At 37.2% G+C, this 1,048,162-nt stretch overlaps 3 protein-coding genes and 1 long non-coding RNA gene across 8 annotated transcripts; 3 read left to right on the plus strand and 1 right to left on the minus strand.

Annotated features, from left to right (window-relative positions):
* Positions 1-18,777: 18,777 nt before the first annotated feature.
* LOC5565708 (protein spaetzle 3) lies at positions 18,778-112,977 on the plus strand. 3 transcript variants are annotated; one of them, XM_021846516.1, is made up of 7 exons: positions 18,778-18,914; positions 53,261-54,265; positions 92,087-92,217; positions 109,689-109,813; positions 110,950-111,333; positions 112,111-112,236; positions 112,304-112,977. In XM_021846516.1, the coding sequence occupies exons 2-7, from the start codon at positions 53,503-53,505 to the stop codon at positions 112,458-112,460; spliced, it is 1,686 nt and encodes a 561-aa protein (XP_021702208.1). In that variant the 5' UTR covers positions 18,778-18,914; positions 53,261-53,502; the 3' UTR covers positions 112,461-112,977. The 3 variants fall into 3 exon arrangements, with proteins under 3 accessions (XP_021702208.1, XP_021702207.1, XP_021702209.1); XM_021846515.1 differs by having other exon boundaries at positions 18,778-18,872; XM_021846517.1 differs by lacking the exon at positions 18,778-18,914 and adding an exon at positions 19,181-19,342.
* A 296,517-nt stretch (positions 112,978-409,494) lies between these two features.
* Positions 409,495-972,303, plus strand: LOC5578647 (kinesin-like protein CG14535). 2 transcript variants are annotated; one of them, XM_021846520.1, is made up of 16 exons: positions 409,495-410,124; positions 418,827-419,441; positions 428,975-429,460; positions 532,490-532,803; positions 533,852-533,933; positions 544,455-545,614; positions 710,681-710,924; positions 866,762-867,028; positions 881,234-881,327; positions 905,639-905,845; positions 968,651-968,851; positions 968,970-969,190; positions 969,246-969,615; positions 969,685-970,888; positions 970,948-971,052; positions 971,114-972,303. In XM_021846520.1, the coding sequence occupies exons 4-16, from the start codon at positions 532,595-532,597 to the stop codon at positions 971,856-971,858; spliced, it is 5,109 nt and encodes a 1,702-aa protein (XP_021702212.1). In that variant the 5' UTR covers positions 409,495-410,124; positions 418,827-419,441; positions 428,975-429,460; positions 532,490-532,594; the 3' UTR covers positions 971,859-972,303. The 2 variants fall into 2 exon arrangements, with proteins under 2 accessions (XP_021702212.1, XP_021702211.1); XM_021846519.1 differs by having other exon boundaries at positions 969,246-970,888.
* Positions 568,722-570,570, plus strand: LOC110676895. The gene is made up of 2 exons (XR_002500809.1): positions 568,722-568,824; positions 568,891-570,570. It is a non-coding gene; the product is annotated as an uncharacterized LOC110676895 (long non-coding RNA).
* On the minus strand, positions 574,662-582,651 carry LOC110676894. Of its 2 annotated transcripts, XM_021846522.1 has the most exons (7): positions 582,469-582,651; positions 582,274-582,408; positions 581,975-582,211; positions 577,785-578,069; positions 577,436-577,726; positions 576,560-577,369; positions 574,662-575,163 (listed from the first exon to the last, which is right to left on the minus strand). In XM_021846522.1, exons 1-7 carry the CDS (start codon positions 582,509-582,511, stop codon positions 574,751-574,753), a joined length of 2,214 nt encoding a protein of 737 aa, XP_021702214.1. In that variant the 5' UTR covers positions 582,512-582,651; the 3' UTR covers positions 574,662-574,750. The 2 variants fall into 2 exon arrangements, with proteins under 2 accessions (XP_021702214.1, XP_021702213.1); XM_021846521.1 differs by having other exon boundaries at positions 576,560-577,726.
* Positions 972,304-1,048,162: the final 75,859 nt, after the last annotated feature.

Consider the following 1,048,162-nt stretch of genomic DNA (forward strand, 5'->3'; position numbering starts at 1 on the left):
CTGCAGAACTCCTGAAGAAACACCTAAAACAATTACTTGAAGATTTTTTGAGATAAATTTATGGATAATTTCTTTCGAAATTATTGAAAGCTCTGATGATATATTTGAAAGTATTCTTGACAAATTCGTTGGAAAAAAAATCATGAGGAACCTCTGAACAAAACTCTACGAGAAATTTCGGAGAAATTTCAGGAGAAACGCATGGAAGGTTCGTAAGAACAATACAGGAAGCCAGTTCTGAAGAAATTTTAGACAAAATGTCTATAAGTATTACTGAAGAAAATAAATCTTCAAGCTGTTTTGTTTAATACCTATACATAAATGGAAACCGAATTTAGTTCTATATCATTCAATTCCGCTAGAGTTTGTATCCTTTGAAAGATACGTGTATTTCGATATCAGCTGTAAGCCGTCTTCAGATCGAGTCTAGTACACGACACTGAAGAAGGTCAAAATACGCATATCTGTCAAAGGATACAAACTCTACTGGAATTGAATGGTATAGTACCAAATTCGGTTTCCATTTACTGAAGAAATTTTGGAATGAATCATTGGAGGCATTCTTGAAATATCTGCAGTTGATTACAAATATTTTTTAGATGAATCCCTAAACATATACATGGAGAAAATCCAAGAGAAAATAGTTTGAAGCTAGCTAGAAATCATAAGAGAAGTTACTTGAAGAATCACTGAAAGAAACTATAAAAGAAATCCTGAAGGAATGCCTAGTAGGATTCCTGGAAGAATCCCTTGAGGAATTTTTGGAGGTATAACTGGAGCAATCTCTAGATACATGAGTGGAGGATTTTGTGGAGAAATTGCTGAAGGAATTTTTGAAGGATTTATTACGCGAAACCCTTAAGGAATCCCTATTATATTTTTTGGAAAAGTCCCGTGCAGAATTCCTACAAGCATCCCTTGGCTATTTTAGGGACGTCTCCAAAGCAAATAATGCTGAAAATGAGTGAGTTCAATTCCATGATGTTTCGGGATCTTTTCGTAATGGAAAGATCTTCACTGGGCATTGATTTGTGTTTTCTACACGATATAAGAATGCAAAAATGGTAACTTTAGCAAAGAAGGCTCTCAATTAATAACTGTAAAAGTGAACACTGTGCTGAAAAGCGGGCTCTGTAGCAATGCGAATGACATAATTGAACGGAATCATTAAGGACTTCCTGGATGAATCTCTAGAGAAATTTCTACAGGAATCTATAGGGGATTTGCTGTATATTTTTTGGTGGAATATCTGAAGATATCCCTGATATAATCGCACTAGAAAATTTCAGTGAAATTCTTGGCAGAATGCCTAGTGACATTTCTAGAGACATGGAGTTCATGGAGGAAACCCTGATGAAATTCCAAGAAGAATCTCTGGTTGGATACGTTAAAAAATCCCGAAGATATTTTTGGTGTAATTTCAAAAAGATTCTCTCGAGGGATTCTTGGAGGTGGACTGAAAGAATCTTTGGTGGAATTCCTGGAAGAATCTCTGGAGAGATTCCTGTAAAAGGGTTTGGTGTACTGTCTATTGAAATATTTGGTTGGTTGGTTTGACTTTATTAACGAGATTTTTAGCCCTGGGCTAGTTCATCTCGGGACCAACGGCTTTACTTCCCTTCCGAAGGAAGTCGTCACTATAACTTTTTACGTCATAAGTGACTATGTCGGGGATGGGATTCGATCCCAGGTCCTCGGCGTGAGAGGCGAGTGTTCTAACCACTACACCAGGTCCGTCCCACAGAAATATTTGGTGCCGTTTCTTTTAGAAACGCTTTTTAAAGTGTATGGAGTAGGGTAGATGTACCAATAATGGAGGTCTAAGCACGATTGAACTTCATTTAACCGCCTTAATTCAAGAAGCGCAATCATGTAAGCGCAATCGACGAAAGAGGAAACGGAACTGGCAAAAAATGAAAAAGTGATTCGATTCTGTTGATTTGTTTTCGAATTGTGACATAAAGTTATCAATTAGTTTTCTTTATAGTTATGTCCAATGTCACTTAAACTGACAGTATCGTACAGTGTCATCAACACTGAGGGAGCATAATTTCTATGTTTGAAAATTGTGTGACATTGAATGTATACCTACTTAGTATAATAAAAAATACGTTTTTCGGTATACCGCAATAATAGGGAAGCACTACTGCAATTTTAGGACGAATATGAACGAAAGAATATGACCAAGGAAGAGATTCAGATTTATGTTGAAGAAATAAATGATTTTTTTTTCCTTACTTCACTATACTTGAGATAAAGGATAGTTTCAACACTTCGCACTACAAAATACGTCAATGCAGGTTGGACTCGATTACTCAGAGTATCAATTTTTTTCACTCCGGAAAATCGAATTACTAAAAATATATTAAAATCTGCGATCAAAGAACTTGAATGATATAATTTTCATTTGTTTTGCAGTGATGCAGTGGCGTAGCCAGAAATTAGGCTATTAGGGGCCTTAAGAAGAAAAGAAAAATGTCCGGCATACACAACACACCCATTTTTCAAACCTCTCTTTTCTAATCTACGTCCAAAACTACAAAACCATTCATATTGTATTTTGCAATACCAAATTATCTCAAATTTATGCATAAAAACTGAACAATAACAATATCAAACAAACATATTTCGGATAATCAAATTCCGTATAATCGAGTCACCGGATAATAGAGTTCAACCTGTATTTAGAATTTGGACACTGAAATACGATTCAAATGTCAACACCGCGCGTAAGTCTTCCATAAAAGGACGGATGCTCTAGTAACACTTAATTCGTTTTTTTTGCTAACCTAGAAGAAATCCACATAACAGTTTTATTTATTACTAATATTATTTATTACTATTAACTTCTGGTAGATTTACTGTTAGAATTCCTTAAGACATTTACACTTATCTTGAAGCTCTTGTAAATCGAAATTAAAATCTTTTAATTTGAAACGTCATACCATTGAAGTGATCAAAGTTCTGATTATGGTGTGTACCAGTTTCTTCTGAAGAAGGAGAATCATCCGGGGCTGAATTTGAGCCCAGGAGGATTCTCGGTTCCACTCCAGAGTCTCATATCATAATAGAAACTGTTTCAAAATGGATGTTTGAAAGTGTTTTTCTCAATGCATAAAAAAGTATGAATGAAAATATGTCACAGTTTTACTGATTTGATATCATTTATATATTATTAGCAATATCTCACATTTCTCCAATTGATACAGGATTACTCAATTACTGAATCACATCCTGCTTACAAGTTGAGAATTCCCACAAAAGTACCCACGTCGAAAGTACTCTTTCGCGAAAACACGTCATAAAGTACACTGATCCCCGATTCACCTCACGATGATGATGTCTTAACGACGACGACACGGGAACGCTATTTTCCGCTTAATTTGAAACGGATACGGACGCCACCTTAGAATCTCCGCTGCTGTGTCTCGCTAAGCGTAACAGTAGGTTTAACTACCTCCAGGGATGCCAGGTGATTTTTTCCAATGTCTTCCAATTGCATGGAAAAATGTCTTCCAATGTCTTCCACTTAAATCATTTCAATTATCATGGTAACTTTATAAAGTTAATAAATTTTCGGGTTAAGGCCCAAGTAAAAATGGAATAAATGTAAAAACTGAAAAAATCTGTTTTCTGCTTTAAAATTCCCAATTCTTAAAAAATAAACAACATAAAACTGCTTCTTCAGTTGTGATACAATTTCAATTAAGCCTGGTTAGTAAGAAAAATAGGCTCTCCTTTATCATGTTTGACATGACTGTTGAGGAATTTCTTCAAAGAAATCCTTCACAGCAAATTCTTCTTGAATATCATTTTAGAACCATTCTTGTCAGGCAATAGCTGACCTGTGCAAGGTTTTATTTTCAACCAGATTTCAATTTAAACGGAAGTCCCCTTGGTTATGAATAATACTTCTTGAGAATTCATTAAAAGTTCAACCAGCAACTAGTCTAAGAATACCTTCACAGATTGCTACATGAACCCCTACATTTATTTGTTCACGAAATTCTCCAGTTGTGTTTCATGAAATGTATATAAAGGAATATGGAAGGATTCTTCTAAGATAATATGAATGTATTCCTCTAAGCATTGCAAAAAGAATAAATTTAATGAACAATTCAATTAATAAAATTTCTAGCAGAATACTTAATTTTCTATATTGCAAGCCAATCATCGAGAAACTTTTTGTTCTTCGTCCAAGAATTTCTTCAAATGTTTAATCATGGATTTCTGCAACAATTTATCCTGGAATTTCACAAAGAATGTTTCCAGGAATTCCTCCAGAAATTTTTATACAGATTTTTCAAACACGCCCACCTTTTTCTGCAGAAATCTCCAGAAATTCTAGCAAAAATATAATAATTTTTCATGGTTTTCATCAGGCTCTTAAGCAAATTTCTCAATCAGTTTTGCAATAAGTAGTCCATGTACGACTCTATGAATTCTTCTCGCGATCTTAAAAATTTCGTTAAAAGTTTTCAAACAAGTTACCCCAGTATTCCTTATAGCATTCTTTAAAAACTATCTGCACTATTAACTTCAGGGGTTCTTCCCTGAATTTCCTGCCATGGATTCCACCATGGATTGTGTTCGCTAGAGATTTCTCTGAAGGTTCCTGATGAGAAGCATTCAGGGATTTGTCCACACATAATATATGAAATACCTCTGAAAATTCTTTTAGTTTTTTTTACACTTTAATCGTTGCGCTGTTGTATTTTGTACAACACTGTTGAAAAAAACTTCGCTTTTTTCGGATGAACTGCCAATAAATCTCCGGTGGAGCTCCCGATGAACTTTGGAAGAATTGCTGGAAAAACTCTTAAGAAATTCCAAGATCAATTGTGGAGGAATTCCCTAAGAAACTGTGGAGGATTTTCGGAGGAACTCTGGAGTAAGTCCGGGTGGAAGACTGAAGGAATATCCAGAGAAAATCCAGAGGAATTCCTGGAGGAACCCCGGAAGAATTTCTGGAGAAACTACAAAGAAATTACCGGAGGAATTTTTGAATGGAAGGAATCCGTAAGGACTCCAGATGAAACTCTGAAGGAATTCTAAGATAAACTCGTAAGAAATTCCTGGACGAATTTTGAGAATTTTTGGAGAAACTCTGGATGATTTCCCGAGGAAATCTAGGGGAATACTCGGAGTAATTCTAGAAGAATTCATAGTGGAACTCCGGAGGATTATTACTGGTGGATTACTTGAGAAACTCCGATTAAATTCATGGAGGAACTATGGCGAAAATCCGAAGGTATTCCCGGTAGAGCTCTAAAGAAATTTCCGGAGAAGCTCCTAGTGGAGCTTAAAGGAGTTCCCGATTGAGCCGTCCAGAAATTGCTCGGGAGATTTTTTCCAAGAATTCCCCCGGAGATTTCCCCCAAGAACTCCTCCGGAATTTTCTCCAGTAATTTCTCATGTGATTTCCAATAGCAATTCCTCCGTGGATTTCGTCCAGAATTTGCACAAGGAATTCCTAAGAGGATTTCAGATAGCAATTTCAGCGGGGATTTGGTTCAAGATTTTCTCTGGGGATTTCGTCCAGAAATTCATTAAAGAATTCCTCTGTGGATTTTCTACAGAAATTCTTTCGGGATTTCCCAGGGAATTTTTAGGAGATTTTCTCCAGGAATTTAAACCAGGAATTTCTCCGATTATTTTCTCCGGAGTTTCCTTCTGAGATTTCAAGGGTTCCTCCGGCGATATCCATAGGAGCTCCTCCGGAAATTTTCTTCAGGAATTCCTCAGGGGATTTTCAATAGCTATTACTCTAGGGATTTTGTGCAGAAATTCTTCCGGGAATTTCCTTCAAGAATTTCTCTGGGGATTTCCTCTAAAAGCTCTTCCGAGTATTTCCTCCTGAAACTCCTCCTTGGATTTTCTCCAGGGATTCTTCTGGGGATTTTGCCCAGAATTTTTTTTCAGGGATTTCGCCAAGGAATTCTTCTTCAGAAACTTTTCTGGCAATTTAGTCAAGGTATTTCTCCGGAGATGAAAATCTCCGGAAAATTTTCTTCAGGAACTCCAGAAGTATTGGAATTGGAATTGGATATTCCCGAAGAAATCCTTGATATCGCCGGAGAAAATCCTGGAGCAAATCTCCAAAGAACTTCCTGGAGGAAATCTTTTGAAAAATTCTCTGAGAAAATCGCCGAAAAAATTTCTGGAGAAAATCCCCGGAGGAGTTCAATAATGAATTGCTGGATGAAATACCCATAGGAAATTCCTGGTGCAAGTCCTCAGAGATATTCCTGGAAGAAATTTTATGATAAATTCTCTAAAAAAGTCTCCAAAGGAATTTCTGGAGAAAATCCTCTTAAGAACATCTTAATGAATTTCTAGGCGAAATTCCTAGAGGAATTCCTGGACGAAATCCACTGAGGAAATCCCCGTAGCAGTTCTTGGATAAATCATCGAAGAAATTTATGGAAAAAATTCCCGAAAGAATTTTTTGAACAAATTTCCGGAAAAATCCCCAAGGAAATTCCTAGACCACAACTCCGGAAAAAATCCTGGTACAAATTTCCAGAGAAATTTCTGAAGGAAATTCTAAAAGGGATTCCTGGAGGAAAACCCCGGTAGAATTTCTGGACGATATCCATGGAGTAAAATTTCCGAAGGAAATGCATACCCGAAGAGATTCCTGGAGCAAATCCCCAGAGAAATTCCTGCAGCAAATCCCGGAGAAATACCCTGATGATTCCTAGAGGTGTCCTGTATGAGTTGCTGATGGATTCTCCGAAGGAACAGCCGGAATAATTGCCGGAGGAATCGCTGGAAGAGGAATGAATATTGTTTAAAACAGCTTCGATGGAATATTGTTCCTGTTTTCACTTACCTCAAATGAGTAGGATCTAGAGCGCAGTATCAGCGAGAAAAATCCGAACTTATAAACAAACATGTATAGAACCAGTTTATGAACAGTTCAAATATTGGTTCAAATCCGACCAAAAATGAACCAGGCAGTTAGCCTGTTCCAAAAAAATGGACCAGAAAACTGGTATAAAATAAAATTGGAACAATATTTGCAACACCGGTGCAAGCTCCAATTTATAACATGGGTCAACAATTTGGACCACCGGTGAAGTTGCCCTAAGGTTACCCATTGTTGAAGAAATTCTGGAGGAGTTTCAGGAGAAATTATACTGCTTCGCGACTAAAAATGGGTGAACCAACGTGCGAAGTTCGATTTTTGACCAACTTCGCCGCGTCGCAGCTCGATTCTCAATAGTGCGCATAATGCACACGGCGGAGGGCATAGATGCGCTCTATAGCGAAGCGACTCGCGACGCGGCGAAGTTGGTCAAAAATCGAACTTCGCACGTTGGTTTACCCATTTTTAGTCGCGAAGCAGTATAGTGAAAAAAATCTTTACAGATATCCCAAAGTTGCCTTGGGATAATTTCAGAAGCAACATTTGTAGCAATCTCAAGAAAAAATCATATAAGAATCTGTTTACTTTCTTTATAAATTCGTAAAAAAAACACGAGGAACACTGAAACAGATTTTAAAAAGTCCTTGTAAGAATCCTTGAATAACTTTGATGCTTCTATAATACTTAAATACATTACTAGAATGTCGACAAGAGTTCCTAGAACAAACTCTAGAAACATCTTTGTCAGAATTCTCAAATCATCTGAATCCTTGGAGAATTTTCAACGGAATTCGGAGAGGGATCGCTATAGCTCGATTTAGACGTGCAATAATCTTTTTGGAGGAGATTCTTGTAATTTCCAACTCATATGTTTTTTTTTTCTTTAAATCTAGTAATTTTAAAAATGCTAATAATTTAAAATTGTCTTCCAAATGTCTTCACAAATTCTGAAAAGTCTTCCAAAAATCATCCGTCTTCCAAATGTCTTCCACACTACTCAAATGTCTTCCAATGGAAGACATGTCTTCCAACCTGGCATCCCTGACTACCTCATCGTATTCGATCGATTGTTCTCCGTCATCGTTTGGGCGATTCGATTGATTTGATTGGTGGAACCGGTTGCGGATAGCGTCGTCGTCGTCGGGAGCAGACGAGGTTCTGCCGATATCCGCGTGTTTCGGTTCTCAGTTTCACGCGGTGATCGGCTGTTTTTATCAGTGGAGAAGGTGTTTGAATCCGCATTTTTGTGTGGCTCGCCTAATGAAGTGTGTGAGCCGGATAAATTGTTATGTTTATCTCGCACGCGCTTGCAAGCAGGCAGGCAGAGGCATGCTTTCCGAGAGAGTCGTTTTCTGTGGGAGAGGCGAGAGCAATGGATGGCGATGAACTTTATGACCGATGAACAAATATTGTTCCGAGAACTGAAGTGTAACGAAAGGCATAGAATAATAGTAGTTTACGGAACAAGTTGCAGAATGATGATTTCTACAGCACGAGTGGTAAATTTATACTACGAGGTTTGCCGAGAAGGATAATTACGACGAGACGTACTGATTTCAGTTGCGTAATGACTATTCCCGCACTGCATATTTCAGTGCAGGAAAGTAGGCCGTTTCATGACAGATTGGCGTGGTGAAAAACAGCCTATTACGATGAGAAATTGCAAAAATATGCACTTTCAATTTTTCCCTAGGTATTATAATTTTTTGTATCTTTATTTTTATATTTTGTCTTTAGGTCAAACTAATTTTTGAAATTCTATTCCATATTTCGGCTTGCCTGGAGCTATGGCATTGTAAAGAATTTACACTTGATAACTTATTGGCAAGAATACTGGAATTAGTACTATAGCATTTAATTCCAATTAGAGTTTGTATGAGAGTGTCCGTTTCCCGTTCAGTTTGCTTGTCTAAGTTTGTCCCGGGAAATCCCGGGATTTACCAACTTTTCAAAATATGTTTTAAATGATGGTTTAAATGAAAGTATAAATTTAACAATACAGTGTTTTTTTTCAATGAAATAAAAAGATAATATAACTTTCAATGGTAATATGTTAATTGTAATAAATCACATTTCATATACAACTTTCTTATGCTGATGAAGTAATTAGGCAAAAATCAAAACTTAGCTTGACTTATTTCGGATTTGCCAGGAATTTCTTAAATTCTCTGTAAATGGGAGTAGGATAAAAAATAAAGCCATAAGATTAAAAGAATTTGCTTCATTGATGTCTGAAGCATTTTTAGATTTAAGATGTTGTAGAAGATCATACTAAAAGATAGTTACTGAAAATTACCAAATGACGTTTAGGTCCTCTTTCAGATTTGCTTTCTCAGCCTAGGATTATAATAAAGGCTATGGTTGAAGAGAAAGGCATAAAAACTTTGCAACTTGGCAAATATAAATATGTGTTTCTTACTTGGTAAATTGGTCTTTTCTCGATAAAAAAAATCATTTTTTTTCTTTTTAATGATCCTTTACTATGTTATTAAATAAAGATTGATTCTGAGGAAAAAATTCATTGTTTTTCATTGAAACTTGTGTGATTTTCATCAAATTCTACGTACATTTCGGGATTTCCGGGATACTAGAACTAATATCCCGGGAAACGATGGAAAAAAAATCGTTTCTAGCGACAAACAACACGGTATATGAACGGTCTAAGAGGGCCGTCACTCTTAAAGCAGCATGATTTCAACACCTCACCACGCGCGCATTGTACCGACATATGGAGCATCCGATGCATTGTTTGTCGTGGGACAAAGAGTTTATCGGATATTGTTACAAGTAGCGATCAACTTGAACCATGGCGCATTCGCGCTTTAATTTTTGGCTAAAACCATGCCCGAATGATTTTATAATGACAAAGAATATATCCGAAGGGAAATCAAAAGATAAAACTGGAACAATCCTCGGCATAATAAAACTATGACTCGCGAACCCTTAATCGCTAGCACACATGCAGAACGATGCATTATTCGCGGAGCGTAGTTTGTTGTGATATCTTAACGACAAAAGGTTAATCGTTTTTGCTATGATCGCACGATAAAGAACAACCGCGATGCATCCTGGATTTTGTCACGATCACTAGATTTCCATCCTTGATCCCGGGATGTCCCGGGATGGACACTCTAGTTTGTATTCTTTGGCAAATACGCGTTATTCAACCTCAGCTGTAAATCAGTCTTCAGTGATCGTATACCTGTCTCGTCGAGTCTTGTAGCTTGCCCAAAGCATTCGTCGAATTTTCTTTTTCCGACAAAATGTTGGACCTATGATATTCTTGTTCTTGGAGAACTGTTAAGAATCATCCAAAGTCACTAAATTTGTTAGTGTTTAAGTTAATAGTTTTGTATGCTACAAGATGCATTGAATTGATTGAAAACCAATGCCGTATGTTAATCTCCAATTTCAGGATGTGGTTGAAACCTAATACCTTCAAATTTAGATTTTTTTTCTCAGTTGTTATTTCCAACTCAACGTAGAAGCTAGCTTCATGTGAACTGATGAAGTTTTGTTCGAGATTAAGCGTGTTGGTGAAATTCCAATCTATTCCATAGTCACGGTGCTTCATTTACCGTTATTATCAAATGAAATTACACAGAAAAAATATTTTATTTTTAATTTGATGTATACTGGAGTCTACTGTAAAAATAAATCAAATTCATGTGTTGTTACTGCACCATGTGAATTCAAATGAATATAAATTCAATTTTCAACTAAAAATGGTTGAATAGCACTTGATCGTGATCGGAAAATAATGGGGTGGTCGTTGAAATTTTGATTTATTTTGATACTCAAATTATGTGCATGAAAATAAACTTAAATTTACAACATATTTTTAACTTTGAACGCCAGATGATTTATATAAAGCCTGTCCACGTTAAATTTCGGACACCCAAATAATGGCAGCAAAAAAAAGTTACTCATAATTCAACAAAAACAATTGTTTATTTCAGAATAAAAGAGTTATATCTACAAAATAAACAGTTGACAAGGATGTTAATCCTTCTTTCTGTAAAATTCTCGAACTTTCTGTGGTACACCCGCCATCCGTGTCCGAAATTTATCGTGGACAGGCTTTACTTATTCTACATCTCTCTTCAAGGCGCTACTGTCAATACCGGATTTTTTTTTCTCAATGTTTTCAAATACATACAAACATTCAATAATATAAAGAATGACAATTATAAACTGTTTTGATGCAGGCTCAATCACTATGAGTCATTACGGAGCCAATTTCATTTTTACTTACTAACAAATACCATTTGTCGATCATGCATTCTGGTGTTCGAAACACAATTTTCATACTTACTTAGTGCATGTTGTATTACAAAGCGTTTGTTTGTTTCAAGGAATTCCTACGAGCCTGTAGGTTACGGCTGACGTAGGGTTAAGAACTTCTTGGAAACCTCCATGATCTTTTTCGCATGACTTATGTTATGTCCAGCTACATGTTATTGTCCACATGCTTAGATGGCGCTCACTTCGGCTAGGGTATGGAAAACGGTACCGTCAAACGGGGTAACTTGCAACAGGGGTGAAACTTGCAACACTTCGACATGTAACCGAATTGACGTTTCGTTTAGCATTTAGTCAAATTATTGTTATTCATTTCACCGTTTATTGACTTTAGGCTTAAAACAGTAGATTTTGTAGAGGGTTTGAGTATTGTTTCTTTTTTATTTGGTTTGCTGGAGGTAAAAATCGTATTACACGTTGTATTGTATGAAATTAATGCTGAAAATCGTTCTTCGTACAACACAAACGGTAAAAATGAGCCATTCAGGGCATTTGCTATCAGTTACAGTTCATAATAGTGTACTAATTGACAGTAAAAAAGTTTTGATAATTTGATGCTTGAACACTATAAAAATTCAAAAACGTTTTTGACTGCCCTTGTGGGGTAACTTGCAACAGCAATTTTCATCTCAATTGTTCGATATTTCTTGCCGGTTGCCATTAAAAACACATGAAAAAACGAAATTGAACATATATTTGTTCAGTAACATTAAAATTGTTGTACATCAATCAGTTCTATAAGCATTTGGTACTGAATATTAGAAAATTTATATAAATCGCAATACAATTAGAATTAGTTTCATTTCCTTCATGAAAATAGTAAAAACTTTCTGCATTGGAAACTTTCTGCATATAATATGATGATAGTTATGTCAAAACACTAAGAAAGGCTGTTTAAAGACATACATATCAATATAAGATACGTTGCTTCGGTTGAAATATATATAAATAAAAGTTATGTGATGTATAACCTAAAATACTATTACATTTGTTGATAAATTGTATTGAAACATTTTAATGGTTTTTTAATAATGGTCAAGACTTATGATATGCTAGAATTTCCCCGTGTGGACATCCTATGCAATACCAATGTAGTTTTCAATCGAATTGGTTTAATGCTCATAATTCAATCAAAAATAATTAGTTTTCTAAGAGTAAAGTATCCTGTTTCAGATTATTGTTATGCTTTTACTGCAGAAGTTTAGTAAATGATCATAATAAAACGATATAGGTTAAGTTTTTAATGATGAAATTTAGGTTGCACTATGTGTTGCATGTTACCCCACATCAGGGGTAGCATGAAAAATGTATACTTTTCGTCTCTCCTGAGCCCAGAAAACCAAATACTGTTAAAATTATTATCGCGTGGTATTATTTACGTGGCGATTAGGCTACCAGATGGTTTTTATCTCATCTGAATCCTTAAATTTTTCATCCATATAGCTTTGAAGTTGAAATGTGTTGCAAGTTACCCCGTTTGACGGTAATTGACTTTTATGGCAATTTGCAATACAAAGTTTGTAAAATAAAACTAGCTTCTGTAAGCAGGGATACTCAATTTAAAATATTATTTTCTAAACAATCTCCAGTATTTGGGCCATTCCAACTCAAAGACTCTTTGTGTGTTACACCAGCCTTTAAACCAACTAACCGCATAACAAGTTATGGGTCTGCGAAACAGGACACAAACTGAATGCAAAGAAATCATAAATTATTTTGATAATAATTGTTAGAGTTATTTAGTGGAATACCTATTAGTAAATGAAAACTGAATTCAGTACTATACCATTTAATTGTAACTTGTTGCTGAGAGGCCCTCTTCAGTGTGGGGTACTAGACTCAATTTAGAAAGTCGAGCTAGTACACGACACTGACGGTGAGGTGGAAAAACGCTTACATTGAAACCTCCATGAGTCGAAACTTGAAGGGACAATTGACTCATGGAAATATCGAGTCAAGGAACAAAAATGCCTTGGAAAGATGATTGACGGGACAATCTAAGGAACCATGGATTTTTTTTATTGGTTCCATGAGTTGACATCAACTCATGGAGGTTTCTTTGTATATGCCACAAACTCTAGTCAATGGTATTTTACTTTATTCGGTTATCATGTACAAATGAATTTCCTTTTTTTCAGTTTCCTACACTTTTCTCTTTGAACCAAAGAGTTAGTAATGTCGTATTTATCCGCATTTTGTTAGTAATGTCGCCGTTATCGTGCGGGGGTCTATTTTTGATCTTATAATGTACCACTTACAATGAATGGAAATCGGTAATGAACACAGATTTCATTTCCTATCAGTGCCGCAATCATGGCGTTTCGTTTCAAAATAAGGAAGGATGAACTTTATAAATAAAATATGATAATCATTTTATTATTTGAAACGTGTTAATACGAAATATGCACTCAGTAAGTGAATATAAAATTTCTGTTTTAAATGCCAGAGCTTACGATCTTCTTATTCTATTTCTTTCTCTAGCTGCGACAGATCCTTCTTCTTTGATTTGGCTCTTAGATTCATTGTTTTGATTCTGCGTTCCGTTCCATACAGTCCTTTTCCCTATTTTTCATCTGAACGATGTGTAAATTGGCGGGGGTCAAATTTAAAAGGGTTCAGATTAAATGCGGTCAAACCAACGGCGGTACTCGGTACCAACTGAGATCATTCTTGGCCAATTGACCTGTTATGCAGTCGTATGTCATGTGACAAGCACAAATATCCCCTTTTCTCTGTGAATTCAAGATAAATTTCATTAGCTTTCAGAATTTGGGCCCAGATGGGACCAAAACTCATGATTTTCACGGCTTCAAAAGGGCGTAACTGATTTTTTTTTAAATCTGCCTAGAAGTGTAGAATAAGCATATAAACTATCTGGAGATTAAAGTTTTCGAGTGCTATTTTTATTTGGTGACAACGGCGAATGAAGCACCGTGATAGCAGCCAACTCTTTAACCGTTATCAAGCGATCCATACAGTTTAGATAACACAGGCAGGTCTGGACTTATTTTGTGTGATGGACATTTTCCAGATCGGCTTAGCACATTCTAGGATAGAATGAATTTGCTTGAGAAATCATTGTTTCTAATGTCCACCATTCTAGCTTTAATGATCTTGTACTTCGATTGAAGTCCCATGTCAGCGCATACAGTACGACGAGTGCGTTGATACTGCTTACGTTAACGGATGAAATCGATTGTTTGACATTTGCAAAATGTCGTTAGAATGATTTTTAGAAGAACTAACTATTCGTCAAAAATCCAATTTCCAGAATTTTCCCGAACCGTTTTTGTTTGATTGGCCGATTTAAGTTATTTAGTACATTTTATTACATTCATTGGAATGATTTTTTGCAAAACAATTTAAAAGTTTATTTGCTTTCAGGAAAAGTTATAAATACGTTAGGAATATTTTTTAATGTTTAAAATATTTTAATAGTATAACTCAAAAAAATAGTGTATTATTTTAATAAGAAAATATTATGTAAAACAACTACCGAAAGCTAAACATTACATATACTTTGCAATTGGTTTAAATGGACAAATTGTTGTGAAGTTTTGCGAAAAAGTTACGCGTCTTCTCAGTGAGAATCGAACTCACGACTCCAGTGATGCATTTTGAACTGAACGCGAGCCAAAAATGAACGGAGCAAGTTCAATTTTTGCACGAGAACGCAGTAAACTTTGAACTCTCGAGCCAGAGCATGCCGCTGCTCTCGAACGGCCCGTTCAGATCGCAAATCATTACAATTGTAATTGAAGCATTTCTTGAATTGATGATACATTCAATTTTATCATAAATCAATGTGTTTTTTCTTACTTTGAGCACCTTAAAATCAACATTAGCATGGTGAGATGGCGTGAAATGTGTCAAAACAATCTGCGTTCACTTTTCTGCTCTCGAGGGTTCAAATTTTTGAACTGAACAATGAGCAAGCCTACTTGATCCCCCGTTCAATAAACTGAACTGGAACGCGAACTGATCTCGTTCAAATGCATCACTGCACGACTCCCTGATATCTAGTTAGGACGCGTTACCCCTATGCCATGAGAGGACTCATAAACGCAGAAGTAAACCTGATTTCGATTTCAGCTCAATAATATTTTATTTCGATGTTGATTTGTTAATTTTGTCAAGATTTTTTTTTTAAATGATTATATGCTATACAAAATAAAGGATTATTCGATGGATGTTTTCAATGAATTGAGTAGGCTTATAATGATTTCATTGATGTAACAGTTACAATTTTCAACGTAAGACTCTAGTTGGTTTTTGTTTCAGTACTTGAAAGGATTGTTTCAGTGTTGGTAAATATCATATGAGCTTCATACGATTTGTCAAGAATAACCTCCACATAGACATTTGATTAATGTTATATACTTTTTTGTTTTGAAGTCTAGCGTACGAAACGAAGCGAACAGATTTTGTTTGAAAAACATGAATAAATTACTCTCAAAAAGGAGGAATAACCATATAAACTTACTAGTATAAAAGAAATATACATGGAATACGAATAATTTGAAAAGGAATATTCCTTCATATTGGCTTTATTTTTACGTTTATGATAATTTTCCGGGATCTCGAGATTTTACGGGAAATGGTAGCTTTATTTCCCGTTTCCCGGGTAGTCAAATCCCGGGAAAATTGGAAACTCTAGTTTAGTGCTGTATAACACTATTTTCGTCAAGATGCCAAGAAACTTTTCAATTTTAGGTATTTGCCTTGATGGTGAGTTTCGGCTATCTGAATTCGGTGATATTTTGAAAATTACTAGGAGAACCCTCACCTGACCATGACACATGGTAAGAACCGCTGATCACATTTTTTTTCTCACTATTCAATATACAGTCGACTCTCCACGACTCGATATCCAATGGACCATTGACTTATAGAATTATCGAGTTTATTGTACATACCGAGACAATAAAATATTTAAATCAAAGGATCTAATTTCTGTATTTCGAATATATTTATGATCATTTTCGTAAGAAAGCATTGTTTTGTTAAAAGCATTTAAAAAAGTTATATTTGAAAACTTTTTTTTCAAATGTTTACTGAAAATTAATATATTATTCACATGTTTTTTAATTTTTCATTATAATTTGCAAGTCTTTATTCGCTTCCAAGCAAGAAGTGGTCCATTTTTCTTTGTTTAAGAACGAGTTTTAGATAGATATTTATTTATGGAGAGAAAATTGCCCCCGTGACATCCACTAGTGGAGATATCCAGTTATGGAAATATCGACTTATGGAGAGCAAGGTTTATGGGAACCGAAAAATCTATCGAGTTGTGGAGAGTCCACTGTAATACACGAGTAGGTGTCTGTTTCGAAAACAAATCATAAGAAATGGTGGAAGCGTTTCGTAATAAAGTTTTAAACAATCGAGTAGCTTGGGAGTAGCTTACAATCATCAGTGTTCAATTTCAAGAATTCCAAACATTACAGAGTCGATAACGGCGCCGGCCCTGATCTTACAGTCTTCGAGGAAGGTAAGGAATGTTAGTGTGACATCCATTGTACTAAGAACCGAGTATACCTCTGTATCTTCATTGTTGTCACGGGCAGGAGTGTTTTTTAGTGCGAAGGGTTGAGTACCCAAGGAGGAACGAATAACTCACAATAACTTATGCACATCATATTTTGGTATCATACCATGATGAGGTATTGTTCAGTTGTCAATACCTCATTTTGGTATTATAATGGTATTTGAAAAAAAAAAAAAATGTTTAAAACAATTAAAAATACTTCATTTTGGTATTCGATAGCTATTATGGACTGCTGGAGGTATTGAAAAATTTCTCTTTTATGTGAAAATCCATCATGTATTATTTAGGTATAACAATACCTGATCTAGTTTTCAGCTTGGTAGTTGTGAAATATGTAAACAGTATTATTTGAGGAATTTTACCTTTTATACAGGGCTCATTCACACCTCATTCAGGTTGTAAGTATTGAAAATTATGTGGTATGGAATACCTCAATTTGGTATTCAGTAGTTATTTTCTTCTGCCCGGGTAGTTACACAATCTGGATTCACCTTGGTAAGTGATGCGATTAAACCTCAATTGAAAAAGTCAACTTTTGGCACAGTTGGTGTTCAGCCATTTGGCCGAATGCCGTTTGGCCGAACGCCATATGGCCGAATGGGTCGTTCGGTTGAATGCCGTTTGGCCGAATTACGATCGAAAAAATAATTATCAAATTATTTCAACGCTGATGTGTAAGATTCATAAATGTTGCCCATTAATCGATCTGCTAGTTAATTTGTTGATCTTTATGATGTGATGGGACGTCATATTTGTCGCTATACAAGTGCTCCAATGGAATCATTTAAACTATTCGCTCATTCAGGGTGAAGTTGTGAACTCGCGTCAAGACTCTGCGCTCATGGTTGGTTCGTATCTGAGCTACCAACGGTTAGGCTAAGGTTTGAAATGGTTTTGATAATTTTGCAAGGTTTTTTTCCTTCTTTTGAACATAGGCTATTCTTTCAACTTGAACTGGTTTCATTACTACTAGCAATAATTTATAAGTCTTATTTTTAAGCAAAACAAATCACAAGATTTTCATGAAACATGACGATTCGATAGTTTTGTGTTTCCAAGACATGGGTAAAATTCTAACAATGTTTGTATAGCCAATATTTTATACCTTGTGAATATTTATTCGGGCTTTTTTGAAATGTTTTCTTGTTTATCCTGTTATTGTTGATGTTGTTCCAAGAAAAAATCATGCCTAGTGGTAGAGCATATATTAGTTAACAAAAGTGCTGAAGACACAAAATTGCTCAGATTATCATTTACGCTGCTAATAAATACAAAAAGTGAGTGTCCAAAGCAGGCTATTCTTTCAACTTGTACTGGTTTCATTACTACTAGCAATAATTTAGCTTATATTTAATTGGGAATTTTACCTTCTTTAAATCATTGGCAGTTCTTCAAAATTATGCTGATATAACAATTATTCGCACTACACCAGCTTAATTTTTTTATAAGATATTTTTCCTTCTTTTGATCATAGTCTGTTCTTTTACATTTAGATATTTTTCATTGTTTTTGCAATTATAGCTTATAATACGTTCATAGAGAGTCTTATTAAAAAATAAATTGAATGACTCGGTGAACACTTACGTTAAAGAAGCTCACTAGTTCTCCGTTGTGAAAATAAGAAGCCAAACTTGTGGTTACTAGAAATTAATTAATTTACTAAGTACTATCACAATGATTGAAGCAAATCGATGCTACAGAAAGACGAATAAGTCGTAAACCGTAACGAAATTTCGTAAGACACGTTCAGTATATATGGATCTTTAAAAAATAATGAATTTTGCACAATATTCAATGAAAATCTTAATTGCTCAGGTTCGCCGCTTGACTATTTAACCACAAATCGTTCGTTTTAGTTCCCGTTGTAGCCAAAATGAATTTTTAATATTCATTCTTCTCTAGAGAAAACCTAAGTATACAACTCGCGACTTAAGTCCAAAGTAAGTAAGTGTCTCTCACTCTCTTCCGCTGTTGGCGAAACACGTCATGCCGGCCAACTCTCGCGAATCTTGAACTCATATCTCGTGGCAGTCCGGCCAGTTCGCGCTCAGTTCGTTTCGTTCGCTGGTAGTGTCAACACGCTTCCTCATTTCGTGAGCAGTGTTGCACGCGGCTCGCGCGGTTCCTTCCCTCAGCATTGACGGTTGTGTGGTGCGTAATCTTGTTTCCTGCCGTCTACTCCCGCTATACTAAGTGAGACGGGGGTTTTTTAGTGTATTGGAAGTTGATATTTAGTATATTGATGCGAGAAGAGCATCAGCCGAACGCGCCGCAGTCTGGACGAGAGTGTTAATTTCGCAACCGAAGTCGACGAATCTTTCGGCTAATTCGTACTTGAAGTTCAATGTCGTTATCAGCTGCGTCGTCTCTCGCCGTTGATGATTTGCCTGTGTGAATGCTCGGTGTGTGCTCGAAGCTGATCTCCATTATCGACTGCGGCGGTTTGGCGGTCAGCTCGATGAGAAGCTGTTTGAATGCTAGTTTTTTTTTCGGTGGAGAATAGAAGTAGTTTTGAAGCAGTGGCAATACTAACAGCAGCAACGAGGAATAGTAGTGACGGTTTAGTGCTACCATTGAGATGGAAATGTAAATAGCAGCCCGGAGAGGTTCACTGCCGCTAGGTAGAGAAGCGCGCAATTTAGTGCAATTAAATGGCTCAAAATGATGCAATATCTTGGAGATCTGGTTGATGCTAGGGAGAATAGTACAGCGAGCGTCCCGAGAGCTTCTATCGTTGTCGTTGTCGTTGTTGTCATTGTTGTTGCTGCGTGAGCGTTTGTGACCACGAGGGTTGAAGTTTCCGATTGGTAGACGGTTACTTTAATAAAAACCATTTCTTATTAGCTTTAAGTGTTCTTCAACTTATAAGTATCGTGTTAACAATTGCAAAAATTACACTACCACACATGATTTTACACTGTGCCAACAAAGCCGTTCCATTACTCTAGGGGGCTGGAAAAACTCCATTTGTGCGTTTCCTAGTCAAAATCGAAGCACGTTTCGTTTTTTTTTTCTGTTTTATGGAACAAGTTTGCGCTACCAAAATGATTTCACATTATGTACCAATATGTATAATGATCCACAAATAAGCTCACGTGTTTTATAACATTAGGAATGCATCAAACTTTTATAAGAAGTTTATGTTTCCCTAAATGATAATTTTTGTTTTTATTAACGAGATTTTCTATCCTAGGCTAGTTCATCATGGGGCCAACCTCCCTTCCAAAGGAAGTCGTTAATATAACATTAAGATCATAAGAGACTATAAATAAAACCAATGTTATTTTTTGGAGGCGTAGCAACTATTCCAGGTATTTCTAAACAAATTCCTTTAATCGTTTTTGAAACATTTCAGAAGCATTTGGAATTAAACAAACAAAATTTTTCAATCATCAAACAAATGTTCCAATAATTATATGTAGGTATTTTTTTAAAGTTTTGTCAAAATTTCTTGAAACTTTGTAATTAATATTTTCGATGCAGCTGAAAGTATTTATTAAAATCAAATGAACAATTAAGGTTTGACCCCAAGAACCCGAACCTTTTTTTTGTTAGCTAAGTATTTAGTCAAATTTTACGACCTTCAGAAGATATGTATTTTCTAAGAAGCGATACTTTAGTTTTATAGATTAAAACACCTTAGGATGCTATCAAATCGTTTAGCAGTCGGTAGAAACAACTCTGTCCCATTGATGTATAATGAATTACCTTCCATTATTAGGATAATCAATGAAAAATGGGTGTTCCTTCTTAAAAATTAGGAATATATGATTTCAATTTGGTCGGTGTTCAGACAGATCGGGCAAGATAATAGTTTGGTGTTCTTAAGATAGGTTGAAAACTTCAACAATTTCGTTTTCTCCGATGCTTTTTCCGATCCAGCAAATAATTCAAATATTTCGATTTTGCGAATGCCGGGGGTATATTTTCTTGAAACCATTTAAAACACTTGGTCTAGTCTGTCAGCACACCGACCATTCATCCCATTACAAGAATGGACGCAAGCAAGATCGTTCCACTACAGTAGTTAAAAGATCAGGTTATGAAGTCATCCGAAAACAAAATTGGTCCTTGTAAAATAAATTCTTTGAAAATAAAAGCAAAACACTTTTCTGATTCAAAGACTTATGTTCTATCAATTCTGTAAAAAAGAACGAATATGCTATCACTGGCAGTTGAGTTTTGCCAATGATGATTTACTTCCGTCCTACTGCAACATTTGTGGAAACAATTTCTATTGCAAGTTACTGCACTCAAAGATTAATGAAGAATATTGAAAAATGTTTTATTCATTTTTATTACCCGTGTTTTAGAATGTTATATACCGTCAAACGGGGCTTCTTTTGACATTATTTCCACATTCTTTAACTTTGAGGATTTGTAACTCTTAGAATTATGGATGGATGTTGATGAGTTTTGCCTATAATTAAGTTGTATATGTACGTAACAAATGTGCAAAATACGATGCAAATCCATCAAGAAATAACAAAAATGCTTGAATAGCGAAAAAAGTGTTTCCTTCATGACAAAAAAGGGGATATTTTGGATATTTTCACAATTTGCTAATGAAATGATTTTTCCTTATAACTTTCAAACTGATTCAACTAATTGTCATCCACTGTGATGTTATGGAACGTTTTTCATTGATAACCTTAATGTAGAAAATTTCAAAGCTAGAATCAATTAAACATATATAAACTTAAATTTTCAACTTCCTCTGAAATGGACTATCAGTTATGAATGCTCGATTTTCAAGTCGACATAAACGAACGACGTAACTACTAGCTACTGCGATGATAAATAAGTTATGTACAAAAACTTTTTTTTCTATTCTTACTGTTATATGAACGATATGTTGAAGGATGACATTAATACCGGTAACTAATTTAATACCAGTAAGTAATTTTCATTAAAAACGCAATCTATGAAGTAAAGTTTAGCAAGATAGTAAAGAAGTAAGTTTGCTTTTGTAATATGCTTTTAGCTTCTTAGCAGTTTAGAGCTGGTTTAAATGTAGTATGATTTAGGCATTTAAAGGATGCAACTGTTCTGTACTACAAATTCATGTAAAATATGACGAAAAATATTTTTTTAGAGATTATGTTGTGAATTTGGCATTGGTACGTATTGAAATATATGTGTTTTATATCTATTTACTTTTACAAACATTTATTTTATATTTTTTAAGTTGTAAAATACACAAACCAAAACATTATAATAAAATAATAGTCGCAAAAATAAGACCTTTGATCAATTATTTTAATAAAACAACAATTTTAAGCAAAACAAATCACAAGATTTTCATGAAACATGACGATTCGATAGTTTTGTGTTTCCAAGACATGGGTAAAATTCTAACAATGTTTGTATAGCCAATATTTTATACCTTGTGAATATTTATTCGGGCTTTTTTGAAATGTTTTCTTGTTTATCCTGTTATTGTTGATGTTGTTCCAAGAAAAAATCATGCCTAGTGGTAGAGCATATATTAGTTAACAAAAGTGCTGAAGACACAAAATTGCTCAGATTATCATTTACGCTGCTAATAAATACAAAAAGTGAGTGTCCAAAGCAGCCCCTGGAATCAAAAGTAGCCCCGTCCGACGGTACTTGAATTTCTTGACTATTTTTTTTTAAATTAAAAACCACGTTTTTAAAGGAAGTACCTTTGAATCATAAAAAATATCGAAACTCAATCCTGATTACGTTAATGGATTGTAATAAAGGACATTGTTCGCTCCAAATCGTATTCCAAGATGGCAGCTCCCTCTTGGATTTCAATGAAATTTTCCGCATATGTAGACCTTGACATAATACGCCACTTTACTATTCCAAAATTTATCTGGACTATCAGTTGAAAAGGGTCAAACTTTCTTAGCTGACTTTTTTTTACAAAATACAGATCGGATTCTATTATCCGGAGACTCGATTATCAGGAATTCTAGACTCAATTATCGATAGTATTTTTTTTTTCGAATATTTTTCTTTGGTTTTTGTACATACATTTCAAATAATTCAGTCCTACATTTTACAATGTTTCAACAGTACTGGTAGTAGTAAGGAGGGGCTAAAAAAGGGGTTTGTATATGTTTGAAAATTAATTATATTCATTGTAAATCTTATTCGTGAATTCTAATAATATAGTTATTTCATGTAAATTCATTATATGATTATTTATAGAAACACGAAGGTAGCTAGGAAGAGGAGGGGCTAAAGTAGGGACTATTTCGTACGTTTAATCTCAATTATATACAGTCAAAATCATGAAATATAATGAAAATATACTAGAAACTGAAAAAATGGCAACTAAAGCTCTCTAATGATTATTTTATTACATTAAGAATAGTTCATTTTTTTTAATAAAGTTAGGGAATTGTAGGTAATAATATGATTATACATTGAATGATTACTTTCTCTGAAAACCATAGACTACTTTTTATGCTACTCAAGACACTCTTTAACCCCTCTACCGGCAGCTTAATTTTTTACCGCTAAAAAAATATTCAAATCGCGATTACTTGTTTGTTTCTTGATATTTTACCACCATTTTTTCACCAGCTCTCAAAAAACTCTTCTAGTTTTAGAATATGTGTCGATACTGATCATTGGTCATCTGGAACCGAAGATATTTCAAAATTCCTTGGGGGACCGACGCGAAGCCATAACCCACGTAAATATCTCAGGCGACAGAATTTTTATCGTATTCGGATATTCACTCCTCAAAAATAAAACATTAAAGGAAGTATGTTGTGAAGAAATGAAGCAATTTGGTGCAGCCGTCTTTGAGTAATAAGCATTTATGTTTCTGGTACCACACTGGACAAATAAAGATCTTGAAAAGTCTAAAAAACCTCATATCGTAATTTTCAGATTTCTCCAAGAATACTGTACCGATTTGTATATTTTTTTTCACAGTAGCTTCTTATTACCTTACATTGTTTAGCACACATTTTATTTTTTATATAAATTGACCAAAAATAAAATGGCCGCCAAAGACATGGGTAATGGATGGATAATGTCGGTCCCCCAAGGAACATCGGAATATCTTCAAAACTAGATCAGTAAAGATCATTATCGACACGGCTTCTTAAACTAGAAGAGTTTTTTGAGGTTTGTGAAAAAATAGTGCCAAACTATTGAGAAAAAAAAAGTAATCGCAATTTGAATATTTTTTTCAGCGGTACAAAATGAAGCTGCCGGTAGAGGGGTTAAGGGCTGTCCCTTGATTACGTAAGACATTTGAGCTTTTTAAACCACCTCTCTCCCTATGGTAAGGCTATTGTATGAATAATGTTTTGAAATGCTTCTTTTGCGCATCATTTTATACCAAAAATAAACAAGTGAAAGTCACAAATATCTAAGAATTCAAAGAAATTCAATAAGCAACGCGATGATGACATACTTACATACTATTATTATTACCCAAAATTGTAAATTAAGGTTGAGGGCATCGAAGTGATATGCAAATATAAATAATCCCAGATGTTATCGAATCAAGCTATATCTTCAAGATGAGACTAAACTTTACAGTACTGGCTGCTGACATCGAAGTTTCAAAATTCTGTTACTTCGCAATCGTTCGACCAATTTTGATGAAATTTTCAGGAAAAATACAAATGAGTTATATTTTTGATTCATTTATTGAAAATTTCATATTGTTACGCAATAAAAATATTCAAACCTCGATAACATTTTTGTGTCTCCATATTTTTGCACCAATTTTTATACGATTTCTCTCTCCATATCCCGATATCTTCTTTTCTCGATATCTCCATGTCTCGATGTGTTCCTGTTGATTTTATGCTCCCAATTTTCTCTCCATATGTTGATATGAACATTATCAAAGATTACTAGACCAGATTTAAGTGATTCAGAACAATTTGGAAACTCTAAATGAAGTTTTTGCAAATTCTCATCGTAATAGGCTGTTTTTCATGACGTCAATCTGTCATGAAACGGCCTACTTTCCTGCCCTGCAGTATGCAGTGCGGGAATAGTCATTACGCAACTGAAATCAGTGCTGTAATAATTCATTACGCAACTGTTTTGAGTTGCGTAATGAATCATAACACAACACTTTTTCAGAAATTGTAAAATAATGGTGAATGCATTCCGATATAATTCCTGGTGCCCTCAAGTGGTCTTTAACGGAATTTCTAAAATGTTGTACGTAACTCGTTGCAGAACTGGATTTTTATGGCAAGCCTCGTAGGATAAATTTACCACTCGTCCTGTTAAAATCATCATTCTGCAACTTGTTCCGTAAACTGCTGTTGTTTGTTTATTATTTTCCTAGTAACGGAGTGATTTTCAATCTAGTGCTCATTAATTTAATGTTCATTGTCTCGATCTCTCCCTACCTCGATGGTCCTTTCGATATCGAGATGAAGAGAGGCGACGTATTACATTGATTTCAACAAGTATTCTTGTGTTTCCCCAATAATTTTAATTACGAAATATTCTATGAAGATCAACAAATTAGGGCTTCAGTCCAAAGTCATTACCAAATTTGAAATTTTTAATACATGAATCAAAAATTTAACTCATTTGTGATTTTTCTTGAAAATTTCATCAAAATCGATCGAACATAATTTTGAAATTTCGATGTCGGCACCTAAGTAGTATTGTAAAGGTTAACCACGAAATTATCCCATATATGCCTGAAAATAGGACAGAAGACTCGAACGCCAAGCGTCCTATGAATTAGGCAGTATTTGTAGTGAAAACATCTTGAAAAAAAAAGAAGTTTAGGAGAAAACTGCCCCCTGCAAAGTTGATCACAGGACTGTTGATTTCCACTTGGTAATTATTTTAATTCAGAATTAACTCACTAAGTGGCGCACAGGCTTCAACAAATGACGCATTTAGAAGCAACATATGAAACAACTTTCTGGCGTTCTTTAGTGATCTTGACTGGTATTTTGTGAACTTATTTTTTGGATTTGGGCTTGCAATCACAATCAAAAGCGTCGATAATTTCAATTCATCGCCGGCATTTCGATCCTATGGTTTGGATCTTCTTCAGGGCTCGAAGATAACCAACTTGTTAAATGCCGTTCCTTTACACGGAAATATGTCGGGTTAGTTTCCACATTAACAAATGTGGTACCCTCAGTGATCATAATAGGTCATTGACAGGTCTGTACACATCTCGCGCATGGATGTTTCACAGCCGGAGAATGGAATATTGGCGTACAAATGTCTGCTTCGTTTGTATCTCATTCCAGCAAAAAAATACAATATAAAGGTTTTTGGCAAAGTTGATCAACTATTTTTTTTTTACTTATTCGTTTATTTGATAGGCTCAAGCGCCGTCAGGCATAACGGAGCCGAATTCATTTGATTTGGTTTACAAAATCTTGTTTGCTTCTTAAATATCTATGTTAGTTTTGGGGAACCGAAAAACTCGCGGTTTGGTCGAGGTTAGGGAATACAATTATTTTTTGGGTAAGGATGGGATTTAAAGGTTTGATTGATCACAGTTAGCAGCAAAGTGGCGGTATGGTGCTGTTCGTCAGTCATGGGGCGGACTTACACGACCTGTAACGATACAACAAAACGGTTTCAAGGAAAGCAAGGTGGACAAACGGAACGACAGACATGGGTAATCAAACAAAAACGTCAATATCCTTCAAAAATTTGAAGAGGAGGAACATGTAATCGAAGTCTAGCCTACCCAAAACATCTCTAATGTCTTCCTTATCTGGTTTTCCTTGGGCCCTGAGGGATGCACATAAATTGGTTCTGGCAGTTTCGTATTCGGGACAATACCACACGACATGATTGATGTCTTGGTAACCTGCGCCGCAACCACATCGATTGCTGTCTGCGAGGCCTATTCGATAAAAGTGTGAACCCAGGGAGTAGTGATTGGACATCAGACGACACATTACCTTGATAAAATCTCGGCTCATGTCCAACCCCTTAAACCACGGTCTATTCGATACCTGTGGGAGAATAGAATGTAACCACCTGCCTAGATCCCCTTCATTCCATTTTTGTTGCCAACTGATCATGGCTTGCTGGCGAGCAATTGTGAAAAATTCATTGAAGGTAATACGCCGTTCGTAAATATTACCTTCCATAGCGCCCACCTTGGCGAGTGAGTCCGCTTTCTCATTGCCCGGAATCGAGCAATGAGAAGGGACCCAAACCAAGGTGATGTTGTGATAGTTGATCAACTATATGAGATCTATCCGCCGAAAACATTATTAGTCCGCAAAACACTCACAAGATAGCGCAAGTGGTCGAACATTTTGATTGTTTCAGTGATGAGGACAAAGTTGGTGTCTTCGACAAATGTGTTGAATTAAATGAGATCTCTTCGTCCAAAAACTTATTAGTCCGGAAAACATTCACAAGATGGCGCTAATGGACAAAGACCTTGTTTGCTTATATCTCAGTCTAGTTATAAGATACAAATTTAGTGTGTACAGCAAAGTTAAATAACTAAATGAGACCTAAATAAATCCTTTTTAGTTCGAAAAACACTCACAAGATGGCAAATGGACAAATATTTTATTTGCTTATAAGGTAGATGTACCAATAGTGGAGGTACTAAGCACGATTGAACTGCATTTAACCGCTTAAATTCGAGAAGCGCAATTAATGCGCATGTTAATGTTGTAACGGGAAGTAACGACCATTGACTTAAAAAATAAAAAGAAAAATGATTACATAGCAGTAACCCACGGCATGTCAGTGAAAATAATACCTCCACTTTTGGTACTCTGTTCCATTAGTTGCGTTATATTTTTAACTTGTGTTCCTATAGTTGCGGTATCCGTGGTTTTCTTATGGGATCCTTCACTATAGGAACACTTTACCGCAACTATTGGTACAAGCGAGTGAACTTCAAGTAATTTTGGAGGTATTTAGTCAACTTTGAAGGCAATCCAACGTTGTTTTCTACTGTTCCAGGATTCAAGAAGCTGATCTATCGATTGGGAGTGCCTGACAATGCCAGTTCTGCAGCTAATTCATTAAAAGCGGCCTAAACAGAATTACCGCAACTATAGGTACAGTCACAACCATTGGATCATTTACCCTATATAAGTTCAGTTATGTGACACAAAATTGGTGTCTTTGACATAGTTAAACAACTAAATGAGACCTATTCTCATTAAACCTTATTAGTTCGGAAAATACTCACATGATGGCGCTAGTGGGCAAACATTTTATTTGCTTATATCTGAGTTAAGTGATTAGATACAAAGTTGGTGTCCCGGACAAAGTTGCTCAACTAAATGAGACCTATCCACCTGAAACCTTATTAGTTCGGAAAACATAGTGGCACTAGTGGTCAAACATTTTATTTTTTATATTACAGTCCAGTGATGAGATACGAAATGGTGTCTTCGACAAAAAAAGTCAGCTAAATAAGATCTATTCGCCTAAAACATAGTAGTTTGGAAAATATTCCCAAGGTGGCGGTGGTAGGCAAAGTTGGTGTCTTCAGGGGATCTCATTTCGGGGTGAAATTGATCACTTGTCAATGCCATTATTGTTAGTTTCCAAAACAACTTTATATGATAAATTTGAGCTCCCTGAATCCGAATATGCTTGTAAAATTTTTAACAATGCAATATTCATATATATAACGAATAGTTTAATTTCAAGAATTACGCCGAAAACGCCTAAATGTATGCAATTTCCTAAGGAATTCAATGATATCTAACAGAAATTCAATTATTTCAACCATATGAGCTAATTGGTACGAGTTTTGGTGATGAAATCTGGTTTGGGGATATATCTCAAGCAACGTCACAAAATTTCAGGTTTATACCATGTTCAAATCCTTGCTTATAAATAGAAGTTCATAGCTGTTTGTCAATACTGCACCGTGCATGATTTTGAAATTTTACGTTATTTTCATAGTAATAAACATTCTTTAACGCAAAAAAACTTCACAACACACAATTCTACAATAGTTACGACAAGCAACGTTCATTTACTGCAGCTTACATTGATATTTGTGCTCAATTACGAATAAATAAAATCGTGTGATACGATGATCAATTTCACCCTTCTGATCAATTACACCCGATTTTACGGTAATTGAGTTTGAGCTTGATTGATCGCCAATGATTCTTTCCAAATACATAGATAGTATTCCCATTAGATATTATGCAGAAAATGCTGTCACACGACCTGTATTGGTAAGAATATGCAATTGTTCCCTCGAAGCAGTTCCCTAAGGGCATCCCGGCCAATCGAGCACAATGATCACTCAATGACATGTTTTAAAGTGAAAACGAAAATTTTGCCTGTTACTTGTTCCATCAACCCTAGTTGGTCCAGAAACGGCCAATGTGACCAATGATCCTTTCCCAATACATTGAAAGTCTTCTCATGAAAAATCATATGAAGAAAAAGCTGTCGCACGACCCATTTTGGTGCGAAATCGCGATTGCCTCCTCTTACAGGTTCTCCCGGGGCACTTCGGAGAAGACTGGGGGCAAATTGGAAGACCTAATAATTCTATACTTTTAACTGTTGTGATTCGTCTTAGGTAGGATTGTATTCATGATGTCCTTTCAGGGACGTTCTATCGGCATAAAAACAGAGACATTATTGAAATAGCCTAAATAGCCATGGGAATCTGGAATTACTCCGGAACCATCCGGCATTCGAGGTTTTGTCATCCATAAAAATCAACACTAGAATACTAATTTGAACCTTGTCTGAAAATTTCAACAGAATTGATTGAGATTTTCGAGAGTTATGATTTTTTTTAAGTTGAAAATTTGTGTCCTTTAGGTCCTGTTTTAAGAGCTTAGCCTTTTGAGTATTAAGAATGTCGAAAGCTTTTGTGATTTGTTTTATTTGTTCCAAAACCGATTACAGAATGAAAATCCCTTTCGATTTTTTTTGAAATTACCCAAGTAACCAAGAAGCATTTGTAACAGCACTTATCAAGCATTATATTCATCTAAAAAGCAAGGCATTAAATGCTCAGAGGACATATAGCTGCTGGTAGTGCAGCGCAAAAGCAGGTTTTGGCGAAATATAGGGCTGCTTCAATGCTACACCTTCAGAAACATTTCATCTTACTGTCAAAATAAGCGTAACGCCTCGCTGAAGAGCAAAACAAAAATAGGTTTTACTACTTTCTCACTCTTCCACACACCGACGTGGATGCTATGCAGATTTTTGCTTCCTAATTTATAACTGGGATCCGAACATCTAATCCAAAGGATGATAGCAGGAAATGTTAAGGTTGTTCCTTCGCGCTTCAGGAGGTGCTACAGGACGTTCGATGAGAAGCATTGGCTTAATGCGCATTTTAAGGTATGTGATTACATTTTATTTCTGTGTGAGATCATCAACGATAGGCATCCATGAATGCCATATAATTCATTGCAGAAGACCAGCAAGATTTCTTTTTGCTGGCCGATACCCTATATTATTTATTCATCTTTACTGACTGAGTCCATCAAAAGAAGGTGAAGCGATTAAAATTGTAATCACAATCATCATTCCAAAACTGCTGGTTTGTGTTCGAGTGAGAGAAGGAGAGAAATATTTTACTTTTCAGTGCAGGCATTGACGGTTCCTTACGATATCATGCGTGAGTGCGAGTCAAAATAGATCCATAGAAACATTGAACGAGAGAGCAAGAAGGGATATGTTGGTGAATAAGTAAGAGTACAGGTGATCTCTTCACATGTAGCAATCGTGTGGCAATAAAAAAGCATTTTGATTGCTTCAATCCAAAAACATCCCGTGCAGTTGAAATGTCCATTAACAGCAGAATGATTTTAAACAGCAGTACTTATGCTCATTCAAGGCAGCTGAGTTATCAAAATGCTTTGATAGGGCAATTAGCAGTTTCAATGCAATAAATAGTCCACCGTGCGACTTATTCAAATGCTCATTGGTTACCTGGGTAGGAATCTAAAGGGACCGTTGAAAATCTCGTTATAGAGAGATTTGACATTAAATTTATCTAAATAGTTCCCCTATGATTTTCGTGATCAGCGTTGGTAGTGTCATACTAAAATCTCGAACAACCATCGAACTTTCCGCGAGTGCAAAATTGTTTGACCGTTGATTTGTGTGAGTGATAACACATGCGCGTAAAATCTCAAGCATGAAATAGGAAAATTTGACATTTTTCTGCGCACTGACCGTGGTATTCCAGACACCATAAATTTTCGCGGCCATCATCGTTCGTTATGTCAGCTTGAGTTGGTCCAATGACATCGCTTCGTTAACGTTTTTGGGTGATTAACATGCATGCGATAATTGGAGATTCAATAGTTTTAAAACTTGCAATGGACCAAAAAATGGCAAATTATTAACGTTTAATATTAAATTTGTGTTAATTATATGTGACTCGTTCTCATTTATTTAACACATAATATTGTTAATTTTAATTTTAATTTAGAATACGCGATATTCTAATTATAGCTAATGATTTCCTGCTTTGAGCAGATTACTTTTATCCAGTGATATCATACAGTTAAGCGTTAATTTTGTCAGCCTCTTTTACCTTTCATATATATTTTTTTAATTCTATTCTGTATTCTTGATATGGATGACAGTTAGAACATAGTAGTACTCTGCCTATATTTGCATAACTGTTCAATGTTTTATGAGATTTCCCATATGTATAGATGAGATTATGGGCAGTATGCAAAAATTGAAACATTTCTCGATTTTAAAAGAACGACAAAATTGTGTTTGAAAAATAAATAGGAAAAAACGTGCCCAAATAAATAAAAAAAAAGTTATTTCCAAGCATTTAAAGAACAACACTGCATTGTTTGCCAATTTCCAAATAAAATGTATTCAATTTAACAAACTTTTCATAAGTATAAACTCTATGCACGATTTGTTTGTCACAAAAGCAAACAATAAAGCTATTTGAGCTATTGAACTTGAGGGGTTAATATTTCAAAAGTGCCCACTTTGTCAGGTCAAAAGACGGCTGAACCTTCACGGCAACATTGTTGCATTCCATCAAAACGAGATCGCCTTTCATTTTCACACGTCTCCCTCCTTTTTCATTATTTGCGGCAACAATTCCATCGAAGCTTGTCTGTCAATATGGCCACAACAACGGGTTGTGTACGCGTTCTCCTCGTCAAAATATTAGCCTTGAATTTGTTTATTTTAAGGATCGACACAGACAATATCTCGCTTCTTGCATACCGTTTTGATTCATATTACGGACAGCTTTTAATTCCGGACACTCTACTTTGTATGGGAAACATTTCACACGAAATGTTTCAATTTTTGCCGTCCGAAAGTTCACAATTTCGAGGCTCGTTTTAATAAGCTATTTTGATAAATATCTATGCAAATTTATAATGCACAACTGCCTTAGACGTCTCTTTAGTGGTTTAACAGTTTCATTTGATGATTTGACTTTTCTCTCAATGATTTTCATGAGATGTCCGGAATTCGAATCAAAGTGTCCGGAATATGAGGCAAAAGTGAGGACTCGTCCGGAATAAGAATCATCAAAAGGCTATACATTTCGATTTATTTAAAATTATTCAAGTTGCGGAAGCGTATTCTTTACCCACGATTCGAAAATTAAGGGTTTCCGGCGCTCGATAACGCTGAAGAATCTTACAGAATGATTTATTTTGAATGCTCTATGCTGTGCTATACTTCCAAGAGGCCTTAAGTGTCCGTAATATGAATCAAAACGGTACATAATTCTTCCTAGCAAACTACGAGCAAACGCTCGACATTTGCGGTGTCTGTCTAATCTGTTCTTCGATGACAACTGCTCTGGACGGTGCGGTGTACAAAAGTTCTCAGCAGTCGTTCCACAATCGCAAACCGGGTGAACTTAACCTTTCGCCATGTGGTGCACCGAATCGATCTATTTAGTCCTGAATCACGTTTTAGCACACTTGAATGAACAGGAGGGTGCTGCTGGGAAATTAGCTGGAGCGATATGACAGGGCCGGCACTAGGTGAAGAATAATGGAACTGAAGTTTACTCCTGTCAAACTTTGAACATTTATTGAAACAATAATAATCGAAAATGTAATAAAAACAATAACTTAAGTAATACTACATTAGCGCGCAGACCTTCATCTCTTCCACAACAACTGTATTGTAGAAGAAGACAGATGCGGGAAGGCATTCAACGTGTCTTTCGTATTCAAGTGACGACATGATAACTGCAGAGAGGCTGTACATTCGAATATACATATATATATTAACACATAGATTGAGATGTTCGGTAATCCAATCCGCATGGTCATTAAATTTCTCTATCTACTGTTAAACTAAACTTAGCATATACCTACTTCACAATTTGATTAAATGGACAAATTGAGAAAAAATTTGCGAAAAAGTTACACGTCTTCTCGGTGATAATCGAACTCATGACTCCCTGTTCACTGGATAGGGAGCGTTATCTCTACACCACGAGAGGACTCCTGAACGCAGACCTCCTACCTAGTTCGTGAATTGCGGTTATGGACCGATGCACGCGTTTACTTTTTGACGTTTGAGCGGTGCCATGTAATTTATGTGACCATGGAGACCAGTTAATTCGGCACCGCTCAAACGTCAAATTAGTGAACTCGTGCATTGATCCATAGTATACTTGAAAAAAGCAGCTTTTTCAAAAACTGTATTTTTTTCATTAGATTTTTGCTGAAAGATACGGCCGGCACTGATTTTAGCAACTAGCTCCAATTAAGCCCCATGCCAAGTAAGTATCTGCAGCGTGCGCCCGGTCATAATTGTGCTCTCCCGATTGTGCAAAACCCGCATCTGGTTTTACTGAGAACAAAGCATATGCCCCCATTCATGGAATACTTATTTGGTGCATCTCGTCTCGAGGTTCACTATCGGTTGTTCAAAGGGAAGCCATTGTGGGTCCGTGCCGCCGATCAACATTGTATGTGAACACTATGGGACGACGATAAATCTCCTAAGGCAGGTCACCGCCACCGCAACCTCCGTCGCCAATCCGCGTTGATTTAATATTGATTGCATGTAATGGCATGGTACGGGAGACGGCTTCAGTATTCAGGGCAAACCGAAACCCCTTTAGATAAGGAATGCACTACCGTAGATGGTAATTAAGAAGATAAATCAGCGGTCGTGTTTGACAGGTTTGTCAGGTTCTGATGGCCGCACTATAGGAGTTGGTTTTGTATGCATTGCATGGCTGCGGGTTCAAGCTATCCAAGCATTGGTTTGATACTGTAAAAAACGATGTTTGTTCCAGCATTATTTGTTTTTATTGTGAGACAACTCCAAACCCGTAATTGTTTCTAAGGATTTTCTCTTGTTTAAATAAATATCGTTTCATAGGAAATGCGTTTGGCTGACAAGCAAAGGAAATCTAGGATCCAGAATAGTCGAAGAAACGGGATGACACTACTGTGTCATTTTGTATTAGTGATTTAAAGGCGTTTTACAACCGTCTTTTTAATGGCAAGACAAAGTATATTAAACTATGATAAGTCAGAAACTGATTTCTGGAAATGGTGATTTCTAATCGAAAGTAAAACTGTTTCGACGATCCATTCTTATGCACCGTCATAACCGGTCCGTCGATCAGCCTTTCCTCCGTCAAAAAACCTCTCATTGATGCTCACTAATCCAAAACTACAATTCATTCATATGATTCAATCCCATTAGCACCTCGTCATTCCACTGCGGAGCGATTGAGTAATTGATCGATGAAATAATCACTGAGCAGCTTAAACCTCCAAAATCTAATTTTAAAGATGCAAACATAAACCAAAATCGAACTGTAATCATCGTCACGGTTGCTTCATGAGAACGTGACGAGAAACGATGGGGGTAGTCATCATTGGATCATTGACACATCCATTTACCACCAAAAAAATAAATGATTACTGGTTTCCACACACGAAATCGCTCGATTAAGGCATCGCTTCTTCGTTGGCGTGAGACGAGCCGACATTGAATGTGAATAACTGTATTGCACTAAATAAAATGAAAATAGTGCTTCCATGGAGCATGGGGACGAATTGTTTAGTTAGAGTTATTTGACAATAACTTCAAACTGATATACTATTTGCACTTTTCTCTAGCAATCCTAAATGCATTCATATCACTAAGCCACACTAAATATGTGTTTGATGTGGATAACAAAAAAATCAAACATTGCAAAGGTTCGTCATTTACAGTTCTTACCTATTCTATTTGTTATTTAGGAATATGGGCACGCATTTTTCCAATATTGCGCTTTGGAGAACTATACCTGATTTCAATAATAACACTGCAACACACTTTTTTGTCTCCAGCTCCAAAATACTGCTAAGGGTTGCTGAATTCATTGCCGTTTTCAAAAATATCATAGCACGTCTACTTTTCGAGATATTTGCTGTCGAAAATGCAAAATTGTATGATTTTTGCCAACTTGCATGCAAATTTGTCAGCTTGTATGGCAATTTCTTTTCCTTTCATATGTTAAACAATACTTATCAACAAAGTTCATAATAGTTCCGATGCTTAAAAATTGATTTTGATGGTTTATTATTTTGCAATATAATATAAACGAAGTATTTTGTATGGAGACTTGAAGCATGTTGAAAAAGTCAATAGAATCTATATTCAATCATAAAATTTGAACCAAATTATATCTTAAATGTACCTTAAAGTAGTATTTTGCATGTTTTATGGGTTAGATCATTGAAAAGTTTGATGAATCATATCTTAAATTTCAAGTTAACATCAACGAAACCAGTGTTTTATACAACTTTAGTGACCTGTAGGTCAAAAATGTGACGTGCTAGAAAATGTATAAAAACTGCACAGCAACTATTTCTCGCGTTCAGTATCATAAGGGCGTAACTGCAATTTTTCTTCATCGATTTTCACTTTAGTTAATTACTTTACCGGGCGACTGTTTTTAACTGCTATTTTTGATTAATTGGAAAGTACTCATCGTCCTTCGATATTCTGCATCGTGAAATGTTTCTAAAACTGATTGATTTTTTTGCACTGATTAGAAGAAAAAATCGACGAAGAGAAATCGATCACTGTAGATACGCCTATATGATACTCAAAGCGAGATTTTAGGTATTTGACGTGCCTTTTCACCTTGTGATCGATCCTTGATCCTTTCATCAAAAGTTGAATACGGAATACCTCCAGGGATTGAACTAGCAATTCCTACAATCAGGAATTTTACCAGGAATTCATCCAGGTAATGAGATTCCTCTTAAAGTTCTTCCAGGGATTTCATCAGGAGAGTTTCCATCAGAATTTATTGTAAGAATTACACCAGGAGATTAGAGATTCCCCTAGGAACCCCATCGAAATTTCCTCCAGGAATTCCTTCAGGAGCACTTCTAGAGATCCAATCATGAATTCAACGAAGGATTACATCTGGAGTTCCATCAGAGTTTCCATTAGCAGTTCCTCTAGGGATTCCATCGGAAGTTCCTCTAGGGATTCTATCGGAAGTTCCACTAGGGATTCCATCGGAACTATCTCTTGGGATACCGTCATGATTTTTCCTGGAGATTTTATCAGATGTTTTTCTAGAAATTCCATCAGGAGTTACTTTTGGGATTCCATCAGAAGTTTTTTTAGGGATTACACCTGGAACTTTTCTAGAAATTCCATCAGGAGTCCCTCTAGCAATTCTATGCAAAAAGTGTCTCCAGAGTTTCTACCAGGAGTTCCTTCAGAGATTCCACCTAGAAATCCTCCAGGTACTCTATCAGGAGCTTCTTCAATAATATCTTCAGAAATTTCTCCAAGCATTCCATCAGTAGTTTCTATAGGATTTCTATCAGGAGTACCTCTGAGAGTTCTTCTGGGGATTTCATCAGGATTTCCTTCAGAGATTCCATCAAAAGATCCACCTGGACCTCCTCCAAAGATTCCATCAGGACTTCCTCCAGAGATTGTATCAGAAGTTCCTTAAGGAATTCTATCGGCATTTCTTCTTGGCATATCATAAGTTCCATCAGGAACCTTATCAGGAATTCCTCCAGGGATTTCACCAGGAGCTCTTCAATGGATTTCATCAGGAGTCCCTACAATGGTTCCATCTGGAGTTCCTTCAATAATAACTTCAGGAGTTTTTCCAGGGATTCTATCAGGAGTTTCTCTAAGCAATCTATTAGGATTTTGTCTAGGCATATGTTAAGGAATTTCTCTATGGATTCTATGGAGAGTTCCATCAGGATTCTTATCAGGAAGTCTTCCAGAGATTTCACCAGGAGTTTCTATAGGGATTCTATCAGGAGCTCTTCAAGGGATTTCATCAGGAGTCATTCCAATAATTCCATCTGGAGCTCCTTCAATAATATTAAATTTAAAATTTTATCCAAGGATTCCATCAGGAGTTTCTCTAGGGATTCTATCAGGAGTTTTATATAGAGATTCCTTCAGAAGTTTCTCTTGAGATTGCATAAGAAGTTTCAGAGATTCCACCTGGAACTCTTCCAGAGATTACATCACAAGTCCTACTAGGGATTACATTAGAAGTCGTTTTTGGGATTTAATTCAGGGATTCTATCTGGAATTGCTCCAGGGATCAGAAGTTCTTCCAGACTTTCCACCTGAAATTCCTCCAGGGACTCTATCTGGAGTTTCTTCAATATTATTTTTAGGAATACCTCTAAGGGTTCCATCAGGAATTCATCTAAGGATATCATCAGGAGTTCCTATAGGGATTCTATCAGGAGTACTTCTGAGAGTTCTTCTGAGGATTTTCTCCAGGGAATCATAAGTTCCACCTGGACTTCCTCCAGAGATTCCATCAGGAATTCCTTCCCCAAGAAGTCCATCAGGAGTTCTTCCAGGGATGCCGTCAGGAGTTTCTCTAGGCATTCTATTAGGAGTTCCATTAGGAATCTTATCAGGGATTTCTCCAGGGATTTCATCAGTAATTGCTGTAGAGATTCCTTCAAGAACTCCTCTAGAGATAACATCAGATATTTTTTCAGAGGTTCCACCTGAAAATCTTCCAGGAATTACACCACATGTTCTCTTAGGGATTACGTTAGGAGTAATTCAGGGATCACATCAAGTTTCTTTAATAGATTTCATTAGGAGCTCCTTAAATGATTTCATTAGAAGTTCATATAGATATTCCACCAAGAACTCCTCCAGGGATATTACTAAAAGTTTCTGTAGGAATTTTATCAGGAAATCCTTTAGATATTCCACCTGGAATTTTTTTCGTAAGTTTCTCTAGGGATTCCATCAGAAGTTACTTCGGAGATTGCACCTGGAATTTCTCAAGATATTATATCAGAGATTTCACAAGGAATTTCAACAGGATTTCTTCTTGGCACTTTATAAGGAGTTTCGCCAGCCATATTATCAGGAAACCCTCCAGGAATTCCATCAGGAGCTCTTCAAGGGATGTCATCAGGAGTCCCTCCAATGATTTCATCTGGAGCTCCTTTAGGATTTTGTCCAAGTATTCCATCAGGAGTTCTTCCAGAGATTACATCAGGAGTTTCTCTAGTGATTCTATCAGAATTTCCACCAGGAATTCCTCCAGGGATTTCATTAGTAGAGATTCCTTCAGGAGTTCCTCTTGATATTACATCAGAAGTTCTTTTCAAAGATTCCACCTTGAACTCTAAAGGGATTACATCACAAGTTCTTATAGGGATAAAATTAAGTTCTTCTGGGAATTACATCAGGAGTTTTTTTAGGGACTTCTTCAGGAGTTAGTTCAAGGATTTAATTAGAAGTTCCTTCACATATTTCACCTAGAATTCATCCAAGGATTCTACCAAAAGGTTCTGTAGAAATTCCATCTGGAGTTCCTTTAGATATTCCACCTGGAATTCCTACAGGATTCTTTCGCAAGTTTCTCTAGGGATTCCATTAGAAGTTTCATCTGAGATTGCACCTGGAATTTCTCAAGAAATTATATCAATGATTTTCCAAGGAATTCTGTCAGGATTTCTTTTTGGCATTTTATAACGAAACTTTTTCGTCAGGCATATTATCAGGAACCCCTCCAGGAATTTCATCAGAAGTTCTTTCAAGGATTTCATAAGAAAGTCCTTTAGATATTTCACCTAGAATTCCTCCAGGGATTCAATCAAAAGTTTCTGAAGGAATTCCATCAGTAAGTTTCCCTTGAGATTGTATCAGAAGTTCCTTTGGAGATTCTAGAGATTCCATCAGGAATTCCTTCAAGAATATCAAAAATTTCTGAAGGAATTCTTCAAAGTTCTCGCCAAAAATTCATACAGAAATTCTACCAAGAATTTCTCTGGGGATTGCTTTAGAAATTCCACCAGGAATTACATCAGAAGTTCTTTTAAGGATTCCATCAGAAGTTTTGCTAGGGATGTCATCAGGAGTCTTTCAATAGATTTCATTAGGAGTTTCGCAGTTATTCCATCAAAAGTTCTTCCATGGATTCCTTTTGAAATACTTTTAAGATTTCATTGTAAAATCCTTCTGGGACTCCATCATGAACACCTGCTCGAATTCCATCAGTAGTTCTGTCAGAGATTCTAACAGGAATTCCTCCAGGAATCTTTCAAAGGAATCCTCCCGTAATCAATCATTTTTTCAACCAGTATCTCCAAGGATCCTCAAGTGTTCAGAAATTCCTCTTGGGATTTTACCAGAAATTTCTAATAAGGATTTTATCACCGGCATTAATAGTGATTCCTTCTCAAATTTCTCATGGAATTTCTCTTGGAATATCTCCAGGGATTTCTGGTGTTTTCAGGAATTCTTTTAGCAATTTCACCAAAACATTCTTTTAAAGATTCCACAAGTAATTTGGGAATCCACCAGTGTATCCTAGAATGACTCTACGAGGAGTCCCTCTTGGGATTCAAAAACAGAATTCCTTCAGGGATTCCTCCGAGAATTGCTTCAGATATTTCACTACGATTTCCTTTAAAGATTCCAACTGAAAATCCTCCAGGAATTCCACCAGAGGTTCCTCCAGGGATTGCATCTGGAATTCACCCAGGTCATTCTCCATGGTTTCCATCAGGAAATCCTTCAAAAATTTCAGCTGAAATTATCAGAGGGATTCCAATAAGGCTGCATCCATTTAGTACGTCACGCTAGAAATTGATTTTTGTTTACCCCCTACCCCCCTTCGTTACGCTTTTGTATACAAATTTTCTAAATTTTGTATGAGTCGTAACGCTCGAGCCTACCCCCTCCCCCTTTCGAGCGTTACGTAATTTGTGGATGCCGCCTAAATAAATCATCTATAGGTTCTTCCAAAACATTCTGGCAAAAAACCCTTCAGAGACTTTACCAGTATTTTTTCTTATTACTTCACCAGTAAATTTTCGAGAGAGAAGTTTTTCAGGAGTTTGGCCAGATGTTCTTTCAGAGTTATCACTGGGTATACCATTAGAGTTTTGCTAGAATTTTCACCAGAATATATTTCAATGGCTTCAATTTCAAAAATTCCTCCAGTAAATTAACCAAAAATTCCACAAGTTCATAAGATTTTTTTCTGAAAAACCTCCAATGTTTCCGCGAAGGATTGAACTAGAAATTCGCAAATGAAAAACCGATTTAAGAACTTTACTATTTAATTCCACTAGAGTTTAAACTCTAGTGGTATAGTACTCAATTTGATTTTTCATTTAGTAATAGTTATTTCACTTAACAGCCCGAAGATTAATTATCATAGAAAATCTTCATTTCTCTACTCTAGGTATTCCATCAGGGAGGCAGCTACTGAATTCCAAAAGATTATTCCTCTAGGGATCCACTGATATTTAATCAGAGGACTGACTGTCTTCAGGTTAAATCCCTGAAATATTTTTTTTTTAATTTCTGGACAAAAAAACTTGGAAATTTTCTTTGTGAAATCCTTGGAGGAATCACCAAAGAAATCACTGAAGATGTTCCCAAAAAACTCCCTGGAAAAAATGCTTAATAATCTCTGGAAGAGCTTTTAAAACTATCCCTGAAAACGTTCCTACATGATTTTTCAAATTAATTCCTGGTGGATTCCTTGGAAAACAATCCTTCAAGAAATACTGGAAGGAATTGGTAGATAAATTCTCTCAGAAATCCTCGGAGAAATTTCTGGTAGATTCTTGAAGTAAATCCTTCAAAGATCCCAGGTCGAATGCTTCGAAGGGTCCCTACGGGGATGCAAATGAGAATCTATGAATCAACTGAAGATTCCCTAGAAGAATCCCCTGACAATAACCTGGGAACCTCTCAAAACATTGCAAGCGGAATCTCTAAAGGAATTCCTGGTGGAATCCCATGTTGCAAATTTTTGAATTGTTTTGCAGTATTCCTTGTAGAATCCTCGAAGGTTTCCTGGTGGAATCTCTGGAGGGATTCCTTGATGAATCTTCGGAGAAATTCTGTGTAGAATCAATGTAAGAGTTTCTGGAGTAAACGTCTGAATGTGTTTCTGTAGGTATTTTTAAAGAATTTCTAGTGAAAATCGTGTAGGAAAAATGTTTAAATTAATCGCTGAACGATTTTTGGAGGTATTCCTAGAAAAATGACTAGAAGAATCACTGGAAGATTTTCGATTGGAGCAATTCCTGGTGTTTTTTTTTTTGTTGGAATTCCTGTTTTATTTTTTTCAGAGTGATTCATTGAGCAATCTCTCTAATAATTCCTGGTGGAATCGCAGTAAAAGAATCCATACAGAATCTGTTAAGAAATTCCTAAAGTTTCGCTGTAGGAATCCCTAAATAACTCTTTGGAGGATTTTTTGGTGGAACTCTCGAGCATTGTATGAATCACTGCATAAACCCTTTTGGAAGTTTTAGGAAAAATCCCCGATGGACTCTGTAGTAAAATTACAAGAAAGAATCGTTGAAGAAATTCATTTTGGAAGTAACCCCTGGTGGAATTTAAGGAAGAGACCAAGGAGCAAGCCCTGAAAAAGTCCTGAATAAATCCTTGGGAGAATTTCTAGTGATGTATTTCTTGAGAAGTATGTGCAAGAATTCATGATGTGATTCCTGAATAATGCATGATGGAATCCTTGGAGCTTGGAATCTTTAAAGAAATTGTTATAGTAATCTCGGGAAGAATTCTTGTAGGCAGTCTAGGAGTAATCTCTAAAAAAATATTGAACTCACTTGAGGAATGTTTTGAGTTGATCTTTAAATTATTAAATAAATCTTGAAAAATAAGTAGAGGAATCTTAGAAGGAATTTCTAAGAGAATGCCACTTGAAGGTATGTCAGACGAATTTTCCCCTGAGAAATTTCTGGTTGAATCTGTGGATGTATTTCTAGAGGAATTAATTTCTGATAGAATCCCCATGGACTCCTGGAAAAACTTCAAAGTGGAATAACTAGAAGAAACCACTAAAGATTCTGGATAGAATCTTTGAAAAATAACCATAGCCATTAACATATACATATCAATGACTATTTTAAAGTTGTGCCGGTATAATTTGTGTGAATTATAACTAAAATTCCTCATAGCCATTTCTTCCGGTACCAAAGTTTTGAAAGTTATAGTCATCCTCACTACTATTATTGCCCAAAAATCGTAGAAATATTTCCCCCCCCACAGCCACAGAATTCGAAAAATGCGAAAAAAATATGGTGTTGCTGCAACGAACTTTGACAGTCGGTCAAACGGTTGCTGCAACATAAATCGGTTTGACTAACTAAAGGGCGGAGTCAATGTTGATCTAACCGTCTGAGGGTCTGTGGGCTGCATTACAGTTGAGGTTGAAATTTCGCGTATTTGTCCAAGGATACAATATCTAGTGCACAGCAAAAATTTTTGACCAAATATAGTGGCAGTTTGATAGAATACAGTGGCTTTCAAAAAACCTCACTGCCTAAGTGAATCAAAAGTGCCAAGAATAGGATCCGGCTCCCCAAAAATAGTCAATTGCCAAATAGCTCCTCAGTTAATAACTGTATAAGTATGAAATATCCCTAATTAAGCTAATAGTAATAATAACAATTATTGAATAAATACTCATGTTGGTACCTAACGTGAAAAAGAAGAAAAAGTTATTGAGTGTAAAGCTGTTTAGGAGAAAACAAACACCTTAAGGGGGCAGCATCCGTCATTAATTTGAGAATTTTCTTTTTTTCGTTCAAAATCATGAAAGTTCACATGAAAATGTGTTCACTGTATTCTTTTCTCCAACCAGAACACATTTTAGTCGAATAAATTTCTGTTTTGAACAGAAAAACTGCTGTTGAAGTTTCGATGATGACGATGACGGAGCGTTGAACGTTAAATGTCATATAGAAACATATGCGTGTCACTGCCTGTAAATCCAATCAAAAAACTCAATGAGAGGAGATACCGAATTCCTTATCGAACGTTATGGGCATAAACAACTTGAGCTAATAAAGTTGTATTGCATCTCCCGATAGAGGTTACCATCACTGCGTGTTCACCGACGCGACAAATGGCATAATTTGCATTTCGGAAAAACACCACCAATACTACAGCATTCGGGCCTGATAGATAGACAGGCAGGCTTTATGAATAGATGCCGATGCTCGTGCAGCGACGGACATAGTCGATTAATAAGCTGCATACGGCTGTACAAAATCAATAAGCGGTGTGATAAAACTACACACTTTGATTCACTAATGAACTGCCCATCAACGACTACCAGTCAGTAACCCCTGCCGGTGTATAGGCAGGCTACGATTTGGGATTTGCTACTCAAACTTCGCTGGTGCTGCTGACGGTGTTCGGTTACATAAATAGACGATAGCTTGTGCAAAGTGGATATTGGCTTTTAAAGGTGACATCCACCTGCCGCCGTGGAGAACGCGCTCGTGGTGTTGTAAGTGCTTAAATTGGTTTTAATTCACAAATCCTAGATTTGGACGCTGATGATTATACCGAATATGGGAACCTTTGCGAAAGGTCCGGGTTCGGTGTTGCACCGAAAAGCGAAAACTGGGCTAATGGCTACGACAAGGTACTTCAGAGCATCGTCATGTGAACTCATCAACCTTGAGAGGCATATTAAAAGGGATTAACGGAAAATTATTGTTTTCGATGTCGTATTTCGGAGAAACTGTCACATGGGTGGGTTGCGTGTATGTGGAACATGGAATTCTACACGAGTTTTGTTGGAAGACTCTTTTCTTCTTCTTGGTATTCATCCTCACTGGAACAGAGCCTGCTTCTCAGCTCAGTGTCCAATTAGCACTTCCACAGTTATTAACTGAAAACATTCTTTGCCAAAGTGGCCATTTTTGTATTCGTATATCGTGTGGCAAGTACGATGATACTCTTTGCTCAGGGCAGTTAAGGAAATTTCCATTACGAAAAGATCCTGGAATCGAACACAGACACCATCAGCGTCAGGCTTTGCTTTGTGGCCGCGGACTCTAACCAGTCGGCTAAGAAAGGCTCCAAATGAGCACAATCACACGACGCGACGCGAGACAGGACACAACACTTTGGTTCTTACAAACGTTTGTAAGAACCATAAGTGTTGTGTCCTGTCTCGCGTCGCGTCGTGTGATTGTGATATAGTTCTTACGTTGCACAAAACCCAAAATAATGAGTCCAAATGAGCACTTATGAAATATGAATAACGGTTATTATGACGAGACCGGTTCTTTAACTGCCATCTATGCAAATACCAATCAAATGCTTTATTTAAAGCACTATCGCATTCATAGATTTTAATGAACAACAATTGCAAACAAATTGGTCAGAACTTTATAGTTACTGCCAATCAATCTTGCCATATATACCCGTGAGATTCAACCGCATTGACCGTATTGAACGTCGCCTCCAACAATAACAGCAGCTCAGCAAACGCAACGGATATGCCGGGGCGTTTATAAACCAACAAGCCAGCTCTGCCAAACTTGGCGCAGTTCCCGGAGGCTATCGCTTACCAGAAGTCGTAAAACAGAATCTTGAGCAGCTTCCTACGCTCTAACCAGTTGCCTTTGGTGGTGGCGTGGTCGACACGTTCCCGTCTGTTTGTCTCATTGCAATCCATTCAAGCCCCGAATTACACTCACCTCAGCCAAATCGTTACCAAACTGGAAAACAAATGATCATTTACGGTCATAATTCAAATTATTCGTGTGCACTGGATTGTGAAATGCCTCTTCGCGGATTGCAAAATGTCTCTTTGTCGGCTCAAATCTCTGCAAACGAGAGTGAACTTTGCAGGCGGTCGAGAGATGCTGTGCGTGAATTAGCACAACCTCCCTCAGCAACGACTTCGGTTGATTTACCACGATAAGGCACGTGATTATTGCGCGATCAGTGTGTAGAATTTGTAGATCATATCGCACCGGCGGCGCGGCGCGGTGGCACATCAGTGGCAGTGTGGCGTGTCAAGAGTTCCGCGTGTGTTCCAGTCATCTTCACTCGTCTTCTCGTTCGAGTCTAGAAAGGTGTCTATCGCGCTACGTCACGAGTTCATCGTCTTGTGCCTGGTTTGGCATAATCACCTGTGCTGTCGACGTGCGATCGTCGCATCATGCTGCGCTGCGAAGTTTTGCTAGTATTTAATGGCGGTGGGATTAAGTCAACATTGGACTCCACCGAGGCAAACAATCGAGTTTGGAAGCTGCGAGAGAGATGTTTGTTGTGATTGTGGCGAATGTGAAGATGATTTGGAGACAGGTTGGGATCAGGCTGCGAAATATCGTAGGCAGCGTTAGTAATTGGAGGGTCAGTACGCAGCGTAAGAACGTACATGAATTCTTTCTGCTGACAATTTTTTTAAAACTACATAAATCAATAATACAGTACTTTATAGTGCAACAAAAATTGTAATTTTCAACACTTCTTTTCTCACCTCTTGATTCCTGATTGATCCCACGGCAAATAATCCCTTCAATAAAAAGTAATTCAATTCAATTCCTAATTGATCCTTGTTAGAACCCGTGGCTTTGATTTTTAGTTGAACCCGTTGGCGAAAACTAGCGATTGACTCTGTACATAATTGACCTAAAAACGCCCTTACTTTTTGTTTCATGCAATGAAATTTCGACCAAAAATTACAATTTTTTTGAAAAAACACAACAGTTTTTTAAATTTAATTGATTATTATAACATTTGAGGTGAAAGTCCCTTAATTGAATAGTATTTGAGTGACAATGACTAAATGAATTATCGAAATATTTTTTTTTCATCTAAAATCAATATCGTTGAGTGACAGAAATCAATGAGTTTATGATATTGTAGGAATTAGTTTAACAACGTCTGGAATGTTGATGCTATAACAGAAATTTCTAAAATCTTATACCCCAGCTAATTTGAGCTTGAGCTTGATTGGCCGCCCGTGGTTGCTACTAGTATCGCCAGATCAGCTGCACTCTACACAAGGAACCAACCGAATGACTGCCTGGGATTAACAAACATCCTCAGTGTATAAGTGCTGGTGATCAGTTGGCAATCTTCTATTTTAGGGAACAATGGCGCCTGCCATGTCACAATGCAGACCAATGAGGGAAAGGGAGAGGAAATGATGATGCATTAAACCAGCATGGTAGACCGTATATACCACTGCGTCTACGCTAGTTATTGTTATTATTATAATTATTATCTTTATTAACGAGATTTGCAGCCCGAGTCTACGCTAGTTCATGCGGGAATGTATGGGTCGGGAGAAAGGCATGGCAGAGAGGTTTGCTCTTTGGTTAGCAGACTGCCTATGTATCAGGCGTAAGGAAATGCGTGCTATAATGATAATAGAGCGGAAGCGTAGGGAAACGGTTTCTTGCCCGTCTCTGGTTCTAGCATTCGCTTTGAACGAATAGGATGTGAGTGTGATAGATTAGGAGTAGAAAATAGTGGGAAAAAGACGGGCCTGGATTGAACCCATTACCTTCTGCATATAAAGCAGAAGCGGTAGCCATTAGACCACCAACCCCGTCTCACTAAAATCTGATACCCCGGCTAACGGTGCCAGAAGGGGTTGTATGTAGAGTTTTCAATCCCGGGATTCCCGTTTCCCGGGAAATGATTTTCTATTTCCCGGGATTCCCGTATTTCCCGGGAAGCTCTGTCTCAATGAAGAATTGAGCATATATATTTAAGTAAACTATCGCACAAATTACTTTTCACATCATACCAACAAATGTCCTCACTACAAAAATACTTATATTTTGATGTTTATTGGTGTTTTTTTTCGTAATCAAATAGTTATTAATAAATGCACATATTTTCTATACGAGCTCGTACCTCGTTGATCCATCTTGTTTACGGTTTCTATCAAATGTAACAGTCACAATTTTTAGCGAAAGGCTCTAGTTGGTTTTTATTATAGTGTTTGAAATGATTGATTAGGGGTCTATTTTATAAGTCGAGTCGATCAAAAACGACTCGACTGGAGTCACTGTCGACCAAAAAATTTCACTCGACACGACTCTGTGACTCGAATTATTCGACAGCTGTCCACTCTATGTGACAGGATTAATATGGTAGTCGATGGGTGACTTCTGAAATGTGCATGCCTATTGTGTTCGACAGTGACTGCAGACAAGTCACATAAAATGGTTTGATTTGAAAAAATAGACTCCTAAATGTTGGCAAGTATTATTTGAATTTAAGATGATTTGTCTAGCATGACCTGATGAAGGCTTCAACTATCAAAAAACGAAGCGAACAGAATTTTTGTAGAAACATAGATAAATTACTCACAAATAAGAGAAATAATCGTGCTTATTTACTGTTCTAAAATATAAAAAAAAAGACACGGACACCGTCTTCAGCCATTTAGCTGCCCAGACTGTAACTTAACACTAGACAACGGACAAGCATGCTCCAATGGTACAGCCGAGAAACATTCCCGACGAAAAGTTTCAATGGCTGCAGCGGGAATCGAACCCACACCCCATGACACGATACGCTCATTGCCTGACGACACTAACCGCACGGCCACGAAGCCCAGGGTCTATTTTAAAAATCGAGCAATCTCAAGTGACTCATCTGTAGTCATTGTCGATCAAAGTAAGCATGCATATTTCAGATGTCACACGTCGACTGCCATAGTAATCCGGTCACATAGAGTGACAACTGTCGAAAAACTCGAGTGACAGAGCCGTGTCGAGCGAATTTTTTGGTCGACAGTGAATTCAGTCGAGTCATTTCGAATGACTCGACTTATAAAATAGGGCCCATAATATACATTAAATGTAAAAAAATCAAAGAACTGCATGAAATTAGCTTAATTTACAGGTTTTAAGGATTTCCCGGGATCCCGGGAATTCCCGGGAAATGACAATTTTATTTCCCGTTTCCCGGAAAGTCAAATCCCGGGAAAATTGAAAACTCTAGTTGTATGTTTTCAAATTTCAGAGTCAGCCATAAATCCCGTTTTTGTGATGGCTCTTCACGCAGAATAATTGTGGAATCTCGTAACCAGGCACATGAATAAAAAGTTGCGCTTCGCTTCATACCAACATACCAATGAAAAATAAATTAAAATAAATATTTTGCTACAAAAATTTATCACAAGTTTATTTTTTTTTTAATAATTTCCACAGTACAGAAGTGTTCTTTAAGAAACCAACCTCTAGGAACCAACTTCCATATATTTTATTATATTCTTACAGAGTATTCTACAACATTCATTTTAAAGATTCTCCCAACCTTGAAAAAAAAAAAAAACAAAAAACTATCTGAAGATACTATTAAACAGTCCTGACGAACATTTTGACAAAACTAAAAGAATTTCTTGTTCCATAATTTCTAGCAAAGAACAAACTGGTAGTTCGTAGTACTTTTTTAGTTGATTCTTTATGTGCGGTTACGAAAAGTGTATCGGTCATCGTTGCTCACTTTCAAATTATATCTTTAAGGTGAAACTCCGTTGAATCCACAAATTTTAATGTAAATGTAGTGGTAGGCACAACTTTATTCTCTTATTTCCGGGTTGTAGTAAAATTTAAATCAAATGTACATCGTTGCCAGCAATTGATGTTCATTTTATATTTGTGATTGGCGTTTATTTTCAATCCGCTTTCATACTGCTGGATGTCTTACATATCTTCCAACGACATTGACAACACTGCAACAACGAAAGCGATCAAAAAATAGAAAAATAAAAAAGTGAAATTTACTATCATCATGATTGTTTTGACCACGGTTTTGCTAAGTTTTGTGTTATATCTACCAGAAATTATCCAGTACGTGTTCTTAAATATACAATAAGTGAAAGTAAATCGTTCTGAACTACCTTTAGCAGAAACTAGGAAATTTAGTGAAAAATGTCCTTCGTTTGCAAGTGGATTAGTGTAAACAAGCACCGAAATAGTCGTCGTGCGTGTTGAAAATTACCACGAATCATCAAATTTCGAGCATAATTAGTTGAGAAAATGAGTAAAATGGAAAGGTAATATAGTTATTACAGTGTTTTAGCAATTTGGCTGTGAATCATTACTGTTGATATGAGAAAAAGAGCAAACCGCTGGCTGAATGTGTCTGTATGCGTGAGGAAGCCATCTTCCCTGCCATGACAGGGATTCTTTCCTATATGTCCTTAACGATTGCACTGTTTTGGCATGTCCATATTTTCTGTTCGCATCATTGGCGGGGACTCAAACTGTCCACCGTGAATAAAGTAAACAGTCTAAAAACTGTTGTTTTTTTTTTAATGCACTCAATTGCTTCCAGAATATTCTAAGCAATTATGCTAGGAATTGCTTTTATTTGATTGATTCCTACAGTTAACATCGCAGGGTTTTTTTTTGGATCCGAAATTTTATTAAGAAATCTTCCTGAAGTTCTCTCAAAGAGTCCTTCAAAATTTGATCAAAAAATGTTTTTATTTAAAACTAATTTTCATCAGGGTAATAAGTTTGTTTATAATTCGCTAATTGATGTTTTAAGAATAGATGTAATACTTCTTTCTTTTATATTTCAACAAAAATTCTCCTTAAAACGCTTGAGGATTTCCAAATGAGTAACGGTTATTGTTAACGACTGAATGGTTTAACTTGCTTGAAATATTTTCGACACTGCAGTCTTAAAAATAAGCTAACACGAGTGTTGCTCCTACGTCCGACGTTTCGGTTATTTTATTTAACCATCTTCAAAGGGATAGGATATTGTGTTTTTGTTATTGTGTGTAATGTCATACATTTGGTTGTCTGTAATTTGGTGTAATGGCGTCCTCTATGGTGCATGCGTCGCGATTTGTTCGTACGGCACTGTGTTTTGAAGCTATAAAAGCTTAATCGCACAAAAGCTTGTTTTAGAACTATCTAAACTAATTTTTCCTGCCTACGCTTTCGGTTACGGTTTATAACCGCGCTTGCAAGACTGATAACTTGAAATTAATATTAATATTCACAGATTTATTTAGAGAAGGTTAAGAGAAATTTCTTGAACATACCGCAAGAAATGATTTGAATAAACTATGGAAACAATTATAAAAAAAATTGGATTAATAAAAAGTATTTATAAGAAAATATTTGAAGGAGTTTTTTGAAAAACAATCCACACATTTTATCATTAGAACTAAACCCGTGACTGCTTTCAAAATGAAGAAAAAGGCTCAAATTGCTGCCATTTGGACAATTTTCGACGCATTGTCTTTGGTTTACCTTAAATGGAATTGTTTGGATAAAAAAGAATAAGAAAGGAAGAAGGGGTCCCTTTCATGCTGACTTTTACCCAACTAATTGGTATAAATCTGACTCCAATTCAACTTGTTTTTAAAGCTGCGACTATGTATATCATATGAGAACTGCTTTGGGGGGATGCTTTTTCATTGAATATGGGTTGATTCTTCATGGAACATCCATGGAATCGGTTCCAGATAGGTAAATTTTATTTTTATTCTGAACTTGAGAATTTGGGTGTTTGGCTTCATTCTTTTCAAAGGCTTATTCTTCTATGTCTGCCCATAAAAAATGCGAAAATTGGTTGATCGTGTTTTCAGCATACACAAGCGTGGTGTCTGGCCATTTGGCCGAATGCCGTTTGGCCGAACGTCATTTGGCTGAATGCAAAATTCAGGCGAAGTTGTGTGCACGTGCCAAGACTTTTCCTTGTTTTAAACATAGGCAATTCTTTCAACTAGTACTGTTTTCATTATTATTGGCACTAATTTAGCTTATACTTAAATTAGGAATTTTACCTTTAAATTAGGAATCGGCAGTTCTTCCTGATATAACAATTATTTCCATTACAATCTTATAAGAGATTTTTCCTTCTTTTGATTAAAGGCTGTTCATTTATATTACAATATTTTTCATAGTTATTGGAGTAAAGGATTATAATACGCTCATAAACAGTCATTTTCAAAAATCGTCTGGATGAATCGGTGAACACTAACGTTAAAGAAGCTCATTGTTTCTCCGTTATATGAAGAAGAAGTCAAACTTGTGGTTGCTAAAAAAAGTATTATAAAAACTTATAAAAAATATTATTTAAAAATTACTAAATACTATCAGAATGACTGAAACAAATCGATGCTACTGAAAGACGAATGAGTCGTAAACTGTTTTAGTAACTGTCAAAAGCTGACTGCAAATGCAAAGCGAAAACCTATGCTGGCAGGTATTACCGCTAACAGAGATGTGAATAATAGCTACATTTAGGATGTTCTTCTTTCAGCTTTGACTGTTCCTTGAACTGACACAAAAAAGCTGTATATCAATTAGCGTTGGGAAAATTTGACCAGATTATCGATGTTACTGAACCGATTAAATAGAACCATTCGAATCGATGTTTTAAAATCTATTCAAATGTCAAACTCATTTAAAAATTACAAATGTCAACTAATTGGATAAATTCTAATCAATTACATAGTTTTGTATCGAAACAAAAAATCGAATGAAGAAAATCGATTCACTCGATTTTGAGTGCACCTAACATCGATTCAAAAAATCGAATAATCGGAACAAAAAACAATCCATTTTCGGAACATAGAATCAAAACCGCCCATCGTTAATATCAATGATGATTTGTCCTTCTTTATGAATAAATCGTTTTTTGAAATTCAGCTCTTAAATTCATTACAAATGCATGCTAACTATAGTTCACTATTAATTACAATTTCAACATTCGGCCAAATGGCATTTGGCTAAATTACCCTTTCGGCCAAATGGCGGATGCCAAATGACCCACTATATTCGTGAGTGAATGTAATTTCTTATTAAGGAAGTGTATTCTGAGATATTTTTGCTATATTAAATAATTTTTATCATATTTTTTCTACATACCCAAAGAGTGTATTAAAGCAAAAAGCTTTGAAGGTTTGTTACACTTAATTGTCGGAAATATTTTTTTTTATATCAGAGGACGGAGGAGTTCTTGGACAACTTGTTTTTCATGGTCACAATCAAATATTAGCCGGGGTCATGGTTTTGAGAGCATTTCATGGGTTTGATGTGTCTTCATTCTTTTATTAGGGTTTCATAAAAAATATTTTTTTTTTGAGAAATAAGTTTTTTGCTTTGGTTAGTGATAGCTCAGCTGAATACTAGCTCATAGGTTTTTAGCAAAAAAGCTCTCGGCTAGGCATTGCATATATAATAGAAAGCGTTGAAATCGAATTCAGGTTAACTTCTGCGATCAGGAGACCTCTCGTGGTGTAGAGAAAAAGCGCCTTATCTAGTGGACAGAGAGTCATATTTAACCAATGCTTCCTAGTGACCCACCGAAATATCTCCAAACCAGTGGACATTTCCAAATAATCCAAATTGATCTTCAGAAAAGTAAACATCCATATAATGCCATTTTAAAATGCAGGAAATTCATCGGTACAAATACGGGCTAATGAGACTTTAGTAAAATCCTTAATAAATTCCTTGAGCATCCCATAGAGCAGTTTATGAAGCAATTCCGAGATAAAATCCTGTAGAAATTGTCTAGGAAAAGCATTCGAAGAAATCTTTGTGGGACGGAAGAAATGCTGGTATAAAATTATTTTAAAGCATTCTTGGAGGAACTATACGCAATCATTTTATTAATCAATTGTGAACAATAAGGATCTCAAGGTGATCTCGGGTCTTTCACTGGCCAAATCGTCGAAAAATTGGACCGCAATCTATCGAATCTTCAGAATTTTCAATCTAGAACTGTCCAAGGCGTAAAATGGACTCGTTATTAAGTCAAAAATTAGATCCAAGACGCGTTGTGGACTCCACTTTGTACAGAAGCCAATGAAACTCTAGACCAACATCAATTCGCTAAGTCTCCTATCCTCAATAATGGTCCTAATAACACCTCTGAATCATCATTATAGCGACTGCTCCATTCGAGTTCCATGCTTTTAAAAACCACACTTGAATACCCAACTGTCATCATCGTGGTGATCTTTCCTGGCAGACGACTGGGTATTGTTGTTTGCAGCAGCAGCAACCGACGAACGGCAGCGATGACAGCGAAGACGATCTTTGAATAAGTTTGAAAAACTTCTACTATTCGACCCCACATGGCATTAACATATTTCGAGCCGTATCGCACTGCAGCACGTTCCACCACCATGTGGGTAAACACATCTGCGGCGAAGAGGTCCGTTGCATAATAGAGAGGGGCCATGTGCGTGTGTGAATGTGTTTGATTCGATGCGGAGCAACGATTTTTGGTGACATTGATTTGGGGCTTCATTCGGCGTGAAATTGTGCCAAGAGGATCATCCTAACGCTTCTAATGGTACTTAATCTGTGATTTGTTTTTGATTTCAGAAACAGGAAGAATCGAGCGAAGAATTCTGAGTGGTGATAAAATGTGGTATTTTATTCCCAGCGGAAAAATGTGAAGAAATGCAAAATTTTCAAATTCGTTCGAGTGATGTACTACAAGCTTCGAATGGGAAAAAAGCAATGATTATAATCTTTTCATAATGTGTTGAGAATGGGATGATTGTGTATCAGTGATAACAGAAGAAACATAAGAAGATTGACACGCACAGTGAGGATCAAGAAAAATGGCACTAGTGAACTACACATTGCCTTTCGGCAGTATACAGACCCCAGGTTGGGCAACCGTTAGTCCTATTCATAGCCAACATGCATCGGCGGTGAATAATTTGCTGTACGGACCAGCAGGTCATCAAGAAGCAGATCCCAACGATCAAGACTTCTACAAAAATAGCCCTTATTCAGCTCCCCAGCAACAGCGAAATGCTCCTCAGCAAAACGCCCAATATCGGCAAGTCCCCAGAAATAATTACCTTCCCCCTTCCCAAACCTATCCTCAACCCCAGCAGCCAAAACAGCCGGTTTACCAGCAGCCACAAGCTCAACCTCAACAGCCCTCCAGAACGTATGGCGAGGGTTCCTACTCGCAAGTTCCTGCTCGAACTGCCACTCAACAGCAGAATCCTAGCTACTACAACCCAAGCGGGTATAACAACCAACCGCCCAAGCAGCAGCAACCTTCGGGTTATAACGTTCCGAACCAGCCCTCGAACGTCTACCGTAGTCAGGGTGGATCTCCACAAGTGCCACTGCCACAAAGCGCCCCACAGCCAACTCCCCCGCCCAATAGGGTCCCACCGCCTCCGGTGAGTAGTGGCCGGGGAATTAGTAGCACCTCAGTTGGCAGTTCCATTCCGGAACGGCCACCCGGGTTTGTGAAGGTGAATGCCGGACAGGGTTCGAGAACCCAAGTGCATGCCGTGCTGGACTATGACGACGACGAGGAGGACGATTACTACGACGATGGGGACGGCGGATCGCAAACTTCCGGTAAGTACACTGGTCCCACAATTAAGAATCGTTTTGGGCTTTGCGAAAATTTGAAAAATTATAGAGAGTAAAATAAATAATATGTTTTTTTAGTAATTATTCATTCCATTCCTAAAAAGTTTTGCTCCAAAGCGGAACAAAAATGCACATTTTTAATCATGTTCACACATGTCACAGATGAAAATTTTTCGTAAAGAGTAACGTTTAACAAGAAAAAAACCTAAAATGATTTCGAAATTTTATGAAGTGGGAAAAGCAAAAAAAAGCTGGATTTGGCAGCAGATGATTCTGATTAACAAGACTTCAAGCAGGTGTCCTGTATTAATCATGGAGAAGTGCTTGGTTTTATGATTGGAGAAAGAACACATTGAACATCAATTTGGTGAGAGAATTCCATTTGAAATTTTTTGAAGTGCTCGCTGTGAACGAGTCAGTTCTATTTTCATGACAAATTTGTGTATTTAACCGTGGCTAAATTTTTCGAGGTGGCACTTTTTCCGAGACTGCATCACATTTGTTACTTACTCAGCCTCAATTTTGATTTTTGGCCATGTCTGAATGCCTATTCTTGCTCTTATGTTTTCCATTAATATGTTTCAAAATGGGAATGGGATTTTTTCTTTTCCTTTTTCAAAGCGAATAATGGCGCTTAAGCCATGGAATAGGAAAGTTCACTACGAAGGAATGAGCCCTAACATTCTTAGCAAAGCCACTCTCAACGATTTTATCTATCCTTTTAAATTAAACGATCCCCTTAAATTAAACGGAAACTATGTCTTCTCTTTCAAACAGTTTACAAATTTTCGTCTATCATATTATTCATGAGTGAATAATCTGATTGCCGCCAATTTCTTCATCCGACTATCCTCGCCCACTATCTTCAATACAAAGTCATCACAGTGGGCCTGGCTATTTTAATATCATTTCACCGATTTGCTGCAAACATTAGTCATGATTAGAAAATACAGGAAAAAATTCCGGAATTTCCAAGATGCTTTTCAAAATCGACTGTGCAAGCGCTTAGATTAGAAAGGATAAAATTTCTTGACAGCATCCACACATCTACCTTCACGATTTTCAATGGACGAGTTTCTGACAGAATCCTTCAAGGCCCACAGGGTCCTAAGCAAAAGTTTAACAGAATATTAGGAGTGATTCCTACATCATCCTGAGCAGGATTCTCAGAGGGTTCAATAACAGTGAAGTGAGAATATGAGTAAACGCAGCTATTGCTTTACATATCTGAAATTCACTGTTAAGTTTTCTTCACCGGTACACTGCTAGATTTTGCGAAAATTTGGGGGTTTAAGTAGAGTTCTATAATCATGAACCACCCAACAGGATTCTGTTGCATGTACATAATCTTCACTATTGAAACTTTATAAGGTTACTAAAACAACTTTATAATGTTACTAAAACAACTATTTCGCATCAATCAAGTGCATAAACGTTATTAGTTTTCAATTTTTACGTTTTAAAATAACGATAAATTAAAACAATAATTTTAAAATGATTGCTGCAAAATAGGGAGTAATACTAATTTCCCTAGATGAAGGATATTTACAAGATTTGAGGGAAATGCGGGACATATTGCGGGACACTTTTCAACACGAGACAAACGTTCTTGAAAACATCCATTTTTGGAATTCCGCCGAATTTGCTGATTAAAATACCAACAGCGCACTGCAATAGCACATAGCAAATAACTGCTGGCAAACAATTTCTTTCAAGTGCATTGATTCCCTGTAATTTTGCGAAAAAATATTTTTTTTACTTTTCTGCGTTAAGCCTTAAAACTGGTTCTGGACTTAGGTTGGCGGCTTTTCAATTTTACTCCCATTTGACAGCCACCCTCTACCCTTGATATTTTCACAACTTTTAAATGGAGAGGACTATAATCATACAATGATCGACAGACGCGCGCTCACGAAACCATGGGTAGGACAAACGATGACAAATATGTTGTGCACATTTAAAAATTCAAACCTGGACTGGCAATTGAAAGTTATTATATTTAAGGAGCTCAAACGCAAAGGGGTGTTAGCGAAATTTTGGTCAGTTTAGAGTCGACTCGAGAAAATTATGTTGTTTATTCCGCTCAACAAGAATAAACAACATAATTCTTAGGTGTTATTTTGACTCCCATTGTTTAAAATGAAAAAGTACTAAAAAAACTTCAAAATTGATCTAACCCCGTCATCATTTCCATGCCAGTCGTGACCACAAGAAATCTTTTTGATTTTACAAAGCTGAGTGCCTTAAAACAGTTAGTTAGAGACCTGTTGCCAGAAAAAAAAAAGTTTAAAAAGACCTCAAAGAAATTGAAAACAGGCCAAAAAGAGACCAATCAGGAACGAAGAACATGCATACTCAGGAAATTTTTGTGATTATTTCCCAAGGAATTTCTCCCCGAGCTTTCCTAGGGAATTTCCCAAGGAGAATGACAAAAATTGAATTTCTCCAAATTTTTTTTTTAGAAATCATCTAAGTTTTTCCAATACTTCTTTCAAAAAAGTCCTAATTCTTCCAAAATTTTATCCAGTAAATAATCTATCGATTTTTCTGGGACATTATCCAAGATTCTCGATTAAAACGTCTCCTAAAATTAAATCAATAAGACAATTAAAAGTCTTTAAAAATTTTATTTCTACAGCAATTCCTCCAGTAATTCAATGAGATTTCCTCGTGTCTTTGATTTTTTTTCTGGAATTCTTCCAGGAATGTCTAAAAATAAATCCATGCAGTATTACTGAAGAAAATAGTAGTCTGTGATAAAACTTGTGTATGTTTTAAAGTTCATGAACAAGGATCAATGAACAATAAATCCTAACAATATGAAAAATAACTCCTGGACTCTTGAAGACATTTTTCAAGACATTTTAGATAATTTGTTAAGATAATCGAAAAAAACCATCAATCGAATCTCGGGATAGTATTCCGCAGGGTTTTCTAAAAATATTTCATGAAAAACATAGGACAGAATCGCTATTGAAATTTGTCTAGGAATGATCAGAGGTGCAGTATAAACTAATGTGAAAACTTAAATAAGCTTTCAAAGATTGCTTGGGAATCTTGTTTTTCAAGAAATGTTTGGTGAAACTGCAGGAGTAATACTTGGATAAAATGCTGTAAAAAAAAATTAGGAAAAAATAGTTTTGTTTGAAGAACTCCTCATTAAATTTTGGATTTCTGGGAGGAAACGTGGATGAATTCTCAAAGTAATCCACATGAACAGGCGGAGAAATTCTTGGAGGATTTAATAAAAAGCTAAAGCTATTTTTGAACACTCTGGAGTAACCCTTTACTGGTTTTCTCGGAAAAAATTCTGAAGAAATCTTTGGGAGCTCTCCTGGAGTAATAACTGGAGGATTCGGTTGAAGAACTAAAGAAAAAAAAGAAGGAAATTAGAGGACAGTTTTGGAAAAAAAAAATGAAAGCAACAACTCAGAAAATTGGAGATAGTAGCTTTGGAGTTCTTAAGAATTTCTTAGAGCCAACTCTGGAAAAAATCTTCGAAGCATCCTTAAAAAATCGCTGGAAGAATTTCTGGAAGCATTGATAGAGAAATCTCTAGAAGAGATCGAGCATCCTTGAAAGTATTCTTAATAAAATCACTATGATAATTCTTGAAGCTTTCCCTCGGTGAATCTGAGACAAAATTCTTGAATAGCCTTTGGAATCCGTTATAGTCTCTGAAAGTGCCGTAGATATTTTTAAGAAACCATTCATTGAATCATTCAGAAATGCCATAGACGATTGCTTCATTTGTTTTTATAACGGTTGAAGAAGTTTGTTAGTTTCCCAGGATTTTCACTATAGATATTCTCAATCGTTCTTCTCACGCGACAAAGTTTTTGGGGATCATACACAAACCATGTCACGCTTTAATAGGCAACCTCAAAGTGTCTTCCATCCTCCAAAAGAATGAGTACGACGTTGATCGAGTAATTTAATTTACTTTTCAATCTTTCCGCTGTTTTTTGTAATATCGTGGGTAGGACATTCCTTTGACTGTCCTACTCAGTTATTTTTGTGCGTAGTACATGTCCTACCTGTTCTACACACTTCCCGTGCCACTGATAATCGATCATCCTGGTTTTGGTTCCATCATGGTTTTGAAACATTTTAATAGGAAAAAACTCAACTCCCCGATGTTGTTTGAGTCAATCTTGAGAAATTGCGTTTTTAAGTTGAAAAATCCTAATTTTGCAACATAAAACAATTTTGGATTTGGACGGAGAATTGATTGATCAATGCAAAATTAAGATATTCGGGCTAAACTAAGAACAAAGCAAACAATAGATTTTCAAAATAAAGTCACCACAGTGCCAGATCATCGATTTTAAAAATTGTTTTATCTTTTTTTTTAATCCTTTCACAAGTAACATTAGTAGCTGAACAACTGTTTATTCAGTTAAAATCTGCTAGAGAGTGATTTATTCAACTCTCATTCCACCAAAATGTTTGTTATTTTAATGGACACTCTACTCTGACCAAATATGAGACGGCAGTGTTGCCAGATCTGCTTGTTTTTGAATAATAAGCGTGTTTACTGCTCATAAAAGCATTACTGTCCCATATGGATCTTTGAACCAAACACACCTTCAGTATGGCTTTGCTTTGACCCTGCCATGTCTTACACTGCCTGCACCATTGAGGCTATCAACGCACTTGAGTGAGCAGTTGATATGAACCAAAACAGTCAAAAATCTATGTTTTACAACTTACAACCTCTTACAACTAAATTCTGATTCAGACATCTTTACTCCCTTCCCGCAGCATGTCTGTCCACCGCTTTAGACGTTCTGATGGATGGAGGGCCGATTAGTTCACTGTTCGGTCACACCGCAATCATTTCCTTTTGCAAGGCGCAGTAACATACAGCAGCAGCGCAGCAGTACATTATTCAATTTCTCTATTTCTCCCCCAGCTAGCAGCAAGCAGCCCGATTGCTTTTATGCAGTTGCGTTGGGCTGTGTGATGCTTGCTGTCGGCGCATCACACCTTTGTAATATGTTACAATCATCCGTACTACCTCTCCCATATATAAGAGGCACCATTCCATGTTCATATTAGTTGTAAGTTGTAAGTTGTTATCGCTTCGTATAGTATCCCCCACCGAGCAGGAGCACTGCCTCTCGGTGGATGCAAAAAATCAGTAGAAATAGAAGACAGTTCCGTTATTCGTCTGCCCCTCCACGCAAAGACAAATCTCTGACATTTGGCATTTTTTATTATCATGTTCAAATCAGTGTTGTCTAAAACTCATTCGAATATATCTATGTATTGGCTTTAAACTGTCGTTTCCAAATAGCCATCTACTAGCAAGCGTCTTAGGCATCGCCCATAGAATTTTTTGATTCCGTTCCCCACCGTAACCTAATTTCCCATACCTAATATATGGTTTGCCACAAAATCTTGTACTACTCTTAAAATGCATCATCATTTATGGGCGGGCCCTTACGAAATTGACCATAAATACAATCTCATTAACTACTAAAATAATTCATCTTTTTTTTCTTTTATACTGAAATCAAGACAGCAAAAAAAATTCTGTGATTCCATGCCTTTTTGACAAATTTAATTATAATTTTGTCTCTTAAAATCAGCTGATTCATAAATTCTGAGTGATTCAACTGTGTGGGGTGACTGTACCCCCAATCGGCCACCACACTTGACGATTCTTTCGCCTTTCGAGGCGTGTGTGATTACCTATACTTGACGAATATTTGGCATTTCGAGAGCACTTTAGTCGCTGTTTGTTGTTTCGATGATCAATAATGTTTGTTGCTTGAGATTTGGGAAAGGAGAAGTGGAGTGTAGTTATGGATTGATTGATGGAAGCAATTATCGGTAAGTTGGGGAAAACCGAACGTCTCTAGTGCAGGTGGTTGTCTGATATTTGCGACTAATGGACAAAAATGGATTCGCAATTGGGTTCTTGATGTGGCCTGGAGAATTTTGGGAAAATCCTTCGATTGCTTTTCAATTGTTTAGAATGCAGGAAACGATGCTCCATTATGTATGGAAATGCACACATCCTGCTTATTTTTTCATGTTTCTAATATGGAAATATGTTCATTAGTATCACACTGCTCTGCATACTACATCTTATTATTCTACGTCTAAGACGGAACCGAGATTTTAGCTTAGTGTTCTTATGAGAACATCCATTGTTATAAAACGATAGCTTTATTTGCCAAAGCTGCCATTCCACTTGCGTATATCGCATCGTATATCGTGTGGCAGGCACAATGATACCTCAAGCCCAGAAAAATAAACGATTTTTTTTAATTACGGAAAGACCACGACCGATCCATTTCTTTAGGTGGCAACTGTACTTCTCTCTGTGTTTGATGGAAACGAATGAGTTTAGAGTTTTATCTTAGTCATTTCATGGTACGAAATCCTGGGGTGATTGTTTCAGAAATAGCAAAAAAAATATTCAAAGACTTGATTCAATATAAAATATGTGTTCTATGCGATCGTGTATCCTCCCTAAGCGGTTTTGAAGGGGACCTGGCTTGAGTTTTCATGTACATTAGCCAAAACATAGAACATCAGCTTATCCAACATCATCTACGATGTAATCGCCCACATCATCATTCCCGTTAAACGTTCTCACCACTCGATTGTGATAACCGGCTGTGGGAACATCCGGTCGGAAGCGAATGCAAATGATTGTAGAATATCGATTACAAGTGCAATAGAAATTTGCGTCATACGTGTACGTACATCTTAAATCCGTGATATGACGCACCCTCCCGGAAACTCTCATTTCCGCATCTGAACAAAGTGCATCGTAAAACAAAGGGTCAATCATCGGACCTTTTTGCAGTCGCCCTTTTTTGGCACGGAAGATAAACCTAGGCTCGTTATGACCAAATCTAGCGTACACGACCAATAGTCATAAGAAAACCAATAAAATTATTGATTACGCTGAGAGCCCTCCCAAGGAGGGGCCATCGATCTTATCGGTTTGCACAAGCTCTGTGAGAATTGTAAACAAAAAAGAAAAATTAAACACCAACAATCGTCAAGTCTGCGGTCGTCTTCCACATTGCTCATTGAGCAGATTGCGCGTGACCTTAACGCGTATGGCCACTCAGCCTCCAATTAGCTCGTTCGATCAATAGACACGTAAGAAGCTCTCCAAATAGCGTCTCAACGGAAGCTAGTCTCTACTCTATGGAGCGACTTGTGATGCGCCCAACAAATTCAAAACAAAGAAACTTATTGCAATAAATTGAAGATAGGGCAAATGCACAATTTATGGAGACATAAAGGGAAAACAGCTAAAATGTGCTGATAAAGCATGTAATTTTAACGTACCAATCGATAGACATCAAATCATTCAACATATGAAAATCAATCATACATGAAAATCAATCAAAATGTACTTGCTTAAATCCTAGCATTAATAATAGGAACCCTGTTACTTTAGTGGCTGTAGATTTTAATCATGGTTCCGATTTTGCATGGCACAATCCATATGGTTCTTATGGGACTCTCCACTATAAGTAATGACTGATGTACCACAATAGGTGCAAAGAAGCAGCAAAACAATTGTTATCAATAGCTTTACGATGAAATTTCATGAATATTATTCGACTTCCGGTATCAGTTTTGCATCGTACATTTTATTAAAACTACCTCCACTAATTGAGCGTTAACCCTACATGAACAGGGTGCCATATTTCTTGATGGCAAGACAGATACAGCTTAGCAGGAAAACCACAGCGGGAAGTAATAAGCCCATCAAGTGCACCTCATTGTTGTTCAATCCGTTCGGAGAGGGCACGATGAGGGGCTTCGACAATAAGGAGCTGATTCTTGAAGTAGTACTCTAACTACTCGCACTATTATGGGGCTATAAAGATGAAGTTTAAGGTCTGATTCGAATTGAAGGGAAGATGAGTACCGACAAGTCATCAGAACAGATGCGTTCAGAATGTTCATACAGTTTAAACAAAAATTGTTTTGGTCAAAATGCACAGCACTGTTTATAGTGTTGAGCTGGGATGGGGTGCGACTCAAACCTATTTCGGTGCACGTGTAGCTGCGATACTTACCGCACCTATTGCGGCGCTCATATCAAATACACATTCAGTAGATAATATACTGCTTTGCGTTGAAAAATGGGTTAACCAATGTGCGAAGTTTAATTTTTGACTAAATTTGCCGTGTTGCAACTCGCTTCGTTATAGTGCGCGTATATGCCCTCCACCGTGTGCATCACGCGCACTATTGAAACTCGAGCTGCGACGCAGCGAAGTTGGTCAAAATTCGAACTTCGCACATGGATTGACCCAGTTTTCATCGCAAAGCAGTATCTGTGTACAATACAAACAGAACGTCTAAATTCAAGTAGAGTTAGATTTTTTCGTTCTTCAAAGACGCGAATGTTCCCAATTTACTAAATCAAAAACATTTGTTGATGTTTATTATCACTACGACGGTTTATCGACATTTTCAGATAATTGCATTCCGTGAGTTTTTTTCTTGCAGAGCACAATAAAATTCGAAAGAGACGTGTACGAGTAATTTTTCTGTACTGCACTCGCAATGTGCGATGGACTGCGTGTTATCGAGTTGTCTCATTTTCGCACTTTGCGTTTTGTGCACAGGTCAAAAATTCCGTTTGAAATCATATCACTAATATGAGACTATCAAAACGCATGATGAACATAATTCATTGAACCCTATCTCCATCGACTGCTAATGGACCTAACAAAGCTGACCAAACTTTGACTTTACCAAATATATTAGGACCCACTACGTTAAGTATTGGCAGAGCAAGCTTAAGCTTGTCCGCCGTCAAAGCAAACCTTTCTGAATTTTTCCTAGAGTATGTTTTGTGCTGCGAAGAAAAGATTTAAACAGTGTGCTTTGCTTTATTTCGTACAAACACAAATTGTCTCCTGCACCTTGATTTGAGTTCATTCGTATATTTTTTTGTACAGCAATGAGTTTTCAGACAATCCCTGGTGCTGAGAAGAACCCCTTTTCAGAACTGTTTTGGGAGTCGTCAACTAAATATCTAAGAATCTTTCGTTGGTTTGCTCTGGATTTCGCAATATTCACCCAGATTTTGAATAAATTATGTTTTCCGTGTACATTCAAAAATGGCAGATACTAACAACCCCAGTGTCAAAAAGCAAAACCCCAGTGGGTTTTCCACGCCGAAGTGATCGGCAAACATGATCAAAAGAGTGAAGGTTAAAATTTTGACGATTTTTTAAAATAAAAGTTTAATTATGAATTTACTGTAATTTTGAGCATCAAAAACTGCCAAAGTAGTTGCAGGAACATGCTCTATCTTGTTTTTAAACAAAACAAGATTGCATTAAATAGGACCCTATTATTAGCTTCTTATTCTACGTCTGTTGGACGATTCGAATGCGTTTGAAGTGAGCGATTCTGCTTTGGAATAATATCAAAATTATACCACAAATATATCATATTTAGATATAAACATTTCCCGATTATTTAACTTAGATATGATGTAATATTTTTCCAATGTTCCATAACAAGTTTATATCAGAAGGTGTTACATGTCATTTTATAACACATCATGTTTCAACAAGTTATAACAAAGCTTATTACAATTTGGTTATAACTGGAACATAATTTTAGCTACATTCATCATTATAACAAAATTATATCATAGTTTGTTATGATAACGGGTTATGATATAATTGTGTTTGGGCTGAAAGTCTCGTTAATAAAGAAAATTCATTCATTCATTCATAATTGTGTTTTATTGTATGAAAAACATTCACCAAGAACGAGTTAGTTTGACATTTATGTACGTCATTAACTGTGACGTCACGTTTTTCAGCTCAGACGCAGGAGAAATTAAAAAAAAAAACACCAAGTCCATTCATATGAGCTGAGAAGCAGTGATGGAAAATGGCGAACGCTTCATCTGAACTGGAACAAAAACAAAACCAAACGCTCCCGAGCGTCAGAGCACTGGCTTACTCGCATCTGTCGACTCCCGAGTAACTGAAGCTAAAAGTGATTCGCGAACGTGTTCGAGGCTGCTCAGAGTCATATTGTGCTTTTGGGAAAAAAGCTGCTTACCCTCCGAGATTTATGGTTTTCAAGGGCTTTTGACTACAAACTAGTAGTTTACTGTCGATATGATGGTTAAACAATTAATTTGTCTGTCAAAACCATAATAAATCACACCTTGCTCGGTTACTCGCGAGTAAACGCTCGCGAGCTTGTTGCTATTTTTTTGACATGTTCTCCCGAGCAGACGGGTGCGGGCTTACTCAGACCTAGCCAGATCCCGAGTCTGTGATGTTTGTTATGCGTTGGTATACACTCGTGAGCTGCTTCGTGATGCGAACTTTTCCAGCACTGCTGAGAAGACGTAGAACCAGTTGAGCTTCCATCACCCTTAACTTCAAGTGTACCAATAGATTCAACGGTAGGGGCGTCAGACCATTCCGGGGGCTTGGTACTTGTCTCGGTTAAGTTCCCGGTTAGATTGACTTGGTTTTTAAAAACAATATAAAACTTTTTCATTTCATTTCTGTCATTTTCTAAAAATAGACTAACACACTTAAAAATATGTACCCAAAAAATAAGTAAAATTATATAGTTTTTACCCTAACTTATTTTCACCCAAAGCGGTATTCGTAACAAAATAAGTTACAATTTTGATATGCTATAGTGAAAAAAATTAGTTATTTTAACAACATCCTGCATCCAATTTATAACAACCGGTGTAACAAGAAAAATGATCGTAAATAAATAAATAAAAGTGATTATTTTGATAGTCTCAGCTAGTCGGGATAGAATATCGAAATGGGATTGATTACAAAAATGCAAATGATGGAATAATTCATAGTTTTTTTTTGTTTACCCTATTCTTCAAGAAACCTGTTAGGAAATCATATTTGTTAATATTCATCTACGAATGGCTGGAAAAGATTTACGAAAAAAATAACCCCTCTATAGGCAGCTTCATTTTTTACCGCCAAATATATATTCAAATCGAGATAACTTTTTTGTTTCTCGATATTTTTGCACCATTTTTCCTCCAGATCTCAAAAAACTCTTCAAGTTTAAGAAGCCGTGTCGATATTAATTATTGATGATTTGGTTTGGAAGATATTCCGATGTTCCTTGGGGGACCGACATTTTCCATATAAAATGTCTTTGGCGGCCATTTTGTTTTTGGTCATTTTATCAAAAAAAAAAAAATTTGCACTGTGCAATGCAAGGTAATAAGAAGCTTCTCTCAAAAAAATCATATAAATCGTTTCAGTATTCTTGGAAACATCTGAAAATTACGATATGAGGTTTTGAGAGTTTTCAAGGTCTTTATTTGTCCAGCGGGCTGTCAGAAACATAAATGCTCATTACTCAAAGACGGCTGCACCAAATTGCTTCATTTTTTCACAACATACTCGCATTAATGTATCATTCGGAGGAGTGCATATCCAAATACGATAAAAATTCCGTAGCCTGAGATATTTACGTGGGTTATGGCTACGCGTTGGTCCCACAAGGAATTTCGGAATCCAGATGACCAATTATCAATATCGATTCGATATCATATTCGAAAACAAGAAGAGTTTTTTGAGAACTTGTGAAAGAATGGTGCAAAACTCTTGAGAAACAATAAAGTTATAGCGATTTGAATCTCAGGACACAATCCAGTATGAATCTCAGGGAAATTTATTTGAAAATATTCGTAGGAATCCGTAGAGGAATCTTTTCAGGAATTTCCGGAGGAATATCTAAGTATACTCCATGATGATTTTGAGAAAAAATAATGAATATGTTCTAGATCTTTTGGGAGTCTACTGTTTTTTTAACCTAATGACTATTTAATCAATACCAAAAATGACTGTGGTAAATTCAAAAGAAATCTATTTAAAAATTTTACAGAAATTTCTGAAGACTTCAAGAAAAAATCACTGGGTGAATACCAAGATTTCTTAGTCAACTTTTAGTTTAATATTGATTGACATAAAGGTGTTTTGAACGAAAGTCGTTTGATATAATTGTTATTCCACATAATTTCCCCAAAACAATTGCGTGTTGGGAAAATTCTTGTTTTTTTTTATGTATTTGCACCGGAGATTATACAAAGGATGTCAATCAACTGCAACTGATTTTCGTGCTGACCTGCCGAAAATTTTGTATGATGGTCTTGAAGCTTCTACCGAGAATATTTCAAGCCAAACAACCTTTCTTTAAAAAAAAACATCCAGACATTCTTTATAGAATTTTTCAAGGTCTCTTTTTACACATTGGAAGGTATTTTTTATTAACTTTTTTGTCCTTGATATTCATCCTGTTGTTAAGTGAGATTATTGCACGCCTTCTTCAAAAAATATTCCAGCGATTCTTCTGGAACCTGTTCATGATTTTTTTTTCTGCAAAAAATCACAAGAAAGTCCTTTGAAGACACTTTGAGGAACTTATCGAGGAATCCATGGAAATTTCGCAAAGATTTCTTTAAAATATACTAAGAAAATAACCTGATTTTTGAGGAACCATCGGAAAATTTATATAAAAATTTCTGGTTATAAGTATAGGGGAAGTGTGTTTAACACTTCGGTCCCTGCACTGTTGTTTTTTATAATATTGCTCTGTGCATTTGAAATGCAAATATCAAATGCGGGAACACCAAACGCGGTAAGATATTTTACAAGAAATGCGATGTCAAAAATCGATTTATCTTGCTAGGGCGGCGGTGATTTATTTAATCGTTGCTAGGTGTCCTTTGATTGTTTTGTGTTACCGCATTTGGAGGACGTTTAGTCAAGATTTGCTCCTCAAATGCAAACAGCAATACAATATTTTTCCACAGTGTTGTAGAAAAAGTGCGACAACCAAAAGTCGCTTTTCGTTTACAGCATCAGCAGGTACTTCTAATGATGATCAATTGCGCGACAACCGTTAGTCAAAATTCTTTAATTCCAAACAATCCGCGGGAAACAATTGATATTTTTTTAAAGAAATTTAAAATTAATTATCTGAAGGAACTCCTGAATGAATTGCTTAGAAAACATTGGACTAATGCAATATTTTTTTAATACCTGTTGGTGTTAATTTTGAAAAAAAAAACACATACGGAAGAATCCTCACAAGTGTGAACTAATTTCTGTGGACGAATTCTTTACAGGAATCCCAGGATATGTTTTAATTGAAATTTTGACGAACTCTTAAAAAGCATACTTTAAATAATTTTCACAAATCTTGTAGAAACCGTGCTAATTCGAATTATGTTATCCAGCAGCATATGCAGCGATGATTTCAAACTAGTGCAGGCTTCTTCAGAGTTGTTTTGCAATTTGAATTGATCCAAACCAACGTTAACTTAATTCAAACGATAAATTTTACTTAGTTGCGTTCCACGACCCACTTTGCACCTTGAATATAAAAGAAGGATGAACGGTTCCAAAATGGTTTAGTGACAAATCATCGAAAGTCAAAACGTCAAAAGGACAATAGGACGAAAATGTTTTAATCGGTCTGAAATGTTTGCCTTCTTTTAAAAAAAGGGCGTCGACATTTAGTCCTTGCTTTCTTTCTCTTTGACATTTTGTCCTATAGACCTTTTGACTTTCAAAGTTTTGTCAGTGAGTCTTCTAAAATGATCGTTAGTATGAATAATCGAATAAGATCATTTCTCTCAAAAGTGTAAAGGAAGATATTGTGAAGGTACTCACAATTATTAATTAAGGAGTCACTACAAAAATTATAGTCAGTTAAATGAATAACTTTTTTGAAAAATTCTTGAAGTAAAAAATTCGAAACTTTAGATTTTTTTTTTCAAAATTTCGCCTTATATCTGGCCACTGCGCAACGGTGAGGAAAAAGCTCTTCCTAGGAAGCATCTTCCATCGCATCACCGTCGTCACCGTTCTCAGCCACGATAGTGTTGTTTGTATTGCACTCACGAGTGGAGTCGATTCGAGGCTACTAATTAGCTGGATGCTGCAATTATTAGACACTATACATTAGCACCCGGGGTGTAGATGCTCTTGCTAGCTAGAGACTGAGACTAGGTTCTGGCAGTAGCCTCTCGAGATAAGCTTCAGTTCGATTCAATCACCAAGACTAGAAGGTGTGCCGGCGCGAGAGGTTGTGGCTTTGAAGCTAAATTTAAACTTTTCTCTGGTAGACTTGGTAAGTAAGTATACGAGTGTCTAGTCGAGAGCTACTGTGCTGAGGAATTGATTTGTGGAGTCGTCAAAGGACAGAACTCGACAACCAGGTGATTTATTGTCAAAGTGCTTACGTCGCCCAAATGTCAACCGCAATTTACGGCTGTCGGAAGTTGTAAATGCATTAGAATTTCAATATGTTTTGTTCACTATGTGCGCATTTATTTGCATAGACTTGCAACGTAGAGCGCGTAAAGCCGAAGGAAAACAAACTGGGGGTGTTACCTTTGGTTGTGGGGACTTTTGCGTAGCTTTGTTGAGTCTTGGTTTCATGAAGGCGTTCGGAACGATTATCTACGAAAGGAAGTCAGTTGCGTTGCTCAAAAAGTACAACAGTCTTTGCCGGTTGTGATTAATTTAGTATTGAGCGTTTCGTTGTTATATAAAAGCTTGTGAAGATGATGTTTTGTGTCTGGAAGGTCCACAAGCAAGCATATCGGATTTATGTAGCATATTACAAATTTTGAGTAATTATTCATTCAGATTAGTTTAAAATCGCCCATTGCTAGTGCATTTTATCTTCTAGCTGAGAATGATTCATACTCGGGCGTGGTGGGTGTTTTGAAAACCTGATCAGATCTCTATGGACAACCTTGACTTTCAATTTTTGATCCGCGATATTTGTTGACATACAACTAATAGCCGTTATTATAGCAAAACCTCATCATACCATCAATCACAACATTCCAAGCGCATTTCCGTCACATTGAGACGAGTGCTGCCGCTGCTGCTACCGTACATCACACATACGGTAGCTACCGGTGAATTACAGCCTATCATCACTAGACCAGCGCTGAACGGTGGTTCCATTTGTGCTACGGAGTGGGCATAAATCGTGTTACATAATATTTGATTGAAAATATTATCAGAACTAATTCTCTATTACTTTTTCAAATTGACGTAAGTAACTTTCATACGGTTTTGAGAAAGTTAATTAGGGTAGAAGTACCAATTATGGCTATAGTACCAATTATGGCAATAGTGGGAACAAAAAGAGATTTTTCTTATTGTTTCACTAGACTATAATGGCTTATATTCACAGGAATGATTGTACTATTAGTTTCTGATGGTAACTAAACCTTGAAAAGAACATTCGTGCAATAAGCTTCGAAAAATGAACATTTGAAAATTTTGCCTCACATATATGTCACCTTCTTAGCAGTTGGCTAAGAGACCTCCGTTACGAAATGTATGTTTTCATCCGGATAAACTATTTCAAACGATGAATGTATGTTGCCTAGTAAGAACAAATGTATAAATTTAGCTGGTATGCAATCAATTCTACTGTTTTAAGTTGGAAATCGTGTTATTTCCGCTATGTCGATAACTGGTACAAAGAGTGTATGAGAGCCCAATTATGGCAATACTCTGGAGGCGGTTTGTTTACATTTTTTGATCAGTGAAATAAAAGAAGTAAAGCTATTTTACGGGTGACTTCCACGACGGGACGGTTCGGTAAGGCATTATCTTCATGTTTTGTACTCAATTACTAAGATTTTTCAATCACACGTTCGAAAACGTTCGCGAGCGGAAGATGCTAATTTCATGGTAGAGAGGGGTTTTCAGCGACACTAGATTTTTGAATTTTCCCTCTTTTTTCGTTAAAAATTGGCACTGGAAAAGTAATGTGAGATCATTAATGCTGTTTTGTATCATAATTTGCATTTACACTACATTTTGACTTCTTTTTCGAAAATTAATTTTCTCCCATGAACCCATTGCAAAAAATTGATTTATTATCTATTTAACCAAATTTTTTTGGAAAATTTTATGAGAAATATCTTCATTACATATTTGCGTTGCATTATCATTCACTCTTCATGGCGTTTGAGTTCATTTCGTGCAAATATTCGATAGTCCATAATTGGTACTCTTTTATGTTGAATGCTAGGAACGCTATTGCCATAATTGGTACAAATACAACGCCTTTTAAAATTAGGCTGACCATAAGCTAACAGAACAAAAACGGGACACATGAAGAACAAAAACGGGACATAGGCTTATAAAAAGGTAGACAATCTTCATCCATATTTAAAATCTTCTACTACAAGCTCACTCGTACATTTTTCCGAACCATACATATTGTAGATAATTTATTTTTGTTGTGATTAAATAATGTGCTGAAATACAACAATTTTCTTAGAAAATGTATCTCTGTGAAACAACATTCTTTTAGAACTACATAGTGAATACTATTTCCTGTCAGTAAAGTAAATAATGAGTAGTAATCAAACGCCACCTAATGCATATACAGGTCGGGCTAGATTATCCGGAGACTTGATTATCCGGGATTCGATTATCCGGAATTTGTTTTTTGATGTTCTTGTTTTTCAATTTTTATGCATGAATCTGAGATAATTTGGTATTGCAATATACAATATGAATGGCTTCGCAGTTTTGAACGTATTTAAGAAAAGGGGGGTTTGAAAAAGTGTTTTTTTGTGTATGCTGCTCAAAAATTTATTTTCTTGTAAAGACCCCTACTGTTCCTAGAAATAATTTCTGGCTAAGCCACTGCATCATATAAATAAAACAACAAAATAGTTGGAAATCAAGGTCAAAACCAAGTATGCAATTTTTAAAAAATTCAAGGCAAATGTTAAAGTTGTTCAAAACTGAATGTACATTGGAAATTGAAATCATTAAAGCATATATTTTCTATAATCATTTATTTTACTATCATAAAAAGTTATCATTCTGTATAGCCTTAAGAAAATGAGCTACAATTCTTGAATTTTAAATAAAAAATTTGCTCCTGGTTTTTATTAAGAGTAGGGCCTATCCATAAAAAAATTGAGACAATTTTTGAATGATGATTTTGATTGAAAATTGTAATCTTCCTAACAACTTATTTTTCAGAATTTAGTTTTATGAATGATGTATTGTAAGACAGTTTAATTGTTGTTAAATATAATGTTAAAAATTGATTAGATAAATTCTCTATGATTTGAAAGTTTTTTTTTAAACCACGTCATTCTTCACTCAATCATTCAAAATCTCTTAGGTTTTTTTGGAACCCAATAAATTATTTTTGTATTGGTGATATATTCGGAGAATAACCTCAATATGTTGGTCCAAATCATGATTCTAGAAAGGCAGAAACAAGCTAGTTTAGAGTCAAGTTTCGTAAAAAAAACAAACGAACGTTTGGAAGGAGATATGAACAAATATCAATTGCTTACCAAATCTAAGAAAATTATATACTCAAGTAGAAAACTGACTTCCAGCTTTACTTAGGCAAAATTTAGGAAAATTCGTATCTTCACCTAAATTTGATTAAAATTTGTTATTTATATGAGCATAAAAGATAGTGGGGCACTCGCCAAGGACGAAATATTACTTAGATAAAGCAAATAATAATAATAATAATAAGCAAAATATTGTCATGTTAAGAGGGATCACACAACATTTTAATAAAATATTATACTCGTAGTATACTCAAATATAGCTCTGACTGACAAACTGAAAACTATTGAAAACAAAGATAAGTAAGTTATGATTATTTTTAAAATTGTTTGAATTATGTTGTGAGGAATGTATCTTATTTCCGAAAATACGGGACAAATTTGGCTTTTACAATAATACGACGGGACAGCTCGATAAGGTCGTGAAAACGGTACTGTCCCGTTAAATACGGTACGTATGGTCAGCCTATTTAAAATCCATTTTTAGAAGCTTAAAGTCAATTTAGTACTAAAACTGTTTAAATCAACAGATTCGCAAGGCTTTAAACTAGTAATTGACACCAACAAGTCATGCTTGCGTTTAAGAAACGCGGTTACAACTTGATTTTTATCACTACTGTTGACATATTGCATCCATAATTGGTACACCTACCCTAAGAAGAATCACAACCCATCTTCTAAAACTGTTTTAAATGAATCCTCTTTTTAACATTTTTTATCCGTGTACATCGCTTAAATTTTGCATGTGGGCTTCGTAGCCGTGCGGTTAGTGTCACCAGGCATTTAGCCGCATCGTGCTAGGGAGTGTGGGTTCGATTCCCGCCTCAGGCCGGTAAACTTTTCGTGAGGAATGTTTTCCGACTGTGCCACTGGGCGTTGCATGCTAGTCCGTTGTCTAGTGTGGTGCTTCCTTCAAAGGGCATCAATGCCCACTGGAAGCATTAACGTGTCAGTGTCTTAAAAAAAAATGCAATCAGCTCGCGTTCAAACACTAGGTAGTTTTTATCGTATGACATGTATGACAAAATGATAAGCCGTTTCATTAAGTTACTTACGATGCTTTTTACCACTGTAAAATCGACTCAAGTAGTGTTTTGTTTTGATTCGTGGTTAAGCCATTTTGTCTCTCCATACAACGGAGCGACGAAAGTAATGGTTAGGTTGCAAAAGTTGAAAATCTTACTTAGCGGAATTTGGGGCAAGTGTGCCACCTTAAGCAAATTGATCTCTAACTTTGTCTAAAGCTTTTAAAATTCACCAATTTAGCCTCATGATGTTAGTTTCACATCTTTTCGTAACCACTATGCCATTTAAAAAGAAAATTATTTAAAAAAGTATTAGTTTTGGAGCTTCTCAAATATCATCCAAAATAACCTATTTGTCGACACTATGGGGCAAGACGGCCACCGAATGAACATCGCATTTAATTCTATTTGTAATGAAATTTTCTTTATTTCATATTAATATTACTTACAAAGCAGACGCTAATCGATAGTTTAAAAAATAATTTTAAGTTTACCGTAATAAGGGGATGCTTTATAACAAGGTTCAAAACATGCGTAACTTCCTATTACTCAATTCGAATAAGTAAAATGGTTATTTTTGTATAAACTTAATACAATATATGTATTACCCTATTACGGCGAATATGTATAATATTAAACTAGATCAGCACTAAATAACGGTAAAATATTGATGAAGTTATGTAAAACGATACTTAATAAGCCATAAACTTGTTATTATAGAATATATTGAGAAAAAAATCACTTTAGGGGCAAAAATGTCAGTTATTCCCCTACTATACTCCAGAAATTACTACTGGTGCCTCATTTTGGTTTATTATTATGATTTTGTTGATGACGTTTACATTTTTATAAATTTCACTCCAACAATTTTTGCTTACCAAATAGGTGGCACACTTGCCCCAAAAAGTATACATTTCAACCAAACTGGATTTCGTAAGTAAAAGTAAATACTTTTTTCGTTCAAATGCCACAATAACTTACACATTTGAATAGTTCCACGATGCACAGTACGTTTGAAAAATCAGGATATAATTTACCTTTCACCATGCTATTTAGAAACAACGAAATCTTATAAAAATCCACTCAAATTTGGATGTCTTGTCACAAGTTGATGTAAAAACGTGAAAAATAGAGTAATTTTCATCATATTTGGATCATTGTATTGTGAACTATAAGGGAACATATTGTTGAGCTCAAAGAGAAAATATAAATTGTAGTTTTTATAAAAAGCAGGGGTGGCACACTTGCCCCTATGGCACACTTGCCCCAAAGTCCGCTACGCCGTTTTGTAATTCCTGGAATTAAACGTTCTAAAAGTGAAAAATCAATTTGGTTTAGAGCGGAACGTGTACTATTTTGTCTGCGAAACACGTAGGATTGCTAAGGTAAGTTTGTTAACTTTTCTGACTCTGTTTGAATGAGTTTTCGAGAATTATGTTTTAGGCTTGAGCTTGAGCTTGATTGGCCGCCCGTGGATGCTACTCTAGTATCGCCAGATCAGCTGCAGTTATACGAGGAACCAACCAGATGACTGCTTGGGATTAACAAACACCCTCAGTGTATAAGTGCTGATGATCTTCTATTTTAGGCAACAATGACGCCCGCCACGTCAGAATGCAGACCAATGAGGGGAAGGGGAAGGAGTTGATGATGCATTTGACTGACTCCCACGGTAGACCGTTATATACCACTGCGTCTACGCCAGTTAATGCGAGAATGGTGAAGGGGTGGGGTAAGAGGCAGAGAGGCTTACTGGTTTGGTTAGCAGACTGCCTATGTATCAGGCTTAAGGAAAGGCGTGCTATAATGATGAAAGATAGGAAGCGTAGGGGAACGGTTTAATTATGTCCGTCTCGGGTTCTTGCAAATGTTGTGAAGTGTGAAATATTAAGAATGGTAGATAGAAGCAAGAGATAGATACAACTACAAAGTACGAGGAAAGGGATGGGACTGGGATTGAACCCATGACCTTCTGCTTATGAAGCAGAAACAGTAGCCATTAGACCACCAACCCTGTCAGATTCCAGAATATATTCTCGGGTTTAACTAAAAGTAGCTTAACCTTTTAATAGTTTCAATTTTTTCTTGCAATTCCTTCAGAAATTTATTGATCCTGTCAAATTGCATCATATAGTGTTCCTCAACATTTATTGCAAATTCTTTCGCGAATTTCATCAAAAATCTTTTTGTCAAAAAAATCTCTTGCGTCAAAAAAATATATTCTTTTAAAATTCTTCTTCCAATCCACGGAATACACAGGAGTTAACTACGAAAAGTATTTTTGGAAGGTATTTTGTCTTTGAATCTTCAGAGAAAACTTTTTGAAAACCCTCAGTCATAGTTTTGCTTCCTTGACTGATCACATTGATTGTGCCGATTTGCTATGTAAACTCCCCTCTGAGATCAATTCATAAACCTGAATTCTTTCGCCGACCTTTTCACCGTACTGCATATGGAATACTTAATCCTCTAGAGGTTTGCTGTACCCGTTTCAACGAAGTAGCCGATATTTTTGATTTTGAAATGTCCAAAAATGTATTCAAGTTAAGGATTAGTTCAAAAGGTGCTTTTGGACGTGTGAATTTTTTTGATATAGAAGATAAATAAATAAGTAAATTAAATTAGAAATTAGAATAGTGGTAAAGGAATCTGCAGAGGAGCGTTTGGCAAAATAACAAGGAAGGGATTTATTGAGTAATTCATTCAGAAAGTTACAAGAATTTTCCTTGACACATTTATTTAGAAATAGTTTTATCAATTATTGGCAAAATTCATATTCCGTTAATGATTCTTGTGCAGTTCCAGGGCGAAATTCCTAGAGGCTTTCTGGCAGAACTTGGAAAATCCAGAAGTCAAATAAGGAATTATCTTTGAAACGATAATTTTAAGGAATATTCTTGTGAAGCATTTTAAGAAATTTGTTTATTTTTATTTTTTCAATTTAATTTAAGAGGTTTCAACTATTTTATAATTATTAATCTCTAAAGAAAATATTATAAATAATCACTTCTGTTTAGCTGTTCCATTGTCCATATGTGGCTTTTAACAACTCCAAAGTTTTGTTGTCTTTCCTTCTTTCATATGGCGCTTGGTTGAACAACTTCGTCAAAATAATCTTCATTCTCCAACAAGCAACATTTTACAGATTCTGGAGGAATTTTTTTTGTTTCTAGAAATTTTAAAAGAGTGCAGGATATTTCTACGTATGGTTTCTGATTTCTGAAAGCTATTCAGGATTTTCTCAACTAATTTTCAAAACATAATTGAAAATTTCCTTCAAGTTTCAAATTCCTTGAAACCTTACATTACGAATTTTACCATAAAACATCTTTGAAAATGTTCTTTAAAAAATACCGTCAATATCTTCACATAAAACTTTTGCAGTTCTAGTACAATCAACTTTTAACCCTGTAATATCTAAATGTTTATTTCCGATCTAAATATCATTTTTCGTAATCTAAAAATTTTAAACACGTTTTGTGCAATGATTTATTTTTCTTCGCAAATTTATGAATTTTGGTTTATTATTTTTAGTTTTTTTAACAACCCTATCCTTTTTTTCTTAAAGCCTCGTCTGTTTACTGATATCTGGCAATAATAAAAATTTAAGTTTTATCAAAACTTTTGAAAGTATGGAATTTTTATTTTTTTTTCTGCTATACTAACGGAAAAACAGGTTTGAAATCAATTGAATACCATTAAGCTCTTCTTCTGTGTTAGCTCGATCGTAGAAAAATATAAAACGTACGATTTCTTGTTTTACACCTTAAATGACACCCAGGCGTTTGTAGGTCATAGAAAGCACAATTTTTCAAAAATACAAAAAAGGTTTAAAAAATCATAAGAAAAACTTTCCTCATATGCGTGTTTTGGTCCATGGTTTATGCCAAAAATAAAATCATTTTGATTTCCAAGCTTCGAAAACATACCCAAAATTCCAAAGTGTACCCCGTCTAAAAGCAGGGTTGGGTAGAAGAGGCCTCTCAAAAAAAAAAAAAAAAAAAATTGGAATTTATAAATTTAAATAAATTTTTTTTTTCCTAAATAACAGTAAAAATTCCATCTGTTTTAACGTAAATCATTGTCCATTGTATAGGAAATGAAAGACCAAGAATTTTTGGAGTGAATCCTTCAGATTCACCATTTTTTCTGTGAGGTTAATAGTTAGGAATTTCATCAAAAAAAATTCTGTAATTCTACAGTGAATTATTGAATCTTCCGACAAAAGTTTAGCTTTTTTTCATAAGTTCAATTTAAGTTGATCATCAAATCATCATCATGAAAGAAAAAAATATTTTCTTGAAGATTATTCTAAAACTTTAAAAATTTGATAAAAAATTTATATTGATATGGAGTTATTCTTAAAGTTATTTGTGAAGAAACACATGAAAAAATATTGAGGTATTCTTGAAGTAGTTTTAAACCAAATATGGAGAGTAGATAAATTTGTGGATATTATTAATGGAAGAACAAAAGCATGGAGTATTTAAAGAATATGAAAGAATATTTGAAGGAATTATTGGAGACATTTCTCGAAAAGTATGAGAAGGAATTGCAAACTCCGTTAGGAAATCTGTCTGATGAAATTACTTTAAAAATCTTCATAAAAATTGCAGTTATAAATAAAAATAAATACTTGGAGTTAGGTCTGGTGAATTTTTTGGGATAGTCCTAGGACAACATCCCAGGTGAAATAATGATATTATTATTATCCGAAGGAACAAGTTGCTCGAGCAATGTTTGCATATTTTCGTTAAGGAATCCGCTAGAGGTTTTGTAGGATTGTTGAAATTTTAATGATTTTCCACGGTTGGAATTTTTGAAAAAAAAAAGTTTGAGCAATATCAAATTAGTTTTTAGATAAATAAAAAAAAAACAATTAGAGAATTTTCTGTGCAAAAAAATAAATGCAGATAGATCTGTGGAGAACTTCTATGAGAAACATTTTCCAAGAATCTTGTTTTACTGATTATGAAAATCTTGTGGAATATTAACAGGAATCCTTATAGTAACCTGGAAGAATCATTTAATGTTTTTTTTGCAGTACTATTTTAAAGCAAATCTTTAAGATTTTCTAAAAGATTTGTGGAAAGAATCCTTGCTCAATGATCTTGATGACAATTTTGGTGATTATTAAAATAATAATAAAAGACTAGATGATATTTTAAACTAACAAAAATGAAAAAAAAAAAAAAATTTTGGAAAAATGTTTAAAGTTTGGAATTCTTCAAGAGATTCTTTTAAGCAATTTGATACAGATTCTTCGAGAAATTTTCTGGTAATATCGAAAACCTTAAAAAATACTTTTGGAATAAATCTGTTGAATAATAACTACTTATCGCACAATGATTTTTCATGGAAATCCGAGGTATTCTTTGAGAATGCACTTGAAAACTACGGAAAAAAATCATAAAGAAATCCTAGGAAAAAATCTTGGAAGAGTTACAAAGGGATATTCTTTGTGGATTCTTTGGAATAATTCTTGAAGCTTCTTTTTCTGGAATAGTCAATGAATGAATAATTTTCGTAGTGAAAATGGAGAAATTTACAAGTACCGTAATCCGGGATAACATTGATCAACGAGACAACATTAGTCGGAATGACCCATCTTGTAAAAAGTTCGAATGAACATTTTTCGATGGAACATTTTCAAAGCATGAATGGTGCTTATCTCTCTTATATACATACATGAGCTAATGAAAATGCAGGTTTTTGCGAAAATTGCTTCTAGTTCATGCGTAAATTTGCCAGCATTTCGACATAATGATTTTTATCACACTACCGAAGATTCATATCCCACATGACTGATATTGACATCATTTGCAAGATATTTGCAAGATAAATGCAATTGTTACTAAAAATGACATAGCTGAAAACGATTCCGTCATCACAACTCACATAAATAGAGTAAAGTGGGGCAAAAGTTCGAGTGGGGCAAGAGTTTCTTTTTAAGATTTCTAGCTCAAATCAAATCAAAACTTAGAAATGTCATAGTGGTTTGAATGCTATTTAAGTAAGAGACTTTCACTCCAAATATCATAAAAATTGATTGAGATTTGGAAAAGTTATGGCTATTTGTTGTTTTTCGACGTAAATATTGTAATATTTGGTCAAACTTTCGATGCATGTAATCAAATGAAGATAAAATATTTTGCAATATTTTATGTCAGGGCGTTTCTAGGCCTATCATAAGGATGCTTTGACGTGTATTAGTTTTTCCATAAATAGTTGGAATCAATTTTTGGCCCATAGCGGGGCAAAAGTTCGAATCTGCGGGGCAAAAGTTCGACCCATGTATAAACCCACGGAAATTTTTCCTGAAATCTACATATTATCTTCAATTTTAGCGAAATTTGCCTGATCGTGCGAAAAATGTCACAAAAATTTTACATTTTCACTTAGTTTTGCGAAAAACTGTTTACGACTGGTATAAAGTATGCCTGGCATAAAAGTATTGATATTTTGTGTTTTAGCCAACGAACTTTTGCCCCACACTAGATTCGAACTTTTGCCCCACCGGAGGGGCAAAAGTTCGTTTAAGACAATCAATTTTGAAACTGTTATAACTAAAAATGGGTAAATATTTTGACACAAGTTTGTTCAGCAAAGTTATAGCCAATATGTTGAAGGTTCGCTGTATGGTATTTGTTTTGTTTCATCTGCTATTATTTTCCTGGAAACTTTGATTATACTACTAAGGTCGAACTTTTGCCCCACCTTACTCTATGTTCAATTAGGCAACATTAACAAATTATTATTAGAATTCCCTTAGGAAACGGCATACCTTTATTTTTCGAAATTACCCTTATTTTTCGAAAATACCCTTATTTTTCAAAAATGTGAAATGTTATAAGTCCGTCATTGTAAAGTGCTCGTTTTGGTAAGAAATAAATCAGGTAAACATTTTAAGTCCTTACGTGGACGCTAAGTTGTCTTCCAAAAGCCTTAAAGGTATCAGGTGTACATGAACCCCGTGCGCAAATTGAGCTCGCTGCTCAAGTGCACGCTACGTGAGTATAAAAAGTCACTAGTTACACATTCTCCTGTGCGCGTTGATAGTCATCATAATATTGTTTTTCCTTTGTTATTAGGAATGTTTTATCAACTAGCTTTGTTCAATAGATTTTCATTGTTGTTGTTATTAGTATGGCTAGTACCACGTAGTTGGGTAAATGTTGACAATAAAGGAAAAAATACTAGCTGCGTCAATGCATTGCGGGATGGTCATATGATCGCAAAATTATACATAATCAATCTTAGTATGCATTTCAATTGAATTACCAACATCTTTTCTTGGACATTAACACTGACCAGTTCAAATAAGTTTTCCGAAAATGATAATTATAAAAAAAAATATTTTGCAGGCACGCTAAGGAGAGTCGAATTGGGCATCTAAGAGAGCATTTGTGAAGGAGAATGTGGAATCGCGACGGACTTTGGTTTCAGGTTGGCCGACGGTGCTGCAGAATCGTTACCCGTTTTGTGGTATAGTTGGATAATGCGCCCAGTCTAACGTTTTGGAAGTCGTGGAATCGAAACCCACCAGAACGATTCCATTATTTTGCACAATTTTACATCTCAATTTGTTCAAATTGACAATTGTGTCTATGCACTTCAGGTTTCTTTTTTCTCTTCAGGTGACTTTTAGACATTAGAGAGAACCTTCAAAACGACTTTGAACAAACATCCAGATTTGCTTCAAGATGTTTGAGAAGAAGTTCGCGATCCTAACAGTTTCCAACAAAACGCGACGGTCTCCTTTCTTTGCGATTTAGAAGGAAACCTTGCTTCCCCTAATGGGGTTTAAGATCTCCTGCCTAAATCCTCCAAATTCGGAGCAAATGATTACGATCTTCAAAGAGCTTTGGCTAGAGGTTGCTTCGATTTGGTGCTCTGAAAATTTGTCTAAAGCATCGAACTGATTGTTCTTTCGATGCATTTTTAAACATTAACCATTTCACCCAGGAAGAAAGCGCACATCCCGAACAAACGTCCTTTCTTGCATTTTGGCCACGTTCAGTGACAGTTTCAAAACCCACGAAACGAACGAAACGAAAAGAGAAGGTACCATTAAAAGGTTTTTCCCAAGACGATTTCCAAGAAAGATTATCACCGCTAGCTTTCGCCAACGGGTCCAAAGAAAAATCAAAGGCGCGGGTCCAACCAGGGATCGAAAAGCGATTAATTGCAGAAAATATAGCACTGAAAAGTACTGTTATTGTAGCTCTGAGAAATACTATTTTATTGCTTTAGGTTGTTTCGAGAGCAAAACGAATTTGTGTACGCACAGTACAAGGGTATGAAGCGCACCGAAACAATACATCTATCTTTCTTTTTTTGACCATTGGATGGCACCACTGTCCACCGGTAGAATGAAGTTCGCTTAGAAGACGAATAAAGGCGGCACGTTCTGTAGTGGCTAAATGGAAGAGGCGTGTGCCATACCACTTTATGGGTGTCGATCGGTCGATCAGTGGGCGCACTTATCTAAACCGGTAATGGGGGAGTATCTATCTAGGTATCACGTCGTTGTTGATCGATGACGACACGGCGATGCGTCTCAATAAAACTGGTATTTAAAAATGCATGGATCGTTGTGGAACGGTACACTGTACCTTCACTGACTGTGCGCAGCATCTTGCCAACTGCTAAGCGGTGTGGTGGATGAGAGCGACGTAGGACGGTACGTTCAGGTCAGGAAGCGTTTGAGTATTATTCAACAAGTGTTTACTACTACGACTACGACTTCCATCAACAACTTTGTTGCAAGGTAGCTGAATGACTAGGGGAGGAAAATTATGAAGCATCTGTTACGAAATGAGTTAAGTTCCAATTAGCTGGAGTTATCTTGCAGTTTGAAAATACTTTGTTTCATATTTTGTGAATCTATGCCTTCCTTCAAATCCCTGTAGTAGCACGTAGTATATACCTCTGCTTGCAAACAATATCTTTCAAGCGCAATGAAATTTCAGTTACAAATTTTCGCGAATACTAATTTTCACTTTTGTTAAGCCCTTATTCTGGACTGGTCGTTTGGCTGTTCAATTTTGTTCGCTTTTGACAGACTCCACTCTTGAACCGCAGCTGAATATGGAGCAGAACCTGGTTCTCAGCTTAGAGTTTTGAAAGCATTTCCACAGTTATTAACTGAGAACTTTCTACGCCTTTTTGCATTTGTTTACCGTTTGACAGATACGATAGTTCTGTAGGCCCAGAAGTCAATCAATTTACCATTACGAAAAGATCCTGAATAGGGTAACGACTGTTTATTCCATTCATAAATTTAACAGTTGGCGCCAGCGGCATGAAGTACAGGCAACATCCTTTCGAACATTCAGTTTCTTTCACTGGCCACCGAGCGTCGTATTTCACACTTTGATTGCGCTACGCTCGCTTCGCTGGATTCTCAAATTTCTCAAACTTTCAACACAAGCGCATGGAAAAATGGTAGTCGGAGAACTGTCAAAACGTATGGAAAATAATGAAAAACGTAAATTACTTGCAATTAGGAAACTGGATCAAAAAAGTAGTGATTAGATATCAAGTGTACAGTGAATACATAATTCTTTGCGTTTAGTTCATCTTCCGGGGTGTTTTCTTTGCTTCAGGATCTCGTTTTTACTACCACTGAAAAAGAGCCATCTATTGCCTTTTCAGTTTTGAATATCGCCCTATTCATCGGGAATCGAACCCAGACAACTTCAGCATGGGTTTACTTTGGAGCCGCGGACGGAGCTGATGAAGGCCCCACTGTTAAAAACTCGCGTATTATAATATTAACGCAAATAATATTTTGCCAATGGAGACCGCTTTGCTCAACCTAATGGATGTGCATTTTTGATTTACTGAAACAAACGGTCCGATAAGCCTTCGTAGATATCGATTATCACATTGCGGTTGATACTCAACGCAGCTACCGATCATTTCAGTAGTAATATTATGATCACGATGATTTTTATACTCAATTCGTGAGTCTCGCCCAACAGTCTATCGGCCAATTTGTGACCTATTGACTGGCTTAGCACAGACGCTCCGTCTGGACCTTCGAGGACAATCGAACAGAATTCGGACCCGGTAGGATAATTTATTGGCCGTTAATGGTCACTTGAGTGACCGGTTGTACGATCATAGTGCGCGTGCTACATGCAAAACCCCTTTCGGCCGGCTGGACACGACAACCATCAAGCATTGTATGCAAATCATTTCGCTACACACGATTATGTTCCCTCATATGATGGCTGATAGATGGCTGGCTGGCGTGTTGGTTGTGATTCGTGGAAATTGCTTGAATGGAGTTCACGAGCTGGCAGCGACATCATCGATCATATTTATCGGGGTGACAAAATATATACGCAAACATAGGGATGCCTTGTTGGTTGATGATCGATCGATAAATGATAATGAAGAGGATCAAACGTTTGTTTTATTACCTAAAGTACCGTAATATCTGGTGAAATTGGTCAATGTGTACTTGATTTCATTTCTTTAAAATGTGGTACCGTAATTTGGGGTAACATTGACCAGTTTTTTCCTATATTACTTAAGAATTCCATTCAAAAATTCAAATTTTGCATGTTTTACCAAACATTGCCAAAAAATGTTATGTTGCATGTTTTACCAATAATTACCAAACATTTACAAGTTATTTAACTTTCGGGTTATTTTAAAATTGAAAACACCTAGAATCATCTAATAGTCTTAGCATAGGTAATTTGCTAAAAAATATCTAGGGTAGATGCACCAATAGTGCAGGTACTAAGCACGATTGAACTTCATTCAACCACCTTAATTTTAGAAGCGCAATTAATGCACATGTTAATGTTGTAACGGGAAGTAACGAACATTGACTTAATGGGACAAATGATTTCATCGTAGTAATCCACGACATGTCAGTGAAAAATAATACCTCCACTATTGGTACACTGTTCCTTTAGTTGCGGCACGACATAAAAATTAACAAGGCAGGCTCTTCACTGATGTAAATATCAAGTTTGATTGTAAACATCTGACGTCACTCCTATCGTACCATATACCTTCCGGACCACTAGATCATTTTTTTCGCAAATTTGTTCGAGGTAGATAGGAATGACGTCGTCAATTAGCTGTCAGTTTTCGGAATATATCACCTTCTTAAATATAGTACACCGTGAGTTGCGGTATATTTTTAATTTGTGTTCTTATAGTTGCGTTATCCGTTGTTTTCTTATGGGACCCTTCACTATAGGAACACTTTACCGCAACTATTGGTACAAGCAAGAAAAGTTTTAGCAATTTTAGTGATATTTTATCAGTTTTGAAGCAAGCGTTCAATGCTTTTTTCAACTATTCCGTGTATCAACAAGCTAATACGTCGATTAGCAGTGTCGGTTCTGTGGCTAATGTAATAAAATCAGTAAAAACGGCACTACCGTAACTATAGGAACACCCATAACTAAGGAAACACTTACCCTACATTCCTTTTTATTTTGTTTTTTTTTTGACGAACTAAATATTCGCATAGATGCAGATTTTGTCTTCGAAAGTTGAATAAGTTTTGTTGGATATTTGATTCTCTACGAGATGTTCAAAAATTCCATACGTAACTGTCTGAATCTAGGCGTATTCATGACACCTAATCAAAAAAAAAAAAAATGTTCAAAATATATATTGAAATATTAACAATTCAGCAGGAATATTTGGATTCGGGATCAGCATATAGAATTCTTTGTTTATTTCATTTTCATTAAGGTCTGTTTTGCGTAGAAAAGTTTACAGTTTTTGAATGTGAAAGCAAAACTGTTGAAAATGTTGGGGAATTTACGGCTACGCAGTCTTGGAATGATTAAAACGAGTTTTATTTTATCCCAACATTTCGACACGGAGATTGTGTCTTCCTCAGGGGAAATTAATTTGTACGATACTTAACAATCCGCTAGTGCTAAGCCCATACACAAACATTGAATGTTACAAATGTTATGTAAGGTTAAGTACAAACTGAACTCGTTTTTTTTTTAATCAAATAGCTTTACAAGTATAGTTCCTTGCTCATAACACCGCTTATTCTCGAATAATGTGTTATTTTATTTCAAGGAGAAATAACTACATTTTGGCGTAGCATTATTACGCAAATACAAGGAATTTGTCAAAATGTTTGATGAACCATTGAAAATTTCTTCGCCAAATAATCGACTATTGCCATGTGCATGTAAAGGCGTAATTGAAATAACTTATCTTTAATTTTACAACAAAGTTTCATCCATTCCAAAGTATATTTTGTCTACCATTAAGCGATTGTCCATGTGGTTATTTTTTCCCGAATTTTTGATCTCCTCCACTCGCGTAGTCATTTGTCCTTACAAACATTTTAAAATTTGTAAGGACCGTGCTCTTTGGACAGACCCCACTCTTTGTGACGTTTCGCTTAAGGACATTTCGCATAAGCACGTTTCGCATAAGGATGTTTGGTCCTTTGACATTAAATAAAATTATATCTTTAGCATCATTATCTTAGAAATTAAATTTATGAAAACATTTTTTAACATCAATTTCGACTTAAAACGAAAGTAGTCTTCGTTAAAAATAGTTTTCTACAAATTTTTCCTCATTTTACCCAAAAAAAATCATCTTTGTTTGACCATAACTTCATGAGGCGGCATCTACAAATTACGTAACGCTCGAGGGAGAGGGGGGGGAGTAGGCTAAAGCGTTACGGCTCATACAAAAATATTGAAATTTTTCATACAAAAAGCGTTACGGAGGGGGGGAGGGGGCAAAAATTTCCAATTTCAGCGTTACGTAATAAATGGACGCTGCCTAAAAACTCAACCGATTTCAAATCTTTTTACATTTTTTTGAATCAAATTTTCAAACTGTTATAAAAAAATGCTTTGACTAAGTTATTCAGCAAAAACTACCCAAGAGCATGATTTTTAAACGAAAAAATCAAATAAGGTACCCCGGGGCAAGTGGGACATAAAAAAACGATAGTTCAAGCAAACTGTTCAGAATAATTTGCAAATGTTAATATTGTGCAAATTCAACAGCACGGTCACATTTTGGCAACATATTTGTTGGGGTGTACATGAATTTGATCGAATATTTTCGAAATTGTGAAAACCTTATAAGAAAGATGTACAACGGGTTTTTAGACGCGGTTGCCTCGCTTAACCATATCAGTAAGTCAACCGTTGCAATAATAGGATTGATAAATCATAAATATTTCATTTTGAGCACATATTTGATGAACTTAAGGGATCAACCATATAATACGTAACGTTTTATGAAGAAACCCTACATTTAATAATATGTCACATCGCATTTCATTTTAACTGAAAATTTCTCACAAAAAGCGTAAAAAGGTATAAAAAATGTTCAAAATATATCGTTCATAAGTTATCAATCGAAATGCAGAAAGTAAACTTTTAATAATTGACGAATTTTTAATATGTTCTGTTATTTTTGTTATGCATGGCGGAAATCCATTTAATGGGATGGAATTGTTTCCCGTAACTACTGAATTTGGTAGAAATAGCAAATAAAGTTCAATAATGATAAAAAGGTAATCGTTCTCATGATGTATTTTAAATTTTATTTTTATTTTCGCTCAATTTTAAATTCGTATTTTAAAAATAAATAAAAAAAATATTCAGAAAAATTTGTCATTTTTTCTCCCTTTTCAGCAATTTTGTAATATAAAATTGATTTTTTATGGATAAAAATCATTCGTTTGAATGTTCTAATGTTGCTTTCTAAGAAAACGTTTGAAACGTGTAGGAAAAGTTTTAAATCTGGCGCTTGTTTTGATAGGTCCCACTTACCCCGGGTATTAAGATATTTTGGGGTAAGTTAGACCATAGAAATTTTCATATGAAATGAAAACAAAATACCTGTTTTTCGTAAGCAGCTAGTAATAATACTCAAAAGTTGTAACTTACCGATGGTAATTCGATTTAAGACACAATTATTTTTTGAGAGCCAATGCAGAACGTGAAACGTGTCACAATTTATCATGCAAGTTTAAAATGGCGCTGAGCTGACAACTTTTACAAGGAGCACATGGTAATAAAAATAACTATATTTTTTGTACTAAATACATTCCTTATTATTGTATCTTCAACTTTCTAGAAGAATACCCCCTTGAAAAAACTTTCCTAAATGAGCTTTGACAGAAGGTCCCATTTATCCCGTATTCTCAATTGCCCCGGGGTACCTTATCTTTGGATTATTAAAGTTTTTCCGCTGTTAACTTCATTTTTCAATATAATTTAAGGCGAAGTAGGTAGTCATTGAAATTTGTACGCGTCGTTGATGATTGTTGCTAATTCATCTCACGATTTCGAATCAAAGAAAATCTGTTGGTTTTGCACTGACACAGCTGAAAAAGTATCAGCATACTTTTTGCATGTTAGCGCGTACAGCGATACTTTATCAAGTCAATATAAACTATCATGACTATCATTGTTGCCTAAACGAATGACGGGCAACTTAGCCTTAAGTTAATGAAGCATCTTATTTTATAGCAAGTGCAAAAATATTTTAATTACAAAATTGTTTAAAATTTTTTGCAAAGTTTTTTTTAAAAGGTTAAATTATTGAGAAAACACAGTTTTAGCTTTGAAAATTTTGTTAAACTGGCAAAATTTTGGAAAAACTGGCATTTTTCGTTGAAAAATCATGTTTCTGTACAGTTTTTGTTCAATAACTTGGCCAAAACAATTTTTAATGAAATGTATTTTATGAACAGTTCAAAAACAATGAAGTAAGCTTCAAAAGTATGTAAAAAAATTTGGAATCGGTTGAATATTCATGAAGTTGAGGTCAAATAAAGATTTAATGTTTAGTAAAATTAGGAAAGAAATTGGAGTAAACTACTTTTAACTAAAACTAGTTTTGATTTTAGACAAATTTAGTGTTCGACAAAGTTTTCCAAAATTTAATTTTGAAGGAAATGATGCTTAAAGTTTCAAAATAGCTTGAAAAATAACAATGTTATGCATACCTCACTGAAGGTCATTTATTTATAACTTGAAAATTCACCTTCAAGTTGCGCAACCTCTAAATGTTAATATTTTTGGCTCAAATTTTGAAATTTTACTTTTTAAATGATTTGAATTCTGAATAGCACACGAATTTTTGGTTTTGAAAACTTTTGAAAAATAAGCCGCGCCCTAATATACAACTATCAGAAGGCCGCTTCCATTTATTACGTAATGCCAATATTGTCAATTTTCGACCCCCTCTTTCCCACCACGTTCGTAACGCTTCTTGTATGGAAAACTTCGAATGTTTGTATGAGTCGTAACGCTTGAGCCTACTCCCCCTTCCCCTAGAGCGTTACGTAATTTGTGAACGGATCTTAATAGTACAAGAAAGCTTGGAGTGTCATTCTTCAAACCGTCAAATTAGAAAGGATAGCATATTTAGTAATTGTCAATTCTCTAAATTTGCTTCACGAAAACAAAGTTTATATTTCTCTTAATGTACTTAAGGATATATCTCCATGAGTACCAAAATGGCCTCTAATATGGCACCTTACTCCCCCCTTCACTTTCCGCTCCCTCCTCCCACACTTCTCACAGTGTTATGGAGAGCGATCACAAAAAATGGTTATTTGAAGTTACTAACCTTATTGTAGAGGGGTGGTTTCTTAACTGAAAGCATTCAATAATGTGTTTTCACAAATTACCAGTTTATGAATGCAAACACGTAGTTATTGCTGTGATTTGTGTTGTAAAGTACCACGCACTACCGAATCACTTCTTCATCATGCACCGAGATATTATTTGCTGGCTCTTCGGTGCCCGTTCTATAACTAACTTTTAATCGTTTTTCTACTCACCGCAGCAATTCAGAAATCTAATGCGATACGTGAAATACTTTGATTTTTCACACACAATGCTGCTGGGAGCAATAAATTACTTATATACGTCAATTTGTGCTCGAAAACAGAACCGGAACGCAAATTCACTGAGCCATCATTGTTTATGAATCATATGCACCACTCTCACTGATTGGAAGTGATGTCAGTTTATATGTTTGGAATTGAAATTGTTTGGGTATTCATACACTTGCCACAACCACATATTTTACAATTTTGTAACACTTAGAAGGTGTGCAATGTCACAAGTGTTGCAAACCATTGTTATGCGTGAGAAAAACAATGTACGATGCAATTTTACAGCTAAAATGAATATTGTATCGTACAATTTACTGTAGAATTCAAATGTATACTGATGGCAACATTCTCCGTCCGTGAGAAGCGCGAGAAGAGAGGAGAAGACTGCCAAAAAAAAGTAAACAACACACGCATGGTGTGAAAAATGTTAATAATTTTGGACAAAAGCATGTTTTCACTACCAAATGAAATAAAATTGTGATTTTGAGCTTTTATAAAGTTGTTGATGAATTCAAATCGACAATAATACCTTTGTATGAAATGTGTGCAAGTAATACTGCCTACATAATTCTGTGGGTGGAGGTATACATGGAACATGATGCTTTATTTTTGGCCGACGCACGTAACATTGTACTCCGCCTTGTTGGGTGGCTCGAGAGAATGCTTTCGCGGGTGGCTCGAGTGGGTGGCAACATTATGTTTACGTGCTCATTGAGCTTTCACCTTAAGCTTGGATGACAATGACGAGAACTAGTTTGAAAGTGTAACACAAATAAATTTAACAACAAACATAATCGATAGAGTCCAAAGCAGCTTTGTTGATAGATACCATAAGCTGAATCTATCGACGAAGCTTATTTTGGTAACATTGATCAGTGGGGTAACATTGATCGGAATGACCCTCCTCGTAAAAAGTTCGATTAAACATTCATTGATGGAATATTTTTAAGGTGAAGATGAATCGGAGCCAAACCTCAAATTTTCAAGAGCACAAATCTGGAGAACTAAACATCCGTTTAGGCTGAAAACTTAATCGATTAATCACTTGCTGGTGGTGACCAATCGATTAAGTTTTCAGCTGAAAAGGGTGCTCGGTTCTCCAGATTTGTGCTCTAGAAAATTTGAAGTTTGGCTTCGATTCATCTTCACCTTAAAGCATGAATGGTACTTCTCTTCCTTATATTCATGAGCTAATAGGAATATTGTTTTTTTTTGTGAAAATTAAGTTTTGTTCATGCGTAAATTTTCCATTTTTTGGAAACAATTGTTTTCATGACTATGGATGACTTGATCAAAGAATCGTGTTTCACATTAGTTCTAAAAACGATATGAGCCAGAAAAATGCAGTCGTTGCTAAAATTTACACATCCAAAAACGCTGTCAAAACATTCATAATTATATTCAGTTAAGTATAAATCACAAATTACTACAAAAAATGTGGAATTTCCATTGATAATTGCCTGCTTTAAGGCGTATTCCACGATTCAAGCTGTTTTTAATTTCAAAATAACTAAAAACCCAGCCAAAAAATTGACTGATACATCGAAATTGGAACTGAATTACCCATGCATATATAACACCGAAGAAATCGTATTTACTGCTCAACAAAGGCATACTCATACTAAAGTGAAGGCTATATAGAGGCATCAATCTAATTGCAACAATTTCTTGCGACATTGTATTCGACTGTGTTCACCTGATTTGACTGATTCTGCTTTTCAGAATATACGACAAGATGAAATCATGTTTTTACGATCAGTCATATACGAAAGAGTCTTGCAAAGAAATAAAAAAAATATGACCGGATTCGAACCTGGGTCATTTTATCGTTACCAGTGCCCTAACTATCAATGTCACTTTAACTAGTTGATTAAATTGAAACAGTAGAAGTGAAGAAAGACAATTGGTAGAGTTGTCATTTTGGGTGTTGGGAAGCGGCAAAATGATAATGCTTCATCCCAAATTCCTAAATTCCCAAATAATTCCAAGTGTGGTTACAAACTGCTTAGTTCATTTGAAGCACATTTTCCATGTTTGAATAATGATAAAATATAAGTTTTGCGGCAAATGTATCATTATATTTCTAAACGTAATTTACACATAATTATCAAACATTTGAGATTTATAGTTAATCATTTTTGTGCATTATAATTGCTACTTTGTTGATTTGTTCCGATCTGTGCCAAGGCGTATTTGTTGAAACAAATCAGCGATATCAACTAGAACGATTATGTTCTCATTCTCAAAAAGTAATTCAGAAAAAAATGATGCATTTTTACGATTTCATGACTACATATACGACTGTATCCATTCCGTTCTCGTTTTACATATGTCGTGACTGGGCGATGATTTTCATAATCAAACATGATTTTATATACGACATTTATAGACGGGTTCATGTGTCAACTTAAATGTTTATCTCTTTACGACTTTATTTAATTCTATACGATATCATACGATTCTGTTCAATCCCTTATAAGGTTTGATATTATTCTGAGAAACATAGTTGTATAATGATCATTCGCCGGAAAATATGATTTTTTATTATCTTTGTTAGTTCATATACATATCAATGAAGGGTTCCGATAGAGTTCATCTAGATTTATGATTTTGATTGTATATTGATGTACGATGTCTGGTTTGCTGGGAAGTTAACAACTTGTAGAGTTTGTCCTTCAAATTCAGCTTCAGGGACCATGATTTTAGTAAGTGATGATATTTTCAATAGTACCAAACGTTTACACTTTACACATTTTTTAAAACATTCAAACTTGACACATTATTTAAACATGCTTAACACTTTCTGAAAACAAAACAATATATAGTCACGCCATGAGCCATAAGTGTCAGTAATTGTTATAAAAATATGAAACTTTCTATATATCCACAATAAATGATCAATATTACTCTGGATCTCGGTATATACAAGACTAAAATGTTTGATAATATAATAATAATTTATTATTCTATTCATAATTCTTAGAGTTACAAATCCTCAAAGTTGGATGATTTCAAAAAAATGTAACAAAGAAGCTTCATCTGACGGTTCCCACTTATATAAGAATCATTCCCATTAGTTTCGACCATCCATTTGGAAATATACGCACAATGCGTGTTGGCCAGTTTCTTGGAATCGACGAAGGAAAATTTATTTCTCTGATCATCTTTTCCTCTATAAAAAAAACTACATGCGTTCCCTTTCGAGGCATCGGACTCGGGACGGGATGACACAACTACGCGAGTGGGGCACGTTCCTAGGGAATATTTTTTCGCACCATATCATGGGAAATTAATCGCATCAAATGACTGCATTGATTACCGTCATTAGAAATGCCAAGTGTGGACAAGCTTACGCGAGCACGAAGATGCATCTGCTTGGGGGGGAACTACCCGCGACTGGAAAGTACTGATTAGCGCAGTGACTGTTCAGAACGACATGTCGCACTTGTATGCATAAAGACAAATCGCAGTTAAACCCAATATGACGCAGAAATGTTTTCAATTCTTTAGTCTAACTTTTCTACTGTTTTCTTTCTTTACAGATCGGAAAAACTCTCGTATGCCAACGGTAACACCCATCCAGGGTCCAATTTTTCTCAAGAATGGAACAGTTCCTGTCGTGCCATTATTTGCATATCCTCAAGTCAGCAATGGAACGTTCATCCAGATACCGGTAAGTTATGACAAAATGTATTTACGAACACACGATATACGAATGCGAAAATGGATTGCGAAGGGACTCAACAATGTCCCTGATACTTCGACTACGCTCAACTTTCTTTCCATCATCGTCTTGATAAATCTTGTCAGTCTACCCGGCAAACCATATTCGTGTATAATCTGCCATAGCTGTTCTCGATCGATTGTATCACAGATTTAAAAAAGATAACGTATGAAGTGTGAGTACTCGCGGCATATCTGCAACACTTGGCGGATGGCGAATATCTGTTCCGTTCTAGCTCGTTCGCCCATAAATCCTGCCTTATGTTGTTTCATGAATTCTCTTGCAATCGATGATAAACACTATTCGAGCCGCACCTCCTTGGTGAACAGACGCTAGGTACATATTAGACTGGCCCAGCTCAGTATGGGAGAAAAATAAAGATGTATGATTCCACGGGGCACCCTCCAGGATTATTTCTTGTGGTTAGAGGAAGCCTTTCTGAATAATTCAGCTCATTTGGTCGTTACATGAGCTGGCGCATTTGAATTGAAGTTAATATGGGATTTTCAGCTCAAACATATGAGCAACAGCACATCATCTACTGTTTGGTTCAGGAAAATTGATGATCGCGTTCAACAGGACCCAGAATGTCAAAAACACTACTTGATATAATACCATGATCAAAATTAATAAAGTTGGTGTTTTAATCATCTGAAGTATATCATGCAATACTGCTTGTATTCCTTCAACATAGCTTGGAGGTAACCACTAAGCGTATCATAGCCACCTATGACGCTGGGCGAGCTGAGGCACATGTCGCATGCATATAAGTGACTGTACGGGAGTGCTGATCTCAGCCTAACTTTCAACAACTGAAAAGGTAATGAAAATGAGATTAAATCCAGATAAAACTTTCTGCAATTATGTTCATTGGGGTATCAACTAGTGTATTTGTCATTCTGAGCTTATTTGAACGCTAACAATAAGTATACGGAACGAAACAGTGACATAGGATCAATTTTCAATATATTTGCGACGAATATCTCATACAAACTTCATATCGATTGCGCCAGCAGGTGGAGCAACCAATTGAGTTGAAATTTTGAGAGAGCGTATTTCTTACCCTAAGGCTCATATCTAGGGGTTGCTCCGTTAAGTTTTACATCTTTTTTGTTTAAGGGCCAGTCTAGTACATATGTTAACTGTTGGCCTTTGCCATAGCTTGACTTCCTGGAAGCACGATGAGGACTAAAAATATGGACCACAGCTGTCAATTCACTATTTTGCAGCCTATGGAAACTTCAGTATCCACTGAATTCAAATTCTAACCACGTTGAAAAAAAAAACAATTGGAATTCTTTATAGGTGATTTCATAATTCTCGTGATCATCGCGTTTCATGCTTGTTTTTAAACTTTGACCTGTTTTGGTGTTGTTTGAGCAGCTTCCAGAGATTTAGAACCTGAGCCAAGCTCTGTGCTCACAAGAATCGTTAACTCTCTCCATCCACTCAAAAAAAAAAAAAACTCGGACAACCGGTTTCAGGAACCTTACCACCGTTCTGATCGGGTGGGTGAAATTCCAGCTGATTAATTTCAACGTCAGTTTAAGTTCAGTCGGCAGCGCAATAATCATTCTTGACGCGTCGCCGCAGCTGATTTGCATAAAAAATTGGCATATTTAATTCTGTCACACAGCCAATGGCGGGTGAGCATTTTGCCAGCCGCATTCGGATGTGGCGTGACTCTCGTGGAGTGATTAATATTTCTCTCGGTTGGCATTCACACCGAAAGGCCTCTTATGCAATGGTGGGGATGTTCCAGTTCGGATTCAATCGACCGAACATGTTGATTGATATTCATTTTTTCCTTATGACATCACAGAGCACCACAAACTTCAGACCCGTACCTGACCTTTCGTATGCTATTAGCACCTGAAGAAACACACCACTGCGAAATGCTAATCGCTCTCTCGTGTTGTGGACCCGAGTTGCCAATTGTGTTTCCATATCAAAAGTTCATTAATCATACTTTTGGCACAGCAAGACACGTACCAGGCCCCGGACCGGCCAGACACCCGTTCATTGACATTTTAATCGCGTCCACACTGGGACTGACTGGTCTTTGGTGATATTTGTGCTTCCGATGAGCGAATAACACCCCCACCTTAAGAGCCAAAAATAAACGGATCTCTGATCAAAAGCTGATTAAGTGATGCTGGTTGGCACAGATTGTCTGCTTTAGTTGAGATGAAGGAGGCTTGTGAATGCTTTGTGAAAGGTTCATCAGACAAGAATCAAAACATAATCAAAAGGACTTCCATTCTAATGTTTTACTTTGATTAGTTCTAGAATCACTGATGAAATAATCTGAACTAGTTTGTTATTTATCTGAATAAATGTTCTAGGTATTACAGAATGAATCTTAAGTTCAATGAACTGGTCAATCTTTCTTAAACTCATGCTATGCATGGATAAGCCACTTATAATAGTATACCGTTTTGTCCCAAATTACAAACACTCGACTATAAAAGTTCTAGGACTAAATGCTGCTTAGTTGGTCATGTTAATCCCTCAAATTTACTCACGGAATAATCAGTTATCGATATTAGTATTTAAATTTGAAAAAGAGTTTTCCAATCTATTTGAATTTCCTCCCGATAATTCCATTAAACCGCTCACTTTGGGAAATTCAAATAAATCCTTTATTACATGAAGGAATATCTGTCCAAAGTGGACATGAGCATGATTGATCGCCCACAGTTTCTGCTTCGTTATTGCAAGAACAGCTGTACTTATGTAGGGTGCCAACAGACGCTACTCAGGATCAATAGCATCCTCAATGTGTGAGTATTGGTGATTCCTTCCGTTATAATAACAAACATAAACGGCACCTGCTGCGTCTAAATGCAGGTGAATTCGAGGATGGGAACAATTAATCCGGACTCCGTCGCTACAGAACAGAACTAATGGACATAACACCATTGACCAGGTATGGGTTGCGACGCAAATCTCTTTTGGTGCTGCTGCAAGACAGCACCTAAAATTCGAAAAAAACTAGCACGATTAATTTTATTTTTATATTTTTTAAATTCTTTTTAGTATCATTCCAAATATTACATTTATTTCTTATATCTAGGTGTTCTGTGTTAGACAACAAAATCATCCTAATTTGGTAAAACCAATTCAAGCTTTTATTTTACCTGCTTTTAAGAAAAAAAAAAACGCTTTCAATTTACTTAACCTAAATATGTAACGCATTTATCGTGGCAATAGACGATTGCAACGATTTTTGCCTGAAATTATTAATCATTTTATTTGACATTTGCTCCAATGTTTCAACATTGGTTATTCTATGTAACTCATTGGTACTATACTATTATTAGTTGAGTTTTGGATGTATTAGGAGAAATCTTCCATTTTTGCAAGTATGAGGAAAAACTTTCCAAACTTTTTTTGCAATCTACTACAGCACGCTACCGTCCCAAGTAACAATTCGACAGCAATTTGGCATTCGTGTTAATTTATTAATGTTTAATGACAGTTACGCAAATGCTATGATAGGTAGAGGCGACATTTAACGTTGCTAAAAGATGATATTTTGTAAGTCAGTTCTTAGTTGTTTTCAAAACCTTTTAGAGACAAACTATGAAGTTAAAATTTTTTGGCCTAAAAACCAGATTTGTTGCAGCATATAATACCTCATTTAAACTGCATATGGTGGCTGAATGATACTTATTTGTGACGGCTATGATACAAGATTGATATAATACACCTTGTTGTCATAAAAGCTGCTTTTAAACTGATTGATTTGCATTTGAATCTTGATAAATTACCTTATTTATACCACATAAATCAGTATTTGGGCTCTTCAGATGCATTGCGATGCATTGCGAACACTTATTCCTGACGAGAAAAACGACAAACTAATGTCCATTTAATTGTTTCTGCATATATTCTTCATAATAGCATACCCAAACTGCAAACTTTGTTAAATGCTGCTTAGTTGAACGCTGCTTGTGAAAAATTCATCTTCAATCAGCATTTCCCAAGTTACCAGTAAGCACGATAAATGCGGCACGGTAACAGCATTGTATGCGTATATAGGGTAATCATTTGATGCATGTCAGTTTTATATACGCATATAATGCTATTATAATGCCAGAAAAGGCGAAATATCGTGCCATTATAGTGCCAAGATATAACCGTGCTGGTACACGAGGTAAATAAATGAATGAATGAAAACGGAAACCTCTAATAGTATGCCAAAAAAAAAAATGTAATAAAATGATACAGATATTACTTCTCCGTATCAGACATATTCGTTTTGGTAGTTTTCATCCTTTTGAGGACTTGCAATTGCCACATTTTGATCCTCGTTTTATGATGATGAAATTCCTCATTTTGCGTCTCGAACCTTCTTCTTTCTGGCGTTACGTCCCCACTGGGACAGAGCCTGCTTCTCAGCTTAGTGTTCTTATGAGCACTTCCACAGTTATTAACTGAGAGCTTACTATGCCAATGACCATTTTTGCATGTGTATATCGTATGGCAGGTACGAAGATACTCTATGCCCTGGGAAGTCGAGAAAATTTCCTACCCGAAAAGATCCTCGACCGGTGGGATTCGAACCCACGACCCTCAGCTTGGTCTTGCTGAATAGCTGCGCGTTTACCGCTACGGCTATCTGGGCGTCTCGAACCTGCGACACCCGTATTGTTGAGTTGTTGTCCTGCTCCTTTGCTCCTACGGCCACATAAGACGAATAGTATTGGAAAGAAAAGTAACCAATTTAAACCATCACTTTTCCCCGTCATAAAACCTGCAATTGTAGTAGTGAGAAGATTTATGTTTGACTCCCTCTTACCACTATATGCAAACACAAAGCACGTGGTATATATGTCAAAATACTGGATGACATTTAAACATGCCCTGTATTCGAATATGAAGCCAATAAAGTGCTTATTTAATGCCTGCATGCATCAGGCTAAGAAGCATTAATGATGCTGTAATAGGGTTTGTATGCTGTTATAAGGTGTGTAAGCATTTGTGGTGCTGTTATAATGCATGTACACATCTATGATGCTGATTAATGGCTTATTATTAGTGAATCTATGACAAAAGGTCGAAGGACAAAAGGTCGAATGACAAAAGGTCGAATGACAGAAGGTCGAATGGACAAAAGGTCGAAGGAACAAAAGGTCGAAAGGACAAAAGGTCGAATGGACAAAAGGTCGAATGGACAAAAGGTCGAATGACGAAAAAGGTCGAATGGACAACAATTTAGGAAGAACAAAAGGCTATACTCTATAGATAAAAAAGCAAGTTATTACAAGCGCTACAGCTAAAATAGACGCGAAGAAAACGCGCATATTTTCAGAAAGACCATACTGAAGGAGGTTCAATTTCAGCTGGTCAACGATCTCTTCGGGGTGAAATTTTGTTAGACTTTTTAGGTCGTAGTGCATCCAGAGTTACTGTGTACGTGCTGTAGCCTTATGTGCAAGAGCCACATTCCTTTCATGCTCACCCGTGCACTGTACATTTTGAGACCTATGTTGGTGTTCCTTGCTTGTTTAGGGTAATTTCTCAATGCGTCTCATGCGCTTCGTCACATACGTTGTTCAAAAACAGCACAATAATTGATGTGCAGACAAAATTTTAAAACGAGAATCGAAATTGTAGCTTCCGGATCGCGCGTCTTCGAGCGTACCATGTAGACCATCTAGACACCTGTATAATAAGATAAAAAAGCTGTAGAGACTCTTCGTTACTGAGCAGTTGTTTTACAACTTGGATACCGATGGCGAGCGTAGCACCGAGCAGCGCATGTGTTGAATTTACCCGAGCGCGCGCTTTCAGAATTTTCGTGAACCTAGCGCAGCACACTACGATTCTGATGCGTTGAAAGGCGGTTCGGTTGGAGTCTCGTTAGTTCATTTATGTTCTCCTGGTAATTATGTAACTCTAAGTGCATCGAGGTGCATGGCACTCGATCTGCTATGTGTTGGGATGCCGAGTGCTGGAATGCAGTAACTGCGGCTGTCATTCAGATTATACTGGAATTATTGCACCTATGGCGTGCCGCCATGAGTTGACTGCAGAGCAGAGGGTTTGCTCTGCGGAGGCTGGTTCCCTGTTACAATGTTCAAGACGGCTAGGAGAAGCAGTTTGCCTTGGCTTTTTCTTCTGCATATGATAAAGTGTTGCATTGGATCGGGTTGCAGATCATCTCCTAATAAAAAGCATGATGCACAAATGCAAACATGATCAAATTATCAGAAAATCTCTCAGTAAATGCTAGTGTAGCTGAGAAGCAGACTTTATCCTAGCTGGGACCTAATTCCAGAAAGAGGATGATTATTTTTCCCTGATGATTATTTAAATCAGTCGAAACCAACAGTCAGATAAAACTCTAATGCATAGCCCTAAAATAGCAAAACTTCAAAAGAAGGAAAATCTTTTGTTAGAAATGCAATCGAAATGCTTATAAACTCTGTAAAGCATGAAGAACAGCCTGTATTTAAAAAAAATACAGGCAAGATGTAAAAGTGAAATCTATGAAGAACGGTCGATTAGAAAAGAAAGAATAACCGTCGATACAAGTGTCTACAACAGTGTAAAACCATTATAATGTATAACTCCAAAAGAACAGCCAATGTTTCAAAGAAGGACAAATCTCTATTGAAAATGTATCAAATAAAAAGCTAATAATAATTACTTTATGCTTTGGAGTATCAAAATAAAAACAACCGACATTCAGAAAATGAATCTTTTGTTTGGCAAATAATAGCATTAATACAAATTATTGCTCCAAACGATAGTTCTGAAGAACAGCTATCATCTAAAAGAAGGAAAAACTTCAAATGCGAAGGGAGGAATTTGTGATTAAAATGTTAGCAACTGAATGTATGATAATCCTTTCAACAGTACAATTTGGACCTTTCGTCCATTCGACCTTTTGTCCATTCGACCTTTTGTCCATTCGACCTTTTGTCCCTTCGACCTTTTGTCCCTTCGACCTTCTGTCCATTCGACCTTTTGTCCTTCGACCTTTTGTCATTCGACCTTCTGTCCTTCGACCTTTTGTCCTACAACCATTATTAGTGCTTATGGTTACTTGGGTTGTTATGGCAGTTTTACATCCACAAACGCCGAATCATAACAATGTGCCCTTACTTGTGTATTTATGATGACAAAACAGCATTTGTCGATGACAATCAATCAATAATGGTTCCGCCATATTAATTTCACTCATCACTCCTGTTGCCACAATTTTACTTTTTCAAATAATTATATCTCCATGAATGCGCGCATTTCATGCAATGGTGTGATGATTAAACTGACTGAATATAATTTAAAGCACAATTACTGACCAATCAAACCAAGAAATGTTGAATAGGTATGTTTTAGTCTTCACCCGGCGGTGTATTTTAGCAAATGCTTAATAACTAGAAATATGCCACTTTCAGAGGGGGCAAAGGCAAACTTATTTGTTTTCCATCACATTTCACAATAAATCTCACTCGGCACTAAAGATTTGAGCACTGTATCCAAATAAACCTCCTTAAATAAAAAGCACTTCGAAAGAAATTATCACAGGCGTGTTTCCAATCTTATTTTGTTTTGTTTACGTTGTAATAATTCAGGCAAGATCGACGATGATAAAATCATTTTCAAGATGATGTGACATTCATCTAGAACAGGTGGCCTCAAAATAGCAACCATAAATGCTATTTTGCTTTATTCGTGTGATATAGTTATACATTTCATAGCAGTCACGTTCTAATCTACAAGAGGTTTTGAGGGATGCGATGAAGGCAACAGTGCCTTGACCGTGGTTTTATGTGCGTTTATTTATAGCACCCTGGAAGTAATTCGTAAAACTAAAAATTGTTACTTGGGAGTACTACTGTATCATCCGCACACAAAGATTTTTGACATCCCAAAGGTAACTCAGGTATGTCAGATTTGAAAATATTGTATAATATTGATCCCAAAATGCTGCCTTGAGGAACACAAGCTCTTACAGGAGGTCTTTCAGAACGGAAGTTCTGATAATTTACCTAAAGTGTATGATTTGACAGATAACTTTGAATTATTCTAACAATGTTTGTTGGAAAATTAACGTTTTTTTTTATTTTACAAGCCTTCATGCCAAACACTTTCCAATGCTTTTTCTATGTCTATAAGAGCAAAACCAGTAGAATAGCCTTCAGATTTGTTGGACGAGTACGAGTAATTTTTCGGCACTTCATACTGGCAGTGCTGACTCGCAAAGTACAATGGATTGCGTGACATGGAGTTTTTTCATTTTCGCTTATGCGTTTGGTACACGCGTCAAAAATTCCACTTGAATTTATATCACTAATATGCTGCCTATAACTGCAAAACAGTCACATTCGACATTTTTGACAAATTGGAGTTAAAACCATGGAGAGTCATCAAATGATAAATACTTTCGATCAATTTACTGAAATCTGTGAGATTGTTCTAGAAAATGTGAAAAAAATACCAAGTTGTTTTGTGACATTGGTAATTATAACCGCATAACAGTCACATTGAGATTATAAATGAGCCTCGTAATGTAATAGCAATCAAATATTTATCAGAATTATTTTCTGATAATTCACCTAGTATGCGATATAAGTTGTACAAAATACCAGCCTTAAATAAGCCCTTTAGAGTTCCTGGTAATTTTTAGAAATTTTAGTTTCCTCCCATACTGCCATAAAATGCTCACTTTGTATTCCATTTTCTCAATGCCTACTTTTGTCGAATGTTACAAATATGCAGTTATGGGCAGTATGTGACTGTCAAAATTCTTAAACACGGTGAACATAATTTATTACCACCTCATGTTTCTTAGTTTATCAAACATATTAGGATCCACAACTATGAGTTTTTGCAGAGCATTTATTAAGCTTGTCAGCCTTCAAAGCATACCTTACTGAAATTTTCCTGAGTGTGCAGGCACGGAGAGATTGAAAAAGTAGAAATTGTACCTCGCTTTGTCCCACACAGAAACAAATTGTCTTCTGCACTTTAAATGGAGCTTACACGCAAAGAAAGGGAGAAGCACAATTAATTTCTAAGTAACACGCATGTTTTTTGTACAGCACTCAGTTTTCAGATATTCAACGCTAATGACATACATTTTTTCCCATCCACAAAGCGCGGACCGGGGCCTTCCTTAGCCGAGTGGTTAGAGTCCGCGGATACAAAGCAAAGCCATGCTGAAGGTGGTCCAGGATCTTTTTGTAATGGAAATTTCTTTGACTTCCCTGGGCATATAGTATAATCGTACCTGCCACACGGTATACAAATGCAAAAATGGCAACTTTGGCAAAGAAAGCTCTCAGTTAATAACTGTGGAAGGGCTCATAAGAACATTAAGCTGAGACGCCGGCTCTGTCCCAGTGGGGACGTTAATGCCAAGAAGAAGAAGAAGAACGCGGACCGGACGCGATTGATCCGGATTCTGTCGCTCAACACAAAAAAGCAAGCAACAGAATCAACGAATAAAACACTCGGAAGGAGAATTTGTCTAAATTTAAACAAAAACGGGCCACGTGTTTAATGGACGAACTCAAAAAACTCACAGGAAATTCATCAACAAGTTGTTCTCAAAATTATTCAATTATTATCAATGTTTTTTTGGAATGATTCCTGTATTCCCTCGGTAATTTTGCAAAATATTTTCCTTTCAATAATTATTCCAAGTTTATGGTTATGTAATTCCACTTTGGATTCCGCGAAGCTTCAATAGTACTTCCATTAAAATTGCGTTTGATTATTTAGGGTCACTCACTGCTCCCATCTCATCGAACCCTACCAGAAATTTTCAAAATAGGGCTTGTACCGTATCCTCAAGTAGCCTTTTATGAAATTACAGATATCGGTATTTAAAACTATTGTTATGTTCAACTTGTTATAAATGCAATGTAATGTATCGTACTTTGTCACAAAAATGGTCAGTTTGAATTTTGAAAAGCTCTCTGCGTAATGAATTGGTGGTTTGCTACCCTTTTTAAGGATTTGATTATGTTTTTTTTAAATTCTGAAATCCTAGCACCTTGCGACAAAACTAAGCAGCATTTAGTCGTAGAACTTACAAACAAGTTTGCTGATAATACTGGCTTACTAGCTGTTCTGAATCTTCAGATTAGGTACCCCGACGTTCCATCATAGCTCACTTAGTGAAAGTTTTTCATGGGGGTATTCTTCTAGAAAGTTGAAGATACAATGACAAGGTATGTATAAAGTACAAAAAATATAGTTATTTTTATTACCATGTGGTTCATGCCACAGTTGTCAATTCAGGGATAAATTGTAAAAATAAGCACACGTTTCACGTACTGCACTGCACTGACTCGCAAAAAATAAATGTGTTTTAAATCGAATATCCATCAGTAAGCTACAATTTTAGGTATTATTACAAGCTGCTAATGATAAACCGGTTTTTTGTTTTCATTTCATATGAAATTTTTTATGGTCTAACTTACCCCAAAATATCTTAATACCCGGGGTAAGTGGCATACCTATCAAAACAACCAATCTCAAATTACGTAATTGCATAAGAAGGAGAAGAAATGTGTTATCTTTTATTTTTGAAATACGAATTTAAAATTGAACAGAGACAGAGATGAAATGTGAAATCCATCATGAGAACGATTACTTTTCTATTTAAATTGAACTCAATTTGTTATTTCTACCAAATTGAGTAGTTACGGAAAACAATTCCACCCCATTAAGTGGGTTTCTGCCATGCATATAAAAAATAACAGAACATATTTATAATTTCGTCAATTATTGAAAGCTTATATGCTACTTTCAACCAATAACTTATAAATGATATATTTTGAACATGTTTTATTCCTTTTTACACTTCTATTGAGAAATTTTCAGTTAATATCAAGAGCGATGTGATATACTATTAAACGAACGTTTTCTTTGTAAAGCGTTATGTATTTTATGGTTGATCCCTTTGAACAAAAAAATTTACTCAAAATTTAAAATCTATGATTTATCAATCCTTTTAATGTTATGGTTGACTTACTGATGCGGATTGGCGCATGAAAATGGATGTGCCTCACTTGCCCTGTTTAGCGAGGTAACTGCGTCTAATGGCTGATTCTAAAACTTTCTTCTAAAGTTTTCACAATTTCGAAATTTTTCGATTAAACTCATGCACACACCAGCAAATATGTTGCCAAAATGTGATTGTATTGTTGGATTTGAGAAACATTGACATTTGAAAATTTTATTTAACAATTTGTTTGAACTATCGTTTTTTTATGTCCCACTTGCCGTAAAGGTATTTAACGAATTTATGAATTCGTTAAATACCTCTAGTGCCTCCTAGTAACTAAATATCGCACAACCCTAACATACACACAGCCCTAACAAATGAACCTAGACCTTATGAATAGTTTTGTCAAAAACGTTTATGTGCAAGTGAAATTAAAAACCTCATGCAGCGTTCGTTACAGCACTAGACCTTGCCGAGACATACCAACACATGAATGAAAAACTGTGTACTCGCGTGTGCGTGAGATCTTTAAACGTACTTTTCACTTGGACATCTAACTTAATTCAATTTTGAGATCAATGAGCTTGAATTATTTGAAGCTCATTAGCGCCTCCTAGTGATAGAATGTGCAATTTATTGAACATTTTATATTTATATTAGAAAAAATATGAAAATACGATTTCTAGCTATGCGCATGCGATGAAACTTCCAACTTATCATTTAGCCAATGTGTAATACAGCACCTCTAACTTACTGAGAAACGTATTATTTTATATGGTTCTATTTCTTAAACCAGAAGTTAGACAATCTTCGCTGTCAAATGGAAAAAGTCGGTGATGAAATTGAAAAAAGAATCGTCATCGTCACTCAACTAGCACTGGATGACTATTTGCTGCAGTGATCCGTCACATAGGCTCCCATAGGCCGATAACAAATAAGCTTCCTTCGTTATGGTTGAATCTTCGTTCGGGAACTCTGAGACGACTACAAATTGATCGCGACGTCGACAGGTTTTGAGCTTTTATGAAAAAAAAAAATCAAATTCGTTAAAAGACAAAAGCATCCGAAATGAAACAATCGATTAAAGAGACTTGAGGAGAACGGGTTCAATCGTCAATACAAGCAACTCTGTGGAACAAAAAAAAAATGAATAAAATTATGTAAGTTAACTATTTTGGATGGATTCAGTAATTAAATGAAATATTCGAAAAATCTAAATCTCACGATTCGTGGATAAAAATAAATTAAAAAAAAGTTTTAGAAACAGTTAATTTTAAGAACATAAAAAAAATCTAAATCCTGAGTAGTTTATAAATATATTATCAACGGTAATTGTCAAGAATTGTTGCAGCATCTCATTTTCACCGAAAACAATTTGGTAGAAAACAGGTTTATGTATGACTGATATATTCAAGAACAGGTGATTATTGAAAGTCAAAACTTGATAAATAGACATAACCTTTGGTGAAGACAAACTTGGTAAAAGATATTGAAAGCTTTGATCCAAACGCCATTATTCAAAAATAGCCTTCATATTGGAGCAGTTGTTTTTGTTCAAAGTGATTAAAGCCTAAATGTCCAACAATTTTCAAACAGCATGATTTGAACGTACAACTCAATTCTAAAAGTTAATATATCTGGCAAAATTTTCAAGCGATCCATTACAAATTTTAATTTTAGGTGTTAATAAAAAAACCGCCTAGTTTTCAAAGAAGAGAAATTTTTTAATTGAAATTATAATTTTTATACCACATTTCGAAACAAAATCCAGTGCTTGTAAAAAAGTGTGCTGAAATATTATCAGGATTCAAAGCAATACTTCTACTAGCAGCAAGGTTTGAAAGAGTTAATCAAATAGCAAAATATAAAAAAAGGCTTTACAAAATATTGTCTTAGCTCTAAAAACATTCTTTGTTTAAAAGAAGGAAAACTAATGAATAAAACAGTACAAGATTGGACGCCAAAAACAATTAAAAACATTGACAAAATGGAAGAATAGTAAAAATTGCGTTCAATATCCTCGGAGTAACGGCAGCAAAAGATTTCTCTTTATTGATTTTCCTAATTGCTGATAAAAATTCATAACACAAAAACCTTCTTATTTTCTTTTGGTAGCTTAATTCATATATTACCGTGATGCATCAATAGCCGGACGCTTAAGCTGATCATAATTTTGATTGGCTTGATTAAGAATCATTGTGGAAATAAAAGCTGAATATTATTCTGATTCATGAAGCTTAAAGCTTAATCTTGCAGTGAAACACCAGATAATACATAAATTGCTACGAAATCTATGCAAAATATTGTAAAAAAAGTAGCTTGTCGTGTATTTAAATCCGTACACCTTGGTTGCGTTGAATCAAAATCCGGACACCAATGTATCAAATTCCGGACACTTGGATTGCTACACGCTTTTGAACTTACCGTATTTTATTATTATTATTACATTTAATGCGTCTATGAATAAAAACGAACAAAAAGGCTTATCAAACAGTATTCCAAACTGTCCTAGGAGTGTTGCAGCACTATTTTTTTTTACTGTAGAGAACATTTGGTGAGGACCAGCATGAAATCGTAAAAAACGTGGGTATTCATCCAACCTGAATCGGTATGGCCAAGTCCCCAACCTTTTGGGACGCTTCTTACAACATTAGTTGGTATGTTATTATTATCATGGCTTTTGTTTGTCACGCTTTTCGCATCGTATCACTCGGTTGCCTTTTTCCCATAGTAGCAGCTCGCCAAGTCTGGTCGGAACAGCACAGGTCTATTATGTTGCATCAGGAATGGTATTAGCTGCTTTTCGAGGCACTCCTGGACGTAAATCTCATGATTGATAGTTTCCGTAGTCATGAAAATGCTGGACGAGGTATTGTTTCGGGAATTTCAATAGTTTGATGGTTTAGAAAGTTTTGAACACGTTCCTTTTTCCTGATGCGGTATAAAACTCCTGTCCCAGAAGCTGCTTGAAATGTGCCTTCACATAAGTTTCGTGCAAGAACGTCAGATTCTCATGCCGCGCGAGCAAAATTTTGACATGCTGCTCCTCTTACTTGGACGTCGTTTTGAAAACTGGAAAGCAAAAGGTGAAAACCCCTCATAGCAACCATTGTATTACACTCAACTTTCAAATGCAGCACTTAAGGTTTTTAACGCATTTTCAATAGAAACACATCAGAGTAGTGTTTGATCTGTTGAATCTGTTGCATGCTCCTTTGAGGGCGAGTGACAAAACCCGGATCAATTGTGTTCGGATCGCGTTTTTCGGAAGAAAAAAACGAAAACAAAGTGCGGGTGAAAAAAAAGGATTTGATCTGTTGAATCTGTTGCATGTTCCTTTGAGGGCGAGCGACGGAATCTGGATCAATTGTTTCCGGATCGCGTTTTTCGGAAGAAAAAAACGAAACAAAGTGTGCGGGTGAAAAAAAAATATCGACGCGTCAGTAGTGTTTGATCCTTTGAATCTGTTGCATGCTCCTTTGAGGGCGAGCGATGGAATCCGGATCAATTGTGTCCGGATCGCGTTTTTCGGAAGAAAAAACAAAAACAAAGTGCGGATGAAAAAAAGCATCGACGCGTCAGTAGTGTTTGATCCGTTGAATCTGTTGCATGCTCCTTTGAGGGCGAGCGACGGAATTCAGATCGTGTCCGGATCGCTTAGTAATCGCACTATCGGTATCGATCATTCGTGTATAGTTTCACGTATTAATTCAAAAATATATCTATCGTTTACCAAAACGAATCCTTTCCCATATCCAAAATCCCAGTGTTTTCTTGTGGAAGTGCAGAGGACTCCTCGGCTTCCATAAAGCAAATAACACGTCAACATTTCCCTCCCATTCCCAAATTGACCTGCATTCGGACGCAGCCGGCGCCGGTATTGTTTGCTATAATAATGAGAGCGCCAGTACTTACACATTGAAGATGTTACTGATCATGAGTAGCATCTGTTGGTTCCCTGTGTAAGTACAGTTGTTCTTGCAATAACGGAGTAGCAACTGCGGGCGGTCAATCATGCTCATGCTCATGCTCATGCTCATTTTCAATAGAAACATTTCAGTTTGAAGTTGTCCAATTTTTACGTGTTCCAGTCTTTAATCGTTTGTCACCCTTTTAGCAGTAAGAAGTTCAAAACCAATAGCTATCGAAACAATATAGCTTTAAATAACAAAGAATTCAAAATTTATTTAAATCAAAAATAAAAGTAGTAAATACTTATTGTTATATCATATTTCGAAAAAAACAACCAATATATGAAAGAAGGGTTAATTTGTGATAATATAACAAAAGCTTCATTGCCAATATTTATGTCCAATAGCGTAACTCAAAGGAATAACTGTAGATCAATAATTATATACTATTTGCTATATTCCTTCACTGTCGGTAATCAATGAGTTTATTCAAAATCATGGGATTGAAGAATAAGTATCATTATGTGTTGTGCCAGTAAATTGCAAAATAAGCCTGATGTCGTCAGTGGGGTTCGAAAGAAAACGTGAAAACAATTTTCACCTTAAGAAATTCTTGGTTTCAGACTAAATATGCCAAACGAGAATTATGCCAAAATACTATTATGCCAAACGACCGTTATGCCAAATGACTATTATGTCAACCGAATTTATGCCAAGCTGCTTTATGCCAAATTTCCTACCACCACTGTGCACTTATTTTGTTGAATATCTTGTTTTTAACTTCTGTTTGATTTCCAAAAAAAAAGTTAAATTTTTGTTTGAATTATAACATATTCTGTTTTAATTTTGTTTAGTGTTAACGAAATTGTATTATAATTTTTGTTATTTTAACTTTTTACCAGCTAAAGTTTTTGCATATTTTTTTAGAAAAAAAAAACGCATTAACTGAGTAACAAAATTTGTTACTACTCTGTTGTAATTCACTGCTCGGCCTGTGTGATAACAGCTGTTCTTGCAATAACGGAGTAGTAATAGATATTAGTCAATCATGTTCATGCTAATGCTAGCAAAATAAGTGTTTGAAGGTTGACAAAGGTTGGGTGAGCACTAATCGACTGTTATTTTCAGGAAACCGAAATTATCTTTGAGCCTGATAGACATAGCGGTAAAATCGCAGCTATGCAGCATAGGTCGTGGGTTCAAATTCCACTGGTCGAGGATCTTTTCGGAATGGAAATTTTCTCAACTTCCCTGGACACACAGTATATCCGTGCTTGCCACACGATATACGAGTGCAAAAATGCTCAATTGACGAAGAAAGCTCTCAGTTAATAATTGTGCTCATAAGAACACAAAGATGAGAAGCAGGCTCTATCCCAGTTGGGACGTAACACCAGAAAGAAGAAGAAGAAATTGTCTGTAACGAGCTACCTGGGATTGATTCATAAAAGCCTCTGCTCAATCGGTTGATTAGTATATATTTCAGCTTTCTTTGATTGTTTGTACAAGAAAATGTATGAATCAAATATGATACATTATTGTATGATTTTATTTCATTTTTTAATTGAAAAATGAATTTACCTATCGTTAAGTTATCTATGTCGTGGCTTTTTTCAAAATTATGTTTGAGATGACAACTAACAGCTTGAAGCAATAGATTCTTAATCGATATTGGAAACAGTTAAGAATGAAGCAATATGACACCGAAATGTGAACCATTATTTTGAATCTGTTCCCACGATGTAGGAGACGAAGCACACTCCAGCGCCCAAATGCCAGTTTCTCCAATGTGATGACGTGATCCAAGCCAGTTGTAATCTCGTTCAAAGACCGGAATACTATCGTTAGCTCCATTATTGGTAGCCATTCTTTTGCTCCATTCTAATCCGCCGAATTGCAATGATTGTAAAATAAATCAATTCGTCAACTGTTCTCATGCTGTTGCCGCAAATGGCAGCCACTGGGTGTGAATTTTTAAGCAGGAATGGACGCGCCTACCCAGACTCGACGCTGAAACATCTGGGCGATTTTCAGTCCGACGTGGAATAATATCGAATTCTAGTTAAGATGGTGAGACAGCAGCTATTCTAGATACCTGAAGTTCGATCTTAGAAAAAGCATTTAGCCAATTTTCCCTTAGCAGTACGGTACATATTACAGCTCGTAAAGATCAATTGGCGTGACTTGATTTTGTCATTCGGGTGAAATCCCAACAGTGTGCATGAATGCGAAGACGTCTTCGCTGGATTTTTTTTTCGTTATTTATATTATCGTCGACTGTCACGTCAAGCGATGGAACGTGACACGTTTTTCTCATCAAAAAGCATTATTTTGGCACTTTCAAGGAATCCGATCAAACGAGCCGCTTGCGCGCTTCGAGTGAGTATTGCACGTACCGCTATCGGTAGCCCGTTGATGATTCAACTTTTGCGTCACGTTTGAGTGTTATATGGGTTGGCATTGCGATTAAGAACTACGTTGATCGCGATTGATCTTATGTTTCTATGTTTAATATTCATTTTTCTTTTTTTTTTTTGCAGATCTGGTGGACGGCCCTATCAGTAGCGCTTGGTCTCAACGTGCGGGGGGATGTGATCAAAGGTGTTCCTTGTGTTAAGAAGAACCATCAGCTGTTCTGCCCGACGGCTGGCAATAGTTATCCAATGTAAGTATTATGAAAATGAGTGATATTGTAACCTATTTCTGTTGCATAGTGGGAGAAGAATTCAAAGTGCTTGGATCGACTCTATCTTATAGAGTAAAGTGAAGCAAAAGTTCGAGTGGGGCAAAAGTTTATGATTTCAAGTTTGATCATTTGGGCTTCACTTGGCCCGTTGATTAATAATAATAATAATAATGATACATTTCAGGGGTCTTCCTTAGCCGAGTGGTTAGAGTCCGCAGCTACTAGGCAAAGTCATGCTGAAGATGCCTGAGTTCGATTCCCGATCGGTCCAGGATCTTTTCGTAATAGAAATTTCCTTGACTGGGCATAAAGTATCAACGTACCTGCCACACTATATACGATTGCAAAAATGGTAATTTTTGGCGAATAAAGTTATCAGTTGATAACTGTGGAAGTGCTCATTGCAGAGAAGCAGGTTTTGTACCAGTGATGACGTAATACCAAGAAGAAGGACAAATTATGATAACGTAATACAAAGAGAAGAAGAAAAAGGACAAATTATTTTTATTTTTTTTCTACAAAAAGTCTTACCATGAGGGGAGGGAGGGCCGAAAAATTGCCTAACCTAGTTCAATTAAAAGTACATATTTCGGTGCACAAAAATTGATAGATACATTGTATCCAAAAACGTAAGTTTTCTTATGTTTGTACGTTACGTTTTTAAATTTTGTTGTATCCCTAGAATTAATAATTATGTATCAGAATATCATGTTGAACCCAATTTGTCTGTACGGTTCTTCAACTATAAGCGGTTTCTGCGGTGATATGGGAAGGCATTCTTTCGAAGTGACGAACGACAATCAGTCGACATTTAAAATAATCTGCTTGTCCCACTCAAACTTGATCTTTCAATCTTCTCAATAGTCGTCGGTCGTTTTCACCACAAGACGCGCTTCACCACAACAACCAACTCTTCTGAATGGGTGGCCGCGCATATTTCTGGTGACTAGAATGGCAAGGTCGTTGATATCTTTTACTTTGTTCCACTGTGAATATTGGCGGCTGATTTGCCAATACATGCATAGACGCATTAGAGACTTGTAGTCACTGGAAGTTGAAAACTACTCAACTACATGTTAAGGTCGATTAATGAAACGATCCATTTATTTTTTCAGAGACAAAATCGAAACATTCATCGACGAGAACAAGGCGCTAATGAAACGAATGTACGGAGACTTTGAGATGTCCTCGAGGTATCCGCCGTTGCAAACGAACAGGAAACGGAAACGTCAGGTCCAAGGGATGGACGATGATTTCACGATACTGCCGGAGCTGATGGATCTGTACGGAGTACCTGGCTCGGCGGACGATCCTGTTTCATTTGGCGGCAGTGGCGATTCCTACTTTGGACGGTTACGGGACAAAAGGCAAAGTTCAACTGGTCGCAGTAACAACGGTGGAGCAAATGGCTCAAATGGTAGCAGTAATGGCAACGGCAATGGAAATGCGAACAGAAGGCAAGGTTCGACGCCCGATAGCAGTGGTGAGAGTACCGGAAGGTGAGGCAGTTATTGTTATAACCTCTCTACTAGCAGCATTTTTTTTATTCTTACCACGAAAATATGTTTTCATTACGATATTTTTTGTTTTTTGATATTTTTGGTCGTTGTTGATTTGGTTGTTGGTCAACTGGTTACGGAGGTATCCAGAAATTCCAACCAATTTTTCGAGTAATCTTTCAAGTAAACTCTTAATGAATTCTTCTATAGTTCATGTAATGTTTTACACCAGCTTATACCAAAGTAATCATTCTTACACAAATTCCTTCGAGAATTCCGTCCGATACTTCCAAGGAAGCGCTGCAAAATATTATACAGAGATTTGATTGTTTTTTTTCAATTTTCTTTGCAATTTATCTACGAAATCTTTCAAGATTTTCTCAAGAGTCCAGAAGCTTACGGAAGTTAATGAAGAGTTACTTTCAAGTTTATTAGATTTTACCTTACGATTTCCTTTTGGTATTTCGGAATACATCTAAAAAAACTATGGCAGAATTCCCGAAGAATTGTTAAGAGAAATCTTCGTAATAATTTATAAATGTATTCTTAGTTAAATTTCCGATTGAAATCTTGATGATTGAAAACATCAAACCAGGTACGAATGATCAAAATCTCAGATTCCTAAAATAGAAAAATATCTGAAAAATGATTAACGAATATAATGTAACAAATAAAAGAAGCGCGATTTGAATTTTTGTGTGGTAAAAACTAATGCTGCCGGAAGAGTTGTAAATATTTATTATTTACGCTAGTTAATAAAAGAATTTGAATTTTTAGGGTGGACGCATGTGAATCCAAGATCGAGATCGTCACACCGTACTGGGCATCCAACTCTGCGGGAAAAGTACGTGCCATTGTAAATACGCAGCATTTTGAGCAAGCAATTCACCAGGAGGTGTGTTCGTAAGTATTAACATCATTTATTTATTTTACTAAGTAATAACTTGAACAAATATCCAACCATTTCAAGAAAAACACAAACATCTCGCTGCTCGGGAGATTGCGGTTGCGAGCAAAAGTACAAATGGCATCGGTTACTGGCCTACGATCCGGACAACGATTGCAAAGGTATCTTCATGGATTGGTTCCTGTTTCCTTCGTGCTGCGTCTGTCGGTGCAGTCCTTGAGCTTCTTTCTACCATAGTCATAAGACTCGATCATCTTTCAAAATCCAAAATAACATGTAGAAGTAAAAACAGACGACCAGAGAAGAGACTAGGAGTGATACGATCGATTTGCTAGCAAGAAAGTCATACGTGCGCAGGATTGTGAGGTGTGAGACCGCGAATAACTTTAAGATAGATGGTAAACTGTAATGTTCTAGTGATAGTTGTAGGAACAATCCATGGAAACTATACGAAAGAGATTCAACGTTTTATTTAGAATTGATTTTAGCTGCTAATCCATAAGTCGTATGTATCATAAGAAGCGCACTGAATTGAACAAACATTAATTCACCATCCAAGGAGGACCGTCAAAATAGGGGGTTAAACCGATTTCTAACTCATGTGCTAGTTGGCAGCGTAGTCGTCTAGCCCATCTAGAAACTGTTTTTGAAAACCAAACGTTGTCAGATTCGACTAGCAGAAGCTAAGTTATTTTTCTTTTGTAAATACTGTAGATTAAATTATTTCTACAAACAAACCCCGAGTGTTGTTTCAATATAGCACAGTATCACACAATCCCGGTAAATTGGCGTTATTTGCATGTTGAATACAAAAATATGGACAGAACATATGTACGCAAACAAGCCGTATGAAGTACACAGTTTGTAGTGTGCTAAATGCTACCACAAGCGATGAAACCGAGTCGATGTGAGGCGCATGGAGGAATAAAAGAGAACTACCAGAAAGCGACAGTCGATATAAGGTGAGCTTTTAGTTATGGTACGTTGTTCTATGTTTCAAGCTTTTATGGTAAGTTAGTTTTCTAGAGAGACGATACAAAGCTTGCATGTGATTTGTTCAGCAATGCTATGATTTAATTTTTAGTTGGCCTCTGGTCGTAGTGAACAAGGCAATGCCAACGGAAGTACATGGCTTTTCAACTTGATACTTACAAATTGTTCCCGTGATGGATCTTACAGCTTTAAAATTTTAAGTTTTTACCAAAGAGGGCAGTGAGTTAAGACTTTTTACTTAGTTGAAGTATACAATATGTGAATACGATGGATTTCTTCAAGTCGATTCTAGTGCACGACACTGAAGACGACCTTACAGTTCAGGTCGAAATACGCTAGGATTTTTTTTTCTGAAGGAGGCCTAGGGGGGCCTACCAAATACTTGTTTGCAGAAGTAACGTCGGTCGCAAAAATCAAGATGTTCACAACAGCTTCAACAGGTTTGTTTTAAATATATTTATTTGTCTCATTTCGCGGCACATCAGTGATATTTGAAAATTTCAGTTTTCGCTACGGAAAAAATTAATTCTTTTTTGTATAATCCAATAAAAAATCCTTCAAGAACTCAAGCAAAAAAAAAACGCATAAGGAATGTCCTTTATGATCCTTCCACGATTTTTTCAGGTATCCAACCATGGGCTTTGAAGGGATTCCCAGGTAACCACTAGCCCGCTAATTCGCCTTTTTGGCCTTTTATACGGCTAATAAAGGGCATATCAGCTGTGTAATAGCACTGTTTTAGCACGCAGGGCGAATTATAGTGCTATTTGGTTACTTGGGTTCCTCAGAGTATTCTTCATGATTTTTTTTCGTACTTTTCAGTGCGAGAATTGCTTTATCAGTTTTCATTGAGTCTTGGGATTCCCGTGGAAAATCATTCCCAGACTTTTTGATCTCACCAGAAAATTTCTTGAACAATCTCTATCGAATTGCTTAAAGTCCTCTTGAACAATTCCGCCAGAGAATGTTTAAGAAATTCTTATAACATACAAATTCCAATTGTTAGTTCAAAGTATCCTCCAGTTGTTCATCACCTATTTGTTTACGATGTTCAGAAATTACTGAGGTCACTAAAAATGTCTTCAAGATAACCAAGCAAGCATTCATTTCACGAATTCTTCAGAGAGTTTACCAACAGTTTTTCCAACTTTGGTTTTGGTTCTTTCTAAAGTTTCTCTACATGATTGTATGAAAAAATCTCAGCCAAAAATATCCAGATTTCCTGCAAAAAAGTTTCTTCCAGGTGTTACTCTGAGGATTCCTCGTGGTATTCTACAATAATTTCTTAAGCAATAAAAAAACAATTCAAATGGGAAAATGTTATTCATGATTTGTCAAAGAAGTTCAAAAATTTCTCCAGAAGTTACAAGCTTCAAGTTCGAGAAATAACACCAATTTTTCCGAATGTTTCTCAGCATTCACTCATAAATTACATTTAAAAATTTATCAATTTTCCACTTTTTGGTTCAAAAACTATTCCAGGAATGTCTCAATATTTTTAGGAATTGCTTTACAAACTCCTCCATGAATCACTCCATATCAGATTTCAAGAGAAATAAATATGAAAAAAGGTTTGAAAGAACAATGTTTGTAATTTTTTGAGTAATTGCAGCTTAAATACGATTCAGAAGTTTTTTTTTCGTGTCGTAAAATAAAATAAATAAACCATAGAATTTCTGAAACTTGTTGACAATGTACCTCGCAGAAAGTCTTAAGTGGTCCTTGTAGGATTTAATACAAAAAATCCTTATCTTTCCATTCGTCTTTCATAATAGAAAATGATTGGCGTTAAAATGGATGGAATTTTTACTGAAAGTATATGTAACTAAAATCTTAGATAATAATTTGTATGAACTTCATCGATGTAGAGGGAACCCATTTTTTCCTACCTTTTGAAATTCCAAACAAAATGTTTTCAAGCGTCTATTATCGATTATTTCGTAGTATTGTAGAAGTTTAACGGGAAAATATTGCCGATATTTTTTATTACATCCAAATGAATTCATCCACGGACTTTCAGAAATCAAGAACCATACCTATAAACTTTGCGAGGAATTTTCTAGAACTCCCTTCATTTACCTATTTTTTAATTCTAAATGTTGCTTCTTGGAGTATGAAAAGATTTTTGTACGAATTACCTCAAAGCGTCATGCGAAGGAAAGAGAAATAACAAAACCTAAAACCTTTCTAATGAATTTACAAATAAAACAAATTTCTCATTAATTTCAAAACATCATTGAAATCTATCCTTCCTTGAATTCTGATTTTCTAGATTTCTGCCAGAAATCCTCTGGAAATACCACCCTCGTATCGCACAAAATTCAAACCAAAAATATGGATTCTGACAATAATTGGTAAAATTATTTCCAGAGAAGTGTTTTAAGGAAATCATTTATATTTTCTTTATGAATATCGTAATAAATCTTTTCTCTCTTCTCAGATATTTTGCTATATGTTTCTCTACTGATTCCTTTATCGCTTTACCGCTGATTTTGGAAGTAAAATTTTCTGTGGGTTTTTTTAAACAAATTTCCTCTGAAGATTCGAAAGCAAGAGACATTTCAAAAACTTTTTTTTTTTCAATTCTTGAATAATCCGGGGATTTGAAGCAAAATTTCTAGAAAACAAATTTATTGACGCAATTTGTTATGTATTTTGGAAACAATTCTTAAGAACTTTTGATAAACTTAGCGCAAGAATTCGTTTGTGATTACCTTTTTCTGAAAACTATTTTACGAAATTCACAGTAGAATTTTCAGTATTCAAGTAATACATTTGACGAAATCAATGATTTTTTGAAGAAATTGCGAGGAAAAACTGAAATTTTGATAGATTTAGTATCATTTTTTAGGTAAATTCGAGAACATATAAAGGAATGAGTAGTGTTTGATCCGTTGAATCTGTTGCATGCTCCTTTGAGGGCGAGCGACGGAATCCGGATCAATTGTGTCCGGATCGCGTTTTTCGGAAGAAAAAAACGAAAACAAAGTGCAGGTGAAAAAAAAAACAGAATCGACGCGTCAGTAGTGTTTGATCCGTTGAATCTGTTGCATGCTCCTTTGTGGGTGAGCGACGGAATTTGGATTGTGTCCGGTTTGCATAGTAATCGCACTATCGGTATCGATTATTCGTGTATATGTTCACGTTATCATTTAAAAATATATCTTTATCGTTTACCAAAACGAATCCTTTCCCATATCCAAACTCCCAGTGTTTTCTTGTGGAAGTGCAGAGGACTCCTCGGCTTCCAAAAAGCAAGTAACACGTCAACATTTCCCTCCCATTCCCAAATTTACCTGCATTCGGGCGCAGCCGGCGCCGGTATTGTTTGCTATAATAATGAGAGCACCAGTATCTACACATTGAAGATGTAATTGATCCTGAGTAGCATCTGTTGGTTCCTTGTGTAAGTACAGCTGTTCTTGCAATAACGGAGTAGCAACTGTGGGCGGTCAATCATGCTCATGCTCATGCTCAAATTCGAGAGCATATAAAGGAATCATTTTGAAAATAAAAAGTTGATATAGAAGGAATAGATGTCCATCAGGAGTTGAAAGTGTCAACAAGTCCCGCAATATTATTTGACTAATTTTCAAGAGATTTGCAAAAGGTATGAAGCCACCCTTCATTATTCCTTGAGGAATTTGATTATACTAAAATGCAAAAAAGAAATTCAAAAACGGTTTTTTGAAAAACTTTGCTACAAATTTGTTGGAAATTAATCAAATACTTTATGAAATAAAAAAGACACGGACACCGTCTTCAGCCATTTAGCTGCACAGACTTAACACTAGACAACGGACAAGCATGCTCCAGTGGCACAGCTGAGAATAATTCTTTACGGAAAGTTTCAATGGCTGAAGCGTGAATCGAACCCATAACCGCACGGCCACGAAGTTTTCTTGAAAAAATATAGTTTTGGCAATAGATTTATTCATGCAAAAATGTTTTTGCAAAATTTAATCATAATCAATTTGCTAGAATAAAACACTAAACGGACCACATTTGGTTATATTTTTTTCACACCAGGTAAAATTTCTGCCATTCATCTGAAAAAACTTGACCATGCTGAAATTCCTCGGAAGTCAAGCCTTTTTTTCTACAAAAAATCCTGCTATGTATTGTTTCATTCTTTTGCAATTTTTGTCTATTTTTTAATATTTTTTCGGACCTTATACGAATTGAAGTTGATGTATGGATTTTTTTTAGTGAATTCTCACCAGACACCCCGAGAAGGGTATCCAAAAAAAAAGAGAGAAATCAGAATGCAGTGAATAAGCTGCAATGAAATAGCATTATTGGTAAACACTGCGCAGCAATTTTTCGCAGCATTAAAATACCGATATTTACTAAATTAAGCGTTGCTGAATCTATTGCCGTTTTCAAAAATATCACAGCACGTCTAGTTTTTTAGATAATGTCTGTTGAAAATGGAAAATCTGTCTACATCAGCCAACTTGCATGCAAGTATAATCCCTACAGCAATTTTTTTCCAGGGATTCCATTAGGGATTTTGTCAGAGATTCCTCCGTGAAGAACTTTTATCGTCCTGACATATTTTAGACCGGTTCCAACAGGGCACAGCAACAGAAATTCCTCCATGAGTTCCTTTAGGGATTCGACAAGGAATTGTTCCAAGGATTATTCAAAGCATATCTGTAGGAAAATTTCTACAGGGATTCCTTTAGAGTTTTGGCAAGGACTTCCTGCAGGAATGCTTCCAGCGATTCTTCCCTAGATACTTCCAGTAAAATTTGTTAATAGATTTAACAGGATTTGTTGATAGAATGTTAATAGATCCTTCAGGAGTTGTTAATAGAAGAAGAATTCTCCAGATAATCTCTTGATTACTCAAGAAACATCAGGAAAGAAGTTTTTGGACGAATTCATGAAAAATCTGGAGGAATTGTTTGCGTATTTTCTGATAAAATCCCTGAAGTAATTTATAGAGGAATATTTGGAGGAATTTCTAGAGCAATTCTTGGATGAATCTTCGGACGATTTTTCGGATACCCGGAATGAATCTTTGGAGATACTTCAAGGGGAATCATGGAGGATTACTTAGGGTAATTTCTTGTGAAATCCCTGGAGGAATCAATGGGTGAATCTCTCAAGCGGTACTATTGGACATATTTACTTATGATTTTTTGAGGGTCAGAACTAATTTCTGGAGAATTGTCAAGGGAAATCCTTGGATTATTACCTGGTAAAATAGTATCCTTGGGAGAATTTCTGAAGGAAACTCTTGAGGAATCCCTGAAGGAATTCGTAAATTTATTTCTTGTTAAATCCCTGGAGTGCTTTCTAGTAAAATTTCCAAAGAAATTTCTGGTAGAATCTCATCGCAGATCCTGAAGAAATATCTGGAATCCCTAGAGTAATCTTGAGAGGACTACTTGTGGAAATCCGTTAAAGTTGGTTTGAAATATTTTTTGAAGAGATAACCGTAGTGTAGCCTGGAGAAAGCCTTGAAAACATCTCTACTAGAATCCCTGTAGAGATTTTCTTAGGAGAATCCTTAGAGGAGCCTTTGGAAGGATTTTTGAAGGAATATGAGGAAAAAATACTTGAAAAATCTTTGGAGAAATCCCAGAAAAAGTTTTACTGGAGGAATCTATAGAGGAGTCATTGGAGGCATTTTGAAAGGAACTGTTTAAGAAAACCCTCGCGAAACCAATAGAGGAATCCATGTAGAAATATCCCTTCAGACATTCCTGAAATAATGCTTGGAAGAACACCTAAAATAATGCTTGAAACACTATCGGAACCGATCCAAAATATCTGATAGGGAACAAAAGCTCTTCCTGGAGTCATTTCTTGCAAACCCCCTAGTGGAATCCCTGGAGAAATCGCTGTAGGGATTGCGGTAGATTGACGAAATTTGTGGTTTAATTATTTAACAAACCTTAAAAAAATGAGATTTTTGGAAGTATTATTTGAAATATTTTTAAAGGAATTCTACAGAGTGTCCCAGAAAGTATGGGCACGGCTTTGAAAGCAAGAATAGCAATATTTTTTGTGGCAAATAAATATTTTTATATATTTGCATTTAATCTTGGGGCATTTTAAATGCTGCCTGTGAATATCTTATTTACATTGATTTTTTTTTATTTAAGAAAATCAATTCCTATTAAATTACTTACTTATGGGTCCTGGGCACCCATTCTGGTGCATAAAGCCGACGTGAAAGATTTCCATCCTGGGCGATTACCAGCTATCGCCTTGACCTGCGGCCAGGTCAAATTGCCGTCGATTTCTTTTATTTCTTTGTTGAGGCTGCGCCGCCATGATCCTCTGGGTCTGCCTCTGCTGCGATGTCCTGCTGGATTCCATTCCAGCGCTTGTTTGCAGATTTCGTTTTCGCCCCGACGTAGAGTGTGGCCGACCCACCCCCACTTTCGTTGTCGAATTTCGGTTTGTATCGGTTGCTGGTGGCACCGACGATGGAGGCCAGCATTAGAAATCCAGTTGTGTGGCCACCACGCCCGAATTATATACCGCAGGGGTCTGTTGATGAACACCTGCAGCCGTTGAGTGTTCTCCGCTGATACACACCACGTTTCACTGGCGTATAACAGCACAGATTTGACATTGGAATTGAATATTCGAATTTTGGTGCGTTGACTAATCTGACTGTTCTTCCAAATATTTCTTAAGCTCGCAATAGCAGCCCTCGCCTTCTTGATCCGTGCACCTATGTCGATCTTGGTACCGCCGTCCGACGCCAGTTGGCTACCAAGATATTGGAAGTTTTCGACGTTCTCCACTGTTTGCCCGGCTACTGTCAAGCTGGAAGGGCTGGCCGTGTTTACATCCAACGATTTGGTCATGTTGACATTGATGTTGAGACCTGCCGCTGAGGAGCGTTCGGCAAGATCGTCTAGCTTACTCTGCATATCAGAGCGCCGTTGAGCAATATCATCAGCCAAATCGAGATCATTTAAGTGCTCCATAGTAATAGGCTGCCACAGCAGCCCACGGTTTTGTTCACGGTCAATGGCGCCTATCAGGATCTCGTCAATTACGATGAGGAACAGTAGTGGTGATAGTATACATCCTTGCCTCACTCCAGCTACAACCCGGATGGGTTCAGACAAGACCCAGTTGTGCAATACTTTGCACGTAAAGGCCTCGTACTGCGCTTCGATGAGGCCGATGATTTTCTCAGGAACACCCTTGCGTCTCAGGGCTCCCCACGTATTTTCGTGATTGAGTCGGTCGAAAGCTTTTTCGTAGTCAATGAATATCATATACAGGGACTCTTGGAATTCATTGACTTGCTCCAAGATGATACGGAGCGTGACAATATGGTCCACACAGGATCGTCCGGCACGGAATCCCGCTTGCTGTCGACGGAGAGTCGCATCGATCTTCTCCTGGATCCGGTTTAGGATCACTTTGCATAGAACTTTGAGAACAATACATAGCAACATGATGCCCCGCCAATTATCGCATACAGTGAGGTCACCCTTTTTGGGTACCTTCACTAACACGCCTTGCATACAGTCGGCCGGAAGAGTCGCGGTGTCCCAGATATTGCGGAATAGTTGATGCAACAGATGAGCGGATATTGCGGGGTCTGCTTTGAGCATCTCGGCTGATATGCGATCGACCCCAGGGGCTTTGTTGGATTTCATACTTTGGATGGCTGTTTCTATCGCATGCAGTGATGGAGCTTCGGTGTTAACGCGGCTAATACGCCGAACCCTAGGCGGATCATGCTGAGGTGTTGGTGGCCGGGTTGACACTTGGAAAAGTTGTTCGAAGTGCTCAAACCAGCGTTTTAGCTGGTCAGTGGGGTCGGTTAACAGTTGTCCAGTCTTGTCTTTCACGGGCATCGTCGTATTCATCTTTGCCCCGCTAAGGCGTCGTGAGATATCGTAGAGAAGACGAATGTCGCCGGTTGCTGCGGCTTTCTCCCCTTCGTCAGCAAGGGAGTCCGCCCACGCTCGTTTGTCCCGCTACATGAGCGCTTAACTTCCCTTTCTAGAGCCGAGTATCGTTGACGGGAAAATGCCTTGGCTCCTCTGGTTTTCGCCCGCTCTATCGCGGCTTTGGCTTCTCTCCGCTCCTCTATCTTCCTCCAGGTTTCATCGGTAATCCACTGTTTTCTCCGAGTGCGTAGCTCACCCAGATTATTTTCGCTGGTAGTGATGAAGGCATTCTTGATGGCGGTCCATTGCTCTTCTACGCTGCCACCTTCCGAAATATTAGAATAACGAGTCTCCAGTTCTTCGACGAAGGACCTTTTCACTGTGGCATCTTCCAGTCGGCGTGTGTTAAATCGACGTCCGATTCTTTCCTCCTGTCGACGAATCCGCGCAATGCGCAGACGCACCTCGCCGATGAGGAGGTGATGGTCGGATGCGATGTCAGCGCTACGTTTATTCCGCACATCAAGAAGGCTCCGTTTCCACTTTCGGCTGATACAGATGTGGTCAATTTGATTTTCGGTAAAGCCGTCACGGGAGACCCACGTGACCTTGTGAACCGGACGATGGGGGAAGAGCGATTCCCCGATCACCATGTCGTTATTGCCACAAAACTCTGCCAACAGTTCTCCGTTTTCGCTCATTTCTCCGAGACCATGGCGTCCCATGACAGGCTCATAGCTCGAGTTGTCGGATCCGATCTTCGCATTGAAGTCGCCCATGTAGATCTTGATATCACCCTTCGGAATCTTATCCACGACAGCATTGAGTTGACTGTAAAAGTTCTCTTTGTCCTGCAATTCGGCAGCATCGGTTGGCGCATAACATTGGACTATGGTAAGGTTTCGGACCCGTGTTCTAAATCTGGCGACGATTATTCTCTCATTTATAGGCTCCCACTTCATAAGCGCGGCGTAAGCTTGGGCGCTGAGCAAAAAGCCAACCCCACGGTGCCGAGGAGCGTGTTCACCTCGCAGGCCAGAATATAGCAGAATCTGTCCCGATGGAATTCTGTGTTCTCCAAAGTTTGGCCAACGGACTTCGCTCAGTCCTAGGATCTCCAGCTTCATGCGACACGCCTCGTTGGCGAGTTGTGCCAGTTTACCCTACACTTAAGTTTATAATTTTCAATAAAACAAGTAAAAGTCTGATCATTTATCGTATTAGCAATGGTAAATACATTTTTTCAGATGTTTATTGTACGTTATGACCGAGCACAAATTTCGTACATCAAAGTCGCTCATATATAACGCGATTTAAGCAAAACTTTGTAGGAGGAGCTTTTCAGAAATGTAACACCATGAACAAACAGATAGCGAAAAAAATCGTTAAAAATTCAAAATCTGCTCTTGGTAAGACCAGGAATAAAATTTGTGAAAATCATATTTTTATCTGACCTAGTACTGAACTGGCAAAATGGTGAAGTCGTGCCCATAATTTCTGGAACACCCTATAGCAGAAATCTCTGGAGGTTTTTTTCCTAGTGTCTTATTTGAACTGGTACCGAAATTGCAGTTCCTGTCGAAATTTATAAGTTGTTATTGATAAAATGTATTAAGTTAAAGGTATGTTTTTTTATCTTTATGCTTTGTTGAATGATATCGATTCCGCAGCTTTTCATGAGCAACCCACTGGTCGAGGATCTTTTTGAATTGGAAATGTTCTAGATTTGATGAATGCTTTCGACTGTGATGACTAATTTCTTTCTAAAGTTTTATCGGCTTTATCAGTCTTGCGGCAGCTAAAACGACTTTTGATTCTACTTCTCCGACATTTCGGGGTATATTTCGCTTTCTCCAAGAGTTTCTACAATTATACAGGAGTGTGGTGATTTACAAGGTACAAGATTTAAACTTGATGCAAATTTTAGAGTTGTGTGACTTACACAAGCTGCGTTTTGTTGTGTGTATTGGTGTCTTGACGGTCACAAGTCGGACATCTTACCAATACACACAACAAAACGCAGCCTCTTATTTCTATGAAAATAACAGACATTTATTAATTTCTAGTTTTCAACTAGGATTTGGACATGATGTCAACCTGAAAGTTTTTGAGCATGCTGAATATATTGCTGTTTGCATTTGAGCTGCAAAGCTTGACTAAACATCCTCCAAATGCGGTAACACAAAACAATCAAGGGACACCTAGCAAAGATATTCTTAATCACCGCCGACCTAGAAAAATAAATGTATCTTTGACATCGCATTTTTTGTGGAAAATCTTACCGCGTTTGGTGTTCCCGCATTTGATATTTGCATTTCAAACGCACACAGCAATATTTCCCCTAAACAGATTGGATTATCGAAATTCGAACCAATTCGCTAATTTCTATGTTGATTGTTGGGAAACTCTCGTAATTTGACTTTAAATATTATAACTACCATGGAATTTTACATAAAAAGAAACACCTCAAAAGTAAAAAAAAAAATCAATGGAGCTTTATGAAAACAATACATGTTTGGGAAAATGGCTTTATGAAAGGTATTGAACGTGCTGGTTGGGAAGGTGTTCGATTAGTACTCAATGTCGTTTTGATGAAGCAAATTACTTTATAAATCTGAGAGTTCTAAATGCACCAGTCAATTTCGAACACCTGCCTCTCTGCCAACGATTCGAAAATAACATTATCCACCTCCACTAGCAGCAGGTATGTTGGCTGACAAGGAAAATACTTTCGCCATAAATCTCGATCCATTTCACGCCCAGTCACTGGAGTTTACTTTATTAAAGCGTGTAACTTTTCCAGAGACCAAGATCCGAACTTCTTCTCAGAAGCTAGAAATAGGTAGAAGCCAAACCATACCCGGCTGCATTGCACGCGAAAAGAGCAAGGAGTCACCAAGCGTTACTTATAATGATAAAAGGTTAATATCGTGTATTATTTATTGTCAACGCTGCATCCTGGCTCCCCGACCAGTCCCGATTAGAATGGAATAACGCGATTGTAACAACCAGAGATATTACTTCATGACATTTTCTATAACTGAGTGTGTTGAATATTGCAGCCGGTAAGTTGCTAAAATAACAAAAAATGTATAATAAATTCCTACAAAAATATCACATTAATAGCATACCTTGATATATTTTTATGTCAATTATAACAAAATGGAATATAATATTTTAAAATGAGACAATTGATTATCACGGTTTTTTTTCTATCTTTATTAACGAGATTTTTAGCCCTGGGCTATTTCATCTCGGGACCAACGGTTTTGCTTCCCTTCCGAAGGAAGTCGTCACTGATTTTTTTTAGTGACAATCTCGGGGATGGGATTCGATCCCAGGTCCTAGGCGTGAGAGGCGTGTGTTCTAACCACTACACCAGGTCCGTCCCCATTATCACGGTAGCAATTCAGATATGTCCTTTCATAAAATGTTATATCGCATGAATTTAACAAATCCTTTTATAATTATGATAAACATCATAAGAGAATGTCTACATACTTTCATACTGTTTCTCAAACATTGATATAAATAACATAAACATAAACTTAAAAACTTTTCAATATAACAAACGTATGTCAACAAATATTGTTACTCAGTTAGTAGGTTATGCTAACAAAATATGTAATATTTTGGCTGACTAATAAATATCGTAAAAACATGTCTCTGCTTTAAACAAAATAGATGAATAACATGTTATAATTTAAACAAAAATCAACTCATTGTTTTACTTGCCAAAACTAAATTACAACAAAATTGACAAATTGCAGCAATTGCACTCAGAATCTTTAAAACAAACAGTGCTTTAAATTTATTTTCAATTTAAACAAATTTCAAACAGTCTTAACTAATAAACTTATTTTGTTACAATTGTGATAACATTTACTCCTTCAACTCAAAGTGTTTCTAACAAAAATGAAATAAAATTTGTTATTAGTATAAAACTTTGATAAAATTTAATTGTAGTCCAGTCGGGTCCCGGTTTGAACGTCTGTATGGATGCTAGAAAACGATGCGCTTACGGGCATCGCAGAACAACCCGGGCAGAATTACGAGAGGGCAAATGTTTTATCACGCAGCCAGACACACAAAGGGCGAAACTCATCCGACCGCATAAATAAGATGTGTAATACGACTTGGGTGGGTAGTTTATATTGTTATTAAATAAAAATAGATTTCTTTGGTGCATTAGAGGGAGTAGGGAAAAAAGGATATATCTTCCTACCTAGTGGTTGGCTGCGGGCGGAAAATGAGCACAGAATTTCCGGAAGTGGCCATTATACTACGGCTTTTATTTACTCATTATGGCAACGAATAGAGCAATAATAACAGTAGGAAACGTTTCTTCGAAATCATTAGACTGTCTGCGACTGGTAGAGCATGAGTCGAGACAATGACTCTTTTACGACTCTTGACTGAGTTATACCCAGCGAAATCAAAATAATGCAACCCTGTTTTTAAACTGCTACGTTTAAATCTTGTTTGCATATAATTCAAAAGAAATATAAGACAGGCAACGTCTAGAAATTACGTAACGCTCTAGGCAGAGGGGAGAACTAGACTCAAGCGTTACGACTCATACAAAAATTTGAAATTTTACATTCAAAAAGCGTTATGAAGAGGGAGGGGACACTATAGTAGTGCTATTCATATTTCGCACTCATTTTTTCATGAATTTATGCTGAAATGCACTTGGTTCTAAAAGTAAAACTCAATTACAACTACAATGCACATTGGTCCCAAAGCCATATCTAGGAAGACAAAAATGATTGCGCCTAAACCGTCAATACATGGTGTCTTCGGCAAAGTTTCTCCATATTCTTCAGACATTTTTTTCAGTGATGTGAAATTAGGGTGGCCCACATGGTTTACGAGATCAGCATATAAACTTTTTTGCTTACGTATTTAGGCCTACACAATGTTCTACAATGTTTTAGAACAACCGATTTGGACCAACTTTTCCGAAGAACCCAAATTTCTATCTCTTATGGTTCGCGATTTATTATTTTTTTTTAAACAACGAAGTTAGGGTGGTACTGAAAAATCAGTTGTTTCTTGATAACTTTTCATACGATAATTTCTCGCAAAAACTTTGTTCCGATCACTGTTAGAACTTTTGATTGCGCAACTTTTTTCCGAAGAAACTACTGTTCTATCTCTTATGGTTACAGAGTTACCAGAGATTTTCTTCTAAAAATGGTTGTTTTCAAATGCCGATGTCTCTCCCGAGATATTTGCTAAAAGAACCGAAATAACTGTTTGCAAAGTCATTTAAAACTAAATACACATGTTTTGATATTAGAACGATCATAGTAAGCGGAATCGAAGAAGTTTGGGGACGGAACTTAATTTGCTGAAGCAGTTTCAACAGTGATCCATGGAACATTAATCCATAAACGAAGCCTTCCTATTTCACGCGAGATAAAGTGTGTCCATCTAACTGTGTGACGTGATCGATTATAAATTGCTACCGCTTTTGCTTACTAATTAAAATTTTTGTATTATGAACCCTAAACAATAAGAAAACGTATACTTCGACAAATTCTTTCAAATTAACAAAACCTTACCTTCCGTGATATCCGCTCATTTAAATATAGAAGTATCTAAAATTATCCTATCTGGGCATCCAACTTATCCCATTCAATTCAATTCAATCGATTAAATCTGCTACAGCTAATTGCAATGTAAAGAAAAAAAAAATAGTTTTCGTCAGACAGCAGTAAACAGAGGGTACAATTTTGATTTCGCTGACTGAAAAGATGATGACTGCACCATTTTCGCTGAACTCAAATTAATTGAAAGACAAAAACGCTTCTGCGAGAATTTTTCCTTAGCTAACATCAACCTGGTGCATTCCAAAAATGTTTCACTTCGAACGCTTCCGGAATAAATTTTCGCCCAAATCCGTTTCATGATCCTTTCGAAAGCCTCAAAAGCATCAGCATTAAATGGGAGGTAATGAAGTGATGAAATGCTGCTCCAGTAACGCGCCCCAAAACACCATCATCGTGCAGAATTTTTACAACCATTCCAGCACATCTTCCGGGAGATGCCGGAGATTTACTTTTGTAGCAGGGATTTGGCACACATTTAGAAGGAGATTTCCACGCTTTTGCCACTCTTGTGAGAGCTTGGACTTACTTTTCCACCCTTGGCCGTAGCTTAGCCATCAATGGTCGACAAGGGCGAGGTTTTCCGCGCTTGGAAATGTAGGTAAAAGACGACAAGTACAATGTGCTGCTACTTTCTACGGATGTATCTTGTGAACCATCTTAACGGATAGAGGTGGGAAGTATTTTAGGTGAGGGGGCGAACAAAGGCATTTAAATGACTGCATTTGTTTCATTTGCTTTTGCCTTGGTTTAATCGCTTCATTTATGTGCAGGAATGTAGCAATTGAAAATGACTGTGACACAATTATTGACGCAGATGCCAGAGAGAATCAACAATGGATAAGTCCAAGTCCAAGTCCAAGTCCAAGTCCAAGTCCAAGTCCAAGTCCAAGTCCAAGTCCAAGTCCAAGTCCAAGTCCAAGTCCAAGTCCAAGTCCAAGTCCAAGTCCAAGTCCACGTCCAAGTCCAAGTCCAAGTCCAAGTCCAAGTCCAAGTCCAAGTCCAAGTCCAAGTCCAAGTCCAAGGCCAAGTCCAAGGCCAAGTCCAAGTCCAAGTCCAAGTCCAAGTCCAAGTCCAAGTCCAAGTCCAAGTCCAAGTCCAAGTCCAAGTCCAAGTCCAAGTCCAAGTCCAAGTCCAAGTCCAAGTCCAAGTCCAAGTCCAAGTCCAAGTCCAAGTCCAAGTCCAAGTCCAAGTCCAACTCCAAGGCCAAGTCCAAGTCCAAGGCTAAGTCCAAGGCCAAGTCCAAGGCCAAGTCCAAGTCCAAGTCCAAGTCCAAGTCCAAGTCCAAGTCCAAGTCCAAGTCCAAGTCCAAGTCCAAGTCCAAGTCCAAGTCCAAGTCCAAGGCCAAGTCCAAGGCCAAGTCCAAGTCCAAGTCCAAGTCCAAGTCCAAGTCCAAGTCCAAGTCCAAGTCCAAGTCCAAGTCAAGTCCAAGTCCAAGTCCAAGTCCAAGTCCAAGTCCAAGTCCAAGTCCAAGTCCAAGTCCAAGTCCAAGTCCAAGTCCAAGTCCAAGTCCAAGTCCAAGTCCAAGTCCAAGTCCAAGTCCAAGTCCAAGTCCAAGTCCAAGTCCAAGTCCAAGTCCAAGTCCAAGTCCAAGTCCAAGTCCAAGTCCAAGTCCAAGTCCAAGTCCAAGTCCAAGTCCAAGTCCAAGTCCAAGTCCAAGTCCAAGTCCAAGTCCAAGTCCAAGTCCAAGTCCAAGTCCAAGTCCAAGTCCAAGTCCAAGTCCAAGTCCAAGTCCAAGTCCAAGTCCAAGTCCAAGTCCAAGTCCAAGTCCAAGTCCAAGTCCAAGTCCAAGTCCAAGTCCAAGTCCAAGTCCAAGTCCAAGTCCAAGTCCAAGTCCAGTCCAAGTCCAAGTCCAAGTCAAGTCCAAGTCCAAGTCAAGTCCAAGTCCAAGTCCAAGTCCAAGTCCAAGTCCCAAGTCCAAGTCCAAGTCCAAGTCCAAGTCCAAGTCCAAGTCCATAGTCCAAGTCCAAGTCCAAGTCCAAGTCCAAGGTCCAAGTCCAAGTCAAGTCCAAGTCCAAGTCCAAGTCCAAGTCCAAGTCCAAGTCCAAGTCGTCCAAGTCAATCCAAAGTCCAAGTCCCAAGTCCAAGTCCAAGTCCAAGTCCAAGTCCAAGTCCAAGTCCAAGGCCACCAGGCCAAGTCCAAGTCCAAGCCAAGTCCAAGTCCAAGTGCCAAGTCCAAGTCCAAGTCCAAGTCCAATCAGTCCAAGTCCAAGTCCAAGTCCAAGTCCAAGTCCAAGTCCAAGTCCAAGTCAAGTCCAAGTCCAAGTCAAGTCCAAGTCCAAGTCCAAGTCCAAGTCCAAGTCCAAGTCCAAGTCCAAGTCCAAGGCAAGGCCAAGGTCCAAGTCAAGTCCAAGTCCAAGTCCAAGTCAAGTCCAAGTCCAAGTCCCAAGTCTCAAGTCCAAGTCTCAAGTCAAAGTCCAAGTCAAGTCCTAAGTCCAAGTCCAAGTCCAAAGTCCAAGTTCCAAGTCCAAGTCCAAGTCCAAGTCCAAGTCTCAAGTCCAGTCCAAAGTCCAAGTTCCCCAAGTCCAAGTCAAGTCCAAGTCAAAGTCCAAGTCCAAGTCCAAGTCCAAGTCCAAGTCCAAGTCCAAGTCCCAACAGTCAAGTCCAAGTCCAAGTCCAAGTCCCAAACACCAATTTGAAAAATAAGAAGATGAAATTAAAACAAGCTAGAAACATTCGCAAAAAAAATATTATATCGAATTTGTACTCAAATGGTTTGATTTGCATCCGAATTGATATCTGAATTATTTTATATATCCCGAGATTGAATTACCTCTTCAAATTGTGGTCTTCCAATCTGTGAGAGTCTTATTCTTGCTACTCAGCACAAAGCAGTACCGGTTACCAGACAGAAAAATAGCCTTTATTTATCAGATCCCTTCCTGCTCCAGAAGAGTCCATCGCTTTCCATCAAGGAAATTCTCGCGCTTACGGTCTTCATTTGCTTGGTTTACAGTAATACCATCTGAGGTTCATAAGCTGCCCACAATTGCTTCACCCAGTTGCGTCAAACGGTTCGTTATTCGGGAAAAGCTCATCGGCATTGCAATTGTGCAGAGAAGCAGAAATGCCGAGGAAGCACATTATTCCACATCTCTGAGCTCGGCAACCCACTCCGGTAATGTTTAAGAAAAGGATTGCAAATGGGGCTCCCAAGATGTGGGTTGCAGCTTCAGTTTTTTTTCTGTCTATCCAAAGCACAAAACTGGACAAGGAGAAAATGAGTCCAGTAATTGAAGAGAGCAAAACAGAAATTAAATTATCTTATTTTGCTCCTTACGTCTTCTACCAAGCGCGGCCAATTATATTGCTGATCCCACAGCTTCAGCTGAGTCATTCCAATACGATGGCTGATTGACTGCACATTGAAAGGCGATCCCTCCCCTGCTTTCAAATGGTAGTTGTAACTTGATCGACAGGTTGCCAGAAGAAAGCTCAACGAATTTAATATTTTAGCGAAGCTGAAAATGACTTTCAACAGACTATTCCATTTGAGGGATGAGAAAAGTAGGTTGATTTAAAGGGTGGAAAATCTTGAGATTCTAATAGAATATTGGTATCAATAATCTTTAGGAGAAGTCTGTAGGTGGCCCAACCTCCAGACCAGTTCCCTACTATTGTAAAAATCTATGAAAAAGTATCTATCGATTACACGAAAAAAAGTTAAAGCTGCCTTGACCCAAATATGCACTATCATGAAATTAAATCTCCTTCAAAATAGAATCTCTCCCAAGCTCATTCTGGACCACAATAAATTCTCAAAGTTTCATTTCCCCTACGTCGAAGAAGTACGTCTACCAAATGGTCCATATAATGTGACAGCGGTTTGAGGTGAGGGCACTTTTCAAATGAAATGGCAAATTCACCGTCACCATTGCCGTTGCCGTTGGTTGAACGTAAAATTTAAATTGCTGAACCGAGCGAGCGTCTTCTCGGAGGAACTATCCTTGTGTAGGACATTCAGCCACCAAGAGCAGTCAGCATTCACTTGGTTGAAGCTCATTAGCATTACTTTACTTCTGGGGGCATTAAAATTTATCAGAAAACTGAGACTTTCCTGTTCCTGGACTGTCTACTACGGTTTTCTGCGAGTGGTGAAATAAAACAGTAAAACAATAGGCATTAAAAAGCCAATTTTGTCCCATAAATTTTTCCGCGGGCACGCTGGATGACAGAGTTCTTGGAGTACAGTGACGTCTCTACGGATAGGATAGATTTTATGTTTTAAGGGTTGACTTTAATTTTTAACTTGAAGAAAAACAAAATGTACAAATTGAGCTACAGTACAGAGCGTTCTTTTGAAGTTAACTATGTCTTACGGCAATATACTGGCTGTAAATTGAAAATCTAAAATTTTGCGACCGTCACAAAATTATGTTAGATTTTCAACGTTAGTAACTCAACCGTTTATCGTTAGATTTTCAATATTTTCCCAGCAATCGGTCGGTAATTAATACAACAATTTTCTAAAATAGAGAAAACTATTGATTATCGACAATCAACTATTCAAAATTGGGAAATTGTTGCCCCTTTCTCAAGCAACCATTAACAGTATAAAAGCAGACCGATTCCTGCTTCTTCGCTCTATCATCATTCTGGATCGAACTACCGTTCAGTACGGACCTGTTTTTTGAGTCGTTAAAGTGAAGATGAATCGAAGCCAAAGTTCAAATTTTCAAGAGCACGGATCTGAAGAACCAAACATCCGTTTAAGCTGAAAACTTAATCGATTGATCACTAGCTGGTGGTGACCAATCGATAAGGTTTTCAGCTCAAACGGATGCTTGGTTCTCCAGATCCGTGCTCTTGAAATTTTGATCTTTGGCTTCGATTCATCTTCACCTTAACACAAGTGCGAACTCTGTCGTGTGCGAAGTGCACCTTTCCGCGATTTCCCGTTCCCGCGACTGCTCCCCGGCGCAAGGCCTACCCAGTGCCGTAGCGTGCGGTTGGCCAGGTTGGCACCCGCCAAGGGCGCCAGGCTTCAGGGGGCGCCAAAAAGCGTGACGCACTTTAGATTTTTTTTTTTGAGATATGTACATATTTAGTAATGGCGTTTCTGGAGTCACAGTGTCTAGAAAAACAATCATAGTTATCAACAAAAAGCGATAGAGGGCAAATGTTGCGTCAAAAACACAGTTCCTTCATTCCTCTTTTATAAATTTTTGGCTCTATTCATAAACATGGTAGATTTGAACGGCTTTAACAAAAAAAAATTGGAATCATCTGGATTATTCGCCAATAGAGAATTCCTGAGATACGGACTCCTAATAACTCCCAGTGAAAACCAACATCATAAAGTAATACTAGGTGGGTTTTAGGCAGGATTTTAAGCCTCAAACCAGATTTGCATAGAATCTTAAAGACAATTTTGATTTAATCCTGAGCAAAATTATCTTAGAAACCAAATGTCCTTTATGCCGAATGGCGTTATGCCAAATGACCTTATGATACACGGCTTTATGCCAAATGCCCTAGACCCGTGAAAAAAATGGTATAGGGTAGGTTTGTAACAAAAGATTTATTTTTGCTACTAAATACTTTTTTCTCTCCGAACTGACTGATAAATGTTTGAATTCATACATAACTTTTCGAGACATTCATTTCATTAGTTTTCTTTTGCTAGTTTAAGTTAAATCTTGGTAATATTTTCTAAAAAATCTTCTCTAGTTTTTTGAGTTATTTCTGAGAATAAAGTATCAAACTTTTTACACAAATTCATTGCGTAAACTTAAAACTTTCGATGAAGACAGACCTGGTGTAGTGGTTAGAACACATGCCTCTCACGCTTAGGACCTGGGATCGAGTACTAACCCTGAGATAGTCACTTATGACAAAAAAAGGATAGGTAATGGTGTGGACTTCCTTCGGAAGGGAAGTAAAGCCGTTGGTCCCAAGATGAACTAGCCCAGGGCTAAGAATATCGTTAATAAAGATCAAAAATATTAAACTTCTACATGCAAATTCATTGCGCTACTTTGACGAAAATTCTTTAAACTTATTCTTGTATCATGTATGTATGATGGCAAAAATATTCGACGAACTCTTGATTATTATAGGACTTGATCAAGCACTTTTTTGAATATATTCTACAATTGACCATCATTTTAAAGCCAACAGAATATGACTAAGAAAAAGCATAACCAAAATTTATTGAACATTTCCTTCAAAAGATTGGACAAATGTATTTAAAAACTTATGAAGAAATAAATGAATAAACAATATCCATAAATATCTTTTCAGGAGTATGCATTTCATTGAAACTATAATAAAAGCACCTAGATGACGTGACGGCAAGTGGGCAATGAATCCAGTAGTTTCTTTCGTTTCTGGCCATATAAGCATTAATTTTATTTGAAATTGTTTAAAAATCTTCAAAAACCTCTGGTTATTTGGACAATTTTCCTTTAAAAGAGATACATATAACAAATTTTATATGCCTTCTTGCACAAGTCTTACCAAAGCAAGCTAATGTATAAGTATTACTTGAGCTATACCTTATTATTTTTTGAGAATTTCAATGAACAATATTTGCAGGAAACGCGCTTAAATTTTGAAAAAAAAAATCCTTCAAAATTTGCTGGCACTTTACGTAAACCTACGGAAAAAAAGAACTTTGAACAAAGGGCGCTGAAATCGCAGTTCGCCAAGGGCGCCATGAGGCCACGCTACGGCTCTGGGCCTACCTGGAGAAGGGGTCCACCACCATGGCGGGCCTGACGAAGATGAGAGCGTTCTTCAACATCGTCGTTGTCCGCCCGAAAAAAAGCGACGTGACGCAGTGTGGCAACTGCCTCGCGCTCGGTCACGGGACAAGAAAATGCCACATGAAAGCCCGCTGAGGCAAATGTGCCGGCGCGCACGCCACGACGACATGCCAGCTGATGGAGGGCACCGCACCGAAGTGTGCCAACTGCGGTTCCAACCACGAGGGCAGCAGTCGTAATTGCCCCAAACGAGCGGAGTTCTTGGGAATCCGCCAGCAAGCATCCGCCAAGAAGCAGGGACGGCTTCATCAGGACCTCAGCTCGGACCACTAACCCGGTGGTGGCAGAAGTTGGTTCTCTGGTCAACCGGAACCGGGTCACCCGGCGCAACTACCACCGTGTCGACTGGGGTCGATTCCAGTGGTGTGTCGACGCCAACATCCGGTACGAGGCTCCTCTGGCGTCCGCTGAAGACTGGCAGCTGCAGAGCGTCGAAGAGGCCATCTCCTTGGCCTGAGAACAGCATGTGCCAGCATCTGATCAGGTGAGCGTTCTATCGATCGTGTTACCAAAGATCTCATTCGTTTACGCAACACCAAACGCAGGCAGTAGGGGGAGATCCCCCAGTGCCGGACAGCACCCAATACCGGACAAAGTCGAAACATTGCGAAATCGTGGTCCAATCAAGATGGTGTATTAGTAGAAAAGAAAACTATTATGTAGACTAATGTTTGCGAAGAATAACACATCCTTGAAAAATGCATGCCTTTTTAACAAAGTAGAAAGGTTAGAAAATCTATAAGAAATTGACGTATTCTCTTAATTTTGAGCCTATTTAGTAATTATTTTGAATACGAAAAAATACTTTGGATCACGCAAGCATGATCGAACATAATCCTAATTCGATAGTATGAATGTATGTTGTACCATTATTGAACTAAATATGGACAAATTACAATTTTCGTTAAGCACCTCCTGTCCCTCAGTTTCGGACAGCTTGATTTGTTATATGATATCATTGTAATTATTACGTCAATGTCTCAAAATACTTTCATTTTTTATGGGTTCCGTCGATCATGGTATCAAACATGCAATAAATTTAAGAAGAATGAACATTCAAAACAACATCGTGAAATGTGCTATTTCTCATCATATATGGAAGAGGTTTTTGATAGGCATCTTGCAAACTAAGAAAGACTCAAATTATTCTTGTAAATGTTGCAAATGCATTGAATTGGTAATAATAAACTATTCCTATAGTGTTCACATTCAATGATGTTCAAATTTCCAGATCGTGTCCGGTATTGGGTGCCACCTTTCAAGATCGATCAATTTGGTGCTAAAATTCATCATCAACATGCATTGTCAAAATTCATATTTATATTTTCAAATTTATTTTTGTACACTATATATATGATAATATTTATCATAAATGGGTAACACGAGCCCACAAAATCAATAGTTTTCGAATTATGAATTTAGTGGCTTAAGTGTCCGGTACTGGGGGATCTCCCCCTACCAACGTACTGGTCTGCCTGCGTTAAAAAACAAATCTATTTTGATCATAAGAAGCAATTAATGCGTTAGTTTTCTCTCCTCTATCAATAAATCTAACCATCGATTGAGCGTCAAATAAACTAACAACTAAAAAACATTCGCCTACACGGAGAAAATGAAGTACTCAAAAGTGAGTTCATTCCACTCAATTTCGGGGGTTCGTGCGTTAACCTAATTTTGAGTTAATGGGGTAGAAGTTGTTTTAATTTGCAGCCATGCGAAAAAATACCTACTGGCTAAATTATTTTCACTCAATCGGCAGATCAAATAACTCACTTTCCAGTACTGTGCCACTTACTTAAATTTGAGATAACGCACAAAGGTTCGGTTTTTGGGTTGTTTTGCTCTTCGCTCTCTGACAACAATAGAAGGAGCGAATGAAATAGGGAGAGAAAAATAACTCAAAAGTAAGTTAAAAAGAACTCAAATATGGGTTTTTTGTTTTCTCCGTGTATATCCTCGCCAAAAATCCTTGCAACGTCATTGACCCTAGATTTTAAAGACGTTCTTTTCGTCGCGTTTGCGTTGTAATGGGACAATCGTTTTGTCTGGGCAAGAAGCCAACTCTCCCCGGCAATCCGTGATGGGATTGTCTCCAGGAAATGATTTTGCTGAGTAAAACAAAAACAAAATACATCCCAGCCAGAAGTATTTGAAATTAGAGGCAATTTTCCGCTCCCGGGAACAAATAAATCGGTTGAGTAAAATTTAACTACTCTTTTCGGCACTCTTCCGCTGTTTAATTATGCCATTGCCATCACTGCGGAAAAGCGTTTCGAAAGAGAAATTCTTGCGGTGTCAGAAAACATCGCCCATCGAGCCTGTGAGCGATGAACTATTGCTCGCAGAAAGTAACGGAAAAAAGTGTCACGAAACTGTTCGAACATGCCCGGACCCAACCCCAGAATGAGCGAGCAAAATAATTAAACAACAGTGAAACTTTGGTGATGAAAATTTAATTTGACACCGAAATGGCTCTAATTTTGCACGACATCTGCTCGAACTATAATTCGATGGTTTCAAAGTTGAGTTTTTTTTCGTTGGCACGCCATCCATTCCGGAAATAGCAAAGTACACAAATATGTGCAATACTACGTGGAGAAGGGGAAGATGATTCAAAATGCCGACATAGGTTCAATAGTTGTTTACAGAGAAATAACAAAATTTTACTAGAAACATGTAATGTAACGCATTAGTTTACAATATTTCCGAATCAAACGTTTTTTCCAGAGAACAATATGAATTTCAATTAAACAACAACAGTAGAAGGGTTAGGAGCACAAGGTACCCTAAGACATTAGTAGCCCGTGAATGCACGCGATGAGAATAAGCTCATTTGAAAGCTAAAAACAAGAGCTTTTAAGTAGGATACAAATTATTTTGCGAAAACTTGCGATGGACCACTTTCAACGCGTTTGAAGATGTACGAAATGCAATTTTAAATGTATAACAATCCTGTGGTACGCTGGTACGTGCATTGCAATCAGGCATTGGACATCCCTATTTCAAACAGCAGTGAATGACAGTACGCGCATGTCCCGGGCTCGAAAAAACGAGCCCTCTGTCAGTGTGCTGTCAACGTTGTCAATCGTATCAAACTTCTTGTTTTTGTTTTGATCGTGCTTCTGAAAATAAAAGTGTTCTGCTGGTGAAAAGTTATTTTACAAAATATTTCAAGTGAAATTGTAAATTGCATCCCGTTATTGGATATATTTGAGCTATTTTTCTACTTCCCACAATGGGGCGCGTGCGGAGAAGGTCGTGTGTGAGTAAATGAATTTGCTATTACTTTTTCCCAAACGGTCACAAAACAAAAGTAATTTCAAGCTAAGTGAAAAGCTTCGATTTTACTGATTGAAGAAACGTAAAGACGCTATCAATCGTATCAGAAGCACTAATTGATATCTTTAAGAATAAATCGCCGATAAAAAGGTAGGTCAAGTGACTATTTTCTAGAGATGCATATTTGCTTACAATCATCAATCAATCAATCATCTGATCGCAGTGATCATCTTTGCATGTTCGGAAGATAATATCCCTAATCCAAGAGCACATTGGAATGAGTCAATCTTTCATCTTGAGCATACAATGATCATATTGGCAGTTTATATACGTACCTATAAGAGACCGAATGTGGAAAATCATATTAGTTGAATACTATTGGAGAAAATGTTTCGTCAACTAAATAATAAGCTTAACTGGTCTTTGAAAATCCGTCAGCATTTTTTTTATACATATTCGAAGCATATCATGTAGAGAATTCGTCTACAGTCAAGAGTTTTTTAGATCAAATGAAAATTTTGCTGTTTTTCAGGAACTAGCGGTGGGTCCGTGGCCTTTTGAATGTTTTGAAAAAATATGGTCGAAATAAATCCACGCAAGTAATGGTTGAGTGTAATAAATATGTTATGAGATAGTCATATTTATACCTTTAACTGGAAATGTGTTAAGGGAAAATCAGTTTAACCTTTAGTTCCTCTCAAAATAAAACCAGATGTAAAATAATTTACATAAAAGCCCATTTATGACAGAATTCAAGCACGGTAAACTTTATTGATGTAATGTCATGTTGACCCTACCCTACATGTTTATTACAAAAGTACATAAAGGTTAACGTTATGAAATCCAGATTTTGGGACGGAAGGTTCCTAGTAGCGTCCTTTGTTGAATCTTCTTCTCCTACTCCTCGGTATGGCAGGACTGCTATGTACTGTCAGTATATACTGCCAAGGTACCTAAATCACTTCATTCGATAAACATGACATTTGCGGTTTTCCGATATCTCTTGCGCTAGATGGAAGAAGGCATTCTCGGGTAGAACAAAGAACGCAGAGCCTTCAATGAAGTAGCCGCCAGCCGGCTGCTTTACCTACAAATAAACAAAAATAATGCCTGTATCTTTTTTAAATACTTATTATTTACTCACACTCTACTGGTAATGTATGAATGATGTTCCTAGGAAGTAGTGACTATAATTTGCATGACAAACAGTGCCATTGATTGAGCTTTTTTTCCGCACAGTTTGCTGAGGTACAAAGATTTGATCTATGATCAAATGAGCCAAAGATCTTGGTTAAAAATCGATCAAAGAGCTCTAAGATAATATCTTGTTATTCGATCCAAATCTCGCTCAGAAGATCGAAAGATGAGATCAAATGTAATGCCTGCTTACAATAGACCATTTCCTTCAAATCTTACCCCCTATTTTTATATTTTTCTTCGAAAGGTGATTATTTTTTATGATTATTAACGTTTTCAGATGTTTTTTATATGCACTCCTGATTTTCTTACAATTTTTTGAAAATTTGTATATTCACCCAATTTGAGGTGAGTTCCGCCGTGCGGCACAGTTGTTTCAACCCTATGGGTATACAAAGTGGAGATTTTTCTACAACGATCAATAACATCCATGCACTGAATGTTTGTAGACATACTGAAATGTCAAATCCCAGCACACATCAAAACTGACTCGCTCGCTCATATCCGGGGTGCTTTGCGATTCGGGCGAAATTAATAAAACTTTTCTCTTAGCCATAATTTAATTATTTACTGTTTAAGAAACTTGTCCAGCGATTCTGCGGTGAAATGATGACGTTTGATTATGAATTTAAAAAAAAAAACATAAATTTGTAGAACACGAACTATACTGTTTACAAAACAACACTTCATTGATTACGTCCGTATTTTTGTTTACGAAAGTAATGGACGAATCTGAAATCTTTCCGATTACAGATTCGTCCATAACTACGACGAGAGTTAACAGCTACACTGCAAACAAAAAATAAACTGTTTATATGGCGCACCATGGCGTAAAGTATCTAACAGGCGATGTTGAAAATTATATCGATGTAGTATTCAAAACGGGTTTGAAAATAGGTACCGTAAAACGGGGTAACTTTGATAGTTTTTTCGAAGAAAACTTTAATATTTATGCATGCTGTTTCAAAGAATAATAATTTATATTTTTAAAACAAGTATTGGCATCCTAGCTATCGATTGCAGTCGATAGATTTCCAAAAGATTTATTATGAATGGATATATAATTTTTCATGTAATCGAAAGTTGGTTTTCTGTTTTGGGGTAACTTTGATAATGGAGTATGAATCGAACAAAATTGAATGAATAACGAACATTTGTAGGGCATTGTATACTTCTAGGCGTTTAACGTTATATGGAAATTTCTGACTTAGATTACAAAAATGGTCCCAGTTTGTGAAAATGCTATTCGCTAAGAGATTTGAGATCGTATTCAAGTTCTATGATAACTAGGCTGCCAAAGATAAGTGGCTAACTATTGAAAACTACATCAAATAGTGATCGTAGAACAGATTGTTTGTAAGCGTTTCGAAAATGGTAAAATTGTGTCAGTTTTTAATATTCGAATAAAAAGCCTCAAATGCACTTGATTTCAATGAAAATATCTTTGACATGAAGTGTCATACTAATACTCTTTACTTTTGCATTTGTTTTGCTTAACTGATTAACAGAAACTTCGTTATTTCGTTTAATATGTTGTGGGTCTCGCACTATCAAAGTTACCCGCATTATCAAAGTTACCCCGTTTTACGGTACATGAAATGTTAATTATATTCAAAAAGTTAAAGTTTGATTAAATTTTCTTCAGTTAGGACTAAAAATTGTACTTGAGAATTTCATTGATTATTTTCTCATTGTTATTGGTTGGTCAGATAAGCCCTAATCGCGAATCTCCCTCGATATAAAGAAAATAGAAGCATTTTATTTTGTTTATCAAATTATGGTCTTATAAACCGTCAACAGAATTATAAGGACTCCCCCGAAAATGGCCATCATTGTAACTTTATGGTCTTCTACCAATCCAGAATCCTACACGATAACAACAAACATCCTCTTCATCTCCTTGCCGGAAGCTACTGTGGTGCTGCATGACTGACTGTGCGAATAGTCCCGGAAAGGATCCTGCTCTCTTCCGATCTTGCGACCGGCGACGAAGATTTCACTGCACGGCAGCATATTGTTATTCCTCGGGAACCATACCTATAGAAGCTGGGGGATGCCAATCGAGAAGCTCTTGAAACTTCGTAACTTCGGATTTCCCGTTGGGATCAAACATCTTCAAAAATTATATGCTACCACGCAGTGAAGTTTTCCGCTTGCCACAAAACCAGGAAAGAGCAGGAGAGCTACTTACCGGAATTATTCTAGGTTCTACAGCAGCCAGTGTCTGCATATTTCAATATACAGTCAACAACGCCGATCCTCAGTAGGCTCCGTCATCGTTGAATTCTTCTTTGTGTGGATGTTTGTTTGACAATACATGCACGAATCTGGTAGAACATGCATTCAGTTTTTCAATTACTTTTGCTACACTAATTCTCATCCACTACTGACATTCAAATTCAATTTCACTAATGAAAAAAATCATTTCCGTCAGAATACCCCACAAAACATCCGCAAATTGCAAAAGTTGTATTTTTTATTAAAAGACAATCATGATTCATCAACTGGAGGCATCACATTGCCGTTTTCTTACACCAGTAATATAAAATTCATTTGTAATTTTTTATATTCAATTTTCAATTTCAGTGCCTCTAGGTGAAACTGAATCTTGAAATGACACCAACAGTGGATGAAACTGAATGTGTGCGTGTGTTGCACCCACTCTCTTTCTCGTCGCATTCGCACTCGAAGTCAGATTGGCTTCTTGCTAGCGGAGTTTGTTTTTGTTAGTTTTCGCATTGATCGGGTATCATTCGGCTGAATTTTTACGACACTGACAGCAGCTTCATGCGATGCGAAGGATACGAAAATCTTTATTGTGGTCATGGAGGATTTCGTCGTGATGGTTCTGGGGAGTCTTGCGAAAAAAAAACGGGGAATATGTGCTGGTCTCCAGCTGGTGTCTCCGATTAGCACACCGCAACAAAATGTCGATTATCAGCGAATTGAGTGCATTCAGGGAAATGATATTCAGCATCATGATCTTATTGTATCAATCCGATTCAGATCCATGGTCGATGAAGCATATACATATGCTTCACGGCAGCAACACGAGCAACGTGCATGCGCGACTTGCGCACATATATTTGCAGAGCAATCATTCACCGAAGAGCGGAGAAGCTGTATGTATTTGTTTGGCATTGGTTTCCTACAACACAATCGACGGCGCCGTCATCGTCATCATTTTCCACCGCTATTTCTTGTTTGCGCCGACGGCTGGTGCCGAATGCAACACAGTCGTCACCACCCGTCGTGCAGTGGGTAACTCACACACGAACAAGTGTGGGCGAAACCAGCATTGAAACGGGGGGAATATTGAGAGAGAAACAGTGAGAAAGCAAAAAGTCCCAAATACAGCTCAACGTTTCCCCTCCTTCTGTTGTTACATAGGACACATAGACGGGGGGGAAAAAGTGACGGCGTGGCATTGAATGAATCAAATTGTTGTTGTTCGTGAGAGACTTTAACCCGAAGGTCATTCGTCTCTTCTTCAAATGAATAAAAACAAAGCACAGCTGGTGCCTGCGATTATCACACCGCAACAAAATGAGCAGTTCAACTTGAATGTTGAAGCAGTTCAACGCACGTGGTTACAAAATGAAATAAAACATGATTGTTGTGTGCTCAAATAAAAATATCCGATGTTACTATAACTGAAACAAAATGACAGAAATGAATGTCCAATGTAACAATTGTTGAAACAGAACGACCTATGTGATTTATCCTATGTACATATTTTTGGTCAAAACGTCCTATCTGATGTTTTTATAGATTTCAGTGTAATTTCCAAATAAATTGACAAAATTTCATTTCATACGTTGAACTCTATTACACTGCTTCCCTCTACAAGCAACACAGTGGGGAAAAATTGTTTCATTTTGATACAGTTTCAAAATATATTTTCACAACCTTCAAGCTCGATTTACTCGAAATGTGTGAATTGTTAGATAGGCCGTTTTGAAAAGTTACGCGAGAATTGAGTGCGATAAAAGAGGGATAGAGAAAGAGAATCACAATAAAGTGGAGACCACAGAGGAACAGCTGATCAAAATTCACCACAACGTGGAGATAAAATCATAGGGAAAAAAGGGGTTCCTAAAAACATTGGAGAGAAATAAAATGTAGGGGACCGTGGGGTGAATCAGTGTGCCGCCAGGTTTTCATTGTTTTTCCATAGTTAGAGGCTTCAAAACATATGGGTTTCTTGGAAAAGTGTGTCCAGTAAATTAAAAGAAAGCTTATGAGCACATAAAAAAAAAATCACGGAAATGGTCTATTGCAGTTGTTTTTCCAGTTTCCCCATCGATCCGTTTCGTAGTTTTTTAGAAGTGTTATAAGACTCTCCTAGCTTTACATTCCCGCTGGAACACTGATTTACTTCCAAAGGAAGAGCAGGACTTTCTATGTAGATTCCCCAGCCCGGAATGATCCGGAAGCAGGCTAACCAAACAAATACCTAAAACAATGTTGACACAATTTTGACAGTTTGACTCGTCGAGATGCTGACTCGCAAAATAGCGGTGCATGTCATAGGCCTGATTGCAATCGTAGTAGCCTAAGACAAGACGTGTCAGGTAAAAGTACAAAAACGAAACCAATTGTCTGTCAAAAAAGACCACTTCTCATTGGTCGTTTTGGCAAAGGCCTACTTCCACATCCTTGAGTTGAATTGCAACAGGGCACTATGTTGCCAGGCAGGCCGTGTTGTTAGTTCATAAATTAGACTATTCACCAAAAGTTTGAACATTTTTCATGAATTCATTTTGTTCCAAATCTATTAATATTAAATGTTAAGTTTACCGCAAGTGCTCCTAAATGCTAAAATTATTACAAAATACTTAATTGAGAGCAAAATAATGGAAATCATGTCAATTTTCTCTAGAAATATCGTTGGTTTGGAAATAAAAACTATTTTTTTTGAATGCTTGCATCCTCTATTGGATTGAATGAATGAAGTGTGCAAAAAACAACCAAATTATGAGCCTTGATTTTTATATTTGTTCACAAGATTTGCTCAAACAAGGTACTGGTAGCACTGGCTTTTGCATCGTCAAGGTAATCGACTGAAAAACAACAGGGCAGTCTTGGTTGAGCTGTCACGTCTTGTCCTAGGTAGTAGCCATGAATGGCATCCCAAGAAGGAACGAATAATTCGCACCTATATTTTGCTTTATCTTCTTCATGGTGTTACGTGGAGAACTTTCGTTGCTGATTGAAAATTATCACATATGTATATCGTGAGGTAAGCACGAAGATTCTCTATGCCCTAGGGAGCCGAGAAAATTTTCTACACGAAAAGATTCTCAACCGGTGGGATTTGAACCCATGATTCTTCTTGGTCTTGCTGTATGCTCGGTTTATTAACATGGTCGAACGAAACTATTTCCTTCAAATGCAGCCTCCCGATAAAATTAAACAAATTGGAAAAATCATTCCCTACGTGGATTTGCGTTTGCTGCCAAAGTAAGTATGAAAACATACTAGAGCTATAGATCTGACAATCATGATGAAACTGATGAAATGGATGATACTTGCGTTGAGGCAGGGTTATATCTGACAAGGGAAGGTCACGATGGTGTTACACGGGGTTTTGAACAGGACTATTTTTGTTAGATTATACATGTCGAAACATGAAAAACCCCAAAACCAGGTCTTCATTAGGCAAAACCAACATTTTGTTCAAAACCCACTCTAAACTGAGTGTTTTGTCATAAAACTATCTGAAATAAACAATTGAAATATGAAAAAATACCCTCGCGTCCACGCTTTTTGCGTTACTCAGAAAAGGGGGAAGGGTCAGGGGGGATGTCTCACTAGAGTGATGCAAATTTTGAAATTTTTGCTCCCCTATGCTTAAACGACTTATATTATGGTAAATAACACCGTTCCAAAGTTTGAAATGAATCGGAATAAATTTGACTGTGCACAGCCCGTTTGAAGTTTATATGGAGATTTCTGTGGAAAACGCCATCTTTTTGTGTTCAGCCCTCTATCTCTTCGTCATAATGATTTATGGAAAAGTGAACACAATCTTCTCATGTGAAATCCTTTCAGCTACAACTTTGCCGAAGATCACATTTTGATTGGACGTCAGGATAAATTGCCATTCAGAATCATAAACTGGGTATGCATTTTGCATGCTGAATCAACTGCCCGGCAGGCAAAAGTGGTGCTCCTGGTGGGTAGAATAGATCAAAGTAATCCAGGCTACTATGTTCTAAAGCAAAAAAGCAGTGAATGTAAGTAATTGAATTATCATCTCAGCATGGTTAAGACTTTGTTATCAATAATAACAAATTATCCTTACGTCGCATCAAAATGTGGCCTTCGGCAAAGTTGTAGCTGGTAAGATTTCACATGAGAAGAGTTTGTTCTCTTTTCTATAGATTATTATTTCGAGCAGGTAAAGGACTGGACACAAAAGTTTTGTCTTTTTCATAGTAATTTCCATATAAACTTCAAATGGCGTGTGCAAAATCGAAATTTATTCCAAACCACTTCAAATTTTGGGAGAATGATTTTTATCATAATTGACACCGTTTAAGCAAAGGGGAGCAAAAATTTCAAAATTTGGATCAGTCTAATGTCTCATCCAAGAATAATTGTAAGACCAACAAACCGCATTAACTTTAAAATTTGTTTCAAATTAATTGGTCTAGCGATCTCCAAATTGTTGCCATTCGAAAATTGAAGGTACGTCCCGGGATTTTAAGGGTCAAACGGTATTTTTCAATACTCCCCTGCAGAAATTACAGAATTGCCCACATTTTGTTTTCTGAAAGTTTGAAGCATGTTTAAAAAATGTTTTATGCGGTTTTGTTGAGATATGGGATAACATTGAGCACTCATGTAAATAGTAATCGGTTAATAAATTATGAGCTCTGAAGCCTAGTATGAATGCCAAACTACTACAAGTCAATGATGCATTTTGAACTGAACGCGAGCCAGAAGTGAACTGATCGTGTTCTAGTTTGGAACGAGAATCTAGTAAGCATTGAACTCTCGTGCAAGATTCTGCACCTGCTCATGAACTCAAAAATGTAGACTGAAATTAAAAACCAAAAATAAATTACAAAGTAAACACTTTTGAAAAGTAATACCTCCTTGATGGACAGAGTATGCATAAAGATAGGCAATTAGTTAAGTAATTAGTTAAAAATCCGTTCTTCATAGTAAGTTGTAAATTTTGCTGAATTGAAAATACTTATGAAAATTTTGACAACGGAATCGTCATCGACGAAGTCATTTTTAGTGAAAATCGTGTTTTCCCTGCCGTACATCATTTGATGAATACATATTACACATGAATCTTTGGTAATGTGCAATAAAATTTCCATCGATGATCCGTTCTTCTTATTAGGAGGGCCATACCGATCAATGTTTATTAAGTTACTGCTCATTGTATTCCATGATCATTATGTACCACTTTGCCCTACACGTGAGTGAAAAAAAACAGTCACACAAAACTAGCAGTAATGGTTCCACGCTTCGAGCAAGGATATGGGTAATGCCCGGGCTTGAAGCTACTGAATAAATCACAAATTTTTATGGAACGGTTGTTTTCGGAGCGATTGCCTGGCTTGCTTGCCCTGTGGCAGAGGCTGAGGTTGCATAAGGGCGGATAACCGAAGTGCAATGTCACGAACGGGTCGAGTCGAGTCGAGTGGCATCCATGGAATTGAAACTAACTGCAATCGGGCATTATAGTGGTTGGCAAATGGATGTACAGAAATAGAATCGGCAAAACCAGAACAAGTCAAGTGGAAGTAGATAATCGGATAGGGTAAAAAATGAAAATTGACGTTTGGCAGAAGTTTCGATTCTGAGTGCGGTATGGTTTTGTACGGTTGAAGGGTATTTCGTGGTATTTTCAGGAGTTCAGTTCTGTTTGTACTACAAAAGGTGTGAATGGAATGTTGTTTTATTTCTTTATCAGTATCAATTCAAACATTACATTCATAAATATCATTTTTATGTGTGAGGCAATACTAAACTGGGATTTAATTATGCTTACTTATGCTTTTTTTTCTTTAATTAACCTTTTGTTTACAATATTTTAGGGATTTATTAATCCCGCTATCAACATTAGGAATCAATAGTAAGGTTTGTAATAAATCTAAAGTCCTCTTTGTCCCAAAAACCCTTACGTATGAAACTTATCCTAACCTAAGCATAAAGTGAGGCGTCTCCTTCTTCATCTTCTTGACATTACGTCCTCACTGGGACAAACTCTGCTTCTCTGCTTAGTGTTCTTATGAGCACTTCCATAGTTATTAACTGAGAGCTTTCTTTGTCAAAATTGCCATTTTCGCATTCGAATATCGTGTGGCAGGTACAAGGATACTCTATGCGCAGGGAAATCAACACAGCTAAAAATAGGTTGTAAATTTAGGTTTATTTTCATGCACATATTTGGAGCATCAAAATAAACCTAAATTTCAATGACCAATCAATTATTTTTCAATCAATTTCACTTTAAATTCACACGATCATGTAATATTCAACCATTTATAGTTGAAAATTGCATTCATATTCATTTAAATTTACATAATCCTGTAACTACAGACGAATTTGATTTATTTTTACAGTAGACTTCAGTTTACATCACAATGAAAATTAAATATTTTTTTTTGTGAAGGAAATTTCCATTACGAAAAGATCCTGGACCGACCGGGATTTGAATACAGATACCTTCAGCATGCGGCTTGCTTTGCTAACTACTTGGCTAAAGAAGGCCCCATATAGTGAGACGTGCTACGATATTTTTTGAAAACGGTAATAGACTATAATTTAGTTTAGCAACCTATAATTAAGTAAATAGAGGTATATTGAAACGTGAAGCCTAAGCTAGTTCCGCTATGATATCAGCCAACCACTTAAAATTTAACACCTGTTCAAGCATTGCCTGGAATTTTTCATCTCAAAACACCTCATCGGAAGTACTCACCTGCAGTGATTTAATGCAAATTTTATGTTTTCCATGAAATTCACCCTCCTATTCCGCACACAACCAAGACGAACGCACTTATCCCCAGACGACATACCAAACCATCATCTGCCAACCCTCGTTACCCCACCAGGGAAGCAAGCGCAAATCTGGTAAAATATTGCAGCTGTAAAATTTATGTGACACCATCAACTGTTCCATAAAATTAAACGGTTTTGCAGTGGCAGTGGCACCGATCAACCGTGTACCCCAAAGCGGAGAGGAAAGAATTTAAATTCAACCACTTGGAGAAGACATTGCAAAATCTGCGGCCACCTCCGTGTAATCCGACACCTTATGTCGACGATGGATCTGATAAGGCGCTTACCATTCTCCTGCCCCGGATTCAACAATTTGAAAATTTTCGATTTTTCCCAGTAGGGGAAGACGAGGTGATATTCGCCCCTAAGAAAAAGCTCAACAGTGAAACTCGTCTAAAACGTTATTTTGATTGGGTTTAGAGGAAAGTCGCATAAATATGCTCACAATTACTGAAAAAAAGCAATTGGATTGAGCCAATCATATCTAAGAAATTTTAAAGATGAAAAACCTCGATCAACGATTTTCAAAACTGCGGAGTTTAACGCACTAACTAGTTCCAAACGGAATTGATAATACCCCGATGGCGCAATTCAACTCCTAGTTCCCCTCTGTGTTTCATCTCCAGACCGTCCAGATGGCAATAAGGTTGAAACGGGAGGAAGCCCCTGACGTGTTCTTCCTTGAAATTTCTTCATTATCCGTGCTGCGCTGTAGACGCGAATTAACGAGTGGGAACGTCGATTACGTGATCGGTTTGGCATTGTGCGTGTGCGGGTGAAATAGGCTCGCGGTGAAGAACAGCGAAACAGGAGGGAAAACTTTTCACGCATCCGTTCGGAATACGAAACAATTGAATTAGGAATCCTGACACGTTTCCCGAGTGGGAATGGGACGCTGATGCAGGATGATTTTCTCGATGAGATTATTTTTTGTATAGTATCGAGCGTAGACTTAGTTGTATGTTAGTGTACCATAGCAACAATGATTTGGTTCGTTAATTAACACATAAAAGGCAAAGTTTGGAAATAAATTTTAAATTTGAAAAAACACACGTAAATTTCAACCAGTTTTCGTAATTTCACAAAAATCTCAACCAAATTTACAGACAAGTTCCAGTTTTTATTCTAGTTTTGATGGCAAGGATAACAATCCTCGAAAACTTAACGGTAAAAATCAAAACATTGAGTTAGTGTTAACTAATGTATAAATATTTTTCATAATATTTTGATAAAATCAAGATTTTTTTTATTTTGGGACTATTAACACATGGAACATAGCACTTATAACACTGATAAAAAGAGTCATTTCATTGATACTCTTCATAATTACTTCACATTTGTTTTGAGAATAGAAAACAGTGTGATAAAACTGACATTTTTGCGTATCTCAAGGATCAAATTATATGTCTCTAGTAAAGTTGGGATTGCTGGATCTGATGCTGTTCTCAGAAATTTTCCAAGCTCCTCACAATTTTGAGCTACAGGTCGCCAAAGTTGTATGAAACACTTGTTCATGTGAAAGTTGTTGCCAAAGTTATATGAAACACATCATTCATATGAAATTTAAAGTATTATTTATCAAACTTTTTTGTGATCTCATCCACCAAACATGCAATATAAGTCTTATTATCATTTAAGATACAATTTGATTTATATTGCATGATAAAATTTGGATTATATCGAGTTTTTCAACATGCTAAAAGTCTTTTGTAAAGTAACTTTTGAGTAAATCTCCCTAATAAAGCTAATAATAACTTTTGAGTATCTAAGGTATTATGATTTTTGTTAACAAGTTAAGACCTATAAGTTTTTGTGTTTGTGTCGTGTTTATTGTTACGAACCTTTTGGACTGATTCGCATTGGAAACTGTATTCCAATTTGATTGAATTTGACCGAACAACCAGTTGTTCAATTCCGTGTTTAGTGCAGAATTTGAAATGCCAAGGAATGGCTCTGGACGAATGAACATATTGGTTGATCCATTCCTTGCTAGCTGATCGGCAATTTCGTTACCCTCTAGATCCGTATGTCCTGGGATCCAATATAGTTTAACTCGATTGCGTTCAGCTAGGGATTTCAGTACAAGAATGCATTCCCACACAAGTTTTGAGTTGCAAGTGAAAGCCTTCAAAGATTGAAGCGCTGCTTGACTATCAGAGAAAATACAGATGGTGGCATGCCTGTTATTTCTTTTCAGACACAGCTGCGCACATTTCTTCATTGCATAGACTTCTGCTTGAAATACTGTATGCCACTGTCCAAGAGAGACAGAGATTTTGGTTTTCGGTCCGTATACTCCAGACCCTGTCAGATTATTCATTTTTGAACCATCTGTGTAGAATTTAATAGATCCTGGTGAAACGGTGGGTCCACCTCCTTCCCATTGCTCACGAGAAGGAAAGACCACCGTGAATGGCGAGTCATAGTTCACCACTTTTTCCATCTAGTCACTACATTTTTCAACAATAGGATTTATCGAAAATTCGTTTAATATACTGAGGTGACCTGTTAAGTCTCCTGACAGTAAGACAGTTGATCGTTTTAGCCTAAGAGCACTTTTATCAGCATCCAGCTTTATGAATCGATCCAGCCGGGGCAGTTTGAGTATAGCATCTAGGGCAAACGATGGGGTACTACGAACTGCACCGGTTATGACAATACAGGTAGGGACGTTCCGATATTGCGAAGTATCGATATTTGATTCGATATGATTATCGAATCAAAGTATCGATATCACCGATATATTGATTCAAAATATCGATATATCGGAATATCATATGATATATTTCAATGGATTCCTTTATCGCTTAGTGACTTGTCGTTTAGTTTCCTACAATTCAAAAAAAAAAAACTTTAAATGCTCAAGATTATTGCTGTTTTGACCGACATTAACAAGAAAATCCTACAAGCTTCCCAAAATCTTCAGTATTCCACTGTTATAATCGAAAGAGAACGAGAGAGGAGAGAATCTCTCATTTGTACATAGGTCCTTTAGTAATGTTCCGCGAGAATTTTTCCTGTATCCATCGCCACGAACAGCAGTTGCTTTTATGCACCAAATTAACCACTTCTTTCGTCAAGTTGGTGTGGTAGCATGGTTAGCGTGCACGCATCGCGGTTGATTTTAGCAATGTTCTAGGTTCGACTCTCGTCGCCGGCACTAGTTTTTGTTTATCCACATAGTGATAATTCTCGGGAGCAGTTGGTGAGCGAAAATATGATGGAGTGAAAATCAAATTATCCACAGAGTAGAGTGATTTTCGGTTATCCTCCATCGTAGCTCCAGGGAAAATTAGTGTGAGCGATAAAAGATGTTCACGCGAGGAAGCGAAAAAAGCATTCTCCTTACGTGCGAAAAATCGTAGATTTCTCATCATTGATACGAAAATTCAGAACCCTGGAATGTTAGATCGTTAATTAATTAACAATTGACATTTACGTACTTAAAATAATTTGTATGTGCGCAAATTTTGCGTACCAATCAGGCGAGTTTTCTGCTGGGTATCCAGTCAATTATTATTTCCTATCCCTCAACTTTTGCAAGTGAATTCTTGGCTGCTGAAAAATGCGTCAATTTCGTCTAAGAGACGATTTGTCTCAAATCTTTGTCTTTGGTAACTGACGAGAAGAAAGCAACCCTCATACATACTCTAGGGCTGTACCACCTACGAATACTTAAGGGAGCAGGATCCGTCATTGATTTCTGAATTTTCAACAGCAGTTTTTTCGTTCAAAATCAAGAAAAACTACTCGAGAATGTGTTCACTGTATTCTATTATCCAACCGAAACACAGTGAACACATTTTCATCCCATAATTTTTAGTTTTCAACAGAAAAACTGCTTTTGAAGTTTTGATGATGACGATGATTACGATGACGGAGCGATGATCGTTAATGCTAATGCTAGTGGTAATGCAAAAACTCTACATTTGTTTTCCATTTATTAGTTTACGATATATCGGAAGGAAAAAATCGATATCACCGATATATTGAATGATAAATATCGATACCAAGATATCGAATATCACAAGCAAAATATCGATATTCCGATATATCGGAAGTATCGGAACGTCCCTAAATACAGGCAGTACGTTGAATTTTGTTCAGCTTAGTTCTAGCCGTAGCTTCCTTTGTTTTAGGCCACCAAACAAGGGAAGCATAGATTATTCTAGGCCGAACGATTGTTTTATAGATCCACATGATCATACTGGGTTTTAGACCCCATGTTTTACCACAGGTCTTTTAGCAAACCCAGAGTGAATTGAGACATTTATTTATGATTGTTTGAAGATGGGTGTTCCAATTTAGTTTTGCGTCAAGTGTGATGCCAGTATCTTGACCTCATTTGAGTAAACTAATTGTATTTGGTGCAAGAAAAGAGGGTGGAGTTGTTCCTTTCGCCGTTTTGTGAACGATACAATTGTTGTTTTTGAAAGGTTTATTCCTAGTTTCTCTTTTTGACACCAGGAGAGTGTGTGATTGAGAGCAATTTGCATCCTTGATGAAATAACGCTGTCAAATTTGCCTCGTACAATAATGACTACGTCATCTGCGTATCCAATAACTTCAAAACCCCTTCTTTCTAATCTATCTAGCAGTTCGTCCACCACTAATGACCACAATAAGGGAGAGATTACTCCCCCTTGAGGGCACCCCCTTGTAGCCATTACAGTAATGCGCGAATCACTCAGCTCAGATGAGATCTGTCGATTTGCTAGCATAGCATGTACCCAGGTTGCAATGCATGAGTCGAAGTTTCTCCTCAACATTGCCGAACCTATAGACGAATAAGAATCGTTATCGAACGCGCCCTCAATATCAAGAAATGCTATAAGAGCGATTTCTTTTGCATTAAAGGTTTTCTCGATCTTGTTCACTCGCGTGTGCAGTGCTGAGACCGTTGATTTTCCGCTTTGATAAGCAAATTGTAATTTAGAAAGAGGCATAGTTTTCATAAATTTAGAATCTATATCCTCGTATAATACCTTCTCCATGATTTTGAGCATTACCGAGGATAGGCTTATCGGTCGGAATGCTTTAGGGTTGGTTTTGTCCATTTAGGTGAAGGTTCAATATTGTGCTAGAAGGTGTTATGTTATGTTCACGAGATTCGGACAATTTGTTTGCTTCGCGGATGATATGAACATTGTCGGCCGCACATTTGAAAAGGTGGCCTGTAGGTCCACCCGTCTGAAATGCGAGGCAGCAAAAATTGGTGGTGAATGCGACCAAGACATAGTCTATGTAAAGAGGCAGAGCCGAGCGCGACAGGGATCGCCTAGGAAGCACTGTCACGATGGACGTGGATGCGTTCGAGACGGTCGACAAACTAGTCTACCTCAGATTCTGGCTGAAGGCTGATCTCTCCAGTAACTCTCCAATGTTGTCGTAAGGACCGTGTAGCTGTTGTAGATGTTCATACATGGGGCATGCACATGGTCGACGGAGGCTGGAGTATGGAAATATTTTCATTCTTTGTGGAAGGGCCCACCTTCCACATGGTGCCAAATTTGGGTGTGTCCGGTTCGTAAGTGAGATAGAATCCTTTAGTTCTTTAAAATGGGAAGTTTTTCCAAGTAATGGTCGAGTTTTTGAATTTCAGAAGGTAAAGTGCTCTTGTGCGGTACCATGAGTCCTCCCAATTAAGTTCCCGATTTAAAGTCCATAAAGGGGATTTCTAAGGTATGCCGCTGACCAGAAAGGTCAGATTTGGGCAAGATGATCAGCCCTTTCGTTCCATGGAACACCGTAGTGCCCAGGGATCTACGTGAAAACCGTGCCAGGTAGTACATACTTCAAAATTGCTTGAATCCAAGGATGTGTTGGCGATTGACTGAAGGGCAGGTATTACACTTGCTGAAATAGTTAGCACTAAGATCGAACGGTCCGAAGCGGTGGTAGCCGCGATAAAAGCTGCTGCGGAATACTGTAAAGGAAGGCTCATACTTTTTCTTATTTTTCTTGGCATTACGTCCTCACTGGGACAGAGCCTGCTTCTCAGCTTAGTGTTCTAATAAGCACTTCCACAGTTATTAACTGAGAGTTTTCTTTACCAAAGCTGCCATTTTCACATTCGTGGCTATGCTCAGGAAAGTCAAGGAAATTTCCATTACGAAAAGATCCTGGACCGACCGTGAATAGAACCCAGATACCTTCAGCATGGCTTTGCTTTGTAGCCGTGGACGCTAACCACTCGGCTAAGGAAGGCCCCTACTTACGTCTTACGACAGGCTCATACTTACGTCCGGGATATCACCAGCCACCCCTATGCCGACATCCGGAGCAAGTAAGGGATCCATCGGAGTAACGAAGAGAAAAATTGGAATAAGGCGGCATCCATTTATTACGTAATGCTAAAAATTGATTGTTTTTACCCCCTGCCCCCCCCTCCGTAACACTTTTTGTATGGAAATTTTTGAATTTTTGTATGAGCCGTAACGCTTGAATCTATTCCCCCCTCCCCCTAGAGCGTTATGTAATTTGTGGAGTTCGTAGAAGCTCTGCGTCTAATCGTAGCAAAGCATGTTGCCGATTTTTGGTGGGCCGGAACACCAGCTCCTGTCTCCGAGTCAGTGAACCCTGGTAACCGGTGGGAGACTCAGGTTGGCTGCCGTGTCTAGGGTATGTTCTTCTCATCAAGTAGAAACACCCTATCCTCGTCGGCTGTCTTGCTGAGAAATGCTGCTGTTTTGCAGCAGATGGAGCAGTGGATAAATATTCGAAATGGAAGAAGTACAGCATCCACACAAGCGGAATCTGACGGTGTGGATGGAAACAGACCAGAGATTATTCTGATGTAGGAGTTGTAAATTGGGCTGAGAACTTCGATCAATCTATCCATCGCTATGCTAGTAAGCTCCAAGCCGACTGTTTACAATTACATGGGCATCTCTGAGTGGAGTTCTCGATTATTCGAACGATGCGGGTGGGAGTTTCGCAACCGACATGACAACGGTATGAGCTCGAATCCGTGTCATAGTGGGAGTTGATCCACAAACAACAATAACTATATCATCTGCGTAAACGAATACGTATATGTTCTTTGGCAGACGGGTAAGTACACCGTTCATTGCGACTAAAAAAAGAATTACAGTTAGCGCAGAATCCTGTGGGATACCTTTTTTTCAGGAAAAGTGGATGACTTAGTGTTTCTAATAACTACTTGGAATGTCCTATCGGGACGGAAATTTCGCACAAAATGTAAGGTTCTTTCACCTATGTCCCAAGCAACCAATTTTTCAAGAACGAGTGGAGTCCACGATATGTTGAAATTACTTCGACGTGATTACCTTTATCGTAGACCTCCATAAAAACGTCACTGAGACCAGCGAAGTAAGTGGAAGTTCCACATACATTGGACATTTCTTGTGACGTTTGTTTCATTTTCATGGTTGGTTATTAATTGATTTCCCATCGCTCTCCTGCTACCGTCACTTCTCACACACTACCCAGATAACCAAAAGTCGCATAACAATTTACGTAACTGTCGTTTGATTGTGCGAATTAAATCACATCCACACAATATGGTGAATTGAATCGTTTGATTGATGAATTTCCTCGCATAGAACGCTATTCTCTGAGTTCATCAGTGCATTTGGTTTTGTTCCGTATAAACGTACAAAGGAAATCGATTCAGTAGCAGTAGCAGTAGCAGCTGTCAAATCAACTTTGTTATCATAAACTAAGTCGTATAAGGTTACAAACTAATTCGTAATAAAATCTGTACACTCGCATTGGATGCCAATTTTCATCATATATATTATGCACATATATCGCCTCCACTTTTGTACGCATAAGGCCTTTTGACGACATTTTATACGGAATCTTTGAACATATAAGCATCGCATAACGCAAAAGGTGATTTCGTTATATGTATATTCTGGTTGTCTGGGTAGGTACTGATTTTTTGTAACTTATCCCAAATCACGGATCTGTTCACTTTTCGTACGCAAATATTTAATTTCTCAACGATGAAACAGTTTTGAAAGGAAGATTATGTGATTTTTACCATAGATGGCCCGCAGTTGTTCTGGAATAATCTTGTCCACAATATTCCGAATCTACTCATTTCCATCACTCATGAGGCTACAACTAATAGTAAACCAATTCTCCAAAATCAAATGAAAAACTATTGACTTAAGCTAAAATACGAATTATTTCAGTTGCGTAATGACCTTTACGACGCTGCATAATTCAGTGTAGGAGAGTAGGCCATTTCCTGACAGATCGGCGTGATGAAAAACAGCCTATTATGATTGGAAATAACAAAAATTTCAGTGCAGAATCACGATAAATGAATCTTTGTTTGGTAACCTAATCTTTTAAATGATTTAGAAGTGATTTGCCTCTTGACTACTATAAAGTAATACTATGCATAGAATAAAATGCAAACATCAATATTCAAAAATGTTCCATTAAAACACAATACACAGAGTTCCTAACGAATTCATCGATAATTACCTTCAGCTGTCATCGGCACGTATCTGGGTTACGATGATCTCAATTTATTGCCCACGCCACTCTCATTTGCAGCCTGTACCACCTCACCTCGAACGAAAATTCTTTGGCATCCCATTTATCCATGCATCTCTCGCATCGAATTCAGGCTACTGTTCATTACAGAATCACTCATTGGAAACGACCACAGGACGCTCTGCTGTCTTCTTCCACAACGCTTCATTTGTCTCCACCAGTGGCAAAATGTTCGATTTCCATGCACATCGGGTAGGGTAAAAGCAACGGTTTCGGCCAGAGAAAATATTTCTTCAAAAAAACTTTTTAAATGCGATTCTATCACATTTCCTCGATAAATATTAGACAATCAGTCCGAAAAAAAAAATCATTCATAAACCACCTGGTAATATAAGAGGGATGGTGCCTCGCTTTCAATCCAGATCATTTAAGAAACTGAACAGAAATCTCCCATTAATCATGTTTAATATAGGGTACCAGAAGTGGGTTTAGTCCTATTTTTCATTTAGATTTCTGAATTGGCAAATCACATTGATTTATTACGAGAACGACCAAATCAGAATACCCTTGCCAAACGAAGTGCATGACAGCTAATATTTCAAGGAAACTAAATTATCTGTCTCCGTTTCGTTTGTCCATGGCTTCGAAATGTCCGTGCGTACACATATTTTGATAAATTCAGCGGAAAAGTATGAAAAACTGGTTAAACATAAAGCTGTTACTTCGTCCAAGTCTCTAAGACATCTCAAAACGTTTTACTTAGTGGCAATATAGTGTTTTCCGAGCCCACTAGTTTGTAATATATTTTGTATAAATTTGGATGACAAAATTCAAGTTACTGTATCATGTGAATGTGATCTAACCTGAAAAGATTTGCTTCATAAAACATTATTTGATCCACTAGGTGCTATGGCCAAAACCGGTGCTTCTACCCCACAGATCGTTCAGGCTGAGAAAAATCGGACGAGCAGAAAGTTTTTCCACCGACACAACAACAGACTACGTATGCCGCAGGAATACAAAACAACCAACATCGGAATAATGTACAATTCCTTTTTTCGATTTGCAGTTATGTCACGTTCCCATGAAAGACCGTTTCTGAGGCTGGCACCACACCGCCCAAATGCGGAAAACTACTGCATCGATGATCTTGTTTCGGCTCGCGATGGTTTCGCTGCTCTTATTGGGCGATAATCATAATTTGGTCATAAGTTTTCCTCGACTTGCGGCGTTGGATCACCTCTGCTCTGGGAAAGGTGATGAAGGCTCAATATACAGGGCGTGATGCAATAAAAATGAACATCGGAACGATTTTTCTTCAGCAACCGACAGTCGCTTTGCAGTAAATGGCAGGTGTTTCCATGAATTACAACGTCTCCCATATTGACGGAAGCCCCTGATGGTGTTTCGTTTTCCAATGCATGGTATCGGAATGGGGAGCGTTAGTCGGCAGTTGATGGAGGCAAGCAATGCTTCATAAATCACCACGCGGCTCCATTAACATATCATGATGGGGAGTGAAAGCGAGTAGTGGTGCTTCTGTTTATGACATTCCAAGAGTTATGACCTGACACGTCGATTTCCCACCCTCCTTAATACCTGTGCTGTGGTGCTTGGCTGTCTAAGCTTTCGCGTGTGCACCCTAATCTTATCAGGCTCATAATATATTTAACTTTAAGGCTAATGAGCCCTTTGTGTTGAAATAAATTCGACATAATGTCATGTTTCGTGCGCTACTCTGTGTCGCCTGCATAAATCAGTGGCTCGTTGGTTGCTATTTTTGCCGAGTCCAACCCGCTTATTTCGGTTGTCAGTGGGAATAGCACCAACAACAGATTGTGTTCAATCGAAAAATTGTTGAGCAATACATAAAATAGGATTCGCATAAATTTTCGCCCATCCAGAATGCCTGGCGTGTCCATCCCACATTCAACCATAAGATTCTTAGGAGGGGCAACTGATAGCAATAGCTATACTTAGCCGATGCCGGTTGGGATAGTTACACAGAAAGAGCATTAAGAGCTAACGACAGCCTTCACGAGTACGATTTGCCAGACAGCGTCTGAGCTTCTTATAATTTCATTAAAAATCCATTTCCGAGATTTGTATATTTTATTTGTGGAATTTTTCTTTTCTTTCACTGCCATGAATGTTACGTCTTGGAAGAGAATTGATACTAATTTTTTGCAATTCCGTTGCAAACCAATCAACTTTTCATTGAGAAGTTGATCAACATTACGGCCTACTTTTCCTACCAAATAAAACAGTGCTGAAAAGTGCTACTTTTCAGCACTCTTTTCGGTGCTGAAAAGTAGCACTTTTCAGTACTGTTTTGGTAGGCGTTAACCGAACAACCCAGTGTCCTAGTCTCTTCAAGCCATGCTTATTGTGCGCGGCGTGTGAGTCGAGACGAGTCGTTCTCACCTCGGGTGACGTGATGTGACTAATATTAATCAAATGGAAGCGAGTCGACACCTCACCGACTCGTCTTGCCTTATTATAGTCCAAACGGTTCACTACAACTTCTTCATAGAACATTTTTCTCAAAAATCAAAAGTTTCGGAGTTAGAATTTTTCAAACAAGTTGAAGGCAAAAATTTATAGGCCATTTTCATAAGTTACACTTGAGTCAAAAAGATCAATTTTTCTATGGAAAACACTTATTCTACCATACCAAAAACATGTGCAAAATTTAATCCAAATCGAAGACTATCGAGCACGATTTTTATTTTTTTCGACTCATTCTGGATGGAATTCGTCAGGAGAGGACAGAATAAACCTCTGTAAAAACATTTAGTTTCTTAAGAAATTTTCTTCGTATCAAATATAAAATTTTAAAAAATTACTTATAAATTGCGTAGTCAATTGCTGAGAGAGACTCGAGGAAGGAGTATCAACGTCATATGCATCCCGGATTCCGCTGTCACGAAACGTCAAATACAGCCAGTCGTTGTTATGGCTTAAAATGTGAAAAATCTTTTATTCAACGTAACAGTTTTGAAAAACCTCCATCAGTGTAGCAGTTTTTCCAAAGATGCTGATAAATCTAAATACAAGACTAGTTATTTCTCATATCTGCTACGTTTGCTGGCATAACATTTCACTCAATAGGATATTTATGCTTCGGTGTGATGCACACGCAAACATTTTTTTTTGCAGAGATGTTCATATGAGGGTTTTAACCAGGGTTGGGAAAAATCATGAAATTCACTCTACAGTAGCCAAGCAAAGCCAATCACAGTCAGCGAAGCCAGTGAAACTCATGCCCATCGCTACTGTAGGCATAAAGCCTTGAAAATAGCAAAACACCCGTTGCTAAGGGCAACCCAGAATTACTGTAGAAAAATGTTCTATTTCCCGCATTTAGAGCCTTCAATGACACTCATGATTTAGAAAATTCGTGCACCCAACATATACTACTTGATGAGATTCACGTTTTTGAACTACTGTACAGGAGAGCCACGTGATTTTTGCGAGAATTCAAGCCTACTACTATTACCATTCCCAGCACTGGTTTTAACGGCTTGCGCATGATTGATGTAAACACAGAGTGGAATAAGTAAAAACTCAACAATCACAGTAAAAGAAGACCGTCATCGCAAGTCTCGTCTCAGGTCAAGTTGAATTAAGGGCTCAATAGTTTGAAAATAAAAAACAAATATATTTATATATCATTTTTATTTGGGTAGTACCACACTGTAACCTCAAATTACGATCGGGGGTGCATAAATTGAATCAGTGCGTAAAACGAGAGAACTCAGTTCGTAAAACGAGGTTTCGCCTTTTGGAGTTTTATGGGAAGGAAATTAACTTTTATTTTGTAAAGAAATTATGCTATTTAGTATCATTAACATTTATTGATATATTGGGTTCATAATCAGACAAGAATGTGTGCAAGTTAAGGTCTTTCACGAACGCCTCGGAGTTGGGGCATATTATTCAACATGAGTTAATAGAGATTTATCAGTTCTGTGTAGAAAAATATCTCACAATATTGGACTCTAGAAGATTGATATATTTTGAAGATCCGTTTGTTCTGTCAGATCTGAGTATTGGTTACTAAATGTGTACAAAAGGTGTTCTAGTTCATCCAAAACCTTCCTGGAATATATACCTACAATGTACTTGCGATCCTTTGATATTTTATTTATATGGCACAGGCCCTTTTCTATTCATAGCAGATGTGTTTGCGATCCTTCGATAATTTTTTTTTTATATGGCACAAGCCCTTATCTATTCATAGCAGTAAATCGAGTATTGTTATCAATGGCCTATCGATAGTTTTTTTTTAATATAGTACAGTCTCTTAACCATTCATTTAAGTAATCCGAATATTCTTTGATTCGTACAGATGTTTCTGGACCTTGAATGACTCTATTCAATACAGTTTTGGGATCTACGATCGTAATAAGTTAAAGGTGGCCACTACAGTAATGACACGATTTTGTCAGCCTCCGATTTTGTGTGCTCCCGATTTTATCTACCCCCGATATTTTTGATCCGATTTTGTCTACCCCCGATGTTTTGACGTTGGATAACGTCATACGGCAACATATGGGGGTACAATTCAGAAAAACGAAAAATTGAGCATGTAACGAAAAATGGTCAGGTTTTGACCGCTAATAACTCAGTTATTTATCGATAGATTTTCAATATTTATCCATGAATCGATTGGAAATTTATCTACGCGTCGATTCAAATGGAGGACACTATTGATTATTAGCAACAAACTATTGAAATATCGTAAAACGTTGACCCCTTTCTTATCTAACCAATTACGTTCAAGCACATTTTTCGGTTCCGCTTCCCACTATAAAAGCGCACCGCACCCTGCTTCTTCCCTCATTCTTCTTTTTGCCGTCAGACTGTGAACACGGTCGGCGAGCAAATTTCGAGAGTCATTCGCGTCCTCAGTTCAGTTTTCAATAGGACGCGAATACAACACGTATTAGAACCGAAGAACCACGCATTTCGGAGCCGCAGCAACTGAAGCCGCTCATTTTAGTGCACCAGCCAGCATAATCGTTTTCGGCCAGAAATCGTCGCTACCAGCCAGTGCTCCGCTGTCATTGCCATGCGGGAGGCTAGCGCGGTCATTCTGGTTCATTAGATCGAGCGGCACAGCCGTCACCGTCCGTGTAATATTCCCTTATTTGTACGAAATGGCTGAAGAAAATCGACGAAAGCCGCTTGTTGAAGCGCACATCGTCATCCGTACCGCAAATCTCATCGGGCGAGGCAGATTGAAACCAGTGCGCCGTCAAAATGTGTCCGTGTTACGCAAATTCAACAACTCAATCGGCCTTTTTGAGAGCCAACAAATGTGTTTTAAAGAGTTATTTGTATAATATTCCCTAATGTGTTTACCACATACTTGCTATAATCTCTTAATTCATCTCATAGCATCATACAATAATTGATTTATTACGAATAATTGACAATACGGCAATTTGAAGCTGTTTCCGCGGATGCTGCTGCAGTGCCGTCGGGTTGCAATAACAGCATAATGCTAATCTGTACATCCCTTACCCAGACATCAGTTTCATATAGCCTATTTCCCAGATAAGAAAACGAAGAATATGAAAGGAGGAGCATCATCTGCTATTCTAAGGGTATAAAGCATCCCTCCTTCGTTGAATCTGGTTTCATTCTGTTTTCGCTTTCGAGCTGGTAAGAGCTTCTCCAAACCTGCTTAGCTACTCGCTACCAGAGGCAAGCTGTTGTACGGGATGGCTGAAGAAAATCGACGAAAGCCGCTTGTTGAAGCGCACATCGTCATGCGCATCGCAAATCTCATCGGGCGAGGAGGATTGAAACCAGAGCGCCGTCAAAATGTGTCAGTGTTACGCAAATTCAACAATTCAATCGGCCCTTTTCAGAGCCAACAAATGTGTTTTAAAGAGTTATTTGTATAATATTCCCTAATGTGTTTACCACATACTTGCTATAATCTCTTAATTCATCTCATTCCATCATACAATAATTGATTTATTACGAATAATTGACAATACGGCAATTTGAGGCTGTTTCCGAGGACGCAGCGTAGTTAACGTCATGCAATCGGGTCTTGTACACAGCCCCCTCTGATTTTTGTATAGAAATAAAAATAAATTAAAATATAAATTGTATGGCGCGTGAGAAATCTGAAACCCCCTCCCCCCATGAACCTTTATGTAATAAATGGATGGCCCCTAAGGATATTATTTCCATCTATTAAATGTAAGGACTAAAGAATATGATTATCTCTGGGATTATTCATAAGGAACGGTCGCATTTCCCAAGTGATCCATTTCATTCATAATTTTCTTGTCAATTATCGCAGTCATGATCATTGATTAGTTGCGAGTTTGGTGATGCATTCCCTATTAGAGGACATCATTTTCATACTACAAACAGATCACCCAAAACTCTTTCTCTGTTTATTTGGAGAGCAAAAGTTACCGCCCATGCTTCTTCCATCGACCGGTTCTATCGGTGTTGAAGTGTTAACCGAACCAACCAAATAATAACACTCAATATCCATAATAGATCAGAATTGACATGCAACAAATAGTTTGAAAATTGATTAGATTTTTAGATTTCTAGGTAAATCTTTCATAAGTTCGTGACGGTCCTAAATCAGTAAATAGAAGAAGCTAACGTTATCCAACGTCAACTTGGCGGTCGTATCTCGGAAACAACCTCTTCCTTTTTTGCCCAATTTTGTCAGCTTGAAATTGATATTTATTTCAATCAGAGTAAGCACATATATTCTGGCAATATTGGGTGCATAAAGTCAATTATGACCTTCGCCACGTCTATACAACCGTCTAAAGACCGAAATATTGAAGTTTTAAATTTTGAATAATCCAAGAAACTGATCAATGTTACTTTGAATTACGGTACATAGAAAATGGAAGTAAAAAAAAACAATGTTTGTATTTACAAAATTATAAATCTTAGTCCTTAAGTTAAAATAAAACTTGAAACCAGTCGAATTTTTTCCCGAAGAGCTTAACTTTTTACCGGTTTTGTCAAAACTAAATGCAGCATGAGGCTGACAAAATCAGGACATTACTCTATAGTCAAATAAACACTTTGAGCTTACAGTTACTCTATTCATAATGAGGCATAAAGAAAGAGACGTCGCACGATCTATGTTGGCGTGAAAACACAATAGGATAATGACTTGTTATTTGGTTCATAACCGCTAACAGTTGGTACCAGCGGCAAAAAGTACAGACAACAACCTTTCGAACATTCAGTTTATCTCACTGGCCGCCGAGCAGCGACACTGATGTTTGTATTCCACTCACTGATCGTACTACGCTGGATTCTCAAATTGCTCAAACTCCCAACACAAGCGCATGGAAGAATGGTAGTCGAGAGCTGTCAAAACGTATGAAAAATAATAAAAAACGTAAATTACTAGCAATAAGGAAACTTGATCGAAAAAGTAGTGATAAGAAATCAAGCATAATGTGAATAGATAACTTTTTGTTTTTAGTTCATCTTCCATGGTGCTTTCTATGCTTCTGGATTTCGTTTTTACTACCACTGGAAAAGAGCCTTCTATTGCCTTTTCAGTTTTGAATATCACCCTATGATTCCTAATGGCAGGTTTGAACTTCCGGTGTTCCCAAAAGTGGCCGCACTATTGTTTTTTCCGACTTTCCCGGTGAATATCCTGGGCTTTCTATACACACAAACACGTCGGAACCCTTGACAAACAAAACGGAGAATAAATCATTCAAATCCGTTGACCCGCTCGTATGTCATTTCGTGACACACAAACACCATTCCATTTTTATTTATATAGATTAACTTATTCATGAAGAATGAGCCGTCTCATGATATGTATTGGAGCTCAATTCCTATTGTCCCCAATTACAGGTTTCCTCGGGGACATCCAATGGTCTCAAAAGCCACAATAGTTAAGTATACACATTGAGTCTAACAGTTACTCTGTTCACTACAAGACATGAAGAATAAGCCGTCGCATGATATGTTTTGGTGTAAAAATCGAATATCCCCAATGACAGGTTCCTTCGGGAATTTCCGGTAGTCCCAAAAGTGGCTATTCTAGTTAAATATCCATTTTCGATCTAAAGATAACTTATTCATGACAGAAATTATGAATGCCAAAAGTGGCTATTCTAATTAAATATCCATTTTCGATCTAAAGATAACTTAGGCAGCATCCATTTATTACGTAACGCTAAAATTAGAAATTTTTGACCACCTCCGGGGGGGGCCCCCCGCCGTAACGCTTTTTGTACGAAAATTTTAAAATTTTTGTATGAGCCGTAACGCTTGAGCCTACTCCCCCCCTCCCCCTAGAGCGTTACGTAATTTGTGGATGCCGCCTTATTCATGATTAGAAATTAAGAATGAGCCGTCGCACGATGTGTATTGGAGCTCAATTCCAATTCTCCCCAATCATAGGTTCCCTGGGGACACCTGGTAGTCCCAAAAATGGCCACTGTAGTCGAATAACTACTTTGAGTCTACAGTTACACTATTTACGACAAGACATGGAGAAAGAGCTGTCGCATGATATGTTTTGATGAAAAAACATATATCTGGACAAACATTTCAAAAGGGCACATCGACATTGGTAAACATTTGCTTTGCAAGACGATGTTGAGCCCAATTCAACTCGATCACGCACACCAACACCACTATCAGGAAGAGCTAACACCAATATTTTTGATAGTGGTGTTAGTTTGCGTGGGCGGGCTAAAAAGGGCTCAACAGCAACGTTTCTAAAAAAAGGCTCAAGACCTCTTGGGCCCTTTTGAAATGTTTGTCCAGATATGTCTCCAATGGCAGGTTCCTCCGGCAACTTCCGGTGGTCCTGAAAGTGGCCACTTTAGTCAAATATCCACTTTAGGTCTACAATTGCCATATTTACGACAAGACATGAAGAATGAGCCATCGCATGATATGTTTTGGTGTCAAGATCGAAATGTAAGGTTCCTCCGGGGTACTTAGCGGCTCCATGAGTGGCCAAATCTGTCCAAAACTCCACGATATATTTTGAGTGGATACATTATTTGATCACAATTCTGATCCACTACCGGCACCGATTGGAAATGGCCAAATATCTTGGTTGTTTCTGGACCGATCTTAATACTTGGCGCACTAATCGCTTCAGAGTTTGATCTTCTATATCAATGAGTAGATTGGAATATTTAACCGAGGTCTTTGCCTAAAATACGTCATAACTTTACTGCATAAGACATGCTTCCGGAAATCCGGAATATCACCGGTATCCGGTGGTCATAGTTTATCTCCATGGGTGCACCTCAAAACTAAATTAGTTTACCCGTCCATTACTTTTTAAAGATTTCAAATCGGGCAATTTTTGACAAAGCTACAGCATTCCGAATTTGGCCCAATTTTTGCCTGTCCCAGTTATTTTGACAACCTCCTGTATATGCTTCATTAGTGACAAAACTCATTATTCTACAATAAGCCATTTATTAAATTTTGTCTCGAAAACTTGTTTTTTTTTTTTTTAAAACCTTTAAATTTGCATCATAAAACACTATATGTGTACATGAGATGGTAAAAATATTCCCAACAAACATTTTAATTGAATAAGAGTCGAACAAATCGCTCTAAAGCATAATTTAGCTGAAGAAACTGTTGTTCATCTACAATTTTTTCATGGGGTTTTGGTTGATAGTCTGGATGGAATGTAGTGGTAGCGCAACCCTGGCCCACTGTAGTGGATTGCAGAAAGCTTGAATAGTGTTTTTTTCCTAGCAAGTATATTCCTCTTGGTCTTTTAAAAATCAACTAACAAGTGAGCAAGTGATTTTGCACGAGGCAGATTTGAAATGAGTTTGGTCTTGCTTGGGGAACTCAATGTTCGAAATTTGTGTGTGTGTTTAGCAACACTGCTCATGCATGATCGAAATTAAAATTTAAAACATCACATTTAGGGTTTTCAGCATCTATGCACACGTAAACGAATTTTGGAATGATGAGAAATTTCATGTGATTTTTTTTCGAAATTTTAAGAGATTACCTTGAAGAACTATTTGGAAACCTGCTGGAGGTATGTCACAAAGCGTTTTTGTAGGATTTATTCTTCGGAGGGATTAAAAATGAATCTTAAACTTTATTCTAAACTTGGTATGCAGAAGGAGGAGAATGCAAGTAATTTAAATTTAAATCTGATGAAACGTTTATATTCCTGTGGTAGAGAATCCCAGGGTATTTCAAGCTTGTTTTTCGTAAAAATTCTTGCAAAATATTGTAGGAGTGTTTGAAATGGCTTTTGAAACTATCTTTGTGGGAAAGGCTGACACAAAGAACACTTTGAGAAATACTATGAGTAAAATCTGAAAGATTTAATAATAGATATCTTGCTGAAGGAATGATAGATCTCATTGCATTATCTAGAAATATTGAATAAAAATCCTCTTCGAAAACTTCATCTTCAAAGAATTACTGTTTTTTTTTATCTTGAGTAATTTTGTTGAATAAATATCAAAAGGAATTGCTTGTTAAATTGTGTGGAAAAATGTTCAATCAGAGAGGGGTTTTATATTAGGACCATAGTGTGGACATGTAGTTCTACATAACCATTGTAGCATAGTTTTCGGTTGAATATGAAGAACAATTCTCTGAAAAATCGTAAACGAATAGGGATTGGGGTTTTTTATAAGCTACTGAGCTCATATTTGGCCACAATATGCGTGAAGTGCTTCTCATTGCAAAGACAAATAGGCTTAGAAAAATCCCCCATGCCAAAGTGCCCAAGTAGCTCTGCACCCTACCTCTTTAAATTTACTTTATAAATCCTCGGATAACTTCAAGAGAAATTCTTAGGAAAATTTCAAGGGGTAACGCTGGTGAAATCGTAGGAGAATTCCTTGTAAAACATGGTTCACTTTATTTACAGTTGATTTTTGCAGTATCAGATCAGCTGTATCTTTTCGAGGATTGCATTTTCTACTCTACAAGTCTATGCTTTAAACGAAGTGACTGGTTCACTGACTGTATAGAAAATACACGTAGAGCTTACACAAAACAAAGAAGCTTATTCAAACTTTGATGGAATCTAAATGTTTATATCCCCTCCATTCATCCGAATTGATTAACTGTGTCACCACCATTTGTAATATCCAAACAAGGTGAACCCTTTCATCTCAACCTTCGTTTCGTTATCTCGCAGTCAGGCGCAGGGTTTCCCACTCGACACCTGACAACGACGAACTTTCCTCATCTAACAGACGGTGTCAAGTGAGCAGATAATTAGGAATTCCCCAAACGTAGCCCTACTGACAGGGATGGGAAGCGAGGAGGCTTCGTTTTCCAGCTCAAAACATCCCAACGGGTAACCATCCCACCATTCATGGTGGTAAGCTCCATCGAAGTTAATACGCCAATCGCGTATTATCCTCGATTTTACTATGGTAAAATCGAGGATAATACGCGATTGGCGTATTAACTTCGATGGAGCTTACCACTATCAGAGTATATTTTACGTGATTCAATTTACTACACCATGGCCATAGTAATTTTACTTGCCATCGTGTTGTATGTGCACGAGGCGCATCGGGTTCGCTATTCGAATAAATGTTCTTCCGGCTAGGCTATAATCTTAACACAAAACAGTTCCTAGTCCCTGGACGGGGATGTTTGCAGCAGCACCTTTCCGGGAACTATTTCGAGTCAACCTGAGGCTACGACGGGTTGTCACGGTACTCTCCAGACCGTTATGATCAAGCAAAAATGTGCTTCAAATCTATGCTAACCGATAGTTTTCTAAGTGGAGTTTTAACTCAGAAGTTACAAATATCAACAAACCAACTTTAAGTCAAATTTAGTTGCTATATATCTTCTGATAATTACGGTGAAGGAAAAAAATGTTTTCGTATCTCAGATTTTTATTGAATTTGTTGAATTCTACAATAAACAACCGAAATAATAAAACGGGTTCAATGATTTTTTTTTTAAATTTGGCGCAGACATCCAGAATAGCCATGAAAAACGATTGATAAGCACCAGGAGTTGAATTCTGGGAGAATTGAGAATATCTCTCAATTATCCCTCTTTGTAGCAATCATGATTCGCAACACATCAAGAGAGCTCTGATTATATCGGGGGAATAACAGTTCATGATAAAACCCCTCTAAACAAGCTCCAAACCGGGGGAGCAGAATAAAAACTACGCGAGAAAAATGGGTTTTATTATCGCTCTCTCTCTTTGGAGTTGTCCTTCGCTGTTGCCATTCATCAAGTTTGTTAAAACTTCAGAAACATTGCCGATCATGCATTGTTTTTCTTCGCTTGCTTTGATCATGCTTTTGATCATGTTTAGCATAGATTTGGTATTTTTTTTCTGAAAACTACGGTCTTGAGAACACCGTAATTATGCTAGTCTGATTTCGGGTTGGGCATCTACCTGGTTCAACAACGAGCGAGCTGAAGTTGATGAGGTGCGACGTGTCATCAAGCGGGTGCCTCATAATACTCTCTTGAGCGAGTTTTCCTTTTGAAGCCTGATGTTTGTGATTTGCGAATGCTGCTGCCGCCACTATGTACCGGAAGTATGAAGGCTGGTCGTATCTCATCATGACGGGTTACGACTCATCTCATGACTCGGTCTTTCAGATGCTAACTTTTGCTGTTACTTTTCAGCCACTCGGGTGGTAGCGGTTCCCTAGAGGTTTGAACGTATGCATAATGTAGGGAAAATTCAAAAGAATATTATGATTAACAGATAAAGTTCCAGCATAAGGAAACTTGTAGACTTTGCGCCCTGTGTGAACTTATTTGTAGCTGCTGAGCAGTGAATGAGAAAAGTTTATTCAAAGGTGATACTCTACAGCTTTTTTACAGTTACAATCAATACTGTACAAAAATGTTTAATTAAATATTATACGCCAATGTTGGGTGTATTATGAAGCTCAATCTTCGTCGACCTTGCAAAATACTGGTATGTTTCAATTTTGTCTCGTTTCGATATAATTGTATTTCAATGTTATCACGTTGCAATTCATTCACCATGATATGTTGTTAGCATGATAATGGGATCACGCTATTTGTCAGAATTTTATCTTTGTCATCCATGAGCTCTTCTATACTTCTCCAGTCAGTTGCCAGTTACGTTATTAGTTTTCAGACCTAAGATGACTACGTAATCTTTAAAAGGTCCTTTTCGCAGCTGCAATATATGTGGCCCTATTCACATCGCATAAGTACTCTAATTGTCCAAACACACAATCTTATATGAAGGAATATAAAAGTACAAAAGTGGAGGCGATATACGTACAATTTGCATGCATACTTATGGTGCAAGTGCGTACATCGTCTTCACTTTTGTACCCTTATGCGCTAGCGTAAACGAGTTTGTGTTTACTGGGATGAACTTTAGTTTAGTTGAAACGATGGTCAAGAATGCCTTCGCTTCTGAGGAACGAAGATTTGCTCCGTTACCTTAAAATCGATTTCAATGAGTTCGATATCATCTAATGTCTTTGCGAGGTAGAAATTGGAATTAACCTAAAGAAAAACTCCGGAAACGTACCTTCAGCGTTTCTACCAGAATTTCTGCAGGCGTCCTGCAAAAGTTCTTTGCAGAATCCTTATGAGCGGTTCCATTTGAATTCGAATGTCGGTTTACTTTTGTATTTTTTGATTTGGATGAAATTTTGCACATGCTTTCTTTATGCCCAAAAATGCCTTTTTGCATCATCGGCTCGCCATTTTGACTCTAGCCTTACTTTTGAGAAGGACCTAAGAAAAAAAATCCTTAATAATTTTCAAAAAATTATAACTTAGAAACGGTTTGTCCGATCAGTTTGGTGCCTTGCGCAAAGTTTTAGGTTATTGTTGGGACTATCTGGAAAAAAATATACACTGTAAAAAAAATGTTGTAATTTTTTATGTATCGAAAATAAAGCTTAAAAATCAATTTTCTAAAAAATCGTATTTTTGATTTTTTTTTTATTTTTTTATATGTTAAAGTAGACAAAAAATGAAGTCTTTTGCACAGTGGGTCAAGATGGAGAAATCATGGACAAAAAAGTTATGATTAAAAATTTTTATATAAAATTTAATTTATATGTTTTTATTTATTTTTAAATTTTTGAAATACGAATTCAAAGTAGAACAAAGACTGGGATGAAATTTCAAATGCATCATGAGAACGATTACTTTTTTGTTTTAATTGAACTTTAGTAGCTATTTCTACTATATTTAGTTGTTACGGAAAACAATTCCACCCCATTAAGTGGTTTTCTGCCATGCATATAAATAATAACAGAACATATCACAATTTCGAAAATCATTGAAAGTTTGTGTGCTACTTTGAATTAATAACTTATAAATGATATATTTTGAACGAGTTTTATTCCTTTTTACACTTTTATTGAGGATTTTTAGTTAATATTAAGTGTGACGTGATATACTATTAAGCACACGTTTTCATCCTAAAGCGTTACGTATTTTATGATTGATCCCTTATGTACATCAAAAATGTACTCAAAATCATATATCTATGATTTATCAATCCTATTATTGTTATGGGTGACTTACTGATGTGGATTGACGCATAAAACTGGATGTGTCCCACTTGCCCCGTTTGGCGAGGTAACTGCGTCTAACGGCTCATTCTAAAACTTTCTTCTAAAATTTTCACATTTTCGAAATTATTCGACCAAATTCATGCACACACCAGCAAATGTGTTGCCAAAATGTGATGGTGTTGTTAGATTTGAGAAATATTGACATTTCGAAATTTTATTGAACAATATGTTTGAACTATCGTTTTTTTATGTCCCACTTGCCCCGGGGTACCTTAATAATTTATTAATAAATCCATGCATCAAATGTTGCAATAAATCCAGAATGCAGGTAAAGAAACAATTAAATGAAAATCTGTCTGCAAAGGAACTTCTGAATAAATTTCTGAATTGTTTTGCGGTAGAACTCTAATCTTATATTATCAGTTTTTCGAAAATATCATAGCATGTATGTGCTTAATTTACCACAAAGATAAGTTTGTCGTAGAAGTTTGTGACACTTTCAGTACTGATCAGGTACTTTTTGATAATCTGGAAAAGTATTTTATACCTACATTAATACCTTGATGGCTACAGTGTAGCGTCACGCCATTGCCGGGCGTATTGTAGAGCTCCATCTTCGTTGGTCTTGGCCGAAATTTCTCCAGCTTCTCCGAACGTTTAGGGTCGCCAGGTCCTCTTCCACTGCGTACAGCCAGCGTATTCGTGGTTTTCCCCGACGTCGCTTACCTCTACCTGGTTCCCTGCTGAATATTATTTTCGCAATTCTTTCTTCCGACATTCGCACAAAGTGACCAGCACACTGAGGTCTACCGTATTTTACACGCATCTTAGTACACTTGATACAACTCGTGATTCATGCCTCTGCGCCACACACCATTTTCGAGTTTCCCACCGAGTATTGCCCGCAGCACTTTATGCTCGAAAACACCGAGAGCTTTCCGGTCTGCCTCTTTCAACGTCTACGATTCGTGCCCGTACAGAGCCACCGGAAGAATCAATGTTTCATACCGGGCGAATTTTGTTTCCGTTTGCAAGCTGCGGGACCTAAGCTGGTTTCGTAGTCCGTAAAAGATCTTATTCGCAGCCGCAACACGTCTTTTCACTTCGCGGGGAACGTCGTTGTCACATGTCACAAGTGTTCCAAGGTAAACAAATTCTTCAACAACTTCAAACACTACCTCAGCACCTACACCACCATGCCTGACTCTATCTCTAACTGCAACCATGTACTTCATTTTGGTAGAATTTATGGTCAAGCCTATCCTCACTGTCTCCCTCTTCAGAGGCACAAAGGCCTCTTCCACTGACCTTCGATCGGTTTCAATTAGGTCTATATCGTCTGCAAACCTAAGGAGCATGTGCGACCTTGTGTTAATAGTTCCATTTCTCTGCACGCCAGATCTCCTAATAGCACCCTCGAGTGCAATGTTGAACAGTAAATTTGAAAGTACGTCTCCTTGCTTAAACTCGTCTAACGTCTCGAGCGAGGTTAACACCTCGTCTGCGTGTTCGGATAGTTGATTTCGAACCATCCAGCGTAGCACGTATCAGCTTAATTAGTTTCTTAAAAATAGATGGAGTACCATGTAACCTGTAATTCCGCTCCTAAATGCTTATCTTTGACAGATTAATTTGAACGGATTTAAGTTTTTTCTCACAGTTTCGGAAAGGATATTTATTTATGTTTTACTGAAAAGAAAAATAGGGTATTGTTTATTGAAGGGTTATTGTGAAAACATGTCAAAAAATTGCGAAATTTAGTAACTTTGAACGCTTATATCTATGTATGCTCGATTATTACGATATTCTGTCACTGTGGTTGGTGTTGGTGATCAAGTCATTTGATAAGGAGCTCTTTCGGTAGATGTCTGATTAGATCGATTTTTGACAACTACGAGGAACTAGTGAGTTGAATATTCCAAAATCTGTTTTTTTCATTTGTGGAAACATTAAATAAGTTAAGTTGGTCTTTTTGTTGTACATTTTTTCAACAAAATTCGGTCTGAATTGAATTTAAAAGCAATTCTGCAAAAACAATTTGATCAATTTGTAGATATTTTTGATATTTCATGTCCAAATTAAACAAATTTTGGCATGATGAATGTTGCCAAAACCAAGCAGTTTCATGTTGCCAAAATCGAAGAGGCACTGTCTTTCAAGTGCCAGATAGAGGCAAAGTTTTGACTCCATTAGACAAGTAGGCCTCAACCTTTTTTCTATATATAAAATTAACTAAGAATCAATGTTAGGACAATGAACCGATGCACAAGTTCATTAATTTGACTTTTGAGCGATGATAAATTCATTCGTTGTCATGGCCACATAAATAACACGGCACTGCTCAAACGTCAAATAGTGAACTCGTGCATTGCTCAATTGCGAATAATGGACCAATGCACGAGTTCACTTATTTGACGTTTGAGCGGTGCCGAATTCACTCGTTGCCATGGTCAAATAGTGAACTCGTGCATTGGTCCATTGTATTTTTAGAAATCTGTGGTATTGCTTTGCTCTACCACATTTTCGTAATGTCAGGTTTGAAACAATTGATTCTCATAAGCGCCTCTTAGTGACACTATTCCGAGTTAGAGAGGTTTGCTAAGCATTGTTTTTGGCTTAACCAACAACTTTACTAGAAATACTTGCCTGATATTTGAAATACATCATAAGATATATGTGTTTTAAAATTTAGTGCTCACTAGCGTCTCCTACTGGTATAATATATTTTGTAATAATTGGTAGTATTTACACAAATGAACAACTTCACCAAAGGTACTAGTCTTCTATAATAACTCAAACTTCAGATATAGTGTACAATTTATTAGTATCATGAGATGTTGAACGTTATTACTAATATATCGGCACGATTAATAATGTCAGTTGATAATGTATTGTTCACCTACTGCAGTGAAATATGTTCTTTTATAACTAATCAACCTTTTCCTCAGTAATGATACGGATATATCAGGTAAATTCAAAACTGATAATTATGTACTTATTACACTGCGGAACACGATTTTGTCTCAAGCACCAAAATACCGCTATTTACTTAATTAAGGGTTGCTGAATCCATTGCCATTTTCAGAAATATCACAGCACGTCTAGTTTTTGAGATATTTGCTGTTGAAAATATTAAAATTGAGTATTTCAGCCAACTTGCATGCAAGTTTGCCAGCTTGTACGGCAATTTATTTGCTTAATTTGCCTCAGAACTCAAATTTCATGTGTATAACAATACTTATCTATAAAGTTCATAACACTTCCGATGCCCTAAAGTTATTTTTTGTTGGTTTATAAAAGTATTGTACTTTATCATATAAGAGAAACAAAAAAAATATATGGAAACTGCAAGCATGTTGAAAAACTCGATTTAATCTAAATTTATTCGTGTTATCTCAACCAAATTTTATCTGAAATGAAAGTTAAAGTCCTATTTTGCATGTTTGGTGATAGATTCTAAAAAAAAATTGAAAAATCATTGTTTAAATTTTATGTAAACATCAATTAAACCAGTGTTTTATGCAAATTTAACGACCTGTAGCTAAAAATTGTGACGTGCTGGAACATTTCTGAGAACGGCATCAGATTCAGCAGCCTCAAATCTATTAGAGACACGTAATTTGGTCCTTGAGACACGCAAAAATATCATTTTTGTTGCGCTGTGTTATCATACGTTATCGATAATGCTATAAATTGTCGAATTTAGCTCATCCTACTATACACCCTAGCCTACTAACACAATCTCCCTATCCCGTGACGTCTATGAAGATAGTATGGGTTCCCTGTATTTTCTTAAGTAGACGTTGAACTAACATTCCTTCCCTTCCCCTAGCGATTGTAAGGACGTGGACATGTGTACATTGTGATGTTCTTTTTGTTTTTTTTTTTTTAATTTGTAGAAAAAGACGTTCATCCCAGACATTTGTTTGTGACACTACATACAGATTTCTCAAAACTGATAGAGCTGACCATTGTACAGCCACCCACGATTTGTACAGTCGTAAAGGCTCAAGAATGCATAATTCAATCATCAGCAATAACAAAAAATAAAAGCCATTTTTCCGTACCAAATCCTCATGAAAATATATCACTGCCTTACAGATAGCAAGTGCAATGCAATGATAGATTTTCATGACTATTGCTTCAATTTTGAGTAAAACAACAGGTTTTGAAAATTTGTAAAACAATGATAGTTTTTTCCCTCTTAATGCCACGCTTTGCTATGCTATGCTAGAATTGATAAAATTTTCTTTCCATAATTGCAGAAAAATCTGAAGTTCGTTCACATTTAGTTATCACGATTTGAATTTGGGTCCTTATGATCTTAAGGCACAGACAACGTACTATTTCCAAAAAAAAAAACTCTAAAAACAGTTTTGCAAAATATAAGATATAAACATCCTCATATCAAAAAGCTCGTCGAAATGCACTAATGTGTGAGAACATTTTACAAATCGATTGAACCGGTATTTTACGCAACTTTCACGACATGTGGCACAAATTTACGACGTGCATTTCCGACTTGAAAAGATCCTCGACAAGTGGGATTTTTACCCACGACCCTGATCTTGCTGTGTATAAAAAGCGATAATTATTCACCATATCAAACAAGGCCGACTTAAGGCAAAGTAGCTCGTCATTCGTTTTGGCAGCCATGTTGACATAGCAGCTCGCAATTTCAAAGTGAAAAATATCAGTCCTCATAGATCATGATGATCCAGAAGAGTATCAGTATATGTACTGACATGCAGAAAGTAAAGTGATACTCTTTCAGATGCATCAGAGCAACACCAATTGATTTCCTTCAATTCAAAATTGTGGCATGATTCAGCAACAACCATCAACGACACGAACAAACTTCAATGACGGTCTACTTCGTCTTAAATGGGCTGTTGACTTAGTGTGAATGTAGAAAGAAACATCTGTGAAATAATATTCATCAGAGCCCTGGAAATGTGGACGAGAAACTACATATGAACATGGAGGCTCCTATTCCATTTTATTGTACCGTTTTGATTCATATTACGGACAGTTTCAAATTTAGGACACTATACTTTGTATGGGAAACATTGCACATGAAATGTTTCAATTTTTGCCGTTCAAAAGTTCTCACTTTCAAGGCTCATTTTAGTCAACATTTCCGATAGATATATATGCAAATTTACAATGCTCAGCTGCCTTAGACGCCTTTCTGATGAGTTATACTTCACTGAGTTCTTAAGTGTCCGTAATATGAATCAAAACGGTAAATTGTTGCTGAGAATTAAAACCCTCTCAGCTTAAAAACGCTCCGCTAGCGTCAACCATTCACAAAACAGAAAATGATCAAGCACCAGCTCAGCGAGACCATAACCAACGGCTTTAGTTGTTCAACGAAGTGTGAGCGGCAGTCGTTCTCGGGACAGTATCTCAAAATTTGCCGCAATTTTCGAGGATTATTTTTCCATTTCGAAAACCCTTTTTCCCCGCGGAAGGTTATGAAAGTCACACTAAATCTTTTTCCTCTTTTGCTGTGCTGTTCTTTTTTTTCATCCTGAGCACTATCTTCGCATCGTCCGGTGCCAGATTCTCTCTTTCTCGTGTGGAATAATATATTTCCGGTCTGTTTACCGTATGCATATTTTAAATGCAACACACTTCGGAAAACCGGAAGCATTTTGTTCGGTTTGAGCTCGTTTGGCTGTGCGGAACTGCACTTGAGAATGTTATGTTCCCGGGGCCATATTGAGTTTCCGTCCAGACAGACGCAAGCTTATAAAACATTCTGCGGAACGTAACTAACATATTTTGCGCCCAACAATGGAGCCTGGCAGTAGGGATGAGTGGGAAGATCCCCGGTTCAGGATATGCGATATGCATTTCTTTCAGGTCGATACGAAATGAAACGATACACGTTCTAACTAGCACTGGTTCCTTATTACGAAACGATACAAAATGATTCTATAACAAATACCCGAAAGATATTTACCTGAATGACATTTATCCGAATGCGACATTTACCCGGAAGCTACATTTTTTCAGAATGGGGTATCCAATGTTCGATTTTCTGGACCTTGAAAATAACATTCGAGTCAAACCTTACCTGAACATGACTGAAGTTCATAGATTAATAGAGGGTTTTGTACAACCAATCAAATCTTCTTCTTCTTGGCATTACGTCCCCACTGGGACATAGCCTGCTTAGCTTAGTGTTCTTATGAGCACTTCCACAGTTATTAACTTAGAGCTTTCTATAACAAAGTCGCCATTTTCGCATTCGTATAGCTTGTGGCAGGCACGATGGTACTTTATGCCCTGGAAATTCAAGTAAATTTCATTACGAAAAGATCCTGCACCGACCGGGAATCGAACCCAGACACCTTCAACATGATATTGCTTTATAGCCGTGGACTCTAACCACTAGGCTAAGGAAGGTCCCAATTATATTTGGAAAACTCAAATTTCACCTCATTGCATTCCCTGGGATTCCGCTGAATTTCGCTTCGAATACCATTTGACGGAATCATTCCAAATATCGGATACCCTTAACACTGATGGCGACGTTATCATTTTTATTCGCTATTTTCAGGATCCCTTTCCTGGCGAGTGGCTTCGTGGCATCCGAAACCAAAACTGTTTGCCGCGTGAATGTTCCCGTGGTGGCCGGTTTGCGCTGTGGCATGTGAGAAGCTTTTGTATGCTTCAAGAAGCAAACCCTGAAGAAGTATGAGAAAACTGGCGCTGGCAATAATTTTGACCTTAGCCGTCATGCAACAGTGCATTGTGGTTGATGGTAACTGTGTAGCAGATGCAATGGTTTGACATCGAGGACGACGACGGATGATGCGGGAAAATCCATATATTCCAGCTGGAAAAATCATAAATTCTAGCCGGGAGCAGAGCAGATGTTCTTTCCGAATGGAAGCCAGGAGCTCGCGTGTTTGGTGAACTTTGACAATTTGAAAGCAGAATAACATCGAGGAATTTGCATTCTTAGAGGTTCTTTTATGGCATGCAGGATTCCTAGAATGATTGCATGCAGTAGAACTCGGTAGAGCAGAAACTGATACGGATTGTACCGACTTATGGAAAATGACACACAATAACTTAAAAAAAATCCATTGTTGAAGCAAGAGGCATTACCATATCAAAATGTGAAGTAAAATTCGAATCCGTGATTATAGACGTTGCCATAAAATCTTGATTCATCTCAAAAACGTGAGGGGAGGTAATTTTAATGCACAATGAAAATTAAATTTTTCTAAAGACCAGTTCGGATTCCGACATGGACATGGACAACGTGCAACAAATTCGTTCCAATAAATCTGAAGGCTATTCTACAAGTTTGGTCCTCAAAACATAGAAAAACTTTCGATAGTGTTTGGCATGAAGGCTGTAAAATTAAGAAGCTTTAATTATCCACCATACAGTGTTAGAATAATCCTAAGTTATCTGTCAAATCGTACACTTCTGGTTAATTATCAGAATTGGGTGAATTTTGTGGGTACCAACAAATGAACGGAGACATCGTCTATCTTTTTCCGCAAAATATCCGAAGGCATTGCTCCCTAGTCGCATATTTATCATAAGAATTGCTTCTAAAAATTACAAGCCCAATCGTTGATTAATTTACTTGCCCTTAGGTCATAATCCATAAATTCAACAACTTCAAATACGATCCCTCCCAAATGGGATATTTTGCTCTATATCGGATTCAGATATGATTCTATTGCTCCAAGTGAGAGTCTATTCCAAATTGCTTCCGAAATTCTAAACTGTATGAATCCCACCGTATGCCTAAAGTTTCCCAGCTCAAATATTCATCGATTCGTTTTACAACCAATTGCGAGCTTTACAAGCAGGTCGGTTCTAAGCTTCTCCATACCAGTTTCGGGAATAAATTTTTCACCGATATCTATCTGCATGGAATGTAGCTCTTCTAACGATGGCATTGAATATAGCATGGTTGACTCACTGGTACACATACAAACCTACATACGAGCAGAGAGATGATTCGCAAATAGTTTCAAAGTTGATGCTCCGGAATGCATCGTGAATAATTTATTACCCGTTACAATTGACTCTCGTCTGAACCATACACACGATTACCGTGTCGTTTCGACGATGATAGGAGGTATGCGTTGGTCGTTTTCAACCAAAGTGACACAACTGAAAGAACACATTCGAAAATGTGGAATTAGTTATGAAGTGTTAAATCATATATATTTCCTAAAATTCCACTTCTAGTAGCAAGATAATTGTGGAGAGCAATACACTTTATTTTGTTGATTATCACTGATATGCATATTTTTATCTGTAGGGCAAATTAACATTGTAATTAAATCCTTTGTTGAGTGAAAGCAATGTTAGAGTCAACCAAGTAAGGCACCGTTTTGATTCATATTACGGACACTTAAGCCTCAGTAAAGTAAAACTTACTTAAATATATATGGAATAAATAAAAAGAAATGTGCAGACTTTTCATAATTCTTAATCCAGACGCTTCCTCACTGTTGCCTCATATTACGGACACTTTGATTCCAATACCGGACACTTATGGAAATCATAAATAGAAATGCAAAATTATCAATTAAAATCACCCAACCAATAGACAATAGAGAGACTTCTAACGCAGTTAAACATTTTAAACTTTAATAGAAATCTATGAAAAAAGCTTTTTTAAACAAGCTTTGAAAGTGAGAGTATTGTGTCCAGAATTTGAATCAAAACGGTATTCTTAATTTAGACAGAAAAATTGAAAACTGCGCTTAAGGAAACCATTACATTATGATCACAGAATTGTTTACACATCCTGAAAAATCGATTTTGTGTTCATTCCTTTCTTGGTTTTCACAGAAATGATGACACACAATGTGAGGTATGAATAAATAACGTTAAACTTTTGACATGTAGCAATCACTCACAAGTATAGTTTTCTGAGCTCACTTCATTGTTGGTTTGGATAGAAAATCATACCAACATGTAGTATGTATTTCTTCCGAACATGAGCTTTTACTATGTACGTGTATGTTCTTCTTCTTTCTGGCGTTACGTCCCCACTGGGACAGAGCCTGCTTCTCAGCTTAGTGTTCTTATGAGCACTTCCACAGTTATTAACTGAGAGCTTACTATGCCAATGACCATTTTTGCATGTGTATATCGTGTGGCAGGTACGAAGATACTCTATGCCCTGGGAAGTCGAGAAAATTTCCAACCCGAAAAGATCCTCGACCGGTGGGATTCGAACCCACGACCCACAGCTTGGTCTTGCTGAATAGCTGCGCGTTTACCGCTACGGCTATCTGGGCCCCATGTACGTGTATGTGTATGTAGCAGAAAACTGTCAACTGATACTTGTTTTCCGTTTTTACAACAGTCTGTAAAAATCGAGCTTTGCAACGAGCTGCGTACGACATTTTTTGCAATTTCGTAGAACTTCTACGATAGAAGGCCACTTGAGGGTATCAGAAATCAAACCGATATGACTGTTGTAACGGTTCACTCTACCATTTTGGAAACGGTAGTGCTACTTTTCCCCGAATGTCGGTTCCCAAAATGTCGTTTCCCCTAATGCCAGTTCCCAGAATGCCCCTTTTCCTCGAATACCATTTCCCCGAAAGACCCTTTTCCCCGAATCTGGTGCAGTTCAAATAAGTGCTATAATAGTTTTCAGTGCACCATCCTGCCTCTAGAAAGGCAAAAACGTGTGCAAGGAGTTCTTTTGATCTACTTTCAATCGGATGGTGCTTACAGCTAGCTAAATCGTATTCCTTCATATGCAGGAGTTTCCATAGATCGAAGCTCATTCAAGAGCAATGACCCGTAATCTTATCTTGTACGATCACTTTCTTAGAGAATTTTCCTGTTAATACCTTATTCTTAGCTAAATCGGGACAAAGAACATGATTCAAGATATCATTACTTGTCGGTCTGGTCGTGTGTGTGTTAGTCACTTCAAAATTGTAACATCTTATAAGATTACTGTACTGGCGGGCCAATGAATCGCCTTGTTGATTATTTGGATGGAGATAAGATGACCTCTCTATAAACTGCATGCATGAGGAATGCTAATGCATTTGTGTGAACTATCAAGTGACTATGGTGCAGACCATCGTCGGGTCCAATTTTCGCCAAACTTAATTTGATCGTTTTTTAAACATATACTGCAAATCCACTACGCGATGAATCCGGACGACATGAAAAGAAACTTCGGAAGCCGTCGATATGGTACAGATTTGTGATAGTTTCCTTCAGCCATCCCTAAGAATATTCCTAACCTTATTAAATTTATCCATACAATTCATTATTTTTACATTTATTTGTAATTTCAATTTATTATATTGTCATTTTTCTTCAAGTCATCACTCTGCTTCTTGTAACCAATTTCTTCAATTTTTCACTGTTTTTGATGAGTTCATCGGAAAAATGAACGTTCCAGATGCTGTCAGTATTGGACACACTTTCCGGATATTATTTTGATTCACCACAGAAGAAAAAATTGGCAATTTCTCATCGTAATAGGCTGTTTTTCATCACTCCAATCTGTCATGAAACGGCCTACTTTCCTACACTGAAGTATGCAGTGCGGGAATAGACGTTACGCAACGCTTTCTCATTACGAAACTGTTTTGAGTTGCGTAATGAATCATTACACAACAATTTTTCAAAAATTTTAAAATGATGGTGAATGCATTTCGATATGATTTCTGATACCCTTAAATGCTCTTCTACGAAAATGCAAAAAAAAAAAAGTGATACACACCTCGTTGCAGAACTTGATTTTTACAGCTCTCGTCGTAATTATTCAACTTGACATGCCTCGTGCTATAAAAATATTCATTCTGCCACTTATTGCGTAATAGTAATTTACGTATCAAGTTGATTTTTACAGGACGAGTCGAACATTTTTCTAACAAGGCTTGTCGAGTTGGATAATTACGACGAGTGCCGTAAGAGCCGAGTCCTTCAACAAGTTGCGTACAACATTTTTTGCAATTTCGTGGAACACTACTTGAGAGTATCAGAAATCATATCGGAATGCATTCCACATTATTTGGTTACTTATGAAAATTGGTGAATGATGATTTATTACGTAACTCAAAACAGTTGCGTAGTGAAAATCCGTTGCGTAATAGTCATCGCGCTACTGATTTTGGTTGCGTAATGACCTTTTTGCAATTTCTCATCGTAATAGGCTGTTTTTCATCACGCCAATCTGTCATTTAATGGCCTACTTTCCTGCAATGAAGTATGCAGTGCGGGAATAGTCATTACACAACGCTTTCTCATTACGCAACTGTTTTGAGTTGCGTAATAAATCAAAACACAATATTTTTTCAGAAATTGTGAAATAATAGTGAATGCATTCCGATATGATTTCTGAAACCCTCAAGTGGTCTTCTACTAAATTGCAAAAAATGTTGTACGTAATCACGTAATTGTACGTAGTTACAGAACTCGATTTTTACAGCACTCGTCGTAATTATCCTACTTGGTAAGCCTCATATGATGAATTTACGAGTGGTGCTGTAAAAATCATCATTCTGCAACTTGTTCCGTAAACTACTATTACAACACTGCATAGTTCAGTGCAGGAAAGTTGGCCGTTTCATGACAGACAGGCGTGATTATGATGAGAAATTGCAAAAAACTACTATTACGATTTTAGCTTGCAATCTGACTCCCATGTGATGATCTTGAGGTTATAGCATCTAATCTGCACACTTAGATTTTTTTCACGATCTCGGCTGTGCGAATCTCGGTTTCCCATTTTTAACCGAGACTCAGCTAACAATTTGTCAGGTTGCTCAGCAACGAAGCACGATTTACTGATACTCGGCATTTATTTACTGAAATCCCAGGAAATTTGTTTGCCGACTTCCCGGCTGTGCGGATCTCGGTTAAAATTAGCCGAGATTCGGTATTCTAATTTAAGTGTGTGGCATTCATATAAATTCAGTCGAGAATTCTTGGATTTCTAGTACTGTTATAACATACTAGGAATTCTAGTAGTGTTATAAGTATATAATGATTTCGGCAAAAATACAGTATATCTTTTGAACTTCTTAGATTCCTTCTAGATTCGTTAACAGCGTATTGATTTCCACAGACAAATATGGGGTTCTAGTTTTATCGATGGTATTCTAGATAGTCCGTTCGTACTCCTTAAGTTCTGGTAGTATCCTTGGAGTTCGTGAATTGAAAGCTAGTTTATTCAATAAATGGTTCTGGAATTCTATGGAAAATTCGAATATCTTCGGTTTGCAGTTAGATACATATTTTAATTGTGGTATTCTTGTACACTCCCCACTGTAAGCGTTGTAAAAATCTAAAATTCTCAAATCTCACACTTGAGATTTTTTTACGCTTGAGTTGTAGCTCACGCAATAGCCAAAACATCTGTTTGAATTTCTCATTTTATTCTATTTCCAAAGTTATTCAACGAACAGCACTTTAATTTTTCTTTCTGCTAGAGATATAACTAACCTCTCTAATATTTTGCGATTTATATCGACTATGGTGATTTATTTCTCTCTGGATTCCATTGGCGCTTTCAGTTTTTAAGCAGCTCAAACGACTTATGCTGCAATTTTCCTACGATTCTGTGTCCTTAATGAAGGCAGAATATACGCCATAAGACGGTTTAGCTGCTCAAAGACTGGTAAAGCCGATAAAACCCATAAATAAATGAACCTTTTAATGTAAACAACGGCATGATATATTATTTTGATATTTCTATGAGAGTTTAGAATATTTGTGAGATCTTCTGAGGAGCTGGTAAGCATCCTGATAAGTTGGTAAGAATCCTGAAATTCTGATGGAAATTGGAGTAAATCATAGTGGTAATCGTTGGAATTCAGTGAAGAGCCTTCGAAATTTCCACTGAAACTCTAAATATTCTTACTGATTATCTAAAGATTTCAATCTCGAAGACTTCTTCCAATATTCAAAAGAGCTTCACAAGTATCTCCAATTGACATCTGAATCCCAATGATTATCGAAATTGAAAATATTTTTACAAGAATTATAATTATGGTCCAACGTGCAGTTATGTTTAAGAAGTGCTTAGAATGAGTAAGAGGAGTGATTGTTGTCTGTATGATTCTTTGAATGTTAAAGTTCGTACTATTGTCCATTTTAAGATCCTTCGAAAAAATCATAATATTTGTGACCGAAACGACAGGTTCAGAACGAAAATCTGTTTATGATCTGTGAAGACTAGAAGCCAAAAACCAATAACAATACTCAATAGAATTTTAAAATCGCCGTCGGAATTACATTTTGCAGATTGTCACCAAGGATTTCATTCCCAATGGAGAATCTCTCTCTTATCGCTCTATGTAACAATCATGATCCAATTAGTTGAGTGGTTAGACCCACGGCTATAAAGCAAAGCCATGCTGAAGGTATTATATATATATATATATATATATATATATATATATATATATATATATATATATATATATATATATATAGTATTTTATACCGGGATCGATTCCCGGTCGATCCAGAATCTTTTCGTAATCAAATTTTACCTGACTTCCCTGGGCATAGAGTATCATCATACCTGCCACACGATATACGAATACAGAAATGGCAACTTTGGCATTGGTAACATTACCTCAGAAAAAAAAGCGTTCGTTGCGATAGAACTTGTTATTCAAACGATTTTATTCATCACGACGGATGTAATATAATTTGTACCAATAAACAACTATTTACGAAATTTCATAAATTAATTTTGATTGTTTGGGTTTGATAGAATTGATTAATTTTAAATGAGTGCTTCGAAATCCGGTAATTTCTCTTATACTTCTTTGACCTACTATTCATTCGAACTTTTGTCCTTTCGACCTTCTGCTTTTTCCATCATCTTGTTTCTTTGATTTGTTGTCTTACAACTTTGTATCCTTTATTTTCCGACGTTTCTGACGTCAACTACGTTCCCGAGTAACACATGTGTTATAATTGAGGCGTATCAACTGATATATGACATGATTTGGTTATATAATAGTTATTATGCCTCAATTATAACATGTGCGCTACTTGGGTTGATTATCGACAATAAACTATTGAACATTGGGAAAATGTCGACCCCTTCCTTAGGCAACCAATCACGTTCAAGCAGTTTTCCATGCTTCTTCTGCGTTCTGCTTCGCACTATAAAATCAGATTCGTGCTTCTTTCCTCATTCTGTGAACAGAGCTCTTGATCATCAAGCTGCGGCAAATCCAGCGTTCGGATTGTGAAATCTCTCAAGATTTCTAAATTGACTGGCGCTTCCAGAGTTGGTCCAGCAGGAATCGGTGCGCTAACGCAAGATTTGTACGAGATGGCTGAAGAAAACTTGCATGTTGAAGCGCCCATCGTCATAGCCATCGCAAACCTCATCGGACGAGGAGGATTTAAATTTTTTTTTTTATCTTTATTAACGAGATTTTTAGCCCTGGGCTAGTTCATCTCGGGACCAACGGCTTTACTTCCCTTCCGAAGGAAGTCGTCACTATAACTTCTTACGTCATAAGTGACTATGTCGGGGATGGGATTCGATCCCAGGTCCACGGCGTGAGAGGCGTGAGTTCTAACCACTACACCAGGCCCGTCCCCTAGGAGGATTCAAACCTGTGCGCCGTCAAAATATGATTGTGTTACTCGAATCTAACAAATAAATCGGCTTTTCAGGGCCAACATATGTGTACTAAAGAGTTAATTGTGTAATAGTTAATTGTGTAATATTTATTAATTATGTGTTTACCGTAATCCGGGGTAACATTGATCATTTTTTTGAATATTTCTTAAATATTTTGTTTGAAAATGCAAATGTTGCAAATTTTTATATTTTTAAAACAAGTACTGCCACCCATAGCTCGTGACTACATACTACATTTTCTTTTTTGAAAGATCTAAGCATGTTCAAAAAATGTGTTAAGTGGTTTTTTGATTTAGCTGATATGGGGTAACATTGATCACCTATGTAAACAACGTTCGGTTATATTGAAATTGTCATTACTTACTTAAATCATGACCCCCGAAGCCGAATATGAAGGCCAAACGCTTACAAGCCATTTACTTTTTGAGTTATTTTAAAATTAAAAACACCTCGAACCACGGAATACGCCTAAAGGTAGGCAATTTTCTAAGGGAATTCTATGTTCCTTACAGTAATTCGTTAATGTTTCCTAATTGAGCATACTTATGAAAGTTTTGACAAAGGAATTGTTTTCAGCGATGCCATTTTTAGTAAGCACCGCATTTTGCTTGCTCATATCATTTGCAGAACTTATGTGAGATATGAATCTTCGGTAGTGTCATCGTTACCCATTGGAATCATTGTTTTGAAAAGTTGACAAATTTTCGCATAAGTTTAACGCAATTTTCGCAAAAATCTTCACTTTCAGTAGCTCATGAATATGAGAAGGAGAAACACCATTCATGATTTGGAAATGTTCCATCAATAAATCACGATACGAACTTTTTACGAGATGAGTTATTCCGATCAATGTTACCCCACTGATCAATGGTACCACATACTTGCTTTAATCACTTAATTCCTCTCGTAGCATTATACAATATCTGATTTGTTATGAACAATTGACAATTGCCAATAGGGGCCATTCTCAGCCAAGTGGTAAGAGTCCGCGGCTACAAACCAAAGCCATGCTGAAGGTGTCTGGGTTCGATTCCCGGTCGGTTCAGGATCTTCTTGTTATGAAAATTTCCTTGACTTCCCTGTGCATAAAGTATCATCGTACCTGCCATACGATAGACGAATGCGAAAATGGCATCTTTGGCAAAGAAAGCTATCAGTGAACAACTGTGGCAGTGCTCATTGAACACTAAGCTGAGAAGCAGGCTCTGTCCCAGTGAGGACGTTAATGCCAAGAAGAAGAAGAATTGACAATGCTTCAAATTGAAATTTACGGTGGGGATGACGTATTAAGATTGACTTAAATTTGATTGTAGCAAATCACATGGCGTAACTAACGTCAGGTGGTCGTGTCTAGTACACAATCCCCACTGATTTTTATCATAGAGTAAATTTCTTATAGAATGAAAGCAGATACAAATAATTGAGTTTCAACTTATGTCACTTCGATTCCAAAGAATCCAATATGTTGTGCGGAATATATTCATTTCACCACCTTCCGGTTTGGGTTGATCGATTTCGGTTGGTGGCGCGGTTGCCGGTACATGGCTATGCACTTAATTCTTGAGATCGTCACTCCACCAGACGTTGACGTGTGTGCCTATTGACGGTACTGTGTGTCAAGATGGAATTGACATTTATCGGGCACAATGATATCGGTATGTTGCATTTGATTGGCTTGCATTAGACGAACACTCAAATTTATGATTGGTCGAAAGGATATCAGTGTAACGGTGCCAGCAGGCATGAATGATTTGAATAAGCTGTTACATAATGCAACATGCAGCCGTTTTAGCTCCAGCCATGTTAACAGGTTTCCCCGTAGGTTGAAAATTGAAACCACTCGCTATGGTTAAACATCCCATGTGATGGTTGGCAACCGAATTTTTGTTCGCTCAAATATTTGCCAGGGAAACATTTTTTCCTGAACTCATCCGCCGACGTCCGTTCACGCTCGCAGGATACAGCTAGGAGCAATGTTCAGCGAAAAGCAAATGGTCGACTAGGTACCACAAAAAAAAAAAACAAACAGGAAATAAATCAATTTGCAATTTTTCATTCGGGTGTTTTCCGACAGAGCATGCATCGCCGGTTGTGAGAGGTAGGTCGGTTCAAAACACGCTTCAGCACTACTGTAATGAAAATTGATATGTTCGCTGGGGGATGAATGATGTTTGCAACTCTGTGTGTAAGTTGAACTTGAGCAAAAAAAAAGTTATATGTTGTTGGAAAAAATGAAATCAACATTACAAGTGCTTCTTTAAGCCTTTCTTATTCACACAGATGTGTGGAAATGTATTGGTTCAGTTGAGAAGTAGAATTGATAAACATTAGATTGCTAATGACATGGATTTTTACTGGGCCATTTTTTACCATTAAAGACCGCTTGAGTATTGTAAAAGCAAACATCAACGACGAAGCTAAAAGTAACTTTTAATAAGTTGGACGGTGTCGATGCATTGAACCAACCTATATCATGAATCAATTTTCATATTAGGGATCAAATTGTGACATATTACGGATTAGTGTGCAATTAGAAATATTTTCAACTCAATGCATTTTGTATTGCAGTGATTTGGCACAGTGGAGAAAGCAATTATGAATGGAATAATAAATAATACCTAAGGGCGCTTTTCAGATAGTTAACATGCTTGAGAAACCCTGTTATGACCATAATAATGTGCTTCCACAATTGATATCTAAATAAGCTTTGCTGCTCTGATTCTATGTTTTTTTTATGATGTTGTAAGTGTATTAATTATCCTTAGTGCTTTTGCCTGAATATGTCAAATCCAATGCTTAAAATGACAGAAAAAATGTAGATAATAATTTGGAAGTGATCCATTACTGTGATAAGCAATAAATTCATAGCCCATATTATGGATCTAGTTGGTACTGCTTATATTCAGTAATTAGAATCAATAATCAAGAAGAATGTTTCCTTAAGGTGGATTCATACTGAATCTAAACGAACGAGAAATGGTAGAAGACAAATAGTATGAGTTGGTAAAAATATGCCTTACGTCAACGTGTATCTTTTGAGCAAATTATCCGATGTTGAAAGCCAAAGTAATCCGTAACTGTGTGGGCACGGTAGATGAATTCTGAAGGAGAGTATTACAGAACGGGCCGTTCTGCTAGGACACTGTAGATTTTGACGGCACTTAATGACTAAAAAACAAAAACCTTAAGAGGAAAATAACCACCATCGTTTTACAAATTTTCAAAACCAGTTTTTGTGCTCAAAATCTAAGCGATGTTCATGAAAATCTATCATTGCATTGTAACTGCTATCCGTATTGTAATGATAGATTTTCATGAGGATTGCATTAAGTCTGAATCAAAAAACTGGTTTTGAATGTTTGATGATTGCCAATGATTGAATGATGGATTCATGAGCCTTAAGTTACACCCCCCAAATTTGTGGACCTATACCTTCAGAAGCTATAATGAAATTTTAAACGGAATCTGTCTATTCTCCATGAGCTTGTATGGAAAATCGACCAAGCATTTAGGGAAAACATTTCTAATTATATTTTTAAATGAAGAAGGCGCTCTAGTCAATGAATATATTTCAGATTCCACAATCTATGATTCATATTAGAGATAGCATCAAATTCCGGACAGTGTACTTTGTATTGCACCCGAAATGTTTAAATTTTTGTCGTTCAAAAGTTCTCACTTTCGAGGCTTATTTTAGTTAACATTTTACACAGATATCTATTAAAATTTATAATTCTCAGCTGCCTTAAACGCTTCTTTAGTGTTTTGCCGATCTCAATTAATGATTTTACTTTTCTATCTATGATTTTCATGAGTTGTCCAGAATTCGAATCAAAGTGCCCGGTATATGAGGCAAAAGTAAGGAAGCGTCCGGAATAAGAATCATGAAAAGTCCACACATTTCTATTTATTTAAAATTATTTTTTTTGCGGAATCGAAATCTTCATCCACCATTCGAAAGTTAATTGTTTTGAAGGCTTGATGACGCGGAAGAATCATACAGAATTATTAATTTTATATGCTTTCTGATGAGTTAAACTTCACTCTGTTAAGTGTCCGTAATATGAACCAAAACGGTATGACAAATGTTATGCCAAACATAAATATGACAGGGTGAATACCAAGTCCCAACACACTATTACTCCATGTTTCAAACGGCAGCATTTGATTCTTCTACATATTTGAACCCTCTGAGCAGAATCTCATAAAAAAAAAGATTGAATAAAGTAGTTTTGAGTATTTGAGTATAATACTCAAAGCTATGTTTTCGATTGCGATTATTTTAAATGCGTAGTGTTGCAAAAAATCAAGGATAAATTTTGTCTAAACATTGCGATGGACTTTTGTTCCCTCACTTCCAAATAACCGAAGAACAATTTTCATCAGATTCAATCAAATTATTTGCTTTACGTAAACAAGACTGCTGGTGATAAATGCGCCTAGGAAGCGATATTGCGAATGAACAGGTTATGACTAAGTTAGTAGATTATTTTGTTTTCTATGGATCTTTTCGGACAGTTTTTTTTGGAATATGAAGAAACATCTTTTATGAAAGTTATTGTACCTCCTAAGGCCTCCAGAAAAACCTGTAACCAATAAAAATCAATTTCCGTACATAAAACACTTATAAGATCGGTGTTCCACGATCACGGCATGAAATGCTGTATAGTCTGTATAGGCTGTAAGCAGGGATTGAATCCTGAGAAAATTGAAAGAATCTCTCACGTATCTGTAACTATCCTTATATGCAGCACATTATGAGAGACTGTTTATCGTATACTGCTACAACTTTGATCAGATCGGGGGGATAGCAGTGCATGATAAAACCCCTCTTAACATGCTCCAAACCTGGGGAACACTATTGCTATTGCAATGCCTGGCTGAAAGCATTCTGGATTTTTGAACCTATTGTGCGAGAAAAGATGGATAAATTATGGGTGAAATAAAAATCGCTGTAAAAAATCCACGTGATTGGCTGGAAATTGAATTTGAATTTGAGTTATTGAGCCACCAATTGACTCGGTAGCTTAGTTGGTAAAGCACTCGTCTAGCATACAAGCGTCCCGGGTTCAAATCCCAGCAAAGCACGTGGTTTTTTTTTATAATTTCACCCATAATTTATCCATCTTTACCAAGCGCAATGAGTTAATTAATTTAATAGCCATGCGGATTGGATTACCGAACAGCTCAAAATAAGCGTCAATTTAATAAAAGGCTTGTTTTGTTGTTTTCACAAATTTCATAACGCTGAAGGCGAAGGTTGAATGGGTGGTTGGCTACAGAACAATGGTTGAATGATCAATCCTCTATAACAGTATGGTCATCATTTTTGCACGCAAAACAAGATACTGCATTGTATCTCATGCTATTCGAGATAATGGCTCATTCGGGGTAGTGTCGTTAGGAGTAGGCTCTAGCTTACTATTCTATTTTTGACAAAACATTGTATAAACCTCTGTCATGAGATTGGCAACATCATTTTGTGACATGAATTTACTAGTACAGTGGGATTCCGTTTTTGGCAACAAAGTCGAGATTTTCAGTTGCCAAAAACGGAACCGTGCCAAAATAGGATTCCTACTTTCATGTTTTATTTTTGGTTTTGTAAATACCATTGGTATGTTGTCACATCATCCCTATGTACTCATAAGATAGTCAAAGTTCGGAACAGAACACTTCGAAGCAGTAGGGAAGTGTTGCGACCATGGAAAATCTGGCAGCACTTCCTCGTTGTTTCCATCGGCTCTCTGCTGACAGTTATGCTGTCACCAGTAGACGTCATAATAGTTTTTATTTAGCGTGCAACAATCACTGTAAGATGTTCACTCGTTTTTAATTCCTTTCAAATAAAGCTGATTGTAGTTTATGTGCGCGTTATGGATTAGCTCCACCACAAGAACCCACGTTAGCCATCTCGTCCAGAACTGCGTACATAAAAGGAAGGAATATGCTGTGTATCTATAGACACGGAATTTTAATAATGACATACGTTCCACATACTTTTTATCGCTTAAAAATCTGTGATAAAGTGATGTTTCATAACCTTCATGTATTTGTATATATGACCCATGTAAAAAAATCGCATAATTGACCTTTATTCAAGGTTTGGACATTTCCTCAACAAAACTTTGTAAGGATACAGAAATACAGATTTACAAAAAAAAAATGTAAAGAAATGCAAGTAGAGTATCTTTTATAGAATGATTCTCCAGTCAAAAGGGAAAACAGGAACAGCTGAAACCAATTATCATTCACAACAATTGAAGCATTTTTAAAACCGAACATAAGGACCACATGATCTTAAAATGCGGCCCGTGTTGTGTATTCATTAAATATTGGCGGTGGACCCCACTATAAAACCCCAAGAGCCCAAAAGGAATCTTCAGGTGCTCTTCACGAATCCACGAGAACCCACTGAGACGCTGAAGCATCTCGCTAGGATTCCACAGGAACCCACCCAGAATGCTCAGGAATCTCGATAGGAATTGAAGAGTGTGCCCAAGAGCTAGCTAGAAATTTTGTGGATATCGCTTAAAATTTTAAGATTTCGTTACGATGTTGCTGAAAATACTCAAGTCTCCAAATTCTCAAAAGTATATTTGAACTTCCCAGGCCACTGCTAGCTATTCTAAAATGTTGCAGGGAACCTATTCCGAATCTTCAGAATTTCGCTGAAAACCCCTAAAAAAATATTTTATCGCTATGATGCCAGAGGAGTTTTCTAAGAATCGCCGGATATTATGAAACATCCGCAATAATCAATACATTCTCAGGATTCCACCGGAAACGTGTATTGTCCGCTAAAATTCCCCAGAGAATTCGCTGGAAATTCTCAGAAACCGACAAGAAAAGTCCCGTAAAAATCTCCAGAATCCAGCTTGGAATCTACTAATTTCTTCAAAGGATTCCTAGGTTCTAGGAAAAGTGTGAAACCCCGGATAGGGTACTGGGCAACAGATACATTTTGTTTCACTGACTTTAATTTTCCTCCATCGTATTATTTCGCTTATTATGCTACATATATTTCACAATATCGATTGATTTTATTCATATTTCACGCATTTGAAGTGAAGAAATAAGTAACAGAAGGCGTAGACCTAAGGAATAATATATGTTTCGATCTACTGTCAGTAATAAGTATTTTTGAAACATACTAGAAAAAACGCATTAACCTAATGAAATTCCATAAAAATTTAAGAGACCCGATTTTTGTTTTTGCTACCTCTGTTCCCATTACAGCGATAAGCTTTGACGCGTTAATTGCGTGCAATTCTACAATAAAAAAAAACAGTGAGTTCAAGAGGCGCATCGAAATTTATGGTTGAAACTTTCTCTGAGTCTTAGATTTTGTTCAAACAAGATGTTCCACATCAGAAGAAACATTATTTTTATGAAGTGGTATCACTTTCCGGAAGACTCTAATGGGCTAATTACACAGTATGAATGCCTAAGGAAAGATGTTGGAACTCTGGTTTAGGTACTTATAGAGATCAATGTCTTCAAGAAACGTTGTGAACACATGACCATCACGAAGTAAATAAGTGCGTACGGGAGCCCTATTTGTATTTGTGGATATTTCGACTAAGATAGATCTCTGAAATGCGATCGGCGTGGAGCACGCCAAAAACGAAGCATGCCAAAAGCGGAATCCCACTGTAATATTCGATTTGAAACAAGAATTATCAAAAATCTTTCAAATATTCGCCAACTTTTTGATGATTTTCCCTTGCGTAATCTATATCAATATGCCAAAAGTGTGAAATAATAACGACATTGATGTTTTGAGCTCAAACTGTATCAAAATCTGGTAGAATTTGGACCCTGTTTTAATTCGGACCATCAGGCTGTCATGTCTACCTATCTCAAGTGATCATTATCCTACCCCATGACTCTGGCACCTTTAACCTTTTTTTTGTTCGTACCTACGGGTTTTCTGTACTGTAAATACTGGCTATATATTATTTTTTTAATTTTTTTTGTTTATATTTTTTTTGTTTTTTTTATTTATTTTTTTATTTTTTTTTTCAATATTTTCAAAATACTTTTTTTTTTATTTATTATTATTATTATTATTTTATTTTTTTATTACCAGGATATTTTTTATTTACAGGATATATAATATACAGGATATATTTTTTTTATTTACAGGATATACAGGATTTTTTTTATTTACAAGATATATCTCAATATTGACGGTACTGTAAATACAATGAATTTGACGCGTTTCAGTTATTTCTTTTTATATTAGTTCGTTGTTTTAAACTGCTCTAGTGTACTGTCGATTACCATTATTCCCAGGCATCTGTGAGCGACAATAATTCTCCAATATGTCTATATAGTTTTATAATCGAATCCCCTCAGCCTAAGATTCAATCCGACCATGTAGTTTTGATATGCTAATGTACAGCTCAACTATTTTAAAAATCACAAAATGTATGTTGGTCCAATCAGGAACTTTTAATTTTTAACGAACACTAAGTTTCTTCTAAGAGCTCCCCCACGTGAAAGAGGAGGCTTGGTAGAAAATCATATAAGTTGCAATGGACCGATGCACGAGTTCACTATTTGACGTTTGAGCGGTGCCATGTTATTTATGTGACCATGGCAACGAATGAATTCGAACGTCAAATTAGTGAACTCGTGCATTGGTCCATATTGATCGTAGTAGCCTTTGTTTCTGTTGTGGTCAAGAAAAAGTTTCCGAAAAAATCTAAGGAACACGGTAGACTACCAAAAATAGAGGAATCAAACAATCAGCTACCGTTTTGAATTATATTCCGAACGTTTAAGGCCAACAGTGGCTTCAATTGCATCTGATAGACATAAATAAGCTCAGGGTTGCGATGGATCTTCTTCGTGAACAATGATCGACGCATCTTCGCGATCCAATATTCGCCAAAATTCATTTTTTATTTTTGCGTCACGAAGAGCATCGCAAAAAGCGAACGGATGCAACGCCAAAGAAGCAAAATGAACACACCGGTAAGTGGTTCGCGAAGCCTTTCCACTCGTATGATTCATTTATCCACGCGCTGTTCATTCTCGTGATTCATTGCAAGGTTGCTTCTTCTCGTAAAGTCAAGCAAACACTCCACGCTAAGCCAGCTCCACGCAGCGCATGTGTTAAAACTACATCGAATGAGGCAACCAATGCAGAACTGGCTGACTGAGTGAAAATTCTGAGTAGGTCGCACTCATTCTGTGAGTTGCCGACGTTTTGGCCTTCGGCTGTCCGGGATCGATGGAAACGGAACTGTCAATGATATCCCGCGTGGCAGCAAACATTTGGCTTTTGGTAAGATGGGGAGTTTTTTGAGATGTTTTCTAGCGAAAAGCCGGAAGATGGTCGCAATTTTTTTTTTCCCCATTTGCTTCCGCTTCGGCTATTCAAATGAAAAAAATCTCTGAAAATCTTTAAAATTTGAATGCTTTTTTATGTTTTCAGAAGCAAAACAAAAATGGAAAAGAATTCCGCATTCCAAGCGTTCCTCCTCGGTGCGCAATTCACTCATTAAGTTTTGTTTACCACCGTTTGCACAAAACTGTGTACAGCCCCTTAGCACAGAATCTGTGCCGCACGAAAAGAGGCCAATTTTGTGCGCTCGGCACTCATTTTTGAGCGGAACAAGTTTAGCGTGATTGTTGCAAGCCCGCATGAAGATGATCGAAATGAATATTTTCCTGTTCTTCGCGAAGAGCAGGCAGCGTGGATCGTACCGTTCACATTATCGAGCGATGGAAAATCACCCGATGATAGCGTCGGGAGAAACAGCGAACCGAAAATGAAACACGAACGAATGAAGCTCCCGAACGGTTGTTTGTGTTTATTCGCAGATTCTGTTTTGATGCCTGCGAAAATTCATCGTGTTTCGCGTTTCCGATCGTTGTTCAGCTGATATTTGTAAAAATTTTAATTTCTCCACTAAGTCTAACCGTTAGCTGTTGGGTGTACCGATACCATTGTTAGTTTAAACTAGTGAAGTATTGTTTTTACATAAAAGTGTGAAACATCATTTTGATTCAAATGCTGAACACTGTGTTAATTTTATCTCACATTCCGAACACCTTGATTCAAATTCTGAGCAGCACGATTAAATCGTATTCTATTGAATGATTTTTAATTTTTAATTTATCTGAGCTGGTTTTACTGGTCTCAAACGAGAAAATCATAACTACTTCCGAGGTACAAAATAAACAGAAGACGTTCAAATTGAATTGCAAATGACTGCTATTTCCTTGTAATTTGATGATATATTTCAGTGAAACATTTCAACCAAACCGCCATACTACAACCGAGTGTTCGAAATATGAGTCTGTCGGAATTTGAGACAAAACCGTACTTGAAAAGCATCTTCATCAATAGCACAGCCAAGCTGTATACAACATAGTTAGACAATACAATATAAAAAAACTGATGAGAACAATATTGTCAATTTCCCCATACTTGATGTTCTGTGTTTGTGTTTTCTAGTTCGATAGAATGCGCAGTTCCTTCAATGCAGCGTATTTTGACCCTCAAATGTAAGTCAATACTTGATCCAACTTGATCTCCCGATGCTCGACGCAGTGTTTTAATGGTTCCCATACAAGTTCACCTCTTTAATCCGATATTTTCATGCAAATTAGCGGAGTCCGTAGCCTTGACGTTACGCTTTCGCTTCATAAGCGGTAGGTCTTGGGTTCAATTCCCAGCCCCTTCACAAAATATCCGTCCAGCACCGGAGTGCACCAGCCGCACAGAGGACCGTGCTTTGGGGAGCACATCCATCCTCCGTCAGTATCAGATAGTGACTGAGATAAAAGGACCCTTTTCGAAGACAGCTAGCCTCCATGCTTATGGAAATCGATTGGACTAACAGCAGAGCACTCTCCTACCTGCTAGGTGTGAGAGTAAAAGAGTAGAAGAGAGAGAAAGCAGATGTAAATGTAGATTATTTTAAAGTAATTCTGTATCAGTAAAGAAGATGAACTGATTCCGGCACAGTAGTGGCCACGATAACAGAGTGCTTTTAATCTTTCTATTGCATTAATAAAAAGTTACACATTATGCATTAAGGGTAAAAAATGACCCATGACTTTGAAACGCTCTCAAAAATTTATTTTTCAACAGATTTTCCTTTTTTAAGCTTTTTATGGAAGATATGGAACTCTTCAATAGAACTCTGGAAATTGTTTGTGAGTATGGCCATTCTGGGCACAATGCACAGTGGGATGGATTGAGGTTTTAGGAGGAAAGATGGAACTCACGCCTTCAATTGTGATTTTACGTAAAAATAATGATTTACAAAGTTGTTTCTAATATAAAAACAATTTTTTTGGTCGGTACGAAAATTAGGGTGGCCCTATGTTAAAAAAGATAACCATCAAAACTTTTTTAATTTACGGAATATTGATATAGTTTGTTCTACAAAGTTGAAGATCGAAAAATTTCAAGCTGATTTGATAAAAAAGTTTTTTTCCTAGCTCAAAAATTGACCGTTTCAAAGCATTTTTTGCTATTGATGTAGGGTGGCCCATAAAAAATTGTTCTTTTTGTGTTTAATTTTTATTATTTAAAGTTTCTTAGTAAAATTGTCTTCTCATTACTTTCAAGACTAATTGAAATGCAAACATAAAAGATATAGTCAATGGAAACAAATAGATACAAGAGTCTTTTCGTAATGAAAAATTAATTTACTTCCTTTGACATAAAGTATCATCGATACTAATACATACGATATACGAATGCAAAATGAAAAATATGGCAAAGAAAGCTCTCAGTTAACAACTGTGGAAGTGCTCCTAACAACAATAACCTGAGAAGCATGATCTGTTCCAGTAGGGACGCGATGTCAAAAAAAAAAGAATATTGATACAATTTTTTTCTGATGAAAAGTTAAAGACTTTTTGATAACCAAAAAAAAAACACGTTTATATGTTTGTATAGTTGGGAAAACAAAATGAATTGTGTTGACATGACGACAGTGTTTGTCAGCTTAAAAATGTGAATAATCGTATAATACTTCGGCGGATCTGTTTGCTAATGATATGACTGGTTCATATATTAATTACTAACAGATTTTTGAAGGAACTCCCAAATTTACTATAATGTTCAATTTTCAGGCATGGTTATCTCTAAATTATAGCCTTAATTAATCAAAACATCTAAACATGATCAAATAATGCATGTAGTTATTCTTCTTAATCTAGCCTTGAAAGTCAGCGTCATAATCAGAAATCGCACTCTAGTAATATACCGTTCCAGATACGATATATCTCCTACGGTGGACAAATTACTAGTAATTTGTCGGTGGACAAATTACTAGTAATTGAGCATTCGTTACTTTCAATCAGAATGTTTCCCAAAGAGCCCGGAAAATCCCAGAACAGAAGTATTCGGAAGTTTGGGATGAGCCATGTCAGGAAATTCAACCGTGAGGTAAATTTAGAAGATATTTTCAAAAAACTTTTCTCCTTATTTATATTGCTGAGCTCCTTTGAATCTTTTCGGAAGTACGTATACAAGAATATGAAATAAGTTAGTTTTTTATTCCGATTTAAAGCCAAAAGATAATAATTGTCATGCAAAAAAAAAAACTTTTTTTGCCCCAACTACATTTACATGTAAAAAAAACGTTTGTTTTTCATAAAAATGTTTATAACTATTCACCGACAAAATTGTATAGGCCTTAAAATATGCGTCTCAATCGTCTAAAGATGATGGAATGACAACTTTGATGAGATATCTAAAAATAAAAAAATATATAACACAAAAAAAAAACACAAAGGCCACCCTACATCAATAGCGAAAAATGCTCTAAAACGGTCAATTTTTGAGCTATGAAAAAACTTTTTAATCAAATCAGCTTAAAATTCTTTGATCTTCAACTTTGTAGAACATTAAAATAAAAAAGTTTTAATGGTTATCTTTTTTTACATAGGGCCACCCTAATTTTCGTTCCGACCAAAAAAATTGTTTTAATATTAGAAACAACTTTGTAGAACATCATTTTTACGCAAAATCGCAATTGAAGGCGTGAGTTCCATCTTTCCTCCTAAAACCCCTATCCGTCCCACTGTGCAATGGAACCTGGAAAAAAATGTCATGCAAAGTTTAAATGTGTTAACATTTTACTGTATTCAACGTTAAAGTGACTATTCCAATGGGTATTAATTTTTCAAAATGACGAAAATGTTCTTTATCTCGATACCTCCCTTACACGATGGTTCCTTCAAAACTCAGTTTGGGACAGGCCACTGTACCCAACATTAAACCAGTTGCATCCACTTTTTTTTTAAGAAATTCACATTTTACTTGAGCTAGTTTCGTCTCGAATTAAATTGAAATTTCAGCAGTTTATAGCTGAAGTTCGATAAGCTCTGATACCAAACAAATTGGAATTATATTATTTTACTACCATTGCAAAAAGAGATAAAATGTAGGGTGGTCCGAATAAGAACATAGGATCATTCCGTATTGGATCAGGGTTGGTCTAATTCGGACCTGCTGGAAAATTTTGTTCGAACATGTCTAGTCATGTCTTGGAAGATATCACAAAATTTTCTGAGAGAAAAAGGATGCGCGTTGGATCGGGCTTCCACGAAAACAGAAAACATTTCATGCCGTTTATCGTGCTCAAAAGACATGGCAAAAAAAACTATCACTTGGTCTGAATTGGATTATGTTCCCCTGTTTATCAACTTTTCATAAAAATTCAAGTTTTTTCAACAAAATATCGAGTCCCGATATCTGTCGAAAAATAAAAATCTTTCGGCCTATTTAGCTTTGAATTCATTGCTTTCTATTACTTTAAGTATTCATTTTCTTGCATGTTTCGGATTTTTAAATTGTCGCACTTGTGTATGTTTTTTGACGTAAATATTTCATAGAGACTCCAATCTGGGCTCTGAAATGTTAAGAGATCAAAACTGTTCCTGTTAATCGAATTTATTTCAAATTACAGTCATCTTTCCCTTACTCGATATTGAAGGGACCATCGAGTTAGGGAGGTATAGAATTACAGAACACAAAAGCAGTGCAACTGCGTTCCCAGGGACCATCGAGTTAGCCATGAAAACCAACTTTTACTATGGTTCTCTTACTCAATATCGAGATACGGAATATCGAGTAAGGGAGAGTTAACTGTATCAGCTTAAATGAAAATTAACATCTGTATTTTACGAACAAGCTACAAACATTGATTCCCAGTACAAATTTCAATGACAGCCTTCTTTGCCATAATTTGCTTCCAGTATAATCTAAGCAAACTACTGCAAACGAGACACGACAAGAAAGTTCGGAGTATTATATGAACAATTTAAAAAAGTCTCAACAGAATCACTAGAATAGTCGAAGATATTACATCAAAATATCCGAAGCAGTTTCTATTAAAATCAAGCATAAATTTTTCAACCTTTCTCCGCGAATCATCAGTTTCTGCTGGGAATTTCACGACACTCTTAAGACACATTTCACGCACATCTACGCCAAGATATCAAAATTTCAAACTCTGAAATATTTCCATAGCTATGCAGAACATGAAAAACAATATGTTAAACTGTAAAATTGGTGTATTTGGTGACAAATTAAGACATTTAACAACATTTTTATCCGTTAACATGAAGGGTATTAGATGACATTGTTATGTACGGGTTTAATTGTTTCAAACAAATAATTGGTTCTTTGAAAAGGTATATTTTCAAATAGTCACATTATTATGGTGTCGCGTTACGAAAATTGCCTTATTTTTGACATTGTTACTTCTTATAGAACTGTTATATTTTGGATTCTCTTACTACTTGTCAAGATACGTGTTTTTAAGTTTTAAAATAGAACCATTCTTCGTAAAGTTACGCTAGGTGCAAAATTATGGTGTCGCGTTACGTTAATTTTAATCGTAAATTTTCAGGATGAAACTACAAATTTCAAAATCCTTGTTCTCAGCAATGCTACAACTGATTTTCGAATTTTTAGGCTTTTAGTAGAAGGCAATAGTTACACTAGCTTTTAGCGTTAGTGCCACCCCGCTGAAACGCTCCCTGTTTTTGTGAGATGTGAGTATGTCTTTTTCAACTTGTTTTTCACTTAAATCTTATCAAGTTGCTCTGGTTTTTGAATGAACTCGTAGCTAGTGAGCCAAATCTTATCAGGCAGGTGCCGTTTAGTGCAGGAATAGTCTCTTACATGTTGGAGAATACTTGGCTCAGATGGTTAACAACGTGGTTCTCCGTCGGATAATCCGGAATATCCAGAAAAATGGTCAATTCATATGAAAATAATCCAATATAGCTGCGGTTTTTTGTTCAAACTCATCAGAATTCCTTATTCTAGAACGCAGTACATTATTTGAATTGTTCATGGACCTATGTGGTCACAAAAACGGCCTCAGGTAGATCCGCAACATCCATAAAAATGGCCACTTCGTGAAAATCATCCTAGATCGCTGCGGTTTTTCCAAACATATCAGAAATCAATTAGAAATCAATTATTAAACATAACGGATGATTGGGATAGTTCATGGATATAGGAGGCCCTTATAAAGCTTTTAAGAGGATCTGGAGCGACCGTAAAAATGGTTATCTCGTAAAAGTCAACTTGGACGAACGTAGTTTTTTTAGATCTTATGGATGTCTTGGCATGACATTTGTCTATGCTGACATTCATCATTTATGTTGTTTTATAATGGATTTGATTAATTTTGCAATAAACTTCAGTGATCGAGGTGGTCTTTAGACATGAACAATTCAAATAATACGTGTATTACAAATTTTTTACGTTCTATTGTTATGATTTTTGAGGTGTTTGAAAAAAAAACGCTCGTTGGTCTAGGATGATTTTTACGACCGATTTTGTGGATCTTCCGAAGGAAGTTGTAGTGGACAGTGGTCACTTATGTCCATGGGCAGTTCCGATAATCTAATGCGTTATATAAGGATTTCTGATGAGTTTGCAGGAAACTGCTACTGTCTATAATTATTTTATAAATTATAAAGTGTCCCCAAAAATTGTGAGGCTATCTTTTCACTGACCTGCAACTTTCTTATAAGATTTGAATCGCTTCTTAAAACCAGACCAAAACCAGAGCTATTTGATGAGCTTTGTTCAAAAAAGAAATACCTCTCACAAAAACGCGGAAGGTTTCAGAGAAATGGTGCCAACGCTTTGACTAGTAATCTGATCTAATGACTCCTCTGTGCAACAGAATTTCATGATATTCAGATCACTGATTTGGAAACATAAACGTCCTAAACAATTTTGCTAAAACATGAACCTCAAAATACTGTATGGATACTAGACTGGCCCTAAAACAAAAAAGTTGTAAAACTCAACGGGGCACCCCTTGATATGTGCCTTAGGGTAAGAAAAAAGCTCTCTCAAAATTTCAACTCATTTGGTTGCTCCCCCAGCTGGCGCATTCAATTTGAAGTTTGTATGGAATATTCGTTTCAAATATATTGAAATTTGACCCTATGTCACTGTTTCGTTCCGTATACTAGTTAGTCGCGTTCAATTGAGCCCAGAATGACAAATTCACTAGTTGATACCCTTATGAACATAGTTGCAGAAGGTTGTATCTGGATTTAAGCTAATTTTCATAAACCTTTCAGTTGTTGAAAGTTAGGCTTAGATTAGCACTCCCATACAATCACATATATGCATGTGCCGTATACCGCAGCTCGCCCAGCATCATAGGTGGCTATGATGCGTTTAGTGGTTACCACCCAGCTGTGTTGAAGAAATACTAAGCAATATGCAAATCTGCTACAGATAGTTAAAACACCAACTTTCTCTATTTTAATCATCATATAACCTTCTACAATATTGTTCGCTATGGTATCAAGTAGTGTTTTTGACATTCTGGGTCCAATTGGGTCCTAAAATTTTTAATAAAATCTTGTTATTATTTAACAACATGAAAGAGCATGTTACTTCAACTACTTTAGCATTTTTACCCGCTCAAATAACGGCTTTATTATGTTTAAACTTTAATTTGAAAATTGGGTCCATAAATGAACCTTGACACTTGAGATCATGTTTGACGTTCGCTTAGTCGACAAAAACACCACAGGGGTTTTAGTTTTAACATTGGGGTTGTTCCTATCTGACATTTCGGAAGGGACACGGAAAACAAAATATACCCAAAATTTGAGTTTAAGCCAAGGGGTGAGACAAAATCCAAAACAACATAAAAAAAATGTTTTTTGGACTTAAACCAACGGAAAACATTGGGAAATTGAGTAAACATGTGTTTTTGGCCTAAACTTAAGCGTTTGGCACTAAAATCGAGACAGGGCTTTAGGACCCTATTGAACGCGATCAACAATTTTGCTGGCCCAAACAGGAGATGATGTGCTGTTTCCCATGTGTTTGAGCTGAAAATCTCATATTAACTTCAATTCAATTGCGCCAGCTCATGGAACGACAAAATGAGCTGAAATTTTCAGGAAGTCTTCCTCTGACCCTAAGGCATAATCCTGGGGGGTGCCCCGTGGAATCACACAACTTTATTTTTCTCCCATACTGAGGTGGGCCAGTCTAATGGATACGTTTAAATATTATTGGCCCAATATTACACCCCTGCGGGGCACAGTTCCGTATCCTTCAGACCACCATTAGTAAATAATAGACACCTACACACGCCATTAATTCTCGCTAAAGATCAGTATTCAGTCCATATTTTCACAATCAGAAGGTTTAAAATTATTCTTTCGGTGAAGTTTTTTCCATACATTTTGTATGAGCAGATTTGAGTCTCAAAACGGGGTTTCTGTAGATTTTGTATGAAAAATGCTTAAACGTGAAACAAAATTTCGCCGAAGGTATATTTTTAAACCATCTGATTATGAAAACGTAGACAAAATACGAATATCTTGCGAGAAAAAAAATCCGATGTACATTCAATTTATGTAATCTCCTGTAGCGTGCTACACTCTAAACGCAGACCCTTAAGGTGAAAATTAATCGAAGCCATACTTCAAATTTTCAAGAGCACAAATCTGGAGAACCGAACTCCCGTTTGAGTTGAATGCTTAATCGATTGGTCACCACCAGCTAGTGACCAATCGATTAAGTTTTCAGCTGCAAAAAAGTGCAATTACCCCAATGTACAGCAGCTCTACATATTTTTCATCACAACATCAAGTACCTTTAATACGCAAAATATAAAAGCTGTTTAAACACATGGTCACAAGGCATATTTCTGAGAACAAGCCTCATTTGATAATGAAAGTCGTGGTGTCGCGTTACGCTGGATTGTGTCTTAGGAGTTTGTAGTTATTTCCGATGCATCAAGGTTTCTCCGAGATAAACTTGATTTCTGCGGTCAGCATAAGATTGTTGTGAATTCTAACCCTATTACTTTGAAATTAAATTACTCTCAAGGTTAGTTACACTTTTTACAATAAGCGCTGCTCAGCATTCATTAGAAATTTCTCTTTCGGTAATATCTATTTTAAAACACAACGAAGAGTCTGAAACTTCTTAAGACAACTACGGAATTTTGTACAGTTCATTTGTATTATCGGCAATTACAATTAAAACACCAAATTCACAGTATTTTTCTATCAAAACAGACCAATGGAAATATTCAGATGATTTATGTTCTGTCACCTTGTCGTTTATGAGATTTTGAGACTGAACAAACAATTTCTCCATAGATGTAATCAATTCAAATTAATACACTTTAACGAAAACTTGGTGGCTCAACCTCCTAGTGGTAGTGAAGGTTGAGTCTCCAAGTTGTCTGGCAATGTTAAATTTTGGAACACTTTCTTTGTCAATTGTTAATTTTTACATTAACACATCGTATGCCAACTGTAGATCAGAATTAAATCAGAAGCAAAAGACCGGGATTTCAACTCGTCAAACTGAGCATTGTCCTGATCAAAAGCAACCCATTTGTTGGCTCTGCTAGGTCAAGAATTAATAGAACTATCTATGGGACAATTCAGTACTGTCACCAAAATGAGTGTGCGGTACTTAAGATACACAATTGGATACCTTATTTTGATACCTGTAGCAGTTGAATTTGACAGTTACTCGTCCTTTTGCTATCTTATTTTTCAAAGTAGAGAAAAAACGTTTTCCTAATAACGTCCTCATACATGTTCGCTTTTCATGTAACTCATGTCCTATAAACATTATGATATGCAGCAAGTTCAATCAAAAAACTTTCCTAATTCTTTAACCCAGTAAAATAAAGCTAATAAACATGTTGACCATGCAGTTGAGCACAAAGAAAGGACCCATCAGGCATTTGCACTAGGTAAGTGCCAGACATAGGACGAAGCAGCAGAAAGTTTTCACAAATAAGACCGAAAGCTCAAAGCTAATGGATCACGTTCGTTTGGGTGCAGACAAATTTCTCCCCAAGCGACCATCTGACAAACTGACCCAAAAGAGCTAGGTCTGGCCACTCCCAAGCTAGCTGTGCAGCATCAGATGCATGACAGACTGACCAGCATCATAAGCACTAGCCAGCAGCATTTTGCATATGAAACTCATTAGGTCCATCTTAGGTACCAGACAATGTAACCCGGGTAGCTCGGTCATGAACTTTCTCATGCAGCTCTTCTGCAGGATTTGCATGGCAGCACGTTTACAGAGTAAGATATATATACGTTCTAAACTTGACTGTACATGCACATATATTGCAACAGGTCAAGAGTATTACAGGTCTTTCCCTTGCGAGCAGCGCTCAGTAGTTCGTAATTTAATGACGAAGACGCCGTTTTTGAATGCTTCTTGAAGGTTAAGTCTGGGAATTTGATACCGAAAGGAACGTCTGCGACCTTTACTTCATACTTCGTCATATGGGAAGGAATCATATCGTACCGTATCAGCAAAGGTGAACTACAGGATAAGAAGGAAAAAAATGTGCTCCTTCTGGCAGAATATTCTACTTCCCTTCTGTCTGCCACTGCAGCAAGATGTGACATTCCATCTGGTGCTTTGCTATGTCTTCACAGACAGAATATTGTATCCTCGGCACTGGTAAAGCATGAGCTAAGTTGAGGATAGATGTATGTGCTGTTTCTGCAAGTCAGCTCTATCGGACCAGCAGCAGGAGATAACGAGGTGCAATTTAATTTAGCCAATATATCGATTTCCGTTCATTTAGTCTAAATTGATTTAAAGGTGTTGGGCGTCAGCAGACTGGAAGGATTGCCGCAGAAGGCTCGATTAGCAAATTGCTTTAAGTAGCATGCTTATTTTCTCAATAATATTGTATTGAGCAAAACATAAAAATGTAGGAACAATTATTAAAAAAAACTCAAAAATATGAAAGCCCTTGGCAATGATGACATTTTTCAGATCCTCATTGAGAAACTTCCAGAAAGTAGCTCATCATTCTTGGTTATAACATTTATTGAACGTTTTAATTTGGCATTTTCCTGACAAATGGAAAAATACAAATGTTGCACCATTTGTAAAACTATCGTCCATCAGTTCGTTTTAAACAGAATGATGGTCCACATCAACGAAAATTCAATTTTTGTCAAAGAACATGGACATTTGACAACACGTCAACTTTTAAGTGTTACAAATTCGATTCGCTCCAACAGATCAGAAGGCTTTTCTACTGGTCTTGCTCTTCTAGACATAGAAAAAACAATAAACACTGTTGGGCATGAAGGCTTGATTGTTAGAGCTGATATCTGTTAAATCGTGCACATTAGGTTTACTATCAGAACTCCAAGTCTGACAGAATTCGTGTTAAAACTGGTGTTCCTCGAAGTAGCATTTTGAGACCAATATTGCACAATATTTTCACATCTGACTTACCTGAGTTACCTCAAGGATGTCAAATATCTTTGTTTGCGGATGACATAGGCCTCTCCGCCAAAGGACGAAGCCTGCGTGTTATCTGAAGTAGAATGCAAAAAAGTTTGGATATTTTTTCTTCATACTTGCAAATATGGAAGATTTCTCCTAATCCTTCCAAAACTCAACTAATAATATTCCCACATTAACCAAAAGCTCTTAAGCGAAACCTTCAAGTAGACATGTTGTCACGATGAGAGGAGTTCCAATAAATTGGTCAGATGAAGTTAAGTATCTAGGACTCATGCAAGATAAGAATTTAACTTTCAAAAATTACATTGAATGCATTCAATTCATATGTAACAAATATATAAAATGTCTTTATCCACTTATTAACAGAAAATCGAAACTTTGTCTTAAGAACAAGCTTTTGATCTTCACACAAAATTTCAGGCCTGCCATGATGTATGCTGTACCAATATGGACTAGTAGAGGATTCAAAATAAAATTTTGAAAATGATTCTTATCTCTTACAAATTGTTAAGTTTTTGCAAACATAACAAAGTTTTTTTTTGTTGTATTTTTCTCATACCCTGAAAATAACGCACAGATAATCGATCTTGTTACACGCATCACTTCTTTTCACATAACCATCTCTCCAAGTTTCTTTTCCTTAAAATAAAACGTCTTCCCTAAGACGAAATCAGAAATGTACCATGTAGATATCGAGATTTTTACTTTTATTCCCTCATTTCACCGCCCCTTCGAGCTACGTCAGCGGAATACAAATTTGGACAGTATCCAGACTTTCCTCCAGCAACGGACGAAATCTCAGCATCCTGCATCCCCCCCCCATTACCTTCGGTTGTATCATAAAAAAAAGAAATAATAAAAAATAAGCAGCTGCAAGGGGTGTCCGGAGAAAGTGGGAATTTTACGACCGGAAGGATTTCTCCGGTGGTGACTTGCTCCGGCTTGGCACTAAATTCACCCCGGATTTGCACGAGTTTGGGGTTGGGCCGCACATTGGAAGTGTTGAAGCGTTTAGAAACGGTCATCAATTGATAGAAAAGAGTATCGAAGCAAAATGATGACGATTTATCGTGGGATGGAAGTTTAAGTGAGGAAGTTAAGTTACAAATAGAAAGCAGGACATGGAGCTAGAAATTGATTATTATCAACTTATATTGGGTTTCCTTAACAAGTCACTTCACTGACACTGGCATCAATTCAAGCAGCTCAGTCCGTCTAACAAGTAAGTGGTTCTTTTGAATGCTCTTCCTAAATGACTCATACAAAAAATCAAGTTTCGCGACGAAATGTATAGTTATGTCATAATCCGGTCCTATCATTCATGACGACTAGAAATATCAATATCAGAGTGACCATTAGAGCTGAAGCGAAAAATCATGTTGCTTTCCGTTCTTTTTGAGCATAATGGCAAACACAGACGAAAATCAGCTTCCGGAAGACGACATCAAACGAGTGACTACACTGCACGAGATAGTTCTTTTTGGAGATGCGATGTTTGGTACTTTGAAGGTTTTGTCTCTTTTTGATGGCTTCGATATGAATTTTGAGTTTCCAACTTTGGATTGCAGAGCGTGACCGTTTAAGGTTACCTCAAAGGCCGAAAAGCTGTTGGAGTAGTTTTTCCCTTTCTTCTATGAGGTTTGTTCAATCTATGCAAAGTGTCGCATGGGTTGACAAAATTTCTTAAATTGAGATTTAGGAAAATGCATGTTTACATTTTAGTCGGTTTCTGTGCTGTGTAATATATTTCAAAACTGTGAAATGTTTTTATCAAAGCTTTGGATATATGGGGGTAATTTTTGATTTTTGGCATAATCTTAAGTTAGAACAAGTCAGTAGAATTTGATTGCTTTAATTTCACTAATCACAACTAGACATGTGATCCGATCCGATTGGTGCATCGGCGGTGCACCATACGCCGATAAATATTTCAGCTCGAAAAATTCAATTATATTATAAGGAAAACCACAGGGAAAATTTTAATATTGCATTAGGAATACTGTGCACCAATGCGTTAACGGATTTCTCGAAAAAGTTGTCCTAGAAATTATCAAGTGGATCCCCCAGGAACTCTTCAACGGATCCCATAGATAATTCAGTTCCGAGATTTTTTGAAGATACATTCTGGTGTGCAAATTTATTGAAATATGATTCTTGGGATTCCTCTAGCATTTTATTCCACCAAGATTTCCCCCAAAAAAGGGTTGCTCCTAGAATTTTTCATAATTTATATTGTGGGTTTTTTTTTTTTCAAGAATGAATTCCTTAGAGCGTGTTTTTCAGTAATTCAAGGAGTTTTGCCAAGATTTTAAAGGATTTCACAATGTATTATTTGAGGAATTCATTTTTTGTTAGCTTGACGTTTTTTTTTCGGGCATCATGCTATATATTTTCAGATTTCCTTCAATTAATTATTCTCTGTATTTCCTCATAAATTTGTTGAACAATTAATTCGAATACAATCCAATCATTTTTGCAAGATTTTCAAATGAAAATTCTGTAGGATTTTTTTTTTACAAACGTAAAAGATAAATCTCCAGGGATTTTTACACAAATTTCCCTCGAATTTATCCAAAAACTCCTACAGGAATTACTTCATACACGCCTCAAGGGATTCATCCAGAATTTACCAAAAATAATATTCGATGGATCCATTGAGAGATACCTTCTGAGATCTCCTCAACGATTATATCAAGAGTATTCTATGGATTTTTTTTTAATTTCTCAAGAGATTTGTCCGTGGGTTATGTTCAGGATATTTCTTCAAGGAAATAGCAAGGAAACTATCGTGAGACATCTCTAGGAATTTTTAGAAAATTACCATCAGATTCTTCCAGGAGTTCCGTAGTGGATCCTTCAGGGATGCCTATGAGTTCAACAGATTTCTTCAGGAATCCTACCTAGGATTTGTGGAGAGTTTCAGAGGCACCTACTTCTTAGAACTATCCTGATATTTTTTTTTTCAGAAATTCATACGACAATTTTTTTGAGTATTCATTTTAAGCATTATACTATAAATTTTTGTAGGAGTTCCTTCTGGCAGTCCATCAAAACTGAATCCTCCCTGCATATTTTTTTTGAAAGATCTCATTCATCTTTCAAATGCATGAGCAAAATATGGCCTATGTTATGTTACCATAAGTAAAAATGTTCATAAATGACCACAATAAAGTAGGCAAATTTATAAATAATTACACATTAATTCTGACAAAGGTGACTGTGAGATTTCCTCTAGATATTTTCCTTAAAGTTCTTAAAGTATTCCTCCAAAATATTTCTTAGAGTAGCTCGCCAAGAAAAAAAAATCAGTGTTCCTTTGATTTTTGTCAAGAATATTTCCATATGTCAGTGCTGGCCTCTATTTAAAAGGTGTCAAAAGCTTCCTTGTGAAAGTTTGGGGTCACCCCCTAGAAACACATTCAATTGGAACGCAATAAAATTGTTATTTCCCGCGATCCAAACGTGGGAAATAAGCTAATTTAATGGAGTTTTTTTTATTATTCATATTTTTAGACCATTGCATTTGTACGGTTATTTCTTTTCTGTGTTAGTAATTCATTTATGTTTATCAAAAAAAAAAATCAGTGGCTTAGGGTTTTGGTAGGTTTTAAAACAAAAATGTTTCTAAAGATAAGCAAAAGTTCATGTGGAGCTCATTCTAGACAAATCGTAAGAAGTTCAATTAATATTTGCCAATATTTAAAGTGAAGATGAAGCGAAGCCAAACCTCAAAGTTTCAAGAGCACAAATCTGGAGAACCATACATCCGTTTTAGCTGAAAACTTAATCGACTTGCACTAGCTGGCGTTAAGTAAATGTAAATAAGTAAATGAAAAGTCGAATTCAGTACTATACCATTTAATTTCTCTAGAGCCTGAATCCTTTGACAGATACGCGGTTTTCGACCTCAACTGTAAGGCCGTCGAAGACAGTTGAGGTCGAAATACGGAAATATGAAATATGAAAATTTGAAGTTTGGCTTCGATGCATCTTCATTTCAATCATTCTTTTCGAACACTAGAATAAAAACCAACCAAATAGAACATATGAAAATTGAAACCAATGAATGAACAATAGCCCTACCAAATTATGAAACAGATCCCTCAAAAGTTACTTATAGGTATGATTTGAAAGTAAATTGTGCGATGGTTTTTATTTGAATGTAGATGGTGAATTCTTCATTGAAATAGAGCTTCCCGGGAAATATGGATATCCCGGGAAATACAGGAATCCCGGGAAACAGAAAATCAACAGAAATGTACCCGGGATTGGAAATTCTAGCAGTCGTGTTCTAACTAGTGAATCCCCGCTGTACAATGGTAGCTCCTAAAAACTAGTCAAATGTATAATTTGTTTAAGATAAAGATGAATCGAAGCCAAACCTCAAATTTTCAAGAGCACAAATCTGGAGCTGGTGGTGACCAATCGATTAAGTTTCCAACTCAAACGAGTGTTCGGTTCTCCAGATTTGTGCTCTTGAAAATTTGAACTTTGGCTTCAATTCAGCTTCACCTCAAGTCAAAGTTACGTTCAATGTCGATAAAACTGGAACGCCTTCGAACAAATCTCAGACTGAGAACAAGTCTTCAGTTAGTTAGTTAGTTCAGTCTGACTATTGTCTCTCATACAAGAGTGATAGTGATAATAATTAAAAAAGGATCAGCCTTTTTACCAACAACCTATTATGCGATTAGCAAAATTTTGTTATTCAATTTGATAGACGCTCTCCCAACATATTGCATTTTTGACGTTCCATGTTACATTTTCGTTCAGGCCAGTTCTGCGATAAGCTGATCATAAATGGAAGCAAGCCAACTTTTCTTGCCTCAGTTAACTTGTCTTCCCTTACATACATAGAAGTCACAATAAGTCACAATGGCTATAAGTAAAGTTACCGAAACCTAACATTCACTTCGCCACAAAGGTTTTCCTGAAAGCACATTTTTCCTGCCGTTTTAATTCAGATTCCGCATTCGAAAATCTTACCCAACACGTCCGTAAGCTGTAAGACCCGGATTCAAAGAAAGATCCCGAGTACTCTCTCCACATGTTTCCATCAGATGAAGAACAGCAGTTCATTACGGAGAACGATGACATTTCAAGAGAGTAAGAAATAATAAAAATATTATGTTCAAATCGTTGAGTAGCAAAATAACTTGTTGGGCAATTTTTCAAAGAATGATGATATTTTGAAAGAATAATAAATTCACTAGAGCTAAATATTACAGTCGAATCTATGACATTTGGTCGAAAGACATTTGGTCGAATGAAATTTAGTCGAATGACGTTTGGTCGAAAGTACATTTGGTCTAACGGACATTTAGTCGAATGGACATTTGGTCGAAAAGGTTTAGTTTCAACACAAAACATATTATATTTTGTCGAACCGACATTTCGCGGAAGCGGTCGAATCTGAATAGTATGGAAACAAAGTTTTACGTTCAGTCTGACTATTGTCGAAAGTAGCATTTTGTCGCTAATACAAGAGTGATAGAATAATTGAAAAAGTATCAGTCTTTTTACAAACAACCTATTATGCGATTAGCAAAATTTTGTTATCCGATTTGATGGACGCTCTCCCAACATATTGATCAACCTCTTGCGTTTGTGACGTTTCATGTTACTTTTTCGTTCAGGCAAGTTCTGCGATTTGAGATAAGCTGATCATAAATGGTAGCAAGCCTACTTTTGTTGCCTTAGTCAACTCGACTTCCCTTACATACATAGAAGTCACCATAAGCCGATTGGCCATAAATAAATTTACCGAAACCTTACATTTACTTCGCCATAAAGGTTTTCCTGAAAGCAATTTTTTTCTGCCGTTTTAATTCTGATTTCCGCATTCAAAAATCTTACCCACCACGTCCGTAAGCTATAAAACCTGGAAATATCTCGAGTACTCTCTCCGCATGCTTCCATCAGATGAAGATAAGCAGTTTATTACGAAGAACGATGACATTTCAAAAGAATAGTAAATAATAAAAATATTATGTTCACATCGTTGAGTAGCAAAATGACTTGTTGAGCAGTTTTTCAAAGAATGATGATATTTTGAAAGAATAATAAATTCACTAGAGCTAAATGTTTCAGTTAATGTACAAAAAAAAACTCCTAAAAAGTTCATTTGAATAATCATTGAAATCCTAGATTTTGGTATAACTAAAAATTGCAAATAAAAGGATATATGAAATTAAAAAATTAGATTACATAAAATGTCTCGTTTTATATTCAACAACAATTGATGATGCAGATTATTTCAAAGAATACGTAATCTTACCAACTTTGCAAAAATTAGAAAAACATAATGAATTTTACCAAATGATCTTTTAATAAACCATTTGAAAATAAGCTTTCAACCAAATTTCCGTTCAACTCAACGTCATCCGAGCAAAATAAATGTACCAAAGCATTTCGACCAAATGTCCATTCGACCAAATGTCCCTTCGACCAAATGTACTTTCGACCAAATGTCATTCGACCAAACGTCATTCGACCAAATGTCATTCGACGAAATGTCCTAAAGCCGAGAACAATGCATTGGTTATGGTTAATGTATGTGGAAGTTCTTCTCTTAATTCACTCTGGAGCCCAGGTCAGCACCATTAGCGAATTTATTAGCAAAGTTGGGAAAAGTTCTGAGATTCACACTACAGTAGGCATGCGTAGCGAATCACAGTCACCGGAGCCAGTGAAACTCACGCGTATCGCTGCTGTAGGCAAAATGCTTTGAAAATAGCAAAACACCCGTTGCTAAGGGCAACCCAAAACTACTGTAGAAAAATGTTCTATTTCCCGTTGCATTTCCCGCATTTTCAGCCTTCAATGACACTCCTGATTTAGAAAATTCATGTACCCAACATAGGCTACTTGATGACATTCACAATTATGAACTAGTGTATTAGGAGAGCCACGTGATTTTCGCAAAAACTCAAGCCTACTACTATTACCATTCCCAGCACTGTTTATTAGTATGATCGTCCGGGCGGATTGCTCTCTACATAATAAATGAAACCATGTTATGTATGGTTATTGAAACTATCGATGTTCGCATAGTATGCACGCAAAACATCCCAAATCACATCACCCAATAATTCAGGTTCTTTTTACGAGCAGCTGTCAGGTTTTTCACACGAGTTTTTCGGAATAGCAAAACTGAACGACGTTTGCGAAAGTAATACACATAACCAATCTAAGACTTGTTAAAACAATTGATAATACCTAGATATTTAAATCAGATTTTTTTTTGCTGTAGTAATCCATTTAATATCTCTCTTTTGTATTTGAAAAGAAAAAGAAAGTAATGTAAGGTAACAAAGAAGCCAACACCGTAGGGAAGGGGTGGTAAAATGTACACCTTAAGGATATCATCTTATATCTGATAGAAAAACGAGGAATTTGTGTAGTTCTGTCACACATCATCAAAAACAGGGATGCTATCTATAGCAGCGACATGAATTCAGACTAAAATAGCTAAATTTGTACATATTTTTATCGCTAGCAAAAAACGATGGAAATGTTCATTTTACCTGCACTATGTGGTGCATTTTACCAGCTGTTGGTGGTAAAATGAACATCATGCAAAAAACGTGAGCAAAACAAATATTTTTTTAAATTTTCATTGCATTACAGAAAATTTATTCATTAATCATACAAAAATGAGAATAGTGGATACGAGTAACTGACACTGAAGAAGACTGCAAGTGGTAGTCGAAATACGCGTATCTGTCAAAGATAAGCATTTAGGAGCGGAATTAAAAGCTATACGGTACTCCATCTACTTTTAAGTTCTTCTTCTGCTCAGAGGATTCGAACATTAATTAAAGAGTTGGATTCAAAAATGAATTTAAATATATCAGATTTGACATCATATCATAACGATATTCACCTTACTGAGAAACCTCAAGACCTTCGAACCAAAAGTAACGTCATTACTAATTTTCAAACGTGGTTTTCCAAAATCTTAGTTTTCGTTGATATTTTCACTTCCATTGACCTTCGTATCGACCCGAACACTCCGATTCATGCTCTAGATCATCCATGCGTGATAAAAAATAAATTGGAATTTGTTTTTTCTCTTGAAAGGGCACGGTGTTCATTTTACCACCACTTCTTCTATAACAAGCAGGCTTAGAAAAAGCGTGAGTATGGAAATCAAGAACAACATACTGTCAGTTATTGATCTAATCCACGGCATAAAATTAACAGGGCGGGCTCGAATTTGATTTTAAACATGTGACGTCACTCCTATCGTTCCATATACCATCTGGACCACTACGTCATTTATTTTACAAATTTGTTCGAGATGGATAGGAATGACGTCGTCAAGTAGCTGACAGTTTTCGGAACATATCACCTTCTCAATATAGTACACCGTGATCTAATCTTGGCTTTAACATAAGTTGTTCAAATTACTACACATACATCAACGAACAAATATCATTATAATCGTATTTCAAGATTCACTTTAAAGGATCTATGAGTATAAACAATCACAATAATTGTATTAGGAATTAGCATAAAAAACTGTGTCCAAACGTCAGTTAGAAATCCCTTCGGAAATATGTCGAATTTTCCTATCAGCCACTAGCTCTTTCCGATAAAAATCTATCGGGTATTCCGATGTAGGCTTGCAATGTAGTTAGCAAATTCATGTTAGATTTATTACACAGCAGCTATTTTGTTTTGAGTCGATAAATGTTCCAAAACTTGAGAAATAAAATAAGAGCTTACATGTCAAAAGCTACCTTGTAGAATAAATTTGATTTTCGACGATACTTCCAACAGATCTGGCTCAATTAATGTGCATTTCGCATAATCCCGATGCAGATGAGAACCGAAACCAATTTCGCTGGAACCGCGTTGAATCCGTGGCGTTGGTAATCCCACACTTCAAATTTATTGACAGTCGTAAATATCACACCTTGCTCGATGCATCGAAGCCATCGCTCGTCAATTGGCCTAAGTGCTTAATCCTACTTTATGCTTGTGCTGCTGCTGTTACCTCCCATCTGCAGAATATCCGCTGACTGCTTTTCGAAAAATGGCGCTTGTTCTTCTTACAGCAGCGTTCATCTCTACTGGTTGCTCCATCATCATTTCGTATTTTTTCCACCAGAAATAAAGATACCCTTTAGCTTGTTCTTCAGGATGGTACAAAGCTAAATCATTCACAACACTTTTGGAGTAGGTCCTCTTGCCATTCAAGGCCCCACCTTTTGGTTTTCCGTTGTTGTTGCTCTCCTGCCGTTGCAATAGGCAGCAGGTAATTCATTCAGGAAAAGCGTTTTTCACTTTTCATTGTGTGCTTCCGAAAGAGCGTGCTCCTCGCTGCCGGTAAGCGGAGCACTTTTTTTTTGTTTCCTTCTGTAAAACTGCACAATCCTTTCATTCTTTGGTTGTTTAATCCTATTTTGGTCTCTTTTCAGCTCAAAACTCAAGCTTCTCCGACAAGTAGTTTCACCCACTCTGTGCCCGAACTATCTGTTGAAGGATTTAAACGATGCTGCTAGGGTTGATCCATGGCAACGTGAGATTGAAATTCTAAAGCATTTTCACAGAACCACCACAGAAACGTCGCAGACTGGAAAAGTCTCAAGTTCATCGCTGAGAGTTGAACAGTTTTTAAAGTTTAACTAACAAAATCTTCGCTCTGTGCATGTTTGTAGGGCAGGGTGTTCAGAGGCATGGGATGCAACTTTCTTCTCAGGATACTCCGACAGCCGGTATTCCTATACTACCCAGATTAACCGGTTCCTGCTCTAGAACTCACAGTACCCTGTATGTTTGTGTGGAAGATAAAAGCAGTACTCCGGAATGATGTCTGATGAAAGCATACCTCCGTAGGCATGGCTTAGCTGCCAGAACGGTGTGCTACTACACCTTCAGCTTAAAGTTCAGCTCTTGCCTATAGGAAGAAAGTTGCCTGGGAACGGAAAATATTTCATTTTTCACATCTAAATGGTTGTTAATCTTTGGGCGATATGAAGAACGGGAGAGCGGTGGAAAAAGTTTAGCTAAGTTTTTGCTACGGAAAATGAAGGTAACTTCCGTCCGTTTCTTGTTTGCTTGTTTTAAACCGAGATACGAGCAGCATACGAAAGTTTCAATGTTTGATGTAAATTTTCATAATATTTGCAAACAAGCAAAAAGAAGAAGATCACCTTAAGGGCTGAGTTTCACTCTTTTGAACAATATATAGCATAGCAAGCATACGGAGCTACTTGCTTTGTTTAGACTTCATTAACTATCCAATAAGGTAGCGCTACGGAATCCTTGGTTTCACATTCTTCGTTAATAATAGATACATTTTCTTGTATAAATAACAATTGTCTCTTTTCAAACTCTTCTACTCATATCTTTTGAATCAATTGATCAATTCTCAAAAATTTAACAGTATTGTGTAAAGGATTAGTTGTACCTCCAAATTCATTCTCAAACATTTGAATGCCGGTGGTCAATCTGGATACAGAGCTTAAAAAGTAGTGTACACCTTCTATTTTACCAATGCATACTGGGACAGGAGCAGAATTTAGCCAGACGAAACCTCTAGCGCTTCAGGAGTGCATTTTTCGAATGGGTGTCAAAGGAGACTTATCTTGGATTTGTTTGTTCTTTAATTTGATGATAAAAGTTAGTTGTAAATTTCACCGCATAGGGTAGATGTACCAATAGTGGAGGTAATAAGCACGATTGAACTTCATTTAACCGCCAAAATTCAAGAAGCGCAATTAATGTACATGTTAATGTTGTAACGGGAAGTAACGGCCATTGACTTGATGAGAAAAATTATTTCATCGCAGTAATCCACGGCATGTCAGTGAAAAATAATACCTCCACTATTGGTTCACTGTTCCTTTAGCTGCGGTATATTTTTAATTTGTGTTCCTATAGTTGCGGTATCCGTTGTTTTCTTATGGGATCCTCCACTATAGGAACACTTTACCGCAACTATTGGTACAAGTAAGAAAAAGTTTTGCAATTTTAGTGATATTTCATCAGTTTTGAAGCAATTTGAACGCTCTTTTCAACTATTCCGTATATCAACAAGCCAATACGTCCATTGGCAGTGTCGGTGCTGTGACTAATGTAATAAAATCAGTGAAAATGACACTACCGCAACTATAGGAACACCCACAACTAAGGGAACACTTACCCTAGGTGGCGCTGCTTTTTTTATTTCGCGTCTTTGTCAAAGTTTTAGAACGTGTTAAAATACGAAAAGTTGTCGAAGACACCAAAGTTCCAGGACTTCAAAACAAAGTTATGGTAAAAAATGTGTAAATCACGTAAGTTTTACGTTTTTCAGACTTTTTACGTGAAAATCTTAAAATGCATGAACTGTACGAAAAGAAAATCTTGTTTTTATTTAAATATTTTATTTTCGACAAACAATATTGTAAAAACATCATAATCTTGAATATAATTTAAATATAATTTTACTCAAAGAGAAGCAAGTTTTTGCAAAAACTTTTCAATGTTCCGAAATATCCTATATTTCATCTGCAAAATGTCAAAGTTTGTCGGATGTATATTTTGATATATTTAAGCTTGAGCTTGATTGGCCGCCCGTGGTTGCTACTCCAGTATCGCCAGATCAGCTGCACTTACACAAGGAACCAACCAGAAGACTGCTTGGGATTAACAGACACCCTCAGTGAGTAAATGCTGGTGATCTTCTATATTCAGGCAACAATGGTGCATGCCACGTCAGAATACAGACCAATAAGGGGAAAGGGAAGGAGTTGATGATGCATTCTACTGGCACCCACGGTAGTCCGTATACACCACTGTGTCTACGCCAGTTCATGCGGGAACGGTGGGGTATTTTTTAAGCAGAGAGGCTTGCTTGTTTGGTTAGCAGACTGCGTAAAGAAAAGCGTGCTATAATGATGAAAGAATGGAAGCGTAGGGAAAGGGGTCCGTCTCGGGTTCTAGCAAATGCTGTGAACTGTGATAGATCAACTGTGATATATTAAGGGTGGTAGATAGAAGCAAGTGTAAGATACAACTACAAGGTACAAGGAAAGGGACGGGCTTGGGATTGAACCCATGATCTTCTGCTTATGAAGCAGAAGCGGTAGCCTTTCGACCACAACCCAAGTAGCACGTGAAACATCTTCCAAAGAGATGCTTCCCAAAAATGGTTTCAAGCACGTATCAATAAAAGCATCTGTAACTAACCTAGTTCTAGTTCGATTGCATATTAATATCAAAAGCTCATAAAGTTTCATTACCGTTCCAGAGAACATGCATTTCACTCCGTGTTTGACTATCAACCTTTCTGAAACGACGAGATTTACTGCAAATGTGCTTTGCAAATAGCAATAAAGTCAAGTTTATCAAGATGTGCTCAGTAACTTTTCAAACAAACTCTTGCAACTTCTCCCAAAATGTCGATTTTGTTGTTATGTTTCAAATTACTTTCATTTGAGCCATCCGCAACTTGCATTCAATTTAAGTTTCCATGCCCACAACTAAGAAGATTCATCCCAGTTGCGCGAAAGCTGCATTGAACTACGTGTATGACAGCAAGAAGATTGTTTGTTTTAATCCAGTTGCAATAGGGTTGAGTTACACTCTACTTATTATGCACACGGCGTGCCTGAAACCGTTATCAACACAAAAAATGTTAAAGAATTTTGCACCTACCATTCGAAAGATATAATATTCAAACATCTTCTCCGTGAATTTGAAAATATTCTAACGCGAGAATCGATTTGAGAATTTCGAGCTATTCTGGAAGGAATATTCACTTACTTCAAAATATTCTTCAACGGTGTTAAAATTATTTAAAATTTACAAAGAAGATGCTTGGATATCACATGTTTTTAATGCTATATTCAAAACTGATGGTCACTTGGGTGGTTTATAAATTTACAGTAAAGCACCGTTGGGGAATATTTTGAAACATGTGAAATATCCCTTCCAAAATAGCTCAAAACCTTCAAATCACGATAACTTTCGATTCCTTCGTTAGAATATTTTCAACTTTACGGAGAAGATGCTTGAATACTATATCTTTCGAATGGTAGGTGCCAAATTCTTGGACATTTTTTGCGTTAATAACGGTTTCTGGCACACCGTGTCTAATAACGAACACATGGTCTACCCACACAGTTTGTTTGTATCAATGGTGTTTCTCATGTGTTGCGCAAAAGTTTTTGTGATAACTTTAAATTATTTCAGGCGTGGCCTAATCTCGCCAGTAATGAACTTGTATTCCGAAGGGTGCAGCAAAGTTGTAAGCAACAAGGCAATGTGGTAGCTTTTATAGTGCATTGGCGAAGCAATTGTTCGATGAGCTGGTGGAGTAGTGGGTAGAGGAGAAGATTACTGATCTTGATGTCGGAAGATCGATTCTCGTTCACATTTTTGTTTTTATTTTTTCTTCTAAGTATTTTGCAACAAATCAGCAATTTCGATATAACTTTAATATGTTGCAAACAGACTCCGCCTCTTGCGCTTTTTGCGTTGCTATTCAGTGTTATTGTAAGTCATATTTTCAACAATTGACAACTTTGATTAGTTTCAAGAGATGATTTTATTATTGAGTTGAAACCAGCTGTGCTGCTTGGGAAACCCCGTCTTATTTAGGGCAAATAAGAGTACTTGAACTCTTTTTAGTCTTTTGAATTTTCGGAACCCCATTTTTGGTTTCCAGAGACAAATTTTTAGAAACAAAAAGAAAACTTTAAGAGGCAAAGTTCCTTCCTTAGCGGAGTGGTAAGAGTCCGCGGCTTCAAAGCAAAGCCAAGCTGAAGGTGTCTGGGTACAATTTCCGGTCAGTCCAGGATCTTTTCGTAATGGAAGTTTTTTTGCCTTCCCTGGGCAAAAGTATCTTCGTATTTGCCATACGATTTACGAATGCAAAATGGCAACATTGGCAATGAAAGCTGTCAGCCAATAACTGTGAAAGTGCTCATAAGAACACTAAGCTGAGAAGCAGGCTCTGTCCCAGTATGGATGTAATGCCAAGTAGAAGAAGAGAAAGAGGAAAAATTGAGTCATTTTTGGCATATAGGGCCAATTTTGGGCTTTGTTCAGTAGCCCCGGTACTTGATTTCGGAGTTTGAATTCACATTTTTCAATAAAGACTTGAAGAAAATTCTCATCACGAGAAATGTAAAATCAAATTGTGGTGAAACTATTGAGATTTTTTCGTTCATTGTGCAGAAACTCAGGTTTAGTAACAAAGTTCCAATGATTTATTATTGAAATTTGAATTCCATTTTCCATTTTTTTTTTTGATGAATTTTCTCATGGATTTATCAGAATCTTCGCAGAATTCTCATCAGTATTCTCTCAAGATTCTCATCGGATTCCGCTCGGAATGCGCATAAGACTCTTCAAATTTTTTTTTTTTTTAGAATATATACATGACTCTAATCAGAAATCATCAAAATCGTCGCTGGATTCTCATCAAAATAATTTCAGGGCTCTGTATAACCAGAATTCTCTCAGAGTTCTCTAAGAATTCTCTTCAGAATCCTCTCGGGATTCTGATCAGAGTTCTCTTGAGATGCTTGTCAGAATCCTCGTAGAAAGCAAAAATCTTCCCAGGATTCTCATTAGAATCTTTTTAAAGTTCTCATCCTTTTATGAATCTTATCAGAATTCTTTTGAGGATTCCATTAGCATAATCGTTCCAGGATGCTCTTCAGAATTGTTTCAACATTTCCATCAGAATCTTACAGTATTCTCATATGAATCCTTTCATGATTCTCACCGAAACCTTTTCAAATTTGTCATCAAAATATTTCCAGGATTCCTTCCAGGATAAGGAGTATCCAAATCCTTCCAGTACATATTCTGATTAGAATTACCGGGAATCGTATCCAGACACGCTCAGCATGGCTTTGCTTTGTTTCCGCGGCCGTAATTCCGTAATTCCGCGGCAAAGTAATTCCACATCCCCCACCTACAAGCTGCAAAAACGTTCGAAGATGAAAACCCAAACCTCAAACAGAAAACAACATTCCCAGACAAACACACATATTCCCGCCACATCCTGTATTTCCGAAGCTAATTTCTGCGTTTTTGTGCTCTTTTAACGACCATTTTCCGGGAACCGGACGTGGCACATTCTTCCATTATCATTCATCCCCCCGGTCCAGTAGCCAGAAGCAGCAGCAGTCAGCTTTGCCGCCAAGCACCACAGCCAAGATAAATGATACACGATGCCGTTTAGGCGTAGATATTTCTGGCACTAGTTGCAGCTTGGCGTGGCGAAATTCTCGTGCGAGGGGAGATTCGTTTGTGGGCTTCCGAATGAGCTTTATTGTATTCCATTAGCGTTATCGGACAGTGTGTATCTCTAGGAGATGTACAAATTATTAGCTCGTTTGAGTACTGGGATTGGTGGGGAGTGGAGTTTTCCTTCTTGTTTGTCATAAGTTTATTTGGCCTACACTACCAGGGGGATTTCAGATAAGATATGTTTTTAAAGAAATCAAACAAACTTGTCATTTAAAAAAAAAATAGCTGCAGTAGATCATGTTGTATATTTAACTATTGCCAGAAGAAATGCTACTTTTTCCAGAATAAATCTTGTCAGGAATGATGGACGATGAATGCGTAAAGGAATCACTAAAGGTATTCAATTTGTCTGCCTTTTTTTGCGCTTTTCAGGAAATATTTCAAATCTATACAGACAATCTACTATAGTTATTCCTGCTTGGTATAGTCACAGGACTTTTTCTAACAATTCTTCATAATATTCTTTCATTTTTTTTAATCCCCCACAATCACATTTTGATATTCCTGGATAAATTGTTTCACCGAAATGAAATTGCTTCTTGAAAATTTCTAGCAATTTCTGAAAAGATTCATTGGAATACATCAATATTAATTTAAACATTACAACAATATTAGCCTGATAATTTCACTAACAGCATTTCTAGACATTATTCCAAACTTTTTCAACTTTGTAGATATATTGACAGATAAGCTGAGAAGCAGGCTCTGTTCCAATGGGGAAGTAATACCAAGAAGAATAAGAAGCATCCATTACTTAGTAGAGAAATTGAGTTGCATTTTTAACTCCACAGTGTCTAGAGTAGAAGATTAGTTTGAAATTGATGAATAATGCCTGTGAGGTCGTTTGCATCCCTGATAACGCTCATGCATACAGTGAACAACTTTGATACATCGAAATAATGGAAAACGGATTGTTTGTTTGTAGTTAAACATTTTTTCTCGAGTTTCAACTTCCGTGGGAGTGCCTTGCAGCGTTCAAAAGCTGCATGGGCTTTCGTGGAACGATGGACATAGGAAAAATCAAGCACCGTATTATTACTGATGTGCCCAGAAGGATCAGAGCAGCTTTTTGCGTATTTACGAAAATCAAACGCCAAAAAAAAAATCACAAAACAACGCAGAACAACAACCAGAAAGGTTTAATTGAATTTTGAAACGGGTTGTAATTTTTAGGTTATTTCGGATTGCTTGAAGGCACGACGGAATACAACGGCCTGTTTTATGCACGTAGCTAATTGGTCAGTGATTTGATGGTATGATGTTTGACGTGGCATTCGAATAATATCCTGGTGGATCATTGGTTGCCTTTGTTGCCATTATGAAGCAAAATATGCCTAAGAAAAAACATGTGTATATGTAAGTAATTACTCTCTTTAATTAAACTTTTTTCTTTGCTGCACTGCGATTCTAGATGATTTATATCAGCATTTATAGCAATTATTTCAGTGCTATTTTTGGAGATTTATGAAGCTTGATAACCGTTACCGTTTCAAAATTGGTATAAAACAGTTTTTTTTTTGCTCAAAATACTTTAAATTCGCTCGATTTCTGCAATGTTTTATTCCAATTTTAATGAAAATTGAAAGGAGAGAAAACATTTTTCCATTATATCAAGCTTCATTATATCACACCATAATTTTGTGGATCTGTGATAAAACTGTATTCACATAATTAAAATTTGTTATGTACGTGGTAAATATATGTCGTAAGAAATAGTACTCCGTCTAGTAGTCCAAATTACATACCAAATACGACTCATGCTCAGCTATGAAGTTGAAAGCAAAGTAACACAATCGTAAAATTGTAGGCGAATTACCAAGAACACAACAACCGCATAGCGGAATCGTATGATTAATCACCGTCCATATTTCAGTCTGCCCTTATAAGCAACCATCATCATCATCAGTCTACGCAGCAGACTGCACTGCACGGGTTGTGATGGATTTTTTACGACTCACTGCAGTCAGCTTTCGGTTCCTTAGTTCGTCCTGTTCCATTCCTTCCCATCAGCTGAACGCCAATCTACCATTCCAAGAAACCGTAACGTAGCACCAAGCCATTCAGTAGCAGTTATTATCAACTTTCCCTCGCACCAAGAAATTCAATCGTTTCATTAGCCGAAAATCTGCAACCCATCGGTAATTAAGGTTTATGAAGCTTATAAACTTATTATGAAAGTTAAACATTTTACGGCGAATCCTTTTTTGCTCCTTACTGTCATTGCGCAGTTCCCGATCGACCAGAAGGAAGAACCAATTAAAATTGTTTAATTAAAACTGCCAAAGGTTTTTCGGTCTTCTGCAGACTGCCGTCTGTCTGGTGGTGATCGAGTTTCGTCTCCAGTGGGTAATGATGACGAGGGCACTTTCTTTGCTGTATGCGGTGTCCGTGTGGTTTATCGAGAGGAAAATCTTCTTTTCAACGAGCGCGTAAAGTCGGAGCAACAGTCCTTTCTGGCTGATGTCGTTGTCATAAAGGCACCAATATCGGTTAAAACTTTTTTATAGTATTTTGATGGCGACTTTTCCAAGCCGTTGGTAATATTAAATCGTTAACCCGTTAACGTCCAGGGTTTCCCACCATTTTACCTAAGGCCAAAACTTACTATCAATTGTTATCTTCCCAAAAGTTGTTTTTCCAAACTAAATTATTAAAGTCTATGTGAAACCAAAAAAAAAATTGAATATCGTCGATATATGCTGGTCCATAGAATGAGCTTTGCATTTTGTAAAGGCTAAAATATTGCAAAAGGTACTTCCTAGTTTTAAGAAGGGTGCAAGTTAATCACAATCCTAACTTAACTTATCAGGTATCAGAAGGCCGGCTCCAAAGGCACGTTCCCCTCCAGTTTAGAGATTTGTACCATCGCCATATTTGAGCCTATTCCATCATTTACCCGATGAGAGAGGAAAGGGAAGGGAACGATAGGAGGAAAGGGCACTGACGGATTTCACGTCAACTCGACACGCGATTAGCAGCACCCCTTCAGATTTCAATGAAACTTTCTGGATGTCAAAAATATGTGAAACTAAGATACTTTTCATATTTTGTTTTTTTTCAAAATTGATCTAGACTAACATTTGGAAAGGGTCAAAGTTTTTTTTTTACTTTTTTTTATAAACCCGTATAACTCAAAAACGGTAAGACACACAAAAAAGTGTTGTATGGGGGACTGTCATGAAATTTCCCGATGTTTTAGAAAAAAAAAAAAAATTGAAAAAATAAAAAACATTTTCTACACTGATTCTTCATCAGAAGAAGTAAAGCCACCATTAAGTAAGCGAATTTCGTTCACTTGGAAATCCTTAGATTTTGCAAGGATTTTGTTCAGCCGACTGAGTTCACTCAAACTGGAAACATTTGTACAAAGGTTTTTCAAGCCAGATCGTTCAGCAGAACGAAGAGCCTTTTTGTAAGCTTTGCGACCCGACTTGAACGACTCTGATCCAGCTGAACGGCGTCTGTTCCAACTTCTTCTACATTGTTTCCTGAGTCCAGTCAGATCGGAATTCCACCATAAGGGCCCCTCTTGTAGTCTTCACAGACCGCAGAGGACATGCTTCTTCAAAAGCTTCCATAATATAGGATGTTGTAGTATCAACTGCATCATCCAAATCACTTGGATTTTCAATGGACGGAGAATATCCATGAAATTTGGTCGCAACCAACTCAGTGTAGAGTTCCCAGTTGGTCAACAGTTGGGGATTCCTAAAATTTTGAATGTTCAAAACAGATGTAGCAATGATCAGATAATTCCTCATCTGATACATGCCAATTCGTCAACTCGTGACTGGTTCTATTCGAGAACAATAGACGCATTTACTGTTGAGGTCATCGATAGTGACAGCAAATACATCTCTGGTAGTTAACCCAGAAATGAGTGTAGCAACGATTGCTTTATTAACGAGCACGCATGCGCGGGGCATGGAGCGCGAGTTTGCCATTTCAAGTTTGCTGAAAGTAGCAAAAACTGGATCCACAAGGTTACCTAGATAGATGGTCCCTTTACGAAAGTAGGGTTCTTAAACTAGCGCCACTTGGGCTGTACCATTTTGCATGAGTCTGCAAAGATTGATCGTTGCTGTTCTTTTATGCTGAAGATTGATCTGAGCTAACCTAATCGTAGCCACTACCCATACTAGGAGGCATTAAAATTTTTGCAATCTCAGCGCAAAAAAGACCCGCAGCGAAAAAAACAGATCAGTATCTATTGAAAGTCGCCAAAGGCGGAAAAGCGCAGAATACACTGTGTAAAACGCATAATGCGAAACCATATAGGTGATAATTTAAATTAAATAGAAACATATTCATAATTCCACCCTTATTTAGCCTCAGGCTAGAGATTGAGGAAGAGCAGCCGATTATCTCGGAGAAAGTTTTATCTGATTTCGTTAAGAAGGGTGCAAATTAATCACAATCCTCACTTAACTTAATTTTTGTATATAACGCATTTATCATGGCAATACAAGCTTGTAACGATTTTTATCTGAAATTATTGATAATTGTATTCGACATTTGTTCCAATGTTACAATATGAGAATTTCTTTATAACTCATTAGTATTATACCAAAGAGGGAGCTTCAGAATCATTCTAAAATTTTATTTTTGAATCCTGTACAGAGCTTTTTTCCTGGTATTACAACAGAAAATCCATGTTGGTACAACATATATCATGGCTGGATTGAAAATTTGTTTGAAAATCAAAAGCTTGTTCTTAAGACAAAGTTTTGATTTTCGGTTAATATGTGGGTACTGACGTTTTAAATATTTGTTACATTTGGCTAAAATACCTTCAATGGGAATTTTGAAAGATATTTTTTTATCTAGCATGAGCCCTAGGTATTTAAATTCATCTGACCAATTTATTGATACGTCTATTTGAAAATTTTCAATCAGAACTGCAAAGAGGCCATAGTCCTCGGGCCTCTAGAGGAATCCATAAATCTCGACAAATATGTTTATGGTTAAACTTTTACATTTATGAATAAATAAGAATCAATGAAATTGTGCACTGCTCACACTATTATGGGGCACCTAGACCAACGGTACATATTTCTTTAATAAATCCCAAATAATGGTCAAAATCTGAACAAATAAACTCAAATTAAATTGCTCTTACAAAATATTAGATAATTCAGATTGCGATTTCGTTGACTTCACGAGATTGTAGAAGATTAAGAAGATTCGAATTGGATAAACATCTAGCAAGTAGCCATCCTTTTGCTTAAATGTCTGACTTTTTTCTTGCGTAATTTTTCCAACTGTAACGAAAGCTTTCTCAACGAAGTTTAAGGCTAGATTCAAATGCAATTTTTATATCTACAGAGAAACCAATACGACTTAATTATTTAAACATTTATTTTGAAAATAACTATCAATCACACTGCAGAGCTGATAGTGTTTGAGTTCCTTGAATATAGAAATTTCGAGACTTTTAATTTGAAAGATGAGGCGAAAAAGAGACCGAAAATAAACCAAACAGGAAACAAAAAAACAAAACGTAACCTGATAGGAACCAAAGAGTTTGATTCTTCATCATGAGATGTAACGTAATTACAAATAAGATTAGAGTAGTGAGTACAAGTAATGAACAATCACTACGACATCTGGTGGCCAGTAAGAGAACCGTAAAAAAAGAGGTTGGGTGGAGAACGCACTGTGTGAAGCATAGAAAGGAGCACACAATTTACACTTTTTCTCGAAATAGTTATTTTGTAGACGATCACTGAGACGATTTTTTAGATTTTGTCACACCTCTTGGTTTAAACTCAGATTTCGGGTGTATTTTGTTTTCCATGTCCCTTCCGATATGTCAAATAGGAACAACCTTAGTGTTAAAAAGATGAGCCTCAGTGGCGTTTTTGTCGACACAGTGAATTAAATTTTAAATGTGATATAACCGTTATTTCAACAGGAAAAATTGCTAAAGCGGTTGCAAGAACATGCTCTTTCGTCTTAATAAATAAAAACAAGATTTCATTAATAGAATAGAAGTTTTTAAAAGCACATTTATAATTGAATACAATCGGATGAAATGGAAAACCTGATTGTTGAGATAGTTTATTTGTCAGAAAATATCTGCCCTGTTTTCTTTGGTTATGTATATTGGTGTGAGTCATTAGAACGAGTCGCTGTACGATTGCTTCGCGAATTATCTAACCGGTTAAGGTGAAACATCTCGGAATCCAAAGATGGCCGACTTGTGCCCCAACTCACGTTTTCAAAGGCACTAAACTGGAGAAAAAGTTGACAATCGTTTCTGATCTTCTTATTTTAAGCTTTCTGCTAGTGCACAAAGCCAAAATAAAAAGGGCTCTGCTGTTGGATGCTTTCTTCGCGAGATTTATGCCTTTGAAGGTATAGCTTGAGATCATATTGAAAACTTATTTTGATGTTGTGATGTCGCGTATTTTGAAAACTCAGTTTGCTGTCATTTTGGTCGTTTTAACGATTAAAATATCAAAACTAAGAGCAGAAAAATGCTTCCCTGACATCAAATTGAAAACTATTTTTGCTACTAAAATACTCTAATAATCCCTCCCCTCAATTTAATAAAAAAGTGTAGCATAATATTATTAGTAATTTTACACCAAATTGGACTGCTTCAGCCTTAGAGGTGTTTTTTTTAAATATTTTATCAATACTTTGATTCAATTGCTCATGTTACTATCCCGCATGTTGGTATCCCCGCAATTTGCGCATATACACTTTCTGGAATCTTCCTTCACAGGACAGATGTTCTCAGCGTGAGAAGAACCTCCGCAAATCATGCATTTAGCATCCATGCGACAATGTTTGGTACCATGACCCCACTTTTGTCACTGAGGGTACTGAGTGGGATTCTGAAATTTTCCTCCAGGTTTCTGGAAATGTTCCCATGTCACACGGACATCGAACATAAATCTTGCTTTTTCTAAAGCTCAAATATTATTAAGATTACTTTTGCTTAAGTGTACTTAATAATATTCTTGCGGAAGTTCTTTTCGTAGAATGCCAGATGGGGTTCTCTTTTGCATAATGACTACTTGAATTGGGGAAAATTCAAGTAAATCATTTATTCCATTTTGATCTCTTTAAGTGACTTAAGCCCTTAAGGCTGTTCATTTTGTAAAGTGGACACTTTGTTTTTGCCATATCTTTTTTACTTATTGATAAAATCGTAATCCGTTTTCTGTGCATCATTCAACTATTGTTGTATAATGTTATGAAAATATAACATCAAACAAAATGCTTTTGGTTGAGGAACTGAACAGTTTTTATAAAATCTCGATCTGAAGCAAATTGTAAGTGTTTTTCTCCAAATAGGGAGTCGATGCCGGTTATGAAACCTTTGAGTATTATGGACCCCCTACAGAAAAACATAAAATTATCACTCAAAGCAACCTAATTCCCATGAAAATCCACCGGAGGAGCTCCGATTGCATTGTTAGTCTGTAGTTTCGGACAAAATATTTGGTTTGAGACGCATAAATACAGATATTTGAACAGTTTTGTAAATGAAACCACACAAGAGGGTCCATAATACGCATTTCCAGGTGGGTCCATAGTAGGCACGTCGGCAGCGAGCCAGATTACATGGGAATCAAATGGAGGGTCCATAATAGGAAACGTCAAATTTGTAAACATTCCTATTATGAACCCCGGAAGGGTCCATAATAGGCATTCGGACAACAGTTTTCCAAATGTATATTTCGCTGGAAAAATCGAATGGTTTTGTAAATTGCCGTTCTAAACGTTATGCCTTATAAATGTGAAATTAGATTACTTTTGTGGCTCTTTTATTATCACATGTACAATGTACATTATTAATCGAACGATGTGCAGAAAATAGTGTTACATAATTCTCAGGAGCACATAAATGTACTGACGAGCCTCCTATCAAACGGTCTCTTAGCTCATCGGAATCCTAGTGTGCTGCGCTAGCCGGAGGCTCACGAAAATCCTAAAAGCGCGCGCTAGGTGATGTGCTCTCGGGGAGACTCGTCTCATGCGCTGCTCGGCGCTACGGCTCGCCATCGGTTTCCAAGTTGTGAAACAACTGCTTAGTAACGAAGAGCCTCTACAAGTATTTTCGCCACATTATGCAGGCGTCTAGATGGCCTATATGATATGGTCGAAGACTCGCGATCCAAGAGTTACAATTTCGATCCTCGTTGAAAACTTTTGTAATCAGTTCAATTATTGCGCTGAATTTTAAACAGCGCATGTGACGGAGCGCATGAGACCTCAGTGAGACACATCTCAATAAAAATGAGGCGCACCAAAAAAGGTCTCACAATGTACAGCGCGCCCGTGCGCTTGCAAGCAATGAGGCTCCTGCACCTAAGGCTACAGCACGTGCACAGTAACTCTAGCAGAAAACCGATTGTGATTGCATTGATAAATTAAAAAGTTATTGCATGTACAAGGTATCCACTTTATAAAATAAACAGTCCTGATAGTCACTTGAGAGACCTTTCAAGGCGACTTTGAACAAACGTTCAGTTTTGTAGTCATAAATACCGTTTTGATTCATATTACGGACAGCTTCAAATTCCGGACACTCTACTTTGTATGGGAAACATTTCACGCGAAATGTTTCAATTTTTGCTGTTCAAAAGTTCTCAATTTCAAGGCTCGTTTTAGTAAACTTTTTCCATAAATATCTTTGAAAATTTATAATGCCCAACTACCTTAGATGTCTCTCTGGTGGTTTAACGATATCGATTGATGATTTGACTGTTCCATTAATGATTATCATGAATTCGATTCAAAGTGTCCGGAATATGAGGCAAAAGTGAGGAATCGTCCGGAATAAGAATCATGAAAAGGCCACACATTTTGATTTATTTAAAATTATTGAAGTTGCGGAAGCGTATTCTTCACCCATCGTTCGAAAGTAAAGGGCTTCCGACGCTCGATAACGCTAAGGAATCATACAGACTGATTTATTTTGTATGCTCTATGCTGGGTTATATTTCCCTGAGTCCTTAAGTGTCCGTAATATGAATCAAAACGGTAAATAAGTTTGAGAAGCTCGCGACCTTTAAGAGTTTTATCGTGGCAGTCTCCTGCGATTTGAAAAAAAAAACTTGGTTCCCTTAATGGAGTTTAAGATCTTTTGTCTAAATCTTTCAAAGTTAAATGTCTTTGCATAATAAAAATCTTTTTGATAAGAAATGTTGTATTTCATTAAACTCTGATTCATATCTTGGGTTATTCCCAGCTGTGAGGCGACTGTACCATTGTCATAAAGCCACCAAATCAGTTGAAATTTCTGATGATAGTATTGTGGAGGGGTGATTTTTCCTAGTCTTAGGAGTTATTAAATTATTAAATGAACCGTAGCTCAATTCATGAGATCCCTTTATCATTTGGATCGAAGTGCAATTCTTACCGGTTCGGATCAATCACGGAGTAGCAACCATTGACATGTACATTCAGTCTATGCTATGCTTTGCTATGCTATGCGTAGCTCAATTCATGAGATCCCTTTATGTCGACACTAGGGAATCATCGGCTTATCCAAATTGAACGAGACTCAAAGTCAACACATTAACACCTCAAACGCCATCCAAAATTCAATTTTTCGATCAATAATGCATCATCAATGAAAAACCCGAAAGGGAAAACAACACAACCGCGATTATGAAAGTGCAAACACTCATAGTCACCGGAATTTGCGAAACGCACACCAAACGGGAGTTGCGGTTTGTTTTACCATTAATTAACATCACAAACAGGCTTCGGGCTGGGCACGTAATTACCTTTGCTCTTTCACCTTTTTTTATGGCGGGGTGTCATGCATTTGGGGTCACACATAACCAAATCGATACAAAATACCCTCATCAAAACGAGGAAATCAGCTCAACTCGGTACATTAATCAATGGCTGCTTTCGAATTTAAATAGCATAGGTTTGCTTGTTGACATTGCGCCACATGGGGCTTAATGTTTGTGACTGTGTTATCAATTATTGAAATCCAATAAAAGAAATTGCATTCATTAACGCTATGAATGTCGCTGGGTTGGTAGGGGCTTGGGGGTATAATGAGTACTACAAATGGTAGTCTATTTAAAACATTCTAATTAATAATAATAGTTCATTTATTTATCTTATGATAATTTACAAGTTTAAAAATTCATACATTCTTCATCTTATACTAAAACTATTCTTCACCCATCCAGAACATTTTCTTCTAAATTCTTGAATCGATCTTGCGTTTTTTACATCCAATGGTAGCTGATTATAAATTCGTATTCCGTTATAGTATATCGATTTTTGGTTCGTAGACATTGTGAAGGGTACAACACGCAAATCATCAATTCGTCTCGTTCTATGTTGGTGTATATTTCTTCCTCTTACAATAATATCATTGAGGTAGTCTGGTAACTTATTATTCGTCAATTTGTAAATGAGCAAAAGAACATTGAATATTATACGCTGCTTAACAGATTGCCACTGTAGTGTATCTAACATTGTTTGGATTGGAGTATATCTATCACAGTTAAGAATTAATCGCATAAATTTATTTTGAAGTTTCTGTAGTCTCCTCAGATGTATATCACTCGCCAGAAAAAGAACAGATGAACAGTAATCTATATGAGGCGCAATTAAAGACTTATACAAAAACAATTTACTCCAAAATGTAAGCTGACTTTTCAGACGTACTAACATACCATATTTTCTTGCCACTTTTTTCACTACATTATCAATATGTTCTTTGAAGGTTAGTCTATCGTCAATATAAACACCTAGATACTTGAATACATTTACTCTTTCTATTTCCAATCCGTCGATTTCTAATTTTATTTCGTCAAGTTCTATTTGCTTTTTATTCGTTATAATCATCAATTTGGTTTTTTGCACATTTAATTTCAATTTTTTAAATTTTAGCCAGTTGGTCAATGTTAAAATATCCGCTCTAATTTTTCTAACTGCTGATAAAGGATCCTTGTCACCAATGAATAAAACAGTGTCGTCTGCAAACAGGTTAATATCACAATACTTGACAGCCTTTTTCATGTCATTTATATACAGAATGAATAATAATGGTCCAAGAACACTACCTTGTGGTACTCCTAAAGGAACTACTCTGGGCAATGAATTTGATCCGTTATATTGGCATATTTGTGTCCGACTCGATAAATATGATTCAAACCAACTTAGGACTTTTCCTGCAACACCATATCTACGCAAAGTGTTTAACATGATAGGGCGTGAAATTGTTTCGAATGCTCGTTTAAGATCCAGAAACAACACAATTATTGACTTTTTTTCTTCGATCATCCTTTTCCATTTGTACAAAAGTAAATTAAGAGCTGATTCGCAAGAGTGGTTTTGTCTAAACCCAGATTGTTCTTCAATTAATATCTTTTGACTTTTCAAATAATCCAACAACTGATTTTTTACGATGACTTCCAACACTTTTTCATAGATGGGTAGCATATTAATTGGTCTATATTCTTCCGCTTTAGTTGTTCCAGGTATTTTCGGAATTGGTACAACAACTGATTGTTTCCAATTTTGTGGGCATTTGCCAATTTCGAGACTTTCATTAACAATGTTTAGTAAATATTCGCCAGTTACCTCAAACGAGTCCTTCAGTACTTGAAGATTCACGTTTTCAACACCAGATGAGTTACCTATGCTATATACTACTTTTCTGAGATCATCCAGAGAAATCTGTCGAAATACACTCAATTGATCTGATAAATGTTCATTTTGATCATTAAGCAACATATTTTAAATTAATTAACTCATTACGCGTGGTAAAGATGGTTAAATTACACAGCGCAACAAACTGACATTGTTGCGTGTCTCAAGGATCAAATTATGTGTCTCTAGTAGATTTGGGGTTGCTTAATATGATGCCGTGTTCAGAAATTTCCCAGCACGTCACAAGTTTTAGCTACAGGTCGCCAAAGTTGTATAAAACATTGGTTTTATTGATGTTTACCTAAAATTTGAAGTGTATTTTATCAAACTTTTTTGTAATCTTATCCACCTAGCATGCAAAAGAGGACTTAATCTTTCATTTTAGATGTATTTTGATTGGAGTTGCACGATCAAATTTAGATTACACCGATTTTTTCGACATGCTTGCAGTCTCCATACAAAATTCTTCGTTTCTCTTATATGGCACAATACAATACTTTTCTAAACCATCAAAAAATAACTTTTCCGCGTCAAAAGTATTACAAACTTTGATGATAAGTAATGTTCTACACATAAAGTTTGAATTCTGTGGCAAATTAAGCCAATACATTTCCTTACAAGCTGACAAACTTGCATGCAAGTTGGCTGAAAAAGCCAATTTTCGCATTTTCAACTACTAATATCTCAAAAACTAGACGTACTGTGATATTTCTGTAAACGGCAATGGATTCAGCAACCCTTAATTAAAGTTTATAGAGGTATCCTGATGCTGGAGACAAAAACGTGTTCCGCAGTGTTATGAGTGAAATTATGAAAAAAAAAATCCATGAGCTCGGCCGGGATTCGAACCCAGGACTCTAGTATGCTAGACGAACGCTTTACCTTAAATCAAATAAATAGTGGTATTTTGGTGTTAGAGAAAGAATTTTGTACTGTTGTGTTATATACTTATCGTCGGCTTCCTCGTAGTCAGTGGCGATCATTATTCTTTTTAAATTGGAAGTACCGTAAAACGGGGTAACTTTAATAATGCGGGTAACTTTGAAGGTGCGTAACCCACCACATACTAAACGAAATATCATAATTTCTGTTAATCAGTTAAGCAAAACGAATGCAAAACTAAAGAATATTAGTATGGCACTTCATGTAAGAGCGGTTTTCATTTGAATCAAGAACATTTTAGGCTTTTTATATGAATTTAAAAAATTTACACAATTTTAGCATTTTCGAAACGCTTACAAACAATCTGTTCTACGATCACTATTTGATGTAGTTTTGACTAGTTGGCCACTTATCTTTGACAGCCTAGTTATCATAGAACTTGAATACGGTCTCAAATCTCTTAGCGTAAAGCATTTTCACAAACTGGGACCATTTTTGTAATCTAAGTCAGAAATTTCCATATAACGTTAAACGCCTAGAGGTATGCAATTCCCAACAAATGTTCGTTATTCATTCAATTTTGTTCGAATCATACTCCATTATCAAAGTTACCCCAAAACAGAAAACCAACTTTCGATTATACGAAAAATTATATATCCATTCAAAATAAATCTTTTGCCAATTTATTGACTGTAATCGATAGCAAGGATGCCAGTACTTGTTTTAAAAATATGAATTGTAAATATTTGAAACAGCATGCAAAAATATTCAAGTTTTCTTCGAAAAAACTATCAAAGTTACCCCGTTTTACGGTATTTAAAGTTGAAATAATCGAATGCCACGCTAACGCATACCTGCCACATTTTGATAACAATAAGGAATGAAATAGACCCCTCTGTGTAGTCCTTCGCCTTCTGCCCAGGAACTCCCTACCTCCTCGTGATATTAGCAGGGGTACAAGCAACCTTACCAACGTATACCTGAGCATTGAGTGGAAGTTATATGTATTCACGCAGAAAATTCTTGCATGATTGACATAACTTTTCCGATAGTTGCTTTAACATGCCAGGATACAATTGTTACAAGCATATTTTCGGTGCTTCTAATCTGACAGTATGGTTTGCCCAATCGCTTTTGCGTTTGTTTCTGTCTTCCATCACATGATTATTTCAATTATATTATTGTTGAATTAGCTTTCCGCACATTTTTACCTTGAAACGTTATGAGCTGTTCCGCGAAAAACCGCTGTTTACCAACAAGCGATGTTGGAATAGATAATAAGCTAATGCGCTCTCACTCTCAAGATAGTGGTTTGAATTCCTGCTCCCATTTTTATTTACATTTTGTCGCATTTTTGCAATGTCGATAAAGAAGATTCGTGCCGGTTTTGACAACACAACATCAACAATAATACCATTGTCATGATTGTATATTAATATTGAGTCAATCATATCTATGGTTGAATCAATTATTTTGTGTAGTTGAACCAATCATACCAAATAGTTAAACCTAGCATAGATATTGTTGAATCAATTTTAATGTATGGTTGACTGAAATCCAATGTCAAATATGATTGGTCTACCAGCAAATATGATTGACTGGACAATTCTTTTTTCTCCGTGTTATGAGCACTACTCCAAGATACAGTTTAAAAAATTAAAAAAAAGACCCATGAATTCAATTCCTCATTTCCCTGGATTACGAACAGTGACAATCATGAATTCATAAGTTTTCAACCTAATCCCAGGTAGGCTTTGTGAGGGTCATCCCTTTCCCCGGTCGGATATGAAAAATGTCTTACTTTCCAGTCACGATTCACGCCTCAGTCAGTCGTCGTGACTAAGACGAATTTTTCCATTTATTGGCAACTGCATAGCATGGCCTCCAAGCTCCCCATCGTCTATCCTCTCGACGTGAAACATTCCCCGAACAACTACTTGAAATTCAAACGTACAGCTCATAATCAACATCATTTATTTTTCAAAATGAAACGTACAATTTCTGATGGATGGATGTTCGTCGTTGGAGTATTCGTCGTTCGGGATGCGTGCATGTCTCTTCCGACTTTCTTTTTAGGTTTAGGTCCTGGCCTGGGTTTGGGAATAAGAAACGAATGAAAACAGCAGCCAAATAAACAAGAATTTAAGGAAGGCAAAGATTCTGTTTAATTAAAAAAAGCAAATAAAATAATTAGCGATTTAGCCAATAAGCGATAGTTCGAACATTTTAAGTAATTAATAAAATCGAAAATGCACAAAACAAACATATTCATTACACGTCAAACGATATAACGTAATAATATGAAGTTTGGAAAATTGCAATAAAAATAGTAATAAATGGCATTAGATATCCACAAAAACTTATGAAGAATTGAAGCAAAACCTTTTGAAATTCGTAAAACATGTGCTGAAAAATAAATATAAGCACTAAAATTATGAAGGTTGAAAAAAAAACGGTAAAAATTAATTCCATTTTATGGATTTCAAGAACTATTTTCATAGGAAATTTTTGAATATTGTAGTGCCTCTTGAAATTTCAAATTGGTAATTTATTCACAATTATTGCCTATTGTGATTTATTTTATTGGCTATTTATGGATGATCCAATGGTAATTATCATTAATTATCATCCTAGGGCATGATTACATTTTTCCAGAATGAAAACCGTACAGACCCATCACGTGCCTACGAGGGATGGAAAAGCTCTCTATCATCCGTCACGTTCCGCTAGCAGACGCTGGGAGTTGTTGGATTTTTCTTTCTTTTCAACGGAAGAATCCTAAATTTAGTCACGAAGCAGTAGGGAAGTTGGCGTGGTTGTTGGTTTGACGGAATTCAATAACAAAGCTGCTTTCGATTTCGTTTGCTGGTTCCGACTGCTGCTCTCTTTCCAAATGCAATTTCTCCTTGACAAATGATCATTCTGTGTAAATTTTTTGGAATGTTTTGCTTTCTACTTTCCTCTTGCGTATCTGAACGAAGAGCGATGGGTACGAGGATGAATGTTGTATGCATGAGCGAATCATTCAAACCTCCGAAGAGGCTCGGAAAATAAATGAACAAATGGACGTTTACTAGAGTTTTTGCATGCCGCAGATGTACTTTTTCCGGATAAATGTTGAAACTTCAACCAGAGTAAAGAAAAAAATCTTGTTTAAAAGTAAACTATTGAAGCTCATAAAGATCTATTAGTTTATTAGAGGTAATAACCATTAACCCTCTAATACCCAACCCCGCCTTTAGACGGGGTACACTTTGGAATTTTGTGTATTTTTTCGTAGCTCGGAAATTAAAATGATTTTATTTTTGGCTTAAACCTTGACTCATAACACGCATATAAGAAAAGTTTTTTATGATTTTTGAAACTTTTTTGTATTATTGAAAATTGTTTGAAAAAGTGTATTCTTATATAACCTACAAATGCCTGGGATTCATTTAACGTGTATTATAAAAAATCGTACCTTTTATATTTTTCTACGATCAACCTATCACAGAAGAAGAGCCTGATGGTATTGAAATGATTTCAAATCTGTTTTTCCGTTAGTTACACGGGAAATAAAAAATGTTCCAGAAAAAAAATGAAAAATTCATATTTTCAAAAGTATAGTAAAAACTCAAATTTTTATTATTGTCAAAAATCAGTAACCAGAAGAGGCTTCAAGAAAAAATTGAAAAGGATAGGGATGTTCAAAAATAAAAATAATAAAAATCAAAAACCAAAATTCATAAATTTGCGAAGAAAAATAAATCATTGCCCAAACCGTGTTTAGAATGATTTTAGATAACGAAAAATAATATTTAGATCGAAAACAAAAATTTGGGTATTAGAGGGTTAATAATATCAAAAATAAGTATGGATAAGTATCGACAAATATCTTCACAGAAAAAATCCGTTCTCGTATCCGTGACAGGAGACGTGAACTCGTCAACAAGCAAAAATACACCGTGAACTAGATTATGTATCTATGAACACGTTGCTTACTTCCGAAAACGTTCATGTAAACTTGATGGTAGTTCACGGTGTATTTTAGACAGTTCACGTTTTCCAGAACGCTTTTTTAAGCGTGCTATTAGGACATAATAAGATATAAGTAATATCTAGCAACTTTACAGATTGATCAACGATCAATATTAAACTACGATCTGACAGATAACAAATATTAAAAAAGGAAACCTCACAGCTGGAAATAAAAGCATTACGTTCTTCACCGTGTGCAGGCTTGGCGGATACTCATCTGCTATGCAAAAATGAGGCGATTTCGAGGTTTTTCTCAGGAGTAAAAATAGATCTCAAAATTTTTTTACACGAATCCTCAAATGATTCGAGTGTGAGGATTATTTTCTGGTACTCTTTCTCTCTTGCTTTAATGCTCACCCTTACTCACGCTTTAAAAGAACTCTTAAGTGACCCGTCCAAATGAAACAGGCCTAATGGAATGATGATGGCACTCGTTTTTGATGAAATTTTCCTCCGTTGTGTTTTTTGTCCCATGTTTTTTGTCGCCCGATTTTCGTTGCCTTTCTGCTACAAAGGATTGTTTGTTAAGCCGAGTATGTTCTCACGAGATCTGCAGATCAGTTGGCTTCCTCGTTGTATATTCTTTCATCGTTTTAAGTGCTCTTCGCTTTTGCAATGTAGTAAATGATCTGCATATTTGATTGATGTCCAAGAACCATCTTGTAGTAAACGGAGCCATTTTCGCGTACGAATTATTAAATCCGTCTCGCGCTAAATAAACAAAGGTTCAACTCTTGCAAAATTCCAATCCACGATCCCATGCCAACGTTAGAATCTATCCCGTTTTCTCTTTCGCACTCCTTCCAGTTCGTTTCTCTTTCATGTATCTGCCGGCTACCTCATCTCGTTCACGAGAATAGGGCACTTGCAGCCTTTGTTTAGTGTGCCCAACGGACCCATTTGATTTTGCTGGGAAACGTTCCGTAACGTGTTTTCCGTTTCAAACCGTTACCCAGCAAAATCAAAGGGAGCCGTTGGGCACACTTTTGTTTGCTGCAAGCGCACTATCGGTAGGGTCGGTGTTCCCTTAGTGGACGATCCCCTATAGTCGCACTAGTGGCTTTTTACGGCCGTTTCGCTGGTAATCGTAGCAAAATAATTTTTGACATGAAGATCAGTAGCTATTTATCTAAGTACCATTGACACACAGCTCGATTTTGTTCAAAGAATGATCGAAATAAATAGTTTTGCTTAAAATTTTAGCTCCCTTGCACCTATAGTTAACCTATTGTTCCTATAGTAGCACTACTAAGAGAAACTATTTTGGTATTAAACAAAATAGTTAATAAATTAGGAACTTTTTTACATCAATCAAAAGCTTTCGACCCACACTTCAAAGGAAAAAAATAAAAATTTTGTAAAAACACGGTTTTGATTTGTGTTTTGCCTATTCCGTAAGGCTAGTGCTACTATAGGAACAGAAATTAGGAATAGTGCTACTATAGGCACATGTGTTCCTATAGTGGCACAAGCGATATTAAATACAAAAACATGAGTTTTCGTATGTTTCATATTTTTTCCACAAAGCCAAGATAAAAAGCTTTCAGATGATCTAAAAATAATTTCACAGGCTTTATTTTTCGATTTTATACGAATATTTGTTCTTAGCTATGCGGCTATTGGTACATCGACCCTACATTGTGCAAAATAGACTCACACATACAGCTCTCGTCATTCATTGTCATTATCATCATAACTTCCATTTTGGCGCTGTTCCAACACTCCCACAAAATTTCAGTTACCCGCGCAACTCACAAGCACTCTCAATATGTTTCTTTCAATCAAAGCTCATTCACTACACGCAGGTTGCTTTTATGTAACTTATTTCCCCTCCCTTTCGTTCAGCTAGCGTGGCCGTGTGGTTATGATGCGCGCGCTTTGAACACGTTTTTGGTCATGAACATGGGTTCTAATCCCGTCGTTGGCAACAATTGTCGTTATTTACCTTGTAATAACTATCGCGATAAATTAAGAGGGCAGGATCCGTCATTGATTTCGGAATTTTCAAAAGCAGTTTTTTTTTCTTCAAAATCAAGAAAATTTACAATGAAATGTGTTCACTGTATTAAATTCTCCAATCGAAACACAGTGAACACATTTTCATCGAATAATTTTCAGTTTTGGACAGAAAAACTGGTTTTGAAGTTTCGATGATGACGATGATTACGATGACGGAGCGTTGATCGTTAAGAGCCGATAAATTTGGATAAGTGAAAATGAATGAACTTATCGTCAGTGATATGATCAACAATGCTCTAATCCACCGTTGAACAGTGTTTTATTTTGTTGATTTCGAAGTTTCTTGGTATATTCAAGCGCATCTCTTTTGTTGCAAAAAGGTTTGTGTTAATCCACCTAGCAGTGAGATAGAAAAACTTTTATTTCATAAAATTTAGATAGACATATGGAGTCTTCGGCGAAGGCGTAGAATTGTCAAATTGAAACAACTTTATCGAAGACACGATATTTCTATCTCTGAGCGGTTCCACAGAAAATGACGACTTTTTTCCCAAATTTCATTTTTATATTTTTTTGATTTGGATGAAATTTTGCACATGCTTTCTTTATGTCCAAAAATGCCTTTTTGCATCATCGGCTCGCCATTTTGACTCTAGCCTTACTTTTGAGAAGGGCCTAAGAAAAAAATCCTTAATAATTTTCAAAAAAATATAACTTAGAAACGGTTTGTCCGATCAGTTTGGTGCCTTCCGCAAAATTTTAGGTTATTGTTGGGACTATCTGGAAAAAATATACACTTGAAAAAAAATTTCGTAATTTTTTATACATCGAAAATAAAGCTTAAAAATCAATTTTCTCAAAAATCGTATTTTTGATTTTTTTATTTTTTTATATGTTAAAGTAGACAAAAAATGAAGTCTTTTGCACAGTGGGTCAAGATGGAGAAAACATGGACAGAAAAGTTATGATTTTTTAAAAAAAGGTTGATTTTTCAATATGGTCTAAATAAACTTTTTGAATGCTTTTCGACCCGATTTTATGAAAGTACGCAAAATTTTCAACAAAAAAGGTATATGAGAAAATTTTGCTAATTGCTACCGAAACATTTGAAAAGTTTATTATGACCATTTTCAACAAATTCACCTTTTTTTTTAAAAAAAAATCATAACTTTTTTGTCCATGATTTCTCCATCTTGACCTACTGTGCAAAAGACTTCATTTTTTGTCTACTTTAACATATAAAATAATAAAAAAAATCAAAAATACGATTTATGAGAAAATTGATTTATAAGCTTTATTTTCGATACATAAAAAAATACAACATTTTTTGTTACAGTGTATTTTTTTTCCAGATAGTCCCAACAATAACCTAAAACTTTGCGGAAGACACCAAACTGATCGGACAAACCGTTTCTAAGTTACATTATAATGACCGAAAATTGAAAATTATATCATAATTTTGTATTAAAATCGCTGTATCTTTAAAACGGTAAAAGTTAGCCTGATTTTTCCGTACACCTTTTTTAATGTAAATTTTGCGTACTTTCATAAAATCGAGTTGAAAAATATTTAAAAAATTTATTATGACCATTTTCAAAAATTCACCTATTTTCAAAAAATCATAACTTTTTTGTCCATGATTTCTCCATCTTGACCCACTGTGCAAAAGACTTAATTTTTTGTCTACTTTAAAAAAAAAAATAAAAAAAATCAAAAATACGATTTTTGAGAAAATTGATTTTTAAGCTTTATTTTCGATATTTAAAAAATTACAACATTTTTTGTTACAGTGTATATTTTTTTCCAGATAGTCCCAACAATAACCTAAAACTTTGCGGAAGGCACCAAACTGATCGGACAAACCGTTTCTAAGTTATAATTTTTTGAAAATTATTAAGGGTTTTTTTCTTAGGCCCTTCTCAAAAGTAAGGCTAGAGTCAAAATGGCGAGCCGATGATGCAAAAAGGCATTTTTGGGCATAAAGGAAGCATGTGCAAAATTTCATCCAAATCAAAAAATACAAAAGTAAAACCGACATTCGAATTCAAATGGAACCACTCCTCTTATACTTTTTGAGATACAGTGAACCCCCCATGAGTCGATGCTCCATGACTCGATATCGACTCATGGAACCATACCAGAAACAAAATTTCATGGTTACTATGATGGTCCCCTCAAACAACTTTCCAAGGGATTAGTTTCCACCTGAGACGAGACTCGCGAAGACGGTCTTCTTTTTCTGTGATTGCTGAGTTTTTTTCTTATTCCACTTTGTCTTTATACCAGTCATGCGCATGCTGTTCAAATCCTCACATGAATCTCTCTGCAAAAAATGATTGAGTTTGCATCACATTGAATCATAAATAGCTATTTGAGTGAAATTTCATGCCAGCAAACGTAGCAGACATTAGAAATAATTAATCTTCTGCTTAAATTTATCAGCAACTTTGGAAAAAACTGCTCCGCCGACTGAGGTTTTTAATAACAGTTTACTTTGAACACAATACTTTTCACTTTTTCAGCCATAAAAACGGTGGGCTGCATTTGACGTTTCGTGAGAGGGGAATCTGGGCTGCATATGACGTTGATATTTTTCCTTCGTTGATATTTTTTGACTGTATATGCCGTTGTATGTGAATGGTCCCCAAAAATCATATATTTAATCATAACCTTTTTCCAAGATTTTTAACATTGTTGTGCTTTGCAGAAAAAGTTGTTTGTCATGAAAACTCCATGTTTTCGTTGAACATCACGCTATCTTTTGAAGTAATAAAGTTTTTGATGAATTAGTATTTTCTCAAGGGGAAGTTTAAGCCCCACTATGGGCGGTTTCCATACAGACTGGCGGCCAAAAATATTTTTTCCATCTCATGTCGTATATATGAGTTTTAGGATACAAATTTGATGTTTTATTTTCAAAAACAAGTTTTCGAGACTAACTTTTGAATAGGGCCTATAGCGAAATATTAAACTTTGCTACTTATAATGCATATAAGCCATTTATGCGATTCACGTTGTGCAAACCATTATAAATATTAAAACTTACATAGAAATGATGATTTTAATGATTTAGCGAAATTCAGTTATTTTCTGAATTAGTATTTAGCTGTTTTCAATAGAAAATGGTTAAAAATATTGGGAAAATTCAAAAAGCCTTAAATTAAAAAAGTGCAAATTTGTGCAGCCATATTCTTCACGATCCTTAAGTTTTCATCTCAAAGTACCCTTGGAACTGAATTTAAGCCTGGGACAACTTGGGACAAAAAAGTACTCGATGTGTTAACTATAAGCTTATTCAATTTTTTTAACCGCTTTATAAAAAAACATCATGAGAGCCACTATTTTGAAGATTTTTTTTATTTTTTTATTGTTTCTAGGAAGCCTTTTTTGTAAGCTTTCAAATGGCGTAAAAACATTTTACGTAAGTATTATAGAAAAAAAGCTATATTCATATGAGTAAACCATAGTTTTTGTTAATAAAAACAAGTTTTTCTCCATAGGCTCAACTTTGGCACCTCATATCTGAGTGTGCAATGCAAATCATGCCCTAATATTTTGAGGATTTCTTAGCAGACATGTTTACAATGAAATGGCGAATAAGAAATGAAATTAAGGGCACATCACTTTTTTGATTATTGGCCACCTGATAAGCCATAGTGAGCCCCAATAACATAACTGCCTTCGGCACCAAATGGCGCAGGCAGCTCTTACAAATCATGAAAGTACCATATCTTCCGTTTATGCAGTTGAAAAAAAACTTTGTCTATAAGCGTCTTTTCATGGGTTTTTTTCTCGTCAAACAAATAAGCCTTATTAAAATGAGTTCGACCGATAATTCCTTTACTTTAAGACATGGAGAGGTGATTCAGATCTATCAATTTTCAGCTTCCGGCAGCAAGTTCTTGGTTTTGAAACTATGTAACTGTAAGTCACAATTGTGACGGAACTAATTTAATGACTTGACATTACCAATTGTTTATTTTTTTCCTTTTCTTTTGCTGTTCTATTGTCTTCGGTTTAGACTGTCAAGAGCAATCGGTTAGTGGAAAATATGCTTAGAAATTCATCCACTAAATAAAGGGCTGGGAGGGAGCCCTTCTTAGCCTTGCGTATACGTACGCGACAACAATTCAAAGCCATGCTGAAGGGTTCTACCTCCTTTGGACATAATACTTTCTGGAATAATGCCGTTCGGAACCTTTAAGCTTTACTTGTGATTTTGGTGGAAATTTTTTAACTAGTTTTTATAAGGCATACTATGAGTTTCTCCAATCCAACAACATGAGAATTGCGTTACTTGATTAGGTAATAATAGTGAATGTGTGTCTTTAATTTCAGGCTTAACTAGATCTGCTGATCATACCAATATCGTGTATTTCTGCACGTAATTTAGTGATTGTTATAAAAACTATTTCAAATGCTTCCTAAATAATTCATGGATCTCTCTAACGATATCAATGATTTTCTTTTCGAAATGGTTATGCGTTCAATGAAACCATAATCTTACGACGATCTTACGCAATTGCTTAATTGTCTTATGGCATCTTACTCGTACATAAGCGCAAACTTTTTCAAATTAAAAATTGGTTAGGTTTTGTATACATCACACTAAGCACAAAATATTAAATGAGCAGTGGCAGATGATGTCTGAACATGGTTTTCCAGCGAAACTAATTGGTTGATACGTGCTACGCTGGATGTATCGAAATCATTCAGATTACAGACGAATTGTCAACCTCGTTTGTGACGTTAGACGGATTGAAGGAGGGAGACGCACCTTCGAATTTATTGCTCAACTTTGCACTCAATGGTGCTAATAGGAGATCAGGCGTGCAGAAAAACGGCACTACACTAAAACCTCAATTTACGAAGACTTTTATGCACAAACTCGATTTATTTCACTTTTTTACTAAGTAAACTCATACTTTTTTACGAATAGCTTAAATTGAGTTTAGACAATAATGTGGAAAATTATGTAAATTAGTCACCTCCGGTTGGAAACCATGCAATATGGATTTTTTCGAAAAGACCTATATTTAATAGAGTCCTTGGTGGACCAAAAACATCCGTACAAACCAAAATATTCCGACGACTTCGATGAATGGTTAATGAATGAAATGAATGGATCATGCTTGTAGATCCTATAGGCCTTATGATTCGATGAAGTTTTTGGAGGGCCTAGGATATCGGTACTAATTATAACAGTTCTCAATTTACTGCTAAGAATATATAAGAGCCTGTGCCATATAAAAAAAATCTATTGATAATTGGTTACGTCTGTAGATTCTTAGGCCTATATTCGATACAGATCTTGGAGGCCCAATAACATCCGCACAAATTGATACAATACACCGTTTACTCACATGAATGGTTAGGGGCCTTTGGAGTATTTGGAAACTAACCTCTAATCACTTATTACGGTCGTACATCCCAATTCATTGAAGTGCTTGGAGGTCCAACAACATCCGTACAAAACAGTAAAATATTCCGATCACTTAAATGAATGGTTGAGAGACTGTTCCATAGTAATGAACTATCGATTGACCATTAATAATGCTTGTAGATCATAAGGCCTATATTCAATGAAGTTCTTGGAAACCTATGCCATCGGTACAAATTACAACAATACTCATTTTACTGCTGTGAATATAAAAAGGCCTGTGTCATATCAAAACACATCAAATGATCGCTAAATACGCTCGCCAAAATATTGCAGGTATATATTCCTAGAATTGAGGTTCCAGTGTATTATCACGCCGTTGCACATGCTGCTTGGACTCCTCTTAACGATATCGTCCTTACTGGAATCGATCACAGGTCAGTGTTTCCACTTCAAGGCCTTCATGCCTCTGAAGAGGGAGACAGCGAGGATAGGCTTGAGGATTTTTTTTAAGGCACTCTGTGCTCGTGGCCACTACGGTGCCGGAATCAGCTGATCTGTAGCTTCTTCTTTACCGATACAGATCTATTTTTAACTTATCTATATTTACATCTTATTTTCACTCTCTCCTACTCTTTTACTCTCACACCGAGCAGGTAGGAGAGAGCTCTGTTGTTAGTGAGGCTAGCTGCCTGCGAAGAGGGTCAGTTTGTCTCAGTCACCATCTGATACTGACGGAGGATGGATGAGCTCCCCTAAGCACGGTCCTCCGTGAGGCGTCTTCTGGTGGCTGGACGGGTTTTTTGTGGAGGGGCTGGGAATCGAACCCATGACCTTCCGCTTATGAAGCGAAAGCGTAACCTCAAGGCTACAGACCCCCCTAGGCTTGACGATTTATACTATCAAAACGAAGTACATGGTTGCGTGTAGGGTTTGAGGTGTCGGTTCTGAGGTAGTGTTTGATGAGGATGTGTTTGATGTTGTTGAAGCATTTGTTTACCTTGGAACACTAATATTACTTTGCAGCTGTAAATAGGGCCTTTTACGGACTACGTAACTAGCTAAGGTCACTGTTAAGAACATTGTTTTTACCGGTTGCTCTCTACGGGCACAAAACGTGGATGTTGAAAGAGTACAACGATGCGATTATCATTAAGTGTGTAAAATACGGCAGACTTCAGTGGGATGGTCACTTTGTGTGAATGCCGGAAGGAAGAATTGCGATAACAATATTCAGCAGGTAACCAAGTCGTGGACGACCACGATTACGCTGGCTGAACGCAGTAGAAGAGGACCTAGCGACTCAAAACGTTCGGCGCAACTGGAGAAGTATTGCCCAAGACCGACAAAGAAGGAGCTCTACAATACGCTCGTGACATATACGGCGTGAAGCTACTTTGTAGTCATCAAGGTAAGGTAAATATTAAATTTTCTAACCAAAATTCGAAGGGACTTAAAATATTCTCATGAAATATAATCTTCTACGTACAGTATTGGACAAAACATTAGCAACTTTCTCGATTTTCCATACAAAACGATCAACTTTGGTAAGCTAGATCTCAGTTATTTAAACCGTTATTGCTTTTAAACTCGTGGTTGGAAAAATTAATTAAAAATATATGTTAAAATGAAGTTACTTCTGAAGCACTGTGAAAATTTCATTCAAATCGATCCATTGATAACTCAGATCTAACCTTCTAAAGTTGACCATTTTGTATGGAAAATCGAAAAAGTTGCAATTGCTCTGACCAATACTGTACATATAACGCTGGGCACTCACCGAGCAAATGTTATGGTCTCTATTTCATAGTTGCAAATCCAACAGACATCAGTTCGATACCGATTGATCTTATTCGAATGATATTTTGTCGGGCAATGCCCTGGGAGAAGCCCAACAAGTATACTCAACGATTTTGTATAAACTTTTTCCGTAACCTACTTATTTGAAGTTACAGTCAAACCTCCATGAGTCGATATCTGAAGGGATCGACTCACGGATATATTGAGTAATGGAACAGAAATGACTTGGAAAGCTGTTTGAGGGGGTCATCAGAGTAACCGTGAAATTTTGATTTAAGTATGATTCTATGAGTCGATATCGAGTCATGGAACATTGGCTCATGGAGGTTTAACTGTATCAACAGTTTGGCTTAGAGTTCCTATTTAAATCCAGTTTGAATGCACCATTTGATCCTCCTACTGTTTCAATTCCATTTCTATTACACATTTAAATATATCACAGAAGGATTCTGATCCTATGATCCGGAAACATGATCCGTTCCTTGGAAGTAAATCAGCTTTGTCATTACCTTAAGTTCCACAATGGCCTGGTATCCAGTACAAATCAACCTGGTTCTTAACGACCAATTGCTGTAATGCATTCCCATACTAGTTTAGCTTGGCTTGTGAATAATTTAAGAGCATTTTTCTTAGACATAAAGATGCGCATTGTAGAATGGCATAAACTTCTGCCAATTAATTTTGCGCCTTCAATTGGTATTAAGATATTAATACCCGGGCCTATAATTCCAGCTCAGGTGCTCTCGTTCATTTTTTAGCTATCTGTGTAAAAAGTTTTTAATATTGGTGAGATATTTGAACCCCCTAATTTCAATATTTGGTGGTTAATCTCAACCACGGTGTATGGTGTATCTAGGTTTATCCTATTTTCCATTCATCACTACTTATGGATTAATTAGACAATCTTTCAGAATTTTTGAGATGCCTGAAAAGATTGCTTTCAATAAGTAATGGTGGTCTGAAAAAAAATCTAAAGATACCAACTTTCTATTTCATGAGGATGTTGAGATGCAAAAGCAAATGTAAGTCTCACTAGCACCACCAATAGACATGAATTCTAGTCAGATGTTTCTTTGTCAAAGCCATATTTTTTCGAGCTTATCAGGACATAAAAATAAATATAATGCGCTAGCACCACCTAGTGGAATAAAGTTGAATCAGTTTAATTACTTTAGGAATATATAAGACGACAAAACAAATTCTCATTCGAATTTTTCGCTGTCAGCCTTACAACTTTGCCGAAGGTACAAACCTTTATCAAGTACAAGCTTATCAGAATCTTGAGAAAAAAATATTGATAAAATTGTTACCAGTAGTTACTAGCGGAAGAACTCCGAATCAAACTTTTCACCGCCAGATAACTAGCTTTTGATCTGTTGAACAACTTTGCCGAAGATATCGAACTTCTAAACTTTTAATATTTTGAGATACAGTAGATTGCCACAGAGGGAGACGGATCCAATTTTTGGCACATTTGTTTCACTTCGGCAGGGAGATTTGAAAAGCTACTAAGCTCATATTTGGTCACAATTAGTGCCATATTAAAGTGCTTCTTATTTCAGTTTTAGACAAATCGGCAGAAAAAGTCCCGCATGCCAAAGTGAATCATGGAAGTGCTCAAGTACTCCTTTACCCTAATGGATGAATTCCCAATCATATTTTATACTGCCAGATAACTTTTTTTTCCTAGCTCATCAAAGTCAAGTGCCGAAATTTTCAACAAAATCAGTCAAAATCTAAAAAGTAATACAGTTTGTTTATTTTTCAGCATGTGAAAAGTATTCTTGCTGGACGACATTGGCGTAGCTAAGATTTTTTTTCTGGAGGGGGCCTAGGGGGGCCTAGCATATACTTATTTTACAGATGTAATGTCGGTCGTAATAATCACGATTTTCACAAATTTCGTAGTTTTAATAGATTTGTATTGATATTATTTATTTGTTTTTTCGTCCAATTGTGCAGCACATCAGTGATATTTGTAAATTTAAATTTACAAATTCATCCTTTTTGAAATCCAGTCAAAAATCTTTCAATAATTCTAGCAAAAAATCACAAGGAATGTCGGAATCACACGATTAAACCATGTGCTTTGAAGAGATTCCTCTTGGAATACCCATGGGAATTTTCGTACTTTTAAAGAACTGCTCTACCAGTTTTCAGAATATCATTCCTAGACTTTCTGATCTCACTAGAAAACTTCTAGATGAATCTCTGTCGTAATGCTTAAAAAATCTCTTTAAGAATTTCGTCAGATATTGCATTAGAAATTCTTGTAATCATTTCTCTTGGAAGTACTTGTTACATATAAATTCCAATTGTTAGTTTAAAGTATCTTTCAGTTATTGGTTTATAATTCGTTTAGGATATTAAGGAATTACTGAGGATTTCTTCAAATAATAAAACAAAAAAATCTAGGTGAAAAATGTCTTCAAGACCACCAAGCAAGGATTCATTCCACGAATACCTCAGAAAGTTCATCAACAGTTTGCTTTCAAAGTTCTTGCTAAAGTTTCTCTAGGACTGTTCATAAAAATCACAGCAAAAAATACCCAGACTTCGCGAAAAAAAATCTTTCAGGTGTTACTCTAAGTATTCCTTGTAGTATTCCATACAAATTTCATGAGCAATGAAAAATTCAATTGGAAAATGTTATTCATGGTTTCTCTGAACAGTTCTCCGTAGGTCTGCATTTTTTCACAGATAATTATTTTAAAGATTTCTCTAAAATCAAGGAGCAACATCCTGCATTCCTTCCAAACTCTCTTGATTTTTTCATTTTTTTCCAAATGTCGGACAAAGAAATGTTTGAAGAGTTCTAATATACTTATTAATTTCCTGACGGAATACATTTAACTGTTCTTCCAAAAACTTTTCCACGAAAATACTCAAAGATTTCCAGAGTAATTTGTTCAGGGATTTCTTAGAGAATTATATTATTGTTTCCCTAAAATTCTCCCTAAAAAATTAACAGATATTCAGCTAAGTATTTTACAGAAATTTTTTTTCTTCGAACCGCACTGAAGATTCTTTTGAGAATTTTTTGATGATTTTTTTTTCAGATTTACTAATATTTTGCATTTTTTCTGGAGCATTCTAAAAAAAATCTCCAGAAGTTCCATCAAGTATTATTTTAAATTCTAGAAATAACTCCATTCTGTTTTTCGAATGGTGATCTCAGAATTTTTCCATAAATAAAAATATTTAAAAATATCCATACATATTATCCACTCTCTATTTTTTTGTTTCAAAAAGTACTCCATGAATTTCTCAATACTTTTAGGGATTGCTTAACAGACTCCTCCACGAATCACTTCATATCAGATTTCTAGAGAAACACATACAAAAAAGGTTTGCAAGAACTTTGTTGGTATATTTTTAATAATTGCAGCTTAAATATAATTCAGAAAAAAATACTATCGTAGTCGTGAAATGCATTAATTGAACCGTAGAATTTCTGAAACTTGTTGACAATGTACCGCACAGAAAAGCTTGAGTGGTACTTGTAGGATTTACTACAAAAAAAACTTGTTCTTTTTTCCTCGTCTATTTTTTAATAGAGAAAAATTGGTGTTAAAACGGATGGAAGGATTCTATACCATTACCCGGAATACCATTACCCGGAATGCAATTTACCGGAATACCAATTACCGGAATGTACCATTACCCGGAAAAACCGTTTACCGGAATGTACCATTTACCGGAATGCACCATTACCCGGAAAGCCAAATCTTCCATTTTCGACGACCAATTTCAGTACATTTGTATATTTTTTTATTCTCTTTCAATGATGCTCAGCACAAATTATGTCACGCTAATCATGGACATTCTTGACTCCCTCGGTTTCTATAAACACTTTTTCAAAAGACAAATTCAAACAGCTATGGACCAAATATGTTTTTCTCCTTGCCGGCGTTACGAGTTTCTTACATAGTTTGACAAGTATATAAGTTCTCTAGCCCTGAAACGTCGTCAAATTTGCCAACTAGAAATAATTTTGAATCGGCGGTATTCAATTCTACCAACCTTAGCTTGATCATTTTGAATAGCTGCACTTTGCCGCAATGAATATTACGATACCAAAATTAAATTGTACATGTCATTTATTTGCGATTTTATTAGAAAGTAATCGCCTGATAGGGTGTATAGCTACTTGGGCACTTCCACAGGTTTTTCTCGGCCGTATTATCTGAAATTTTGCAAAAAGAGGCACTGCAGTACGACGCACATTGTGGCCAAATATAAACTAAGTAGCTTTAAAAAACAACCCACTGCCGAAGTGAATCAAAAGTGCCAAAGCTTCCTATAGATCTATGAAAACTATGTCTTCAAATTTAGGCTATAGAACTAAACATTACAGGCAAGGATAAAAAGAATGAAGAGAATTATTTTTGTTTTGTATATTTGATGTCCAATATTAACGAGGTCAATATAAATCGAAAAAAATCGCCTAACGATTAAGGTGGAGATGCATCGAAGCCAAACCTCAAATTTTGAAGAGCACAAATCTAGAGAACTAAACACCCGTTCCCATAAAATAAAAATTTAGAATCCATTTTAAATATTGTATCACAAAAAAACTCTAATCTTGCGAGGGAAGGGACATACAACATTGCTTTTCTCATTTTAGCTTTAAGGCTCCCCCAAATCAACACGATTTTTTAAGCGACATCGACAAAAAATCGACGCGATTTTGTTGTTGAGTCGCTGCAAGCACTCTTATATGGAACCATCTAGATCGACACGACGAAAATTGCTGCGAAATTGCGTCGCTGTGGCTTACACACGCTTATCAAACTGTGCATGTCGCTGTGACCGTAAAAATATCGCCTTGATTTAAGGTAGCCTTTAGAGGAAATCTAAAACATCAAAACGAAACTAAGAGTGCCTTGGTGATTGAGAGTAGAGACACTATTCGCCATTGTGACGTCCATCTTTGGATTCCGAAATATTGAACCTAATTAGATCTACTTTTCATTTGAATTTGCTTGATTATGCTATATACTACGAATGTCATAACTCTGAATGTCTGTACCCCAAATCCAATGCCAGGCTAATATACTAGAAAGAACAGTAAGCAGTCATATTGTCATAAATTTGGTCATTTTCGACTAAACACATTTTACCAAAAATGCCGAGATCGGTGGAACTCGAAAGAACTGCTAACCAAATAAAGAAGGGTGAATATCAGATGGCCTGAAATGGGTCATTCTAGACAAAAGGAAGGAGGATTTGCATTCGGTTATTGACGTTTACAGAAACGACATTCGGTGGATTGACACTCGGCGAAAAGGAGCACAACTAATCGTGTTCAAAATTCTAATCATTGCATTAATTAACAATTGGACGCTTGGAGAACCGACGGTCGAATGTCAAAAGTAACGTTACATAATTGTAACCAAATTTAGCCAGTTCAGCCAAGACAAGCTGCAAAGATAAGTTGAAAGAACAGCTTATTTTTAAAAGAAGGGTGAATCATCTATGAAATGCAAATATATGAAGATGGTGCATATTGACATGATCAAGTATGAAGATATCTTAGACTCCTCTTCGATGCTTAGGTATTTTGAAGGAAGAACATCCCCTGTCCATTATCGTTACAAAATACTGACCTGAATGACCACAAAATGGTTAAAAGGACGTTATGAAAAAGGCGAGAAATAGAAAAATAATTTTCCGGTAAATGGTCCTTCCGGGTAATGGTTTTCCGGTAAATGGTTCATTCCGGTAAATGGTTTTCCGGGTAATGGTCTTCCGGTAAATTGCATTCCGGGTAATGGCTTTCCGGGTAATGTCGGAGAACCGGATGGAAGTTTTACTGAAAGTATTTATAACTTTGATTATATTTTGTATGAACTCCAAAATTTCATGATACTATATGGTGAATATATTGATGTAGAAAGAATCCATTTTTCCTACCTTAAGAAATTCCAAACGAACTTTTTTGAAGGGTCTATTATCGATTATTTTGCAATACAGTAGAAGTTTAACGCAAAAATATTGCCGCTATTTGTTAAAAATATTGCCAATACATATTGTCCATTATTTTGAAAATGTGTTGAGGAATTTCTGATGGACTTTCAGCAATCAGGAGCTATCCGTTTAAATAATCTGTAATTTTTCAAACTTCTATAATTTACCTTTTTTAACCTTCAGTCGTCGCGCGGTTTGCCACCGTCAGAACCACCACGCTGATGCTGTGTACGCTGAGCGAGGTTTTTTCAACACTGTTGTACAAAATACAACAACGCGACGACTGAAGTGTTAAGATTCCATCAGCATCTACTTTAGAAATTACCCTCGAAATTTATCCTTCTTTGACTTCTGGATTTCTAGAATTATATCAGAAAGCGTCTAGAAATTCCGCCCTCGTATCGCACAAATATGCAAAACAAGAATATCGATTCTGATAATAATTGGTAAAATCATTTCTAAAGAAGTGTGTAAAGGTAGATCAATACAAATTTCTTTATGAATATCTTAATAAATCCTTTCCCCCTTCCCAATTACTTTGCTATATGTTTCTCTACACCTACAGCTTCGTTTACCACTGTGTTAATTTGGAAATTTTGGAAGCAAAAGTTTTCCTGAGGTTTTTTAACAAATTTACTTTGGAGATTCGAAGGAGAGACATTTCCAAAACAAATTCTTTGCAATTCATGAATAAACCGGGATTTTGATGCAAAATTTCTAGAAAAAAAAAACATGGAAGTCATTTTGACGCAATTTATGTATTTTGGAAACGTTTCTTAAGCATTTTTAATGAACTTCGCGGAAGAATTTGTAAATAACATTTTCAGGAAAAATATTGAAAAAAATCAACTTGCTAATAAAAAAGAGAAAAATAATGAATGGATGCCCACCAGGAGGAAATCGCTTTGAAAGTATGAACAAGTCCCGCAATATTATTTGATTAACTTCCAAGAGATTTGCGAAAAATTCTCAAGCCATCCTTCTCAAATTCTATAAAAAAAATATCGATTTATTTTTTTTTGAAAAATTTTGCCTCAACTCTGTTGGAAATCAATCAAATAATTTATGATATAATAAGTTTTCTTGAAAAAATATAGATTAAGCAATAAATTTATTCATGCAAAAATGTTTGAAATATCGAACAAAATTCAAAAAGAAAATTTATTGTTGGAATAAATCGACCATAGTCGATTTCGTTACATTTTTTCAGCCATTCATGCCATGCCGATATTCCTTGAAACTTAAGCAATATTTTTCGACAAAAATTCACGCTATGTGTTGTCTGAAAAATTCCTTTAGTAATTTTGTCTATTTTTTCATTTTCTTTCGGACATTATACGACTTGAAGTTAATGTTTGGATTTCTTTAGTAATTTCTCATATGGAAAATCATTGTCACCGGACGTCTCAATCAAATTTCCGAAATATTGATGCTATTTTGTACCGCGGTATTTTTTTGCAACGGAGATGTTGAAAAATTGCGCTTATCGCAAACAACAAGAAACTAGTTCTAACAGTAACCAATCCATCGACAGCCGGACGGTTAAGCTTTCGGTTGTCGCGCGATTCACCTTGGCAAAACAGCCACGCTGATGCTGTGTAAGATAAGCGAGGTTTTCTCACTATAGTTGTACAACATGAAAAAACGTAATTACTGAAGAGATTTTTGTGAATAAAAAGAGTCATCTACAATGATTCAGAAGATTTTGGATGGGACGAATGACCTTTGCGTTAAAAAACAACAAGAACAACAGAAGATTTTGCTTCATGTTATTTTTTTTTATCATCAAGAATTCTGGGGGGGGGGGGGGGGGGCTGGATGACTCTGGAGGGGGCCAGGCCCCCCTGGCCCCCCCTGTTCCTACGCCAATGCTGGACGAAGATCAATACTGAAACTAAAACCAATCGTTTTAACGATGAAACTGGTCAGACAAATTTAAGAGCCTTTTGTATGCATTTTCTGCATCTTTCAATTCCTCAATTCGAAACACCTGACATGCCTGGACTGTCAACAGCTAAAGCTTCCAGCCAAACACCCATCAACAATATGCCAGTATCTCGCTGGGTCGCAGAAAGCAAGTTTGTTTTTACATGATAATCCGACGAAAAGCATCCGCCACCGAGCGTCCTTCTGAGAAGAAGCACGCAATCCCGGAAAGATAAATTTCGCTAGTAACCCAACCACGCTCCAAGGCATTTCTTTACTGGAACCATGCATGATCTTCCTTTTCAAGTTTACGGCGACAGCGTGGGGTATCAAAATATCATTATCGCACAGCGGAAAGTAATCCGAAAACGGAGACATCCTGCTGGGTCCTGCTGGGGGAACGAGGTGTAAAATGCACCGCTGTTATATGTACAAAATAAAAAGTATTTATTTTAGTAAAATCCTATGATTTCATACGATATATGATCAATTTAAACGCATGTCACGGAATAACAGTTTCTAATTTCCACATAAAAATATGAAAAAATCTGAAACATTTTTGGTAATCTTGGGTGTAACTGACGCACAGTGGCCGCATCCCATACAAATGCTGGCCAAAAGTACAATTCTCACTCAAAACGTTTTAAAATGCTAAATATTTGACAAACATGATTTTTAGAGGCAATTTGATAGAAATAGTCGCTGAAACAGAAAATCAATATTTCCGGTACATTTGACAGAATTTGTTTAAAATAGCACATTTTTGTAATTCAATCAATGAAATCCGTATCCAGATCAAAATCAAATGAAACGTCTTTCTTTTGATGCCAATTTGAAGTTAAATATCGTGGGCAAGCTCAAGATGGTTTTTGAATCTATTCGGGAGCTTATAAAGGTAAAAAATGCGATATTTATATCAAGTATGATGGTCTAATGGGCTGATTCGTAGTGTAACTAAATATAATTTTTCTTATCTTGGCGCAAAAAAGCGCAAGTGAAGCCATAGTACATCGAAAACTATGGAATATTTGCTACACATTGAGGGGCAATTGATCATTTTAGAGCGTTTTCCAGATATCTTGCACTACCTTTGAAAAAATGACTTATTTTTTAAGGAGCTCTATGTTACACACTTCTTGACATTCTCAAATGGTAAACATGTCAAATATGGTTTAAAATATCTTCAAAACAAAGCTTAAGGTATATTCTTTCGGATGAGACCGGTTGAGAAAGGTTTGGTCATGATTAAGTACAGAAACTGCAATTTCTATAGAACAACCTTCACGAAATTTGAAAAATTCAAAAGGGTCAATTTCAGTTGACATCTCTCCAGGTCACATGCTGTGAAAAATCGAAATGTACACCGATCGATCTGAAACTTTGGGGAATTGTTATTCAATACTGAAGAAATCAAGAAAATATATTCAAGAAGGAATTTGCAAACTTTAGACGGGGTTGGTGGTCTGATGGCTACCGCTTCTGCTTCGCATGCAGAAGGTCTTGGGTTCAATCCCAGGCCCGTCCCTTTCCTCGTACTTTGTAGTTTTATATCTCTCACTTGCTTCTATCTTCCATTCTAAATATATCACACTCAAACTATTCGTTCATAGCAAACGCTAGAACCAGAGACGGACAAGAAACCGTTTCCCTAACGCTTCCTACTTCCACGCGCACGCCTTTCTTACGCCTGATACATAGGCGTCTGCTAACCACAAAAGCAAACCTCTCTGCCATGCCTTTCCCCAAATCCATACACTCCCGCATGAACTGACGTGGATGCAGTGGAATATACGGTCTACGTGGGAGTCAGTTCAATGCATCATCAATTCCTCCCCCTTCCCCTCATTGGTCTGCATTCTGACGTGGCAGGTGCCATTGTTGCCTAAAAATAGAAGATCACCAGCACTTATACACTGAGGATGCCTGTTAGTCCCAAGCAGTCATTCGGTTGGTTCCTTGTGTAAGTGCAGCTGATCTGGCGATACTGGAGTGCATCCACGGGCGACCAATCAAGCTCAAGCTCAAGCTCAAGCTCAAGAAGGAATTTGCAAACTTTATTTTTTTGACTTTTGGCCACTGTGTGACGTGGGGCAAAATACACCATACTTAATAGTTGCACAGAAACCATCGGTGAAATTCAAACTTTGCCTCAAAGAACCAAACTCAAAAGAGACATAGAACTGCATCATATAAGAATTGTGTGGAAAATAGCTGTTTTTTGCCACAAATCAATCCGTTTGAAACTGGTTAGTGCGTCATACTCCGCTGTATGGAATATCGTTGACTATGGTATCACTCCTTCTATTTTATTTTTTTTTCGAAGAGATATTCCATGACTGTTTTTTGTTATTGTTATCTAATTGACGCGACTTCCCTGTAAACCCAATTTGAATAACGACGAAATTCACAGTTTTAACAGACTCTCATTAGCGGGTGCATACTGCACCATCTTCCCTTAGTCCACTGTGTTTACTGGATGGTAGCAAAGGCATCAAAAGGCAAGTCCCGAAATGAAGTTGAAAATATATATGCGCCCCATTTCCGCGGATTCAACCGGCAGCACCGGGAGCACAACACTATGTTTATATTTTTCTTTTCGGCACTGGTTGTCAACGCGGTGCTTCTTTCGTGGTTGGGATAAGCCGAACGACAAGGATACTGTTGTGTGAGGAAGATGCTCCGTAAAATTTTTCTTGAAGAGCAAAAGGTTGGGGCTTTCGTTTTTTAAGAAGCCCTCTTACCATTTCTTCATTTGGTGGTTTTTCTTGATTGCGTAAGGATTTAGCAAGCGTTCAACCAAAATTGACTTGTAATTTCAGGCGTTTATGTTAAAGCTTCAATGTTCATGGTGGTTTGAGAAGCAACAGCGAGTTGAAAATCGTTGTGTGATCATGGGTCATGGAAGTTAACAAGTTAGCCGGTATAGTAAATGCTTATATTTTTCAATATTTCAGTTTACACAATGTTTTAACTCAACTATAAATTCTTTCTGAATAAATATAGACTTACCGAATTTAATGCAATATAACTCCCAAATATTCCGATCAAATTTTGGTCTACAGGCCGTTGTGTCAGAAGGCTTGTCTTGAAAATAATAGAATGATATTTTTACGAATGACATTTGGATCCAGGAAGGAGGTTTTTTTTAATGTGAAATTCGCGTTTCACATTTAAAAAATGCTAAATCTTGAGATTGTTCAGAATTTCCTTGAGATTTAAGTAATCAATAGCAGTTTTATCCACCAAGCTTTTTCAAACTTAAAATTTCATTACCCCTTCTCCGATAAACATGTAGCAAGCATTTTGAACCTTGTTTGCAACATCGTCAATGTCGTTCCCTGTCGCGGTCGTCGACAACAGGTCCCATTGGGAGCCCACCTCCACCTAGTTTCCATTTTTCTCTGACGCTCAGAGCACCTGGAGGCCATAAAAGCGAAAGTCAGAGGCAAAGATAAGCCTAGAATTTATATATTTAAATTTAGAATTAAATACATTGAGACACCGTCAGGCTTCGTTGAGAGTAAGAGCGACATAGACATCGGCACTGTGGGCCAGATATAAAAATTTCACGAGGAAAGCCAAATTAGTTTTTGCAATATAAATTAAATGAGATGGAATGCTCTTTATTGAATTCATGTGGAATTATATTGCGACAATTTTATTCGATTAATTGATTTTTATGGAGTTGAAATTTTCAAGTAGGGTTACCATTAGCAGGACATGTCCTGATTTTGAGGTTATTTTGGAATGTCCTGATTTGTTTTTCATATTTCAAGATTTGCCCTGCTATTACCTGTTTGGCGAACAACGAGAGATGTCAGAGATGTTTCGAATTAGGAAAAGCTATTATGATGCCGAAACACAGCAAGAATGTTCCAATGGCATCTATCCAAAAATCTATGTTGAATTTTGTGGTTCAGAAACCGACTTAGCTGAATAGAAAGTTTGAGATGCATTTCACATTGTATCACAACACCTTCAGGTTCAGTCAATGTTTGACAATTCTTACGTTGTTAATAGAATGCTTAGAGCTCGTAATGAAACACAAGCTATCAATTTTGGTGTATTTTACAGAACTCTGTCTCCATCAGAATGAAAGAAATTCTCTCATTTTTTGCCACTTTTTTGGAACTCAAAGAAATATCAAATGAGAAAACTTAAAATTAAACCAGAAGAACACCACCGACTAGCATCATGAGTTTCTGGAAAGATTTTTAACGATTCTTGGCAGATTCTTTGTGGAACCACAATTCAAAGAATCCAAGTGGCATTTTCTGAAATGATCTTTAATAAATCTTTAAAAAGACTTTAAGTGGATTTAGAATATTTTTTAAGATTCTTTTAAATATACTTTTGATATTATTTGTAATTTCATAGCGAGATCTTGATCAGACACTAAGCAGATTTCTGTTGAAATCATCGATAAATTGCTGGCGAGATTGTTGCAGGATTTCCTGGACTGGATGACTGGATGCTCGAAAGATTTTTCAAGGATTCATGTTGTCAAATTCCTGACAAGATACTTGATGTAATTTTAAGAGACAACCTGGCAAACAGGAGTCCTACTGTGGTTTTGGCAGACTTCAAACAATAACTTTGAGAAAATAATTGTCAGAATATCTAACAAAATCGAAAGTCAAGACACCCTAGTGTCTTCGAAAAGTGATAGATTATTGTCTGGTGGGCTTCGTGGCCTTGCGGTTAGCGGCGTCAGTCGTCTAGGTGTATTGTGTCACGAGGTGTGGGTTCGATTCCCGCTCCAGCCGGTGAAAACTTTTCGTCAAACGAAAAATTCATCGCTGGGCTTCTGGGTGTTTCGTGTTGTCCGTTGCCTAATGTTAGTGATCGTACAGTCTGTGCAGCCTATGTGCTGAAGACGGTGTAAATTGTCTTTTTAGTTCAATTTCAGAATTCAAACATATACTCATACCTCTGCCGTTATACGCATAATTGTCCCATGTTCCAAAACATGCAATCGAGAAAAACGCGTTTAAAGATTTTAACACATTTAGGCCTCGTATTGACCAGGTGTGTGGTAAATTAAATTAAAATCTTTACAACAGTATAAAGAATAGCGTGTTCATTAGAGTCAAGAGTTTTTATTATGGGAATAAAGTAAATTTAAAGTGGGACTGTTATGCCTAGAAATACGGGGTTTTTGGTGAATTTCTACGCATAACAGTCCCACTGATATTAGTGACCAATTATGTGCTAAGCATAATGCTGTAGATGACCGTTCTTACGTATAGATTGTACCGAATGTAGCGGACGTATATCCTCAAGACTATCTTAAGGCACCTTATGACGGCTCAAGTGACATGTGCCAAACGGAGCCACGTGTGGGGAAGTGAAGAAATACGATTTTCTAGTTTGGGATGGAAAGCAAAGTTTCTGTATGTGTGATAATGAGACAATGTATGAGTTAGTGAAAGAAAGAGTGGATGAGTAAGTTTGAGAGTTTATAAGATGTTATAAATTAATATATCGACTCTTCCAGCTGCAGGCTTGACAGAAATTCATCTGCGAATTCAAGGTTATTTTGCGGAGTAAATATTTAACTCAAAATTCACGACACAAATCTTCACACGATTTGACATTTCTTTGGACTTGGTTTTTAAAATCATGATTTTTGATACATCGCAAATAAAGCTTCAGAACCATCAACATATTTGCCACTTGCATCGAAGAACCAATTACCCAGAATAACCCAGTATGTGGCCAGGTCACCCAAAACCTCTTGAACTATTCTTCTTTTGACATGACTTTGACTTCTTCTTGACTTCATCAAGTTTGATGTGTCGCAAGATAGGTCTCAGAATCGCCAATATAATAACCACCTCTTCTGGAGAACAGGGTACCCAAAACAACCTGGCATGTTATCAAGTTATCCAAGAACCTTTGAATTACCCTTCTTTGGGTAATTTATGTAGTTTGATGTTGCCAGCTAGGTTTCAGAACCGATGGTTTAGAGGCCCTTTTCCCCAGAGAACCTGGAATTCGGAACCATCCGACGTGTGGTCAAGTTATTCAAATACATTTGAACCACATTTAGACTTGATTTGCAAATGCATGAAAATTGAAATGTCGCAAGCCAGGTTTCAGATTCGCCAATATAATATGGCCACTTCCACCAATGAACCGGTATTCGGAACAACCCAGCATGTGGCCAAGTCATCCAAAAACATTCGAACTATTTTTATTTATACTTGGTTTGCTAAACCATGAAGTTGATTTGTCGCAAGCCATGGACTCGAAAATAAAAAATAAAACAGGTTGTGTTCCACATGGGATGTAAAGCCAACGTAAGAAGGTGTTCAAAACGATTTTCGCAAACACCAGCTAATTCAAAACTGCCTACTGACTATTTTGTTCGAGATCAGCTCAGCGAATTGTATAGTGTGACAGTTATGCGTAGAAATACAGTAGTGGGACAGTTATGCGTGGAAATTCAACAATGGGACAAATTGACTTGGCTTGCTTTTCATTGAGTTTCCGAACAAAGTCAATTTTTGGTGTGTGTTTTCTCAAACTATACGGAAAAATAAACTGTTTAATGACAAAAAGTCAAAATGCACAAAAAGTAACATGGGACAATTATGCGTATAACGGCAGACCTGCTCATTAGAAGTTTTCAGAGATTACACATTACAAAAAATATATATTAAAAAATAAAAAAAAAACTTAGTAAGGATGTGAGTCATGTTCAGAATATGAGTCATGTTCAGATTATGAGACAAAATGGAATTTGCACAGAAAAATTGTAAAAATTGCAAAATGTCCTACTTTTTAATTTCCAGGATACGGTCACCCTATTTTCAAGACGAATAACATTGTGGAACATTTTTTGCCTCCAAAGTATCGCTTTTTACTTAATTTAAGATTGGTGAATCCATTTCCGTTTTCAAAAATATCATACCACGTCTTGTTTTTGAGATAATTTTTTTTTATTTTTTTTAGGCACTCTGTGCTTGTGGCCCCAACTGTGCCGGAATCAGTTGATCTGTAGCTTCTTCTTTACCGATACAGATCTATTTTCAACTTATCTATATTTACATCTTACTTTCACTCTCTCCTACTCTTTTACTCTCACACCGAGCAGGTAGGAGAGAGCTCTGCTGTTAGTGAGGCTAGCTGCCTGCGAAGAGAGTTAGTTTGTCTCAGTCACCAATCACGGTCCTCCGTGAGGCGTCTTCTGGACGGCTGGCTGGACGGGTTTTTTGTGGAGGGGTTGGGAATCGAACCCATGACCTTCCGATTATAAAGCGAAAGCGTAACCTCAAGGCTACAGACCCCCCGATTTTTTTTATGATATTGGCTTTTGAATATGCAAAATTAGACTATTTCAGCTAACTTGCATGCAAGTTTACCAGCTTGTATGCTAATTTATTTGCTAATTATTTGCAGAATTCAAACTTCATGTGTATAACAATACTTATCAACAAAGTTCATAATACTTCCGATGCTCAAAAGTTATTTTTTGATTGATTACCAACAAATGTGATAAATCATTCTTAAAATTTCATGAAATCATCAATAAAACCAGTGTTTTATACAACTTTGACGACATGTAACCAAAAATTGCGACGTGCAGGGAAATTTCTGAGAACGGCATGACATTGAGCAACCCCAAATCTACTAGAGACACACAATTTCATCCTTGAGTCACGCAAAAATGTCGTTTTGGTTACACTGTGTAAACGGTGGTAGGTCATTTGGCATAAAGTCGTTTGGCGTAAAGCCGCTTGACATAGAGCCGTTTGGCATAATAGTCATTTGGCATAAAGTCGTTTGGAATAATGGTCGTTTGGCATAATGAGTCCGAAACCAAGTATTTCTTGAGATGACATTCGTTTTTACGTTTCTATTGAATCTTTCTGATGGCTTGTTTTGGAGTCAATTAATACAAAATGACACTTGGTTCTACAATATGCCCTGGTATAGACTAAAGCATATAAAAAAGTTATTGCCAATAGTATTTATAATCTATCCAGAAATTACCGTTCATTCAAAAAATAATTCTTTTTTGAATTTCGCTATTGGAATAATTTTTTGTACTGAAGATTTTGATATATTTAGCACAAGTTTACCCTTCTTTTAAACATTATATTTTTTTTTTCTAAAAACGATGTATCCATAATTATAGGTATAAAAACTGTTGATTTAAAATTTAAATAAATTTCACATTCTCTTCTTTTTTAAGATTTCTTTTTTGTTTCCAACTGACTTTTTTTTTGTTTCGATAACATTGATCTGCTCAAGTTATCAGCGAAAAGAGAAATCGATTACTGCAGTTACTTCGATGGGATGTGCTATTTTTCCTCGAATGTTGGTTCCCCGAAAGCTGTTTCACAGAACGCCAGTTCCCCGGATGCAAGTTCTCAGAATATCCCGTTTCCCCGAATAGACCACTTTCCCGAAAAGTTTTTGGCAGTCATAATTGTCGTTACTTTATACATTTCAGGGTTGTGAACGAACTGTAATGAGTTGATTAATTTTATAACAATGCGGATTGGATTACCAAACATCGCAATATATGCGTCTATAAATGGTTCCGGGTCATTTGGCCGAATGCCGTTTGACCGAATGCCAATTGGCAGAATGCCGTTTGGCCGAAATAGGAAATAATAGTGAATTACAGTTAGCATATTATTGTAGTGAGTTACGAGGCTGAATTTAAAAAAAATTATTCAGCTTATTTTTAAAGAAGGTTAATCAACATTGATATACATATAATTGGCTCTTTGATGTTAGCTCAACAAACAGTCAGTGCTGAAAGAAGAACATCCTTCATGTAAGCAAATGTTCACTTCTCTGCTAGCGGTAAAAGCTGCTAGTAGAAATTTTTGCATTGTGTTTGTAGTCAGCTTTTGACAGTAACTAAAATGGTTCACGAAATATTAGTCCTGCTGCAGGACTGGATTTCTTCGATCCCTCGAATCGTGATGAATTACTTCATCACTTCATCATCATTCGGCTTGAGTAACGAGTACCTCAGGAATCACTTCATCACAATTACTTCATCATCATGAATTACTTCATCACTTCATCACGATTACCTTAGGAATTACTTCATCATATTGCTAGAAAACTTTTGAGCGAAGAGTTGACAAACGATTTGAGGCTCTGAAGCGACATCTCCATTTAAAAACAAAGTTGGAGGCAGACCAGAAACTTTTCTCTGCTCATTCACGTACCTCCAAAAAGATTTCGGTTTTGCTGTAAGGTCTCGTTGAACTTGTTGCTGATAGCGATTGAAGCAATGCCGATTTGTTCTCTTACAGGTTGCATTTAACCTAACATATTGCTCGCGCATCCGCAGAGTAGGGTTTTTGGTGTATCGTCTTAATGCGGTTCTCTTTGCGGTTTTCATCGTGCGAAGCTCTCTGGTTTGCCATGGCAAACCCTTGCTGGTAAGAGTTTTTTTGGGAACATGCATCTCGATCACGTGTCCGAGAATGTGAGCAAGAGTCAAAGCAGCATTGTCCACGCCACGAGTGTCGAGAACTTCTGTCCATTCAACGGCGGCGAGGAATTCCGGAATGCCTTCATGGTCAGCTTTTGCGAAGTCATACGTCATATGGGCGGTTGATTCACTTGTGCTGTAATGCTGGACGATCAGCTTGAGCATCAGAGGAGGATGGTGGTTGACTTGCTTTACCAATAATGAGGGCACATTGGTCATATGGGCGGAGCGACATCTTGAGCACTGACGAAGGAAAGATCGAGGCTTCGGAGATTCTCATTGGTTACGTGGTTGATCTGTCGAAGAGTTGCCGTACTGTAGCCATCGAGAAGTCGAGAAGCGGCAGAGTGCACGTGTGAAAGGTTCATATCTGGGTGAAGGAACCCGTTGCCAGTTAATACCCAAGATATTCCTGGTATGTTAAAATTGCAATTTCATCCATGGGCTTTGCGATTTCGATCACGGACATAACAGACTGCAGGTGAGTTTCAATCAGCTTCTCATCACGCTCTCGATCGGGTGGAATGTAAATCCCGCACAGAAATAAGCTGTGACCAAAGAACTGAACGTGCACCCATCATTGCTCGGCGCTACACCAAAGATCATTTTCGATAATATTGGCCTTAAGATTCTTCTTTACCACGATCAGGACACCACCCCCGATAGACTTACGACCAAGGTATCTATAAGAGAGGTAATGCAATATGTCAAATTGCTGAATCCGCCATATTGCAAAAGCTTTTGACACCTGGCCACTTTGTTTTCATGGAATAGCCCCAGCATGCCATGAAATCACTTCAACTTTTTCCTCTCTCCAGTTTGTTTTGTTGGGTGCGCGTACAGAAACATCATGAGACGACCTTGAAAAACAACCCTGAGGTCGAGTCCCAGGCTTTCTAGAATCATATCGTCATCTCATTGGATTTTGACCCCTTTTAATTCCGGTTGAATAGAACACAAACACTTTATTTTCTATTAAACTCCTTTTTACTTCCCTTTTTTATTTATTTTCAACGACATCCATCACTAACATAATCTTTTTCTAAACTAAACCACTATATTACCTGCGTCATTCGTCCTGCTCTTCTAATGGCTCTCTTCACCCGTTTCATATTTTATCTTATTTCACCTACCAAGCAATAGGTGCACGTCCGTTCAGAGTTCATTGCGGGTGATTCCCGAAAGCCGATAATAAAAGCCCTACAATGGATAACATAAGAAAAGCAAGAGTATGAAGCACAAACCATTTGCAACAAGGTGAATATTACCTCAATACCTGAATGACGTATTTACCCCGGATATCAAACATCTTCTTCTTCTTCTTTCTGGCGTTACGTCCGAACTGGGACAGAGCCTGCTTCTCAGATTAGTGTTCTTATGAGCACTTCCACAGTTATTAACTAAGAGCTTTCTTTGCCGATTGACCATTTTTGCATGTGTATATCGTGTGGCAGGTACGAAGATACTCTATGCCCAGGGAATCGAGAAAATTTTCTTTACGAAAAGATCCTCGACCAGCGGGATTCGAACCCACGACCCTCAGCATGGTCATGCTGAATAGCTGCGCGTTTACCGCTACGGCTATCTGGGTCCCTATCGGATATCAAACATCCGTGTACGGAATCTTTCAGAGTAGTTACTAAAACTAGCGTTAAACACCACGGTATTTGGTGTTCACAACCGTATTTCCGAAATCGGCACAAAATGATGGCATCTGGAATAAAACACGGTGTGTTTCGTAGAGCAATTTCAAAACAAAAAATTCGGCATGTCTGAAATTTTGACACAAGAAAGCCATGATTATCCCCTTTCATTTGCGACCAAAACGAAAATAATCGGTCGGGGGGTCTAGAACAATATTTTTTTTTAATTTTTTTACCGAGTTTGGGATATAACTTAACCTTAGTAAGGTCCTTGGGTCGTTTTCGACCCATTTCAAAATTCAAATCATTGTAACTTTTGATTAAAATAACCTTGCAATTTGACGTTTTCAGACAATTAGGTATTTTTTGTGGGAACATTTGTTTTTACGGAGACAAAAGTTTTGAATGACCCCTTAGGGAGCTTCCATAAATAAAAGTTACAAATTGTGACTTAGGGTCGTTTTCCACCCACAAACTCAAACAACTCTAAAAATCAGTGTGTTGACCGAATTTAGTTCTGTTGGGCTGAAATGAAAGGTACACATGTCGATTGTCGATAACCCGGAGATCCGGAATTGCGCCACCGGGAACCTGCCACATCTGAAAAATAGTCTTTTTAAATACCTTTACTTTGACAACCTGTAGTTTCGTAACTAAACAAATAATCTGAACCGTCCTCATATTGTTGAATAGGTGTTTACGTGGACTGTAAATAGAGATTCTCAAATCATTTAGTTATCCATACCCGGTTCCGGAAACCCGGAACATCCGAAAAGTAAGTTTCCATCGCAGTTTTGTCACATCGGTACTATTCGGTTGATGGATATTTTGTCATAAAATTTCTCTGTAATTAGGAACCAATTACCGGTGCACATCCCTTGAAAAACTCGGTCCAGTATGGTTCATGCAGAACCGGTTTCTGGAGACACGGAAGGTACCCAATCTGGACAATTCGATGAAATTACTCAGAATGATGCCAAAAAACCAAATGATTTGTGTCCAACTGATAACAATTTATTATGTTTGAATGTATTTTGCCAAAAGAATGAATTGATTATTATTCTGGTCCTTTTGGGTACCGAAATGACCACCGGAAAACCCGTAATATGAGACCACTAAATTTTAGCATAAAAACTAGGCATGCGACGGCTAAAATTTCATGGTTTTGAATCCCTGTGACTCTTCTAATTCAAATATAGCGCCAACTTGAACGTCTTTTGATGGAAGATCAGCATCAAAAGTGGTTCGAGCAGGCGCTTTCAGAAGTTTTGAACATAACAAAGCTATACGAAACATAGTACTTGAGATCTGATGGATATAAAGAGCAAACAAGTCTGTATGCACTAAAGATCACCATTTTTGGTTCTTTTTTTTGGTGTAATCGGAGACTTTTATGATTCACCTGATATTTTTGTTAAAGTTTCGTATAATTTCGTTATGAGGCTAGCAAAATCGTAAAGTTACTGAGTAACATTTTCAAAGCTGGTTTAATGCATTTGTTTTATGAATTACTATAGAATTCCGTACAACTCTAATAAAACTATGCTAAAACTAAACATTACAGCACTTATTGAGATCTCTAAGCAAAATATTACGATCACACGATCAATCTTTCACAGGTAGATTTGTTATGAATGAAACCTTTGCACTTTTCCTACCATCAATTTAAAAAGGAAGTGTATATTCGTCAGCATTATTATTAATATTCTTATCTTTATTTAAGAGATTTTTAGCCCTAGACTGGCTGCTAATCTGAGAATATTTGTCAGCAGTTCTGTTTGTTTTAGCATTGCAAACAAAAGCAATGTTCTGTCAATTCTCACAACGAACACATGGACAACATTGCATTGCTATTGCAATTGGGTTAGAATATTGGATTTATGAAATATTATATAGGGTCTCTCATTGGCACAAATGTGAACTTGTCAATTTTCTAGATTCTATGACATAAGGTCGAAAGGGCAAAAGTTCGAGAGGAATAAAAAGGGGAAAAAAGGTCAAAAATCTTCTTTAAAAAAATATGTAATTTCCCATAATCACTTTCAACCTTTGGTCCTTTTGACCTTTTGCATTTTCGACCATTTGTCTTGTCTTCTTTTTATCTTTCGACTTATTGCCCTTTCGACCTTTTGTCTTTCGATCGCTTGTTCCTATACCAAGTCAGAAAGATGAATATTGCTCTTGAGTTACAAATAAAAATTGAAAACAGGTTTTTTGACATACTTAGTTTTAAAAGCAATGCAAATTTCAACAATGGATGAAAGCAAAATAGAGGCAACTCGAAAATTTAAATTTCAGCCTCGGCCTATAAATTTTTAGGTCTAGAGCTGTCTAGAATATAATCTTCAAGATATTGACACTGGATTTTTGCAACATTTTCATCTAAATCCGTTTCAACAGTTCAACTCTCCATAATTTATTAATTTACGGTGCATTTAAAATGATATTACAAATAACAAATTTAAAAAAAAAATGCATTAGACCCCCCGATGGATAATTTTCATTTTAGCAGCAAATGAAAGAGGAAGGTCTTGTCTTTCATTGGTCCAAATTTGAGACATGCCGATTTTTTTGTTATAAAGTTACATGAAAAAGACACCGTGAAAACCGTTATATAAATAAAGAAACATAGAAATTTTATCCCACTTACCTTCCCAAGTCATACGCAACAATTTTCAATAACATAAACATCTCTATGGATACGTTGGAAACTCTTGGAGGGCAAAATACACAAATATATCGAGCAGCCACCGACTCGCCAGCTGTTACTTTTTACCCCCTCTCGGTTCACCACTCCCCACTTCCAGTGACTGCTTAGATTGCTGTACCTGTACTTTTAAATACCTTGCTTACGACTGTTTCTTGGGTTGCGGATAGTGCGTGTGTCGAGCCAGGTATCAGTCAACACAATAATATCGTAGCAATCGTCAGATGTCGCTTAGAGGTATTTGTCTACGTCGCAGTTTATTCCGCCAGCGTTCTGATAATAAATCAGCAAATCGTCACTCTTCTTAGCATTCGCAGATATCGGCATCTTTCGAGCGTTACATGTTCTGGAATTTGAAACAATGGACGACGAGGGAGCATTGTCAATAATGGAAGAGTACTCGCAGGTTGTAGATTGGAAGATTCCCCTACCACAACCGACAGCAGGACCGGGACGGCTATGAAGAACGGTGACTGCATTACGCTCGACGAGCTTCCATGAGGCTTTCTATAGTGCGGCCCGGTTGTTGAGCATTCGAAGACATGACTGGGTTGCATTTAGGAGTCATTGATGTTACATCAGCGGCGGATAGAGAGCTGAAATTTGGCAATTTATCACGGAAAGAACGTCTGGTATAACACGCATACTTGCTTGGAAGTGCAGGCTGCCTTCCAAACCACCGTAAACAGGACTAGGACGACGGTTGCAGGAGACTGAATCGGTTGAAACGTTGGAATCCACGCTGCATAAAAGCTCGACTGTTACGGGGTCAGAAGAGGCTCCCATCATGCTTTGTTGCGTACGTCCTGGTGCTTCGGCATATTTTATGCGTCCATACTGATTGGCTCCAGATTCTCCATCGTCAACGTGGTAGGAAATCTCACTACCCTCGGTAAGTTTTTTGCCCGACCATCTTCGAACTGACGAAACCGGATATATTCGGGTCATGAATCACAGGAGAGCGCCTTATCTTTAAATTGTTCACCAATCCCGATTTTAAACGAAATCTTTTGAGAGTAGTTACGTCTTTCCCACGGGGAATCAGTTTAACTACTCTGAGGTTTGTGTCGGGTGTCAGCTCCAAGCATTCGATAACAAATGTTGAGAACTGGCTTTCCGTCGTACTCGGATGGAAGGCGGATAAATAAATCCAAAAAAAAAAAAACATCGTCATAAGTAGTGTAACAATTTGGCATTTTTTTTTTTGTTCGTAATTCGGCCAAACGACCCGTTCGGCCAAACGGTCGGACACCCTTTATATCATGTTGAAAGTTGAATTCAAACTTTGGTACGATGACTTGAAAGGATGGGTACACTGAGGCAAAAATACTTAGATATTCCATAAATCGTGACTTATGAATCAACCAAATTATGGTTTCATTAAACGCTTAACCATTTCGAAAATGGGATCATAAGTTTCATAAGAGAGTGCTTTGAGATATTTAAGAATCATTACTTGAAATAATTTTCATAGCGATCGCTAGAAAAACTGCTCCGCTTTCGATGTTGGGTACAAGTTTATCGGAAACAGATCACATGTTATCAAAACATGTAAATTTTTGAGCTCGCCCGTTACACAGCGCAACAAAAATGACATTTTCGCGTGTCTCAAGAATCAAATTATGTGTCTCTAGTAGATTTGGGGTTGCTGAATCTGATACCGTTTTCAGAAATTTTCCAGCACGTCACAATTTTTAGCTACAGGTCGCCAAAGTTGTATAAAACATTGGTTTTATTGATGTTTACCTAAAATTTGAAGTATATTTTATCAAACTTTTTTGTGATCTTATCCACCAAGCATGTAAAAGAGGAATTAAACTTTCGTTTTAGATATATTTTGGTTGAAATTTCACGATTAAATTTAGATTAAACCGATTTTTTCAACATGATTGCAGTCTCCATACAAAATTCTTCGTTACTCTTATATGGCAAAATACAATACTTCTCTAAACCATCAAAAAATATCTTTTCCGCATGAAAAGTATTATGAACTTTGATGATAAGTATTGTTATACACATAAATATTGAATTCTGTGGTAAATTAAGCAAATAAATTGCCTTACAAGCTGGCAAACTTGCATGCAAGTTGGCTGAAATAGTCAATTTTTGCATTTTCAACACCTAATATCTCAAAAACTAGACGTGCTATGATAATTCTGTAAACGGCAATGGATTCAGCAACCCTTAATTAAGTAAATAGAGGTATTTTGATGCTGGAGACAAAAACGTGTTCCGCAGTGTTATTAGTGATTGATAATTTTTAGTAAGCAATTATCATTGCGCATATTCAGGGCCGCATTTACGGGGGGTCCAAGGGGGCCATGGCCCCCGGGCCCTCACATCAGGGCCCCCATAAATCATAATCAGAAGCCGATGAAATGGTATCAACTTTTTTGAACCACATCGAAAGATTTGAAAGAGATTACTAGGCGAGTTAGTCTCAAATCAAAATACTTAAGCTAAATACTAAAATGTTCATGGATGAGCTTGAGCTGCCTTTACAAGATTGCTCAAGATTTAGAAAGACCTCAAAAACAATGTGAGTCATATAATTAGAGCGGCTTTAGGACATTTGGTCGAAAGACATTTGGTCGAATGACGTTTGGTCGAATGACATTTAGTCGGAAGTACATTTGGTCCAAGGGACATTTGGTCGAATGGACGTTTGGTTGAATTACCTTAAAACATTATTTTGTACGAAATATCGTTTGGTTCAACAGATATATTTTGGCTAATGAATGATCTTATGTCTATTTTGGGAAAACATACTTTTCATCAGAAGCCAGTGACGAATCTTTCTATATTTTTGCCCACGGTTCAATGTGTGATTAGCATGCATGTATTCGTGTCTATATAGGATTGATTATTCTTGTACATGTACTCATTCTTCATTCAATTTTGAATAAGAAGACGGGACGTTTAATTTTACAAAATTTTGCAGAAGTTCAAAGGTAATTGTTTCTGGTACTCATTGTTCAACGTTGGAAACAGAATTCTTTATTCTTTCAAAATGTCATCATTTTTTGCAAAAAAATCTCCTTAATATCTTCGTTGCTCAGTTATTGTATTATTAAACATTATTAGATCTATTATTCTTCAAAAATGTAATCGTTCTTTATATATATTTGTTGATCTTTATCCTATGACAACTTCGAGTGCGAGTGCGTTGAATTATCTGCTTATAAAGCACTTTCATACGTAGAACAAGAGGGCGAGTTTTGATGGCCATAGCTTTCAGGAAACGATTTTGACGGAATCTATTGGAAGTTCCGCCTGTAGTAAACGTTTTCTACTCATGGTGAATTATCGTTATGATTGTTACTTCCAGCTAAATCACGTTCCTTGGGTAAACATGTGGGTTTGATAGCGAAGTTGATGACTTCTATCTATATAAGCTGATTTATAATTAAATAGAAAGTAATCAAACAAGATAATTGTGTTTATCCCATGTATCGCGTGAGGTTAGACGAGTCTGCTTTGGTGATGAAAGTTCACTTGCTCCTATTTGAGATCAGCTCGTCGTGGTGCATCCGACTCGCAGAATAAGCCTAAATGAGAAAAATTACATCAAGTAACGTCAACAAGTCTGAAAGATCAACTGGAATCCCAAATTATCACTCGTCGCTTATTGAAAGCTTGAAGTTTATCCAGTAAATACCAGCAAATCAATGCAGATTTCTTGCCCTCCATCATGTTGTTCTTGCATCTGCAACCTCACGTAATAGCTCTAGCTCCTACCATACATGCTTTCCGCTCTTTCAATATCAATCACTATGTATTATTGTCAAAATATCACTCTGTAAAATAATCTGAAATGTTCGACCAAATTTTCGACTAAATGTCCTCTGGACCAAATATCATATGCTTCTTGAAGCAATTAAATTCTGTTCGACCAAATGTCCATTCGACGAAATTTCCATTCGACCAAATGTACTTTCGACTAAATGTCATTTGACCAAACGTCATTCGACCAAATGTCATTCGACCAAACGTCATTCGACCAAATGTCATTCGACGAAATGTCATAGATTCAATTAGAGCGTCAACTTATTGTCTGAAATAAAAAAAAAATAAGCATATTTATTGAATCTCTAGCATTCTTGTTGAACCTTTTCCTTGCATTGAAAAGAATTTATTTACCGAATAGTTAATAGTTATGTAATCTATATAAATAAAAATGAAGTGGTGTTCGTATGTCACGAAATGACTTGAGAACGGGGCAACCGATTTGCACAATTCTTTCATTGTTGTCTTCTTGAAGTGTTCCGACGTGTTCGTGTGACGGAAAAACTTAGGGAAGTTTTTGGAAAATTTGGTAAAATGGGAGAGTACTAATATGTCATTTTGTATGGGAGGTTCCATGATATTTTTCACCAGCCTACTTGATGGCAAGACGAAGTTTGCCGGGACCACTAGTATAGAATAAAGACCATAATTAGAACCCTCCAATAACTTTTCAAAGTGTAACGAAGATTTACTTAAGTATGCTTAAGAGGTTATTTAATTTATTTGAATATCGCTTTGGCGGTCATAAGCAAACCACTCGTATTTTTTAATTCAAACAAATAGACAGAACAGCAGACAAAAATATGGAATTAATGTTACCGATGATGAAAAGGCAAAATAAGTTGAATGTATAAGACAGAAAATCTACAAAAGTATGTTCGTTCCTAAGTTTTAAAATGCCATTTTATTCAATAGTTCCGTTGATTAAGTGACGATGGATGGTTGGATTTTAGTTATCTAAGCAAATATTTGAAATAGAGATGAGTAAAATGGTCGAAATTTAGGAGCGAATCGTAGGTGACTCGACTTTTTTGATCGATTCATTGAAAATAAAATCATGCATTCCGATTATTGAACCTCGAATATGACAATTTTCAAATTAGAACACACTTCATATAACTAACTACTTCAATTACTTATACGTGTCTGGTGAACTTGACTATTTAACTGTAATTAAAATAAAAACTTTCCATGGTATTTTTGAGCTGATCTTTCATAAACTGCACTGCCCATAACTGCATATTTGTCACATTCGACATTTTTGACAACTCCGGGTTCATACTGTGGAGAGTCATCAAACGATAAACACTTTCGATCAACTTACGAAATCATAAGAACACTAAGCTGAGAAGCCAGCTCTGTCCTAGTGAGGACGTTAATACCAATAAGAAGAAGAAGGTATTCCATTTACTCAATGCCTACGTTTGTCGAATGTTACAAATATGCAGTTATGGGCAGTGCAGGGCTAGTGAATCATGAATCTTTTGAAAAGAACCGGGATTCGTTCACTCATTTTCGAGAGTCAACTCTTTTGAATGATTCGTGAGTGGGGCGACTCCCTAATTTGAAATATTGATGCAGAAATTTATTAGAACACTCTTTCTAGAGGTCGAGAGCCTCCAATTAAAAAGTATATTTCAGAGACAAGTAGTCAAGTTAAGAATAACTCCTTTTTAAATTTAGGGTGTCATAGAATATTTAACTTCAAGTAAAGTGAAAACTATTTTAAAATTTTATAATAATCATTGGACAATTTATCTGCTTTGTTGCTAATACGACCCAATCCAATTTCTTTGATTCAATGTCACTACCTCGATGAGAATTTCATGAGAATGAGTCAATTTTCATACGTTTATGAAGCAGTGAAAAGTATCGAATTTAAAAAATTTACCTTTACATAGAAATAGCTCATGAACATATTTCCATACTCGAAAGACTACTACAGAAAGTTATCCTATAATCTACAATCCTAGAATTATAATCCCAATAGACGGTAACCCACACTTGAATTTATTTTGTGGTACATTTATGAGGCTTTCAAGGTAGTTTAAAACTGACGTTTGGTAGTTAGAATCTTGCCTAGCTTAAAAAATAAAATTGAATAATGAAATTATCTCGTATTTCATTCCAAAGTTCAGCTCAAAAAAGTTTTCTGGGGGAAAGGCCCCCACAAGGTTGTGGCCCCAGGGCTCCCACATTTGTAAATCCGGCCCTGCGCATATTACTGTTTTTCATTGATTGACTTATGAAATTTATTTATGAAAATCTTCACCGAAATCATAAGTAAAATTTAAAAAAATCAACAATAATCGTTGTGGCGCCAAATCATTATTGTTCCATAAGAAATTATTAAGTTTTTTTTGCCTCAGTGTATATATTCAATATTTTAGATTTTGCCCCAACATTTTGCAAATGCTGTTCAAAGAATATAAGATTACGGTTCTAAACGCATCGATCCAATGCTGAGAAAATTAGTCATGTTTCTTCAATTTGTTTTTTGAAATTGTCACAACTTTAAGTAAACATATTATGAACAATATAAAAAAATGTTTATGTCGAAATATCTATACATATACAGATACTCTATACAGATTCACTCATGGGAATGAGTGGCGAGAGTTATAAAGAGTCTCAGTTAGATGTGTAATCACAGAGATATGGACAAAACACTTTAGTATGCTTTTAAGAGGTTAGCCTCAGCTTTTGGACGGTAGTTTACTTCAATAAATTGTTTTTCAAACAATAGAATTTAATTGTAACGACTTGATCACATTTTTTAAACACTTTATAGTACAGTCAACTCTCCATAACTCGATATTGAAGGGATCATTGATGGAGCCATAGTTATAGCACAAAAAAAAAAACAGTGCAAAAACGATTGCAACACAATTATTTGTTAATTCAAAATGCTTCAAAATCACACCAAACTCGACTTTTTAATGTAAGGTAAGGTTTGTTTTACATTCGCTTTTAATTTTTGTTTATTATGAAAGTATCTGAAATTCTGTGGTGAAATCAAGGGTGAAATTCTTATTTCCAACCCATAGTACATCGGGACCCAGCGCTGGAACCTTCACTAGATGTCTTAACACCGCCAGTAGCCGACAACCGCAGAGAAGGTGGAACGACATGGCAAAAAAGTTCCGATAACATCGCCAGAGGCCAATTTATATGAATGTACATGTTGGCATCGTGGTTTTCCGTTTTCCTATCCCTGCAGAACTTGTGAGCTTTCCATGTAGGAAGCAACGTTTTCAAGGACCAAGACCAACCGAAAGTTGATCGAATTAAAGCTCTCACTTTCGACCCACACTGGACGTTTTCTGCAACGTTTTCATGTTGCAGTGCTAGGAATCATATCTATTTCATTAGTTTGCTCTTAATATTGTGCCCAGCGGGAGCAAGTATTTAGAAGTCTTTCATCCTTAAGCATACCTCATAACTATCAACCACAGAGAAACGGGAAGGAACACTTTTCACCCTGCCTCTCGGGGAGATGGGTGGGATTGAAAACCCCGTGACTCTAATGAAGAGCCATATATCACCCCCGGATGAGTAGCATGGAGTCGGTTAGCAGTGAGAGAGGCAGCTGTTGGGGCGGAAAAGTGAAAAACTTTCCCGGCATGTGTGGGAGAAGTTGTGTTCATATAAGAGGTATGTGTGGAGGTGTGTTTTAATTATTATTTATGATTTCACTGTTCCAGTTTGCTTTATAGGAAAAAGTTGCTAATAGATAGAAACAGGAATTATAAGGTAAAATAATAATCTTTAATGAGACGTCGTGGTACAGTTGCTAATTGATACTGATGCCTTGATTTTCTGCCATTAGTAGTTCATTCCTTTCAAACAATAATGCTTTATACTCAAATTTGCGTTGTTTTTAACAGACGCATTCCATTAATGACAAACTGACGTTCAACGTCCCTACGCTTTGTCCATTTTCCATTGAAGATATGAAGTAAATGTTTTATCCCATGTGGCATAAAATCATTTTGCATAAAGTCAATAGGAACGAATGTCATTTGCCATAATGACCGTTGAGTATAATGGTGTTAAGCAGATTGAAACACAGCATAAACAGTATTGAACACTGCCCAGGGATTGAATCTTGAGAAAATTGAGATAATCTCTCACGTATCGCTCTCTGTAACTATCATAAAATGTTGCACATTATGAGAGACTGTTTATCGTATACTGCTACAACTTTGATCAGATCGGGGGGATAGCAGTGCCTGATAAAACCCCTCTGAACAAGCTCCAAACCTTGGAGGTACTGTTGCTATCGGAAGTTCGAGGATTGTTTATCGTGCCAGTAGAGTAAAACACCTACCCCCAATGGAAAACAAGCGAGAAAATAGTAGTTTACGGAACAAGTTGCAGAATGATGATTTTTACAGCACGAGTCGTAAATTTATCCTGCGAGGCTTGCCGAGTAGGATAATTACGACGAGTGCTGTAAAAATCGAGTTCTGCAACGAGTTACGTACAACATTTTTTGCAATTTCGTAGAAGACCACTTGAGGGAATCAGAAATTATATAGGAATGCATACACTAACATTTTACAATTTTGAGAAATTGTTGTGTTATGATTCATTACGCAACTCAAAACAGTTGCGTAATGAGAAAGCGTTGCGTAATGAATCATTACAGCACCGGTTTCAGTTAGGTAGGGGGAGATCCCCCAGTACCGGACAGCACCCAATACCGGACAAAGTCGAAACATTGAGAAATCGTGGTCCAATCAAGATGGTGTATTAGTAGTAAAGGAAGCTATTCTGGAGACTAATGTTTGCGTAGAATAACACATCCTTGAAATATGCATGCCTTTTTAAAAAAGTACAAAAGATTGAAAATTTCAAAAAATTGACGTATTGCCTTAATTTTGAGCCTAATTAGTAATTATTTTGAATATGAAAAAATACTTTGGATCACGCAAGCATATTCGAACATAATCCTTATTTGATGGTATGAATGTATTTTGTACCATAATTGGACTAAATATGGACAAATTACAATTTTGTTTAAGCACCTCCTGTCCCCCAGTTTCGGACAGCCTGATTTGTTATATGATGTCTTTGTAATTATTGCAAGAGTGTCTCAAAATACATTCATTTTTCATGGATTCCGTCGATCATGGTATCAAACATGCTATAAAATTAAGAAAAATGAACATTCAGAACAACATCGTTAAATGTGCTATTTTTCATCATATAAGAAAGAGGTTTTTGATGGACATCTTGCAAACTATGATATACTCAAATTGTTCTTGTAAATGTTGCAAATGCATTGAAATGGCAATTATATACTATTCCTAAAGTAAACACATTCAATGATGTTCAAATTTACAGAATTCGAGGCATTTCCAGATTGTGTCCGGTATTGGGTGCCACCTTTCAAGATCGATCAATTTGGTACTAAAATACATCATCCAAATGCAATGTCAAAATTCATACTTATATTTTCAAATTTATTTTTGTACACTATAAAAATGGTAATATTTATCATAAATGGGTAACACGAGCACATAAAACCAATATTTTTCGAATTATGAATTTAGTGGCTTAAGTGTCCGGTAGTGGGGGATCTCCCCCTAATGACTATTCCCGCACTGCATACTTCAGTGCAGGAAAGTAAGCCGTTTCATGACAGATTGGCGTGATGAAAAACAGCCTATTACGATGAGAAATTGCAAAAATGGATTTTATCATCTCTCTCCCACTTTGGGGCTCTTGTTCGCTGCTCCTATTTATCAGACTTGTTACAACTTGCGATACATTGTCGATCATAGACCGCAACAGATGGGATGTTTTTCTTCGCTTGATTTGATCGTGCTTCAAAATCAAAAGAGAGTGAATTCTGTAATGCCTGACAATGCATTTGCAAATTTTATGATTTTCTATGCAAAATAATCAATTTTGGGATGCACGCTATGTCTGAAGCAGACGATTATAAAACTCGGATATACGTCGGAATATTCTCGCTAGAGATCAGTATTTGGTCCATATTTTCATAATCGGAAGGTTTTAAAATATTCTATCGGTGAATTTTTTTTTCCATATATTTTATATGGGCTGAAATTCGTCAAAAAACGGGGTTTTCATGGGTTTTAGTATGAAAAATAGCTAAAAAGTGGAAAAAATCAGAATTTCACCGATGGAATATTTTAAAACCTTCCGAATATGAAGATATAACCCAAATACTGAACATTAGCGAGAAGAAACCCGATTTTCATAACATTATTAAAATCGTCTGGTTCATTCATAGCGTGCGATGCTCAATCTCAGTTATTTTTAGACCGACTTGTTTGAATTATTAACTGCATTATTGACATAACTTGCATATCAATATACACCGTAGTCAATATATCCGAATAACGTAAGATAACAAAGTAACTAATGTGTAACAATGTGTGTTTGGATGATAGCTGTAGCGGTAATATTCAGCTGAGGGTCATGAGTTCGAAACCCATCGGTCGAGGATCTTTTCGCAAAGGAAATTTTATCGACTTCCCAGAGCATAAAGTATCTTTAGACCTGTCACACGATATACAAATGCAAAATCAGTCAATAGGATAACGACTTTTTATTTCGTTCATACCCGCTAACAGTTGGCGCCAGCTGCAAAAAGTACAGGCAACAATCTTTCAAACATTCAGTTTCTTTCATTGGCCGCCGAGCACACTGTTATTTGTATACCACCCACTGATCGCGCTACTCTGGATTCTTAAATTTCTCAAACTTTCAACACAAGCGCATGGAAGAATGGTTGTCGGAGAACCGTCAAAACGTATGGAAAATAATGAAAAACGTAAATTACTTGCAATTAGGAACCTGGATCAAAAAAGTAGCGATAAGAAATCAAGTGTAAAGTGAATACATATCTTTTTGTGTTTAGTTCATCTTCCATGGTGCTTTCTTTGCTTCAGGATTTCGTTTTTACTACCACTGAAAAAGAGCCATGTATTGGCTTTTCAGTTTTGAATATCGCCCTATTAGCATAGAAAGTTCGTGGTGGAATGGTGGAAGTGCTCATAAGAACACTAAGCTCAGAGGTAGGATCTGTTTCAATTGGGAAGTTACGCTAGAAACAAAAAGAAGATAACAAACAACTATTATGTGAAACGAACATTATGCCAAATGACAATGACCTTTATGCCAAATATCCTACCATCTGAAACTAAAGCTCACAATGGAACGCATCCATGCTCCTATAACTAAGGCTTGATTAAGCATTCTACTTTCAATGCCGAAGCAAAATGTACTCAACTTATGTCACACAATACGGTCCACAAAGAGGACAAAACCTACCCCAAAGGAACGTGATTCTCTGCCCCGACTGGGGCGCGGTGTAATGGTCTTTTGTACTTCTTTAAAAGAGCACCTGTTTCATTGTTTAATACACCGAGAGCGCGCTCTATTGAGTCTCCATCCATGGCTGCCAGGTAGCTAGTTGCAGTTGGTGGCATCTCGGGATTGCTCACTTTTATTACAATGCATTATTTATCGTCTCCATTCATGTTCACGATGGCTGGATTCGCTGTGCTCAAGAATACGGACAGATATTTCAGCCAGTATTATTACAGATAGACGATGTCGTATCTTTACCGACTTACACAATCGATGTAACAAGCTTTGGTGCCAGAGATTTCTGTGTGCTTTTCCGAAGCAAAGCAATTTTGGCTCACCGAGCATAATTTGGGTTTCAGGAAAAACTTACTAGGGCAACGTATATAATATGGACATGCATACAATTTGGACAATCTCCAACAAAGCTCATTTTTCAGTTAATGATCGCTTGCTTAAGAACCAGTTCGAGAACCGCAAACCCCTTTCCAAGGGAAATTCTATTGATGTAACAGGCTGAAATTTTCAGGGATTGCTCTTCTTTATAAAAGAAGATGTTTTGCAAAATTGTAGATTTTCAATTAAGAAGGGGGGGGGGGTGGAATAAAATTTCAGATCAGTACACTAGATCCGCATGACTTCCGTTACCTTATAATTTTCACGAATGAAAAATGATTAAACTTGTCATTTTTCGAGCTGATTTTTCATCGATGGGGTGATATGAGCACCCTACTGTTTATTGTGAATTCATCTCATATAATCTCTACTCACTAAACACTCCAAAAGATTAAACAGCAAAAAGATTAAATTAAAAAAAAAACATATCATTGTCTGTTTGTGTCCATAAACCGGTGTTCTCAAGTACACTAGTTAGGAATAATTTACTTCTTTTAATTGATGCATACCATATGGTCGGTATTCAGACAGACTGAACCATGTGTTTTTTAATGGCTACCTCAGACATTCGAAATTTCAAAGTATTTGCAGTGTTTGTTGTAATAATGCAACTTATCTATTTGATGATACATCTGTATTAAAATAGCAACGGAAAGTTTAGAATTGGTAGAGTTCTTCGCGTATCTTATCGCGTATCAAACTATCATCTAGTCCGGTCTGTCTGAATACCGACCATATGTGCAATTCGATTCCGGGTCATTTGGCCGAATGCCGTTTGGCCGAACGCCATTTAGCCGAAAGGGTTGTTTGGCCGAACGCCATTTGGCCGAATGCCGTTTGGCCGAAATTGAAAACCGAAGTGAACTACAGTTAGCATGGATTTATAATGAATTTCAAAGAACTTACTCAGCTTTCATAAAAAAGGATACATCATCATTGATATACATAAGCTTTTAAGTGTTAGTTGAAGAAACAGACAGAGCTGAAAGAAGAACATCCTAAATGCAGGTAGTTGTTCAATTCTATGCTAGCGTTAATAGCCACCAGCAGATGTTTTGGCATCGCGTTTGTAGTTAGTTTTTGACAGTAACTAAAACAGTTTAAAATTTATTCGTCCTTCTGCTGGATTGGCTTGCTTCAATCCCTCATAGTCAAAGTTATAACCACGGCATAAAAATTAACAAGGCAGGCTCTTTACTGATGTAAATATCAAGTTTGATTGTGAACATGTGACGTCACTCCTATCGTACCATATACCTTCCAGAGCACTAGATCATTTTTATCGCAAATTTGTTTGAGCTGGATAGGAATGACGTCGTCAAGTAGCTGTCAGTTTTCGGAATATATCACCTTCTTAACATAGTACACCGTGAGTTCTGACATCTACAAGTCTTAGCTTCTTTTTTCCACAACGGAGAAACAGTGTGCTTCTTTGACGTTAGTGTTCACCGTGTCGTTTATTGCTATGGATCAATGCACGAGTTCACTAATTTGACGTTTGAGCGGTGCCGATTTCACTCGTTGCCATGGTCACGTAAATAGCACGGCACCGCTCAAACGTCAAATAGTGAACTCGTGCATCGGTCCATACTCAGGCAAAGGTGCAGTCTTCAGTTCTCATGTTGTAATCTTAATCTTGGAGGAAAATTACATCTCAACTAAACTAACCCTTGAGCTGCAAAAAAATGTTTTGAATAAACCGTATTATAAGCTTTAATTCCAATAACTATGAAAAATATATCTCTCTTGAAAGAACAGCCTATGATCAAAAGAAGGAAAAATCTCTTATGAAAATTTAAACAAGTGCAATGCATATAATCATTTCACCAGTACAACTACAAAGAACTGCCGATGATTTGAAGAAGAAAAATTCCCAATTAAAATATAAGCTTAAATATTGCAGATAGTAATGGAACCAGTATAACTAGAAAGAATAGCCTATGTTTAAGAGAAGGAAAAATTTCTGATGAGATCATTAAAAACACTTGAAACCTTATTACACCGTTGGTAATCCAGTGGCGAATCAATCATCACCTCAGAGTCTTGACGTGAAGTGTGGAGTTCACAACTTCGTCCGGAATTAAAGGATTGATGTTATCATTCTCTTGGAGCTCTTATATTGTGACAAACATGACTTCCCGTCACATCATAAAAATCAACAAATCAATTAGCTTATCATTTATTGGGTCACACTTGTAAACCCTACACACCGTGCAATTCAAACACATATTGAGGATTTTGCCCTCCAATAGACTCACACTCAAATAATTTTGTCCCACCAAAATATTCTCCCACCATGTTTGCCATATATTGGATGGCGTCGTAGCTAACAAAACCAACAAGTAACGCACATGTAACGCATTATGTTGAATTGTACTTTGAATGCAAGGTGCGTGCTTCTATGAAAGTGCCATATAAACTGATGTGTGAGTATTTATTTTTCCTCGTTGAAGATGTGCACGATAATCTATTCCTCAACTAAACGAACAATATTAGAAAATCGTTTTTTTTTTGCTGAAAAAGTAGATATAATCAGCCCAGGATCAGTTCTTCAGAATGTTTTAAAATTACACCCGTGATGTGCTAGTTCAGCTTGGTATTGTTCGCATCGTACTCAATTGTTTAACTTCATTTTGGCTTGTAGTTGGTTTCGTTGCACAACCTCTAGCTTTTAAAGGCTTTCATTTTGATGAAAATTAGATGATCATCTCTATGGTGCATGAATCTACAACCCTAGTTTGAGTCATGTCTGAAGAAATCATAACACGTATGGCAAAGTTATCCCAGCATCCATTTATGAGGTTAAATAATCTTTCGTTATGGAAATTTCCTTGACTGCCCTGGGCATAAAGTATCATCGTACCTGCCACACAATATACGAATGCGAAAATGGCAACTTGGCAAAGAATGCTCTCAGTTAATAACTATGGAAGTGCTCATAAGAACACTAAGCTGAGATGCAGGCTCTGTCCCAGTGAGGACGTTATGCCAAGAAGAAGAAGAAGAAGAAGCTATTTGTCTCAAAGTAATGTTATTGAATAGTAGAGATATTCAAAAATAAAACATTTATTTTTGTATCCAGTATGGATTCCTATAATAAGGATTTCTCGCGAAACTTTACTAAAGGACCTATCTAACATTGAGAGGCTCTCTTTGTTTACTTTCTCTTTAATTAATAACTGAGTCACATTAACCTATTCTGTTGCGTTTTTTGTATGAAACGCTATTAAAGGAAACTGCCTTTCGATCTATAGTGAAAAACTTCCCAAAAACTTTAGTATTCCACTGTTATAATCGAAAGAGAGCGAGATAGGAGAGAATCTCTCACTTGTACATAGGTCCTTTAGTAATGTTCAGCGAGATTTCATCCTGTGATGGAATCCCAGAACAAATCTCGCTTACTGAGATTGCAAAAAAAAACAGAGTTCGAAATGATCCAGCTTATTGAGATGGTTTCAAGAATGTTTTTTTAAATATAAGAGTAGAAAGATGATCTTAGAAGACTGATTGAAACAATTCACCGTGGTAGTCACCAGACTCCACACAATCATAAAATTCATATCCAAATTCAACAATAATTAAACACCTGCATAAATTCCATCGTCGTCGTCGTCGGTTGAAACGCGTCCGCGGAATGTCATTCCTGAAAATGAAACCATAAATTCAACCCAACCCAACCGACAGCTGCCCCGAAGCTATCATCATTTTTCGTGCCGGTTCATTGCGAATCTAATTAAACAGCCAGCCGTGGTGATGCGTTCCGTAGCTTCCGACCAAACTTCCGACGATTCACGCAACGATGCTACTTTGTGGTCTTCCGTTCGTTACTTGCATCGCTTCCTCAGGAAATTCTCTCGTGGGCGGCTCACAGAGGTCCCGTTTTCTATAAAAAAATGAAAAAATCAAACTTCCAAACATGTTTTTAGTTGAGTAGTAATTTCAAACATCGTATAGTTATTCAAGCCAAATGTAACAAATATGAAAGATGTCTTTATCCACTAATTAACAGAAAATTAAACTTTGTCTTAAGAACAAGCTTTTGAGCTTCAAACTAAGTTTCAAGCCAGCCATGATGTCTGCTGTACAAATATGGACTAGCTGTGGTAATACCAGGCAAAAAGCTGTGCAGGAAATTCAAAATAAAATCTTGAAAATGATTCTGATAGGAAGCATGGTATAGTACTAATAAGTTACATAGTATTTATAATGTTGAATATTGGGACAATTATTAAAAAAACATTGAAAACAAAAGTTTAGTAAAAAATTGGTTCTTTGAAAACTAGAATATGGTGAGTAACTACGCCCTAAAAAGGTTTCGCAAGCCTAAAACATGTTTCACGCATATTTTTTTCACGATTTTTTAGATCTGGACCACTGTACGTCTACGACGCGAGGGTACTGGTGAAAATGCGCCTCCGAGGGTTTATGCTAATATTTTGACAACTAGTCATTCTGCCTTACTGCTAGGGGGGGTAAGGAAGAAAGGTAGTGTCGGTTGGAGTACCATAAAGCAGCATTGCGTTATAAACGACATTCGCCCTGTGGGGGCCATTCTCCATGCATGGAAGCGATCATCCCCCGCCGTGTCATCAAGTTGCGCCGATTTGTGTATGCATAATTTGTGCCGGTCGTGTGTGTGTGCGTAAAGTAGGGCTTCGAGGAGCAAAATTCAATGCCAATAAGATGTAGACCTCCGAAGGAATGCGATCAGGAAGAATTTATTTTGCTCTTCGAAAACTGTTGGAAGAAGTTCTTACAGCTCCTACTCTACTACTTTATCTGGCATTACATCAGCACTGGGAAAGAGCCTGCTTCTCAGTTTATGTTCTCAGACAACCTCTAGCTGAGATATATTGCAGTTAATGAGACTGTTCGGTCAAATTCACTGCCCTATTATTGTAGTGACGTATCTCAAATGTAGAGTTGCTTAGGGTAAGATCCATCGATTTATAATACAACGGATAAAGCATTAGAAGTGTTCATATTGTAAATTTTGCACCCTATCGGACGCGACGATTTGTAATCGTCGCCGGTGAAACCGTCGCCAAAATTGTCGCCAGCCAAGCAACCGCTGTGAATTTGACGTTTCACCAGTGTTACCAACACAATGACAAATCACCTCCTATGATTTATTATCTAGCATTTGACGTTTTACCAGTCTTCAACACAAAGGCAAATCACCTCCTTTGATTGGTTTGCTGGCGACGATTTTTTCAGTCTATTTGATAGTTGGCGGCGCGTTTTGTTGCGAATGAAACAGACAATACCTCCGCTATGAGCCTCTGCGCGTGCCATAAATTCTTTTGTTCTCTTGACTTTTACTGTGCGCCGTGTGTTGGTGCTGTCTCGCTCTCTCTCACGGGAAACTTGAAAACAGGGCGCACCGTAAAAGTCAAACGTTTTATAGCATGCATAGGCTCATGGCAGAACAGATAGTTTTAACACCATTCGTTATTCATTTCAAACACAACGTAGGAAGAAAAATTGATCCCTTGCACGATAAGGAGTGTATCGAAAAGTAGTCGCAAACTTTCAAAACAGTCTCAAAAATAATGGGTTGAACCTACAAAGAATGTTTTGATCAGAAATGTTTTACAATGTATTTAAAATGATGATGCGGTGATATTATTTCTAGAAATCAAGTTCTAAAAATCAAGGCATTTTGCATGAGAATTTTTCAAATTACTAACAGATGTCGATGAAAATCTTGCACACCTCTGGAAAAATTGATATGTTAATATATATGTTAAATTTTGAGAAAAAAATATTTTTGTTTATGCTAATATATTCTGTGCCACAACTCTCATGACATAGTGTAAACAATATTTTGAAAAAATCATTAACAAGCATTTAAGAGCAAATACAGATGACGGGGTAGGTGGTCTGATGGCTATCGCTTCTGCTTCATATGCAGAAGGTCATGGGTTCAATCCCAGGCCCGTCCCTTTCCTCGTACTTTGTAGTTGTATATCTCTCACTTGCTTCTATCTTCCATTCTAAATATATCACACTCAAACTATTCGTTCATAGCAAACGCTAGAACCAGAGACGGACAAGAAACCGTTTCCCTAACGCTTCCTACTTCCACGCGCACGCCTTTCTTACGCCTGATACATAGGCAGTCTGCTAACCACAAAAGCAAACCTCTCTGCCATGCCTTTCCCCCAATCCATACACTCCCGCATGAACTGGCGTGGATGCAGTGGAATATACGGTCTACGTGGGAGCCAGTTCAATGCATCATCAATTCCTCCCCCTTCCCCTCATTGGTCTGCATTCTGACGTGGCAGGTGCCATTGTTGCCTAAAAATAGAAGATCACCAGCACTTATACACTGAGGATGCCTGTTAGTCCCAAGCAGTCATTCGGTTGGTTCCTTGTGTAAGTGCAGCTGATCTGGCGATACTGGAGTGCATCCACGGGCGGCCAATCAAGCTCAAGCTCAAGCTCAACAAGCATTTAAGAGCAAATACAGAAATCGAAAAAAGTCGATTTTTAAGGACCTCGTTTTTGGATTTTTTCTTTCTACACGTTAATGCTAATATCGAACGATTGTAATGAATAAAAAATTGTTTTCTGATTGGAAATGTTTCTTTGCATATTTATGAAGTAACGTAAGCAAAAAATGTTACTCTTTATAATTACCGCTGTATATGACAGAGCTTCAAAAGTTGATTATACAAAAGTGACTTTCTAAAACCGACCTTGTTCCAATTATTGAGCTTTTTTAGAGCAAAAATTTATTATTTTGAATTTCTTTTTACGTGCTGTGTGAAGTGTTTTAGGGCAATTCGCCTAATGTTGAACGGCTAAAAACGTCGCCTATTGTTGTACAGCCCGTGTATTCCTTATGGCGTGTTCAACAATTAGCGAGCATTTTGACCGTTCAACAATTGGCGAATTACCCTATATTCCGATAGAATAAGCTTTTCATCCTATTTTGTTTGATATACATTTTGTTCAATACAAATCATCGAATCTTCAGAAGACACTTCAAAAATGTAATTTTGTGCAAGATTTTATTTTCCATGCTTTATGAACCTTGTTGTATTTATGTTAAGACTGCATATTATTCAATTTTTTTAGCTGCCTCAATTCTTGATGACATGATGAAGATTTGCGTGAAAAAAGCTTTCAAAAAGATGAACTATGCTCTGAGATATACCGGTTTAAATGTTTGCGACTACTTTTCGATACACTCCTTAATCAGAGACATTAGTGCACGCATTTTTAGATTGTTGGAAAATCAGAATATTATGGTAGCACACGTTATCAAAATTGTACACAAAAAAATCGAATAAAAAACGATGGAATATGTTGATATCCTTCATAAGTTTTTATTAATAGAGCCAATAGAATTGAAGCAAGGAAATTAATCTCAAATATTTTACAAATTATTTGTAACAAATTGAAAATTTCGAAGTTTAGACCATTATTAATATAGTGCTACTGATGAAAAGCAAATTTTTGAGTGGAATATGGTAGGTACCAGTTCCTAACAGATACCCTTTCTTGTGAAGAGACGAACCCGCCAAGGGCTGAAAGTCTCGATAATAAAGACAATTCATTCATTCATTCAGATACCCTTTCTCCATTCTAGGGCCACATCTTCCAATTAAAGCCAAAAAACATAATGTTTTTGAAAAAATATTGTTCGTTTTGTTGAGAAATAGATTCTCATGCACATTTTGAACGTGGAAAAATAAATACTCACACGTCAGTTTCTATGGCACTTTCATAGAAGCACGCAACTTGCATTCAATGTACAATCCAACATAATGCGTTACATATGCGTTACGTGTTAGTTTTGTTAGCTACGACGCCATCCAATATATGGCAAACATGGTGGGAGAATATTTTGGTGTGACAAAATTATTTCGGTGTGAGTCTATTAGAGGGCAAAATCCTCAATATTTTTTGAAAACGGTTAAAAAAAACTCCTTTGTGCTTTCCCACAGGGCTTCTTCCAGGAATTCTCGCAAAGATTTCTTCAGAGATTTCTGCAGGTATTATTTAAGAAATACCTCTAAATTTTCGCTGGGAGTTCCATCAATAATTCTTGCAGGAAGTCCTTGGACAACCATTGGAGATAAGAACTTCCTATTTTGTTTGTTTTGGCTGTTGAGATGACTAAAACTTTAGTTGGTAGACATGTCATTAAGCATTGACAACACTTACCAGTTGTTAATTGGCAGAGTAACAGACAAGCAGCACTTTGGTTTTAGACTTTCATGGTATAATCACAGACAAACAGACGTAACACTGACAAAATTTGATTCTATGACACTACCCCGAACGCCACTACCCCGAATGCCATTACCCCGAACGCCATTACCCCGAAAGCCATTACCCCGAATGGGTCATTACCCCGAACGCCACTACCCCGAATGGGTCACTACCCCGAACGCCATTACCCCGAATGGATAACATTTTGAGACATATTCTACTTAGAGAGTGGGGAGATAATTGTACGATTCCTTTTGAGTATTTCACGAGTTTGGCTCAAAAATGTATTTTTCAAATATTAGAAGATAAAAAAGCAGCTAGTTGTTCAGCAAATAACTTTTATACACTAAGTTTTGTCCTCTATTTTTGGGAGGACTCACATAGCCACATTGCAATGCTCTGAAGAACAGTCTATTTCCAAAAGAAGGGTGAATTTATTATGAGAAGGATAGCTATAATATGTACAAAATTAGGATGTAGTAAAGTCTCTTATTGGACGTCGGTAGAAACTTCCTTTACTCATTTTTTAGGTGATGATTAAGATCTTCTTAAAGATTGTGTTTCGTAAACGATGGTAATGGAAGTTCACCCTGAGATAGTCGCTGCAAAAGTTGTTCTATGGAACCCGCCTAAAAACCAACTTAATAGACGACCGTTCCGCTATCGCACTTGTACACTTGTACATGTTAAAAAATCGACGGCCTCTGATTGACGCTACAGTAAGAACTTTTGTTGATTTGTGGGATCACCATAAACAAAATATTTTTTTTGATTCAAGATAATGAAGAAATGATGATGGCAGAAAAGTGGTGAGTAAACCCATAAGAGACCTGTCTGTTTTAACACAAGAAGATAAAAAAAGGGAAAATTTCCGATTAGAATTATAACAGGAATCACTTTAGTGAATGCCTTCAAGATATATTCCTTTATAACAAGCTGTTCTATATGGAAATATTAGTGACTAGCTTATCCAATAAAAACGTGAAAGAACAGCCTATTTAAAAAAGAAGGGCAAATTTCTAATGAAATGTTTGCAGCTATTACGTGAATGATCACTGTAACAACGTGATGCTATGACACAACCTATATTCATAAAAAAGTAAAATATTTGTTCACCAACAAAATTGAAATATGAACACCACTAACAAGCCTAAATACCGGTGATTACGCATTTGTTAAGCAACACCATATTGAGGGTTATGGATTTGAATTCCTTTCAGTCAATAAAAGGCTTATTAAAGCACATTCACAAATTTCGTAACGCTGATGGGAGCAAACAAGTTTGTGGGTGGTTGTCCTCAAAATATTACAGCCCATTCACAATATGTAGAATTTCCATACAAAAAAAAGTACGAGGGGGTGGGTAGGTGTTAAAAATGGCAATTGTTGGCGAAATGAAATTTGTGAATAAACCCAGGAATTGCGAAGGTGCCCACTGAGCTGATAAACAGGCACTGTCTCAGAAAGAATGAGAAGAATATAGTTGCCATCAAGATATTTCGAAAGAATAAATATATGATGAACATTTTACCGAGGAATTTTACGTGCCATAAATTACCAGCCTTCATTAGAGACGCATTTTTGCACGCAAAACAAGATACTGTATTGTTCGAGTGTCATGTCACATCGACGAGCCCCTCGATGCAGCTCGTCACTGGTGACGAATAAAAGGTAACGGAAGGCCGATGACGAAACGGTTCGTATCGCGCACCCAACTACCGAAGTTCAGTGTGAAATACGTCAGCAAAGGGCTCGGACGGAGCCAAGAATCCAATTGTGGAAATAATCCCATACCCCAAATATATGTAGTTAGTTTAATTAAATAAATGTTATAATTTGTGCATAATAAGTGTGTTATATGTGTAATGGACCGTAATCAATTGTGAAGGTGTTAATTTGATGTGTTGAGTGGATAAAACCCTAAGAAACCCCACTGAGAATCGGCCTAATGACCGCCCAATACAGTCGTCGGAGGTCCACTTCAGTCACCCAAGGAATCGCTACCTCAAATGCAACCAAATACAGTCCACTCGGAAGGAAGGTAAGGACCAGCTCCAAAACAGTACTGTATCTCATACTATTCGGGGTAATGGCTCATTCGGGGTAGTGGCGTTCGGGTTAATGACCCATTCGGGGTAATGGCTTTCGGGGTAGTGACCCATTCGGGGTAGTGGCGTTCGGGGTAGTGGCGTTCGGGGTAATGGCGTTCGGGGTAATGGGATGGAGCCCAAAATTTACATCGACCACTCATTTAACGATCATTTCAAATTTGCTATGTTACATATCCGACCACCAGAGGCGCGCGCATCGTTTTTCTTCGCGTTTGACGTTTCACACTACCGCCATCTGCCGGTCTTGTTGCACGAAACACCTTTTCGTGCAACATGCTCACCAGATGATGATATTGTAAACTGGGCGATGGATTTTGAAGAAATTTGTTCTAAGTGTTACGTCTGTTTGTCTGTGGTATAATTTTCGATTTTCCTAAGCAGCAAGTTAGGACGAAACAGAAAAACGTCAAAGGCAATCAAAAATGCCAATTTTTGCGGTTTCTCAGAGTATCGTTAACGGAATTGCATTGAATTTACTAAACAGCTACTTAAAACCTGAAACTGTAAAAAAAAACGTCGTTCTTAGAAGGATTGGTGGTTGGCGCCATCGGCAGAGACTAACCTGACTAACCACACGACATCGCAGAGCATCTGATAGGAGCTTCTGATGAAAATAGCTCTATCAACAATGGAAAATTGAGCTGAAGTTACACTTCTGGGTATCAACCAGTAACCGAGAGTAAAGTACTCTACTACCATAACCACAAACTCACTCTTCATCGTCAATTTCTCTTGGGTGATTCCTGTAACATCACATTCACGGTGCGGTAAGGTTCAGGACTACACAATAATGGTAGAATAAATTGCATCACATATTCTGCAAAGGTCTGTCTGTCCATTTTTCCTTCTTTGCACAAGAGTTGCATGTGAGGTCCCTCAGTCTCCAGCCCCCACGTTTTATCTTGCCACAGAGCGTGTGACGATAGCTTGTTTGCATTTCATAAAGTTTATTGTCTGTGTAATGGCAGCATTTATCACATTTGCATATGTTTCGACATTTGCATATCGCTCTACAAAACGGAGCTGGTTGGCACACATGCGGGAAAATTGGTTAATAGTGATGATGATGATAATGGAGTACCCCTTCGGTGACCCATCTTCTGGGCCAACCATCGAAAGTAAATCATATCGTTGTATTTAATATGATAATTACCATTGTCAATTGTTTGCAGTTAACTTTGGCAGGTCGCAGTAATTGGTCGTTTTTACCGATGGTGACATTAATTCGAATGGTACAATTTTATAAATCGATTGAATCCGGTTGAATCGAGGGCTGACATGGCAATGTAATTTAGCCAATTCCGTGTGGCATTAATTTGTATCTAAACAGACGTCCATTAGTCACAACCTCGAAACCTTAATTAATAAAGCTGACAGTTATTGCGCCCTCTCATACATATCCCAGACTCACCAGGCGCGTGTCTCCCTACTCTGGGCTCCATGAGATCAGCAGCAAAATGTAGGTATAATTGATTTATTTACACAAGCAGCTCGCAGTCAATCATATTCTGCTCGCAGTCAGCGAATGTATGGGACCAATGGTTCGCTTCAGAGAGACGAAGATCTGTAGCTTCATCAATCTAAATCCAGTTTCATTTGCATTAATCCGTATCACATTTTCCTGATATCTATAGGATTAGGACTTGGGCTATTTCCCATCTCCTTCATAAAAGGGTTTAAATAGAAGTGAAAAGACTTTTGTATTGGCTACAGGGTTGCCATTACTTTATTGAGAATGTCTTGCAAGCCAGATATAAAAAGTCTGGCAAAATCTGGCAAAACGCAAAAGATTAATGAACTGCAAAAATAAGTAAAAATAAGTCAACCCAAATCGAACAAAAATTAGATTTACATAGTTACCCTAGAAACTGCATAAATTTCATGTATTTTATTCATATACAGGGAAGAGAATTTTATAAGATATAGAAATTCGATAATTTATAGACCAAAACACGTTTTTACACATTTATTCAACAAACTCTTATTCGGCTACGGAATCATCGACTCCTTGTTTATACATTGTATAATTGTACTTAGCTTTAATGTTATTCGAAAATTGAACAAGAACACTCTCTTCTTTGTTAATCTTTACATAACTTTTAGTCGATAAGATTCCTCGCATAGTGTTAGCCTTCAATCTTTTTCTTAACTTATTTTTGTTCAAGTTGTAATCCGAAAAAAGTCTTTCGACACTAGCTGACGAATGTGGTAGAATTAACATACACGGTATGGACTTTCGAAGCTAAGCAAAAGCATATGATCCATCTGATCGATTCATATTAAGAATGTGATGCAAAAATTCAACCGTATCGCTTAATACATCTTTTGGAAACGAACTGAAATCCACATTCCGAATCTCGTGAAATTCATTGTCTGCCTCTGAAACTGCTTGTGAACTAATTATGTTTGGGAAGCTCATTAGTATTGAAGCGTGTTTGCGCTGAACAATGTTCGAAGGATCAATATTTCGATTTTTCAAAACCTCATAATTGAAATTGAATTTCTTTAAAATTTGCCGCGACAGTTTAACATAAAAATTTAGCACAATTACTTTGAACGTATTAACATTATCGATTGATATTTTAGAACAGTTTAAAAGTTTCCTAATTAGCATTTCGGCTTTACTTCCAACATAAATGTTCTTAAGATCTTCAAAATTCTCATTTTCAAATTTTTCGAATTTGACCGAATATAATTCATTTAAGTGACATAAGTACTGAGCTAAAGTTATCAAGAACTGTTCGATAAAGCCGCGATAGAGATGTATATAATGTATGTATTTCTGGGGTTTCGCTCTGAAACAGTTTGTTTAACTTATTTACGAAATTAAGAATGTATGATAAGAAATTTAGATACAATGGTGTCATTGAGTTGTTCAGTGCTTCATAATTGAACTTACTTTGGGCTTTTCAACGCGGTCCGTGTTTACGACAAACCCAAAGTAGATTTTCAATGCCTCGTATCTGTCCAAAATTCGGTCGACTACACTTTGCAGCGAAAGCCATCGCGTCGCACATAACTGTAACATCTTAAGTCAGTACTTCCCAAACTGTGCGCCGCGTGTAAATTATGAACTGACATGAAAATTATCTCATAAAGATCGAAGGAAACTTTAATTCACTGATCGCTTTCGATTATGAACACTCTAAAGCAAACGCATTAAATGTTTGTTTAATGCCCTAAGCCAAAAGTTACAATTCTCGCATAATTTGTGATCTCACCCTAGATGCCATTGGTAATCGAATGTGTGGCTTGTTATTACCGAGTAAACGAAATGATTTACACGTTATTCAACAATGCTACGATGAAGAAAAGATGTCTCCTAGTGGTGATAGTTTTCATCCTGGTCCATTAATTTGCTTAGAAACAAGGAGCCACACAATCGGTTACCAATGGCTTTCAGGGTGAGATCACATGTTATGCAAGAATTGCATTTTTCAATTAGGTTTTGTGAGCGGTATGAGAAAGTATCTCTCTACTAACTCGTCAACTACAGGAGTGTTTTTAGAGAGCGGTCGAGTGGCGTTTGTTGTTTCCTCACGTTTAAAAGCGTTCACGATAAAAATAGTTCTCTTCACACCTAATTATGTTTTTGTGAACTAACTTTAATTCTTCAAAACTTAACAACTCAATTTCTAAAAGGTTTGCCTATATTTCCTGATACTTCAGCAGTGTACTTATGTTTGAAGCTCGTCTTGATAGCTGGATTTGTAATTATTAGCGCATGCAATGTTTGAATAATGTTTAGAGTGTGCATGCCGCATAGGATGCAAGAGAAAGTGAGAGCATAATTACAAATGATTTCATGTTGATCTTGACAGCTCACGAGTCAAACTAAATTTAAATCGCTTTACTTGCTTTTGTTTTCTGGTGTTTTGAGTGAACATTAACGAAAAACAAACTTGTAAGTAGCACAGCAATCGTCAAAGATTATATTTTACATAAAATATTATGTGATATCTTTCAGCTCAACCATGAAGCGATTCCTGATTCCAAAACATTCCAAAGATGTTGAACAGGATGAAGATACCAAGAAGCAAGACGAAAAAAGAAAAGCTAAGATGCTGAAGTATGACGACAGCTATCTTGAATTTGGATTTACGCATAGGAAAGTAAATGGTGAGGATCGTCCGCAATGTGTTGTGTGCCTTAAATTTCTGTCGGTTGAATCTATGCTTCCGAGTAAATTAAAGCGACATTTGGAAACTCAGCATCCAAATTTGGTCAACAAAGACAGAGATTACTTCCATGAGAAAATGTGTGAACAAACTTCAGCAAGCTTCATTTTCGAGACGAACTCACGTGAATAGTAACGCATTGTTGGCATCTTACAAAGTGACGTATCGAATTGCGCAGTGTAAGAAACCTCACAAAATTGCAGAAGAATTAATCTTACCTGCCGCGATGGATCTTGTGTCAATTATGATCGGAGAACAAGCAAGTCAGCAACTACTGAAGGTACCGGTTTCAAACAACACGATTCGTCGCAGAATCGATGATGTGGCCGAAGATATCAACTATCAACTAGCTTGTTGATCTACTGAAAGTCAAAGAATATGCTCTGCAACTGGATGAAGCTACGGACAATAGCAAGGACGCACATCTAATCCACGAAGCCAACTTCTGGGAAGACTTGATGTTCTGCAAGCCGATTACCGGAGGGACCTCTGGGCAGGAATTATTTGACATCGTTGATTCTTACATGGATGAGCACAAAATTCCGTGGAAAAATTGTGTTGGAGTTTGCACGGATGGAGCTCGTGCCATGTCTGGTCGTTTTCAAGGATTACAAGCACGGATTCGCAACAAAGCTCCTAATGCTTTGTGGACTCATTGCATTTTTCACCGAGAAGCATTGGCAGCAGAAAGTCTCAGCAAAGACATGAGCGATGTTGTTGAAACAATTGTTAAAGTGGTAAACTGTGTGAAGGCTCGTCCAATGAAAGCTAGATTTTTTGCTAAATTATGTGACGACATGGGAGCCGATCATTCTAGTTTGCTTTTCTATAGCAGCGCTCGTTGGCTCTCATTTGGAAATTCATTGTGGAGAGTATTTGAGCTCAAAAATGAAATTTATGCATTCTTGGTTGACGAGAAGCCCCCATGTGCTTCAAAGTTCAACGATCAAGAATTTTTGTGTAAAATAGGTTTTCTCACTGATTTGTTTGAAAAGTTTAATATTTTGAACCAGTCGTTGCAAGGAAGAGAGTCCCATATTTTGCAGCTTTCTGACAAGATTGCTGCTTTCAAGAAAAAACTTGAATTGTGGAAAAACTATACGACAAAGGAAGATTACACATGTTTCTCGCAGCTCAATATTTTCTTGAAAGATAATCAAATAGCATTGCCAAAAATCCTCAGGAGCGTTTTTCAAGACTGTTTGAACAAACTTTCTTTGGCTTTGAACAGATATTTTCCGGAAAACGAGACACGTCACATGAACTGGGTGAGAAATCCATTCATCGACAAGGTTCCAGAATTCTTCGCTGTCCAAGAAGCAGAACAGTTTGTGGATTTGTCTACTGATTCTAATGCAAAATTCAGATTTCAACCCTTGCCACTTGTTGAATGTTGGAGCAAGATGACCAAAGAATACCCACTAATAAGTACATTAGCTCTGCGTGTTCTTGGATACTTTCGCAACATCATATCTCTGTGAAACAGGATTTTCAACGGTGGCGGCTATAAAAACAAAGTATCGTTCAAAACTCGATATCGAGAAGGAAATTCGTGTTGCAATTTCGAAGATAACGGCGAATCTAGATAAGTTGTGTAAAGAGAAGCAAGTTCACCCTTCGCATTAACTCTTTGAATTCCGATAATATTCCAAGATTTCATTTGGTTTGGTTCATTTGCTTGTTGTATTATTGTTACAAAATGAAATGTACTGTAAAATTAATAATAAATATAATTTTTCATAAGATAATTCATTATATCTATTATTTATACTGGTGCGCCGCGCCACGTCCAGAAAATTGCAAAGGGCGCCACATTATCACAAAGTTTGGGAACCGCTGTCTTAAGTGGTTTTAACTCTAGCAAAGACTGAATTTCTTCAAATTTGCTTAAGCGTAATGGGCTGCAATTCAAATAACTGTAAATGTTCCTGCACATTTGTTCGACAAATTCCGGAATATTCTGACAAGCGTAAGAAGCACACAGCGCTATACTGTGACACGTGCATTTTAAAGTAAACAAAAAGGGACAGTCATTTTTCAAGAATGCCCCCAATGATTTATCAGCACCTGACATATTATTGGCGCCATCGGATGCATATCCAATCAAATTTTCTTTATATGGAATGCTATCTTTGTTAAACCGTTCAACCACTGTATCATATAATGTTCTGGAGTCTGTCTCAACTACTTCCATCAGATCATAAAAAAGATCTTTGACAACCAGTTTGTCCTTTCCATCCCAATAAAAAGTTCTCGCTATCAACGCTAGTGTCTTCTTGCTAGAAATGTCAGTTGACTCATCTGCAATTTGTGTGAACGATGTACTTGCCAATGTTTGGATTAAATCCTGATGGTGTCCAGCTCCAATCACGTTGGTTATTATAGCCGTTGCTTTTGTTCGACCAATTTTAATTCCTTGAGCGATTTCAGAATCTATGCAGAGTGCCTTCATACAAGTCGCTAATTGCTCAATTTCCACAGCTGACTTCTTGTGCTCCGCAGCCCACGCACATAACTGTAATTCAGCAAGTCTAATTTTTTCTTTGTGTCCGAAAAGGTATTGATCAATAGGCTTTGAGGCGGATTGCACAGCTAATGCGTTCTCTCTTAGTATGTGTTTTGCCTAGCAGAGTGCTTATTAAGATTTGCTATGCCACCTAAGAACTTCACCTCCGCATTACACACACTAAAAAATCCAGAGCTTTTGTCATCATTGACTGATAACCATGGGTGTTTCGTTTCCCAATCTTTAAGGTATCTTTGCGAACTCCTCTTTATTTTTTTCGCTGGAGGACAGTCAGCGACAGCAGCGGCTGAAATAAACAAAATCACTTAAAGTGAATATAAGTGCAGAATTGAACAACTGTGATAAAATACCTTCATTAGGGTCATCATTTGACGATAGGTGGCTCGACATTTTAGTGTTAGCTTGATTAAGGTCATGGTCTTCGGTAGGAGTACACCTTGTACGTGTACCATCATCCAGGCGCCAGAAAATCTTTCGATATATAAAAAAATCTGGCAAAATCCATAGTTTGCCTTTTTTTTCTTTTTGCTCATCAAATTGATTGACTATTGTAGAGTTTTGTAAAGCAAATTGTAGTTGAACTAATACACTGGAACATCAATTAACGAACTAGACCAGGAGTTCATGAATACATTGAATAGGTTCTTGAAATGTTCTTGGGCCCCAGATAGCCGTAGCGGTAAACGCGCATCTATTCAGCAAGACCAAGCTGAGGGTCGTGGGTTCGAGTCCCACCGGTCGAGGATCTTTTCGGATTGGAAATTTTCTCGACTTCCCTGGGCATAGAGTATCTTCGTACCTGCCACACGATATACGCATGCAAAAATGGTCATCGACACAGCAAGCTCTCAGTTAATAACTGTGGAAGTGCTCATAAGAACACTAAGCTGAGAAGCAGGCTCTGTTCCAGTGGGAACGTAATGCCAGAAAGAAGAAGAAGAAGAAGGTTCTTGAATTGAATCAAATCGTAAAACGAGGGAGTTTAGTTTGTCAAATGATGATTAGCATTTTGTAGTCTGTTTGTAACTTTGTAAGTTGTTTATGTTGCAGAGAACTCTCTGGATCGACTGGAAATCCAATCCAGCATCGCTTTGCTTTTAAGACTTTGAATTTTTCACTTGAGTAAGGAAGTTCCCACAGAACTTTACCCTTAATATGAGTCATTTGTATGGATTTTTGAGCTGATTTGTACGGATATTCATTTCATTTCATTTATTTATTTTAATAAGTAACTTAAGACGATTTGTCTTTTCTATGTTACATTGATGCATTGTAGAACAAAAGTGACACATTCGGTAAAGCACGCATTTCTGAAAAATTCTAATATACAGGGTAGGTGTACCAGTTATGGACATAGTGGTTCCCTATTTCGCCATACATGATAACTTTAACGTTTTCAATTTTTTTAAATTTTTGTGTGTTGTAGAAGTTAGATTTAAGATATTTCTTGATGCTAAAACATTCAAAAAGATTGAAAATGTGAAAGTTGTCAAAATTTCACATATGGCCAAATAGGGAACCACTATGGCCATAACTGGTACACTTTCCCCAGTTGTGTTCAGAATAATAGTAGTGAAAGCCGATTTTCATACAAAATGCTCAACTTTGGCATGCTGTAACTTTGTTTCCTTATGAGCAATCGGCATGAAATTTTGGCAGTGAACTACAAATATACTCAATTTTATTATCACAAGATTTGGAAATTTTCACACTACCGGCTAAAAACTTAAGCACCAGGTGAAATCGCTCAAAATAATAGTAGTTTTTCTTTTGTAAATTTTTGTTCAGCAACAATTTTATAAAAAACTGGCCTGTTCATACATTTATAACTTGGGTGGGAATGGTTGAAATGATGAATAAAGAAAAATTAAAAAACTCAAAATACAGCAGATATTCAAATTATTAAAACTACTATTATTTTGAGCGATTTCACCTGGTGCTTAACTTTTTAGCCGGTAGTGTGAAAATTTTCAAATCTTGTGATAATAAAATTGAGTATATTTGTAGTTCACTGCCAAAATTTCATGGTGATTGCTCATAAGGAAACAAAGTTACAGCATGCCAAAGTTGAGCATTTTGTATGAAAATCGGCTTTCACTACTATTATTCTGAACACAACTGTACGTGTTTAAATAAACTACTATTTATCTAAAGTGCTCAAAACATTTCCGTCTAAATCCCATCCCTGATAATTGCATAGTTAATTCGTTTGGCAACAAGTTCCAATATGCAACACCCCTAACGAAAAAGGAATTACCATACTTTGACGTACGGTGCCGTGGTAGTATGAATTTATTACTTCTTCCACTTCTATTCAAAACTAATTTACTATGTAAGTAATCAGGTTCTTTTTGTGTAAAAATATCACGAATAATTAGACAAGATCTAAGTTTCACAAAATTTTCAAAAGAACAACCTTTTAATTTACACTGCAAATGTGAAACATGATCAAACCGGCTAAGATTATAAACATATCTCACGCAGGCATTGAGAGCTACACGCAGTTTATTTGGAGCGTTCACTGATGCTTGCGGCAAAAGAAAATTCCTGATCAGCCAAGGGCTTCATGGAGTATTGAACTAAAAAACGAACCCAGTGCTCTATTGATAGTTTTCATAAATGGCACAATCCCTTAGCCATTTATATTGATGAACAGAGTATTGTATTGATATGTATGGATGTACTTGATTCGCTTAAAACTTCATGCAATACACATTTTTGTCTCAAACACAATTAATTTAATCTAGTGATGGATTCATTTCCGCTCCAATACAATTTTGAATTATCCGAACATAATTTATGAACTTTATTAAAAAAAAGTTATGTTATTTGGGTTTACGTAACAAACACTTAGTAAAACATGATTTTTGTGTTACCATTTAAGCAATATTAAGATTAAATTGATTTTTTCCTGCCACATTTCAAGCGCTAAAACTTGTACAAAAGAGCATAGATGAACTTTTCTGACACAATTTCCAGCGCTTCCCGGTTCGTCCTTTCTTTTTCAGCGCCGCATCAATTCATCCAACCGAACCGCACTGGGACAAAACCAGGATCAAAGACATCCTCGCAAGAACTGTGGCATGTGAAGTTTTTGTCTAAGCCTACTACGTTACAACAAAAAGGCAACAACGAGCATGGAAAAACTACCGAGCATCCGAATACTCCCATGTGGCTTCCACCAACGCTCTTGTGTGAACAGTCATCAGCAAGATCAAAGCGGTCCAAATTTGTATCTCCACTACTAGGCTTTCGCTGGGATTTGCTGCTTGACGCGAAAATTATTTCATTTCCCATGCGATGGTGTTGGTGACGGCGAAGTGGCGCATCCAGGACCATTGTTTAAATTTCAATTACTGATGCTCTTGGTGCTTTGTGGTTTTGGTTTTCTGGTTCTGAGGCATTATGAGATATGTTATTTTTACAACTGTACTTTGAGGATTCTCACAAATGATGTTCAGTTTTTAATCTGTCACACTCTTACTTTTTATAGCTTACTAGAATGCTATTGTTTTACATATGATAAAGTATTGGCACTCATAATAATTGCAACATATACATTATTCTGTTTAATAAAACGAAAAAACATGCAGGGATCTATTTGAAGTGACTGCGTAAATATACATATATATGAGTACGACGAACATCAGCATTTAATGACCATGCAATTCTTCTTCTTTGTTACTCCTTGATTGAACAGAACAATTAAAACTGCACATAAATTCAATTAATCAGAATTGGGACTGTTTTATATATATATATACAGAGATATTAATTTTCATAGTTTTCATATTTTATTTACAAAATCAAGATAAAAAGCTTCCAGGAAACGTACAAGACATTATTTTTTCTATTTTGTTAGTGAAAAATCTCTGGACGTATGTCTCCAGTCTATGCTGCTGAATTGAGTCAATGATTGAATCAATTTAATCAAGCCTGCAAAATTGTACCCATGTACTGAACAAGTTCCACTGCTCAAAAACAAATTCAGCACAAGTAAAGTATGCTGCCATTGCAACGTGATTCAATCTTACTTTGTCACATGCAATGGCCATTGTTGTGACGTTTTCTTTGTTCCTAACTTTTGATGCTTGTTCTAGTTTGCTTTGATTCATGTGTGCTCCAGTTTTTTTTTCCGATTGTTACAAATCAAAGTCGGTTCCATTTATTTAAGCGAGCTGACTGGAACAACTTTCATATTAAAATATGATTTATTCATCATTGACTCTTTTCCAAGTTTCCCAAGAAATTGAAGTTTTTCTTCCCTTTTCGGACTGAAACACGCAACTCAAGTTGCTCCTTGCATTTATTCATTCCGCACTATTGCACTCTCGGAGGGAAAGATTGATTCCGGTGTTTCCTGAGCACAAATAGGTGTGACAATAAGTTTTTGCGACTCTAAAATAATGAAAATGCTCCATAGAAAATCATAAACTGCTATGCAAATTATGGGGTCAAACTTTTTGAAATATTTTTTTTTCTTTGAATTTCTCTACTTATGCAATATCCTATTTAAGGTCAGAACATTTAGTTACTTTATCGGTAGCACTGAAATTATTTATGGAAAAATTTCATCTATTTACGGAATATGTCACAGATTACAATGGAAGAAAACCGCTTTCATTCCGGAGCGGTTTTTAATTTTCTAGGGAGTAGTTTATTTTTATATTGGCTCTTTGAATATGTTGCCAATCGGTGTGCAATGAAAGAAGTCAAGAAAAAGGTGACTGAATTTACATTTGATAATGGTGAAAGCTCATGTTGCCGTCTTCGTAGTTGCTGGCTGTCGTCGTTATCGGAACGGAACTTGGGAGAGCTAATATATTCAAGTCTCGGTCTGGTGGGCATTCGTCCTTCTCGGAACTCCGTCCATCCCAGCCAGCAGGGTTTGTAAGACGCTGATACTCATAACTCATTCAAATCACCTTGCGACTCCATTAACAAGTCTCATGATTGCTTGTTTCTACCTCTTTGACCCTTAGCAGCAGCAGCACCAACAGTAATAGCACCTCTAGACAATAGTGTGAGGACTTCTTGCGTGAACTGGAGCAAACTAATCTTATCAACTGTAAGTAGGAGAAGCACAGAGTTGAAGTAGTAGTTCGACTTTCAACACTATTGCTTAGAAGGGTTGCGTTATTAGACTGGTGTGGAGAATTTCAATTATTATGCGTCATAAATAACAAAATGCTGTTGGGACGTTAATCGCACGAGATGGCGGCAGTTTTTCAATTTGAGACGCCATAAATCTTAGTGTAAGGCTGATTCGTGATACCTTCGGTTTCCGTAGTAATCAGTAAGCATTTAGAACAACTCTGAATAAAAAGTTTGGGTTTGTCACGATATTCAAACTACAAGACAGTAACTATCGAGAAACCGGGTGAAAGGTCGTATAAGATACTCAAAACCTTATCAAGCTCACCTAAAATTGAATACTAAACAAATGCAATAAGTTAAATTTGATTCTTAGTGAAAGCTTTATTTCCTGCATACAGGATTATTGATGAAAAGTTGTCGGCAGTTCTGCCGAGATTAACCAATAAAATCGCAATGTATTCTATCAATTGTACAGTAGAGGAGAATATCTATAATTTTCCTAATGCTCTACCCCTTGACCTTTGGCTTCAATTATTAACCTCCAAAATGCGTTTTTTATTTGTTTCTAATGTATTTTTGATATACTTCTGTAAATTTCCACAAACGACATTTTATTTTTCAAATTTTTGTTGATTGTGATCACATATAATATTTTTAGCATGTACATTATTAGACAAAACATTTGCAACTTTTTCGATTTTCCATACAAAATAACCAGATCTCAGTTATTTATGGATCGATTAAAATGAAATTTTCGCAGAACATCAGACATAACTTGAATTTCAACATATATTTTTGAGTGATTTTTCCAATCACAAGTGCAGAAGCAGTAACGATTTTTTTTAATAAATTATGTAGTAAAAAATATTTAAGCAATAGCTTCATTGTACCTTCAGTAAAGTTGTATATTTTGACGAGATGAACAAGTTTGCTGAAGACAGTTTTTGTGTAGGGCTAGCAGATTTTAAGATAAATAATTTTGAATTTTCGGTCAAAAATTTCACTTTAGTTAAACCTTTAAATTCATGATGAGAAAAAAATACTCAAGAAAATATATGTTAAAATTCAAGATACATCTGATGTTCTGTAAAAATTTCTTTTAAATCAGTCCATAAATAACTGAAATCTAGCTGATCATTTGTATGGAAAATCGAAAAAGTTTCAAATGTTTTGTTCAATACTGCAGAGTGTTTTTGGCAGCACTTGAGAACAAAAGTATGACGTTTTGTCTATTTTCATTTATCTTTATTATCAGGATTGTTAACCATAGCACGCATATCTGGAACTACTAAATCTAAATCTCTCTATGTTTAAGTGCCTTGAAAATAGGAGCTTTAGAGAACTGTAGCTTGAAAAAATGGATCAAACAGTAAACAGAAAAACAAAATGTAACTTAAAATGAACCAAAGAAAAGAGAATCATTCTTCACCATAGAATCAGGCCAGACATTTTCCTTTTTTCCTTGTAATTCTTCAATACGACTTTAGTTTTACTGCCCGTATTACTGTATGTATTCTTTCATAACTTTTTCTAGGAATTTCATGAAAGTTTAGGTATTTTTCTAAAGATTAGGAGATAATTCCGACCACTAAATCATTATTTCCTGTGAAATTCCTCTAATATTTTTTCTTAGTAATTTCTCCAAGAATTTTGTTTCGGATATCTCAAGAATTTAATCTGGATTTTAACAAGGATAACTATATAAATTACCCAGGAATTGCTACAAAGATTGTTTTAGATAGTTTTCAAGGGAGGCCTAAGTCCTCCATGATTGTATCTTCCATCGATTTCCTTCGTAACAACTGTAGAATTCGGAGGAAGGATTCGTGAGAAAATATCTAGAAGAACTCCTTGTTTAGTCTTTGGAAAACAAAACTTGGAGTTATCCCTCAGGATATATATGGTGGTGAACCGTTGGAGTGCTCAAGGTTTTCTTGGAGAAAGTCCTCTATGAGTCCTATGCAAAATTGCTAGACGAATTTCTGCGAGTATTCGTAGAGAAATATCTAGAAAAAATTCTAGAGGGATCTCTGTATGAGTCCCTGAAAGTATTCCAAATGAAATTTCTTGAAAAATCACTCGAAGATTTCTTAAAGTTTTTCCATGCGATATGTGAGATGAATCTTAAAGAACCTGCTGAAATGCTGCATTGAAGCCTTTGCTTTTTTTCTCTGGTGCTCGATGAATTTTGCATCAGGACTCACTGCAATTCTAATGAGGGAAACGAGACTCTAGAGAGCATTTTGATTGAAATTACATTTAAATAGAGACTATTCAGAGACTTTTATTAAAATAGAGACCTGCCAATAAACATTAGTAGCTGAATAACAGGTTATTCAGCTGAAATATGTTTGGGTTCAACTCTAATTCCGTGAAAATGTGTGTTTTCTAGAAAAAGAACTGCTAGCCCTACAGCAAGTTCTTCAATTCAAAACTGTTAAATGAATCTGTTTGTTCAACAACATGATTTGAATTAAGGTACACTGCAACCTCTTTTCACGACTGTTACAAGGGGGTTGTAAAACGAAACGGTCGTAAAAAAATCAGGGTTATAATTATGTTTTTGAAAAATGCAACAACTAGATGTGGAAATACTGATCCGGAATATTCGACAAAGTTGAAGCATGCGTTGAGAACTCTCCAAAATGGCCGTTCAAGTTCCCATATTTTGGTAATAGATGGCAACACTGCTCGATTGTTATAAAAAGAGCAATTATATGAGGGTGTGATATGCAACAACCAATACATTTTAATGGTAACGATACCGAACGTTTACCAAAGTTTAAGGAAGTGTTGCGTGTCAGACAGTCGGCCGAAGCACAAATGTTCATGTGGCTGGCAACATTGTTCAAGAAGAATAGAGAAAAAATCAAAACCATAAAACTTGAGTGGAATAGAAAAATAGAATGCTTAGCAACACAGCAATACTCTTTAACTGTAATCCAGTTTTTCATGAAGGGTTCAAAATTTTGTCGTAGCTGACAACACTGTTTAAGTAAAATTGCGTCACAAGGCAGTACTAGTGTGCATGCAACTTTTGTTTTGCGGATATCTCAGGATCCTGACCACTTAGATGGCGTCTTCGGCAAAGTTGTTCAGTAGCTCAAGGGCTATTATTATTAAAACTATGGGATTCAAATTTTGCCATCAGGTGGCGCTAGTGAGCATAAAACTTTTGCTTTCCGGATAGCTCAGGATCCTGACCACAGTAGGACATGGCGTCTTGGGCAAAGTTTAGCTACTCAACAAGTTTACCGAAGACGCCATCTTTCTAACAGGATCCTAAGATAACCGCAAAACAAAAGTTTAATGCTCACTAGTGCTGCATGGTGGCAAAATTTTGAACCTCATAGCTTTTATAATGATAGTCCTTGAGCTAATGAACAACTTTGCCGAAGACGCCATTTTTCTAAGTGGTCAGGATCCAGAGATATTCGCAAAACAAAATTTCGATACTCACTAGCGCCACCTGGTGGCAGAATTTTGCATGTCATGCCCACCACATGTTAGCCCTTAATCTACTGAACAATTTTACTGACCCTCTATTTTGAATACTTTTTAAGATAGTGGTCATTTATAAAAACGGTCGTTAATCTGAATTTCGGTTGTAAAAAAGTGGTCGTAAAAAGAACCGTCGTAAAAATAACGGTCGTAAAAAGAGGTTGGAGTGTATAAGGTTTACATGTTAACGATGGAATACGTGTCAAATGTACAAATTGAAACTAAAAGTGTTTAAAGAAACCGCGTGCTAGGGGACGGACCTGGTGTAGTGGTTAGAACACACGCCTCTCACGCCGAGGACCTGGGATCGAATCCCATCCCCGAGATAGTCACTAAAAATTTCAGTGACGACTTCCTTCGGAAGGGAAGTAAAACCGTTGGTCCCGAGATGAACTAGCCCAGGGCTAAAAATCTCGTAAATAAAGATAAAAAAAAAAAAAAAAAACCGCGTGCTCCTGGTGGGATCCAACCCATGACCCCCTATTCGCTAGATGGGCGTTTCAACCTCGGATGGCGAACTGAACTTGATTTCCCCAACGCAAATGTTATCATCATTTCGCAGTCTAAGCTTCTCTCGGATTTGACACATACATCGTCGTGTACATGCATACATCAAAACGAGTGAAATGTTATTTTTAAACATCGGCATCGTGACCCAACGCTACCTACCAATCACTTATGTGTCAGGAAATTTAATGCGTGGTCGACGTTCGACGAGATTGGATCTCGGATAATAGATTACGGTAGAAACTTTTTGAAAAAAGTTCTCCGATTCTCTGTGCCGCATCAAATTCCGAATAAGTAATCTGTCCAAAAATGAGCCAATTTGGTGAAGTTTTAGAGGTGTATCAAACCGATTTTGTGTTTTTTTATGGAACTTTTCATTGAAACTTTTACGATGAGTGTTTTATTTGGTCATCAAATAAAATATTTCGGGAAACGGTTTACAAACTAGCTTTATTCAACGTTCTTACTGATACGCACTCGGATACAGAATGAATGGAAAACTAGTCAATGGAGAGGAATGCGCGCGTAATGAATGACGTACAAAAGGGTCGTTGACAAATTACATTCTCATGTGGCGTTCAATAACTACATAATGCAACATCCTCTCTCTTAGATCTAATATTTTTACCCTCCTCGATCATTGGATCACAAGATGATCTGGAAATTCTCGTAGTCTTCAATGGCTTCGGTGTTGAGATCAGTTCTGGAGTAATGGTAGTAGGTACGCTCGTATCCACCTCGTCATTAGGTATCGGCAACTGCAAATCACCATTCGACTTTTCTGGAACAGTTGCTTCGACGTTTGAAGCAATAGCTGGATTGGTACTCACTTCAGGCGTTTCAGGTTCATTACGTGGTTTCAAGTGCACTAGATCACGACGATATTGTGCACCATTTACGTCTAAAACATACGATCGCTCATTCAATTTATTACTGACACTCGCAGGTGCCCACTTCTTGGTGACTTCTGGGTTTAGTTGTACATAGACCGCGGATCCTGTTTCCAACTGCGGAAGATTTCTGGTTTCTCGATCGTGCTGGAACTTTGCTTTCCTTCTTCTTTCTACAATGGCTTCTGGTACTCCTGTTACATGTTTTCGCTTTAGACCATCTGGAGACATCGGTATGCCACAGCGAGTGTTTCTTGAAAACAGCCGTACTGCCGGGCTGGAACCAACTTTATTCGGCACGTTTCTCCAATGCAATAATGCGTACCAAAAATCGCTTTCAGCTTCATCTGCCTTCTTCAGTAATCTTTTCGCTATTTTCACGGCTGCTTCAGCTTTTCCGTTAGCTTGCTGATGATGGGGAGCCGATGTTGAATGGCAGAAATCCCAGTCTCTTGCAAATTGTCTCCATTCTCTGTTGATAAAATTTGTTCCATTGTCTGAAATAACCTGTTGAGGTTTTCCGTATCGCGAAAAGTTGGATTTGCATGCAGCAATCGTCGACTTCGGTGTTAAATCTTTCAGCAGGTCAACTTCGAAAAAATCCGAATAGTGGTCAACAGTAACAAGAAATTTGCGGCTCTTTCCTTGGTAGTCTGCAAAGAACACGTCCATTGACACCAACTGAAATGGATACACCGGAATAGGGTGGCTTTGCATCGGGGCTGGAGCTTGAGACGGCTGAAATTTAGCACAGATGCTGCATTTTGTAACGACTTCCTTAATTTGGGCACTCATGCCAGGCCAGAAAACATTAGCGCGTGCCAACTTTAAGGTCGCCTCTATTCCATTGTGGCTTACATGAACTTTTTCTGTTAATTTCCGACGTAGCGAATAAGGAACCACAATTCTGTCATTACGATAGATGATTCCTTCTTGCGTGCTGAGTTCGTGCCTGTATTTGAAAAACATTTTGGCGCAGTCTGGAACTTGGTTCGCCGATGCTTCAACGAAGGGTCCGACTCTGTCTCTACGATGATCTCGTTTAGTTGCGCGTCCTTCACTTTCAGGAAACTGGAGATGTTAACTTCTTCGGTTTCCCGAAAGACTCGGAAAATATCCCGTTTGTTGAATTTGTCGTCGGCAAGATTTTCATCGAACGGAGCTCTGGATATTGCGTCAGCCACTACGTTCTTTTTTCCGGTCACGAACTCTATCGTCAATCGGTAACGCTGTAGATTCAGCAACATATGCTGCAGACGCCGTGGTGCTGATAGTAATGGCTTTGGAAATACGCTGACCAACTGTTTGTGATCCGTTTTAACAGTAGTTTTAGGGTTTCCAACAATTAACTGGTCAAAACGTACACAGGCGAAAAGGATAGCGAGCAACTCCTTTTCGATTTGTGCGTAGTTCTTCTCGGTAGCTGTCAGTGTACGTGAAGCATATCCAATTACTCCATGACTCTGGAAGATAGCTGCACCCAAACCATAAGAACTAGCGTCACACTCGATGACTATCGGTTCGTTCATATTGTAGTATTGCAACGTTTTAGTGTCTGCTACTAGCCTTTTTACACGATCAAATTCTTCATCTTCCTTTTCCGACCATAACCAATCTTCTTTTTCCGAAATAAGCCGCCGGAGAATGGTGAAGTTAGCGCTGAGATTGGGTATGAAACGACTGAGGTAATTTACCATGTCGACAAACCTCTGAAGTTGCTTTCGATCTGTCGGCCGCGGAAAATTCTTGATGGCTGCAATCTTACCCTCGTCTGGTTGAATTCCTTTGTCTGTCAGCATGTGTCCGTAGAACTTTACCGACGTTTCACACAACTTGAGATTGCTGATATTCAACTGTACGTTGCATTCATTCAGGCGAACCAACAGCTTCTCCAAGCAGAAATTGTGGTTCTCCAGAGCTTCCTCTAACGTGTCGCCTGAGCCGTAAATCAGCAAATCATCTGCAACGCATTATACACCCTGTAGTCCTTGAATAACTTCTTGTAGTTTCATTTGGAAAATGTCCGGAGCTGGAGCGATCCCAAAAGGTAGACGAGTCCACCGATACCGGCCAAACGGAGTCCAAAATGTTGTCAATCGGTTACTTTTCTCGTCCAACAGCACATGCCAGAAACCTTTACGAACATCCGCTGTTGAAAACACCTTCGCCTTTCCCAATTCCGGCAAGATTTCATCGATGGTGGTGAACTGCATATGCGGACGTTTGAGCGCTACATTCAACGGGATTGGATCGAGACAGATACGGATCGATTCTGACTTTTGTTTCTTACGTTTCACCAACACGATATTACTGACCCAGTCGGTATTCTGATTCTCCTTCACAATCAGCCCATCGCGCTCCAGATTGCGCAACTCAGCTTTAAGATTCTCCCTCATTGCAATCGGCACTCTCCGAGGTGGCTGAATTGAAGGTGGAACATCTGGTCGGATTTCCAAAGCAACAGCGCCAGCAAATTTACCGATACCGTGGAAAACGTCCTCGTGCCGCTTAATGATCTCCTGCGCTTTCACACGGTACACGTTCAGCAGTTCTTGTTCCGTTTTCGGTGCAATGAAACTGACCGAGTTACAGAATTTTACGAAACCAAGAATTCGGCAAACGTTCGCTGAGAGAAGTGGTCCATGTTTGACATCCACTACTTGTAAAACAAGGTTGTACTTACGGCCTTTTCTCCGACATGGAAGTTTTACTTGCCCAATTACTGGAATGTTGCTGCCGCCGAAACCTTGAAGACGGTATGCTGATGGTTTGAGTTCAAACTTGTCTCGTCCAATCATGGTCTCCAGCCAGTTTCGTCCAACGAGGCTTGTGTTTGCACCTGTATCCAATTCGCATTTTACTGACTGCCATTGACCAGCCAGCTTCAGCACCAAATCGGCGGTTACATGGCCACCCCCACCAGAATTATCAACGATTTTTTCGATGGACAAACTCTCACTAGCGGACGACTCGGAATTTTCACTGTCACTGCTCTCCGAAGATTCACTATTAGAGCTGGCATCCTCACGCACTTTCTTCACTCGGAGCTTCTTCTTCAACTTCTTCTTTCGCTCTGCCTTGCACACTTTTTCAAAGTGATTCTTCCCACCACAACGATTGCATTTTTTACCAAGTGCCGGATGGAAAAGTCATGCTTGCTGCCACAGAATTTACATCTCATTTTGCTTTTCTTCACCATGTTCACTTCTGCGCTTGCATGACCCACTGTTACCGGATGCCTCTCGGTGATTTCTTCGACACGACACAAATCCACAGCGTGTGCTTCCGTCAAGTTTTGGGTTGTGATTAACTTAGATCGAAGCTTCATCCACTTGATGGAGGTAGCAAGCTTGTATTTGATCATATCCTCTTCCAAATCACCGAATTTACACAGTTTAGCAAGCGATTTCACACGGAACAAATAATTGTCAATACTTTCCGCGGGGCTTTGCTCCAGCGAAAAAAAATCAAACCAATCGACGAACTTGTTCCGATCCCGCACTACTTTGAGCTTCATCGCTGCCAGAGCGAGGTCCGGGTCGTTCTGCTGAGCATTAAAAAAAAAGTTAAAATATTTCTTCAACGCGTCTTTTCCAACAACCAATAGCAAAATACTCGTTTTCTGCTTGTTTTGCTCTACCGGCCACGCATCTATGCCAACCGCACTAGCATACGTTTTCCAATTCTCTTCGAAAAAATTAAAGTTCTGTTCCATATCCCCCTCTAACTCTAACGGGGGCGGGATAGGAACGGATGATGCGGCTGAACCTCCCATCACGGGTGCCGCCGGCTGCTTTAACTGCACGTCCCGCATTGAACCAATCAGGGCCTGCATCGCCTGCCGTTGCATGTCCATGAAACGAGAAAACTGATCTGCATCAATTTTCTATGAGTTTGTTAACACTTCCGGGAAATCATTCAAATCCGACACGACAGAAAAAATATGGCGCACGACTAGACCCAATAAGTTTGCTTTTCACCGCACAACTTCTAGCAATCCTTGCTGCAAATGATTTTTCCACCGCTCGAACTGAACTTTTCCACTAACACCCTCCGCGATTTGCAAATGACGCCGGAATACACTTTTAGTCCACGACTTCTGACACCATGTTTTATTTGGTCATCAAATAAAATATTTCGGGAAACGGTTTACAAACTAGCTTTATTCAACGTTCTTACTGATACGCACTCGGATACAGAATGAATGGAAAACTAGTCAATGGAGAGGAATGCGCGCGTAATGAATGACGTACAAAAGGGTCGTTGACAAATTACATTCTCATGTGGCGTTCAATAACTACATAATGCAACAATGAGCAAGGATGATACCAATACAGGCTTGTTCAATTGTACAGTACAGGTCTTCAAATCAACAAGCGTAATAAGCTTTTTCTTTTAAATCGCTGGAACCATGAAGGTTTACACAATACTGTTCAATCAATTGTTAATCCAACAACTGTAAGAATTAGGCCTTCAGCTTAATAGTCATTACTAGTAAATCCGCTGAAAGTAGTACGTTTGGTTTATGCTCAAGTAGACTTATATAATTAGTTGTTATAATATTCCTCAAATGTAGGTTTACAGGCTTTAAGCACAAACTGGGTTTTCTAGTAGTTTATTGAATAAGGTTCAATAAATGCTTAAACAATCATAAACTATTATTCTATGAACTTAAACTTCGTAGTTTTAAGAGATTTTCAACAAACCAAAATGAAAATGTTTCAACTGTCCATTGAATCAATTTCTCAACGTTCGTGTTAAGCAATATTGACTTCACACTTCTCTCATCTCAGCAGTAACGTAACGACACAGACAAACGCAAATTAACTGAATAATTTTTTAATTAGATTTCCATTTTCCGCTCTTCCCATATCGCGAGAGGCCCCCACGTGGCCATGTCGATTCTTCCACTTGGATGCTTCTTTCGTGCACTACCGACTGTCTGTCTACAGCTGACTAGACAACACTCGACGACGTATAGCAGTAACAGTACCTACGAACATAGCAACACCAGTCAGCAGTAAGTTTTTGAATTAAAATTTTAATAAAAAGGTAACTGCTCCCGCGGTGTTCTCAGCATTCAGGAGGACGCTCCCGTAAAACACTGCACTTACTCCGTCATGCGGATCCTTGGCTGGCCGCCTGAGCTTGTTACGTCACGGAGTATCTGAAACCGTTTTTATTGAAAACAAATTCGGCAACCATGCTGAAAGTGTCTGGGTTCGGTCCAGGATCTTTTCGTTATGCCAAACTTGTTGAGGGTTTCTTTGCCAAAGTTGCCATTTTCGCATTCGTACATCGTGTGGTAGGTACGATGATACTCTATGCTCAGGGAAGTCAAGAAAATTTCCATTAAAAAAAGATCCTGGACGGACAGGAAATCGAACCCTGACACATTCAGCATGGCTCTGCTCTATGGCTGCGAACCACTCGGCTAAGGAAGAATTGATGACCATTTTCTAATTAATAATGGTTTCAGACACACCGTGGCGTGTGTATGAGATGGGAGCAATCCGCTAAACCAAGTTGAATATGAAATGAACCAAACCGGCTAACGCGTGCTAGCTTCTTAGTTGCAAAGGATGCTACTTTTACTACTGGAACCATCATACCACCGAGCAAGCAAGGTTGATTATAATAAAATTCATTTGAAAATCCCTCGACTCCTCGTTGGTAAGTAAGCGAGTGGCTGCTGGCAAGTTGGCAAGAAAATTCCACCACATTGTTTTTGCATCCTCAGATGAAAAGGAAGCTGGAAAAGCTTTTTTGCTTGCCGGTAAAGGGTTGTGAGTTTTCCTCACTGTGTGTTGGTGTGTGTGTTTGATGCGACGAAGTAAGGGAACGACACGTTTCCCAAATGACATTATCACTTTGATGGTGACTTGCTCTATGTCCCGACTGCAAAATGTCAGTTCAGAAGTCGGCAACAGGTGGAAAAATACTAAAAATGAATCCATTTTCACAGATTAGTTCTTGCTTGTGTGAAACTTTTGAAATGTTACATTGAATTTTATATCTATGAAAACTGAAGCCAAAGGGTTTCAGAATTGGAGTCAAAGTGGAGTCAAATAGAAAATCGAAGGATGAAATGTTTCCATCCGACATAAACTTTTGAAAAGCGTTGTTTTATGACTCTAAAATAGAAGTGATATTAATCGTAATACGGGTAATTCAATTCCAAGTGACCTTGAAAATTCCCGGTTCTTTGGGTCCTTACATGTAAAATAAGCAAGTTATGCGTATGTGATTTAATTCAGACTTTTGAATTGTATTAAACATTATTGGTTATTACCATGAAATCCAGAAACCTATGGAAGACCCAATGAGGCACGTATCGTATAAGAATGTTCGTCCAAAATCAGAAACGCACAATATGCTAAATTAAACGTAATGATTGTAAATAAAACTTAAATATTATTCCCTAATATGATTCATTAACGACAATCTGTGTTGAACAAAAAAATGATGTAAATAGTTCGATTGAGAATCGCGTCCAGCTGCATAAACTGATAGAACATATCAAGCGTGTGCTAGAATAAGCGCGTAAGTCGCATGATTGATTTCACTTCATCGATCCTCTCTTCTGTAGATAAAGATGACAAGATGCGGGTTGGTCAGCTACCTGAAGTGAAAAAAATCTGTCTAGCGTCCTGAAGTGAAAAAATTCTAACAAACCCGCATCTTGTCACCTTTATTCACAGAAGTTATAACTTACAACAAACAAATTGTTACCTGTGTATAGCCTTCTAATCTAAAAATGAAATTTATGACCCCTTAAAAAAATTGCATATGCAGAGAAGTTCTTTGGTTGGATGCTTTCGACTGCTATGAGTTGCATCGGGTCTTTAGTTTCAACGGCTCAGAACTTCTTCAGATTTCTTCTACGTCCAACGTTTCCAATAAATATTCAATCTTGCTCAAGGGTTAAAAAGTTAGTGAGTAGTACTGTTTTCCAGTTTTTCCGTTTGTAAACCAGTGAAAATATAAATTGAAACTGTTGTCTTTGAGACTGGAATCCGCTAAGAAAATCCCCGGTTTCCAGTGAAACTCATATTGATATAAAAAATGTATCTGTCCTCACAATTTGTATGATTTTTCGACCAGCATCCACATCCATTGATCCTGTTGACTTCCTGTTGTACATCAGCAGGGGGAGACAAAGTCGATGTTTGCTAACGGTTTATGTGAATGAATACCTTCCCGCACCTTGAAAACAATGCTCCGAGCAGCAAAAACACTCGCTGACAAATTTGAAAACCAACATCCAGTTATGGTTTACCCTTTGTCAGCGGAAATTTGCACAAAGCTTGTCCGTCCAGCCGGAAGTTGATTTGTATTCATGACCATTGGGTTGGTCGGAGTGGGTGGGCAATCGAGGTTGTCGTCCATTTGAGGGTAACATTTTTCTCAAAAGTCAAATTTGAAAGAGGAATTAAGTTAGTCAATTAGCGGGAAGTTTTAAATTCATCAATTGTAATTGAACCCAGCACCAACCAAACTCTTGGTATCAGCTCTGAAACTGACGCCCTTCGTTCGAGTCGAATGTCCTGGTCGCGTTCATCATCTTTATCTCCCCCTTGGCAGCACAAGGGCTAGAGCCCAATCCGTGTTGGCCGTCGTTAGAGGGTTGAGGGAGTCTGTCTCGTCACTCACTAATAGATCCCTTCACAGCTTCTTTCTGTACCTACGCGCGCCAGGTCCAGGGAAGTGCTGCATCGCCGGTCGCAATCATCAAAACAGCATGGGGAATAGAGTGTGGCTTATTTTTCGGAAGTTCTCAAAACTAAAACTTCCGAAGTACTTCTGAATTCAGATCGCGGAAAAAGAAAATAAAACTTCAAATATTGGTAGATGAAAAAAAACAGAATTTAATACCATACCATTTAATTCCACTAGAGTTTGTATCCTTTGACAGATACGCATATTTCGACCTCAACTGTAAGGCCGTCTTCAGTGTCGTGTACTAGACTCGACGGCCTCGATTAGTGGAATTAAATGGTATAGCACTAAATTCGTTTTTTCATCTACTTATAGGTATTCAACTAAACAACTCGAAGATTTATTATAATTCAATGATTGACCTAACACCATAATGGTCTCGCGGTGGCTGGCACAAGCGAGTTGAAGGTGAATTTTCAAGTTATAAAATATGACCTTCAGTGAGGGCTTCGTTGCCATGTGATTTGTGTTACCAAGGTTTTAGCCACGTCGAATCACGAGGTATGGGTTTGATTCCCGCTTCAAGCCGGAAAACTTTTCTTGAAGAATGTTTTCCGACTGTACATTAGACCTGTTCACTTTTTCTAAGGTACCCTTGCCACATCAAATTCTGAACTAATTTATCAAAACAAGTTATCTGTCCAAAAATGAACCAATTTGGTAAAGTTTTAGAGGTGTATCAAATCGATTTTGTGGTTTTTTAGACTTCTTCCCCTAAATGCGTTCCTGAAGCCCAGAAATATCATTGAAAATTATTCGAAAATACCACTAGCCTTTTTCTAACGCAATAGTCTATCACTTTGCCGAAGACACTAGGGTGTTTTGACCGCTTCTTCATTATTCTTTTAACGAAATTAGTCAAAAAATCTCGAAAAAAGCAATATATTTTCCCAGTTTGCCAAACAAATTTCGATAAAAATCTTATTATATTTTGTATCCAATTCAACTATTTATTTGATCTGCAAGTCGTGTGTGCGTGTTTTTGTTGAAAGTAACGTTTTATCGCTTCGATAAAGTTTAATTATATGATTGTAACTAGTATTACATAGTTGAATAGCAGTCAACGAGATGGATAGTGAAAAAAGGATACAATTTGTAAGGTTTAACGTATAAAATAGTGGAAAATTGAAAATTAAGTGGGAAAATATGAATGTTGAAGGCATCAGAGCGCTGGTAGTGAGTGTGAAAAAAAAATCCGCTGATATGAGCTACTTGCTGTAATAGTATGTGTGTAGTGGCAAGATCGTCATCATCATCATTATCGAGTCAATCATCGTCAGAAATATTGCGCCGTTTGGGTTGAGTGATGACAATGGAAAGGGTTGGAGTGTATGCGTGAATTATATATATTTAGATGTGGATAATCATAACGAATGCTGCGTGATTGCGGCACCAGCACCTGGCGTCTTGGAGATCAGGAATTGGAGTGCTTTAGGTAGGGCGACCAATTCATAGAAGGCTCGAAGCTAAGTATAATTTCACATTCATGTTGATGTTATTCATTATTTTGAGGATATTTATTTTAATAAATCGTTGTGTAAACTTATATCGAAATATTAGATATAGCTAAACTGTAATCTCTAGTGTACACATATTCCAATTGTTGTGCGGCGTATGAAAAATTTCACCACATGACCACCCGACAAAACCCCACAATGCTTACACATGCACATCATCATATTCATCATCAGCATCATTACTTTTTCGCTGCAACGTAAACGAAATGAATTGGTATGTGTGATGGTCTGCTCACCTGAATCTCCATTCTTTTGCATGGGAACTGCATGTAGTTTCTGCAGTGCGATGCTCTCTGTTTTGTTGGTCTGATGGTGGTGGGAAGAAAACCCTCTTTCATTCTTTCAGCATTTTTGTATGTTTAGGTACTTTGTCGGCCGGAGCTGGGAAGAGCGTATGAGAGGTGACTGCGCCTAAGTCACAAGTACAGTCAGGTCTCCTATAAGACACTGCCGCCCACTTTGCGCACACCGCCATTTCTCAGCTGTTTTACATAGGATGAAGTTAATTTTTCGTTAGTGACTGGGGCATAGTATGAGTCTATTACTTGCCAAATTTCTCTTGAATCAATTGAACGACAACTGAGAGATCGCAGTAAGCATAGATTGGGTGGCAGCGTCTGATAGAAAATCTGACTGCATGTTCTCAGTGACGTCAGATCACTTATTGGTGTCGTAGGCTTTTAGGGTTCAATCATGATCTTATGTTAGAGCAGACGTTACGTTTCCTTTAAATATGGTTTCGGAAATAATTCACTCATTGATTTTTCTTATTCTTTAAAGAATATGTATGATCTTATACAAATTACGTATTGTGGTCACGGTGGCACTACAATCAGTACAAAATGTATTACGTAGGTAGAGAAATGGAACTAAATTGATCAATGATAGGGATACGTAATTTGGAACGATGCCATATATTGATATTACATACAATTATAACAATACTTCTATTTCAGGTACATGAAGAAGAGAAAGGTTTCCAGTCTTCTGCGTAGATAACATATAACTTATTAAAAAAATAGTACACTTTTAAACACAAATAATAACATAATTTAGCATAATCACTATTTGCTCCGCTTTTAGGGTTAAAATTAGCCAAAAAGGAGGATAGCCAATAATTCCGTTCAGTTTCAATCCTAGTTATTATATTGTATATTATATTTCAATTCAACGGAAGAACATGATATTTATAGCATTTAACTTACAATCATATACAGGTATTCACAATTTCGGTATTCATACTGTTGGATCACCACATTGGAAGGAGTTTGTATGGATGTCCTTAATACAACAGAATGTTTGATTTTAAATAGCTGTTCCTACTCACGTGTTGTGCGGATACATGGGAATCGATTGGTCATATTATATCTTTATTTCCTTTTAATTATTTTTGGTAAATTTCATAATTTATTCTGTATTGTACAATTTATTTCTGCATTATTATCTATACAAGATCTCACAATATTTAGCCAATTTACTTGGAATCAAGACCGCCATCTTTCATCTTCGGTCACAAGGCAGGTTCTTCAGATCCTGTTGCGCCTTGTTAATCTGCATATTCCGCTGAGATGCTTTTTGACAACTTGACGCAAACGTCGTTTTTACATCATTGTTATTTGAAATTCTTACTATATGCCCTGTACAGCGTACACTTCCAACTTTAGTCATTTTCAGTATACCAAAGTCGGCTCATTATAGAATGTAATGTTATATTTTATTTCATTACATATATCCATATTATATTATATTATATTATATTTTACTGTATTATATATCATATTGTATTGTATTATATTATATCATATTATATTATGTTATATTATATTGTATTATGTTATAATATATTGTATTATGTTATATTATATTATATTATATTATATTATATTATATTATATTATATTATATTATATTGTTCTACATTATTTCATATTATGCTATATACTACACAACATAATGACTATATTTACAATATACTGGGAAAAGAAGGAGCGAGAACGAGACGCGAATTTAGTTTTTCAGGATGGTTATTTGGAATTATTATTATCGGCCCTGTCTAGAGTACACTTCTAGCTTTAATAATTTTCAGGATGCTAGGATTGGCGTATTGTATACTATTATATTATGTTATCTATATCATATTACATTCAATTGTATTAAATTATTTCATATTTTAATATTATATACCGTATATTATAAGTACTACATTGACAATATATTGGAAAGGGGCCGGAGCATCATTGAAGGTGCAACTGGACAATGAAGTGGAGTTACTGAACGTGACGCGAACTTTGTTTTTACAGGATTGTTACATGGAAATTTTTACTACATGCCATGCACAGCGTTCATTTACCTCTTTAGCGATTTTCAGGGTACTGAGTCGAGAGTTTATAAATACAATATTATATTAAATTATATGATGTGTCATTATATTACTTTACATTTTCTTATATTACATTTTATTATATTGCATTTCAAAATATATATTATATTACATATTATATTATATAACATTGACCATATATTGGGAAGGGTAGGGGCATCAGGGCATCATTGAAATTACAACTGGACAATGAAGTGGAGTGCCAATCGGAGTCAGGAGGAAAAATGTTAGTCGCTCGCGATTAATACTTTTCTCTCCAACAGTTGTAATCGATTTGACGCGCCCTTCTTCTAACAAACCATCCCGTGGAAAGCTCGACAAGTACTGCAAATTCCAATACTCAATCTGATGGATCATACTGTTGGAAGGAGATTCTCTACATCCCGCGGGTTTTGCGTAAGTGTCTCTGCTTACGGGTCCGCCACCCCCCTTTTGGCCCTTCATACAGCAGTATGTTGAATTCAGGTTGGTATTGAAATTTGACCTCACTGTTGAGTGGAACCGCAAGCAGAGCAAGACTCAAGCAAGGATGGTGGCTACCTACATACATACATACATACAATTCAACTATTTATTTGATCTGAGTGTTACAAACATATCGTTCATACATCATTTCTATGTGAGAATTGATTTTCACTGCGAAATAATTGAAAGTGTATCACTCTATACCCTAAAATCTCATAGGGTTTCCAACACAAATACACTCTATGAAAACCACAGTTACCCATGATTTAGACGTCATGTCTTTGAACCCTACTGTTCATCATCATCAGCTCAAAATAGAGTTGATGGTAAGGTTTGTGTCTAAGGATCAGAAGATCCACAGTTCAAGTGCAAGGAATAATCTTTTTTTTTTCATAAACAACAGTAATCGAAGCTTATCATAACAATCTTTTCGATTAACAACACCCCCCCATCGTAAAGATTTTTGTATGAATATTCTAGAAGTTTTGTATGAGCCGTAATATCATGAAGTCACCCACGCCCCGTTTTCAGCGTCATGGAATTTGTGAATAAGCCCGTGCAATTCTATCATTGATGCGATGCTTGATAGATTCTAACTATAAGGTTTACTTAGGTTGTCAGCATGATGTTGGTTTACTCTTCAAAGACTGGAAGACTCATTAGAGCTCTAGTTCTCAAGGCTGTTGCTACGCTGTTTTAATTTGAGTCATCACTTATAGTTGCTTTTATATATTAAAAGGTAGTTCTTCCTGTAACGTGCTTTTTTAGAATGGTGCTGTATTAAGGAAATTTGAACATGAAAATGTTCCAAATTAGGTCAAATAGTTACAAATCTTAGCTTAATTGGTGTAAAAAAAAGAAAAAAATATTATCCCTTGTACTTGAACCTTGAATCTTCTGATCTTCAGGCCCAAACCTTACCATCAACTCTATTTTGAGCCGATGGCGATGGACTGTAGGGTCCAAAGAACATGACATCTAAATCATGGGTAACTGAGGTTTTCATAGAATGTATTTGTGTTGGCAACCCTATGAGATTTTAGGGTATGGAGTGATACACTTTCAATTATTTCGCAGTGAAAATCAATTCTCACATGAAAATGATGTATGAACGATATGTTCGTACCTTTTAGATCAAATAGATAGTCGAATTGGATACAAAATATAATAAGATTTTTATCGGAATTTATATGGCAAACTGGAAAAATATATTGCTTTTTTCGAGATTTTTTGACTAATTTCGTTAAAAGCATAATGAAGAAGCGGTCAAAACACCCTAGTGTCTTCGGCAAAGTGATAGACTATTGCGTTAGCAAAAGGCTAGTAGTATTTTCGAATCATTTTCAATGATATTTCTAGGTTTCAGGAACGCATTTCGGGGAAAAAGTTCAAAAAACCACAAAATCGATTTGATACACCTCTAAAACTTTACCAAATTGGCTCATTTTTGGACAGTTAACATGTTTTGATAAATAAGTTCAGAATTCAATGTGGCACAGAGAGTCGGATAACTTTTTTCAAAAAGTGAACAGGTCTACTGTACATGCTAGCCCGTTGTCTAGTGTGGTGCTTCCTTCAAAGGGCAAATCGTTCACTGGAAGCATTACCGTGTAAAACATAACTTCTGTATTCTCCAACCAATTTAATATCTTAAATTTTTTAATCTGTATTCTTCAAAATTAAATCTGAGGAGCCCAAATTCAAAGGTGCGTAAGTGATATTTTAGTCACTTGTTTGCTAGAAATATTTTTAATGCTATTTAAATACTTTTTTCTGACATTACTTTGTTTCATTCAAACAAATGATTTTTGTTCAACTTAGCACTGGTTCTCCTATTTATAAATATATTAAAAAATTCAAAATATTTGAAAGACAAATCACAAAAAAAGCACTATAGGATTGGTGATAGTAAGTGGAAAATTTTGCAAGGCATCGACATTTTAGGGTGTACTTAAGATAACACATTTTCTTTCTCTTTGGCGTCTAGTGGTTTCAGAAGGAAATCACTAGTCTGTTTACATTAACAATGTCTAACTATGACTGACGATTTTTTTTACTTATCTCGTTTATTTGGCAGGCTCAAGCGCCGTAGGGCATAACAGAGCCGAAATCTTTTCTTTTTTTACATTATTTACATTTTGAAATTTGAACTTATTTTAAAAACTATGTTAGTTTGCGGAAGTTTTAAGGTTAGTGGATACATTTGAAACAGGGAAGGAAAGGATTTTTTGGAATTTCTTAAGCTACTTAGACTACTAAGCTGATGAAGCTTGAAGGGACAGGATGTCCAGATCTGTAATGAAACTAAACAGAAACGGTTTGTGGGAGACACGACGAGAAGAGGACAATTTGAATGGGAAAAAGAAAGACAGGGAACGAACACAATCAAACCCGGATATTGATACGCTTCAAAAACAGATGGATTAAATTCATATATTCTAAATCAAGGCCCGCCAACACTTCCCTGACAGGTTTCTGCTGTTTTCCTCGGATCCGGAGAGTTTCAGTCAGCTCAGATCTGACGCCACGATGCTCAACGCATCCCCACACAACATGTTCGATATCCTGGTAAGCCACGCCGCAAACACAGAGATTGCTTTCTGAGAGCCCAATACGGTGGGTATGCGCGCTTAACGAATAGTGATTGGACATAAGCCGACACATGACACGAATGAAATCACGGCTCATGCCCAACCCCTTAAACCATGGCTTTTTCGACACCTGTGGAAATATGGAATGCAGCCATCTACCCATTTCTCCGTCTCTCCATTTCTGTTGCCAGCTGATCAAGGTCTCCCGACGGGCCAATGCAAAAAATTCTTCGAAGGCGATTTGACGCTCGTAAACATCGCCTTCTTTAGCGCCTACCTTAGCCAGAGAGTCCGCTTTCTCATTGCCAGGAATGGAGCAATGCGAAGGGACCCAAGCTAGGGTAATAGTGTAAGAGCGAATTGACAAAGCACTCAATGCCTGGCGTATTCTATGCAGGAAGTACGCTGAGTGCTTCACCGGCTTCATTGATCGAACAGCCTCCAGAGAACTTAAACTGTCGGAAAAAATGAAGAAGTGCTCGGGTGGGAGAGAACTGATGTACTCTAAGGTGTAATGTATAGCTGCTAGTTCAGCAACATATACAGAACATGGTTTTTGAAGCATGAAGGAGGCGCTATGAGAAACGTTGTAAACACCGAAACCAGTGATATCATCCATTTTTGACCCATCAGTGAAGAACTGTCGGTTCTCGCTGACATGCCCGAATTTACTTGCAAACATGGGAGGGATAAACTTTGAACGAAAGTGATCTGGTATACCATGGATATCTTGCTTCATGGACAAATCAAATACTACAGAGGAACAGTCGAATTCTAGGAAGTTATCACGATTGGTGTTAACCGAAGATGGGCTAACCTCCAGCGTCATGTACCAGTAGTACACACTCATGAAACGAGTTTGAGGGTTATGTTCAAGCAGCTTTTCGTAGTTTTCAATAACCAATGGATTGAGAACCTCACAACGGATGAGGAACCTGAGTGTTAACTCCGCGAAACGATCTGTCAGGGGCTGTACTCCTGCAAGTACCTCTAAACTCATTGTGTGAGTCGAGTTCATGCAGCCTAGCGCGATGCGAAGACAGCGGTACTGAATCCGCTGTATCTTCAGCATATGTGTTTTCGCCGCGGATTGAAAGCAAAAGCTACCGTACTCTAAGACCGACAAGATGGTTGTTTGGTACAGCTTGATCAGATCTTCCGGATGGGCTCCCCACCATGTTCCGGTTATAGTTCGCATGAAGTTGATTCGTTTTTGGCATTTCTGTGTCAGATACACAATGTGTTTCCCCCAGGTGCATTTGGCGTCGAACCAGACCCCGAGATATTTAGAAGACAAGCTATGAGTGATTGTCTTACCCATGAGTGTAAGCGGAAACTTGGCAGGTTTGTGTTTCTTTGAAAAGACAACCATCTCAGTTTTCTCCGCAGAGAATTCGATACCCAGCTTTAAGGCCCAAGTAGACAAATTGTCCAGAGTATCTTGTAAGGGTCCTTGTAGTTCGGCTGCTGTTGGTCCTGTGACAGAAACAACACAGTCGTCTGCAAGCTGTCTTAACGAGCAATTTTCCATGAGACAGTCATCAATGTCTCTCACATAAAAATTATAAAGAAGGGGACTCAGACATGATCCCTGGGGAAGACCCATGTAGCTAATCCGTGAAACTGACAAGTTGCCATGAGTAAAACTCATATGCTTCTCGGACAACAAATTGTACAAAAAATTGTTCAAAACTGATGAAAGGCCACTTGCGTGGAGTTTGTCTGAAAGGACATCAACACAAACTGAGTCAAAAGCACCCTTAATATCCAAAAACACTGAACCCATCTGTTCCTTTTGGGCAAAGGCAAGTTGAATTTCTGAAGAAAGCAGCGCAAGACAGTCGTTCGTTCCTTTGGCTCTGCGAAAACCAAACTGTGTATCTGACAGCATGCCATTCGATTCAACCCATTTATCCAGCCGAAAAAGAATCATCTTCTCTAACAGCTTGCGAATACACGACAACATCGCAATTGGGCGGTACGAATTATAGTTCGACGCGGGTTTCCCGGGTTTTTGGATGGCTATTACTCTCATCTGCCTCCAGTCATCCGGAACAATGTTACACTCCAGAAAGTGATTAAACAAGTTTAATAGGCGCCTCTTTGCGACGTCAGGTAGGCCCTTAAGCAAATTGAACTTGATTCGATCCATTCCTGGAGCGGAATTGTTACATGAAAGGAGAGCAAGTGAGAATTCAACCATCGAAAAAGGTCTATCCATGGCGTCCCTATCCACCGGAATATCTCGTCGCACGCGATCAACAGGAACGGAATCCGGACAAACTTTCTTAGCGAAATCGATAATCCACCGAGGAGAGCTCTCTCGATCTTCATTAACCGACGATGTATTACGCATTCTTCTTCCGACGGTCCAAAGCGTTCTCAACGAGGTCTCACGTGATAATCCTTCCACAAAATGACGCCAATAACCGCTTTTCTTTGCTTTGACCAAGCTTTTAAACTTGCGTTCAAGGGAAGAACAGCGCTCATAGTTGTCAATTGAACCACGTTTCCGGAAGTCTTTAAACGCGGCGGATTTCTCGCGATAGAGTGCCTTACACTCTTCATCCCACCACGGATTGGGAGGCTTCTTGTGAACCGACGGACCAGGCACAGGACGGCGTTGGGCTTGAAGAGCGCTGTTGAGAATCAACTCGGATAAAAAGCGATACTCTTCCAACGGAGGAAGTACTTCTACCGCTTGTTCTCCATCAATGATCGTTTCCGCGTACTTTCCCCAGTCTATGTGCTTTGTGAGGTCGTAAGCGAGATCGATGGATGAAGACTGTTGTGTTCCATTGGAAATTGAAACTACGATCGGCAAGTGATCGCTACCATGGGGATCCTGGATTACCCTCCATGAACAATCCAGCGATAACGAGCTTGAACATATTGAGAGGTCTAAACGGCTATCCCTAGGACTTCCATCTTGAGCTGGAGGTGCCACTCGTGTAACTTCCCCAGTGTTGAGAATTGTCATATTGAAGTCGTCGCAGAGGTCATATATCAACGTTGATCGGTGGTCGTCATACAGTTCCCCCCAGCCTGTTCCGTGGGAGTTGAAATCCCCAATGAACAACCGTGGTTCAGGCATAACAGAGCAGATGTGAGAGAGATCTCTGCGAGATATCGCCGATCTCGGAGGAAGATATATGGAGGCGACACTGAGGCTTTTGCCTCGGATAGTCACCTGACATGCAACGACTTCAATGCCTGACATCGGCGGCAGATCGACTCTGTAGAACGAGTGATGCTTTTTGATCCCCAAAAGCACTCCTCCATATGAGTCGGATCGATCCAGGCGAATAATATTAAAATCATGGAAAGGAAGGGTCACATCAGGTGTTAGCCATGTTTCTGATAACGCAAAAACATCGCACTGTAAATTACTAACTAAAAATTTAAAACTATCTAATTTAGGCATAATACTACGACAGTTCCAGTGTAGAACAGAAATCATATCTTCGACCTCTGTGGATAATTTATCCATCAAAAGATATGATCGTTGCAAGGAGGGGCATTCTAGAAGCCAGTTGCTTCAAAAGAGGAGTCACACATGGAAGCAATCCTTTGACAATGTTCTTCACTGGGTCAGAAGCATTGAAGAAATTAAGGATGATATCTACAATGCCAGAAAGCGTAAACATTGGAACGCCCTGAGCTTGCCCTAGGGGCTCCGAATGCGAACTTTCTTTTGGCTGAGCAGTTTGAAATTTTGGAATATTTGGGATTTTAGATTTTCCCGGTAGTGGCGGAAAGTCTCTTTCCTCTTGGAGTTTGAATCCAGGAGGTGAAAGCTTTGAGACTTTCGCGACAGGCTTAGTATTTTTCATGGCTGGTGGGTCATCACTGCTAGACAGATTCCGAGGCTTTTTTGTGGGTCTCTGGAGTCTCACACGCTTCCTCGATGAACCCTTGAAAACGAAGGAAATTCCTTCACCAACCTCAGAGTCGGAGCCCTGATCATCAAGAGACAGAGAAGAGTACCGTTTTGATTCATATTACGGACAGCTTCAAATTCCGGACACTCTCGTTTGTATGGGAAACATTTCACACGAAATGTTTCAATTTTCGCCGTCCAAAAGTTCTCTTTTTCGAGGCTCGTTTTATTAGGTTTTTTCCATAAATATCATTGCAAATTTATAATGCCCAACTACCTAAGACGTCTCTTAAGTGGTTGAACGATTTCAATTGATGATTTGACTGTTCCATTAATGATTATCATGAGCTGTCCGTAATTCGAATCAAAGCGTCCGGAATATGAGGCAAAAGTGAGGGAACGTCCGGAATAAGAATCATGAAAAGGCCACACGTTTTGATTTATTTAAAATTATTCAAGTTTCGGACGCGTATTCTTTACCCACCATCCGAAAGTTAAGGGCTTCCGACGCTCGATAACGCTAAAAAATCATACAGAATGATTTATTTTGTATGGTCCATGCTGGGTTATACTTCACTGAGGCCTTAAGTGTCCGTAATATGAATTAAAACGGTAGATATTTTGGGATTCAGCAGACGGAGCAGCCTTTTTCAACATCTCGGCAAAACTACGCCGAGAGCGCTGCTCTAATGATCGTCGCTGATGTTGCTGCCGGCGTACGTACGTCGGGCAGTTTTCGAGGGCATGTGGTGGACTTTCGTTGCAATAAACGCATTTTGGCGGTATACTACATGCACCATCCACATGTCTCTCCCCGCAAGAAGCACAGCGAGGTTTATTGCAGCAATACTGGGCAGTATGGCCCAGCTGCTTGCAATTTGTGCAATTCATTACCTTCGGTACGTACAGTCGCGCATGTAAACGAAGTTTGCCGATTACAAGAAAATTCGGCAAAGCAGATCCGGAAAAGGTCACACAGAAGGATTCAGAATGTGAATAGATCTTCTTTTCTCCCACCAGGGATACGGAATGCAATTGCTTGCATTCCAGTATGGGGACAGATGGGAGAGAAGGGTTTTTGAAGCGACCACAACCCTGCATCAATTCTTCGCAGGTCATACTGCCTTCGGTGACCACTCCCGCAATCTCAACCCGATGGCTTGGCAGATAAGTTTGGTACTCACGAGTAAAGAGCTCACAGGCCACAATCTCATTGGCCTGTTTACGGTCACTGACGGTGACGCGCAGCTTACCAGAACCCACTGTGTCAATGGCGACAACGGAAGAGAATCGCTTAGTCAGATCCTTACTGATCTGAATAGTGTTCAACCGTTTGCCTTTGGATCGAAAGAAAACAACAAAAGGCCCACCAGAGTCGGGCGGGTAGGCCTTGAGGCGAGGGGACGTCGGAGATGGTAGAATATTGGTGTCCATTTGAGACACATCAGATTGAGGGGACACACATGGATTGGGCATAGAGGTGTTTGTGTTTTGTTGGTTCAACACATTCGAAGACTCAGTGAGGGGATACGACGTTCCCCCGCCATCATCATCTACACCCATTGCGGTAGCTTAACACCGCAAAGGGCGCACGAATAACTCAAACTAACACTATTCACAGAAATGGAAATTGAATCAAACTGAAAAAAAAAAAACATACAAAGGGGAAAGGGAAGAGGGAAAACTTTCACACGCGGTAAAAACTAATCAAAAAAGACGTGAAGAGGAGAAGAACAACGAGAGGTACTTATCTTTTACTCTATCCACGCTGGCGTCGTCGATGCTGTAACCGATGGGCGTCTACGCTTGGGGAGAGGTAGCAAGAAACGTACGACCATTCGCTGGGACGCGTAGATGTGTGGTTGATCTCCGCTGTCCACGCTATATGCACACCACAGACGATGATCGCACTGATGAACTCTGCACTGCACACAGGTAGCACACGGGACGGGGTGCGAGCTGCCTTCGATGATACACGTGATCAAAAAAGAACGGTCTGGTTCCTGGTTCGCTGGTACGGTGTATGTGTGGTTGGTCTCTCACTGCCTGCCACCAACCAACACAGGCGTCGATAACGATGGTGACCACTGTCGGCGTGGAGAGCGCACCGCTGTGCACGCTATATGCACACCACAAACGATGATCACTCAGGTAGCACACGGGACGAGGTGCAAGCTGTCTTCTACGATACACGTGATCGGAAAATAACCACGCAATTACGAAAACGTTCACTACTTTTGCGCAAAACTCGATTAAACGGCAACACAATGGCTTCGCCAAAAGTGTTCCGCTTCCAAGCCGAACTAAGGCTCTTTACTGCACTAAAAACACTTTGCAATAGGCGTCGAAATACCAAAGATTTGGAAAAACGGGGGTGAACCCGGACACACGAGAACTATCGACTGTCTCGCACGGTAGCTCAACAAGGAATGTATGACTGACGATTGAAACAGATAAAAATTCGATTCTGTTGATTTGTTTTCGAATCGTAACACAAAGTCATCAATTCGTTTTCTTTATAGATATTCCTAATGTAACACATACTCATAGTACCGTGCAGTGTCATTAACATGAAGGACGCGTAATTACAATCCTTTTCTTCTGGTATGCCGTTATAAGCTTCAGATTCATGTTTGATTTCAAAATTAAATTCATCATAGCATAGACTGACTGTACATGTACTACTCTGTGATTGATCGGAACTGGTAAGAATTGCACTTCGATCCAAATGAGTAAGGGATGACACTTTTCGCTTAGTTTTGAAGTGCACTTCTCAGTAGATATTAAATTATAGATCAATAACGGTGCCGGCCAAGTCCTTACATTCAGATGGAAAATTTTCTTAGATGCTGATGGAAATTCAAGAGTTCCTATCAGAATTTTTAACTTTCAGAGGATTCAGATTCTATGGCCTGATGATCTGAAATTGTGGAGGGAGCACTAAGATTCCGGTAAATATTTGAAATAACGATGGAAACCCTAAGTTTTGTGCGAAGTTTAGGGATTTCAATGGAAAGTCAGGGGAGAACTCTGGTTTAATGATGAGTATTAATTTAAAATTAATTCCAGAATTCCAGAAGGAACTTATAAATTTCTATACATAATCTGTAATTCCGATCAACACTCATTTTCTAAACCTCGGTAATACCTAGGATTTTGATAGATTTTTTTTTGGGATTCTGGTTGGAACTTCGGGAATTTCGATTTCAATTCTGAAAAATTAAGTAAAGATTCTAAAAGTTCTGTTGTAGTTCAGGTTTTATAGCGTGTGTTCATATATTTCGGTGGGACTCCTGAGTTTTGTATACAAATTTCAATAGCAATTTTCTTGGAATTGCAGTAAGGTTTTCTCGGATTTTAAATTCTGCGATCTAGGATTGCGATATGTTTCGCTACAAGTACTGCGATTTTATTGTTTTTTTTTTCAATTTTGAAAGGAGTACTGATTAGAGTGTCCATCCCGGGTCGTTCCGGAACAAAAAATACCAGGATTTGCCAAATTTCGGGATTTCTCGTTTCTCTGGATTCCGGGATTCCCGAAATGTACGTAGAATTTGATGAAAACCACTAAATTCCAATGAAAAACAATGACATTTTTCCTCACTTTTAACCTTATTTGATAAGGTAGAAAAACATAATGAAAAAAAAATAAACGAGTGATTATTTTCATGAAAAGATCAATTTAACAAGTAAGAAACACATATTTTTATTTGTCTAGTTGCAAAGTTTTAATGCTTTACTTTTCATCTAAACTGCCGCAAATCGCAAGTCGGTACCATCTGTAAAAAAGTTTTCACTGAAAACATTGACTGAGAAGTTTTCAATCTCGTTTTCCATACAAACATTCAAAATATTCCGGGAGAGTGGAACATGTTTCGATTCCAACTTTCATTATTTGCTTTTCACTCCGTTACCTTTCCAAGAAAAATATAAGGATGATAAAAAAACGATCAATTGATGTGTAACACGATACGAAAATCTGCAGTGGGACTGACATGCGTTTACTTTTCATTATGGGACAATTCGAATTGGTGTTCTTTCCTAATTTTACTGAACAAAAAGTGATTTCTCGTTAGTGCAGCTAAAAGATCATTAGAAGATATAATAAAAACTGATATCAACTCAATTGATAAATCCCGGGATTTGCGGGGACAAGCATAGATTTTTGTCCCGATTCCTGAGACGAGCAAAATGGCCTGGAAATGGACATTCTAGTACTGATCTTTTATAGAGAGTTTTGAAATTCTTAGGCATTTAAGGAACTACGGTGATTCCTAGGATATTGGTAGAATTGTCTGGGATTCCAGTTGGAAATTTTGAAATTTCGGTTGGAATTCTGAAATTCGAGTGGAGTTCTAAGAGTTTTGTTGAACTGCAGTGGAAAATCAGGTTCAGCGTGTGTCCAATAAATTTGGTGAAACTCTTCAATTTCGACAAAAAATTTGAAACAAAAATAAAAGTGTCCTGAGATGTTCATACAAATCATGTGATTTCAGATAAACAATCTGGTTGGATTTTAAAATTTCGAATTATTCTGGGATTTCACTTGAGAGTTCGGTAGAAATTCTTAGACTCTAAAAGATCCAATCGGAATTTTATAAATTCAATCAATATTACAGAATTCAACTTTTTTTTAATAAATTCCATATTTTAGTCTATATGTTTATCTTCATGTTAAACGAGATCAATATACCAGCGAATGAATCCAAATCTCCCTGAAGCTCAGACTCTTAGGATATTTCAAAATTGTTACCGGAATCAATAATTTCACCCGAGAACTTTCAGCGAATTTTAGCAAATACAAGAAATTATACGGAAAGTTTAGAAGTCCAATCGGGTTCTAAGAACTGCATCAACAATTGTTGGTATTTATATTGGAATCGAAAAGTTATCCAAATGTCCATAGTGTCCAGAAAACTCATCATAAACCTAAATCGAACTATTAATCCGAATTCCAACATATTGATTATGTTGATTACGAAAGCGGACAAGGGATATATGACAGTGGTGCTGTCAGCAGTGGAGTACGAAGAAAAAATGAAGATGATGCACGAAGACGCCGACATTTACCAGAAAATTAACTACAATCCAACAGCAAGAGTTTCCCGAAAAATAAAAACGATCTTGGATACGTGGAAGGACAACAGGTACATCGACACCAACCCACCGAAAACTGAATGTGTCGAATTGCAACCCACCCCGCATATATGAACTCCCAAAGGTCCACAAACAAGGAAGGCTATTACGCCCAGTTGTGTCGACTTCCACAACACACAAACTAGCACAATATCTTTCCAATATCCTTTGGAAAACCATGTGATCAACAGCTTCACGTTTGCGAGTGAAGTATCTGGAACGCAAATAACCGAGGATGAGGTAATGTTTTCGCTTGAAATCACTTCGTTATAATCGAACGTACCGGTAGAATACGCGCTAGAGTGTATTAGTTGACGCAGGAATGAAATCGAGAATCACACACCAATCAAGGGATTGCTACGAGGATCTTTAACTGTTTCCTTTTATAGAACGATGACGGAGCTCACCCATACGAATGTGCACATCAACAAAGTAACTGGTGTGAATGTGGGGGAAATGAACCACGACACACATATTCATCGCAATTATTGCGTATCATCTCGTAGAATTTGATTCACACTTACTTTTTTCCTGTTATCTATGGGTTGATTATCCAAAGAAACATTTACTTTACCATCAAACAGCTTTAGCAAATTTCGTTACATTCCATGCGTTTTGTACTGTTTTTTCTAGTAGGAAAATTCCTTGACATAACTCTCCCAAGAACCCACACAATTGAACCTATTTCAACATAACGTGTTCCTTACACGGCGATCGCACTCATAGATCGCGCGATCAAACTCACAGATATCGCAGATTGACCAAAAACAATAACATTTATGAGGAATTTTCTGCAAAAAAAAACTCTTCCCGTTTTGGTTTGTTAACAGCTTGATAAAGAGTAGGACCGACCAATACTACAACAGCTTACGGAAGCAAGCGGAAAAGAAGGAAGCAAAATACGTTTCAACTCCCTATACACCATGCCTAAGCAAAAAACTAGCAAAGATCCTCATCAAGCATAACATTACACTTCCACATCAACCACGAAACAATAGAAAGAACACAGTTTTAAGCAAACTGGAGGATACAATCCCAAAACAGAAAACGAATCATAAACGTATCATGCGGCACGGATGATGGAAAGATGTAAGTTGGACAAACGGGAAGAATGCTGGAGACAAGAATCGATGAACACCGGACCAACATGAGGAAGAAGGAAGCAAAAACAGGTTTAACGCAAGATCATCTATAGGAAGGACACAACTTCAACTCCCACAAAACGGAAATTCAGGAAAGGATCGAGAACCATCAAGCTACTGGGTGACGACAGAATAGTGGATATGCAGCGTGAGTGTGGAGGTATGGAGTGTATACTCGCTACTACACACTCAATCTGTTCGGTAAAAATAACTGGGGTTTTGAACTACCGAAAAAGTTATTAAACTTAAAACAAATGTCAGAAATCGAAAAATAGAGATTTTTCACTGAAATTTTACAGAGAGCTATCTTTTTATATCATATGTCGATGAAAAATAAAACATGGTGAAATTTGCTTTTTAATTACGCGTGGCGCAGTTTTCATTTTACTGACCTTTTCGGTAGTTCAAAAACCCAGTAAAATTTAACCGACCCCAGTAATTTAATCTAAGAGTGTATAGACTCGACATACAACGGTCTAGTACGTAAAATCCAATGAGAATATATACCGAGGTGTGGAAAGCGAGTGAGCTCCAAATTGTAAATTAGTGACGTAGTTATGCTTGTTTACGTTTTTTTTCTCTTTACTAATACATAGCCATTGCTTCTTCTACCACACCTTGGTATATATTCTCATTGGGTAAAATCCGATCGCTACCAACACACACAAACCAGAAGAGGTGGATGACGCACAGTGACCAATACGAAAAATGTTAGATGTATAGTATGAAACGGGGTTAGTAATAAAATCACACTGGTGGTGGCGAACGATCAATTTATTCAAGTGGGTGGAAAAAGTCGTTGATAAAACAGCTTTCAAAAATTGTATACAATTTTTTTTTTCTAAATACATTGTAGATCTGATGAAAACAATAATGTACATGCACATGAAGCACTTGATATCGACTCATGAAACCATTTGGAAGTAATACATCTTGATTACTTTGACGATCTCTGCATACAGCTTTTCATAGATAATTTGTTTCATAATTCGATAATTCCATGAGTGGTGATGAAGCAAAACTTCGGAATGATGTTCTTAATATTGGCTCATGAGAGTTTGACTGTAGAAATGCACTCATTGGCAATTTTCGTCAGATATAGTATGCTTATCGTTAGCCCAAGAGCGGTCCAATATTTTGACCCAATTGCTTTAACCTTTAACCATGTTCAACATGAAATACCTCAAGATATAGAAAAAATATAGTAAAATATCGTAAATCTTCGACAAAGTCGTTTACGAAATCAAGGGCTGCTATGCAGGGATTATTCAGTTTTGGAATGCCGCCTCCAGGTGGCGCTAGTGTGCATGAACGTTTTGTTTCGCAAATATCTCAGGAACCAGACTACTTAGAAAGCAGGCGTGTTCGGCAAAGCCGTTCAGTAGCTCAAGGACTATCATTGTTAGAGACAGTAGATTCACATTTTACCACCGATTAGTGCTAGTGAGCATGAAACTTCAGTTTTTCAGATATCTCAGCAGCCTGATCATTTATTTGGTTGGCGTCCTCGGCAGAGTTGATTAATGAGCCAAGAACTATCCTCAAGTAACATAGCTAGTTATATAAGAGTTAAAAATTCCAGTTTTTAACACATTCTGTTGTATTTTTCTAGTGATATTTACTTTATATCTAACACTTGTATAGCTAAAACAGCGCAAAAAATTGCGGCTTATATAACATCTCATAGGTCTGACAACCACTAATAATCACATACCATTGACGATTTATAAACATACTCTCAACATAATAAAGATGAGAATATAAGCTATAATGAACAGTTGTTATAATAAGGTTATTTTTCAGCATTAAAGACTCACAATTCAAGTGTATATAACGACATACTTCATGTGCTGTAATTGAGCTATTTTAAAGTACAAACCACATATATATGGCACAAGATGACTAGATTATAATACAGGCAAATGTTCTGGTTATTGTGACGTTATTTGAATGCTATGTAACTTGCAAAACACAATCATATTACATACTATCTGCTTGAAATGTCAAAACTGCAAAACGAAGGAACTTACAGAAAAAAAAAACACAAAATTGCCTCCAAAAATACATGGCTACCATAACCTGACAAATGTTTCCAAACTAAAAAAATCTAAGATTGTTTTTAATCACGGAGATGAATAAAATTAAAAAGGATGGTGTTCAACTATATTTGAGAAGTTTATTATGCGGATCAAAATTAATGGTGAAACTTTCATTTTCACTTTTCAATAATTCATGGGCCATTATAATAATTTCTAAATGTATAACGAAGCCACCCAAAATTGTACAGTTTTGTATAATTTTCTTCAATTCTCACGAAAAAATTAAGATGGCAAATTTTCAATATGGCTCACAGCGCCGTCCAAAAATATTGGAACGGTTCAAATTTTTCATACTCAATTGTTTTATATCGCTGTCAATGACGCAACTTATCGATTCTGATTTCTAATGAATTTATTTAATTTAATATAATCGATATGCAAATTAAATAGATTCGAAGTAGGTGATTCAAGCTTTCAACCGGTACTGTAAGCCTGATTATTTATTTAGCAAAATGTGAAATGTTTGTGTATGTTGATTCAGATATGAGTTGAAATTACGTTGTAATAACGTCTTCAGAGCATCTTAACTAGAGGATTTAGATTGACTTATAATAACGTTCATAATACATCATAAGAACATATTTTAAAAATATTATTTAAAAAATCATTGGATTGTTTTCTCAATAATGTTTATAACACCCAAAAAACTTAAATATAGCTTGCTTAGTCGATAGATTTTAATCTGTCAAACGTCAAACATTACTCTACAAATGTCAACAATGTGAAAATTGCAGTAATGTTGACAGACCTCACGCAGTAGCAATTTGTTATTTTCGACGATATTCATCAATTTGAGAGCCTATTCGACTTCAATAATTTTGGCCCGCACAGAAGAAACCTGGTTTATTTTAACACTTGTGAAATATCATTTGGATCATGTGTTTTCTGCTACCAGAACAAATTTGAAATTATGGTGCCGATATACACGAAACACTCTGGACTACGTGATGTGCCAACCACGGTGTTAAAACCGTTTATTTTCCAATGTGAATATATCAAAATTCGTTATGTGCATGTGCGAATTCTAGTTGAAGAAGCAAACGCAGTTGGCAGAAGTTTTGTTCACCTAAAAAAATTTATTTTGTCAATTCGCAGTACACTCTGAAACTACTCTTTCAGAAGTTTATAGTATCAAACCGATTGTTTTTTTTTTTGTGATAATGAAAAGCAACCGAACTTAGAAAACCACCCGATTTTATTACGTTCAATTTTTCTCCACAAGGTTTGATCATAGCATTTTTGTCCCAACTTCAATAGTCGATGTTAGAATGACACACAACATGTATCGACGATGATGGGTATATTGATGTTTGAGTCTTGTAAAAAAATCGTTTAAAATGCATTATTACAACATACATTTTATTATGTACGTTTGTAGAGCATCCAATCAACCAAGTCAGGTTGTCATTTTTGCATTTAATGTTTTGGGATGACTTGTTTTCCGATAGCTATTTTATAATATTTATATAACACAAGATGTTATGGTATTCACCATTATAACTCTCATATGACAAGATTTGCTATCTGCTATCTGAAAAGATGTTTTCGGTGTTACTTGGGTCATTATTGAAGACAAAATATTCTAGATTTTTCTTTCATGCGGCGCTAGTGTGCATGAAACTGTTATTTATTTTTAGAATCTCAAGTCTTTTGGCTTGAATAATGATAGCGCTTGAGCTACTGAACGACTTTGTCGAAGACGCCATCTTTCCAAGTGGTCAGGATCCTGAACTGTCCACAAAATAATATTTTCATGCCCACTAGCGCTGCCTGGAGGCAAAATTTGGAATCAACTTGCTCGAGCAATGAAAACCCTTGAGTTATTGAACAACTTTGTCGAAAACGCCATCTTTCTAAATGGACAGGCTCCTGAGATATTTGCATAACAAAAGTATAAGTTTCATGCACACTAGTGCTACCTGTCGGTCAAATTGCGACTCACAGTTCTGTTCAGAAAAATAGACTGAAATCCGATCAAATCTGAATGAGCCAAAAAGAAGTACAAGTTATTCCAAAATACTTTGTCGAAGACACCAAACCTATAGGATGTATATCCAGAGTACTAGAGGTTTTGGCCGTCGAAAATAGCGATCTGCCCCAGTGTGTGACGAAAACAACAAAGCGGTCATAAAAAACCATCCTAGTTTTTAATCCATTAATATGTACCCCAATTCAAGTTTTCTATCTATACATATTATTGAGATTTAATCGGTCCCTTAATAGCTTTACAAAGAATATCAATTGCATGACTCGATATTTCCGTGAGTCGATGGACTGTAATAATAAAATCAAATAAATAAATAAGTTTACGGTGTGATATAGTGTTACCAATATTTGTTACTATTCTGGTAATTTTCACACAAAACTTTGACTCATGATTTGTTATGATTGTTGTTAACTCGATAAGAATACTATCATATTAAGTTAACATATACTATGATATAACAGCATCGAAAAGAATTTTCAACTAGTTCTAATTCACTGCTCGGGTACCTTTTAAAATGAATATCCAAGCATGCAATTGATTCTTAGAAAATGCTGCAATTCTCATTGAAATCTTGAACTGTAGTGGAGGGTTCATGATGATACTTGAATTTTCGTACAAAAGTGCCTGTTCAGAGAGTACAAGCATCTGTCATAATCAAGTTAGTAAACTTAACTGGCAGCTCTGAATCGTAATATTTTTGGATCAAACATTGAGTTTTCTTATATCATGTGAATTGAACTCAGATGAGCACACGTACTTTTCAGTTTGAGCTCTTTCGAAAAATAAGCCGCACCCTACTGAGCAAGTGAAAATCAGATGAGGGTGGTGGCGAACGGATGTTGCTTGTGCGTTGAATGACGGATGAAATTATTTTTTAATCGAACATAACTCCTCGTGCGAGTTCTCGACCAGAATCGAGCTGAGGCCGGTGTTGGATCAAATGGATCAGACGACTGCTGACAAGGGAATATGGAAATTCTGAATGACGACTCCTTCTCTCTCTCTCTCTGCTCGGTGGTGAACTAACGGCGTCATTCGGTCGTTTAGCGTACCACTCATTGCGCGTAAAAAAGGGGTGATAACGAGACAAAGCAAATAAAAATATTGAATTCGGAATTAGAGCGCTACGCGAGGGTGAAAATTGATCCGTTGAGTGAATGGGTCCCGTACATCATGGGGGAGTAGGCGGATGGTTTGTTTGCCAAATTTGGTGTTTACACAAATTAGAATTTTTAATCTTGAATTAGGGAAATGGGATTTTGACATTGATAGTATGCGCAAAGTGAAATCATCTTTGTTTCGACAATTGCATATTGTTTTGTTTGTGTATTATTCGATCAGTGAACAATGTATAGGTGTGGGATGAATGAATTACAAATAAATTGCAGTAATAGTAATCTCCTTGGAAAGTTGAATAGGGGATAAAATCACAGAGGCGTGACAATAATATTATTACCGTAAATTCGGGTGAAATTGATCAGTAGGGTGAAATTATCACTGTGTCACTCGATTTTATTTCTTTCTAATGGAGCACAAATATCAAAGTAACCTGCAGTGAATGCATGTTGTTTGTCGTAAGTATGTCTAAATTGTGTGTTGTGAAGTTTTTTGCGTTCAAAAATGTTCATTTCAATGAAAATAATGTAAAATTTCAAAATCTAAAACGGTGCAGTATTGACAAACATCAATAAACTTTTAGTTGTAGACAAGGATTTTGACATGGTATAATCCTGAAAGTTTGTGAGGATACTAAAGATATATCCCTAAACTAGATTTCATAACTAAAACTCGTACCAATTCGTTGATTTGGTTGAAATAATTGAATTTATGTTAGATATCAGGAAATTCTTTAGGAAATTGCATACATTTAGGCGTTTTCTGCGTTATTATTGAAATTTAAACATTCATTATTTCTATAAATATTGTATTGTTAAGAATTTGGCAAGCATATTCGGATTCAGGGAGCTCAAATTCATTATGTAAAGTTGTTTTGAAAACTTACAATAATCGCATTGATAAGTGATCAATTTCACCCCGAAATGAGATCTTCCGATTTTTTATTTCAGACATATTTTTTAGCACTAAAATTACATTTGTTAGAAAATGTTAGAAGGCTCACCTTCGTGCTTGTTTTTCTGCATTCAGTTGTATGGCATTGTCAAAATTATAGAAATCAATTTCACCCGAAATCACGGTACATGAAAAATGGGTTTCGGATTTCGCATATTTAAGGACGTTCGACAAAATAAGGCTTATCTACTTCTTCTTTCTGGCGTAATTTCCCAATCAGGACAGAGCCTACAAACTCAGCTTAGTATTCTTATGAGCACTTTCACAGTTATTAAATGAGAGCGTTCTTTGCCAATTAATTATTTTTGCATGTGTACGAAGATTCTTGATGCCCTGGGAAGTCAAGAAAATTTCCATCACGAAAATATCCTTAATCAGTGGGATACGAACCCACGACCCTCAGCTTGGTATTACTTAATAGTTGCGCGTTTACGTCCTTAGGTAGGTAGGTCACCTCCACAGTTTGAAATGCTCAACTTGAATTTTCTATATGAGGATGACCATGTAGTGAACTGAATTGCATTTTGAGTAAGATTACATACCAATTCTTTCCCACTATACATTCAATGTCGACAGATGCTTGCCCCAACCATACCACATAAATGCACACTTCATGCATTGCTCCAGTCTTACCATTCAACTTCACCAGCACGAGAAGATTTATGCTACAGATATCTAATTTATAGTTTAATTGCGAAACCACAAACTGACCAACGTCACGCGCAACAAAACTAAGCCGCGACCAATGAGTTCCATTCATATGGCCGGCCGCCCGAAGAAGATGACGGAATATCTGCGTGACTTTGTGACCGCACGAATTAAATGTCCAGGCTGGACGGTTGGCAGGCTGGGTGGTTTTGGGCCGTTGTTGGAGAATCGGAATCGACTTTGTCGCAGGCAAGTGTGGTCCAGATTATCAAGTTGCTCCGGATTGGACCTTTATTTATTGAGGGTATGCGATATTTCGAATGTTTGCGTTAAATTGAAATCAAAACGAAAGTCCGACAGAGTTTGTACTTTCCAAACCAATTTTGTTTCATCAAACAAAAAATATAACTTTGTAATAACAAAACTGATTCAACAGTACTATACTATACTATACTATAATATAATATACTATAATTCCAAATAGAATTTGTATCATTTGGGATATTCTACTGAACAAATCTAAAATTTATTAGCATTTTTTGATTTATTATGTACGTGTATGCAAGGCCTATCCACTTTCTTTTGAATGGTCTTTGATTTCCAAGTTGATGCTTGCTAAACGGACCCTTCGGTTCAAATTCAAACTAATTGTGGTATGATACAACAAAACAATTAGGAGACCTGAAAGTATAAGATTCTGCTAATTACATAAATAAGTGGAATTGTAAATGCTGGTCTTACAGAGCAAAATGTTCGCAAAAGAATGATAAAACCATTTTTTGTTCATGGAATCACTTGAGTCATTACTCGAAAGCTTATTGGAAATCTCTGAAAAGCCTTAAATAATCTAAGAAAATCTATTGGAAACTACAGGGAAATGTGTAGATTCTTTTAGAAATCTTGAGAACTCTGAGAAATCCTAGTAGACTTTTGGAAGTCCCTCATAACTTTTTTGCAATTACTTGGAAGAATCTGGAACCTTATCGTACTCTTTTCGAAACCCTTTTACCTCTAGAAACTTTGGAAATCTTATTTAGAGTGTATTCGAGACTCATTGTGGAGATTATGAAATTTTAAAAAATCCTCGGATGCAAAATCAAAAACTTTTGTCTTACGAACTAGGTTTCCCTGTTCTGCCCTCAAAGTTTACGTATCGAGTTATAAACAGCCCTCAAGATATTTTTCTCTTATTTTCCTTTTTGTTCATGCATCACAGACAGGATTGTGATTTTGCAGGTGACAGATCCACTCGAACAGATGCGAGTAACTGACATTAGCATAGCTAGGTTTTTTTTATCTAGAGGGGTCCTAAGGAGGTCTAGGACATTATTATTTCACGGAAGTACACTCTAACCTCTTTTTACGACTGTTCTTTATACGACTGTTCTTTTAACGACCACTTTTTATGACCGATTCAGTCGATTAAGGGTTAACATGTGATGGTCATTGAAATGCGGAACTCTGCCACCAAGCTGCGCTAGTGGGCATCGAAAGTTTGTTTTTGCTGATATCTCAGGATCCAGACCGCTTAGAAAGACTTCGGTAGGGTTGTTCAGTAGCTCAAGGACTATGATTGTTTGACTCATGAAATTCGAGATTTTGGCGGCGCTAGTGAGCATGACACTTTTGTTTTGCAGTTATCTAAAGATCCTGACCACCAAAAAATATGGGGCCTTCATCAAAGTTGTTCAGTAGCTCAAGCGCTATCATTATAAAAGCTATGAGATTCAAAATTTAGCCCTTTTTTCTTTCTAAGTCGCCAGAATCCTGAGATATCCACAAAACAAATGTTTCATGCCTGATGGCAGAAGTTTACTTCAGCAATGTTGCCAACTATGAAAAAATGTTAAACTCTTCTTGAAAATCTAGATTACAGTTACAGAGTATTACTATGTTGCTAAGCATTATATTTTTCTATTCCGCTCAAGTTTTATGGTTTTAACCTTTTCTTAATTCTTTTTAAACAGTGTTGCTTGAACATGTTTACTTCGAGTGACTGTATGGCATGCAACACTTCCTTCAACTTTGGTGAACATTCGGTATCGATATCTTTAAAATTTATTGGTATCTGCATATAACTTCCCCATAAAATTCGTTTTTCCGATAACAATCGAGCAGTGTTGCCACCTATAACCAGAATATGACCAGAATATGAAAATTTGAACGGCCATTTTGGAAAGTCCTCAATCTATGCTTCAGCTTTGCCGAACATCTCGGATCAGTATTTCCACATCTAGACTTTGCATTGTTTAAAAATATAATTATAACCCTGATTTTTTTACGATCAATTTATTTTTACGTTACGATTACGGTCGTCAAAAGAGGTTTGGTTATAATGTAGGTTACAATAATTACTGTTAGATCAGGGGAGAGCTGCGGTTATATTTTTTGCTTCTATTCTTGATGGCCTTTACAACCAGCCTATTCGTGATCTTCCCCGAAGCCGTCGACCTCTACCTGGTTCTCTGCTGAATATAATTTTCACAATTCTTTCTTCCGACATTCGCACTAAGTGACCAGCCCAATGAAGTCTGCCGTATTTTACACGCTTGATAATATTCGCATCTTTGTACACTTGATACAACTCGTGATCCATGCGTCTGCGCCACACCATTTTCGAGTTTGCCACCGAGTATTATCCGCAGCACTTTACGCTCAAAAACACCGAGAGCTTTCCGGTCTGACTCTTTAAACTTCCACGCTTCGTGCCCGTAGATAGCCATCGGAAGAATCAATGTTTATACAGGGCGAATTTTGTTTCCGTTTGCAAGCTGCGGGACCTAAGTTGGTTTCGTAGTCCGTAAAATGCCCTATTCGCAGCCGCAACACGTCTTTTCACTTCTCGGGAAACGTCGTTGTCATATGTCACAAGTGTTCCAAGGTAAACAAATTCTTCAACAACTTCAAACACATCCCCATCAAACACTACCTCAGCACCTACACCACTATGCCCGATTCTATCTCTACCTGCAACCATGTACTTCGATTTGGTAGAATTAATAGAAAGGCCTATTCTCTCTGTCTCCCTCTTCAGAGGCACGAAGGCCTCTTCCACTGACCTGCGATCGATTCCAATTAGGTCTATATCGTCCGCAAAACCAATGAGCATGTGCGAACTTGTTATAATAGTGCCATTTCTCTGCACGCCAGATCTCTTAATAGCACCCTCGAGTGCAATGTTGAACAGTAGATTAGAAAGTGCGTCTCCCTGCTTCAACCAGTCTAACGACACGAACGAGGTTGACACCTCGTCTGCGATCCGAACACTTGATTTCGAACCATCCAACGTAGCACGTATCAGGCTAATTAGTTTCGCCGGAAATCCATGTTCAGACATTATCTGCCAAAGCTCATTTCTTTTCACTGAGTCGTACGCCGCTTTGAAATCATGGTGAGTCTGATGATCTGAGATGGTGAGTCTGCAAGTTATACTCCTAGAATTTATCTACGATCATTCGCAAGCTAAACATCTGGTCCATTTTCGAACGGCCCTCACGAAAACCAGCTTGGTTTTCGCCAACGAATGACTCCTCGAGCGGTCTCTGATTTTCTTGGATTTTCGTGAGATGTCCGGAATTCGAATCAAAGTGTCCGGAATATGAGACAAAAGAAAGGAAACGTCCGGAATAAAAATCAGGAAAAGCCCACACATTAATGTTTATTTCAAAATAAACGGTTCAAAATTTAAAATTGTTTGAGTATCCAATCACCCATATGTTCCTTACCTTTCTAACCATAAAAATAGTGTTCTGTGAAATTTTCAGCTTTCTAAGTGTTGTTCAAAAAGTGGCCCAAAAACAATGTAGGTTTATATGGAAATTACTATGGATAGATTTTGAGATATGTTCCAAACGCGCTAGTACTGTAATATAAATACAAACTTATTATCCCATAGTAAAAACTCAATCTTCAAACCATAATAAAGAAATTTGCTGAAGAGAGAAATTCAATCCGACGAATAGCAGAAGAGATATTCATGAGTTTGTTTACTATTATTTAGCTTAATGTGGGTTTATAACCCTGTAAATATGTACAAAAATTCCAAACAAAATTAACTCAAAAGGGTTTTTTGTTCTTCAGTAACATCCTTTATTAAGGTTTGAAGAATGAGTTTTCAATATGGGATGATAAGTTTTTACTAACATGACAGTACTAGTGTGTTTGGAACATTTCTCAAATTTTCTCCATAGTAATTTCCATATAAACCTACATTGTCTTTGGGCCTCCTTTTGATAAATACTTAGAAAGCTGAAAAATTCACTGAACACTATTTTTATGGTGCGGATGGTAAGGAGCTCATGGGAAATAGGATTTTCAAATATTTTTAAAATTTAAATCACCCTTATAGTCATCTATGTATAACGTTTTTCAAATTTTTTGGTTATCCATGTGGTGGTTGTTGGGGTTCTTTGGCTTTGAAAACGTCATTACCCTGATAGGGTTAAACAGAAAAATAAATCTTGTTGCTCCCCTTCGAAGCTTTCGAGTTTTTCAGGGACTTGTTGACATGAAAGAAAAATAATATTTGTATCAATCTTACACAAGAATCAATGCCAATGATTTGTTGAAATTGTTTTCAACAATTATTTGTTGATTCATCGATGGGTTTCACTGAACAATTACTAATGAAATTCCTTTAGGTATTTTTTAATCATCCAAAAATTACCCAAATTTATATTTGGAAGACCTCGAATAATTCCTCAGGATATTTCTTTAAAAAAATGGATTATTATTAGTGTGTCATTTAGGGTAGTTCGGTTGACATACAGTCAGTGACATAAGTTAGTAACCAAATGCTGTTTATCTTCACAAAATGCCCAAGTTTGGGGTGCTGAGTTATGTTTGATCCTTCGACCTTGACGCTTGCTCCTGCGGGGTCCGGCGATGAGGGCAGGATCAAACATGTCGCGCGTCGTTCGAGTGAAAGTGAAAAAGTGGTGATATCGCTTAGTTGTGTTTGATCCTTCGACCTTGGCGTGATCGGTATGTTCGGTTAGGGTAAGTGAAAATGTGCCGCGTTCGATAAGTTCTTTTTGATCTTTCGACGTTGACGCTTGCTCCTGGGCAGTGCGTCAAGAAAGCCCGAGCAGTCGTCAGTTGTTTTCCCTCTCGGGTCGCGCGCCTATTTTCTCTGTGTGTTTTTATATAGCCGAGCAAACGAGTGAAGCTGAAAGTGGATTGTTGCTGCTCAAGGATGACGGATCAATTGGTGAGCTCGTTTCATGCTACTATTTCTAATCTATAAAATATGTATGATTGCACCAATAATCGTTACAACGGTGAGACTTAAATATGATTATTCAACAAACTATTAAAGGTTCGTCACTGTGAGTGTCGACATAAACTCTGATTCATAAATTATTTACGTCCAATTTTTTTTCTCAAAACACCTTTTTCCTTTTACTTTTATTTTTGTAATTGAAAAAAAGGTTGAATGGTTCGATACTACGAGTGTAGACTTGCGAAAGGTTCACTTTATTCAACAAACTTTGATAGGTTCGTCACCTCAAGTGTCGGCATAATTTTTTTTAATAGATATTGTTCATACCAAATGAAAATATTATATTTACATATAAGCATATTTATAGCCCACAAATAATTATTTATCATGGTCTAATCGCTTATCAAAGTGAATCCTGTGACCCAACGATCCTCCCCATTAATAAACATCCCTCCCAGTAACCTTTGTGGAGATGCAGAGGCAAACACGAAAGTAAGTAACCGAGAGACTTTTTAATTAAATTCGAAAACGGTATGTCGTGGAAATTTGGTACGTTCTGCAAATTTGTGTGACTTCTGAAATTGAACAACTTTGTGGAACAGACCAACAACCCACAACTTACCGTTTTAGAATTAAACTCCAAAGTATCTCGGTTACTTACTTTTGTCTTTGAACAACCCTCTGAAACTCTATTTAAATGACTGCAATGTAATAATTCTTTTACAGCCAAAACTTAAAGTTATTTGTAGTTCGTCATCCAAATTTCAGCCAATTCGGCCTACCAGAAGCTGAGATACAGCACCCCAAACTTGGGCGTTTTGTATGGAAAAACAGAATTTGGTTACTAATTTATGTCATTGACTGTGAATGTGGTTATTATACACTAAGTTGTCTTTGATAATATGTTTATAATATTTAGCGATAAACATTCGAACATTTTTTGTCGGCACTGTTGGCTTCGTAAAGAAGACGTCATATTGCGTTCCTGAAAATGGGAATTGATCCGTTGACAAACTAAATAACGGTGCACACATTTTAAGAATATTTTGTAATATATTTACATCTCATGTAAGGCGCATGATTTTTTTTTTTTAAGGCACTCCGTGCTCGTGGCCACTACTGTGCCGGAATCAGTTTATCTGTATCTTCCTTACCGATACAGTTCTATTTTTAGCTAATCTATATTTACATCTGCTTTCACTCTCTTCTGCTCTTTTGCTCTCACACCGAGCAGGTAGGAGAGCGCTCTGCTGTTGGTCCAATCGATTTCCATAAGCCATAGTCCATTGCTCTTGCGGTGGTTTGTTTTGCCTTGTTCCTAAGTCGTTTGAGGCTAGCTGCCTGCGAAGTGGGTCAGTTTGTCTCAGTCACCATCTGATACTGACGGAGGATGGATGTGTTCCCCTAAGCACGGTCCTCCGTGCGGCGTCTTCTGGGGGCTGGACGGGTTATTTTTTTGGAGGGGCTGGGAATTGAATCCATGACCTTCCGCTTATGAAGCGAAAGCGTTACCTCAAGGCTACGGACCCCCCTAGGCGCATGATTTAACGATGCACAAAATTAAGCTTTTCACAATAAATCAAAAGCAGCATCAGCAGCAAATGGAAATCAACAGAAGGGCAAATAATTATCGATCATTATTAAAATATTTTATTCATTCGTGATGAAAAATAAAACAACCACTTTCATTATTTTGTTTTTGTCTTGGACTGACACTGTCAAAATAAAAATAGATGTAATTTATAAATCAATACACCTTCTTAGCTTTAATATAACAAGTAAGTATTGGTGATGTTATGTAAAACATGTGTAACACATGATTATATGTTCTAATGATGCATTGGGAAACATCTTTTAAGACATGGTAGATGCTTTATAAGCCGACAATTTTTTGCGCTGCTTCGGTGATATAAGTGTACAAAATTAGGTTATCCGTGTTCATTACAAAATATATCGATATGTATGAAACAAGTATTTAATACATTTATGAAACAAGTTGTGTTACTTGGGTTTCTACAGTACGGCAAAAACAAAGAGGATCACAATAGATCAACTTAATGGTCACAGTGGTTTCATGTCCTCACAAAAGAAAAAAAAAACCTCTAGGACCCCAAATCTACCTGCGCTCAGAGCCGCCAAAGCTATCGCTACGCCACTGTGCCCCAGACTGCAAGTGGTGATCGAAATACGCGTTTATGTCAGAAGATAAGGGTGGAATGAGAAGTTACAAAATGCTCCAATAACTTTTCGATTTTCTTTGAGACTGGTAATGTTGCTAACAAGATGCAAAATGATGATTTTTTTCAGCACTAGTTGTGCATTAAATGCATTAAATTTTATCCAACGAGGGTCGCCGAGTTGGATAAAAACAACGAGTGCAGAAAAATTCGAGTTTTGAAACGAGTTGCATACAACATTTTTTGCTATTACGAAAAAAAAAATCCGTTTTAGCTGGATTATTTCCAAAAGCACACACAAAATTTCTAAAGAACCCACGTGGACATAGGGAGACGGATCTTATTTTTGGCACTTTCGATTCACTTGGGCAGTGGAGTTTTTTTTTAAGCTACAGAGATCATATTTGGTCACAATATGAGTCGTACTGAAGCGCTGCTTATTGAAAAGTTTCAGAAAATTCGGCCGAGAAAAACCCCCCATGCCAAAGTGAATCATGGAAGTGCCCAAGTGGTTCTGCACCCTACATTTATGTGTAGTATAATTTCAGTATTTTTCAATCGCGTAGGCTGTGATAAAGTAGTATCTAGGAATGTCACAAATTTTCTCCTTCACATCAGTGGAGATTCCCTAACCTTAAATCTATCTGTTCCACGAATAGAAAATCTTGAATTTCAGCAACAAATTTGCATCTATTTAGAAGAGATCTGCTAGAAAGGACGATTCTAATAATTTACTGTTTGCTTCATAATCTAATTCTGCCGAATCATCCATTTTTAATTTCGAAGAACAATTAAAAAGTGATTCGCCCCTGGTTCACATCACACAGATCTTTATTCTCTATTGGAGGACAGATCAGGTAAAACGGCGCATACATTAGCGGGCTCTGCTGCCTCCTCTATGAATGCTGGACGATAGCATCCCAAACGAGAATCACTAGTCTTCATCGGATCCGGATCGAACATCGGAAACAGTGTCATATACGATCACAAGACTTACGATAATATTTCATACATCGTTCTGTTTTGTTATTATCAGAACCTGAGGGGTGCGGTCTCGAACATTTTGGTTATTCAATTTGAACAAATTTTTTCTACCAGTGCTAACCGTTTTTTGTTTGGTTATCTCGCAGGAAACCATTTTCAAGATGCACACCTAAAAAACTTTAAACAAAGCTTCTGGAATTTGATGCAGGTAATAAGACCAATAAATTAGCTGAATCAGATAGTTCCTGACCTATGCTAGCTAAAAATATATTTTACAAAAGTTCTGAAAAACTTACGCAATAGAAAGACCATGTAAACGTGTTAGCAACAGTTGATAGTTTTTGTTTCACATAAAATGCATACCAGTTTTAGCGTGACGAAGTAATGGCTACACATTCCTAGGCATACTTGGATCGTTTTGCTTAAAATTTTAGTTTGATAGCAGCCTTGCTGCTGGTTGATATCCAGTCCGCACCTCCTAGATCAGTAGGGCAAAATGGTCCAAAATGCCACTTTAAGGATTTGTGTCCTTTTCTTGTAATAAGATCCACATTTGAAGGCCATTCGAAGTCTTAACAGTAACTTTACAATATTTGCTAGCTACCACAATGAACACATTTCCCAAATGTGAGTTTTTTTACGGTTTTAAATCGTGTCGAAAAGTTGATTAAAAAATGGGGGTGGTTCAAAATGACCAAATGGGTGGGGTAAAATGCCATTTAGTATGGAGTTCGAAGAGTTAGCAACCATGCTTCCCCATGAGTTTGCTCTGTGGCATGGAAACGCTTATTGGTTAATAAAGTCAACGGAAAACCTTAATATTTAGGCAAAAAAGTGAAAAGTGTTGAATATCACCGGGAAATTAAGTAAAAATCTATGAGTTTATGTCCATGGATTGTAGCAGCACTTCTTGGGTAAACGTATTTGAACGCCGTTTGGCAAATTATACAGATTGAAACGTACTAGGAATGATTCAATGAGTCGGGCCATTTTACCCCATCTGTGCGTATTGGGCCATCTTCCCCTACTAGGAATTCCAAGCATCATCTCATTTCGTTCGGTCAACAAAAAATTACATATCACATACCCTCAACATTCACGATGTGTTTTGGAGAGCGAACGAGCTTGTGGTGTTGATGCTGGCACATATTTCGCTGCGGCCGATATGATTTTCTGCGTACGTGACACTAATTGGCCGGCCGCGACAGTTGTGATTGAATGCGTGATGAAGTGAGTTGATTAGAAGCCGGGCTATTTGTTGAATGTGTAAAACATGCGTCGGAAGTGCCGCCTGATGGAGCAGTAATATTAATTATCCGCGAATTGATTACTTGATTTATTGCCGCTAGATGTCGATTGCAACGATGAGTAGGTTTTTATTGAAAGCCGTAAAACAAATTAGGACTGCAGAATTAAATCAAGCAGTTTTAATTATTTATCACTGATAGACTAGCTGAAAGCTCGTCACGCTCGCCTGTACGGAAAATCGAATAAATTGAAACTCATACAATGCATACATATGATCGATTAATATTTGAACAGTCGAAGTAGAAATTCAATATCAAGTTACCGGATAAAGGGGGTATCGGGGCATAGCCTTTTGTGCTGTCCTGATTGAAAAACTCGAATATATGATATCCCAAGCGAGAAGAGTGGTATGAAAATCGGTTGGAAAGTATTTCCTCCCGACCCGACCGCCGGCGATGGATTCTTTCTTAGCATATTGATATAGAAAGGAAAAAGGTACCAGACCCTTTCGTTTTTGCAATGAAAATCACAGTGGAAAACTATAATTCAATTGGGTGGCGCAAGTGCTTTGATTTGATTTATGTTAATATTATTCATACAACTGGCTTCTGCTCGCCGTCGATCTGGGTGGAAGCTTCTAGCTGTGTCATAGGACGATGAATTCTGAAAGAAACAGACAACGATAGCTGCCAAACTTGAACTCTGCATGAAGTTTCTGTATGTTATTGATCGATGACTATGTTTTAGCGTGACAGTTTGCTTACAAAACTTCAAATTCACGGTTTTCAGAAACTATTATAAATATTACCTGTTTGTTATGTTTCATAAACCACGTGGTCATGTATGAGGAGAACACAAGCAAAGCAGAGGAGGGTCTGATAATCCTTTAAACAGACCACGTGGTTTTATAGCCCGTTATAGATGCTTAGCCGGAGTTATGCGTCGCGTCAATAGCCGACTTTCTCCAAAGTTCTCGTTACAGTAATTTTCAGAATGAACCCTTCAACTTCCACCATATCATCATGCACCTAACCGAAGACATCCAACGGCCCAATGGCACTTGATTAATCGATTTCAATTAAGCGAAATCGGATCACTTTAGGCCAGAAACGGATTGAATCAATTTTCGGCAGGGTGCGACCCCATTTCCCTTAATTTCCAAACAACAGAACCGCATGCTAGTGAGCTGCAAATGTCCTCACTTCCCAGCGTGTCCTTTACCATACCAGGGGACGATGCACGCACACAATTTTAGGGTTTCCTATCGAAAACTGCATCTCACAGCACGATCAGCTCACCGATTGACGCACTATGGGACAGAATCGTACTTTGGTTGGCCAAAATATCTAGCGCTCTGAAGATGCGTCAAATAGACACCTTTGCAGGGGAAAGTTTTATGCTTGGAATCTTCTATCAATGGATCAAATTCAATAACGTCAAAATAAGGCTCTAAACCACTCAAGCGTCTTTGGAAGGTCTTGCTCCCCAACTACGTCTAGTTGACGTCTATGCACCCTAGTTAATTTGTCCAAACATCAAACGTCTAGGACGCATCTCCAGGACGCTAGAGATTTTGGCCAATCAAAGTTCGATTCTGCCCCACAGTACGACTGAGGCTGACTGATTACTTGCTGCTGCCGTGATTAGTGATGATTACTTTGAGGCACTATATACGGGGGTTCTCGTTCTCCGCCTTCTATTCCCGATTATTTATGGTTGTTTAGTTTCGGCGTTCCGGATATTACGGCAAAGGATTTCAGCTTCCCGTTTCCACAAATGCTCGAAAGCGAGGGAGGACCAAGATTTCGGCTTTGGATGCGATTTCGGAAGGCAACTGAGTATCGTCAGTGTCGTCTAATGGCGGTGTTGAGTGTATCGAAACGGCGACGGAGTTGGTGACTTCGTTTTGCGTATGAGGGAGTGTGGGAAGTTAATGCACCCTTCAATTTATTACGGAAAGTGACTGTTAACGGCTAGATTTCTCAATTTCCTCGTTCACAGGAAGAGGGATTAGGTACACACTGTTTGACTGCACAACACATGTGGAACTGTATGGTATTTCTGAAATGGAAAAGTCGTGACTGAAGTGGTTGTTTTATGGCTTAGAGTACGAATGTCAAAGTGCACTTTGGTGGTTTCAGCAAGTTGACACCTCGGGGATGTTTTTCGGGCACAGATGGAAGTGATTTTAATTAGAGTGAGAGTGTCTTCAGTTACTTGTACTCGTTTATTTATCTGTTGAATTCCAATATAAATGAAGCATTCCAATATATAAGCACAAATACAGTGTTCGTCGATTTCGGCACATCTTAAATTGATAACCGTTCATTTTTTTAAATATATAATTTGGGTTTGGTAATTCAAGCCCTAAAAACTGTTTGATTGATTCTGACTGGCTTATCAAATGAATAGCATCGAAAATTTGCCATATAAAACACAGAATAGGGCAGCGGTCTACGTACATGGATGTCTTTATTTTGGAAAAATCCAGAATTTTGTAAGAACTTGTTTATTGTTATATTTTACGTTTTGTGTGGTTTTGTAATAATTGAGGCGTGGCTTAATTTTTTTTCGAAAGTTTGGAGTTTTTAGTTTCATTAGTTAAAATTTCTATACTAAAATAGGTTAAGATTTCAGACTAATTTTCTTACTTACAGGCAGACGCGTAAAATTCATGGAAGTTTTGGAAGCAAGACTCACCAGTAGAGTTCGATATAGACATTTTTCTTGTTGCAAATTTTGGAAGTATTGTCGATTTTGACTAGGGTAGGTGTACCAGTTATGGCCATAGTGGTTCCCTATTTTGCCATGCGTAATAATTTGAATGTCTCAACATTTTTAAAAGTTTTTTTTTTGTGTTTTAGAAGTAAGATTAACGATATATCTTGATGTTAAAACATTCAAAAAGATTAAGCATGTGAAAGTTTACTAAATTTCGCATATGGCCAAATAGGGAACCACTATGTCCATAACTGGTACACTTTCCCTAGTTCCATATTAATGGATGCTTATTTTTCGAAACAATAAACCACATTTTTTATCTCTATTCGGCAGTGTTTACACCAACTAACGAGGTAGCATTTATTTTCAGTAACTATTAAACTGTTCTCAATTTAGCCTTAAAATAGAAATTTCATACTATTCAATGAAAAAACCATGGAACTCAGCCTAGAAGTTTAGAAATAAATTAAAAAAATAAACAAATTATTGTGTGTTTTAATTATTGTTATTAACTATTAGAGCCTAAGGTGCACCGAGACATGTTGAAACAAGAACATATAATCGTGAAGTCTAGCATAAGAGAATTTCAGCATGGCCATGTTTTGCCTTATAATATTATATTTAAATAACATATAGACATACTGCTTCGGCAGGATATTTTCTTTGTTACAGGATATTTTCAGATACATGATATGTTGAAGTTCATAATTTTCATTAATATTCTTTGCATGAAAAATCACCAGAATGCTGCATTTCACAAAATTTGTTCGACAAAAAAAAAACATCCCATGCGAAAGAGAACAAAAATAGTACATTAAAATACTCTATTCTAAGGAACTTATTTAGAAATGAGCAAGGCAAGGCCGTCGGAAATTTTCCCTTGAAAAACATCTCGAAATATTTCTGACGATTTCTTAAGTAATTTATGGATTAAATATGACCGAAGTGGTAACGAGAAAATTTTGGTTAAACATAGCTGAAAGTTAGTATTAACTTTGTACAACTGGTAATTTACCTTGAATTTCATGTACAATTTTTTATCCTTTTTATTCACTAGTTTTAAAAATAAATGTTTTATGTTCTCCTTAAAACTTCAACCAGAATTGACGCTGAAAAAAACGAGTGACAAGGGATTGCTTGAGCTTGATTGGCCCCCTGTGGTTGTTACTCCAGTATCATCAGATCGGCTCAGCATCTTCTATTTCTAGGCAACAATGGTGCCTGCCACGTCAGAATACAGACCAATGCACATTGGTCCACGGAACGAAATTAAGTGGAATAAATTAATAACTTGAAAAATATAAGAGATAGAGTTTTGGTGATTTCTGAACTTTTGTTTGTCTGGTCATGGTGCGTTATATGCAAAAGTGTCCTAAGCGCCAAATTTCATAGCTTTCGAAATTCGCTCTCAAACTTTTTTATTTCAAAAGATAGCGCAACAAAATGTTCTACAATATTGAAGATTATAGAAAATATGAAAACTTCGTAGAACATCATTTTTTTCTGTATCTGATAGTTTTAGAGATATAGGTCACTTATGAACTTTTTGATCAAAAATCCGGTTTTCCTCAATACTAACGAAAATATCAATTTTTCAGGCCTACTATGTTCTGAAGAGTTTTAGATATGAGCAAAATACACATTTTCTCTGAAGACGTCATACCTCTAAAATTTAAATATAAAAAGATATAAGCGTTTTTGCAGTTTTTTCACCCACTTTTCCAAGCGTAACATTTCAAAATGGCGCAAGTGGAATCAAAAACTTTTCCCGTTACTTGAATAAGCATATCTTCAAGTGTATTTTAAGAAACTTCGGTGGTAGTATATTTTGATTTCCTCTGATAAATGCGTTTTGAATTATTCCTCAATTTTACTTAGAAAACATTATTTTTCTGACGTCTGGTGATACTTATGCAATTACAGTAGAATATTTTATAATATATTCATAAAAAATGAATCATTTTAGGCGCAAACAAGAATATTGTAGATGTTTATCATGCCAATTTTTTATAAATATCGGTAATAATTTAACTTTACAGAAAAGTTCGGCCTTTTAATTACCTTGACTTTTCATTATAGAATTCTGTTTACACTGTTTCATGGTAACGCCACAAATGCGGTCCAAATTATGCATATTGCATATGCACGCTCCTTCAAAGTGTGATAGCATAAGGGTCATCCAAAAATGACGTCCATCAATTGGGGGGATGGAGGGGATCTATGAAAGTGTAACAGTGCATGAAAAAAGCGTGACAGTGGACGGAGGGGGGTCCGGGAATCCCGAAAAACGATGGACGTCATATTTGAATCGTCCCATACAGTGTGTATTCGGTGCACATATTCCTTGTAATGTAATGTAACAAGTGCAGCGAATGAATCGGAATGATCTGATGCTGACGTGTAATTATGTCACACTTTTCTACACCCTGCAAATTTTGTGACCGTCCACCGTACGACGGGGAAGTACGCAATAATTTGTACAATCACGATCATTTATCAATAAATTACTGATTTGTAAGTATCGTGCCGCTGCCTATAAATTTTAAGTTAAAAAATATTTTACTTGACTCATCGTGATTTCAATCAACATCGTCAGTCTTAAACTTTTTTGGCTGACTGGTGTAAAATTGTATATATTAGAATATAAATTGCTATTTTGATCCTCTCCCACTTCTCTAATACATATGAGTGGAACCATAAATAAAACTGCTTCTTTTCATGTTGGATAAATACAGTTTATACACTAAACGTCATTATCCCGCACTTAAATTCGCAAACATGCACTTAAACCACACTTATGATGTCACGTTTTATAAATTATTTATTGGTAAAGAAAATAAAATGTGAGTTCTAAAATTTTTATTTCACTTTTTAATCATATAAGCTCAAAAATATTCAAAATCTATCATTATTTGCTTGCATCAGTCATATTCGAAAGTTAATATTAAAATGATGATAAATCTTCGAGCTGTTTAGTTAAATAGATAAAAACCGAATTTAGTAGTGTTCCATTTAATTAGACTAGTCGAGTCTAGTACACGACACTGAAGACGGCAGTTGAGGTCGAAATACGCGTATCTGTCAAAGGATGCAAACTCTAGTGGAAATAAATGCTACTTATTAAAAGCCAAACTTCGAATTTTCAAGTGCACAAGACAGGAGAATCTGACAACAGTTCGCGTTGAAAATCAATCAAATTACTTCCTTGCTGGTGGTGACCAGCAATGCGATAAGTTTTGCTGTTTGCTCTCAAGTCTTGTGCTCTTGAAAATTTGAGGTGTGACTTCGTTCTATAATCACCTTAAATGAGGGATTTGTAAAGGTTATATATAAACTTGAAAAGGTATCGAAAATAAGTAGTTTTTAATACTTGATTTTAATTATGAATCGTGGTTTTACGGCTAACCAGCTGAGTGGAAGTTTAACAACTACCGAAAAGCTTCCGAAAGAGGTGCACTTTGCGAAAAAGGACCACGTGATTATTGAGCTGAAATCGAATTCAGGTTAACTTCTGCGTTCATGAGTCCTCTCATGGCGTAGTGGTTAACGCGCCCCAACTAGAGATCGGGGAGTCGTGAGTTCGATTCTCACTGAGAAGACGTGTAACTTTTTCGCAAATCTTCACATCAATTTGTCCATCTAATCCAATTGCAAATTATATGTAATGTTTAGCTTTTCGGTAGTTGGTAGTTTTTAATATTTTTGAGATTTTGATCAAAGTTTTATTTTCCAATGTTCTGTTCATACGGAGGCCGTGTGCATATAATTGACATAGTTAAGTATTGTCTAGTTCAAAAAACACTTATACAAACTTAAAAAAGGGAATGCAACTGCATTTGCATTGTCCAATCTAGCTTCAGCTTATATTGGCAGGACTTCTTTTAAATTTGTTTAAATTCGTCGAGTTTTCCTTCCATTGACGGTATTTTATAGCAAAGACCGAATATTTCGGTAATTATTAACGATATGAATAAAAATACCAATACTAAACTACTTGTTCATCCCAAGAATGATTCAGTATTTATTTATGTATTAAAAAATGTTCGACTGTAATTGAATAAGATTCTCAAGAAGTTAAAAAAATCTGTTTTCTAAGTAAAATTAAGGGATAATTCAAAACACATTTATTAGAGAAAATCAAAATATACTATCACCAAATTTTCTTAAAATGCACTTTAAGATATGCTTATTCAATTAACGGGAAAAGTTTTTGATTTCACTTGCGCCATTTTGAAATGTTACGCTTGGAAAAGTGGGTGAAAAAACTACAAAAATGCTTATATCTTTTCATATGAAAATTTTAGAGATATGACGTCTTCAGAGAAAATGTGTATTTTGCTCATATCTAAAACTCTTCAGAACATAGTAGGCCTGAAAAATTGATATTTACGTTAGTATTGAGGAAAACCCGATTTTTGACCATAAAGTTCTAAAGTGACCTATATCTCTAAAACTATCAGATATAGAAAAAAATGATGTTCTTCAAAGTTTCCATATTTTCTATAATCTTCAATATTGTAGAACATTTTTTCACGCTATCTTTTGAAATAAAAAAGTTTGAGAGCGAATTTCGAATGCTATGAAATTTGGCGCTTAGGACACTTTTGCGTATAACGCGTTTTGACCAGACAAACAAAAGTTCAGAAATCACCAAAACCCTATCTCTTATATTTTTCAAGTTATTAATTTAATTTAATTTCGTTCCGTGGACCAATGTGCAATGGGGGGAAGGGCTGATTGATGTTGCTATACTTAAAACTGGCCCACAGTAGACCGGATTTACCTCTGCATCAACGCCAGTTCATGCGTGAAGATATAGAGGTATGGTAAGTCCTATGGCAGAGAGGCTTTCTATTTGGTTAGCAGACTGCCTATGTATCAGGCTTAAGGAAAGTCGGTTTATACTGCAGCAAGAGTGGTAGTATACGGAAACCTTCTCTGGTTCTAGCGTTTGTTTTTTAAGTTTGAAATATTGAGAATGGAAGATAGAGGCAAGTGAAAGATACAACAACAAAGTACGAGGAATGGGATTGAACCCATGACCATACTTTGCTTATGAAGCAGAAATGGTGGCCATTAGACCACCAACCCCGTTAAAAGGAAATGATAAGTGCGCAGCCAAAGAGGGATAGGGGGGGTTGCGTTATACCGCCATGACTGACGGAGAAATTAAATAAAATCCAGCTCGTTCGCGACGAAAAAGTCCAATTAAAGTCAGGTTGACGATCCTATCAGAAATTGTTACAAGGTTCCGTCTAGTATCGGCAGCAGGACTTGTAAGGAATCAACCAAATATCATACTATGACACTTTTTACAATTCTGGCAAGGATCTTGTAACCCAAACTAATAGCTATATTCATTCAATTATATTCAATATGGATTTTTCAAAGTACTTGAATCAAGGTGTAACTCTGGATATCTTTCAGATTATTATTTTGGTTTATCTCCAACAATATTTTCTAGAAGTATATTTCATGCTGCAGTGTTTCAAAGAAATATTTGAAATTTCTTCATAGAATTTTCAGCAATTCAATAGGTTTCATTTATCATAAAGTCTTTCAATAACTTTTTAAGAAAATCATCCATTATATGGACCAATGCACGAGTTCAGTCGTTGACGTTTGAGCGGTGCCATGTTATTTACGTTACCATGGTAGCTAGTGAATACGGCACCGCTCAAATGTCAAATTAGTGAACTCGTGCAAAGGTCCATACTGTGTGAATATGCATTAGGGTGCGGCTTATTTTTCATAAGTTCTCAACACCAGAAATTCGTGTGCTCATATTAATTCAAAGTAAATTAAGAGAGAATTTTAAGGTTTGTTTCGTTGAGCTAAAAATATTAAGATTTAGAGGTGGCGCAAGCGTCTTGGAGGTGAAATATCAAGTCATAAAAATTACACTGCGGAACACGGTTTTGTCTCAAGCACCAAAATACCGCTATTCACTTAATTAAGGGTTGCTGCATCCATTGCCGTTTTCAGAAATATCACAGCACGTCTAGTTTTTTAGATATTGGCTGTTGAAAATGCAAAAAATGACTATTTCAGCCAACTTGCATGCAAGTTTGCAAGCTTGTAAGGCAATTTATTTGCTTAATTTACCACAAAATTGAACCTACATGTATATAACAATACTCAACATCGAAGTTTATGATACTTTAGAGGTGGAAAAGTCATTTTTTGTGGTTTAGAAAAGTATTGTATTTTTCCATATGAGAGAAACGAAGAGTTTTGTATGGAGATTGCAAGTATGTAAAAAAATCGGTTTCATTTAAATTTAATCGTGCTATTTCAACCAAATTTTATCTAATATGAATGCCGAAGTCCTATGTTACATGTTTGGTGGATTAGATCACAAAAAAGTTTGATAAATTATACTTTAAATTTCATGTAAACATCAATGAAACCAATACAACTTTAGCGACCTGTAGCTAAAAATTGTGACGTGCTGGAACATTTCTGAGAACGGCATCAGACTCAGTAACCCCGAATCTACTAGAGACACATAATTTGATCCTTGAGACACGCAAACATGTAATTTTTGTTGCGCTGTGTTATACTATATTATATTGATTTTTTTTCTAACCAAATCCTCAACTTTTAGCACCATTGCCCCCCAAATTGTTGAACATAAAATTTGTTTAAAATCGAAACTAGTCTTAGGTTAACATAGTTTTCTACAATTTTTTTCTCATTTTACTTTAAAAATCATCTGTGTTTGGGCATAACTTCATAACTAAACCGATTTCAAATCCAATAACATGTTTTTGAAGAAATTTAAGTTGTTTTCAACTTGGTGAAAACAATGTTTCAGTGAAATATGTTGTATGAACAGTTTGAAAACAGTTAGATAGCTTCAATGAGCATCCAAAAATATTTGGAATTGGTTGAGTATTTATGAAGTAAGGGTCAAACGAAGATATATTTTTATAAATTGAGGAAAAGCTTGGAGCTTGGAGCTTTTAACTTAAACTAGTTTTGATTTTAGACAACTTTGGTGTTCTATAGAGTCCTCGTAAATTTAATTTTGAAGACAATGGTGCTAAAAATATCAAAACTGGTTTGAATATAACGAAGTTATGGTGACACTGAAGGCCATTTTTTATAACTTGAAAATCCACCTTCAAGACGTGGCGCAAACTTAAACTCTTAATCCTAATTTATTTAGCTCAAACTAAAAATATCAAAACTGGTTTGAATATAACGAAGTTATGGTGACACTGAAGGCCATTTTTTATAACTTGAAAATCCACCTTCAAGACGTGGCGCAAACTTAAACTCCTAATCTTAATTTATTTAGCTCAAACTTTGAGGTTTATTTTTATTTGTGACTTGAATTCATAAGAGCACACAAATTTTTGGTTTTGAGAACTTTTAAGAAATATGCCGCACCTTGATACGCATGGATGTTTTCCAAAGTAACAAAAGGAGTTTATTGCACAGATCCTACAAAAACTCATCTATGTGTCTTGGCATAAATAAAGATTTCCAAACAAGATATTAAGAATTTTCCAATTATTCTGTCTAAGGCATTTCCTTAGATATTTTATGAGAAATTTCCTCAAGCATTCCATCTCGAGCTCGTTCAGGGAAGGGATAACAAACTAATTTCTTCAAGGAGCTATCAACATTTCACAACTTCTAACCACAATACATAATTGAACCGGCCGGAATTTCTCAAGAGAATTTTCAACAATTTCAACAATGATTTTTCTTAAATAAATTTATTTTAAATTTGTTCATAACGTTCTTCCACGAAAGAGATCAAGAAATTCTTACATTGGATTTTTAAATTTGTTTTGTTTTATTTTTACAAGGTTTTATTGAAAAAAAAAAAATGATCAAATCCAAAAATGGTTCAGAAGTTTTTTTTTTCAGGATTTTCTTCAAGTTTTTCTTGACACAATGATTTGTGTTTCTTCAGGATGTGTAACAAACGTTTTCAATTACTTGTGGCTTCTTGTGGTCTTGATGGAATTTATCACAATTTTAAAAATCTCAAAAAAGATCCAAACTTTTTTGTTCATTGCAATGATTAACTGCATGGAGCATGCTACCATCATTCAAAAGCGCATTAACCATCAACTTTTTGCGTTATTTGGAACCAAAGTTATTCAAATTTTTGGATGTTTCTGTTAAAACACAGCTTGATGGTTATACTTTTTTAGCTGCCTATTTTCCTTTCCAATGCACTGGACTGTATGTTAATTTGTTTTTCATTTTGGTGACTTGAATGCCAAATATTGCACATGACAAAAATGACGAAACAATTCCAACGGAAATATTTTGTTTTAAAAGTGCCCTGCAGGATATTTCTCAATTCAATAATCTTGGGTTTACTCTTCTAGAAATCCTTCTACGATTGCTTTGGTCTTAATCACCTCTAGTCAACTTTGTAGCCAACTGGTTACTCACGCTGATTTCGATTCTTATCATGTTCGTGTTTCATTTCAAATATCCTATGAAGCGATTCTCAACCCTATCAGCTACACTTTTAATGATTTTCATGCCGACTGGAATACATATGAAACATACAGCGTTTGTAATCTTGATGTTACCATTCCTTTGCAAACTTGATATTGACAACGCTCTTGAAACTTTAACAAATTCCATTTTTGAAGCAATAGCAATACCAAAATGTGAAGTGAAATTCGAATCTGTGCTTATTGATGATGATTTTAAACTCTTGATCTGTCTTAAAAACGTGAGGAGAAGGTACTTTCAACGCACTCGCGATCCTGCTATGAAAATTATATGGCAGGATTTGCAAAAAAAATGGTTTTCTCAATTAAGAACCAAAAAATTTGAAAATAGCATTTCTCAATTGGTCCCTTTGGAAATTATCAAAAATTTTGGGAAAACCTTAGATGCCAACACCGGCGTTGAAAGAGGAAAACTAACTAATTGCGAAGAGTTCAAAAACTTGCTTTGCTGTTTAAAAACGCGTTTAAGAAATGGTAAAATGCCAAGGTTGTACCAAATTTCAAAACCAGACAAAAAATCCGCAGAAACTCCCAGATATCGTCCAACCAATTTGCTTTCTTCTATCAGTAAACTTTTTGAAAAGGTCATTTTGAACAAAATGATGGTCAAAATTAACGAAAATTCTATTTTTGCCAATGAACAGTTCGGATTCCGCCAAGGACATTCGACCACTTGTTAACTTTTAAGGGTAACAAATTTGGTCCGTTCCAACAAATCTGGTCTTGCTCTCCTAGACATAGAAAAAGCATTCGACAGTGTTTGGCAAGAAGGCGTGATTGTAAAATTAAATAACTTTAATTTTTCAACATACATTGTTAGAATAATTCAAAGTAATTTATCAAATCGTACACTTTAGGTTGATTATTAGTACTCCAAGTCTGAGAGACTTCCTATAGGAGCTGGTGTTTGGCAGCATTTTGGGGCCAATATTATACAATATTTTCAAAGCTGACTTACCTGAGCTACCTCAGGGATGTCAAATATCTTAATTTGCGGATGAAACAAACCTCTCCGCCAAAGGACGAAGCCTGCGTGTTATCTGTAGTGGATTTCATAAAAGTTTGGATATTTTATCTTCTTACTTGCAAGAATGGAAGATTTTTCCTAATGCTTCCAAAACTCAACATATAATATTCGTACATTAACAAAAAGCTCTTCATTTGAAACATTCAAGTAGACATATTGTCACGACGAGTGAGATTCCAATAAATTGGCCAGATGGTATAAAGTATCCTGGCTTATGCATGATAAAAATTGGACTTTCAAAAATTAATTTGAAGGTGTAAAAGCCAAATATTACATATGTATAACATGTCTGCTTCCACTAATTATTAGAAAATCGAAACTTTATCTTAAGAACAAGCTTTTGATCTTCAAACAAAAAAAAAATGTATAAATAATTATTGGAGTTATTAGAATAATTCATTGTGAAATCTTTGAAAAGTTCCTCAATTAATGCTAGAATTAGTTCTTGGAGAAGTCTGTCTGAATTCCTTCTGTTTTTATTTTCTTCGATTATCGCCTTGAAAGTTGTTCAATCACCATCCAATTCTCCTTTATAGAAATAGTAGATACACCCTTGGTAAGTGGAAACGTATTGTAAGAGATTTTATTATAGAATGCACTGCAAGCAGTACAGAACACAGTCCATATCGTTGATGCTACTGCATGAGTTAGGTGCCCCCATTTGGTTTATTTGGATTCCGATTTTAGAATTATGAGGAACATTTGATTGACTCATAAACGACTGGCCACGATTGGAATGCCGCGGTGCATCAAGTTCGACAGAGTGCGTAAAGGGTACTAGTACAGCAGCGGTTTATTGCTCTCGTATGGTGCTGACTGCAGTTTCGAACACAGATCAATGTACTGCTGCATGGTGGAAGCAAAATAAACATGTGTTGGATTGTGGCATCTACAACTATGTCGTCGATAATGATGGAAAAGGGGAGGAAACGAAGCATGCACGGTTTACGATCGTGCTTGATCTTGAAAATGTGTTTGACGTTGTGAGTAGAATTCATTTATTTCACAAAACTGCTGCTTTAATATTTATGTAGAATTAAATTTAAAATTAAGACCTATTAAAATGAAAAACCGAATTCAGTACTATGCCGTTTATTTCCACTAGCATTTGTATCCTTTGATAGATACGCGTATTTCGACCTCAACTTCAGTGTAGTGACACGACTTGAAGAAAACCATCGTATGCACACATTATATTTTTAAACTAGGTATAGTAATAATTCCCTAAACTTTTTTTTGGAACTTAAAATTAAGGAGCTATTAGGTACATCCATTCCCTCGTTTGTAGAAACTTTAAATTTAAGAGCTGTAAGGTTCATCTCGGGAACGATTAGTAGGTATCAAGTCGATGTTGGCTTTTATCGTCCTTTCCTTGTATCCTTTCATCCTTGCCGTCTCGTAGATATATTCCAGTTTCTTGGTCTTTCCGTCTTCGCTGAGGGGTAGAGTCTGCATCTCTTGGATCATGTGGTGAAATGCTGCCATCTTGAACAGCTCGAAGATTTATTATAAAGATCTATGTACTTCTAAATTGTGAATTTTTAAGTATGAAATCTATATTCTTAGCTCAAAAGTTGAAATACCGTATAGATAACGTTTTTTGTGCACAAATAAGAGCAGTAAAATAATATGTTTATGTCTAAGGAAAAATTTAATAAAATCACAATTAAAAGCAATGCAAAACAAAAATTGTAAATTATATGTAAATAAGCACTACAACTTTTCCTCCTCTACCACTGCGTACAGCCAGCGAATTATTGGTCTTCCACGAAGTCGACAACCTGTACCTGGTTCTCTGCTGAATATTATTTTTGCAACTCTTTCTTCCTAGATTCGCACTTAGTGACCAGCCGATCGAAGTCTGCCGTATTTCATACGCCTTTTAATATTCGCCTCTTTGTACTCTTCATACAACTTGTGATCCATGCGTATGTGTCACACACACAATAGCACTTAAGGAACGATAAAACCATAAAAAATATCTTGTTAATATGTTATTATCAGGGCTGCGACTGATAATAGTAATTTACCTGAATTTCGCGAAAATCACGTAGTTCTCCACACTACCGTACCTAGGATGTATGAACTTTCTAAATCTGTAGTGTCATTACAGGCTTCAAATCAGAGATGCATTTTGAACGCTCATGTTCTGTGAGCGTTCGTCAATGTTCATTTCATTGCTCTCGTGTTCATGTTCAGTGTTTTGATCACACACAAGGCAACTGGATTGATCACGAAGTAGTGATCTCCAAAGTAAGAATTTCGCATTTATAAACTTCAACCTTAGCGTTTCACAGGTTCCATCATACAATCTACCGAAATATGAGTACAACGCGAATTCGATTAAAAGGGCCAAAAAAATCTTTGTTTTTTGTGGACAAAAGACTATAAGGTTGGAGAGGTATGAAAAGTCTGTTATCGGATCATTCTTGTACCCCGATAAGCGCTATTTAGGCTAAACTAAAGCTATGATAAATCATGAACATATACACAGGACTTGCGCTCTTTGACAAAATGGTACCGTAAATCGGATGTCAATCATACGGTCAGATTTCCAGTATATGAATCCCATCTAAAAACTTCCTTCAAAAGCGAGATGAAATTCAATCGATAATTGGGCAAATTAATAACCGGATAATAGATTTAATTTATATATAATGCCTCGTATGTTTCCATAATGTCTTCAGATCAAAAAAATGAGTTACAGAAATGTTCAAGCATATTTATATTGATTTTATTTCACACTGAACAATAACCAGCAGCCAAATTAATCACAGATTACTCCAAAACATGCTTCTGGAATCGACGTCCTGGGCCATATAATTTCGAATCTGGGCACTCTTTCATGCTTGATATTCAGGAGATTCTATGATTCTGAAACAAAAATGATGCTTAAAAATAACAATTGATTTATTACGTACTTAAAATGTTTACTCATCATGAATCAATATTTTTTTCTGTCCTTGCAACATCCATCGAGAAAAACAATTGACAACGAAAGCGGTTGCCATGAGATGAACAGCGCGCTGTGATCAAACATTACAGATTGTTTGAACTTGATCACGGCTCACGTGAGCACTAGCTTTAAACAGAACACGTTCAAATGCATCTCTGATTTATGGTGTGGCCCGCATCATATTTTGAGAGAAATGATATGGTCCGCACTATGAGTTAGGCTGAGGACCAATGGCCTGCAAAATCGATAAGCTTGAGTTTCACTGGCTACGCTGACTGTGGTTTGATATGCTTAGCCAAATTAGTGTGAATCTCATGATATTTCCCAACTCTGGTGTACTGATACTGGTATTATCAAGTCAATTACAATGTTAAATTTTGTTTTAAATTTTTCTTAAAATATCATGTGTTTATAGCCACATGGAATCTTATTGAAGAATTTCGAAGATATAAAAAGAGTATAAACATTCAATCATTCTTATTCCTTCTATTATTTACTCTTATTTTATGAAAATAAAGAAAGAAAGACAAGAGACGAGAGACGAGAGACTAGAGACTAGAGACTAGAGACGAGAGACGAAAAACGAGAGACGAGAGTCGAGAGACGAGAGTCGAGAGACGAGAGACGAGAGACGAGAGACGAGAGACGAGTGACGAGAGACGAGAGACGAGAGACGAGAAACGAGAGACGAGAGACGAGAGACGAGAGACGAGAGACGAGAGACGAGAGACGAGAGACGAGGAACGAGAAACGAGAGACGAGAGACGAGAGACGAGTGACGAGAGACGAGAGACGAGAGACGAGAGACGAGAGACGAGAGACGAGAGACGAGAGAAGAGAGGCGAGAGAAGAGAGGCGAGAGACGAGAGACGAGAGACGAGAGACGAGAGACGATTCATTTAAAAAATGATAAGAAGAAGCTCTTGTTTTTCATGTTAGAAATGTTACACAAATTATGTCACGCTAAATTTCGACCTTTTCGACCCCCTCCCCCACAGGGAGGGTCACGTTTTTTGTATGAGTCATTCAAAAAATTTGTAAGGCTTGTCACGCTTGGCTTGACCCCTCCTCCCCCCTTGAAGCGTGACGTAATTTGTGCATGACCCCATATCATGACGAGGAAAAAAAAACTTCTGACTTCTCGGTTTACGTTGGAAAAAACAGTTTAGGTACTACCGTGGTGAATTGAAATCTAGACAGTACCAATATCCCGACACTTTGGTAAAATTCATTGAATAAACGAAAAATATAGCATCATTATGTTTAAGTTTACCCATAACTTCTAGTTACAACATTTACAAACATATTACTTTTACATTACACACGTTAACCAACGCGTCCAGTCTAGCGTATTGGGAGTCGTGGGATCGAAGCCCACCAGAACGATTCTATTATTTTTCACAATCTTACATCTCAATTTGTCCAAATTGACTTTTGTGTCTACGACCTTCAGGTATTTTCAAAACACCGTCGGCTGGTTAAGCCGTAATAGACATGACAACCCTAATTGAGAAAAAAGTAATATTTAAAAAGTTTTTCAGTGAGATTGTGTACAGATAGTTTAACAATTCGAAAACACGGCAGTAAAAAGAGGCTACCCGGGAAACTGTGCAAGTGTCATTAAATCCGGACATCATAGTAAAGCCCTGTATTTTTTTATGTAAAAGGATATTTGTAAGTGAGACACAAGAAACTTAATTATATTGCTGCTTGGGTTTGAGGTGCAAATTATGTCCAAATTATTAGGACGCTTAGCAACCATGATTCATATCACCGCCAACCTAGCAAAGAAAATCAATTTTTGACTTCGCCTTCCTTATGAAAAATCTTACCGCATTTGGTGTTCCCGTATTTGATATTTGCGTTTCAAACGCACACAGCAATATTATCATAAGAAGTGTAGATAGATAGATAGGTATCTTTATTTAAGAGATTTGCAGCCCGAAGCTGGCTCACCTATATAAGAAAAGTTTTAAGTACTCAGAATACCTTTTATGCGGAAAAACCTCCAATATATTTCTGTATTTTAAGGGGCCCAGATAGCCGTAGCGGTAAACGCGCAGCTATTCAGCAAGACCAAGCTGAGGGTCGTGGGTTCGAATCCCACCGGTCGAGGATCTTTTCGGGTTGGAAATTTTCTCGACTTCCCAGGGCATAGAGTATCTTCGTACCTGCCACACGATATACACATGCAAAAATGGTCATTGGCATAATAAGCTCTCAGTTAATAACTGTGGAAGTGCTCATAAGAACACTAAGCTGAGAAGCAGGCTCTATCCCAGTGGGGACGTAACGCCAGAAAAGAAAGAAGAAGATTTTTCTGTAGTTTGAACCACGAACAGTTGATTTTGAATCTTGAGCTGCGGATGAGGTGAACTATGTGTTAATGTGCATATTTTCCATTTTTTTCAAGCTGCATAGATCACATGTTATAATGAAAAGCTTGTAAATGTTGTAATCAATACAATGAGGGTAGTCTTGAACCAATTTTATACGATTATTTCGCATCACAGCATGACTATCCGGATTTCGATTCCAAAGTGTCCGAACTTTAAAACAAAACTTGCTTCAAGTGTCCGGATTTAAAGACACGACATGCCTTTTTATTTCAATATTTGACATAGCAGATTCGTTACTTTGACCATTTAATTGTTTGGTACTACAATGATTAAGTTAAAAACTTTTGGTAACACAAGGAATCCAAATGGAACATATTAAAATTGAAGTTTAAATAACTGCCTCTGCTTAAGCGTCCGGATATTGATGCAGCACGGTAACGCACAATCAGAGAGAATAGAGAGTTCTCTCTGAATACCTACAATAGGTAATTAAAATCATACCATATTTAATTCTACTCCGTCATATTTATGTATTGTAGTGAATCCATGTAATTATGGCGCCTCATATTATTGCTTATACAGGGTGTTAGGTTCGTGAGTGCAGACATTTTAAGGGGTGATAGAGGACCATGTTAGATGAAAAAAATCGTTCTACGGATATGGTCAATTCTTAACTGTTACCGAGTTATTAAACATTTAATGTTTTAGGATATGTTTGCCTTTAAGTGGTTATAACTTTAGAATAGTTCAACGCATCTCAATTCTCTTACTTCCATTTGAAAGCTAATTAAATTTCCAATCTACTAACAACTTTACATCTAATGGGTTTTGCAAATAAATTCATTTTTAAGAGCAAATAAGTTCAAAGGTAGTGATTTTTCTCTTGTTTTTGTCAGTTTACTTTAAAAAATGCGTAATAAATTTCATGCTTGTCTTAAGCAAAGTTGTGTGCTTCAAGCTGCTCTACAATTCGTTCTTTGACACCAAACTGCTATATCTACGCGTTCTCTTGCAATTTTGATTTGAACACGCCACTTCGGGTCATAAATTTTGGTCCGTAAACGCAACTGGTAACAGTTCATTTCACCCCACTGTGTTGCAAAACTTGACGCATTGTTTGCATCCGCGCAAAGCACACTTGATCTCAGGTTTAGACAACAACAGCTTGGCGCGTATGATAAGGCACACGCTGCTGTGCGTTCTTTTGCATGCTGTTTGAAACTTAAAATAAATCGTTTTTGTCTGATGGAAAACAACTTTTCAAAATGTTGAAGGAGTGTAGTAAAACATTGATCGGTTTGTTATTTTTCTGCTGATGATTGATCTGAATTGTAAGCAATAATTGTCATTGCTCGTAGAGTTAATGTTTCAAAGTACTGCATAATAGTATTGATGAAACAACATTCAACATACAGAAAATGTTTATCTGGTTGATTCATATCAGTTTATTTGAAGGCTCTGTGCAATGTTCCAAAGACTGCAAGGATGCTGCTAAACATTTGGAAGCAGTAACACGCTTACGATACTTAAAAGCTTTGAGTGTATCCCAGTCCCAATTTTACTGTGAATCTCATTCAACTGTTAACGCCAGGAGTTAAATTGTTTAATGATTCATTCAAAAATAACCTAGAAACTTTGCTAGAAGTTTCCCCAGCCCTATTAACTATTCAAGAATATCTCGAGAAATTAATTCAGGGATGCATCCAGACATTTAAAAAAAAGTGTCTACACCGAGGAATTATCAAATAAACTCTTCTATGACTTTTTCAGCTCTTCTTTAAGAAATTGTTCATGGTAACACTCACCAAATTTGTAGTGGAATTCGTTTAAAAGTGCTTACTAAATTCATCCTGATATTTACTAAGGTATTCGTGTTGAAATTTATCTAGGGATTACACCAGGTATCTCTCAGGTTCTCTTATAAAAGCAGGATAATCGTCAACAAATTCAAACTGGATTTTCTCCAGATGTTTTTTGAGGAATACATGTAATTTTCAATTCAATTCTTCTCAAATTATCCAACAAATTCTTCATAGAGGTGCTGAAAAATGTTTGAAACAAGAAATCTCATGAGGATATCGATGAATGAGTTGATGCAAAAATTGAATTCCAGGAATCCTTGAAAAAATCTTCAATAGACTCGATGGAAAAATGTCTGATAATATTCCTTGAAGAACCACTCGAAGTTTGGTTAATTGTGTTTACTTTAAAGATCCATTCCTCCAGAATTGATCTGGAAATTCCTCCAGAGTTTCTCCAGGAATTTTTCTATACATTCTTTCGGAGTTCTTCCAGTTATTCTTCCGAAGTTCCTCTGGAGCTCCACCGGTAGTTTCTCAACAGTTCTTCCGAAAAAGTCTCCAGAGCTCCACCGAGAATTTGTTCTTCGGCAATTCCTTGGGACTTCATCCGGGTACTCTTAGGGAGTTTCTTCTGGAATTCCTTCGAAGCTCCACTGATTTTTTTTTTCAAACGTCGCTTCCTGAATTCCTCTGGAATCCCTCTCACAATTCCTTTAGGAATTTACACGCGAGTTGCTTCAGGAATCTGGCAGCTTCACCAGAAATTCTACCGCAGTTTCTCCAGGAATCCTGCCGGTTGTTCCTCCGAGAATTTTCCAAGAATATACCCGAGAGTTTTCTTGGAAGGCCTCCGGGAGTTCCTCCAAAAATTTCTTCAGGAGTTCTTCCACAAATTCCTTTGAGAGGTCCTCCAAGAATCTCTGAGGATTCCTTTCCCGGGAATTTCTTCAAAATTTTCATAGGGAGTTCCTTCAAGAATCCCTGGAGACCTCATCCTAAAATTCCTGAGTTCGTAGGAAGTCGCTATGAAGAAAATCCAATGGAATTCCCTGTAGAGCTCTGAAGGAACTCCGGAGGATATGCTGGATGGAATTCAGAAGAATTACTGCAAAAATTTTGGAAGTATTTCTTGAGCAACTCCGGAGGAATTACCGTTGAAGCTACGAAGGAATTCTCGGAGGAACTCTGAAGGAACCCTGGACAAATTCGTACAGAACACTTAAGGAACTTCTTAGCCGAGTGGTTAGAGTCCGCGGCTACAAAGCAAAGCCATGCTGAAGGTGTCTGGGTTCGATTCCCGGTCGGTTCAGGATCTTTTTGTAGTGGAAGTTTCCTTGACTTCCCTGGGCATAGAGTATCATCGTACTTGCCAAACGAGATACAAATGCGAAAATGGCAACTTTGGCAAAGAAAACTCTCAGTTAATAACTGTGGAAGTACTCATAATAACACTAAGCTAGTGAGGTCGTTAATGCCAAAAAGAAGAAGAAGACTTAAGGAACTCCGGAGGAATACCTAGCGGAATTCTTGAGAAATTCGCGGAGGAACTCTGGGATATTTCACGGAGAAAATCTAGGGGAATTTCTGGAGTAACTCTTGAGGAATTCCTAGCGGAACTCCGGAGGATTTCCGATGAATTACTGCACGAACTCTGGAAAATTCCTGGAGGAATTGCTTGAGGAACTCCGACAAAAATTCCATGAGAAACTCTGAAGAAATTCGTAGCGGACCTCCAAAAGAATTCCTGGAGGAATTGTGGAATATTTTCAAGAGAAACTTCAAAACAAAATCCTGAAGGAACTATGGAGGAAATCCTGGAGGAATCTGGCTGGGTTTGACTGTAACTCTTAATCGTTCTGATTTAACGGCTACGCAGTCTTTCAGAAAATGAAACAAGGTTTATAACTTGCCCTACGTTTCGACCCGGGGTTGGTGTCTTGGAACTTTGGAGATATTTCTGGAGGATCTCCAAAGGAACTCCTTGAAGAACTCCGAGGATTTTCTGGAGGAACTCCGAAAGAATTCCTAGATCCATAAAGGGATTCCCGGCAAAAATTTCGAATGAATTCTTGGAGAAATTTCTAGAGAAACTACGATGGAACTCCTTAAGAAACTCTAAAAGAATTCCTGGAGAAAATCCGAAAGAATTCCTGGAGAGACTTGGAAGCCCAGAGTACTTTGAAATGAATTTGAATTTGAATTCCTGGAGGAACTCTTAAAAAAATCCTGGAGGAATTCCGGATGAATTGCTGGAGGAACTCCGGACAAATTGCTGAAGGAACTCCAGAAGAACTGCTGGAGATCTGCTGAGGAATTTACGAGAGTAATCTGGAAAAAATTCTGGAAGAATTTCTGAAACTACTACGGAATAACTCCGAAAGGAGCTATGAAGGAAATCCAATGGAATTCCCTGTGGAGCTCTGGAGGATAAGCTGGATACAATCCAGAAGAAGTACTGGAAAAACGCCAGAGGAATTTCTGGAGCAACTCAGAAGGAATTATCGTTAAAGCTACGAAGGAATTCTCGGAGGAACTCTGAAGGAACCCTGGACAAGTTCCTTGAGAATCTCCAAAGCAAATCCCGGAGGAACTACGGAGCAATTCCTGTAGGAATTCGAAGGCGTTCTTATAGAAACTCCGGATGTGTTTCTTGAGGAACTCCGGAGGCGTTTCTAGAGGAATTTCTGGAGAAACTAAGGAGGGAATTCGGAGGAGTTAGCGTTGGAGCTCCAGAGGAACTTTTCAGGAATAAATGGATGAGGAATAGCTAGAGTACCTCCAAAGGATATAACTTTAAAAGAATTTCCAGTAGAAATCCGGAGAAATTTCCGAGGAGTTGCTGATTGAAATCCAAAGGAATTACCTGAGGAAATGCGGAATAATTTTTGGAAGATTTTGAAAAAAATTCTGGAGGAACTCCGGAAGAACTTCACGAGGAACTCTTGAGGAATTCCGGGAAGGAAGTCTAGAGGAATTCCCGAAGAAACTCTTGAGACATTTCCTGAGAAATTCTGCAGAAATCCTCGAAGGGAATGTAGGGAATTTTTTGAAGTAGCTGCAGAAGAATTCCTTGTGGAACTCTGGAGCATTTCCAAGGAATTATTTGAGGAACTCTGGATAATTCCTGGAGAAATTCCGAAAAAAGGAGGAACCACGGAAGAAATGCGAAGGATTTCCTTGTAGAGCTCCAAAAGAATTCCCGGAGGAATATTTGGAATTTCTCCAGAGGCATTTCTGAAGGAAATCCTCGGCGAGGAATATCTAGAGAAAATTCCCACAGAAATTCCTAGGAGAAATCCCTAGATGAATTTCCTGGAGCAAATCCTTGGAGGAAATTCTGGATGAATTTCTGTAGCTAATCTCCAGAGCTATTAATGGAGGGATTTCGGAGGAATTGATGTAAGAAATTCCCGAAGAAAATTATGGACAAAATCTCTAGATGAAATTCCCGGATCAATTCTTGGAAGAAATACTTAGGTCTTAGACGAGTTCTTGGAGGAAATCTCCAAAAGATTTCCTAGGGAAAAACCCCGGTGGAATTTCTGAACATATCCCTGGAAAGTTTTCTGAAACAAATTCTGAAAGAAATACCCGGAGAAATCCCTGAGGAATTCGTTGAGAAAACCCCGGAGTAATTCTTGGAGGATATCTGATGCAAATCCCAAAAATTTCCTGGAGGAAATCTCCGGAAAAATCCCCGATATAATTTCTGGAGAGAGACAATTCATCCACAGAGGAATTCCTAAAGAAAATCTCCGGAGGAATTCTTGGAAAACATTTCCGGAGGAATTTCTGGAGGAAATCCCAGGAGGTGCTACTTGAGGTACCTCTCGTAGCAATTCCTGGAGGTAATCCCCGGAGGAATTCCCAAAACAAATGGCTGGAGAAAATCTCCGGGGGAGTTCTTGGGAGAATCCCCGGAGGAATTCATAGAGCAAATTGCCAGACGAGTTTCTGGAGGAAATCCTCGGCGGAATTGCTATTACAGATCTCCTGGGGATTTCCTGGAGAAAATCTCCGAATGAGTTCTTGAGGGATATCCCCGTAAAAATCGTTGAAATTGCCGAAGAAATTCCTGGGTGAAATTTCCGAAGAAATTTCTGTGGGAAATCTCCGGATAAATTCTCTAAAATAATGCCCGAAAGAATTTCTTGACAAAATCTTTTGATGAAATTCCTGGATAAAATAACCGGAGTTTTTGTGGAAATCACCGGAGGAATTCTTGGAAAAAATCTCTGGTGCAATCCCCAGCGAAATTTCTGGAGTAGATCCCGGATAAATTCACTGAAAAAGTCCCCAAAAGAAGCCCCTAAGAAATATCTGCGAATAGCTGACAGTGTCTTTGCGATATTATAAATCCATTTCTAGATTTATTCTACCTGTTACACATTCACTGCGTTAGCCATTGAATGAGATGTACACTTTAAAAATGGTGACGTACTGCAAATTAACATGATTCGTGTCAAATGTGAAATTGACATGCTTTGCAAAAAAAGTTTTTTTAAATTTCCCTATGGATTTTATGACAATAAATGTTTTTAGCATCCATCTTAACTTATCTCAAAATTCATCATGGATTTCATGTTCAAAGATACTTCCAGGATATTTTTAAAAATATTCTTCCAAGAATATTAACAGAAATGTTTTAAAACATTTTGCCAGGTATTTTTAATCATTTTTTTTAATGATTCGTTCGAAAATAACCTGGAAATTATGTTGGAAATTTCCTCAGCTCAATGAATTTTTCAAGAATGCCTTAAGAAAGTAATTCAGAAATAAATCCAGATATTTTCCTAGCAATTCTTGCATGCCTACAACCAGGAATTGAAAATGGATGTAGTGGAATTCATAATGGTGCTCACAAAATACCTTCCATTTTTCTGAAAAAAGGAATTAAGGAACTATAAAACAAAAACAAATCAAGCAGTTTAAGAATATTTTTCTGTTCGGAACATAAATCACTGCGACTAATATTTGATCTTGTAGTATATCTATTGTAGTTTATCCCTCATTTTACAATTCCTCGGTGTAAAATGTGCTCCAGGAATTTGTCCGAGGATTTTCTCCAGGAATTTCTTAGGGGCTTTCCAATAGGAATTCTTTTTGGGAGTTTTTCAGTCAATTTATCCGGGATCTGCTCCAGAAATTTCGCTGGGGATTTGCACAATAGATTTTTTCCAAGAATTCCTCCGGTGATTTCCACCAAAAATTCCGGTTATTTTATCCAGGAATTTCTTCAAAAGATTTTGTCAAGAAATTTTTTCGGGCATTTTTTCACAGAATTTATCCGGAGATTTCCCACAGAAGTTTCTTCGGAAATTTCACCCAGGAATTTCTTCGGTAATTTCAACGATTTCTACGGGGATATCCCTCAAAAACTCATTTGGAGATTTTCTCCAAGAAATCCCCAGGAGATCTGTAATAGCAATTCCGCCGAGGATTTCCTCCAGAAGCTCGTCTGGCAATTTGCTCTTCCCCCAAGAACTCCTCCGGGGAATTTCTCCAGGAATTTCTCCAGCAATTTGTTTTTGGAATTCCTCCGGGGATTACCTCCAGGAATTGCTACGAGAGGTACCTCAAGTAGCACCTCCGGGGATTTCCTCCCGAAATTCCTCCTGGGATTTCCTCCAGAAATTCCTCCGGAAATGTTTTCCAAGAATTCCTCCGGAGATTTTCTTTAGGAATTCCTGTGTGGATGAATAATCACTCTTCAGAAGTTATATCGGCGATTTTTCTGAGAATTTTTCCAGAGATTTCCTCCAGGAAATGTTTGGGATTTGCATCAGATATCCTCCAAGAATTACTCCGGGATTTTCTCAACGAATTCCTCAGGGAATTCCCAATAGCGATTTCTCCGGGTATTTCTTTCAGAATTTGTTTCAGAAAACATTCCAGGGATATGTTCAGAAATTCCGCCGGGGTTTTTCCCTAGGAATTCCTTCGGAGATTTCCTCTAAGAACTCGTCTAAGACCTAAGTATTTCCTCCAAGAATTGATCCGGAAATTTCATCCAGAGATTTTGTTCATAATTTTCTTCGGGGATTTCTTACATCAATTCCTCCGAAATCCCTCCATTAATAGCTCTGGAGATTAGCTACAGAAATTCATTCAGAATTTCCTCCAAGGATTTGCTCCAGGAAATTCATCTAGGGATTTCTTCTAGGAATTTCTGTGGGAATTTTCTCTAGATATTCCTCGCCGAGGATTTCCTTCAGGAATTTCCTTCAGAAATGCCTCTGGAGAAATTCCAAATATTCCTCCGGGAATTCTTTTGGAGCTCTACAAGGAATTCCTTCGCATTTCTTCCGTGGTTCCTCCTTTTTTCGGAATTTGTCCAGGAATTATCCAGAGTTCCACAAGGAATTCTTCTGAAGCTACTTCAAAAAATTCCCTACATTCCCTTCGAGGATTTCTGCAGAATTTCTCAGGAAATGTCTCAAGAGTTTCTTCGGGAACTCCTCTAGACTTCCTTCCCGGAATTCCTCAAGAGTTCCTCGTGAAGTTCTTCCGGAGTTCCTCCAAGATTTTTTTCAAATCCTTCCAAAAATTATTCCGCATTTCCTAAGGCAATTCATATGGATTTCAATCAGCAACTTCTCGGAATATTCTCCACTGGAAATTCTTCCAAAGTTATTTCAGAAAATCCTTTGGAGGTACTCAAGCTATTCCTCATCCAGTTATTCCTGAAAAGTTCCTCTGAAGCTCCAACGCTAACTTTTCTGAATTTCCTCCTTAGTTTCTCCAGAAATTCCTCTAGAAACGCCTCCGCAGTTCCTCAAGAAACACATACGGAGTTTCTATAAGAACGCCTTCGAATTCCTACAGGAATTGCTCCGTAGTTCCTCCGGGATTTGCTTTGGAGATTCTCTAGGAACTTGTCCAGAGTTCATTCAGAGTTCCTCCGAGAATTCCTTCGTAGCTTTAACGATAATTCCTTCTGAGTTGCTCCAGAAATTCCTCTGGCGTTTTTCCAGTACTTCTTCTGGATTGTATCCAGCTTATCCTCCAGAGCTCCACAGGGAATTCCATTGGATTTCCTTCATAGCTCCTTTTGGAGTTATTCCGTAGTATTTTCAGAAATTCTTCCAGGATTTTTTCCAGATTGCCCTCGTAAATTCCTCAGCAGATCTCCAGCAGTTCTTCTGGAGTTCCTTCAGCAATTTGTCCGGAGTTCCTCCAGCAATTCATCCGGAATTCCTCCAGGATTTTTTAAGAGTTCCTCCAGGAATTCCTGCAGAGCTGTTTTGGGCATTCATCCAGCAATTCCTGCAGACTTCCTTCTGGAAATCCCCCAGAGCTCCACCGGGAATTTTTCAAAGTACTTCGGGCTTCCAAGTCTCTCCAGGAATTCTTTCGGATTTCCTCCAGGAATTCTTTCAGAGTTTCTCAAGGAGTTCCATCGTAGTTTCTCTAGAAATTTCTCCAAGAATTCTTTCAAATTTTTTGCCGGGAATCCCTTTATGGATCTAGGAATTCTTTCGGAGTTCCTCCAGAAAATCCTTGGAGTTCTTCAAGGATCCTCCAGAAATATCTCCAAAGTTCCAAGACACCACCCCCGGTTCGAAACGTTGGGCAAGTTATAAACCTCATTTCATTTTCCGAAAGACTGCGTAGCCGTTAAATCAGAACGATTAAGAGTTATAGTCAAACCCCACCAGATTCCTCCAGGATTTCCTCCATAGTTCCTTCAAAATTTTGATTCGAAGTTTTTCTAGAAAATATTCCGCAGTTCCTCCGGCAAATCTTTCGGTGTTCCTCCAGGAATTCTTTTGGAGGTCCGCTACGAATTTCTTCAGAGTTCCTCATGGAATTTTTGTCGGAGTTCCTCAAGCAATTCCTTCAGATTTGCTCCGGAAATTCCTTTGGATTTCCAGCAGGTATTTCTTCGGATTACCGCCAAAGTTCGGAGTTTTTCCAGGAATTTTCCAGAATTTGTGCAGTAATTCGTCGGAAATCCTCCGGAGTTCCGCTAGGAATTCGTCAAGAGTTACTCCGGAAATTCCCCTAGATTTTCTCCGCGAAGTATCCCAGAGTTCCTCCGCGAATTTCTCAAGAGTTTCTCCTGGTTTTCCTCCGGAGTTCCTTTAGTCTTGTTCTTCATTTTGGCATTAGAGTCTTCACTAGGACAGAGCCTGCATCTCAGCTTAGTGTTCTAATGAGCACTTCCACAGTTATTAACTGAGAGCTTTCTTTGCCAAAGTTGCCATTTTCGCATTCGTATCTCGTTTGGCAAGTACGATGATACTCTATGCCCAGGGAAGTCAAGGAAACTTCCACTACAAAAAGATCCTGGACCGACCGGGAATCGAACCCAGACACCTTCAGCATGGCTTTGCTTTGAAGCCGCGGACTCTAACCACTCGGCTAAGGAGTTCCTTAAGTGTTCTGTACGAATTTGTCCAGGGTTCCTTCAGAGTTCCTCCGAGAATTCCTTCGTAGCTTCAACGGTAATTCCTCCGGAGTTGCTCAAGAAATACTTCCAAAATTGTTGCAGTAATTCTTCTGAATTCCATCCAGCATATCCTCCGGAGTTCCTCCAGAGCTCTACAGGGAATTCCATTGGATTTTCTTCATAGCGACTTCCTACGAACTCAGGAATTTTAGGATGAGGTCTCAAGGGATTCTTAAAGGAACTCCCTATGAAAATTTTGAAGAAATTCCCGGGAAAGGAATCCTCAGAAATTCTTGGAGGACCTCTCAAAGGAATTTGTGGAAGAACTCCTGAAGAAATTTTTGGAGGAACTCCCGGAGGCCTTCCAAGAAAACTCTCGGGTATATTCTTGGAAAATTCTCGGAGGAACAACCGGCAGGATTCCTGGAGAAACTGCGGTAGAATTTCTGGTGAAGCTGCCAGATTCCTGAAGCAACTCGCGTGTAAATTCCTAAAGGAACTACAGTACAGTTCCTGGAGGAGCTCCGGAGAAATTGTGGGAGGGATTCTAGAGGAATTCAGGAAGCAACGTTTGAAAAAAATCAGTGGAGCTTCGAAGGAATTCCAGAAGAAACTCCCTAAGAGTACCCGGATGAAGTCCCAAGGAATTGCCGAAGAACAAATTCTCGGTGGAGCTCTGGAGACTTTTTCGGAAGAACTGTTGAGAAACTACCGGTGGAGCTCCAGAGGAACTTCGGAAGAATAACTGGAAGAACTCCGAAAGAATGTATAGAAAAATTCCTGGAGAAACTCTGGAGGAATTTCCAGATCAATTCTGGAGGAATGGATCTTTAAAGTAAACACAATTAACCAAACTTCGAGTGGTTCTTCAAGAAATATTATCAGATATTTTTCCATCGAGTCTATTGAAAATTTTTTCAAGGATTCCTGGAATTCAATTTTTGCATCAACTCATTCATCGATATCCTCATGAGATTTCTTGTTTCAAACATTTTTCAGCACCTCTATGAAGAATTTGTTGGATAATTTGAGAAGAATTGAATTGAAAATTCATGTATTCCTCAAAAAATATCTGGAGAAAATCCAGTTTGAATTTATTGACGATTATCCTGCTTTTATAAGAGAACCTGGTGTAATCCCTAGATAAATTTCAACACGAATACCTCAGTAAATATCAGGATGAATTTTGTAAGCACTTTTAATCGAATTCCACTACAAATTTGGTGAGTGTTACCATGAACAATTTCTTAAAGAAGAGCTGAAAAATTCATAGAAGAGTTTATTTGACAATTCCTCGGTATAGACACTTTTTTTAAAAATGTCTGGATGCATCCCTGAATTAATTTCTCGAGATATTCTTGAATAGTTAATAGGGCTGGGGAAACTTCTAGCAAAGTTTCTAGGTTATTTTTGAATGAATCATTAAACAATTTAACTCCTGGCGTTAACAGTTGAATGAGATTCACAGTAAAATTGGGACTGGGATACACTCAAAGCTTTTAAGTATCGTAAGCGTGTTACTGCTTCCAAATGTTTAGCAGCATCCTTGCAGTCTTTGGAACATTGCACAGAGCCTTCAAATAAACTGATATGAATCAACCAGATAAACATTTTCTGTATGTTGAATGTTGTTTCATCAATACTATTATGCAGTACTTTGAAACATTAACTCTACGAGCAAGGACAATTATTGCTTACAATTCAGATCAATCATCAGCAGAAAAATAACAAACCGATCAATGTTTTACTACACTCCTTCAACATTTTGAAAAGTTGTTTTCCATCGGACAAAAACGATTTATTTTAAGTTTCAAACAGCATGCAAAAGAACGCACAGCAGCGTGTGCCTTATCATACGCGCCAAGCTGTTGTTGTCTAAACCTGAGATCAAGTGTGCTTTGCGCGGATGCAAACAATGCGTCAAGTTTTGCAACACAGTGGGGTGAAATGAACTGTTACCTATTGCGTTTACGGACCAAAATTTATGACCCAAAGTGACGTGTTCAAATCAAAATTGCAAGAGAACGCGTAGATATAGCAGTTTGGTGTCAAAGAACGAATTGTAGAGCAGCTTGAAGCACACAACTTTGCTTAAGACAAGCATGAAATTTATTACGCATTTTTTAAAGTAAACTGACAAAAACAGAGAAAAATCACTACCTTTGAACTTATTTGCTCTTAAAAATGAATTTATTTGCAAAACCCATTAGATGTAAAGTTGTTAGTAGATTGGAAATTTAATTAGCTTTCAAATGGAAGTAAGAGAATTGAGATGCGTTGTATGGGAATTTTTTTGAAGTAGCTGCAGAAGAATTCCTTGTGGAACTCTGGAGCATTTCCAAGGAATTATTTGAGGAACTCTGGATAATTCCTGGAGAAATTCCGAAAAAAGGAGGAACCACGGAAGAAATGCGAAGGATTTCCTTGTAGAGCTCCAAAAGAATTCCCGGAGGAATATTTGGAATTTCTCCAGAGGCATTTCTGAAGGAAATCCTCGGCGAGGAATATCTAGAGAAAATTCCCACAGAAATTCCTAGGAGAAATCCCTAGATGAATTTCCTGGAGCAAATCCTTGGAGGAATTCTGGATGAATTTCTGTAGCTAATCTCCAGAGCTATTAATGGAGGGATTTCGGAGGAATTGATGTAAGAAATTCCCGAAGAAAATTATGGACAAAATCTCTAGATGAAATTCCCGGATCATTCTTGGAAGAAATACTTAGGTCTTAGACGAGTTCTTGGAGGAAATCTCCAAAGATTTCCTAGGGAAAACCCCGGTGGAATTTCTGAACATATCCCTGGAAAGTTTTCTGAAACAAATTCTGAAAGAAATACCCGGAGAAATCCCTGAGGAATTCGTTGAGAAAACCCCGGAGTAATTCTTGGAGGATATCTGATGCAAATCCCAAAAATTTCCTGGAGGAAATCTCCGGAAAAATCCCCGATATAATTTCTGGAGAGAGACAATTCATCCACAGAGGAATTCCTAAAGAAAATCTCCGGAGGAATTCTTGGAAAACATTTCCGGAGGAATTTCTGGAGGAAATCCCAGGAGGTGCTACTTGAGGTACCTCTCGTAGCATTCCTGGAGGTAATCCCGCAGGAATTCCCAAAACAAATGGCTGGAGAAAATCTCCGGGGGAGTTCTTGGGAGAATCCCCGGAGGAATTCATAGAGCAAATTGCCAGACGAGTTTCTGGAGGAAATCCTCGGCGGAATTGCTATTACAGATCTCCTGGGGATTTCCTGGAGAAAATCTTCGAATGAGTTCTTGAGGGATATCCCGTAAAAATCGTTGAAATTGCCGAAGAAATTCCTGGGTGAAATTTCCGAAGAAATTTCTGTGGGAAATCTCCGGATAAATTCTCTAAAATAATGCCCGAAAGAATTTCTTGACAAAATCTTTTGATGAAATTCCTGGATAAAATAACCGGAGTTTTTGTGGAAATCACCGGAGAATTCTTGGAAAAAATCTCTGGTGCAATCCCCAGCGAAATTTCTGGAGTAGATCCCGGATAAATTCACTGAAAAAGTCCCCAAAAGAAGCCCCTAAGAAATATCTGCGAATAGCTGACAGTGTCTTTGCGATATTATAAATCCATTTCTAGATTTATTCTACCTGTTACACATTCACTGCGTTAGCCATTGAATGAGATGTACACTTAAAAATGGTGACGTACTGCAAATTAACATGATTCGTGTCAAATGTGAAATTGACATGCTTTGCAAAAAAAGTTTTTTTAAATTCCCTATGGATTTTATGACAATAAATGTTTTTAGCATCCATCTTAACTTATCTCAAAATTCATCATGGATTTCATGTTCAAAGATACTTCCAGGATATTTTTAAAAATATTCTTCCAAGATATTAACAGAAATGTTTTAAAACATTTTGCCAGGTATTTTTAATCATTTTTTTTAATGATTCGTTCGAAAATAACCTGGAAATTATGTTGGAAATTTCCTCAGCTCAATGAATTTTTCAAGAATGCCTTAAGAAAGTAATTCAGAAATAAATCCAGATATTTTCCTAGCAATTCTTGCATGCCTACAACCAGGAATTGAAAATGGATGTAGTGGAATTCATAATGGTGCTCACAAAATACCTTCCATTTTTCTGAAAAAAGGAATTAAGGAACTATAAAACAAAAACAAATCAAGCAGTTTAAGAATATTTTTCTGTTTCGGAACATAAATCACTGCGACTAATATTTGATCTTGTAGTATATCTATTGTAGTTTATCCCTCATTTTACAATTCCTCGGTGTAAAATGTGCTCCAGGAATTTGTCCGAGGATTTTCTCCAGGAATTTCTTAGGGGCTTTCCATAGGAATTCTTTTTGGGAGTTTTTCAGTCAATTTATCCGGGTCTGCTCCAGAAATTTCGCTGGGGATTTGCACAATAGATTTTTTCCAAGAATTCCTCCGGTGATTTCCACCAAAAATTCCGGTTATTTTATCCAGGAATTTCTTCAAAAGATTTTGTCAAGAAATTTTTCGGGCATTTTTTCACAGAATTTATCCGGAGATTTCCCACAGAAGTTCTTTCGGAAATTTCACCCAGGATCTTCGGTAATTTCAACGATTTCTACGGGGATATCCCTCAAAAACTCATTTGGAGATTTTCTCCAAGAAATCCCAGGAGATCTGTAATAGCAATTCCGCCGAGGATTTCCTCCAGAAGCTCGTCTGGCAATTTGCTCTTCCCCCAAGAACTCCTCGGGGAATTTCTCCAGGAATTTCTCCAGCAATTTGTTTTTGGAATTCCTCCGGGGATTACCTCCAGGAATTGCTACGAGAGGTACCTCAAGTAGCACCTCCGGGGATTTCCTCCCGAAATTCCTCCTGGGATTTCCTCTCAGAAATTCCTCCGGAAATGTTTTCCAAGAATTCCTCCGGAGATTTTCTTTAGGAATTCCTGTGTGGATGAATAATCACTCTTCAGAAGTTATATCGGCGATTTTTCTGAGAATTTTTCCAGAGATTTCCTCCAGGAAATGTTTGGGATTTGCATCAGATATCCTCCAAGAATTACTCCGGGATTCTCAACGAATTCCTCAGGGAATTCCCAATAGCGATTTCTCCGGGTATTTCTTTCAGAATTTGTTTCAGAAAACATTCCAGGGATATGTTCAGAAATTCCGCCGGGGTTTTTCCCTAGGAATTCCTTCGGAGATTTCCTCTAAGAACTCGTCTAAGACCTAAGTATTTCCTCCAAGAATTGATCCGGAAATTTCATCCAGAGATTTTGTTCATAATTTTCTTCGGGATTTCTTACATCAATTCCTCCGAAATCCCTCCATTAATAGCTCTGGAGATTAGCTACAGAAATTCATTCAGAATTTCCTCCAAGGATTTGCTCCAGGAAATTCATCTAGGGATTTCTTCTAGGAATTTCTGTGGGAATTTTCTCTAGATATTCCTCGCCGAGGATTTCCTTCAGGAATTTCCTTCAGAAATGCCTCTGGAGAAATTCCAAATATTCCTCCGGGAATTCTTTTGGAGCTCTACAAGGAATTCCTTCGCATTCTTCCGTGGTTCCTCTTTTTTTCGGAATTTGTCCAGGAATTATCCAGAGTCCACAAAGAATTCTTCTGAAGCTACTTCAAAAAATTCCCTACATTCCCTTCGAGGATTTCTGCAGAATTTCTCAGGAAATGTCTCAAGAGTTTCTTCGGGAACTCCTCTAGACTTCCTTCCCGGAATTCCTCAAGAGTTCCTCGTGAAGTTCTTCCGGAGTTCCTCCAAGATTTTTTTCAAATCCTTCCAAAAATTATTCCGCATTTCCTAAGGCAATTCATATGGATTTCAATCAGCAACTTCTCGGAATATTCTCCACTGGAAATTCTTCCAAAGTTATTTCAGAAAATCCTTTGGAGGTACTCAAGCTATTCCTCATCCAGTTATTCCTGAAAAGTTCCTCTGAAGCTCCAACGCTAACTTTCTGAATTTCCTCCTTAGTTCTCCAGAAATTCCTCTAGAAACGCCTCCGCAGTTCCTCAAGAAACACATACGGAGTTTCTATAAGAACGCCTTCGAATTCTACAGGAATTGCTCCGTAGTTCCTCCGGGATTTGCTTTGGAGATTCTCTAGGAACTTGTCCAGAGTTCATTCAGAGTTCCTCCGAGAATTCCTTCGTAGCTTTAACGATAATTCCTTCTGAGTTGCTCCAGAAATTCCTCTGGCGTTTTCCAGTACTTCTTCTGGATTGTATCCAGCTTATCCTCCAGAGCTCCACAGGGAATTCCATTGGATTTCCTTCATAGCTCCTTTTGGAGTATTCCGTAGTATTTTCAGAAATTCTTCCAGGATTTTTTCCAGATTGCCCTCGTAAATTCCTCAGCAGATCTCCAGCAGTTCTTCTGGAGTTCCTTCAGCAATTTGTCCGGAGTTCCTCCAGCAATTCATCCGGAATTCCTCCAGGATTTTTTAAGAGTTCCTCCAGGAATTCCTGCAGAGCTGTTTTGGGCATTCATCCAGCAATTCCTGCAGACTTCCTTCTAAATCCCCAGAGCTCCACCGGGAATTTTTCAAAGTACTTCGGGCTTCCAAGTCTCTCCAGGAATTCTTTCGGATTTCCTCCAGGAATTCTTCAGAGTTTCTCAAGGAGTTCCATCGTAGTTTCTCTAGAAATTTCTCCAAGAATTTCTTCAAATTTTTTGCCGGGAATCCCTTTATGGATCTAGGAATTCTTTCGGAGTTCCTCCAGAAAATCCTTGGAGTTCTTCAAGGATCCTCCAGAAATATCTCCAAAGTTCCAAGACACCACCCCCGGTTCGAAACGTTGGGCAAGTTATAAACCTCATTTCATTTTCCGAAAGACTGCGTAGCCGTTAAATAGAACGATTAAGAGTTATAGTCAAACCCCACCAGATTCCTCCAGGATTTCCTCCATAGTTCCTTCAAAATTTTGATTCGAAGTTTTTCTAGAAAATATTCCGCAGTTCCTCCGGCAAATCTTTCGGTGTTCCTCCAGGAATTCTTTTGGAGGTCCGCTACGAATTTCTTCAGAGTTCCTCATGGAATTTTGTGTCGGAGTTCCTCAAGCAATTCCTTCAGATTTGCTCCGGAAATTCCTTTGGATTTCCAGCAGGTATTTCTTCGGATTACCGCCAAAGTTCGGAGTTTTTCCAGGAATTTTCCAGAATTTGTGCAGTAATTCGTCGGAAATCCTCCGGAGTTCCGCTAGGAATTCGTCAAGAGTTACTCCGGAAATTCCCTAGATTTTCTCCGCGAAGTATCCAGAGTTCCTCCGCGAATTTCTCAAGAGTTTCTCCTGGTTTTCCTCCGGAGTTCCTTTAGTCTTGTTCTTCATTTTTGCATTAGAGTCTTCACTAGGACAGAGCCTGCATCTCAGCTTAGTGTTCTAATGAGCACTTCCACAGTTATTAACAAGTCTCCAGAGCTCCACCGAGAATTTGTTCTTCGGCAATTCCTTGGGACTTCATCCGGGTACTCTTAGGGAGTTTCTTCTGGAATTCCTTCGAAGCTCCACTGATTTTTTTTTTCAAACGTCGCTTCCTGAATTCCTCTGGAATCCCTCTCACAATTCCTTTAGGAATTTACACGCGAGTTGCTTCAGGAATCTGGCAGCTTCACCAGAAATTCTACCGCAGTTTCTCCAGGAATCCTGCCGGTTGTTCCTCCGAGAATTTTCCAAGAATATACCCGAGAGTTTTCTTGGAAGGCCTCCGGGAGTTCCTCCAAAAATTTCTTCAGGAGTTCTTCCACAAATTCCTTTGAGAGGTCCTCCAAGAATCTCTGAGGATTCCTTTCCCGGGAATTTCTTCAAAATTTTCATAGGGAGTTCCTTCAAGAATCCCTGGAGACCTCATCCTAAAATTCCTGAGTTCGTAGGAAGTCGCTATGAAGAAAATCCAATGGAATTCCCTGTAGAGCTCTGAAGGAACTCCGGAGGATATGCTGGATGGAATTCAGAAGAATTACTGCAAAAATTTTGGAAGTATTTCTTGAGCAACTCCGGAGGAATTACCGTTGAAGCTACGAAGGAATTCTCGGAGGAACTCTGAAGGAACCCTGGACAAATTCGTACAGAACACTTAAGGAACTTCTTAGCCGAGTGGTTAGAGTCCGCGGCTACAAAGCAAAGCCATGCTGAAGGTGTCTGGGTTCGATTCCCGGTCGGTTCAGGATCTTTTTGTAGTGGAAGTTTCCTTGACTTCCCTGGGCATAGAGTATCATCGTACTTGCCAAACGAGATACAAATGCGAAAATGGCAACTTTGGCAAAGAAAACTCTCAGTTAATAACTGTGGAAGTACTCATAATAACACTAAGCTAGTGAGGTCGTTAATGCCAAAAAGAAGAAGAAGACTTAAGGAACTCCGGAGGAATACCTAGCGGAATTCTTGAGAAATTCGCGGAGGAACTCTGGGATATTTCACGGAGAAAATCTAGGGAATTTCTGGAGTAACTCTTGAGGAATTCCTAGCGGAACTCCGGAGGATTTCCGATGAATTACTGCACGAACTCTGGAAAATTCCTGGAGGAATTGCTTGAGGAACTCCGACAAAAATTCCATGAGAAACTCTGAAGAAATTCGTAGCGGACCTCCAAAAGAATTCCTGGAGGAATTGTGGAATATTTTCAAGAGAAACTTCAAAACAAAATCCTGAAGGAACTATGGAGGAAATCCTGGAGGAATCTGGCTGGGTTTGACTGTAACTCTTAATCGTTCTGATTTAACGGCTACGCAGTCTTTCAGAAAATGAAACAAGGTTTATAACTTGCCCTACGTTTCGACCCGGGGTTGGTGTCTTGGAACTTTGGAGATATTTCTGGAGGATCTCCAAAGGAACTCCTTGAAGAACTCCGAGGATTTTCTGGAGGAACTCCGAAAGAATTCCTAGATCCATAAAGGGATTCCCGGCAAAAATTTCGAATGAATTCTTGGAGAAATTTCTAGAGAAACTACGATGGAACTCCTTAAGAAACTCTAAAAGAATTCCTGGAGAAAATCCGAAAGAATTCCTGGAGAGACTTGGAAGCCCAGAGTACTTTGAAATGAATTTGAATTTGAATTCCTGGAGGAACTCTTAAAAAATCCTGGAGGAATTCCGGATGAATTGCTGGAGGGAACTCCGGACAAATTGCTGAAGGAACTCCAGAAGAACTGCTGGAGATCTGCTGAGGAATTTACGAGAGTAATCTGGAAAAAATTCTGGAAGAATTTCTGAAACTACTACGGAATAACTCCGAAAGGAGCTATGAAGGAAATCCAATGGAATTCCCTGTGGAGCTCTGGAGGATAAGCTGGATACAATCCAGAAGAAGTACTGGAAAAACGCCAGAGGAATTTCTGGAGCAACTCAGAAGGAATTATCGTTAAAGCTACGAAGGAATTCTCGGAGGAACTCTGAAGGAACCCTGGACAAGTTCCTTGAGAATCTCCAAAGCAAATCCCGGAGGAACTACGGAGCAATTCCTGTAGGAATTCGAAGGCGTTCTTATAGAAACTCCGGATGTGTTTCTTGAGGAACTCCGGAGGCGTTTCTAGAGGAATTTCTGGAGAAACTAAGGAGGGAATTCGGAGGAGTTAGCGTTGGAGCTCCAGAGGAACTTTTCAGGAATAAATGGATGAGGAATAGCTAGAGTACCTCCAAAGGATATAACTTTAAAAGAATTTCCAGTAGAAATCCGGAGAAATTTCCGAGGAGTTGCTGATTGAAATCCAAAGGAATTACCTGAGGAAATGCGGAATAATTTTTGGAAGATTTTGAAAAAAATTCTGGAGGAACTCCGGAAGAACTTCACGAGGAACTCTTGAGGAATTCCGGGAAGGAAGTCTAGAGGAATTCCCGAAGAAAACTCTTGAGACATTTCCTGAGAAATTCTGCAGAAATCCTCGAAGGGAATGTAGGGAATTTTTTGAAGTAGCTGCAGAAGAATTCCTTGTGGAACTCTGGAGCATTTCCAAGGAATTATTTGAGGAACTCTGGATAATTCCTGGAGAAATTCCGAAAAAAGGAGGAACCACGGAAGAAATGCGAAGGATTTCCTTGTAGAGCTCCAAAAGAATTCCCGGAGGAATATTTGGAATTTCTCCAGAGGCATTTCTGAAGGAAATCCTCGGCGAGGAATATCTAGAGAAAATTCCCACAGAAATTCCTAGGAGAAATCCCTAGATGAATTTCCTGGAGCAAATCCTTGGAGGAAATTCTGGATGAATTTCTGTAGCTAATCTCCAGAGCTATTAATGGAGGGATTTCGGAGGAATTGATGTAAGAAATTCCCGAAGAAAATTATGGACAAAATCTCTAGATGAAATTCCCGGATCAATTCTTGGAAGAAATACTTAGGTCTTAGACGAGTTCTTGGAGGAAATCTCCAAAAGATTTCCTAGGGAAAAACCCCGGTGGAATTTCTGAACATATCCCTGGAAAGTTTTCTGAAACAAATTCTGAAAGAAATACCCGGAGAAATCCCTGAGGAATTCGTTGAGAAAACCCCGGAGTAATTCTTGGAGGATATCTGATGCAAATCCCAAAAATTTCCTGGAGGAAATCTCCGGAAAAATCCCCGATATAATTTCTGGAGAGAGACAATTCATCCACAGAGGAATTCCTAAAGAAAATCTCCGGAGGAATTCTTGGAAAACATTTCCGGAGGAATTTCTGGAGGAAATCCCAGGAGGTGCTACTTGAGGTACCTCTCGTAGCAATTCCTGGAGGTAATCCCCGGAGGAATTCCCAAAACAAATGGCTGGAGAAAATCTCCGGGGGAGTTCTTGGGAGAATCCCCGGAGGAATTCATAGAGCAAATTGCCAGACGAGTTTCTGGAGGAAATCCTCGGCGGAATTGCTATTACAGATCTCCTGGGGATTTCCTGGAGAAAATCTCCGAATGAGTTCTTGAGGGATATCCCCGTAAAAATCGTTGAAATTGCCGAAGAAATTCCTGGGTGAAATTTCCGAAGAAATTTCTGTGGGAAATCTCCGGATAAATTCTCTAAAATAATGCCCGAAAGAATTTCTTGACAAAATCTTTTGATGAAATTCCTGGATAAAATAACCGGAGTTTTTGTGGAAATCACCGGAGGAATTCTTGGAAAAAATCTCTGGTGCAATCCCCAGCGAAATTTCTGGAGTAGATCCCGGATAAATTCACTGAAAAAGTCCCCAAAAGAAGCCCCTAAGAAATATCTGCGAATAGCTGACAGTGTCTTTGCGATATTATAAATCCATTTCTAGATTTATTCTACCTGTTACACATTCACTGCGTTAGCCATTGAATGAGATGTACACTTTAAAAATGGTGACGTACTGCAAATTAACATGATTCGTGTCAAATGTGAAATTGACATGCTTTGCAAAAAAAGTTTTTTTAAATTTCCCTATGGATTTTATGACAATAAATGTTTTTAGCATCCATCTTAACTTATCTCAAAATTCATCATGGATTTCATGTTCAAAGATACTTCCAGGATATTTTTAAAAATATTCTTCCAAGAATATTAACAGAAATGTTTTAAAACATTTTGCCAGGTATTTTTAATCATTTTTTTTAATGATTCGTTCGAAAATAACCTGGAAATTATGTTGGAAATTTCCTCAGCTCAATGAATTTTTCAAGAATGCCTTAAGAAAGTAATTCAGAAATAAATCCAGATATTTTCCTAGCAATTCTTGCATGCCTACAACCAGGAATTGAAAATGGATGTAGTGGAATTCATAATGGTGCTCACAAAATACCTTCCATTTTTCTGAAAAAAGGAATTAAGGAACTATAAAACAAAAACAAATCAAGCAGTTTAAGAATATTTTTCTGTTCGGAACATAAATCACTGCGACTAATATTTGATCTTGTAGTATATCTATTGTAGTTTATCCCTCATTTTACAATTCCTCGGTGTAAAATGTGCTCCAGGAATTTGTCCGAGGATTTTCTCCAGGAATTTCTTAGGGGCTTTCCAATAGGAATTCTTTTTGGGAGTTTTTCAGTCAATTTATCCGGGATCTGCTCCAGAAATTTCGCTGGGGATTTGCACAATAGATTTTTTCCAAGAATTCCTCCGGTGATTTCCACCAAAAATTCCGGTTATTTTATCCAGGAATTTCTTCAAAAGATTTTGTCAAGAAATTTTTTCGGGCATTTTTTCACAGAATTTATCCGGAGATTTCCCACAGAAGTTTCTTCGGAAATTTCACCCAGGAATTTCTTCGGTAATTTCAACGATTTCTACGGGGATATCCCTCAAAAACTCATTTGGAGATTTTCTCCAAGAAATCCCCAGGAGATCTGTAATAGCAATTCCGCCGAGGATTTCCTCCAGAAGCTCGTCTGGCAATTTGCTCTTCCCCCAAGAACTCCTCCGGGGAATTTCTCCAGGAATTTCTCCAGCAATTTGTTTTTGGAATTCCTCCGGGGATTACCTCCAGGAATTGCTACGAGAGGTACCTCAAGTAGCACCTCCGGGGATTTCCTCCCGAAATTCCTCCTGGGATTTCCTCCAGAAATTCCTCCGGAAATGTTTTCCAAGAATTCCTCCGGAGATTTTCTTTAGGAATTCCTGTGTGGATGAATAATCACTCTTCAGAAGTTATATCGGCGATTTTTCTGAGAATTTTTCCAGAGATTTCCTCCAGGAAATGTTTGGGATTTGCATCAGATATCCTCCAAGAATTACTCCGGGATTTTCTCAACGAATTCCTCAGGGAATTCCCAATAGCGATTTCTCCGGGTATTTCTTTCAGAATTTGTTTCAGAAAACATTCCAGGGATATGTTCAGAAATTCCGCCGGGGTTTTTCCCTAGGAATTCCTTCGGAGATTTCCTCTAAGAACTCGTCTAAGACCTAAGTATTTCCTCCAAGAATTGATCCGGAAATTTCATCCAGAGATTTTGTTCATAATTTTCTTCGGGGATTTCTTACATCAATTCCTCCGAAATCCCTCCATTAATAGCTCTGGAGATTAGCTACAGAAATTCATTCAGAATTTCCTCCAAGGATTTGCTCCAGGAAATTCATCTAGGGATTTCTTCTAGGAATTTCTGTGGGAATTTTCTCTAGATATTCCTCGCCGAGGATTTCCTTCAGGAATTTCCTTCAGAAATGCCTCTGGAGAAATTCCAAATATTCCTCCGGGAATTCTTTTGGAGCTCTACAAGGAATTCCTTCGCATTTCTTCCGTGGTTCCTCCTTTTTTCGGAATTTGTCCAGGAATTATCCAGAGTTCCACAAGGAATTCTTCTGAAGCTACTTCAAAAAATTCCCTACATTCCCTTCGAGGATTTCTGCAGAATTTCTCAGGAAATGTCTCAAGAGTTTCTTCGGGAACTCCTCTAGACTTCCTTCCCGGAATTCCTCAAGAGTTCCTCGTGAAGTTCTTCCGGAGTTCCTCCAAGATTTTTTTCAAATCCTTCCAAAAATTATTCCGCATTTCCTAAGGCAATTCATATGGATTTCAATCAGCAACTTCTCGGAATATTCTCCACTGGAAATTCTTCCAAAGTTATTTCAGAAAATCCTTTGGAGGTACTCAAGCTATTCCTCATCCAGTTATTCCTGAAAAGTTCCTCTGAAGCTCCAACGCTAACTTTTCTGAATTTCCTCCTTAGTTTCTCCAGAAATTCCTCTAGAAACGCCTCCGCAGTTCCTCAAGAAACACATACGGAGTTTCTATAAGAACGCCTTCGAATTCCTACAGGAATTGCTCCGTAGTTCCTCCGGGATTTGCTTTGGAGATTCTCTAGGAACTTGTCCAGAGTTCATTCAGAGTTCCTCCGAGAATTCCTTCGTAGCTTTAACGATAATTCCTTCTGAGTTGCTCCAGAAATTCCTCTGGCGTTTTTCCAGTACTTCTTCTGGATTGTATCCAGCTTATCCTCCAGAGCTCCACAGGGAATTCCATTGGATTTCCTTCATAGCTCCTTTTGGAGTTATTCCGTAGTATTTTCAGAAATTCTTCCAGGATTTTTTCCAGATTGCCCTCGTAAATTCCTCAGCAGATCTCCAGCAGTTCTTCTGGAGTTCCTTCAGCAATTTGTCCGGAGTTCCTCCAGCAATTCATCCGGAATTCCTCCAGGATTTTTTAAGAGTTCCTCCAGGAATTCCTGCAGAGCTGTTTTGGGCATTCATCCAGCAATTCCTGCAGACTTCCTTCTGGAAATCCCCCAGAGCTCCACCGGGAATTTTTCAAAGTACTTCGGGCTTCCAAGTCTCTCCAGGAATTCTTTCGGATTTCCTCCAGGAATTCTTTCAGAGTTTCTCAAGGAGTTCCATCGTAGTTTCTCTAGAAATTTCTCCAAGAATTCTTTCAAATTTTTTGCCGGGAATCCCTTTATGGATCTAGGAATTCTTTCGGAGTTCCTCCAGAAAATCCTTGGAGTTCTTCAAGGATCCTCCAGAAATATCTCCAAAGTTCCAAGACACCACCCCCGGTTCGAAACGTTGGGCAAGTTATAAACCTCATTTCATTTTCCGAAAGACTGCGTAGCCGTTAAATCAGAACGATTAAGAGTTATAGTCAAACCCCACCAGATTCCTCCAGGATTTCCTCCATAGTTCCTTCAAAATTTTGATTCGAAGTTTTTCTAGAAAATATTCCGCAGTTCCTCCGGCAAATCTTTCGGTGTTCCTCCAGGAATTCTTTTGGAGGTCCGCTACGAATTTCTTCAGAGTTCCTCATGGAATTTTTGTCGGAGTTCCTCAAGCAATTCCTTCAGATTTGCTCCGGAAATTCCTTTGGATTTCCAGCAGGTATTTCTTCGGATTACCGCCAAAGTTCGGAGTTTTTCCAGGAATTTTCCAGAATTTGTGCAGTAATTCGTCGGAAATCCTCCGGAGTTCCGCTAGGAATTCGTCAAGAGTTACTCCGGAAATTCCCCTAGATTTTCTCCGCGAAGTATCCCAGAGTTCCTCCGCGAATTTCTCAAGAGTTTCTCCTGGTTTTCCTCCGGAGTTCCTTTAGTCTTGTTCTTCATTTTGGCATTAGAGTCTTCACTAGGACAGAGCCTGCATCTCAGCTTAGTGTTCTAATGAGCACTTCCACAGTTATTAACTGAGAGCTTTCTTTGCCAAAGTTGCCATTTTCGCATTCGTATCTCGTTTGGCAAGTACGATGATACTCTATGCCCAGGGAAGTCAAGGAAACTTCCACTACAAAAAGATCCTGGACCGACCGGGAATCGAACCCAGACACCTTCAGCATGGCTTTGCTTTGAAGCCGCGGACTCTAACCACTCGGCTAAGGAGTTCCTTAAGTGTTCTGTACGAATTTGTCCAGGGTTCCTTCAGAGTTCCTCCGAGAATTCCTTCGTAGCTTCAACGGTAATTCCTCCGGAGTTGCTCAAGAAATACTTCCAAAATTGTTGCAGTAATTCTTCTGAATTCCATCCAGCATATCCTCCGGAGTTCCTCCAGAGCTCTACAGGGAATTCCATTGGATTTTCTTCATAGCGACTTCCTACGAACTCAGGAATTTTAGGATGAGGTCTCAAGGGATTCTTAAAGGAACTCCCTATGAAAATTTTGAAGAAATTCCCGGGAAAGGAATCCTCAGAAATTCTTGGAGGACCTCTCAAAGGAATTTGTGGAAGAACTCCTGAAGAAATTTTTGGAGGAACTCCCGGAGGCCTTCCAAGAAAACTCTCGGGTATATTCTTGGAAAATTCTCGGAGGAACAACCGGCAGGATTCCTGGAGAAACTGCGGTAGAATTTCTGGTGAAGCTGCCAGATTCCTGAAGCAACTCGCGTGTAAATTCCTAAAGGAACTACAGTACAGTTCCTGGAGGAGCTCCGGAGAAATTGTGGGAGGGATTCTAGAGGAATTCAGGAAGCAACGTTTGAAAAAAATCAGTGGAGCTTCGAAGGAATTCCAGAAGAAACTCCCTAAGAGTACCCGGATGAAGTCCCAAGGAATTGCCGAAGAACAAATTCTCGGTGGAGCTCTGGAGACTTTTTCGGAAGAACTGTTGAGAAACTACCGGTGGAGCTCCAGAGGAACTTCGGAAGAATAACTGGAAGAACTCCGAAAGAATGTATAGAAAAATTCCTGGAGAAACTCTGGAGGAATTTCCAGATCAATTCTGGAGGAATGGATCTTTAAAGTAAACACAATTAACCAAACTTCGAGTGGTTCTTCAAGAAATATTATCAGATATTTTTCCATCGAGTCTATTGAAAATTTTTTCAAGGATTCCTGGAATTCAATTTTTGCATCAACTCATTCATCGATATCCTCATGAGATTTCTTGTTTCAAACATTTTTCAGCACCTCTATGAAGAATTTGTTGGATAATTTGAGAAGAATTGAATTGAAAATTCATGTATTCCTCAAAAAATATCTGGAGAAAATCCAGTTTGAATTTATTGACGATTATCCTGCTTTTATAAGAGAACCTGGTGTAATCCCTAGATAAATTTCAACACGAATACCTCAGTAAATATCAGGATGAATTTTGTAAGCACTTTTAATCGAATTCCACTACAAATTTGGTGAGTGTTACCATGAACAATTTCTTAAAGAAGAGCTGAAAAATTCATAGAAGAGTTTATTTGACAATTCCTCGGTATAGACACTTTTTTTAAAAATGTCTGGATGCATCCCTGAATTAATTTCTCGAGATATTCTTGAATAGTTAATAGGGCTGGGGAAACTTCTAGCAAAGTTTCTAGGTTATTTTTGAATGAATCATTAAACAATTTAACTCCTGGCGTTAACAGTTGAATGAGATTCACAGTAAAATTGGGACTGGGATACACTCAAAGCTTTTAAGTATCGTAAGCGTGTTACTGCTTCCAAATGTTTAGCAGCATCCTTGCAGTCTTTGGAACATTGCACAGAGCCTTCAAATAAACTGATATGAATCAACCAGATAAACATTTTCTGTATGTTGAATGTTGTTTCATCAATACTATTATGCAGTACTTTGAAACATTAACTCTACGAGCAAGGACAATTATTGCTTACAATTCAGATCAATCATCAGCAGAAAAATAACAAACCGATCAATGTTTTACTACACTCCTTCAACATTTTGAAAAGTTGTTTTCCATCGGACAAAAACGATTTATTTTAAGTTTCAAACAGCATGCAAAAGAACGCACAGCAGCGTGTGCCTTATCATACGCGCCAAGCTGTTGTTGTCTAAACCTGAGATCAAGTGTGCTTTGCGCGGATGCAAACAATGCGTCAAGTTTTGCAACACAGTGGGGTGAAATGAACTGTTACCTATTGCGTTTACGGACCAAAATTTATGACCCAAAGTGACGTGTTCAAATCAAAATTGCAAGAGAACGCGTAGATATAGCAGTTTGGTGTCAAAGAACGAATTGTAGAGCAGCTTGAAGCACACAACTTTGCTTAAGACAAGCATGAAATTTATTACGCATTTTTTAAAGTAAACTGACAAAAACAAGAGAAAAATCACTACCTTTGAACTTATTTGCTCTTAAAAATGAATTTATTTGCAAAACCCATTAGATGTAAAGTTGTTAGTAGATTGGAAATTTAATTAGCTTTCAAATGGAAGTAAGAGAATTGAGATGCGTTGAACTATTCTAAAGTTATAACCACTTAAAGGCAAACATATCCTAAAACATTAAATGTTTAATAACTCGGTAACAGTTAAGAATTGACCATATCCGTAGAACGATTTTTTTCATCTAACATGGTCCTCTATCACCCCTTAAAATGTCTGCACTCACGAACCTAACACCCTGTATAATGCAGTTACATAACGTTGAGGCTACCATGAAAGTGGAAATTGATAATTATAATAACTTGCATCAGTGATGCAATAATACATATGCAATATTTAGTTCACTATTATGTGCATCATTATTATCATGAATTATTATCTGACCTTCAACCTTCAAAAGTTTGTTTAATGGGACCTTCATCACATTAATAATTTTAATATACAACGCAATACGGTCTAATAATATAATATTTATGGTGGTGGTAGGTCATTTGGCATAAAGTCGTTTGGCATAAAGCCGTTTGGCATAAAATCGTTTGGCATAATAGTCATTTGGCATAAATTCGTTTGGCATAACGGTTGTTTGGCATAATGGTCGTTTGGCATAATGAGTCTGAAACCAAGAATTTCTTAAGATGAGATTCGGGCTTGTTTTTGGAGTCAATAATGGACAATAATTGATACAAAATGTCAAGTGCGCATCGTACCTTCGTGCTGTGCGTACACGAATTCTCTCTGCTCTTGGAAGTTTTCTTAAAAACTACCTAAAGCAATAAAACAGTACTTTTCAGTGCTACACAAACAGTACTTTTCAGTGCTAAAATTAAAAACGGTACATTTCAGTGCTACTTAAACAGTACTTTTCAGTACTAATTTTTCTACTATTGATCCCTTTACGATCCTTGTTTGGACCCGTGCCTTCGATTTTTCGTTGAACCCGTTGGCGAAAGCTAGCGGTGGTAGTCCTTCTTGGACACCGTCTAGGGAAAAAAAACCTCTCGAAGGTCACGTCTTTTTCGTTTATTAACTAAACATGGTATCAACAACTAACAAAAGGAAGGGTGAATCTCTGAATTCACTACTTCCTTCCAAAAAAGTGGGTTTTAAAACTGTCACTACACGTGGCAAGAATGGAAGAAAGGACGCTTCCCCGGAATGCGAAGTTTCTTCCAAGGGTGAAATGAATAATGAGCAATCAGTTCGAGTGCCGCCTATCGTGGCCAGTTGTTCCGAATTTGGGGGATTTAGGCAGGAGATCTTGAACTCAATTAGGGGAATCAAAGTTTCCTTCCAAATCGCAAAAGAAGGAGACTGTCGCGTTTTGTCGGAAACTCTTAAAGATCGCGAACTTCTTCTCAGACATCTTGAAGAGAAGAAGCACAATTTTTTACTTATGACGACAAAACTGAACGTTTGTTCAAAGTCGTCTTGAAAGGTCTCTCAAGTGACTATAAGTCACCTGAAGAGATCAAAAATGGAATAAATGATTTACTTGGATTTTCCCCAGTCCAAGTAATCATTATGAAAAAGAGAACCCAATCTGGCATTGTTCGGAAAGGGCTTTCTCAAGAATATTATTTAGTTCACTTTAACAAAAAAGAACTAAATAATATTTAAGCTTTAGAAAAAGCTAAACTTATGTTCGATGCCCGTGTGATGTGGGAACATTTCCAGAAACCTGGAGGAAATTACCAGAACCCCACTCAGTGCCGTCGGTGCCAAAAGTGGGGTCATGGTACAAAAAATTGTCGCATGGATGCTAAATGCATGATTTGCGGAGGTTCTTCTCACGCCAAAGACGTCTGTCCAGTGAAGGAAGATACCACCAAATTCATATGCTGTAATTGCGGAGCTAACCATAAGTCCAATTTTTGGAATTGTCCTTCACGCAAAAAGGTCATTGAGGCTCGTGCCAGACAGATGAAAGATAATATCCGTTACGATAACGGTCGTTTCCGGAATTTGCCTGGTAGAGTATCGAACAATGCTCATTTTTCAGTTAACGATCGCTTGATAAGGAATCATACCCACCAGGAAGATCATAATCATGCTCATTCACAAACAAATTTTAATCCGTCGGGTAGCCGTTCGAATCTTACAATTTCGAATTGCCGATATCGTAGCAGGTAATTTGAACTCTTCCCCTATTCGTTCCATGAGTACCCATTCTACTTGTTTCAAATCAAATGGAAAAAACCCTACCGCCACAGGTTACTCCTACCCCGCTTCTTCGTCTACCGAAAATTCCAATGGGAAATCATCAGATGATATGTCTGCCTCTGATTTTAATTTTCTAACTGAACAATTGAATCTAATGATTGATGTCATGTTCAAAGCCACCACTATGACTGAAGCAGTCCAAGTAGGTGTAAAATTTACAAATCAAATTGTTATTGGATTACGTTTTTCTAATGGATCCAAATAATAATTTATATATTTTAAATTGAAATGCTCGTTCTCTGAATGGTAAAGAGGACGAGCTGTTTAATTTTCTTACAGCTAATAACGTACATATAGCAGTTATTACCGAAACTTATTTAAAACCTGGATCCAAACTAAAAAAAGATCCTAACTTTTTTGTTTATCGTAATGATCGACTTGATGGGGCATGTGGGGGAGTTGCAATCATCATTCATAGGCGTATAAAACATCAACTGTTTTCGTCATTTGAAACTAAAGTTTTTGAAACTTTAGGTGTTTTCGTTGAAACACAGTTTGGTAAATATACTTTCATAGCTGCTTATTTGCCTTTTCAATGCTCTGGACAGCAAGTTAATTTGCTCCAAACTGACTTGCGAAAATTGACTCGCAATAAGTCAAAATGTTTTGTCATTGGTGACTTTAATGCCAAACATCGGTCATGGAATAATTCTCAAAGTAATTCCAACGGCAGAATTTTATTTGATGAGTGCTCTTCAGGATATTTCTCAATTCAATACCTCTTCTAGAAATCCATCTACGATTGACTTGGTCTTAACCGACTCTAGTCATCTTTGTAGCCAATTAGTTACTCATGCTGATTTTGATTCTGATCATGTCCCTGTTACATTTCAAATATCGCATGAAGCGATTCTCAATCCTACCAATTTCAATTATTTACGAGCCGACTGGAATATATATGAAACGTTTGTTGACTCTAATCTTGATGTTAACATTTCTTTAGAAACTAAAATTGATATTGACAATGCTCTTGAAACTTTAACAAATTTCATTGTTGAAGCCAGGAACATTGCAATTCCAAAATGTGAATCCGTGATTATAGACGATGATCTTAAACTCTTGATCCGCCTTAAAAACGTGAGGAGAAGGCAATTTCAACGCACTCGTGATCCTGCTATGAAAATTATATGGCAGGATTTGCAGAAAGAAATCAAGAAACGTTTCGCAGATTTAAGAAACAAAAATTTTGAAAATAAAATTTCTCAATTGGACCCTGGCTCTAAGCCCTTTTGGAAATTGTTTAAAATCTTGAAAAACCCTCAGAAGCCAACACCGGCATTGAAAGAGGAAAACAAATTATTACTAACTAATTGCGAAAAAGCTCAAAAACTTGCTATGCAGTTTGAAAGTGCACACAATTTTAATTTAGGACTTACTAGTCCAATTGAAAATGAAGTTACTCAGGAGTTCGAAAATATTCTCAATCAAGAGAACGTTTTCGAAAATGCCTGGGAGACTGATTTGGAAGAAGTGAGAACTAATATTAAAAAATTCAAAAATATGAAAGCTCCTGGCGATGATGGAATTTTCTACATCCTCATCAAGAAACTTCCAGAAAGTAGCTTATCATTTTTAGTTGATATTTTTAACAAATGTTTTCAATTAGCATATTTTCCTGACAAATGAAAAAATGCTAAGGTTGTTCCAATTTTAAAACCAGACAAAAATCCTGCAGAAGCTTCTAGCTATCTTCCAATCAGTTTGCTTTCCTCTATCAGTAAACTTTTTGAAAAGGTTATTTTGAACAGAATGATGGCCCACATCAACGAAAATTCAATTTTTGTCAATGAACAGTTCGGATTCCGCCATGGACATTCGACCACTCATCAACTTTTACGTGTAACAAATTTGATCCGTTCCAACAAATCTGAAGGCTACTCTACTGGTCTTGCTCTTCTAGACATAGAAAAAGCATTCGACAGTGTTTGGCATGAAGGTTTGATTGTAAAATTAAAAAACTTTAATTTTCCAACATACATTGTTAGAATAATTCAAAGTTATCTGTCTAATCGTACACTTCAGGTTAATTATCAGAACTGCAGATCTGAAAGACTTCCTGTAAGAGCTGGTGTTCCCCAAGGCAGCATTTTGGGACCAATATTATACAATATTTTCACATCTGACTTACCTGAGTTACCTCAGGGATGTCAAAAATCTTTGTTTGCGGATGACACAGGCCTCTCCGCCAAAGGACGAAGCCTGCGTGTCATCTGTAGTCGATTGCAAAAAAGTTTGGATATTTTTTCTTCATACTTGCAAAAGTGGAAGATTTCTCCTAATGCTTCCAAAACTCAACTAATAATATTCCCACATAAACCAAAAGCTCTTTATTTGAAACCTTCAAGTAGACATGTTGTCACGATGAGAGGGGTTCTGATAAATTGGTCAGATGAAGTTAAGTATCTAGGGCTCATGCTAGATAAGAATTTAACTTTCAAAAATCACATTGAGGGCATTCAAGCCAAATGTAATATATATGTAAAATGTCTCTATCCCCTTATTAATAGAAAATCAAAACTTTGTCTTAAGATCAAGCTGTTGATATTCAAACAAATTTTCAGGCCAGCCATGTTGTATGCTGTACCAATATGGACTAGCTGTTGTAATACCAGGAAGAAAGCTCTGCAGAGAATTCAAAATAAAATTTTGAAAATGATTCTGAGACTTCCTCCCTGGTATAGTACCAATGAGTTACATAGAATATCCAATGTTGAAACATTGTAACAAATGTCAAATAAAATAATTAATAATTTCAGGCAAAAATCGTTACAATCTTCTATTGCCACGATTAATGCGTTATATGTTTAGGTTAAGTTAGGTTAGGTATATTCAAAGCGTTTTTTTCTCTTATAAGCAGGTGAAATCAACTCACCTGTAAAAAATCTGAACTCCTACGGCAAAAGAAATGTAATATGTTGTTAACAAAATGTTAATAAAATCTTAGATTTGTTTTACCAAATTAGGATGATAGTGTTGTCTAATAACATAGAACACCTAGATATAAGAAATAATGAATGTTATGCTTGGAATAATACAAAAAAAGATACAAAATTGTCACATTATTCTACAAACATATGCTCTTGAATAAACTAAAGCATATTAGCAAAGTTATTGTCAATAATTTTTTATAATTTATGCAGAAATTACCCTTCTTTCAAATATTAATTCTTCTTTTGAGTTCCGATATTGGAATAATTTTTTGCACTGAAGATTTTGATGTATTTAGCACTAATTCACCCTTCTTTCAAACATTGAAAACATATTGAAACAAATTTCACCTTCTTTTATACATAGGCTGTTCTTTTAAGATTTCTTTATTTTTTAGATATTTTGTAGTTCCCAACTGACAAAATGGCGGCAATTGATAACATTGATCTTCTCAAGTTATCAGCGAAAATAGAAATCGATTACTGCAGTTACTTTGATGGGTTGTGCTACTTTTCCCGTAATGTCGGTTCCCCGAATGTCACTACCCCGAACGCCAGTATTCCGAATACTAGATCCCCGAATATCCCGCTTCAACAAAAAGTCCACTTCCCCGAAAAGTTTGTGGTACTCATACTTGTCGTAACTTTAAACATTTCAGGGTGGTGAGCGAACTGACCATCTGATATGCACCCTTCTTTATTTAATTGGCGGTTCTTTCGAGTTTTACCGTCCTCCAGTGTTGACCAGACTCATTTCCCCGAAATTCGGATTGTGAAGCCATGAACTGTTATAACTGTGCGTTGTATTCCTGAGATGGAGGGGGAGGTGGTTGGGCTTGAGTGTTGCACATGGGATCCGACAGTTTCGATCTCGGTGGGTCGCAATTCAAGTTTCGGTGAAATGATTCGCACTCACTCACTCACTCATTTCATTTCACCGAAACTTGAATTGTGGCTCTCTGGAATCAAAATTGATCGATTTTTAGTGCAGTACTCAAGCTTAACCATCTGCTTTTCTATCTTAGGAGGATAGAGCATGGTTGTAGTAGTTCGTGGCTTCATAGTTAGGAAAATGTTATTTTCGGGGAAATGAGTCTGAACAACACTGCCGTCCTCAATATTTCTGCCAACATGGGTATAGCCAAGAATGACAGAATACCAGCTTCTTTTGATTGCTTATCGTTCTTGCTCGTTCACCTTCCAGCCACTAAAGACTTTTATAGCACCTATTTAAACTGCATCACTTTTCGAAGAAACGAGTCATTGTAGAAACTGGCATTCGTGTCATTGTAGAAACCGACATTCAGAAAAACGACATTCGGGGAAAAGTAGGACAAGAGCTATGATTATGAACGCAATTTTTGATGTTTTTTCGTTTTACTATGCCGCAATAGTTTTTGGCGTCCCATCTTCTATTGATTTAATCATAAAATAGACTGTTCTTTATATTTATACTGTTTTAAATTATATTATTGAGTCAAACTAAATGTTTACCATTTATATATTTCGCAATTCTTGCAAGATGTGCTGTTTGAATAATAATTACTTTAGAACCTGTAAATATTCAATATATTTTTTTGCAAACACAAGATCTCCTTTCAACATATGCTGGAAAAGTATTATTTAATCACAAATTTTCCCTCCTTTCGATAATAGACGGTGTTTTTGATGTACACTTTCAAAATTAAAATTTATATTGAATCGTTCAAAAGTTTTGCCACATATATTTTCTTTCAAAAATGTGTTGTTCATTTGAGTTATGTTGAGAGAAGATATGTAGTGTAAGAGCCTTTCACATTTTAAACGAAAAATAATCTGCTTCCGTGTATAGGCTATTTTTGCATTATGCTGCAATAATAGATCTTTGGATAAGAGCTTTTAATATTTTGCAAATATTTTTTTCCTTCTTCTACCAAGTAATTTTCATCAAGTGTTACGTACAAACTGGGACAGAGCTTGATCTGTGCAAAATATGTGCGTTCCTTTTATTAATAGCTGCGAACTTTCTTTGCCAATTTACTATTTTCAAATATGTATATCGCAACAACTCAACGATACTTTATGTTCTTTTTGCTGTGGGCTCAGTGGTGCTGATCTAGGTAAAAGCTTCGAAAATGCCGATATTCATTGTAACTCAATCATTATGCCAAACGGCCATTATGCCAAACGACCATTATGCCAAACGACCATTATGCCAAACGACTTTATGCCAAACGACTTTATGCCAATCGACTTTATGCCAAACGACTTTATGCCAAACGGGGTACAATCCTTATGGTTACTTGGGTAGAGTCACCACAAGTGCGAGAGTTAAACATGTCGTACACAGTGATGCCACATACACAGATTAATCGGTAATTAAACACACTTTTTTCCTGATCTGGCCTACAGATTTCTGTGATCACAGGTCGCAGATTTTTGAGATTTAAAGATTTTTGATATTTTTATACATACATAACACGAGTTTTGGGCAAGATTTTGGAACATATAATAAATAAATGCCTTAGTTTCTCTCAAATCATGAAAGTGTTCAAAATTAAAAAGACAAAAATTCATAATCTCTTTTTTTGTTGTGAAAAAAAATGAGGGACCTCACTTCATACGTCCTTTTAATTGAACTAATGAAATTCATAACCCCTGAAATAGCTCATATGGCTCATAAATTTAACAAGATTTTAGGCTTTTGAGTTGATCAAATTGTAAGCATCATGAACTTTGGAATCTTCCTCAATGTAGGCGATATATTTAGGAAATTCAAAATTCTTTACAGAAATTTGCTTATTTTTACAATCTGAAGTAATTTACAAAATTCGTTTCAAAGATGCCAATTTAGTGAAAAATAAAAATTTCTTGTACATACCATTTCCGGAACTTATGTGAGGCAGGTATTTTCAGAAAGACAAATCATAATCATACATATTACATTATTATTAATTGAACTTTAGGGGCCATCCTTGGCCGAGTGGTTAGAGTTTGCGGCTACAAAGCATGCTGATGGTGTATGTGTTCGATTCCCTGTCGGGCCAGGATCTTTTCGTAATATAAATTTTCTTAACTTTCCTGGTCAAAGAGTATAATCGTACCTGTCACACGATACACGAATGCGAAAATGGCAACTTTTGCAAAGAAAGCATTCAGTAAATAACTGTGGAAGTGCTCATATGGACACTAAGCTGAGAAGCAGGCTCTGTCCCAATGAGGACGTTAATGCCAAGAAGAAGAAGAAGAACTTTAGATTTAGATTTACTTTTATTATTTTATTAGATTGATGATCAAGCACTGCTCATGTTTCCATCTTATTTCTGGTCCAGTTCTTAATAAAGAAATTAAAAATTAAGAAAAGAGACCTAAATTCACTGACATTAGTAACATTGATCATTCAATCGTTATATTCATGTAGGCATGCTGCTAATTGAAAGACTGCAACTGTGAGTCCGCGGCCAGCGATACCGGAGCTAGCGCACCCCCAGGCTATGTGTGAGTGGGGAACCCAGTTTTGGCTTTCATCGCTCGTGTCGGAGGAGACGGCGCGATCGTAACTGTTATACAAATCATGGCAAACCGTCACTCTGGGATCCATCCTTCGTTGAGAGCCCACATGGCAAGCCGTTGAGAGCTATGTGTGCAATGGGAAATGAATATATGCTGGGAAAAAGTTCAAACAAGCGCAGACGTTTGCCCTTCAAGAAGCGTGCAGCATAATCGACAACCGAAGCGAACTGGGAATTGCCCACTGGTGCCGGATTTGTTGACTTAATGGGAAAGAATCTGATATGCTCTGGTCGTTCGTCGATTGAAGGGCTGAGCTGAGAATGATTCAATTATCGTTGGGATAGTTCCAGCAAATTAAAGTAACACTACTTTGAAATTCTGCCATTCGGAGTGTGCTACGTGTTTGACAACATTGTTCGCAAATACAACGCAACGTGTACGTATGACGTGTATTCGCTAATTTCACACTCCGCCTCTTTTTAGTTCGCATATTGGCGTCCTTTGATGTTCAATTCCTTGCTTTCGCCGTTATCATCATCCGGCAATAGATGTCTGGGTAGGGCAAAGTGGTTCAAAACGAACCCATGCGGTAAAAGAATTCCTAGAACTATAGTCTTTTGAAAATAAATTATCGGGCTGTTGAGCGTAATACCTATTAGTAAATGAAAACCATTTTAGTATTGAACGTTTAAATTTTACTACAGTTTGAAGCCGTTATATATCATTTAGCTATAGAAAAAACACGTCAATTACTGCGTTACGTAACAACTTTCCTGTAAAACTTTGTTATTTTTCTGTAGTATACGATTGGAGCTTAAGCTGGCATTTCGCACCATCTTCCCCTATCACATGGGAAGCATCGCGTCGAAACATCGAAAACTAATCACTCCGCCACGGTTGGACAGCAATATCATCAGCGAGATGGAAACCTGATACGACTCTGGGCGGAGGACCGTCTATCGTCATGAATAGTGGTCTCATATCTGTCAGTAATAGGCATACAACGGATAGATTATGCTTTGATTAAAGTGTTCTTCCCTTAATGACCGATTGCCGGTGGAAGGATCGTCGGATTTGTTGGATGAAACAAAGCATTGGAGTCTCCCTTGGTCAGTAGTTTGTTGTGCAATTCAAGGGAGGAGAGAATAGACATATCATCTTGCATCTGCAAATGGTTCCGAGCAAATGATCGATGACCTTTGTGGTGATTGGTTTTCATATGTAATACACTGACCCTTCAGTACTTTTGCTCCCAGAAACGTCAAATTAGAGCGATGATGACGCATAATGACTCGATGTGGTTGAGTCATCGCCGGGAGCCCTTTCAAACATGCTCTCCGGATCATTTCCCAACTTAATTCCCTATCACAATTTTCCATTTCGGTAAATTTGTCACGGTTCCGTAAATTGATTTCTGTTTAAGATTTTTAAAAAGAGAACCATCAACAGTCAAAATATTTTTCTTATCAGCCACGAGGCCTGTGACTGTAATGGGGCAGCCACGAGAGAAGATGTGCAAATATCGAGTTCGAGTTCGTAATTTGTATCAAGTTCAACAACAGCAGGCGCAGAGCGTGTCAACTAAATCCAATGCGGGCACGTGACTTGCCAAACACTTAACGTGGGTTTGTCACGTGACCATTTTGATGTTTGAGAGGGGAGGAAACCGGAGAAACCGTTGGCAAATTAAAAGTAATCAAAATAATGTTGGAAGGTGGCTTTTTAAGGTTCTTGGTTTACGTTAAAGTGGTTTGAGATTTAGCCACGATAGAGAAGAATTCATCTAGGAATTGCACTCTCATTGTACACAAACTGAGACTGGCTGGCCTAAAGTTTGTTTGAAGGCCACAAGCTTGTTCTTGAGACAAAGTTTTGATTTTCAGTTGAGTAAAGTGGATAAAGACATTTTACATATACACTCCCGTGCAAAAGTTTGGGTTCACCCCCTAAAAAACATACAAAAGTTTTCTGTCCATATCTCAGTGATTACAGTCCAATTAAAACTCTCTAAGCCGCATTCGAAAGGCAAAGAGTTATCCTTACTTCGAATGTATTTTTCCAAAAAAGTTTTTTGAATTTTGTTTAATAATTTTTTACTTAAAGTTGTTATATTTTTCAAAAAACACACTGAAAAATCATATCTAATTTTCTCAGCATTACATCGACCAAAATTTTAAATCAAAATGTCGTTAGAATAGTAATCTTATATTCTTTGAAGAGATCCCACGAAATTTTGGTGGAAAAAATTGGAAAGTATTCAAAATTAATGAAACAGTCAGTCAAGTCATCGTGCAAAAGTTTGGGTTCACCCCTCAGTATGATGCAAATCGTGCAAAAGTTTGGGTTCACCTGAGCCGTATCATTTTTGTCAATATCTCTGCCATTTTTCAACCGATTTTAAAAGTTTAAAGCTTTTTTGAGTGCAAATAAAGACGCGTTCACGATTGGTTTGAGATTTCACAGATTTAAGTATGTTCAGGTGTACCCAAACTTTTGCACGATACACCATACTGAGGGGTGAACCCAAACTTTTGCACGATGACTTGACTGACTGTTTCATTGATTTTGAATACTTTTCAGATTTTTCCGCCAAAATTTCGTGGGGTCTCTTCAAAGAATATAAGATTACGATTCTAATGACACTTTGATTTCAAATTTTGGTCGATCCAATGCTGAGGAAATTAGATATGATTTTTCAGTGTGTTTTTTGAAATTGGGACATTTTACGTAAAAATTTAGTAAACAAAGTTCAAAAAATGTTTTTGCAAAAATACATACGAAGTAAGAATAACTCTTTGCCTTTCAAATGCGGCTTAGGGCCGATTTCTTCACTTTCGCTTGAGCCTTAAACCACGTTTACCCATACGATTAAACCAGGTTTAAGGCCTGAGCGGTGGTGAAGAAATCGCGTATTAGAGAGTTTTAATTGGACGTGTAATGACAGAGATATGGACTGAACACTTTTGCATGTTTTTTAGGGGGTGAACCCAAACTTTTGCACGGGAGTGTATGTTACATTTGGCTTAAGTGCCCTCAATGTTTTTGAAAGTTTAATTTGTATCTATCATGAGCCCTAGATACTTAAAATTATCTGATCAATTAATTGGAACCTTTCTAATCGTGACAACATGTCTACTTGAAGGTTCCATATAAAGAGGTTTTGAATTATGTGGAAATATTTTAAGTTGAGTTATGGAGGCTTTAGGAGAAATCTTCCATTTTTACAAGTATGAAGAAAAAATATTCAAACTTTTTTTAAATCTACTACAGATGACACACAGGCTTCGTCCTTTGGCGGAGAGACAAGTGTCATCCACAAACAATGATTTTTGACATCGCTGAGGTGACTCAGGTAAGTAAGATGCGAAAATATTGTATAATATTGGCCCTAAAATACTGCCTTGATGAACACCAGTTCATTCAGGATTTTTTTTTTCAGACTTGGAGCTCTGATAATTAACCTGAAGTGTACGATTTGACAGATAACTCCAAGATCCAAGATTGATAAGCTACTGTCTGGAAGTTTCTTGATGAGGATGTAGAAAATTTCATCATCATCAAGGGCTCCCATAGTTTTGAATTTTTTGATAACAGTTCTCACTTTTTTAAAATTACTCCCCAAGGCTTTTTCGAAAGCGTTCTCTTGATTGACATTGCTTGCGAAATCGTGAGTAACATGATTTTCAATTAAACTAGTAAGTCCTAGATTGACATTGAAATTTCTTCATTAATTCATTGAATTAATTGAAAAGACGTATCCTCCCGTTGCAAACATTCATAGCTTATTATGATTATTAAGTTCCAGCGATGAATGTCCGATGCACATCCCAGTGCCCAGTAAACCAACAGTCCATCGCAAACATCATCATCATGTGGCACCTTCTTTCAGTTTATAAATCCACTGTCCAACAAACGCAAAGCAACGATGATGGTATGAGTGAGTGAATGAGTGAACACCCCAAAGCATAAACAAATGCCACCGCCACCTCCCAGCCCCAACTTCTTATGGAGGAGAACCCGAAACCGAAACAGACCGACGGCCGAACAGCAGCGTGAAGGAAACCTCTTTCCGCAAACATGCAACACCATCTGATCCGTTCCATCATCGTCATCGTCATCAGCATCAACAGAGCAGCATGTCTCGATTCTCCTCATCATGCTCGGTGAGTGTGCCCTGGACAAATTACTTTTCCCTTTGGTCTGGAATCGCCACCAACGATGCCGCCACTGCCGTCGTCGAATGCCTACCAACTGCTGTGTGGAAGAAGTTTGGAGTTTGAGAATTGGGAATAATTGAAATGGTACGTTAAAAAAAAACAACATTAACATACATTTTACCTTGTGTTAATTCAATAGACACGAATACAATACACCTTTTCTCGGAGATATCCAGATGAGACTCATTTAGAATCAACTTCATTAGTGTTTACGTTATCCGAACAAAATGTTTAGCCATAATCGTTGAAATATTGATCACCTACCGTAAAACTAAACATTACGTATACTTCGTAATTGGATAAAATGGACAAGTTTATGTAAAATTGGTGGGCCTTCCTTAGCCGAGTGGTTAGAGTCCGCGGCTACAAAGAAAAGCCATGTTGAAGGTGTCTGGGTTCAATTCCCGGTCGGTCCAGGATCTTTTCGTAATGGAAATTTCATTGACTTCCCTGGGCATAGAGTATTATCGTACCTGCCACATGATATACGAATGCGAAAATGGCAACTTTGGCATAGAATGCTCTCAGTAAATAACTGTGGAAGTGCTCATAAGACCACTAAACTGAGAAGCAGGCTCTGTCCCAGTGGAGACGTTAATGCCAAGAAGAAGAAGATGTAAAATTTGCGAAAAAATTACATGTCTTCTCGGTGAGAGTTGAACTCACAACTCTAGGGCGTTAAAATATTTCCAACAAAATTGTTTTTTTTCATCACTCTCAGAGCAATGAGATGTACGGTTACATTTTGCAGATTGATAATTTTACAGTACGTGTCGTACAACAAGGCTGGCCAAATTGGATAATTACGACGAGTGCTGTAAAAATCACGTTCTGCAACGAGTTTTCGAAGCGTGAAAGTTGCAGGGTTGCGTGAAAGTCATTTCGCAATTGGTTTGGGGTGCCCAATGACTATTAAGATACTGCATGATTTTGTTCAGGAAATTTTACGGTTACATGACTGATTAGCCTATTATAATGAGAAATAGCAAAATAGTAGTTTACGCAACAAGTTGCAGAATGATGATTTTTACATAACTGCTTATTTTTTAACATTCGACATGTACATGTCGTGGATATTACTCCATGATTGATCGGACCTGGTAAACATTGCACTACGATCCAAATGAATAAGGGATGGGAGTTTCCGCTTATTCTCGAAGTACAATTTTAGCAGATCTAATATTATTGATCAATAAAGGCGCCGGCCAAGTCCTTACAGTCAGTTGGGATGGGGAAGGAATGTTAGGGTGTAATGATTGTTGCTTCTAGAGACCGAGAATACCTCTGCATCTCCACAATCACCGCGGGAAGGGTATGTATTAGTGAGGAAGGAAAAGATCTGGGAGTCAAAATTGGTCAGTGATGAGATCCATGGATAAGGAGGAAAATACGACTTAAACTTGAAGCTAGTTTTGCATTTTGTTACGAGAAGTTTTTGGTAAAAGATTAAAAAAGTACGTCAACATCCATTATGTCGAACCATTCAAAGGATGTTTTTAATAATGTTAAAGAGAGAAAATATATGTATTAAGAATTTATATAAAACAGGCATAATACCGACACTTGTAGTGACGAACCATACAAAGTTTGTTTGAATATTACATAAAATAAACGCTGTCATGAAAAAATGTGTCATTATAAGCATGAAACGAGTTCACCAGTTGGTAATCCATCCTCGACTGAACACGGATATCTTTTCGCCCTCACACAATGCGAACCGTAAAACTACTCGGCGTCCCGAAAACAAACCGTCTTGCTTGAGCTTTTCGAAGCACTGCCCAACAAACGCGCGAAACGAAAAACAAAAACAAACTCTCGGCGTCCCGAAAACAAAGCGTCTTGTTTGGGCTCTCCGAAGCACTACTTATTTGACATTTTTAATAAATATCCAACAAATTGAGCAATGTTACCCGGGATTACGATACGTGTGATTTGCTATCAAAAGTAATGACGTCAATCGAGCTTCGACAAAAGTAGGCAATAAGTAAATATAATATAATAGCTCTTTCACTAACAAAATTACGCATTTTCCAAACTCTGGAAATATATCAGAAATGAAAACGATGGAGCCCGAAAACCAGCTTTAGATGGACCACCTTGAATCAACAAAACAAAAAAACCCAAATCGGTCAATTTATGAGCTACAAAAAAACTTTTTTGGCAAAGTTGTTGGAAATTTAATTATCTACAACTTTGCTGAAGTATGTATACCATTATTTCTACAGAAACGAAAGCTGGATAATTATTTTTTAAGAAAGGTCCACTTTTTTACTAATATTTTTTTTTTTTCAAAGACACTGACACGTTAATGCTTCCAGTGGGCATGCCCTTTGAAGGAAGCACCACGCTAGTCAACGGACTAGCATGCAACGCCCAGTGGCACAGTTGGAAATAATTTCTCACGAAAAGTTTACTGGCCTGAGGCGGGAATCGAACCCACACTCCTTAGCACAATGCGGCTAAATTCCTGGTGACACTATCCACACGGCTACGAAGACCATCATCTTGAATTAATCGTGAATTACACCATTTGAATTACACCAAACGCTCTGGAAGCATTTTTCCACTGATGTTCATTTCTCGACTATTGTCCAGTGTAACGTAAGATTGTCTGTGGTTCCCTATAGCTTTATATTTGTTTTCGAGAGTATGTCAATAGCTTAAAATCTATTTCACAAACTTACCCCATAATAAATGTTTCGTTGATTATTCAGAATTTGAAATACAAACTTTCAAGTATAACAGAGGATTTAAATTAACTCCGAGGTTAAAACTTGAATGGATAATAATTAATCGTCAAATATTGCTTTTACTGAAAACCATTGATAATACCTTAATTCATTATAAATAATGAGTATTTTTTTGAGCAGTTTCAAAAAATAACAAAAGAGCACGTATATGTAGTTGTCAGAAAAAGGTATATAGAGAGGGTTCAGAAGGAAGAGACAGTATGCACTTATTGACATAATTAATTCTCTTCGATTTTGAATTAAATTCAAATGAAAAAATATTGAAAGTCACGAAGTTATATCCTTATGAGCGTAGTATAGTCCTAGGTATTTACGGGTTAACGGCTTTGGAGGCTTTTACAAAATTTAAGATAACTTTCTTAAAGCCAAGGTTCAGAGCCAAGGTTCAATCAGGTGAGACCCTATTTTATTAATTTTAATTTCTCAATTCAGAGGAACTTGTTAACAAATCCGATAATCATTCATTAAAAGTGGACATTATGTAACCTCTAGAAATCCAGATAAAATAATCGTTTACAGAAAGCGTTCCTTAAATCCCAGTTGAGGCAAAAAAATAACTGTTCTTCAAAGGGCAATTACCCGGCCTGCCTTTTAAAAATTGTAGAGAAAATCATTAAAACACAACCAAACAGCGAGGGAGATGACGAGCCGGCTGACTGGCTGGCGAAAAACGCACAGAGGGAAAAAATCTGTGTTTTTGAATCAGTCAACTCCGGTCGGTAAGTAAGAAGTAAGCCAGCCCGCCGCCCGTTGCTGCATGCAGGAGACAGCAGTCCTCAGACAGTGCGGACCGGGCCGGGGAATGGGTGCATTTTAAATTAATCGGCGCTCGACGGTTCGTCGCTCGGCAGTCTTCGCTCAGCCGGAGTTGGGATCGGGTTAACTTTGGTTTTTGCTCCGTTCGCGTTCATTCGTTTGCGTCGTCGTCGCGCGCGTGTTTCTTTCGGTTTCGGTTCGCGCGGTGCACGTGGTTCACGTTTCGGTTTTGTTTTGCTCGCGGATTGGGAAGCGCCGGCATTGTCGTAAGGCGATAAGGTTGCTTCGGGAGGATTGTCCAGCCGGATCGGATCGATAGAGTTCGGATTGGAAAGGATAAGAGATAATCCGCGTGCGCGGTTACGGTGTCTTGTCAGATTATGGTTTATTCAGCGTGGTGTAATTAAGACACTGATATGATTGCCAGATGTGTTACAGATTCGTTGGGAAGGGGAGTCAAGCTGATGGTGCTGATTGGTGATGAGAAGTAGAATGTGCAGTGCTAAGAGTGCAATGAAGATGTATGAAGCGAGGGGTTGACTACGGTTCATATATCCAGCGGTCATTGGTGGAAATCGATTAGGTGCAAAGCATGACATGTGCGTGACTCGGGAATTTCAGTCGATGGATGTGGATTGTTACTTGCATGTACGTTAGTATGGTGCAGGAGGATAATGTATGATGTGATTGATGATTGTTTAGGATGAATTTAATGATGTGTATCGCTGTATAACATGGTAAGCATATCACGCAATGCTATTGTTAGTGTGAAACTAGATAAATATATGTTTAAGGAAATGCATTGTTGGCATTAGCATAAGTATTCCCTTTGGAATCATTAATAAATTTCATAACACCGAAAATGATAATTTTTGACTTGTACTCACCTTAGAGTATCCAGTTGTGTATAAACATTCTACAAATAATACTTTAAGTTTTTCTGCTTAGAAGTATCATAATAGAGAAACAACATATATTTAAAAGATTTTTAGGGATTTATTAAGTCATCCAAATGTTTTATGATAGAATAAATATAAATAAAGTCTGGGAAAAGGGGCCTTACTTAACCGAGTGGTTAGAAAGTGGCTACAAAGCACAGCCATGCTGAAGGTGTCTGGGTTCGATTCCCGGTTGGTCCAGAATCTTTTTGTAATGGAAATTTCATTGACTTCCCTGGGCATAGAGTATCATCGTACCTGCCACACGATATACGAATGCGAAAATGGCAAGTTTTGCAAAGAAAGTCCTCAGTTAATAACTGTGGAAGTGTTCATAAGAACACTAAGCTGAGAAGCAGACTCTATATCAGTGAGGACGTAATGCCAAGAAGAAAAAGAATAAAGTATACTAAAAAACCTCCTTCGAGCGAAGTGTTTACAAGAAGCACGATTAAATTACAAGAGAATTGTGTGTTACATTTGAAAATGAGGAACACTTATCAACGTATTATTGGTTCTCAATACTGTTTTGAAGTACATATTATCCAATCTACCAGAGCACGCATTACTTGAAAGGATGTTTTTCTGTTCAATACAATGCCTCAAAACATCATTTTGCCATAATACGCCCTATAAAGACGAAAATAAAACACTCCAGGTTCTCCAAAGTGTCCTTTAATTCAATTAATTCAATCTAACAGCGCATGTATTCTCCATTGTATCAACGTATGTCCAAGTAGACAAGGTCTTACGGCCAATTTTACAGTGAATACGAAATGTTCAATTGTAATTTTACATGAGAAGTGTTCATAACACCATCAAACAGCCTACTGCGATATATTTGCCAAGACAAGTAAGCAGTTAAACATTTTAAAATCGCAAATTGTTTGCAACTGTATTTGTAACGCAAGTTTGACTGAATTATTAAATTTAAAAATTATTTAATGAGCATGAGCATGATCATAGATGAGTAGAATAATCAAAATTGCACAAGGAATCAACCAAGGAACAATTTCGAGAATTCCGCACATAACCGAGTTGAGGACGGCGCTGGCCACGTCTTTACGGACATCGGGAAAGGAAGGGAATGTTAGTCTGACATCCATTGTTACTAAAGGCCGAGTATACCTCTGTATTTTCCTGGTTGTCACTGGAAGGAGTTTTTGTTAGTGGGACAGATTTAGTAGCTACACAATCTGGCTTCACCTTGGTAAGTGATGCGAATCATGTAAACTCAAACAGATCATAAAACCAATGCAACTGCGATCCAAGGGACCATCGAGTTAGCCATGAAAACCAACCTGTACAATGGTTCTCCAACTCAATATCAAGATATTGAGTAAGTGGAAGTTGACTGGAAATATAAAATATGTCGATACCTACGATGTTGTAAATACAAAAAAAAAACAGACATGTGTTTTGTGTTTCGATGTTACGGTCGTTAGGTGAAGAACCACTATAAACTGGAGAGTTACCGAAGAATATACACACAGTGACCCTTAAGCGATACACTATTGCATTGGCCAGAGAAGTTATGCACTATGGTAGATGAGGAATTGAGAACGTAGGTGGAAGCATTTCGACAAGGATCTTTTCGTTGAAGCACCTCGAGCAATAAGCAACGCTCCAAATATGGATACAGGAGAGTTGACAGAAGCGTTGAAGAGAGCGAATGGCGCAACGATGCCGAAAAAATTGAAGCCAAGGAATCAGCGGTGTCCTGCATAATGGTGGAACGACAGACTCAGCACCCTTCTTGCTGCCTGCTAGAGTCAGAAGACGCGTGCAGAAAGCTTGATCGGAAGAAAGTATGGATTGAGCGTAACGGGAGATAGTGACGAGTAAATTGAACTGCTAAAAGGAGTTGTGCCGGGAAGCGGACTCAAATTCCTGGGGCAACGGCTATCGAGTGGTGAACTGGTGAAGATTATGGGCCCAGTAACACCAGCTGAAATGTGCCCAACAATTTGAAATTCCTACGCTTGCTCCCAACACGTGGCCACTAGCCTGGGACACGGTTATATGAAAAATTTAGATTCTCGCTCCAGTCCACTTTTTGGATTGCATTTAGGTCCCATAACAACTGTGCAAAATTTCAGCTCGATCGGAGAAACTATATTTTAGCGCTAGCCGTTCAAAGTTTGTATGGGATTATACTATACAGATCTAGATAGATATTTCTACGATGAACAACATTGCCGAAGACCGCAAAGCAATCCGATGCTTGTGAAAAAAGTTATTAGGCATAGACTATTCGGAAATTTTGCTCGATTTTGTTATTATTATTATTCCTTTACGTGTTAATCAACGTCGCTTTGCCAATAGGTTTTCATTGAATAACTTTTTTCACAAGTGTTGGATTGTTTCATCGTAGAAATACCTATCGAGGTCTGTTTTCCGAATTTTTATAGAGGTCAATGGGCGACCTCTGGCGATTTTTCTTTTTAAAAGTAAGTTTTCCCATAGTAAATCCCATACAAACTTTGAACGGCTGGCGCTAAAATATAGTTTCTCCGATCAAGCTGAAATTTTGCACAGTTGTTATGAGACCTAAATGCCATCCAAAAAGTTGACTGGAGCGAGAATCTAAATTTTGTCCTACAAAAGTGGCCACTCACATCGTACGCTGGCGTAGATGAAGAAAATGTCGGTATCCAAGTGTCCAACTCCGAGCTGATAACGATTGCGAAAGGATTGAAGCTGAATAAAGCTCCCGGTCCAGATGGTATCCCCAACATAGCGCTAAGGGCAGCAATCTTGACGTTCCCAGATATATTTAGAACAGCGTTGCAGAAGTGTTTAGCAGAAGGCTGATTCCCAGACAGATGGAAAGTGCAAAAGCTGGTGTTGCTACCAAAACCGGGAATTGATGGTAAACTTCTTGAGCAGGTTATCCTTGGCAGGCTGACGATCTACACGGAAGGCGAGAACGGATTGTCGAAAAGGCAGTTTGGATTCCGTGGAAAGACTTCGACGGTGGATGCTATTCGGGCAGTCATCGCGTGCGCGAAAAAAGCGTCTAAGCAGAAGAAGAGAGGCAATCGATACTGTGCAATGGTATCGATAGACGTTCAACACGTTCAACAATACCAGTTGGGAGGCTATCGCCGCAGCCCTACAAAGAATACGGGTTCCCGAATATCGGTGTGAAGTTCAGCAAAGCTACATTCACCAGGGACGGATGTCAATTGAAGTAACGGCGGGAGTTCCACAGGGATCCATACTTGGTCCAACATTGTGGAATATGATGTAGTGCTAACCTTGACACTGCCAAATGGAGCCGAGATCGTCGGGTTCGAAAATGACGTCGTTCTTGCGATAACTGGCGAGACTGCGGAAGAGGTGAAGATGCTGACGGCGGACTCGCTAGACATTATTGAATCGTGGATGACTGGAGTCAAGCTGCAGTTTGCTCATCACAAAACGGAGATGGTGCTGGTCAGCAACTGCTAGGTGGTTCAGCAGTTGAAGATCAACGTTGGAGCCACGCAATCCCATCGAAACGCTCTCTAAAGCACCTTGGAGTAATGGTCGAAGACAGGCTAAACTTCAACAGCCATGTAGACTATGTTTGCGAAAAGGCAGCGAATACAGCTAACACTGTAGGATCATGCGCATTATTGGAGGACCAAGAAGCAGTACGAAATGTCTTCTGGCGACCGTATTATCGTTCATACTGAGATACGGAGTCTCGGCTTGGGCTGCAGCGTTGACAACCAAATGCAATCGAGAGAAGCTGGCAGGTACGTTCCGGCTCATGACTATACGGGTGGCGAGTGCCTACCGCATTATATCGTCGGAGGCAGTATGCGTTATCGCTGGAATGATCCCCATCTGCATCACTCTGGCTGAGGACATTGCATGCTACCAGCAAAGGAATTTGAGGAATACCGTCAGATTGGTTCAATGGCCAAGTGGCACCAGAAGTGGAATAACTCGGAGAAAAGAAGGGCTCACGAGGTCATTTCTAACATGCCGGTGTGGACTACCAGACAACACGAAGAAGTTAACTTTTTCTCGACCCAGTTTTTGTCAGGCCATGGATGCTTTCGGAGATATCTGCACAGATTCGGACACGAAGTCTCCACATTATCCGGTGCATGTTATATTCGACTGCCCTCGATTCAGGGATATATGAAGCGTCCTAAATCCGGGCATCGGGCAGAACATGTACCAGCATGAAAGCACTTAGAATGCGGTGACCAGGGGGATAACGCAGATTATGTCGTTGCTGCAAAGGAGATGGCGTGAAGACCAGAGAGGCTAGAACCTCCGTCAGGGACTAGACAGAGTAGGGCGGGCGAAGCGTAGTATCGGTAATAAGTCGGCGGGGCGCCTGCAAACTGGAAGTCATCCTCTCACCGGAATTGCAGAACCGACCCTGGCACTTGGCCGACCAACGTCGAGTCGGAGTAGGCTGATTCCAACGCCGGGGTCTATTTGAGTGATTTGCGAAACAGTACCGGCAAATGGTCGTCGAGACGCCTGTGAACCGGAAGTTTCCCTCCACCGGAATGGCAGGACCGATATCGGCATCTGCCCGGATAGCATCGGTTAGGGAGATCTTCCGCCACCGAGGAAATCTTCGTCGGAGTAGGATAGATCCACCGCCGGGAACTAACTACTCTGAGTAGTACGTAGCGTATCACCGGCTAGAGTCGTCGGAGCGCCAGTGAACCGGAAGGCATCCTCCAACAGGAATCGCTGGACCGACTTCTGCACTCCATCGGCCTATATCGAAGCATGAAGAAGCGCGTAGCCGGAGTAGGCTAGCTCCACCGTTGGAGACTAGGCCGAGTAGCATCGATCGACACAAACTAGGCCAATGAATCGGAAGTCATTCTCAAACCGGAATCGCTGGACCGACCTCGACATCCAACTGGTCAACGAGGAGAGCTCGAACAGCAGCAGCGGAGAACGAGTCGTCGTAGAGCAAAGAAATGCACACGAGCGTCCAGTAGAAGTTTAACAGGGCTCTGACGCAAGGCCAGCCCAAGGGAAGAACGCGTCGTCGCACAGAAAGCAGTCCAAAGCCCCGACGAGATCTTCAACCGCCAATTGGACAAAACGAGTAGTCGCAGAGACACCGTAGAAATGTCGTAGTGAGCAGCATTTTTGACGACATTGAGCTTCAATTGTGAACTAGCAGAACAGCTAGAGGCTGAGACTGACGAAGTGCATGAGCACAGAAGTGAATGAGCACAGCCCTTCCCTGATGAAGTTGTGTGGTGTAGTTCCGGGGGAGATCGAGACACAGGAGCAGTAGAGAAAGTTTTTTTAGTGTTCAAGCACGCCCAACGTGAGTCCCACACCGTGCCAATACACAACAGGGCATGCTTTTGAAGCTTTTCTGTAACCCACTATAAATAAAAAATATACTTATCGACAATCCGAACACTTGATTTCGAACCATTCCGCGTTGCACGTATCAGCCTAATTAGTTTCGACTGAAAACCCTGCATGTTCAGACATTATCTGCCACAGCGTATGCTGCTTTGAAATCAATAACCAGATGGTGAGTCTGCAAGTTATACTCCTGGAAATTTTCTCAGATAATTCGCAAGGTCCGCATCTGGTCCGTTGTCGCTCGGCCCTCACCAGCTTGCACAGATAAAAATATTTAAACTTCAATGTAGCGTAAACAGAAGAATATAGTAAAAGTAAATCAAATTAATCTATTGTTACAGCATCACGTTTAATGTTCAACTAAAGAGGCTTGAATGTTACATGATCGTGTAAATTAATGTGCATTCGATTGAAAAATAAGCGATTTGGCGTTGACATTTCAGTTTATTTTGATGCTCCAAATATGTGCATGGAAAAAAAATTGAAATTTACAACATATTTTTAGCTGATTGGTATTTGTTGGCGAAGAACTCCTCGAGCGGTCTCAGTCTGACAAACAGGCAGCGCGACATTTTTTAACGCGGAATTCAGCAGTTCAATTCCTCTGTAATTGGCACGTTCCAGTCAGTAAACTGGGCGTGAGAGGCCATCCAACCTGTCGGTTGGCATGTCTTCGTCCTCTCATACCGTCAGAAGTACATTGTGGATCAACTGATGAAGCTAATCACTACCGTGCTTGAGAAGCTGGGCCGGAATCTCGTCCTTCCCAGCACCCTTACAGTTGTTCAGCTCACTGACAGCCTTTTTAACCTCTCCTATGGTCGGTGGGTCCACATTTCGACAGTTATCATCTAGGTTCACCCTGTTTCCCGCCACATTTACATTCTCACCGATCAACAACTGCTGGAAATGCTTCTTCCACCTGGCAACCACCGCCGTTTTATCGGTCAGCAAATTCTTTTCTCGATCATTGGCACATGTCGAGCACTGGTACGGTATTGAGACGAGCCATTGACAGTTGCATAGAATCTTCGTATATCGTTGCGATTAAGCTTATCTTGAGCTTCAGCTATAACACTCTCTTCGTGCTGCCTTTTACTTTTGCGGTGGATTCGTTTTTCTTTGGCTCTCGCTGCCCTATACCGCTCTCTGTTCTGCCGGGTGCCGGCCACAAGCATACGGCTTCTAGCGTCATTCTTCACGTCTGTCACTCTTTGGCACTCTTCGTCGAACCAGTCGTTTCGTCTTCGTCATTGACATCCCACGCCATTCTGGTCACATCTTCGTGGATAGAGTCCCACAGGATGATAACATCTCCAGAAAAATTGATTCTTCCCAACTACTGCTGGTGGTACTGTGCAGCTACCCCATCTGGCAACAAGAGTTGGATATTGAAGCGTAGCGTTCTAGATTAGCGTCGATAATGTAAACTGCTTATGCCATTATTAATACAAATTTCGAATACCGTCGTTGGGGGTGACAATGGGTCAAAAAGGGATATAAACGATTTATTTTTTGAATAACTATCGCAATTTAACTCCAATAAACATCAAATTTGGTGTGTATGTACTTTTATGGTACATTAACAACTGTTCAAAAAATTAAAGACAAATATTTATTCACAGCGGTACCACAAGTGACTGAAAAATGACCCAATCTCACCCTATAGAGGGGGTGACATTGGGTCACTGTAATTGAAATAACTTGTTTTTGAGAATATGATTTCAAAACCATTCACAACTGAAGAATATTGACAAAAAAAGATGCAAACAAGACGAAAAGATATCTAAGATGTTTCACAAGTATGATAAACCCACTTAAAAGAAAGATTATTCTGAAAATTGAAGAAAAAATATGTAAACCCAACATTTATCGTCAAGTTTACATAAATTTTCTTGGTTTGTCCCTCAAATTGTCTTCAAAGTCTCATCCCCATTGCTATAAAGCCCATTCAGTTCTCCCAAAGGTGTACTGAAACAGTGATTATTTTAAACCGTCGCAAATAGTTAAATTTCGGTGCGACATTCCACGATCAATAAATTTCAGGCAGAAATTGACGTCATAATCCCAGTATTTCAGCGATCCAACTCATTTGTACTTCCGTGAGATGTTTCTATAATATGAAAACACTAATAAATAATCGAATTTAGAAAAAACACCCTTTTGATAAAAATTTACGATGTTGCTGCGCACGAAACACAGTTGCTGGTTTGAGAAGTTGTCAAAATGCGTTGTATTGTTATTTAATGCACGGAATACTTAAGTAGACTTGTTTGATGTTTCAGAGATGCTGTATTTAGAAAGAATAAACACATCTTAATGAAAAAAGAGAACACCCGGCACCGTAAAATGTCAAAAAAGTGGACTTGGAATTTCATTTACTATCGTTCTTGCTTGACCCAATCTCACCCCTATTTTCATTGTTTTAGACATCGTACCGAAAAAAATTATTTTTTTTGTGGGAAAATCAAACATATTGCGGAAAATACCTGTGATGTGTAATGAAAAGACTTTCAACATTCTACTAATACAACAATAGAGGCTAGAGTACATGCGTGATACTTTGTACAGGAGAAATTTATTGTTGTAAATTTTATCTAGTTTCAACATGCAAGTTTATTGATGTAGTAAACAAAAACTACTATTTCTAAAAATGTATATTGTTATGAATTATGTGTAATAATATGTTCCCTAACATATGAATTTTTAATTTTAGTAATATCAGCGTTATTAGCTGATATATTTCACAAAACATATTTTTCCGTTTTGACCCAATCTCACCCCCTAGACCCATTGTCACTCCAATTGGCATATTTTCCTGACAAATGGATTTATGACAAAATGTTAACCCTAACAATTGTAGTCGTTCTTGTGGAATTATTCAAAAGAATACTAACCTTTGGCTCTGTCCCAGTTGGTTAGGAAGATAGGAAGAAATGAAGATAGGGAGTGAGGAAGATAGTAAGATAGAAAGATAGGAAAATAGAAAGATAGGAGGATAGGAATATATGAAGATAGGAAGGTAGAGAGATAGGAAGATGGGAAGATAGGAAGAGAGTATTTTAAATTCTAGTCGTTATGTTCATTTGATCTTTTTGTTGCCAACAACTAGGTACCAATAGTGATAAATTCCTATCATTTCATTTTTTTTGCAGATTTTTCTGGAAAACGTGTTATGTAAACCCAGTTTAACATGAAATGCCAACCGTGCACACACTTAATCCTTATCGGTACTGTAAGCAAGCATCGCTTTTTACAACCTTTAACGAAACCAGCTCCTGATTTATGCAAAACCACCAAAAACCAGGCATAAGACTCGCGCGGTGACATCAATTAACAATCGCGATTTGCACACGGGCTATCGACTGCTGCGAGAAGTAATGCTTATTGGCCATCCCACATAATGAAACCCATCGCAGTAAGTGACCGAACGACGAACAACAAGAAGAAACAAAGCGATTGAATTGAGTATGCATATGCGGCGCGGACTGTGTGTGAATGATATCCACCCCACCTCGTTCGAAAGCGGCGCGCTAACAATCGACAACCATAACAGCGAATGAATGGTCGCTATCACGTGTGTCATTAAGGACTGGGCCAACAGAAGCAAGAGTTCGACTTTTTTTATGCTTATCGATTTATGCGATTTTAATGAAGTCACCCCCGGGGCGTGATCGGCGGCGGGTTGGTGCAGTTATCATCAAGGGGGGAGGGTTGTGCGTGTTGAAGGAAAGGAAGAGAACGGCAGTGATAAGTCCTGTTTTTCGCTGGTATATTGTGTGCATATGTGATTTTACATTCTTGTTTAATGCTATGCGAATTGAAAATTACAGTTTTATGGTTTCGACGGGTAGTGGAGCCAAGTGTCGTAAAAAAGCTTACAAAGTTGCTTCAAACTAACGAAGTAGGTTTTCAGTTTGATCTCCTATTTTATACATGGGCGTTGCCAAAGGGGGCGGGGGGCTAACAAGACTAATCTCATGTCAAGTGTTTTTTTTTTGGGAATTCTTCATCTTCTTGGCATTACGTCTTCACTGATACAATGCCTGATTCTCAGCTGAGTGTTCAATGAGCACTTCCACAGTTATTAACTAAGAGCTTTCTTTGCCAAATTTACCATTTTCACATTCGTATATCGTGTGGCATACTCTATGGCCAAGAAAGTAAAGGAAATTTGCATTACCAAATCCACCAAGGTCTACCAAAATTTCAGATTCATGTTCAAGACCTTTCAACATTTTTTTTCTTTTTCGAATCTTTCTTGGTTCTTGTAGAAAATACTCCAAAAACACCAGATTTCTGCCATAGAGCATAATAAATCCTATAGCATATTCACTGTCTCAGTTTCTACCTGGCATTTTCTCTAAGGCGAGTAGCACCCATACATTTTATCAGAAAACTGGTGCAAGTGACAGCAAACTGAGGCAAAATGTGTGTCAGAATCAATATAAACAAGGGGAAATGAAACAAATAAGAGAAATTGAATTGGGGCCCAGATAGCCGTAGCGGTAAATGCGCAGCTATTCTGCATGACCAAGCTGAGGGTCGTGGGTTCGAATCCCGCTGGTCGAGGATCTTTTCGTAAAGGAAATTTTCTCGATTCCTAGGGCATAGAGTATCTTCGCACCTGCCACACGATATACACATGCAAAAATGGTCAATCGGCAAAGAAAGCTCTCAGTTAATAACTGTGGAAGTGATCATAAGAACACTAATCTGAGAAGCAGGCTTTGTCCCAGTTGGGACGTAACGCCAGAAAGAAGAAGAAGAAGAGAAATAGAATAGATTCGAACTTTGGATGTAAAGATCATCAGTCACCTACTCTATCCATCATTCCATCAGCTCTCTTGAAAGAGCCGGTGCCAAAAATCTCAGGTTGCTTGTTATTTCATAATTACTTCATAGTTACAAGCTAGAGTAGACGAATTCCATGTCAAATCTGTCAGCCACTGAACTCGACCATTTTCGATTTGCAGTAAATTTTGCACACGTTCTTGGTATGAAACAATAAGTGTTTTCCATAGAAAAATCGATCATTTTGACTCGAGAATAGCTTATGAAAATGGCCTATAAAAACATTACGTTTTGTCCACTAGAAAAAATATGCTCTGAAATAAAATTTTATATTTTTTCATAAAAAATTCAAAAATAAAACTAAAATTTTAAATTACACCAAAACCCTAGTATTAATATTTTTCAAATTTTCACCATACAATCTTGATAGTAAACAGATGTTTGAGACAAAGTTTCACTATGAAAAAAATTTTATTAAAAAAGTTTTTCTAAGAAAACATTTAGGTCGATTTTCAAAATTTTGATATTTTGTCAAAATTAATACATTCTGCTGCTATAATAAGAATCTTGAAATTATTCTGAACCATAATGATTATTAAAATATTAAAATGAGCCATTTTAATTTGTTATTCGTGTCAATATGTTTAAATGAAACACGAAAATTATTCCAAATAATAAAGATAAAGGAATAATTCAAAAATTGCTACTTCTAGAGAAATTATACATACGATCATTATTACTCAGAATAATTTCAAGATTCCTATTATTTTACCTGAAAATTTAGAAAATTGGCCAAAAGTTGTTCTTAGACAATCTTTTTTATTAAAAGTTTCTTTACCATAAGACTTTGTCCCAAACATCTGTATACTATCAAGATTCTATGGTGAAAATTTAAAACATTTAAAAAAAGGGTTTTCGTGTAATTTAAAATTTAAGTTTTAGTTTTGAAGTTTTTATGAAAATAAATAAAATATTTTTTCAGTGTATATTTTTTTCGTATAGTCCAAGTGGATAACTACAACTTTTTCATGGAACATTTTTCTCTAACATCAACAGTTTCGGAGTTAAAACTTTTCAAATAAGTTGCATGCAATAATTTATTGACCATTTTCAAAAGTTATTCTTGAATCAAAATGATCAATTTTCTATGGAAAACACTTATTCTTGGTATTCGAAGGCTATCGAGCACTTCACTAGCGTTTTCCAACAACCTCTATTCCATTTTTTTAGCAAATTTACCTGTGATGCCATCAAAATTTCAACAAGGATTTTTCCAGGGATTGTACTAGGAATTCCTACAAGAATTCCATCAGGAATTTCCCCAGGAAATCCTCCAGGTGATGTTGCAAGAATTTTTTTAGGAATTCTATCAAAATTATTTCAGAATTTACTGTAAGGATTCCTTTAGAAATTCCTTTCGAAGTTCACCTGGAATTTCTCACGGGATTCCAGCAGGAGATACTCTAGAGATTCCTTTAAAAGGGTTGTAGGACATTTCCCAGAAAGTCAAACCCCAGAACGACATTCCCCAGAATGACGTTCCCCCGAAACCCATTCCCCAGAATGGGACATTTCCCAGAAATCCATTCCCCAGAATGGGATATTCCCCAGAAAACCATTCCCCAGAATAGGACATTCCCCAGAATGGGTTTTATACGTTTGTAAAGAGTGGAAAAAATTGGTAGTTTAGTTTTTTTGTCGTTAAGAAATGTACCCACTGAATTGATTCGAATTCCCAGAAGCTTCGAATCCCGGACACAGACTTCAATTCACCCAAAATATTATTTTGTCAAATTCATCATTATGAATCTCAAGCGAATAAAATCGGAATTGAGTTGAAAAATCTTTTGAACGGCGAGTGTTTGCTTCCTTTTTCTCAGGCAAACCATCGAAGCTGCCGTCCATAAATCACTTGGTCTTCTATGGAAGGGGGGGGGGTGTGGCATACAAATTTCAAAAAGTTTGTACGGTCAAAAAATCACGAAGGGGGAAAGAGGTGGTTTTGTGGCTAAGTGGTTTATCGGCAGACCCAACCATAATCTTAGGAGGAAAATGCTGTTTAAAAATTTTCTTAATTGTGTCTTAATTAATTTCATAATTGTGCTACTGTCGTTTCCCTGAATGCCACCTCTCCGAATGACCCGTTTCCCCGAATAGTGATGCAGTTCAAACAGGTGCAAGAATTGTCTTTAAGGACTGGGTGCTGAACTAGAATGAATGATTAGCAATTAAAAGAAGAAGATAATATAGATTTGAACGTCATCCTCGACTAAATATATCTTGCCAAAAATGCCAATGATGGTGAAACTCGAAAGAACCGCCAATCAAGTGAAGAAGAAAGATGACCGATTCATTATCACCTCGAAACACAAAAGTTATGATAATTATAAGAGCTAAAAACTTTTCGGAAACTAGGCTATTCGGGGAAACGGGTTGTTCGGGGCACTGGCATTCTGGGAACTGCCGTTCGGGGAAACGACATTTGGGAAACCGACGTTAGAGGAAAAGTAACTCAACCGTTTAACATAAGCTGTTCCTACATATGCCATACTGTGTTTTATGATCAAACTCGATCCAAGCTATTGTTTTTTTTGTTTTCATAGTTATTCTTCCTTCTTTTAAAATTGGCTGTTCTTTCTAATTGTACTTTCGAAGGGAGATTGGTGTAGTGTAATATGTCACAAAGGAAATTAATGGAATTTGTTTTTCGGCTTTCATGGCGTATTCTCCCTTCTTTTGAATATATGCTGTTCTTCCTAGGTTTATTGTCTAAATAATTAGGGATGGTACACATATTATGTCACGCTAAATTTTAACTTTTTCGACTAGAAAATCGTCAAAAAATATAAACATCGTCCAAATGGTTCGAATTACATTTCCGACCATAGGTGGTTAATTTTAAAGAATTTTTGATTTAAAGATTCTCCATTCAATAAATGAAAGACTGCAACAAACCGAAAGTCCTACCATTAAAAATAAAAAAAAAAACAATACGAAAATGTTTTACCTATGAAAATTATGGTTTTCCTCGAATTTTCCAGTTAGATGCATTCACTATTTACTATTTACCATTTTCCTGGATTTGAACACCTCAAAGATCTCTTGTTATTTTTTTTTTCCTGGGGAATGTCCCATTCTGGGGAATGGTTTTCTGGGGAATGTCCCATTCTGGGGAATGGATTTCTGGGGAATGTCCCATTCTGGGGAATGGCGTTCTGGGGAATGTCGTTCTGGGGAACGTCATTCTGGGAAATGTCGTACAATCCTTTAAAAGTTCTTCCAGGAAAACTACAAAAGTTTGTATCAGAAATTATTGTAAGGTTTCAGCAATTCCACCAGAAACCTAATCAGAATTTGCTGCATGGATTCCTGCAGAATTCCTCAGAATTTCTACAAGGATTCTATCGGTAGTTTCTCTAGTATTTAAAACACGAGTTTGCCCGGGAATTCCATAATTCTATAGATTTCTTCTACGAAGGATTCCATCAGAATTTTCTTCAGGGTTTCCTTCAGCATTTCCCCTAGGGATTCCATCGAAAATTTCTCTAAGGATTTCATCGGAAGTTTCTCTAGGGATTATAACGGAAATTTCTCTAGAGTTCTTCTGAAGATTTCATCAGAAGTTCTTCTAGAGATTTTACTTGGAGTTCTTTCAGGGATTTTATCTAGAATTCTTCCAGCGATTCCATCAGAAGTTCCTCCAGGGTTCCATCTGGAACTCCACCAGCGATTCTATCAGGAGTTCCTCCAGGAATTCTATCAGGAGTTCCCTTGGAAAATCCACCGGAAATACCCTCAGGGATTTTATCAGAAGTTTCTCTAGGGATTCCAACAGAGGATCTTCTAGGGATTTCATTTGGAGTTCCTCCAACGGTTCCATCAGGAGTTCCTTCAAGAATTTCTTATCTTTCCATCAGGAGTTTCTTCATAGATTCCACCTGGAATTCATCCAGAGATTAAGGTTTCATAGGGAGTTCTTCCAGAGACTCCATCAGGAATTCATTCAGGAATCTTACCATAAATTCCTCCAGAAATATCAATAGGAGTTATTATAGGGATTCCATCAGGACTTCTTTCAGAGATTCCACCTGGAGCTCCTCCGCGGATTACATCAGAAATTCTTCTAGGGATTACATCGGGAGTTCTTCCGGGGATAACATCAGGACCTCCTTAGATATTTTACCTGGAATTTCTTCAGGCGATCTATCAAAAGTTTCTCTAGTGATTTCATAAGAAGTTCTTTTTAATCTTTCCATAAAAGTTCTTGTAGAAATTGCATCAGGAGTTCCTCCAGGGTGCCCATTGGGAGTTTCTCCAGGAATTCTAAAAGAAGTTGCTCCAGAGATTACATCACAAGTTCATCAAGGAATTTTTCCAGGGATTGTACCAGGAATTCGTACAAGAATTTCATCAGAAATTTTGCAAGGAAACCCTCCAGGTAATAATGCAAGAAACTCTTTATCAAAATTATTTCAGGAATACTTTCAAAATTCCTTCGAGAATTCCTGTAAGGATTCTTTGAGAAATTTCTTCTGAAGATTACTTGGAATTTCTCACGGGATTCCATCAGGGATTGCTTAAACAGTTCTTCCAGGTGAACTACAAAAGTATCTATCAGAAGTTATTGTAAGGTTTCATCGATGCCACCAGAATCCCCATAAGAATTTGCTCCAAGGATTCCATCAGGAATTTCAGCAGGGATTTTTTCTAGAGATTCCATCAGAAGGTTATTTGAGGATTCCATTGGAAGTTCTGCTTTGGATTCCATCAGATGGTCCTCTAGGGATTTCATCAAAAGTTCTTCTAAGGATTCCATCAAGAGTACCTCTGGAGATTTCATCAGAAGTTCTTCTAAGGATTTCACCAAGAGTTCCTTCATCGATGTCATCAAGAATTCCTCTAGTGATTCTACTAGGAGATCCTTCAGATATTCCTCCTGAAATACCCTCAGGGATTTTGTCAGGAGTTTCTCTAAGGATTCCATAAGGAGAACTTCAAGGGATTACATAATGAGTTCCTTCAATGATTCCATCAGGAGTTCTTTCAAGAATATCTTTAGAAATTCCTTCAAGGATTCCATCAGGAGTTGTTTTAGAGATTCCACCTGACATTCCTCCAGAGATTATATCAGGAGTTCCCCAAGATATTACATCAGGAGTTCGTCAAGGAATTGCATGAGTATTTCTTCTAGGGAGATCATAAGGAGTTCTTCTAGGGATCACATCAGGAGTTCCATCAGGAATCTTATGAGTAATACCCCCAGGGACTACAACAGGAGTTCCTCTAGAGATTTCATCAGAAGTTCCTTCAGAGATTCCACCTGGAACTATCAGGAGTTTCTCCAGGGATTATAAAACAGGAATTCCTTCAGAGATTCCTCCTAAAATACCCTCATGGATTTTATCAGGAGTTCCTCTAAGGATTCCATCAGAAAATCTACTAGGGGTTACATATAGAATTCCTTAAATTTTTCCATCCGGAGTTCCTTTAAGAATATCTTTAGGGATTCCTCCAAGGATTCCATCAGAAGTTCCTCTAGAGATTTCACCGAGAATACCTCCAGAGATAACATCAGGAGTTCTTCAAAAAATTCCATCAGGGTTTCTTCTAGAAATATCATAAGGAGTTCTTCTTGGGATCTTATTAGGAGTTCCATTAGGAATTTAGTGAGAAATTCCTCCAGAGATTGCAACAGGAGTTCCTCTAGAGACTCCATCAGAATATTCCACCTGGAATTCTTCCATAGATTATATCAGGAGTTTCTCAAGGAAATGCATCAGGATTCCTTTTAGGGAGTACCTCCAGAGAATCTATCAGAAATTTCTTTGGGAATCTTACCAGGAATTCCTCCAGAAATTTCAATAGAAGTTCCTATAGAGATTTCATCAGGGCCAGAGTTCTATAAGGAATCTTACCAGGATTTCAATAGGAGTTCCTATAGGGATTCTATCAGGAGTTCCTTCAGAGATTCCACCTGGAATTCCTCCGGGGGTTACATCAGAAACTCTTCTAGGGATTACATCGGGAGTTCTTAGGGGGTTTACATCAGCAATTATTTTAGGGACTGCGTTAGTAGTTCCTTTAGATATTTCTCCAGGCATTCAAAAATATATCTAGAGATTTCATGAGAAATTCCTCTAAGTCTTTCCACAAGAGCTCCTTCCAAAAGGAGTTCTTCCAGGGAATTTCACCTGGAATTCCTACAGGGGTTCTTTCGGAAGTTCCTTTAAGGATTTCATAAGGATTTCCTTTGGAGATTACACCTGAAATTCTTCTGGAGATTATATCATAGGTTCTGCAATAAATTCCATCAAAGTGTATTCTTGGGATTTTGTAAGGAGTTCCGCCAGACGTCACGAATCCAGGGATCTCATCAGGAGTTTCTTCATATATTCCATTAGGAGTTCCTCCTGAGAAAACAGCAAGAATTCCTCCAGGAACTACATCGGGATTTTTCTACAGATTTCATCAGGAGTTCCTCCAGCTTGTCCATATGCTCCTTCAGAGATTCTACCAATAATACTACAGGATTTTTATTAAGAGTTTTCGTAGGGATTCCATAAATCAGAAGTTCTTTCAAAGATTTCTTCAACATTTTCTTCAGGGATTTCATCAGAAGTTCTTCATGGATTCTATGGGGAATACTACTAAAATTTCATAATGAAATCCTCCTGGGATTCAATCGTGACAATTTCTAAGATTCCATCAAAAGTTGTGTCAGGGGTTCTATAAGGAATTCTTCTATAGGATCCTTCGTGAATTTCTGGATTCCATCAGGCTAATCTGGATTTCATCAGGCTATTTACTACGGATTACTACTGGGGTTCTACCAGATTTTTTTTTTCCAGGGGTTTCTCAAGGGAACTATTCAATTCCATGAATTCTCCAAGGGAGTTCTCCCGGAATACCTCAATAGATTCCTTCCGAAATTTTTCGTAGGATTTTTAGTAGAATTCAAAAAACGAATTCCTTCAGGGATTCCTCCAAGAATCAATTCGATAAATTCTCCACCAGGGATTTCCCTGAGGATTCCATCAAAGGTTCTTCCATGGATTTCATCTGGAATTCTTCCACGCAATTTTCCAGGATTTCCATTAGGAAAACCTCCAAAGATTTCAGCTGATATTTTCATAGAATACCATCGCTATTTTTGTTTTTTTTTTTCAAAAAATTCCACCAATATTTTTCCGGTAATTTCGCGGGAATTCAAAAAATCGTCCGGAGGTTCCTTCAAAACTTTCTGAAAAAAATCCTCCAAGGTCGAATTTCTCAAGAGATTCGACTACAATTTTCTATGAAGATTCCACTAGTTATTCCTTCAAAGATAATGTGACCAGATGTGTCCCGGAAAAAATCCGGGACGCTTGTCGGATCTCATCCCCAATGAAGCACTGCCTATATCTGATGTGCAATTTACATTCATATTCAATCTAAAACATGTACTAAATACAAAGTTATTTGAAATAAAAAGTATTGACACAATACTGTCAAGTTAAAAACTGCTCTGTCCCGGATAATCCGGGACGTCTGGTCACTTTATTCAAAGATTTCACTAGTTTCTCTCATTATTTCACCAGTAAGTTTTCGAGAGTATGTAATGATTCCCCAAAAATATAAGCCACCGATCGATAGAACCTGTTTGATCGCCAAACAATATTAGAGCGCTTGAAACCTCCTTCCTTTTGGCTGTCTTGGTAGTGTCATTCTGAAAACACACCCAAGCCATTCCCATAGGGGACGTTAGCCACAAGACAAGACGTTTCAAGTAATACTGTTTCATATGGTATGCCCTCTTCAACATCTAATCCAATTTCTCTTGCTGTTCCCTTACGGTACCTATCCATCTAGTATTCATTGCTTCCTTCTCCATGCTCCCTCTTACTTCAAGCAAAATAGACCGATATGCTGATAAACAAATTCAAAAAAAAAAAAAAAAAACTGGGAATATCATCACAGTTTTGCCAGAGTTTCAACCAGAAAAAATACCAGTGTTTTGTTAGAGGTTTTACCAGACAATACTTCAAAGATTTCACTTGAATATGTATTCTTGGAATTTATGCAGGGTAATCAGAAATTCACCCAGGGAAATAATAAAAAAAAACCAAAAAGTCCACCACAATATTTTTTCCTAATAAACCATCCATATTTCCGCAAGACAATCTACCAGGAATTCCGAGAAGAAAAAGCTAGAAAATGTTCCTTCCTCTACTTTAGGTATTCCATCAGGTATTCCATCTCCGACAATATACGACATCCAGGGATTCCAATGATATTTACTCTGAGGATTGAACAAAGCATTTCTCTGAATGCCTCCAGGTTGAATCCCTGAGAATTCCCTGGAAAAAATCCTAAACATATCTCTAGAATACCTTTTAACAATACTTTGCTCCTCCCCGTTGGAAAACTTGGCTACGCCCATGATTTCACATTTCGCTACCTAGGACAGCCATAATTAGAAGTTTGAGAAAGAAAGGAAAATTAAATAACAAAATTTAAATATATTCCATAGCCGTGAGTGTAACTTTCTGTGAGCAAAAGGTGATATAAGAAAATTAAACAAAATACAACAGAAGTTCGTAGAGCTCCAAATCTGCGAAGAAGTCGATACCGAGATATGTGAGAAAACAACAATCGCCACAAAAAAGTGTAATTAAATTTGTGCAGTTTCACATAATTAATAATTTACGCCGAGCACAACTGTAACGAAGCGAGCTTGTAAAACCCCAACATCGCCAAGAAAAAGGGAATAAAGTTGATTTTTTCGCTGTTGACGGCGCTCATTATTGTGACCGGTAGAAGCTGGTGAGCGAAAAGTTGTCGTCTCGTCTACAGACGACAAGGAAAATTCGGCATCGAGGCGTGAATGTGCGAAAATTGGCGCCTCTGGCAGCAGTAGCAGCAGCAGAAAAAAAAACAAGTGTGGAAAGTGCGGAGGCTGGTGAGAACTGCCCAATTTGTGGATTAAAACGACACTTAAACTGTGCGTGAGACAAAGGTAAGCAAACAGCAATTTTTTGACATATTTTTTTACTGCTTTTATGTGGCTTGTCTACAACGCAATTAAAACCATGTATAGGCCATTTGGACGGAGTGCAAATTTATTTTTTCGTGGCATTTATGGAAGCCATTTCTCATGCCGGAACAATATGATGTTTTAAGCTTGGCATTTCGCTTTTTTAACGGGTGGTTTTGTGATGGATTTTTAATTACACAACTTGATGAGAGGCGGACAAAGTTGTGAATCTCATAATCCTGTGTAAGCCACAAGAGATATCCATCTCACCCTTGAATGCGTCATTGAATCTGTGTGAGGTATGAAGTTTTGAGTGCTTTTTATTCTTTGTACAGGTAAGGTTGTGGGTTTCATCTCATACAATCATCATACAGGCTTCTTACCTTACGTAGAAGATTATCCACATATTTAAAACGCTCAATAACGCTCCGTTTTTAAAACTTCCAAGAGCAGACAGAATTTGTGTACGCACATCACGAGGATACGGCGCGCACTAAATCCAAAGCATTGTTCTTATGTGCTTAGGATTGGTACTTCCAAAATCAATGGTCCCTCTATTATCGAGTGATGGAAATTTGACTGTATAAAATCTGTTCTACATATGAGCAGACCAATTTATGGATTGATCTTAATCTTTTAAGTTTCAATGGTCACTAGCATAATTTAAACCTTTAAACTCCATGCGAATGACTTTAACGTAAATTCATCCCTCATTCTATCAACGCACATCCCTCGTACTAAGAAAAAGGATTAATTTACATCTGGAAAATATCATCTCCTGTTTCACAATGATATCGTTTGCACCACCAGGATGGGTTGAATCGCACCGACCGCTAGGGCACAACTCAGTGAGTACTTTTTTCACGAACTGAATACCATATCTCCACACTGGATAGAGTGGGGGAATGAATGAAAAATAGCCCCGGGCAGCCAGAAATTGTACCCGGGCTTCCATCAGATAAAAGATCAACATCTCTGAAATGAGCTCATTTCATACGCAAACCTTCCCGGTTCCGGTACTGCCAGGTTAGCTACGGTTGATGACGGGAGATCTAGCCAAACCGACCGACATACATAAACAAGTCCCGACTTTGCAAAAATGATGACTTTTGACTTCTATAAAATCCCATATGTTGCCTCGGTGGGAAGCAACCTCTTGGAACATTATTGACATTGAGATCAGTGACATTTGAAAGCAGGGTGAAAGGCTTTCATGGCTGAGCTACGAAGTTGCGAGTCGCATGGCCGCCGGGCATTAGCTGTCGTAAATGAGAGAGTTAGAGGGGCCTCACCGTAAAAATAGCTTCCAATAGTAACATAAAAAAATAAAACAGGGTCAAAAGTTCGTCCATAATGAAGTAATTATTATTTGTAGGAAAACTATAATAGTTAAATAGGAAAATTCCTCACAGTAGACTTTCAGCTTCAATTTTGCCGAACCAACTTGTGTCGAAATATATACCCGTGTTTAGCTATAACTAAGTATTTCAAAATTGATTGTCTTAAACGAACTTTTGCCCCAACGGTGGAGCAAGAGTTCGAAACTAGTGTGGGGACAAGTTAGCTGGCTGAAACATTAAAAAAATCCATATTTTGTTACATAAAAACCTTTTACCTTTTAAAAAAATGCTTTCTTTTTCTTAGGCATATTTTAATAAACTGAAAGGTTCTTCTTCTTCTTATTTCTGGCGTTACGTCCCCACTTGGACAGCGCCTGCATCTCAGCTTAGTGTTCTAATGAGCACTTCCACAGTTATTAACTGTGAGCTTACTATGCCAATGACCATTTTTGCATGCGTATATCGTGTGGCAGGTACAATGATACTTTAAGCCCTGGGAAGTCGTACTTTTTCTCGTTCGGTAGATTAATTTGGCCTTTTGCCTGATCGGCCATTTTGAGAATTCAAACGTGACTGCTCGTCGTAAACTTTGTCGAAGGTATGAATCAGTATAAAAATGTTCTTTGATTCAAACCCTTTGTCAGCACCAATACTCAGATATATAACCTCTAAACCATACTCATACAAATGATTTTCCACACCCCTCTCAGTCGTATCTCACACACACTTTTTGAAATTGATATTTAATGCGCGTTATACCAATACTCATTCAATTTGCTACCGCGAGCGAGAATCATACTTTGATCTATAAAGAGTTTTGCAAACGCTTCAAAGCTCACTTGTCATAGTTCCTTGATTAGACTTCCTTGATCCCACTCATACACAGACTATCCATCTGATTTGATTGAAAGTGACAGAAAATTGCAATCTGAATGCATAGTGAATAAGAGATTTTCTTTGCTGTTTATTGGAGGTGAAACTCAAGATAAGCATCTTAGATTATTTATTTAATCTTTTCTAGTCCAGGAATACTCTACCATACATTTTTTTTATTTTCTGCCAAAGATCTCCACAGAAATCATTCGAAGGTATTATTAACAGGCCGGTAAATATTTCTTGAAGAATCTGTCAAAAATCTATTAAGGAACTCTAAAGTCTAATGCCAAGGATCTGCTAAGCTATCTCTCAGCCAATTTTGGCCAGGAATTCTTAGTAGCATACGTCAAAGAGTTTGACGAGCAAAAGATTCGCATACGGCCCATGTATTTCGCCTTGGATTCATCTAGATGTTTTCTTCCGGCTTTCAAAGAGTTTCTTCTAAATCACTTGGTTTATTTCCAAACTGCATTCCTCGAAGTATCTTGAATTCCACCAACAAGTCATATGCAATACCTTAAAGTGTTTTTTGTTTTGTAATTTAAGAATCCTGGCACAAAATTTCTCGAGACACAATAAATCTTTTCATGATTTTTTTTCATGTGACAGCAGAGTTAATTGTGAAGTTAATATCCGTCTAATATGGCACCTTCTAAAATTCTTCTGCAATTTTTTTTAAATTGCTCCTTCTGGAAATCTGCTTCATATTTTTCATGCATTTGCTCGCAAACTCGATCAGTAGATATTTCCGGATTTTCGCTTTATGAGTTATATATTTTTTAGAAACCACTTGAGGATTTCTTTTTTGTTCCCTTCAAAATTCGTCCAGATTTTTCTTAAGTAATTTCTTAATAAACATATCCTGATAACTGTCATGAGACTAATGAATAATTCCATAAACTCATTCACAAATCCCTTCAGAAACCCTTTTTCAGGCATTTTTGTAGGAAATCTTTGATGACAAATAAAAAAAATCCTTCAGGGGTTTCTCATTTTTTCTGCTTCTTCTTCTTCTTCTTCTTTCTGGCATTACGTCCCTACTGGGACAGAGCCTGCTTCTCAGCTAAGTGTTCTTATGAGCACTTCCACAGTTATTAACTGAGAGCTTACTATGCCAATGACCATTTTTGCATGTGTATATCGTGTGGCAGGTACGAAGATACTCTATGCCCTGGGAAGTCGAGAAAATTTCCAACCCGAAAAGATCCTCGACCGGTGGGATTCGAACCCACGACCCTCAGCTTGGTCTTGCTGAATAGCTGCGCGTTTTACCGCTACGGCTATCTGGGCCCTGCTAGAATTTTTAAAAAATTTACGATAAACTCAAATATATAAGCATGTTTAGATGTTCCACAGGAAACTGCTAAGAATATCGAAGGAATTTTTCACGGACAAATCTCAATCTAAAACTAGAATCTCACTTTGAATTGGAAAGCATTGCCTTAGGCAAAGATTACCGAAGAAATGTTCCTAGAAACTACGCTGATGCTTTTATCCAAAGAATTTCTTCAGAAATACGTTTCGAACTTCTTCAAAAAAGTTTGTAAAATATCTCCGATAACTGAAATTTATTTGGATATTTCTTTTTTATTCTCAAAAGTTCTTACAAAAAAAAAATGGAAACACTCAAAAGCTTTTTCAGAAAAATAATTTAAGGTTTTTACCGGAAGTACCTCAAGTGATATAATATTTTATTAATAAATTATATCGGAAACGTATCGCATTGCCCATAAGTTAATTCTTTGATTTCTACCGGAAAAGGTCTCATTTTTCTTAGAATTCCTAAAGGTATTCCAACAGATTTTTTTTAAAGTAAATGAAATCTCAACTTCAGAATACAAAGGAATTTTATCAATAATCTAAGAAGCAATAGGTTGCTTTATAAATCTTTGAAGCAATTCCTGAAAGAATATTTGAAATATTACTAAACGAAAAACACAACACGGATGTAGAAGAAATTTTGTAGGAATTTCTTCAAATCATACTTGTATAGATTTCATCAAGAATTTCCTAAAATACTCCTCAGGAAGTAGATCGATGGAAGAAAACCTGATGGAGTCCCAGAAAAGTTACCAAAAGTAGTGTCTTCAATATATCTTGAGAATATCTCAAGAAAAAATGGAATATGAAATAATTCTTTGAACAAATCTTCAATTAACTCCTGAAAATACATTGATATTTATTTCTCTGAATCGATCACTAGAGTAATGCCAAGTGTAATCCTTTAAAAATTTCAAGAACAAGTATTTGAAGGTATGTCTGTTTTCGAATTAACGCGGTTTTTAATTGACGCGCCTTTTTTTTAAGCGGAACATGGACTGACATAAAAAAAACTTTAGTATACTCGGAGGAAAAAAAAACAAAATACAGGGATCCGTCGACATTGTCATGGGAGATTTTCTGTCGAATTCCTTGAAAAGTCCGTAAAGAACCTGGAGAAATTCTTAAGTTTCTTATTTACATGAACTCTACCTACAGACGAAAACCATGTCAAATCGATCAGTCACTCGACCATCTTCGATTTGCAGTAAATTTTGCACGCATTTTTGAAATGGTAGAATAAGTCTTTTCCATATAAAAATCAATTATTTTGACTCGAGAATAACTTTCGAAAATTGCCTGTAAGTTTTTGCTTGCAATTTATTTGAAAAATTCTAACTCCGAAACATTTGATTTTAAAGAAAAATGTTCTATGAAGAAGTTGTAGTGAACCATTTGACTATAAGAAAAAAAAATATATTGAAAATTGTATATTTTTTCATCAAATAGGGGGGTCTGTAGCCTTGAGGTTACGCTTCCGCTTCATAAGCGGAAGGTCATGGGTTCGATTCCCAGCCCCTCCACAAAAAACCCGTCCAGCCACCAGAAGACGCCTCACGGAGGACCGTGCTTTGGGGAGCACCTCCTTTCTCCGTCAGTCTCAGATGGTGACTGAGACAAACTGACCCTCTTCGCAGGCAACTAGCCTCACTAACAGCAGAGCTCTCTCCTACCTGCTCGGTGTGAGAGTAAAAGAGTAGGAGAGAGTGAAAGTAAGATGTAAATAATAGATAAGTTGAAAATAGATCTGTATCGATAAAGAAGAAGCTACAGATCAAATCAAGACTAACAATTCAAAAGGCCTCATCTCCAAAAAGTAAACAATGAGAAAAATTCAATCTTGTTTTGTCAAACAATAAATCAAATTTAAATTGTGAATTTAAGCATTGTATGTTATTTTATCGTCCAGAAAGTCGATGGATAAACTGATTTATAGCTATGAATATTCATTACTATCATTTTAGCAAAAAATTCTGTTAAAAAATCGAGTCAAAGGAAATGAGGCTTTTATTTAACCAAAAGCTGTGCAGCCCTTTTCTTTTGTGCCCATAGACGCCGGCCGACGCTGATGAGCCCTATGAGTTGACGCCTTTGTTTACTCTAAAATGTGTTGAGGCCTTCTAGTTGTGGCTTGTTTTTTCATCATCTTCTGATGTGGCCTTTTGAAAATCATTCAAAATTGATGATGAAATAAGAACTTTGAAGTGTAGAAGAGTGTTAAGTGGTGAAGTAAAGTACATGGAGATCCTTACAGCAAGATAAGATTCGTGTGGTCGATTAAATATGTGATTGATTGAACCCTTCGTCATCCATGAAAATTATGTATGTGCTACGCGAGTTTGTCGTCGAGAAAATGTATGGAAATATTGGTTCAATTGAAGTAATATTGCAATTGAACGTTATTTTTCATGCAATTGAAACCAAATCCTGTTTTTGTTGATAATTTGTGAAGTACAGACAGGCTGACACAGGTATTATTAGGTAGTTTGATACAAAATACATCAGTCTACAGGAACCCGATAATGTTCGCCGTTTAGACAACCATTGTATAACCTGCATCTACTTAGTGAATTTGGAACGTTTTTCGCAATCTACATTGCAATTTTGATGTTTGTTTAACAGGCCTCAATTCGGTTTCCGTCAGATATAGAAATGAGGCCTTTTTGAGAGAAGGCCGCATTTGCGATGAATATCCTGGTTAGCGGAAAATGAGATGGGGCCTTTTAGAAAAATGTTATTTTTAAATGACTATTGTATGTTTTAGTAAGAATAGGCTCTTATACACTGAAATCAGCAGAAAACCGATTTGTTTACATTTTGGACTTGAGGCCTTTTCAATTGTTGGTCTTGAAATGATTCCGGCACAGTAGTGGCCACGAGCACAGAGTGCCTTATAAAAAAAAAAAAAAAAAATTTCATCAAAAATTAAAAAAATAAAACTTAAATTTTAAAAAGCATTAAAATTTAAGTTTTATTATTTTCCTTATAATCACCATCTTGATAGTAAACAAATGTTGGGGACAAAGTTTCATGATAAAGGAATTTTTTATAAAAAAGTTTTCCAAGATTTTCAAAAATTTGTTTTTTTTTAGTCGTAATAAGTACGTTCTGCATGTACGTAGCATCACAACGTACTAATAACGACAATTAGAATAATGACATATGAGAAAATAATAAGAATTTTGAAATTATTGTGAATCATAATGATTATATTGATAACTTCTCTAGAAGAGCCATTTTCGAATTATATCAAGATCAATGCCAAAAATATTATTTAAATAATTAAATGAGCAATTTCCATAAGTTATTCGCGATTCTCCATAATATCGAGTGAATAGGCCATATTTCTCTCTATCAACTTATTTTTCATGATTAAGATTCGTGAATAACTTATGAAAATGGCCTATTTTATTTCTAAGATTTTTTTCTGCATTGATCTTGATATAATTGTAGAATGGCTACTTCTAGAGAAGTTATCTATGTTATCATTACGGTTCAGAATAATTACAAGATTTTTATTGTATCATCAGAACGTATTTATTTTGAAAAAAAAAAAACAAAATATCGAAAATCGACCAAAAGTTAGTCGGTATTTAGACATACTGCATAAAGTGTTTTTAAAGAGTTTCAGAAAAATGTACCCCATGTATATAAAATATCAAAATATTTGCATTGTTTGCTGTAATATATCTATTTGAAGAAACATCGGTTTCATAATAGCATCGGAAAAATCAGAATTGATTATTCTTAACATAACTTTAGAACACCAAAAAATCATCAAGCCCGGTCGGTCCGAACACGGACCGATTGTTCTTGGAAAAATATTTTATTCAAAAATATTCCATCATGAAACTTTGTCCCAAACATCTTTTTACTATCTAAATTCTATGAAGAAAATAAAAAAAAAATGATATATATTTATTAAGATTTATTAATTGATATATATATATTGATATATGATATGGGGGCCCAGATAGCCGTAGCGGTAAACGCGTAGCTATTCAGCAAGACCAAGCTGAGGGTCGTGGGTTTGAATCCCACCGGTCGAGGATCTTTTCGGGTTGGAAATTTTCTCGACTCCCCAGGGCATAGAGTGTCTTCGTACCTGCCACACGATATACGCATGCAATAATGGTCATTGGCATAGTAAGCTCTCAGTTAATAACTGTGGAAGTGCTCATAAGAACACTAAGCTGAGAAGCAGGCACGTTAGAAAAGAAGAATGATGTATGATATTTATAATTTTTTCATGAAAAAAAAAAATGAAATATTTTGTCAGTGTATATTTTTTCTGTAGTCCAAACGGTTCACAAAAACTTCTTCATAGAACATTTTTCGCTAAAATCAACTGTTTCGGGGTTGGAATTTGTCAAATAAATTGCATGCAAAAGCTTCTAGGCCATTTTCAAAAGTTATTCGTGAGTTAAAATAATCCATTTTTCTATGGAAAACACTTATTCCCCCATGCCAAAGTCATGTGCAAAATTCAGCCTAAATCGAAAATTATCGAGCACGATTTTCATTTTTTTCCGACTCGTTCCTGGATGGAACTCGTCAATAGAATCTACAGACTCAGCCAACAGCAGCTCCACTCAGAGGAAAATTCCATTAAAAATTGTTACCTTCCCAACTCCGCGAGGCCTGTTTTGTTCTGGCGGGTCACTTGAGAATTTTTTTATAGTGTGCATAGCAGCAAGAAAGAAAGATTAACAGGAAAAATCATCGCACTTCGTTGGACTCTGGCTCGAATCGTTTGAGGATTTGTGTGGTGTATTTTGAGTTCAGTTGAGTTGAGAAACCTCTATTTTCGCACCCCAGAAACATTTCTGTTAAGGGTCGGTCCTTTTATTAGGTAGGGCGATTTTTTGGATTTTTCAACCCCCTTCCCCCCATGATAAGATTTGTTGTATGAAAATAAAAAATAAATTGTAAAGCCCGTAAGAAATCTCAAACCCCCCCTCCCCCCATAAACCCTTACGTATTTAACGGACGACCCCTAAGCCTTGCCTCACTATGAAAAATGGAAATGTCCGTTATAGTTTAACGTTTCAAGCAAAATGCGAGCAGATGTTGCGAATAAACTTATAAAGTCACTTGTCCTTCTTGGATGAAATCCTAACTACACCCATAAATAAACTACACAGCTAAAAAAAAGTTGGCATATGATTGTATGCAGGCCCTTTAAATCAACATCCCGAGCAAAATCATATCACAACCACATAACACAGTGATAACAAGACATACATCATGTATTCGTTTTGTTATTTTTTTTTGTATCAATAGAAAGACTCTTGTTTTCAATGATTTTCGAGTAGTCAGATCGAGGAAGTCATCAACGGGTGTATAACGCCAAACATTTGTTATCATAATTCGATCTTTATAACTAAGATAATGAGTTATCAATTAGGGAAATTGTGTGTATAACAAAAATTGTTATCAATTTGTTTCAAATGATAACACAAATGAGCTATTTATATGATATCTTGAGTTTAAACTTTTGTTATCACGTTGCCTGCTTCTTCAACCAAAAAGAAAACAAACTAAGTTTTCAAATGCTTGTTATCGGATAACTCTAGTTGTTATCGATTTGTTACTCAACTTTGCTCGGGATAGTATGCTCTTTGAGTATCTTCTATTTGAATTATATGACATCCAATTGAGATAGCGAAATTTGATGCAGAATATTATAATTCGAGAGCAGTTTTATTCAGTTGAATTTGTATTCATAGCAAAACATCGTTAATCTTTGTAAATTTTAAAATAGCAAACACCAAAGTACTTATTTGCGAGCATTATGTAGCATAAATATTCATTCCGGCAGTTTATACTACTTTCTTCTACATGTGTTGAGCTCTTAAGTCATGGCACCAAGAAGTAATATTCCGTCTAATTTTTGAAACTCAAAACTATCAAAAATTTACAAAATTTCACTACTTTCTATACGTTAAAATAAATAAGTTTATATTCTGCTTAAGTTTCATTTCCATGGTTCAATAATTTTCAAATTCACTACGAGGAATCTCGGATACCATATCGTTTTAATTGGGCGTTTGGAATAAATGGTAATTTTTTCATCAATGACGCTTCCACACACACCGTGCTCCGCATATGAATGAGCTACATGAGCGAAAACCGAACCAGACGCGTTGATCCACTTGGGCAGCCACTTACTAACTAGTTGAGGTGGATTAGGCAAAGATGTTTTACTTTAATTGAAATTCATTGAAATCGTCGTTCGTTGTTCGGAGGTGCCGCGCAGGGGGAAAGCCATTTCCTACGAAGCAACCAACGTTTCTACGGCTGGCTGTTTTTCATAACTTGTGAATAAGATTTATTGGCTCAGTGATGCATTTTTTATTCGCGTTTTATGATGGAGACGTCAACTTCGGACAGCGAATAATGGAACGCACAACGGTGCATTTCAATTTGGAGTGGTCTTGGCAGGCTGGAGTTGGAATTAGTGAGTTGGTCAGTTGGTGGCGTTGGTGGGAAACTGAATTAAATGTTTCTTTTTTAATTCCTTCATCAGTATCATTTCAAACATTACATTCATTTCTAACATCCAGGTGTTCTGTGTTAGGCAACACTATCAACCTTATTTGGTAAAACTGAATTAGGCTTTTATTAAAATTTTGTTAAAACATATTACATTTCATTTGCCGTACCAGTTCAGAATTTTTTCAGGTGAGTTGATTTCACCTGCTCTTAAGTGGAAAAAACGCTTTCAATGAAGTTAAACTAACTTAACCTAAATATATAACCCATCAATCATGGCAATAGAAAATTGCAACAATTTTTGTCTAAAATTATTGATAATTATTTCAACATTTGTTCCAATGTTTTAATATTGGATGTATGTACTATGTTACTCATTAGTATTATATCAGAGAGGGAACTTCAGAATCATTTTCAAAATTTTATTTTGAATCCTCTGCAGAGCTTTCTTCCTGGTATTTCAACAGCTGGTCCATATTGGTACAGTATACAACATGAGCATCCTGAAAATTTGTCATAAGATCAAAAGCTTGTTCTAAAGACAAAGTTTCGAAGCAATCCTAAGTGGGAATAAAAGGATGCACTTTTGGATCTTTTCTTCAAAACATTGTTTAGTGTTACCACTAGCTTTCGTTAAAAACTTGAAACTTTCCATATACAGTTATGACAACGATAAGGTAAAAAAGACATCCCAATAAAACGTCAATTCAATCTCCTAATTGTATGCATGCGAAAGAAATTTCGTCAAACAAACCTCGAGTCCATGACACAAAAGAACACCAACCACTGTTGATTGATTATTTATTGGTTGCTTTCTATTGACCGCCTTAAACTAACCGATCTCGACAGCCAATCGCGACATGGTGCTTGACAAGCATGTGCGAATAAGTGGTCGTATGGATCCCCAACCAAGGAATTCCTAAGGAGAGACATTCCACACCACCCGCCAGACAGACCCTAAGCTATCGCGGTGATTAATTTGAATTCCGCCATTTATAACTCAATTAAAATGTTTTGACATAAGCGGATTAGCAGCTTAGGAGGGAGCGAATCCGCAAGCCAATGATTTTGACTGTTCGTTTGCAATTCATGAGGATTACATTGATTCCTTCGGAACCCATCATTGAGCGGGCAAAGACAACGGGACATTCAAAAGCGCGCAGAAATCTCCATTCCATCATTCCACACGCCAATAGAAGTCGGTACAGGTTTCGATTAGCATCATTAGAGTCGCGCCTAAGTGGCCACTGTTTCTCACCCGAATACCGAGCGAGACCCCGAGGTCCAGCAGCCGATCCATCATCAATAATGGCTAACGCAACAGCCATCGCTTATCCTTAAATAGACATTTTGGATCATTAACATACTTAAGCGGCAAGTTTGTTGCAAACGCCCCTTATGCTGCCACCATGTTGCGGGTTCATGTATCACCTCTTTGTCCGACGCGCATGGTGAACATATTTCGATGTATGTATGCTTTTTGCATGGCTCCTCGTGACAGGAGACGGGACCGTTTCCAGCTGTGCGTGAGCTAGGGAGCAAACCTCATCACACTCACAGAGCTCAGGAAATATGTCTTGCCATGGCTTAGGTAAGGGAAGACGGAGAAATATGCGCTCCTTAAGGAAAATCTTCATTTTTCTTATTGAGTACTTATTATTAATTATTAATAACAGTCATTGGATTGAGGCAATCAGATCTGAAAATTGAACGTAAAAAAGTTAAACTATAGTCAACGATTGTAAAAACAGTGGGTAATAACGCGCCATCCAGTTCCAAGCGGATATTTTAAGGCAAAATACAGATATTTTCGAACTTCTATTGTAAACAGTAGAAGCTGTGCAATTCTATGTCTAGTTTGAGTTTAAATTTGTGAGGCATAACTTGAATTTCACCAATGGCTCCTAAGGAACCATAAGGTGGCGCATTTTGCTTCACACCATTTACTTCCATGGAAGCAGCAATATTTTTTGATTGATATTATTTTTTGTTTTGGTGTTAAATTTAGGAAATGTATTTATGTGAGAGGCGTTAACATTGATAGAGATATCCTATGAAATAATCGCATTTGGACTAAATATTTTCAATCATGGAGACATTGAGGTGACGCGTTCTACTCCGAAGGCGCATTTTACAGCTTGTTCCCCTACCTATCGTTAGCGCTTGAGGGTGAGTTCAGTTGAGTTGGCATGTCACGATATGGTGAATGGATGAAAGGACCGATCGATGGTATTCTCTTCTATTCATTTGTCTGATGGCTGCGAATGCATGCCGATTGATATAATGGTGTACACATGTTGTTAAAAACGAATAGCTTGGTAGCGTCAACATCCTAACGAAAACAAATACGTTTGATATAAAAAGGTGTTTTGAACTTGTAACAAAAAAGAGATAAACCATAAGCAAATTACATCATACAGAGAATGTGTATCAGTTATGGCCATATTGATTCCATATTTGGCCATATGTGAAATTTCATTTACTCACACATCAGGGATCGTTCAAATATTACGTAACGCAATAGGGGGAGGGAGGGGGTCTGACATAGTGTAACGGTCCATACAAAATTTTTAAATTTTCATACAAAAGCTTTTACGTGGGGGAGGGAGGGGGTCTAAAATTGTAAATTTTTGCGTTACGTAATATTTGAATGAACCTATATAAATCTGTTTGAGGTTTTTTTTAACATCAAGATGTATTCTCTATATAACGCCAAATGTACCATTAGTGGTGCACCCAAGGGAAAACTTTTAAAACATAATGATAAAATCATGATAATTGTTCAAATCCTTCTACCATTCAAATGTTCGAAAGTCACAATTCATTTAAAATTTCCCTTCTAAAAGCCTTGCATCAATTATAGGAATACTGTTCCTTTAGTGGAGGTATGTTATAAGAATGGCGCAAACTATTGATTTCTTAGGGGGCCCTCCACTATTAGTACTGATGCACCACTATAGGTGTAAATTCACAAAAATGTTAAGCAAAATAATTGTTTTAAATAGCTAACTAAATTTCATCAATATTATTCGATTGCTTGTATTTTTTTTTTGCATCGTACATTAGAGAAAAATACTAAATTATCATTTATTGGCACCAAACATGTCAGAACACACCACCTCCATTATTGGAGCTACCTTCACTATGAGAGCTTTTGCCCTTCTGCTAAAACACGCAAACCATTCGAAATATTGAAACAGAATAGGGAACCTCTATGTCCACAACAGAAATTTATCCTCTCCTCCTCTAGAATGGATTTTGATTTATCAACCCTTTGTCTGTGGCTGGGGTCACTATGACCTCAGAGCACTTTGACGGGGCTGTAACATTTTTGTTAGTGAAACGATTTGTGATTTTTTTTTCACATTTTTTGAGTTTCCGCAAGGATTTTTTTTTCAATTATCTTGAAAAATAGTTCCTAGAGTAATTTCCATGAAAATATTACTTTGTCTGTGCTTTGGGGTCGGTTTGTCTGCAGTTTTGGAAAGCGAATTAAATTGAGTTCTACTTGAAAATATAAGTAAATTTAAAAGGGGAATCATTTATCGCGGGGGGGTTTTTGGTGAAAAAAGGTCCAAGAAGGCGAATTTAGACGCTTATATCTCAGAAGAAGTTCTATATAAAATTATACTTTTTTTTTGGTAAAGATTTGCATCAGAGAATGGATTAATATAATACACAATGTTTCAGTTGGTTCCATATGTTGCCAGTTGGAGGAGCTAGTAAGCGTTGAAACTATTGCAGGCTCTGTTTTAAAAAAAAGTTGCAAGTTAAGCCAAGAGCAATGATTAGCACACCTGATCAATATATAGTACAGGTCGGACTCGATTATCCGGAGTATCGATTTTTATTTTACTCCGGATAATCGAATCACTAAAAGAAAAATTAAAATCTGCAAATAAAGAACAATTTTTAACCAGCATACACGAAAAATCCCTTTATCAAATCACCCTCTTCTCACTTAAGTCCGAAACTGCTAACCCAGACAACCAGAAATCGCATGAAAGTGCACGTTACAACTCGTTTATTCAAACTAATTACATCAAACCTGCACAACACCGTGGATAAACTCGTCAGATTGATGAGTTTCCTCGCATAAAACACTTCTTTTCTGAGTTCATTTATACATTTTATTTCGTCTCGTACACTCGTACAAAGTAAGTCGAATCAATCCGTAGCAGCTGTCAAATCAACATTTGTTATCATATGTTAAGTCGCATAAGATCACAGGTTAGTTTGGTAGAATATTTATACACTCGCATTGTATGTTACTATTCATCACATAATATATGCACGCATATCGCCTCCACTTTTGTACGTAGAAGGCCTTTTCGCGACATCTTATAAGTGAAATTTTGCACATATAATGCCTCCAGGTGATTTTGTTATACGTACGTTTTGGTTGTCTGGGAAACTATTCATATTGTATATTGCAATAATAAACTATCCCAAATTTACGCATAAACACAGAAAAACAAGAACATAAAAAAAAACATATTCCGGATAATCGAATCACGGATAAGCGATTCCGACCTGTAGTGTCACTTATTGGCATTTAAGTGCATCAAATATTTAAAACCCATATGCCTCAAGATTATGAAGTCAACCTTAATGTTTGGTGGTTTCAGAAAAGTTGTACTTTAGATCGCCATTAACGAATGAAATCAAGCTCTGTGGTTTTTCCATAATCAGGCATTACCAAAATATGGTGAAGCAAACGAAACCCAAAGATTTATAAAACCGTACACACAAAATTCAATTGTTCCCAATTATGAAGCAAGGAACATTTTTGTAGACAATACATACAACTCAGCCATCAGCATTTCGATACATAAGGTTTTGAAATATTCAGCTCACTAGTGCCCCTCAATTGCTAAAAATCGAATTAATCAGACATTTACCGCAAAGGCTGCCTATTAAACAACTTGACCGAAAATATCAACCAAATATAAAAGGCAGGCAGATATAAAAGATTTAAATTTGCAAACCTCACTAGCTTCACTACTTTGTAAGGTTCAGAACAATGTGACACAATACTGTAATAATAAATAGTCCGGATCCTACAAACAATTTTGCTGAAGATATTGGCTTTATAGCTGTTTTTCATCGTGAGATAAGAGTTGAAAATATTTGATGCTCACTAGCACCTCCTAGTGGTAGAATGCTTAACAAGTTAGATATGCAGTGCAAAGCCATCAATCTTACGTACAACTTTACCGGAAACAACAGCCTTTCATCAAAACTACATTACCCAATATTCAAATTTTTAATTTTCATTGCTCATTAGCGCCTCCTTGTTATAGAATTGCGCACAAACCAAGCATTCAGCACATAGTCCTTAACCTAACGAATAAATTTGCCGAAAAGATTGTTGAACTAAGCAAACATGTAATGTATGGCCTTTTGACTAAAGAGCAACTTTCCCAAATACATCAATATCTCAATTCATCAGAATTTGGAACCAACGTAAGATCTAGCTACATACATCCTAGTTGCTTAGGGGAATCAAAAAACCATGGTATTCTAGCTAGCGCCATCATGCGGTGAAATTCTCTACTAATCAATGTATAATATAGTAGCACTTTTCCTGTTGCAACTCTACACCGAAGAAAGTATAGTTTTATATAGAATTGTTTCTAGAAAATACGCGTCCAAAGAATCAGTTGTGAATTCTAAACGAGTGGTGGGAAACATGAGATTTATCACGTGAAGAATTACCTAAGATTTATCCAAAAAATGGGCTTTTTTGTAAACTGTTTAGCTATCTGGCGTACGAGGGGTCTATCAATTTGAGGAAACCTAGAGAACCACCCTTTAGTTTTAGCATATGCCAGTAGACTGGCCCTTAAACAAAAAAGTTGTAAAACTTAACGGGGCATCCCCTAGATATGAGCCCTAGGGTAAGAAAAACGCTCTCTCAAAATTTCAACTCAATTGGTTGCTCCACCAGCTGGCGCAATCGTTATGAAGTTTGTATGGTAGATTCGTCTCAAATATATTGAAAATTAACCCTATGTCACTGTTTCGTTCCGTATACTAATTGTTCGCGTACAAATAAGCCCAGAATGACAAATACACTAGTTGATACCCTAATGAACATAATTGCAGAAGGTTGTATCTGGATTTAATCTCACTTTCATTACTTTTTCAGTTGTTGAAAGTTAGGCTTGGATCAGCACTCCCGTACAGTCACTTATATGCATGCGGCATGTGCCTCAGCTCGCCCAACGTCATAGGTGGCTATGATGCGCTTAGTGGCTACCTCCAAGCTATGATGAAGAAATACAAGCAGTATTGCATGATATACTTCAGATGGTTAAAACCAGTGCTGGGAATGGTAATAGTAGTAGGCTTGAATTTTTGCGAAAATCACGTGGCTCTCCAGTACAGTAGTTCAAAAACGTGAATCTCATCAAGTAGACAATGTTGGGTGCACGAATTTTCTAAATCATGAGTGTCATTGAAAGCTCTAAATGCGGGAAATGCAGCGGGAAATAGAACATTTTTCTACAGTAGTTTTGGGTTGCCCTTAGCAACGGGTGTTTTGCTATTTTCAAGGCATTTTGCCTACAGCAGCGATGGGGTGAGATTCACTGGCTTCGCTGACTGTGATTGGCTTTGCTTGGCTACTGTAGAGTGAATTTCAGATTTTTTCCCAACCCTGGTTAAAACACCAACTGTATTAATTTTGATCGTGGTACAATCTTCTACAATATTCTTCGCTATTATATCAAGTAGTGTTTTTGACATTCTGGGTCCAATTGAACGCGATCATCAATTTTCCTGAACCAAACAGTAGATGATGTGCTGTTGCTCATTAGACTGGCCCAGCTCAGTATGGGAGAAAAATAAAGTTGTATGATTCCACGGGGCACCCCCCAGGATTATTTTTTGGGGTTAGAGGAAGCCTTTCTGAAAAATTCAGCTCATTTGGTCGTTCCATGAGCTGGCGCATTTGAATTGAAGTTAATATGGGATTTTCAGCTCAAACATATGAGCAACAGCACATCATCTACTGTTTGGTTCAGGAAAATTGATGATCGCGTTCAATTGGACCCAGAATGTCAAAAACACTACTTGATATAATAGCGAAGAATATTGTAGAAGATTGTACCACGATCAAAATTAATAAAGTTGGTGTTTTAACCATCTGAAGTATATCATGCAATACTGCTTGTATTTCTTCAACATAGCTTGGAGGTAACCACTGAGCGCATCATAGCCACCTATGACGCTGGGCGAGCTGAGGCACATGTCGCATGCATATAAGTGACTGTACGGGAGTGCTGATCTAAGCCTAACTTTCAACAACTGAAAAAGTAATGAAAATGAGATTAATTCCAGATACAACCTTCTGCAATTATGTTCATTAGGGTATCAACTAGTGTATTTGTCATTCTGGGCTTATTTGAACGCGAACAATTAGTATACGGAACGAAACAGTGACAAAGGGTCAATTTTCAATATATTTGAGACAAATATCCCATACAAACTTCATAGCGATTGCGCCAGCTGGTGGAGCAACCAATTGAGTTGAAATTTTGAGAGAGCGTTTTTCTTGCCCTAAGGCTCATATCTAGGGGGTGCCCCGTTAAGTTTTACAACTTTTTTGTTTAAGGGCCAGTCTATTGCTCATATGTTTGAGCTGAAAATCCCATATTAACTTCAATTCAAATGCGCCAGCTCATGGAACGACCATATGAGCTGAATTTTTCAGAAAGGCTTCCTCTAACCCCAAGAAATAATCCTGATGGGTGCCCCGTGGAATCATACAACTTTATTTTTCTCCCATACTGAGCTGGGCCAGTCTAATATGCCAGCGATCAGTGACATAAAATTGGAACAATGGGTGCCAATGACGGCCTGGTTTCAACGAGAATTGCTCAGATAACGTAACTTTTTTATCGTTAAAAAAAGTTTTAAATGAGCATGAGCATAGATGAGCATGACCGTACAATTCGTAGTTGCTACTCCGTGATTGACCAGAACAATCGAAGTTGCACAGGGAATTTATGAATGGGGTTTGGGATTCGCTTACCATTTTTCAATGTGCACAAATCGAGAGCTCAAATTTTAAAAGTCAATAACGGCGCCGGCCACGTCCTTGCGGTCATCGGGGAAGGGAAGGAATATTAGCTAGACAACCGTTGTTACTAGAGACCGAGTATACCTCTGCATCTCCACAGTTGTCATGGAAAGGATATTGGGTTAGTGGGATGAGGTAAATAGTTGTCACCAATAGTTGGTGATGCGATCCATGATATAATCACGCCTAATCGATTTCGCGATATAATTCGATACACGCATTGTAACCCGAACAAGTGTTCATCACTCGTCCACGCAAGAGCAAGCGACTCGATCAATAGATCAAACACTACTAACGATTCGCGGCGCTTTTTCATATCACTACTCGACGAACGCACGACATTTTTGATCCTGCCCTCGTCACCCGCCCCCGCAGAAGCAAGTATCAAAGTCGAAAGATCAAACAGAACTCTATCGGTTAAACAAGTTTTAAATGAGCATAAACATGAGCATGAACATTGATGGCCGTACAATCCGTAGTTGCTATTCCGTGATTGGCTAGTACAATCAATTTTGTACAAGTAACCAACAGACGAAACATGGGAATGATTTACCATCTTCAGTGAAGCATTTAAGAATTTCGAGAATTCCAAACATATTAATCCAATAACGATGCCGACCACGTTTTTTTGGTCATCGAGCAAGGTGTATCAGACGAATACCTCTGCATCTTCATGGATGTCACGGCAAAGAGTATTTGTTAGTGGAAAGGACTCCAATGTTACGCAATCTAGATTAACATTCATAAAAGATGCGATTCATGTAACCTCAATAAAAAGTTATCATGTCAGGAGATAAATGAAGAATTAATAAGGAATATGTTGACACCTATGTTGACGAACTGTTCAATTATTTACTAAATACTTAAAAAGCATGTTGTATTTCATGATACGGTATATCTTACGTTAAGGCGGTTCAAAATTTAAAAAAGTTTGAAAATCCAATCTTCCATATCCTCCTTATAATCCTTACCATATAAAAATGTTGTATTAAATTTTCAGTTTTCTAGGTGGTGATTTAAAGATGGCCTAAAGACTATGTAGGTTTATAGGGTGTCCTAGATAGTATGGACACGACTTTGATAACGAGAAGCACAATATTTTTCTTAACAAATAAATGTTTTTATATGCGTGTATTTTTCTTTGGGGCATTTTAAATGCGACCTGTGAAAATTTTGTTTCATAAAATAACTTTAACATTGAAATTTTTAATTTTAGAAAATCATTTCTCATCGAGCCAACACAGATTCTACTTTTGTTTTTTGTTGGAAATCAACTAGTAATGAATGTTTTTATCAATATCATTCGATGTGGTGAGTACATTGTTTCTAAGATGTTCCACAAGAATTTTTGTTTGAAATTTTATTTGGCTGTACAATAAAACATTTGATAAAATGGTAGAATTCTAAAAAATCGTAAGTTTTCCTCTCTATAAAAAGATAACTTTACGAAATCAAAGGTTTTCAGGTATTTTCAATATAAACAAAAATTATCCATTCCAAATTTACTTATGTCAAATATCTATACTTTTAGACAGGCAACAAAAATTTTCGATTTTTACATGATTTAACGGATATACAAGGACCTGGTTTTGACCCCTATCACCCCTATCAAATATTACGCGATTTGTGCAAAACTGATCATAGGAGCTTTCAGAAATGTAACTCCATCAACTAACAGGTTGCGAGAAAATCGACCAAAATTCACAATCTGCTCTTAATAAATGCAAGAATGAAATGACAGTGTGGTAAAGTCGTGCCCATACGTCCTGGGACACCCTATATATGGAAATTACTATGTATGAAATATTCCAAACACGTTAATCCTGTAATGTAGGTACAAACTTATCATCCCACAGTAAAAACTTATTCTTCAAACCATAACAAACTGTTTCTATGGTAAGAATTGTAAGGAAGATATGAGAGATAGGATGTTCAAACTTTTTTAAATTTTGAATCGCCCTAGTTTTACGTTTGTTGAGCAAAGGAAGAAATGTTTGTGATATTTCTTTTATAGACCGATTAAACCTCTGCAAATTTATGATTATAACACGAAAATGCTTTTGATAGCAAATATTGAAGTACATTATCTGACGAAAACTTCGACTCTTCTGGTGTCAAACCGTTCAGCTTTTCTGTAATTTCAAAAATAAGAGAAAATGTATGTTTCTGACTATATGTGTTATGCACAACAGGAATTCTTATAAGCCGCCACATATAGTGATGAATCAATCAATGCTTTTTATAATTCCATTAAAGTAACAATAATACCGTTTTTACAATAAATATGTGTGTAAGCATATTTTACTCATATGAAATAGAAGCATAAAACGAGTTCACCAACTGAAAATCTATTGTCGACAAGACAGTTGCTTATCACCTTCGAATTCTTCAACAACACGCCTTACACACACGGAGTCGATTGCTCGAAATGCTCACTGTCCAGAACGATAGCCGAACACTTTATTTTGAATAATTTTAAAATCTATCTGCTTCTATTAGGAGTACCTACTGAGATTAATCGAAGAGACCTCTTGGAACACTTCAAAGAGTGTTGTTGAGGTAATTCCTCGAAATATCATATCTTGGATTGCGCTCAATGTTGCAAGGAGTATTCTCAGAAAAAAAAAATCTTAAAAATAACCTAAAAGATTCCTTGAAAAAAAAAATACAAAAAAAGAAACTCCTGGATAAATTTTTGATGAATTCTTTTGTAAATAAACGTATCTTGATTTCCTACTGTAGCAATCCTGTAAAATGTATCTAAAAAAAATCAAGAGAAGCTTGAGTGGAAATTACACAAAGTATCTTGTTTAGATGTATTCAAAATAATTCTTGCATAAATTCTAAGATACAACTTCGATTGTTTTTTTGTGACCTGGGAGAAACTTGTTTCTGCGGAGATACTGTTGCAAGTTTCTGAAAATCTACGAAGGTGGGGTAAGAACCTGTTTGTGCAGTACCTTTTCGCACTTCAAACGATGCATATTGTGGAGTATCTCTACACTTAAAAAAAAACGACTGCAATCAAAAGTGTTAATAACAGGATTCAGCTGCCTGTGTTTGGAAGAATTTCATGAATCTCCTGGATGAGGGAATTGTGATGAAATCCATAGAATAATTTTTAGCAGGCAAAGAATAAGTATACCCTGGAGTTGAGTCTAAACAAATGTAAGAAAACTTATAGAGGGTGTCCCTCAAAAAGTGTTGGTTTAGTTCTATGACGATTTATTGGCGAACGATCTTGGAAAAAAAACGAGGAATTACGGTGATATTATTGAAAAATTCAAAAGAAAATTTTTGATAAATTCTGATAAGATACTCAAAATGTGTCATCAGAATAATAAATAAATGCTAAGTGGAATTCTTGGGATTTTTTTACAGAATTATTGCAGTTGTTTATGGGAGAATCTGTGCAAAAATCCTTATAAAGCTAGTGAAGCACTTTCTGATGCTTAATCTCTGCTGGAATAATTTAAGGAATTTCTGGAGGAATTTTAAAATGAGCCTCAAGCTGTGTGGCCGTGCGGTTAGTGTTACCAAGCATTTAGCCGCATCGAGTCAAGGAGTGTGGGTTCGATTCCCGCTTCAGGCCGGAAAACTTTTCGTGAGGAATGTTTTCGGACTGTACCACTGGGCGTTGCATGCTAGTCCGTTGTGTAGTGTGGTGCTTCCTTCAAAGGGCAAATCGTCCACTGGAAGCATTAACGTGTTGGTGTCTTTAAAAAAAAAAGATAAAAAAAAGCTTCTCAAAGCCTCAATCATTGGACTATTTATTGATTATATTATTTTTCATGTCCCCTGGGTTTTGAAATACTTCAGTATATTACATATCATACTGAATCACTAAAAATATTGTTTAAATATCAAAGAACCAAACATATGTTTGTTCAAATATCGGTTCAATATAGTTTTGTGACAGTTCTGAATGCGGATGGGCTTGATGGCAGTCAAAGCACGGGCCTTCTGATCTTGAGCTACATCTTGAGTTGGTTTTGAGCAACTTTCAGTAACTCGATTTGCTCGTCGTCGTGTGCACATAGCAACATTGTTTGTTTGGCAATGGAAAACTTTCGTGTCCTGTCGTCTCTATCAGCAGCAATCCTCAGTCTTCAGTCTGTTGGTAAATTGAATAATATGAGCGAAACACTTTCTTCCAGCTTTAAACAAATATCTTGTGAGCTTTTTTTCAATAAAAGATATTTGGTTAGAGTAAAGAATGCTTGTGAAGCTTTTATTTCATTTTCACTTACTCTACCTCAATAAATAAGAACTTCATTAGAATTCTGGACTAGAATTCTCTTTATGATTTACTAGCACTATCTAACTCTTGATCAAAAAGCCCTTATAGAAAAGTACATGCGGTGAATCTACATATTTCTTAATTCTAAACCGGGACAGAATTGTAACAAATGATCATGCGGAGAGCCGGGCCTAACAGTCGAGGTACGATTTTCACGAGATCCGGTCAGTTTTTCTGCTTCGCGAACGACATGGACGGCGACAGATTTGTTCACCCACCTGAAACGCGTGCCTACTTTAGGCTCCAGAAAAAGCTGCGGTCGAGCAAGATTTAGCCCCTCCCCAAATGCGTTATGTGCAAAACAAACATGATACTGGTAGTCCTCTACGGAAATGGAACATAGACTATGCTCGAGGAGAACCTGCAAGTACATGGGGTTTCAATCGTCGAATGCACCACGAGCTCCTCCAATTCTGTGGCGAACCCAATATTCTGAAGGTGGCCAAAGCTGGTAGGATACGCTGTAAAGACTTGTATTAGATTCGATTTGGGTTGTAACAAGAAACTGTGAGGCGCAGTAAGCGGGATGGATTGACCAGGTGCACCATGACCTGGAGAGCGCGGGTCGCAGTCGAGGATAACGAGAGGCGGCCAGGAATCGAGTGAATCGCCAATTTTGGCGAGATTTTATCAAGCCAATTGCTACAAAACTAAAAAAAATAACAAATAATTGAACTTGAATAGGTAAGGTAAGCTTCAATGCAAACATAAGTTCATAGACATAAAAAAAAAAAACAAAATTTTAATTTTTGGATTCTTTCCCATAAAATTAAGTGTTACAATCGCAAAATGCATTTAATCCCCTCTGAATGGACTTCCCTAACAGCCAGAAGTGATCACCCTACCGAAAACAATAACGAAACAAGACTCATCCATCAAACGACGTGACGCTCCCCCCAAATGGCGGCTCGGCGATAGCTTATAAATGCAAATGCGCGAAGTGTGCGCCCCCGCACGTAAGAGTAATATAACCATCACCTCCAAGCTACGTAACACCCCTCCCCCCGAAATCCCCAAACCAAATATTTACATTCAATCGCACAAAGACAGTACCGTGTCACCTTAATGGTCAGTAAATTTATTGCAGCTGATTTCTTAATTGCCTTTGAACAATTCATTACGATGATAATGTGGAGCTTATGCTTAAGGTAAAATATTCGGATTTCCCTCGCCGCTTATCCACCCGGCTTGAGGGTACTCACTTACCTTCACTCCATTAAAACGCACCTTCGGAATCCAGGCTCTCTGCGTGAAACTAATTAATGCTGCTCAGACTAATGTCCGTCGGTTGGCGTGAGTCCATTATTGGGGGGAGCTGCCTCGAAATAGAGCAACCACGGAATATGTTTAGGCTCAGGGCCCTAAGCAAGTACCGCAGTTGAAGTTTGGATCGTATCAAAATTTATTCCTAGAGATTCAATTAATACTACTCAGCATAGGTTTTCTTGGGCACAGTGTGGAGCACGGGCTGGGTACTGGTATACGAATATCTTTTTTTATGGCATATCAAACAAAGCCCATTTCGTGCATTCAATGGTCGCCGGTCAGAATAGATGGACGAAGACAGCAATGCATTGGTTATGCGTAAAAACCCTATCTGGCACTCTTCGATGCATTACTTTTAAAGGCGGTAGGCTGTTTGACATAATAGTCGTTTGACATAATGAGTCAAATCAAGTGATGAAAAATATCCCATATGTTTCGGTCCTTGATCGGCAATGTATTGCAAGTTTTAACAAGCTTGATACATAACAGTGGCGAACGAGAGCTCCAAAGAGAGAGCGATGATAAAACCCATTTCTCTCGAATATTTACCATTGGGGGTAGGTGTTTTATTTAACTGGCGTAATTCGGGGTAACATTGAATAGTTTTTTTTTTGTATATTTGCTAAACATTTCATTTGAATATAGCAACCATAGTTCGTTACTTTATGCTGTAGTTCGTTTCTGAAAGTTTTGAGCATGTTTAAAATATGTTTTATACGATTTTTTGATTAAGTTGGTTTGGGGTATCATTTACCATCCATGCAAACAATATTCGGTTATGTTTAAAATATCGTTACTTATTAAAATCATGCAACCTGAAGCCGAACTTGAAGGGCAAACTATTTCAAGTTTAGTACTCTTGAGTTGTCTTAAAATTAATAAAACCGTGAAACGTGGAATACGCCTAAAGTAGGGAAATCTCCTATGCAAATTATGTATTCTTCATAGTAAGTCGTCAATTGAAAATATTTATGATAGTGTATACAACGAAATCTTTTGCAGCGTTAACCCTTAAGTCTACATATAATCTTTAAATTTAGCTATTTTCATAATAGTGCGAAAAAATTCACCAAGAATGTGTATAATTGATATTTTTGGGTATACAACAATTATTTTGTTTCGGAAAATTGTTCATTTGAATGATATTTTGTTCCTCGTTCCTTAGATTATGATTAGATTTTTTCATTAATTTTATTTTTCGTTTCATCGGAATGTATATGTTTAAGAACTGCTATATATTCTTCCCAAGGAGTGCAAGAAGTTCAAAGTTACATCAAATCGATCATTATGTCAATCTACCTTATGACAAACGACTCTATTCCAAACGGGGTGAAATTGCCTTCAGCTAGTAAGTTCGAGTAGCTTACTGCTCTGATTCACTCTCCATTGAATCGTTCCGTTGTCGGACGAGATGCACCGTCTCCACCGCCCTACCGTTGCACCCACTGTTCTTTTATTTATTCTGGCGCTCGGACACACAATCGAAACTCATTAAATTTGTTTTTATTACCTATTCACTAAATTCTCGCACTTCATTTGGCGCTAGCTTAACGTGCAGCTCTAGCGCCCGACAACGACAGTTATGACGATCACTGGAAAAGCACTCTTAGCTGCTATGCAGCTGGCAGTTCGAAAGAGTCCGAAGAATGCACTGCACACCTCGCTGAATGCACATTGAAGCGGGGGAATGCCAACGACAATGCGCGCGTAAGAGAGAGAGCCAATTGGAGAAAAGCGCATAAACTTGTCATATGATAACGGGTGCACCGAGAAGGTTGAGGGCGGGCATTTTCTGGCGAATGGCTGAGGGGCGATTCACGCGATCATGTTCCAAGGCGATAAAAGAGTGATTTTACGATCGTCGATTGTTTTACGCTCGACAGGCAGGGGAATACATTCTCCTGCATTTGGCTATGTTAGCGATAAGCATAGATTTTATGAATCATCGATTCTCTTAGTGCCCTTTGGGTTATTGAGCTTAGGTAACTCAGGTAAGTCAGTTGTGAAAATATTGTATAATATTGGTCCCAAAATGCTGCCTTGAGGAACACCAGCTCTTACAGGAAGGCTTTCAGACCTGGAGTTCTGATAATTAACCTGAAGTGTACGATTTGACAAATAACTTTGAATTACTCTAACAATGTGTGTTGGAAAATTAAAGTTTTTTTTAATTTTATGATCAAGCCTTCATGCCAAACACTGTTAAATGCTTTTTCTATGCCTATAAAAGCAAGACCAGTAGAATAGCCTTCAAATTTGTTGGAGCGGATCAAATTTATTACACGTAAAAGTTGATGAGTGGTTGAATGTCAATGGCGGAATACGAACTGTTCATTGGTAAAAATTGAAGTTTCGTTGATGTGCATTATCATTCTGTTCAAAATAACCTTTTCAAAAAGTTTACTGATTGAAGAAAGCAAACTAATTGGGCGATACTTAGAAGCTTCTGCAGGATTTTTGTCTGGTTTTTAAATTGGTACAACCTTGGCATTTTTCCATTTGTCAGGAAAATATGCTTATCGAAAACATTTGTTAAATATATTAACTAAGAATGATAAGCTACTTTCTGGAAGTTTTTTGATAAGGATGTAGAAAATTCCATCATCGCCAGGGGCTTTCATATTAATTGGTATCCCATGAATTTTCTAAAACATTCTCTTGATTAAGAATGTTTACTGAATCCCGAGTAATCTGATTTTTAATAAGACTAGTGAGTCCAAAAATTAAAATCATGCGTGCTTCCAAACTGCATAGCAAGTTTTTGAGCTTTTTCGCAATTCGTTAGTAATATTTTTTTTCCTCTTTCTACGTCAGAATTGGCTTCTTAGTTTTCTTCAAAATTTTAGATTATTTTAGGACGGATCAAGAATACAAGACCATCGTCTATAATCACGGATTCAAATTTTACTTCACATTTTGGTATTGTAATGCCTCTTGCTTCGACAATGGAATTAGTTGCAGTTTCAAGAACATTGTCAATATCAAGTTTTGTTTGCAAAGACATGTTAACATCAAGATTACTACCGATGTACAGTTGTGTTCAAAAAAATAGTAGTGCAGATCAACTCTGTATAACTTTATTTATTGCGCTTGTATTTGTTGTCAGATTTTCCAGTCAATTGTTTGCATATGTAGTAGTGGTATCGCCTTTATTCCTAGCTGACAGTTTCGGTCTAAACTGCCGTTGTCTCCATTTCTGGCCGATCAAAATAATAGTAGTAACAATTTTCTTGAATCGTTTTCCACGTGATTCTTATTGTTGTGAAAGTTTAAACGTGTATCTAATTTGGTAAGTGTGAAAGGAAGACTAAACGAGAATGATAGATATAGGGTAACGGTCGTATTTTGGACCCCCAAAGGAAGTGATTTTAGTTTTGTGTCCCAATTAATTAATTGCACAGCGTAACCAAGTCAAAGAACATGTCAAAATGTAGGGAAAAACTTCCTCGACGAGATAAAAATACCCAAACGGTCATGTAGGATCCAAAAAACGTCGAAAATAATTGAATTGTGAAGCACTGTTTTTCATTATTTTGGACACACCAATACATTTTGGACCCTCAAGGTATATATTTTGGACCCCCGGCATTTTTTATCGTTTGGCGACAAAGTCCATGACACTGGATGTATAATATGCTTGCCCATAGTTTAATCAATCGATCGACAATGGAAAACCGAAGAAATTCTACGATTTTTGTCCAGAAATTTGAAAAACGTTTTTGTTTACATTTGAAACTTTCTGACGGCTTTAATTTCTGTGTGTAACGTTGTGTAACGGTTGCTTGAATGCACCGATTAAATTAAATTAATTTAAGATAAAATAAAAACATTTTCTTTATACAAACGGTTGATGCATGTGCGGAATAGTCCTATCTTCCTAAATAGCATGCAAATTGAGTTGGTCTTTCGATTTAAACTGGGAAATTTGCAGGAAAATGGCCAAGGGGGTCCAAATTATATTGGTTACCCTATTAGCTAGGGCTGCAAAACGGTGAGTCGACAACTAGGAAGGAGCGTTCAACACAGCTCTGGTCCTCACAAGTTCCTACCTCACGCTTCCACGGGTCAAACGATGACAAAGACCGCCAGCTAAGGATTGCGTACTTAGCTGGTAGTGCAGCCTGGGCACTGTTGTCCTTCTGACATCAGCTAGATTGAGGAGGTACGTCTCGAGCGTCTGTTCACCAGGAGGTGCGGCTCAAACAGCGTCTGTTCTGGTATCCAGCGGCTGAGTAAGAAATGCTGAATCGCGCACAGCTAAATCCAAGGTGGTAGCCCCATCAGCGCGATCGTCCTAGTGTTAGTTGGGACGTTAAACAGAGCTGGCACGATGGCGCTCCGGCGAGACAGGAGTGTTTGCGTAGGCCCAATAAGCCACCCGTAAAAAACCTTATTGCGAATAACATAGGAGATAATACGACCCGGAACAATCGGCAAAGACTCACGCGACGAAATAAGGATTACGATTGGAAACTTGGAACATGGAACTGCAAGTCACTTGGTTTCGCAGGTTGCGACAGGATAATCTATGACGAACTACATCCCCGTAACTTCGATATCGTAGCGCTGCAGGAACTTTGTTGGACTGGACAGAAGGTGTGGAAAAGCGGGCAGCGAACGGCTACCTTCTACCAAAGCAGTGGCACCACAATTGAGCTAGGAACTGGCTTCATAGTGTTGGGCAAGATGCGACAACGCGTTATCGGGTGGCAGCCGATCAACGCAAGGATGTGCAAGATGAGGATAAAAGGCCGTTTCTTCAACTACAACATCATCAACGTACACTGCCCACACGAAGGGAGACCCGACGACGAGAAGGAGACGTTTTACGCGCAGCTGGAGCAGATTTATGACGCATGCTCTCCGCGTGACGTGAAACTCGTTGTTGGCGACATGAACGCACAGGTAGGACGAGAGGAGATGTACAGGCCGGTGATCGGGCGGAACAGTCTGCATGCCGTATCTAACGACAACGGCCGACGATGCGTCAACTTTGCAGCCTCTCGTGGTATGGTAGTCCGAAGCACCTTCTGCCCCCGCAAAGATATCCATAAGACCACCTGGAGATCACCCGATAACCTAACCGAGCACCAAATCGACCACGTTCTAATCGACGGAAAATTCTTCTCTGACATTACTATGTTCGCACATCCGAGGACCTGGGATCGAATCCCATCCCCGACATAGTCACTTATGACGTAAAAAGTTATAGTGACGACTTTCTTCGGAAGGGAAGTAAAGCCGTTGGTCCCGAGATGAACTAGCCCAGGGCTAAAAATCTCGTTAATAAAGTCAAATCAATCAATCAATGTTCGCACATACCGCAGTGCGAATATAGATTCGGATCACTATCTAGTTGCTGTATGTATGCGCTCAAAACTTTCGACGGTGAACAACTCGCGTCGAAGCCAAACGCCGCGGCTTAACATCGAGCGGCTACGGGACTCAGAAGTAGCCCAAGAATACGCGCAGCAGTTGGAAATGGCCCTACCAACGGAAGAGCAGCTTGGCGCCGCCACTCTTGAAGAAGGCTGGAGGCACATAAGATCCGCCATAGGTAGCACCGCAACAGCAGCACTAGGTACAGCGGCCCCGAATCAGAGAAACGACTGGTACGACGGCGAATGCGAGCAGTTGAAGAATGAGAAGAATGCAGCATGGGCGAGAATGCTGCAACACCGCACGAGAGCGAACGAGGCACGGTATAAACAGGCGCGGAACAGACAAAACTCGATCTTCCGAAGAAAAAAGCGCCATCAAGAAGAACGAGATCGCGAAGCGATGGAAGAGCTGTTCCGCGGAAGTTCTACGAGAAGCTTAACCGTTTGCGCAAAGGCTTTGTGCCACAAGCCGACATGTGCAGAGACTGTGACGGAAATCTTCTCACGAACGAACGTGAGGTGGTCGAAAGGTGGCGGCAGCACTACGACGAGCACCTTAATGGTGATGTGGCCAGTAGCGGAGGTGGCACGGAAATAACTTTGGGAGCACGCGCGGACGACGAAAGACTTCCGCCTCCAGATCTCCAAGAGGTAGAAACGGAGATTAGACGGTTGAAAAACAACAAAGCCGCTGGAGTGGACCAACTTCCGAGCGAGTTGCTAAAATACGGTGGTGAAGCACTGGCAAGAGCGCTGCACAGGGTTATTTCCAAGATTTGGGAGGAGGAAGTATTGCCGGAGGAGTGGATGGAAGGTGTCGTGTGTCCCATCTACAAAAAAGGCGACAAGTTGGATTGCGCCAATTATCGTGCGATCACAATTTTGAGCGCCGCCTACAAGGTACTCTCCCAAATTCTATGCCGCCGTCTATCACCAATTGCTAGAGAATTCGTTGGACAATATCAGGCAGGATTTATGGGCGAACGAGCAACAACGGACCAGATATTCGCCATCCGCCAGGTGTTGCAGAAATGCCGCGAATACAATGTACCCACACATCATTTATTCATCGATTTTAAAGCGGCCTATGATACAATCGATCGAGAACAGCTATGGCAGATTATGCACGAATACGGTTTCCCGGACAAACTGATAAGATTGATCAAGGCGACGATGGAGCGAGTGATGTGCGTAGTCCGAGTATCAGGGACACTCTCGAGTCCCTTCGAATCTCGCAGAGGGTTACGGCAAGGTGATGGCCTTTCGTGTTTACTGTTCAACATTGCTTTAGAGGGTGTGATAAGAAAAGCGGGGATAGACACGAGTGCACACTGGTTCAGAGCCCGAAAAACATGCGTTTTTTAGTTTTCGATGTCTAAACGTGATTTAAGAAGGATGGTGTATTCTGAAGAGTTGGAGGATACTGCTTAAGCTTTATTTTGATATAAAAATAATTGTGATCTATCCACCTAGCAGTGCAGAGTGAAATTTTTTTTTCTACATTTGCTCAAATCGAGTAGCAGTCTTCAGCAAAGTTGTTGATAATGATAATTGAAAATTTTTCTTCTAAGGCACCAGTTTTGTACAAACGTTTGTTCAAGAGTTACAGAGCATTTTGTATAAAATACTCCTAAAACCAGATTTTTTTAAATAACTTTTTTCATAACAGTTTTAGCAAAAATGTTTATTGTAGAAAGTTGTCAACAATCAAAAAATTATTGTTTCTCTCGAAGACACCAACTTTCTATCTTATCTTATTTCCGAGTTATTATCAATTTTATTTAAAAAATAGTCACTTTTTGACTCAAAATATCATGAGAAGCGGCAAAAAGCGGCAAACCAAACAACTTCCATCTGAAAGATATTCTTTTAGGCTAACGACCAGGCGTTGTTTCGTTTTGTTCCGTCGTGTTCCAATGCACAGTGGTCCAGGAATCAGTTTTACGCGGAAAGATGCATTTTGAGCTTTAGAATGAAACATTAGACAAAAACGGTCTTCTACAAAGTTGTTTGTATTAGTAAGGTCCTTTATTGGGTGTTATTAAAAATTAGGGTGGACCACATTTTCTTAGAAAATGTGTAACTAACTTTCTTATTTGTAGAAATTACATTATACATGCTTCAGCAAAGTTGTAGACCATTCAATTTCAAGCAACTTTGCCAAAAAAAGTTTTTTTGTATCTCTTAAATTGACCGATTTAGAGCTTTTTTCCTACGGTGACATAGGGTGGTCCGAACAAAACTGGTTTTCTGGCTCTAGAGTTTTCAATTCAAATTTCTCATCAAAGTAGTCTATGAAACACTTTTAGAGCTTTAAAAAATGCGTAATTTGGTGAGTGAAGAAACTCGCTATCTCTTTCCGTTTAGGAGTTATTGTTGTTTTTCTCTCAAAAACATGCCTACTTTGATTGTGAATATCTCCGATTGGGGCAAACATAAAAAATATCTTTTGAAGGCATTCAAAAGACAAAATAAAATTGTATATTATATCAAAAAACTACAGATGTGTTATTTTTGTAACTCTAATAAAATGCCTTGAAAAACAAAGGATGTTAAGCAGAAAAACTTTAATAACTTTTGAACTAAAATAGATATCATCAATATTTTTGCATGAAAATTTGCGTTTTGTTAAGTTCTTAAAGTCGTTCATAGACCGCTTTGACGAGAAATCTGAAATATGAAATATAGGGCTCTAAAACTATTTTGAAGATTTTCATAGTATGTATTTCTTTATTATTTTGCATTTTGAGCATGAAAATGAAATTTTAGACAAAAATGATCTTCTACAAAATTGTTTCTAAAAATGTAAGCTTTCATACTGTGTCATTTGAAACTAGGGTGGTCCACAATATCACACATATCATATAATCAACTTTTTTATTTGCAAAAATACTGGTATATGCTCTTAGGCAAAGTGGTAGAACTTGAAAATTTGATCAACTTTGCCAAAAAAAGTTTTTCTGTAGCTCAAAATTTGACCAATCTAGAGCATTTTTTCCTAATCATCGCAGGGTGGTCCAACAAAACTAAGTTTTTCAACTCTAGTTTTTTAAATATTATTTTCTCGTCAAAGTCGTATATGAACGACATTTAGAACTTAACAAAACGCAAATTTTCATGCAAAAAGATTGTTGGTATCTATTCCAGTTCAAAAGTTATTAAAGTTTTCGTGATAGAAAATATTTGACTTTCAAGACGTTTTATTAGAGATACAAAAATAACACATCTGTAATTTTTTGATATAATATACAATTTTATTTTGTCTTTTGAACGCCGTCAAAAGATATTTTTTATATTTGCCCCAATCAGAGATATTCACAATCAAAATAGGCATGTTTTTGAGAGAAAAACAACAATAACTCCTAAACGGAAAGAGATAGCGAGTTTCTTCACTCACCAAATTACGCATTTTTTAAAGCTCTAAAAGTGTTTCATAGACTACTTTGATGAGAAATTTGAATTGAAAACTCTAGAGCCAGAAAACCAGTTTTGTTCGGACCACCCTATGTCACCGTAGGAAAAAAGCTCTAAATCGGTCAATTTAAGAGATACAAAAAAACTTTTTTTGGCAAAGTTGCTTGAAATTGAATGGTCTACAACTTTGCTGAAGCATGTATAATGTAATTTCTACCAATAAGAAAGTTAGTTACACATTTTCTATGAAAATGTGGTCCACCCTAATTTTTAATAACACCCAATAAAGGACCTTACTAATACAAACAACTTTGTAGAAGACCGTTTTTGTCTAATGTTTCATTCTAAAGCTCAAAATGCATCTTTCCGCGTAAAACTGATTCCTGGACCATAGTGCAATGCTCATCAGTAACTACTGTTTATGGGCCCATTTAGAGAAATTTAAAAAAATAAATAAAATAAAATGAAAACATGCCCCATTTGATCAGCTGTCATTCTCCTCCTTGCCCACACTCATACACAGAAACATGTTATAAGAATGTTGTTCTATGATGAGCGATATACTTGTGTTGGTTAAATGACAAAATTAGTAAAATGAGCACTGAGACGATCGTCCATTGATATAATGTTATGATATAAGTAAAAAATATCATGTTTTTTTTTACTTTGACAGTTTTAGTTTGTGAGGGCAGTTGTTTAAAGAGTAAAATAAACATCTCAAATATCTTTCAAGTACAACTACTTGCGTTAAAATATTTGTTCTGTGAAGTTATTCATAAAAATGCTTTAAATGGGCCCATAAACAGTAGTTCCTAATGAGCATTGGAACACGACGGAACAAAATGAAACAATGTCTGACCGTTAGCCTAAAAGAATATCTTTCAGATAGAAGTTGTTCGGTTTGTCGCTTTTTGCCGCTTTCCATGATATTTTGAGACAAAAAGTGACTATTTTTTTAACTAAAATTGATAATTACTTGGAAATAATATCAGATAGAAAGTTGGTGTCTTCGAGAGAAACAATGATTTTTTGATTGTTGACAACTTTCTAGAATAAACATTTTTGCTGAAATCGTTATGTAAAAAGTTATTAAAAAAAATCTGGTTTTAGGAGTATTTTATACAAAATGCTCTGTAACTCTTGAACAAACGTTTGTACAAAATTGGTGCCTTAGAAGAAAAATTTTCAGTTATCATTATCAACAACTTTGCTGAAGACTGCTACTCGATTTGATCAAATGTAGAAAAAAATATTTTCACACTGCACTGCTAGGTGGATAGATAACAATTATTTTTATATCAAAATAAAGTTTAAGCAATATCCTCCAACTCTTCAGAACATATCACCCTTCTAAAATCACGTTTAGATATCGAAAACTAAAAAACGCACGTTTTTCGGGCTTTGAACCAGTGTGGAGTGGCACGATTTTGAGAAAGTCCGTTCAGTTACTTGGTTTCGCCGACGACATTGATATTGTTGCATGCAACTTTGAGACGATGGCGGACACGTACATCCGACTAAGGGCTGAAGCAAGGCGAATCGGGCTGAACATCAATGTGTCAAAGACGAAGTACATGATAGCGATGGGCTCAAGAGAAGACACGGCACGCCCCCCACCTCGAGTTAATATTGACGGTGATGAAATCGAGGTTGTTGAAGAATTCGTGTACTTGGGCTCACTGATGACCGCCGACAACGACACCAGCAGAGAAATCCAGAGACGCATCGTTGCTGGAAATCGTGCCTACTTTGGACTCCGCAGAACGCTCCGATCGAGCAAAGTTCCCCATCGCACGAAGTTGACCATCTACAAGACGCTGATTAGACCGGTACTCCTCTATGGGCACGAAACATGGACCCTACGTGCAGAGGATCAACGCGCCCTTGGTGTTTTCGAACGGAAGGTGTTGCGGACCATCTACGGCGGAGTGCAGATGGAAGACGGAACGTGGAGAAGGCGAATGAACCATGAATTGCACCAGCTGCTGGGAGAACCAACCATTGTCCACCTCGCAAAAATTGGGAGGCTGCGGTGGGCTGGGCATGTCACCAGAATGTCGGATACCAACCCGGTGAAAATGGTTCTCGAAAACAATCCGACCGGCACAAGACGACGTGGTGCGCAGCGAGCAAGATGGGTCGATCAAGTTGAGGACGATCTACGGACCCTTCGCAGAATGCGTGGCTGGCGACGGGCAGCCATGGACCGAGTCGAATGGAGACGTCTCCTACGTACAGCAGAGGCCACCCAGGCCTTAGCCTGACTGGTAAGGTAAGGTACCCTATTAGCTATGTTTCTATTACAGAATTATGGGTCGTGATAAACATTGTTCTGCAGATCAGCGCAATCTGATCAAATTGATCTAAAGCATACGCACAGGTGCAGGAATCAGTCGGATGTTCTGCTATTATGATGTGAGAAATGTGCTTTGAACTGGAAATTCAAGGTTGAAACTCTGGGCCGGAAACGTTGCACTTCCCAGAGAACCGACCGGCAGGACCTTGAGTTAACTGCGAACTTGAATTATCAGACGCCGGCCGTTTGGCCGATGCCAAGTTGCTCGCACATAGCCCTAGAAAAGTACCAGTGATGACGAAAGGGAATGTTTCTAACCGCATTAAGTTTGCCAGACTACATATTGGTTGGCCTATAGAAAAATGGCGGATTGTGCTGTGGTGTGATGATTCCAAAATAGTGTTGTTTGGATCAAAACGACGTGGTTAGTACGTAAGACGTCCACCTTGAACTAAAAACCAACCTAAATACACGGTTAGGACAGTGAAACATGGCGGCGCGAAAATTATGGTGTGGGAGTGTTTTTCCTATCATGGAGTCGAACCGATTTATCGCATACCAGGCATCATGGATCAGCATGGCTACATCAAAATACTTAATGAAGTTATGCTACCATATGCCGTGGAAAAGATGCCACTTGAATGGGTGTTTCAGCAGGGCAACGACCCCAAACACATTAGTAAACGTGCGAAGACTTGGTTCACTGAGAAAAAAAGTAGAGGTTATGGAGTGGCCAGCACAGTCGCCCGACCTCAACCCGATTGAGAGCTTGTGGGCAGACATAAAATTCGCAGTTTCTGGAGCTAAGCCCGAAAATGTTGATGAATTATGGCATGTAGTTCGCACGTCTTGGGCTGCTATACCAACCTCTCGATGTCAAGCACTTATGAATTCAATACCAAAATGCTGTGTCGTTGTTATCAAAAATAAAGTCTACGCTACGAAATAATGAAGCGAGCAGTTCAGATGCACACACATTTAATTAATAATAATTACTTATTATTATTTTTCATTTATTGTTTTGTAATGAACTCAAATACAACTATTATTTTGAGCACTAAATTTTATTATTTTTTTGAAAATTTAAAAGATAAATAAATGAATCCATATAGGTTACTAAATGTGTATATGAATATGATTTGAGGACTTGCATAAAAAGGCAATAATGAGATCTTGAATAAATGCGTTAGGATTATTTTATAGCCACTCTTACTTTTTTCCCATCCACTACTATTCTTTTGAACACAACTGTATGTTTGATATGTATTCCAGTCGGCACGGAAATTATTCAAATTTGAGCCGATATGATTGAGAATTGCTTCATGGGATATTTAAAAAGTAACAGGGACAAGAACGGAATCGAAAGCAGAGAGAGTAACCAGTTGGCTACCTACCATGATACCTTGATGGCTATAGCGTAGCGTCACGTCATCTTTGTCAGTCTTGGGCAAAACTTCTCCAGGTGCCCCGAAAGTTTAGGGTCATCAGGTCCTCTTCCCCTGCGTACAGCCAGCGTATTGGTGGTCTTCTTCGAAGCCGCCGACCTCTACCTGGTTCCCTGCTGAATATTATTTTCGCAATTCTTTCTTACGACATTCACACTAAGTGACCAGCCCACTGAAGTCTGTCGTATAATATTCGTATCTTTGTACACTTGATACAACTCGTGATTCATGCGTCTGCGCCACACACCATTTCAAGTTTCCCACCGATCATTGTCCGCAGCACTCAAAAACATCGAGAGCTTTCCGGTCTGACTCTTTAAACGTCCACGCTTCGTGTTCGCACAGAGCCATCGGAAGAATGAATGTTTTATACAGGGCGATTTATTCCGTTGCAGACTGCGGGACCTAAGCTGGTTACGTAGTCCGTAAAAGGCCCTATTCTTAGCTGCAACACGTCTTTTCACTTCGCGGGAAACGTTGTTGTCACATGTCACAAGTGTTCCAAGGTAAACAAATTCTTCAACAACTTCAAACGCATCCTTATCAAACACTACCTCAGCACCTACACCAACATACCTGTCTCTATCTTTACCTTCAACCATGTACTTCGTTTTGGTAGAATTAATGGTCAGGCCTATGCTCGCTGTCTCTCTCTTCAGAGGCACGAAGGCCTCTTCTACTGACCTGCAAACGATTCCAATGAGGTCTATATCGTGTGCAAGCCAAAGAGCAAGTGGTACCTTGTGATAATAGTGCCATTTCTCTGCAAGTCAGATCTCCTAATAGCACCCACGAGTGCAATGTTGAACAGTAAATTCAACAGTGCGTCTCCCTGCTTCAGGTTGAGGTTGATCCCTCGTCTGCGTAGCACGTATCAGCCTAATTAGTTTCGCCGGAAAACCATGTTCAGACATTATCTGCATAAGCTCATTTCTTTTCACTGAGTCGTACGCCGCCTTGAAATCAATAAACAGATGGTGAGTCTGCAAGTTATTCTCCCGGAATTTATCTAGGATCATTTGCAAGCTAAACATTTGGTCCGTTGTCGAACAGCCCTCACGAAAACCAGCTTGGTATTCGCTGACGAAGGACTCCTCGAGCGGTCTCAGTCTGTTAAATAGGATGCGTGACAGAATTTTGTACGCCGAATACAGCAGGATAATTCATCTGCAATTGGCACACTCCAGTGCCCTTTCTTGTAGAAAGGGCGTATGAGGCCATCCAACCATCCCATGGGCAATTCTTCGTCCTCCCATACCTTCAGAAGTACTCGATGGAACGACTGATAAAGCTGCCTACTTCTGTGCTCGAGAAGCTTGACCGGGATCTCGTCCTTCCCAGCAGCCTTACAGTTTTTAAGCTCGCTGATAGCCTTTTTAACCTCTCATATGGTCGGTGGTTCCACAGTTTGATCGCCATCATCCATCTTCATCCTTTTCCTCGGTACATTTCCATTTTCACCGTTCAACAATTGCTGGAAGTGCTCCTTCTACCTGGCAGCAACCGCTGTTTTATTGGTTGGCAAACTCCCTTCTCGATAGTTGCACATGGTGGGCACTGGTACGGTATTGTGCCGTGCACCATTGACCGATGCATAGAATCTCCGCATATCATTCCGGTTCATGCTTTCGTGAGCATCAGCTACCACACTTTCTTCGTGCTGCCTTCTCTTTCTGCTGTGGATTCGCTTTTCTTTGGCTCTCGCTGCCCTGTACCGCTCTCTGTTCTGTCGGGTACCGGCAACAAGCATACGGCTTCTGGCGACATTCTTCGTGTCTGTCACTCTCTGGCACTCTTCATCGAACGAGTCGTTTCATCTTCGTCGTTGATCAGTACCAATCACTTCCCTCGCCGTTGTTGTAACAGCTTCGTGAATAGGGTCCCACAGGCTGTCGACATCTCCAGTGACGTTGATTCTTCTCAACTGATCGTCTAGTTGCTGGCGGTACTGTGCAGCTACCCCATCATTCGACAATCGTTGAATATTGAAGCGCAGCGTTCTGTTTGTTCTGGAACTCGTGACGCTGAATAACCGCGCCCGAAGATAATGATCTGAGTCTATATTAGGGCCTCGGAAGGTCCTGACATCCATGACATCTGAGAAATGTCGCCCATCAACCAGCACGTGGTCTATTTGGGAGCAGGCAGCGCCCATCGCGCATGGCGATGGGATGCACCGCTCGGAATTCACGTTCTCCGGTTCTCGGCCAGCGTATTTCCTGGTTAGCTGCCACGTGCACGCCGACATTACGCAGTTCACGAACCAGGAGCCCAACAAGCGCGGGTTCGTTCAAAATTCTCACGTTTCAAGATCGTTGTCCTTTATTCGTTGCCGGGTTTGCTCTACTTTTGCCTTTCTTGGTTTGTGAAGAGTCTTCGATAGGCCACCTAACCAGAATGGCGCTACCTACATCGTGCTAGAGGGGCTGCTTCCTCGGTGCTGACACGATACAGCACTGTCCTTTTGATCTATACATAATCACCATGGTCATAGCCATCACAACCATTTATCTTTATCAGGGCTTTGGACCTGTAGCTCTGGTTCTCAATAGTTTCAAGTTCTTTCGGACATGCTACTATGGTGAGCCGTCATGCGCTAGCGGTGTTAACCAGTAGGCTACAAAGATGACTAGAGTCGGTTAAGACCAAATCAATCGTAGAAGGGTTTCTAAAAGAGGAAAAATATATAAGGCTCTGCTATTGAATTGAGAAATATCCTGTAGAGCATATATCGAATAAATTTCAGCCATTGGAATTATTTACGAATTATTCGATGAGCGATGTTTTGTATTAAAGTCACCAATGACACACATTATTTATTCACTATGAGACAATTTCGGCAAATCATTTTGCTTCAAATTCAACTGGTTGCCCAAATTTTTTTAAAAATAAATAGGCAGCTATAAAAGTTTATCTACCAAGCTGTGTTTCAACAGAAACACTCAAATTTAATATTATAAATTGTTTTTTTCCGGTGACAACTGACAAAGACAGCATATTTTGCGTTACGCATTCCGGCTTACTTCACTTCAGTCCTCATCAGACGCCTAAAATTACATTTATTTAGCAGTTACAAGTTTTTTCGACATTAAAACGAACATTTCGATTTTCACACAAACACTTACAACATGCTGAACGCAACCTTACAGCTTGGTCTATCACAACTATACTACTGGTTTTCCCAAAACCCCAATTCACGAGCGCACCTTGCTCATAACCCAGTTTTTCGTCAATGTTTCCTCTCTCAGTCGTATTTGTATGTGGCTCTCCACGCAGTCTAGCCAATAGACCATTGTACGTGGAGTTGAAAATGCCGTACTCACGTTGCAGTTTTATGGTCAACGTGAGTGTGGCAATTAAATCCTTTCGAAATTAAAAGATTCCGGGAACGAAAAACGTTACCGTTCATCTGCCTGGTACGAGCCGCGACGATTCGTTTCCGCGAAGGGCAATCCCAAAAGTTAGACTTATGGTTGTCGCCGTAAATTGCGCATACAAACTTGGTGGTATCATCCTCCACATGACAGACGTCCTTAGCGTGGGAAGAACCTCCGTAAATCAATGTTTTGTTCCATAACCCTATTTTCGGCACCGATGGCACTGAGTGGGGTTCTGAAAATTACAGCAGGATATCAAACATATGTCTTGCTTTTTCAAAAGTTGTTGTTGAAGTAAGCTAAAGAAAGCCCTTACCGAAGAATGCTAGATTGGGTTCTTATCTCCATTATGATTACTTGGAATGGAGAAAATCCAAGTAGAGAGCCGGATCCTATTTTTGACACTTTTCCCAAGTAACACCGAAAACATAAATCCAAATTTAAAAATATACAGTTTGTCCTACAATGATTGCTAGAAAGTTTTTGAAACATGTCATGTCTCACGTAAGTCGCTATTTTGTTTTGTTAAACATTTCAATTTTGAACTTGAATGGAGATGTTCTACTAAGGCATATAATTTGTTTTGCAATACAAATCTACCATTTTGCTGAAAATGTTCTAATTATGTTTACTATGTTTCAACCATATTATGTTCTATATTTGTCTTCTTATGTTTATCAAAACATGTGTTTGGTTATATGTCTTATTTCGGTTTTTTTAGACATGTACGACAAACAAACAGTCTCAATATGTCATATTCATGTTACATGTATGTCATAAATAATATATACTCTTTTCAAACATGTTCTGAATAAACAAATTATGTTTATTTTCAGTCAAATATAAGTTTTTCTAGTTGTCTATAAAACAAATGCAACAAAAGTGACATTTAATGCTTTTGATAGCATGGATGATACACTGCCGGCTAAGAAATTCGCCATATGGTGTGCACAGAATACTTTTAAGCAAATGTTTTGAGTAAATTATTATTGTTAAGGTATGCTCTAAATGCCGATTTATCAATTTATATGAATGAATAGAGTGCGGTGGTTTGCCACTGTTTAGTACGAAAAAGGTTCAATGGAATTACCTAACTCGCTTACAGTTGTGTTCATGCAGGGCTTACGTGTTTTTGTGAAAAATTGTAGGAAAAAAATATTAATACTTAGAAAACACTTCATACTAATTTGGTAAAAGAGTTTTCCGTCAACAAAATTGTAACATAAAGTTTGCCGGAATAGTTTTGGTAATAACCTGATTAGACTATTTTAGTTCGGGTACAAATCAACAACGGTTCGTGAGATTTGAGAAGCAACTTCCATGCTTCAGCTTCCATTTCAAGTGATTTATCAAACTTATATCACACTGTAAATTTACGATCACACTAGTTGTCCCTGAAAACTTTTCACTGCCTTGAATGAAACAATGGCAAATGATTGGCATTGAAATTTTTGTATTTTCCCAAAACACTCGTCATGCAGTGTGTCTAAGGGGACCATTTTTAATTTTTGAATTTGATTTTGAATATTTACCATAACGATGAGATTTTTGTTCTGAAGCATTGAAAAAAGTAAAAATAGTTCAGTAAAAGTTCAGTGTATTAGTAGAAAACAAAATAACGAACTTATTTGCAAAATGTGATGATTCCTTTTTGGAAATGGCTTGATGTCGAAAAATGTATATTGAACGATTTATAAGGGCGAATGTATTTTTTCGAACCAAAGGTGCATATTTCACCATAATTTTTGATTCGCATATTAATTTAGTGTTAAATAACAGTTATCAATCAATAACAGTTATGCAATAAAAAATGAAGGCTTGTCGATGTTTGCACTTTTACATTTTTCATTGTCGACCATCCAATGCATTTCCACTACCAAATGTTCTCAGTATTTTGTTGCGTTAATGGTTTATTGGACAAAGTATAATACATAATTATGTATACCTAAACCCATATGATACATAATTTTGACAACAAAAATATGTTGCACAAGCTCCACCTTCTGCGCTTTTCCAGTCATATATAAGTATGAATTCCAGTTTTTTCGCTATGAAACAGAACATTCTCATTAGTCATATTGAAGTCATTGTGATTTATATGAGACATGTTGTGTTACTTGGGTTGATTCACTTCGGCAGTGGGTTTTTTTTTTTGAAAGCTACAGAGCTCATATTTGGCCACAACATGCGTCGTACTAATGCGCTTCTTATTGCAAAGTTTCAGAAAATTCGGCCGAGAAAAACCCCCATGCCAAAGTGAATCATGGATCATTTATTCCATTTTTGGTCTCTTTAGGTGATATGATCACTTTAGAGATTTTTCAAGAAGACTTCGAACAAACGTTCAGTTTTGTCGTCGTAAGTAAAAAGTTTGTGCTTCTTCTCTTCAAGATGTTTGTACTTCTTCACGATCTTCAAGAGATTCCGGCTAAACGCGACAGTCTCCTTGCTTTGCAGAGATCTGATTATTTATTTATGCCATTTATCATCGTAATAGGCTGTTTTTCATCTCGCCAATCTTTCATGAAACGGCCAACTTGTCTGCACTGAATTATTTAGTGTAATAAGAGTTATTACACAACACACAATATGTTTTTAAAATTTTGGTGAATGCACTCATGGTTTATGATAACCGTGAGTAGTTATTTACTAAATTGCAACAAATGTTGTGCGCAAATATTTTCACGAAGTTCGTTGCATACTACAAACACTTGGATTAGTAAATACACAGTTGATATCACATCATACAAGCTAACGTGTCTTATTTTCAATGTGTTTGATGCCATCATAGGAAATACCGTATAACGTACTGGTATGAAAAATAGCATACAAGATGGTTGAACTATCGAACGTAAAGCTATAAGAACATGAAATAGTAGTTTACGGAACAAGTTGCAGAATGATGATTTTTACAGCACGAGTCGTAAGTTTATCCTACGAGGCTTGCCGATTGATTCATTACGCAACTCAAAACAGTTGCGTTATGAAGAGGCGTTACGTAATGAATCATTACAGCACTGGTTTCAGTTGCGTAATGACTATTCCCGCACTGCATACTTCAGTGCAGGAAAGTAGGCCGTTTCATAACAGATTGGCGTGATGAAAAACAGCCTATTACGATGAGAAATTGCAAAAATGCAATTTCACCATTAGGTGGATTTACCTAATTAATGGTACTATCCGATTTAGAGTTATACAGTTTCTGTTTACTAAGCATCGAATTGTAAATTTGAAGAAGAAATCAATCAAATAATTTCGACAAACAAAGGAGAACTTCCATTTCCAATGCACTGCTTGTACCTATATGCATTGAAATTGCACAAAACCCATTCAGAGTTTCACAACCGTGCCTCATAATAATAACGTCGCTGGTGCATAGATTCGTAAATAATACCCCAACCAAAGGTGAAACAGATAAACAAACATCGATTTCGAAAGAAAAAAAAATGGGATTCACCCGGAAAAGCGCTCACGTTCGCACTGGCAGTATAAATCTTCCAACAAAAGCAGCGAGAATGCATTAAAACGCCAAATCGCTCGAACAAGCGAACACGTCTTCTTTACACTCACGCTGCACGCTGCCGAATGCACTTCTTGATGCCTACTACTAACGCTGTGCATCTCCAAGGGCCGTAGTTTGGCGTTTTGAGAATAAAGAAAGCGTTAAAGTAAACACGGTTTCGCCCTTTTTGTATCTCGAACTCGTCGCTTTTCGAGTACGTGTATGGGCGTAGTCACAGGGGCAGGTGGGTTATTGCCCCCTTTTGGTCAATGTAAAGTTAATGAGCTCTTTAAATTGCAAAAAAAAACAATATTATAATAATTCCTGAGGCTTTTGAGGAAATTTCATGTGAGTTTCCAAGAAATTCAATGCTCTTTCCAATGCTCAGATTATATGCAGTGCTCTTTGAAAAATTCATTAAATTTTCCAGAATTTTTTTTTCTCAGATTGATTTATTAGGACTTATGCTCTTCAGGAACATTCTAGCAATTTAACTCGGTTTTTTATAATAGTTCCTCGGAGACGTGCTTTTGAAGGAGTTTTTATTAAGAGCTACGCTAAACTTACAAAAATAATATTTTTTGCGAGAAATAATCATTAGAATCGCTTAGTTTAATGGAGATCCTGGCTACGTCCGTGAGCAGAAACAGACATTGGTTGTATGCACCGCCATGAGACGATTATGCTTATTTTTTCGGATTTGGAACTGCTCCCGGCTCCGCTTCTGGATCCAGAGAGGCAGGGGCGGAAGGCATCGGTTTTACGAAAATAAATATTCCCCATCACAGATCGATGTGCAATGAGTCTGCAGGCAGGTAAGAGATGTAAATCACTACATATACGGTTGTTGCTGCAGTCGGTGCAAGAGAGTGAGCGAAGGGTGATCCAATGAACCGGTATGGTACAACGAGTACGACCTCCTCCCAAATTGGGCCACGTGAGCCGTAAACAGAAATGCACGAAGGAATGCTTTGTGTACCTTCTGGTTCGGTTTATTGGGCATTTTGTGGATGCTGATTGAGGTGCACTAGATGGGAGATGGGAGGAGCGAGTGGGGAGAGCACTGGTATACTTGTGAGATCGTACATCACACATTTATCACTTTGCCCGGTGCGGAATGCAAAGAAAGGACAGTGCACCACGTGTATGCTATCTAGGTTAAAGAGGATTTAATTGGATGACCTAAGGAGACAGTTCAGGGAGCATTGATGGATGGTTTTTACAAGACATGCAAAGTCGTATTACGATCTTCTCATCAAAATCATTTTTGATGAGAAAATTTGTAATAGAACCCAAAAAAAAAATTCTCCTGAACAGTGTTGATAGACTCACACTTAAATCTCAATCAATACGCTCTCCTGTAAGAGCAAACTCATTAGAGATCTGCTTTGTAAATCTCACGCATGAGATTTTGATGCAAAATCACTCAATCAGCTCAAACCCGAATGTTGTTGTTAACGTTAGAAAAGATTACTATAATTCTACAAGAAATAATTGCCGTGTGTGAGTAAACTGTGGAAATACGAGACAATGAGTCAAAAAGGTGAGCCAACTCATCCATGATTGTTTGACTGCTGAGCTGCGTAATTGACAGCTCATGTATGACAAATCTAAAGCGAAGTTATAAGAAATTGAGTTTTTCACAACACTTCATAAGGGACGAATGACCTTTGGGTTGAAGTCCCTCTCAAACAACAACAACAATACTTCAATGATAACGCGAAATCAATCATCTCAAAATGAAGGATGAACATTCCAATGAGCAGTTGAATTCACGGAAAAGTTTGATAGTCTGAACTCTCATATATTACTCATTCTTCAAACCATAATAGGAGTATGCAGATTCTGAAGAGAGCAAACCCAACAGACCCTATCTATTAATTTGTTTGCTATTTTTGACCCCCATACGAGTCATACAAATCTGTCATTTTCTGAAAAGTGCAAATTAAAATAAAGGAAAAAAAATCAGCAACTGTCTTCATTAGAAGTTTGGAAACTTATTCTAGAATCGACTTGGATATGATATATACCGATGCACAACGTATTTTGTAGTTTCTCCATAAAAAATGACCCACAGAACCGATAAAAGTTCTCAAGAACTGTATTTTCATGTGAAAGTCAATGTGCGCGGTGAAATAATAAAACTGTGTTATAATTTGAACTGCTCCAATATTTCAACCGTTTTTTTAAGTTTAAGATGTTATTATTTTATTTTATTGACTTATTTATATGACCTTTCGCCACTAGTCGATGCTCCGCCACTAGTCGTTGCCCGGTTACCCCAAGGGAAACCCGAATAACAGTTTCCCTTGTAATAACTATTTCTGAACGGAAAAGACTGTCAATTTGGAATTCTACGAAAAAAAAACTCATAAACTACAGCCACCAATAATTTAATGAATTTGTACATGAGTATTTAACGATAAAACCAAGAAACCGCTCAATTGACTGCTTGAATATCATTGCTCAGCTGGTTTTTGTAACTGACCTTTTTTTCTCAGCTTAATGGTGTACTAAGAATATACGCTGGATATTGAATAACCCCCTTGAAAGTTTAGCAACACCTCAAACAGGTAAATATACATAGCTATCTCGAGATCCTTATGATTTGCAACGAAGTAATCTTCAGTAAAGTCGTTCAGTGAATTGAGGACATTCGGAAGACGAACAGTTTGGTTCGCAATTTTACCGCTAGGTGGCGCTAGTGAGCATATTAAATTGAGCGTTCTAAACTAGTTCTATCTTGTGATCCGCATGAGATAGAATGGTCGAGTCTTCGGCCAAGTTGTTCAAAAAGTCAAGGGCTTTTGGGAGACAGGCAGTTAGGTTCAAAATGTTGCCATTGGGTGGTGCTAGTGAGCATTTGAAATTGGAAATTTTAAGCAAGTTCTATCTTGTGATTAACATGAGAAAAAAAAGTTAGAGCCTTTTCAACAAAAGTCCATGGAAAAATTATTGTAGGAATCTCTGAAGGCAGCCTCGGAATGATTCGAGTTGAACTCCGTGGATACATCCATTAGAAACATCATTTTTTTTTTGAGAAATTATTTGAAAATTTATCTGTAGAAATCCCTAAAGCTATACCTAAAGCATTTAAAAAAAAATGTTATCAAATCAACTATTTAACTATCGACGATGGCAGCGTGGCTCGGCGAAACACAAGTCTAATCTAAGTTTGATATAGTGTTTCTGAATACAAAGTCTAAATCAATAATTATTGAAGTTTTCATAGAAAATTTATGTGAGTAGCAGGCTTGGTCCCAGTGCGAGCGTAAATGTAATAGAAATAAAGAAAAAAATATGTTTACAAATGAACCGCAACGACAAAATTTTGGTTTGACCTCTGAGCTAACTTAATATAGATTCATGACTTTAATAAGTGATAGTAATGTTAGTAAGTAAGTTAGTTAGTTAATGTTAGTTCATGAATCATATTTATAATAAACATTGGAAAAATAAATGGGAGCCTAAAAAAGTTACGTTATATCGAGTTACGTTATAAAGAGGTTACGTTATATCGAGGTATTACTGTATGAAAAGAATCAGCCCTGAAACTCTTGAATATGATGTTAGATCTGAATCACCTAATTATTAGGTCCTGGTCCAAAAAATCCATTTTTATTTGCGTTTTGAGCCGAATTTATTAAAGCTTAAACATTGAACTGCAGGTCGTTCGTCTTCGAATTCAGCGCTTTTTTTTTCAAATTCCTTCGAAACCCAATCGCTTTACAGAATAAGAGATGCTTCAAAAAACAATGAACACCCCTTCCTTTCGTTTCCCCCATCTTGCACCCTCCAATTGAATCAGTTTTTGCAGCGCTTTCACATCGCCTCCGATGGCAATCTCTCAGTCATCGTTTCGATATGTTTAGTTTATTATCGCATATTATCGTTGACGACATCGTCGATTATGACAACGTTGATGACTGCGGCGGTGTTCCAGTCGTAACTGAAGGGGGTTGGAAGCAAACGGGTTTAAGTCACAAAAACCTGCTTCTGAGAAAAAAGACTTTAAAGTTTTTCAGCAATATTTCACTCAATCTGATTTCAATATGTTTTTATTCAAAAATTGGCATAACAGGTAATGTTGGCAATTCATGTTTGATTAGATCTTTTGTTTATTAATATAATGACTAGGTTGAAAAAAAAAAATATTTGAAATAAATAATGGTAAAAAGTCAATGATCTGGCAATTAGTGATGGAAAGGTGTGGCATGTCTGCTGAACCGGAACAAAAACCAAAAAATGCTCGCGAGCATCAGAGTGCTGATTTACTCGCATCTGTTGTGCTCGCAAGCACAAGCAAAGAAGCTAAAGTGATTCGTGAGCGTGTTAGGAGCTGTTCAGAGTCAATTCCGCCTTTGGTAAAAAAGCTTTTCCCCTCTGATATTTCTAGTTTTCAAGGGTTTTTGAGTACAATCTGGTAGTTCACTCAATCCGATGGATATTTGATTTGCCTGTCAACATTATAAAAAATCACACCTTGCTCGGCTACTCACGAGTGAATGATCGCGAACTTTTTGCTATTTCTTTCGGCATTTTCTTCCGAGCAGGCGAGTGCGAACTTTCACACACAAAGCATGTTCAAGAGTCTGTCATGTTTGTTTTGCCTTGTTATACACGACTGATGTGATGCTTCGTGGTGCGAACATTTACATCTCTGCTGGCAACACTGTTTGAACTTTCCTTGAATGTCAATTGTATGTTTAGTTTTCAATCAGCCCTCGCTTTGTATTGAACAATAAATTCTTCGTCAAAATGCAAGATTGTTTATGATTTAATAAGGAAAATTTGGACTTATTAACTCTTGAAATGTTATCCCCTACATTTATTATATAAAAATAAGTTTTTGTGTTAAATCGAGTACTATTTTTGAATTTTTTGTGTTAAATCGTATAATACATTTCAGTGTTAATTTTTCTGTTCACCTTAACGGTTTATTAAAAACTAGAATTTCTTTTCGTTTCGGAGTTAGCATTTTTCAAGATAATTGCATGCATAGGCCATTTTAAAAGTTATTCTTGACTCAAAATGATCGATTTGTCTTCAAAACTCACTAATTCTACCAGACTGAAAATATGTGTAAAATTTAATCCAAAACAAAGATTATTGGCCACGATTTCTAATAATTTCGACTCATTATGGATGAAATTCGTTCCTTATATAACTTATCAAAACGTCACTTACGCCCCTTTGAATTTAAACCATCCAATTTCTTCATGCCGCTTTTACCCTCTGCAACATTGAATATCATCACCCTTCCCCTCGTTAAATCCATTCATAACATCAACCATTGTTCCCCGTCGTCGTCGTCGTTAGTGAAATAGGCATATCAGCAGTGCAGTGCAGTAAGCAAGCCAGCAACCAAGAACCGGAATCTAATTTATTCATAACGTTCTGCGTTCGGGCAAATTATCGACTTTTGATCTGGTCGTCAATCTGCGTGCTTATTACTGTGTGGTTGAGAGGGGGCGGGACGAGAGGATGAGCCTTTGCCGATTCCCCTTTTCGAGCAATCTTTCTTTCTTTTTTCGTTACTTTTATTGGATTAGCGTGAGGAATGATGGCTTTTGTTGACGAAAAAAGCAATGTTCTCGATAGACCATCGACGACAATAGAAGCGGGTGCTTGTTTTACGCTGAAAGGCGTCAATGCTGGCGAATTAGGCAAGATGAGAATGAGGGTCGCTGGATGTGTGCGAGAGTTATGTGGAGGAAATCTCGTTAAGTTTATGTTCCTAACAAGATTGACGAATTATGAATGATTATCGAATCGTGCTCAGACTGTATGGTTTTAAAAAAAGACGGCGATTGAGTTGGTGGTCGATTTTTTTTTTGACTAGTTCGTTTATTTGAGGATCAATAACATCAAACGTTTTGCAAAGCCTACATCATTTTTGGCGCTTTTAGTACATCAATAATTACCTTTCTCAGTTTTACTAATCGTGGCAACTCGAGATAATAATGACAATCTTTGTAGACATTTTTAACAAAAAATGGCATCTAGGGAGCTATGAATCCGGCACTTTTGATTCAATTCGGCAATAGGATTTTTTGAAAGCTATAAAGCTCATATTTGCCTATATATACAATATACGTCGTACCATAGCACTTCTTATTGCAAGGTTTCAGACCATTCGGCCGAGAAAAATAAACATGCAAAAATGAATCATGGAAGTGCCAAAGTAGCTCTGAAACCTATCAAATTTTGACCAAAGAAAGCCATGACCTTCCTTTTTAATTTGCTGCAAAAACCATAATAATCCATAAGGGGGCCTAGTGCTACTTTTTTATTTATTTGAAGATTATGCTCTAGGAGTGGGTCCTAGTTGCTCTTCTCACCTCTCCTTTCGTCTTAGTGTAGAAATATGTTATGCATCCACAACTACGTACTATGTCAAACAATAATTTTTGATTTGTCACTCATAAGCAATCTCCATTTTTCTGGGTCTTCGTACTTACTGGGACAGACCATCGACTTAATCATTTCAGAAAACAACTTAATTTCTAAATCGAAATGTATGCACATCTTTAAAACAACAACACGTTGGAACATCATCCGCATCGGTATCTCATCATGTCATCTTGTTTCCATTCTGCCCTGCTCTGGATGTGTCATTACGACAGGGCACGAACCAAGAAAGCAAATTACGACCTTCCGCCTCTTTAGTATGTTTAACGTCTCGTGAGCTCTTTAATGCGCATTAATGCCTTACACCGGTTGTGCTTGTAATTAAGGCCTCTTTTTTGCACCCGCATTACCATTTGATTCGAATGCATACTTTAACTCGATTAGCCATCGGAAGGCAATTCTTCTAGTCAGTTAACCTTAATTAATATGTCGTTGCAAGCCATTCCACCGGAGAATGCTAATCGATTCGACTTTGCATCACGCAAACTCTGGATATGCCAGGCATTGCAATCGATTCCAGGAATTTCGGAGGATGTTCCCATGTCTCAATCATAAATTAAAATGGCAAGCCCAGCAATCGGAGTGCGATTCTGCGAAGCGTTAATCTCGGCAGTAGTGCCAGAACCCGTCATCGGAAGAGCCACACAACCGTACGTGAATCACCCACTTGGGAAAGCATGTGACCGTCCTCCTTGGCACGATTCTCGCTTCAGTCGGTTATGCTCTGCGTTTGCTATGCTAACAAGGAGGGAGGCACAAAGCCGAGTGCGAGCATGGCCAATTTATGAATGATTTCATAAGCACTTATTCACTTCCCATCGTCGTCGCAGGGCCGAGTTCCATCTATAGAAGGCGCAAGATGTTTGATTGTTGGAAGATCTGCCCGGGCAGGACTAGGTCCCGATGAATAGACCGAATGAAAAACGGCAAGAAGACTTTTCGAGAGGATGCGAGAGAAAAGTCTGCTTTATAGAGCATCCACATGCAAAGTGTCGGGACAAATGAGGTTGTTACCATAGAAAAAAAGGGTCTTGAATGCGATTTTTTTTTGCTCCCTCGTTCGGCTTCTGAGTGCACACACATTTGTTTCACGCCTCACGCTGTGTATGAAGTGTAAGCATGGCATGCGAGTGGTAATCAACGAGGCAATTAATTGCTGCGGATGTTGGCACTTCTGAATGCCATCAGATCTATGGCACGGTGATGGTTGCATTAGGTTTGTCTGTTTTGGCTGAAGAAAAGGATGATGAAGGAAGTTGCATAGTTATGGAAGAGAAACGTCTGAGGTTGCTGTGGCTTCTGATAAAGATATGGGATAATATGCTTCAATAGCTTGATACCATCGAAACTAGCATTCCTATTGACAATGTGCGTTTTAAAATCTTATAATAGAAAATTTAACTACTGTGATAGATAAATGCTAAGAAACACTAGAACATCTTTAGAATGAATCACAGAAGTTGGTTTAATATAGGTTTTCCTATGTCAATCTTCGAAGAATTGCTCAAACTGAATACTCAGTCAAAATATAAGAGTTTATCTCTACTACATGTCATGTGATATTAGCCTTCCATGCTAAAACCCTCCACGTGTACGCTTCACAAATAATGACAGTTCCCCTGTTGAATACGATTTGTCCATGAAATATGCTATTCATTAAATTACAGATCAACTTAGATGTATAACTATTTAACGTGTTTTCAACGCAAAGTACCAGAATGTCGATTCCTCCAGGAGATATTTCTCTGGCGGGTCCCGTATCAATGGATCCACTAGCTTCGGTAACTTCGGTAACTGCTGCCTTCCGAAAACTTCATAAACGGTTTATGTTGCTGATCTGGCAGCAATCAACTTCGCTTTGGGGTTGATTTTAAAAATGCCCTCAAATAAAAATGAGCTTCAAATAAACGAACTAATTGAGAAAAAAATGGTTTACTACAAGGGTCTTCACAGTATTCAAAATGGGTTTCAACAAAGATATCTTTACAGAAGTCTCTAGAGATGTTTTTACAGAGTTCTCGTCATTACTTTTAACAGAATATTCAACAAAAGTCACCATATAAGTCTACAAATATGTCTTTACAATAGATTTCACATGAAATTCTACAATAATTTACTCAGATATAGTCGGAGAACCGAGAAGAGATTCTCACATGTATCTACAAGAATCTCAATAGAAGCCTCATCTCTATATAAGATTCCTAATCAAACCATACACACTAGGGTGCGGCTCAATTTTCAAAACCAAAAATTCGTAAGCTCTTCAGAATTCAAATCACATAAAAAGGTGTAAGGTTATTTGAGCCAAAAATAATAAGATTTCGAGGTGGCACAAGCGATTTGAAGGTGATTTTTTTCAAGTTGTAAAATATTATATTTTTCAATCAATTTTGAAACTTTTTGCGTCACTCTCTTCAAAAATAAAATTATGAAAAGTTTGTAGAATAAGAAATTTGTCTAAAATCAAAACTAGTCTTAGTTAAAAATAGTTTTCTCTGAATTATTCCTCTTTTTACCGAAAAATCATTTTTGCTTGACCATAACTTCATGAATACTCATCCGATTTCGGATTTTTTAACATGATTTTGAAGCTAATTTAGTTGTTTTCAAACTTTAAACAACAAATTCAATTAAGATGTTGTTTTGATTGAGACATTTGACTAAAACTACCCAAAAACATGATTTTTCTATGAAATTAGTGGTCCCGGAAAACTTTGTCTTGCCATCAAGTAGGCTGTAGGAAAACGCTATGGATTGTCCCATACAGTTCCGTTCACTTTCGTTTTCCGACTTTCTTGGGATATCCTGGGTTTATTATCAACATTATTATACGTCAAAAACCTTGAGGAAAAGAACGGTGAAAGAACCATTCGAATCCGTTGACCCGCTTGTAAGCCATTTCGGGACATAAAAACACCATTCTATTTTTATTCATGTAGAAAATCAAATTTCTTCGAATTGTTGATTGCTTTTTGTCGGAAGTTACATTTTAATTTTTAAACTGAAGTTTATATAGCATTTTGTTATGTGTACGAGTGGATGAATGCATGTATCTTTAAAAATTGCAAAATTATGTTTGTTATATAATAAATGGAAATGTGCTTTCAAGACCATTTTGAAGGTAAAAAAACGAAAAAAAAAAAAATGTTTCAGCTTAAGTCTTAACGTTTTACTGACAAAAAATTGAAAAATATTATATATTCCGATGAAAATTTACGTTGTTGGGCAGTTTTTGTTGAATAAGCAAGTCAAAACAAGTTCAAATAAAATTGTTGTGTACACAGCTTAAAACAAATAAATTTGTTTCAGAGTAGTTAAGTATTCATGAAGTTATAGTTTAACAAAGATGATTTATTTAGTAAAAAGAAGAAACATTTAAAGAAAACCACTTTGACCTAAGGCTAGATTTTAAATAAATTTCACATTCTACTAACTTTTTGTAAATTAAATTTTGAAGAGATGCTAAGAGCTCCAAATTGGTTAGAAAATAACAAAGTTATGAAGACTTCCCTGAAGTTCATATTTCATAGCTTGAAAATTCACCGTCAAATCACTTGCGACAGCTCTAAATATTAATATTTTTTGATCAAAATTTGGGGTTTACTTTTTTATGTGATTTGAATCCAAAAGAGCACAAGAATTTTTGGTATTAAGAACTTTCGAAAAATAATCTCCGCTAATTTGAACACTCCATTCCATGAGCTAAATGACGTTTGAAACAATTTTAAACTGAACGATGTGCAAATTAGCGGGGTAAAAGGCAAAAAGTGTTCAGATTAAATGTGGTCAAACTAACGGGGATACTCGGACACGGAAGTCTTTCTACATGATTCTACAGAATTTTCGATAAAAGTTTCGAGAGAAGTCTCAATAGAAATCCTTAGGGAAGTTTTCATTTAGGTCATACTTAAAGATCCAAAAAAAAAACAAACAACGGTCTACAGAACAACTCAACAGAATTCTTCAAAAAGTTCAAAGGTACCTGTAAAGAACTCTACAGGATGCTTTTCATAAGTCTTCACAGAAATCTTCAAAGAAAACTTCCTACAAGTTATTATAAAAATTTCCATATAAGACACAAAAATAGACTTTACAGAAGTTTTCTGACATCTCCATATAAATCTACTTTCTTTTTTCAAAAACGTTTTAACACATGTCTCTACAGTAGAGATGTACCAGATGAACCAGTACTCAAAAATACTAGTGATCTGTGACTCTTTTTTTTTTTGCGAGAGTCGGTTCATTTCATCAGCACGGATCAGACAAAAAGCGACCTGGAAAAAGAACGAACCGATTCTTTCTCCATATTCTCCTTCGTTCGTGTCTCGGTTTTATTATTACACTTGACACGTGCCTTGTTTTGCGCGCCACGTCATACATGCAAGCACAGTTTTCTGCTGCATCGTGCACTCTGCGCTCTCAGCATAAACAGGCGAATTTGCCCCGCCCACTTGCACACAGGAAGTAGAGTGCAAGTGCCTGTGAACAAGAGTGACGTCTTGTTCCAGTTTTGACAGGTCTCCTGCACGATTGGAACGCAGATTTGTATGGAAAATGACAGTTCGCCGCTGTTCCAATTTTGACTTTGACGCCACTCTTAGTTAAATCCACTCTGACAGGAAGATTTTAAATAGAGAAAAAAAGCCCACTTCAATAACAAGAATATTGTTTGCTTCTTTCTTTTAGTTCGGGTAGGAGAAACCGTCCAAATGTAACGTGAGTTTCTGGGGAAGAATGTACGAAGAATGAGAGAGAGAAAAATACGAAAGAAACGACGCATGTCGCGCAACAGAGAATAAACCGCTCTTTTTCCGTTCGCTCGGCCCAGTTTGCTCTTCTTTTGCAAGTCGCTGAGTTACTCAAAAGATCCGGTTCACTAGAATGAGTGATCCGGATCAGATCCGCTCACTGAAATGAGCCGTTTTGCCCATCTCTACTCTACAGTGGTTTTCGTTGAACTTCCTGAAGAAGTTGCAATCAGGCCTTAAAAAAACTAAATGCAAATCTTCACATAAATCTCCATAATTCCATATTCTCCACACAAAAATCTTCTCCTGACAGATGCACCTCTACAGAGGTCTTCACAAGGTTCTTTAAAAAATTCTACACAGAGGACTTCGCAGAAGTATCCAAAGAAGTTTTAATCGAAATCTCCACAGATGTTTCTACAACTGACTCCACTGGAGCATCCACGGAAGTTTTAACAAAAGTTTCCAGAAAACACTTCACAGATGTGGTAGAAGTCTCTACAGAAATCTCGACAAAACCTCCCAAAAAACCCAAACAGCCGTATAAACATACAAAGTACGTACGATGCAATCCGTAGCAGCTGTCAAATCAACTTTGTTATCACAAATTAAGTCGCATAACATTACAGAATAGTTCGCAATAAAATCTTTATACTTGCATTGCATGTCAACTTTCATCGTATAAAATATGCATGTATATCGCCTCCACTTTTGTACGCATAAGGCCTTTTGACGACATCTTATACGGAAACGTTGCACATATAAGCATCGCATAACGAAAAAGGCTATTTCGTTATATGTACATTTGGTTCTCTAGGAAGTTACTGCAAATGTCGCATGAAATTCTTGACCGAGATCTAGTAGATATTTTTACAGAAGTCTTAATAATACTCTATAGAGAAGCTCCAATAGAAGCCTATACAAAAGTCTCGACAGAAACCTCCACAGTAGTCGTAGGTAAATCACCACAAAAACGAACGCAAAAATGAAAGATTTTTTGACAAAAATCCCAAAAAAGATTCACCAGAAGTCTTGATAGAAGTTAGAACAGAAGTGTCGATAGAAGTGTAGACAAAAATCTGGACAGAAGTCTTGATAGAAGTAAAGACTCAGGTTTCGATTAAGTCTTGACAGGACACAAGTCCCGACAGAACTCTCGGCAAAACTCTCTTAAAAAGACTTCACAGTAGTGTCGACAGAAGCCTCGACAAAAAACTTACCTGTTGTTTCTGAAGTAGTATTCACTGACTTTTCTAAAATCTTCACAGCGTCATCAAAAATAAATCTTGACAGAAGTCCCAACAGGTAACCAAAGACATATTGACAGAAGTCCCAGAGGTGTCGACAGTAATCTCAATAGAAGTTTCGACAGATATCTCTACAGAAGTTTCAAGAGAAACTCGACTAAAATTTTAACAAAAAGGTATCTCAGATATCTCGACTAAAATCTGGATGAAACTCTTGTCAGGAGCCTTGTTAGAAGTCTCCACATAAATCACTAAAAATCTGCAACGTGGTTTTTAAAAAAACACTCAAATTCTCGAAAGAAATATCCACATAAGTCTTGGCAAAAGTGTTCACATGAATATAAACAGAAATATTTATAGAATTCTCCACAGAAATCTCGACAGAAGTCACACCAGAAGTCTCCTCAAAATTCTCCCCAAAAATCTTCCCCAAAGTTTCCACATGAATCTAAAAAAAAAATATTCACGTCAATCTTCACAGAGGCCTTGAGTGAATTCAGGACAAAAATTTTGAAACAGGTTTTGATGAAAATATCGACGGAAGTCTAGTTGGAAACCTCGCAAGAACTAGACACTTCTAGAAGTCTAGACAGAAATCTCAACCAAAGTCTCCACATCCGTAGAAGTCCTCACAAAAATCTCGATACAAAAATATTCACGAAAGTCTTCACAAAAATCTTGAAAAGATGTCTCCCCAGAAGTCTACACATAGAGTAAGGTGGGGCAAAAGTTCGACCTTAGTGGTATAATCAAAGTTTCCAGGAAAATAATAGCAGATGAAACAAAACAAATACCATACAGCGAACCTTCATCATATTGGCTATGACTTTGCTGAACAAACTTGTGTCAAAATATTTACCCATTTTTAGTTATAACAGTTTCAAAATTGATTGTCTTATTCGAACTTTTGCCCCATCGGTGGGGCAAAAGTTCGAATCTAGTGTGGGGCAAAAGTTCGTTGGCTAAAACACAAAATATCAATACTTTTATGCCAGGCATACTTTCTACCAGCCGTAAACTTATGTTTGCCGAAAAATACACACTAAATTTTCATCAAAAAATGCCCAAAACCGGGTTAATTGTAATACACCCAAAAAATAGCAGTTTTTCGCAAAACTAAGGGAAATGTAAAATTTTTGTGACATTTTTCGTACGATCAGGCAAATTTCGCTAAATTTGAAGATAATATGTAGATTTCAGGAAATTTGAAAAAAATTCCGTGGGTTTATACATGGGTCGAACTTTTGCCCCGCAGATTCGAACTTTTGCCCCGCTATGGGCTAAAAATTGATTCCAACTATTTATGGAAAATCTAATCCACGTCAAAGCATCCTTATGATAGGCCTAGAAACGCCCTTACATAAAATATTGAAAAAGATTTTATCTTCATTTGGTTCCATGCATCGAAAGTTTGACCAAATATTACAATATTTACGTCGAAAAACAACAAATAGCCATAACTTTTCCAAATTTCAATCGATTTTTATGATATTTGGAGTGAAAGTCTCTTACTTGAATAGCATTCGAACCACTATGACATTTCTAAGTTTTGATTTGATTTGAGCTAGAAATCTTAAAAAGAAACTCTTGCCACTCGAACTTTTGCCCCACTTTACTCTAAGTCTCCACAGCAATAATTACAGAAATCATAAAAGTCTCCAAGTATGTTTCCAAACAAGTCTTCACATGAGTTTAATATCCATATAACAATATTCATCAATATTAAAATCTCCAAATAACAGGGAGCTTAAAATCAAATGAAATAATGATACATTCGACTCTCCAAAACTCAATATGTTGTACCTCGATATTGATTGAGTTGCATAATTTGATATCTTCCTGAAAAACAAATTATAAAGCATTAACTACAGGTCTACCTTATGGAAGTGCTTGAAAGGTGTGTCTATTGTTTTAGACAAAAAAAAAACAAACTATCAGAACAGATAGATATGTTCTAAGATACAATTTTTAGATTTGCGTCAAAATTGTTATATGTCCAACCGAAAACAAAAATTCATTCTTATCACAGTTAATAACTTTTAAAGTAAAGTGCAAACATTTCAAAACGGTAAAAATGATTCCTCTTTTTTTTTTAATTTGCGATCTTGTTTCAAAGAGAGGGAAATTATTATACCCTTTTGTGGTTATCTCGTGGTTATCTAGACTCCATATTGGTAGCTAGTAATGAACCACTAGCGGTAGCCATATAATCTTCCTAAGAAGGGCTCCTACCACGAGTCGAAACGTTGGAGGTAGTATAATAACTTCACTTCCATTCAATCAAGAAGACCGGAAAAGCCAAAAGAAGAGCGATCATTGTAAATACTATTCGAATCGAAAAGCTTAGTTTTAATATTGATCTTATAAAAATTTCTGGAAACCTGTATGTGGTATCTGAAAATCTGGTATGTATATCAAAAGAAAATGCATGCAAATGGAAGTAAAAACGCTAATGGAAATGGCATTGGAAATGGAAGTGGAAATAAACATGGAAGTGGAAATTCAGGTGAAAGTGGAAATGAAAATTGTTCCGTTTCAAAGTGGAAATTGAAGTGAAAATGGAAATTGAATTGTAAGAGAAATGGAAGTGAAATAAAAATAAAATGGTTGTGGAAATGGAATTGGGAATGAAAGTGGAAATGTAAGTGAGAATGGAAGTAGAAATGGATGTGAACAGTAAAGTGAAAATGGAAATGGAAGTATGAATTGAAGTAGAAATGGATATGAAAGGATAAATGAAAGTGGAAATTGAAGTAGAAATGGAAGTAGGAATGGTCGTGAAAATTCAAGTGGATTTGAAAGCGCAAATGGAAGTGGAAATGTGAATAAGAATTAAAGTAGAAATGGAAGTGGAGATGGAAGTGGAAATGAAGATGAAAATGGATGTGGAAATGAAAATACGAACTGAAGTGGACATGGAAGTGAAAAAAGAAGTGGAAATGGAAGTGAAAATGGAAATGGAATTGTAAGAGAAATAGAAATGAAAAAATAAGTGGAATTGAAAGTGGAAATGGAAGTGAAAATGTAAATAGAAATGGAAATAATGAAATGAAGTGAAAATGGAAAAGAAAGGAGAAATGGAAATTTAAGTGGAAATGAAAGAGAAAATGGAAGTGGAAATGAAAATAGGAGTAACCGGTGATATTGAAATGGAGATGAAAGTGAAAATGGAATCGCAGATAGAAGTGGAAATGGATGTGGAAATGAAAAAGAACATGGAAGTAGAAATGGAAATGAAACTGAAGTGGAATTGGAAATGCTAATTGAAGTGAAAACGAAAGAGGAAATGGAGGTGGAAAGTGAAGTGAAAATGGAAGTGAAAATGAAAGTGAAGATGGAAGTAGAAATGTAGGTATAAACGGGAGTGACAATGTACACTACCCACCATAAGTATGGAATCGCATCACCTAGTATTGCAACACCTCAGTTGAATATTGTTTGGCTTGTTTGACAATTTTGCCGCTACGTTACGCTAGTGTGCATGTAAATTTAGTCATATTCAAGAAGGCACTAACTAATGATCCTGGCCACCTAGAAGGTTCGTGTCTTCAGCAAAATTAATCAGAAGCTTGAAAGCAATTAGAGGTAGCACTGTTTCAGAAGGCTCTAGCTCATGATCCTGGCAATCTAGAAGCTTGGAAACAATTTAAGGCAGCGCTTCAGCAACATTTTTGTGAACAACTTTGATGAAGACACGAACTTTCTAGGTGGCCTTGATTATGAGCTAGAATCAGATTCAGACCAGATTCTAGAATATGACCAAATTTATATGCACATTATCGTCACCTAGCGGCAATACTGCTAACCAAACAGTGCTGCCTCTTAATTCCTCTTAAGCATCTGAACAACTTTGTTGAAGACACGAATTTTATTGGTGGTCGGGATCATTAGCTAGGACCTGCTAGAATATTACCAAATTACATTCCTAATAGCGCCACCTAGCGACAGAATTTCTAACCAAACAGCGTTGCCTCGAATTCCAATCAAATTTCTGAACAACTTTGCTGAAGACACGAACTATTTTGGTGGTCTGGATCATGAGCTAGAGCCTTCTAGAATATGACCAAATTATATGCACAATAACGCCATATAGCGGCATAATTGCTAACTGAACAGTGCTGCCTCAAATTGTTTAAGCTTCTGAACAACTTTGATGAAGACACGAACTATCTAAGTGATCGAAATCATGAGCTACAACCTGCTAGAATAGGACCAAATTATATGCACACTAGCGCCACGTAGCGGCAAAGTGGCACATTAAAAACTTCACTTTATGAACGCCATAAGAATGCTAAACAACTTTGCTGAAGACCGCAACCTTGTAGAAAGTAACGATTCCGAAATATTGCATTAGAAATATAAGAGTGATGCCAAGCAACAGCACCAAAATTTGGTAAATTTTTTAATTCATTTTTTTCTATTGAGCTGAAACTTTGCACAGTTTTCCAGTTCCATTTAAATCGTCATTTTCCGATATCAAATCTTCAAGTTGAGTCACGACTAACTTTTCAAAAGGGTGTATGTGAAAATGGTTTAAAAATATTCAAAAAGCTGCACAGCAAAAACGGTTCGTTCGATTGTTAGACAACCAAAGAAACAAAGTTAGACAACTAAATAAAGATTCCAAAAAAAAAAATACACACAGTAAAAAAATTTTTTTTTTGCATTAAAAAACATAATTCTTGACACAAATCTCAAATATCTCAAAACCCTATCGGAATACCAACGTAATTTTTTGAGGGAAAACGGTCCATTATATTAGCTATCTACCATAAAAATTTGGTGATGGTAAACCAATAAACAAAAAAGTTATGACATTTCAAACATGTCACAATTTTCACATTTAGTAGAAAAAAAAAACTTTTTTTTTTCGGTGTAAATTATTACGGGAACCGCAGTTTGTTGCTGATTTTTTGTTAAGGGCCTTGCGTGAATTAAACAAGTCGTTTTCATGTATTCATTAGTATTATGTATATTATATGTATAAATATTATGTATATGTATAAATATTATATGTATATGTATATATGTATAAATTAAAATGAATTAACAGATTACACGAAAATAATTTTTTTTACCAGGATATTTTTTTAGAGTATGATCGATGAGTTTCTAAATGTTATATATAAACTTTAAAAGTTTTGGATTTGGGTATGCGTTATGAGATCATGAAAACATTTTATTAATACTTATTTATTTATTTATTGTTATTCAATTTTTTTACAATATCGAACACTTTTGCATCATTATCAGTACAGTTCGAGTATAGTTTTGCTTTAATTTTATTTTCTGACAATGGAATGAAACAGTGAAATTTTTGGGTTCCTTGGATCGTTTTCGCGTTATTATATTGCTCGCTGAGCTCTGATGCCTTTAATTCGTACTCTTCAGTAGTAGTAAAACAAAATGATAATGCGATTCGCCCAATCAAATAGTTCTTTTGCAGTTTTAATTGGATGCTCACGTTCTTTGGCTAAACTTGCTCTTGTGGCCATACGTTTTATGGTTCCTCTAATAGCATCACAAGGATCTTTGCCATGCGACGTAGCAAAGAAATGCCATTCTGCATCAATTCCGTACTTTGATTTAAATTGACATAGGCTCGAAAAATTCTTACGGTTTTTGTACTGCGATGCTGCTCCATCAGACATGAAATATATCTTTCTGAATTCTTTATCCTTATCAACGCGTAAAAAGTTAATCATTTTGGCAATGAACAAATTTACAGATACTGAGTCGTGTCTTAAATCTTCGGAAATTACAATAAAACTAAAATGTTCAATTTGCGTACTTCCATTGAAATAAATAACGAATGGATGAATTGTTGCTTGTTGTACGTTCCAGTGATGGGACTGCACTTCATCTTGCAATACAAAGCTATAGTTTTCAGAAATATCACAAATGACTAAAAATTCACCATCTTGTAATGTATTTTTCGTATTTTTTAAAAAGCGGGATTGCTCTGTTTTAATAAAGTCGTGAGGAATTAAACTTTCTAATTTCAAGCAAAAAAATGACACAAACTCATCTACAGGTTTTACAATAGTTTCTAGGTCACACCTATCCGTGGTCACCCATTGCTCAAATGATAACTGATCAATATAATTTTCTTCAAACTCAGCGAATAAAGTATTTTCCAATGATGAAGAATCTGGACAATCCGAACAAGATCGTAGATAGCAATTTGATGTTGTATTTTCACACAAAAGACTACCAGTTAACATTTTAATATCCTTTGATAAATTGATTCTTTTCAAACTATGTAAGATTAGGTTAATATTTTCGTGTGTTGTGCACACACAAACATTATGTGTTCCTGAATTGGATAGAAGCTTGCATTGCCTTGGACGAAGGCTTGGAAATGAGGAAAAACCTACCTTAATATTTTCGTTAATTTCCTTGAAGCGTGTATACGCTTCTTTCAAAGTAGTCATCATTAATCATTTTTGGATTGCTTGACGCTTTCCATCTTTTTTTACAGATACATAATCTTTTTGGCCAGGCATAGCTCTACTTACTTCGTCGTCTTCAAAATATTGAACTATTTTTTCTTTTGTCTCATCTGTTAATGAAGTACTCGACCTAGCATTTTTGGTTGCAAGACAGATATTTTTGAATTGTTTTGCCTCTTTTGCTGTATTTCTATTGGTTTTGAACTCATCAATGGCGTCTTGAATAGACCACGAGCTTGGCAGCATCGACAAAATCAATAATTTTTCTTTCCTTGTCGTGGCTAGATTCGAGAACCTTTCCTTCATATTCATAATTACCTCATCGTAGTCTGTATTTTCCACATCCTCAGGTCCTAATTTGAAGAGGTTTCTTCGTACAGCTTCGTTGATTTCACGGTATTTTTTCTCGGGATAATTGACGTAACCCATCTTCGTCCATTTAATCGGAGTGACTTTAATTCCAGCTATCCCTTCGTTGAAGCGTTCGATGTTGACCTTCTGGATGCACTCATCTTCTGATTGATGTGTTGAAACAGATGTCGCTTATGGTACCGTGGCAAGACTATCTGCACTTGGTACTTCTGGTAACTCCTCAGTTGTTGTCGGTGCATCTAGTAATTCCTCAGTTGTTGTTGTTTTCGAACTTCCTGCAACCTGATCCACCGATGATGTACAGATTGCCCGTTTGTCAACGTTTAAACGGCAGGACGTACAAATGCGTAAATTTGTATTCAATGTAGACATTGGAGCATAACCAGCCGCTTTCAGTTTATCTATGGTGCTTTCGGTGAGATTTCGTAGCTCTTTCGAACACTTTTTTTCTGCAAACGGCCTGCAACAGTTGAGAAAGCGACTACTCATGTTGCTCGTTAGATTTTAATAAACAAAATCACTTTTAAGTTTTTACTGACTAGTTTGGTGTCGTTTTCTTGACTGAAGAAAAATTTTACAATTAAATCTTTTATAACCATAGTGGTAGTATATTTTTAGCTTTTTCGTGAGTATGTTCATGGTATGTACCTATCATGTTTTTGATGTTGTTGAAGTTACTCGCTTTCTCCCAAATATGATTAACAAAGTCTATTCTCTACCAAGGCGGGTCTATACCCAGGTGTAATCAGATTTTAACTTTGTGGAGAAAACCAGCGCCAAGAAAACCGACCTGCTTTACGTATACTAGATCACCTGGGTATAGTAACCTCATGTGGTACCCTTAACAAAAAATTCAGCAACAAACTGTGGTCCTAAAAAAAATTAACAATGAAAAAAAAAAATTTTCACTAGGTGTCAAATTTGTGAAATATTTGAAATGTCATAAATTACGTTGGTATTCCGATAGGGTTTTGAGATATTTGACAAAAATGATGTTTTTTAATGCAAAAATTTTTTTTTTACTGTGTGTATTTTTTTTGGAATCTTTATTTAGTTGTCTAACTTTGTTTCTTTAGTTGTCTAACAATCGAACGAACCGTTTTTGCTGTGCAGCTTTTTGAATATTTTTGAACCATTTTCACATACACCCTTTTGAAAAGTTAGTCGTGACTCAACTTGAAGATTTGATATCGGAAAAAGACGATTTAAATGGAACTGAAAAACTGTGCAAAGTTTCAGATATTTTTGAAATGGTCGATCAGAATCGACTTGCATGCCTCCGTGGATTCCCTCATAATAGTTTTTAAATGATGCTAAACTTTTTGGTTTTTGCTGCAACATTTAACTGGGGTTTTGCAATATTAGGTGATGCGATTGCATACTTACGTTGGGTAGTGTAAATGAAAATAGAAACAAAAGTTACAATGAAAGAAGAAATAGAAGGGCAAGGTAAATTGGAAATGTAAGTGCAATTAGAAGTGGAAAAGGCAGTAGAAGATGAAGTGAAAATGGAAGTGGAGACTCAAGTCTAGATACAAACAGAAATGTTATTGGAAAGTTACTGGAAATGTCATAGAGAAAGAATGGAAATATATTTAAAATGAAACGAAAATTGTCTGGAAATTGACTGAAATTAGACGAATACAAGCATTACAGTCATGACCCACCAAGCATGGCATTCACAAGTATTCACTCCTCCTGAAATGAATCATGTTCAAAACCATCAACTCTCAGAAACCCAATTTATCATCCTGCAGTTATGTAGGTCACTGTCTTGAACTAAAACGTATTGACTGTCATTTAGTGGCAAAGTTATTAATTTGGACGCCACCCTTACCCGTCGGGGCACCTGAAAACTACTTATGACAACCTTAATTACCCCACGGCAAAGCGCTCTGGTATCCGATTACTGACAAACCTTGTTCCACACATCGTCAACTGGCGACGACATCGAAGAATAATCACCAAGATCGCAGATCTTGACTGCCGCCAGCGACTCTCGTACCGCCTAAATGGCTGGCTAGTTGGTTGATCAGTAGTAGCATTCATTGTTGGAATTGGCTTCACGGTGAACTTAGTCTATTAAACGAGCTGCCAAACGGGTCGTCGTCGGTATTGGATTCCCTTGGGGCGCTCTCTCAATATCCACGGCTTGCCCATAAGTAAATTACACTTATTGCATCATTTAGCTATAGTTTCTGTATACCCAGCGAACGAAAAAAAATCCAATAAAATATGATTCGATTAATTCGATCCTGCAAACCGGGCAAAATCAGAATGTTGCAGCTGTTTGCTCTGTAATTTACGGGTGCGCTAACAGCAGCGGTAATTGCTTGTTATCGCACTTGTTATTAAAATCTACGCGAAGGACCGGATTTCTCGTGGCGGATTGGAACGAAAGTGCCTGTGCTTGATGAAATCATTTTCAATTTACCTACTTGTGGATCATGGACGATGGATCGATACTTTTTCCCCTGTCATTACCATCATCATATCCCATTTGTCAGATCAATTTCCTTCAAACTTAAAGAGAGCAGTTTACTTTCACCGAGCCTGACCCGACTCCCAATGTACTAAATATTGCGAGCGTGAATCGTGCAAAAAGATCACAAATTGCTTCCTAATTGATTCCATTAAAGATAGATTACCATCACCGTCATCTTCAGAGCTTTCCTGTTGCTTACAACCGCCATCACATCGCTTCGCCCTTCATCGTCGCAAGCAGTTCGAAGCTAATGGAACTCTACCCCTCGATGCTGCACGCGCAAAAAGCGAACAATTAGATCCCGACTAATTTCTTCCTCACGATAAACGGATGGAGATGAATGGCGACCGGAGTCGGAGTCGAGTTCCATCACTAAATCGGCTGTATCATTGCAAATTTGTAACCATTGAAAACATAACTTCACTTGGCCAGCTCGCCAACCAGCAGTTCTTCTTCTTGGCATTATGTCACCACTGGGATGGAGCCTGCTTCTCAGCTTAGTATTCTAAGAACACTTCCACAGTTGTTAATTGAGAGCTTTCTTCTCCAAAGTTGTCATTTTCACATTCGTGTATTGTGTGGCAGGTGAGATAATACTCAATGCCCAGGGTAGCCAAGGCAGTTTCGTTTACAAAAAGTTCTTGGAATCGAACCCAGACACCTTCAGCATTGCTTTGTCACATTACCACTAGGCTAACAAAGGCACCCTTGCCAACCAGCACATATCACCTGAACTCTGCGCGAGCATTCAGTTATCCTGCCAGTTCAGTCTGTTGGAAAAACCTTCCCAACTACCAGCTGGTTCGAGTTGAACTGCGTGGTAAATCTCCTCTCATTTATCATTATTCTAATTATCTCCCTGAGCTCATGCTATCATCACACGGTATTAAACACGATATCTCTGTTTCCCCTGCGCCTATGGGTAGGACCATTTGACTACGCTCAGTTGAAAAAGGTTGAAGGCTCTGGGAGGGATTGTTGTTGTGGCAGTAGTTCACTTCATACCTTATCTATCTCTGTTCATCTGTGGAGATCGAATGGGAGTATAAAATCACCGGACTGTTTGCGGATGATACATGGGATCTTAGACTTGCGCGCACATTGCAGGAACGAAATTGCCAACTTTTGTGAGTAGAATTGTTAGTCGGTGAATATTATGTTTCCTTCGACAAATATCATCACGATGCCCCGAGAAAATTTAGTAGAAATTTTGAGGTCAAGTATCGTTTTGTCTCCTGTTTTGTCTGCGATGCGATCGTAAAACGGCCTTATATGTTCAGAAGAGGAGGCGATATACGCGCATATATTTTATGACGCAAGTTGAAGTACAATACGAGTGTATTGATTTTATTGTAAAATAATCTGTACCTTAATATATATGATAACACATTGGATTTTACAGCTGCTACGGATCGATTTGACTTACTTGAGACTTGTATACAAGTCGACGGAACTCAGAAAATATAATCTTATGCGATAAACTCGTCAATTAAACGATTTTATTCACCATGTAGTGCGGGTGTGATGTAATTTGTACAAATTAACGACTTTTCACGTCAATTCTTATGTGACTTCAGGCTGTCTGAGTCGTGTTACATATGTGATATACAATGATATTGTTTGCTCTTGGATGCAAGTTGACAAAGTTTGAAGTCGTCTCAATATACTGTTATGTCTCAAATTCCGAACACCGAGTCATATTCTAAACAGTGGCGAATGCAATAATAAAAATTGATAAAGGGTGTACGGAATCAAATTGCACCACTGTCAAATGGCTGTAACTTTTTACCCGTTGGGTATTTTCTTTTGAAATTCAGGGTGTAATTTGTTCAATTTGTATTTGTTTACGCTGTGTAAGTTTAACTAGACGTGCAATCGTTGTGGAGATGGAGTAGGAAGAACAGCAGCGGTGCGAAGAAATTTTGCGCATGTACCTCGAAAATCCGAATCTATCTCATCGTGCCATGAGTAGAAAGCTGGGAATGGTACATTCTACGGTGTCTTTTATTTGAAATTGATACCACGAACGTTTGAACATCGATCGGAGAGAAAAAAGTGGCAAAATGGATCTCATCCGGGCAGTTTAAGCTTTTAAAAAGGAATCCCAATAGTTTAGTTCTAGATGTGACGAAGAAACTGAATCTATCCAAAACATTTGAGCAAGATGCGAAAAACGTGAAGGACTACATACGTACAAAGTTCGAAAGGCGCCTTATCGCAACTAACGGCAGAATACGGTAGGTAAAACACTTTCACGGAAGCTCTTCACAAGCAGCCAGATGTTGACGAAACCACATTGCCCCATTATGGCTGATGAGACGTATGTAAAAGCAGGCGTCCGGCAGCTTCTAGGGCTCCAGTTTACACTGCTCATCATGAATTTGATGTCCTTGAAGACGTTAGAAAGCAGAAGATGTCAAAGTTTTCCAAAAAATAAAAATGAGCTTTGGCAAGCAATTGACTCGTATGGAAAGCGGAGCACCCCATTCGTAACAACCTGAACGGTCAATGGGCAGGTATACCTAGAGGAAAGGCCTCCAAAAGCGTCTACTTCCTCTTCTGAGATCACATGATGGTCCTACGATTTTCTGACCGGATTTGGCGTCGTGCCATTACTCGAAAGATGTTATGGAGTGGTACAATTGAAAAGTTTTGGCCCATCATGAAGCAAAATATGCTACCTACCTTGATACCTTGATGGCTTGATTGCCGGGCGTATTGTAGAGCTCCATCTTCGTCGGTCTTGGGTGAAACTTCTCCAGTTGCCCCGAACGTTTAGGGTCGCCAGGTCCTCTTCCACTGCGTACAGCCAGCATATTCGCCGACCTCTACCTGTTTCCCTGCTGAATATTATTTTCGCAATTCTTTCTTCCGACATTCGCACCAGCCCACTGAAGTCTGCCGTATTTTACACGCTTGATAATATTCGCATCTTTGTACACTTCATACAACTCGTGATTCATGCGTCTGCGTCACACTCCATTTTCGAGTTTCCCACCGAGTATTGTCCGATATGCATTCTTCTTTATTTGATTTTTCATATTTTCATAGTCCTCGACTTCTTCGGTATATCTGGTAAGTCGAATGATCAAATATCTACTTCTTTTGATTGCTTAGAACATATTTAACGGGGGCGAGCAACTAGATCGCCCAAGGAGCTGTCACTTTAGTTTAGTCACTCATTCTCATATCGGTCGCTATAATATTTAGTAACTCGCTTCCGTAGCGGTAGTTGCTGTTTGGATTGTAAAAATATTGGTGAACATTTCAGGTTGAAAATTTTTGGAATTCTGTTGGAATTTTAAAGATTCTGGTGCATAATCTTTAAAATTCCATTGGAAATCTTTTACAATACTTTAGGTATTCTGTGGAAATCATTGTAATTGCCGGGAAAAATTTGGAACTTTAGTACCAATCTTTGTCACTTCGGTAATAATATTTGGTTGAAACTAGTTTGAGATTCCAATAGAAATATTGGGGTTTCTCTATAGCTTCTTTGAGATTCCGACTGGATTCCTTGCGAATCCGACTATAATACTTATGAATCCAAATCCTTGCAATCACAACAAGTATACTTGTAAATTAGATTGAAACGCTTGTAGATCCAACTGGAATCTTTGCAAATTCAACCAAATTTCTTGCGAATGCAAGAAATTTTTTTTATCCGATTGGAATCCTTGCACATCCGCTAATCCTTATGAACACCACTGGACACCGTGCGAATCCTATTGAAATATTTGCGAATCTAGTTTGAAATCTATGAGAATCTGACTGTACGTCATGCGTATCTTAATGAAATTCTTGCGAATACGATTAAAATTCAAATACGACTGAGATTCTCTGCATTTCGACTGGAATCCATTGAAGTCCGTGTGGAATTTTTGTGATAATGTACGGAATCCTTGGGATTTTGAATGAAATTCTTGGAACTATGACCGGAATTGGAACTGTCGGAATTCTAAGCAATCCTGTCGGAATTCTGAGGAAGCCAGTTGAAATCCTACGGATTCTAGTTTGAGTCCCAATAAATACTAATTGGAATCTTAAAAAAAAAACAAAAAATGTTTGAGTTCTAAAGATTTCAGTCGGAATCCCAAGAATTCCAGTCGGAATCCCAAAGATTTCGGTCGGAATCTCAAGGATTCCGTCGGATTTGCAGGGATTTCAATCGAGTTCATCAAGTTGTTTTCTCAAGAATTCAAGTCGGATTGGTCAGTGTTTCAGTCGGATTCACAAGCACTTCAGTCGGATTACAAAGGATTGCAGTCGGATTAATATTGAAATCGCATTTATTCCACTCGTATTCGTATTCGACTTGTTTGGATTATAGTTAGATTCGCAAAGATTCCGGTTGGAATCGCAAGGATTCAAGTGATATTCGAAAGTATTCACGCAGCTTTATTTGCTCACCCGATGCTTTCCAAACTTGCTTTTCTGAACTGCATCACTTTGAGGGAAAACGGGTCATTCGGGGAAAAGAGTCATTTGGGAAACTGGCGTTCGCAGAAATGACATTCGGGGGAAACGAAATTCAGAGAAAAGTAGCACAATCTTTTTACAGTTGTGCAGTTCCCTGGAGGAATCTCCGAAAAAAATCTATAACGAAACTGCGGAGTTCTTGGCAAAATCCTTGATTTTTTTTCCATTGACATCCCACTGGAAGAAATAAAGAGTGGGAAAAATCCCGTGAAAGAAGTTTCCAAAGTTTACTTAGAGGATTTTGTGGAAGATTACCTGGAAAAAAATATGGAATGCTTTTTAAGCAATTTGCAAGTTCCGAAGAAACTCATAAATGTTTGTATACCGTTTTGAATCATATTACGGACAGCTTCAAATTCCGATCACTCTACTTTGTATGGGAAACATTTCACAAGAAATGTTTCAATTTTTGCTGTTCAAAAGTTCTCACTTTCGAGGCTAGTTTTAATAAGGTTTTTTTCGTAGAAATCTATGCAAACCCATAATTTCCAACTGCCTTAGACGTCTCTTTAGTGGCTTGACGACTTCAACTGCTTGTTTGACTTTTCTATAAGTGATTTCCATGAGCTATTTGGAATTTGAATCAAAGTGTCCGGATTATGGGGCAAAAGTGAGGAAGCGTCCGGAATAAGAATCATGAAAAGGCCACAAATTTCATTTTTTTTTTTAACTATTCAACGTGCGGAAGCGTATTCTTTACCCACCATTCTGAAGCTAAGGGTTTCCGACGCTCGATAACACTGAGAAATCATATAGAATGATTTATTTTGTATGCTCGATGCTGAGTAATACTTCACTAAGGCCTTAAGTGTCCGTAATATGAATCAAAACGGTACAAAAACAATAATGAATGAAATTCATATTATGTCATTTACATTTTAGCAGAGGTTCATGAAAAATATAGTTTGAAATAGAAATGTAGTGCTACATTCTAGTTTTAATTGAAAATTTTTTCTTCCTATTATTATCATCATTTTTTTTTTACATATTTTGTGCTTGTATTGGTGTATAAAGCAGCTAATACAAAAATCAATGTGACTTTTTTTCATGAATATTCAGAAATGAGCTATAAATGCCCTTGTATCATTGCAGAATAAGTCACTTCAAAACAGTCACTCGGTGCTGTGCGATAATAGTGTACTCTTCACATGAGGCATGTGTAATTCCTAGTGCTACTGCTCTTGCGGTAATATAGGTTATGGGAAATTCCAAATCAAATTCGAAATGCTGTCAATTCCGAAAGTACACTGCCATCAAATGGTCAAAAGCCTCTCAACTTGACCACGAGAGATCTTCTCCGACCGCAAAGTGCCAAACACCAGCCGGACCAACTTCACCCATGTGCTTATTGACCTGAACCCGCTATGCTGCTGAGATCCTCTTCATAAAGCGGTGCCACATCATTGCGGTCCTACTGGTTGTTGGTGGGAGAATTGGCAACTTGGCGGCGTGCGGTGACGGCATGGATTAGAAGAATCGCAACATATTTCTGCGTCCGCTCCCCTGCCCACAAGTGCGCACTTTTTGCGTTCCTCCGAGTTCCGAGATGCAAAACCACAAAGCCATGTGTGTCGTCGTGAGTGCCGGGCCAGCGGCGGCGGTTTTTCAATTAAACCATTATAAAAACCCTCGACGAATGTTTTCTCTTCGCTCCGTAAATCACACGCTTTATGGGTTTAGGCAAGGGCGTAGCGAGAGGGGAAAAAAATTCTACGGGTTTTAATTTTTTGTTTGAGCTTTTCGAATATTCCTGCCATTACATATAAAGACCAATTACGTCATTGTGGATTCTTAGAGAACTTGTTTGGGCCAAAATACAATTAAGCAACTGGGAAAGATTTCACTTGAAATTTGTCAACAAATCTTGCGTGGAATCCGTAAAATCTGACAAATATATTTTACGCAACTCAAAAGTTTTCAGTCAATGATATTTACAGTGGATGTTACTAGTTACAATAAAATAGAGTTATTCATAAAGACTTTTTTTTTCTTGGCTTTCTCAGTGCGGTTGAGCATGATTGCCTTCAGTTGCTACTCCGTTATTGCAAGAACAGCTGAACTGTAGCATCCTCAATGTGTAAGTACTGGTGCTCGTATTATTATAACAAACAATAACGGCGCCTGCTGCGTCCGAATGCAGGTCAATTTAGAGATGGGAGAGAAATGTTGACGTGTTACTTGCTTTATGGAAGCCGAAGAGTCCTCTGCACTTCCACAAGTAGACACTGGGAGTTTGGATAGGTTTGGGTAAATGATTCGTTTTGGTAAACGATGATGATGCGCCTAACCGGATTCACGATATTACTCAATAAACGCATTGAACGCCGAACAAATGTTCGTCGCTCGCCCTACAGGAGCAAGCGACAAGATCAAAGGATCAAACACTACTAACGCGATCCGTGATACTATTCCACCGTGCTACGCGAACGACGCGTGATATGTTCGATCATGCCCTCATCACCCATCCCCGCAGGAGCAAGCGTCAAGGTCGAAGAATCAAACAATACTGCTTTAAAAAAAAAACCCACTGCCGAAATGGATCAAAAGTGCCAAGAATAGGATCCGCTTCCCTACGAAGATACTATATGCTCTGAGAAGTCGAGAAATTTTCAACTCGAAAAGATCTTTAACCTCCGCTTCGGCTTGCTGAAAAGCTGCGTGTTTACCGCTACGGCTACATTGTACCCTTAACCATTTACATTTGGCAAATTTAAAAAAAATGGAAATATAGCGAATCAGCATCATTCGAAAAGACATTATTCATGTTTTGTACCTATAGTTAAAAAGCCGTTCTGTCGCTGACAACAAAAAATTTGACCGCAATTCCCTCAGGAAAATCTCCAAAGATTACTTCAAGCATTCCTCCCGACATATTTCCATAAATTTCTCCAGACACTTTCATGAGATTACTCCAGGAATTCCTTTCAAGGGATTTACTAAATATTCCTTAAAGACAATCTACGGTAATCTCTAAAGCGATTTCTCATAGGATTTCACTAGGGATATCACCAGTGATTCCTCCGGGAAGAACTTTTGATCAGCATGAATGCTTCTCGTGAATCCTTAATAGATTATTCGTGTAAAATTTTTACTCGGATTCCTCCAGAAATTTCTCCAAGGATTCTTCCACAAATCCTTTCAGAAATTCTTTCAGGAGTTCTTCGAGTAATGTTTCCTACTGTTGTTACAGAGATTCTTCCAGAGACTCCTTCAAGGATTCATCTTGAAAAAAAACTTTAAAGGAATCCATGCAGAGATATCTCTTTCTTCAGGGGTTACACTAGAACAAACTCTACAAGGATCACTCCAGATATTTCATCAGAAATTTCTACATGGATTTCACTCAGAATACATGCAGGGATATCCCAAGGTAGTCCTCTGCAGGTCTCCATGAGTTCCTCAAGGGATCGCTCCAGGAGTTCCACCAGAAATTCCTCCAGGGATTCTGCATGAAATTATTTCACTATTTTTTGAAGGATACCTCCAGGAATTTCTCAAGAAATACCTCCTGGATAAATAGCTGCGTGATCCATGGATTCGCTTAGAAGCAATGGCAATTCGTTGTGACTTTCTGAAAATTCTTCTGGGGATTTATTCAAAAATTCCTATAGAAATTCCTCCGGAAAATTAACCAAGGAATCATCCTCCAGGAATCTTATCAAAAAATACTTAGGAATTTCACCAGGGATTGCAGTAGGAGAATCTCTACCTAGATTTCTCTAGGAAAATCCCTTTATGGATTCCTCCAGAAATTTCTCCATGGACTTCTCCAAGGATCGTCCAGGGATTTTTCCAAAAATATCTCTGTAGGGATTTCTCCCGCATAATCTTAATGATTCATAAGGTATCCAGGAATTCCAGGGATTCTTCCAAAAAAATTCTCCAGGGCTTCCTTCAAAGATTTATCCAGCAATTTCTTCGAGAGTTTCTCCAGGAATAACTTCCGAAAAATCTTAATATGGGTCCCTAGGAATCCCTAGCAGATCACCTGATAGAATTGCTGAAGATATTGAGCCCTGTCGGAACTGGGCTGAAAATTCTAGTAACGATCAAAAGTTTTCCTTAAAGGAATTCTCGGAGGAATCTCTGGCAAAATCTAATGGAATTTCTATAAAAATCGCTGTAGGAATAACGGTAGCGATTATCTTGGAGGAATTTCTGGTATAACCCTTGGCGGAATCTTCGAAGAAATTCAGAAAGTATGTATAGTGGAACCATTGGAGATATTTCAAGAGGAACTCTTTATGCAATCTCTGGATGTTCTCCAGAAAATATTCCTGGATCTATAAATAAAATTACGGTCAAAAGTAATAATTCGTCAGCGATGAAACATGAATATTGTCTTGTCGTATGATGCCGATTTGCTATATTATCATTTGTTTTTAGAATTTGGCTTTACGGACCTGCCCACAATATGCAAATGCAAAAATGTTCAATCGCAAAGACAGCTCTTAGATAATAACTGTAAAAGTTCGCATAGGGGACGGACCTGGTGTAGGGGTTAGAACACATGCCTCTCACGCCTAGGACCTGGGATCAAATCCCATCCCCAAGATAGTCACTAAAAAGTTCAGTGACGACTTCCTTCGGAAGGGAAGTAAACCGTTGGTCCCGAGATGAACTAGCCCAGGGCTAAAAAATCTCGTTAATAAAAATAGAAAAAAAAAAGTTCTCTGTTAGTGTAACTTAACATGAAAAGCAGGTTCTATCCTGGTTAGGACGTAACGCAAGAAACACGAAGAAGAATAATATGTTTGTTATTCGGTGTGATGTCTATTTAGATCTGATTGAAAAATCATGAATTTTGAGCTGACGCATGATGGGACTACAAGGGCCAAATCTAATTGTTGGTATCCTTGGTGCTCTTAAAGAATTATGAAATCCAGGTTTCCATTCTCCGATTTAATATCTTTCATATAAAGGTATCTACTTTGATGTGGTAGAGTATTCCTACAATAAAAGAAATATTGATTAAATCTTAAATTGTTTCCTACTTATCTGAGATTTGTGTGTCCCCTGAATTGACTTGATGACGAATAATAAAACAAACACGATTTGACAGTTCGTTTATGCAAAATATTCCAATAGGAATATGCGAAGTAAAACGAAACGGTGGAAAGTGAAACAACATAGTAGTCTGTCAGAGATGGATTCTGCAGACCCACACTGCAGGCGCCGAGAATGTGTGGTTGGATGAAATCGATGACGAGGAGTAACGTTCATTCTTGAATCACACGCATACATCTACCAAACCTACCATTCACATCAACAAACATGGTCTCGTTTCACTCACCCTAATGTAATTGAATTCAATTCAACAATCATCCCTCTGAAACACTCACTCACTTCCATCCTAGTCATCATCTCACCAACACTTGTTCGTTATCTTCAATTTTCCCATCCGCTCTACTCGGCGCCTGCAGTGTGGATCTGCAGAATCCATCTCTGACAGACTACACGGAGACGGAATTCAACTCAATTTTGGGTTGTTTCAACGCAATTCTGTAGTTGAGCCCAATAACTCAATTTTGGCTAAATTTCCAAGGTCCCCACTAGGTAGTTTGGCTTTAATTCCATTAGAAAAATATACTCAATTTTGGGTTGATTTAACGCAAAATTGAGTTCTTTCGACCCAAACATAAGAAAAGCTGCATTTACCCAAATTTGGCTTATTGGGCCAAAGTACCCCAATTGGGTAGATGCAGCTCTCTCTATTTTTGACAACATTCGTGTGGGAGAAAGAGAAAACCGAGAGATTTTGGGTTGAAACTATAATCGATATACTTAATTTTGGGTAAATCAAACTCAAAAATTAGGTAAAAATATTTCTCCGTGTACTATGTTGTTTCACTTTCCACCGTTTCGTTTTACTTCGCATATTCCTATGGACCGATGCACGAGTTCACTAATTTGACGTTTGAGCGGTGCCGAATTCACTAGTTTCCATGGTCACATAAATAACACGGCACCGCTAAAAAGTCAAATAGTGAACCCGTGCAAAGGTCCATTGGAATATTTTGCATAAACGAACTGTCAAATCGTGTTTGTTTTATTATTCGTCATCAAGTCAATTCAGGGGACACACAAATCTCAAATAAGTAGGAAACAATTTAAGATTTAATCAATATTTCTTTTACTGTAGGAATACTCTACCACACTTGATACTTTGTTGGCTACAGCGTAGCGTCACGCCATTGCCGGGCGTATTGTAGAGTTCTAACTTCGTCGGTCTTGGGCGAAACTTCTCCAGTTGCCCCAACCGTTTAGGGTCACCAGGTCCTCTACCACTGCGTACAGCCAGCGTATTCGTGGCCTTCCCCGAAGCCGCCGACTTCTACCTGGTTCTTTGCTGAATATTATTTTCGCAATTCTTTCTTCCGACATTCGCACTAAGTGGCAAGCCCACTGAAGTCTGTCGTATTTTACAAGCTTCATAATGCGTCTGCACCACACCCCATTTCCGAGTTTCCAATCGAGTATTGTCCGCAACACTTTACGCTCGAAAACACCGAGAGCTTTCCGGTCTGACCCTTTTAACGTCCACGCTTCGTGCCCGTAGAGAGCCACCGAAGGAATCAATGTTTTATACAGGGTGAATTTTGTTTCCGTTTGCAAGCTGCGGGACCAAAGCTTGTTTCGTAGTCCGTAAAAGGCCCTATTCGCAGCCGCAATACGTCTTTTCGCTTCGCGGAAAACGTCGTTGTCACATGTCACAAGTGTTCCATCAAACACTACCTCAGCACCTGCACCACCAAGCCTGACTCTATTTCTACCTGCAATCATGTACTTCGTTTTGATAGAATTAATTGTCAGGCCTATCCTCGCTGTCTCCCTCTTCAGAGCACGAAGGCCTCTTCCGTTGACCTGCGATCGATTCCAATTAGATCTATATCGTCCGCAAAGCCAAGGAGCATGTGCGACCTTGTGATAATGGACCGATGCACGAGTTCACTATTTGACGTTTTAGCGGTGCCGTGTTATTTACGTGACCATGGCAACTAGTGAATTCGGCACTGCTCAAACGTCAAATTAGTGAACTCGTGCATTGATCCATAGTGCAATTTCTCTGCACGCCAAATCTCCTAATAGCACCCACGAGTGCAATGTTGAACAGTAAATTCGAAAGTGCGTCTCCCTACTTCAACCCGTCTAACGTCACGAACGTGGTTGACCCCTCGTCTGCGATCTGAACACTTGATTTGGAACCATCCAGCGTAGCACGTATCAGCCTAATTAGTTTCGCCGGAAAACCATGTTCAGACATTATCTGCCATAGCTAATTTCTTTTCACTGAGTTGTACGCCGCCTTGAAATCGATAAACAGAACGGCCCTCGCGAAACCCAGCTTGGTATTCGCCGACGAAGGACTCCTCAAGCGGTCTCAGTCTGTTAAACAAGATGCACGACAGAATTTTGTACACCGAAATCAGCAGGGTTATTCCTTTGTGATTCGCACACTCCAGTCTGTGCGCTTACTTGTTCATTGAGTGTGAGAGGCCATCCAACCAGCCGGTGGGCAATTCTTCGTCCTCCCATACCTTCAGAAGTACTCGGTGGATCGACTAATAAAGCTGCTCACTTCCGTGGTTGAGAAGCTCGACCGGGATCTCGTCCTTTCCAGCAACCTTACAGTTCTTCAGCTCGCTGATAGCCTTTTTAACCTCTCCCATGGTCGGTGGGACCACAGCTTGATCGTCATCATTAATATTCATCCTGTTCCTCGCTACATTTCCATTTTCACCGTTCAACAATTGCTAAAAGTGCTTCTTCCAGCAAATAGCAACCGCCGTTTTATCGGTCAGCAAATTCCCTTCTCGATCATTACACATGGCGGGCACTGGTACGGTATTGTGCCGCGCACCATTGACCGGTGCATAGAATCTCCGCATATCATTCCGGTTCATGCTTTCTTGAGCTTCAGCTACCACGGTTTCTTCGTGCTGCCTTTTCCTTCTGCGGTAGATTCGCTTTTCGTCGGCTCTCGCTGCCCTGTACCGCTCTTTGTTCTGTCGGGTACCGGCCACAAGCATACGGCTTCTGGCGACATTCTTCATGTTTGTCACTCTCTGGCATTCTTCATCGAACCAGTCGTTTCGTCTTCGTCGTTGACTAGTGCCAATCACTTCCCGCGCCGTTGTTGTCAAAGCTTCCTGGATAGGGTCCCACAGACTGTCGACATCTCCAGCAACGTTGATTGCTCCCTACTGCTCATCTAGCTACTGGCGGTACTGTGCAGCTACCCCATCAGTCGACAAGCGTTGTATTTTGAAGCGCAGCGTTCTGTTTGTACTGGAACTCGTGCGCTGGATAACGGCGCCCGAATTCAAGCTACAACGAGATAATGATTCGAGTCCCCCCATCGACCAGCACGTGGTCTATATGGGAGCAGGCATCGCCACTCGGGTGTCGGTAAAAGAACAAAAAATCAATTCAAAATTGGATTTTTGAGAGTGTTTCAAAGACATGGGTCATTTTTCACCCTCATTATGTCACTTTTATTGTAGCACCACTCCTAGAGGTTGCTAAAAGCATCTTTTAGCATGAAATTGTTTGTTTTTGAAAGTTTGGAAAAGTCAAAAAGTTTCAGATATCTATCTCTGTTCCCTACAAAGTTACAGCTCCTTTAGAATCCGATTGGCCAAAAATGACCCCGATGCACAAGGAATGTTAAATATAGGGGTTCCTTCCTCCAGTATTAATGTAAGACGGCATGTTTGGGATGTTTCCTATCTATAATTCAACGTATGTTAAGAAAGATATTTCTGGAGAGAATATTTGAGGAGTTAATAAAGGAGTCACTTTTAACTTTTCAAATGTTCCCTCCAGAAATCCATTTCTCAACATTTTCTCAAGTAATTTATAATGAAATGCATCCTGGGATTGATTTCGCCAACTTCTTCATAAACATAGTAAAAATTTTAGACAAAATCCATATTCTACGAGCTCTTCCTAAGTTAAATTTTGAAGGCAATGATGCTAGAAGATTAAAAGTTGGTTGAAACATAACAAAGACACGTAAACTTTATTGAAGGTCGTTTTAATGACTTGAAAATTTACCTCTTAGTCACTTGCGCCACTTTTGTTCGTAATATTTTTGTCTTAAACTTAGAGTTTTCTATTTTTGAGCTATCTATACTCATAAGAGCATACGAACATTTAATTTTGAGAGTCATCGAAAAATAAGCCGCACCCTAGTGGATATCATTTAAAGTTCAACGATTTGTGAAAAATGCGTGCAAAAGCTGTAATAATTTTTAAAGTCGCTTGGATCCCCCTTGATGGAAATCCTGGCTACGCCCATGACTTCATGGAACTATTGGATGCAACATGCCGGTCTCGGGTGGCATGGGGAAACGGGATGCAAAAACTATGTGCGCGCTGACTCCCCTATCTTGATTGCCTAGTTTTGTTTTAATCCAAAGAAGTGCTGAGAATGATGTCACGCCCAGCTGGGAAGGGAACGTCCCCTCCTTTTAGTTTGCAGTGAGCCCAAATTGGAGTGATTTATCGGTTTTCTTGTGGATTTGAAATTTATGAACTGATACAATGATTTATGGTCTTGTTCAACTATTGGCAGCTGAAAGTGCTTGACAGGTGTTTAAAATGTTTTCACTTTTGGGTTGAGGTGTTGTCAGTTTGTTTGCATCACCATCATCATCATCATCAACAACAACGATTTGTTGATGGGCTGGCGTTTCGAGGGTCCAACGAAAACACTTCTCGGTGAGAGCTGAGAATGGCCCTCGAATGGATGATCGTCCACGGATTCGAACGAGGTGTGCTGTAAAATGTGCCAAATCGAGATACTTAATCCGCACTGGACAAATGCCAATGGATTGACCTCTGAGCTCTGTGGCTCGTGGAGCAATCAAGTTTTTTTTGTGGACCCGCAGCTGTCGCAAAATTTCGATTACATGCTTAAACTGCGACAAAACGCGTGCGCTTTCGAGTGTACTCGAAACCGCACAAGGCCCGTTAAATGTCCCAATAAAATATTTACGACGTTTTGATGTTGAGGGAAATACAATACTGCGCATAGTTTCACTGATGGTTCAAGTCGGTAAATATTGTGAGTTTAAACTTTTTTTTTAACTGATCATCCACGTCAGTCTGAGACGCAACCATTATGTAAAATCGTGCGCATCCGTTAAGTGTCAATCGATTAAATTAAATGCAGCTCTTATTGGCGAGATAATGGAAAGTTTTGAGAGCTAATGAACTGAACTTATTGGATTTGTTTACTTAAAATTTGATCAATAACCAGTTGGCTTCAAAGGTGACTAGTGTCGGTTAAGAATAAATCAATCGTAGAAGGGTTTCTAGAAGAGGGACAACAAGAAGGGCTATCAGGGTTTTGAATTGAGACCAATCCTGAAGACTACTTATCATATAAAATTCTGCCGTTGTAATTGTTTTGGATTAAAGTGACCAAGAGAAAAAAAAAACTAATTGCGAGTCAATTTTCGCAAGTCAGTTTGAAACAAATTAACTTGCTGCCCAGTGCATTGAAAAGGCTAATAGGCAGCTATGAAAGTATATTTATCAAGCTGTGTTTCAACAGAAACACCCAAAGCTTTAAATATTTTGGTTTCAAATGACGAAAAAAGTTGATGTTTTATACTTCTACTAAAAATGATAATTGCAACTCCTCTACATGCACCATCCAGGCTATCATAACTATAAACAAAAAAGTTTGGATCCAGGTTTCAAATAAGTTTCAGTAATAACTGCTATATTTATGTTATTAACTGTTATAAAGTGAAACAGCTCGTCCTCTTTATCATTAAATAAACGAGCATTTCAATTTAAAATTTTCGGATATTAGAAAACTTGAATGACAGTGAACTTTTATTGCTTACCTTTCACTAAGTTAAATTGCATTAAAAGTAGAAAAAAATATCGAGAGTAGCGTCACTCAAAGATGTGCTTTCTAAAGATTCCAGTTTGTGATTTTAAAATGTGCAGCAACAAGTTTCTCACCAGAAGCTGCACCATGGCCTTCACTAAAGAACTGCAAAGTGATAATCTTCGGTGGCAATAAATTTTCGAATTAATAAAGTAGCCATATTTCTTGGCTCAATTTGTAAGCACTCTCGTAATGGGTTGCAATAAAACAACGGATCAGGCTCCGTTTATTGCGCTTTATAACAGCTTCTTAAATTGTCGAACACGCAGCATACGAGATGAGCATGGATCGCCACGTAAGTGGTAAATAACTCAAAGGATTCCTCAGAGGTTTGGAACTGGCAAAAGTTGCACCCATCAGATGCACAAAATAAAAATGTATGGTGCAAGAAGAAACTGCATCACCGAAAATGTAAAAAAAAAACCGTACCTACTGACCCGAATTTGGCCAACTTTTACGATTCCAGAGTATGTATAATGACACCCGTGAAGATGAAGGCGCGTATCGAATTTCCCGAGCACACAAACGGCTGTCATCGGCGAAACGCGAACGTTGTTCCATTCTCTGCCTCCCCCTGGTGCATCCAAAATCCATGCACTTCCAGAGCCAGAAGAGCGCCAGAAGTGAGATGTTAACGCTGCCCCAAAAAGTCAACTTCGACAGCTGACAATTCGCTACGGAATGTCCTCCAGTGGAGCTCAGCCCAGCGGCGGCCACTCGAACACCACCGATCGGCGCCCATAAAAATGTGCGCGGAAATCCCTCGACCCGAGTAGGGGTATGCGATACTTTGAATGGTTTTACAGAATATCATTTGAAACGGTTTTAATTCTGCGTTTTCGCTCAGAAAAAAATGTTTAAATTAGAACGAAGTGTAAAATAGACGCTTCTTTAATAATCCATATCGCATACCCTCAGAGCACAAGATGATAAACATAATTGTGCACGCGGATTGGCATTGCTCGCAGAATGGACGGTGAAAACGGAACGCGCCGTCCAGCTTGAAAACAGACAGCAAATTCATAAAGAACTTGGACGTGATCGCATTTAATGCTCAGTCACATTCGGGGTCGACTTCGGAAACTGCACCAATAACAGTCTCGGGGCAGTGCCTTTTCAGGGGTGGTGGTGGTGAAAGAGATAAGTGACGCGTTCTCCGAGATAGGGGAGTGGTAATCAATTAATAAAGGGTAATTTATACGGCGAGCATATTTCAGAGACCGTTTTGACAGTAGGGCAGTTTTCGGTTACGGTTGCATTGTACGATAATTTATTTTACGGTCCGGCTTGACAGGAATCCAATTTCGAGCTGCACTGCATTACTTTGGACGCCGAAAGAGATTTACTTTGTTTTGAATACCGTTTCGATTATCAATACGGAAGAGACACTTATGGCGTGTTACAAATTTTATTCGTTGCGATAAATCTATAGGTTACTCAGCTTCCAGAAGGTTTATTATTTATGAATCCTCTGCAGAGCTTTCTTTCTGGTATTACAACAGACAGTCCATATTGGTACATCATACAACATGGCTGGCCTGGAAATTTGTTTGAAGATCAAAAGCTTGTCCTTAAGACAAAGTTTTGATTTCAGTTAATAAGTGGATACAGACATTTTATATATTCATTTCTTTTGGCTTTGAATGCCTTCAATGTGATTTTTGAAAGTTAAATTTTTATCTAGCATGAGCCCTAGATACTAAACTTCAACTGACCAATTTATTGGATCCCCTCTCATAGTAACAACATGTCTACTTGAAGGTTTCAAATAAAGATCTTTTCGTTCATGTAGGAATATTATAAGTTGAGTTTTAGAAGCATTAGGATAAATCTTCCATTTTTGCAAGTATGAAAAAAATGTCCAAACTCTTTTGCAATCTACTACAGATGACACGCAGGCTTCGTCCTTTGGCGGAAAGGCCTGTGTCATCCGCATACAAGGATTTTTGACATCCCTGTGGTATTCAAGTAAGTCAGATGTGAAAATATTGTATAATATTGGTCCCAAAATGCTGCCTTGGGGAACACTAGCTCTTAAAGGGAGTCTTTCAGACCTGAAGTTTACGATTTGACAGATAACTTTGAATTATTCTAACAATGTATGTTGGAAACACTGCCGAATGTTTTTTCTATATCTAGAAGAGCAAAATCAGTAGAATAGCTTTCAGATTTGTTGGAACGGATAAAATTTCTTACAAGTAAAAGTTGATGAGTGGTCGAATGTCCATGGCGGAAACCGAACAGTTCATTGGTAAACATTGAGTTTTCGTTGATGTGAACCATCATTCTGATCGAAATGACCTTTTCAAAAAGTTTACTGATGGAGGAAAGCAAACTGATTGGACGATAGCTAGAAGCTTCTGCAGGATTTTTGTCTAGTTTTAAAATTGGTATAACCTTAGAATTTTTCCATTTGTCAGGAAAATTAGCTAATTGAAAACATTTGTTAAATGTTGATAAAAAAAAGGATTAAAGAAGATAAGTTAAAGAATGACAAGCTACTTTCTGGAAGTTTCTTGATAGGAATGTAGAAAATTCCATCATCGCCAGGAGAATTCATACTTTTTTATTTTTTTAATAATAGTTCTCACTTCTTCCAAATCAGTCTCCCGGGCATTTTCGAAAACGTTCTCTTGATTGAGAATATTTTCGAAGTCCTGAGTAACTTGATTTTCAACTGGACTAGTAAGTCTTAAATTAAAATTGTGCGCACTTTCAAACTGCACAGCAAGTTTTTGAGCTTTTTCTCAATTAGTTAGTAATAATTTGTTTTCCTATTTCAATGCCGGTATTGGCTTCTAAGGTTTTTTCAAAATTTTAGATAATTTCCAAAAGGGCTTAGAGCCTGGGTCCAATTGTTATTTCCAAAATTTTTGTTTCTTAATTGAGCAAAACGTTTCTTGATTTCTTTCTGCAAATCCTGCCATATAATTTTCATAGCAGGATCGCGAGTGCGTTGAAATTGCCTTCTCCTCACGTTTTTAAGACGGATCAAGAGTTTAAGATCATTGTCTATAATCACTGATTCAAATTTTACTTCACATTTTTTAATTGCAATGCTCCTGGCTTCAACAATGGAATTTGTTAAAGTTTCAAGAGCATTGTCAATATCAAGTTTTGTTTGTAAGGGAATATTAACATCAAGATTAGAGTCAATAAATGTTTCATATATATTCCAGTCGGCTCGAAAATAATTGAAAGTGGAGCTGATAGGACTGAGAATCGCTTCATGCGATATTTGAAATGTAACAGGGACATGATCAGAATCAAAATCAGCATGAGTAATCAGTTGGCTACAAAGATGACTAGAGTCAGTTAAGACCAAATCAATCGTAGATGGATTTCTAGAAGAGGAAAAACATGTAGGGCTATCAGGGTATTGAATTGAGAAATATCCTGAAGAGCACTCACCAAGTAAAATTCTTCCTTTGGGATTACTTTGCGAATTATTCCATGAGCGATGTATGGCATTAAAGACACCAATGACAAAAACATTAGACTTATTGCGAGTCAATTTTTGCAAGTCAGTTTGGAGCAAAATAACTTGCTACCCAAGGTATCGAAAAGGTAAATAGGCAGCTATGAAAGTATATTTACCAAGCTGTGTTTCAAGAGAAACACCCAAAGCTTGAAAAATTTAAGTTTCAAATGACGAAAACAGTAGATGTTTTATACGCCTGTGAATGATGATTGCAACTCCCCCACATGCCATATCAAGTCAATCGTTACGATAAACAAAAAAGTAAGGATCTTTTTTTGGTTTGGTTCCAGTTTTTAAATAGGTTTCAGAAATAATTGCTATATGCTCGTTATTAGCTGTAAGAAACTTAAACAGCTCGTCCTCTTTACCATTCAACGAACAAGCATTCCAATTTAAAATATTTAAATTATTTTTTGGATCCATTAGAAAAACATAATCCAATATCAATATGATTGGTAAATTTTACACCAACTTGGACTGCTTCAGTCATAGTGGTAGCTTTGAACATTGCATCAATCATTAGATTCAATTGTTCAGTTAGAAAATTATAATCTGAGGCAGACATATCACTTGAAGTGGGTACATTATCTGATGATTTTCCGTTAGAATTTTCGGTAGACGAAGAGGTAGAGCAGGAGTTTCCAGTGGCGGCAGGGTTTTTTTCCCATTTGATTTGAAATAACTAGAATGGGTACCCATAGTATGAACAGAGGAGAAGATTAAATCACCTGCTACGATATTGGCAAAGGATTTTCCGTGGGTACATTCGAAATTGAAAGATTCTAACGGATACCTGACGGATTAAAATAAGTTTGTGAATGAGCATGATTATGATCTTCCTGATGAGTATGATTCCTAATCAAGCGATCGTTAACTGAAAAATGAGCATTGTTCGATACTCTACCAGGCAAATTCCGGAAACGACCGTTCTCGTAACAGATATTATCTTTCATCTGCCTGGCACGAGCCTCAATGACTCGCCTACGCGAAGGACAAGCCCAAAAATTTGACTTATGATTGCCCCCGCAATTCAAGCATGTAAACTTGATGGTATCTTCCTTCACTGGACAGACGTCCTTAGCTTGGCATACATGCAACAATGTTTTGTTCCATGACCCCACTTTTGGCACCGACGGCACTGAGTTGGGTTCTGGATATTTCCTCCTGGTATATGTAATTGTTCCCATGCCACTCGGATATTGAACATAAGTCTTGCTTTTTTTAAAACTGTAAATATTATTTAGATCTCTTTTGTTAGAGTGAACTAAATAATATTCTTGAGAAAGCCCTTTCCGAACAATGCCAGATTGGTTTCTCTTTTTCATAATGATTACTTGGACTGGAGAAAAACCAAGTAAATCATTCATTCCATTTTTGATCCTTTCAAGTGACTTGAAAGGTCTCAAAACGACTTTGAACAAACGTTCAGTTTTGTAATCATAAGTAAAAAAAAGTGCTTCTTCTCTTCAAGATGTTTGAGAAGAAGTTCGCGATTTGGTGGCTTCGATTTGGTGTTCGGAATTTACTGATTGCTCATTTCGATGCAATTATCAACATTATTCATTTCACCCTTGGAAGAAAGTTCGCATTCCGGGGAAACGTCCTTTCTTCTATTCTTGCCACGTTTAGTGACAGTTTTAAATCCCACTTTTTTGGAAGGAAGTTGTGAATTCAGAGATTTACCCTTCCTTTTGTTTGTTGCTGATACCATGTTAAGTTAATAAACGGAAGAAGACGTGACCTCATAAGAGGTTTTTTCCCAAGACGGTGTCCAAGAAGGATTACCACCGCTAGCTTTCGCCAACGGGTCCAACGAAAAATCGAAGGCACGGGTCCAAACAAGGATCGTAAAGGGATCAATAGTAGAAAAAATAGTACTGAAAAGTAATGTTTTTGTAGCACTGAAAAATAAAGTTTTATTGCTTTAGGTAGTTTTTGAAAAAAACTTCCAAGAGCATAGAGAATTCGTGTACGCACAGCACGAAGGTATGATGCGCACTGCTTTAAATATGATGATTCGTCGAACTTACGTTGTGTAGTAACCATACAAAGTTGTGTAGCACGAAAGGAAACCAAATTATTTATCTGTTTTGGTCAGATTGGTAAATCAAAACAATTGTGTCAGAAAAAAATGTCGCCAGAGATTTCTCGAGGGATTTTATGAGAAATTCCTCCAAGATCATCTCTACAGTCAGACATGCAGCGATATTTCCACAAATTTCACTTGGGATTTCACCAAATATTCCACGAAGAAGAACTTTTTATCGCAACCAGATTTTTTTCAGACCGGATCAGATAGTGTCCCAGGAGTACCTACAGCAATTCATCTTATTCTATCCTGTGATTTCACGAAGGGTTTTTCCAGGGATTCTTCTAGAAAAATATATACACGGAATCCTCTAGTAATTTCACAAGAGTTTCCCGAGGAGTTTCTGCAGGATTGCCTCCTGTAATGCTTCCATTGATGCCTTCGGTAATATTTATAATGAGACTCCTCCAGAAATTGCTCTATCAACTGGTGCAGGGATTCTTTCAGGATTTTTTGAGCGATTTCTAATGATATTCCTTCAGAGATTTCTCAAGAAATTTTTCCAGGCACTTTTCAAAAGATTCCTCCAGGAATTCCTACTGCAGACATATCACCAGAAAAATTTCGTAGGATTTATTCTGAAGATTACTTAATGAATTCCCAAGCTCTGGGATTCCACCAGGAATTCCTGCAGGAATTATATGAATAATTACTTCACGAATTCCTCGAGAGTTTCATCTTGGAATTCTCCCAGAGGGATTTACCAAACATTTCTCTAAAGAATTGTTCTGCATTTTCAAAATTGTTTCCGAGGATTTCTCTCTGAATTATTTAAGGAATTTCTTCAAGATTTTTTTCAGAAATTCTCTTTCTGAAGAAATGTCAGGAGAGATCTTTGTATAAATTTCTAGCGATCCGTAGAAGAACCTATAAGAAAACATATATGGAGAAATCCCAGTAGGATTTCATGGAGCGATCCCTATAAAAATCCTTAGAACCTCTTGGAGGATCCCTGGAGGAATCTCTGGTTGAATCTCTGAAAGCATCACCGAAGAAATTCGTGCCGGAGTTTTCGTGGGAAATCTCTGGAAGAATGCCTGAATAAATCCCGAGAAAATTTTTGGAAGAACCCATGAAGAAAATTTTCAGAAGTAAACCCTATAGAAGTTGCTTGAGAAATTTTAGGAGGAATCCTTGTAGCGACTTTCTCTGCAAAAAAAGAATCTGTATTGAATTGCTGAAGGAATCCTTGGAGGTATTTTTGGAGGAATTATTTGATAAATTACTGGAAAAACAACTGTTGAGAATTTTTAGTGAAATTTCAGGAGAAATCCCAGGAATAATCGTTTGGGAGATTGCTTAATTGCTGCAGAGAAACCTTGAGAAATCTCTGGAATCCTATAGAAATTTTCCTCTGGAGGAATCACCGGGGGAGTGGAATTCCTGTAGGTGTCTCTAGAGAAAGTCCTGGAGTAACGGAATGGAGTACTATCTTTACTGGTCTAGAATATATGGTTGCGATAAAAAAGTACTTACTGAAGGAAGCCTTAGAGAAATTTTTCGAACAATTATTTGAGGAATCCCTGGATGAATCTCATACAAATTTGGAGGAATAAGTGGACAAATTCATAAAGGGGTTTATGAATGAATTTCTGAATAAATCTCTGGAGACATCAATCAAGAAATCCTTAAAGAATTTCAGAATAAATCTCTGCAGAAATTCTTGAAGAAATTCCTGGAGTGATCATGAAAGAATCCTTGGAGGTATTTCTAAAGAAATTTCTAGACATTTTAATGCATTAGGTGAAAAGATATTTTAACTCTCCAATACCCAACTCCGCCTTCAAACGGGGTACTCTTTAGAATTCTCTATATTTTTCCGTTACTCTTAAATCAAAATGATTTTATTTTTGTCTTGAATCTTGGTCTATAAAAAGCAAGTCAGGAAGGTTTTGGTGAATTTTGAAATATTTTTGTGTTTTAGAAAAATGTATGAAATTCATAATTTATATCATCTACAAATGTTTGATACTTATTTGATTTGTTCTGAAGTGCGTCAAGCAAGCCCGAATAGTCATCAGTTGTTTTCCCTCTCGGGTCGCGCGGCTATTTACTCTTAGTGCTTCTATATAGCCGAGCAAACGAGTGAAACTGAAAGTAGATTGTTGCTGCTCAGTCAATGATGACGGATCAATTGGTGAGCTCGTTTCATACTACTATTTCTAATCTATAAAATATGTATGAGGGGGCCCAGATAGCCGTAGCGGTAAACGCGCAGCTATTCAGCAAGACCAAGCTGAGGGTCGTGGGTTCGAATCCCACCGGTCGAGGATCTTTTCGGGTTGGAAATTATCTCGACTACCCAGGGCACAGAATATCTTCGTACCTGCCACACGATATACGCATGCAAAAATGGTCATTAGCACAGTAAGCTCTCAGTTAAAAACTGTGGAAGTGCTCATAAGAACACTAAGCTGAGAAGCAGGCTCTGTCGCAGTGGGGACGTTATGCCAGAAAGAAGAAGAAAATGCGTATAACTGCACATTTAATCGTTACAACGGTGGGATGTGAATATGGTTTTTCAACAGACTATGAATGGTTCGTCACTGTGAGTGTCGGCATTAAGGTGAAGATTAATCGAAGTCAAACCCTAAATTTTCAAGAGCACAAATCTGGAGAACCAAACATACGTTTAAGCTGAAAACTTAATCGATTGGTCACTAGCTGGTGATGACCAATCGATTAAGATTTCAGCTCAAATAGGTGTTTGGTTCTCCAGATTTGTGCTTTTGAAAATTTGAAGTTTGGCTGAATTTAATACAGGAAGCATTGAAGGAAACTTTTGAAAAATTTGTAGATATCTCAAGATAATTCTAAAGGAATTCGATGTAGCTCTAGCTTGAAGGGTAATTAGTGTAACTTTTCTTCAGATCTTAAAATTATCAGGATGAATCCGTGAGGTCTGTTTTGCAAGTAACTGCCATAAAATGTAGGAATCTCTACACATATTTTCGGATTCGGTCTTGAGGATTTACAGAGGAAAATCAGTGTGTTGACCGAATTTAGTTCTGTTGAGCGTAAAAGAAAAGCACACATTTCTAGTTTCAGAAACCCTCCCGGAGATCCGAATTTGGTCACTGTGGCCACCGGGAACCTGCTGCAGGTCGGACTTGATTGTCCGGGGACTCGATAATCCGGGGTCTCGATTATCTGGGATTCGATTATCCGGAATTTGTTTTTTGATGTTCTTGTTTTTTAATTTTTATGCATAAATCTGAGAAAATTTGGTATTGCAATATACAATATGAATGGCTTTGGAGTTTAGAACGTATTTAAGAAAAGGGGGTTTGAAAAAGTGTTTTTTGTGTATGCTGGTCAACATTTTTTTTTTGTAAAGACCCCTACTGTTCCAAGAAAAAAATTCATGCTACGCCACCGTCTCATGTAAATGAAACAACGAAAAAAGAAAATATTTCAGTTCTTTTGTCAGAGATTTCAATTGTTTTCTTAGTGATTCGATTATCCGGAGGATTCGATTATCCTGGGTGAAAAAAACGATACTCCGGATAATCGAGACCGATCTGTACATATGAAAAAAAAGTCCCTTCAGAGACCCTTACCTTGACCACCTGTAGTTTTGTAACTAAACAAGTAATCTGAACCGACCTCATATTGTAGAATAGGCATTCGCGTGGACTGTGAATAGAGATTCTCAAATCTCTTAGGTATCCATACCCGGTTCCGGGAACCCGGAACATCTGAAAAGTAAGTTTTCATCGCAGTTTTGTATATGTAATTCACATCAGTACAATTCGGTTGATGGATATTCTGACATAAAATTTCTCTGTAATAAGGAACCAATTACCGGTGCCTAACCCTTTGAAAAAATCGGTCCAGTATTGTCCATGCGGAACCCGTTCTTGGAGTGGTGGCCAATCTGGACAATTCGATAAAATTACTCGGATTTATTCCCAAAACTAAATGAATTGTGGCCAATTCTTTACGATATTTTATGTTTGGATGTACAACAGTGGACGGATGTGGTGTGTATTTTGTCAACAGTGAATGGATGGTTATTCTGGTCCTTTTGGTGCACCGAAATGGCCACCGGGAAACCCGAAATATGGGACCACAAAGTTTTAGCACCAAAAGTAGGCATGCGATGGCTTAATCTTCATGATTTTGAATCCCTGTGACTCTGCTAGTTCAATTATAAATAAATGGTCAGACCATCGAAATAACCCAAGAATGACCACCGGTGATACCCATATTGTGCGATATTTAGGTTTTTGTACCAAAACTAGGCATGCAACGGCTCATTCTTCGAAAACGAAAGTTCGTGCATTGTACGTAGCGTATTGACTGTTTAACGATAAACTTGCGACGATCGACGCGACACCATATTGCATATAACGGAGGTTATAAGAACTAACTTGGAGGTGATGATTTGGAGGTTATTTGACAATTTGGAGGTTAAAATCACCTCCAAACACAAGCGATTTTGCGGTGGGATGTTGACGTTTGTTCACGAATAGAATAAATCGCAGGATACTGCAATCATCGAATTTGAACTGTAAACAGAAAAAATACAGATTTTCCTGTGAAATCCACTATTTCATCGACAAAATCCATGAATATGTCCATGGTTTCAAATTATTTTAGTCAATTTCTAACACAATTAATTTACCTAATAATTTTATTTATGAACTTTAATAGTTGCACTGCCATGTCAATTGACACATTTAGGGTATAACATAAATCAGAAAATAATATGATCCAAATCTGTGCGCGTAAAAGCATTTCATTCCAGCAAACGTTCTTCCAGATCGTTTTAAATTTTCGAACCCATTACGTCATTTCAATCCATTTCCTAAAAATAGCCTAAACAAAAATATGCTGTTCCAGAATGCATCATATACGCTCTAATTACTAATTCTGGTTCTCTATTCCACAAACCCAAACATCGTGCGCCACTCAAATTTCGGTGGCCTCTCTTGTTCTTAAAATTTGCCTTTCACATGCCACAAACGACCTAAACATGCCGCCGTTGCCATCATCTTCTTTGTCGTCGTAGGTTATTCGGCTTTGCCTCTGCTGGATAGGCCATTTGTCTACCCTACCGAATTCTCATACATCATTTTTCGGCTCGTTACTCATTGCTGTGCTCCTTATGTTGGTTTGCAACGACGACGGAGGCACTCTCTCAGAAGCAGGGAGAAAAAAAATCACGAAAAGACAACTGTAAGCAGAAAGATCCCAAACCATTAAATCCTGAAACGCTAATATGACACACGATACGATATGTTTGGGCCGAACTGGCGGCAGCCAGCTCTGCAATGCAATGGGTCCAAACGAGGCGACGAATTTAACACCACAGCGAAAGTCGGCAAAGGGAACTCGGCCTAGCTGCGCTAACGGTTAGAGTCGAAGTAAGTAGCAACCGGCGATGGATGGCGGGAGATTGTTGGGAGATAAAGTTGACAGGCGAGTAGGCTTGGAAGTTATGACAAGAGAGGTATCATGAACCACAGCAGACCCGAAGCCGACAATCCGAAGCGAGATGTTGCGATGCGATGTCTTCTGATGGTAGATTACGGTTTTGTCTGTTTCGAGATAAAGCGATCGACCGAAGCAAGGGAGGGAAGCGAGCCGCGGTGAAGTGTGAATATTAGTAGTGATTTAATGGAGAAAGATAAACTATTACTGGTTTGCCCAAGTTGGAGGAGAGATAATGTATTTCAGTTGGTTGATATCCTCTCGTGAATGGAGTAGAGCAGAAGGGGTGGCCAAAATGATGTTTGATGGATGAATGAACCGCACAAATCTGTAAATTGAGTGTCAACGAGCGGGGATTGCACTGTTGAGTGATATAGTTGGGGAAGGTGGGAAATGGATGGCATTGATAATCCTTCATTCTGTGTTTTAAATAATATGACTGTATAAACACTGTATATCAGTTATAATTAGCGTTGGGCAAATTTGACCAGAACATCGTTGTTACTGAATCGATTAAAATTCAGTATGTCGAATCGATTCACCGATTGAATCGAAACATTTGAAGCGATGTTTTTCAATCGATTCGAATGTCAAGCTCATATGAAAATTTACAAAATCAAGTTTTCAAAATAAGACCGTATGAAATTGCATATGCTTGTTAAATTCCTCCGATTGAATAACGTTTGAAATTCAGAATTGTATATCAAACACTTCAAGGCTGATTCAAAACTATGTCAACTCATTAAAAATTTCAAACCAACTACATCATTTTGAATCGAAACCAAACATCGAATGCAGAAAATCGATTCACTCGATTTTGAATGCTCCTAACATCGATTCAAAAAATCGATTATTCCGAACAAAAAAATCGATTACCGGAACATCGATTCAAAATCGCCCCTCGCTAGTTATAAAAAGTCAATGAATTGTTCTGAAATAACTAGTTTCATTCTAAGTGAAGTTCTATTAGGATATGTAATCCCACTTGAACTTCAATTTCATCGCAACCGTTCGGCTCCAGCTCAACCCGCGAAGTTCAGTTCACAGAGTACATAAACAAACTGCTCGTCTGTTTGTACCATTGATAGTTTAATTTTGATGACTGTGTCAGACGGTGCATGTGTACCGTTATGACTCGAAATCCAGACACTTAAGCACCGGACTACTTCATTTATTTAATTAACGACATCTGTTTTCGTAATCTGTGATGTTTCACGACGAAAAGTTTTATTATTTAGGCTGGAGTAATAAAAATAACGATTATTTATGTAAAAAACGTTTAAACTTGCAAAACCAAGAGACGTGTCTTGCTTCGAAATCCGGACACTCTTATTAAATTGATTCGAAATCCGGACACTTTTGCTTCGAATTCCGAACACTTCTTTTTGAAGAATTATTTGCATATTTTGTATAAAATTCAACTCACCATCTCTACATTTCAGGATTTTGAACAGTTTACTATACGTAATCACAAAAGTATCGAGTCGTGACAAACTCTGAAGCTACCAGAAATGTAACGGAAATTTGGGCAAAATCGATTCTCTCACTTTATGGCAACCATGAGATGCAGTTCAACGCGCAACGAAATGTGTAGAGTATCGTTACGCATTTTGTTTTTTTTTTTTTTGTTAATAATATCTTGATGCGTCAGCGATATCTTAACATCTATGACATACAACTAAAGTTGAAGAATAGTTTTGTGCACAAGTTTTATAGTAAAATTCAAATTTACTGTAGGAAAAATGTAAAATATATTCATAGTGTCCGGCTTTCGAAGCGTCCGGCAATTCGAAGCAAAACGGTATATGAACATAGGAAACATCATTTTTCTCTGTGAAGCATGCTGCCGGCCGGCAATCGTTTCATCTTTGAGCTAGACCTGTCATCGATCGGCCAATGCGAGCACGTGATGCGTTTGTGTGGGCTATTTCGAAGAACATGCATAACACCAGTTTTAAAATATGCTTGGCACGTTTCGAGGAGGTTCGGCGGATTGCCAACCAAGCGGAAGGTGTACAAATAGGTGACTTCCGGTGTTCTGCTTTCGACAGGTTTTACCTCTTTTTTGTGAATGAGTTCATTAATAGTTGCTAAATGTTGGTCAGTGGATCAACTTTTGTACTATGCGTTGTTTTGTTACTGCCTAAGCCTTGAACTGCAACTTGTACCAGTATCTCTGTGTTGTTTTTTTTTTGTGGTAAAGACCGACTGTATGGACTGCCATAATACCAGAAACTTCAACAAATCATTTGCTAAAAAAATCGAAAAGTTTCACTGTCTTTTATTTGATGTTTGTATTCTTATGTCTAAAAGGTTATTTTGTATTTTGGTTTGATTATATTATGTCGTTATCCATACCAATATAAATTTTTCAAAACCCTCCCTGTTAGTGTCGTTTTGTACCTCGTAATTTTTTGATGTAGATGGCACGCGGTTGTTCATAAAAAATGAACGTTAGATACGGCTGGGCACTCATCTTTGTTTTGAAGTAGTTCACAAATGGTCAAGTCTCGAGTTTTCAAACTCGAAACCCGATCCAAATCCAAACCCAACGGGTTTCTCAAAACAGAGTTGATTGTGATACACCCAAAAATAGCAGTTCTTTGTAAATTTAAGTGAAAACATGTAATTTTGTTGATTTTTTTTCGCACGACAAGGAAAATTTTGTCAAATTCGAAGATAATAGGTATGTCGATCTTAGGCAATTTGATTTGTTTCCATATGACTAGAATTTTTGCCCCGCAATGGGCCAAAAATGGTTTCCATATATTTATGCACAACAAATAAACCTAAAGGCATCGTCACGATAAGCCTAGGTACGCTCTTCTATAAAAAAATCATATAAAATGATATAAGGTAAGTGGATACAGAAAAATCAATAGTCAACTTCATTGTTATGTACAGCTATCGTGAATAATGTAATTCAAACTTTTTTCTGTGGATAATAAATAAGGGACTAATATACTTCAAATAATCGAATATTTCGATTTTTCTGATTGTTATGTATTGAGTATGAGAGACTTGAAAATTAGCGCCAAATGATCCACTTGCCCCGCCATGGTGGGGTAAGTGGATCACCAATAGCAAAAATCTGATCTTTAAACAAATGTGATGTTATTATGTATAGTAAGAATGATACTACTCTCGTTCTTGTCATTAATGCTAGTAATGGTACATTTTCATACTTTTAAATTAAATAGTATCTTTTTTTTAATCAAAATATATTGAAAAATATGTACACATTAATTTACACTAGTTCGAACAACAAAAAAAAAAAAACATTGTAACTAGAATAATTTGGTGAAAATCCATTCTTTTATACACAAAAGATATACAGAAGTATTGTAGGATTATTTATAACAATGTTTTAGAAAAAAATTCGTTGTTTGAAAATATTGATTACATTTATTTTTTTAATAACAAACTGAAATCTGTTTATTCTATTTATGAATATGTTTGTATCATCTGTCTAAAATAATTTATATGATCAAATAAGGTACGATAATGTGCTTTCAATTGGAGAATTAGTATATTTTGCTCTTATGCAACTTAGTTTAGGTGAACCACGAAAACTTTCGTGTGAGTTTTGAACAGGGCTGTGCATTTTCGAAAGCATTTTGTGAAACACGAAAGCTTGGTTGTGTCGTCTCGATGGTGACGAACAACTGCGTCGCTTCGTTCTTCGTTCCACACTCACTCGTTTCGTTGCCCGATTGAAAGCTACGAACGAGAAAAGGTGAAATGAAAGAGTAAGAATTTCGTTTCATTTGGTTTCATTGAAATCCGTCAAAATGTTTGAAATTGAATTTTTCCTATTTTTTGCAATAGTAATGTATGTAATATGTTAAGTAATAAATTGAGATAGAGAATCTATGCGGGCCACCACGTCGATCATTTGAATTAATCAGCTCCTAAATTTAGAGACTATCGATTGAAAGACGAGCTCGCTGCGGTGAGGCTCTGATTTATGACGCGCGATGCACAAGCAGCAAGAAAGAAATGAAAGACTACGCTTGCTGTGATGAAAAGAAAGGTTTGTCGGATTGAAACGAAACAGTAGAGTTTCAATTGGAAGGCAAGCTTGGGTCAGTCAGTTGGGGACTGAAAATGCTTTCAATGAAATGAAAAGGTACGGCCTTGGTTTTGAAATTATATTTTGTTCTATATTTTTTATACCAGAAAAATTAAACAAACTTTTAGATGGATTTATTCAAATTTGCTATGGTGAATTTGACAAATTTAAGCTGGGAATGAGAAAAAATAAAGGAAATCAACATTTGCGGATATTGAAACTTATTAAAATTTACGTTTGCAGTCTGCCAAAAAATGATAATAATATTTGATCCACTTACACCACCCTATTAAGAAGTAGGGGTAAGTGTACCATGTACAATATATCTGTATTTATTTATAAAAATCACATATTTTTCATTGTGATTCATTCAATTAGAAGTGAAATGCTCACCATGTGTCGAAAAAACTAATAGTATTCGATTTTAGACAGAGATACAATGGATTTTTGAATGATGGAAAACAATTTTGAAATTATTTTATTTTTGCAGCTAACAAGTTTGCTTGTGTTAGTGTACGTGTAGTACCAGTTTTACAATAGTATCAGTGTGGATGTAAGAATATAACCTAAAACAAAGCAATGGTGCGAATACATTCAACATATTCAAGAATTTATGCTTAATATTGACGAATGATCCACGTACCCCACTGATACACTTCCCCCACTGTACCTTATTTAATTTGTCCCATGCAATGAAAGTTTGAAAGAAAATTACAATTTTTACGTCTCAAAACACCGAATAGTCAGAACTCTCACTTACTTAAATAGCATTTCTACTACCACGTTATGTGAAACATTTGTTTTGAATTGAACTAGAAAGAAACTCTGCGCCCACTGCGCGAGCAAGCCAGTTCTTAATTCAATGTTCGCGTATTCGTTAGTCGTGTTGGTAACGATGTATAATCAATTGGTGAGCTCGTTTCATGCTCCTTCTTCAAATTCGTGAAAAATGTTTACACACTTTTTCATTGTGTAAATGATACGCATGTTGCGTTTGTGTATTTATTCAAAAGAAAATAATAAGCGACACTCCAAGTGTTCGCGTACTAGATTTTATATTTAACATTATGTATATTGAAGGACGCAAACTGTAACTTATAATAGTGTAGTTATAATAAAATTGAATGGTTTTACAAAGGAAGTGTGGAATTTCAGTTGAAAGACTAATAGAGGACTATTTTGATTCATTTCAACAGACCCACTTTTCAAACGTAAATGTCCTATATTGTATTAAGAAACTCTTTATCACATGTAATGAATTAATAAATTTAAAAACCATGCAGATTGGATTACTGAGCAGCCAAATATATGTGTTAATATATATAAGAGTGTGCTGCCTCTCTGTAGCAATCGTACTTACTTACTTACTTATTTGGCTTTACATCAATTATCTTGATAAAGCCTCGCCAACAATATTACACCAATTCACTCGGTTCATGGCCGCTTCTCTCCATCCTTGACTGTGACCCACGCTCTCCAGGTCCTGGTGCACCTGGTCAATCCACCTAGTTCGCTGCGCCCCACGCCTTCTTGTTCCGACCGGATTCGTAGCGAACACCATCTTTACAGGGTAGTTGTCCGGCATTCTTGCAACATGCCCTACCCAGCGTATCCTTCCAGCTTTAACTACCTTCACGATACTGGGTTCGCCGTAGAGTTGAGCGAGCTCGTGGTTCATCCTTCGCCGCCACACGCCGTTCTCCTGCACGCCGCCGAAGATCGTCCTTAGCACTCGGCGTTCGAAAACCCCAAGAGCTTGCAAGTCCTCCTCGAGCATAGTCCACGCCTCATGCCCATAGAGGACTACCGGTCTTATGAGCGTTTTGTACATCGTGCATTTGGTGCGGGGGTGAATCTTTCTTGACCGCAGTTTTTTCTGGAGCCCATAGTAGGCACGACTTCCGCTAATGATGCGCCTTCGTATTTCCCGACTAACATTGTTGTCAGCCGTCAACAAGGATCCGAGGTAGACGAACTCGTCCACCACCTCGAAGGTATCCCCGTCTATCGTAACACTGCTTCCTAGGCGGGCCCTGTCGCGCTCAGTTCCGCCAACCAGCATGTACTAGTTTTCGACGCATTCACCATTAGCCCGACTCTTGTTGCTTCGCGTTTCAGGCGAGTGAACAAATCTGCCACCGTTTTAAATTTTCTCCTAATAATATCCATGTCGTCCGCAAAGCAAACAAATTGTCCGGATCTCGTGAAAATCGTGCCTCGGCTGTTAAGTCCGGCTCTTCGCATAACACCTTCAAGCGCAATATTGAACAACAGGCACAAAAGTCCGTCGCCCTGTAGCAATCGTGTCGTCACTTAAATGCGAACGACATTTTGATGGCCTTCCTCCATCTATAAGGGAAGGGGTGATTAAATGAACACCTTAAGGAAAGCATCTTGTTAATAATAATTACATGATTGGTAATACTAACATGACTGATCTTATTTTCCCGGACTAGTTTTACGGAAATGGTCATATATCTGAAGATGTTCAACGAATCTTAATGCGTCCACCGGCATTTAACTTCCTATTAGTTCTAGTTTCTAGGAAAATTATAAACACCGCACAAAAATACAAGCGACAGAAAAAATGCCATTTGGACATGATCTCGAAAATTCCGGAATATCTCCGGTGGCCAGTGGCCAATATCCATGGCCAAGCAAGTTCCTGAAACAAGACCAAATTTGCCGTCGACTGCTTTCGGATGCATCGATTTTCATCAATTTTTCATAAAGTTATAAGCATTTGAATTTAGGCAAAATGTTGCCTATCTCAATCATTTTGCCTATCCCCTGTATTTATATGTGATGAAAATATTGAAAATTTTTGATTTTAAAGCATATATGGTCGGTGTTCTGACAGACTTGACGGGGGGATATTTTGGCCTTGTAAAGATAAGTCAAGGAGTCCAGTTCTGATCTTTTTGTTGCTTATTCGAAACAGATGTTTAGGTGGGGTTCAAATACAACAGAAAATATTACAAGTATCCTGTTGTTATGAATGCTTAGACAACGTTTTCCAGAAATCAAATTCCAGAAGCACTTAATCTGATCTAGGTACATCAAAACATATTCTTAACTTGCAAAAGAGTCATGGAATAACTATCATATTTATCATTTTTTTTAAATCAGCGATTTAATCGTCCCCATTTTTTCTATCATCTAGAAAACTTTTCAATATATGTATCTTTTTAAATAACGATAATAGATAATTAATGAAATTGCCAACTGGTCAGTAACTTATAATTCCAAATTCTCAATTATCTTGCGTTTATTACTGGCTTCTGAGTCAGTTTTCACTCAACTACGCCCATCTTTATACTTTTGGTCGACTTTCTGCTTTTCAAATCTTATATACATTCGTTAATGTTTTATTTTAAAAATTTAGAAAAAAAATTAATCAATTTTAGGAATTTTGGATAAACGTTTGATTAACCTGAAGACACTTTTTACCCTTTTCAAAACTTGAAAGAAATATACAAAAATTCACAATATTTTACCGTTTGGCTTCCACTACAACGTAACGTAAAAAGATGATATTTTTCAAAACATTCAGGAGAACTCAGATTTTTCTTTCTTTTTCTGGAAATTTTAAAATGCGTACTGGCGTTATCGTGAAAAACTGCTGCCTAGTCCAAAAACTTTCGTACAAGATATGCATCGAAACTTCTTTTTAAAGATTTTAATATATTTGGTTTTGTTTCGCCTAAAGTTTTAACTTCGCAAAAATATATGTTACAACAAATTATCAGATCTACGTTATCTTTAAGGATACTTTCAGTTGCTGATTCATGTTTTGAAATTCACGAAAGGTACAAAAAACTGAATGCATTACACAAATATTTTTTTTTGACAATCGTCATGTTTTGCCTTATATGATTTTTTAATAGCATGCTTGGTATAGGTATTAACAAAAAGAAATATGGAATGAATAATTCTTCAAACGCAAAAGAGTGTAATCATCTATTGAAATAAGTGTTTTCCACAAATATTATGAATCGGTATTTTCAATTTATTTCAAACTAGTACTTTCGCCCCATTTATGTCTGTTTGCCCCCCAAATTCAGTTTCACAAATGTTCCCCCCCCTGGTGGGCGAATTCAGCCACTTTGGGAATCACTGGCCTACGGGATGTTTGGAAAGCGGTCCGTTTCCTAAAGAAGAATCTATAATTTTCCCGCAGGTTTCGCTTAAGTATCTCTGCTTACGGGTCCGCCACCCCCTCTTGGTCGTTCATACAGCTGTACTATGAATTCAAATTAAAAATGAAAATTTACCCGTATGCAGGGAAAGACTCAAAATAGAATGGTGGCTATCTGCCAGAAATGGGCAAAAGGAATCGAAGCCTTCAAAAAGATCCGGATCACTTAAAAGAACGAGTGATCCGTGGCTTTTTTCGCAAGAATCGGTTCAATTGATAAGCACGGATCAGACAAAAAGTGACCCGGAAAAGAACGAACCGATTTTTTGGTTCTCTGCTTTATTATAACGGTTGAAACTGTCTTGCTCTGCGCGCCACGGCACACATGCAAACACAGTTTGTTGCAGCTCCGCACTCAGAGCATACAAAGCCAAACAACTTATTTGTCCCACCTACTTGCATACAGGCAGGTGAAAGATAGAGAGTAAAACTGACCACTAGAATGGAAAACCGGACAAACCACATTTTGCTTCTTCCTTTGGAGTTGGAGTAGAGGAAATCGGCCGAGTAGGGGAACATGGTCCAAGACGCACTGATGGGGTAAAATGGCTCACCTCATTAAATCATTCCTACAGCGTTTCCATTTGTATTTTTTGCCAAACGATGTTAACCTATGTTTACCCAAGAGTTGCCGCTACAACCCTTGAACATTAACTCATAGATTTTTCCTTAATTTCCCGGTGAAATTCAATATTTTTCACTTTTTTGCCTAAATATTAAGGTTTTTCGATGATTTTATCAACGAATAAGCGTTTCCATACCACAGAGCAAACTCATGGAGTAACATGGTTGCTTACTCCTAGTTCTCCATACTAAATGGCATTTTACCCCACCCATTCGGTCGTTTTGAACCACCCCCATTTTTCAACCAACTTTTCTACACGATTTTAGACTATTAAAAACCTGAAATTTGGAAAATGTTTTCAATGTCGAAGCTAGCAAATATTGTAAAGTTACTGTTATGACTTAGAATGGTGTTAAAATGTAGATCTAATTACGAGAAAACGACACAAATCCTTAAAGTGGCATTTTGGACCATTTTGCCCTATATCGTAAGTTTCCGGGGATGTCATTCATCCGAAAGCGAAAGATACGAAAGGTACGAGGCATGTCGCGCAACAGGGAGTAAACCACTCTTCTTTTCCGTACGCTATATTCAGTTGCCTAGCGCTACTACCTACATACACACATACATATAATATTAACAAACTCTTTCGATGGTTCGTCACCAGAAATAACAACTTTTTAATTTGAGGTTACATTAATAACATCTTTACCAAGGTGCATCCAGATTATGTAACTTCCGAATTCTTTCCACTAACAAAAACTTATTCACGTGCAGCGGTATGCTCGGTATAAAGTAACAATGAATGCCATACTAACATTCCTTCCATCCCCGAATGATTGTAAGAACGTGCCCGGCGCCATTATTGACTTTATTAGCGTGATTTCTGGTGGTCAAAACCCTCCCCAGGGCCGGAAAAGTATAAGGCTTACCAAATATATATTTGAAATCATCACCACACATCCTTCAACTGCGGATCAGTTACTGAGTTATATTCATATTAACATTGTGAATTTCAGTTATATTCTTTAAAGTAAACCCTTTTTTCATATTCTTGGACCCCTGATGAGTTCAATAATAACAAAATAACATATGAATAATAACTATAATAAAGATAATAGATAAACAAATCATGCTTTCTTTGATTAAAAAAATCAAACTGAAGGTTTTGTTTGATAAGTCAAAAAATCAGATTTATGGGGCCAGCTAATTGATGCAGCATTTGAGGCATCAAATGTTCTTGGTTGTCTGAGCATTTAAGCAAATTTTATGTAGTTCATAAATGTTAACAGAGAAGCGATTCCTTATTTTTCTTTAAGATTTTAAAGCCATTTCAATGATTTTGAGGTTTTTCAGCTGTTGATCATGATTTACAATTTGTTTTTGGAATATTAAATAAACTAGGGTGTTTATTCTATTTCTTTCAGAAAAAATGTTGTTTATGATAGTCCATTTCAAAAAAGACAGTAGTAAATCAATCGGATCAGTCTGCCAAAGTTTATAAGTCGTATTGAAAATTTCAAGGTGTTAACACATTGTTGGTCAAAAAAATTTCAATAATGAAAGCAAAACACATTTTGTTTTTTTTTCAGACTGGCTTTACTAGAATGTTAGTTCTGACTGATACGCGGTGTAAAATTATGCTTCAAAAGGCAGTGAAGTTTTGTAATGCTGATATACTATCAACCTACTGCAACAATGATGGCAACGATTTTTAATGCAAATTTCTGCGCTTCGTTCTCTCGTTGAGCAACTTAAGCAACAACACAGATGTAGAGCTGTGCAATGCATTTTTACTATGACTGTTAAAATAGTTGAATATATGACAACTCGTTTTTTATGGAAAACGTACCTTCAAAATTGCAATACCATACATATTGCCATACCATCTCCACATGCAAAAATCGTCATTGGTAAAGAGAACTCCCAGTTAATAACTGCGGTACTGCCAATAAGAACCCTTTGCTAAATATTTTCTGTCCCAGTGGGGACTCTCCAGGTAGGAGAAGAAAAAGGAGCAGAAGTAGATGTTGGAAGATGAATTTACCTTTAGTTGTAGCCAATTCATGTGATAGACTCACACTCAATTCTCAATCAATACGCTCTTCCGTGAGAGCAAACTCATTAGAGATCTGCTTCGCAAGTTACACGCTCGAGATTTTGATGCAAAATCACTCAATCGACTCATACCGTAAAAAAATGATTCAGTCGCAAAACCCGTCAAAAACTCGTGAAACCCGAATTTTGTTGTTTACTTTAGAAGGCTTACAATAATTTTACCAGACTAACAAGAAATTATTGCCGTGTTTGAGTAAACTGTGGAAATGCAAGACAATGAGTCAAAAAGGTGAGCAAACTCATCCATGATTTTTTGACTGCTGAGTTGCGTGATTTACAACTCATGCATGAAAAATCTCAAGCGTGAGTTATGAGAAATTTAGTTTTGCACAACACTGGTTGTAGCACTAAGCTAGAAATGGTAGGGTAAAGATAAACTTGGGCATTTGCATGGTTCACTTTGGCAAGCGAGATTTCATTGATTGAATAAGCACTCCAATACAATACATATTTTTACCATATATGGTCTCCGTCGGTTAAAAACCCTGCCGTAGTGAGTCAAATGTGACAAAAACAAGATCCGGCTTCCTACTGCGATATACCATATGAACTTCATAAAAACTACTATTTTTTTACGTTTTTCTCGTTTTTTTATTACATTCTTATACATTATAATAACGTTTAATATGAAGGAATAAAGTACTCGATATTTCTGTTCTACATTTGATTAAGTTTTACAAGTCGGTTTAACACAAACCAAATCACTGCAACGTACTACGTTGATTGCATACTGCTTCTCATCATGCACCATTTTTTTCCGAATTAGATCATTTCGAAATTCTTACTATTTCATTCTAAGGCATGAAATTCTTTATCATTTAATTGATCCGCCTATTCTTGTTGCTTTGTTTCAGATTCAATGGAACATCGCCAGTCCTCCCAAATATCACCCAGTCCAAACCCATGACTGAAGGCCCATTTACAAAACCATCGTCCTTGTCCAGAAAACTTGACCGGTAATGGACCGCAAGAATGGAACAAAGATTCTGGCACCAACACCGGCCACAGCCAAAGGATTTGGATCAGCCTCAGCAACAACAGCAGCAGCACCGACAACAACAACGCGTCGAAAACTGGCCGTCAAAACAAACACCCCCTCGGCAAGCCTTCAACCACCTCATCAAGCGCCAGCCAAGGGAAAAGCCGCTCAGCCACAAGGAACGAGATTGTAAGTCCACTTCGGTTAGATATCGTGCATAAGCTATGGGCGTAGGGGAACTAGGTATGATGCGCCACTGAAGCGTTGATATGTTATGTATACTTTGTACGAGAAACTTCAAGAACTTTTAATTCTACATATTTATGCAGAAGCCATCAAAGAGCTATCTCGATTATTTTTTATGATTTGGAAAAACGTCATCACAGTTCTCTCACTATAGTTACAATAAAAGAATATCTCTTCAATGGCGTCAAAAATGTAGGGCTCGTATTACCCCGTCTTCCCTTAAATATAAACGAAAACAGCTGGCCAACTTGCGGCATGTTGAGGCACCAAACATGCTGGGCAGAGAAGAAGAAACGTTGGTTCATCGGACCACATTTTAAAGATTAAAGCGAGCGGGCATGAAACGTTTCAAAACATCGCATCGCAGAGACATGCCACGCTGGTTGCATAGCACCCAGGGCTTAAAGTTTGAGTTTCTTCGCTTTTCCCGCCTTGCGCTACTCGCTGCTGCTAAGTCATAGACTATCTAAAGTGGAAAATGCAGTGCACTGCTTCGTTTGCATTGCTCGGGCTTTTCCTGCCGAGTCACAAGCTAAACTATGCTGAATGGCTGGTAGCAGAATGTTACACCCAGGGGATGGTTTATCTCTTCAAAATCATTTTTTGGGTGTATCAAAAACGTTCAAACAAAAAACTTAATTAGATAGCTTATGCTAACACTCGATATAGGGAATAGTCCTTTAATACTTGTTTATAAGTGTCTATCATTTGACTGAAATTCAACAGGGCCAAACATTTGTTTAAAATTATCAAAATTCAAATCAAATGTTCATTGTGAAAATAAATGAAATTTTTAGCTAAACCTTAACTTGGGTGTACGTTTCTGCACTGCACATTGACAAACACCGTGCTCCTCTGTTGTTTGGACTATTTCATATACCTTATAGTTGTAGTACTTATAGTTCCCTATCGCAACCTAAAGCAACTGCAATATCACCAACAGCGGCCTTGTAGTGCAAAACTTTGTATAACGATGTGTTTTCATTTGTAGGGACCAAGTCACTGCAACTGGCAGCAACAGCAACAACAACAGCAGCACGTCGAAGATGGAAAACGCGATGCAGGCTACATTCGTGAGTATGCTAAAGTGGGGTATGTTGTTTAAGGGTGGTATTCAGTGCAATTGCCTAACACTAACATTGGAATAAAATTATTAGGAGGGTTTACAAAGCCTTGTGGAGAAGTCCGTGACTATAGAGCATAGCGATATTGAAGGTATGCAGGTTTGATTCGAAGGGGAGCGCAACGATCTAGGTGGTTTGACCAAGTGGAGCAGGATCTTGGAAGTGTGGGGCGATCGAGGAATTGGAGGTTAGCAGCCATGGACCGAGTTAGTTGGCGTAACATTGTGGCGCAGGTCATGTCTTGAAGGACGTAGCGCCAGCAAAAGTAAAGTAAGTAAGGTTTGATTCTAATTAGAAACTTTGTTTTTTTTTCGAGACTCCTGGAGGAATCCCTGAAAAAAAAACCCTATGAAAATCCATCCATCCATGGAGGAACTCCAGAAGGAATATTTGGAGAAATTCGTGAAGGAATACCTGGAGAAACTCCTGAAGTAATATCTGTAGAAACCCATGGAGCAACTCGTGGAGGAATCCCTGAAAGAAGTTCCTGAAGGATCTTTTGGAGGAATCTTTGAAGCAACTTTAGGAAGAATTCTAAGACAAGTCACTGGAAGAACTCCTGGAGGTATTTTTGAAGAAACTGGAATAATTCCTGAAGAAACTCCAGGACGAATCCCTGAGAGAAATCCTGGAGGAATCCATAAAGAAAGCCCTGAGAAAATCCCTGCAGGAACTCGTGAAGGAATCCCTTATTAGATACCAGAAGAAAAAATCCTTAGGATTCTCTGGCGGAACACCTGGAGAAATCCCTAGAGGAACTCCTGAGAAAATCCATGGCGAAACTGCTGGATTAATCCATTGTGGAACTCCAGCAGGAATATTTGGAGTAAATCCTGAAGGAATACCTGGAGAAACTCCTGGTAGAATCCCTGGAGAAACTCCTGGAGGGATCTTTGGAGGAACTCCTAGAGGTACACCCTGCAAAAAGTTGGGTTCACTCCCTAAAAAACATACAAAAGTGTTCAGTACATATCTCGGGGATTACACGTCCAATTGAAACTCTCAAAGCCGCATTCAAAAGGCAAAGAGTTATTCTTACTTCGTATGTATTTTTCCAAAAACATTTTTTGAGTTTTGTTTACTAAATTTTTACTTAAAGCCGTGACATTTTTCAAAAAACACACTGAAAAAGCATTTGTAATTTCCTCTGCATTGGATGGACCAAAATTTTAATACAAAGTGTCATTTGAATAGTAATCTTATATTCTTTGAAGAGCACTCTCAAAATTTTTGCGGAAAAATCTGAAAACTTTTCAAAATCCATGAAACAGTCATTCAAGTCATCGTGCAAAAGTTTGGGTTCACCCCTCAGTATGGTGTATCGTGCAAAAGTTTGGGTTCACCTGAACATACTTTAAACACGAACAATCTGTGAAATCTCATACCAATCATGTACGCGCCATTATTTGCGTTTGAAAAAGCTATGAATTATAAAAATCGGTTGAAAAATGGCAGAGATATTGACAAAAATGATTTGCGTGCGGCTGAGGTGAACCCAAACTTTTGCACGATTTAAATCATAGGGGTGATACACAAATTATGTCACGCAAAATTTCAACTTTTTTGACCCCCTCCCCTCTATGTCACGTTTTTTGTATGAGTCGTCCGAAATTTTTGTAAGGCTTGTCACGCTTGGCTTGACCCCCTACCCCCCTGGGAGCGTGACGTAATTTGTGCATGACCCCATACTAAAGGGTGAACCTAAACTTTTGCACGATGACTTGAAAGACTGTTGCATTGATTTTGAATAGTTTTCAGATTTTTCCTCAAAAATTTCGTGAGTGCTCTTCAAAGAATATAAGATTACGATTCTAATGACAGTTTGTTTTGAAATTTTGGTCGATCCAATGCTGAGAAAATTACAAATGTTTTTTCAGTGTGTTTTTTTGAAAAATGTCACAACTTTAAGTAAATATTGAGAATAAATTAACGTTACAAACTAAAAAAGAGGTTTATTTCGCGGGACACCTTAAAACTTATTTTCTTCATTGCGAGAAAATAGAACATACTACTTGGACAGACATTGATTGTTATAGTATTGGCACATACGACATCGATCCAGATGACACTCGCCTGTCAACGGTGAGCCCTATGGTAGCTTCTGGGTTAGAGTTGCCAATGGACAGAACACTTTTGTATGTTTTTGAGGGAGTGAACCCAAACTTTTGCACGAGCGTGTATATATGGAGCAATTCCCTGGAAGAATTCGTGAAGGGATACCAGAAGGAACTCCAGGAAGAACTCAGTAGGAATCTTTAGCGAAAGAACTCCAGGACGAATTTCTGGAGGAACTCCTGGATTAATTCCAGGAGGAACTCCTGGAGGAATTCCGCCTGGTGGAACTCCGCAAGCATTCCTGAACGAAATACTGAATGAATTCCTGAAGGAACTCCTGGAGGAATTCCTGAAGCAAGTACTAGAGAAATCCATATGGAACTCCAGGAAGAAGTTCCAGAAGAAACTCCAGGAGAAATTGCTGAAGGAACACCTAAAGAAATTTTTGAATGAACTCGTGGAAGAACTTCTGAAGGAATTCTTGGAGGAACTCTTGAAGGATATTCTGAAACTTCAGGAGGAATTTCTGCAGGAGCTTCTAATGATATTCCTGAAAGAATTCCTCGAGGAACTCCTGGAACTTGGAGGAACTCCTGGATGGCTTCCTGGAGAAATTCTTGGAGGAATACCTGGAGGAACTCCTGGAATAATCTCTGGAGAAACTCCTGGAGGAATACTTAGAAAAATTCCTGGTGGAATTCCTTAAGGCACTATTGGAGAAATTCCTGAAGGAACTGCTGGGAGAAAATCTGGAGGAACTTCGAGAATAATCCCTGGAGAAACTCCTGAACGAATTCCTGAAGGAGCTTCTGGATGAGTTTCTATACGAACTCATGGAGCATTATTTAGAGGAATTTCTGAAGAAATATTTGGAGGAATAACTGGAGGGCTTTCTGAAGGAACTTTTGGAGGAAATGCTGAAAAAAAAACCTGGTGCAATTTCTTCAGGAACTCCTGGAGATATTCCTTCCGGAACAATATTAACGAGGAACATTTTGAATGAATTCCTGGAGGAATATTTGGAGGAATTCTTGAAGAAATATTTGGATGAATACCTGGATGAACTCCTTGAGTAATCCCTTGACAAACTCCTATTAGAACCCCTGGTAAAAGGAGGAATTCCTTAAGGAAGTATTGGAAAAATTCCTTGAAGAATACCTGGATAAACTTAGGATGTAATCCCTGGAGAAACTCTTGGACGAATTCCTGAAGGATTTTCTGGATGAACTCCATAAGGAACTCCTGAAGGAATTCCTGAAGGAACTTCTGCTGGAATTCCTGAACGAAATCCTGAAAGAATTCCTGAACAAAATCCTGGAGGAATTCCTGAACGAACACCTGAAGGAATATTTGGTGGAATTGCTGGAGGAATATATGAATGAATACCTGGAGGAATTTTTGGAGGAATTTTTGGAGGAATTTTTGGAGGAGTTCCTGATCCTTTCTGGAGAAATTCCTGAGGAGTTTCTTAAGGACATACTTAAGAGATCCTACAAAAACTGCTGGGGAATCATTAGAGGTATATTTGGAGCAATTCCCTGGATGAAGGGATACCTGTAAAAACTCCTGGAAGATCTCCTTAGGAATCTCTAGTGGAAGAACTCCTGGAGGAATCACAGAAGGAACTCCTGGATGAATTTCAGAAGGAATTCTTAGAGGAATTTCTGAAGGAACTCCTTGAGGAATTCCGGAAGAAACTCTTGGAAGAATTCCTGAACGAAATCCTGGAGCAATTCCTGAATTAACACACGAAGGGATATTTGGAGAATTCCTGGAGGAATATTTGGATGAATTCCTTAGGGAACTTTTGGAGACATTCCTGAAGGAGCTACTAGATGAATTCCTGAAGTAATTCTCGGAGGAATTTTTGAAGGAACTCTTCGAAAAATTTTTGAAGGACCTCCTGGAGGGATTCTTTAAGGTTTTAATGGAAATATTCCTGAAGGAACTCCTGGAGGTATTTCTGAAGGAACTCCTGGAGATAATTCTAAAGGAACTCCTGAACGAACTTCTTGAGGAATTCCTGGAGAAATATTTGACGGAATTCCTGGAGAAATATTTGGAGGAATACCTGTAGGAACTTCTGGAAAAACTCCTGGAGCGATTGCCTAAGGAACTCCTAAAGAAATTTCTGACCATACTTCTGGTGGAATCCTGAAGATACTACAGGGGGAATCCTTAATGGAACTCCTGGAGCAATTCTAGCAATGGAGGAACTTATGTAGAAAATTTAAACTCTGTTAGCCTCAAACACACAACTGTTAGTCTCACATCAGCATTACCAGAGATCGAGACAATCGAACAAAGGCCAAAGGCTTGCCAAAATCGTTAAGCCCGCAGCTACAAAACTATCCATATCATCTACACATTCTCAAAGGATTAACGACATTCAGCCAAACAATTCACTGTTCAACAACCTAAATTTCCAGTACAGGTGATACATATTCAATAATTAAACAGAAGTACTGAAAATTTGTCTGGAAATATGTACGGGAATTAACTTGATTGCCAAAATTAAACTGACCACTTAACGGACTTACGGAAAACAGCCCACAGTAATCCATCCCAGAGTGTATGAACAGTTTAGCTCAGTGCTTCCCAAACTTTTTTGACTTTCGCGCCCTTGAAGGCAGTAATTTTTGGAATCGCCCCCCTAAAATATAACTTGAATATTTGTATTGAACGCTATACTTTGCTTAGGTATTGAACAATATCTTATCAAAATTGTACCAAATAAAGGTTCGAATGTTCTGTTAAAATATGTTATGCATAAAAATATACATACACCAAAAATATGCACTTGTCTCTCATACTCACAAAAGAATTATGTAGTATTATCTTCACTGATTTTCTTGTATCAACAAATCTTTCCGATGAAAAATTATGAATTTCTGATTCCGAGAACGCCTTTTCATCCAATTTCAAAATTCATAAAATTTTCCAACTACTTTTCACAGCAATATAAAATGAAAAAGTTTGTTTTTGTAATCTATGAGGACTTTAATATATTTTAAAGGTCTGAAGGTTTCATTACGATGGTACTCAGATATTTCTTCAAATCTATTTTTTTTTAAAGTTATTCATATCTTCGGCTATAAGTGTGTTTTTGTTGGTGCTCGACTTTGCTGATAAAAATTTCCAAATATTTATTTGTTTAAGAAACTGGTGTTAAAATATAATTGTATAATAAGTAGTGTCGAAATTTTATTAGTGAAAACAATTCAAACATCACATGTCCAGTCCTGAAGTTCTGCTAAAAATACTCAAAATTTCATTTTCACATATTTTTTGCATTGAAAATAATTGCAATGTTATCTGTGATTAGTCATTATTCTATACTTTGGAAATTCGTGTTTAATTCACATGTTGTAAAAAATGGAATCCAAATATTTAGTTTTTTGCAATTTTTTGTATGTCATGCTTATTTTCAAAGCATGACAGACAAAAGGCTCAAAAGCACAAACCAGAAAATGTGGAATGGTATGGAGAATAAATAATATTTTTCAAACGTAATGAGTCCTTGTTTTAAATTTTTCATAGCTAGTCGTATTATCGCTCCCTTTGTAGACTTTTCGCCCCTCAAATTCAATTTTACAAATTTTCGCCCCGTTGGATGGGAAAATCGCCCCCAGGGAGGCGAATCCACCCACTTTGAGAATCACTGGTTTAGCTGATGATACAGGAATGGAGGGAAGAGGTGCCATAATCAGCTGAGCTAGCCGTGGTTGACACCGGAGGCAGGTTACAGTGATGTACATCCTTACGGGCTAGTCGTCGCCCTCGGACTGGCCAAAACCGCCGGCAGCTCTTAGTTATAGACGTTGGATCTCTGCGATCCGATTGGACACTAAAATCTTTCATACATTGGACTGTGATTTTATCCAGTGAAGAACGAATCCACCCAAAACGTTGGAGGTTCTGCGAAAGCTGTTGTATATCGACAGTTGTCGCCGAGAAGAGCGGCGCATAGCTCCAGACGAGAGATGGATTTTCCACGAAGTGAAGCAACACGAGGCATGGCAGTCAGTAGATGACTGTGGGGCTGTTCGAATGTATCAGTGCAAACTATAGGGAAAGTGTACCAGTTATGGCCATAGTGGTTCCCTATTTGGCCATACAAGAAATTTCGATGACTTTCACATTTTAAATCTTTTTGAATGTTTAAACATAAAGATATATCTTAAATCTCACTACTACAACACAAAAAATCTTTCAAAATGTGAAAACATTCTAGTAATCCCGTATGGCGAAATAGGGAACCACTATGTCCATAACTGGTACACCTACCCTAATTGCAGTTTTGCAAGACTATGCACGGAGAGTGCCTGTAGTTGGTTGAGCTCCGATCGGTAGATTGTCCACAAAGCGGTGTGTTTCTCCGATAGTTGGTCAGCCCACGGCCAGTGTTCTGCCCTAAGTACATGAACAAACACTTTGGCTTTCATCACTACAGGTCCCAAAAGGCCGAGGGGATCGACCAGCTGTGACATTTCGGACACGACGAGCCGTTTGTTTGCTACGTTGCGACATCTAACAGACACAATACTGGAATTTTGAATTGAAATGTGTCCGATTGAGGAAGACAGGGAAGTCCTAAAGTCTTGATGGCAGAAGACCGATCGATTTCCAGTTCTGGCTTTGTTTCCCACAGTTGAGAAGAAACACTTGCAAAAACGGCGTTGTTGTTGGTTGGCCATTTTCGAAGAACAAAGCAGGCTTGATGCAACATCTCCATTAACTGCCGACACGTTTCGGCGAGCTTGACTCCATCGTCGTCACCGGTGAGAACATCATCTACGTATATTCCCTTCTTCATGACAAGAACCGCCTTCATCAATAGTCCATTTTACGAGACGTTTTCGAACAGCTGATCGCTTATGTTATGAAAGAAATTTTGACAGTAGGCGGTGTCGTAACGTGTGAAAGTAACAGCAATATCATCAGTGTTGCCATTTCGTAAAATGGACTATGGCCAACTGGTTGAGTACCTTCTTCTCCTTCTTCTTTTTCTTCTTCTTCTTCTTCTTCTTCTTCTTTTTCTTCTTCTTCTTTTTCTTCTCCTTGGCACAACGTTCTCACTGGGACAGAACCTGCTTCTCAGCTTAGTGTTCTTATGAGCACTTCCACAGTTATTAACTAGTAGCTTTCTTTGCCAAAGTTGCCATTTTCGCATTCGTATATCGTGTGGCAGGTACGATGATACTCAAGGATGATACTCTATGCCCAGAGAAGTCAAGGAAATTTCCATTACGAAAAGATCCTGGACCGACCAGGAATCGAACCCAGACACCTTGAGCATGGCTGTGATATGTAGCCGCGGACTCTAACCACTCGTATAAGGAAGGCCCGGTTTAATACCTGAGTAGCGTGATAAGGTGAGCTTACGAGTCCGTATGTTACGGTTTTAAGTTGGTAGATGGGACCTGGTCCTGTTGGATCTTTCCTGAACAATATCTGTTGGTGCTTACGGTCATCTGGGTGTACCCAGATTTGTCGGAATATTTTCTCGGCGTCTGCGGTGACGACGTACCGAGGTAAGCGGATGTTGATAATCGTAGAATACAGAGCTGCTTATACTATTGGTCCGACGAACAAAGCATCGTTTAGCGATAAGCTAGTAGCGCTTCGACATGATCCATCAAACACGACTCGGGCCTTTGTCGTAGAAGTCTCAGGACGGTGGATGGCATGATGGGGTAGGAAAAGCTGCGGGCTACGCAACGCGCGCGAATTCACCACGTAAAAAAACCGTATTCCTCCAAGAACTGGTGCTAGACGATACGAAGATCTTCATCGACAGCGAACTTCTTCTCCTTGGATTGGAGGCAAAGGAAGTGATACGCCAAAGTGGACTGGCCTATAGCACTGACTGGTGAGTTGAGCTTGACAAGCTTTAACCGGAGTTTCTGGCAGAGCGACCCACTGATGAAGCTAGGTTAGGAACCACTGTCCAACAGAGCTCTAGCGAAATGATAGACGTTGTCGTCATCTTTCACTTTGATAACAGCGGTCGAGAGTACAACCGTATTCTGATGATAATTGCGAGTCACTTAAGCATTTTTACAGGAGGTGGAGGGAGGCGAGTTTATTTCGACGAGAGATTCGACCGACGGAGTGGAGGGGGCGATTCCGACCAAATACGAATGCGGAAACGTTCGGAACGACGACGTCGCGCGTAGTGTGGCACCGGAAGTCGGTTGACGTATGGCGTAAATTATTTCGCGTTGCGACATTTGGTACGAGGGCGACCCGATTGCTTCAGCGGATTGACCAACTACAGTTAGTGTGGATTGGTTGGGAACTGCTGTGGATGCACTAGGAGCCGAAGCAGAAGAAATCGGTGGGAGGATGATGCTTCTTAGAGCATTGCTTGCAGAAACCGCTCGAGCAATTCGTCGCCAGGTGTGTACCCTTCAAGTAGTTTGTACAAAGCCCGTGCTTCTTGACGAATTCGAACCGTTGCTGGGGAACGAGAGCTTGAAAACCGCTGTGCTGACATTCCATTTGGAGCAACTTTCCCGACGAACCCAAACTTCTATGTTTATGGTTCGCGAGTTATGATTTTATTAAACAAATAAGTTAGGGTTGTCCTGAAAAATTTAATCAATTTTTATCAATCTCATCAAATAATTCATGGTGAAACATCCCGGAATCCAAAGATGGCCATCACAATAGCCGACTAGTGGCCTTGTTCACTTTTTCAAGAGCGCTAGATTGATAAAAGTAACGGCTCATTTTAAACTTTTTACTAGGGCACAGAGCGGAGACTTTATAACATTAAAATTTTACACCTCTTGCGAGCCTCAAAAGTTTTGATTTTATTCTAAGCTGTTTTACCTATTTTCAACTTCGAGAAAATTGCATTTTTTTTTGCTATGAACTATTCTTTATGAAAAAATTTTCTTTTCCAGAATTTCTCGTACATCTACCAGATAATTTAGAGTTTATTTTTTGTACTTTCTCCCAGTATCAGTAGGTAATGTCGTTTCCTCGAAAACAAATTCTGAAAATGCCGTTTTCGCAAGTGGTCTCTTCCCCCGAAATGTTTTTGGCACTCATAATTGTTATACATTTTAAAGTGATGAACGGTTCGTATGATATGCACCCTTCTTTTTTAATCAGCGGTTCATTATAGTTTCACCAAACTCAGCACTTTTTTCTTATTTTCTTTATCGTCTGAAGGCTATTCTACTGGTCTAGCTCTTCTAGACATAGGAAAAGCATTCTAGTCATTCTGGGGGGGGAATGTAACTCTGGTAGCTGGAGATTGAGGAAATGACATTCAAGGGAGCGACATTAGAAAAAAAATAGCACAATTGGTTTAAGTGATATGAGCCACTTAAATTGCAGTACATGATAAAGTATTCAAAAAAGACTAATTGCATATCGCTACTTGATATGGTTTGGGCAACTAAGATTTCTTCATGAAAAAAAAAAAAAAAATAGGATGTTCTTATAAATTCTACAACTGTATTATTTGCCTTAAAGCCTCTTTAAGAAGTATTCAAATGTATGTTCTTTTCTTTTTAGCTCTACGCTGCCTGTTCAATTCATATTGATAAAGTTACAAATGTTGATCGTTGAATGCCCGAGAAGTCTTTTTTTTTCAACCGAAAGGAAGCCATTTGTACCTAGTCCAAGAAATAGAATACTAGAGCCATACTAACCACAACGGATATTCGAAGCTTGCATACTAAGTAAATTGGAGATGGATTCCCAGGAACCAAAATCTTACATTTTTTAACGTTCTGGCTCGATTATTTCTCCTACAATTGCACACTAAATACATCTGAAATTTTTTTTTAAGTCTATGGAATGGTCCATTCTGGGGAATGGCACTTTCCGGCGAATGATTTTCTGGCACACATATATATATATGGCAAATATTAAAAGTGTCTAATATAAAATAATCATAAAAATCCGTAGGGTTTACTCAATTTGATAGGTTTATTTCAGACTTGGACAACTGTAATATTTTTATAATTTTTCATATTTAATTTGTATTTAATTTTTCGCATTTTCCTAGGGCCCTCGAAAAGGTTGGGATCCACTGAAATCAATAAGGTACATTATTTGAAGCAGGTATGTGTACAACTTACTTGCCAACCTTTTTGTAAATATTGTAATTGTATGTAAACCTTCAGATGATTCAGTTAATGAACCACTTTTCAATACGACTAATTTGAACAGTTCATTTTGATGTGAGTAGACAAACCGACATATATGCCTTATTGATTTAAATTTATAATGCTGCGTTTTTCATTTATGTATTTATCACGTGCTTACTTTTTTTTTCTAAAAACTACTTCGAACTATGTGAAAAGATTAAATACTCAATTCAATACTGAATATCACCCTCAACCCCAAGTGCCCACCCTCAAAAGAAACGTTTTTAATTAATATAAATTCTTGCAGGCCTCCGTTCATCGTCCTCGGCAGATAAGCACTATGGCGGCCATCAAACGGACAGGTTCCAACTCGGCCCGGGCGGATCTTGTGCTGCTGCAGCAAAAATATGCCTCGGCGGGAGTTCACTTTCGTCAAGACTCGGCCACAGCCCTCATCATGGCAGGACCAGCCAAGTCTGATTCAATGACTGAAAACAATGCCGGAATATTTAATCAACCTTTGCTGCTCCCGCTGCCCGTTCAAATACCTGATCCATATGCTAATTCAGCATCATTCTACGGCCAAAGTCCCATTCAGAGGCATTCCAGTCAGTTTCAAAGCCATCAGCCACTACAATTTGATATGGCACTATCACAAAAGGCTGATTATCTACAGCAGCAGCAGCAACCGAGCAGCGGAAAGTATGGTGGCGTAAATCAAAAACAGTCGCCAGCCGTGTCCAATCAGACAGGCTCGACAACGGTTGTGACTCGACTGCCAAAACAGCAACCAAGCTGCAAAATGGCACCCAAATCATTGAACGACATTTACGAGAAGCACTTGTTGAGTCAAACCCAGTTCGATGGCGGTGGTTCCGGACCATCGAGCATCCAGGCCCAGATTCCACCGGCGAAAGAGACCACCATCCATCGGATGAAATCATCAACGACGACCATCAGCAGCAGCCAACAGGCGCCACCAAATCAGACCAATAAATTGTCCAAAGACCACGGCCCGGTTAATTTATACGAATCGATTCGCAGCAATTATCATATCTACGAAAAAATTGATCCCACCAATACGGCGGCGGCACCAAAACGCAGCACACGGGTGGAGCAATACGTAAGACCTCCGCCTCCATTACAGCCTCGCCCTAAGTCACTTCCGGTAGGAGCTGCCAGTATTCTGTCCACTGGAAAAGCGACCCATCGCGAACGGACTCCATCCACAACGTCCACGTCCAGTAACATTCCATTCAAACTCACCAGCCCGGACGTATTGCGAACCATCAAGAGCCCTATCGGAGCAGGACTTTCACCGATTTCCGAGAAGCCATCGTCCGCGTTTTCGGCCATACCGGTCTATGGAGGGGGCATCAGTGCCCATAAATCAGTCATTACGGCGGACAAGATCAACATTGCTCTGGAGACGGCGAAAGCACTCGCAACGGCAGCATACATCGAGAGGTGAGTGGTTTTTCAGGGGGGATTCGGGAGATATAGGGGTACTTGCATACAATGAGAAGTTTTCTAGTAAGCTGAGTTATGTTGAACGATTGCGGGTAGATCAACGTCAAATTTGGGTTTTGGATGATAACTGCGGCGTCGAGAGTTATTACGTTGGTGATTATGATTGTCAGCAGTGCAATAACTATAGAGAACAAAATGGACAAAGTGAGGATTGCTGTCCAGTAGAGGGGTATGGGTGGTTATGCTGACTTTATCTGTTGACTGTTGCTAATGCAAAATTATATGATTCAGTACAACCGATACAAACCGAATGCTTTATATTAAAATGAGTTTCTGGACTACAAGGTAAATCAAAATTCAAATAAGTGTTACACTTAACCAGTGCATTCATCAAAAGCTTTTCAAAAGATTTCTCCGAGAGATCGTATCGAAGTCATCTAAGAAACTCCTCTTGGAGTTACTGTGGATCAGTGTTCCTTGGTCGACTAATTACTGTTTATGAATGTTTCCACTCGAATCATTGCACTAACAATGCTTTGACGAATTCATATCGGAATAATCAGAAGATACAATACAAAATACAAGGCAAACTTAAGTTTTTTTTATGTTTTTTTTTCGAATTTTTTGGCAGATTGCTTTAAAAAATCTTCATGGATTCATAGTGATATAAATGACTACAGCTTGTTAGTTATGGTTTTTTTTCACCAACTTTGATAGATTCTATGTGACATCCCGAGCTGACAGAAATTTCAAAATAATATCTTGAAACGAACAATTTTCGATATCATATCTCAATCTAATATTGAAAAGAGCTCTGTTTGATCCTTCGACCTTGAAGCTTGCTCCTATGGGGGCGGGCGATGAGGGCAGGATCAAACATGTCGCGCGTCGGTCAAGTAGTGAAATGAAAAAGCACGGCGGATTGTTTGATCTATTGATCGCGTTACTTGCTCTTGCATGGGCGAGTGATGAACACTTCTTCGGCGTATAACGCGATTATCGAATTATATCGTGAATACGATTAGGCATGATTATTTCGTGGATCGCATCACCAACCACTGGTGACATCCTCATATTGTTCAACCATCCTAGTTTTGGCAAAATATTATGTCAAAAGTCCTTACCATTCACAAATCTTTAATATAATTAGGATTTTCCTTAGCATGCCAACTGGTCTTAAGAAAATACCAGATGATTCATACTTAGTCGATGTAACGGAAAAATAAAGAAGGAACTCGTGGAGGCGTATTTCCAGTATTAGTATTAGCATTAGCATTAGCATTAGCATTAAGTAATTCACACAAATTCGTAGGTGGTACAGTCCTAAACCGTTGTATGCCTCCTTCCCGTCCGTTACCAAAGTCAAAGATTTTTGTCTAATCATTAACTCTTAGACAAGATTTACGCATCCTTCAACAGTTGAGAGCTGTCCTGGCCACGTCCTTGCGAATGCTGAGGAATGATCAATTGAACACCTACTTAAGAAAGATGCAGAGAACTCTACGACCTCTCATAGGTGTTACGGGATATTGTGGAATGTTAATGAGATGGGAAAGGCCACAGGATACGTTTGGCAGACATTCTGGCACCTATGAATAATATTTTGGCATTGGTTCATATTGGAACAAACTCACCGGATTCTGCATTTGAAACCTCTCAGCGATTCGACGTTCAATCGACCGTCCAAATAATATTTCTACACTCAGGGTGGTGTAAACGATCCTGATGGCTATGGTCACCGTAGCAAAACACTGTACGCGTGAATGGGAAAATCGAATGCTGAAAAATAACAAAACCGCATGCTTGTGCTTCCGAATTGCACTCCGCAATTTAACACATACCGTTTTGATTCGAAATCCGGACACCTAAGCACCTAGACAACTTCAACATTATATTTTCTAAGGAATTTCATATTACATGATAAAATATTTCGTTGAAGTATGAAAACAACTGTCTTTTGAGAGCAATTATGAATAAAAAATAACGATTAATAGAATATAAACCACTTAAAATACATTAAATGTGTGGCATGTCTTGCTCCGGACATTGGACACATTCCAGCGTTACGAGGAACCGACTTTCATTATCAAATTAGGCCTGCTCTCGGAAATATGCCATGTGATTAAACTGGTTTTATATCTTGCATATTAAATGTTCTTGATGTTGTGACATTCATTTTGAAACATAACACTGTATATATGGTAACTAAAAGCAGTTGCATTTCGTAACGCGACACCATCGCTGAAATGCACTTTTTTAAAAATCACGCTATAATCGCCGCTCTGCTATAATTTTTACAATCCGGGTTTGTTCTAGGAAATCCTTCTAGGTATTGATAAGAATCAGAGTGTGACTTCAAACTGGAAAGAAATATTGACTTATTGCAGAAATCATTGATTTCATTTTATGAGGGCCGCGTTACGTTTATCTTCCAACAGGGTTCTGCAAATGGTGTCGCGTTACGCAAAAATCATTTTTTATTTTTATTGATAACATCGGTAATGATGCTTTCAATTTCAGAAAAAAAATGTATATCTAGTATTGTTATTTGTTTAATACATTCGATATTCTGCCTCACAGTGGGGTAATTTGATCCGAGACTGGTTAAAATTAATTTAATGTTTCTGTGAAACCTTTTGAGAATGTCGTGCTTTATAAAAGCGTAGATGGCGCTTGTGGTCACCATATAAATTTGACTAAATTCTTTGCAAAAATATTTAGATATTTCTGTGATTTTTTAGGAATGTTTCCTAAATTTTTTTTAAAAGTATGCTTTTGGCAAAGTCGACAAGCAGACGTTTATGGTTGTTGGAACTACCCGAATTTCAATGACACAGTGGAGTTAACGGATCTGATAAATGGGTAAAATTATTTAAAAGATTCAATAAATTTTTTTATAGAATATTGTTTCAGACATTTGTAGACGACCATGAAAGCTTCTAATGATGGGACGAAAAATATATATGAAATATATGTGCTGTACAGTGGGGTAATTGCACTTTTTTTGGGTTGAATTTTTTAACCGTTCCTTTGATCTTTTTTGAAGATGATGAAAATATCCGATGTACATTCGATTTTTATAATCGGCTGGTTCAGACATAGCGTGTGCAGGCGTTTATGATTTACTAATGGTGGTCTGAAGGATACAGAATTTTGTTGCACAGGGGTGTAATTGAACCAGATATTGGGCCAATAAAATTTCAACGTAGCCATGTAGTATTTTGAGGATCATGTTTTAGCAAAATTGTTAAGGACGATTGTGGTCTCAAAATAGCGATCTGAATATCATGGAGTTCTGCCGCACAGAAGATTTATTAAATCAGATTATTAGGCAAAACTTTGAATACATTTTAACTCATAAAATTCAGTTCCTCAATTTTTCAACTGATTTTTTGAGCTTTCATTGAAAGGAAATAGTTGTACCAGATCTAAGCGTTGGCGCAATTCTTCTGAAATTCTTTTTGTGAGAGGTAAATGCCTATGTTTCTTTTTTTCTTTTTTGCACAAAGCTAATCAAATAGCTCTGGTTTTAGGTCTGGTTTTAAGAAGTGACCAAAATCTTATCAGAGAGGTGCCGGTTAGTGAAAAGATAGCCTCACATATGTTGGGGACTGCTTGGCTTCAATGGTAAACAACCTGAATAACTGAAAAATCCGCACATTTATGAAAATTATCAATTTATAAAATCATCCAATCAGGACTGCCCATGAACCACTACAACCCCCTTTGAAAGATCCGCAAAACTGGTCGTAAAAATCATCCTAGACCACTGTGCGTTTTTTTAACACTTAAAAAATCATAATTATAGAACATATAAAATTTGTAATACCGAGTGGTTAGAGTCCGCGGCTACAAAGCAAAGCCATGCTGAAGGTGTCTGGGTTTGATTCCCGGTCGGTCCAGGATCTTTTCGTAAGGGAAATTTCCTTGACTTCCCTGGGCATAGAGTATCATCTTACCTGCCACACGATATACGAATGTGAAAATGGCAACTTTAGCAAAGAAAGCTCTCAGTTAATAACTGTGGAAGTAGGGGAAGGGGTGGTAAAATGAACACCTTAAGGAAATCATCTTGTTTCTGATAGAAAAACGAGGAATTTGTATAGTTCAACCACAAAAACAGGGATGTAATCTATAGCAGCTACATGGATTCAGACCAAAACAGCTAAATTATCACACATTTTCATCGCTATCAAAAAGCGATCCAAATGTTCATTTTACCTGCACTATGTGGGTAAAATGAACAGCGGTTGGTGGTAAAATGAACACCATTCAAAATACGTAAGCAAAACAAATATTTCTGAAAATTTTCATTGCGCCACCCGAAATATATCTAATAATGATTGTAATCCATTCAAAAAGAATTCTAAAGGTATCAGATTTGACATCATACCATAACGATATTCACCTCACTGAAAAAGTTCAAGTCTTCCGAGCTAAAAGTTACGTCAATTCTAATTTTCAAACGTGGTTTTCTAAAATCTTAGTTTTTGTTGATATTTTCACTTCATTTGACCTCCGTATCAACTCGAACACTCAGATTTATGCTCTAAATCGTTCGTGCGTGATAAAAAATCATGGAAATTTGTTTTTTTCTCGGTAAAAGGCACGGTGTTCATTTTACCACCCCTGTTCATTTTACCACCACTTCCCCTACTCATAATAACACTAAGCTGAGAAGCAGGCTCTGTCCCAGTGAGGACATAACGCCAGGAAGAAGAAGTAGAAGTATAATTTGTATTGAAATTAAAGACCACCTTGATCACCGAAATTTATTGCAACATTGATCAAATTCATTATTATACAACGTAAAGGATGAATGTCAACATAGATAAATGTCATGACAAGACATCCAGAAAAAAAAACTACGTGTCTTATTTGATTTTTACGAGATGACCATTTTTTACGGTTGCTCCAGATCCTCTTAAGAGCTTTGTAGTGGCCACCTATATCCAAGAACAATCATCAGTTATGTTTAGTAATTGGTTTCTGATGTGTTTAAAAAAAAGCGCAGTAATCTAGGATGATTTTCACGAAATCACCGTTTTTACGGATGTTCCGGATCTTTCAGAGGCCATTATTGTGACCATCTAGATCCATGAACAATTCAAATAATCTATTGCGTTTTATAATAAGGAGTTCTGATGAGTTTGCAAAAAAAAAAAAACTGTCTTGAATTATTTTCATGAATTTACCATTTTTACGGATATTTCGGATTATCCGCTGGAGAACCACGTTGTTTACCATCAAAGCCAAGTATTCCACAACATGTAAGACACTATTCCTGCACTAAACGGCATCTGTCTGATAATATTTGGGTCACTAGCCAACGAGTTCATTAAAAAAACAGAGCTACTTAATCAAATTTGAGTGAAAAACAAAAACGGGGAGGGCTTTAGCGGGGTGGCACCAACGCTGAAAGCTAGTATAACTATTTCCATCTACTAAAAATCAAAAATTTTGAAAATCGGTTGTAGCATTGCTGAGAACACGCATTTTAAAATTTATGCCTTCATCCCGAAAATTTACGATTAAAATTAACGTAACGCGACACCAAAACTTTGCACCTAGTGTAACTTTTCGAAAAATGGTCCGATTTTAAATCTTTTTTTATAGAAACACGTATCTTGACGAGTAGGAAGAGATTCCAAAATATAAGAGTTCTATAAGAAGTATTTATTTTACAATGTCAAAAATAAGGCAATTTTCGTAACGCGATACCATAATAATGTGACTATTTGAAACAAATACGAAAAGATTAATTCGTTTGAAAAAATTATACCCGCACATAACAATGTCATATAGTACCCTCTAGTTATCAGATAAGACAATCATATTACACTTGATAAACCCTGTATCATAGCTTTTATAAAAAGTTGTTTAATGTCTCAATTTCTCACCAATAAATTATATAAACTTTATATAACTTTTCAGGTATGTTTTTCACTGCATTTACAATCAAATTTATGTTTTTTATACAATTCAACAGTTTGTTCTTCATGTTCTGCATAACTTTGGAAATATTTCAGAGTTTGAATTTTTGATATCTCGGCGTAGATGTGCGTGGAATGTGTCGAATCCCGGATACTTTTGCTTCGTAATCTGGATGGTCTGAAACTATCAATAAATTATTTGAATTTGATGGATATTTAGGTGAAATTTTTCTGACACGATCTACAAACAACATAAAGATTTATAAACAATTACAGAAAAGCACAAATGAATGAATGTACTGTTAAATCCAATGTATCAACTTTGGACAAGGAGGTATAGTGCACGCTGATGTGAAGATCTGAACCTTCTTGAAGCTTAAAGCCTTTATAATAAAATCATTTTTAATCTGAACAGGTAGTGCTAAAAAATGGATAACATTCAATTGAAACTTACATTGATTTTTGTATAATGAGTACTTCTTACATGCAGTAAGCATTCATGTTTATGAAAAGGTTTGTATCTTCTGTTTTCAATAGAATTAATTGAACTGTAACGCGAATCGAACACCATGCGTTGAACATTTGTTATGTTTCCCCCAACTAGGCGAGGATATGATTTCCGAATATCACTTTTTTAATATTCATTCCTTATCTGTTTTTGCTCAGCATGGATTTAATTATTTAGTTTGAAGAAAAAAAAATACGAGTGAAATATTTACAGCACCATTACTAAATGTAGTGCAGGACTAAAACATCCATTTGTTTCAAATTAAACTCTCGCTCACTCATAGTCCATAATTTTCCCAAGCTCTGTAAAGTTTTCAGCCACTAAAAACAGTCGTTAACACTCTTATTATATTTTTTTCATCTAATTGAAACAATCACTACCAAGGGAACGTTTGAGGCATGGTGTGTCCGGCTTTCGAAACGGTAGAATTTCATGCTTCAAAACCCGGACACTAGGTATTTTTCACAAAAACTGAAATTTTATGCAGCTTTTTACACTTTTCAACATTTGAAAATGTCACTTATAAAAATAATATTGCTATATTATGCTCAAAATAACTTCAACGTTCTTCAATGCTCTGAAATAATGAGGTTCGTTCTAGTAGCGAATCTTAAGCTTCGACCTAACCAACACAAAAACTAACGTTCAATATGACACGACTTTGTTTTTTTTTTTATTTTAACAATTCTTTTACCAGGCTACTATGATGAAAATTTTAACATTTTGTAGCACTTAAAGTAAAGCTATGAATCTAATATACGATTTAATTTTAAGTGCATTTGCATGTAGAAATATTTAAATATTTAAAATTTAAGTGCATTTGCATGTAGAAATAGCTAAAATTGTTCTGAGTGTCCGGTTTTCGAAGCGTCCGTGAATTGGATGCAAAGCGGTACAATCACATAAGAACAAAATAAAACACTCGCGACAAAAAAAATGCTACCGCAGTTACTTTTGGACAAACGGAGCGACAAAAGAACGACAATCTGTTTAGTAAACAAACCGGCGCTTCGTGTTCTTGACGAACAGCCGGATAAAAACAATCGATGAACAACCGATCTCCATAAAAATCGATGAAACCGCCGATCAGTAGCGCTAGCACTCCCGGCCGAAAGCACCGCCGATGGCGCAAATGAAAAATGTGTTTCCCGACGTGAATTTCACTTTTTCATGAGGAATTCCACTTGATTTCACTGCACCAACACAACGTTCAGGTTTTACAACACTTTTTGCGCGATTTTGGCATAGTTTTCTATCGAAATTTACGATATTTTCGAGGGTTTGCACTCGTTTGACACTTCCGGTATGCACCAGAAAGCCGTCTCTCAGTACTTTTTTTTCCTCGTGGAGGCGTATTTCCAGTATTGCATCAAAAATTTATTATATTATGGATCCGACAGATATAAGGACAAACATAAATTTTTAAATATATTTTTTCTCAATCTCCAAGCGTCGCGACTAATATTTGAATAGTGCGCTGTGTTCATAAACATCGTAAGAATGCAGCGCCACACATGTCATTATGACAGTTATGTCGGGAACGAGTCACACGTCGCGTGTCCCACACGCGCGTTCCGATTTGGTGGGCGCGCGACAATATGACTACGAGATCCTTTCGCTACCATTTTTTTTTATAGAATTATGGTAGGTAACACTGCGGAACACGTTTTGTCTGCACCAAAATACTGCTATTCACTCAATTAAGGGTTGCTGTTTCCATTGCCGTTTTCATAAATATCATAGAACGTCTAGTTTTTGGGATATTGGCTGTTTAAAATGCAAAAATGACTATTTTAGCCAACTTGCATGCAAGCTTGTAAGGCAATTTATATGCATAATTTGCCACAGAATTCAAACTATATGTGTACAGGGTAAGTGTTCCCTTAGTTGTGGATGTTCCTATAGTTGATTTTACTATATTAGCCACAGAACTGACACTGCCAATCGACGTATTGGCTTGTTGATACACGGAATAGTTGAAAAAAGCGTTCAAATTGCTTCAAAACTGATGAAATATCACTAAAATTGCTAAACCTTTTCTTACCTGTACCAATAGTTGCGGTAAAGTGTTCCTATAGTGGAGGATCCCATAAGAAAACAACGGATACCACAACTATAGGAACACAAATTTAAAAAATACCGCAACTAAAGGAACAGTGTACCAATAGTGGAGGTATTATTTTTCACTGACATTCCGTGGATTACTGCGATGAAATAATTTGTCTCATTAAGTCAATGGTCGTTTCTTCCCGTTACAACATTAGCATGTACATTAATTGCACTTCTTGAATTTAGGTGGTTAAAAGAAGTTCAATCGTGCTTAGTACCTCCACTATTGGTACATCTACCCTAACAATACTTATCCGCAAAGTTTTTAATACTTTCGATGCGAAAAATTTGTTTTTTGATGGTTTGAAAAAGTATTGTATTTTCCCACATAAGAGAAACAAAGAATTTTGTATGGAGACAGCAAACATGTCGAAAAAATCGGTTTAATCTAAATTTAATTGCGCCATCCACATTTAATTCAAAATAAAAGTTTAAGTGCAAAATATCATGCTTAGTGGATTAGATCACAAAAAGGTTTGATTAATTTTACTTTGAATTTTAAGTAAATAAAATAAAAATGTCAATAAAATCAGAGTTTCATACAACTTTGGCGACCGTTAGCTAAAAATTGTGAGGTGCTGGAACATTTTTGAAAATGGCATCAGCTTCAGCAATCCCAAATCTACTCGAGACATATAATTTGATCCTTGAGGCAGGCAAAAATGTCATTTTTGTTACGCTGTGTAATTGTACTGCCCAAAACCGCATATTTGTAACATTCGACAAAAGTAGGCATTGAGTAAATGGAATACCAAGTGTGCATTCTATGCCAGTATGGAAAGAAAATTACCAAGAGCTTAAGGCTCAAGAATCCATAATTCAATCATCAGCAATCAACAAAAACGAAAAACCAGTTTTCCGTTCAAATTGAAAGAAAAAATAAAAATAAAAATATAATCATCACAATCCAGATAGCAAGTATACTGCCCATAACTGCATATTTGTAACATTCGACAAAAGTAGGCATTGAGTAAATGGGATACCAAGTTTGCATTTTACTGCAGTATGGGAGGGAACTGATATTTCAAAAAATCACTAAGTATTCAAAAGTGCTTATTTGAGGCTGAAATTTTTTACAACTCATATCACTTATTGGGTGAATAGTCAGAAAAAAAATCTGATAGAAATTTCGTTGCCACTGCATTATGAGGCTCATGTATAATCTCAATGTGACTGTTATGCGGTTACAATTGCCAATGTGACAAAACAACTTGGTATTTTTTTCGAATTTTCTAGAACAATCTCGCAGATTTTAGTAAGTGGATCGAAAGTTTTTGTCATTTACTCTCCCCGGTATTAACTCGAAATTGTCAAAAATGTCGAATGTGACTGTTATGCAGTTATGGGCAGTATAATGCAATGATAGATTTTCTTGAATATTGCTTAAATTTTGAGCAAAAAAAATCATGTTTTGAAAATTTGTAAAACGATGACGGTTATTTTCCTTTTAAAAGGACTTATTTGATGAGGAACAGCTTATACTGCATATTAGGTGAATAGTCAGAAAATAGTTCTGATATAAAATTCATTGCTGCTACATTACGAGGTTCAATAGGTATAAGCTCTATGCGACTGTTATGCGGTTACAATTATCAATGTGCAAAACAACTTGGTATTTTTTTTTTTAATTTTCTAGAACAATCTCACTGATTTCAGTAAGTAGATTAAAAGTTTTTATCGTTTGATGACTCTCCCCGGTATTAACTAGAAAATGTCAAAAATATATGTATGCAGTTATGGGCAGTGTATGTATGTGGGTGAAGTTATACCAAGTTCTCCCGTTGGTTTGACCACATTAATCTGAAAATCTGAATTTGTACCTCGCTAATTTGCACACCGTTCAGATTAAAAATGGTTTAAACGTCATTTAACTCATAGAACAGAGTAGCGTGGAATGGAACGCTGTGGAACGGAACGCAGAATCAAAACAAAACCGTTGAAATAGGTGACCAGAAACACGTTTCTAGGGGACTAGTTGTTAAAATTAAAAATGGATCCCGATAGTTTGCATGAGGTACCGTTCAAATTAACGGGGGTGTATGGTATATTGCTTTCATTGAAACCTCTGTAATTAGCGTAATTGAGCGTAGTTCTCAGTGAAGTTTCTGAAAAAGTAAATAAACCCCGAAAAATCTCCACAAAAACCGCGGTGGATATTAATATATGATTTGAAATTAATACATGAACACAAACAAGGATGACCGAATGTAAACCATGCCCAAGAATACGGTGCTCATGACTTAAGACTTTTCACGATATGTATGACTCTTACTCCTTTAAACTCTTAATTTACATGAATATCCACTAGGTGTATCGCAAACGCCACTAAACACATCATCTGGATCCCATCACCGCAAAAATAACCCGTCAATGTCTCCTTCCACTTAGTCCCAAAGTAAGACCTTATTGAGCAAGTGCTAATAACTGAGGACAAAGAAAACGAGCGGCCATAAATCATGAGCTTTTTAATTTGCTGGCGTCTCGGTTTCTGAATATATTACACTGGTGCATTAGTGTGGCAGTCCGAACGTATATCAAACTGGGGTTGTGCCGCGGAAACTCTCATGAGAAATGAGCAACCGGAAAAAAAGCATAACACATCTACGCCATCTACAGCACACTTTTCATTTTCTCTCCCAGAAGTGCAACTCATAAGCAGATACAATTAACGGCATTTATCATTCTCCTGCTCATGTCGTGGAGAAGAACACTGTTTGTATTCCATTTCACACTTGACTTAATTCCAGATGAATTAATTTTCCCCCACGATCGGTATCTTCTCCTTCTGGAAGCTAACGGGAATGGGCGATATTGGAATTTTGACAAATTTTCACAAGTCTCCCAATTGGAAAAATAACCGAATGGACGGGTGTTACCCCGCTGGATTCATTTCACGCAAACCGCACATTTATTCCAACTCGGTATGCATTCTCCAGAGGTATGGTCCTGTTCGTCACGATGCCACCATATGGAAATGAATGCGCGGAAAAAATGAGCATTAAATCGAAACGGTGAAGTGAAGTCAAAAGTGCAGACCATAAATTTACTAGCATTTTGTTGTGACATTCATAGAATATTTTTACGACGACATTCCCGACAAGTTTGAAAACAAACCGCACACCGCTCCCCTTGTCGTCACTTTGTTACTTTTTTTTCGCTGAGTTTATCCGCTACAATTGCCGAGCAACACTATGAAAGCACATTTTCGAAATGACTGCTGGTTTAATATCCCATTCCATAAATGCACATAAATGGGGGCCCACATTGAAATGGTATTCTTCTGGTTAATTCATTGTTATACTATTTCCATTTTTCAAAATGTTTGAAAATGTTTACGCTTTTGATTTCGCCATTGTCATGTACTTTCTTTATTTAATACTAGTGGTCCCGGCAAACTTCGTCTTGCCATCAAGTAGGCTGTTGAAAAACGCCATGGAACGCTCCGTGCAAAATGGAAGTTCCGTTCACTCCTGTTTTTTCAACTTTCCCGTTAAATATCCTTTGCTTTTTATATACACAAACACGTCGGAACACTTCAGGAACATAACTATGGAAGAATCATTCTAATCCGTCGAGCCGTTCTCAAGCCATTTCGTGACATACAAACACCACTCCATTTTTATTTATATAGATTCTTCTTCCTTTTCTTCTGTTTACTGTGCCAACAAGGAAAAAATCATTATAAAGAATTAGTTATCCTGTCAAGAGCGACATTTACGTTTGCCAATTTTTTGATAAAACGTTTTGAATTTCAAACAATGTATTTTATTTGTCTACGTGACTTTTCGACCTAATGAGCATTCATCATGTTATTCAACCATGTATCATGTTTCCAAACGACAGAATGTCCAGTTACAGTTATGTTTTTTTATTACTCCAACGGAACTGTTTTACTGTTCAATTTAAAACGGCATTGATAGTAATCCGGGGCCAAATTTATAATAGTGGCAGATTTTATTTTCACCAACTAGCATTTCCTTCAATGTTTCATTGGCATCACAGAAATTTCATGATTTCTTCTTCATAGATGTCCAATGTTCTGAATAATCTGACGCTTATAAGCCTCACGCTACGGGCCCAGATAGCCGTAGCGGTAAACGCGCAGCTATTCAGCAAGACCAAGCTGAGGGTCGTGGGTTCGAATCCCACCGGTCGAGAATCTTTTCGGGTTGGAAATTTTCTCGACCTCCCAGGGCATATAGTATAATCGTACCTAGCTTTCAGTTAATAACTGTGGAAGTGCTCATAAGAACACTAAGCTGAGAAGCAGGCTCTGTCCCAGTGAGGACGTTACGTCAGAAAGAAGAAGAATAATAATAATAAGAAGAAGAAACCTCGCGATGCTTCAGATACTGTTATTATCAAATAAAATAGTCATCAAAACTTTAAACACAAGATGGTTTAACACCTCTAGCCAGGTTTGAAAAAAAAAAAATCTTCAGTCGAAATTTTGAGTTACGCCATTTAAAAGGCGTAATTGTCAAAATCGTTGTTTTTCAATGCATTAACGAAGTGTTTCAATAAAGGAAGCTGTTTTGGAATATAATGCTTCATAGTGCTAGAGCCTGTGTACAACAAGGTAATAATGTTGATATTAAATGATAGTTGTATTTGAATCATTTAATATTTATTACCTTGTTGTGCACAGGCTCAAGCGCTATGATGCATTACGGAAACGATTTCAAATTTTGCTTTCTCACAAACTCCATTTATCGACATAACAATCTTAATAATGTGAAGCATAATTTTCAAATGCACTTATTTAGGTTACGGTTCACGTAACCTCCACGCTTTATGAAATATTTCAAAAGATTTATTTTTTTTTTTGTTCCAGCTACATATGATTGCCCACATGCTAAGATGACCCTAACTATAGCCAAAGTATATAAAACGGTAATTGACTTTTATTGCAATTTGCACAAAAAACAAGCTGCTGTAAGTAGGGATACACAATTTAAAATGTAAATTTCCCAAGCAATCTCTAGTATATGTGCCATTCAAACTCAAGACTCTGTGTGTGTTACAAATTATGGGCACTTATTTAAAGTTCATTTCATATTTGTTTTAATTTGAACTTTGAGGTTATGGTTTTCAGTCTCAAAAAGGCACAATATACACTGATAGGCAAAATAAAGTGCCCACCTTACCAGTTTTCGAATTTCTCTCATTGATTTGGTTCAAATTAAAGTTAACACACTTAAACCTTTTTTGATATTTCATTTTTGATATTCTTTTAAAGTTGCACTTACAAAAATTTGATAAAAAAAGAGTTTTACTCAAAGAAAAAGAAAATCAATTTGTATTGAAAAAAAAGTGCCCACTTCCTTCTTGGCCTCAGAAAAGATGATTTAAGAAAAATAAAAAACAATTTAATAGTTAATGTGTCCTCCTTTGGCCTTAAGGACTTGCTGGAGGCGCTTCTGCATGCTTTTCACCAGGTTTTGTAGGTGTTGTAGATCTAGTTCTTCCCAGGCGCACTCCAAGGCTTCAAAATAATTATTTTTGTTGGTAACACAAAAATAATTATTTTTGTTGTCAACCCTGGCATCGAGAATCGCCCACAAATTCTCAATGGGGTTGAGGTCTGGGCTTTGTGGAGGCTATTCCAGTGGTTTAATCCAAAAAGACCGGAAGAAAGACTTGGTCTTCTTGGCAGTATGCTTCGGGTCGTTGTTCTAGAGAAATATGAATTTCTTTTCAAGGTTCGTCTGGATCAGCGAAACCTCCAGATTTTCCCGCAAGAAGTTAATGTAGGAATCTGCCGTCATTATTCCGTCGATTTTCACGAGGCTTCCTACTCCACTCCATGAAAAACACCCCCAGACCATCAGGGAACCGCTATGGCCATAACTGGTACACTTTCCGTACATATCAAAAACCAGAACTTATTATCTCCTTACTCTGCTTCTTTCTGGCGCTTGGTTCTAACTGGAACAGAGCCTACTTCTCAGATTAAAGTTCTTATGAGCACTTTTACTGTTATCAACTGTAACTGCACTGTTCCGCATTTGTATGTCATATGACAAGCACGAATATACTCTATGTCCTGTGAATTAGATAAAATTTCCATAACCCAAAGATCCTTGATCGATGGGACTAGCACCCTTGACCCTCAGCGAAGTCCTTCAGAATAGCTGCGCGTTTACCGCTGTAGCAATTTTGGCCCTAAAATCTAAACTAGTAACCACAAAATGAAATCGGCTCCGTAATGTTTCATAGCGCTTGAGCCTGTATAAAAACAAGTGATTATGGTAATTTTTCAAAACCCTAAATTATTCAAATCAAATGGTCGGCGTCAAGTCAGAGTGAACCAAGTGACATTTTGAATATTTTGAGAAAAATGGACTTAAAATCTATACTAACAATTTCTGAACTCGTTCAAATTTTGGTTCAATATTTCTACACATCTTTGTGTTACTTTCAAAAAAAAAAAAAAAAAAAAAAAAAAACAGGTTGGACTCGATTATCCGGAGTATCGATTTTTTTTCACTCCGGATAATCGAATCTTCCGGATAATCGAACCACTAAAAAAAAAAATAAATTTTCGATAAAAGAACCTCAATATTATCTTATTTTGTTTTGATATGATACGGTGACGTAGCCAGAAATAATTTCTAGGGACAGTAGTCGCCTTTTCAAAAAAAAAAAGTTTTGACCAGCATACACAAAAACCACTTTTACAAACCCCCCTTTTTCTTAAATACGTTCGAAAATGCAAAACCATTCATATTGTATATTGCAATACCAAATTATCAAAAATTTATGTATGAAAATGTTAAAACAAATTCCTGATAACCGAGTCTAAAATCCCGTATAATCGAGTCCCCGGATAATCGAGTCTCCGGATAATCGAGTCCGACCTGTAATGTGAAGTGATATTCATGAAAAAACGTAGTCCAAACCTCTAATGGCACGTTTTTATGATGGACTAGGTGCACTCGGTCCACTCTGTCTGCACTAAAGACTACAGTTCGGTGATTTGGTTCATTCTGACTAAACAATTTCTGGAAAAAAATCAATCATTTAATGCTTGCATTGCCAATCTGGGAGAATATCTCTAAGATAAATGGATTATCAACATCCTTCCTAATTATTCATTAATCGATATCTTCAAACCCAAAATAAGCGGCATTATAATAGCTTGAAAAAAAATTTTTTTTTTTCATAGTCAGGGCATTGAAGACCAGAAATATTCAAATATGCTTTCAGTCAGAGTGGATCAAGTGAAAATCTTGAGTGCCGGCAAAAATATACTGGTCCAATGATCGAGTTCTAGGACATTCCATATAGACACCATAGAACTACCGAAAATTTCTATCGGATTCTGAAGTCGACGCAAAAAAACGCAATAATCAATAAGTTTATTGTTTTTTGATACTTGGTTCGCTCTGTCTGCACAGAAATTGAAAACCAACACAAAAAATTTTTAACCACCCATCCAAATATGGTAAATAGTCAAAAATCAAAATCAAATGCATCGAATTCAGTAACATTTATGAATTTCTATTGATGGATCAGAAGATGAATTATTCGATGTGAAAAAAATCTGACAAATCACTTGAAATGTCTTTCATATCCTCGCAGCCATCAGCGCGCAGATGATTTTCTCTGTTATGGTAGTAAGCGCTTGGTCCACTCTGATTGCATACTTTAATGGATTTTTATTGATCATCCAAAATATTTCTCAACTTGCTTTGATCAGCTGGCATCGAAAATGGGATGCAGGAGGCTGTGTATGATTGCATCAAGAAAGCTGAGATTTCTGCTTGATCGAAGACGGGGGTTTGTCGTTCTACTTGTCCACTTTGTGTCCCCTCAAACTCCCCCTGAATGTGTCCCATCTTTTAAATCTCAAAACCATGGGGCAGGACACTAGATCCAGTATTAAAATATCAATATTTATTAATGATATTAATATTTATATTGAGAATACTATCAAGTATGCATGGAGTTTTGCTGTTTGCCTATGGGTCATTGCACAAAAATCTTCCTCTCTCTTTTTCTCTAACATAAACTTTGGAAACAACAAGGCCAGTAAACGTCAAAATCCCATACAAAATCAAAACAGTGCTGAACCCAATTGCCGGAGTTGCCAAGGCAAATTGATTATTTATATGAAAAAAGTTGTGTTTATTGTCAGTTCGTCTCAGATCCATATGGTCATGATATCACGATGTCATGGCTCAGAATTACCTTTTAGTCAAAATAAAAGAAAAGGAAAGATGTTCCCGAAGCATAATATATGTTGGAGTAATATCAGAATCTATACCTGACACGTCTCTGCAGACCAGGATATTCCCCATACTACCACTAATAAATTCAGTGATTAGAACATCCTCACCTTCATTCTCTATATTGAGCAAAATATATGAGAAATGCTACACTACCAAGACAGCCAAAAGGAAGGAGGTTTCAAGCGCCCTAATACTGTTTGGCGATCAAGGAGGTTCTATCGATCGATGGCTTATATTATTGGGGAATCATTACACAATCATGGATGGTTTGTCCATATCATGTGTATTTCTCCCCGATAAGCCACACACATTATCATTTATTTATGAACTGCGTTTTTTTGTTTTTAGCCGGTTGTTATTATTTTACATACAAAGGTATCGACCGTGATAATTTTTATTTTGAATTTATTTATCGGCATATCGGTCTATTTTGCTCGAAGTAAGAGGGAGCATGGATAAAAAAGCAATGAATACCGTGATGAATCAAAATCCGGACGGTACCAATATCCGGACACTCTGACAATATTAAGTAATTAAAGAAAATTAAAATGTTATTCTGACAGTTTTCAATCATATTAACTCGCCGCTCCGTCTGGATGACATTTTTTTCGCATCGCAAGTTATTCGGTAGAAGTGTTGACCAACGCAGGTCGAATGATTTTCTTGTGATAATGTGTTTCATTTATATTGTTAGTGGAGTGATTTCAACTTAAATGGACTGTAAATGATGATTTTACTGTTTGGTAGCATCACAGTCGTGGAATATGGTGTAAATGTGTACCAAAAAGGTGTGATAAGAGGGTGTCCGGAATTATGGCCAAATGTTTTAAAACCGGACATTACATTAGAAACCCTTGGTGAATTTAAGTGAACGGATGTATAATAAGTGATAATAAAGGAAAACTTGCTAAACAACTACAGAAAACATTTTGAATGAAAACAATACGATTTATACGATAAAGCTGTGTATTAATACCATAGAACCCGCCAAAGGAAGTGCATCGCAGGTAATTCAAATACAAGTAATACTCATCATTCGTCTATTAGAAGCACTGTGAGTCGCAAAAATCTTTTATATTGTATGATATATGATATAGAATTGAAATTCAGTATAATTTTCGTGAATTTTGTGCAAATAGTTCAGTTTTTAACAGTTGTCCGGATTTTGATTCAGGTGTCCGGATTTAAGAACAAGACATGCTTCATTATTTTACCAATTTTCGTGATAAAATCGTTACTTTTAAGGTGAAATTTACCACCTATACCAAAATCTGATCAAAAGTGGTTCATTTAGTAGCAGAACTTTAATTGTTTACCCATAATTACAATTGAAAATATTATTTGAACATTTATCGCTGCTTAAGTGTCCGGGTATTGATGCATCACGGTACTAGATGGACCGGCTAAAAACAAAAAAAAACGCAGTTCATAAATAAATGATCATGTGTGTGGCTTATCGGGGAGAAATACACATGACATGGACAAACCATCCATGATTGTGTAATGATTCCCCAATAATATAAGCCATCGATCGATAGAACCTGCTTGATCGCCAAACAGTATTAGGGCGCTTGAAACCTCCTTCCTTTTGGCTGTCTTGGTAGTGTCATTCTCAAAACACACCCAAGCCGTTCCCATAGGGGACGTTAGCCACAAGGAAGTGACGTTTCAAGTAATACTGTTTCATATGGTATGCCCTCTTCAACATCTAATCCAATTTCTCTCGCCGTTCCCTTACGGTACCTATCCATCTAGTATTCATTGCTTTCTTCTCCATGCTCCCTCTTACTTCGAGCAAAATAGACCGATATGCCGATAAATAAATTCAAAATAAAAATTATCACGATCGATACCTTTGTATGAGTGTCTTACCCCATGCTCAAAACTAATACTATATTTGAGAAGTAAAAACCTGAAGTTGTAAAATAAGATTCAAAGAACTAGGCTCAATAATCCCTGATGATTAGCCTAATATAAATGGAGGTCGATAAAAAAACGTTTCTTTTTAATTATTTTACAATATTCGAACTCCTAAGGATAAAAGGTAGGGGTAGGGGTGGTAAAATGAACACTTTAAGGATATCATCTTGTTTCTGACAGAAAAACGAGGTATTCGTATAGTTCTACCGCACAACATCAAAAATAGGGACGTCATCTATATCAGCGACAAGAATTCAGAGCGAAATAGCTAAATTTTCACCTATTTTTATCGCTACCAAAAAACGATGCGAATGTTCATTTTACCTGCACTATGTGGGTAACATGAACAGCTGTTGGTGGTAAAATGAACATCATGCAAAAAACGAGAGCTAAACAAATATTTTCGAAAATTTCCATCACATTACCGAATATATATCTATCAAGGATTGTAATCCATTCAAAAAGAAATCTAAAGGTATCAGATTTGCATCATATCATAACGATGTTCACCTCACTGAAAACCCTTAAGACCTCCGAGCTAAAAGTTACGTCGATTCTAATTTTCAAACGTGATTTTCTAAAATCTTAGTTTTCGATGACATTTTCATTTCTATTGACCTCCATATCAACCCAAACACTCCGATTTATGGTCTAAGTCGTCAGTGCGTAATAAAATTCATTGAAATTTGTTTTACTCGGTAAAAGATAGAGTGTCCATTTTACCACCACTTCCCCTTTGTAAAAAAGTTTCAAAAGTGTGATCAATTTGCTCTCTGTTTAAGGCACATTAAAGAAATTGGAAATATTGTTCTGAAAACATCAATGAATCAAAAAAGGGGCAAAGCTAAATTTAGAGTGTTACTCAGTATATATTTTATAAGTAAGCCGTAGAGTTATTTAACTGATAAATATGCAGTTCAGTATTCACTAGCTTGATCAGAATGTGGAATACAGAAAAATATTTCACGCTACTGCTTTCTTGAAAGTAACATTTGTGTCAATTGAAGTTACTCAACAATCATGTTCAAACGTACTTTAAGAATAATAGGTAAAAATATGACTATTTTCCAGTCAACATTATGGTTGGTATAACATATGTTATACATCATTCTATATGAATCAATTCATTGCATGGAAGGCAGTATACATACCAAAGTGGAGGCAGCAATACGATAGGGTTGGTGCTCCCTTAGTTTCCCTATGGTCGCACTAGTGCCGTTTTACGGCCGTTTTACTATAAATCTTTTCAAAACATTTTTTGACATGAATGTCAGGAGTTATTTATCAAAGTACCATTGATACACAGCTTGATTTTGTTCAAAAAATGATCGAAATAATTAGTTTTGCTTAAAATTTGAGCTCCCTTGCGCCTATAGTAAAACTATTGTTCCTATAGTAGCACTACTGAGAGAAACTATTTTTTATTATACGAAATAATTGATGAATGAAAAACTTTTTACCTCAAACGAAAGATTTTGATATAAAAGTTTTGTAAAAATACGGTTTTGATAGGTATTTTACCAACGCCGTGATGCTAGTGCTACTATAGGAACAGAAATTAGTTATAGTGCTACTATGGGCATATGTATTCCTATAGTGGCATACGCGATAATAAATACAAACATTTGAGTTTTTGTAGTTTTCATATTTTTCCCACAAAACCAAGATAAAAAGCTGTCATCTGACGTAAAAATAATGACGCTAGCTGAAAATTTCACACAACACTATTGTTATGGTAAGGATGGTAAGGAAGATATGGACTATATCAAGACCACTTTTTCAATATGGCGAATGTAACATTATGCTCACAACGAGAAAATCGATGCTGAAGTTTCGAGTTTAATTTTTAATTCCTATTTACCAACTAAGCCATTAAATGTTAAGTGGATACATTTGATCAATACAAAACAACAACATTTATCATTGTAGCAGATTCTATATGCATTTTCTTATGTTTAAATTGTGTTTTTGAGTGAAAAACGATTTCAAGTCATTTTTCCGTTTAGAAACGACTATGCGACCTATTGATAAGTCGTTCTGAAAACTATCTTGTTATTTTCGTCGGGTGCGTTACGACGTGTTACCAAAAGTTATGTTGCTTTCGTCAAGTTTGTTACGACGTATTGACAACCGATGTGTTCCTTACGTCAGGATGCATACGTCAGCATAAGCATAAAACAACAGATAGGACAGGTGGAATAATGATGACAAAGATCATGAATACGAATGTTTCACGAAGTTCTGTGTCACAAAACTTCTGCGCATCTTGACCTTCACAAAACTGTAAGTATTAACTCGGTATATTAAGCATACTAACAACCAAAACATCTTAAAAAATAATATTCACAGATGTTTCGGATTTCATCGAATGGAAGCCCTCAGAAAAAGTGAGAGAGCATAACCGGTAAATGCATTGAGGATATTGTGTGAAAATGCTTTACCTGGTATCAGGTATCAGAAGGCCGGCTCCAGAGGCACGTTCCCCGCCATTTGGGAGATTTGTGCCATCGCCATGTTTGAGCCTATTTCATCATCTACCCGATGGGAGAGGAAAGGGAAGGGGAAGATGGGAGGAAATAGGAGTGGGGTCCCTTGAAGAGGGAAAATCGCATAAGCGAATTAAGAGCATGTAGCTCCATACCACAATGGGTTCGAACAGCGCCCTAAAAAGGGCACTGCAAAACGCATGAGCGTAAAGAGAGCCTATAGCTCATTACCACAGCGGGTTAAGAATAACAGAAGGTCCTGAAGATTCAGGTTACTGAAATCAGTTTCACCTAATAAGTGTTTACCAAGTAATTGGAATCGCCATTACGCGAGAACTTGACAGTTACATATCAGGTGATAAGAAGTTCCATAATCGGAATCACAACTATCACACACAAATGTATCAACACACTGAATATTTGCCATGTGATAGTTGAGTCAGCAGTGGCCAGTTAAGGTTGTAACCAAGCGACTGCAATTCTGCTTTGACAGATTTGTTAAATACTTAGCCACCTTTGGAGTGGCTCAGTAATGTACAGACATCCACTCGTCCCGCGAAGGGAGTTGTGGGGAACATTTTCTATAAGCAAAGTGACAAGCAATTTTGAGATCACTCAAAGCAAGGACAATTGTGTCCCAATTCACCGGAAGTGGGAACATCCAAATCACTAGGATTTCCAATGGACGGAGAAAATCCATGGAATTTGGTCACAACCAATTCACAGTTTGTGGAGTATAACAAATGCATAGTCTGCGAATTTACATTCTTATGTTCATATAGAGATGTAGGCGATTTCCTACAATAAGTAATCCAAGATTAGAACTACTTAAGCATTCCATCAGACTGGAGCTTCTCAAATTGATATCTGAGCTGCTCCAGATGATGTGATGAGTATCAGCATCACTGCCCACAATCAGCAGAAGGCCTTTTCATAGACAGTGAACGATAACTCGTTTGAAATCATCCATTGGGGATGGTTCATCATGTGGTAAATACACCACAAAACGAAAGACGTATTTCCTATTGAGGTCACATATAGAAATATCAATTGTGACAGCACATACATCTCTGGTTGTTAACTCAGAAATGAGTGTAGCGACGTCAGCGCTATTCACGAGCACGTATGCACGAGGCATGGCACGCGAGTATGCCATTTCATGTTTCTGAAAGTAGCAAAAACTGGGTCCACTAGGTTACCTAGATAAAAGTTCACAAAAGTAAGGTTTTTGAACTACCGCCACTTGAGCTGTACCATTTGCATGAGTCTACAAAGATTGATCGTTGCTGACATTTTATGCTGGAGATTGATCTAACTAAGCTATCCTAGCCGTAGCCACTACCCAAACTAGGCAGGATTAAGCTTTTCGCCATCTCAGAACGAAAAAGATCAGCAGCGAACAAAAACCAGATCGGTAGCTCTTAAAAGTCGCCAAAGGCGAAAAGCACAGATTACACTGCATAAAACGCATAATGCGAAACCATAGAGGTGAAAATTTAAACTAAATTACAATGTTTTAATAATCCCACCCTTATTTAGCCTCAGGCTTGAGACTGAAGAAGGGCAGCCGATTATCTCGGAGAAACACAAGGTCACCTGCACCATTGCTCCGGGTAGCACAGGAAGGGCATAATACTGTAGAGGGCGCCCTGGAACTCCACAGGCTCCGTTTGCGGCTAGGTTTTATTTAGACCCCCCTAACCATTCATTCTTTGGCACGGTAAGCTTAAAGCCGTATGAATTAGGGGTCACCTGTGAGGTGGACTTTTACCACCGGAACAGGCAGTCCGTAGTGTTAATTCTTAGCCAGTTGAAACAACCGCTACCGACACTACGCGGCTATCTAGGCTGATCGGGAAAAGGAAGTTAACATTGATGATTAACTCCTGACGTGCCCAAACAGCCACCAAAACAACAGATAGGACAGGTGGAATAATGATGACAAAGATCATGAATACGAATGTTTCACGAAGTTCTGTGTCACAAAACTTCTGCGCATCTTGACCTTCACAAAACTGTAAGTATTAACTCGGTATATTAAGCATACTAACAACCAAAACATCTTAAAAAATAATATTCACAGATGTTGCGGATTTCATCGAATGGAAGCCCTCAGAAAAAGTGAGAGAGCATAACCGGTAAATGCATTGAGGATATTGTGTGAAAATGCTTTACCTGACATTCTTGCCAATTGACAGCAACAGCAAACGAACGTTGAAATTAATGTGCAAAGTCGCCAGCCAAGATTGCAGTTTCATAACATCGTTATTAACTCTACGCCACCTCCAGCTCGTGGACACCTCCTTCCAACCTCGCAGGCAACCATCACTCACCTGGCCGTGCTCACTGTGCTCCCGCTGCTAATACTGGCCGGATTTGAGGCGACAACCATCTTTGCAAGCTTGTCCGGCATTCTAGCAACATGTATCACCCAATGTATCATCGTAGCGTTTGTCATTTTTGCAGGCTGGGTTCACCGTAGAGTATAGGCGAGCTCGTAATTTATGTTTCGATGTCACAGTAAAATGTATCAAAATATTTGTTTTACACTTATAACTTGATTATAGGATTATAGCCTCCTTAAGCTTGCCAAATATTTTTATATAAAGTATTTCTAATATAGAAAAACTACAATCCAATGAACAGTAGATTTCTCAATAAAAGTAAAAGAAACGAAAACAAAAGGAAACAAAAGATTACTATATAAATCAAGATGGTAATAATCTATCAAAAAACGGGATTTAACGTGGTGGAAGTGTAAAAACTTGATTCTTGCAAAACTGAAAGCTATAAGCTCAACCCATTTGAAAATATTGTTGTGTACCAGTAGCTGCCATAAAGTGGCCGTTCTTCGTGCCGTTACTGATAGACATATAGGGTGGCTGCTCCAGTGGTAGTGTGTTGCCCAATAATAGTGGTAGTGTGGTTTCAAGCATGACAGCTACTGGTACACAACAATATTTTCAAATGGGTTGAGCTTATAGCTTTCAGTTTTGCAGTTGTTAAAATAATATGAATGTGTTTAAAAAATCTTGGAAATAAGTAAGGAAATAGTAGAAAACCAATGGGAAATCAATGTAAACCACTATTATAGGAACACAAGTTAGTAAATACCACTATTACTGGAGCATGTTCCAGTATTGGAGAAAATGCTTTTATGAAAAATTCAATAATTTTATCGTTCTTAGATATTTTTTTACGTAAAATAGAATAAAAAAGCTTTCGAATGGTGTATACAGATATGAAAATCGAGCTTTTGTTATTTCCTGGCATTTTTTTTATTCCTCATACCGTTACTATTGCCTCTATAACTGGTACAGTCGCCCTAGCACAATTTGGTCCATAATTTCATACTTGCAAATAGATAAATGAGTGATGTGTGCTGTAATGATCAATATGCAAACAGTTCCACAACGATAACAAACTTTTCTGAATCAATTTTTGAGTATTATCATCGTTTGACATTTAATTTACATCCATGCGACATTTCCAGCCCAATGAATATTAAAGGAATACTTACCAAGAAAGTATTACTTTTTGTTTTACAGTTTAGTAAAATCATAGTAATCGTTCCATCAGCTAGCTTCTTAATCCTGGAGTTCGAATGATATTCCAGCTGGGACAAAACCTGGTACTCTCTGTAGTTGTCAAGAATCATAAAAAATTCCTGTATGACATGAAATTTTGCGGATTTATGAGTGAAAAATGTCAATGATATTTACGGATGAATAGATAAAACAATGAAAATGCTTTCTTACTGTTATAGTAAAATACATTTAACATAGGTTAATTACGTTTTATTGTTTTATTCGTGTTTTCGATGTATAAACTTAACAATACATTTCTTTAAATTAATTTTGTAGTAGCAATATTCAATTTTTATTTAATATGTCAATCAGTTAATTTCAGCTTATTGAACCCTGCTTGGCTGTAACGTACATAGCGAATCATGAATGCGTTCAATCAATATCTTCTTCGTCACTTCCAGGTTTATCGTAAATGTCGGATTCAAAATGGTCTTCTATGTGATTTTTTGGCCTTCTGCCTCGTTTAGGTTCTTGGAGAGTTTTCAAAAATGCGGAATAGTATTCCTTTTGTTTGATGTATGGCATTAAATTTTTCAAATCTTTGAGTTTTGCTTCTGGAAGCATTATAGGATGATCTTCGATTGGATTAAGTACAATATGATCAGCATTGGGGAGATTATCGTCCGTAGCAAGCGACATCGATTGAAAACAGTGTTCTGACACATCTTTCTTATATTCGACAATCCGAGGATGATCAGTGGAGTACTTGAACACCATAATTTCTTTAAATTTGATACGTTCACCGGTTGCATTATTTTGAGGAATTCGGTAGCGCTTAGACAGATCACTAATTGATTTAAATTCAGCTTGAGTCATTTCATATACCTTAAAAGGTATTGATCTGCGAACGGATGCAATCAAAAACACCCAATCTCTTGGAGTTTCGATGTCAATTGAAGTTTTTCTTTTTGTCCTCTCTATCGCAGCATGGATTGTGTCTACCTCCATATGTGAGTGCCCGGTCCTCATAAACTTGTGCAAGATTGTAAGCGACCGGCCACGCTCCGCGAACAACTCAATCATGTAGCTGAACATAAATACAATATTTTTGTTCAAATTCTGCCCGCCACACCTATCACTATAATAAATCACCTCAGTGATTCCTGATGGGATACCTAACAAATCCTTCATTATGCAGGATCCGATCTCCTGGGACCCTCTTCGGGCTTTCGTTTCATCCCAAATGTAGCATGCGGCAGAGTTTTCACCCAAACAGCTCAAATACATTGTGAGATTCAAGGTATAGAGCTGCCTTGAGTAAAAAGTTCTTCCACACGTTAGATATGGTGTGGGCAGTTGTTTCTGCAAATCAAAGGAAACCACTCGAACAGTAGAATCAGATCTTGATCGTTGAATATCCCGTCGCTTTTCTTCGTACACTTTTTGAGCAGCCTGTTGATGGTCTTCCTGCTGGTTTTCCAAAGCTCTTTTCTCAATAACATCTACTTCCGTTTTAATCTGAACACGCAGCCTGTCACAGATATCACATGTATCTATTTTTGGCTTACGGAAAGAGAGGTTCATCGTGTTGAATATAATTCGGTATGTATTGTAGCAAACCGGAGCGAGACCATCCATACTGCATTGCTCCTGATACAATTGGTGCATTTTGGCCACGCTCAAATCACCGGATAGGTACAGCCGGTCCGATTTTGCACGACCATAATGACTTGTGTATGCTGGGAATGATAACATATGCTTCTTGATATATTTCATATGCTCCGCACATACGGTCAGACGTGATTCGTTTTTCAACCTTCCGTCGTCAGCAGCTATTCCTCCACCAGCGGATTTTTTCGCAGCAATAGTTCGAATTTTTCGGTCACGTATGTCAAAGGTCGCCATGAACATAACTTTGCATACCTTAACCGGTCCTTCAATTGCTGGTAGATAATACTTCCGTGAATATGCTCGCCGTGAATTGACCACCTGTATGAATATGAAGCATAACATAAAATGGATAGTTTATTAAAATAAGCTTTGTTCTTTTTTGAGAAGGCGTAGGCAAACAGATATATTACAATTTATTTGGTACTAGTCCGAAGCGCTAAAAGATTTGTAGCACGAAAATGTGCGCGATGTCTCAAGTCTATCAATGCCATAGGCAATATCAGGCGGATTCTATGGAGGTGTACCGGACCCCATGAAGATCTATCGTACTCCAACGGCTTTCTACCGGACCCTATGAAAAATAACCAAACTCATGTAAGTCTACTGGTCCTCAAATTTTTTTACCAGATCCCTTTTAAATGTTTACCGAAGCCCCATGGTTGTCTTTTGGGTCGCATCAATTTCTATCAATATATAAAATTAATTTGTACCGTGAATGTATTATACTTGACGTAATTAGGGCCTGGCTTGATGCATTACTTTTTTTGTCGATTTTCATAGATCGCATGGCGTTTTATGAAATAACTATTACACGACTGACTTATGCTTTAGAACAATTGAATTCAGTTGTTACATATCCAAAAAATGTTTTTCAAATTCAAAAATACTGGTTTCAGGAAAACGTAGGTACGCCCTGGCATTCGAAATATCAAAATCTTTTGTTTGATTTTTACTTTACCTTATGCCGTGGCGCTAGGATTAGAGGGGACATGTCTTACCCACAATATTACCTGCACGGTGAAAATCGAACATTCTAAATAGCTTAGTGTTTAATATTTTGTTGACATTTTTCATATTAATCCATAGTGATGCATATCAAATATGCACAGGATGATTATGTTTTATACATTGACATGAATATCTAACGTTTATTTCCTCCTGTTCATAAGCGTTTTTGATTGTTAATCTTGGGAATTGAGGAAATTCATTGTACTTTCCAGCAAACAAGCTGCGACAAGTTCGCTTAAAATATTTGAGATATATCAAAACATGGACCATACTGATACAATTGTATTAAAAGGTAAGTAAAATAAAAACTTTATTGTGTACCTATAACATAATTATTAAGTAAATTTAGTATTTTTCAGTAGATAACGTGGAATTAGGCGATGCCAGTGGGAGATGTACCCGTCCAAAGATGTCCAGCAGGAAGCACCTAGGGCAGAGCCTAGAGAAGTATCACATGAGCCAGGATATGTTCCTTGGGTTTTCCGCAGAGCAAGATGACAAGCGCCATTTCATGGACAAAGATATCGGTTTCTGCTTGCCGCAGAAGCAAAGATGGTCCGGCAGCTCACTATGATGCAATGAGAAGGGAATCATGGAACCCATTGAGCTACACAAAAAAAACCAGCAGAGGCAAACTATGAACCGGGATCCCGATTCCCGTCGGTGAGTTCAGGACGGCATTGAAAGAAACATAATTTATGAGTAACGAAAACAGACAGAACTGATGATTTATATGAAATAAATGCGCTTCATGCGAAAATTCACATTATTAAGTTTTTCTGGCCTTTGTTTACAGTGATTAGAGAAAAATAACTAATTTTATTCATAACCCATGATTTTAGAAGTTTAAGCGTGGAACGCATATTTTCCGAATAAACTTTTACCAATATAAAACTCGTTTATACTAGCCAAGCTTAATACGCTTAAATGCATCGCAATGAGTGAATGGACCATATACGGTTTTAGAATGGTATTTAAGCCATCTAGTATAATATTTTCTTAGCGTGTGGATCCCACCTATGAATTTAAAGATCATTTTATCTAAGGGGCCGTCCACTAGTGACGTAGCATTTTTTCGCTGATTTTTAACACCCCCCTCCCCCCTCGTAGCATTTCGTCAGCAACCCCCCCCCCCCCTTCCTTATTTGTTTAATTTGTTTTCCTCTGCGATTGGGCTAAAACGAAACAATAAAATCCAGAAGTTCAAGTTTGATATTAATTACTGAAACGTCAGGATAATCTGACGATGATAGTTTGATATACCGCTGCGCTCAAAAAATATTTGTCAAAAATTTTAAACTTACTTATTTCCTGTTTGAATAACATAATGTTGGTTCGCAGTTTAAATTTAATTTTGTTTACTTTGATTTGTAGTAGTTTTGCTATTGTTAAAACCTAAAATAAGTTCGGATTAGTAAATCTAACGGCAATGAGTATGGGCTCAAAATAATTTAAAATATATTATACAGAAAATTTGTTATATTAGGGATTTTTTAAATTACTCGCGGTTAAAACACAGATTTCAGTGAATATGATCAACAAAGTCAAACTCCATAGTGAAAACATCTGATGTCACTACCTTGATCAAACCCTGTGCATTTTTTCGACATTCCAAAGATTCATACAGAACTCCAACGTATTTTTTTTGCTGAGCTCTGTAATCTAGATTAAGATTAAAAATAAGCTCAAACGGCCTAACCAATCACGGAAATATTTTAAGTATTACGTCTGTTTGTCTTAGCCATGTTTCCATGTACATTTAACCGATGCTAAATAATAAAAGTAAATTGTATATTTGAATAAACAAACCTTTGGACGTGCTGTTTTTGTCACAGAAATATGACTGGCCAAGAACTGGTTCTGTCCTGATGATTTCACTTGTAGAAGACTTGATAAGAGCTTTCTCCGAGTCGCATCTGGATACTTTTTACCACAATCAAGTTTACAGTTGCAAGATGGTTTGATCGATCTAGCGGGAACAATTGTACCGTCTCGACGTTGATATTCCAAACCTTTCTCCTTATTACGCTTGTTTCGATTCCTTATATGTTGTTTAGAAATTTTGATTTGTACAGCTTCCTTTTCTATGTTATCAGTTCCTTGAATGCTTATGTTGTTATCTCGGTTGTTGTTCAATATATTCGATTCACCTAAAGCATAACATAATAAATTCATATAAAGTCAGTGACAGAAAGCTAATTCAATAATAAATATGAACCAACTACATATAGGCACAATGCTAGTATTTTTTCATCATCCTATTGTTTTTGATTTTGCCGATGACAAACAGATGTAGGGGGACATGGGGCAAGAGTGACACCCGGGGCAAAAATGCCACCTCTAATTTCACGTAGTTCAAATCAATTTTTTGATGTTCAACTCAGGATAAGAATGAATTGAGTACTAATTGAGGGTTGTGTAAAAATTACAATTAAAAATGGTTAGTACAAAAAAAATAGAAAAATGTCTCTAACTCTCCAACGCGAAATATTATAAGAATGTAAGACTGGAAAACAAGGTTTGATTCCCAATAAATACAAAACATATTGATTTTTCCGCACAGTATTGATAATTTTCAATTGTTCAATATAGCTGTGAGGATTTTTTTTTTCGAAAAAGTCCTTTTGACAGTATGTCTTATAGGACAAAAGGGACACCGCAATTTTCTCATGTAAAATCAAATGAACTTTTATTTTTCTTGTTTAATATTGCATTAAATCAAATTCCTACTAAATAAAATCAAAATAAACCATCTTGGACATTCAAAATGGTTTCTGAATTTTTTTACTATTATTGTTACAGTCAAATAAGATTAGAACTAAATCAATTTCGTAAAATTACTTTTTAACTATAAGTCAACTTTTATCCCTCAGTTTTTATCTTTACTTACTCTAGAATTTATCGTTTAGGCGGGGAAAAAATAATATACAAACTTTGTGGCATTTTGCTCTGGTGCCATACGAGTGGCACTCTTGCCCCGTGCCTCGTTTAAAAACCTCATAAGGAACATTTTCAAAAAATCTCAAATCATCATGTGTTTCTAATATTTTTGAAATCTATCGATAACATAATTTAGAACAAGAAGTGAGCTTGCCCTTCACTGGAATAATCTTCAAAAATTGTGCTTATCAACCATGATTTGAGCCTATACATCTTAAGGTGTCCTTCTTGCCCCCAGCCCCCCTAACTCTCTATATGAAAATTACTTTAAAAAAATATCGCCGTACGACTTTTAGAAAACACTACCACCATCTATTGGCAGAATCGCAAGACTCACAGTCAATCATATAAATTTCAGATAAATAGGCATTACAAATCGTAAGATAAACGAAAGGACGATGAAAAATTGAAAAATGTTGCGTCTGGTTGCCTGTGGTTTTACATTCGCAACCTATACCCATAAGATTTGATCTTAGACCTTGACAACGTAGAATCAAACTGAATTGATATTGATGTATGGCTTTAGTAAATAGGATTCAGTATGTCTCTTTATATGTAGTTGGACCCTTACGAAAAAATTGGTAAATTTAAAATTTTTGAACTCACCCAATCCAAGGCATAAACGCTTCGACGGTAAAGGATGATTATTAGCTGCTCGTTTTTGTGGTTTATCGATCTCGTCTTCGCCATCAGAATTTTCCTCAAATTCATCTTCACTGACTAATGTTTGGTATTTTTCAAAGTATTCATAAATGGTTAAATCATTTAGGCATGTAGGATCTCCATCTATGCTTTCTTCAGAGTCACTGTTGATGTCAAGATCTTCGTCACCTCTGTCAGTATCTTCGGACTTTGCTTTAGGTGTACGAATCAATCGAGCAGGATCCTCATCTTCGCTATCTTCAATATCGTTTTTATCAGGATGCCAGTCAGCATCTTTGGAGGTTGAATCAGACTCCACAGCTGAACCATCTAGATCGTCGTGATCTGCCTCGCGCGGAAATGCTGTGCTTTGATCCTGGTAAACATTCAATTTATGTCGAACAGCAATTGGTAACTCGCTACATGCCTCGATAGTGGCCTGTTCAGACGGAGTAACATTCCTAGATGTGCGAAGGTCCAATGGTGAAATGGGATTTTCTTGCTGTGATGTAGCTTTCGGTAAGGCCAGGCAAAGTGCTTGTTCGCAACTTGGCACAGTTAGATCCATTGCCTCATGTTGAGTGGAAGAATTGATTGAATAATCAATCGGGAAAACTCGATTTGGCGTTGATGTTATGACACGACTGAATGATACCTCCAGATTGGTGAAACTTTCGTTGAATGATACAGATTGCTTTGATTGATTGCTGTTCATCTGTATGCTGGGATCGTTCATATTCCGAAATTTTGTACCCATCGAACCGTTGAACACAGCTGAATAATAATTAAAATTAAATTTCGCATTAAACTTGTATTTCATATCAAATCTTAGAGGCTTACCTTTCGGATTACTCGGAGGAAAAGTAGAACCATGATGAATGGAATTGTCATATCGACTAGTAGAAGAAGAATGTGCTTCAATAGTCTTCTGCACCCTTGATTCATCAAGACTAGGACGAATAGAGATGGAATGACGTGGAAGGTACGGTCGTTGCTCGAGTTTTGAGATTCCAGACAAACCTTCAAACATCTCATTAGTCATTGACTCGAAAACTGCAGTTTGAGTAGAGCTCGATAAAGAGGTAGAGTGATCCGATCTGCACAATTCATCAGATGAAACGTTTAGAGTGGCTGAAATATTAGGATAAAGCTGTAATGGACTTGAATGTAATATAGCATATACTCCTACCATGTTTGACTTGCTTGATCATCTCCGAATGCTTACGGGCAGAACCGTTGTCATCAGACTTGACGTGTTGACCAGCTGATGAATGCGCTCTGATTGTACTCGTGTTCTTTGATCCATTAGAGCCATATGACTTACTCATGGATCCACGAGATATGTTTCTCTTTTCTCCAACGTTCCCAGTACCATGGAATATTTCGCGAGAAGAGTTTGAACGGATGCTCGTCTTCGAAATGCCCAGGTGCATCTTCATTCCAGCTGTCATTCCCAATGAAAGCTTAGGGGGCGCTGAAAATATGTCATGCATGCTTAATATTTAACTTCAACACACAAAGGGAAAATAAGCCTGTCTGGCTGCCCAATTCTCTTCATTTGCATTTCCATATTTTTGCTCTAAAACAAAAAGTTAAACATAGGCGAGGCACGGGTTGAACGGCACGTACGAATGAATGAATTTCAGAAAAAAAGCTACACATTACTCAACCAAATATTAATTATCTTTCATTGTAAGACATTTCGTAGAAAAGACGAATAAACTGGCTAATTAGGTTTAAAGCTGAAAGGTGTCTGGGTTCGATTCCCGGTTGGTTTAGGATCTTTTCGTAATGGAAATTGCCTTGACTTCCCTGGACATAGAGTATTATCGTACCTGCCACACGATATACAAATGCGAAAATGGCAACTTTGGCAAAGAAAGCTCTCAGTTAATAACTGTGGAAGTGCTCATAAGAACACTAAGCTGACAAGCAGGCTCTGTCCCAGTGCACTATGGTCCAGGAATCAGTTTTACGCGGAAAGATGCATTTTGTGTTTTAGAATGAAACATTAGACAAAAACGGTCTTCTACAAAGTTGTTTGTATTAGTTAAGCCCTTTGTTTGGTTTTATTGAAAATTAGGGTGGACCACAGTTTCATAGAAATTGTGTAACTAACTTTCTTATTTGTAGAAATTATATTATACATGCTTCAGCAAAATTATAGACCATTCAATTTCAAGCAACTTTGCCAAAAAAGTTTTTTTGTATCTCTTAAATTGACCGATTTAGAGCTTTTTTCCTACGGTGACATAGGGTGGTCCGAACAAAACTGGTTTTCTGGCTCTAGAGTTTTCAATTCAAATTTCTCATCAAAGTAGTCTATGAAACACTTTTAGAGCTTTGAAAAATGCGTAATTTGGTGAGTGAAGAAACTCGCTATCTCCCTCCGTTTAGGAGTTATTGTTGTTTTTCTTTCAAAAACATGCCTACTTTGATTGTAAATATTTCTGATTGTGGCAAAAATAAAAAAAATATCGTTTGAAAGCATTTAAAAGACAAAATTAAATTGTATATTATATCAAAAAAATACAGATGTGTTAGTTTCGTAACTCTAATAAAATTCCTTGAAAAACAAAGGATTTTAAGCAGAAAAACTTCACTAACAATATTTTTGCATGAAAATTTGCGTTTTGTTAAGTTCTTAAAGTCGTTCATAGACTGTTTTGACAAGAAATCTGAAATAAGAAAGATAGGGCTCTAAAACTATTTTTAAGATTTTCATAGTAAGTATTTTTTTATTATTTTGCATTTTGAGCATGAAAATGAAATTTTAGACAAAAATGATCTTCTACAAAATTGTTTCTCAAAATGTAAGTTTTCATACTGTGTCATTCGAAACTAGGGTGGTCCACAATATAACACATATCATATAATCAACTTTTTTATTTGCAAAAATACTGGTATATGCTCTTAGGCAAAGCGGTAGAACTTGTAATTTTGATCAACTTTGTCAAAAAAAAGTTTTTCTGTAGCTCAAAATTTGACCAATCTAGAGCATTTTTCCTAATCATCGCATGGTGGTCCAACAAAAATAAGTTTTTCAACTCTAGTTTTTTTTAATATTATTTTCTCGTCAAAGTCGTTTATGAACGACTTTTAGAACTTAACAAAACGCAAATTTTCAAGGAAAAAGATTGTTGATATCTATTTTAGTTCAAAAGTTAGTGAAGTTTTTCTGCTTAAAATCCTTTGTTTTTCAAGGAATTTTATTAGAGTTACAAAAATAACACATCTGTATTTTTTTGATATAATATACAATTTAATTTTGTCTTTTGAATGCTTTCAAAAGATATTTTTTTTTATTTTTGCCACAATCAGAAATATTTACAATCAAAGTAGGCATGTTTTTGAAAGAAAAACAACAATAACTCCTAAACGGAAGGAGATAGCGAGTATCTTCATTCACCAAATTACGCATTTTTCAAAGTTCTAAAAGTGTTTCATAGACTACTTTGATGAGAAATTTGAATTGAAAACCTTTAGAAACCAGTTTTGTTCGGACCACCCTATGTCACCGTAGGAAAAAAGCTCTAAATCGGTCAATTTAAGAGATACAAAAAAACTTTTTTGGCAAAGTTGCTTGAAATTGAATGGTCTATAATTTTGCTGAAGCATGTATAATATAATTTCTACAAATAAGAAAGTTAGTTACACAATTTCTATGAAACTGTGGTCCACCCTAATTTTCAATAACACCAAACAAAGGGCTTAACTAATACAAACAACTTTGTAGAAGACCGTTTTTGTCTAATGTTTCATTCTAAAGCTCAAAATGCATCTTTCCGCGTGAAACTGATTCCTGGACCACTGTGCAGTGGGGACGCTAATACCAAGAAGAAGAAGAAGATTGTCACCGTTTTTATGTAAGGATCTCGCCTATAGTGGAACAAGCACTTTCACTGAGTGGTTCAACGTCATGTGTTGAAATTGTTAGTCATCCAAAAACACTGGCCATAGTCCACGGTTCATATAAATTTTTAAAATTTGATATGAACCAAAGTGTACGAGAAAGAGGTAGTCTGAAATGCTTAAAATTTGGTCTACGCGGTCATTAACAAACCCTTACAATGACTACACTAAAATGTATTTTATTGTAGTAACTACTGAATCCATGGTAAAATTGAGAACTGCACCAATGATTTTCAACCGACTACATTGATCGGTTAACTTTACCAAAACATATTCAATATCACTACACAAGAAAATTTCTTCTGTTGATTTAACCAGAGTTGCAGTATTTTTGACTAGAAACATTCTTGATTTGAGAAGTTTAGCATCATACTTTTGATCACACTGTGTTGTACGGTGGGTGTCACGGATTGAAATACAATGCTTTGTAGTGGATGCTACTATGGACATAGTCAAATTTACTGCACTGCTCAGTGATTTTCACCAGATTATAGTAAACTTAACAGATTTTTGTAGTCGGTTGAAAATCGTTGGTGCAGTTCTTAATTCTACCATGGATTCGGTAGATTATAGAACAAAATTTGTTTGCGTGTATGCTCAATACAGTGATACCTCCATGAGTCGATGTTCCATGACTCGATATCGACTCATGGAACCATACTAAAAACAAATTTTCATGATTACTATGATGGTCCCTAGAAGCAGCTTTCCAAAGGATTGTTGTTCCATGACTCGATGTTTCCATGAGTCGATGGTCCCTTCAATATCGACTCATGGAGGTTTCACTGTAGTTTCAAATCAAAGTTAATCATCAGTGGTATGTATTTAAAGGCAAAATGCAATTCAAATTTGGTTGAATGATGTGTAAGATATGATTTTAATGAGTGTTTTTGGGAATTCATTCCTTCGCACGAGCCTATTGACCATCTTTACCTAGCTACGCCTATGTTTGACATTTTTTTACGGCGGAGGATTTGAGTTTTGTTATGTTGAAAGAATATTTTAATTTAGATCATCAATGTAAGGGCTATAGTATTTTTAAAAGAGTACATGAAGCATGGTATCTTGAATCACAGACAAACATACGTAACATTCATTTCCATTGTTTCATCGTCCATTGACATTTTGTGTGAGAGTGTGCATGTGTGTGGTAAACGTAATACAGAAATCGATCATGACTAACTGTGGTTTGCGTGATTCTGCCAAAAGATAGCGGTAGTGTTTATTAAAGTTGATGTTTTCAATTAATGTTAATACAGAGAGTTACGTCTGTTTGTCTGTGCCTGAATAGTAATACAGTGATACCTCCATGAGTCGATGTTCCATGACTCGATATAGACTCATGGAATCATACTTAAAACAAAATTTCATTGTTACTATGATGGTCCCTAGAAGCAGCTTTCCAAAGGATTGCTGTTCCATTGCAATATCGACTCATGGAGGTTTCATTGTATGTAAAAAGCTTACCTTTATAAATGTTCTGGTTATCTTTGTACACATCTACGGCCTGTTTATGTGCCACGGAGATATTTTTTAGAAGTACCTGCGCCGGTATATTTTTGCTCTTAACATCCTGGAATCCTCGGTGGGAATTTGCGTCGAATGATGTTCCCTTTGGTCTGGTTTTTGGAGAGTTGCCAATGTTGCGGAGTACTGCACGGTGTATCTGGTTCTGTTTGGATCCAGCAGAATCGTTCACGGATGCTGAAAGTCAAGAAATATCTCTTAGTGCTCAAATTTCTGAAAAAAAAAACACCTAAACTTACCGTTCTCAGTTTCACATGTCAGTTTTACTCCTGGTCCTTGTAAGGTTCGCGCTTTCTTGGTCGATGCTGGTATATCGGAGGCTGGGCACTGGGGGCTCGAAATGAACTTTCTGAATTCCGCTCCAAATGACCGCGCTGTTGACATATACAGAATGTTTGAAAAAGGTGCACATCACAAGAGAAAAATGTACTTACATTTCTGTACAACAGCTGTTTTGTTTGTGTCGCCTGATGCCATCGCCGATTGTGAACAATTTCGATGTTACCTGATTGATTTAAGTTAAGTGGAGTACATTTACTTAAATTTTATCACAAAAGCAAAGACAAAAAACTGTGTTTACAATTTGGCTCACACGACGTTGAAACCGATTCGTTAAATAATGTTGTATACGACGTTTGGTCAGTTTTGACGAAAGCGTATGGCGTTACGAGCGTTACATAAGTCATAACACCGACAAAAAGACGACACTGGAAAAAAAATTATTTTCACTTTGATTGTGACATAGGCCAATTTTGAAAAATGAATTTTATGAGCTGATTAATAATAATTTGAATTTTTCATTTGAAAACCATACAAAGCAGTGCACGATCTATCACTTTGTGGAAACAAATGATTTTTGTTGACAATGTTACTTACGTCCTATTGAAAAAGGGGTCTTGATATGGATTTTCAAATATTTTTAAATCTTGAACCGCCCAAGCCTGTAAGAACCTAAGAACTTATACAACAAGTGCTGAAGTTCTAAATTGTAAAAACTTTTCTGGAAGGCGTTTTTGAAGAAATACCTTAAAAGTTTCAAGGGTATCTTCAAGAATTTCTTCAAAGAGTTTCTTCAGAAAGCTCTTCGGAGATTCCTAGGGGCCTTCTTTAGCCGAGTGGTATAGAGTATAATCGTATCTACCATACGATGTACGAATGCGAAAATTGCAGCTTTGACAAAGAAAACTCTCAGTTAACAACTGTGGAAGTGCTCATAACAACACTAAGCTGAGAACGGCCTTCTCTTAGTGAGAACGTAATGACATTAAAAAGAAGATTCCTAGAGAAATTCCTGCAGAGATTGCTCCAGGAACTTACACGCATTCATTCCATAATTCATTCAGGAATCCTTCTATCTTAAGTATTCCTCCAGGAATTCTCCAGGAAATCCTCCAGGAAATTCTTTCATGAATTTCTCCAGAAATTCCCTTTAGTATTTATCCCGCAATTCTAAGAGTTTGCCATAGGTTCCTTCAAACATTCCTACAGGAGTTTCCCCCAGGAATTTTTTCAAGATTTCCTTCAGGAATTCCTCCAGTGCTTTATTGAAGAATTTCTCAAGGTGTTTTTGCAGTATGTTTTCCACCAATTTCTTTAGGGAATCATTCACATTTCACTGCAACGATTCCTCCAGGAATTACTTCAGTGATTTCTACAGCAATTCTTCATGAATTTATTCAAGTATTCCTTCAGGAATGTCTTCAGTTATTATTCAAGAAATTTATCTAGGGATTCCTCCGAGCTCATCCAGGAATCTTTTAATGGATTTCTTCAGGAGTTTCTTCAGGAATCTCTAGAAATGTATTCAGGGTTTCCCCAATAATTTTTAAAAGCAATCCTCCAGATACTCCCAGAGAGATGCTACCAGAAATTCCTTCAGTGATACCTCTGGAAATCCATTCAAGGATTAATCCTTACCCAAGATTACCAACTAGGGGTCTGCGGATTCCCAAACTGGTGGAACGGTCGCTGAAAAGTGCTCTTTTTCGTGCCCATGAAGATCTAGAAACACCGATCCGGATATTCCTTCAAGAATAAATTAAAAACCTCCTTCACTCCAGAAACTAGTGTTCCTGTCACGATTCTGTTCAGAAAATTTCCAAAAAATCCTGGAGGTATTTTTATTTTGAAATTTCCACGAGTATCTTAGGAATTGTGCTAAAATGTGTGTAAAAAACTGCAGTTTGTCTTACAAAACTTCGTACAAGGATGATTTCAACTTCATTCACTCGGGTACATATTGAGTCATCCTTTCCATCCCATAACCTCTCGTACTAATGCGCTTACACCTCCGCAGATAGCATATCCCACGTCACATTGGGAAATCAGGCCGCAATGACATTAGTGTTCACAATTTTCCAACAGTGGATTCCCAAACGCGTTCGAATTCCATTCCGATGAAATTGAATTTATGGAGAAACAAACAGCTCAGAAACTGATGGAAAAGCGATTTCGATCAGTATAAATTCTGTCGACCGACACCCACCACTACCACCAAGATCATGCTTCCACTCCACGGCTCAGTTCTCAACTCAACATAACCGCCACCGACAAGTTTAAGAAACCGAATCAAAACTTTCGCCACAGGCATTCCTACAAGTCGGCTTTGTTTGTGCGAAGATCGTTCCTCACAGACTCCGTACTCCGACTCCCATCTTCCGCAGCGCATTGGTAGGTAGAGAAAGTGGTGGTAAAATGAACAGGACTGGTAACAGGAGCCTTCCGTAGTCTACCAAGCAAAGCTATGCTGGAGGTGACTGAGTTCGATTCCCGGTCATAATGAAAATTTCCTTGACTCCCTTTGGGTATGGAGTAATGTCGTACCTGCGATCGATTTAATCCATCGTGTTGTGCGGGTGTAATGTGATTTGTATAAACAAATGAAGTTTCACGTGAGTATGCTGATCAGAGATTTCTGGATGTCTGAGTTTTACAGTAATTTGTTCATTTTTTGTCACAAACATGCTATTTCAGCTATTTAAGTTAAACTAGACTTTTTTGATTGGATTATGAGAATTCATAGATATCGGAAATTCGATTTGAATATTGCAAAATCTTTGTTTCACGTGTCTTGTTAACAACTCTTCATTTTAAACGCAAAGTGTAGCTAAAATAAATCATTTCATCAATTTTCGTTAACGCTTAAGAACATACCTATTTTTATTATTGTGCGATAAAACTATGCAAATTCATTGTTTTTTTCATTAGAAATGTGATAAAATCCTCGACATGTTCATTTTACCACCACATCCCCTTTCGAGAAGCGTAGTTCATAACTGCGTCAAGCGCATTCATATGGGAACGAACACACAAGGGCATGGATGGAGAGAGGAGCAGGAAGCGCCTAATTGAATCCGAAACTGAAGAGTGTGTAAATTTATTGTGGCATGTCGTTTGTGTTTAGTATGTTTTGATGCTTTGTTGGCGTAACTAATTTCGCTCCGAAATTAGAACCTTGTTACAAGTTGATGCGGCTTGTGGCTTATGTTGGGGAGTCACTTGATGCACGGTGACACCCATTCATTCCGTTCCCTCACACTTTGGGTTCTCCAATAAGTTACCTCTAAAGATAGGTTACACGATGGGATATTGCTAAGACACTAAATAGTGGTACCTTTGTGCATTCTCTGGTAGGTAAGCAAACCAGGACTTGAAATCTCTCTCGGAAACACCATGAAGATGATGATGCGTTCTTAGCTTCGGAAGCAAATCGAACCGAATGTCGGTTCATTATGGGAAACATTTATGTTATTTATTGGGTTGACTTCGGCTGTGGTAGGCGGAAGAGTATTATTTTGAGACACTCTGCGCGAGAAAATAAACACTGTTGGTTCAGAATGGGGAACACCCATTGGGTGTCACTGGTGGATACATTTTCCACTTGTTTTCTTAAGATTTGTAGGATTATAAATCCATACATCACCGGGCCAATACTCTGTTTTGGGAATGCGAGGGAGGATTATGGGTCTGAGTGGCAATTGTTCTGAGTTATGGGAAATTTATCCGCTTCTTATGTGAAATGGGATAACATACTCGAATATAATCCAAAATGGAAAACAGCCAGGCTTAAGAAAATTTTTTGTGACATTATAAATGATAGCTGAAACTATCATAAAATGTAAAACTGTAGTTTCTGGCTGTTCAACAAAAAGTATATGCATAGAGCAAGGCAAATATCATTTTTTGGGTTTTCTGTTCAACTCAGTGCTGTCATGGTAAATTCCGAGTAGGTTACCCAAGATGTTTAAAATTTTGCGCCCTTTCATATTGGTGTGCTTTTAAGAATATCATCACAAAGATGCGCCTTAAGTACTGACAATTTGTTTAATTTATTAAAATTAATAAATTGAAATCTATAATTATCACCCTCATAATACAATTGTAACACAACTGCTTTGCACTGAACACTTACTCCACTGCCGAAGCGCTATACATGCTATAGGTGATAGTTTCTTAATTAACTAAGAAACAGTTTTCGTTACTAAATTAAAAAAACTATAAAATATTTGTCCTTGGAATGATGCGCATATATCGTTCTCAATTGTAAAGCAGTCTTCAGTGTCGTTTACTGTACAAGATTTATATATTTATAGAAGAAACTTTCACCAAAGAAAAAAAGACGTAACACTTAGAACAAATCTTGATCAAAATCATAGTCACGAGGACATGTACGCCCAATGCTAAAATTGGTGTGTTTGGCCGACAGGCCAATAGATGGCGGTAGTGTGTAAACGTCAAACATGAACAAAAACGATGCGAGCGCTGCGGGTGGCGAATTGGCCATCTTTCCTATAATTATAATGAAGTTTTGAGCAGACAATGAATAAAAAATAATGACTTTACCTTGAGGGCACAGTTTTCATAATTAAAAAAACCCTATTGAGCAGTGGATAAAAAACATCATGATTATTTAATCCTAAGGGCGCAATGACAACATGATATTGATATTCGAGATTGTAGGCGTAAATTTTTCATAAAACTTAATCGAACAGACGCAACATTCATTACATGATTTTACTCATTTTGAACGTTGACGGAAACATCAAAGGGGCGCTATTTGCACTAAATTATTTCTGTTGATGTTTCATGGAAGTTGTACAAACCATTTTTTCATAGTTGACAGAGGCACAATTTTCATACAATAGTCTCTAGGGCGGAAGACTGCCTAATCACACGAAACAATGAGAAGATATGGGGCGCAATGCGTACACATGATAGTATTGAGGATATTACTATTCAAGAAAGTTGACTTTTTTTTATTTTTTGCTAAATCACATGGGCGCAATTTTCAATTTATGATTTCACATTATTCAGAGGTGAGCGGAAAAAAATCTCCAACCATTTTTCAGAACTATAGTGAAACGATGTGCATTAGATAATATTTATCTTTCAAGAAGGTGGTGCTAGAGTTTGCCATAATGTCTGAATCATTGGGCGCAATTTTCATTCTCATTACAGTATGTTACTTCTCTGGATTGTGAGCGGAAAAAATGAAATAAATTGCAAAGGAAAATTAATCATTCTTCAGAACGAGATCCTTCTGTCCTGCTGCGCTATTTGTATCAATTTATCAGACTTTTTCATTTGAAATATTTTGCATTTTTTTTTTTACTTTGAGGAGCTAGTTACTCAGTGAGTAACATTAAGTAAGTAAGTACCATTACACCTCTGCTTCAATTCAAGACAAATGTTATGTGTGTCACGGTATTTCGTATGTTTTTCAAATAAGAGGCAAAATCTATATAGAAATCGATTGAATTTTGAAAAAATATGGCTGTTAGTTATTTCCTATATAGGAAAACTGTTTTTTTTTTTATTTTGTTGTTAAATCTAGCTTCGATTGCATTGAACCCAATTTATGTGAAAGCATGATGGGAAATCATATTGTGTAAATGCGTAGCGTTGAAGATTGATATTCAAGTTTATCCAATATCTAATATTTAAAATCATGAACGTGTAATTTTTTTTTCTGGTCCAAAGTGAGCAATAATTCAAGTAATGGTGAAACTTGGAAATTTACAAAAATGAGCCAATTATCTCATGTTCTGGTAAAACATGCCTGGTCGAAGTCATCAATATTTGATGCAACATTCTTAAATTATTGTTTGCTGCATCGAAGGGCTTAAACTTGTTTTGTAACTAAACTATTCTCTTAAATATTCCGTCAGAAACTTAAGGCTCTTCTTAAAACAAAATCCGCTTGGTAATCCATCAAACCTATTGATTTGCAAAGCGTAAGATGGTTTTAAAAAGATTCTACCGTCAATAATTTAAAGATTTCTCTAAGTATACCTCACAGAATGCACAAAGTATTCTACTAAGTATTTCAATAATGAACCTTCCAGGAATTTTTGATCAAATGTTCAACGTGTTTCTTTGTAAATTCATTAAAGCGCTACAACTAGAGCAATAAGCACATTGGTTTACATTAAATGTATGACTTATCCATTAGGATTCATGACCAGTTATTTGAGCATATGCTTGAAAGGAGACTAATCTTCCTATGCTCAGTGAAAATAACTTTGTTTATTTTTTTTTATATGTGATATTATCTATTGCTTGTTTCGGCTGTTTAGGTGCGCGTTAATATATGTATGTCCCTTGTAAATAAAGGTACCATAAAACGGGATAACTTTGATAGATTTTTCGAAGAAAACTTGAATATTTATGCATGCTGTTTCAAAGAATTACAAGTACTGGCATCCTAACTATCGATTGCAGTTGATAGATTGCCAAAAGATTTATTCTGAATGGATACATAATGTTTCATATAATCGAAAATCGGTTTTCTGTTTTGGGGTTAACTTTGAGAATGTAGAGACGAAACAGCCAACGGCTGAAAGTCTCTTTAATAAAAATAACAAAACAAAAACTTTGAGAATGGAGTACAAATTGAACAAAATTGAATCAATTACGGAACATTTATGGGCGTTGCATACCTCTAGGCGCATAACGCCATATGGAAATTTCTTACTTAGATTACAAAAATGGCCCCAGTTTGTAATAATGGTTTTCGCTAAGAGATTTGAGAACGAATTCATGTTCTACTACAACTAGGCTGTCAAGAATAAGTAACGAACTCATTATGACTTTATCAAAAAGTGATCGTAGAACAGATTGTTTGTGAGCGTTTCAAAAATTCTAAAATCTTACAAATTTTCAATATTGGCATAAAAATCCTCAAATGTACTTGATTCCAACGAAAATAGCTTTGGCATGAAGTGTCATACTAATACTCTTTACTTTTGCATTCGTTTTGCTTAACTGATTTACACAAACTTTTCTATTTCGTTTAGTATGTTGCGGGTCTCGCACTATCAAAGTTCCCCGCATTATCAAAGTTACCCCGTTTTATGGTTTTCCAAAAACATTTTTTCAACTACAATCAATAAGTAACATATCAGAGCTTGTTCCAACATAACACAGCGTACCAATAAACTCACTCAGTTTTACGATAAGATATATAGAGAAATCCTCGAATTCCAGAATGCTTTCTTAGGCAATGCGTGAAGATACTCTTGAGTTTGATCTTAGATCTTCCCTTGAAGAATGATCTGAAGGAATTCATAAAAGAAACTACGTAGAATCGCACTACTTATGGTTAAAACATGATATTGTCTAGTCTAGCAAAACAGATAATATGAAATGTTAAAAAATTTCTTCTAACGAAACCAACTCTTATATTTTTGAATCTTCAATATGGAATCCTGAAGACAAAACAAACTCTACGCGATATTTTGTCATTATTTGCCATATTTCACGACAACATCATTGTTCGTCTACACCAAAATAAAAAGTACAACTCGACTTCGCCGACCCCATTAAAGGAAATCTCTCAATTTAGTGCGCGATTCAGCAGCACACATTTCGTGACTTACTACTTGAAAATATTACTTTCGCCATCCTCCCCATAAAAATCAACAGCTTCTCCACGGTTTGACAACCGTCTAGTCTCTTGCATGGCTCATTTAACGATATTTAGAGTTTATTGCCAGCAGTTTCAAATTTTCCACTTTTCGTGACTTTTTTCCCTCCTCGTTTGTGGTTTCGGAACCGAATTCGTCACGATCGCTGTACCACACGGAAACCACAACAACAGCTAGTCTTCGCAATCTCCATCCCACTTGAAACTATATCACCAGGAGTAGTTTGTACGACCACACCGGATTCAATCCTCGAACACGTATTTCCACTTATCAAGCTGGAAATTTAGAGTAAATTTTGAACCATAAAAAACTCACACTCGCACAAGTGAGCTCTCCACTCCGGCAGTACCTGTGCCGAGAAGGAAACTTTTATTCCTTTTCAGCACTGCCACGTGGCACAAAGGGGCATGTGGCATATCTAGCTGGCCAAAAGTGATTTTTTTTTAAATTCACCCTCGGATTTTGAAGTTATGGTCTACACATGAACAGTTGTGGAATTATGCATAATTCTTAGTTTTCCTTAAATAACGATAGTTCAAACATATTGTTTCAACAAATATTCACAAAAATGCGTGGAATACAAATAAAACATGTTGCAATTTAACCTGAAATTCATCGTCATGACTTATAAATTTTGTGATTTTAAAATATTCTAATATTTAAGGTTACCAAGTTTGAAAATGATTTTTAATGATAATTTTCTGTTTGAAGTACTTTGTACTTAACAAACTAGCAAAAATGTATTTCATTTTTCACCAACTATATCGAATGTGTTCACTATAATCTTTATTTATGTTTTCATTCCCATCTACCTTTGACGGCTTTCTGTTGCTCACTTCCTCATGTAATTCTGTCTATCCTCCTGTCACATCTCATTCAACATTTATGTCAATGCAGCAGTATTGCCAGAACAAAAACCAGTTTTATATTTTTGAGAAACAAATGCTACACATTTGCTGAACATTGTTTGAGGCTGTTTGTTTAAAGAACTACAGTATTTTCATAAAATCATGTATGATACAGAAAAATCTAAGATTTATTTTGCACTTTGATAATTGTCGATTTTATGGTTCTGGACATTTTCGTAGCAATAAAAATAGATTGACAGTTCGATGATTTTTCTAACAACTTTAATATTTCCCAAATTAAAAGTTATACAGAAAATTTACGTTCAACATGGAATCGAGATTATCCATAAATCTGTTGGTGAGTTTGCAAGTTGCTAATAGTACAGAAAATTGATCCATCGATTTTATGATTTAAACCATGATCTTGAGAAATAAATATGCTAAACATAGTTGTTGGAAGTTTGATTCAATAACTGCAGTGCACAGCAAAGTTTTGAATAACTAATAGAAATTTAACACTTCACTTCACCTTGCCAAAATGTTAGACGAGCAAATTTCGTTAAATTCTACTATTTTGCTTCTCGTCTGTTTCATGCTTGGCTTGAACAAATCTGGGAGTCGCAGACAAAATAGGCCTATCAGTCACATTATACGAAAAATATTAGAATTCGTTTCAAGTGTTCAATTAATATAGTTGAAATTTTGCTTTCGTACCGTTCGGACGTGTTTGAGACAATCGCTTGGTGAAAACATATCAGTTTATCGTGCCACAGGGCAAAGTGTAAAAGGCGTTACGCCGAAAAGTGCGGTCCAATCGGAATCCGGTCATTCAATCGCTAAAATGGATGACTACCGTAAAGATTCCGTATATCTAGACTTTAGCGGCATGCCAGCCCGCCCTAAACTAGACAAAGTTCATGAGCTAATCAGCAAGAAGATCCAGCTAGACATGATCAAAGTCAACTGTATCCAGCCCAGCATGACTAAAGCACGAGTCATTATCGAGCTAAAATCTCAAGCATATGTGGAAGAGCTGGTAGCAGACCACAGCTTGAAGCATACTGTCGAACTAAACAACAAGGAATATGCTATTCCAATCGTCCCATACGACAATGCAATTGAGGTTAGAGTAGTTGACCTACCGTCCTATTTCTCGACTGAAACTATTGCTAAACACCTAGCTCCGTATGGCAAAGTTTTTTCCACGCAAGAGGAGGTGTGGAAAAATTTCTGGCCCGGTTTACCCACGAGAGTAAGATTGGCAAGAATGAGGATAAGGAAGCCGATCCCATCTTATGTTCCGATGACGACACACACCGCTTTCATTTCTTACCGGAACCAAATTCGCACCTGCCGTTACTGCGTAAGACCACTCCATATTGGCCGTACCTATAACGAGGCACGGAAGGAACTAGGTCACGACATCAACAGCCGCCTTACTGCGGCACAAGTAGTGCAAGGCATCATCCCACCATCGCCGGCAATCAATGCTACGCCACCGCCGCCCAGCTCGCCAGATCCAGAAAACGAAATGCAAACATCCGATGGAAAGACAAACAGCACAGAAACAACAATTGGTACGGCAGCAGCAATAACCAATCGATTAACTGCAACAACCTCGAAGCACTCCAGTAGGCCTTCTTCGCTTTCCCGCCACCCACTGGAGCAAAACACTCAAGCTGCTGGATCAAGCAGAAGCAGTTCAACCCTCAGTCACAAAGGAATCGGTGAAAAATCCATCAACACTTCAGAGTTCAGCATTTCAGACGACGGCGAAGAAACGATCAATGCTCCTAAAAGACACCGTTCTCAACAATCTTCTGTTATCCCTGAAGCCCCGTTCCAGGAGGGGAAACGTAAGAGCAGGAGCAGAACCAACAATACTTCCCGATAATATGCGCAATGGCTTCACGAATAGAAATACTTCCAAAATACAACAACCAACAGCATCTCACTGAAAACTCATTCACAATGGACATTACGACCAACGAGGGCTCTGCTTTCTGTCAGGTAAGCCCTAATATATGTCCTGCCGAAGTTGACATTGATACTGCCGTCATTCTCAAAACAATCCCAATTGCTTTTCTCCCATCATCACTTGAACGCGGAAACTCTACGGAACTCACCATGAAATCACTGCAATCAGCGCACCGACACTTCCCAATGAGCCAAATCTTCAACCAACACTCAATGGGAAATCCCATTCATCACTATCGCGATCCTGCACTCTTTCGGTACCGACAACGACTACCACGACACGGTCAGCGAGGGCTTTCTCTCTGTGAGGTAAGCCCAAGTATATGTCCTACCGAAGCTTGTTTTGATACTGCCGCACTAGAAAATAACGCACTTCTTGTAGAATCCAAAACGCCGCTGCACACTGAAACACAACCAAAGGTTCACCCGGAGAAATCACTCTTTAATGGATGTGCGACTACGAATGAAACAACAACACATTTAAAAACCGCACTAATATTCACCAAACACCAAACTCCGCGCCATTCATGCGATTCAGGTGAGCGTAAACTACTGCAATCAAAACAAAACATCAACGATGACGACACCGAATATGTCCTGCTTGACATCTTAGTTTGGTTTGACGTCTGCACTCACAGCATTGTCAGTATAAATGCCAGAGACAGGGAACGCTTTCAAGTGCGCTGTACGTTTAGACTGCTTTTATTATTAGGGTGATGCCAATGTTTAGCTATAAAATTGCACATTTGCAATATGAATTTCAAGCCACACAAAAATCGATGCATTAACATCTTTCGTTCGTGTATCAGAGCTAGACGTAATATTTCTACAAGAAGTGCAAAACGATCGTTTGCATTTGCCAGGATATATGCTGTTTTTCAATGTCGATGCTGATCAACGAGGTACAGCCATAGCAGTCAGGGATCAGTACAATGTTCATAACGTTGAGAAAAGCTTAGATAATCGTATTATTTCATTGAGGATTGGAACAATAACGTTTATTAACATTTATGCGCCCTCTGGTGCTCTTCAAAGAACAGCAAGAGAAGATTTTTTCAACTCTGCCGTTGCACACTATCTCCATCATTCCACGGAGCATGTGGTGCTGGGCGGTGATTTCAACGCAGTAGTTAATCCTAAAGATGCAACAGGTAGTAGCAGTATAAGTCCTATGTGCAAACGGCTTATGAACGCAGCCAAACTCATTGACACGTGGGAAGCGTTAAATGGGAACACAGTGGAGTTTTCGTATATCAGATCCAACACAGCGTCGCGGATCGACCGAATACTAATCACTAGTAAAATAAAAGTCCAACTGCGTACGGCGATCACAAAGCATACGTTGTGCGGATTGTTCTACCACATATAGGAACTCCCTGTGGACGTGGGGTATGGCGTCTCCAACCACATGTCCTGAATGACACGGAAGTCATCAACGAGCTATCAAGAAAGTGGATATATTGGGTGCGAGCAAGACGAAATTACCTTTCGTGGATAGAATGGTGGGTCCAGTTTGCGAAACCCAAGGTTATCTCCGTTTTAAAGTGGAAAACCTCGATTGTCTATCGAGATTTTAAAGATGCAATTGAGCTTTATCGATCTTTGTTAAAAGAAGCATACGATAACTATCACGGCCATCCAGAAAAACTTGTAACGATCAATCGTATCAAGGCACAAATGTTGCGACTACAGAGAAATTTTTCTTCAAACTTTTGGGCCAATAACGAAACCTACATTTCTGGAGAGTCGACTACTTTATTCCACGTTGCTCAAATTCATGGGAAAAGGTCCAAAACTGCAATCTCAAGTTTGCAGACAGAAAATGGCACCGAAACCTGCGATCATTCCCAAATCAAGGAGACAATCAGGTCCTATTTTGAGAATCTGTACTCTTCAGAAGAAGCCGTACCTTCGATGGATTTCATGCCAATCAGAGCGATCCCTGAAAATAACCAAGCAAACGAAAATCTGATGCAAATAATAACACAAGATGATGTTTTAACTGCAATCAAGGGAAGTAGCTCTCGTAAATCTCCTGGCTCCGATGGGCTACCCAAGGAATTTTTTCTGAAAACATGGCAGATTATTGGCTTTGAATTCACAAATGTCATTAATGATGCACTTCAAGGTAAGGCAACAAGGCAGTTCTATGACGGAATCCTTGTTCTTGTGAAGAAGAAAGGAAGCGATAAAAGCGTTAAAGGATATCGACCAATATCACTTTTGAATTATGACTACAAAGTTTTAGCAAGAATTTTGAAGCAAAGAATACATTGTCTCCTACCGTTAGTTCTGTCAAACAACTAAAAATGCTCAAATGGAAAAAGAGCGATTTTTGAAGCAACGAACCGCATCTACGACAAAATTTGTCAACTAAAACATCTTCGACAAAATGCATTGCTGGTGTCTTTTGATCTGGATCATGCGTTTGATCGAGTAAGCCATCAATTTCTACAGCAAACCATGATTAGGATGAATTTCAACGCCAATTTCGTCGAGTTGCTTGCCACGATATGGAACCAATCGTACTCCAAGATTCTGATGGTGGCCGTTGGGCCACCTTACTCCGGAGCTCAAAATCAACCGATCCGTCCGACAAGGTGACCCACTGTCAATGTATCTGTTTGTGCTGTATCTACAGCCGTTGTTAGACGCCATTTCAAGAAGTTTCCCTAATGCTGTAATGAACGCCTATGCAGACGACATTTCCATGTTCCTAGAAAACGAACGTTCTCTGATGAAAGTGGTCGCTCTCTTCAATGATTTTGGACTGACCTCGGGTGCAGTTTTGAATAAACGGAAAACTCTAGCAGTAATGATTGGCAACGTTGATCTTACGACTGATTCAGAATGGCTTCACATCGAAAACTACGTTAACATTTTAGGAGTCAAATACGGAGATAACATCAAGCAAGCACAGAAGTTGAACTGGCAGTCCGTTTTGAACGGATTACGAACCCAGCTTTGGCTGCATCATCCCAGGAAATTAAATCTGTGTCAGAAAATCATTCTGATCAATACGTACATCACCTCAAAACTTTGGTATATGGCCTCTAATATACCTCTCACGAAAGGATTTGCAACAAAAATTTGGGCAGAGCTTGGGAAATTCATTTGGCACGGCCAAACATTGCAAAGAATAGCTTTTGCTAATCTAACGTTACCTAAAACAAGAGGTGGTCTAAATCTACAATGTCCTGAAACAAAGTCGAAAGCTCTGCTTTTGAATCGATTGATGAATCCAGCTGATGAACTTCCGTTCCTGAACAGTCTTCTACAAAATTCTAGCAGTTCCATTCCAGCGTTGTTCAATCATGCATCCTTACTACAAGCAGAGCTAGCGCTCCTACCGGAACGTTTAATCAACACACCTTCATCCAGAGAAATTTATCATCACTATCTAGAATTGAAACCTGAGCCTGGATTTGTGTCAGCTGATCAACGAAACTGGAAAATGATCTTCAAGAATCTTCACAAAAAACATTTATCATCTGCACAACGCTCAAACTGGTTCGTGGTAATGCACAGAAAAATAAGACATCTAGAGCTGTATCAACGGGGTGTAGTGGAGAATCCTTACTGCGAAACATGTCCAGGAGAACTAGAGACCACTATACATAAGCTGTTCCGTTGTCAACGTGTCAGGAATATCTGGAGATATCAACGAAGACAGATAACTAACCACGTACCTGAACTAGGTGGACTAGAACCCGAAAATTTCGTTTATCCAAGCCTTAGAAATATGAATCAAACCACTAAGAATTATATTATAAAAATATTAGGGCTTTACTTCAGTTATTTAGTTGAATCTCCTGAGAACTCAATAGATTTAGATGATTTTGTATTTTTTTTTAAACATTAACAACTAAGCTGCAAATATAAGGTTTTACAAAAAAAAAAATAAAATAATATATCAAAATACTGTTCAAAACGTATTTTGTTACTAGCTGAACAAGAAAATTCGATAAATGTCTCGAATTACTTTTGGCCAACTAGATTATCTAAATATCTCTTAGTGCGTCTTTGGAGCATTAAAGAGCGAACCACATCTCGCCAGCCATAAGTGTGCAATGTGGATGGAAGCAATTTTTGATCTGTGACTAACCGTGCCACCAACTGTCAATCGTAAATTTTACAAACGCTCGGATCCCATCGCAGGAAAAGTTTCATCACATCCTCTTGGAACGAATTATCGACACGAGCTCCTTGAAACGGCACGGGGGATTTTATTTGAATTTATGGGTTTTCCCGTTTGAATCGTTTCACTTTGCACCCCCTTAAGACAGTTGAAGCAAACATGTCAAACGGAAGAATTGTTTCTTATATTCAGTGTGGGTGACGATTGCGTTTGAAAGGCTTTCAGTCTCTGGATGGGGAAGTTGATGGTAGCCCATAGTGGTGCAACCTGGGAGTCAAGCTAAGGAGTTTTCTTTTTGCATGCAGGCACAACTCATTGAACGCCGAACGAGGTGAATTTAACCCTTTAATAGCCAATTTTTATTTTCGATCTTAATATCATTTTTGATTATCTTAATTTTATTTCACTTCTAATTATCGATTTTAAACAATAATGAAGAATTTAGTTTTTACGGTTATACACTTGTGTTCAGAATAATAGTAGTGGAAGCCGATTTTCATACAAAATGCTCAACTTTGGCATGCTGTAACTTTGTTTCCATAAGAGCAATCGGCATGAAATTTTGACAGTGAACTACATATATACTCAATTTCATTATCACATGATTTGGAAATTTTACACTACCGGCTAAAAAGTTAAGCACCAGGTGAAATCGCTCAAAATATTAGTAGTTTTTCTTTTGTAAATTTTTGTTCAGCAACAATTTTATAAAAAATTGGCTTGTTTATACATTTGTAGCTTGGGTGGAAATAATTGAAACGATGAATAAGAAAAAAAATAAAAAAAACTCAAAATACAGCAGATATTTAAATTATTAAAACTACTATTATTTTGAGCGATTTCACCTGGAGCTTAACTTTTTAGCCGGTAGTGTGAAAATTTTCAAATCATGTGATAATTAAATTGAGTATATTTGTAGTTCACTGCCAAAATTTCATGCCAATTGCTCATATGGAAACAAAGTTACAGCATGCCAAAGTTGAGCATTTTGTATGAAAATTGGCTTTCACTATTATTATTCTGAACACAACTGTATATACTTTTCCGGAACATATTTTATTTTCCGTGTTTCCAACGTCAAACCCAGGCTTCAAATTGTTTTGATGCCACCAGGCTCTACTTCTTTAATGGATTGATTGTAGAAAAATATGAAACGTGCATTTTTTGTATTAAATGTAAAACTATATTCAAGAATGTTTCGAACATTTTTCAGATTTACAAACATTTTCAGAATCATAAAAAAACTTCGCCGATTTTTGAATTTCGAACGAAAATATGTACAAAATTTTTAAGTACACCCCGTCTTAAAGCGGAGTTGGATATACGAGGGTTAATTTAACTTACAAAAGGTGCCGACAACAACCGGCACGAGTCAAATTTATTGGTCATGTAAATGGTTAGTAAGAACACATTATTTTACACCCTTTTCTTTCAAGTGGTGTGGATTACCGATTGACAGCTGAGGGAAGAAAAAAAAACTGTGTAATGATCGGATCAAATTATCGATGTTCGGTTGTTGATGGGCACCTCGAGGGCATTCGAGGTCGTGTTTGTTTCTGAGCTTAAGCGGGAAAACAAATTAATTTGGCGGTGTCAGATTTCCTTCTGTTCTCTTCGCCAACTAATTTACTACGTTTGAGAATGCGATTGAAAAGGGGAAACTACTGAGGGGTGACTGAACTTAGCACACATGAATTAATTTTCAAATAAGCTTGTTACAATGTACTAGACAGATTATAGATGATTTGTAAACTAAGTTCAATTAAAACACCACATAAAGTTCTTCAATATCATCCACTTGTTCAATAATAACTGAGGATTTCTCAAAAACAAGTACAAGAAGTTCCATGAGTCTCGCCATAATTGTCTTCAAGATCATCACGCAAGGATGTTTTTCCACAAATTCTTCAGAGTGTTTAGCAACATTTTTTCTAACTTTTCCTATGAGGTTCTTCCTAAAGTTTTCCTCCAGATTTCTTGAACAAGTTTTTCAGAAAATCTCCCGAAAGTTCTTCAAGGATTGCTCGAAGAATTCGCAGTGAAAAATATTCAGGACTTTGAATAAAAAAATTATATGGTTTTTCTATGTGATATTTGAAGGATTTCTCCTAATATTTCACAAGATTTTCACAAGCAGTTGAACAAAATTTTGAAATTTATTCAAAAATGCCGTAGGAAAATTTTAATAATTCGATAATTTCAGCTTTATTTTAATTCGAAAAATTTACTTTTCACGGAAAATAACAGAATCTCTAAAACTTTCTGACGAAATTCCTTATGATATATCTCACAGAAATTCTTAAGAGCTTTTTGGTAAATTTACTACAAAGAATGTTGTTCTTTTTTCTTCGTCTTTTATAATTGACAATTGGATGGAATTTTTACTGGAGGAATTTGTAACTAACATCTTATAAAATGTTTTACATGATATCCGAGGTTTTATAGCGAACCATAGCGAACAGATTGATGCAGACACCATTTTTTCCTACTTGTAGAAATTCCAAACCAACTTTTCTGGGGGCATTATTTTTAAATATTGTTGAAGAACTGTAGAAGTTAAACATGAAATTATGACGGTATTTTTAAGAACGATGCCTTGAATGTTTGCGTTAATTGATTTTCTTTTTGAGAATACCAGATGGACTTTCAGAAATCGGAAAAAATACTTATACTTAATACTTGCTTCAGAAATTTTTCGTAACTTATAGAATTAACATGTTTCTTTAGATTCTTTAAAGTGTTGCTTTAAGGAGTATGAACAGATTTTAGTACGAAGCTTCTCAAGAAAGCGTAATGGAAATGATCCAAAAACAACAAAATGTTGACACAGATGGACGGCAATATATAAATGTTTATTTATGAATCTTTTCTGTTGAAATGGATTGTTGCTGAATAGTTTAAAGCTCACTTATGAATTAAGAAAAAAAAAACAAATTCCTCAAGATGTTCTATCAGAATCTGTTTCAGAAATTATACTTGAAATCAAACAAAATTCCTTTCTTGACATTTGGATTTTCCAGAATGCTACGTAAAGTTCTTCTAAAGAAATATTTGATGCATGATCGTTACAAACTTTTCAATGAATATCTTAATGAATCCTTTCCCCTTCCCAGTTATTTAACTAAATGCTTCTCCACAAATTTGTATACATGTTATTATCCTTTTTTTTTTAATTTCTTATTAAAATTCGAAAGCAAAAGACATTTCAAGAACAATTCTTGTATAATCCGGAAATTTGGAGCAGAAAACAAAAACAATTGAAGAATTTCTGGCTCAATTTGTTATAGATTTTGAAAATTTTTCCGTAAGTTATTTGATAAACTTCGTTAGAGAATTTGGAATAATTTAATAATCACAGAACTCGACCTTCTTCGATTTGCACTATATTTTGCACATGTTTTCATTATGGTAGAATAAGTATTTGCCATAGAAAAATCGATCTCAAGAATACTTCTTGAAAATGGCCTATAAGTTTTTGCATGCAATTTCTTTGAAAAATTCAAATTCTGAATTTGTGGATTTTATAGAAAGATGTTTTATGAAGAAGTTCTAGTGAACCGTTTGGACTACAAGAATCTAGTGTATACTGAAAAAAATCTTTAGCTTTTTCTCACGAAAAATTGGAAAACGAAACTTAAATTTTAAATTGCACAAGTTTTTTTTTGATAGGAAACAGATCATTGGGACCAAAATTCATGATGGAGAGATTTTTAATAAAATTTTTTTTTTTAAGAACAACACTTGCTCAATTTTCAAAGTTTTGTTTTTTGTTGTCAAATCAATACTGCCTGATGATGGAATAAGAAACTTTAAGGCTAAGTAGCCCGTTATTCGTTTTGGCATCAATGTTGACTTTTCAGCTTGCATTTCAAAGTGATAACACTCAGTCTTGATAGTTTATATTGATTTGAAAATGTATCACTGTACGCGCCAACGTGTATAAAGTATGCTGATACTTTTTCAGCTGTGTCAGTGCAAAACAAACTGATTTTCTTTGATTCGAAATCGTGAGATGAATTAGCAACAATCATCGACGACGCGTACAAATTTCAATGACGGCCTACTCCGCCTTAAATCATTCTAAATCATAGAGTGAAGTGGGGTAAGAGTTTTTATTTAAGATTTCTAGTTCAATTCAAAACACATCTTATAAATGTCATGGTGGTTCGAATGCTATTCAAGTAAGAGACTTTGACTTCAAATATCATAAAAATCGATTGAGATTTGGAAAAGTTATGGCCATTTGTTGTTTTTTGACGTGAAATTTGTAATTTTTGGTCAAACTTTCGTTGCATGGAACCAATTGAAGATACAATATTTTTCAATATTTTATGTAAGGGCGTTTCTAGGCCTATCATAAGATTGCTTTGAGGTGTATTAGTTTTTCCAAAAATGCTTGAAAACAATTCTTGGCCCATAGTGGGACAAAAGTTCGAATCAGCGAGGCAAAAGTTCGACCCATGTGTATAATCACGGAAAAATTTGCAAATTGCCTAAAATTCACAAGTTATCTTAAAATTTTGTTATATTTGTATGATCGTGTGAAAACTGTCACCATAATTTTACATTTCCACTTAGTTTTGTGAAAAACTGCTATTCTTGAGTATATTACAATTAACCCGGTTCTGGGCAATTTTTTGATGAAAATTTAGTGTGTAATTTTCGGCAAACTTAAGTTAACGGCAGGTGTAAAGTATGCCTGTCATAAAAGGATTGATATTTTGTGTTTTAGCCAGCGAACTTTTGACCCACACTAGATTCGAACTCTTGCCCTACCGGTGGGGCAAAAGTTCGTTTGAGACAATCAATTTTGAAAGTGTTACAACTAAAAATGGGCAAATATTTTGACACAAGTTCGTTGAGCAAAATTATAGCCAATATGTTGAAGATTCACTGTATGGTATTTGTTTTGTTTTAACTGCTATTGTTTTCCTGGATACTTTGATTATACCACTAAGGTCGAACTTTTGCCCCACCTTACTCTACTTATTTTTCCTAATGTAATCGCGAATGACTAAATGGGCCATTTTCAATTTTATTATTTTATTAATATTTTTGCGTAAAACTCTATAAAGTACATAAATAGTTATTCATAGAGAAGTGATCATGACCATCATTATGGTTTAAAATGATTTTAAGATTCTTATTGTATCATCAGAAAGTATTTATTTTGTCAAAAAAAAAATTGTGTATCGACTAAACATTGTGAAACTTTGCCTCAAACATCTGTTTTCTACCAAGATTCTATAGTAAAAATTTAAAAAATATTCAAAATAAGGTTTTTGTGTAATTTGAAATTTAAGTTGTATCTCTAAATTTTCCGTAAGAAAAAATAAACTATTTTTTTCAGTGTATATATATTTATTATAGTCAGAACGATTCCCTAGAACTTCTTCATAAAACATTTTTCTCCAAAATCCTCAGTTTCGGAGTAAGATTTTATCATATAATTTGCATGTAAGTACTTACAGGCCATTTTCAGAAGTTATTCTTGAGTCAAAATGATCGATTTTTCTATGGAAACACTTATACTACCTTACCAACGCCCCGTGCAAAATTTAGTTCAAATCGAAGATTATCAAGCACGGTTTTTGTTTTTTCCGACTCATTCTGGATGGAATTCGTTTAGAACTTTCAGCGAAATATCTCGATATAAGTCTTGACGGAATTAATATTGGTTTGAATGGATTGTGGAGGAAAACTTTGAACTTTTGGAATGTTCAGTTAAATTTGTGTAGTTATTCTGGGAACATATTCCGCAACCAAATTGTGGATAAGAATAGAACATAGAAACAATCGTTGTTGCCCAGTAGAAATTCAACTTGAATAAATCTGACAATGTTATTCGATTTATTTTCATGAGCAATTCTATTATACTAAAATTGTTCAGGGGAAATTTAAACTGTGCCAATTACGATAAACTTTTTCAAACCTGGTTTCTGTCATCCACCTGAACAGGCCGACTTGCAAGAAAAGATCTGCAATTAATTAAGCTTTAATCATGTCTAACATTTCCTGCTATCTGTTGTCTAAAGAATTCCTTCAATAAATTTGCCTGTTTTTTCTCATAATTTTGTCAGACATTATAGGGTAGATGTACCAATAGTGGAGGTACTAATCACGATTGAACTTCATTTAACCGGCGAAATTCAAGAAGTGCAATTAATGTACATGTTTATATTGTAACGGGAAGTAACGACCTGGGAGGGAGGCACAGATACTACACACGAAATATGACACCACATTTTTCCAAACTGCGAGATAACTCCCGCTCACCAACGACAATTAAGGCAGGCTTGGGAAGAATCGCTACTTTTCTTTTATTATGTACCATCGATCTTTCTGGACAAACTTGAAAAAGGGCCATAGTTTCATGTGCATTTAATTTTAATATTGATTGGGAAACAGTAAAAAGATGCGTGTTTCAATACTTTATATTCGATAAAATTAAAAGGTGCTATCGTAGCATTGCTTTTGGGTGCGCAGGAATTGATTTTCAATCGATTGTTGTCAACTTTGTAGAAATGCAAAAAATTGTTTTGATATATTACGCGCTTTTATCAAGTTTGTCCATTTTTTAAGATCTGGGCTCACAGTGACAGTTCGTGACAGCAGAATCTCGGCTCACTATGACGTACATAAATTTTGTATCGGTTTCTCCCTCCCAGGTAACGACCATTGCACAATGGACCGAATCTACAATTTAGCCGGAAAAAAGTGTTTTCTCTGTTCTCGTCGATCTAAGACGTTCGATGTCTTCAGAGAAGTTATTCGTAATTGAGTTTTGCATATTTTAATAAAAAAGTTGAATAGGGTGGCCCTTATTTAAGTTAAAATTTTGACTCAAACTTTTTTGTTTGATGCAATTCGTGGCTGCATTCTTCTGCAAACTTCTAGAAAACATTATTTTGAACAACTTTGTCGAAGACACTTTTGATCTAACTCTTCATTTAAGCTAAGTAAAGTGATTTTGAAAGTTTTACCTTAGGGTGGAACCAAAAAATCAGATATTTTGTTCTAACTTTTTTATTTTCAGTTTTACGTGAATGTGGTCTTCAGAAGAAATGCAGAGGAAGTGAAAATACATATTTTTGCTGAACATCGCAAGTTTGTACTTCTTGTAATTTTGAAGTTATAAGCAAATTTAGGTTAAAAATTATGAAATCTTTAGATGCCCATAACTCATAGAGTTGGTTCAATATTTTTTTTCTTTTAGTGGCATTCGAAAGACCATACACTAGGCAATTTTTGCTGCAAAAATTGGGAGAACGTAATTTTTGTAAATTTAGAAAATTCACTTCAAAAATACACTTAAAAAACTCGAAATTCGCCAGATTTTCAAGTTAACGGCGTGCTGTCTTCAGCAAAGTTGTAGAATTTAACTAGATCTACAACTTTTTTATTTCGAACTTTATGGAGAAATGTGAAACAAAAAAAGTTTTTCTTAAAAGATGCAAAACTCAATTACGAATAACTTCTCTCAAGACATCGAACGTCTAAAATCTACGATAACAGAGAAAAAAAGTCAATACGTCGATTGGAAGTGTCGGTGCAATGGCTAATATAATAAAATCAGTGAAAACGGCACTACCACATCTATAGGAACACCCAGAACTAAGGGAACACTTACCCTACAAGTTGTATGGATGGATTCATTTAGTGAGTTCTAATAAAATAAATCATCCTTATCGGACACTTTGAGCAGGATATCATCCAAAATCATGGGAAATTTAGCTCTTTATGGCGTTACGTCCCTACTGCGACAGAGTCTGATTCTCAGCTAAACGATTTCCCATGATTTCACCGCACAACTGATCCTAACCACTGTTTCATTCTAGGCCATCTAATTCAATTTGAGTTAGGTGACGTCTCATTATGTACGCTCTAGTAGGCAATAAATTTGATTTTAATTGTGTTAATTTAATACCTTTGATCTTTACAAGATTCTGAGCTGCAAGAATCCTTTACAAAAACCGAAAGGGGGAAAATACGATGCACTGTCAGCGTTGCTTTGGATGAGTTTGATGACACATACCTTAGTGTGGCAAGCGTCGTACCGAAAAGATCTACGCTGTTCTGTTGTTTGCCACTTTCTGCTGCATCTGCCACATGTCTACGTTGACGACAGCACCCGTTTTGGGTTGCTTGTATCTACTTTGGTTTATTGTATTTCGTCGGAAAAATTGGCTTCACAGTCGGTAAGGGAAAGCAGCGCACTTACATCGCGGCACCCGACTAGACAGAGACCGGAGTGTGTGGCCAATGGAATTGTGCTGTCGGAGTTCCGGTAGGAATTACTTTTTCGGGAGTTTTACTCCTCGGGATGCGGGAGGAAGTGAAGTCTGTTGAAATTTATTTCGCTTTCAAATGTGACCTGGCGACTGGAGGAATTATTTTCGGTAGAGGAAATTTATAGCGCAAGGTAGTTGTTACTCATTTTAATGGGTGGCGGTACATGGCGGCATAAAGTAAATCAGTTGAGATGATTTAGGTTTTAGGGGGAGAACGATCATGTGGAATCGGATACGTAAGAAAAAGGTGCTAAAGACCATTTGAGTGAAATCGATATCTTTATAGAAACATTTTTTTAATTGAAAAAGATGCATGAGTCCCGAAACTTGGAGTGCCAAGATTTGTACGATAAATTAAGTCGTTTTTAACTCATTCAGTTTTCTCTTTGAAAGCGAATATTAAGAAACATAGTTTTTGGAGTTTGAAGTGGTATCGTTCATGCAAGGTTTAAAAATCTCAGAGTTTTGAATACTGCAAAAAGAAATGGGGCCTTCCTTAGCCGAGTGGTTAGAGTCCGCGGCTACAAAGCAAAGCCATGCTGAAGATGTCTAAGTTCGATTCCAGGTCGGATCAGGATCTTTTCGCTATAGAAATTTCCTTGACTTCCCTGGACATAGAGTATCATCGTACCTGCCACAAATGCCAAGAAGAATAATGAGAAATGACCCAGACAACAAGAATGTACGTATAACGGAATTGCGTTACGAGATGCTATGTGGGAAGTTTCACGTATAAGATATCGCGAAAAGGCCTTATACGTACAAAAATAAATAAAAAGTGGAGGCGATATATGTACATTTTTATATGATGAAAAATAGCATGCAATACGAGTGTGTAGATTTTATTGCAAACTAATCTGCACTCTTATGCAACATAATTTATGGTATTAAAAGTTCATTTGACAGATACTACGTATTGATCCGATTAACTTTGTACGAATATACGGGACGAAACAAAATGTACATATGAACTCATCAAATAACATTTTATGCGACGAAACCCATCAATCAAACGATTTCATTCACCATGTAGTGCGGATGTGTTGCAATTTGTATTAATAAACTACTTAGTTCGTAAACTGTTATGCGACTTCTGGTTGTCTGGGGAATGTTCAAACTCATTCCACTGGAAAAATAATCAAAGATCAAAACGAATTGGACTTTACTTATTAAACGACAAAATCAAAACAAATTGCCCTCAACTTTAATCGCATTGATGTCTAGTTCAACAAAGACATTTAGGATATTTGAAACCGGCACAAAGCTTTTCCAGTGATTTACTAAGTCAGGTCGGGTAAAACTGACCTAAGCTCCCCTTTTCGTCATAACCATAGATTGGAATACATCTGAATTCTACTCAATTAGTTCTAAAATTTTCGCTAAGGATATTGTGTAAAATATAAATTAAACTAGAGTAGGCGTACCAGTTATGGGCGTGAAGGCTTCCTAATCCGCCATACGTAATAATTTGATTATTTTCTAATTTTAAATCATTCTGTGTGTTGAAGTTGTTTGGTATAAAATATATCTTGATGTTAAAACATTCAAAAATATTCGAAACGTGAACGTTTTTGAGAAAACACATATAGCCAAATAGGGAACCACTATAACCATAACTGGTACACTTTCCCTACATGTAATTAATAAACATGTATCCTTCCATGATATGGTCGGCGTTAAGTCAGAGTGGACCAAGTGACATTTTTGATATTTTGAGATAAATGGGTTCAAAGTATAACGCTCTGTAATTTATGAACTCGTTTAAATTTTGGTTCAATATTTCTACACGTCTTTATGTTACTTTCAAACAATATAATGTGTTGTGATAAACATGAAAAATCATAATCCAAACCTCTAATAGAACGTTTTTTTGATGGACTATGTGTACTTGGTCCACTCTGACTGAACCAAAGACCACCGTTCAGTGAGTTGGTTCACTCTGACTGAACAATTTATTGGAAAATAACAATCATTTAATGCTTGCATGGTCAAATTGGGTGCATATCTATAAGATAAACAAATTATCAAGACCCTTCGACACCAGTATCGTAAATTCTTAAATACTCCATATAGTAAATACCAAAATCAGTGACATTACGATAGCTTGAAAATTAAGGTTTCGCAGGGTCAGGGCATTGAAGACCAGAAAAATCCAAATATGCGTTCAGTCAGAGTAGACCAAGTGAAAATCTTGAGTACCGACCAAAATATGCTGGTCCAATAAGCGGGACCTAGGACATGCCATACATACACCATAGATCTACCGTAAACTTCTATTGGACTCTGAAATTGACTCAAAAAATGCAGTAATCAATCATTTTATTGCTTTTCAACACTTGGTCCACTCTGTCTGCAATTTCTGACCACCCATCCAAATATGGTAAATGCTCAAAAATCAAAATCAAATGCATCGAATTGAGTAATATTCATAAATTTTTATTGATGGATAAGTAGAAGAATGATTCGAGGTCGAAAAATCTGACAAATCTCCTGAAATGTTTTTCATTTCCTCGCATTACTCAGCACGCTGATCATTTTCGCTGTTATGGTAATAAGCACTTCTGACTGCACACTTTTATCGATTTTTGTTGATCATCCAAAGTAAATTTATTACATATCTCTTGCAGTTTTCAGTATTCTTCAAATCTGATCAAAGGTAAGGTAATTTCGCATCAAATGAGAGAATAATCCAATTTTCCCAAGTTTTGTTTTTAGTCCCCTCTAACTTAACGGCGACCATATGTGTGTCAGAACTCCTTTACCAGTTTTTACTTAGTTCCTGCTGGGATTCGCACGGAATATCGTTTCCGGGATTCTAATCTTACCAGAAAATTTTTCAAGGTCACCAACCCAGGATTCCTTCTACAAATTATTCAGAGGATTCACCAACGGATTTTCTATCTTTGCCATTGAGGTTCATCCTGAAGTTTTTCTTCAGATTCCCTCAACAAATCTTACATATAATCACTCGGAAGTTGTTCCTGGATTGCTAGAAAAAGTTGCATCAAAAACTATCCAGAACTTCCTGCAAAAACATTTGATATGTAATTATTTCTGGTTTTGCTTTAAAGTTTTTTCTTAATATACCACACAATTTTCATAAGCAATTAAACATAATTCAATTGGTAAAATTTTCTTAGCGATTTCTCAAAGAAGTTCTCTTCAATCTACCTGTATTTTTCCAGAGAAGATTCGCTATGTGTTTCTTCAGATTACTCTTAGAATCAAATTGATGTTGCTAAAATCCCTGAAAAAAATATTTTCAAATTTCTTCAAATATGCAGGCTTAAATTTTTTTTAAATATTTTCAACATTTCTAGCAGAATTTTCTCAACTGTTCTTTCAATGATTGTTTCGCGAAAATACTCAAAAGATCTCCGAGAGTTTTTTTCAGGCATTTCTATAGAAAATTATATTATTGTTTCCCCTGAATTCTTTGAAAAATATAACCAAAGATTCATCCAAGCAGAAAAAAAACAGCACTAGCGATTCTTCTGAGCATTTCTTAAAGAGATTGTTTTTTAGGTGATAATTGATCTAACAACTTCTACGAATGCGATTTTTTGCCCTTGAGCAGATAACGCTGACTGACTGGTGTTAACCCGAGTGAGATATGTTTGTAGAAAGGGACAAAGAAGGAAGAGAGAAAACAGAAGAATGTGAAGTGAGGCGGATTAAACAGGTGGGAGGTTGTAACTGGTATTATGATAAGTTCAACTGAGAAAACTTGACAATATCTGGTATTTGCGCGTGAGAAAATAAGTTCCTTTAGAAAACGACGATTAAATTGATTGTTATATATCTGATATGAACTTATTAAATACCAATACCCGGAATACCATTACCTGGAATGCAATTTACCGGAACACCTCTTACCAGAATGTACCATTACCCGGAAAAAAATATTTACCGGAAGGCACCATTACCCGGAAAACCAAATCTTCTATTTTCGACGACCTTCATCAGTACATCTGAATACAAATTTTATTATTTTTCTAACATGGACCTTGTTACAATAATATGAATGTGTATAAACAAATCTTGGATATCAGTAAGGAAATAGTAGAAAACAATTAAAAACCATAACTTTTTGCTCCTTTGCACCAGTGGGGCGTTCTTATAATATAAGAAATAGAGTAGAATAGCCTCTGAATATCTTATTCAGGTATGAAAAACAACCTTCCGTTATTTATTGACGATTTTTTATTCCTCAACCCGTTACTATTGCCTCTATCACTGGTACAGACGCCATATGACATTCTCGACTCCCTCACTTTCCATAAACACTTCTTCAAAAGACATCTCCAAACTACTATGGACCAAATATGTTGTTCTTCTTACCAGCGTCACAACTCAACTGGGACGAAGCCTGCTTCTAAGCTGTTCTAGGAGCATTTCTACAGTTATTAGCTGAGAGCCTAAATCAACTGACCATTTTTGCATTCGTTTAAAGTTTGAAGAGTATATAAATACTCTGAAGAGTCGTCAAATTTGCCAACCATAAATAATTTTGATCCAGCGGTATTCAATTCTACCAACTTCAGTTGAATCTTTTTGCATAGCTTCACTTTGCCGCAACGTAGACCATAGACTATGAACGAATATTACGAATTTAATAGAACGTGTATTTTATTTCTGATTTAATTAGAAAATAATCGCCTCATATAGATCGGAAAACTACGTCTTCAAATTTAGGCTATAAAATGAAAAAAATACAGGCAAGGATAGAGAGTATAAGAAAAATTATTTTTACTATGCTTCTTTGATTCCAAATAACACCGAAGTCATTTAAGAAAATATCGCCTTTCAAATAAGGTATGTTGCATTTGTGGAAATAGAACATCTCTGCAATTAAAAATCTTCTTAAGTTAAAACAGTTTATAATACAATTTTAAAACATTAAAAAAGACAAATTTTGCGAAGGAAGTGACATACAACAGTGCAATTCTCATTTTAGCTTTGTTATTCAAAGGAACCTGAAAAAATCAATTATTACGTATTTATTGGTGATCGAGAGTAGGGACACAATTCGCCATTGTGACGTCCATCTTTGGATTCCGAGATGTTGCACCTCAATAGATCTACTTTTGCCTTGAGTTTTCTTGATTTTGCTATTATTCTCCGAATTTCATACCTCTGAATGTCTGTACCCCGAATCCCCTAGCACTGATAAACTAGAAAGAACAATAAGCTATCATAAGGGGTAAATATTTGGTCATTCTCGACTAAAAACATATTGCCAAAAATGCCGAGACCGGTGGAACTCGAAAGAACCGCCAACTAATAAAGAAGGGTTAACATCATTTGACCCGAAATGGGTCATTCTAGGAAAAGGTATATTTGCAAAAATGACATTTGGTGAATTGATGAGATAAGATAAGCTGAAAGAACAGATAATTTTTAAAAGAAGGGTGAATCATATATGAAATGCAAATATTTGAAGATGGTGCATATTGACAAGATCAGGCATTGCAGAGTTTACTCTCATTTGAGTATGAAGCACGATCAAAGCAAGCAAAGAAAAACATCCTATCTGTTGCGGTCCACGATCGTCAATGTATCACAAGTTGTAACAAGTCTGATCGAAAGCCCCAAAGAGACAGCGATGATAAAATTTTTACCGCTTGTTTACCGTGGGGGGTAGGTGTTTTTATTTACTGGCAAGATAAACAATCCACGAACTTCCAATAGCAATAAGGAGTGTATCGAAAAGTAGTCGCAAACATTCAAAACAGGCTCAAAAATGTTGGGTTGAACCTACAAACAATTTTTTGATCAGAAGTGCTTTAAAATGTATTTGAAAATTATGACGCGGTGATATTGTTTCAATAAAGTGACATTTTGTATGATAATTTTGCAAATTACTAACTGATGTCAATGAAAATCTTGCACACCTCTGAAAAAATTGATTTGTTAATATATGTGTTAAATTTTAAGAAAAATGGTTTTTGTTTATGCTAATATATTCTGTGCCACAACTCTCATGACATAGTTTAAACAATATTTTTAAAAATACATTAACAAGCATTTGAGAGCAAATACAAAATTCGAAAAAAGTCGATTTTTAAGGACCTCGTTTTTTGATTTTTTCTTTCTACACGTTAATGGTTATATCGAACGATTGTAACGAATAAAAAAATTTTTTTTTTATTGGAAATGTTTCTTTGCATATTTATGAAGCAACGTAAGCAAAAAATGGAACTCTATATAATTACCGCTTTATATGACAGAGCTTCAAAAGTTGATTATGCAAAAGTGACTTTCCAAAACCGATCTTATTCCAATAATTGAGCTTTTTTAGAGAAATAATTCATTTTTTTGAAATCCGTTTTACGTGCTGTGTGAAGTAAACATATTTTCCGATAGAATAAGCTTTTCACCCTTTTTTGTTTGAAATACATTTTGTTCAATACAAATCATCGAATCTTCGGAAAACACTTCAAAAATGTAAATTTGTGCAAGATTTTATTTTCTATGCTTTAAAAACCTTGTAGTATATATATTAAGACTGCATATTATTCAATATGTTTTAGTTGCTTCAATATTGGATGACATGATGAAGATTTGCGTGAAAAAAGCTTTTAAAAAGATGAACTATGCTTTGAGATATACCGTTTTGAATGTTTGCGACTACTTTTCGATACACTTCTTAGTGTACCCCAGGTTTGGAGCATGTTTAGAGGGGTTTTATCATGCACTACTATCCTCCCAATTTGATCAAAGTTGTAGCAGTATACGATAAACAGTCTCTCATAATGTATAGCATATTGTGATAGTTATAGAGAGCGATACGTGAGAGATTCTCTCAATTTTCTCAGGATTCAAACCATGGACAAGATCAATTATAAGGATATCTTTTACTCCTTTTCGATGCTTATGTATTTTGAAGGAAGAATCTCCCCTGTCCATTATTTTTAGGTCAACATACTGACCTAAATGGCCGTAAATCGGTTAAAAGCCGTTAATAAGTAAAGTAAACGTTGTAGAGAAATAATTTTCCGGTAAATGGTCTTTCCAGGTAATGGTCTTCCGGTAAATTGCATTCCGGGTGATGTTGGAGAACCATATGAACTCATTTAGAAACATTTTGAGCAGATTTTCTTCAATACTACAAAAAGAAATTTCATTATTATTCTCCTGGTAGATATATGAGCAGGTATTATATGTTCACTTGTATATACAACGAGTACTGCTTTATTTCAATAATTTCTTGTATTTGCAGTGGCGAACTCAACACGGGCAAAGAGTCAAGGTAATAAAGATAAATAATAATAATAATTCCTTAATGTTGATAGACATTCTTCGATAAAGTTCGCTGCGAAATATACCTGCTAGAAATCCTGCATATACGTAATATTTGAAGATACTTTAAAGGAAATCATGTGATAGTTCCTGCATGAAATTCTGTTGCAGTTCTTATAAAAAGTAGTAATAAAACAGTGAAGACTTAATTTTGACTTTATTGAGAGATTTTCGATCTGAGGTGCTTTGTCTGTCGCACTCTATAGTGGCTCGTGCATTTAGGCCCTTGTAAAATTTATGCAAATTTCACAACTGAAAAAGCATGATCCATAGCAATAGTCAAATCGAAAAATATAAAAACACATAGCCCATTCATATACGAAATGTCGATTATTATGGGGCAACCTGCTTTTTTTATTTTTGACATTAGCTCTAATTTTACTAGGGCTTAATTTGAATTTCGACTCTCTATAATTTTCTTCTGCTGATGTTTCTGTAGATTAAATATAAATTCAGATGTAGTACGCTTGAAAGTCGAATGCACTTTTATATCTAGTAATACTTTCTAAGTTAAACGTATAGAAATCACATAAATGCCAAAAACATTTTTTTTGTTATGGATAAGAATAAAACTTGTTTCACAACTATAAGCGAAATGTTTTGTCATTAACACTGGGAGTAAAATTGCTGGAGGTATATTGAACAAGTGCTAGAAAGGATTTCTAGCAGGTATGTTTTGCTGCGATCTTAACCGAAGAATGTCTATCAACATTAAGGAATTATTATTATTATTTATCTTCATTACCTTGACTCTTTTCCCGTCTTTAGTTCGCCATAGACAATACAACAAATTTCTACAAACATAGGAGTCCTCTTCAACTATTCATATAGTCACTCGGGTTAACACCAGTCAGTCAGCGTTATCTGCTCAAGGCCAAAAATCGCATTCGTTAGAACAGTTATCCCATAAAAGAGTGGGGATATCGCAATTTTGAGGGGATTTTTTGCTCTAAAGGGTCCTAAAATCATCAAAACAAGCTGAAAACCATACCTAATTTTTTTACTGGGTCACTAAAATCGAGAAAACTGCACTTACGCCCAAACCTTCACCAAAATTTCTCATTTTTACACAGGATGTCATTTTCAGACCGATGATCATTTTCCACTTTGTCAATCTTGACTACGAAAGATTTTGAGAAATAAGCCCAACCTTGGGTGGGGATTTGTAACAAATTTTGCCTTTGGAGATTCGAAGACACTTTTCGTAAATAATTCTTGTATAGTCCAAAAAAGGAAAAAACAAATTCCAGAAAAAAAACATTCAAGAATTTCTAACGCAATTTGTAACGTATTTAAGAAATATTTTTAAAGGACTGTGAACACTACACTTTTTTATATTAAACTTTGGGAGGGATTATTAGAGTATGTTTAAAACTACAAATGAACTTTAACACTATCTGTCAAGATAAGCAACACATATTAGAGTTTAAAGGTATTTGCTCCCCTTAGTGATTTTAGTATTTTTTTTTGCGAAAAGTGAAGTGTTAAAGTTCATTTGTAGACTGTGAACATTTGAGGGAATCCATCAACTCTAAGGAAGTGCTAAAACAGCATGAAGTTTGTAGGAAGAACATTGACCAAATAAGTATGTACACTGGACTCATCTAGAACCATAAAAAAATAATCCTTGTTATAATGAGGTATACAAACCCTATTATTATTATTATGCTTGTCTTAACTTGACTTCGAACGTCCCATCGCTTCCCGCCACGTGGATTTGTTTTGGTTGCTCTTTCAACCTCCTGCTTCTCGCATTTTCGAAATTCGAACATTCCTTCACATGCTCCCGTGCAACGAACAGCTGCCGAAGAGATCCCTCACGCAACACTTTCCATCGCCGGGAAAAACCTCCCTGTGCAACACAACAGTGACAAACCCGACCACTCTCTTGCTTTCGCTCAGTCGACATAAACCGAATAGTGCTACTGACTGAGCGAGGAAATTGCTTTTCCTCTTGGCACATTCTGATGCAGGGTTTCCATTCCGTCAGTGTTTTATCGACTTACAACCGGTGCAGTCGTTTTTCGTTGTCATCGTTGGATTTTCCGAGTCTCGTGATATCCTTTTCGAATAGCTAACGGTTTGTTGTTGTTATTGTGTCTCGGATCGAAATCCGTTTTTGGTCAGGACGAACGGAAGAGTATACCTTCCTCGTCGTGGTGTCGAGAGGGCTCGCGGAGAAGAGAACCCGGAAGCCGTCGTCGCTGTTGTCGTAGACTCTCGGGTCGTCGGATGCTAGGGTGGTATGCGTGCACGAGTTTAAGGACTACGACGAAGGTTGGAACGTGCGACTAGATTTCGGTCGGTGAGCCTATGCTGTAGGATTTCTCGGCCGGCGATGATAGCGGTGTGTGGTTGTAGTAAAAAGGGTGTGTGCTTGCTGTAGAGTAGAAATTTTCGTGAATGAAGTGAAAGTTTCTGGCAAGGAAGTATACTTGGCACCGGCTTGGTACCGGCTGAGGTGGGCTTTAGGGGCAAGTGTCTGCGTTGAGTGGCGGTGACGATGGGTTTCGGTTAAGGCATGGAATGGTAGTTTTCGATTGATATTTTTTATTTCAGTGAGACCTTCTGAATTTGGTATTACTCGTTACTGTAAGGTGCGGCAACAAAACGTGACCATGTTGAAACCGTCTGGCCTTGTTATCTGCTCCAGTCGGAATGTACTTGAATTGCAATTTTCTCTTCTTGGCTTAAAATTTCTATTAAAATATAGGAAAACTCTTCAACTTGAAGCATTTTTATAACATTTTCTGATGGGCATTTTTGCCTGACATGTTATGAGTTTGTGTATTTTGTGGAAAACACACTAATATGGTGTAGTCAAAAGATCGAGGAAGTTTTTCTCTTTGGAATGTCCTCTGACGAATGGGATAGGAACCCAACGACTTCTAAAGTATTTTTCACAAGGCTGATACGTTACTTCCTTAACACAGCAGGTGTAAAAAAATAAAAATTTTGGCTCCCCTAAAGTTTGAATGAATCTTAAGGAATTTGGTTGTGCACATGTCATTTGAAGTTTATATGAAAACAATTTTGGAAAACATTTTGTGATCAGCTCTCTGTTTCTTTGCCATAATATTTTGTGGAAAATTTATTGGAAGGAAGTGGATTCTGCATAGCATTCCATTGTTCCATGACTCGATAATTCCATGAGTCGATGGTCCCTTCAAAAATCGGCTTGACCTTGAGGTTTGACTCTGTTACCTGTGCATATTTCACAATCACTGCTGTCAATTCATACAATTGTAGGTGATTTTTTTTTTGAATTATGTCAAGTGTGCAACGTTTTAATGTCCTTTCATTCGGAGATGTGTTGTGTTTTATTGAAATTTATAAAAAAAAAACTGCAGTTTCTAAATCTCTTTCATTTCCATTTTTCCCTTTCATCTTCCCCCATTTTTTTTTCATTTCTCTTTCCTGATGCAAACACACTTTGAAATGATAAACAGCAAAGTATCCTGACATCCAACAAAAATACGGTATTCGTCAAAGATGTAGCTAGGAAGGTTTCGCATGAGAAAAATTAACTCACTAATCGATGAAATGTTATGATTGAATACAAAACGATGACCTTTTCCATAATAATTCACATACAAACTTGAAATTGTGTGTGCACAACCAAATTTCTGCCGAACCACTCCAAACTTTGAGAGAATAATTGTTATCATAATTGATATCGTTTAAACATAGGGGAGAAAACACTACAGAAGTTGCATCAGCCTACTTCTTTTCCTGGCATAACATTTCTAGATTTTTATTAGTTGAATGGAAATTTCGTCTGCCTGCTTGAAATTGTTTATTTAGTGACAAACACACAGATATGATATGCCCAGGATATCAAAAAAAGGATCTCAATTCTGATAGGTGAAGAAAATGAATATGTGTTATAGAGATGCCCATTAAAACCAATCTACAAACATCTAAAGTATTTAAACTCCATATTTGTTTTTGTACTCCCAGAAGCTATTGTGAAAATCTGAGTGAAATCTGTCAACTATGAAAGAAAGCTAAATGCGATTTAAATTTTTATAGAGAAAATCGACAAGATGTATTTTTAAATGACTTTTGCACCCATTAAGACTCAAACTAAATTACCACAGTTCAATCGTACGGTGAAAATCGTTGAGACTAATTGGGGGAAAATGTCGCAGTGAAATCATGCTTGGAGGGATGTTAAAATTATCACAGAAACCTAAACAAACGTGAAAGACCCAAGAAGCTACTTGAAGATTCTCATATCAATAAAAAACGACTGAAAGAAAACGGTTTTCAATATTTAAAATATTTTTTAAACTTCCTTTAAACTTGGAATTTCTCAAAATCAAATTGTATCTGCCTTATGGAAAATGAATTAAACTTTCGATCTTTGAATGGAAGAGGGAAGGACGGGGAAAGACGGAGCACCTTCAGTTTTGCAAGAAAATGGCAGTTTTCGTGAAAGTTCACTAAGCATATTTCTAAAACACAAGATTTTTGCCATTCCAATGCATTTAGGGTGATGCTTACAATAAATTTTTAATAACAATTATTAATTACAAAATTTCTGCTCGGCCATATTAAATTTACTCTAAATTAAAAACATATCTGATTTTAACAGATTGATTCCGTAAGGGAATATTTCTAGAAACAAAACTAATATGCATCAATGAAGTGAAATATGAATTGTACATATTTTGCATTGAAATGAGGCTCTTGTTATGCAAATTGCGGTAACGTGGTAAAACTGACCACTGTTGACGGAGTTAAACCCCCACTTCTAATTTATACCAAATAAAACTTCTCAACTACTCTGTACATAACTGTACAGTAAAATAAAATCAGTTTTGTTAAAAATGCTATATATTTATATATATTTTAACGCTATAACCATCTGAAGAGACAAACATGATTGTTTGTAGTTTTGAAACAAAACAAAATATTTTTTCTCAAGTTTGTTTACTTCACTTCTTTAATGATCTTTAAGAAATTCCAATTTTTTTACAAGCTCTCAAAAAATTCTTCTAGTTTTAGAATATGTGTCGATATTATTAATTGGTCATCTGGATCCGGAGATATTCCAAAGTTCTTAGGGGGGCCCACGCGTAGCCATAAACCACGTAAATATCTCAGGCTACAGTTTTTTTTTATCGTATTCGGATATTCATTCCTTGGAGTGATATATTAATGCGAGTATGTTATGAAAAAGTGAAGCAATATCTTGCAGCCGTCTATGAGTAATGAACACTTATGTTTCTGGTACCACGCTGGACAAATAAGGTCCCGAAAACTAAAAAAAAAACTCATATCGTAATTTTTAGATTTCTCCAAGAATACTGAACCGATGTACGTGATTTTTTCAGAGTAGCTCCTTATTACCTGGCATTGTATAGTACACATTTTATTTTTTTGATTCAATGACGGAAAACAAAATGACCGCCAAAGACATTTTATCTGGAGAATGTTGGTCCCCCAAGGAACATCGGAGAATCTTCAAAACAAGATCATCAATGATTAATAACTACACGGATTTCTAAACTAGAAGAGTTTTTTGAGGTCTTGTGAAAAATGGTGCAAAAATATCGAGAAAAAAAGGAAACGCGATTTGAATATTTATAGCGATTAGGGTTAGGGTTAGCGGTGAATATAATTTAGGAGTCAACCATTTCTTCCCAAACATGATCACTAAATTTCTAGAAATTATTTCATGTCATATGTTGATTGACAGGCAGAGAGGTTGAAATTCAAGGGTTTCTCGTATGTTTTGGCGAAAACAATTTGAACTGCAATCCAACATTTCTATGCTGCTGAAGGCTGTAGGACATTTGGTCAAATGACATTTAGTTGAATAACGTTTGGTCGAAAATCTGCAGAACGATTCGTCGAATGACATTTGGTCGAATGACGTTTGGTCGGTCGGAAATTGCGTTCAACCTTACTTAGAAATGGTTTCTTGATATATCATTTGATAGAATAGGAATGCAACTATAAATTGATCTAAATAAACTTAAAACTGTGTTTCACTATTTAGATCTGATCAAATGCCTTTTCAACGCAATCTTGGTTCGACTACCGTTTTGATTCATATTACGGACATTTAAGGCCTCAGTGAAGTGTTACTCATCAAAAAGCATTTAAAATAAATCAGTTTGTGTAATTCCTCCGCGTCATCGAGCATTGAAAACCCTTAGCTTTCGAATGGTGGGTGAAGATTTTAATTCCACTACATGAGTAATTTTATATAAACAAAAATGTGTGGACTTCCCATTATTCTTATTCTGGATTTTGCCGGACACTTTGATTCCAATTCCGGACAGCTCATGAAAATTAAAGATAGAGAAGTCAAATAATCGATTGAAATTGCCAAACCACAAAACAAACGTCTAGGGCAGTTGGGCATTGTAAATTTTGATAGATAATAATGAAGATATATATATATTAGCATATTAAAACAAGCTTTGAAAATGCGATCATTTAAAAGGCAAAAATTGAAACATTTCGTGTGAAATGTTCCCCATACAAAGAAGAGTGTCCGGAATTAAAAGCTGTCCGTAATATGAATCAAAACGGTATATGTCATGTGCTTACCATTGCAAACAAACGTTTTCGACCAAATGCCCGTTCGACGAAATGTCCTTTCAACTAAACGTTATTCAACTAAATGTCATTCAACCAAATTTATTTCGACCAAATGCCATAGATTTACTGCTGAAATGTCTTCAATGGCCTTGTATGAGTAAAATTATACCAATAAAAGGTAAATATAATAAATCATCGTTATGAATTATGCTCTCAATGCAAACAGGTTGAAAATCTAAATTTGATTGTAGTTTTTGAGTAAAACAATGTTTGAGTGTAATCAAGAATTTCTATTTCTACTCAAAAAAGTTCACTAGACTGCTGCAATTAAATTATGTCAATGAAACTGCATGTCAAAGCTTTTAATTTTGTTTTGCAGGCAAACAGTTGAAAATAAAGAGTGTTTATTATTTTGTTCTAGTGAATTGAATTTTGAGTGTAACTTAGAACTCCAAATCTGCTCAAACAGTGTCATAGCATTGAATTTAGTTTTATTGTTAAATATATTTTCTTAAATACTAGGAGGTGTCTATTGCTAAACAACCTTGGGTAGACGCATTTATTTTGAGACAATCAAAATGGATCTTCAATGCAGCTCTGTTCCACTGCTGAAATAATTTTCGATATCGCTTCGAAAACAACAGAGAAATGCATTATCAAAGTTGGACTTTCGACTTTATCCGGGGGATGTAGCACCATCTGGTGAGCAAATTTCTAAATACATTTTTCACTGAGTGGAGGATATCAGGTGTCTGAACAAGTTTTCCAAACATATTATCATTATATTTTGTGTCGTTTTCAAGTTATTTCCGCATCGGTGCATCTGTTCTCAATAGGACGCTGGGCTTGAACGGGTAATATAAAATTTGGAAAGATAATGTCGTATCCAACAGCACCATATTCATGTGTTATATTTTTTTCTTTCTCTATTAACGTGGCCCAGGGCTAGTTCATCTCGGGACCAACGGCTTTACTTCCCCTCTGAAGGAAGTCGTCACTATAAATTTTCGTCATAAAGGACTATATCGGGGATGGGATTCGATCCCAAGTCCTCGGCGTGAGAGGCGTGTGTTCTAATCACTACCCCAGTTCCTTAACCACTCATGTGTTTTACTTGCTAGTAGAAATGAAAATGCTCTATACGCTCATATACTTACTTCAAAACAGTTGAAAATTTTGTAAGAAAATTAAGGCCTAAATAAGAGTGGTGCAAATATCGAGTATTGAAATAGCAGTTTCTTCTTTTTAAATAGATAAATCTAAGAAAATAAAAAATCGCCGCTGTATATTTGAACCTCTAGGAACTTATTTTATATAAGTCGGTTTAAACAAAAAAATACTTATATCATATGACACGTCAATTAGTTTATTTTTTCTAATAAGTCTTAGGACAAATACATATGTAATACATTTTAGCCTCAGAAAAATACATCTCAATTTTTGAAACGCATGAACATTAAATCAAAGCCTTTTTATCGACTGGGGTTATCTTTTTCATAAATTTCCAGGGAAATGTTCTGTGTGATAGAAATTTCAAAAATAGCGAATATTTGTGCCTCAATAAAACTAGACTTTTCGACACGAAGCAATTTTTATCTGGATATGTCGTTACTTTTCTTCTTCTTCTTCTTGGCATTACGTCCTCTGGGACGGAGCCTGCTTCTCAGTTTAATGTTTTTATGAACACTTTCACAGTTTTTAACTGAGAGCTACCGTGTGACAGATACGATGATACTCTGTGCCCAGGGAGGTCAAGGAGATTTCCATTACGAAAAGATCCTGGACCGCCCGGAAATTTAATCCAGACGTATTGAGCATGGCGGACGCTAAACGCTCGGCTGAGGAAGGCCCTGTTGTTACTCATTTGATCTGAAAATTTCAATTGAGGCTGACAAAAGTTCAAAAGGTAAAGTGATGATCAGTTTCTTCAATGTTGAGCATATGGGAATTTACATTCTCCGGCAATATTTTAGTGCTTCGCTAGCTAAGAAAAATCGTCTCAGTGGGTTTGAAAAATACATCAATTATTTGTAATCTGACTCAGTCTCAGTCTCAGTTCTGATTTATTTTTTATGTTTTTGCATTTAGAATCCATAAGCACCTCCCCTCAGTATGTTACATCGGGTACAATGATATACTACCTCGTGTAATGTCATATGGAGACGCATAGTACTACACTTGAGTCCCCAATTTCCACCCAATGCACCATACCATAGAACGAAGAAACAGCCGCCAGTGGGTAGCCTGCGATTGTACGACTCGAGTGTTACGCAACATCACCCAACATATTCTCTCTCTGTGTGTCACATGGATGCAGACATGTTGTCGCACGCCGAAGATCTCCCCATTGTGTCGCGTGGGGGAGCACTAGGAGTGTACAAACAGAATTTTCCGAACATTACGATGTGATGTGATGGCAGCCAGCACAGATAACTTCAGTCGCAATCGGGACGTGGTCGAATTTCGATGTGTTTTTCTTGTCGCTCCTCGGAGGAAAACCTATTCTACTGCAGTGGAAATTTGTTTGTTGATGTCCCTGCTTTAATGGGACAGGCAGACAGATGGATCTAGACGGACAGTGAGTGTAGGGTATTGGGGGACCGAGTTACTGGTTGATTTGCGAAACTTTGTTCTACCGTATGGTAGCCTGAAATCGCTGTCGCAGAAGTGAATGAGTGCGTAGGATTGTAGTGAGGAGCGACTGCAACGTTTTTTACGGCTTGAAGGATTTAAGTGAACGAACGCAGTGAAAAAACAATTTTCGGTTGATGGTGGATTACTATTTGCATTGCAGTTGTGCGAGTTAACACAGGTAGATAACGACAGTTCGTGGGAAAACCCAATGCTTGAGTAGTTCTACAGTGTTCAAATAAGTGTTATCCTTACGCTAGGCTCTCAATTAAAATCATGTCCGACTGAATTGCTATCAAGAGGCACAAGAAGAGCTTTTTTGCAGTCCCAAAGGACATTGGTCTTCTGCTGAGGAACTAGGTAAGGACGATGATGATGAAAGGGACCCAAAGCAAGACGTGATTTTCGGTCGTTATTTGCTTTCATTTCATGGTCTCTCAGACTGTTCGAAGAGTTCCAGTGTGAGAAGGAGTTTGAGGACTGCCGCGCCTGGAGAATTTATTCCAAGAAGACCCAACACCATTTCAGCTCAGCGACAAACGATACGAAATGAAGAACTCCGGAACCGGTGAACCCAACCGGTGGGTTAGTGAAATACCGATGCTGAAAGGCTGTGTGCGAAGCAGAAAGGCGTAAGAAAATAGTATTATCGATTTTCAGCCCTCGAGTAATACGGCATTCTGCGGATGCTGTCGAGGGCGGAGGATGTTCCGGAATGTGTTTCACTCGCAGTGAATTCCTGTGATTACACTCCGGATTTTTGCATGCCCTCGAGTCTTGTCGGGGCTGTTGCAGTGCGGTAGAACTGTGCAAAGTCTCTATGTGCGGGAAAATTGTGCGAACGAAAATCGAAACGGTTGCGGAAAATTACTGTCTCTGGCATCCTGGGTCGTTTAAAATATTAATTCCGTATCTGTGCTGAATTGAAATATACATACGTTCGGGGGCTTTCCTGTGTCGTCGGCTTCGAAAATAGTGAACGTAATCCGTCAGATACCTGATCCCAGAGATAATGGTGGTGTGATATGATTCCATGAAACGGCATGATGAATAGTACGGTACGAACGACGAAGATAATTACGATGATGGTGTAATGGTCGTGATGCCGAATGTAATGATAGTGCCTGGTGCGGCAGTGACTACTTTGTGAATTTGTGATTCGACGTTTCATTGTAAAAAGTGAATGACACAGTGTAGGCAGCCTGCAACAACAGCAGCAGATAGTGATTGAAAGGTAAGAATCCTAACGCGTGCAGATCAATCGGATGTTGTTGTGTTCCATGGTGTTATGGTTTTCCACATTTTTTTATTAGATGTGGAATGATTATTTATATGGTGGAACGTATAAGAAACATTAAATACAAATTATAGTCGGGTCGCCCATAGTACGGGGGTTAACAAAAATCTGTGTTATAGGAATGAAAGTTTTTGTAATAGATTTTCATAATCGGATGAAGAGATAACAATGCACTCAAATCTAGTTTTACGAAGTATTTTTCACGTAAATTCATTTCACGTTATTCTTCTACGAAGTTCGTAAATTAAGGAGAGATGAGTATTAAAAGTATGTATTGGAATTATCAGTTTCGTGGAAACTGATTTTAGCTTATGCTTTGTAGTTTAGTTCAAACGTGTCTGACCTATGAAATGTAATTATCTAATATTGGTCATACTTGCTAAAAGCTTCAAAAAACTCTGGAATATGGTCTCCAAACCTACAAGGAAGGCTAGAATTGAAATTGACACGAAAGGCTGTAAATGACATTTTGATCGGTTCGAATTGAGTATATATAAAAAAAAACTGTTCGCAAGCTTTCCAATGATATTTTCAATAGATTTTTCCTCCCAAAAGAAATAATAACGCAATTTGACTCCCATACGATGGTGGTAGATCATTTGGCATAAAGTCGTTTGGCATAAAGCCGTTTGGCATAAAGTCGTTTGGCATAATGATCATTTGGCGTAAAGTCGTTTGGCATAATAGTCGTTTGGCATAATGAGTCTGAAACCGAGAATTTCTTAATTTTTCGTTTTTTAGTTTCTATTGAATCTTTCTGATGACATCAGGCTTGTTTTGGAGTCAATTATTACAAAATGACACTTTATTCAACAATCATTCGCTCTTGAATAAATTTAAGCATATTAGGAAATTATTGCCAATAGTATTGTATTATTTATCCAGAAATTAGCCTTCTTTCAAATATTTATTCCTCTATTTTAAAAAGTTTTTAACACTCATGTCTCATTGTCGTAACTTTATACAACTCAGGGTGGTAAATGAACTGACCATCTAATATGCACCCTTCTTTATTTAATAGGCAGTTCTTTCGAGTTTTACCGTCTTCAGTATTTTTGCCAACATGTGTATAGCCGAGAATGACAGAATACTTCCTTCTTTTGACTGTTTATCGTTTTTCTCGTCACCACTTTTCGGGGAAACCAGTCATTCGGGAAAATGGCATTCTGGGAAAAGTAGCACAATCACTTCGATGATTCTGAACGCACTTTTTTATGTCTTTTCGTTTCATTATGCTGCAATAATTTTTGGCGTCCATTCTTTTATTGGTTCAATTATAAATTTTGCCTCCTTTTAAAAATAAGCTGTTCTTTATATTTATACTGTTTTAAATTTATTGTTTAGTCAAGCTAAATGTTAACCATTTTTATATTTTTCTGTTTTATCCAGATGTGTTGTTAGGATGTGTTGTTAGAATGATAATTACTTTGGAACCTGCCAATATTCAGCATATACTTTTTTGGGGCAAATGCGTGATCTCCTTCCGAGATATGCTGGAATAAATATTATTTTAATCACAAATGTTCCCTTCTCTCGATAATAGACGATGTTTTTGATGTACACTTCCAAAATTAGAATTTATTTTGAATCGTTGAAAAGTTTTGCCGCTAATATTTTCTTTTAAAAATGTGCTGTTTAATTGAGCTATGCTGTAAAAATTAGAGCCTTAAACATTTTAATCGAAAAATAATCTGCTCTCGTATATAGGCTATTTTTGCATTAAGTCGCATTGATAGATCTTTGCATAAGAGCTTTTGATATTTTGCAAAAAATATCCATTCTTTTATCAAGTTATATTCATCGAGTGTTACGTCCAAACTGGGACAGAGCTTGATCTGCAGCGAAGTATTCTATGAGCGTTCCTTTGATGAATAACTGCGAACTTTCTTTACCAATTTACTTTTTTTTACATATTTATATCACAACAAGCTCAAAGATACTCTATGTTTTGAGATGTAGAGACACGTCGCGAGTTTTATTTAGTAATGCTCTCTAATGTCACAACAATTTTTGAAATTCTTAGCTTGGAAAATCTCTTAAAGAACACTGCGCTTGTTAAGAACCTACCAAAAATTTTTGCTATGGGCTCAATGGCGTTCATCTCGGTAAAAGCTTAAAAATACCGATATTTATTTTAAGTCAATCATTATGCCAAACGGCCATTATGCCAAATGACCCTTATGCTAAACGGCCATTATGCCAAACGACCATTATGCCAAACGGCATTATGCTAAACGACCTTATGCCAAACGACTTTATGCCAAACGGGGTACAATCCATACGATTAGTATAGAATGAAAATATGCTGGAAGAAACCTCAAAGTAGATTTTATTAATAATAGGTTTTAGGCACTGACACCCCATATTTTCATGCCAGTCGTTAGCACAAGACCAAGGAAGCTTTTCGTCTTTAGGGTCATTCATTGGATCAACTTTTGTAATCATTCATATTGAAAAATATGCATATCCTTTATATGTACATTCTTAAAAAGAAAAAAAAAACAATTTACTCCGCACAATGGTACGAATCAACATTTAAACAAAAAAAAAAACGTTTTCTCTGTTGACGTCGATTTTAGACAATCAATACCTTCATAGAAGTTATGCGTAATTGGGTTTCGCAACTTCTTAAAAAAAAAAGTTGAATAAGGTGGCCTTTATTTGGGTTAAGATTTTGACTTTTATGTTTGGTGAAATTTTTGATTGCGCACTTTTGCAAAGTTTCAGAAAATGTTACTTTGAACAAAATTTGTCTAAGACACTTTTGATCTAACTCTTCATTTGAGCTAAGTAAATTGATTAGGAATGTTTCAACTTTCGGTGGACTCGAAAAATCTGTATGTTGGTTTAACTTTTTTGTTTTCAGTTTAACTTGAATGTGGTCTTCAAAAGTAGTAGAAATTATTATACACATTTTTGCTAAGCATTGCAAGTTTGTAATTCTTGCAATTTTGCTATTATAAGCAAATTTAAGTGAACAACTATGAAATATTTAGGTAATCTCATTCGTTGTTCAGAAGCCAGAACTATTGCAGGTTATGCATAAACCATGTCACGTTGCACTAGGTATGAGAAAATCATGAAAAACTTTATCGTGCTTTGAACAAGTTTGTATAAAAATTGAACAGATGATAAATAGTTTAATTATTTTTCAAAGCTTTCTGTTGATTTTTTTTTTTTTTTTTTGAATAATGGGCAGGACAATCCTTTGACTGTCCTACTCAGGTGTTTTTATGCGTAGTACATATCCTACCTGTCCTACCCAATTCCCGCACCACTGAATCTGCGCATACCTTTGTGAGCATATGCGGCTCTACGTTGACCACAGCCTACCCTAGCCGACATTCATGAATGATCGCGATCTTTCGAAGATTGATTCGTTGACCGTCGTGGACGTTTATAGAACTCTGTGGATTTTCACGGATCTTCTTAAAACTTCACAGATTTATGCGACCGATCTTAGACGATCAAAATCATCAATACAAATAGACACAGTACTCCGTTTACTGATAAAATGGTTGAGGAATTTTATAATATATATAAAATGTCAAAATATCACTGTTTACGCTTGTAGATCCTGTAGTCGTCGGAGTTCTTGGAGAACTAAGCAAATCTGTACAAACTAAATATATGTACATACTATTTATATGCCAGAATTCTTTACAATCAATGTACAACTGCTAATGGATGTAGATCTAAAGGCTTGTACTCTATGGGATCAGAAACATCAGTATAAATCCAATCATAACTCCGTTTACTTTTAAGAATGTCTTAAGATAATATCCTAACCAAAAACTATAAATTCACCGCTGGTTACACTTGTTGATCCCAAGTCCTATGTTAGATAGAGTCTATTAAGAGTCCATGGAACACCGAGAACAGAATAGAATTATGAGATATTCTTGAACTTGGAATTTATGAGAAGATCTCCATTTACTCATGTTGAATCATATACCTAAACTCCAAATATATTTTGGATGACCTTAACTTGCACACATTTTAGCTGCATCAAGAACCATATATTTCGATAAAATACTAAAAAAGCATAATTATGTAAAAATAAAAGAAAATGAATTTCTTTCAAGTAGACTCCAAAGAGTAAACCTTGTTTCACGAATTAAACTCGTTATATGAACTGATTCAATTTACGAACCCCAAAAGTTCGTAAATTGAAGTCACATTGTATCATTCTATCTGAAGCAAAGTTTAAGGTGATCATAAAACGAAGCCAAACTTTTAATTTTCAAGTGGACAAGTCGGGGATGAACCAGCCTCGGGCTGAATTTCCCCATAAAAAAGACCCAGTCAACATTTTGGTTGATATAACTTTTGTTATACATCATTCTATTTGAATCAATTTAATCGTATAGAATGCACGAAAATTCTATATACCTACCAAAATGGAGGCTATATGCGTACTTGGCACAAATTTTTTCAGACTTTCTGCGATCAGATATACGATGCCACAAAATTAGGATGAAAATAAAAAAATAGTTCCCAGCAAGCCTCGAACGCAGGACCTTTGGATTAGTATTTGGGCACCTTACCACTGTTCCACCAGAGGTTTCATGGTAGACAGGTCATTATTTGACAATATTATTACATGTTCCATGTGCAGCGACACATACTTTGTTGTTCTTCGAGGCCCATCGTCATCAGATATCAAGTTTGGGTGGCAATTTTTGCTAAGTTATTGCGATTTTATACGATGCTTTCTGGATTGATTCAGATTGCCGTTTATGAATCGTATTGGGGATTTATAAACAACGTGATAGCGTTATCTTGTGCGATTTTAATTCTTGACGTACGAATATGTGATTTTGGATGCACAATCTTATAGATACGTGGTTCACTGGGAAGCTTTCTACACTCCCGTGCAAAAGTTTGGGTTCACCCCCTCAAAAACTTACAAAAGTGTTCTGTCCATATTTATGTGATAACACGTCCAATTGAAACTCTTTAAGACGCATTCGAAAGGCAAAGAGTTATTCTTACTTCGTATGTATTTTTCCAAAAACATTTTTTGAATTTTGTATACTAAATAGTTACCTAAGGTTGTTACCTTTTTCAAAAAACACACGGAAAAATCATATCTGATTTCCTCAGCATTGTATCGACCAAAATTTTAAATCAAAGTGTCATTAGAATCGAAATCTTATATTCTTTGAAGAGACCCCACGAAATTTTGGCGGAAAAATCTGGAAAGTATTCAAAACCAATGAAACAGTTTGTCAAGTAATCGTGCAAAAGTTTTGGTTCACCCCTCAGTATGATGCAAATCGTGCAAAAGTTTGGGTTCAGCGCACATCATTTTTGTCAATATCTCTGTCATTTTTCAACCGATTTTAATAGTTTAAAGCTTTTTTGAGTGCAAATAATGGCGCGTACATGATAAGTTTGATATTTCACAAATTTAAGTAAATTCAGGTGAACCCAAACTTTTGCACGACACACCATACTGAGGGGTGAATCCAAACTTTTGCACGATGACTGTTTTATTGATTTTGAATACTTTTCAGATTTTTCCGCAAAAAATTCGTGAGCGCTCTTCAGAGAACATAAGATTTCGATTCTAATGACACCTTGTTTTAAAATTTTGGTCGATCCAATGCTGAGAAAATTACAAATGATTGTTCAGTGTATTTTTTAAAAAATGTCACAACTGTAAGTAAAAATTTAGTATACAAAATTCAAAAAAATGTTTTTGGAAAAATACATACAAAGTAAGAATAACTCTTTGCCTTTCGAATGTGGCTTAGAGAGTTTTGATTGGACGTGTACACTGAACACTTTTGTATGTTTTTTAGGGGGTGAACTTAAACTTATGCACGGGAGTGTATATGCCACGAGCGATATTTCAGGATTCCAGTTAATTACCCAGATTCACCCACAATATCGATGGAGCCCTTGCGTTATTGCGTTGATGTCATATTTCTTATTCCGGCTGATTTTGCTGATCGACAGTTTGTTTAGCTGAGTTGAGTCTTCTTATCTCACATGATACGTTATAAATATAATTCTCTTGTTGGATTAGTTTCGATTAATTAATTACGATTTCGAAAAATTAATTGCGAATCGAAGTCATTGACACTACCATCTAAGCTAAATATTTTCCCAAGAAATGTAATTTATTTGAAAATCATATTCACAACAAAATTTCGCCATGAGTAGGGAACCGAATCCTGCAGGCAAAAGTTTTGGTGCACTAAGTCAAAATCTTTTTTTTAAAAGCCACCCACATTGGCTCCTTTATTCTACGCTTAACCCGTATAGGCCTGAGTGAAAGCAAAAATACTAAAACCCTTACCACTCAGCGAATACTAAACGGATTCAAATAATTTTTTTGTTAGTGTACTGGCCCACATATCTAGTTTCTAGAAATGGCCGGAGGAACTCGGGAATACTCCTGTAACCGGAGTTATTGCGATGGGTCACTGGGTCAAGTCGGGTAGAAAAATGCGATATTTTGGAACATGCCAAATTAACTTTATTCATTTCCAATTACATTCATTTCATTTTGCATAAATCTTCAAGATCTGATATTCAACATTCTATATTAATAGTTTTGCACCATTTAGAGTGTACCATATGCGGCTACTCGGGCTTAATGTCCTGAAGAACCGGCTCTAGATTTGTTAGGTACTAAACAGTTTCAAATGTCTAAAAGTATTGATTGAACATAATAGTTCACTAAAACGCGTTCCCATAAGCTAGACACTGATATTAAGATACAAATTGTGCACTTTATCATAAATTTGAGGCATACCGGGGACCCAAAAATGGTAATTTGTAGGATCAATCAAATGCAATTGACATAATTATTCAATTTAATCGATTATCAGAAGGTTTACACTGATGCGTTTTTCTCAAAACTCCTTAATATAGTGGCCACATTATAGCCGATTCTAGAAATTATCTGTGACTTGAAATTTGCCTACCTCCAGGGGCACAGAAGCACAAAACCCTTGTCACCCGACCTGACCCTGTGATTCACCGCAATAACTCCGGCCACAGGAACATTCCCGAGACTCTTTGACCACTGTTAGAAACTAGATATGTGTACGAGTAAACTGCCAAAAAATAATTTAAATCCGTTAAGTATTCGCTGAGCGGTGAGAGTTTTAGAAATTTTTCTTTCACTCAGGCCTATACGGGTTAAAAGTGCATTATATGTAGACGATTCATAGTGACCATGTTGTTCTTTGTTCAACTGTATCAGGTCTGGTCCCCACACTTCAAACTCTTATCCACAGTCGTACACTTCTTCTTTCTTCTTCTTTCTGGCATTACGTCCCAACTGGGACAGAGCCTGCATCTCAGCTTAGTGTTCTTATGAGCACTTCCACAGTTATTAACTGAGAGCTTACTGTGCCAATGACAATTTTGCATGCGTATATCGTGTGGCAGGAACGGAGATACTCTATGCCCTGGGAAGTTGAGAAAATTTCCAACCCGAAAAGATCCTCGACCGGTGGGATTCGAACCCACGACCCTCAGCTTGTTCTTGCTGAATAGCTGCGCGTTTACCGCTACGGCTATATGGGCCCCGTACAGTGTACGTCGTACACTGTAAACTTGATATTTGATAAAGGTGCCGAGCACTCACACTGGAAGTTGTCGTTGGATAAAGATCAGCAGTTATATATTAAGAACGATGTCATTTTAAAAGAATAATTAATTCAACAATGTTCAATATTCCAATAACTGAGCAAAATTGTTTTATTTTTCAAAGAATGATGGTATTTTGAAAGAATAATAAATTCTATAGATGATTATGTTTCCAACGTTGAGCAAAATAAGGACATTATTACCTTTGAACTTCTTCCCGTTTTCAAATTCAAAAAATACTGACGAATAAATGCATTTACATGCATATTTTAACATTTGTAGACACTAGTACATATACTAACCACCTTGTAGAGTGTAGATAATAATCATCATGTAATCAGATTCGTTATTGACTTCTGATGAAGAGTATGTTTGCTCAAAATAGACGTAAGATCATACAAGGTGCAAAAATTCTAGTTCGATGTTACCGTTTTGATTCATATTACGGACAGCTTCAAATTCCGGACACTCTCGTTTGTATGGGAAACATTTCACACGAAATGTTTCAATTTTCGCCGTCTAAAAGATCTCATTTTCGAGGCTCGTTTTATTAGGTTTTTTCCATAAATATCATTGCAAATTTATAATGCCCAACTACCTTAGACGTTTCTTAAGTGGTTGAACGATTTCAATTGATGATTTGACTTTTCCATTAATGCTTATCATGAGCTGTCCGTAATTCGAATCAAAGCGTCCGGAATATGAGGCAAAAGTGGGGGAGCGTCCGGAATAAGAATCATGAAAAGGCCACACGTTTTGATTTATTTAAAATTATTCGAGTTGCGGACGCGCATTCTTTACCCACCATCCGAAAGTTAAGGGCTTCCGACGCTCGATAACGTTAAAAAATCATACAGAATGATTTATTTTGTATGGTCCAAGCTGGGTTATACTTCACTGAGGCCTTAAGTGTCCGTAATATGAATCAAAACGGTATATCTGTTGAATAAAACGAATTTTCGACCAAATGTATTTTTGAATAAATGTCATTCGACCAAATTTACTAAAGCCATCGCCCACAGACATACATTTTGAAGTTTCTTTACCCTCAATGCCTGTAGCGTTTCCTTCGGGGATAATTCCTATGATTTTTCTGTTTCCTATTTTTGTTGATTTCTTCGTCAAATCTTTCAAAAATTCCTTCTGAAAATAAAAAAAAAATACGTCCAGGTTTCTGAGAGCTTTTGGACAGAGTCCTCTGTATATTTTTTGGAGCTTCCCGATTTTTTTTTTCAATAAATAACCTTTTGATGATTTTACAAAATTTGCATAAATCATAATTGCATAGAATTCAGATATATCGGATCATAAACAACATGAATAGGTTGATCTTTCTTTTCAAGTCGAATGTGACACACATACAGTGAAAGCAGCGCCTATTATGAAAAAAAAAAAATACAAAGACAATTAAAACCGTGACGTTTTCTAGCGAAGCTATCGCGATCAGAGACATTCAATTGATATTTGTCTTTCCGACATTCATTTGATCGCTCGTGTTGTGAATGTTCATAGGAAACGCTGCCGAAGATCAACGAAAACGTGTCGAATACCGCCCAAGTAACAATTTTAGTTTTACGAATTACTTCCAGGGTGCTATAAATAAACGCCCATAAAACCACGGTCAATGCACTGTTGCCTTCATCGCATCCCCCAAAACCTCTTGTAGATTAGAACGTGACTAGTTGGCCCACTCTGAAAGAGGCTATGAAGTGTATAATTATGTCACACGAATTAAGCAAAATAGCATTTATGGAAGCTATTTTGAGGCCCCCTGTTCTAGATGAATGTCGAATAATGTGAATAAAATGATTTTATCATAACGTCGATCTTGCCGCATTCATTCCAACGTAAACAAAACAAAATAAGATTGAAAACACGTCTGTCATTGTTTATTTCGTAGTGCTTTTTATTAGAAGTGATTTATTTGTGCTAGTGCTCAAATCTTTAATGCCGAGTGAGATTTACTTTGAAATGTGATGAGAATGAAAATAATTTGCCTGTGTCCCTCTGAAAGTGGTATATTTTCAGTTATTTAGCATTTGCTAAAATAAGCCGCCTGGTGAAGAATTCAACATTTCTTGGTTGGATTGGGCAGTAATTGTGCTTTATATTATATTCATTCAGTTTAATCATCACACCAAAGCATAAAATGCGCGAATTCATGGAGGTAATATGATTAGAAAAAGTGAAATTGTGGCAACAGGAGTGAAATTAATATGGCGGAACCATAATTGATAGATTGTCATCGAAAAATGCTGTTTTGTCATCATATATACACAAATAAAGGCACATTGTTATGATTCGGCATTTGTGGATGTAAAATTGCCATGACAAATGCTGATTGAAGATGATGCAGGCTATGTCTGAACCAGACGATTATAAAAATCGAATGTACATCGGATTTTTTCTCGCAAGAGATTAGTATTTGATGTATATTTTCATAATCTGAAAGTTTCAAAATATTCTATCGGCGAAATTTTTTTCATACATTTTGTATTGGCTGATATGTGTCGAAAACGTGATTTTCATGAAATTTTATATGAAAAATTGCTAAAAAGTTAAAAAAAATCAAAATTTCACCGATAGAATATTTTAAAACTTTTCGATTATGAAAATATAACTCAAATACAAAACTCTAGCGAGAAAAAATCCAATGTACATTAGATTTTTATAATCGTCTGCTTCAGACATAGCGTGTGATGCAGCTTTTCTCACTTTTCGTGGTAACCAAGCAGCAAGACCAAGCTGAGGGTCCTGGGTTCGAATCCCAGCGGTCAAGGATTTTTTCGGGTTGGAAATTTGCTCGAATTTTCAGGGCATAGAGTATCTTCGTACCTGCCACACGTTATACGCATGCAAAATTGGTCATTGGCATAGTAAGCTCTCAGTTAATAACTGTGGAAGTGCTCATAAGAACACTAAGCTGAGAAGCAGGCTCTGTCCCAGTTGGGACGTAACGCCAGAAAGAAAAAGAAGAAGAAGTGTTCGCAATGCATCTGAAGAGCCCAAATACTGATTAATTAGGTATAAATAAGGTAGTTATCAAGATTGAAATGCAAGTCAATCAATTTACAAGCGGCTTTTATGACAACAAGGTGTATTATATCAATCTTTTACCATAACCGTCTTAAATAATATGCAGTTTAAATGAGGTATTATATGATTCAAAAAAGCTGGTTTGCAGCCAAAAAATTTAAACTTTATAGTTTGTCTCTAAAAGGTTTTGAAAACAACTAAGAGCTGACTTACAAAATATAATCTTTAAGCAACTTTAATTGTCAAATTGCTGTGGAATTGTTACTTGGGCGTGATTGCTAACAACACTCAAGGTTTTCCTCTAGAATAATGTTGAGACCATGGTATATGAATTCAAACAAAGTTTTCCATCATTTCCTGAAGAAAATTTGTAATGGTTCCTATAAAAATACTACAACTTTTCTTCCATAAATACCATGAAAATTCTTCTAAATGCTTTTAAAACATTTTGTTCAGTAATTTCACCACAAATTACACCAGCGAATAATGCATAAAATTCTTCCAAAGTAAACAGAAATTTCAAATGCATTTGAAGGAATCTTTAGTCATTATAAAAATCTTATTTTGCTAGGAAACTCCTAATGAGGTTTTGAAAATATCCTAAGAAATTTTATGGTCACTATCAAGGAAATAATTGCTTCGGAAGTGTTGTTATTTTTTTTATGTTTTTTATTTACTTTTCATCAATCCTTTTTTTAAGCTAAACTTTTGAGTAAATTTGTTTTAGGGAGAGTGCTTTTATTAAATTCTAAAAAAAATGATTTCTATCATCTATGAAAACTTTTTGCCGGGGAGCTTGCTTATTAGAGATATCATGATCTAGTCAATGAACTGCCCATGAAAAACAAGATCGTCAATGATTTGGTGTATAGGTACAGAAATGTAAGCAATAAACGTACCTACATAATATAATCATAATCGTTAACGATTTCATATTTGTTGGGAAACTTTTTGAAAAGCTGTGCTTACTGTTCAAAAACTTGCATTTATTTATGAATAAATTCAATTCAACACATACGATTGTACTTCATGTAAACGATAGTCTCATGTTATTTGATTATTTTAAAGTTTTAAATTTTACTGTGGCCTTACAATTGTCAAAAAGTCGGAATATATATGAAATATCTTATTTTCAGAGTTGTATTTCATTATTCTTCATGTTAAAGTTTATTTTGTAAATCACCCCTAATATTCTATATGATAACAGGTATTATTGGATTGTTATTATTATTTACGAGACTTTCAGCCTGCAGCAGCTCTCGATGTGTTCAAAACGTACTGTTGGTAATTATCGCCATCAAGCTGTGTATCAAAAGTTTGTGTAACTATACTTTGCCTCCATTGTTTTCCCATGGAGAAAATAATTATTATTTTAAATGAGTAAATCGTTCCAATATTATAAATCTGTAATTAAAATAAGTGATCAAAAATTTTATTTTCAGGTCGTATAGGATCTCTTATACTGTTGTTCTAAAGTTTCCACTAGCTAGGACACAATCTTGAAACCTGTTCTTCTTTATTTTTCATCAACTCAATATTTTTAATTGCTAGACGATCATGTAAGCTGAGTGTGTAATATTACAAAATCAAATGAATAATTGATCAAAACATTTTGATTAGACGCGCATATGTGGAGAAACATGTTTTTTATAGAATATGAGAAACAACATAATGATATAAATCAAATTTCTATTTTATTTTTTACTGTCTCCCCCTCGAAACATTTTGCTTGTAAAGAATCTCACACCATCATTGACGTTTCAAAAGCTTTCATCACAAAGATATTGAACTCGATAACTGCATATTAACATAGAAAATTATTCCCACAATTCTTCTCCAGGAAGGGGAAAGAAACAGATAAAAATTATGTCTGAAGCAAAAAAAAACAAAGTCTTAACAGATTGAACAATTCAAATTATGGAAGACATTTTTGTTTCGTTTCCATTTCCCATATAAAAAGTACCATAAAAAATGGTATGATGTTTTTCGCATTGTTTATAGACCATACTGTACAACGATTATCAGGAATAAATATATTAGAAGAAAAAGTTACATAAAAAAATAAAGAAAAATAGCGTAAGTTGTTCGTTTCATTAGATTTTTTATTTATTTTATTTTAATATAATTGAAGGTTTCAGAACAAACTGATAAATGTACGAAATTATGTTTAAAAGCTTCAAACAACCTTTTTGTTTCTAGTTCTTTTATTCGCTGAGATATAGTCTAGTCGATAACGCTAAAACATTTTCACGATATCCGACCGTAAATATTGCATTCCCAAGATAATGAATCACTGTTGAAGAATTTTAGTAACACGTATAATGTTTACGCTCAAACCGCTCTTAGTTCCACAAAAGGATAAGCGAGTGATAGTCGTGTACCCCTTGGTTACTTCCCGCACTGAGGAAAGTGAATTCAATTTACTACATATTTCGTGTCGCCACTCAGAATGGGTTTCTTGGCATCGAATCCGATTACGTCATGTGCGGATATTGTAAATCGCATGTTGGAATTCATTTACAATGACACAGGAAGCTGAAATGGTAATTGCGCAGCTATTCAGCGAAGCCAAGCTGGGGTCATGGGTTCGAATCCCATCGATTGAAAATCTTTTCGTAATTTTCCTTTCACAAGAAACAATGGAGCACCTTCGTGCTTTCCACATGATATAGGGTAATTCGCCAATTGTTGAACGCCTAAAGTGGTCACTAATTTTTGAACACGCCATAAGTATTACACGGACTGTTCAACAATAGGCGTCGTTTTTAGCCGTTCACATAAGGCGAATTGCCTTACGAATGCAAAAATGCTAAACAGACAAAAAAGCTCGCAGGTAATAACTGTGGAAATTCTCATTAGAATACTAACCTGAGAAAGAGGCTCTGTCCAGTTGGGACTTAACGCATTAGTTCGTAGGAGTGGTAGCCTATAGGCTCGAGCAGGAATGGATGATAAAGATGTTGGATAGAACTATTGCCCCTAACTGATAGTTGTGTCACAGAATAGTTAAACAGTTTACCTATGCTCATCCAAGACATTCACACTATCGTTAAAATTTTCCGGATATTTTAATACATTGTTACCGAAAGATCATATCGCAAAAAGTTTCCCCATAAAAACCTTTTCATCTTTCAATGGCTCCATAATTGATCCAACAGTTTTATCGATTCATAATCCGAAACTGCTTTTTAATGACCATCTCCTAATTTCCCTATCCCTTCTGGGAGAGGATCCCTTTCGCCCACCACCAGTAATAAAACTTTACTATTTATGCCCGTCTCTGGCCGCCATCATAGAGAGATAAGCTACCATTTCTCCGGGTCAAACATTATGACCCAACTCTGAATCACATTTCACTTTGCCTTATTGAATCTGACAACAAAACAAGCAACCCCACACTCGTACGCATAACGAATTAGACGTAGAAGTTGGCATCCACCCGGACAAGCCAGAAAACCTTTCTCGAGGTGCTTATCAGAATGAACATCGCATTATTAGTGTCTTCCGGGAGAGAGGGATCACTCCTGCCTTTTGCTTTCGCTGCTGAGAATAATGTCAGGAGACCACGTTTAACACACACAGAAGGTTAGCATTTTAATTACGGTGAAAATCCGTTCCTCTTCTGGCGACAAGCCAGTTTCCCAATCTTGAACACGTTCTCTCCCAGCCCCTTGCTACCTACAAATGTTGTCTTTGCCGAGGGTGGATTTCGATGTCAACGCAGCACGGTCATGGGCGTGGGCAGGATATTGGTTATTGTCAATGTTATGTCAAGAACTATAATACGAAATACTCATTAAGATAAGAGCCAATCAAAAATAAGTTGGGGACTGTCCATCAGCCACATGATCATTTTTTTTTTGATTTCATATGAAATCATTCGGACCTCAAATGATTTTTTGTAAGATCTGTGTCAGAAGTCCAATTGCCTGGAAAACTCCAAATGTATTAAAAAAAAAACAATTTTATAACGCAATTATTGTACAAATATACCTGTTGAAGACAATCTTTAAAAAAATCAAACAAATTATTAAGTTTTGTAGTAAATCAGTTGTTTCTGACCCCCCTTGCCCACGCCCATGAGCACGTCTATTGTGGAGCCGCACAAAGACGACGGGTTCCTTATTTCGGGAAAATTTCTTTGAAGGTAAACAATTTCCTTATGTTGACTCGTGCTGTGCTTGGGAACGCCGCAAAAATTGCCACGCTTTTGACGTAAAGCTCCCGAGCAGCACACTGGGACCAGTCCTCAGTCAGTTCCAAACGAGCAACTCCGCTCATAATGCTCAGTAATTATTCTGCTCTTTATTATGTTTATTAAATAGATGAAGGGTTTCCCGGCTTGGGTTCGCCTGGATTGCAGCCTGTCAAGCATACTGCGAAGGATAAGGGTTCGGAAAAATTTTGAAGGTGTTTTTCCGGCAAATTTCCACCGCGGAGCGGATCGTTCCGTAACGTTGGAGTTTATGTATGGGAATTTAACGTTAGAGGGCTGAAGTGAAGACAAAGGAAAAGGGATGGTTTTCGCGAAAAGAACGTCGTAGTTTGTTGCCAAGATCAAACATCCGAACGGGTTGTCACCGTGTATTAAGCAAGCTATAAAATAATTGTAATGAAAACAATTTTGTGGTTTGCATATTTCGTTGGGAATAGCGGTGAAAGTTGGGAGTAACGGTAAACATACATATATTGACTGGCAGTTTAATGCATTCCCATTTTATTGGTTGAATGCATCTGTCTAACCAAATGAATAGCAAAGCCGATTCAATCGCGGTTGGATGTTGCAATTCGCGAAATGTATTTTGTTGAAATGTGAAACAATGCGGGTATTCATATTACATATCCCAGTTTGGCTGTAACCGAATATATGTTCCAAATGAAGAAAAAAGATCAATGAAGGGACTGATGTACGATTACTGATAGTAACCTTACCAACAGGCGGAAAGCAATAAACCTCAACAATGTGCTTTAGAAATCGTTGGCATAAAATGCCTTGCTTGAATGCCTGAAAACTTGTTGGAGGATCAAAAACGTGTTTGAAGGTAATGTTTCTTTTATCTGTCAATAAGTAAATACAGGAATTTTATATATGTGGCATGAATGTATTCGATGTGGTTTTTTAAAGTATTTTTTTAGCATGAGTGCTTGATACTCAACTTTGTTTGACCAATTTATTGAGATCTCCCTCATCGTGCCAATGTGATTACTTGAAGGTTTCAAATAATGAACTTTTGGTCTGCTCCTCACGTTTATAAGATGGATCAAGAGTTTAAGATAATCGTAACAGGGACATGATCAGAATCAAAATCAGCGTAAGTAGCCAGTTGGCTACAAAGGTGACTAGAGACAGTTAAGACCAGGGCTGTTAAACAGTGATGCATTTCAAACTGAACGCGAGCCAAAAGTGAACTGAACGCGTTTTAATTTTGAACGAGAACGCAGCAAACAGTGAACTTGCGTGCAAAATTATGTCGCTGCTCACGAACGGCCCGTTCACTTTAAAATGCACAGTGAAGCACAAAACCCTAAAACACTAGCTTAAACAACATTGAATTCATGTCACGCATAATGTATGGAACCTTAAGTGTTCCATGACATTTTTCGCAAGTCTTTCTACTTCTAAACATGTTTTAAATCTGCCACGAAAACAATTTTCCTTTCGTGTTCATTTTTCGGCTCCCTTGGGTTCAAAATTTTGAACTGATCAATGTTCAAGCCTACTTGATCCCTCGTTCAAAAATTTGAACTGGAACGCAAACTAAACGCGTTCAAATGCAACACTGCTGTTAAATGTCATGAATTTCACGTGACTTTGACATTTGAATATTGCTAATATCATCGCTTCTAGCGGAAAAAGTCATCGAAAATGTTTTTCCCGGTGACCTTTTCAGAATTACTATCGGTTGCCAATATTTGCTGATGCGGTATTTCGCATGCGAGTAAGCTATAAGCATTTTATTTTTTCCAAAATTTTGACATTTAACAGCACTGGTTAAGACCTAATCAACCGTAGAAGGAATTCTAGAAGATGAAAAATAAATAGAAATATCAGGATATTGAATGGAGAAATATCCTGAAGAGCAGTCGTCAAAAAAATCTGCCGTTGGAATTACTTAACGTATTATTTCATGAGCAATGTTTGACATTAAAATCATTATTGACATTTTTTTTTTTTGACTTATTGCGAGTCAATTTGCACAAGTCACTTTGAAGCAAATTGATTTGCTGCGCAGTACATTAAAAAGGAAAATATGCAGCTATGGAAGTATATTTATCAAGTTGTGTTTCAACAGAAACAGCTGAATAGTTTCATTAGCTTTGGTTTCAAATGACGGAGAAAGTTGATATTTTATAAGCTTATGAATGATGATTGCAACTCCCCATATTCTGCCTAGGGAATTTCGGCCATAAAAAAACCTTACCATTCATCTACCTGGTACGAGCCTCGAGGATTCGTTTACGCGAAGACCGCAATCCTAAAAGAGCATACAAACTTTTTGGTAGAAGAACCTCCGCAAATCGTGCATTTAGCATCCATGCGGCAATGTTTTGTATCATAAACAAATTTTTGGCAACGACGGCACTGAGTGAGATACTGAAAATTTACAATTGTTTGTTTTTTTAATTGTTCCTACGGACATCGAACAAAAGTATTGTTTTTTTTTTCTATAGCTCCAATACTTTTTAAATCACTTTTGTTTAAATGAACTAAATAATATTCTTGAGAAAGCCCTTTCCGAAGAGCGCCAGATTGGGTTCTCATTTTCATAATGATTACTTGAACTGGAGAAACATCCAAATAAATCATTAATTTAAATTTTGATCACTTCAGGTGACTTATAGTCACTTGAGAAACCTTTCAAAACGACTTTGAACGACCGTTCAGTTTTATCGTCATAAGTAAAGGATTTGTGCTTCTTTTTTTCAAGATGTTTGAGAAGAAGTATGCGATCTCTAAGAGTTTCCGGAAATACGCGACAGTCTCTTTTTTTGCGATATGGAAGGAATCCTTGATGGGGCCCAGATAGCCGTAGTGGTAAACGCGCTGCTATTCAGCATGACCATGCTGAGGGTCGTGGGTTCGAATCCCGCTGGTCGAGGATCTTTTCGTAAAGGAAATTTTCTCGATTCCCAGGGCATAGAGTATCTTCGTACCTGCCACACGATATACGCATGCAAAAATGGTCAATGGCACAGTAAGCTCTCAGTTAATAACTGTGGAAGTGCTCATAAGAACACTAAGCTGAGATGCAGGCTCTGTCCCAGTTGGGACGTAATGCCAGAAAGAAGAAGAAGGAATCCTTGATTTAAGCACAAATTTATTGAAGATAATCTCTGCAGTGATCCATACAACGATTTCGACAGAGATGCCTCCACGAAGAAGTATGGATCGCAACCAAATTTTTCAAGACCGGATCTGATAGGGCTCTATGAGCACATTCAGCAGTTCCGCCAATTTCTGCTTGGAATTCCTCCAGGGATTCTTCTAGGATTATCCCCAAGGAATATTCTAGGGGTTCTTCTAAAAAAATATCTATAGGGATCCCTCTAGAGTTTTCACAACGAATTTCTTAAAGAGTTGTAACGGGAATACCATCATTGATTTTCTCATAGAATCCTTCGGTAATATTTTTATATAAAAAAATCCTCCAGGAATTTTTTTAAGGATTGGCCCAGAGATTTTTCCAGGTATTTTCAAGCGTTTCTTCATGATGTTTATCAGAGGTTTCTCCAGAAAACTTCTAAAAGCTTCTTCAAGCATTCCTTCAGAATTACTCCAGAAATTTCTACTAGGATGCATTCAGTCTATTCCATAGGTAGTCCTCTCGAACTTGTTCCACGAATTATTACGGAGATTTATTCAGGGATTAAAAATGGATTGCTCCAGAGATTCTATACCAGTAATTCCTGGAGAGATTCCACCAGGAATTTATCCTGGGATTCTATAAGTTATTACTTCACGAATTCCTAAAGGAACTCCTCATATTTCTCCAGAAATTCTCCTAGAGATAGTTTTGACAAAATCGCTACAGGAAGTAATTTAGGCATTAACAACTACACAACTATTTTAAGAAATTCTCTAGGGATTTAACTAGAAGTTTATCTAGAGAATTGATGTAGGCTTCAAAAAATAACTTCGGAGATTTTTCCAAGAATTGCTCTAAAAATTCTTCCATATATTCTATTATGAATTTCCCAAGTATTCTTTTAAGGGTTCTCTCAATATTTTTTGCAGAATGTCCTTCCATGGAGAAACTTTTAAAGAAATCCGTAGATAAATTCATGGAGAAATTTATGCAGGACCATTTTCAAGAGGAACGTATAGAAAAAAATTAAGATATCCCTGTAAAGGTACTTCCGGAAGAAATCCTGGAGGAATCTCTAGTTAATTCTATGGAAAATCCCTGAAGGAATTCTTGCCGGAGTTTTAGGAGACATACCCGGGAATATCTCTGGAGGGATTCTTGAAAAAAAATCCCTAGGAAAACTATATGGGTTTCCTGGATAAATTCCTGAAGAAGCTGGACAATTTCAGAAGGATTTCGGTAGGGTAAATTGCTGAAAGAACCTTTTTAGACATCTTTGGAGAAATCCCTGAAGACAATTTCTGGAAAAAATACTGTAGAAATTCGTTGTCTGTATTTGGAAAAATCCTTGGACAATTGCCACTTTTATGGAGAATTACCTGAAAAATCTCTGGAATTTGTTCTGGAGGAATCACTGGTGGAACCTCTGTAAGAACTCTCTAGAGAAATCCCTGGACTAATGAAATGGAGCTTCATCGGAACTGGTAAAGAAAATACGGTTTTGATTAGAATATCTTACTAAGGGAATGCCTGAAGATTTTTTTTTTTAGAAATTTTAGCAGAATTATTTGAAGAATCCCTGAACAACTAGACACTATTGAGATTTGGAGAAAATTATGAATAATAAATCGACCTACTGGGTCAAAAAACAACGTTGACCTTGTCCACTAAACGAAAATGGAATTCCGGTTTTTTTTTTTTTGTAAAAGTCCTCAATAAATTAATAAATTTCTGGAGAGACATTGGAAGGGATCTGAAAAAGTTCCTGAAAAAATCCCTGCAAGAATTATTTACCTTCCTATTGCATTAAGAAAAACTTACACATTATGCATTAACGGTAAAAAAATGAGCTTTGACTTGGAAATGCTCTTGAAAATCCATTTTTGAACCGAAAAATGTTCTTTTAGCTTTATATGAAATATATGGATCCCAAGAATAGAACTCTGGACAGATTTTGTAGGTATGCATAGGATTTTTTTTTTGACTTTATTTGTGTGAATTTAAACTCATCAGGCTAGTTCTTCACTCGGTATGCATAGGAGAAGGTTTCGACGGTGTTTGTTTTGTATTAGTTTTGTTTTATGGCTGTAGCGGTCATGCGACTCAAAGGTAAAGAGAGTCTATAGAAGCAAATTATGGAAACGAAAAGGTGCATAGGCGTCGCAAGGGAGCGACAAGATTGAAATTGTTTAATTAGGTGGTGAAAATTGAGCAAGCCATTTTAAAGTCAGTAAGCATCGAAGCGTCCTGTATTTTGCCTTCTCTACTGGAAAAGAGTTAGCTCAAAGCTTTGAGCTTTGTTACCAACACAGGCAAAATACAGGAGGCTGTGACGGCAATCAACCAAACGGTTCTATCGGTTCTATGATCGAAAAATTCGTTCTGGACCACCTAAAAAAACATCCAGGGTTTCCTCTTAGAGTTTTTCTTGAAATTCTTCAAGAGATCGTCCCATGAATTCCTGCAGGAATTTCTTCAAAAATTATACTAACAATTTCTCCAGGAATTGAATTAGGAAGATGTGTACACAAATTTCTCATGTGAAATCTTTACATCAATTCCTTCTGGAAAATTTCTTTATGGATCCCTCCGAAGATTTTACAGCTACAAAGCTTTCTACAAAAAATCTCAATCGATAATTCCAGAAGAAATCTTAACATAGGTTTTTCCCAGGATTTCTCTAGGGATTCCACCAGAAAAATCTATACAGTGATGCTTCCCGCGATAGCTCCAAGGATTCTCCAGGGATTCCTCCAAAGATACCTCCAAAGATACCTTCAAAGATACCTCCAAAGATGCCTCCAGGAGTGCTTTAGCAATTAACTTGGAAAATCCTTCCTACAGGAGTTTCCCCAGAGACTCCTCCAGGGATTACTCTAGAATAATCTCTACAGGGATTCGTACAGAGATTTCTCCTGTTTTTTTCATATACTCCTCCAAGGCTCCAGAAAGTCTCCAATGGTTTCATTTCGAAATTATTCTAGGGATGAGCTGGTAGAGAATTGACTGTACATTTGAATAAACATCCTTTTCGTCTACGCAGTCTTTATAATAAAAAAAACGTTGAAAAAATAAAGACTGCGTATCAAGTTTTATGTTCCAAGAATTTCTTCAGGAATTTTTCCAGACATTACCACAGGAATCACTCCATAGGCTGATGAAAGAATATCTTTAGTATTTTTCTTCGGAAATTTCACCGAGGATTCCTCTATAGATTAATCTATATTTTTTCAAGAGGTTTGCAGGGATGGCCAGGGATTGCCAGGGCTTTCTCGAAAAACTTCTTTAGGAGAAGAGTTCTAGAAAGAATCTCTTTAAAAAAAGTTGAGGGTGAAATCTGAAGGACTTCTAATTCTATTTGATAAATTCATGACTGAATTTCTGTAGGACTTAATAGAGTAATTCTTAGAAGAATCTCCGGAGGATTTTTGGAGGCCCAGAACGAATCTCTGGATAAATTTCAAAGAGAATCCCTGAAGATCCCCCCCTAGGAATTATTTTTCTTAGATTTTCTCCAAAGATCCTTCCAGTTTTTTTTCCGAAGATTCGACCGAAAATTCATCTAAGGATTCTATAAAAAATCCTTAGATGAATTTTTGGTCGAATCTACGGAAAAAAATTTGGAAGGATCTTTGCAGAAATTCTCAGAAATAATTTCTAGCAAATTATCGAGAGGACTACTTAAGAAATTTCTGGAGAAATCACTGCAGAAATATATGAAGTAATCCTTTAGGAAAGTGTCGTAGGTTATACAAGAGAAATTAAGAAGGAATGGTTGAGGGAAATCGTTTGTTAGTAATAAACTTTGATAACAGCTGCAGTGATATTCTGACGAACAATGAATACACCACACACGGTAGACACAACAAGGTAGGCTACTCTCACGTGTAAACAACGATTTTCCATCAAAACATGTGTAGTCATTCCTATCGTCAAGCATGAGGCCTTGAGGATAGTAAAGGAGAGTAGGCCATGCTTTCTTTTGCACTCGTTCGAGTTTGCAATAGGAATGACGTCACTGCCAAATGTCATTTTCGGAGTATGATACCTTGCTTCTTCTTACCGTGACACCACACATTGGTTGCTACGACCGACAGTCATGGAATCAAAGACGTGTTTGTTTGAACAGTAGAAGCATTAACCTAAGAATGCTAATGTCGCTGCTGTTCGTGTTACCAACATCTAGTTTGCCACGAACTGACAGCGTGAGTACCGGGCCTCAAAATGTCAAAATAATTTTAAAAACCAAAACAACGATATGGTATTGAACAAACAATAAAAAACCATAATTTAAGGTAATAATAATTAAAATCAGTTTTGTTAGAGCAGCGCCACTAGCGTTCTACTACTAATATTTCTATTTTTTGAACTGTGTAATATATGGGCGAACAGTTCATACATATATTGCACAATTTTTTTTTCACGACCGTTCGTGCATTGTGCTCGTAGTGTACTCAAGGCTTTAGCAACATTAACCATTTCACACTTCGAAGAAAGCGCGCTGAAAGAAAAAACATCCGACCTTTTATTTTTGCCCCGGCTAGTGCCAGTTTAAAAACCCATATTTTTGGAAGGAAGTCGTGAATTCAGAGATTCACTCTTCCTTTTGCTTCTGGTTACAAACATGCTTAGTGAATAAACGAAAGAGTAATGACCTTCTAAGAGTTTTTTTTTCCTAAGGCGGTGTCCCAGAAGATTACTACCGCTAGCTTTCGCTAACGGGTCCAACGAAAACTCGATGGCACGGGTCCTAACATGGAACGAAAAAGGATCAATAGGTAGAAAAAAGTAGCTCTGAAAAATACTATTTGATTGCTTTAGGTAGCTATAAAAACTTCTGATAGCCGAAAGAATTTGTGTACGCACAGTGCTAGGATACATTGCGCACTGATTAAGGCGAAGTAGGCCGTCATTGAAATTTGTACGCGTCGTTGATGATCATGATCAAGAAAATCAGTTGGTTTTGCACTGGCACAGCTGAAAAAGTATCAGCATACTTTATGCATGTTGGCGCGTACAGTGATACTTTTTCAAGTCCATATAAACTATCTAGACTGAGTGTTATCACTTTGAAAAGCAAGCTGAAAAGTCATCATTGTTGCTAAAACGAATGACGGGCTACTTAGCCTTAAACTAATTGTTAAAATGACCATCACCACCATGTAGTAAGTGAGTTTCCAACTGTGTTAATGTTTTTATAGAAAATCTTATAATACTAAACACATGTCCCGCAGCATTTGAAGTCGATGTTTATTTTAATAGCGGAGAAACTTTTGCAACTATATTGCATTATAATCGCTACTTCTATATACATTTATCCTCTCCGGCAACATTAGCAATCCCGACCATAAATAGCCTTCGGCGACAGAAATAATGCCCTCGTATATCAAATTGCAGCTGGTGTGACGACGATGGCGATTGCTCCACATCGTTTAAATGCCACCATTTCTAACTTGGACGCTGGCGATCCAGGAAAAACCTCTCCCATAAATTAAAATCGATATGTATTTTCGAGAGGGAGCACACAGTCCGTAACTCGTTGCTGTTATTTCACTTGGTGAGTCACAAACTTCCCTGGACGGCTGCCGTTATTAGCAGGGTTGAGATAGAAAGTGCAACCGCTCCTGATGATACGATACCCACTCATACACTCCCGAGCAAAACTTTTGGGTTACCCCATAAACTATTGTTAAATGTGTTCTGTCCAAATTCAAAGAGAGTTTCAATTTGACGTGCATACACAGAGATATGGTGACCCCAAACTTTTGCACGGAAGTTTATATTGGCATATGCGTACAATTCATCACAAACGCACTCTCGATTCCACAAGCACCAGTTCAGTGCCTACGTCATAGAAGAAATAGCCATTATTATCTGGTGACGGTCAACCGGCTCAACCCGACAATTGCCGGGCGATCGTGGTAGAGAGCGGTGGTGGTGTTAAAGTAATCCCACGGCCATAATTCGCCAGCCGAATATAATGGATCTCAGTTGCGGCCGTCCGTGCGGAGGCTTGCAGTATCCTTCAATGCGAGCTCAGTCAGTGCCGCCAGGGCCATCGTCAACTATCATAAACTTATTATAAGCTGCGAGGAAAACTGGACACCAAAAATCACGTACCGGGTGGTCTTTGCTATACTGTGATGAATTTTGTAAAGTAGTAATTCTCTTGGAATGGATTGAGGGAATGAAATGTCTCTGATGATAGGTTTTTACGACCACAGAAAATTTCGTGGCAAACAATCAAGGTACAAAGCACCAGGAATTTTAGTTGATTTGTTTGATTTAATACTACCAATATGACACAAAAGGAAAAAGGTCATGAATACAATCCAACCTAGTCATCTACATTTCATATCAGATCGTGCAAAATAACAAATGCATTCTTAAAAATATGACTCATTCAAATGTTTAATAAATAAATGTGAAAAAATCTTAAAAGTTTGAATGGAAATCATTAAAGTTTTTGGCGATAGCACAGACTAAATATCGAAATTAATAGAAACTAGTGCTCTTATCCAACATATGTTTATCTTCATTTGTGTTCATAATAATAGCAGTGAAATCCGAAAATACCTGAAGGTCGTAGACACAAAAGTCAATTTGGACAAATTGAGTTGTAAGATTGTGGAAAATAATAGAATCGTTCTGGTGGGCTTCGATCCCACGACTCCCAATACGCTAGACTGGGCGCGTTAACCAACTACGCCACAGAACGGGTAACGATTCTGCAGCGCAATCGGCCAACCTGAAACCAGAGTCCGTCACGACCCCATTTTCTCCTTCACAACCCTACACCTCCTTCGGCTCTCTGAGATACCCAATTCGACTCTCCTAAGCGTGCCTACGAACAACAGTGAGAGATTTTATTTTTAGCGTCGCACAAACAAAATGCTTAACTCTGGCATACTGTAACTTTGTATTTCTGAGAGCATTCGGCATGGAAGTTTGGCACAAAACTACAAATATCCTCAATTTAATTACCACACAATATGAAAATTTTCGTAGAACCTACCGTTTAAAACGTTTAGCACCAGGCTAGGGTAGTTTTGTTAAATATCTGCTGTATTACAAGTGTTTGAATTTTTCTTCACTCATCATTTCAACGATTTCAACCCGAGCTTTAAATATATAAACAATTGTTTTACAAAGTTGTTGCTGAACAACAATAAAAAAAAACTTATATTATTTTGAGTGGTTTTACCTGGTGCTTAACTTTTGAACCGGTACTGCGAAAATATTCAAATCATTTGATGATAAGATTGAGCATATTTGTGATTTTCTACCAAAATTTCATGCCCATTTCTCATGGAGAAACAAAGTTACAGTATGCCAAAGTTGATTTTTTTGTATGAAAATCGGCCTTCTCTACTATTATTCTGAACACAAGGTGAATACATGACTCCCATATCACGGGCATCTTTAGAGAAAAGGAAAATAAAAGAATTGGAAATGATGACATTAACTGGTCTGTTAAGAGTACTAATTTATTGTAAATAATTTTGAAATATTTATCAGTTAAAAAAATGCGCCATGAACATTTTTGACAATCTGAACTCTGGACTCCAACACTAAAACATAAGGCTTCTGCCAAAAATCCCTCATTAATCTCTCTAGATTTTTGCCGTAAATTATTCCAGCAGGACTTTTCTTTATCTCAGTTTAAATATTCTAAACATAACAGTAGTTATTTTTCCTCAGTTTTTTTTAAACTACACGAATGATTCCTCCTGAGAAATTCTGTTCGAGTGTATTCGGATGACAACTCGAATAGTTGCATCGAATCATTATCGCATCATTATTTTTAAATCCAGAAATTCCTCCGATAGTGCTTTCAAACATTCTTGTTTGAATTTACTCAAGAACTGCAATCGGCATCTTGCACAGGAAACATCCAAGGACGAATCAGCGATCACTTAATCATATCACATCAGTACCCTACCAAAATGTATTCTGATTTTTCTTCGGTTCCCACAGAAACCATTCAAATATTTTATCAAGAATTCGACCAAGAATTACTTCAAGGACTGCCAAAGCCCAGATAGCCGTAGCAGTAAACGCTGAGGATCGTTGGATCGAGCCCCACCGGTTGAGGATATTTTCGGGTTAGAAATTTCCTCGACTTCCTAAGACATAGAATATCTTCGTATTAACCACACGATTCATTATAGCAGTCATCGAATCAGTTAAAAAGTGAACTTGATAAAGAATGAACCGAATCTTTTCCATTATTCTCCTTCGTTCGTTTCTCGGCTTAATCATAACGCTTAGCACGTCGAGTAGTGTTTGATCCTTCCACCTTGTCGCTTGCTCCTGCGGGGGCGGGTGACAAGGATAGTAGGATCGAACAAGTCGCACGTCGGTAGCATTGTAGTGAAAAAGTGCCGTGTATCGTTAGTAGTGTTTGATCTATTGATCGTGTCGCTTGCTCTTGCGTGGGCGAGTGATAAACACTAGTTCGTCGTGTAACGCGATTATCGAATTATGTCGCAAATCGAGTTAGGCGTGATTATATCATGGATCGCATCACCAAACATTGTTGACTCCCTTATCCCACTAACCCAATATCATTTCCATGACAACTGTGGAGATGCAGAGTTATATTCTGTCTCTAGTAACAACGGTTGTCTAACTAACATTCCTTGCCTTCCCCGATGACCGTAAGGACGTGACAGCGCCGTTATTGACTTTTCAAAATTGGAGCTCTAAATTTGTGCACATTGAGGAATGGTTAGCTAATCCCAAGTCCCATTCATAAATTCCCTGTGCAACTTCGATTGTTGTGGTCAATAACGGAGTAGCAACTACAAATTGTACGGTCATCTATGCTCATTAGGGCAGTTCATAACTTAAAAATGTTTGAAGATCCAATCTCCCATATGTTCCTTACCATCATTACCATAAAAATAGTGTTCTGTGAAATTTTCAGAAAGCTGAAAGGTGGTGATTTAAAGGTGGCCCAAAGACAATGTAGGTTTATATGGAAATTAATATGGAGATATTTTGTAGTACTATACTAGTACTGTAAAGCAAATACAAACTTTTAATCCCATAGAAAAAACTCATTCTTCAAACCATAATAAAGAAATTTGCTGAAACGAGAAATTGAATCCAACGGATAGCAGAAGAGATATTCATGAGTTTTTTTGCTATTATTTAGCTTAATATGTGATTATAGCCCTGCAAACATGTACAAAAATCCCAAACAAAATTAGCTCAAAAGGGATTTGTTTCTTCAGCAACATCCTTCATTAAGGTTTGATGCATGAGTTTTCAATATGGGATGATAAGATTATACTTAAATTACAGTACTAGCGTGTTTGGATCATTTCTTAAAATTTCTCCATAGTAGTTTCCATATAAACCTACATTATCTTTGGGCCACCTTTAAATCATCACCTAGAAAACTGAAAAATTTCACAGAACACTATTTTTATGGTAAGGATGGCAAAGAGCATATGAGAGATCGGATTTTCAAACATTTTCAAAATTTGAATTGCCCTAATGCTCATGCTCATGCAGCAAAATTTACTGCAGCTCCGCGCTCTTAGCACAGACATCCAAACAACTAATTTGCCCCGTCCACTTTCATGCAAGCAGACGAAATACAGAGAGAAAATGTGCCCACCTGAACGACAAAGCTTACGTTTTTGCTTTTCTCGTTTAGTTGGGGAATACCTATGGCGAGTTTCTGTATCTGAAGAAGAATGAGGAAGCGAAAGATTTTACGACTAAGGGATGCCATGTCATTTTTTAAGAAATCTAGAAGATTTTGGAAATTTTGTCTGGTAAATCTGGATCTCCTATGTCGTGGATGAAGAACCTTACAAATGAATTACAAAACCCAACAACTTCGTGGAAAATTTTATCTGGATCTTCCAGATTTTTGTAAAATGGGGCCTCAAAAATCTGGAATATTCTAGACAAATCTGGAAGGTTGGCAACGCTGGTACGACTGGTTTCGCGCGACCCACGCTTACCATCAGTTAGGTGTCGGCCAGGGTACACGCTCAAAAAAGAATTCTGAAAAACGTGAACTGTCAAAAATACACCATGAACTACCACAAATGGTCACATAAACATGATCTAGTTCACGGTGTATTTTTGTTGTTGACGAGTTCACGTCTGCTGTTCACGGATACGAGAACGGATTTTTTTCTGTGTAGACGCGTCACACGAAGCGACGCAAAAATTCTTTGGAGTTTGACATTTCATTATTAATAATTGTTGTTCCTTCCCATACAATTTTCACTTCTCAAATTGCGTCTTTACACACTGCATGTCGAAGTTTTACGCAGTTGTCGAAAATTATCGTTACAGTTGTCGAAAATATTTTATCTTTCAATGAACTTTTGCGTACGGGTAGCGTCAAAGTGTAGATCTGCTCTAATGCAAAACGGCATACAAAAGTCAAAAGACAATTCGAAAACTGCCTAAAATTTACACTTGAACTGTCAAGCGGGCTGTGTAACTGATTCTATGCGTGCAGGGAATGCACTTTTTTTCAATTTCTTTGTTAGTATAATTCTAAACATTACATTCATTTCTTATATCTAGGTGTTCTGTGTTATTTGACAACACTATCATCCTAATTTGGTAAAACAAATTTAAGATTTTAATAACATTTTGTTAACAACATATTACATTTCATTTGCCGTAGCAGTTCAGATTTTTTACAGGTGAGTTGATTTCACCTGGTTATAAGAGAAAAAAAACGCTTTGAATATACTTAACCGATATTAACATATAACGCATTAATCGTGGCAATTGTAACGATTTTTGCCTGAAATTATTTATTATTTTATTCGACATTTGTTCCAATATTTCAACATTGGATATTCTATGTAACTCATTGGTACTATACCAGGGAGGAAGTCTCAGAAACATTTTCAAAATTTGAATTCTCTGCAGAGCTTTCTTCCTGGTATTACAACAGCTAGTCCATATTGGTACAGCATACAACATGGCTGGCCTGAAAATTTGTTTGAATATCAAAAGCTTGTTCTTAAGACAAAGTTTTGATTTTCTATTCATAAGGGGATAGAAACATTTTACATATTTGTTACATTTGGCTTGAATGCCCTCAATGTGATTTTTGAAAGTTAAATTCTTATATAGCATGAGCCTTAGATACTTAACTTCATCTGACCAATTTATTGGAACCCCTCTCATCGTGACAACATGTCTACTTGAAGGTTTCAAATAAAGAGCTTTTGGTTTGTGTGGGAATATTATTAGTTGAGTTTTGGAAGCATTAGGAGAAATCTTCCATTTTCGCAAGTATGAAGAAAAAATATCCAAACTTTTTTGCAATCGACTACAGATGACACGCAGGCTTCGTCCTTTGGTGGAGAGGCCTGTGTCATCCGCAAACAAAGATTTTTGACATCCCTGAGGTAACTCAGGTAAGTCAGATGTGAAAATATTGTATAATATTGGTCCCAAAATGCTGCCTTGAGGAACACCAGTTCTTACAGGAAGTCTTTCAGATCTGGAATTCTGATAATTAACCTGAAGTGTACGATTTGACAGATAACTTTGAATTATTCTAACAATGTATGTTGGAAAATTAAAGTTTTTTAATTCATGCCAAACACTGTCGAATGCTTTTTCTATGTCTAGAAGAGCAAGACCAGTAGAATAGCCTTCAGATTTGTTGAAACGGATTAAATTTGTTACACGTAAAAGTTGATGAGTGGTCGAATGTCCATGGCGGAATCCGAACTGTTCATTGGCAAAAATTGAATTTTCGTTGATGTGGGCCATCATTCTGTTCAAAATAACCTTTTCAAAAAGTTTACTGTTGGAGGAAAGCAAACTGATTGGACGATAGCTAGAAGCTTCTGCAGGATTTTTGTCTGGTTTTAAAATTGGAACAACCTTAGCATTTTTCCATTTGTCAGGAAAATATGCTAATTGAAAACATTTGTTGAATATATCAACTAAAAATGATAAGCTACTTTCTGGAAGTTTCTTGATGAGGATGTAGAAAATTCCATCATCGCCAGGAGCTTTCATATTTTTGAATTTTTTAATAATTGTTCTCACTTCTTCCAAATCAGTCTCCCAGGCATTTTCGAAAACGTTCTCTTGATTAAGAATATTTTCGAACTCCTGAGTAACTTCATTTTCAATTGGACTAGTAAGTCTTAAATTAAAATTGTGCGCACTTTCAAACTGCATAGCAAGTTTTTGAGCTTTTTCGCAATTAGTTAGTTTAGTTTCAAATGATGAAAACAGTTGATGTTTTATACGCCTATGAATGATGATTGCAACTCCCCCACATGCCCCATCAAGTCGATCATTACGATAAACAAAAAAGTTAGGATCTCTTTTGAGTTTAGATCCAGGTTTTAAATACGTTTCGGCAACAACTGCTATATGCATGGCATTAACCGTAAGAATATTAAACAGCTCGTCCTCTTTACCATTCAGAGAACGAGCATTCCAATTTAAAATATTTAAATTATTATTTGAAAAACGTAATCCAATAACAATTTGATTTGTAAATTTAACACCTACTTGGACTGCTTCAGTCATAGTGGTGGCTTTGAACATTGCATCAATCATTAGATTCAATTGTTCAGTTAAAAAATTAAAATCAGAGGCAGACTTGTCATGTGATTTCCCATTAGAATTTCCGGTAGACGAAGAAGCGGAGTTACCTGTGGCGTTAGGGTTTTTTTCATTTGATTTGAAACAAGTAGAATGGGTACCCATGGATCGAACAGGGGAGGAGTTCAAATTTCCTGCTACGATATCGGCAAAGGATTTACCGTGGATAGATACATTCGAAATTGAAAGATTCGAACGGCTACCCGACGGATTAAAATTAGTTTGTGAATGAGCATGATTATGATCTTCCTGATGGGTATGATTCATGATCAAGCGATCGCTTACTGAAAAATGAGTATTGTTCGATACTCTACCAGGAAAATTCCGGAAACGACCGTTATCTCCGCAAATCATGCATTTAGCATCCATGCGACAATTTTTTGTACCATGACCCCACTTTTGGCACCGACGGCACTGAGTGGGGTTCTGGTAATTTCCTCCAGGTTTCTGGAAATGTTCCCATGTCACACGGACATCAAACAAAAGTTTTGCTTTTTCTAAAGCTTTAATTCTTTTTTGTTAAAGTGAACTAAATAATATTCTTGAGAAAGCCCTTTCCGAACAATGCCAGATTGGGTTCTCTTTTTCATAATGATTACTTGGACTGGGGAAAATCCAAGTAAATCATTAATTCCATTTTTGATCTCTTCAGGTGATTTATAGTCAATTGAGAGACCTTTCAAGACAACTTTGAACAAACGTTCAGTTTTGTCGTCATAAGTAAAAAAATTGTGCTTCTTCTCTTCAAGATGTTTGAGAAGAAGTTCGCGATCTTTAAGAGTTTCCGGCAAAACGCGACAGTCTCCTTTCTTTGCGATCTGGAAGGAAACCTTGATTCCCCTAATGGAGTTCAAGATCTCCTGCCTAAGTCCCCCAAATTCGGAACAACTGACCACGATAGGCGGCACTCTTTGCTTCCTCACTTGAATCAAAGAGCCTGGGCTAGAGGCTGCTTCGATTTGGTGTTCGGAAAATTTGTCTGGAGCATCGAACTGATTGCTCATTTCGATACAATTATTCATTTCACCCTTCGAAGAAAGTTCGCATTCCGGAGAAACGTCCTTTCTTCCATTCTTGCCAGGTGTAGTGACAGTTTTAAAACCCACTTTTTTTGGAAGGAAGTAGTGAATTCAGAGATTCACCCTTCCTTTTGTTTTTTGTTGATACCATGTTTAATTAATAAACGAAAGAAGACGTGACCTTCGAGAGGTTTTTTTCCCAAGACGGTGTCCAAGAAGGATTACCACCGCTAGCTTTCACCAACGGGTCCAACGAAAAATCGAAGGCATGGGTCCTAACAAGGATCGTAAAGGGATCAATAGTAGAAAATAGTACTGAAAAGTACTGTTTTAGTAGCACTGAAAAGTACCGTTTTTAATTTTACTACTGAAAAGTACTGTTTATGTAGCACTGAAAAGTTCTGTTTTATTGCTTTAGGTAATTTTTAAGAAAACTTTCAAGAGCAGAGAGAATTCGTGTATGCACAGCACGAAGGTACGATGCACACTGTGCAGGGAATGCACTGTTTTCCCGTTCGCTCGACTCATTTCGCTCTTTTTTCTCAAGCTGCTGAGCCACTGAACCATTCAATAGATCCGGTTCACTTCAGTTAGTGATTTGGATCGGATCCGTCCACTAAAATGAGCCGTTTTGCCCATTTTTTACGAACAGTTCTGGACCGTTCGGAATCAAACCCAGATACCTTGTTTTGTAGCCGCGGACGTTACCACTAGGCTAAGTAGGATCCCAAAAAAGTGTGGTACAGTACAGCTGAAGTACAGATTCATTTTTTTGCAAGAATTTCTAAGGAATGATCTGCAGATTTCACTTAGCATACTGAGGATCTCCAGGAAATCATCAACAAAATTTGACACAATACTTGTCTGCTATTAGATTAGATTTGAATTAGAATACGTTAATCGTTTCTGTTAAAAAATACTAAAATGGCTTCATTAGAATTTTACAATGCGAAGATCGGTTTCTGCTGAATTTGCTCCTCCTGAAATTCATCTTCAAGAAGCAATACAGTATGTATTGTATGAAGTAAGTTGTTAATCATATTTTTTGAGAAGTACTCAAAAATTTCTCCACTAACCTTTGTGAAAACGTCTTCTATAATAATCCCAAGGATGTTCTGAGCAGGATATCCTATACGGATTCATCAAGAAGTTTCCCAGGAGTAACCTCACTAACTGTTTAAGAACGGTCACAGAACTTTTGTATGTGTGTTTCTGTGGCCAAATTTAAGAAAGAATCCTTCAATGTATTTTATCGGGGATCTCTTGAGAATATCGTTCGAATTTGATAATATAAAAAATACTGGCTGTGACGTTGGTTTCGCTGCCATGGTCAGCAGTCATTTTATTATACTTCATTCATCCGCTACTGTCACCTCTCACACAAAGCATGAGTGGTAAAATGAACATCAAGCTAAATAAAAAAAAAACTGTCAATTGATTTTCGTCTGATACGATGACATTTGCGTAAATCATAAGTTGTGTATAGATTTCAGGCATATCGGATCATATACACCATGAATAGTTTGATCTTGCTGGTCATGTCGAATGTGTTACTCATACAGTGAAAACATCAACTATTACGAATATATACTTTCATAGCTGCCTATTTGCAAATGACAGAAACTAACGAAACCTTAACGTTTCCTTTCTGCCATTTTTCTTACCGAAATTTATTTTTATCGCTCGTGTTGTGAACTTTTAAGGGAAGTGCTGCCGAATTTCAGCAAAAACATGTCGATGATCGTGAATGCTTACAATACTAATCATACGTAAGCAAAATTGGATAAATCTCGAAAAAAAAAAAAAAACTATCATTCAAGTGGCTCTGAGAAAAAATTTTGCAAAATGCTAAATATGTTTGTAAGTGAAATTCTGGTCGTAATTTCTGGAGGAATGCATGACGGAATACGATAATACAGATATGTATAGAAATTCTTGAAGCAATGAACTGAAATTTCTCGCGCTCAGTATCATAAGGGCGTAACTGCAGTGATCAATTTTATCTCTAGTGAATTACTTGGCCAGGTGACTGTTATCAACAGTTAATTTTGATTCAGTAGTTGTCATCGTCTTTCGTCGTGCTGCATCGTAAAATGTTATGAAAATCGATTGAACTTTGTGTTCTGAAAAAAGAAAAAAATCGACGAAGAGAAAACGATCACTGCAGATATGCTGCTCTGCTAATTCTATGTATGATTTTCTGGAGAATTTCTAGCCCCAGTTTCTGAAAACCCTTTTTCAAGGAATTCGTGGATAATTCATGACACACATTTCCTCATGATATTGAATAAAAAAAGCTTGATTTTCACTATGCTTTCTTGTCGGAATTCCCAAAACACCTGTATATTTTTTTATTATTTTTGCTAAAAAAAGTGAAGAGAAATCTGGAAAAAATCATTGACGAAGGTAATTAAAGAATTTATTCAGATATACAAAGATTTCTTGAAAAAACTCAGCAGTTGCCCATAGTGACAAAAAAAAGTTGCAATCTGATCTTTTGAATGTCGACTTTTGATCGACGCAGCCCTTTTTCAATCGTGAGCTAAGCTAATCTAACTTATTTGAGCTTTTTGATGAAGAAAAACGTGTACTTTGACTGTTTTTGTGTCTTGCCACGCTACAAACAGTGAATACGTTAAAAGGACAACAAATCATTAACCCATATCCACCCAGCAAATGAAAAAAAAAAGTTCAAACTACTGCCATTTCGGAAACTATTGATGGAATGCCTTCTTTTTAGTTTGAATGGAATCGCGCAGATATTTAGATCCACAAGCATTATTGGAATTTTCGGAAATGTCCACTTGTTCGGAGTAATTCCGATTTATCACTGGGTCGAGTCGGGTAAAACTGAGCACAACTTTCATTTCAAAGAGCTTTTATCAAACTTATCAGTATAAATCGGACTCCATTTTCATTTGTTATTACAGTTAAAACTATGGACGTCATGTACAATGACGTCATGGACGTACACATTTTTTTGCAATTTCGTAGAAAACCACTAAAGGGTATCAGCAAATGTATCCGAATACATTCATCATTATTTTAAAATTTCTGAAAAACTGTTGTGTAATGATTCATTACGCAACTCAAAACAGTTACGTATTTTTTTTTATTTTTAAGATCTTCAACGATTAAAGTACTACAGGAACTATAAACTATCGTTACTTGGAAATGCTTACATCATTTTGCTTCATTTTTTAACATGAGATTTTCTCAAATATATTGGTTTGAAAGGCGAGTGACATTTATTGGAGAAAATTGACACCTTGAATTTTCAAGAGCACAAATCTGAAGAACAAAACAAGTGATCAGGTTTAAGGTGCATTCAATTGATGACCATCAGCTTCGAATTTTGTATGTAATGAATTGAACAAAACCCTTGTTTGGCTTCGATTCATTTATTCAGATTGTCCACAGTAATTGCATTCTCATTATGGAGTACAGTTTGTGTATCAGATACAGAAATGAACTACTGTTTCTATTTTTCATACTTTTAAAAGTTATTTTCACTTGTTTACATTTCATTTTCATATTCACAACAAGGATTATTGTACATTAACAGTAAGAAACTTTTTTTCAGATATTAAATCACACTCTTGTCAAATCGGTCTCTTATCCAACTAATATGCCTGGTGGGGCTGGGAAAAACCTCCTAGATCTGAACGGATAGCCTCCGTAGTAGCCGCTTCGACCGTATCCGTATCCGTATCCATATCCATATCCAGGATATCCTGATCCATACGAGTTGTAATATGATCCAACGAGCGGAAGCAAAAACGGGTTTGGAGCTGCTTGGACCACCATCAGCGAGAATGATAGCGCGACGAGACACAACACTCCAAATAGCTTCATTTCGATCAGTTACCTGAAGGTTGTTCTTTCGACACTATAGGCAGAATGATACTGGCATAAAAGTACACTTGACCGTGATTCTAACGAAGGTGAATTTATCACATCTTTCTTATCGACGAAGGGTGCTAATTAGGATCTTCAATTATCGCTTCGTTCTACGAAAACGGGGATTTTTACGATGTTGTCAATACAGACTGGAAAAAACATTACGAAGAATCGCTTGATGAATCAATTTGATGCATCATTCTGAACCAGTTTTCAGCGCTTTGATTAGTGACTCAGTTAGTTTCACATGACTTGTATAGAATAATTATTGAACCAACAAATGAACGTATTCAGCTCCTTTATCGAAAAAGCAACATACATGCTCAATATGCTTAAATATACCTCCCGTTTGGGAACAGTTCCTCAATACCCCAAAACGGAAAACATATCTTCCAAAGGCAACATTTTCATTTCCGGAAAACGGATGTATCGCGCAAAATAAAAATAATCAAATGCCTCATTTGAGTTCCGTATCTACAACTCCGCAATCTGCATGCGCTCATTCGTACATTCGAGTGCTTCAAACTTCAAACAACCCCTTCTGCAAATGAAAAAATATACACGAAACACTTCTCCACCCTTTCCCACAACTTGGGCCGCTACCCCAGCAATCGTGATGCAAACCCATATGAGCGAATGTCGGCCAGGTCGTCTGCGGTAGTTGCTGATGACTAGAGTAAACAAGCGCCTTCCGCTCGATCATCGCACGTCGTCTTTCCACCCAGTCGAGATATGCGACCAAGATAGAACTGTGTTAAAATTATCATTTATATTCAAAACATATTTCGAACTCTCAAGATTCGCATAAAATAAATATTTTGGCCCGTGTTCGGGATGCTTACGCGAGGTGGTTGCGGTTGCGGTTGGGCGATTATCGCATGCGATGGAGCGAAGCTTTTCCGTCTTCAGCGCATGGACGTAGCCAGAGAGGGGCAGGGATAACGATGTAACCCTTCCCCCACCCAGCCGATGAAACAAATCAAAATCAAATGTTGAGCTTGAGCATGAGCATGGTTGACCGCCCGCAGTTGCTACACCGTTATTGCAAGAACAGCGCTGCCGTGAATCGCAGGACAATCCCATCTGCATTTTCGTCAAAACTGAGTTGAATTCAGTTTTCAACATATCTCCCAATGCTCTTTCAGCTGCCCTTATGAGATAATAAAATTATAAGTAATAAATAATAAATAATAAATAATAAGATGGGACTGACTTGTGGTGATAATAATATATTGCACATTAAAATTAAAAGCATGAAACGAGCTCACCAAATTGTTCATCCATTATTGATTGAGCAGCTTTAGCTAATTTAATCAGCATGCTCTTTTCACAACAACAAAATATCACTCCGGCGACGCGAAAACATGAACTCGATTGCACTCAAAACGCGTGCAAACTAAAACGAAATAAAAAAAAACTCCGGCGACGCGACGACGCAAAAACAAACAATGTTTCTGGTTAAGATGAAACGAATTCAAAACTCAAACCCTCAAGAGCACAAATCTAGAGAACCAGTTAGCGGTTCAATCTAAAAACCTTATCGATTGGTCACCACCAGCGAGGGACCTTTCGATCAAGCCCTCAGCCCGATCCGCTGTCCGGATCGCCAGTCCCACGCTCCTGATAATTTAAGGCCCGACTTCGATGCATCTTCACCTGCTGCTTGGGCTTTAACAAAGCACTGTTCAGCAGAACACGTACAGAATAAACTGTTTTATTTCCGCTATAGACACTTTTTTTTCAAAAACTGCACCAGCCGTTTCTCCAGCCAAATTTCACTTTCAGATATCATCAAAGAAATACAAATATTAAAGCAAAATAATTAGGGACACCTTCATGTGGTGACCTTTAGAGATTTTTTAGAGATTGTTTTAACTGTTATTAACTTCAAGCAGTTTTCATGAATCTTCTAGGATTTATCCAGCTTATCAATTGAACAAAAAAACTAGCAAAATTTCTTGGGGGACCGACCCGTAACTAGAATCTCCCGTTAATTTCTCAGGCTACAGAATTTTAATCGTATTCGGATATTCACTCTTCGGAACAATACATTAATGAGAGTATGTTTTGAAAAAATGAAGCAATTTGATGCAGCCGTCTTTAAGTAATGAACGTTTAGATAAAGATCTTAAAAACTTCATAAAACATCATATCGTAATTTTTAGATATCTCCAAGAATACTGAACCGATTTGTATGATTTTTTCAGAGAAGCTCCTTATAACCTGGCATTATATACCCCACATTTTATTTTTCTGATGAATTGATCAAAAGAAAAATGGCCGCCAAAGGCATTTTATATGGAAAAAGTCGGTCCCCCAAAGAACATGTGAACATCTTTAAACCCAGCTCACCAATAATTAATATCGACACAGATCCTAAAACTAGAAGAATTGTTTGAGAACTTGTGAAAAAATGGTGCAAAAATATTGAAAATCAAAAAAGTTATATTTGATTTGAATATTTATTATGCGGTAAAAAATGAAGCTGCCGGTAGAGGGGTTAAATAAATAAATAAATAAAACTCGAATGTAGGGGAAATCAGGGTAAAACCGACACTGTGGGTAAGCTCGACACCCTTTGATTTTTCATGTTTTGAGCAGATTTTCATGCAGTTTCCACCAAGCTCTATCTTAACTAGTGAAATGTTGTGTTTCGAATGACATTACAACTGACGCTACCAATAAACTGTCAAAATAAACAACAAAATCATATTGGATAACATAGAAGCAGTCTTCCCAAACGAACACCGAACACGTTGGTTCTGGCGGTTTCGGTACTCTCCTTGTACTCTGTTTTCGTGTGCAAACCGAAACGCTCGAAACTGAACCTAAACCCAAACATGTGTAAAGTGAACATCGGTGCAAACGCCGGTTCGAAAACCGGTCCATTTGTACCTCGATTGCAACCGCGGTTCAAATTTTGGTGCAAATCTTCGGTTGCCTTCGAGCTTCAGAACGATGACACAAACGGAGAGACAAAAAATTTTTGATATCCACGCTTATCAATTTCTACTCATCGTGTCATGTTGTTTGATATAGTAAAATCCTTGGTTTTTTCATAAAGTTACCACTGAATGTTACTCAAAGTATTGATCTCAATTGATCTGCTTAAATAAAACATTTATTCAAGCCTCAAGGGTCTTGCGATTTGTACCAAGAAGTTCCATATATGATCGTAGAAATTTATCCGCGTGGATTTCAACCGTTCTCTGTCTGCCTGCTTTGTGCCATTATTTGAACCCAAGTTTGAACCGAAGTACACATGTACCGGGTTCGGTTTGATACACTGGTACAGAGACGAAGCGCGTTTGTGGTTCAACACAAGTTGCAATGTTCAAACCAAAGTTGCACATCGGTTCGGTTCATGGGAAGACTGCATAGAAGCAACAGCAGTTGCAATATTTCGCTGTTATTCTTTAACTATTTCGCATGTAAAATTTTTAAAATGTCATTATTTGTTTTGCATCTACATCATAATTTACTATTATTACGTTGATACAACAAGAAGAAGAAATTAATTTTTGGTTTTTTGACAGCTGAAAACGCTATTGAAAAATAAATGCCCACTTGGGGTAAGATCGACACTTTCATTTGGGGTAAAATCGACACCTTTCTTTGCTTCATAATCTAACTTCAGAGAATCTTTGTAATCGGAAGATTATCTCTGAAGTTTATGTGAGTCTTTATTTTCGTATTCCAGTGGAGTTCATGGATGTGTAACTTGTTAACATGTAAAATATGACGCTATATGACTTGCCGCAAGCTATCATTAAGTATTAAAAAATATATTTCTATATTATCACGTTTCAACTTATTTGATGAAGCTTGAAGAAATTTTTCTCATTTAAAATTGCAGAAATAATAGAATTTGAAATAGTTTCACATATATTAATCTTATTGTTTATTTACAAACAATGATGTTCGACAGTTTTTATTATCTAAAAATAATTACACTTTTCTCTTCTTTGTTTAAATAAAACAGTATTTATTTTCACTACCAATCATTCGCTACAACTTCATCTTTGTAAGCTTCCATGAACACTAATGAATAATATCCATGTATACTAACCCCAACTTTGCAACCTTAGCATGGGACATTTGAAATTTTCACATGTATTTAGTGGGTCTTTGGTCTCTCATCAATAATTTACGTAATATGTGAATAATCCTTTGGAGGAAGGGGTCATAAATGTCGAAAGTTATGTTTAAAGGATTCTTTTAAATATGCAATGTGATGATGATGTTCACAACGTATAAATTCTACTCAAAGTGCATGTGTCGGTTTTACCCCAACAGGGTGTCGATCTCACCTAAAAATGATTAAATGACACATTCCACGCACATCTACGCCAAGATATCAAAAATTCAAACTCTGAAATATTTCCAAAGCTATGCAGAACATGAAAGACAATATGTTGAATTGTATAAAAAACATAAATTTGATTGAAAATACAGTGAAAAACATACCTGAAAAGTTATATAAAATTTACATAATTTATTGGTGAGAAATTGAGACATTAAACAACTTTTTCTAAAAGCCCTGTATCATAGTTTATCAAGTGTAATATGATTGTCTTATCCGTTAACTAGAAGAGTATTAGATGACATTGTTATGTGCGGGTATAATTTTTTCAAACGAATTATTGGTTCTTTGAAAACGTATTTTTTCAAATAGTCACATTATTATGGTGTCGCGTTACGAAAATTGCCTTATTTTTGGCATTGTAAAATAAACACTTCTTATAGAACTCTTATATTTTGGATTCTCTTCCTACTCGTCAAGACACGTGTTTCTATAAAAAAAGATTTAAAATCGGACCATTCTTCGAGAAGTTACACTAGGTGCAAAGTTTTGGTGTCGCGTTACGTTAATTTTAATCGTAAATTTTCAGGATGAAGCTACAAATTTCAAAATGCTCGTTCTCAGCAAGCTACAACCGATTTTCGAAATTTTTGATTTTTAGTAGATGGAAATAGTTATACTAGCTTTCAGCGTTGGTGCCACCCCACTAAAACCCTCCCCGTTTTTGTAAAACGTGGGTATGTCTGCTTTCTCTTGTTTTTCACTTAAATCTGATCAAGTAGCTCTGGTTTTTAATGAACGCGTTGGCTAGTTACCCAAATCTTACCATACAGGTGCCGTTTAGTGCAGGAATAGTCTCTTACATATTGTGGAATACTTGGCTTCGATGGTAAACAACGTGGTTCTCCAGCGAATAATCCGGAAGATCCGTAAAAATGGTCAATTCATGAAAATAATCCAAGACAGTTTTTTATTGCAAACTCATCAGAACTCCTCATAATAAAACGCAATAGATTATTTGAATTGTTCATGGACCTGGGTGGTCACAATAATGGCCTCTGGAAGATCCGGAACATCCGTAAAAAAGGTCATTTCGTGAAAAACATCCTAGATCACTGCGCTTTTTTTTTTAAACATATCAGAAATCAATTACTGAACATAACGAATGATTGGGATTGTTCTTGGATATAGGTGGCCACTAATATATCCAATTTCACTAAAAGCTTAGAATTAACTACAGTTTTGACCCAAATCCACATATTTCGTTTGAATATAGCAATATTCACTAAGAGTTTAGAATATATCATAATATTGGCCATAATCTACAGAATTTTTATACAATTATATTTTCCCCGATTCTTAAATTATTAGCTTATAGATTATCAAGATAATTTTGCTATGGTCTTTGCAGGATTTCTGCTTGATAGGCTATTTACAGATACTAGAGCATCATCTGCAAGTTATCTAAGTGTCCATAGTTCTTCCAAACTGTTGTTAATATCGTGAACATTAAAATTATAAAGCAAGTAACTAAGACTTTAGCCTTGGGCACTAGGCCATCCCTTATTTTTCGAAAATGCGAAATGTTTTTAGTTCGTTATTGTAAAGTGCTCGTTTTGGTAAGAAAAAAATCAGGTAAAATTTTGAAATCCCTACGTGAACGCTAAGTAGTCCCCCAAAGGCCTTAAAGGTATCAGGTGTATATGAACCCCGTGCGAAAATCGAGCTCGCTGCTCTAGTGCACGCTTCGTGACTACGTTTGTTTTCTTTGTAGTTGTTGATTTTATGTCATCTATGACATAGTTAAGGTCATCTCGTAAAAATCAACTTAAACACGTAGTTTTTTTTTCAAGTCTTCTGGATGTCTTGTCATGACATTTACCTATGTTGACATTCATTCTTTACGTTGTACAATAATGAATTTGATTAATTTTGCAATAAACTTCGGTGATCAAGGTAATCTTTAATTTAAATTCAAATTATACTTCTTCTTCCTGGCGTTACGTCCTCACTGGGACAGAGCCTGCTTCTCAGTTTAGTGTTCTTATGAGCACTTCCACAGTTATCAACTGAGAGCTTTCTTTGCCAAAGTTGCTATTTTCACATTCGTATATCGTGTAGCAGGTACGATTATACTCTATGTCCAGGGAAGTCAAGGAAATTTACATTACGAAAAGATCCTCGGCCGACCGGGAATCGAACCCAGACACCTTCAGCATGGCTTTGCTTTGTAGCCGCGAGCTCTAACCAGGCCCCAAATTATACGTGTATAACAAATTTTATATGTTCTATAATTATGATTTTTTACGCGTTAAAAAACGCACAGTGGTCTAGGATGATTTTTACGACCAGTTTTGCGGATCTTCCAAAGGGAGTTGTAGTGGTCCATGGGGAGTCCTGATTGGATGATTTTATAAATTGATATGTTTTTATGAATATTGCGGATTTTCCAGTGATCCAGGTTGTTTACCATTGAAGCCAAGCAGTCTCCAACATGTGTGAGGCTCTCTTTTCACTGACTGGCACCTTTCTGATAATATTTGGGTCGCTTCTCAAAACCAGACCTAAAACCAGAGCTATTTGATTAGCTTTGTGCAAAAAAAGAAACATAGGAAAAGTGTACCAGTTACAGCCATAGTAGTTCCCCTTTTTGGCCATGTGTAAAATTCTAATAACTTTCACATTTGAAATCTTTTTTAATGTTTTTAGATTAAGATATATGTTAAATCTAACTACTACAACACACAAACATTTCCAAAATTTGAATACATTAAAGTAATCACGTATGGCGAACTAAGAAACAACTATGTCCATAACTGGTACACCTACCCTATTTACCTCTAAAAAAAACGTGGAAGGTTTCAGAAGAATTGCGCCAACGCTTAAATCTAGTACAACTATTTCCTTTCAATGAAAGCTCATACAATCGGTTGATTAATTGAGGAACTGAATTTTTTGAGTTAAAATGTATTCACAGTTTTGCCTCATAATCTGATTTAATAACTCTTCTGTGCGGCAGAATTCCATGATATTCAGATCACTATTTTGAGACCATAAACGTCCTTAACAATTTTCCTATAACATGATTCTCGAAATACTACATGGCTACGTTGAATTTTATTGGCCCAATATCTGGTTCAATTACACCCCTGTGCCACAAAATTCTGTATCCTTCAGATCACCATTAGTAAATCATAAACACCTGCACACGCTATGTCTGAACCAGCAGATTATAAAAATCGAATGTACATCGGATATTTTCATCATCTTCAAAAAAAGATCAAAGGAATAGTTAAAAAAATTTAACCCAAAAAAAGTGCAATTACCCCATTGTACAGCAGCTCTACATATTTTTCGTCCCATCATAAGGAAGCTTTTATGGTCGTCTACAAATTTCTGAAACGATATTCTTAAAATAATTTATTGAATCTTTTCAATAATTTTACTCATTTATCAGATCCATTAACTCTACAGTGTTATTGAATTTTGGGTAGTTCCGACAACCATAAACGTCTGTTTGTTAACTTTGCCGAAAGCATACTTTTAAAAGTACATTGTTGAAAGGTTTACATAATTTTATTTTACAATCAAATTCAAAAATTCTAACATGTTTCAAAGCTCAAGATTATTCGCACCGCCATCCGAAAGCACTATACCGGAAACATTCTAAAAAAATTACAGAAATATCTAAATATTATTGCAAAGAATTTAGTCAAATTTATATGGTGACCACAAGTGCCATCTACGCTTTTACGAAGCCCGACATTCTCAAAAGGTTTCACAGAAAAATTAAATTAATTTTAACCAGTGTCGGATAAAATTAGCCCACTGTGAGGCAGAATGTCGAATGTATTAAACAAATAACAATACTAGATATACATTTTTTCTGTAATCTGAAAGCAACATTACCGATTTTATCAATAAAAATAAAAAATGCTTTGTGCGTAACGCGACACCATTTGCAGAACCCTGTTGGAAGATAAACGTAACGCAACGCTCATAAAATTAAATCAATGATTTCTGCAATTATTCAATATTTCCTTCCAGTTTGAAGTCACACTCTGACTCTTATCAATACATAGAAGGATTGCCTATAACAAACCCGGATTGTAAAAATTATAGCAGAGCAGATATAGGCGAGTATAAAGTGATGTTTAAAAAAGTACATTTCAGCGATGGTGTCGCGTTACGAAATGCAACTGCTTTTAGTTACCATATATACAGTGTTATGTTGAAAAATGAATGTCACAACATCAAGTACATTTAATATGCAAGATATAAAACCTGTTTAATCACATGGTCACAAGGCATATTTCCGAGAACAGGCCTAATTTGATAATGAAAGTCGGTTCCTCGTGGTGTCGCGTTACGCTGGAATGTGTCAAATATCAATTTGATTTAAATCACTATATAACCTTAATAAATCATCCAGATATCGCAAGGATTGAAAGATTTATAACCAATATGTGATTCTACAACAATTTTAGGTTCGTTTAACAAGCGAAAGTACACAAATTTTATCAATAAGCTTGGGGTGTCGGTTTTACCCCGAATTCCCCTATTAAAATTAACTACAAAACAAATATATTACGGGTTCTCTACAGACCGATGAGGGCCAATATACCATTAGGGTGGCATCTTAGGGAAAATAGTTAAACAGTAATAATATAATGAAATACAGTCAGTTCTTTTATTGGATACTGCCACAGTTGAATGATATATATTATAAATTTATGCGTTCTTTTAATTGCGTTAGGTAAAGATTTCTGAATGTTTATCTGTGTAAAACTCAGCCTACTAGTCAGTGTTTTCGTGTCCACTATAAATGAGCTAGGAGCGTGTATGTGCTTCAAGAAGCCCTTGCTACACCCATGTTTCATCCCCTAACCAAGCCAAAAATGCCGTGATTTTCTATGTAAATGTAATTTTCACTACGCTGTGACCTCCGCCTCCGCTTGTTCCCCGGAGCTCTGAGCTGCACCAATTGCTTGTCGTCGTCGTCGGTTGGATCGCGAGGTATTGCGCTTGGTCGGGTTTCATTTCCATGCTGGTTGGTGCTGTCGTGCATCCCCAAGCTGACTGACTGACTGACTAACTGACTAAATGGTGCTCCTAAACCTGGCGAAAAAATAATCCCATTCATTTATTATGCGCCGCCGAAAGTTGGTTTTGGCGGCAGCGGCTTCCTGCTCGGGGGAAATCCATTGTCCTCGTGGCTTTGTCTGTTACGTCTCGATGAACTTTGTTCCAATTGGGAGCCGAAGCGAATCACGATTAGAAGCTTGTTGAGGACGAGGACTCTGGACATGGAACAATATCTGTTCACTTTCTGTCTTTTTACATAAAATGTGTTAGCGGTTGTCGCTCAATTGAACAAATAAATTTCGATTTATTGTTAGATCTCATACATAATCATAAGGGAAAATAAATATTGTAACAACCATTTATGCTGGAACATTTAAAACATTGCGAGTAAGTTTTTATTTAGGCACAGCTGAATTATTACATATTTATAAATCAATATGTGAATTTTTCATTATATATTTTGGTGTTTGTTCACAAAGTAATATGCTTCCTACTTTCCATAAAATAAAAGCACAGCTAAAAATATGTTGTAAATTTAAGTTTATTTTCATGCACATATTTGGAGCAATCATAATAAATTTCAACGACCAATCAATTATTTTTCAATCGAATTCACTTTAATTTTACACGATCATGTAATATCCAATCATTTGTAGTTGAACATGGAATGTATATTCATTTAAATTTACATGATGCTGTAGCAACACACGAATTTGATTTATTTTTACAGTAGACTTCAGTTTACATCACATTTAAAATTAAATATATTTATATATTGATAAGGATGCCAGATTGTTTGGAGTTCATACAAATCCTACGATAATTCAGCAGTATAGCTTTAAAGTGATAAACGTGTATACTTGGTACGAAACTTCACAATTCGTTATCATGCATGGAAATTAAAAAAAAAATGGCTTATTTCTTATCTCCTCAAGATGTTTGAGAAGTAGTTGGCAATATATTCTAGCATTTATGGCAAAACGTGGCAGTCGCGTTCTTTTGCGATTGGAAAGGGTACTTTGATCCACAAAATTCGGATGTACTAACCATGTTTGGCGGCACCATTTGATTCCTCATTCTCATTGAATAGAAGCTGCTTCAATTTGCGGTCAACAAAGTCTAACTGATCATATATGAAAATTTCAACATTATCTAATTCATCCTTCAATGAATACTATCTTCATTTTTTCATCACTGAACTTTATCTCAAAAATTGAGATCTAACCAATATTTAAAAGTAGTCTTGCCATTGAAGATTATTCAGATTAGGCTAAATTTATTAGCGTACTCCCACAACAGCCACCCTTCCGTCGTTGGCTGCTGTCAACACTCTGGATGCTCTTTCCAAATGGAATGCCACCAAATCACGAGCCCTTCCTATTTTTCGGTAGGTGGCTTATATCCTTGGAAAAGACATTTCACAGCGATCGACCCACCAAGAGGCATGGCTCTAGTCGGAAATATATCGGAAAAACGATCACACAAAAGGGCAAAAGCTCAGTTCCCGTATCGAGAGGACCTGCTGCCGCTGTTGCTGCTTATCGACTTGGAAAGGATTTGTGCTTCCCATCTCCCGCACTTTCTTCCACCAAACCACTTCTGACATAAGCCCCTCAATTGTCACTGGTGTGGCGGGTGAGTCCCGATTTCCCTTGCCTCCGAAAGTCGGAAAAAAAATTGAATATTTTTCGCATTACTTTCGGGCATAAAACGATTATGTGTATATGGTGAAAATATGTTATTTCAGTGTGGTTGTTGCTCGCGTTGGCTGTGATTTGGTTGTTGTTGTCCGTAGAGAGGGGGTGGCTGTTGCCTGACTCGCTCTAATCAAACGCCTTGCGACATTTTCACCCTCCAGTGAACTTTTGGCGGGGCGTTTGTCGTATCCATATGCCGTGACAAGTGGTAGAGGAAGGTATTTTTACGCTGTCTCTGCCCAATGTAGGTTTGTGTGCGCGCACTCTGCCGCATATGTGAAGTGACGTGTGGACTAGTAAATCTGGAAAAGCGGGGGTGGAAATTTGTTTTCTTAAAGTTGTTGTTAAGTTATTGAAATTGGTAAAGAATGTAATCTTTTTAGGAAGACTTCTACTAATATACAAAATTTTTGGCTTCTTATAATTAGAATTATTCATGATTATGGTTCCTGTTACTATCCGTGCAAACACATTTTTTTTTGCGAAATATTAAGGAGACAGAAGTGGCAAACCGATGATTGAACAATATAGTGATTTTGGTTACGCGTGAGTGTATTATGGATCACATTACCACCCTGCATAACTATGTAAATGCAGAGGTATATTCGGTCTTTATTAACAATGATTGTTTGCCATTTCTTCCCTTCCACGATGGCCGGAAGACTTTTATAGTTTAAGCTCTTGAGACTAGTAATTGGTAAGGGCATTTTTAATTGTTCTGATTTACGTTCAAATATCCGTCATAGGAATCATCGAACAGTTGATCTGTTCAAAGCTAAAATGTATTAGATGAAAATAAGGTCATTGTGTTCAACTTTTTTGAATAATGGACTGAATTGAAGAATGGAATGTAGTGAACACGTTTTCGTGTAAATTGTCTTGATTTTGAACGAATAAAAAAATTGTTCTTGAAAATTCCGAAATCAATGACAGATCCTACCTTCTCTATCACGGAGTAGCGGTCATCTATGCTCATGACCATGCTCATGTTCATTCTATTTACCAAGCTTTTTAATCCGACGTCAGAAAAAAATAAATGCATGACAACTTCGATAACCCACACCATCAATCATATGGAAGCTATGGATGAAAAATATGTAGGTTACTGTAACCAGTAATCTTAAGTGAAATAACTCGAAAATATTGAAGTAGACATATTGTTCTGACAATGGAAGGTCACGATGGTATTACACGGGGTTTTCAACCGGACTATTTTTTTTAGATTGTACATGTCGAAATATGAAAAACCCCAAAGCCTTTCGGGTGATGGACCAGTGGTGTAACCAGGAGGGGCTCTAAAAGGGGCAATTTTGTACGTATATTATATTATTAGTCTAATTGGAAATTTGCCAAAAATATTTTTTTAGTTATTATTGTGATGGTAGAGAACAGAATTGACATTGATGTATGTTTAAAATGTATTTTTTCCATGCCATGGGCGCAATCGGGATGGGTTTTTTGTTGGTATACTTTTTCAATAAAACCAAATTTGTTTTGGTGTCCATATTCCATGTTAGTTACGCCAATGGCATAAAAATACATTACAAACATACATTAGCGTCAATTCTGTTCATTACTATCGTAATAAATACTGAGAAAAATCTTTTTGACAAATTTTCAATTGACTCAATAATATTATATTCGTACAAAATCGACCCTTTCTGAGCCCCTCCTGGCTACATCACTGGTCCATCACCCGAAAGGCTTTGGGGTTTTTCATATTTCGACATGAAGAATCTAACAAAAATAGTCCTGTTGTAAACCCCGTGCAACACCATCGTGACCTTCCCTTGTGAGTACTTAGCGGTAAAAAAATGTTCTGACCCTAATGCATCTTCACCATCATTTTGTCGTTAGATTATTAACTACAAAAACCTTTTCTTGTATCAGATCAAAACTTGTTGAAAAAAAAAAACATGTTGTAAATAAAATTTGATAACTAATATATTTTTTTTTTTTTAATTTTTATTGTTTTATGGCTATATCGGTCATGCGACTCAAAGGTAAAGGGAGTCTATAGAAGTAAATGATGGAAACGAATAGGTGCATAGGCGTCGCAAGGGAGCGACAAGATTGAAATTTAATTAGGTGGTGAAAATTGAGCAAGCCATTTTAAAGTCAGTAAGCATCGAAGCGTCCTGTATTTTGCCTAGCTTCTCTACTGGAAAAGGGTTGGCTCAAAGCTTTGAGCTTTGCTACCAACACAGGCAAAATACAGGAGGCTTCAATGTGCTCATATACTGACGGCAATCAACCGAACGGTTCTATCGATTTTCACCACCTAATTAAATTTCAATCTTGTCGCTCCCTTGCGACGCCTATGCACCTATTCGTTTCCATCATTTACTTCTATAGACTCCCTTTACCTTTGAGTCGCATGACCGATATAGCCATAAAACAATAAAAATTTAAAACAATCACGGTCGAAACCTTCTCCGATAACTAATATATTTATTATGTTTTTGTTTTCGTTGCAGGTAAAATCGCGATGTCAATAAAACGCGGCATTCTGCTCTGATATCAGTAAAAACTACTAAAAAAATTAGGTAACAATGACACTTCAGAATAAAAAGAAGCCCATCAGCTAATTGATGATATGAATTATACTGCAGGTCGTTCATCAAAACACCTCTTTCATATACGTATGATGGAAAATAACGCATTTTACGTGCTGTTCTGAATTTACATTCATCTTATTATTATTGCATCTTTGATATCGTGATCGAATGCTAGACCAAAATTGTACAGTCAACTCGATATTCGGTAGCTCAATGTAGCGATAAAAAACCATAGTAAGAGTTGGTTTCCATGACTACCTCGATGGCTCCTTGGATCGCATTTGCACTTGTTTTGTGTTTTGCAACTGGATACCTCCCAAACCCCATTCGTTAAATCTCTGTGAAACTTCGATTGCTCTGGTCAATCACGGAGTAGCATCTACGAATTTTACGGTTCTCTATTTAAAAATACATTTTGTCCGAAAATGTTGTGGAAAAGTATGAAGTTGGTGCAGTCCCATATTGAAAAATAAAGGCATAACAGTCTCTATATGATCTTTCAACACAAATAGCAACGACAAGACGTGAATTGTGTACGATTTAATATTTTTTGCTGACTAGTAGAAGCAAAATGAGTTATCTGTGAGGTTGTTTTAAATGAATATGGCACGAAGAAATGTACTAGAAAATTATGAACATTTATGGGAGAAGACAAACTTCAAACATTGAACGCTATTTACGCAATGCCTATTTTTCCACATGGGACATTCAATTGTTCATCATGAAATAACTTTTGAGTCGATCAACACTATTTTTATGCCACAATGTAGCTCCAAGTAAAAGTTATTAACAGCAAAATAAAAAGAATATGAAAAACTTTCAAAAAAAATATGATTAAATTGCATTTGTTACTGTGTCTTAGTGCTCCTATTTCCACTCACTATATACAGATTTCATGACGAACATAATAAAAAATTCATTATTTCGGTTTTTTTATTTATCCTGATACTTTTTATGGTCAAACCATATCTTTAACAATAATAAATATGGCTATATACTAAAACCGATTTTTTTTAATCTAGTTATTTTTTTGTAACAGCGGCTATTGGAAAAAACAAAAATGCCACAATCCAATAGCCGCTCACAGGGTTTTGTGTTTCAAATATAAATAATTATTTAAACCAATGAAAATAATGTCAGACGGCTTCATTTGAAAGTTGTGGATATTGCCAAACGATATCCATGTAAAAGATCTGATTTCACACTAGGGCATCAGCAGCAACTGGTGCACTGATGGTATTTTACGAATTTATCAACATTTGTTGAGGAAAACCAAGGACAAATTATCGTTGAAGTCTTGAAAGATTAAATAATTTAAGAAAAATCCCTGTTGTGATTCATAGTAAGACTCCTAAAGCCTGGGGAATTTGAAAAAAACGACATATTTTGTTTTAATTTTGAGTTAATAACTTGTATACAATGTATACAATTGTAGAATCAAAGAAATAATTTCTGACCGGATTCCTTAGAAAATACCTGAAACAAAAATCCTGGAGGACTCCCGAAAAAAAATTGGAAACAAAATCTCTTAGAATCTTGGGACCAATTTGAGAAGGAATATTTGAAAGTATTTTTGAAAGAATCCTGTGATAAGTTCCAAGATGAATACAATTTCTTATTTTCACGTGAAGAATATTAAAGTCAACGTATAACCCAGCAAACCAGAGATCATACAAGAATGTTAATTTCAAATTGTATAAATGTACAGTATACGTTGGAATCGGATACGATGCAAAATTGAATTGATTGAAATTGTTTATGGAGTAAGTAATATGATCTGATTTGAATTTGCATCTTATCAAATACAAATTTCATTTGACAAAATATGCAACTTCAAATTGTCATTTTTTACGATTTGTGTTTTACTTGATTTGTTTCTATTATAATCTTCAATGTGAGATTGGATATGAGTTCATCAGTTGTAAATATTATATCATACAGGGGAAGTTTACACATCGCCGGGTGCATCACAAAACCAGGCAGAAATCAAAAAATGAATAAAACTAACATAATAGATCAACAACAAGAAATCAAAGTTTTATAGAAACACAATTACATCACTTTATATAAGCATTTCTGTATATTTTTCAACACTTCACTTCTCTTTGAGGAGGGGTGACTGAGGTCACAAATCGGTCCCAATTTGTTCCCCAGTCTTACAGAGCTGTCACAGCTGCATACTTACATTTGTCCGATGAAAATTTTAAATCACACAGGAAAAGAGACTATCACCCAACCGTTTCACCAAATTGTAACAACGTTTATTGTTTTAATTAGATAACTGACGGTCAGAAATCTTTGTTTGTAAAAATTAAGTTATATAAACTGCAACACACAGTCATACACGAAAATATAGCAAACGCCAAATAAACTTGTCTGGAATTGTATTATGGTCAATGTATTTACACATATGGCCTCCATAATTATGCGAATCATGGGTATTCATGCATTTTCAACCATTCATTTTTACCGAATAAATGATCGTTTTATTGAGTCACCGTCAAATGAAGAACAAATCGATTGCTTCATAACATGTTTCAACTGTGTAATACTTGGAGATAATTGATGTAATTATGAAATATACCTATGGCAAATTCTTTTGAACATTGGTGGCAGTGCAGATGAACTATATTGTTGGATATATATTTGCCAAATTTATGTGTCGTATAATAATGACTCAACGGCACAGTGATAGCTTGAATGATTAGCGATCTGAAGATCATTGCATGGAGGCTTACACCTACATGTTTTACCTTTTTTGTGTTTTGTTTGTTTGTAAAAACAAAATTACATAAAATGCAAAACACTATTATATGCGAAGTTATACAAAGCATCAAACGCACTCATCTGAAGTTGTTTATACCGCACTGAATTTTCAGGAATGTACGTATATGGCCTCCACATTTGTTCACATAGAAGGAATCTTTGCATTTTAAACAATCTATTATTTCCGAATAAGCGTTCACATTACTGAGTTGAAACTCTGCTGTGCGAACAAATTTGTTGGCTGGGAATACAGCTTAAAATAATTTTATCAAATAATTTTCAATTTGAAAATTGTCGGAACGTTTTTCAATTAAAAATTTTAGATATAGATTCTTCACATTCTATGGCTTTCTTTAAGAATGCTTCATGAGTTTTATTTAGAAATGTTTTTTACTTTACTTAATTTATTTTTCAGAAAACTTTTTTGAAAAACTTTTACAAACATTCATTGAGATTTAATTCTTGTAATGTCTGTAGAGAATTGACTACGAATTTTTCCAAATTTTCATTTATATCATAGTTATGATTTTTTTTAGGAACTGTGTTAGGAATTCTTCAGATGCTATTCCAATTTTGCATTGTTTAGTTATTTTCTCAAATTATCCCTTAACAATTCCTTCAGGGTTTTTTTCTGGAACTCTTCCAGATCTCTTCAAATGTTTTTTTTTCAGAAATTCATTGAGGACTTTCACAAAAAAAAAACATCTCGGGATTTCATTTTCGACTAGTTGACTCGGCTAACGTTGTATAACCACCCAGGTCGTAGGTCGTAGATCGTTATTATTCATAATTTTCTCCATATCTTTACAGTAATTATCTATTCATCCAGGGATTCTTCAACGAATTCTCAATAAATTTCTCAAAACAATCTATAGAGATTCCCTTAGGAAGAACTTTCTATCACAACCTTATTTTCTAGACCAGTTTCGATAGAGCTCCATTCCATTCATAACTCCAGAGTTTTCTCTAGAAAGATAATCCTCCGGTGATTCGTCCAGAAAATTTTCCAAAGATTTTTCCTGATATTTCTCCATAAATTTGTCAATTTGTTCAAGGATTGTTTCAGGGATTTTTTAGGATTATTTCAGCAATTTACTCAGGTAATTCTTCTGAGATTTTTGCAGAATTTCTCCAGAAATTGATCCAAAAACCCCTTTTTGTGGTTCTTTCAAAAGTTGCTCTAGGGTTTTTTTTTAATTCCTCCAGAGATATTCCCGAGTATTCTTCTGAAAACTGCGGAAAGAATTTCTCCGGGGATTTTTTTTCAGCGATGTAACCAGAGATTGCTTCAGGATTTTTTTTTCAGAAAATCCTGCAACGATTTCTTAATAGTTTTACATAGGTTCCTTTTGAAACTGCTCCTGGGGTCCTACAAAGTATTTCTCGAGGAATTTATCTTCGGATTTCTCAAAAGTTTTTTCATGGAAATAGTTGCTGGAAAAATCTTGAAGGAACAATTTTTTTTTAAATTAATTAACTCATTACGCGTGGTAAAGATGGATAAATTATGGGTGGAATTATGAAAAATTTATTTAATAGCATGCGGATTGGATTACCCAACAGCTCAATATAAACGTCAATGTATATTAGAGCGATGTAGGTATGACAGGCAAACAGTTTCAACACTAAACAAATCGCACTTGCTCTGCGCGCGTGTGTAGTAAACATGAGATGGATGGATGTGGGTTATGAAAAGGAAAGCGTGATCTGTGGGGATTTAAATTCGAAATTTCAGTGTCGAGTACATCAAACCATCGAGCCCAGCATAGAAAGACCGTGACCATGAATCATCATCGCAAGCGGATCAACAGGCAGATCAACAAGTGACGATAAAGAAAGTATTGTTCTTGGAGACGAAAAGCAGAACCGTTTGACGACTACGCGTGGGAAATTGCATCAGCAGAAACGACGCCACCACATTAGTATGCTTTCAAGGCCAAGGGCCAGTTGAAGATTATAAAAACCATTTGCTAATCAGGAATAGCAAATATATATATATATATATATATATATATATATATATATATATATATATATATATATATATATATATATATATATATATATATATATATATATATATATATATATATATATATATATATATATATATCGATCCGGAGCGATTTGTAAACGTTGTTCTCCAAATATTTCTATAAGTAATCTTAAAATAACATACATATTAACATATTATGAAAGTAATTACAGCATTAGCGATTTCATTAAAGCAGCGTTGCCAATTTTGATGATTGTCATTGGGCTTTGAGAGGGCTTCTAAAATTAAATCATTTGTTTTTCTTTTGTACTTTCAATGTGACGTGGGATTAGTTCCCAACACTATGAAGGCGTTGTTTCTTTTTCATATAAATACGATATTAGCACTTTTGTCAGGACGCCTTTTCATTCTTCCAGTTCTACCCATATCAGTTCCCTTTTATTTTAATATATTTTTCTCTTAAAAAATGGGTGAAAAAGGTTTATAAGCTATCTGGAAAATTGTTGCTCCAAAAATAACTAAATATCAGCAGGGATCTGATTGATGATGCTTTCGAAGAACAAGCCTTTTTTGAAATAAAAACCGTTCTGAACGTTGTTCCTTATTCGTGTGAAATTTAATTATTTTGGAGGCTCTTTCATTATGAGAATAGTAGAATATTACTCGAGCGATGTACAGAAAAACAAATGTGATTTAATCCATATATTAAAAAGATAAAGCATTCACAAGGTATCCACTTGATAGAATGAACAGTCCTTAGAGATTTTTCTTGAGGAATCCCTGGAATATTCCCTGGAGAAATCTCTGGAGGACCTCAAGGCAGAATTTCTGTACTCCTGGAGCCCTATCTGATCCGGTCTTCATCTGGTTGCGATTTTTTCCAAAATTCCAAATCATTACTAGTTAAGTTCAGATTTAAGGTGATACATCAACTTTTTATTGGAATTCAAACATCTTTGCTTTTAATAAAAAAAAGCGTGCATATTTCAAGGATCTGTTGTTCTACGGAAACATAACTCTCCATAATAACCTTCCTCTTTACTAAGTGGTGTTGTGAAAACAGAGTTGCTTAATATCAATCATATCAGCTGATGGCTGATGGTCCAAAACTATCAATATCACTTGCGAGCTATCAATATCACTTTGATTTGACAACCAACAGCAGTGATGCGACATCGCACTCTAGATCAAAATCACTGCAGAATGAGTGATCACGTGGTCATTATCCATGCTATTAATGTTTTTCAGTGACGAACACATAGTTTCAATCTATCCGCAACACTGTCGAAAATGTCGTACTGATAAATTGCCATTTTATCTGCTCAATTTAAAGCTAAACTTAACCCTTCAGTGATATCCATAGTCTATCGCCATCAATGCACTGGTGATGGAGTAGACAGCATGATGTTGATGTGATATGGAATGATCCGATTTGTATCGCCGTCGGCCTGTACAAATCAGCTAATTTTAAGCATTGATGGTGACATCGAGCAACTCTGTGTGAAAAACTCAAATTTTCATAACCCACTCCTAATATTTTTCATGCGTGAGTTGTCGACCACGCAACTCAGCAGTAAAAAATCATGGATGAGTTGGCTTATCTATTTGATTCATTGCCTCGTACTTCCAATGTTTCCTCGCACAAAGCCATGTTAGTATAGTAGAATTTGAATAACCCTTTCTAACAAAAACATTCAGTTTTGAAGAGTTTTGGACAGGTTTTATGACTGAATCATTTTTGACCATTTGTGTGTGACTGAGTGATTTTGCATGACAATATCAAGCGTGAGATTCACGAAACAGATCTGAGTTTGCTCTCGCGGGAGAGCTTATAGATTGAGATTTGAGTGTGGGTCTATCAACACTGACACTAGTATACCATCAAAATTTGACCATGATTTTTCAATTTTTCGACGGTGTCCGGTATTGGGGACCTCCCCCTATACAATTTTTGTGTAGAGCATTTTCAACACGAATCTATGACAAAAGGTCGAAAGACAAAAGGTCGAAAGACAAAAGGTCGAAAGCAAAAAAGAAGGGACAAAAAGTCGAAAATCGTTTTTCAAAGAAGAAGAAATATCCCACCTAATAAATCATTTTCGACCTTTTGTCCTTTCGATGTTGTGTCTTTCGACCTTTTGTCCATAAATCTTTCAGCACACAACGCAACTCATGTAGATGCTTTTTTTCGAATCGGATGAACCTTTTGAAAGCCACTGAGCTCATATTTGGTCACAATATGCGTTGTATTGAAGCGCTTTTTGTTGCAAAGTTTCAGACGATTTGGCCGAGAAAATCCCCCATGCCAAAGTGCTCAAGTAGCTCTGCACCCTATAACGGCTATCCAATATGGCATTCCCATCAAAATTTTGCAAAATTTCTTACTCTGCGTTTGAAAAGGGGCAGTTTTATAATATTGCCTGTCATTAATAAAAAATTCAAATGAAAACATTTGTGATAATTTTCTTTTTTTTTGCAACCTACCTGTGCTTTCGTAGTTTCGTACACACCGCTGCAACTGTATCTGAACCAAAAACACTCTTATGTCATGAACTCGATACATACTCGTGTTAATAAATAAATAAATAAATAAATAAAAAACCGAATCAAGTACTACGCTATTTAATTCCACTAGAGTTTGTATCGATTGACAGACACGCGAATTTTGACGCCAACAGTAGGACCATCTTCAGTGTCGAGTATATTACACGACACTGAAGACGGCCTCACTGGTCAAAATTTTTCAAATGCTGAGATTTTCTGAACCGGGATGTTTCGAGATGAAGATTGGTCAAGGCGATTGGTGGTCACACAATTATGAGTCGCCCACTGTTATGCGTTTTTTTCCGTATGCATTGAATGTAGAAAAACAATTTCATTAATTTGGTACCCGAAAACGATGAACATTGCAGCATACATGGACTCTTCCATCATGACTTCCAGCATCAATAATCAGAAACATGGCTGTAGTTTCACTATACACCATCATAGAACTACAATAAATCTTGCTGAACTCGAGCACGTGTAACAAGTTTCACTTGAGAGTTCTTTAGCTCAAGGCGATCTTGATGAATACAAACTGATCTTCTTTAAGAACGGGATTACCGTTTTGATTCATATTACGGACAGCTTCAAATTCCGGACACTCTTGTTTGTATGGGAAACATTTCACACGAAATGTTTCAATTTTCGCCATCCAAAAGTTCTCATTTTCGAGGCTTGTTTTATTAGTTTTTTTTTTTCCATAAATATCATTGCAAATTTATAATGCCCAACTACCTTAGACGTCTCTTAAGTGGTTGAACGATTTCAATTGATGATTTGACTGTTCCATTAATGATTATCATGAGCTGTCCGTAATTCGAATCAAAGCGTCCGGAATATGAGGCAAAAGTGAGGGAGCGTCCGGAATAAGAATCATGAAAAGGCCACACGTTTTGACTTATTTAAAATTATTCAAGTTGCGGACGCGTATTTTTTACCCACCATCCGAAAGTTAAGGGCTTCCGACGCTCGATAACGCTAAAAAATCATACAGAATGATTTATTTTGTATGGTCCATGCTGGGTTATACTTCACTGAGGCCTTAAGTGTCCGTAATATGAATCAAAACGGTAGATTTGTTTGTTTTAAGTACCTATTCAAGAGGAGCATATTTTGAATTTATTACTTCATGTAATGTAATGCTACAAAATGACCAATGGTAGGTATTTACAGCTTTGGTAAATGTTGTTATATTGTCGACTCTCCACATCTCGATATCTCTCCCTATGTCGATGGTTTCATAAGTCCCTTCAGTCTGCATACATTTTCACTCTCCATAACTTGATATCCTCCTTATCTCGATAACTCCATATCTCGATGTGTTTCTTTTGATTCTTTGTTCTCAATTTTCTCTCCTTTTTCTGTCGATATGACCAATATCGAAAGTTACTAGACCAAAGTTTTGGAATTAAAAACAAATTAGGAGCGCAAAATGACGTCTGTTTGTGTATCACTTTCTTGGCAACGGAGTGTTTTTCAATCTAGTACCGTGCTGCATCAATATCCGGACGCTTAAGACACACCAAACCTTCCAGAGCTATTTTCAATACATCATTATATTATATTATCATAGAGTGGTCTATATACAATTAGTTTAAGGTCACACAATCATGCAACCGAAGAATATTTTACCAAAAAAAATAACATTTTATACGAAAATCGTGAAAGTAATTCGGCATGTCATGTCCTTAAATCCGGACACATGAATCAATCAGCCGGACGCAGGTGAATCAAAATCCGGACAGCTTAATTTTGTTTTGTTCAAAACCATAGAACCTCTCCGGGAAAATCAATTAAACTGGAAAAGATCTTAATTACCGAAACCATATCACATGCACTTGCCATATTATACTATGAAACACGTAACTTTATTTTAAATTCTAGCTTTTATTACCTCCATTCCTTGCTTGTGGTTTGATACCGGAAGCAATGTAGTAGCGCCATTGCAATTATCATTGTTTCAGCAGATTTTCTTTGTAAGACTATTGTTGTATCACTTATAATGTTTATTTCTTTAGTAACTGCTAATTTTCTACAAATATTCTTCACGAATTTGCGTTTACATTGCAATTTGTACCGATATCACCTTATGTCCGGATTTAGAATCACTGGCTCGCAAACCCGGACAGCATTTATCTATGCATAAATTGTTCAATTAATTAGGTAATTTGCACATATACGCACCACTTGCCTCCATTGTTGCTTATAATTTATCACCACAATCACTATTTCGAACTAAATAATTATTAAATCAAACGTTTAGCAACATTATTTCGTATGAACCAAGCTTGGTGAGCCAGTGCAAATCATCACAACGCGAACTTGTACGGCGCAGGAAAAATGCCAAACTGCGTTTGCAAATTTGTTTTTATTTTTAATATTATTTTTGGCAAAGGTTACTAGATGGTATATAAAAGAAAAATGATAAAAAAGTTCAAATTTAAAATTACGAACAAAATATGATCGGATTATTTGAGATTTCATTGTTAAATTAATAAAAACCAATTGAGTGACCGGATATTGGTACTGTCCGGATTTCGATTCATCACGGTATTCATCAAAAATTTGTTCTTTGTCTCGATCTCTCCCTATCTCGATGGTCCTTTCGATATCGAGATGTGGAGAGGCGACTGTAATTCCAGACGGTGGACTGTGCATATCTTATCACACCCAGAGACACACTTGCTTGCAAGGTGGGCATCCAGCGGTAAAGTTCTGCTCCTACATTATGGTCAAGGGGAGGAAAATCACTAACTGGTCGCATACGTTATCTGAAATTTATGCGACGTTAGTTCAACAACAAATTCAGTCAAGAACAGATCGAAAAACCACGCAAAAGGCACCTCCGTAAACGGTAGGAATTATAATGCCACAATAATCAATAATATAAATTTTAGTGCGCTGATTGATAGGGCAATATTATGTTCTCAGCCAAGAGTTCGCACTCTCGCTCAAGAGCGTATTCTTGTGGTGTACAAAGTATTCTAGTGTTTAAAACCAAAAATGGTCGAAGATCCTTTGTACTGGATCAATACTACTATAAAACCTGGAAAAATGTGCAATTCAACAATAAAACCATAAAACTATCTAGAATCTAAATTGGCTATTGACTTTCTGATTAATAAGCAAAACGTGACTTTTATTATATCCACAGAAAAAGTGTCAATCTGGAAATGATAAACGCAAAACTGATACGAAAATTGTTAAGTCATTGAGAAAGCTCTTTCAAAAAGTTTTAAATGATTTATATGTCTGATATCTATGATTTCCTTCAATAGGGAACAAATTGATTATTTATATAAAAAGACTGGACGATCTATCAAGGTCTCCAAAACGGAGCTGTTACATTGAATACGGATATCATGATAAGCCTACTCACATTTCACAAGTCTTGACGGAAATTGTAAAACTTACATGCATAGTATAGAAAACAGTGTGAACTACTGACCTGCTGTAAGCGAACATTTTCATCTCAGTTCAAATACCGGTCCTGCCTAGATCTGACGCATGATCACAAATCCATTCCCGGAATAGTTCCACAATCTGTGCACATCTGCTCTTCGACTTTCAGCGTTGCCCTCATTCGTTCCCACAAATCATAAACGAGCAAATTATTCTGCTCATCGTTCAGTGCACATTCCCAAACAAATGACGTCGAGCAAAAGCTGAACCCGTGCCAAGTCGAATAGCCGAGTAGTGAGGAAATCATCGCCTAACGAGGCGCCGCCGCAAAAGAAATGGAAAATCTCTTTAGCCGTAGCACAAGCAAACGAGTTGCGGAGCTACATGAAACATTTGTTGGCTTTCTGTACATAAATATGCAAACCGAATAGGAAAAACAGAAAATGCTGAACGTAAGCTGATATCAGCTCATGCATCAACTACGACGGAACAAGTATGGCTTTTCTCAAAATTGGAAGCATTCTTCTATCCGCGTTTGAAATGGATAAGCTCCTTACTCTTTGCCAATATGAGGAACCGCTGACCCAAAACACGGTAAGAAGCAAACATTCGTCAATTCGACAGAGGCAAATTATTCCCCAATAAAATGCTTTCCCGAAACGTAGCGCAAAAGTCATAAAGCACACATGCCTCTTCTCGGTCGGAGTACCCAATAAGGAACTACGGACAAGGAAAGAAGGCGCAAATATGAAACTTCAGCATATTTTGTGCAAACTTTCTTTCGCCCTTCCAGTGGCGAAATGATGATGCTGCTGTTGCTGCTATCAAGCCTCCCATCCCAAGTGGAACGAAATGGGGAAAAATTCAAATGATAATACACAATAACCTCAAAACATAATAGAATCCTATTATCCTTTTAAATTCCTCTATAATATGCTTCCACTCGTGAGGCGTATGATGTCAGGACCGTCCCGCCTCCGTAGTCTACTTCTTTGAATGCTGGGAACATGTTCACCTTACCCTGAGATCAAATTGAGTTCCCTGGCATGTCCGTAGCCTTACGGGAGTGGAGGGAGGTGTACGTGCATTTCGGAATGGGAAATCGACCTCTGCCGTTGTTGTACCGATGTTCCTTCCCATCATAATAGGTACTAGCTAGTTTATACAGATGGGACCGCATGGGAAATGGCATCTTTCATAAGGAGGACTGTTTTGTTGTACCATTTTGTCGGTTTTGTAAGACCAGTAGTGCGCTGATGTTTGCTAAGCCGATTCCGGAAATGAAGAATACACATTGGATTGTTTCGTAGGTCATACAGAAGAGACAGAAAAGCTCTGGCAGCGTAGGGAGAAAAGTCTAAAATCAGCAATAATAATTTGTGTAACATATGTTTCGACTGCATGACGTTAGGCAGAAGTACCGTAAAATCGGGTGTAATTGATCAGAAGGGTGAAATTGATCATCGTATCACACGATTTTATTTATGCGTAATGGGGCACAAATATCAATGTAAGCTGCAGTAAATGAAAGTTGTTTGTCGTAACTATTGTCGCATTGTGTGTTGTGAAGTTTTTTGCGTTAAAGAATGTTTATAACTATGAAAATAATGTAAATTTCAAAATCATGCACGTTGCAGTATTGACAGACACCTATGAACTTCTATTTCTAAGCAAGGATTTGAACGTGGTATAAACCTGAAAGTTTGTGAGAATGCTTGAGATATATTCCCAAACCAGATTTCATCACCAAAACTCGTACCAATTAGCTCATATGGTTGAAATAATTGAATTTCTGTTAGAAATCATTGAATTTCTTAGGAAATTGCATACATTTAGGCGTTTTCCGCGTAATTCTTTAAATTTGACTATACGTTATTTATATAAATATTGCTATGTTAAGAATTTGACAAGCATATTCGGATTCAGGGAGCTCAAATTCATCATGTAGAATTGTTTTGAAAACTTACAATAATGGCAATGACAAGTGATCAATTTCACCCCGAAATGAGATCCCCTGATTTTTTTATTTTAGAGATATTTGTTAACACTAAAATTACATTTGTTAGAAAATTCCGGTATATGAGTCGATGAGGTTCACCTTCGTACTTGTTTTCCTGCATTTAGTTGTTTGGCATTGTTAACATTATAGAAAACAGACTAGAAAAACCGTGAAAAATGATCAATTTCACCCGAAATTACGGTACACGTTACGGGTGAAGAGGATCATACTTTTGTAGTGTCAGCGTTTTGTGCAAACAAACATATGCAGGCCAATTTGAATCTTTATTCTCGTGAAAGGATTATAAGCTAACCTGATGCACATTGGCTAGATCAGTGTTGGATGTAGGGGAACATGGAAGAAGACCCGACTGGTAAAGTCATTCTTCAAAGTTTTTTTTGACGTTGGATAACGTCTTACGGCAACATACTGGGGTACAATTTCGAAAAACGAAAAATCGCTCGCGTCACGAAAAGTGGTTAGATTTTGACTGTTAATAGCTTACTAACGCCCAGATAGATTTTCAAGATTCTTGCACCAATCGATTGGAAATGTTTCTACAAATCTACTCCCACAATAAAAACTATTGATTTTCATGACTAAACTATTGAAAAATTGAGAAATATCAAGGTATGTCTTATTTTTCATAGAAAACCACATTTTTCTTGCTGTTATAAGGTTTTGACGTTTTGAAGTTTACATGTACCGTAATCCGGGGTAACATTGATCATTTTTTGGAATATTTCTTAAATATTTCGTTTGAAAATGCAAATGATGCAAATTTTAAATTTTTAAAACAAATATTGCCACCCATAGCTCGTGACTGTATACTGTATTTTGTTTCATGAATGATTTAAGCATGTTTAAAGATAATGATGTTAGCGATTTTTTTATTTAGCTGATATGGGGTAACATTGATCACCTATGTAAACAACGTTCGGTAATATTGAAAATGTCGTTACTTACTTAAATCATGGCCCCTGAAGCCGAATATGAAGGCCAAACGCTTACAAGTAATTTACTTTTTGAGCTATTTTTAAATTAAAAATACCTCACACCACGGAATACGCCTAAAGGTAGGCAATTTCCTAAGGGACATTTACATTCTTAACAGTAATTCGGTAATGTTACCTAATTGAGCATATTTATGAAAGTTTTGACAACGGAATCGTTTTGAGCGATGCCGTTTTTAGTAAGAACCGCATTTTCCTTGCTCATATCGTTTACGGAACTTATGTGAGACATGAATTATCGGTAGTGTCATCCTTAACCATTAAAATCAATGTTTCGAAAAGTTGCTAAATTTACGCATAAGGTAAACGTTATTATCGCAAAAATCTTCACTTTTATTAGCTCATGAATATAAAAAAGAGAAAAACCATTCATTATTTGGAAATGTTCCATAAATAAATGATAATACGAACTTTTTACGAGATGAGTCATTCCGATCAATGTTACCCCGCTGATCAATGATACCCCGGATTACGGTACACGCAACTTTAACATCGATTTGAGCAAAGAGGAGAACGGTAATCCGGGGTATCATTGATCAGCGGGGAAACATTGATCGGAATGATTCACCTCGTAATAAGTTGCGTTAACTTTATGCGTAAATTTGTCAAGTTTGCGAAACAATGATTTCAATGGTTAAGGATGACACTACCATGGATTCATGTCTCACATAAGTTCTGCAAGCGATATGAGCAAAGAAAATGCGGTTCTCACTAAAATGGCATTGCAAAAAACGATTCCGCTGTCAAAACTTTGATAAGTATGTTCTATTAGGCAACATTAACGAATTACTGTTAAGAATGTAGAATTCTCTTAGGAAATTGCCTACCTTTAGGCGTATTCCGCTGTTCGAGGTGTTTCTAATTTTAAAATAACTCGAAAAGTAAATGAGATGTAAGCGTTTGGACATCATATTCGGCTTCAGGGGCCATGATTTATGTAAGTAACGACATTTTCATATCAGCTAAATGAAAAAATCACATAAAACATTTTTGTAAACATGCTTAAATCTTTCGAAAAACAAAATACGGTATATAGTCACGAGCTATGGGTGGCAGTACGTGTTTTAAAAATATGAAACTCACAACATTTACATTTTTGGATGAAATATTTAAGAAATATCCTAAAAACTGATCAATGTTACCCCAGATTACGGAACATAGAGTTCGCGGTTCATGGAGAAGTAACTCAACCTCAAACTGGCTTCAAAACTCACTAAAGCAACCAATTTAGTGGATCATGCTTGGACCTTACGTTCAACCGGAATATTTGTTTGGAGAGCAAGAGTTACCGCTCATGATTCTTCTTCCATCGACCGATTCTATCGGTGTTGAAGTGGTAACCGTACCAACCAAATAATAACACACAATGTCCATAATACGTCAGAATTGACATGCAACAAATAGTATGAAAATTGATTGGATTTTTAGAAGTAGAAATCTTTCATAAGTTCGTGACGGTCTCAAGCCAGGAAATAGGATAGGCTAACGTACTCCAACGTCAACTTGGCGGTCGTATCTTGGAAACAACCTCTTACTTTTTTTTTTGAATGTCTGCTAAACTATGTCAAAACAAGTTTGTCTTAAGCCGTAAACCACGTTCATTCATATGGTAAAACAACGCCAGCAGCCGAATATTTTCACCATTAAAAATATTCAAATCGCGTAGCTGTTTAGTTTCTCAATATTTTTGCACTATATTTTTCACAAGTTCTCAAACACTCTTTTATTTTTGGAATCTGATTCGACAATGACCATAAATCATCTAGTGGTGAAGATATTCCTATATTATTTGGGAGACCAACACTTCCCATATACAATTTCTTTGGCCGCCAGTTACAGGAGCTACTCTGTAAAAATCATACAAATCGGTTGAGTTGTCTCCAAGGAATTCAAGAATTGTAATTAGATAAAATTAATTAATTCATTACGCGTGGTAAAGATGGATAAATTATGGGTGAAATTCTGAAAAAAAAATCCTCATGCTCGGATGGGTTTTTAATCCAGGACTCTTTGTATGCTAGACGAGCGCTTTATCAACTAAGCTACTGAACCAACAATACAGTTGTTGTGGAAGCAATGTAGGTATGATAGGCAAACAGTTTCAAAAAACATAAATCGCACTCGCTCTGCATGTGTTTGTATTATTAATAAGATGGATCGATGTGGGTTATGAAAAGGGTCCGCTTGATCTGTGGGGATTTGAATTCGAAACTTGTAACCATCTAAGTTATTGGGTCACCAAGTGGTTCGGTTGCTTAGCTGGTAAAGCGCTCGTCTAGCATACAATATATGTGTTAATATGCAATATGATGTTTTTAAAGTTTTCAAGAACTTTTTCAGACGGAGTGATACCAGAAGTATAAATGTTCACAACTGACAAACGGCTGCTTCATTTTATTTTATTCTTTAACTCTCATCGAAGTCTCATTCAAAAAGCGGAAAAACGGACATGAGAAAAATTCTGTAGCCTGAGATATTTATGTGGATTATGGCGTAGCATCGGCTCCCCAGCAGAATTCGGAATATTTTTAGACATATATTCTAAAAATAGAAGAGTTTTTTGAAAAAGTTGAGTGCAAAACTATCGAAAAATAAAAAAGTTATCGCGATTTGAATATTTTTTGTGGTGAAAACATGATGCTGCTAGTAGAGGGGTAAACGACCCCCGTGGTGAAAAAACCGCTTATAAGAACTCATAAGTCTGGGGGAAAACTAAAAGATTTTCTTTTGATTTTTCAATCAAATTAAACAATTCTCGATTATGTTAGTTTGAAAAACTGACATAAGTAAAATTCATTCGATTATGAGAAAATTGTTTGAGAAGAAATCTCATTTTTTGAAGTGATTCAAAAGAAATCCTCTTTCTATTCATTTTTCGTCGTGTACATCGCTTAAACTTGGATGGAATCATATCGCGTTTTTTAATATTTTATTTTTGCATAAAATTTCAAATTCATACATCTTTTCTATTTACTTATGATGTTTTAATACAGTGTCAGATCGAATGTTTTGATTCGTGTTTACGTCACTTTGTATCACTCTACCACGGAGCTTTATTGGTCAAGGATCTTTTTGGGTGTTTAATTTTCTCGACCCAGGGCACAGAGTAACTTCGTATCTGTCACACGATATACACGGTATACATACTGTACAGACAAGCTGAAGTTGATCGTGGAGGGTTTCTTCCCGAAGCACGATCCAGCGTTCTGACCACCAACGCCGTACGGTGAAGACGCAGAAGCGATCGCTGAGGAACGGGAAGTATCTAACGACGAGCTTGTAGAAGCAGCAAAGCGACTAAAATCGAAGAAAGTCCCTCGTCCAGATGGGATACCGAACGTAGCGTTGAAAGCTGTCATCCTGGCATATCCGGACATGTTCAGGAAGATGCTGCAGAAGTGCCTTGACAAAGGTAACTTTCCAGGAATATGGAGGATCCTTAAACTGGTACACCGGAAGATGGCCAGAGTCGTATCTATGGCGAGGTGGCAGTACGAGTGGGACCCATCGGCTCATCCCTAACCTATCGACGTGGATGAATGGGAAGCACGGAGAGGTGAACTTCCACCTGACACAGTTCCTATCAGGTCATGGATGTTTCAGGAAGAATCTCCATAGATTCTGGCACGCAGAGTCGCCACACTGCCTAGGTTTCCCAAACATCGAGAAGACACCGCAGCATGTAGTTTTTGACTGTCGAAGATACGCGGAAGTGCGGAACGAAATGCTCGGAAACAGCAACGGAGATTTATACCCAGACAACTTTATTCAGAAAATATGTCAACACGTAAGTAAGTGGTACGCGGTGAACAGTGCGATAACGCATATCATGTCGTCACTGCAACAGAAATGGCGAGCAGACCAGAGGGCGTCGGGCCGCGATCGGAGTAGGCTATATCCTCCGTCGGGGACTAGGCCGAGTAGTTCAAGCGTCACGTAGTATTGGTTATGGGTAGTCGAGGCACCAGCGAACCGGAAGCCTTCCTTTACTTGCATCGCAGGACTGACCTCGGCCCCCTACCGACCACCATCGAGTCGGAGTGGCTTAGATCTTCCACCTGGGACTAGCTGAGTAGATCGCGAAACAGCACGGCAAATGATCGTCGGGACGCTTGTGAACCGGAAGTTTCCCTACACCGGAATCGCAGGACCGACCTAGGCATCTACCCGGATAGCATCGGTTCGGAAGATTGTCCGCCATCGAGGAAATCTTCGTCGGAGTAGGATAGATCCACCGTGGGGGACTATTCTAAGTAGTCCGTAGCGAGTCACCGGATTGAGTTATCGGAGCGCTAGTGAACCAGAAGCCATCCTCAAACCGGAATCGCTGGGCCGAATACGGAACTCTACCGGCCAACAACAGAATAAGAACAACGCGTATAGTAACCGGTTTGGGAGATATTCCTCCGTCGGGGAACTCTCCATCGAAGAAGGCTAGCTTCACCGTCGGGAACTACGCCGAGTAGTATCGGTCACGACGAATCGCTGGCTTTGAGTTATCGAGACGCTTGCATACTGGAAGTCACCCCTCAACCAAATCGCAAGACCGATCTCGGCATCCAACCGGTCCGCCCGAAGAGCGTGACGAGCAGTGCAGTAAAGTCCAGAGAAGCAACAAGCACAGGAGCATCATAAAAAGTCTCACATGGCACAAGAGGCGTGTTGCTGGCTCCAAAATGTAAGTGACGGAGCAGAGACAAATCGCAACGGGAGCGAATAGACCCAGAGGTGACGAAATGTAGTAGAGGCTTCAACAAGTCCTCAGTCCCCCTGAAGTAATATCATGAAATAGTTCCAGGGGGACATCGGACTTGTAGCCCAAGGCAATTAAAGGTGGCGTGGTACAGAATCGTTTCCTCCTTTTTTTCTCAGTAAAACACTCGAAACGTGCATCCGTAATAGACCGTTGAGTGAGAATCACAGAGCCTAAACCTAATTAGCATCCCAGATAGCTGGAGTAAGTGAAAGTTTCTAGCTTTGCTGGAAGTTCGAAAAAAACACGATATACACGGTCAAATGGTAGAGAAAGCTTTCCATCAATAACTGTAGAAGTGTTCATAAGAATACAAAGCTAAGAAGCATTTTTTGTCCCAGTTGGAACGTCACACCAGAAAGAAGAAGAGGAAGTCTACAGCATACAGGAAAAATCTTTTCGCCAGCAGAAAGTGAAGTACTAGGAGATGGAGCAGTTTGTTAGCCTCAAGAACCACTATAATTTTATCAGAAACTCAACCTATCCCGCAAAGGTTCCGTGCCGTGGGACGAGATGTGCAGTGATGAAGATGAAAGCAAGCCATAGGTGAACGAAAGGTGGAAGCAGCATTTAGATGAACATCTGAATGGTGAAGAGAGTGTAGGCAATGAAGGTCAAGCTGGAAGACATGGGGACAGAGGGGGAAGCTTATTTTCATACAAAACAGGCTAAAACCGTATAAATGGGTCAAAAACTAGTGTGGTGATTTCCCTCATGGTATCTTTTGGTATGGTATTGCACCTATTCCAAGCAACTTTTTTATTGAAACAACTAATGTATGGAAGTAACTATTGTAATTAACCTTTAAGTAATAATAAATGCCGTTCTTACATTTAACATGTTTACATCAAAACAATATATAACATTTGTATCGATCAATGCATCCTACTTTGCTTTTTTCCACACAAACACTTCACTATACAGCAGAAAAACACTGACGAGAGACCATAAATCTAATTTACTGCCTGTAAAAACATGACAAGTTGCTCGAAGAAGCAAGTGCACACGACTCACGAAACGACCGCCTGGTCACGAGCCAGGCTAAACAAATAACAAATGCGCTTATACTTTAACGGTATAATGAAAATCGTATCATGGGCTGCTCACATTCCCACTCGACCGGTGTTCCGAGTGATGGTCTTGAATCCTCCAATGAGCGAACATCCATCGCCACCGACTAGAATAGCTCCAGCAGCCAGCCAGCAACATGAAAAATTACTGCAAAGGAGCTGCCACATCAGCAACATTGTCAGGCGAATGAAGATCCCCCCTTTTTCGGCCACAGTAGGGTTGTAGTACCGGTAGTATCGATACCGAAAAACTGACTAATCTTTGGTGTCGAAAAACTATTACTAATTAGATCCTAGTACCAGTATTTTCGGTAGAAAAGCTAAGATAATGCTTGCCGGTGTGGAGCAAAACTTCAAGCTTAGAAAATCATTCTTCAGTAGAAGGTTTTATAATTCATTATATACTAAAATTCAATGTTTGTCGATGACATTCGACCACTCATCAACTTTTACGTGAAACAAATTTGATACGTTTCAACAAATCTGAAGGCTATTCTACTCTTCTAGACATAGAAAAAGCATTCGACAGTGTTTGAAATGAAGGCTTGATTGTAAAATTGAAAAACTTTAATTTTCCAACACCCATTGGTAGAACAATCCAAATGTATCTAACAAATCGTACAATTTAGGTTAATGGTTCAGGTTAAAATGGTCGGTATCGGAAACCCTAGCCCACAGTTTCCAGAGTTGAGGAAAAAACGGCGAACGCGCGTACAAGTGTATCCATTAATGTTCGGGAGGAGCAACCCGCTCCCAAGGAAATTTTCGGAGGAAAAACGCGTCCGACAGAAAAGAACGTAACCGAACTCTCTTTCCCCCCTTTTAAACATAATTAATTTTATGGCTAATCATAGAATTGATTAAATTTAGTCTCTCCCATTTGTTGCTCAAAGTGGAGCGGCCGGGAAAATCATCGCTCATTTTCACTTTCTAAGTCGGATTCTTGAAAGACGAGGAAACTGTTAGCGCTGAGTGGAAATGATTGCTGTCGCAGTGGAACAAATTTTTCATTGGCAACCGGTAATCGATTGATGAATGATTTTTTTTCGTGAGGGAGGAAAGAGTTTATAGTCCAAAGGAGGGCAGCTATCATCGGAGAAGTAATTGATTTTAAAGTGTTTGATTGATGGAGTAGCAGCCGTTCGGATGCTTTCCAATATGTTATTAGCTTTTCAATAGATTGAGCGGAATCACAGTGAAACGTGGAGGATGAAAACACACGATATGAGGGATGTTTGAAATATGCTCCAATGTTTGCATAAATACAGTATTGGACAATACATTTGAAATACAACACTTTTATAATCCACCTAAAAAAGCTTTTGAACATCATAGAAATTATGAACTTTGACGATTAGCATAAAATTCAAACTCTGTGTCTTATTTAGCAAATGAATTGCCTCACAAGCTGGCAAAATTAAATGCAAGTTGGTTGAAATAGCCAAGTTATGCATTTTCAACAGCCAGTATCACAAAACATAGACGTGCTGTGATATTTTTTGAAAACTGCAATTCATCCTACAATCCCTAATTACGTAAAAAGCGGAATTTTGATGCTTGAGGCAAAAATGTGTTCCGCTGTGTAATCAACATTGTCAGGCAAGACCTTAGTTGTTTGTCGACCGAATTAAATTGAATTTTCACAGCACAGAAAAAAAAACAATCACGAGTTCAAAACTTATAACGATTAAACTAGAGTTTATTTTTTGACGAAAAATGTTTGAAGATTTGTTTGAAAATATGACTGTTTTTTTTACAAAATTTGCTCATCTCACCTAAATCTACAACTTCACTGAAGATACCATAAAGCAATTCATTAATTTGTTTTTGAGTTATGCCAATCATGAGGATTTGTCAAAAAAAAACCACTTTAGTTATTTATTGTAAACTCATAACTAGATAAACTACTCAAAATTAAATATTGAAATTCAATTAATAACTATAGAACTAAGAAATTTCATCAATCCAATAATATCTCGGATCTTAAACCTCTAAAGTTTACCACTGTTTATAGAAAATCTAAAAAATTGCAAATTTCCAAATACTGTACAAGCTTCAATAGCTAAGAATGCTATATCCTCATATGTGATTTTGAAACTTAAATTTTGACCTTTTCTCTCTCCCTTTGTTCGAACATATTTCGACACATGTGCTGATGAAAGAAATTACTTGTGTATCGAGCCATTTATCATGCGCTGATTACTTCAGCAAATATCATACCCTCCAAAATGGATGCATATTCCGATGAGAACTCATATTCTTCGTCGCATGAGAATCGATGAAGCAGTTAGCGGCGTAATGGTTCACGTCAGCAGAAAAAAAGTTTCAAAACGGATTTCTGTAACCGGAATCCCATAAAAACAGAGGATTACCAAATAGAATAACACCCACAATCACCCGGGATTGCAGCACACACTCATACGTACTGGTGAGCTGTCTACGTTTATCCTTTGTATAATGGCGACAAACATTCGCTTTTTTTTACCCTGCTGGTTCGTCCTTTCCGATCCATTCAATGTGCTCAACCATAGGAAATAATCTTTCACTTGTACTGTTATAAACTCTTTATTTTTAAACTTCCTTCACCCTTCGTATTAAGGGTTTTTCTTCTCGATTCCCATCCTTAACGTATGACACACACACATAGTGTTGTATGAAGAGCTGGAAAATCTTTCGAACAGGTTCTAGACTCTTGCTTCCATTGCTTAGTTTCCTTATTCGGTGTGCCTGTGTAAGTGTGTGCGTTTGTGTGCACAGCTGGTTGCAGCTTCCTGAATGGGTGACTTTTTTTATTTCATTTTTCTTATCCTGATCGTATTTTCTGCTCGTAATAATATATCAACAAAACGAGCCCTTTAAGCGCTGAGGGGTACATGACGGGATGGGAGTTGGATTCCTTGTTTGAATTCAATCTCTCAACGCACCTGCTGCCGCCGCAGCACTAGGACTAGAGAGACTTTTGCAAGAGCAACTTGGGTATAAGACAAGTGTTTCTGCAATATAGCGATTGATTTTGTTTTGTTTTTTGCTTGTATATTAGTGAAAAAAAAGTCAACACAGATCGTTATATGGGCGCGAATCTTCACAGTAAACCATAATTTGTAATATCACGCCATTTCAACTGCATGTGAGTTATTCAACGATAAGAATGGCCTTTCAGCGTATTAGTGTATGACAGATAGCATACCGGCTAGGGATTGTGGTTCATCTGGAATGAACTCATCTTTGAGAAACCTTCAATATATTGGCAACAATTTTACTGCACAAACTTGTATCATAATATTTACCCATTTTAAGCTGTCTTAACGATCAACGCTCCGTCATCGTAATCATCGTCATCATCGAAACTTGAAAAGCAGTTTTCCTGTTCAAAACTAAACATTATTCGATGAAAATGTGTTCACAGTGTTTCGGGAGGGGAACAGAATACAGTCAACACATTTTCGTGTAAATTTTCTTGATTTTGAACGAAAAAACTGCTTTTGAAAATTCCGAAATCAATGACGGATCCTGCCCCCTTAAACGAACTTTTGACCCACCGGGGCAAGAGTTCTTATAAAGTGAGGGGCAAAAGTTCACAGACTGATTCACATTTTTTTTTTGTCGAAGGCATATTTTACACTAAACTTATGTTTGCAGGAACAGACACACTAAATTTGCATGAGAAATTACCCAAAACAAGTTCTAACCCAATAAACGTTTTTCGTAAAACAATTTTGTTTTTTTGTTTTGCAGGAACAGGTATATTTCGCTAAATTTAATGGTAATAAGTAGATTTTAGGCAATAAGCAAATTTTTCCGCTTTTATTGAATCGAACTTTTGCCCGCTGATTCTTCTACGTCTTCTTCTGTGGAATTCAAGTGTGTTTCAGATCTATATCTATAAATTCAATAACTTTATTCCTAATAGTCATTCCTATTCGTCATTTTCACTGAAAAAAAATACTACAACAATTTTGGATCAAATTGCCGAAGTTATATATGTGCAGCTTTTCAGCAAGATCAAGCTGAGGGTTGTGGGTTCGAATTCCACCGTACGATGATCTATTCGGGTGGAAAATTTCTTCCATTACCCAGGGCATAGAGTATCTTCGTACCTGCCACACGATATGCACATGCAAAACTGTTAAAACAACAAATAAAGCCTTAAGTTAACAACTGTGGAAGTGCTCATAAACTTTAAACTGAGAAGCAGGCTCTGTCCTATCAGAAAAAAGGAATAACAATTTCAATATATTTCCGTGAAATGCTATTCCAAAAACTACTCTACAACATTTATGGATCACTAAACATGCCCATTTTCCCGAATCCATTATCGTAGCCATCACCGGATATTGGTGCGTCTCTAACACATCACCCAAAACTCAATTCGTCTATGCAAATCAATTTCGCCACTAACTCAACATGACCACTCTGATTCAACAACAGAAAAAAGGGCGACAAACAATTTTATCTCATTTCGCAGCGGGCACCCGGGGAGAGGTCAAGCAGTAAAAAATCATTCTCCAAAACAAAACTATACACCACTTCCGGAAGCGATAAAACACTCTCCGCTCGGTTTCACGCAGCCCCATTTTGGAACTCAGTCTGCTGCATGCTGACCCGGTCTAAGCTTCCGCATGTTGGATACAGCTGCCCTCGCTCAATTTTCACTGGCTTAACCAAATGGACCAGCGGCGAGAAAAACACGCCGCAAAACTATCGCCGACCACCGATCGACGGGCGTCACAGTGGTTCAAACTTAAAAATCATGGAAAAAATAATGAGTTCTCAATATTTTACATTTTTCTATCATATTTTAGTTTCCATTGAAAAACATTTCAACAGAATACATTTTGAAGCCATCATATTTTTTTTTTAAACAAAAGTTTGAGTAAGACGATTTAATTCTTATCAATAACTTAAAATTTTAGAAAGATATTTTCGCGGTGAGCGAATTGTACGGTATGAACAAGCTGAGCTGTTATTATTTTACATACTTACAGTTAAAGTTGTTTATACAATAGAATTAACGATAGATAATAGTAGTTTACGTAACAAGTTGCAGAATGATGATTTTTACAGCACGAGCCGTAAACTTATGCAACGAGGCTTGCCAAGTTGGATAATTGCGACGAGTACCGTAAAAATCAAGTTCTGCAATGAGTTATGTACAACATTTTTTGCAATATCGCAGAAGACCACTTCAGGGTAAAAAAATGAAAAATTGTTCTGTAATAATTCTTTACGCAACTCAAAACAGTTGCATAATGAGAAAGCGTTACGTAATGAATCATTAAGGCACTGGTTTCAGTCGCGTAATGACTATAACCATGCTGCATAGTTCAGGAAAGTATGCCGTTTCATGACGGATTGGCATGGAAAACAGCCTATTACGATGAGAAATTTAAAAATAAATAAATGTGATGTAATGTTATGTAATTTGTAATACTTTCAACGTAATATTCTCGATAATACGTTATCAAATTACGTGTCCGTCTGTTTACATTTGTGCATTGCCCGATTCCGCATCGATTCACACCGACAGAGTTATAAAAAACTTCGTGGGAACATTTGTGCAACGCTTCGAATTTCTCATGTCATTATAACTATTATCGGCAGCTCCATTCTGTTCGTCAATCTTTGCCATAAGAACTGCGAACTAATCCGTTGTTCAATTGTCAGAAAATTGAAATCAACCGCGTTGTGTGCCGTATTTATTTCAAATTGTTACAACTCTGGCAAAATTTGTTGTTGTTTGTTTGGTCTTGAAAAATGTATCAGAGTGAAGCTACTGGAGTGTTTTGATAGAAATATAAAGTTAATTTACCATCTCAATTGCCTCCATGTTTCAATTAAAACTATGTTTGAAAAATGGGTATTCAGAAAACTGAACCACTGTGCGGCGGCCGCCAAACTCTCGTTCCAGGATGCGGGGTCGTTTAGCTTCAAGTGGTGATCTGATTTCCCGGACTTTGTTTGGTGCGTCGGTGGGCATATAATAACGTTTATGGTTTGATCTCCTCCAACTATGAGTGTGGTGGGTGTTGGTGGCTAGTATTGGAGGTTGGATGTAGACTCGTAAATTGTGATGTGTGTATTGATTTATGCCGCGATGGGCGACACGCATCGATTGTTTACTTGTTTGTTGTCCGGTCCGGGAAGAATGTTCAGGGGGGTGATCTCGCTATTTTATGTGCGTTAGTTAGTCCGCTGAAGGCAGTGTTTTTTATGCAATCACCCAGCGAGGGGGCAATAAAAATTTATCATGAAAATAGAAATAAATGTTTTGTGAAGTGGAGTTTTTCCGGGGTCAGTTTTTAATTTGCTTCAAGTCGTAATGCAGTTCTTTCTGTGCGCGATAGTAGAAAAATGCCACTGAAGGCAGTACTCGTTTATATTAGAACATGTTTCTAACCATTTTTTGTTATTGGTTGAGTTGTTCCTACGTATGAAAAAAAAAACATGCAAGCAATGTTAACGATTTTTCAGGGTAGGACTGGCACTCATAGCCCAGCAGGAGAAAACTGCTGTTGAATACAAAATTGAGGTAGAAGTCCGCTGAAAAATACCAAAAATAATATCCGAATAATGGGGCCTTCCTTAGCCTAGTGGTAAGAGTCCGCGGCTACAATGCAAAGCAATGCTGAAAGTGTTGGGTTGGATTCCCCGTCGGTCCAGGATCTTTTCGTAATGAAAATGTCCTTGACTTCCCTGGGCATAGAGTATAATCGTACCTGCCACACGATATAGGAATGCGAAAATGACAACTTTGGCAAATAAAGCTCTCAGTTAATAACTGTGGAAGTGCTCATAAGAACGCTTAGCTGAGAAGCAGGCACTGTCCCAGTGAGAACGTAATGCCAAGAAACTTATATTTAGGTATGTTTTGTAAGAATATTCTTTTATTGTTATTATTTAATATATATTTACGCTTCAGTTCTTCATGAAAGTGACAAAATTTTCTATATTGTTCATTTTTTTAACAAGTAAATATTACAGCGTGTCTTGTCTTTAAATCCGGTTATCTGATCAAATGATGTGTTTAAATTCGGACATTTTTGGATCAAAATCCGGACAACTGCGTTTTTATACGATATTTTGCATATATTTTCAAGAAAATCATACAAACTAGTCGAAATAATATATTTTAAGCAATTCGACGTACGTTTTTCCATATACTGTCACAAAAACAACACTTATATTAGTGATTCAATTACCTGAACTAACGCGTGTAGCTTGAACTCGTTAACGTGCGCCTGGAATCTCATATATGAACAATTGATCTTACATTACACCATTTTCTAATAACTCACAAAACTTTATATGTATTTATTTCAAGTTTTCTCTTGTTTTATATACATCAAAAATATCATTTGTACTAATAAAAAGTGGGTCTTCCACTCGATGTACGGGTTTAAAATCATTGATCCGTAATCCTGGACAGTGTCTTCACACTCCTTCAAATACGCTTTTGCATTATATTTCACAACATTTACCTCCGGTTTGGGCTGTGCGTTCAAAGATTGTTAATCTTCAATTAACATGGACCACGAAGGAATGATATCCGACAGAAACGATTATCGTGTTGTTATTTTATGAATTATTTGACAATGTTAACTAGATTGAGAATGATATATAATAATCTTCAACAGAGGCGCGTCCACGTTCGAGCCCATGGATAGGGCAAACTTCAGTGAGCTGGTCATTTAGTGCTAATGCCGGAATAAAAAGTTGCATCAATCAGGTGGTGGACAGTGCCCCGTGGTAGCCATCCGCATAAGTTCATTCTGATATTGACGTGAGCGTACCAAAGCAACCAAATCATTCCAGATCTGCAACAAAAGTACAATAACTACTTGCTCTAATCGACTATAACAGTAATCATTTGCCTTATCTTCTGACAATTTTTGCGCTACATTTATTCTAAAATTCTTTTTTTTTTTTCAAAACAACAACATTGTTAACTGTTAATTTATTTGTTTTACCTTAACAATGTGTTGGCCTTAACGTAGAAAACAGCAATTAATTAAACTTAAACCAGTAAACTATAAAAAAATCTCAAGCCACTCCGGTAAGTTAAGCCAGTTATAAATATATTTAATCATAACAACGGTAACAATTTTATACTTGTTAAGAACAGTTGGCCACCTTTTTGAGTGTTTTTGTAGGTTTTTTTTTCATTTTCATTTTAAGTTATTTTAGTAAGGTTTATATTGATATTTTCAGTCAAAAACTTCAAATCAAGATTTCTCGAGATTCCACCTAAGGATTTTACCTCAGGAATCGAGCCCTGTACTCAGATTTGATGGACAATTTTTTTGCATAATAACGGTCTGTCGGGGCACCGTGCAAATGTTTACAAATATTTTATGCACAGGGTTCATTCACAAATTCCATAACACTGAAGGGAGTGGGTGGGTGAAAAAATTGTAGAACATTCATACAAAAAGCGTTATGTGGGTGTCAAAAATGACCATATTCGGCGTTATGAAATATGTGAATAAACCCACAGTAAAGCTAAGAAAAATATAACCCCTGGACTGAAAATTGAAAGTTACTATTTGAGGGACTCAAAAGAAAAGAAAAAAAACATATCTCTTAAAAACTAGCTTGTTTTTTGACATAAAAATTCCTGAAAAAACTTCACAGTAGATTTTCTCAAAAGTAGGTTTTTGTCACTGACACTTCTTTGCTTCTAACCTACTCATTTTTGTACCAGTCTTTGCCGCAAGACTAAAATGCTTTTTGTTTTTGAAAGGCTGGTAGGGACTGAGTGCCTTAAAATAGGACCTCTTGCCAGAAAAAAGGGAACTAAAACGAAGTAAAAAAAGACTGAAAAGAGACCAATCAGGAACCAAGAAAACAAAACCAAATCTGATAATAAATCTTCGAGCTGTTTAGTAGAATACCTATAAGTAGATGAAAAAACCCGAATTTAGTACTATACCATTTAATTCCACTAGAGTTTAATTCCTTTGACAGATACGCGTATTTCGACCTCAACTTCAGTGTGGTGTACTAGACTAAGAGAAGTCTTCAATTGCACTAGCGAGTCAACTCCACGCAAAGAGCAAAAGTAAAGATGTGTGCAATAATTGGGCTCAAAGTGTGCAACAATAAGGGCGATACATTAACTACGTAAGGGTTTATGGGGGGAGGGGGGTACTGGTATTTCCTACGCGCCATAAATTTTTTTTTAACTTTCATACAAAAAATCTCACCATGGGGGGGAGGGGGGTTTAAAAAACCCCGAAAAATGTCTTACGTAATAAATGGACCGCCCCATAGGATGCGGATGTTTTCGGAGTGTGCAACAATTGGGTTTTGGCAAGGGTTTATGAATGTAGAAAAAAGTCAACCAAATCGATTAAAAAGCACAACATTCGATGGGAAATCTGATCGCCGAACATATTCTCTGGTTTTGAGCAAAATTCAGTTTAAGTATAAGGGATTCTGACATATTTGACAACCAAATTACTGACGCTGCTTCCTTAACCGTGCAACAATTGGCAATATACCCTCAATTTCATGTTGCATATAGGCTCATCTGATGTAGATACAAAATCATACAGTGGAATGTTTTTTTGTTATTTGAAATAATAATCGCTTTTTGAGAGACTACGAAATAAATTTTGTCTTGAGTTCTGATAATTTTATTTCTAGGCCGATTAAAAGCTTACCAGATAAGGTGATGTTCCAAACTAGCTTCCACCGAAAAACCTTAAACCGGTGCAAACTTCCAATTCGGAACCCACTCAGTCGAGCCGTCAAAAGTATTTTCCATCATTGTCGCCTCCGTGAACAGGCGAACAAAACTTCCGCCATGGTCACTGTGGCTAGCGATGGTGCCAACCCAGGCGGAATAATAGCCAACGACCAAGACGATGACGACGACAATGGTCGAGGTCCACGACGACACGTTCCTGGTCTACGGCAGGAAATCCTCGTCCAGCCGTAAGAAAAATAAAAGTTTCTTGGCAGAAATCCAACGTCGCCTCCTCGGGTCATCGTCGAGTGCCTTCCGTCTTTCGTCGTCCGAGTATTTTATGGTGGTGGCCCGGGCAAAAGGCCCCCACTGAAACAAGATGGATTGTCGTTTGTCCCCGCTGCTTTTTGTTTAATTTTGTACTTTTTCACTGTCCGGCCGCCTTCGGGGTGAGGTTCAGATTTTACGCCCTTCTTCTTGATGTCTTGCTTGACCCTCCACCCCCTTCAACCTATGCCCGGGTACCCTGGTCGGTGATAAGCCCGTTCGGTCGTTGTTCAACATGACAGGTCCTGGTGGTGATGGTGGGGTTAACGATGGGTGGTGGTAAAGGATACAGGAAGGATGAGCTGGACTGCCGTAAGGAGGAACACAAAGAAGGAATGGCCTCTCAAGTGTCTCGCCCCGTCATTCGTAACAAGTTCTGACAAAAACATAATGTTTCGTCAGGCGAGGGCTGGTTCGGTCTGTCGGCGTTGGGTTTTCTTATTTTTCCGAGAGCAGAATCGTCGCGTGCGATAAAAAGATGACGATGAACCTCTTAACGCGAGCTGGTAGTCGAAAAAAGTCTTACACAGCAGTAGCAACAAGGAAAAGTTCTTCAACCGGAAGCATCGGGTGGTTGTCGGTTGTCACTGAGAGAGATCCTGAGTGAACTTTTTACTGCTCTTGAAATGTGTTGCGAACAACTTGAATTTTTGCAAGAGTGTGATGAGTCTCAAGAGTGAATGTAGAAGCAAATATAGATGCGCGATATTTTTTTCCATTTCTAATATTAAACATCTAAGGTTAAGGAATCATAAATTCAAAAATCTGAATCATGTTCTTTGTCATCCAAAACCCTGCAATTATATCTACTGATGAGAGACGAACAGAAATAGTAATTTAATTTCAACTATAAAATAAAGGAAAGGCGAATCTCTGAGTTCACAACTTTCTTCCAAAAAAGTGGGGTTTGAAACTGTCACTCAACGTAGCAAAAATGAAAGAAAGGACGTTTCTTCGGAATGCGCACTTCTTCTTCAATGGTGAAATGGATAATTTAATAATTGCATCGACATGAACAATGAGTTCGATGTTCTAGACAAATTTTCAAATCGAAGCAGTCTCTCGCCCAGGCTCTTTGATTTAAGTGAGAAAACAAAGAGTTCCGCCTATCGTGAGCAGTTGTTCCGAATTTGGGTGATTTTATTTTATGACTTTTAAAACTTTTTTGTATTTTTAAAAAGTTGTATTCCTATGTAACCTACAATTGCTTAGGGTTAATTTAACGTGTAATATAAAAAATCGTACCTTCTATATTTTTCTACGATCAACCAATCACAGAAGAAGAGCTTGGTGGTATTACACTTATTTCAAACCTTTGTTTCCATCAATTACTAGCAAAATAAAAATAATTCCAGAAAAAAATTAAATATTTTCGAAAGTATCGTAAAAACTTAAATGTTATTGTTGCTAAAAATCAGTTACTTCAAGAGGCATCAAGAAAAAAATGAAAAAGGATCCTTATCCTATCCAAAAACGAAAAAATATATTTGTGGAATTTACGGCTAAGCAGTCTTGGAATGATTCAATCGAGTTTTATTTCAACCCAACGTTTCGACACGGGGATTGTGTCTTCCTCAGGAGAGATCATCCCCTGAGGAAGACACAATCCCCGTGTCGAAACGTTAGGTTGAAATAAAACTCGTTTTTATCATTCCAAGACTGCTTAGCCGTAAATTCCACAATTTATTAAAATATACAGTTGATTGCTCCACAAAAAAAAAAAAATCGTAATGGATGGAGATTTCCTGTGCAATCATCATGCATGGGCGTATAAAATCAACTTTCTTAGTTATTTGAAACCAAAGTTTTTGAAACTTTGGGCGGTCCTGTTGAAACACAGTTTGGTAAATATACTTCCATAGCTGCCACTCGCCTTCCAATGCTCTGAGCAGCAAATTTATTTGCTGTTAACTGACTTGGGTAAATTGACTCACAATACGTCATTTTTTTGTCATTGGTGACTTAAATGCCTGTAGGGATTGAGAGGGGTACTATCGAAGAAATACGAAGAGAAGAATGACACGTCGGCAGTGAGAAGAGACAAATGACACGTCGGCAGTGATGCCACATATACATATTTTTTGTAATTACACAGATTTTTTTTCCTTTTTTTTGCCTACAGATATCTATTATCACAGGTCACAGATTTTTAAAATAAAACAGATTTTTAAGATTGTATGATATTTCACGAGTTAAGGACACAGTTTTGGATGATATAAAGCAGAAATGCTATTACTCAGTTCAGTTTTTCTCTAAAACTTAAATATTTCAAACTTTTAGAAACAATTATGTATCTTTATCTTACTTTTAGTAGAATTAGTTCAAATTATTAATTGTTCTCATGCCAAATACACCCATAATACGTTTGGAAAGGTTCTTTTTGATCTAAACAAATATTTTAGATTTGTTCACAACACAGTTGTTTGCCAAGATATTTGGAGGTTGACCTAAGATAAAAAAGATTTTTTCGGCCAAAAACACAGTAAGATTCGGAATAAAATTGGCAACACTGCACGTCAGTCTTGTAAAGTGTTTCGAGGTATGAGGTTGTGCTGGAATTGCTCCTGGTGTAATTCGGCTGATCCAGCCATTAGATTGACTTATGTCAGTTCCTCCCTCCGGATGCTACACTATTGTTGCATGAAGGAGGAGGAGTCAGTAAAGAGGAGTGAAGAATAAGGAATGAGAAGTGGGGAATGAAGAATCAGGAGTGAGAAGTTAAGAGTAAGGGATGAGGAATGATGAATGATTACTAATGAATAAGGATAGTGGATAAGGAGTGAAGAGTGAGACGTAAGAAATGAGGAGTGAAAAATTAGGATTAAGGGATGAGGAGTGAGGAATGAAGAGTGAAATGTGAGGAATGAAGAGTGAGGAATGAGATGTAAGGAATGGGAAAAGAGAAATGAGGATTGAGAAGTGAAAAGTGAGGAGTGAAGAATGAGTAATGAGGATTGAGGAAAGAGAAGTAAATTATGATGAACGAGGAATGTGCAGGGTTGGGGAAAATCTTGAAATTCAGTCTATAGTAGCCAACCAAAGCAAATCACAGGCAGCGAAGCCAGTGAAATTCACGCATATCGCTGATGTAGGTGAAAAGTCTTTGAAATAGCAAAACACCCGTTGCTAAGGGCAACCCCAAATTATTGTAGAATAATGTTCTATTTCCAGCATTTAGAGCCTTCAATGACACTAATGGTTTATAAAATTCATGCACCCAACATAGGCTACTTGATGAGATTAACGTTTTTGAGCTACTGTACTGGGAGAGCCACGTAATTTTCGCGAAATTCAAGCATACTTCAATTACCATTTCCAGAACTGGGAATGTGGAACAAGGAATGAGGAGTAAGAAGTGAGGAATGAAAAATGAGATGTAAGGATTTAGAAATAATTAATGAAGAGTGAGAAGTGTGGAGTGAAGAGTGAGCAGTGAGGAGTGGAGAGTAGGGAATGAGGAGTGAGAAATGAGGAATGAAGAATGAGGGATAAGGAGTGAAGAACAAGGTGTGAGGAATGAGTAGTAATGAATTAGGAGTGAAAAAGATGAGTGAGGAGCGATGAGTATGGAATGAGGAATGAGTAGTAAGGAATACGGAATGAAAGAAATGAGTGAGGAGCGATGTGTATGAAATGAGGAATGATGAGTAAGGCAAGAGAATGAGAAGTGAGGAATCAGGACTGAGGAGTGAAGAGTGAGACGTAATAAATGAGAAGTGAAGAAATGAGGATTGAGGAATGAGAAGAGAGGCATGATGAATGAGTAGTCTGAAGTGAGGATTGAGAAGAGAGGCGTGTTGAATAAGGAGTGAGGCATGAGGAGTGTGAAGTGTGGTAGGAAAAGTGAACAATGAGGAATGAGGAATAGAGAATGAGGAGTGAAGAAGAGAAATTAGGAGCGAGAAATGAAAAGTGAGGATTGATGAATGAGGAATGAGAAGTGAGGATTGAGAATTGAGGAATGAAAAGTGAGAACTGACGAATGAGGAATGAAGTGTGAAGTATAAGGAGATAGTGCATTTTTTTGTCCTTATTAAAGTGTTTTTCAACTGACGCTAGTTCAAAACTCTGTCGAATTAGAGAACACCGAAAGGGTGGCTTGAGAAAGGGTGTGTCAGAGGGGCAACAATAAAGAGTTAGAAATGACCCAGAAGGGATCACTACTCGAGCCCAACCAAAGGGGTCTCGCCGAAAAACAGCTTATACGGTTTGCCAGTATGCCAAATCCTAAGCCAACATATTTTAAAATTTGTTATTCTAAGAATGCTACCAGTATAAATACTGTACACTGTTAATTTGTTATTCTAAAAATTGATTTGTTATATAATTGAAGTTTACATGACATATCATGTAAATATCTATGATTTTCCACGCTCCAATAATGTGCATTATATGTCTCAGAAATCTACACGTTTCGTTCGAACTGTGTAGGTACGGTGAATTTTGCTGATTCCATTCCGTACTCCATATACTCCTGAATAGATTTATTAGCCACCTCTTAACATCATCAAAGGGTACATAATCTTCGTAGCGGGGGCAGGAAAAACCAGCTGTGTTGTCGGGTATACCACAATTTCTGGGGATCCATGCTGTTGTTGGTGTTGTTGGATCGAGCATCGGTGATCGTGCGCTGAATCCAAGGGTGCGAAAGCCTGTTCGACAGCAATGCGGTCGGTCGGATGGTATAGTGGCTGCTAAATACACGGCTGCGGCTACCGCTGAGGAAATCGAGCAAAGTGGTGGCAGACTAAGGTTCACTGAAATATTAGGGCCCAAGACGCCAAGGCCGACGCCTTTTATGGAAAGAAAACCGTCGGTGTATCTGTGATCATAATTTGGATATTTAGTGCGTAGCAAGTCAAAAACGGTTGTCCGGAGAACTATTGAGTTGTCCCCGGCATGAAACTGGTTTCCAATTGTGCTATCTACGTTACGTGTAGGTGAAAGCCAGCAAATGTCTGCATTCCAGTGGATCCCAATGGAGTACAGTTAAACCTCCATGAGTCGATATTTGAAGGGACCATCAAATCATAGAAATATCAAGTAGTGGAAAGTAATGACTTGGAAAGTTGTATGTCAAAGTAACCATGGAACTATGTTTTTAGTTTGGTTACATATCGATATGGATATTGAGTCATGGGACATCGACTCATGGGGGTTTCATTGTAGTAAGAAATGAGGAATGAGGTTTAAGGAGTGAGGAGTGAGGACTGAAAAGAAATGAACGAGGAATGAGGAATGAGGAATAAGGTGAGGAGTGAGGAGGGAGGAATAAATAATGAAGAGTGAGGAATGAACAATGGAGAATGAGGAGTGAGGAAAAAGAAATGAGGAGTGAGAAATGAGAAGTGTGAAGTGAGGTATGATGATGTTGAGGAATGAGGGGTGAGGAGAAAGAAATGAGGTTTGAGGAGTGAGGAATGAGAAATACACATTTTTGGAATATATGTATGTTATCTCTAGTATAAAAGAATTCTAGGACAACATGGAATTAATGAAAGATAATATAATTTTTTTTTTCTATGATAGAAAAAACACTTCAATCTAGATCAAACTAGATCAGGAAGAGAATGTATGAATTGAGAGAGGTACTACAGAAGATATCAAATAAGCACAGGGCATATAGTACCAATGAAAAAACTAAGCAAATGGGAAGAGAGGAATGACACGTCAGTCTTGTAAAGTGTTTCAAGTGGTGAGGTTGTGCTGCAATTGTTCCTGGTACTATTCGGCTGATCCAGCCATTAGATTGGCTTGTGCCGATTCCTCGTGGAATAATTCGAAAAGTAATTCCAACGGATGAATTTTATTTGTTGAGTGCTCTTCAGGATATTTCTCATTTCAATACCCTGATAGCCCTACTAATTTTTCCTCTTCTAGAAACCCTTCCAACATTGATTTTGTCTTAACCGACCCTAGTCACTACTGTAGCCATTCTGATCATGTCGTTGTTACATTTCAAATATCACATGAAGCGATTCTCAATCCTGTCAGTTCCACTTTCAATAATTTTCGAGCCAACTAGAATACATAAGGAACATACATCGACAGTTATGCTGATGTTAACAGTTCCTTGCAAACAAAACTTGCTATTGGCAATGCTCTTGAAAAGTTAACAAATTTCATCGTTTAGGTAAAGGGCATCACAATACCAAAATGTGAAGCAAAAATTCAGAACTGGATAGATTTAAGACGATGATCTTAAACTCTTGATCCGTCTTAAAAACGTGAAGAGAAAGCAAATTCTACACACTCGTGATTCTGCAATGAAAATTATATGGCAGGATTTTCTAAAACAAATAATAAAACGGTTTTCTTAATTTAGAAACTAAATAAAATAAAATTTCTCAATTGGACCCTGGCTATTAGCCCTTTTGGTAATTATCTAAAATTTCTAAAAAAACTTCAGAAGCCATTTCCGGCATTATAAGAGGAGAACAAATTATTAATAACTCATTGCAAAAAAGTCAAAAACATGCTATGCGGTTTAAAAGCGCGCACAATTTTGATTTAGGACTCAAAAGTCCACATGAAGATCAAGTTACTAAAGATTTCGGAGGCATTCTCAATCAAAAGAAACGTTTTTCAAAATTCCTGGGAGACTGATTTAGAAGACGTGAGAACTATCATCTAAAAAAAATGCAAGCCCCTGATGACGATGGATTTTTTTGTATCCTCATCAAGAAATTTCCAGCTTAGGTTCCGGGTCAATTGACCGAATTCCATTTGGCCGAATGCCGTTAGGCCGAACGCCATTTGGCCGAAAGGGTCATTTGACTGAAAGGGTCATTCGGCCGAATGCCGTTTGGCCGAAATTGAAAACAATTGTGAACAACAGTCAGCATGCATTAGTAATGAATTTCAAAGCACAAGTTAATCTCAAAGAAGGATAAATCATCATAGATATACAGCTTAGTGCTAGTGTTAGTTCGAGGATCAGTCAATGCTAAATGTAAGCAATTATTCACTTCTTTGCTGGCGGTACTAGCTGCCAGCATAGCATTTCGTCCTTCTGTAGCATCGATTAACTTCAATCGTTCTGATCGTACTTAGCAAATTAATTATTTTCTAGCAATACCTCTTCTTTTCACAACGGAGAAACAGTAAGCTTCTTTGATGTAAGTGATCACTGAGTCCTTCGGTTTTCAGATATACGTAATCAACGAAGCATAGTTCAGTTCACACGTTCTAAATCTTGAAGGAGAATGGAATGTCACCTAAGTTAGCCATTGTGCTAAAAATATGTTTTCAATAAAACTTTTTATGAACGAATTATGAACCTTAATTCCCATAACTATGAAAAACATTTAAATTAGGAAGAATAGCCTTTGATCAAAAGAAGAAAAAATCTCCAATAAAAATATAAGCAAGAGTAATGCAAATAATTCTTGTATCAGTATAACCACAAAGAACTGCCGATGATTTGAAGAAAGTAAAATTCCTAAATAAATTTAAGCTACATTATTGCCTATAGTGATGAAACCAGTACAAATTGATAGAATAGCCTATGTTTAAAAATAGGAAAAATTTCGGATGAAATAATCAGAAAACACTAGCACACCGTTGGTCCCCCAGAGACAAACCAACCATTAGGGCCCATTCACAAATTTCATAACGCTGAAGGGGGTGGATGGGTGTCCTCGTGATGTTACGGCTCATAGAAAATTTGGATAATATTCATACAAAATGCGTTACGAGAGGGGTGGTGGGTGTCAAAAATGACCATTTTTGGCGTTATGAAATTTGTGAACAAACCCTTAGCTTAGAGTCTTGACTTGAGTTCACAACTTCGTCCTGAATGATTATATTATTCTCTTGCAGCACTTATAGCGACCAACATGACGTCCTGCCGCATCATAAAGATCATTAAATTAATTAGCGGATCAAATATTGGGCCACACTGTATGAATCTTACACATCAGCGTTGAAAAAAATATTTTTTGTTCGTAATTCGGCCAAACGGCATTCGGCCATATTGCACTGAACTGCTATGGCAATTGAAATGTAAAATTTTGTTAACAAAATGTTAATAAAAGCTCAATTAAGTTTTTCCAAATAAGAATGAAAGTTTTGCTTGACACAGAACACTAAGATATACGAAATGGATGTAATGTGTTAAATGATACTAATAAAGAATTTTAAATAATAATAGTGATTAAAACAAAAAAAAAAGTTAATAAAACGGAGAATAAAATAACGTAAGCTACAAAACTAGCTAGAGTTGATTAAGACCATATCAAACATAGAAGGGGTTTAAAAAATGAAAAACAGGACATTGGATTGAGAAATATGCTAGAAGGCACTTGTTAAATATAATCTTTTAACGCTAAGAAGTACTGTTATATTGCTCAAGGCGGTATCAAAACATCAAGAATTGTTGTACAATTATCAACCATTAAGTTCTATGAAGGCTCCATGTTCCTTTCCATTTCACACCCAATACTACAAGCAGGTTTCCAATCAGTGCGAAATGCTTCCGAAACTAAAGTATATCAAACTACACATTGTACTGCAGCCAACATATTTGAGGAACAACAGAGAACAGATGGAAAAATACTACAAACTTGTTTCATATTGCAAAATTTAATCAAGCGAGTGTAGATTGTTTCCACTATGCATCCAATAGTTCGTCTGTCGAGACAAAATGCTCCTGTAAAAGCGGAATTCAAGCTGCCTCTATCCATCCGATCGCTCAGTGCCAAACCCAGACAGCATCCACACATCCCATGTGGTCCGGTATCAATTTTCATTAGGCAAGTGTTGAACCGAGTAAATGGAATAAAATGCTAATTGATTTATTTCTCAACATTCGGTTCGTGAAGGGCTTCCCGGTAGAAATTTCCCATTCCAACCAGCCACCTCCGATAGTAAAACAAGCGCACATAAAACCAATTCAATATTTTCAACGTAAACATTAAATAACAATTTCGAAATTTTCTCATCCGCTTTCCTCGTCTCATGTCTCGTCCGTATTTTTTTTTTCATACATATTTCAGAGCTGCGCAACGCCTAGCTTCGGGCAGTGTGATCCACCATAACCACCCGCACCATCAGGACCCTTCGTCGTCCTTGCCACAGAACTTCCACAATCAGCAGACGGGCAAAATGAGTGCACTTGGGAGTGGCGGTGGCAGCGGCGAAATTGGTGGCTTCTGCGGTGCAATTCAACGGACACCGCCACCAGTGCCTGCCGGATTGGCTCGACGGATGGCCAACCGGGAAATCGTCGGACTCGGCAAGGTAAGTGAAGTGTGTGTGTGGGAGGGGGTGGTCATTTTTCTCGATTTATTTTTCAATTCTGTGACAAACTGTGACGGGATTCCGGAGCTGCCGTTTTATGTCTGTTTTATTCAGGTGCACATAGGGGTAACTGGATCAAAGTCCTGGGAATCGAAATATGATTTTGGGATTTTGAAAACTTTTTGTTGGGGTTGTCATTAGGCTAAAAAGCCATGCTGAAAATGTCTGGGTTCGATTCCCGGTCAGCTCAGGATCTTTTCGTTATTGAAATTTCCTTAACTTTCCTGGGCATAGAGTAACATCGTACCTGCCACACGATATACGAATGCGAAAGTGGCAACTTTGTCAAAGAAAGCTCTCAGTTATTAACTGTGGAAATTCTAGTAAGAACACTAAGCGAAGAAGCAGACGCTGTGTCAGTGATGACTTTAATGCCTTGAAGAAGACCTACATACTGCTAAATTTTAACCCAATCTAAGCTTTTACAGCTTAATCCTAGCGAAAAATACAACTAAAACGTCTTTAAAAATTTTGACCACGAAATCGATCCTGATACTCCTGTGTGCAACGCCGGCCCGGAATCGGTGAAGGGAAAACAGTTTTACTGCTACTATGGCTGCTTTGCAGGTCTCAAGTTATTGTCCTACTTTCTGCGCTCAGGTCCTTGGGAAAAGGGATAGTCCAAAGTTTCAACTGCTGTACTTATCGAGTTTAAGTTCTTTTCACTATGAACATTTTATTCGATTTAGTCCGAATTAAGATCGCTTTAACAGTTTGTTCGTTATGAAGTTACTGCTCTGAATCACCCTAGTTTGTTTGGGCAGTATAAGAATCGTTTGCCATGTGGACGAACTGTGCTCGGGAATAATACGTGCAATTTATGGCCAATGCCACTCGGATGCATTGTCCCGGACAGAAAAGAATGGCAGGATCCATCAGTCAGCAACCAACGAGAAAACTTCTATTTTATCCCCATTGCCTCAACGGGTTTTGTTGCTGGTCCTAGCTTTCTAATAAGGTTTCAATTGGACAAAGAGAAGTTACTTTTTGCCTCAAGAGCTGTCTCTCCGGTTGGTGGAGTCACGGCAAACATAAAAAGTGATGTGACTTGCTTCCGGCACACAAATAAGTTCCACTATGCTTGTCAACGTGAACACTGGAGAGTGTTGTGGTGAGTAATTGTTATAAGAAGCAGATTGATTGAATAAATTGTATATGTTTTGTTGCATATGTTGCTCTTTGGGATATGTTTATTTGAAACGAAATAAAAATACCAGTGTTTCTGAATATTTCGCCATTTTTGTTAGATACTTTTTTGCAAAAAAAAAGCATAAACACCATAATATTGTATTATATATTGATCAACTGATTTATTAATAAATTTATTTTAAACCCTTATTCGGTGTTATATGTCAGAGATCTGTCCAGCAATTAGATCATAAATTACCTTACAAACTCTTCTGGAATTTCAGAATTCGTTCTCATATGATTTTGAGGCACGATCAAAGCAAGCGAAGAAAAATATCCGTTCTGTTTTGCAAGTTGTAACAAACTTGATAAATAACATCAACGAACGAGAGTCCCATAGAGAGAGAGAGCGATGATAAAACCCATTTTTCTAGATTATTTAAGGTGAAACAGTTTGGAATCAACTTCCAAGATGGCACTTAAACTTCAAAGGCACAAATCTCGTGAAGGAAGCATCCAACAACGGAGTACTTTTTATTTTTGCTTTGTACACTAGCAGAAAGCTTAAAATAAGAAGATCAAAAACGTTTTACAACTATTTCTCCAGTTTAGTGCCTTTGAAAACGTGAGTAGGGGCACAAGTCAGCCATCTTTGGATTCCGAGATGTTTCACCTCAATATTTTTTGACATGATGAACATTTCCCGAACATACTTAGCAATAGTGCTCCCCTGGTTTGAAGCTTGTGCATATGGGTCTTATCATGCACTGTTATCCTCCGATCTAATCAGAACTGTTTCAAAACATGATAAACAGACTATCATGATGTGTTGCAGATCATGATTGTCACATAGAGACATAAGTAAGAAATTCTCTCAATGTTCTCAGAATTCAATATCTGGTTGAATCTATCGTCAGCAGAAATAATTCATGTAAGTACAGCTTGACAGTAGATTCATATTAATTATTAATAATTAGTTATTTAATGGAAATGAACGTGGTGCTACATCCTTCAATACATGACTTGCGCCACTATATTACGCCAATAAACTCGATCCATGATTGCTTGCATCCCGTTTCTCTCACTTCCAAGGTTCTGCTCCACTTGGCCAAATCACCTAGCTCGTTTCGCCTCTCTTCGTCTGTTCCGGCATTATCACATCGTGCCCCGCCCATCGTACCCTTCCACCTTTGGTGAAATTTGTGCATTTGGGTTAGAAGAAATTCAATTTTTGAAGCAATACACCCATTTTTTGGTGAGATATTTCTGATTAATTAAAGGCTTACTGTTAACCCTTACAAAGATAATTTAATTGAAAACATTCAATATTGCAAAAAAACAGTGTCCATGTTAACATCAACTGAGTTCTCCTTTTCTTCATAAAACGCCATCTCACGTATATCACACTAAGTTGCAACTTTCCTATTCCCGCAACCAGCTTAACTTTCTCCGCTCGTTTCAATTCAACTAATGGCGAACAATTCACGTGCTTCCCGCGTCTATCCAGCTTCTCCTCCATCTCAGTGTGGTCCAGAAAACCTGCAGCAGCTGCCACCCCGGCCATCTTCCGAGTTCGTGTTACCGAAAGCATGAAATTAGCTTTACAACTTTGTGTGCGAGAAGTGCCATGCCGAGTCGGGTTGTAACAACAACAGTTAAGAAACGTGCCACGTCATGACATCTTCCCAACTAGCAGCTTAGGACTTCTGCTGGGCGACATGCGACCCGACTCCAATCTCCTCGATCCACTTCTTCCCCGCCCCGGAATCCTGATTCTTCCGGCAGGTGCATCGAGAAAAATCGTACTTACACTTCCGTTCAAAAGTTTGGAATCCCACTTTAAAATCAAACAAAAGTGTTTTCCCTATTTATGTGGTTATACGTCTGATTGAGACTTTCGATGGCTCATTGAAAAGGCAATCTGACTTCGTTAATACATCGACAAAATCATTTTTTTGAAATTTTACTCAAAACTTTTGCACGATTTATTTTAAACCGTTTCATATTATTCTGCCCAATTATTGCAAGCGCTTTTTAAAGATTATAGAACTGCAGTTCTAATGCTGCATTGATTTAATATCTTAGTCCATCAAATGCTGAGAATAAAGAACACTTTTTTCAGTGTTATTTTGAAAAATATTACAACTTAAAATAAAAATCCAGTAAACAAAACACATTTTAATAACTCATTGCCTTTCGAATGAGCCATAGAGGGTACCAATAAGACGTTAAGTCCCCGAGATATGGACGAAATACTTCTACATGCTTTTGAGGGTTTGACTACAATCTTTTGCACGGGCGTGTACCTACCTGTTTGTGCGATGGAGCACGGAAAATCTCATCATGACGTGGTTTTCCTCCGTTGCGAAGTTGTTTGCTTGGTTGGTTATTTCAATTCCGGTTATGGCTTTTCCCTCCGATGGTCCCAAGCAACAATGGTGAATTGTACACCTGCCAGAGCTGTCACGGTAATAAAACGTAAATGAACTGATGGGCTATGACTGCTAATGGAGATGTGCACTACAACTGGTCTAGATTTTTCAATTTTCGAAACAAAGTCAGGGCGACTTTCGTAAAGTCGATGAATTATCACATTTTTTATAAGGTGGAAACATGTCATATTTAAACGTAACATAAGTTTGTCAAAGGGTTGCCTACTTTGCATGCAGATTACTAGCAAAATAGACATTTTGAATTTTTTAATAGGATGCAGACATTTTTTTACATTCGCTACATTAAGGTTGAATATCTTCAAAGAGATTTTTGAAAGTTCAATTCTTATCTAGCATGGCCCTAGACACTTAACTTCATCTGACCAATTTATTGGAACCCCTCTCATCGTGACAACATTCTTGAAGGTTTCAAAAGAAACGCTTTTGGTTTATGTGGGAATATTATAAGTTGAGTTACAGAAACATTCGGAGAAATCTGTCATTTTTGCAACTATGAAGAAAACATATCAAAACTTTTTTTGCTATCTACTACAGATGACACGCAGGCTTCGTCCTTTTGCAGAGAGGCCTGTGTCATCTACAAACAAAGATTTTTGACATCCCTGAGGTAACTCAGGTAAGTCAGATGTGAAAATATTGTATAATATTGGTCCCAAAATGCTGCCTGGAGGAACACCAGCTCTTACAGGAAGTCTTTCAGACCTGGAGTTCTGATAATTAGCCTGAAGTGTACGATTTAACAGATTATTCATTATTCATTATTCTAACAATGTACGATGGAAAATTCAGTTTTTTTTTTTTTAATTTTACGATCAAACCTTCATGTCAAACACTGTCGAATGCTTTTTCTATGTCTAGAAGAGCAAGACCAGTAGAATAGCCTTCAGATTTTTTGAAACGAATCAAATTTATTACACGTAAAAGTTGATGAGCATGTAAATGGCGTAATCCAAACTGTTCATCGGAAAAAACTGAATTTTTGTTGATGTGGGCCATCATTCTGTTCAAAATGAACTTTTCAAAAGTTTACTGATGGAGGAAAGCAAACTGATTGGACGATAGTTAGAAGCTTCTGCAGGATTTTTGTCTGGTTTTAAAATTGGTAGGTACAACTTACGTAACGGATATTATCTTTTATCTACCTGGCACGAGCCTCAACGACTCTCTTGCGCGAAGGGCAAGACCAAAAATTTGACTTATGATTGCCATGTTGCAACCATGTTTAGTGAATAAACGAAAGAAGACGTGACCTTCTAAGAGGTTTTTTCCCAAGACGGTGCCCAAGAAGGATTATCACCGCTAGCTTTCACCAGCGGGTCCAACGAAAAATCGAAAGCACGGGTCCAAACAAGGATCGTAAAGGGAGCAATAATCTAATCTTATCTATCTAAGTGCTTGCATAGCCAATATTGAAGAGCATCCTGGAAATACCGAAATTTATTCTAGAATTTTCTTGTCATATCAATGGTTGATCAATGGTGATATGATACAAACATTAAAATGGCCAGGCCCACTGTTCAGACTTGGGGTTTGAAGATAATTCAAAAATCAACGTCGATCAGGTCATTCACGAATGAATAACATGATAGACGAAATTTTATGAAGTTTTGTAAAGGAAGAAATGGGGACAACCGAACCAACATTTGGGGAGATAGGCAAAATCGTTGGGAGAGGCGTTGCTAAGAAAGTTAATGCACACTCCATTGTTGTTTGTGGTCCTATTTCTGGGATGGGACACAGGTATTTCTCCCGTGTGTCCTGGCTTTAGAGCCTAGGCTTAAGCGCCGTTACTCGCTTCAAGGATCGTAAAGGGAGCAATAGGCAGAAAAGAGAAGTATTGAAATGTTTTGCTTATGTAGCACTGAGAATTCCTTTTTATTGCTTCAGATAGTTTTGAAAACTCCCGAGAGCTGAAAAAATGTGTTTACGCACATCACGAAGGTACGATGCGCACTGGTGATATGAGCATATATTTCGTACATTTGAACCAAATAAAACATATTCTGCATTCCACGACAGGTATCAAACTCTCATCTGCAAAATCGAACGTTCTGCTTATTTTGCCAAAAATATCCAAATCACACATCCATTGCCCTGAGTGAGCATCTGCGAAACAAACAAACAAACAGGAGAAAAGAAGCTGCCAAAGCGTTTATCTCAAGTGGATGTCTCGAGTGTCTAAATGGATCTGAATTTCAAATTGGTTTACCGAACCTGCTTTCGGTATGCTTGGTCTGCCACCTCAGACACACATATCCTGGCATCCAAGTTGAGTGCCTCAACTGAATATGACCTCACTTAGGTGGCACTCTCAACTTTGATAGAGCACCTCGAATCAGCGCAACAACGACAAAGGCCAATAACAACAACTTGAGGGCTGACAGAATAAGAAGCAGCAAAAAAAAATACAATCGGATCGGTACGACACACAGTCGAAGGAAAAACTCATATAAGCAAACATTTTCCACATTTATAAACTCTCAAGTGCCGGGAAAAAATTCTGCATTTTTCCCTACAGGCGCACTCAAATGGAGTCGATTTGCACGTACTAAACTCCCGGGGAGAGTAGGTACTTCGTTTCTTCAACAGTAGCAACAGAGCACATTTACAGTAGTGGAAAGAATAAAGTGCACAAAAGCAGATTTTCATACAAAATTTATTTATTTTGAATCCAAAGCAGAGCTTTCAATAGATAGTTTTGTTACAGCATGCAACATTGCTGGCCCGAAAAATGGTTTGTAGATCGAAAGCTTGTTCTTAAGACAAATTTTTGATTTTCTGTTAAAAAGTGGAAAAAGACATTTTATAAATTTGTTACATTTGGCTTGAATGTCCTCAATGTGATTTTTGAAAGTTAAATTTTTATCTAATATGAGTTCTAGATATTTAACTTCGTCTGACCATGGTTCGTGTACTTGATTCTGCCCAGTACTGTACCCAGAGGAAACGAAAGCAGAAAAGAATGCGAATGTTTTGTATCCCTTCCATTGTGAAGTGGATTGCTACTTTTGCTCCTCGAGTGTGATGTGAGACGTTACGAGTGAAACCTGATGCAGTTTTGCACGTTTTATCCACAGCTTATGAACGCAGGCAGTGCCGGAGTGAACGTAGCGAGCCAGCCAACGCTATTTTCCCGGGAGATGGGAAAACGTGGACGTGTGTATCGATTGCGAACCGAAATCGTTACTGATTGTCGTCTGTGCAGGCAAGCTACTGTCTTAGTAATTCACTTAGCGAAGGTGTATGAATAGAGCGATTCAAAATTTAAACAAGTTTTTGAAAACACAATCTTCCATATCTGCTTTTCCTTATTATAAAAATAGGATTCTGTGAAATTTTCAGCTTTTTCGGTGGTGATTTAAAGTTTGGGGGTGACCCATTTCGCAAAAGGACGATTCGCATGAAGCAGTTTCATATAAGAACAGGTAGTATTTTGAAGAAGGCATAACGTCCACCCATAATATTATGCAAAACATCCTTAAGCAGAACCTCATTATGCGAAACGTCCCACCCCCTTGAAGGTGGCCCAAAGACAATAGGTAGCTTTATATGGAAATTACAATGGAGGAATTTGGAAAAATGTTCCAAGAACGTTAGTAATGTAATCTGAATACGAACTTTTTACATCATAGAGAGTTAAAAATACGTTACAAAAAAACGTTCACGAGTACTGAGAACAATACAGTCAACTTTTCCCTACTTGATATTTTGTGTTTTCGTTCCCTCACTTGATAGAATGTGCAGTCCTTTCCGAATGGTGTACTTTAATCCATAAATATTAGTCGATACTTCTCCAACTTGATTTTCCTAGACTTCGAGTTTGTTTGTGTGTTCCAGTTTCCCTTAAAAGTTCACCTTTTCAACCCGATATTTCATAGTGAAGTTTCAATGTGTTGAAAATTTGACAATATTAAATGTTAAAATAATGTTTTCGAATATATTTTAACAAAATAAAAACAAGCTTTAAAATTTGAAAATATGTGTATTTTATCTCGATAGCTCCCATTTCTTTTTAAAATCATGTCAGGAAGAGTTGACTGTACCCAGTTTTGAACAGGTTTGTGTTTTTTTGATAAAATTCATATTTCACTTGAGCTTGTTCTGACTCGAATTAGTTTGAGAAAAAAAATGTTGTGTTACTAACATTGCAAATAACTACAAAATATAAGGTGGTCCGAATTAGAAGATGGGGGGTCCGAATTGAAACGGACCTTTTGGAGAAGTTGGTTCAAACATGTCTAGTCATGTCATGGTAGGAGCTGTCACAAAACCCTCTGAGAGAGAAATGTGCGCGTCGAATCGCGCTTTCACATTAAAAAAAACATAAAACTTTTTAATGTTGTTATTCGTGCTCAAAAGATATGGCCAAAAAACTGTTACAAGGTCCGAATTGGACCATGTTCCCCTAGTTTTTGTTTACATACAAACTACCGACCGTGATAATTATTTTTAATTTGTTTACCGGCATATCGGTCTGTTTTGCTCAAAGTAGTAGGGAGCAAGGAGAAGAAAGCAATGCAAACAAGATGGATAGGTACCGTTAGGGAACGGCGAGCGAAATTGGATTAGATATTGAAGAGGGCATACCATATGAAACAGTATTACTTGAAACGTACTTCCTTGTGGCTAACGTCCCCTGTGAGAACGACTTGGCGTGTTGTTTGAATAACACTACCAATACTGCCCAGGATAATAAGAATAAAAAGAATTAGGAGTATGAGGTAAAAGTGAGGACGCGTCCGGAATAAGAATGTTGAAAATTCCACAGATTTATGTTTGAATTTTGGACTTGAAAAAAATGTGCCACTTTGTTTTGGGTGTAGATTTTTATCGCGTGGGAGAGTGTAATGTTTATGTATTTTATCGCGATCTGTCAAGTATTTTTCAAGATGCATTCGAAACAAGAAGAGCTACGCCAGCAAATCACGGGTGCAGTGATCGATAATCCTGGTCAGTCGCACAGTGGATAGGCAAAAGGCTTGCAATTCAGCATTCCACCGAGTCCCGTGTTGTGAAGATGTTCCAGGAGACGAAAACTATCGAGCAGCGCGTTAGAAGCGGGCGAAAACCAAAAACGGAGTACCCAAATAAGGCGCGGAAGATAGATACGTGTTTTTAAGGTCAGGAAGGCGCCAAACCGGACTGACAAGCAAAACACGGTGGGTAAATTGCGTCCGCGGATGCTGTACCGTGAGTGGCTGGTCTAGCCAGGATGTCTCGTCACACGTTGATTTTTGTTCGCATCACGCCGAAAATTCTGCACATAACGAGCAATGTGCACAACTGATCAATGCAATCGCGTCCAATTTGAGAATATATCCCATTTCACAAGTTGTGGCGCTAATGCTCTGTGGTGTACCATACATAATCTCAGCTCTTTATCCGTCGTCTGATTAACAGGAAGCACTTTAGTTATCCACTGCTCTTCCGGCAGATACAAGTCTTCTTCTCTACGAAACCATCTGCTATTGTTAGACGGACAGCAATCCTTTCCCCACTTGGTCGCCTCATCCGCCACGATCTTTCTATAGATATCTAACATTATTATTCTGCTCTCGACTTCGATACGATCTTTCAGCATGCCCCAAACTTCTGGTAGTTGTGATGGTCCGAGTTTACATAGGCGTATACTGTCTTTGAGCCACTCTAGTAGAATACTTTCTCGAACTTTAGTGACCGCCGTTGAGTATGACCTTGGCCAAGTGCAAGCCGATAACCGCGGCCATCAACTCCAGCCGTGGAATAGAATTTGCCTTAAGCGGAGCTACAAGGCAAAGAAGGTACAAGGTACAGAACTTCCCAAACCGCGATGAGTGGCAACAATCGACGGCTAAAACTCGGGCACGGAGGCTCTACGAGAAGATGCTGACAAAATATGGCTGCTATGTGATGGACGACGAAACGTATAAAAAAGCCGATTTTAAGCAAATTCCAGGGTTGGAGTTTTTCACCAGCAAGAGCAAGTTCGATGTGAACGACAAATTTAAGAAGAAGAAAATGTTGAAGTTCGCCTCCAATTATCTCATTTGGCAGGTCATCTGCTCGTGCGGACTGAGGAGTGAGCCTTTCGTAACAAAGGGCACAGTAAATGGCGAGATCTACAAATCTGAGTGCCTCGAGAAGCGCCTTTTGCCGTTTTTGCACCAGCACGACGGAGTTCCGCTATTCTGCCCAGATTTGGCATCATGCCACTATTCTAAAAGTGTCATGGAGTGGTATGAGGCCAATTCTGTCCATTTTGTTCCAAAGGACATGAATCCGCCAAACTGTCCGGAGCTGCGCCCAGTGGAACAGTACTGGGTAATAATGAAGCGGGAACTTCGGAAGAGCAAGAAGACAGTCAAAGACGAGAAGGACATGTTAAGAAAATGAAAAAAAAAAAAAACTGAGAAACTGATACCGGATGACATTGTAATGACTATGATGGAGGGCATTAAGCGAAAATGCCTTCAATGTTATACTCAAGGCTCCATCGATTAACTTTTCTTTTGATTTTTGAAAATATATGTATAAAACTATCCTAAAATTTCGGTTTGCTTTTAAACATTATAAGAAAATTGGCATGACATTTTCGGTGTAGCAATAATTTCGTGTTCGCCCTTTATTCATCGAGCTTTTTTCTGGTCGCTTTGTGGATGTATCCCATCTCCTGATACTAGGACATTTGTTTGCGATCACTCTCTCCGATGACTGTTTAGCTCTGCTTGCGCCTCTCCAAACACTGTATTCGTCGAACGGGCAATTCAAAAGAGTGAAACTTCCAGTATGTGTGTGTATTTTTAATTTTTGACCACCCTATTTCAACTAAATTTTTAAAGCACAGCCTTCACTATTCAAATTGGCAACAGCTTGAAAATGTATAGTTATTCCTTAAATTCTTCTTTCTGATAATTAATACACGATTTTTGGCTCCTGATCCGAATAAACCCATCAAGATCCTTCGTTTTTACCGTAAACATCGTAACTAATAATGAATTCTAGTAACTAACTCACTCACGAACTTTCAACAAAATCAATCGACAACCCTAGATAGATTTTACCATTTGCTTTTCCTTCTGCCGTACCTATTTGCTTTTATTTATCTTCACTCATACTCTCTATATACTCACTGACAGCCATATATATATATATATATATATATATATATATATATATATATATATATATATATATATATATATATATATATATATATATATGCCAATAGGCCTATATGTTTTGCTCAGGGTGAATGGATGTGCGGTTGTCGTACCTCGTGGAACGTATATTGCCGCGGGGTGGTACGAATCTGTGCCAGCATACCCCCTCCCCGAAATACTCCTCGGCGGCTGCACCGGATTTATGTATTTTACTTCAAGCACAGCCAGTTTTGTCGGCGTTCTCCTGAACCTACTAGTCGGTACCGTGGCCTGTCGAATTCTTCTGTCCACCCCGAAGAGGACTTCCTTTTCTGGCGACTCGGAGTGCCACTTCATTCGCTGGTTGATCAATGGCAGACGTTTGAATATCCGCCGAATCCACAGTTTGTCTACCAGTCATTTTGACTGTTTGTTACGGCTCCGCAGAGCTTCTGCCTCGCTAGTTGGTGTAACGAATATTTCCACGTTGATCTCACTTGCGCCGCAAACAAGGTGGTTCAGCGCTAGCGCTTCCTTCTGTTCCAGTCAACAGTCCTCCAGCTGAAAAAGGAACATTGCACATCTTTGCAATTTCGCACGATTTGTAAACACGGCCCTGTTGCACTTGGTTGTTAACCTACGCCATTCAGCAAACCTGTTCAGCCTATGGATTCCATCGATTCTGAACGTCTTATACTGCTTGTGCCAACGGTCAGACTACACAGAACGTAGCTTTCATTTCCAGGGAGAGCACCTCAAGCTATAAGCAGAGGATCCGAGCACCCTCGGGCTCGGGGATTATACTGAACCGGATGTTCCACTTTGATCAGCATCTTCGCGTTGAGCATGAAAGTAGACAGGGGTCCTAACGAGTTCAATATGTAGCTACACTATTTTCTTCACCGATAGCTCCAGATCATCTCTCAGCTTGATCAAGTTTGGAAATAGCCGGATTCATCATCTGCATCTCCGACTGATCGTTCCGGAAAAAGAACCTACTAAGCTCCGCCACCAAAGCAGTTGGCACATCCGCCCCCTTTACCAGCTTCGACATCAGGGACACTCCTCTAACATCTGGTCTGGCGTCCCACACCAGACGGAACTTCTTACTCTTCTTTCGGTTCATCGACGTACACCACACCTCATTATTGCAGTCGAGTACCTCTAGCTTCGACGATGTTGCTTTGTGCGCGTACCCTTTCGCCTGATATTTGACTACCATAATACGAATCTCGGTGTGAAGTTCAAGGGCCTTATTCGTGTTGTTCTTTGGACACGAAAACCGCTTGATAGTTAACCGGTTAACTGTCAGGAAAATCAGCGTCGTCTTCTTTCGACAGCTCACCCGTTTCGAGCCGGTTGCCGATTATCTTCATCGTTATCTTCATCAACTCCTTCGCTATTTTGTCCTCATCTGACTTAGTAGACGGGGCCACGGATATTTCATACTTCTCCAACGTATAGTGCCTTTTCGGTAGGTCGTGGATCTCTTGGTTGGTCTTTGCTGTGCACATGTCGTCGCCAACTATTCCTTCTACACTATCAACGCGAGTTGGTCCGTACACGGTCCAACCAAGCTTCGCTCTAACTGCTATCGGCTCCTCCGGTACACCAATACGTGATTCGAGCGGCGCTTACAGATGGATATCTTTCAATACGATGAGAATCTACGGTTCGGCATGCTGAAAATCTGCAATCGGCAGATCTTAAAAGCGATTGTACTGTTTCGCCACTGCCGACACAGCTTGGGTATGGTGCAGAAGGTTCAAGCTCCCCAAAGTGTGGGCGTTCTTAATAAGGAATCCATGCGAATAACTCGCCCTCTGCGAGCTTCTTTCCATCCGGGAAATTTCGGGAAATCCACGTCCATCGAAGTGGTTGCGACACTACACGTACTCATAATCGGCTGATCAGCGCTTGCTCCACAGAAGTGTACGAGAAGCTCCGTTTCAAATCGCTGACCAATCGCTGACTTCTATCAGAATCCGCTTGGAACGTTTAATTTCAGCGGAATCTACATGCGGCGTTTCGGACTATTCCCAGACTTTTCATCGAAAAAAATTGCAACAGTCCGTGTAACGTTTGATTGTCTTCAAGACCTTCGCAAATGTGGAAGCTGGGGCTCTGTAAACTGTTTTTTAGGATGGATCCATAAACCGTTCACCCTAATCGAGATTTGGCAGCTTTGCGTCGTTGTACATTTAGTACATATTTTGGAAACCATGCGACAAAACTTATTCATAAATTTTTCAAAATACAATTCATTTACAAATTATGATTTCAAATGCTTAGCCATATAAGCCATATAAGAGGCTATCCATTAATAACGTAAGATAGTTTCTCGGAATGTATTCATGTTTGTGCAATGAACAGGTCATGATATTCCCTAAAAAGACTATATCCTCTAAGATAACAATCAATAGAGATATAACGTGTCAACAGAGCTTTACATTGTATCGAACTCAACAACGCATATCTGAATCAGATACCGGGAAATAGTTCCGCTTACAAACCCAACATAATTCAAATAGTTTCCACAATGCGATGAGGCCAACTCATTCGACCAAACATCGCACATATGTGCCATTCGTATGCTTCTCTTCATCGCCGAAGAGCTTCCCCGTACAATATGAAGCACATTCAAAGTTTAAATTTATGAACCCGTGTGTTCGGTGCATGTATGTAGCAAGCTCTTAATTTATTCATTGTGCAAAGTTCAACCGGGCTGTAGATATTTTATAAGCTCCCGGGAAGACGACTACGACATCAGCCGCATCGGTGACGACCAGCGACCTCTTTTTCGGGGCGGCAACCGACTAGCAGCGACGCAGTTCCCATTTACAATAAAATCCCGCATTGCACAACTTTACACATTCCCATTGTTCCTCGATTGTACAAACATCCTCCTTCCGAGCTGCTCTTCAAAACCGTCCAACAAACAGGGTTTGCCCTCGACCATAGGAGTATGCGATATTTTGAATCATTCTGCCAAATATCGTTTGAAACGAAATACCGCGGGATTCCACTGAATCCAATAAGGTTTAATTTTCGTTTCATTACGTCAAATAAAAAAAAATGCTGCTGTAATTTTTCGGTTACAAACGAAATAAAAATGAATTTTGCGTAATATTGTCTTAGACATTGGATTGTTTTTTTTTCACAGTTTTGACTTAGACCATACGCAAAAAAAAAAATCAAAGCCAATAATGATAAGCAAAATATTCCACGAAAAAAAAACAAGAGAATTTCGTTTCGTTTCATAAAATTTGTACATATTTAGGTTTAATGTTGATTGTTATGGAACATTTTCATATTTTGTTTTGTTTCGTCTTTAACAATGCTACAAATTACGTGTATTGATATGAAAAAATGCATATAGCATACCCTTACTTGACCAACCAGTCCACCGTTCAGGTCACTGTTCTTTTCGATGTAAACGAGTTGGTAAAGCTCCCCAGACCACCACCGGGCGAGTCCTTTTTTCCGGCAACTTCTTTTTTCGAGACGCACGTTCAGAAACCTAGAGCAGAGTGCGGGTGAATCCAATTACAACCCCCAGGAGTAACCCCCGGGGCTCGGCATGAATACACTTCTGCAAACGGTTCCATATGAGTCCTGGCAACTCGTTAGAAAGACAAACACACCCTCGGACTTTTCCTTGCCCCGCACCCAAACTTGTACGCCCCATTTTGCAGAACAAACGGGGAACCATCGTTGGGTCCGAAAAGCGACAAAAGGAACAAACAGTGAGTGAAAGCTTCTCGGCAACGGATACAAATCATTAGTTTAACTAAAACATGGGAATTTGCTCTGGCTGTGTTCGCCTTGACGGTGGAACAGCACAGAAAGAGATGCTTGAGAGTTAACTATAGGAGACCAAGCCGAAGCGGAAATGTTGAAACGGTACCGAGACACTGTATGACCAAAGCTTCGCTGACTGGAGCAGATGTTCTCAAATGGAAGTTTCTTGAATTACTACCTAAAAGTAGGGTAACTCTGGATTTTCAAGCGGTTGAGGCTTAATTTACACGTAAATATGATTACATATCTTAAATGTCTGCGAACAATTGATGTGGCGCATATACTTATGTTCTTTGTAAAGTATAAACAATAGAGTGATGCAAATTTTGAAATTTTCTGCTCCCCTATGCTCAAACGATTTTTATTATGGTAAATAACATCTTACCAAAGTTTGAACTGATTCGGAAGAAATTTGACTGTGCACACGCTATTTGAAGTTTGTATGGAGATTTCTATGGAAAATGCAATCCTTTTGTGTTCAGCCCTCTATCTCGTCGTCATAATATTTTACGGAAAAGCGAACAAACTCTACTCATATGAAATCCTTGCAGCTACAACTTTGCCGAAAACCACAATTCGATTGGTCGTCAGGATAAATTGCTATTCATAATCATAAAGTGGGTTTGCATTTTGCATGCTTAACCAATTGCTCGGCAGGCAACAGTGGTGCTCCTGGCGGGTAGAATAGATCAAAGTAATCCAGGCTACTATGTTCTACAGCAAAAAAGCAGTGTTGCTCTGAAAGTAATTTAATGATCATCTCAGCATGATATACACTTTGTTATCAATGATAACAAATTATCCTTACGTCCAATCAAAATGTGATCTTCGGCAAAGTTGTAGCTGGGAAGAATTCACATGAGAAGAGTATGTTCACTTTTCCATAGATTATTATTACGAGCAGTTAGAGGGCTGAACACAAAAGGTTTGCCTTTGCCGTAGTAATTTCCATATAAACTTCGAATGGCATGTGCACAACCAAATTTCTTCCAAATCACTTCAAATTTTGGGAGAATGATTTTTATCATAATTGACAACAGCATAGGGGAGCAGAAACCTCAAAATTTGCATCAGTCTAATAAACAACCAATGAACATTCAAAAAATATCGAAAATCAGCTTCTTGGCATAACATTGAGCGTCCGATATTCAAGTCTCATTGTGAATGAAGCCCTTGTTTTACTATTATACCTATAAAAATTACTTTCACCGGAAGACGACTGCTAATGGACCCCTTTAAAAGCTTAGCAGATGGTGGAATGCTCTTTATGAACATTCCTACAACGCTGAGAAATTTTCTTGTTCTAGAAAGGCATATTGCCCGGGTTGTTTTGAAACGCCAGGATTTGGATCGTTTACAAAAAACATTTTGTACTCTTTTAAGGAGCTATCTGGCAAGAGGAAATTGCATGTGGTACATGATTAACTAAATAAATAACACCGTGACATAAAAAACTACAGCTATTGAAGTAATGATTTTTTTAATGCGATGGAGAAGTTTTTTCCTTATGGGAGTGTATTACAAATTTTTACATTACCAAGATCGAAAATAACCTTTCATGAGCATTAGGCGTTATTTTTGGCTAATCGACACAATAAATAAGGTACAACTTCATGAAGAAAAAAGAGGTATTCGTCTGAAATTTTCTCATAGTCGTACAAAACACAAGGAATTCCTGTAGCTTTAGGTATTCCTAGGGAAGTTCCAACGTGAGATCCCTTCATTTCTTTCGGCGATCTCACTAGAATTAACTCATGGATTTCTCCAGGAATTTCTCGAAACAGGTCTCCATAGAATTCCTTCAAAGATTGCTCCAAAACTCACTCCAAGCAATCTACAATCATTGTTTGACAGATTTCATCTGGAAATCCAATAGGAAAATCGGTGAGAATCTCCAGAGCTTTCTTCAATGTTTGCTCCGAGATTTCTTAATCGAGTTGTTCCAAGAAATCATTCCACACTAACTCCATAAATTTCAGCTGTAATTGTCTGTGTTTCGTAATTGATCTCCAGGGCTTTCTAAAAAAAAAAAAATCTGCATAAAGTCTCCCCGTCAAATTTACCCATGAATCCTCAAGGAATTTCGGCAAAATAAATCGTTAATCCTTGCACGTAGCCCTCTATGTGCATTTCTCGCATTTGCAGCCTATTCTGACACAATCAACTGTAAATGTTCATGCACTAAATATACCCAAAAACCACTAGCCCACTAACTCGCCTGTTGGCCTTATAGGGCTATTGTACGGCTAATAAAGGGCACATCAGCTGTATTATAGCAGTAATGGAATTCCCGTTGCAGTATTACCGTAGTAAAATATCCTGATAAGTTTCGTGAAAATCAAGTCAACTACTTTGATCCTTACCAGCGCTACCCTGGATGAACCCTACGACGAAATCCTGTAGAGGAGATTCTGGAGAGTTGTAGGAATAGTAACGAAGAGAGTTCTTGATAGTATCTCTTGAAAAATTTCTTGAATAAATATATGTATTTGTAGTAAAATAGAGTAAAATCGATCACCGTGTCACACGATTCTAATTTACACTTACAAAGCACCAATATAAAAAAAAACCTGTAGTTAAAAACCGTTGTTTGATACTTATGTCAAATTGTGTGTAATCAAGAAGTCAATTTGTACTGAAATAAAAATTTCCTGAGAAGGATCTGAACATGGCAGTCTGTTTTTGATTTCAAAATATATCCCTAAAATAGGTTTTATCATCAAATTCGTACCAAATTGCTCATTTTGTTCAGTATTTATGATGAATATCAAGACTTTCCTTTGGTAACTGCTTACATGTAGGCGTCTTCTGCGGTATTCTTAAAATTTAATCATTTAGAATTTTCATAAACAACGTATATTCAAGAATTTAGCAAGTTTTTTTTTCGGATTCAGGGAACTCAAGTTTAATATGTGAAGTTGTTTTAAAAATAATTATCGGTTAACAAGTGGTCAAATTAACCCCGAAATTAAATATCTCGGATATCTAAATATCATCTCAAATCATAAAAACGCATTTATTTGAAAATATTAGTAGAGGAGCCAAAATGGTTAACCATCGTATTTATTAGGTTATATTCAGATGATTAAAAATGTCAACATCATTAAACGAAGATCAGAAAAAAAAACATGAAAATGATCAATTTCACCAGAAATTACGATACTAGCATTACCTGGAAGAATCTTTGAAGAAATTGCAAAGATGTTCTCTTAAATAATTTTGAAAAAATCTGAAAAAGAATTATATGAGCAATTTCTGAAGAAATTCCTGAAGCAATCCTAGCAGAAATAACAGGAAATGTTGGAAGAATTCATGGAGAAGTTTCCAGAAGACTTACTGGAAAAATGCCAGAAGAAATGACAGAAAACATTCTATAGAAGTCGGAATCCTGGAAAAACTTTTGAAAGGATATCAGGAGAAAATTTTGAAGAAAATTGTAGGGAAATTTATCGCAGAATCCCTGAAGCAATCTCGACGTGGTTTTCAAGAGAAATTCTAGAAAGGTGGGTATTCCCGGAGGATTTTTAGAATTTATAAGAATTCCTAGAAAGTGAAACCTATTAAAAAAAAAATTTGTTGGATCCGGGCAGAGATGCTGAAGAATTATTATTTATTTATTTGGTTTTACATCAATTAACTTGATAAAACCTCGCCAACAATATTTCACCAAGTCACTCGGTTCATGACCGTTTCTCTCCATCCTCGACTGCAACCCACGCTCTCCAGGTCTTGGTGCACCTGACCTTGATGTCCTGACTCGTTGCGCTTCACGCATTCTTGTTCCAACCAGATTCAAAGCGTGCACCATCTCTACAGGGCTGTTGTTCGGCATTCTTGCAACATGCCCTGCCCAGAGTATTCTTCCTGCTTTAGCCACCTTCATGATACTGGGTTCACGGTAGAGCTGGGCGAGCTAGAGGAATCTTTGGAGGAATTTCTGTAAGAATCTCTAAAGAAATATCTTGAAGAAATAGTGCAAGCAAGACTAAGGAGGAATTTCATATGGTATTGTTTGTTCGATTCCTGGAGATATTACTTGAGGAATTATTTCAGAAGTAGCTATCCCTGGAGAAATATTGGATGGAATCTCCGGAGGAATTTTCATTGCAATTCCAGGGAACCCCAAAAAAATCATGATAAAGCATAGCATAGCATAGCATAGACTGACTGTACATGTCAATGGTTGTTACTCCATGATTGATCGGAACTGGTAATATTTGCTCTGCGATCCAAATGAATATGGAATAAGAGTGTCCGCTTACTCTCGGAGTGCCATTTTAGCAAATCTAATATTATTGATCAATAACGACGCCAGCTAAGTCCTTACAGACAGTTGGGATGGGGAAGGAATGTTAGGGTGTAATGATTGTTGCTTTTAGAGACCGAGAATACCTCTGCATCTCCACAATCACCACGGGAAGGGTGTTTTTTAGTGGAACAGGAAAAGATCTGGGAGTCACTTTTGGTCGGTGATGCGATCCATGGATAAGGAGGAAAAATACGACTTATATTTAAAGCTAGTTTTACTTTTGCCTTGAAAAGTTTTTTATAAAAGATTCAAAATAAACGTCAACATCTATAATGTCGAAGCATTCAAAGGAAGTTTTCATTAAAAATATATGCATACATTATAAATTATATGACACAGGAAAAATGCCGACACTTGTAGTGACGAACCATACATAGTTTGTTTGAAAATTACATAAGTGTATTGCTGTGCATTTTTGTGTCAAGAAGAAAAGTCTTTGGTAGAAGCTTTCAAAAAAATACTTCAACATTCATAATGTCAAACAATTCAAAAATTATCTTAAGTAATATCAAAAATTTTATATGTTTATTAGAATTGTATAAAACAAGCATAATGCCGACACTTGCAGTGACGAACCATACAAAGTTTGATTGAATATAACATAAAACTAACGCTTTCATGAAAAAATGTGTTACCATAAGCATAAAACGAGCTCACCTGGCAATCCATCCTCGATTTAATACGAATATCATTTCGCACTCACACAGCGCGAACAGCAAAACTTCTCGGTGCCCCGAAAACGAATCGTCTTGCTTGGGCTTTTCGAAGCATTGCCCGGAAAAATTCCCAAAACGAAACACAAAAACAAACTCCCGGCGACCCGAAAATGAAGCGTCTTGCTCGGGCTTTCCAAAACACTTCCCCACAAAAAATCATGATAAAATTCTTGAGAAAAATGCTGAAAGATTCTAGGCGAAATTTGTGGAAAGATCACTAGTAGAATTCCAAAAGAAATGATTGGAACAATTCCTCAATGAATGTCTAAAGGAATCTCTGAAGAAATTCTTGAAAGAATCTCAAAAATTTGGTAGAATTCTTGAAATCATCTTTGGAGGGATCCTTATTGCATTTCGAGGAAAAATCTTTGGTGAAATGAGTTGAAAAATCACTGATGAACTCTTGGTGGAATCTCTGGAAGATTTCTTGCAGGAATCTTAAAAGAAAGTTTCAAAATAATCCTTGAAAGTATTTCTTTTGGAATTCCTAAATAAATCTTTGATGACAATCCTAAATGAACCGTTGGAATAATTCGTGGAAGGTTCTCTTGTTCTCTTGGAATTCCTAGGAGAATCTTCGGTCGAATTCATGGCGGAAACCCTGGTGAAATTTATGGAAAAGTATATGAAAGGTTTTCCAGAAACTCTGATCTGAACCGATTCCAACAATCAAACAGTGAATGTTAGTTATTGTCGGATTTTTCAGGCATATTTTGATATTTTTAAGATGAGTTAAATTCGTTATTTATTGCAAAATATAACTAAATTATTTTGAAGGATCATAAAACTTTATGTATGAACAAAAATCAATTATTGCTTGTTCACCCATCCTGTTGATCACCATGTTGCTGTGGGCTTTTTAAGGCTTGGCATATTTATAATAGATATTTATTTTATAATAGATGAATTTGTGAATTTGTGAGTAATGTTACAGTGATAAGAACTAGAAAAAAGTTCGATCTTGGTAACATAAAAATTTTGGTCATGTTGCCAAAATCAAACGGGCACTGTTGCACTGTTTATGGGAAAACGGTTCCAATTACACTTCTGACCACAGATGGCGCTGTTGTCAATGAATTTGTTTCATTATTGACATAAAGATTCTTTAATCAATACACACAGAGTGGCAACGAACCGGATGTTTTTTCGTTAAGGTTAAAGTTATACCTAGGGAAATTGAGATAAGATTTCCCTCAGAATGGAAATTGCAGTTTCTAGACCACTCTACAATCCCATCTATGGTCGAAAATGTAATTAGTACCTGTAATTTTCGATTTATTTGGTCGGCTTTCTCCATACAAATTTCAACTCCTTTGGAGTTAACAGATTCTGCGCAATGTTTCGTTTTCGTATATATCTGGGGATCCAAATGAACAAATTTGAAGGATGTAACATCTTCTTCTTCTTTCTGGCATTACGTCCCTACTGGGACAGAGCCTGCGTCTCAGCTCAGTGTTCTTATGAGCACTTCCACAGTTATTAACTGAGAGCTTACTGTGCCAATGACCATTTTTGCATGCGTATATCGTGTGGCAGGTACGAAGATACTCTATGCCCTGGGAAGTCGAGAAAATTTCCAACCCGAAAAGATCCTCGACCTGTGGGATTCGAACCCACGACCCTCAGCTTGGTCTTGCTGAATAGCTGCGCGTTTACCGCTACGGCTATCTGGGCCCCATGGAAGGATGTAACATACGATTTTTGTTGTTTAATCATTATGGGCCCGCGTACTGGACTACGTAAATATTACTCGAGGAATCCTTGGAGAAATGTCTGTATAAATACCTGAAATTCCAAAAAAAATCCCAGGTGAAATTCATGAAAAATTTCTGGGAAAAATTCAAGAGGATCCTAGAAAAGTTTCGTGTGAATATCCCAAAAAAAAGTTATAATGGAATTCCTCGAAGCATCCTTGAAGGAATCCTTGGAAGGAAAAGTGGAAGAATTTTTCGAGGAGACCATGGAACCTGAAGAAATTATTTTTTTTTTTTCAATAATCCTTGATGGCATCACTGAAGGAATCTCTGATGAAATTAATAAAGGGATCTTTGGTGGAATTACTGGAGGAATCGCCTGATGAATTTCTGGAAACATCCCTGGATCCCATGGTGGAGTTCTAGGTGGAATTTCCAGTAAAATTTCTAGATGCAGTATACTATATTATAATTCCTAGAAAAACCTCTGCTGAAATTCCTCTTCCTGAAATTTCTACCATCTTTGGTAGAAAAGCTGCAGAAATCTCTGGTTAAATTATTAGAAATATTTATTTTTATAAAGACCCATCTGGACTGTTTCTAATAATCCAATAGCGATCAAAAATTCTTGCTGGTCGACGGTCTTATGTATTGTTACTTCTGAATAAATATGAATTTCTAACGATATCTACGTGTTATATTTTCAAACTGTCATCATTTAACCTTTCAGTTGTCGCGCGAATTTTCGTAACGCGAGTAGTCGCGCGTTGTGCTTTGTACAACACCCTTGGTAATGCGAATACCCCAGGAGCCTGACCACTAAGAAATATGGAGTCTTCGGCAAAATTGTTCAGTAGCTCAAAGGCTATCATGATTTTAGCCAATAAATCCATGATTTTGCTACTAGGCGGCGCTAATGAGCATGAAATTTTTGTTTTGCGATTCTCAGGATTCTGGCCACTTAGAAAATGACGTCTTTGTCAAAGTTGTTCGGTAATTCAAAGACTATCATTATTCGAGCCAGTTGTATTTTGCCACCAGGCAGCGCTAGTGAGCATAAAACTTTTGTTTTGCAAATATCTCAGGAGCCTGATCACTTAGATAGATGATAGCCCCTGAGCTTCTAGTGCCACCAAGCGGTCACATTCCGAATTGAATGAGGTACCATCAGATAGCACTTCACCTCCAAAATCACTTTACTGAAGACTCCAGTTTCGAAATTAGCTGGATTTTGAAATATACCGATTTCGAACTGTGGTCTACTCGACCCGTATATAGTGCGTTCATTATTATGCGACTTCTTTGCACATTTGTTGATCTTACCGCATTATCAAGGGCCATACTGTGAACAAAAACTTTCGAGTATTGTTCTTAAGAATATTTTTGAGGAATACATTTTGGTTTGGTATCGATGGATATCATTGTTGCAAAATGATAGCATACAAATTACAACTGTTGTACAAAGTACAACAGCGCGACAGTCCGAAGGTTAACAGTGGTGGAACCAGTTCGGTGTATCCGCATATTACTTTCTTATGATTGTGTTTGGCATGGCAGCTATCTGTATATGGGTAGAAAATCATAAATTTTGAGGTACCGAATGATAGGTCTATATTAAGTTCTGAAAATAATATCGCAGACCAAACCTTAAATTATCAAGATAAAAAAATTTAAAAAGTAGGCAATCGATGAAGCTAAAAAATTTGATCGATTGATCACTACAAGCGAGTGACCATTCGATCAAGTTTTCAGTTTAAACTGTTATCTGGTTCTCTAGATCTATGCTCTTCAAAACTTGAGGCGAGGCTACGATAAATTTGAACCTTAGTACATAAATAAAGTTAAATAACGTTTTTGAGCATCAAGGGGTAAGATTTGCTCTTTTTGAAACTATGGCCCAAGTAAGAAAAAGTTGACAACTTCTGTTACACAAACAGAAAACACGTATAAGTGCATGTTCCTTGGATCCCGAAAAGGGTGGTTGCCTTCCGACCACTTGGCCTGGTTTCCTCCGGACAGCAGAGAACACCGCCCATGAAAGTGGGTTTTCCCCGGAATTCATTTGAATTTTACATGACACTCTATACCGGGTACTGAATTAATTTCGAATGCAGTTTCAGCTAATTAATTTTCCATATGAATAACGAACTTTCGGTGCAAATGAATCGGACTAGCACCTTATGGTTCGCAGTTGGGTACTCCGAAGGGGTGCAAGTTACGGCAGAACGGAAGAAACGGTGGTGCTGAAACGACAATCACTTAAATATGAATTTTATCGCAGCTGTTTTGATCATCCATAAACACCATAACAATCGTGTAGCAATGGAATATAAACAATTCATATGCATGAGAGCGGAACGCACGGGTGGTTGCGTCCCAAGGGAGGTACCACAATAGTTTTCGCCCTATATTTCAAGGGATGATGAAGTGTTACTTTGGTTTGATCCACTAGTTGTGGGTGTGAATTCGAGCGAAGCTAGAAACAAATGACCCCAACCAACCGATAACCCCACTTTCGGTAATTTCTGGTCGCTTGTTTGTGGAAAGCGCTTATCGTCATCTCTTCCCCGACCCTTCGGCCCTCCGATCATAGTTCAGCCGATGTTTACAGTATAATTTCACAATAATTCAATATTTATTTCAATGGTGCTTAATCACGCGTCGCATTCATGACCCGAACCCATGAGGACCCACAGTTGATCGCGTAAATGGTGTCGCTGAATAATAAACATTAGTTTTTATGTGGCGGGTCGGCGGTGCACGCTTTATTTTATCGAATAGTTGTAGTGAACCGTGTATTAAATGTGGGAGCTTTGATTTTTTTTCTTTCCTCATGTAGATTTTTTTTTGCTGTTGAAGACTAAAAATAATTGCATTCACTAATCATTTAACATCATATTATATATATCTAAAGTGCTGTTGCTAATGAAATTGATATTGCTTGACTTTTGAAAATAATGAAAAATAGTTCTTCACAGTTTAATTGTTTTCGACGTTTATTTGGACTATACATGTGAGTCAAGTTTTTTATTTCATTACACCTTCGAACATACTAAAATCAACGCGTTGGAATGAATAAATGTAGCATTTACCACAAAGTTACTGTTAGTTAGCTTCAGAGGTTGCTAATATTCATATTTTCACATAATTTGTCGTGTAAATAAGCGACAAATTTGGCATCCCCTTTATTTTTACTTATTGATTTATTTCGTCAATGGAAAAGACTACATGTTAACACTTAAATCTTTATACTAGTGTATCTTACAGCGTAAAAGTATATTCTTAGATAACTTCGCGACATTGTTAGAAATAGATATTGTTTCGCAATGTTGATTGTATAAACGCATCATTCGATTTAGAGAAAAAATAAATTGCATAATTAGTTCGACGGTGATTAATTGGAAATAAGTTACAATGCCTCAATTGCCGAGAAGAACTATAAAAATTTAAACTGTTTCATAGGTTAGGAGAATCCATAGCGAATTCGCGACGCTTTTTCAATGTCAAAATAACAATGAGCATTAGGTGATTCAGAAAATTTAAAATTTTAGAAAATCCAATCTCATTCACCTTTCTTACCATCCTTACCATAGAAATAGTGCTCTGTGAAATGTTCAGGTGGTGATTTAAAGGTGGCTCAAAGACAATGTAGGTTTATATAGAAATTACTATGGAGAAATATAGAAAAATGTTGGACACGTTAGGACTGCAATGTAAGCACAAAGTTATTTCAATCCTAATGAAGGATGCTGATGAAGACACAAATCCCTTTTGGGCTAATTTTATTTGGGATTTTTGCAGGGCTATAATCTCATATGAAGCTAAATAATAGCAAACAAATTCATGAATATGTCTTCTCTTATCCATCGGATTGAGTTGCTCCCTCCAGCAAATTTCTTTATCATGGTGTAAAGAATGAGTTCTTACTATGGGATGATAAATTTATACTTCCATTCCAGTACTAACGTGTTTGGAATATTTTTCAAAATTTCTCCATAATAACTTTCATATAAACCTACATTGTCTCTGGGCCACCTTCAAATCACTACATAGAAAGCTGAAAATTTCACAGAACACTATTTTTATGGTAAGGATGGCAAGGAACACATGGGAGATTGGATTTCCAAACTTTTTTAAATTTTAAACAGCCATAATGAGCATGTATATTGATTCATAAGATGGAAGAGAAGGAAAACTAGCCTTATTTACGAAGATCATATGACATAAATTGCTTTTGAACTGATTCAAGACGTTTTTCATGTGTCTTCATGAAAGGAGTCCATACAATACTACAATACTCTAATATAACACTCACGTAAGCAACGTACAAAGTTTTGATAGTGTATGGATAGTTGAAGTTAAAACCAAAGCGTTCAATAAAACCGAGCAAATGTATAATGGTGAATACAACACGATAACTCACTTTTATGAGTGTAAAATTACACATAATCTCTGACTTCATTTACTACACCATTCATTGCCGATTTGTTAAATAAAACTGTATCCAACTAAAAGATGATTGATCAAATCCTATTTTTCAAAATTTAAGAGTAACATAGAGATGTCAATATGTATGATTTTATTGATTTATTTATTGATTAGTATCAGTTGACAGCTCACTGCTACCCTATGTAGTAGAATATCATGTTTAAATGTAAAACGTACTACTTTAAAGTGACCAGACGACCCGGATTGCGCGGGACAGTGCTGGATTTGATCAATCTGTCCCGCATCACCAACCGTCCCGAAAAACGTCCCGGGTAGTAGAGATAATCAAAAGATATGTAATTTGTATTTGAAATATGAATAAAAAAGTAATTAATTGTTATGTGGAAATTGTGAATAAACATCAAGATAAATATTTATCTCCTAGTCGGCTTACTCCATAGACCAGAGCATTTCAATTAAAATCCTAACAGGATCCACACAGGATTCTTATAGTTATCTTAATATTATTTTGGAATCCTAAAATAATTCTGTTGGCACTCAAAATTTATGTAAGTATTTGTTTCCTGATAGAAATTTATAGAATCCACAGATATATCTATCCTGAGACGAGCCAGCCTCGGGCTGCAAATCTGGTCAATAAAGATCCTTACACAATTTTGGTAGAAATCTGAATTTTCAAGCATTTTCGGGAACACATTTTCACAATATTTCAGCCGGAGTCAGGACAAAATATTATTTACTAAATTTTCAGCTCTTGATTTGATTCAAAAAACCTCTCATGTTGCTGTTAAGAAACCTCATGACTCTGTTCAAATTTTCCTAGTTTGATAGGTTTTGTTTTGAAACGTTTTTTTTATTTTTCATTCCTCGCAAAGTTTTTGCCTAGAATCAAGTATGAATTCTGAGGATTTCGTTAGGCCTTCTCACTCAGGATTCTTCTAGAATTAATTTTTGTTTTCATGTATTATGTTCGATTTTGAATGCAGGATTGCGTTCGAAACACTTTAAACTTTTGCTACAATATTTCTGACTCTGGTTTGAAAACTTTACAAAATTTTAATTGTAACTTGGAATTGTAAAGTACTACTAGAATAATTGAAAGTAAATGAGGAATTTTGAGCTTAAGTGCAAAAAAGTTAAATGACTTTTAAGTCTGAAATTTCATAGAAATTATTGGTTAAAAAAAAAATTAAATAACGCTTTTCCTAAAAATTTAATTGTTATTGTTTCAAAAAAAATATAGCATGAAAATATTGCTTCTAAATATTTCTTACAATAATTTACAAAAGTTCACAAATTGTGTCCCACATTGATGCCAATGTAGTAAACTTTGTGGACTTTGTTTTTGACTAGATGCTACATGTAGTAAAGTTAAGCGATTTTTATTCATATCACCCATTGTTTGAATTTTTAACATTTTGTACAAAGATGTTGAGAGCATAACAAAACTATCGAAAAGTCATGTTTCAAAAAGGTTTTTGACAATTTTTTTGTTGAAAATTGTCGTTTTTGATCAAAAGTCTGAATTTTTCGACTTTTATTCTATTTAAAAAAGTTGGTTTGTAAATTTTGGGATTAAGAGAAGTACCGTCAAGCTACCATTCACCGTGCATTTATGAAATAAATGTACTTCAAAAAATTATATAACTTTTTCAAATAATTTGGAGCGTACTAGAATACCACTACGTAGCGTGCAATAAAATCATAATTCAGGGAAAAATCTAAAACTAGTGATGCATAACAAAGAATTACTCAAAAACTATGTTTGAAAATGTCATGCTAAGGTCGCCTCGTACCGTTCTATGTCACCACTTACCGTGCACACTAGTGCACCATTCATCGTGCGTATAGTTTTCGTCGTGATTTTATTTCGTATCTTGAAAAAAACGTTGTTGATGGAGCAACTATGTTGCTAGTAGTGTGCGCACTCATTTTTAAGAGTATTCAAATCTACATTTACAATAAAAACCTTAAAAAGTTTTAAAAATGACTAAATTTATTTTTTCACTAAAATCGTTATAGAAGGTTTGACTGTATTGTCAAAGCCATTCCATATTCCCTAAAAATCTAAATATAAAATAGTTTAATCACGATATAACAATAAATCTAGTATTACCGAATAATTTCATGCCTTTTTCACTAATGCACGGTAATAGGAACCATGTATATTGAAGAGGGTCCATTCACCGTGCATTTGGGTTTCGACTGAGACACAATAAAAAATTCTAATTTGCATAAAATCTAATTGCTCATACGATGAAATACACAGCAAAAACTAGTTGAAATTTTGAAAAATTTCGTACTCTAACGTTAAAATGAAAAATGCGAATTTTTGGCGTTTCTACTAAGAGTGTTCGAAAATCTCATTATCAAACAGAATTCACATGATATTGACTACATAAACTAGGTTTTTCAAAATGCTTTGTGACAAAAACTATTTAATTTCACCAGTTTTACCTTTTTTTGCTGACAAAAGAATAATTTGTGAAAATTGTATGAATATTCTGTAGGAATTTGTATATGTGCACGGTGAATGGAGGCCGCACGGTGACTGGAGACTTGACGGTAAATAAATCATCATAAAAAATATATTTTTTATACTCACTACATAGTTTTCAAAAAATGATATTCGATCATATTTTACATGCATCCACAGTACAAAGTAATTTCATCCTTCATCTACTCCAAATAAACTACTCTTACGCCATTTTAAAACTATTGACAACCGACATTCCGAAACATTATTATTATACTTCATCGATTGCGCTATAAATAAAAATAACTTAAGAGCCAGTTCGCGAGAACCGCAACCCCCTTTCCAAGGGAAGTTGTATTGATGTTCTCCGATCAGGCTGAAATTTTCAGGGATCGTTCTTCTATATAAAAGAAGATGTTTTGCAAAATATTAGATTTTTATATTAGGGGAAAGTGGGTCCAAATGACCCTCAATGATTTCATGTCACTAAACATGCAAAATCACAAAAACTGATATAACTGTAGTAAAAGTGCATGGATTATGTTGAAGTTTGGCATGATTACTCTACGCTATATAAACTTTAAAACAAGCATGGTATATGAATTTTAAAAGTACTTCAAATCGATACAAACAAGTTTTTTATAAAAGTTTTAGTGATTTTCAAATTGATTTTTTTCTTGCCAACCGAACTAGGTCAAAATACTAAATATGACGTTTTGTAGGGCAACTCATGAACTTTCATTTGAGGTGTAATCCAGATATACCGTTTCACAAATTTTCGAAAAAGAAATTATTTTTTTTCGGGTAGTGTTTGAACTTGAGCCATTTTGCGAGTACCGCAACCTCCTTACCTAGAGAGGTTGTATTGATGTTCTTCGAACGAGCTGAAATTTACAGGAGTTGTTTTCCTATACAAAAGAAAATTTCAGATTTTTATATTAGGGGAAGTGATACAAAATATGATGCAGTTAGTGGCTACCACCCAGCTATGTTGAAGAAAAACTAAGCAGTATTGCAAATCTACTTCAGATAGTTAAAACACCAACCATCTCAGTTTGAATCATCATACAACCTTCTACAAAATTGTTCGTTATTATATCAAGTAGTGTTTTTGACATTCTGGGTTCAATTGAACGCGATCAACAATTCTCTTGATCCAAACAGGACATGATGTGCTGTTTCCCATATGTTTGAGCTGAAAATCCCATATTAACTTCAACTCAATTGCGCCAGCTCATGGAACGACCAAATGAGCTGAAATTTTCAGAAAATCTTCTTCTTACCTTAAGCAATAATCCTGGGGGGTGCCCTGTGGAATTATACAACTTTATTTTCTCCCATACTGAGCTGGGCCAGCCTATTGGTTCAGGGAATCCTCCAGTGATATCTTCATGAATAATTTCACAGATATATCTAAGATTACTTTGGCGATTCTTAAGGAGCTCATTTCAGATTTAAAAAAAATTAGGATATTTTTATCTATTTGTTTCCAAAAAATGTCAAAAAATTTGATATCCAATTTCCTCCACGCCGTTGTTGCCGCCGCCAAAAATTTTCAACAGCGTCACGCCGATGACGTTGCCGCCACCAGTACAAAAAAGCCTTCACGCTACCACCGAATAAAAATATTTCGGCACACAGATCCATTTTGAAGTTTGACAAATGAAAAATTATGAATAGCATGTTTTGCAGAAAAGTATTTGTATTTATTGTTAGCTATTGTGTACGATAACTTTCTGTTTATACAAACGTTTGCTCAAGTCAAGGAAAAAAAGTGCTATAAATGTATATTTTTTTCGAGCTTTACAATTTTTTAATTTACCGTTTTGTCTCAAATTTCAAACAGACTCATATTCCAAAACTCGGATTTTGTATGGCGATTTTGTTGAAACGTTTCACTGAAATATGCCGTCAAATTACCAGCAAATGGCAGTCAATTGCAATTCAGTTTTAACGTCTTCTAATCAATTTTATATTTCGAATTTGTGATGATTTTCTACTTTTCGAGGTCATTTAAGCTAGTCCAGATAAATTATTTTGCAAAATTATTTGGTTGTGCTGTGCTTATGCTGTGCGGAATTTGAATCAAGGTGTTCAGTGTATGAGACAGAATGAACGCAAATTCGGCCTTTGAATTAAAATGTTGTTTCATACTTTTACGTAAAAACAATACTAAAAAAGTTTAAATACACATTTTTATTAGTACACCCAACAGCTGACAGTTATATTTTGCGAATATATTAAAATTGGTACAAATATCAGCTAATGTATGCCTACCTGTACATATGAAGACACTGTTGGCCTTAAGTGTTCGGAATATGAGTCAAAACGGTATGTTTATCGGTGAAAAAACGTTCATAAACATCATATTAGAAAATCATCTATAGAATCAGTTTTAAATCAATGAGAAAAAAAAACATTTTATTATCAAATCGTATTGATTTCTAAAAGTGTTTAAAGGGGCTACTTTTTTGCCTTGAAATGCACATTTTTTGCTGCTTACCCATTTTATTTTTTATTTCTTTGTTGATTTTCCTCATATTTTGCACATTTTTTACGCACATATATATATCGAATTCCATCCAGAATGAGTCGAAAAAAATAATAAACGTGATCCATAGTCTTCGATTTGCACATGTTTTTGGTATGGTAAAATAAGTGTTTTCCATAGAAAAATTGATCATTTTGACTCAAGTGTAACTTTTGAAATTGGCCTATAATTTTTTGCATGCAACTTATTTGAAAAATTCTTACTCCGAAACTGTTGATTTTAGAGAAAAATGTACTATGAAGAAGTTGTAGTAAACCGTTTGGACTATAAGAAAAAAATATACACTGAAAAAATATTTTATTTATTTTCATTAAAATATCAAAATTAAAACTTAAATTTTAAATTATACAAAAACCCCAATTTAAATATTTTTTAAATTTTCACCATAGAATCTTGATAGTAAACAGATGTTTGGGACAATGTTTCATGATGGATAAATGAAATGAAATGCCGCGCTTCTTTTGTAATTTTCTCGAACATCAGCCGACAAATTCCGTGTTTGTCTATTTGCATTTATGCGTTGCTCAATCCTCTATCGACTCACACCGACAGACTTGTCAAAATGCTGTTGGATACGTTTATACAACGCTGCGAACATCTCTTGTCAGTGTGACTATTGTCGGCATCCTCATTCTCTTCGGCAACTTTCCCGTAAGAACTGCTGGTGAATCTCTTCGGCAGCTCCAACTCAGTCATATTTTGAGGCGTGTTCATTTGAGCTGATGACATCTCTGGAGATATTGTTTGTTCAGTCTCGGAAATATCATCAACGGGAAGCGGGCATAACAAAGATTCATCTAAATGTTTTCATTGATGTGTTTGGATAGAAAAATTGTGTATTTGGCGTTTGAAAATTGGTTACCGATAATAGTCGAATGGTGCCGAAGCCGTAAGTCTCCCTAAATATTTTGTTTAAATCATGCCAAATGGTCATCATGCCAAATGGCTGTAATGCCAATTGGCCTTTATGGCAAATGACATTATGCCAAACAGCGTTATGCCAAATGGGGTAGAACCAGAAATGCTATTGAAAATTCCTTCAGTTATCTTCAGGATCTCATCCTACAGTTTTTTGAGAAAGTTCATTTTTTTCAAGGTCGAGTTACAAATTTTTCGGAGCTGCTTTTGGAAATTTGATGGATCTGCATAAAAAAATCACGAAAACATTATTTAATCCAGTCATTGTGTCTTCTATAAATTTCTTCAGATATTTCATAAGACATTCCTTAAGATTTCCAAAATAAACTTCAAAAAATTCTTTTATAATTCCAATGTCTAGAGGCAAAAAGAGTCTAAATTTGTGATGACATTTCAACACAAATCTCAGAAGAAAGCCATTTCTTAACCACCCTCTTTGAGCTAACTATAGTCTTTTTGTACGAAAACTGAAAATAAATTGTATGACGCGAAAGAAATCACAAATACCCCATCCTTCATAACGGTTTTAGACCTAATTTATGGACGGCTCCTAAACATCCAATGGAATTCTTGGTTTGAGTTTTAGTGGATTTCGAGTCATTTTTTTTTTAAATTCGTAAACGAATTATTGGATCAAATTGTGAATATTTATTGAAGAAATATATAGCTTGTATAGAGGGTTAATTTGGTAAAATTTAGCAGCAGTCTTATTAAAGATGCAACACTGCTCGATCCTTTCTGGACCATATGGGAACATCCATGGTGTAAAACTTGAGTCACTATACTGGGCGCTGGGTTTGAATTTTGATGCGGTAAAATTCCTCTGCATAAAGTTCAAGAATGCTGAATTGAAATCAAAACATGAAAGGAGATTGGGCAAAAATGTATGGAGTTTGGTCCCGGAATGTACACGGATGACTTATATATCATTTGAAAGATCTAAATGAGACAAAAAAAAGTTGATATGGGGCCAAAAATATTCGTCGTGGGAGAAAAAAGTTATGTGTGCTGGAATGGTGTAAGAAGAGGTATGTTTTGAACAGTTCCTATTGAATAATATTTACTTGCTCAAATGTTTTGAATTCATGCCTATGTATGTGCTTAGGTATGTTTTTATCTTAATTGTAAATATTTTAAAAATGTTATGATTTGACGCAGATTTCAGAACGTTTTGAGTTGCTAAAATGTGAATACTTAAAACATACTGTGATAAAAAAAATATAAAGATATAGGTATGAGTGTTTCACAAACACATCACTTTAGGTAACAGTTGGATACAAATATCAAATCGTATTATCCTATTTCTGTGTTCTAGCTATATGTTTGTATAAACCGGCGGTTTACTCAGGAGGGATTTTCCAGACTATATCCGTTTTATCATGACAGTGGTTGTGTTGTTGTATTCTGTACTACACTGGAAGAAATACCTCGCTTGTCGTACACAGCTTCAGCGTGCTGGAAATCCGCGCGCCAGTTACCTCACTAATATCTTTGATATCAATAACATTATACTAGCATGCTATTGTTTCTCAGAGAAGGAGATCATTTGAACTAGTAGTAACTGTAGTGTTTGACTGTTTGCTGTGAACAAACTACCCATAATTCGAGCAGAACCATTTCGGTTTGCTATCAATGTCAGCTCCATTGGCGACGCCTGAGCACATGTGGCAAATGCTTCGCTAAGAACGCTAAATACTCATGAGGATGTCAATGATGTGAATGTTTAGAAGTAATCATACCATCTTCCAGAGCTGCGCTACACACTTGAGCTGGAAACAGCTTTCATCGTGATGAACGACATGCAAAAACATGAGATCGGATGATGGTCAATCAACAAAAGAGTGTGCATGTTGAGGATCAACGGTCGATCAACGGATGACAAAGACGCAGCTGGAACGCAAGTAGGACTGCCACCCATGTTTCCACGTTAAGATCATTGTAGGAGATTAGAACGCCAAGATAAGGAATTGAGATGGACGATTGGGAAGATCAGTGCTGTCGGACTGGCAAACATGAATGTCCAATGCTTGACTGTTTTGCCGCCTCTAAGAATATGGTCATTATGGTCTAGCACCTACTTCCAAGATAACCTTCCGTACCAATGGTGATTGCTAGTTATCCACAGCAAATGAAATCTCGAATCGGTCAGGTATTATAGATTGCACATCTCCGACATAATCAACGTCAAAATCTATCGTGGTACTAACATTCACTCTACCCACTACCTGATAATAATAAAAATGCGCTTCAAACTTCCTGTCGTTAACAATGAACGGTACCGACGCCCGCCTCAGCATGACGTTCAGCGTCTGAATTACACGGATGTCGCCACAGCATCGTTCTACATCTCTTGCAAGCGTAACCGGAATAGGTTTTGTTTGCTGAAACCCTTCTTGGCTATTGTACTACAGTAAAAATAGCCATCAACTCACAGGTGGAGTCATTGTGCGTTGAACGTAGTCTATGTTACGATTGGTTTGCTGAAGAGTTTAGAATTATTCTAGAGGAAAAAAACGAGAAGCACCATACACAGAAGCGGAAGCAGCAGACTTGTGTTGATGACACAGGACCGGAGGTTCAAGTCAAAGGAGAGCATTTCAACGTTCGAATGTTGGACAAAAGCAGCAAACCAGATCTCACTTTGAGTGAAGTTAAGGATGACGTTCAACAGCTCAAGAATAACACAGCAATTGTTGAGGATGGTATATGAGTGGAACTCATCAAGATGAGCCCGGAAAAGTTGATCGCTTGTCTGCATCGGCAGATAGTAATTACTATTCTTAAGAACCTGGCAGTTATAACATCTGCAAGAAGAGTAGAGCCAAGGGGTTAAATACTCTGCCTACAGAAAACGTTAGTGCTTATCTATCTGTCTTTTCTTCTATCTGTAAAACTTGCATAAACATTGTCAAGGGCTTGTACGCAACTTTCTGGAGGGTAACAGACGGAGAGAGATAGGAGATAATATAATAATAATAAATCTTCTAGCTGTTTAGTAGAATACCTATAAAGTCGAGTCTAGTACACGACACTGGAGACGGCCTTACAGTTGAGGTCGAAATACGCGTATCTGTCAAAGGATACAAACTCTAGTGGAATTAAATGGTATAGTACTAAATTCGGTTTTTTCATCTACTTCGATAATATAAGATATGCACTCATTAGAAAAAAATAAGTTCATTGGACTCCACGGCATTCGTATACCAATTCGTAAAACAATAATGATTGACATTTTAACTTAAGACTGGTTGAATAATGTAGGAGCTCAGGTGATACTGAACATCCACGTATGCGGTATACAGCGCGAGATGGTTTATACTAGTGAGCTAGATTGCCATTGATTTAAACACATGAAATCCTAAAACTACGCATATGTTACTGCGTAGCATTTAGCAATGAGCATTAGAACTCACATTTAACGTTTTTTGATGCTGACGATGTTATTCATTGAGGTTGAGTGGGTTGAGCTGATGGTTTTATTGATCTCTTCGTAAAATTCGTCCTGGAGAAATATTTACTTCAACAAAAACAATACAGTCAGTTCTTTTATAAGACACCACACACTTTTCTTTCACCACTGTTTCCCAATTACTTTTCATCGAATGAGGCTGACTTTTTTTAGAATACAAGTCGTAATATTACCTTATTACGAACAAAAATATCGTATAGGTCGGTTATAAAACCGTTAGGAATTGTGATTAGTATAATGTGGATAGCATTCTGGCAGAAAACTTTACTGAAAAAACATATGTATTTTAAAATGACTTTTAATGTTATTACGGTCTAACATGTAATGTTTTTCATCTTTGAATCAAAGTCCCAATTCACTTCTATTAAATATAGAACATCTAATCATCATATAGGTGCAGAAAAATATATGTTTTCATTTTTAATCGATAAAAACTATAGCAAAAATATAATAAAATACATAGAAAATCCATCTCAAACCATGCGGAATAACTTTTTTCTCCCACGACGGATATTTTTGACCCCATACCAACTTTTTCTTGTCTCATTCAGATCTTTAAAATGACATATGAGTCATCTGTGTACATTCCGGGCCCAAATTTGCCCAATCTCCTTTTCAAAGAAAATCATTCAAACACCGCAACGCATAATAAGAACTGCCACAAATTTATGTAGTACATTGCTGCTCGTATGCGATATCACGATATCAGTGTTCCCCCAACATCAGCCTTTGTGTATTTACACTCATCAACTCATCCGATTTACTTCTCTCTGTAACTGCTTTGAAAATGACAGAACGAACGTAAAAATCACAGCCCTAGTGAGAAGAACGACATTCCAGACATGATAATGAGTGGCTAATACAAATAAATAGAGAAGAAATATCGCTTGTTTGCAATCGAGCGCACACACGCTTCGTCTTCGCTTTCACACCGTGCGTCGTCCCCTCCTTGTGAAAATACGCGCCAGCAAACGGCCGGGGCCGGAATCTAGTTCATAAACACAACCATGTTATTACTATTATAGGACCATTGTTGTGAGTAGACATACATACATTGTACGCTAGCATAGAAGGGGGCCACCGGAACTCGGTCAGGGATAAAATATGTGCGAATCGATTCCCGGAATGATTCTTCCCAAAACCAGGGGGAGGCCGACAGACTTATCAGCTTGGCTTGCAGTTTTCCCTTAGGGGTCATTCATAAGTTACCTAACATTTATGAGGTCATCATATAGTAGACGTAGCATATTGAATTAAATTGATAAAAACAGTAGCTCCTCAAATCAAGTTTTCAAGTCCCCTGCCAGGAGTTGCAGAATTTGTTATCTTTTGATTTCAAAGTACAATCAAAGCAAGCGAAGAAAAACACCCATCTGTATCGCAAGTTGTAACAAGCTTCATAAATACTAGTAGTGAACGAGAGCCTCAAAGAGAGAGCGATGATAAAACTTATTTTTCTCGCGTATTCGCCATTGGAAGTAGGTATTTTATTTTACTGGCTTGATAAACAATCTCATTACATCTGATATCAATAGTGTTTCCCCAGTTTCAAGCTCGTTTAGATGGGTTTCATCATGCATTATTATTCCTCGATATAACCAGAGTTGTAGTAGTAGATAATAAACAGGTTCTCATGATGTGTTGCAGATCATGATTGTTACAGAGAGCTATAAGTGAGAGATACTCAAAACTATCTTAATAAGTCATGATTAGTAACATGAATTTTGAGTGTTTATATGACACTTTTATTTCAGAGATTATTCTGACTTTTTAATCAACAATTCATACAGAACTTTTGCTATGCAGCGTGTTTTCCAAAATGTAAACTCCAATAGTAATGCAATTATTCGAAGAGGAAAGATAATATGGAAAATCAGTGTAAAATGCTACGTCATGTATGGCTGATCCCTTACCCCCCTCACCAAGCACTCAACGAGCATGAGCATTTTTTCCCAGCTGGAGTCAACATTAATTCGTAAATCGAGCACTCCAACAGCGAAGAAAATTCGCCCCACGCTGGTGACTTCAATAGTCCGGCAAGCGCAACACACAAAGGACACGTTGCGAATGAAATTATCCCGATACCTTTGCGCTTCTTCTGGCTCACCACACGTAGAAGTGGGCGGCGAGAGGGCGGAGGACACAGGCCAGGAAACTTTTCAATTTGGTTCTCCACCGACGCCGCAGGAGCAGTTCTTTTTTCGGTGGCTTTTTCGCCGAAAGAGGTGGCTAATAAATCCGATCGCTAACGACCGTTCGACATACGAAGGGGCAATAACAATAACTTTAATTGAGTGACTATTTACCGGTTGGCATTTTCGGCGCTCTCGGCACACTGGCTGCGAGTTCGACCGACTGGATGATCCGAGACGGGGTTACGACGTTCACTGGAACATTCATTTTGCGTTGCTTTGGGCAAACTATAGGTACCGGCATTGACTGTCTGGCCCGGATGAATGGCAAATGAGTCGGGATTGGCGCTTTTGCGGTTCAGTAATGAATATGTAAGTGGAGCAATGGAATTCAACTTGTGGATTTATTGGTTTAATGGGGTTTTATTCGAAGCACTATCTTGCCCGACGGGGGGAGTGGGAGGGTGGTGGAATAGCAAAAGAATTTGCGAGAGTATAATTTTGGACTTGGCTTATATAAATCAATCGATGTGCGAAGGAAGTTTTTGCATCGGCTTTACTAAGCTCTGCAATTTTCATCAACGAAAGAGTAAGCGTTCTCAGCATTCATTTGAGTGTCTACCCACAACTCTGACCATTAAGCAAGAATTCAAGGAATTCCAGATAATTTACGTTCAAAGTTTATCTCTTCATTGTTTGCAAGTGAAATTGAACAAGCTAGCGAGAATAGTTTTCGCTGATTGTTCGAAACCGAATGAATTCCAATGATGGACAATGGCGAACATGTCTGCTGAAAAACTAAATCTACGTGAGCATCATGGTGCTGATTTACTCGCATCTACCCTGCTCGCGAGTAAAAGAAGATACAATAGTTCGTGAACGTGTTTGGAGCTGTTAAGAATCAGTTGCGCTTTTGGGAAAAAGCTATTTTCCCTTCGAGATTTCTGGTTTTCAAGAGTTTTTACTACAAACTGGTAGTTTATAGTCGATTTGATGGATACATAATTGATTTGTCTGTCAAATCTGTAATAAATCACACCGTGTTCGGTAAGTTAGCCTGTTTACGAGTCATTCATGTTTATTTTGCGTTGGTTTACACTCGTGATGTAGGGTTTCAATGCTAGTAATGGACCCCTTAGTAGGTGAAATTCACTCTCGACGCTTTTCCGCAATGATGTCTCAAGACGGATATACGTTTTGTGAAGGCTAACAACAAGTTCAATGTCTTTACTTATTAGTACGCCTATGAAACACACAAAATCATTTGATTGTTCCAGCGAAATATACATTTGGAAAACTGTTGTCCGAATGCCTATGATGGACCCTCCCGGGGACCTTTTTGTGTGGTTTCATTTACATAAATGTTCAAATGTCTGTATTTATGCGACTCAAACCAAATATTTTGTCTGAAACTGCTGACTAACAATGCGATTGAAGTTCCCCCGGTGGATTTTCAAAGGAATAAGGTTGCTTTGAGTGTTAATATTATGTTTTTCTGTAGGGGGTATATAATACGCAAAGGTTCCATAACCGGCATCGACTCCCTACTTCTTGAAGTAAATATTTCCACGATTGATGATTTAGTGTTATTAGTATTTATTAGTATCATTCCAAACATTACATTAATTTAACATATCTAAAAAAATGCCTCCAAAAGCGTCGCTCGCTGGTGGTGACCAATCGATTAAGTTTTCAGCTCAAACGGGTATTCGGTTCTCCAGATCCGTGCTCTTGAAAATTTGAGGTTTGGCTTCGATTCATCTTCACCTTAAATGGCTGTAACTATTAACTCCTTGAGTATTTCCTATTGAAATCTTAGGTGTGATTTGTTCAATGTGTATTTGTTTACGCTGTGTAAGTTTCACTGTAAGATAGAGTCGGAAGAACAGCAGCGATGCAAATAAATTTTGTGCACGTACCACGAAAATCCGGATCTATTTCCAGCAGAACGCTAGAAATGGTACATTTAATTCATGTTTTCAAGAGGAATCCCAACAGTTCAGAAAAGAATCAACATGTGGCAAAGAAACCGAATCTATCCAAAACTTTCGTACAAGATGAGAAAAACGTGAAGACGTATGTACATACGTGCATAAGTACAAAAGGCATCTAATCGCGATGAACGGCAGAATACGGTAGAATCTGTCGGGTAGATAAAACACGTGCACGGAAGTTCAACACCCAGATATTGACAAAACCACATTGCCTCGTTATGGATGATTAAACGTAAGTAAAAGCAGACTTCCGGAAGTCTCCGGGGCTCCAGTTTTTCACTGCTCATCATAAATTCGATACCCCTGAGGACGTTAGAAAGCAGAAGATGTCAAAGTTTGCTTAAAAATATATGATTTGGCCAGCAATTTGATCGTGTGGAAAGCGGAGCACCCCATTCGTGAGAACTGGGACGGCCAATGGGCAGGTGTACCTAAGAAATTGCCTCCAAAAGCGTCTACTTTCTCTTCTGAGGTCACACGATGGTTCTACGATTTTCTGGCCTTGTGCCAATGCTCGAAAAAGTTTTTTGAGTAGTACAAGTTTAAGGAGGTCAATTCCGTATCGAAACATCCCAACCACCCGAACGCACCAGAACTGTGGCCAATTGAGAAGTACTGGGCCATCATGAAGCAGACATTTTGGAAGCATCCTACGGAAGTGAAATCAGAGGAATATATGAAGAAAAAATGGACTGCCACGCAAAAAAAGTTGGTACATGACCTTATGAGTAGTGTGAAGAGAAAAGTTCGTGCATTTGGATATGGAATTGAAATTGAATGAAACATGGAAAAATATTCATATTCATTTTACTCCCTGAATGTTTGAAGATGATTGGTTAAACGTTCAAATTTTGCCAAATATTTGTGTGTGTCGCAGTCCATACACCCTTTCAAAGTTGATGAGTGGTCGAGCGTCCATGGCGGAATCCGAACTGTTCATTGGAAATGATTGAACCTTCGTTGATGTAGACCAGCATTCTGTTAAAAATGACATTTTCGAAAAGTTTTATGATGAAGGAAAGCAAGCTGATTGAACGGTAACAGGAAGCTTCTGCAGGATTTTTGTTCGGTTTTAAAATTGATTAACCTTGAAATTTTTCCATTTATCAGGAAATTATGCCAACTGATTTTTTCTGTTATATATCTTCACCAAGAAGGATAAGCTACTCTCTGCGAGTTTCTTGATGAGGATGTAAAAAAATTCATCATCGCCAGGGGCTTTAATATATTTTACTTATTTTTAATAATAGTTCTTACTTCTTCAAAATCAGTCTCCCAGGAATTTCTTCTTGTTCTATTTTTATTTGTTTATTAATTGAGAAATCTGCTTTTCAATTATATTTTTTTTTTGCAAATCCTGCCATATAATTTAAATAGCAGAATCGCGAGTGCGTTGAGATTACCTTCTCCTCACGTTTTCAACACGGGTAGAGAATTCAAGATCATCGTCTATAATCACTGATTCGAATTTTACATTACATTTTATTATTGCAATGTCCCTTGTTTCAACAATAGATTTAGTTTAAAAATCGAGTGCAGTAGTATTTTTTAATTTTCAGCAAGGAAAATACTTATGAAATACATTAAATATCAATTTGTGCATTAGAGCTTGTCAGGTTAAATTACTCGGTGTATATCCTAATTCTTTTCTATCTAGTTTTGCTAGATTTGTATAGTGCTACCTTGAGAATTAAGCTAAGTTCTTCCATTGAGATATAAATAGGAAATTAATTCTATTTTGTTGGTTTAATTTATACAGATTTCGGTGATCTTCGAAATTCCAAACTGTGATAAGTGATTGGTTGGATTAATGAAATACGATATGTTTTATTTGTTGAATTTAGATTTCTAAAGATATCTAAAGTATTAATTGGGAGGAACTTAGTCAGATATTCGTCAGGAACCCTTGCATAGATTTCGGACAAAGTTTACGTAGAGTTTCTATAAAATTTTTCAACGAATCCTTTCCGCACTACAGAACCACAAATTTGCCAGTTTCTTAAAATATTTGTAGATCCTTCAAGAGGTGAATACCTAACAGTATGTTTATTACCTTTTATTGATTAAGTCTTTCCAGATTTCCTGTGAAGTTCTTGGAGTACCAAAAGATATTTGAATGGGTTTATGTTTTTAAAAATCGTTTCTGTTAGCAGTTTTGTAAAGAGCTCACGTAATTTGTATCTTGGCTCAAACGTTTTGATCCCACTTGGATCCTTTTCAGGGATAAAAAGAATAAAAGAATTATTCGCAACTATCCAAAAACTTTTCGGCTGTGATTATTACACGGTGAATAGTGGGCGAAAGCTGAGACAAGTAACGACGTAGAGATGATAGTACTAAATTATTAAACTGACTCCCGTTTTTTCTTCTAATAATTCTTTACCCCTGAAGATGATCCAAATTGGGATCGAAACGTTGGAGCCAAGACAATAAATTCGTGAGCCCTTTTAAAAATCTGTTGGCAAGCCAGAAACATTTTATTTGAACTATATTTAAGATAATTTCTCGTATCTTTCTGTAAATCGTTTCAGTTGCTTGCCGTAGAAGTCTTTCACGAGCTTTAGACTAACAAAAAATTCTGCTGGAAAAAGTAGAAAAGTTACTTTTGAATATATTATGACTAAATAAACTGTTACAAAGCTGACAGAAGTTACTTGGGATGGGATGGCAGTAATATTGCCAGGATTTTTGGTTGGAATAATGATATTTTTAAGAATGTTGACAAGAAGACAATTTAAAACTTCTAATTGGAATCTTAGTGGACTTCTTCGAAGGGTGATGCCAGAATTCTTGCATTTCCGACCAGTGCATTACAACAGAGTTGTAACAGAATTTGTTACTCTGTTAGCTCATTTTTTTTCAACAAAATATGTTATTATCTGGACTGATTAAAAATATACAATTTCTTCCACACTTAACAATATAGACATAAAATATGTTACAATTTAAACAAAAATGTAACTCATGATGTTTCATGTCAAACAAAATTATAACTCGTTTTGTTATTTTGCATAAATGAATAATAACAAATTAAATATTTGTACATGAATAATATGTATTAGAAATTGCTCTAATTTTGTTTATAGCAAATTATGTTATAATTCATGTTTGTCATATAATAAAATTGTAATTATCAGTTGAGCCACAAAACGACACTGATCCATCTTGTCTCTTATTACAATAATCTAGAGATGGGCAAATAGGTCCAATTTTAGGGGCGAACCGCCAGTGACTCACTCACAAAAGTGAAACAACCCTTTTGATGGATTCAATGGATTATTTAATAAAAAAAAATATGTCTCACATAAGAAAAGAACGTTGGTAAAATTAAAGATTTTGAACGCGAACATTTTTCACACCTAATTGATGTTTAGGTACACATATGACTACTGACTAGTGTACTTGAAGACACCGAAGAAATAATCCTTTCATTGGACGATTATGTACTTTGAAAGAAGCACCACACTAGACAATGGACTAGCATGCAACGCCAAGTGGCAAAGTAGAAATACGTTCCTGACAAAAAGTTTCTTCTGACTGAAGCGGGAATCGAACTCACGCACCTTGACTCGATGTGGCTAAATGCTTGGTAACACTAACCACACTCTAATATACTCCTGACTCTTTCTGGACACAATCTGGACTCTATCAACTTACTCTACCTGAGATTTCCTTACACATGAATTTGAAAATAAGTAGAAAAACAGCATTTCATCAGCTGTGTACCGAGCGTCTCGAATGTTATCAACTTGATTTCGATAGAACTTTCATTGTACAGATTGAGACCTGTGTTGGTAGACTCACACTCAAATCTCAATCATTAAGTTCTCCCGCCAGAGCAAACTCTTTAGACATCTGCTTCGCAAAACTCACGCGTGAGATTTTGATGCAAAATCATTTGCTTACGCTCATGCCGTGCCATGATTCAATCATAAAATCCATCGGATATCTGTCAAAACCCAATGTTATTGTTAGCTTTGGATTAGTTTTTATTATATTTGTAACAAAAAAAAAACAAAGAATAAGTGCTTTGCGTGCAAAAAAAAACTGTGAAAATACATGCCTATGAGTTGAATGGATGAGGCAACTCATGCATGATTTTTTAGCTGTTGAGTTGGGTGAGCTACAATTCAAGCGTGAAAAATCTCAAGAATATGATATGAGAATTTGAGATTTTTGCAACACTGATAACATGTATCAGAATTTACTGTAGATTACACTCCAAAATAAAGTCACTACAAATGTTTCACTTATCTAGACGAAAATATCTTATGATGGGGAGTAAATGACATCCATCACTTGTGATGCCACATTCAAAGTAGATCCATCATTTCTACATTAAAAACGGCGTAAAGCAAGATCAAAGACAATCACTCATCCACTGGATACTGGATACATCCACTGTAGCTTCCGATTAATCTTCACCCTCCCGAACAGATTATAAAGCCTCAAACAGCAAGCCTCAAAATTCGTATGGATGAAGCATAAAATTCAAGTGTCATTGAAAACATCGCAGACTTTTATCTCCGCTCGTTTCAACTGACAACTTCGTCAACAGCTTCCACTACACTTGAATTATTTTTCTGCATAAAATAAAATATTTTACCTGAATGCTTAAGTACCGCCATAATTGCAACATTGCTCGGCAAGGGGAGGGGAGTTTTAACGCATTAGTGAAATTGTTCTCATGCATTACTTTCGCCCATTAAAATTGTATAAACAAACGCACCACAGACCCTCGGAAGATAGGAAAAACCCGTTCAGACTAAGTGCATAATAGGAAAACAACTTTACCCCGCCCGCAAAGTTGCCCTCCACCATCGTCAGGTTAATAGGATCAATTTACCTTGATTAAATATTTATGGATTCGCCTCTGTCAATATTTGATTGATTTTATTTGTTATGAGCTTAGCTTTGGCGTTTGTGGTTGATCAGCAGTCGATTGTCGTTCATGTAAGCAACTGCTCTAAGCAAGCTAGTGAGTGGCAGTAAATATACAGTTAATGGAACCGGGACTAGGATTTACGCCGGCAGGAGGATTGAGGTTAGGTTTTATTTCATATGTCTGTTGCTGTAGGATATCCTTGGTCGTTTGCGCGACTGCCATCGGTGCTAAACCACGGGATGTGCAGCGAATGGGTTTTAGTAATGTTGACAATATCGAGTTCGATTATGTCGTGTCATGTCGGTTCGAACACATTGTGTATAGATGGGATGGATCCTAAGGCGATTTATTACTAACAATGATAGTGCCATTTATAGAGACAAGTGATTATTATGACGCAATTCGGTAGTTGACTGTTATATGTTGCGGGGATTTGACCATCACAAATGCAGATTTCAAAAGTACCTTCGTGCTGTGCGAACATGAATTCTCTCTGCTCTTGGAAGTTTTTAAAAATCAGTGGGGGTTGTGTACAAGACACGACCGCATGACGTTAACTACGCCATGAAATTTGCTGCATTTGTATTATAGTCAAATGTCATACTTGCAACCTTCCCAACTAAAGGAAGAATGTAATGGTTTGTGAATTTAGAAAATATATGTGTTTGTAGTTTTGTTTCTTTGTTTAATGTAATTTATCAATGCTTAATAACTCTTTTTGAAAAATTCGGTGGCCCTGAAAAGGGCCGTTTGTTTGAATAACACTGTAGCACCGAAAGAATCGGTCGATGAAAGAAGAAACAAGAATAATAACTCTTGTTTTCCACCCGAATGTTGCGCGTGAAGGTAATGTCGACACAAGAACCGCTGAGATTGGTTGGCTTAGAGGGATCCGAAGCTAGTTTGAGTTTCAGGTACTTCTCCATGAAATCCACAAACTCGATATTTTCCTGGATGGTAAGATCGATGTTAAAATTTCCTGTCACGATCATTGGTCTGTTCTCCTTCTGATACTCGAATAAATTCCGCGTCATGAAGAACTTCTTTTGCTTCGTTGTTGTATTCGGCTCAATAAACACGCAAACAGAATCGTTCGCTGGCCCATTATAGTTATCTCTACAGCGCAGATATCACCATAATGGCTCTGGAAAGGGCCGATTGAATTGTTGAATTTGCGTAACACGAACACATTTTGACGGCGCACTGGTTGCATGAGATTTGCGGTGCGGTTGCATGAGATTTGCGGTGCGGTGCGCCCGATGAGATTTGCGGTGCGGATGACGATGTGCGCTTCAACAAGCGGCTTTGGTCGATTTTCTTCAGCCATCTCGAACAAATTAGGGAATATTATACAATCAACTCTTTAAAACACATTTGTTGGCTCTGAAAAGGGCCGATTGAATTGTTGAATTTGCCTAACACGGACACATTTTGACGGCGCACTGGTTGCAATCCTCCTCGCCCGATGAGATTTGCGGTGCGGATGACGATGTGCGCTTCAACAAGCGGCTATGGTCGATTTTCTTCAGCCATCTCGTAGAAACTTGCCGCCGCTTGGTGATCAACAGCTTGCCGCTGGGAGCGAGGAGCTGAGCAGGTTTGGAGGAGCTCTTACCAGCTCGAAAGTGAAAACAGAATGAAACCGAATTCAACGAAGGAGGGATGCTTTATACCCTTAGAATAGCGGATGATGCTCCTCCTTTCAAATTCTTCGTTTTCTTATCTGGGAAATAGGCTATATGAAACTGATGTCTTGGTAAGGGATGTACAAGATGCGCATTATGCTGTTATTGCATCCCGACGGCACTGCAGCAACGTCCTCGGAAACATCCTCAAATTGCCATATTGTCAATTATTCGTAATAAATCAATTATTGTATGATGCTATGAGATAAATTAAGAGATTATAGCAAGTATGTGGTAAACACATTAGGGAATATTACACAAATAACTCTTTAAAACACATTTGTTGGCTCTGAAAAGGGCCGATTGAATTGTTGAATTTGCGTAACACGGCCACATTTTGGCGGCTTTGGTCGATTTTCTTCAGCCATCTCGAGCAAATTAAGGAATATTACACAATCAACTCTTTAAAACACATTTTGTTGGCTCTGAAAAGGGCCGATTGAATTATTGAATTTGCGTAACACGGACACATTTTGACGGCGCACTGGTTGCAATCCTCCTCGCCCGACGAGATTTGCGGTGCGGATGACGATGTGCGCTTCAACAAGCGGCTTTGGTCGATTTTCTTCACCCATCTCGTACAAACTTACCGCCTTTGCGCCCCGATTCCTGCAGGGCCAATTCTGGAAGCGCGAGTCCATTTGAGCGATTTCACAATCCGGACGCTGGTGTTTTGCCGCCGCTTGACGATCAACAGCTTGCCTCTGGTAGCGAGAAGCTGACGGGCACTGGTAGAAATCCTACTCGCCCGATGAGGTTTGCGGTGGCGATGACGATGGGCGCTTCAACAAGCGGCTTCAGTCACGGCGGCGTGTTGTTGTTCCATTCGCGTCCCATTGAAAACTGAGCTGAGAATACGAAAGGCACTCGAGACTTGCTCGCTAACCATGTTCACAGTCTGACGGCAAAAAGAAGAATGAGCGAAGAAGCAGGAATCGGTCTGCTTTTATAGTGCGAAGCGGAACGCAAAAGAAGCGTGGAAAACTGCTTATACGTGATTGGTTGCGTAAGAAAGGGGTCAACATTTTCCCAATTTTCAATAGTTTATTGTCAGTAATCAATAGTTTTCTCCATTCGAGGAAATTGTTGTATACATTTCCGACCGATTGGTGGGAAAATAATCTATCAATAAATGACCGAGTTATTAGCGTTCAAAATCTTACATAATTTCGTGACGGTCGCAAAATTTTAGATTTTCAATTGACACCCAGTATATTGCCGTAAGACGTAGTTAACATCAAAACTACCTAAAGCAATAAAACAGTACTTTTAAGTGCTAAAACTAAAAACGGTTCTTTTTAGTGCTACCAAAACAATACTTTTCAGATCTATTTTTTCTACTTTTGATCCCTTAACGATCCTTGTTTGGATCAGTGCCTTCGATTTTTCGTTGGACCCGTTGGCGAAAGCTAACGGTGTCAATCCTTCTTGGACACCGTCTTGGAAAAAGAAACCTCTTAGGAGGTCTCGTTTTCTTTTGTTTATTCACTAAACATGGCTGCAACCATGGTAAAAAGGAAGGGTGAATCTCTGAATTCAGGGTGGAATGCATAATGTTGATAATTGCATCGAAATGAGTAATCAGTTCGATGCTCTGGACAATTTTTTCGAATACCAAATCTAGCCCAGGCTCTTTGATTCAAGTGAGGAAGCAAAGAGTGCCGCCTATGGTGGTCAGTTGTTTCGAATTTGGGGGATTTAGGCAGGAGATCTTGAACTCCATTAGGGGAACCAAGGTTTCCTTCTAAATCGCTAAGAAAGGAGACTGTCGCGTTTTGCCGGAAACTTTTAAATATCGTGAGCTTCTCAAACATCTCAAAGAGAAGAAACACAATTTTTTTTACTTATGACGACAAAACTGAACGTTTAAAATTTTCCATCGTACATTGTTAGAGTAATTCACAGTTATCTGTCAAATCGCACACTTCAGGTTAATTATCAGAACTCCAGGTCTGAAAGGCTTCCTGTAGAAGCTGATGTTTCGCAAGGCAACATTTTGGGAACAATATTATACAATATTATCACATCTGACTTACCTGAGTTACCTCAGGTATATAACAAATTTCTTTTTTTCGCATGACACATGCCTCTTCTCCAAATGACGAAGCCTGCGTGTCATCTGTAGTAGATTACAAAAATGTTTAGATATTCTTTCTTCACATATGCAAAAATGGAAGATTTCTCCTAATGCTTCCAAAACTCAACCAATAATATTCCCTCATAAACCAAAAGCTCTTTATTTGTAACCATCAGGAAGACATGTTGTCACGATGAGAGGGTTTCCAATAAGTTGGTCAGATAAAGTTAAGTATCTAGGGCTCATACTAGATAAAAATTTCTCTTTCAAAAATCACATTGAAGTTAAAATGTAACAAATATGTAAACTGTCTGTATCCACTTATTACAGGAAATTAAAACTTTGTCTTAAGAACAAGCTTTTGATCTTCAGAAATTTTGAAAATAATTCTGAAACTCTGTTTGAATTTTTGAAGATTGTTGAACATTTGGCGGTTTATCCTATTTAAAATGCTATGAATGTTGTTCTCTTTTAATCCGATCAAAACATGCAAAATAGTTATACGCCAAATTGAAACTTCCCAACCGGTATCGAAATCATTGTTTCACAGCTGATAAACAAAGTAGAAATACAACGACACGAAAAAAGGAAACATCAGTCCTATCATTCGAGCAAGCAGAAAAACTCCGGAAAATGGTTCTTGTGTAGTTCAATTTCCACCGGGGACCTGGCACTTGTTCACACACTGGCCGACTTGCAACCTATGCGTGCTTCCAGTCCTCAGAGATATCGTCCTTCCTGACTGATCATGTGCCGTTTTTGTGTGTTATCTCTTGGCAGCCCAATATCACATCATCGCATCGAAGGTACCCTGCAATCGTTTGGGAGCAGTGTTTTTCTCGCTCGTTTCGGATGTGCATATATTTGGGTCTGGTTTGGGTCCTGGACGACGACAGACGATACGATGCTGGGAAGGTACATCTGTCTGTCTGTCCAATCACTCGGAATTCGCCAGCCAAAAGTAAACATTGGCACAGCGCGAACAGTTTGTGTTTGCTTTTCCGACCTCCGAGTCGGAGGGACGCACAGTGCTCCAAATTTTGGAAAAGCTGTCCGAAACCCAATTTCCAAACTTGCTTTGAAATAAAAGTTAAGTCACACATTGATTATCAAAATCAAATAGTTAAAGCAAATACAAAACACAAAAAAATATTTTCATTCATGCATGGAGCTTAAATAAATCACATTAACAAGAAAATCTCAATTATTGCTTTAAACCTCAAATCATTTTATCTTTACCATAACTCATGCAGATTCAGTTTAGGCATATTTTTTTCTGATCGGTAACTCATTTCAACCTAGATTCAGTATTCCCGAAACTCGCGAATGATTTTTCTATGTCTAGAAGATCAAGACCAGTAGAATAGCCCTCATAATTGTTGGAACGAATCAAATTTATTACACGTAAAAGTTGGCAAGAGGTCGAATGCCCATGGCGGAATCCGAACTGTTCATTGGCAAAATATGAATTTTCGTTGATATGGATCACCAGTCTGTTCAAAATGACCTTTTCAAAAAGTTTACTGATGGAGGAAAGCAAGCTGATTGAACGATAGCTAGAAGCTTCTGCAGGATTTTTGTCTGGTTTTAAAATTGATACAAACTTGGCATTTTTCCATTTGTCAGGAAGATATGCCAACTGAAAACATTTGTTAAATATTTCAACCCAGAATGATGAGCTACTCTTATAAGCCTCAGTAGTCGATTATAGAAGAGTCCTCTTTTCTGAATTTGCCTAATCGTTGTTTTCGTTTTGGTTTGTAAAAGTGGATATTTGGAAAACAGCAATTCTGTTAGACTTTTATTTTAATCTTAAAACGGAGGCATTGCACAAAAAATGGGTTATAGACTCAATATTATATTACATCACATTGTTATAGACCAAGTCCAACAACACTTTTAATGATCAAAATTGGGAATGCGTAGTTTTCGCCATGATTTTTTGAACCTGGACCACCGTGGTCCGCAACATTGCTGCGCTATAACTCTGGTTCGCAATGTTGGCAATAATGGATATTGGAGGCTGTGACGTGTTGAAGGTGGTGGCGGCTGCGGCGGTGGAAGCAGTGATGACGATGGCGAGTAGAATCAATCTCTGCTCAGAGTCGATGCCATAAGGGAGGTGTCACTACGGAAAGTAATTTTTATTGACAGATGGGAGTGCATTAGAGGTTGAATGCTGGCGTACTTAGGTTGATTGAATCTTCGTTAGAACTAATTTTGATTGATGATGCGCTGGATTTTAACTTGGAGAAGGTACAAATATTCGATAAGTATCTCGTTTGGGAAAGCTAGTTATGATTAAGATATTAAAAACTGTGTAAAGAATGACACTTTGCGAGTCATTAGTCTGTGAAGTCTTCCAATATGTTTACATTTCTTAAATATAAATGTAAGTTACATCCAGTGGAGGAATGGATGCAAGGAACTGACTCTGAAGAAGACTGCAAATAAATTTTAGTATGAATCCTGTGATTGCAACTTGAAAGCTGGTATTCCAGCGTGGACCCTGGTATTCCAGTGAGGATCCAAGTATTTCAGTATGGAATCCCTGTGTAGATCTGAGGATTTCAATGTAAATCATGCTATTACAGTGTGGATCATAGGATATCAGTAGGTATCCTGGGATTCCAATGGGGATAATATTATTTCAGTGTGGATACTAGGACTGTAGCGTGGATCAAAGTGTAGCCTTTTTGATCATGGAATTCCAGCGTAGATCCTATGGTTCCATATTGGGATTCAATTGTGGATCCTCGTATTCTACCATGAATCGTGGAATTCCAGTGTGCACCCTTGAATTCCAGTGAGGATCTTAGGATTTCAGCATGAATCTTGCGATTCCAAGATTTTCAGTAAGAATCCTGTATATCTAAGATTCTACCCCATTACCCAGAATGCCTTAACCCCGAGTTCCACTTTCCCGAAAGCCGTCACGACCCATATCCTCGAATGGCATTACCACGAATTCCAATATAATGAGGAAATGTTACCAATGTCATCATGTCAAGATAATTGTTAATTCAGGGAAATAGCATTAATGTCATTCTGGGAAACGGCATTCGTGGTAATTGGGTAGAATCATTTCCAGAGTGAATCCTGAGAATTCTAGTAAGGAACCTGGGATATTCAGTGAGGATTCTGGGATTTCTGTACGAATACTGGGATATTAGTGGGGACTGGACTACAGTGAGGGTTCTACTACTCCAGTGTAGATGCTGGTATACTAGTGAGTGCAGTAGTTTACGCAAGTAGTTGCAGAATGATGATTTTACTGCATGAGTCATACAATTGTCACGCGTACAATTTTTTTTTTTGCAATTTCTTTTAAGACCACATGGGATATCAGAAGTAATAATGCGATGCGTTAATCATTATTATGCTAGTGTTCCCGCAGATACGATCCGGTAGGGAATAATTAATACGGAGAGATACGTTCGAATTCACGGTTTATTTCTAACTGATTTGATACATAGAATTTCACCCTGTATATAGTCCTCTACCCAGTTGTACTTGCATAGAATATTCTCGATGTGTATTGTTGTATACAATAATGTGTTGTGTCTAAACTGTTATACTAAGGGTATGCGATATGGATTTTTTCCATGTCGATACGAAACGAAACGATACGCGGAATATCTTGCGCTGATAATGACGAAACGAAACGAAATTTAAAAATGTTTCGTGTAACTCGATACGAAATCAAATATCTCACGGAATTTTTCGAAACGAAACGAAATTTTTGAATTTGTTTCGCGAAATACACGTTTAAGTTTTTTTTTCATGTCAAAATCTGGAAATTTGACCATAGGCATAAAAAACGTATTTTAAATCCTCTACCATATGGAAACCTTAGTGTTGCTCAGCGGAATCCTTACATGTTGTGGTTAGTCTCTTTTCTGTTTGTTTGAAATTTTCTTAATAACTTCATAAGGTTTCATTTCAATATATCTGACATTCACACAAGGCAATGAGTGGGTTTAATTTAAGGCGAAGTAGGCCGTCATGGCCGAAATTTGTACGCGTCGTTGATGATTGTTGCTGATTCATCTCACGATTTCGAATCAAAGAAAACCAGTTAGTTTTGAACTGACACAGCTGAAAAAGTATCAGAATACTTTATACATGTTAGCGCGTACAGTGATAGTTTTTCAAGTCGATATAAACTATCAAGACATAGTTTATCACTTTGAAAGGCAAGCTGAAAAGACATCATTGTTGCCAAAATGAATGACGAACCCACGACCCTCAGCTTGGTCTTGCTGAATAGCTGCGCGTTTACCGCTACGGCTATCTGGGCCCCCTATGTTATGCTAATATATACCATAAAACATGGAATAATGATATTCATTTTTTTGCTGTACTTTATGCTTTGTGGCATGAGTGAATGAGATTGGGGACACAAGTCGATAAGTGATCATGAAAACACTTAACTGAGAAGCAGACTCTGTCCCAGTTGGAACATAACGCCAGAAAGAAGAAGAAAAATAAGTAGAACAGAGGAATCACTGGAATATAAATCGAAGGCATACCTCAGAATTTCAAGAGCACAAATCTAACGAACCCGACAGCGGTTCAAGCTGAACACTTGATCGATTGGCCATTGAGTAACCAATCGATAGAGTTTTCAGCTTGAATGGACGTCTGGTTCTTTAGATTTGTGCTCTTGATGATTTGAGGTGTAGCTTTGGATCACCCTAATCAACGCGATTTTTTTACGGCGACAGTGACAAACAATCGCTGCGATTTCGCTGCTACATGTAGAGTTTTATGACACAACAACGAAATCGCGGCGATTTTTTGTCGCCATCGCGGAAAAATCGCGTTGATTTGGGAGAGCTGTTCTTATGCTATGTTAAAAGTGACGTCATAGCGGGAAAGCAAGAGAGAGAACTAATGCGCGCATCAATAATCTGCACTACCTGAGCAAATCCAGAACATCAGGGACTCACGCTCCGCAGCTTTTTTTTACATTTGTGTACAAACAGTTTTTTTGATATATTAACGGATTTGCTCAACAGGACTCGCGATGTTTCCCGGAGGAAACCGTGGTTTTGTTTTCTTCATTCTTATGGAAGATAACATTGCGGTAGTTCATCAAACGCAGTTGTTCCTTTCCTGGGCTATTCGCCGCGAGTAATTTAGGGCAAATGGGCGTTTTTGGAAACTTTACAACGGCAGTGCAGTTTATCATATCCTGCGGACCAGTCAATACTACAGTCATCCAACAGTTAGGGGTCATGCACAAATTACGTCACGCTCCAAGGGGGGGGGGAGGTGGTCGAGCCAAGCGTGACAAGCCTTGGCCCAAGGGGGGGGGGTCGAAAAAGTTCAAATTGTCACGCTAATTTGTGTACCATCCCTTATGGATAGCACACAGATATGGATCAAAGTTAGATTAAACGCAGAATATCTCATCAAATAGAGTAGCAATTACGCAGAACCTATTTTACCTACGCGAACCACAAATCTATGCAGCATCGCAATCAACAAAAACATGCTTAAACACTTTTGTTCCATTCGTAGTTTTTGTGATTTTTCCTACGCTTTTTTTATACAGATGTATCATGAAATAGATAAGTTCCATTATTACAGCAAATAACACAAATATTTGGATATTTCGCATGCCTGGGGAACGTTTTTCTGGAACCATGAAAAAACACTTGGTTCAGTCTGTCTGAACACCGACCAGTAAGATAAGACGTTTCCTATAGAAACGCAAAAAGTAAGCTTTCTCTAGCACATCATTAGTTTGCCTCGCAGATAATTTGCTGTTATAGTGTTCTGATCCATAATATGAGTCGATTTGATCCGTAATACGGACCCATTTTTGACTGTAGATAGGAGTAGAAGCGAACGCTTTGCCTATTTTTTGTTCGAAATTAAACTCGAATTTCGCGAAATTCCGTTTTATTCCGTTTGTTTTCAATTTTCCGTGGAAATATTTTAACAATTTGGCGAAACGAAACGAAATAGCAAAATAAAAATTTCGCCTGTGCGAGTTCCGTGGAATTCCGCGGAATTTCGTTTCGAAGCGTATTTGACGGAATCATTCGGTATTTCGCATACCCTTATGTTATACTATTGACGGACTGAATATTCTGGAACCGTCAGACAATAGAGAGAAGGAAAATGTAAATAAACAATCGTTGGATTGTGTTCGGTCTGGAAAGATCGAAAGGTAAGTTAATTGCTTATGATTTAATGTTTTCACTAATTGTTGTGTTTCTTTTAGGTATGCGACATATGAATGGTCTGTATTGTATTACAGATGAGTAGTGTTGCCAGTATGGCGAATTTGTGGTGTGTTTGTGGCCTCATCATGAGGCATGTTCGTCCACCGGTGTGGTGCGGAATGATGCACCCCGGTGGCTTGTTGTTGGCCACAATATGCTAGTTTAGAAAATTGTTCGATAATGAATATTTTTGCAACTTCTCATCGTAATAGGCAGTTTTTCATCACGCCAATCTGTCATGAAACGCAACGCTTTCTCATTACGCAACTGTTGTGAGTTGCGTCATGAATCATAACGATCTCGTGGAACGTTTCCGAGATTCGGTAAACGTTTACCGAGATATCGGTAAAAGTTTTACCGAGAATCGTCAAATTATTACCGAGATATCAGCTGTTGAGTTCTAGGCGATTCCGTTTCAGTGTGTAATATATAATGCGCGATCGGTTGGGCATTGCATATTGTATCGAAAGCGTTGTGTTTGGATGGCCATGCTCGGATCTAATTCATCCGAAAGAGGTGCGTTTTGCGAAAAAGGATCACGTGATTATTGAGTTGAAATCGAATTCAGGTTGACCTGCGTCCATAAATCCGTGCTCCATCTAGTAAACAGGGATTCGTGAGTTAGATTCTCACCGAGATAACGTGTAACTTTTTCACAAGTTTTCATCAATTTGTCAATTTAATCCAATTGCGAAGTATATGTAAGGATATGTTTAAATTCGTGTCTAACGTGCTGTGAAAATTTCATCAAAATTATTCTATAAATAACTGAGATTTAGCCTTCCAAAATTGATAATTTTATATTAAAAATATAAATTGTTTCAAATGTTTTGTCCATTACTGTTTATATGGCATTATTGACTCACCACAAGCTGATATGTCCTTCCTGAACTCGACATTATGTGATAAAGTTGAAATCCAACTCCATAAAAATGATGTTCGCTCCAACTGAAAACCCCAAACATTGACAACAGTCTGTAATTCCAACCATTTACTTGTTTCCGATCGAATGCACGCCATCATCTTCTACAAAAGCCTTGTTCCCGTTGAACGAGCCTTCTTCTCCTGACGAGCTTTTCATCAACTTGCCCTATCGAATGATGATGATGACGACGGGTGACTTGACTGCCACTGCGCCGTGAACATGAACCGAGGGGTCACCCAAAGGGAAGCAGAACAAAAAAGAATCGAGATCGCTTTCCAGCGATTGTTTTGTGACCCCTTCTCGTCGTTGCCAATCCCCTGTAATCAATGCCGTCATGCGGTGAACTGAACAGGGCAAGAGGGTGCTCCACAATGTCAATTTGTTGGGAAAATCAATATTTACCCACTCTCGGCGTTCGGTGCTTGCTCGTTCGTTCGTTGGGTCCTCATTCGTCTTGAGGTTTTTCATCAGCTGACTGAGCTTAGTTGCAGCCACTTCTAGACGGAGTAGGGAGACGGATCCTATTCTTGGCAGTTTTAATTTACTTTTGCAGAAAGGTTTTTGAAGCCCATATTTTACCACAATTTGTTCTGTATAATAAAACATATTTTTCTAGTTCACTTCCTTCTCCTTCCTCTTCTTCTCAATTATCTTCTGCTACTACTTTTCTCCTTCTTCTTATTTTTCTTACCTCCTTCTTTTTCTACTTTTCTCATTTTTCATCTTTTTCTCTCTTTCTTTCTCTTATGCGTCATAGTTCTGATGTCTATGCGTCTCATGCGTACATTTACGTCAATAATGCGCGACATATTATAGAAAGCATGTCAGTCATGTTGGACATAAACTTACGATTCTTGAATGATGCTATTTTAGGTGGAAGCGCTGGCACATTTACGTCATTTTTTACACCGAGTGATTTGTTCTACGTGAAATTAACGTCATGCATAATGTTGTTTTTTTTTTCGTAGTATGCAGCAAAGTCCATTACGTAAAGATTTTAGTCAAAAAACTTCTTACAGTAAAATAATTCATGGAGGTGCCCATGTAGTTCTTTACCCTATTTTTTTCTTCCTCCTATTGGAGAGCGATGAATGGGAGGTTGTCGGCGGAGACGCCACAGCTACACTCGAGGTATGTAAGGAGTCGATTCCTTCCGGTTCTTTTCTGCTTTTTGTGCTCCGGCAGGTCTATGAAGTTCAATGCGGTGCATGCGGGATTAATCTCTTCACTTCATTGAGCAAACGAATGCAGTATGTGTATTGTGTAGACGCTTTGTCATATACTTACTTTTGTGTGGTCGGTAGATGAACGTGAATATACGATCTCGCAGACAATAGCCTAAGTTGTGTAAACGATAACAAGCCTTCTATGATACTGAGGTATGACTAGCTCTTGGAAGGGGAGGTTGAATGTTATGTGTCTTCGATTACTATTTGGTACAATTTATTCGAATCCTTTGCCTAATCCCAAGAAAGACGGATCTTTCAACATAGATTTGGTTTTTAAGAACGTACTTTAACATTTTTGTTGAAGCAAGCAGTCACTGCATTTCCAGAAGATTCTCACAAGTTAAAATTTTTCTTCTCTTCTTTTTATTTACAGGTAAGACTACTTACAAGAAAATTAATCGAATTCCTAAGAGAAAAAGGCAGTGATTTCTTTGCCATGAAATAAACCATGTAAGTAAATTGTGGTTACTGTAGCATACATCAAGTTCAAGGATGAGTTACTGCAAAATTGAATAGTAGCCATTTAAAAGTCATTAAGCAAAATAGATTTCCAATGAATATTTAGAGTTTTGTAGTTACAAATGAAATATTTGTGCCTCTTCTCATCAACATGCCCTAGATTTCAAGTGATTTATTTGAATTAAAACTTTTTCCTTCGAACAAACTAATAGTTGGAGGCCTCTTTTACAATTACTATTCCCAAATTTGCAAGTATTGCTTTTCCAACTTCAATGTCATCTCAAAACAAGCAACCAATCAACAGATCACTGTTCTTTTTATCTTCTCCATTGTTTCGAGTATCATGCAGAAGCTGGCCATTCAAACATTTCCTAATGGTTAATTAAACCACATCCAATTAGCACTACGAGCTTTGGATTTCTTCCGTTCTTGTGCTCCTCAAGGCATGGTAAAGACATGCGTTGGACCGAAGCTCGCAAAAACAGTCTCATACGTCTCAAGATAGGAAATTCCGCCTTCATTCAAATCGTCAGGGATTGAAAAAAGTGTTGAAGAACCGTTGGTTATATTGCTATCAAGCTGCCCTCTGGGTTAATATCAAACCCTGCTTTCACAGTTCCGCAATCAAGTTAGGAAAGCCTTCTTCATTGCCTTGTCTATTGCAAGCACACAATCCCAAGAAAAGAGGAAATCCTCTCGAGGCAGTCGCAACTTTTCGGAAGAAAAGCCGCCTTGTGTTTCCTTTCTGAACCATTCCACGAGTGGTTCTATTGTGCCTATATTCTGAATACTCATCTCATATCAACAATAAGTGAGTTCATATAAAGGGTCTACGTCTGCAAATGTCACTCGTAAAGACAGCAAATTTTCAGGTTCGTTAAATTCAATTTTCGCCTTGTCACGACAATTGTCCCATAAAGGATGATCCATTAATTACGTAAGACATTTTTGACGGTTTTCAGACCTCCCCTCCCCCCATGATAAGATTTTTTGTATGAGAATTGAAAATAATTTGTATGACGCGTAAGAATTCGCAAAATAATCCCTTACGTAATAAATGGACCACCCCTAAAGAGAAAAGCTCTTCATGTGAGTCATTCTTTTCATCTTTCTTTGTTTAATTTAGAGCATATCCGTTAAATTGAATCATTCTATGCTGCGAAGGATTTTTCAAGCCTTTTTTGCCAGTAGAAATTATACTCAAAATATTGCATTTCTTTTCTAAATTTCATAAAATTCATATTGCAAAAGGTTATACCAAAAGCATTCAAAGAAGATTGACTTCTCCAGTTATTTCCATTCGCAATCGGACCTACTCTTGAAATACCAATCGTCTTCGTCTCCATCTGTGGGCGGAAAGCGGCCATCCCACGTCTGCTCACGTCAAGCCACATTCCAAATTGAAAAGCACTTTGCTAGAAAAGACACAGCATCCTGAAGTACTACTATGGAGCATTTCCAGCTTGAAACGCAAATCATCTACGTGTCTACCTTTTCTGAATTGAATGAATCGTGGCACATGTATAATGGATATCCAACATGACGTATTTATTAAATATTAATAAATTTCCTTCAATGCTTTCTGAAAAGGATATATCTAAGAAAAGAATTTTCATAATTTGTAAAATTACAATTCAAGAACGACGAAGCGGTGTAAATTACTAGGACTGTCTTTACACAATATTCTGAAATAAATATGAATTCATGTTAGATTATGGTCAAGAGCATAAACAATTTTTTAGTTTTTCATAATTAAAAAAAAAACAACAGGATGAAATAGCGAAATGTTGACATTTTTTTCTCCTTGCGATGAAAACTAGTGGTTAAGTCCAGAGGCTCCATAGTCACCTTTGAAGACTATCAATCGATTTCTTCTGAAATAACTTCAAAAATTTATACAGGCATTCCTCCAGAAATTTCTTTAGACGCTAAGTTTTCCCAAAGAATATTAAGCATAGTTTCTCCAGAGTTTTCTATAAATATTTCAGTAATTATCCACAGGGATCGATTCATAGCATAGCATAGACTGACTGTACATGTCAATGGTTGTGATTCCGTGATTGATCGGAACTGGTAATAATCGCACCTCGATCCAAATAAATAAAGGATGAGAGTTTTCGCTTACTCTTGAAGTGCAATTTAAGTAGATCTCATATTATTGATAAAAAACGGGGCCGACCAAGTCCTGACAGTCAGCTGGGATGGGGAAGAAATATTAGGGTGTAATGATTGTTGGTTCTAGAGACCGAGAATACCTCTGTATCTACGCGTAGTGAAGGGCGTTTATTGGTGAGGAAGGATAAAAGTCTGGGAATCACGTTTTGTCTGTCATGCGATAAGGAAGAAAAACACGATATTTACTTAAAATTCTTTTTGCATTTTGTCTCACGGTGAAAAAATATTTTAAGATAGAAGATGAAGATGCCGACCTATTCAAAGGTGAATTTTAGTAATGGCAAGAAACGAAAAGTATGTTTAATAAAATAACATTTAATCAGAATAAGGGTTTATGCCAATATTTCAATTGAGGAACCATTCTTAGTTTGTTTCAAAAAATACAAAAACAATAATAAGAGGATTCAAACAAGTAAAAAAAAAATGAGAATTTTGTATAGGCTATCTTTAAGAAAACGTAACCCTGTAATACAGGGCTAGCAAACCCCCTTGGCTCCTTCTCGACATAAATGGCTAATGCATCCGCAAGAACAGTTCGACATGCTAAATTTTCATCTCAAATGAAAGCTTGGCACTAAATCTGACTAATCCACGGATGAAAATTCTTCGTCTCAGATGCAGTTAAGTCGAAACATTGGTACTGTCTGCAGACCGGACGGATTGTTGTCATTGTCTGCATTGCTAGCAAAGAATTGAATATACATTTGAATTTCAAAACATGAATCATTCAGACAAAATACCAAGCTTTCATTTGAGATACGAACTTTTCAGAGCGGACCATCATTGCGTACGCGGCAACCGTCTATGTCAAAAAGAGCAAAAAAGGTTGAGCAGGCCTGCTGTAGTACGTCGACATTCATAACATAGAACTAATCAAAGGTTATTTTTAGTAATGGCGAAAAATAATGATATGTGTGTATTATAAGTATTTAGAACAATAATGGTTTATGCCAACACTTGTAGTGACGAACTATCCATAGTTTGTTTGAAAAATACAAAACGTGACGATGCCTCTATATAAATGTGTAATCATAAGCATGAAACGAGCTCACCAGTTTGTAATCAATCCTCGACTAAAAATGAATATCTCTTCGCACTCGCAAAACGCGAACCGGACACGATTGGCCTTGATTCCATCGCTCGTTCCACAGGAACATGGGTGCAGAATCAAAGGATCACACACCACCCCACTGCCAGCAAATCGCGCGCTAACAGAGAAAAAAGGGAACCGTACCGCCAACAATACGAGAAAAAAACGTACACGATTGCTTGAGCTTCGCCGGAGCATTCTCAGTAATAATCCACAAGAATTACTTTAAAAATTCATTCACCGGCTTTTTAGTAGTTACTTCAGCAGATCTGCCAAAGTTTCGTACAAGAGTCATATTTTTGCAGAAAAACGTTATAATAATTTAATTCTCTTATAAGCGGTTTCTTCACCACTGCTTAGGCTTTAAACCTGGTTTAATCGAATGGGTAAACGTGGTTTACGGCTTCAGCGAAGGTGAAGGAATCGGCCCTTACTGAATTTGTTAGTCTCAGGAGTTGCTCTTAATTTATTCCTGGAAATCTTTTAAAAACTATGCAAGGCCTTTCTCAATAATTTGGACTATAGGTTTCTTATTATGTTCCACCAGGTTTTTTTTAATAATTACTCATTACTCAAACATTTTTTTAGCAGTTCCTCCAAACAAATCTCGAGTAATTTCCGTACGATGTTTTCCATTGAATGTCATCAAAAATCCTACATAATAATTTTGTTAAAAAATCCAACATAATATTACGAAGGAAATGATTTATTTGTGTTATAATCTTCAACACAAGAAAAATAAAATAAATCATCAACATTCCCTTATGAGTTGGGAAATTTTCTCAAATCCTTGAACGAGTTCCTCAAGAATTTCAGGAGTAGCGCAATCAGAAATTACATTTGATTTGTATTAAGATAGCTTCCGGTATTTTTCAGTGATTTTTCCAATTTTTTCTAACGATGGAAGAGTTACTGGAGGAAACCTTAAAAAAATGAAAGTACCATAAAGAAATATCTGGCCTGATTCTCTAAACTATTCATTTGAAAACTATTCCTGATTACTGCACTATGAGGGTAAAATGAACAGCTATTGGTGGTAAAATGAACATCATGCAAAAAACGTGAGCCAAACTAATATTTAAAAAAATTTTCATTGCATTATCGAAAATATATCTATAAATGCTTGTAACCCATTCAAAAAGAAATCTAAAAGTTTCAGATTTGACATCATATCACAACGATATTTACATCACTGAAAAACCTCAAGACCTCTGAACAAAAAGTTACGTCAGCTCTAATTTTCAAATGTGGTTTTCTAAAATCCCTATTTATTTTCACTTCAATTGACCTCCGTATCAACCCGAACACTCTGATTTATGCTCTTAATCGTCCGTACGTGATAAAAATTCATTAAAATTTGTTTTTTTTTTTTCGGTAAAAGGCACGGTGTTCATTTTACCACCACTTCCCCTACATTTTTTTTAATATTTATTAAAGACACCAACACGTTTATGCTTCCAGTGGACGGTTATATCCCTTAAAGGAAGCATCACACTAGACAACGGACTAGCATGAGACGCCCAGTGGCACATTCGGAAAACTATCCTCACGAAAAGTTTTTCGGACTGAAGCGGGAATCGAACCCACACTAACGACACTAACCGCACGGCCACGAAGCCCACAATTAATATTTATTTCTCAGGAGCACATCAATGTACTGACGAATCTCCAACCAAACAGTCTCTCAGCTCATCGGAATCCTAGTGTGCTGCACTAGCCGGACTCTCACGAAAATTCAGAAAGTAGCGCTAAGTATCCAAGTTGTAATACAACTGCTTAGTAACGAGAGCTTCTATAACTATTTTTGCCTCATTATGCAGGTGTCTAGATGGTCTACATGATATGGTCGAAGGCTCGCGATCTGAGCGTTACAATTTCGATCCTCGTTGAAAAATGTTGTCATCACATCAATTATTGTGCTGAATTTTAAACAGCTATCGCATTAAAACACATCTCCAGAAAAATGAGACACACCAAAAAAATGCTCACAATTAACAGCGCCCCGTGCGCTTGCAAACAATTAGGCTCCTGCACCTAACGCTACAGTACGTGCACAATAACTCTAATTGAGATACGCAATATCGAGTAAGAAACAAATGCATGAACAAATATTCGAAGAGAATGTTTTTGAGTAAATTGTCATTTTGTATAATCTAACATGAATTTATTATGAGTTTTTCTCTCAGTATATTGTTTTCAAATGGTTCTTCATACTGATACTTCTTCATAGACATCATTTTGATCAAGTACACTTTACTTGAGTTATTATTTTTAAATTTAAAAAAAAAAAAAACTGTACTGTAATAGGAACTTTTCAAATTTTATTTGGGAATTTAATGACAGAATATAGGTACCGTAAAACGGGGTAACTTTGATAGTTTTTTCGAAGAAAACTTGAATATTTTTGCATGCTGTTTCAAAGATTTACAATTTATATTTTTAAAACAAGTACTGGCATCCTAGCTATCGATTACAGTCGATAGATTGGCAAAAGATTTATTTTTAATGGATTTATAATTTTTCATATAATCGAAAGTTGGTTTTCTGTTTTGGGGTAACTTTGATAATGGAGTATGATTCGTACAAAATTGAATGAATAACGAACATTTGTAGGGCATTGCATACCTCTAGGCGTTTGACGTGATATGGAAATTTCTGACTTAGATTACAAAAATGGTCCCAGTTTGTGAAAATGCTTTTTGCTAAGAGATTTGAGACCGTATTCAAGTTCTATGATAACTAGGCTGTCAAAGATAAGTGGCCAACTATTCAAAAGTACATCAAATAGTGATCGTAGAACAGATTGTTTGTAAGCGTTTCGAAAATGCTAAAATTGTGTAAATTTTTTAAATTCGTATAAACAGCCTAAAATATTCTTGATTCAAATGAAAACCGCTCTTACATGAAGTGTCATACTAATATTCTTTAGTTTTGCATTCGTTTTGCTTAACTGATTAACAGAAATTATGATATTTCGTTTAGTATGTGGTGGGTTACGCACTATCAAAGTTACCCGCATTATCAAAGTTACCCCGTTTTACGGTACACAAAGTTTCACTTACATTGGAAACAGCAAGTCTAATATGTCATTTTTATTTGCATTTCAAGCTGGAAACTCTCTACGGCAATACGATTCCCAACGTCTCAAAATGCACGGAGGAATGTGAATCGAAAACCAACTCCTCTCCTGGTGACTGGTGTGGTTTTCCGAGGAAGCCATCGTTCAAAGCGTAAAACAAATAACTCGGCAGTACCGACTCCCACAATTGCTAAACCAAGCAAAGCGATACGATAAATTACGCATTTGGTTAGAGATAGAAATACATTTTGATTCGAAGAGCTTCCAATGATGTGCTTTGCAGCTATACAATGTGGCGTGTAGGAAGTTGTATATTCTTCCGCACAGGCCTGAAGTGGAAAACAAATTCCTAGCTTTCAACATCGATTTGCGTTGAGGATTGCGTGCGTGCGGTTGAGTCCTTCCTGGGAACGGATATCCTGGTTCGGAGTTGTGTGCCAAGCTTGTTCCTAGTAGCTGGGAATATAAATAATCTACCAGGGCGACCTGGGAAGCACTTGTTCAATTGGGCCCACATGACTGAAGTTCTAATTGTGCAACAAGATTTATTTGTACGGATAATGACCGGGCTGTGGATGGCAGTGCAAACATGTTGGCAGATTCTTGCAAATATATGCACTCGGGTTTGCTAGTTCTCCACTCTGGACGGGGAACAATATGGCTGCTTCTGGGAAAATTTATTTCAAATTCAAGTCAAATTGCAGGTCAATAGTTTTCTTGTCAAGCTAGGATTGTACCTTATCCTTTGTTTTGTTCTTTCTGGCGTAACATCCCAACTAAAATAAAGCCTACCTTTAAGCTTAGTGTATTCATTAGCACTTTCACAGTTTTCAACGGAGATCTTTCTTCGCAAATTAACCTTGTTGACAACTAGTAAAAAAACTGATTATCACGGTAGTTCACAATACATTGGCTACATTTTCGGGTTTCCCTACAATATGGTCAACTTTAGTAGGCTAGATCTTAGTTTTCTTTGGATTGATTCGAATGAACTTTTTACAGCATATCAGACATAACTTAAATTGAGTTTAGTTTGATCCATTGAATCTGTTGCCTGCTCCTTTGTGAACGCTCAACGAAAGTAGGATTGTGCCCGGTTCGTGCAATAACTATTAGTATGATTGTCCGACATTTCCCCGAAAACCATTTCCCCGAATGCAATTTTCCCGAATGAGGTTTTGCCGAATGAACCACTTCCCCGAAAACTTTTTTCTCGAATGTACCATTTCCCCGAAAAAAACTTAATGTTGAAGGTATTCATAATCCTGCTGTCAAAAGGTGTTTAATGTGCTAGCTGATATAAGGTAAGATGAAAATTTGTTACATGTGTTATAAAATCCATGTATCTGAAGTATTGTAAATTTTGCACCTTATCGGACGCGACAATTTGTAATCGTCGCCGGTGAAACCGTCGACAAAATCATCGCCAGCCAAGCAACCGCTGTGAATTTGACGATTCAACAGTCTTACCAACGCAAAGGAAAAGCACCTCCTTTGATTGGTTTGCTGACGACAATTTATTCAGTCTGTTTGAAAGTTGGCGGCGCGTTTTGTTGTGAATGAAACATATAATAACTTGTGTTCAAAATGATGTGCCTCGTGCATTATATTCAAAGTCACTTAAAAATCGCCCATGTGATAGCTTAACATTAAAAAACAAGCTCATAATAGCCAGTTTCACTGTAAGCGGTATGATTAGCCTATGGCTGTTTGGCTTATGAACATTTGGGCGAATGTACATTTGGCTGAGTTATGCCTTCTTAGAATTATGGGCTATTATTTTATTTAAACTGTTTCAATAATTATTGGCAATTAGCTGATAATATTTCAATTTGAATTTTCCCTTCTTTTAATGATAGGCTGTTCTTTCTAATTGTTTCGGAATATTTCGCAAAGATTCATTATTCGGTTAAATGTTCTTTTGCCTTGTATTCATTTAGTCAAACGATTATTCTTTCATAATACTTAGCGTTCCATAAAGGACTGTAACTACAATAAACCAAGCTTTAGTACGGTAGGCTAATTAAAGAATCTATTATATCTTGCCCTACATAACTAGACATCAATTTTGCCTTCTAGAAACTTTTAAAAAGACGCAACACCATGCTTCTATTTCAATTGTTTGACAATAAATCTGTTTAAAGATTAATGTCTTCATTAGAAACAAATTTGTCGAAAATAGCCGAAAACATTAAATGAAGTGAGCATGTTAATAATTAATGCCCAAAATGCTAATAATCACTATTTAAATAGAAAAAAACATGCCTATTTAATGAAAAATCTTTATCAAGGGTTGATCGGAAGCGTTGAAAATGTTGGTTCAAAACATCAGAATCCGTAATATTTGCATTTACAATAAAAATTGTAGAAATAGCATATAATTACCAGAACAAAATTTGCTTGAAGTTTCAGTAGCTCTGTCATTTTTATTGATATATTTATGTATGAAGAATTGCCTTCTAATTAAAGAAGAGAAAATTCCTGTTGAAATAAGGAGAAGCTGTGAGCAGAAGAATATTAACACAGCAAAGCTTCAAAGAACTGCATACGATTGAAAAAAGAAAAGCCTAGCTTTAAAACCTCTTCGTGGTGCGTTATGGGGTAAAGATCTACCAGTGAACCTCGATCGTGACAAAGTAATACGACATGCACTAAACAAAGGACACGAGAAATATTATAATAGATCAAGTATTGGTCGCAGTGGTTTGTGTTCCCAACAGAAAAAAAAGTAAATAATTATAAGAGCAGTGAAATAAAGAAGAACAACCTATGTTAAAAGAAGGGATATTAAAAAAATTTGAAACAAGCAACTTTTATGGTATCAATTTATTGTTACAGAAAAGAATAGAACATTTGCCTATGCTTTATAGGACACAAACTACTAATGCGGAAGCAATGATCGAATAATAGCCTCAGAACGATGTACAAATCTGTCAGATGCGTCCCGAACAAACTTATTGACTCAGTTTTTCTTTTAAAATTCTTGAGCAACAAAGATCAAGATGGGGTCACGCCTTTGAATCCTGCACACAGTTTTCAATCAGTAAAACTTTATTTGAAAATTTTGTCGATGCCTGTTCACCCAGCTGTCATTTAGATAAATTATGTCAGGACAAACGACATAATCCATCAGATTTGCTCACCTCTTGAATAATCTTTCAAAACTCACCTTCTACATTTTTATTGCAGTTTATAGTATAATAAAATTTTGGTTCTATATTGTTAGGACCGAATGCCGTTAGGCCGAATGTCGTTAAGCCGAAGGTCATTGGGCCGAATGCCATTAGGACGAAAGGGTCGCTAGGCCGACAGGGTAATTAGGCCAAAAATGACCGATAGTTCTAATGAACGGTAAAGTCGAATGGATAACTAACAGGAATTGGTCAGGCTAACATGCATTACCTGAAAGCCACCGAATGAATTGTAAGGTCGAATGGATTGTTAGTTTTCAATCAGGATAATTTGCATTACCTAGAAGCCTACAATATCCACTGTGAAATATAACTAGAAAGAACAGCCTTTGATTAAAAGAAGGAAAACACACTGATGAATGAGTTAGTCTTATGAAATAAAAGTAAATGATCAACCTTTCGGCTTAACGGCAATCGGCCTAATGGCTTTAGGCTTGAAGACATTCGGCTTAACGGAATTTATGCACCCTAAATTTTAATACTGAACTTAATGTTTAACATATTTTTAAAAGCAGGGCTTCCAATAAAAACTGTCATCGATTTCCAATCCAAATATTTCGTCTGTCGTTTTTCGATTCAAATCATTCATAAGAGAATTATTAGTTGGAAGCGATTACCTGACTAACTGAATTCAGTCTAATGTTCTGATAGTTGAAAAAAAAAATAAAAATGTGTTTGCAGAAAGCTTTCGAGGAAACAGTACATTCGGGGAAACAGTGCATTCGGGGAAATGGTTTTCGGGAGAAAACCATTCGGGAAAAAATCATTCGGGGAAATGGTTTTCGGGGAAATGTCGGACAATCATTAGTATAGTTAATCCGTATATATGTGCAGAGGACTGCTCGGCTTCCGTAAAGCAAGTAACACGTCAATATATCCCTTCCATCCCTAAATTGACCTGCATTCGGACACAGCCGGTGCCGGTATTGTTTGTTATAATAATGAGAGCATGTAAGTACTGGTTTACGCATCAAAGATGCTACTGATCCTGAGTAGCGTCTGTTCCTTCCCTGTGTACGTACTAAAGATGGGCAAAACGGCTCATTTCAATGAACGGATCCGATCCGAATCATTCATTTTAGTGAATCGGATCTATTGAACGGTTCAGTGGCTTAGCGGCTCGCAAAAGAAGAGCGAACTGAACCGAACGGAAAAAGAGCGGTTCACTCCCCGTTGCGCTGCGCGACATGCGTCGTTCCTTTCGCATCTTTCTCTCTCTAATTCTTCCCCAGAAACTCACAATGTACTCGGTCGATTTCCCCTACCCGAACCAAAAGGAAGAAGCAAAATATGTGCTTGCCATTCAAGTGGGCACTTTTTCTCCCAATCTTACATCCTGTGTGCAAGTTGGCGGGGCAAAGTGCAGAGAGCACGGTGCAGCGGAAAACTTAGCTTGCATGTGTAGCGTGGCGCGCAAAGCAAGGCATGTCCCAAGCGTTGTAATGAAGCCGAGAAACGAACGAAGGAGAATAGGGGAAAAAATCCGTCCATTCTTTTTCCGGGTCACTTTTTTTCTGATCCGAGCTGATCAAATGAACCGACTCTCGACAAAAAAGAGCCACGGATCACTTGTGCTTTAGAGTAAACGGATCTTTTGAACGTCTCCGATTCGTTTTGCTCATCTTTAGTACGAACTGCTATAACGAAGTAGCAATTGCTGGCGGACAATCGAGAGCATATCAGACATAACTTGAATTTCAACATTTATTTTTGAGTATTTTTTTGCAATCAATGATAAAGTGAAATTCTTGACTAAAAATATGAACGATTTATCCTAAAGTTTGACAGCCGATTGCAAAAACTGTTCTCAGTAAACATGTTCATCTCTTCTTGATCTTCAACATTGTTTAAGATACCATTTAGCTATTCCTTCAGTTGTTAAATTTATGTGGTTTATTAAAATGTGTTAACTTTTGCCAAATAGTTATTGATTTTGAACTCATAATTGTAAAAATCACTCAAAAATATATGTTGAAATTCAAGTGATGTCTGATATACTGGAGATATTTTACTCGAATCGGTCTAAAATAATTTAGATACAACCCTCCAGAGTTGACCATTTTGTATTAATAATCAAAAATTTGCAAATGTTTGTGCAATACTAGTATGTATCGTTTTTATCAGAACAATCGAAAGTTTTCAGTTGACAAAAACGGAATAATTTCCTTAGACAAAATGTTTTACAAATCTAAACATGAAATTGCAGTTTTACATGGACAATACACATTTTCACCATATAAATGCAAAGTATCGATGTTTGAAGCAGTGTTGGAAAGCGTCAATGTTAATAGAGGGTGTAGCGCGACTTTTACATAGATGCTTCTCTCACTGTCATCGTACGGCGAGACAATGACAGAAGCTTTCTTCAAATTCTCCTTCATTTTTCCGTCTCTACGGTTTGTGACGGAATTGTAAACTAGACCATTCTTATTTCATTATCAAATATGATTGTTTTTAATATCACTAGAATCTAGAAAGGATATCCACTTTACTTATCAAACACATTTGCTTCCCGAAATTTTCCAAAATTAGATAGAAATTTTAGAAGCAATACAACTTTACAATTGCTCTCATGAGAGCCCCGTCATTGCAACCTGACGGAGTGAGCACATGAAATATAGCTTCTCCTAGTGACTGTGAGAAGACTGGTTTCGTCAGTGTCGCAAGCCGGTCATGATTCTTGACAGCCCTGGTTTGAAGGCTGTGAGGAACATTTAGATTGTTCATTTGCATGGGTTCGTAATGAAAGTTGATTACAGACTTTAACCAATCAACATAACTCCGCGATAAATCGTTAGTGTAATATGGAACATCAAACGATAGTCACATATATGTTTGCACCACGAGACCCTATTTGTGAAAATTGCGAACGTGGAAGCTAGCCAACTTGACCATTTTTTTTTTCCAAGAGAGATTCATTCCTAGGTCCATCGCTTATAACGCAGAATAGAGCATTGACTGAACTTATATGTCTATCAACTCTCACCTGTTAAAGGATGTGTCAATCTTTTTCACCAGTTTAAGCTAAGATTGAAAACGTTAACCCATCTACCGGCAACTTCATTTTTGAACGCAAAATGAATATCGGTTTATCGTTATAACTTTTTCATTTTTTTATATTTTTGCACCATTTTTTACAAGCCTCAAAAAATTCTTATAATTTTAGAATTTGTGTCAATTTTGATCATTGGTCATCGAGTTTTGAATATATTCCAAAATTCTTTGGGGACCGACGCGTAATCAGAACCCCCCGTTAATTTCTCAGGCTACAGAATTTAAATCGTATCCGAATTTTACTCTTCGAAACAATTTGGTGCAGCCGCCTTCAAATAATGAGCATTTGGGTTTCTGGAAACAAGCTATCCAAATGAAGATCTTAAATGCTTCAAAAAACATCATTACGTAAATCTCCAAGAATTCATAATTGATTTGTATGATTTTTTCAGCGTAGCTCCTTAAAACCTGGCACTACATAGCCCACATTTTATTTTTTCGATAAATTGACCAAAAACAAATTGGTCGTCAGAGACATTTTATATGAAACATGTTAGTCCCCCAAGGAACATCGGAATATCTTCGAAACCAAATCTCCAATGATCAATATCGACACGGATTCTTAAACTAGAAGAGTTGTTTGAGAACTTGTGAAAAATGGTGCCAAAAAATTGAAAAACAAAAATGTTATAATGATTTGAATATTTATTTTGCGGTTCAAAATGAAGCTGCTGGTAGAGGGGTTAATTGATTAGCGGACAGGAAGAAGTCAATCCTTCCACAGCGCAACAAAAATGACATATTTGCGTGTCTCAAGAATCAAATTATGTGTCTCTAGTAGATTTGGGGTTGCTGAATCTGATGCCGTTCACAGATATTTCCCAGCACGTCACAATTTTTAGCTACAGGTCGCAAAAGTTGTATAAAACATTGGTTTTATTGATGTTAACTTAAAATTTGAAGCATATTTTATCAAACTTTTTTGTGATCTTATCCTCCAAGAATGCAAAAGAGGACTTAAACTTTCGTTTTAGATATATTTTGGTTGGAATTTCACGAACAAATTCAGATTAAACCGATTTTTTCAACATGCTTGCAGTCTCCATACAAAATTCTTCGTTTCTCTTATATGGCAAAATACAATACTTTTCTAAACCATCAAAAAATAATTTTTCCGCACCAAAAATATTATAAACTTTGATGATAAGTATTGTTATACACATAAAGTTTGAATTCTGTGGCAAATTATGCAAATAAATTGCCTTACAAGTTGACAAACTTGCAAGCAAGTTGGCTGAAATAGTCAATTTTTGCATTTTCAACAACCAATATCTCAAAAACTAGACGTGCTATGATATTTCTGTAAACGGCAATGGATTCAGCAACCCTTAATTGAGTAAATAGAGGTGTTTTGATGCTGGAGACAAAAACGTGTTCCGCAGTGTTCTTGATAGTACAGGACTTGACACCTACGATACATGTACTCGATACTATCATAATGTCGAAAGTCAACCTTGATCCTTTTGAAAGACATTTGAATTGTTTTAAAATAAGTGTTTAGTTCAAAATCTATGCATTTATTATATTTTTTTTTTGTATGTTGATATAAATGGAATAACTTGTTGAAGAAATCGGAACGAGATAAAATCGGAGCGTGACAATAACGGAACATTCCTCACTGTATACCTTTTGTTTCGACCCATCTGTGCATTATTTCAAATATTTGTCTTTACTGTGTTCAATAGCTATTATAAATGTTGTTTTTTTGTGGTACCGTAATTTCGGGTGAAATTGATCGCTTTTCACTGTTTTCCATGTCTGTTTTCTATGATGTTGCCAATTCCAAACAACTTAATGCAGGAAAACAAGTACGACGATAAGCCTCATTGGTTTATATACTCAAATTTTCATACAGTTGTGATTTTAGTACCGTAATCCGGGGTATCATTGATCAGCGGGGTAACATTGATCAGAATGACTCACCTCATCAAAAGTTTGTATTATCAAATATTGATGAAACATTTTCAAATCATGAACGGTGCTTCTGTTTCTTATATTCATAAGCTAATAAAAGTTAATATTTTTGTGAAAATTGCGTTTACCTTATGCGTGAATTTGTCAACTTTTCGAAATAATTATTTTAATTGTTAAGGATGACACTACCGAAGATTCGTGTCTCACATGAGTTCTGCAAACGATATAAGCAAGCAAAATGTGGTTCTTACTAAAAATGACATCGCCGAAAACGATTCCGTTGTCAAAACTTTTATAAGTATGCTCAATTAGGCAACATTACTGAATTACTGTTAGCAATGTAAAAAACCCATAGGAAATTGCCTACTTTTAGGCGTATTCCGCGGTTCGAGGTGTTTTTAATATTAAAATAACTCAAAAAGTAAATGACTTGTAAGCGTTTGGTCTTCATATTCGGCTTCAGGGGCCATGATTTAAGTAAGTAATGATATTTTCAGTATTACCGAACGTTGTTTATATAGGTGATCAATGTTACCCCATATCAACTAAATCAAAAAATCGCCTTAAACATTTTTTTTAACATGCTTAAACCTTTCAATAAACAAAATACAGTATATAGTCTCGAGCTATGGGTGGCAGTACTTGTTTTAAAAATATAAAACCTGCAACATTTGCATTTTTAAACGAAATATTGAAGAAACATTCAGAAAAATGATCAATGTTACCCCGGATTACGGTACTCAAAATCGCCTCTAAAATAAAAAATCAAGGAATTCCATTTCGGGGTGCAATTGATCACCTGTCAAAACAATTATTGTTAATTTTGAAAACAATTTTACTTATTTAATTTGGGCCTCCTAAATCCAAATATGCTTGCCAAATTCTGACCAATGCAAAATTTATGGAAATAATAAACAATTAATTTTCAACAATACCGCAGAAAACGCCTAAATGTAGGCAATTTCCGAAGGAATCTATTGATAACTATTAAAAATTCAATTATTACAACAAAATGAACAAATTGGTACGAATTTTGATGATAAAATTCGTTTTGGGGAAATATTTCAAGCATCCTTACAATTTTTCAGGTTGACACCATGTCCAAATCCTTGTTTAAAACTGTAAGTTTATTAATGTCTGCAAATACCACACAGAACACGATTATGGAATTTTCTACTATTTTCATAGAAATAAACATTCCTTAACACAAAAAGCTTCACAACATGCAATTCGACAAAAGTTAAGACAAAAACGTTCTATTAGAGGGAAATAAAATCGTGTGACACAGTGATCAATTTCACCCTACTGATCAATTTCACCCGAATTTACGGTACACCCCAACTTTTTTTACGACCGTTATCGGAGGGTCGCAAAAAGAATCGGTCGTATAAATATTAGGGCCATAATTAAGTTTTTGAAAAATACAACATCTAGATGTGGAAATACTGATCTGAAATATTCGGCAAAGTTGAAGCATTGATTGAGAACTTTCCAAAATGGCCATTTCAAATTTCATGTTCTGATAAAAGATGGCAACACTGCTTAATTGTTATCAAATGAGCCAATTATATGGAAGTGTTATATGCAAATAACAATAAATTTAAAAATAACGGTACTGTATATTCACAAAAGTTGAAGGAAGCGTGCCATACAGTTGGCCGAAACACAAATGTTCATGTGGTTGGCAGCACTGTTTAAAAAGAATTAACTCTTGTTTAGCGGAAGCCATGCCTTTTTAGTGTGTTATTTTCAAATGTCACATTTTTAAGTAAAAAACATCCACGAAATAGTTAATTTATTACCCGAAATCTCGACATTTGGTAACTATTTGTTGAAAAACTGTAGCTTCGGACTAGCGGTGATTTTTTCGGAAAGTTTTTTTTTAAAGAACAAGAAAATGTAAAAAAATACAACTCAAATTAACTTTTTCAGATATAAAATATGTACTTGATAAATTACTTGTTGCTAGCTCTTGCCACTTGGCCGATCATTGAGATTCCACTGCTGCATTTGTCGAATACTCCCAGTTGCAAAAGAAGCAGCAGAAATTTAGCTGACAAACTTGAACATGAGCTTGAAATGGTTCAAAATAGTAAACTGAGTACGACGTAAACATTTTGCATTCTTACCTTGATGCTTTAACAGCATCTTGGACTTAATTTTCCTAGATAAAATCATAAGTTCAGTTATTATGTTTATGACGCACTGCCAAAAGCTGACCAATTTACGAAACACAAGTATTATTTTGAATTTCTGGTCAGTTTCAGTAATTTCATTCACAGCATTCATAAAGTCTGTTTAGGTGTGATACCGTTTTGATTCGAATCCCGGACAGCTTCAAATTCCGGACACTCTGCTTTGTATGGGAAAGATTTCACTCGAATTGTTTCAAAATGCGCCGTCAAAAAAATCCCAATTTTAAAGATGATTTTTATAAACATTTTACATAGAAATCCATACGAATTTACAATGTTCAAATAGTTTTGACGTCTTTCTAACGGCTTAGTGCGTTTAATTAATGATTCAACTATTCTGATTGTGTTTTTCAAGAGCTGTCCGGAATTTGAATCAAAGTGTTCGGAATATGAAACGAAAGTGTGGTTGTGTCTGGAATAAAAATCATGAAGAGGCCGAACATTTTTATTGATTAAAGTGAATTAATGATGTGGAATCCACATCTTCAATTTAAGTGTTTGTAAGGCCTGATTACGCTAAAGTTTTGAACAGAACAATTGAATTTATATGTGTAGTGATTAGTTGTACTTCACTGAAGCCTTAAGTGTCCGTAATAAGAATCAAAACGATATCTCTTTTTAAATTTATTTAAGTAAAATACAAGATATATCCAAGAACTGTTTTGGATTTGTTTTTTCTTGAATCCTTTTGAAATAAAATCGAGAATTATGACAGGAAATTTGCAAAAATAAAATGTTGAAAAAAAAAGTTTTGCAGATCACTGCAGATGTATTTTTTTTTTGTTGGGATTCTTCAAAAATTGTCAATCATTCTATACAAATCACTGCATATTTTTTGTATATATCTGATCAATGATTGTTAATAAAAAAAATAAGATCAACATATAATATTTTTTTCTAATTTCTGTTTTTTTTTAAATTACCATGAAATTGTTTGTTTTTCTTACAAATTTCTTCCTTGAATTGTGAGTGCGCTTAGAAAGCCCAAACAAGCGGCTCCTTTGTTTTCATCGCAGTAGTGTTTTTTTTGGTTTTCACGCTTTGCTGGGCAGTGCTGGTGGTGAAATTGAAAGTTATAGTCAACTGCCCTGTCAAGGATGGTGAGCTCGTTTTATGCTTCTATTTCTATATTTTTTAACATCGGTTTGATGTAGCGGTTTTTCTTGATTAAAAACTTTGATTAGTTTGTGCTACAAGCGTCGATATACTTTTATTCAGGTTATATATAAAGAAATAAAAAAAAACAAACCTTTACTTTTGTTTTTGTAATTATAAGAATAAAACACCTTGAAAGGTTTGATACTCAGAATTTCGATGTTTTTCAGATATTGATAAAAAGCTATCTATTAAAACTATTTTATGTAACTTGTAAATCTTTCTTACTAAAAAAAAAGCCTCTTCCTGCGACAACCTTGGAGATGCAGAGGTATACTCGGTTTCTAACAATAATGGATATCACAAACATTATTTCCTTCACCTTTTGACCGTAACATGAAAGCACAACACACATGTAGGTATTTCTGGGATTTATAAAATCTTTAAATGGTTCGTCGTCATTGGTGTCGACATGTTTTCTATTTAGTCATCATTTAGGCCAATAGATGACTTTTTCAATTGAGGTTACATAAACCACCTCACTTACCAAGGTGAATCCAGATTGTGTAGTTTCTGAATCCTTTCCACTAACAGAAACTCCTTTCCATGACAACCATGAATATGCAGAGGTTTACTCGGTCTTTATTAACAATGGATGTCACACTAGCAACACTTCTCTTCTCCGATGACCGTAAGGACGTGGACGGTGTCGTTATTGACTCTGTAATGTTTGGAATTCTCGAAATTGTACTCTGGAAATGGTAATCTACTCCCAAGAGCCGTATATTTTTCCTTGTGCAATTCTGACTGTTCTGATCAATCACGAAGTTGTATTGTCATCTATGCTTATGGTTGTGAATTGAACGGTCAAAAATTCGTCTTTGAATTGTTTCAATCGTTTTTTCGAGCAACTTCTCGTAAATAAACCACTTCAAAGATTGTTGAACTCTAGCTGGATATACTGAAGAATTATTTCGTTTGCTTCTGAGTTTCATTACATAATTCTCAAATACTACCTTCAAGGATACAACTCCATGTATTCCTTCAGTATGTTCTTCAAGAGTATCATTAGTATTTCTTCTGAGATTTCCATCCCGTTGATTATATTCTTTTAGGCTTTACAACATAAATTCTGTTTTTCGGCTACTACATCTGGGAATATTTCATCCGTTATTATCTCATAGTTCCTTTGTGCTATATTACCATGTGTGTATTCTGTCAAGTTATTTTTTCGTATCAAACATTATGTAAATTCGATAATCAAAGAGTCGTATCAAGAATTGATGATCCGCAATGCAGGATTATTTTACCATTGAGCTATAAGTTTCGGAGGAAAACGTGCCCTTGAATGCCAAGCATATCTCGTATCCCCAACATACAGTGACTACCCAGCATAGACACCAAAGAAGCTGTCAAAGGCGGTAGAGGATAACTTTATCAACATTATTACTCTCTCTCATGCAATTTCTAGTTAGCCCCGGCATACTGACCACTAGCATCGCTCTTAGCTAAGATGATAAATGTGCAGCTTTACAAATTAACCACGATGGGTTCAAATCCCGTTACGACCCTGGATCTTCTCGAGACTGAAACATTTTGGACAACTAGCCTGAGCTTACCAAGTCATAAATTGAATTAAGAATAGACTCTTGTTGAAAGCTGTTGAATTGCTTGTAAATTTTGTTGAGAATCAGGCTCCAACTCAGTTGGAACGTAATGTTAAGAAGTAGACCACAAGCTGACAAAGCATCTCCTCTTACGCCATTCAATTTGATCTTATCGTTCTGTCTACAAACCCTTCGTCAGTGTGCCGGATGGCTCACAGTGAAGGTAGGTATTGCTATGTCCTAACCGAGTCAACTATTCATAAGCAATGGTGATATGACGATGGCGCCGATGACGACGACGACGACGATGATGATGATGATATGGCGGTTGCTCTCCTATGACCAGAAAGCTGTCGCAACATTATAATGCATATAGGGTAGATGTATGGATATTCGCAATACTACCAGTTTTTGCCACCCCGAATTATACACCCTTCTACAACACAAATACGCTTAAATCGCTTAGACTTCACTGAATCAATAATCTCATAAAATAACAGATAATTTTTATTCCTTATAGCTACTAGTCCAGTGGTGGTGCACGAATTACTTATTTATAATTGTTTTTTTTATACTAATTCATTGGCATAGTTTCCAGAAGCATCATGGAGTTATCGGAGATACTAACATAATCACTGCTATTAATATTTCAGCTATTCCGGAAATTTTAATTCCTTATTTTGGAGACTACCTAGCGAGGTTCAATTCATCACAATTAAAGAATGGAAATTCTGAAACATCTATATTCATATCATATACAACTATAAATTCCATATTATATATTTTATTATAATTATTTCATTTATTATATGCTGGGTATTGAGAGGGTGCATTAGGGCATCAGAGAAGTCACAGATGGACGATGTAGTAGGATGTCAGCCGGAATCTTGGAGAATGTGCCGTAACATCCTTGCACTACATGTTGCTACTTATAAATGACTTTAATATAATTGTCTTTGTTCACTACAGTAGGCTACAGCGAATGAAACGAAGCGGCGGATGTAATATTATTTTGTTTGTACTCCCTAAACATATGGAAGATGGAATGTTGTTTTTGATGTATCCGGAAATTTTATTAACAAATCGCTGATTTTTTATTTTTATTTAAATTATTTGTTTATTTTTATCATTTTTCCCAGCCTAATATCATCAGTAGCACAAATATTCAAAAGAAAAATATATGCCGGCCGATATAATACTGCATGCTGTTTCACTGCGTCATATTTCATTGTTACTTTCATTTTATTTTCATATTATTATATATTATAATCTTATCTACTATATAACATATCAATATAACTGAATTTCTCATGTTTTGGGGAGGGAGGGAGCATCAGGGCATCATTGAATTTACAACTGGACAATGAAGTGGAGTGCCAATCGGAGTCAGGAGGAAAAGTGTTAGTCGTTCGCGTCTAGTACTATTCTCTCCAACAGTTGTAAAAGATTTAACGCGCCCTTCTTCTAACAAACCTTTCCGTGGAAAGCTCGACAAGTATTGCAAATTCTAATACTCAATCTGTTGGATCATATGGCTGGAAGGAGATTCTCTATTTCCAGCGGGTTTCGCGTAAGTGTTTCTGCTTACGGGTCCGCCACCCCCCTTTTGACCCTTCATACAGCGATATGTTGAATGCAGATTGGTAATAAAATTTGACCTTACTGTTGAGTGGAGCCGCATGCAGAGCAAGACTCAAGCAAGGATTGGTGGCTACCTACATACATACATACATACATAGACTTCACTGAATCAATTTGAATTGAGAAAAATCTCCGTTTGAATCATTTCAATTTGAATGGTAATACCCGAAGAAATTTATATGCCAATGTTGTCGCAGATTTCAACTTCTCCCCTTCAAATTGTCATTCTACCTACTAATAACCGTTCGAACTGTTTCATGTGAAAATACTTTTCCCATTCAAATTGTCATTCTACCTACTAATAACCGTTCGAACTGTTTCATGTGAAAATATCCCATGCCCAATAGCTGCAGGAAATTTCATTCCGTCTCTTCATCAGTGAAAAATCCCAATAGAAAATGTCTCTCTTTGATTTTGATTTTCTATTGAACAATTGAATTAAATTATTGATGCTATGTTAAAAATCACTACTAATGCCGAAGCAATCTAAGTTGGTATATAATTGACTAATATAATTGTTATTGGATTAATCGTCATAAATGTCCGAATAATTTTTAAGATATTTGACCGCAAATTTGTACCAAGAATCATTAATACAGATATCTTTCATCTCAAAATCCTGCAGATGGATTCCAAAAAATTCAGCTAATTGTTTGAGTGAAACAATGTAGAATTTCGAATTTATTCAATCCTGTCAATACATGGATCTTACTAGAAGCTTACAACAAACATTTCTGACACAAACAAAAACTTTCATGAAGGATCTAAATTGTATCTTTCAGCTCGAGCTGGATTACTGTTTAAGCAACGCTGGTAATGTAAAGTTACCTGGCTTGCAATCTTAAAAATTAGCTACTATGGTTGAAAAAAATTCAATTCAGTTATTAATCAATCAAGAAAAACAAGTCTTTTTTACAATGTCTTTGTGGACTCCTTATAGGGTCTTCAAAACCCTTTAAGAGCCCGTGGATCGCCGATTGGGAAACCCTGCTTTAAACATTGACAGTATTCTGGAGTCTTTTGACTGATTTTAAGCTACATTTTCCTTAGGGTATCTAATATTGATACACCTACCCTACGCTTCCTTCGTGTTAGCTCGTGGCTTTCCATACCATGCGTGTACCTAAATCGAACATCAATTGCTTGGAATATGGCTTACCGATCGGTTGCTAGAACGCCTGTGGTCATCCTTAAATGGGATGCAATAAATTATGACATCCACCGACAGAGGTTTACTCCACGCTGAACAATCGGGAGATGTTGTATCTGGTCTAATGAAAGTCCTATGTACAAGAACGTGATTCATAAGATTGGTTCTCCACAGCTCGTCTTCTATCTCTTTGAAACATGATGCTGAAATTGTTCTAGAAGTGCACCTTTGTGATAAGAATAACTTTAGAACATGACAAACAGAAATTTTAAAACGTCAAAAATCCTTCCATCGAATGACCCTCATCTTAGCCGGTCGTCTGCCAGTCATTCATAATTTCCACTTGTCTGACATCTCTTAAACCCCCCTGAAATGACAGATCACATTTTTACGACCCAGTCTGGCCTACAACAGCCAGCATCCAGCATGACAACAGTAGGAAATTTATTTCAACCGTCACTCTCGAAATTTCCCGCCCACCGACAGGATGAAGTGGATTTTCCTGTCAAAAATTTAAAAACTCGCGCCCTTCCCACCATTTTCCCCTCGCAGGCAGCCCTCATCCGGTGGAATTTATGATGACACGCGAGAAAAGCTCTGGAGCTCTACTTTAATTAACTGAAAACCCACTCACTTTTCCGGCCGAATTCCGGGATGCCTCGAGGGATTGAACGATATTTATAGTTTCCATGATGCATGACGTGAATTATCAAAAATCCGATACTGGAGCTTTGCAATTCCTCCCCCCATACTCGAGTTATTGTCCCGCATTACGACACTGCTGCTGCTGCTGCTTTCCTTCTGTCTGGACACTCCAGTACACCCCAAGCTATCTTCTCGGCAAAAACACACATACACTCACAAATATGGCAATAAATTATTTCTAATTAATTCCCCACTTCCGCTCGGTCTAGGCTAGGGATCAACTTAAATGGGGGAACGCAATGTGTGTCTAGGTGATGATAATGGTGGGAAACGACTGGAAGGGGGGGGGGGAGAACTGTCTGAGGGGATTCCAATCCAGGCGCCAGCAGCACTTCGGGAATTGGAAATCAGTGTGTTTATGGGGTGACAGACGGTCAGGGTTGCAATCAGCTTGATGTAAAGTGTCTCTTGGTTTTTGACACATTAATAGTTGAAATAGCATTATTTACCTATTTCAGTCAATTTGCGTGCAAGTTTATGCTAAATTTTATGCGAAATTTATTACTGAAATCAGTGATTAGGTACTGAAGAATACAAATCAACGATGTTTGCAATATTTTCGTTACTAAATGGATATATTTTGATGATTTACAAAAGTATTGTATTTGGTCTTATAAAAGAAACGACTAAGTTTGTATGGCTGCAAGCATATTTAAAAAATCGATTATATGTCTCATACAAAAGTTCAAATCCTATTTTGTATGTTCGGTGGACAGTAGCGTAGCTAAAGGGATGCGGTAGGTGCGAGTTAAAAGGGGCCCCCAAATGCTGGTATGAATTTCATTTAATATTATGAATTTGATGTCGAGAAAACTAGCACGTTAACAAGCAGATAAAAATTAAGTTTAATGGTGACCTTGATCGGCAAGGAGGAGCCCCATGATAAATATCTATTCAAAAATTCATTCTCGATAAGTCGGGCTAATTTTATAATTCAGCCCTATTTACGTAAATATGCGGTGCCCATAATCGTATCTGGAGCTGGTTAGGTATGCTGCAGACTATATTTTTAAACAACCCTATTTTCATTTCAATTATAATTGAAAAAAATCAGTTGCCATCTTCGATACATAGTTTGTACACAACTGAGGCTGGTTGCAGATCTATTTTAAGAGAATTAGTGTCTATTTTATGGAAAGTCTCTATTTTTAATGGAAGTCTATTTTAACCAAAATGGCCTCTAAAGTCACTTTTTCTTCTGAATCCTGCTTTAACAGGTTCCAGGGAGATTTTCAGGGACTTTTACGGGAAATTTCACAGATTCTTCAGGAATTCATTTTCAGATTTCTTGAGGAAAAAAATTTAGGAATTATTTTAGTGATTTCAATGAAAATCTTTTTAGGTATACTTTGGGGATCTCCTTCAGAAATTTATACAGTAATACCTCCATGACTCGATGTTCCATAACTCGATATCGACTCATGGAATCATACTCAAACCAAAATTTCATGGTTACTACGATGGTCCCCTCAAACTGCTTTCCAAAACATTTGTTTCTACTACTCGATATTTACATGAGTCGATGGTCCCTTCAGATATCGACTCATGGAGGTTTGACTGTACATTGATTTCGCCACCATTTTTTTTTTCGAAACAATCCTCCAGCATTGTTTGAAGGGAAAGATAGTGGATTTTTTTCCTAATTTGCTCCAGGAAATCCATGAGCAGTACAACACTTTTCTTGACTATTTTGAATTCACCAGTTGTAACTTTAGGAAATCTTCCAAAGTTTCCTACAGGAGTTCTTTGAAGAAAAAGCAATCATCAAGAAATCATCAGTCCTTAAAAAAATCACTTGAGGTTTTTTTCCGGGAAGATCAACGTGAATTCCTATGCCAGTTTCTCCAGTTATCTTTCAAGGAATTTTTATATGGATTTCTTCAAGGATGTGAATGAATCCTTTACCTTAGGAATAGCTGCTAAAATTTCTGTAGGGATTATCCGAGGAAATATATTTGGTCGGTGTTCAGACAGATTGACCCAAGTGTTTTTTAATGGTTTCAGGAAAATCTACCCCAGGCATTCGAAATATCAAAATATTTGTGTTATTTTCTGTAATAATTATTTATTATTTATCTTTATTAGGGAGATTTTCAGCCCTTGGATGGTTCATCTCCGCCTTCTGTAATAATGGAACTTATCTACTCAATGGTACCTACATCTGTATCAAAACAGTATCAGAAAATTTAGAATTGATGGAATTCTTCATGTATCCTTAGAAAGCCAAAATATCATCTAGTCCGGTCTGTCTGAACACTGAAAAAATAAATAAAAATAAAAAAATAAAAATACTCTTCCATGAATTCCTCTTTAAAATTCGACCTGAAATTCCTCATGAAGCTCCTTCAGAAATTCATCTAAATATTTCTCCAATATTTCGTGCAAAATTACTACTGCAGTTCTTTCTAACAATCTATCGTTTTTTTTCAAGTTGAATCTTAAAAGTTCATCTGAGGTTCCACACCAATAAATAATCTAGTACAGGTCGGACTCGATTATTCGGAGACTCGATTATCCGGCAACTCGATTATCCGGGATTCGATTATCCGGAATTTTAGACTCGATTATCCGGAATTTGATTTTTGATATTCATGTTTTTCAGTTTTTATGCATAAATTGAAGATAATTTGGTATAGCAATACACAATGTGAATGGTTTTGCAATTTTGGACGTAGGTAAGAAAAAGGGGGCTTAAAAAGAGTTTCTTGTGTATGCCGGTCAAAACAATTTTTTTTTCTTCTCATGCCCCCTAACGTTCCTAGAAATAATTTCTGGCTACGCCACTGCATCACATGAATCAAACAACGATAAAAGATAATATTTAAGTTCTTTATTTTATTTTATTTTTTCGTTTAGTGATTCGATTATCCGGAGGATTCGATTATCCGGAGTGAAAAAAAAATCGATACTCCGGATAATCGAGTCCGACCTGTAATTCCTATTATCCAAGCAATTTATCCTTTATTAAATTCTTCAAGACTTCCTCAAGGACCCTGGAGTTCTTTCAGAGAGCTTTGTGGGGGTTCATCAAAGTTACTTCCAAACTTAATCAAGTTCCATCAGATGTTACTTTGGGATTTCCCGAATTATTGATTTACCAAGAATTTCTGAAAAAAAATCCTTGATCTTTTTTCTGGCGATGTTTCTTGGAAAATTATTGGGGAAATTTATCTAGAACTTCTAGAATAATTCCTGAAGGATTCTAAGGAACAATCTCTGGAGTAATTCCCGAAGGAATACTCCGAATGAAATCTTAACAATAAATTTGAAGGAAATTCTAGAAAACCCATGGAGAGAACACTAGTTGAAATCTTGAAAATGTTGTAAACGGGACCTAGGTAGAAGTTTTAAGAAAACAGTGGTAAAATCATTGGGTGCAATCTTAGAGTACTTACGATTTTCTTGAGGTAACTTTTATGATTTTCCTTAGAAAATATGCTCTTAATTTTTGAAGGTATCTTACTCGGAAAACTTAGGAAGTTCGTGAAAATTACAAAATGAACTTCAGAAGATATCATTTCGTTTGAATTTTATTTGAAGCAAACTTTGGGCAAACTTCTAGATTTTTCGGACATTTCTTGTATCATGAATTTCAAAATTGATCACGCCTCAAAAACTAAAAATATTAGGAAATGTCCGAATTTTCCTAGAATACCCGATTAAAGCTGTGTATGAATCATTGATACTTCCATTTCTGCGGCAATTCATTGGAAACCTTTTTGCTAATTTTCGGTATACTAATGAATTTTTGAACAAAAATTTAGAAAAAAAAGAACTAGACTCATTGATGAATGGCAAAAATCATTCAACTATGTTTCATCAGTCATGATTCTCCAAAAGTTATTTGGTCATCGTTCGATTCAATAGTCGATCCTGTGGAATCAAGATCAAGATCTAAAAAAACTTATTTTTGTGGAAGGTCTCTAAAGTTTCGTTTTCAACCAAAATTGTACCTAAGGTCACCTTTTCCAGAGTTAATCATGGTGACAAATTCTAGACACTCCGTAGAAATTTTCATAGACTCCTAAAGCAATGCACAAACATTCGTACAAGTTGCACGAATGTTTGAGCGAACTATGTAATATGTGCACGAGCTTCTTGCAAGCATTTTGTAGAAACATATTCGTGCATTCAAACTTGCTGGTTCGTCGAACTTGCGTTGCATAACAACCGTAGAAAGTTGTATAGTAGGAAACGAAACAAAATTATTCATTATCCTGATCAGATTGAAAATGAAAACATTTGTGTTGGAAAAAAATTTCTCCAAAGGCTTTTCCAGATATTTTTCAAGGATTTAGTTTTTTGAAGATTCCTCCTGGAACTTTACCAAACATTTATTCAAGATAATCTCTACAGTGATTCATACAACAATTTCGACAAAGATTCCTTCCCGAAGAAGTTTTGATTGCAACCAGATTTTGTTAAGACTAGATAAGATATGGCTCAGGTGATTTCAGCAGTTCCTCCAGAAATTCTGCCAGGGATTCCTTCAAGGACTTCTCCAAGGAATATTCCAGGGATTCCTCCAGAAATATATCTTTCGGGGTTCTTGCAGAGATGTCTCCAAGGATTTCTGCAGAGATTCCTCCTGGAGTTACAATTGGACAACTTCTTTTAGAATATCTCCAGAAATTTCTTCGAGGATGCATTCAGTGTACTCTCGGAGATTTCTGCAGGGATTCTCAACCGATTGCTCCAGAGATTGTACTAAGAATTCCTGCAGGAAGGAATCTCTGGATAAATCTCTGGAAAAAATCCTGGAGAAAATCTTGCCGGAGGTTTTTGGAGAAATACTTGGAAAAATCTCTGGAGGAATTCATGAAAAAATTGCTAGAAAAATCTCAGAAGGATTACCTGAGTAAATTGCTGAAAGAATCCTTGGAGACATCTTTGGAAAAAAAAATATATTCCTGGAGTAATTACTGTAGGGATTTTGTTGGAGAAATCTCTGTCTACATTTTTCAGGAAAAATCAACTGGAATAATCCTTGGAATAATTGCCAAATTTATGGACAATTACCTGGAAAATTCTCTGAATTTTTTCTGGAGGAATCACCGGTGGAGTCTCTGGAAGAACTTGCTACAGAAATCTGTGGAATAATGAAATGGAGCTTTATCGGAGGTGGTCTATAAAATAAGCCGAGATGAGCCAGCTTCGAGCTGCAAATCTCGTTAATAAAGATAATAATAATAATAATAATAATAATAATAATAATAATAATAATAATAATAATAATAATAATAATAATAATAATAATAATATACAATACGGTTGTGACTGAAAGTTTTTTTCTAAGGGACTTCCTATTCCTATTCTTGCAAAATTAATTGAAGAATTCCTGGAGAAAAAGATACTATAGAGATTTGAAGAAAATTATGAATAATAAAACGACCTACAGGGTGGTGGTAGTGCAACGTTAACTTTTGACAGCAATCAAATGATTAGTGTCAATGGGGCTCCAGGTGTTCCTTCAGGAAAACCTCTTGGGATTCCTTCAAAAATTCCTCTCAAAATATCTCCCAGATTCTCCCAGAGATGTCTCCAGATTTCTTCAGGATATTTACCAAAATCCTCCATGCATTCTACCAGGGCTTCTGCCAGATATTTCGCCATGAGACATTTTAGACCGTTTCGGAAAGGGCTCCAGGGTTTCCTCCACCATTTCCTAATTTCTCCAAGGATAATTCAAGGATTTTTGCTGTGGTATTTCTACAGGGATTTAAAGATTTCGCAATGAATTCTTGCAGGAATGCCTCCAGTGATTCCTTTATAGAATCCTCCAGTAAAATCTTTACTGGTATTCTTCCAGGAATTTATCCAAGGATTCCTTTTGATGTTGTTTCAGAAATACTCCGGATTTTTAGCGGAGATTTCTCCAGGGATTTGTCAAGCGATTCGATTAAATCTATTGTATTCTTTCAGAGGTTTCTCTAGAAGGGTTCTGTTTGATCTTCCGACCTTGACGCTTGCTCCTGCGGGAGCGGGTGACGAGGGCAGGATCAAACATGTCGCGCGTCGGTCAAGTGAAGTGAAAAAGTTCCGCGATCGGTTAGTTCTGTTTGATCTTCGACCTTGACGATTGCTCCTTGGCAGTACGTCAAAAAAGCCCGAGCAGTCGTCAGTTGTTTTCCCTCTCGGGTCGTGCGCCTATTTTCTCTGAGTGCTTTTATATAGCCGAGCAAACGAGTTAAGCTGAATGTGGATTGTTGCTGCTCAGTCAAGGATGACGGATCAATTGGTGAGCTCGTTTCATGCTACTATTTCTAATCTATAAAATGTGTATGACTGCACATTTAATCGATACAACGGTAGGACGTAAATATGATTTTTCAACAAACTATGAATGGTTCGTCACTGTGAGTGTCGACATAAACTCTAATTCATGAATTATTTATGTTTAACATTTTTTTTGTTTTCAAAACACCCCTTTCTTTTTCTCTTTATTTTTGTAATTATAAAAAAAACTTTGAATGGTTTGACACTACAAGTGTAGACTTGCGAAAGGTTCACTTTATTCAACAAACTTTGGATGGTTCGCCACTGTAAGTGTCGGCATAAGAATAAGAGTGTTCTATGATGTTCCAGCCAATCGAGTTTTTGTTTCTTTTCAAATAAGTAAAATATAATAACACATGCTTTCGTCCTGACAGCTGTAGGAATGTTACATTTAGATATTTGTTCAACAAACTTTGAATGGTTCGTCACCTCAAGTGTCGGCATAATTTTCCTTTACATAGAAATTGTTCATATCAAATGAAAATATTATATTTTCATAAAAGCATATTTATATTTGACAAAAAACTATTTATCATGGTCTAATCACTTATCAAAGTGAATCCTTTGACCCAACGATCCTCCCCATTGACAAACATCCTTCCCAGTAACCTTTGTGGAGATGCAGAGGCAAACACGGTCTCCAAATAGCAAAGGTTACACACTAACATTCCTTCCCCTAATCCCACCTGACTGCAAGGACGTGGCCGGCGCCGTTATTGACCCTGTATAAATAGAGGCACTGAATTATGCACACTGAAGAAGATTATGGCCAATCCCAGTTGAACTTCTAGTTGATTCTTTGTGCATTTTCCCTGACTTCGGTCGATCACGGAATAGCAACCATTGATATGTGTAGTCAGTCTAAGCTAAGCTAAGATAAGCTGTATTCTTTCAGAGGTTTCTCTAGAAAATCTTTACAAAGATTCTTGCAAAGATGTCTTCAAGTCATTCTCCAGGAAATTGTTCCAAGAGTTACACTAGGATAATATCTTCAAGCATTACTCAAGATATTTCAGAGTGCTCTCCAAGGATTCCTCCACGGATACATACATAGTTATCCCCAAGTAATCAGTAGATTCGTCCAGGAATTATTCCGAAGATTTTTTCCCGGATTCTTTCACGACTTACTCCAGATTTTTTACCAGGAATTCCTCCAGGTGTTCTACAACTCAAATTTTCATCCACCAGGTATTCTACCAGAGTTACTACCAGAGAGAAATTGCTGCATGACTTACTCCAAGGATCTTTCCTACAGGGATTTCTTGAGAGATTCGTTCTGGGTCTCCATTAAAGCTTCCAATGATTCTTTTAAGAGTTCCTCTTGGAATTCTTCCAGAGATTCTCCCATGAATTTCTGCAGGAATCTCATTAGACATTTTTCTAATAATTCCTCCAGGAATAAAATAAGGCAAATGTGTACAAAAAATCCTCCAATAAAATCTCAACATCAATTATTTTTTGAAAATCTCTTCCAGGGGTTTCTTCAGAAAAATCTCTACATGGGGGTTTCACGGAATTTCTCTAGGGGTTCCACCAGCGAAATCTCTACAGTGATGCTTCCTGGGATAATAGATAATCCGTCCTACGGGAGTTTCTCCAGTGACTCCTCTAGGAATTCCGACAGAGATTTCCAGGATTTTTTTCATGAATGCCTCCAAGCTCCATAAGCTTTCACCTTAATCTTGGGGGTTCGCACCGGGCCCCAAAAACCCTTGCTACGCCACTGGACAGATCCAAAAAAAAAATTATAAATCAAAGTTTAAATTTCCTCCGATTCTTCCGATCTTTTTCAACATGTTTGCAGTCTCCATACACAATTCTTCGTTACTGTTATACGGCAAAATACAATACTTTTCTAAACCATAAAAAAATAACTTTTCCGCTTCAAAAATATTATAAACTTCGATGATAAGTATTGTTATATACATAAAGTTTGAATTCTGTGGCAAATTTAGCAAATAAATTGCCTTATAAGCTGGCAAACTTGCATGCAAGTTGGCTGAAATAGTCAATTTTTGCATTTTCAACAACCAATATCTCAAAAACTAGACGTGCTATGATATTTCTGTAAACGGCAATGGATTCAGCAATCTTTAATTAAGTAAATAGAGGTATTTTGATGCTGGAGACAAAAACGTGTTCCGTAGTGTAATTAGCACACTCCAATCTGCGCCCTTTCTTGTAGATTGGGCATATGAGGTCATCAAACCAACTAGTGGGCATTTATTCGTCCTCCACTACCTGCAGAAGTACTCAGTGGATCGATTTGTAAAGCTGATCGTTACAAAAAATCACCGCATATCGTTCCGGTTCACGGTATTTTGTGTTTCAGCTGTCCTGCCCAGAACTGCATATCTGTAACATTCGACAAAAGTAGGCATTGAGTAAATGGGATACCAAGTTTGCATTTTACTGCAGTATGGGAGGAAACTAAAATTCCAAATAATCATTAAGAATTCAAAAGAGCTTATTTGAGGCTGAAATGTTGTACAACTTATATCGCATATTGGGTGAAAAGTCAGAAAATAATTCTGATAGAAATCTCGTATCTACTACATTATGAGGTTCATGTACAATCTCAATGTGACTGTTATGCAGTTACAATTGCCAATGTGACAAAACAACTTGGTATTTTTTTCGAATTTTCTAGAACAATCTCACAGATTTTAGTAAGTTGATCGAAAGTATTCATAATTTGATGACTCTCCATGGTATTAACTCCAATTTGTCAAAAATGTCGATTGTGACTGTTATGCAGTTATGGGCAGTTTCGTGCTGCTTTGTTTTTATCTGCGATGTACATTTTCGCTATTCTTCTTATCTCGCTGCCCTGCACCAATCTCAGTTCAACCAAATACCAAATAAGGGTCCTGTTGACATTTGTTGCGTCTGTTACTCACTGGCTTTCTTCATCGAATCAGTCGCTTCGTTTTACAGTACCAGTCATATCCCTTGCCGTTGTAGTCATAGCTTCATGGATAGGATCCAACATCCTGTCTACATCTTTATTCTAAATGCTAACGGAATTGTGTTGCTACCTCATTCGTTGGCTACTGAGGAAAACAGCCAAACTCCGTGGCAACTGGTCGGAAAGAAAAAGAGAAGAATGGGTGGAATGAGCGAAACAAGCACTCATTCTTAAAGCAAGCGACGATTCATACTTGGAGGTTTTGCGTGCTATGCGGTCGAATCCAGATCTCAAAGAGCTAGGAGACGACGTGCAAAAAATCAGATGTACCTTGAATAGTGAGATAATCTTCAACTTAAAAAAGAGTCAAAGGCAAGCAGCTCTTTCTATGAAGAGCTAACCAAAAAAGCCATGGGAGATAAAGTGGAAGTAAAAGCCGTGTGCCGGAAGCAACTCCCGAATGTAAAAATATGGACGAGATTTCAACGGAGGAAGATCTGAGATTAGCCATGCAGCAACATAAGAGAAGGACCCAGTGGTTTGGCTGCCTATTGACGCAACGAACAAGGCCCTTGAAACCGGCAAGATCAAAGAAGGCTGGTCAGTTTGTCCGCTTAGTGTATCTGAACGCTATCAGCTGGTAGCGTGCTTTAAATATCTCGGGTTTGGTCATATTGAACGGTTCTGCAATGGGCCAGACACAAGCAAACTGTGTAGTAGGTGTGGAGAAGAAGGCCATAAGGCGCAAGACTGCCAGAAAACACCGAAATGTGTGACCTGTGCCAACAACGAGGACTACACACACGTCATAGGAGACCCAAAATCTCCAGCCAAATGGCAAACTGCTCGATAGAGTAATCCTGAGCAGGCTTACGAAGCATGCGGAGAACGAGAACGGGCTGTCGAATATGCAGTACGACTTCCGGAAAGGAAGGTCTACTGTGGACGCCATCCAAACTGTTGTGAAAACCAAGGAGACAGCTCGGAAGTAGAAAAGCTAGCTGGAAAGCAATCGCCAATTCGTTTCATTACATGAGAGCTCCTGAATACATCTTCCGGATTCTGAAGAGCTATTTTCAAAACCGATTACTGATATACGAAACAGACCAAGGAGTAAAAAGTACTTCGATTACGGCGTGCGTTCCTTAGGTCTTTATTCGCGGCCCGACTCTGTAGAATATTATGTACGATGGCATTCTGAAACTATATCTTCTCAGAGCCGTGAAGATTGTTGGCTTCACAGACGATATGGTGCTATTGGTAGTCGGTGAATCAAGAGAGGAGGTGGAGGTATTCACCACCGAGAAGATCGATACTGTAGAAGCTTAGAAACGGGGCAAGAAGCTGGCGATAGCCCATCACAAACTGAGGTGGTTATGATCAGAAATCGTAAGACAGTGCAGCGTGGTGGTTGCATCATCAACTCGAATCGCGAAATTTGGCATCTGGGGATGATGATTTATGATCGGCTTAATTTTAACAAACATATCGACTATCTCTGTGAAAAAGCGGCGAAGGTGATATTGGCGGTATCCCGGACCATGACAAACTCGGCAAGAAGCATGAAGCGGCTGCTAGCGAGCGTCACAACATCTATCATCGATAAGCGGAATGTGGTTAACAGGACAGTGGCACAGATAATGTCGGCACTACAGCGAAAGTAGAGAGTAGAGCAGCGACATGAAGCGTACTGGCCAACCGGAACCGGAAGTCATCCCCAAACCGGAGCTGCAACCCGGAGACGAAGACTGCGTATAGCGTAATATTTCCTCTGCGATATCTACCGGTAAACAGGGCCCCACAGTGTGGCCGTTTCCCCCCACCGGAACTAGTGGACAACCGCCGTCGCCGGGGGGAGACAGGAGGATCAAAGATGAGTGAGTTGGAACCGAGAGCTCAAAGTATGGCGGGGTTTAAAAAATTGAAGCCCCCGTCTCCCGAAGGAATACCATGAGGTAGTTTCGGGGGGACACATAGGCTCCTTTCCAATCTATATCTATATATATAAATAAAAATGGAGTGGTGTTTGTATGTCACGAAATGGCTTACGAACGGGTCAATAGATTTGAATGATTCTTTCTCCGCTTCGTTCGTCAAGGGTTGCGAAGTGTTTGTGTGAATAAAAATCTCAGGATATTCAACAGCAAAATTGGATAAACGAGAGTGAACGGAACTGTCATTTTGTATGGGACGATCCATAGCGTTTTTTAACAGCCTACTTGATGGCAAGACGAAGTTTGCCGGGACCACTAGTATGCAATATATTCTGTGGGGTCCTTGGAGGACCAAAAACATCCGTACAAACCAATGAAATTCTCCGATGACTTAAATTAATTGAAAAAACTATCGATAGACGATCACGTTCACGTTCGATCATGCTAGTAGATCCTAAAGCCTATATTCGATGAAGTCCTTGGAGGATCTAAGATATTGGTACAAATTATAACAGTACTAATGCTCATACTCGATATAGATCTTGGAGGACCTATGACAAATTAATAGAAATACACCGTTTTCTCACATGAACGGTTGGAGATCTTTGAAGTATTTGAATACTAACATCTAATCACTTATTACGGTCGTAGATCCCAAGGCTTATATTCCTTAGAGGACCAAAAACTAGTGTTACATATTTGCAAGGAGCACATAAATGTACAGACGAGCCTCCTATCAAACCGTCTCTCAGCTCATTAGAATCCTAGTGTGCTGCACTAGCCGGAGACTCACGAAAATTCTAGGTGATGTGCTCTCGGGGAGCTCGTCTCCAAGTTATGAAACAACTTCTTAGTAACGAAGAGCCTCTACAACTCTTCTCGCCTCATCATGCAGGACAGAGCGCATGAAACCGTAATGAGACACCAAAAAAGGTCTCACAAAGGGCTTTAGGACATTTCGTCGAATGACATTTGGTCGAATGACGTTTGGTCGAATGACATTTGGTCGAAAGTACATTTGGTCGAAAGGACATTTGGTCGAATGGACATTTGGTCGAATTGTTTTGGAACATTTATTTTGGTCGAATGCAGTTTAGTTGAACGGAACTTTGGTTGAAATCTTATTTTGAAATAGTTTAAAAATCGTTTGGTAAAATTGGATATTGTTTTCTAAGTGTTGCAAAGTTTGTAAGATAACGTATTCTTTTGAATGATCTGAATCATTAAATGTTGTTGAATAAAAAATGGTACATTTAATGTAGTTTTATTTTTAGATTATTCAAATGAACATTTTAGAAGTAGTTTTTGTTTTAAACATTGACTGAAATATTGAGCTCTAGTGAATATATTATTCTTTTGAAATGTCATCGTTCTTTGTAATGAATTGCTGATCTTCATCTGATGGAAGAGTGCCCGGGATCTTTCTTTGAATTTTGGGCAAGGATGGAAAAAAATCAGCTCTAACGACAAACAACATGGTATTTGAACGGTCCAAGAGGGCCATCGCTCTTGAAGCAACATGATTTCAACACCTCACCACGCGCGCTAATCATTGATATATCGAGCATCCGATAAACTGTTTGTCGTAGGACAAAGGGTTTGTCGGATATTGTAACAAGTTGCGATTATTGCGAATCAATTTAAAATTCACGGATAAACTTTCTCACATTCCATGCACGATTGACTTTAGGATCAAAAATGGTATGCTAGAAGTCATATCGTAGAGTGAAAGCGTGAAAATCTTCCAAAATTTATGAATTCGGTTTCGTTTCGGTGATCGTTAGCACACATGGCGAGCGATTCATTTTTCGCGGAGCGAAGTTTGTTATGATGGCTTGACGACTAAGGGTTTATCGTTGTTGCTATGATCGCATGATAAAGAACAACCACGATGCATCATTTGTTTTATCATGATCACTAGATTTCCATCCTTGATTTTGGGTCTTGCAGCTTACGGACGTGGGTAAGATTTTTGATTGCGGGAATCAGAATTAAAACGGGCGGAAAAATTTGCTTTGTGGAAAACCTACAAAAGTTAATGTTAGGTTCTGTAATTCTGCTTATGATAAACTAGCTTATTGTGAATTCCAGTTTAAGAACATCCCTCAGGCAAAAATATGGCTCTGCTGATAGTGTTAATGATCTCGGGTGAATAACAGAGTGTGTAGTAGAAGCTTTGAATTATTAAAAATGAAAATTGTGCTGATTCTATGTGTCGGGTGAGAGAAGACGAGTTGATTGAGATGACAAAATTTGGCTTGCTTCTATTTAAGTTCAGCTTATCTCGAATCGCAGAACATGCCTGAACGAATAAGCAGCAGGAAATGTAAAAAAACGCAAGAGGTTGATCAATATTTTGAGAGAGCGTCCATTAAATTGAATTACAAAATTTTGCTAATCGATGGTCGTTGCTAATGTTGGTAAAATGGCTGATAATTTACCAATTTTTCAATCACTCTTGTATTAGCGACAAAATGCTACTCTCGACGATAGTCAGACTAAACGTAAAACTTTATTTCCATACTATTGAGATTCGACCACTATCCTCTCCACGAAATGTCGGTTCGAACAAATATCATATTCTGTTGTTGCATCTAAACCTTTTCGACCAAATGTCCATTCGACGAAATGTCCGTTCGACCAAATGTACTTTCGACCAAACGTCATTCGACTAAATGTCATTCGACCAAATGTCTTTCGACCAAATGTCATAGATTCCTCACAAAGTACTCCCGCACCTAAGGCTACAGTACGTGCACAGTAACTCTACCAAAAACATCTGGACAAACGAATAAAATATTCCGATGACTTATATCAAGTCCTTGCAGGACCTAGGATATCTGTACAGAATATAACAATACTCATTTAAATGCTATGAACAGATAAGGCCTTAACAAAAACATCAAAGGATCGCTAAATACGCCAGAACGTTGCAGATATATATTCCAGGAAGTTTTTGGACGAACTAGAACACTAGGTGTGAGTACAACAAGTACAGTACAAGTGAGTACCAAACTCGGATCTGAGAATACAAACTCTGCTTCAAAATACAACAATCTTCTAGGATCCAGTATTGTGAGACAGACCTTAACTTGCACACATTCTAGCCTGATTAAGAACCCAATAGGTATATCAATATTATGTTAATGGTGCTAAAAGAGCATGGAGAATGTTTCTGTCTTTTTCTAGAAGTGCGAGAAATCTAAAAAAAATATCACGGTGCTTCCCAACCGGTCGTCCGAGGACTCCTAAGGTGTCATGGAGACTTCTAAGGGGTTTTCGTTTTTTTTTATAAGGAACATGGTCGTTTTTATTGATTATTGAATAAATGTAAGGAATCTCTTACCTTCTTTGTTAAGTTTTTCAAAGTATGTTGTTAATAATGTTTTTTTTTCATCTACACAATTACCATGCCCACACAGTTACGGATCACCCACAGTGACGGATCACTTTGGCGTTCAACATCGGATAACTCGCTCAAAACATAAAAGTTGACGTAAAACATATTTTCCACTGTTATACTATTTGTCTTCTAGCATTTGTAATGTTAAGCATAACATTCAACCGCCTAATAACGGTGTATTTGACAAATGTTCAGTTGGTACCACACAGCTATCATTATATGGTCGTTTTCTGTAAGAAGTGCCGTCAGCATTCATAAGCTCTCACAAGTGGTAAAATTCATATGTTATAGCATTAAACATGCTCGTTCGCTTCGATTTAGTGTGAACTCATCTTTAGAAAACAGTTTTCTTGATTGTTGATTCTAAATACCGAATATTACCACTTCTAACTAGTGATCCATAATATGGACCAGGAAATGATTGTTTACCACGGTTATGGATCACTAGCAAAGAATATAGATTTCTACTATTTTAAGCATTGTATTCGACATTTTCAGACAATAGCGCTAAGGATAAAACTAATACAACATCAAGGTTGGTAAATTTCATTTTCAGCAGACAAAAATGGGTGGAAAACTTGGTGTGGAGCGAAAACAGTTCATGCCTCAGTTACTACAATGCAGTATATCACAAAAAAGGGCATTTTACCCTTGTTTCCAGCTCTAACAATGCTATTTTTGCAGTAATATGTGACACATTGTTAACTTTCACCAAATCATGCAATACAGATGCATTGAGTTTAAAATCTCTTGATTTTGCGCACTGATCCGTAATATGTCACAATTTGATCCATAATATGAAAATTGACCCATAATATGGTTTTCAGAAACCGATGCAATTTTTAATTTTTATGCAATCCTATGTAAATATTTCACACAAAACAGTTTACTAACCGAAGTTCCAATGTGAAACGATTCAATTCGTGCTTTTAAATTACAATTTTACGTTTTCCATGTCGTTTTATTGAATTTTATAGGTTGGACTCCATACTATTTGATCCATAACTGTGGGGTCATGGTACTACTGATAAAATACTTTCTGTGTCAACCTTTCAATAAGAAATTGCAAGCATAATTTACTCATTGTTTGCATTTGTTTCTAGCGCAAACTTCAAAACTAAACTTTGTTCCTAGAAGCATCCAAAAGTTGTATTTTTGGAAGATATCACCAACTTTATAGCGAGATCTATGAAATTATGTGGGAAATTATTCATCTGATTGAAGAATATCAAAACTCTTCACTGTTTTCACTCAAACCATTGACAAAATCTTTTGGAATTCATCAGCAGGTTTTTCAATTAAATTTTCTATCGATATCTGTAGTACTGATATTCCAAAAATTTCTGACAACATTTCTACGAACTCTATCAACGGCCGTTAGTTGCCTCCCAAGCTTGGCTTGGTGGAAACCTATCATATCTTTAGACAATTTGTTGGCGAGAACTTCACAGATTTCGTAATACGCAAAAAAAAACCTTCCGAATCTTGTAAAACTCTTTTGGAATTATTCTCGAAGAAATCATTGTAGTCCTGGAAGTTTTGAGTCTCAAGTAACAACATATTTTTATTCAGAAAATATGTTTGGTATTCGGCTGAGTAAGATTCTTAGAGCACCAAGCGTTTTTTTTCTTAGTAGAATCCTTGCATTGGCTATGGTTAATTAAAGACGTGACTTGTGAATGCGTCTACCAAGGATATCTGTTAATTATTGGGAACCACTGCTTTAGCAACAGTGAGTGTCACAAGCTGCAGGCAATTATCGTTGGTAACAGAATGTTGTTTCAAACACATAGTTTGATGTCATTAGTAACATACGAGTACCGTAAGTAGGTCTGTTCTATATTACACGTATTTTTTTAAATAACTTCATTTTCGTCACCGTTCTTCAAACATGCTACATGTCAGAAAATCATTACCAATTCAACCGAACCGCAAATGTCTTGACATTCAACAACTTGTTCCACTGACGATGGTATCCACTTCCATCATGCTGATTGACGACATCACATTAGTTCAATTGTCACTTCACTCAGGCTATATAACGAACCAGCAACGCAGTAACGAACGCCGAAGCACTCATTCATGGTTATGGCGAGAACCGACGATTCCCAGCCACGTCTTGAGGGCTTCATAAGCCATTTCACGCCCCACCACAGGAGACTTCCCTAAGACAAATGTCTTCCGAGTGTTCAACTTACGCCACAATGATCCAAATGTCACCACACTAGCTAGCTACTACCCCCCGTTTTGGGAAGAGTCCTTTTTGTACGCGAAAGAGCGCACCGCCTTTTCGAAACCGCATTCTAGCTTAGTCCTTGAAGCCGCTAGGGATGTTCGTTCCGTGGTTTTCGCCCATTGACAGGTGTATTTTCTAGATGCAATCACAGGAATTGAAATTGACGGCAATCAGCACTTGATTGCTGCGGCACATTAAGACAGGCAACTGTTGATCGTCATTAATCTTCGGAACATCCCACGCGTCCTCGCAATCAAGCTGAATATCGTTGCACTATGGGAAGGAAATCTACTTTAGTTGGTCAAAGCCTCTAAAATTATCTTGGGTGAATTGAATCTTTATTTTGACGGTATTGAATTTGACCAAGATACTGTACAATAGAGTGATGCAAATTTTGAAATATTGGCTCCCCTATGCTTAAACGATGTCAATTATGGTAATTAGCATCCTCCTAAAGTTTTAAGTGATTTGGAAGAAATTTGACTGTGCACACGCCATTTGAAGTTTATATGGAGATTACTATGGAAAACGCCAACCTTTTGTGTTTAGTCCTTCAACTGCTCGTCATAATAGTCTATGGAAAAGTGAACACACACTCCTTATGTGAAATCTTCCCAGCTTCAACTTTGCCGAAGACCACATTTTGATTGGACGTCAGGAAAAATTGTTATTCATCATCATAAAGTGGGTTTACATTTTACATGCTTAACCAACGGTTCGGCAGGCAACAGTGGTACTCCTGGCGGGAAGAATAGATCAAAGTAATCCAGGCTACTAGGGTAACCGTCCTATTATGGAGGACTTAAGCACGGTGTTGAAATTTAAATCGTATTTTAGTGTCCAAAACCTAAATATTATAATATTTTACAATGCAAAGTGTTAAAACTATCCTTTATCGAGAGTATAGAAAAGTAAAAAAGTAAATTTTGGAATCAAACATACATTTTTTTAACATAAATCTGAAGCTCTTCCGCTGTCCTATTATTGCGGTATTTCGTCCTATTATTGCGGTAGTGCCGTCCTATTATTGCGGTATACAAGAAATCATAGATTTTATTACATGCAGTATAAATGCGATGTCACACAATGTTCTAGCATTAAAACTATGCTCCCTCCAGGTTAATGACACTGCACGGTACTGTCAGTTTGTGTGACTTTGGACATATCTATAAAGAAAACTAATTCATTACTTTACGTCACGATCCGAAAACAAATCAACAGAATCGAATGATTTTCTGGTGGTTTCCTCTCTTCTTCCGTCGTAGCTGGACAATGTTAATGTAAATAGACAAGGTTCTTCCATCTGAGACCAGACTAGTCGCTATATAAGAAATGTATTTGTTGACTCTAGTATAACCACTATTAAAAATATTTTTTCACTAGTTTTCACCAATCCAATGCAATTTTTAAAGATTGCTTCCTTGCGATCATCTTTTATCTTAGTTTTTCATCGCATATTTGGCATGTGTTACGAATTTCAATCAGTTTACGTGATTTTTCGGTAAAACATCGATTTTATTTACAATATATTTGTAAATAAGAGCAACTATAGGGTAAAAATGAACATAAACCTTTTGTTTGACTAAATAAATGTATGAATAACTCAAAATTATGTCCCTTATTAGTATCCTAATAATATAATTAATGTTTCCAGCAATTACATTTAAAATGACTATTGAAATAACGATTTTTTGAATGAGATTTACAGATACCGCAATAATACGCAAAAAGCTATTTTCATTGTCCTATTATTGCGGTACATGCTTTTTCTCAAAAATATAAAACTTTTATTCAAAATTCAATATCTATCATGTAACTACATCCATACTGAACTGATATACCCGCTACATACAATTGTTTTGGTTCTACACTTAAAAATTTAAGCTTATGAAAACCCGCCCGTAGATAGAGAGACTGGTTAAAAATATAGGCTTTTCTTGATGCATCATTTAAAACTGTTCTTCCAACGATCAAAATCGTTTAATTTTCAAAGCTTTTATCTGGTACAGCTTGGGAATACTATAGGCTTTCATCATCATCGATAATATCCATAGGAAATAGAGTTTTCAATTGATAATGAGGGTTTAACTCTTATACCGCAATAATAGGGAATACCGCAATAATGGGAAAATTACCCTATGTTCTACAGCAAAAAAGCAGTGTTGCTCTGAAAGTAATTGAATGATCATCTCAGCATGATTTAGACTTTGTAATCAAAAATAACAAATTATCCCTACGTCCCATCCAAATGTGGTCTTCGGCAAAGTTGTAGCTGGGAATATTTCACATAAGAAGAATTTGTTCACATTTCCATAAAAAATTACGACGAAGAGATAGAGGGCTAAACACAAAAGATTTGCCTTTCCCATAGTAATTTCCATATAAACTTCAAATGGCGTGTGCACAACCAAATTTCTTCCAAATCACTTAAAATTTTGGGAAGATGATTTTCATCGCAATTGACATCGTTTAAGCATAGGGGAGCAAAAACTTCAAAATTTGCATCAGTCTACTGTACAACTTATATAGATCAGTTGTACTTTTTGATAGTCCTAGCAAGAAGTTGTCTCCTGCAAAAATATTCACTGTAACATTTCTGAAACATGCTTCAAAGATACTTATATTGTAAAACCTTTGAAATGGTCGCTAGTTGTTAGTTTACATGAAAACTTTGGCAAAAAACATCAATAGTCTTGATATAAAAATAACTGCATTTTTAAACTGTTTGTAATGAAATATCAGCTTAGACGTAAAAAAGGTGGACTATCTAAAGATGCCGATCTAGATAAGTTGTGAGTTGTCTAAGTCAAATTCAATACTGTCCAAAAAAAACTTTTTTTCGGTCAATACAATTTTCCAAAAACTTCAAATCTTTAGAACGCGTCTCCAGAGCAGTAGATGTTTTGGCCAAACTAGGTTTCTGTTCCACAGTGCGTCATATGAAAGCTCTCCTCATAGTGGAACGCGGCTTAGTAAGTGTAAGCTGCTTTCGAGCGCAACAATGGAACCACTTTCCAGCAATTGTGTATCAACCGGAGCGAATTCCACCGAGCGATGAATGCGAAAATGAGAATAAATTGCCGCAGTCATCTCTTATTCCGCGCTGGTGATGCGGTGCCATTGCTATGAAAACCGACTGTTACTTTGGCAGCTCTTGGTTTGTGTGAAACAAGGACCGGGAAGACAGCGCACATAGTTGCTAATGCTTTCACGTCATTACTGCCATTTCGCAGTCAAATCCATCAGGCGTGTTCTCCCTTCGCAAGACCACCCCGTTGAACGTGATCTAATCTGTTACACTTCAGATGTCATTGCAAACCTGCTTTGCTGCATTGCGTTTCTTGAATTAGGGTATGACACTTTGTTTACACGGGCTTTGTGTTTAAAATTTCTGTTCATAATTGAGTGTAAACATCTGGGTGGGGTGGAAGCTTTCCTACGGAGATTTGCCTTTCCTCGCGAAGACAACAACTGCTAAGATTAAAATTTAATAAAGGGACACATAAATGGGCAGTAAAATTTGATTCAAGATAGTTCAGCCCCGTTCGTTTCTATCCTATCAATTCCAAGGTGTCAATCGACACTGGTACAACCATGCTGTTTCAAAGAATTATAATTTACATTTTTAAAACAAGTACTGGCATCCTAGCTATCTATTGCAGTTGAAAGATTGGCAAAAAAAATATTTTGAAGGGATATATAATTTTTCATCCAATCGAAAGTCGGTTTTCTATTTTGGGGTGACCTTGATAATGGAGTTTAAATTGAACAAAATTGAATGAATTACGTAGCATTTATAGAGCATTGCATTCCTCTAGGCGTTTAACGTTATATGGACATTTTTGACTTAGATTACAGCTTGTGAAAATGCTTTTCGTTAAGAGATTTAAGACCATATTCAAGTTCTATTTTAACTGTCAAAGATAAGTGACCAAGAATTCAAAACTACATTAAATAGTAATTGTAGAACAGATTGTTTGTAAGCGTTTTGAAAATGATACAATCGTGTCATAAAGTATATAAAGCCTTAAATGTTCTCGATTCAAATAAAAAAAAGCTCTTACATGAAGTGTCACACTAATATTCTTTAGTTTTGCATTCGTTTCGATTAATTGATTAACAGGAATTATGATATTTCGTTTAGTACGTGGTGGGTAACGCACTATCGAAGTTATCCGCATTGTTAAAGATACCCCGTTTTACAGTACTAACTTATAAAAGTAATGCGGTTGTCAGACATTGCTTATTGACGAATTCATTGGAATCATCTTTGAGTTGAATCCAGATAATGATGTCCAATTTTTTTCTTAAAAACTAGGAGAGAATCACCATAGGTAATGGCAACGAGAATTGAAATAAGATTCTACGGATGCATTTACCTTTTCAGCATGGCCTTGCTCAATAACTACGTACCATTTGGCTCCAAATAAAAAAATCTCAATTGGACCATGGCTCTAAGCCCTTTTGGAAATAATCTTATATTTTGAAAAAAAACCTCAGAAGCAAATATCGGCATTGGAATTATTACTAATTGCGTAAAAGTTCAAAAACATGCTCACTAGTTCAATAGAAAATTAAGTTACTCAGGATTTCAAAAACATTCTCAAACAAGAGAACGTTTTAAAAAAAATCCTGAGAGACTGATTTGGAAGAAGTGAGAACTATTATTAAAAAATTCAAAAACTATGAAAGTTCCTGGCGTTGATGAAATATTTTACATCTTCATCAAGAAACTTCCAGGATGTAGCTTATCATTCTTAGTTGATATATTTAACAAATGTTTTCAGTTGACATATTTCACTCACAAATGGATAAATGCTAAGTTTGTACCAATTTTAAAACCAGAAAGAATCCCACAGAAGCTACTAGCTATTGTCCAATCAGTTTGCTTTCCTCCATCAGTAAACTTTTTGAGAAAGGTAATTTTTAGCAGAAAGATGGTCCACATCAATGAAAATTCAATGTTTGTCAATGAACAGTTCGGATTGCGCCATGGACATTCGACTACCTTTAACCCGTATAGGCCTGAGTGAAAGCAAAAATTCTAAAACCCTCACCGCTCAGCGAATTCTTAATGGATTCAAATGATTTTTTGTCAGTATACTGGCACACATATCTAGTAGACTGGCCCTTAAACAAAAAAGTTGTAAAATTCAACGGGGCACCCCCTAGATATGTGCCTTAGGGTAAGAAAAAAGCTCTCTCAAAATTTCAACTCATTTGGTTGCTCCCCCAGCGGGCGCATTCAATTCAAAGTTTGTATGGAATATTCGTCTCAAGTATATTGAAAATTGAACCTATGTCACTATTTCGTCTCGTGCACTAGTTAATCGCGTACAATTGAGCCCAGAATGACAAATTCACTAGTTGATACGCTAATGAACATTGTTGCCGAAGGTTGTATCTGGATTCAAGCTCATTTTCATTAAGCTTTCAGTTGTTGAAAGTTAGGCTCAGATCAGCACTCCCGTACAATCACACATGTGCATGCACCTCGTGCCGCAGCTCGCCCAGCGTCATAGGTGGCTATGATGCGCTTGGTGGCTACCACCCAGCTAAGTTGAAGGAATACTATGCAATATTGGAAATCTACTTCAGATAGTTAAAACACCAACTTTATCAATTTTAATCATCATACAACCTTCTACAATATTGTTTGCAATAGTATCAAGTAGAGTTTCTGACATTCTGGGTTCAATGGAACGCGATCAACAATTTTCCTGACTCAAACAGGAGATGATGTGCTGTTTCCTATATGTTGGAGCTGAAAATCCCATATTAACTTCAATTCAATTGCGCCAGCTCATGGAACGACCAAATGAGCTGAAACTTTCAGGAAGTCTTCCTCTAACCCTAAAGAATAATCCTGGTGGGTGCCCCGTGGAATTATACAACTTTATTTTTCTCCCATACTAAAGTGGGCCAGTCTAATATCTAGTTTCTAGAAGTGGACAGAGGAACGCTTCCTGTGGTCGAAGTTATTCCGGTGGATCACTGGGTCAGGTCGGGTGAGAAGAATACTGTGCGTTTGTGCCCCTGGAGGTAGGCAAATTTCAAGTCAGAGCTAATTTCCAGAATCATTTATAATGTGGCCACTACATGACGGAATTTCAAGAAAATTGCACCAGTGTAAACCTTTTGAGAAACGATTTGATTGGATAAGTATGAGTTTTGCATTTGATTAATCCTACAAAAGGCCATTTTCGGGTTCCGGGACGCCTCAAACTTACGATAAAGTGGCCAATTTGTATCTGAACATATGTGCCAAGCTTATGGGAACGCATTTTAGTGCAGAATTATGTTTGATTTCTGCTTTTCTAGCATTGAAACGGTTTAGTATCCAACAAATCTATAGCCGGTTCTTCTGGACATTACGTACGAATTACCACATATGGTATATTTTAAACGGTGCAAAACTCTTCATTTATAATGTTGAATATCAGATCTTGATGATTAATGCAAATTAAAATTATTGTCATTACAAATAAATAAAGGTAACTTGACATGTCCCAAAAAATAGCCCTTTTTTACCCGACTTGACCCAGTGACTCACCGGAATAACTCCGGCCACAGTAATATTTACGAGTTCCTTTGGCCACTTCTAGAATCTGGAAATGTGGGCCAGTGAACTGACAAAAAATCATTTGAATCCGTTAAGAATTCTCTGAGCGGTGATGGTTTCAGTATTTTTGCTTTCACTCAGGCCTATACGGGTTAAGACCTCTGTGAAGTTGAACTAATCAGATACCATATGAAATGAATCATTCTGTATGACACCTCTGCGTTATTAAGCCTTCAAAACACTTAACTTTCGAATGGTGGGTAGAGATTTTGTTTTGAGTGAAATGTATGGACTTTTCATGAATCTTATTCTGGACGCTTCCTTACTTTTGTTTCATATTACGGACACTGTGATTCGAATTCCAGATGGCACATGGTAATCATGGATAGAAAAGTAAAATCCTCAATTAAAATCGTCAAACCACTAAAGAGACGTTTGAAGCGTTTCCAAACAGGGTTCGGTTTCTTCCCAATTTATTTAATCCACTTCTTCATTCCAAACAAAATATACAAACATGTAACGACCCAAAGGAATGAACACCACTCTGAGTGATCTCATAATCTACCATACCTAATCCCATATTGTTCTAAATTAATAATCTGCTTTCACATATTCAGTTATGATTTTCACAACACTCAGCAAACCCAATCAGCCAACCACCGACTGCTGCAGCGGCAAAACGTACCATCTCCGTACGATACTTAATGTTCATTTGGTAATCCACATCCGGACAAAGTAAAGCCCAACTCGTCCCTCTCAACCCCAACCCTTAATTCACGATGCATGAGCATGGCGAGGACGACGACAGTCATCCAGGAAGGAATCATTTAACGTAATCCACTCCGGGTACCGCCTCAAGCATCCTGCCCCCCAGGTCTTTGCCGCATTTCATCGTCACCGAGGGATATTCCGCAGTCAGAGAACCGGAGAACCAGAGAACCAGGTCGGCGGGAGTTATTGTTGTTTGCTGGAAATGAGCGAACGCGCCACTGTGGAAGCGAATCATAAAGGAAGAGCATAATGGGCGCTGTAAGATTTCGCGGCATTCGGTCCTTTCGGGAGCATTAGCAGGGATAGTAGCAACTGAGTGTCTTAAAAATTAGGAACTTCAGATTAGCTTAGCTTAGCTTAGCTTAGACTGACTACACATATCAATGGTTGCTATTCCGTGATTGACCGAAGTCAGTGAAAATGCACAAAGAATCAACTAGAAGTTCGGCTGGGAATGGCCATAACCTTCTTCAGTGTGCATAATTCAGTGCCTCTAGTCATACAGGGTCACTAACGGCGCCGGCCACGTCCTTGCAGTCAGGTGGGATTAGGGGAAGGAATGTTAGTGTGTAACCTTTGCAATTTGGAGACCGTGTTTGCCTCTGCATCTCCACAAAGGTTACTAGGAGGGATGTTTGTCAATGAAGAGGATCGTTGGGTCACAGGATTCACTTTGATAAGCTATTAGACCATGATAAATAATTATTTGTGAGACATAAACATGCTTATATGTAAATATAATATATTTTAATTTGATATGAACAATTTCTATATAGAGGAAAATTATGCCGACACTTGAGGTGACGAACCATTCAAAGTTTGTTGAACAAATACCTAAATGGAACATTCCTAACACTCTTATTCTTATGCCGACACTTACAGTGACGAACCATCCCAAGTCTGTTGAATAAAGTGAACCATTTGCAAGTCTACACTTGTAGTGTCGGACCATCCAAAGATTTTTTTAATTAATAAAATAAAGATAAAAAGAAAGGGGTGTTTTGAAAAACAAAAAAATGTAAAACAAAAATCATTCATGAATCAGAGTTTATGTCGACACTCACAGTGACGAACCATTCATAGTTTGTTGAAAAATCTTATTTACGATTAAATGTGCAGTCATACATATCTAATAAATTAGAAATAGTGGGATGAAACGAGCTCACCAATTGATCCGTCATCCTTGACTGAGCAGCAACAATCCACTTTTAGCTTCACTAGTTTGCTCGGCAATATAAAAGCACTCAGAGAAAATAGGCGCGCGGCTACTAACTTTTTCACTTCTAACAACCGACGCGTGACATGTTTGATCCTGCCCTCATCGCCCGCCCCCGCAGGAGCAAGCGTCAAGGTCGAAAGATCAAACACTACTCTGTCTTAAAAATTAGGAACTTCAGGGGAAAAAGAGACCAAATAATAGGGTAATCAATATATTTTGGACCCCCTGGGCCATTTTTCTGCGAATTTCGTAGTTTAAATCGAAAGACCAACTCAATTCGCATGCCATTTGAAAAGATTGGATTGAAATTAATTTAATTTTATCGGTTCATCCATGCAACCGTTACACGCAGAAATTGATGCCGTCAATTTTTTTTTTTCAAATGTAAACAAAAACTTTTTTCAAATTTCTGAACTAAGAGCGTAGAATTTCTTCGGTTTACCATTGTCAATCGATTGATTAGACTATGGGCAAGCATATTATACAACGATTTCGTGGAAATATATACTTTGAGGGTTCAAAATGTATTGGTGTGTTCAAAATAATGAAAGACAGTGCTTCAAACTTCAATTATTTTCGAAGGTTTTGGATCCTACATGACCGTATGGGCATTTCAATCTCGTAGATGAGTTTTTTTTTCTACGGTTTGGCATGTTCTTTGAGTTGGTTACGCTGTGCAATTAATTAATTGGGACATAAAACTAAAATCACTTCTTCGAGGGGTCCAAATACGAATATTACCCTACTCTTTCCCAGAGTATTTTCTTTAGAATTCCACGTGAGATTACGGCAAGGCCTAAATAGCACATAAAAAAATTATGTGAAATGAAAACAAATTTTCTTGTCATATTGCAGTAAGGAGCCAGATCATAATTTCGCATCCATTTGCAAAGTTTCAGACAATTCAGCCGAGAAAAGCCACCCATTCCAAAATTAATCATAGAAGTGCCGAAGTAGTTCTTTACCCTATTATTACCTATTAAGTAGTGTTCAATAGTTTCAAGTAGTTTGATAAAAAACAAACAATCAAATGGCCTCATGTGTTAGACTATCTTTAATATGTATAGTCATAACAACATTAGTAAAACGAATAAAACAAGTATTTTTTTAAACATCCATGGCGTCCACATCGGATCGTTGTTAATTTTTTATCTTCTCTCTGGGGTATTGCTATGAACCTGAGAAATGCAACTTTAAAAATTTTATTGTGTGTAATGAAACTATTCTCGTGTTAATAACAATCACTCACGTGCACTTTAGCTCAATTCCAAGACACCCTTATCAATTAAAAATTTTGGTACTGCATCCAGGTTGTTTGATTTGCAATGCTTTTCGTAGAATCTTCAAAACACATAACTCCGTAATGCCACGGGACAAGATGTTGTAACCAACATAAATAAATTAAATTTGTAAGAGAACAATATGACATACTTATCTATCGAGCTGTATAACTTGGCCTGAATCAGATTTTTTTTTTTTCTAATAAAAATCTTCCAGTTACTCCAACAGGAATCATACATTTTTCATGAAAGTCCAGGATTTCATCCAGTCAATATTTCGATCTTGAATATACTCCAAGATTGTTGTTTATGACAGTGATTTCTCCAGCAATGTTTTGAGGAATTTTTTTTATGGAAACTTCTAGAAACTCCTCCAGGGATTTATGCTACAATTTGATAAATTGAGTAATATTCCCAGCAAGTTCTCAAAAAATGTACATTTATTCAAGAATTCTTTCAAGAACGTCTACAGAGAATTGTCAAGAAAATAATATTATACTTATTAGTGAAAGTAAAGCAAAGTATTTTGTGGTGGTACATCTGTGGAATTTCGAAAAAAACGAAAAACGTAAATAGTCATAACCGAATGTTCGTGAGCACTACTGATTTAGAATTACAAAAAAGTGAAACCTCAAAGTTTCAGCCAAAAATAGTTAAATTTAGAGATAGTACAAGTGACTTGCGGGTGAGTTTTAAACTCACAAAATTTGACCTCCAGTGCAATTCACTTAATTTTGTTGTTTTGCATCTAATTTTGAAATCTTTATGTACCGTAATCCGGGGTAACATTGATCAGTTTTTAGGGTATTTCTTGAATATTTAATTCAAAAATGCAAATATTCTGAGTTTTACATTTTTAAAACTAGTACTGCCACCCACAACACGTGAATATATACTGTATTTTGTTTTTTGAACGATTGAAGCATGTTTACAAAAATGTTTTATGTGATTTTTTCATTTAGCTGATATGGGGTAACATTGATCATCCATGTAAACAACGCTCGGTAATATTGAAAATGTCAATACTTACTTAAATCATGGCCCCTGAAGCCGAATATGATGTCCAAACGCTAACATCTCATTTACTTTTTGAGTTATTTGAGAATTAAAAACATCACAAACAGCGGAATACGCCTAAAGGTAGGCAATTTCCTGAGGGAATTCTACATTCTTAACAGTAATTCGTTAATGTTTCCTAATTGAACATACTTATAAAAGTTTTGACAGCGGAATCGTTTTTGACGAGGCCATTTTTAGTGAGAACCGCATTTTCTTTGCACATATCGCTTGCAGAACTTATGTGAGACATGAATCTTCGGTGATGTCATCCTTAACCATTGAAATCATTGTTCCGCAAACTTGACAAATTTACGCATAAAGTTAAAGCAATTTTTGCAAAAATCGTAATTTTTAATAGCTCATAAATATAAGAAAGAGGAGCAACATTCATGCTTTGGAAATGTTTCATCAATAAATGATGATACCAACTTATTACGAGATGAGTCATTCCGATCAATGTTACTTTACCATTTTCTTCAAAATTGTATTTCATTAAATTTGTTAAACACCCAATGTGTTTCAAAGTAAAGAAGGTATTAGTTAAAAGATTTGTTTCTTCTTTTACCTAATTTGAATTGAAAATTTAACTTTGTTTTACCATAACTTCATTGGAGTCATCCGATTCTGAATCTGTTAACACGCTTTTGAAGACAATTTGACTGTTTCAGTATCTTTTCAAGAAACAAAATTCATGGTTTTCCTATCAGAGGTGTTTCTGACCATTTTTTAACACTCCGTTTTAGGTTCCAAATAGGGCTCTTGGTTAATTTTGGAACCTCTACGTATGATGGCTTGAATTTCATATTTTTTTTTTTCATTAAGGTGAAGATGCATCGAAGCCAAACCTTGATTTTTCAAGAGCACAAATCTAGAGAAGAAACGATTCAAACATGACGTCCATCGTTTTTCAGGATTTCTAGCCCCCCCTCGCCCCTCTGCCACGCTTTTTCCAATCCCTCATACACGTACTGTCACAATTTCTTAGACCCCCCCCCTTCCCCTAAATGATGGACGTCATTTTTGAATGACCCCGAACCAGAGAACCGTTTTTGGTAAGAAGTGCCAAACGACTTTATGACAAACGACTTTATGCCAAACGACTTCGTGTAAACACAATTACGTTTAGCATTTGTTGTTACTGCCTTGTAATCTCGTCTGTTGAGAACTAGTCAGATATGTTTGCTTTTTGCTCGGTGGTGCCAATCTCGGTAAATATCTTTTAAAAAATACCGATATTCAAAGGCAAAATAGTGTGATGTTTTAGAAAAAATCACTAATTATACATGGTATATTTTGTTTGAATCTGTTTACTTCAAATCACTCATTATGCTCAACGGTTATTATGCCTAACGGCCATTATGCCAAACGACTATTATGCCAAACGGCCATTGTACCAAACTACTGTATGAAAAATGACCTTATGCAAAACGGCCCTATGCCAAACGGCCCTATGCCAAACGGGGTACAATCATTTACACCGTACTGTTTAAAATTACTGAACCAAAAATCTTAGAACAGCCAATTTGAAAAACATAAAAAAAAAAACAAATCCTGTGTACCGTCGATGGGGGTGACAATGGGTCTGGGGGGTGAGATTGAGTCAAAACGGAAAAATATGATACATGAAATATTTTAGCTAATAACACTAATATTACTAAAATTTATAGTACATATGTTAGGGAACATATTATTACACATAATTAATCACAATGTACATTATAAAAAATAGTAGTTTTTGTTTAATATGTCAAATACTTGTATGTTGAAACTAAACATAATTTACAAAATTAAATTTCTCCTGTGCAAAGTAACACGCATGTACTTTATTCTCTTTTGTTATATTAGTAGAAGGTGGAAAGTATTTTCATTACACTTGACACGTATTTTCTGGTATCTATTTGATTTTTCCACAAAAATTTTATTTATTTTCGGTGCGTTGTCTAAAACATAAAAATGGGGGTGAGATTGCGTCAAGCAAGAACGATAGTAAATTAAATTGCAAGTCCACTTTTTTGACATTTTACGGTGCTCTGAAACATCAAAAAAGTCTACTTGAGGAGTCCGTGCATTGAAGAACAATGCAACGCATTTTGACAACTTCTCAAACCAGCAACTGTGTTTCGTGAGCAGCAACAAAGTACAATTTTATCAGATGGATTGTTTTTTTTGGAATGTAATTATTTATCAGTGTTTTAATATTATAAAAACATCTCACGGAAGTACAAATGAGTTGGATCGCTGAAATACCGGGATTATGACGTCAACATCTGCCAGAAATGTATTGATAGTAGAATGTCGCACAATTTCACTACTTGCGAAAGTTTAAAATAATCACTGTTTCAGTACACTTTTGGAGAAACTGAATAGATTTTACGGCAAAATGGGGATGAGACTATGAGAACAATTTGAGGGAAAAAAAGAAAATTTATGTAAACTTGACGATAAATGTTGGGTTTACTTATTTTTTCTTATAGCTCTTCTATTTTTTGGAACAGTCTTTCTTTTAAGTGGGTTTATCATACTTGTGAAACATGTTGGATAGCTTTTCGTCTTGTTTGCATCGCATTTCATCAATATTTTCCAGCTGTTAATGGTTTTGCAATCATATTCTCAAAAACAAGTTACTTCAATAACAGTGACCCAATGTCACCCCCTCTATGGGGTGAGATTGGGTCATTTTTCATTCACTTGTGGTGCCGCTGTGAATAAATATGTTTCTTCAATTTTTTGTACAGTCGTTAATGTATCATCAAAGTTATTGGACTTAAATTGTGATAGTTATTCAATAAACAAATCGTACATTACCCTTTTTGACCCATTCTCACCCCCAACGACGGTAGTGTTTTTTTAATTATCAACAGTGCTTATCAAGAATTGTTGTAATATCACATTTTGACGAAAAACCATTTAATTAAAAGCAGTTTATGTCTGAAATATTTACGAACAGGTTTTCAGTGATGATTAGAAAGTTAAACTTGATAAAACTGCATAACACTTGATTAAGGCAAACTAGGTAAAAGAAAGGAAAATCTGTATGTAAAAGCGTTCAATCTCTGATTAACAAAAAACCTATTATTTAAAGAAAAAAAAAAAGACAATTTACACCGTCTTCAGCCAACGGCTGCACAGACTGAACACAATCACTAACATTAGGCAACGGACAACACGAAACACCCAGTGGCCCAGTGATGAATTTTTCGTTTGACGAAAAGTTTCCACCGACTGGAGCGGGAATCGAACCCACACTTCTTGGCACAAAACGCCTAAACGACTGACGCCGCTAACCGCACGGCCACGAAACCCCACAGCATTGTTCAAAAGAGCCTTCATATGAAAGCATATGTTTTTGTTCAAAATGTTTCAAGCCCTAATACCAAAAAATCTTCACGCAGCATAATTTGAACGAACAAGACATTTTTGAAAGCATATTTCTGGTAAAATTTTCAAACTATCCAATGTAAAGTTTAATTTTGGAGGTGTTATTCAAAAGAGATGCCAATTTTTGAAGAAAAAGATAATTTGTAATTGGAATAATTATTTCAAGTGCATATTCGAAACAAGATCCAAGGTTTAAAAAAATTAAAAAATGAGAGAATAAATAGATTTTTACTTATTTGAGAAGTAATTATAACTCTTATGGTAAAAAAAAAAAAATTTCCAAATGATCGATTTTTATTGGGCTTTTTTCGATAAACATCACGTTATGTCATACTAGGCATGTTGCATTTGAAACGTTACGAATAATGAAAATGATTTTTGTTATACCCCTCCACCTACGGAATGCAAGGAAATGTTTTTTTTTTTTGTTTGAGTCATAATGTTTGACCCAACTTTTGACTATTCATAGGGCGTTACGTAATTTTTGAACGGTGCTATTTGTTTGTCACGCAACTATTATTGATTATTCTACCACTTACCATCCATATTCTTTTCAAAATTTCACGATAAAAGTTCTACAAACTTTTCATAAAATTGATTGCGAGAGAAATGTTGATTGTTGAGAAATTGATTGAAAAATCACAAAGTTGTGTAAACTGCACTGGATGTCGTATTTTATGACTTTAACATTCATCTTTAAATCGCTTTATATTTTCGGATCGAACTTTGAACTTTCTCTTCTTATGTGATTTTATTTCAGTATACCTTGCAAACTTTTGGTTTTGAGAACTTTCTGAAAATGAGCCGCACCTTACTCCGCATGGAAAAAAACTCCTGTTCTCTCGTCGGTATCTTAGCAGATTTTCTGACCTAGATAATCATTGAAAAATATTCAATCAAGTCCCTAGGTAATATCAGGCAGCATTTTCTAAAAATTTTTTTTGTAATAGTTTTTGTAAAAGAAGAACTTATTGGAATAATGGTTTAGTGTATGTGTTCGGTCTCACCGCAACGCTATCTCCCATTCGCTTCTATGGCTTCTATGGTAGGCGCACTCGAAAACAGCAGCAGCGTAGTGTGCATTCAATTTGTCTCCTTTCGCCCCAGCTAGCAGCAAGCAGCCCGTTTGCTTTCATGCTGTTGCTTTGGGCTGCGTGATGCTAGTTGTCGGCGCATTACAGCGATGTAACAATGCTACATGCGATGTGTACATTTTGCTACCTCTCGCATATATAAGAGAGATCATTCCCTGTGATAGTTAGTTGTAAGTCGTTGTTGTAACCGTACAGTATCCCCCACCGAGCAGGAGCACTGCCTCTCGGTGGTGGGCAATAAATCAATTATCGTAATAGAAGAAGTTGTCGTCATTCGTCTGCCCCTCCGGGACCAAAGTAAATCACAACGTAGGGCCTGGTCAACCCTGGACGAAACATTGGTGCCGTGACCAGGATAACGGACACCCCGGAGGACCATTCGACGAGTGACGGACTGGAACTGTAACGGACAACTCACCCCGGGCCGAAGTGTCGCCCAATCGGACCTCGCCGTCCACCTGTAGGACCCAGCGTCCACCCGCCGGACCATTGCCGTCCATGCATCGGACCCCAGCGTCCATCCCCGGACCCCTGCGTCCACCTGTTGGGACCCCTGCGTCCATTCCCGGACCGTCGCCGTCCATCCGAACCGTAGCGTTCACCTGTGGGACCTTTGCGTCCATTTGTCGGACCATTGCCGTCCATCCGGACCTCGCCGTCCACCTGTGGGACCCCTGCGTCCATTCCCGGACCATCGCCGTCCATTCCGGACCCCTGCGTCCATTTGTGGGACCCTTGCGTCCACCCGCCGGACCTTTGCCGTCCATTGCCGGACCCCTGCGTCCACCCGTCGGACCGTCCCGTCCACTAGCAAGGCCGAACTGTCGACTTGCAAAGCAAACGTCCATCTGTGCAAAGCCGAAGAGTCGATTTGCCGAAGAAGAGCGTTAATCCCCCGTCGGACCCCCACGTCCACCCGCTGGATCCCCGCATTCAATCATCAGACCGTGATCATCATCAATGGACCCAAGCGTCATCACAATCAATCAACGAGCCAACGATCAAGCCAAATTCTCATCCCGTTCAAGTGTTCTACCACACATCATCGAATTGCAGTCAATCAAGCCAGCAGCAGCAGCAACACTACCTAGACTGACTGCGCATCACCACCATCGAAAGCGAAGCATCTCTTCTACCAACAGCAAGCTATCGTCGCGTCGAGCCGAGTCCTACCTACAGAGGAAAACATTCGTTTTCGGGCGGGAGTATGTTCGGTCTCACCGCAACGCTATCTCCCATTCGCTTCTATGGCTTCTATGGTAGGCGCACTCGAAAACAGCAGCAGCGTAGTGTGCATTCAATTTGTCTCCTTTCGCCCCAGCTAGCAGCAAGCAGCCCTTTTGCTTTCATGCTGTTGCTTTGGGCTGCGTGATGCTAGTTGTCGGCGCATTACAGCGATGTAACAATGCTACATGCGATGTGTACATTTTGCTACCTTTCGCATATATAAGAGAGATCATTCCCTGTGATAGTTAGTTGTAAGTCGTTGTTGTAACCGTACAGTATCCCCCACCGAGCAGGAGCACTGCCTCTCGGTGGTGGGCAATAAATCAATTATCGTAATAGAAGAAGTTGTCGTCATTCGTCTGCCCCTCCGGGACCAAAGTAAATCACAACGTAGGGCCTGGTCAACCCTGGACGAAACAGTATGCGAATCTGAAACCTAGTTGAACCATTGAAAAGTCCATGAAGATTTTGTTTGATAAATTTATTCGAGAGATGTTTGGGTGAAATGCAGGAGCAATTCCTGGATGAAATGCAAATTTTCGAAAAGAACTTCATGAGGAAATCCATGGACAAATTTGTTGAGGAATCGCAGGAGGAGTAGTTTCTCATAAACTACCTGGGGTTATATATGATGAAATTCTTGAGAAAAGATAGATTTTTCATGGAATTCATACAAAATTGCTGAAATAATATTTGGAAAGATCGGCGTAGGACACCTTGGACGAACTATTTGAGGGTTTACTGTAAGTGTCGAGGCCGTGTAAGTTATTAGCGGAGTTTGTCGTTTCGGTATATTTTATCATGAAGCATGGGTTTGATTCCCACTTCAGTCAGAGGATATTTTTCGTCAAACCACAAATTCTTCAGTAGGCTACTAGGTAATCGTGCAGTCTGTGCAGCCTTTGGCTGAAGACGATGCACTTGATTGTTCTTAAATCCGTAAACAAAAATCTTCGAAAACTCTAGAATGAATCTTTTGTCGAAATCTTTGGAAGATATCTTACAAAAACAAATTCAGGAATCAGTGGAATTGGTAGAGGAAAAATCTCAGGAGAAAATCATAGGAAAGATTTTGGGATAGCTGTCAGACTAACTTCTATGAAACTTACTGGAGTTGATAACATTTGAGTGCCTAACGATTTCCTAGAGTAATCTTTAGAGAAATTCCCCTGATATTGTTTCTCAAGAATTTTCTTAATCTGAGAAAGAATTCCGCATAGCCGCATGAGAGGTTCTTTAAGATTTTTTTTTTAATTCCAAGAAAAAGAAGAAGATATACTGCAAACGGAATAATGGTAAAATTAAATTAGATTTTTGTAAGGACTTACAAGAAAATTGTGACCTGCTATCAGCCCTGCAATAGTGACGGTGGCGACACACTGCTAACTTGCCCGTGAGCAAACACCGTTATTGTAGGTAACACAGTCATTAGCATAAACTCGTAATGTGTCCCAATTAATCATAATGTGAAAAGTCTGCTCATTGGTGAATAAATTAACACACTTTCGGGAGGCACAGGGCTTCGACTGTCGGCACTCTCTTAGCCGGGGATTTGCGAACTCACCGTACCGTGGAGATGCCACCATGCAAAATTCATAAGTGCCGTATGGCTTCATTATGCGTATACGGGAAAGCCGGTGGTTAACGGTGTTGTGTATGGCTTAGATAGACGGAATTTTATTTGAATGGGAGCGACTTGCGAACATTATATGAGCAATTCTTCCGATAATTGCTCCCGAAACGAGAAGTGTACGGGTTTTCCACTGCCAATGATACTCCCATGATGGTAATAATGGCATGATTGGCCTTGAATTATTGAGCTTGTAGGGATGTGATTTGAACGAAACGTAGCTTATCCGTTGCTTTATCATATTACCGGCAGAATTGCTTGTGTATACCAATTAATGCTTATGTTGTTCACTGTTTAAGTTTATTTGGCTTACCTACTGTCTTTGCAAGCTTCTTGAATTTGTCATTCAGGTGTTCGCCATGGTGCATGTTTCATCTTTAAGCTATTTGGCGACATGAGTTTGAATCGGATTTATCAATGATACAAAAAAGATTTATTATGTCAAGATTTTATAAGGGAATATATTCAAGCTAAGCTATTAAAGTTTTTATAGTTCAGATTTCGATTTAGACATTTTTTCATTGAAATGTTTTGAGCTTTTTGAACCGATTATGTCAGGACTTCTTTCGTTTATTATTGGTGAAATCTCTATAATATTCCAAAGAAGGGGAATTTGGAGGAATGTCAAAAGAATTATTTTGAGTAATCGTAGAATTTCCCTTTGCTTCAAATCAGTTGATTTAGATTTTTTTTCTATTGGGTAGTGTAGATTCATAAACCTACATCCTTTCACCATGCCCTATGGCTACGTCAATGGATGTAAGCATGCTGCACCGCAAACATTCTCGACTTGAATCTTGTTGTTCCTATTTCCCTCGAGGGCCCCAAAAACGTTACTGCTGTTACTGGTTATCAAACACCGTTCCGTTTCTCCTAGCAGACGGAAGATTTCACGCCGAATTTACTTCCAATCCGCTAGGCACAGTTTTTGCACTCGATGATCAATTTCTGCTTGGCTGCTCGATTTGCTGTAGCATACACGTACCCGTTGAACCTCTCCCCACGAGACGCACCATTCCGGGCACCTGTGTTCACCAAGTTCGGAAAATGATGTGCCCGTGTATGCCCCGGAGGATAACTGAATGAAAAATTCTCCCACACTCACAGACGGAATGTTCCGACGAAACCGACCTCCGAAATTCAAACGAGTGCCGCCGCCTCCGGTCTTGTTGATGTTGTTCTTGGTGTTTTGGGCCTTTCGGTAGCCCGATCTGGAAAGAATTCAACTGCGGAAAACACATTCAACTCCTTCGTAGACTAGGCTGAGCTGATGCACAGTGTCTCGAGAGCCCTAAACCAGTGCTCGAAAATGTTTTGCGCCCAACATGTTGTTAGTAGTGAGACATATTTTCATTTTTTATCAAAAGTTAAACACATTCATGATGTCTTCGGCATAGTTTATTATTACTTTACTTCATAAAAATTGGGTAAACATATATTAGATATAATATAGAATGGATGTTGTTAAAGATTTCTTATAATTGAACCTATCGAAAATCTTAATGAATTCTTGTAAATTTAAGAAATCAGAACGCCAAAACGAAAAAAATATAAATTCCAATTTATATTATTAGCGTTCATATAATGACTTTTAGCCTAATGTAAATTCGTTATATTAGTTATAGATACAATAGATGATTTCGTTATACAAACATTCTATTTGTCTGGAATGAAACAATAAACTGATTTTAGGGGAAAATCACAAAAAATGATCCATATATCTAATTTTGGTTTGATTTGATTTTCTTAATTATAGAGACTTTCAACTTTGAGCGGGTTCATCTTTTAGACATCCATATATCTAAGAATTCTATAGACAGAGCTAAAGAATGATCAGAAAATGTTCATGTAGCCAAACTTTTCAAAACGTTCCCGAAGACACAATAGTAGTATCTCCACTTTTGTAAAAAAAGTGAATATTTATATCAATGCTAGGGGAATACATCCAAAATTCATACTTTCTTAAAAAAAATCTCCACATCCCCAATCTTTGAAGACAATTCGGGAACAAAACAGTTTAGCTCACGAATTTAAGACATAGAAAGCACGGTGCGGTGGGTTAAACATTCATTCCGTTGCGTTCGTCTTTTGGCCAAAAATAAGCCTTTCACCCTTAGAGGGAATCGTTGAACATTCTGTGGTCTGAGGTGGGTGGAGGACTCCATGACACTACCCCGAACGCCATTACCCCGAACTCCACTTCCCCGAATGGGTCACTACCTCGAACGCCATTACCCCTATTGAGGCTTATGCTAGTTAGAGAGTGGGGGATAATTGTACGATTCCTTATGAGTATTTACGAGTTAGACTCAACTATGTATTTTTCAAATATCATAAGATAAAAAAGCAGCTAGTTTTAAGCAAATACTTTTTTCATACTAAGTTTTGTTTGAATTTGTCCTCTAATTTTGGTGAGATTGACACAGCCACATTGCAATGCTCTGAAAAACAGCCTATTTCAAAAAGAAGATTTAATTTATTATGAAAAGGATAGCTATAATATGGACAAAATTAGAATGTAGTAAAGTCTCTTATTGGACATCGGTACCCACTTCCTTCTCTCATTTTTGTAGGAGTCGGGCTACTAGCATTAAGATTCCCTTAAAGGTTTTGTTTCGGAAACGATGGTGATGGAAGATCACCCTGAGATAGTCACTGCAAGTGTTGTTCTATGGAACACGCTTAAAGACCAACCTGATAGACAATCGTTCCGCGCCATTAACCCCTCTACCGGCAGCTTCATTTTTTACCGCAAAATTCAAATTCAAATCGTTATAACTTTTTTTTTCAATATTTTTACACCATTTTTTCACAAGCTCTCAAAAAACTCTTCTAGTTTTAGCATCTGTGTCGATATTGATCATTGGTCATCTGGTTTTGAAGATATTCAAAAAATCCTTGGGGGACCGACCCGTAACTAGAACCCCCCGTTAATTTCTCAGGTTATAGATTTTTAATCGTATTTGGATATTCACTTTTCGGAACAATACATTAATGAGAGTATGTTGTGAAAAAATGAAGCAATTTGGTGCAGCCGTCTTTATGTAATGACCATTTAGGTTCCTGGAACCACGCTGGCCAAATAAAGATCTTAAAAACTTCAAAAAACATCATATCGTTATTTTCAGATATCTCCAAGAATACTGAACCGATTTGAATGATTTTTTCAGAGAAGCTCTTTATTACCTGGCATTACATAGCCCACATATTATTTTTTTGATAAATTGATCAAAAACAAAATGGCCGCCAAAGGCATTTTATATGGAAAATTTTGGTCCCCCAAGGAACATCGGAATATCTTTAAAACCAGATCACCAATAATTAATATCGACACAGATCCTAAAACTAAAAGAGTTGTTTGAGAACTTGTGAAAAAATGGTGCAAAAATATTGAAAAACAAAAAAGTTATAACGATTTGAATATTTATTTTGCGGTAAAAAATTGAGCTGCCGGTAGAGGGGTTAATTACCAGTTTTCATAAGATACGTATTTTTGCCCGCAAAACAAGATACAGCACCATATCATAGTGCATACTATTCGGGGTAATGGCTCATTCGGAGTAGTGGCGTTCGGGGTGGTGGCGTTCTGCGTAATGGCGTTCGGGGTAATGGGATGGAGCCGGGTGAAGAGTCATGCACGGGTGAAGGTCCGTGCGAAACGTGCTCTGGATTGATGTGAGCGCCACTAACTGGGTTTCGATTACCTGTCTTTTGCGGTTAGGATGACGGCGAGATGCAAGAAAGCGTTTCCGAGAAAGTGAGTGAGAATTTTCCAGCGTACCTTTTCTCTATCACGTTTTAGGAAGGAATTCAGGTTCAAGACGAGTATGTCTTGGTACTACCTGCTGGCTGTGGTTGGGCTTATTTTCCCGTCTGGGAGTATGAATGCGGAATAATAAAATATTAAGGATCGATAAGCAGTAAGGCGCAAGGATTATGTGAGATAGCGGGTTCGTGTGTGTATCAGAGAGATAAGTTTAAGGTTTAATCGTCCTGAGCAGGAATAACCTTGAACTATCTTGGAATTTTTGAATTGCCTTACTCGAGGGATGTTTAGTTCATAGTAGACAATGAACTAGTATGAACAGCGAAATTGATCACTGTAGCTAACATTGGCATAGCTAGGATCTTTTTCTGGAGAGGGTCTGCGTGCTCTGGTGTCTCAAATGTTATTGTTATATACGTCTAGTATTTTTCATGGATTTTAAGTAATTGTACTATTTCATGGTCCGAATGGATGTTAAAGTGTTCTAATTTGCTGTGCCCATTAAGCGGTCTTGAAAGATTTCAATCATTATTTTTATTATGCACAACCTAACTTTTTAATTAGATTAATGTACTCGGTATCTTAATAAAAAAACCTTCTTTCGGAGAATTCCTCCAACAGTTCCTTCAGAAATTCCGCTAGGCATTCCTTTAATATATCTTTCCCAATTTGTTTTATTTGATTCAGACGTTATGATATTCTTCAGCAATTCAACAAACTAGAAATGTTAAGAAATTTATTCAGTAATACATAAAAAAATATGTATTGGAGAACCTCTATTAATTCTTGGCGAGGTTTTCCAAACGTGTACGAGTCCTTGAAATCTATCCTAGAATTCATCCAGGAATCACTCTAATGATTCTTGGTAATATTTCTTAGGAGTTTTCTTATGGTATTCTTACAGAACTCTATTCTGAGAATCCTCCAAAAAATTTAATTTATTTACTCTTCAAATGTTTCAACAGATTATTCTAAATTATTTGATATATTTTATTCCCTTATTTCCTGAAGCTAATTGAGTAAATTCGACATTAATCATCAAATAGAATCCTGGATTGCTTCTACCATGAACATTAGAAAAACATATATTGTGTTTTTCAAGTTGTTCTTTCGAATTACGAAGATTTTCACATTTTCCCTTAGAATTTTGATCCAAGATTTTTCTATAAATACATGGACCATAAGATTTAAAGAAAGTGGTAGTTCATTCATGAGTTCCATGAGTTAAATAAAAATGTAGCTGTTCCTTCAAGCACTACTCTATTACTACATTTTTTCTTTGACATTTTTTTTCTGGGATTAAACGAGGAATTCTATAAATATTCCCCTATTTTTTCAAAGGGCTGTTTTCTGGATTTTTTTTATGGATTAATCTAAAGTGTCATTCTGGAATTTGCTTTCAAGGAAATCCAAAATAATACAATTTTTCTGTGATTTCCACTGGAATGATGATTAGGAACACAGATGAAAATATGTTGTGAGAAAATTTTAAATTTGCAACAAAATTTATGGAGATTTTTTATTTTATTTTGAATAAAGAACTTAAAACCGCGAAGCTATTCTTGGCATAATGCCTGAATAAATATTTAACAGGATTCCCAGGGTAATATGAATATGAATTTTAAATAAAACTCATAACGATATTTCTTGGATAAACATAGTTTTATCATCAGCAGAATAATTCTAGATTTTTTTTTTCTCGTATTAGCGATACATCTGGGAGAATTCTCGATGAAAGGCCAGCTGATATGTCTTGCTAGCATTGTTGAAACAATTACTGACGACATGCAGGAATGCATTGCAATGGGAATTTAAAAAGTTTGTTTTAGTCCAAGCTTTTGTTTGAACATATCTGAATTGTGAATCTAGAAATGTTTGTATTTGGAATCTTGGATGAATTTGTACTTACGCGTTAGGGAAAAATCACATTTTTTTGCGAAGTGATTTCAAATATTTTGAAGGAACTGATTTTAATCTTCTTCCCGAATTTGGTGAAATCTAATAAATTTATTAAGGAACGGTTTCAGGAGCTTCTCAATAGATTGTCCCTTGAAAAATTCTGATAATGTTTATACAGACAAGACAATCTCAACAAGACTCATCTCTTAACCCGTATACGCCTGAGTGACATTTTTCATGTCTTCTACAAAGCTGTTAAACATCTCAAAATGCGTGGTTTCGCTAAACAACACACCTCTCTATCTCTTAAAGAAAAAGAATTATCAGTCGAATTCTTTAAAATAATGCTTATTTGTTTGATAGTAAAAATCCATGCAAAGACGCTTATAGACAAAAGTTTTTATCAATTGCCGATAAGGAAAATATGGTACTTTCATGATTTGTAAGAGTTGTCTGCGCCATTTTGCGCCAAAGGCAGTTATAGGGGCCTAAACTACCCCTTGAGAAAAGAGTTGATCGCGCACGGGAATGGTTTAGATCCTACGTTGTGTTCTTTTTGTCGTTAGTTAAAATAAAACAACCTTGTTTTGGACCGTCCTGCCATGGCGGAGGTATAGAACGTACTGATCGTTTATTTAGCTTCTCTTTAATGGTGTGTGATACAAAGAATAGGGTTGGTGCACATATTGTTGCGTTGCACAAACAAGAATAATTCATCAATAACATTGTTACTTCAAAAGATAGCGTGATGATATGTTCTGCAAAAACACGGGTTTTTCATGACAAACAACTTTGTAGAAAACGCAAAAAATGTTAAAAATCATGGAAAAAAATTATGATAAAAAGTATGATTTTTAGGGGCCATTCACATACAACGGCATATATCTCAAAAAGTATAAGAGATAGAAAAATCTAGTCTTGGACAAAGTTGTTTCAAATTGCCAATTCTACAACTTTGCCGAAGACACCATATGTCTATCTAAACATTTAAAAAAAAATAGTTTTTTTATCTCACTTCTAGGTGGATTGATCACAAAACTTTTTGCGTCAAAAATTGAGCTTTAATATACCAAGAAACTTCTCCGAACAAATTATATCGCTAAAACCAACGGTTAAGGCGATTGAAAGAGTGCATGAGATCGAGAAAATAAAACACAGTGCACTGCAAAGACAACATGGCACGTCCCAAAAAATAACCATTTTATACTCGACTTGACCCAGTAATCCACCGGAATAACTCCGGCCACAGGAATATTTCCGAGTTCCTCTTGGCACTTCTAGAAACTATATATATATATGCCAATATACTGACAAAAAATAATTTGAATCCATTAAGAATTCGCTGAACGGTAAGGGATTCAGTCTTTTTGCCTTCACCCAGACCTATACGAGTTAAAATTCCAGATGGAATAACTAAATAATAATTCTTAAAAATCTCCTATAAAATGAAATTATATGATGAAATTAATTTTATTTACTGTGATGGTCTGAGGGTGTTTTTTATGGAAAGGAAGTAGGAAGCCTCGTGAAAACCGACGGAATAATGACGGCAGATTCCTATCTCAACATCTTGCGGGAAAATCTGGAGGTTTCGCTGATCCAGACGGGCCTTGAAGAGAAATTCATATTTCTCTAGAACAACGACCCGAAGCATACTGCCAAGAAGACCAAGTCTTTCTTCCGGTCTTGTCGAAATAAACCGCTGGAATGGCCTCCACAAAGCCCAGCCCTCAACCCTATCGAGGATTTGTAGGCGATTCTCGATGCCAGGGTTGACAAAACTGGTGTCACCAACAAAAATAACTATTTTGAAGCCTTGGAGCGCGCCTGGGAAGAAATAGAACCACAACACCTACAAAACCTGGTGAAAAGCATACCGAAACGCCTCCAGCAAGTTCTTAAGGCCAAAGGAGGACACATTAACTGTTAAATTGCTTTTTATTTTTCTTCAATCATCTTTTCTGTGGCCAAGAAGAAAGTGGGCACTTTATTTTGTCACTATTTTTTTTTTCAATAGAAAATTATTTTCTTTTTCTTTGAGTAAAATTCTTTTTTTTTATCAAAATTTCGTAAGAGCAACTTTAAAAGAATATCAGAAATAACATATCAAAAAAGATTTAAGTGTGTTAGCTTTAATTTGAACCAAAGCAATGAGAGAAATTCGAAAACTGGTAAGGTGGGCACTTTATTTTGCCTTTCAGTGTATACATAAATTTCGTAAATTAAAAAAATGTTTTGGAGCAATTTTTAACATATTTCATAAATTCTTAATTACTTTTCATTTTATTTGTCATGATTCATATAGAAGTTTTTTTACAGTTCCACAAATAAACCTGAAGTTGTAACTAGCAGAATCTTTTCAGATTTTAAGCGAAAATCAAAGGGTCATTTTGGACATGTATTATTATTATTGAGATAAAAATAAATCTTACGTAAACTTTGCAGTCGAAAAAATCTACTCTAACGTTTGTAATTGGGTTTCTGGATGAATTTTCTGAAGAAATGTAAGCATTTAAGGGAGTTTTTGACGGAACGTTTGTAATTGGGTTTCTGGATGAATTTTCTGAAGAAATGTAAGCATTTAAGGGAGCTTTTGACGGAATTCTTCTAATATTTTTAGGATTTTGGAGCTTCCGGTGGATTTCCTTGAATGGTTAAAGTAGAAACTTAGAAAGCATTTCTGATACATTTTCTAATGAACGTTTTGATAAAATTTGTGAAAGAATCTTTGTGGGACTATTAGAAAATATGCAAGATAAAACAGAGAGAAATTTCTTGAAATATATCCGGTAGAATATTTTGAACAGTACATTGTCAAACTCATGATAGATTATCCCCCAAAAATTTCTTAGCATACTCTTGGAGGGATTCGAGAAAACAATTCTCAAAAAGTCCCGGTACAAAATTATGGAAAAATAATTGAAAAGGAATGGTCAATTTCCTTGAGAAAATCCAATTGAAAATGTAATTAACGTTCAATCGAATATCAGGATGCATTTTTCATAGTTTGTTGCAATGTTCTTAAACTAAAATGATGGCTCGTTTCGGATTCATGAGGTATCCTCTATATTACTTACTTTACTTTACTTTTGATGGCGCATCCAACGTCAAGACATGACCTGTGCCACAGAGTCCCGCCAACTAACTCGGTCCATGGCTGCTAGCCTCCAATTTCTCGATCGCCCCACTTGGAAGTGGATCCTGCTGCACGAACCACCTAGCTTGTTGCGCTTCTCTTTGTCTTGTACTGGCCGGATTTGAGGTGAACCCCCTTTTTTTCGGGATTGTTGTCCGGCATTCTCACAACGTGTCCCGCTCATAGTATCCTTCCAGCTTTCTGGATACTGGGTTACCGTAGAGTTGCGTAAGCTCGTAGTTCATTCTTCCCCTCCATACGCCGTTCTTACATACTTCACAAAAAATCGTCCTAAACACACGTCGTTCAAAAACTCCTAGCGCTTGCAGGTGCTCTTCGAGCATTGTCCACGTAATGTCCGTAGAGGACTACCGGTCTTATTAGTGTCTTGTACATGGTACGGAAGTGAAGTTTACCAGACCGCAAGGTCTTGTGAAGAGTTGAACAATATGCAAAATCCTATAATTTCGATGTGAACTAAATGTGCTTGCCTTCTTCTCTTGAAAAAGTTTTGAAATAGTTGTTCAATACATACTTCCCTGGATGGACCGACATAGCATCTGCGTGTAACCAACACGTGTTTGCAAGTAATTACGCATCTTTGGCTTTGAATCGTAGAACAGAATTGATTGAATGGACACTGAATAGGTAGGTTTATTTCTTTTAAATCACCGAAAGCAGATGGGATCTGTGCTATTCTGCTTCAGACGGTATTTGAGTAGTAGTATTGTTAGATTGATAGATCCTGTAGGCGAATTCCGGTGCGTAGATTCTTCGAAGAAAAGAAAATTTTCTTGCTGGTGAGTAATGGAAGAAAATTTCTTTTCTTCGAAGAAATTGTTCGGCGGAATTCACCTACTGGTGTTAAAACACTATGAAAGTAACCCCGAAAGGAGGACATGTGTCGCACCAAGAAGTAAAGAATATCGAGAAAGCATTCGCTCCGAAGCAATCCTATTTGGGTACTTTCCTGGCCATTTAAGTTGCTTTCGATAACGAATATTTCTATACAATATTCAATCTAGCAAATGAGTACCAATTGGAATTATCAAATGCCAAAAAAATCCGACATCTTTTCGTAACATTGCGTCAAGCTGCAATTCGGAAATTAAGTGTTTGCGGATGCCTCCAGGGGAGTCTTGTCATATTGTTTCAAAGATTCTTTTAGCAGACAGCAGAGATGTGGGGAATTGAACCCGACGTTTTCAGATTAGCAATTCAGAGTCATGCTCACTAGCCTATCCAGATACCCTCAATTAATTAATTCCTTTCCATCAGCAAATCAAATTTCGTTCCGCAAGCTTGAAATGCTCCATCAACGAAATGACAACCTGCAAAGTAAGTCCAGCGATATCCACCGTTTTCGTCGAATCAGGGCTATGCAAAGGACCAGCGTCTTAATGTTGGCACGAGCAAGCAGTACAACAACAACGACGGCAGAAGATTGTACATCAAATCCCCTCATTAAAAATTCCCATGAACAGTGAGTGCAAATCCGCCGGGGCTCCGAGAACGGTAATCCTCTTTAAGACGGCAATTACTCTTACTTGCTGCGGCTGCCACCGGCAGTAGGTAGGAAGGTATACTAAGAAGTTCCTTTTCCGCCCATCCATCGTGGGCCGTTTTCTTCGCATTTTCTTTGTAATTCCACTCTCGTTGCGCCGCACAGCAACTTGAACAATGACCTATATATTGTACGGAGCCCGGCTGGACGACCAACATCGTTGTCGTCGTCGAAGCAGAAAAAAGTCGTTGCCACCGTAGGCTGCTCTCGTTGTTGAACTCTCCGGTCCCAAGGAGTACAAGCAAACATTTCCTCCCGGCTTCTCTCGAAATCCGCTTCCGTATGATTTATGCGACCCATCGTTTGTTCCCATGCTTACACTTCTGCTCAAACATGTGAGTTCCGGAAGGGCCAAGAAAGGTGGAATGGGTGGGAGAAAAGTTCCGAAAGGCTGCAGGGCAAACGTGAGGTCTGTGTTTTGTGTGCCCTTTTCTGAGTTCTTTTGCTGTTGACTTGTGTTTTACCCATTTACAAGAGGAAAATTAAAGCCAGTTCAGGAAAAAGTTTTTCCTGAAGTTGATTCATGGAGTGATCAGGAAAGTCCCTTGGTGGATTTTAAAGTTTGCTTGACTTCTATGAGCTCAGCATTGACTATTTAGCTTGTGTTGGGCTGTAGAAGTCTAATCCTTCTCGGATGGTAATTACTAAAGAGCCTACGAGAACGATCTAGACGCCACATCATATAATTTACCACATGGATAATTTGCGGTTTTGCACACGAAAGTGAACATGCCGTTTGGTTTCACTCTCAGTTCTCGTCAGCAGCAAGATTCAATTGGCTCCGATTCTGTTGAACCAGTCCTGTACCACTGTCATAGGGACAAGTGTATTACTTGGATTGAAAGGGAGTTACCGAAGGATGACGATGAGAACGTGCCTAAGCAGCAGTTTCCAATTGGTGGCAGGCAATTGAGGCTTTCCTGCGGTTAGGATGTGATTAATTTGTCTACAGGGGGAAATTTCCAATCTGATAACGACACGATGCGGCAGGAGGTTTCTTTAAATATTAACTAGAACCAACGTCACACTAGGGCTGTAGCGAGCGGGGTTGAAGTGAAGTTGAACAAACAAGTCGCAAACATTTGAAGTTTTTGCTATAAACTACACCGTCGTCGTCCTTCGCGAAGACATTATGAGTCTACAGGAAAGCTGGAAAATAACACCGTCAAAAGTTTTCGCGATTCCACACGATACTAACTGTGTAGTTTACCGAGCCATTCGCGTTCAGATATCTGGCTTGAATACTGGAATCCAAAGGAAGGTATTGAGCATTTCGCACCTTATTAGACTACTGTGCAGAAAATATGTGCACAGTGAACAATTGCACACTTCACACAACCACGTACTTTAGAGTTTGACAGCATGCTTTGATACTAACTTTTTAAGTGTTTGTTTTGATTTGGGGAAACGATTCAACTGACGAAATAAATTTACTCGGTCCGGGAATGCAATCCGAACATTGTCAGAAATGCCACCCAAAGAAAGATACAATGGCTTGTGCAGAATTCATACCCGGTATACCTCTAGATGACAAGTGAAGTTCTATCCTCAACGTGAAATAGTTGGATGAGCCGTTGGACAGCGGCGAGAATCAAGTTGGTAAAAGTTCTTCCGCTTGGAGGAGTGCTGAATCGCTAATCGATTACGTACTGTATCTGCGGAAACGGCTCTGATTCCGAAGACGATTTAGATGATGAATCATCAGATAATATCTTCACAAAGAAAAAAAAAATGCCCATCCCCATTGCAGATGCTGGCTATTGGCTGCCGCTCGCGATTTTGAGACCCAGGAAAGGGGACAAGGGAAATGAAGTTTGTTTGTGGGATGTAGCTGGCAATACAGTAGACACTTTTCTGTACCAATGCTAATTACTTTCTAATAAACATAACTAAAAAGAAGTTTTCATTTCTCTGCTTGGAATTATTTTGAAACGTCATAAATAGCTTTCGAGGCATACGCCTACTGATGTTAGTGAGTGTGCAAATTGTCTCTAGCACCTGAACAATTTCAATAGAATCTAAAAATTCGTGCAATGGTCAATACCTATGTGAGAAAATAAACAAACTCACGGATTACTGCATGACTTGAAGATGTTCTAGCAACTCTACTTCGGGTTCCTATCCTTCATGCGATAAAACACACTGTAAATGTGCTCCTCCGATAGGTGCGGGGAAAATAAAGTACAAGTTTCTCCCCATAAGTTAACATGTTTGTTATTGCGAAAGTGGAATCATAAATAACCATAATTAAATCATACAACATAGACGGAAAGTTCATGTACGTTAAGAATTACCGTGTCCAAGGTTGTAGTGTCAAACTGAAGAATGTTTTGCAGGAAAATTAAACGGAAAGTAAATTGTACATGAGCAAGAATTAAATCGATTTATGAATTAATGATTCAGAATGAATAGCTTTGAATAATCAAATCTCAGGAGGCCAACTATTGATGCACGTTATTTTCCAATTGGAATATTTGTAGGTAGCAAACTTGTGGTATAGGAAATGAAATGGGGAGATGTAAGAATTCCTAAAATGATAAGGGTCCTGCTAGTTGCCCAAAAAGTGAAAAGTTGCATATCAGATGATGCGAAGTTTCAGAATCGGATTCACAACTGTCACAATCAAATGAATCAGTACGCTGAACAGTAAGTTAAGTCGACAGTGATCAATCTTCGCTCTGACCAAAAGACTGCAATTCTGCTTTGACATGTTTGTTCAATACTTTGTCACCTTTGGATTTGCAGTAATGTATTTGACGAGGCTTTCCTTAGCCGTGTGGTTAGCGTCCGCGGCTACAAAGCAAAGCCATGCTGAAGGTGTCTGGATTCGATTCCCGGTCGGTCCAGGATCTTTTCGTAATGGGAATTTCCTTCACTTCCCTGGGCATAAAGTATCATCGTACCTGCCACACGATATACGAATGCGAAAATGGCAACTTTGGCAAAGAAAGCTCTCAGTTAATAACTGTGGAAGTGCTCATAAAAACACTAAGCTAAGTAGCCGGCTCTGTCCCAGTGGGGACGGTTATGCCAAGAAGAAGAAGAAGATTTGACGGCACAACTTCAAAGAATTCAAGTATTGTTTGAGCTGAGTTGTCGCATTGGATTTGAGATGAAGCATCTTCCTGCACTACGAAATTAACTACAGTGAAACAATCAATTGCATTCACCAGAACACGACTCAGTACAGTCTGTGCCAAAAGCGAGGTCATGGTACTAAACATTGCTGCATGGATGCTAAATGTATGATTTGCAGAGCTTCTTTTCACACGCTAAGTACGTCTGTCCTGCGAAGGAAGATACCAAAAAGTTCATATGCGCAATTTGCGGGGGCACTGAAAAGTCTAAATTTTGGGATTGCCCTTACCGCAAACAAATTGTTGGGGCTTGTACCAAACAGATGAACATTTTTTGTAGCCGGGATTTCCCAGGTAGAATATCCAACAATTTATAAGTTAATGATCGCCTACTAAATGATCATACGTCCATGTTGTCGCAGCTAGTTGCAACTCACTACTCCCTACACCCGGTGAGTAACAAACTAGAAGTCAACGAAGCCAAGAAAATGATAAAAGTAAAAGAGAGGAAGAATTGATTAATCTCGATAAGCTGATAGCAAGTCATTGAATTCGTAAAACCTTCTAATGAAATATTAATTTTTAAGTGAAAAATAAGCTGTAATCTACCCAGGTAATCACTAAGCATTTGAATAAGCAGCACAGCAGACTGCTTACAACATTTCAGATGCTTTCTGTCATATCGAAGCAGTTTGATTGCTTAGACGTCTCAAATCAGCAGAAGCACTGCCATTTAAAATCAATCTGTTCTTAAGAAGCATGTCCACTGCAAGAGCTTAGTTTTGTTCTGAGCAACCGAGATGCTTGTTTGTTGCTATACAATTGCTAAAAAGAAGAGTAAAGCACATATGTTACGATTTGACAACGCGTTTTGTCTCTTTCGTACCAATCGCTCCGTGTGTGTGTACGTTTTTTCGGTAACCTGACATAATTGTTCGTGGCTATGATGCGAGAAGAGATTTCACAAAGCACTCGAATTTATGGAAAACCTCGCAGAATACCGAAAAAACACCAACAAATGGTTCCAGAGTTTTGAAAGAATTAGCTCATGTGTTATTTGTATCTCCCGGACTCCCATTTTTACAGAAGGTGCACGCTAAATGTTACCATTTTACAAAGGAAGCAACATATAATATGTTGAATCAACTCGTACAAGACACTACGGATAAAAAATCCACTCGCTTTTCTATTTCACTTTCATTAATGCATGCCAGTATGTCGATCATTTAGGGTTCATTCATTTATTTCATAACGCCGAAAATGGCCATTTTACAGGGGGAAATTTCCAATCTGATAACGACACGATGCGGCAGGAGGTTTCTTTAAATATTAACTAGCACCAACGTCACACTAGGGCTGTAGCGAGCGGGGTTGAAGTAAAGTTGAACAAACAAGTCGCAAACATTTGAAGTTTTTGCTATAAACTACACCGTCGTCGTCCGTCGCGAAGACATTGTGGGTCTACAGGAAAGCTGGAAAATAACACCGACAAAAGTTTTCGCGATTCCACACGATACTAACTGTGTAGTTTGCCGAGCCATTCGCGCTCTGATATCTGGCTTGAATACTGTAATCCTAAGGAAGGTACCTATGTGAGAAAATAAACAAACTCACGGATTACTGCATGACTTGAAGATGTTCTTGCAACTCTACTTCGGTTTCCTATCTTTTCTGCAAGAAAATGAGTGTGGGGAAAATGAAGTACAAGTTTCTCCCCGTAAGTTAACATGTTTGTTATTGCGAAAGTGGAATCATAAATAACCATAATTAAATCATACAACATAGACGGAAAGTTCATGTACGTTAAGAACCATCGTGCCCTAGGTGGAAGTGTCATCCTGAAGGATGTTTTGCAGAAAAATTAAACAGAAAGTAAATTGTACATAAGCAAGCATTAAATCAATTTATGAATTTATGATTCAGAATGAATAGCTTTGAATAATCAAGTCTCAGGAGGCCAACTATCAATGCACGTCATTATCCAATTGAAATATTTGTAGGTAGCGAATTTGTGGGATAGGAAATGAAATGGAAAGATGTAAGGATTCCTACAATGATAAGGGTCCCGCTAGTTGCCCAAAAAGTGAAAAGTTACAGATGATACGAAGTTTCAGAATCGGATTCACAACTGTCACAATCAAATGAATCAGTACGCTGAACAGTTAGTTAAGTCGACAGTGATCAATCATCGCTCTGACCAAAAGACTGCAATTCTGCTTTGACATGTTTGTTCAATACTTTGTCACCTTTGAATTTGCAGTAATGTATTTGACGGCACAAGTTGAAAGAATTCAAGTATTGTTTGTGCTGAGTTGTCGCATTGGAATTGAAATTAAGCATCTTCCAGCACCAGCACTTGTTTGTTTTCACTGAAGTTAAGAAACAATTAATTGCATTCTCCAGAACACGACTCAGTGCCGTCGGTGCCAAAAGAGGGATCATGGTACTAAACATTGCTGCATGGATGCTAAATGTATGCTTTGTAGAGCTTCTTTTCACGCTAAGTACGTCTGTCCTGCGAAGGAAGATACCAAAAAGTTCATATGCGCAATTTGCGGGGGCACTGATAAGTCTAAATTTTCTGGATTGCCCTTACCGCAAACAAATTGTTAGGGCTTGTACCAGACAGATGAACATTTTTTGTAGCTGGGATTACCCAGGTAGAATCTTCAACAATTTATAAGCTAATGATTGCCTACTAAATTATCATACGTCCATGTTGTCGCAGCTAATTGCAGCTCATTACTACCTACACCCGGTGATTACCAAACTAGAAGTCAACAAAGCCAAGAAAATGATAAAAGTAAGTGTTCACGCCAAACGTGAACTAATATTCCATAGCACAGTTTTGGTCATAACGACATACGCGCTTAACCCATAGTGCTACAGCTGCTCACTGCGTGCTACATCATCCCATTATTCACGATAGCAGTTTGTAGTTAACATCAACTACAAACCAGCAACAGAATGCACACTACAGACCGATCGTATACAGAAGCAATATACGAGGTAGAGAAGAGCATCTATGGTCACCATCAATCTCTCTTCTCACTGCCGATCTTTCGTCCAGCAATCAAGCAGAATTAGTAATATAGTTGACCGCCAACCGATCAATACGGTCCAACAGCACACTCTGCGTGTGCTCCGTGCACGCTCTTTAGCCCGTCGCACCCTTCGCCCACAGATCGGGTTTGGGTGCAGTGATTGTTAAGTTCATCGTGTATATATTGTAAATATAGACGTTAAAATAAGTGTAGAAACCAGTGTTTTTACTCTTCACGATCGCTGCATCTCCGGCCATGAGTACGGCTAATCTATTACGGCGTCAACAGTAAGAGAAAGGAAGAATTGGTTTATCTCGATAAGCTGATAGCAAGTCATTGAATTCGTAAAATCTTCTACTGAAATATTAACTTTCAAGTGAAAATGAGCTGTAATCTACCCAGGTAACCACTAAGCATTTGAATAAGTAGCACAGCAGACTGCTTACAGCATTTCAGATGCTTTCTGTCATATCGAAGCAGTTTGATTGCTTAGACGTCTCAAATCAGCAGAAGCACTGCTATTTAAAATCAATCTGTTCTTAAGAAGCATGTCCACTGCAAGAGCTTATTTTTTTTTCTGAGCAACCGAGATGCTTGTTTGTTGCTATACAATTGCTAAAAAGAAGAGTAAAACACATATGTTACGATTTGGCAAAGCGTTTTGTCTCTTTCATACCAATCCCTCGCTTGTGTGTATGTTTTTTCGGTAACCTGACATAATTGTTCGTGGCTATGATGCGAGAAGAGATTTCACAAAGCACTCGAATTTATGGAAAACCTCGCAGAATACCGAAAAAACACCAACAAATGGTTCCAGAGTTTTGAAAGAATTAGCTCATGTGTTATTTGTATCTCCCGGACTCCCATTTTTACAGAAGGTGCACGCTAAATGTTACCATTTTACAAAGGAAGCAACATATAATATGTTGAATCAACTCGTACAAGACACTACGGATAAAAAATCCACTCGCTTTTCTATTTCACTTTCATTAATGCATGCCAGTATGTCGATCATTTAGGGTTCATTCATTTATTTCATAACGCCGAAAATGGCCATTTTCGACACCCACCCACCCCCTCGTAACGCTTTGTGTATGAACTTTCTACAAATTTTGTATGAGCCGTAACATCTTGAGGGCACCCACCCACCCCCTTTAGCGTTATGACATTTGTGAATGAGCCCTTACTGGCTTTACAATATTTTCGAACCTCAAAAGGGCTAGCTTAAGTAGGGCACAAATTCATCGCTCGTCACCCAACCTTCCGTAGTAGTTCCTGCTGCTCGAAGTATCATCATCATAAAACTTATTATCACCAGATTCTCATTACGAATCCCAAACAAAACTTCACCACAACAACAACAAGCTCCAATAACAGAAACCCATGACACCAGAGAAAGAAAAGAAAGAGGGTCAATATTTTATTTTTTCTTCGCTCACCACCAGGCGTTACACTTTTTTGACAGTTAAATGCAACGTTCCAGATGGTGTAGCATTGAAGCAGCCCGTTATTTCGCCAAAACCTGCATTGGGGAAGCACTAATGACAGCTACACACCATGGAGTATTTAAAATAGCATACAAACAGCATTATATGCGTTGGCGGGGTAAAGCAATAAATGCTTTTCAAGCGTATAGCGTATAGTAATAGTCAATACACATTCAGATTCATCTCTATCCGAAAAAAGCGAAAAGGTTTTGTCGAAGAAATACTCTTCAGAGAAGCCGCAGATGAAGCAAGTTTGCCCAATTTGTAAAGGGACCTGTAGGTCTGCTGACAAGTGTAAGCGGTTCTTGGAACTTTGCAAGGGGTTCAAGATGGGCCGCTATAAGGGAGTTTGGATTCTGCCGCACCTGTCTACGGATGCTCAAAAGAAGCTGCAATGCCAAACCGTGCGGCAAAAATAGATGTACCTTTCGACATCACGAGCTGTTGCACAATGACTTGAAAGAAAAGTCCCAAAACCAAACAGCCTCAGCCAGTTACGAAAGCACACCATCTGATTCACCTCTACCTAGCTCATCCGGCTGCAACAGTGTTCAGGCAGCTACCTGTTCTGTCCTCTTTCGATACCTTCCTGTAATTTTGTACGGTGAAACGTACGTTGTGCAGACTTACGCTTTCCTGGATGAGGGTTCAGAGCTTACTTTACTCGATCAAGAACTCGCTGATCAACTGGAGTTGAATGGAGCCGAACGTCCATTATGTCTCCGATGGACTGGAGGAACTGAACGATGTAAACCTAACTCTAGAGCTTACAACCTTCAACCTTTCCGGAATCAGAGATGGAAGTCAACGATTCGATCTGAATGACGTGCGAACAGTGAAGGATCTGATGCTGCCTTAACAATCGTTGGACATGGCTCAATTGTCGGAAAAGTATCCGTACCTTCGTGGTTTGCCTATCGATTCGTACGGTGATATTCGACCGCGTATTCTCATCGGAACAAAACATGCCCATCTCGGGCTCGTCATGAAAAACCGTGAGGGAGAATTCGGGCAGCTGATTGCCGTTAAGGTGAAGATGAATCGAAGCCAAACTTCAAATTTTCAAGAGCACGGATCTGGAGAACCAAACATCCGTTTGAGCTGAAAACTTAATCGATTGGTCACCATCAGCGAGTGACCAATCGATTAAGTTTTCAGCTTAATCGGATGTTTGGTTCTCCATATTCGTGCTCTTGAAAATTTGAGGTTTGGCTTCGATTTATCTTCACCTTAAGTCACGACTTGGATGGACCATCTGTGAAGGAGGATCTGGACGTGGAGCAAGTTTAAACCACTACAGCTTTTACGTCTGTCAGTGTAGCTCTTCATTAGACGATGATCTTCACCAGGCGATGAAGAATTACTTTTTGCTCGATAGCCTTGGTGTAACGAAAACTGATTAACTGCTCCTACCCGTCGAAGAGCAGCGTGCCTTGTCAATGCTCCAGTCTCTCACCAATATGGATGACCGTTACAAATACGGTTTGCTATGGCGTTACGACGACACATGTCTGCCGGATAGCCGATATATGGCATTGCGCCAGTTTCAATGTCTTAAAAAATAACGGATGGAGCGAGATACGCAGCTGTAGGAGGTTCTGAAATCTGAAATTGTAGAATATTTGGCAAAATGCTACATTAGGAAACTCAGTGAAGAGGAAATCATTCAACAGGTTCCTCGCCGTTGGTATTTACCAGTATTTCCCGTAACAAATCCAAATAGGCCTGGAAAAGTACTACAACTCTCAGGACATAGTAAACGAAGTCGACGAAGTTCAGCTCCATACAATGGTGGATGCCAGCGAGAACGGAATAGCCGCAGTATGTTATCTACGTTTTGTCAAACAAGAATCCATCTTCTGCTCCATTGTTTCGGCGAAAACAAGAGTTTCTCCACTTAAGTTGATATCTATACCAAGACTGGAACTCGAAGCTGCTGTAATTGGTGCTCGCTTGGCACGATCCGTTGAAGTCTCTCTTACCATTGAGATTCACAGAAAGCAGTTCTGTAGACGAATTCCGGCGCGTATTTTCTTCGAAGAAAAGAAAATTTTCTTGCTGGTGCGTAATGGAAGAAAATTTCTTCTCTTCTAAGAAATTGTTCGCCAGAATTCACCTACTGGTCTGATCCCAGAGATGTCCTTTGCTGGATCAATTCTGACCACCGTCGCTATAGCCAATATTTTGGCCACAGAATAAGTGAAATTCTAGAAATTTCAGAAGCACATAAATGGCGATAGGTTCCAGGTAAACAGAATCCCACGGATTACGCCATGGACATTCGACCACTCATCAACTGTTACGTGTAACAAATTTGATCCGTTCCAACAAATCTGAAGGCTATTCTACTGGTCTTGCTCTTCTAGACATAGAAAAAGCATTCGACAGTGTTTGGCATGAAGGTTTGAACGTAAAATTACAAAACTTTAATGTTCCAACATACATTGTTAGAATAATTCAAAGTTATCTGTCAAATCGTACACTACAGGTCAGAACTCTAGATCTGATAGACTTCCTGTACGAGCTGGTGTTCCCCAAGGTAGCATTTTGGGACTAATATTATACAATATTTTCACATCTGACTTACCTGAGTTACCTCAGGGATGTCAAAAATCCTTGTTTGCGGATGACACAGGCCTCTCCGCCAAAGGGCAAAGCCTGCGTGTCATCTGTAGTAAATTGCAAAAAAGCTTGGATATTTTTTCTTCATATTTGCAAAAATGGAAGATTTCTCCTAATGCTTCCAAAACTCAACTAATAATATTCCCACATAAACTAAAAGCTCTTCATTTGAAACCTTCGAGTAGGCATTTTGTTACGATGAAAGGGGGTTCCAATAAATTGGTCATCTGACCAATTTATTGGAACCCCCCTCATTGTAACAATATGCCTACTTGAAGGTTTCAAATAAGAAGCTTTTAGTTTATGTGGGAATCATGCTAGATAAAATTTAAACTTTCAAAAATCTTATTGAGAGTATGCAAGCCAAATGTAACAAATGTGTAAAAATTTATTACATATAACGTGTAAGTTTCGTCCTCTAGTGAAAAGGCCTGTGTATTTCGCAAACAAATGTTTTTGACATCTCTTACGTATGTCAGGTAAGCAAGACGTGAAAATATTGTACAATATTGGACCAAGCCTTCTGTAAAATTTCTCAATCACCACCAAAGAAAAAGTATCGTTAGACCGACCAAAACATTGTTAATGAAAACTAAAGCACTGTCACTAAGCTCAGCAGTGTACGTTTCGAAAGTTTCAAGTATACTTCTGAGGTTTCCTTGTTCCAACAATCCCTCATCGTTCCTCGAGTCAAACTCAATTTCAATTACAAAACAACTTCACCAAAATGGCAATCTCATGATTGACACAATTTGCCAAGTTTCCCCTCGCATACCCCCCCACCTGCCCGTTGATCACACCAAACTCGACAGCAGTAATTCCCGCACCGGGATCCGAAAGTTGAAAGTTAAATTTCAAATCAAACCCAACTCAATTACGGCCATCAACCGTCCGCCACCATTCGTCTCTCCACCGCGCGCCTCCTTACATCAACCAAAGAAAGCAAACACACAAAAGTCAGCCACTCAGTTAGTCAGTCAGTCATTCATTCCGGCAGTCACTTTCCACCTTTTCCGACTCATTCCCGGGTTGTAGCTTGATTGTCGACCGAAAGTTGCGACTCACTCATTTCAAATTAAATAAACACAAAATTAAATCACCTGAACAGCTCAGCTCGCACCGCCAAACCGTCAGTCGTCAGAACCTCGCTCGCGGTGATATCAAACACCAAGCTACGAGAGCAACTGTGCGGTTTCGGTTCCTCCAAACGAGAGCGCGTTACCATCGCCGGAAATGCATCGACGGTGCTCCTCAGACTATTATTGTCATAAAAAACACAAAGTTTTGTTTACAACTAACTTTTTTTTTTTTAAGGACGGACCTGGTGTAGTGGTTAGAACACACGCCTCTCACGCCGAGGACCTGGGATCGAATCCCATCCCCGAGATAGTCAATAAAAAGTAACGACTTCCTTCGGAAGGGAAGTAAAGCCGTTGGTCCCGAGATGAACTAGGCCAGGGCTAAAAATCTCGTTAATAAAGAAAGAAAAATAAAACTTTTTTTACATAGGCCCAAGTGCTCTGGGACATTACGGAGCCAATTTAATAGGTTTATTCCTAGAATATTTTTTATTGTTGTTATCAAGATAACTAAACGAACTTCATCACGCACATGCAACACTTTTTTTAACTTAAGTCCAAAGAATACTTCCGAAAATTATGCTTACGATTCTGTACTGTCAATCTACTCTCACCTATTCCTATCCCGCGGGTGCCAAGGGATATATTTTCGTTGAATTTTCTTTCTTTCTTTTCTCACCTTGACAACACGACAATGAATGACAATGAAAATATCGAAGCTCTTGCAACAAAATTGCAAGTTTCATTTGAATCTGCTGGTACTCAACTGGCTGTGAAACTCGCGAACGATATAATGAAGTTAGTTCTAGAGAGTTTGACTTTAATGCATTTCGCTGCGGGAAGGTATAATTTTTGCACGAATAACAGAGGCGTCATTATCGACGATTCAATGCATCAGAACGTTGATTTCACGTATCACAGCAGCATATATTTTTATTCACATGAATTACATTGAACCTCAGTTTTCTAAAAGTGACACTCTTCTGGCTTGTGAAGATCACAAACAACATTGAATAGCGAATCACGCTGTTCGTTTTCTTCATAACCTTTTGTGTCATCTTCATTGGTACCCTATCGGATCTATCCCATTATCCCGAATGCCATTAATCCGAATGCCTTTTACGCAAATGCCATTACCCGGCCAAATATCCGTAAATTCGGGGAAAAAGCATTCGGAGTGATGGAATTCGGGGTGATTGCATTAATGGCCTTTGGGATAATGGGGTAGAAAAAAAATGTTGCATGTTTTAGCGAATCGTCATTATTGACAACATATGAACATGATAAACGCAATCAGGATGCCTTAATGATCAAATTTAAATTCATGCTTCTGTTTTTTACGCCACAAAAAGGGCGTGACTTAAAATTTTGTTGATCTTATTATTTACAACTCCTCCCTAAGGTTACAAATAACTAAGGAAACCAATTTTGAACCATGTATTTTGAAAAATCACTTTAAATGAAAAATGTTTTCAATATTTCTGGTTTCTTTTGAATTTGTGGAGTTATACTCTCTAAAAGGCGTAACTTCTGAACGGAAATTACGTTTTTTTAGTTTCTGCCACACATGCAGCTAATTTAGCTACAGAAAACGAGTAGTGAGAACAGATTTGTTGGAGATTTTTCATGATAACAACAATCTGCTGAGCACCGTGGAACCGCTTCTGCTTTCATTCAATTTCCATTCAATCTTTTTCCATTGCGGTCGGTAAAAAATCCAATTCCCCACTTTAGTACTGTTTCTCAATGCCACTCAGGGTTTTGTTCTTTCACGGTGGCACCGCACTTTCGGCAAAAAAGCACAAAATTCTTTCAAATTAAATAACGCGATAAAAAGTTTACAAAAGAAATTTCCTCCTTTGCGCACTTTTCGGCAGCGGAGAACCACAAAGACGAATCTTTTGGAGGATGAGGGCGTAAAACAAGAGCCAAACAGTCATTTTCTTGAGTTTCGAAGCACGGAGACGGAGACAGGTGTGTGTGAGAGAGAGAACGCGGAACAAAAGCCACACGGCCAAAGGCTTCCGAGCTTTTTCATTGTCAGTGCCGGACGGAGGAGACTCGTGGAGCAGGAATTTTTCTTGTTCAGGTGTGATAGGTATACGTTTAGGTGGGGTTTTCCGATTCTAGCACTCAGTTTCGAATTCTGACGGTGTGGACGGAAACGAGAAAGAAACTCTGCAATCATTGTTACCGTCCGCTGGTTGTCATCGCACACTATGTTTGCACGTTTTCGCTTTTTTGTTAGGTATTTCTTTTTTCGTTCACTCATTTTGTCATTAGGCTAGGGAAATTTCTGAATATATAGAATTTGAAATTGGGTGTGAATTTGGAATTTTATGGCTTTAGCTGTGACTATTCCTTAATTGGGCTGTTTTTTTTTGTCAAAACTTGGTCACTATTTTAATGCAAGTCTCTAAACAGGTTTTTTTTCATGTTTGATGAAAGGTCTCCAAGTCTCTAAGAACCTTACTTTCGTAAGGAGAATTTCAATCTAGGTAACCTTGTGGACCCAACTTTTTCCACTTTCAGCAAACATGAAATGGTAAACTCGCGTGCCATGCCTCGTGCATGCGTGCTCGTTAACACGCAATCGTTGCTACACTCATTTCAGAGTTAACTACCAGAGATGTATGTGCTGTCGCAATCGATGTTTCTGTTGGTGACCTGAATATGAAATACGTCTATTATTCGGTATATTTTCCACATGATTAGTCATTCCCACCGGATGTTTTCTAACGAGTTGTCGTACACTGCGTTACAAAAAGCCTTCCACTGATTGTGGGGCAGCTCAGATACTAATTTGAGTGAGTCCAGTCTGATGGACTTGGAACAGACGCCATTAATCTGGATCAGAGTCGTTAAAGTAGCTGAAAACGAATTGGCTGATGAGCTAGCTCGCAATAGAGCATCGCATGATTTCATTAGCCCTGAGCCAGCTATTCCCATTTCGAAGTTCTGAGTGAAGCTTCAAATCAACTCTTGGGCGGCAACTCAGCACAAGCAATTTTGGAATAGTTTGGAGTCGTTTTGTCAAACAAAATTATACATTACTGAACCATCTCCATCAAGGGTGCCGAAGTATTTGATAAATCTGTCAAAGCAAAATCGCAGTCTCTTGGTCAGAGCGTTGACTGGCCACTGCCGACTGAAGTATTACAGTATTGGACAAAACAAATGTAAATTTTTCGATTTTCCATATAAAATGACCAACTTTGGTAAGCTAGTTCTTGGTTAATTATGGACCTGGATCTCGAGTTCAAAGGTACCGTATTCCAGGTTATCATTGATCAGCGGGGTAACATTGGTCGGAATGACTCATCTCGTAAAAAGTGCATATCATCATTCATTGGTGCAACATTTCCAAATCATGAATGGTGCTTCGCTTTCTCATATTCATGAGCTAATGAAAGTGAAGATTTTGCAAAAATTGCGTTTACCTTATGCGTAAATTTGTCAATTTTTCGATACAATGATTTCAATGCTTAAGCATAACACTACCGAAGATTCATGTATCACATAATTTCTGCAAACGATATAAACAATAGAAAATGCGGTTCTCAGTCACAACATTTTCAATAATTCCGAACGTTGTTTACATAGGTGATCAATGTTACCCCATATCAGCTAAATCAGGGCTGCCCAACGTACGGCCCGCGACCTCATTTTGTGCGGCCTACGAAGGGTACGAAGATTCTTCTCATATTTGGCCCTTTGACTATTGTACCAATCCGAAGTTAGAACATACCAAGACTATTTAATTTTCAATCTAGTTTCAACCTTATATTTAGCATGGTAATTATTTAAACTGCTTTGTTTTTTTTTATTAAATCTTTTAAGATATTTAATTTTATGAACGATTCAAATTCTAAATCTCAAACACTGGGTGTTTCGACAATGTTTCTACCATGACTTCCATCAACATACAAAAAATGCAGCCTGAACAAAACTTATGGACAAAAGGCTAAGTTTTGATACATAATTTCACTGAATTATAGGCTAGTAGTCTCACAGATTATTAGAAATAATTTTACCAACACTTGGGCGTAATTCACACAGAATTATTGACAGGATTATAAAAAAAACAGGCATTTAACAAAATTTTGAACGGGATTTTGTTTAAAATTCTGCAAACGACTTTCATGGATAACATTGGCAAGATTCTCACTGAATTTTGTTTAAGAGTCCGTAGACTTCTCGCCAGAATTTTCATCGCATTCAAAACATAATTTTCTAAAATTCTGGACAAGATTACAATATTTCGCTATGTTATATTTTGCCAGAATCCTAATGAATTTGAAATAAAATTTTGAATAAGTTTTTTTTTTTAAATACTTTTTAGCATTCTCAAAGATTTCAAGAATGCATTTCAAAATGACTATTGTGTGAGATTTTGAAGGAGCCCTAAGCACGATTCTTGTGAAATCCTGGACTTCTGACCGAGATATTGTGAAAAATTGATCATGATTTCAGCCCATCCCGGGTCATGCTAATAACACTAGGTTGGATTCTAGCAGAAAAAATCCTGGGTATTCTCGCAGGAACCAAGTTTCTGGGGTAGATTCAATATTAGGTTAAGATTGTTCCAAAATTTTGTACAGGACTTTCACAATATCCAGCAGAATGCTTTGCAGCAATTTTCTTTTTTTTTCGATTTCTTCAAATTGAATTTACTTTATTCTCTGATTTTTGACAGATTATGTGAACTTCATTAGGGGGAGATCCCCCTGCACCGAAAACTTAAGCCACTAAATTCATAATTCGAAAAATATTGATTTTATGGGCTCGTGTTACCCATTTATGATAAATATTATCATTTTTATAGCATACAAAAATAAATTTAAAAATATAAATATGAATTTTGACATTGCATTTTGATGATGTATTTTAGTACCAGGTTGATCGATATTGAAAGGTGGCACCCAATACCGGACACGATCTGGAAATGCCTCGAAATCTATAAATTTGAACATCATTGAATGTGTATACTATAGGAATAGTTTATAATTACCAATTCAATGTATTAGCAACATTTACAAGAATAATTTGAGTTTTTCTTAGTTTGCATGATGCCTATCAAAAACATCTTTCATATATGATGAGAAATAGCACATTTTACGATGTTGTTCTGAATGTTCATTCTTATTAATTTTATTGCATGTTTGATACCATGATAGACGGAACCCATGAAAAATGAAAGTATTTTGAGACACTAGTGCAATAATTACAAAGATATCATATAACAAATCAAGCTGTTCGAAACTGAGGGACAGGAGGTGCTTAACCAAAATTGTAATTTGTCCATATTTAGTTCAATTATGGTACAACATACATTCATACTATCAAATTAGGATTATGTTCGATCATGCTTGCGAGATCCAAAGATTTTTTTCATATTCAAAACAATTACTGAATAGGCTCAAAATTAAGGGGATACGTCAACTTTTTAAAGATTTTCAAACTTTTCTACTTTTTTACAAAAGCATGCATATTTCAAGGATGTGTTATTCAACGCAAACATTAGTCTACATAAAAGCTTTCTTTTCTACTAAACACAATCTTGATTGGACCATGATTTCTCAATGTTTCGACTTTGTCCGGTATTGGGTGCTGTCCGGCACTGGGGGATCTCCCCCTACTAACTTTTGCAAGACTTCATGCAAATATTTGTGTGTTTAGAAATGTGGCCCGCTACACAGAATTGTTTCTGCGATTTGGCCCGCGGTTCAAAAGGGTTGGGCAGGCCTGAGCTAAATCAAAAAGTCACTCAAAACATTTTTTCAAACATGCTTAAATATTTCAAAAAACAAAATACAGTACACAGTCACGACTTATGGGTGGCAGTACTTGTTTAAAAAATATAAAATTGGCAATATTTGCATTTTCAAACGAAATATTTAAGATATATTCAAAAAAAATGATCAATGTTACCCCGGATTACGGTAATAACAATTTACCGAAAGCACTTTTTTTGACGAAAAATTCAAAACTATTTATCTTATAATCTGATATCCATACACAGAACCTGTTTTCAGCAAACTTGTTCATCTCGTCTAAATCTACAAGTTTGCTGAAGATACCATGAATCTATTCCTTCAATATATTTAGTAATATCAATTATGGAAAATCGTTCAAAAAATCACTTTAGTCAAATCGTTATTGTTTTTGAACACGTGATTGGAAAAATCACTCAAAAACATATGTTAAATTTCCAGTTCTTTCTGAAGAAGCTGCAAATGTTTTGTCCAATACTGTACATGGCAAATATTCAGCGTGCTGACTCATTTGTGTGTGATAGTTGTGATTCCGATTATGGAACTTCGTTTCTTCTGTTATGTAACTGTCCAGTCTTTGCACAACTGCGATTTCGATTACTTGGTAAACACTTATTAAGTAAAACTGATTTCAGAAGCCTGAATCCGCAGGACATTCAGTTATTCTTAAATCACTGTGGTAATGCGCTATAGGCTCTTTTTACGCTCGTGCGTTTTGCAGTGCCGTTTTTAAGGGTGCTATTTGAACCCATTATTGTATGGAGCTACATAATCTCATTTCGCTTATGCGATTTTCCTTTTTCAAAGCCCATAATAAAAACATAATGAAAATCCACGTTACGTAATTACTCAAAAACACTTAATGCTCATGGAAAAATACGAAACTTGAATCCATTTTCATTGCCTTTGCGGATATTCTTCATAACAACACGCAGAAACTGCCAAACTTTGTTGAATGCTGCTTGGCTACCATAAAAAGCGAAAAAAAGCTGAATCATCTTCAATCAGCATTTATTAAGGTGATTATAGAACGAAGCCACACTTCAAATTTTCAAAAGCACAAGACTTGAGAACCAAACAGCGTTCCGCGTTGAAAATCTATCCCATTGGTCACCACCAGCAAGCAAGCAATTTGATTGGTTTTCAACGCGAACTGTTGTCAGATACTCTCGTCTTGTGCATTTGAAAATTCAAAGTTTGGCTTCGTTTTATAATCACCTTAAGGAAATTTTACATGCATAAATGCCTAATCAAAATATTGTGCTCTCATTTGTGTATTTATGATGACAAAACAGCATTTGTCGATGATAACTATCAATTATGGTTCCGCCATATTAATTTCACTCCAGTTGGCACAATTTAACTATTTTCAAAGCGAATTATCGTCATTAATTTGATCATAAGATGCGATGGTATGATGTTTCAATTTATGAAATGTAATTTGAAGCACAATTACTGCCCAAACAAACCAAGAACTTCTGAATATGTTTTATTCATCATCTGGCGATTTATTTTAACAAATGCTTAATAACTAGAAATATAGCACTTTCAGAAGGGGGACATGCAAATTTGCTTCTTTTTCATCACATTTCACAGTAAATCTCACTTGGCACTAATAATTTATATTTAAATATACAAATAAATCATTTCAAATAAAAAGCACTACGAAATACATTATCACAGATGTGTTTTCCATCTTATTTTGTTTAGTTTACGTTGGAATAAATCCGGCAAGATCGACGTTATAATAAAATCATTTTCAAGATGAAGCGACATTCATCTAGATCAGGGGCCTCAAAATAGATACCATTAATGCTATTTTACTTTATTTTGTGACATAAATATACACTTCATAGCCTTTTTTAGAGTGGGCCAACTAGTCAAATTCTACTCTACAAAAGGTTTTGGGGGACGCGATGAAGACAAAAGTACTTTGACCGTGGTTTTATGGGCGTTTATTTATAGCACCCTCGAAGTAATTCGTAAAACTAAAATTTTTAATTATGAGCTCTGGATTCAGGCGCTGAGATACAAATATTTGGCATTTAGCATTTAGATTGAGTTTAGCTCGTTTAGGATAAGTCTTTGCAATTTTTACAAAAATAATTTCGGCTCCGTAGAGCGTTAAACACGATTGAGCCTCAAATAAACGTACAAGTAGGCTTTGGCTTTGGCCTTCGATTTATATTTCGAATAGGTTTTGGATTTGATATTAAATTTTAAGTAGATGAAAAAACCGGATATAGTACTATACCATTTAATTCCACTAGAGTTTGTATCCTTTGACAGATACGCGTATTTCGACCTCAAATGTAAGGCCGTCTTCAGTGTCGTGTACTAGACTCGACTTAATTTCCTGGAGGACTTGGATTTCTTTAAGACACCTACACGTCATTGCTTCCAGTGGACGATTCGTTCTTTGAAGGAAACACAACACAACGGAAAGTGACGAACATGTCTGCTGAACCGGGACATAATCAAAACAATAAGCTCGGGAGTGTCAGAGTGCAAATTTACTCCCATCTGTATTGCTCGCGAGTAAAAGTCGCTAAAATCATTGGTGTACCTGTTCGGAGCTGTTCAAAGTCAACTTCGCTTTAGAGAAAAAATCTTTTTTCTTCCCGGGATTTCTGGCTTTCAAGTAGTTTTACTACAAAATTTTAGTTTACTGTAGATTTGATGGATATACAATTGATTTGTCTCAAAACCCTAATGAACCACACCTAGTTGGTTACTCGCGAGTAGAAGTTCGCGATCTGTTTGCTTTTTCTTTTGGTATGTTCTCCCGAGCAGGCGAGTGCAAACTTATTCACACCAAGCCTTTTTGCGAGTCTGTCATGTTTGTTCTGCGTTGGTCTACCCTCGTGTAGTGTTCCTTGATGCAAATATTTCCACCACTGGTGGCACAGTCGAAATACTTTCCTGATGAAAAGTTTTTTTTTTCTCGAACTGAAGCGGGAATCGAACCCACACTCCTTGAATCGATACGATTAATTTCTTGGTAGCACTAACCGCACGTCTACGAAGAATTGGAATTTGGCTGTCGATTTGTCTATTGATTTGACTTAAGATTTGGCCTGAAATTTAGTTTGATGTTTAGCTTTAGATTTGTTGTTAAATTTATTTAGAGTCAATCTTGATATTTGGCTTGATATTTAGCTCAAAATTTGTCTTCCGTTTTCATTTGGGTTTATATTGAGACTTTGCTTAGAATCTAGTTTCGGGTTTGGTTTTGAGTCCGACTTTAAATCAAGTTTGTGATTTGGCGTGCGATATTGTCAGATATCAATTTTGAGATTTGACTTGGAATTTGGCATGGGTTTGACTCGCGATTGGACTTGAAATTTGACTTAATTTTGGCTATTGTTCTGAGTTTGGATTGACTCTGAATTTGATTTTGGATTAAGATTTGATTGATACATTGAACTTTGCTTTTAATTAGGCTCTGAAATTAACTTTGGCTCTAGATTTTTGAGCTTAGCTCTTGTTTTGGTTTTGGATGTGTTGAGTAATCCATTAGTCACTTCAGTTCATTTTCTTCCCCTAAGTCGAGAACCTGCTTTGTCGCACTTTGAACACCGGGGTCAGGAAAGGGTTGTGACAGCAATGTCGTTATCCTTGTTCCCGACCGCTCCCCTGCAAGTCGCATTCGGTCGAACCGTCACACGGTAGAAACGAACAAGTCAAATTAACGTTCTCACTGCAGGTTTTCTTTTGCCGTTCTACTGAGCAGTTAGACATACATACCTGCAACTTGCTTTGCTGTTTATAATTTCATGAGCAAACTGTGATACGGGTGGGTGGGATATTTGAGGTTATGACTGCAATCAGATAGGTCATGGTGGAGTGATATGTATGGAATGCTGCACGTATCGACATTGCAGGATTCAAATTGTGATACGATGAGATGGAGCATTTTTGTCATCCTCTAAAATTTGGATAAGTTGATGTTAATCGTATTTTTTTGTCTGATTCTATTTTTTGAAGTTCAGTTGCATGCAACGTTTTACGGAACCGGCGATCACATATTGTGTTTCACATACAATTTAACGACTACTTAATTACAATAGTTGGTAGAAGGCGGAATAACGGTATTCATAGAAACTCTAGATGATGTCTTAGGGATAGTAGTACTAAAGATAAGGAAGACTAACACATGGATCCTGGAAATCTTAATTGCCATGGTACACATTTCTACGGGAAATTTTCATTAGTGACCAGAGTGTCATAAAACCAGCAACAAATTGCACTTTGAAGCTGTGTGTAAACACGTCCTTAAAATACGGCTTAATGACCACCATAAATATCCGGTCACTAAAACATTCCGCCCAACTTTTCGGTCAACTGTAATAACAACTGAAAAATATGAAACATTGGTGCCCCTACTAACTAAGGCTGATTTTTCCGCTTCCGGTCCACGGGTTCGTTACACTTTGGCCACCGGCCTCCAATTTGTGTAAACGCGATGCCCAAAACAACCATAAGAACTATCGCAAAGTCCACACTCCAACTTGCCACATTCGTTGAGGAAAACTTCTACAGTTTCGACCCGCTCAGTATTGGACCAGCACCTTAGCAGTCAGGTGGTATTTATAAAATAATAATCATAAAGCATAAACGTAATTGCCCAAATCACGCGACGGCGAGGTGGAAAATGGGCATGTCTAACCGGTATACGATCAACTTCGGGGGGTTGAACAATGCCGAAGCTCATGGGTTAAAAGTTAACCGGTTGACTTTGGCTGCATAGAAGAAGGTCGAGAAAGTTGCTTGACTTTTGTCCTGTTTCATGGGTGTAAGTGATTTGGAAAGTATTAACTTGTGTGATATGCAGTCTAACCTTTGCACTATGATTTTTTCATCACTCAAATTAAGTTCATAAACGTTTAAAAGTTGATTGTTTATCGATATTCTACTTACAAATAGTCGATGTTTAGACAGATCGGACTAGATGAATTTTTGGCCTTGTAAAGATATGTCAAGGACTACACAGAAAAAAATATTTAAATTTCAATGTAGTGTAAACCAAAGTGTACCGTAAAATTAAATCGAATTCGTTCATTGTTACAGCATCATGTACATTTAAACGAATATTCATTTAATTTTCAACTAAAAATGCTTCAATATTACATGATCGTGTAAATTTAAAGTGAATTCGATTGAAAAATAATGAATTGGTCGTTGAAATTTAGGTTTATTTTAATGCTCCAAATATGTGCATGAAAATAAACTTAAATTTACAACATTTTTTTAGCTGTGTATGCCTAATACTACAAATATGTTGTTATTCAACATTCAATTGTAATACTTTTTCTATGAAATCATTAAATACGCTTAGTCCAGTGTGACTAAACACCGAACAAAAACAAGTGTGAATCGCGAATCAAAATACGCAGTACTGAATTTTCAAGTATAATTATTGCTCTCATAATATCGAAAACTTTACTGCCCTGGCAAGGCAACTGTCCGAAGGTTAATGTCAAATTGCTATCGTTGCATGCTCCAGTAACATTTTTCACACCATTTAGTAGGGTTCTCCCTTTTTCAGTTCGAGTAATCAGCCGCTTTTATCGGACAACCACAAGCCGCACTTTCACGAAACCGTTACAACAAGACAGATAAACCGAAGCGACGAACCACTGGCTGCAATTTTGATTAATCCAATAAGGACTTTGAAGGTTCTTGCCGCACTGGAAGTCAAGTCATGTCCCCCACTTGCACGCACGCAGCCATTGACATAGTCAGTGCGAGAGATTGATCTATCCACACATAATTAACTTTATTCAATTAGGGAGCGTGGTTTTGCGCTCGGTCGTTCAATCATGCCCATCTTCCCCTTCCTCACCGATGATGATGATGATGGTGGTGGTGGTTGAAACATGACTCCAACGGAAGTCCCTCTCGCAAAGGGTCAGAGACTTTATTGATGAAGATATGGCTTTCCGGGCTGTTTCGCTGCTGAAAATATCCCCCTCTTCCAAGCACTTTTCCTTCGTAGGGATTCCTTCAAAGTGGTTACTCTGGATTATAGGGGAATGCAACCACTTTCCCTTCTTCTGGGCACTTGCTCGCCCGAAGGTTCTTTTGATATAAAAAAGAGGGTGTCGAATCACTTCCATCTAATTAGGGGTCGATGCATTCCGGCAGATTATTGATTTTATTTTCTTAGGGTTGATTGAGTTAGAAGTCCGCCTGCCATGGGAATGACTGGAGCGAAAGATAGCTGGGACTCAATCGGTTTAGTGGTGTTTAATTGAATTGAAGAGCGGAATAAAAAGTGGTTCATACTTTATTTAATAACTTAAGAGTGGACAGTAAGGACTGTTCATTTTTTTGCTATATCTTTTTCAAGTATTAATAAAATGGTAATCGATTTGTTGTTTATCGTTTAACTATTATTGAACAATGCACAGTGGTCCAGGAATCAGTTTTACGCGGAAAGATGCATTTTGAGCTTTAGAATGAAACATTAGACAAAAACGGTCTTCTACAAAGTTGTTTGTATTAGTTAAGCCCTTTGTTTGGTTTTATTGAAAATTAGGGTGGACCACATTTTCATAGAAATTGTATAACTAACTTTCTTATTTGTAGAAATTGTATTATACATGCTTCAGCAAAGTTGTAGACCATTCAATTTCAAGCAACTTTACCAAAAAAAGTTTTTTTGTATGTCTTAAATTGACCGATTTAGAGCTTTTTTCCTACGGTGACATAGGGTGGTCCGAACAAAACTGGTTTTCCGGCTCTAGAGTTTTCAATTCAAATTTCTCATCAAAGTAGTCTATGAAACACTTTTAGAGCTTTGAAAAATGCGTAATTTGGTGAGTGAAGAAACTTGCTATCTCCTTCCGTTTAGGAATTATTGTTGTTTTTCTCTCAAAAACATGCCTACTTTGATTGTGAATATCTCTGATTGGAGCAAATATAAAAAATATCTTTTGACGGCGTTCAAAAGACAAAATATAATTGTATATTATATCAAAAAACTACAGATGTGTTATTTTTGTAACTCTAATAAAATGCCTTGAAAAACAAAGGATTTTAAGCAGGAAAACTTTAATAACTTTTGAACTAAAATAGATATCAACAATCTTTTTGCATGAAAATTTGCGTTTTGTTAAGTTCTTTAAGTCGTTCATAAACTGCTTTGACGAGAAATCTGAAATAAGAAAGATAGGGCTCTAAAACTATTTTTAAGATTTTCATAGTATGCATTTATTTATTATTTTGCATTTTGAGCATGAAAATGAAATTTTAGAAGAAAATGGTCTTCTACAAAACTGTTTCTTAAAATGTAAGCTTCCATACTGTGTCATTAAAAACTAGGGTGGTCCACAATATCACACATATCATATAATCAACTTTTTTATTTGCAAAAATACTGGTATATGCTCTTAGGCAAAGCGGTAGAACTTGAAATTTTGATCAACTTTGCAAAAAAAAAGTTTTTCTGTAGCTCAAAATTTGACCAATGTAAAGCATTTTTTTCTAATCATCCCAGGGTGGTCCAACAAAAATAAGTTTTTCAACTCTAGTTTTTTAAATATTATTTTCTCGTCAAAGTCGTCTATGAACGACTTTTAGAACTTAACAAACGCAAAGTTATATAATTTTTTGTGATAAAAAATACTTGACTTTCAAGATGTTTTATTAGAGTTACAAAAATAACACATCTGTAGTTTTTTGATATAATATACAATTTTATTTTGTCTTTTGAACGCCGTCAAAAGATATTTTTTATGTTTGCCCCAATCAGAGATATTCACAATTAAAGTAGGCATGTTTTTGAGAGAAAAACAACAATAACTCCTAAACGGAAGGAGATAGCAAGTTTTTTCACTCACCAAATTACGCATTTTTCAAAGCTCTAAAAGTGTTTCATAGACTACTTTGATGAGAAATTTGAATTGAAAACTCTAGAGCCGGAAAACCAGTTTTGTTCGGACCACCCTATGTCACCGTAGGAAAAAAGCTCTAAATCGGTCAATTTAAGAGATACAACAAAACTTTTTTTGACAAAGTTGCTTGAAATTGAATGGTCTACCACTTTGCTGAAGCATGTATAATACAATTTCTACAAATAAGAAAGTTAGTTATACAATTTCTATGAAAATGTGGTCCACCCTAATTTTCAATAAAACCAAACAAAGGGCTTAACTAATACAAACAACTTTGTAGAAGACCGTTTTTGTCTAATGTTTCATTCTAAAGCTCAAAATGCATCTTTCCGCGTAAAACTGATTCCTGGACCATAGTGCAATGCTATGAAAATATAAGATCTTACTAAATGTTTTAGGTTGAAGAACTGAATAGTTTTTCCAAAACCTTTTTAGAAAAGCTGTTCTTCAAAGATAAACATTAATTTTCCCATAACAAAAATCCTCATTTTTATGAACAAATTATATGCTAAAGAGCAATCACGAAATTATTGCGACATATTCAACAGGGCATAACTTTTCTACCATTGGGTAAAAATCAACCAAATTTATTTATATTTAAAAATCAACCAAATTAAATTTATATTTCGTGTTTTTCGATTCAACGAAAATTGAGGTGAACCAACGCGAGTTGAGAGAACAAATTCTTTCCAAACACCTGGAATTTCCTGATCTGTCGTACCAGCAGTTGGGAAAAATGTTGAGCATTCACCATTCAACCGTCACCAGAGTGTTGAAGCGGTTCCAGCAGCGGTTGACTTTGGACCACGGCAAACGAGCTGGAAGAAAACCGGGACCGGAGAAAAAAAAACGGAGGGAAAGATGAAGCGGATGATTAAAGCAAATCCCAACGTCTCAAGCCGTGATTTGGCTAAAAAGATCGGCATGTCGCAGAGCTACGTCCAGAATGCAAAGAAGAGGGCTGGACTACATACATACAAGGTACAGAACTTCCCAAACTGTGTGATGGACGACGAAACGTATATAAAAGCCGATTTTGAGCAAATTCCGGGGTTGGAGTTTTTTACCGGTAAGAGCAAGTTCGATGTGGACGACAAATTTAAGAAGAAGAAAATGTCGAAGTTAGCCTCCAAATATCTTATTTGGCAGGCCATCTGCTCTTTTGGACTGAGGAGTGAGCCTTTCGTGACAAAGGGCACAGTAAATGGCGAGATCTACAAATCTGAGTGCCTCAAGGAGAGCCTTTTGCCGTTCTTGCAGCAGCACGACAAAGCTCCGCTATTTTGGCCAGATTTGGCATCATGCCACTATTCTTAAAGTGTCCTGGAGTGGTATGAGGCCAATTCTGTCCATTTTGTTGCAAAGGACATGAACCCGCCAAACTGTCCGTAGCTGCGCCCAGTGGAGCAGTACTGAGCAATAATGAAACGGGAACTTCGGAAGAGCAAGAAGACAGCCAAAGACAAGAAGAACATGTTAAGAAAATGAAAAAAAACTGAGAAACTGGTACCGGATGACACTGTAAAGACTTTGATGGAGGGCATCAAGCGGAAGTGCCTTCAATTTTACACTCAAGGCTCCATCGACTAACTTTTATTTTGATTTTTGAAGTAAATATATGTATAAAACTACCCTAAAATTTTGGTTTGATTCTAAACATTATAAGAAAATTGGCATGACATTTTCGGTGTCGCAATAAATTCGTGTTCGCCCTTCAATATCCTTAACTATTCTACTAAAGGTAGAGCTTTAAAAAATCAAGAATATTCCATCAATCAGTGACACTAGCTCGCTCTAGTGATTTATCCATTTATGGCCAAATTTGCTGATATATCATCCTTCGACTCCCAGCAAAACTGTAAGGTAAAAACGTGTTCAAAATTGGTTTGGATTACTAAAGAAACTATTTATTTATAAGAGAGAGCCAAATCGTGAGTTGAAATCGCATTCTAAAATATAAATTTTACTCTTAATGGTAACAATGATATATTAGTCTTTCTGTCAGGTTGTACTTTAAATCGCAAAATTATGTTCCAATTCCCCTTGAATTACGAATATTCTTCTCTAAAAAAATCTCTGGAAAATAATTTTATGATATCTGGAAAATTGTTGTTAAAAACACAACTTGATATTTCACAGCAGGCTTCTAATCGATGCTGCTTTTGAAGAACAAGCCTTTTCGGAAAATAAAAAATATAGATTTTAGCATATTCCAACCAATTTCTGATAATCATTGATTTTGATAACCTCTGAAATTCGACCGTTCTAAGCGTTGTTTCAAATGCGTGTGTAATTTTATTATTTTGGAGGATCTTACAATATTAGTCGAACGCTGTATAGAAAGCAGATTGCGAATTCATTAAGAAATTTAATAGATATTGCATGCACAATGTGTCCACTTTATAAAATGAACAGTCCTCAATATGAACATAGCAGTGCTTCTCAGTAAGCTATAGCGCTTTTAAAACGGAGAAAAATTGAGCCCAAAAAGCCGTAGCGGAAAATGCACACTTATTCAGCAAGACCAAGCTGAGGGTCGTGAGTCCGAATCCCGCCGGTCGAGGGTCTTTTCGTAAAAGAAATTCTCTCGAATTCCCAAGGCATAAAATAAGTTCGTGCGTACTTGCCACCCGCTATACGAAATCAGGGTGGAATCTAGAGGCGTAGGTGAACAGAGAGCACAGAGGAGTGAACCTCTACCTACCGATCTTTGGAATATGATGACCAGCGTGGTGTTGCAAATAATGTCTGGCTTGCAGCGTAACTGGTGAGCAGAGTAGGGTAACGAGACGCAGAGAGCAGCGCTTAGTGTCTGGTAGTCCGGTAATAATCCGCGGAGCGCCGATGAACTTGAAGCCGACCTCCAACCGGAATCGTAGGACCGAGCTCGACACTCCACAAGTCAAACTATTAAATAAAGAAGATATAGGAGAACATCGGACGCGATCGGAGTAGGTTAGATCCACAACCAGGGGCTAAGCGTAACACAGTAACGTAGCTAGAAAACCTGAAATCATTATCCAACTCTGATTGCAGGACTGACCCAGGCACTTGGCTGACAAACATTGAGTCGGATTAGGCTAGGTCCACTGCTAAGGCTTATTGAGTAGACCGTAAAACAGCACCTGCAAATGGTCGTCGGGCCGCTTGTGAACCGGAAGTTTTCCTCCACCGGATTCGCAGGACCGGCTTTGGCATCTACCTGGCCAGCTTCGGAGCAGGCTAAGTTACCGTCGGGGACTACTTGAGTAGATCGCGTAGTAGCACCGGAATCCCAGGACCGAGTTTGGCATCTGCCCGGATAGCATCGGGTCGGGGGATCTTCCACCGAAGGGGAAATCTAACGTCTGTGTAGGATAGATTCACTGCCAGGGACTATTCTTAGTAGTACGTAGTGTACCATCGGCTTGAGTCGTCGGAGCGTCAGTGTTTCGGAAGCCATCTTTCAACCAGAATCGCTGGACCAACGTGGGCAATCTACCGGAACTTTACGCTGGAGTAGGCTTGTTCCACCATCGGGGACTAGACCGAGTAGCATTGATCGTCACAAACCACAAGTTTTGTCTCGTCGGGGTGCCAGTGAATCGGAATCGCTTGACCGATCTCGGTATCCAAGAAGTTGTGCAAGGCTCCAGCAAGAAACAGGCCCAAGCGGAGAATGAATCGTCACGAAGCAGCAAAGTAAATACACTATACATATGAGCATCCAGTAGAACTTGTACAGGGCTCTGACGTGAGGCCAGCCCAGAAGCAGAGTGTCGTATTTCTCATGTACCCTACCTAAATGAGCTAGTGTGCCATGCGATATTCCAAGCACGAGAAGCAGATACGTACAAAATATATCTTACTGAGCGAGTCTCAAGAGACTACTCGTGAGGCTCGTCATATGGGCTTAATAGGAGTACTTTCATGTAGTTATGTTTGCCTAGTACAATAACCCCACAGAAGCATACGGCTGCTTGTTGATTTTCCTTTCGCATCCCCAGGGTTATAATAAGCTGAATCCTCGTGTGTAAATAACTCATTTTTGAAAAAAATTGGCGCTTAATGCGGTTTGGCAGAACCCTGACCACTCAATACCGGAAATTTCATCACTTTTATAAATATCTGATCTGTAAAAATGTATGGAACAATGTAATTTCAAGAATATTCTAACAAATCACACTTAAATAAGAACTTGAACATATGTGAGAGGCTCAAATGCAAAGGGGTATAAGTGACATTTTGGTCGGTTTTGTGTTAAGTATACTAGAATATTCTGTTTTATAGCTTTCCAACGGTAATTATGGGAGATTGGTCCATACAATTTGTATGGAAAGAAATATTGCTCAAAAAAAATTAAAGTCGATTTTCTAGATTTTTGTCACTTAAACCATTTGCTTCTAACTATCTCATGCATCGTATTAAGCGTCCGGGTTTTCATTCATTTGGTGTAGGGTACGGCAAATGCTCTGCTTCTGTTGGAACGTAATGCCTAAAAAAATAATAATAAGAAGAATAGAAAAACAAGAAATATTGGACAGTCATGCGATTACAGACAGTATATTTTATTTAAAGTTCTTTCTTGAACCTTTAGAATTTGATGAGTCCCAAGCTTAGTGTTAATCCTCACCCGATTCAGGTTTAGTTGTATTGAAATTTGTCTGACGTTGATTTTATTTACTCTTTTCTACCCCAAACGTAACGACAATAGATTTCAAAACAGATTTAATTGCTACTTCAGATCACAAGACCTAAATTAAAAGAAATTGATTTTCTGAAAATGGCGGTCGGGTATTCCCTCAAACTGAACAATGGCAAAATGGTAGAATATCGTTATATAAATATGAATAGATCAGAGATTGAGTTTCCTGTAGTTAGTTAGAGTTTGGCCATTACGAGAAATACAAGCCTAAAATCAAATGCTCATCGTATTTTGTATTTTTCTTTCGATTAAGCCCGTCAGTCTAATTGCAAGTGCTGTAAAAGTAAACTTTCGAAAAAAAAAAATCTGTTCCCCAATAATCTTATTTATGAAATTTTTCCACACATTGCAAATTGAAGTTTCTGAACTCTTATGAAAACTAAATTTTATTTTTTATTCTCTTACGTAGTCTGTGTTCAGACTCTTTTTGACCCCAAACACAAATTTAAATAACTTCGCAATGTATGAACAAATTTTAAATTTTTCAATATTTTTAAATTAGAAAATTTAGTTAAATGTTCAAAGGAGGATGATGCGACGCGGAGATTGAAGACTTTGGATTCATGTACCTCAGCAACAGTACCATATAATATCATAAATTCATTAAAAATTAGTAATGACGACCAATTTCTTAACATTCTAAAAAATAAGGAAGAATGACATCTTCAGCAAATTTGCTCAAATAAATTGCTTAGTTCAAAAAACTGTCAGTAGTACTAGAAACTGTATATAACTCAACAGGGCCCCTCCTTAGTCGAGTGGTAAAAATCCGCGTCTACAAAGCCATGCTGAAGGTGTCTGGGTTCGATTCCCGGTGATCGGTCCAGGATCTTTTTGTAATGGAAATTTCTTGACTTCTCTGGGCAGAGAGTACCATCGTACCTGCCACACAACATACGAATGCGAAAATTGCAGCTTTGATAAATAAAGCTCTCAGTCAATAACTGTGGAAGTGCTCATTGAACAGTAAGCTGAGAAGGCTCTGCCCCAATGAGAACGTAATGTCAAGAAGAAGAATATAACTCAATTGAATGAAAAGTTCTCGCCATGAAACGACAGGATAAAAATCGATAGCCTGAACCTGTTATCCCCATCAGTCAAACTATTTTTAGAAAATTTGAATCCAACATTCACTCACGTTCACTATCCTTCTTCTCCATTTGCCCACAGGTCAAAGTAATGCTTCGTGTATCCGATGACCCACCGTCGAAAACGGTATCCGGTAGTGAAGAGGTCCAACAGCAGCCATCCGCAAGCACCAGCACAAGTAGCAGTAGCAGTAACAACTACCTGACGGTGGACAAGAAGAAACGCCAGGTGACGCTGTGTGAAACGCAAACCAACTTGGCCTGTGGTGGCACTCAGGAACGGGGCCCAATGGTATCGGCGCCGAAAATGTTTGCATTCGATGCATTATTTACGACCGAGGACTCGCAGGTATCGTATTCCCGTTTCGGCTTTCGGGGTGTCATTGGGGATGGCTAGTGCACCGGGCTTATGCTATGGATTTTGGGCTTTGGGGATAGCTAGATGGGCTGATCTGAAGTTGGAGCTTTTGTGAGATGAGTTTTTAGAGGTTTTAGTAGAGTTTCTGATTCGTGGGAAGATGGCTATGATAAGAAACATCATTGAAATTGAAATGCAATGTAGTTAACTCTTTCTTTCCCACGACTTAACGAGATAAGCAGTTTTATAAAAAAAAATGCTCTAGCAAATAATGTTGCAAATGGACACTTCTAAAAATTATATTGATGGTTAACCCTCAAAGCCTCGGGACATATTTTTGATTTCCAGTCAACTGGTGCTCAAAAAAAAAATGTAATTAAATGTGGTTTACTTTTTGTCTGTGTGGACACTTCGGCCAGATGACCATATGAAAATGTCAAAATAGAAGTAATATTCCACAAAAGATTATCCTACTTGTTTCCTTTATTCGTCTTATCGCCAGCAACCCCATCCAAACTCGTGACGATCACAAACTCTAATCATAATTAATATCCGTCTTTGGTACGTTATCAATGCTTCCTCCATATATCTCCCATAATGATGATTCTGGGACGTGGCTCATCATCCCATCGCAGCTCATTGTCCTGGTCACGACCTTGTTAACGACCACCGGAGATAAAAATAACCCGAAAGTATCCACCGGTACTCATTGTGCGGGCTATAATCTACGCCATCCGGAAACCGATAGCAGCAGTTCGGTATTTGGATCACGTTTTTCATTAGCCAACTTTCTGTCAACCTGTTTCCAGCGCTTCTTCCGACCTGGTGGTCAAACTTCTTACCCCCCCCTCCGCAGAAGAGATACTATAACGACCATAACGGGGAAAACGATGACGACGATGCACAGTGGTTGTACTCCATACAAATGTTTGCCGAAAGTACAAATATCACTCAAATCGTTCATATTCATTGATGAAACACAATCGTTGAAGGCAAAATAATGGAAACGGTCGACGAAACAAAAAATCAGCATGTTTTCTGTACATTCGGCATAATTGATTTGATATAGTTTATTTTATGCCACTGTGTGATGGTGACGATACTATTATTCATCATTATCATACTCCCGTGCCCAAACCCAGCTTTAATGTTTTCCTTCCTTTGGCTACAGCGACCCGACACTACAGGTGTCTCCTCTGGAATACTAATAATTTCGCAAGCTGCTGTCTCCTATAGCGACATCGCCATCCAGCCAGGCTAACGAACGTCCGGATCAGTCAGCGGAAAGATATTACATTGCCTGGCAAGCGATTTTACCTTGATCCGTTCCCGGGGCGCGCTTTGCTTCGAAGAGCAACTTCTCGCACCTTTGCAGCAGCGACTAAAGCTAAAGGAAGAGCCCGTTATTAGATTATGCTTGCCTGGATTTCTTTCCCTCTGATGGAGCTCAAGTGAGTGAGTGCAGAGTTCAATCAGCTATTCACGTCGAGCTGACGGTAAACATGTTCATCGATGTCTCTCAGCTTGAACGATTCTTCATCAGCAGATGACGCTGGCCATGGGCGGTTCTAGGTGGGGTTAAGATGGTTCGACGTTCAATCTTTCTTGTATAATTCAAGTGAACTAACAATAATAAAAATCCGTTGTTATTGTATGACCCTTTATATTCTGCTACCTTATATTTAAAGCCGTATGGCATTCCCTATCTAAAGTTTTCCGAGCTTTTCCTATTTCCGCTAAGTTTTATCAACCTAGACCTTGCTGAAGTGAGGATAATTGATTTTGTAAACGCCAGCTACGTTCAGTGTTAAACGGATCTTTGGTAGAGCCTAACGAAGTCTTGAGTTGAGTCAAAAAGATCGACTTTTTGTTTTTGACGAAAGTGAAGATTCCATAATGGTTTCTTCGGCAAAGTAGATAGTTTTACTAAATGAAAATTTGCTGAATATGGTCCTGCTTCGTCTATTGTATATAAAAATATCTCGCCTTCAGTATCATAAAAGCGTATCTGCAGTTTTGGCGAGGAATGAGATTTCATCATATTTGAACTCTATAGGTTCGAAATTATAACCCGACCGAAAATTATTACTAAAACTTTTAAATAATACCATTTTTTCAAAAAGTTTTATGTGACTACAGAATTATTATGGAAAAAAGATACGACAGACGTAACTGTTTTGGTCATCTTATCTAGAAGTTACACCAACTGTGATTCTGACTCTTGTTTACAAAATGGCCGCGGACAATATTTCAGTATTTCTACAAAAACGCCTCACATGATGATGTAAAAACGGAGAATGGCGATGATGAACCAGTGGACTAAGCTCATACAGTTGGCACGGCACCAGAAGACGAGCAGGAAGCTTTACGAGAACCTGTCATAGAGCACTGGGAAATACCAGAAATTGTTCGTCCTCCATCAGTCTGCAATCCGAAAATGTCTTACGAAATCTCTTAAACGAAACAATTTCGTAACATTCGGAAAGCGATCCGTAGTAGTCATACGCAGCAGCGTCAGTCGAGGAGGGAGATGAATCAACATACAAAAGAAGGAAGAAGAGTAAACAAAGTTGGAAAAATGTCCAGCGAAATATGGTGTAGGAAAAGGGACAGGTTTACACGAGTACCACTGGAAAACACAAGCGCTTCCGATCGGTTGCAGATCCTTGTTCTAGCAGCAGTCTCAAGTTTACATGAAACTTTTCAACGGAAATGCAGACAACAACGACGATAAACAGGATCTCGAACGGCGAAGGGATATCCATCAACCGTGGGCCACCGAGATGTACAAAAAGAAGGATAATTATCCTTATTATTATATATTATTATATATTATTATTATATATTATTATAAGACAAATCTGAAGCAAAACTGTTTCCCAACGTAAGAACGATGTCTTTCGACTTGCAGAAATGTCTACCTATGCCGTGTTTGACCAGTGGTGAGTCGCATTACAAGCATCAGTTGTATACACTTAATCTGACGAAGTACATGATAGGTTCCAGAGAGCAAGTTGACTTATGCCTTGTTCAGACTACAGAGTTGTATCATGATACAAGCAACATGATACAACTGTATCACGAAACCCGTTCACACCAGATATTATAGTGATATTGTTTGACAGCTGATATTATGTTTCTGCATCTTCTTGTTCTAACTAAATTTCATTGATTACTATCTGTTCGTCAAAATCTTACAGCTCTGGAAGTTTCTTCTAAAATCCTGCACCTTCAGATGTTCATCGGAAAAGTTCGTTCCATGCGGAAGATCTTCAAAATAATTTTTCAGGAAGCTCTTTCTGGTTGTTTATCCGTGAAATCCCTTCGAAAGTCTTTAAAGGAAGTTCCTTTGAAATTTCCTCTAGGTAGTTCCTTCGGTAAGTTCCGACGAAACTTCCGACAGAACTTTCGAAAGAACTTCCAACGGAACTTTCGAAGGAACTTCCGACAGAACTTATGAAGGAACTTCCGAGGGAACTTTCGACGGAACTTTTGACGGAACTTCCGAAGGAACTTTCGACGGAACTTTTGAAGGAATTTCGGACGGAACTTCCGACGGAACTTTCGAAGGGTCTTCCGAAGGAACTTTTGATAGCACTTTTAAAGGAACTTCCGAAGGAACTTTCGACGGAACTTTCGAAGGAACTTTCGACGGAACTTTCGAAGTAACTTCCGACGGAACTTCCGAAGGAACCACCGACGGAACTTCCGAAAGAACCTCCGACGTAACTTCCGAAGGAACCTTCGACGGAACTTCCGAAGGAAACTCCGACGGAACGTCCGAAGGAACCTCCGACCGAACCTCCGACCGAACTTCCGAAGGAACTTCCGAAGGAACTTCCGAAGGAACTTCCGAAGGAACTTCCGACGGAACTTCCGAAGGAACTTCCGAAGGAACTTCCGAAGGAACTTCCGAAGGAACTTCCGAAGGAACTTCCGAAGGAACTTCCGAAGGAACTTCCGAAGGAACTTCCGAAGGAACTTCCGAAGGAACTTCCGAAGGAACTTCCGAAGGAACTTCCGAAGGAACGTGCTCGATGAGTAGTACGGAAGTAGAAGAATTACCTAAGAAACTTCGGAAAGTTCCTACGTAATTTCTTTAGGAAGTTCCTTCGGAATTTCTTTCCGATGGAACCTTGAGGAGCATTTGGAGGTAGAAAAATTACTTTAGCAACTTCTGACTTCCTTTCTGTGCGAATTCATGGGGTCGGAAATTACCCCTTCTGGAATAACTTTTGTAGGAATTATTGGGAGATATTAGGGAGGTTTCTTGGAAAATTTTCCTAGAGAATCCTTAGAGGAATTTATGGAGAAATTCTCTGAAAAATTTCTTGAGTGTTTTAACGAGAGATTTCTAGCGCGATTCCATGACAAATAACTGGACGAATTTGCCAAAGAACTTCTTAGGTGAATTTCCGTGGGAATTATTGAAGGAATTTCTTAAAGACAAATTTTCCGGGAAGATTACCGAGGAATTCCTAACAAATTGCCCGATTTGATCCCTAAAGGAGATCCCAGAAGAAGTCCTGTAAATATTATGAGAAGGATTCTTGGAGGAATTCTTATAAGAGTTCTGAAGGAATTTAGAAAAGTCTTTGAGGCATCCCTGATATAATCAATAGGAGATTCCTATGGCCTGAAGAAATTCCCCAAACAAAATATTCTGAACCACTTCTTGAAGATTTTCTGGACTAATTTATTGTACAACATTAATTCTTATTTTCAAATCAATAAGTTTATTAGAGATTAATAATAGTCGATTGGACCTCTATAACCATACGATTTGCTAAGATTTAACGCCAAAAGGATTGATTTTTCATTCGATTTTCAGGAGGTTTCTATTGATGGTCGGACAAGTCCGTCACACAATAGCACAACACATCATTTAAATAATAATCTTGCTCTCAAATGTTCTAATCAACACTGGAAACGATTAAACAGTTCAGCCCGGAGGTTAAAATATCGTGGAATATAAAATAAAAGAAAAACCGGGCGAGGTTAACGTCGAATTAAGCTAAACTTCTCCAAATGTCCGGCTTTTGAATCAACCATTTTGCATGCCTCTAAATCCGGACACAGAGATTTATGCAATTAAATTGTTAGTTCTGCACAAATTTCCATCATTACAAATCTTCATAAGCACTAATCAACACAAAACTATGTATAAGAAGCATCAAAAAAAGCTCCGATACACTTCACCCATTTAAAACACAAATATTGCCTCAGCTGTTTTTCTTAGAATGGGGCCTTGTAGCAACGAAAATTTGCACTGCAGGTGACAAACAATTCAATTTCATTTATTGGTTTTCTGAATTTCCAGGATACTTTCATGCAGTTAAATTATAAATGAGCCCAACAAACCTAACAATCGATCTACATAAATAAGTTTTAGTTAAACGCGCATTAAATCTACTTAAATCTAGTAATTCCTCAAGAATGTCCGGATTTCGAAGCGTCCGGCAATTCGAAGCAAAACGGTATATAATTTTTTATGAAAGATCCCTAGGGTCAATTTCAACCACAAAGGCTCTAAAGTCTTTGTGGCTGAAAGTTTTTGTTTTGTTATTCTGCTTGCAGTGAGTTCCGCAGGATCCAGAAAAACTTTGAGAGGCTACTCGACTGATTCCTCAACAATTTATTCTCAAATTCCTCGAGGAAAACCTTGAGGAATTATCCTAGTGATTTGCACAGAGATTTCAGATGAAATATTTTCAGATAATCCTACAGGCATCTCTGCACAATTATTTTAAAGATTTCTTTACCAACTCTCCCAGAAATTCCTCCAGCGATTTTTCAAAGGATGCTTACATGAATTTCCTCACAATTTGCTTCAGAAAGTCGTTCAGCATATATTTCCACCTATCTTTTAAACTAAGAGATATAAGAGATATCCCAAAGATTCGTAAATAATACATTCCAAAAAAACTGAGTTTTTGAAAAAAATTGTTCTGGTAAACCCTCCGCCTTTCCATGCACGGTTACTCCCAAGAATTGTTCCAAAAATATCGATAAATCCATTAAGAACTTTTCCAAGAATTCCAGAATAAATTATATCTGTGACCATTAGATTCCCTTTAATTTTATTGTTCTAAGAAATTCTCTATCCAAGAGAAATGAATGAAATCCAAACAGTTCAACATGCCTCGGAAAAAAAATCTTCAAAAGTCAAACAACCATTTAATAACCATGCGGATTGGAATACCGAACAGCTCAATATAAGCGTCAATTTATATTCAAAAGTCAATTAAGCTTCACACCAGTTTAAACTACAGCATTTTTTTCAGTCAATTATCCGATCATTTTTATACAACTATACAACTTTCTTTAAGGATTTCGTTCGATGTTTTTAAATGATTTTCTTTAGACAATCCTGCGAGATATTATCCAGGGATTCGATTGATTTTTCTTTTGACGAATTCCATCCAGAATGAGTCGAAAAAAATGAAAATCGTGCTCGATAGTCTTCGATTTGGATTAATTTTTGCACATGTTTTTGGTATTGTAGAATAAGTGTTTTCCATAGAAAAAAATATTATTTTGACTCAAGTGTAACTTTTGAAAATGGCCTATAAATTTTTGCATGCAACTTATTTGAAAAATTCTAACTCCGAAACTGTTGATTTTAGAGAAAAATGTTCTATGAAGAAGTTGTAGTAAACTGTTTGGACTATAAGAAAAAAATATACACTGAAAAAATATTTTATTTATTATCATTAAAAAAATCAAGAATAAAACTTAAATTTAAAATTACACAAAAACCCCATTTTTAATATTTTTTTTTAAATTTTCAGATAACAGATGTTTGAGACAAAATTTCATGATGGAGAAAATTTTAATAAAAATGTTATGCCAAGATCAACTTTTGGTCGATTTTCAAAATTTTGATTTTTTGTCAAAACCAATACGTTTTGAAGATATAGTAAGCATCTTGAAATGATTCTAAGCCATGATGATTATATGAATAATTTCTCTAGAAGTAGCCATTTTCAAATTATATCGAGTTTAATGAAAAAAATATCATTTATATATTAAAATAGGCCATTTTCATTAGTTATTCGCGATTCTCCATCAAGTTATTGTCCTTGATAAGTGGAAAGAAATGTGGTCTTTACTCTCAAAAACGTATCAATATAAATGGAGAAACGCGAATAACTTATGAAAACGGCCTATTTTAATATTTGAACAATATTTTTTGCATTAAACTCGATATAATTCGAAAATGGCTACTTCTAGAGAAATTATTCATATAATCACTATGACTTAGAATCATTTCAAGATGCTTATTGAATCATCAGAACGTATTTATTTTGACAAAAAAAAATCAAAATTTTGAAAATCGAACAAAAGTTGTTCTTAGAAAAACTTTTTTATTAAAAATTTCTCCATCATGAAACTTTGTCCTAAACATCTGATTTCTTTCAAGATTCTATGGTGAAAATTTAAAAAAATATTAAAAATGGGGTTTTTGTGTAATTTAAAATTTAAGTTTTATTTTTGATTTTTTATGAAAATAAATAAAATATTTTTTCAGTGTATATTTCTTTCTAAGAGTCTTAACGGTTCACTACAACTTCTTCATAGAACATTTTTCTCTAAAATCAACAATTTCGGAGTTAGAATTTTTCAAATAAGTTGCATGCAAAAATTTATAGGCCATTTTCAAAAGTTACACTTGAGTCAAAATAATATTTTTTTCTATGGAAAACACTTATTCTACAATACCAAAAACATGTGCAAAAATTAATCCAAATCGAAGATGGCCGAGTTCTGTGACTGACCGATTTGACATGGAATTCGTCTTTTCAATTATCTTAGCAGTGTATATAGAAAATCTTTTGAACTCCCTTGACAATCGTTGAATTCTGTGAGAAATCCTTATTTATCAATGGTGACATTGGAACTCACACAAGTTTCATCGGAGGTTACTTTAAAATTTGTTTCATTATTTTCTTAAATTTCTATGAATTCTGAAAAATTTCCTTGGCATTTCCCTGGAGACATGGAAAAAGCCTGAGACATACCTTGAAAAAAATACCTGAACAAACCTTTGAAGGCTTCGTTGAGCAACATCTCAAAGAATTTTGGATAAATTCCTTAAAAAATCTTAGTATAAATCACTGGAGTAATTCTTAAAGGCATCCTTAGAGAAGTCTTTGGTTGAAACCATGAAGAAATCATGAAGGACCATTTAGTAGGAAACCCCAGGAGGCATCCCTGGAGAAGTTTCTGGTCAAATTTGCGAAGATGTTCTAAACGGGAGTCTAAGGATGGAAGAATCATCTGAGAAAATCCTGGAGAAATTCCTGGTGGAATATCTAAGGTAATTTCTGTGGGGCCTTCCTTAGCCGAGTGGTTAGAGCCCGCGGCTACAAAGCAAAGCCATGCTGAAGGTGCCTGGGTTCGATTCCCAGTCGGTCCAGGATCTTTTCGTAATGGAAATTTCCTTGACTTTCTTGGGCATAGAGTATCATCGTACTTGCCACACGATATACGAATGCGAAAATGGCAACTCTGGCAAAGAAAGATCTCAGTTAATAACTGTAGAAGTGCTCATGAGAACACTGAGCTGAGAAGCCGGCTCTGTCCCAGTGGGGGCGTAATGCCAAGAAGAAGAAGAAGAAATTCTGTGGTTATCTTTGGAAGAACCTATATTGTAGTCTTGAGGTAGCGAAATTGGAATTCTAGAATGAGCTTCTTAGGAATATTCGTGGAGAAATTCCATTAAAAATAAACTCTGAATGAATTTCATAAAAACTCAAATATCTGAGTTAATTTCTGAAATTCATAGAGAAAGTCATGCAAAAGGCATACAGCATTTTCACTTATCGTCAATTTACGAGAAATTCTCAAAAAATCTCACTCAGGCGCTACCAGACGCTGGAGAAAATTCCGAAACAGTGTTACGCCAGAAGGTTTCTATCATCTCTATTGATATCATTGGAGGGAAGCACGGATAAACTCCACCTCTTCGCAAAATTCCTTGCGAACAAACGAATAGCTATTGCACGCATCTAATTATGTTCACGCTCAAATTTCAAACTAACGCTCCCTCTTTTTACGCTCCAAGTTAGGGCGTTTAAAGAGGTTTGGGATCGTTTAAATATTACGTAACGCAACAGGGAGAGGGAGAGAGTCTTACATAGTGTTACGATCCATACAAAAATTAGAATTTTCAATACAAAAGCTGTTCCTTGGAGGAGAGAGGGGGTCTAAAATTGGCAAATTTTGCGTTACGTAATATTTAAATAAACCCTTTGGCCACTGTTGTTGAAACCTTCGTGAGATTATTGCTTTTGAAGTATTAGTGTAATCTTCGGAGTTGGATTCCAAACTGTTTCACCTTAAACATCAGAAAAGGGGTTTGTTAGATGTCTAGAAAACTATATTCAACCATAATTTCCCAGGTAAATTTCCAATACGCTTTGAACTGGCTACACATCACTTACTTTTGAAATAAAAAAATAGGTTAATGCAAATTCAGTGACTTCGAAAGCTTTTGAGATTATGTTCGGTTGGTACTAAAATATGTCTTCTTTAAATGCTGAAATTCGTATTTATATTTTCAACAATGATAAACAAAAAAATTGATTATATTAGACGAATCCCATCCAGAATAAGTCGAAAAAAATTGAAATCGTGCTCGATAGTCGTCGACTTGGATTGAATTTTGCACATGTTTTTGGTATGTTATAATGAGTGGTTTCCATAGATAAATTGATCATTTTGACTCAAGTGTAACTTTTAAAAATGGCCTATCAATGTTTGCATTCAACTTAATTTTTATAATTCTAACTCCGAAACTGTTGATTTTAAAGAAAAATGTTCTGTGAAGAAAAATGTAGTGAACCGTTTGGACTATAAGAAAAAAAATACACTTAAAAAATATTTAATTTATTTTCATAAAAAATCAAAAATAAAACCTAAAATTTAAATTACTCAAAATCCCATTTTTAATATTTTTTAATTTTCACCATAGAATCTTGATCGTAAAAAGATGTTTGGGACAAAGTTTCATGATGGAGAAATTTGTAATAAAAAAGTTTTTCTAAGAACAATTTTGGTCGATTTTCAAAATTTTGATTTTTTGTCAAAATAAATAGGTTTTGATGATACAGTAAATATCTTGAAATGATTCTAAGCCATATTATGATATTTTGATGAGTATATGAATAATTTCTCTAGAAGTAGCCATTTTCGAATTACATCGAGTTTTATGCAAAAATATTATTTATATACTAAAATAGGCCATTTTCATTAGTTATTCGCGATTCTTCATCAAGTTATTGTCCTTGATAAGTGGAAAGAAATGTGGTCTTTACGCTCGAAAACGTATTATTATTAATGGAGAAACGCAAATAACTTATGAAAATCACCTATTTTAATATTTAAACAATATGTTTTGCATAAAACACGATGTAATTTGAATATGACTGCTTCTAGAGAAATTATTCATATGATCATCATGACTTAGAATCATTTCAAGATGCTTACTGTATCATCAAAACGTATTTATTTTGACAAAAAATAAAAATTTTGAAAATCGGCCAAAAGTTGTTCTTAGAAAAACTTTTTTATTAAAAATATCTCCATCATGAAACATTGTCCCAAACATCTTTTCACTATCAAGATTCTTTGGTGAAAATTAAAAAATATTTAAAATGGGGTTTTTGTGTAATTCAAAATTCATGTTTTATTTTTGATTTTGCTATGAAAATAAATGACATATTTTTTCACTGTATATTTTTTTTTCTCATAGTCCAAACGGTTTACTACAACTTATTCATGAAACATTTTTCTCTTAAATCGAAAGTTTCGGAATTAGAATTTTTCAAATAAGTTGCATGCAAAAATTTATAGGCCATTTTCAAAAGTTACACTTGAGTCAAAATGTTCTATGGAATTTTTCTATGGAAAACACTCATTCTAACATACCAAAATCATTTGCAAAACTTAATCCAAATTGAAGATGGTCGAGTTCTGTGACTGACCGATTTGACATGAAATCCGTCATTAGTAATAAAATGGTAACAACATCATATAAAATAAATAATCTCAGAGATATAAATGTTGCAAGTTAGATGTCCGGTACTTTATGGAAACATTCTCAATAAAATTCAGATATGATTATTTTTAGAACGTGAATAGTATTAGTGGATTAGTTTTAATTAACCTGCAATAATTGCACAAATTCACAATTATTGAGAAAATTCTATAGGGCATATAATTCCTTGTTAAAATATATCGTCCGGATTTTTTTATTTCAAGCAGACAAAATCATGATTTTGATAACGTTTCTCAAAACGCCAATCTTTTTAAACTTGAGAAAATTAAAAAAAAATTCAATAGGGTGCCGGCGTAAATGATTGATTTCCTTAGCTAAAAATCATAACATAATAACGAAAAGAACTAAATGAGATCTTTTGGCATCAATCAAACCAAAACTTCAACTCTAAAGGCAAACTATAAATAAATGATAATTTCTTTTTCTGCGTAAAATCGTTTGAGCCACTATTGGTACATGTGTACCAGAAGTTGCCCTTGTGCTCCAGTGGTAGCCGAAATAATGCAAGGAATTCCAAACAAAATAGTCGATTATTACACAGGATTAACATAGCTATACTAATCCTTAATTATATATATTCAAGTTCGTTCATATTTCTTTGGTACAAACTTAAACAGCCTTGACTGTCCGTTTCCTTGATCCCTATTAAGAAGTAGTAAAGGCTTTTGTTTGTAAATTTTTAAACTTTCAGCGACGTCTAGTTTCCAAGATGAAGATACGCTTCGTACGATGTCTATTTACAAACAAAAGCTTTAACTACTTTTTAATAGGGATCAAGAAAACGGACAGTTAGGGCTGTTTAAGTTCGTACCTTAGAAATATGAACGAACATGAATATATAAGTATATAATTAAGGATTAGTATAGTTATTACAGTCATCCCTCCATGAGTCGATGTTCCATTACTCGATATCGACTCATGGAACCATACTAAAAACATAAAATTATGGTTACTATGATGGTCCCTTCAAACAGCTTTCCAAAGAATAGCTGTTCCATGACTCGATATTTCCATGAGTCGATGGTCCCTTCAATATCGACTCATGGAGGTTTGACTGTATTATCCCTTCTCAATTTTTACCACGACATATCAGGTATACACCTTTCGAAACTTTCCTAGGTAGATTGATTGTGTAAGTCCTCATCTGGTGTTAGTATTTAAGGTAGAGAGATGCGACGATTTCTTCAGTGGATACGAGTAACTGACACTGCAGAAGACTGCAAGTGGTAGTCGTAATACGCGTAACTGTCAAAGCTAAGCATTTAGGAGCGGAATTAAAAGGTACACGGTACTCCATCTACTTTTAAGTTTTCTCTAGTCAACCGTTGTTACTAGAGACTGAGTATACCTCTGCATTTCCACAGTTTTCATGGAAAGATATTGGATTTGTGGGATAAGGTAGAGATCTAAAAGTCATAAATGTTTGGTAATGCGATCCAATCACTCCAAACCGAATTCGCGATACTATTCGCATTATATACCGAAACAGTGTTCATCGCCCTCCCCCGCCGAAGCAAGCGTCAAGGTCGAAGGATCAAACCCTACTCAACTCGAAAAACATCTACAGCTCAAAATTAGGAAAAAAAATCCAATTTATAGAATTTTATCACTCCAAGTTGTAGTTTTCTTATTGCTTATTTTCCTCTGACTTAGAGGTTATTCTAACAGAACGAAATTTGAATAAAGTTGAATGACTCACCTATGATTATGTCTTTCTATTGCGTATTTTTAACATATTTCATGTAGCACAAGAAAACCTTGGTAGCAACATAGCAACTCTAGACAATCGAAATCAAAATGCAATTGGTTGATGCAATTTTTATTGATCTTAAAGTTGCACAGGGTATTTGAGAAACCTACTGAGCTAGAACCCGATTCTTGGCTTGGTGTTCTATGGGCACTTTTTCAGTTATTAAGTGTGAGTTTCATATGCCAAATTTGACATTCTGCATTTGTATATCATATGGCAGGTATGATGATTGACTAGCCAAAAAAAACACATGAATAATTTTAATTCCTTAAATTGACAGAAAGCCCCTTCTGTATCACATTTCCTTGGATATGCCGTTGAAGAAAAAATGTTGATCGTACTCATTCTCCATTTCGCACGTAATGACGACGTCGCCAAGCAGCAAGCAAGAGCTATATCTCCGTGATTAAAAATAACGCTTCGGTGTCACGTCCTTAAATTATCAATATTTGTACTGCCGGAAGCGAGCGCTTCCATTTCACTGCAAGCAGGTTGAGTAGAATCGATTTTCCAAAAGGACTTTAAAGTGCGTTTAGCAAAGGCGAAAAGTGGTGGTTCTCGAATTACTGTTTAACTTTACCGATAAATCATGATGCTCACTTGACCAACACTCGTCAAATTTACACTCCATTAACTCGGGACTTACAACGACCCGAGCTAGTCTGGCTGGTTGCACGGATGACCGGCCTGTCTGATGCGTACGTGTGCGTGTGTGTATGTGTGGTATTGCTGCCTAATGCTAATGAATGGGTGCGATTGCTTTCAATCAATTATTCACCCCCAATTCGTGGCTGGGATGGTCTGTTTTCGGAAAAGTAAATAAAGGGGAAGAATGACAGGGCTTGCATTTGTAAATGAAAACTACGGGCGACAAACCTTATATACTGAATTTTTATTACACTTAAATAAGATTTCTATAATTTATTTTATCTATGTGTGTTTGTTTATGTTGAAAGTCACGAAAAATCGATTGGAAATAATTTTGTGTTGTGCAGATTTTGATTATTTTCATACATAATTAGACCAATAAAACATATTCAGACTATTGCTACTTATCCAAGTTAAAGATGACATTTAAACAGATTATTGTTGATGATATTTTACATGAAAATAGATAACGTATTAAACCAGAGGCTCCATAAAAGTTTGGATCCGTTTTTGCCCACTGTAGGGTTATTCGAAAACTCTTCACGAATGCAAGCCCTGTAGCATGGCTCTCCTGTGTGTGTAACAATTGAACATTGAACTTCGGAGCAACTGGGATTGCAAAATCGAAGTTTCGAGCAGGAGGGTGTAGGAATTATCGCTAATGGACTGTTCAAAAGCTGAAAAGTGACTTTGAAAATTATAATTTTGCTTTCCTTTCTCTCCATCCCTTTTTCAGCATGACATATGTGGAAGTGCACTGTCGGAGGTAATACCGGCCGTTCTGGAAGGATCGGATGGCTGTCTGCTATCGTTAGGCTATCCAGGAGCAGGTAAGCAAACCAATTTTAAGCCAACATATCTCCTATTATTATTACATTTTGAAAAGTTTTACCATTCTGAAAATCCCAAATGACCACCTCCCCCATGTACCGCACTGTCATGTCACACGTGATGTGATAATCGTGTCCTGCTTTAAGTGCTGCAGTAACCAACGGCAAACTAATATGCCAACAAATTTCTCCGCAACAAGGCAAGAGAGTGACACTATCGTACCAATTCTGGCTTTTGCAGCAATAGTCACTCCAACATATCGCCCACCACCCCCACCTACCTCGGGGCATCAAGTTTCCCGCACATTTAACATCCGACACGTTCCCGATAAAGGTGCCAAGCGAAAATAGCTTAACCACTTCAAAACAAAGTGCATAAATATCCTCCGGTTAAGGGCCACCAACATCCAACCATCCTTCCTAGAAACATACATCTTTCCCGGTTTTGGCCCCTTTGTTCCGTAGTAGTCGGCACGTTTACCGCTACTGCCGCTAAATAGCAAAGTTCGGTTTCTACTTTCACCTTAGGATGGACAAGTTTCTCTCGGTGCCCTCAGTTCGGAGGTACGAAATAAAAAGAATATCTGCGGAAACAACAACCGGATGTGACACAATCTGTTTGAGCATCTCCCTGCAGCGGAGAAAGAAAAACGAAACTTCTGCCGGACTAAGTATCCAACTCGGGTTCTAGCCCGGAGGTGATTTGATAAATGGTTTTTATTTTACGAGCCAGAGTGAAATAGCTGGAGCGCTGAGTCCGGAGCCAGAAGTGCTGTTGAAAATTCGGAAACTGAATTACTGCGCTAACTTTAAATGTAAACCGAAAAAAAAATCAAAAAGAATTGTGTAATTGTGTATAATTTTTGCACGATGACTTGAATAACTATAATGATTTTGAACAGTTTTCAGATTTTCCCGTCAAAATGTGTGAAGTGCTCTTCAAAGATCATGGGAAAATGGTTCTGATGCAGTACCGGTTCAAAATTTTGGTCTATCCAATGCTGAGAAAATATTTTTTCAGTGTAGTTTCCGAAAAATGTTAGTTTCAAGTAAAAATTAAGGACACAAAATTCAATAAATGTTTTTGCCAAAATATCTACGAAATAAGAAAAACTCATTGTCTTTCGAATAAGCCATAGAGATTTTAAGTTAGACGTGGGTTTGAGGGGTTGAACCCAAACTTTAACTTTAACGAGGTTACACGAAATTGAGTATGATTTACACAAAATCAAGCTGTTTTGGACCAACACATCCGGTGTGTGGCCCTACATACCCGAAGCACTCTTCTTTTCTTCACCAAACTGACTCGAGTGCTGAGATCGGTTGGACAATTTTGGTTAGAAGTTGGCTTCCAGTTCATGAACACCCAGATGATATGATACTAAGCGCTACTCTCTGCCCCTTGTTCCGTTCTTTGTGTGTTATTTTGTTGTTCTTATATGTGACACTTCATACCAGAAGGGTGCATTCGTGTCGGATAAAATTTAATACTGAACCTATTCACAAATTCACGTTTCACAATTCAATGTATTTAAAATTTACAGGGTGGTAGGGTAAGTTACCCTAAATAAAAAACGCCTCTAGCGACAAAAAACACAGTAACGGTCTAAGAGGGCCGTCGTTCTTGCAGCAGCATGATTTCAACAGCTAACTACGCGCGCGTAGGACGGATATATGAAGCATCCGATACACTGTTTGTCATGGGACAAAGAGTTTATCGGATATTGTTACAAGTCGCGATCAACTTTTATCATGCCGCATTCGCGCTATTATTTTTCACTCTAACAACGTCCGAACGATTCCGAAATCACAAACAGCATGTGCGTAAATTAATAAGCGAAAGTGGAAAAATCTTCAAAATAATAGAACTTTGATTCGCGAACAATCAATCGCTAGCACACATGCAACACGATGCATTATTCTGGGAGCGTAGTTTGTTGTGATCACTTGACGACTAAAGATTATTCGTTGTTGCTTTGATCGCAGGATAAAGCAAAACCACGATGCATCATTTATTTCCCTGGGCAAAGGCACAACCTTGTGATCAGCTTGACTGCTGTCAGGTCTCGGGGCTTAAATGTATCTTTACTCTGAAGAGAAAGATGCACACTAGTGGTGCCAATGGTGATAATAATCAAGAGTGTTTTCTAATGAACACTATTGATTAGCATCACCGAGAACCGATACTTTACGTGGTCTATGATGAAGCGGTCCTTGTTTGTTTTTTCTATACGTTTTTTTATTTATGCTTCCAGACACTCATCCGGTAACAGTTTAATCAAAACCTCCTAACATTGAAGAAATCGTGCTGAACAGGAACACGCATCGACGTACAAGGATACAACAGAATCTTATCAAACCCGTTTCTTTTACTAATAATACCACTGTTTACTAATTTACTAATTATATCATTCTCTTCTCGTCAACAAGCGTCATTTCAGGATTAAAGTTTTCATTATAGCATTGAATATACTATAAGAATGCCGTCAGACTAAAAAAACGTGTGACTAATCGCTATCTCTATTTATAGGTACCCGTAACCGTGAATAGGAATAGTAACTCATGAGAAAAATACTAGGATATAAGTGAGTACGAACTAATCACTAACACCCCCAACACTGAAAAGGTAAGCACATATTATATTCACATATTATTTATAATACCAAATTATCAGAGATTACTACAATTTTAATAATCTGATAGTGTCGGTTAGAGTTTTCAAACAACGTAAAGAACAATTTTTTTCTTATAACAGATCCTAGTAATGACATAATATCGGCGCGGCAAAAAATAGAAACAGTTTATTCGCTGAGGTTGAATTTTTGCAAGTGTAAGTGATTATAGTATAGTCTGTACTTGTGATTGCTGTGCGATGCGCTTCATTGTTGCAAGACATTGTTCTCATTATTATACGGCCTTCAGCCCTCGGCGGGATCACCTTAAGAAGATATATGAATAATTCCGTAGCTGGTTTTGATCATGTTACTAACAAAATAGTGATAATGTGATAATATAGTGAGATGACGTTATTGTGTCGAATAATTTTGTGTGGTTAATGGTAGTAAGCTACTAAGGTTGTGATAATTAGAGTGATGATAGTTTGTGATATTTTGAATATTAGTGATATAAGAAACGAGAATCCTACTTTTATTTTAATGAAGATAATGATATTGGTGTTGATGTGATTTATTTATTACAGTGATTATTTTTAATGAGAAGTTTTATACTTTAAACTTGATGAAGCAGTAGTATTGTGTTGTGGCTGGGTTATAGATGTGATGTTAATAATAAAATTAATATGGATAATGGTGACGTTGTTAGTAGAAATTCTGTTGATAATGAAGATGGTGATATCAATACCAGTGAATAGTGCTATGAAGTAATCTAATAGTTGATAGTGTGAAAAGAACGTTTCCCACCTTCTACCGTAACCTTCTGAGACAGATCGCAACAGTGTCTTCTTGGAAGCCATCTTTCCGTGCACGTCTGGTGAACTGCTTCAGAAGGATTACGTCCTCTTTACTATCTAAAGTCTAGTTTAGAGCTTTGAACAGTATTCACTGTACGGCTAACAAGATAAAAAAAAAAAAAAAAAAAAAAAAAAAAATAACAGTCCTATTAATTCATTACAAAAATATTGAAACAAATCTACTCCCGTAAGGATTTCTAAACTCTTGCACTGTGATTTTCATTCCTACAAAAGGAGAAAAAGTACACTAACGGTGGTAGAAATGATTTCTATATAACAAAATTGCTTATTCTTATGACTTTTAATGCCTTTTTCACTGCCCTGAAAGGGTGAAATCACAATAAATTTGTGCTTGCAAGCATTAACTATATTTTTTCCTGTATTTATTTATGAAACTATAAACTTGATTGACCAGTTCATTCGCCTCAATCAACTATAGCAAAATGAATTAAATATGTATTTTCTGTAAGTCAATGCTACCGCTAAATATCTATTGCCTTCTAATCTATAACCAACTTACTCGCTGGCAGGTTCATCATCTAACGATATGTAGTGGCTCATCTAATCAACACACGGCAACATTATCCAGGAACTCCTTCATCATCATTGAGCTGACCAAAACTTGCTTGTTTTACGACTTTGACATGTTGCAAATTCAAAGCCCACGTGCAATGAGTAGATTTAGCAAACAGTCCGTTTAGTGCGGCAGCAACGGTTGAATAAAATCTTCATTTAATCAGTACCATGTTAAATATCACTGACACCACCAATTCAATAACTTCAAGGTACAGTGGCAAGGAAAAGTGGCTTGAAATCGATTTTGAACTTAAACATCAATGTGTCAAGGTGCGCGATAACAAAGTAAGCGACCCCCATGTAATGGGACTGGTATGCGGGTATTTTTGCTACAAAAATACTCGGATAACGAGTTCCATTTGTCCTAATTCCCTAATTTGGCTATTAATAACAAAAGATTTAATTTATTTTAGTTGTTAACTATTGGTTTCTATTGCATCGAATACGTTTTCGGCAATATCACCAATATTAACTCCCACAAGTAGCGACAAAAAGACGAAAAATGCAATCATGTTCAGATGCCTTTTTCTCGACATGATGATTTTCATTATGGGACTAGGGTGTCTGTACCAGTGATAGTGGCAATAGTAACGGGTTGAGGAATAAAAAATCGCCAAAAAATAACGGAAACTCGTTTTTTTATATCTGAAAACGTCATTTGAAAGCTTTTTTATTATATTTCACGTAAAAAATAATCTTAGAATGATAAAATCATTAAATCTATCAAAAAAGCATTTCCTCCATGACTGGAACACGTTCCAGTAATAATGGTATTTGCTAACTTTTGTTCCTATAATAGTGGTTTACATTGATTTCCCATTGAGACTCACTATTATAGGAACGCCCCACTACAGGTATACCTCGATTTAGTGGACATTTTTATTTCAAAATTGTCTATAAAATCGAATTGTACATAAAATCGAAGCAAAATTTCTATCTCACTTTTTGCTTTCTATTCAGTTAAAACTTCATCAGAATGTATCATTATCGCTGAAAAACTAATTTTTGATACTAGGGTCAATGTTCCAAAGTAGGCTTGAGTTAACAAATTCTTGATGAAATCAGTTCGTCAATGAAGTATTGCATTCTAATTCAAATTATACATGTTTTTCATAAGGATACGATTAAAAACGACAAAAACTGTTTTACTTATTTATTTATTCAAAGGCTCAAGCGCAATCAGTTATTACGGAGCCAAACTCATTTGAAATTTTATTTTCAATTCCTTACACAGCGTAAAAACAAATAACATTTCTGCATATCTCAAAGATCAAATTATATGTCTCCAGTGAATTAGGGGTTGCTGAATCTGATGTCTCTCTTAGAAGTTTTCCAGCATATCAAAATTTTGAGCTACAGTTCGCCAAAGTTGTACAAAATACCGGTTTTATTGACGTTTACATGAAATAAAATTATCACACAAAGAAAATTTTGCAAGGTTTAATGAACAAAACTGTCTGTTGTGTTCAAATCCACAAATTTGTTATAACAACACTTATAGCATGTTACTTCAATAATCAAGGTTTGTCAAATTAACAATGTTATTTTCATAAAACAATGTATTTTCTACACGATTAGAAAAACTGCACCTTGTACACACCAATCAAAACATCGTTATTTTCATTGTTTAAAAATGATACAATTGGTTTTATTGAATGCAAAATCCTTTATAAAATTTGATGTTTGTTACGTTTGATGTTGCACGTGCGTTTGTACCCTAGGTTGTAGTCTCGAAGGGACAAGAGACTTGGTAAAATTTTAATCAACGAACTGGTTCAAAAATTCCAGTGAATTTATTGCCAATGCTATGGTTCCACAACCGGCATCCTATCAAGCGGGCATATTACATAAAAAAAATCAAAATGGTATATTAGAAAAATGTGTTTAACTTGCCGTCGAGAAAGTTGCCTAATAAAATAAGAATATGAGTTAGGAAAATAAGATTTGACTTCTATTTAATCAAAAACTTAATGAGTTTCCCATATCAACGATTATTAAATACATTTGTGAAGAATTCTTTGCGAAAACGTTTTTTTTTTATATTTAATATCGCTTGTTTTTAATTTCGAGATGTTCCAGTATGACCAGTTTTTCAGTGTGTGTCAAGTAACGTACGTATAAAATAATAAATAGAATTTATTTTTGAAATTTTAAAATAACTTCTAGGTAAGTCACTATAAAGTTTTCTTCAACAATTTTCCAACGACTTAATTGAGAAATGTTTGTCTTAAAAAAAAACTCCTGGAACTGTGGAAAACTTTTGGTGAAACCCTCTGAAAAACTCAACTAAATACCGATTGGAGTGATCGTGCACGAATCATTGAAAAAATCTATCCTCATTGTCGTGCTTCAAAACGAATATATAGAAAAAAAAAACTACTGCAATAATTTCAGCTAAATAATACTGAAGAAAGGTGAATAATCGTTTAAGTAATTTGTTGATAAATTCTTGCTTGATTTAACAACTCTTTCTACTTCGATAAAACTCTGGAAGGGCACTTGAATCAAACTCTGAAAAGTATAAAATCCCCTTATAAGAAATGCGAATTTGTGGGATTTTTGGAACAATCCTAAGAACAAGAGGTAACTTTTTATTAATAATTAAAATTCGCACAAATTACTATAAACTTAGTTGAAGCAAGTCGTGAATGGCAACATGTTAAAAGTTGGGACAAAATCCAAATTGAAAGTACTCGAAAGCCAAAAAAAAACGAGTTGAGTAAGTCAAACTGAAGTCTCCTCATTTTTAAACCCGTATTGTTAAAGCTTTGTTGTATATTTATTAATATTTTTTTCAATATTTTACAACAAAACATGACCCAACTCTTCTATAAGCATAGCCTAAATCCCTTACATTATTTAAGTTTACAGAATGCATGTTTAGAATTGGATAAACATCAAAAAATTTAACATGAAATTTTGATGTCCATAAAATCGAGGTAAAATGTACATAAAATCGAAGTACATAAAATCGAGGGTCTATATAATCGAGGGTCCACTAAATCGAGGTATACCTGTATAACTGGTGCAAAGGAGCAAAACAGTTAAGGATTTTAATTGTTTTCTACTATTTCCTTACTATTTCACAAGATTTTTTTCACACATTCATATCATTTTGACAATGTCCATGTTACAAAAATACACATAAAAATAAAAATTGGCTATAACACGCTTGAAACGGCACTACCACTATTATTGGTACACACACTATGACTGGATCAGACACCCTATTGCGAGTATGGGCAGTCTAGCTTTTCAACAATGTTTTAGAAGGTGCATCATAGCTCACCTTTTGGGGCTACCCCGAATGGAATAAAGACGTTCGTTGTTTCATATTATACTTTTTGATATAACTATTACGTGAATTCTACAAAATAATAACGTTCTATTAAGCACATTAAAATGATACGCCCTTCTTTACGTCAAGTCTAAAAAAAAAATACAAATGACTTGTTCAATTTTGCACAACATAGTGATGCACCCTTCTTTTAGTCTTATCATGTTAACGATATAGACAAAATGTTCCGTTAGGATACGAAATGGCAAGAAGACTGATTGATTAAATGATCAAGGACCATTTGAGATAATGGTCATTTGGAAGAACATCCTTTTTGAAAAGAAGGAGCATAAGTATGGCTGGATGGCAAATGACTTTATTCCAAATCATTTTATGCCAAATGACCTTATGCTATATGGGCTCTCCATCGATATATTTTGCCTAAGGTACCGTGGGGCAAGTGGGTAATGGATTTCGCATAGTTGGGATTCTTCAAAATCTAGAGACCTTAAATTAAAACAAATGAGATCGTGTATATTTTTTAGCTTGACTCCCAGCAAATCTAAGCAGTATATTGAAATTGATTTTTATGTAAAATTGAAGATAAAAGTACAGAAAAAGTTTTTGAAAAGCGGGTCCTTACTTTTCATGTGCTCCACAGGTGGGGCAAGTGAAAAGTTTATCTTTTTGAACAATAAATTCAAAAACTAACAGTTACATTCACGATTTTTATTACCTTTAACATTTGTTAAGGCGTCCCAATGAACAATAACACAAGTAACAGGCAAACAAAGAAAATGTTATTCTTGCTACTTGAATTTTTTTTTCTGTTCAGTTATGTTTGTTGAAATGCAACAACATTATAACTGCAACATTTTCAATGTTAGTTCTTCCCTCCCCTTGGTTATGCGACCTTGCCGCGATGGGAGGGCATAATCCATTAGCCCATATGATGGAAACCAAAGGCGTAACCTGTAGTGGTGGTATCACATTTTGGCACTTTTTGCTTAAAGCCGCGTCATAATTCATATGGCATAGACGCAATAATATCTCGGATGTGATCCAACGGACATTCTGCGTCATTGATAGAATTGATGCCCATTTCAAATAATTAATCTATTCGAAGTGGACATTAATACTATTGGTTACGTTCAGTTTGCCTTTTGCTAACCGTAGCCACTCTTACTATTAGCTAGTTAGATACATCGTTATCATATACGACGTAGGGAATACTTAGGAACTCTTAGGAAAATGACTAGTAGATTCACTGAGTAGAAATAAGTGGCGACAATCTTATTTTAATATGGTTTTTACATTGCCATAATAAGAAATACCTTTTTTGTAACAGCGGTATAAATAATCTAATTCCAGCTTCATTTTCGCAAAATTTACAAGTAGAAAGTAGGCGTTGTGAAGCATTGCATTTGCCACCGAAAAGTGAATCATGTAGGAGACTGTAATAGAAGCCTAAGGTAACTTTACTCTTCAATATTCACTATAAAATGACTATGGAAAGTAAGACGCTGAGATCGATCATTAGGGTACACTTGCTAGTTTCGAAAAATTGTTGAACAGACAAGGAAAGCGACTTTTTTCTTTAAGGATATATGAACGTAATGACCAATAAACACTTTTAACAACAAAAATAAAATTAACTAGAACTACTACTAAACAGCCTAATTTTGTTAAAACTCGACGACAATTGACATTTAAGACTCTAATCTTACGTAAAAGACAGGAGTAATCAGAATAGCACTTGAATGACAAATTATTCAAAACCATTTCGACTAGACAGTATTAGTAATGACACTACTACACAACTATTTCAAACAAATTCTGATGGAGCTGCTGATTTTCACAATGCTTCCTTTTCTCAGAAGCTAGGGAATATGGGTACTTTTCAAAAACTACCACGTCACAATACTAATAAAAAAACAGTGTTCATGTGGGCGCCATTGCCTAGTCCGTCTGAGTATTGGTCCTGGTAGAGGGGAAACTTGGCAAAAGCCAGACCGAGGGTTCAGCCTTGACAAGTTAAGCTGTCAGGCAGCTCCAACTGAATACCATACAAAAAAAAAAAAAAAACATTTTCAATGTTAGTTCTTAGGGGCTGTCCATTTATTACGTAAGACATTTTTAGGGGTTTTTCAACCCCCCCTCCCCCCATAGTAAGATTGAGTAGTGTGTGATCCTTTGACCGTGACGCTTGCTCCTGCGGGGGCGGGTGATGCGGTCAGAATCGATCATGTTACGTGCGTAGTGAAAAAGTGTGTTGTATTTTGCGGTAAGCACAGTGCTGTGACGGAAGAAACAGCATTACATCCTGGTAAAATCATTCTTTACTATTATTTACCTACCTATTTCCATATGAAACTAAATACGTGCCAGGGTCGAAAATTTAATTTTCGATTCAGGAAGTGTAAAAATATTCCAGATATCCATTTGATATCTGAGTGTTTTTATGCGGGGCTTATGTAGCATGATAGACTTGCATTACAAAGTTAATATTCAAAAAACATAAATAATTCATCTCAAGCATTAGAACATGTTCATGTTCCGATGTTCATAAAGAATATCAAATTACAGAACGTTTCATAGCTCTCACAAATCCTTAAGAGTGTGAAAAGCATAAAACAGTAAAACTAAATTTCACATCAACTGAAATGCTGAACCTTCCCACGATCATAAAAACCTTACTTCACAATTCCCAAGCATTCATATCATGCTAACATTCAAACCAAATTATTGCCAACCTTTTCCAAATTACAACTCAGGCAATGACCCATGTCATTGTCACTACACTCTGACGCCAACGATCATTCCAGACAATCGATATATGCAATAGCGTAATTCGATCTCCTTGCCTACGCCAAGTGCATCGTTCTCACGATGCAAGAGGCCAATGGTTATATTTCTTTTCGCTTATAATGCATAGTGCTAAATTCTGATTGGCTTATATTTACATACCAAAAGTTAACTCCAAGTACCGCCTCTTTTAGAACACTTTTAGAACATAAGCAATTCAATGATTGTAAGACTTCTTGTAAGTAAAAAATGATTCTAAATAAACATAATCTTGTAGACAACGGAACAATCAACAAGTCTAAAAATTAATACGGTAAAATTAATACGGTAAATGGCGACCGGTGACTTTCGAATCTTTCGGAGTCCGAAGTGGATTATTATTGATCACCAACTAGATGATCTAGTGATTGATTTTGCAAGAAGCAAACAAGTGAAAAAACAAAACAAAAATCGGAAGTTTTTCAAACAGTGCTAGTGAGATTCAAGTGATAAGTGAGATTCAATTATGGGAAAAGGCGCATCAAAGTCGTCCAACGAAGGCGACGCAAATGTTCAAATAACTAATCTCCTAGAAAACCATCAACAGTTCCATGAGGAAAATGCATTAAAGTTGTGGCTAATTTTGGTGATGGTTGGTATCCAAACAGTGATAATGGTTTACAACATGATAAAGAAGAACACTCGAAAAAATGCACTCAAAGCAGCTAAGAGTATTGCTGTACTGGAAAAAGTTTGAGTAAGAAATCAAGTGCAGTGAATAAAAATAAACATTTTAAATCATTCGATAAAAATAAACTGAACAATTGTAACGAGATCCAGTAAAGTGAACAAAATAATCTTCAAATTGTGCGGAAAATCAGAATCGCGTGACACAAGAAAATCCCGCGGTGCAGTGAATTGAAAACGAAAATTAATTATCCACGGGCGAACCGGCAACTTGGAGCCGCCCCAACAAAGGGCAAACCGGCAACATGGAGCTGCCCCTACGAAGATGAGAACGTACAGTTAGAACAACATCAACAAGCAGCAGCAGTGACCGAGGTGCAACGATCGTGCCAGAGCCAGGAACATGGCGATGAGCAGAATTACCCGTAGGAAGACAACTATTGGTGAGCGTATCAAATCCGTAATTGATTACTAACATTAATTAATAATTTTCATATGTGAATTGTGCATTGTAAATCTACTTTTATAATTATATTGGAAAATAACAGAAGAATGAATATTCCCTATTAAGAAATAATATGTTATGATTTATATGGTGAACATAAATGAAAGTTTATGCCTTTATTAGTAAATTTCATTTGGTATTGATATTTTTCTTAACTATATGAATTATAATTAAAATTTTAAAATGAATGACATTGAATGGGAAGATTTTCTCAAATTTTTAAATGAAGTTGAAAAGGGTAATGGTCCAGAACCATTTGCACCTTTTGAAAGAAACACAACCCCCCGTACGTGGGAAGAATTGATAGCAAGAATTGAAAATTTGCCAGGAGACGATCCAATCACATGGTTGCCCCTGAGCGAAAAACCATAAAAGAAAAATTTTATTTTTTTTTTTATTATGCAATTAACCTTATGATCAACTTTAAAAGTTTTCAATGAGTGGAATTGAATTAGAAATACAAAATTTAATTGGAAAACTACATAATATTAAAACAAACTTAAAAAAATCTCCTTTTAGAAGATACCTTAAAAGTACTCTAAAGGATAAAATTCTTTTAACTAAAACCATATACAATAAAGTCGTACAAACTCTTTTGAAATATGAAGATGTTTTAGATAATAGACATGTTGATTTCTTTATAAAAGCAGCACGTCTTGATTATGATGAAATAATTTATATACTAGAAACAAAACTTAGGAAATATTCAAAACCAATATCATTAAAATCTCTTAGTTACGCAATAATATTCAGTATTAGACTGATCAAGATTTCAAAAAAAGTTAAAATGGCATTGAACATAAAAACAGCATCTGAATTAGCATCACTGATTCCCTCTTACGATGGAAATCCAGGAGGTGTAAAATCATTTATTGATGCTATCAGATTGGTGCAAACTATAGTGCCAGCAGATCAGCAAGCCCCTGCCATCCAGCTCATTTTGACTAGGTTGACTGGTAAGGCCAGAGATTTGTTTACTGGCGTTCCGGCTAATTACCAAGAAATTGTGGATAAAATTTCTGCTGACTGCACTGACAAAAGCAGTTCAGAATTAGCTCTCGCTAACTTGAAAAATATTAAACCAAAAAAAGGCCAAGAAACTTCTGGGTTTACCAAGGAAGTAGACATACTAGCAGATAAATTGAAACAAGCTTACATTAGAGAAGAAGTACCTAATGAAGTAGCAAAAAAATTAGCAAACAAGGCTGCCATTCAATCCTTGATTATCGCATCACAGAAGCAGGAAACAAAAATGCTTTTGAAAGTTGGAAAATTTGATTCGCTTTCTGAGGCATTGAATATCGTTGTGGAAAACGAGAATTTTAACAACGAACCATCTGTGTCAATGTTACAGATGAGAAAGAAATTTCCTCAAAATAAGCCAAGTTATCAATCAAATTATCAAAATCGCAACAATGGCAACAACTCTAGAGGTAATTTTAGAGGTTTCACACGTAATAATACGCGTCAAACCACACCAAATTTTCCTCAACAATCATCAAACAGATTTTTAAGATACAATTACCAAAATACCAATCATCAACATCCAAGACAACAAAACTGGAACCATTCCGGTAATAGACGATTATATCATATGAATGAGATAGATGGTTCAATGCTTTCCAGTCAATTTGCGCCAAACGGTGCATTGCCTCAACCGGTAAGTATGGTGCCAAGTAACATGATGCCACCGCAAAGGCAACACCAACAACCTCAACAAGTTCCAAATCATTTTTTAGGAACAACAGGTCTGTTCCCGTACTCACGATGAATCTGAACGCGTCCAATTTCATATCGGTCAATGTTCAGATGACAAACACTACAAACACATTCATAATAGATTGTGGAGCAGACATATCTATTTTCAAACGTAGCAAAATACACCCCAACTATCTAATAAATATAACGGAGAAGATCAAGTTAACAGGTATCACTGATGACACGGTTGAAACCATCGCGTCAGCAGAAACTGACCTATATTTTGAAGGAGGACTGTGCATCAAGCATAAATTCCACCTTGTAAATGATGAATTCCCTATTATGACAGACGGCATTTTAGGCCGCGATTTCTTAAGTTCCCATAGATGCATAATTGATTATGAGTCTTGGTTACTTAAGTTTAATGTAAATAATGAAGAAATAACTATACCAATTCAAGACAACTTAAACAATGGCTTTATCTTACCGAAAAGAAGTGAAGTCATTAGGCGAATTATAAATATTCCATATACATACGATATGGTTGTGCATTCACAGGAAATATTGCCAGGCGTTTTCTGTGGAAATACTATCATATCATCTAATAACCCTTATGTTAAATTTATCAACACTACAGAAAATCCTGTACATATATTGTATTCACGATTCCAACCTATAATGGAACCACTCTATAATTACCATATAATGAAAATTAATAGTAGTATTAAAAATAAGAAGAATCGTCAGCAAGACATTCTGAATCAAATTAAAACTATTGGAATACCTTTAGATGCAGTAAAAGGTTTACAGAACCTCATTGCAGAATATCACGACATTTTTAGTTTACCTGATGATGTTTTAACCTTTAACAATTTTTATACTCAGGAAATTCCTCTGCAGGACAACTGTCCGATATATATTCCGAATTACAAAAACTTACATGCCCAAACCAATGAAATTCAGAAACAAGTGGATAAGATGCTGGGTGAAAACATTATCGAACACTCAGTATCCCCATATAATTCTCCAATTTTGTTGGTACCGAAAAAATCGGATACTAATGACAAGAAATGGCGTTTAGTTGTCGATTTTCGACAGCTTAACAAAAAAATCCTTGCTGATAAATTTCCTCTCCCCAGGATTGATACTATTTTGGATCAATTGGGAAGAGCTAAATATTTTTCCACGTTGGACTTGATGTCTGGTTTTCATCAAATCCCACTAGATGAGAACTCAAGAAAATTCACAGCGTTTTCAACACAGTCTGGACATTATCATTTTACGCGTTTACCATTTGGATTAAATATAAGTCCAAATAGTTTCCAGCGTATGATGACAATCGCCATGGCTGGATTGACACCCGAATTAGCTTTTATTTATATTGATGACATCATTGTGATTGGTTGTTCAGTAAACCACCATCTAATGAATCTTACACAAGTTTTTGACAGATTGAGACACTATAATTTAAAACTCAATCTAAGTAAATGTAAATTTTTTCAATCAGAAGTGACTTATCTAGGTCACAAAATAACTGATAAAGGAATATTACCTGATCCTTCTAAATTTGATACAATTAAAAATTATCCAGTTCCATCCAATGCGGATGATGTTAGACGATTTGTAGCTTTCTGCAATTACTACAGGAAATTTGTTCCAAACTTTGCAAAAATTGCTAGTCCTTTGAATAATTTACTTAAGAAAAATTCAAAATTTATGTGGACGGATGAATGTCAATATTCATTCGAATCATTACGCAATTATTTAATGTCACCAATGATTCTTCAATATCCTGATTTTAATAAACAATTTATTTTGACGACAGATGCTTCAGACATTGCTTGTGGAGCAGTACTGTCTCAACAATTTGAAAATAGCGAGCTACCGATAGCTTTCGCAAGTAAAACCTTTACGAAAGGAGAAAAAAATAAACCAGTAATTTTGAAAGAGTTAACAGCGATACATTGGGCTATTAACTACTTTAAACCTTATTTGTATGGAAAAAAGTTCGTCGTAAGAACAGACCATAGACCGCTAGTATTCCTGTTTGGAATGAAAAATCCAAACTCGAAACTCACAAATATGCGTTTAGACTTAGAAGAATTTGACTTTGTCGTAGAATACATACAAGGCAAAGCTAATGTAATCGCAGACGCACTGTCACGTATTGTCACAACGTCTGAAGAATTGAAAAATATAAATATTTTGAAGGTTAATACAAGAGCAATGACCCGAGAACAAAATCAAACTACAACACCCGCAGAAACACCAAAGGTTACTGTTAGTAAAGAGCCTGATCACCTCTCTACTTACGTAACTGAAAATCCAAGCATTACCAACAAATTGCATAAGTTAAGAATTAGTTATGATAACAATGTTCTTGAAATGATAATTTTTTCAAAGAACAGTAAAAAACATGTTGCATCAGTGCAACAACGGTTTATAACAAACGGAAGTCAAACACTTGAGTTTGCTCTTCTGAAATTAGAGAAATTATTACTTACGATGAAAATTAAAAAGATTGCTTTATCTTCGGATAATGAACTTTTCAAGTTATGGCCTATAAATATTTTCAAAAAAATAACAAATGAAAAAGTTAGACACGTGCAAATAATAATTTACAATCCGCCAAAATTCATAACGGATAAAAATGAAATACATGAAATAATTAGAATTAACCATGAGACCCCATTAGGAGGTCATATTGGACAACATAGACTTTATCTCAAGATAAGAGAAAAATATAAATGGAAGGATATGAAAGGTTGCATATCACAGTTCGTAAAATCCTGTGAATTATGTAAAAAAAATAAAATTACTAAACATACTAAAGAAAATATGATAGTTACCACAACACCTTCCAGACCATTTGAAGTGATTTCAATTGATACAGTTGGACCACTTCCATTAAGTAATAACAAAAATAGATACATAGTTACAATCCAATGTGATTTAACGAAGTATGTTGTTTTAATACCAACGGCAAGCAAAGAAGCTAATGTCATTGCCAAGGCATTAGTCGATCATTTCATATTAGTGTACGGAAATTTCCTTGAATTGAGGTCAGATCAAGGAACCGAATTTAAAAATCAAACCTTAGAACAAATTTGCAAAATTTTGGAAATTAAACAAAACTTTTCAACGGCTTATCATCCCCAAACTATTGGTTCATTAGAGAGAAATCACAGATGTTTGAATGAATATCTGAGATCTTTTACAAATGAACACCATACAGATTGGGATGATTGGTTAAAATTTTACAGTTTTTCCTATAACACCACTCCACATTCAGATCATCAATTTACACCATTTGAATTAGTTTTTGGCAGAAAAGCTCAACTACCCAACGAAATATACGAAAAAGGCATAGAACCACTTTATAATTACGAGGACTATTATCATGAACTTAAATTTAAAATTCAGAAATCAAATGAAATCGCTAGAAGAAAATTAATTGATCAAAAATTAATACGAACAAATCAAGCAAATCAAAATATCAACCCAATAAATCTAAATATTGGAGATTTAGTATATTTAACCGTAGAAAACAGAAAAAAACTTGATTCATTTTATTCAGGACCTTATAAAATAGTCGAAATCAATGACCCAAATTGTAAAATTAATCACTATTTGACACAAAATAATGAGAATATTACAGTTCACAAAAATCGACTTATTAAAGCATAAAAATAAAAAAAAAAAAAAAAAACACAAAGTTTTGATTTAATTATTGTATCGATAACTAACAATAAATTTTAATACAAAAGAGATCCACCGAGCCTAACACCCATAAAAAAGAGAATAAAACACAAAAAAAAAATGACAATCAAATGGGGTAGGTAAAATTTCTTAGAATAACACTAAGAAGCTTGAAATTCGATAGGATCAAATAAGTATATTTTTTATGTAAACGGTATTTGGAGCATAGCTATACACGAGTAATTTTTCTTCGATACATTACTCTCCCGAAGGGTGGAGGTGTAGCATGATAGACTTGCATTACAAAGTTAATATTCAAAAAACATAAATAATTCATCTCAAGCATTAGAACATGTTCATGTTCCGATGTTCATAAAGAATATCAAATTACAGAACGTTTCATAGCTCTCACAAATCCTTAAGAGTGTGAAAAGCATAAAACAGTAAAACTAAATTTCACATCAACTGAAATGCTGAACCTTCCCACGATCATAAAAACCTTACTTCACAATTCCCAAGCATTCATATCATGCTAACATTCAAACCAAATTATTGCCAACCTTTTCCAAATTACAACTCAGGCAATGACCCATGTCATTGTCACTACACTCTGACGCCAACGATCATTCCAGACAATCGATATATGCAATAGCGTAATTCGATCTCCTTGCCTACGCCAAGTGCATCGTTCTCACGATGCAAGAGGCCAATGGTTATATTTCTTTTCGCTTATAATGCATAGTGCTAAATTCTGATTGGCTTATATTTACATACCAAAAGTTAACTCCAAGTACCGCCTCTTTTAGAACACTTTTAGAACATAAGCAATTCAATGATTGTAAGACTTCTTGTAAGTAAAAAATGATTCTAAATAAACATAATCTTGTAGACAACGGAACAATCAACAAGTCTAAAAATTAATACGGTAAAATTAATACGGTAAACTTACTGTATATGAAAATGACCTCAGAATGTGTGTGTATTTACTGCCATTCTTGAAATGGGTCGTTGGAATTTCAGTAGAGTTATCACCTTTCATCTCCTGGGCTAAAATTGTCTGCAGATATGAAGATATCGAAGGGTATCAATAAATACATGCGTACAATTTTCTTCCATAAAAGCACTGCCGGTCAGTGGGAGGTGGATTGTATACACACACACACACACACACACACACACACCACGATGCATCATTTATTTTGTCATGATCACTAGATTTCAGTCCTTGAGGGTAACCAATATATTTGGGACCCCTATATATTTTAGACCCCCGGGGCCATTTTCCTGCAAATTTCCCAGTTTAAATCGAAATACCAACTCAATTCACATGCCATTTGGAAAGATAGGACTATTCCGCACTTGCATCAACCGTTTGTACATAGAAAATGTGTTTATTTGATCTGAAATTAATTTTATTTACTCGGTTCATCTATGCAACCGTTACAATACGTTACACACAGAAAATGAAGCCGTCAGAAATTTTTCAAATGTAAACAAATGTAGAATTTCTTCGGTTTTCCTTTGCAATCGATTGAATAGACTATGGGCAAGCATATTATACAATCAGTATCGGGGACATTGTCGCCAATCGATAAAGAATGCCGGGTGTCCAAAATATATACTTTGAGGGTCCAAAATGTATTGATGTGTCCAAAATAATGAAAACAGTGCTTCACAATTCAAATATTCACGACGTGTTTTGGACCCTACATGACCGTATGGGCATTTTTATATCGTAGAGGAAGTTTTGCTCTACATTTTGACATGTTCTTTGAGTAGATGAAAAAAACGAATTTAGTACTATACCATTTAATTCCACTAGAGTTTGTATCCTTTGACAGATACGCGTATTTCGACCTCAACTGTAAGGCCGTCTTCAGTGTCGTGTACTAGACTCGACTAGGTATTCTACTAAACAGCTCGAAGATTTATTATCATCATGTTCTTTGACTTGGTTACGCTGTGCAATTAATCAATTGGGACAAAAACCTAAAATCACTTCCTTACACGGAATAAAAATCCGTTGCCGAATTCATGAACAAAAAGTCATGAATTTATTTTTTTTCACTATTATGCAACAATTCGAATGCTCAGAGCGTTACAAAAATTCAACTGTCACTTTCTTCACCTTAGTCAACGTGTCTCATGGCGATCGGTGATGTTTTCTAGTGAAATTATAAAAACTGTTTTGCTTTTGAAAAGTTTAAATTATTCGGAACCTTGTCATTATATCGATGACATTCTTGGCGAAAATGCCGTGAGTTCCTACATTCATTGTTTCACGACACAATAAATCTGTCGGAGCAGTTGGATGTTCCATAATGTACTTACTGTTAGCTGTTAGAAGATTAGTATTGTTAGTAGATCATTAATTTAAACCTATGAATTTAAATCCTAAAGTGAACGTAAACTTAACATTAGCATGCAATATGTACCACCCTAGCTAATCTGTTATAAACCCAATACGAGTACACTAAATATTACGAATTTACGAACTACACACAACATACATACACAGAAAACGAAGTTCAAACAGGATTCGGTAAAATGTACGAAATCAAATCTGAATTAGTATCCAATCGAAAGTCAAATAAAAAGGTTGCAAGTTATCGCGCGTGAAGTTACTAAAAACTATAGTGTAATTTATTGGGAAATATAAAGTGTTTGGAACACCGGAATAAGCAATGGAGTTATTGGAGTGAAGGAAAGTGACGGGATCAAGGAGTGTTCAAGGAGGGATCAAGGAGTGTTAGAAGTGGAAGGATTCTAAGGATTGAAGTTATTGGATTGGAAAAGAAAAACGGACGATTTAAAACACAACGTAGAGATCTGTGGAATTCGGTACTGAAGCTAAAACTCAACCCACGAACCTACATTCCCCAACATTTGGTGCCGTGACCAGGATCGGCGGTTGAGTTGGAAGTGTCATTGGCCGTGAGGACGATTGGGTCATTGTTGGATGGAATTTGGACGGAACGGAACCATTTTTGCTAAAGTTTTGTGAGCGGAAATATTTCAACAATTGTGAAGTCGGTCTCTCTCATCGATATCACCAAACGGATTCGCTAGCAAGACTCACGGTGGGATACTTTCTGAAAATATAATTCAAGGCCTAATTGAAGTAGGCCACAGGTGAGTGGCGCTCCTTTTCCTTAAAATCCATTGAGTGGTGCTACCGAGATTCTCTCTCTCCTTTCCTGCGAGGTACGCGATCGTTGTATCCACGTCTTGCTACGACGGCTGCGAGGTGCTTAGTGAAGTTGGTTCGACAATCACCACGCACGGTGGATAAACAACATTACCGTTGCGGACTGGATCGTCGTATGCAAAGTAAGGCTAGCGCGATAGTGTCTGCAGTAGATAGAGCCGGGTTTGGATTGATCGGCGATCGATTGCAGTGCATATATTGCAACGTCGGTTGGATTCGGTTGGACTCGTTGTTGGAGCACGTGACTGGTCGGATTACTAGTACTACGAGGGACTACGAGGAACGGTATACATCCATGCCGTTGTTTACATCTAGATCCTGAAGTACACAACATACAAGGCCTATTGTCGACAGGCCTCAGGTGAGTGCCTGTCCAAGTATATACTCTTATCGTTGTGGTGCTTCTGGTTCTTTTTCACCCTTTCATGTGCTTACTGGGACATTCGTCAATTGAGCTACACACTCCGAAAAAATCATGTGATTTTACGTCTTTTGGATGCACATAAAAGAAGCGAGCGAATTTATGTCACATTTCAAATACCATAGCGTCTGATTCGGGAAATGCCGATCACAGCGCCATCATTTTCGCGTCAATAAACGTGTAAAATTACATTTTTTGTTCAATACATCTTCAAGGACACATTTTTCTGTCGTTTTATCATTTACATCATGTGTCATTCAGTCATACTATGAATTACGTTCACAGTAATTTCCATTATTTTTAAGAGTGTATCGGTGTATTGGATTGTTTACGTCTGGCTCGATCTTGGACGAGATTGCGCTGCGCTGACCAGTGGATAGGAGAAACTGGATTTCGTGAATAGCAAACGGTCATGCAGCAACTGCTTCAAGTCTGGTCATTGGGTACGAGATTGTAATTCCAAATTCAACTGCAGAACGTGTGACAAAAAGCACAACTCCCTCATTCATCCTGGCTTTCAAGCAAGCAGTGGAGGTAGCAGCAGCGGTAAAGATAATGATTTCAATAGTTCGGCAAACGATGCAAAAAGACAGGATGCAGCTAGATCGCATGTCGCAGCAGAGATGGTGAAGGAAAATCAAGAAGAAGCAATAGAAAGTTCTTCTGCTGGATCCTACAGCATTGGAACGAAGCAGGGAGGTTTCAGTTCCAGTGTATTCTTGTCTACAGTTGTAGTATCGATACGCGATCAGCATGGTGGCAAGCAGCTAGCTCGTACCCTGCTGGATAGCGGCTCACAGGTGAACGTGATGAGCGAGCGGCTCTGTCAAGCATTGAAACTGAAGCGGAGAACAATATGTGTCCCCATAACGGGAGTTGGACAGTCGGAATCAACAGCAAGGCATGCAGTTAGCACAACGGTTAGTTCCCTAATAACGGAGTTTTCGGTCGGATTGGATTTCTTGGTTCTTCAACGTGTGACTGCTGAGCTGCCCTCAACAACGGTACCAGTTTCCCACTGGAAAATCCCAGATAAGCTTCAGCTAGCAGATCCGCAATTCAATGTCAGCGGTCGCATCGATCTGCTGCTTGGGGCTGAACATTTCTTCCGTTTCATATACGAGAGGGAGATGAAGCGAGTTGTTTTGGGCCGGAATTACCAGTACTCGTGGATTCGGTATTCGGATGGATCGTAGCCGGCAGAGACGCTAGTCTACAGCAAGAGAAATCGGTTCGTTGTTGTACGGCAACTGCCATCGGACACCTCGAGGAATTACTCGAAAGGTTTTGGAGAGTGGAGAGCTGTGACGAGCAACCGGCTTGGTCCAAGGAAGAACAGGACTGTGAGGAAGATTTCAGGCATACGCATTCAAGATCAGAGGCAGATCAACCGAAGGCATTCTACTTGCCGCACCACGCGGTATTGAAGGAATCGAGCACAACAACCAAGATGCGCGTTGTTTTTGATGCGTCGGCGCAAATGGATAGCGGATACTCACTCAACGATATTCTTTTAAAAGGACCCGTTATTCAGGACGATCTTCTGAATCTACTAGTTCGATTTCGTAAACACGAAGTGGCGCTTGTAGGAGATGTGGAGAAAATGTACAGGCAGGTTTTTCAGGATATCAATGACCCTCTTCGTCTCCGAATATTTTTCCGCTTCTCCAAGGAGGAACCAATCAATGTCTACGAACTGCTAACGGTGACGTACGGGCTGAAACCATCATCATTTTTAGCAACACGCGCTCTCAAACAGCTTGCTATCGACGAAGGATCCATGGATTCTCCAGCAAAAAGCGCTTTAGAAGAAGATTTTACGTGGACGACTATATTGGAGGAGCAGCTAGCGTTGAGGATGCCGTCATTATTCGTGAAGAGTTAACGTCGTTGATGGCAAAGGGAGGATTTCCCATACGGAAATGGTGTTCTAATCGCCCCGAAGTATTGGCTGGTATCCCCGTGGATCAGTTGGGAACCTGTTCACGGCACCACAAATGTTGGGGAATGTAGGTTCGTGGGTTGAGTTTTAGCTTCAGTACCGAATTCCACAGATCCCTACGTTGTGTTTTAAATCGTCCGTTTTTCTTTTCCAATCCAATAACTTCAATCCTTAGAATCCTTCCACTTCTAACACTCCTTGATCCCGTCACTAATCCTTCCAAAGTCCTTTCCTTCACTCCAATAACTCCATTGCTTATTCCGGTGTTCCAAACACCTTATATTTCCCAATAAATTACACTATAGTTTTTAGTAACTTCACGCGCGATAACTTGCAACCTTTTTATTTGACTTTCGATTGGATACTAATTCAGATTTGCTTTCGTACATTTTACCGAATCCTGTTACAACTTAGTTTTCTGTGTATGTATGTTGTGTGTAGTTCGTAAATTCGTAATATTCAGTGTACTCGTATTGGGTTTATAACAGTTTAGCTAGTGTGGTACGTATTGCATGCTAATGTTAAGTTTACGTTCACTTTAGGATTTAAATTCATAGGTTTAAATTAATGATCTACTAACAATACTAATCTTCTAACAGCTAACACTTACTTCATCCTGACTATGCAGAACCGGGCAATGTTTGGCTTCGAGCGTAGATTTTGCTTGACAAGCTCATCGGCGATTATAACTGTTCGGAAGTGATGCATTCCCCACGTCCTATAACAGAGCAGTTTCACAAAAGTTTTTCGATAGCCGGATGTTCCAGTTCCACTTTCCACATCCGCAAAGTCGTTAAGGAGTGTTCCATCACTCATGCAATCCACCAGCCCAGGGACTATTTGCTCGAAACAACATTTTGCGTACCAACCTAACTTGTGATATATTGGCTTTTCAGTCTTGACAAAATTAAAAACTGTTATTTTATTTTGTCCAACGTTTCGGTCCGTTTGGGACTTTCCTCAGGGACTCAATTGTTACAGTTCTTTCGTCCAGTGTGGTTCGGTAGAACCTGTAACTGTCTGGTGGATCAATTTTTCCCGCACGACCTCAGCCAGTTTACGATGCTTTTTCGGTGGGAAAATCGAACTTAAAGCTGCGCACCGGAATTTAGTACCTGATCCAATATCGATCACCATTGCTTTTGGAAAAAGCATTAGTATATTTTTTAGTCAAGGAAGGATTCTCTCATCGTAGGCCGTGGTTTTCATACATACTCTACTGGGTTGAGAATATTCCGTATGGCAGAATCAACAAGATAAATGCTCAACGTCTGGCTGCCATTCAACATTTAGGGGCAGCAGAACCAATTCGATGTACAGAACAAACCAAATTTGAACTTCCCAGTCCTTTAAAATGAATGTTCGGTGTAGCTAATACAAAAAAACATATTGGGTGTCAATAAATTGCTTCAGGGGGTGCGATAAAACACATTGCCGCCACCATTCCGCGACATTTCGATATGTTAGGGAGTTAAATGCTTGTTACCCAGGTGGATTGCATTCAAACTGATTGTATATTCTGACATCGTTGCGCGACTATTGGGTTTTAGTTGAGGATTTTTTTTATCAAACTAGCAGCTGTAGAAGGATTTAGAACTATGTTATGCGAGAATTTTTCAAAAAAGTATCATACTTGAAAATATTTTATTGGAGCAGTACACAGAAAAAAATCCGTTCTCGTATCCGTGAACAGCAGACGTGAACTCGTCAACAAGCAAAAATACACCGTGAACTAGATCATGTATCTGTGACCAATGATGGTAGTTCACGGTGTATTTTTGGCAGTTCACGTTTTCCAGAACGCTTTTTGAGCGTGTAGCAACATGACTTTATTTTGTAAATTCACTTTGTAGCCATGCTTAATTCAGGTGTACCCACTTGTTCATCTCGAATTAACTTTCTGAATATACCTTCATGGAGTTTACTAGTTTAATTAAACTGCCCATCTGTTGATCCACTTCCATCCTTTATCCCAATTGATCCACAGCTTCCGAGCAAAAAAAATCATCGCAACGCTAACAACTCCGCTTCTTTATCCCCAACAGGACAATCACGCACCATGTTCGGAACGCTCGCTTCGGCTCCGTCGGACCTCGGCGCCATTCCGTGCGCCATCTCGTGGCTCTACAAGGGAATTAATGAGAAACGTCAGAAATCAGGCGCGAGATTCTCGGTCCGTGTCAGTGCCCTAGGCGTGAACGCGACCAAACCAGGCTCGTCGTCGAGGGATTTACTCGCCGGCCATGCGACAGGTAATTAATCACATCTCTCGAACTCCTACTCCGCGGACCTTCGGGTGGGGGAAACAGCAGCGCATTTACTTCGCGACTAATTTACAGTTGTCGATTTGCCATTCCGTTCATTTGGTAAGGGTATGCGATATGCTTTTTTCCATGTCGATACAAAACGAAGAAATAAATGAAAAGGTTTCATTAAACTCGATACCAAATCCAAAGGTGCTAATCCTTGCGTGAAGTAGGTGTTACTAATGGCAGCAAAGATCTCTGTATTGTAGTTAATTTAGAGAATTACGTACTTTGTTCTTACAATGGCAGATTTTTTTTAAATATTTTTGTTGACATTATAACTCAAAATTTGGATGAATTATTTTCAATTTGAAGAAGCGAAATTGGAAATCACTTAGATTTGTAGAATTCTGCGTTTTGCGTTTCGAACGCTATTTGACGGAATACCCATTTGCAATAAGTTCCGGTTTGGTTCGACGGAAGCTCCAGTCAGAGAATGGTGAAACCATACGCTTCATAACCCATTTATTATAACTTTATAAATGTCACGATGTTGCACCACACTTCCACTGCCGCTGGCTCTTTAGGGGTGAACGACTCCCATCACTGTACCAAACTAACAGTTCATGCCAAACTCCGTCCTCGGTTCAACACTCAAGGCAACAAATGCGTTCGGTTAACTTTTTGCTCATATGGCATACTCGATGTCTACACGTGCGGCAACAGCTCTGGACATCATACTTTCCATACGGTAGCTGTCGGTGGTGGTGGAAATGAGGTTGACAATTTGCTCGGCAACATGTTATACATTTATTATCGTTTGTTCAAATCGGGTCCGGATTTGGTCTACCCCAACCCCAACCTCAACCACAGTTTGCAGCCGAAAGAGCCAGCAGCATCAGAAGCCATAACCAAAGCATCACAAATGTATGGAAGTTAATTTATTCATCATATATTGATACAGCTAGCGAGTGGAGATGGGTGACTAAAGCGTTCATGATAGGGTTAGAACAAGCAGAGGTGACAAGTCAATGTGGGGCGAAACCCAGGGAATTGAAAGCTTACGTATGTACCGGCACTACAAACGACGCACAATGGCATCACGCTTCAGGACCATATCCCGCAGGAACTGGAAAATTCATACAGGAAACGGAACGCTTAAGCTTATTTATTAATTGATTGAAGCAGCTTTCGGTGTTAATTTTAATTGATTTAAGATTTTCGACGAGATAATGCCATTAGCTGGTGCGGTCATCGATGCCTGGCTTGATGATAGAAAATTAGATTCGGTGTCATTGCAGTTATCATTAGAAAATTAGACAATACGGTCATTAGTGCTCGAAGGCTGGGGTTGGTATTGCGGGAAAAGGAGATAACTTCAGCAGTGTGTAAACTCAATTTCCTCATCATTGATGTATTTTGTGCGAGAGTTATCAACCACGCAACTCGGCGGGCATGAAACCATTGATTCATTACCTCGTATTTGAACAGTTTTCTCGCACAAAGTCATGATTTCGTGTTAGTCTGGTAACGGGTGTTCAATAAAAAATGATAATTTTTTCTGCCATATAGGGTAGGTGTTCCAGTTATGGACATAGTGGTTCCCTATTTCGCCTTACGCGATTACTTTAATGTCTTATAATTTTGAAATTTTGTTTGTGTTGTAGTAGTTAAATTTAAGATATGTCTTGATGTTAAAACATTCAAAAAGATTTAAAATGTGAAATTTAACATAATTTCACATATGTCCAAATAGGGAATCACTATGGCCATAACTGGTACACTTTCCCTAGTAAAAAACTTATTTTAACGAATTCTGTTTGTTTATATAAAAAACAACAATTCTGTTTGTTTATATAACAAATCCTCAAAGGATTACGGAGAAGGGGTCCTGATTAGCTGTACGATGTAACTTAGTCGCGATGCTCTCACAAGAGCGCTAGATGATACTGACGTCCATCTTCCCGATATAATTTCGGATTCTCATTGTCAAACGCTTCATATCCTTAGCCCGCCAATTATTTTTGTACTTGGGCACTGAGGAAGCTTTAATGGGACGGCACTTTACTAGTTTTTGACAGGTTTTATGACTGAATCAGTTTTGACGGCTTTAGCGTGATTGAGCTATTGTGAGTGAAGCGTGAGATCTCTAATGAGCATACTCTCGCAAGAGAGCTTATTGATTGAGATTTCAGTGTGAGTCTATCAATACCGAACTTCAGAAACAAGCTGAAACTACCGACGTAAAATTAAGTTTTCATATTAAAAACACGATAGGGAAAAATATGTGTAATTTTCAGAAGATATCTCAAAGCGCAATGAAAATCATTTGAATTGGCAACACTGCTGTGATGAAATCGAATTTATTTTCCATGCATTATTTCCGCAATATGTTATGCAGTGAATGCCGATCAAAATATTTGGAGAAAAACGTTTGCAAATTTCTGTGGATCAGTATATATTTGTACATGTTTTTAAAAGTATGAGGTTTTTCAATTAAACTACCATAAAGAGTAAATTTTATACTTGAGAGTACGGTTAAAGCTCACGATTTAGCTCTCTATTATACAAATATAGTTTTTTTAGTAATGTAAACCAATTTGAACATGCTTTGTAGTTTACTTTTTGCTGGAAATAAAAGAATAGTTTTCATCGAATTTTGCCATAAATGGTTAAATTATTAGAGTGAGTAGTGTCAGAGATTGGTGGGATAATCTTTGTAGTTTTAAAGCTCTACTTTAAGTAGTATAGGACATCAGCATACAATTTGTTCATAAAAATGATGATTTATGCTATGCAAAAAATGATGTTAAACTTTGAAAAACAGCTTTCCTTAGAGGAAAATCATTGAGTTGGATCGATTCTATGACAATTTCCGGAAAACCATTTCCCGGAATGCCGTTTCCCGGAATCCATTTCCCGGAATGCACCAATAATAAACTTTCGCGGATTTTGTTTTGCGATAGAACTGCCAGAACTGAAGGGCTTACAAGAACCCTACACGAAGCGAACTGGACTATCAAAATTCATACCTATTTTTCTTATGAAAGATGAAAGCGCCCAAGGTCTTTGACTCGAATTTTTGTTCTCAAATCTTGTTTTGGGGTTGGCAAATTCTTCTATTTTCGAGGGTATAGAATTTCTTCGTCAATTGGCGAAAAATATTATCAGTTGATTACTGTGGGAGAACTAATATGCACATGGAATCGATAAGCAGACAGAACGTCCCAGTTAGAACGTCATGTCAGAAAAAAAAGAAGAAGATGATATTAATTAAAAACCCACATAACAGGATACAGTTTATGCTAATATCTCATTCCAAAGGTGGAGAATGAGTTGTGGGAAGCATCACAAACCTTACTAAATTGACAAGGATAATATGTCTAGTTTTAGCATGAAATAATTTGTGTATAAATCAATGACTCAACAGAATAACCTCAGTTTGAAAGAAGGAAAAATTTATGATGTTCAATATTAGAAGCCTTCTCGCCAAACATTTTTCTGTCGGTATATTTCGGAAGAACGACAATTGTTCAAAAGAAGGGTGATTATCTATGCAAATGGCAGTAGCTATAATTGGAATTCATGTTGATGTATTTGTTTATCAGTCTGAACATTGCCATTTGTTTTCATGACACAACTTAAAAGAACAGCCTATGTATGAAAGAAGGGTTCCGGGTCATTTGGCCGAATGCCGTTCGGCTGAATGCCGTTTGGCCGAACGCTATTTGGACGAAAGGGTCATTTGGCCGAATGCCATTTGGCCGAAATTGAAAACAATAATGAACTACAGTTAGCATACATTTGTAATGAATTTCCAAGAACAGTTTATTCCGAAAGAAGCATAAATCATCATTGATATACAGCTCTTTAGTGTTAGTTCAAGGAATAGTCAATGTAAGCAATTTTTCTCTTCTTTGCTAGCAGTAATAGCTGCCAGCATAGGTTTTCGCATTGCGTTTGTAGTCAGCTTTTGACTGTTACTAACTGTGGGCTTCGTAGCCGTGCGGTTAGCGGCGTCAGTCGTTTAGGCGTATCGTGCTACGGAGTGTGGGTTCGATTCCCGCCCCAGTCGGAGAAAACTTTTCGTCAAACGAAAAATTCTTCACTGGTCCACTGGTCGTTTCGTATGTCCGTTGTCTAATGTTAGTTATGTTCAGTCTGTGCAGCCTATGGCTGAAGACGGTGTGAATTGTCTTTCTGAAACGGATTACGACTTATTCGTCTTTCTGCATCGATTTGCTTCAATCCTTCTGATAGTACTTAGTAAACTAAATAATTTCTAGCAACCACAAGTTTAGCTTCTTCTTTTCACAACGGAGAAACAGTTAGCCTCTTTAACGTAAGTGTTCAGCGAGTCGTTCGGTATAATTTTTATTAGGATTATAAACTTATTAAAAGCCTTAGTTCTATTAACTTTGAAAATTATTAAAATATGAAAGAACAGCCTATGATCAAAAGAAGGAAAAATCTCTTATGAAAATTTAAGCTAGTGTAATGCAAACAATTATTATATCAGTATAACTATAAATGATTAAAAGAAGGGAAAATTCCCATTTAAAATATAAGCTAAATTATCGCCAATAGTAATGAAACCAGTAAAAGTTGAAAGAATAGCCTATGTTTAAAAGAAGGGAAAAATTCTTATGAAACTATCAAAAACTATGCAAACCCGAGCACACCATTGGTAGCCCAGAGACGAACCAACCATAAACTTAGAGTCTTGACGCGAGTTCACAACTTCGTCCTGAATGAACGGATAGTTTTATGTATTCTCTTGGAGCTCATATATAGCGATCCACCATATCATATAAATTGATAAGTTGACTAGTAGATCAGGGCAACACTTATAAATCCTACACATAAGCGTTAAAAATATTAAATGTTTTTTTTGTTCTTTGTTCGGCCAAACGGCATTCGACCAAACGACCTATTCGGCCAAATGGCCAGACAGCGAAAGAAGGACAATTGTCCAATGAAAATATAAATAGTATGAACAATAACTCTACCAGAACAACACGAAAATAGATCGGCCGAAAAGTTCTTCGCAGACTGTACATTAGACTGATGCAAATTTTGAAATTTTTGCTCCCCTATGCTTAAACGGTGTCAATTATGATAAAAATCTTTCTCCCTAAATTTGAAGTGATTTGGAAGAAATTTGGTTGTGCACACGCCATTTGAAGTTTATATGGAAATTACTATGAAAAAGACAAAGCTTTTGTGTTCAGTTCTTTAACTGCTCGAAATAATAATCTATGGAAAAGTGAACAAACCCTTCTCATGTGAAATCTTCCCAGCTACAAATTTGCCGAAGACCACATTTTGATGGGACGTAAGGATAATTTGTTATTATTGATTCCAAAGTGTAGATCATGCTGAGATGATCATTCAATTACTTTCAGAGCAACACTGCTTTTTGGCTGTAGAACATAGTAGCCTGGATTACTTTGATCTATTCTACCCGCCAGGAGCACCACTGTTGCCTGCCGGGCAGTTGGTTGAGCATGCAAAATGCATACCCAGTTTATGATGATGAATAGCAATTTATCCTGACGTCCAATCAAAATGTGGTCTTCGGCAAAGTTGTAGCTGAAAAGATTTCACATGAGAAGATTGTGTTCACTTTTTCATAAAACATCATGACGAAGAGATTTAGGGCTGAACACAAAAGGATGACGTTTTCCATAGTAATCTCCATATAAACTTCAAATGGCCTGTGCACAGTCAAATTTATTCCGATTCATTTCAAACTTTGGGAGGGTGCTATTTACCATAATATAAGTCGTTTAAGCATAGGGGAGCAAAAATTTCAAAATTTGCATCACTCTACTGTACATAATATCATAGTAGAGGTTTAAAATTCAATGAGATTATTCAGTCTTATAGTAAGTCTACAGTTGTAAGGGATTTGAGATCTAGAAAATTTTGTCTATATGATATATACGTAGAATAAACTAAGATTGCACCGGATTGTTTGGAAAACAAAAATCCTACCCATAAATCTTAACCTCCCTTACTAACTGAAAAAAAGTTGAATAGATTTCATTGACGGTCATTATTTTAGTGATACTTGAATATCTTTCCGGGAAATGGGGTATTCCGGGAAATGGGTCATTCCGGGAAATGTCTTTCCGGGAAATAAGGTATCCGGGAAATGATTTTCAGGAAATGTCTTTCCGGGAAATGGTATAGAACCGTTTGATCTTATATTTTCATATCAACATAGAATAGTTGTTGAACGAGAGATAGAAAACCGATTATGATTTCATTAATAAATAAAAATAAAACAGATATAGTAGTAACTTTATAAAATGAACAGTCCTTAACGAAATCAAAGCTTTCAATATTTTGCATCTAAGATTTCCCTGTTGTTGTGTTGTGTTGTGTGCATTTATCATGTCACGGCTTTTTCAAGTAATGTTTTAAATAACCAATTGAAACCTGATTAATAATATATCGGTCTTTTATAAACCTGCTTTCAATCAAATTGTTTTCCGTCCAAATGTGATGTTACAGCAATTCTTGACAACCACTGTTGATACAGTCAACCCTTCCTTTCTCAATAATTCCATATCTCGATATTGAGTTAAAGAACCAGGAAAAATATCTAATTATGATTTATTTGGTGTAACAACAATTAGTTTGATAAAACCTCGTTAACAATGTTACGCCAATTTACTCGGTCCATGGCTGTGTCCCTTCAACTTCGATTTTGGCCCATGCTCTTCAGATCTTGTTGTACGTGTAGCTGATCAAGCCAACTCGCTCGCTGTGCTACCCGCGTTCTTGTACCAACATGATTTGACGCGAACACCATCTTTACAGGGTTTTTGTCCGGTAGTCTTGCAACATTCCCTGCCTAACGCACCCTTCCGGCTATCGCCGCCTTCTGGATACTGGGTTCGCCGTAGAGCCTAGCGAGCTTGTGGTTCATTCTCCGCCACCACACACCGTTCTCCTGCACACCATCTTATTAACGTTTTGTACATGGTACATTTGGTGCGGGGTGAATCTTTCTCGATTGCAGCTTCTTTGTCCATAGTAGGCGTGTCCATAGTAGGGTAGATGTACCAATAGTGGAGGATTGAACTTCATTTAACCGCCTAAATTCAAGAAGCGCAATAAATGTACATGTTAATGTTGTAACGGGAAATAACGACCATTGACTAAATGAGAAAAATGATTTCATCGCAGTAATCCATGGCATGTCAGTGAAAATCAATACCTCCACTATTGGTACACTGTTCCTTTAGTTGCGGTATATTTTTAATTTGTGTTCCTATAGTTGCGGTATCCGTGGTTTTCTTATGGGATCCTCCACTATAGGAACACTTTACCGCAACTATTGGTACAAGCAAGAACAGTTTTAGCAGTTTTTGTGATATTTCATCAGTTTTAAAGCAATTTGAACGCTCTTATCAACTATTCCGTGTATCAACAAGCCAATACGTCGATTGGCAGTGTCGGTTCTGTGGATAACGTAATAAAATCAGTGAAAACGGCACTACCGCAACTATAGGAACAACTGTAGGGACGAATGACCTTCGGGTTAAAGTCCCTCTCAAACTACAACAACAACTATAGGAACACCCACAACTAAGGGAACACTTACCCTAGTTGTTAGCCGTTAACAAGGATCCGAGGTAAACGAACTCATCAACCACCTCAAAAGTATCCCGTCTATCGTAACACTGCTTCCTAGGCGGACTCTGTTGCGCTCGGTTCCGCCTATAAGCATGTATTTTGTTTTTGACGCATACACCACCAAGCCGACTTTTGTCGCTTCACGTATCAGGCGGGTGTACACTGTACAGGTCTGAAACCGTTCCAAATGTCCATCGCCCTGTCGAAGTCCCCGGCGGGATTCGAACAAACGAACTGGAATGTTCGCCCTAAATCTTCACGCTATTCATCATTGCTGTCCATCATTGCTCTTATTAGTCTTGTGAGCTTCCCGGGAAAGCTGTACTCGTCCATAATTTTCCATAGCTCTTTGCGGTCGATGCTATCATAAACCGCTTTAAAATCGATGAGCAGATGATGCGTTGGGACTTGATATTCACAGCATTTCTGGAGGATTTGCTGTACAGTGAAGGAGCTGCTTCCACCTTCCAATCACCTCACGACCGTACTTCAAGATACTTCCATCCTTATCCCTACACATTTCGGCTCGCGGCACGAAGCCTTTTCGGGATGCGTTAAGCTTCTCATAGAACTTTCGCGTTTCTTGTGAACGATGCAGCTGCTCCATTTCTTCACATTCCGCTTCTTCCAGGTGACGCTTTTTGTCCCGGGATAGGCGAGTTTGCTGCTTTTGTTTCCTTTTATATCGCTCCACGTTTTGTCGCGTTCCTTGCTGCAGCATTCAGCCCGCGCTGCATCCTTCTCCTCCAAAACCTGCCTGCATTTTACGTCGAACCAATCGTTTCGTGTCCTTCTTGCCACGTACCCGACGATGCTCTCGGCTGCGTTGTTAATGGCTGCTTTTATGGTGCTCCAGCAGTCCTCAAGCTCCCCTCTTGAGGCAACGCTACCTCGAGATGCTGCGCGTATGCGGCAGCGACGTTTAGTTGGGCCAGTCGCGCTAGATTATACCGAGGCGGGCGTCGATACCGTACATTATTGATGACAGATAGTTTTGTGCGCAGTTTCACCATCACTAGACAGTGGTCAGAGTCAATGTAAGCACCACGAAAGGTCCTGACGTCGGTTATTTCGGAGAAGTGCCGAGGTCGATTTGTGTTTCCGTCTGCTGTGGTGTATCGGTATGGAAGCCTGTGTTGAAATAAGGTGCTACGAATGGCCATATTCTTGAAGGCGGCAAAGTCGTAGGCCGTTTTCGTTCGTCAACCGGTGGGCTCCAAACTTTCCAATCGTCGGTCCGAACTCCTCCTCCTGGCCGATTTGAGCGTTCAAATCATCTCTTGAAGTCGTGGCTTGGGCAGCGGTCATACTCGCGTTCGAGCTGCGCGTAAAATGCGTCCTTGTCATCATCAGTGCTTCCGGGGAGAGAGCTATGCACGTTTATGATGCTGAAGTTGAAGAACCGGCCTTAGATCCTCAACTTGCACATTTCTTCGTTAATCGGCCACCACCCGATAACGCGCCTTTGCATATCACCTATCACTGTAATAGCTGTTCCTAGTTCACGTGTGTTGAAACAGGTATGATTGATTACCTCTAAACGTTCGCACCATTGCTCCTGTCCAGCACACCTCCTGCAGCGCTACGATACCGAAACCGCAGGTTTTCAGAACATCGGAGAGTATGCGAGTACTTCCAATGAAGTTGAGAGATTTGCAGTTCCACGTACCGAGTTTCCAATCGCTAGTCCATTTTCGTCGCTGTGGTCTTTGCCGATTGTTCTGGTCCGTATTCTTTTGTTGACGTTCCCGTGCTGATGTGTTTTCACGGTTGGCTTACAAGGCCTGACACCAATCCCCTAGATTTCCGGAGGACCGTTCCCCCTAAATGTTCAGAGGGCCATAGTGTGCAGTTTAGCTTAGAGTCCTTCTCTGGCACTCGGACGATGGTTAGCCGCCCCTGACATGGGGAACAGACGTTGTTGTGAGCCGCTCCTAACATAGAGTACAAAGAGATCTTCCCTGAGTTACTCGTACCCCGACGAGGTAGGGATAGGAATTGCTGGGCAAGAGGCTAAGAACCACACAAAGGGGTCTATTTTATTCCTGCAGGTACCGTAATTTCGGGTGGAATTGATCATTTTTCACGGTTTTTGTTGTCTGTTTTCTATAATGTTAACAATGCCAAACAAAAAAAAAATAAGGAAAACAAGTACGAAGGTGAGCCTCATCGACTCATGTACCGAAATTTTCTAACAAATGTCATATTAGTGTAAACAAATATCTCTAAAACAAAAAATCAGGGGTCTCATTTCGGGGTGAAATTGATCACTTCTCAATGCCATTATTTTTAGTTTTCAAAACAACTCTTCATGATAACTTTGAGATCTCTGAATCCGAATATGCTTGTCAAATTCTTAACAATGCAATATTTATATATATATATATATAATGAATAGTCAAATTTAAAGAATTATGCGGAATTCACCTAAATGTATGCAATTTCCTAAGGAATTCAATGATATTTAACAGAAATGCAATCATTTTAACCATATGAGCTAATTGGAACGAGTTTTGGCGATGAAATCTGGTTTGGGCATATATATTAAGCATCCTCATAAAGTTTCAGGCTTATACCATGTTCAAATCCTTGCTTAGAAATAGAAGTTCATAGATGTTTTTCAATACTGCACCGTACATGATTTTGAAATTTTACATTATTTTCATGGTAATAAACATTCTTTAACGCAAAAAACTTCACGACACACAATTCGTCAATAGTTACGATAAAAAATGTTCATTAACTGCAGCTTACATTGATATTTATGCTCCATTAGGAATAAATAAAATCGTGTGATACGATGATCAATTTCACCCTTCTGATCAATTACACCCGATTTAACGGTACGCGAGGTACCGATGGTACGCCATGCAAACGGCTTTTTGTCAAATTATCTTATGCCAAACGGCATTATGTCAAACTACTTTATGACAAACGGGGTACACTCAGAAATTATTATATGTATGAAATTTGACAACCTTGTGAGTGCTAGATTAACGTTCGTAAAATTTTCGTATTTTTATGGACTACATTACACCATTATCCCGTGCAATGGTTTTCGGTAACATGATTCATTCGGCGAAATGATTCTCAGTGAGATGGTGTTCAACCATTCAGGAGACTAACATTTGGAGAACTAGCGTTCGGGGTTAAATTGGTGCATAGACATTCGAAGGGAATAGCACCACAGTTATATGAGTATATTAGATGATTCTAGCATGAGAATGCAGACGAAAAACTCTAAGTAGCAAAATTAACATGATACATCCTGGAAGAATTATAGTGGCCTCACAAACGTACTAAAGAATACAGCTAGGACAACATACAACCCTATGGTTTCCCTACTTTGCGATCGACATGGCAGCCAGAGTGGTTAAAAACGGAAGAAAATTGTTATTCTCTGTAGTATATCTTCGGTCTTCCAGTAGCCAGTGCAGCCTGACCAGATATCGAACAGTATCACTTCAACACTCAGACCGGAACGGTACGGATAGCTATGCTGTGAGCGGCAGAAGTTGGCTGGAAATGAAATAAAATGCTGATTTCTATTCATTTAATACCTTCATCAGTGCGGTTTTTCTCCGGCAATTCTCTAATGGGAATTGTCTTCATAGGGTGGAATTTATAATGCTTGCCGAGTGCTCTAGCTTGATTCTGCAGGAGATTGTGGTCGGTAGGATACAATGGCTTAGGATCTTAGGTGAAGTGTCGTATAATGGTCTAACTAAGCATATATGTTACAATATTACCAGTGTCGTACATATCATGATTCATGAGTTGACCACATAACTTGAATTTGTCTATTTTTAACGAAGCGAAATTATCGTTAAAATGAAAATGACTTACGTAGAAAGATTATTTAAATAAAAATGGAATGGTGTTTGTTTGTCACGAATTTCGCCTTGGGTACTCAATAAATTCTCATAAGTGGTAGGCGTTAAGCCAGAGGGACCAAGTGAAAATCCTTTAAAATATCAGAATATTCTGTCATTTAACGCAAAACTAACTAGCATCGTTTCATCCTGAGTAAGGCTTTTAAAAAGGCTGCATTCACATTTTTGATGTTGGTTCAGGGTAATCTACCCTTCAATATCAATGACCGTCAAAGGGTCGTTCCTCAGCCGAGTGGTTTAGAGTCCACGGCTACAAAGCAAAGCCATGCTGAAGGTTTTCTCTACTAATTGGGTTCGATCCCCGGTTGGTCCAGGACCTTTTCGTAATGGAAATTTCCTTGACTTACCTGGGCATAAATAGGGTATCATCGTACTTGCCACATTGGCAAAGAAAGCTCTTAGTTAATTACTGCGGAAGTGCTCATTGAACACTAAGCTGAGAAGCAGGCTCTATCCCAGTGAGGACGTAATGCAGAGAAGAAGAAGACCGTCAAATTATCGTTCCTTAAATACAGTTTTTAATGCAACAATCATCAGTTTCAATACCAATTCTAAAACCAACAAGTATTGGATTCTCTATGTTCAACCAAACATCAATAGCGTAATGTTTTCCCACCCTATGCCTCGGGGTCAAGGGTAAGTATCAAAATGATAAATGTTGATGTCATTAGTGAATTATTAAACAATTAATTTATATCTCTTGCTCACTTTCCGTTCATGGATCTGGCCACACCGGTTCTGGATACTATGTCATGACAAACGACGCCAGGAGTAGAAGGGGTGTGTTTATCATTATATGGCTGGTATTTCCCTTTTGTGGAGTTGGTAGGCCTGAAACACAGTATTCTTCTCGTACAGACAATATTCGGCAGAGCACTGTAGTTAGCCTGGTTCATCACAGGTTCCCCTCTAGCCGCAGCCGTCTACACGCGATATGATATCACCTGGAGAGGACTAAATTTGTGCTTTTTTTGTAAGAAATGTTCCGTGGTGAAACAGAAATAATCAATTTACGCAAAACGGACTAGCCTTACTGCCCATTAGAGTGGTTCAAAAAATCGTTTTTGTTCCACACCGCTCATTCGATTCAAGATCAAATTCTGAGTGTCCTCCCAAAATTTGAGCTCATTTGGTTGAAAACTGAGACTGCACAAGCCCTTTAAAGTTTGTATGGGAATTACTATAGGAAAAGCAAGAAATTCATTCGACCGGTCATAATGTTTGCCCATGTGCTCTTAGAGATTGGAACTTTGTTGATACTGTGAAATACATTCATCAGCTACAACTTTGCCGAAGACCGTTTTCAAATCGGACGTCTCAGTAATTAGTTATTGATTTATATCCAGTCACAAATTCTTCAACAGTGCTCATTTAACTTCTGAACAGGCAACATTGCTGCATATGGCGCGAAGATAGCCCGCACAAATCATGGCTACTATGTTTTACTGCATATATCCAGTGATGCCTGCAGAACAGCCCAATTATTATAGCCAAAGTTTTACAACTCAAACAAAAATCAATAACTAATTACTGAGGCGTCCTATTTGGAAACAGTCTTCGGCAAAGTTGTAGCTGATTATTGTATCTCACAGTATTGACGTAGTTCTAATCCCTAAGGTCACATGGGCAAACACTATGACCGATTGAACTAATTGCTTGCTTTTCCCATAGTAATTCCCATACAAACTTTAAAGGGTTTGTGCAATCTCAGTTTTCATCCGAATGAGCTCAAATTTTGGGAGGACACTCAGAATTTGAACTTGAATCGAATAAGCGGTGTGGAGCAAAAACGGTTTTTTGAACCACTCTACTGCCCATAAAACCATAACTGTGCCATATGGAATAAGTAGGCATTGAGAAAATACCTCTCAAAGTTTGAAATGTGTCTTCGCATCGAAATGTTCACATTTTTCTAGTACAATGTTACTTGTAATTTTTATTTAGCACCACCGCCTTATTACTCAATTTGTTTCCATTGAACTTTATTGCGCAACATGAATAATTTTAAATTAATAAAAATATGTCTAAATATTTCCGTATAACTCCGGAAATGCCTCATATTCCGGAAACTTTGATTCGAATGGGTGGGCTTTGTGGCCGTGCCGTTAGCAGCGTCTGTCGTTTAGGCGTATTATGCCACGAGGTGCGGGTTCGACTCTCGCTCGTTTCGGTGGAAACTTTTCTTCAAACGAAAAATTCATCACTGGGTGTTTGGTGTCGTCCGTTGCCTAATGTTAGTGATCGTTCAATCTGTGCAGTCGTTGGCTGAAGACGGTGAAAGTTGTATTTTTTTTCTATTTCAAAGAATTCCGGACGGTTCATGAAAATGACAAACAAAAAAGTCAAATCATCAAATGAAATGGTTAAGCCACTAAAGAGTTCAACTTTTAATTGTTCCACGCTTTATCGAACCGCGTTGGTTTCGGCCGGTCCTGAACGAAGGGCGAAACATAACCAACGACTAACTGCGTTAAATCTCCGCATGTTTGCACAAACTCGTAGCGAAGTTCAACGTTTGTCGAATCCGATCCCGAGTGACGTTGGTCTGAGCTGAGCCCCCGGACCGACCGGACAGATTGGACGATTCACTTCCGGTGCTGGTTTCCGCGCGGTTCAGTTGATGTTTAATTAAATGGAATTAATTCGTACTCGTGTTTTCAGCGGTGGTTCACCAATTCGGTTCGACATCAACGGAAACCCTACCGGAAGCAGCGTAGCCCATCCCAGCAACGAACTAAGGGGGATTTGGCGAAACTAGCTGGACAAAAGCTATTTTTAAAATTCGTATGAAACTGATGATCTTAATATGACACATAAATAGTAGTAGAAGTAGCCTAACACTCAGTTTTTCCATATTCAAGTCTATGTTAGGGTTTGTCCATAAGCAATGTGGTTGAATGGAAGATCTAGCTAAAGACTGCGATCGATACAAATTTAGAAAAACAACAAATGCGCCACAGAGGGCTTCAATTGGATGTGTAATCACAGATATATGGACAAACACTGTTGTATGTTCTTAAGGAGGTGAACCCAAACTTTTGCACGGAAGTGTATGAACCAAAACGGTATAAACATCAACATTAGTTGCGTACTATGAATTTTCATAGATTACTTTAAAAAAATGTTTACCTTTTAAAAAAAGCCTAAGAGGTTTAAACTTTCAAATATAAATTTTAAAATAATTCAAGTGAAATCTTTTCCATACAGAGAAGAGTGTTTGGAATTTGAATCAGAACGGTACTTCGAACGATTTGGGTAGTTTTTTTTTTCAATACCATTAAAAAACACTTGATCCACTATGTCTGAACACTCTTCCAAAAATATACATGATTTCAGATGCTATCTGATTTTAAAATAAACTACGACATCAAGATTAAGAAGACATTTAGCAGATCATATCACCTAGAATACAGTTAACTTTATTAGTTTCATATAATTTCCTTTACCGGTACCGGTGCATCATTTTAAGTAAGTAAGAGTCACCCATGATACCAGAATATTCTTCAAAACGTGTTTCGATATCATAAATGATGCAAAAAATGGCCTCAAACTATTTTTGGCCATCTAAAATGTCCAAGCTCCCCTTAGTGCAACGCAACGAGTCGATTGGCGAAGGGAATAAAAATCAAATATCGTCGAGTGGTAGTGTCTAAATTTCCCCGTTCGGGACGGCAAATTTCAGATTAATTATCACCGCTACCGTGAGCCTACTGACTGGACGTAGGACCGACGACTTGTCGCGCTATAATTGATGACGCGACCCCTAACAAGCCATTTCAATGGTGCGGAACGGGCTCATCAAATCGGTCTGATTTCCATCCGATAGATGACTTGGGGCATTTTTTCAGCTACGCTGTTGAACGAGTTCTGGTGATGGAGGATTGTGAGCTCGCAAATATGAAATGCAAGTACTTCAGATCCTGATCCAGTTCAGATCGGTTGCTACAGTACTACATTTGTTGACGAAGCCGATGAGAGTCCTCACTAATGTAGAGCAGAGCTGTGCAAAACTCTGCAGAACACAAAGGAATGTGCACCACAAAGCAATTTTAATTGAAATTCTCTCCATTGGAAATCGCTGGAAATCATTTTTTGGAATGTCTATTATTTGCTATGTGTGCATATTTCCTAAACATTGTTTTGAATGAAACCGTTTAAATAAAGGTGATGTAACTACCGAAGAGTAGGGCTACCTGACCAGTGCTTAACTCAGCTCAGAGTGCAAGTAAAGCAGTATTCCGTGTTGATATTATGTATATTTCATCTGTTTGAAATATTTTTTACAAAGCTAAAGTCGTCATTTTTGATTCCAGAAGGCGTCGGTCATCGATTTCCGCTTTTCATTGTGGTTTATATTATGTGCCATAGCATCCAAGAGTGATTTATTGAAACGTTAATACGAAACCCAACTATCCAGATTCTTGTGCTCCAAAAAAAAGTTTGAATTTGGTCTCATAATTAAAGTGGTGGTCTGTGTTAGGCAACACTATCAATTGCGCAACCAGGGAGGTTTTGGAGGTCCCCGCCCCTCCAGAGCCTAACAAATATAAGTGAACTAAGTCTTTACATAGTGTTCTTTAGCTCAGACATAGTGAACCAACTGCATAGTTTTATCAAAAAAATGTTCCATTAAAGATTTAAAATATTTTTTCCATGATTATTTTGTTTGCATGTTTTTGTTGGAAAGAAACACAAAGGTGTAGGAAAATATTGAACAAAAATATTCAAACGTTCAAAAATTGTGCAACATGCTTAACTTTCAACTCTCTTTTCTCAAAATATGAAAGAAGTGGCTTGGTCCATTCTGACAAAAACTAATGGAAGGGTCTTATCACATATATACTAATTTTTTGTTAGAGAAAAACAACACATAAAATGTGCTTTGAGGATAACTGATGTTAGTGCTGACGTTGTGCTAGGGGCTTTTTGAGATATACCCCTGCTCAAATGTGTTGAGTGATGCTCTACCAATCTGTGACTAATGAACTATCTCAAGCGAACTCGTAAATAAGTCTACTCAAACCCTTGAAGACTCTTTATCTTGCAATTCACTGCCCGTTTCCAGGTCACAAAATCCCAAAGCAAGACGCAATTTATTACCAATTTCTCAGAAACCGGACTTTTATGACTAACAGCTTTTCCGCCCCCACGTGTCGTCGTCGCTTTGCTTTGGCTGTGTAATGTATTGTTGAATAACTGTTGCTTGTTCGTATCGTTACCCAATGCAGCATTTTCCGAAAATTCTTTGCCCATAAAAAGTCAACTACCGATTGCTCGGTCGTCCGGCGCACCTTTTGATTCCTCGGAAGCGATACCAACGGTCGGCAGTGGCATTTTTACGACTTACCGTCAATAGACAGCAACAACGCTAGTCGCACCACATCCTTGCTATCCCGACTAGTCAATCACATCAAATTATTTCAAAAATTTATCATATTGATATATATATGAGCACAGATGATGAGTAAAAAAATATATAGTTTTTACTCTGATAGATTTCAACCCAAAACGTTATTTTAAAAAAATAATGCTTTAATTATTTCTAAAATGTATCATATTGAGATATAAGTATCTACTTTTGCTATAATTTAGTCTGAAAAATTTTTTTTTCTATGTTTTATTTCTAGATTCTTTCAGAATATGCTTTAGTTCAATTTTACAGCATTTCTTATTAAAAAAAACTAAATAGTTTTTCCAAAAGCTCTTAAGAAAATCTTTTCTTCAAAGTTTACCATTATTTATCGCATTAGGCGAATCCATTTATTACGTAACGCTAAAATTGAAAATGTTTGACCCCCTCCCCCCTCCGTAACGCTTTTTGTATGAAAAATTATTTTTTTTGTATGAGCCGTAACGCTTGAGCCTACTCCCCCCTCCCCGTAATTACGTAATTTGTGGACGGCGCCTCACAAAAAATCGACATTTTTATGAACAAATTGTATGTTGTTATCCTTTACTATTCTACTGAACGTAGAGCTTCAAAACCAACAATAACATTCTTCCAATCTCTTGCACTAGGTCACTCTATTGATTTGTACATTAATGGCCAAATTTTCTGAAACACCATCTTTTTACTCTCAGAAAAAAGGTAAAGTATAAAGCGTGTTCAAAATTGGTTTCAATTAATTAAAAAAAACTTCATTTGTATGGTATACAGCTGAATCATGAGTTTCAAACGCATTCTCAAGTATAAATTTTACTCCTTATCATATTTTCCAAAACATGTACGCATATTAATCGATCTGCAGACATTTGAAAACGTTTTTCTTCAATATTTCGATGAAAAAATTCAGAATAACATATAATGGACATGAAAAATAAATTTGATTTCATTGCTGCAGTGCTGCCAATTGAATTTGTTACAAAATAATAATATATATAATAAGCGTTGTTAGAAAAAATAGCGTGACTAAGTACTCATCAAGTTATAAATCTGTTAGCTTCAGCTACTCGGGATAGCATCGACAGCAGGAGGTGGCGGTTAAGTACCACCCTCACCTTCCACATTTAGTCGCATTTTTTTTTCTCGCCCTCTTGTTCCGATGCTTCACAACGGAAAAAGAAGCGGCGGTGGAGTGCCTGATAAATGCGAACGTTTAAGCAGAATGATAATGGCGAATCATTACGGTAATGAGTTGGGAATTTCGTTCCGTTTGTCGATCTGTCGAACGGAGAAGGCTCTGGCTTTTGCTGCTCCCGACGATTCCAATACATGTACTATTGTTGGTGGAAGACGGAGAGACGGAAATTGTCGAATGAATAATTCTTGTTACCCCTTACTGTCGACACTTTGGTCAATATCGTATCTAGGAGGAACGAAGACTAATTTTGTACCGGTTTTGTTATGTTAAAGATCGTTGAAAAAGAGTTTGCAATTTGCATAGAAAAATTGATCATTTCCTGTCAGTTAAGCTTGCATGTACCTAAATGGATTATTCAAAAATCTCTCAAAATTACTCTCTGGTATCATTACAATTTTCATTTTTGAACCACCTGCTACATTTTTGTATAGTTGTGCAATCTGCTTGTATTCCAAGATGTGTGTCGATGCACACCAAAAAAATCTTAGTTTCAGACGTCACGTACTTCTAGTTTCAATCGTGTAAAGCCAATTGTAATGAATTATTCTTCGATAAATCTTACAAACACATCTTCTTCTTGGCATAATGTCCTCACGTGGACAAAGCCTGCTTCTCAGTTTAGTGTTCAATGAGTTATCAACTGAGAACTTTCTTTACCAAAGTTTCCATTTTCGCATTACTATCTCGTGCGGCAGGTACGATGATACTCTATGCCCAGGGAAGTCATGCAAATTTCAACTACAAAAAGATCCTGGATCGACCGGGAATCGAACCCAGACACCTTCAGCATGGCTTTGCTTCGTAGCCGCGGACTCTAACCACACGGCTAAGGAAGGTCTCCAACAAACACATCTATTATATTCATAATTGCTAACAAAATCCTAAATATTGAACGCAAAACTCAAAACAATGTCGCAAGCAGAACCGCATGATATTGCGGTTTGTACACTATTTTTGACAATATATTCAACCCAACAAAATGGACCATTTTTTTTTTCAATTCCTGCAATTAATTTAATTTTCTTGCTTAATTTTTTTCAAATGATTTCGCACAAATTGACTAATTGCTTGAATTTTAACCTATATTTTTCCAAGAAATCTTATTATGTTTTAAATTTTTGAGAATTTAAAATAAAAAAGATAATACTGGAATATCTCAAGGAATATCGAGAGGTGGTTTCAGAAAATTATCGAATATTGGCTACAAATATGTCGGAAATTATTCAAAGGATTTGGTCACATTTTTCATATATTCAACGTCAATTCCTTCAGGAGATCAATTATTACATCCATGTATACTTTTCTACACTACACAAATTGAATCCGGATGTTCCTGGACATAACAAGAAACCTTTTACAAGTTCAACGTTTTTTTCTAGCGATTCTTTCAAAAAACATTGAATCGGCAAATCTTATACCGAGATATTTCGCTGAAAGCTCTACTAGTAAATTATCTCTGAATTTTACAGACAATTGTTCCCGAAAAGTGAATTAGAAATTATCTTCTTTTGATATGTTCATCAAAAGTCCTCCAGAAATATTTTCTCTGGAAAATCTGCTTTAAATCACGAATTATACAAGAAATCTACAGAAGGTGTTTTGACTCTCCTCTAGTATATTTTCCATCAAATCTTCAGTGGAAAATCACGAGGGAAATTGTTGAAAACCCCAAGGAACGCTTATTCTTGAAACTAACATAGCGATAAAGTATTTATCAAATTTTTGACAATTCTTGCTCAGTTCTGAGTGGAATTCCTAGAGGCTTTTTGGCAGAAATTGGGGAGAATCCAGATGGCAAAAAAGGAATTATGCTAGTTATCTAGGAGAATGTCTAAAAAAGGTTCTGATGGAAGACATCTTTGGCAATGTTCCTAATATTGCCAACATATATTCGCCTTAAACTTTTATTGGTACTCCTAGGACTTCCATTTCAAAACTTCTAAAAATCCTGAAACTAATTCAACCACAGTACTTGGAAAAATGTCGACAAAAAATAGTTTGGAATATCCGAGAGAAGGAAAAAAATCTCATGTCGAGTCTAGTACACGACACTGAAGACGGCCCTACAGTTGAGGTCGAAATACGCGTATCTGTCAAAGGATACAAACTTTAGTGGAATTAAATGGTATAGTACTAAATTTGGTTTTTTCATCAACTTGAAAAAAATCTGTTTCTGACTCAATATGTCCTAGTTTCAGGAAACTTCTGAATTCCTGCAGAAAATTTCCTATGATGTTCGATATAAATACCATAAGTAATTTTGTTCGTATGAACGCCACTGATATTGGCTGAAACTTTCAGCCAATGGTTCGGCTAATTTATCTAGAAGTTCTTCCAAAACTGTATTTTCTATGTGTTGCTCAAGAAATGATAAGTAGAATACTATGTAAAAAGATCCTTAAGCAGTCTTTTAAGTTATTCCTGGAGAAGAAAACAATAATAGATACTGGATGGATTTCCATAAGCTATTCATGGAAAATTTCAGAATTAACAATCGGAAAAATGTATGGAGTAATTTATGATCCTAGAAAAAAAAAAATTATTAGATATTCCTGGAGAAATTTCTCAAAAAAATACCATAAGAATCACTTGTACTAAAAATTTGAAAATACTTGAACAAATCTCTGGTGGATTTTCTTGAAATATACTATGAGAAACATTAATATATCGATTTAGAGAAATGTTTGAACAAATTTCTAAGAAAATTTTTGAATATTTTCACGGGAGCGTTTGGGCGAATAGTTAAACGTATTTCACTAGAAATTTGATAGAATATTTTAAGATGGATATTTTCTTTTTCGAAAAAGCTTTGGAGGGATGGAAGAGATCAACATCATAATCATTTTCAGAGATATTTGAGCACTGGAAGATTTCTATGCAGAATACTCTGCTGAGAAACCCCTTAGAACATTTTCCCAATTGAATCATATGTAATTATTTTTAAAAATCTTGTGTAATATTAGAAGTCTATTGATTCCTACTGGAGATAATGATTTTTACAGAAAATCCTGGATTATTTTTGCTGAAATTATTTAATCATTCCTTGAAGAAATTCCGTTAGATTTTCTGAAATATTTGTTGAAAAAATCTGAAGACTTTATAAAGAACCTAATATGCAGCATTGTTTTTTTTTTTTGTAAACTCCTCGGTCATGGAGACAATTCTGATGAGGCTCATTGATTATCTTGTACTATTCGTTGGAAAAAAAATCTCAAACAATTAATTAGAGAAACGACTAATTGATAATATTAGATTACAATTGAAATTTGAATGTAATAAGTACCGTAATCCGCGGCACCATTGATCGTTTTTTTATGTTTCTGCAAAATTGCATTCGAAAGATCATTTTGATCAAAGTTTTGTATTTTTAAAACAAATAGTTTAATATTTTAAAAAAGACGTACAAGTACGGTACGTGGAGGACATTACTGGAGAAAATTTTGATAAAAAATCTGAGGCATCCTTTGGCAGAATCCTTTAAGGGATTTTTCTTACAATCTGATAGAAATTGTTTGAGAAATTGTCTCTTAAGATCAGAAAGCCTAACAGAACCGCAAAAAAATCTGATGAATAATAACTACGGACTCAGCTTGAATAATTTTTTGTGGGAACCCCAAGACGAACTCAGTGAGAACTGGTAAGGAGTTCTTGGAAAAAGCACTGAAAAAGTACGGGAATAATTCATGGATACCCAGAACTTTTCGTGGAAGAATAACAAGGTATATTCCTTGTAAGTTCTTGGGAGAATTCGTGGAATTGTTTTTTTTTGTGTGTGCTTTTTCGATTTTCGTTAGAGGTGGCACAAACGTCTTGAAATTTTCAAGTTATAAAAAATGGCTAAGTTTTTGTTAAATAACGTGATCAAAACAATTTTTGAGTGCTTTGCGAAGGCCCAAGCAGTCCGATTCATTTTTGCGCATTCGGTGTATTTTTTTTCAGTTAGCACTTTATTCACGCGCCATTGGAGTTATTTTATATTCCTGCGACGCTGCGATTGTAACTGTTCAGTCGAGGATAAATTACCAATTGGTGAGCTCGTTTCATGCTTGTAATAACACATTCGTATCATAACATGTATTTTTTATAAATTTGTTGAACAAAAATATAAAATAATATAAAATTTCGAGATTCATACCTTTGAATAGTTCGATGTTTAAAATATCGACGCATTGATAGATAACTTTTTAAACAGAGGTTACATAAATCGCATCACTTACCACTTTGAAGCCCTCCCACTAACAAAACTCCTTCCCGTGACAACCATGAAGATGCAAAGGTATACTCGGCCCTTAGTAACAATGGATGTCACACTAACATTCCTTCCCTTCCCCGATGACCGTAAGGACGAGGCTGGTGCCGTTATTGACATTACTAATTTCAAAGTCCTTGAAAATGTACATTGAAGATGGTATACTACTCCCAAGCTACATCTGTTGGTTCCCTGTACAATTTCGATGATTCTTGTCAACCACGGATTAGCAACTACGAATTGTACGATCATCAATGCTCATACTCATGCTCAATAACGTGATCAAAACAATTTTTTAGTAAAATGTGTTGTATGAACAGTTTGAAAACAACTAAATAAGCTTCAAAAACATGTAAAAAGATTCGTAATCGGTTGTGCATTCATGAAGTTCTGGTCAAACAAATATATTTTTAGTACATAAAATGAAGAATAATTTGGAAAAATACTGTTAACTAAAACTAGTTTTGATTTTAGAAAAAATTGGTGTTCTACAAATTTTCATAAATTTAAGAGAATGATGCTAAAAGTTTCAATATTGGTTAGAAAATAACAAAGTTATGTTTACTTTACTGAAGTTCATTTTTTAAACTTGAAAATTCACCTTAAATTGCTTGCGCCACTTCTAAATGTTAATAAATTTGGCTCAAATTTCGAAGTTTCTCTTTTTTATGTGATCTAATTTCAGAAGAGCACACGAATTTTTGGTTTTGAGAACTTTGAAAAAAAAAATAGCCGCACCCTAATGTAAAGCCATTTGTAATGCATTATTCAACGATAAATCCAACAAACACACCTATTATTTTCAACATTGCTAACAAAATCCTTAATATTGAAAGCAACACGTCTTCTTTCAAATCCCTCGGTTCACATGATAGAATGTTGGAAAATAAATCATAAATAATGCACAAGAAATGACCAACATTCGATTCAGTCATGTGCATTATTTATGGCAGAATAATCTACGTATAATCGTGTAAACCGATCATTCTCGTTTGCAATTTTACTTTCAATATTAGCGAATGTTGGATGTAAGATCATGAAATGTTTCAGTTTCACTCAAGATTGCAAGCAATCCTTAATGCAATGGGGAGTTAACAATATTCATCGTTCAATATTCAGTTATAATCCGTTCAACATGACAATAATACATATTTACGTGCCATGTAGATTTAAGATTTTTTTTGCAGTGGATCCTCTTTTTATTGACATTATGTCCCCACTGGAACAGAGCATGCTTCTCAGCTCAGTGTTCTTAGGAGCACTTCCACATTTATTAACTGATAGCTTCCTTTGCCAAAGTTGCTGTTTTTGCATTCGTATATCACAGATAACAGATGTTTATGCTAGAACAAAAATTTTCTGAAAACACACACAGCGAATTGCGTCAATCAGTGGTGAATATCAGTATCTTGAAATATTTCATGTTCACCACTGACATCGGCATGGCAACTTAGAGATGACAGCGCCATTACGAAGTTGCTACTTGTGTTGCCATTCAAAATGTCCGTTAATTATCTTACACAGTTTTCGATCGAACTTCAACGTCTGTTATCTGTGCGTATATCATGTGGCAGGTACGATGATCATTAGACTGATGCAAATTTTGAAGTTTTCGCTCCCCTATGCTTAAGGTGAAGATGAATCGAAGCCAAACCTCGAATTTTCAAGAGCACGAATCTGGAGAACCAAACATCCGTTTGAGCTGAAAACTTAATCGATTGGTCACTAGCTGGATATGACCAATCGATTAAGTTTTCGGCTTAAACGGATGTTCGGTTCTTCAGATTCGTGCTCTTGAAAATTTGAGGTTTGGCTTCGATTCAGCTTCACCTTAAGGTGAAACAGTTTGGAATCAACTTCTAAAATTGCACTAAAACTTCAAAGGCAGAAATCTCGCGAAGAAAGCATCCCACAACAGTGCACTTTTTATTTTGGCTTTGTGCACTAGCAGAAAGCTTAAAATAAGAAAATCAGGAACGTTTGCCAACTATTTCTCCAGTTTTGTGCCTTCGAAAACGTGAGTAGGGGTAGAAGTCGGCAATTGTGCCGGCCATCTTTGGATTCCGAGATGTTTCACCTTAAACGGTGTCAATTATGATGAAAATCATTCTCCCAAAATTTTAGGCGATTTGGAAGAAATTTGGTTGTGCACACGCCATTTGAAGTTTATATGGAAATTACTATGGAAAACGCAAACCTTTTGTGTTCAGTCCTCTAACAGCTCGTCATAATAATCTATGGAAAAGTGAACAAACCCATCCGATTTGAAATCTTCCCGGCTACAACTTTGCCGAAGACCATATTTTGATGGGACGTAAGGATAATTTGTAATTATTGATACCAAAGTCTGAATCATGTTGAGATGATCATTCATCTACTTTCAGAGCAACACTGCTTTTTTGCTGTAGAACATATTAGTCTGGATTACTTTGATCTATTCTTCCCACCAAGAGCACCACTGTTGCTTGCCGAACAGCTGGTGAAGCATTCTACATGCAAACCAACTTTATAAATATGAATAGCAATTTATACTGACGTCCAATCCAAATGCGGTCTTCGGCAAAGTTGTTGCTTGAAGGATTAAGCACAAAAGCTTGGCGTTTTCTATTGTAATCTCCATATAAACTTCAAATAGCATGTGCACAGTCAAATTTCTTCCGAACCATTTCAAACTTTGGGAGGATGATTTTTACCATAATTAAAATCGTTTAAGCATAGGGGAGCAAAAATTTCAAAATATGCATCACTCTAAAAATCATAGAGTAGGGAAGTTAGGGAAATTTTCACCGAAACGGAATCCACACACTTCATCATTTCTCTTTGTAGCCGCAAACTTTTACAATAGACAAAGGAAGGCCTTTCTGTACCCAGGGGCGTATTTATTATTTATTCATTTGTTTATTATTTTTATAGTTTATTTTGATTTTCCCCTGGAACTCCTCCATAGTTTGATTCAAGAAAGCTGCACACTCCGAAAAAATCATGCGATTTTACGTATTTTGGATGCACATAAAAGAAGCGAGCCAAATGCCGTGAATTTGTGTCACATTTTAAATACGATGATGTCTGATTCGGGAAATTTAAATCATAGCGACATCGTTTTCATGTCCTTCATCATGTAAAATTACATTTTTCTTACAATACATCTCTCAGAACCCATTGTGGGGTTAGGTGACACCAACTCAAGACAGCAAACTCGATTCTTTGGTAGGTTAGCTTCAAGCTAAAATATACGGTTATTTATTATTATTCGGCTTAGTTTGGTAGTAATATGGATTGGGAACACTTACAAATTTGGTGAACTTTGCCTCAAAACTACAATTTTGGGTCGTATTATCCCTCTAGAGCTCAAGTGTTCAGTCCGATTTCAGCCTAATGATACAATTCATGGTAATTTGGTTCATTATAAAGTTTGTATAATTAATTCACTTACAGTCTTGTCTGCGGTAATTTCTAGCTCTACTAATTCCAACAAATCCCTATTTTATTAAACAATAATTTTGTAAAATTTTATGTTTTGATAGTCGTATGAATTCACTTGTAGCACTTTTAAATGACAAAGCAGTTTTCCCGTAATCTGTCGCCTGACATTTCTCCAAAAACGTCATTCTCCCTTACTCTTCACACTGTCAGCGATGAAGACAGTGTTGCGATGATCAGGGCTGCTCGAACGAGGGGTCTTGTCGGCACATACCCCCACCCGTAATCCCTCCTGGGGATCTAGAACATCTTGAACACCAGAAACAGGGTTACGCTGCTCCACGACATCTAGAACAGCTAGCTTAACTGCTGCTCTACGGATGACCCCTGTCGACGTTCGCACTAGTGCCTGCCGTATTCTACCATCTCGTCCGGGAATAACCTGCTCAACCCTTCCTCGACTCCACTGGTGCTTTGCCTTCCCATCTACCACTAGAACTAAGTCTCCTGTTTTGATATCCTTGGTATCTTGGAACCACTTACACCTACGCGTGATAACCGGCAGATATTCCTTCAGCCATCGCTTCCAGAATTCACTGGTGATGTACCTGGCTAGCTTCCAGCTACTACGAAGGATCGAGCGTGTGTCCAATGTCTCCGTAGGCAGAAATTTCAAACCGGACGAATTTCCCAACAAAAAATGGTTGGGCGTCAGGGCTTCTTGATCTGCCGACTCTAGTGTTACGTAAGTCAGAGGTCTTGAGTTAATCATTGCCTCCGCCTCGAGCAAAATCGTTTCCAACGTTTCGTCGTCCGGTCTACGTGGTCCATCCATTATCGCTCCTATTGCCACCTTGACAGAGCGCACAAGTCTTTCCCACGCTCCACCCATGTGCGGTGTAGAGGGTGGAATAAACTTCCAAGCTGTCTGCGCTGTGGTAAATTTTTCAGCCATGGCTTTCTTTGTAGCTTCGTTAAGTGTGTTCAACGCATTGCTTGTTCCTTGGAAGCAAGTGGCATTGTCTGTCCAGAATTCCCTCGGCATACCACGGCGAGAGACAAAGCGCTGGATAGCCATTATACATGACTCCGTACTTAAGGAATGTACCACTTCCAGGTGGATCGCTCGGGTCGTCAGGCAGGTGAAGAGAGCCACCCATCGCTTGACGTTGCTTCGGCCTACCTTAACCAGCACTGGTCCGAAGTAGTCCAATCCAGTGAACGTGAAAGGTTGACTGAATGCAGCCAGACGCATCTCAGGAAGCGGAGCCATCGCTAGTGGTTTTGGAGCAGCCTTGGCGATGCGGCACACCATGCAGTTTTTTGTAACTTTATCCACCAATCTTCTCAGAGTCGGGATGTCGAAACGTTGGCGAATTTCGTTAACGACAGTTTCTCGGTTGGCATGTCGGAAACGTCGGTGAAACCAGTCGACGATTAGGGAAGTGATCGCATGCTGTTTGGGGAGAATTACTGGAAATTTTGCGTCCATCGATACATAAGTCGCTGAATCAATTCGACCCCGACTACGCAGGATTCCTCTGTCATCCATGAAAGGCCATTTTGAGTAGATATCGCTGGACTTCTCCACCACGAAGTGACGACGATTAGGCGGACCTTGAGACTTTGCTAGAACGTTGATTTCATCGGGATAAGCCATGACCTGGGCTACCTTCCATAGCATTTCCTCGGCTCGTTGTAGTTCACCACTGTCTAGAACACCGAGCTGCAGTTTAAGGCCTTGCTTTTTTCGGCGAATGTTGCCGAAAAAACGCAGCACGTATGCTGATGAACGATGCAGTTTGGTCCAACTGTTGAACCGAGTGAAGTCCACAATAGGATCGAAATGAGCGAAGTGAAAATGTGCTGGTCGAAGTTCTTCGACTGTTGAAGTAACAGAACTTTGTTGCGGCCAGCTCTCTTCCGAGTCATGGATAAAGCTCGGCCCTCGAAACCAAGGGTTCTCCATGGTTAACTGTGGACTCGTTCCCCACTTAGTGGCTAAGTCGGCGACGTTGAGTTTCGTTGGGACCCACCTCCATTCCGATGGCTCGGTAGACGTGAGGATTTCGCCAACACGGACAGCGACAAATTTGTGGAAACGCCTGTGGTCATGGGAGCGAATCCACGCAAGCACTGTACCAGAATCACTCCAGCAAAAACGACGGCAGATCGGGAATTCATGTTGAATCACTATAGTCTCCAGTAGATGAACTCCGAGAACGGCAGCTTTCAGCTCAAGTCTGGAATCGAAAGCGTTTTCAACGGAGCAACTTTGGTCTTGGCGCCGACAAGCATCACCTGTGTGTCACCGTCTGTGTCCAAACGAAAATATACTGCGCAGGCGTATGCTGACTCGCTGGCGTCGACGAACAGGTGAACTTGAAGTCCGTCCAGGCTTGCGGGAAAAGGTGAACGGAAGTAGCACCGCGGAATACGAATTTCGTTCAACTGCTCGAAGAGTTTTGACCACTGGCGCCACCGCTCATTGATGTCCCCAGGTATCTGTTGATCCCAATCCGTTCCGTGTACGATGAAGAAAGCGATGAAGCCGAGGGGGTCGAACAAGCTCATCACAACCCTGGCGATCTCTCGTTTTGTGGGAATATGATCTTCGGCGAGTATGGACTGCATATCTTCTCTGATACCGAACGTGTACACGAACGTGTACATCTTCGGATGGAATCCACTTCATGCCAAGCACTGACTCCAACTTTTCTCCTCGCTCCAGGTCCAGATTCTTCAGTTTAACTTCACATGTTTCACCGATTCCCTCGAGAACATCTGCTTCGTTGGACAGGAAGTGACGCAGCGTGAAACCAGCCATGGAGTGAACCAGCTTGACCTCGTTGACTATCTCTATTGCCTCTTGGACCGTCTTAAAACTGTCCAGGTAGTCATCCACGTAGTGCTTGTTTTTAATGGCTGCTGCTGCTCGAGGATATTCGTTGGAGAGCTCCTCCGCGTTTAGATTCTTGATATACTGTGCGGATGCTGGAGAACAAGTCGAACCAAATGTGGCGACGTCCATCACGTACACCTTGGGTGGATCTAACGGGTTTTCACGGAACAGAAATCGTTGAGATTGGCGGTCGGGTGCACGGATTTTTATCTGATGGAACATTTCCATAATATCTCCACACACCGCGACTGGGAACTGGCGAAACTGACGAAGAACTTGTGGAAGAGGAGACAACAAGTCCGGCCCCTTGAGTAGTTTGGAGTTGAAGGAAACGTGGTTTACTTTAGCTGTTGCATCCCAGATTAGTCGTATTTTCCCGGGTTTTCTGGGGTTTGTTACAACACCTAGCGGGAGATACCACACTTGGTCAGCTGCTACAGAGGTAAGTTCTGTCAGACTTGCTCTATGGGCGTATCCTTTGCGTTCATATTCCAGGATCTGCTCATGTACTCGTCGCTCTAATTCTGGCTCCTTTCGCAGCTTGCGTTCTAACGCTTCTAACCGCCGAACAGCCATGGGATAACTATCCGGAAACCTAGGATTGTCTGCTCTCCAAAGCAGTCCAGTTTCGTAACAATTTCCAGCGGACATTCGACGTGTTGTGTCCGTTAGTAACTGTCTGGCGCGCTTATCTTCTTCCGACTCTAGGGTCACCGGTGGACCCGAAACATCTGCAATCTCCAGAGTGAAGTAGTCACGAAACTGTTCGTTCAACTCCCGATCTGGATCAGATACCGTTCCGACATGGAAACTTACTATTGCAGTTTGAGACGAATGACCGGGTATGCAGCCGTAAATGCTCCACCCTAGTCTGCATTTTGCTCCGATTGGATCCTTCGGTCCTCCTTCTCATAGCTTCAGCGGAACGCACAGTTGTAACAAGTACGCTTTCTAATTTAATATTCATCCATGTATTATATTCGTTAAATGTTTTCCATTAAATAGTATCGCAAGTCCATTCGTTTTTATCATTTATTCATATATAAATTCACCGCGTTAGATCGTCCCTTCTGTAGAGTTGCAAATGGCATACGCTTGCACAAATGAGTTCCCTACAGCAGTTACACGCGCCTAAGAAAGGAACCCAAGCCAGCCCAAATTGTCAACGCGCGCATATTTGTGATGTCTCTCGGCGGACATCGACCTGCCCAAAATCCTTTCAGGATCCAATGACCTTTCCCGTTCGGCTTAGCACGCTCCTACCGAACTTGGGGAGAGAATTTGTCTTAACGTGCTAATGCGGTCGTTGGAAAGAGAGGTCGCAATGCCATTGAAGTTTCGGGTCCAGATTCTGAGAATTTTGCACTCGCGAAATTGGACTTCGTCCCATTTCGCGACCTCGAAGCCGAAGGTCACAATTTAGCGGGTATCTGAGCAATGTTGCCACAAGTACAGATTTATCTGGAAAGGTACAGATTTTTTGATAGTTTTTGGTACAGATTCTGTACGGTACAGATTACAGATTTTCACGAAAAAGTACAGATTGGTACAGATTTTTGGAATTGGCAATTTTGTGACACAAAATCCAAAAGACTCGTGAAATTTGGAACTCATTTTCACAAAATTATAATTGATAGATACAATTTCCAGAGAATTGAATAATAATTATTAATTACAAGTGAAATTATTTCAATAAAAACTATTTTAAATTTCCAAGTTTATTAGGTTTTTAGGAGTTCTCTCAACAATTTATGTTGGATGTAGTACAGATTTCGAGTACAGATTTTTAGAATCTCTGGTACAGATAAAAAAGATTTTTGAACCTTCGGTACAGATATAAATGTGGCAACACTGTATCTGAGGACAATTTCCAGCCTTGATCGTCCACTTCGTTTCGAACTGTGGAAGAGGCAAGAGTGGTTGAAGTTCTTGTATCGCGTCGTGGTGTGTTTCATTAGGTGAAGTTAACTACATGAGAATTCTAAGTAGGATTGCTAATATCAGTTCCTTTTCCAGTGAGCTAGTTCAACTTCCTAAAGCTAGTATAGATATCCTCGTTGAGCGTTTAGTGCGTGTGTAGATAACAGTATTACGGGTAAGAAGTTACTTCGTTAATTTGTGGGTTGTGTAAAACATGTGAGTTGTGGCTTTTTGTGTGTAGGACTCGTGGCAGCAGAGGCCATTGCCGGCACACCACCATCCACCAAAACCTTACTCTTGACCCCACCGTTCGACTTCGGAGGATTCCCGGAGCACACGTGACCGGAAGAGGGTTGTGCCGCGCCATTCTACGCGCCCTAGACAGGCAGGCCGCCATTACGTATCGTCAGCGTCAGTAAGTTCATCCGTGACATCAACCCAACCGCCAAGAAGGAGGGAGACGAACGAACGCACGTGCCGCGTTTGCGCGTAAGTCCGCGGATCCAGTAAGGACCAACGGAATGGACCGTTGATCGCATCCGCGATCGTGTTCAGGCCGGAGCAGATGCCAATGCAGCTCCGTGTCCACTCCCACCATCTGTAATTCGCCCGCTACTCGTAAATCCATGGTAGAATAAGTACCAGGCATGCATGTTTTTGTTGTATCGTTCATGCGCATGAGACAGAACGGCACAAATCGATAGCCCGTAGCCGTCTCGAACGTTATTTATCAATGATTCGTTGAGCCGTATTTGCTAGACCCAATACACCGAAACCCACACCCGTAGCCACCAAACACACACGCAGGAGAAGAGTCCGTGCACGGCAAGCGCCGTCGAAGAGAAGGAATGAAGTAGGAGAGAGTAAATGCACGTTAGAGTAGAGGAAAGGGAACAGAAGGCCTAGGCAAACATGTAGAGGGAGAGCGTTTTGTAAATATATTTATAGTAAACCATATGCGTTATTCGTTACAGCTTTGCGCTGAGCTTTTATAGCTAAGTTTTGTGTGCAATATATGTTGTCAGTGGTTCCCAATCTAAATTGTTTGATGTAGTCAGTTGAAGAAATTAGTGTCTTGTGAGGGATTTTCATGTAGTTCGTTTTCGTTTCGCTTTTCTTGTAGTTTGTTTTACTGGGTAAGTCGGCCCGAAATCGACCTTTAACCATTTTCAAATTGGAAACAGTTAGGAATGGAGTGACGTTCATACTGGGCCAGTGATGAGAACACCCCGCTCCAGTGATTAAGGTTTTATAGAAATCTAGGAATTTGTATTTGGAACTTCAGTGGTATTGATGGCCTTTAGCCTCTACCGAGAAGTACAACGGCTAATTAAACGCAGCCAGTCAGCTTTCTTCCCAAGTTCTTAAAATTTAACCCCTCCCTTGAAGGGTCTCAGGCCGGGCAAACCTGCAAACTGCTGGGTGGTCTCCTTTTAGGAGTGGCGCTAAAGCCATCCACTTACGAACGGGAAGTGCGACGGCCTGGCGGGTTACACAGTCTAAGATTATCCAGCCCTATCAATAGCTTAGGTTGGACGAGTTCGTAGTCTTCCAGAGGTAGACCACGAAGGTGAGGAAACCGATCTGCTAGTTCCCCGTATTTGAGAGATTGTGAAGGTAACACGAGTTGACTAACCGTACGGGCATCTACTAACTTGTGTCGGTTGGTGCAACCCTTGCCAGCGATTTCAACCTGGACACGGTGTGATTTCTCTTCTTTCCGCTTTACGTTTCCGGTCCATTGGAGTGTAAGTGGCTCTAGCTGACCTCTGACTCCAAGCTGCTTCGCAACTGATTCTTCTAGTAGAGTGTAAGAAGATCCCTCATCTATAAACGCGAATATGAGTTGAGAGGAACTGTCGCTGAAGAGAACGACGGGAACAATTCGAAAAAGTGGCCACTTCAAATCTTCCGACATCACGTGGCTCGCTGACATTCCTACGTTCCCCGGAGAGAGAGAAGAGGTGTGTAGAAGAGTATTATGCTTTTGTCTACATCCTTCGATGCCACATCCACTCCAGGAACGACACGGCCATTTCCCGTGGCTATTTCGACACGTTCGACACAGTCCCTTTAGCTGGACAAGCTTCCAGCGTTCGTCCACAGTCGCACCTTTGAACTGATGACATTCTGCTACCCGATGTCCACTCCGACCACAAGCTGCGCACGGCTTAGAAATCTTCAGAGTAGCAGGAGAAGCCGATCCACTGTTCGTTGCCAGAGAATTTGTTGCCAAGGTAGATCCTCCGGTCGCTGAAGGAGATGTTCGTTCAGCAGAATGTGCATAAACGTTGCCAGTTTCCCTGAATTTTCGTTTGTCATTTTTCGTTGTGGAACTTTCTCCGGGAAGTTCGAAAGACACCTCACTCGCCGCTGTTACTAGCCCGGCCATGAAGTCCCCGAACGTTTCGAGGGTCACTGGCTGGTTTCTCTTTTTGTAGATTGCCCAGTCCAGTCGCATGGATCCAGGCAGTTTCTCAACAAGTTCCTGCATCAAAGCCGGGTTCGTAAGATGACTTAGCTGGCTTGCTGCCTTGAGGTGATCGACCAGATTTTGCACCGAAAGACCAAAGTGTATTAACGTTTCCAAACGGTCATGCCGAGGAGCTGGAACCTGGCGAATTTTCGTCATCAGCGATCGAATGAGGAGCTCTGGTCTTCCGTAGAGCGTACGCAGGGTCTTCATGACGTGCGGCACACTGGCGGGCAAGAGTAGTCGGCTACGTACCGATTCCAGCGCGTTTCCCTTCAAACAACGTTGAAGTCGTACCAGATTTTCCGCTTCTGAATATCCACATGTAGCTGTAGACTGTTCGAAGTTACTGATAAAGATTGGCCAGTCTTCTGGGTTCCCTCCGAACGTAGGAAGGTCCTTTCCCAGAACCTGTCGCGCGGCGATTTGTACTTGAGTGAGCGTTGCAGCCGACGGACGTACAAGCACCGGGCTGTGATAGGCCCTTTGACCGACTTGAGATGGCAAACTTGAGCGACGCACAGGGTTTGGTTCGACTGAAAGTGCACCGAAATCGGGATATTGAAATGCTGGGTCCACGGCCGCATCCAGTGGGTCATGATCGACAGATTGTTTGTCATCGTTGTCGTCGCCCTTCGGAGAACCTACGAATCTTCCAGCGTTCCTCTGCGAATCCAGCCACTTGTTCACCTTTTCTTCCGAATCCTGAATCGAACCACTTCTGCTACCCATGGATGCTGCCTGCCGGATGATTGCCTGCCGCTTTTCCAAGGATTCCTTCCGAATTTTCATCTGCTTCCGCTTCATTTCAAGTTCCTCCTGCAGTTTTCGTTCCTGGATATTGTTTTCCTCCTCCGCGAGACGTCGTTTCTCCTGTAGTTTACGCTCTTCTTCAACCAATTGCCGCTTTTTGATTTCCTCCTGTTCCTGAAGCTCCAGTTCCATCAGCCGTTGCTCTTCTTCTACCAGCTTTAACTCCTCTTCTAACAATTTTGGCCGAACACTGGAACTGACGCTCTTAGGTGGATCAACATTAGCTTTTCCCCTTTTCGAGACCGCCTTAGAGCTAGCCTTCGATCCTTTCGCTTTACGCCGATCATCAGTTGGTAATTGAAGGACACTTCCGCCTGATGTTCCCTGCTTGACAGAACATTTCTCACAGACATACCTGATGTTGTGCTGCTTCACCTCTATTACTACTCCAGCGCATCCAAAATGCTCCCATAGTCTACAGACACAACACTGGACCATTTCACCTTCTGCCGTATCAGGCCGTGCGCAGGACTGGCAGTTACGAGGGGTCGTAAGGGAAGTACGATCATCCATCCTTGTTGAAATACCACAAATTTCTTGAAGATTTTGTGGGGTTAGGTGACACCAACTCAAGACAGCAAACTCGATTCTTTGGTAGGTTAGCTTCAAGCTAAAATATACGGTTATTTATTATTATTCGGCTTAGTTTGGTAGTAATATGGATTGGGAACACTTACAAATTTGGTGAACTTTGCCTCAAAACTACAATTTTGGGTCGTATTATCCCTCTAGAGCTCAAGTGTTCAGTCCGATTTCAGCCTAATGATACAATTCATGGTAATTTGGTTCATTATAAAGTTTGTATAATTAATTCACTTACAGTCTTGTCTGCGGTAATTTCTAGCTTTACTAATTCCAACAAATCCCTATTTTATTAAACAATAATTTTGTAAAATTTTATGTTTTGATAGTCGTATGAATTCACTTGTAGCACTTTTAGATGACAAAGCAGTTTTCCCGTAATCTGTCGCCTGACATTTCTCCAAAAACGTCATTCTCCCTTACTCTTCACACTGTCAGCGATGAAGACAGTGTTGCGATGATCAGGACTGCTCGAACGAGGGGTCTTGTCGGCACACCCATTTTAACGTCATTTCATCACTTACATCATGTGTCGTTCAGTCAAAACGTGAATTACGTCTGGAGTGATTTTCATTATTTTTAAGAGTGTGTAAATGTTAACAAGCACAGCAAAAACATCTTAAATTTACATTACACGTAAAATTTTATGATTGTCATTTAAGGTGAAGATGAATCGAAGCCAAAGCTCAAATATTCAAGAGCACGGATCTGGAGAACCAAACATCCGTTTGAATTGAAATCCTAATCGATTGGTCACCACCAGCTAGTGACCAATCGATTACGTTTTCAGCTTTAATGGATGTTTGGTTCTCCAGATCCGTGCTCTTGAAAATTTGAAGATTGGCTTCGATTCATCTTCACCTTAAAACGATTTATTAATGCATATTCAACGATAAATAATGTAAACTGTCTCATTGCATTCAGGAATGCTTGCAATCTTGAGTGAAAATGAAACTTTTTACGATCTTGTATCCAACATTCGCCAATATTGCATGGTTTCTTGCATCTTGAAAGTGAAATTGCAAACAAGAATGCTCGGTTTACATGATTATACGTTTAAAAATCTGTCAAAAATAATGCACATGGAAGGATCGGCGGCTTGGTCATTCCATGTGCATTATTTACGATTTATTTTTTTAGCGCAAAACCATGTAAACCGAGCGGTTTTGCTTGCAATATTATTTGAGAGAAGTTGTTTTGCGTGCAATTTTTAGGATTCTGCTAGCAATGTTCGATATAATAGCAGTGTTTGTAGGATTTACCACTGACTAATAAATTACAAATGGCTCTTCGGGGATTTTTTTTGCTGTGAGGATTCATTCAAATTTTTTTTATTTTTTTTTAAATTCTTTTTAAATTTAATTTTTTTATTTTTTAACTACATTTTTAAAAAAATATTCCCAAGTTTGATTCGCAAATTCATTCAGGTGTTTGTTATGGATTTTTCAAAAGCTGCCTGGGACTTTAATCGGGGTACGCTTAATAAACCTGGCTATGTCTTTGCACTCTAAATACAAGCAATCTATATCACAGAAGCTCACAAGTATTGTCCTGTCGTGACATACACTACCCACAATAAGTATGGAAATGTTGCAATACTGAGTATTGCAGCACTTTTAACTTTAGCATCACCCAAAATTCAGTTCTAAAAATGTTTTCAACGAAAATACAAAATCGCAGGGGCTCAAAGACGTATTTTTTAAGATGACCTCAAGAATACATTGATCTAGCACTTCAGAATCACGAGATTCTTTTTAGGTGATGCTAAACTTTTCAAGGTGCTGTAATATTCAGTATGAGTGTTGCAATATGCGATTAAGTATGTATGGACTTATGGCAGGTAGTGTATGTACAATGTGCTTTAATAGAGGTGAGGAGATAATTTTATATAATACACAACTGTTTGATTGTATTAGTGAACCGCTTGTGTTTTCCCACAGAAACCCATTGCATTGTAACTTTGTGTGACGTCATATAGTTCGTTATCGAATGGTACCTGGGGCTTCGTTGCTAGTCACCCTTCCGCCACTAAGGCTGTTCGGGTGTTGTTACTCAAACAAAAACATGAAAAAAAAAATCAGCACGGGAAGATGGCACTGGAAGTAATTTTTGTAAATTAGGTCTAATTTAACTTAAAATCCAGGAGATAAAACCATGGAAGGCACCATGATGCTGGTAGCTAATGGATGTGCATGAGTTTTACGAATATTTTGCGTGAGATAATGCGTCCCTGAATGCAGTGCTGAAATTCAATATGATTAGTAAAATAAGTTAAATCCTTTAATTTATTGCCAAGAAACATTATTTCTGGCATCTACTTGAACGAGTTTTACGTCCAGGGTTTAGAGGAACATTTTTTTCTGGTCTGATCATGACCTTTTCTATGATATAGAGGGATTTCGGCCCACTCATGGCATTTCATTAAAACGGTATGACGTCACCAATTTTCCCCACCCATGTGTTCAAGATGTATCCCACTACACCAGAGTCTGACTACGATCCTGTCCTTTTTTTTTTTGCTTCGGCACCAGTTCTGTGTTGACGAGCTCGACTCGTGGCTTGCCGTTTTCATTACGCTCAATTTCTGCGCATAATTCTGCAAGTTCCGGCAAAGAGGTTTCCGATTGGCATAGTTGAATGGTTCTCGGTCTTTTGTCACAGCCACACGGCGTTAATAAATTGCTATTAACGTAATTATTCCCCCACTTCAGGAATTAAACTCTTTTTTAATCTCACTCAATTGGCATTGCTTTTGATACCGTTAGCAAAGTGGTGAATTGAAACGGATCCTTTTGTACGTCAATTTAATTCCCTAATCGTATAAAAGCTACATTCACACTGTGTTCTACGCTCTAATTCCACATTTCTGTTCCATGGCAGACTAATTGAAACATCAGAACCAAAACTTTGCAGCCCACCTTAATGGAAAAAGTTGATCCCAGCAAATGAAAAACATGACTTTAAAAAACTTTTAATCTTCTCCGCGCCACGGCCCTCGTCTCCAACCAGATAGTGGAACTGCTGCATCAGATGGGTATCCGTGGGTTGCACCGTTCCGACTATTCTGGGATAGTAAAAAGTTGCCCAACCTGAATCCCGGCACGTACTGACTTTGCTCCTGGGCACAATCCTGCCGCCAGTCAAAAGGGCACACATACACATGACTTTTACCTGACTTTTGGCTCGCGATATGATGGCACTGAATGTCTCTTTCCCGAACATGGTTCGGTTTGTGTTAATCTATATTTGTTGCCCTCCTGGGTAGAGGAACTAGCTAACTGGATGGTGTTCATTGGTGTAGGAATAGGGGGCTAGCCCCCCCATTGAATTATGTGCCTAACAATTAATAAAGTGGAATTATACGTTGAGTAAGGTGGGGCAAAAATTCTAACTTAGTAGTATAATGAATATTTCCAGAAAAAACTATAACCCAGTCCCAGTTAGAACGTTATGACAGGAAGAAGAAGAAAAATAACATTCCAGAACACGCTAGACCCCAAAGGCCTCCTTTAGAAAAAAAAAATGCTACGTCAATGATGGCAGAATGCAGAGCATCACTTTGGCATGTGGATTTTTCTAGGTCAAATTTGCAATGCACTCGACTCTCAATTTGCGTCGTCTTCAGTCGTGGAGACATTTTAACCCTAAAATTTAAAGTATTCACTAATATTTTTGACCAGAAACTAAATTGTGCATCAAAACTGTCCACCCACATGAGTAGGTACCCATTTCAATTTAATGAATTATTGAGCATGAAACCACCAACACCAAGTGTATTATACTCATTGTTTGCACAGTTCCACCATTGATCGCTTTCATCCACTACAATTACAAGGGTGCTACAAAATGTAAATTAACTCTTCGAAAGCAACCGCGACATGTGGGTTTCATTGTCTTCTTACGGTGTAGCATCAATTCAGCCAGAGCAGTCAAATGAGCGGGGGATGTGCTGAGCTGTTCACCGACCTCCACATTCAATACATATGGTGTTTGTTGTGTTCCGAAAGAATGGAAAACTCGACCGGAAATGTACATTTTCCCGCTGACCTAGCGCCATTCGGACAAAATAGCTTGAAATGGATAACCATTCAACCGGCAGCTGAGCAGTGGGGTTCATGTTGTTAGCGAATGGTGATGGTGCATGTGACAAAAATGTTAATGTTTCGGGGGTGTTCTGTTGGTGTCCGTCCATCATTCGGGTGCCGACGATGCACAGTGGTGCGTCTTTATACAGAGGTAGGACAAAATCTCAAAAGCTCCCCAAATTATAAACGATGATATAAACCCAAATATATTTTACGTAAAATTAATTTACGTAAATGTAATTTTTATGCATTTGAGGCTACGCAATTTTAGTTTGGCACATAACATACTTATGAATGTTTAAAAGCTTGTGCTAAGCCAACGAAACATCCTGATATAAGAGGTATGTTTTCTATAACTCATGAACTCCTTAGAGTATATATTCCAGATTTATAGAGATAAACAGTGCTCATCGGGAGCTTTATCATTGAAATTCATGCTGACGTAAGAGTTAACAACTATGTTGTTAACACCTATAATGTTTTCCGCTCAACGCCTAATCAAGGTTATCCTTGTACCTCTGAATGCATGACTTCAAATTTACTTGCATAACCAGTGACCGTTCTGACGATAATAAATAAGGTTTACACCTAAACAGGCTCAACCAAATATATCCTACCAATATTGGAAATCAACGGTTGGTAACATCAATCCAGAAACGTCCTTGAGTGAAGGCATTCGTAATCTTTCAAAGGTTTATGAATAAGGTTCATACTTAGCAGACTCGAATAACCACATTCTATCAAGTTTGAAATTCAACGGCTTTCTACGATTATCCAAGTATTCCGTTAAGCCTAGGTCTTCAGATCAATAAACGTAACCAGTGATCTCGTGACAATAAATCAACAAGGCTTACAATCATGTACACTTTCAAAACTACAAGCGTAGCTTGTAATGTTTCTGAACTCTAAATAGTCATTGAGTTCAAAACTTGGCAGACATATTTTTATCTGCCCATAAAGGTTTGAATGTTATTCAAAAATCTACAAAAGACTACTGGTTACCCTTATTGATCTGAAGGCCCACACTAGAATGTGTTCTTAGATAACCTGAAACTTGTCAAAACATGTTCTGGTGAGCTGTTGCTCAATCGAGAATGAATGAATGATTACGATTTTAGATGTGAAGGCCTGTACTCAAAGGAGTTCTTGGATAATTTTAAACAGTCATTGAGCTCGAAACTTTACAAAACATATTTTAATTAGCATATATGGATTTAAACATTATACATAAACCTATGAAAGATCATTGGTTACGCTTCCAGGTCTAAAGACCTGTATTTAAAAAAATCTTGTTTAAATGTTCAACCGTTAAACTCAAAACTTGACGGAATATATGCTTATGATCTAACAAAATGTTGTTGAACAACAAAATGTTGTTCATGAATCTTCGGGAGATCACTAGTTACGCTTGTAGATCTGAAAACCTGAACTCAAGAAAATTTAGGATAGCCTTCAATAGTCGTTGAACTCAAAAATTTATAAACATAACTCTATGAAGCTGTGTCGGTATTATCCTAAATTTTAAGGTTTATAGAACTCTCTTAGACACTCGTTAGGCTTGATTACCTGTACCCAAGTAATTTGTGGATGATATAAATAGCCATTGAACTCATATCTTCATCGTAGAGTATGACTATATAAGCCCGTGTGGTATCACCTACTTTACAATCCTCCGAAAGATCACTGGTTACGCTTGTAGACCTGTACTGCCCATACTTTTTTTTTGTAAAATTTGGTTTAATTTAGTCAGCTTAGTAATTCACGGTAACAATTATTTACATTTAAAAATCACAGATCTAGATGAAAGTTCAGTTTGTTTACATCGATTCTTCCGTTAACATCATTAACAAAGCTGATGTACTTAGCAAAAATTTCCACCATCTTGACTCTTGTTTCTCTTCTTATACCCGGGAACGCCGGTCTCATAGGGTCTTCAAATGAAGTCTCTCTTTTGCTCCTTGATTCGAAGCGTTCTCGAAAATTGAGTACAAGTTTGGGCTCCGTATCATGCAGTACACGTAACGCGTATCGAAAGGATCCAAAAAAAGGTAGATTTGCTTTCTGACGACTTCCGTGGACTGATCCCGATAATCTACCTGCATATGAGCATAGATGCATTTCATAATTTATTTCATAGATGTTTTCATAATTTATACTCAAGAAAAAAACATATTCATAATTGAAAGTTTTCTCAGAAGGCTTTCTCTAGCGAAAAGTGGTAGAACCGTTTGAAGCCTTCTAACAATAACAAACATAATGGTTTCCCTGAGGCAATGCTTTCGCTGTTCTACTACAATCCTTCAGATAAATCTCCGGGTCGACAAGGTGTTCATGGTAAAACTGGGTAACTTCGTCATGTAATGCCGAAAAATGAGAAGGTTCCGGACCCAGCAAGATTAATAAAAATAAATGGACCCGCCATCAGCTTGCAGACATAAAGTTGCTTGCATTATACCTTTATATAATTCAAATCCAACATCAATATCGAACTGTCATGCTGCATATGATTGCATTAAACGTTTGGTTCTGGCCGGCGCAATAGTCAGACTATCTCCAATTCTACATCACTATCGTCATCACCATTTTATTTTAACATTGCTAAAAATTACTGCACTTAATATAAGCTGATTTTGACAAATGCAATACGGCAAGAGGTGGTCTAATGGCTATCGCTTTTGCTTCATAAGCAGAAGGTCATGGGTTCAATCCCAGGCCTGTCCCTTTCCTTTGTAGTTGTTATTATCTTTCATTTACTTCTACCTACCACTCTAATATATCACAGTGGGTCTATCACAGTTCATAGCATTTGCTAGAACCCGAGACGGACAGAAATAAACCGTTCCCCTACGCTTCCATTCTTTTATCATTACAGCACGCCTTTTGTTACGCCTGATACATAGGCAGTCTGCTAACCAAACCAGCAAGCCTCTCTGCCATAAAAATTACCCCATCCCTTCTCCATTCCCGCATGAACTGGCGTAGACGCAGTGGTACATACGATCTACCGTATATTAAAAATAAAGTGCTTTGGAAGAAACCTGTCTTCTGCAAAGTTGATCACAGGACAGCTGACTTCCACACGGTAAACCATTTAATTCAGAATTAACTCACCAGGTGGCGCACAGACTCCAACAAATATCGCATGTAGAAGCAACATATGAAACAGCTTTTCGGCGTATAAATTTGTTTCGTTTATATCTCAGACCAGCGCACCATGGTCGGAAAAAAAATTAAGTTTGTCCAAAATGAAATCTGAATATGTTATTTGGCGTTTTTATTGTTTCAGAAGGGGTTATTTACATAAACCTTCCTTTTTTAAGAAGTTTGTTTATTACTAAAATACTATCAAACTTGGCCGAGAGCACAAATTTTGTTTGTATTTTACATCCTCATGCTCGATAAAAGTGTTGAACCATAAGCTCTCAGATGGCGCGTAACTTTGGGAAAATATTGCATTCCCCAATTATAAATTTTCAACTTTATTTTGTTCAACTTTTGTTACATTTTTCGATTTTTTGACTTCAGCCGATTTGCCGTCATAAAAGTTATAGAAATTTTAATTTAAGTTCAATTTCAATTAAGGATCATAATAATATATTACATGAGGTATATTTTAAAATGATAAAAAACATAAAAATCCCCAAAAAATTTTGGTAGTTTTGGCCGCCCCTTTTATACCATTGTGCATTGATAACCCTTATAAATCTGAAGACCTATACTAGAAGGCGTTCTTAGATAACCTGAACAGTTGGTGAGCTTCAAACTTGATAGAACACGTTCTGGGGAGCCTATATGGATATAAATGTTATTGATATGTCTACAACAGATCAATGGTTACGGAGGAGTTTTTGGATAACTTTAGCAGTCATTGTACTTAACCCTCAAAAGTCCGAAACGAACCTTGAATTTTTGAATGGCCATAGTTCGAGACTAGTAGATAAATTATTATGAAAAAAATTTTGATGTAATTGCGATTAGTTGGTCATATAATCTTAGAGTGAGAAATCCCCCTATCTAGGTAACGGCAAAGTTTTCCAGCAGAATTTGGCAAAATCTGTATCTCTAGATCCTTATCAACTAGAAGGTTGGTGTCTTCGGCAAAGCTGTTCAGGAGATTCAGAGCTATCTGGCAGCAGTGATGCCACATACACAGATTTATCTGTAATTACACAGATTTTTTCCTGATCTTGCCTACAGATTTTTTTGATAAAAAAGATTTTCAAGATTTTAGGATATTTCATAAGTTGAGGACACAGTTTTGGAACATATTAAGCAGAAATACCATTACTCAGTTAAGTTTTTCAGAAAAACTTAAGTTTTTTTGCTATACAATACAAATACATCTATTATACGTTTGCGAAGGCTGTTTTTGGCCCTAAAAAATCAATTTTGGATTTTTCAACAACACTTAAAATTTTTTCGGCCGAAAACACAGATGAGATTCGGAAAAAATGTGGCAACACTGTATCCAAACGAAGTTCATCGTCAATGAATGTTTTTATATCTCCAAAGGTCGGCCGTTTTGGAAGAACCGATATATCTAACACGACACAATTTTTCCTCAGGGGCGATCCATAAATTACGTAAATGTTTATGGGGGGAGGGGGGGTTTGAGATTTCTTACGCGCCATATAATTTATTTTTAGTTCTCATACAAAAAATCTTACCATGGGGGTAGGCCCCCCCCCCGGGGTTGAAAAATCCCGAAAATTGTCTTACGTAATTAATGGACCGCCCCTCAACACCGTCATATTTACGGTTAGAAAAATCAAGATCAAAGAGAGAGAAACCGAATTCGTCTGAACAGGTTCAATGACAGAGGGCAACTGACGTATTAACCTTGTTGCTAATCCTCCGAAAGATTACTGGTTACACTTGTAGATCTGAAAAAATCTTGTATAACATTGAATGGTCGTTGCACTCAACTCTTGACGGAATATATTGTTATAAACCTATATGAGTAAAAATGTTATTCATAACCCTTTGACAGATCACTAGTTACGCTTGTAGATCTGAAATCCTGGTTCCTACGGAGTTCCTGGCTGTCCTAGATCACTAACGCAAATCATAATATAGCTGACATAACTTTACACAGGCTTTGTCGAATAAGTGTTGTTGATAGTCTATTTGATAATAATTCATCTTAGTTTGTTATTTTGTATATGCATTTGAAAGTGACTTGAGGTGACGCCAATAATCGAAAACAGCCCGCCTCAATCTAACATTTTGAGAAGGAGTCTAAGAAAAATTATGAAATTTTATGAACTTCAATAAGGTTTTAACCAACCTCGAGCCACTGTACGACGGCTCGTCTTCGTTTCATCTCCGCCCGGTAGAGGTGTTTCATTTCTGACCTAACCGAACTGTGAACTCTCCGCGATGGAGAAGTAGGGCAAATGGAAAATTGCTGCTGACGGTGTTTCCGCTGCTAGGGGCATGTTGCAAATGATGACATGCAACGCGAGCAGCACTGTGAACAGTGTGAACAGATAGGGGTGAACTCTTCGACCGGCCAGAAAAAAAGGAAGTTGACGTAAATGATGATTCCTGGATGGAGAGAAAAAAAAACTAGGTTTTTCGTTCAAAGCGGATATTTCTGAAACGAGTTGAAATGCGTTGGAGAAGATACGGAAAATAAGCAGCAAATATATGCGCTATGAACCATTACGTTGCTGTTAATTGAAATTGAGTGTTGATAAACGTTGTATTTTAGGGAACTTATTCATGATTCCGACCATTAGGGTCTATTGTGGCTAGCATTGGTCACGTATGACTAAGCAATACCTGGTTTTCTGTTCATCCTCAAGGCAGCATTTCGGGGTCAATAGTATACCATATTTTGACATCTGACTTAGCTAAGTAGCCTCAGGGATATCAAAAATACTTATTTGCGGATGACACAGCTCTCTCCGAAGAAGGACGAAGCCTGCGTGTCATCTGATGTAGATTGCAAAATAGTTTGGATATTTTTGTCTTTGAAGTTCAAGATGCCTTGCATTAGTCTAATGAGTTGAAAAATACGCACAGCACGAGTATACGATGCGCACTGCTTCTCTCTTTCAGTTATAATCTGCATTTGTTTGATAATATATACTTCGAAAGAACAGAAACAATAAAAACCCCTTCACTTCTTTCTCTTACGAAATTGCAACAAAACGCCAAAATAGTCGATTCCGATATAATATACGATCACCCCTTTTCTCAAAACCAATCATTCAATCAGTGTCGTAATAAATGACCAATTTTCGATCCGGGATTTTCCATTTTTCCCGAAGAAAAGGAAAACACCCTCCGTGATTGTAAGCATAAAAGAAGATGATTGAACCAAATAGGAAGAAAAAACTCGACCAAACGGCTTCATAATCGTCAAACGATTTAGCCCAGCAGCTGCCACCCTGCTGACCCTTTTTCAATCCTCTTTAGCCTCCTTCCGTGGACTAATCGACGGACGCGTCACCTTCCGCATCGAAACCGACCCAATCAGCAGGTAATCGCTCCAGTATAACTTACTAAAACTTAGCCATGAGGAAGCCGGGCACATGTGTGACCATCTAAAGCCCTTCGCTTTCTTCCGAACTCCCACAGCAAGTGTGTTTTAAAGATCCAGTCCCAAAAAAACATAAATCGATTCAAGGCAAAGGATAATAGCCATGATCCTCCAAAACGGATTCAGGTATCGTTTTTTTCCACATGTGCAATCATCCTAAGCTTTATTTTGACGGAGGAAACTGAGCAAAAAACGTACCATCCCTTCCGTCTCGGTCCCGTTTCTTGTTTCACACAAAATTGATACTGTCACAGCAGCAGTCTGGGGACGTTGTTGGTAGCAGCTGGTTCTCAAGACACGGACAGAAAGCTTCGTCCGACACAACACAACGCCATCATTGCTTTACGGGAGCAAAATGATGAGACCGAGATGTGTGACCGGAATTTTTATAGGGCTCATTTGGTGAGACGAAATCGAAGAAAATCCCTGGAACGTGTCATGAGTACTGAGAAAAGAAGGCTCGAGAAAGGTGGGTGTTTTCGTTGATCTCATATGTGACATTTTTCATGGTTATGGAACGGAAAGGAAATAGAAAAACTTTCGAGCCTAAATTTATTGATTTTATCTTTTGAGAGTTCAGTTTTTCCTTGGATGTTTTTATTAAAAATTTCTTATGGTTATTAGCTTCTATGCAAAATTTTGTACTCAAAGTAAACCTAACTAACACGACTTTATATTCCCGGCCTGGTCAGATTTTTTTCAACGATTTTTTGACTTCTTAGGCATTGGGATTGCTACAAACGATAAAAAAACATGAAATACAAAGAACGAAAGACCTCGTAGCAATAATTAAATAACCATAGTAACGATAAATCAATTCTGCAATTTCTTCCCCAAGGCAGCATTTTGGGACCAATATTATACAATATTTTCACATCTGACTTACCTGAGTTACCTCAGGGATGTCAAAAATCTTTGTTTGCGGATGACACAGGCCTCTCCGCCAAAGGACGAAGCCTGCGTGTCATCTGTAGTCGATTGCAAAAAAGTTTGGATATTTTTTCTTCATACTTGCAAAAATGGAAGATTTCTCCTAATGCTTCCAAAACTCAACTAATAATATTCCCACATAAACCAAAAGCTCTTTATTTGAAACCTTCAAGTAGACATGTTGTCACGATGAGAGGGGTTCCAATAAATTGGTCAGATGAAGTTAAGTATCTAGGACTCATGCTAGATAAGAATTTAACTTTCAAAAATCACATTGAGGGCATTCAAGCCAAATGTAACAAATATGTAAAATGTCTCTATCCCCTTATTAATAGAAAATCAAAACTTTGTCTTAAGAACAAGCTTTTGATATTCAAACAAATTTTCAGGCCAGCCATGTTGTATGCTGTACCAATATGGACTAGCTGTTGTAATACCAGGAAGAAAGCTCTGCAGAGAATTCAAAATAAAATTTTGAAAATGATTCTGAGGCTTCCTCCCTGGTATAGTACCAATGAGTTACATAGGATATCCAATGTTGAAACATTGGAACAAATGTCAAATAAAATAATCAATAATTTCAGGCAAAAATCGTTACAATCTACTATTGCCACGATTAATGCGTTATATGTTTAGGTTAAGTTAGGTTAAGTATATTCAAAGCGTTTTTTTTTTCTCTTATAAGCAGGTGAAATCAACTCACCTGTAAAAAATCTGAACTGCTACGGCAAATGAAATGTAATATGTTGTTAACAAAATGTTAATAAAATCTTAGATTTGTTTTACCAAATTAGGATGATAGTGTTGTCTAATAACACAGAACACCTAGATATAAGAAATAATGAATGTAATGTTTGGAATGATACTAATAAAGAAATTAAAAAAAAAAAAAAAAAAAAAAAAAATTCTGCAATTTAATTACAAGAGAGAAATTGGAGTAAAAAAGAAGAACTGAACACGAGTGGGACATGATTGTGTCATTTAACTTTACTACACCTTTCGACCATACTACTGATCCTTTATAGAGAGATAAGCGGAAGTAAAATGAAATGATTTGGCAACAGACCAGCAGTGCTGATTTTGCTCGGCGTCGAGAATAATATTGTAACACGGACATGACTTCCTCATTGCTATAAAGTGTATTTTGTTTCGTTATAGATCTTTGAGCTACATATCAAAACTAATAAACAGCCGAAAAAATCAAAAACTAAAAATCGCATTGACAAAAATTCAAAAAAGTAAAACATTTCATTTTTTTGCTTCATGCAAAATTACTTTGACCAAAATAATTTCAAGCCGATTACATTACTCCTCAAGAAAAGTTCAAAACAAACATAACGCATGTTCGTTTGGCTCACACTTTGACAGCTCTCGCTGCTCGATTGGCTCACACTTCGACAGAAATGTCAGCTTCCGCGAATCTCTCTTATAAAGGATATCTAGACCATACTACAAACAACGCTTTGGTATGAATAAAGGTAGCATTTACTACAAAGCTACTGGTAGTAAACTTCAGAGGTTGGTACACATACGTTGAGATTGTGGAATTGAATGGAAATATTTGCATTTGAGTAATAATCATGGGAAAAAGGTGTGAATTTTGATAATTTGAAAGATATTCTCGTAGAAATTCTCAGATTTTGAACATAATTCTGAGATTCCGATAAGTTTACCGTAGGAATTTCAAATTTCCGTGTAAATTCTGGCATTATGATGATCATGTTGTTTCCTTAGAAACCTGGGATGTTGGTGAGAATTAATGTAATTATAAACTAATTCTGAATTTTACGTCAGACTTCTAACATCCGGATTCAACGATATCCTTTGAAATTCCGGAATACCTGTGGAAATTCTACAACTCTGATAGGAATTCTTGTTTTGTTATGATAATTCCGGAGTTTTGAAAAATAATTATTAATCTTGTGAAATTCTATGAGTATCTTTGAAACGGAGTTTCTGTAAACACCTATGCGATTTCGGTAGGATTTCTGCATGGATTCTGATTTGGAACTTTAGAAATCTGATGTCGATCTTGAAATTTCTTGTAAAGCCTTTGAGATTGATTTTCTAGTTCCGTTGTGGAAATTAAATTCTAGTATAAACCTTTTGAATGTGAACTGGATTTCAATGGAACTTTTTGTAATATCGGTACAATTGTTTATGTATAATTCGCCAGGGTTCCAGGATCTTCATTGAATATTTACGATTACTGACGGAGTCACTTCAATTCACATACAAATCTTTGTATTCCCACCTGGATTTCAAAATTGCCACTAGTTCGAATTGATTATAAGATTTCAACGAATCCAATGAACGAATCCAATGAGATGAGACGGACCTAGTGTAGTGATTATAAGTAACGATCGCATTTCATTCTTTTTTTTTCTTTTTTAATTTCTTTATTAGTATCATTCCAAACATTACATTCATTATTTCTTATATCTAGGTGTTCTGTGTTATTAGACAACACTATCATCCTAATTTGGTAAAACAAATCTAAGATTTTATTAACATTTTGTTAACAACATATTACATTTCATTTGCCGTAGCAGTTCAGATTTTTTACAGGTGAGTTGATTTCACCTGCTTATAAGAGAAAAAAAAAAGTTTTTAATATACTTAACCTAACTTAACCTAAACATATAACGCATTAATCGTGGCAATAGAAGATTGTAACGATTTTTGCCTGAAATTATTGATTATTTTATTTGACATTTGTTCCAATGTTTCAACATTGGATATCCTATGTAACTCATTGGTACTATACCAGGGAGGAAGCCTCAGAATCATTTTCAAAATTTTATTTTGAATTCTCTGCAGAGCTTTCTTCCTGGTATTACAACAGCTAGTCCATATTGGTACAGCATACAACATGGCTGGCCTGAAAATTTGTTTGAATATCAAAAGCTTGTTCTTAAGACAAAGTTTTGATTTTCTATTAATAAGGGGATAGAGACATTTTACATATATATTACATTTGGCTTGAATGCCCTCAATGTGATTTTTGAAAGTTAAATTCTTATCTAGCATGAGTCCTAGATACTTAACTTCATCTGACCAATTTATTGGAACCCCTCTCATCGTGACAACATGTCTACTTGAAGGTTTCAAATAAAGAGCTTTTGGTTTATGTGGGAATATTATTAGTTGAGTTTTGGAAGCATTAGGAGAAATCTTCCATTTTTGCAAGTATGAAGAAAAAATATCCAAACTTTTTTGCAATCGACTACAGATGACACGCAGGCTTCGTCCTTTGGCGGAGAGGCCTGTGTCATCCGCAAACAAAGATTTTTGACATCCCTGAGGTAGCTCAGGTAAGTCAGATGTGAAAATATTGTATAATATTGGTCCCAATATGCTGCCTTGAGGAACACCAGCTCTTACAGGAAGTCTTTCAGATCTGGAGTTCTGATAATTAACCTGAAGTGTACGATTTGACAGATAACTTTGAATTATTCTAACAATGTATGTTGGAAAATTAAAATTTTTCAATTTTACAATCAAACCTTCATGCCAAACACTGTCGAATGCTTTTTCTATGTCTAGAAGAGCAAGACCAGTAGAGTAGCCTTCAGATTTGTTGGAACGGATCAAATTTGTTACACGTAAAAGTTGATGAGTGGTCGAATGTCCATGGCGGAATCCGAACTGTTCATTGGCAAAAATTGAATTCTCGTTGATGTGGGCCATCATTCTGTTCAAAATAACCTTTTCAAAAAGTTTACTGATGGAGGAAAGCAAACTGATTGGACGATAGCTAGAAGCTTCTGCAGGATTTTTGTCTGGTTTTAAAATTGGAACAACCTTAGCATTTTTCCATTTGTCAGGAAAATATGTTAATTGAAAACATTTGTTAAATATATCAACTAAAAATGATAAGCTACTTTCTGGAAGTTTCTTGATGAGGATGTAGAAAATTCCATCATCGCCAGGAGCTTTCATATTTTTGAATTTTTTAATAATAGTTCTCACTTCTTCCAAATCAGTCTCCCAGGCATTTTCGAAAACGTTCTCTTGATTGAGAATATTTTCGAACTCCTGAGTAACTTCATTTTCAATTGGACTAGTAAGTCCTAAATTTGAATTGTGCGCACTTTCAAACTGCATAGCAAGTTTTTGAGCTTTTTCGCAATTAGTTAGTAATAATTTGTTTTCCTCTTTCAATGCCGGTATAGGCTTCTGAGGTTTTTTCAAGATTTTAGATAATTTCCAAAAGGGCTTAGAGCCGGGGTCCAATTGAGAAATTTTATTTTCAAAATTTTTGTTTCTTAAATCTGCAAAACGTTTCTTGATTTCTTTCTGCAAATCCTGCCATATAATTTTCATAGCAGGATCGCGAGTGCGTTGAAATTGCCTTCTCCTCACGTTTTTAAGACGGATCAAGAGTTTAAGATCATCGTCTATGATCACGGATTCAAATTTTACTTCACATTTTGGAATTGCAATGCTCCGGGCTTCAACAATGGAATTTGTTAAAGTTTCAAGAGCATTGTCAATATCAATTTTAGTTTCTAAAGAAATGTTAACATCAAGATTAGAGTCAACATACGTTTCATATATATTCCAGTTGGCTCGTAAATAATTGAAAGTGGAGCTGATAGGATTGAGAATCGCTTCATGCGATATTTGAAATGTAACAGGGACATGATCAGAATCAAAATCAGCATGAGTAACTTATTGGCTACAAAGATGACTAGAGTCGGTTAAGACCAAGTCAATCGTAGATGGATTTCTAGAAGAGGAAAAACATGTAGGGCTATCAGGGTATTGAATTGAGAAATATCCTGAAGAGCACTCATCAAATAAAATTCTGCCGTTGGAATTACTTTGAGAATTATTCCATGACCGATGTTTGGCATTAAAGTCACCAATGACAAAAAATTTTGACTTATTGCGAGTTAATTTTCGCAAGTCAGTTTGAAGCCAAATAACTTGCTGTCCAAAGCATTGAAAAGGCAAATAGGCAGCTATGAAAGTATATTTACCAAACTGTGTTTCAACAGAAACACCTAAAGTTTCAAAAACTTTAGTTTCAAATGACGAAAACAGTTGATGTTTTATACGCCTATGAATGATGATTGCAACTCCCCCACATGCCCCATCAAGTCGATCATTACGATAAACAAAAAAGTTAGGATCTTTTTTAAATTTGGATCCAGGTTTTAAATAAGTTTCGGTAATAACTGCTATATGCACGTTATTAGCTGTAAGAAAATTAAACAGCTCGTCCTCTTTACCATTCAGAGAACGAGCATTCCAATTTAAAATATTTAAATTATTATTTGGATCCATTAGAAAAACGTAATCCAATAACAATTTTATTTGTAAATTTTACACCTACTTGGACTGCTTCAGTCATAGTGGTGGCTTTGAACATTGCATCAATCATTAGATTCAATTGTTCAGTTAGAAAATTAAAATCAGAGGCAGACATATCATCTGATGATTTCCCATTGGAATTTTCGGTAGACGAAGAAGCGGGGTAGGAGTTACCTGTGGCGGTAGGGTTTTTTCCATTTGATTTGAAACAAGTAGAATGGGTACTCATGGAACGAACAGGGGAAGAGTTCAAATTACCTGCTACGATATCGGCAAAGGATTTACCGTGGGCAGATACATTCGAAATTGAAAGATTCGAACGGCTACCCGACGGATTAAAATTTGTTTGTGAATGAGCATGACTATGATCTTCCTGGAGGGTATGATTCCTAATCAAGCGATCGTTAACTGAAAAATGAGCATTGTTCGATACTCTACCAGGCAAATTCCGGAAACGACCGTTATCGTAACGGATATTATCTTTCATCTGCCTGGCACGAGCCTCAATGACCCTTTTGCGTGAAATGCATTCCCAAAAGTTAGCTTTGTGAGGGCCCTTGCAATTGGCGCATTGAAATTTTCTGGTATCTTCTTTCACAGGACAGTCGTCCTTAGCGTGAGAAGAACCTCCGCAAATCATGCATTTAGCATCCATGCGACAATTTTTTGTACCATGACCCCACTTTTGGCACCGACGGCACTGAGTGGGGTTCTGGTAATTTCCTCCAGGTTTCTGGAAATGTTCCCATGTCACACGGAAATCAAACAAAAGTTTTGCTTTTTCTAAAGCTTTAATATTTATTTAGTTCTTTTTTGTTAAAGTGAACTAAATAATATTCTTGAGAAAGCCCTTTCCGAACAATGCCAGATTGGGTTCTCTTTTTCATAATGACTACTTGGACTGGCGAAAATCCAAGTAAATCATTTATTCCATTTTTGATCTCTTCAGGTGACTTATAGTCACTTGAGAGACCTTTCAAGACGACTTTGAACAAACGTTCAGTTTTGTCGTCATAAGTAAAAAATTTGTGCTTCTTGTCTTCAAGATATCTGAGAAGAAGTTCGCGATCTTCAAGAGTTTCCGGCAAAACGCGTCAGTCTCCTTTCTTTGCGATTTGGAAGGAAACCTTGATTCCCCTAATGGAGTTCAAGATCTCCTCCCTAAATCCCCCAAATTCGGAACAACTGACCACGATAGGCGGCACTCTTTGCTTCCTCACTTGAATCAAAGAGCCTGGGCTAGAGGCTGCTTCGATTTGGTGTTCGGAAAATTTGTCTAGAGCATCGAACTGATTGCTCATTTCAATACAATTGTTCATTTCACCCTTGGAAGAAACTTCGCATTCCGGGGAAGCGTCCTTTCTTCCATTCTTGCCACGTGTAGTGACAGTTTTAAATCCCACTTTTTTGGAAGGAAGTAGTGAATTCAGAGATTCACCCTTCCTTTTGTTAGTTGTTGATACCATGTTTAGTTAATAAACGAGAAAGACGTGACCTTCGAGAGGTTTTTTCCCTAGACGGTGTCCAAGAAGGATTACCACCGCTAGCTTTCGCCAACGGGTCCAACGAAAAATCGAAGGCACGGGTCCAAACAAGGATCGTAAAGGGATCAATAGTAGAAAAAATAGTACTGAAAAGTACTGTTTAAGTAGCACTGAAAAGTACCGTTTTTAATTTTAGCACTGAAAAGTACTGTTTGTGTAGCACTGAAAAGTACTGTTTTATTGCTTTAGGTAGTTTTTAAGAAAACTTCCAAGAGCAGAGAGAATTCGTGTACGCACAGCACGAAGGTACGATGCGCACTGGCGGTACGGTGTCTAAAACATCGAAAATGGGGGTGAGATTGGGTCAAGCAAGAACGATAGTAAATGAAATTGCAAGTCCACTTTTTTGATATTTTACGGTGCCGGGTGTTTTCTTTTTTCATTAAGATTTGTTTATTTTTTCTTAATACAGCATCTCTGAAACTTCAAACAAGTTTACTTGAGTATTCCGTGTATTGAATAACAATGCAACGCATTTTGACTACTTCTCAAACCAGTAACTGTGTTTCGTGCGCAGCAACATCGTAAAATTGTATCAAATGTTTTTTTTTTTAACTCAATTATTTATCAGTGTTTCCATATTATAGAAATATCTCAAGGAAGTACAAAAGAGCTAGATCGCTGAAATACCGGGACTATTACGTCAATATCTGCCTAAAATGTGTTGATCGCGGAATGTCGCATTAAAATTTAACTATTTGCGAAGGTTTAAAATAATCACTGTTTTAGTACACCTTTGGGGAAACTGAATAGGCTTTATGGCAATTGTTATGAACTTTGAAGACAATTTGAGGGAAATAAACAGGAAAATTATGTAAACATGACGATGAATGTTAGGTTTACATATTTTTCTCATAGCTCTCAATTTTTTTGGTATAATCGTTCTTTTAAGTGGGTTTATCATACTTGTGAAACATTTTAGATATCTCTCATCTTGTTTGCATCGTATTTCATCAATATTTTTCAGCTTTGAATGGTTTTGCAATCACATTCTCAAAAACAAGTTATTTCTATTACAGTGACCCAATGACACCCCCTCTATGGGGTGAGATTGGGTCATTTTTCATTCACTTGTGGTGCCGCTGTGAATAAATATATTTGGTATTTAGCCATTTAGAAGTTTTCTGTCAATGTGAGTAACGTTTGATCATTTGATTGTGTTACTTGCTCCTGCAGAGTGAGCGTTGTAATCGGGTTCACACTTGTGATCGAGTAATATGACGTCCGTAAAGACGTGGCCGTCTCCAGTGTCGTGCACTAGACTCGAAATACGCGTATCTGTCAAAGGATACAAACTCTAGTGGAATTAAATTGTATAGTACTTTATTCGGTTTTTCATCTACTTTGTAGAAAAATATTTTTTGGCCAACATTATAAACATTTTTCATATCATGCGTGCTCTGTTGACATTTTTTGGTCGTTTTCTCCTCTCTTCTCTCGCTTTTCGCGGTTGGAAAAAGTTGCCATCAGTCTGCATTTGAATTGTACGGTCAATTGTAGAGTTGGATATCTTATATTCATTCTTGCTATTAAATTGCATCTCATATAGTTTTCTCAGGCATAAAAATGTTATGCAACACTTGTTCCATTGTTTGCACCTTTTGAGTGTTTTGAAATTGTAAAATTCGTAGTTGAAGCAATCGCAACAATATCCAAACATACAAACTGATATCACTTCCGAACAACGAGAGATGCGCATCCCATTCACAAGCAATAATGTTGGCTCAGTGAATTCACGGTGTTGTTTTTCGAGCACAAATCGATGAATTCAAATATTTTTTTGCTCCCAGTAGCGCGGCGCGAGAAGAATTATAGTGTTTCAAGTATCGCTTCAGATTTTTGAGTTGCTACGGTGAGTAAAAATACCATTAAAGTGCGTTTTGGAACGGACACAAAAAAGCCAGCAAACAACAACACGATGCATGAAGAAGTAATGATTCGGTAGTGAGTGATATTTTACAACACAAGTCACAGCAGTAACTACGTGTTACAAAAACTGGTAAACAATTTGACTAATATTTTTAAATTTTTACCTATTTTTTATCTACACAATAACATTTTAAAGACTTTTCCATGCATAACAAATTTACACCAAAGGCTTTGTATCAATATTACTTCCAATGTGATCTTGAGAATGGAAATACTATAGTTCCGCCAAAATCGCCTTGTCATCATGGGGAGCCCCTTAGTCCAATAATTACATAACACAACTTTGGCGGTTTTTGGATGCCTCTCCCCCTTTTTTGTATGATTATTAGAAGAGGTATTCGAAAAAAAATTCCTGGTTAAACAGCTTAGTTCTTAGCGGATGTCAACAGTTTTATTACGAAATCCTCTAGAAATTTCTTGGAAGTTCTTTGGTGAATTATTGACAGGAATGATAATTTATCACTGTTTCCACTTTCACCACTGGCAAAATTTTTAGACACGCTTAGGAGAGTCTAAATAGACTCTTAGATGGAGCCGAAGGAGATGCAGAGTTGTGAAGGAGAATGTGGGATCGTGACGGACTTTGGTTTCGTGTTGGCCGACGGCGCTGCAGAATCGTTACCCCTTTTTGTGGTGTAGTGGTTAACACTGCACAATGGTCGGAAAAAATGAAGTTCGGCCATAACTAGTTTTATCACCTTAATCGTTGAAATTTGTAATCTTCTTCTTCTTCTTTCTGGCATTACGTCTCCACTGGGACTGAGCCTGCTTCTCAGCTTAGTGTTCTTATGAGCACTTCCACAGTTATTAACTGAGAGCTTACTGTGCCAATGACCATTTTTGCATGCGTATATCGTATGGCAGGTACGAAGATACTCTATGCCCCGGGAAGTCGAGAAAATTTCCAACCCAAAAAGATCCTCGACCGGTGGGATTCAAACCCACGACCCTCAGCTTGGTCTTAAAAAAAGACACCGACACGTTAATGCTTCCAGTGGGCTGTTTGCCCTTTGAAGGAAGCACCCCACTAGACAACGGACTAGCATGCAACGCCCAGTGGCACAGTCGGAAAACATTCCTCTCGAAAAGTTTTTTGTCCTGAGGCGGGAATCGAACCCACACTCCTTAGCACGATGCGGCTAAATGCCTCGGTGACACTAACCGCACGGCTACGAAGCCCTGCTGAATAGCTGCGCGTTTACTGCTACGGCTATCTGCAGCCGAATTCCGAGCACGAAATTTCTTGAAGAAAAAGAAATTTTACAAGAGATTTTCAAAATTCTCTTTTTTTGGAATTCCTAACACCTTTGTCACGAAATATTTTGACACTTCAGAAAGAAAAAGAAAATATTAATCTCTTTGAAATTTTTGCGGAAGAAAATGGAAAAAGAAATGTTTTGATAGCGTGAAGCAAGTGAAAACATTAGTTTTGTTCAATATTTAGAATGGACGCATTATTGGTATCATATTATTTCGCTAAAAAAAGATGGTATAAACGACAAGAAAAACTGCAATTGATTCGGCACCGTCGGTTTTTAAGAGATATTAGCAATCCTTTTGAAATATCGGATGGAAATTTTGAGAAACTTTTTCGAATGCCGAAATATTTGGCGGAAAAGTTTGTCGACTTGATGGATGAACCGTTGAATGCAATTCCTTTGAAAGACGAGAGAACTACAACAATCCCTGTCCATTTGCAGGTTCTTACAACCTTGAGATATCTTGGTTCAGGTAAATATTTAATAAAAGAATAATTTTAATTAATATCACACACTTACTTTACCGATCTCAGAAAAACGATTAGCTACAAAACCAAAAGCTGCGAATTCGATAATTTTAAATATTGGTCTTATTTTACCGAGATGAAGGCAAAATTTAATCGAAATCTAGGCGAACGTTTAAGAGATTCGGTAAACAAAGGTTGTCGAGATCTCAATAACAGTTTATCCGAGATTGATTTAATAATTACTGAGATCTCAACTGTTGGATTCTTCCAAATTCCTTTATTGAGATCGATATCCGAAATAAAGTGTGTATGTGTCTATTTCTGAATTAATTAGGGAAAACTCAAATACTTCGTAACCCTAAATTCGCCATTTTAGGACCCCCTCTGTTTCTCACGTAACAGCTCTTGTACGAGAAATTTCAAATTTTTTGTATGAACCGTAACATTATGGAATACCCCCTCCCTCCCCCTACTGTGTTACGTGATATTTGAATGATTCCCAATCAAATATTTATATATCCATCTTATTTTAGGTTCTCATCAAGTGACTGTTGGCCAAGATAACTTACTTGCGGTTTCACAAGCAACATGCCATCGAATACTGAGAAATGTGATCCTAGCAATGGATAAATATCTACTTGGAAGATTCGTTGTTTTCCCAACGACTGATGCTGAGCTAGCTCGAATAAAACAAAGATTTTTTCAGCAGTTCAATATTCCCGGAGTAATTGGAGCGATTGATTGCACTCATGTTGCCATTTTGAGTCCTTCAAAAGATGTTGAGCATGTTTATTTGAACAGAAAAGGCTACCATTCGAAAAATGTTCAACTAATTTGTGACTTAGACCTTCGCATATTTAATGTAAATGCTAGGTTCGGTGGCTCGACTCATGATGCATTCATATGGAAACGTAGTCAAGTACGCAGATATTTGCAGCAACGCTATGAAAACGGAAGCAGAAACACATATTTGCTTGGAGACGGAGGATATCCCACTGAGCCATGGCTACTTGTGCCATTTTCAAGGACTGCAAGACAATCGGAAATTAATTTCAATACAGCTCATTGTAAAGCACGCAACCCCGTCGAGCGGTGCAATGGATGTCTAAAGTCTAGATTTAGATGTATGTCTCTCGATTCTCTACTACGATATGAGAAGGATTTTTGTGGTCAGATTATAAATTGTTGTGTGATAATTCACAACTTTCTTGTTTATAATAAGTATCCAGTGGAAGACATTTTGGATGAAAATTTAACCAATGAGGGTAATGATATCGTTCAAGGAGCTGGAGCAGAGCACTTTGGTTATGATGATGATAATGAAGGGCTATTGAATGTGGGTAGAAGAGAACGAGAAAACATTGTTAATAACTATTTCTGCTAATGTAAGGTTTGAAATCAACTCTTTATTAAAATCAATCAATTCTCCGACATATTTGTTTATTCATTGTACATTTCGATTCAAAAGCATCTGTAGGCTTGCGTTGATTGAATTGTAGGCATCAACTTTTTGTTGCTTGATGGCAAGCTTCCTCTCCTCGATCATCAACATTTTCTCCTGCAGCTCAAGTTTACGCTTCATATGTTCCTTCTTATCTGCTTGCATGGTTTCGAAACATGTCAAAACCTGTGATTCCATCTTTTGCATTCCGGTGTCTGAATATCTTTGGCCCCTACCAAGCTGTCTAGCTCTTGAAGGCGTCGGAGTTGCTCTTGGCCGTGTTGCTGTGCCTTGAATGACACGTGGAATCGAAGTCGAAGCTGTTTCATCGTATGTAACTTCAGCTGGTGTAGGTGACGTCGTGGGATTTTCAGTAATCTCGTCTGGCTCAATATCCCTAGTTTGTATGTTCATGAGCTCTTCTTCGAGGAACTCGACACAATCTTCATTGTAGGCGTCATTCTGCTCGTCAGTTTTCAATTCCACTGGAAGGGTCTAATAAGAACCGCGTTATATTAGAAAGCGAACTAATACAGTCAACTCTTCATAACTCGATATTGAAGGGAGCAACGATTGAAGATGATTATAGAACGAAGCTACAACTCGAATTTTCAAGAGCACAAATCTTGAGAACCAAATAGCGCTCCGCGGTGAAAATTTCTCCCATTGGTCACCACGAGCAAGCAAGTAATCGATTTTCAACGCGAACGATTTGTCAGATTCTCCAGACTTGTGCACTTGAAAATTCAAAGTTTGGCTTCGTTTTATAATTACGAGGTATCGAACTTAAAACCAGTGCAACTGCGATCCAAGGAACCTTCGAGGCCATGAAACCAGCTTTTACTAGCACTACTAAAAGCACAAATTTTCGATCTAGAAGAAATCTGTGCCATGCACTGCGGCAGTTGGTTTGCCCTCCACTTCTCCACTTCTTCTGAGAGAACGATGCACCGTACTTGAGCAAACACCGCCATGATATTCTCCTATAAGAACCAAATAAACGGGGTGAGAAAAAAGCAGCGCATCGTTCCCTCAGGTTAAGGTAGCGTGTAGTATCAGATTAGTGCTAGGTCGAAAATTGGTGCTCTTCCCCTATGGTTCTCTACCTCGATACCAAGATACAAAATATCGAGCAAGGGAGAGCAGACTGAAAATATAAACTTACCGGCTCATTGAAACCACCTTCTTGAGTTTTGCCATCTCCGTCGAGAGTATCCTTTTGCATAATGGCTAGAATCATTTTCTCGAGCTCTGAGAGGACATCACGCTTTTTGATTACCAGCCCGTTCTCGCCGCTTTGACGGTTTTGGATTCCCAGCCATTTCGTCTTGGTTTTCTGTTTTAGATCTCGCCATGACAGTTCCCACTGCTCGGGTGTTTTTGTGGCGCCTCCCAGGGCATTCAACGAGTTGCTTAAATGAACCCATGTTTGTTTTTGCAGCTCTTTCCCGCGAAGCGATTGGAATCGGTTGTTGGCAAAGTCCAAATTCTCAGCCATGTAATCCACCATGTACTTTTTCTGATCCGTTGATATGTATTTTTTTAGCCTGTAAACCAAAACTTTTAAGTCAAATGTTAGATTATTTATTGATGTTTATACTTACCCTTTCGTAGATGCCATTCTCAATTTTTTTTACTGATTCGCACGTAAAATGAAGCAGCAATTAAATGCACGCACTGAAGCAGCAACATTTTTTTCTACTTAAAGAGGAGAAAGCGCGCTGTTTACAAACACAGACGTTCCGAGACTAACTTTTGAAAACAGCCGCATAAATATTCATAGTTTGTTTATAGTTATAATGCTATAAATGTTATGCATCACTTGAGACATGTTTACAATACATACATGAACTACATAACAATACTAAGGTTTTCTTAACAATCGGAATAAATCTAAAATTCTCAACATCGCAAAATTCATGAAATTGTGTAGTAAACTGAAAGACAAAATAGGACATTGTGAATTGTCAATCCTCAGAAGCCATCTAGCGGGAATGTAAAGAACTTCATTTTTTCTTGTCTTATTTTTTTCATTTTCTCTTTCTCTTTGTTCTCCCGGAATTCAGTGGAAAGAAACGAGATTTTTATGAAGAGAAAGAAATTCAGGAAATTTCTTATCTTTTTAAATGTCTTTATAAATTTCTTGAACGACCGGAATTCCGCTGCTGGGCCCCCATAAGTTTGTAATCTGAATATGTTATTTGACGTGTTTATTGTTTCCGTAGGGATTATTCACATATTACGTAGCTTTTTTTTATTAGAAATGCAATTAAACTTGGCTGAAAACACAAATCATGTTTGTATTTGGCCGAGTTTTATCAAAATGTGTATGAGGAGTGGATAAGTATGCTTTAAATAAAACATGTGTGAAAAATATCGTCAAAGTATATGTAAAATATTAATTATTAAAACAGCTATAACTTCAAAATCGTCAAAAATCTGCAATAAATTTAAATGTTTTTTTTTAAGATCTAAGGATGCTTTTTGATGTGTAATATTCGAAATGGCTGCGACTTCACGCGACAAGAGTTGTTTTTCATGTTCAAAATCATCAAAATTACTAAAGTGTAATATTGAATAGTACTAAAAATTCATCAAAATCTTTTTTCCATCTTCATGCTCGATAAAAGTGTTGAACCATAAGCTATAAGATAGTGCGTAACTTCAAGGAAATACTGCATTACTAAAATATGAATTTTGTACTTTATTTTAAAATAACATTTTTAAATTTTTTGACTTTAGCCAATTTGACGTCATAAAAGTCAAAGAAATTTAAAATTTAGTTCAATTTCAATCAAGGGTCAATATACAGTCGACTCTCTACATCTCGATGTTCTACAACTCGATATCTCTTGCTATGTCGATGATTTTTTCGGTCCCTTCAGTCTGCATACATTTTCACTTTCCATATCTCGATATACTCCTTATCTCGATATCTCCCTGTCTCGATGTGATTTTCGTTCCCAATTTTCTCTCGGTGTGTCGATATGCCTATTATCAAAGGTTACAAGACTAAATTTTAGAGATTCAAAACAATTTGCGAAGACGAAATGACATCTGTTTGTTTTTGATTTTCCTGGCAACGGAGTGATTTCCAATCTAGTATTCGTTCAAAATTTGTTCTATGTCTCGATCTCTCCCTATCTCGATGGTCCCTTCGATATCGAGATGTGGTTTGGTAGTTTTGGCCGCCCCTTTATATGGAGCCCAACCGTTGTGCACTGGTTAATTTTACATTTCAATTTATTCAAATTGACGCATGTGTCTACGATCTTTAATTTTTTTCTCGAATCTGTTATCAAGACTGATGAAATCTTTGACTGGTATCTGTAATAGTGATCCTTTAAGAATTTCAACGAAAATTCTTGACGAACGCCTGACAAGATTTAAGAAGAATTCCTAGCAATTTTTTAAAGAAAAAGCAAGGTCGTTAGTTGATTCCAAAGAATCCATTTGCAAGATTTTCATAATATTCACAACTATAGTTAGGGAACTTCTTGACAAGAATCTTCACAACTACCTTTAGGGAACTGCTTGATTCTGGTGGAACTTTAGAGATACTGTAAAATGAAAAGAAGTTGATCACTTTCAAGCGATTCTGTTCAATAATTTCTGGTGGGATGCATGCATTATCATCCAAATATTTAAAAAGCCATGATACAGCACTTTTGGAAGCCATGAAAAGTAGCACTTTTTTTCTTGGCTGGAAAAGTAGGCCGTTATGTTGTCCATGTCCATGTCCGGGTACTTGATCGCTCGTTCAAAGGTTTGAACTGGAACGCAAACTGAACGCGTTCAAATGCAACACTGCCCCGAATTACGGTGCCTAAAAAAATCTTTCAAATCTTATTAATATCTTTTTGTATGGATCTTAAAGAAATTGTTATTCCACTCCTGAGAATATCTCCAAAAAAAATGCTGGCTTATCAAAAACCTGATACTTGTTAAAAATTTGGCAATTTCTCTATTGAAAGTTCCTCGAGTCAAGATTTGTGATGTACTAAGTCCATCCAGATTTATATTATCTTGGAAGAATTCTGGCTCTATCTGGGGTGAATTACAGACCACACTTTTGGGTATTCTACCAAGAATATAGTTTGACTTATAATATTTGGAAGGTTTCCATAATCTTCCATTTAGAGAACATTCATTTTTAGGGGTTCGCGGGATGTATGTAGAACTTTAAGAGGTTCCTAGCTTCAAAAAGGTTGGGAACCACTATCTTAATCACTTTGCCTCTGTATTAACATCCAATTCACAAGAATGCTGTGTATGCAGTTTTACATGATCAAGGTGAATCACGTAAATAGAAGTATGAATTTATTGAATAGTGATTGGGCATAAAAAGTGCATTATTCTAACACCAGAATATTAAAGGCAGTAAAAGTACATAAAGACAAGACATGCGACAGTATTTGAATGATTTTTGAGTAAAAAACATGTTTTCTACCAAAATATTCATCACTCTCGTGAAAATCTGGGTTGAAACTATGTACAAAACACTATGACATTAAGAATTTTCCAAAACAACACATTCATATTAGATTTTGAACATTTGTGTCGACTTAAGCGTTCGGGTATTGATGCACCACGGTAATAAGACTGTCACGAACACTCATAACATTCAATGAACAGTCCAAGTTCAATGCCAACGTAAAAACCAAGAAAGTAGACAGATTTTGTTCAAAATGTACCAGCTTCCGTCAAATTCCATCTGCGAGCTTAATACCCATTCATTCCAACAATCCAACCAATAAATCGATGCAAACCGAAAACTTTCATTTTCTCATCATCCCTCTCTCCCATTCAGAGTCGGACGATTCGCCGGGAATGTACCTACGGGATGACTTTCTCGGCCGGCCCACGGAACTACGTGCCCCGACGGCGGAACGTGCCGCCCTCTTCCTGGACCTGGCACTGTCCGGTCGGGCACAGGGCAGCAGTAATTTCGAACCGGCACTAATTTATACACTGCACGTCTACCAGTACAGTTTGTCTGGCAAACGGGGAGGTAAGTCAGCATTCGGTCCAAAGTTCAATAAAATACAATTTTATGGTCTTGCAGACGTACTTAATTTGGCTTCTTCATAACGATTCCTTTTATTTTCTCTATCTTTCTGTTATGGTAGTGGAAGGTGGCCGAAGTCGATTGCACCTCATCGATCTTGGAGGCTGTGCCAATCGGAGTGGGGGACTTCCGTTGTCTGGAATTGGAAACGTGTTGTTGGCGATTCTCAGCGGACAAAAGCATCCACCCAACAGAGACCACCCTTTGACGCCATTGCTACGGGACTGCTTGGCCCCGTTGACCTGCCACGTGGCGATTGTAGCCCATGTGGCACACTCACAGGTAAGCAAGGATTGATGTTTGCTCAGGACTTGCATGAACGTAGATTTATTTACAGTCACATACCGATACGTTAACGACGATTCAGTTGGCATCTCGAATTCATCGACTTCGTCGTCGAAAACCTCGTCACCATCTGTTCGCCGGTAGAGCAGCAGATCTTGCCGGATCGTCGGGACATCAATCGGGTGGTTCTTCGGAAGGCCCCGATCCATCCAGTTCCGACTTTTCTCAGGATACCGTAATCTATGTGGGTCCATGTGATGACGCTACCGATGGAGAACATCCACCGGTCTACTTGCCAAGTCTCAACTCTGGGGATAACCGCTGTGCCATGAATAAAGTCCTCAAAGGTTCTGCAGCGGAAAAACCCACCTCAACCCCAACAGCCTCACCACAGAAAAAGAAAAATACTTCCACATCCAAGCGTAAGAGCGACACCCTTCCCCATCCCGGGAGAATTAGTTTGTTCAAACCCGATTCTTACCTCCTTACAGCTCAAAATCCTGTCCCAGCACCGATCCCCACTCGTACCGATAGTCTTAAGAGGAATCAAACGTACAATCAACAATCCGTCGCTGCAGGACCCGAACTGGTGGCTAATGCTATCCAAATCGCTTCCCAGCATGCTTCCCCTAAAATTGTAGCCGGAGCTTTCAAGCATGTAGCTGGCGTGAGTAGAGGCTCCAACATCCCAACGCCCAAGAGTTCACCCATGAGACGTCCTACTCCTGCTGCGGCTTCAGCAGCTGGCTCTGCAACCCGTGAAAGCCCAGCTCGGCAACTTGGGGAAGAAAAGTGGATCGACGGTCCTCGGGTATCGAAATCCAAGGTTCATGAAGCTCGACATCTGCTAAGAGAAATCAACCACGTCAAGAGTCACGAAACCTGGATTGATGGACCGAAAACAGCGAGCGCCACCCAGGTATTTCTTCCTCCAGCAGCGCACAGCAATCAAAGTTACGGTTTCATGGATAACCACAAGAAATCCATGATCCGACAATGGGTTGAGAATCAGTCCATGCAGCTACTACAGCAATCCGTCTCTGCCAATAATTCTCCAGTTCATAGTAGACACCACAGTTACAATCCACCTCGTTTCAAACCCAGCAAATCCGATGAGGATGGATTCGTACTCGAGCTTGAACGTCAGGAAGAGCTTATAAATCCAATTGCGTTCCGAGGATTCGCCGCTACCAGTGGTGTTGTCAACAGTTCAGAATGCCACGTTCGCACGGGTCTCAAGCAAGCCTACAGTTTAGATAACCCAGATTTACAGCAGAATTCCAGCATACCCGTGTACGCTACTGTAACGCCTTCAGCCACTAAGGCTGCTACGGCCAATGCTTCCAGCGCCACTGTCCCCTGTCCCAATCCAGCACAGGCGATGACGGCCATCGACAATCAATCGGAAAAATCACATCCTCCTTCATCGCACGCCAGTGATAAACCTGTGAGTAAGCATGGCGACAGCCAAGAAGAGGAAGATCAGGACAGTGGACCTTCGGAAGTCCCACCAGCACTGCCATTGATGAACCCCTTGGGATCGCGGGAAATTTCCCACGAAAGCATCCATCACCTATGTTCACGGCACGTATCGCGAGACAACATGAGTGTTCACAGTCAGCATAGCCACAACGCTGGTATGATGGACTGTGGTCTGCAGGTTACGGAAGATGACATCGCCCGGACTATGGGAGGGTGAGTAAAGGGTTGTTCGGTGATCTGTTCAGATTGTAATCCATTCGTTTCGTTTACAGGGAGCACCCCCTGAGTGCACTGAGTCACGGAGACGTATCCGTCGTATCGAGCTTCAACGTCGCTGGAGATGCCTTCAGCGATTGTGTAATCGGTGATAGCATGCGGTAAGTCCTGTTGATCGAAAAGACAATTTTAGAATAAGCACATCTATCTCCCACTTCACAGGAACCAATTCGACCAGCTTGCCCGATTGCGGGAAATCTTCACCTCTCAGTTAGCAATGGCAGAGGTGACTCCGGCCTTCCGTCTAGGTGACACCGGTAGTGTCTACAGTGAACCTGCCTATCGCTTCAACACAGGGGCTGCCAGCGTTTGTAGTGAGCCTGCGTACCGTCCACCGAGTCCTCGCTGCCGCGACTGTCGGCAATCGCTATCCCTTTCCCGCAGTCCCAGTCAGTGTTCGTTACCTAGTCTCAATGGGATCGTCGCAATAGCCGGTATGGAGCAGTACGCTTCCCTTCGACATCCTGACGGGGCGTCGGACCCGAATCTGCCAAAATTAGGGGAAAACAACGAAGAACCCATAGACCCCGATGAACACATCCGTGAAAACCCTTTAGCGGAGCTCGACGAACAGGAAGCCCTGAAAGAAAGTACCTCTCTTCTTCCTCAACAAACTCTCCCAACTCTGCCTCTTCTTCCGCTATCCACTCCAGAAGCCTATGACAGTGGTCACGATTCGACTCCTCGAACCTCGAAACATTCCGGCATTTCTCGGAGGGCGGAAAGTGGATATCACAGCGTTGGAACCGTTCGTGACAGCGACGAAAGCAGCTTTGGATCGGCTGCCTCCCGTGCCAATCAGAAATCCAAGAAACGAAACCGCCATGACAAATCTCTCTGCCACTGGCTGCGGAATCCCTTCAACTGTACCTATCCGGACACGGAGGGCGACGTTAGTGACTTTTAGGGGTTGTCGGCGGACGAGGTGAACGATTGTAGCTAAGTAGCTTAATTCGGTTATGTGTAGCATCTTTGAGTTTCGCGTTGTCTGTTGAGAAATCAGGATAATAGTTTGCTTGGTGTGGACCCTTCCCGGGAAGAGGTTAATGTTTGCAAGACAATAAAGTAAATCGCAGCTTTCTCCGTTTTTCCGCGATCGCAGCCCTCTGTCCGGACGAAGAACTTTGATGAACCATCGATATAAGACTAAAACTATTTTTACCCTGTAAGCTGCTGTAAGAGAATGCCGAATCAAGTGATGTTGTTTAAGTTTCGAAAGAAATCAGTGGTGCATTTCGAGACTAAGAAGCTATTTGTACAGTAAACAATTTTATAGACTATATTATACTTAAATGGTATAGGGATAGAATTATACACTACCGATAGAGAACTATAAAGCCTACGCATCAAAACTGCAGCCCTCGTTGCTCCGTAATGTTTATCGACAGCCTGTCTTAAAAGTGTGTGCGTGTATGTCTGTGTGCTACTGCGCTATTCTCATGTTACCTTGATACTAACTCTCGAATAAGTGCTTGAAAAGATTTTTTTGTTGGGATTACTTGTTTCAAAGAAATTAACTTGGAAGCTAGCTCATAGAACTAAGGGAAGCATTACTTCCATTTAAAGCCATCCACAACGAGAGTTTTCTTATACATTTTGGTACAATGTGAAGGCATTTTCCTAATTTCATTTTTCGCATAACTTGTGATCTCACCCTAAAAGCCATTGGTAGCCAAGTGTGTAGCTTGTTGGTACTGACCAAACCAGTAGATTAACACGTGGTTAATTACTACAATGAAGAGATGATCCTCCTCTATCTCCCAGTGGTGATAGTTTTTATCATGGTCCAATCATTTGTTGTAATACAACGAGCTACCCACTTGGTTACCAATGGCTTTTGGGGCAAGATCATAAGTTATGCAAAATTTTATAAAATAGAATTCTTTTACATTTTTTCAAAAATGTATTTATGCATTCATTGATCAACTCACAAAATCTTATTGAAATTTTATTGTGTGATGTAATTTTCCATGTTTTCCATATGTTAATATATACAGCTGCAATTTTTGCCATTGAAGTTCGTTTATGGATTCACGTAAAAAACAATGATATACATATAACCTAAATATGGCCATTATCAACTCCACTTCGCCCAATTTTCCATTATTTTTGGTTAGGATCTTCTTTAAATTTCAATGGGTTTGCAATATCTTCCTCCTTCGGAGCATGACGTAAGTTATACATGACCCTATATAACGATGTTTAAGGTAGAGATGCATAGAAGCCAAAACTCAAACTTTCAATATCACAAATCGTTTACCATCGTTTAAGCTGAAAATTTGAGCGGATAACCATTCGATCAAGTTTTTAGCTTCAACGGTTGTCTGGCTTGCATATTCACCTTAAAGGACATCGACTCATTTCATAACATCGTTTTCGGAATATGAAGTTGATTGTTTTCAACTGTGCAACGAGTAGGGAATGAAATCAATCGCTCTAGCAATTCGACAGAAAGTAAGTATTTTATGAGCTCCAAACAATTCTTCAAACTCAATTATATGTTACTCAAGGTAGGGGTTAAACTTTCTTCTTTGGAAAAGGACGATTCTTCATCAAAAGAGTGCGTAGGTACCATTTTTCAGAAATTTTAATAAAATTACTGAGGAATTCCCAGAGAAGTATTGTTGGTGTAAATAATGGATAAACCTTTGAAAGGAATTTATTCAGATTGCTACAACGCTGATGTGACAGATTTATAAATACGGTCTAATGACTGATCAACTATTAAGATAGCCATTTAGTTTCCAATCCTCGCAGTCTCCCTTTTAAAAGGCACGAATGCCTCTTAAACGACACGACGATCGATTCCTATAATAGATATTGTCTGCAAAACCTGCGACCGAGTGACGATGATTCCGCTTCATTCCACGCCTGCTCCCCTAATAGCTCCTTCGAGGGAAATGTTAAACAAAAGGCTCGAAAGCGCATCTCCGCTCGAAAGCGCATTCATTGCAGGAGGTCTAAACCTCATCCGCAACCCGCTCACTTGATATCGATCCATCTAACGTTGCACGAATCAGTCTAATCAGTTTCGTCGGAAAACCATGTTCTGTCATTTACTGAATCTGCCATAACTATTTTTTTTTCACTGAATCGCACACTGTCTTGAAATCAATAAACAGATGATGAGTTTGCAAGTTGTATTATCGTACCTTTAGAACGCCAACATATAATCTAGTCCGGTCTGTCTGAACACCGATCAAATCAATTCGTTAACTTAGCTATGAAACCCACACAGCATATCGAGCCTTTGAAAGATTTCAAGAATTTTAGAAAGAATCGTTCAAGAAATTGGAAGATATTTTAGAAGAGTTACCAGACGTAATGTGGAGCTTCATCTTCGCCGATACATTTCCAGTTGCCCCAAACGTTCAAGGTCGCTTTCAAGGCTTTCCGTTTTGCCACTGCGTACTGCCAGCGTATTCGTGATCTTCAACGAAGTCGCCGACCTCTACTTACTTCCCTTCTGAATATTATTTTCGCATTTCTTTTTTCGACATTCACGCTAAGTGGCCAGCCCATCGCAGTCTACAGTATTTTACGCGCCTAATAATATTCGCATCTCTATACACTCGATAGAACTCGTGATTCATGCGTCTGTGTCACACACCATTTTCTTGCTTCCCACCGAGTATTGTCCGTAGCACTTCACGCTCGAAAACACCGAAGGCCTCTTTCAACGTCCACGCTTCGTGCCTGTGGAGAGCCACTGGAAGAATCAATATTTAATACATGCTGAATTTGTTTATCATTATCACGTTACATCACGAGAGTTCCAAGATGAACAAACTCTTTAACAATTTAAAGCTCATCCCTATTACACAGTACTTCAGCACCAACACCACTAGGCCTACATCTATCTCTACCTGCAAACGTGTACTTCGTTTTGGTAGAATTTACGGTCAGGCCTATCTTCGATGTATCTCTCTTCAGAAATACGAAGGACTCCTCCACTGATCGGTGGTCGATTCCAATAAGGTCGATATATTTCGCAAAGCTAAGAAACATGTGCGAACATGCGATGATAATGCCGTTTCCCCGAACACCAGATCCCTTAATAGCACTCTCGAATGCGAAGTCGAACAGTAAATTCGTAAGTGCATATCCTTGCTATAATCCGTTTAATGTCACAAACGTGGTTGACACATTGTCTGCAATCCGAACACTTGATTTCGAACCATCCAACGTTGCACGTATCAGCCTAATTAGTTTCGCTGAAAAATCATGTTCAAACATTATCTGCTACAGCTTATTTCTTTCCACTGAATCGTACGCCACTTTGAAATCATTAAACAGTTGATTAGTCTGAGAGTTATACTCCCGGAATTTATCTAAGATCATTCGCAAGGTAAACATCTGGTTAATTGTCGAGTGGCCCTTATGAAAACCAGCTAGGTACTTGCCGATGAAGGACTTCTCGAGCGGTCACAGTCTATTAAACAAGATGCGCGACAGTATTTTGTACGCCGAATTCAGCAGGATAGTCCCTAATTATTGGCACACTCCAGTCTGTATCCTTTCTTGTAGATTTGGCGTATGAGACCAACCAACTAGCCAGTGGACATTTCTTCGTCGTGCCATCCCTTCAGTACTCGGACAATCAACTGGTAAAGCTGCTCACTTCCGTGTTTGAGAAGCTCATCCAAGATCTCATCCTCCTCAGCAGCCTTACAGTTCTTGAGTTCGCTGAAAACCTTCTATGGTTGGTGGGTCCACGGCTTGGTCGTCATCATCAATGTTCACCCTGTTTTTCATCACAATTCCATTTTCACCGTTCAACAAGTGCTGTACTCTGTGTCCAGTATTTCCTCATACAAGTTCAAGGTACCATTATTTCACGCTATTCTAACTAGTCATTGGCGATTACATTTTTGAAAGGTATTTTAACACTGATTCACCACACAAAATATTTTGGAATTAATTAAATTATAAACGTATTTCATTAACTCAAGACTCTACGAAAATTGTTTCAAGCGGCACGCTCAAAGGGAGAGCAAAATTCAATCTTTAGCTATCGCACGCCCGTTTTTCAGATTTTATCAATATTTGTCAATATTTATATTTTAAACGCAAAATCTCGCGAAACATTACTGAAGCACCTATGAACAAATGAGAGATTCTCTCCTATCTCGCTCTTTTTCGATTATAACAGGGGAATACTAAAGCTTTTGGGATTTTTTTCACTACAGATCGAAAAGCAATTTCCTTGACTAACGCAACAGAAGAGGTTGATGTGACTCAGTTATTGATTGAAGAGAAAGAAACAAAGAGAGCCTCTCATTTTTACATAGGTCCTTTAGTAATGTTTCGCGAGAAATGATTTTTTTTTCTTTCTTTATTAACGAGAATTTTAGCCCTGGGTTAGTTCATCTCAGGACCAACGGCTTTACTTCCCTTCCGAAGGAAGTCGTCACTGAGTTTTTAGTGACTAATTCCGGATGAGATTCAATCCCAGGTCCTCGGCGTGAGAGGCGTGGGTTCTAACCACTAGACCAGGTCCGTCCCCTAAATAAGCAAAATGATTAATAAAGCTTCTGAATTTTTTATGGGTGCTGTGTTTTTTACTCTATTGTAGCTTCCAACTTCTTCAAACAAGCTATTTTTTTAGTCTAATACAGTGATTCCCAATGTGGGCAAATTCGCCTCCCTGGAGGTGATTTTTAGTTCCAGGAGGCAAAAATTTGTAAAATGGAATTTTGTGGGGCGAAAAAACTAGGAAGGGGGCGAAAATGTAAAAAAAAAACTGAAAACAACGATACATAACATTTGGAGAAGGCAGTAGAGGATTATACGCTTATAATCTGAAGACAAATTGATTACACCATTAACTTTTGTTTGTTTGTACCTCTTAATATGTTCATTATATAATCACGATAGACTAAGCTTGGACAAACAATGTCAAAAACGAAACATGGTTGATGAGCATTTAGTTTTTCAAGCTTTTGTGTTCACTGTGAATGAATTGGCAACTGTAATTTTCTCCAAAAGATAACGTATTCAGATCTGCTACGTTATCTAGTTTTAGTCACAGATAATATTGAAACTGTTTTCCAAGTGAACAATATTTGAAAACTATTAGAACATTTTAGAAATTGGTTCCAGAATCTATAAGAAATAAATTAATGTTTTGTTTGTTTGTTTTGTTTGTTTGAACTTTAGAATTGCGTAGCTTATGTTACTATTATTGATGACCAGGTTCTCACAGGCAAAGTATATACACACAATTTGTTTTGATATTTTTTTACTCACAACTTATAGTAAACACTATTTTATGAACCAACTTCAGAAAATTTTACAAGCAAATATTAGTAAACCTCCAGAGCTACAGAAAAAATGGGTTTTCCTTATCTATATCGAGTAAAAGAACCACAGTAAAAGCTTGTTCTAATGGCTAACTTGATGGTCCATTGGATCGCAGTTTTACTGATTTTATGTTCAGTAAGTCGATACCTCCCCAACTCGATGGCCTCTTCAATATCGAGTTATGGAGAGTTGACTGTAATTCAGCAGAAAATAGCTTTCAACCAATCAAATTGATAAGTTTCAAATGCAGAAAAAGAGCAAATCTATTTAGTGCAATGAAATCTTTTAAAACCATATCAGGGGGCGATTCCAGAAATAAATTGGCCTGAAGGTTGCGAAAGTCAAAAAAGTTTGGGAAACACTGGTCTAATACCAGAGTATAATGAAACACGAGAACATAGAATTATCTTTCATGCTGTAAAATTATACCAAAGTAAAGAAAAAGTGTATGACAATATATTGACCACGGTATATGTGCTCCTTCCATCTGCGCATGCTACACGGTATTGCTACCTCAGCTACCACACTTTCTTCGCATTTCTTAGACTCTCGCTGCCCTATTCCGCTCTCTATTCATTCGGGTATCGGCCACAAGCATACGACTTCTGGCGACATTCTTCATGTTTGCCACTATTTGGCACTCTTAATCGAACCAGTCGTTCTGTCTTCCTCTTTGACCATTGTCAATCACTACCGTTGTTATCACAGCTTCTTGGTTAGGGTCCGACAAGCTGTTCACGTCTCTAGAACACTTTCAAAGTATCATCCGGTAATTGTTCCAGAATTAGTGCAGACATCCTGTATTATTTATTCAAAGGACTCCTCCAAGGAATTCGAGATTTTTCTAGGTGAAAAATTCTCTATGTATCTTATTAGAGGTACTAATGGAATAACCGTGATTTTTTTCAGGAATTTTAGCAAGGATTCTATTCTTTCAAGGATTTATTTTCAAAATGTCTTTAAGATTTGCACAAAGAATTCCGCTTTTGCATTTCTTTATGAATCATGCTTGGAATATAATAATATAATATAATAATAATATTGTTTGATGATTATGTGTCTTAATTTATATAAGGGCATATCATGGCTATTCTACTCCATGAATGTCTCCTGAGGATCCTTTCCTGAGGATTTTATCAGATTTTTTTATGGAAATGCATGCTAAAAGACATCCGAAAGTTAGCTAACACAAAATTCTTCTAATAATACCATAAAATAATTTTCTTAGGCCAAGAAAGCTCTCAATTAATAACTGTGGAAATGCTCATTAGCTAACACTAAACTGAGAAGCAGGGAGGACGTAATGTCAAAAAAAAAAACCTTCTCTAATAATTATTGTTCAACTAATTATCTACCGCAAACATTAACGTGTCGGTGTCTTTCTATAGTTAAAAAAAAAACCTCATCAAAACTTCAATAAAATATAACAAAATAATTTTCCAAAATCCCGTTTATAATACCTTAAGTAGAATTTCAGAAAAATTGTTAAATGAAACTCCTGAAAAACGTTTAGTGTAATCGTTGAGAAGCCCTGGTAGAAATTCCTACATTTGCAGCTAAAGAACTTTAAAGATGGTACTCCTGGACGCATCCGAAAAGTAATAACTTTGAAAATATGTAATACCCTAAACTTTAATACATAAAATCTTTAAGAAACTCAAAATTGTGCCAGAATTTATATCATCAGAATGGATTTCTGGTGAAGTTTATATTTCTAGATACATTCCTGTAAGAATAACTTTAAGATTCCCAAAGTAATTCAAAACAAAAACTTCACAAAACCTTGGTAGTAATTTATGGAAAATTAGTACAATGTTTGTAGGCATTCTTTAAAGGCTCCTGTAAAAACATTGCACAAATGTTCGGAAAAATTTCTGAAAGAATTCTGAAATTTCTCTAGAATTTATTGCATGAAGCAATTTTATTAGTTAACCTGAGATGACTGTTATTTGTTTTTTTTTATTATTAACGACATTTTACGACGTTTGGTGCATTCATGTCGAAAGCTTAAATTACATTATTGTTTCTTAGACCTAGTATTATAGACTTTCAATTCTGATTCGAAAAATTATTCTTCCACTGTTCCCTCGCATTCCTGATCACCCTGGTTGCACCTTCGCTTTGGTTGATTATCTTCTTTCGAGCTGATAGACGTTTCCTATGACAACCGCCTTTTAGTTTTGCCTGCAGATTCTTGCTCGAAATCGGTTTCATATGCGCTACTGCCGTCGTCATCGTTGTTGTCGTTCCGTTCATCGCGTTCATCGGAATCACATGCGTCAGCGGGTGTCCATCTGCTATAACGCGCTGGTGCTCGTTGGTCGTCTTTCGGTCTGTAGGAGTGTTTGCTGGTTGTTGTTGTTGTTGTTACATTTCATGAGTCCAATTTGTGTTTGGGTGAGAGACGAATGTGCGCTCATTGTCGATCACGATGTACGACGGCACTTTTTTCTCCATTCTCATTCATACTAGGGTGATGTGCTAGTATCCATCGTATTAAGCATTGATCAGTGAGGACTGCAATTTTCCCCCCAGTATTGCAGTGAATGATGCTGATACAAACCGATGCCAAACAATTCTTTCTCAGAACGGCTTTAGCATTGTACAAAAATATTTTGATAAATCTTGATCTCTTTTTGGCAATAATGAATTTCAAATATTAGAAAAAATATTTTCAAGAATCCTTGTAAAACGTCTGGTGATCTCTAAATTCTCGAATATTACTAAACGTTTTACAAGGATTCTTGAAAATATTTTTTCTGTAAACTAAGGACAGAAAACGCTAATTTAATAAAGCCAATAGCAATTTTAAAATACATTATTTCCAAAAAAAATATCAAGATTTTGTGCAGAAAACTCTTGAAAATCCAGAAGAAAAATAAGCGACTTTTCGAAAAAAAAAATCAATCTAAAAGACTTATTTGAAGATTTCCTATGGTTATCCCTGGCGAGTCTCAGTTTCGATTTCATCACAGTTTTATGGAGAAAATTTTCAATACAGATCATGAGAGGGAAGTACAATGATCAATTTGCAAAAAAAATCTTGCAACTTATGCAATAGGAGTCATTGAAGAATATTGTGATTATCAAACCTAATTTTGGTTGTAATTGCTTGGACGAATTTGACAGAGAATAATTGAAATAATATTGTGAATATCATGATATTAAATAAATTTCTTGCGCAATTTATGGAAACATTTCATACTGATCATCTTCCAAAAAATCTTATTGTTTCTCAGAAAATAGGAAAAGAAATCAATAGGGACGCTTTGAAAAAAAATCAGGAACAGAGTTACTGTCTTGAATCTTGGTTCTAAATCTCAAGAAAAAAAAAACATTCGGAGGAATATCTATAAGTACCCCTTCATAGATTGTTTAATGAATCCATGCCCATCCTTCCTGAAAGTGTTTATTTTGAGTTACTTATAGCTTTGCCGACAAGAATCTTGGCAGAATTTTCGATAATATTGGAGATTTCTTAGTGGCTTCTTAACGAAATCACTTTTAAGATTTCAAGCAAACTGTTAGTAAATTTTGATTGCGAATACGATAAACTCTTAACTCATGACGCTGCAATCTTTGAAAATTTACAAAATTTCATCCCTTGTACCGAACTTGTTAATTTGAATGCTTTTTTCGACCAATGGTGGTGGAGGGTGGGGTGCAACGGCCCTATTCTGCTCCCATTTGGCTACGCCAGAACCACTGATTCTTCCCAACTGCTCGTCTAGCTGCTGGCAGTACTGTGAAGCAACCCGATCAGTCGACAAGCGCTCGATATTGGAACTCGTGACACTGGATAACCACACCCAAATTTTAGCACAACGAGAAAAATCCGAGTTGGATTTAGGGCCTTGGAAGGTCTTGACATCCATGACATCTGAGAAATTACCCTGTTTGGGAGCTAGCATCGCTACTCGGATGTCGTTTGCGGATATTCTTACGTGCGAAGTAGGTACTGCAGATTGTCATCCCTCTAGAAGCAACAAAGGTTCCAAGCTACAGGGTTGGAAGAAGTCTTCTCTCCCGAACTACGCAGTTGCGTCGCCGAAAACTATCTTGAGATATACATTTGGGCTCTCTCCGTAGGCCATATCTGGGCTCTCACAGAACTCATTCTTCATGTCATCGGGCTTATCGTTCTTTGGTGCATATATGCTGATAAGGTTGTAGTTGAAGAACTTGCCATTCATTCTCAACTCACAGATTCGGTCCCTTTCCACCGCTTCATCTGCTTCCCAATAACTATAAATCCACCGCCACTATCTGTTTCTGTTCGGGATGAACCACTGTGACCAGTTTTCTTTGATCTTTTGTGGTATACCCGTGTCCTTTGTTTAGTGCATGTCGTTCTACTCCATTACTATTGAGCAATAATGAAATAGTCGTTTTTTATACAAATATCTTTACCATTTTGCATAGAGCCTCTTTAGAAAAAGATACCGCTATTTATACCTTTTGGAGAAAACAGTTTGTCACCATTAAACTCTCAAAAGCGCGCCCCTTAATCAGGTTCGGCCACTAAGCTGGTTGAATGATACTGATTTTGACCATGCATCGGTACTCTAGCGTATCCAATTATTGCTTCTACTTATAAGGTTCAAAGTCGTTTTTTGAAACTGTGAACAGGTTTCATCGCATGAGACATTTAGATTCCTTAAAACAAAAAGCTTATTTTAGAAGTTAAAAGATAAACTCTTGAACTTGGAAAGAAATTATCTCATGCGTTGAAACCAACCTCAGATGCTGATTGAGCCATTTTTCCACTTCGACCTCCTCATCATCTAGGACAAATAGTAAGACCCACCTGTGGTAACTGGAACCAGCCGAACTCAATTTTGCATAAATTGCAAAATTAAATTAAAGGTGATCGTTCACCCCAAAAGCCGTTGACAAACTGAAGCAAACTTCCAATGGTTCCGTTCATCTTCATCATTCAATTCGCGTATCGTGCTCAGATTTTATCTCTTTCTCACTCTCTCCTTCATTCAAGGCATCATCTTTCTTCTATCAAGTACGCATCCCCTATGATGATGCTTGATAGTATGTGTGTCTGTGATTGAGCGTTTCATCAAACGCTTATCCCATTCTCACATTCACCAATACAACCGAAGGCTACCATCGTGCATAATGGATAAAGCTTTTGTCAGCTTGAATGTCAAAAGAAAAGCTCATGCGCATGCGTACAAGCTTGTGCGTGCGCATTCTGCCTTGTAAAGATACACTGAGAGAATTGTTTGTACTATTTTTAAACATATTTTTATAACGCACATTTGATACACCACAATCGCTCCCTTCTCTACTCTGGAAAAGGAAATTATTTCAGGATATAGTCGTCTATTTACCTTTGGGAAACTCATTACCAAATAAAACAAGTTAAAATCAAACCCATTCTAAGTGTCATTCGCACCCAATGCAATCCAATCTGAGCATAATTCTAAATTCAATACAAGTACAACCCTAGTTCAATTCGTATTCAATCCAAATTTAATACAATTTTAACCAAATCCAATCCATTCTCAAATGCGTTACGATCTAATTCCAATTTCATTCAATTCAAATGCAAAACAATCAAAATTCAATCGACATCCAATCCAAATCCATTCCAATCCGATCCAAATCTAATAAAATTAAATAAAAAACCAGTCCATTATCAATTCAAATTCAAGTCAAATCAATTATCAATTTAAAATCAAATCCAGTCCATACCAAATCGAATTGAATCCAAATCCCTTTTAATTCCAATGCGAATCAAAATTAAAATCCAATCCAAATCAAATTTGGTTCAATTCAATCCAATTCAAAATTAATCCAATCCGAATCCAATCCAAATCCAAACAGATTAAATTCCAATCCAAATATAGTCCACATCAAATCAAATCAACGTCCTATCAAATCCAATCCAAAACAAGTCCAAATCCAAATCCAATCCAATCTAAATCCATCAAATTTCAATTCAAATCCAATCGAATTCAAACCAATTCTATTGAATTCCAATCAAATCAAATATAAAATTTTATCCAGTCAATATTCAATCCAAATCTAATCCAAATTCGATCTAAATCCAATTCAAACCGATCCAAATCCAGTCCAAATCATATCCATTCGAAATCCAATTCAAACATAATCCGAATCAATTACAAATCATATCCAATCCAAAACTAATCCTAATCCAATCTAAATCCAAACCAATCCAAATTCGAATCAACTCCAAATCAAATCCAAATGCTATCTAAATCCAAACAAATTTCAATACAAATTCAGTCCAATCCATATCGAATCCAAACCAATTCCAATCCATCTAAAATCCAATCAAATCAAAATCCAATATACAATTCTATCCAAATTAAATCCAATCCATATCTACTCCAGATACGATCTAAATTCAATTCAAACCGATCCAAATCCAGTACATTCCAAATCCTATTCAAGTATAATGCAAATGAACTCCAAATCAAATCCAATCCAAATCCGAATCAAACCCAAATTCAATCAACTTCAACTCAAATCCAATTCATTCCATATCAAATCCAAACCAATTCCAATCCAATTAAAATCGAAATCCAATGTAATCCATCCAAATCATATCCATTCCACACCGAATTCAATACTATCCAATACATTCCAAATCTAATCCATGTCCAATGCAAGTTCAATTAAAATCTATTCCACATCCGAATCCAATCCGAATGCAAATAAAATCAAATCTAATTCAAAACCAATGCAAATCCTATACAAATACGATCCAATTCCAATCCAAATAAATTCCAATGCAACTCCGATTCAAATCCAAATTGATCCAATTACAATTCAAATCCAAATCCAATTCAATATAAACTTGAATCAAATCCAACTCCAATCAAAATCCAATCCAATCCAATTAAAAACCAATCCAACCAAAGCTCAATCCAATCCAAATTCGATATAAATGCAATTCAAATCTTAACCGATTTCGATCTAAATCCGATCCAAATCCAACTCAATCAATATCCAACTCAGTTTGAATCCAATTCAATCCAAATCCAATGCAACTCCAATCCAAATCCGAATCAAACCCAAATTTAATCAACATTTCATTCAAATCCAATAGAAATCTTATCAAAACCAATCAAAATACTGTTCAGAACTCATCTAAATTTTAGTTCAACCCACACTAAATGCAATTTAATCTGATCAAAATCCAAATCCAATCCGATCCAAACACAAATCAAATCTAGTTCCAAACCAAATTTAGGTCAAATTTATACCAAATTTAATTCAATTCGCATTCAAATTCAATCATGTTTCAATTTAAACGCAATCAAAATCCGATTGAAATACAAAACAACTCCAATTTAAATTCAATACCATGTACACCGAAAAAGTATCAAATCCAAAAAACAATCCTCTGAATATTATCTTTGTTTTTGATCAAACTATCTTCGAATCTGATGCATTTTCATCATCGGAATCCGAATTTAATCACAGTTATCCGATAAAGACAACCAAATTTCACTTCACATTTCCTTTCAAACTTTTTCCAATTATTACTGTGTCAGTTTCATTGGCAGTCAGAAAAAAAAACTTCACAATCAATCACTTCTATTCAGAATCATCACAAAGCATAAACTTGGAGACCTGTCGCCCTAGAAAATCTAACTTCGGAGACTTGTTACTCCTGAGAATATAATCTCAGAGACCTGCCACTCTGAAACGTATCCTCGGAGACTTGTCGCTCAGTTGAAAGTAAACTACAAGAACTGTCGCTCCAGAAAACTCCAGAAATCCAATTCAAACATAATCCGAATCAAATACAAATCATATCCAATCCAAAACTAATCCTAATCCAATCTAAATCCAAACCAATCCAAATTTGAATCAACTCCAAATCAAATCCAAATGTTATCTAAATCCCAACAAATTTCAATACAAATCCAGTCCAATCCATATCGAATCCAAACCAATTCCAATCCAATTAAAATCCAATCAAATCAAAATCCAATATACAATTCTATCCAAATTAAATCCAATCCAAATCTACTCCAGATACGATCTAAATTCAATTCAAACCGATCCAAATCCAGTACATTCCAAATCCTATTCAAGTATAATGCAAATGAACTCCAAATCAAATCCAAATTCAATCAACTTCAACTCAAATCCAATTCAATCCATATCAAATCCAAACCAATTCCAATCCAATTAAAATCAAAATCCAATATAAAATTCTATCCAATTAAAATCGAATCCAATTCTCCAGTCCAAATCATATCCATTCCAAACCGAATTCAATGCTATCCAATACATTCCAAATCTAATCCAATGTCCAATCCAAAGTCCAATGCAAGTTCAATTAAAATCTATTCCACATCCGAATCCAATCCGAATACAAATAAAATCCAATCTAATTCAAAGCCAAAACAAATACTATACAAATACGATCCAATTCCAATCCAAATAAATTCCAATGCAACTCCGATTCAAATCCAAATTGATCCAATTACAATTAAAATTCAATCCAAATCCAATACAATATAAACTTGAATCAAATCCAACTCCAATCCAAACCAAATTTAGGTCAAATTTATACCAAATTTAATTCAATTCGCATTCAAATTCAATCATGTTCCAATTTAAACGCAATCAAAATCCGATTGAAATACAAAACAACTCCAATTTAAATGCAATACCATGTAAACCGAAAAAGTATCAAATCCAAATAAAACAATCCTCTGAATATTATCTTTGTTCTTGATCAAACTATCATCGAATCTGATGTATTTTCATCATCGGAATCCAAATTAAATCACAGTTATCCAATAAAGACAACCAAATTTCACTTCACATTTCCTTTCAAATTTTATCCAATTATTACTGTGTCAGTTTCATTGGCAGTCAGAAAAAAAACCTCACAATCAATCACTTCTATTCTGAATCATCACAAAACATAAAGTTGGAGATCTGTCACTCCTCAAATACGTTCTCAGAGACCTGTCGCTCTGGAAAATTCAGCAGCGGAAACCTGTCGTTCCGGAAAATAGGCAAGGAGACCTGTCGCTCCACAAAGCATTCCGTTGGAGACCTGTCGCTCCTTATTATATGTTCTCAGAGACCTGTCGCTCTGGAAAATTCAGCAGCGGAATCCTGTCGTTCCGGAAAATAAGCAAGGAGACCTGTCGCTCCACAAAGCATTCCGTTGGAGACCTGTCGCTCCTTATAATGTATTCTCAGAGACCTGTCGCTCTGGGAAATATAGTATCGGAAACCTGTCGTTCCGGAATACAAACAAGGAGACCTGTCGCTCCACAAAATATAGCGTTGAAGACCTGTCGCTTCAAAATCCGTAATTGCAAGAACTCATCGTCCTTGTAATTAACGAAAACTATTGATCCGGAAGTCTTCAACAAAAGCACATTCCCTAGTTTCCATCACTACATACCTACCGATAAGCGCCATTGTGGTAACTGGAACCAGCCGAACTCAATTTTGCATAAATTGCAAAATTAAATTAAAGGTGATCGTTCACCCCAAAAGCCGTTGACAAACTGAAGCAAACTTCCAATGGTTCCGTTCATCCTCATCATTCAATTCGCGTATCGTGCTCAGATTTTATCTCTTTCTCACTCTCTCCTTCATTCAAGGCATCATCTTTCTTCTATCAAGTACGCATCCCCTATGATGATGCTTGATAGTATGTGTGTCTGTGATTGAGCGTTTCATCAAACGCTTATCCCATTCTCACATTCACCAATACAACCGAAGGCTACCATCGTGCATAATGGATAAAGCTTTTGTCAGCTTGAATGTCAAAAGAAAAGCTCATGCGCATGCGTACAAGCTTGTGCGTGCGCATTCTGCCTTGTGAAGATACACTGAGAGAATTGTTTGTACTATTTTTAAACATATTTTTATAACGCACATTTGATACACCACACCACCTACTCTTGTTACTCTCTTATACTCTTCCGAACGTAACTTATAAGTATTCACAAGAACAGATACAGCAAGAGTACAATTTGGTAGATTTTACGCACCTCGAAAAGGTGATCTACCCGCGTTACGGGTCACACCGCCACTATAGTGGATGTGGTACTTGAATGAAGTGTTGGCGATGGGATCCACCGTTCGGAATTCGCGATCTCCGGTTTTGGGGTAGCGTATTTCCTCGATAGCTGCCACGTTCACGTCGAAATTCCGCAAACCACGAGCCAGGAGCCCTACTACACACGCGGGTTCATTCAAAGTTTTCAAGTTCCTCGATCAGACTTTCCAATCGTTGTCCTTTATTCATTGCCCGGTTATTGCCGTAACATCAATCCGCTTCCTCTACTTTTGCATTTCTTCCATAAGCCACCTATTCAGGGTTGCGCTACCGTCATGCTGCCTACTCGGCGCTGACAGGATACAGCATTGTCCGTTTGTTATTTACATGATGACCATGGTCATAGCCATAACAACCATAACCATCCACCTTTATCAGAGCTTTGGACCTGTACCTCTGGTTCTCAATAGTTCTTTCGGGTATGTTACTACGGTCAGCCGTCATGCTGGAAGCATGCTTGGAAGCAGTAGTTGCAGTAGTAATGCAAAAACAGGATTTTTAAATGGTGGCCATTCTGTTACTAAGCTAGCCAGCATTTGTAATGCAATTATAATGCGTAGCTTTTGTAGCCTATTGTGTCTTAGGAGTTATCTTCTAAAACTTCCTAGTAGAAATCTAAGCGTAATCGCCAAAAACTTTCTCATCAACAAATTTAATAGAAAATAAAAGAAGTTTGTGGAGGTTAACCTGATTTGGTTAACATTCTGCAAGATAGTTTTATTGTTGGCAAGCCCCTTGAACAAAGCCTGAAAAAATATGATTATTTTTTAGAGAAATAAAAAATGGTACTTACCTAATTTCCTGGAATTTCCTTGATTTTCTGAGAATGAGGCATGAGAATGAGAACAAAGAGGAAAACCAAATCGGTATCGGCCTTTATAGCAAGAAAGAAACAATTTATTTTGAGATTATTCGAAAAGCAGCTTCATACTGGAACGTAAATATTTCCCGACTCTCAAATCGTGACTCAGTTTGTTCGGTGGCAACAATGGAAATTGAATTATTATTAGTCCAATCCAAGAATCGAGAAACCCACCATCAATCAACATGTCCCCTACACCATATTTTGCTTGTTCCATCAATTTAACATTTCAATTTCATTCGTTTCCTGCTTGACTGAACACAGCCTTCCGGGTCACTTCCTGTTTGTAAATTATTCGAGTTTTATATATATGTTTTTTTTCCACAAAAAAAACATGGACTCTTTCTGCTTCATCATTCTGATAGTGGCGAAGCGTATAAATCTGTTGAATCGAATTATTCAAACCAAATTAATTAATAACAAACATTATATTGATTTGCACGTCAAAGTGCCTCTGGGAAATATGTTACGATGAAAAATTAATCCAACCAACGAAGTCAGATTAAATTTGGTCTATTTCCGTAAATATTCCGTCCTTCCGTCTCCAATAATTGTCTGTAGTTATTCATTTTTAACTGAGTTGTTCCATGTCAGAGTTACAACATTTTGACGTCCTCAACATTCACATAACAAAATCTGTACCGACCAACTGGGTCATTTTTCAGAATTGGAATAATAATCGACCCCGCAGTGAGCGGAAATTACCATCGGGGAAAGTTCAATTAAATTGAGAAGAAAAATCATGCCAACGACAGGAACAATTGTTTTCGGTTAACACACGCAGCACCGTCTGCCAGCAGCGATTAACGAAAAAGTATCGTCCAACCTAGGTAAAAAAGAGAAAAAAGAGAATTATATTGTTCCCAACAGGCTTCAGACATCGCGCGGCAATGAATGGAAATCGATAGCCAATGTTTCATTCCGGCGAATCCCGACCTGACTTATTTCCTCCCAATCATTTCCCGGGTAATTCCCAGACCAGACCCAGTCGCGATTATATTCATATTATTCGCGGAAAAAAGCACACACAAAAAACAAAAGAGCTGAAAAATGGATGAAGCTTTTATCGAAATCGACTAGTAGAGTAATAATGGATTGATTGGCCCAACAAGAGCAAAAAAAAAATGTAACCAGAAAAAAGTGGATACAGAACAGAAATCGTTACTGCCATCGATGAATGTAGTATGTGCTACCACCAATAATCAAACCTACCAGAATTTTATTCTCTCTTTTTTCGATTCCAAGACTATTATATACATAAATATGAAATATTATTATTGCTATTATATTATTATACAACATTATTATTAGCGAAAAACAAACGTACCAATGGACGGCGAAAGAGAACCGTGGTCATTATTATAATAAAACAAAAGGAAAAAATGGCAATTTTATACAAAGCTTTGTGTGCTTGTGTGATTGCGTTGATATCCGAAATCCTGACTGATGTACTGAAAAGTATTGAAGAAAGGTAAGAGCCCTTGAAGATTTTTCACATGTGGATTTACATGCTTTATAATGTTTTAAATATTAGTTGTCCCGGTATACGTTGCATTGCCCAGCAGACCTTTTCCCGACCAGATGGAAGAAACAAGATTATATCAGAATGTGTTCCCCTGATTTGATTTTTTTATATCACCAGTTGTTATAAAACATGTACCGTTAGTAGTTAAAATAACATAAATTCTTACAAAAATTGCAACAAATTAAACTAGAATATAACAAACCCTATTACAATTATATCAAAATTATTACAGAATGTGTTGCAAGGATGTTACAAAATAACAAAATTATTGCAAACTGTGTTACTGTTTATGACATCGAGTGTAATATGCAACAAACTTATAAATGCGATGTCCAAAATATATATCAAATGTTGTTATAAATGTGTTACTAAATATGTAACAAGTTGATAACAAAACCATTTTGATAACAAAATTTTATCAACTTCTGTTATTTTTAACTGGTTCTGATAGGAATGTGTTATAATCTTGTTATGCGGTTCTGGTCGGCTTCGTAATCTATGATAAATTTCCAATGAAAATGTCTCTTTCTTCTCAGTTTCTCAGTGGATTTACACCAATATTATTTCACATTAACATGTCCGAAGATAGAAGATAGAAGATAGAAGATAGAAGATAGAAGATAGAAGATAGAAGATAGAAGATAGAAGATAGAAGATAGAAGATAGAAGATAGAAGATAGAAGATAGAAGATAGAAGATAGAAGATAGAAGATAGAAGATAGAAGATAGAAGATAGAAGATAGAAGATAGAAGATAGAAGATAGAAGATAGAAGATAGAAGATAGAAGATAGAAGATAGAAGATAGAAGATAGAAGATAGAAGATAGAAGATAGAAGATAGAAGATAGAAGATAGAAGATAGAAGATAGAAGATAGAAGATAGAAGATAGAAGATAGAAGATAGAAGATAGAAGATAGAAGATAGAAGATAGAAGATAGAAGATAGAAGATAGAAGATAGAAGATAGAAGATAGAAGATAGAAGATAGAAGATAGAAGATAGAAGATAGAAGATAGAAGATAGAAGATAGAAGATAGAAGATAGAAGATAGAAGATAGAAGATAGAAGATAGAAGATAGAAGATAGAAGATAGAAGATAGAAGATAGAAGATAGAAGATAGAAGATAGAAGATAGAAGATAGAAGATAGAAGATAGAAGATAGAAGATAGAAGATAGAAGATAGAAGATAGAAGATAGAAGATAGAAGATAGAAGATAGAAGATAGAAGATAGAAGATAGAAGATAGAAGATAGAAGATAGAAGATAGAAGATAGAAGATAGAAGATAGAAGATAGAAGATAGAAGATAGAAGATAGAAGATAGAAGATAGAAGATAGAAGATAGAAGATAGAAGATAGAAGATAGAAGATAGAAGATAGAAGATAGAAGATAGAAGATAGAAGATAGAAGATAGAAGATAGAAGATAGAAGATAGAAGATAGAAGATAGAAGATAGAAGATAGAAGATAGAAGATAGAAGATAGAAGATAGAAGATAGAAGATAGAAGATAGAAGATAGAAGATAGAAGATAGAAGATAGAAGATAAGATAGAAGATAGAAGATAGAAGATAGAAGATAGAAGATAGAAGATAGAAGATAGAAGATAGAAGATAGAAGATAGAAGATAGAAGATAGAAGATAGAAGATAGAAGATAGAAGATAGAAGATAGAAGATAGAAGATAGAAGATAGAAGATAGAAGATAGAAGATAGAAGATAGAAGATAGAAGATAGAAGATAGAAGATAGAAGATAGAAGATAGAAGATAGAAGATAGAAGATAGAAGATAGAAGATAGAAGATAGAAGATAGAAGATAGAAGATAGAAGATAGAAGATAGAAGATAGAAGATAGAAGATAGAAGATAGAAGATAGAAGATAGAAGATAGAAGATAGAAGATAGAAGATAGAAGATAGAAGATAGAAGATAGAAGATAGAAGATAGAAGATAGAAGATAGAAGATAGAAGATAGAGATAGAAGATAGAAGATAGAAGATAGAAGATAGAAGATAGAAGATAGAAGATAGAAGATAGAAGATAGAAGATAGAAGATAGAAGATAGAAGATAGAAGATAGAAGATAGAAGATAGAAGATAGAAGATAGAAGATAGAAGATAGAAGATAGAAGATAGAAGATAGAAGATAGAAGATAGAAGATAGAAGATAGAAGATAGAAGATAGAAGATAGAAGATAGAAGATAGAAGATAGAAGATAGAAGATAGAAGATAGAAGATAGAAGATAGAAGATAGAAGATAGAAGATAGAAGATAGAAGATAGAAGATAGAAGATAGAAGATAGAAGATAGAAGATAGAAGATAGAAGATAGAAGATAGAAGATAGAAGATAGAAGATAGAAGATAGAAGATAGAAGATAGAAGATAGAAGATAGAAGATAGAAGATAGAAGATAGAAGATAGAAGATAGAAGATAAGATAGAAGATAGAAGATAGAAGATAGAAGATAGAAGATAGAAGATAGAAGATAGAAGATAGAAGATAGAAGATAGAAGATAGAAGATAGAAGATAGAAGATAGAAGATAGAAGATAGAAGATAGAAGATAGAAGATAGAAGATAGAAGATAGAAGATAGAAGATAGAAGATAGAAGATAGAAGATAGAAGATAGAAGATAGAAGATAGAAGATAGAAGATAGAAGATAGAAGATAGAAGATAGAAGATAGAAGATAGAAGATAGAAGATAGAAGATAGAAGATAGAAGATAGAAGATAGAAGATAGAAGATAGAAGATAGAAGATAGAAGATAGAAGATAGAAGATAGAAGATAGAAGATAGAAGATAGAAGATAGAAGATAGAAGATAGAAGATAGAAGATAGAAGATAGAAGATAGAAGATAGAAGATAGAAGATAGAAGATAGAAGATAGAAGATAGAAGATAGAAGATAGAAGATAGAAGATAGAAGATAGAAGATAGAAGATAGAAGATAGAAGATAGAAGATAGAAGATAGAAGATAGAAGATAGAAGATAGAAGATAGAAGATAGAAGATAGAAGATAGAAGATAGAAGATAGAAGATAGAAGATAGAAGATAGAAGATAGAAGATAGAAGATAGAAGATAGAAGATAGAAGATAGAAGATAGAAGATAGAAGATAGAAGATAGAAGATAGAAGATAGAAGATAGAAGATAGAAGATAGAAGATAGAAGATAGAAGATAGAAGATAGAAGATAGAAGATAGAAGATAGAAGATAGAAGATAGAAGATAGAAGATAGAAGATAGAAGATAGAAGATAGAAGATAGAAGATAGAAGATAGAAGATAGAAGATAGAAGATAGAAGATAGAAGATAGAAGATAGAAGATAGAAGATAGAAGATAGAAGATAGAAGATAGAAGATAGAAGATAGAAGATAGAAGATAGAAGATAGAAGATAGAAGATAGAAGATAGAAGATAGAAGATAGAAGATAGAAGATAGAAGATAGAAGATAGAAGATAGAAGATAGAAGATAGAAGATAGAAGATAGAAGATAGAAGATAGAAGATAGAAGATAGAAGATAGAAGATAGAAGATAGAAGATAGAAGATAGAAGATAGAAGATAGAAGATAGAAGATAGAAGATAGAAGATAGAAGATAGAAGATAGAAGATAGAAGATAGAAGATAGAAGATAGAAGATAGAAGATAGAAGATAGAAGATAGAAGATAGAAGATAGAAGATAGAAGATAGAAGATAGAAGATAGAAGATAGAAGATAGAAGATAGAAGATAGAAGATAGAAGATAGAAGATAGAAGATAGAAGATAGAAGATAGAAGATAGAAGATAGAAGATAGAAGATAGAAGATAGAAGATAGAAGATAGAAGATAGAAGATAGAAGATAGAAGATAGAAGATAGAAGATAGAAGATAGAAGATAGAAGATAGAAGATAGAAGATAGAAGATAGAAGATAGAAGATAGAAGAAGATAGAAGATAGAAATAGAAGATAGAAGATAGAAGATAGAAGATAGAAGATAGAAGATAGAAGATAGAAGATAGAAGATAGAAGATAGAAGATAGAAGATAGAAGATAGAAGATAGAAGATAGAAGATAGAAGATAGAAGATAGAAGATAGAAGATAAGAAGAAGATAGAAGATAGAAGATAGAAGATAGAAGATAGAAGATAGAAGATAGAAGATAGAAGATAGAAGATAGAAGATAGAAGATAGAAGATAGAGATAGAAGATAGAAGATAGAAGATAGAAGATAGAAGATAGAAGATAGAAGATAGAAGATAGAAGATAGAAGATAGAAGATAGAAGATAGAAGATAGAAGATAGAAGATAGAAGATAGAAGATAGAAGATAGAAGATAGAAGATAGAAGATAGAAGATAGAAGATAGAAGATAGAAGATAGAAGATAGAAGATAGAAGATAGAAGATAGAAGATAGAAGATAGAAGATAGAAGATAGAAGATAGAAGATAGAAGATAGAAGATAGAAGATAGAAGATAGAAGATAGAAGATAGAAGATAGAAGATAGAAGATAGAAGATAGAAGATAGAAGATAGAAGATAGAAGATAGAAGATAGAAGATAGAAGATAGAAGATAGAAGATAGAAGATAGAAGATAGAAGATAGAAGATAGAAGATAGAAGATAGAAGATAGAAGATAGAAGATAGAAGATAGAAGATAGAAGATAGAAGATAGAAGATAGAAGATAGAAGATAGAAGATAGAAGATAGAAGATAGAAGATAGAAGATAGAAGATAGAAGATAGAAGATAGAAGATAGAAGATAGAAGATAGAAGATAGAAGACAGAAGATTGAAGATAGAAGAATTTATTCGTATGTAACGGATAGAAGAATTAATGTTTTGTAACGATACATACTAGCCATCTTTAAGTTTACCATCGAGGAATTATCATCTTTTAAATTGTTTGATTAATTCTTGAACACGGTTGGTAACCATAACTATTTGATAAATAGAAAATGTTAAAAAAAATCTTACACAACTTTAAATTCTCCAATAATAAGTCTAATTGTATTAACACCACATTTCAATCGCCGATCGACACACGCCCGAGCTCCCCAATAAACAATGGCATTAAAATACGGTGCTTAGCTTTATCTGCTCGTTTATTTATGCTTTCAGCATCTATTAGGGACAACACTTCCGCCATCGACTAATCCTTACGGATTTGTGTCTCGTTCGGAGCGTTGGCGTCACAACCCGAACTGATTCACATACAGACACAATTTTACACTCACTGCCCCTCACACTAGCTGCTCTGCGCGAGATCCCCACGATATAGGGTTACTATATTTGTATTGTCATATGTTGTACTGCGATGTCATTGAATTCGGCACATCGTTCTCAAGAATGTGCTACTTTTCCCTGAATTACGGTTTCCCGAATGTTGTTTCCCCGAACGCTAGTTTCCCGAATGTCATTCATCTGTTAAAATCGAAAAAATACACTTCAGCAAAAAAAAAAAGAATAGTACTCGATTTTGGAAGACAAAAGGGATACATGTTCTCCAAAATGAGAATGGATGGCAACCCTACCACGGTAGGATATCGGAACAGAGCAGCGAGTAGTGAAGTGAACAGCTTGCACGATTCCGCTTTATTGCTGTCGGATCGGTTAGAGTGGTTCCATCGACTGTCTGCACTGTTTCGAACAGATTCCTTGGACCGGGCTATTAGGTGGGTGGTGGAGGAAGGGGAGCGATGTGTGTGTGTACACAGGAGATTGAGCCAATGTTTAACCATTTCCGATACACCCAAGCGATAAGAGGATGCGATTTTCTCATGTAGCTTGCAAACTGATGCCGTTGTTTCGGTGACTGCTGAGCTGAAGTCACTGGCGCCCCATTTCCCGTTCTTTGCTCGTTTGTAGCGTGTGTAAGTAGAAATAGACATCAAGCAGTAAAATAAAACCAAACAGAAATCACATTAAAACACATTTCCGCCTGTTTTGCTCCGTTGTTTTTTGGCGTGCCGTCGTCCGTGGTGATGATGACAGGCACTTTTCCAAGATTTGCAGCTTTTTTTGTGGGATCAGAGATAAAAAGGTAAACCACAGGAGTGGGGTTCAGAACAAAAATCTACGCCATGGTTTGCGAAAAAAGAACTGGTAAGATGTTACGGAATTTTGTACAATGAGGATAATGAACAGTGGAAATAAAATCGATTATTTTGGATGTTATACACTGTTTTGCACACAAAAAGCTGTTTATCATTTACTTTCGATACATTGTTTTCTTAAGTATAGTATATGACACTAGTAATTCACCCATGTTAAGAAAAAACTGCAAATTTAGATGTGAAAAACATTATTTTATGCTTATTTTGAATTATGATCGGATATACAAACATGTTTTCTATCAAATAGTAGAAACAGCAATTCATTTTAGTTTTTGGGGCTTAAAAATCAATTCTTTAAAACTGCGTACTTAATTTCATTAGTATTTTTATGGGGTAAAACGCCCCGCTTGAGTTCGGCGTTACTTGTCCTGTAAACGTAAGGGAACTGAGGGTAATTTGTCCATAGGGGGCAAAACGCGCCACCCTCGACTTGGACGAACGTTGTATTTTAGAATGCTTCTTTTACCCTAGATTATGGAAAATAGATAAAAATGCTTCTTTTGATATATTTTTTTGCGCTTCCCGATCAGCTGATTTGAAACGTCTTGTGAATAGGCCTATTCATCTGCTCGGAAAAATGACAGCTCCATTTGCACTGCAGACGTTACCGACATTACGAAATCGGTTCTACTTATCAGTCGCGGACTGCTCAAGGAATTTGACTGTTTTTTTTTTTGCTCAGTAATTTTCATCTGCGGACTACGCATATATTGCTGTTTGCATTTGAGATGCAAATGTTGAGTAAACGTCCTCCAAATGCGGTAATATGAAATAATCAAAGCACACCTAGCAACGATTACATAAATCACCGCCGCCCTAGCAAGAAAAATTTATCTTTGACATTGCATTTCTTGTGAAAAATCTTACCGCGTTTGGTGTTCCCGCATTTGATATTTGCATTTCAAACGCACACAGCAATATTAAGGAAAAGAAGCCAATCATAGTCATTTTTTCGCAGCTCTTAAATCTGCCAAAAAGTATGATTTCGTCAACTCTTAATAATGCAGAATGTAGACTTCGAGTCGAGTCTTGTACACGACACTGAAGACGGCCTTACAGTTAAGGACGAAATACGCGTATCTGTCAAAGGATACAAACTCTAGTGGAATTAAATGGTATAGTACTAAATTTGGTTTTTTCATCTACTTGATTTTTATTTTCGTTTCGTTAAATTTTTAACGATTTTGTTCAACATTTATTTTATAATGATATTTCTCATTATATATTTTTGTAATGTTCTCTTTTTCTGTTTTTAATTTGTATTTTCATTTTTTTTATTTTCCTTTAGATTTTTAATTTCATTTATCATTCATGCTTAAGGTTCGTTCAAATATTATGTCATACAACAGGGGGAGGGACGGAATTAACCGTAGTGTTACAGTCATTTTAAATTATCCATATAAAAGCTGTTACACGGGGAAGGGAAGGAGTCTAAAATGGACAATTTTCGCGTCACGTAATATTTCAACCAACCCTTATAGGAAGTTAAATATATTTATAGATCAAAACCAGCTTAGTCAGCAAAAATGAGAATATTTTTGCTAAATAAACTGTTATTCAGTTGAAAATGTTACTTGAGTAGAACATTTTTCTCATCTTAGTACACAATAAGAGCTTCTATAGTTCGTAGATGTGCTGATAGTCTAGAAACTTTTCTTAGAACGAATCTCGTAGGTTTCCCTGGAATAACAGTATTGTGACTGCTATACGAATTACCAACGCAAAGGTAGCACTTCGACAAAAAGCTCCTAATAAATGACGATGGAAGGACTCATCGAACAGTAAGCTGTAAAACACGCTCTGTTCCAGCAATCTGTAGTGGATCCACTGAAAAAATCTCTATGAAATAATTGGAGAATACTCCAAGAAAGTTTTGCCAGTTTGCGCCTAAGGATATCTTTGGAAATTATTTCAAAAACGTTCGATGGAAACCCTGGAGAAATTCAGAAAGTTTCGAAAAAAAAACAGCAGAAATATATGAAAAAATCCCCCGAAGGACTCCCTGTATGATTCTCTGGAGTAATCCTTGGAGGAATCCCTGGACAAATGACAGAATAAATCCATGGATATCTCTTTCAAGCATTGATTATAGGAATGAATCACAAGAGCATATCGACTTTGAGATTCCTGAAGTAATCCTCAATGGAATGTATTGCTATATCTCTAGAGGAAATCTTTAAAAAAAAACCTTGAATAAATATTTGGGGATACATAAAAATAAACGTCAAGATGAGATCTATCAGGAATCATTAAAAAAGCTTATATGGAGCAGCTCGTGAATATTTCTAGTATTGTCTGTTTTGACCAATTTGTAGGTATCTTGAGAATATGCTTGGAAGATGTTCTATGCAAACGTTTTTAAACGAATAGCTGGTAGAGTTAGAAGACTTACTGACCGAATTGTTGGATCAATAGTTGATCTGTTTTTGGGCGGAATTCATACAGAGAATTTAGTAATAAAAAAAACCGTAGGAGTTTTAACAAATCTTTAAATTTCTTGGAAAAATCATTTAAAGAATATATTGAGAACATATCGAAACAAAAAAAAAATATAGTGGAGTGAAATTCAGTGGAATTCCTTCCACATAAAACCATGTATAAATTCGAATGATTTTTGATTGAAACTTGTGGTCCTTGGATAAATCTTTGGAGAAACTCCTGTAGAAATTCATAATGAAATTTTTGGAGCTCTTCTTGGAGTTTATTCATTCAGGTTTTAAAACAAATCCCAACAATATTTCTGGAGTCAGGCTTAGGAAAATTTAACGATCACACGAGCCATAATTTCATCACATTTATCCGCCTGCATTCATACGACACGCATGACAGTTATCGTTCGTTGAAGATATCGAGCCATGAACGAAAACAAGACAGACACATACCACTCACTGTTTGGTGCCGAGCATTGTGGGTCAACACTTGTAACATTCGCTGACTCAGTCTCATTCTGATCAAGAAACAGAGGTGAATATTTTTTATTTTCTGTGCTATGTTTGCAACCAAAGGGGTGTTCGATTGTTCAATAGATTACAATCTGGTTGTATAAGGCTGTATTACCAGAAAATATGAAAGTTATAACCAATTTTGTGCAAAACATAAATCACCCGAATGGCTCGATACTGTTGCCATCTGTGAGAGTTGCTACTCTTGAACGCTCTCGTGCCACGTACCAAACGAGAGAGGGAATGTTTACATGCATAGGGCTCTCCGAATGCGATGTGCCACGAACTGTTATGATTCGCGAACTGTTACACTCTCCAAATATGGCTCGATCGGCTTGTTCGGATCAAAATCCAAACACTGTTTGGAGTAATTCCTATAGATGGATTCTATCCCGTTTGGCCGAATGCCGTTAGGTGGATAGGGTCATTAGGCGAAAATGGTTCGAGGTTCTGATGGGTTGTATGGCTGAATGATTTTTTACGCCGAATGGATTGTTAGCAAATTGGTCAAGGTTATCTGTATTACTTTGAAGCAAACAATATCTGCTGTGAAATGTAATTAGAATGAAGAGACGATGTTTGAAAGAAGGATCAACGCTAATAATGAGTTAGTCTTTGAAATAGTAGTTTGTATTTTATCCTCTCAAATACTTAAATGTTATTTCGGCTTAACGACCCTCTCGGGGCCTTCCTTAGCCGAGTGGTTAGAGTCTGCGGCTACAAAGCAAAGCCATGCTGAAAGTGTCTGGGTTCAATTCCCGGTCGGTCCAGGATCTTTTCGTAATGGAAATTTCCTTGAATTCTCAGGACATAAATTATCATCGTACCTGCCACACGAGAAACGAATGCGAGAATGGCAACTTTTGCAGCGAAAGCACTCATTGAACACTAAGCTAACAAGCAGGCCAGTGAGAACGTAATGCCAAAATGAAGAAGACTCTCTCGGCCTAAACTTTTTGGCCGGATGGATTGTTAGGAATGTAGTTAAGGTTTTCTGTATCATCTTAAAGCACACAATATACACGTATATACAGGAAGCAAATACTTTTCTTGAAAGAAGAAAAAATACACTGATAAACGTGTAAACTATTCAAAAAGTTTGTTTTTTCCATAATTAGTCAAATGTTATTTCGACCTAACGACCTTTTCGGCCTAACAATCTCTTCGGCCCAAAGGCATTCAGCCTAAAGATATTTGGCCTACTTCCTTTTGCAGCTATTATTAGAGTTTTTCAGGTTTTAAGACGAATCCTATTACCATTTTGGAGTAATTCTATCTATATTCTATCAAATCTTCTTGTAAGGGAAATTTCTCTGACCTATTTCCAGTGGAAAGGTTAATGTCACAAAAATAAATAAAATTGATGCTTTTCTCATAAAGGTACAGCAATGAAAAAAATGTTGGTTTAGGGTATAGACTTATAGCTCACTAGATATCGATTGTATCCATTGACAGTAAGCGCTAATACAGTCGAGTCTAGTACATGACACTGAAGACGACCTTACAGTAGAATTCTAAATACGCGTATCTGTCAAAGGATACAAACTCTAGAACTCTGGAATTAAATGGTATAGTACCAAACTATTTAGTAAGCGCTATGTCTTGGTATTGATTGGAGATTGAATCATGAAAAATGTTTCATGTTTATAATAAGGTTCAAAATGGGAGCAAAAAAAAAGGTTTTATTGGGCTATGACTGCTTTGACGTATTTCATCCATTGAATGCAAACATGGTAATACTGTAGAAGAAACTTTTATAGAACAACCGTTAAAATGTTCTTCGAAAACTAAACTGAGAAGCAGGCTTTGTCCCAGTGGGGATGTTATTCCAAAAAAAAGATGAATTGAATTAAACATGAACGTTGCTTCATTCTTCTCCAATGTAGTCCACAGGTACTAGTACAATTCAGTATACTCGGAATGCATGCCTTTTCTCTACGCGCATTTCCCGTTGCATCAACAATTCAAGATTCAAAATCTGAATATTGAATGAACATCCTTCTGAGTATGCAACAATTCAAGATTCAAAATCTGAATATTGAATGAACATCCTTCTGAGTATGCATACCTCTAGGTATTCAACCGGTAGTAGTCGAGCACTCGCAGCCATTCCCAGGTACAACTTTCTGTGTGTTTATCCCGTCCATCTGAATAATTAACCCAACGTAAAATTACCTTCTTTCGAATGACTATTTGCTGGTTCTATTCAGCAGTGTTCGTTCCATTCATTTCAGGTGCATGAATGTGAGATAATTCTCCACACCAACCAGCAGTTGGCAACATCCTGGAGGCTAAAATTATGCAGTCTCATGCAGAAGAAATGTGCCATTGCAACCATATATCCACACTGCTCTGGATTTTAACCTAATCAGACGACGTGACCTAAGCCTCAGGGCCTGGGAAAATTGAATCAAAGAAAAAGTATTCCAACTGTTTGCCTCCCCTCAACGAGATAGAGATGGATGCTGTAATGATGAGAATAACATGAAACAAACCAACTTTCCCACTTTCACTCTAACTCTCGCAACTCTGGCCGACAGCTCGTCATAATTTTTATATCAATTTATATGGCTTATTTTCCCTACCCACACGATGCTGAACAGAACCGACCGGGACTAGCAGCAAACTCAGTGTACGAGGCGCTACACTAACCATGATTATATTTTCATTCAATCAAGCAGCTATTCATCTGTTGGACCACTAAAGTGCGGTTTTCGCCTGATCCCTTGGTGAGAAGCGCTTGCGACGGCGAAGGCCTCGGTGGATGCTATTCGCCGAACGAACCGTTGCATATTGGTGTCCGTCCATGAGAGCAAAACAAAAACAGAAACGAGAAGTTCATAAATTGAATTTATGTTCACCGCAGTCAAGCTCTCCAACGATGGACAAAAGTTGGCAGCACCGTTGAAGCTTGCCGATGGAAATTTCGAGCAGGATTAAGCTCCCGCTTGGATACTTTCTGTGAGGATGCCAAGTATGTCCATCTAGCAATGATTATAATGGTCAGTCCATGATGGTGCCAAATCTGCTTTGGATTGGGTGAAATATGATTGAATTATATAGATGTTTGTGTATATAAAGAACACACATATGGTCATGAGACGGGGTTGGTGGTCTGATGGCTACCGCTTCTGCTTCATATGCAGAAGGTTATGGGTTCAATCCCAGGCCCGTCCCTTTCCCCGTACTTTGTAGTTGTTATATCTCTCACTTGCTTCTATCTTCCATTCTAAATATATCACACTCAAACTATTCGTTCATAGCAAACGCTAGAACCAGAGACGGACAAGAAACCGTTTCCCTAACGCTTCCTACTTCCACGCGCACGCCTTTCTTACGCCTGATACTTAGGCAGACTGCCTACTAGACTGCTAACCACAAAAGAGCAAAACCTCTCTGCCATGCCTTTCCCCCAATCCATACACTCCCGCATGAACTGACGTGGATGCAGTGGAATATACGGTCTACGTGGGAGTCAGTTCAATGCATCATCAATTCCTTCCCCTTCCCCTCATTGGTCTGCATTCTGACGTGGCAGGTGCCATTGTTGCCTAAAAATAGAAGATCACCAGCACTTATACACTGAGGATGCCTGTTACACTGAACGAAATCTCCCGCCATAAATTGAATGATATTTGCCTCATCCGAGCCCCAGATCTATTTTCAGACACATTCAAGATGATTTTCATCTTCACAAAAATCATTTGTTTACAAAACACACCGAAGGACAATCATCCATTGTTGAAATGAATTTCATAATTTCCAAAAATGTTCACAACTGGATGATTATCATACATATATGTGAACATGTTTCATTATACTTTTAATTTATTAAAAAACATCAGAAATGGGAAAAATAAAAACAGTTTAAAATTAGCCGTTGCTTGTTTAATGTTTGTAATAATTTATTTATTAACCATCAATAAAACAGCCTTTATGAATACACTAGCAAACCGATGGTAACCTCATGTGGGTTGCGATTCCTGTTTGAATACATGATGCGGCTCCACTTGCGGTTCCACCTCCGTGGTTCAAAAATCCTTCGGAATCCAACTTGTTTATGTTTGTTGATCTGAGAAACAACCAATACATGTCACGCTTATCAATAATTGTATCTCAAAGTTCATTTACCTGTAAAATCCACTCGAGAAACTCCTAACACGAGACGCTAGAATAACTGTAACATCCATGTTTACAATAAAACTGACAGGAATGATTTGTATCTACGATCATTAGGTTACCATATAGTATTTCTGTCGAAAAGTGAATGATTTTCGGTTTGGGACAAGGAAAGAATTATTATCCGTCAAATATTGCATATTATTCATTTGGGAAATCATAATTCGAATATGCACTTGCTGTCATATGGATATATGATGAAGACCATCACAAAATAGGATGATTTTCGTTCAGTAATCACCGGGTGAATCATATTGTCCCATTATCATTCAAAATGAAGAACATAGAGACTTTAAGCCAAGTGAATGACGAATCATTCAATTTATGGCGGGAGATTTCGTTCAGTGTAGTCCCAAGCAGTCATTCGGTTGGTTCCTTGTGTAAGTGCAGCTGATCTGGCGATACTGGAGTGCATCCACGGGCGGCCAATCAAGCTCAAGCAAGCTCAAGCTAAAGAACACACATATGGTCATGATTTTGGATAGTTCTGGATTAACATTTCCTTATTTTTTTCTCTTTCTTGGTATTGCATCCTCATCAGGACTATGCTTTTCAGCTTAGTGTACAATGAGTACTTACTTCCACTGTACTTAAGGCTCCCCTAAATCAACGCGATGTTTCTCAGCGACAGCGACAAAAATCACCGCGATTTCGTTGTTGTGTCGCTGCAAGCACTTCTATATGAAACCAATCTAGGTTGACGCGACGAAAATCGCTGTGGTTTAGATACGCTCATCAAACTGTGAATGCAGAGAAACATTAGCAAAATTGCAGCGATTGTTTGTCACTTCCATTTGGGAGAGCCTTTAACTGAGAGCTTTTATTTCCATGTCAAAACGCAATTCGCGTAGACGCTACGTGTTCCGAATTTTAGGAAAGTTCTTACTTGGTGAAATCAACTCACCTGTAAAAAATCTGAACTGCTACGGCAAATGAAATGTAATACACACTTCGAAAATTTCATGTAACTTTAAGTCTTTATAGATGCACATAAAAGAAGCGAGAAGTTTGACTTCTTAAAATTACATGAGATCAACAACCAAAAAAAAAAAAAACACACGACATGACGTAAAATATATGAGGACTTACTTTTACGTTATGATGTAAAAGTAAATCCCTATAGATTTCACTTCATGCCGTGCGTTTTCTTCTGCAATGTTGTACTTTTCGAGGCGAATAAGCGAAGAATATAGGAACACTTACCATCTAATCGCATCATTTGTCTCTATGAGTTTGGTTAAATATATTGTACTGCATATTTACTATTTTTCAACTAGATTCTCTTTCAGAACCGCACTAATGTCTTCGACCACTGGATAGAACTTGAGAACACCACACAAATTTACATTTCACAGAGTTGGCCACATAAAGGGAACACACAATCCATTTGAAATCCGTCCAATATAACCGTTCTTAATACGGATACACTTTAATCATCTATTTTATTTTGCGACAATCGCTAAGGTAGATTCTGAAATAATTTTATTTTCCAATTCCCAGCAAATCAAAACAGATCATCAAATTATTACGAACGAAATAACTCGCGACGTCTTGTACCGGCCATGTTTGAAAACAGACTTGCTGGTTTGCATGTTATTGTCAGACAAGTTGATTATCAAATAAATTTACGTGCCAATTAACTGAAAAATTAACCTCATTCTACTTTTTACGGCTTGAAATACCTAGATTCAAAGCGTTGTCGTTTATATTTTAACATCGTGTAAAAATAGGTTATTATACATTGAAATGTTAAATTACGTCAACTGAAACACAAATTTGAGTAATATTTAAGTTTAAGTTGCAAAATATTTAATTGCAAATAGATTTACGTCACTCGTAATTTTCATTAATTTTGAGAGTGTATGTTGTCAATAAAATGTTAATAAAATCTTAAATTTGTTTTACCAATTATTAACACATAAAAAATGAACGTAATGTTTGGAATGATACTAACAAAGAAATTAAAAAAAAGGAAATTTCTCACATGCATTAGTGGCTATCCAATATGACAGTGGTTTTCATATCGTGCTCCGCAAAGCTTTGACAGGTGCTCCGCGACAGTTTTGAAAATGTGTGCCAATTAGAGTGTCCATCCCGGGACAAAAAATCCCGGGATTTGACAAATTTCGGGATTTCCCGTTTCCCGGGATTTTATTTCTGACATCCCGGGAATCCCAGGATTCCCGAAATGTATGTAGAATTTGATGAAAACCACTAAATTTCAATGAAAATCAATGACATTTTTCCTCACTATCAACATTTTTTGATAAAGTAGAAGAGCATAATGAAAAAGAGAATAAACGAGAAATTAGTTTTATGAAAAGATCAATTTACCACACATATTTTTATTTAAACACATATTTTCATTTGCAAAGATCAAATGCTTTTCTTTTCAACATTAGCCGTTTTTATGAGCCTATGCTGAGATAACAAATTTGAAAGTTCACTCAAACTGCCGCAAATTGCAAGTTAGTACCATCTGTAAAAGTAGACATTGAGAAAATTGACTGAGAATTTTTCAATCTCGTTCTCGATACAAATATTCAAAAAAATTCAGGAGATTGAGGCATGTTTCGATCTCAATGAAATTTTCAAAATTTGCTTTTCACTCCATTACCTTTCCAAAAAATATAAAGATGACCAAATAACGATTCATTTTTGTAGTACACGATGCGAAAAACTGCATTGTGACTGACTTGCGTTTACTTTTCATTATGGGACAATTCAACTTGGTATTTTTCCCTAATTTTACTGAACAAAAAATGATTTCTCGTTAGTGCAGCTGTAAGATCATTAGAAGATATAATGAAAACTGATATCAACTCAATTTTGACCAAAATGCAGCTGGAACTGACTTGCGATTCACGACAGAAAACTTCAGTCAATAATTTTCAGTAATTAAGGTGATTATAGAACGAAGCCACACCTCAAATTTTCAAGAGCACAAGACTTGAGAACCAAACAGCGCTCCGCGTTAAAAATCCATCCCATTGGTCACCATCAGGAAGCAAGCAAGTTGTTTGGTTTTCAATGCGATCTGTTGTCAGATACTCTCGTCTTGTGCACTTGAAAATTGAAAGTTTGGCTTCGTTTTATAATCACCTTAACTTTTTGCATGATCTACAATACCTTCAATGATCTGTAATCGTTTCTTTTGTACTAAAGTTTTAAAAAAAAAAAAAAAAAAAGACAATTTACACCGTCTTCAGCTCAAGGCTGCACAGACTGAACGATCACAAACATTAGGCAACGGACAACACGAAACACCCAGTAGCCCAATGATGAATTTTTCGTTTGACGAAAATTTTCCACCGACTGGAGCGGGAATCGAACCCACACTTCATGGCACAATACGCCTGAACGGCTGACGCCGCTAACCGCACGGCCACGAAGCCTACCTAGTTTTTATGATTTTTCAAATATTTGATGCTTTAAAATTTTGACTAAAGTTTTTATCATACTTCCATTCATAAGTGTTATAGAGAATTTGAAAATATCCATAGTAAACCCGTTATTAGTCAGGCTAAGTTTAGATTTTCGTTAGGTTACACATTATTTTGAAAAGTTGCATTATCTGATTATTTAATTGAAAAAATTGTATTGTTAAATTTGTACTTTCAGTTCAACCGAAATGCTTTTTTATTAAATTTTTTTATAAATCCCGGGATCCCGGGATTTCCCGGGACAAGCATAGATTTTTGTCCTGAATCCCGGGACGAGAGAAATGGCCGAGAAATGGACACTCTAGTGCCAATGATTGGAAATATCTCAACTTTCTGCTACAAAATACGCTTTCAACTATATTATACCAAGCTAAATCTACAGTTTTCGAGAGTAAAAAAAATCAATCGCGCAAAACATTTGTTCGATTATTAACTGTCAGTTACGACCAATCAATAGAATTTTCATTTAAGATAACTGTTTTGTTCTGTAGATTTGTTTTAATTCATCTTTACCATTTGATGTTTTCGACGTTTCGGTGGAAAAACACAGTTTTTTCAAGCCTTATATACAAGGTGCCAAAATCTCGATCATGGGTGAACTTATTTTTCGGATATTTTATGAAAACTTTCAGCAATTGAGCTAAAATTTCGAAACTGGAAGGATAACATTATTTTTCAAGTGAATTTTTTTCATGTACATTATGTCTGTGACAGTTTCAGCAGATTTTTTTAATTCGAAATGGAAAACAACCCTTTAATCTGAAGAAATAAATTTTTCACCAATAGAATATTTGGAAACAATCAAGGTGTGAAAGTTTTGTTTTATTGCTTATCATCGTCAACGATCTGAAGTACATGCAACCTCGATATTAATCGAAATATTGACATCGTGATACAAAATTAGAATTTTTTTCACGAGTTCGATTATTGTTATGAATATTTTCAAGAGTACTGAACTTGTGGTTAATAATCGAGACACAAAAGGCTTTAAAAAAATATTTAAATACAGAAACTCGCTCAGTTCTTCAAATTTAACAATAATAGTAGAAAAATATGCAAACAAGAGCTGTCGTTTTATTGTCATGAATTTTTGAATATCTGTGTGTTTCTTTTTTGACATTTTTTGATATTTTCCGACTCTGTATCTGACGAAAACCCTAATAATCTTATATTTAAATATCGTAAAATATTTTCTCAATCTAATAAATCAAATCTTTTTTGATAACAAATAAGGGGCTCAAATACAAAGGGATGTAAATGACATTTTGGTCGGTTTTGAGTAAAGAATGCTGAAGAACTCCACTGTTTCCTCCGTCGGGGGTAGTTTGAGCGTCACGTAGTATCGGTGATGGGTAGTCGGGGCACCTTCGAACCGGAAGCCTTCCTCCACCGGAATCGCAGGACTGACCTCAGCACTAAACCGACCACCATCGATTCGGAGTAGGCTAGATCCTCCGCCGGGAATTCCATCGGAATAGCAGATAACATCGGTTCAGGGGATCTTCCGCAATCGGGGATATTTTCGTCGGAGTAGTATAGATCCACCGTTGGGGACTATTCTGAGTAGTCCGTAGTGAGTCACCAGCTTGAGTCGTCGGGGCGCAAGCGAACCGGAAGCCATCCTCCAACCGGAATCGCTGGGACGACGTCAGCACTCTACCGGCAAACAATGCGAAGAACGGTTTCGGGAGCTATTTCTCCGTCGGGGAACTCTCCATCGAAGTAGGCTAGCTTCACCGTCGGAAACTACGCCGAGTAGTATCGATCACGACAAATCGCCGGCTTTAGGTCGTCGGGCGCTTTCGTGCCGGAAGTCACCCTCAACCGGAATCCCAAGACCGACCTCAGCATCCAACCGGTCCACCCGAAGAGCATGACGAGCAGCACAGTAATGTACAGAAAACCAACAAGCATAGGAGGATCTATCATAAAAAGTCTCACATGGCCCAGGCGTGTGGCCTTCCCCAAAATGTAAGTGACGGAGCAGAGACAAATCGCAGCCAGAGCGAATAGAGCCAGAGGTGACGAAATGGCGTCAACAAGCCCTTGGCTCCTTGAAGTACCATCATGAGGTAATTTCGGGGGGCACATCCGACTTGTAGCCCAAGCCAAATAAAGGTTACGTGGTACAGAGTCGTGTCCCCTTTTTACCTGCATCCGTAATAGACCGTTGCACAATGGTCGGGCTCCATATAAAGGGGCGGCCGAAACTACAAAAAACTTTTTTGAGATTTTTGTGGTTTTTATCATTTTGAAGTATACCTTATGTATTTTATTATTTTGATTCCTAATTCAAATTGAATTAAAATTTAAATTTCTCTGGCTTTTATGGCGTCAGATTGGCTTAAGTCAAAAAATTGAAAAATGTGAAAACAATAAAATAAAGTTCAAAATTTAACTACTTTCAGATGGCTTTCTCAGTCTGGAAGTCGAAAAACGATGTTTTTTACATTCCCGACGTTTCGGCCGATGGGTTTTAGCCTTTTTCAAGGGGTGTAAGGTCTATCGTCTCCCGTTATAGATAAATTGTCGTCTGATTGGCGACGGAGAGCGCTTTATCATGCCTGCGTTTAAATTTTTAGGTTTGACGACGGATTTTATATCATAACACAACACAACACTGCAACGACTTTTTCAAAATTTTAAAATCTCTGAAAACTTGAACATTTGAATGTTTTTTTTTTAATGTATTCAGAAGCAAAACAAAAATGGAAGCGAATTCCGCATTCCAAGCGTTCCTCCTCTGTGCGCATTTCACTCATTCGGTTTGTTTACCACCGTTTGCACAAAACTGTGTACAACCCCCTTTGCACAGAATCTGTGCTGCATGAAGAGAGGCTGATTTTGTGTACTCGGCACTCATTTCTGAGCGTGACAAGTTTAGCGTGCATTACAAGGGGGAGAAAGAAGATAAGTCAAGAGCAAGGAAGAAGCCTGATAGCAAGGGGATGTGGAAGTTTCTAACTTTGCTAGAAGTACGAAAACTCTATAAAAAAAAAACATGCACACTACCGCAGTGTAGCGGAAGAATTACGCATCATTGTTTTCTATTCAAATTTGCTGACAATACAGTCTTTCTAGGTGATTGGGATGACAAGCTAAAATACATTGCATTTACAAGAGCGCTGCTTCTAATTGACGGCAAGCTTCTAAACTAAATATTATAGGTTACGGGTGATGCTGAACTTTTCGGGATGCTGCAATACTCAACTGGGATGTTGCAATACTAGATGATGCGATTCCATACGTATGGTGGGTAGTGTATAATCTAATTTCAAATCTTTTTATTTGATAGGCCCTATTAAAAGCATACAAAAATGTTGATGGGAAATGTCATATCGGATATTCACTAATACATGTACGAAGTTTCATATGCATTGTAAATGGTCAGTCTGAAATTCCATTTTAATAAAATTTGATGCTTTCATTCAGTGGGATTTTTTTTCTCGTGTTATAAATGACTTGATAAGACATTATTGTGAATATTTGGGAACTATTTGTTTCAGACATACATACTGCTATAATCAGCAGTTATACGTTAGTGATTAAAGTTACGGAAATATTTAAAAATCAGTTATACAATTCTTGAACCTGGTAAACGTATTACAGATAATTTCAGTATTTAAAACGATTCAATGAATTCAAAATATATTTTTTATGCTACAAGTCAATCATCATAAATCACGAATCAAATCCCTGACAAGATCCTGCATTAAACCATAAACCTGAAAATCAGTTTTTCCATAGATGCACATTCTAACCTTATCTGGGATAATACATTTCATTAGAGCGTAAAATTGAACCATATAACCGAACACTGCATAAACACCAAGTTGCCAAGTGCTCTCCGGTATATGCACGAAATTCATGGTAATCTTGTCCATAAAAAATCGATTCCTCCTAGTTTGCTGGTGGCTTACTTTATTAACCAACCGGTGCAGTTTTCCCCGGGCTGTAAACATTCATTGTCGTTATAAATAAACGCTATGAATTTAAAATCAAGCTCGAGATTTGCGAAAAATTTATGCCTCCAGCCATTATCTGATGCTGCATAGCTCAGCCAGCGCTCTCAAGCTCGATTTACCACTGGAGGGAAGCGCTCGCTCCGTGGACCAACCCGCGCGGCCCAGATAGGTAACAAAATACGGAAGCCAGATTTTGGCTGCCATGCCTTGTGTTTCAAAGTTGACTTTATCGCGTCATGATACTAACCGCCCTCGCTTCAAGTGCCTACCCTCAGCCAAGGAGAGTGGTTTGAAATATTTTACAACCCACCCGCCCGGTCGCACATAGGAGTAACGGAACCAATTTCATGGTCAAAATGTTTGAAGACGTTCAAATGGCCTATTATTCTGCGGAACAAGTTTTGTCTCAAGCTCCAAATTATCGCTTTATACTAGTGTAAGGGTTGCTGAATACATTGCCGTTTTAAAAAATATCATAGCACTTCTAGTTTTTGAGAAATTAGCTGTTGAAAATGCAAAATCATACCATTTCAGCCAACTTTCATGCAAATTTGCGAGATTGTATGGCAATTTATTTGCTTAATTTGTCACAGAATTTCAACTTTATGTGTATAACAACTTCATAATGTATTCGATGCTCAAAGGTTGTTTTTTTAATGGTTTAGAGAAGTATTGTATTTTTCGATGTAGAAGAACCGAAGAATTGTGAATGTGACGTGTAGGGACATTTCTGAGAAAGGCATCAGATTCAGCGACCCAAAGTCTACTAGAGACACATAACTTAATCCATGAGATACGAAAAAAAATAATTTTTGTTGCGCTGTGTATAAGAAGAGTCGACTGTAGTTGTATCGCAACCTAACGTTCCATAATAAAAGACAAATAGAAATCCCAAAAATATCGACTTGAAGCCAGGAATTTGTCCTTCTCACTCCTATGAGAATCCGTTGGTGGGGTAGGAAAACGTTTGCAAGTTTAAACATTAGTTGAGGAGGGGAAGAGTGCAACTTGGCTGGCTGGTCGGGAAAAACAAGGGAGCTGATGTTTCGACAATTTGAGGAAATTTCTCCCTGAAATGGGGCCGGCTTCCAAGGAGAGCTGGAATCTTCCCGGGAAACAGGCAAGGAGGAGACAGATTTAAATACCTTAATATGATTAGGACCAAAGATAAAGTCGCAACGATTTTGTGCTCCATTTGCTCGGAGGTAAATGCCAGAGTCGCAAGGCGATCCAGACCAATCGTGAACACAAAGGTGGTTTCTTTCCCGGAACAGATTTGTGGAACGGAAATAGCGAACGGAGATATTTTCCTCCGAAGGGTGGAACAAGATGTTTTTGCGCATTTCACTCTTTGTCTGGTAGAGACGGTGGGGTACTTTCTGTCGGATTGACAACCTCCAGATAGAAATCATCCAATTAACATTTGTCCACTTTTATGGTTTTAGTGACAATAAAAACATGGTTTCCGTTTTTGATGACAGTTGTATTTCTATCTGTGGTGTACATAGCGTTTGATTGCTTTACAAACGTTGTTCCACTGTCATTTCCGGATCGAACATTACTGGCTGTAACGTATAGAACAGAAAGATGGATTTAGCTCAATTTCTTCATTACCATCATTTCAAATATTACCCTTCCAGTTGTCGCGCGGATCGCCACCGCCAAAACCACCACGCTGCTGTTGTGAACGAAAAGCGAGGTTTTTTCAACAGTGTTGTACAAAATACAACAGCGCGACGGCTGAAGTGTTAAATGTTTCTTCTTAAATCCGTCTGGAGAAAAGAAGGCAATTTTTACGATAATGATAAACGAATTTGGTACTATACCATAAAGTTCCACTAGAGTTCGTACCCTTTGACAAATACGAATATTTCGATTGGATTCAAGTCTTGTACACGACACTAAAGACTGCTTTCAGGTACCAGGTATCAGAAGGCTGGCACCAAAAACACGTTCCCCGCCAGTTGGAAGATTTGTGCCACCACCATAGCCCTAAAGATTCAGACTCCTGAAATAAAAAATTAGACAGTTACATATCAGGTAATACGAAGTTCCATAATCGGAATCACAACTATCAGACTGCTGACTCGCTGGAGATTTTTCATGTAAAAGTTGAGTGCGCAGTGGCCAATCAACGCACAGTGGACTTTTCTGCAAAAAAATGCCTTTAAATTCAATATCTCTGGATGCCGCTGGAATAAAATCGATCTTTTTACCGCAAAAGAAAGATTTTCTCATGGACTAAACGATAGTAACGTGAGTGTTCACTGCACGTTATTTTTTCGTACGGTTTTGACCTATTAAAGGTCATTTTACCCTAATTTCATTGGAAATGATATATTCATTATTCAATATCTCTGGATTCCGCTGGAATAAAATCGATCTATTTACCGCAAAAGAAAGATTTTTTCATGGGCTAAACGATAACGACGTGAGAATTCACTGCACGTTATTTTTTCGTACGGTTTTGGCCTATTAAAGGTCGTCTTACCCTATTTTCAATGGAAATGAAATATTCATAATTCAATATCTCTGGTTTCCGCGGGAATAAAATCGATCTTTTTACCGCAAAAGAAAGATTTTTTCATGGGTGAAATGATAGTGTAGTGAGAATTTACTGCACGATATTTTTTCTTACGGTTTTGACCTATTAAAGGTCAATTTACCCTATATTCAATGGAAATGAAATATTCATAATTCAATATCTCTGGATTCCGCTGGAATAAAATCGATCTTTTTACCCCAAAAGAAAGATTTTTTCATGGGCTAAGCGATAATGACGTAAGAATTCACTGCACGTTATTTTTTTCGTACGGTTTTGGCCCATTAAAGGTAATTTTACCCTATTTTCAATGGAAATGAAATATTCATAATCCAATATCTCTGGATTCCGCTGGAATAAAATCGATCTTTTTACCGCAAAAGAAAGATTTTTTCATGGACTAAACGATAGTGTGGTGAGAATTTACTGCACGTTATTTGTTCGTACGGTTTTGACCTATTGAAGGTCATTTTACCCTATTTTCATTGGAAATGATATATTCATAATTCAATATATCTGGATTCCGCTGGAATAAAATCGATCTTTTTACCCCAAAAGAAAGATTTTTTCATGGACTAAACGATAGTAACGTGTGTGTTCACTGCACGTTATTTTTTCGTACGGTTTTGGCCTATTAAAGGTAATTTTACCCTATTTGCAATGGAAATAATATATTCATAATTCAATATCTCTGGATTCCGCTGGAATAAAATCGATCTTTTTACCGCAAAAGAAAGATTTTTTCATGGGCTAAACGATGATGACGTGAGAATTCACTGCACGTTATTTTTTCGTACGATTTTGGCCTATTAAAGGTAATTTTACCCTATTTTCAATGGAAATGAAATATTCATAATCCAATATCTCTGGATTCCGCTGGAATAAAATCGATCTTTTTACCGCAAAAGAAAGATTTTTTCATGGGCGAAATGATAGTGTAGTGAGAATTTACTGCACGTTATTTTTTCTTACGGTTTTGACCTATTAAGGTCACCCTATTTTCAATGGAAATGAAATATTCATAATTCAATATCTCTGGATTCCGCTGGAATAAAATCGATCTTTTTACCCCAAAAGAAAGATTTTTTCATGGGCAAAACGATAATGACGTAAGAATTCACTACACGATATTTTTTTGTACGGTTTTGGCCCATTAAAGGTAATTTTACCCTATTTTCAATGGAAATGATATATTCATAATCCAATATCTCTGGATTCCGCTGGAATAAAATCAATCTTTTTACCCCAAAAGAAATGTTTTTTCATGGACGTGAGTGTTCACTGCACGTTATTTTTTCGTACGGTTTTGACCTATTAAAGATCATTTTACCCTATTTTCATTGGAAATGATATATTCATAATTCAATATATCTGGATTCCGCTGGAATAAAATCGATCTTTTTACCCCAAAAGAAAGATTTTTTCATGGGTTAAATGATTATGACGTGAGAATTCACTGCACGTTATTTTTTTCGTACGGTTTTGGCCCATTAGAGGTAATTTTACCCTATTTTCAATGGAAATGAAATATTCATAATCCAATATCTCTGGATTCCGCTGGAATAAAATCGATCTTTTTACCGCAAAAGAAAGATTTTTTCATGTAATAAACGATAGTGTGGTGAGAATTTACTGCACGTTATGTAGTTCAAATAAATGTTTTGATGTTTAACGCAGGATAAGTATAAATTGAGTACTAATTGAGGGTTGTGTAAATATTACAGTTAAAAATGTTTAGTAAAAAAAATAGAAAAATGTCTATAACTCACCAACGCAAAATATGCGAAATATTATAAGAATGTAAGACTGGAAAACAAGGTTTGACTCCCAATAAATACAAAACATATTGATTTTTCCGCACAGTATTGATGATTTTCAATTGTTTAATATGACTGTGAGGATTTTTTTTTTCGAAAAAGTCCTTTTGGCATTAAATTTTACATATATAATAACAGTATGTCTTATGGGGCAAGAGGGACACCGCAATTTTCTCATATAAAATCAAATGAGCTTTTATTTTTCTTGTTTAATATTGCATTCAATCAATGTATCCTACTAAATAAAATCAAAATAAACCATCTTGGACATTCAAAGTGGTTTCTGAAAATGTTTACTATTATTGTTACAGTCAAATAAGATGAAAACTAAATTAATTTCGTAAAATTACTTTTTAACTATAAGCCAACTTTTATCCCTCAGTTTTTATCTTTACTTACTCTACAATTTATCCTTAAGGCGGGGAAAAAATAATATATAAAATGTGTGGCATTTTGCTCTGGTGGTCTTCTTGCCCCATACGAGTGGCACTCTTGCCCCGTGCCTCGTTTAAAAACCTCAGAAGAAGGCACATTTTCAAAAATCTCAAATCATCATGTAAATATTTCTTATATTTTTGAAATCTATCGATAACATCATTTAGAACAAGAGCTGAGCTTGCCCCTACACTATTATTCCACTTCAAAAATTGTGCTTACCAACCATGATTTGAACCTACATATCTTAAGGTGTCCTTCTTGCCCCCAGCCCCCCTATCTGCTACGAGATTCCACATAGGCGGTGATAATTGGGAGCATCCGCAAACACTCAATTTTCGAATCGTAGCTTAATGCAATGTCGAGAAGGGATGGAAGTTTTTGAGCATTTGATGAATCCAATTGGTAATCATTGTAGGTAACCCATGGTATCGTGCAGCTTCCAATATGTCATCGGAAAGCCCTTTATCAAAGGCACTCTCAATATCCAAGAAAACACCCTAGCAGGATTGCTTCTGAGCGAATGCTTTCACGATATCGTATACAACTTTGTGTAAAAGAGTCACTGAGGACTTTCCAGATTGATAAGCATGTAGATACACATGAAGAAACATGTTTGCCAAATAAACATCACGGATGTGATGATCGAATAATGCGTTCCAGACATTTCAGAAGAAAATAGGTCAGATTGATTAGTCTTATACTTTTTGTTATCTAGATAGAAGTTTACCTTTCGAAAGTAAGGTGCTTGAACTAGCACCACTTGGGCTGTACTATTTTTTATGAATCTGCAAAGATTGGTCGTTGCTGTTCTTTTATGCTGAAGATTGTTCTGAGTTAGCCTAACCATAGCTGCTAACCAAACTAAGGAGGATTAAGCTAATTGATTCACAGCACGAAAAAGACCAGTAACGAAAAAACAGGTCGGTATCTATTGAAAGTCACCAAAGGCAAAAAAGCACAGAATACACTGAGTAAAACGCATAAAGCGAATCTATATATGTGATAATTTAAACTAAATAACAATATATATATATATATTCATAATCCAACCCTTTTTTAGCCTCAGGCTTTAGACTGAAGAAGAGCAGCCGATTATCTCGGAGAAACACAAGATCACCTGCACCATTGCCCCGGGTAGCACAGGAAGGGCCAAATACTGTAAATGTTTTATTTAGACCCCCCTAACTATTCATTCTTTGGCACGGTACGCATCACATCATGAATAAGAGGCCAACTGTGAGGTGGACTTTCACTACCGGAACAGGCAGTCCGTTAGTGTTAATTCTTAGCCAATTGAAACAACCGCTACCGACACTACATGGCTATCTAGGCTGATCAGGAAAAGGAGGTTATTATTGATGATTAACTCCTAGCGTGCCAATCAGCCCACAAAAACATCAAGTAAATAAATAATATTAGAAAAAAAATGCATTGACCACATAAACCTGAAAACAACGAAGTTGAAGTGAGCTCCAATGTTCAAATCCATATATTTCACTTAAGGAATAAATTTGATGCTAGAGATGCAACTTTAAAAAATGAAATCAACATGAATATTTATCATGAGTCTCATCATCATCGCCTTCTATGATGAATGCAATAATCGTAATAAACAAAACATCTCTTCGTTCAAAAAATGTCTATTTCCTGCCCAATGGTGGAAAATAAGCTTATGAATATTTTCCATCGCATCAACGGTGCCGTCCGTAGAAATGTTACGGTAATGCTGTGAAAAATCTTTCCAAGGAACAAAAATTAAGTGTCCATTACGCTATTAAGAATATGATAATATTTGATAAACAGGCAGATTTCTCTTGCTTCCTCAGAAAAGAAAACTTTTTCCATCCCTCACCGCTTCGAACTTTCACCAAGAAGTTCACCCGTAGAGCCGAAGGTAATCGTAGGCACGGACGAATCTAATTATCATAAAATTAAAATAAAAATATTAATAAAAGGACAAGCGAACGAGCCTCTATTGGATGCAAGCGGGCAAAGGTAATGTCTCTTTCCTGCGATTCGGAACCATCCGGTAAGGCATAATTGTTTCTGATAGGCGCGCATAAGCCTTACTTGCGGAGATTTTTTTTCTCTGGCGCCAGGAATTCGTGAGGGTGGCAACTTTTTTACGAGACTCATCATCATCATCGGGAAGAAGAGCACGTCCCACGAAATCCAGGAATTCCTGCAGTATGCCTATGACTCAGAAACATTCCTATAGAAATGTACAGTGCCTACATCTGTACGACACCGCTGCTACTACTAGAGATGATTGTTATTAACGACCGTTGTTTTCCCTCTTCTATGATTCTCCAAGGTACCACTTAACTTCTGGCCTTCCGTCTGTCTATGCTTCAGTGTCCCTCCCCGAGTTGAGCAATGTTTAGTGCAAAACTTAACATGCCACTTCTCTATCATTGGCTGCTGTGCAGATTGCTGCATACTTCCTTTTACTGGTGCCTCTTGGATGGTTGGTGAGTAAGGTGGCCCATTTTTATACAAAAAAGTTGTGAAAATCTCAAGTTACCATGCTGTTTTAAATTGCCGGACGCTTCGAAAACCGGACACTTGCTTCTTAAGCAGTATTTTTGGGTAAATTTCCGATTTTTGCGCTCAAGATCGATGTTTGTGACGTCGTTTACATTCTTCATTCATTAACAAAATTAAGAAGGGTAAAAGCACCGGTTTTGGCCAGCCTAAGAGAAAATTTCAATAAATATTGCATAGGAAGCCGCATTTATACTACAAATATGTCAACTGCAAGCTTTCAATCCATATTATGTATGAAAAATATCGAAACTGAGTCAAAACCATTTTTTTGCTTTGGAAATCTCGTTGGTCAATATAGGCCACCAGAACCAGTTTTGGCCAAAGATTTAATTTCGGTTCTTAAGGTGAAGATGAATCGAAGCCAAAGTTCCAATTTTCAAGAGCACGGATCTGGAGAACCAAACATCCGTTTAAGCTGAAAACTTAATCGATTGGTCACTAGCTGATGGTGACCAATCGATTAGCTTTTCAGCTCAAACGGATGTTTGGTTCTCCAGATCCGTGCTCTTGAAAATTTGAACTTTGGCTTCGATTCATCTTCACCTTAAATTGGCCAATCGCATTGATTTCTCATGAGAGTGGCCAAATTAAGAGTACACTGACCATATTAGGTGCATGGATATTAAAATTATAAGGAAAATGAATTGTTTTTCTTATGTTTTGAATCAATTTGGATGTTTAAATGAATGTAGCTCTATCATGGGAATGTGATCTACTCAAAACGAAAGGTTTCATGCTGATTGGCTATGTAAAACTGTGTAAAATCCACTATGGCCACAATTGGCGTATGGCCAAAACCCGTGCTTCTACCCTACTTCTAGGTTGAAGAAATGTTTTGTTTACAAAATCAGTTCCACCTTTTTGAAATGTTGGTATAGAATCATTTCAAAAATGGACAATGTATAGATGGATAGCCATACTTCAAACCTTTAAGAGCACAAATCTGAAGAGCCAGCTGTTCAAGCTGATAACTTGATCGATTTGTGACTCGCTGCTGGTGACCTATCAATCAAAATTTCAGCTCAAATCGCTGTTAACATAAATTTGTGCTTTTATTTTTTCTGCTGAAAGTTGGACTGTATTTTCAATGATTGGTGAAATATGGGCAACGCAGTCCTTTTGTTAAAACGAGTTTTATTATTTAACCCGACGTTTCGACGCAGGTATGGCGTCTTCTTCAGGGTAAAATGATACATTCATTTTGTGTCTAGGGTTATAACTAATTTTAACTGTCAAGTGGAATAATTTTTGGTACATGACTCAATTTAAATAAACTTTAGGATATTTCAAGCTACTTTTCGAAACAATTTGCGCGTTTTATCTGTAGAACTCTTCAGTTGGACCTTCACTGTTATTTGTTGCAACGGTTTTCTCTTGCAAGAGAAAAAAAAATGCATAAAACTTATCCTCTACTCTCTACTTTACCATCTTTTCGAACAACTGCTTCGCCAATCCACTATATAAGCGACCACATTACCTGTTAATGAAGGCTTGTTGTTTGTTACTTTACTGCACCCTTCGGTATACATGCTCATTACTAGCAAAATTAGGCCAGACATCAAATAAACTGAAGTTATTGCAAAAACTTTCGCGTATCGTCTAAAAAAAACATCATTTAAACAGACAAACTGTTGCTAGAACATGTTTGCAACTATATTGCAACTGGATTGAAACAAACAAACGTCTATCTATCAAACACGTAGTTAATTGCAGCTTTCGCGCAACTGGGATGAATCTTCTTTAGTAGCGGGCATTGAAACGAAACTCGAATGCAATAAACTAAAATTGCAGATGCTTTAATTGAAAGTAATTTGGAACATAACATTAGAATAGGCATTTTAGGAGAAGTTGCAAGAGTTTGTTTGTAATGTTACTGAATACATCTTGATAAACTGGACTTCATTGCTGTTTGCAGAGAACATTTGCAGCAAATCTCGTTGTTTCGATAAAGTTAAACGCTAAACAAGGGGTGGAATGCAAGTTTATTGGAACGATAATGAAACTATATGAGCTTTCGATTAATATGCAACGGAACTAGGTAAGTTACAGATGCTTTTATTGATACATGTTTGAAATCATTTTTAGAATGCATCTCTTTGAAAGATGTTTCGCGTGTTACTTGGGAACTTAATTTCAGGTCACTGAATCTTTTCAAAAATGTCATAGCATGTCTTATTTTTGAGATTATTGAAAATGCATTAGTAATCGATTTCAGTCACCTTGCACGCAAGTTTACCAGCTTGTATGCTCAAATATGTGTTTAATTTCCAACAGTTTCAGCTTTTGGGTCCTAAAGAATACGCATCAACGAAGTTTGTAATACTTCCGTGATTAGAAAATAACTTTTAGAAGATTTAAAAAACATCATATATGGCTATATAAGAGAAACGCCTAACTTTGTATGGAGAAAGTTGATCGTTATTGAGTTTTGTATGTTCTAAAAAAATAAAATAGGGTGGCTCTTATATTTGTTTAAATTTTGATTCAAACTTTTTTTGTTTGAGAAAATTTGTGGCTGCGTTCTTCCACAATATTTTTGAAAATGGTATCAAGATCAACTTTATCGAAGACACTTCTGATCTAAGTCTTCATTTGAGCTAAGTAAATTGATTCTGAAAGTTCTAACTTTCTAACTTTTCTAACAAGTAAAATTTGTTTTGGCCTAACTTTTTTTCTGTTCTACGTGAATGTGGTTTTCAGAAGAATTGTAGGGGAAGTATTGATACACATTTTTGCAGAACTTTGCAAGCTTGTATTTTTTCTGATGTTGAAGTTATAAGCAAATATTTGTGAAAAACTATGAAATTTGCAGATGCCCATAACTCATTGAGTTGGTTCGATATTGTTTTTTTAGTGGCATTTGAAAGGGCATACATGAAGAAAGTTTTGCAGCAAAAACTGTGAGAACATATTTTTTGTAAATTGAGAAAATTCACTAAGTCTTTATTAGAAAGCTCAAAATAAGCATGTAAGTCATAAGATTTTAAAGTTATTCACAATTTTCCCATCCGCAACTTTTTGTAGATAAGTGAAACAAAAAATGTAGAAATGATGATACGAATCAGATGTAAGTCACCTTGTATTTGTTACTATGAAACATTAAGTTTAAAAGTAGTTCGCTAGCCGCTTCCAAATACTTGTTGTTGCAAACTATAGTTTTGCAATTTATAGTTATTTTATCGGTACTAATATGGTATAATGACCAATGACGCCCACGCTTCTATGGCATGGATGTCCTCAGGCCCCGAGCTAGCTCACCTGTAATTTTGCCTCTCAGGGTCGGCACACGTGTCTGGGAAATACATACCGTAACAGACTTCGATCGTTCTCAACCTGTAAATCTTTCTTTCGGTTGTACAAATTCTAAACACCAAGCTATCAAAATACAATCTACTTCTATTCTATCAAAACTCTGTCAAAACTGTTCACCAAAAAGAGTTGCTCTAGGGTGCGACCTTCTTTTATACTCCCGCAGGTTTCCATTGTGCGAAGTTCATCCACTGTCTCCTTACTTGTTCACCTCGGCAAATGAACTTCCACCGCTCAGGCGCTTTCAAACAGTGGCAACACTGAGTGACCTTAATGTTCCAAATGCCCTATCATTGAATCTACTATGCTAGTACCTCAATTGATTTTTTTATAGTCACAGTCAACTAATTTACATTTTTTTTTTATTTATTTAACACTTCAGTCGTCGCGCTGTCGTATTTTGTACAACACTGATGAAAAAACCTCGCTTTCGTTCACAACAGCAGCGTGGTGGTTCTGACAGTGGCAAACCGCGCGACGACGTTAATGCACATTTTTAAGACACTCCCTCCGTTGTGCCGTTTATATAAAAAACATATTTTTTGTACGATCCGTAACGCTTGAGCCTACCCTCCTCCCCCTAAAGCGTTACGTAACTTGTGGACGGCGCCTATGTTACCTTTGATAGATAGGCCCATAGAATTCATGTAATGTGGGAAACATGCATAATCTACTACAATTTTGAAAATTTACCCCAACATATATCTTTTCCTCATCTCAAACACCGGTGCTTTCCTAGTTTTGTATTTTTTTGGTTAATAACATTTCAAAGTCTTGTTTTACTTCTTAGCCAAAATATCATTTCTTATATTTATTTCCAAGCAATTTGCAACTGAATTGCGGTAATTGAAACACTGACCATAAAAAAGTTAAGTCCATTCTACACCATTAAAAATTATTTCTCAAAAGGCCTTCAAGAATTTCTGGCCCTGGAGCCCCCACAGCTGTAAATTTGGCCCTGCATATTGCCAAATCTTTTGGTATATACCGTTTTGATTCATAGTACGGACACTTAAGGCCTCAACTCATAAGAACTCATTGGAAGGATTATAGAATAAATAATTTTGTATGATTCTTTCGCGAAAGTAGTTAGTTTTCGAATAGTGGGTGAAGATTTTACATGATTCTTATTCCGGACGCTTTCTTTCTTTTGCCTCATATTCCGAACACTTGCACTAGATTTCCGGACAGCTCATATAAATTTGATCATGAATATGAAAGCCAAATTATTATTTGGGACTTAGACTAAAGAGGCGTCTAAGGTATTTGAGCATTATAAATTTTCATAAATATGCATGGAAAATGGTCAACTTAAACGAGCCTCGAAAGTTAGAAATTTTTGTGAAATGTTTCCCATACAAAGTAGAGCGTGTAGATTTTGAACCTGTCTGTAGTACGGATCAGTACGCTAAACATTTCATATTGAATGTCAATTATCATCCCAGACAACCAAAATGTGCGTATAACGAAATCACCTGGAGGCTTTGTATGTGCAAAATGCCGGGAAAAGGCCTTCTACGTACAAAAGTGGAGGCGATATGCGTGCATATATTATGTGATGAATAATCACATACAATGCGAGTGTATAAATATCCTACCGAACTAACCTGTGGTGTTATGCGACTAAACTTATAATAACAAATGTTGATTTGACAGCTGCTACGGATAGATTCGACTTACTTTGTAAGAATGTACGTGACAAAACAAAATGTGCAATTGAACTCAGAAAAGAAGTGTTTTATGCGAGGAAACTCATAAATCTGACAAGTTCATCAACGGTGTTTTGCGGGTTTGATATAATTAGTATAAATGAACGAGTTGTAACGTGAACTTTCATGCGATTTCTGGTTGTCTCAGCAGTACAACTTGAAAGAAAGGTCCATGTTTGTAAGAAGAAAAAGTTTGTATTTGAAACATTATTAGCGGCAATACTAATAACTATCGTTGGACTTTGGTTTCAAATATTAGTTTATATTTATAAGAGGTTCAAAGCTATAACTGCATGAATTGAAATAGCATGTTGTAGAGAGTTTAATTAATCGATAATATATAAGGAGTTGTAGAACCAAGATATTGAAAAACTCTTCAAGGACAAAAAATACTCATATAAAGCAAACACAGTTAACTCTCCCTTACTTGACAGTTCGTGTCTCTATATAGAGTTAAAGAGCCATACTATAATAGTGGTAAATCAGCGGCACTCGAAAAAATCGTTTGTATTTAAGAGAAAATTATTCTCTGCTAAAACAATAATATATGATTTTTCTCATCGTCGTTAATTTAATTCATAATAACAATTATAATTTTAATTGGAAAATAAGGTAGTATAAATGCCACCCTGAAAGAATCCTTATTTTAATTCATTATGCCAAACGACCATTATACCAAACGATTGTATGCCAAATGACCTACTACAAATGGCACTGTAATCAGTAAAATTCTTTCAATTTTGGTATGAACATTTTGCAATTAACGGAGAAGAGACTGACGGAAAGTCTTTTTGGGGGCTGACAATGGAACTAGGGGATGAGATTGGGTCAAAACGATTATTATTATTTATGGAACATTCCAGCTAATAACGCTGATATTACCAAAATTATTGTTTTGCATAGTGGGGAACCAACTGTCATGCATTATTTATCAATATAATCAATAAATACATTTTTAGAAGTCGTAGTTTTTCTTTTATAGATCGATAAACTTGTATATTGAAACTAGAGAAAATGTACACCATTAAAGTACATACTGTGCAAAGCTCCATGCATGTACTTCAATATCTGTTGTTATATTAGTAGAAGGTTTAAGTCTTTCCAAATATTTCACTCGTATTTTCCGAAATATATTTATTTTTCCATATAAAAACATTAAAAATGAAGGGAAAATTAGGTCAAACAAAGCAATACTGGTCAAATATTTTCAAGAAAATGCATGGATTCACAAAATTAAAAACAAATCGGAGCAGTTGTAATGTGATAAGTAACGTTTTTCAGTGGAGAAACCCAAGTTTCAGATTCCCTAGGAAGAACTATTTATTTCCTAACAAAAAGAAGAAAAAAAGGCGCCATGTTTGATGCATTTTTCCTTAATTATCGCGATGCTCAGCCATAGGCCAGTTCATCATAGGAGTTGGTTTGTTTCAGTCTTCTTTCAAATGATAGGAGAATTTTCAAAATATTTAACTGAAAATTGTTTGGACTGCAGTGCACCATAAAACCAAACATGTTGTATAACTAGAATTTTTTTACAGTTTAATCACTATGAGCCACCCTATTGGTGAGCCTACGCTGGAAAATCTCCTCTCATCCACAATCCTGCAGCTGAGAAACGATGTGGAAATAAAGAAATTCCCATAAAAAGTACATTGAAAACAACACTTTCGTACAAGTGTTATTTCTTCTTGTGTCCCGGATGGGGTGCAGTGCACCAGTTCGGAATAGAGAGAGGATCGTCGTCGTTGGAATGTCGTTGTTAATTCTGGATTGCAGGGTGGTAATGGGGCAGTTGTGCTGCTTAGGAAAAAAATATGCTTGAAAGGTAAAGAATTCATGCTGAAGTGCTCTTCCCAGAACAGCTGCGCAACCGTATTTATTCATAGGGAAACATCTGATGGCAGTGCAAACTGTGCGGTGGATGTGTTATGGTGTGGAATAGTGTTCTTTTGGAATTTATTGTTACCTTGAAGTATAATTTTCACTATTTAGAATGTCTCTGAAAGCGTGAAGGTGAAAGGGCGTAGCATTCAAAGTTTATGCTAAGGGATGAAGGCAAGACATTTAGGTTTCTTTTGGGGTTGTGTCTTTCCATCCTATTTCATCCTGGATCAAGTAAATATATGACACTGTGAAGCATTATTGATCCAAAAGGTTGGGAAAGTCACAGCTTAAACAATATGAAACCATTTTTTTCTGCTTCCAACATACATATATAGTAACCATGTTAGAGTAAGTTCTCTCACATTCATTCTCATTTCTTTACGCTCTCTAATTCAGAACATTCTGCTGCTAATAACAAAGAGAGAAATACGGAGATTTGTTGTAGTATTCGCTTAAAATGTCATACAAAATCCATTCAAAGTTTTTTTCGGTTTTCTGGGAAGACCTTTGGTCCATTTCACAAAAGATCTCATAAAAATTTCGTGAAAAAATCCTTGATTGATTTCTCTCAAATTATAGAAAAAATATATGAGCCATAAAATGTCAGGTATTAGGAGGTTTTCATTAAAATTCTTGCGAATTGGTTAAGCTGCCTTCTAACCATTACTAAATGGCCACAAATCGAAAATTAAGCAACATGTTAGAGTTAGAAGGAATGTGCAGTAAGGACTGGTGTTTTTTTTCCAAAGTAATTTATTTATTTCTCTTTTTGTAAAAGCGATAACCTGGAGAAAAGTTTTTTTTCATATTTCAGGCGTTAAATGGAACAGATCCTGTATAAGAACTATGTGTCCTAATGAGCACTTTCACAGTTATTAACTCGTATAGGCCTGAGTGGAGGAAACATTACTAAAAATCTCACCGATCAGCGAATACTTCACGGATTTCAATTATTTTTTGTAAGTATACTCGTACACATATCTAGTTTCTAAAAGTGGTCAAAGGATCTCGGGAATGTTCTTGTGGCCGGAGTTATTGCGGTGGATCACTGGGTCAGGTCGGGTGACAAGGGTTCTGTGCTTCTGTGCCCCTGAAGGTAGGCAAATTTCAAGTCACAGATAATTTCCAGAACCGACTATAATGTGGCCACTATATCAAGGAGTTTTAAGAAAATCGCATCAGCGTAAACCTTCTGATAATTAATCGATTGAATAATTATGTCAACTGCATTTGGTAGATCCTACAAATGACCATTTTCGGGTCACCGGGATGCCTCAAATTTATGATAAAGTGCACAATTAGTATCTTAACATCTGTGCCAAGCTTATGGGAACGCATTTTAATGAACTACTATGTTCGATCTATACTCTTAGAGATTTTAAACGGTTTAGTACCTAACAAATCTAGAGCCGGTTCTTCAGGGCATTAAGGCCGCATCTGGTACACTCTAAACGGTGGAAAACTATTAATTTAGAATGTTGAATATCAGATCTTAATGATTTATGCAAATTAAAATGATTGCCATTGGAAATAAATGAGGATAACTTGGCATGTCCCAAAATATTGCCTTTTTCTACCCGACTTGACCCAGTAACCCACTGCAATAACTCCGACTACAGGAGTATTCCCGAGTTCCTCTGGCCACTTCTAGAAACTAGATATGTGAGTCAGTATATTGACAAAAAAAATATTTGAATTCGTTAAGTATATGCTGAGTGGTGAGGGTTTCAGTTTTTTTGCTTTCACTCAGGCCTATACGGGTTAACTGAGAGCATTATTTGCCAATTGACCATTTTTGCATGTGCTTATTGTGTGGAATGTACGTAAATACATAATGTCCTCGGAAATCGTGGAAATTTCCAAACAGAAAAGATTCTCGTCCGGTGGGACTCGAACTCCAGACTTGGAGTTGCTTAAAAGCTGCTCTCGTGGTTAATAGATTCCAAAACTGTATATTCGATGTTCTATTTTTCATGGCAATACCAAACGGAGCTTCTGATATGCTGTTGTTTTTAATCAACTTCAAAATCTGAAACAAAGGAACAGTAATTAGCCTAGAAGCGAACCACAGTCTTCGTTTTGGAAAGTTTTCTCTTTTCATACTTCAATCCACATCTCCTTTCGAGATTGTTTAAACTTTCACCATCACAATAATAATCATCATCATCATCATCAGCCAGCAGCATCACCACCAAAACGTATCCAAAAACGAACTTTGTGTTGTTCTTCAATTTCAAAAACTACCATAGTTTTCCTGCCACACTCTCCTGTCCCACTAGTTCACAGTTGCAAATTGGCGTGGAGGGAAACTCCAAAATGGGGAACAGGCCGGAAAATATTCCTTCCTCAGACCAAGTTTTAATTCCATCATAATTATACCACCTCAGACCCGCTCCTTCGTAACGTTTCCGAATTCAAGTCTCCTGCTGTACAGGAAGCAAGTCGGAGACTTCCGGCTCCAATTACGTGCAGCGTGAAATAGTACCTACCCGTTTCCAGAACAGTCGCTTACCACGGAATCCACATCCATGTTTGCATGACCGACGTAACCACCAATTATAATTGTTGGGAAAAAGCGTTTTCCCCGGTTGCATTCCTGCATCCTAAAACTTGAAATTCCAAAGTTTTATGCCATACTTCTGTTAACTTAAACGCATATATAATGTTATTCGACCAAAATCAGTTTGATGAAAGATTGTATTATAAATTGGCGTAAACACCTAGTCTCTGGCATGCATGGTTTATACGCTAAACAATATATAATTCAAATATTTTCGAACAAATAAGTGCTGTTTGTGTGTCCAATGCATGAATTATTATGTAAAGAATGCATAGCAATGCAAAATGCTTTTTAGTCATGTTGGCGCTAACGTCAACTATGCGAACATGGGCAGACAACCCACATAAACTGCGATGAAGTGACAGTACTGTTCTAGATTTCAAACCAATTGATACCCAGATAAATTTGAGTTGCCAGAATCCGACTTTAAATCGTTTCGGTTACAATCGGAACTTTAATTTGACTGGAGCTTGAGCACATTCCAAAAAGATTTTCCTAGCGCAGTTGATGTAGGTAGCATCTTTTCTGGGCCGAGAAACTTTTAACTTTTCAACTTTTATTATGGTGCAGCACGTTTTATTACCGTGTTTGGGTGGGTTATTCCTAACCGGTTGAAAGTGAACTGACACGTAGGATTTTACTTTTCCCATGGATTCGTCGCTGGGGAGGTTTGTACCTACTCTCTGTCGCGCTAGAAGCTAAGGGAAAGGAAGGTTCAGTCAATGAGTTCTATCCAAGTCTACGGTGACTGCATACAGCACACAGCTCGAGCAGTTGCTTAACGAAGAAATCACGTGCATCGTTAATGGCGGCAATGGGGCGTGAAAAAGGAAAAACGGGTAATTTGAAGAAAATCACTACACAATGGAAGTAACGAATACGAACCTGTTTCTTTGCAGGTTTTGCGAGTCCTATGTCCCAAAGAGCCTCCAAAGTTAACCAAAGGCCATGTAAGAATTTTGACTCTGAATTCAATACGAGGTGCCAGGAAAGTTTGGAATCTAGAATGACTTCGACGAACTTCACCTGATCAGTCACAAAGTGTCAAAATTGTTTTATTATTATGGAAGTTGCACATACCTCAGATTATTGTCAACGAGGATGACTATCCTGACAAAACTTCCATAATCTGAAGCTAAGGAAATTTCGATTCATATAACTTATAGACTTTTTTCATATTGAATTCGTGACAAGCCAATTTTGATGCTTAATCTACCCATATAAAAAACATGGAAACAAATTGCCGGTGGAATATATTTCAATCGAATCATAGAAAAAATTTAGCCAAAATTTTCACAAAAATATCCAAGGTACATTTAAGTTCGATAAAGATCGGTAAGATTTCGAAACCGAGAGTCACAGTAATCACAGATCAAAAAAAAATCTAAAAGTCAAATTCCATCTCATTCCATAGAAAAAAAAATAGATGTTTTATTTAGGTTAACTCAAAAGCGACACACTCATTCAGTATTGGTAGACTCACACAAAATCCCAATCATTGAGTTCTCCCGTGAGAGCAAAATCATATGAGATCTGCTTCGCAAAACTCACTCATGAAATTTTGATGCAAAAACACTTGCTCACGCTCATGCCGTCACAAAAGATCCCATCATAAAATTCATCGGAAATCTGTCAAACCCAATGTTATTGTTTACATAGGAAACATGTATATAACACATGTTATGAAAAGTAGTATAAAAATAAAAAAATATTAGCTTTGCGTGGATGAAACTGTGGAAATACAAGCCTATGAGTCAAACGAATATGCCAACTTATGCATGATGTTTTACCTGTTGACTTATGTGAGCTAAAACTCAAGCGTGAAATATCTTAAGCATGAGATATGAGAATTCAAGATTTTCGAGCCGCTGCACCCACCCCAACTATCTGATAAGCACTTTGCGAAATTCCACAAAAGTGATGACAAGACATCGCATTTTAGACTACGATTTTATGCAACTTCCAATATGGCATCAGTAAACACATTGTACAATCAGTTTATGAACAAAAGGTCGCACGACAAAAGGTCGAAAGTACAAAAGGTCGAAAGACAAAAGGTCGAAAGACAAAAGGTCGAAAGACAAAAGGTCGAAAATGATTTGCTTGGTGGGAAATTTTTCCTTCTTTGAAAAAAGATTTTTGACCTTTTGTCCTTTCGACCTTTTGTATTTCGACCTTTCGTCCTTTCGACCTTTTGTCTTTCGAACTTTTGTCATAGATTCGAAAGAGTCATAGTGAGCTTTCCAGATTAAAATGATTGGCTTAAAACTATTTCCTTCTGAATACGACGCACAATTTAATTTTGAGATAAGCCGTAATGTAACACTGTAATCCTTCTTGGACACCGTCTTGGAAAAAACCTCGTAGGAGACCTCGTCTTCTTTCGTTTATTCACTAAACATGTTTGCAACTACAAACAAAAGGAAGGGCGAATCTCTGAATTCACAACTTCCTTCCAAAATTGTTCAAAACTGTCACTAAACTTGACAAAAATGGAAGAAAGGAGTTTCTCCGGAATGCGAACTTTCTTCCAAGGATGAAATGGAGAATGTTGATAATTGCATCGAAATGAGAAATCAGTTCGATGCTCTAGACATTTCTTTCGAATACCAAATCGAAGCAGTCTCTATCCCAGGCTCTTTGATTCAAGTGAGGAAGCAAAGAGTGCCACCTATCGTGGTCAGTTGTTCCGAATTTCGGGGATTTAGCCATGAGATCTTGAACTCAATTAGGGGAATCAAGGTCTCCTTCCAAATCGCAAAGAAGGGAAACTGTCGCGCTTTGAGATCGAAAATGGAATAAATGATTTACTTGGATTTTCCCCAGTCCAAGTAATCGTTATGAAAAAGAGAACCCAATCTGGCATTGTTCGGAAAGGGCTTTCTCAAGAATATTATTTAGTTCACTTTAACAAAAAAGACACAAATAATATTAAAGCTATAGAAAAGGCAAGACTTATGTTCGATGTCCGTGTGACATGGGAACATTTTCAGAAACCTGGAGGAAATTTCCAGAACCCCACTCAGTTCCATCGGTGCCAAAAGTGGGGTCTTGGTACAATAAATTGCCGCATGGATGCTAAATGCATGATTTGCGGAGATTTTTCTCACGCTAAGGACGTCTGTCCAGTGAAGGAAGATACCGATAATTTAATATGCGCCAATTGTGGGGGCAATTATAATTCCAAATTTTGGGCTTGCCCTTCGCGTAGGCGAATCGTCGAGGCTCGTGCTAGGCAGATGAAAGATAGTGTCCGTTACGATGATGGTCGTTTCCGGAATTTCCCTGGTAGAGTATCGAACAATGTTCATTTTTCAGTTAACGATCGATTGAATAAAAATCATACCCATCAGGAAGATATAATCATGCTCATTCAAACACTAATTTCAATCCGTCGGGTTGACGTTCAAATCTTATGATTCGAAAATCCTTTGCCGATCGTAGTTGGTAATTTGAACTCCTTCCCTTTTCATACTATGAGTGTCCATTCTAATTGTTTCAAGACAAATGGAATAAACCCTGCTGCCACAGGAAACTTCTACAGGGTGTTCGTAAATTATCCGAACAACAAAATATAGCAAAGATGATCTCGCATTGAAAACAATAAAAAATCAATGTCCTTGTATCTTTATAAATACATCTATATGTTAACACAAAATAGAATTTAAAATAATTTTGAAATGACTGCTACTTACTGAGATAGGCGAATTTAAATTTTTCGGATACGTAATTCCTGAGGGCCGCTAGTCATACTAGAGATGTTTTCTCCCTAAAATCTAAATTAGATGAATTCAAATTTCCTATTATTATTTGAAGTAACCTATATGTTGTTGGCTTCAAGTTAGGTTGAAAAGCGAAAATTGCACGGTTCATTTCCAGTGACTTCTACGCACATTTCTCTTCTGCCATTAAGGTGAAGATGAAACGAAGCCAGACTTCAAATTTTTAAGAGCACGGATCTGGAGAACCAAACATCCGTTTAAGCTGAAAACTTAATCGATTGGTCACTAGCTGGTAGTGACCAATCGATTAGGTTTTCAGCTCAAACGGATGTATGGTTATCCAGATCCGTGCTCTTGAAAATTTGAACTTTGGCTTCGATTCATGTTCACCTTAAGCTCGAAAAACAGCTCTCTTTAAGACTACTCAACACATTTGGCTTGGTTTTACAAATATTTGAAATCGAAAATGTGTCAAACTTTCTGCTTAAGAATATAATAGGTCAATGTATTACACTATGCAAGAATACTGAATTTATTCCACTTGATGGCATAGATCCATGCCTTCAAAGTTTGTACGGATAATTTGCGGACACCCTGTACTCCGTCTCTTCGTCTACCGAAAATTCTAACGGAAAATCATCAGATAATGTACCCACTTCAAGTGATATGTCTGCCTCTGATTTTAATTTTCCAACTGAACAATTGATTGGTAAATGGCTGGGCATGGCGTACCATTGGTACCTCGCGTAACTGAAGGAATAAAATGGACCCCTCAGTGCGGTCCTTAGCCTCTATCCCAGCACCCCTACCTCCTCGCGGTTCTGGCCGGGGTGCGAGTAACCTTTGGGAAGATCGGGTGAACCCCCGGTGGGAACTGTAGTCGTATGCTGACAGTGAAGGGGGGGGGGTTGCTTTTGCTTTCGCTTCTGCAAACCATGAGCGTTTGTACTCCATGTTAGAAGCGGCTCACGACAGCGTCTGTTCCCCATGTCAGGGGCGGCTGATCATCGTCCGAGTGCCAGAGAAGGACTCTAAGCTAAACTGCGCACTATGGTCCTCCAAACATTTAGGGGGAATGGTCCTCCGGAAATCTAGGAGGTTGGTGTCAGGCCCTGTAATCCATTCGTAAAAACATCAAGCAACGAAAGAATACGAAGGGACAATCAGCGAAGACCACAGAGACGTAAAGGGTAGCGATTGAAAGCTCGGTACGTGGAACTGCAAATCTCTCAACTTCCTCGGGAGCACACGCATACTCGCCGACGTGCTGAAGGACCGCGGATTCAGCATCGTAGCGATGCAGAAGGGTGTTGGAAGGGATCAATGGTGCGAACTTTTAGAGGTAACCATACCATCTACCAGAGCTGCAGCAACACACAAGCTGCGAATATCTTTTATAGTGATGGGTGATATGCAAAGGCACGTGATCGGGTGGGGACCGATCAATGAGACAATGTGCAAGTTTAGGATCAAAGGCCGGTTTTTCAAATTCAGCATAATAAACGTGCATAATAAGAAGCTCAACGCATCCCGTAACGGGTGTGAAAGTCTTAGGCGAACATTCCAGTTCGTTTGGATCCCGCTGAGGACTACGACAAGGTAATGTACTTTCGTGCTGTTGTTCAATATTGCGCTAGAAGGTGTTACGCGGAGAGCCAGGCTCAACAGTCGGGGTACGATTCTTACGAGATCCAGTCAATTTGTTTGCTTCGTGGATGATATGGATACAAAACGGTCATGAGACCGGTAGTCCTCTACGGGCATGAAACGTAGACGATGCTCGAGGAGGACCTGCAAGCACTTGGAGTCTTCGAACGCCGGGTGCTTAGGACGATCTTCGGCGGTGTGCAGGAAAACGGTGTGTGGCGGCGAAGGATGAACCACGAGCTCGCCCAACTTTACGGCGAACCCAGTATCCAGAAGGTGGCCAAAGCAGGAAGGATACGATGGGCAGGGCATGTTGCAAGAATGCCGGACAGCAACCCTGCAAAGATGGTGTTCGCTTCGGATCCGGTTAGTACATGCACGCCTTCGGATCAAGTACGTATCGATTTGGCGAGTGTGAGGCAGAACCGAGGATGGAGAGATACGGCCACGAACCGAGTATTGTGGCGTGAAATTGTTGATTCAGTGTTATCTGTTTAGAATGAATGATAAGAAAAATGAACTCGACTGGATGGACCATCATCAAAAGGTCGGCTCCAAAGAAATGGAATCGAAAGACCACACACTACTCTAGCCGATCAAGAAAGGCAGTCAATATTGTTAATTAACTCCTAAAGTACCTATACATCAATTAACCTCAAAGATCGTTAAAGCAACTCATGTCTTGCGCACTTACTACTATTTTTAGAACGTATTTTAAAACATGATACATATAAACTATCACTTTATTTGATTTGAGAAAATACAGGTACAATTGGAGGCAATGCATCTTTAATTACAGTAAGAAATCCCCACAACAACCATAGGTGTAATACTTCCTTAAATATTCATATGAAAAAAGGAATTATGGAACGGGTATAGTACAATTTCTCTCCGATGGATCACGCAAACCAATCGTTATGAGTGATGAATGGTCCTTCTAGGAGTTTCGAGTAAAATATGGTTTGTAAAGGTAGTCTGAATGACTGACGTGACTGAGCAGTGCTAGTGCCGCATTTACAAGCAAAAGCCATAGTTTTAAGCAATTCTAATACCCATCAACCCCGTCTCAATTTCCCAAATCGGTTCCTAAAAGCCATTTAGTGTCTGAAGCACGGACGAATCAATTCTTCCTTAAACGCTGGACCATATTGACCGTTTGACTTTAAATTATTTATTGCGACTTTTATGTCGGCTTTTCACACTTTATCCACCGGTCTCCGCTCGTTTGGGATCCCAAAGAGTTTCGTTTCCTTTCCCCTTCTTAATCGATTTGCTTCTCCTATGGAACCCCTCTGCTTCCCGAAACTTGGCCTCCGGTCCAGATTCACGGAAAAGGAAATAAAATCCTAGTTTTTATTGCTTTTTGTCTGACTGTGCGGCTAAGGGTGGAAAGACGCGCAACTGGCAGCTTGTTTTATGGCTTGGCCAGATTTTCGACGCGCATTGGATGATGGGAAATAAAACGAATGCTTCCTAAGTCCAGTAGCAAACGGAACTTACGATTGCAATTTGGATGAGCAGAAACGATCCCAACCGTGAAGCGGAAGGGTTTCCTGTTTTTATTTATCGACGATTTGATGGCTATAAAGTGTTCAGTGCGTATTCCCATTTGATTATCGATTATGATGATTTACAAATATATGAATTGAAAGTTTCAAATCAGTTGTCCTTTAAGGTTTGAATGAAACTTCATTTCTAGTCCGACGAAATTTGGCCAATCCTGAATAACTACAACATAGAAAAAAGTAGATGAAACTATCCTCCTAATAGGCCTAGCCAGGCTTTCTATCAGGAGGAAGCTACCCGAGCAAAGTCAAATAGCAGCCGCATAACATAACGATATCATGAATTAATTTTGTTATTTGTTTTTATGTATGTTTTTTTATATAGGCGGACGCATGTAATCAACGAATTTTGAGCTGTCTGATCGCTCCTTTCGACGTTTTGTCACTCCCTTGGCTACGCTCATGATCCTCCCTCTACTTTGCTGACAACAATTGAGCTTGAATTCAGTGAAACTAAAGGTTTTTCCAGTGCCTCACCCCAAGCTTGGGCAAAGATTTTTTTCTCGTCCATTCCTTCTGGAATGCACCCTCGGGACTACTGTGGCTAACACCACTTAGGCCCGAATCGACTAACAAACAACGCAACGGAGCAGTTTTTCCGGGAATCAAGGAAAACTTTTTACGACGTGTCGCCATATGGTCCGGTTTATCTGTAAGTGAAAATAAATCAAATCGTAATAAAAATACACGCAATTTACGACTCGTCGACGGGCAAACCAACTGGTAAGGGTATGCGATATGGATTTTTTCCATGTCGATACGAAACGAAACGATACGCGGAATATCTTGCGCTGATAATGACGAAACGAAACGAAATTTAAAAATGTTTCGTGTAACTCGATACGAAATCAAATATCTCACGGAATTTTTCGAAACGAAACGAAATTTTTTAATTTGTTTCGCGGAATACACGGTTAAGTTTTTTTTTCTTGTCAAAAGCTGTAAATTTGACAATAGGTATAAAAAACGTCGTTTTAAATCCTCTAGCATATGGAAACCTTGGTGTTGCTCAGCGGAATCCTTACATGTTTTGGTAAGACTCTTTTCTGTTTGTTTAAAATCTTCTTTATAACTTTATAAGGATTCAATATCAACATATCTGACATTCCCACAAGGCAATGAGTGGGTTTAATTTAAATGTTACAACTAAGAAGTGGGTCGAAAAGCAGTTACAAACATTTAAAACAATCTCAAAAATATTGAGAAGAGCCCAAAATTAATTTGATTTTTAGAAATGCCTTACATTTTTTTTAATCATGTGAATGTGATGTTATGATAATTTATACCATAAAACATGGAATAATGATATTCATTTTTTTGTTGTACTTTATGCTTTGTGGCTTGAATGAATGTGATAAGGGACACAAGTCGATAAGTGATCATGAAAACACTAAACTGAGAAGCAGACTCTGTCCCAGTTGGAACATAACGTCAGAAAGAAGAAGAAAAATAAGTAGAACAGAAGAATCACTGGAATATTTGCTTAAGTATTTGCTGGAGTATTGAATTAAATTAAATTTTAAAGAATCCATCAACCCGTACCCAAGAAATTAATCAAGATAAATTTAAAAGAACTGCAAAAGTAATAAAGTCCAAGAGATATTGCGGCAGCAACTTAACCAGGATTGCCTGTTGGGGTTAATTTAGAAGTTCTTAATAAATTTTCTGGAAAAGTCCTGCATAAACTGTGAATTAATTCTTGGAGGGATCAAATCTGGACGAATGCAAAGTTTTAGAGTAAACCTTGTAGAAAATACTTAGGGTATTTCTATTATTTTGTAGAGCAAATACTGGAGAAATGATTCTATTCCAAAATCTATGAAGAAATTTCGGGATGATTTCTGGAAGAATTAAGGATTGTTGATATTATCTCATTTTCAGATTCTTTGTTTAAAACTGACTACAAAATCATATTTTTCACTTAATTTTGAGCCTCGAGAGTATTTTAAAAAATATTTGCAAATTTCGAAAAAAAAAAAGTTTTGAAACTGGACAACATAGCATAGAGGAACCGCAAATAAGACTGACAAGTTCACCCATGTTCGTTCAGACAATTCGTCTTTCAATGAGTTAAATTTAATGTTTGGCTTATTTTTTTTCTCGAGATTTAGATGTGCGAAAATCGAGAAAATGATGCGCTTTTCCATTGTGAAATACCCTAGGTATCCCGCCAAACTTGAATCTACACTACCCTTCATAAGTATGGAATCGTTGCAATACAGAGTATTGCAGCACTTTTAAGTTTAGCATCACCCAAAATCCAGTGATAATAGTATCTTCAACTGAAATAAACAAAATCGCAGGGGTTGAAAGACGTATTGTTAAAGATGACCTTAAAAATATATTGATCTAGCCCCTCAGAATCATGAGATAATATTTATTTTAGGTGATGCTAAACTTTTCAAGGTGCTGCAATATTCAGTATGAGTGTTGCAATACGCGATTCTATACTTATGGCGGGTAGTGTATATCCGGAACCAATTTTGATGGTGCATGCAATGCATGAATCAAATTTATAACTGATTTGTGATTTTCCCTAAAATAAATCATCAAAAACGATCGAAAGATGGCGAAACTAAAGAATTTTTAAACTTGATGTCGGTATTGAAAAGGTTAAGACCTTTGCCGTGCGTCATTTGATTTCCAATACTTGTAATGATACATTATCAATATCCGCATTTTTTTTTTTTAATTGGGGGTCGTGAGGAAATTATGTCACATTATAAGAGGAGAGAGGAGTTGGTGGTGTGGTACAGCGTGATTAAACTTAGATTCATTTTTCTATATAAAATAATGTATTCATCTTCCTTGTTTAAGGTGAATATAAATCGAAGGCATACCTCAGAATTTCAACAGTACAAATCTAACAAACCCGGCAGCGGTTCAAGCTGAACACTTGATCGATTGGCCATCGAGTAACCAATCGACAGAGTTTTCAGCTTGAATGGACGTCTGGTTCTTTAGATTTGTGCTCTTGAAGATTTGAAGTGTGGCTTTGGATCACCCAAATCAACGCGATTTATTACGGCGACAGCGAAAAACAATCACTGCGATTTCGCTGCTACATGTAGAGCAACGACGAAATCGTGGCGATTTTTCGTCGCCATTGCGGAAAAAATCGCGTTGATTTGGGAGAGCCTTTACTCATTGATACGTGCTATTAGCAGTGTTGATAGACTCACACTCAAAATCTCAATCAATACGCTCTCCCGTGAGAGCAAACTCATTAGAGATCTGCTTCGCAAATCTCACGCTTGAGATTTTGATGAAAAATCAACTCAATCAACTCAAACCGTAAAAAATGATTCAGTCGCAAAACCCGGCAAAGACTCGTGAAACCCGAATGTTGTGGTTTACGTTAGAAAGGATTAACATAATTTTACCAGACTAACAAGAAGTTATTGCCGGATGTGAGTAAACTGTGGAAATACGAGACAATAAGTTAAAAAGGTGAGCCAACTCATCCGTGATTTTTTGACTGCTGAGTTGCATGATTGACAACTCACGCATGAAAAATCTCAAGCGTGAGTTGTGAGAAATTGAGTTTTTCACAACACTGGCTATTAGTTTTCTCTTCTATTCCCCCACTGTTCTTATGCAGAGTTAAAAGTGACGTCATAGCGGGAAAGCAAGAAAGAGAACTAATGCGCGCATCAATAATCTGCACCACCTGAGCAAATCCAGAACATCAGGGACTCACGCCACGCAGCTTTTTTTTTGACATTTGTGTACAAACAATTTTTGCGATATATTAAAGGATTTGCTCAAAAGGCACGCGATGTTCCCCGGAGGAAACCATGGTTTTGCTCTCTTCATTCTTATGGAAGATAACATTGCGGTAGTTCATCAACGGTAGTGCAGTTTATCATATCCTGCGGACCAGTCAATACTACAGTCATCCCACAGTTATGGATAGCACACAGATATGGATCAAAGTTGGATTAAACGGAGAATATCTCATCAAATAGAGTAGCAATTACGCAGAATCCATTTTACCTACGCGGACCATAAATATATACAGCATCGTAATCAACAATAACATGCTTGAACACATTTGTTCCATTCGTAGGAAATGAAATGTCATACATATGCCTAGAAGGGTTGATTCATATCTGTGGGGCATTGAAACCCATACCACAGTTATGAATCTAATGTCGTTTTCGTTTTTAGGAACTGGGTCGGTGATCAACACATAAATAAACCAATGTCAAACAAATTGTATTTCGGTCGAACCTGAATCGGGTTGGGGTTGAAACTATGATTCAGAACGGGTTGCGCCAGTTCCAACCTAGGTTCAAAAACGAATTCGACATAACATAAGACGATTCCTAGAGAAACGCCAAAACGTATGCTTTCCCTAGCACACCATTCGTTTACCTCGCAGATAATTTGCTGTTATAGTGTTCTGATCCATGATATGAGTCGATTTGATCCATAATACGGACCCATTTTTGACTGTAGCTAGAGGAGTAGAAGCGAACGCTTTGCCTTTTTTGTTCGAAATTAAACTCGAATTTCGCGAAATTCCGTTTTATTCCGTTTGTTTTCAATTTTCCGTGGAAATATTTTAATAATTTGGCGAAACGAAACGAAATAGCAAAATACAAATTTCGCCTGTGTGAGTTCCGTGGAATTCCGCGGAATTTCGTTTCGAAGCGTATTTGACGGAATCATTCGGTATTTCGCATACCCTTACCAACTGGCTACGAAGAGGTGGCGGCCGGGTTGAAGGCGATTTGTAAGACAACTCCCAAGTGCGGCTGCGTTGCTCGTAAATCAAATTATAGCTCTTGTGGGCCTGCGTTTGCTTTGGGGCACAGTATTATTAATTAATTGTTGAACTTTTTTCCTGTGCTGATGACGGTGCCAAGTGGCAGAAACATAACTTTCGTTCGGTGAGCTTTATCACATTTGTTGACAGAAGGATTCCCGCAAAATGTTGCTGCTATTTTTAGTGTTAAATATACTCAACTACCCAAGGTCTGAACTATTAGTCTCTACATATATACCGTTTTGACTCATATTCCGAACACTTAAGGCCAACAGGGACTTCAAATGCTAAGGGTATGCGAAATACCGAATGATTCCGTCAAATACGTTTCGATACGAAATTTCGCGGAATTCCACGGAACTCGCACAGGCAAAATTTGAATTTTGCTATTTCGTTTCGTTTCGCCAAATTGTTAAAATATTTCCACGGAAAATTGAAAACAAACGGAATAAAACGGAATTTCGCGAAATTCGAGTTTAATTTCGAACAAAAAAAAAGCAAAGCGTTTGCTTCTACTCCTAGCTACAGTCAAAAATGGGTCCGTATTACGGATCAAATCGACTCATATCATGGATCACAACACTATAACAGCAAATTATCTGCGAGGCAAACGAATGGAGTGCTAGTGAAAGCATACGTTTTGGCGTTTCTTTAGGAATCGTCTTATCTTAGATTCATAACTGGTCGGTGTTCAGACAGACTGAACCAAGTGTTTTTTCATGGTTCCAGAAAAACGTTTCCCAGGCATGCGAAATATCCAAATATTTGTGTTATTTGCTGTAATAATAGAACTTATCTATTTAATGATACATCTGTATAAAAATAGCATAGGAAAAATCACATTTGATTGAGTCCTTAACGTATCTTTAGAACGCCAAAATATCATCTAGTCCGGTCTGTCTGAACACCGACCAACTGTGGTATGGGTTTCAATGCCCCACAAATATGAATCGACGCTTCTAGACATATGTATGAAATTGTATATCCTATGAATGGAACAAAAGTGTTTAAGCATGTTATTGTTGATGCTGTATAGATTTATGGTTCGCGTAGGTAAAATAGGTTCTGCGTAATTGCTACTCTATATGATAAGATATTCTCCGTTTAATCCAACTTCGATCCATATCTATAGTATTGACTGGTTCGCAAGATATGATAAACTACACTGCCGTTGTAAAGTTTCCAAAAACGCCAATTTGTCCTAAATTCCTCGCGGCGAATAGCCCAAGAAAGGAACAACTGCGTTTGATGAACTATCGCAATGTTCCATAAGAATGAAGAAAGCAAAACCACGGTTTCCTCCGGGAAACATCGCGTGTCCTGTTGAGAAAATCCGTTAATATATCGCAAAAACTGTTTGTACACAAATGTAAAAAAAGCTGCGGAGCGTGAGTCCCTGATGTTCTGGATTTGCTCAGGTGGTGCAGATTATTGATGCGCGCGCATTAGTTCTCTCTCTTGCTTTCCCGCTATGACGTCACTTTTAACACAGCATAAGAACAGTTCTCCCAAATCAACGCGATTTTTTCCGCGATGGCGACAAAAAATCGCCGCGATTTCGTTGTTGTGTCATAAAACTCTACATGTAGCAGCGAAATTGCAGCGATTGTTTGTCGCTGTCGCCGTAAAAAATCGCGTTGATTTGGGTGATCCAAAGCCACACCTCAAATCTTCAAGAGCACAAATCTAAAGAACCAGACGTCCATTCAAGCTGAAACCTCTATCGATTGGTTACTCGATGACCAATCGATCAAGTATTCAGCTTGAACCGCTATCGAGTTCGTTAGATTTGTGCTCTTGAAATTCTGAGGTATGCCTTCGATTTATATTCACCTTAAAGTGAATCTAGGTTTATTCACGTTGTACCACACCACCAACTCCTCTCTCCTCTTATAACGTGACATAATTTTCTCATGACCCCCAATTAAAAAAAAATGCGAATATTGACAATATATCATTACAAGTATTAGAAGCCAAATGCCGCAAGGCAAAAGTCTTAACCTTTTCAATACCGACATCAAGTTTCAAAATTCTTTAGTTTCGCCAAATCAGTTATAAATTTGATTCATGCATTGCATGCACCATCAAAATTGGTTCCGGATATAGATACAAGTTTGGTGGGGTACAATAGAAAAGCGCAAAAATTTTTTTTTTTCGATTTTCGCACATCTAAATCCCGAGAAAAAAAATAAGCCAAACATTAAATTTACCTCATTGAAAGACGGATTGTCTGAACGAACATGGGTGAACTTGTCAGCCTTATTTGCGGTTCCTCTATGCTATGTAGTCCAGGTTCAAAACTTTTTTTCGAAATTTTCCAATATTTTTCAAAATACTCTCGAGTTTCAAAATTTAGTGAAAATGTGATTTTGTAGTCAGTTTTAAACAAAGAATCTGAAAATGAGATAACATTAACAATCCTTAATTCTTCCAGAAATTCCTTCACAGATTTTGGAATAGGATCATTTCTCCAGTATTTGCTCTTCAAAATAATAGGAATACCTTCTATTACCTATTTTCTACAAGGTTTACTCTAAAAGTTTGCTTTCGTCCAAATTTGATCCCTCCAAGAATTAATTCACAGTTTATTCAAGGCTTTTCCAGAAAATTTATTAGGAACTTTTAAATAAACACCAACAGGCAATCCTGGTTAAGTTGCTGCCGCAATATCTCTCGGAGTTTATTACTTTTGCAGTTCTTTTAAATTTATCTTGATTGATTTCTTAAGTATGTGTTGATGGATTCTTTAAAATTTACTTTAAATCAATACTCCACCAAATACTAAAGCAAATATTCCAGTGATTCCTCTGTTCTACTTATTTTTCTTCTTCTTTCTGGCGTTATGTTCCAACTGGGACAGAGTCAGCTTCTCAGTTTAGTGTTTTCATGTTTCCATTCCATGTTTTATGGTATATATTAGCATAACATCACATCCACATGATTAAAAAAATTGTAAGGCATTTCTAAAAATCAAATTAATTTTGGGCTCCTCTCTATATTTTTGAGATTGTTTTAAATGTTTGTAACTGCTTTTCGACCCACTTCTTAGTTGTAACATTTAAATTAAACCCACTCATTGCCTTGTGTGAATGTCAGATATGTTGAAATGAAACCTTACAAAGTTATTAAGAAAATTTCAAACAAACAGAAAAGAGTTTTACCAAAACATGTAAGGATTCCGCTGAGCAACACGAAGGTTTCCATATGGTAGAGGATTTAAAAATACGTTTTTTATGCCTATGGTCAAATTTCCAGCTTTTGACAAGAAAAAAACTTAAACGTGTATTCCGCGAAACAAATTCAAAAATTTCGTTTCGTTTCGAAAAATTCCGTGAGATGTTTGATTTCGTATCGAGTTACACGAAACATTTTTAAATTTCGTTTCGTTTCGTCATTATCAGCGCAAGATATTCCGCGAATCGTTTCGTTTCGTATCGACATGCAAAAAATCCATATCGCATACCCTTATCAAATGCATCTGATTGGCATAAATTAGCTGATATTTGTGTAAATGTTAATTTCATCGCAAAGTCTACCTGTTAGCTTTTGGGTGTACAAATAATTATGTTGATTTTATTAGTTTTAGTATTGTTTTTACGTAAAAGTATGGAACAACATTTTGACTCAAATGCCAAACACTGTGTTCATTCTGTCTCATATTCCGAACACCCTGATTCAAATTCCGAACAGCACGAATAAATCGTATTCAAATGAATAATTTGGCAAATAAGTTAGTCTGAGCTTGGTCTTAAACTTGAGAATGATCACTACTCCTGCGGTATAAATTATATTGGCGTTGAGCGTCGCCAATTGCAATTGACTGCCATTTCCTTGTTATTTGGTGACATATTTCAGCGAAACATTTCAACCAAGTCGCCATACAAAAACCGAGTGTTCGGAATAGAAGTCTGTTCGGAATTTGAGACAGAACGGTACTGAGGAAGAGTTCATAAGAACACAAAGCAAAGAAGGAAACTTTGTCCTTGTCGTCAAGTTACGCCAGAAGGAATTCTTTTCGATTTGTTTAGGACAATTGAAGAATCACTACGTTTTTTTGTTAGAAATTCCTCCTCTGACCTGTTAAACCCCTTTTAAGGATTTTAGAGTAAATTCTTCAGGAATTAAGGCGAGGTTGGTAATCTAATGGCTACCGCTTCTGCTTGATGAGCAAAAAATCACGGCTCGACCCATTCCTCGTATCTGTAGTTGTATATTTCATTTGCTCCCATTTTCCACTATATTTCTATCACACTTAAACTATTCGTTCATAGCAATCGCTAGAACCAGAGACGGACAAGAAACCGTTTCCCTATGCTTCCATTCTTCCATCACTAAAACACGCTTTTCCTAAGGCATGATACATCGGCCACCTGCTAACCAAAAGCATGCCTATAAAAGCCACTCCAATGACTAGTCATGACTCCTCTAAATTTTTCACCAATTTTTTTAAAACTTTCCCCTTATTGTGTTTTAAGGTTTTTAGAATTTTTAAAGCAATGAACCATAACTTGAATGGTTGCCACAGAATTTGTACACAAGTTTCTTCAATCACATATTTAATCAGTTCTCTGGGGATACTGATTGAATAACAACTGTTATAATACCAAGTATTCTATCTTAATGTCCTCCTGGAATTCCACGTGAAATATCGTTCAAATTTTACTCATGTTTACTATAAAAGATTGAAGTGCTGCATGAGAGGGTTTGCAATCATTGGATTGAAGTCCTTTTCCAGGTTCCCAGAATCGGCTCCAGAACATCCCGCAAGTACTTGTAAATGACCCTTTGAAGCAAGAAATTATTCAATATGCATCATATTATACTCTAGTGAAAAAACGTTAAGATTGATGTGTCACATGATAGGATTTGCAATTATTAGATTGACGACCTTTACCAGGGTCCCAAAATCGGCAAGGATATTCCGGAAGTACTTGTAGATGGCCCTTGGTCGCTGTAAAATCTTTAACCCGTATAGGCCTAACGGATTTATATACTCGTACCGTTCTGATTCAAATTCCGGACAGCTTCAAATTCCGGACACTCAACTTTGTATGGGAAAGGAAGCAAAAAAGAGGTGGTGTCCGGAATAAGAATCATGAATAGGGCAAGCATTTATATTTATTTAAATTTATTGAAGTTGTGGATTCAAAACTTCACGTACCATTCGAAAGGTAAGTGCCCTGATAGCATGATAACGCTGATGAATAGTAAACATTGATTTAATTTATAAGGTTTTAGGTGGCTCACACTTCAAAGAGGCCTTAAGTGTCCGTAATACGAATCAAAACGGTTTACATACATACATACTACGGACACTCTACTTTGTTTGGGAAACATTTCATACGAAATGTTTCAATTTTTGCTGTTCAAAAGTTCTCACTTTCATGGCTCGTTTTAATAAACTTGTTCCATAGAAATCTATGCAAACTTATAATATCCACCTGCCTTAGACGCCTCTGTAGTAACTTGACGACTTCAACTGATGGTTTGACTTTTCTATTCATGATTTCCATGAACTGTCCAGAATTCGAATCAAAGTGTCCGAAATAAGAGGCAAAAGTGTGAAAGCGCCAATAAGAAACATGAAAAGGCCACACATATCGATTTATTTAAAATTATTCAAGTTGCAGAAGCGAATTCTTTACCCACCATTCGAAAGTTAAGGGTATCCGACGCACGATAACGCTGAGAAATCATACAGAATGATTTATTTTGTATGGTCGAAATTATTCCGGAGTTAAGTATTCGCTGAGCAGTGAGGGTTTTAGCATTTTTGCTTTCACTCAGGCCTATACAAGTTTAGATCGAAGTGACGCATGATCACATTTTTGTTCCCGATTGATGCCCCAGGAACCGATTCCAAAGAATCCTGAACCGGCTAGAATGGTTCGAAATGAGTTGAACGTGTCGGAATATACTAATGGTTTATGATACCGTTTTGACTCATATTCCGAACACTTAAGGCCAACAGTGACTTCAAATGCCTCTGATTGGCATACATTGGATGATATTTGTGTAAATTTCAATTTCTTCGCAAAGGCTAACTGTTAGCTGGTAGGAGTACTAATAATATTTAATTAGTTTTAGTATTGTTTTAACGTAAAAGTACCGTTTTGTTTCAAATTTCAAACAGACTCATATTCCGAACACTCGGTTTTTGTATGGCGATTTGGTTGAAATGTTTTGCTGAAATATGTCACCAAATAACAAGGGAATGACAGGCAACTGCAATTCAATTTGTACGTCTCCAATGAAATTTATACCGCAGAAGTAGTGATGATTCTTTAGTTTGAGACCAGTAGAACAAGCTCAGATTAATTTATTTGCCAAATTATTCATTTGAATACGATTTATTTGTGCTGTTCGGAATTTATATCAAGGTGTTCGGAATATGAGACAGAATGATCACAGTGTTCGGCATTTGAATCAAAATGTTGTTCCATACTTTTAAGTAAAAACAATACTAAAACTAATAAAATCAACATTATTATTGGTACACCCAACAGCTAACAGTTTGACTTTGCGAAGACTTTAAAATTTGAACATATATCAGCTAGTTTATGCCAATCAGATGCTTTTGAAGTCCCTATTGGCCTTAAGTGTTCGGAATATGAGTCAAAACGGTATGTTACAACATTTTAATTCAAATGCCGAACACTGTGCTTATTCTGTCTCATATTCCGAACACCTTGATTCAAATTCCGAACAGCACTAATAAATCGTATTCAAATGAATAATTTCGCAAATAAATTTATTTTAGCGTGTTCTACTGGTCTCAAACTCGAGAGTCATCGCTACTCCCGCGTTAAAAATTATATTGGAAACATTAAAATTGAATTGCAATGGACTGCCATTTCCTTATTATTTGGTGACATATTTCAGCGAAACATTTTAACCAAATCGCCATACAAAAACCGAGTGTTCGGAATATGAGTCTGTTCGGAATTTGAGACAAAACGGTACTTTTACGTTAAAACAATACTAAAACTACCTGGAAATATTGAAAAAGATTTTATCTTCATTTTATTCCATGCAACGAAGGTTTGACCAAAAATTACAATATTCACGTCGAAAAACAATAAATAGCCATAACTTTTCTAAATCTCAATCAATTTGTATGTTATTTGGAAGTCTCTTACTTGAATAGAATTCGAACCACCATGACATTTATAAGTTTTGTTTTGAATTGAGCTCGAAAACTTCAAAAGAAACTCTTGCCCCACTAGAACTTTTGCCCACTTTACTCTATTACTCAACATTTTTGGTTTTCCAAGTATTAATCCCGGGATTTTTTCATGAATAACTCCTGAAAATCCATCCAGTCTACACTTTTCTTTAGTAAATTACTCCAGGAATAACTCGAAAGATGTTTTAATGAATCCATCAAATTTTCTTTTAGCAAACACTCGATAAATATTTCTCCAAGTATTTCTAATTGTTGATGGATTTATAGAGTGACATCTACAAAATAAAGTTCCTAAGGAAATTTGTAGAATGGTTCGGTGAGGAATTTCACCTTGAATTGAGCTTATATATAAGTTATCATATAAACACTCAATTAGATTGTGTGTATGCATACTCTTATAATTCCTACAATGTTAAAGTGTGGTTTAATAACTCACCGTAGAATTTCTTGACTTTCTTCATGAAATTCTTGTTGATATGTCTAACAGAAAAGTTTCCTACAGAAATTAATGTTTTTTTGTCTTCGTCTTTCATAATGCACAATTAATTGAACAGTGGTGATCATACCAATAGAACCTATTTGAATCTAACATCTTTGTAAATTTTCTGCAGGAACTCCAAAGTACCCTGATACTACGGCGCATAGTTTGAGACAGAAACAGATTTTTACTTCTAGCAGAATTTCTGACTTCGAATTCTGGATTTTCTCGAATTCTATCAGAAGCCTCGAGGAGTTCCGCCCTGAAATTTCGCAGGAATGCAATCTCAAAATATGAATTATACCAACCATTTCTGAAACAATTCCCCGAAAATGTTTTAAGAAAAATCATTACAAATTTCTTAAAAAATTATGTAAGAATTCTAGCAAAACATTGACTTTCTTAATTATTTTTTTTATAAATATGTCTCCAAGAATTTCTTTATTTCTGGATTTTGAAGCATTTGTATTCTTTGGGTTTTTCAACAAATTTCCTCTTGAAATTCCACTGGAGATTCAAATGGAAATATTTAGCAGACATTTCAAAAAGACTATTTGAAGGAATTCAGAGGAAAATTTCTAATTGAAAATTCAACTAAACATCTTGCTATTACATTTGTCGCAGTTCAATGAATTTTTGTGGACATTGTGAGGAAAAACATTGAAAATTTTAGATGTCAAAAAATATCCGGAATCAATTTGTAGGTATGAAGTAGGCATAGAAGGAGTGGTTTAAATCCTGACGAAAATAATGTTCAAAGTATGATAAAAAGTCACAAAACCATTTGACTAACTATCGACAGATTTGCAGCCAATATCAGATGAATTCTGAAGCCACTATTCGATATTCCTAGAGAAAATTTAGTATAATCTATTTCTTGTTTCCTAAGATTCCAAAACATAATAAGATTTCTTGGACAAATCTAGTTTAAAATTTGTCAGTAATTTCATTCGTGCAGAATTATTTTAAAACTTAAGCTAGAACAAAAAAAAACGATTGTTGGAATTAAACAACTATGTTTTATTTTGTTGGTTATCTTCTGCCTGGTAAATTGATTTTCTGAGAAATTTGTTTAGCAACCAGCTGATTCTAGCGGAAACATATCATGTGACAGCCGGAAGGTTATCAGAACAGCCACGTTGATGTTGGGTACGACAAGCGAGATTTTTCCACTATTGTTGTACAAAATAAGCAAGTATAACTACTGTATTATTATGTAGAGTCATGTGAATTAATTAATAAAAGATTTTTCTTTCGATAGAGTCATGTATATTGTTTTTTTTCTTTTTATTTTACCATCAATAATCCTGGGGGGGCTAGATAACTCTGGGGGAAAGGCCCCCTGGTCCTTCTGACCCACCCTGTTCCTACGCCAAAGGACGCATAAGTTAATTTCTGTTAAAATTTCTGCAGGAATCTCTCGAAGGTTTTAGGCGATGTCCCCAGAGGAACTCTAGGAAGAATATTTCTTACTTGATAGTATTGACATCGCAAAAAAAAAAAATGTGTATATTTCGTGGAAGAATATTAATTATGCATATTGTTTGTATTAATTCCTGAAAACATACATCATGGAGAATCATGGTAATGAACAAAACATTTCTAAAATAATCCATCAAGAATTTATAGGGTAGGAATTT

This window comes from Aedes aegypti, chromosome 2 (genome assembly GCF_002204515.2).
Source record: "Aedes aegypti strain LVP_AGWG chromosome 2, AaegL5.0 Primary Assembly, whole genome shotgun sequence".
Taxonomy (NCBI): domain Eukaryota; kingdom Metazoa; phylum Arthropoda; class Insecta; order Diptera; family Culicidae; genus Aedes; species Aedes aegypti.

Coding starts and splice junctions, on each gene's coding strand:
- LOC5565708 (XM_021846516.1), top strand. CDS start 53,503: ATGGCACTAGTGAACTACACATTGCCTTTCGGCAGTATACAGACCCCA. Junction 109,814..110,949: donor GCTGGCAATAGTTATCCAAT/GTAAGTATTATG, acceptor TTATTTTTTCAG/AGACAAAATCGAAACATTCA. Junction 112,237..112,303: donor ATTCACCAGGAGGTGTGTTC/GTAAGTATTAAC, acceptor AACCATTTCAAG/AAAAACACAAACATCTCGCT.
- LOC5578647 (XM_021846519.1), top strand. CDS start 532,595: ATGGACCGCAAGAATGGAACAAAGATTCTGGCACCAACACCGGCCACA. Junction 533,934..544,454: donor ACGCGATGCAGGCTACATTC/GTGAGTATGCTA, acceptor AAATTCTTGCAG/GCCTCCGTTCATCGTCCTCG. Junction 545,615..710,680: donor ACGGCAGCATACATCGAGAG/GTGAGTGGTTTT, acceptor TACATATTTCAG/AGCTGCGCAACGCCTAGCTT.
- LOC110676894 (XM_021846521.1), bottom strand. CDS start 582,511: ATGGCATCAGGCGACACAAACAAAACAGCTGTTGTACAGAAAT. Junction 582,212..582,273: donor GACATGTGAAACTGAGAACG/GTAAGTTTAGGT, acceptor CTTGACTTTCAG/CATCCGTGAACGATTCTGCT. Junction 577,727..577,784: donor GATCAAGCAAGTCAAACATG/GTAGGAGTATAT, acceptor CTAATATTTCAG/CCACTCTAAACGTTTCATCT.